Here is an 898,011-nt window from a genome sequence, read left to right as displayed (position 1 = left end):
GACAGGAGGTCACATTTACAGAGAAAAATGTCCACGTTTTGAGTAGTAATGAAGAAGGATAAACATCTAGAAAAAGGTCTATCAGCCAAATTCTACAGGGTTATAATATTCACTGATTGGCAAAGTCTAAAAGAGCCTTGGTTACCACCACTACCCCCTTCATAAAGGTAGGTGGGTTGGGTCATTGGTATGCACCCAAATTCCAATGACTATAGGAAATGAGCTGGCGAAAGATAAGTGTTATGTGTAGTGATGAGCGAGTACCGTAATATTCGTAATCGCTATCCTCGTAACGAGTACTTTGTAATAATCCCGTATTCGTTCCGAATAGCGAGTACAATGTAAGTCAATGGGAAATGCGAGTAATTTTCTGCTGGACCCTACAAAGGTGTCTGGGGGCCTGAGGAAAAGGCTGAAATGGATGGGAAAGTGATGAAAGAGAATAGGAAGAGCCTGGAGAATGTGCCTGCATGCATTTCTGACTCATATAAGGTTTCTGGGAATAAGTTTGTCGCAGTATTACGCCACTTTCACAGACACACAAGAAAAACTACCAAACCTTACCTAAATTGCATTTAACAGGTCAAAAGAGGTTAAGAAACAGTTTTTCCTGCATAATCACTTGTATATAAGGCTAAATAAACCAGAGAAACCAGAAAAATATCCCTTTTAGCCTTTGTTCACATATACTGTTGTGGCTTTTTTTCTCCTTTTACAATTGGGAGGGCCCTGACTTATATATTTTGTAGGTCCCTCTGTCATACATCACTTTTAATTCGCTATTCCCCAGCACTTTACAAGCACAGCTAGAACCTACTAGTAGGTATGTTGATCTTTGACCTGAGAGACCTCAGGTGGCTCTGTAACATGCGTTTTGGAGGGACAGCTGTTACTTATGACTCGCCCCCAGGGCAATGGGGTACTTTGCATCCGGGCCTATGGATGCCGGTGGGGGATATCACGGTGGCTGGCCCGGTCCGTGGCCCAGGGCGGTCACCAAAAAGGGGAATTATTTATAGGGGATTTGTAAAGTGTTCGTGACGCCACCTGTGGAATGCGGCTAATGGGAGCAGCCGCTGCGGAGCAGTCCTCTGAGGCAGATGTTAGGGCAGCTTATGATGGAAGGTCTCCCCACAGGTGGAGCGGGCCTCAGGGCAGTGTGAATGGGGTGGGTTGCGCTGGGCGTTGTAGTGCCGGGAGGCAAGAGGGCGCAGATGAAGGAATGGATGGAGGCAGTACGGTGCAGTCATCCGAGTCTTTACTCGCAATTCTTATGACAGTTCCACTGGTGCACTGTACGGGTGCCAGCCTCCCACGTCGCTCTGCGATCACCAGGCAGGGGTTCAGCTCTTCCTCAGGCAGATCAGGAGCACCTGACGGAACCCCGCTTTCTTGTGTTTCTAGCTAGACCGTCTTCACTCTGGGTCTTTCTCCCTCCTGCCCTGCGCTTCCCCACTCTCAATCCCGCTCGGGTGCTCTGAGGTCCCCCCCTGTCTTACCGGAGTTCCCAGACCTGCTTGACCCTCACGGACATTAGGATAGGGCTTCAGCAACAGGACTCTGAAAGCCAGAAAGCCTCCGGTTTTTCCAGCCGAGACTTGAAGCTACACGACTGATCCAGGGGCCGGTCCCCTTCTTGCGGCCTACGATCCCTCTGTTTTATGACAGATTCGTGGCGTACGGGTGCTGTCCCGAACTCGCCGTACCCCATGGGATCCCTTCTTTAGATCGGAGCCTACTCCTCTGCTCCCCTCCTGGGCCTCTAGGACTGGGCCCTACTTGTGGAGCAGAGCTCCTGATGAGACTCTGCTCCCTGACTGACTTCCTGAACTGTTCTTCTGAACTGACCCTTCTGTTCTGCCACCCTAACATGGCTTCCCTTTTTATACCTACTGTCAAAGTGCTCCCCTAAACTACTTCCTCCACCCACACCCACTACTGGTTCCCCCTACCTTTGGGTTCCCCCCACTCCAGCCAGGGTCATGGCTCAGCTCAGTGTAGTGTTGGATGCAGGTGTTGGGGTTCCGGGCAGCACTCCCTCCTTACCTGAGAGAAGGAGACACCACACCTCTGGGTGAGGTGCAGTGGCAACTGAACCCTCAGGGGCGCCACACTTAGACATTTGGGCGGTCCCTCCTTCATTGACACTCAGATAGTGGAATACATGCTTCATAGCAGTTTACAATGTGCCCATTGTAGCATTGGGCTTGACCCTCCTCCTCCTCCTCCACTACCATGTGATATTGTGGCCCTAAATTCAAATGTTCAGAGGGTCTGCAGTAGGCAGGAAAGCTGAGTTTTGTGAGAGCCCTCGTGTGGCCCTGTAACATACATTTTGAAGTGCCCTCCTCCAGAAATTTTGGAGGTGCCTCTTGTGTACATTTGAGAGTGCCCTCACTTATACATATTGTAGGGTCCTCATTATTATTGAACTCATTTAAGAGCAGAGACTACAGAGAAAATGGCCAAGAGACATGGGGTACTAGAAGGTAGCAGTGAGTGCGGCCTACGATCCTCATGTATGGCTGAACTCTGTGAACCAGAAAAATAAAGCTGCACTAGTCAATTGGATGACGAGCTCAAATATATCACTTGTGCAAGTCAATGGACAAAGGATATATGGAGGATGGGTTGAAGAAGCTTCTCCAAATGGCTTAGAGATTTTGATAGTCAATATTCCCCAGATTATATAGCAAGAGAAGACTTCTTGATACTGTAGTACTTGGTCCAGTTCAGAATGTGCATCGTTTTTCCAAAAATTACTCCTGGGGCTGGGGGCTGTGTCATAGGTGCAGGAAGATTCCATGGCAAGGGCCTCCCTTGACAAACATTATCTACGATGGAGTACTGTAGTAGTTGTGGCCCTCAATTAAAGTTTTCAGAGGGCCATCAGTCGGTCATCAACAGTCAGTGTAAATTTCTATTGAATATGTATCCCCTATCTCAATCACAATGTGGCACAACCTGTGACAAGGGCCTCCAAAGACAAATATAAGTTTGGTAGGACTACTGTACATTCCAGATTTGTCCACTGCACAATGTGCATAGGGTTTGTGAAAATTAGCCCTATGGGCTGAGTCATGGTTGACGCAGGAAGTCACCATCCCAAGGGCCTCCAATCACAAATAGTAGTTAGGCTGGAGTAGGAATACTGTCCTGGTTTGTCCACTGTACAATGTGCATAGGATCTGTAAAAATTAGCCCTATGGGCTGTGTCATGGTTGACTCACTATTTTGGCTGTGCCTGTGACAGCTAGCTTGGCTTGTGCCATCAACATCTGAAAATCTGTCAACAAAACCCAAAATGCCAAAAAAGCCTGGTTAAGGGACGTTGTCAGTGGTGCGAGAAGGCAGCTGCTGTGTGGAATTTTTTTTTCTGAAAGTCCTTCAGAGAAAAGCATTGTTGTCTGTAGCATCTGCCATACCAAGTTGAGCAGAGGCCAGGCCAAAGGCAACCTGAGCACCACCAGTATGAGAAACCACAGAGCAGCCAAGCACCCCAGTAGGTGGGCGGAACACCAGGGTACCAAATCTGCGTCTGCGGGTCAAACCAATAATAATAATAATAATAATACTCTTTATTTATATAGCGCCAACCTATTCCGCAGTGCTTTACAATTCAGAGGTTCATATTCAACAGTCATAAGTAACATAGCTAAAGATAATACAATAATTAAAGCAAAAATAATGACAACCCTGCTCGTAAGAGCTTACGATCTACAATGAGGTGGGGGTGACACAAAGGGCAGGGGCTTATTTACAATGATGGTCCAGCCATCTTGAGGGGATGAGGGATAGATAAAGGCTGCATGAGTTCATCACCAGCCAGTATCTGGAGTGCTTTTGGGTTCGGTGGAGACTTATGCCATGTCGCCAGGGCTATGTCCTTCAGAATCTGCTGTTCAAGAAGCAGGCGCTCATCCTCCTGCCCACAAGCTGCGGTTGCTCACACCCAACAAACATCAACCACATCCACTTCCTTGTGCTAGCAAAGCTTCCAACTGTCTGTGCCTGAGAGCTTGGAAAGAAAGTGTAAATGCCCAGCTATGGACCCACAGGCACAAATACTAAACTCGCACATTGCCAAATTGCTAGCTGTGGAGATGTTGCTGTTTAGGCTTGTGGGAGCACAGTCTTCCGTGATCTCTTGGCTGTGGCTGCCCCACGATACAGTGTTCCCAGCTGCCACTATTTTGCCCGGTGTGCCGTCCCTGCGTTACATAAGCATGTGTTAAACAATCTGAACCGTGCTCTCACCAACGCCGTAACCTGGAAGGTGCACCTAACAACAGACACCTGGACAAACTGTTATTTACAGGGACGATACATTTCTGTCATGGCACACTGGGGGAACCTGGGGTAGGGTGGGACATAGGCGCAAACTGGAACATAACACATCCTACCCATGCTAGGAATAGCAGGCCCAACTTCTGTCAGGGTTTCCACCTCTTCATTTTCCACTTCCTCTCTCCCCTTCTCCTGCTCCTCATCCTCTGCTGAATTACCCTCCCCATCACTGCCAAGCTGGGATCTGTGCAGCAGCGCATCGGCAAAGTGGCAAGACGCTCTGCTGTAGCTGATCTGTTTAGGTCAGAAAGCACACACTGCAACAGAGCTGTGGCAAGCTTTAAAACAGACCAATCAGTGTCTCTCCCCGCTGCACCTCCAACCCGGTCTGGTGGTCTGCGATAATGGGCGTAACCTGGTGGTGGCTTTAAAGATTGGCAAGCTGGTACACGTGCCATTCATGGCTCACGTGCTGAACCTAGTTGTTTAGAAATTCCTGAAAACTTTTCGTGACTTGATGCACCTACTTGAGAAGGTGCACCGTATTAGCGGCCATTTCCACCATTCCTCTACTACTTTTGCTGCTTTTACTGCGCTGCAAAAGCGCTTGAATTTGCCAAGTCACCGACTCATTTGCGACCTGCCCACGCGGTGGAACTCCACCTATCATACGTTGGAGAGGATTAGTGAACAGCAGAGGGCAGTAGCTGAATACCAGCTTCAGCATGCCGGTCAGACAGAGAGTCAGCCACCACACATAACAAATGTCGAGTGGGTGTGGATCTGTTGGAACCCTCCTGTTAGTTTTTTTCTATTTTGTGGTCACGTGACCTGCTGCCTATTTATTCCAGCTCCGCCCTCCTGGCTTTGCTGGACTTCAGTGTTTCTTTGACCCCTAAATCTAGCCAGGTGCTTTGTACCTATCTCTTTAGTTTGCTTGGTCCTTGGACCTCTAGTACTTTTTGTCTGTTTGTCTTTTTGCTCCGCTACAACTTCTGCTAGGAGGTGTCCAATTTTGTCCCAGTCTTTAGTACTTTTAGGGACCCCTCCCTTACATCTATAGGTCTGCGTTCAGACTAGCTGAGGACGAAGGCGGGTCTGTTCACAAGGAACAGGTTGCCCGCTGCATCGTAGGGAATCAGCTTAGTCCTATTGTAGGGACAGTTTTCCTTTCTTTCCTTAGTTCTTGTAGCAGATCATAACACTATCGCTGACATTTGTGAGGTTCTTGAGTACTGCACCAACCTTGTGAGCAGTGATCAGGCTATTATCAGCTTAACCATCTGCTGTATGTCTTGAAACAATCACTGCATAATCTCAAAGAGGAAGCTTTGAGTGCCCAGCATGTTGGTATGGAGCCAGATTTCCCAATGGGTGATACTACCCAGCCCAGCCAATATTAGGAGGCAACATTGGGTGATGAGGAGGAAGATGAGGAGGGAGAGGACTTGTTTTTCTGTGCTACCAAGGGGACTCGTAATGCTACAGAGGGGACACCCAACCCAAGCTTCATGTCTGTCCAGCCTGGATGGGCTGGAGAGGAGGAGGTGGAGGAGGAGGAGGAAGCGAGTCAGCGTGAGGAGAGGATGGGTACTGTTTCTACTGTTGGGGACGCAGAAAATTTGCCTTTTTGCAGCTTGGCCCACATGGCACCGTTCATGTGTAAGTGTCTGTGGCAAGACCCTCGCGTGATACACATTTTATCCAGCAGTAATAATAATAATAATTTTTATTTATATAGTGCCAACATATTCCACAGCACTTTACAATTAAGCGGAGACATGCTCGTACATACAATAAATTCAGTTTAAACAGTTACATTAGGGGTGAGGTCCCTGCTCGCATGCTTACATTCAACAAGGCAATGGGGTGGACACAATAGGTGAAAAGTGCTTGTTATTTCAGGTCAGGCAATTATAATAAGTAAGGATTTTCATATAAGACTGCATGAAACACTGCATGATCTGGTCATCAGCCAGTATGTTTAAGTGCAATAATCAAGTATCGAGTGTACTTATTGTGTGCATGGGGGGTGTGGAGACAGATGATAAGTAGGGTGCAGATTCAGAATAATATTTAGAAAGAGGCAACAGGGGAAAGTTAGTTTACTGAGTAGTTGAGGTGGTAGGTGTGGCGCCCCTGTGGGTCCAGTTGCTACAGAGGTACAGCATCTCAGCCAGAGGTGTGGTACCCCACTCTCAGGTAAGGAGGGAGCACTACCCGGGACCCACACACCCACATCCAACACTATAACACTTCATAAGGGAAGGGCGAGATTACTCTTGAGGGAGAGCACAGTCCCTGGTCCCTGTCTGGAGGGTGCAACTAAGTAGAGGATGTGAGTGGAGAAAGTAATTTATGGGAGCACTAAAAGAACAGTATAAAAAGGAAGATAGAAACATCTAGAAGGAGTTGGGTTCTGAGGAGTGAGTTCAGTGAGTGAAGACCGTGGGTAGTACGGTCCTGACGGCGAAGGGGCCCAGTAAAAAGGGGCCCAACAAGTGGATAATGAGGAGAGAAGATTGGAGCTGTGAGGAGGGCTCCAGAGAGAGAGAAGAGATCCCAGGGGCACAGCGAGTGCGGGATGCCACCCGTGCGCCCAAATTCATGCTGACGTGGAGGGATCAGGCCCCAGTAGGGGACAGGCCCCAGCCTAGTGGAGTATTTTAAGGCTCAGCTAGCAAACCGGAGGTTGCAGTATTTCATGTGCCGTAACCACAGTCCACACACAATCGCCGAAAAGGTGGCCATATAGGACCAAGGGGACAGACCGGACGTCACCCGACAAGGCCCGCGGCAACTGGCTTGGGACACTGTGTGTGAGGCACAAGGCAGGAGGGCGAGAGCCAGCGCAGAGAGACGACTGGGAAAGATACACAAAAAGGGGTTCCGTTCAAGTGCTTCCAAGATATCTGACAGTTAGCTGGATCACTTCCCAGGAGGACACAGGATTATGTGGGTGGTTATAACCTGGCCATTGTAACTTGGAGCAGCTTAACAACTGTAAGTAAAGCCTGAAGACTGCACCCCACTGTGTCCTTGACTAATTACTGCGTCACCTGCCCTGCACTACACTGTCCCTGCCGACAACATCTACGTCTTCAAATCACCATATACTGCCCTGGAGCTTAGCTCTGCCCGTGGAGAACTGAACCAACTCTGCTGCGTCACCATCAGCACCAGTGGATCTGCACCGCAGCGGCGGCTCCATATAGCCGCATACCACGAGTGGCGTCACGAACATTTTCCCCAAAAACTTTATTCCCCTTTTCTTTAATTATTTGACCGCCTGGTGTCACGGACCGGGTAACTGCCACCGTGACAATCGCCAAAAAGGACCGGCCCGGCTACCGAGTACCCCACGGCCCCAGGGGGCTCGTCATAGGCTTGTTTAAAGAGATGGGTTTTTAAAGCGCGCTTGAAGACGTAGTGGCTAGGCATCAGTCGGATTGTCTGGGGTAGAGCATTCCAGAGAACTGATGCAGCACGAGAGAAGTCTTGGAGACGGAGGTGCAAGGTTTGGATTATGGGGGATGTTAGTCTTAAGTCATTTGTAGAATGGATGGCACGTGTAGGGCGATAGACAAAGATGAGAGAGGAGATATAAGGCGGTGCAGAACTGTGGAGAGCTTTGTGGGTGAGAGTGATGAGTTTATATAGGACCCTGTAGCAAATGGGCAACCAGTGTAATGACTGGCACAAGATGGAGGCATCGGTGAAGCAGCTGAACAGAAATACAACCCTAGCTGCCGCATTCAGGACGGATTGAAGCGAAGAAAGTTTGGTAAGAGGGTGACCGATCAGAATAGAGTTGCAGTAGTCCAGACGAGAGTGAATAAGACCGACAGTAAGAGTTTTAGCAGTTTCAAAGGTGAGAAAAGGTCGGATTCTAGAGATGTTTTTAAGGTGCAGGTGACTAGAGCGACCTATACTGGTTGGCCACCTTTCTCAATCCACGGTACAAGGAGAAATTTCCTTCTCTCCTTTTGGAGTCAACAAAGAGTTTTACAATTGAATTGCTCAAGAGGGCCATTGTAGATCAGTTGCTGAAAACATCTCCCTCAGACAATGCTGGTGGCAGAGGTACCGACTCTTTTCAACACCAAGGGATAATGGGGAGAGACAAGAACACCAGCTCCAACAGAGGTGGGGGGAAAATGTGCACAAATTGTGCAATTTTCAATAGACCAGCACAATGGTAAAGGCTATCTGTGCCTGTAACAATGCCAAGGAGGAATAAGTTTCAAAACATGGTCAAGGGGTACTTAAGTGACCATACGTAGGTCCTTTCTGATGCTTCAGTTCCCTTTATTTATTGGGTGTCTAAGTTGAACACTTGGCCCGACCTCTCCTTATATGCCTTGGAGGTGCTAGCCAGCCCGGCTGCTAGTGTGGTGTCTGATCGTGTTTTCAGTTCCGCTGGGGCAATCATCACTGATAGGCGCACACGCCTCTCCACGGAAAATGCAGACAGACTTACTCTGATTAAATTCAACAAGGACTGGATATCTCCACAGTTTGTAATCCCTCCAAATGAGAGCAAGCCAACCTAAATTCACCAAAAATGCAGATTCATGCTACTGCTGTTAACGTCACCCCCTTCCCATAAGAACCCGTTTCCTTCCTGCGTCAACCATGACGCAGCCCATAGGGCTAATTTTTACAAACCCTATGCAGATTGTGCAGTGGATAAACCAGGACAGTATTCCTACTCCAGCCTAACTACTATTTGTGATTGGAGGCCCTTGGGATGGTGGCTTCCTGCGTCAGCCATGACTCAACCCATAGGGCTAATTTTTACAAACCCTACGCAAATTGTGCAGTGGACAAACCAGGACAGTATTCCTACTCCAGCCTAACTACTATTTGCTATTGGTGGCCCTTGGGATGGTGGCTTCCAAGATAGTGGTTAAAATGGCCTGATGCTTGTTTGTAGCAGACAGTAGGAAATGTTTGGACTACTGCTTTGTGCAGGGCAATCAAAGATTTTTTACGTACACTAATATGGACAGAAGGCAGGCTCTGACCCCTAAAACAGCAGGGAAAATAGACCAGTGCTAAAAAAAAAAAGGCAGCACAAAATGTTAATTTTGTGTGTGCAGGAAAAATATTGCTTTGCCTCTGACAAGAGATGTTTTAAGATGGACACTGGAAGAATACTTTATCCTCTCCCTAGCTAATACACAAGCTCTCCTCTGTACTCTGACTTTGTTGTGAGTCTTCAGCTCTGAAAAAAGCTAGTTTATGGTGGTATTATGGAGCCAGTGAGCGGCTGCTTTAAACACAGAACTAGTACACACTGTAGGTAGCCCTTACAAGGGCTTTTGTTTGATCAAGAGGCCTAAACACTCTCCCTAGCAGCTCAGCGATCTCTCCCTATGCTTATAGAACACAGGCTCCAGACGCAATGTCAGGGCTTAAATAGACCCTATGACGTTGGGAGGCCAGCCAATCACAGTAATGCCACAATCAAGATGTCTGCGGCATTACTGTGATTGGTTAAGAAGCTCAGCATGTTTAGTGGCTACAAAGGAGGCGCCAAAACTGCAGGGTGGGGCATCCGAATATAGCGAGGAGAGTACACAAATTCTCACAGAATAACAATTAACCCGAATACCGTACTATCCGTGCGAATAGCAAATAGTAACAAATACACTCGCTCATCACTTGTTATGTGCAATCACAGAAAGACCCAGCAAGACTGGCACCAAACCAGCACAGACGCAGCCACAGATGCACTTGGTGAAAGCTGCTGTGCCACAGATCCCAGAGGGGTGCATGGATGGACTTCTCCACAAGAGACCCTCATAGCATTCACACACCTCCACCCTACCTTCTCAGACCACAAGAGGGAGCCCGGATAGGGACGTATATATACGGAGGGTGGAGTTAGGCAGGCAGTCTGTTGAGAGGAGTTCCTGCAGAAGCTAGACTGCAGAGGAGCTCAGTCAGTTCAGTCCAGACTCAGTAGGCTCAGAATAGGGAGCCGAGGGCGTGCCGACGCCAAAAGAGCGGCAAAGCGCAGCGTGCTAGCTGCAGTGTGAAGCCTAGTGAGGGTCCCGAGTGTGGCCGAAGGCAAGTAGAAAGAGAGTAACATAGGGGGGCAGAGGAGCTTTACCCGCTCACCCCAAGAACATATACCGGACACCGGGTCCGCGTCTGCAGGGATTCCTTTCACCCAGCAGAAACAACCAGAACCCCTGGTGAACTATATGTCCCAGGTTCACCAAAAGCTGATTACGTACCAGGGCCAGGAGTCACGGAGGCCCCAGAGACCAGGGAGTGTGATCTCCAACAGAAGGCCCTACCACCAGGTCAGCAGGTGCAAGACAGAGACCAAGTTAGGCCTAGCTTCAGGCAGGTCAGAAACTTACCAAGGAAAGGCAAGGAACAGGAGGCCCTATACCTGCTCACTGGGGAGAGTCCTGATATGCACCCTTCACCCTGAAGTACCCTGGATCGTGCCTGAAACACCACCAGTAAAGGTACTGAAGTGAACGACTGTGTGCTTGCCTATTCTTCCTCTGACCCGGCTGGGTCCCCTCTGTCCTGCACCCCTACACTTACGCCGCCCTGAGACCCCGCTCCACCTGTGGGGAGCTGTACCAACTAACTGCCTGAACACCGGCCTCAGAGGACTGTCGCAGCGCTGGTGACCCTCACCAGACACCACAGGTGGCATCACGAACATTCCCCTATCCCATATAACTTCCCCCTTCTTTTAAGAGTGACCCCAGGGTACGGGCCCGGGAGCCGACCACCGCGACATCCCCAAAACCAGGCAACAAGGCCTGGGCGCCGAGTCGTCCCCATCCCCTGGGCGTGTCACTGCCCCAGATAGGCGAGTCTTAAAGGGCCGGGATACTCCTCACCCTGCTCCCAGTAGAACAGAGGGAGACTTTAGCAGAGCCCTAACTAGGCCTGCTGTCGCCGAGCAGCTGGCATCTGGTGACGCGGGCGGAGCTTAGTCGAGAACAGATAGATGCCTCTGCGAGAAACCCTCGGAGTGTAGCACGAAGAGAAAAGGAAACAAACCCTATGATCAACTCTGAAAGAGAGTAACCAATTTTGCAAGCACCACTCACCACCACAACACACAGGAACTTCAATAAAGAGCAAAGACCTGAGCTGTGAACAGGGTTAAATATGCCTGATCCTGAAGGAAATGATCAGGTGTTGAATACCTCCCAATCACCCCCAGGCAACCACTCACTGCTAACTGGCACAGCAGAATGGACACAATCCCACCACTGCCTAGAGACAGCAGTGTCCTGCATTGCCTGGCAAATGGGGAACATAGCGTCCCATGTTCCCCGGGCATTGAAATCCATTGGAGATACAGCGTCCGGCATCTCCACACATTCTATTACTCCAGAATGCAGCTCTCCATAAGATTGGGACGGTTTCTCTGTGCGCATGGTAGCTCTGCCTCCAGGGTGAACAGACCCCTTCCTGGTAACTGGCTTACAGTGTACCCTCTTGGGGCCAGCAGGACAATGGCAGTGCTTGAGACCGGAGAAGCGAAGCACCCTACCCGATCCATTTCTAGGTCATACCACAGAACCACGATTCCTAACAATAAGTCAATGTATAGTCAGAGATTAGTGCTGAAGGTCAGGTTGGTGGCAATGCTATAAAGCAGGCAAGAGTTGCAGCCAAGAATATGGATCAGAAACATTAGCCAAAGTATCTCTATTAAGGAGAAGCACCACAATCAGAAAATGAGCAGTTCTAAGAGCTTATTTAGACATTCATGTAAATTTCTGACCGCAATGCACAGACTGGCCGTGTCTCTTCTGACCTGGGCACTACAGCCTCGAAAAATATGAAAAGCTGTCATTCTCCAGTCGGGAGACCCATGGCCTGTCCATGCAATGCGATTTGAGATTGTAACTATTTGCACAGACATCTGAATGAGCTCAAGAGCAAGGAATTAGGAATAACAATCAAGTGCAAGAGACAGATCAGGGAAAGATAAAGGGACCGATTTATTAAGACTGGCATTGTCCACTCCAGTCTTAATAAAGGGCTCACTGAAGTAAGATGTGTAACATCCCTGGCGGCGTGCTGGCATGGCTTACACCTCCCACCATGCAAGACCGCCATCTTACCTATCAGTCCAGGCTGCACACTTTGCTCCAGTACCTGCTGTGTGCATGTCTCTTGTCTGATTGCTTAGGGCAGCGGCGCGGTTACTACCTGATTCTTATAGTTACTGTGTGCGCACTCCTAATGCCTCCCCAGCCTATTGCTGTGAGTCACTGGATACTTAAACCCCCTCCACCCAGTAGGAGGTGCCTGAGCAACACTTTCTTTCAGTGTGTTCTGTGCAACTGAGTTGCCAGGTCCTGTCCTGTTTCTAGTCTGTTCCGCCACCCTGGGGGCTGTATACCCAGGCCCGTTATCTGTATCTGTGACTTCTAGTCTGTTTCCGCCACCCTGGGGGCTGAGTTCCCAGGCTCGTTCCTGTATCTTGTTCCGGGTTCAGTTCCTGTCTGAACTGTGTCCTAGCCCGTTACCTGTTTGTCTCTATGTCCGTACCTGCCCTTTTCCTGCAGTTGCAACAAAAAATTGCGAAGGCATATTGCTCAGAAACACACAATCGGTGCTACTGACTGTGTGCAGCTATAAGCACAAAACTCCAAAGACATGTATAACACCAAAAAAAAAAAAAGAGAGTTTTTCAAATAGGGTAAAAAAATATGTAATAAACTTTATTAACAATTAATTTAAGCAAGACAATACAGTCATATGAAAAAGTTTGGGCACCCCTATTAATCTTAAGCTTAATGTTTCATAAAAATTGGTGTTTTTGCAACAGCTATTTCAGTTTGATATATGTAATAACTGTTGGACACAGTAATGTTTCTGCCTTGAAATTAGGTTTATTGTGCTAACAGAAAATGTGCAATCTGCATTCAAACGAAATTTGACAGGTGCATAAGTATGGGCACCTCACCAGAAAAGTGACATTAATATTTAGTAGATCCTCCTTTTGCAAAAATAACAGCCTCTAGTCGCTTCCTGTAGCTTTTAATGAGTTTCTGGATCCTGGATGACGGTATTTTTGACCATTCCTCTTTACAAAACAATTCCAGTTCAGTTAAGTTTGATGGTCGCCGAGCATGGACAGCCCTCTTCAAATGATCCCACAGATGTTCAATGATATTCAGGTCTGGGGACTGGGATGGCCATTCCAGAACATTGTAATTGTTCCTCTGCATGAATGCCTGAGTAGATTTGGAGCAGTGTTTTGGATCATTGTCTTGCTGAAAGATCCATCCCATGCGTAACTTCAACTTTATCACTGATTCTTGAACATTGTTGTCAAGAATCTGCTGATACTGAGTGGAATCCATGCGTCCCTCAACTTTAACAAGATTCCCGGTGCCGGCATTGGCCACACAGCCCCAAAGCATGATGGAACCTCCACCAAATTTTACTGTGGGTAGCAAGTGTTTTTCTTGGAATGCTGTGTTTTTTTGCCACCATGCATAACGCCTTTTTGTGTGACCAAACAACTCAATCTTGGTTTCATCAGTCCACACGACCTTCTTCCAAAAATAAATTGGCTTCTCCAAATGTGCTTTTGCATACCTCAGCCGACTCGGTTTGTGGCGTGCTTGCAGAAACGGCTTCTTTCGCATCACTCTCCCATACAGCTTCTCCTTGTGCAAAGTGCGTTGTATAGTTGACCGATGCACAGTGACACCATCTGCAGTAAGTTGATGCTGCAGCTCTCTGGAGGTGGTCTGAGGATTGTCCTTGACTGATCTCACCATTCTTCTTCTCTGCCTTTCTGATGTTTTTCTTGGCCTGCCACTTCTGGCCTTAACAAGAACTGTCCCGGTGTTCTTCCATATCCTTACTATGTTCCTCACAGTGGAAACTGACAGGTTAAATCTCTGAGACAGCTTTATGTATCCTTCCCCTGAACAACTATGTTGAATAATCTTTGTTTTCAGATCATTTTACAGTTGTTTTGAGGAGCCCCTGATGCCACTCTTCAGAGGAGATTCAAACAGGAGAACAACTTGCAAGTGGCCACTTTAAGTAGCTTTTCTCATGATTGCATACACCTGGCTATGAAGTTCAAATCTCAATGAGGTTACAAAACCAAAAAAAGTGCTTTAGTAAGTCAGTAAAAAGTAGGTAGGAGTATTTAAAACAAGAAAATGATAAGGGTGCCCATACTTATGCACCTGTCAAATTTTGTTTGAATGCAGATTGCACATTTTCTGTTAGTACAATAAACCTCATTTCAAGGCAGAAACATTACTGTGTCCAACAGTTATTACATATATCAAACTGAAATAGCTGTTGCAAAAACACCAATTTTTATAAAACATTAAGCTTAAGATTAATAGGGGTGCCCAAACTTTTTCATATGACTGTACATATAAAAAGAGACGTGGACCGGACGGTTAGGAAAACAGCAGCAGGGCACTGGCCAGACCAGGGAGAGCTTCAGAGATCACATAATAATATAAGTACTGACAAGAAGCAGCAGGCACAAATAACATAAGCGATTCAAACATTTAGCATGGCACCTTAATGAATATATAATGTCATAAATACGTATTGGCCATGGTAAATTGTAATGCAGTCACTTGTAGCTAAGATTGATGTCAGCAATGATAACAGCAGCATGAAATCAATGAAAATAACAAAGTTACCCTGGGTAGCAACAGTGCCTGGAAAATAGAGTATAAACCGCTTCCCAATGCGCATTTCGCGTGTAGTATGGACGGCTTTATCAAGGGAAGTGTCCTGCAGTGTCTGAACCTGCACCTAACTCCAACTCGTTGTCTCTGTACTTCTGTTTGTGAGTTTAGTGTCCTCTCACTACTTCATTGTAAGTACCTTGTGTGTATCTGGTTTTGCTTGTCCCATTACCCTGCCTTCTTATCTACCTCCTGTGTTCTAACTATCTTCCTGTATTTTCCAGTCTGTTCCATGTGAACAGAGCCCTGTCCTGTCTGCCTGCATCTTCTGCTCCACTCTGCTCTGCTTGTCCACCGCACCTGCGGTTTTGCTCTGCTCTGCTTGTCCACCGCACCTGTGGTTTCACTCTGCTCTGCTTGTCCACTGCACCTGCGGTTTCGCTCTGCTCTGCTTGTCCACCGCACCTGCAGTTTTGCTCTGCTCTGCTTGTCCACCGCACCTGCGGTTTTGCTCTGCTCTGCTTGTCCACAGCACCTGCGGTTTCGCTCTGCTCTGCTTGTCCACCGCACCTGCGGTTTCGCTCTGCTCTGCTTGTCCACCGCACCTGCGGTTTCGCTCTGCTCTGCTTCTCCACCGCAACTGCGGTTTCGCTCTGCTCTGCTTGTCCACTGCACCTGCGGTTTCGCTTTGCTCTGCTTGTCCACCGCACTTGCAGTTTCACTTTGCTCTGCTCTGCTTGTCCACCACACCTGCAGTTTTGCTCTGCTCTGCTCCGCTTGTCCTCCGCGCCTGCGGTTCTGCTCTGCTAGTCCACCGCACCCGCGGCTCTGTTCCTATATCCCAGTCTGTACTGGTTCCTATCCAGCCTGCATTCCTACCTGCCAGTATCTGCCAGTCTGCATACCAGCCATGCCTGCCAGTACCCGCCTGTCTGCATACCAGCCGTGCCTGCCAGTACCCGCCTGTCTGCATGCCAGCCATGTCTGCCAGTACCCACCTGTCTGCATACCAGCTGTGCCTGCCCGTTCCTGCATTCCCCGGTGTGGGTCAACAGCTGTGACCGGGGTCTGACCTGGAGTAGCACCTGGTCCCTCTGCTCGGTTCCTCTCTGGTTCACGGAGTCGACTGAGCCGCCGTGCGACCTTGGTCAGACCGAGTTGATATTTAGTCACGCCCCTCCAGGCACTCCTCGGTTCATGGTCCAGTGGGATCACTAACCATGCTCACGCCAGTCAGTCCGGGCGTGTGCGTAACAAGATGCACTGAATTCTTGACAGGAGTAGCATTTCTGGAGTAAGAAGCTCCATCACTTTTGCGGAATTTTACAGGCAAAGCTGCTTCAAACCGAAAAGTCTCAACATTTTTTCATAGTTACACCTTGCACAACAGTTTTGTGCGCCTCATTGTTCTTATTGAACAGCCATTGAGCTCGTGACTTGACTTTGCGTTGTTGGTCTGATTCCACTGTGCCATCGCAAGATTCTGAGCACAGTGTGGATTCAGAGAGAAGAGGTGGTGTTTGAAGGGACCGGGGCGATGCTGATCGCAATCTGGATTCGCCCATCAGACTTGATCACGCAATTTACATACAAAACGGGACATGTATAAAACACAGTTTTGGAGGTATGATAACAGAAAGACTTTTGTAAATTGAGATAACTGTATCTTTATAGAGCACAGCAAAAAAAACTAACTTTGGAAGGTCTAACCTCTATTACGGGAACAGGAATCTGTCACTGACAATGATGTGGAAACATCGCTTTGTCAACAGAATTGAACACAAAATATTTCTTTGTTTACTTATGTCCAAATCGTCCTCTCTTGCCGCCCACCGCAAACCTTGAAGAGGTCAACAAATATTTGAAATGTCCACTATCGGAATTTTCCCATAATTCTGGGCAGGACAGTGGATTTCTTTAACCCTTGTATAACTTTAGTGAAGCTGATCTGTAATACTGACCCTGACCTTGACCCATTAATAGCTATGACGTTGTTTACTGGAAGAAAGGAGCCATGTTTATATGACCCTGTGCAACTTAATTTTTAAGCTCAGTAAGACATGTAAGTAAGTATACAGTACACGGGATACAAACTGTGTGCATAGTAATATTTATAACCAATTAACACAATGAAAGTTAATCTTTATAAATCAGCCATAGTACTTTATATCACACCATATACACATAGGAAGGATTGAGCAATCTAATTAACCCTTTAGTGTCCAGGCCAAATTTTTGAAACCAGTGTCGCTTCATGTGATAATAACTCTGAAACGCTTCTTCGTATCTCAGAGTTTCTGAGATTGTTTTTCGTGGCAAATTGTTCTTTATGTTAGTGGTAAATTTAGGTCAATATGTTCTGCGTTTATTTGTAAAAATATTGGAAATTTGGGAAAAAAAATTAAAAAATTCTCAATTTTCAAACTTTCAATCTTTATATGCTTAAACCAGTTAGTTATTCTGTACAAAATAATTAATAAATAACATTTCCGATATGTCTACTTTATATCTGCATCATTTTTCAAATGCCATTTTATTTTGTTAGGATGTTAGAAGGGTTAAAAGTTTAGTAGCAATTTGTAATTTTTTCAATGGACCTTGCGGGACCTACCATATTTTTCGGACTATAAGACGCACCGGACCATAAGACGCACCTAGGTTTTAGAGGAGGAAAGGAGGAAAATAGAAAAAGGAAAAAATGTGGTCATCATGCACTGTTAAGGGGGAGGGGGTCTGCTGCTGACACTGTTATAGGATTAATGTCCTCCAATTCTGTTAATATCCCCCATCCTGGTATATATCCCCCCCCTTCCTATTAAATGTGGTCCCTATCCCCATGGCACCCCTGATCTGCATCCTGGTATGCATAGCACTTCTCATCCTGGTATGCATGGCGCCCTTCATCCTGGTATGCATGGCACCCCTCCATCCTTGTATGCATGTCACCCGTCCATACTGGTATGCATGGCACCCCTCATCTCCATCCTGGTATACAAGGCACCTCTCATCCTGGTATGAATGGCACCTCTCCATCCTGGTATGCATGGCACCCCTCATTCTTATCCTGGCATGCATGGACCCCCCTCATCCTTATCCTGGTATGCATGGCACCCCTCATCCCTATTCTGGTATGCAAGATCCCCCTCATCCTCATCCTGGTATGCATGGCACCTCTCATCCCTATTCTGGTATGCATGGCACCCCTCATCCCTCTTCCTGGTATGCATGGCCCCCCTCATCCCTCTTCCTGGTATGCATGGCCCCCTCATCCCTCTTCCTGGTATGCATGGCCCTCCTCATCCTGGTATGCATGGCACCCCATCACCATCAGGCTGCACACAAAAAAAATAAACACTTGTACTCACCTTTCTTCCCTCGTCTCCAGAGCTGTGTCCTGCTCTTCTGCCAGAACTGATCTCACCGTGTGATCCACGCATGAAGTCACTGCCATGCGCCCTCACAAGATGAGATCAGCTGCAGGAATAGTCACTGCTTCCCACGCCGGGACTGTGTGCCTGGGGAGCGGTGACTTCATTCTCCTTAATAGCTGACACATAGTGGAGCCTCAGCTGCCAGGCGATCACGTGTGCGCACTATTAAGGAACATGAATATTCACCCCTTTTCACTCCCATAGGCATGTAGAGGGGTGAATATTCATGCTTTTTAATAGCGGCACACACGATCGCCCGGCAGCAGCAGGAGCCGCGCTGCGGCTACACTGTGTGCCGGAAATTAAGGAGAGTGAATATTCAGTGCTCCACATGCCCATGGGCGTGGGGAGCAGTGAATATCAATTTTATTTAGCAGCGGGCACCATGTAGGCTGCAGCAGGCGGCTGCTACCTCCTGCACCCCTTTCCTCTGCAGCTACCACTCCCCCCACTCACTCCACAGTATATTATTATTATTATTATATCGCCATTTATTCCATAGCTCTTTACATGTGAATATATATACAGTATATATACACACATACTCCACATTTGGACTATTAGATGTACCCCCCACTTTCCTCCAAAATTTTAGAGGAAAAAAAGTGCATGTTATTGTCCGAAAAATATGGTATATATTTGAAACTCCACAAAAATTGTACCCCCCCAAACACTTCAAATTTGTCTAGAATAAATTGTGAATGCCAAGTCACGTTTTCAGATCCCCTGAGGGGCCAAAACAGCAGAAACCCCCCACAAGTGAAACCATTTTAGAAACTAGACCCCTCAAGGAATTCATCTAGTAGTGTACTGAGCATTTTTAACCTACCGGTGATTCACAAAACTTTATAACATTTAGAATTCACTGGAATTTACAGTGTATTTGAGGGGGTGGGAGCCATGTCAAATAAATGGCTCTCATTCCGACAGAACCACCCACCATAATGAGGCATATGGAGACACTTTGGACTTTGTTTGCCATCTGCTTCCAGTGGTGTCCATCTTTTTACGCGCACACAGATCTGTGGTTGCCCACACTTATGCTCTAAAAAGCGACCTAAAATGATGGGACACCGGAACAGAGACCAGATGGAGTCCAAAGTGACTCCATCTCCCTCTTAAGTGAGTGTTTCGTTGGGGGTTTTGTCTGAATCGTAGTTTTGGAGATTTGAACAGAAGCCCTGAACTAAGCGCTCAGCGTAGAGTGCAGGATAAAAGTGAGCCAAGCATTGTTCTGATTTTTGAGTGGCAGAATAAACAAATAGACCTCAGTATAAGAATAGTTCTTATTTTTATTTTTGCACGGTTCACCGTGCGGAATAAGTGATAAGGCGGATTTATTCTTCGGGTCTGTGCAATTACACCAGATACCAGATTTATATCGTTTTTTTATGTTTTGCAGCTATCACACAGTAAATAACCAAAAAAGGGGAAGCAATAGAAGCCCTAGTGATACAAGTATAACAATCTTTATTTAGAAAACATAATAAAAAGAGTTGAAAACTTAGTAAAAAGGGAGAAAAAAACAGAAAGAGATATCCCCTACATACAGGACCTATCTATGAAATATTAAGTATATCATTTCTTCTCCTGAGCCACAAAATACACGAAACTTAAAGCAACGGTGACTCCTAGTGGTCAAATGAATAGTTGCGATTTGTACTTTTAGAATTAAGTAAGGGTAGAGTGTAGCAATTTAAATAAAACTACAAGGCAATATATAAAGTCTGTGAATCAGGTGATTACCTCAAGCAATAAACTATAGAATACATGAGGTAATGGTAATACTAAACAGCCCAAAAAATAATAATAATAATTACTACTGCATTTTTAAGGATAGAATAAAGGTTAAATAGAATAAAGGTTAAATACATAGAAATAAAATTGAATAAAGGTCAAATGCATGAGTATACAGTATGTAAGGTATGGGGCTGTCATCAAGGACACCAGTGACTCATATAACCAATATTATCGCGTGGTAAGAGAGCATAAGTATATGCAAGAGAAAATACCTGTGTGAGGTCTGTGGATGCAGGGGAGTGAAAACCCCAACGCACGTTTCACGTGAGCTTCTTCCTGGGGGTATGGCACACAGTAAAAATGTTTGTTTTCTTTTGAATAGTTATTTAGTCACCACATTCTGATACTTGTAACTTTTTTATTGTTTGGCAAATAGAGCTGTTTTAGGGCTTATGTTTTAAGTGAAGAGTTGAAGATTTTTTTTGGTACCATTTTGGAGCACATATCACTTTTTGATTGCTTTTTATTCGGATTTTTCAGATACATAATAAACAAAAACTAGCAATTCAGTAATTGTTTTAATCTTTTTTTTTTATTGCATCGTTTACTATGAGCTAAACATGATAAGTGCGATTTGTTCTTCGGGTAAGTACGGTTACAGCGATACCAGATTTATATAGTTTTTTTATGCTTTGCTGCTTTTACAGACTAAAAACAATATTTCACAAAAATTAATTTGTTTTTGCATCATTATACTCTGACAGCTGTAATTTTTTTGTTTTTTATCCGAATGAGCTATATTAGAACTTGTTATTTGCGGAACGATTTTGCGTTTTTATTAATACTATTTTTTTTACATATGACTTTTAAATTGCTTTTTGTTATGGCAGCAGGATGAAAAAGCGGAATTTTTGATGTGTGTTTAAATTATATTTTTTACAGTATTCCCAGTAAGGATTAAATAACGTGCCAGTTTTATAGATCAGGTCATTCCGAATGCAGCAATGCCAATTATGTGTACTTTTTTATTTTGTTTTATCACAAACGCTGCGTTTTTAGTGGCAAAATGATTTGTGATTTGTGTGCGCCATTTTATTTAACTTTTTTACACATCTAATTTTACTTTTGTTTTCACTTTTTACGTCCCACTATATATATACAGATAGATAGATAGATATAGTTGAAACCAGAAGTTTACATACACTATATAAAAAGACACATATGCATGTTTTTCTCAATATCTGATATGAAATCAGAATAAATCTTTGCCGTTTTAGGTCAATTAGGATTACCATAATTTTGAATATTTGCCAAATGCCAGAATAGTGAGAGAGAGATAATGTTTTAAGGCATTTTTATTACTTACTTCAAAGTCAAAGGTTTACATACGCTAAGATTGCTGTACCTTTAAACAATTCTGGACTGCCCATATGATGATGTCATGTATTTGGAAGCTTCTGATAGGTTCTCTGGCAACATCTGAGTTAATTAGAGACACACCTGTGGATGTATTTTAGTGCACATCTGAAACACACTGCTTCTTTGTGTAGCATAATGGGAAAGTCTAAAGAAATCAGCCAAGATATCAGGAAGAGAATGTGGACTGGCACAAGTTTGGCTCATCCTTGGGTACAATTTCAAGATACCTGAAGGTGCCTCATTCAACTGTACAAACAATTATACGCAAGTACAAACAAGATGGGAATGTCCAGCCATCATACCACTAAGGAAGGAGAAGGGTTCTGTGTACCAGAGATGAACGTGCTTTGGTCTGACATGTGCATATCAACCCAAGGACAAAAGCAAAAGACCTAGTGAAGATGATGGCTGAAGCAGGTAAAGTGTTGGCAACCTTGAAATTGTCCTAGAAAATTAAGTTTTTCTCCCAGAAAATTATTTCAATTACACTTGTTTTGTTATGCACATTTATTTCCTTTGTGTGTATTAGAACAACACAAAAAAGCAGAGAAAAAATGGCAAATTTTGGGGTTTCACACAAAACCCCAAAATTGGCAGGACAAAATTGTTGGCACCTTCCACTTAATATTTGTTGCATGCCCTTTGGGATAAATAACTACATTCAATCACTTCCCATCATAAGTTTCTTAAACCTTTCATCTGGAATTTTTGACCACACTTCTTTTGCAAACTGCTCCAGGTCTCTCATATTTGAAGACGCCTTCTCCCAACAGCAATTTTAAGATCTCTCCGCTGGTGTTCAATGGGAATTAGATCCAGACTCATTGCTGCCACTTCAGAACTCTCCAGTGCTTTGTTTCCATTAATTTCTGAGTGGTTCTTGAAGTATGTTTGGGGTCATTGTCCTGCTGGAAGACCAATGACTTAGGTGCAAACCCAACTTTCTGACACTGGACACTACATTGTGACCTAAAATCCTTTGGTAACCTTCAGATTTCATTATGCTTTGCATACAGTCAAGGCACCCAATGCCAGAGGAAGCAAAACAACCCCAAAACATCTTAGAACCTCCACTATATTTGACTGTAAGTACTGTGCTCTTTTCTTTGTAGATCTCATTCCGTTTTCAGTAAACAGTAGAATGGTGTAGTTTACCAAAATGCACTATATTGGTCTCATCTGTCCACAAGAAGATTTTCCAGAAGGATTTTGGCTTACTCACGTACATTTTGGCAAACTTCAGTCTAGCTTTTTTATGTCTCTGTGTTAGCAGTGGGGTCCTTCTGGGTCTCCTGCCATAGCGTTTCATTAAATGTCTATGAATAGCTTGCGCTGACACTAAAGCACCCTGAGCTGCAGGACAGATTGAATTTCTTTGGAACTTGATTGGGACGGTTTATCCACTATCTGGACTATCCTGTATTGCAACCTTTCTTTATTTTTTCTCTCCCTTCCACATCCAAACAGATTAGCTACAGTGCCATGGGTTGTAAACTTCTTGATTATGAAGTGCACCGTAGAAAAAGAACATCAAGATCTCTGGAGATGGACTTTTAACCTTGAGATTGTTCATATTTGTCAACAATTTTGGTTCTCAAGTCCTCAGACAGTTCTCTTCTCCTCTTTCTGTTCTCCATGCTTAGTGTGACACACACAGACACACAATGCAAAGAATGAGTCAACATCTCCCCTTTTTATCTGGTCTCAGGTGTGATTTTCATATTGCTCACACCTGATACTTGCCACAGGTGAGTTTGAACAAGCATTAAATGCTTGAAACAAAGTTGTTTACCCACAATTTTGGAAAGGTGGCAACAATTTTGTCCAATCAATTTTGGGGGCATTGTGTGAAATTATGCCCAATTTGTCTTTTTTTCTGCTTTTTTGTGTTGTTCCAATACGCAAAGAAAATAAACACGTGTATAACAAAATGTGTTATTTCAATAATTTTTTGGGATAAATGCTTCATTTTCTGGAACAATTTCAAGGGTGCCTAGCATCCTTTTCACCTAGGCTGAGATCACCTACCGGCGTTCTTCCGGAGTCCGATACGGCTTCAGATTCACTCTTACATGTGGTTTTGTTAGCACGTCATGCTCTACCACCTGAGTATGCCCCGGCAGCTCTAAGAACAGCTCCCAATTCCACTGTAGTAGTTCTCAACACTGTTGCTTCTGGGCTGAGGATAGAGTCTCTGCTATAGTGACCTCTTCCACCTTGCCTTCGGGAGCGGCCCCCAGGCAAGGAGTTTCCACAGGATCCCGGTTCTGCCACGGCTTGAGCAAGTTCACATGGTATACTTGGTGCGGCTTTCTTCGGCCAGGCTGGTGGACTCGGTAGTTCACTTCACTGAGTTTCTCCACCACCTCATACGGGCCTTGCCACTTGGCCAGGAACTTACTTTTGACAGTGGGAATGAGAATCAGAGCGCAATCCCCAGGCTAGAACTGTCTTCTCCTTGCCGACCGGTTATACACCCTTGCCTGGGCTTCTTGCGCCAGGAGGAGATGTTCCTTCATGATGGACATCACTTTCGCCATTCTCTCCTGTAACTGGGCAACATGTTCGATGATGCTCCGGTGCGGCGTGACCTCGGCCTCCCTGGTTTCCATGGTGATGTCTAGGAGACCCCTTGGATGCCGGGCATATAGAAGCTTGAACAGAGAGAAGCCAGTGGAGGCTTGGGGAACTTCTCTGACGGAGATAAGTAGAAACGGAAGCAGGTAGTCCCAGTCTCGACCATCCTTCTCGACGACCTTTTTGAGCATCTCTTTCAAGGTCTTAATAAAGCGCTCCACCAGGCCATCGGTTTGAGGATGGTAAACTGAGGTTCGCAGCTGGGTAATATGAAGCACTTTACACAGATCCTTCATCACCTTGCTCATGAATGGGGTTCCTTGGTCCATAAGGATTTTCTTCAGCAGGCTGGTCCTGGCAAAGATGTGGACAAGTTCCTGGGCTATGCTCCCACTGGACGAGTTCCTTAAAGGTACCGCTTTGGGATACCGGGTCGAATAGTCCATGACGACCAAGATGTATTGATGGCCCCGGGTCTATTTAACTAAGGGACCGATGAGGTCCATGGCAATCCTCTCAAAGGGAACTTCTATCACAGGTAGAGGAACTAAGGGACTATGGAAGTGGGAGGTGGGCGCGGTTATCTGTCAGGGGGGCAGAACCTACAATAGTTTAAGATCTCCTGGTAACATCCTGGCCAATAAAACCTCCTCACTATTCTCTCCTGAGTTTTTCAACCCCTAGGTTTCCTCCCAGAATATGTGAGTGGGCCATGTCTAATACCCTCCGACGGTATGGCCCTGGAACTAACAGCTGTTCCACTACCTCTTCACCTTTCAGTTTGGTTACCATGTATAAAAGCTCCCCCTCAACTGCAAAGTGTGGGTACCTGGTGTCCACCTCCGCTCTTGGGCTACACCATTACAAACCGTAACATTGCCCCATGCCCCTTTCAAGGTCAAGTCCCGAACTTGAGCTGCCCCAAAGTTCTCTCCGGGCACCTCTAATTCAGGGAGGTCAGCCTTTTCAGTCACAGTCTCGTCCTCCTCACCGACAAGGACACACAGTGGAAACTCATCCACTTCCGATGTCGACCGGGGTATTTCTCTAGGGTCCTGGCTTTTGTCCCCGTGACTGAGTCTGGATACCTTCCCCCACAAATCCCAGAACAAGGGAAAATTGGGCCCCAATATGACGGAATGTACCAGGTCCTTGACCACCCCGACCTCATGGGATTGGGCGCCACAGTCTGTTCCGACTGTCACTCTGTCCACTGGGTAGTTCTTGGCATCCCCATGTATGCAGCAGACACCCACAGATCTAGCAGGGTTCAGCTGGTGGGGAAGGGTGGCACTGATCAAGGTCACCAGACTCCCGGAGTCCAACAGCCCCAGGACCATCACTCCATTAACAGGCATGGAACACGCCTGCGGGCTCTCGCCGGGTTGACAGTCCACACTGCAGACTGGGTAACCATAGTATGTGTTATGCACACGCCCGGGCTGAGCGGCGTGTGCGTGTGATTGTAGTAATTCCACTGGACCGTGCCAGAGAGTGAATGCCTGGAGGGGCTTAACTAGGTATTCACCCGATCCGACCAGGGTCGCACGACAGCATACGACGCCAGTGCACTAAGGAGGAACCGAGCAGAGGGACCAGGTGCTACTCCAGGACAGACCCCGGACACGGCTGTTGACCCATACAGGGGAATACAGGAACAGACTGGTAGGCTGGCACACAGACTGGTGGGTATAGGCAGGCACGACTGGTATGCAGGCAGGCGGGTATGCAGGCAGGGGGGTACAGGCAAGCACAGCTAGAGTGCAGACAGGAAGGCACTAGCAGGTAGGAACACAGGCGGGATAGGACCCAGTACACACTGGGACTCAGGAACAATACAGGCAGAGGGGTACAGGCAAGCACAGCTAGAGTGCAGACAGGGAGGCACTAGCAGGTAGGGACACTGGCGGGATAGGACCCAGTACACACTGGGACTCAGGAACAGAACCACAGATGTGGCGGACAAACACAGCAGAGTGAGGCCGCCCAGAGAGGTGAGCGAGAACAGGGCAGGACAAGGCCACCTGTAGCGGTGAGCAAGAGTAGAGCAGGACAAGGCCGCCAGGAGCAGTGAACAAAGGATCAGAGCTGAGCGAGACTGCTGGAGCAGTGAGCATGAGTAAAGCAGGACGAGGCCACCTGGAGCGGTGAGCAAGAGTGGAGCGAGACTGCCGGAGCAGCGAGCAAAAGGGTCAGAGCGGAGCAAGGCTGCCGGAGCAGCGAGCAAAGGAGTCAGAGCAGGCTAGAACCGCCAGAGCGGTAAGCAAAGGAGTCAGAGCAGACTAGAATCGCCGGAGCGGTGAGCAAAGGAGTCAGAGCAGACTAGAACCGCCGGAGCGGTGAGCAAAGGAGTCAGAGCAGGCTAGAACCGCCGGAGCAGTGAGCAAAGGAGTCAGAGCAGGCAAGGCTGAGTAGGGGGGACAGGGCTCTGTTCACACGGAACAGACAGGAAGGGAAAGGCAGAGCCAGACACCCACAGGGTACTTGCAGTGAAGTAGCGAGTGGACCACAAACTCACAAATGGGAGTACAGAGACAACAGGCAGGAGTTAGGTACGAGTTCAGACTCTGCAGAAAAAGGAAAGGAACGGACATAGAGAAAAGACAGATGAAAGATAGGAGAGAGTACAGACTGGAACTGAGTGTACGGAGGAGACCGACACAGGAGCGGGACACAGGAGCGGGTCTGGGGATACGGCCCCCAGAGAGGCGGGACGAACAGGCAAGGAGCGTGTTCAGACAGGACAGACAAGATACAGGAGCAGGTCTGGGTAATCGGCCCCCAGAGAGGCAGGACGAACAGGCAAGGAGCGTGTTCAGACAGGACAGACAAGATACAGGAACGGATCTAGGTAATCGGCCCCTAGAAGGCGGGAGGAACAGGCTAGGAGCGTGTTCAGACAGGCCTGGAAATACAGCCTCCAGGAAAGGCAGCAGGCAAGAGTACACAGACAGGACTCAGTTCAGACACGGGAACTAATACCACAAGGCAGGAGACAAAGACAGGACTCAGCTCAGACACGGGAACTGATACCGCAAGGCAGGAGACATAGACAGGACTCAGTTCAGACACGGGAACTGATACCGCAAGACAGGAGACAAAGAATGGGACCTGGCACCTTCAGAGTGAAAGCACACACTGAATGAAACACTATGCTCAGGCAGGGATAGATGGGAGCAGCTGAGCTATATACCAGGTGACAGACAGCAATAGGCTGAGGACGCACAAGGGGTGTGACCCACAGCAGGTACAAAAAGCAGGAAGTGATCGGGCGCCGCCCTTAAGCAGCAGAAACAGACACAAACAGACAGCATGGAGGGAAGCCAGAGAGACATTCTGGACTGGAGATCAAGTGCGCGCTCTTGCACAGTGGGAGATGGACCACCATGCAAGGACGCCGCCAGGTATGTTACAGTACCCCCCCCTTACGCCCCCTCTTCTTCAGGCCTGCCAGAATCTTCCGCAGGGAATTCGAGGACCAGTCGTTCACTTCAAGGAGATCACTTCCACTGTCCACAGGAAAAACTGATCTCATCTGGTTAGCTAGGATGCTACCTCCTATCCAGCCATCCTCAGCAACAGACGAAACGGGTGGAGTACCAGGAACAGCACACAAGGAAGTCTCTCTCCACATATTTTCAGGTGGCACCCCAGAGGGTACAGGAGACAACTGGAAGTCCTTCACCGGGTTGGAGGGGGACAGAGACTTGGGGGTAATCTCTGCTTCGAGGTACATCTTGTCAAGCTCACAGGAAGAAATAGACGGGTTATCAGGTACATAATGAGGAAAAGTCACTGTCTCTTTGTTATCTGGTGGTACCCCGGAGGATTCAGGAAACAACTGGAGGTCCTCCGCCGGGTCAGAAGAGTGCAGAGGCTCAGAGAAAACATCTGCTTCAGAGTACACTAGGTCGGACTCACTGGACGAAGCAGGCGAGGTATCGGGTACCGAGTATAGGAAAGTCTCTGTCCATTCACCACCAGGTGGCACCCCGAAGGGTTCTGGAGACAACTGGCGGTCCTCCGCCTGGTCAGAAGGGTGTAGAGACTCACGGGTAACCCCTGTTTCAGAGTACACTAGGTCGGACTCACTGGACGAAGCAAGCGAGGTATCAGATCTAGGATATAGGAAAGTCTCTGTCCATTCACCACCAGGTGGCACCCAGAAGGGTTCTGGAGACAACTGGAGGTCCTCCGCCTGGTCGGAGGGGTGTAGAGACTCGGGAGTAACCACTGCTTCGGAGTACACTAGGTTGGACTCAGTGGACGAAGCGAGCGAGGTATCAGGTACAGAGTATAGGAGAGTCTCTGTCCTTTCGCTACCAGGTAGCACCCCGAAGGGTTCTGGAGACAACTGGAGGTCCTCCGCCTGGTCGGAGGGGTGTAGAGACTCGGGAGTAACCTCTGCTTCGGAGTACACTAGGTTGGACTCACTGGACGAAGCGAGCGAGGTATCAGGTACAGAGTATAGGAGAGTCTCTGTCCTTTCGCTACCAGGTAGCACCCCGAAGGGTTCAGGAGACAACTGGAGGTCCTCCGCCTGGTCGGAGGGGTGTAGAGACTCGGGGGTAACTACCACTTTGGGGTACCCATTGTCAGGCTCACAGGACGAAGCGGACAAAGTATTGAGTACCGGGTGTAGAGAAGTCTCTCTCCATTTGTCATCGAGTGGTATCCCGGAGGATTCAGGAGGCAACAGGGGGTCCTCCACCAGGTAGTAGAGGTGCACAGACTCTGAGGTAACCACAGCTTTGGAGCATCCTTGGACATGCACACCGGTTAAAGTGGGTGAAGCATCTGATGCCGGGTGCAGGAAGTTCTCCTGTGTGGAGTCTGGATGGGCAGAAGTCTCTTCGGGCAGGAGAACTGGTGCACTACCCACGCACATTACCCATTGGGGCTTCTCCGGGATACAGGGAGATGAAGCTTCAGTAGGGACTTCAAGGTTGGGGTCAGGAGGTCTCAGGGAGGACAGACCCTGGCGTGACGGCTTGCCTCTACGTCTAGCACGTCTGGACTGCCTCTTGAGGTTGGGAGAAGTATTCCGGAAAGCGTAGTCACCCTGTGAGCATTCTGGGTGGGCAGTAGTCTCATTGGGCTGGAGGACTATTGCGCTACCCACACACATTACCCATCGGGGCTGCTCCGGGATATTGGGAAGTGAAGCTTCAGCAGGGGCTTCAGGGTTAGGGTCCTCGAAGACCATACGAAAGGCCACCAGGAAGGCCTGCAGGTCAAGGACGACAGGATCCCATGCTTCCCATAGGGGGGTGACCCATTTCAAGGCATCACCCGCTAGGTAGTCAATCATAAAGGCCACTTTAGCCCAATCGGAAGGAAAATAGAGAGGGTAGGCCTTAAAGTGTAGCATGCATTGCTCCACAAATGCACGACACTGTCTTGGATCCCCATAGTAACGTGGCGGATCCGCAGGAACGAGAGCTGATAGATCCATCTGGACGGTGCGTAATTCGCCTGGAACTCAGCTAAGGAAAAAAAATTTTATTTATTTATTTTAATGCATGTATTCGCTGGAAAACTTCTCAGAGAGCGAAGGCCGTGGGGCTCAACGGGAACCATGGCCTGAGCATGCTGTTATGCACACGCCCGGGCTGAGCGGCGTGTGCGTGTGATTGTAGTGATTCCACTGGACCGTGCCGGAGAGTGAATGCCTGGAGGGGCGTAACTAGGTATTCACCCGATACGACCAGGGTCGCACGACGGCATACGACGCCAGTGCACCAAGGAGGAACCGAGCAGAGGGACCAGGTGCTACTCCAGGACAGACCCCAGACACGGCTGTTGACCCACACAGGGGAATACAGGAACAGACTGGTAGGCTGGCACACAGACTGGTGGGTATAGGCAGGCACGACTGGTATGCAGGCAGGCGGGTATGCAGGCAGGGGGGTACAGGCAAGCACAGCTAGAGTGCAGACAGGGAGGCACTAGCAGGTAGGAACACAGGCGGGATAGGACCCAGTACACACTGGGACTCAGGAACAATACAGGCAGAGGGGTACAGGCAAGCACAGCTAGAGTGCAGACAGGGAGGCACTAGCAGGTAGGGACACTGGCGGGATAGGACCCAGTACACACTGGGACTCAGGAACAGAACCACAGATGTGGCGGACAAACACAGCAGAGTGAGGCCGCCCAGAGAGGTGAGCGAGAACAGGGCAGGACAAGGCCACCTGTAGCGGTGAGCAAGAGTAGAGCAGGACAAGGCCGCCAGGAGCAGTGAACAAAGGATCAGAGCTGAGCGAGACTGCTGGAGCAGTGAGCAAGAGTAAAGCAGGACGAGGCCGCCTGGAGCGGTGAGCAAGAGTGGAGCGAGACTGCCGGAGCAGCGAGCAAAAGGGTCAGAGCGGAGCAAGGCTGCCGGAGCAGCGAGCAAAGGAGTCAGAGCAGGCTAGAACCGCCAGAGCGGTAAGCAAAGGAGTCAGAGCAGACTAGAACCGCCGGAGCGGTGAGCAAAGGAGTCAGAGCAGACTAGAACCGCCGGAGCGGTGAGCAAAGGAGTCAGAGCAGACTAGAACCGCCGGAGCGGTGAGCAAAGGAGTCAGAGCAGGCTAGAACCGCCGGAGCAGTGAGCAAAGGAGTCAGAGCAGGCAAGGCTGAGTAGGGGGGACAGGGCTCTGTTCACACGGAACAGACAGGAAGGGAAAGGCAGAGCCAGACACCCACAGGGTACTTGCAGTGAAGTAGCGAGTGGACCACAAACTCACAAACGGGAGTACAGAGACAACAGGCAGGAGTTAGGTACGAGTTCAGACTCTGCAGAAAAAGGAAAGGAACGGACATAGAGAAAAGACAGATGAAAGATAGGAGAGAGTACAGACTGGAACTGAGTATACGGAGGAGACCGACACAGGAGCGGGACACAGGAGCGGGTCTGGGAATACGGCCCCCAGAGAGGCGGGACGAACAGGCAAGGAGCGTGTTCAGACAGGACAGACAAGATACAGGAGCAGGTCTGGGTAATCGGCCCCCAGAGAGGCAGGACGAACAGGCAAGGAGCGTGTTCAGACAGGACAGACAAGATACAGGAATGGATCTAGGTAATCGGCCCCTAGAAGGCGGGAGGAACAGGCTAGGAGCGTGTTCAGACAGGCCTGGAAATACAGCCTCCAGGAAAGGCAGCAGGCAAGAGTACACAGACAGGACTCAGTTCAGACACGGGAACTGATACCACAAGGCAGGAGACAAAGACAGGACTCAGCTCAGACACGGGAACTGATACCGCAAGGCAGGAGACATAGACAGGACTCAGTTCAGACACGGGAACTGATACCGCAAGGCAGGAGACAAAGAACGGGACCTGGCACCTTCAGAGTGAAAGCACACACTGAATGAAACACTATGCTCAGGCAGGGATAGATGGGAGCAGCTGAGCTATATACCAGGTGACAGACAGCAATAGGCTGAGGACGCACAAGGGGTGTGACCCACAGCAGGTACAAAAAGCAGGAAGTGATCGGGCGCCGCCCTTAAGCAGCAGAAACAGACACAAACAGACAGCATGGAGGGAAGCCAGAGAGACATTCTGGACTGGAGATCAAGTGCGCGCTCTTGCACAGTGGGAGATGGACCACCATGCAAGGACGCCGCCAGGTATGTTACAGTATGAACATCATCTGCCTAGGCAGCAGTCCATTGGCTCAGCAGACGTATGACACCAGATTGCGACATCACCAACAGATCACATCCTTCACAACAGTCCTTGCAGCCCCTTCAGTAGAAGTGGAACGCCCACTAGTTGTGTCTCTAAACCCCTTCTGTGGTGAACCCACCCTCTTTTGGGCACTCCAGTAAGGGGAGGTGGCTATGTCGGGTTTACCCAGGGATTTTCTGACCACTTGGTATCTCTCTACCAAACCTACGAGGTCGTCTGCATTCCGAGGGTCGCCCTGGGCAACCCAGGTCTGCAAAAGCCTGGGTAGGGAATGGATGAACCTGTCCATCATCACCACACTCTCAACCATCTGGGCAGGAGAGGAAGACTCTGGCTGCAGCCATATCTGTACAAGATGTAACAAGTCAAACATCTGTGAGCGTGGAGGCTTGTCACCAGCATACTCCCAGTGGTGAACCCTTTGTGCTCTGACAGACATACAGTGGGTACGGAAAGTATTCAGATTCCTTAAAATTTTTCACTCTTTGTTTCATTGCAGCCATTTGGTAAATTCTAAAAAGTTCATTTTTTTATCATTAAAGTACACTCTGCACCCTATCTTGACTGAAAAAAAACAGAAATGTAGAAAGTTTTGCAAATTTATTTAAAAAGAAAAACAGAAATATCAGATGGTCATAGGTATTCAGACCCTTTTCTCAGACACTCATATTTAAGTCACATGCTGTCTATTTCCTTCTGATCCTCCTTGAGATGGTTCTACCCCTTCATTGGAGTCCAGCTGTGTTTAATTAAACTGATAGGACTTGATTTGGAAAGGCACACACCTGTCTATATAAGGCCTCAAAGTTCACAGTGCATGTCAGACCAAATGAGAATCATGAGCTCAAAGGAACTGCCCAAGGAGCTCAGAGACAGAATTGTGGCAAGGCACAGATCTGGTCAAGGTTACAAAAGAATTTCTGCATTACTCAAGGCTCCTAAGTAGTGTTGAGCCACCCCCGTAGTGTTCGGGTTCGGTTCGGTTCGTCGAACACCGGGATGTTCGAGGAACTGTTCGTCGAACTGTTCGTCGAACACCTTAGAACACCGTCGAACACCGTTAAAACCAATGGCAGGCAAACAAAAACACATAGGAACACATAGAAAACACCTTCAAAGGTGTTCAAAAGCTGACAAACTGCTCAGAAGACGCTTTCTTTAAAAAAGCCGGCCGGCAATTCAGCAGCGGCATACACCGGTACCCGACAATTTAGACATGAAGGAATAGAGCATCACACATAGATTAGATAGATAGAAACATGTCAGTCACATATATATGAAGTACAGTGACAGTGTTGCTTACTGTACTTGTCATTTAGTGTGAAGGATTTATTAAAAAATATAATAGTGTTTTCGTGCACCGTCTCTTTAAAAAAGCCTGCCGGCAATTCAGCAGCGGTACCCGACAATTTATAACAGACAGAATAGAGCTTCACACATAGATTAGATAGATAGAAACATGTCAGTCACATATATATGAAGTACTGAGACAGTGTTGCTTACTGTACTTGTCATTTAGTGTAAAGGATTTATCAAAAAAAATAATAGTGTTTTCATGCACCGTCTCTTTAAAAAAGCCGGCTGGCAATTCAGCATCTGTACCCGACAATTTAGAATAGAAGGAATAGAGAATCACACATAGATTAGATAGATAGAAACATGTCAGTCACATATATATGAAGTACAGTGACAGTGTTGCTTACTGTACTTGTCATTTAGTGTAAAGGATTTATTAAAAAAAATAATAGTGTTTTCATGCACCGTCTCTTTAAAAAAGCCGGCCGGCAATTCAGCATCTGTACCCGACAATTTAGAATAGAAGGAATAGAGAATCACACATAGATTAGATAGAAACATGTCAGCCACATATATACGAAGCACAGTGACAGTGTTGCTTACTGTAATTGTCATTTAGTGTAAAGGATTTATCAAAAAAAATAATAGTGTTTTCATGCACTGTCTCTTTAAAAAAGCCGGCCGGCAATTCAGCATCTGTACCCGACAATTTATAACAGACAGAATAGAGCTTCACACATAGATTAGATAGATAGAAACATGTCAGTCACATATATAAGAAGTACAGTGATAGTGTTGGTTACTGTACTTGTCATTTAGTATTAAAATAAAGGATTTATTATTAAAAAAAATTGGCGTGGGGTTCCCCGTAATTTTAGTCTCTAGCGGAGGTTAAGCAGACGGCTGGGGCAGATGTTTGAAGCCTGGGAAGAGGGTAATACCCACGGAGCTTCCCAGGCTACTAATATCAGCCCCCAGCTGAATACCTAGCCTTTACTAGCTATTAAAATGGAGGACCCCCCCCAAAAAAATGACGTGGGGTGCCCCCTAATTTAATAGCTAGCAAAGGCTAGGCAGACAGCTGGGGGCTGATATTAATAGCCCAGGAAGGGAGCCATGAATATTGGCCCCCTCCCAGGCTAGAAACACCAGCCGTCAGCCGCCCCAGAAATGGCGCATCCATAAGATGCGCCAATTCTGGCACTTAGCCTCGCTCTTCCACGCTGCCCTGGTGCGGTGGCAGGGGGTAATAGGGTTGGGGTTGATGTCAGCTTATAATGCCAGCTGACATCAAGCCCAGGTTAGTAATGGAGAGGCGTCTATAAGACACCCCCATTACTAACCCCATAGTCAAAGTTTAAAAAAAACACAAACACCCAGAATAAAGTCCTTTAATTGAAATAAAGACACAATTCTTTATTGTTCTAAATTAAACCATACTTACCACCACGCCCATTCCAGCTGAAGCCAACGATCTCCTGCAATAAAAGAAAAATAATAAAGCAACCTCATCCTTACCTTTCCATGGTTCCCAGGACAGCTTCAGCTCTGCTACATCGAGATGACAGGCTGGACCGCAGCAGAACGCTGCCATCCAGCCTGTCATCCCGCAGACACTGAGAAGCGCAGGCATGCTTGCGCTCCTCAGTGTCTGACTGTGACGGCATCCAGATGAGCCGACAATGAACTCGGCTCACCTCATGTACGTCACTGACAGCGTGGGAAAATTCTCCTGCACTCAGCGCTTCAGCGTGAGAATTTTCCCACGCTGTCAATGACGTGCATGAGGTGAGCCAAGTTCATTGGACATGACCTCGGCTCATCTGAATGCCGTCACAGCCAGACACTGAGTAGCGCAAGCAAGCCTGTGCTTCTCAGTGTCTGCGGGATGACAGGCTGGATGGAGCGTTCTGCTGCGGTCCAGCCTGTCATCTCGATGTAGCAGAGCTGAAGCTGTCGTGGGAGCCATGGAAAGGTAAGGATGATGTTGCTTTATTATTTTACTTTTATTGCAGGAGATCATTGGCTTCACCTGGAATGGGCGTGACGGTAAGTATGGTTTAATTTAGAACAATAAAGAATTGTGTGTTTATTTCAATTAAAGGACTTTTTTCTGGGTGTTTGTGTTTTTTTTAAATACTTTACTAGAAATTCATGGTGGTCATGTCTAATATTGGCGTGACCCCATGAATTTCGGGCTTAGGGCCAGCTGATAATGCCAAGCTGGCCTTAACCCCTTTATTACCCAGTGAGCCACCGCACCAGGGCCCTGGATGAGTTGGGTACAGCGCCAGAAGATGGCGCTTCTATGAACGCGCCATTTTCCGGGGCGGCTACGGACTGCAATTTGCACCGGGGGGGGGCAGAAAGCTTGGGCCTCCCTGCGCTGCAGATTCCAGCCCCCAGCTGCCTAGTTGTACCTGGCTGGACACAAAAATAGGGCGAAGCTCCACGTATTTTTTTTTTAAATTCATGAAATTCATGGAATAATTAAGAAAAAAAGAGCTTCCCTATATTGTTGTGTCCGGCTAGGTACAAATAGGCAGCTGGTGGTTGGGAGCAGCCCGTTCCTGCCTGCTGTACCTGACTGGACACAAATATAGGGCGAAGCCCCACATCAATTTTTTTTTCATTATTTCATGAATTTCCTGAAATAATTTAAAAAAAATTGACGTGGGGCTTCGCCCTATATTTGTGTCCAGTCAGGGACAGCAGGCAGGAACGGGCTGCCCCCAACCACCAGCTGCCTATTTGTACCTGGCCAGACACAACAATATAGGGAAGCCCTTTTTTAAAAAAATTATTTCATGAAATAATTAAAAAAAAATTGACGTGGGGCTTCGCCCTATATTTGTGTCCAGCTAGGTACAGCAGGCAGGGACGGGCTGCCCCCAACCACCAGCTGCCTATTTGTACCTGGTTGGACACAACAATATAGGGAAGCCCTTTTTTTCTTAATTATTCCATGAATTTCATGAAATAATTAAAAAAAAAAATGCGTGGGGCTTCGCCCTGTTTTTGTGTCCAGCCAGGTACAACTAGGCAGCTGGGAGCTGGAATCTGCAGCGCAGGGAGGCCCAAGCTTTCTGGGCCCCACCCGCTGCAAATTGCAGTCCGCAGCCGCCCCAGAAAATGGCGCGTTCATAGAAGCGCCATCTTCTGGCGCTGTACCCAACTCATCCAGGGCCCTGGTGCGGTGGCTCACTGGGTAATAAAGGGGTTAAGGCCAGCTTGGCATTATCAGCTGGCCCTAAGCCCGAAATTCATGGGGTCACGCCAATATTAGACATGACCACCATGAATTTCTAGTAAAGTATTTAAAAAAACACAACACCCAGAATAAAGTCCTTTAATTGAAATAAAGACACAATTCTTTATTGTTCTAAATTAAACCATACTTACCGTCACGCCCATTCCAGCTGAAGCCAACGATCTCCTGCAATAAAAGAAAAATAATAAAGCAACCTCATCCTTACCTTTCCATGGTTCCCACGACAGCTTCAGCTCTGCTACATCGAGATGACAGGCTGGACCGCAGCAGAACGCTGCCATCCAGCCTGTCATCCCGCGGACACTCAGAAGCGCAGGCATGCTTGCGCTCCTCAGTGTCTGGCTGTGACGGCATAAAGATGAGACAAGCTCATGTCCAATGAACTCGGCGCACCTCATGCACGTCACTGACAGCGTGGGAGAATTCTCCTGCACTCAGCACTTCAGCGTGAAAATTCTCCTACGCTGTCAGTGACGTGCATGAGGTGAGCCGAGTTCATTGGACATGACCTCGGCTCATCTTTATGCCGTCACAGCCAGACACTGCAGAGCGCAAGCATGCCTGCGCTTCTCAGTGTCTGCGGGATGACAGGCTGGATGGCAGCGTTCTGCTGCGGTCCAGCCTGTCATCTCGATGTAGCAGAGCTGAAGCTGTCGTGGGAACCATGGAAAGGTAAGGATGAGGTTGCTTTATTATTTTTCTTTTATTGCAGGAGATCATTGGCTTCAGCTGGAATGGGCGTGATGGTAAGTATGGTTTAATTTAGAACAATAAAGGAATGTGTCTTTATTTCAATTAAAGGACTTTATTCTGGGTGTTTGTGTTTTTTTTAACTTTGACTATGGGGTTAGTAATGGGGGTGTCTTATAGACGCCTCTCCATTACTAACCTGGGCTTGATGTCAGCTGGCATTATAAGCTGACATCAACCCCAACCCTATTACCCCACTGCCACCGCTACAGGGCAGTGGGAAGAGCGAGGCTAAGTGCCAGAATTGGCGCATCCTATGAATGCGCCATTTCTGGGGCGGCTGACGGCTGGTGTTTCTAGCCTGGGAGGGGGCCAATATTCATGGCTCCCTTCCTGGGCTATTAATATCAGCCCCCAGCTGTCTGCCTAGCCTTTGCTAGCTATTAAATTAGGGGGGACCCCACGTCATTTTTTGGGGGGGTCCCCCATTTTAATAGCTAGTAAAGGCTATGTATTCAGCTGGGGGCTCATATTAGTAGCCTGGGAAGCTCCGTGGGTATTACCCCCTTCCCAGGCTTCAAACATCTGCCCCAGCTGTCTGCTTAACCTCCGCTAGAGCCTAAAATTAAGGGGAACCCCACGCCAATTTTTTTAATAATAAATCCTTTATTTTAATACTAAATGACAAGTACAGTAACCAACACTATCACTGTACTTCATATATATGTGACTGACATGTTTCTATCTATCTAATCTATGTGTGAAGCTCTATTCTGTCTGTTATAAATTGTCGGGTACAGATGCTGAATTGCCGGCCGGCTTTTTTAAAGAGACGGTGCATGAAAACACTATTATTTTTTTTAATAAATCCTTTACACTAAATGACAAGTACAGTAAGCAACACTGTCACTGTACTTCTTATATATGTGACTGACATGTTTCTATCTATCTAATCTATGTGTGATTCTCTATTCCTTCTAATCTAAATTGTCGGGTACAGATGCTGAAATGCCGGCCGGCTTTTTTAAAGAGACGGTGCATGAAAACACTATTATTTTTTTTGATAAATCCTTTACACTAAATGACAAGTACAGTAAGCAGCACTTTCACTGTACTTCGTATATATGTGACTGACCTGTTTCTATCTATCTAATCTATGTGTGAAGCTCTATTCTTTCGGTTCTAAATTGTCGGGTACCGGTGTATGCCGCTGCTGAATTGCTGCTTTTCATGTTTCACTGTGAGCACTGTTCCCATCGATTTGGGCAATCACTGTAATGCCACAACCACCATGGCTGTGGCATTACAGTGAGTGGCAGACAATCCCTGCATGATTGGTGCTCTAAATAGCGCCAGACATGCAGGACACGCTTTTGGTGCACGAACAGTTATCGAACATAACCTCGAACAGCCGAATTTTTTGCAAATCGTTCGGGTTCGTCGAACAACTCGAACACCGCCCAAAACAGCTCGAATTTGAGATTGGCGAACAGTTCTAGTCGAACAACGCTCATCTCTACTCCTAAGAGCACAGTAGCCTCCATAATCCTTAAATGGAAGACGTTTGGGGCCACCAGAAGTCTTCCTAGACCTGGCTGTCCAGCCAAACTGAGCAATCGTGGGAGAAGAGCCTTGGTGAGAGAGGTAAAGAAGAACCCCAAGATCAATGTGGCTGAGCTCCAGAGATGCAGTAGGGAGATGGGAGAAAGTTCCACAGAGTCAACTATCACTGCAGCCCTCCACCTGTCGGGCCTTTATGGCAGAGTGGCCCGATGGAAGCCTTTCCTCAGTGCAAGACATATGAAAGCCCGCATAGAGTTTGCTCAAAAACACATGAAGGACTTCCAGACTATGAGAAATAACATTCTCTGGTTTGATGAGACGAAGATAGAACTTTTTGGTCATAACTCCAAGCGATATGTGTGGAGAAAACCAGGCACTGCTCATCACCTGCCTAATACAATCCCAACAGTGAAACATAGTGGTGGCAGGATCATGCTATGGGGGTGTTTTTCAGCTGCAGGGACAGGACGACTGGTTGCAATTGAAGGAAATATGAATGCTGCCAAGTACAGAGATATCCTGGATGAAAATCTCTTCCAAAGTGCTCTGGACCTCAGACATGGCTGAAGGTTCACCTTCCAACAAGACAATGACCCTAAGCACACAGCTAAAATGACAAAGGAGTGGCTTCAGAACAACTCTGTGACCATTCTTGACAGGCCCAGCCAGAGCCCTGGCCTACACCCAATTGAGCATCTCTGGAGAGACCTGAAAATGGCTGTCCACCAACGTTCACCATCCAACCTGATGGAACTGGAGAGGATCTGCAAGGAAGAATGGCAGAGGATCCCCAAATCCAGGTGTGAAAAACTTGTTGCATCATTCCCAAGAAGACTCATGGCTGTACTAGTGTAATAGTGGGGAAGGGCGTAGCCTTCCCTTCCTACTGAGATAGTTAAAGGAAGTGTCCCTGAGGTCAGACCTCCCTCTCTGCCGTAGACCAAGCTAAGGGGGTTAGCTTTAGTGGTCCAGTTAGTAGAGTAGAGGGGGGAACTTAGTGCCTTATCAAGCCTAGAGAGATATAAAGCTTGTTCCTGGTAAAATTCCTTCTGGGCTGTAGTACCTGAAAACAGCCACAAGATGCCACTGTTCTGGGTGCAGATGTCAGGTTGAGTCTGCCAGCAAAGTTATAGACAGTGATGGGTTAAAGTTCTGTGATGACAGCTCACTGAGGGTGGGCATATTAGGAAAGTCTCTGTTTTGTTTCCAGAATCAGGAAGTGATTCTTCAGTACGAGTTGAGGCCTCAAGTTGATCAGACAGCCTGACTATAGTGGCTGCTAGGGTAGACGGGAGCTCCGAACCCTCAGACAGTGAGATCCCAGTGCGCAATTCTCCCCACACAAGAGCACGAGTCCTGTTCGCTCGCCGGAGAAACTCATCAAAGCGTAGTGAGGACACGGGGCACTTCTAGTCTGCAGGAAGCAGAGGAAGCTAAATAGGACTCCAAGCTAAGACGTGGGGGAGAGATATCGGATCTGGTCACTGTCAATACAGAGGAGTCTCTTGGGCCAGGAATTATAGCCACAGAGATGCTCCGCTTAAAGAGGGAACCAGGGCTGAAGCAGTTAACAGCGCCTGTGAGAGAGATGATTGCCTGTCGGGCCTTATCCATTATATCTGACTGTAAATATTGTATATATTCCTCTTCCCCAAGTAAAGTCCAAGTTCTGGTTAAGAACCTCGTGTCCTCTGAAATTATTGCTGCCCTGGTCCCAGAATAATATTGCCTGTAGACAGCCGCGATCGGATGGCTTGAAGTAAGTGAAGAGCACTACATACACAGCCACACTTCAGAGGGAGGACACGTATTGTCTGTAGGGTGCCATAGCGAGAGGGGGCTACAGCTCGCCCACGACTACCTCGCTGGGGCACCTTACACTAGCTCAAAAGGGTGCTTCTACTCAATACTGAGCAACAGGTCTGAATACTTATGATCATGTGATATTTCTGTTTTTCTTTTTTAATAAATTTGCAAAAATTTCTACATTTCTGTTTTTTTTCAGTCAAGATGGGGTGCAGAGAGTCCTTTAATGAGAAAAAAAAAGAACTTTTTAGAATTTACCAAATGGCTGCAATGAAACAAAGAGTGAAAAATTTAAAGGGGTCTGAATACTTTCCATACCCACTGTAGTGACTCGTGAGCCTGCCAATATTTCGGTTTTTAATTTGGCGTATTCCTTTGCTTCCTGTAAAGTCAGAAAGTAATAAGCCTTCTGCGGCTCCCCAGTCAAATATAGCTCCAGAACTTCCGCCCACTGCTCCAGTGGCAATTTCTCCCGTTTCACCACCCTCTCAAAAACAGTAAGGAACACCTCAACATCATCCCCTGGGGTCATCTTCTGTAACGCTCTCCTTACTGTCTTCCTGACGTATGCGTCATCACCTGGACTTGTCGGAGCCGTCGCCTTGCCACGCATCAACTCTGCAAGTAACTCGATCTGCTGTTGCTGTTGGCGATGCTGATCCTGTTGCTGGTGTTTCTGGAGCTGAACCTCTTGTATCAGCAGCTTAGTGGTTTCTAGTTGCTGCTGTAGCTGCTCACGGTGCTGCTGCAGCATGCTCTGATGGCTCTGCAAGTGCTCTGCTGGCTCAGCAAGTGCTGCTGCTGCATGCACTGCTGACTCTGCACCAGGTGCTTAATTAACTCTTCCATGCTGCTGGACATCTCCTGATGGCTGGCAGGCTTCACCCAAGACATCCACTGGTCTCTGTAGCAGGTACACGTGTTCCTGGAATCTAGCCCGCATTCTCCACCAACTGTGGTAAGACGACTCACTCGGCCGCTTCCAGAAGTAGACTCAGGAACCCAGGTTTTCTCTGCGTGCTTTATTAAATGGCATAAAGCACTGCCACCCAGCAAAATAAACACAGTCTTACCGGAAAAACGACAAAACAAAAGATTAAATGATAGCAGAGTCCATATGTGAATAGGATTCGCCCACACAGGTTGTAGTCCAAGCCTTCAGCTCTGTCCTGAGCTGAAGCTCTCCCAGTCTGGAGACCTTGCCTCTCCAAACTACAACGGAGAAAAAAAAACAGGACTGAACATTTAAACGTTGCTCAGCCACACCCTGGTGTGGAGGTATGGGGAATGACTTCCCTCCCATCTTTATGTCATTCCCATAAAGCCACACCCTTTAAAAGAGTTAACCCCCAGCAAATAACATAGAATCATAGAATCATAGAATGGTAGAGTTGGAAGGGACCTCCTGGGTCATCTGGTCCAACCCCCTGCTCAAAGCAGGATTCACTAGATCATCTCAGACAGATGTCTGTCCAGCCTCTGTTTGAAGACGTCCATTGAAGGGGAACTCACCACCTCTCGTGGCAGCCTGTTCCACTCATTAATCACCCTAACTGTCAAAAAGTTTTTTCTAATATCTAATCTGTGTCTCCTCCCATTTAGTTTCATCCCATTGCTTCTAGTCTTTCCTTGTGCAAATGAGAATAAAGATGATCCTTCTACAATGTGACAGCCCTTGACATATTTGTAGACAGCTATTAAGTCTCCTCTCAGTCTTCTTTTTTGCAAGCTAAACATTCCCAAATCCTGCAACCGTTCCTCATAGGACATGGTTTGCAGACCAGTCACCATTCTGGTCGCTCTTCTCTGAACTTGCTCCAGTTTGTCTATGTCTTTTTTAAAATGTGGTGCCCAAAACTGTACACAGTATTCCAGATGAGGTCTGACCAAAGAGGAGTAAAGACCGATAATGACTTCACGTGATCTAGACTGTATGCTTCTGTTAATACATCCCAGAATTGTATTTGCCTTTTTTGCTGCTGCATCACACTGTTGACTCATGTTCAGTCTATGATCTATTAGTATACCTAAGTCTTTTTCACATGTACTGTTGCTTAGCTCTATTCCTCCCATTCTGTATATGCTTTTTTCATTTTTATTGCCCAGATGTAGTACTTTGCATTTTTCCCTGTTAAAAACCATTCTGTTGGTTGCTGCCCACTGCTCCAGTTTATTTAGGTCTTTTTGAATCCTCTCTCTCTCTTCTCTAGTATTAGCTATCCCTCCTAGCTTTGTGTCATCAGCAAATTTAATCAGTTTACCCTCAATTCCTTCATCTAAATCATTGATAAAGATGTTGAACAATACAGGTCCCAGGACGGAGCCCTGTGGTACCCCACTTGAGACATTCATCCAGCTGGATGTGAAGCCATTTACAACCACCCTTTGAGTCCGATCACTAAGCCAGTTATGAATCCACCTAACAGTTGCCTGGTCCATTGCATACTTGGTCATTTTTTCAATAAGGATGGTGTGAGATACTTTGTCAAATGCTTTGCTGAAGTCAAGATATACTATATCTACAGCATTTCCCTGATCCACCCAGTCAGTGATTCTGTCATAGAAGGAAATTAAGTTAGTCTGACATGACTTGTTAGTTACAAACCCATGCTGACTCTGGTTAATCACTTCATTCTTATCCATGTACTTACATACATGTTGTTTAATAATTTGTTCAAATATCTTTCCTGGTATAGAAGTCAGACTCACCGGCCTATAGTTCCCTGGGTCCACCTTCTTCCCCTTTTTGAAGATAGGAACAACATTTGCTCTTCTCCAGTCTTCTGGGACTTCTCCTGTTCTCCAAGAATTTTCAAAGATTATGGAGAGTGGTTCTAAAATTTCTTCTACGATCTCCTTCAGTACTCTGGGGTGTAATTCATCTGGACCTGGAGACTTGAACTCATTTATGTTAGCTAAATATTCCCTCACAATCTTTCTGTTTACAGATAACTTGGATTCCTCTATTCCTTTAAAAGGACAGTGAAGATCAGTTGATGTTACATTTTCTTTCTGAGAGAAAACAGATGCAAAATAGGAATTAAAAAGTTCGGCCTTCTCAACATCCTCTCTTACCATTTCTCCATTTTCATCCTGTAAAAATCCTATAGCATCTTTGACTTTTCTTTTACTTTTGACATACCCCCAAAATCCTTTTTTATTGCTTTTGACATCTCTTGCAAGCCTTAATTCATTGTCAGCTTTAGCTAACCTGATACGTGCCCTGCAGGATCTGCAGACTGCATTATAATCTTCTTTAGATATGTCTCCCTCTTTCCATTTAATAAACATTTCTTTCTTTCTTTTTAGCATGTGTTTAAGTTCTGTGTTCATCCATCCTGGTTTCCTTAAATGCTTCCCATTCTTCCTACTTTTCGGGATTGTTAACGATTGTGCTTTGAGAATCTCATTTTTAAAAATTTCCCATCCTTCCTGGACATTTTTGTCCTTAAGGACATCCAGCCATTGGATCCCTCCTATTCTCTTTCTGAGTCTCTTAAAATCTGCCTTTCTAAAATCTAACCTTGCTGGCAGAATCTAACCATGCTGGCAGAAAGTTTATTGGTTTCAGTTTACACAGGCTAGCAACCTGCGTGACACATACCTCCCCTCATATATCATACCAGTGACTCTGTCACAATACATATGAGTATATTTGTAAAATGTATAGCACAAAGTAAGCTAGCTAATAATTAACCCCTTACTTACCGGGGACGTATTAGTACGCATATTTGCGTACTGCCCGTTCAGTGAGGGCTGCTGCGCTGAGCCCTCACTGAACGGAGCACATGTCAGCTGATTCTTACAGCTGACATGTGCCCGCAACAGACACGAGTGGAATCGCGATCCACCCGCGGCTGTTAACATGTTAAATGCCGCTGTCAATCTCCGACAGCAGCATTTAACGCGCGCTTCCGGGTAGCGCGTCATAAGCCCCGCCCACCGGCGACCCCGTCACGTGATCGCGGGTCACCATGGGTGGGCATGACAACCCAGGGTCTGCCACAGACGCCTGTGGTTGTCATGATCTTGTTGTTATGAGCGCCACCTAGTGGTCGGCGCTCATAGCACAGGACCATTTCTGCTGCATGCAGGGGACCTGCTCGTCCCCTGTATGTAGCAGAGGCAATCGGATAGTTGCTGCTTCTAGTCTCCTATGGAGACTATAGAAGCATGCAAAAAGTTAAAAAAAAAGTTTTTAAAAATATAAAAAAAAATAAAAAAATATAAAAGTTTAAATCACCCCCCTTTCGCCCCATTCAAAATAAAATATAAAAAGAAAAACCCCACATACACATATTTGGTATCGCCGCGTTCAGAATCGCCCGATCTATCAATATAAAAAAAGAATTAATCCGATCGGTAAACGGCGTAACGACAAAAAAATTCTAAACACCAGAATTACGTTTTTTGGTCGCCGCAAAATTGCAATAAAATGCAATAACGGGCGATCAAAACATCGGATCTACCCCAAATGTTATCAATAAAAACGTCAGCCTGGTGCGCAAAAAATAAGCCATCAACCAGCCCCAGATCACGAAAAATGGAGACGCTACGGGTCTTAGAAAATGGCGCTATTTTTTTATTTTTTTTTTTACCAAATTTTGGAATTTTTTTTCACCACTTAAATATAAAAGAACCTATACATGTTTGGTTGGTGTCTATGAACTCGTAATGACCTGTAGAATGAGAAGGGCAGGTCAGTTTTAGCATTCAGTGAACGTGGTAAAAAAAATAAATAAAAAACAACTGTGGTATTGCACTTTTTTTGCAATTTTACCGCACTTGGAATTTTTTTCCCGTTTTCCCGTACAGGATATGGTAAAACTAGTAATGGCGTTGAAAAGTACAACTCATCCCGCAAAAAATAAGCCCTCACATGGCCATATTGACCAAAAAATAAAAACGCTATGGCTCTGGGAACAAGGGGAGCAAAAACAAAAATGCAAAAACGAAAAATGCTCCGGGGCTTAAGGGGTTAAGTGACGTAAACTAGGACTAGGCAGTCAAAAAATCCACTTGATTGATTCACAGCATGAACCACTATGATAAATCTGGCAAAAGACTGTCTAGTAAGGTTTGCACGGTCTTATAATCTGAGCGCATTGATAAATCTGTGTCATAATCTTTAACCATAATGTGAATTCATATCCAATGCTTTTTTTCTTCACAGTTGGAAAAGAAGAAATCCTAAAAGAGAAGTGACATCCAGGACGATATGGTGACACTGCATCTGGACGAGGTTAGATCACGCACAAGACATTTACTAATTATAGAAAAAGAAAAAAGAGAGCTCATCATCCAACTTGGATGCAATAACTGGATTGAGGATAAGTGATGAATGACTGTGGGTGCTTGGAATTCTGCTGGTGCAGCTTAGCAATTTCAGAAAAAAAGTAGTAGGAATTCAGCACATCCAAACTCGAATAATGTAAAAGAATCAGTCTTTATTTTAAATCCATTAAAACATGAACCACTTCTGGTGAGACCTTAAAATCTGAGGCGTTTCTGGCAACCGCCCTTCATCATAAGTTGACAGCTTCTTCATTCTTCTTCGTAGTTGGGATGAGATTCTGTCAAACTTTCATTTTTTATAGAACAAGATAGCGAAGTCAAGGATCTGAAATCAGCCATCGTGAAAATCTACTATTACTATGAGACTGGTAAGATACTACTGTGTTTATGTCACTGTGAAAACTTTTACACATTAGCGATGAAGTCCATTAAAAAAAAAAATTGACATGCTTGTGATTTTTTTTTTAAGCTGTAGAAACTTGCATATATTTTTTTGACTGCATTTATCACCCCTTTTACAGTTCACCATGAAAGCAGATAATGGTCTGTAGACCTGTATCACTTATAATCTAATGATTTATTATGGTCATTTAATGTTTCCGTAAAAAATGTTATCTGTCCGTGATTTTTTGAAAAGCTGTTTAGAAAAGATAAAAAATAAAGTTGTCAACCCTGGAGGACAGTAGATGGCGGCATTCAGGTAATTACTATTTCTGAAAGTTATGGAGTTTCATGTTACTAACCATGCAATTGTCTCTTCAGAGAGGAAGAGGACTAGAACTCTAGCGCCAACTATTGGAAGCAGCGATCCTAAAAGTCAATATCGATCCTTTAATGAGCTTTGCAATATGACTTAGGATAAAAGCCAAACTAGAATCTGAATTTGCAGACACAGTGTTTTGGGGTGTTGTCCCCTCATCAGAGTAAAGTATGAGATCTGATTTGGCTAGGTGAGAGGCTCTGGACTGGGGTCTAAGGGGTAATGTTTCTCATATTTAATTTCCCAGGCTTATAAGTCTCCTCACTCTGACATGCCAAACCTGGCTTGTCTCTCTCCACAAGGAGAAACGTTACCCCTTAGACACCATGTTACTGACCAAAATTCAAATCTGTATCCTTTGCGTAAAGTTTTGCATTAAAGGGAATCGATCACAAGTTTTTTGCTATGTAATCTAAGAGCAGCATGATGTAGGGACAGAGACCCTGATTCCAGTGATGTATCACTTACTGGACTGCTTCCTGCAGTTTTGATAAAACACTGTTTAGCTGCTGCAGTTCTACCAGTTCTCTGAATGATGAGCTCTGTACAAGCCCTTCCATACTATTAAACCGAGCAAGGGTCAACCAAGTGGTGCAAATGCCAATCCTACACACAGTGTCAAACATTGGGTCCACCAGAGGATTTGATTCTGAGGGCCCATCCCTCACTCAAGAGCCTCGTAGGAGCTGCAAGATTTGCACTATGAACTCTCCTGATGGAGAAGCCAGGGCCCACCGGAGGATTCTACAGTTGTCTGGTGGGCCAGTCCAACCCTGCTACACAGGTCTCATAGGTAGGGAGACCTGACCATAGGGGGTATATGAAGGTTATTCTAAAGACCATGGCATGTAGAATTAAACTCTGTGTTTATAGAGGTAAAGAAATCTTGTCTCTTTACTACGGAGCTTTACAGGCTCTGTGCATAAGACTTTGCTGTGTGAATTGGAAATCCAAAGTGTTTTTAGTTTTTATTTTTATATCAGTAATGCTTTACGATTGTCTCCTCTTGGTCTCTAAGCCCAAGGAAGACATTTCTCATGATTTTGTGATGCTAAGTTTAATTGTTTTTTTTCTTTTTAACAAATTGTCATGACGCGCCCCCTGGGCCATGGGGCACTCGGCAGCCGGGCCTCTGGTTGCTGGGGGATATCACGGGGGCTGACCCAGTCCGTGACCCAGGGCGTTCAGTAAAAATGGGGAGATATAGGGGATTTAGAAAGTTCGTGACGCCACCTGTGGAATGCGGCTAAGGGGTGCCGCCGCTGCGGAGCAGTCCTCTGGAGCTGGTGTTACGGCAGCAGGGATGGTGTGGCTCTCCACAGGTAGAGCTAGCTCCAGGGCAGCGTGGGGTATAATGGATGGTGGTGCAGGGGGGAGACGGCAGGATGGTCCCGGAGGAAAGACGGACACTCACACGGGGGTAAGCTTCAGTACCTTTACTGGTGATGTTGCAGGCACGGTCCAGGGTACTCCAGGCGAAGGGCACACTTTTGGACTCTCTCCCCAGTGAGCGGGTATAGGGCCTCCTGATCAGTTGCCTTACTCTCTAAGCTTCTGACCTGCCTGGAGCTAGGCCTAGCTTGGTTACTGTCTCTCTTAGCACCTGCTGACCTGATGGTAGGGCCTTCTATTTGGAGATCACTCTCCCTGGACGCTGGGACCTCCGTGACTCCTAGCCCTGGTACTGTAATCAGCGTTTGGTGGACCTGGGACCTGTAGTCCTCCAGGGGTTCCGGTGGTTCCTACTGGGTATAAAGGGTCCCTGTAGGCGCGGATCCGGTGTCCAGTATATATATCGGGGTGAGCCTGGTATGCTCCTCTGCCCCCTCACTACTTCTTCCTTCTCCTCTCGCCTTCGGCCCACTCAAGGCCCTCACTAGGCCTTCACACGTGCTGTAGGCCTTGGCTCGCCTAAGCACAGCAGCCAACATGCTACTCTCTTCGCTGCTCTCTGCTCGACTCTGAGCTGTGTTCCTCTCTGTCTCTGAACACTGACTGAGTTGCCTGGCTCCACCCTCCCTATATATATCCCTAACGGGCTCCCTCTGCTGGTCTATGGTGGTAGGGTGGAGGTGTGTGAATGTGTGAGGGCCTCTTGTGGAGAAGTCCATCCATGCACCCTTCTGGGTTCTGTGGCACCAATGCGCAGCAGGGCACCACAGTCATGTTCTGAAAATACATTTTGAGATGTGAGACAAGACACAACTATCTTTATTTTTTTGGTGCTGTGCGCTATTCCACCTCATAAGTATGAGAAACAGAAATGATTTCCTCTCTTTCAGTCAGCCAACATACTGGTTTATCCAACAACATTTTATCTTTCAGACGAGCATGCCGTTACAGAATACAAATCCTCTTGCAGAAAACAATAGATCAAAAGTCACAAATTCCAGCAACAAAAAAAGAATATCTTTTGGGAATTTTACCTTTTTTGTTGCACATTAAAAATATAATTTTTTTTTACTGCTGCATAAAAATGTAAAAATGTAAGTAAATTCACAAAACAAACTCCTGCCGTATGTATATACAGCTCCTATGCAGACATATACAGTTAGGTCCATATATATTTCGACAGAGACAACATTTTTCTAATTTTGGTTCTAGACATTACCACAATGAATTTTAAACAAAACAATTCAGATGCAGTTGAAGTTCAGACTTTCAGCTTTCATTTGAGGGAATCCACATTAAAATTGGATGAAGGGTTTAGGAGTTTCAGCTCCATAACATGTGCCACCCTGTTTTTAAAGGGACCAAAAGTAATTGGACCGATTAAATAATTGTAAATAAAATGTTCATTTCTAGTATTTGGTTGAAAACCCTTTGTTGGCAATGACTGCCTGAAGTCTTGAACTCATGGACATCTCCAGACGCTGTGTTTCCTCCTTTTTGATGCTCTGCCAGGACTTCACTGTGGTGGTTCTAGTTGCTGTTTGTTTGTGGGCCTTTCTGTCTGAAGTTTAGTAATTAACAAGTGAAATGCATGCTCAATTGAGTTGAGATCAGGTGACTGACTTGGCCATTCAAGAATATTCCACTTCTTTGCTTTAATAAACTCCTGGGTTGCTTTGGCTTTATGTTTTGGGTCATTGTCCATCTGTAGTATGAAACGACGACCAATCAGTTTGGCTGCATTTGGCTCGATCTGAGCACACAGTATGGCTCTGAATACATCAGAATTCATTCGGCTGCTTCTGTCCTGTGTCACATCATCAATAAACACTAGTGTCCCAGTGCCACTGGCAGCCATGCATGCCCAAGCCATCACACTGCCTCCGCCGTGTTGTACAGATGATGTGGTATGCTTTGAATCATGAGCTGTACCACGCCTTCGCCATACTTTTCTCTTTCCATTATTCTGGTAGAGGTTGATCTTGGTTTCATCTGTCCAAAGAATGTTCTTCCAGAACTGTGCTGGCTTTTTTAGATGCTTTTTAGCAAAGTCCAGTCTAGCCTTTTTATTCTTGATGCTTATGAGTAGAGATGAGCGGTGTTCGACTAGAACTGTTCGCCAATCTCAAATTCGAGCTGTTTTGGGCGGTGTTCGAGTCGTTCGACGAACGCGAACGATTTGCATAAAATTCGGCTGTTCGAGGTTATGTTCGATAACTGTTCGTGCACCAAAAGCGTGTCCTGCATGTCTGGCGCTATTTAGAGCACCAATCATGCATGGATTGTCTGCCACTTACTGTAATGCCACAGCCATGGTGGTTGTGGCATTACAGTGGTTGCCCAAATCGATGGGAACAGTGCTCACAGTGAAACATGAAAAGCCGGCAATTCAGCAGCGGCATACACCGGTACCCGACAATTTAGAACCGAAAGAATAGAGTATCACACATAGATTAGATACATAGAAACATGTCAGTCACATATATAAGAAGTGCAGTGACAGTGTTTGTTACTGTACTTGTCATTTAGTGTTAAAGGATTTATTTAAAAAAATATTAGTGTTTTCATGCACCGTTCCTTTAAAAAAGCCGGCCGGCCATTCAGCATCGGTATCCGACAAAAAGAAGAGAGCATCACACATAGATTAGATAGATAGAAACATGTCAGTCACATATATAAGAAGTACAGTGATAGTGTTGATTACTGTACTTGTCATTTAGTGTTAAAATAAAGGATTTATTAAAAAAAAAATTGGCATGGGGTTCCCCGTAATTTTAGTCTCTAGCGGAGGTTAAGCAGACGGCTGGGGCAGATGTTTGAAGCCTGGGAAAGGGGTAATACCCACGGAGCTTCCCAGGCTACTAATATCAGCCCCCAGCTGAATACCTAGCCTTTACTAGCTATTAAAATGGGGGACCCCCCAAAAAATGACGTGGGGTCCCCCTATTTTAATAGCTAGCAAAGGCTAGGCAGACAGCTGGGGGCTGATATTAATAGCCCAGGAAGGGTGCCATGAATATTGGCCCACTCCCAGGCTAGAAACACCAGCCGTCAGCCGCCCCAGAAATGGCGCATCCATAGGATGCGCCAATTCAGGCACTTAGCCTCGCTCTTCCCACTGCGCTGTAGCGGTGGCAGTGGGGTAATAGGGTTGAGATTGATGTCAGCTTATAATGCCAGCTGACATCAAGCCCAGGTTAGTAATGGAATGGCATCTATAAGACACCCCCATTACTAACCCCATAGTCAAAGTTACAAAAAAACACAGACACCCAGAATAAAGTCCTTTAATTGAAATAAACACGATCAGCGCTAGAGCAGGAGAATTCTCCCATGCTGGGATGGCATTGAGGTGACAGGCTGGATCGCAGCTGAGCGCTGCGATCCAGCTTGTCATCCTTCAGAGACACTGCAGAGCGAAAGCATGCCTGCGCTCTGCAGTGTCTATGAAGGATGGCATGCTGGATGGTAGCGCTCAGCTGCGATCCAGCCTGTCATCTCAATGGCATCCCAGCGTGGGAGAATTCTCCTGCTCAAGCGCTGAGCGCTGAGAATTTTCCCATGCTGTCAGTGACGTGCATGAGGTGAGCTGAGTTCATTGGACATGAGCTCACCTCATGCACGTCACTGACAGCGTGGGAAAATTCTCCTGCACTCACTGCATGCGCAGGAGAATTTTCCCACGCTGTCAGTGACGTGCATGAGGTGAGCTGAGTTCATTGGACATGAACTCGGCTCATCTTTATGCCGTCACAGCGAGACACTCAGGAGCGCAAGCATGCCTGCGCTTCTCAGTGTCTGCCGCATGGCAAGCTGGATGGCAGCGATCTGCTGCGGTCCAGCCTGTCATGTGAATGTAGCAGAGCTGAAGCTGTCGTGGGAACCATGGAAAGGTAAGGATGATGTTGCTTTATTATTTTACTTTTATTGCAGGAGATCGTTGGCTTCAGCTGGAATGGGTGTGATGGTAAGTATGGTTTAATTTAGAACAATAAAGAATTGTGTGTTTATTTCAATTAAAGGACTTCATTCTGGGTGTTTGTGTTTTTTTGTAACTTTGACTATGGGGTTAGTAATGGGGGTGTCTTATAGATGCCTCTCCATTATTAACCTGGGCTTGATGTCAGCTGGCATTATAAGCTGACATCAACCCCAACCCTATTACCCCACTGCCACCGCTACAGGGCAGTGGGAAGAGCGAGGCTAAGTGCCAGAATTGGCGCATCCTATGGATGCGCCATTTCTGTGGCGGCTGACGGCTGGTGTTTCTAGCCTGGGAGGCACCCTTCCTGGGCTATTAATATCAGCCCCCAGCTGTCTGCCTAAAATTATGGGGAACCCCACGCCAATTTTTTTTTTAGTAAATCCTTTATTTTAACACTAAATGACAAGTACAGTAATCAACACTATCACTGTACTTCTTATATATGTGACTGACATGTTTCTATCTATCTAATCTATGTGTGATGCTCTATTCTTTCTGTTATAAATTGTCGGGTACCGATGCTGAATGGCCGGCCGGCTTTTTTAAAGAGACGGTGCATGAAAACAGTAATATTTTTTTTAATAAATCCTTTAACACTAAATGACAAGTACAGTAACCAACACTGTCACTGTGTAATGCACACGCCCGGGCTGAGTGGCGTGTGCGTGTTTAGTGGTTCCACTGTGCCATGAACCGGAGAGTGTCTGGAGGGGCGTAACTAAGTATCTGCCCGATCCGACCAAGGTCGCACGACGGCATACGACGCCAGTGCACCAGGGAGGAACCGAGCAGAGGGACCAGGGTCTACTCCAGGTCAGACTCCGGACACGGCTGTTGACCCACACCGGGGAATACAGGAACAGGCAGACTAGAGCGCAGGCTGGGTAGGGTCCAGTACAGACTGGGAGACAAATTCGGAGCCGCAGATGCGGTAAACAAACAGAGTAAAGCGAAACCGCAGGTGCGGTAGTCAAGGCCGAGCAGAACCACAGACGCGGTAGACAAGGCAGAGCAGAGCAGAACCGCAGACGCGGTAGACAATGCAGAGTAGAGCAGAACCGCAGACGCGGTAGACAAGGCAGAGCAGAGCAAAACCACATACGCGGTAGACAAAGCTGAGCAAAGCGAAACCGCAGACGCGGTGGACAGGACTGAGCAAAGCGAAGCCGCAGACGCATTGGACAGGGCTGAGCAAAGCGAAACCGCAGACGCGGTGGACAGAGTTGAGCAAAGCGAAACCGCAGACGCGGTGGACAGGGCTGAACAAAGTGAAACCGCAGACGCGGTGGACAGGGCTGAGCAAAGCGAAACCGCAGACGTGGTGGACAGGGCTGAGCAAAGCGAAACTGCAGACGCGGTGGACAGGGCTGAGCAAAGTGAAACCGCAGACGCGGTGGACAGGGCTGAGCAAAGCAAATCCGCAGACGCGGTGGACAGGGCTGAGCAAAGCGAATCCGCAGACGCGGTGGACAGGGCTGAGCGAAGCGAAACCGCAGACGCGGTGGACAGGGCTGAGCGAAGCGAAACCGCAGACGCGGTGGACAGGGCTGAGCAAAGCGAAACCGCAGACGCGGTGGACAGGGCTGAGCAAAGCGAAACCACAGACGCGGTGGACAGGGCTGAGCAAAGCAAAACCGCAGACGCGGTGGACAGGGCTGAGCAAAGCGAAACCGCAGACGCGGTGGACAGGGCTGAGCAAAGCGAAACCGCAGACGCGGTGGACAGGGCTGAGCAAAGCGAAACCGCAGACGCGGTGGACAGGGCTGAGCAAAGCGAAACCGCAGACGCGGTGGACAGGGCTGAGCAAAGCGAAACCGCAGATGCGGTGGACAGGGCTGAGCAAGCAAGAACCGCCGAAGCGGCAAGCAAGGCAGAGTGGAGGGGACAGGGCTCAGTTCACACGGAACAGACAGGAAGGGAAAGGCAGAGCCAGATACCCACAGGGTACTTGCAGAGAAGTAGCGAGTGGACCATAAACTCACAAACGGAAGTACAGTGACAACGAGCAGGAGTTAGGTACGAGTTCAGACTCTGCAGAAAAAGGGAAGGCACAGACATAGAGAAAAACAAAACAGGCTAGGAGAGTATTCAGACAAGAACAGACACAACAGCAAGATACAGGAGAGGGTCTAGGTATGCGGCCCCTAGAAGGCGGAACGAACAGGCAGGAGCGTGTTCACACATGCCTGGAAATACAGCCTCCAGGATAGGCAGAAGACAACAGGCTAGAAGATAATACAGACAGGATACAGTTCAGACACAGGAACTGATACCGAAGGCAGGAAACATAAACGGGACCTGGCATATCAGTGACCAGAAGCCAACTGACAGAACACAACGCTCAGGCATGGGTTAATTGGAGCAGCTGGTTTAAATACCAGGTGACAGACAGCAATAGGCTGAGGACGCACAAGGGGTGTGCCTGCAGCAGGTACAAAAAACAGGAAGTGATCGGGCGCCGCCCTTAAGCAGCAGAAGCAGAGGTAAACAGACAGCATGGAGGGAAGCCAGGCTAGCAGACTGGACTGGAGATCAAGTGCGCGCTCTTGCACAGTGGGAGATGGACCACTATGCAAGGATGCCGCCAGGTATGTTACACACTGTACTTCTTATATATGTGACTGACATGTTTCTATCTATCTAATCTATGTGTGATGCTCTATTCCTTCTTGTCTAAATTAGCGGGTACCGGTATATGCCGCTGCTGAATTGCCGGCCGGCTTTTTTAAAGAGAGTGTCTTCTGAGCAGTTTGTCAGCTTTTGGACACCTTTGAAGGTGTTTTCTATGTGTTTCTATGTGTTTTTGTTTGTCTGCCATTGGTTTTAACGGTGTTCGACGGTGTTCGACGTTGTTCTAAGGTGTTTGACGAACAGTTCCACGAACATCCCAGTGTTCGATGAACCGAACCGAACCCGAACACTACGGGGGTGGCTCAACACTACTTATGAGTGGCTTGCACCGTACAGTGAACCCTCTGTAATTACTTTCCTGCAGTCTTCTCTTTATGGTAGATTTGGATATTGATACGCCTACCTGCTGGAGAGTGTTGTTCACTTGGTTGGCTGTTGTGAAGGGGTTTCTCTTCACCGTGAAGATTATTCTGCGATCATCCACCACTGTTGTCTTCTGTGGGCGCCCAGGTCTTTTTGCATTGATGAGTTCACCAGTGCTTTCTCTCTTTCTCAGGATGTACCAAACTGTAGATTTTGCCACTCCTAATATTGTAGCAATTTCTGGGATGAGGTTTTTTCTGTTTTTGCAGCTTAAGGGTGGCTTGTTTCACCTGCATGGAGAGCTCCTTTGACTGCATGTTTACTTCACAGCAAAATCTTCCAAATGCAAGCACCACACCTCAAATCAACTCCAGGCCTTTTATCTGCTTAATTGAGAATGGCATAACGAAGGGATTGCCCACACCTGTCCATGAAATAGCCTTGGAGTCAATTGTCCAATTACTTTTGGTCCCTTTAAAAACAGGGTGGCACATGTTAAGGAGCTGAAACTCCTAAACCCTTCATCCAATTTTAATGTGGATACCCTCAAATGAAAGCTGAAAGTCTGAACTTCAACTGCATCTGAATTGTTTTGTTTAAAATTCATTGTGGTAATGTCTAGAACCAAAATTAGAAAAATGTTGTCTCTGTCCAAATATATATGGACCTAACTGTAGGTTTTCATGTGACTACCAAAAACACTGTATAGTCTGTTTCTGCAGTTCTGTGTTATTCCACTAGATTCATCCTATCTGATTTCCAACACTACGGGTATGTGCACACGGTCAGGAAACGCTGTGGATTGGACACGCTGGGTGCAAACCGCATTAAAAGAAAAGTGGATGGGATTTCAAGATATCCCATGCCCACTTTGCATCCCCATGCACCTGAGGATCATCCGCGGACACGGACATGCGGCGCGTCTTTCCAGACCGCAGCATGTCAATTTCTCTTGCAGAGTCGCTAGTCTCTGTAACTGTTTGATTATATACAGTATACACTTATTTATACAATTATTTGACACTTAGTGATGCTCTACCCAAACTGTTACACTGTATTAGTATGTGGTTATCTTTTGTCAAGGGTGTTGATTTCTGATATGGATCCATTATACAAATACAATATAAATGTATCCAGTGGTGTAACTCGGGTCCGATTGGCCCTGGTGCAAAATTTGGACCTGGGCCCACACCTGCATGTTGGTCAGATGTATAGGCCTTTGTAGCATTCTAGATTCTATAAAGACATATGTGTTCTCCCTCCATTTAATAATGTCCCCTTCCTGTAATAATGTCCCCCGGCCTGGCCCCTTCTTGTAATAATTTCCCTATTCTTGGCCACTTTCTGTAATAATGTCACCTCTCTTGGCTCCTTCCTATAATAATGTCCCCCGTCTTTTCTCCTCACTATAACAATGTCCCCCATCCTGACCCCTTTCTGTAATAACGTCCCCCATCCTGGCCCCTTTCTGTAATTATTTTCTCCTGTACTGGTCCCTTTCTGTAATAATTTCCCTCGTACTAGTCCCTTTCTGTAATAATGTTCCCCGTCCGGGCCCCTTTCTGTAATTATGTCTCCCGTCCTGACCACCATCCTGTAATAATGTCCTTCATCCTGGTTCCCTTGTGTCCTGGCCCCATCCTGTAATAATGTTCCTCTTCCTAGGCCCCTTCCTGTTAATGTCCCCCACCTTGGGACCCTTCTTGGTATAATGCCCCCCATCTTGGACTTCCTCGGACACACATTCAGCTGAAATAGGCGCTGGTGTTGGCTGGTCCCCCTCCTACACAGGCCCTTTCACGGTCACTCCCTCTGCGATCACGATCATTACGCCCCATCATTCTCTAATATCACAGTTATTTGGCCATTATAAATAGTTATTTTCTTTCTTCTATTGATTGTAACTTAATAAAAGGTTTTTTTTTTATTTCAGTCTGCAAAAATTCAGGACGGTGAATCCTTATGAAGTGACTATTTGCATGTGAAATGACGACACCCCTACAGACCTGTCAATACAAGAAACATTGTACAAAATAAATAAAATCTCGATTGATATATTCAACAGACCCAATGTTAATGTCTTTAGTTATTTTTTTATAACTTGTTCTTTAATTTTTTTCTCATTTAAATATGGTCACACATGAATGAAAATGAGATGAAAAGGATAATGAAGATTATTTGGAAACTGTCAAATCGTTTCAGCCCCCTTAACTGCCAGTTAATGCCCCCTGATGGTGAGGCAGAGTGGCTGGGGAATGTCAATCAGGCCTGAAGGGTTGGGATTGCCTGAGTCTGTGGAAATGGCAATATGACTCTTCACTTGTAATTACCATACAGCGGGCAATCTATTAACAGTTGATTTTATAGATTTTGATGCATCTGAAAAAAAAATAAAGAGGTGTCTCAGGAAACATTTGTGCAGATTTCCTGATTCTGTCTAGTATTTAAACAGTGCAAAAATAGGGCCCCGATTCCTAATTTGCAATTGCAATTCTTCAAAATGATTTATGAATATTGTGAGAAATAAAAAATGCTCTTACTTTTTGTCTTGAATTGGTTTTACAACTTTTTAGTTGCATGTTTGACAAAATGTCACAAAATTTGTACAAAAATTTCAGAATTACATAAAATTACTCCAAAACGGGACTGGTACATTTGCACAGACATTTTGTGACTTTTTAAAAAGTCACAATTGATGAATCGGCCTCAAACGTCTGGAGAACAAAAATCGAGGACCAAGATGGCTAACATAAAATAAAAACACTGGTGAACACAAATAAAAAAATAAGGCGTAAATAAAAAAAAGAAAAAGGCTCAAATGAAAAACAGTCAAAAAACACCACAAAATAGCCCAAAAAAGGTGCAAATGCAACTATGTAATACTAATGCTAAATGTTAAACTAAGTTTAGATAATTGTATGTTTTTGGAGGTGCGGTCCATTCTCTTTTTTTCAGCGTATTAAATGCAATTATGTATTTGGGCCCTTAGTTTAAATATGTTCAAAATAAATCAAAGTGAATTAGGGCTTGTACAGACGACCGTTTTTCTGGTCCAGCAAAACATCAGATCGCACTTGGACCAACGTTATTCTTTGGGGCCGTGCACTTGTCCAATTTTTTCCATGGACAGAGTCTGTCCGAGGAAAAAAAAATCGCTGCATGTTCGATTTGCATCCGATATTCGGATCACACTTGGTCGTGCAAGTCAATGAGTGTGTGGAAAACATCGAACTGCACTCGGGTGACATCTGAGTGCATTACGATTATCATGGACTGACAGAATGGAGTAGATGGAGATGTTTGTTTTTCCATCTTCTCCACATCCAAGAGAATCGGATCAGACTATGCTCCCACTCTGATCAGATCTCTTGGATGAGAGAAAATACTGCCATGTGACCTTAGCCTTTTGGCTAACTTTACACCACCTATTAGTTGACCTACTGTGCACCATTTTTTTAGCCAAAATGTTGTCGCTGTTTGGAGCACGTTATTACATTTTAAGCTACAACTCTTTTCTAAAAGACACAATGCCTTGATGAACAATGAGGCTCAGGATCTAAGACACAAATAATAAAAAGACATAAAACGCGTATCATATAGAGTGATGTGTTGGAGGTTTAGCGAGTTACAATGACCTGAAAGGTTCTCTTTAAGGCAAGCATTTCCATTTCTAGTTTATGTCAAAGGGAGTTCATAGAATCATAGAAGGTTAGAGCTGGAAGGGACCTCTGGGGTCATCGTGTCCAACCCCCTGCTCAATGCAGGAGTCACTAAACCATCTCAGACAGATGTCTGTCCAGCCTCTGTTTGAAGACTTCCATTGAAGGAGAACTCACCACCTCTCGTGGCCACCTTTTCCAGTTTCCCACCTTAGAAATTTATGGCAATATCACAGTATATGTGTAATACTCCAGAGATGTATTACTAAGAAAACTATGCGTAATAGATAAGATGTAAGGAGTTATATGTATATAATTGTCTGCTACATTGTTTGTAAAGGAAATGGTTACGTCTCCTCACCAAGGCAGGTTGGTAGGAGTATAGTTTGGTGGGTGGAGTTTAGTATATAAAAAGTTATAGCAAAAATAGTTCTAGTCAGAGTTTAGAATCTACAGAGAAGCACCACAGCACCCAGACAGCTCAAGAAAAAGTGTGAGGGAATGTATTCCCTTGTTCCACAAGGCCGTTGTGGAGCAGCTAGTCGGAAGAAAGTGTGAGGAAAAGCACGCAATGTCTACTGTTGGGGTGAGTGATGCCCCTATTCTACTGTGCACATAGGTCTACCACCATTACAAGCGTGCCCAGAATGTAGGAAGAACATTCGACCAGGAGTAGTTACTCATAGCAACTATGGGGAAAATGTCCGCTAACGCGACCCATTAATGAAGGCTAGTAGGCTGGGACATGGAGGCCGTTCAGGGATTGCAATTCTGAGAGGGTTGCTGGTACTTTCCATAGTGTTCAGTACTGGACACCAGACATAGGCCACTGGAGGGACTGGCTGTCATGCGATCCTCTGTCTCTGCTACCATATGCGGTCTGTGATTTGGGACTGTTTTGTCATTGGCACGTGTTTCCATTGTACCATCTATGGTTGTTACCGTCCATGGCTGTGCTGAAGTAAAAGTTAACCTGTTCCACCATTAACCTGACTCCTGAATACTCTCGGACTGTCCTGTTTCCCTCTGCACCTACATCATGGTGAACACATCACCATCACCACACCGAGAAGGAACGGTAAAAAGCAGCGTTTAACCGCCGCACTGCCTCCATGTTGTCCCCAAAGTGCCAGGCACCTGGCACGGCCACCACCGACTGTGTAACAGGGAACAGAGGATCCAACCCATGCCCGGTGTACAGGAGGGTTCCACCTTGCACTCCGGTACATTAAATATATAAACAAATGTTTTGATATATGGGACATCCACCTATGAGATAAGTATGCCAAAAGTGGATAAACTTGGAAAATCTTTTCATTTACAAGATAATGCATTTTCTCTAGATAAATAACATTAGAAGTGCTAGGGTCGGGTGAATTTGCAATCAAGCCCTGAGGCTCAGAGTCGTCTGTGTTGTAATGGCACGTGGCATGTGAGGTGGTGTACATTGCAATTACTTTAAGACAGAAGGCTGGAATAAGCTATACATTTATTTTTATCTATATCCATGTTTACAACTCATTCTATAGAAGAGGTAAATTTATATGATACTTTTTATTTCCAAAAATGTCATACCATTACGGTTGCCGACTTTCTAATTGGTGTCAATTATTCTATTGGTCCATTTACTAACATAGGAACAAAAAAAAATTACAGCTCTAGACGTTCACATTTGTAACGGTAATGTAGCAGTATTTTCAGTATTTATACATCTCTTGCCAAAAATTCAGAGACCCAGCACTTCAGGATTGCATACCAAAGTGAAGTCCTCAGGGGAAACTAACCTGTGGAAGCAGAATATAAAACCCATGTTATAGCACAGAATTATAAATGGCATTTGTCATCATCAGATATCACAATGTAAACTGCATTCATTATTAAATACATCTTTTTGACTTGGTGAGCCTGGTATATTTACGTTGAAAATCCTTGCAAGACCGGCTGTATAATCCTAATATTAAAATGCACAGTACAGCAGAGGAGTACAGCTCTAAATGATATTTATTTTAGTATCAGGTGTGAAAACTTTCAACTAGGATTATATAGCCATGCTGATATAGATTTATAAAGTGAGCAGACCAGTCTCATCAGGTCTAAGACATATATTTAAAGGAGTTGTCCAGTACTCGAATAACCCCCTATGAATCTCTGTTTCCCCCCAATAAAATAATAACATTTATACTCACCTCCGGTGCTGTTGTTGGCACTGACTCTCCCGGGGCTTGCATGACATTGTTATGTTACGTAATCCCTGCTGCCAATCAGCGCTGGGTTCACTCTCCTTTGGACAAATCAAGGCATCTGGAGGAAGTGAGAGCTGCTACTGCTGCCCTCTTATTTCCTCCAGATATCAATTACGTCCGTAGGAGAGGAGAGTGACGCCAGTGCTGATTGGCCACAGTGATCATGTAACGTAACAATGTCACACAATCTTCGGGAGAGCCAGTGCCAACACCGCTGGAAGGGCGCTGGCACCAGAGGTGAGTATAGGTGTTATTAATTTACTGGGGGGGAAGTATAGGAATTCAGAAGGGGTTGTCCTTGCAGTAGACAACCCCTTTAATAATACATGCTGCTTGTATTGTGATGTTTGATGATGGATCCACGTAAACTTAGCATAAAAATATATTTTGCCAGCTCTAAGTCATGCAGGTTACACTTTATATTACACATGCTCTAGTGGGCAAATCAGTTGTTGGTGTAATGTTAAGGAAGTTCCTTTGGAGCCCTCTGTAAACTTCATCATTTCCATTGCTTTGTGCATAGATTAAGTTCCCAAACTTTCCTACAATGCAACAACTTACCTTGGGCATGTTGCCATAACTCTAAGGCAACTCCCTCTTCAACAGAATCAGATGTCAACTCTAGGGGAAGCCCAAGATCAAAAATCTCTACCTTAGGGCTCATACAGACATCCAGTTTTCATATACAGTATGTGTTTCATTTGCTGTTTTCACAGATAGAACATGTTCCAGTTATAATCTACGCAGCTGTTCACAGGTTCGTGTTTTTCTGTGGACTATGGGCCCAATGCATCAAAGCTTTCACATGAGATTTCTGGCATAAAAGTTTTAAAAAGTCGCAAAATTTAGGCCAAAATTGTGTGAATTTTGGCGTGCCCACATCAGTTTTTCCCAGCTCGGACAAAATGGCCAAAGCTAGGGCGGGACAGGGGCATGCATTCGCTATGCCACAAATCTTACTCCAGAAAGCACTGGAGTAGGATTTGTAGCAAGGTGTACACAGATGTGTATGCCACTTGTCTGACGCTCCTAATACATGAATCAGGAGTGTTTGACTCCAGCATGGTCCCACATCAAAATTGGTGTGGACAATGTCGGTCATGATAAATAGGGCCCTATGTGTCCACAAAAAAACCACATAGGGATGTCTGTTTTCAGTCCATGTCATGGATCAAAATTACTGGGTGATGTCCATGATTAACATTGTAATGTACAGGAGAAGCTTTACAATTTATTTATTTTTTCATCAGTGAATATCACTGATAAAACCCTGATGGTAAAAAATAACACACCGACGAAACACTGATACTAGGATGAAAAACACTGCTGATGCTTGGACCCTTTCGCATATGTGTAAATCAGACGTCTGAATGAGGCTTTCCTGTATGTGTAGCTAGTACATTACATTGATCTCAATAGGCTACCAAAAGATGGAACCAAAGGAAGGATCTTCATACCTAATGCACACATTACACCTGCATCCTCACTGTGGTCACAGTTGTGCACTTTCCATGGCCGGTGAGGACATGTCCACAGGAAAGACTCTGTGCCGACACAGTTCACATCATCCAGCAAAATGCTTCCGCCTCCACGACCAAAGCGTGCCAATGGTGGAGCCAGCAAGGCGCGTCCACAACCCAGCTGCCTGCAAACCACCACAGCTGAGGACAGACCCCACAGGTCATCACACACGGTTCCCCACACACCCTGGTACAATACTTCAAGGCGACCCTCGCACTGGTGACTTCCATTTACAAGACGCAGGTTTAGAGGAATCTCTGAAGACAAAGGAAGAAGAAAAGCTGAAAAGATGAACACAACAACTATACACATTATTTTTTAGATCTATAAGACTGTCATATTTTCATATTTTTCTCACATTTCATCCTTTTTCATTACCATTTTCTGTCTACCAAATGCAAACAATATCATCCACATTTATTTTCAGGAAATAAGAGAACCCTCCAAAAGGTTTAGTTCTTGGATTTGTAGTAATTATCCCCTGATGTTACTGTATGTCACAGTGCGTGTATATAGAGCGGGCTTAGAAGCTGCCGGTATCTGCCTGTAATAATTGTAAGGGAAACTATAAAATAACTAGTCAATGCTCCAGCCACATACTTTCTTTACACACACAGAAGATAACATCTGCCTGCTCTTATTGCAGGAACTGAGAGCCAGAAGGGGTCTCCTGGGAAATTACTAGAGGTGTCAAACATGGCAGCTCTGTTCCTGGAGCCTTATCTTTAAAGAGCTAGCAGATGGGTTTTAACTAAGAAAGAATATTTCCTATTGTCTGTATAAGGGAAGTGGGGGGGACACAGGTATTTGAAATGCCACAACTTAGCCAATCATCCATTCACAAGCAGCAACTTTTAAAATGAGCCATTCCGGGTCATCCTGGATATATGAGCCTATGGTCAGGACTGTAAAAAGCTGGGTGGCACAAAGAGAAGGGGTTCACATGTGAGGGCTGCGTATGCTGATGTGCTCCATAATTGTATACTTCTCCTTCCCTCAAGGAAACAGGAAAAAATGCATACGGAAACGTTTAGGTATTTCTGTCATTTCTCCTTTTTTATTTTATAACTGTTTTGCATATTTGTGTGTCATTTTGTTTTTATCTTTTTATATATTTTATTGTAAGCACTGTATATTTTTATATTAAAGCTTAAAATCTTTAATAAGCTGGTTCTTGTATGCTCTAAAGAACCTATAGCCTTTAAGAGAGCGTGTGACCTTTTGATTGTCAGACAGTGACATATTTTGGGGACTCATCACCACGTGTGTTTGATGAGTTGTGACAGTGTGAGCTTAAGTAACTTGGGTGTACGGACTGTGTTGGGGTGTTATTTATGCTCATTTTATAGCCTAGAATACAGGTTGAGTGCTGGATTGAGTGAGAAGAGATAAATTAACCCTTGCATTCACACTGCACGTCACGTAGTGAGAAATGTGTATGTGACACTAACAAAATTTGAATTCACCAAATTGCGTGCATTTCCTGGTAAACTTGATTTACATTGAAGTCATTCTCCACAAATCTCTCCAGACCTCAGAGCCTAATAAACGTAAGATCCACCTTTATGCTGATGACATACAGATCTACCTCTCTGGATCCAATATCTCCCAGAATCCCACAATGTCTGTCCACTATCTCATCTTTCTTCTCTGCTAGATTTCTAAAACTTAACATGGATAAAACAGAATTCTTCATCTTTCCACCATCTCATTCATCCCCCCATCTGACCTATCTATCAATCTCAATGGCTGTTCACTCTCCCCAGTCTCGCAAGCTCGCTGCCTTGGGGTAACCCTGGACTCTGATCTCTCCTTCAAACCATATATCCAAACCCTTTCCACTTCCTGCCGACTCCAACTCAAAAATATCTCCCGGATCCCCACATTCCTCAACCACACTACACCACTGCAAAAACACCACTGCACGCACTCATTATCTCCCACCTCGACTACTGCAACCTCCTGCTCTGTGGCCTCCCCTCTAACAATCTCGCACCCCTCCAATCTATCCTAAACTCTGTTGCCCGACTAATCCACCTGTCCGCACGCTATTCCCTGGCCTCTCCCCTCTGTCAGTCCCTTCACTGGCTCACCATTGCCCAGAGACTCCAGTTCAAAACCCTAACCATGGCATACAAAGCCATCCACAACCTGTCTCCTCCTTATATCTGTGACTTAGTCTCCCGTTACATACCTGCATGCAACCTCCGATCCTCACAAGATCTCCTGCTCTACTCCCCTCTTATCTCCTCTGATCACAATCGCATACAAGATTTCTCCCGTGCGTCTCCCCTACTCTGAAACTCTCTACCCCAACATATCAGACACTCTCCTACCGTGGAAACCTTCAAAAGGAACCTGAAGACTCACCTCTTCCGACAAGCCTACAACCAGCAGTAACCATTGCTCCACCATACCGAGGCATGTCCAGCTCTACCCTCACCTACTGTATCCTCACCCATCCCTTGTAGACTGTGAGCCCTCGCGGGCAGGGTTCTCTCTCCTCCTGTACCAGTCGCCGTCAGATTATTGTAATTGTTTTTGTATGTATACGCTTTTTATCACATGTAAAGTGTGGCGCCCCTGCAGGTTCAGTCGCCACAGAGGTACTGCATCTCACCCAGAGGTGTGGTATCCCACTCTCAGGTAAGGATAGAGTGCTACCCGGGACCCTAACACCTGCATCCAACACATCCACGTCAGTAGGGCAGGGCGAGATTGCTCCTAAAGGAGAGCACAGTCCCTGGTCCCTGGCTGGAGTGGAGGGGAACCAAGTGAGGGGGAACCATGTAGTGGGTGTGGGTGGAGGACGTAGTTCAGGGGAGCACTTAAAAGAAGCTGTATAAAAAGGGGAGCCATCTTAGAGAGTGTAGTCAGTCAGAGAAGGAGAAGTGAAAGGAGCAGGGGCTCTGCATGAGCTCTGCTCGGGAGGTGGGCCTAGCCCGAGACTCCCAGGACTGAGAGAGGAGAGGGAGCAGGAGAAAGGCTCCAGGAACAGAAGGGATCCCAGGGGTACGGGAAGTGCTGGAGGCCACCCATACGCCCGAATCTGCCAGGCGGTGGAGGGATCGAGCTGCAGAGGGGACCAGCCCCTAAACTAGTGGAGAACTACAAGGCTCAGCTAGGAACCGGAGGCTGCTGTGCTTGTAAGGTGCAGTGGCCACATCCGCAATTATATCGCTGAAAAGGTGGCCACAGAGGGTCCAGGGGACTGCAGGTCGCCCGACAAGACCAGAGGCTACCGGATTGGGACACTGATTGCGAGGTGCAGGGCAGGAGGGCGAGAGCCAGCGCAGAAAGACGACTGAGGAGGGCATATAGAAAGGGGTCCTGTCAGGCACTCTTGAACTACCTGAGGGATTGCTGAACCCCTGCCTGGTGAACGCAGTGAGACGTGGGAGGTTGTAGTCTGGAACCTGTAACCTGAGGAACTTAATAACTGTGAGTAAACTTGGAAGACTGCACCCCACTGTCTCTGTGATTATTATCTGCACCATCTCCCCTGCACTACAACGCCCAGCACAACCTATAACATCTACACTGCCCTGGAGTTAAGCTCTACCTGTGGAGAGCCACACCAGCTTTGCTGCACTTACATCAGCTCCAGAGGACCTGCTCCGCAGCGGTGGCTCCCTTTAGCCGCATACCACAGGTGGCGTCACGAACTTTGTATATAAACTATAATCCCCTGTAAATAATCCCCTTTTGATTGACCGCTCTGGGTCACGGACCGGGTCACCGCCACTGTGACTTCTCCCCTAGCAACGACCGGCCCGGCACCGAGTACCCCACGGCCCAGGGGGCGCGTCATCTTTTGCGTCACGAACAGGATATGAACCCACCCGTTATCACCGGGTATTGTGCGCCTAGAGACTGTGTTCTATACTGAATGTGGCGCCCGCCCCAGAAGAACGGGCGCCATTATGTGCGTGATCAAGGACAACAAAGAACCTCGCATCGTGGGCCGGGTTCCAGAATGGCGCCAAAAGCGAGGCCCGCCCCAAGCAGCGGTGGCCATGTATATAGATGTGTCCATCAAAGTGGGGGGACCGCCCCTAGAAGTGACCGACAGCAGCCTGCCATGGAACCACCCCCGAAAGGGGAGAGGAGGAGGAGAGAAACAGTGGAGACAGGGTGTGGTCTCCAGCAGACCAGCCAGACCGCACCCGGAAGCCGACATGGATGGAGGTCAGGACCGAGCGCCCGCCAATGTCCTGCAGCAGCCAGAGACATCCCTCACCCTGGAGGGGGTGATCTCTAAACTGTCCCCGGAGGATACTGAGTTCCTCCAAGCTGAGGTGCACGAGCTGAGCAGCAAAGTGGAGGAGGCCCAGCAGGCAGCGGTCACGAGATGGAAGAAGGAGCAGCTAGAGAAGATTGCTCGGCAGCAGAGAACGTTGTGTGCCACCAGCAGCGTTCCAGCCCCGGCGGAGTCTGATGAGCGCCAGGAGGCAGCGTGCAGCACAGGAGTGGCCGCGGGAGCAGATAAGAGGAGTCTCCCTGTCCCGGGCGCTGAAAACGCTGACCTGCTCCTGGGCTTCCAGCAGGATTCTCCATTCCTGGGCGCGTCCGCCCTAGAGCAGCTCCTGGGCCCAGAACCTGTAACTCCGGGCGCCCATGCCGCGGACCTGCTGCTCGGCCCCCTTCCAGAGCCGCCTGACTCTGCACCCGAGTGGGTGTATGGACGTACCACCTACGACTGGTCCGACAAAGTCGAGGACTAGCAGGCACCTCCTCTAATACCTGCACCAGTGCCCCAGGTTGCCTGCCAAAAAGGAGAAGAATTTCGGTGGGACGACCTGGAGGGGAATCTTATGGGGTTCCAGTGGGAGACCCAGGCCCAAGCCCTCAGTAGGGAGAAATACTGCTGGCAAGAACTCCTGCAGCTAGAGAGCAAGCTGCACACCCGGCGGGTACGCTGGGAGCAAATGGAGGCCCGGAATATGGCAGCCAAAGCTCCAGCCCGCAAGGCAGAATCAGTCACGCTCAGTCCCCGTGTGGAGGGACTTATAGTCAAGTTTGACCTGGAGGCCGGAAGGGGCTTCATAAGAGATCCACGGATAGCCCGGGATATATTTGTGAATCGGCGGGATGTCGAGTCCCATTTTGAGCAAGGACATCCCGACAGGAACCTCTACCCCGGTGATCGTGTCACTTACACCCAACACAAGGGGGAGCGCGGGTGGTACACCCTCCAGATGTACAGAGTGGTCGAGGAGGAGGAGGACCTGCCCCTGCAGTCTAGGGCTAATGACCCAGCTGGGTCAGCCTGCAAAAATGAGGTGTTTCCCCGGGGGGGACACCACTACTAAAGCATAGTAGAGGAACTGAATTGTAAATAGTTACCTGGAAAGGTACAGAAAGTTTTGTTTATCCAGTTACCCAGTAAGGGTATAAAGACATTGAGGTAGAGGACGATGATCTCCCTATAAACTTTTACTTGTATATAATTGCACTTCTTAAAGTGCCCCTTATTGGTTTTATGCAACGACTGACCTCAGAACAAAAACCCGTTTGGCGAGGCCGAAGACGTGGTCCAACACTTGGATCACCTGTGCCCTGCAGCCACGCCCAGGGCCTACGTTGAGGGTTTTCGGACGGGTCCCTCATGCTCATGTTTGCTAGCTCGCACCTTGATAAAGAAAATGGACACCTGGTTGCAGATCGTGCTGTAACCTGTTGAAAAATGTTTTATGTGGAAAATGTTTTATATGAGAAGAAAAATGTTATTTAAAAAATTCTTATAATGTTGTGATAAAAACGTAACCAGTAACGTTCAAGAAAAAGTGCCTCCCATAAAGGGAAGAAATTTTATGTTTATGATCTTATATGTGATGCATCTAAAATTTGCATGTCTTTAAAATACCCTGTTTTTACTCTGTTCCAGCCCGCGGACGTGCTGTGTTTTACCAAGGGGGTATGTGGCACCCCTGCAGGTTCAGTCGCCACAGAGGTACTGCATCTCATCCAGAGGTGTGGTATCCCACTCTCAGGTAAGGATAGAGTGCTACCCGGGACCCTAACACCTGCATCCAACACATCCACTTCAGTAGGGCAGGGCGAGATTGCTCCTAAGGGAGAGCACAGTCCCTGGTCCCTGGCTGGAGTGGAGGGGAACCAAGTGAGGGGGAACCATGTAGTGGGTGTGGGTGGAGGACGTAGTTCAGGGGAGCACTTGAAAGAAGCTGTATAAAAAGGGGAGCCATCTTAGAGAGTGTAGTCAGTCAGAGAAGGAGAAGTGAAATGAGCAGGGGCTCTGCATAAGCTCTGCTCGGGAGGTGGGCCTAGCCCGAGAGGCCAAGGACTGAGAGAGGAGAGGGAGTAGGAGAAAGGCTCCAGGAACAGAAGGGATCCCAGGGGTACGGGAAGTGCTGGAGGCCACCCGTACGCCCGAATCTGCCAGGCGGTGGAGGGATCGAGCTGCAGAGGGGACCAGCCCCTAAACTAGTGGAGAACTACAAGGCTCAGCTAGGAACCGGAGGCTGCTGTGCTTGTAAGGTGCAGTGGCCACATCCGCAATTATATCACTGAAAAGGTGGCCACAGAGGGTCCAGGGGACTGCAGGTCGTCCGACAAGACCCGAGGCTACCGGATTGGGATACTGATTGCGAGGCGCAGGGCAGGAGGGCGAGAGCCAGCGCAGGAAGACGACTGAGGAGGGCATATAGAAAGCGGTCCTGTCAGGCACTCTTGAACTACCTGAGGGATTGCTGAACCCCTGCCTGGTGAACGCAGTGAGACGTGGGAGGTTGTAGTCCGGAACCTGTAACCTGGGGAACTTAATAACTGTGAGTAAACTCGGAAGACTGCACCCACTGTCTCTGTGATTATTATCTGCGCCATCACCCCTGTACTACAACGCCCAGCACAACCTATAACATCTACACTGCCCTGGAGCTAAGCTCTACCTGTGGAGAGCTAAACCAACTCTGCTACATTAACAATAGCTCCAGAGGATCTGCACCGCAGCGGCGGCTCCACATAGTCGCATACCACAGGTGGCGTCACAAACTTTGTATATAAACTATAATCCCCTGTAAATAATCCCCCTTTTGATTGACCGCCCTGGGTCACGGATCGGGTCACCGCCACTGTGACATCTCCCCTAGCAACGACCGGCCCGGCACCGAGCACCCCACGGCCCAGGGGGCGGGTCAAAAGTGCCATGGAATAAATAGTGCTATGATAATAAATAATAATAATAATATAAAAAGAAACCTCATACTCGCTCACCACTCACATCTTTGCCTGCCTCACTACTCCCTGCCCGATGTCCGATCCTCCGCACCTCCATTGCACTTCATCTCTGGCCCTGTATTCACTCTAGGCTGGGGCTTCTGTCTGCAAGCCTACAGTTCAGCAAGATTTTGCTGACTTGAAGCTGAGCGAACTCCAAAAAATAAGTTATCTCCAAAATGCCAATTTTTGTAATATTCAGTTACACTCAAATAAATTCACCCATCTCTAGTAGCGACCATAAATGGCTCTTATCACTGCTGTTTGACCAATTAAATGCCAGTATCAATCATTATCACTGACTCCCATAGCCATGCACGGGCTCCCATCGTGGTATGCCTGTGGGTTACCTGCAGCTTGCTGGACTCACCCACTGCTGTAATGTTGGTCCTCCTATGAAGCCCAGCAAACAGTGACCAGTGGAGGATCAATGGATCATTGGTACAACTGTGACAGTAATTAACAATTTACATGTATAATGAGAACAACTCACCTGTCACATTTTGTTTTGCTGTGGTGGAAGGCAGCTCTAAAACATGACAAAATATATTAAATGATATGTAAAAAATGGTGACAATGTGAAGAAAAAAAGTTTTCTGGCATAATATTACTGTGAGAGTTACCTGGGGCTTTTTTTGATTGAAAACCAGCGGCTGTGTGGAAAAAAGAATGAAAAAAAGAAACATATAAAAAAGTATAAAAGTAAAGGAGTTACCCAGCTTCAAAAACACAATAAACAAAATAGGAAACTCTTTATTTATAATCAATGTGATTGCTGCAGCCAATCATTAGCCACAGTGGTCACAAGCCGTACTACTAGTATTATAGGTCTGCACTAACTGGTAATGAGGATGATCTCTGCAGTCACTAATACCTATGACTGTCAGAGCCTGTACTGTACTGACTGGAGAATGAAATTGTGAGCAGGTTTTTGTTTTTGGGGGGGAATGGAAAACTTATTTAAGGAGGCACTGTCACTGACTCAAAAAAATCGAGTTAAATACCTGCTGCAAAGAAAAAAAACCTCTAAGATCCCCTGATTTTCTACTCTTTTCCACTTTGTACTGCGTCGCTCCATTGCAGAGATATTCACATTTGTTGCATTTGGAGCGCAGTATGTGGAATCTCTTCTTTTAGACCATCTAAGTGTTTTTTCAAAGTGTTCATTGGGGGGGTGTGCTTTTACCACTCCCTGATGCTGCCAATCACAGCTCAGCAGCAGCTGATACTGTTAATTCAGCTGCTAAGCTGTGACTGGCAACATATGATAGGCAGGAATAAAAACTCTGAAGAAACGCCCAGTTGAACCAGAAGGAGAGATTTCATATGCTGCGCTCCAAAAGCAAGAAACGTGAATATCTCTGCAATGGAGTGACGCAGCGAAAAATGGTAAAGAGCAGCGGAATCAGGTAAGCTCAGGGATTTTTATAAGATATTTAACTTGAATTTTTGAGCAAGTAGCAGGTCCATTTTCTGCATGTGCCATTTAAAATTCAGAACTACAGGGAAGTACATTATGTACTTAGCTGTGTATATTCCGCCAGTATATATTTAACTGGATAGATTTGTCAGCAGCAATCTATTCTTCTAGTATCCAATATAGCACAAAAACATTGCACTGATTGGCTGCGTGCAAACTAAATTGAACACTACTTTCATGGTTTCTTGCAACACTGCGGACTTATAATAACCATGAAAGTAGTGCTCAATTTAGATTGCACCCCTGTCATGGTGCCTAATTATAGCCAAAAGTCCCCTTTGCCGAACAAGAATATAAAAGTATCATAAATAGCACATGGTAGGTGAAGTTTCAAAGTGTTATGCTCAACATTGATTTTTCAGAGTACACTACTTCCCTGCCTCCCGGCTCCCAGGACTGTGAGTTCCTAAAGATTGACTCTTTGGCGGCATGGCCGCTGGTCTGAACTGCCTGCTCTCCAATGCTGTTGGCAGAGGCAGCTTTGCCTCTGCAGTATCGGAGGAGCACAGCGGCACTGAGGCTGTTCTGATCTATGGATCCAACTAGCTTCAAAGAAGCGCTTACAAGCTCTTTAGAAAAGAACTTGTAAGCACTGCATTCCTTACTTAGGAGCGCTAGTACTAATTACTTTCCGCAATGGTGGCCATTAACACAGGTGACAAGCTGTAAACTTACATAATTAAAAATCCATCTGTTCTTGAGAATGGAGAGGATTTGTAATAAGAAATAAATTGCAAAGCTGTGTGTTTTCACAAACACTTTGCAATGCTAACCCTTTATCATGATAAGAATGACTCAAGTATAAATCTACAGCTACTTATGGAGTAATTGTGATTTCTGTTCTGTAAGAATAGTAACCGCTGTGATTGGAAATGATTTGCCATAATCTGCTTTTTACAAAAGTAGATATAACTAAGAAATAGCCAGACAGAATTTTTGAGGACTGTGAAGAAGACAGCGATGGGAAGACAACCAATATAAAATAACAAACCTACCCATCCCCAAGTCTTTTACCTGTGCAGATAACGCCACTGTCCTCACTGTGCACACAGTTATGAGTCCCCCATGGCCGATGAGGACATTGGCTAAGTGTAGTCTCAGTTCCAAGACAACTGACATCGTCCAAAACAATATCTCCGATTCCTTCACCAAAATGAGCTAATCCAGGTGCAGAAACAGCCGTGCCACAATCCAACTGTCTACACACAACCATGGCATTATCAATGTCCCATAGGTCATCACACACAGTGCCCCATGAGTTATTGTAATTTAGCTCCACGCGGCCGGCACACCGATGCCACCCGTTGGTTAAGCGCAGCTCGACGGGAAGAACTAGAGAGATGTAAATGCAAAAAAATTCAATTTTAATAATATCATTGTTTTTACTGATAAATAAGGAAAAAAAACAACTGCTACCATTATACTTCATGCTGGAGTCGTCTACTCATTACCATCAGAAAGGGTGATGCCATAGGGGGTGCAGAAGCAGCAATTGCACCTCCTGTTAGCTGAGATAGCCCAAGCGCCTCTCTACCACATACTGTAAAAAGACAAGTATTACAAATGGCACATAGTAGGTGATGGGGAACTCTATCACCGGTTTTGAATCCCACTAAGAAGCCTCTCATACAGTCAAATCATATTTCATATTTTGCACTGATGAGGGGCAACACCCTGAAACACGTGTCTGCAAATTGAGATTCTGGTTTGGCTTTTATCCTAACTCATGTGGCAAAGCTCGTTAAAGGGTCGATGTTGACTTTTAGGATTGCTACCTCCAATAGGAGGCACTAGAGTTCACATCCCCTGCCTCTCTGTAGAGGCATTTTTTTATGGTCTCAAAAAGTACATATTACTGTATGTAAAAAATAAATAAATAAATAAATAAAATACAGATGAATTAAAAAAAAAACACACACAGTTGCTCCCTGCATCAACCTAAACTGTCATCATATCAGTCCTGAATACTCCTGGAACTAAAAATTACATTTCCATACAACCGAACGAAAATAGGGGACCCACTGTAATGATTTACTTTAGTGAATTAAAAAAAAACTTTGTATACATTGTACTCTTCACAGAGATGAGCAAATTTCCCAGCCGAATTCAAGCTAATTTGACAAATTTGAATTTGGGCACATTTGCTAAAATTCAGCTGAAAAATTCTAAATTTTATTCCCATTGAACTTATTTGATGCAAATATGTGTTATTATAGAGTGAAAGCTCTCTAGACCCCAAAGTATAATAAATATATGGGTTAAAATAAATAGATAAATAAATTACAGTCACCCTGCCCCAGCCCTCACCTGTCCATCCGCACGGCTCACTAACCAGTCCTCCGCATAGTTCTCTTAGGTCTAGTCTTCCATCGTCACTATGCTCTTTGGAGCCTCTGGCACTCACCAGGTCTCAAGCGATGTCATGATGCTGCAGAGCGATGTATGTCATGAGGTCGCATGAGGCCAAGTCACTAAGTCACCATTGTTCCTTGACTAGTGATGCGCGAATGTGCTTGGATGAGGTGTTATCTGAGCATGTTTGGGTGCTAACAGAGTATCTTCAGCATGGTGAAGATGGAAGGCACCTTGTTATATTTAAAGGAGTAGTCTACCTTTATGGGCAATTTATTGTTTTGCTTTTACTTAAATGCATGTTTTTGAAGCTAAAAATCATTTTTTGCAATTGAGTTTTATGAAAAATGTTGCATTGTTTGACTTTTAGAGATTCTTTATTTCCCAGCAAATTCAACTTTTATGTGGTCTGTGGTCATGAATCTGGGGCTTAGAAAAAGACAGATTAAAAATTACAAACTCTCCAGTTAGATTGTCAGAACAAAATCAGTGATGAATTCTCAGTTAAAGGGAATGTCCACTACTAGGACAACCCCTTCTTGATCTAAATGCTTGGCCCCGATAAAATTAAAAAAGCTTTTACTCACCTCCCGTGCTGGCGCCGTTCCAGCAGTGTTGGCACTCAGTCTCCCGGGGCTCCCATGCTGTTGTTGTGACACGAGGCGCCGGCGCCAAATAGACGCTGGCATCACTCTCCCCATCTTCGAACGAATTAAATATGAAGAGGAAGTCAGAGAGGAGTCGCAGCCCTGACTTCCTCTTCATGTTCGATTCCTACACAGGCAGAGACAGTGTCGCCAGCGCTGATTTGGCACCAGACTCACGTGTCACAACAACAGCACGGGAGCCCCGGGAGAGCGAGTGCCAACATTGCTGGAGCAGCGCCGGCACGGGAGGTGAGTAAAAGCTTTTTTATTTTATTGGGGCCAAACGTGGGGTATGAGAAAGGGTTGTCCTAGTAGTGGACAACTTCTTCAACTCATTCTACAACAAGCAATAACAGTGCAAACAGTACAAATAGAAGGCAAACAGAGCAAAAATGTTAATGAAATCCAATGGCAAAAATTATTTTTAGTCCAAAATGCATCTATTTGGGTAAAAAGAAATTTCCCCAAAGATGGACAACCCCTTTAAATTTCCCTGAATTGCTTTAGCTGTTTGTTTTTTTTTAGTTCTGGTAAAGATTTACCAACATTATAACATAGCAGGGGTGAATGCAGATACATTAATATCATGTGTACAAATCAGTGCCACTTACACCTAAATTCTCATATAACACCTATAAAACATAGCCCCAGCAAATGGTCGCTTAGAATTACATTATATCACTAATCAACAAGGACAATCATTGAGTACTCACTTTGAGGTTGAGGTGCGGGAAAATTCGAATTTGCTTAAAATAAAATAGAAAAAGATACAACACATATTTAGTACAAAACCAGAAAACATAACACAAACTAAAGGACTTACTTCTTTTTCAGACTTTGGCATTACAAGTCTAGTTCAATCATTGTAGTGAGTGGGATTAGACTGTAATACCAAACACAACCAGTGGACAAGAGTGGTGCTGTTTCTGGGGGGGAAAAAAGGTAGACCTCTTTCTATAATCCCCAATAACCACTTTACTTTTTAAAATTAGGATTTCTTCCATAAATTATTACACTAAGATTTTAGGCTTTTATCTCGCTATTTTAAGGAACATATACTGAACACCATTACAGCACTCTGACATTATATTTATGCACTGTTATTTGCAGGAGAGAACACAGACAGAAGAGGCCCCTGTGCAAGAACAATATATGGGTCTTTTGCAGTCCAATATCTCATCATAATGCACAATTCCTCCTGCTTTGGAGGTGGTAGTGGTCCCCTTACCTCTTGGGCCCCTATGCAGCTGCACAGGTTGGTTATTTTATAATGGTTATTTTATCATTTTTGGTGGCATTATAGTATTGTATGGTGGTATTATTAGGGCATTGTACGGTACAATTAGGATGCTGTAACTGTTTTATTGTTGGGCATACGTTTTCCAATATTGTAGCTCAAGGCATTTCTTTGCTCTGTAGAATATCATATGAAACCATCAAGAGATTACTGAATTTGACAAGCAAGTCTCTTTTTTATGTGACATCACAGATTTATTTCTTGGTTGGATTTAAAATCTTTAGAAAACTTTATTAAATAGAATCCGCCATTTCCATAAATCTATAAAAATAAATCACATGCCATAAATGCCGCCGTCCTGCCGAATCTGGTGCAGTTTTTCTTTTGTTCTTGCTCCTCTCCATTCCTGAGATATCACCTCTCTTTTCCTTGTAAGTAAATAGAGCCCTTTTAGTCAAGTAGGTGTGGTTCTTAATTCTTCTCTGTGGGTGTTTTCTTAGGGACCACGCCGTGTTGGATAAAAGGTACAGAGAAGTGGGTCCATATCTCAGAAATGGAGAGGAGAAGGAACAAAAAATAAGACCAGATTCAGAACAATGGTGCAATTTAAACCAAGTTGAACAAAAATTCTATCCTTATGCAAGTGATAGTTTCTCTTTAATAATATAAAACATTTAAGAACATTTCATACACAAAAAGAAAGTTAAAGAAGTACCTGAGCATATGACTCCTACATTTTCCAGAGGGCCACAGTCATGGACGTACCACCCACGATGTAAGCACTGCCACAGCATCTGTTCAGTTCCAACGCAGCTTACATCATCCAGGATGATATTCCCCCTGCCTCGTCCATATCTAGCGAGGGGCAGGATGGGGCTCCCACAACCAGCCTGTCGGCACACCACCTCTGCATTGATTCTATTCCAGCCATCATCACATACCGGGGACCATGATTCTCTGTAGTATAGCTCCACAAGACCTGCGCAGGCATGCTCACCCTGTGTCAAGCGCAGCGCCACTGGGGCTGTACGTCAGAAGAAAAAAAAATCACATAAACGAAAGGATCAATCAAAAATTCTGAGCATTCTCGTTTCCTATTTGTAGCCTAGTTAATTATAGTTGACCTAGATAATGATAAATTATTATTAGCTCCTTGCATTTCCCTACTTGAAAGCTCACATTCACTGCTGAATGCTGCGGCACGTGCAATGAAGGATTATGTCTTGACGCTGGCGAGTGCCAGCATCAGGATGTACTGTACTTTGTGCGCAGAGTCATCATGCTCTACGCTTCAGGCTCATAGATGACAACACCAGCGGCAGCCCCAGTATCTCATGTGATGTACAGTATACGTGGCGCCCTGCTGCGCATTAGTGCCACAGATCCCGGAGGGGTGCATGGACGGATTCCTCCACAAGAGGCCCTCATAGCATTCACACACCTCCACCTTCCACCTCAGACCACCAGAGGGAGCCCGTTAGGGATATAAATAGGGAAGGTGGAGCTAGGCAGTCTAGTCAGTCTGGAGTCCACAGAGAGTGAGGTCTGTGAGAAAGTCAGTCCAGCCCAGACTCAGGGAGCTCAGGTTAGTGAGCCCAAGGCGTGCCGACGCCGTAAGAGCGGTGAAGAGTAGCGAGGCCTACTGGCAGTGTGAAGCCTAGTGAGGGCCCCGAGTGCGGCCGAAGGCAAGTGGAGTAAGCGAGCTACATAGGGGGCAGAGGAGCTTAACCAGCTCACTCCACAACCATTTACCGGACACCGGGTTCACGTCTGCAGGAATCCTAAGGACCAGCAGAAACAACCGGAACCCCTGGCGAACTATATGTCCCAGAAACACCAAAAGCTGACTGTCATACCAGGGTCAGGAGTCACTGAGGCCCAAGAGACCGGGGAGTGTGTTCTCCAACAGAAGGCCCTACCACCAGACAGAGACAGAGACCAAGTTAGGCTTAGCTCCAGGCAGGTCAAAAACTTATCAGGAAAAGGCAAGAAACAGGAGGCCCCACACCCGCTCACTGGGGAGAGTACTGAAATGCACCCTTCACCCTACAGTGCCCTGGATCATGCCTGAAACACCACCAGTAAAGGTACTGAAGTGAACTGTTGTGAGTGTGCCTATTTTTCTTCTGACCCGGCTGGGTCCCCTCTGTCCTGCATCCCTTCTCCTACGCTGCCCTGAGGCCCCGCTCCACCTGTGGGGAGCCGCACCAACTAAGCAAACCCTGAACACCGGCCTCAGAGGACTGTCGCAGCGCTGGTGATCCTCACCAGACACCACAGGTGGCGTCACGAACTTTCCCTATCCCATATAACTTTCCCCCCTTCTATTAAGAGTGATCCCAGGGTACGGACCCGGGAGCCGACCACCGCGACATCCCCCCAAAACTAACAACAAGGCCCGGGCGCCGAGTCGTCCCCATCCCCTGGGCGCGTCATCTCTTCCTGGTGTCACAAACAGGATTCCGTGCCCGCTGCAACGACAGAGTGTTGTGCCCGTTGCCACCGTGTACTGTGCGCCTTTAATCAAAAACTGTGTATTTAACTGTGGCGAAGATCGCCGCCATTGTTGTGCCGCCGAGCGGGAAGAAGGGCGTAACCGAGGAAAACTGAGAGGCGTACCTGCTGAAGCGCGCGAAGCCCCGGACACGCCCCACGCATCGATGTCAAACGAGGAAGCGCCAGGTCCTGAAAGGAGCCCAGGTGAGCGCTCTGATGTAGGACGCAAGCGACACAAGGTCCTGAAGAAGACCGTCACCTGTGTAGCTGCGGCCTACCGGAAGAAAAGAGAAGAAGGTAGGCCACGGTTCACTAGGGGGGCGCCAGAATGTCCGAAGAACAGCACAACGCCGGAGTACCGGTTAACTGCTCTGATGTTCAACCCGCGCTCGGCGCCGAGCAGGCCGGAGCAGCCGCTCCACCAGCAGGGCTTGTAACCCCTGTCATACCCATGGCCCTACCGTACATCCCTGGAGCGAAGTGGCTCCCACAGTACAGCGGCAAACCAGATACCCTGTTTGGATTCAAAAGGAAAATATGCGGTATACTGGACATGTACTCTATGACAGGCAAGCAAAGAGCCGCTGTTGTATTAGGACAATTTACTGGTGCTGCGGAGTGAGAAGTAGAAACCTGGTCGGCCGCAGACCAGGAGTCAGTGTCCGCAATCTTTAAAAAGTTACAGACTGTCTTTGAGAATCGTACTGAGACAGACCTCCGGATGAGGTTCTACAACTGCTCTCAGCAACCGGAGGACAGTGTTCGGGACAATGCCTGGCATTTACAAGGGGCCCTGCGAGCTCTGAAACAGGTTAGTCTAACCAGCATCGATAATGAAAATAAAATGCTGAAGGAACAGTTTATCCGGGGACTGAGGTCTCAAGAGGAGAGCAGGACTGTGCGTTGGTGGTCCCTGGATCATCCAGATGCCACCTTTGACACCCTTAAGGACATGGCTATAAAAGGACTGCAGCCCCTGGAAACAACTGCTATCCAATGTTACCAGGGTGGGGCCACCCCAGTGCCTGCAGCGTCCAACTTTTCCCCGGTGGCTGCTGAAGCCAAGGTTCCAGCAACGTCCCCTAGTGAGCTGGACAGCCTGCGCTCTGAAGTGCGTCAGTTGAGCAAAACCCTGACCACTGTACTGAGTGCCCTGCAACTGCGGACGGTGCCCGAGGCAGAAGGAAGGATCCAGCTAGCTGACAGCCCTGAGGATGTCCCCTGGATAAGAAGGAGGAGGAGGACAACGCCACCACCTGGGAGAACCAGCGACCAACACCGCCCGCCGAGGGACCCTGTCTGCCACCGCTGCCACAAGACAGGTCACGCCGTCCAGAGCTGTTCTTTAAACGAGAAAACACTGGGGCCGAGGGCCGACACCCAGGAGTAGACCCCCCAGGCCCATCAAACTGGTACTGCAGGTTCATGGGAGGAAGACATTTCCTGTCCATTGTACTGGACGGCATCGCAACACCTGCTCTGCTGGACACAGGATCTCAGGTAACCATCATGCCTGATGTCCTCTACCAAAGGTCCTGGTCCATAGACGAACTTCACCCGCCAGATCCCAATCTTTCCGTGTAGGCCTCAAACAGCCTCCCCCTTAACCTAGTCGAGGTTAAGGATGTGGCAGTAAAGGTGGGAAGAGTGGAACTGAAGGACCAGGGACTAATTGTAGTAGAGACTAATCCTGATGATACAGACTTGTATATGGTACTTGGCACAAATGTTGTTAGTAACTGTTTGGGAGAAGTGTTGTTCTTGCTCCAACAGATAGCTGACACTGCCAGACCAGGGCAGAGAAGGGCGCTGCAGAAAGAGATCTGAGCCCTTATGTACCAGCAACAGGTAAAGCTAACAGGCGGTGAAATTGGTAATGTACGGGTGACAGACCCGGTACCCATTGTGTTTCCCCCGATGAGTGAAATGCTGATTTGGTGTACAGCAGCAATAGGTCTCAAAGGACGGAGCTACCAGGCGGTAGTAGAGTCCATTAGCTCGGAAAAATAGACCTACACTCTTAACTGCCAGAGGGGTAGTGGATGTACGCAATGGGAGGGTGCCCGTCTGTCTCCTAAACTATGGGGAGGACGAGGTTAGATTACCACGCTACGCCACTGTTGCCAAACTGTACACAGTAAATAACAACTCCATACACTTGGTGGAGTCCTTAACCTCACCAGACGAAGTGGAGGATAATGACCCGGCAACAGAGGTGGAGGATTGGTGTCAACAGCTCCATGTTGGGACAGACACCACTCCTGCCCATCAGAAGCAGGGTGTACACTGGGTGGTTCAGGAATAAGCGCAGGTATTCAGTAAACACCCACTTGACTTTGGGAGGATTAAGGGGGTTCAACACCATATCCCCACAGGTGACCATCCACACATCAAAGAACGTTACAGGCCTTTACCACCAGCACACTACCAGAAGGCGAAGGAGATGTTGCACGACATGAAGAAGGCAGGGGTAGTAAGGGATAGTTGTAGTCCCTGGGCAGCTCCCCTAGTTCTAGTCAGGAAAAAGGATGGAAGCATGAGAATGTGTGAAGATTACAGAGTAAAGTAAATCACATTACACATAAAGATGCATACCCTTTACCACGTATAGAGGAATTCCTGGATGCCTTGAAGTCTGCAAATTACTTCTCCACCCTTGACCTCACTAGTGGGTACTGGCAAGTAGCTGTTGCTGAAGAGGATCGGGAGAAGACGGCCTTCACCACCCCGATGGGACTCTGCGAGTTAAATAGTATGCTGTTTGGACTCTGCAATGCCCCCGGAACGTTCCAGAGATTGATGGAGTGCTGCCTGGGACACCGCAACTTCGAGACTGTACTACTATACCTGGATGACATGATAGTGTACTCCAAAACGTATGACTACCACTTGAAGCACCTGGCGGAGGTATTTGAGTCACTGTCCCGGTATGGGATGAAGCTGAAGCCCACAAAGTGCCACCTGCTCAAGCGAAAGGTACAGTACCTGGGACACATTGTCAGTCCAGAGGGAGTAGCACCAGACCCAGAGAAGGTCACTGCCATCCAGAAATGGCCAGAGCCGAAGAAGCTCAAGGAGGTACGTCAGTTCCTGGGACTAGTTGGGTATTACCGGAGGTTTGTGAAGGACTATACCAAGAAAGTGGCGCCTTTGCAAGATCTCCTGGTAGGACAGTCTGGGAGAGGCAGAAACCCCCCGTTCCAGTGAGGTAAGGAGCAAGCTGAATCCTTCGAGGTGATGAAGGGGATCCTGACCGGCGAAGAGATCCTAGCCTACCCTGACTACTGCCAACCGTTCCTGCTGTACACTGATGCCAGCAACGAGGGATTAGGAGCTGTGTTAAGTCAGAAGCAGAATGGCCGAGAGAAGGTGATCGCCTATGCAAGGAGGAAGCTCCGCCCGACCGAGAGGAACCCAGAGAACTATAGCAGCTTCAAGTTGGAGTTCCTGGCCCTGGTCTGGGCCATCACCGAGCGATTCAAGCACTATCTAGCCTCCAGTAAATTCACTGCCTTCACTGATAACAACCCCTTGACTCATCTAGAAACAGCCAAGTTAGGAGCCATGGAGCAACGATGGATGGCTCGGCTGTTAAACTACCAATTCACTATTAAGTACCGGGCAGGCCCCAAGAACGCCAACGCCGATGCCCTGTCCAGGATGCCTCACCAGTCGGACACTGAAGAAGAAGTGGATGACCTGGAGGAGATTGAGCTACCTGCCTTCCACCGTAATGGAGTGGTCTACGAGCAACGAGCCTCCAGGAGGCATCGCAGTAAGACGTTGTAGCATCGGCGTCTCTGCCTCCTGCTAGGCAGAGACGCCGTCCCTCTCACCTTCCTGTTCAGCGCACGGCGTCCTCCAGCGCTCCTTCCCTCGCTGCTGCCGGCACGCGCTCCTTCCCGGGCACTGTGCTTAGGGCGTGCGCACGAGCGCTCCCCCTCTCTTAAAGGGACCGCGCGCGCCGTCCTAAGGAGTCCCCGGCCAATAGCCGGAGGACTTCCCATATATAAGGCACCTCCTCCAAAATGGAGGTGCCCGAGAAAAGTTGTTGCAAAGCATACTCACCTCTGCTTCAGCCCTCAGGTCCCGTTGCCAGCCTGACTACCAGTCCTGTCTGCCTGCTTGTCTTCTCTTCTGCCCGGCAGTCTGTCTCCTGCATCCGCCAGTCTGTCTATGGGCAAGTCCACCTGCGGACCAGGAAGCTCCTGCCAGTTACCTGCCTGCTACCTGCCGTACCTGCTAGCCCGCTCATCTGGGAGCGCTCACCTGCTACCCGCCTGCTAGCCTACCTGGAGGCTCCGCCGTCACTTGCCGTAACCACCTGCCTGCCAGCCAAGAGATTCTTAACCGCTCAGCCGTCACTTGCTGTGACCACCTGCCTGCCAGCGAAGATACTCTTACCCACTCAGCCATCACTTGCCGTGACCGCCTGCCTGCCAGCCAAGAGACTCTTACCCGCTCAACCGTCACTTGCCGTGACCGCCTGCCTGCCAGCCAAGAGACTCTTACCCGCTCAGCCGTCACTTGCCGTGACCGCCTGCCTGCCAGCCAAGAGACTCTTACCTGCTCTTCCGTCACTTCCCGTGACCACCCGCCTACTCAACCAGAGACTGCTACCTACCTGTTGTGTCCACCCGCTACTCCGGTCAGTCCCAGCTACCTGACCCGTGGGAGCCACCTGCTCTATTACAAGGTCGTCCCCAGTATAACACCTGCCCCTCGGGGTCCCTCCTTGTTCCAAGGCACAGAGGTTCCACCAGCCGGCCCCGTTACAGACGTTAAACCCCCTGCCTCACCACAGCTGGAAGGAGACCCAGGACAGCGACCCGGTTGTCAGCCGTATCAAAGAGCTGATAACCCAGGAAGGTTCCTCCCTGGAGAAGGAAGCGTCTCTACAAGCCAAGCAGCTGTGGAATGAGAAGAGCCGGTTGTTCATCTATAGAGAGAAACTGTGCGGGAGGTACGTCAACCCTAAAACCCATGAGATGGTATGGCAGATAGTGGTGCCCAAGACTGACATCCAGATGGTGTTGGAGGCCTACCACGATCAGGCGGAGCACTTTGGCTGGAAGAAGCTGGAGACCCTGCTGAAGTGTCGGTTTTATTGGGTAGGAATGCGCAGTTCCATTGAGAGGTGGTGCCGGAATTGTGGACCCTGTAGCCTCAGAAGAAAAGACTACAGCAGCCAAAAGGCACCCCTGCAACCCATCAAGACAACTCGACCTTTGGAGATCGTAGCCCTGGATCATGTCAAGCAGTCACCCAGCAGGTCAGGATATTCCTATGAGCTGACCATGGTGGATCACTACTCCCGGTTCCTGGTGGTCGCCCCGTCAAGGATCTGATGGCAGAAACTGCGGCGAAGACGTTTCAGGCATACTTCTGCAGACCCCATGGATACCCGGAGCAGGTGCTGACGGATGAAGGCCCAGCCTTTGAAACCGAATTGTTCAAGGAGTTCTGCCATCTGTACGGGTGGAAAAAGATCCGGACTACACCATACCACTCCCAAACCAACGGTCTCTGTGAAAAGATGAATAACATTGTCATCGACCTGCTGAAGACCTTACCACTAGAGGAGAGAAATCAGTGGCCAGACCTACTACCTGACCTGGTAGATCTGTACAACCACATACCTGTGAGTTCCACCAATTGTACTCCAGCATATCTCATGCGAGCAAGACCAGGGAAGTTGCCCATGGACCAGAAGCTTGGTGTAGTAGAACCAGAAGCAGATATGTCCACTGAGGACTGGGACACGACCTGACAGGAGCAGTACAGAAGAGTACAGGCCTGTGTCGAAGACAGTCACACTCGGGTGAGGGACAAGCAGGAAGCCCACTACAATAAAAGTGCGCCCGCAGAACCCTTCACACCAGGAGAAGTGGTGTTAAAGAAGAAAAGGAGAAACCACAAACTTGATGACCAGTGGGAGAGAGAACCCTACACTGTGTTAAATTCAAGATTTGATAACAAAAAGACCTGTTTGATTAGCAAAGACGAAGGAATTGTTGGCATATGCAACAGATCAGGCCTTTTTATAAGTGACAGGAGGACTTTATACTAACCAGACAGCAGATGGCGATAGTGTGTAAAGTTATATGCTTGCTGTATTGTGTGGGAGGAAAGCTCTCAATTGTTGGTTGTTCTTACTTCCAGTGTTTTTTTTTCATTTTCCTGAATGTGTTATGTAAGCAGCACACGGACTGTGTGACACTGAATTGTATCTCATGTTTAACCAGTATGAAGTAAATACTGTTTACTCAAGATATCTTGCTGATTGAAGCTCTCGTAAGTACAGTGGTGACTATAAGAAGATGCACTCTGTGACAGGAATAACGACTGCAACGGTATCTAGAGACCATCTGAAGTTGTGCCCAGACCTGCTAAAGCCCCAAGAAGAAGTCCCTCTCACCATACCGGAGGAGCCTAAAGAAGCAGTACTCCATACTGACTTAGGAGATTTCCCGGCAGATTGGCCTCAACTAGGAGGAGCAGTAATATTACCTGTGATCCACTTCTTTCAACAGCCAGAAGACCCTCCACAGCAAGTAGAACCTGTAAGTGCTTCAGAAGAGCCTGCTCAAGAAGAATCCCTGGAAGAAGGATCCCCGGTTGGAGCAGAGCAAGAAGGCCCAGCCAATGGTATACTTGCCAGTCCTGTAGAGAGGTTAAGGCAACCCTGCAGTTCCCCAACACTTAGAACTGACAGAATGGGAGGTAGTGCAAAAACTAGTGCCTCACGCATCCCAGTACCACGTAGGTCGACACGTATCACACGAGGTCAGACCCTTGTCAGATACAGAGAATAAAGAAGGGAACTCTGACAGTGTAAATAGCTGCCCCTGGGGTATTATATTGTGCATTTTTATGTATTTATTACTTTGTGTTATGCTTGCAATGGACAATTTAAGTGAAATGGACACTTTACCTTGTTGCCTCTAGTTACCCGTAAGGGTACCTAAAGAACTTTGTGGCTGAGGACTGTGTGCAGCCCAAAATCTATTTGCTGTAAATAATTGCACTCCCTGGAGTGCCCCTTTAGGTGACCTCAGAACAAAAACCTGTCTGGGTGGCACAAGTGGAGGTCCATCTCAGGATCGCCATGCCCTGCAGCCACCCCAGGGCCTACGTGGAGGGTTTGCTTTGGACAGGTCCCTCAAGCTACCAAGTACTCTAATCAGTGAGATGGACATCCTGTCGGGGAACCTCACCGGAAGAGAACTGAATTCTGGGGTTGCTTATTGAATTGTACATATCTATTTATTATTTATAATGTTTTATATGTAACGTTTAAGCAAAGTGCCTCCCATAAAAGGAAGAGTTATTGTCATTGTTGTTATAAAAAGTACTTCAGCCCGGGGAGTACTGAGCTTTGCTAGGGGGGAATGTGGCGCACTGCTGCGCATTAGTGCCACATATCCCGGAGGGGTGCATGGACGGATTCCTCCACAAGAGGCCCTCATAGCATTCACACACCTCCACCTTCCACCTCAGACCACCAGAGGGAGCCCATTAGGGATATAAATAGGGAAGGTGGAGCTAGGCAGTCTAGTCAGTCTGGAGTCCACAGAGAGTAAGGTCTGTGAGAAAGTCAGTCCAGCCCAGACTCAGGGAGCTCAGGTTAGTCAGCCCAAGGCGTGCTGACGCCGTAAGAGCGGTGAAGAGTAGCAAGGCCTACTGCCAGTGTAAAGCCTAGTGAGGGCCCCGAGCGCGGCCGAAGGCAAGTGGAGTAAGCGAGCTGCATAGGGGGCAGAGGAGCTTAACCAGCTCACCCCATAACCATTTACCGGACACCGGGTCCGCGTCTGCAGGGATCCCTAAGGCCCAGCAGAAACAACCGGAACCCCTGGCGAACTATATGTCCCAGGAAAACCAAAAGCTGACTGTCATACCAGGGTCAGGAGTCACTGAGGCCCAAGAGACCGGGGAGTGTGATCTCCAACAGAAGGCCCTACCACCAGGTCAGCCGGTGCAAGACAGAGACCAAGTTAGGCCTAGCTCCAGGCAGGTCATAAACTTATCAGGAAAAGGTAAGAAACAGGATGGCCCACACCCGCTCACTGGGGAGAGTCCTGAAATGTACCCTTCACCCTACAGTGCCCTGGATCGTGCCTGAAACACCACCAGTAAAGGTACTGAAGTGAACTGTTGTGAGTGTGCCTATTCTTCTTCCGACCCGGCTGGGTTCCCTCTGTCCTGCATCCCTTCTCCTACGCTGCCCTGAGGCCCCGCTCCACCTGTGGGGAGCCGCACCAACTAAGCAAACCCTGAACACCGGCCTCAGAGGACTGTCGCAGAGCTGGTGATCCTCACCAGACACCACAGGTGGCGTCACGAACTTTCCCTATCCCATTTAACTTTCCCCCCTTCTTTTAAGAGTGATCCCAGGGTACGGGCCCGGGAGCCGACCACCGCGACATCCCCCCAAAACAAACAACAAGGCCCAGGCGCCGAGTTGTCCCCATCCCCTGGGTGCGTCATATATGCCCCAGCCCCTCCTGTGATGCATATGCCTCAGCCCTTCCTGTGATGCACAGTATATGCTCCAGTGTCTCCTGTGATGTATATGCCCCAGTGTCTCCTGTGATATATATGCCCCCAACTCCTCATGTGATGTACAGTATATAACAGATCCTGTGATTTATATATATTCTTCAATGTCTCCTGTGATGTATATGCCCCAGTCCCATCATCTCCTGTGATGTATATGCCCCAGCCTCATCGTCCCCCGTGATGTATATGCACCAGCTTCTCCTGTGATGTATATGCCCCAGCTTCTACTGTGATGTCTATGTCCCAGTGCATCCTTGAACATCTGTGGGATCATTTGAAGAGGGCTGTCCATGCTCGGCGACCATCAAACTTAACTGAACTGGAATTGTTTTGTAAAGAGGAATGGTCAAAAATACCTTCATCCAGGATCCAGGAACTCATTAAAAGCCACAGGAAGCGACTAGAGGCTGTTATTTTTGCAACATGAGGATCTACTAAATATTAATGTCACTTTTCTGGTGATACTTATGCACCTGTCAAATTTTGTTTGAATGCAGATTGCACATTTTCTGTTAGTACAATAAACCTCATTTCAAGACAGAAACATTACTGTGTCCAACAGTTATTACATATATCAAACTGAAATAGCTGTTGCAAAAACACCAATTTTAAGAAAACATTAAGCTTAAGATTAATAGGGGTGCCCAAACTTTTTCATATAACTGTATATATATATATATATATATATATATATATATATATATATATACAGTAGAGACCAAAAGTTTGGACACACCTTCTCATTTAAAGATTTTTCTGTATTTTCATGACTATGAAAATTGTACATTCACACTGAAGGCATTAAAACTATGAATTAACACATGTGGAATTATATACTTAACAAAAAAGTGTGAAACAACTGAAAATATGTCTTATATTGTAGGTTCTTCAAAGTAGCCACCTTTTGCTTTGATGACTGCTTTGCACACTCTTGGCATTCTCTTGATGAACTTCAAGAGGTAGTCACTGGAAATGGTCTTCCAACAATCTTGAAGGAGTTCCCAGAGATGCTTAGCACTTGTTGGTCCTTTTGCCTTCACTCTGCGGTCCAGCTCACCCCAAACCATCTCGATTGGGTTCAGGTCTGGTGACTGTGGAGGCCAGGTCATCTGGCGTAGCACCCCATCACTCTCCTTCTTGGTCAAATAGCCCTTACACAGCCTGGAGGTGTGTTTGGGGTCATTGTCCTGTTGAAAAATAAATGATGGTCCAACTAAAAGCAAACCGGAAGGAATAGCATGCCGCTGCAAGATGCTGTGGTATCCATGCTGGTTCAGTATGCCTTCAATTTTGAATAAATCCCCAACAGTGTCACCAGCAAAGCACCCCCACACCATCACACCTCGTCCTCCATGCTTCACGGTGGGAACCAGGCATGTAGTGTCCATCCGTTCACCTTTTCTGCGTCGCACAAAGACACGGTGGTTGGAACTAAAGATCTCAAATTTGGACTCATCAGACCAAAGCACAGATTTCCACTGGTCTAATGTCCATTCCTTGTGTTCTTTAGCCCAAACAAGTCTCTTCTGCTTGTTGCCTTTCCTTAGCAGTGGTTTCCTTGTAGCTATTTTACCATGAAGGCCTGCTGCACAAAGTCTCCTCTTAACAGTTGTTGAAGAGATGTGTCTGCTGCTAGAATTCTGTGTGGCATTGATCTGGTCTCTAATCTAAGCTGTTGTTAACCTGCGATTTCTGAGGCTGGTGACTCGGATAAACTTATCCTCAGAAGCAGAGGTGACTCTTGGTCTTCCTTTCCTGGGGCGGTCCTCATGTGAGCCAGTTTCTTTGTAGCGCTTGATGGTTTTTGCAACTGCACTTAGGGACACTTTCAAAGTTTTCCCAATTTTTCGGACTGACTGACCTTCATTTCTTAAAGTAATGATGGCCACTCATTTTTCTTTACTTAGCTGCTTTTTTCTTGCCATAATACAAATTCTAACAGTCTATTCAGTATTTCTATCAGCTGTGTATCCACCAGACTTCTGCACAACACAACTGATGGTCCCAACCCCATTTATAAGGCAAGAAATCCCACTTATTAAACCTGACAGGGCACACCTGTGAATTGAAAACCATTTCCGGTGACTACCACTTGAAGCTCATCAAGAGAATGCCAAGAGTGTGCAAAACAGTCATCAAAGCAAAAGGTGGCTACTTTGAAGAACCAAGAATATAAGACATATTTTCTGTTGTTTCACACTTTTTTGTTAAGTATATAATTCCACATGTGTTAATTCATAGTTTTGATGCCTTAAGTGTGAATGTACAATTTTCATAGTCATGAAAATACAGAACAATCTTTAAATGAGAAGGTGTGTCCAAACTTTTGGTCTCTACTGTATCTCTCTGATTTAAGGGCATGAAAATTCAAAGTTTGAAAATTGTGAAATTTTCAAAATTTTCGCCAAATTTCCGTTTTTTTAACAAATAAACACAAGTGATATCGAATTTTTTTTTACCATTATCATGAAGTACAATATGTCCTGAAAAAACCCTTCTAACCTTACACCCATCCGCCCAGCCCCCGCTTCCCCAGTTCCACTAATAGGAGCTCTATGGAACGCTCGCTCCGTCTGCAATAAACTTTCCTACATTCACGATCTCTTCATCACTAACAAGCTTTCCTTCCTCGGCATCACTGAAACCTGGCTCACCCCCTCCGACACAGCCTCTCCTGCTGCACTTTCGTATTGCGGATACCACCTCTCCCATACCCCCCGCCCCACCGGCAAGCACGGTGGAGGAATAGGTTTCCTCCTCTCAGAAAACTGCTCCGTCACCCATATCCCACTGCCGCCCTCAATTACTCTCCCCTCTTTTAAAGTGCACTGCGTGCGCATCTACTCCCCATCCAACCTCCAACTGGCTGTCATCTACCGCCCCCCAGGATCAACCACCACTTTCTTTGACCATTTCACCACTTGGCTACTTCATTTCCTCTCCGTTGACATCCCCACTATCCTCATGGGTGACTTTAACATCCCCATTGACACTTCCCTCTCAGCTGCCTCTAAGCTTCTATCCCTCACTTCAACCTTTACTCAGTGGTCTTCCACACCCACCCACAAAGACGGCCACACGCTGGACCTCATCTTCACCCGCCTCTGTTCCCTATCTAACCTCTCTAACTCACCTCTCCCTCTTTCTGACCACAACCTACTCACATTCTCTTCTCTCTCCTCCCCGGGCCAACAATCCCCACTGCACAAACTTGCATACCCTCGCAGAAATCTCAAACACCTTGACCTACACTCACTCTCTGAATCCCTCCTCCCTCTTACTGACATTAGTTCCTTACATGATGCAGATGTTGCTGCCACTTTATACAACACCACAACCGCTGCAGCTCTCGATTTGGTCGCCCCCCTCACACATACCAAGGCTTGCACAATCAACAGACAACCCTGGCATACCAGCCTAACTAAAGAACTGCGACGGGCCTCCAGGGTTGCTGAGCGCAGATGGAAAAGGTCCCACTCCCATGAGCACTTCATCGCATTCAAACAGTCCCTCACTACCTTCAAGTCCACACTCAATGCAGCAAAACAAACATACTTCACATCTCTCATATCCTCCCTGTCTCACAACCCCAAACAACTATTCAACACCTTCAATTCTCTCCTCCGTCCCCCAGTGCCTCCTCCCTCTCCTCTTATTTCAGCCGAAGACTTTGCCTCATTCTTCAAGCAGAAGATTGACACCATCAGACAAAGCTTTTGCCTAAAGCCCCCACAGCCACTCCTCACACCTACTCAACCCTCTTCCTCCAAAACCACATTCTCCACCATTTCTGAAGATCAACTTTCCTCCTTACTCTCCAAATCACACCTCACCACCTGTAAACTTGACCCAATCCCGTCCCACCTCATCCCAAACCTTACCACTATCTTCATCCCAGCCCTAACCCACCTCTTCAATCTGTCACTAACAACTGGTGTCTTCCCCTCATGCTTCAAACATGCCTCAATCACACCCATCCTCAAAAAACCCTCCCTTGACCCATCCTCTGTGTCTAGCTATCGCCCCATATCACTTCTCCCCTATGCCTCAAAACTACTGGAACAACATGTCCATTCTGAACTGTCCTCCCACCTCTCCTCCTGCTCCCTCTTTGACCATCTACAATCTGGTTTCCGACTGCACCATTCTACTGAAACTGCACTGACTAAAGTCACCAACGACCTACTAACTGCCAAATCTAAGCGACACTACTCTGTCCTCCTCCTCCTAGACCTGTCATCTGCCTTTGACACAGTGGACCATTCCCTCTTACTACAGACTCTCTCATCTATCGGCATCACAGACTTGGCATTATCCTGGATCTCCTCATACCTAACAGACCGGACATTCATTGTCTCCCACTCACACACCACCTCCTCATCTCGCCCCCTATCTGTCGGTGTCCCCCAAGGTTCAGTTCTAGGACCGCTGCTCTTCTCCATCTACACCTTCGGCCTGGGACAGCTCATAGAGTCCCACGGCTTTCATTATCACCTCTATGCTGATGACACACAGATCTACCTCTCTGGACCTGATATCACCTCCTTACTAACCAAAATCCCACAATGTCTGTCTCCTATTTCATCCTTCTTCTCTGCCAGATTTCTTAAACTTAACATGGACAAAACAGAATTCATCATCTTTCCGCCATCTCATTCAACCCCCCCAACTTACCTATCTATCAACGTCAATGGCTGCCCACTCTCCCCAGTCCCTCAAGCTCACTGCCTTGGGGTAACCCTGGACTCTGAACTCTCCTTCAAACCACATATCCAAGCCCTTTCCACTTCCTGCCGACTCCAACTCAAAAATTTCTCCCGGATCCGCACATTCCTCAACCATGAATCTGCAAAAACACTAGTGCACGCCCTCATCATCTCCCGCCTTGACTACTGCAACCTCCTGCTCTGTGGCCTCCTCTCTAATACTCTCACACGCCTCCAATCTATCCTAAACTCTGCTGCTTGAGAAATCAACCTGTCCCCCCGCTATTCCCCGGCCTCTCCTCTCTGTCAATCTCTTCACTGGCTCCACATTGCTCAGAGACTCCAGTTCAAAACCCTAACCATGACATACAAAGCCATTCACAACCTGTCTCCTCCATATATCTCTGACCTAGTCTCTCGTTACATACCCGCACGCAACCTCCGATCCTCACAAGATCTCCTTCTCTACTCCCCTCTTATCTCCTCCTCCCACAATCGCATACAAGATTTCTCCCGTGCTTCCCCCCTACTCTGGAACTCTCTACCTCAACGTATCAGACTCTCGCCTACCGTGGAAACCTTCAAAAGGAACCTGAAGACCCACCTCTTCCACCAAGCCTACAACCTGCAGTAACCACCGCTCCACCATACCGTTGCACGACCAGCTCTACCCTCACCTACTGTATCCTCACCCATCCCTTGAAGATTGTGAGCCCTCGCGGGCAGGGTCCTCTCTCCTCCTGTACCAGTCGCTGTCACATTGTGTTCAAGATTATTGTAATTGTTCTTGTATTAAACCCCTTTTTCACATGTAAAGCACCATGGAATAAATGGCGCTATAATAATAAATAAGAGTAATAATAATAATAATCTCAAATTTGGACTCATCAGACCAAAGCACAGATTTCCACTGGTCTAATGTCCATTCCTTGTGTTCTTTAGCCCAAACAAGTCTCTTCTGCTTGTTGCCTGTCCTTAGCAGTGGTTTCCTAGCAGCTATTTTACCATGAAGGCCTGCTGCACAAAGTCTCCTCTTAACAGTTGTTGTAGAGATGTGTCTGCTGCTAGAATTCTGTGTGGCATTGACCTGGTCTCTAATCTGAGCTGCTGTTAACCTGCGATTTCTGAGACTGGTGACTCGGATAAACTTATCCTCAGAAGCAGAGGCGACTCTTGGTCTTCCTTTCCTGGGGTGGTCCTCATGTGAGCCAGTTTCTTTGTAGTGCTTGATGGTTTTTGCAACTGCACTTGGGGACACTTTCAAAGTTTGCCAAATTTTTCGGACTGACTGACCTTCATTTCTTAAAGTAATGATGGCCACTCGTTTTTCTTTACTTAGCTGCTTTTTTCTTGCCGTAATACAAATTCTAAAGGTCTATTCAGTAGGACTATCAGCTGTGTATCCACCTGACTTCTGCACAACACAACTGATGGTCCCAGCCCCATTTATAAGGCAAGAAATCCCACTTATTAAACCTGACAGGGCACACCTGTGAAGTGAAAACCATTTCCGGTGACTACCTCTTGAAGCTCATCAAGAGAATGCCAAGAGTGTGCAAAGCAGTCATCAAAGCAAAAGATGGCTACTTTGAAGAACCAAGAATATAAGACATATTTTCAGTTGTTTCACACTTTTTTGTTAAGTATATAATTCCACATGTGTTAATTCATAGTTTTGATGCCTTCAGTGTGAATGTACAATTTTCAAAGTCATGAAAATACAGAAAAATCTTTAAATGAGACGGTGTGTCCAAACTTTTGGTTTGTACTGTATGTCACACAAAATAGTTAATAAATAACATTTCCCACATGTCTACTTTACATCAGCACAATTTTGGAAGCAAATTTTTTTTTGTTAGGGAGCTATAAGGGTTAAAAGTTGACCAGCGATTTCTCATTTTTACAACAAAATTTACAAAACCATTTTTTTAGGGTCCACATCACATTTTCAGTCACTTTGAGGGGTCTTTATGATGGAAAATACCCAAAAGTGACACCATTCTAAAAACTGCACCCCCCAAGGTGCTCAAAACCACATTCAACAACTTTATTAACCCTTCACGTGCTTCACAGCAATTAATTGAACGTGAAAGGAAAAAATGAACATTTAACTTTTTTTCACTAAAATTTTACTTTAGACCCTAATTTTTTTATTTTCACGAGGGTACCAGGAGAAATTGGAAAACAAAAGTTATTGTGCAATTTCTTCTGAGTACGCTGATACCCCATATATGGGGGAAAGCCACTGTTTGGGCGCATGGCAGGGCTCAGAAGGGAAGCAGCGCCATTTGACGTTTTCAATGCAAAACTCGCTGGAGTTGACAGCGGACGCCATGTTGCGTTTGGAGAGCGCCTGATGTGCCTAAAAAGTGGAAACCCTCCACAAGTGACCCCATTTTGAAAACTAGACCCCTTAAGGAACTTATTTAGATGTGTGGTGAGCACTTTGAACCCCCAAGTGTTTCGTAAAAGTTTATGACATAGAGCGGTGAAAAAAAGATCATTTTTTTTCCACAAAAACGATTTTTAGCCACACTTTTTTAAGTTCACGAGGGTACCAGGAGAAATTGGACCCCAAAAGTTGTTGTGCAATTACTTTTGAGCACGCTGATACCCAATATGTGGGGGAAAGCCATTGTTTGGGCTCACGGCAGGACTCGGAAGGGAAGGAGTGCCATTTGACGTTTTCAATGCAAAACTCATTGGAGTTGACAGTGGACCCCATGTCGCATTTGGAGAGCCCCTGATGTGCCTAAACAGTGGAAACCCCCCACAAATGACCACATTTTGGAAACTAGACTCCTTAAGGAACTTATTTAGATGTGTGGCGAGCACTTTGAACCCCCAAGTGTTTCGTAAAAGTTTATAATTTAGAGCTGTGAAAATAACAAATCATTTTTTTCCCACAAAAACGATCTTTTAGCCACAATTTTTTTAATTTAACGAGGGTACTCGGAGAAATTGGACCCCAAAAGTTGTTGTGCAATTACTTCTGAGTACGCTGATACCCCATATGTGGGGGAAAGCCATTGTTTGGGCTCACGGCAGGACTCGGAAGGGAAGGAGCACCATTTGAAATTTTCAATCCAAAACTCACTGGAGTTGACAACGGACTCCATGTCACGTTTGGAGAGCCCCTGATGTGCCTAAACAGTGGTAACCCTCAACAAGTGGCCCAATTTTGGAAACTAGACCACTTAAGGAACTTATTTAGATGTGTGGTGAGCACTTTGAACCCCCAAGTGTTTCGCATAAGTTTATGACATAGAGCCTTGAAAAAAATAATAATTTTTTTTCCACAAAAATGATCTTTTAGCCACAATTTTTTTAAGTTCACAAGGGTACCAGGAGAAATTGGACCCAAAAGTTGTTGTGCAATTACTTCTGAGTACGCTGATACCCCATATTTGGGGGAAAGCCATTGTTTGGGCGCACGGTAGGACTCGGAAGGTATGGAGTGCCATTTGACATTTTCAATGCAAAACTCGCTGGAGTTGACAACGGACCCCATGTCGCGTTTGGAGAGCCCCTGATGTGCCTAAACAGTGGAAACCCTCCACAAGTTACCCCATTTTGGAAACTAGACCACTTAAGGAACTTATTTAGATGTGTGGTGAGCACTTTGAACCCCCAAATGTTTCACAAAAGTTTGTGACAGAGCGTGAAAAAAAAAATCATTTTCTTTTCCACAAAAACGATCTTTAGCCACAATTTTTTTAAGTTCACGAGGGTACCAGGTGAAATTGGACCCCAAAAGTTGTTGTGCAATTACTTCTGAGTACGCTGATACCCCATATGTGGGGGATAGCCATTGTTTGGGCGCACAGCGGGATTCGGAAGGGATGGAGCGCCATTTGAGATTTTCAATGCAAAACTCGCTGGAGTTGACAGCGGACCCCATGTCACATTTGGAGAGCCCCTGATGTGCCTAAACAGTGGAAACCCTCCACAATTGAACCAATTTTGGAAAGTAGACCTCTTAAGGAACTTATTTAGATGTGTGGCGAGCAGTTTGAACCCTCTAATGTTTCGCAAAAGTTTATGACATAGAGCTGTGAAAAAAAAAACATTTTTTTTCCACAAAAACGATCTTTTAGGCACAATTTTTTTAAGTTCACGAGGGTACCAGGACAAGTTGGACCACAAAAGTTGTTGTGCAATTTCTTCTGAGTACGCTGATACCCCATACGTGGGGGAAAGCCAATGTTTTGGCGCACGGCCGGGCTCGGAAGGGAAGGAGTGACGCTTTGGATTGCAGACTTTGATGGAATGGTCTGCCGGCTTAATATCACGTTCTCAGAGCCCCTGATGTGTCTAAACAGTAGAAACCCCGCACAAGTGACTCCATTTTGGAAACTAGACCCCTGATGTGTCTAAACAGTGGAAACCCCACACAAGTGACCTCATTTTGGAAACTAGACCCCTCATTGAATTTATCTAGATGTGTAGTGTAAAAAAAAATATTTTCACAAGGGTAACAGGAGAAAGTGGACCTCAAAATCTGTTGTCCAATTCCTCCTGAGTACTATGATACCCCATGTGTTTGAGAAAACTACTGTTTGCGTGCACGTCAGTGCTCGGAAGGGAAGGAGTGACGCTTTGGAATGCAGACTTTGATGGAATGGTCGGCGGGCGTCATGTCACGTTCTCAGAGCTTCTGATGTGCCTAAACAGTGGAAATACCCAATAAGTGCCCCCTTTTTGGAACTGAAACTCAATTTGTGAGTTTTATAATGTAGTGTTATACGTCAGGTGTGTAGGACAACCTGACGAACATTACACAACTGACTTATGACAACCTGACGAACACTATGTCAGTTGTGTAGTGTTCGTCAGGTTGTCATACGTCAGAAATTAATTTAGTAGTGCATAGAAGTATGGTACCTTTTGAAGCATTCTTTCATGCACAGGCCAGGTTTGTCGGGGCAGGTGTCGCATTGGTAAATAGTGTCCTTGCGTATTCCCCTTTTGGAACACACTTGGCACCTCTTTTGTGACTTACCTTTTTTTGCTGTTTGAGGGACCTCTCCCGGGAAATGCCGGTCTGGTGCAATTCGAGGTCCTTCAGTTCCGGAAGTACTGGGGCCCGCTCCGTCACCGCTGCCAAATATGAGGGCATTGATAACTGTCTCCTGGAAGAAGGTACGATGTAGAAGTCTGGCCAAAACATTGTGACAGAAGGAAAGCGGTGTGCATTGCCATCTGAACGATGTGCACGGCCAGCTTCTTATACCATACCTTGGCCTTTCTCAAAGCACTGTACGGCTGGAGGACTTGATCAGAGAGATCAACTCCCCGCATGTACTTGTTGTACCCCACTACACAGTCTGGTTTGGCGACCTGTGGAGTGGAACCTCGTACAGTGCAGAGGGTGCTGTCATCACTATGTATGGTGGTCAAGAGAAGGACATCCCTCTTGTCCTTGTACTTGACCACCAGCAGGTGGTCGCTACATTGGGCTCTGCTCTCACCCTTTCTGAGCAGCTGCCCAATTAGCGTCTTTGGGTGGCCTCTCTGATTTTTCTGGACAGTACCGCAGGCTGCGGTACGTTTCACGGAGAGGGACTTGAAGAGCGGGATACTTGTATAAAAGTTATCCACGTACAGGTGATAACCTTTATCCAGCAGTGGGTGCACCAAATCCCACACAATTTTCCCACTCACTCACAGGACAGGGGGGCATTCAGGGGGTTCAATCCGGGAGTCCTTCCCTTTGTAAACTCTAAACTTGTGAGTGTACCCTGAGGTACTCTCACAAAGTTTATACAGCTTGATTCCATACCTGGACCTTTTACTGGGCAGGTAGCCACCCCTTAAAATGGATTAAGGACTCATCCACGCAGATGTCCCTTTGAGGCACATACACTTCAGCAAACTTATTGTTGAAGTGCTCAATGACCGGCCGAACTTTGAAAAGACGATCAAAGTTCGGGACATCACGTGCAGAACACCTTGCATTATCGTTGTAATGCAAGAACTTGCGGATGGCATCAAAACGTTTCCGGATCATGACCATTCGGAACACTGAAGTGTTATACAAAACGTCAACACTCCAGTATTGCCGAAGTTCTGGCTTCTTCAGCATCCTCATATGAAGGACCAAGCCCCAAAACTTCATCATTTCTTCTGCGTCTACAGGAGACCAGTTAGAAAATGATGAAGAGCGGTTTTGTTCCAAAAATTGATGAGTGTACAAATTAGTTTGGTCCACCATGAGGTTTATGAAATCCTCAGAGAAAAAGACTTTGAAAAAGTCTATTTCTGCGAGGCTGGTGGTGTCAAACTTGATTCCTGATTTTGCCACGAAATCAGGAATCAGTGGCTCATAATTTTCGGGGGGCAATGTCCATACGGGGTCAGTAATGGGGGGTGCTGGTTCATCTTCTATCCTGGGGCGTCTTTGTGGTGGTCCAGCAGAACCTGAGGAGGAAGAGGAGGAGGAGGAAGAAGGGGAGGAAGATGAGGAATCGGAAAAGTAAAGAAATGTGGGATCCTCTCCCTCGCTGTCAGTGTCGGAGGCAAGGAATAGCGTGTTTGGGATGAGCGGGACATTTTTTTGTTGTGTATGTGTCAGTGTGCTTGGTGTGAACTTTTTTTTTTCCTGGAAAAAAAAGGAACAAGTGTAGGTGGTGAAAACAGCGAGCACGAGTGCAGATCGGTGAACTATGTCACCAATAAACTCTCGGTAGCTGCTGGGTGTGCGCGGATGTCGTGCAAATGAGGGGGAGTGTAAAACTGTGAGCACAAGTGAGGATCAGGGATCTGTGGTCACTAATCAGCGCTCAGCCGCTGCAGAAAGCACGAAAAAAAAAAAAAAAAAGTCGAGTGATCAAGTACTGATCAAGTAATGATCAGCACTTTGTGGCAGAAAGGCGGATGGGAAGGGGGGGGGGAGAGGGAAGAGAGGGGGATTGGCGTGGATGAGGACGGATCAAAAAAGCCTCCTTACAGTTGTCGTCTTTCAGATGTCTTCTTTCAGATATCTTCTGTCAGATGTCTTCTGTAGCAGGATTGGCTTCTGTGGCACAGCAAGGCCCAGCACGGCGCACAGCACGGCAGACAGCGCCACAGCCCTCTACAAAAAAAAAGGTTAGTGGAAAAAAAAGTGTAAAGTAGCAAGCGCGAGTGCTGATCGGTGATTTGTGTCACCGATCAACGTTCAGCGGCTGCTGGATGCACGCACGGAGGTGGTGCAAAGTGGGAGGGGGAGAGAAAAATGGACAGTGACAAAAAAAGTCCTGGAAAACAGAGAGCACGGACGTTGATCAGTGACGTAGTCACTGGTCAGTGCTCTGCTGCTGCAGGACGCACGAAAAAACGCGCTCGGTGGCAGAAAAAAAGGATGGCGAGGGTGGTAAAAAGAGAGGGGTGAGGGGGAGGTAAAATGAGGGGGGGTGGAGGTTGGGGTGGATAAGGGGAGAACAGAGATGAACTTACCAAAAAGTCTTCTCTGTTCTTTTTTCAGCAGGATCAGGAGCAGGAGCAGGGTCAGTAGCAGGATCAGCAGCAGGAGCCCGGCAGGAGCAGGAGACCGAAGACCCGAGCAGACCGGAGCAGGACATCGGAGCAGTAGCAGGACAATGGAGGAGTAGATCCAGAAGACCAAACACCGGAGCAGGTAGGAGAAAGGTCTTGTAGTGTCACAGAAAATTCTGTGGCACTACAAAGCCCAGCACAGCGCAGATCAGATGTGACCGCTCTGTAGAAATCCTCACTAGTGTTGAGCCACCCCCGTAGTGTTCGAATTCGGTTCGGTTCGTCGAACACCCGTGTGTTCGCCGAACTGTTCGTTGAACTGTTCGACGAACACCTTCGAACACCGTTAAAACCAATGGCAGGCAAACAAAAACACATAGAAACACATAGAAAACACCTTCAAAGGTGTCCAAAAGCTGACAAACTGCTCAGAAGACACAACTAACACATGGAAAAGTGACAAGTACATATAGTCATGCGAAAATAAAAGAGGTGGAGGAGTAAAAGGAGGGGGAGACACAGATATAGGCATGTCATGCCCTTCTACAATCCAAAAAGTGAGAAGCCGACACGGCCAGTCCGCTCCTGCCCGTGCCACCTCCGTGTCGCCGGGTTTGTGCCAGAGCCGCGGTGAACCCTGATGGCCAGCCCCCCTCTCTCAATACTGGTGCCTGTCCGCTGGTGGGTCGAGCGAGCCCCCCTGTGGTGGAGGCAGCTCTAAGCTTTTTAATTTAAATTGTCTCTCTAATTTGAATGAATACACTTTAAATCCATTTACAAGGATCTATTGGAGGGCAAGTCTCATGCCAGCAGCCGCGTAATTCCAGCTCCAGTAGCGTCCACTAAAGCTGCTGCAGTTAAAAAGCTTTTATAAGGATCGAGCTCGGCTGTCCACCGCAAGGCATCCTACTGCCAGTCCCAGCCCCTATGCCTTGGTGTGCCTCCTGATGCTCTTCACTGAGTATCCCGTGGTCCCGAAGCATTTCCTTTGAAAAAATTAAGTGTCCAAACTACAGGTGGTGTAGCTTGCTTAACAGCCGGGATAATCCGCTGACTAGCAGACCCTGCTACTAGGCACAAAGTATTTCCTGGGCTAGATGCAGTTAAAAATTTGTAATTAGATACTCTCGTTGGATGCTGAGAAAGCATTCCATAGAGTCTCCTGGCACGCCATATATGATTCTCTTAAAAAGCTTGGGGTAGGGGTCTAGGGGACCCTTTTATAGCCAAAATCACGGCCCTGTATCGCAATACGTCACCTAGGCTGAAGATAAATGGAACTGTAGCACCCTGAGGGCTCGGTTGCTACAGAGGTATTGCACCTCACCCAGAGGTGTGATATCTCACTCTCAGGTAAGGATGTAGTGTGGATCAGGACCCGACACCTGCATGCATTACACCACATTGCCGTGGGGCAGGGCGACCAATATGCCCCTGAGATGGGCACGACAGTCCCTGTCCCTGGCTGAAGTGGGGGGAGGGAACACTGAGGAAGGGGAACCCTGTAGTGCAGGAGCAGGGAGGAAGCAGTTCCTGGGTGCATTGAGAAGGGAGTATAAAAGGTGGGCACCATCTTAGTTCAGTGCAGAGAAGTCTGAGCAGAAGTGGCAGGGAGCAGGGGCTCTGCATGAGCTCTGCTCCGGAGGCGGGCCTAGTAACAGAGGCCCAGGCCTGGAAGAGGGAGAAGGAAGGAAGAGGAGCGGAGAAGGCTCCAGGAACGAGGAACGAAGGGATCTCAGGGGTGCGGACGGGCGAGTCGCCACCGCACGCCAGAATCCACCTGCGTGGAGGGGTCAGGCCAAAGGGGGAGACCGGTCCCCGAAACTAGTGGAGGCAGGAAACGACCCTCAGCTAGAAACAGGAGGCTGTGACATTTTATGTGGCGCAGCCCCTCGCTACACCCGCTAGGAAGGCACCACATAGGGTCAGGGAAACTGGCGCCAAGTTTACCAAGAGGAGGCCCGAGGCAGCCGGACAGAAGGGTTGGTAAGAAAGGCCAGACAAAGGACACACAAAGGGGGTCCTGTGAAGCGCTCCAAAGTTATCTGGGAGTTGTCTGAGCCCCTCACCTGGTGAGCACAGTACGACGTGGGCAGCCGTTACCTGCAGACGTGGTCTGGATAATAAGAACTGTGAGTAAAGGCCCTGGACTGCATCACTGACTCCGTGTCATTACTGCTGCTGCTCTGCACCATCACCCCCATCCTCCGCATACACTGCCCTGAGGCTATACTCCTCCCGTGGGGAGTTATGCTACGCTCTGCTGCACCCACAACACCAGCCTCAGCGGTCTGCCCTGGAGCGGCGGTTCACTCTAACCGCAATCCACGGGTGGCGTAGTCGGACATTTAAACATCAAAACCACATAAATAGTTCCGCCACTGGTTTGACCGCCCTGAGCCACGGAACCGGGTTGCCGCCACGGAGACTACAACCACCAGCATCCACCAAAAAGGGTCCGGCTCCGGGTGTCCCAAGGCCCAGGGGGCGCGTCAGAACATTTTCATCACCTTTCACAATCACCAATGGGACAAGGCAGGGATGTTCTCTGTCCCCTCTCTTATACATCCTAGTGACGGAGCACCTGCTCTCATCAATTCGCCATAACCCCAATATTAGGTGGATTGAGGTGGGAGGCACCGAGTACAAGTGCTCTCTATTTGCTGATGATGTCCTAGTATATATCACTCAATCACATATATCCATCCATGCTGTTATGGCTGAAATAGATCACTTTGTTACATGGTCAAATTTTAAAATCAATGCAGCGAAGTCTGAGGCCCTCGATGTCTCCCTCCCCAAATCCATATAGGATTCCATCCAGTCCAACTTTCCCTTTGCCTGGCCCTCACAGGGTATCAAATACTTAGGAATTCCTATTCATAGAGACCTCTCCCATCTATGTTATCTTAATTTTGGGCCCTTTATTGAACAACTCCATACAGACCACGGTTGGCAAGTTAGAACTGTAAGATTCACTACGTGAACCACTGGTGTTTTGTGGAAAAGCACATGTACACTGTGTTCCAAATTATTATGCAAAAAGTGTTTAGGAGTGATAAGGGAAGAATTTGTTTGTTTGTCAGTTAAACTCATTGATGGTGATGTGTGTCAGGGCTCTTTATATCACTGTAAGCAATTGCAGACACCAGTGCTAATTAGTTTGTCAGGTGTGTCCAATGAAAGGCAAGACTACTTAAGAAGGCTCTCTCACATTATTCAGCAGCCTACATTTTCTGCCAAAATGGGAAAGAAAAAGGATGTGTCGGCTGCTGAGAAGCAACAAATTGTGGAGTGTTTAGGTCAAGGCATGACTACAATCAACATTGTGCGATGATCAGGATGAAGTGTCTTGGCAATAAAGAAGTATGTAGCTGATTCACAGTACACACGTGTGCGTGCTGATAAGGGCAAATTGAGGACTCTTTCCTACAGGCTATTACGTCAGGTTGAAAGAGCAGCGGCAAAAAAGCCTTGTCATAGCAGCAGACAAGTTTTTGAAGCTGCTTGTGCCTCCAACGTCCCCCGAACAACAAGATGCAGGGTCCTTCAGAGGTTTGCAGCTGTGCATACGCCATCCTGTCGACCTCCTCTATCCACTTCACACAAGCAGAAACGGCTCCAGTGGGCCAAACATTACATGAAGACTGATTTCAAAACTGTTTTGTTCACGGATGAGTGCCGTGCAGCACTCGATGGTCCAGATGGATGGAGTGGAGGATGGCTGGTTGATGGACACCCCACGCAAACACGGCTACAGCGCCAACAAGGAGGAGGTGGAGTAATGTTTTGGGCTGGAATCATGGGGAGAGAGATTGTCGGCCCCTTTAGGATCCCTGAAGGCGCTAAAGATGAACTCCATAATGTATGTGGATTTTCTCAAACAGCACTTCCTGCTATGGTTCAAGAAGAAGAACCGTGTATTTCACAGCAAGATCATTTTTCTGCATGATAATGCACCATCTCATGCTGCACATAAAACATCTGCATCTCTGGCTGATATGGGCATAAAAGGGGACAAACTTATGGTGTGACCCCCATGCTCCCCTGACCTCTACCCCATTCAGAACCTTTGGAGCATCATTAAAAGGAGTGTCTATGATGGCGGGAGGCAGTTCACATCTAAGCAACAGCTCTGGGAGGGTATTCTGTCCTCATGCAAAACAATTGAAGCAGAAACCATCCAAAACCTGACAAATTCAATGGACGAGAGAGTTCAGAAGCTCCTTTCGAACAAGGGGTCCTATGTGAAAATGTAACATCACCTAGAATAAAGTTTTGAGTTGAAAACTGTTTGATTTCAGTTTCTAACAACCTGCTAATGCTTATAATTTCAAAAATGACCATTTTTTTGGTCTTTATTAAAATGAAAAGGTTGATCGAAAAGTTTGGGGGATCTAAGAGTGTGGCAACCCAGTAGTCATGATTACTTCGAATTCTGACAATATGAGGGTCATGCTGCAGGTAGTGCAGCAAGAAGGCACTTATGTGTCTTGCGCATCTCGGAGCCCCAAAATTATTTTCCGGGCTAGATGCAGCTAAAAATTATTTTAATTTTTAAATCTGGTGGAGCTTATTATAGATGGCCTAATAGGATCAGTGCTGCACACTGCTACAAAGCCCAAATTATTTTCCAGTCAAGATACAGATAAACATGATTAGTAATTTGAAAGCTTAAAACAGTTGGTAGGGTGATTTTAAACAATCATCAAGCTTTTACTCTCCCCAGGATGACACAGGGGTAGAAAAGTCGTTTCGGATCCATGATTTGTTCATCTTTATGAACGTGAGTCTGTCTACATTATCAGTGGAGAGCCGCGTGCGCTTATCTGTCAGCACACCACCAGCAGCGCTGAACACACGTTCAGACAGAACGCTGGCTGCGGGGCATGACAAGATCTCCAAGGCGTAAGTGGCTAGCTCCGGCCATTTATCCAGATTGGAAGCCCAAAAAGAGCAAGGGTCCAGTGACACAGTCGTGGCTTCAATGTTTACTTGGAGATACTCCTGTACCATCGTCTCTAGGCGTTGACTATGTGTCAGACTTCTTGTCTCCTGTGGCCTTGCAAAGGATGGGCTAAAAAAGTGGTGAAATGATTCCGCAAAATTGATGTTACCACCAGATACTGTGGTTCTGTTACGGTTTGAGTGCTGAACACTTGACGGTCCCACGGTTGGCAAGTTGGAACTGTGAGATTCACTACGTGCACCACTGGTATTTTGTGGAAAAGCACATGTAAGATTCTGCAACAGTCTCTGCTGATACTCCTGCATGCGTGCATCCCTTTCTATGGCAGGAATAATTTCTGCAAATTTACTTTTGTACCGGGGATCTAACAGTGTGGCAACCCAGTAGTCAGGATTATTTCTAATTCTCACAATTCGAGGGTCATGTTGCAGGTAGTGCAGCAAGAAGGCACTCATGTGTGTTGCGCATCCAGGAGCACCAAGTCCCTGTTGTGTTGGTGGCGAGGTAACAATCATGCTTCCTTCCTCTGTCCTCTCCCCCCAACCTCGCACAACAGAAATGTGATCAAGGTCTCCCTCATCTGATGAGTCTTCCATCAGTTCGTCCTCCACTTCTTCCTGGGCTCCTGCACCTTCCTCACTAGTTTGGCTGCTACCATGCGCCCTGGTAAAACCATCTCCCCCACCCTCACATGCCTGCCGCCTTGGTGCTGCCGACCGTCTGGACCTTGCAGATGTTAGCCCTTCCGCATACAACTCCTCCTCCTCTACTTCCTCCACCTCCTCTTGTGCCACCACCTGACTCCGAATTCTGTTTAACATGTGCTCCAGCATGTAAATCACCGGAATAGTCATGCTGATAATGGCATCGTCAGCACTAAACATCTTCGTCGCCATTTCAAAACTGTGCAGAAGGGTGCATAGGTCCCTGATCTGAGACCACTCCTCCAGCGTGATTTGCCCCACCTCTGAATCTCGTTGGCCCAGGCTATACGTCAGAACGTATTGCACCAGGGCTTGTCGGTGCTGCCACAGTCGCTGCAACATGTGCAGAGTTGAATTCCACCGGGTAGGCACATCGCATTTTAGCCGGTGAAGTGGCAGGCCCAACGACTTCTGTAGAGATGTAAGTCGCTGAGCTGCGGGATGCGAACGGCGGAAGTGAGCACACAGCGACCGTGCCCTCTGCAGAAGGCCATCTAGTCTGGGATAGTGGGCTAAAAATTGCTGGACAACCAGGTTCAACACGTGAGCCATACAAGGCACGTGTGTGACATTGCCCCGGCGAAGGGCCGCACCCAGGTTTGCAGCATTGTCGCACACGGCCTTCCCTGGTTTCAGGTCCAGTGGAGACAACCATTCATGAAATTGGTTCTCCAGAGCTGACCACAACTCCTCAGCTGTGTGACTCACATTTCCCAGACATTTCAATGTAAAAACCGCCTGATGACGTTGAGCCCTACTGCCAGCATAGTAAGGAGGTGTGCAGGATCCCTTCTGCGCAGTTAGAAAGCTTGTGGCATGACCAGACAGGCTTTGGGTGCAGGTGGAAGACCGAGAGGAGGTTGAGGAGGCAGAAGCAGTGGAGGAACTTTGACATAAAGAGGATTGACGCACAACTCGTGGGGACGGCAAGACTTGGACAGCAGCCCCTTGTCCTGCTGTCACCATAGTTACCCAGTGCCCAGTCAGCGACATGTAATGCCCCTGTCCATGCCTACTCGTCCAAGTGTCTGTGGTGAAATGCACCCTGTCACACACAGAGTTTCTCAAAGAAGCGGTGATGTTGTGTGCGACATGCTGGTGGAGCGCAGGCACACCTTTCTTTGAGAAGTAGTGCCGACTGGGCATCTGGTACTGGGGCACTGCGACGGACATAAGGTCTCGAAAATCCTCTGTGTCCACCAGGCGGAAAGGCAGCATTTCTGTAGCCAAGAGCTTGCAGATGGTGAAATTCAACCTCTTAGCTTTCTCATGGCTAGGAGGAAATGGTCTTTTACTTGTCCACATCTGAGGGACCGAGGGCTGGCTATTGTGCTTAGACGGGGTTGATAAGGGTGTCCCCGGCAAACTGCCGGTCTGTGAGGAAGATGCAGGCGGACATGTTAGGTTGCCTTGATCCAAAGGTGGTGCTATCGATGTCGGACAGCGCTCAACACCAGCTGCTGTTACCACCTCCAAAGAAAATGATGACCTGCCAATCACGCTGGCTGTTGCGGGTAAAGAGGTGGCAGGTCTGCGCCCCAAAACAGGTGTGACTGCTGTCCCCCCAGTCACAGAGGATGAAGAGGCCGTGGATGCACAAGATATGGCAGACGGTGGTTGGCCCGGCCGGCTAGGCCGCATTGTAGCACACTGAGCTTCCCACTGCAACTTATGCTTCATGTCCATGTGCCGGTTCATGCATGAAGTACTCAAACTATGTATTTTTTGGCCTCTACTTAGCTTTTGCTGACAAATGTTACAGATAACACGAGTTGGGTCATCTTTATCGATCTGAAAAAATGCCCAGGCTATGCAAGGCTTAGCACCCATGCGACCTGAAGAGCCACCACGACTTGTGGTGAGAGGCAGAGTTGTGTTTGAGGATGCAGTTGTTGACGTGCTTCCAGTACTACGTCTCTGTCCAGGAAGGCGCAACCTGACCTCGTCGTCACTAGCATCTTCCTCCACCTCCTCTGCTGACCTCATCTCTTAGCTGACTGTGGGTTGACAGTAAGTGGGATCTCCAACCTCATCATCATCACCCTGTGTGTTATCACACCCGTCGTCCTCAGAGCCAACCTGTTCCTGCCCTAACAAAAAACTAAAGTTGTCGCTCCAATCAGGTATTTGAGTCTTATCATCGTCTTCCTCATTGTCTCCACCAACAGGAGTTACAGTTTGGGAATGAGGGTCTACATTATGGTCAGAACCTTCTGCGTCTGGTCCTGGATCTGACTCATAAAGATTCTGGGCATCAGTGCAGATCATTTCCTCGTCTGGATTCACAGAAGCGCTGGAGTCGACCTCTGATTCCCAGGCTATAGTATGAGTAAACAGCTCTGCAGACTCAACCATCTGTTCTACCTCATACTCAGACGGGCAGCTGGAGATTTGGGAGCTGTGAGGAAGCAAGTGCGATTTGGGTGACACCTTTGAGGACTGGAGTATTTGTGATGTTGAAGTTGATGTGGAGGAGAGCCCACTTAAAGGAGCACTTGATATCCGTTGAAGCACCTGCTGTTTTTGTGCCTCATCTGGAATTTGTAGCGATTGGCGTGGCCGTAAGAAAGGGATCTTATCACATTGTCCGCTAAAAGAAGTAGACATTTTAGTTTGGCTGGAAGATGGTCTTTCTTCTGCAGATGTTACTGTTGCTTTAACACCTACCCCACGGACACAACCTTTTTTCCCCTTCCCAACACGCCTATTCCCCTTTCCACCAGCAGCAGGCCTTTTTCCACTCATTTTGGTGGTTAACTAATTCACAACTCTGGAGTTGTTTGCACAAAAAAACAATGGATGGTAACCGAGCAGAGCTGAGTGGCCAAACTGTGGTATTAGGCCAAAACTATTGGCTGGGTTAGATGCAGAAAAAAATATATTCAGTTTGCAACCTGATGGAGGTCAGTATAGATGGACTAATACAACAAGTCCCACACACAGCTAGAAGCCCAAATATTTTTTCAGAGGTACTGTAGATGCAGATAAAAATTATTTTTAATTTGCAACCTGATGGAGGTCAGTATAGATGGACTAATACAACAAGTCCCACACACAGCTAGAAGCCCAAATATTTTTTCAGAGGTACTGTAGATGCAGATACAAATTATTTTTAATTTGCAACCTGATGGAGGTCAGTATAGATGGACTAATACAACAAGTCCCACACACAGCTAGAAGCCCAAATATTTTTTCAGAGGTAGATGCAGAAAAAAATATATTCAGTTTGCAACCTGATGGAGGTCAGTATAGATGGACTAATACAACAAGTCCCACACACAGCTAGAAGCCCAAATATTTTTTCAGAGGTACTGTAGATGCAGATACAAATTATTTTTAATTTGCAACCTGATGGAGGTCAGTATAGATGGACTAATACAACAAGTCCCACACACAGCTAGAAGCCCAAATATTTTTTCAGAGGTACTGTAGATGCAGATAAAAATTATTTTTAATTTGCAACCTGATGGAGGTCAGTATAGATCGACTAATAGAGAAAGTCCGACACACTGCTAGAAGGCCAAATATTTTTTCAGAGCTAGATGCAGAAAAAAATTATATTCAGTTTGCAACCTGATGGAGGTCAGTATAGATGGATTAATAGAACAAGACCCACACACAGCTAGAAGCCCAATATTTTTTCAGAGGTAGATGCAGAAAAAAATATATTCAGTTTGCAACCTGATGGAGGTCAGTATAGATGGACTAATACAACAAGTCCCACACACAGCTAGAAGCCCAAATATTTTTTCAGAGGTACTGTAGATGCAGATAAAAATTATTTTTAATTTGCAACCTGATGGAGGTCAGTATAGATGGACTAATACAACAAGTCCCACACACAGCTAGAAGCCCAAATATTTTTTCAGAGGTACTGTAGATGCAGATACAAATTATTTTTAATTTGCAACCTGATGGAGGTCAGTATAGATGGACTAATACAACAAGTCCCACACACAGCTAGAAGCCCAAATATTTTTTCAGAGGTAGATGCAGAAAAAAATATATTCAGTTTGCAACCTGATGGAGGTCAGTATAGATGGACTAATACAACAAGTCCCACACACAGCTAGAAGCCCAAATATTTTTTCAGAGGTACTGTAGATGCAGATACAAATTATTTTTAATTTGCAACCTGATGGAGGTCAGTATAGATGGACTAATACAACAAGTCCCACACACAGCTAGAAGCCCAAATATTTTTTCAGAGGTACTGTAGATGCAGATACAAATTATTTTTAATTTGCAACCTGATGGAGGTCAGTATAGATGGACTAATACAACAAGTCCCACACACAGCTAGAAGCCCAAATATTTTTTCAGAGGTAGATGCAGAAAAAAATATATTCAGTTTGCAACCTGATGGAGGTCAGTATAGATGGACTAATACAACAAGTCCCACACACAGGTAGAAGCCCAAATATTTTTTCAGAGGTACTGTAGATGCAGATAAAAATTATTTTTAATTTGCAACCTGATGGAGGTCAGTAAACAAGTCCCACACACAGCTAGAAGCCCAAATATTTTTTCAGAGGTACTGTAGATGCAGATATAAATTATTTTTAATTTGCAACCTGATGGAGGTCAGTATAGATGGACTAATAGAGAAAGTCCGACACACTGCTAGAAGGCCAAATATTTTTTCAGAGCTAGATGCAGAAAAAAATATATTCAGTTTGCAACCTGATGGAGGTCAGTATAGATGGACTAATACAACAAGTCCCACACACAGCTAGAAGCCCAAATATTTTTTCAGAGGTACTGTAGATGCAGATAAAAATTAGTTTTAATTTGCAACCTGATGGAGGTCAGTATAGATGGACTAATAGAATGATGCTATGCCCAAAAGATTTTACTTCACTAGGTGCAGTAAAAAAATTGGTATTCTATACACAGGTGGTATATCTTGCAGCACAGATAGGCTACTCCACTGACTAACACACTCTGCAATAGGCCAAAAAGGATTAGCTTTGCTAGATTCAGCCAAATGCTGTGAAAAAAACTTGCACAGCACTGGCACAGACCTGCCTGGCAAAAACTGATAGGAACTGATGTAACCTAGTCCTGAAAAGGACTCCAATTACAATTAGTCTTTACTCCCACAACCTATCTATTTAAGAGCACAGACCTCCCTGATAAAAGTCGTAGGAAATGCTGTAACCTAGTCCTTAAAAGGACTGCAATCACAACTATTCCCTACTCCCAAGCTATCTGTATATTTGTGCGAAAATTGGCTTGAAATTAACAAGGTATAGCGCACACAGCAACAGCGGTGCCATCTAACACGCAGCTGCAGCAGTGAGAAAATGGTGGCGACGGGGAAAATGGCTTGGTCTTATAGGGCAAGGACATGTGACATACACTGCCAATGACACATGCCCTTGCTTGTGTGAAAAAAAGCACTTCGCTCCGTGTGTGCGCTGCTGATAGGCTGACAGATTGCACCTCCCCACTGCAAATGCGGGAAAGAGAAAAAAAAATGGAGATCTTCATTGTTCCTGCAGAGATCCATCCCCTGCCCCTCCCCCCGCCCCGCTGTACACTCAAACTGCGTATTAACATTAATTTTCATCATTACTGAGAAAAAATCCAGTTATGATTTTGGTGCACGAACAGTTATCGAACATAACCTCGAACAGCCGAATTTTTATCAAATTGTTCGTGTTCGCCGAACGGCTCGAACACCGCCCAAAACAGCTCGAATTTGAGATTGGCGAACAGTTCGAGTAGAACAACGCTCATCTCTAATCCTCACCAAGTGTGAGGATCTGCAGGGCGGTCACAGAGGGGTGATAGGGTGGTGACAGGTAGGTCACAGGCCGGTCACCACCCGGTCACCTCCCGGTCAGGTACTCTGATTTGTGCGATCGATGATGACGTTGATCACACCAATCAGAGATGGCTGGGGCTTGGCCTCGCACCACAGGGGGTCACAGGGAGGTGACAGGCAGATCACAAGCCGGTCACCGCCCTGTGACCGCCCTGTCACCTGTGTTCAGGTACTCATCGATGTCATCATCGATCGCTCCAATTAAAGGTGGCTGGGGCTGGACTTACACTGCTGGGGGTCATGGGGCGGTGACAGGCAGGTCACAATCCGGTCACCGTCCCGTGACCGCCCTGTTATAGTAGGGTCGAGCTATGAGCGGTGTGATCCATGTGATCGGCGATCGCACCGATCATAGCGAGTTGGGGCCAGGGCTGGGGTCTCCTAGCAACAGCCTAAGATCGGTGCTCTTAGGAGCACTAGGCTGCACATCACTGCTTCCGGCAATCTGATTGCATTCCAAATTCAGCCATTTATGGCCTCCATTTCCATCTTGTTGCAGTGTGTCAGCGAAGCTATTCACACGAGGTCGCTGTGAAGAATAGTATTAGTAAACTACAGGCCCGCTTTTTAAAACCGTGGTTCTCCGTCAGACATATCACATGTAACTGCATTCCAAAATCAGCCATTTCTGGCTTACATTTACATTTTGTTGCATTGTGTCGGGCAAGCCATTCACACAAGGTCGCTGTGAAGAATAGTATTAGTAAACGACAGGCCCGCTTTTTAAAACCGTTGCTCTCTGTCAGATGTATCTCACATAACTGCATTCCAAATTCAGCCATTTCTGGCCTGCATTTACATTTTGTTGCAGTGTGTCAGCGAAGGTATTCACACGAGGTTGCTGTGAGGAATAGTATTAGTAAACTACAGGCCTGCTTTTTAAAACCGAGGTTCTCCGTCAGACGTATCACATATAATTGCGTTCCAAATTCAACCATTTGTAGTGAACGTGGAAAATATTGGCCTCCATTTCCATTTCGTTGCAGTGTGTCAGCGAAGCTATTCACATGAGGTTGCTGTGAAGAATAGTATTAGTAAACTACAGACACGATTTTTAAAACCGTGGTTCTCCATCAGAAGTATCACATATAACCGCGTTCCAAAATTAGCCATTTCAGGCTTCCATTTACGTTTTGTTTCAGTGTGTCGGTCAAGCCATTCACACAAGGTCGCTGTGAAGAATAGTATTAGTAAACTACAGGCCCGCTTTTTAAAACCGTTGTTCTCTGTCAGATGTATCACAAATAACATGCGTTCCAAATTCAGCCATTTCTGGCCTGCATTTACATTTTGTTGCAGTGTGTCAGCGAAGCTATTCACACGAGGTCGCTGTGAAGAATAGTATTAGTAAATAACAAGCCCGCTATTTAAAACTGTGGTTCTCCGTCAGACGTATCAAATATAACTGCGTTCCAAAATCAGCCATTTCTGGCTTCCATTTACATTTTTTTGCAGTGTGTCGGTCAAGCTATTCACACGAGGTCGCTGTGAAGAATAGTGTTAGTAAATAGTATTAGTAAACTACAGGCCCGCTTTTTAAAACCGTGGTTCTCCGTCAGACGTATCACATATAACTGCGTTCCAAAATCAGCCATTTATGGCTTCCATTTACATTTTGTTGCAGTGTGTTGGGCAAGCCATTCACACAAGGTCACTGTGAAGAATAGTATTAGTAAACGACAGGCCCACTTTTTAAAACCGTTGTTCTCTGTCTGATGTATCACATATAACTGCGTTCCAAATTCAGCCATTTCTGGCCTGCATTTACATTTTGTTGCAGTGTGTCAGCGAAGCTATTCACACGAGGTTGCTGTGAAGAATAGTATTAGTAAACAACAGGCCGGCTATTTAAAACCGTGGTTCTCCGTCAGACGAATTACATATAATTGCGTTCCAAATTCAACCATTTGTAGTGAACGTGGAAAATATTGTCCTCCATTTACAGTTTGTAGCAGTGTGTCAGTGTACACCATTTTACAGCTCCATTTGCTTCTTGGCAGAATACAGCCAGATTTTTTAGTTTTATTCAAATTACTGTATTGTGGAAGCAGAAGAACTTTTTTCAATGATCAGACACACATGATCCATATAACTGCCATAGTAATACGGAAATTTTGTGGAGAGTGACAAATATTCCACTCCATTTAAAGTTAGCCAGCTATGTTTTGTTGAACCAGTTGACACGTGGTTGCTGACAAATACCATGCGAGTGCCTGAAACCGTGGCCATCAGACGTTATCCCATATGACTGCCCTAATAATCCAGAAATTTTTGTGAGCGTGTCAAATATTACACTCCATTTAAAGTATTGCAGTTGTGGGTTCAAACCTATTCACAGTTGGCCGCTGACAAATAGCATATCTGTGAACAATGTTGTCAGAGCATTACGCCACTTTTACGGACTGACAAAAAAAAAAAACACAAAAAACAAGCTAAAATGGAAAAAAAAGTTAAGAAACATTATTTCCAGGGTGACTTGTAAATAAGGCCAAAGAAATAAACAAAAATAAAGTTATGGACTGTGGAAGACATTTATGTGACCAGAATGAACACTCATCTGTAGCTGGTGATGATACCATCTAGCAGCACCTTCCCTATTGTAAATGCTTCAAACAGTGTTATCGATAGGGAATAGAATAGATTTTAAAAAAATTTGGGCAGCACCAGCAGCACGCAGTATAAGGCAATAATACTTGGCTGGATCGGTGTAATACGCTATCCATACTGAGATACCTCACCCGTAAAAGAATTTCCGATAAGACAGTTAATATTCTAGAATATAGAATCTATTTGAATTACCTTCCCATTATTAAGGAGTGTGTCTCCTATACTGTTGTTGCAAATGCAGCAATTTCAAGGGCTGCCAAAATTAAGAAGAACTCCAATACACATTTGAAGAGACGTAAAAAAATAAATAAAAACACAGTAGGATCTTTCTTTACTATAAAACCAGACTCGCCAATGTAACCTCAATGTAATCACATTGTTCAGCTCCTCCACCTACTCCTCTGTTTCGGCCTCCATCGCCAAAATGACCACATCAGTCACAAGCTGGAGGCACTGCAGCACTGCCTTGGCCAAGCGGCAACAGGTTGTGCTGAAGATAATATGCTTAATGCTTAGGTGACAAACCACCCACCGCTGCAGAGTTGCTGAAAGCTGTAACACAGCAGCCTGATCTGTGTCTCTCACCACTGAACATACAGCCAGGCATGGTCGTGTGAGACAATGGCCGGAACCTGGTGGCGGAGAAATGACGGCCGGAGTAGATACGGTTTCCTTCTATGCCTGTCCTTTCACCAAGCTAAAGAATATGGCTGTGGTGAAATGCAACTCTCACCAAGAAGCAGTGTCAGACTGAAGAACATTGGGCCCACCAGAGAATTTGATTTTGAGGGCCCACCTTTCTCCCCTGCTCAAGAGCCCCATAGCAGCTGCAAAGGATTCTCTGGTGGGCGCGCAAAAAACCCTGCCGAGAAGCAGCCCTGGATAAGAAAAGTGTGTGGGAAGGTTCCCGGACACGCTATGGCTGCTTTTTTTTACTGTGGACTGGCTCCATCAATCTATAAGATTGCAATCTGTAAGATCCCTTCACTGGCTCCCCATTGGCCAGAGACTTCAGTTCAAAACAGTAACCATGGCATGCAAAGCCATCCACAACCTGTCTCCTCCATATATCTGTGACTTAGTCTCCCGGTACTTACCTGAACGCAACCTCTGATCCTCACAAGATCTCCTTCTCTACTCCCGTCTTATCTCCCTTTCCCACTATCGCATACAATATTTTTCCTGTGCATCCCTTCTACTCTTGAACTCTATACTCCAACATATCAGACTCTTGCCTACTGTGAAACCTTTAAAAGGAAGCTGAAGACCCACCTCTTCCGACAAGCCCACAACCTGCAGTAACCCTTGCTCTACCATACCGCTGCACGATGAGCTGTACCCTCACCTACGGTATCCTCACACATCCCTTCTAGACTGTTTGTCACAGGCAGGGTCCTCTCTGCTTTTGTACCAGTCAGTGACCTCTTTTCACATGTAAAGCGCAATGGAATAAATGGAGCTATAATAATAAATAATAATAATTATACTACTTGTACACTGGGTCAATTGATGGCACTTTCCTGGTGACTGCCCCTAAACTGATGTGTTTTGGCAGCTTTTGGTCCCGTTTGAAGGTGTTGTGTATGCATTTGGTTAGGCACCTATTGAATCCAATTGCGTACAGCAATGTTCAGCGAATATTCAACTATCACATTGCAAAAACGGCAATTGTAATCTGAAACGAATATTGAAATATTTGCTCATCTCTAATCAGAAACACCCTTAAAAAAATTATGTGGGTGTTGCAACATGGTCACCCTGGTGATATGATGGTGGAGGATGAGGAGAAGGAGGAGGGCGACATAAAATAGAACAATTCCTGAAGGGTATACCCATGTCTGGGTGTGAAGGGGTGCATGGGAATAGACCCCCCAAAAAATAACCACTGGATTTGAGTTTATGCTAGATGCTATGGTGTTGAGACATCTGGCCCAATCCATCCCTTGTTCATTCTTATAAGAGTCAGCCTGTCAGCATTTTCAGTTGACAGGTGGATGCGCCTATCAGTTTTATCAGTTATAATGCCCCCGACGGCACTAACAACCATCTCTGACAAAACGCTAGGGGACAGGACCTCCAAGGTGTAGAAAGACAGTTCATGCCAGCTCAGTCCAGCTGGGATACCCAACAGTTGTAAGGCACAGAGACAGAGAGGAATCATGGAGGACGCTGGTATGGTCACCAAGGTAGTCCTTCAGCATCTTCCAAAACTTTTCACTCCTTGTCAAAGTACACCATGTATCAGGGCCTGGGCGCTGGGAGGGTCCCAGAAAACTGTCTCAGACCTTTGACAGCGTTCTCCTGCCTCTGCCGCATCTGGTTTGTGTCTCCTTCGCTTTTACTCCTTGGTTGTCCAATGAACTGTCTGACTGTAACCTCCGCCACCAGCGTTGTCAGATGGGAATTTTTTTTTTGTTATAATTCTTCAACAGGAGCCTGAACGTAATATCTCCAAAAATGAACGCCTTCGGTTTCCTCCCTCTACTAATCTACCTATACACGACTTTGCAGTTTCCTTTAGGTTGTGCCACTATAACTCCCACTCGGCACACCTGCTGTCTTGGAGTCATATTTGACACACAACTTTCCTTTATTCAAGGTGGAAAATCACTCACTCGCTCATGTCACCTGCACCTTAAAAACATCTTCACAATTCGACCTCTTCTCTCCTTTGATACTGCTAAAACTCTTACTGTCGCTCTTATTCACTACTGCAACTCTCTTCTAATCGGCCTCCCTCTAAACAAACTGTCTCCTCTCCAATCCCTTCTGAATGCAGCAGCCAGGGTCATATTTCTATCAAACTGCTTCACCGACACCTTTACCCTGTGCCAGTCATTGCACTGCTTAGGTTAAACAATCACTACAGAATGCAATACAAACTCATATCTCTCACCCACCAATCTGTCCACAGCTCTGCACCACATCCCTCATTTCTGTGTATCACCCCTCATGTAACTGATCTAAGACTGACATCCTCCTTAATCAGAACCTCACACCTCCGTCTCCAAGAATTCTCTCGTGCCGTGCCAGTTTTCTGTAATGCCCAAAATGCGTACAATGCGATGGTCACGGTAAAGGCAGGGGAACATAAAGTTGGCCTTGTGTGCCAGAATGCCAACAGTCAAGACTTCCCTGTTCTCACCAAGAGTACGACTGTCTATGTTTTCTTCCTCCTCCGCCTCCTCATCATCACCCAATCAGCATTGAGATGAGATGAGGCTGGGCTGAGTAGCATCACCCTGCATAGTTCCTTGCTCCGCCTTCAATGCCTCCTCTTTAATTGTGAGCAGCGAGCGTTTCAGTAGACAGAGAAGCGAGATGGTGACGTTAATTATGGCGTCATCGCCACTCACCATCTTGGTGGAGTCCTCAAAGTTTTGGAGGACAGCACAGATGTCAGAGATCCATGCCCACTCATCAGCTCTTATGTGCGGAGGCTGACCTGAATGCCGATGGATGTGTTGAAGCTGGTACTCAACAACTGCTCTCTGCTGCTCAAAATCATTCCAAACATCTGCAACGTTGATTTCCAACGTGTAGTCACATCGCACACAAGTCGGTGAGCTGGAAGCTGCAAACACTGCTGAAACCCTGCCAGAGTGGCGGAAGCTGTAGCTGGCTTTCGGAAATGGGCACACATGCGGCGTACTTTCACAAGTCGCTCTGGCAGATCCGGGTAGATTTTGAGAAACCGCAGAACCACTAAGTTGAGCACATGGGCCAGGCAAGGTACATGTGCGAGCTTGCCTAGCTTCAGAGTCACCACCAGGTTCTCTGATACAGCTTTCAACAACTCCGCAACGGTGTGCGGTTTGTCGCCTAAGCTTACAGTCCTGCTTATTGTTATTGGCACAGACGAAGTTTAAGTAAATAATCTGGAATATGTTCTGAAAAAAATGAATCAAGTCATTGAGATGGAGGCTAAAGAGGAGGAGGAGGTGGTGCAGGAGCTGTATAATGTAGGGGCAACGCTGATTAACCCAGGGCCCGCAATCCTCAGCGTCGGGAGGACGTGTTCCGTCCCAGGGTCCCGGGTTCCACAATATTAACCCAGTGAAATTCGTCAGTGAGATGAACCATCCCTGGCCACAAACATTTGTCCACGTGTTTGTGGTTAGGCGGTCTTTCTCACTTAAGTGCACTGGGGAGGGCACGGGTAATGTTCTGGGACCCGCGCTTATGGAAGGCGGAGACGATACTGGAAGAAATAGTGGAGGCTGGGGACCGAGTATGGACACCCGGCCGCCGCTGCCATGAGGTTATGGAAAGCTTCCGCCTCGACGAGCCTAGAAGGGAACATTTCAAGTGCAAGCAAGCAGTCCAGAAATGTGTCAGTTTAGTATTGCGGCCTGTGGGTGGGTGATTGGCTGTATACTTGCTCTTGCATTCCAAGTAAAGCAAAGCTAAGGAGATGGATGATCCGACCATCAGGAATAATTTGGTCGCTGTCTAGGAGACCGAGCACAATATTAACCCAGAGATGCGTCAGATGTACCATCCCTGGCCACATTCACTTGTCCACGTGTTTGTGGTTATGCCGTCCTTCCCATTTAAGTGCACTGGGGAGGGCATGGGTAATGTTCTGGGACCCCGCTTGTGGAAGGCGGAGACGATACGGGGAGAAATAGTGGCAGCTGGTGGCCGAGTATGGACACCCGGCCGCCGCCGCCATGAGGTTATGGAAAGCTTCCGCCTCCACGAGCCTAAAAGGCTTCATTTCAATTGCAAGCAAGCAGTCCAGAACTGTGGCAGTTTAGTATTGCGGCCTGTGGGTGGGTGGTTGACTGTAAACTTGCGCTTGCTTTCCAAGGACTGCGGTAGGGACAACTGAATGCTGCAAAGGGACAAGGACGTGGACACGGTGATGGTTGCAAGTCTGCAACGAAAGGTGCAGCACGGGAGGCATCTTCGTATACGCCATCGACAGGGGATTGGCATGCACAACAGCGGAAGATGCAGTGGTGTCACCTGCAGACACTGTTTCTGGACCTTGGTGTTCGGCCCAGCTAATCGGGTGCTTTGCTGTCTTGTGCCTGAGCATGCTGGTGGTGGTCAGGCTGTTAGCTTAGGTGCTTTTGCTGATGCTAGCCTGGCAGTTATTGGAAATGGCCTTTTTGGGGTTATCTGAACAGTCTTTAAAAAAGAACCAGACTCGGGAAAACCTAACAGTTGTACTGGCAACTTCCGTCTTGTTGGTGTTCCAGGGAGCAGTTGCCCGCCTTGTGTTTGTGGCCACCACACTGCTTGTTCCTGCTGCCTGTTGTGGTGCTAAGCCTCCTTCCCCCTGTGTGCTGCTGTCCTTGCTCTGCGTGTCTACTTGCCAGGTTGGGTCAGTGACTTCATCATCCACCGCTTCGTCTTCCACTTCCACACCCTGGTCCTCCTCCTGACTTTCTGTCCATTGTGTCTCATCATTATCCACCTCTTGCGACAGTAATTGCACTTTCCCACCGTCACCTTCGTGTGACCATGGCTGCTCAAATCGTTACATGCGATCTTCTGTTGCCGTGCTCGAAGCTGGCCGGTCAAGAGGCCCGAATTTATCAATGGAAAAGTGAACAGCTCTTGGGGTAACCCAGGACTGTAATATCTCTTTCAAACCACATATCCAAGCTATTTCCACTTCTGAGCGGACCGAGCATGAGGCCAGAATCTATAAATGGAAAGATGAACAAAACAACTCTTGGGAGTGTCCAAGTGTGTGATCAGTTGTCTCAGGGCAATCGGAATGGTGGGAAGAGGGAGGAACAGGGTGAGGAAGATGCCGACTCCAAGTAAAAAAAATCTCACGTATCCGCATATTCCAAAACTACGAATCTACAAAAACACTAGTGCACGCCCTCATCATCTTCCGCCTCGACGACTGCAACCTCCTGCTCTTTGGCCTCCCTGCTAACACTCTCGCATTCCTCCAATTTATCCTGAACTCTGTTGCCTTTCCTCTCTGTCAATCCCTGCACTGGTTCCCCATTGCCCAGAGACTCCAGTTCAAAACCCTAACCTTGGCATGCAAAGCCATCCACAACCTGTCTCTTCTATACATCTGTGACCTAGTCTCCCGGTACTTACCTGCACGCAACCTCCGATCCTCACAAGATCTCCTTCTCTACCCCCCTCTTATCTCCTCTTCCCTCAATCGCATACAAGCTTTCATCCGTGCATCCCCCTTCTCTGGAACTCTCTACCCCACCATTTCTGACCCCCACCTACTGTTGAAACCTTCAAAAAGCACCTGAAGACCCACCTCCCTTTGACATGCGTACAACCTGCAGTAACCCTCGCTCCACCATACCGCTGCATGACCAGCTCTATCCTCACCTACTGTATCCTCAGCCATCCCTTTTAGACTGTGAGCCCTCGCGGGCAGGGATCTCTCCTCTCCTGTACCAGTCACTGTCACATTTTTGTTCAAGATTATTGTAATTGTTTTTGCGATGTATACCCCTTTTTCACATGTAAAACGCCATTGAATAAATGGCGATAAAGTAATAATAATAATGTGGTCCAGACTCACATCTACTGAGACTGGACCATGTGGAACACAGGGTGGTGGTGGTGGCAAACTGACTGGAAGCTTTATCTGCTATCTAACCAACAACTATTTAGTAGCATCGGAGTCTCTGCCCCCTGCCAGGCAGAGACGCCGACCCTCTCACCTCCCGTCCTCCTGCGCTCCTCTTCCTGCTGCTGCCGGCAAGCGCAGCTTCCCGGTCATTGTGCTTAGGGCGCGCGTGCGCGCGCACCCTCTCTCTTAAAGGGGCCGGACGCGCCGTCCTAAGGAGTCCCCGGCCAATAGCCGGAGGACCTCCCATATATAAGGCACCTCCTCCAAAATGGAGGTGCCGAGCAAAAGTTGTTGCACAGTATATTACCTCTGCTTCAGCCCTCAGGTCCCGTTGCCAGCCTGACTACTGTTCCAGTCCGCCAGCCTGACTACTCTCCAGCCCGACAGTCTGCCTTCCGCTCTACCCACCAGTCTGCCTATGGGCAAGCCCGCCTGCTTACCAGGAAGCACATGCCAGTTACCTGCATGTTATCTGCTAGCCTACCTGGAGGCTCCTGCCGTCACTTGCCGTGACCACCTGATAGCCTACCTAGAGGCTCTGCCGTCACTTGCCGTGACCACCTGCCTGCTAACCAAGAGACTTTAGCCTGCTTGGCCGTCACTTGCCGTGACCACCTGTTAGCCTATCTGGAGGCTCCTGCCGTCACTTGCCGTGACCACCTGATAGCCTACCTGGAGGCTCCTGCCGTCACTTGCCGTGACCACCTGTCTGCTAACCTAGAGTCTTCAGCCCGCTCTGCCGTCACGTGCCGTGACCACCCGTCAACTAACCCAGAGACTTCTGCCTGCTTGCTGTGCCCATCCGCTATACCGGTCAGTCCCAGTCTTCTGACCCGTGGGAGCCACCTGCTCTTTTACAAGGTCATCCCCAGAGTAGCACCTGGTCCCTTTGCTCGGTCCCTCCCTGGTCACGGAGTCGTTAGCCGCCTTACGACCAGGGTCGGTCTGAGTTGATACCTAGTTACGCCCCTCTGGGTCCCTCCTTGCACCGCGGCACAGAGGTTCCACCACCCTGACCCGTAACACATTTCACACTGCTCTGGCTTCAATAGTGGTGTTCCGCGGCCCCCTAGAAATTGGGACAGGAAGGTAGTTCGACATGATGTGGGTGTTTGTTGTGCTCCCTCAGCAGGCACAGTTTCATCTTGCCCACGGCCTCTGCATGCACCATGACCATAACATCCACTTCCCCGTCCCTTGACACACATCTTGCCCATTTTAAATGGAGTTTAATATTTGTCACATTGCCTAAAATATCTGAATTATTACCGCAGTAATATAGGATCACGTCTGATGAGATGACCACAGTTTTAGGCAGTGACATGGAAGTCAGAGATGCTTCCAGGGGTCTTCCCCATGCTGTTCCCGTGTCTTCTCAGCACTGTATGAATGTGTCTGATCATGTCTCACACACCACATGGCCAGATAAGGTAGTAAAATGTTAAAATTACATTTCCCGGTGAATGTATTTTTCACCATTGAAAGCAATGCAAAAGTGAAAAAAAATGCATCAAAAACACTACGTGTGAACATAGCCCAAGGTGTGGAGACGCATTTTTGTTTTTTTAGATTTATTTTGCCTTATATACAACACATTACCCTGGAAAGGATGTTCCTTAACATTTTTCCCAGGAAAATCCATTTTGGTTTCGTTTTTGTATGTTTTATTGTGAGTCCGTAAAAGTGGTATAATACTCTGACAACATTGTTGACAGCTGTGACCTGGGAGTCAGAGATGCTTCCAGGGGTCTTCCCCATGCTGTTCCCTTGTCATTTGAGCACTGTTCCCATTGATTTGGCAATTTTTAGGCCCTCTGCAGAACGCCGGGGGTGGGAGGCGCTGGAAAAATGCCCGAGTTTCCCATAGACTTACATTGGGCTCGTTGCTCGGACTGAGCACTTGAGCATTCCAATTTACTCGACCCGAGCATTTTAGTGCTCGCTCATCACTATTAATTAAATTACCTAATATAGCAGGATAAATTTCAAGTTGATAATTTTGTACGACCCCCGAATTATGTTACAAATATCCAAATGGCCCCTGGCAGGAAAAATATTCCCCACCCCTGCTGCAAACGCAGTGGGCCGCCAATGAAACTGGAAGATACAACATGATTCATTTTGAAAAATAGAAGATGTCCAGAAATTCCATCAGCTCAGAACCGGCAGCAATCGGTGGGACCCAGCTACACAGGACCCAGCCAGGACATCGAGCCCAAATGTACAGTCAATGTCATTAAAAACTTTCTTCAGTGCAAAGAAGAACATGGTGTCCAGAAAGTGATGATACGGCCTCCACAGAGCCCCGATCTCAACATAATCCAGTCTTTGTAGAATTATATGAAGATACAGAAGGATTTAAGCAAGTGACATCCACAGAAGATCTGTGGCTAGTTCTTAAAGATGTTTGGAACAACCTCCCTGCTGAGTCCCTTCAAAAACTCTGTGTAAGTACCTAGAAGAATTGATGCTATTTTGAAGGCAGAGTGTGGTCACACCAAATATTGATGGGATTTAGATTTCTCTTTTGTTTATTCACATAGCATTTTGTTAATCTCGAAAACATTCTTATTTTGCAGCATTTTTCCCCGCTTGTCTAAAACTTTTATTCGATACTGTATATAAAACAGCAAACTATAAATAAGCAGTTAAAACATGTAAATAAATTAAACAAGTTAGATTGGCCCAGTGACTACCACACCACACCTTCCATCAACACAGGACTAGGACAGTAAAATGAATTTTGGAGAAGGGTGAAGGAAAAGGCAATGACACCTGGTAATCAAATGGATGCGGCATAATTGGTTAAAATCGAAAAAAAAAACTTTAATCCATAAAATATAAATGACTCACCATCCTGGACGGCAGGGCTGCTGGACGCTGTTAAGCAGGAAGAAGTTGAAATAAGGAATATGTACAATTATGAATGCTGATAATAAGACTCATCTATAGCGTGTAACAGTAATCAGTAACAGAATAATGGACATAGAAAGTGAAGCCTAACAGTGGTCATGGGCAACATTTAAAACCATTATTGAGGTTCTTTACTCTATGCAGCTGTAGGGGGGTTGAAGAAGAGGAAGAAGACGCTGAGAAAACAAGAGGGTTGTTAAGTGTTTTATATTTGTTATATGTTTATGTGGCGCCCCTGAGGGTTCAGTCGCCACAGAGGTACTGCACCTCACCCAGAGGTGTGGTGTCTCCTTCTCTCAGGTAAGGAAGGAGTGCTGCCCGGAACCCCAACACCTGCATCCAACACTACACTGCTCCAGGCCAGCTGGAAGGGCAAGATGCATGTGCGCAGCTGCTGAGCCCTGACCCTGGCTGGAGTGGGGGGAACTCAAAGGTAGGGGGAATCAGTAGTGGGTGTGGGTGGAGGAAGCAGTTCAGGGGAGTACTATGGTAGGAGGTATTTAAAGGGAAGCCATCTTAGGGTGGCAGTTCAGTAGGTCAGACAGTGAGAGAAGTCAGTCTGGGAGCAGAGTCTCTTTAGGAGCTCTGCTCCACAAGTTGGGGCCTAGTGCTGGAGGCCCAGGAGGGAGCAGAGGAGTAGGCTCTGTTCTAGTAAAGGGATCCCAGGGGGTATGGTGAGTGCGGGACGGCACCCGTACGCCCCGAATCTGTCAGAAGACAGAGGGATCGCAGGCCACAAGAAGGGGACCAGCCCCTGGACCAGTCGTGTAACTCCAAGTCTCGGCTGGAAAAAACGGAGGCTTCTGGCTTATATAGTCAGTTGCCAAAAGCCTCATTCTAATCTCCGCGAGGGTCAAGCAGGTCTGGGAACTCCAGTAAGACAGGAGGGACTTCAGAGCACCCGAGCGGGATTGAGAGTGGGAAAGCGCAGGGCAGGAGGGAAAAGACCCAGCGTGAAGTGGGTCAAGAGAGGAAGACAAGAAAGCGGGGTTCCGTCAGGTGCTCCTAACTTGCCTGAGGAAAAGCTGAACCCCTGCCTGGTGAACGCAGCGTGACGTGGGGAGGCTGGCACCCGTACAGTGCACCAGTGGAACTGTCATAAGAACTGTGAGTAAAGACTCGGATGACTGCACCGTACTGCCTCCGTCCATTCTTTCATCTGCGCCATCTTTCCCCCTGCACTACAACGCCTAGCGCAACCAACAACCCCTACACTGCCCTGGAGCTAGCTCTTCCTATGGAGAGCCATACCATCCCTGCTGCAGTAACATCAGCTTCAGAGGACTGCTCCGCAGTGGCGGCCCCTTTAGCCGCATTCCACAGGTGGCGTCACGAACACTTCCTAAACCCCATACAAATAACAATCCCCTTTTTGTTGACCACCCTGGGCCACGGACCAGGCCAGCCACCGTGATATCCCCCACCAGCATCCATAGGGCCGGCTGCCGAGTACCCCCAAGGCTCTGGGGGCGCGTCATTTATGTGGTTATGATAAAGTGTTTGCTGTGAAATCCCTATGGCCGATTATTGTATGCCGGTTCTCCTATAGGCTTTGCCTAAGGCCGTCCCTGAGATGCGGGAGATCTGCCCTGGGGGGAACTATACAATAGATAGGGATTCAGCTGCACTACACTCTCTCTGTATATGGAAACAGAACCTACCCCGGTTCTGTGCACTCGCGTCTTGAATCCAGGAATGAGGTGGTCTGACACAGGCCTCCCGTAACGGCAGGCGTACTCTGACTAATGCTCCTCACTATTCTCTCTCCCCTGCTAGACTGTCTGTAACCCGGAAATGATTTTCTATAAAACTGCTCTAATGCTGTAACTCCTCCCAGCTAATGATGTAACCCCTGTCTTAACTCTCTAGTGTCTAAGCAGTGTAGTGCAGCTGAATCCCTATCTATTGAATAGTTCCCCCTCTTGGCAGACCTCCCGCATCCCAAGGATGGCCTTAGGTAAAGTCTATAGGAGAACTGGCATACAATAATGGCCATAGGGATTTCACAGCAGACACTTTATCATAACCACATAAACATATACTGTAACAAATATAAAACACTTAACAACCCTCTTGTTGCCTCGGCGTCTTCTTCCTCTTCTTCAACCCCCGTACACAGCTCTGGCAGTCCAGCCCGTTCATGTGTTGCATGGTTTACCGCTCATTTGAATGGTAGATGGATATACTATGTACAGGGTTAGACAGGTCCATGATATAAATGTCTCATCCTCGGGGGTAAACCATTGCAAAAAAAAAACTGCAGCACTTCAATAACCATCCAAAAATAGTAACTCGTTTCCCATATATTTTTTTTTATGGTATAAAAGAAGTCACTTTTGTTTTTGGATAATTATTGGAGTGTTGTGGGGTTTTTCTTATCAGTGGAACCAGTGGCGTAACTTGAAGCTCATGGGCCCCAATACAAAAACTGAAACAAGGCCCCCAATTATTGCAAGTCTTTAATAGTATTGGGCTTTTCATATAAGCCAAAGAGATATTATGGGCCCTTTAGGCACCAGTGCCCAGATGTGATTGCAACCCCAGCACCTATTGTAGTTAGGTCCCTGAGTTGAGCTGCTGGGCTGGAGCTGGACACTGGGTGCACAGCTGCGCAACTAAATACTCAACTGAAACAAGATACGGTGCTGCCATTAACCCTTCACTTCTATGGATTTGACTTCTGGGAGTTGTGTCCATAAATAAAATGAGGGCCCTGATACCCTCTTCCTCCTCTCTGGGGTCAGGATTGAATGGAACTGTTGGATCATACATGCTCGATGCCACTCTATTCATTGTCTATGGGACTGATGGAGACAGATGATCGCTGTTCTCACTGATCTCCATCATTTGGATTGTTCAACCATAGCGATTACTAATACAGGTCCAAAAAGCTGGGCAAATTGCAAACTCAACTCTGCTGCACTGGTACATACACAATTATTATAATATCATCTAAAAAAAAATCTGAAAATTAAATATACCATTGAGTCTTCTTGTTGTACTGGTAGCAGCTGTGGAACAAGAGAAAATACAAACTGGTGAGTAATAAGAAAAGGTCATAGAAAAGATATGGGGGAAATAGTGATGTTGCACAGTGCGAACAATTTATCTTTCAATTCATAGGATAGACAAGAGTTTGGAAATGTTTCCACATGCAAAAACTATGCCCCATATCTGCTTCCATATATTTTGCAGGTATCTGTATCAAAATACGCAATAGCAATCCACTCAGGTTTTAGCGTTTTTGCAGCATTTATTTTCTGTGCTTTCCGTTTTGTTTTTTATTCATTTTTTGTGCAGTTTTTATAGTTTGTTTTTTTTATCATTGAAACTGTAAGATTTTTCATGTAAAAATGCAATTGCTATTTTTTTACATACATTTTGTCAAGCTCCCCATAGAAATCTATATTGAAAGACATACCAAAACAATGCACAGTGTGCATGAGTCTTCATTAAATCACATCCACTTTGTTTGATTCTGTAAATGCAGCAAAAAGGCAGCTGAAAAATGCACAGTTTACGCTACTTGGGAACGTGACCTTATAATCATTTTTATGGATAACAGTTACAGTTTAGTCATTTTCAGTTACTTTATAGATATACATAGACCTCTGCATTATTTCTATATTGGCATAATATTCTTCAATATTCTTCAAGACAATCCTAGCCACAAAACGTGGGTCTTTGAAAAAAAATAATGAACTGATATCTTTACAAAAATAGAAGTTTTAATAAGCTACCAAAGAAATTGTACCACAATGTATTACTAGTCATAGGTCCATTTTCCTGCCACTATTGCTAATTAGATCCCATGTTTGAGGGCACAAGTTCTTGCTTTTGGGAGAGAAGAATAAACGGCTGATACATTTTGCAATGCTGATCTCCTGATTGAGGAACGGTTAGGTATTTAATTACCAACACTGGAGGAAAGTAAAACTGTTCTCATATACATTACATTTTCCACAGAACATACACTTGTTGTGTTTTCCCTCTCTATCAAAATACTGTGTACTGTGACATTACTGTGTTTATTATCCCTGTAATGTGACATAACCCTTTATTATCTCTGTATTGTGACATCTGTGTGTGCACTATCCGTGTATTTGGCCAAATCAGATCCCTTGCACTGGTGAGGGGCAAAGACCCCAAAACACGTGTCTGCAAATAAAATGTCTGGTTCTGTTTTTTTATCCTAAGTCATGTGACAAGGCTCATTAGAGAGTCGATATTGACTTTTAGGGTTGCTACCTCCAGTAGGTTGCACTAAAGTTCTAGTCCTTTTCCTCTATGAAGAGAAAATTTACATATTATCTCTGTACTGTGACATAATTGACATTTTTTCACTATGCTGCAACATCACCGTGGTCATTATCCTTATACTGTGACATCACTGTGTTATCCCTGTACTGTGACATCACTGTGTTATCCCTGTACTGTGACATCACTGTGTATATTATCCCAGTACTGTTACATCACTGTGTTTATTATCCCTATACTGTGACATCACTGTGTTTATTATCCCTGAACTGTGACATCACTGTGTTATCCCTGTACTGTGACATCACTGTGCATATTATCCCTGTACTGTGACATCACTGTGTTTATTACCCCTGTACTGTGACATCACTGTGTTTATCCCTGTACTGTGACATCACTGTGTGTATTATCCCTGTACTGTGACATCACTGTGTTTATTATCCCAGTACTGTGACATCACTGTGTTTATTAACTCTGTACTGTGACATCACTGTGTTTATTACCCCCTTACTGTGACATCACTGTGTTTGTCCCTGTACTGTGACATCACTGTGTTTATTATCTCTGTACTGTGACATCACTGTGTTTATTACCCCTGTGCTGTGACATCACTGTGTTTATTACCCCTGTAGTGTGACATCACTGTGCTTATTATCCCTGTACTGTGACATCACTGTGTTTATTATCCTTGTACTGTGACATCACTGTGTTATCCCTTTTCTGTGACATCACTGTGTGTATTATCCTCGTACTGTGACATCACTGTGTTTATTATCCCTGTACTGTGACATCACTGTGTTTATTATCCCTGTACTGTGACATCACTGTGTGTATTATCCCTGTACTGTGACATCACTGTGTTTATTACCCCTGTACTGTGATATCATTGTGTTTATTATCCCTGTACTGTGACATCATTGTGTTTATTATCCCTGTACTGTGACATCACTGTGTATATTAACCCTGTACTGTGACATCATTGCGTGTATTATCTATGTACTGTGACATCACTGTGTTATTCCTGTTTTGTGATATCGCTGTGTTTATTATCTCTGTACTGTGATATCACTGTATTTATTATCCCTGTACTGTGACATCACTGTGTTTATTATCCCTGTACTGTAACATTACTGTGTGCATTATCCCTGTACTGTGACATCACTGTGTTTATTATCCCTGTACTGTGACATCACTGTGTTTATAATCTCTGTACTGTGACATCACTGTGTTTATTATCCCTGTACTGCGACATCACTGTATTATCTCTGTTCTGTGACATCACTGTGTTTATTATCCCTGTACTATGACATCACTGTGTTTATTATCCCTGTACTGTGACATCAATGTGTTTATTATCCCTGTACTGTAACATCACTGTGTTTATTATCTCTGTACTGTTACATCACTGTGTTTATTATCTCTGTACTGTGACATCACTGTGTGTATTATCCCAGTACTGTGCCATCACTGTGTATATTATTCATGTAATATGACCGCACTGTGTTTATTTTCCTTGTACTTTGACATTGATATGTGCATTATCTCTGTACTGTGACATCACTGTGTGTATTATTACTGTACTGTAACATCACCATGTTTATAATTTCTGCACTGTGACATCACTGTGATTATTAACTCTACATTGTGACATCACTGTGTTTATTAAAACTGAGGAAATGCAATAAAAAAACAATTTGCACACCCAGCAATTAGCAAGCTATAACAAGCTGTAGTTGATACTATACATGAATTACAAAAAAAAACAAATAGATAAAAACATTTACAACCAAAACCAATCCACTAACTATCACATGTAGATAATGTGAACTAACACCATGGTCTCAAAATCCTGCATAAAACAGGATAACTCACTATGAGATATTCAAGATGTCATAAGACGGAAAATAAAAGGATAATAATCAATCATTTAAAATTACACCCAGTATGTTAATTCATTAAGAGATATAAACTGTAAGGAGACCAAACAATTATAAAATTATACTGAATATTAAAATAAATCTTATAAAATACATATCAACTGAAGCCAACATAAAAGACTTGGTTGGTGGGGAAAAAAATAAGGAAATACCCTGAAGTGAAAACCACGCGTTCATCAGGGAAAAAAATGCATTACAAACAGATATCGGTGTTTTCTTCAAAACACACCAGACACTTAGTATGTTATGAGGAACAATCAGAGAAAAGGTATAATAGAAACAAGTCACCAATTCTGCATTTATCACCCACTCCTGGTTTTGGCTTCCACTCCTGAGAAAAAATACTGACCGAATACTGACCAAATAATGATAGTGGGGCAATGGCCATATACATGTTTATCTCTATTTTATATCTTTTAATATCTTGCCTGCTCAGCTATGGATAATATCTTTTGATATCTTCAATGTGTTTTAGATTTTCTTGTATGTAGTTTTCATCATCATTTCAGTAATTTAGATTTTTTTCATTCAGCCATTGTGCGGGAATCCATTTAGTCTTTGCATTTTTAAATCCCTTTTAAAACGGCAACATAAATATTTATGTCCCATATATAAAAATGAACACACAGAATATACTAGACCAATATTCCATCCTGTAGAATTAGAACCTTTGACAACTTTTGAAACAATTCCAATGGTCTGCACCCTGTGGCTCTCTATCTCCTACTATGCCGTCACAGCTGCGGAGTAGTTTCATCCTACAGAGATTTGGCAATAGGAGGACAAGATATCCTGACAATCCATATCACATGCATCTTACCTGTGCTGTTCAGGATCCATAGCCCACACAGTAATACCAGTGACCTCCCCATCCTGTACTGTGCTGATTCTAGATAGCGTGCACTGAGCCTGATATACAGGGATGGAGACAGGATACAGTGACTGGAGGAGAGATTAGGTGTCTGTGCGACTCCCAGGAGAAAGATCCCTTTAACGAAAAGGTAAAAATGCATACAAAAGCTACACAATTGAGTTTTCTTTGATGCTGGTAATATTTCACACGATTGTCAAAGCATCAGCATGTAAAGCGCCACTTAACCACTTCATGGCATGAGGTTTTATTGGAAAATTTGGGATCGTACGGCCATGTTCACAAATTGTGGAATAGCATTGAATAGGGTGAAATCCGCCGAAGAATGAGCATGCTGCATATTTCAAATCCGCAGCATATTTTCACTTTCGTAAGGATTTTTTTCAGCAAAGTGTGAATTGCATTTAAAGAAAACTATTTACTTGTATCTGCACCAAAAATTTGCGAAAAATCCGAAACGTGTGAACATGGCTTAACCAGCCAATCTGTGGTTGCTGAGGAAGATAAGTAGTCTAAGGCCACATTCACACATTCAGTATTTGGTCAGTATTTTACATCAGTATTTGTAAGCCAAAATCAGAAGTGGAACAATCAGAGGAAAAGTATGATAGAAACACGTCACCACTTCTGCATTTATCACCCACTCCTGGTTTTCACTTAAAAATACTGAGGTAGAATACTGACCAAATTCTGACCGTGTGAACGTGGCCTTAGAGATGTCTGTAGATTATCTATGTACCCATTCATACTGCATATCTCAAATCTATGACCAGCTTTTGGATCCAAACCATTATCCCCTATAATAAGCCAACGGGAAAAATAATAAATAGTAATAAATCTATAAAATATTTTAACTGTGTATCTGGAAATAGACATGATCTGGATTTTTTGCTCAATTTCCCCAGTGTTCTGGGCAGTGATCAGAATTTTCAGCTGGAACCATAATTATTAACTGGAAGGGAAAGTTGTTGCTCCAATTTCCCCACTAAGGCCACGGCCCCACTATCAGTATTCGGTCAGTATTTTTTCTATTCCTAAGAAAAAATACTGACCAAGTACTGATAGTGGGGCCGTGGCCTAACCCTTATCCCTCCTCCGAGTTGACAATCTCAATGAAAATGTTCGCCGAATGATCCCCTGACATTTTCCATCAGAGAAAAAAATAAGGCTCTGTTCCCATGATTAGCTTTTGGTCCATTTTTCACGCTGCATCAAAAACGCAGTGTTTTACAGTTCCAGCAAAGTGGATGGGATTTATAGAAATCTCATGCCCACTGTGTGTTTTTTTCTTTCTTACTCGTCGTAAACTGACCTGAGGTGCGTGTTTTACACCTGTAACATGACAATTTCTCTTGCAGGTATGTAGCGGTGTCCAAAGAACACCGCAAGGCAGGTCTCAAATACGGTACAGTAGGCGAGGAGACAAACAAAACACCGACTTTTTTGAGAGACAGAGGATTATATGCCGGAAAATATGACTAACAGTTATTGCAATGATAATAGCAATAATACATACAAGAAGAGATAGCTGGAGCATGTCACACAAGCCGTGCTCCAGCTATGGCAATGCAAATTACAATACAAACAGTAAAAACAATTTCTGTCAACTACTCTCTGCTAATTTCCTACCTGGCTTCCGATAATCAGGCCGCGCTGCTACAGCGCCCTAAGTAGAGGAACCTGCTCTGAACCCTAAAACAGTTTGACACCGTTGTCACTCACAGCTTTGTAGTCTTAGAAGAAGGTCTTATAACTGCTACTTGGTCCTGATGCGATGAAGCAGAGTTTGTTGTGTTGAGCTCTTGCTTCAGGTTAATAGATCCGTCCTCTTACAGATCCAGGCAAGTTTCATTCCCACTTTCAATGTTGAAGGATTACTGGTACCACAGAGTAGTTTTCCTCCATTAGATCACAGGTGACGCGCCCCCTGGACCATGGGATACGCGAAAGCCAGGCCTGTCGATGCTGGGGGATGTCACGGTGGATGGACGTGACCCGGTCCGTGACCCAGGGCGGTCAATTAAAGGGGAAATGAAGTGAAAGGGAATAAAGTTTTTATAGATAATGTTCGTATCGCCTCCTGTGGTATGCGGCTATATGGAGCCGCCGTTGCGGTGCAGATCCTCTGGAGCTGATGGTGACGCAGTTGGTTCAGCTCTCCACAGGCAGAGCTTAGCTCCAGGGCAGGATGTAGTGATACTGTGGCGCCCCTGAGGGTTCAGTCGTCACAGAGGTACTGCACCTCACCCAGAGGTATGGTGTCTCCTTCTCTCAGGTAAGGAGGGAGTGCTGCCCGGAACCCCAATACCCGCATTCAACACTACACTACTCCAGGCCGGCTGGAAGGGCAAGATGCCCTGTGTTTCTGCTGAGCCCTGTCCCTGGCTGGAGTGGGGGGAACCAAAGAGAGGGGGAACCAGTAGTGGGTGTGGGTGGAGGATGTAGAGTAGGGGAGCACCATTGTAGGAGGTATATAAAGGGAAGCCATCTTAGGGTGGCAGAACAGTCAGTGAGGACAGTCAGTCAGTGAAAGGAGAAGAGGGGAGCAGAGTCTCTTCAGGAGCTCTGCTCTATGTGTGGGGCCTAGTGATAGAGGCCCAGGAGGGGAGCAGAGGAGAAAGGCGCCGTTTTACAGAAGGGGATCCCAGGGGGTATGGTGAGTGCAGGACGGCACCCGTACGCCCCGAATCTGCCAGGTGTCAGAGGGATCAGGCCGCAAGAAGGGAACCGGTCCCTGGCCCAGCCGTGTTACTCCAGGTCTCGGCTGGAAAAACCGGAGGCTTCTCCACTTCCATGGTGCAGTCGCCACAGTCTCACCCTAGTCACCGTGAAGGGCATCAAGCAGGTACGGGAACTCCAGGTTGCCCAGAGGGACTTCAGAGCACCCGATCGGGACTGTGTGTGGGAAGCGCAGGGCAGGAGGGAGAAGACCCGGCGTGAGAAGTCGGTCTAGTAAGGAACATAAAGAAAGCGGGGTTCCGTGAAGCACTCCTGATCTATTTGAGAAAGTGCTGAACCCCTTGGCCGGTAGACGCAGTGCGACACGGGAGGCTGACATCCGTACGGTGTACCTGAGAAACTTAATCAAGAACTGTGAGTAAAACTAAAACTCGGATGACTGCACTGCACTGCCTCCGTCATTTATTTCCGCTGCGCCATCTCTCCTGTACCACAAGCCCCAGCATCACCACCATTTGCACCTACACTGCCCCGGGGGCCTGCTCCACCTGTGGGGAGCAGAAACATCCCAGCTGCCATCCCATCACCCCCCGGAGGTCTGCAGCAGCGCCGGTAACCATTACCGGAAACCACAGGTGGCGTCACGAGACAAACTGTATACTAAAATCCCTTTATAAAGAGAAACCCAGAGTACAGGCCTGGGAGCCGACTGCCGTGACCTCCTAAACAAGGTAAAAGGCCCGGGTACCGAGTCCCCTATATTCCCCCTGGGTGACACAATACTATAGGGTAGATGTTGTTGGTGCAGTGTAATGCAGGTGATGGCGCAGATAATAACTCTAGGACATAGTGGGGCTGCAGTCTTCAGATTTACTCACAGTTGTCAGACTCCAGGTTACCAGCGCTAGGGTAACCTCCCACGCCGTCCTGTGTTCAACAAGGGAGGGGTTCAGCAGCTCTCAAGTATCTCAGGAATACTTAACGGGACCCCATTCTGTGTGCCTTCCTCGGTCGTCTTCCTTCGCTGGCTCTCACCCTCCTGCCCTGCGCCTCGCAACCAATGTCCCACGCCGGTAGTCTCGGATTTTGACGGGCAACATGCAGTCCCCTGAATCCTATGCGGCCACCTTTTTGGCGATATAGTTGCAGTAGTGAGCAGCTGCACCCTGAATGTACAGTAGCCTCCGGTTCCTAGCTGAGCCTGGTTGTTCTCCACTAGTTAGGGGCCGGTCCCCTTTGCGGCCTGATCCCCCCACGTCCTTGTAGATTCGGGCACACGGGTGGCTCCTGCACTCGCCGTGCCCCTGGGATCCCATCTGTTCCTGGAGCCTTCCCTCTGCTCCCGTCCTCTTCCAGCTTGTCTTCCTGGGCCTCTCAGTCTAGGCCTGCTCCTCTCTCTCTCCTCCTGAGCAGAGCTCCTGCTCCCACTCTTTCTCCTCTCAGACTGAACTGACTCTTCCAAGATGGTTCCCTTTTTGTACTCCTACTCAAAGTGCTCCCCTGGTCTGCTTCCTCCACCCACACCCAGTACATGGTTCCCCCTCTCTCGGTTCCCCCCACTTCCAACCAGGGACAGGGCTCAGCATAAGTGCATCTTGCCCCGCCTGCTGGTCTGGAATGGTGTAGTGTTGGATGCAGGTGGGTAGGTCCCGGGCAGTACTCCCTCCTTACCCCTGGGCCGTGGGGTACTCGGTAGCCGGGCCAGTCGGTGCTGGGGGATGTCACTTTGGCAGTGACCCGGTCCGTGACCAAGGGCGGTCAATTAAAGGGTAAGTAAAAGTGAATAAAGTTTGTTGGGAATAATGTTGGTGACACCACCCGTGGTATGCGGCTATATGGGGCCGCCGCTGCGGTGCAGATCCTCTGGAGCTGATGGTGACGCAGCAGAGTTGGTTCAGCTCTCCACAGGTAGAGCTAAGCTCCAGGGCAGTATAGATGAATAAAGAGGTAGATGTTGTCAGTGCAGTGTAGTCTAGGGCTGGTGATGACGCAGCAATTATTCAAGGACACAGTGGGGTGCAGTCTTCAGGTTTTACTCACGGTTGTTCAAGACTCCAGGTTACAGTTACCGGTGTGTAACCACCCACGTCGTTCTGTGTCCTCTGGGGTAGGGGTCCAGCAAACCCTCAGGTATCTCAGGAGCACTTACACGGGACCCTATTCTATGTACCTTTCCCGGTCATCACACTGCACTGGCTCGCACCCTCCTGCCCTGCGCCTCACAATCAGTATCCCAAGCCAGTGGCCTCGGGCCTTGTCAGGCGACATGCTCTCAATCTCCTGGACCCTATGCGGCCACCTTTTCGCCAATGTAATTGTGGATTTTGGCTGCAACACCTTAAAAATGCTGCAGCCTCCGGTTGGCTAGCTGAGCCTGGTTGTTCTCCACTAGTTTGGGGCCGGTCCCCTTCTGCGGCCTGATCCCTCCACGTCAGCGTGAATTCTGGCGCACGGTGGGCCTCTGCACTCGCCGTGCCCCTGGGATCCCCTCTGACTTCCTGGAGCCCTCCTCACTGCTCCTCTCTCCTCTCCTCCTGGGCCTCTCTCACTAGGCCCGACTCCCTTCACTCTACTGAACTCCTGCTCCAAGCACTGGAACAGGAGACTGGCCCCTTCTAGAACTTTCTTCCCTCCTTATATACTCCTTCCCTCTGTGCTCCATTGAACTTCTTCCTCCACCCACCTCCTCTACCTAGTTCCACCCTCCAGCTAGGGACCAGGGACTGTGCTCTCCATTAGGAGCAATCTCGCCCTTCCCTACTGAAGTGGAGTGCATTGGATGTGGGTGTGTGTGTCCCGGGTAGTACTTCCTCCTTACCTGAGAGTGGGGTACCACACCTCTACGTGAGATGCAGTACCTCTGTGGCAACTGGACCCACTGGGGTGCCACATTTGTATGGATAACAAACCTTGTCAGTGGGCTACTACACAATGCCCCTCCACACAGTATGATGCTCAGAAAAGCCCCTGCACTAAGAGGATAATGCCGCACACAGTGCCCCACACACATATTATGATGTTCCCATAGTGCCCTTTCACATGGTATGATGATCTATAATGCCCCAATAAACAATATAATGCCCCTACAGTGTTACCCACTGAGTAGAATTCCCCTACAGTGCCCCATACACAGTATACTGCCCCCACAGTTATCCACACACACTATGACACACCCATATTGCCCTTTACGAAGTAAGATACCTCCACAATGCCATCCCATCAAGAATGGGCTAAAAAAAATCCTCCCCTATCCCCATTTCCACAATGAGAGGAGCAGACCTGCTTTATGCTGAGTGGTGTCTCTGTGCCCCTGAACACAGACACAGTTGAAACCATTATAAGCTGCCAAATTCCCTGTACAGTGGAACCTCTGTATCGGGGCTTTTAGGTAGGCTATTTAACAGGTTCAGTACTATTTAGGGGGATAGCTATAGGTTGTGCAGATGAAGCAGTCACATTTGGGCCCTGGAGCTTGTACTCCTATGACAATTAAGAAGACACCAATATTATACTGTATATGACACATGGCAGGTAGGAGCCCTGTTACAAATTTTGTATTTGGACTAAGGAGCTTTAAAGGGTACCTGTTATGTCAAAAACCACTATTAACCTTCAGATACAGGGTTAATCTGCAGGTTAATAGCATTCTAAAGCCGTGCGGCTGCCACACTGAGAGCCTGGCTAACTGGAGGAAATTAACTTTATTCTTCCCGGCAGCCTCCAGCTTTCAGTCACAGAGGCGCGGCCGACACGGCTTCAGTCACCACTCAGTATACAGTGAGCAGCAGCTGCAACCTCGCCCCGGCACTGACTGTCAGCCGGCTCTGCAGAGCATCAATACAGAGCCAGCTGTCAGTCAGTGCTGTGGTGTGGTTACAGCCGCTGCTCACTATGTACTGAGTGGTGACTGAAGCCGTGTTGGTTGCGCCTCTATGACTGAAAGCAGGAGTCTGCTGGGAGGAATAAAGTTAATTTCTTCCCGTTAGCCAAGCTTTCAGTGCAGTGGCCACACTACTTTAGAATGCTATTAACCTGCAGATTAACCCTATATCTGCAAGCTAATAGTTCTGGGACATGACACATTCCCATGAAATTACTCCTCATGTTATTTTTATGCCCTTTACATTAAAAATTTAAAGTGGTCCCCTAGTATTAAAATTCACATAATATATTAAATTATCTAGACATGCCACCTTATAATGTCATGTGCATAGTTCCCATAATAAGCAGTGATATTACCACAATATAAAATAGTGCAGTCCAATAGCTACCGTCTGTCGCGTCTTCTACTCTTCTCTCCCGGTGGAGCCTAATAAAAGGGACAACTAAATGGTAATTTAACCCAAGAAGATTTCTGAATAGTTTCTGGCTTCCTGGAGGTTCCTTGATCCTCTTTTTGTAGGACGTCAGTTGACAAATGTGTCATCATCTGATCCTTTAGATACAACAATAGGAAGGAAAGAGGAGACAATAAAGCACAGAGCACATGGGATATAATGATCTAAGTAGATATGAAAGTGTAGGAATATGATAGTATCCACATCTAGGTATAATATACTGTACAGCTACATATAAAGAACCTTCTTCTGTGCACAGTTCACATTTAGTATTAAAAGGGTTGTCCAGCCTTAGGCTACAAGTCTGTGACTGCAGATTTGTGAACCTCACATTGCCCGCACAGTGCATGCTGTCAGGATTCTCCGGTGCCCGGAGGGGGCGGTCATGTGACTGCAAGTATGTGATTTTGATATTTCCGGCCACATTCCGACTAGATGTGCCTGGCCTCGCTCAATACACTTGCATATATGAAAATCATATACTTGTGGGCATGTGCATTAATTTACTAAGATGATGACTTTTGTGTTTTCATTGGCTGTAAGCCATAATCCTCAACATTAACAGAAATAAACACTTGAAATAGATGAATCTGTGTGTAATGACTCTATATAATGCAGGGGCGGACACAGACTGTAGTGGGCCCCTGTGCAAGAAATTTTTGGGGGCCCCCCCCCGCGCTTCATAAGGCAACAAAGTTATGTAAACATAACCCCCCCATGTGCAGCTCTCATCCCCCCCATGTGCAGCTCACCCCCCCGATGCATCTCTCATCCCCCCCCGTGCATCTCTCATCCCCCCCGTGCATCTCTCACCCCCCCATGTACATCTCTCACCCCCCCATGTGCATCTCTCACCCCCCCATGTGCATCTCTCACCCCCCCATGTGCATCTCTCACCCCCCCATGTGCAGCTCTCATCCCCCCCATGTGCAGCTCACCCCCCCGATGCATCTCTCATCCCCCCCCGTGCATCTCTCATCCCCCCGTGCATCTCTCACCCCCCCATGTACATCTCTCACCCCCCCATGTGCATCTCTCACCCCCCCATGTGCATCTCTCACCCCCCCATGTGCATCTCTCACCCCCCCATGTGCATCTCTCATCCCCCCATGTGCATCTCTCATCCCCCCCATGTGCATCTCTCATCCCCCCATGTGCATCTCTCATCCCCCCATGTGCATCTCTCATCCCCCCCATGTGCATCTCTCATCCCCCCATGTGCATCTCTCACCCCCCCATGTGCATCTCTCACCCCCCCATGTGCATCTCTCACCTCCCCATGTGCATCTCTCATCCCCCCCATGTGCATCTCTCATCCCCCCCATGTGCATCTCTCATCCCCCATGTGCATCTCTCATCCCCCCCATGTGCATCTCTCATCCCCCCCATGTGCATCTCTCATCCCCCCATGTGCATCTCTCATCCCCCCCCATGTGCATCTCTCATCCCCCCCATGTGCATCTCTCATCCCCCCCATGTGCATCTCTCATCCCCCCCACTCCTAGTTAATTAATTGTATTTAAGAAAAATAAAACTTGTTATACTTACCCCCATGCGATCCCTGCAGAATCCTGGCGCTCGTCCACGTCGCTGCCACCAGGCTCTCCTGACGTTCGGCCATGTGACGGTGCCACATACATAGCCAACAGCTTTTGTTTTGGCCAAAAGATTTTTAAAGCCGCCACCACGATAAGGTAGACTCTTCTGGCCGGGCCCTACTCTAACCTATTAAAATTTTCTTAAAATATCCCATACTCTTTTTAGATATATTTTTATTTAGTTTTCTTTAAGGGAATGTGTCATATACATTTTTTTTTTAAATGACCAATAATACCACATACAGGGAATACCGCCACACCATCACCAGACCACATATTACCACAACATAGTGACCGAATAATACCACACAGAAGGGAGAAAAACTGCCACACCATGACCAGACCACATATTACCACCACATTACTAATATTACCACCACATTACTAATATTACCATAAGTGTCATTATACACGGGAGCTCTATACATGGTATGTATAATGTAAGTGTCCAGGTAATCTAGTGATCACCAGTGACATTATACACAGGAGCTCTGTATATAGTGTCAGTGTACAGGTAATACAGTGATCACCAGTGACATTATACACAGGAGCTCTGTATATAGTGTACAGGTAATACAGGGATCACCAGTGACATTATACACAGGAGCTCTGTATATAGTGTACAGGTAATACAGGGATCACCAGTGACATTATACACAGGAGCTCTGTATATATTGTCAGTGTACAGGTAATACAGTGATCACCAGTGACATTATACACAGGAGCTCTGTATATAGTGTACAGGTAATACAGGGATCACCAGTGACATTATACACAGGAGCTCTGTATATAGTGTACAGGTAATACAGGGATCACCAGTGACATTATACACAGGAGCTCTGTATATATTGTCAGTGTACAGGTAATACAGTGATCACCAGTGACATTATACACAGGATTTCTGTATATAGTGTCAGTGTACAGGTAATACAGTGATCACCAGTGACATTATACACAGGAGCTCTGTATATAGTGTACAGGTAATACAGTGATCACCAGTGACATTATACACAGGAGCCCGGTACATAGTATATAGTGTAAGTGTACATGTAATGCACTGACTCACTGGTGACGTCTCTAGGTGAAGTCCTTCAGCTACGCTTTTCTCCTTCATCCAGCACAGACCGCCATCACGTCTTCCAGCCAGAACTCGTCTCTGCATAAAATAACACAGTTATCTAGAGCACATTCCCCAACTTCTACATTACGCAGCTGAATACAGACGTGCATCCACCATCAATATATGGTTAGTTATTATGCAACCTACCATTCCAAATATTAATTGTAATCCACCACGGTGCCCCCATTAACTGTAAATAGGCACTTAATATATAATTTAATTAGAACCTCTACTCTATACTTCCTGCTTCCCGCATTCATTATTTACATGCACCCCCTGCCCCAATTCATTATATCATGTCCGTGCTCTCCCCACCCCATCGTCATTTATCATTTACTCTCCCCCACCCCACATTCATTATGTGCAGCTCATTATCCCCCTACTCCCAATTCCCCCATGTGCAGCTCATTTTCTCCCAATTCCCCCATGTGCAGCTCTCAACCCCCCATGAGCAGCTCTCACCACCCCCCCATGTGCACATCTCTCATCCCCCTCCCCCACATGTGCCCCTCTCTCATCCCCCTCCCCCACATGTGCCCCTCTCTCATCCCCCTCCCCCACATGTGCCCATCTCTCATCCCCCTCCCCCACATGTGCCCCTCTCTCATACCCCCCATGTGCAGCTCTCACCACCCCCCCATGTGCACATCTCTCATCCCCCTCCCCCACATGTGCCCCTCTCTCATCCCCCTCCCCCACATGTGCCCCTCTCTCATCCCCCTCCCCCACATGTGCCCCTCTCTCATCCCCCCCATGTGCATCTCTCATCCCCCCCATGTGCACATCTCTCATCCCCCTCCCCCACATGTGCACCTCTCTCACCCCCCCATGTGCATCTCTTATCCCCCTCCCCCATGTGCATCTCTTATCTCCCCCCCATGTGCATCTCTTATCTCCCCCCCATGTGCATCTCTTATCTCCCCCCCCATGTGGATCTCTTATCCCCCCCCCCACATGTGCACCTCTCTCATCCCCCCCACCCCATGTGCATCTTTTATCATCCCCCCCACGTGCACCTCTCTCATCCCCCTCCCCCCCACGTGCACCTCTCTCATCCCCCTCCCCCCACATGTGCACCTCTCTCATCCCCCCCACCCCATGTGCATCTTTTATCATCTCCCCCCCCCCATGCATCTCTTATCACACAGACACACACACCTCCCATTCCCCCCACTCCTAGTAAATTGTATTTTGAAAAAAACAAAACTTGTTATACTTACCCCCATGCGATCCCTGCAGAATCCTGGCGCTCGTCCAAATCGCTGACACCAGGTTCTCCTGACTTCCGGCCATGTGACGGCGCCGTCACATGACCAGAAATCAGGGGAATCATGAAGGCGCTGCCGCAGTAGCGCAGCGCAGCGCTGAGATGTCCCGGACCCGGCGCTTAGCATGAGGCCGGGGGCCCCATGAGGAGAGAGACTCACAAGAGGGGGCCCCCAACGGGGCTCCAAGGGGGCCCCTACCGGCTGGGCCCCACACTGGAGTCAGGGCAGACATGCCCTGATGGCGGCCCTGCTGGAGACTGGAGGGGCCCCCTCTCCCTCGGGGCCCCCGTTCAATGAACCGGCTGCACAGGCGGTAGTTCCGCCCCTGATATAATATATGAGTTTCACTTTTTGTATTGAAGAACTGAAATAAATTAACTTTTTGATGATATTCTAATTTAGTGAGATGCACCTGTATATTACATGACATTACTTATCATCTACTAAGTCTGAGCTAGGTTCAACAGAATAGGGGTCCCAAACCCAAAGGAGTTTAAATGAAGCGGTGGTCTCTCATGCGAGACTCTCATGCGAGACTCATGCGAGACTGATGGAGCTGAGTGCTGTACTAGTCGCTGAGCTTCCACTTGACAGTCAAAATTCTGATGTTCTTCCAAAAGACATTGTGTGCACAAAGTGGAGATGAGGGGTGCTCATTTGAGGGTGGATTCCACTTTGATTAACCAGAAGGGTCCAAGTTGCCACTAGATAAAACATTTTTTTCAATGCTTTATTTTGGAGGTCAAATACACAGTTTGTGGAGTGACAAATAATTTTTACAAACACTCCCCCTCTCACAAACCATGCCCCCTTGTTAGGCTGTGCTTCATTCCTGCTTCCTGGATGTTTCTGGCTCAGCAGCACAGAAAAGAAAAGATTGGAAAAGCGCTGCCTTGCGGAAGGTTTGAGCAGCACCCAGAGATTTGCCAACTTTTTCAGGAGAGTTCCTTTTTTTAGGAGTCTCCAAGATCTTCCACAAAAGTTAGCAATCATATATACACTGCTCAAAAAAATAAAGGGAACACTTAAACAACAGAATATAACTCCAAGTAAATCAAACTTCTGTGAAATCAAACTGTCCACTTAGGAAGCAACACTGATGGACAATCAATTTCACATGCTGTTGTGCAAATGGAATAGACAATAGATGGAAATTATTGGCAATTATCAAGACACCCTCAATAAAGGAGTGGTCCTACAGGTGGGGACCACAGACCACATCTCAGTACCGATGCTTTCTGGCTGATGTTTTGGTCACTTTTGAATGTTGGTTGTGCTTTCACACTCGTGGTAGCATGAGATGAATTCTACAACCCACAGAAGTTGCTCAGGTAGTGCTGCTCGTCCAGGATAGCACATCAATGCGAGCTGTGGCAAGAAGGTTTGCTGTGTCAGTCAGCGTAGTGTCCAGAGGCTGAAAGCACTACCAGGAGAAAGGCCTGTACACAATGAGACGTGGAGGGGGCCGTAGGAGGGCAACAACCCAGCAGTAGGACCGCTACCTCCGCCTTTGTGCAAGGAGGAAGAGGAGGAGCACTGCCAGAGCCCTGCAAAATGACCTCCAGCAGGCCACAAATGTGCATGTGTCTGCACAAACGGTTAGAAACCGACTACATGAGGATGGTATGAGGGCCCAATGTCCACAGATGGGGGTTGTGCTCACAGGCCAACACCGTGCAGGACGCTTGGCATTTGCCACAGAACATCAAGATTGGCAAAGTCGCCACTGGCGCCCTATGCTCTTCACAGATGAAAGCAGGTTCACACTGAGCACATGTGACAGACGTGGCAGAGTCTGGAGACGCCATGGAGAGCGATCTGCTGCCTGAAACATCCTTCAACATGACCGGTTTGGCAGTGGGTCAGTAATGGTGTTGGGTGGCATTTCTTTGGAGGGCCGCACAGCCCTCCATGTGCTCGCCAGAGGTAGCCTGACTGCCATTAGGTAACGTGATGAGATCATCAGACCCCTTGTGAGACCATATGCTGATTCGGTTGGCCCTGGGTTCCTCCTAATGCAGGACAATGCCAGACCTCATGTGGCTGGAGTGTGTCAGCAGTTCCTGCAAGATGAAGGCATTGAAGCTATGGACTGGCCCGCCCGTTCCCCAGACCTGAATCCCATTGAGCACATCTGGGACATCATGTCTCAATCCATCCACTATCGTCACGTTGCACCACAGACTGTCCAGGAGTTGGCGGATGCTTTAGTCCAGGTCTGGGAGGAGATCCCACAGGAGACCATCTGCAACCTCATCAGGAGCATGCCCAGGCATTGTAGGGAGGTCATACAGGAACATGGAGGCCACACACAATACTGAGCCTCATTTTGACTTGTTTTAAGGACATTACATCATAGTTGGATCAGCCTGTAGTGTGTTTTTCCACTTTAATTTTGGGGGTGACTCCAAATCCAGGCCTCCATTGGTTATTAAATTTGATTTCCATTGATAATAATAATAATAATTTTTTATTTTTATAGCGCCAACATATTCCGCAGCACTTTACAATTTTAGGGGGGACTTATACAGACAATACAGAAAAAGATGATTTTTGTGTGATTTTTTTTGTCAGCACATTCAACTTTGTACAGAACAAAGTATTCAATGAGAATATTTCATTCATTCAGATCTAGGATGTGTTATTTGAGTGTTCCCTTTATTATTTTGAGCAGTGTATAAACTTGTAATATTCACTTTAGGGATTCAATATTCTGAATCCCATACCATTCAGTTTAGTAAAATTGATCAAGGGGTACAAAGACCACAGTATAACTCGTATATGTTTTGGTTTATTGCTTGGGTCCCAGGTCAATAACAATATTGTGCTGCTATAAATCCTGGGTGTACTTTCTACAACCCCTGGCAAAAATTATGGAATCACCGGGCTCAGAGGATGTTCATTCAGTTGTTTAATGTTGTTGAAAAAAAGCAGATCACAGATATGGCACAAAACTAAAGTCATTTCAAATGGCAACTTTAGGGCTTTAAGAAACACTAAAAGAAAGCAAGATAAAAAATGTGGTACTTAGTAAGGATAATTTTTTTCAGACCATGCAGAGGGAAAAAATTATGGAATCACTCAATTCTGAGGAAAACATTATGTAATCATGAAAAACAAACACATAAAAGAACACTCCAATACATCACTAATATTTTGTTGCACCACCTCTGGCTTTAATAACAGCTTGCAGTCTCTGAGGCATGGACTTAATGAGTGACAAACAGTACTCTTCATCAATCTGGCTCCAACTTTCTCTGATTGCTGTTGCCAGATCAGCTTCGCAGGTTGGAGCCTTGTCATGGACCATTTTCTTCAACTTCCACCAAAGATTTTCAATTGGATTGAGATCCGGACTATTCGCAGGCCATGACATTGACCTTATGTGTCTTCTTTCAAGGAATGTTTTCACAGTTTTTGCTCTATGGCAGGATGCATTATCATCTTGAAAAATTATGTCATCATCCCCAAACATCCTTTCAATTGCTGAGATAAGAAAACTGTCCAAAATATCAATGTAAACTTGGGCATTTATTGAAGATGTAATGACAGCCATCTCCCCAGTGCCTTTACCTGACATGCAGCCCCATATCATCAATGACTGTGGAAATTTGCATGTTCTCTTCATGCAGTCCTCTTTATAAATCTCATTGGAACGGCACCAAAGAAAAGTTCCAGCATCATCACCTTGCCCAATGCAGATTCACGATTCATCACTGAATATGACTTTCATTCAGTCATCCACAGTCCACGATTGCTTTTCCTTATCCCATTGTAACCTTGTTTTTTTCTGTTTAGGTGTTAATGATTGCTTATGTTTAGCTTTTCTGTATGTAAATCCCATTTCCTTTAGGCGGTTTCTTACAGCTCGGTCACAGACATTGACTCCAGTTTCCTCACATTCGTTCCTCATTTGTTTTGTTGTGTATTTCCTGTTTTGGAGACATATTGCTTTCAGTTTCCGGTCTTGACGCTTTGATGTCTTCCTTGGTCTACCAGTATGTTTGCCTTTAACAACATTCCCATGTTGTTTGCATTTGGTCCAGATTTTAGACACAGCTGACTGTGAACAACCAACATCTTTTGCAACATTGCGTGATGATTTACCTTCTTTTAAGAGTTTGATAATCCTCTCCTTTGTTTCAATTGACATCTCTCGTGTTGGAGTCATGATTCATGTCAGTCCACTTGGTGCAACAGCTCTCCAAGGTGTGATCACTCCTTTTTAGATGCAGACTAACGAGCAGATCTAATTTGATGCAGGTGTTAGTTTTGGAAATGAAAATTTACAGGGTGATTCCATAATTTTTTCCTCAGAACTGAGTGATTCATAATTTTTTCCCTCTGCATGGTCTGAAAAAAATTACCCTTACTGAGTACCACATTTTTAATCTTGATTTCTTTTATTGTTTCTTAAAGCCCTAAAGTTGCCACTTGAAATGATTTTAGTTTTGTGCCTTGTCTGTGATCTGCTTTTTTTCAACAACATTAAACAACTGAATGAACATCCTCTGAGCCCGATGATTCCATCATTTTTGCCAGGGGTTGTATGTGTACGATAATATGATGGATCTTGCTGTACTAAATGTTTGTTTCTTAAGTACAAACTAACAGAACAATATACTAAAACATTTACAAAATGTTCTACCAGGGCAAGGCTGACCTTAAGTCAATGTTTGCTAAGAAGGACAGATGAAAGGCATAATGCAGATCACATGTAAAGAATGGAAAATACATATTAGTTCTTTGTACACAGGAGAAATTTGCAAGTTTCCTAATCTCTACTACTCTTGTGAAGTTTGTACAGCCGCACTAAAAAATAAATTCTCATTCTACCGTACGAGTTTTCTTTTTTTTTGTCATTTATTGTATGTTGACATGGAATATTGTAATAGATTAGTGTATGTGAAAAACAAATGTCACTGTCGTCCACACTATGTGCTTTTATCAATTACCTGCTTTAAAGGGGTTGTCTTATTTTATGAAATGGGTAACATTGCAAAGTGCTTGTAAAAACAAGCAACTTATTAAAAATCCTCTTTCTTCTAAAAAATGGAAGGATTTTTAATTCTATAGTTTATTGCTCCTAGCCTAGGTTACCAGCCACTTCTGCAATTTGTCAGGTGTGGCCGGTTTCCTAGGCAAGGAGCGCAGTTTCACTCCTAACAATGCTGCGGAGGCAAAGCTGCTTCTGTTGGCAGCATGGGAGATCGCACAGTTGAAGCCAGCGACTTGTCATGTCGGTGGCACCAACTGTCAATCAACAGGAGCGCACTGCCTCTGGCAAACAGGAGGCCAAGAGGCAGGGGAGGGGCAGGATGCAATCTTAAACATAAGATCTTTAGACAACCCCTTTAAAGGGATTGTCCGCTATTTTTAGCCTCTTGGCTTCTTGTTTCATCAGGTGACCACTGCAGCCAATCATGGATGCTTTAGTCAAACAATTATGATCTCTTAGTTCCATCTGAGCCAGAAGAAAGCTAAGCCACTGCAGCTAATCAAAGTTCAGTGATTGTCTGAAGTGGTCACCTGATACTCCCTGTTGGCATAGGAAGCCAATAACACTCTCAGCATTACTCTAGTAGGTCCAGGGCCAGTTTTAGACAAAGTGGGGCCCTGGGCAAAAGTTTAAATTGGGGCCCCAAATGCTCACATATTACACCGCCACACAGAAACATTTCAGTTGCATTTATATGCGCTGAGTTCAGGCCATTAAACCAGCATGATCTACAATATTGAAGTCGTTCGACGCTTGTTTCCCGGCCTTTTTGCACCGGCTGAGGATGAATGATGGGCACAAAACGATCACTAGTAGATCAATCTGTCCACATACCATATCATGTTATCAGCAGCATATCTGCAGTTTTTACCAGGTGATGTGCTGTTGAGAAAAATTATTTTTGTTTCGGCATAAACAATCCAATCACTCGATGAATTGGCAGCATTTTGCTCGTTTAGTATACTGTCCTGCCCATAGGCCTCCATACAGTATAATGCACCCCATAGTCTTCCACATAGTATAATGAACATCATAGTCCTCCATATAGTATAATGCACCCCATAGTCCTCCATATTGTGTAATGCACCCCCATAGTCCTCCATATTGTATAATGCACCACCATAGTCCTCAATATAGTATAATGCACTCACCATAGTCCCCCATATAGTAAAATACATTCCCCATAGTCTTCTTTATAGTATAATGCACTTCCCATAGTATATTGCATCCCATAGTCCTTCATATAGTATAATGCATCACCATAATCCTCTATATAGTATAATACACTCACCATAGTCCTCCATATAGTATAATACATTCCCCATAGTCTTCTTTATAGTATAATGCACTTCCCATAGTATATTGCATCCCATAGTCCTTCATATAGTATAATGCATTCCCCATAGTCCTCCAAACACTATAATGCACCCCCCATAGTCCTTAATATAGTATAATGCATTCCTCATAGTCCTCCATACAGCATAATGCACTACCCGTAACCTCCATACAGTATAATGCAGCCCCCATATAGTACATACAGTATAATACACAGCCTATAGTCCTTAATAGAGTATAATGCTGCCCCCACAGAGTATAATGGCGCCTCCATACAGTATAATGTAGCCCCCATACAGTATAATGTAGCCCCATAGTGTATAATGCAGCCTCCATATAATATAATGTAGCCCCCACAGAGTTTAATGCAACCCCATATAATATAGTATGATGTAGCCCCCACAGAGTATAATGCAGCCCCCATAGAGTATAATGTAGCCCCCATATAATATAATTCAGCCCCATATAGTATAATGTATCCCCCATATAGTATAATCAAGCCCCCATATAGTGCAATGTAGCCCCCATAGAATATAATTTAGCCCCCATACAGTATAATGTAGCCCCATATGGTATAATGCATCCCCCATATAGTATAATGCAGCCCCCACAGGGTATAATGCAGCCCCCATAGGGTATAATGCAGCCCCCATATAATATAATGTAGCACTCCATATAGTATAATGCAGCCCCCTCAGAGTATATTGCAGCCCCCATAGCGTATAATGCAGCCCCCCATAGAGTATAATGTAGCCCCATATAATATAATGCAGCCCACATATAGTATAATGTAGCCTCCCCCTGCATATCATGTTATCAGCAGCAGATCTGCAGTTTACACCAGGCAGTTTACACCATCTGTAGTTTACACCAGCCAGAAAGAGTATAATGCAGTCCCCATACAATATAATACAGGGGTCTCAAACTTGGCTGGGTATATGGGCCACACATGGAAAAAAATTTTAATTTGGCGGGCCGCATTCTTTGCAGGACAAAGTGACATTTTTAGTGATACCATTTTTTTTCTATACACCTTTTGAACATTTTTGCTGTTTTATTTTTTATAGTTTGGGTCGTTACGGATGTGGCGATAATAAAACATGCACTTTTTTGTTTACTTTAGTTTAGATATAAAACAACATTTTTAGTGGCAAAATATTTTTTCATGCTTTATTTTGGAGTTTTTCTGCCAAAATCTTGTAGTACTGTGCCCCACCCTGGTCTGCATCTTGTAGTGTCCCCCATCTTTGTCCCCATCTTGTCGTAATATTCCATAACTGGGCCCCATATTGTAGATATGTCCTCATCTTGTAGTAATGCCCCATCCTGGTCCCCATCTTGTTGTAATGTCCCCAGTTGGTCCCCATATTTTAGGACTGTCCCCAGCCTGGTCCCCATCTTTTAGGACTGTCCCCAGCCTGGTCCCCATCTTTTAGGACTGTCCCCAGCCTGGTCCCCATCTTTTAGGACTGTCCCCAGCCTGGTCCCCATCTTTTAGGACTGTCCCCAGCCTGGTCCCCATCTTGGAGGACTGTCCCCAGCCTGGTCCCCATCTTGGAGGACTGTCCCTTGTGCTGTTCTACACATACAAGAGAAAAAAAGATTCTTCTCACCTGTCCTCTGTTCCCTCAGTGTCCTTTCTGCACCTGTGGCCGCAGACTCCATAGACCCCGATAGCGGCCCGTTCCAGGAGCTGCCGGCAGCTGCTCTTCAGTTCAGTGTATTGCCGCGCAGAGACTGGCTCTCTGCACAGCAATACCAGTGCCAGCCGCCAGCCTATCAGAGGCCAGCAGCTGACCTCTGCGCATGTCAGTGATGTCATACGCCGCTGCGCTGGGACGCAGATGTCAGCTGCTGGCCTCTGATAGGCCGGCGGCTGCCACTGGTATTGCTGTGCAGAGAGCCGGTCTCTGCGCCGCAATACACTGAACTGAAGCGCAGCTGGCAGCAGCTCCTGGACCGGGCCGCGATCGGGGTCTATGCTGCCAGCGGGCCGCATGAAGCAGCCTGAAGGGCCGCATGCGGCCCACGGGCCTCGTGTTTGAGACCCCTGATATAATATAATGCAGCCTCCATATAGTATACACTGTGTTCCAAATTATTATGCAAAAAGTGTTTAGGAGTGATAAGGTAAGAGTTTTTTTGTTTGTCAGTTAAACTCATTGATGGTGATGTGTGTCAGGGCTCTTTATATCACTGTAAGCAATTGCAGACACCTGTGCTAATTAGTTTGGCAGGTGTGTCCAATGAAAGGCAAGACTACTTAAGAAGGCTGTCCCACATTATAACCCTCCGTCAGGGGCAATATGTTTCATAAAGAGTTTAGGGGCATTGCGCCTGTCATGCACAGGCTAGAAAATTGGCTATATTTTCCTTTTTTTAAATTTCAATGCTCTAAAAGTGATCAGTTACCTTAATAGGAATGTAATAAATGAGAATACACATAATCAGGTGGAAAAAAAAATGTTTACTAACCAGAAAAGTAATATGTTTCAAAGTGCACACATTTTGCTACTTGCAAAAAAAACCCGACAGTTTTCTTCAAAAACTATTAGTAAACCTAAAATTTATAAATTATAAGGTTGCTGAAATAGTACTGTACTCAAAATCAGTCACTATCAGATGTTAGCGGTTCACCTGTAAAAGTACACTTGCAGAGCAATGAGCATGATTTGCAGATCATTTCTGCATGAGACAGGCAAATAGCATTTTTGCAATTTTTACATGCATAATTTGAGAGTCTCCTGAGTCCTGTTTCTACAGTGCAGGTGTTGCATCTGTCTTTTGGGTGGTGGGGGAGCTGGTGATTCTTCGCGTTCATGTTCTGTGCGAAATTTTCTCAGCCGCATTTGCATGCTAGAGGGTATTCCAATTGTTTTCACACTTCTTCTGCGAAGCTCTGCAATGACCAGTTCATGAGCCAATGTTTTTAGATAGAGTCTTCTACGCTGTGATCCCAGCTGGTTTCCTCTGTAAATAACTTGAGAATTTATTCCTGCCACATTTAGCATAGTGAAAAAAATTACCATTGGCCAGCGCCTGACATTTCTGCACACGCTGAAAGTAGCACACATCTGATCTGCAATGTCTACACCACCCTTGGTTTCGTTGTAAAACGTTATCATTTCCGGCTTATTTTGTGCTTCAGACCGAGGATCGATCGCATCATCATCATGAAGCGAGGATACAAGAATAACATTTTTGTTCTTGCGCGGGACATAGGACACTAAAACTTTGCCTTCACTAAATCCAAACATACTGTGGTATTGTTCTCTCCCTTTCACATTGATAAACTGTGGCGGCAATTGTGTTTTATTTTTTCGCACAGTACCCACATATGATATTTTTTGGGATTTCAAAAAATCAATCAAACCCACATCAGTAAACCAGTTATCTGCAGTTATATTTCTCCCCGAACCATACAAAGGCTCAGCCATTCGCTTTACCACCTCACTCGGTGTGTTGCTTACACAATATGGACCTGCTGGCTGTTTCCCCGCATAAACTTCCATATTGTAGGTATAAGTAATCCTGGAGTCAGCAAGGGAAAAAAATTTTAGCCCATATTTGTTTGGTTTAGATGGGATATATTGCCGAAAGCCACATCTACCACGAAATCCCGGGAGCATTTCATCAATAGTGACATTTTGACCTAGACAATAGCTTTTTTGACAGGTTTGCACAAATTTTTCAAATATCTCACGCATCGCAGCAAGTCGGTCATATTTTTTTCGCTCAGTTCTGGTACTTCTGTGGTCAAAACGAAGACACTGCATTATAATTTTGAATCTCTTTATATTCGTTACCAAGGAAAATTTCTCAATGCCATCCCCATCTCTACCCCAGAGCTCCTCCAAACTCTGTCGGTTTGCCCTATAGGCGCCTGCAAGATATAGCAAACCAATAAACGCCCTCAGTTCAATTACATCAATAGGGTTGACATCTCGCTTTCTAATGAAACTGTCCCTTATGGTGTCCATGTACTGATTTGTATATGTCACAGTGAATAAACAGTTCCAGCATTCCATTTCATTTTTAGCATTCCTTGCAGTTCCTATGACACCAGGAAGGTGGCTCAAAATGTTATGCGAGCGTGTGCGAGAACGTTTAGGGGCTGGCTTTTTTATCCATTTTGTTGTTTTATCTTTGCCCAAATAATATGTTTCTATGTCTTGAGTAGAGATGAGCGTTGTTCTACTCGAACTGTTCGCCAATCTCAAATTCGAGCTGTTTTGGGCGGTGTTCGAGCCGGTCGGCGAACACGAACAATTTGAGAAAAATTCGGCTGTTCGAGGTTATGTTCGATAACTGTTCGTGCACCAAAATCATAACTGGATTTTTTCTCAGTAATGATGAAAATTAATGTTAATACGCAGTTTGAGTGTACAGCGGGGCGGGGGGAGGGGCAGGGGATGGATCTCTGCAGGAACAATGAAGATCTCCATTTTTTTTTCTCTTTCCCGCATTTGCAGTGGGGAGGTGCAATCTGTCAGCCTATCAGCAGCGCACACACGGAGCGAAGCGCTTTTTTTCACACAAGCAAGGGCATGTGTGATTGGCAGTGTATGTCACATGTCCTTGCCCTATAAGACCAAGCCATTTTCCCCGTCGCCACCATTTTCTCACTGCTGCAGCTGCGTGTTAGACGGCACCACTGTTGCTGTGTGCGCTATATCTTGTTAATTTCAAGCCAATTTTCGCACAAATATACAGATAGCTTGGGAGTAGGGAATAGTTGTGATTGCAGTCCTTTTAAGGACTAGGTTACAGCATTTCCTACGACTTTTATCAAGCAGGTCTGTGCTCTTAAATAGATAGATTGTGGGAGTAAAGACTAATTGTAATTGGAGTCCTTTTCAGGACTAGGTTACATCAGTTCCTATCAGTTTTTGCCAGGCAGGTCTGTGCCAGTGCTGTGCAAGTTTTTTTCACAGCATTTGGCTGAATCTAGCAAAGCTAATCCTTTTTGGCCTATTGCAGAGTGTGTTAGTCAGTGGAGTAGCCTATCTGTGTTGCAAGATATACCACCTGTGTATAGAATACCAATTTTTTTACTGCACCTAGTGAAGTAAAATCTTTTGGGCATAGCATCATTCTATTAGTCCATCTATACTGACCTCCATCAGGTTGCAAACTGAATATAATTTTTTTCTGCATCTAGCTCTGAAAAAATATTTGGGCTTCTAGCAGTGTGTGGGACTTGGTCTATTAGTCCATCTATACTGACCTCCATCAGGTTGCAAATTAAAAATAATTTTTTTCTTCATTTAGCTCTGAAAAAATATTTGGGCTTCTAGCAGTGTGTGGGACTTGTTCTATTAGTCCTTCTATACTGACCTCCAGCAGGTTGCAAATTGAATATAATTTTTTTCTGCATCTAGCTCTGAAAAAATATTTGGGCTTCTAGCGGTGTGTGGGACTTGGTCTATTAGTCCATCTATACTGACCTCCATCAGGTTGCAAATTAAAAATAATTTTTTTCTGCATCTAGCTCTGAAAAAATATTTGGGCTTCTAGCAGCGTGTGGGACTTGTTCTATTAGTCCATCTATACTGACCTCCATCAGGTTGCAAATTAAAAATAATTTTTTTCTGCATCTAGCTCTGAAAAAATATTTGGGCTTCTAGCAGTGTGTGGGACTTGGTCTATTAGTCCATCTATACTGACCTCCATCAGGTTGCAAATTAAAAATAATTTTTTTCTGCATCTAGCTCTGAAAAAATATTTGGGCTTCTAGCAGTGTGTGGGACTTGGTCTATTAGTCCATCTATACTGACCTCCATCAGGTTGCAAATTAAAAATATTTTTTTTCTGCATCTAACCCAGCCAATAGTTTTGGCCTAATACCACAGTTTGGCCACTCAGCTCTGCTCGGTTACCATCCATTGTTTTTTTGTGCAAACAACTCCAGAGTTGTGAATTAGTTAACCACCAAAATGAGTGGAAAAAGGCCTGCTGCTGGTGGAAAGGGGAATAGGCGTGTTGGGAAGGGGAAAAAAGGTTGTGTCCGTGGGGTAGGTGCAGAAGAAAGACCATCTTCCAGCCAAACTAAAATGTCTACTTCTTTTAGCGGACAATGTGATAAGATCCCTTTCTTACGGCCACGCCAATCGCTACAAATTCCAGATGAGGCACAAAAACAGCAGGTGCTTCAACGGATATCAAGTGCTCCTTTAAGTGGGCTCTCCTCCACATCAACTTCAACATCACAAATACTCCAGTCCTCAAAGGTGTCACCCAAATCGCACTTGCTTCCTCACAGCTCCCAAATCTCCAGCTGCCCGTCTGAGTATGAGGTAGAACAGATGGTTGAGTCTGCAGAGCTGTTTACTCATACTATAGCCTGGGAATCAGAGGTCGACTCCAGCGCTTCTGTGAATCCAGACGAGGAAATGATCTGCACTGATGCCCAGAATCTTTATGAGTCGGATCCAGGACCAGACGCGGAAGGTTCTGACCATAATGTAGACCCTCATTCCCAAACTGTAACTCCTGTTAGTGGAGACAATGAGGAAGACGATGATAAGACTCAAATACCTGATTGGAGCGACAACTTTAGTTTTTTGTCAGGGCAGGAACAGGTTGGCTCTGAGGATGACGGGTGTGATAACGCACAGGGTGATGATGATGAGGTCGGAGATCCCACTTACTGTCAACCCACAGTCAGCCAAGAGATGAGGTCAGCAGAGGAGGTGGAGGAAGATGCTAGTGACGACGAGGTCAGGTTGCGCCTTCCTGGACAGAGACGTAGTACTGGAAGCACGTCAACAACTGCATCCTCAAACACAACTCTGCCTCTCACCACAAGTCGTGGTGGCTCTTCAGGTCGCATGGGTGCTAAGCCTTGCATAGCCTGGGCATTTTTTCAGATCGATAAAGATGACCCAACTCGTGTTATCTGTAACATTTGTCAGCAAAAGCTAAGTAGAGGCCAAAAAATACATAGTTTGAGTACTTCATGCATGAACCGGCACATGGACATGAAGCATAAGTTGCAGTGGGAAGCTCAGTGTGCTACAATGCGGTCTAGCCGGCCGGGCCAACCACCGTCTGCCATATCTTGTGCATCCGCGGCCTCTTCATCCTCTGTGACTGGGGGGACAGCAGTCACACCTGTTTTGGGGCGCAGACCTGCCACCTCTTTACCCGCAACAGCCAGCGTGATTGGCAGGTCATCATTTTCTTTGGAGGTGGTAACACCAGCTGGTCTTGAGCGCTGTCCGACATCGATAGCACCACCTTTGGATCAAGGCAACCTAACATGTCCGCCTGCATCTTCCTCACAGACCGGCAGTTTGCCGGGGACACCCTTATCAACCCCGTCTAAGCACAATAGCCAGCCCTCGGTCCCTCAGATGTGGACAAGTAAAAGACCATTTCCTCCTAGCCATGAGAAAGCTAAGAGGTTGAATTTCACCATCTGCAAGCTCTTGGCTACAGAAATGCTGCCTTTCCGCCTGGTGGACACAGAGGATTTTCGAGACCTTATGTCCGTCGCAGTGCCCCAGTACCAGATGCCCAGTCGGCACTACTTCTCAAAGAAAGGTGTGCCTGCGCTCCACCAGCATGTCGCACACAACATCACCGCTTCTTTGAGAAACTCTGTGTGTGACAGGGTGCATTTCACCACAGACACTTGGACGAGTAGGCATGGACAGGGGCGTTACATGTCGCTGACTGGGCACTGGGTAACTATGGTGACAGCAGGACAAGGGGCTGCTGTCCAAGTCTTGCCGTCCCCACGAGTTGTGCGTCAATCCTCTTTATGTCATTTTTCCTCCACTGCTTCTGCCTCCTCAACCTCCTCTCGGTCTTCCACCTGCACCCAAAGCCTGTCTGGTCATGCCACAAGCTTTCTAACTGCGCAGAAGGGATCCTGCACACCTCCTTACTATGCTGGCAGTAGGGCTCAACGTCATCAGGCGGTTTTTACATTGAAATGTCTGGGAAATGTGAGTCACACAGCTGAGGAGTTGTGGTCAGCTCTGGAGAACCAATTTCATGAATGGTTGTCTCCACTGGACCTGAAACCAGGGAAGGCCGTGTGCGACAATGCTGCAAACCTGGGTGCGGCCCTTCGCCGGGGCAATGTCACACACGTGCCTTGTATGGCTCACGTGTTGAACCTGGTTGTCCAGCAATTTTTAGCCCACTATCCCAGACTAGATGGCCTTCTGCAGAGGGCACGGTCGCTGTGTGCTCACTTCCGCCGTTCGCATCCCGCAGCTCAGCGACTTACATCTCTACAGAAGTCGTTGGGCCTGCCACTTCACCGGCTAAAATGCGATGTGCCTACCCGGTGGAATTCAACTCTGCACATGTTGCAGCGACTGTGGCAGCACCGACAAGCCCTGGTGCAATACGTTCTGACGTATAGCCTGGGCCAACGAGATTCAGAGGTGGGGCAAATCACGCTGGAGGAGTGGTCTCAGATCAGGGACCTATGCACCCTTCTGCACAGTTTTGAAATGGCGACGAAGATGTTTAGTGCTGACGATGCCATTATCAGCATGACTATTCCGGTGATTTACATGCTGGAGCACATGTTAAACAGAATTCGGAGTCAGGTGGTGGCACAAGAGGAGGTGGAGGAAGTAGAGGAGGAGGAGTTGTATGCGGAAGGGCTAACATCTGCAAGGTCCAGACGGTCGGCAGCACCAGGGCGGCAGGCATGTGAGGGTGGGGGAGATGATTTTACCAGGGCGCATGGTATCAGCCAAACTAGTGAGGAAGGTGCAGGAGCCCAGGAAGAAGTGGAGGACGAACTGATGGAAGACTCATCAGATGAGGGAGACCTTGATCACATTTTTGTTGTGCGAGGTTGGGGGGAGAGGACAGAGGAAGGAAGCATGATTGTTACCTCGCCACCAACACAACAGGGACTTGGTGCTCCTGGATGCGCAACACACATGAGTGCCTTCTTGCTGCACTACCTGCAACATGACCCTCGAATTGTGAGAATTAGAAATAATCCTGACTACTGGGTTGCCACACTGTTAGATCCCTGGTACAAAAGTAAATTTGCAGAAATTATTCCTGCCATAGAAAGGGATGCACGCATGCAGGAGTATCAGCAGAGACTGTTGCAGAATCTTACATGTGCTTTTCCACAAAATACCAGTGGTGCACGTAGTGAATCTCACAGTTCCAACTTGCCAACCGTGGTCTGTATGGAATTGTTCAATAAAGGGCCCAAAATTAAGATAACATAGATGGGAGAGGTCTCTATGAATAGGAATTCCTAAGTATTTGATACCCTGTGAGGGCCAGGCAAAGGGAAAGTTGGACTGGATGGAATCCTATATGGATTTAGGGAGGGAGACATCGAGGGCCTCAGACTTCGCTGCATTGATTTTAAAATTTTACCATGTAACAAAGTGATCTATTTCAGCCATAACAGCAGGGATGGATATATGTGATTGAGTGATATATACTAGGACATCATCAGCAAATAGAGAGCACTTGTACTCGGTGCCTCCCACCTCAATCCACCTAATATTGGGGTTATGGCGAATTGATGAGAGCAGGTGCTCCGTCACTAGGATGTATAAGAGAGGGGACAGAGGACATCCCTGCCTTGTCCCATTGGTGATTGTGAAAGGTGATGAAAATGTTCTGACGCACCCCCTGGGCCTTGGGACACCCGGAGCCGGACCCTTTTTGGTGGATGCTGGTGGTTGTAGTCTTCGTGGCGGCGATCCGGTTCCGTGGCTCAGGGCGGTCAAACCCGTGGCGGAACTATTTATGTGGTTTTGATGTTTAAATGTCCGACTACGCCACCCGTGGATTGCGGTCAGAGTGAACCGCCGCTACAGGGCAGACCGCTAAGGCTGGTGTTGTGGGTGCAGCAGAGCGTAGCATAACTCCCCACGGGAGGAGTATAGCCTCAGGGCAGTGTATGCGGAGGATGGGGGTGATGGTGCAGGGCAGCAGCAGTAACGACACGGAGTCAGTGATGCAGTTCAGGGCCTTTACTCACAGTTCTTATTATCCAGACCACGTCTGCAGGTAACGGCTGCCCACGTCGTACTGTGCTCACCAGGTGAGGGGCTCAGACAACTCCCAGATAACTTTGGAGCGCTTCACAGGACCCCCTTTGTGTGTCCTTTGTCTGGCCTTTCTTACCAACACTTCTGTCCGGCTGCCTCGGGCCTCCTCTTGGTAAACTTGGCGCCAGTTTCCCTGACCCTATGTGGTGCCTTCCTAGCGGGTGGAGCAAGGGGCTGCGCCACATAAAATGTCAGAGCCTCCGGTTTCTAGCTGAGGGTCGTTTCCTGCCTCCACTAGTTCGGGGACCGGTCTCCCCCTTTGGCCTGACCCCTCCACGCAGGTGGATTCGGGCGTGCGGTGGCGACTCGCCCGTCCGCACCCCTGGGATCCCTTCATTCCTCGTTCCTGGAGCCTTCTCCGCTCCTCTTCCTTCCTTCTCCCTCTTGCAGGCCTGGGCCTCTGTTACTAGGCCCGCCTCCGGAGCAGAGCTCATGCAGAGCCCCTGCTCCCTGCCACTTCTGCTCAGACTTCTCTGCACTGAACTAAGATGGTGCCCACCTTTTATACTCCCTTCTCAATGCACCCAGGAACTGCTTCCTCCCTGCTCCTGCACTGCAGGGTTCCCCTTCCTCAGTGTTCCCTCCCCCCACTCCAGCCAGGGACAGGGACTGTCGTGCCCATCTCAGGGGCATATTGGTCGCCCTGCCCCACGGCAATGTGGTGTAATGCATGCAGGTGTCGGGTCCTGATCCACACTCCATCCTTATCTGAGAGTGAGATATCACACCTCTGGGTGAGGTGCAATACGTCTGTAGCAACCGAGCCCTCGGTGCTACAGTTCCATTTATCTTCAGCCTAGGTGACGTATTGTGATACAGGGCCGTGATTTTGGCTATAAAAGGGTCCCCTAGACCCCTACCCCAAGCTTTTTAAGAGAATCATATATGGCGTGCCAGGAGACTCTATGGAATGCTTTCTCAGCATCCAACGAGAGTATCTACTTACAAATTTTTAACTGCATCTAGCCCAGGAAATACTTTGTGCCTAGTAGCAGTGTCTGCTAGTCAGCGGATTATCCCGGCTGTTAAGCAAGCTACACCACCTGTAGTTTGGACACTTAATTTTTTCAAAGGAAATGCTTCGGGACCACGGGATACTTAGTGAAGAGCATCAGGAGGCACCCCAAGGCATAGGGGCTGGGACTGGCACTAGGATGCCTTGCGGTGGACAGCCGAGCTCGATCCTTATAAAAGCTTTTTAACTGCAGCAGCTTTAGTGGACGCTACTGGAGCTGGAATTACGCGGCTGCTGGCATGAGACTTGCCCTCCAATAGATCCTTGTAAATGGATTTAAAGTGTATTCATTCAAATTAGAGGGACAATTTAAATTAAAAAGCTTAGAGCTGCCTCCACCACAGGGGGGCTCTCTCGACCCACCAGCGGACAGGCACCAGTATTGGGAGAGGGGGGCTGGCCATCAGGGTTCACCGCGGCTCTGGCACAAACCCGGCGACACGGAGGTGGCATGGGCAGGAGCGGACTGGCCGTCTCGGCTTCTCACTTTTTGGATTTTAGAAGGGCATGACATGCCTATATCTGTGTCTCCCCCTCCTTTTACTCCTCCACCTCTTTTCTTTTCGCATGACTATATGTACTTGTCACTTTTCCATGTGTTAGTTGTGTCTTCTGAGCAGTTTGTCAGCTTTTGGACACCTTTGAAGGTGTTTTCTATGTGTTTCTATGTGTTTTTGTTTGCCTGCCATTGGTTTTAACGGTGTTCGAAGGTGTTCGACGAACAGTTCGACGAACAGTTCGGCGAACACACGGGTGTTCAACGAACCGAACCGAACTCGAACACTACGGGGGTGGCTCAACACTAGTCTTGAGCATCCTCCTCACTCTCTCCATCTTGATCTGTATCAGACACATCTGGACATTCTTCCACATCATCTTCTGAATCAATATCACTTTCTTCCCCTAAATCTTCTAGCTGTAAGGGGTCTGTCTCATCATCATCAAGCAGTATATTTTGCACTTGCTCAACATGAAGGGCATTTGACAAGTCAAATATTCTCTTCGCCATTTCAGAAGAAAAGCTGAAGCAAGAGAGAGAATATGTGTTAGGGCGCAATGTGCCTGAGAAGCACACTCTTATTTCTAACAAAACCTTCTATGACAAATCCACAAATTTAGCACTAGCTATTCATAAAACAAGATAAAAAAACAATTGGGATGAATAAAAACAGCAAATACTAACCGTCAAAGGTGTGACGCATTCAGGGGCAATGAGCCTGAGAAGCCAAAACACTGATATCTGATCTGAAGCTCTGCAGCACAAGATGCTTCTCAGGTTTCACACAGCCTTTAAAGTTAGGAAGGTACTGGGAGGAGGGTGTTTCCCAGACAAACCACTGAAAATAGAGAAATGAAACTAAGCGAGCTGCGCCTGTCAGATCAGTTGCCCCTGACGGAGGGTTAAGCAGCCTACATTATCTGCCAAAATGGGAAAGAAAAAGGATGTGTCGGCTGCTGAGAAGCAACAAATTGTGGAGTGTTTAGGTCAAGGCATGACTACAATCAACATTGCCAAGACACTTCATCGTGATCATCTCACAATCAAGAAGTATGTATCTGATTCACAGTACACACGTGTGTGTGCTGATAAGGTAAAATTGAGGACTCTTTCCTACAGGCAATTACGTCAGGTTAAAAGAGCAGCAGCAAAAAAGCCTTGTCATAGCAGCAGACAAGTTTTTGAAGCTGCTGGTGCCTCCAACGTCCCCAGAACAACAAGATGCAGGGTCCTTTAGAGGTTTGCAGCTGTGTGTAAGCCATCCTGTCGACCTCCTCTATCCACTGCACACAAGCAGAAACGGCTCCAGTGGGCCAAACAATACATGAAGACTGACTTCAAAACTGTTTTGTTCACCGATGAGTGCCGTGCAACGCTCGATGGTCCAGATGGATGGAGTGGAGGATGGCTGGTTGATGGACACCCCATGCAAACACGGCTACGGCGCCAACAAGGAGGAGGTGGAGTAATGTTTTGGGCTGAAATCATGGGGAGAGAGATTGTCGGCCCCTTTAGGATCCCTGAAGGAGTAAAGATGAACTCCATAATGTATGTTGAGTTTCTCAAACAGCACTTCCTGCCATGGTTCAAGAAGAAGAACCGTGCATTCCGCAGCAAGATCATTTTCATGCATGATAATGCACCGTCTCATGCTGCACATAACACATCTGCATCTCTGGCTGATATGGGCATAAAAGGGGACAAACTTATGGTGTGGCCCCCATGCTCCCCTGACCTCAACCCCATTGAGAACCTCTGGAGCATCATCAAAAGGAGTGTCTATGATGGTGGGAGGCAGTTCACATCTAAGCAACAGCTCTGGGAGGGTATTCTGTCCTCATGCAAAACAATTGAAGCAGAAACCATCCAAAACCTGACAAATTCAATGGACGAAAGAGTTCAGAAGCTCCTTTTGAACAAGGGGTCCTATGTGCAAATGTAACATCACCTAGAATAAAGTTTTGAGTTGAAAACTGTTTGATTTCAGTTTGTAATAACCTGCTAATGCTTATAATTTCAAAAATGACCATTTTTTTGTTCTTTATTAAAATGAAAAGGTTGAAAACTCTGCTGTGCATAATAATTTGGAACATGCATTTTGAGTGCAGTTTGAGTGTTTTATTTTTTAAAAAATATACTGTTATCATAGGCAGTTTGTACAAAAACCTTTCAATTGTACTCTAATAGTTATTTGACTGGCAAATTACAATGACTGCAATTCATATAGGTAATTTGGGAAAATCTGAGAAAATATTATTTGCATAATAATTTGGAACACAGTGTAATGTAGCCTCCATATAGTATAATGCAGCCCCATATAGTATAATGCAGACCCCATATAGTATGATGTAGCCCCCATATAATATAATGTAGCCCCCATATAGTGTAATTAGTGTAATACAGCCCCCTCTCAGAGTATAATGCAGCCCCATAGTCCTCCAGTGTTATGGCCACCATGTACTCACTGAGTTAGAAAATAAATAAATACAATACTTAACTCTCCTCGTTCCCCCGCTGCTCCAGTCTCTTCAGTGCGTCTCAGCAGCTCCACTGCCCTGCACAGCATGGAGTGCGATGAAGTGATGTCATCACACCCGCTACATCAGAGGCAGAGGGAAAATGATGGGAGAGGGAATGTCACATGACGCTCTCTCTTGCATAATTTCTTTTGACTCTATCGGCATCTATGATGCGCGATGAGGGGGAGAGGGGGGTCGGTACTGGCACCGGGCCTCCCTGACTCAAGGGCCAAAGTGGCTGTGTAGTGCGCCACTGGCTGGGGGCCCCTGGGAGCATGGGGGCCCTAGGCAAATGCCTAGTCTGCCTGCCCCTAACACCGTCCCTGAGTAGCTCAGTATGTTTTTTTTAAGAAAGAACTACCATGATTCAATTTTTAAGTTAAAGTTGAAGCAGTGGACAGCCCATTTAAAGGGATTGCGCAGGATTAGTGCTGTCACTTCCAAAGCATTCAGCAACTGTGACAAATAACACAAGGACAGGAGACAGGAAGTGTTGTGCTTCAGAAGCATCCAGCAACTAGAGGGGTTAACACAGTCACAGGAGACAGGGAGTGTTTTAGCAGAGCCCCAATGGGATTGTGGGGAACTTGTTATTGTAGTCTAGCTGGAGCCGAAGAGAAAGGTGGTGTGTGATCTGTATCTTACAGAAGGTAGGGGAACAGAATTCAGGTCAGGATGGAAGCTAAACACAGGTCAGATAGACTCCCTGAGCTAACAGTGTGGAGTATTATCAGGCAGAAAGATAAGGACTGAAATGAATTGTGTCATAGGGATCTTCTTCCTCATCAAACCCTCCCCCCTCCATATCCATGCAGGATAAAGAATGCTGTGTACTATTGAGTCCTTGTGAAGAAAAAGCCTGTGGTTGTGTATGCATAGAAGTGTGCTGCTAAGAGATCTAATCTGTGCTGAATTATGCTACTGAAGAGACTGACGTCACTGTGCCTGCTTTATTAGACTGTACTGTAATGAAAAGTTGCTGCTGTAATATCCATGAATTGCACTGGCCGTGCTTCAGATTAAATTCCACTGTTAAACTGTTGAAAAAGACTCTTGTCAGATGTGTCTGGTCAGGAACTGAATCTATCGTGTGCCTGAGAGAAGCTGCAGCCTATGGTCTCCCTGAGTAACAGTTCCCCCGGGATTCCAAAGAATTCATGAAACCCGTCCCACCCTATCTGAACTTAGCAGCGTGCGTGTAACATTAGTATTTTTCCCAGAAAAGCACCACTCCTGTCTATGTGTTTTGTCTGGTAGTAAAGCTCCAACCCAATAATGTACCAATAATGTAAGTAGTACAGAACTGAAATACCAGATGTAGCATGTAGACAAGAGTAGCTCTATTTTTAGGGAAAAATGATATACTTTTGTATAGGATTTTGCATAGGATTTTTTTATTTTATTCTTATTTTTACACCAGGACACAGTGAGAGCAGAATACTACTCTCAACATTGTCCCTTCCTCGCGCTGATCGCAGTACAAGCAGTGGACAATGGTTGTGGGCAGCATTCAGCACCCGGCGCCTGGGAACAGCTCTAACTATACCGCTGATTCCCAGGCGCCGGTAACTGTCACACGCATGACATGCACGTGTGCGGGACGTTTTGCCGCCCGTGCTGTGAAAAAAACCAGACATGTTAGCATGTTTTGCTCACAAACACACGTTCCGTGGTAAAACAGTGACATGTGCGCAGACCCATAGATTTACGTGTGTCAGTGTTTCCAGTACGTGTGAAAATGGACACTAAACGTGCTCAAAACACTGACGTGTGAAAGAGGCCTTACTGTAGGTGGTAGGACTCTGCCAGCCCTGCTGCAATATGGTATCTACATTACCACTGTGTGTTTGCTGTTCTTATCTTCATCAGACCCTGCTCACACTATGAAATTCACCAGCAGTATATCATCATTCCCTGTCGGTTGGCAGGTGCACACCTTCAGTTTTTAGCCTGATGTCTGTGTTCTCTTGGTATACAAATGAGAAATCTATATTTTAATTCTTTACCTTTTGCCAGATAATGTTTTCATTTACTGACAGCTAACAGATCTTGAATGGTGAAGAATTGAAAAACAAAGGGTCCAATTCATTATTTTCATTACACTTTTTTTGGGCTAGTTTTGGGCATTTTTCGCCTTTTTTTTCTATTTGTGCCTTATTCTTGTTTCAATTTTATATGTCTTCACTTGTATTTTTTAATGTTAGCCATTATGAACGGGTTTTGGGGATTGCAGATGATTACAGGCAATTCATCAATTGTAGTGATGAGCAAGCACTAAAAATCTTGGGTGCTCGTTGTTCGAGTCAAGCAAATTGGAATGCTCGCGTGCTCGGACCGAGTAATGAGCCCAATGTAAATCTATGGGAAACTCGAGCATTTTTCCAGACGCTCCCCCCGGTTGTCCGCAGAGGGCCTAAAAATTGCCCAAATCGACGGGAACAGTGCTCAAATGACATGGGAACAGCATGGGGAAGACCCCTGGAAGCATTTCTGACTCCCATGTCAATGCTGTCAACAACGTTGTCAGAGGAATTACGCCACTTTTAGGGACTCACAATACAACATACAAAAACAAAAACAAAATGGATTTTCCTGGGAAATATGTTAAGGAACATCCTTTCCAGGGTAATAACTTGTATATAAGGCAAAATAAATAATCAAAAACAAAAATCCTCCTCCACACCTTGGGCTATGTTCACACATTTTTGATGCACTTTTACACTTTTGCATTGCTTTCAACCAAGACAAATGCATTCAATGTCATTTTAACATTTTACTACCTTATCTGGCCATGTGGTGTGTGAGATATCTGATCAGACACATCTTAATTCATTTATGACGGAGGGATTCTGAAAGTTACAAAGACTATTTTTATAGGGCCATCAGGTCGGAGGACCTCCTGAAAACAATGCTCCCATTATTAGGAAGTGGCAAGAAAAGTAGAGGTCAGAGAGCCTCCTGCAAAAACTGTTCCCTTTATTAGGAAGTGTGTCTCCCATACTGTTTGCCTATGCAGTGAAGCAACGGCTACCAAAAAATTTGGAGGAACTCCAATGCCCCTTGCAAGAGACGTAGAGGTCGGAAGGCCTCCTGCAAAAAATACTCCCATTATTAGGAAGTGTGTCTCCCATACAATTTGCCTATGCAGTGAAGCAAGGGCTGCCAAAAAATTGGAGGAACTCCAATGCCCCTTGCAAGAGACGTAGATATGTTGATATGGTACATATAGTGGTGATATGGTGGTGGGGGATGAGGATGCAGAGAAAGAGAAGGACAAGAGCAAATAGACAAAATCAGGAAGCGTATACCCATGTCTGGGTGTGAAGACAGAGGTGCATGGAAATAGAGTTATAGTGATAACCTCAGCACACCAATTGATATAAAAGGTACTTTTATTAGCAGTCCACAGTAAAGACGTTTCGGTCAACACGACCTTCATCAGTGTACTGCATATAAACAGAAATATACAGAAATAGAGACATTATAGTGATTGTAAAATTACAATATATATTATGAGACATATATAAAGACAAGAGGTCTATGTGTCTATGTAACCTTTATCCAGCAAATAAAATAAGAAGAACGGAGCAACCTACCAAATTACTGGGATGGGAGCAGGAAAGAGGAAGGAGATGGGACCCAATACTGGGGATCCTATGGAGAGAGTGCATACCATGAAGATATGTGGAACTGGAATAGGGTGAGGGCTATAAGAGAGGAAAACATACCGTGTAGGTGAAGAGCCTGAAGTAAAGTGCTGCCTGGATCGCGGTATCCACCGCTGGATATTAGCAGGGTGTGTGTATAGAGGGACTGGCTATAAGTATGGGTGTAGGAGAGGAGGATTTGGCAGTCAGCCAATGAGAGCAGTGAAAGTGCCGGTGAATAGCGCTAGATGCGGTGACGTCACAGGAAGTGACGCGAGGCGGGGAGGTGCCGGCTTCTGATTGGTCCGGTGCCGCGCATGCGCACATGCGTGCGTGTCAGCCGGCGTGCAGGTGCGTTCCAGGGACCAGGAAGTGGTTTCTGTATTTGGAGTATGTGATATACTGCCGGAAAAAAGAAGCAGGAAGCGTTTCACCATCGGGAGGGAGGGTTGGAGAGGTATGGAAGGACGAGGGTGGGTATGGATCCATAATCTGTAACATGAAATAAATTGTCAGTTGAAGTTACATGGCACAACACAGTCAAAAGCACATCACAATATTGTTATGATATCCTGTAATAGGTAGGTATGCATCAATCATGGATCTCATGATAAACAACAAATAAGGATTAAATGTTAATCCATTAAAGAGTGAGAGGGATATCCATACATAAACTAAGGTCCCTGCTTGAGCAATATGTGACCAGGTGAATTTAAATAAAATAAGTGAAGATCATAATCGTAGTGTGGTCAAGATACCATATAATAGGTGAATGTACGTCAATCATGATCCTACTGATAAAAAAGTAAAATAAAGATTAGATATTGACCCATTGTGGAGTAGGAGGGATATACTCATATAGGCTGGGGTCCCTACTGGAGTAATACCGGATCAGGTGAATTTAAATAAATGAGTGAAGATCATAATCCTTATTGAGCCCTTTGGGATAAAGGGACTGCAGTTGATGAATCCAAAATGCCTCTCTCTGTTTGAGGGTTTGGATTCGATTGCCCCCACGGCGGAGTGGTCTGATTTGTTCTATGACTTGGAATCGCAATTGGGACACATTGTGTCCTGCTGCTATGAAGTGTTGGGGAATAGGTAAAAGTAAATTTTTGCATCTGATGGTGGATTTGTGTTTGGAGATTCTGTCTTTGATAGGTTGAGTTGTTTCCCCTACATAGACCAGGCCACAGGGGCATTTCACTAGGTATACAACAAAATTCGTGTCGCAGGTATAGTAACCCTTAATGTTGTATTTCTTGCCTGTTTGTGGGTGATGGATAGTATCCCCTCTAAGGATATTGTGACACTGATGACAATGTAGACATGGAAAGGTTCCTTTCTTAGGGGTTTGTAGAAATCTTTGCTGGGGACCAAGGGACGATGTCCCTATGTCAGCTCGGACTAATGAATCTCTGATGTTAGGTGCTCTTTTAAAGCAAGGTAGAAAAGGTTGATGAAAAGATTTGATGGTAGGGTAGCCTGTTTGAAGAATATTCCAATGTTTCCGTATCGTGCGGTGTATGGTGTAAGCTAGAGGATGATATGTATGTACAAATGGAATACGATCGGATGTCTCTCGTCGTGGTTGTGTATGGTGGTCCTGTGATTCATGAAGGAGGTCCTGAGGATATCCTCTTTCTACGAATTTCTGTGTCATTTCTTTTACTCTGACTTCTCGTAATGTCATATCTGTCACAATACGTTCAACCCTCCGGAATTGTGATTTGGGAATGGCATGTTTCATGGGGGTTGGGTGGTTGCTTGCAAAATGTAGAAGTGTATTGCGATCTGTGGATTTCCTATAGATGTCAGTGGTCAATAGTCCTGAGGCATCTTTGATAACTAGAGTATCTAGAAAGTTGATCTGATGCGGGTGGTGGTTGAGAGTAAAATGTAAACCTGGACAGGAGGTATTAAGAGCCATAAAGAATTCATCTAAAGTGTCCTGGGAACCTGTCCAGATACAAAAGACGTCGTCTATGTATCGTTTCCATAGAATGGAATGTTCTTGAAACAATGGATTGCTGTATACATACTGTGTCTCAAAAGTGGACATGTAGGAGTTTGCGTAAGGGGGGGCTACATTAGAGCCCATTGCGGTCCCCTTGGTCTGTATGTAAAATGTATCCTGAAAGAGGAAGTAGTTATGTGTAAGGACTATTGTTAGGAGTTCTACGGTTAAGTCAATTATAGATGGGTTGGTATCTGAGTCCCTCAACATTTGTGTGACAGCTTGGATACCCCGATCATGGGGAATTGAGGTATAGAGGCTGGTGACGTCTAAGGACACTAAGATGGCTTCTGGAGGAACTTGTTTGAGTGTTTTGATGATCTCAAGAAAGGCACCTGTATCTAATAGATAAGATGGACTTTTTTGGGTGAGTGGTGTGAGGATCTTCTCTAAAAAGATTGCCAGAGGTGATAAAACGGAATCTGTAGAGGCCACAATAGGACGCCCGGGGGGTTGGGTAAGACTTTTGTGGATTTTGGGTAAGACATAAAATACCGGTATAATTGGATGTGGATTTATTAAGTATTCATACGTTTTTAAGTCAATGACATTGGCTGTTAAAAAACGTTGTAGTGTCGAGGTGATGAGTGTTTGTATTTTTGTGGTCGGGTCCGTAGATAGTTTACGGTATGTGGACTCATCATTAAGTTGTCTTAGAATTTCCGTAATGTAATCACATTTGTTCATGACCACTACCGCTCCACCTTTATCAGCTGGCTTTATTATCAAATCTTTGTCCTCTTGCAGGCTTCGTAGGGCCTGTCGGTCAAGAGGAGAGAGATTCGTCTGATAATGTGTTCTGCCCTTGTCAATATTGGAGCGCAATTTTTGAAACGCCCCATCCACGAACCCTATGAAGGTTTCAAGTGGATGTGTGCCTCGAGGAGGCCTATATTTGCTCTTAGACCGGAGACCTAAGTCTTGGGCTGTGATATCGGTCGTAATGACCGGAGGAGTGGCGTTAGAAGGATTATGTGCAAAGTGAGTTTTCAGACGTAAGGTACGGTAAAAGCGTTGTAGCTCCATGTCTAATTTAAAGGTATTGTATTTGTATGTGGGGCAGAAGGAAAGTCCCTTTTGGAGAACAGATGTTTGTGCAACGTTGAGAGTTTTGGAAGAGATATTTACCACCAGTTGTGGGTCTGTGATCGGGTAATTCGTGTGAAGTCCAGATTTCCCCTTGTTCCTATTGCCTCGCCTCGTCTTCTTCTGTTGGGACGTCTTCGTGTTTGACCTAAAAAAGGAACAGACTGAATAGTGGACTGTCTTTGGTCCATGTCGGATCCGGAGGAAGTGTAGTCGGTTGAAGACTTGGCTGTGCGGTGGGTATATTTGTTTGTAGAGGGATTGTCTCGCCATCTGTATACTCGGTTCTGTTCGTAGTCCTGGAGATCTCTAGCGAACTTGTTCCTTTTTCTAGTTTCGGTATCACGTTTGTGCAGATCAATGTTGGTCTGGATTTTGCTTTGAAGCGTCTGGAGATCCTCAGGGCTGATCGAAGTCGTCAATTGGGATTCGATGTTTTTGATCTGTTCCTTCGTTGTAGTGATTGCCTTATGTAAAAAGTCCACTGTTAGTAGCATCAAATCAAAAGAACATTTATTAAGGATGAGTTCAAATTTGCTACAATAATCAGGAATGTCAGAGAAAAGAGTAGGACGGATTGGTACCCTTAGTCCCCTAGGAATCCTCTGAACTCTTAAATACTCTGTGAGTGTTGCGCAGTGTAACTCAATATTGGTGAGATGTCTGCGTTCTTTTTCCAGGTCCCGCCCACGTGTTTCGCTGGGTGGTACCCTAAGGAATTCGCTGGAAAGGTTGGTTTGGGAAATGATGTTAGATGCTTCATCTGCGTTATATGAAAAGGTTACTGATGACATGACACAACAGTGTGCTTGCGGACAGGAGTAAGTAATGATAAGAAAAAACGCAGCACTACTGGACCTGGGTGCTTGAGTAGGGTCCAAAGCCTTGAGATATAGTGATAACCTCAGCACACCAATTGATATAAAAGGTACTTTTATTAGCAGTCCACAGTAAAGACGTTTCGGTCAACACGACCTTCATCAGTGTACTGCATATAAACAGAAATATACAGAAATAGAGACATTATAGTGATTGTAAAATTACAATATATATTATGAGACATATATAAAGACAAGAGGTCTATGTGTCTATGTAACCTTTATCCAGCAAATAAAATAAGAAGAACGGAGCAACCTACCAAATTACTGGGATGGGAGCAGGAAAGAGGAAGGAGATGGGACCCAATACTGGGGATCCTATGGAGAGAGTGCATACCATGAAGATATGTGGAACTGGAATAGGGTGAGGGCTATAAGAGAGGAAAACATACCGTGTAGGTGAAGAGCCTGAAGTAAAGTGCTGCCTGGATCGCGGTATCCACCGCTGGATATTAGCAGGGTGTGTGTATAGAGGGACTGGCTATAAGTATGGGTGTAGGAGAGGAGGATTTGGCAGTCAGCCAATGAGAGCAGTGAAAGTGCCGGTGAATAGCGCTAGATGCGGTGACGTCACAGGAAGTGACGCGAGGCGGGGAGGTGCCGGCTTCTGATTGGTCCGGTGCCGCGCATGCGCACATGCGTGCGTGTCAGCCGGCGTGCAGGTGCGTTCCAGGGACCAGGAAGTGGTTTCTGTATTTGGAGTATGTGATATACTGCCGGAAAAAAGAAGCAGGAAGCGTTTCACCATCGGGAGGGAGGGTTGGAGAGGTATGGAAGGACGAGGGTGGGTATGGATCCATAATCTGTAACATGAAATAAATTGTCAGTTGAAGTTACATGGCACAACACAGTCAAAAGCACATCACAATATTGTTATGATATCCTGTAATAGGTAGGTATGCATCAATCATGGATCTCATGATAAACAACAAATAAGGATTAAATGTTAATCCATTAAAGAGTGAGAGGGATATCCATACATAAACTAAGGTCCCTGCTTGAGCAATATGTGACCAGGTGAATTTAAATAAAATAAGTGAAGATCATAATCGTAGTGTGGTCAAGATACCATATAATAGGTGAATGTACGTCAATCATGATCCTACTGATAAAAAAGTAAAATAAAGATTAGATATTGACCCATTGTGGAGTAGGAGGGATATACTCATATAGGCTGGGGTCCCTACTGGAGTAATACCGGATCAGGTGAATTTAAATAAATGAGTGAAGATCATAATCCTTATTGAGCCCTTTGGGATAAAGGGACTGCAGTTGATGAATCCAAAATGCCTCTCTCTGTTTGAGGGTTTGGATTCGATTGCCCCCACGGCGGAGTGGTCTGATTTGTTCTATGACTTGGAATCGCAATTGGGACACATTGTGTCCTGCTGCTATGAAGTGTTGGGGAATAGGTAAAAGTAAATTTTTGCATCTGATGGTGGATTTGTGTTTGGAGATTCTGTCTTTGATAGGTTGAGTTGTTTCCCCTACATAGACCAGGCCACAGGGGCATTTCACTAGGTATACAACAAAATTCGTGTCGCAGGTATAGTAACCCTTAATGTTGTATTTCTTGCCTGTTTGTGGGTGATGGATAGTATCCCCTCTAAGGATATTGTGACACTGATGACAATGTAGACATGGAAAGGTTCCTTTCTTAGGGGTTTGTAGAAATCTTTGCTGGGGACCAAGGGACGATGTCCCTATGTCAGCTCGGACTAATGAATCTCTGATGTTAGGTGCTCTTTTAAAGCAAGGTAGAAAAGGTTGATGAAAAGATTTGATGGTAGGGTAGCCTGTTTGAAGAATATTCCAATGTTTCCGTATCGTGCGGTGTATGGTGTAAGCTAGAGGATGATATGTATGTACAAATGGAATACGATCGGATGTCTCTCGTCGTGGTTGTGTATGGTGGTCCTGTGATTCATGAAGGAGGTCCTGAGGATATCCTCTTTCTACGAATTTCTGTGTCATTTCTTTTACTCTGACTTCTCGTAATGTCATATCTGTCACAATACGTTCAACCCTCCGGAATTGTGATTTGGGAATGGCATGTTTCATGGGGGTTGGGTGGTTGCTTGCAAAATGTAGAAGTGTATTGCGATCTGTGGATTTCCTATAGATGTCAGTGGTCAATAGTCCTGAGGCATCTTTGATAACTAGAGTATCTAGAAAGTTGATCTGATGCGGGTGGTGGTTGAGAGTAAAATGTAAACCTGGACAGGAGGTATTAAGAGCCATAAAGAATTCATCTAAAGTGTCCTGGGAACCTGTCCAGATACAAAAGACGTCGTCTATGTATCGTTTCCATAGAATGGAATGTTCTTGAAACAATGGATTGCTGTATACATACTGTGTCTCAAAAGTGGACATGTAGGAGTTTGCGTAAGGGGGGGCTACATTAGAGCCCATTGCGGTCCCCTTGGTCTGTATGTAAAATGTATCCTGAAAGAGGAAGTAGTTATGTGTAAGGACTATTGTTAGGAGTTCTACGGTTAAGTCAATTATAGATGGGTTGGTATCTGAGTCCCTCAACATTTGTGTGACAGCTTGGATACCCCGATCATGGGGAATTGAGGTATAGAGGCTGGTGACGTCTAAGGACACTAAGATGGCTTCTGGAGGAACTTGTTTGAGTGTTTTGATGATCTCAAGAAAGGCACCTGTATCTAATAGATAAGATGGACTTTTTTGGGTGAGTGGTGTGAGGATCTTCTCTAAAAAGATTGCCAGAGGTGATAAAACGGAATCTGTAGAGGCCACAATAGGACGCCCGGGGGGTTGGGTAAGACTTTTGTGGATTTTGGGTAAGACATAAAATACCGGTATAATTGGATGTGGATTTATTAAGTATTCATACGTTTTTAAGTCAATGACATTGGCTGTTAAAAAACGTTGTAGTGTCGAGGTGATGAGTGTTTGTATTTTTGTGGTCGGGTCCGTAGATAGTTTACGGTATGTGGACTCATCATTAAGTTGTCTTAGAATTTCCGTAATGTAATCACATTTGTTCATGACCACTACCGCTCCACCTTTATCAGCTGGCTTTATTATCAAATCTTTGTCCTCTTGCAGGCTTCGTAGGGCCTGTCGGTCAAGAGGAGAGAGATTCGTCTGATAATGTGTTCTGCCCTTGTCAATATTGGAGCGCAATAAGGATTATGATCTTCACTCATTTATTTAAATTCACCTGATCCGGTATTACTCCAGTAGGGACCCCAGCCTATATGAGTATATCCCTCCTACTCCACAATGGGTCAATATCTAATCTTTATTTTACTTTTTTATCAGTAGGATCATGATTGACGTACATTCACCTATTATATGGTATCTTGACCACACTACGATTATGATCTTCACTTATTTTATTTAAATTCACCTGGTCACATATTGCTCAAGCAGGGACCTTAGTTTATGTATGGATATCCCTCTCACTCTTTAATGGATTAACATTTAATCCTTATTTGTTGTTTATCATGAGATCCATGATTGATGCATACCTACCTATTACAGGATATCATAACAATATTGTGATGTGCTTTTGACTGTGTTGTGCCATGTAACTTCAACTGACAATTTATTTCATGTTACAGATTATGGATCCATACCCACCCTCGTCCTTCCATACCTCTCCAACCCTCCCTCCCGATGGTGAAACGCTTCCTGCTTCTTTTTTCCGGCAGTATATCACATACTCCAAATACAGAAACCACTTCCTGGTCCCTGGAACGCACCTGCACGCCGGCTGACACGCACGCATGTGCGCATGCGCGGCACCGGACCAATCAGAAGCCGGCACCTCCCCGCCTCGCGTCACTTCCTGTGACGTCACCGCATCTAGCGCTATTCACCGGCACTTTCACTGCTCTCATTGGCTGACTGCCAAATCCTCCTCTCCTACACCCATACTTATAGCCAGTCCCTCTATACACACACCCTGCTAATATCCAGCGGTGGATACCGCGATCCAGGCAGCACTTTACTTCAGGCTCTTCACCTACACGGTATGTTTTCCTCTCTTATAGCCCTCACCCTATTCCAGTTCCACATATCTTCATGGTATGCACTCTCTCCATAGGATCCCCAGTATTGGGTCCCATCTCCTTCCTCTTTCCTGCTCCCATCCCAGTAATTTGGTAGGTTGCTCCGTTCTTCTTATTTTATTTGCTGGATAAAGGTTACATAGACACATAGACCTCTTGTCTTTATATATGTCTCATAATATATATTGTAATTTTACAATCACTATAATGTCTCTATTTCTGTATATTTCTGTTTATATGCAGTACACTGATGAAGGTCGTGTTGACCGAAACGTCTTTACTGTGGACTGCTAATAAAAGTACCTTTTATATCAATTGGTGTGCTGAGGTTATCACTATATCTCAAGGCTTTGGACCCTACTCAAGCACCCAGGTCCAGTAGTGCTGCGTTTTTTCTTATCATTACTTACTCCTGTCCGCAAGCACACTGTTGTGTCATGTCATCAGTAACCTTTTCATATAACGCAGATGAAGCATCTAACATCATTTCCCAAACCAACCTTTCCAGCGAATTCCTTAGGGTACCACCCAGCGAAACACGTGGGCGGGACCTGGAAAAAGAACGCAGACATCTCACCAATATTGAGTTACACTGCGCAACACTCACAGAGTATTTAAGAGTTCAGAGGATTCCTAGGGGACTAAGGGTACCAATCCGTCCTACTCTTTTCTCTGACATTCCTGATTATTGTAGCAAATTTGAACTCATCCTTAATAAATGTTCTTTTGATTTGATGCTACTAACAGTGGACTTTTTACATAAGGCAATCACTACAACGAAGGAACAGATCAAAAACATCGAATCCCAATTGACGACTTCGATCAGCCCTGAGGATCTCCAGACGCTTCAAAGCAAAATCCAGACCAACATTGATCTGCACAAACGTGATACCGAAACTAGAAAAAGGAACAAGTTCGCTAGAGATCTCCAGGACTACGAACAGAACCGAGTATACAGATGGCGAGACAATCCCTCTACAAACAAATATACCCACCGCACAGCCAAGTCTTCAACCGACTACACTTCCTCCGGATCCGACATGGACCAAAGACAGTCCACTATTCAGTCTGTTCCTTTTTTAGGTCAAACACGAAGACGTCCCAACAGAAGAAGACGAGGCGAGGCAATAGGAACAAGGGGAAATCTGGACTTCACACGAATTACCCGATCACAGACCCACAACTGGTGGTAAATATCTCTTCCAAAACTCTCAACGTTGCACAAACATCTGTTCTCCAAAAGGGACTTTCCTTCTGCCCCACATACAAATACAATACCTTTAAATTAGACATGGAGCTACAACGCTTTTACCGTACCTTACGTCTGAAAACTCACTTTGCACATAATCCTTCTAACGCCACTCCTCCGGTCATTACGACCGATATCACAGCCCAAGACTTAGGTCTCCGGTCTAAGAGCAAATATAGGCCTCCTCGAGGCACACATCCACTTGAAACCTTCATAGGGTTCGTGGATGGGGCGTTTCAAAAATTGCGCTCCAATATTGACAAGGGCAGAACACATTATCAGACGAATCTCTCTCCTCTTGACCGACAGGCCCTACGAAGCCTGCAAGAGGACAAAGATTTGATAATAAAGCCAGCTGATAAAGGTGGAGCGGTAGTGGTCATGAACAAATGTGATTACATTACGGAAATTCTAAGACAACTTAATGATGAGTCCACATACCGTAAACTATCTACGGACCCGACCACAAAAATACAAACACTCATCACCTCGACACTACAACGTTTTTTAACAGCCAATGTCATTGACTTAAAAACGTATGAATACTTAATAAATCCACATCCAATTATACCGGTATTTTATGTCTTACCCAAAATCCACAAAAGTCTTACCCAACCCCCCGGGCGTCCTATTGTGGCCTCTACAGATTCCGTTTTATCACCTCTGGCAATCTTTTTAGAGAAGATCCTCACACCACTCACCCAAAAAAGTCCATCTTATCTATTAGATACAGGTGCCTTTCTTGAGATCATCAAAACACTCAAACAAGTTCCTCCAGAAGCCATCTTAGTGTCCTTAGACGTCACCAGCCTCTATACCTCAATTCCCCATGATCGGGGTATCCAAGCTGTCACACAAATGTTGAGGGACTCAGATACCAACCCATCTATAATTGACTTAACCGTAGAACTCCTAACAATAGTCCTTACACATAACTACTTCCTCTTTCAGGATACATTTTACATACAGACCAAGGGGACCGCAATGGGCTCTAATGTAGCCCCCCCTTACGCAAACTCCTACATGTCCACTTTTGAGACACAGTATGTATACAGCAATCCATTGTTTCAAGAACATTCCATTCTATGGAAACGATACATAGACGACGTCTTTTGTATCTGGACAGGTTCCCAGGACACTTTAGATGAATTCTTTATGGCTCTTAATACCTCCTGTCCAGGTTTACATTTTACTCTCAACCACCACCCGCATCAGATCAACTTTCTAGATACTCTAGTTATCAAAGATGCCTCAGGACTATTGACCACTGACATCTATAGGAAATCCACAGATCGCAATACACTTCTACATTTTGCAAGCAACCACCCAACCCCCATGAAACATGCCATTCCCAAATCACAATTCCGGAGGGTTGAACGTATTGTGACAGATATGACATTACGAGAAGTCAGAGTAAAAGAAATGACACAGAAATTCGTAGAAAGAGGATATCCTCAGGACCTCCTTCATGAATCACAGGACCACCATACACAACCACGACGAGAGACATCCGATCGTATTCCATTTGTACATACATATCATCCTCTAGCTTACACCATACACCGCACGATACGGAAACATTGGAATATTCTTCAAACAGGCTACCCTACCATCAAATCTTTTCATCAACCTTTTCTACCTTGCTTTAAAAGAGCACCTAACATCAGAGATTCATTAGTCCGAGCTGACATAGGGACATCGTCCCTTGGTCCCCAGCAAAGATTTCTACAAACCCCTAAGAAAGGAACCTTTCCATGTCTACATTGTCATCAGTGTCACAATATCCTTAGAGGGGATACTATCCATCACCCACAAACAGGCAAGAAATACAACATTAAGGGTTACTATACCTGCGACACGAATTTTGCTGTATACCTAGTGAAATGCCCCTGTGGCCTGGTCTATGTAGGGGAAACAACTCAACCTATCAAAGACAGAATCTCCAAACACAAATCCACCATCAGATGCAAAAATTTACTTTTACCTATTCCCCAACACTTCATAGCAGCAGGACACAATGTGTCCCAATTGCGATTCCAAGTCATAGAACAAATCAGACCACTCCGCCGTGGGGGCAATCGAATCCAAACCCTCAAACAGAGAGAGGCATTTTGGATTCATCAACTGCAGTCCCTTTATCCCAAAGGGCTCAATAAGGATTATGATCTTCACTCATTTATTTAAATTCACCTGATCCGGTATTACTCCAGTAGGGACCCCAGCCTATATGAGTATATCCCTCCTACTCCACAATGGGTCAATATCTAATCTTTATTTTACTTTTTTATCAGTAGGATCATGATTGACGTACATTCACCTATTATATGGTATCTTGACCACACTACGATTATGATCTTCACTTATTTTATTTAAATTCACCTGGTCACATATTGCTCAAGCAGGGACCTTAGTTTATGTATGGATATCCCTCTCACTCTTTAATGGATTAACATTTAATCCTTATTTGTTGTTTATCATGAGATCCATGATTGATGCATACCTACCTATTACAGGATATCATAACAATATTGTGATGTGCTTTTGACTGTGTTGTGCCATGTAACTTCAACTGACAATTTATTTCATGTTACAGATTATGGATCCATACCCACCCTCGTCCTTCCATACCTCTCCAACCCTCCCTCCCGATGGTGAAACGCTTCCTGCTTCTTTTTTCCGGCAGTATATCACATACTCCAAATACAGAAACCACTTCCTGGTCCCTGGAACGCACCTGCACGCCGGCTGACACGCACGCATGTGCGCATGCGCGGCACCGGACCAATCAGAAGCCGGCACCTCCCCGCCTCGCGTCACTTCCTGTGACGTCACCGCATCTAGCGCTATTCACCGGCACTTTCACTGCTCTCATTGGCTGACTGCCAAATCCTCCTCTCCTACACCCATACTTATAGCCAGTCCCTCTATACACACACCCTGCTAATATCCAGCGGTGGATACCGCGATCCAGGCAGCACTTTACTTCAGGCTCTTCACCTACACGGTATGTTTTCCTCTCTTATAGCCCTCACCCTATTCCAGTTCCACATATCTTCATGGTATGCACTCTCTCCATAGGATCCCCAGTATTGGGTCCCATCTCCTTCCTCTTTCCTGCTCCCATCCCAGTAATTTGGTAGGTTGCTCCGTTCTTCTTATTTTATTTGCTGGATAAAGGTTACATAGACACATAGACCTCTTGTCTTTATATATGTCTCATAATATATATTGTAATTTTACAATCACTATAATGTCTCTATTTCTGTATATTTCTGTTTATATGCAGTACACTGATGAAGGTCGTGTTGACCGAAACGTCTTTACTGTGGACTGCTAATAAAAGTACCTTTTATATCAATTGGTGTGCTGAGGTTATCACTATATCTCAAGGCTTTGGACCCTACTCAAGCACCCAGGTCCAGTAGTGCTGCGTTTTTTCTTATCATTACTTACTCCTGTCCGCAAGCACACTGTTGTGTCATGTCATCAGTAACCTTTTCATATAACGCAGATGAAGCATCTAACATCATTTCCCAAACCAACCTTTCCAGCGAATTCCTTAGGGTACCACCCAGCGAAACACGTGGGCGGGACCTGGAAAAAGAACGCAGACATCTCACCAATATTGAGTTACACTGCGCAACACTCACAGAGTATTTAAGAGTTCAGAGGATTCCTAGGGGACTAAGGGTACCAATCCGTCCTACTCTTTTCTCTGACATTCCTGATTATTGTAGCAAATTTGAACTCATCCTTAATAAATGTTCTTTTGATTTGATGCTACTAACAGTGGACTTTTTACATAAGGCAATCACTACAACGAAGGAACAGATCAAAAACATCGAATCCCAATTGACGACTTCGATCAGCCCTGAGGATCTCCAGACGCTTCAAAGCAAAATCCAGACCAACATTGATCTGCACAAACGTGATACCGAAACTAGAAAAAGGAACAAGTTCGCTAGAGATCTCCAGGACTACGAACAGAACCGAGTATACAGATGGCGAGACAATCCCTCTACAAACAAATATACCCACCGCACAGCCAAGTCTTCAACCGACTACACTTCCTCCGGATCCGACATGGACCAAAGACAGTCCACTATTCAGTCTGTTCCTTTTTTAGGTCAAACACGAAGACGTCCCAACAGAAGAAGACGAGGCGAGGCAATAGGAACAAGGGGAAATCTGGACTTCACACGAATTACCCGATCACAGACCCACAACTGGTGGTAAATATCTCTTCCAAAACTCTCAACGTTGCACAAACATCTGTTCTCCAAAAGGGACTTTCCTTCTGCCCCACATACAAATACAATACCTTTAAATTAGACATGGAGCTACAACGCTTTTACCGTACCTTACGTCTGAAAACTCACTTTGCACATAATCCTTCTAACGCCACTCCTCCGGTCATTACGACCGATATCACAGCCCAAGACTTAGGTCTCCGGTCTAAGAGCAAATATAGGCCTCCTCGAGGCACACATCCACTTGAAACCTTCATAGGGTTCGTGGATGGGGCGTTTCAAAAATTGCGCTCCAATATTGACAAGGGCAGAACACATTATCAGACGAATCTCTCTCCTCTTGACCGACAGGCCCTACGAAGCCTGCAAGAGGACAAAGATTTGATAATAAAGCCAGCTGATAAAGGTGGAGCGGTAGTGGTCATGAACAAATGTGATTACATTACGGAAATTCTAAGACAACTTAATGATGAGTCCACATACCGTAAACTATCTACGGACCCGACCACAAAAATACAAACACTCATCACCTCGACACTACAACGTTTTTTAACAGCCAATGTCATTGACTTAAAAACGTATGAATACTTAATAAATCCACATCCAATTATACCGGTATTTTATGTCTTACCCAAAATCCACAAAAGTCTTACCCAACCCCCCGGGCGTCCTATTGTGGCCTCTACAGATTCCGTTTTATCACCTCTGGCAATCTTTTTAGAGAAGATCCTCACACCACTCACCCAAAAAAGTCCATCTTATCTATTAGATACAGGTGCCTTTCTTGAGATCATCAAAACACTCAAACAAGTTCCTCCAGAAGCCATCTTAGTGTCCTTAGACGTCACCAGCCTCTATACCTCAATTCCCCATGATCGGGGTATCCAAGCTGTCACACAAATGTTGAGGGACTCAGATACCAACCCATCTATAATTGACTTAACCGTAGAACTCCTAACAATAGTCCTTACACATAACTACTTCCTCTTTCAGGATACATTTTACATACAGACCAAGGGGACCGCAATGGGCTCTAATGTAGCCCCCCCTTACGCAAACTCCTACATGTCCACTTTTGAGACACAGTATGTATACAGCAATCCATTGTTTCAAGAACATTCCATTCTATGGAAACGATACATAGACGACGTCTTTTGTATCTGGACAGGTTCCCAGGACACTTTAGATGAATTCTTTATGGCTCTTAATACCTCCTGTCCAGGTTTACATTTTACTCTCAACCACCACCCGCATCAGATCAACTTTCTAGATACTCTAGTTATCAAAGATGCCTCAGGACTATTGACCACTGACATCTATAGGAAATCCACAGATCGCAATACACTTCTACATTTTGCAAGCAACCACCCAACCCCCATGAAACATGCCATTCCCAAATCACAATTCCGGAGGGTTGAACGTATTGTGACAGATATGACATTACGAGAAGTCAGAGTAAAAGAAATGACACAGAAATTCGTAGAAAGAGGATATCCTCAGGACCTCCTTCATGAATCACAGGACCACCATACACAACCACGACGAGAGACATCCGATCGTATTCCATTTGTACATACATATCATCCTCTAGCTTACACCATACACCGCACGATACGGAAACATTGGAATATTCTTCAAACAGGCTACCCTACCATCAAATCTTTTCATCAACCTTTTCTACCTTGCTTTAAAAGAGCACCTAACATCAGAGATTCATTAGTCCGAGCTGACATAGGGACATCGTCCCTTGGTCCCCAGCAAAGATTTCTACAAACCCCTAAGAAAGGAACCTTTCCATGTCTACATTGTCATCAGTGTCACAATATCCTTAGAGGGGATACTATCCATCACCCACAAACAGGCAAGAAATACAACATTAAGGGTTACTATACCTGCGACACGAATTTTGTTGTATACCTAGTGAAATGCCCCTGTGGCCTGGTCTATGTAGGGGAAACAACTCAACCTATCAAAGACAGAATCTCCAAACACAAATCCACCATCAGATGCAAAAATTTACTTTTACCTATTCCCCAACACTTCATAGCAGCAGGACACAATGTGTCCCAATTGCGATTCCAAGTCATAGAACAAATCAGACCACTCCGCCGTGGGGGCAATCGAATCCAAACCCTCAAACAGAGAGAGGCATTTTGGATTCATCAACTGCAGTCCCTTTATCCCAAAGGGCTCAATAAGGATTATGATCTTCACTCATTTATTTAAATTCACCTGATCCGGTATTACTCCAGTAGGGACCCCAGCCTATATGAGTATATCCCTCCTACTCCACAATGGGTCAATATCTAATCTTTATTTTACTTTTTTATCAGTAGGATCATGATTGACGTACATTCACCTATTATATGGTATCTTGACCACACTACGATTATGATCTTCACTTATTTTATTTAAATTCACCTGGTCACATATTGCTCAAGCAGGGACCTTAGTTTATGTATGGATATCCCTCTCACTCTTTAATGGATTAACATTTAATCCTTATTTGTTGTTTATCATGAGATCCATGATTGATGCATACCTACCTATTACAGGATATCATAACAATATTGTGATGTGCTTTTGACTGTGTTGTGCCATGTAACTTCAACTGACAATTTATTTCATGTTACAGATTATGGATCCATACCCACCCTCGTCCTTCCATACCTCTCCAACCCTCCCTCCCGATGGTGAAACGCTTCCTGCTTCTTTTTTCCGGCAGTATATCACATACTCCAAATACAGAAACCACTTCCTGGTCCCTGGAACGCACCTGCACGCCGGCTGACACGCACGCATGTGCGCATGCGCGGCACCGGACCAATCAGAAGCCGGCACCTCCCCGCCTCGCGTCACTTCCTGTGACGTCACCGCATCTAGCGCTATTCACCGGCACTTTCACTGCTCTCATTGGCTGACTGCCAAATCCTCCTCTCCTACACCCATACTTATAGCCAGTCCCTCTATACACACACCCTGCTAATATCCAGCGGTGGATACCGCGATCCAGGCAGCACTTTACTTCAGGCTCTTCACCTACACGGTATGTTTTCCTCTCTTATAGCCCTCACCCTATTCCAGTTCCACATATCTTCATGGTATGCACTCTCTCCATAGGATCCCCAGTATTGGGTCCCATCTCCTTCCTCTTTCCTGCTCCCATCCCAGTAATTTGGTAGGTTGCTCCGTTCTTCTTATTTTATTTGCTGGATAAAGGTTACATAGACACATAGACCTCTTGTCTTTATATATGTCTCATAATATATATTGTAATTTTACAATCACTATAATGTCTCTATTTCTGTATATTTCTGTTTATATGCAGTACACTGATGAAGGTCGTGTTGACCGAAACGTCTTTACTGTGGACTGCTAATAAAAGTACCTTTTATATCAATTGGTGTGCTAAGGTTATCACTATATCTCAAGGCTTTGGACCCTACTCAAGCACCCAGGTCCAGTAGTGCTGCGTTTTTTCTTATCATTACTGGAAATAGAGTTAGACCTCCCAAAAAAGACACTATATTTGAGTTTATGTTACGCTGCTATCATTCGGTGGTGTTGAGAAGTCTGGCCCAATCCAGCCCTTGTTCATTTTTATAAGAGTCAGACTGTCAGCATTTTCAGTTGACAGGCGGATGTGACTATCGGTTATAATTCCACTGGCGGCACTAAAAACTTGCTCTGACAAAACTCTAGCGGTAGGGCCGGCCAGGACCTCCAAGGCGTAGAGAGCCAGTTCATGCCACATGTCCAGCTTGGATACCCAATAATTATAAGACACAGAGGAATCACGGAGGACGTCGGTACGGTCAGCAAGGTACTCCCTCATCATCTTCCGCAACTTTTCCCTCCTTGAGAGAGTACCCAGTGCATCAGCGCTTGTGCGATGGAAGCTGCAAACGCTGCTGAAGCTCGGCAAGGGCGGCGGAAGCTATAGCTGACTTTATAAAATAGGCACACAGGCAGCGTACTTTAACAAGCAGATCTGACAGATCCAGGTAGGTTTTGAGAAACTGCTGAACCACAAGGTTAAGCACATGGGCCAAGCATGGTATGTGTGTGAGCTTGCCTCGACTCAGAGCCACCACCAGGTTCCAGCCATTGTCACACACGACCATGCCTGGCTGTAGGTTCAGTGGTGTCAGCCACAGATCTGCCTGCTGTTTCAGGGCTGTTCACAACTCTTCAGCATTGTGCGGTTTGTCACCTAAGCATATTAGCTTCAGCACAGCCTGTTGCCGCTTGGTCGAGGCAGTGCTGCAGTGCTTCCAGCTTATGACTGATGTGGTCATTTCGGAGATGGAGGCTGAAGAGGATGAGGAGGAGGAGGAGGTGCAGGAGCTGTAGAATGTGGGGACAACCCTGATTGACCAATGGCCCGCAATCCTCGGCGTTGGGAGGACATTTCCATCCCAAAGTCCGGCTGGGTCCCGGCTTTCACTATATTAACCCAGTGTGTCGTCAGTGAGATATACCGTCCCTGCCCACAAGCACTTGTCCATGTGTTCGTGGTTAGGTGGACTTTCCCAGCAACTGTTTTGTTGAGGGCACGTCTAATGTTGTGGGACACGTGCTCGTGTAATGCGGGGACGGCACACCGGGAGAAATAGTGGTGGCTGGGGACCGAGTACCGAGCGACAGCCGCCGCCATCAGGTTGCGGAAAGCTTCCACCTCCACGAGCCTAAAAGGTAACATTTCGAGCGCAAGCATTCATGAAATGTGTGAATTTAGTAGTGTTGCCTGTGGGGCGTTGGCTTGGGACAAGGACGTGGATGTGCTTGCTAATGGAGCTAGTTGAGAGTGTGCAAGGACAGGTGCAGGGTGGGAGGCATCTTGGCATGCGCCATGGACAGGGGATTGGCGTGCACGCACACCAGCGGAACAAGCAGTGGTGTCACCCTCAGACACTGTTGCTGGACCCTGGGGTTCGGCCCACTTAGTCGGGTGCTTTGCTGCCATGTACCTGATCATGCTGGTGGTGGTCAGGCTGCTAGTTTTGCTACCCTAGCTGATGCTGGCCGGGCAGGTGGTGCAAATGGCCTTTTTGAGGTTATCTTCAGAGTCTTTAAAAAATAACCAGACTCGGGAAGACCTAACAATTGTACTGGCAACTTCCGTCATGTTGGCATTACGAGGAACGCTTTCCCGCTTTGTGTCTTCGGCCACCACGCTGCTTCTTCCTGCCTGTTGTGGTGCTATGCCTCCCTCCCCCTGTGTGCTGCTCTCCTTTCTCTGTATGTCCCCCTGCCAGGTTGGGTCAGTTGCTATATCATCTACCACCTCGTCTTCCACTTCCGCACCCTTGTCCTCCTCCTGACTTTCTGGAAATTGTGTGTCATCATCATCATTTACCTCTTTCGACAGTAATTGCACTTTCCCACTGTTGCCTTCGTGTGACTGTAGCTGCTACAATATTTGGCCATCGCTACACGCGTTCTCCTCTTAACTCGCTTTAAGCTGGCCGGGTGAAAGGTCCGAATCTACAAATGGAAAAGTGAACAGCTCTTCTGAGTGTCCAAGTGTGGAATCAGTTGTCTCCGGGTACTCAGCATGGTGGGAGGAAGGAGGATCAGGGTGAGAAATATGCGGTCCAGACTCACGGCTACTGAGACTTGACTGTGTGGAAGACAGGGTGATGGTGGTGGTGGCTAAGTGACTGGAAGCATTATCTGCTATCCAACCAATAACCTTTTGACACTGCTCTGTGTTCAATAGTGATGTTCTGTGGTCCCCTATTAATTGGAATAGGAAGGTCAGGCGAGAAGATGTGGGTGTTTGTTGTGGCACAATTTTAGCTTGCTCACGGCCACGTCCTCAGCCTCTGCATGCACCATGACTATCACATCCACTTTCCCATCCCTTAACCACGCACCTTGCCCATTTTTTTAATGGAGGACAATATTTTCCAAGTTCACGAGAAATGGCTGAATTTGGAACGCAGTTATATTTGATATGTCTGACAGAGAACCACAATTTTAAATAGCAGGCCTGTAGTGATGAGCGAGCATGCTCGGCACTGCTTGGTACTCACCCGAGCATCTCAATACTTGAGATGCTCGGAGCTCGCCTAGTACTTGCGCGATGCTCGGACGGGAGCTCGGGTCCCCGTCCTTCATGTCTGGCGCTATTTAGAGCGCCAGTCGACATGCAGGGATTGCCTGCCACTCACTGTAATGCCGCAGCCATGTTGGTTTGTGGTATTACAGCGATTGCCCAAATCAATGAGAACAGTGCTCAGTGAAACATGAAAAGCCGGCAATTCATCAGCGGCATACATCGGTACCCGACAATTTAGAACAGAAAGAATAGAGCATCACACATAGATTAGATAGATAGAAACATGTCAGTCACATATATAAGAAGTACAGTGACAGTGGTGGTTACTGTACTTGTCATTTAGTGTTAAAATAAAGGATTTATTAAAAAAAAAAATTGGCGTGGGGTTCCCCGTAATTCTAGTCTCTAGCGGAGGTTAAGTAGACTGCAGATGTTTGAAGCCTGGGAAGGGGGTAATACCCACGGAGCTTCCCAGGCTACTAATATCAGCCTCCAGCTGAATACCTAGCAAATGGGGGACCCAAAAAAAATGACGTGGGGTCCCCCTATTTTAATAGCTAGCAAAGGCTAGGCAGACAGCTAAGGGCTGATATTAATAGCCCAGGAAGGGTGCCATGAATATTGGCCCCCTCCCAGGCTAGAAACACCAGCCGTCAGCCGCCCCAGGAATGGCGCATCCATAGGATGTGCCAATTCTGGCACTTAGCATCGCTCTTCCCACTGCCCTGTAGCGGTGGCAGTGGAGTAATAGGGCTGGGGTTGATGTCAGCTTATAATGCCAGCTGACATCAAGCCCAGGTTAGTAATGGGGAGGCGTCTATAAGACGCCCCATTACTAACCCGGTAGTGAAAGTGAAAAAAAAATACCAACACTCAGAATAAAATCTTTTAATTGAAATAAACACACAATACTTTAACCCCTTAATGACCTTGGGATTTTCCGTTTTTGCATTTTTGTTTTTTGCTCCCCTTGTTCTCAGAGCTATAGCGATTTTATTTTTTGGTTAATATGGCCATGTGAGGGCTTACCTTTTGCGGGACGAGTTGTACTTTTAAACGCCATTACTAGTTTTACCATATCGTGTACTGGAAAATGGGAAAAAAATTCCAAGTGTGGTAAAATTGCAAAAAAAAATGCAATTCCACAGTTGTTTTTTTTTTTCTTTACACGTTCACTGGATGCTAAAACTGACCTGCCATTATTATTCTCCAGGTCATTATGAGTTCGTAGACACCAAATATGTATAGGTTCTTTCTTAATTAAGTGGTGAAAAAAAAATCCAAAGTTTGCTAAAAAAATGGCGCCATTTTCCGAGACCCATAGCGTCTCCATTTTTCGGTATCTGGGGCCGGCTGAGGGCTTATTTTTTGCATTCTGTGCTGACATTTTTATTGATACCATTTTGAGGTAGATTCAATGTTTTGATCACCCGCTATTACATTTTATTGCAATGTTGCGGCGACCAAAAAAACGTAATTCCGGAGTTTGGATTCTTTTTCTCATTACGCTGTTTATCGATCGGTTAATTCTTTTTTTATATTGATAGATCAAATGATTCTGTACGCGGTGATACCAAATATGTGTATGTGGGGTTTATTTTTTATTATTTTATTTTGAATGGGGCAAAAGGGGGGTGATTTAAACTTTTATATTTTTTTTATATTTTTAAAAACATTTTTTTTTTATACTTTTTGCTTGCTTCTATAGTCTCCATAGGAGACTAGAAGCAGTAACTGTCTGATCGCCTCTGCTAAATAGTGGCGATGAGCAGATCACTTCTATGTAGCAGAAATGCTCATGTGCTATGAGCGCCGACCACTAGGTGGCGCTCATAGCAACCTTTACATGACAAACACTGGGGTCAGCTGCAGACCCCGGGTTGCCATGCCCACCCATCAGTGACCCGCGATCACGTGACGGGGTCACCGATGGGCGGGGTAAATTACACGCTTCCAGCACGGTGCTGTTAAGTGCTGCTGTCAGAGATTGACAGTGGCATTTAACTGGTTAACAGCTGCGGGTGCATCGCGATTCCACCCGCGGCTGTTGCGGGCACATGTCAGCTGTAAGAATCAGCTGACATGTGCCCGGTTCAGTGCGGGCTCAGCGCCGAAGCCTGTGCTGAACCGGGGGTGATGGCCTGGGGCGTACTAATACGTCCCAGGCCAGTAAGGGGCACCGCATGCGCAGGAGAATTCTCTCACGCTGTCAGTGACGTGCATGAGGTGAGCCGCGTTAATTTGACATGAACTCGGCTCATCTGGATGCCGTCACAGCGAGACGCAGTGTCTCTGAAGGATGACAAGCTGGATGGCAGCGTTCTGCTATGATCCAGCCTGTCATGTGAATGTAGCAGAGCTGGAGCCGTCGTGGGAACCATGGAAAGGTAAGGATGAGGTTGGTTAATTATTTTACTTTTATTGCAGGAGACATGGGATTCAGCTGGATTGGGCGATATGGTAAGTGGAATTTAATTTAGAATATTAAAGTATTGTGTGTTTATTTCAATTAAAAGATTTTATTCTGGGTGTTGATGTTTTTTTCACTTTGACTATGGGGTTAGTAATGGGGGTGTCTTATAGACGCCTCTCCATTACTAACCTGGGTTTGATGTCAGCTGGCATTATAAGCCGACATCAACCCCAACCCTATTACCCCACTGCCACTGCTACAGGGCAGTGGGAAGAGCGAGGATAAGAGCCAGAATTGGCACATCCTAGGGTTGTGCAATTTCTGGGGTGGATGACGGCTGGTGTTTCTAGCCTGGCAGGGGGCCATTATTCATGGCACCCTTCCTGGGCTATTAATATCAGCCCCCAGCTGTCTGCCTAGCCTTTGCTAGCTATTAAAATAGGGGGACCGCACGTCATTTTTTTGGGGTCCCCCATTTTAATAGCCAGTAAAGGCTAGGCAGACAGCTGGGGACTGATATTAGTAGCTCCGTGGGTATTACCCCCTTCCCAGGCTTCAAACATCAGCCACAGCCGTCTACTTAACCTCCGCTAGAGACTAGAATTACGGGGGACCCCATACCAATTTTTTTTTAATAAATCCTTTATTTTAAAACTAAATGACAAGTACAGTAACCAACACTGTCACTGTGCTTATTATATATGTGACTGACATGTTTCTATCTATCTAATCTATGTGTGATGATCTATTCTTTCTGTTCTAAATTGTCGGGTACTGATGCTGAATGCGGCTGCTGAATGCGACTGCTGAATTGCCAGCTTTTTTAAAGAGACGGGTGCGTGAAAATCAGAGGGCACTAGTGTGTTCCGAGTGCCCTGCTATGTTTTTCATGCACCCTCCTATATACCCTGCCTGCCTGTCTGCCTATGTATTCTGCCTGCCTGACATGTTTCATTGAGCACTGTTCCCATTGATTTGGGCAATTTTTGACCTTCTGCAGACTGCCGGGGGAGACAGCCAGAAAAATGCTCGAGTTTCCCATAGACTTACATAGGGCTCGTTGCTCGGGTCGAGCACCCGAGTATTATGATGTGCTCGGCCCGAGCTTCGAGCACCCGAGCATTTTAGTGCTCGCTGAACACTACAGGCCTATAATTTGCTAATAATATCCTTCACAGACACCTAGCGTGAATAGCTTGACCGACACACTGGAATGGAATGAAACTGGAAGAAATGTCTGATTTTGGAATAGTCTTATAGGTGATAAGTCTGACAGAGAACCACGGTTTTAAATAGCAGGCCTGTAATTTGCTAATACTGTCCTTCACAGACACCTAGTGTGAATAGCTTGACCGACACACTGCAACAGAATAGAAAAGGAGGCCAATATTTTCCACGTTCAATTTAAATTTCTGGATTTTTATCGCTGAAATATGGAACAGATCTGGCTTTATTTTGCAGGGAGAACAAGCAAATGGAGCAGAAAAATTGTGTACTCTGGATTGCTTTTTAAGCAAATAACCAGGATCAAAAAAAAAATTTCCCTGGCCCCTGATATCTGGGGCTATGTCTACAAATATCTGTACGAACAGCAGTAGCAGGATCGTTCAATGGACCCTCTTGCACTATATGCAATGGAGTCTGCCACATACGCTGCCTGCCGGCCTAATTCCTGCTATCACCACTGAATATATGCAGCTGGATTAGTCCTCAGAAGGACTGTTAGTTCAGATGGATATATACAGTGGTGGCCAAAAGTATTGGCACCCCTGCAATTCTGTCAGATAATACTCTGTTTCTTCCTGAAAATGATTGCACTCAAATTATTTGGTATTATTATCTTCATTTAATTTGTCTTCAATGAAAAAACACAAAAAGAATTGTCCTAAAGCCAAATTGGATATAATTCCACACCAAACCTAAAAAAGTGGGTGGACAAAAGTATTGGCACTGTTTGAAAAATCATGTGATGCTTCTCTAATTCGTGTAATTAACAGCACCTGTAACTTACCTGTGGCACCTAACAGGTGTTGGCAATAACCAAATCACACTTGCAGCCAGTTAACATGGATTCAATTGACTCAACCTCTGTCCTGTGTCCTTGTGTGTACCACATTGAGCATGGAGAAAAGAAAGAAGACCAAAGAACTGTCTGAGGACTTGAGAAACCAAATTGTGAGGAAGCATGAGCAATCTCAAGGCTACAAGTCCATCTCCAAATACCTGAATGTTCCTGTGTCTTCCGTGCGCAGTGTCATCAAGAAGTTTAAAGCCCATGGCACTGTGGCTAACCTCCCTAGATGTGGACGGAAAAGAAAAATTGACGAGAGATTTCAACGCAAGATTGTCGATTAAGAGCCTCATCTAACATCCAAACAAGTTCAAGCTGCCCTGCAGTCCGAGGGTACAACAGTGTCAACCCGTACAATCCGTCGGCGTCTGAATGAAAAGGGACCCAGGAAGACCCCACTTCTTACCCCGAGACATAAAAAAGCCAGGCTGGAGTTTGCCAAAACTTACCTGAGAAAGCCTAAAACGTTTTGGAAGAATGTTCTCTGGTCAGATGAGACAAAAGTAGAGCTTTTTGGGAAAAAGCATCAACATAGTGTGTACAGGAAAAAAAAAGAGGCATTCAAAGAAAAGAACACGGTCCCTACAGTCAAACATGGCGGAGGTTCCCTGATGTTTGGGGGTTGCTTTGCTGCCTCTGGCACTGGACTGCTTGACCGTGTGCATGGCATTATGAAGTCTGAATGTGTCACCCCAGGCCTGGATGCCACAAACAATAATCTGTGTCTGAGAGCAGGAGGGAGGTTCCCTGGTTAGGGACTATTAGCATGCAGCACCTCCTGTCCCAGGCCAGTAGGGGGAGCTGGCTGCCCTATAAAAGCTGGAACTGGGGCAGGGTTAGAGAGACCAGAACCCACTTCTGAAGTGACCAGAAGGGTTCTCAGAGAAGAGGGACAGGTCAGCAGCAGCTGAGGAGTCCGTGAGGCAGAGGAGAAACTGCAAGCCAGGGACAGAGGCGACGAGAGCCGGTCCTGGCTGAGAGAATCACACAACCGGACATTGGGGTCCGAGGCTGTCAGGGTTATAAGCCCAGCAGCAGAGAACCAACCCGCGAGGGATTTCAGGTCCCTTGGCCTAAGAAGCCTGGAAGCTCCGCCACACAGAGGGACCAGTACAGTGAGGAGAAAGCAAAAGGTGCCCAAGGCCCAAGTCGCAAGCCATACAGGTGAGAAGTACACCACGAAGAGGGGGATAGTCAGAAAGAGCATAGAGAGAATGGTAGGCCTACACACTCACCCTGACCAGTGGGGTTCCCCGAATGCTCTCAGACACCCAGGCCCATTCCTAACCGGTACTACTGTTGGGTCATTAATAATATCTACAATAAAGACCCTGAACTGTTTGAAGCGGACTCTGAACTCTTACTATTGCGGCCTGCACTATCACCCCCAACATCCACCTACACTACCCTGGGGCTACACTCCTCCCGTGGGGAGTTATCCTACCTTTGTGCTGCACACCAACACCAGCCCCAGTGGCCTGCCCTGCCGCGGCGGTTATCCCTGACCGCAATCCACGGGTGGCGTAGTCAGACATTTAAAGCACTGATTGATAGACTGCCACAATTTGGTCTGACCACCCTGAGCCTTGGGATCGGGTTGCCACTACTACCCCCAGCATCGTACAGAAGCCCGGTTCCGGGTACCCCACGGCCCAGGGGGCGAGTCAGCTTTGGCGTAGTCGGCAGGATTGTGACCAACCCGCCACAAACGGGTATTGCGTGCTTGAAAAAGACTTTATACATACATGAGTGAAGTTTCCCGCCATTCGGGGCCATTTCCCGCCATCCGGAGCCATTTCCCGCCATCGGGCGCCATCTTCGGGACGCTGCGCGGGAAGAAGAGGGGCGTGGACGTCAAAAACGCGCGAGACCTGAAGCTCCGCCCTACGCTGAGACGCTGCGCAAGGTCCTGGAAGGAGATCCAGCAGACGCCGACGTCATCACCGAGCGACGCAAGGTCCTCGCCCAGAGCATCGCGAGCGGAGCCGCGGCCTACAGAAGAGGATCGCCGGAAGGTAGGCCACGGTTAACTAGGGGGGAGGAAGATGTCGGACGCGGAAGGACCCTCTACCACCAGCGTAGCTGCTGCAGCTGTGATGCCGTTTTCCATGCCCTATATCCCCGGAGCGGCCTGGCTGGCACAGTATGCCGGCGAGTCGCATACCTTGGGCGACTTTAAAGAAAGGCTGTATAGCTTGTTCAAAGTTTATCCCCTGACAGAAGAACAGAAAGTAAGCATACTGATAGGGCAATTAACTGGTGCGGCCCAGCGGGAGGTAAAGTCTTGGACAGCTGAGGAGAAAAGGACTGTAAGGGGGGTTCTGACCCGTCTACGGGACACCTTTGATACCCGAACCTCAACAGAAATCAAAATGCGGTTCTATGGATGTAAGCAGCGAGCCCAAGATAGTATCAGAGACTATGCCTTAAACTTGCAAGAAGCCCTGAGAGCAATCAAACAAGCTGACCCTGGCAGCGTGCAGGATACGGATAAACTATTGACTGACCAGTTCATAGAAGGTCTGCTGTCCAGCGCCCACAGAACCCAGCTGTGCCTCATGGCCCTACAGAACCCCGATTTGACTTTTGCACAGTTCAAAGATAGGGCCATCCGGGTGCTCCGAGAACCCGCACCAGGTGGCGCTGTAGCTTCCCGGCGCCCTGCCATCACTTACCACCAGGGGGCGGCGCCCTACCCTGCGGACCTTGTGGGGGCTGATGCACAGGCCTTAAACCCATCCCCGCCTGCAAACCTGCACCATCAGGTCCAAGAACTAACCGAGAGTGTTGCTGCATTGACCAGGACCGTACAGTCGTTACAGATGGACCCGTCAGGACCAATCAAGCTGGCTTCCAGTCCGGAGGATTTCCCGTGGCGTCGACGGAGGAGGAGGATCCCGTCGTTCAGAGGGAGGCCCGCCGACCGTTACACTGAGGATGGACAGCCGATTTGCCGCTGTTGCAGCCAGCCGGGACACGTAGCCAGGTACTGTACTTTAAACTGGTCCGACCTGGAGCAGGGGGCCAACCCCCAGGCATAAGGTCACCAGGCCCGTCTAATTGGCGCGATAAGTACGTGGGGGGGTGCCCAGTTTTACCCGGTATCCCCATGAGTGCACTTCTGGACACCGGGTCCCAAGTGACTACCATCCCCTATGTACTTTTCAAGCAGTACTGGAGTGACACTGATATAACCCGTTATCCAGACGATGACTTGAGTATCATCGCCAGCAATGGTCAACCCGTGCCGCAGGTGGGGTTCAGAGAGATGACCATCAAGATTGGTAAGGTTGAACTGCCGGCACAGGGAGTGATTATTGTGGACATTGACCATCGAGAAAGTCACCCTAAAATAACCTTGGGTACTAACGTGAATGAAAATTGTCTTTCAGAAGTAATTGTAATTTTGCAGCAGGTGGCGATGAATGCTAGCTCCAGCCAACAGAGGGTCCTCCAGAAAGAGATAAGAGCCCTGATGAGACGGCAACAGGTAGAACTGTCTGGTGGTGAGATCGGTAGCGTGAGGATGAGCGACCCGTTCCCCATTGCCATGCCTCCCAAAAGTGAAATGATGATCTGGTGTCGGACTGCAATCGGGTTAAGAGGGAGAGACTACCAAGCCATGGTAGAACCCGTGTACTCAGACAGTAGGCTCACCATTTTGACAGCCCGGGGGGTGGTTGATGTCCGCCATGGAAGGGTGCCCGTCCGGATCTTAAACATTGGGGAAAGGGAAGTACATTTGCCCCGGTACGCTACATTAGCCAAATTGTTTGCTGTCGAACACAATGCTCTCAGGGTCGTGGAGCCCTTGCCTCCATCTCTCCCGGTGGAGGATAATGGCTCCCAGAAACACAAGGAGGACTGGTGCCAGAAACTCCATGTGGGTGCTGACTCCACTCCCTTGCACCAAAAGCAAGGAGTCTACCGGGTGGTTCAGGAGTACGAGAGAATCTTTAGTAAGCACCCGCTAGACTTCGGCCGAGTAAAGGGAGTGGAACACCACATCCCCACGGGGAGCCACCCACCAATAAAAGAGAGACACAGACCTGTACCCCCTGCACATTATCAGAACGCAAAGGGCATGCTGAGAGAAATGAAAGAATCTGGGGTCATTAGAGATAGCTGTAGCCCCTGGTCAGCTCCCTTAGTTTTGGTAAAAAAGAAAGACGGTACCATGAGAATGTGAGTGGACTATAGAAAGGTCAATCGTATCACCCATAAAGACGCGTACCCGTTACCTAGGATAGAGGAGTCTTTAGCCGCACTAAAATCAGCTAACTTCTTCTCTACTTTTTATCTTACTAGCGGGTACTGGCAGGTTCCTGTGGCAGAGGCTGACAAGGAGAAGACCGCCTTCACCACCCCGATGGGATTCAGTGAATTCAACTGTATGCCATTCGGGCTCTGCAACACACCCGGGACCTTCCAGAGGCTGATGGAATGCTGTCTAGGGCACCAAAACTTTGAGACGGTCCTACTTTACCTGGACGACGTGATTGTCTATTCGAAGACTTACGAGGACCATCTAAAGCACCTGGCCGAGGTGTTCGAGGCCCTGGCAGGCTTTGGCATGAAAGTGAAACCCTCCAAGTGCCATCTGTTAAAGCCGAAGGTACAGTACCTGGGACAAGTGGTGAGGGCAGAAGGAGTAGCCCCCGACCCTGACAAAATCACGGCAATAAAGAACTGGCCAAGCCCCTCTAACATGAAAGAAGTAAGGCAGTTCCTCGGGTTGGTAGGCTACTACCGAAGGTTCATCCCCGGGTTCACCAAGATGGCAGCCCCTATGCAGGACCTCCTTATAGGACAATCTAAGACTAGAAGCCAAAAGCCACCCTTCAAGTGGGACAAGCCGGAAGAGGAGTACTTCCGCCGGCTGAAGATGACCCTCACGGGGGATGAGATCCTGGCCTACCCCGATTATGGCCAGCCTTTTATCCTCCACACGGACGCCAGTAATGTGGGGCTGGGAGCCGTACTGTCACAGAAACAACAGGGCAGGGAAAGGGTGATCGCGTACGCCAGCCGGAAGCTGAGGCCCACCGAGAGAAACCCGGAGAATTACAGCTCCTTTAAGCTGGAGTTCTTGGCAGTGGTGTGGGCCGTAACGGAACATTTCAAGCATTACCTGGCTTCTGCAAAGTTCACTGTGTACACGGACAACAATCCGTTGACGCACCTGGACACTGCGAGACTTGGTGCCCTAGAGCAGCGGTGGATGGCCCGGCTAGCAAACTATGACTTCACCATCAAGTACCGGGCAGGCCGAGCCAATGCCAATGCAGATGCCCTATCGAGAATGCCCCACTTGCCCGATGAGGGAGAAGATCCAGACGAGCTGGAGGAAATAGAGCTCCCCGCATTCCACCGGTATGGGGCCACCCAGTACTCCCACCGTGTAAGAGACAAAGACTCGACCACCGTCATGTTCAATCTCTTACCTCACCACGGCTGGGCTGAAACGCAGGATAGTGACCCTGCAGTTCGCCTGGTGAAGGAAATGCTGACTCAGGCAGATGCCTATCCCGATCCGGATGCCCCTGAGGAAGCTAAGCAGCAGTGGAAGGAGAAGAGCAGACTATTTCTCTACGAAGGTAAACTGTGCAGAAGGCTTGTCAATCACCGGACACACGAGTTAACCTGGCAAGTAGTAGTTACCAGGCTATTGTCCTGGAGGCCTACCATGACGGAGCAGGACACTTTGGGTGGAAGAAACTGGAGTTCCTGTTACAGGAGCGGTTCTTCTGGATAGGAATGAGAGGGACCATAGAAAGATGGTGCAGAGATTGCGGCCCATGTAACCTCAGAAGGAAGGACCGTGCCAGCCAGAAGACTCCATTGAGGCCCATCATTACCAGGCAGCCGCTGGAGCTGGTAGCGCTAGACCATGTGAAGTTGGCTCTAAGCCAGTCCGGCTACATCTATGCCCTCACGATTGTGGACCATTACTCCCGGTTCCTGGTGGTGGTTCCTGTTAAAGACTTGACAGCCCAAACAGCGGCCAGAGCCTTCCAACAAAACTTCTGCCGTCCACACGGGTATCCGGAACAGGTCTTGACAGATCAAGGTCCAGCGTTTGAGGCTGAAGTCTTCCAGGAGTTCTGCAACCTCTACGGCTGTAAGAAGATTCGGACAACGCCTTACCACCCGCAAACCAACGGGCTGTGTGAGAAAATGAATAATATCGTCATTGATCTCCTCAAGACGTTGCCCCTGGAAGAACGCAGCCTGTGGCCGGAGAAGCTGCCTGACCTGATAGACTTATACAACCATATCCCGGTGAATGCTACAAATTGCACCCCGGCTTACCTGATGCGAGCAAGACCAGGTAAGCTGCCGGTAGACCTGGAGATGGGAGTCCTGACACCCGAGGACACCTCCCCAGACGCGGACTGGGATACAGAACGGCGGCTACAGTACAAGAAGGTACAGGAGAGTGTGGAGAGGAGTCTGGCTCAAGTCAGAGAAAAGCAAAAAAGCAAGAGAGGCTCTTCAACCAACACGCCCCTGCTGGTCCTCTGGAACCTGGTGAGCAGGTCCTGAAGCAGAAGAGAAGGCTTCACAAGCTAGATGACCAGTGGGAGAGCGACCCGTACACAGTACTGCAGTCCATCCACAACAACCTGAAGGTATGTGTAATTACCAAGGATGGAGGAGAAACCACTAGCACCGTCTCCAGAGACCACCTAAAACGGTGCCCCGAGCAACTGCAGAGTCCAAGTGAAGATCAAGATGACCTTGAGCCCGCAGTGGACAAGGAAGAAATGGTCAGCACCGTTCTCGGAGAGTTCCCCCGGTCCTGGACTCGGATCAACGACGCAATAGTGGTACCCGTCCTACAGTTCCTTCAACCAACCCAGCAGGAGCCTACAGGAAAGCAGGAAGAACAAGAGGAACAAGCAGCCCCAGAGGCAGAAGAACCCATGCCAGCAGCCCAGGAGAGTCAACCCTCTGCTGACAGTGAGCCTGCCATGCCTGCGGTAAGCCAAAGGACCCGCAGACAGCTGCCTGCACTACCTGTAAACCCAGCTAGTAGCTGTACCCTAAATGCTAGTGGGGAAAGCCAGGTTAGACCACTACCAGACAGTGGGTTACGCAGGTCAACCCAGAGCACTAGGGGTCAAATACCAGCTCGCTGGAGGATCTGAATGCAAAGTATATATTTATCTGTATATTGCAAATGTTTTATGTTTGTTACCTGGTTATTAATAATGTTTTTTCCAGTTTTTCCTAGTACAATGGACTGACAAGTCATGGACACTGAATGGCCGGAACTGTTTTGTAGATAGTTGCACTTGGTGCCCTCTTGCGAAGATGTCCACAGAAGAAAAACCTGTCCGGCGTGGCCCTCTTGTGGTCCAAAGTAGGTAGCTCAGCCTTGTCGCCACACCCAAGGCCAGGAACTGGGGGTTTATGGAGACAGGTCCCCACACCGTTCAAAACTTCACCTTATTGGGTGACATGGACACCCGGTCGCGGAAGCGCCGTGACCTTAAGGACAAAATGTACTTGTATATATGTTATGTTATCATTTATACCCTGTATTTGTGTTTCCTGTTTAGTCCGGAGTACTAAATTTTACTGGGGGGAATGTGTCACCCCAGGCCTGGATGCCACAAACAATAATCTGTGTCTGAGAGCAGGAGGGAGGTTCCCTGGTTAGGGACCATTAGCATGCAGCACCTCCTGTCCCAGGCCAGTAGGGGGAGCTGGCTGCCCTATAAAAGCTGGAACTGGGGCAGGGTTAGAGAGACCAGAACCTACTTCTGAAGTGACCAGAAGGGTTCCTTAGAGGAAGGGACAGGTCAGCAGCAGCTGAGGAGTCCGTGAGGCAGAGGAGAAACTGCAAGCCAGGGACAGAGGCGACGAGAGCCGGTCCTGGCTGAGAGAATCACACAACTGGACATTGGGGTCCGAGGCTGTCAGAGTTATAAGCCCAGCAGCAGAGAACCAACCCACGAGGGATTTCAGGTCCCTTGGCCTAAGAAGCCTGGAGGCTCCGCCACACAGAGGGACCAGGACCAGTACAGCGAGGAGAAAGCAAAAGGTACCCAAGGCCCGAGTCGCAAGCCATACAGGCGAGAAGTACACGGCCAGCTCAGGAACGTGGGCTATTACACCATGAAGAGGGGGATAGTCAGAAAGAGCATAGAGAGAACGGTAGGCCTACACACTCACCCTGACCAGTGGGGTTCCCCGAATGCTCTTAGACACCCAGGCCCATTCCTAACCGGTACTACTGTTGGGTCATTAATAATATCTACAATAAAGACCCTGAACTGTTTGAAGCGGACTCTGAACTCTTACTATTGCGGCCTGCACTATCACCCCCAACATCCACCTACACTGCCCTGGGGCTACACTCCTCCCGTGGGGAGTTATCCTACCTCTGTGCTGCACAGCAACACCAGCCCCAGTGACCTGCCCTGCAGCGGCGGTTATCCCTTACCGCAATCCACGGGTGGCGTAGCCAGACATTTAAAGCACTGATTGATAGACTGCCACAATTTGGTCTGACCACCCTGAGCCACGGGATCGGGTTGCCACTACTACCCCCAGCATCGTACAGAAGCCCGGTTCCGGGTACCCCACGGCCCAGGGGGCGAGTCATGAAGACTACCAACAAATTTTGCAGCATAATGTAGGGCCCAGTGTGAGAAAGCTGGGTCTCCCTCAAAGGTCATGGGTCTTCCAGCAGGACAATGACCCAAAACATACTTCCAAAAGCACTATAAAATGGTTTGAGAGAAAGCACTGGAGACTTCTAAGGTGGCCAGCAATGAGTCCAGACCTGAATCCCATAGAACACCTGTGGAGAGATCTCAAAATGGCAGTTTGGAGAAGGCACCCTTCAAATATCAGGGACCTGGAGCAGTTTACCAAAGAAGAATGGTCTACAATTCCAGCAGAGCATTGTAAGAAACGTATTGATGGTTACCAGAAGCGGTTGTTCGCATTTATTTTGGCTAAAGGTTGTGCAACCAAGTATTAGGCTGAGGGTGCCAATACTTTTGTCTGGCCCATTTTTGGAGTTTTGTGTGAAATGATCAATGATTTGATTTTTGCTTCATTCTCTTTTGTGTTTTTTCCTTGCAAGCAAATTAAATGAAGATAATAAGACCAAAGAATTTGTGATTGCAATCATTTTCAGGAAGAAACTGAGTATTATCTGACAGAATTGCAGAGGTGCCAATACTTTTGGCCACCACTGTATATATATATGTTGTGGAATACCTATACTAACAGGACGTTCAATGGACCCTCTTGTGCTGTATCATGCACTGCAGTCTGCCACATATACTGCTTGCCTGCCTAACTCCTATCTCCACTGAATATATGCAGCAGGATTAGTCCTTAGAAGGACTGTTAGTTCAGTTGGATATAAATATAAATATATATATATATATATATTTTGTAGGGATTTGTACTCACTGAGCCACGATGGAGGTAGGCACGGGTTCACACAGTGATGCAGTCCACGAGTTCAAACAAACTGGTGGTTTATTTAGTGTCCATACACCAGTAAAGAAAAAAAATTAACAGTCTTTTCCTGGCACAAAAAAGGAATTACAGAACAATGTCAAAATAACAAGTCCATGCAGCACGGCCTCAGCCGTTTAAACAAAGTGCTTTTTCTCTGCCACCAGCAGACTCTGAGAAACACATGCAAGGTCTGCTCACCTTGCCCAACAAACACAGACAGCCGGAGACAGGCGCAGCGGTCTTAAATCAGCCTTCCAAGATCTGGACTGGAGGTAAGTGAGCAGCTGTTCCCCCCCAGGCTTTTTCAGCTGCTCGTAAAACCCGGCCCTGTAATCCGGGCCCATTAAATTCCTCTCAGCACTATGTGTGCTGGAGCCTGCTTCTCCGGGGTCCTACATCACCGAAGCTTGGCACTTCGGGGACACATACCTCCCATCCACGACTTGTCTGGCAGCCACCTTACAATATATATATATATATATATATACAGTACAGACCAAAAGTTTGGACACACCTTCTCATTTAAAGATTTTTCTGTATTTTCATGACTTTGAAAATTGTACACTCACACTGAAGGCATCAAAACTATGAATTAACACATGTGGAATTATATACTTAACAAAAAAGTGTGAAACAACTGAAAATATGCTTATACTCTAGGTTCTTCAAAGTAGCCACCTTTTGCTTTGATGACTGCTTTGCACACTCTTGGCATTCTCTTGATGAGCTTCAAGAGGTGTGCCCTGTCAGGTTTAATAAGTGGTATTTTTTGCCTTATAAATGAGGTTGGGACCATCAGCTGTGTTGTGCAGAAGTCAGGTGGATACACAGCTGATAGTTCTACTGAATAGACTGTTAGAATTTGTATTATGGCAAGAAAAATGCAGCTAAGTAAAGAAAAACGAGTGGCCATCATTACTTTAAGAAATGAAGGTCAGTCAGTCTGAAAAATTGGGAAAACTTTGAAAGTGTCCCCAAGTGCAGTTGCAAAACCATCAAGTGCTACAAAGAAACTGACTCATATGAGGACCGCCCCAGGAAAGGAAGACCAAGAGTCACCTCTGCTTCTGAGGATAAGTTTATCCCAGTCACCAGCCTCAGAAATCGCAGGTTAACAGCAGCTCAGATTAGAGACCAGGTCAATGCCACACAGAGTTCAGGCAGCAGACACATCTCTACAACAACTGTTAAGAGGAGACTTTGTGCAGCAGGCCTTCATGGTAAAATAGCTGCTAGGAAACCACGGCTAAGGACAGGCAATAAGCAGAAGAGACTTGTTTGGGCTAAAGAACACAAGGAATGGACATTAGACAAGTGGAAATCTGTGCTTTGGTCTGATGAGTCCAAATTTGAGATCTTTGGTTCCAACCACCGTGTCTTTGTGTGACGCAGAAACGGTGAATGGATGGACTCTACATGCCTGGTTCCCTACCGTGAAGCATGGAAGAGGAGGTGTGATGGTGTGGGGCTGCATTTCTGGTGACACTGTTGGGGATTTATTCAAAAGTGAAGGCATACTGAACCAGCATGGCTACCACAGCATCTTGCAGCGGCATGCTATTTCATCCTGTTTGCATTTAGTTGGACCATCATTTATTTTTCAACAGGACAATGACCCCAAACACACCTCCAGGCTGTGTAAGGGCTATTTGACCAAGAAGGAGAGTGATGGGGTGCTACGCCAGATGACCTGGCCTCCACAGTCACCAGACCTGAGCCCAATCGAGATGGTTTGGGGTGAGCTGGACCGCAGAGTGAAGGCAAAAGGGCCAACAAGTACTAAGTGTCTCTGGGAACTCCTTCAAGATTGTTGGAAGACCATTTCCGGTGACTACCTCTTGAAGCTCATCAAGAGAATGCCAAGAGTGCAATGCAGTCATCAAAGCGAAAGGTGGCTACTTTGAAGAACCTAGAATATAAGACATATTTTCAGTTGTTTCACACTTTTTTGTTAAGTATATAATTCCACATGTGTTAATTCATAGTTTTGATGCCTTCAGTGTGAATGTACAATTTTCAAAGTCATGAAAATACAGAAAAATCTTTAAATGAGAAGGTGTGTCCAAACTTTTGGTCTGTACTGTATATGTTGTGGAATACCTATACTAACTATGAAGAAGCAAATCTCTCCCTAGCTCAGCAGCAGCTCTCCCTACTCTACCTGATTCCGGGGTAGACTGTGACGAGCATGGTGGCGCCAGGTCTTATATACACCTGATGATGCTGTGCGGCCAGCCAATCACTGAAATGGCCACAACCAACATGGCTACGGCATTACAGTGCATGGCAGGCAATCCCTGCATGTTCCTTGGCTCTCTAAAGAGCGCCAAACATGCAGGGAGGGGACATGAGTTCCCGCCTGAGCAACCTGGAAATACTCGCTGAGCGCCGAGTTCGTCGAGTACCGTGATGCTCGGGCGAGTACTGAGCAGTGGCAAGCACATTCGCTCATCACTATTCAATTGCGATTTTTTTTTTTTTTAAAGTTGCATATTTTTTGCCCAAATGTGTTTCAGTCCCCACCTGGAGTAATTTTATGTGTGCCAAAAAACTTTTGCCCAAATGACTTTTTGTTCTAAAAAATTGGAAAAGGTTGAAGACACAACACAAATGTTTTTATTTTTGCGCAAAATTTTTGAACCGCTTGTACAATTTTGAAGAATTTGGTGCAAAAATACATCAATAAATATGACAAGACAATAAAACAAATAGTGACTTAAAGAAATACAAATTATGAATTGGACTTAAAGCATATTGTAAAGTTGTAGAAAATATCATTATACAATTATTACATTTTATTAATTTAGAGATGGAAACCATCTTATCCCCTAATTGACATCTGCCATTTATGTATGGCAGATGCAAACACGAAAATTATGGCCTGGGCTCCAGAGCTGAGCCTGCTCCATAGGCCATGGCCCCACTATCAGTATTTGGTCAGTATTCGGTCAGTATTTTTTCTAAGGAGTGGGAGCCAAAACCAGGAGAGGAACAATCAGAGAAAAAGTATAATAGAAACAAGTCACCAATTCTACATTTATCACCCACTCCTGGTTTTGGCCCCCACTACTGAGAAAAAATACTGACCAAATACTGACCAAATACTGATAGTGGGGCTGTGGCCATATACTGAGGGTGCCGGGCGTGACCTAGTAGACCTAAAAATGACAGAATGTTGATTGGTGGATATTAAGTTTTAGGGCGCAGACAGATGGCTGTATTTCTCATGTGAGGATCGCATTGCAATCCTCGGACTGACCGCTGGCTCTCCTGACCTGTGCGTAACAGCTGTATAGAAATGCATCACTCTGTCACACTCAGGTCAGAAGAGGTGCTGGGCCAGTCTATGCACTGCAGTGCGATCCTCAGCCGTCAGTCTGCGCCCTGAGACTGGTGCTTCATCACAACTTTGGTCAACACACAGGTCGCGGGGACAAAAATTATGCAATGTAATGCAGGTGAATGTGGTCGCAAAGTAACTCCTAGGGACATCAACAAGCAAATCCCCAAAAATCTGACTTGGTTTGACTTTTTAGCACTTGTTTGTTGCATTCGCTTTACATTAGAGGTTGCAATGCGACCCCATTCACCTGCATTATCTGTGATGTAGCACGTAGTGATCTCTGGTGCATAAACTGTGTCATGGCCACCTAATAAGTGCTCTCAGTAATTTTCATAACTTAAGTAGAGATTAATTGACAGAGCTGTGAATGCGTGGCCACCTATCCTCTGACAGCATTGAGCGAGGGGATATCATTCTCAGAGGTGGGACTCGCATCTATCATACTGTACATTTATGGCATATCCTGCACATATGCTGCAAATGTGAAAAATAACTAGAGATGAGCAAATCTTTGGAAATTTGAATTCACCAGACTCGCTGCCAATTGAAAGTAGTCCAAAGCCATGAACTGCCCCGAAAACCTATATGACACTATTGTCTTTCTTTCAAACTAATCTTCACAGCTGTACTGTCACACATTCTCTGTACAGTTCACTCAGTGTTTTATGGTTTCTCTCCCTATCTCTATGGTTAAGCTGTGAGCTATCACGTCTTCTCCTTATCCTGTTGTACTGTAGAAGAGTGCAATAAAGGAGGATTCTTGCAGGATTTGCCAGAGATGAGGAAAGGTTGCCATCTGCTGGCCAGATGAAATAAGGCGGAACCAAGTTATGCCGGAAGAGTTGGAGGGGGAAGAGATTCAGATGCTGCAACTGATCAGGTGACCTCCAGGAAGAATATAAAAGCCCAAGACACAGAGAGATTTGGGCCAGGCTGCAGAGTGGAGCAGACATGTTCCAGAGGGACTGCAGATCCCAGCGCAGCAGGCCTCAGCCAGGGGCCTGCACTGCATCAGAGTCAGACACCGCTTGAGAAGTTCTGGACTCCTCACAGAAGCACCCTGAGCCCTGTATGTGTGGCCCAGAGTCAGGACCTGCGCCCCACACAGAGTAAGTTCCTGGGACTCGACGCCGTCTGTCAAGAGCCGAGGTCTGGATCCCCTTACCCCAAGTGTGAGAGACTGTCAACGGTCAAGCCGAGAAGAGCTGAAAGAGGACTGTGACAGGAAAGACGCGCTAGCAGCAGCGGAGGAATCGCGCAAGTGAACAGGGCCGTCACGTCCAATTCTCACTCACTGTATCGGGACAGTTGGGAATAGGATTTCAGGTTGGGAGGGGGCTGTTTGGTGCATGGGAGGCTAAAAGGGAGCTGATAGACTTTATTCAGAAGAGACTTGCGGCCTAGCGGGAATAACCGGTGACCCCCGCTAGGGCCATACAAAGAGAATTCACGTGGTGACTCCCACGACTGCGTGCATCACATTTATGCAGAGAACTTTACCCTTATTCACTGAAACTGTTTCTCATTGTTATTCCAAGTTGTTGTATATTATCCCAGCTACTAACCCCCGTGCATAATACTTGTTATACATATTGTTATTATTTATTTATATAGCGCCATTGATTCCATGGTGCTGTACATAAGGAGGGGTTACACACCAAATACAGATATCACTTACTGTAAACAAGCTAACAATGATAGACTGGTACAGAGGGAAGAGGACCCTTGCGGGCTTATATTCTACAGGACATATACATATAAAGTGGTTTTAGCAATCCCTGACTGTTTCCGCCTTGTGTCTCTGTGCGTTGCATCCCGGCACCTGCATTACATTTGACGTAGTCGGCAGGATGCAACATTCAGATACAGAGATGGTGACCAAGTCCAGTAGGGGACATATACCCTTGGGGGCGATGCTCAGCCACCTGCCTAAGTTTACAGGAAGCAGCGTGTCGCTGTGGGACTGGGTGGAAAGATTGAGAAGTATGATATGCATGTATCCCCTGACCCCTCTTGCACAGGCTGAGCTGGCCCTCCAAACCCTTGATGGAGAGGCCCGGCAGACTGTGATGTACTGGCCACCTGGGGACCGCGATACCATGTAAAAAGTGATAAAAATATTAGAGGACATGCACGGTGACACCACAGACCTGGGGCACTTATGTCTGTGGCTGTTTCAGCGGGTGCAAGGGGAAAATTAGACCATAAATCAATATGTTAATGCATTGCAAGAAGTGACGGCCCATATCGTCAAGAAGGCTCGAGATGAGAACCGAGGACTAGGACCTTTAGACGAAGTGTTAAGGGACCAACTGATTGCTGGCCAGAAGGACCCCTCCCTGAGATTAATTCTAATGGAGCGACTGCGTCTGAGTCCTGATCTGGGCTTCCTGGAGGTCGGGGCTGAAGCCAGGGTCCTGGAGAAAGAGGTTCCTGTTCTCGAGGCCGCAGTCCGGAGCTCTGAAGTGATTACTCCTGAATTAACCACAAAGAGCCCGACTGGGTATGGGAGATACGTCAAGGGATCCAGGATATCCAAGGTGAGCTGCACGATATTAAGGGGACCGCCACTGCCCTCTCCTTGACAGACCGCACAGTCCCACGTGGACAGAGGTCAGAGCGAGAGAAGAATTCCTACCGTACTCCACCATGTCATGTACCCAGCCAGTCAGAGGAGCGAGGGGCAGAGTGTTGGACCTGCGGAGGTAAAGGACATATCTCCAAAGACTGCCCAAATCGAGAAAGGAGAAGACGGGAGTAGCCGTTAAACTACGGCACCCCACGGTCATGGAGCATACCATGAGGTTCAGATCCTCAGAGAGTGGAAGGGGGAGTTTTGAGGACATTGTCTCTGAAAGGCCCATTATCTGGGCTGAATTTAATGGGCGACGGATTAGTTGTTTAATGGACACAGGGTCTCAGGTAACCACTATGCCTGAGGTATATTTCCAAAATCATTTGCCTGAAGTTGCTCACTTCTGGAAAGAACCACTGTCCGGCTGGTGGCGGCTAATCAATTACCTATTCCAGTAGCGTGAGTAGTATGGATGACTGTCCAGGCATGTGGAAAGGATCTCGGTCGAAAAGGGATAGTGTTGACCATGGGGTCTGGAGGCAGAGGGCAGTTCTTAGCCGAGTGCCCCGACAAAAACAATTGGACCCACGCCACTCGTAATCCAGCCAGCAAGAAAGTATTCCAACATCTCGTGCGAGTCAACCAAATTCAGAAGCTGCCCGCTGCCTCCCAGTATCTAGGTAAAGTATCGATACCGCCCGAAGCCACGTTGACATTGCCAGTTGGACAGACTGTACTCACTATACCAGTACTGGCATATGTATCCCTAGAGGGGGTGGATGTTCAGGTTGAGCCAATATAGGGAGAGGAGGCACCCTCCGGACTCTTGATTGCTCGCACCCTAGCTACCGTGCGGCAGGGGCGGGTGCCGGTACGTTGCCTCAACCTAAACGGATCAAGTTTACAGTTATTGGCCTGACAAGAGGTGGTTTGAGTTTGTATAATGCCGGAGGACCTCACCAGAGATGACACTATAGGACTGACACCTGTGAAAGGAGAACCGTGGACTCTAGAGGTGTCATTTAACAGCCAAGATAATGGAAGAGAACCACTGGCTGGACGCCACCTCTTGGAGCAAATGGAGACTAATCTCACTGAGTTCTCAGCAAGTAAAAGTCAGGCAGGGTAAGCAGTTACTACAGCGGTATCAGGGAGTGTTTGCACAGCACCCAGGTACACTCATGACATTCAGCACGAAATACCTACAGGGAGTGCTGCTCCCATTCGAGGGAGCTATCGACAGATCCCACCTCAGATGTATCAGGAGGTGAAAGAACTGCTGGCTCACATGTTGCAAAATGACGTGATACGCGAGAGTCAGAGCCCCTGGGCAGCCCCTATCATGTTGGTCTGGAAGAAGGACGGTACTTTGAGATTTTGTGTAGACTACAGGAAACTTAATACATGCACTATGCAGGACTCTTATCCCTTACTCAGGATCGAAGAATCTCTATCAGCCCTGGGAAGCGCCAAATTCTTCTCTCGACCTGGCTAGTGGCTATTGGCAAGTCCCGGTAGCTGAGAAGGACCGCTCGAAGACAGCTTTAATTCTCCCTATGGGCTTGCTTGAGTTTAATCGGGTGCCATTCCGGTTGACAAATGCGCCAGGGACCTTCCAAAGACTGATGGAAAGATGCCTGGGGGATCTTAACTTTGAAGCAAATTTGATATACTTAGATGATATAATTATCTATTCTGCAACATTTGAAGATCATCTCCGCTGACTGGAACAAGTATTAGAGCGACTTCAGAGACATGGATTGAAGATCAAGCCTCGCAAGTGTCATTTATTCAAGCGGGAGATAGTGTGTCCCAGATATTCAATGTCCAGTGCAGGAGTGGACCCCACCGCAAAGAAAGCAGCTGCAGTACAGAGGTGGCCCACACCCACCAACCTGAGGGAACTGAAGGCAATTCTGGGGCTCGCCGGATATTACCGCCGAATCGTGAAAGACTTCGCTAAGATTGCGGTACCGCTCAATGAGCTGCTCAAAGAGGAATGGAGGGGGAGCCAAGCGACAACCTATTCAGTGGGGCCAACGACAAGAGAAAGCCTTCCGAGCATTAAAGATGGCACTAACGGATGCTCCAATTCTGGCCTATGCCGACTTTTCACAGCCCTTTGTGTTGTACACTGACGGAAGTTTGCACGGTCTGGGAGCAGTGTTGGCACAAGTACAGGAAGGAAGAGAGCGGGTGCTAGTCGGTCACTGCGGGATACAGAGAAGAACCCAGACAACTACAGTTCGTTCAAACTGGAGTTACTGGCATTGGTGTGAGCCATGACCGAGAAATTTACGGAGTACTTGTCGGGATCAGAAGTACAAGTGCGGACAGACAACAACCCATTGATCCACCTGGAGAATGCAAAGCTGGGTATGTTGGAACAGCGGTGGGTTGCGAGGATGTCTAAGTACCAGTACAAGATCACCTATTGGTCTAAGGCCCTGAACAGGCATGCAGACACCTTGTCCCGAGTCACCCAAGCGGGGCCAAAGAGGGATATAGACGAAAATCTTGAAGGCGATGAGATCCCGGATTTCAGTCGATTTGCCGCTGCTGTAGTAGACGCTCAGAAGTCGAGAGAAGAGCCTAGACACACTCAAATTCTAGGACGATCAAGAGACGAGTGGATACATCTACAGCTGTCTGACCCAGAACTGGCGAAACTGAAAGAGTGGGTCGCCCTTGGGGAAAAGCCCAATCAGGAGGCCAAGGTTGCTTCGCTCCCAACTATCCTGCAAATCTTGGGCCAGTGGGAAAGGCTCTTTCTGAGGCATGGCTTGTTATGCCGAAGGATCCAAGTACCTCGAGAGTTCAACGTTACCTGGCACGTACTGGTTCCAGAGGCACTAGTGTTACAGCTGGCCAAGGAAGCTCATGAGAGGGACGCTCACTTTGGTGTGGAGAAGACCACTGAGATCAACTGTGGCAAGAAGTTGAGGGAGTTTGCCGAAAATGTCGCTAGTTTGAGCTAAGTAAGCCCCCGGAGCAGAGGGCTCCTATTCAGACGATCCGAACTTCTGCGCCATTGGAGGTCCTGATGATTGACTACCTGATGATCGGAACTTCATACAATGGCTACGGGTACTGCTTGGTGATGACTGACCACTTCACCAAGTTTGCAATGGTGACTCCTACTCGAAACCAGACAGCAGAAGCTGTGGCTAAGGCCATTTGCCAATATTTCATTCGAATATACGGGTGCTCGAAGCGAATACATTCCGACCAGGAGGCCTGCTTCCAGGGGCGATTGATGGATGAGCTGTATCGTATCTATGGAATCGATAAATCCTGAACAACGCCATATCACCCCCTGGGGAATGGGGCCTGCGAACGCTTCAACCGAACCCTGTTGCTGATGTTGCGAACTCTGGAAGAAGACAAGAAGATGAAGTGGCCCGAATTTGTGTCTGAGCTGGTGTGGGTGTATAATAATAGAGTCCATGCGATTACTAGCTACACTCCTTACATGTTTCTGTTTGGGAGGAATGGACGAGAAATCACCGAACTGGAGCTAGAATCAGAAGACCCCTGCCCAGACAGCAGCCCGAGTACCTGGATTCGGGAGCGCCGACGCCGACTTCACACTGTGAGGAGGTGGGTTGAACAGAAGTTCCGAGAAGTGGAACATTCAAGTTGGCCCCCGACCTCGGGTGGACCACTACACTAAGCTATGTGACATGATAGCTGCAAAGCATTATGGGACAGCCTACCCAATGACAGGTGATCCTTCTCTGGCTGATGCAAAGTGAATTGCAAATTGTTCGAATTCACCAGGCCCAGCGAATTCCTTAAAATTTGACAGAAATTAAATTCATATATAATTGGCATTTCTTACTTTGAGCGCCAGACAAAACATTTTTATCTTTTACTTTACATTCTATGTATGTGACAAGCTGTAAGTAAATACTACACCAAGAGTGAGTAGATCACAGGTGTAAAAAAAATCCAAATAACCATGTATAGACTCTGTCGAAAGTCGCAGTATAATATAGCATAAGCATATATATTAGCTGTTTTTCTGCCCTGTCTATATCCAACTGTTCCTTAAAGGAGTATTCTGAGATTAGAAAAAAAAAAGCGTTTGTTTTTTAAAGATGAAACCGCTCCATTGCATTCTGTGAACTTTATTTATAAAGGTATGTGCACATATTAAAGCACCACTCCAGTGCTTTTTTTATTGCACTGCTGGAGTGGTGCTTTAAATGTGATTCCTCTGCCCCCTGTCTCATACTCATCTGCTGCCTTCATCCTTTTCCAGCGTTGTTCCCGTCCGTCTCCGATGAAAAGTGACCTGCTGGCAACTCCAGTGTTTCATGGAGCGCGCCGAGATCATTTTACAATAAGTCTGTATGAGATCTTCGTTCTGGCCTCATTCTGGCTCTCACAGACTTACATTGAGCTCTTGTGATGTAACTTCTGACTTCTGGCCTGACAGAAGTTACGGGCACAAGATGACGTAGTGGTACCGGAGCAGTGTTGGTAAAAAAAATGAAGCCACCGAAAGATGAGTATAGGAACGGGGGCAGGGGGCTTACATTTAAAACGCCACTCCAGCACTGAAAAAAAAAACGCTGGAGTGGTACTTTAAGTATTTGCTGTAGATATTTCTGCATTAAAAACATGTATTTTGGCACGAAAAATGCTGCATAAAAAATGAAATAAAGAAATGAAAAAAATGCAGATTTTTGTGTGCATTTTTGGTGCATTTTGTTTATGCATTTTTTCCCACTCATTAGATTGATTAGCTGAAAAACGACAAAATAATTAACATGGATAAAAGAAGGCTGGGGAGACAATGACTTATCTGGTATATAGGAGAGAAAATAAAGCACGGTTTATGCTCACCTCGTGGGGCTGTGACAGTCACAACTCCTTTTGTTAGATTGTGAAGGTAGAAGGCTGCTGCAGATCCATCGAAGCAGATAGAATGTAGACAAGTGGAAAAATGGATCTGATGTCGCGCTGCCAATGAAGTATATTTAAAGCGGTTTTATTTGTCAACGAGTTTCGAAGTATTCAACACTTCTTCATCAGGACAAACCATTATATTCTGATGTGTCGTATACTTTGAAAAGCGTTAACAAATAAAACAGCTTTTAAATATACTTCATTGTCCTTTCATCGTCTGATGGGAGATTGGCAGTGCGACGTCAGATCCATTTTTCCACTTGTCTATGACGCGCCCCCTGGGCCGTGTGTGGGGGAATACGCGGAGCCGGGTCTCTGTGTAATGTCAGGGGTTGTAGTCTCCGTGGCGGCGACCCGGTCCCATGGCTCAGGGTGGTCAAACCAGTGGCGGATCTGTTTAATGTTGAAATGTCCGACTACGCCACCCGTGGATTGCGGTCACTGAGAACCGCCGCTACGGGGCAGACCGCTGAGGCTGATGTTGTGTGCGCAGCAGAGGGTAGTATAACTCCCCACGGGAGGAGTATAACTTCAGGGCAGTGAGTGCAGATGGTGGGGGTGATGGTGCGCGGGAGCAAGAGTAATGAATCAGAGTCCAGTGATGCAGTCCAGGGTCTTTACTCACAGTTTTACACTCCAAGCCACTTCTGCAGGTAATGGCTGCCCACGTCGTGCTATGCTCACCAGGTGAGGGGCTCGGCCAACTCCCAGGTTCCTTTGGAATGCTTTTCAGGATCCCCTTCGTGTGTCCTTTCTCTGGCCTGTCGTACCCCACAATTGACCACGTTTCTGTCCAGCTGCCTCGGGCCTTGGCGGGCAAACGTGTGTTCCGTTTCCCTGGGTCCTATATGGTGCCTTCCTAACGGGTGTAGTGAGGGGCCGTGCACGTACAATGCCACGGCCTCTGGTTACTAGCTGAGGGTAGTTTCTCTCCTCCACTAGATGAGGGATCCGGTTCCCTTTCTTGGCCTGACCCCCCTGCTCAGGTAGCGGCAGGCGTGCGGTGGCGGCTGGCCGGTCCGCATTCCTGGGGTCCCTTCACTCCACTCCTGGAGCCTCCTCCGTTCCTCTCCTTTCCTTTCTTCTCCTCCAGACCCAGGCCTTTAAGACTTGGCCTGCCTACGGAGCAGAGCCCATGCAGAGCCTCTGCTCCCAGCCTCCTTCTCTCTCTGCTCTCTCCCACTTTCTACTCCCCTGACTCTAAGATGATGCCCACCATATATACTCCCCTATACAGTGCACCCGGGATCTACTCTCCCCACCCACACACTACCGGGTTCCCCCTTCCAAGGTGTTCCCTCCCCCCCACTCCAGCCAGGGACAGGGGCAGTTGTGCTCACACCCGGGAGCATTGTCGCCCTGTCCCCCGGAAATGTGATGTAGTGCATGTGGGTGTTAGGGTCCTGAGCCACACTCCATCCTTACCTGGAAGTGAGAGATCACACCTCTGGGTGAGATGCAATACCTCTGTAGCGACCGAACCCTCGGGGCGCTACATCTACATTCTAGAAAGAATTAACATGGTACAGATTTGAAACTGCTTCAAATCTACAACGAAAAACTAAGTGACAAATGCATCAGATTTAAGAAATCTCATTCACTTTGCTAAAATAGTAAAATGGTTCATTTTTTTTTAAGCAAAAAGGTGCGAAAAAAACAAGTGAGAAATGCAGCAAAAATGAAGTGTGAATATACCATTAGGGCCTCAGTGGACATTGACTCAGCACTGTTGCCTTGCAGCGCTGGGGTCCTGGGTTCAGATCCCACCAAGGACAACATCTGCAAGGAGTTTGTATGTTCTCCCCGTGTTTGTGTGGGTTTCCTCCAGGTTCTCCGGTTTCCTCCCACACTCCAAAGACATACTGATAGGGAATTTAGATTGTGAGTCTTAATGGGGACAGTCAGTAGCGTAGCTACCGGGGGAAGGGGCAGAGGGTGTGATCGCCCCATGCTCAGAGGGGCCCCATCCTTAACTACTCTCATACAATTAAGCTCTGCAGTAGAGCAGGGAGACACGATCTCTACCACACTACCACTCTCAGCCATGACAGGATGATGCAATGGCCGAGGCGCCTGTGCATGCACAGGAAGGTCAGGGTCCCGGCACGGTGATGTCATCGCGCCACAACTCTGATGTGCAGTGCATACGCAGGTGTCTCAGCTGTTGCATAATCCTGCCGTGGCTGAGAGCGGTAGTGCAGAGAAATCAATGCGTTGGTCTGCCCGGTGGACTCATCGGGATCCTAGGATTAGGTGAGTATATGATGTTTTTTATTTTACTTAAAACTTTTGGTGGGACTGTGGGGGCATCATGCAGTGTGAGGTATCCTCATACAGTGGGGAGTGGAGCTCTCATACATTTTAGGGGCTACTATGGGGATATTATACAATTTGGGAGCTAATATGGGGCCATCATACAGTATGAGCGCTAATGTGGGGATCAATATACAGTTTGGGAACTATTGTGGGGGCCCCATACAGTATGGGAGCTAATGTAGGAGCCCTTAAAGTGGGGACGACGGTGAGGGCCAATATACAGTGTGAGGGCCATTATACAGTTTCGGTGCCTTTATACAGTGTGAGGACTACTGTGAGGGGCATTATACTCTGTGTTGGGGGAGCAGTGTGAACATCACACTATGTGTAGGGAAGCTATGGCGCATCATTCTGTTTATAGGGGAGCCTTGGGCCCATCATACTGTGTATAGGGGAGCTATGTGCTCATTATATTGCGTATTGCATATTGGGGAGCTGTGGGGGCATTATACTGCATATGGGGAACTGTGCGCCCAGTATACTCTGTATAGGGAGCTGTGGGACATTATACTGGACATAGAGGTGCTGTGTGGGTATTATACAGTATATAGGGTAGCAGTGGGGGCATTATACTGTGTATAGTGAAGCTGTGGGCCCATCATACTGTGTATGGGGGAGCTGTACATGGGGGGACTCAGGGGATATTGTCAAGTGTAGATTTAAGCATTATTATTATAGGGGCACTCAGAATATTCTGACCGTCAAAGGTGCACATGGGGCATTTTTACATTATAGGGACAAAATGTGGACACTGTTTTCTAGGACACATGCACAGGGCATTATAATTTTCTAGGGGGCAATTTTACCATCTAGAGGGCATTTTACTATGTAAGGGGGACAGTGGTGGGCACTATTAGATGGGGCAGTAAGAGGAGCCTGGATTTTGTACCACACAGTAGGTGCAGTTATAGGAACACATATCGCAGCAGTGGTTCAGCAATGGGGTATCAGCAGGATGAGGAATTTGTGCTGGTTGGGAATAGATGGTGATGGTGCTGAAAATGTGGGAAGTCAAATGTGTCTGTCATACGTCTGTCATGAGCCTGTGCTTTGTGGTTGGCTCCTCTTTCCCCAAGCCACAGCATATACACCTTTTCTCCTGGTGTTTAGTTTCAGTTATCCTTGTTTCAGTCTTTTTAGGGTGAAAGGTGCTTTCATTTACTCATTTCTCTGCCCTATCACCTTTTGGGTGCGGCTTTATATACACTGCTCAAAAAAATAAAGGGAACACTTAAACAACAGAATATAACTCCAAGTAAATCAAACTTCTGTGAAATCAAACTGTCCACTTAGGAAGCAACACTGATTGACAATCAATTTCACATGCTGTTGTGCAAATGGAATAGACAATAGATGGAAATTATTGGCAACCACAGACCACATCTCAGTACCAATGCTTTCTGGCTGATGTTTAGATCAATTTTGAATGTTGGTTGTGCTTTCACACTCGTGGTAGCATGAGACGGACTCTACAACCCACAGAAGTTGCTCAGGTAGTGCAGCTCATCCAGGATGGCACATCAATGTGAGCTGTGGCAAGAAGGTTTGCTGTGTCTGTCAGCGTAGTGTCCAGGGGCTGGAGGCGCTACCAGGAGACAGGCCAGTACACCAGGAGATGTGAAGGGGGCTGTAGGAGGGCAACAACCCAGCAGCAGGACCGCTACCTCCGCCTTTGTTCAAGGAGGAACAGGAGGAGCACTGCCAGAGCCCTGCAAAATGACCTCCAGCAGGCCACAAATGTGCATGTGTCTGCACAAATGGTTAGAAACCGACTCCATGAGAGTGGTATGAGGGCCCGACGTCCACAGATGGGGGTTGTGCTCACAGCCCAACACCGTGCAGGACGCTTTGCATTTGTCACAGAACACCAGGATTGGCAAAGTTGCAACTGGCGCCCTTTGCTCTTCACAGATGAAAGCAGGTTCACACTGAGCACATGTGACAGACGTGACAGAGTCTGGAGAGCAGTGGAGAGCGATCTGCTGCCTGCAACATCCCTCAGCATGACCAGTTTGGCAGTGGGTCAGTAATGGTGTGGGGTGGCATTTCTTTGGAGGGCCGCACAGCCCTCCATGTGCTCGCCAGGGGTAGCCTGATTGCCATTAGGTACTGAGATGAGATCCTCAGACCCCTTGTGAGACCATATGCTGATGCGGTTGGCCTTGGGTTCCTCCTAATGCAGGACAATGCCAGACCTCATGTGGCTGGAGTGTGTCAGCTGTTCCTGCAAGATGAAGGCATTGAAGCTATGGACTGGCCCGCCCGTTCCCCAGACCTGAATCCGATTGAGCACATCTGGGACATCATGTCTCGCTCCATCCACCAACGTCACGTTGCACCATAGACTGTCCAGGAGTTGGTGGATGCTTTAGTCCAGGTCTGGGAGGAGATCCCACAGGAGACCATCCGCAACCTCATCAGGAGCATGCCCAGGCATTGTAGGGAGGTCATACAGGCACGTGGAGGCCACACACAATACTGAGCCTCATTTTTACTTGTTTTAAGGACATTACATCAAAGTTGGATCTGCCTGTAGAGTGTTTTTCCACTTTAATTTTGGCGGTGACTCCAAATCCAGGTCTCCATTGGTTAATGGAATTTGATTTCCATTGATGATTTTTGTGTGATTTTGTTGTCAGCACATTCAACTTTGTACAGAACAAAGTACTCAATGAGAATATTTCATTCATTCAGATCTAGGATGTGTTATTTGAGTGTTCCCTTTATTTTTTTTGAGCAGTGTATATTCCCCTGCTGGTATTTCCTGCTGCTGATAGCCTCTTTTGGATGTCCAGCCATACTGCTTTAGTTTAAGCTAGACAGTGAAAATGACAGTAGGTAACCCCTTCCAACTTAAGGTCCAAGAAGGAAATGCACTTGGGATGAAAGTAATGTGTGAAAGAGAGTTATACGCATTTTCATTCATTAAATACAAACATTTTCATTCATGTATTGGACAAAGGCAGGTATGACAAACTGTTTATAGGTAAATTGGAAACATTTTAGGAAACTGTTCTTAGTTTATCTGTGGGGTTTTTTATCATGCAATTAGTTTTAATTGATATTTCCAGTATTATGTAAGGACGTGACGGATGTTTGTACCAAACCAGCCATGAGAAACAAGCAGCTGGTGACTTCTTACACATGTCGATTTTACCGTGATATACACTGAGAATTGCCAGCTGTCCCTATCAGAAGGTTCCCCCAATGAAGGACTTCACAGGTTTGCAAGCTGATATATATATGTCATTATTTACTTTATTTTATACACAATATTCTCATCAGCTCTTTTAAGAGCAACTTCTTCTAGAATGTCTTCTGTGGGGCATCTAATAACCCTGTTGCTTTTTGTCACTACTTCATTAGCTCAAGAAAAAGGTGTGGTACCTGAGGGTAAGTAAAGTCCATAACAACTATAGACACCATTCATCATATACTGTTATACCCACTGAAAACCAGTAATTCCCAGTGGGGTTCAGTGGAAACCTGGTGATCAGTTGGTCCAGTGGAAACCTGGTATCACTTGTGATCCTGGTGATCTGGGGATCTGCATTAGGTTTTGTTTGAGGACTTTACAGATTTGGGCTGACCAATAACTCATTTTAAAAGTATCTTCTAATCTCCAACATCTTGGAATATCTGAAGAATTTGGAGAATAGAGTTTCTCTAAACTCTATTTCGCTAAGCCTACTCCTTCCACTCAAGTCCAAGGGAGTTAGGGCTCCTATTCTTCAGATAGTTGGGGACGATGAAACTCATTCCTACTAAGTGTTTGTGAAATTCAGTAATGAGCAAATGTTTTAGGTAGGTGTGGACAAAAATGCTACAACATAAGAATGCTTTCAAAAATAGAAATATTAATAGTTTAATTTTATTAATTAACAAAGTGCAACGTGAATGAACAAAAAAATAAATCTAAATTGGATCAATATTTGGTGTGATCACTAATTCCCTTCAAAACAGCATCAATTCTTCTGTGTACACCTGCACAGTTTTTTAAGGAAACTGGCAGGGAGGTTGTTCTAAACATCTTGGAGAACTAACCACAGATCTTCTGTGGATGTCGCTTGTGCAAATCCTTTTGTCTCTTCATGTAAACCCAAACAGACTGGATGATGTTGAGGTCAAGGTTCTGTGGAGTCATATCATCACTTCTAGGACTCCTTGTTCTTTTTTAATCAGAAAATCATTTTTAATGACATTTTAATAACAAATTTGATGATATCCTGTTGCAGAACAAATTTGGAGGGTATCAGATGCCTCTCTGTTGTTATTGCATGATGAATAAGTATCTTGGCTTAGCTGAGTTCTGAGTTGATGGCATTGCTAGACAGCTTCCAAATTCAAATGGAAGTAAGCAAGATGTCTTTCATCTGTTGCACTAAGTTTCCTTGTCTGACCACTTTATTTACAGTCTTCACCATTGGCATTTACTTATTGCTTCTTCAGAAGAGCTTGAACAACATCTTGAAACCTCAATCTGCTTTGAAATCTGTTCCTGGGAGAGACCTTGTTGATGCAGTATAACTACCTTGTATCTTGTTGCGGTGCTTAGCCTTACCAGGATGTATGACCTGCGGCATAAAACTATATTCTACAAAGTCACCTTTGAAGCAGAGTTTGGCTGCTCCTCATCCAGTTTTGAGTCTCCTACACAGTTGTTTCTGATAATGACTGTGTTTCAACCTACATATGAAAATGATGATCATTTTCACCTGTTTGGTAATTGGTTACTCATACAACTGAATATAATCCTACAAAATTCCTGACTTTGTGCAAGTGTACCTAGAACAATTGATGCTGTTTAAAAGGTAAAAGTTGGTCACTCCAAATATTGATGTGAGTTAGATTTCTCTTATGTTCATTCAATTTGCATTTGGTTAATGGATAAAAATAAACTATTAACACTTCTATTTTTGAAAGCCTTCTTATTTTTTAGCATTTTTTCCACACTTGCCTAAAATTTTTGCACAGTATCGTTTAGTCAGACTCTCCACCCACCATAAATGTGCTTGTTAGAGTTGGCAAACGGGCATGTTGTTTCTGTTTTGCTGTTAGTTACCCTTGACAAAGTCTGTCTTGGGGTCTCATCAAAGGGGTTGAAATCCCAACTATCCAAGTTCTGTTTTGCCCAAGGTACCATGACCATGGATTAACATTAGGCAAAAATCTAATGACATTGGTCAACTTTATAAAAATCAATAATGTGAGACGTTTCTATGATTGTATAGAAATGTTTTATCTTGGCAACTTAATCATGCCAGATTATTAGGGGATTCCAAATATAAATTAGATAAGGAGTATCCTAGACTGGTTTTATCTCTCTCAAGGAAGATTGTCTGTGGCTCTTAATCTGGACAACTATTGTATTGTTTTTATTATTATTATTATTATTATTATTATTATTTCTATTGCTTTATGTAGCTGTAAAAGCACTGATATATGTGCCACTCAAGTTATTGAATGTGTCAAGAGTTCCAGTATGGAATCATCCATGGTGTTTTATAAGCCCTGGATGATGGATGACCACTGCTCTTAGGGTGTGGGTGTCCACATTGAGGATGAATGGCTGAAGCACTTAGGAAGTCCCCTCATGGGTACTAAACCCAGGAGGATACCAACTAATCCCATGGTTGAGGTTATACGATTTACAAAATGTATATAGAAGGGTTAAAATTATTCTCAGTTATATATTTTGTTTAATATGAGCTAGACTCATGTTATAAGATTTTATGTTTGGTCTAATATTTTCTTATGTCATGCGGTTTTCTGAGAAGTTGTGTGTTATGGGTAGTACACTAGAAAAGGCAGGATAGCTAAAAGTCATCATGACATACTTCTGAGCAGGGGGCGGCTGACAAAACTTCCATTGTAACGTCTGCCTGAGACCACAAGCTCAAAAGACCGCCTTGGGAAGACTTGGCACAAGCCACTCCATCTGGCAGACTACAGAGAAATCCCAATTCTCTTTAACGCCTGTACAGGGATCTGGTTTTATAATAGGACCCAATGGAATGCAAATGGTGGCCCCATAGTAAATTAATGGAGCAGAAGTGCGCATAATCGACCAGCTTTCCATTCACATGGGGGTTCTTCAAATCCTCGGTTCTTAGGGTCGGTCGAGTTCCCAGCACTTGGACCCCCAGCTACTGGGAAGTTATCCTATTAATATGGGATAACTTCTAAACTTTGTACACACCCTTCAACATCCTAACATAGCACCCCATATAATACTCTGTTCATATCTGCACTGTGACTTCCATCTAGAAAGCTAGACCTTGATGAATCAGTCATACAATGGATACTAATGATGCCTGATGGATAGAGGCAGACATACCATTGGAGTGACCTGTACAGCCCCACAGGGGACCAAGAGATGAGGGGCCACTACCACCTCCAAACCAGGTGAAGTTGTGCATTATGATGAGCTATTGGACTGTAAAGGGCCCATATATTGTTCTTGCACAGGGTTCCTCATCTGTCTATGTCCTTTCCTGCTAGTGGAATCCATTGACTCAAAATGTGGCCATTTGGGTTGGTAATGTAGACTAAAAATGTATTCATTCACTTGAATCTGGCTTCCTTCGCAACTGTGAACAAAGTCTAACTCAGTTAATTGACACACAAAGACCCAATATTTATATTGGCCATTTATATGTTAAAGGAATACGATACTTTCAAGTAACTTTTCAGGATAAGCTGTAGTGTGTGTACATGAGGAATACCACTTTTCCTGGCTATTATCTGACTTGTTTTCTGCATTTTCAACAGTTTTTTCCTCTTCATGGTCTATCTCATAATTTGCATTTCATTTGACTCAGAGCTGCTGGGAGAAGACATGATTTCTCCCATATAAATCGCATCAGGACATATGTGATTCCTGCTCTGCATTCCTCCACTATACAAGAGTACTGAGCAGGGTAAATGTGAATCCAGCTGAGGGGTGAGGTAAAAAAAAACTTGTTCGAAAGTTCAGCAAAACCTTCTCTCTCTGCCTGTTTTTTGACTCTGCTCATCACTTCCCCTTCTCTCTTCCCCTCTCCATTGGGTATAATGAGAGGTGATAAATGTGATCCCAAACAATATTTAAAATGTTCCTAAAAAAAGCTTTATCTCAATCCACAAAAAAAGCCCCCACTCAGGTCCGTCATCTGTCAATGGAAATATAGGGGACTTCCACGTTACTGATAGTACAAATGCTCTGGAAAAGCGAAACAGCTTCTCGCCCCCCGAAAGAAATCCAGCGAATTCTGCACTCCCAAATCCAAAAGCCTCCCCTCCTTCTGAGCCCCAGTGTGCCTAAACCGCAGTTAACGTCCACATGTTTGGCATTTCTGTAGCGATGAGAGCCCGCCTAATTTACGGGTGCATGTCTCCAGAAGCACGAGCTGGGCATAACATACTGGTCACTACAATGTACTGGTCACTACAACGGCAGTTTGCAATTTTCACTCAGCCACATCCGCTGCTGCTTGTTTCTGGAAATCATCAATGGAGTAAAAATCGTCACTACACCTTTACATAAGTTCCCAAAGGGGTATAATTTCCAAAATGGGGTTACTTGAGGGGGGATTCTGCTCTTCTAGCACTTATGGGCTCTGTACATGGAGTCTGCAAACTATTCTAGAAAAATCTGTGCTCCAGGAGGAAAATAGTGCTCTGTCCCTTCTGAGGCACACCGTAAGGCTAATCAGTACCAAACAGACACATATGGGGTATTTCTACATTCATCAGAAATTGTGGGACAAATTTTGATGCCATTTTGACCCATTTCAAAGTGTAAAAATGTGAAATCCGGGGCTAAAACAAAATTTTGGTGGTAAAAATGTAATTTTTTTCTTCTCTGCCCAATGGTATAAAATTCTGTGACCCAACTGTGATGTCAATATGATCACTGCACCCCTAGATGAATTAATTGAAAGGTGTATTTTGTAAAATGGGGTCTCGTATGGGGGGGTTCTCCTGTTCTGGCACCTCAGGGGCCCTGACAATGTGATATGGCACCCTCAAACCAGTCCAGCAAATTCTGACCTCAAATAGGGCACTCCTTCTCTTCTGAACTTTGCACAGTGCCCCAAAAGTAGTTTTTGACCACATATGGTGTATCCACAACAAATTTTGGAGTTCATTTTCTGCTGCTATCCTCATAAAAATGAAAAAAATTGAGGCTAAAACAACATTTTTGTGGGAAAAATATTTTTTTTCATTTTCACAACTTTGTAATATTCTGTGAAGCACCTGTGAGTTCAAGGTGCTCACCACACATTTAGATAAATTCCTTGAGGGGTCTATTTTCCAGAATAGTGTCACTTGTGGGGGGTTTCCACTGTTTAGGCACATCAGGGGCTCTTCAAGTGTGACATGGCCTCCGCCAAATATTCCAGCAAATTTTACATTCAAAAAGTCAAATGGTGCTCCTTCACTTCCTAACCCTGTTGTGTGCCAAAACAGTGGTTTTCCCCCAGAAATGGGATATCTGCGTGCTCAGGAGAAATTGCACAACACATTTTGGGGTCCATTTTCTCCTGTTACCCTTGTGAAAATAAAAAAAATTGAGTCTAAAGGAACATTTTTTGAAAAAAAAATCAAATCTTCATTTTTCCCTTTCACATTCCATTAATTCCTGTGAAGCATCTGAAGGGTTAATAAACTTCTTGAATGTGGTTTTGAGCACCTTGAGGGGTGCAGTTTTTAGAATGGTGTCACTTTTGGATATTTTCTGTCATATAGATCCCTCAAAGTCACGTCAAATGTGATGTGGTTCCTAAAAAAAATGGTTTTGTAAATTTTGTTGGAAAAAATGAGAAATCGCTGGTCAACTTTTAACCCTTATAGCTCCCTAACAAAATAAAAAATTGCTTCAAAAATTATGCTGATGTAAAGTAGACATGTGGGAAATGTTATTTATGAACTATTTTGTGTGACATAACTCTCTGATTTAAGGGCATAGAAATTAAAAATGTGAAAATTGCTAATTTTTTTAATTTTTTGCTAAATTTCCGTTTTTTTTACAAATAAACGCAAGTCATATCAAAGAAATTTTACCACTATCATGAAGTACAATATGTCAGGAAAAAAAAATCTCAGAATCAGTGGGATCTGTTGAAGCGTTCCAGAGGTATTACTTCATAAAGTGACTGTGGTCAGAATTGTAAACTATGGCCTGGTCATGAAGGTAAAAACAGGCTTGGGGGTGAAGCGGTTAATAATGAGCCAGGTGAAATAAAAATAACATTTAATACTGTAGTAGCAATATAATACTAATAATACTCTACACAGTAGATTAAGGTTGGAATCAAAACTTGTAGTGGTGACCTGAAAGTGTGGAGAATAATTTATGCTATAGATCGTGAAGATCAGAAAGTCTTCACATGTTTCTAGAAGTTTCATATTCCAGTTTTATTGTATTTCATTAGTAATATCCAGTATTTTAACCAGGAATCTTACTGCACTTTTTTTTCTTCCCTTTGTTTTAGCACGATGTGGAGCCAGCTTTACAGAATCCCATAAACCAGTACAAATCCAAGTTAATGAAAATAATGAGTGCACCTGGAACATAGACAGACCAAACACTGAGACTACGAGAGTCATCTTCTCCATCCTTGAGTAAGATAATAGACTTCTTGCACTTTTTTTATAGTCTTTGGTTTGTAGACTACTAGGATGGCTTTGCAGCCAGTTAGTGGAGAGAACTTTGAGTGATAGACTTGGGAGTCAGCTACATCCAGAAGGTCTGGGAACTAATGGTCATATACTGTAGGTTCAACCAGTGATGGTTAGTAGTGAAGAAACAACAGTTGTGGTAGATCGGCTCACTCGACAGCACACAGAGGGAGATACGGGAACCCTGTCTCTTTAAATTCTTCCCAGGTTTATTATACAGGCAGCATAAACCGTGGTGAAGTAAAAATAAACACGGCCCTTTGGGCAAAAAAGGGAAAGCAAAACAAAGTGGTAGCACAAAACACAGTTCTTGTGGTAGCGGGGATCCACCTGCTCAGAGTTTAGCAAACAAATGGTTCAGCTTTTCCTTGTCAGGACACAAAGCACTAGAGATCCTCCCTCCACACTGAATGATTCAAAAGGCTGGCCATTTATAGCCCAGGCCACACCCTGGGGTGGAGATATGGTGAACAACCTCCCACCCGCTCTACAGCTGTTCACATAAAATGCTAGCCAATTAAAAATGGCCGATTAACAACTCAGCACATAACATGCTGGAGAAAACTTCAAGGTTTCACATCACTGAAGCTAATAACCTCACTGAAACATATCTTCCCTCCAGTACTTTGCCAATGACTTTGTCATACAGTATACAACTACAATACTAGTCTACAGAAGGAGATCTACCTGCTCTTACTCTCTGTCAGCCAATACATGGGCACAAGACTCTGAATAAATTAGAATAAATTGGCCATTGTCCAACATGATCTAACACATTTATGTGAATAGGGCTAAACTGCATTACCAGATAAAGCTGTGGTCGAAGGTGGAGATGTCTTGTAAAAACAAGTGGACTCTTTTATTTAAGGGCTCATTCAGACGTCCGATTTTTCTCGAGTACGAGAAGATCGGACTGATTATTCTTATCAGAGTTTGATCAGAGTGTGGTGCAAGTATCATACATGGCGAAATTAAAAAAAATTCTCACCACCTGCTCTGTTCTGTTGGTCTGTGAAAATCGGACTGCGCTTGGATGTCATCTGGGTGCGGTCCGATTTTTTTCATGGACCCATTGACTTGCATTGCTGACTTTGATCCGACACTTGAACGTAAAAATCTGACATCTGAGTGAGCTCCAACCCTGGAAAATCCATAAAAGTTCTGTAGTATTTGGTTGTGATAATTTACTTATTTTCTTATGTTTTTCTAGATTAAATCCAGGAGCAGATTGTTCCCAAGAAAACATTACTGTCTTTAATGAGAACTTTGATGTTTTGGGAGTCTTGTGCCCAAACTCTCCCAGAATTAATGTATACGAATCTCCAGGCAGTGTGTATATCAGAGTATCCACTGACTCCGCGGCACTTGTGAGGACTGTATATTTCTTGTACTATTCTGTTACTCCAGAAAATGGTAAGAGTCCGATGTTACATGGTAAAAAAAAATATCCCAAAAGACCTGAGAAAAAAAGCTATCATTTCTGTAATCATGTACAGACCATAGATGTAACCATAATATAGCGAGCTCCAGAGAAGTGGTAAGAGAGAGCGCGGTATACACGGAACGAGCAGTTGCTTCTAGACAAAGGATGTCATGATATTGTACTCTCCAACTCTCCAGTTATGTCCGCGAGGCTCCCAATCAAAGGGACCTCTCATATTGTACTCATGGAGTAAGCAGCTCACCAAAAAGGACATAGCATTCAAATTTGTAAAATGTGGAGGTTACTCCAACAGAAAAACTCAGAGGTACTTTAAAGTGGTTGTCCACTACTAGATGATACCCTTCTCAAAGGCTAAAGTTTCCAAGATAAAATAAAAAAAAAATATATGCTTACCTCCCATTCCAGCGATGTCGGTACGAGTGTGTTCTGGCAGTCACGTTACATAATTGTCACATGACCACTGCAGCCCATCAGCGGCTGCTGCAAAGCTCATGTGAGACACAGTGCCATAATCGGTGGAATGGTGCCCGTTCGGGAGATCTTCTTTGTAACACTTATGACGGAGTTGTCCTGTAGTGGACAGTCCTCTGCAAATTTCCCACTGCCCCGTCCCCAATTACAGGATTAAAAATACTTAATGAGTTATTTCAGTATATAAATGATAACTTATCCTCTTGGCTACCTTCATATATTCAGTGCCACAAACTTAGGCCTCATTCACACGTACGAGAAAAACAGACCGATTATTTTGATCAGCGTTGTCCAAATGTCATCAGTTTTTCTTGTATGCGGAGACACTTGGATGTCATCCGAGTGCGGTCTGTTTTTTCCACGAACCCATAGATTTTTTTTTTTTGTATTTGCCTCTTCACATTTTAGCATTCATTGACATAACTGTAGTAGGACTTATATACTACTGGAGAAGCTGGGTTTTTCAAGCTGTATAAGGCTATGTTCACACATCATGTTTTTTTCAGCGTCATTTTTCTGCAGCAAAACCTGATTTCTTGCCAGGAGGTTGTTTAGGATTTTTGTTGCTGTTTTCTTGCTTATTTTCTTTTTTTTTTGGTGCGTTTTCTGGTTTAGGCACAAAAAACGCTGAAAACTTGACACTTGAGTTTTTGGTGCTTTTTTTCAGCGTTTTTTTCACCACCTATTACTTCCAATGGGTGAAAAAACGCTGCTCTATTTTGCAAAAAAACATGCAAAGCACAAAATCCTGAACAAAAAACACAAAACACGATGTGTGCATGAGATTTCTGGAATCTCATAGACTTTACTGGTACTGCAAAACGATGCTGAAAATTTGCATAAAAAAAAAATAATGAAAAAACCATGATGTGTAAACATAGCCTAAGTGTATGTGCACACAACGTCTTTTCCGGGCAGGAGAGTTTGCTGAGTTTTTCCAAGATCGAAGCGCTGGCATTTTTCTCCAGAAGGTTGTTTTTCAGTTTTTGTTTTTTTTTCTTTATTGTTTCCTAAGTGCTTCTTTGACTTTTTGGCCGTTGTCTGGGTTTGTTTTTTGGGGTTTTTTTTAGAATTTTTCTAGTGTTTTCTGGAGTTTTTTTTTTTAACTCCATTCAACAATAAAGAAACTGCTAGCAATTTTTCAGGCAAAAACGCCTACAAAGTGCACAAAAAATAATTCCGGGCGTCTTTTCAGCCCTCGCACTGACTTCTATATTAAAGTATAGAGCAGCAGCAGAGCAGAAGCCGCCTGAAGAATGGTCTCTGCCCAATTCTTTTAACTGCTTGGCAGATATGCTACATGGATCTTTTTTATAGGAAGCAGGGATTTAGAAAACTACTTTTGTCACATTAAATTAATTCTTCTGGTTGTTACAGTGGTGTGGATAATTAATACTTCCGGCTGTACTTTAATGTAGTTGTTTTTTTGTTTCTAATTATAGGGGTTATGCGGGACTTTGATTATTGTTTTCATATGGGGCTAAGAACTTACCAACAGGTACTTGTGAACTACCTGCTCGTTCTGCCCTGTGACGATCTCTTTTGGCTCAGAGCAGTCACGCACTGCTCCTTCGGCGATTCTCTGGCTTCCGGTGACGTTATGTCAGCAGAGCAGCTTCTACTCTTCCACTCTGCTCTGTCGATGGGCTGTTGCTGCAGGTGTAATACTTATTGACAGCCAGCTCCCCTCTGCCCTAGTGCGGAGAGCCAACTGTCAATCAGCATGGCGTTGAAAGTGACTCCCTGTTGAATGAGCAGCCCGAAAGAGAAATATCTGCTCTGTTGAGATGACGTCAAAGGAAGCAGAAAATTCGACAGAGATCATCTCCAGGCAAAACAGGCAGATAGTTGGCAATTACCTGTCGATAAGTCCTTTGTACCATAAGAAAAAAAAAAAAAAGTCCTGAATGACCCCTTCAAGGAGATGCACAGGTTTATTCTCAATCCAGACTTGCCGACTATCGATTATTTGTTTCCTTACTTATTCTGTATTTTCCTTTTCCTTTTCTCTGCTTCTCCTCAGCTATTGACTGTGGAGGAAACCTCAGAGGTTATTCAGGAACCATCTCCAGCCCCAATTATCCGAATCGCCATCCTGACTTTGCATTCTGTTTGTGGCACCTTGAAGTTCCAAAGAATACAAAAGTGAAGCTGTCCTTCAGTGAAATCTTGTAAGTTTCTTTGACAAGCCGTTGCTACGTAATTATGAAAGTAACTTTACTGATGTTTCCGACTCATTTAGGAATCGAATGTTTCTTACTTGCTCAGTCAATAAAAAATATAGAAGAAAGTAATTGATACTCAGTCTCACTGATCTCTTGCCGCTCTCTTTCCGATACTCACGTACTCCCTTCTCGGCATGCCAAAAATGGCCAGAAATACCTGCTCCGAAAACCACCGGCTGAATCGGGCCACTGTTGCAACAAGTGATTAGCTGTGTGGGTGCTTCTGGCCATTTCTGGGGTGATGAGATGGGACCGTTGGGGACTGAAGAAGAGTCAGAACAGAAGCTCCAGTGAATATGTGTAGGGGAGTAGCGACTCTTGATATTTTATGGATCTTAGGACCATTTAAAAAAAAAAATATTGCATATCATCCATTGTGATTAGTGGATTTTTTTTATTGCAATTTTTTGTTTTCTTCTGTTCTTCCAATATAGTATAGAAGTTGATCCCCTCTGTCGTTTTGACTTCATTGCTCTCTATGACGGTCCGGACACTAATTCACCAGTCCTGGATATACTCTGCGGTCGCGCAGTGGCCGAGTTGGAGACGACTTCCAATACTTTGACCTTGTTGTTTAGCGCAGATTATGCAAACTCCTATTTTGGTTTCTCTGTTGATTATTCAGCAATACCTCAATCTAATAACAGTAAGTACAGAGACACTTGTAAATCTATAAATCATGGTGACCTATACGTAGTGCCGATGCTAACATGTAGACTATTACTGGGACAAATGGACCATCTTCATACATGTGAGGTGATACCCCTAGGTATAGGCTCAGATAACAGCGTATGATATATTTCATTTCCCAACTTTACATCTGTAGTAGATGTAAAAAAAAAATTGGGTCACAAAATTCTTGGCTGAAAGTAGTGTCAAAGATATCTCGGTCACAAATTAAAAATAAAAAAACATTTAATAAACTAGATATTTTAGTCCAGATGAAACTGGTGAACTTACTTTGAAAATCCAAATCAGAATAGCTGTATTACAATAACTATTATTATTAATTATTATTATTATTATTGCTAGACAAGAAAGCTTTGAAAAAGAATTATATAGCCATTCTGACACTGATTTTCAAAGTTAGTACACCCGCATCATCAGCTTGTATTGTAAAAATTGGTGGCCAATCAGCTTTAGTTCCTGGGCAAGTCGCTTAATTTACAGGAGGCACAAAGTATATGGAGAACGTTATTACATATGAAGGAAGTTGGATACTAACCAACCCACTCCCCCCACCTCCCAAAGAATGGGGGATACATGTGATTATATATATATATATAAATATATATATATATATATATATATATATCTACTATATAATTGTCTTATCCTGTCTGTCTGTCTGTCCTGGAAATCCCGCGTCGCTCATTGGTCCGGCAGCGGCCAATCAGCGCCGCGGGATTTCTGAAAAAAGATGGCGGCCGTTAGCGGCTCATCTGCCGGACGGAGGTCAGCGGCGATGCAGCGGGGAGATGAGCGGCGCTAGCAGCACAACTAACTCGACCGGCGCCGCTGACTTCCATGCGGCTAACGTCGGAAGATCAGCGGCTTGGCCCGCTGATCTCCCGACAGCAAGTGTGAACGGAAGACCGGGGAGAGGCGCCGCTCCCCGGTCCTCGCTAATACGGAGCCGCACAAGCAGCGCCGCTCCCGGGCCCACACTAATACGACGCTGATTGGTCGCGGTGGCCGGCCACGACCAATCAGCGAGATGGGCGGCAAATTTAAACGCCGCTCTGCTGATTAATCGCGGCCGGCCACCGCGACCAATGAACGAGATGGGCGGCAAATTTAAACGCCGCTCTGCTGATTGGTCACGGTGGCCGGCCGCGACCAATCAGCGAGATGGGCGGCACATTTAAACGCCGCTCTGCTGATTGGTCGCGGTGGCCGGCCGCGACCAATCAGCGATATAGGCTGCAAATTTAAACCCCGCTCTGCTGATTGATCGCGGTGGCCGACCGCGACCAATCAGCGAAATTGGCATCAAATGTAAACACCGCTGTGCTAATTGGTCGCGGCTGCCAGCTGCAACAAATCAGCGATTTTGGCGCCAAATTTAAACACCGCTCTGCTCATTGGTCCCGGCCGCCTTCCGGCCGAGACAAATCAGCGAGATTGCCGGCAAATTTAAACAACGCTCTGCTGATTGGTAGATTTTATCGCCAAATTTAAACAAGCTCTCCGGTCCGCACTAACACAGTTCGCTGATTGGTCGCGGCCGCCACCCGTGACCAATCACCGATATTGCCGCCAAATTTAAACACCGTTTTGCTGATTAGTCGCGGTTGCCGGCTGCGACCAATCAGCAATTTTGGCGCCAAATTTAAACAACGTTCTGCTGATTGCGCCCGGTCGGCCGCATACCTATTCTAGAATACCCGATGCGTTAGAATCGGGCCACCATCTAGTATATATATATATATATATATATATATATATATAATATATATAATTATCTTATCCCGTCTGTCTGTCTGTCCAGGAAATCCCACGTCGCTGATTGGTCCGGCCGCGGCCAATCAGCGACGCGGGATTTCAGAACAAGATGGCGGCCGTTAGCGGCTCACCCTCACACGCTCACCCTCACACGCACACTCACACCCTCACCCTCACCCGCTCACCCTCACCCGCTCACCCTCACACGCTCATCCTCATACGCACACCCTCACACCCTCACGCCCACACCCTCATACGCTCACCCTCAGATGCTCACCCTCACATGCTCCCACCCTCACACGCTCAACCTCACACGCTCACACCCTCACCCTCACACGTTCACCCTCACATGCTCATCCTCACACGCTCACCCTCACAAGCTCACACCCTCACGCTCCCACCCTCACACGCTCATCCTCACACGCTCACCCTCACACGCTCACACCCTCACCCTCACACGTTCACCCTCACACGCTCAACCTCACACGCTCACCCTGAGAGGCTCACCCTCAGACGCTCACCCTCAGACGCTCACCCTCACACGCTCCTACGCTCACCCTCAGACGCTCAACCTCAGACGCTCACCCTCAGACGCTCACCCTCAGAAGCTCACCCTAAGACGCTCACACGCTCACCCTCAGACACTCACCTTCAGACGCTCACCCTCAAACGCTCACCCTCAGACGCTCACTCTCAGATGCTCACCCTCACCCGCTCACCCGCACACGTTCACCCTTAAATGCTCATCCTCACACGCACACCCTCACACGCTCACCCTCACACGCTCACACGCTCACCCTCACACACACCCTCAACCGCACATCCTCGACCGCACACCCTCAACCGCACACCCTCAATCGCACACCCTCACCCTCAGACGCTCACCCTCAGATGCTCACCCTCAGGCGCTCACCCTCAGAAACTCACCCTCAGATGCTCACCCTCAGATGCTCACACGCTCACCCTCAGACGCTCACCCTCACACGCTCATCCTCACATGCTCATACGCTCACCCTCACACGCTCATCCTCACACGCTCCCACCCTCACATGCTCATACGCTCACCCTCACACGCTCATCCTCACACGCTCACCCTCACACGCTCACCCTCACCCGCTCACCCTCACCCGCTCACCCTCACACGCTCACCCTCACACGTTCACCCTCACACGTTCACCCTCACATGCTCACACCCTCACCCGCTCACACCCTCACACGCTCACCCTCACACGTTCACCCTCACATGCTCATCCTCACATGCTCACACTCTCACACCCTCACACGCTCACCCTCACACGCTCACCCTCACACGCTCACCCTCACCCTCAACCGCACACCCTCACCCTCAGAAGCTCATCCTCAGACGCTCACCGTCAGACGCTCACCCTCAGATGCTCACACACTCACCCTCAGACGCTCACCCTCAGACGCTCACCCTCAAACGCTCACCCTCAGACGCTCACCCTCTCACCCTCACACGCTCACCCTCATACGCTCACCCTCACACGCTCCCACTCTCACACGCTCATATGTTCACCGTCACACGCTCACCCTCACATGCTCACCCTCACGGTCAGACGCTCGTCCTCAGACGCTCAACCTCAGACGCTCACACGCTCACCCTCAGACGCTCACCCTCAGATGCTCATCCTCAGACGCTCACCCTCAAACGCTCACACGCTCACCCTCAGATGCTCACCCTCTCACGCTCACCCTCTCACCCTCACACGCTCACCCTGTCACCCTTACACGCTCACCCTCAGACGCTCCCACCCTCACACGCTCATAAGCTCACCCTCACACGCTCATAAGCTCACCCTCACACGCTCACCCTCACACGCTCACCCTCACACGCTCACCCTCACCCTCAGATGCTCACACGCTCACCCTCACACGCTCACCCTCTCACCCTCACACGCTCACCCTCAGACGCTCCCACCCTCACACGCTCATACGCTCACCTTCACATGCTCACCCTCACACGCTCACCCTCAGATGCTCACACGCTCACCCTCAGACGCTCACCCTTACACCCTCACACGCACACCCTCAACCGCACACCCTCAACCACACACCCTCAACCTCACACCCTCAGACGCTCACACGCTCACCCTCAGACGCTCACCCTTTCACGCTCACCCTCTCACGCTCACCCTCACACGCTCACCCTCACATACTCCCACCCTCACACGCTCATACGCTCACCCTCACACACTCATCCTCACACGCTCACCCTCACCCTCACATGCTCATCCTCACACGCTCACCCTCACATGCTCACAACCTCACACGCTCACACCCTCACACACTCACCCTCACACGTTCACCCTCACACGTTCACCCTCACAGGTTCACCCTCACACGCTCACACTCTCAGACGCTCACACGCTCACCCTCTCACCCTCACCCTAAGACGCTCCCGCCCTCACACGCTCATACGCTCACCCTCACACGCTCACCCTCACCCTCAGACGCTCACCCTCAGACGCTCACCCTCAGATGCTCACCCTCAGACACTCACACGCTCACCCTCAGACGCTCACCCTCAGACGCTCACCCTCAGACGCTCACCCTCACACGCTCCCACTCTCACACGCTCATACGCTCACCCTCACACGCTCACCCTCACCCTCAGACGCTCACACGCTCACCCTCAGACGCTCACCCTCAGATGCTCATCCTCAGACGCTCACCCTCAGATGCTCACAAGCTCACCCTCAGATGCTCACCCTCTCACGCTCACCCTCAGACGCTCACCCTCTCACCCTTACACGCTCACCCTCAGACGCTCCCACCCTCACACGCTCATAAGCTCACCCTCACACGCTCATAAGCTCACCCTCACACGCTCACCCTCACACGCTCACCCTCACCCTCAGACGCTTACCCTCAGATGCTCACACGCTCACCCTCACACGCTCACCCTCTCACCCTCACACGCTCACCCTCAGACGCTCCCACCCTCACACGCTCATACGCTCAGCCTCACACGCTCACCCTCACCCTCAGATGCTCACACGCTCACCCTCAGACGCTCACCCTTACACGCACACCCTCAACCGCACACCCTCAACCACACACCCTCAACCTCACACCCTCCGACGCTCACCCTCAGACGCTCACACGCTCACCCTCAGACGCTCACCCTTTCATGCTCACCCTCTCACGCTCACCCTCACACGCTCACCCTCACATACTCCCACCCTCACACGCTCACCCTCACACGCTCATCCTCACACGCTCACTCTCACCCTTACACTCTCATCCTCACACGCTCACCCTCACCCTCACATGCTCATCCTCACACGCTCACTCTCACATGCTCACACCCTCACACTCTCACACCCTCACACGCTCACACTCACAAGTTCACACTCACACGTTCACCCTCACATGCTCATCCTCACAGGCTCACACTCTCACACGCTCACACCCTCAGACGCTCACCCTCAGACGCTCACCCTCAGACGCTCACACGCTCACCCTCACCCTCAGACACTCAGACGCTCACCCTCAGACGCTCAGATGCTCACCATCAGACGCTCACCCTCGGATGCTCACCCTCAGACGCTCACCCTCACACGCTCACCCTCACACGCTCACCCTCACCCCCTCATCCTCACACGCTCACCCTCAGACGCTCACCCTCAGACGCTCATCCTCACACGCTCACACTCTCACACGCTCACACTCTCAGACGCTCACCCTCAGACGCTCACCATCAGACACTCACACGCTCACCCTCTCACCCTCACCCTCAGACGCTCCCGCCCTCACACGCTCATACGCTCACCCTCACACGCTCACACGCTCACCCTCACGCGCTCACCCTCAGATGCTCACCCTCAGACGCTCATCCTCAGACGCTCACACCCTCACACGCTCACACCATCACACGTTCACCCTCTCACGCTCATCCTCACATGCTCACACCCTCACACGCTCACACCCTCACACGCTCACCCTCACACGCTCACCCTCACACGCTCACCCTCACCCTCAACCGCACACCCTCACCCTCAGACGCTCACCCTCAGACGCTCACCCTCAGACGCTCACCCTCAGAAGCTCACACGCTCACCCTGAGAGGCTCACCCTCAGACGCTCACCCTCAGACGCTCACACTCAGACGTTCACCCTCAGACGCTCACACGCTCACCCTCACCCTCAGACGCTCACCCTCAGACGCTCAGACGCTCACCCTCAGACGCTCACCCTCAGATGCTCACCCTCAGACGCTCACCCTCAGACGCTCACCCTCACACGCTCACCCTCACACGCTCACCCTTACACGCTCACCCTCACCCCCTCATCCCCACACGCTCACCCTCAGACGCTCACCCTCAGACGCTCGTCCTCACACGCTCACACTCTCACACGCTCACACTCTCAGACGCTCACCCTCAGACGCTCACCCTCAGACACTCACACGCTCACCCTCTCACCCTCACCCTCGGACGCTCCCGCCCTCACACGCTCATACGCTCACCCTCACACGCTCACCCTCAGACGCTCACCCTCAGACGCTCACCCTCAGACGCTCACACCCTCACACGCTCACACCCTCAAACGTTCACCCTCTCACGCTCATCCTCACACGCTCACCCTCACATGCTCACACCCTCACACGCTCACACCCTCACACGCTCACCCTAACCCTCAACCGCACACCCTCACCCTCAGACGCTCACCCTCAGACGCTCACCCTCAGACGCTCACACGCTCACCCTGAGAGGCTCACCCTGAGAGGCTCACCCTCAGAAGCTCACCCTCAGACGCTCACCCTCAGATGCTCACCCTCACACGCTCACCCTCAGATGCTCACCCTCAGACGCTCACCCTCAGACCCTCAGACGCTCACCCTCAGACCCTCAGATGCTCACCCTCAGACGCTCACCCTCAGACACTCACACGCTCACCCTCTCACCCTCACCCTCAGACGCTCCCGCCCTCACACGCTCATACGCTCACCCTCACACGCTCACCCTCAGACGCTCACCCTCAGACGCTCACACCCTCACACGCTCACACCCTCAAACGTTCACCCTCTCACGCTCATCCTCACACGCTCACCCTCACATGCTCACACCCTCACACGCTCACACCCTCACACGCTCACCCTCACCCTCAACCGCACACCCTCACCCTCAGACGCTCACCCTCAGACGCTCACCCTCAGAAGCTCACACGCTCACCCTGAGAGGCTCACCCTGAGAGGCTCACCCTCAGACGCTCACCCTCAGATGCTCACCCTCAGATGCTCACCCTCACACGCTCACCCTCAGATGCTCACCCTCAGATGCTCACCCTCAGACCCTCAGACGCTCACCCTCAGACCCTCAGATGCTCACCCTCAGACGCTCACCCTCAGACCCTCAGACACTCACCCTCACCCTCACACGCTCACCCTCACACGCTCACCCTCACCCCCTCATCCTCACACGATCACCCACACACGCTCACCCACACATGCTCACACTCACACGTTCACCCTCACACCCTCACACGTTCACCCTCACACGCTCATCCTCACACGCTCACCCTCACATGCTCACACCCTCTCACGCTCACACCCTCACACCCTCACACGTTCACCCTCACACGCTCATCCTCACACGCTCACCCTCACATGCTCACACCCTCACATGCTCACACCCTCACATGCTCACCCTCACACGCTCACCCTCACCCTCAACCGCACACCCTCACCCTCAGACTCTCACCCTCAGACGCTCACCCTCAGACGCTCACCCTTGAAGCTCACACGCTCACCCTGAGAGGCTCACCCTTAGAGGCTCACCCTCAGACGCTCACCCTCAGACGCTCATCCTCAGATGCTCACCCTCACCCTCACACGCTCACCCTCAGACGCTCACCCTCAGACGCTCACCCTCAGACCCTCAGACGCTCACCCTCAGACCCTCAGATGCTCACCCTCAGACCCTCGGACGCTCACCCTCAGACGCTCACCCTCAGACCCTCAGACGCTCACCCTCAGACCCTCAGACGCTCACGCTCAGACGCTCACCCTCAGGCGCTCACCCTCAGATGCTCACCCTCACATACTCCCACCCTCACACGCTCATACGCTCACCCTCACACGCTCATCCTCACACGCTCACCCTCACCCTCACATGCTCATCCTCACACGCTCACCCTCACATGCTCACACCCTCACACGCTCACACCCTCACACGCTCACCCTCACACGCTCACCCTCACTCGCTCACCCTCACACGCTCACCCTCACCCCCTCATCCCCACACGCTCACCCTCAGACGCTCACCCTCAGACGCTCGTCCTCACACGCTCACACTCTCACACGCTCACACTCTCAGACGCTCACCCTCAGACGCTCACCCTCAGACACTCACACGCTCACCCTCTCACCCTCACCCTCAGACGCTCCCGACCTCACACGCTCATACGCTCACCCTCACACGCTCACCCTCACGCGCTCACCCTCAGACGCTCACCCTCAGACGCTCACACCCTCACACCCTCAAACGTTCACCCTCTCACGCTCATCCTCACACGCTCACCCTCACATGCTCACACCCTCACACGCTCACACCCTCACACGCTCACCCTCACCCTCAACCGCACACCCTCACCCTCAGACGCTCACCCTCAGACGCTCACCCTCAGACGCTCACCCTCAGAAGCTCACACGCTCACCCTGAGAGGCTCACCCTGAGAGGCTCACCCTCAGACGCTCACCCTCAGACGCTCACCCTCAGACGCTCACCCTCACACGCTCACCCTCAGACGCTCACCCTCAGACCCTCAGACGCTCACCCTCAGACCCTCAGATGCTCACCCTCAGACGCTCACCCTCAGACTCTCAGACGCTCACCCTCAGACGCTCACCCTCACCCTCACACGCTCACCCTCACACGCTCATCCTCACACGCTCACCCTCACCCCCTCATCCTCACACGATCACCCACACACGCTCACCCACACATGCTCACACTCACACGTTCACCCTCACACCCTCACACGTTCACCCTCACACGCTCATCCTCACACGCTCACCCTCACATGCTCACACCCTCTCACGCTCACACCCTCACACGCTCACACCCTCACACGTTCACCCTCACACGCTCATCCTCACACGCTCACCCTCACATGCTCACACCCTCACATGCTCACACCCTCACACGCTCACCCTCACACGCTCACCCTCACCCTCAACCGCACACCCTCAGACGCTCACCCTCGAAGCTCACACGCTCACCCTGAGAGGCTCACCCTTAGAGGCTCACCCTCAGACGCTCACCCTCAGACGCTCATCCTCAGACGCTCACCCTCACCCTCACACGCTCACCCTCAGACGCTCTCCCTCAGACACTCACCCTCAGACCCTCAGACGCTCACCCTCAGACCCTCAGACGCTCACCCTCAGACCCTCGGACGCTCACCCTCAGACGCTCACCCTCAGACCCTCAGACGCTCACCCTCAGACGCTCACGCTCAGACGCTCACCCTCAGGCGCTCACCCTCAGATGCTCACCCTCACATACTCCCACCCTCACACGCTCATACGCTCACCCTCACACGCTCATCCTCACACGCTCACCCTCACCCTCACATGCTCACCCTCACCCTCACAAACTCACACCCTCAAACGCTCACACGCTCATCCTCACACGCTCACCCTCACATGCTCACACCCTCACACGCTCACACCCTCACACGCTCACCCTCACACGTTCACCCCCACACGTTCACCCTCACACGTTCACCCTCACATGCTCATCCTCACACGCTCACACTCTCACACGCTCACACCCTCAGACGCTCACACGCTCACCCTCTCACCCTCACCCTCAGACGCCCCCGCCCTCACACGCTCACCCTCACATGCTCACCCTCACACGCTCACCCTCAGACGCTCACCCTCAGACGCTCACCCTCACCCTCAGAGGCTCACCCTCAGACGCTCACCCTCAGACACTCACACGCTCACCCTCAGATGCTCACCCTCAGACGCTCACCCTCAGACGCTCACCCTCAGACCCTCAGACGCTCACCCTCAGACCCTCAGACGCTCACCCTCAGACCCTCAGACGATCACCCTCAGACGCTCACCCTCAGACCCTCAGACGCTCACCCTCAGACCCTAAGACGCTCACCCTCAGACGCTCAGACGCTCACGCTCAGACGCTCACGCTAAGAAGCTCACCCTCACACGCTCACGCTCAGACGCTCACCCTCACACGCTCACCCTCACACGCTCACCCTCACACGCTCACCGTCACACGCTCATCCTCACATGCTCACCCTCACACGCTCATCCTCACATGCTCACCCACACCATCACATGCTCATCCTCACACGCTCACCCTCACATGCTCACACCCTCACACGCTCACACCCTCACATGCTCACCCTCACACGTTCACCCTCACACGCTCACCCTCACACCTTCACCCTCACACGTTCACCCTCACATGCTCATCCTCACACGCTCACACTCTCAGACGCTCACCCTCAGACGCTCACCCTCAGAAACTCACACGCTCACCCTCTCACCCTCACCCTCAGACGCCCCCGTCCTCACACGCCCATACGCTCACCCTCACACGCTCACCCTCACACGCTCACCCTCAGATGCTCACCCTCAGACGCTCACCCTCAGACCCTCAGACGCTCACCCTCAGACCCTCAGATGCTCACGCTCAGACGCTCACCCTCAGGCGCTCACGCTCAGACGCTCACCCTCACATACTCCCACCCTCACACGCTCATACGCTCACCCTCACACGCTTATCCACACACACTCACCCTCACATGCTCATCCTCACACGCTCACCCTCACATGCTCACACCCTCACACACTCACACCCTCACCCTCACACGTTCACCCCCACACGTTCACCCTCACACGTTCACCCTCACACGCTCACACTCTCACACGCTCACACCCTCAGACGCTCACCCTCAGACGCTCACACGCTCACCCTCTCACCCTCACCCTCAGATGCTCCCGCCCTCACACGCTCATACACTCACCCTCACACGCTCACCCTCAGACGCTCACCCTCAGACGCTCACCCTCACCCTCAGAAGCTCACCCTCAGAAGCTCACCCTCAGACGCTCACCCTCAGACACTCACACTCTCACCCTCAGATGCTCACCCTCAGACGCTCACCCTCAGATGCTCACCCTCAGACCCTCAGACGCTCACCCTCAGACGATCACCCTCAGACGCTCACCCTCAGACCCTCAGACGCTCACCCTCAGACCCTAAGACGCTCACCCTCAGACGCTCACCCTCAGACGCTCACGCTCAGAAGCTCACCCTCACACGCTCACGCTCAGACGCTCACCCTCACACAAAGTAATTTCTTCCTATCAAACATTGATGGAACGCCATTATCAAGATACGAGTTCCAAGCTATATTTAATAAATGCATAACATCGGCAGGGAACCACCCCAAAGATTACGGGACACACTCATTCCGCATAGGCGCGGCCACGGAAGCAGCAAGAGCAGGACTGTCAGAAACGGAAGTTCAGAGGATAGGGAGATGGCGATCCACATAGTACATAGTACATAGTACATAGTTTATAAGGCCGAAAAAAGACAAGCGTCCATCCAGTTCAGCCTATTTCTTGTGCACTGCAGCTATTCCGCTATTCCTATACCATGCGGTATAGGCCACTTTACATCATTGAGGAAAAATTCACTTCCCGACACCAATCTGGCAGTCAGATTAAATCCCTGGATTAATTAACTAAGCATAAGATGTAATTTTATTGTTCTCAAGAAAGGCGTCCAGGCCTCTCTTGAACTCATTAAGTGAGTTGGACATCACCACTTCCTCTCCCAGAGAGTTCCAGAGTCTCACGGCTCTGACCGTAAAGAATCCCCTTCTATGCTGGTGCAGGAACCTCCTTTCCTCCAGACGCATAGTGTGCCCCCTCGTCTTTGTCACCATCCTTGGTATAAACAGGTCATGGGAGAGATCTCTGTACTGCCCCCTGATGTATTTGACTCGCCCCCTTGGCCGTGGGGCACTCGGATCCGGGCAATTAGGGAAACGGTGGGAGTAGTAGTGGCAACCCGGTTCCGTGGCTCAGGGTGGTCAGGCCAGTGGAAGTCCGTTATGTGCTATTGATAATGTCCGACTACGCCACCCGTGGATTTGCGGTCATTAGGTACCGCCGCTGCAAGGCAGACCACTGGGGCTGATGAGGTGTGCAGCTGGGATGGTGTGACTCCCCACGGGAAGAGTGCGGCCCCAGGGCAGTGTAGTGGATGGTGGGAGCGATGGTGGTGAGAGTCCCAGTACCGGTAGTGCTGGAGGCGCGAAGGAGCACACAGACAATAGGTTGCAGTCCAGGGTCTTTACTGAAACAGGTAAACTGACCCATAAACAGTCCCAGCTAGGAGGGGACCTGGATGTCTGAGAGCAACGGGGAAATTGGCCCTGGTCAGGGTGAGGGTGTAGGCCTACCGTGCTTTCTGCGCTCCTTCTGGCTATCTCCTCGTTATAGGGTAACAGCCCACGTTTCCAAGGTTTCCGTGTATTCTCGACTGTATGGCCTGCGACGTGGGTTCCTTTCTGCTCCCAGCCTTGTACGGCTTTACTGGTCCCTTCGGTTGTGGCAGGGCCTCCAGGCTTCTTAGGCCAAGGAATATACAGTCCCTTGCGGACTGGTTCTCTGCTGGAGGATGTAGAATCCTCCCAGCCTCAGACACCAAAGTCTGGTAAAGTCAGTCTCTTATCTGCCAAGACAGGCTTGCTTCGCCTCTTGTCTCTGGCTTGTGGCTCTCCTCCTGCCACACTTCCTCTTAGGTGCAATACAAAACTGTCTGTCCCTGCTCTGCTCTGGGACAAGTCTCAGTGCTGAGACAGGCCATCCAGTCCTCTCTAACCCTGCCCCCAGTACCAGCTTTTATAGGGGCAGCCAGCTCCCCCTACTGGCCTGAGACAGGAGGCATTGCATGCTAATGTTCCCCTGACTAGAGAACCTCCCCCTTGCTCTCAGACACAGCTTTAATTACACTTGTGGCATCCAGGCCAGGGTGACACATCCCCCCCTAGTAAAATTTAGTACTCTGGGACTAAACAATAAACAAGGATTATATGCATGACCATAAAACATTAACAAACAGACGACGCACAGATTGAGTTCTTAAGGTCACAGTGTGGTCTGTGACCGGGTGTCCATATCACCAATACAACGGGGAGCCTTAACCAGGTGGGGGTCTGTCCTACCCCAAGTCCTTCACAGTCTTAGTTCATTCCTTGGTTAGGCTCCGAACGCAGCCCATACAAGGTCCCGGTTACAAAAAGTCCATAACCTTTGAGTCCTTACAGTAGCTGCAAGAAACTGAAACACAGAATTACCAAACAAGCATGTAACTTGGCAAACAATTCAACATTTAGCAACAGGGTTATTTACAATCTTAGTACACTCTATATTTTCCAGCGAGCGGGTATCTGTCCCTTTGTGCTCCTGGTTGACCTACGTAGCCCACTGTCTGGTGGTGGACTGACCTGGCTTTCCCCACTAGCGTTAGGGGTACAGCTACCAGCTGGGTGTACAGATAGGGCAGGCAGCTGTCTGCGGGTTCTTTGGCTTACCGCAGGCATGGCAGGCTCACTGTCAGCAGAGGGTTGACTCTCCTGGGCTGCTGGTACAGGCTCTTCTGCCTCTGGAACCGCTTGCTCCTCTTCACCTTCCGGCTCTGGTGTTGGTTGTTGCTGTGCCGGTTGCAGGAAATGCAGGACGGGTACCACTATGGCATCATTTATGCGAGTCCAGGACTGAGGGAACTCTCCGAGAACGGTGCTGATCATTTCTTCCTTGTCCTCTGCGGGTTCAAGGTCACTCTGATCCTCTTCTGCACTACGGAGTTGCTCGGGGCACCTTTTGAGGTGGTCTCTGGAGACGACACTAGTGGTTTCTCCTCCGTCCTTGGTGATTACGCACACCTTTGGGTTGTCGTGGTCAGACTGCAGTACGGTGTAGGGTTCCCTTTCCCACTGGTCGTCCAACTTATGTAGCCTTCTTTTTCGCTTTAGGACTTGCTCACCAGGTTCTAGGGGACCAGCAGGGGCGTGTTGATTGAAGAGTTTTTCTTGCCTCTCTCTCACCTGGGCCAGGCTCTTCTCCACACTCTCCTGTACCTTCTTGTACTGCAGTTGCCTTTCCGTATCCCAGTCTGCATCCGGGGAGGTGTCCTCAGGTATTAGGACTCCCATCTCCAGGTCTACGGGCAGCTTACCTGGTCTGGCTCGCATCAGGTAAGCCGGGGTGCAGTTTGTAGCATTCACCGGGATATTGTTGTATAGGTCTATCAGGTCTGGCAGTTTTTCTGGCCACAGGCTGCATTCCTCCAGGGGCAACGTCTTCAGGAGATCAATAACTATATTGTTCATCTTCTCACACATCCCGTTGGTTTGGGGGTGGTAAGGCATTGTACGAATCTTCTTACAGCCATAGAGGTTGCAGAACTCCTGGAAGATTTCAGCCTCGAACGCTGGACCCTGGTCTGTCAGGACCTGTTCCGGATACCCGTGTGGACGGCAGAAGTATTGCTGGAAGACTCTGGCCACTGTTTGGGCTGTCAAGTCCTTTACCGGGACCACCACTAGAAAACGGGAATAGTGGTCCACGATTGTCAGGGCATAGATGTATCCTGACCGGCTGGGAGCCAATTTGACATGGTCCAGAGCTACCAGCTCAAGAGGCTGCGTGGTGACGATGGGCCTCAAGGGTGTCTTCTGGCTGGTGCGGTCCTTCCTCCTTAGCTGACAAGGGCCACAGTCTCTGCACCATTTTTCTACGGCTCCTCTCATGCCGACCCAAAAGAACCTTCCTCTTAGCAGGAACTCCAGTTTCTTCCAACCGAAGTGTCCCGCTCTGTCATGGTAAGCCCCCAGGACCATAGCTGCATCCCGCCTTGGGACCACGACTTGCCAGGTCAGCTCGTGCGTCCGGTGGTTGACAATCCTTCTGCACAACTTGCCTTCGTAGAGGAACAGCTTGCTCTTCTCCTTCCATAGCTGCTTGGCTTCCTCTGGGGCATCTGGATCTAAGCGGGCGTCTTCCCGGGTCAGCAGATCTTTCACCAGGCGGACTGCAGGGTCACTATCTTGGGTCTCGGCCCAGCTGTGGTGAGGTAGGGGATTGATCATCACAGTTGTTAGATCCTCCTCCTTCACGCGGTGGGAGTATTGAGCGGCTCCATACCGGTGAAACGCGGGGAGTTCTACCTCCTCCAGCTCTTCTGGGTGTTCGTCACCTTCAGGTAAGTGAGGCATCCTCGATAGGGCGTCAGCGTTGGCATTGGTTTTGCCGGCCCGGTACTTGATCACGAAGTCATAGTTGGAGAGACGGGCCATCCACCGCTGTTCTAGGGCACCCAGTCTTGCATTGTTCAGGTGTGTCAACGGGTTGTTGTCCATGTACAAAATGAACTTTGTGGAGGCCAGGTAATGCTTGAAGCGTTCCGTCACGGCCCACACCACCGCCAAGAATTCTAGCTTGAAGGAGCTGTAATTCTCCGGGTTCCTCTCAGTGGGTCTCAGCTTCCGGCTGGCGTACGCGATCACCCTTTCTCTGCCCTGTTGATTTTGGGACAGTACGGCTCCCAGTCCCACATTACTGGCGTCTGTGTGAAGGATAAAAGGCTGGCCATAATCAGGGTAGGCCAGGATCTCATCCCCCGTGAGGGCCATCTTCAACTGGCGGAAGGACTCCTCTTCCGGTTTATCCCACTTGAAGGGTGGCTTTTGACTCCTGGACTTAGACTGTCCGATCAGGAGGTCCTGCATTGGAGCTGCCATCTTGGTAAACCCGGGGATGAATCTTCGGTAGTAGCCTACCAACCCGAGAAACTGTCTCACCTCTTTGATGTTCGAGGGGCTTGGCCAGCTCTTGATTGCCGTGACCTTGTCAGGGTCGGGGGCCACTCCTTCCGCGCTTACCACGTGCCCTAGGTACTGGACCTTTGGTTTCAACAGGTGACACTTCGATGGTTTCACCTTCAGGCCGTAGCCTGCCAGGGCTTCGAACACCTCGGCCAGGTGCTTTAGATGGTCCTCGTAGGTTTTCGAATAGACGATCACGTCGTCCAGGTAAAGGAGGACCGTCTCGAAGTTTCGGTGCCCTAGACAGCATTCCATCAGCCGCTGGAAGGTCCCTGGTGCGTTGCAGAGCCCGAAAGGCATACAGTTGAACTCACTCAGTCCCATCGGGGTGGTGAAGGCAGTCTTCTCCTTGTCAGCCTCTGCCACAGGAACCTGCCAGTACCCGCTAGTAAGGTCCAAAGTAGAAAAGAAGTTAGCAGATTTTAGTGCGGCTAAAGACTCCTCTATTCTAGGCAGCGGATATGCGTCTTTGTGGGTGATACGGTTGATTTGTCTATAGTCCACGCACATTCTCATGGTGCCGTCCTTCTTTTTCATCAGAACCAAGGGGGCTGCCCAGGGGCTACAGCTGTCTCTAATGACCCCAGCTTCTTTCATCTCTCTTAGCATGCCCTTTGCGTTCTGATAATGTGCAGGGAGTACAGGCCTGTGTCTCTCTTTTATTGGTGGGTGGCTCCCTGTGGGGATATGGTGTTCTATCCCTTTAACTCTGCCGAAGTCTAGCGGGTGCTTACTAAAAATTCTCTCGTACTCCAGGACCACCCGGTAGACTCCTTGTTTTTGGTGCAGGGGAGTGGAGTCAGCACCCACATGGAGTCTCTGGCACCAGTCCTCCTTTTGTTTCTGGGAGCCATTACCCTCCACGGCCCTGATAGCTTTGTGTTCGACAACAAACAGTTTGGCGAGTGTAGCGCACCTGGGTAAGTGTACTTCCCTCTCCCCAATGTTGAGGATGCGGATGGGCACCCTCCCATGACGGACATCAACCACCCCCCGGGCTGTCAAAATGGTGGGCCTGCTGTCTGAGTACACGGGTTCTACCATGGCTTGGTAGTCTCTACCTCTCAACCCGATTGCAGTCTGACACCAGATCATCATTTCACTTTTGGGAGGCATGGAAATGGGGAATGGGTCACTCAGTCTTACACTACCAATCTCACCACCAGACAGTTCTACCTGCTGCCGTCTCATCAGGGCTTTTATCTCCTTGTTGAGGACTCTCTGTTGGCTGGAACTAGCATTCACTGCCACCTGTTGTAGAATTACAATTACCTCTGAAAGACAATTTTCAATTACGTTAGTACTCACAGTTATTTTAGGGTGACTTTCACGACGGTCAATGTCCACAATAATCACTCCCTGTGCCGGTAGTTCAACTTTACCAATATTAATGGTCATCTCCTTGAACCCCATCTGCGGCACGGGTAAGCCATTACTGGCGATGATGCTCAAGTTACTGTCTGGATACCGTGTGATATCAGCATCAGTCCAATACTGCTTAAAAAGTACATAAGGGATAGTGGTTACTTGTGACCCAGTATCCAGCAAGGCGCTCATGGGGATACCGTCCAGCACCACGGGTAAAACCGGGCGCCCCCCAACGTACTTATTACGCCAATTGTAAGGGCCTGGTGCTCTTATGCCTGGGGGTTGGTCCTCTGCCCCAGGTTGGACCCGTTTAAATTACAGTACCTGGAAATGTGTCCGGGCTGGTTGCATCGACGGCAAATGGGCTGTCCATCCTCTGCGTAGCGGTCTGTGGGCCTCCCTCGGAACGACGGGATCATCCTCTGTCGACGCCACGGGACATCCTTCGGACTTGAAGCCAGCTCGATGGGTCTTGACGGGTCCACTTGCAACGCCTGGACGGTCCTGGTCAACGCCGCGACGCTCCTGGTCAGCTCTTGGACTTGGTGGTGCAGATCTTTCAACGGGGCTTGGTTCAGGGCCTGTCCATCAGCCCCCACGGAGTCCATAGAGGAGGGCGCCGCCTCCTGGTGGTAGGTGAGAGCAGGGCACCGGGGGTTTATAGCGCCACTGGTTGCAGATTCACGGAGCACCCTTATGGCCCTGTCCTTAAATTGGGCAAAGGTCAGATCAGGGTTCTGAAAGAACATGAGGCGCAGTTGGGCCCTGTGGGCGCTGGACAGCAGACCTTCTATGAATTCTTCGGTTAGTAATTTATCCATTTCCTGCACACTGCCAGGGTCAGTTTGTTGGATAGCCCTCAAGGCTTCCTGCAAATTTAGGGCATAGTCTCTGATGCTGTCCTGTGCCCGCTGCTTACATCCATAGAACCTCATTTTAATCTCAGCAGAGGTACGTGTGTCAAAGGTACCCCGCAGCCGGGCCAGAATACCCTTCACAGTCCTTTTCTCCTCAGTGGGCCATGATTTTACCTCCCTTTGGGCTGCGCCAGTTAACTGCCCTGTTAGTATGCTGACCTTCTGTTCCTCTGTCAGGGGGTAGACTTTGAACAAACTGTACAGCCTTTCCTTAAAGTCAGTTAGGGCATGGGGCTCCCCTGAGTACTTGGGCAGCCAGGCCGCTCCAGGGATGTAGGGCAGGGAAAAGGGCATCACCGCTGCTGCAGCCGCGTTGGTGGTAGTGGGCGCCTCTGTGTCCGACATCTTCCTCCCCCCTAGATAAGCGTGGCCTACCTTCCGACGATCCTCTTCTGTAGGCCGCGGCTCCGCTGCTGCTGCTATGGACGAGGACCTGGCGTCGCGTCCTGATGACGTCAGCGTCGCTCTCTCTCCCTTCCAGGACCTTGCGCAGCGTCGGTGCGTGGGGCGGAGCTTCGGATCTCGCGCGGTTTTGACGTCCACGCCCCTCTTTTTCCCGCGCGGCGTCCTGAAGATGGCGTCCGATGGCGGGAAACAGCTGTGGATGGCGGGAAGACGGCAGAAGACGGCGGGAAACGGTCCAAGATGGCGTCTGATGGCGGGAATCGGCTCCGGATGGCGGGAAACGACTCCGGACGGCGGGAAACTTCGCCACAGGTAAGTTACAAAAGTCTTTTTCAGGCACGCAGTACCCGGTGGTTGCGGGCACGAAATCCTGCCGACTACGCCAAAGCTGACACGCCCCCTGGGCCGTGGGGCACTCGGATCCGGGCAATTAGGGAAACGGTGGGAGTAGTAGTGGCAACCCGGTTCCGTGGCTCAGGGTGGTCAGGCCAGTGGTAGTCCGTTATGTGCTATTGATAATGTCCGACTACGCCACCCGTGGATTTGCGGTCATTAGGTACCGCCGCTGCAAGGCAGACCGCTGGGGCTGATGAGGTGTGCAGCTGGGATGGTGTGACTCCCCACGGGAAGAGTGCGGCCCCAGGGCAGTGTAGTGGATGGTGGGAGCGATGGTGGTGAGAGTCCCAGTACCGGTAGTGCTGGAGGCGCGAAGGAGCACACAGACAATAGGTTGCAGTCCAGGGTCTTTACTGAAACAGGTAAACTGACCCATAAACAGTCCGAGCTAGGAGGGGACCTGGATGTCTGAGAGCAATGGGGAAATTGGCCCTGGTCAGGGTGAGGGTGTAGGCCTACCGTGCTTTCTGCGCTCCTTCTGGCTATCTCCTCATTATAGGGTAACAGCCCACGTTTCCAAGCTTTCCGTGTATTCTCGCCTGTATGGCCTGCGACGTGGGTTCCTTTATGCTCCCAGCCTTGTACGGCTTTACTGGTCCCTTCGGTTGTGGCAGGGCCACCAGGCTTCTTAGGCCAAGGAATATACAGTCCCTTGCGGACTGGTTCTCTGCTGGAGGATGTAGAATCCTCCCAGCCTCAGACACCAAAGTCTGGTAAAGTCAGTCTCTTATCTGCCAAGACAGGCTTGCTTCGCCTCTTGCCTCTGGCTTGTGGCTCTCCTCCTGCCACACTTCCTCTTAGGTGCAATACAAAACTGTCTGTCCCTGCTCTGCTCTGGGACAAGTCTCAGTGCTGAGACAGGCCATCCAGTCCTCTCTAACCCTGCCCCCAGTACCAGCTTTTATAGGGGCAGCCAGCTCCCCCTACTGGCCTGAGACAGGAGGCATAGCATGCTAATGTCCCCGAGACTAGAGAACCTCCCCCTTGCTCTCAGACACAGCTTTAATTACACTTGTGGCATCCAGGCCAGGGTGACACATATTTATACATGTTTATGAGGTCTCCCCTAAGCCTTCTCTTTTCCAATGTAAATAGGCCTAATTTTGACAACCTCTCTGGGTATTCTAGTCCCTCCATTCCCTTTATTACCTTAGTCGCCCTCCTTTGTACCGTCTCTAGCTCCAATATGTCTTTCCTGAGCACCGGAGCCCAGAACTGTGCACAATATTCTAAGTGCGGCCTTACCAGCGCTTTATACAGAGGAAGAACAATGTTCTCATCATATGCCCCTATTCCTCTTCTGATGCATGCCATGACTCTATTTGCCTTCGCAGCTGCTACCTGACACTGGGCACTCCAATTTAATTTGCTATTAACCAAGACGCCCAGGTCCTTCTCCATGTCAGATTTCCCCAACGGATTCCCATTTAATATGTATGGGTGACTGCTGTTTTTCTTTCCCATGTGCATGACCTTACATTTATCGGCATTGAACCCCATTTGCCATTTTTTGGCCCAACTCCCCAATTTATCTAAATCCTCCTGTAGCTGTGCCCTATCCTCATCTGTATTAACTACTTTACAAAGTTTAGTATCATCTGCAAATATTGCTATTTTACTATGCAACCCTTCCACTAGATCATTAATAAATATATTAAATAATATAGGGCCCAAGACAGACCCTTGAGGCACCCCGCTAGTAACCCTGACACACCCTGAGCTTACTCCATTGATAACCACCCTCTGCTTTCTATCACTCAGCCAGCTATTTACCCACTTGCACCCATTATCCCCCAGACCAAGCATTCTCATTTTATATACCAACCTTTTGTGTAGCACGGTATCAAACGCTTTGGAGAAGTCAAGGTATACAACATCCACTGACTCTCCCCGGTCCAGCTGTGAGCTCACCTCCTCGTAGAAGGCCATCAGGTTTGTTTGGCAGGAGCGATCCCTCATGAATCCATGTTGATATTGAGTTAGACAGTTATTATCATTAAGATATTCTACAATAGCATCTCTAAGAAATCCTTCAAACAATTTACCCACAACAGATGTTAAGCTGACTGGTCTATAGTTCCCAGGGTCACTTTTAGACCCCTTTTTGAATATTGGTACCACATTTGCTTGGCGCCAGTCTAGTGGGACAGTCCCTGTCCATAAAGAGTGCTTGAATATAAGATACAGCGGTCTGTCTATCACATTACTTAATTCTTTTAGTACCCAGGGGTGTATGTCATCTAGGCCTGGTGACTTGTCTATTTTGATATTATTTAGGCGTTTCTGAACTTCCTCCTGGGTTAGGTGGGTGATATTTAGCGGAGGGTTTACTTTATCACTCTGCATTTCCTCCGATAAATTGTTTTCTTTTGTGAAAACAGTGGAGAAGAAGCTATTGAGTAGGTTTGCTTTACCCTCATCGCCCTCTATGATTTTACCCAGGTTATTTTTCAATGGGCCAACTCCATCAGTTTTAATCCTTTTACTGTTTATATAGTTAAAGAACAGTTTGGGATTCGTTTTACTTTGCTTGGCAATTAGTCTCTCTGTCTCCTCTTTTGCTATTCTTATTTGTTTCTTACAGATTTTGTTTTTTTCCCTATAAGATATTAGCGCTTCCTCGCTGCCTTCTTGTTTAAGTTTACCGAAAGCCCTTTTTTTGTTTTTCATTGCCCTCTTGACTTCCTTATTTAGCCACATTGGCTTCCTCCTATTCCTAGCCCTTTTATTCCCGTAAGGTATGTACCTTCTACAGTGACTATGTACGACTGTTTTGAAAATTTCCCATTTTCTATCCGTGCTCCTATTACTGAAGATACTATCCCAGTCTATAAGGTGAAGGGCATCTCTTAGCTGATCAAACTTTGCCCTCCTGAAGTTCAGTGTTTTTGTGACCCCCTTGCTGGGCACCCTACTGAAGCACATGTGGAATTGTATCATGTTGTGGTCACTATTTCCCAGGTGCCCCCCGACCTGCACCCCAGTTATTCTGTCTGGCCTGTTAGTTAATAAAGTCTAAAAGGGCCGTCCCTCTAGTTGGTTCCTGCACAAGTTGTGACAAATAATTGTCTTTGATAATTGACAGAAACCTGTTTCCTTTCTGAGATCTACAGCTTTCGGTTTCCCAGTCTATATCGGGGTAGTTGAAGTCCCCCATAATAATCACCTCGTTATTTTTTGCTACTTCGTCTATTTGTCTCATTAATAGACTTTCCGTGGCTTCTGCTATATTTGGTGGTTTATAACAGACTCCTATGATAATTTTATTATTGTTTTTTGCCCCATGTATCTCCACCCATAAGGACTCGACCTCCTCATTTCCCTCCCATACATCCTCCCGTATTGTAGGCTTTAGACACGTCTGTACATATAGACAGACTCCACCCCCTTTCCGATTTCTTCGATCCCTTCTAAACAGACTGTAACCCTGTAAGTTAACTGCCCAGTCATAGCTTTCATCTAACCATGTCTCGGTTATTCCCACTATGTCATAGTTACCTGTAGATATTTCTGCTTCCAGTTCATCCATCTTGTTTGTCAGGCTCCTGGCATTTGCTAGCACGCAGTTTACACGATTTTGTTTTGTTCCAATCTTCTCCCTGTGGATTGTATTAGAAATTTTCTTACCTCCCTTCCAAGTATCTTGTCTTGGACCTTCTTTGTCGCACTTCATATCTTTCATTAGTATGTTCTCTGGTTGCATGTTCGTGTCCGGTGTTTTTCTTCCCATCCCCTCTTCTTCTAGTTTAACGCCCTCCTGATGAGTGTTGCGAGTCTCCTGGCGAATGTGTGTTTCCCGGGTTTGTTGAGGTGTAGTCCGTCTCTGGCAAGGAGTCCATCATAGAGGTAATTCACACCGTGGTCCAGGAATCCAAATCCTTGTTGTCTGCACCATCGTCTCAGCCAGTTGTTCACATCAAGGATCCTGTTCCATCTCCTGACGCCATGCCCTCACACGCTCACCGTCACACGCTCATCCTCACATGCTCACCCTCAGACGCTCACCCTCAGACCCTCAGACGCTCACCCTCAGACGCTCACCCTCAGACACTCACCCTCACATGCTCACACCCTCACACGCTCACATGCTCACCCTCACAAGTTCACCCTCACACGTTCACCCTCACACGTTCACCCTCACACGCTCACCCTCACACGTTCACCCTCACACGTTCACCCTCACATGCTCATCTTCACACGCTCACACTCTCACACGCTCACACTCTCAGACGCTCACCCTCAGACGCTCACCCTCAGAAACTCACACGCTCACCCTCTCACCCTCACCCTCAGACGCTCCCGCCCTCACACGCTCATACGCTCACCCTCACACGCTCACCCTCACACGCTCACCCTCAGACGCTCACCCTCAGACGCTCACCCTCAGATGCTCACCCTCAGACGCTCACCCTCACTCGCTCACCCTCAGACGCTCAGCCTCAGACCCTCAGATGCTCACCCTCAGACGCTCACCCTCACACGATCACCCTCACACGCTCACCCTCCCGCCCTCACACGCTCATACGCTCACCCTCACACGCTCACCCTCACACGCTCACCCTCACATGCTCACCCTCACAAGCTCACCCTCAGACGCGCACCCTCACACGCTCACCCTCACACGCTCACACTCTCACACGCTCACACCCCAGACGCTCACCCTCAGACACTCACCCTCACCCTCAACCGCACACCCACACCCTCAGACGCTCACCCTCAGACGCTCACCCTCAGACACTCACCCTCAGACGCTCACCCTCACACGCTCACACCCTCACACATTCACCCTCACACGCTCATCTTCACACGCTCACCCTCACACGCTCACACGTTCACCCTCACACGCTCATCCTCCCACGCTCACCCTCCCACGCTCACACCCTCACACGCTCACACCTTCACACGCTCACCCTCACACGCTCACCCTCACATACTCCCACCCTCACACGTTCACACGCTCATCCTCACACGCTCACCCTCACATGCTCACACCCTCACACGCTCACACCCTCACACGCTCACACCCTAACACGCTCACCCTCACACGTTCACCCTCACACGTTCACCCTCACATGCTCATCTTCACACGCTCACCCTCACCCTCAACCGCACACCCTCACCCTCAGACGCTCACCCTCAGACGCTCACCCTCAGACGCTCACCCTCACACGCTCACACCCTCACACATTCACCCTCACACGCTCATCCTCACCCTCACACGCTCACACCCTCACACCCTCATACGTTCACCCTCACACGCTCATCCTCACACGCTCACCCTCACACGCTCACACCCTCACCCTCACACGCTCACCCTCACCCTCACAAACTCACACCCTCACACGCTCACACGCTCATCCTCACACGCTCACCCTCACATGCTCACACCCTCACACGCTCACCCTCACACGTTCACCCTCACACGTTCACCCTCACACGCTCACCCTCACATGCTCATCCTCACACGTTCACCCTCAGACACTCACCCTCACCCTCAACCGCACACCCTCACCCTCAGACGCTCACCCTCAGATGCTCACCCTCTGACGCTCACACGCTCACCCTGAGAGGCTCACCCTCAGACGCTCACCCTCAGACGCTCACCCTCACACGCTCACCCTCACACGCTCACCCTCACATACTCCCACCCTCACACGCTCATACGCTCACCCTCACACGCTCATCATCACACGCTCACCCTCACACGCTCACCCTCACACGCTCACCCTCACCCCCTCACCCTCACACGCTCACCCTCACACGCTCACCCTCAGACGCTCACCCTCAGATGCTCACCCTCAGACGCTCACCCTCACTCGCTCACCCTCAGACGCTCAGCCTTAGACCCTCAGACGCTCACCCTCAGACGCTCACCCTCACACGATCACCCTCACACGCTCACCCTCCCGCCCTCACACGCTCATACGCTCACCCTCACACGCTCACCCTCACACGCTCACCCTCACATGCTCACCCTCACAAGCTCACCCTCAGACGCTCACCCACAGACGCGCACCCTCACACGCTCACCCTCACACGCTCACACTCTCACACGCTCACACCCCAGACGCTCACCCTCAGACACTCACCCTCACCCTCAACCGCACACCCACACCCTCAGACGCTCACCCTCAGACGCTCACCCTCAGACACTCACCCTCAGACGCTCACCCTCACACGCTCACACCCTCACACATTCACCCTCACACGCTCATCTTCACACGCTCACCCTCACACGCTCACACCCTCACACGTTCACCCTCACACGCTCATCCTCACACGCTCACCCTCCCACGCTCACACCCTCACACGCTCACACCTTCACACGCTCACCCTCACACGCTCACCCTCACATACTCCCACCCTCACACGTTCACACGCTCATCCTCACACGCTCACCCTCACATGCTCACACCCTCACACGCTCACACGCTCACACCCTCACACGCTCACCCTCACACGTTCACCCTCACACGTTCACCCTCACATGCTCATCTTCACACGCTCACCCTCAGACACTCACCCTCACCCTCAACCGCACACCCTCACCCTCAGACGCTCACCCTCAGACGCTCACCCTCAGATGCTCACCCTCACACGCTCACACCCTCACACATTCACCCTCACACGCTCATCCTCACACGCTCACCCTCACACGCTCACACCCTCACACGCTCACACCCTCATACGTTCACCCTCACACGCTCATCCTCACACGCTCACCCTCACACGCTCACACCCTCACACGCTCACATCCTCACACACTCACCCTCACACGCTCACCCTCACCCTCACAAACTCACACCCTCAAACGCTCACACGCTCATCCTCACACGCTCACCCTCACATGCTCACACCCTCACACGCTCACACCCTCACACGCTCACCCTCACACGTTCACCCTCACACGTTCACCCTCACACGCTCACCCTCACATGCTCATCCTCACACGTTCACCCTCAGACACTCACCCTCACCCTCAACCGCACACCCTCACCCTCAGACGCTCACCCTCAGACGCTCACCCTCTGACGCTCACACGCTCACCCTGAGAGGCTCATCCTCAGATGCTCACCCTCAGACGCTCACCCTCACACGCTCACCCTCACATACTCCCACCCTCACACGCTCATACGCTCACCCTCACATGCTCATCCTCACACGCTCACCCTCACACGCTCACCCTCACACGCTCACCCTCACCCCCTCACCCTCACACGCTCTCGCTCACCCTCAGACGCTCACCCTCAGATGCTCACCCTCAGACGCTCACACGCTCACCCTGAGAGGCTCACCCTCAGACGCTCACCCTCAGACGCTCACCCTCAGACGCTCACCCTCACCCTCAGACGCTCACCCTCAGACGCTCACCCTCAAACGCTTACCCTCCGACGCTCACCCTCAGACGCTCACCCTCAGACGCTCACCCTCAGATGCTCACCCTTAGACCCTCAGACGCTCACCCTCAGACCCTCAGACGCTCACCCTCAGACGCTCACCCTCAGACACTCACCCTCACATGCTCACACCCTCACACGCTCACACCCTCACCCTCACACGTTCACCCTCACACGTTCACCCTCACATGCTCATCCTCACACGCTCATACTCTCACACGCTCACACTCTCAGACGCTCACCCTCAGACGCTCACCCTCAGAAACTCACACGCTCACCCTCTCACCCTCACCCTCAGACGCTCCCGCCCTCACACGCTCATACGCTCACCCTCACACGCTCACCCTCACACGCTCACCCTCAGACGCTCACCCTCAGACGCTCACCCTCAGACGCTCACCCTCAGATGCTCACCCTCAGACGCTCACCCTCACTCGCTCACCCTCAGACGCTCAGCCTCAGATCCTCAGACGCTCACCCTCAGACGCTCACCCTCACACGATCACCCTCACACGCTCACCCTCCCGCCCTCACACGCTCATACGCTCACCCTCACACGCTCACCCTCAGACGCTCACCCTCAGACGCTCACCCTCAGACGCTCACCCTCACACGCTCACCCTCACACGCTCACACTCTCACACGCTCACACCCCAGACGCTCACCCTCAGACACTCACCCTCACCCTCAACCGCACACCCACACCCTCAGACGCTCACCCTCAGACGCTCACCCTCAGACACTCACCCTCAGACGCTCACCCTCACAAGCTCACACCCTCACACATTCACCCTCACACGCTCATCCTCACACGCTCACCCTCACACGCTCACACCCTCACACGCTCACACCCTCACACCCTCACACGTTCACCCTCACACGCTCATCCTCACACGCTCACCCTCCCACGCTCACACCCTCACACGCTCACACCTTCACACGCTCACCCTCACACGCTCACCCTCACATACTCCCACCCTCACACGCTCACACGCTCATCCTCACACGCTCACCCTCACATGCTCACACCCTCACACGCTCACACCCTCACACGCTCACCCTCACACGTTCACCCTCACACGTTCACCCTCACATGCTCATCTTCACACGCTCACCCTCAGACACTCACCCTCACCCTCAACCGCACACCCTCACCCTCAGACGCTCACCCTCAGACGCTCACCCTCACACGCTCACACCCTCACACATTCACCCTCACACGCTCATCCTCACACGCTCACCCTCACACGCTCACACCCTCACACGCTCACACCCTCATACGTTCACCCTCACACGCTCATCCTCACACGCTCACCCTCACACGCTCACACCCTCACACGCTCACCCTCACCCTCACAAACTCACACCCTCACACGCTCATCCTCACACGCTCACCCTCACACGCTCACACCCTCACACGCTCACCCTCGCACGTTCACCCTCACACGCTCACCCTCACATGCTCATCCTCACACGTTCACCCTCAGACACTCACCCTCACCCTCAACCGCACACCCTCACCCTCAGACGCTCACCCTCAGACGCTCACCCTCTGACGCTCACACGCTCACCCTGAGAGGCTCACCCTCAGATGCTCACCCTCAGATGCTCACCCTCACACGCTCACCCTCACACGCTCACCCTCACATACTCCCACCCTCACACGCTCATACGCTCACCCTCACACGCTCATCCTCACACGCTCACCCTCACACGCTCACCCTCACACGCTCACCCTCACCCCCTCACCCTCACACGCTCACCCTCACACGCTCACCCTCACACGCTCACCCTCACACGCTCACCCTCAGACTCTCACACGCTCACCCTGAGAGGCTCACCCTCAGACGCTCACCCTCAGACGCTCACCCTCAGACGCTCACCCTCACCCTCAGACGCTCACCCTCAGACGCTCACCCTCAAACGCTTACCCTCCGACGCTCACCCTCAGACGCTCACCCTCAGACGCTCACCCTCAGATGTTCACCCTTAGACCCTCAGACGCTCACCCTCAGACCCTCAGACGCTCACCCTCAGACGCTCACCCTCAGACACTCACCCTCACACGCTCACCCTCACACGCTCACCCTCACCCCCTCACCCTCACCCCCTCATCCTCACACGCTCACCCACACACGCTCACACTCACACGTTCACCCTCACACGCTCACACGTTCACCCTCACACGCTCACCCTCACACTCACCCTCACATGCTCACCTTCACACGCTCACCCTCACCCTCAACCGCACACCCTCACCCTCAGACGCTCACCCTCAGACGCTCACCCGCTCACCCTCAGACGCTCACCCTCACACGCTCAACCTCACCCTCACACTCTCAACCTCACCCTCACACGCTCACCCTCACACGCTCACCCTCACACGCACACCCTCACACGCACACCCCCTCACGCTCACCCTGAGAAGCTCACCCTCAGACGCTCATCCTCACATGCTCCCACCCTTACACGCTCCTACGCTCACCCTCAGACACTCACCCTCAGACGTTCAACCTCAGACGCTCACCCTCAGACGCTCACCCTCAGACGCTCACCCTCAGACTCTCACCCTCACCCTCAGACGCTCACCCTCAGACGCTCACCCGCACAAGTTCACCCTCACACGCTCACCCTCACACGCTCACCCTCACACGCTCATCCTCATCCTCACATGCTAACACCCTCATCCTCACACGCTCACACCCTCACCCGCACACCGTCACCCTTAGATGCTCACCCTCACACGCTCACCCTCACATGCTCATCCTCATCCTCACACGCTCACACCCTCATCCTCACACGCTCACACCCTCACCCGCACACCGTCACCCTCAGATGCTCACCCTCACACGCTCACCCTCACACGCTCACCCTGAGAAGCTCACCCTCAGACGCTCACCCTCAGACGCTCACCCTCACATGCTCCCACCCTCACACGCTCCTATGCTCACCCTCAGACGCTCACCCTCAGACGCTCACCCTCAAACGCTCACCCGCACACGCTCACCCTCACACGCTCACCCTCACACGCTCACCCTCACACTAGTATTGAGCGGACATGCTCGACACTGCTCGGTACTCGCCCGAGCATCACGCTACTCGGGATGTTCGGCGAGCACTGAGCATTTCCGGGTTACTCGGGCGGGAGCTCGGGTCTCCGCCCTGCATGTTTGGCGCTCTTTACAGAGCCAATGAACATGCAGGGATTGCCAGCCAGTCACTGTAATGCCGCAGCCATGTTGTTTGTGGGCATTACAGTGATTGGCTGGCCGCACAGCGTCACCTCGAGTATTTAAAACCGGGTGCCGCCATCTTGGACACAGTCGCTCCGGATCAGACAGTGTAGGGACAGCGCTGCTGATTTAGGGAGAGATATATCCTGCAAAATAGTTAGTGTAGGGTCTGTAAAGGCTCAAACAAACAGTCCTTCTCAGGACTAATATCCATCCCAGGTATATCAGGCAGACAGGCAGGCAGGCTGTATAGGAGACGCAGTGGTTATACCAGCAAACGCTGCATTACAGTCCTGTGTGCTGCTCCTGTTGCTGAAATTGCTGGACTTAGCTCCAGGTCCCGGGGGCCAGGAAAAATCCTTTTTTTTAATCTAAATCCTCATTTTTTTTTCCTCCTTCACAATGTACAAATACCCATCTTATTAACCTTTTGGTCCCCCCCCCCCAAAAAAAAAAAAAAAAAAGTGTGCCTCTGATTTTTCAGACACAAATATATCTGTTGAAAATAGTCTGGTGTAGGCCCGAGAAATACAAGTGTGGTTTTGCAGTTCTATGGGCCATTTGTATCTAAAAAAAACAGTTTGAGTGTGTCGCTCACTGTTCAGCCGCAAATATATATAGATTTTAAAAAGCCTGGTATACACCAGTAAATTATTACTGTGGTTTTGATGTTCCACGGTAAAACATCTCTATTATCCTGTTTTTGGCATTTTTTGCTGTATAAAAATAATAATAGTGTCTCCCTGATTTTTCAGACACAAATATATCTGTTGAAAATAGTCTGGTGTAGGCCAGAGAGACAGAAGTGTGCTTTTGCTGTTCCACGGTAAAAAATCTCTATTATCCTGCTTTTTGTATTTTTTGCTGAAAAAAAAAAAAAATAGTGTCTCCCTGATTTTTCAGACACAAATATATCTGTTGAAAATAGTCTGGTGTAGGCCCGAGAAATACAAGTGTGGTTTTGCAGTTCCACGGTACAAACCTCTGTATTATCCACTTTTGGGCCATTTATATCTAAAAATAACAGTTTGAGTGTGTCGCTCACTGTTCAGCCGAAAATATATATATATTTTAAAAAGCATGGTATACACCAGTAAATTATTACTGTGGTTTTGATGTTCCACGGTAAAACATCTCTATTATCCTGTTTTTGGCATTTTTTGCTGTATAAAAATAATAATAGTGTCTCCCTGATTTTTCAGAAACAAATATATCTGTTGAAAATAGTCTGGTGTAGGCCAGAGAGACAGAAGTGTGCTTTTGCTGTTCCACGGTAAAAAATCTCTATTATCCTGCTTTTTGCATTTTTTGCTGTAAAAAAAAAAAAAATAGTGTCTCCCTGATTTTTCAGACACAAATATATCTGTTGAAAATAGTCTGGTGTAGGCCCGAGAAATACAAGTGTGGTTTTGCAGTTCCACGGTACAAACCTCTGTATTATCCACTTTTGGGCCATTTGTATCTAAAAAAAACAGTTTGAGTGTGTCGCTCATTGTTCAGCCGCAAATATATATATATTTTAAAAAGCCTGGTATACACCAGTAAATTATTACTGTGGTTAGATGTTTCACGGTAAAACATCTCTATTATCCTGTTTTTGGCATTTTTTGCTGTATAAAAATAATAATAGTGTCTCCCTGATTTTTCAGACACAAATATATCTGTTGAAAATAGTCTGGTGTAGGCCAGAGAGACAGAAGTGTGCTTTTGCTGTTCCACGGTAAAAAATCTCTATTATCCTGCTTTTTGTATTTTTTGCTGTAAAAAAAATAAATAAATAGTGTCTCCCTGATTTTTCAGACACAAATATATCTGTTGAAAATAGTCTGGTGTAGGCCCGAGAAATACAAGTGTGGTTTTGCAGTTCCACGGTACAAACCTCTGTATTATCCACTTTTGGGCCATTTGTATCTAAAAAAAAAAAGTTTGAGTGTGTCGCTCACTGTTCAGCCGCAAATATATATATATTTTAAAAAGCCTGGTATACACCAGTAAATTATAACTGTGGTTTTGCTGTTCCACGGTAAAAAAATCTCTATTATTCAGGTTTTGGTAGTTTTTTCCGTAAAGAAAAACAGTAGTGTCTCCTGACTGTTGTGACACAAAAATATATCTGTTGAAAATAGTCTTGTGTAGGCCCGACATCCCAGTGTGGTTTCGCAGTTCCACGGGTCAAATCGCTGTACTATCCAGTTTTGGGCCTTTGGTATCTAAAAAAAAAGCAGATTGAGTGTGGTTAGTAACCCTAACCCCACTGTTCAGCCACAAATATCTCTATTTAAAAAAGCGTGGTATACCCCAGTAAACAATAACTGTGGTTTTCCTCTTCCACGGTTCTAATCTACTCTTTATTACCCTTTTTCCATTGATAGTGCAAGTGTAAGCTATTTTACTTCATTTACAATGGGCAAGGCGCGTGGCAAGGGACGTGGAAGTGGACGTTCTGGTGATGGTTCGTGCAGAGGACGGGGCCGTGGCCAAGGTGAAAATGTGCCACAACCAACAGCCACATCTTCTCGCTCCCACTTCTTGACCGAATTACTAGGGAAGCACAGAACAACTCCAGTATTGAGAACTGATCAGTGTGAACAGGTTATTAATTGGATAGCAGACAATACTTCCAGTTACATGGGCACCACCACCTCCGGTCTGTCTTCCACACGGTCAACTCTTAGTAGCCGTGAGTCTCGACCGCATACTCCTCCTCACCCTGATGCTCCTTCCTCCCACCATGCCGAGTGTCGTCAGACAGCAAGTGATCCCACACTTGGACACTCTGAAGAGCTGTTCACTGGTCCATTTCCATATTTGGGCCCCTCACCTGATACGCTTGAAGTGGTGGAAGAGGAGATCCCATGTTGCGATGCCCAAATATTTGAACAGCCACGGCCACAGGAAGTCGACGTTGGCAATCTGTCACAAGAGGTGGACGATGACGAGACACAATTGCCAGGAAGTGAGGAGGAGGATCGTGGTGAGCAAGTGGAAGAGGAGGAGGTGGTGGATGATCTAGTAACTGACCCAACGTGGAAGGAGGACATGCAGAGTGAGGCCAGCAGCACACAGGGGGAGGGAGGCAGAGTACCCCAACAGGCAGGAAGAAGCAGTGTGGTGGCCGCAGACAGAAGGCAGGCAACCGTTCCCCGTAACACCAACACGAGGGACGTTGCCAGTACAAGCGGTAGGTCTTCCAGAGTCTGGAATTTTTTTAAAGACTCTGCTGATAACCCCAAAAAGGCCATATGTTCCACCTGCCATGCCAGCATCAGCAGGGGAGACAAAACTACCAGCCTGACCACCACCAGCATGATCAGGCACATGGCAGCAAAGCACCCGACTTTGTGGGGCGAAACCCAGGGTCCACGACCAGTGTCAGCGGGCGTCACCACTGCTTCTTCCACTGTTGTGCGTGCAATAGAACCCCCTGTTGTGTGTGCAAGGCAATCCCCTGTCCATACTGCATGTAAAGATGCCCCCTCCTCTCAGTCTTCACTTGTTATGGCAGTTTCTCAAGAAACAGCATCAACGTCCAGGTCCACGTCCCACCGCAGCGTTCAATTGTCCATATCCCAGACCTATGAACGAAAGCGGAAATTCGCAGCTAACGCCCCACAGGCCACAGTCCTAAATTCGCACATTTCACGACTGCTTGCATTGGAAATGCTGCCTTTTAGGCTGGTGGAGACGGAATCCTTCCGCAATCTTATGGCGGTGGCCGTCCCTCGGTACTCGGTCCCCAGCCGACACTATTTTGCCCGGTGTGCCATCCCCGCACTACACAAGCACGTGTCCCAAAGCATCTGCCATGCCCTCAACAACGCAGTTACTGGGAGAGTCCACCTGACAACGGACACGTGGACAAGTGCTTGTGGCCAGGGACGGTACATCTCTCTGACGGCACACTGGGTAAACATAGTGGAAGCCGGGACCCAGTCGGACCTTGGGACGGAACACATCCTCCCCACACCGAGGATTGCGGGCCCTATGTCAGTCAGAGTTGCCCCCACAGTGTACAGCTCCTGCGCATCCTCCTCCTCCTCCTCCTCCTCCTCATGTTCAGCCTCCATCTCAGATATCACCACATCAGTTACAAGCTGGAAGCATTGCAGTACTGCCTCCGCCAAGCGGCAACAGGCTGTGCTGAAACTCATAAGCTTAGGTGATAAACCTCACACTGCTTGTGAGTTGTGGACAGCTGTGAAAGAGCAGGCAGATCTGTGGCTGAGACCGCTGAACCTACATCCCGGCATGGTCGTGTGTGACAATGGCCGTAACCTGGTGGCGGCTCTGAGGCGAGGTGAGATCACACACGTACCATGCCTGGCTCATGTGCTTAACCTCGTGGTTCAGCGGTTTCTTAAATCGTACCCCGAGTTGCCAGATCTGCTCGTGAAAGTACGCCGCCTGTCAGCTCATTTTCGCAAGTCGGCTACAGCTTCCGCCGCCCTTGCTGTGTTGCAGCAGCGTTTGCAGCTTCCGGCACACCGACTGGTGTGTGATGTCCCCACACGTTGGAACTCTACCCTCCACATGTTGCAAAGGATTTGTGAGCAGAAGAGAGCAGTTGTGGAGTACCATCTGCAACAAGGCCGTCGATATTCAGGTCAGACTCTACACATAAGACCTCAGGAGTGGACCTGGATGTCTGACATATGTACCATCCTGACAAACTTTGAGGAGGCCACCAAGATGGTGAGTGGCGATGACGCCATCATTAGTGTCAGCATCCCACTTGTCTGTCTTATGCAACGCTCTCTGCAGAGAATTAAAGAGGAGGCATTGCAGCCAGAGTATGATGAGATGGATCAAGAAGCCGTAGCGGGCGATTACACACAGCCCAGCCTCATCTCATCCCAACGTGCATTGGGGGACAATGAGGGAGAGGAGGAGGAGGAGGAGGAGAAGGAAGAACAGGAGCTGCTATCATGCGTTGTAGACGGTAGTACCTGTACAAGTGTCATACCGTCGGTTCAGCTTGGGTGGCCTGAGGACAGGGGGGAGGAGGAAGAGGAGGAGGAGGAGGAGAGCATGGTCAGTCGTCATCTTGGTGAGGACACGGAAATCTTGCCTGTTACCAGTCTGGCACGCATGGCTGACTTTATGTTACGCTGCCTTAACCGTGACCCTCGCGTTGTCAAAATGTTGGGTGACAGTCATTACTGGTTGGTGACACTTGTAGACCCCCGCTACAAGGAGAACTTTCACTCTCTTATTCCTGAGGTGGAGAGGTCTACAAAAATGGGGTAATACCAGAAGGCCCTTGCTGCAGAACTCTTAAAAAAATTCCCATCTGAACACGCTAGCGGCAGAGGTCACAGTTCGTTGCCCAACCAAGGCGTACAGGCGAGAGAGATACAACTCCAATCCAGCAGAGGCAGGGGAACACTGTCAACGTTCTGGGACAGTTTTCTGACACCCGCCCAGCTTACAGGCCCTGAGGCGTGGGGTACTCTCACAAGGAGTGGAAAGTTTCAAAAGATGGTGAGGGAGTACCTTGCCGATCGTACCAGCGTCCTCCGTGATTCCTCTGTGCCTTTTAATTATTGGGTATCCAAGCTGGACACTTGGAATGAACTCGCTCTGTACGCCTTGGACGTCCTGGCCTGCCCTGCCGCTAGCGTGTTATCGGAGCGTGTTTTTAGTGCCGCTGGGGGAATTATAACTGATAAGCGCACTCGCCTGTCAACTGACAATGCTGACAAGCTGACCCTTATCAAAATTAACAAGGGCTGGATTGGGCCAGACTTCTCATCACCACCAAATGACAGCAGAGTAACATAAAGTCAAATCCACTGTGTTATTTCGGGAGGTGTATTCACATGCACCGCTTCACACCCACACATGGGTATACGCTTCCTCGTTTCGGCTGTTTAATCTTCTTCTCCTTATCCTCAGCCTCCACCACCACTATACCACCAGGGTGCCAGCATTGCAAGTTCCTCCGTCCTAATTTTTGGCAACTTTTGCTGGGAAAGCAAAAGCAAATACTATGGGACACCCACTCCCCAATAATGGGACTTATGTTTGTAATATGCTGTACTGCATGGCTCTTGTAAGGGGCATTGCAAGTTGCTCCGTCCTAATTTTTGGCAGCTTTTGCTGGGAAAGCATAAGCAAATACTATGGGAGACCCACTCCCCAATAATGGGACTTATGTTTGTAATATGCTGTACTGCATGGCTTTTGTAAGGGGCATTGCAAGTTGCTCCGTCCTAATTTTTGGCAGCTTTTGCTGGGAAAGCATAAGCAAATACTATGGGACACCCACTCCCCAATAATGGGACTTATGTTTGTAATATGCTGTACTGCATGGCTCTTGTAAGGGGCATTGCAAGTTGCTCGGTCCTAATTTTTGGCAGCTTTTGCTGGGAAAGCATTAGCAAATACTATGGGAGACCCACTCCCCAATAATGGGACTTATGTTTGTAATTTGCTGTACTGCATGGCTCTTGTAAGGGGCATTGCAAGTTGCTCTGTCCTAATTTTTGGAAGCTTTTGCTTGCAAGGCATAAGCAAATACTATGGGACACCCACTCCCCAATAATGGGACTTATGTTTGTAATATGCTGTACTGCATGTGACGCGCCCCCTGGGCCGTGTGTACACGTGTGTGGGATACCCGGTGCCGGGTCTCTGGGGTCTGTAGTCTCCGTGGCGGTGACTCGGTCCCGTGGCTCAGGCTGGTCAAACCAGTGGCAATCTTTCTTAGGTTTTGAGGTTAATTGTCCGACTGCGCCACCCGTGGATTGCGGTCAGGGAGTACCACCGCTGCGAGGCAGACCGCTGAGGCTGGTGTTGTGTGCGCAGCATAAAATGGGATAACTCCCCTTGGGAGGAGTATAGCCTCAGGGCAGTGAGTGTGGATGATGGGGGCGATGGTGCACGAGCACAGCAGGAACGACTCAGAGTCTTTGCAGTGCAGTTCAGGGTCTTTACTGATGATTATAAGGTAGACCCTCCCGGGAGTACTGGCTGGCATAAGAGGCCTGGTCAGTCTGTGAGCAAGCAGGAGTTCCCCTGGCCAGGTGGAGTTGTAGGCCTCCCCGTCTGTCTGCACTCTTCCTGGCTACCTTGCTGTAAGCGGGTAGAAGTAGCCCACGTCGCTGAATGTACCGTGTAGTGCTCACCCGTATGGCTGGTGACTTGGGGCCTTCTGTTAGCCTCCACTCCACGACGGCGGTGCTGGTCCCTTGCTTGTGACTGAGCCTCCGGGCTTCTATGGCCAGAGGACCTGAAATCCCCTGCCGGCTGGTTTCTGCTGCTGGATATATAAGTCCTCACAGCTTCGGACTCCTGTGTCCGGTTCCTATTGTCTTCTGCCAGGGCGAGCTCTGCTCAGCTTCCAGCCCCTTGTCTTTAGCTCCTAGCTCCTACAGAGCTCCTTGCTGTTACTTTCCCTTGCTCTCACTCTGACTCTGACTGTTCTCTGTTCTCTGACTCACTCAACCCCACCCCAGATCCAGTTTATAAGGGCAGAATTCTCCCCTCCCAGGACTGGGGCAGGAGGATGTTGCATGTTTAAGGGATCCTGACCAGGAAACCTCCCACTTGCTCTCCGACGTAATCTCTATTACTGTGGTGACCAGACCCCTGGGGTGCCACACATGGCTCTTGTAAGGGGCATTTCAGTACCTCATAATTTTTGGAAAGCATTCCATTCACTGCTTAGGCCAACAGTGCACAGGAGACCCAGTTGCTATAAATGGAAAAAAAGGTTTAGTTAACGCCCTCTGACCTCCATGTCATTTCCAAGGGGCATTGGAGTGCCTCGAAATTTTTGGTAGGCATTGCACTCACTGTATGCCCTATAACTGTGTAGCCGAACCGCTCCTTTTGTTACAGAAACATATCCTACAAGACATATCTGGTTGACTGGCCTGATATTGATGTGAATGGTCCCTGTTCCTCCTGCTCTTTCTCCTTTGCCACTACCTCATCCATCATTTATCACCTGAAGCTTTGTTTTAACGGGAGTCATAGAACTTGGATAGTAGCAGGAAAACATCCAGCAATCCTCGGAGGAGGTAGGATATGCGCCAAAACGCTGACCACCTCAGGCCTAGCCACTACTACATACATGAGCTTGCATTACAACAAAACAAAGCAGATGCTAACTTCTATCATCCTCATCATGCTCCTCACCTTGGCACTCTCAACTCCCCTGATGGAGAAGCCAGGGCCCACCGGAGGAGTCTGATAGTCCGGTGGGCTCGGCCAATGCTGCCCTAAAGCAGGCCAGGCTAAGAAAAGTGTGGGAAAGGTTACCGGTACAAATAGGGGTGGCTGGGGACCGAGTATGGACACCCGGCCACCCCCTGGAGGCTGGGGAGCAAGCGGGGACACCCGGCCACCAGGCGGCTGGGGACTGAGTATGGATACCAGGCCGCCGACACAGCCATGGCGTGGTGGCCAGATTCCGCCTCCACATGCCTAAAAGGCCCAATTTAACGTGCAAGCAAGCAAGCAGTATGGTATTGCAGCCTGGGGGTGGGTGGGTGGCAGGCTGCATACTTGCGCTTGCATTGCAAGGAATGGGAGAGGTACAATTGAACACTGCCCTGGGACAAGGACTTGAATGGGGATAGTTGCAAGTCTGCAACGACAGATGCAAGGTGGGAGGCATCTTCGCATGTACCATGAACAGGGGTTTGGCATGCACACACTACAGCGGAATAGGCTCTCCTTCCCACTAAATGCACTGGGGAGGGCACAGGTAATGTTTTGGTATACACGCTTAATCTTATGTATAAGGCACACCAGGACAAATAGGGGCGGCTGGGGACTGAGTATGGATACCTCGCTGCCGAAGCAGCCATGAGGTAGTGGCCAGCTTTGGCCTCCTCTAAACTAAAAGGCCCCATTTCAAGTGCAAGCTAGCAGTATGAATTGCAGTCTGGGGGTGGGTGGGTGGCAGGCTGCACACTTACACTTGCATTAAAAGAAAACATAGCAGATGCTAACTTCTGTCATCATCATCATGCTCCTCACCTTGGCACTCTCAACTCCACCGATGGAAAAGTCAGGGCCCACCGGAGGAGTCTGGTTCTCTGGTGGGCTCGTCCAATGCTGCCTAAAGCAGGCCGGGCTAAGAAAAGTGTGTGGGGGGATGTTCCAAGGAGAAATGGGGGCGGCTGGGGACCGTTTATGGACACCCGACTTCCCCCAGGCGGCTGGGGACCGTGTGGACACTCGGCCGCGGGGCGGCTGGGGACTGAGTATGGACACCTGGCCGCCGGGCGGCTGGGGACTGAGTATGGATTCCAGGCCGCCAACATAGCCATGACGTGGTGGCCAGATTCCGCCTCCACATGCCTAAAAGGCCCAATTTCAAGTTCAAGCAAGCAAGCAGTATGGTATTGCAGCCTGGGGGTGGGTGGGTGGCAGGCTGCATACTTGCGCTTGTATTGCAAGGAATGGGGGAGGTACAATTGAACACTGCCCTGGGACTAGAACTTGCATGGGGATAGTTGCAAGTCTGCATCTTCTGATGCGGCAAGGATCACTTATGATGGGCACACTTTTAGACAGTGACCTGGGAGTCAGAGATGCTTCCAGGGGTCTTCCCCATGCTGTTCCCATGTCTTTTCAGCACTTTATGCATGTGTCACACAGCACATGGCCAGATAAGGTTGTAAAATGTTAAAATGACATTTCCCGGTGAATGCATTTGTAATAGTTGAAAGCAATACAAAAGTGCAAAAACGCATAAAAAATGCTACTTGTGAACATAGCCGAAGGTGTGGAGGAGTATTTTTGTTTTTGGTCATTTATTTTAACTTATACACAAGTCTTTTCCCTGGAAAGGATGTTCCTTAACATATTTCACAGGAAAAAAGTTTCACTTTTGTTTTATTGTGAGCCTGTAAAAGTGGCTTAATACCTCTGACCACGTTGTTGACAGCAGTGATCTGGGGGTCAGAAATGCTTCCTGGGGCGATCCTCATGCTGTCCCCATGTCATTTGAGCACTGTCACTATCGTTTTGGGCACCCTCACACCTTCACACGCTCACCCTCACACCTTCACCCTCACAAGCTGACCCTCACACGCTCACACCATCACACGCTCACCCTCACACACTCACCCTCACAAGCTGACCCTCACATGCTTACACCCTCACACGCTCACCCTCAGACCCTCACCCTCAGACCCTCACGCTCAGACCCTCACACGCTCACCCTCAGACGCTCACCCTCACATGCTCACCCTCACAAGCTGACCCTCACACGCTTACACCCTCACAAGCTCACCCTCACACGCTCACCCTCAGACGCTCACCCTCAGACGCTCACCCTCACACGCTCACCCTCAGATGCTCACCCTCACACGCTCACCCTCACATGCTCCCACCCTCACACGCTCACCCTCACACGCACACCCTCACATGCTCCCACCCTCACACGCTCCTATGCTCACCCTCACACGCTCACCCTCACATGCTCACCCTCACACGTTCTCCCTCACAAGCTGACCCTCACACACTCACACCCTCACACGCTCACCCTCACACGCTCACCCTCACCCGCGCACCCTCACCCTCAGACCCTCACCCTCACACGCTCCCACCCTCACACGCTCCTATGCTCACCCTCACACGCTCATCCTCACACGCTCACCCTCACACGCACACCCTCACCTGCTCACCCTCACACGCACACCCTCACCCTCTCACCTTCAGACGCTCACCCTCAGACGCTCACCCTCACACGCTCACCCTCAGATGCTCCTCCTCACACACTCACCCTCACATGCTCCCACCCTCACAAGCTCCTATGCTCACCCTTACACGCTCATCCTCACATACTCACCCTCACATGCTCCCACCCTCACACGCTCCTATGCTCACCCTCACACATTCTCCCTCACAAGCTGACCCTCACACGCTCACCCTCACCCTCAGACCCTCACCCTCAGACCCTCACCCTCAGACACTCACCCTCACATGCTCACCCTCACTGTATATATATATGTTTTTTCTAGCGATCCAATATACCGTTCAAGAGATATCTAATATAGAAGCCATATGCAAATCATGCTGGAAGTGCACTGGGGGTGTGTCAGAGCCTTTGGACCGCTTCTTCTAAGTGCATTGACACGCTCCCAGTGCACTTCCAGGTTGATTTGCATATGGCTTTTATGACAGATTTCCCATGATCGGCACATTGAATCTTTATTATAAAAAAAATTCATTTTTATAGAGAGACAAGTGCATACAGAGCCATAATTCTACATCCATATGTAAAAACATGGTGACAGGTTCATTTTATGTTTAAGTATTTTTGGATAAAAAACATTCATGCGGTAGGATTCATTAAATATTTTGGATTGCTTAGCTTCTATGGCTTCTATGCAGTAAACTGCATAGCAAGCACAATGGAGCTCATTCAGCATTCAGATGCCAGTGTCTGTAACTCTTATCTCTCTTCTCCTGAACTCTTCTGAGCGGATTATGACCACATCAAAGTTCAGTTTTGACCGATAATAGCCATGAAAATACGGAAAAATCTTTAAATGAGAAGGTGTGTCCAAACTTGTGATCTGTACTGTATATATATATATATATATATATATATATATATATATATATATATATATTTGCCCACTGACAAAGACATGAACAGTCTATAATTTTAAGGGTAGGTTAATTTTAACATTGAGAGATAGAATATCCAAAAAAAATCAAGAAAATCACATTGTATAAATTAGATAAATTTATTTGCATTTTGCAGTGAGAAATAAGTATTTGATCCCTCTGGCAAACAACACTTAATACTTGGTGGCAAAACATTTGTTAGCAAGCACAGCAGTCAGACGGTTTTTGCACTAATCTGTCTTTTGTAATGTCTCTGTATCCATCATTTATGGCATTTGTGTTGTGTCACAGGCTCCTTGTCTTGTTCCGGCGATTCCATGACGGTTATTCTTAATCCAGATTATATTAATGGACTGGGATTTAATGGAGCGGAGCTGACACTGAGCGATCCTTCCTGTGTCGCTCAATCATCCAAGCCTATAGTGTTCGAGGTGCCATTCTCTGGATGCGGCACAGTTAGAAAGGTAAGAAGACGAGGTGTACACAGTTATAAAGCCACACCAGCAAGTTTATAATTTCACATGCACTAATTAATAATCATTATTTATATGTTGCTTTTTTTCATTTTCAAAAATAGGGGTTGGTTTAGGTTAAAAAACAGTTTTCCCTTTTTTTTTAAAGAACCAGCGCCTCTCTTATCTATAGGTTGCAGGCGCTTCCCCCCACTGCTCTACACAATAAGAAACATACATTATTGGACTGTCTCACTAGATACATTTATCATCTGTTCACAGGATCTCCAAGATCTCCGGGTTTTTTTGAAACAGGGGTTCAAAGACCCTCGTGTAAATAAGAGTGGTAGTGCGCATGCATAATTGCCACTCTTCAAATGAATGAGACTGATGTGCATGCGCACTACTATTAACAAAGGGGCTTTGTGACTGTTGTTCTCAGGGATTGCTTGAAATCTCAGTAATCATACATTTACTCAGTCTGCTCTTTGGCTAGAATCTGATGATCTCAACACAGTACTTCTAGAGTGCACAGCACCCCTGCCTCCCAGCTTCCTTCTTGGTACGAGTGCACCATCCCCAAATTGTGCATTCTCTAATGCTGTAAGCAGAGGCAGCAGTTCCTTGCCTAGGAAACAGGCCACCTCTGATAGACTGCAGAGGTGGCTGGTAACCTAGGTAAAGAGAAGTAAACTAAAAAAAAAATAAAAAGAAATGAGAGATTATAATAACAAGGAAATTGCAAAGATGCTTATGCAGTCGCGTAACTATAGTCTGATGGTGCAAAATTTGGACTGAGGCCCCCCCGCCACCCTCTCCCCATCCTGAATAAATTTTATTATACTCACCAGGGGTGTACCTAGAAGAAGTATAAACACACTCCCCATAGTCCTCCATATAATATACTGCACGCCTCAGTCATCCATAAAGTATAATGCACCCCATAGTCAACAATAGTAGTATAATGCACCCCATAGACATCTATAGTAGTATAATGCATTATGCACCACATAGATATGCATAGTAGTAAAACGCACCCCCATAGACATCCATAGTAATATAAAGCACCCCATAGACATCCATAGTAATATAACGCACCCCATAGACATCCATAGTAATATAATGCACCCCCTAGACATCCATAGTAGTATGATGCACCCCCGTAGACATCCATAGTAGTATAATGCACCCCATAGACTTCCATAGTAAGAAATATCTGACAGATTTAGGCAGTAACAATACGAGTATTAATATAAGCCATCACTAACATCTGCCCACCTAGGACAAAGGGTATAAGTGAACCATCATGTAACAATAAGATAAAGCGGAAAGAGCCAGAGGGCTCAAAATGATGATTCAAAAAATAATTTTATTCGAATATATAAACTTTATTATCCAAATTAAAACAGGTAAGTTGGTGAACAGACATACACAAAAACTACAAAGTGTACTAAATTGACGCGCCTGGTGGAAACAATCTTCCTATGGTCCTATGAAAAGTCATTAGGACTCCTATGGGTAACCAGATATATAATAGTGGAATGTAACATAACACACTAGCTATTAAAATATCATAGAAATAGTATATATATAGTTCTAGTGTACACCGTGCACTATGTACACATGTTGAAAATAGTATACCTGTAATTAGGAGGGTCACCCTGCAGTCATCACCACCCACGCGCCAACCCCGACGTGCTTTCCGGCAACGAGCCTTTGCCATCCATAGTAGTATAATGCATACCCATAGACATCTATAGTAGTATAATGCACCACATAGACATCCATAGTAGTATAATGCACCCCATAGACATCCATAGTAGCATAATGCACCCCATAGACACCCATAGTAGTATAATGCACCCCATAGACATGCACAGTAGTACAATGTACCCCATAGACATCCATAGTAATATAACACACCCCATAGACATCCATAGCAATAAAATGCACCCCATAGACATCCATAATAGTATAATGCACCCCCATAGACATCTGTAGCACCCCGAGGGCTCGGCTGCTACAGGGGTATTGCACCTCGAACCAGAGGTGTGGTATTCCACTCCCGGGTAAGGATGGAGTGTGGGACTGAGCTCAGATAGCTGCATGCACTACACTCATCCCATTTCCGGGGGACAGAACTACGGTACTCCCACCAGTTAGATGTGCAGGTACGACAGCGTCTGTCCCTGGCTGGAGTGGGAGGGGGGGAGGAACATCCCAGTAGTGTAGGGGCAGATAGGGGAGGGACTCTGGGCATAGAGGTAGGAGCCCATTGGGTGCTAGTCACCTGGGCTCACACATAGAGGGAGTATATATGGTGGGCACCATCTTGAGTCAGAGAGAGTCTGTTCAGAGGGAGAGTTCAGCCAAGAGGGCTGACAGGGAGCTGTGGCTCCGGCTGGGCCCAGCCCCAGGGCCAGGCCTGTAGAGGAGAGAAGGAGGAAGAAAGGCCCAGAGACACAGGACAAGAGGGAACCCTGAGATCCCAGAAATAAACCAGAAGGGTGAAGGGTTGGCAGAAAAGGGTACCGGAGCCCAAACTGGCAGAGGCAAAATATCCTTAGCCAGGAACCGGAGGTCGTGGTCAAGCTTTGGCACGACCCTCACCACATCCACCAGGAAGGCATACCACGAATAGGGTCAGGAAAGCCAGGAAAGGTTTTGCCACCAAGAGGCCCGAGGGAGCCGGACAAAGGTGGGTCCCTGGTGGGGACAGCCAGTAGGAAGAAAGAGAGAGGGGAGCTCAGGACCACGCTCTGGAACTGCCCGGGAGTTGACCGAGTCCCGCACCTGGTGGACGCAGCACGGCCCGGGTGGTCACCCTTGGCCGAAGTGACCGGAGCAACACCTGTGAGTAAAAACCCTGAAACTGCATCACACGTCTCTGAGCCTCCTTGCCGCACCATCACTACCACCATCATTCACGTCTGCTGCCCTGAGGCCATACCCCTCCCGTTGGGGGTTATACCATCTACGCTGCATAACCATATCACCGGCCTCAGCGGACTGTCCTGCAGCGGCAGCTCCATAGCTGCATTCAACGGGTGGCGTAGTCGTCCAACATCTACTGCTAATACTCAGCCACACAGTTTGACTCCCTGGGCACGGACCGGGTCACCGCCACGAGACTACTACCCCCAACAGGCCCGGCTCCGGGTAGTCCCCGCGTGCACAACGCTACACCAAGTAGGCCCAGGGGCGCGTCACATCCATAGTAATATAATGTGCCCCCATAGACATCCATAGTAGCATAATGCACCCCATAGACATTTATAGTAGTATAATGCACTCGCATAGATATCCATAGTAGTATAATGCACCCCCATAGACATCCATAGTAGTATAATGCACCCCCATAGACATCCATAGTAATATAACGCACCCCATAGACATCCATAGTAATATAATACACTCCATAGACATCCATAGTAATATAACGCACCCCATAGACATACATAGCAATATAATGCACCCCATAGACATGCATAATAGTATAATGCACACCATACACATCCATAGTAGTATAATGCACCACATAGACACCCATAGTAGTATAATGCACCCACATAGACATCCATAATAGTATAATGCACATCATAGACATCCATAATAGTATAATGCACATCATAGACATGCACAGTAGTACAATGTACCCCATAGACATCCATAGTAATATAACGCACCCCATAGACATCCATAGTAATATAATGCACCCCATAGACATCCATAATAGTATAATGCACCCCCATAGACATCCATAGTAATATAACGCACCCCATAGACATCCATAGTACTATAACGCACCCCACAGAAATCCATAGTAATATAATGCACCCCATAGACATCCATAGTAATATAATGTGCCCCCATAGATATCCATAGTAGTATAATGCACCCCCATAGACATTCATAGTAGTATAATGTACCCCTATAGACATTTATAGTAGTATAATGTACCCCCATAAATATCCATAGTAATATAATGCACCCCCAAAGACCCCTATAGTAGTATAATGCACTCCCATAGACATTTGTAGTAGTATAATGCACCCCCATAGACATTTATAGTAGTATAATGCACTCGCATAGATATCCATAGTAGTATAATGCACCCCCATAGACATCCAAAGTAGTATAATGCACCCCCATAGACATGCATAGTAGTATAATGTGTAACCGGGTCTGGGAGGTGGAACCTCTGAGCAACTATACAAAGGGGGCAGTCCTTGTAAGGAAGCGGGTGGCTCCCAGGGAAGGCGGGCAGGTAGTCACGGCAAGTGACGGGGACAGTCTCTGGGTAGAAGGACAGGAGGTCACGGCAAGTGATGGGGACAGTCTCTGGACAGGCGGATGGTCACGGCAAGTGACAGCAGGATAAGAGTCTCCTGATAGGCTAGCAGGCAGGTAGCAGGTGAGCGCTCCCAGGTGAGCGGGCAAGAGTCTCTGGACAGGCAGATGGTCACGGCAAGTGACGGCAGAGCCTCCAGGTAGGCTAGCAGGCAGGTAGCAGGTGAGCGCTCCCAGGTGAGTGGGCAAGAGTCTCTGGACAGGCAGGTGGTCACGGCAAGTGACGGCGGAGCCTCCAGGTAGGCTAGCAGGCAGGAAGCAGGTGAGCGCTCCCAGGTGAGCGTGCAGGAGTCTCTGGACAGGCAGGTGGTCATGGCAAGTGACGGCGGAGCCTCCAGGTAGGCTAGCAGGCAGGTTACAGGTGAGCGCTCCCAGGTGAGCGGGCAGGAGTCTCTGGACAGGCAGGTGGTCACGGCAAGTGACGGCGGAGCCTCCAGGTAGGCTAGCAGGCAGGTAGCAGGTGAGCACTCCCAGGTGAGTGGGCAGGAGTCTCTGGACAGGCAGGTGATCACGGCAAGTGACGGCGGAGCCTCCAGGTAGGCTAGCAGGCAGGTAGCAGGTGAGCGCTCCCAGGTGAGCGGGCGGGCAGATCCATAGACAGACTGACAGGTGTTGGAAGGCAGACTGTCGGACCGCAGGAATGCAAGCAGATAGACAGGAATCAGGTAGGTATCAAGCAGAGATCTGGCAGGTAACTGGCAGGTGTCTGGTAACAGGATCTGAGGGCTGAAGCAGAGCTGAAAGGCTTTGCAACAACATTGCTCGGGCACCTCCATTTTGGAGGAGGTGCCTTATATATGGTGAGGTCCTCCGGCCATTGGCCGGGGACTCCTTAGGACGGCGCAGCAGAGCGGGAGGAAGCCACCGGGCACGGAGCGGAGAGGTGAGGGGAACGGCGTCCCTGTCTGGCAGGAGGCAGGGACGGCGACGCTACATAATGTACCCCTATAGACATTTATAGTAGTATAATGTACCCCCATAAATATCCATAGTAGTATAATGCACCCCCATAGACATCCATAGTAGTATAATGCACCCCCATAGACATCAATAGTAGTATAATGCACCCCCATAGACATCCATAGTAGTATAATGCACCCCATAGACATCCATAGTAATATAATGCACCCCAAAGACATCCATAGTAATATAATGCACCCCATAGACATCCATAGTAATATAATGCACCCCCATAGACATGCATAGTAGTATAATGCACCCCATAGACATCCATAGTAATATAGTGTACCCCCATAAATATCCATAGTAATATAATGCACCCCATAGACATCCATAGTAGTATAATGCACCCCATAGACATCCATAGTAGTATAATTCACCCCCATAGACATCCATAGTAGTATCATGCACCCCCATAGACATCCAAAGTAGTATAATGCACCCCATAAACATCTATAGTAGTATAACGTACCCCACAGACATCCATAGTAGTATAATGCACCCCATAGACATCCATAGTAGTATAATGCAACCCCATAGACATCCATAGTAATATAACACGCCCCATAGACATACATAGTAGTATAATACCCCTATAGACATCCACAGTAGTATAATGCACCCCATAGACATCCATAGTAGTATAATTCACCCTATAGACATCCACAGTAGTATATTGCACCCCATAGACATCCATAGTAGTATAATGCACCCCATAGACATCTATAGTAGTATAATGCACCCCCGTAGACATCCATAGTAGTATAATGCACCCCACAGACATCCATAGTAGTACAATGTACCCCATAGACATCCATAGTAATATAACGCACCCCATAGACATCCATAGTAATATAACGCACCCCATAGACATCCATAGTAATATAATTCACCCCATAGACATCCATAGTAATATAATGCACCCCACAGACATCCATAGTAATATAATGTGCCCCTATAGACATCCATAGTAGTATAATACACCCCATAGACATTTATAGTAGTATAATGCACTCCCATAGACATTTGTAGTAGTATAATGCACCCCCATAGACATTTATAGTAGTATAATGTACCCAATAGACATCCACAGTAGTATAATACACCCCCAAAGACATCTATAGTAGTATAATGCACCCCATAGACATCCATAGTAATATAATGCACCCCCATAGACATGCATAGTAGTATAATGTACCCAATAGACATCCACAGTAGTATAATACACCCCCAAAGACATCTATAGTAGTATAATGCACCCCATAGACATCCATAGTAGTATAATGCACCCCCATAGACATCCATAGTAGTATAATGCACCCCCATAGACATCCATAGTAATATAACGCACCCCATAGACATCCATAGTAGTATAATGCACCCCCATAGACATCCATAGTAGTATAATGCACACCATAGACATCCATAGTAATATAATGCACCGCATGGACATCCATAGTAATATAACGCACCCCATAGACATCCATGGTAATACAATGCACCCCATAGACACCCATAGTAGTATAATGCACCCACATAGACATCCGTAATAGTATAATGCAAATCATAGACATCCATAGTAGTATAATGCACCACATAGACATGCACAGTAGTACAATGTACCCCACAGACATCCATAGTAATATAAGGCACCCCGTAGACATCCATAGAAATATAATGCACCCCATAGACATCCATAGTAATATAATGTGCCCCTATAGACATCCATAGTAGTATAATGCACCCCATAGACATTTAGAGTAGTATAATGCACCCCCATAGATATCCATAGTAGTATAATGCACCCCCATAGACATCCATAGTAGTATAATGCACCCCCATAGATATGCATAGTAGTATAATGTACCCCTATAGACATTTATAGCAGTATAATGTACCCCCATAAATATCCATAGTAATATAATGCACCCCATAGACATCCATAGTAGTATAATGCACCTCCATAGACATCAATAGTAGTATAATGCACCCCATAGACATCCATAGTAATATAATGCACCCCATAGACATCCATAGTAATATAATGCACCCCATAGACATCCATATTAATATTATGCACCCGATAGACATCCATAGTAATATAATGCACCCCCATAGACATGCATAGTAGTATAATGCACCCCTTAGACATCCATAGTAATATAATGTACCCCCATAAATATCCATAGTAATATAATGCACCCTATAGACATCCATAGTAATATAATGTGCCCCTATAGACATCCATAGTAGTATAATGCACCCCATAGACATTTATAGTAGTATAATGCACCCCCATAGATATCCATAGTAGTATAATGCACCCCCATAGACATCCATAGTAGTATAATGCACCCCCATAGACATGCATAGTAGTATAATGTACCCTATAGACATTTATAGTAGTATAATGTACCCCCATAAATATCCATAGTAATATAATGCACCCCATAGACATCTATAGTAGTATAATGCACCCCCATAGACATCCATAGTAGTATAATGTACCCCATAGACATCCATAGTAATATAATGCACCCCCATAGACATGCATAGTAGTAAAATGCACCCCATAGACATCCATAGTAATATAAAGTACCCCCATAAATATTCATAGTAATATAATGTACACCATAGACATCCATAGTAGTATAATGCACCCCCATAGACATCCATAGTAGTATAATGCACACCATAGACATCCATAGTAATATAATGCACCCCCATAGACATGCATAGTAGTATAATGCACCCCATAGACATCCATAGTAATATAAAGTACCCCCATAAATATCCCTAGTAATATAATGCACCCCATAGACATCCATAGTAGTATAATGCACCCCCATAGACATCCATAGTAGTATAATGCACACCATAGACATCCATAGTAATATAATGCACCCCATAGACATCTATAGTGATATAATGCACCCCGTAGACATCCATATTAATATACTGCACCCCATGGACATCCATGGTAATATAATGCACCCCCATAGACATGCATAGTAGTATAATGTACCCCTATAGACATTTATAGTAGTATAATGTACCCCCATAAATATCCATAGTATAATGCACACCCATAGACATCCATAGTAATATAAATGCACCCCCATAGACATACATAGTAGCATAATGCACCCCATAGACATCCATAGTAATATAATGCACCCCATTAACATCCATAGTAGTATAATGCACCCTATTGACATCCATAGTAGTATAATGCACCCCCATAGACATCCATAGTAGTATAATGCACCCCATCCATGCTAGTATGGCCAATGATTTTTAAAAAATAAATAACTACTCACCGCTCATTCATTCCCATGCTGGGTGTGTCCTCTTGTGAAGCCAGTAGGACTCGGCATGTGACGGAAGTGTGTGACGTCACCGTCATGCGCCCTATCACATGCTCGTCGACATCAGCTGCTGACCTCAGATTGGCCAACAGCATGTATTATGGAGCGCGGACGTCCTCGGACACACATTCAGCTGAAGGTTTTACTGGCGTTGGCGGGCCCCGGCCCTCACTCGCCGGGCCACTGACCTGCCGGGCCCAGGGGAAGCGGCGAGCGCGGTCGTTACGCCCCTGTGCTTGTGTTAGTGTTGAGAATAACCCTTTAAAGCATATATCCACTAAAAATGGAAGCAATTCAATCGTTGAATTTTGTGCACAATTTCTACCAGACTGTTCACGCTAGGATCTTGCAGAAAATCCTGCAGACTGCCCAACAGAGCCGTCTTTGCTTTTCATTTATTCAGTGTTTTCAGTGTTTCTTTTTCCCCACTTCAGTTTTTGAAAAAATTCCTGGTGGGAAAAAAAGAAAGCACTTGTTTTTTTTGTTGTTTTCTTGTTTTTTAAAAGGAGTTCTTGATGGAATCCGCTTCAAACAGAGCACTGTCCAATCAAAAGGCTGCAAAAAAAATGCTTCTAGATAAAAAAAAAAAGTGTTCCAAAATGTTTTCAAAAACTTTTCGAATCTGCTTCTGGAAATGAAAAAATACTCCAAAAACTCTCCAAAACAAGGAGCATTTACTGAAGCAGTTTATTGAAGTGACAAACAGAATTTTGATAAAGAAATAAAGATTGCATCCTATTGAGAAATACTCCATTTCCCCCACATTTTTCGTTTTCCTTTCTCCAGGTAGAGGACCACCTCATTTATTACACAAATACTATCCATGGTCGTCCTGGTGGTGAAGTGATCACAAGGCGCAAAGAGCTGCAGTTCATTGTGACCTGTGAGCTGGACAGCGGCTCTACAGCGGAGATCATGTACATGACCACGGATGACGTCATCCACGACCAACAGGAGAGCGGGAAATATGACGTCAGCCTGGCTTTCTACCACACCCAGGACTTCAACTCTCCAGTACTGGACTCTCCTTACCTCATTGATCTCAACGACACTGTGTATCTCCAAGCTTCAGTAGCAACCCAGGATCCAGACCTGACTGTATTTGTAGATACCTGCTATACATCCCCCGAGGCAAATTTCCAAGCACCCAATTATGATCTTGTAAGAAACGGGTAAGAAGGGGAGACACCAAACCCCTACAACTTTTATGGCTCATACATATAATAAAGAAAAAAAACAATTTGGCTATCTTTGCTTGGTTGAGTCTGCTATTGCAGTCCATGCCTAGTTACTTGAATGTGATAATGATGCTATACCAGACAGAACCTGTAGACAGAGGTGACGCTGTTTCTAGGAGAAATTTGTTTTTTTTTTATTAATCTGGACGGTCCCTTTTTTGTTTGCATATGAAAACCTACTCCACTTAATTTTTTATTTTTACAGATGTACAAAAGACGACACTTACCACGACTTCCCCTCTGGCAGTGGATTTGCCCGGTTCAGTTTCAGCGCCTTTAGGTTCCTGAATGCACACACCTCTGTGTATCTCCAGTGCCGGGTTGTAATATGTGATATTAAAGATCCCGGCTCCCGCTGCAATAAGGGATGTATCACTCGTCAGCGCAGAGATCTGGACTCCAAGGTTTGGAAAACCCACGCCGTGCTCGGACCGATCCGTCTGAAGCGTCATAGTGAATCCGAAGCGTCAGGTGAGATACCCAACAGCAGGGGTGGGCAGACATTTCTAGTGTGTGGGATACTTTTTTTTACAAACTCAAGTCAAGTAAACTATCAGCAACCGATGATCTGGAGCAGACTCAACCTGGCTGCTAACCTCGCGTGATGTGGTGACAACATTTGTACATGTTATTATTGACCACAGTTTGGTTCTCATACCAATGAGGTTCTCGGTTTGTCAACCTCAGATCCCCACATTGCTGACTGTGCCACATTACAACTGGCGTCAACCAACAGTAGCAGATGCCCTACCACAGCGATAGCCAAACATGCCCCACTTCCCTTGGTAGTCCGCTGGTCTCCGATGCCTCTACTGTCCTCCTACTCACATCAAGGTTATGGCAGGGCATCTGTGACCATCGGCTGGTTGATACACTGTGGAGTCTTATGTAATATTGTTCATGTAACAACTACGATTATCTTCTAATATTTTTGGCTGTTTCGACAGGTTCTATCAATGAAAAGAAAGATGAACTTATCAAGACCGATCAAGGCAGCCTGTATGTTATTGGAATCTCTGTTCTGGTGGTCAACGCTGTCATCTTAGCCCTGGTGCTATTGAAATATTACAGAAAGGAGCCAACCGGATACAGATACCTCCCAGTGGCCACACAGTAACATATTACTCCATATACAGTGGGTACGGAAAGTATTCACACCCTTTTAAATTTTTCACTCTTTGTTTCATAGCAGCCATTTGCTAAATTCTAAGTTCATTTTTTTCATTAAAGTACACTCTGCACCCCATCTTGACTGAAAAAAAACAGAAATGTAGACATTTTTGCAAATTTATTAAAAAAGAAAGACTGAAATATCACATGGTCATAAGTATTCAGACCCTTTGCTCAGACACTCATATTTAAGAAACATGCTGTCCATTTCCTTGTGATCCTCCTTGAAAATGGTTCTACTCCTTCATTGGAGTCCAGCTGTGTTTAATTAAACTGATAGAACTTGATTTGGAAAGGCACACACCTGTCTATATAAGACTTCATGAGCTCAAAGGAACTGCCCAAGGAGCTCAGAGACAGAATTGTGGCAAGGCACAGATCTGGCCAAGGTTACAAAAGAATTTCTGCATTACTCAAGGTTCCTAAGACCATAGTGGCCTCCATAATCCTTAAATGAAAGATTGGGACCACCAGAAGCCAAAATTTAAAGGGGTCTGAATACTTTCTGTACCCACTGTAGTGCTGCACTTGGGGAGAACACCTTCCAAAAATAAAAGCACAAAACTATGAATTTCTCTCTAATAATTTCTGGGTGGCTGAGATACTGGGTCACACAGCAGTCATTAGTATTATTGTGTGTAATGCGGCATTAGACCTGGCATCCAAAAGCATTTAAAGGAAACATCTGAGTAAGGCTGGTTACATATGTCCGAGTTTGTGTACATGTACAGTCCTGGATTTTCAGACTGGTCGCGGGTAACTGAACAGGCTCCTAGGCATATAGACTGTTGTTCAGGTCAGGAGACCCATAGCCAGTCCAGAAATTGTGGTCCATACATGGACTGTAAAACTCAGACATGTGGAACCAGCAGCGTAAGGGTTCATTCCCATCAGCGTTAATAAAAACAGTCCAATGTTGTTCCTGAAAAGTCTGACGAGTGTCATGCGAGTACAATGCGATTTTCCTTACCTGGGCACAAATAAAGAAATTGGGGGTGGGGTTAGAACAGTCAATATAGTAAGAAGGAATAGAGGTACAGAGAGATACATAAAATGCATGTACACTAATGCCAGAAGCCTCACCAACAAAATGGAGGAATTAGAATTAATTTTGTTGGAAAATAATTATGACATGGTAGGGATATCTGAGACGTGGCTGGACGAGAGCCATGACTGGGCAGTTAATATACAGGGCTATAGTCTGTTCATAAATGACCGTACAAACAAGCGAGGGGGGGGTGTTTATATGTAAAATCATCCTTAAAACCCATCTTGAGTGAGAATATATGTGAATCTAATGAAAATGTAGAGTCCCTGTGGGTGGAGATAAGGGGAGGGGGAAAAAATAATAAATTACTGATAGGGGTTTGTTATACGTCTCCAAAAATAATGGAAGCAGCAGAGAATATCCTCGTAAAGCAAATAGATGAAGCAGCGACTCAAGGAGAAGTCATTATTATGGGGGACTTCAACTACCCTGAAATACATTGGGAGACAGAAACCTGTAGTTCAAGCAAAGGTAATAGGTTTTTGACAACTATGAGAGACAATTACCTTTCACAACTGGTTCATGACCCAACAAGAGGGGGGCACTGCTAGACCTAATATTAACCAATAGGCCAGGCCGCATATCAAATATACGAGTTGGGGGTCACTTGGGTAATAGTGATCACAAAATAATACGTTTTCATGTAACCTTTAATAAGATGTGTAGTAGAGGGGTTACAAGGACACTAAACTTCAGGAAGGCAAATTTCCAACGGTTTGGAGATGATCTTAGTGCAATAAACTGGGACGATATCCTGAGACATAAAACTACACAAAGCAAATGGGAGACATTTATTAGCATCCTGAATAGGACCCATGCACAATATATACCCTATGGGAATAAACATGCTAGAAATAGGAGGAAACCACTATGGCTAAATAGAGCTGTAAGGGGCGCAATAAGTGACAAAAAGAAAGCATTTAGAGAACTAAAGCAAGTAGGTAGTGATGAGGCGTTAAATAAATATAGAAAATGAAATAAATTCTGTAAAAACCAAATCAAGGCAGCAATGATTGAGACAGAGAGACTCATTGCCAGAGAAAGTAAAAATAATCCCAAAATATTCTTTAACTACATAAATAGTAAAAAACTAAAAAATTATAGTGTTGGCCCCCTTAAAAATAGTCTGGGTGAAATGGTGGATGAGGATGAGGAAAAAGCCAATATGCTAAATGATTTTTTTTCAACCGTATTTACACAAGAAAATCGCATGACAGAAAACATGATCAGTGATGACAAAAATTCTCCATTAAATGTCACTTGCTTAACCCAGCAGGAAGTACGGCGGCGTCTCAAAATCACTAAAGTTGACAAATCCCCGGGCCCGGATGAGATACACCTGTCAGTACTGCAAGAATTAAGTAACGTCATAGATAGACCATTATTTTTAATCTTTAAAGATTCCATAATAACAGGGTCTGTACCGCAGGACTGGCGTATAGCAAATGTGGTGCCAATATTCAAAAAGGGGACAAAAACTGAACTTGGAAATTATAGGCCAGTAAGTTTAACCTCTACTGTGGGTAAAATCGTGGAGGGTTTCCTAAGAGATGCTATTCTAGAGTATCTGAAGAAGAATAACCTCATGACCCAATATCAACATGGGTTTACGAGGGACCGTTCCTGTCAAACTAATCTGATCAGTTTTTATGAGGAGGCAAGTTCCGGACTGGACCAAGGAAATGCAGTGGATGTTGTGTATATGGACTTTTCAAAAGCTTTTGATACGGTTCCACACAAAAGGTTGATACATAAAATGAGAACAATGGGGATAGGGGAAAATATATGTATTGTGGGTTAAGAATTGGCTCAGTGATAGGAAACAAAGGGTGGTTATTAATGGAAAACACTCAGACTGGGTCTCAGTTAACAGTGGGGTACCACAGGGGTCAGTATTGGGCCCCCTTCTTTTTAACATATTTATTAATGACCTTGTAGGGGGCATGCAGAGTAATATTTCAATATTTGCAGATGACACTAAACTCTGCAGGGTAATCAATACAGAGGAGTACAATTTTATATTACAGGAGGATCTATGTAAACTAGAAGCTTGGGCTGATAAATGGCAAATGAGCTTTAATAGGGATAAATGTAAGGTAATGCACTTGGGCAGAGGAAATAAAATGTATAATTATATGCTTAATTGTAAAACACTGGGCAAAACTGTAACTGAAAAAGACCTGGGTGTATTGGTGGACGACAAGCTCACGTTTAGTGGCCAGTGTTAGGCAGCTGCTGCAAAGGCAAATAAAATAATGGGATGCATTAAAAGAGGCATAGATGCTCATGAGGAGAACATAATTTTACCTCTATACAAGTCACTAGTGCGACCACAATTAGAATACTGTGTACAGTTCTGGTCTCCGGTGTATAAGAAAGACATAGCTGAACTAGAGCGGGTGCAGAGAAGAGCGACCAAGGTTATTAGAGGACTGGGGGGACTGCAATACCAAGACAGGTTATTACACTAGGGGGTAATTTACTGTGGAAAAACGAAGGCTTAGCAGTGATCTTATTACTATGTACAAGTATATGAGGGGACAGTACAAAGACCTGTCTACTGATCTTTTTACTCTGAGGCCTGAGACGGGGACAAGGGGGCATCTTCTACGTCTGGAGGAAAGGTTTAATCATAATCACAGACGCGGATTCTTTACTGTAAGAGCAGTGAGACTATGGAACTCTCTGCCGCATGATGTTGTAATGAGTGATTCGCTACTAAAATTTAAGAAGGGCCTGGATGCCTTTCTGAAAAGTATAATATTACAGGTTATATATACTAGATTCCTTGATAGGGCGTTGATCCAGGGAACTAGTCTGATTGTCGTATGGAGTCGGGAAGGAATTTTTTTCCCCAATGTGGAGCTTACTGTTTGCCACATGTTTTTTTTTTGCCTTCCTCTGGATCAACATTTTAGGCTGTGGGTTGAACTAGATGGACTTAGTCTTCCTTCAACCTTAAAAACTATGTTACTATGATATCCGAATGACATGTGCGTATGCAATGCGATTTTAGCATTAGCATTTACATAGAGTAATTCTCTGTCATTTAAAGATAGTTTTCAAAGTAAATACTCTTCAATACATAGAAATATGTGAGTGAGATATATAATCAGTGCTTTGCGTGTGTAGCTTACTGTACATGTTTTTAACTAATAAATTAATGAAAAAAATGGCATGGGGTCCCCCATAATTTTTATTAACCAGCTGAGGGAAAACCGGCAATGTTTATTGCCTGAGAAGGGGATAATAAACATGGAGTTTCCCAGGCTATTTATATCAGCTCACAGCTGTATACGTAGCCTTTACTGGTTATTTAAATGCCCCCTAACCCTCACCTCAAAAAAAAGACATGGGGTCCCCCCTATAATAACCAGCAAAGGCTAGGCAGACAGCTGCAGACTGATATTAATAGGCTAGGAAGGGGTGATGGATATTGTCCCCCTCCCAGACTAAAAACATCAGCTCTCAGCAGCCTCAGAAATGGCACATCCATAAGATGCGCCAATACAGACACTTAGCCTCCACTCTTCTCACTTGCCCTGGTGTGTCAGCAAGCGGGATAAAAGTATTGGGATTGATGTCAGCTTTGTATTGAAAGCTGACATCAAAATCAGGGGTTAGTAATGGAGAGGTGTCTATAAGACACCCCAATTACTAACCCCATAGTCAAATTGTAACTAATACATAGTCTGAATTAAGCCCTTTAATAGAAAAAAAGACACTGACACCTTTATTTGAAATAAACACCCCCTTCCTATTTTACCCATTTATTATGGAAAAAGAAAAAATAATAAACCACCATATTCTTCCCCTGTCTGACAACTATCTTATCCATTTGTCCAGCCTCGTGTCTAGCTCTGCTACATCTAGATGTCTTGCTGAATGGTTGCATGATGCAACCATTCAGCCTGGCATTTGGAAGAGACATTGAGCTGCGTGTGATAGCACCCCAAAGAGCCTACAACCACTTACAGGTGAAGTGAATACCATCTCATGACAACGGCACTCAGCAGTGGGAAATATTAATGAATAAAACTCCAGATCTGGCAAATTATATATGATAGGGAAACCGAGAGGCAAAGTTACCCCTAGCGAACCCATAGTCAAACTCCATATGCAATCATAGTAACTCAAGAGAAAACAAGAAGTAGAATTAAAAGTTATGTTGTACAAAAAAACACACAAAATACAAAAAGAACTTACAAGTTCCAGGTCCTGGGCTCTGGTATGACTCACAATTGGGCGCACGTGCGCCGGTCTGCTCAGTACTATTGGCCAGTATTCACCATGCGACATATTGTCACGGAGATTTAAGGGTCCTGCCAGCTATGTTACACATATCCCCCATGATGAAGCGGTGAACACAACACAGCGAAACGCGCGTAGGGGTCCTTGAGGGGGATTCTTCAGTTGCTGCTGGCCACCTTTTCTTTTTTGAGGTCTGTTTATTTTCTTTTCGATATGGCTATTTGCCTAATATCTGAGGGAGCATGGTGCCTGCCGTGTACTAGTTAGGACATCTGGGTACCTATGTGATATACAATTTTGAGGGGATCTGTATACATTGTAATTTTTTCCCAGGCGTTCATTTGGATTTGATGGTATCCATGTTTCTCCCCTTTTTTCTGTAACCTACATTCAACTTACATGTCTGACAGCCTCATATTATACTAAAAATATGGATATTTTGTGGCCATGCACTATGTCACGTTATATGTCTCTTGTCTTTTTGCATTTTGTACAACATAACTTTTAATTCTACTTCAATAAAATTTAGCTTTTATTTTTTGAGTCTGTAATACTCCTTGTTTTCTCTTGAGTCACTATGAGTGGGAAATATTAGTCTGGAATTGAAGAGTCAGTCCTCAATGTTGATGTGTTGGAAGCAAAAAAAAATCCAAAAAAGAATGGACAAGTGTAAGATTCTGAGCGACATAGCCAAATTGTGATGGCTGCCTGACCAGGTCCAAACTACACATCTTGTCTTATGTTCTAGCTGTGCAGAAGCCCAACCTGTAAACTTAGTACAGGATCATGGGCTCCTAAGGCTCACTGATTCCATGGGGAGCGAGGCTAGTCTGTCTGGTCCAATACCACAGAACTGCTACTGTGGACAAATTACTGAAAAAGGTAATGCTATGGTAGAAAGAGATCAGAACACCCAGAGCAGCAGTTTGTGGCTGTGTAACCAGTAATCATTTACGGTGAATGAGGGCATTTCCATCTTGTATTGGTTCCACCAATGGGACTTGCATCTATCTTGAGAGTGTAGCCCATTGCAAGCAGTTTCCAGGTCGAGGTGGTTGGAAAGCCCATGCAAAATAATTCAGCCCACCCCTCCACCGATAGTGGTGGGCATCAAGACCCCATTTTTGAGGTCAATGCAAGTCACATTGATGGGATGCAAACATGTTGTACAATTTATGGTATGTCCTGTGATATATGCTGCAACTGTGCAAGATGGAAATACTCTTTAAAAAATAAAATTGGACTATGGAGCAATGGAAGAAGGTGGTCTGGTATGAAAAATCACGTTTTCCGTGGAAAGACGGATGAGTGTGCATTGTGTCTATGGAAGAGATGGTACCAGGATGTACTATGAGAGCTACTGGCGAAGGCTGGCATTGTTCTGTTGGGAAGTCTTGGGTCCTGGACTTCAGGTGAATTTTATTTTGATCACTACCATCATTCTAAACATTGTACAGATCAAGTACATCACTTCGCGGCACTGATATTCCTGAATGGCAGTGGCCTCTGTCACACTGCAAAAGTTGTTCAGGAATGCTGTGAGGAACATGATAAAAATATCAAGGTGATAACTTGTATCCAAATTCTCCAGGTCTCACTCTGATCAATCAAAAAAAAAAATTATCTGTTGGATGTAATGAAAAAATAAGTCTGATCCATGGAGGCCGCATCACACACCTTGCAAGACTTAAGACGATCTACTGCTAACATCCACAGTGCCTTGAAAATGTATTTATACCCTGTGAACTTTTCCATACTTTTTCACGTTACACCAACAAAGTTAAATGTATTTTATTGGGATTTTATGTCATATACCAATACAAAGTAGCAATTATTTGTGAAGTGTAAAGGAAATGATACACGGTTTTCTAATAATTTTAAAAATATAAATCTGAAAATTGGGACGTGAAATTGCATTTAGCGACCTGTAGTCTGATACCTCTAAATAAAATCTTGAGTGACCATTTGCCTCCAGAAGTCACATAATTAGTAAACTGAGTCCACCTGTGTGTAATTTATTGTCAGTATAACCACAGCTGTTCTTTGAAGGACTCAGAGGTTTGTATGAGAACATCAGGGATCAAACAACATCATGAAAACCAAGGAACACATCAGACAGGTCAGGGATAAAGTTATACAGAAGAGTAAAGCAGGGTTAGGTTATAAAAAAATAGCCCGAGCTCTGACCATCTCATGGAGCACTGTTCAATCCATCATCCAAAAATGTAAAGAGTATGGGACAACTGCAAACCTACCAAGACATGACTGTCCACCTAAACTGACATCCCAGCCAAGGAGAGCACTAATTAGAGAAGCAGCCAAGAGGATCCACAGCTCAGGTGGGAGAATCTGTCCATTGGAACACTAACAGGCCACGTTCACTTGGTCAGTATTTTACATCAGTATTTGTAAGCTAAAATCAGGAGTGGAACAATCAGAAGAAAAATATAATAGAAACACATGCATAATTTCTGCATTTTTCACCCACTCCTGGTTTGGGCTTACAAATACTGACCAAATATTGACTGTGTGAACATGGCCTTGGTCATATACTTAAAAAATCTGGCCTTTATGAAAGAGTGGCAAAAAGAAAGCCATTTTTGAAAGCAAGCTGTAAGAAGTCCCTTTTGCAGTTTGCAAAAAGTCATGTAGAGGACACATCTATCATGTGGAAGATGGTACTTTGGTCAGATGAGACCAAAGTAGAACTTTTTGGGCTAAATGCAAAACACTGTGTGTGGGGGAAGCTAACATTGCACATCACCCTGAAAACACCATCCCCACCGTCACACATGGTGGGAGCATCATGCTGTGGAGAGGCTTTTCTACAGCAGAGCCAGGGAAGCTGAGTTGCTGGGAAGATGTATGGAGCTAAATACAGGGCAATCCTGGAGGAAAACCTGATAGAGGCTGCAAAAGACTTGAGACTGGGGTGTAGGTTCACATTCCAGCAGGACAACGACCCTAAACATACTGCCAGAGCTACATTGGATGGTTTAGATCAAAGAATATTCATGCGTGTGAATGACCCAGTCACAGTCCAGACCTAAATCCCACTGAAAATCTGTGGCAAGACTTTAAAATTGCTATCCATAGACGCCTCCATCCAATCTCACTACAGCAAATGTGCCCCAAAAATTCACAGCCGTAACTACAGCGAAAGGTGGTCCTACAAAGTATTGACTCAGGGGGGCAGAATACAAATGTACATCACAATTTTCAGATTTGTACTGTAAAAATATTTAGAAAACCATGTATCATTTCCTTTACACTTCACAAATACTTGCCACTTTGTGTTGGTATATCACAGAAAATTCCAATATAATAATAACAATATTTAAGTTTGTGGGTGTAACATGGAAAAGTTGTAGGGGTACAAATACTTTTTCAAGGCACTGTATGTGTCAGATATCACTGGAGACCTTCTCAGGTCATGTGGATTCCAGGCATCAATGAGTTAGAGATGTTTTGTCTGCCCGAGAGACCTACACAACACCTGAGAAGACATTTTCATATTATGACTGACCAATGTAGCTTTTATTAGATATTTATAACAGAATTTTGTGGTTGTGGAGGGAACATCAGGGCTGGGTTTGGATGAGGCAACACGTTACCTTGGAATAGTTTTCCCACATTTGTACTACTTACTCTACTTATCTCCTGTGATAAACCACAGATGTGATCATTCCCATCTAAATATGAGAAAAAAGTACAGACATTTTAACTCTTCACCTCCTACCTAACCGATACCAACATGTACTTAATAATAATAATTATAACGGCATTCAGCTCCATTTCGCACCATAGCGACTTGATGCATGAACGTCATTCTGTAGTAAGATCGATCTTATGCAAGCCTAGATCGGTCCACCAGGGTCTCTCCACCGTGATCTTGATTGTATCATGTACAGAGCAAAAAAAAATGGATGCCTATGCTAACTGTGACAATGACTGAAGTGACTGGTGTGAAGTGTAGATATTAAGAGTCACTCAGATCATCCCCAGGAGTCAATGTGGCATAATCATCAGAGAAAGAGAGGGCTGGGCACTAGTGATGAGCGAGCATGCTCGTTGCTCAAGATTTACGAGTATGCTCGGGTGAGCACCTATTATCTTCAGCGTGCTCGGGCTTTAAGTTTTCCTCGCTTCGTGAACATGATTTGCGACAGTTTGACAGCTTTAATACATGTGAGGAATGCTGGAAAAACAGGCATTCCTCACACGTTTTAACGCTGTCAAACAGTTTCAAATCATGTTCACAGAGCGACAAAAACTTAACCCCAGAGAAGGTGAAGATAATAGGTGCTCGCCCGAGCATGCTCGTAAATCTCGAGCAACGAGCATGCTCGCTCATCACTATTGGGCACTAACATGACAGTTTCAGACATGCCGGCTTCTGGAAATAGAAGCATCACAAATATGTTTATAAATGGCGCAGTTCTCAAACTGTACAGATGGCATTATAGGTTAATCGCCATATGGTAGAATATTGCTTAGAAAACTCTGAAAGTGGAGCAAAAATTACGAGTACTACTGCAGTGGTAGCAATGTACCCAAATAGTAGAGATGGTAAATCGGCCAGGTCACTTCTCTGTAGCCACTGTATGTAAGCCCAGTGAATCGCCTCCTACCTGACAGTCTCCGCAGCTCTTCTTTTGATAAGCCAACATGATGTGACGGCGTGTGTGCATCATACTGCACCATGCAGGTTAATCAGAAGAGGAGCCATGGATGCCGCAAGTCAGGAGAGATTTGCAGGTCTCCAGTCCAGCAGTTACGAATCACGGTCCCCCAAAAATCGATTCACTCATCACCAGTTATTAGGAGTGCTTCTGAGTTCAGCAATTTTTCCACTTTGTGCACCCTAGCCAAGTAGGTTCTGCAGGTCATTACATGCTGAATGCAGACACCACCTACATGGACATAAAAAAACATCGGTCAATGCAAATATTACACATGACATTAAATACTGATGTAATAAAAGGAATATTGAGGGGGTACATTTCGGAGGACAGGCGTCAATAATATCAGTTTTGATAGAACGTTGGATTCTTTCCTCTGGTTCACGGAATGAATTTGGACAATTAAAATCACAATAGGGATTGTAACAAACGAACTGAAGACTAGTGATAAGCGAGCACTAAAATGCTCGGGTACTCGTTGCTCTGGTTGAGGAAATTGGAATGCTTGAGTGCTCGGTACAAGTAATGAGCCCAATGTAAGGGCAATGTTATCTATGGGAAACTCGAGCATTTTTCTGGCGGCCTCCCCCCCGGCGTTCTGCAGAGGGCCTAAAAATTGCCCACATCGATTGGAACAGTGATCAAATGACATGGGATCAGCATGGGGAAGATCCCTGAAAGCATCTCTGACTCCCAGGTCACTGATGTCAACAATGTTGTCAGAGGTATTACGCCACTTTTACGGACTCACAAGAAAACATACAGAAACGAAACCAAAATGGATTTTCCTGGGAAATATGTTAAGGAACATCCTTTCCAGGGTAATGACTTGTATATAAGGCAAAATAAATAACCAAAAACAAAGATGCTCCTCCACACCTTGGGCTATGTTCACACGTAGCGTTTATGATGCGATTTTGCACTTTTGCATTGCTTTCAAAAGGTGAAAAATGCATTCCCCAGGAAATGTTATTTTAACATTCGGTGGTGTTGAGAAGTCCGGCCCAATCCAGACCTTGTTCATTTTTATAAAAGTCAGCCTGTCAGCATTTTCAGTGGACAGGCGGATGCGCTTATCCGTTATAATTCCACCAGCGGCACTAAAAACCCCCTCTGACAAAAACGCTAGTGGCAGGGCAGCCCAGGAACTCCAAGGCGTAGAGAGCCAGTTCATGCCAAGTGTCCAGCTTGGATACCCAATAATTATAAGGAACAGAGAAATCACGGAGGACATTGGTACGGTCGGCAAGGTACTCCCTCACCATCTTCCGAAACTTTTCCCTCCTTGTGAGAGCACCCCGCGCCTCAGGGCCTGTGCGATGGAAGGGTCTGAGAAAACTGTCTCAAAACTTTGCATTTGTGTCTCTCTCGCCTGTACTCCTTGGTTGTCCAACGAACTGTGACCTCTGCCGCCAGCGTTTTCAGATGGGAATTTTTTTAATAATTCGGCAACAAGGGCCTTCTCGTACTGCCCCATTTTATTAGGCCTGTCCTGCATGGGAATAAGAGACAGAAAATTCTCCTTGTAGCGTGGGTCTAGAAGTGTCAGTAATCACTGTCACCCAAAATTTGGACAACGCGAGTGTCACGGGAAAGGTTGCGCAACATAAACTCAGCCATGTGTGCCAGACTGCAAAGAGGCAAGACTTCCGTGTCCTCACCAAGAGGACGACTGACCATGCTCTCCTCCTCCTCCCTGTCCTCAGGCCATCCACGCTGAAGAGACGGCATGACAGTTGTGCAGGTAGTACCGTCTATAGCGCAGGAAACTAGCTCCTGTTCTTCCTCTTCCTCATGGTCACCCAATCCACGTTAGGATGAGATGAGGCTGGGCTGTGTGTAATCACCCTGTATGGTTCCTTGCTCCATCTCATCCTTCTCCACCTGCAATGCATCCTCTTTAATTGTGAGCAGAGAGCGTTTCAGAAGACAGAGAAGCAGGATGGTGAAGCTAATTATGGCGTCATCACCGTTCACCATCTTGGTGGACTCCTCAAAGTTTTGGAGTATGGTACAGATGTCTGACATCCATGTCCACATTTGAGATCTTATGTGTGGAGTCTGACTTGAATACCGACGGCCTTGTTGATGCTGGTAGTCAACAACTGCCCTCTTCTGCTCACAAATCCTTCCCAACATATGCAATGTAGAGTTCCAATGTGTGGGGACATCGCATACGAGTCGGTGAGGTGGAAGCTGCAAACGCTGCTGAAGCACGGCAAGGGCGGCGGAAGCTGTAACTGACTTTCTAAAATGGGCACAGAGGCAGTGTACTTTGACAAGCAGATGCGACAGATCTGGGTAAGTTTTGATAAACCGCTGAACCACGAGGTTAAGCACATGCGCCAAGCATGGTATGTGTGTGAGCTCACCTCGCTTCAGAGCCGCCACCAGGTTCCGGCCATTGTCACACGCGACCATGCCTGGCTGTAGGTTCAGCGGTGTCAGCCACCCATCTACCTGCTCTTTCAGAGCTGTCCACAACTCTTCAGCTGTGTGCGGTTTGTCACCTAAGCATATTAGCTTCAGCACAGCCTGTTGCTGCTAAGCAGAGGCAGTGCTGCAGTGCTTCCAGCTTCTGACTGATGTGGTCATTTCGGAGATGGAGGGTGAAGAGGAGGAGGTGGTGCAGGAGTTGCAGAATGTGGGGAACCCTGATCGACTCAGGGCCCGCAATCCATGGTGTCGGGAGGAAATGTTCCATCCCAAGGTCCGACTGGATCCCGGCTTCCACTATATTAACCCAGTGTGCCGTCAGCAAGATGTACCGTCCCTGCCCACAAGCACTTGTCCACATGTCTGTGGTTAGGTGGACTTTCCAAGTAACTGCGTTGTTGAGGGCACAGCTAATGTTGTGGGACACGTGCTCGTATAATGCAGGGACGGCACACGGGGAGAAATAGTGGCGGCTGGGGACCGAGTACCGAGGGACGGCTGCCATCAGGTTGCGGAAAGCTTCCGTCTCCATGAGCCTAAAAGGCAACATTTCAAGCACAAGCATTCGCGAAATGTTTGAATTTAGTAGTGTGGCCTGTGGGGCGTTGGCTGCGTATTTGCGCTTGCGTTCCAAGAACTGGGGTATGGACAACTGAACGCTGTGCTGGGACAAAGACGTGGATGTCTTGCTGATGGTGCTAGTTGAGTGTGTTCAACGACATGTGCAGGGCGGGAGGCATCATGGCAAGTGCCATGGACAGGGGATTGACGTGCACGCACAACAGCGGAAGAAGCAGTGGTGTCACCCACAGACACTGTTGCTGGACCCTGGAGTTCCGCCCACTTAGTAGGGTGCTTTGCTGCCATTTGCCTGATCATGCTGGTGGTGGCCAGGCTGCTAGTTTTGCTACCCCTGCTGATGCTGGCCTGGCAGGTGGTGCTAATGGCCTTTTTGGGGTTATTGGCAGAGTCATTAAAAAATAACCAGACTCAGAAAGTTGTACTGGTAACTTCCGTTGTGTTGGTGTTACGGGGAACGCTTTCCCGCCTTGTATCTGCGGCCACCACATTGCTTTTTCCTGCCTGTTGTGGTGCTATGCCTCCCTCCCCCTGTGTGCTGCTGTCCTCGCTCTGCATGTCCTCCTGCCAGGTTCGGTCAGTTACTATATCATCCACCACCTAGTCTTCCACTTCCGCTCCCTGATCCTCCTCCTCCTCCTGACTTTGACCATTGTATCTCATCATCATCATTATCATCCACCTCTTGCAACAGTAATTGAACTTTACCACTGTTGCCTTCGTGTGACCGTGGCTGCTCAAATATTTAGGCATCGCTACACACGTTCTCCTCTTGACTCGTTTGAAGCTTGCCGGGCGAGAGGCCCAAATCTACAAATGGAAAAGTGAACAGCTCTTCTGAGTGTCCAAGTTTCGGTATCAGTTGTCTCTGGGCACTCAGCCTGGTGGGAGGAAGGAGGACCAGGGAGAGGAATATGCAGTCCAGACTCACGGCTACTGAGACTTAACCGTGTGGAAGACAGGGTGGTAGTGGTGGTAGTAAAGTGACTGGAAGCATTATCCGCTATCCAACCAACAACCTTTTGACATTGCTCTGTGTTCAATAATGGTGTGCTGTGGTTCCCTATCAATTGGGACAGGAAGGTCGGGCGACAAGATGTGGGTGTTTGTTGTGGCACAATTTCAGCTTGCCCATGGCCTCGGCCTCTGCATGCACCATCACCATCACTTCCCCCGTCCCTTGCCATGGACCTTGCCCATTTTAAATGAAGGACAATATTTTCCACATTCACTAGAAATGGCTGATTTTGGAGCACAGTTATATGTGAGATACGTCTGACCGAGAACCACGGTTTTAAATAGAAGGCCTGTAATTTACTAATACTATTCTTCACAGAGACCTAGTGTGAATAGCTTGACCGACACACTGCAACAAAATGATAATGTAAGCCAATATTTTCCACATTCAGTTCAAATTTCTGGATTTTTATCACTGATATATGGAAAAGATCTGGCTGTATTCTGCAGTGCTAACAAGCAAATATAGCAGAAAAAATGTGTACTCTGGATTGCTTTTTAAGCAAATAATCAGGATTAAGATAAAAAAAAAATTGTCACTGGCCCCTGCTATCTGGGGCTAGGTCTACAAATATCTGTAAGAACAGAAGCAGCAGGAACGTGCTATGGACCCTCTTGCACTATATGCACTGTAGTCTGCCACATACCCTGCTAACTCCTGCTATCACCGCTGAATATATGCAGCTGGATTAGTCCTCAGAAGGACTGTTAGTTCAGATGGATATATATGTTGTGGAATACCTATACTAAACTATAAAGAAGCAAATCTCTCCCTAGCTCAGCAGCACCTCTCCCTACTCTGCCTGATTCCGAGGTAGACTGTGACGAGCATAGCAGCGCCAGGTCTTAAATAGACCTGATGACGCTGTGCGGCCAGCCAATCACTGTAATGCCCACAACCAACATAGCTACGGCATTGCAGTGCGTGGCAAGCAATCCCAGCATGTTCATTGGAAATGTTAAAGTAAAGGGATTTTCCCATTAGTCAGGGTATCTCATAACTTGCGGCAGGGCTGTGGAGTCGGGAGTCGTGGAGTTGGTGTCGATTTTGGTGGAGTCGGTATAAAATGGACCGACTGCGACTCCTAAAATATATAATATATTGGGTTCAGTAGTTCAGCGCAAAATGTGCTGTAAATGTTTTCATAAGAATTTGGGAAAGTTGTGACCTATAAATGTCTGTTCTGTCCCTGATCTAAGGTTCTCGGCTTTTAGTTGAGATGAATCTGAGCTGCACTTTATGTCCATGCTCAGTAGCGAGGCAGTGCTGTGGAGTCGGAGTTGGAGTCAGAAGTCAGGGAAATTGAGGAGTCGGAGGTTTGGCTTATCGACTCCACAGCCCTGACTTGCAAACAGATAGGGGGTCCTATGCTTTACTAATGCTGTACCCACTTTGTTAGGGGGACTCACTCAGATTAGCAAATTATGAGCTATGACAAAAATTAATAATAACCTTAATAATAATCTTTATTTTTATATAGCGCTAACATATTCTGCAGCGCTTTACATACATTATCGTCGCAGTCCCCATCGGGGCTCACAATCTAGATTCCCTATCATACTGATAGGGTCTTTGGAGTGTGGGAGGAAACTGGAGAGCCCGGAGGAAACCCACGCAAACACGGGGAGAACATACAAACTCCTTGCAGATGTTGTCCTTGGTGGCATTTGAACCCAGGACCCCAGTGCTGCAAGGCAGCAGTGCTAACCACTGCGCCACCGTGGCGCCCCTGCGCCACCTGTAAATTACAATATACTTTAATTCTGATTCAGTACAGAATATATTACCGTCCATATAAGCAGCACCTAAACAAATACCGCACAGTCCACAACCAAAAGACTTGCAAATCAGCAAGGGAGACTCCACAGCTAAAGCGCTGGTAGTGTGTAATGTAATGCTATACAGAACGTAAGGGTATGAGCACCTCCGTAACCATTTTTTGTGCTGTCCCAATACATCTAACATTAAAAAGAAAATAACTGTACAATAGTTCTCAAAGGGTTATTCCCCATTTGTGCAAGATACCACCATGATAATTGCTATGAATTTGACTGCTAAGAAGTCTACGGATCCAGAGAACTGTCCTCTTAGGACGGCTGAAGATAGGAGAATAAAGCACTTGGCTTTTTTTCCAGCAGTCTCATAGAAAATGAATGGTGCAGTGGCAAGTTCGTGGGAATACTGGATAAAGGGTAATTCCCAACTGACCAAGTTAATTAAACATTTCCTATCGTTTGGCTTCTACAGCTCTTATGCAGACTGAAGTGCGTCTATGGTCCAAAGACATACCGATAGGGAATGTAGATTGTGAGCCCCAATGGGGACAGTGCCCATAATGTCTGTAAATTGTCTGAATTGTAAAGAGTTGCGGAATATGTTGGCGCTATATAAATAAAAAGATTATTATTATTATTATTATTAATATGGTAGCAGACAACAAGTTCTGTCTAGGGTAATACTGCAGTCTCATACTTCAGAATAACAGACAAATGCCAGAAAAGAATATGATTTCAGGCTCAGACTACACAGAGTTTGTTTGTTGTCTGTTACCATAGAGACGCATAGCTCCGCATAGTAGCTGCAGAAACAAATCGATAAAGAAAATTTTCAAAACCTACTGCAAAGTTTCTCTATTCGTTTTATAGAACGTTTGGGATGATGTATGTTGGCTTTAGCATCACGTTTGGATCTGTAGGTTATATTTCTTCTGCATTCATCCAAACGAGGAGAACCGTTTATTTCGGGAACCAAACGTTAAGTTAACTGATGTAGAAACCCTAGAGACCACTAAAGTGTTCATGCAAGGACTCGGAGAGAAGGGTGGACATGTCACTAGCTAATCCATGGACAAGTCATCGTATTCATAGTCTGGCTGGTGACAGTGTTCACTTTGGCCATTGACTAGTTTTTCAGTTGAGTTTCTGGATAATGAATTACTCTGCATCAGATTTATTATTCGGTCCAGTCTGGTGTCTAGATGCTCCTGTATACTTCTCATCCTCTGATCAATATGTGCCATCAGTGTCCTCTCCATGCGCTCCATGTGTACGGATAGAAGCTTCTCCAACGCCGGATCCGTCTTTTCTTCTCTGCAATAAAACACATGGACTTTAGTTAGATGCAAATGTCCTTCCTTTCTTTATTATAGATTTTTTTCCTTTTTGTCTTATTACATTTTGTATACTTTCATTCTGATCATATATCTGCCAGCTTTGCACGCGATTCTTTTATAAAATTCTCAGTGCGCTAAACACATTAGAGGTCAAAATCCACCAAATCTAGACAGACATCGTGTCAGGGAACAGCACCCACTTTTGGGTCAGACCTTGCAACTCTCTGGCGCCCCCTTATCCTGCTAATCACACACGGTATTGACCGAGGATAAGCACGGGTGCAGCTGCTCTATTTTCTGTCGACTATTGTGGCACGTGATGTGACAGGACGTATATATACCACCAGTTCCTTCCAGGAACGTATATATACCTCCGATCAGCCACCCTTAAACCACAATATCACATAAATACTGGTATACTGCCACCACCGATCTCTTAACAGGTGGATCGGGTACCCGTTAGGTAACGTGAATTAGCGGGTGATGAACGTGTTTGCTCGACATAGGACAAGAAGAACGAAACTGGTAAATAATAATGATTTACTCCCGAAAGTGGGCAGTGTTTACAAACGATATACAAGATATTATAAAAGAGACAATTTACATATATGCATAAACAGTTATTACAATAAAAGGGATAAGTGATAGCAAAACCTGCGCCACGTGGTGATGGTCTCAGATTCTGTGGGGGGGGGGGCGGCTCCCCGGAAAGTAGATGTGATTCCTTCACGCAGCGGGTAGGGCATGCGTCTGACGTCCCTGGTTGGAATGACTTGGAAAATGGCCGTTCTCGTTTTTACTAAAGGGGTCAAACGATTAGGAGACACCCATATTGTTTACCTCACACGGGGGCTCGGTTTTGTGAAACCACCCAGCTGCATAGAACATAAAAACCTTCAGATTTCATATCTTGGTGAGGGGGGGGTCCCACATCCAAGATGGAGACATCATGTTGGCCGTCACCATTATTCATGAAGATTGATATCAAATATGAAATCGCTATGACGCTCAGAAGCTCAGAATCCATTATCCCAGTTCCCGGTCGTTTCTCAGTTATGCAAGATATACTATTATAATGGAAAAAAGGTGAGCATTCCAAAAATGTGGTCCCTGTGTTTGTGACCGTCATGTGCGTTTTTAAATTCTACATTAACTGTACAAACTTTTAAACAATGGGAATTTTGGAGGGAATAACTATTTTGAACTAGAAGCTGCTCTGCGCTGAGGGTTTACGACGGTAATAAAAAATTCTTAGGGTTGGGGTAAGCACTGCAGTTCTATGTCTTATAAATGGACAGGGGGGTGGAAATTTGAGACAGCTCTCATTTTTTTAAAGCTAGGACCAAAAATACATTTTGCCTGACACATCGCTTATTAAAAATGTAATTGACTCTATGCGACAAGGTTGGGACAGCTTTCTTAGGCTGAAGAATTGAGGCTTGGGGCTCTATGTGACTGCACTCTTGTGAATTCCCACATTGCACACAGTGCGCGCTGTCAGGATTCTCCGATGCCAGGTGCAGGCGGACGCGTGACCACAAGTATGAGATTTGCATACACATTCCGACTAGACCTGTCCGGCCTTGCTCAACTCACTTGTATTAAGTGTAGCTGTGCACGTCTAGTCGGCATGTGGCCACAAGTATGCAAATCACATACTTGCGGTCACACACCCACCCGCTCCCAGCACTGGAGATTCCTAACAGTGCGCTGTGAGGATTCACAAGTCTGCAGACTTGAGCTCAAAGCCTGGACAACCCCTTTAAATCCTTTAAATGCTTCTATTCACTGACAGTAAGCAAAAAAAAAAAAAAAAAGGAAGACATGCTTGTAGAGTTGAGCAAAAAAAGTTTGCAAGACCCGAGTCTGGCATTCATATGGGTACTCCGTGGCAGCCGGACCAGAGCCCTGCAAACTTCCTTGGCCGGCTCCTCGTGAGTCATATAGGGTAATCTAAGGTACATGGCAGAAGCAGAGAATCCTTACTTTTGTGTTGAGGAGGGTTCTTGTCGGTTTTGTCCACACAAATTACGCAGCATAGGCACCAAAGCATCAGGACCATGAGGACTGGCAGCCGAGCCCACAGTCGTTTGCAGTAGTGAAGACATAACGGACTTTATGTGATTTTCAGGACTTGTTTGTTGATCGGAGGAGTGAACCGCAGACTCCTGACCTTGCTTTTCCACTTTGGTTTCAGGAATCGTGTCGACGATAGGCTTATGTTGTCTGGCCTCCTCCCTGATCTGATCTCTGCCGTGCTGAAAGCTGCCAAAGAGCTGCATTAAGTGAGCGCCAAAAGGTGCCTGATGCTGCAAGAAAGCGATGAAAGAGGATTAGTGATCATAACTGCAGAGCGGTCTGAAAATCCATAGGAAACAGAAGATTCTGCTATTAATGCAAACATAGCAGAAGTGTATCCTCATGGCTCTGCCCATGTATAAAGAGTACAGGTCTTCCCGGCTTCACCACTGCTTGTAAGAATTCAGACCTCCAGACTAAGCTGCAAGGAAAAGTTATTTACTTTTAACTAAAAAGACTCTGCCTTTAAGTGAGTGAATATTGAGTTAAAGGGGTATTCCCATCTCCAAGATCCTATCCCATTATGTAGTAAGTGCAATATTAATATTAGCAAATACCTCCAATAAGATATATAGTATAATTCTTCTGATTTGCGATGTCACTTACCACATGTGTAGGGCATTGCAGTAGCTTAGGTATCCATGGTTACGACCACTAAGAGCTGTCTAAATAACTGTCACTATATGAGTGGTCGTAACCATGGAAACCTAAGCTTACCCTGCACATGGGGTAAGAGACATAGCGAATCTGAAGAACTTTACTACATTTCTAATTGTAGGTATTTACTAATATTATTATTACACCTACTACATATTGGGATAGGATCTTGGAGAGGAGAATACCCCTTTAAAGGGGTTGCTTAAATTAAATTAAAGTGTCTCTAAAAAGGTAAACAAGGTACAGTATATGAAATAAAAAAAATAAAATAATATTCACCTGTCCAATCACAGGGCAGTCCGGAAGTCTCGGCTTAGATCGGAAGCAGTGACGTACCACAGTTACCAGACTACTGAGCCATGTGACTGGCTGCAGCGGTCAGGTGAGAGTACATCATTCTATACACGTCCAGTGAAGTCCCATTCCAGTCACCTAACCGATGCAGCCGATTACAAACCACAGAGATCCGGTGACTGAATGAAGGGAAATTGATACCCTAGAGTGGCCTGCACTGGAGCAATGGGGAGAACTGAGTATTTGTTATTGAATACCAATATATAGCTTTACAGAAACTTTTATTTAAAGGGGTATTCCCATCTCCAAGATCTTATCCCAATATGTAGTAGGTGTAATAATAATAATATTAGCAAATACCTCCAATTACAGATGTAGTATAGCAGTTCTGATTTGCTATGTCTCTTACCTCATGTGCAGGCATTGTAGGACCATAGGTATCCATGATTACGACCACTACCAACTAGCTAACAAACTGTCACTATATCAGTGACCGTAACCATGGATACCTAAGGTCCTGCAATGACTGCACATGAGGAAAGAGACATAGCGAATCAGAAAAACTATACATTTCTAATAGTATTATTATTACACCTACTACATATTGGGATGGGATCTTGGAGATGGGAATACCCCTTTAAGTTTCATTACTTTTGGATACTATTACACTTGGGGAGCCCATTTGGATGAACATTAAAGTGGTGTCCACTACTGTCATGCAGATAATCTATCTTGAGGTTAGGACACATGGCTCCCCCCATCAATCAGCTCCCACAGCAGCCACCATACAGTATATGGAGCTGTGGTGAGTCCGGCTGGTCACCGCTGAAGCTTGTAGCAGCTGATCGGTGGGAGTGCCGGGTGTTGAACCACCACGATCTGATATCAAAGTTGAACTGTAGAAAACCCCTTTAACGAGAGTATCCCTCTTGGCTGCTTAGATAAAAAGGATCAAACAACCTGTTCTATGGCACATGTACAAGAAAAGGTGATAAAATACGAGGCGTGCTCAAGCTCTGGGATATACGGGTAGTCGAGAGTGTATAGTCCAAAACAAGTGCAACTGTGTCCCCCCCGACTTCGCTTCATTAGAACAATGCAATGTATTTAATACAACATACTATAGGACTGTTGCGATCTCAGCTAGCAAAAAAAAAAGTTTATTGTATAAGGAAAAGTTCTTCAACTTTACAATAAACTTTTTTTTTTTTTTTTTTTTTAAATCAACTCAATATCGGGATTTCTGCTTTATCTTGTTAAATAGAAGTCGCCTTGTTTTACTTCCAGTGGCTAAATACCCGTCCTATGTGTCAATCGGGCAGATTTTTAGATACAGAGAGAAAATACAGAAGGTTTCTATTGCATGAAAACAAGCAAAGATCTTGAAAACCATGAAGAATGAATGCAGACAGAATACTGGACAATTGTATAAGGCTTAATAAATAAAACTAATTATATTTATGTGCTAAAACTATGAATCTCATTAGGTTTATACACATACAACCAGACATATCAATATGCTGCATTATGTGCTCTCACCTTCTGCTGTGCCCGCACCATATTCATAAGTTGCTCTGCCCCGGGTGACATTTTCCCGCCCATGCTGTCCATAATGCTCTGCACTCGATCCAGATTAATGGACGACCCCGGCACATATGACGCTTGAGGACATCTATCGGGGACGGAGGTTATTTGTACTGAAATCTCGCTCACCAAGACGCTGCGCCGGCCGCCGAGTGACAGCAGCTGAAGACGGAAAAGTCAATGAGTCCAACAGCTAAATATTAGACAGAATGTAAACCATATAACCTACCAAAAAGACATTTGGTTTTACCTAGAACATTTATCAGAATGGATTCTCCATAAGCACAGTATCTTCATGTCAATATTGATTTTTATGATTTTTTTTTTAAATTAATATATAGGCTAAAATCTATGTGTGTCCCACATCCTCCTTACCATGATTGCAATTAGCTGGTTAATACAAAAAAAAAATCACTAGGTCCAACCTTAAAACTTCATACTTTTAAGCCTATGGACAATTCTCAATTCGTGAAATCCTCCTCTCAACAGCCCCACCAATCAGTTGAAAAGACGGCCACCTTCTGGAAAATGTCATGATGTAAAATGAGACCAATATGTCAAAGCTTTTTCAAATACTGGATATATTATTAAAAAAGCTAGAAATAAAAAAAAAAAATCATGTTAAATTTAATTATAAAAGCTCTGGCCTCTCGGTTGTTGGATTAACCCTTTACAAGCAGCTATGTCCTCTAATTGGTTAACTCTTTACAAACAGCATGTCCCCTTCTAGTGGATTAACCCTTTACAAGCAGAAATATCCACCTCTATTAGCTGGGCTGCATATTAGACAGAGACAACCTATTACATGGCTAAAAAAGAATATTCTGCTTGTAGAAAAGTTCAGGCTCCTGACTGAAGATGAGGAAAAGTTTTGCATGATATGCGTTTTGTCAACTGGATGCATAAGTGAATTCATTGACTAAGTTTGCGATTCGCTTTTAGTAAATTTACGAGAAAAAAAAAAGAAAATGGTTGGATCAATTCTGCAACTGCAACTCTGTAGAGGAGCGGCAAAACAGGCCAAATCCTGCCAGATCTGAGCAAAGCTCCTCTTTACCATTAAGATACTGTATAGTCAGCTCCTGCCTCTCAAAGTTGGCACTGCCACAGCTGTGTGATGGCTGTCACTAGTACTGCAAGCTCTCTCCCATTCGCCTACAAAGCTGATTGGTGGGTGTTATGAATATTAAAGTGTATGACCACTATTGGACCACCCCTGCTTAATCACTTCAGGGGCCCATAGAAAATTAAAAAATGTATACTGATCTCCCGCAGTGAAGCTGTTTCTTCAATGCTGACGTTGTTATTTCCGCTGTGTCATGAGGCATTGTTGTGTCAAGTGACTGCTGCAGTCAATCAGAGGCCGCCGATCAGCTACTGATCATCAATATTGCGACAGAGCAGAAGTCTGCTGCAGGATGTAGGTATACATTGTTTTTTATTTCTTTGTGTACATCTTCTTACGTGCAGCTTTTAAGTGTACTTTAGAAATATACCAGAAATGACCAGAAGGTAAAAGCAGCAACTGTTTATTAATTGTGCTTTTATCTACCTCTTTATCTTCCCATACTCATCCTTTCACTATGCTTCCATATGCCCTTACCTTTGGGTATCCCCAAACAAATAATTATCTCACCCCTCCTTCTTACCTCCTCACCTAACCTCATCTGCTGACCTGCTCCTCAACCTCACATCGCTCCTACTAAAATGCAAAACAAGCCAGAGCCACTCTCCTTCTCCCACCTCCTCTCCCTCTCTCTGCTTCTCCTCACTACTGAAGATATATATTTCCCAATCCTGAACCTCCACAGCTGGTACCCCTCATTAATTCTCCCTCCTATCAGTCCCCACCTACTAGAAACTACCGCAATCTCTGCAACATAAAACTTATTCCTTTGACACCCACTCTGGTGCACTCTGGAAAGCCCGTTCTGTCTGCAATAAGCTCCTCATCATTCACGACTTCTTTACCACTCATAACCTATCCTTCCTGGTCCCTGAAAAATATCTGACTCCCTCCGACACAGCCTCACCCACTATGCTGTGTTGGTGGACTTCACTTCACCAACACTCCTCGCCCTGGCAATAGACATAGTGGAGGAGTGGGCCTTCTCCTAACAACTGCACCTTCATCCCAATCCCACCTCTACCCTCCCTTCTTTTGAAGTGCATTCTGTCCATATCTACTCTCACTCCAACCTCCAAGTGGCCATCATACACCGACCCAAGGGCCCGGCCACTGCCTTTATTAACCAATTTTCCACCTGGCTTCTACACTTCCTCTCTGCTGACATTCCCACCATCATCATGGGTGACTTCAATATCTCCACTGATACCCACCAGCCTGCAGCTTCCAACCTCCTGTCGCTTGATTCATCATTTGGGCTTACTCAGTGGTCCTCTGCAGCCACCCAGACAGATGGACATACATTAGACCTTATCTACACTTGCCTCTAATCCCTATCTAACCTCTCCCCCTAACTGACCACCATCCAATCACTTTCTCATCCCTGTTCTCCTTACCTGACCCCCCATGTCCAGAAACTAGTGCACCGATGCAGAAACCTCACACACCTAGACATTTACACACTCTCCGACTCTATTCTACCGCTGTCCTCCAAAGCTTTACTCCACAACACAGACAGTGCCACAGTTTTCTACAACTTCACAATGGCATCAGCTATTGACTCGGTCGCCCCTCTCATGCATGGCAGAGTGTAAGAAATCAATACACAACCCTGACACAACAACCCCACTAAAAATATTTGGCAAGTGTCCAGGGTTGTGGAGCGGTGTTGGAAGAAAATGCACTCACACGAAGACTTCACTGCATTTAAAAAAGCAACTCTCACATTAAAATCGGCCCTCTCCTCTGCTAAACAGGCCTACTTCACAACCCTCGTATCCTCTTATCCAACAACCCCAAACAGTTATTCAACACTTAACTCCCTCCTCCAACCTCCTCATCTCTGCAGAAGACTTTGCCACACATTTAAAAAATAAGGCTAATCAAACAAGGCAAGTCTTTACAGCTCATCCACCACAACCCCTATGTATAAACGATCACTGCTCCTCCACATGACCACCCTCACTGAAGGAGAGCTTACTCATGTCCTCTACAAATCGCATCTCATCACTTGTGCTCTTGACCCCATCCCATCTGACCTCCTCCCCAACCTCACCACCATGATTATATTGGCCCTTACCCATCTCTTAACCTTCTGATAACTTCTGGTACTTTCCCTTCTGCTTTCAAGCATGCCACAATCACACCTATCCTGAAGAAGCCAATCCCTCAACCCGACCTCCACATCCAGCTATTGCCCCATATTGCTGCTCCTGTTTGCCTCCAAGCTTCTCAAACAATATGTCTATGCTGAACTTTCCTCCCATCTCTCATCTAATTCACTTTTTGACAACCTACAATCCGGCTGGGTTTCATCCCCACCACTCCACCAAAATTGCCCTGACCAAAGATAACAGACAATTCTCTATATTCCTTCTTCTAGACCTTAGACACAGTCAACACCTCCCTCCTACTACAAATCCTCTCTTCCATTGGCGTCAAAGACTTCGCCCTCTCCTTGATCTCCTCATACCTTTCCAACCGCACATTTAGCATCTCCCACTCCCACACTACCTCCTTATCCCGCCCTCTCGCTTTTGGAGTGTCTCAAGGCTCTGTCCTGGGATCCCTACTCTTCTCAATCTATACCTTTGGCCTGGGGAAACTCAAAGTCCATCTATACGCTGATGACACTCAGATCTACTTCTCCAGCCCTGATGTCACCTCTCTGCAGTCCAGAATCCCGGAGTGTCTATCAGCCATATCCTCTTCATCCTCATCTCGCTTCCTAAAGCTCAATGTGGACAACAATGAACTCATCATCTTTCCTCCATCTCACCCAACCCCCTCTACCCGATCTATCACAATAAAGTATATTACACTTTCCCCTGTACCGCAAGTCCGCTGCCTCGGAGTAACCTCCAACTCAAAAATATTTCCAGAATCCATCAATTCCTCAACCCTGAATCTACTAAAATGCTTGTGCATGCCCTCATCTCCCACCTCGACTACTGCAATATCTTCCTATGTGGTCTCCCTGCTAACACTCTCACACCTCTCCAGAACATCCTAAACTCTTCTGCCCGATTAATCCATCTCTCGCCTCGCTACTCCTCTGCTTCTCCCCTCTGCAAATCCCTTTATTGGCTCCCAGTTCTCCAATGTATCCAGTTCAAACTACTAACACTGAGCAACAAGGCCGTCCATAACCTGCCTCCTCCAAACATCTTCCCTCAAGTAATCTCCGGTCCTCCCAACGCTTCCTTCTCTCCTCAAAAATGGTACCAATAAAAACAAATCCTCATAGAGGCCCCATGGTATGTTCAGAATTGTACTGATTTGGGGAATCATGCAGACAAGTTTTTTTTACTGGACAATGCACGCCGGAAAAAAAAAACATTTTTTCCTCCATTTACCTTTTTTTTTTCCATTTTTCAATGCATACTATAGTAAAATGTCTGTGTCATTTAAAACTACTAATCATCCCAAAGAAAACAAGCCATCAAAAGGTTGTGTAAAATCACCCGTTCAGGAAGAGGTTAATTTAGTAATTGCAGATCCCTAGCAATCATATTATGTTCGGAAATTAATTAGAATACCTTGTGCACAGGATGTTATCCTTTTTGACACTACAGGGTGGCTGAGGGAAATGCCACCACCATGTTTGCTCAATAGCATCTGTGAAGAACTCTCTCATCTCCTGCCTTGTTGATCCAGAAAATGGCGAAGCAGAGCCGCGTACCTTAACAATACAAGACGGCACCGGGAACTCGAACTTCAGATGAGCTTTGTACAAAGCTGCAGGACTTTCTTCTACACTTCTCTCCAAAGTGCAAAATCTCTCCCCTCGACTGGTACCCAAGTACTCCTCTTCTTGTCCATCCTGCGATGCGCTGTAGATCTCAATAGTCCGGGCTTCACTGCGGATAGTAATCCCCAGGATTCGATCCTTCCCTTGTGCTGCACACAGTAAAGACAAGGTGCAGGGGCTGTCTCCTTTAGAAGGTGTTGGTAGCTCCAGAAGTACACAATGCTCCCTGAGAAAGAAACACATGTTGGGTTCAAGTGCATGTAGTGGGCTCAGGTGTTGAGCCTGTAGCATACACAGCACAGGTATAGGCCAGCATTGCCTCTACCAGCAGCAACCAGAGCCAGCTTTTATTGCTGCAGTTTAACCATTTAAATGCAGCTGTCAATACTTCAACACTGATAAGCTCCCCCTGCAATGAGACTGTGGAAAAGCAATGAATTGTCATGGTATCTTTCCATGCCATCTTGGTGCTCCTATGAAGCCCAAGTAACTCCCCTCCCCGTAAAATGCAATAAAAAGATATCAAAACATGGTATGTCCCCTCAAAATGTTATTGAAAAGAGCTACACATCGGTGTGCAAAAAAACAAACCCTCATACAGCTACACAAGCCAAACATTTTTTTTTATTACAAATTCCTACTTTTTTTTTTTTTTTTTAGACACTAAAATATAATAATGTGTGTATTATAATTATTATATTTTTATTATCGGAGTAACCTAACTGATGTGGAAAATCATGCCATCAGATTATTTTTACCGCACACTGAATGCAGTAAATGCGATTTTTGTTGCCATATCACATTATTTAGAATTGATTTTTCTGTTTTTTTTTACTGCATCATATGATGTCGCCAAAAACTACAACAACCTATCCCAGCAAAAAAACAAGCCATCATGTGACTACATGTACAGAAAAACTAAAAAGTTATGGATCTTAGAAAAAGGGGAGTGAAAACAAAAAAGCGCAAACCAGCCCCAAAAAGAAGAGGTCTGCCAGAAGTCCCCTTAAAGGGAACCTGCGCTGCTTTCCCCAAATTCTTATGCAACGCCCTGACTCCCCCTGTACAGCCCCCGAAAAACCTTATTAAAAAACTGATATGTGACAAATATGGCGACAGGTTCCCTTTAAGCTGTCAGTTTTATCCTTTGCAATTAAATAACTACTCGGCTTTGACTCAGTAGATCAGGTTTCGGCACAGGTGTCACTCACCCCCGTGCTTTGCAAAGGGTAATATTTGCACATGTGATTGTACCCCGGGGCGTACTCCACAGTCACATACTACCTCGGGGGTCTGCAACCTGAGGGACTCCCAGCAGTCCGGGATTGACGCCGGTTGCCGTCCCCTGCTCCTGGAAAAACACGTGATTTCTGGGGGGAAAAAAACTATAAACTGGTTCTGCTAATAAACCCTTGAGAAATATCCCAATAATTGCAGGGGGTGGAAGCCCCCTTAAATTAAGTTCTCACCTAGAGGGCGACTCCTCTTCATTTTGGGCAGGACAGTCAGCAGCAGACAACTTCAGCACAGATGCCAGCTCAGCCTGGCACTGCCAGGAGCTAGAACACAGCATGGGAGGCTGAGGGCGCCCGGCCAGCAGTGCAGAGAGAGGTCCGGACATCACCGAGCAGGTGCTGGGTGTAGACACTGGCCTATCAGCGCGGCATAACACAGCAGGCAGCCATGACAGCAACTACAGGGGGAAAACGAGAACTAGTAATGAAAATCAATGACAGCAGCCAAACCGGAAGTACATGGATGGGAGGACACATTTTTCTGATGCACTACTTCCGGTCACAGCGGTAAGCGCCGCCTCCAGTCCATTAAGAGACATTCCGGCGGCCATTTTGTCGTAGTCCAAATTGTGCGCTGTGAATGGGCGGCCTGTGTGAATATTGTATACGTCACATATGATCAGGTTTACATGACTATGGCTCAGTAGATCCTGATATATGTGCTTGTGTGCAATGGAGGCTGCAGGATGTTATGTCACAGCATTAAAGCAAAAAGTTGCAGTCAATTCCATTAAGCCGTTAAAAACCGGACCTGAGTGATTACTAGATAGTCTGAATTATTGGACTCTTCATGAGGGAAAGAAAGAAATGCACTAATACCATGGGGCAGATTTATCAAAACCGTCTAAAAGAAGAAAAAAAACTACGTTGCCCATAGCAACCAATCACAGAGCAGCTTTTATCTTCAAAGAGCAGCTTAAAAGATTAAAGCTGAGCCCTGATTGGCTGTCAGGGGCAACAGTGATGGTAGATGAGGCGCATTGGTCAGCGTGCAAAAAACTGACCAAAAATGCGTTTGTCTGAACTGGACCTTACTGCACTATTGGATGGCAGAGTAAACGAGGGTTGGTACTAATGTAGCGCCTGGTCTATCTGCCCAACGCACAACCGTATTTTCTGTCCCATTGACAGGATAAAACCGACAGCCCTCGGAGCAATGTTATTCAGTGGGGCGGTGCGGGTGAGCTTTTTTTTTTTTCACAGACCGAATCTGTGTGTGAAAAAAATCTCAGCCTGCTCCAGTATCTGCTGTATGTCAGATGAGACTCACTCGTTCAAGTCTATGGGTGCGCAGAAAAAAATCAGATCCTGTACGGAGACCCAGTATAACGTCCGTACAGCATCCGATTGTTACTGATACATTGCAATTCTGTAACCTAAGAAACTGTAAATCGTCTTGTAAATTTTTAATAACTGATGCTGTATAAAAACAGATTGCACACGGATGTTTCATGCGAGTTTTCTGGATAAAACACTGATGATTTTATTTATACGCTGGTGTGAACTTATCCAAATGGGTTGTCTGGGACGCCTATGACCTATCGATAGGCGTCCCCACCGATTAGCTGTTATTTGTTCCAGTGGCCGCCGGATGCAAACACTTTGATGGGAGCTGAACAGCGCATCTTTATTCAATGTTTAGCGGCCGCTCCCGAGTGCAGCAGATCAGCTCTTATTATCTTCTCTCTATAACTGAATAGTTTGCTATTCTGCAGAAAAAGGCAGTGGCCACTACACAATGAATGGAGATGCGCCTTACCTCTCGGTTTAAAGTGTTTGCATCCAGAGACCGCCAAATCAATCAACAGCTGATTGCCTGGGGTGCCGGACCCCCACGATCTGTTATTGATCATCAATATGTATGAAAGGATAACTCCTTTACACTTGTTATAGCAGAAGATGGAGTCCCTCAAGTTTAAAGGCCCCATCTATGCTATATAAGTCTGACAGTTATTTTAGGTCAAAACAACAGCAAGCTGAAATGTTCCTTTTTGTATCAATAACGTGTCCTTGCTAAGAAGATAACATGTACTCCCTGGCCAGATGTTTCTTCTTGTAGCAATAATGTGTTCTTGCAAGAAGATAAAATGGCCTTGCTAACCAGATACGTCTAATTAAATATTTTAAAGCATACAGAAACTAGCTTTTTTCGCTTGTTCAGCTAAACTGTATAATCGAACCATATATGGCAAATCCGTTTCCTGCCTTCAGGGTGTATATTAGCCCTGTGTTTTGTAATAAAGTTTAGAGTATGTTTAGACACAAACATCCTGTCCTGTGTCTTCATTCTCTCCGATATCGTAATCCAAAGGATAGAAGACCAAGAATGCAGTGACGACAGCTGGCGCCTCGAACAGGGACCTTGAGTTAATCTACCCAGGGGTGCTCGACCGGTCCGAGACGTGGGACGAGTGAAGCTCTCTGTTGGTGATATATACAGCGCTGAGGTAAGAATAACAGTTATATTCTACCTAATTATATCACTGTATAGAAGAGACTCCCTCACCCCCGAGCGGTTGGCTCCCCAGGTAATTCAACAGATTGTTGTCTGGCTCAGGTTCCTTTGAACCAGTAGAATCCCCTCAGATCAGTCCTGCCTTCTATCCTTTGGAGAATTTAAGAATGAAAGTATGGATCCGATGATTGTGGTGTGGATGTGTCCCGGGATTGATGTTTTTGGTCTGTTTTTCTGTTTGGCGTATAAGTCCTAGAGAGGCTAGTAGTGGAATGGTTCAGAAACCTTTGTGGCCCATTGTCTAAGTGACCATTGTCTAAGTGACTGAGGAGTCTCTTCTAGGTGAGGAGAACCAAAAAAAAATGGGGAACCAAAATGCCAAGGAAGGCATTATAGCCAAAGACTTAGTAGTACGCAGAGAAGGGAAACAGGCACTGATTGGAATTGACAAAATATTGTGTAAAGCGGGAATGAATGAGAATGGAGAGATGAATGGAGAGAAATGGAAATCCTTCTTTAACTCCTATCATGGATGGCTGAAAGATAAGGGTCTGTTAGGGACAGTGGATGTATGGATGAATGCATGCGCTTATTTTGAAGGAAAGATTGAAAAATTAGGAGACGGACGTTACAGACTGACAAAAACCGGAATGACAGATTTTCCTCCCTGTCCGCCCCCGACGTCACCCCCACCCCAGTATCAGAATTCCCAGGAACCCAAATGTTGGGTTTGCCCCAGATGTGGACAGCAGAACCCCTTGACAGTAGACATCTGTGTGGCATGTGGAGGACCGAGACCCCACCCAGCTAGACTATTCCCAATGAGGACGGTAGTTGTGCCAGGAGCACCGGGAGCAGCAGCAGCAGCAGGGGGGGATGCAGTGGTTCCAGGTCAGGAAGCTCGTACAATGTTAATGTATAGACCATGGAGTCCTTCAGAGCAGTTGTGTCACACTGTCACAGAATACTGGAGGTAGGGGGCCTAAGCTGACCCTAAGCTGGGGCCCTGACTAATCCCTCATCCTGGAGGTACTGTTAAAGGTACAGAGGTCCAGGCCGCCAGCGTAACCCCTACCTCCTGAGGATCCCTGCACCACAGTAATCTAGTCCTGAGAAGGACCCCGATCACAACAATTGGGAACCAGCGATAATATGCCCACACACAGTATTTAGACGAACGAGACAGTACAAGGGAAAAACCAAAACCACCTTGCATACAACTTCAACAAAACTACAACAGAGGGAACACCAACGGGAAAGGAGATAAATGATAAAGCGAGGAAAGGGAAATAACACTTTCAAATACACTTATCTCAGCAACTCCAAACACCACAATCCGCTCTGTAAGTCTGAATGAAAAGCTTTCACCGACACCTCACAAACAGACCTGCAGGAATATAAAGGAGTCTCACTAACGAAGCATTGATTGCAGCTGGGCGAGGCTGGACCTCAGCTAGCCCAGAGAGAGAGAGAATTAACTCCTTCACTGCCGAGAAAACACAAAGCACCAACAAGTCAGCTGCGAGAAGTCAGGCTGTGTACTCGTGACGATCTTCGTGGCAACACACCCGTGACAGTACCCCCCCCTTCTACGAGGGGCCTCCGGACCCTCAGGGCCAGGTTTATCCGGGTGAGTCGTGTGGAAGGCCCGAACTAATCGGTCTGCGTTAATATCCGACGCAGGAACCCACATCCTCTCCTCAGGACCATACCCCTTCCAATGAACCAAGTACTGAAGGGACCGGCGATTAAAGCGTAAATCAATGACCCTCGATACCTGGAACTCCAAGTTACCATTGACAACCACAGGAGGGGGAGGTAAAGGTGACGGTACCACCGGCGCCACATACCTCTTAAGCAATGATCTGTGAAACACGTTGTGAATTTTAAACGTAGGGGGGAGGTCAAGACGGAATGCCACCGGATTAATAACAGAACTGATTCTGTACGGCCCGATGAACCTGGGACCCAGTTTCCAGGAGGGAACCTTAAGTTTAATATTCCTGGTAGACAACCATACCTGATCGTTCACACTTAGGTCCGGACCAGACACTCTCCTCCTATCAGCCATACGTTTGTATCGGTTCCCCATAGTATTCAGATTCTTCAGCACCCCTCTCCATACTGAAGCGAGAGATGAGGAAAATCGTTCCTCCTCCGGAACCCCCGAAGAGCCCCCCCTACTGAAAGTACAAAACTGGGGGTGAAAACCATATGCCCCAAAAAACGGGGACTTACCAGTGGACTCGCTTCGCCTATTATTGAGAGCAAACTCTGCCAGAGGTAGGAAAGAAGCCCAGTCCTCCTGGTTCTCTGACACAAAACACCGAAGATATGTCTCCAAGCTCTGGTTCATACGTTCCGTCTGACCATTGGTCTGAGGATGAAAAGCCGACGAGAATGACAAATGCATCCCCCGCCGTGCACAAAACGCCTTCCAGAACTTGGACACAAACTGAGACCCCCGATCAGACACCACCTCGGAGGGTACCCCGTGAAGCCTCACAATCTCCCCAATGAACACCTGCGCAAGAGTTTTAGCATTAGGGAGAGCCGGAAGAGCGATAAAATGTGCCATCTTGCTGAACCTGTCCACTACAACGAGTATGACCGTTTTACCCGAAGACGGAGGGAGGTCCGTAATAAAGTCCATAGACAGATGAGTCCAAGGACGCTCCGGGATCTTCAAAGGTAAGAGGGCCCCAGACGGACGGGTATGTGAGGTCTTAGAGCGCGCACAAACCCCACAGGACGCGACAAAAGTTACCACCTCTTTATGTAAGTTAGGCCACCAAAACCGACGCGAGAGGAGATCCACAGTTGCTTTACTCCCCGGGTGTCCTGCAAAAACTGAGTTATGGTGTGCCTCGATCACCTTTTGTCGCAACTGATCTGGAACGAACAGTCTCCCCGGAGGTCCAACAGGGGCGTCCCCCTGAGCCTCCAATATCTCCTCCTCCAGCTCAGAGCATACTGCCGAAACCACCACCCCCTCCTGAAGAACAGGAATCGGGTCGTCCGTATTCCCGGCCCCAGGGAAACTACGAGATAAGGCATCCGCCTTTACATTTTTAGACCCAGGACGATATGTAACGACGAAATTAAACCTGGTAAAAAACAATGACCACCTAGCTTGTCTGGGATTCAGACGTTTAGCGGACTCCAGATATAGCAGGTTCTTGTGATCGGTGATGACGGTGACCGGATGAACTGCCCCCTCCAAAAAATGGCGCCACTCCTCAAAAGCTAACTTAATGGCCAGGAGTTCCCTATTGCCGACATCGTAATTCCTCTCAGCGGACGACAATTTTTTAGAGAAAAAGGCGCACGGATGCCACTTACCAGGGGACGAACCCTGTGACAATACTGCTCCCACCCCTACCTCGGAAGCGTCTACCTCTACAAAGAATGGCTGAGACGCATCAGGTTGAATGAGTATGGGTGCCGAGGCAAAACATTTTTTCAAGGAGGAGAATGCTTGACAAGCCTTGTCAGACCACCTAGAAAAATCCGTCCCCTTTTTAGTCATGTCTGTGAGAGGCTTAACCACGGACGAGAAATTACGAATGAACTTCCGGTAATAGTTAGCAAACCCCAGGAAACGTTGTAGTGCCTTAAGATTCTCCGGCCGATCCCACTCAAGAACTGCCCGCACTTTCCCAGGGTCCATACGAAAACCGGACGCAGAAACCAGGAAGCCTAAAAACTGGAGTTCCTGTACGGCGAACACACACTTTTCCCACTTGGCATACAGTTTATTATCCCGCAAGATCTGTAACACCTGTCTAACATGCTCCTGATGAGACACCAGATCCGGCGAGTAAATTAAGATATCATCCAGATATATGACAACAAACTGTCCCACCAGGTGGCGAAAAATATCATTAACAAAGTGTTGAAACACCGCCGGGGCATTAGTCAGACCGAATGGCATGACAAGGTTCTCATAATGCCCCTCCGGAGTGTTAAAAGCCGTCTTCCACTCATCCCCCTCCTTCATCCTAATCAAATTGTACGCCCCCCTGAGATCCAACTTAGAGAACCATTTGGCGCCCACGATCTGATTAAAGAGATCGGGAATAAGTGGGAGCGGATACGGATCTCGGACCGTAATCCGATTAAGTTCACGGAAATCCAGGCAAGGGCGTAGGCCTCCATCTTTCTTCTTAACAAAGAAGAACCCCGCGGCCACCGGTGAAGATGAAGGTCTAATATGCCCCTTAGCCAGACTTTCAGAAATATAATCCTTCATGGCCTGCCTCTCAGGACCAGAAAGGTTATACAACCTAGCTTTAGGTAACTTGGCCTCAGGGAGCAGTTTTACAGAACAGTCATACTCGCGATGAGGAGGTAGTTCCTGACACCCATTCTCCGAGAATACATCCTCAAAGTCTGCCAGAAATGGAGGTAAGACCCAAGGAGTAACCGCACCGATGACCGTGTTCATGCAGTTTTTATTACAGAATTTACTCCATTGGCTTATCTCTCTGGTTTGCCAATTAATAACAGGGTTATGCTTAGCTAACCAAGGAAGGCCCAACACTATAGGAGTGGGAAGACCCTCCAACACGTAGCAAGACAACAGTTCTTTATGTATTGCCCCCACTTGAAGTTTTACGCCATGCACAGCTTGCAAAAAACTTCCCTGACCGAGAGGCCTGGCATCGATCGAGAATATGGGGATGGGTTTAGCCAACTCACTCAATCGCATACCTTGAACCCGGGCAAACCGAGCATCAACCAGATTAGCCCCGGCCCCACTATCCAGAAGAACAGATATCCTCTCAGTTCTCGTACCCACCACCACCTCCGCCGGTACGAGAAACTGAGACGAACCTAGGGACGAAATACCTACTCCCAGATTGCCGTCCACCACACAACCTGGGATCAACAGTTTTTTCGACGACTCTTTACTCAGCAAGGGGCGGGATGGACACCCCCCAATAAAATGTCCCTTTTTCCCGCAGAGGAAACACCTTCCTGTCTTATGGCGCACCACCGGTCCCCTTCCCCGAAATGATGTCCCTCCTAATTGCATAGGCTCCTCCGGACTGACCAGGGGAACCACCATATGAGGGGACCTTGTAAGAGGTGGAGACATTACAGGGGGTAGAGTTATCCCGCACCTCTCCCGAAGCCGTCTGTCAACGCGAATAGCAAGGGCCATAGCGGCTTCCAGTGACGCGGGAGAGTCATACTGTGCCAACACATCCTGTAATTTGTCGGATAAACCATGACAAAACTGGCTCCTAAGAGCCGGGTCATTCCACTGGGTGTCCGTGGCCCACCTACGGAACTCCGAACAGAATTCCTCCGCCGGACGATCTCCCTGCTGAATCCTACGTAACTTAGACTCAGCAAGGGAGATCCGATCTGGGTCATCATATACGAGTCCCAAAGCAGCGAAAAACCTATCCACTGACTGGAGAACTGGGGAGCTAGGGGGAAGAGAGAACGCCCAAGATTGTGGGTCCCCTTGTAGGAGCGAGATGACAATTCCCACCCTTTGTTCTTCACTGCCCGATGACCGAGGCCGCAGCCGAAAGTACAATTTGCATGCCTCCCGGAAAACAAAAAACTTGTCCCGCCCCCCAGTGAACCTGTCAGGGAGAGCTACTTTAGGTTCTGGTCCGGCTTGCTCCAGAGGATGCAAAACCTTGGACCTAACGTCCGCCAGCCCCATGGACAAACTCTGCAACTGCTGAGCTAGACCGGCTACTGGATCCATGGTAGCTGGAGAAAAACTAAGTTGGTCGGTGAAAATGTCACACTGTCACAGAATACTGGAGGTAGGGGGCCTAAGCTGACCCTAAGCTGGGGCCCTGACTAATCCCTCATCCTGGAGGTACTGTTAAAGGTACAGAGGTCCAGGCCGCCAGCGTAACCCCTACCTCCTGAGGATCCCTGCACCACAGTAATCTAGTCCTGAGAAGGACCCCGATCACAACAATTGGGAACCAGCGATAATATGCCCACACACAGTATTTAGACGAACGAGACAGTACAAGGGAAAAACCAAAACCACCTTGCATACAACTTCAACAAAACTACAACAGAGGGAACACCAACGGGAAAGGAGATAAATGATAAAGCGAGGAAAGGGAAATAACACTTTCAAATACACTTATCTCAGCAACTCCAAACACCACAATCCGCTCTGTAAGTCTGAATGAAAAGCTTTCACCGACACCTCACAAACAGACCTGCAGGAATATAAAGGAGTCTCACTAACGAAGCATTGATTGCAGCTGGGCGAGGCTGGACCTCAGCTAGCCCAGAGAGAGAGAGAATTAACTCCTTCACTGCCGAGAAAACACAAAGCACCAACAAGTCAGCTGCGAGAAGTCAGGCTGTGTACTCGTGACGATCTTCGTGGCAACACACCCGTGACAAGTTGGCACTGATCTCCCAGCTGCCAGACCCATCCCAGTCCCCTATGGTTTCGCTAGAATGATCACCACCATACAGGATACGTACCATGCCACTAGAATAGATCTGCTAGGGGTAATTAAGGGAAAATTGGCAGATGAAGATGAAGCCCGCTATGATAGGTTGATAGATGAGACAAAAAAACAGTATGCCAATAGGACCGGACCCGTAGATGCAGAATCTAATGATGCAGCAGCTGGAGTCCTATTCGCAGCAGCGTTGGTAAAAGCATGTCAAGACAGGCAAGCAGAAAAGCAAGTTACACTAGAAGATAGAGTGCAAGGGAAGGAGGAAGATCCTAAGCATTATTTCTATGCACTAAAGAAAACCTGGTCAGAAATGGGGTTCAACCCCGGGAATAAGACTAGTGAGAGGGTATTAGCAAGTGCTTTCATGAATGGACTAAAGAAAGAGATTGCAGAGAAGGTAAAAGCAAGTAGACCGGACTGGAGATCAGTGAAGGCAGAAGATTTAGCTAGAATAGCTCAGGGGGCACAGCATGACATAGCGCAGGCAAAAAGAGTTGCCAGAATAAATATAGTAGAGACGACCCCCAGAAACAACAGAGGCAGAGGACGGACTGAAGGAGGAGGACAGAAACTGTGTTATGGATGTAAAAAGCCAGGACATTTTAGAAAGAACTGTAGGACCAACCCGTATCCAAATGCTCAGAGTACGGGTCCTTCAGCCAACCAAACAACGCCCCCATAGGATGAGGGTAGCTTGCACATAAACCCCCTCATCTCCTTACCCCCAACTCCCAGTTGTATAGTGCAGGTGAACCTACCAGGGGGACATGAAATCGATTTCCAAGTAGATACGGGGGCAGACAATTCAGTAATTACGCAAGGTGATTGGCCATATACTGACACTGATTTTTCACATCATGTCATTGCCACCCCCTTCAATTCCCCGTCTGTCCTGCTCCCTGTCACTAAGAGAATTCCCCTGCAAATTCAAGGAGCTACTGTACATAGCCAGCTCATAGTATCGCCCCGAGGCCAATGTAATCTATTGGGAAATGATGTGTTGTCCAAATTACAAGCACATATTGAGTATCATCCCGATGGCACTGTCACCATGACCCCAGGTTTAAAACCAAGTACCCTTTGCAAAATTATGTCACTAGATATTGCCAGCATAGAAGAGACAAATGAGTTTCCCCCGATATTGGAGCATCCTGTACCACATGATTTTTGGGCCTCAGACAAAACAGATGTTGGTAGGTTAAGAGTTCAACCTGTAATGGTAAAATTAAAACCAGGAGCAATCTTACCTCAACAGAGGCAGTATCCCCTTAGCTCGGCTCAGGAGAATGCCATAGCCCAGCAAGTCCAAAAATTACTACACAGAGGAGTCCTAGTCAAAACCCAGTCCCCTTGCAACACTCCCCTGTTCCCAGTAAACCTCCGGTTGGTTAACAAAGCCACAGAACTTCTAACACCAGTTGTGCCCAACCCGCGTACTCTCCTGTCACAGATACCTTCTAACTCTCTTTGCTTTTCAGTAGTCGATTTGGCAAATGCATTTTTCAGTGTACCATTACATCCTGACTGCCAGTACCTGTTTGCTTTCACATTCCAGGGTAGTCAATATCCATGGACAGTGTTGCCACAGGGTGCCCAGAATTCACCCACAATGTACACTGCAAGTCTGCAGGAAATACTGGAGGGATGGTCTGAACCACATATCGTTGTTTTGCAATATGTCGATGACCTGCTCATTTGTGCCCCCTCCAGGAAACAATGTCATAGTGCAACTATATCGCTTATGTTCTTTCTCTATCGCGCTGGCTGCAAGGCATCGAAAGATAAGCTTCAGTTTTGTAAATCTTCAGTCACCTTTTTGGGACATTGCATTAACCAGGAGCTCGTCATTTGACAAATGCACGTAAACAAGCAGTACAGGCATTCACCGTCCCCATTAATGTTGCAGCCCTCAGAACTTTTCTTGGACTTGTTTCCTATTGCAGACATTATATTTATTAATGATCTAGTGGAAGGGTTGCATAGTAAAATAGCAATATTTGCAGATGATACTAAACTTTGTAAAGTAGTTAATACAGATGAGGATAGGGCACAGCTACAGGAGGATTTAGATAAATTGGGGAGTTGGGCCAAAAAATGGCAAATGGGGTTCAATGCCGATAAATGTAAGGTCATGCACATGGGAAAGAAAAACAGCAGTCACCCATACATATTAAATGGGAAACCGTTGGGGAAATCTGACATGGAGAAGGACCTGGGCGTCTTGGTTAATAGCAAATTAAATTGGAGTGCCCAGTGTCAGGCAGCAGCTGCGAAGGCAAATAGAGTCATGGCATGCATCAGAAGAGGAATAGGGGCATATGATGAGAACATTGTTCTTCCTCTGTATAAAGCGCTGGTAAGGCCGCACTTAGAATATTGTGCACAGTTCTGGGCTCCGGTGCTCAGGAAAGACATATTGGAGCTAGAGAGGGTACAAAGGAGGGCGACTAAGGTAATAAAGGGAATAAAGGGACTAGAATACCCAGAGAGGTTGTCAAAATTAGGCCTATTTACGTTGGAAAAGAGAAGGCTTAGGGGAGACCTCATAAACATGTATAAATACATCAGGGGGCAGTACAGAGATCTCTCCCATGACCTGTTTATACCAAGGATGGTGACAAAGACGAGGGGGCACACTATGCGTCTGGAGGAAAGGAGGTTCCTGCACCAGCATAGAAGGGGATTCTTTACGGTCAGAGCCGTGAGACTCTGGAACTCTCTGAGAGAGGAAGTTGTGATGTCCAACTCAATTAATGAGTTCAAGAGAGGCCTGGATGCCTTTCTTGAGAACAATAAAATTACATCTTATGCTTAGTTAATTAATCCAGGGATTTAATCTGACTGCCAGATTGGTGTCGGGAAGTGAATTTTTCCTCAATGATGTAAATTGGCCTATACCGTATGTTGTTTTTTTTTTGCCTTCCCCTGGATCAACACTGCGGAATAGCTGCAGTGCACAAAAAATAGGCTGAACTGGATGGACGCTTGTCTTTTTTCGGCCTTATAAACTATGTAACTATGTAACTATGATTCATGCCGTCTCTGTTTTAATGCAGCCCCTCTATGACTGTCTTACTCCAACACCTTTTGTACTAACATCAGAGGCAATAGACTGTTTTTATTCTCTCAAGAACCGTATTTTGGCCGCTCCAGCTTTGGGTACCCCTAATTATGAGCTCCCATTTACTCTGTACCTTCATGAACAAGCTGGACATGCAGCAGGAGTTTTAACTCAATCACATGGTGACAATCAGAGACCTGTTGCCTATTTTAGTGGCAGATTAGACGCGGTAGCCAGAGGTGCACCATCCTGCGTACGTGCTCTGCATGCTTTTGGACTATTACTCCATAAATCCGCAGACATTGTTCTTGACCACCCGCTCACCGCGCTAACACCTCATGATGTCTACACTATATTGAACCAAGTGCAATCCGCTCACCTCTCAGCAGCACGTCATCTTAGGTTACAATGTGCACTGTTAATGCCTCCCAATGTTTCTTTACAGAGGTGTACTACTTTGAATCCAGCAACTTTGTTACCTCTCTCGGATCTAAAGGAGGGGTCAGGTACTGTGCTTTTTAAGGAAGATCCAAGAGAGGGAGTTCCTCACGACTGTGTACAAATGATGGCACAAGAAACGGCAGGTTTACCTACTGTATTTGAACATGAATTACAAAATGCAGATTTTGAATTTTTTGTAGATGGATCCCGTCATCAGGACGATTCAGGTACTTTCCATACTGGATATGCAGTTGTCTCCCTCAATGCAGTAATCAAGGCAGAACCAATGCTCCCACACCAGTCGGCTCAAGAAGCCGAACTTAGGGCCCTAACCGAGGCCTGTAAACTAGCGGAAGGTAGTATTGTTAACATTTACACAGATTCTAGGTACGCATTCGGTATATCGCATGATTTTGGTCCAATATGGAAGTCAAGAGGTTTCCTGACGGCAGCAGGACACCCCATTAAGAATGCTGATGCGGTCCAGCAGTTAATTGATGCACTGCAACTACCCAAACAAGTAGCTGTCATAAAGGTAAGAGCACATACCAGACGCACCGACCAGGTGAGTAGAGGTAATGCGATGGCAGATGCAGCGGCAAAAACAGCAGCCTGTAAGCCGCAACAAGGGTCAACAGTACGTCAGCTAAGTGCCCCTAAAAACCCCTTTGTGTCGGAGGACATCTTATCCCAAATGCAGGCTCAGGCTCAAATGGAGGAGGTTGATAAGTGGTTAAAGGAAGGTGCATGCCTGAATGAAGCAAATGGGGTATGGGGGAAAGGGACACGGCGATGCCTTCCAAGGGCACTGTACCCAGCAGCTGCCCAGATACTACATGGGCCGACACACCAATCTAAAACGGGTGTGATGAGTGTGATGCAGAAACATTGGGTGGCACCAGGATTCTCCACCTGTATTGAAAACCTGGTACAAGGGTGCATGATATGTGCAACACATAATCAGGGTAGAGTAGTTAAAACACCACCCAAACACACCCCCCGGCCCCTCTATCCATTCCAGAGACTGCAAATTGATTATATTCAGCTGCCAAAGTCAGGATCATGGGAATATGTGTTGGTCTGTATTGATTTGTTCTCAGGATGGCCAGAGGCTTTCCCGATTGCCAAAGCCACGGCTGCGGCAACCGCAAAGAAACTGCTTGCGGAGGTGGTCTGCAGGTATGGGGTACCAGAGGTAATTGAGAGTGCCAGAGGTACACACTTCACAGGTGAAATAATGAATGAAGTCATGTCAGCTCTAGGAATTCAACAAGCATTCCACACACCATATCACCCACAAAGTAGTTGAAAAGTGGAAAGACTGAATGGGACATTGAAATTAAAAATTCAGAAAGCCATGGCTGAGACAGGAAAACCATGGCCGGACTGTTTAGCGCTTGCTCTGTTTTCAGTAAGATACACGCCCAATAGAAAGACTGGACTCTCTCCATATGAGATATTGTTTGGCAACGTACCCAGCCTAGGGTGTTTCTATCAGCAAGCATTAGAAATGAACAACCATGTGCTAAGTTCCTACGTAAGGGCTTTACACAAAAAGATTAAGCAAGTACATGATAATGTCTTCAGTTCTCTTCCAGATCCAGATCAAGACTGTAGCAGCCATACGCTGCAACCTGGAGACTGGGTGGTTATAAAAAGACACGTGAGGAAAAGTCTAGATCCACGGTTTGACGGACCCTTTCAAGTTCTGTTGACCACAAATACAGCCGTTAAGCTAGAGGGAAAAGAGGCCTGGATCCACGCGTCCCATTGCAAAAAGATACTAGGAGAACCAGCGGACAAAGAATGATGACATTGTTTATACTTACCTGCATACTTGCGACCACAGGTGCATGGACTAGGTTAGGCACCATGGATGGAGACGACAATAGATTCATTAAACACCATCTTGCTCTAATCGATGGACTAAAGAAGCAAAAGCAGACCATTGCTAATTGTTGGATATGTACACATGCCCCTGTGACGTCCACTAGCATACCCTTTCTCGCTGTTCCAGTCTCATGGGAAGAGATAAACTTTTGGGTGAACTGTTCAGATACTTTGGCCAATAATTCCACACAGAGATTTTCCTTTCTAAATCCCGCAAATTGGTTTAAAGGTATCGGTGGGTGGTTGGCTGGTATAGTACAAGCTATTTTACAGGTTTTGCTAATGTGTCTTGCGGTTTATTTGGTTTTTAAGCTTTTTCTAATGTGTATTCAGCGTTGTACTAAAAGAAAACATAGAGATTCGTATTGATAAATGAAGGAACAAAGGATGGAATGTTATAGCAGAAGATGGAGTCCCTCAAGTTTAAAGGCCCCATCTATGCTATATAAGTCTGACAGTTATTTTAGGTCAAAACAACAGCAAGCTGAAATGTTCCTTCTTGTATCAATAGCGTGTCCTTGCTAAGAAGATAACATGTACTCCCTGGCCAGATGTGTCTTCTTGTAGCAATAATGTGTTCTTGCAAGAAGATAAAATGGCCTTGCTAACCAGATACGTCTAATTAAATATTTTAAAGCATACAGAAACTAGCTTTTTTCGCTTGTTCAGCTAAACTGTATAATCGAACCATATATGGCAAATCCGTTTCCTGCCTTCAGGGTGTATATTAGCCCTGTGTTTTGTAATAAAGTTTAGAGTATGTTTAGACACAAACATCCTGTCCTGTGTCTTCATTCTCTCCGATATCGTAATCCAAAGGATAGAAGACCAAGAATGCAATGACGACACACTCAAACCAGTCTAGATGATATTGGGATTTTACTGTGCACCAGGGGTGGGCAATTAATTTTCCAGAGAGACCGTAACTGTTGTGGAGGCCGAACCATTAGGTTAAAATGAATTCTGCTCAATATTAATATTAACTAATTAAAAACAATTATTATTTTATAGTCATATCACTTAATATTGAGCAGAATTAAGTATGCTAACATCCCTCTATATATCGTATGAGCCCACACATAGCCCCCTATATAAAGTATGAGCCCCCACACAGCTCGCTACATACAGTATGAGCCCCCACATAGCCCCGCTACATACAACATGAGCCCCCACATAGCCCATCTATATATAGTATGAGCCCCCACATATCCCCCTATATACAGTATGAGTCTCCACATAGCCCACATATATACAGTATAAGGCCGCACATAGCCCCTTATATACAGTATGAGCCCACACATAGCCCATATATATACAGTATGAGCCCACACACAGCCCCCCTACAGTATATACAGTATGAGTCCCCACACAGCCTGCTACATACAGTATGAGCCCCCACATAGCCCCTCTATATACAGTATGAGATCCATACAACCCCCTGTGAAGACACGGGGTCTTCCGTGGGCGTAACACTACTCAAACAACAGGGTGCAGGTAAAACAGCGTGGCAATACTTTATTGAACCACAAAGCGGACAATAAACACATAGAACAGTCCCAGCAAGTACCCAAGATGGTGTAACATTACACAGTCCTTAACCTTCCGCTGGCCCGCCAAGAATAGAGTAGCTGCGATTTTGGGGTTTCCAGGGCTGACTACCCCCACCAGTGGCACCCCGCTTTTGGCGGGCCCCCAAAGAGAGAAGGTAACGACAAGCTTATGAAACTAGCCGGAAGCAGTGAAGTCTGGGTCCAGGTGACCTGATTGTCCCAACCTGGATTCTTCAAGGGTTCAGCAATGGAGCCGATCTGTATTCCTCCAGCTGGGGCCGAAGTCTCCTAAACTGACATGCTGTAGAATGACACAGAATAGAGGCAGAGACCCCTTTTTTTATAGATCACAGTTGTCCTTGCAGCCATTATTCACAGGTCAAGAGTCAGGAATCAAGGTGGAAGGGGGTTCATAACTCATTGTTTGAGCATTTAATCAACTTGCATGGTTTGGTATAATACGTAATCAGCATATTATCACAGTATCGCTCCATGTCTCTATCTTGCAAGATTTGCAGACAATATGTTACAGTACATCTCAACTCAGGTGTCAACATTCAGGATTATTCAAACAATAGTATGTGTTAATCAGTCAGAGTAGAACACCAATGCAAAAGTCAATATGAAGATAAAAACATATAGCTCCTGGCTTACTGAATTTGTCTGGCATAATTAAGAAGAAAAGCTATGTCGTCACACCCCAAATATACAGTATGAGACCCCACATAGCCCATCTATATATACAGTATAAGGCCGCACACAGCCCCCTATATACAGTATGAGCCAACACATAGCCCATATATATACAGTATTAGTTCCCTATATACAGTACATAGCCTTTCTATATACAGTGTGAGCCTCCACATAGCCTCTCTATATACAATATGAGCCCCCACATAGCCCAATCTCCGGTGCACTGACTTTCCGCACAGCAGACACGATGTAGTGACGTCATCGCGTCTGCTGTCTCACATACTGGTTGGGATGAAGAAGGAGCTTATGGCCCCCTCACTAATTGCATTCACCGCTGTCTGCATCCTGGGGCGGCGGGTGAGGGCATGCTGCAGCCCCTGGGCCACTGTTCTCAGCTCTTCTGCTGTCTCTGTCCACGGGCCGGACTGGACCAGCCAGAGGGACGGATGTGGCCCATAGGCCGCACTTTGCCCAGCTCTGCTGTAGACTATGGTGATCTGTAACAGTTCTGTATAGGATCGTGAGCTGGTTTTATAGCTTCTCTGGGGCTCTATTAAAAATAACTGGTCACTTCTGTGACGAGCGGGTTCTGATTTCTGTTGCAGATTTACCAACTGATCTGAGCAGGGACATTGACATTTATGGCACTATTTTATGACATTTCAATGTGGAATAATAGAAATGCTGCGAATGTTAAAATAAATAATGCTTCCTTTATTTCACACGGATCTTTGTTCTGATGCAATATAATGGAGTATATATTATCCCATTCACTCACATTGGCTTGAAGACGTTAGCAAATTGTCAGGTGTTATGTGAAGAATACATGGTTAAATTCAGGCAGAATACGAAAGGTGTGAACATGGCCTTAGTGACAACTGTTTTTAAGTCGGGGCCGCTATAGGGGAAATCCAGTATTAAGCTGGGGCTACAAGGCGACATTTGTTGCACGACAGCAATTCTTGACAAAGTTACGTAACAAAAACATTTCTGCGACTTGAAGCACGCCACAATTTTTAGAGCTCTGGATTGCTATAAATTAAACAGCCAAGTCTCGTCGCATGCGACTTGCATTGAAGTCTATTGCAAAATAACGTCTGACTGCTGTGCTTGCCAACCAGGGTTTTGCCACCAAGTATTAAGTGTTGTTTGCCAGAGGGATCAAATACTTATTTCTCACTGCAAAATTCAAATAAATTTATCTAATTTATACAATGTGATTTTCTTGATTTTTTTTGGATATTCTATCTCTCAATGTTAAAATTAACCTACCCTTAAAATTATAGACTGTTCATGTCTTTGTCAGTGGGCAAACTTACAAAAACAGCAAGGGATCAAATAATTATTTCCTTCACTGTATGGGATCAGTGGAGTCGCTGTGTCGAGGCTCGTAACTCTGTACCCCAGAAGCTCAATGACCTGAGGGCCGCCCTTCAAGGAGAGTGGGATGCCATGCCTCCACAGACAATAACTCCACTTGTAAACAGTATGAGACGTCGTTGTCGAGCTGTAATTGATGCTCAAGGCCACATGACAAGTTATTGAGACATTGACAGTTTTTGGGGGGTGTACCCACCACTGTTGTTGGCTTTTGTTTCAATAAATTGTTTGAGATGAGGAAATCACCATTGCTGCTTCTACTTAAATGCCTTACTGTCATGATAAAATATCACTGGAGCGGAAACTGTTTACGTTTTCTCCCGAAATCCAAATATCCCTAACCTTTTTGTGAGTAGTGTATAAATATGTGTTAATGATGCAGCTACCTCCTATTCTCTGTAGACACACTAAGGAGTAAGGAAGAGGTACCGCCTTTTATTTCAGTAGGCTTCGTGTTCCTGGAGGCGGATACTCTCTCTCTCGGGATGGTGCTGTCATGGTTCGGGAAAATCCAATTACCTGTAAGCAATTATCTTTTTCAAGCTCATGATATAAACTAGTAATTAAAGGTTCATTTACAGAAAGCGACCAGCGGCACAAAATGACCTCCAATCAGCAAACAAATTACTGATCGGCAGTCAGTTAGTGCTGCCAGTCAGTTTTTGTAAATGAAGCTGAAAGCGAACCTGGCTGCTACCCCATACCCAACAGTATGTTTATTCTTATGTTAATACCCTGCCTAACACTGCCTTTGTACAATGTTTCCGAAATGCTAATTAGTGTCAGACTAGTAGAGGAGGCGTTGATTTCTCCAGACTAGTCCTCCTAAGAATCAGTACTCTCCTTCCAGCTATTGGTCTTCGGCTCCTCTATGGATGGCAGGTTACTTCATCATGATGTACGTGTGCAGGACGCCTATGAAGCCGGGGGACGTATACCTAGCTTCAGTGTGCACTGACATGAAATGACGAAAGTCACACGCATGAGTGAAACCTGCAGAGTGCCAGCGGGAATCACGGCTCCTGCAAAGCATGGGATCACGCACACAGAGATGTGATAACATGGTGAGTGGAACGACTAGTCTGGGGAAACCAATGCCCCCTCAACTAGTCTAAAACTAATTAGCGTATTGGAAATAAAAAAAATCTATTATTTTTTGCCATTTACTACAATCACTTATACTGTACAAAGGCCTCATTAGGCAGGATATTAATGTAAGAATAAACACATACTGGCGGTTTGGGGGAGCTGTCACATTTTAAAAGGAACCCGACAGCTGATGCATGCTGCTCGATCAACTGGCGGCATGTATCAAGACACCGGCTGCGCACCTGTAGCTATGTATGTTCAGAGGAAAAAAAAATACATCTCAAAGGCCACATTCACACGTTCAATATTTTACATCACTATAAGTCAAAACCAGGAGTGGGTGATAAATACAAAAGTGGTGACGTGTTTCTGACGCGCCCCCTTGGCCGTGGAGTACTCGGTAGCCGGGCCGGTTGATGCTGGGGGATGTCACAGTGGCAGTGACCCGATCCGTGACCCAGGGCGGTCAATAAAAGGGTGATTATTGAAAGGGGATCATAGTTTTTATATAAATGTTCGTGACGCCACCTGTGGTATGCGGCTATATGGAGCCGCCGCTGCGGAGCAGGTCCTCTGGAGCTGTTGGTAATGCAGCAGAGTTGGTTCAGCTCTCCACAGGTAAAGCTAAGCTCCAGGGCATTGCTGTGATGGTTAATGATGAGGTAGCTGTTGTTGTGCAGTGTAGTGCACGGCTGGTGATGGCCAAGCAATAATTCACAGAGACAGTGGGGTGCAGTCTTCAAGGTTTACGCAGGATTATCACGTTGCTCCTGGTTACAACGGCCAAATTATCACCACCCGCGTCGTTTTGCGTTCACCGAGGCAGGGGTTCAGCAATCCCTCAGATATTTCAGGAGTACTTAACGGGACCCCTTTCTGTGTGCCTTCTCAGTCGTCTTCCTGCACTGGCTCTCACCCTCCTGCCATGCGCCTCACAATCAGTGTACCAAGCTGGTAACCTCAGACCTTGGCGGGCAACCTGGAGTTCCCTGGATCCTGTGCGGCTACCTTTTTGGCGATTAATTGTGGCTGTGGCAACTACACCCTGAAAGTGCAGAAGCCTCAAGCTTCTAGCTGAATGTTGTAATTCCTAATAGTTAGGGGCTAGTCCCCTTTGCGGCTTGATCCCTCCACATCCTGGTAGATTCGGGTGTACGGGTGGCCTCCAGCACTTCCAGTACCGCTAGGATCCCCTCTTTCTTTCTGGAGCCTTCCTCCCTGCTCCTCTCTTCAGTCAGTCTCACCTCCTGGGCCTCTCTCACTCAGGCCCGCTCCTCCTGAGCAGAGCTCCTGCTCCTTACACTCTCTCCTCAGACTGTCTGACCACCCCCAAAATGGTTTCCCTGCTTTCTTATACTCCGACTGAAGGTGCTCCCCTGAACTACTTTCTCCACCCACACCCACTACATGGTTCCCCCTCTCTAGATTCCCCCCACTTCCAACCAGGGACAGGGCTCAGCATAAGCCAGTGCATCTTGCCCTGCCTGATGGTCTGGAGTAGTGTAGTGTTGGATGCAGGTGGGTGGGTCCCGGGCAGTATTCCCTCCTTACCTGAGAGTGGGGCAATACACCTCTGGGTGAGATGCAGTACCTCTGTGGCGACTGAACCCGCAGGGGCGCCACATTTCTATAATACTTTTCCTCTGATTGTTCCACTCTTGATTTTGGCTTACAAATACTAAACGTGTGAACGTGGCCCGATAGCCGCCGTCGACCGAGCCAAGCTGGAGATTAGTCGGAGGACAGGCAGGTCCCCAGCGGCTTCTTTCCACCCTCTGCCCTGGAGTGACAGGTCTCTCCCTATACATGCATGCAGGGAGAGACCCATCCCTTCAGGGCAGCGGGTGGGAAGAAGCCGCCAGGGACCCATGTGTCCTACTAGTCTGCAGCATGGCTCAGTCCAGGGCAGCTATTAAACTACATTTTTCTCAGCAGCGTTTCAGAAATAAACATACATTGCTGGAATTGTGCAGCCGTCGTCTGATACACGCTGCCCATGGATTGGGAGCATGCATTTGCTACCTATTTCCCTCGAACAGCCTTTTTACACTGCCAGAAAGCTGTTACCAATGCAGACTATAAGATCTGTAATAGATCAGTGCACACAAACCGCCATTGTTATCAGCAGCTCAAGTCTTGTTAACACAGGACAATGCGCTATCGAAAACTAGGGGCTTTTGAGCAGCACCAGACGAAGAAGCATTTTGCTCATTCATGGGATGATAATCGTGCTGTGTGAACAGGCCGCCTATCGAGAAACTAGTACTTCTAGGAACAGCCGATCACGATAATCCTGCAGTGTACATGGACCCGTAGTCACGATAGTAATCAGATTATACACCGGTATCCAGGATGTTACAGTGTCACAGTGACCTGTCGATTAAACATTAAACCATCGTGAAACGTCATTCACACTTTATCCACATGAACATATAAACGGCTGGTTAATTATTTAATTAACACAGATTACGTTTTATTATAGGAGGAAAATTAACGTGGGAATGAAAAGTCAGGAGGCAGAGGTATAAAATGTGTCTGATCTGGGAAGTATATCCTGCACCAGATATTAGTCCACACTTTCTGCTATTTTTGATACTTTCTGGTATTTGGATTTGATAAAACAATGATTCAGTCATGTGCGGATTACATGCACGAAAAGTAGATGTGCCTTTATTTGCGTATTTTCCTCATCTCATTCAAGTCTATGGGGAGGGCGCGGATGCAAAAATAAAACACATTTACCACGAGAGAAATTAACATGTTGCAGATTTCAAACTCGCACCGCAGGTCAATTTCCACAGCATAAAAAAAATAATAAAATAAAACACAGTGGGTATGAGATTTCTATAAATCCCATTCACTTTGCTGGAACTGTAAGACGCTGAATTTTTTGAGCAGTGAAAATACACCGCTCACCAAAAACTTATTGTTGGAACTTAATTGAAAACCACCTCTTTGAAAACACCTCCACTAATCTGGCTGCATACCCTGTATCCCTAGACACCTCCCCTGATCTGGCGGCATACCTTGTATCTCTAGACACCTCCCCTGATCTGACGGCATACCCTGTATCCCTAGACACCTCCCCTGATCTGGCGGCATACCCTGTATCTCTAGACACCTCCCCTGATCTGACGGCATACCCTGTATCTCTAGACACCTCCCCTGATCTGACAGCATACCTTGTATCTCTAGAGTATATCGCATTTCCATTGTGTGATCAACTCTAATGCAGTTTGAGATCAGTTTCTCACCGACAAATCCCGCATCACGGTTTCCATTTATAACACAGGCTTATCTTGGCTTTATGACAAAAATGCAATGAGGACGAAAATATTCTAAATGTGAATTATTATTATTTACAAATGTCACATTTTTGTAAAGAAAAAACTCCACAAGGCCGATATGTTATCCTCTTTAAGACAAAGCGTTCTGATAAACTTATGGAACCTAAAAACAAGTGATCAAATCTGCTTCAGCGTCATCACATTGGTGTTAAAGCGCGCCTTTCAGCAGGATTGTGTGCAGTAAACCACATACACTGCCAGGTGGGCGACATTACACTGAGTAAAATGATACCTTTGTTGATGAAATCCGTCCAGTGGTTCTTTTATAATCTTTATTTTCATCCCTGAGATAATGAGATGCTTGTGCTTCGGGGCGGCCTGTGGGGAAGAGGCTTTATCTTGTGGTCTGCCTTCTGACAGGTCACTGTGCCTTCAGTGAGCCGGTTTCTATTTTAAATACTGCCTGTGTAATTTGTGTGCCAAACCTGATATTTACATGCAGCAAAATGGCCCCCGCCATATTGCTGCAGGCAAATTTCTTTTTCCTCCGGCAAAATGGTGCTGCTAGCACAGAAGCATCTGTCGGCAACCAAGAAATGCTACTGCGCATGCGCGGGGGCCATTTTGGTGCATGTAAATATCAGTTTTGGGACACAAATTACACAGGCAGTATTTAAAATAGTAACTAGGTCACTGAAGGTACAGTGACCTGTCAGAAGGCAGACATAGGAATACATAAGCAGAGCATCAGATAGAGCGCTTCCCACAGGCCGCCCCGAAGCACAAGCATCTTATTATCTCAGGAATGAAAATGAAGATTATAAAAGAACCACGGGATGGATTTCATCAACAAAAGTATTATTTTACTCAGTGTAATGTCACCCACCTGGCAGTGTATGTGCTTTACTAAGCACAATCCTGATGACAGGTGCGCTTTAAATTAAAAGGGTTTCCCAGAGAATAAAGATTATTGTTTGAAGGCCTCAGAGAAAAAAACAAAAACACTGACTTGCACCATTCCCTCACAGTTCTCGTTCCTACACTTGCCCCGTCCTCATTGGTCTGTGCTTCCTAATCCCTTTTGACACATCCGAAATGCCAGGGAAAGGCAGAGGTGACCCATCAGGAAAGGTAGCAGTGACCCGGAGCCCATGGCTGGCTGAGCCGCTTTTCCCTTGTGTTGAGAAGGGGATCAGGGTGCACAGACCATAAGCAACAAGGTGGGCATCTGAACACTTACCGCGGGTATCAGTGTGAATATTATTTCATTGCTCTGAGGTTTTTTAACAATAATTTACATTCCATAGAAAAAAAATGAAAGGGTTATTGCTAGTGTTTGATCAGGAAATAATGTCACGATCACTAGGTGGTCCAAATAAGGAGACCCCCTCCGATCCTAAAAACGGTGCTCTAGAAAACCCCAACTGAATGGAGCAGAGGTCTAGCATGTGCCCCTCCACTTCATTCATTCTCTATGGGACAGCTGGGAAAAGCAGCGTGCCAGCTCCGACCGTCACACGAAGAATGACTGGAACAGAGGTGCGCATGCTCGACCTCCGCTCCATTTAGACGAGGCTAGTTAGAGGCCACTTACTAAGATCAATAGAGGTCCAATGGACCCCATCAATCAGGACGTTATCCTCCAACCCATGGATAAAGGATAATTTAAGTTGACAAAAAACATTTTTTTTGCAATTTTCATTTAAATCTGTCTTTCTAAAATGACACGCTGGATTCATTAGGCAGTCGCTCCCTGCTCTAATCAGTAGGATGGCTCATTGTTACGTATTAGACCATTTTCATAGGAGCGTAATACAGGTACATTTTTAGGCCGTATTATGGTAACAGTTGCAACATTATACACTGTGTTCCAAATTATGCAAATAATATTTTCTCAGATTTTCCCAAATTACCTATATGAATTGCAGTCATTGTAATTTTCCAGTCAAATAAACTATTAGAGTACAATTGAAAGGTTTTTGTACAAACTGCCTATGATAACAGTATATTTTTAAAAAAAATAAAAAACTCAAACTGCACTCAAAATGCATGTTCCAAATTATTATGCACAGCAGAGTTTTCAACCTTTTCATTTTAATAAAGAACAAAAAAATGGTCATTTTTGAAATTATAAGCATTAGCAGGTTATTACAAACTGAAATCAAACAGTTTTCAACTCAAAACTTTATTCTAGGTGATGTTACATTTGCACATAGGACCCCTTGTTCGAAAGGAGCTTCTGAACTCTCTCGTCCATTGAATTTGTCAGGTTTTGGATGGTTTCTGCTTTAATTGTTTTGCATGAGGACAGAATACCCTCCCAGAGCTGTTGCTTAGATGTGAACTGCCTCCCGCCATCATAGACACTCCTTTTGATGATGCTCCAGAGGTTCTCAATGGGGTTGAGGTCAGGGGAGCATGGGTGCCACACCATAAGTTTGTCCCCTTTTATGCCCATAGCAGCCAGAGATGCAGATGTGTTATGTGCAGCATGAGACGGGGCATTATCATGCAGAAAAATGATCTTGCTGCGGAATACACGGTTCTTCTTCTTGAACCATGGAAGGAAGTGCTGTTTGAGAAACTCAACATACATTATGGAGTTCATCTTTACCCCTTCAGGGATCCTAAAAGGGCCGACAATCTCTCTCCCCATGATTCCAGCCCAAAACATTACTCCACCTCCTCCTTGTTAGCGCCGTAGCCGTGTTTGCATGGGGTGTCCATCAACCAGCCATCCTCCACTCCATCCATCTGGACCATCGAGATCATTTCATGCATGATAATGCCCCGTCTCATGCTGCACATAACACATCTGCATCTCTGGCTGATATGGGCATAAAAGGGGGCAAACTTATGGTGTGGCCCCCATGCTCCCCTGACCTCAACCCCATTGAGAACCTCTGCAGCATCATCAAAAGGAGTGTCTATGATGGCGGGAGGCAGTTCACATCTAAGCAACAGCTCTGGGAGGGTATTCTGTCCTCATGCAAAACAATTAAAGCAGAAACCATCCAAAACCTGACAAATTCAATGAATGAGAGAGTTCAGAAGCTCATTTCGAACAAGGGGTCCTATGTGCAAATGTAACATCACCTAGAATAAAGTTTTAAGTTGAAAACTGTTTGATTTCAGTGTGTAATAACCTGCTAATGCTTATAATTTAAAAAATGACCATTTTTTTGTTCTTTATAAAAAATGAAAAGGTTGAAAACTCTGCTGTGCATAATAATTTGGAACATGCATTTTGAGTGCAGTTTGAGTTTTTTATTTTTTTTAAAATATACTGTTATCATAGGCAGTTTGTACAAAAACCTTTCAATTGTACTCTAATAGTTATTTGACTGGAAAATTACAATGACTGCAATTCATATAGGTAATTTGGGAAAATCTGAGAAAATATTATTTGCATAATAATTTGGAACACAGTGTAGTATTCTGTGATGCTCTAAGGCTGGATCTGATAACCAGTAAGGTCTGGGTGTTGTGCCTGTAATATGGGCAAAAAAATCCCCTGCATTACACTAGCCTGAATGTGCCCATAGAGTAAGGCTTCATTCACACATCCGTGTCTGTATGCTGTCCTATTTTCTCAGCACACTGAAGCATAGAATTGAACAAAACTATTCACACATCCGTGAAATTTACAGATCAAAGTGTGAAATCCACAAGACTCATAGCAGATCTTATTCTGATCCGTGGCTACAGATGAGAATAGAACATGCTTTTATTCCCACAAACCAAAGACACGAATCCATCATTAAAACCGATGAGTGTATGGACCACTGAAATTCTATGGGTCCGAGAAAATATGTCACTGCAGCCTAAGTTTGCAAAAACTGCATATAATAACATTTTCCATTGATGAGACTAGTGACCACAGCAGTACACAGAGCTAATTGTGTAAGTTAAAATGATTTTCAGCATTTACTGATCCGTAGCAGCAATACCCATACATAGCAATAGTCCAAACTATACCCGGCACTCACATCTTAAAAGAATTTCTTTATTGATCTAGTAGTATAAAAAGGCACAAAAAATGGTTGAACACAACAGCACAAAAATTAAAAAGGCAGAAAAGAAATATTCGCTGCGCTCCCAGGCAACATGTTTCACACCTACACGGTTCTTTGTCAAGCCTGAAACAGGTGTGAAACATGTTGCCCGGGAGCACAGCGGATATTTCTTTCTGCATTTTTAAATTTTGTATTTTTGTGTTGAACCATTTTTGTGCCTTTTATACTACTGGATCAATTAAGCAATTATTTTAAGATGTGAGTGCCGGGTATCGTTTGGACTGGTGCTATATTACTGGAGCACTTTGCCGTGCACTCGGACAGGTGAGCAGATTGTTCCTTTTTTACATTTTCTATTACCTAGTGATATCCATATATTTGCTTCTATAATGTCATATCACACTGCTTTGCAGTTTTTAATAAATTTATATCATTTTTAAAATTTACAATAATGATACTGACAAAAACACTTCATTAGATATCTCACATTTATCCACTCTGGTGTACAATGTCCACACAATTTCAATGATGATAATGGTGATGCATCTGAGTTTCAAACTTCTAACATTATGAGAGTACTGTGCTGTAATCACCAATGCTAATACATTCCTCTAAAAAAAAAAAAAAAAATCATCAGCCGGAGTTCCTGGAGGTATACCATAAGGCTGGAATCACACATGCAGTTTTTGGTGCAGTTTTTTAGATGAAATCTGAATAGACTTCAGAAGTCCACGCAAATCGGTCCGAGCACGGACTGGCCGCGGGTCTTCCGACCAAAGCGTCACAGCCTCAGATATATATGAAGCTGTCACACTGGGGTCGGGGGACCTGCAGCCTGTCCATGCACTGCAGTCCATGCTCGGACCAATTTGCATGGCCGTCTGCAGCAACCCTAAGGCCGATTTCTCACATCACTGAATGAGGGTCCGAGTACAGACTGGCTGCTTGTCTCCTGACATGAACTCAACAGCATTATACATGATGTCTATGAAACTGCCGAGTTCAGGTCAGCAGATATGTGGTCACTCCGTGCTCAGACCATTACTAATAATTATGTGAAACCAGCCTAAGGGTAGGTGCACACAGTCTTTTTGCAGAGCTTTTGAGTAGGATTTGAGGAGTCTCCGCTCAGTTTCTACTCCAAAACCTTCTAAAATAACCTCTGTGAGCACACATACCCTAAGGGTGGATTTACACATGGCAGACATTTTGCAGGAATTTCTGCACTTATTCCACTCATCTAAATAGAACTTGCAGAAATCCGTGCACTTGCCACCAAAACAATCCCATTCAAATGATGGGAAATAATTCTCTGCTGCAGAAATTACTCCAACGTGTGGATCCACCCTTTGGGTATGTGCACATTGGACTAATCTCCTGCAAATTTTGACTTAGAAATGCTGCATATTTCATCCTTTGCATTGCAAAGAGTGAAGTTCGCAGATAGGGCCGGATTCACACATGGTTCGAGTACAGAGCGGCTGCAGGTCCCCTGACCCCAACTCAGCAGTCTCATATATCCCTTTGATGATGCTGAGTTCAGGTCAGGAGACTGGTAGCTGGTCTGTTCACAGACCGTGAATATCGGATGTATGAAGTCGGCCTAAAAGCTGCAAAATTCAAAACGCACAGTGTCTGTCGACTTACACTGCAGATTTTCTCTGCAGAATGAACAAAATTTTGTAAAATTTCAACCTCAATACTGCCACAGTAATACACAGCAGATTTTCCAGCCAAAACATCCGCTGCGTATAAGACCCATGTGCACATATCCGTGTACTTATCCTTTCTGCTTCGACTTCAGAAAAAAAAAAAACCTGCATCAAAAACTGCATGTGATTCCAGCATTAAAAAGTCTTTTTTTCTGTCCCCTTCACTCCCGAGCCAAATGAGAAGGAAACGTTAAAGGCGAAGTTTTAGATTTTCCAGATTTGCGTTCATAATTCACAAGGCGTTGACCAACAAGGTACTTGTCGTTCTTAATGTGTTCATAAAGCCGCTTGAACTGTCGGATTTGGAAAGACAGCACCCCCATTAATATCACCACCATCAGCAAGAAGGGATAGATGCGTCGCTGAACTAGATTCTGCATTTCGTAGGTGACACCGACCAACAGTACAATGGCGGCAGAAACAATGTAGGGTATACACAGCGAGAGCAGAAGCACAGCGATGACCGGAGCGGCCAGTTTACCAAGTATGAAGTGGAGATCGATGTTGCGTATTCCGTTGGCGTAGACCTGTTCTATTACAGTTTTCAACCACCATTGAGGACCCATTAGTGTTATGGCCGCAATTATCTTTGCATGCAAAACACCGAGGGCCCAATCCTGCCATGGATAAAAAAGTGGCGTCTGATCCAGAGGAACGCGGAGAGGTGCAACAATGATCAGTTCAAATAAAAGACCAAGGAGGAGAGGGACAACTCCGGCCAGAAGGAGGGCGACGATTAGGGTCTTGATAATTGTCAGTGACCATTCTTTAACTTTTAGGAGGATCACGTGACGTCCTTGTGGCATCCAGGCGAACAGTACAGTTAGAGCTCTAATAGACAGCCAGCATACATAGAGACCACAGGCGGCCGTGTATAACTCATGGATTTTTGCAGTCCCAGTCCAAAATGACATCAACCAGCGCCCTACAAAAACTGGGAGCGTCAGGCAAACTAAACTAGCGATCAGTAACGTGATGCACATGAAAATTATTAATAAAAATATCCGGAGAGGAAATCTGACTGGTTTATGGTATGGCTGAAATCCTACAGGGCCTCCTTGCTGTAAAATGGCTTGATGAGCCGCATGCAGACCCTCGCCAACCACGGGGATGGCATTATTTCGGATAAGAGGATTATTGGCAGCCTGTTGATTTGCTTGGTTCTCAGTCTCCTCTTGGTCTCCAAGAAGATAAGAATGCAAGTCTAGTAGAAAGCCAACTGTTACAGTCCAAGCCCTGACCAGTCCTTTCAGCCATTGTCGAGTATGTCCTTGCTCTAATAATGCCGGGAGAACAACCTGGAGAAGCAGCAGCTCCAGCGACAACTCGCTCACGGGGGCGTCACTGTATAACATCACGTTGTACGGTAAGAAGGTCGGCAGTACGTGCTTCATAATACGAATGGGAAGCCAAAGCATCAGTATCACGATAGATCCAAAGACAATCACCGATAGCAGAAACCTCCGGACGTGTCTATAGATCGGCAGGTGGATCATTTCCTGGACTGGGTTAAAATCCGGATCGTTCAAATTTCGTAGAAACCACAGGACCCCTGGTCTTAGCACCTCTCGTAGAAGCAGGATGAAAGATGCAAAGTAAAAAACGTAAACCATCCCGACCAGCCAGTGAAGAAACATGGTCGTTCCCGGGGCGGACTGAAAGCTTAGTTCTCGATCTTTCAGAGAGGCATCGAACATTTCCAACGAGCAAATGTCCAACCACCAGCCACAAATAAGAGGGAAAACGCCGATCTCCACCACGACCAGTAGGGAAACCTTCACTACGATGTAGCAGATGCCCAATATTCGTCTGGACCGCTGAAACTTGACAACCGCGGCTAAGCTGTGGCAGAGGATGAGTGTGACGGCCAGCAAGACGTAGCCGACTATGGTGGTAAGAAGACCTTCAAAGTGGGAGGCCTTCACATAGCCGTCAAATCCCAGCCCGACTACAGAAAAGTGTCCGATGTGGTAAGGACAGAAGGCGAACACCAGGATGAAGAGGGTATTCAGTGACACGACCCAGAAGACGTGCTCCAGGAACACCAGCGACCCGTCCAGGCCCAGCATCCGCTCCCAAGTCAGCTCCTCCGCGGCGCGGTCCCACTCCAGAGCGTTCCAGTTCATGTCGTCCTGCGCGCCGTTGTTGACGTCGGCGGCATCTTCGAGAACGGCGTCGTCTTCGTTGTCTTCCTCCTCGTCTTCCGCCTGATCTGGATTTTCGCCCACCACCACGTTCTCCACCGGAGGGATGGCGGGATGGTCCGCAGCCACATTTTCCACCACGACGTTGCCAGCGCCTTGTGCTTCGTTTTGCTGGCCGGCGCCGTTCTGGGGCTGAGGGAAGTTTTGCTCCAGCCACAGGGGCGCACCGCCGTGGACGATCTGTTCTCTCAGCCAGACCAGGCTTATGAACGCGCAGAGCGTGCAGGTGACCACGAAGACACCCTGCAGACAGTCCGCCAGCAGGTTCTCCGTGGAGAGCATGTCCAGGGGGAGGGTGAGGAGGGAGCTGACCGAGCCGGTGAACAAGCACTTGTAGATGCGGCACGCCGTCAGCGGCACCACGCCCAGCCATGCAAACGCCACCAGCGTGTAGTGGAACCAGTAGCGGATGGCGGTGCCAATGCTGGTGACCAGTCCGGTGCAGATGTCCTGGATGGGCAGCCGGGAGGGCATGTCCGGGGAGTAGATGGGGGTGAAGGCAAATCTGTGCTTACACAGCTCGCAGTACTCCTTCCTGCTGTGCTTCAGCCATTGCAGCAGGCACTCCTGATGGATGAACTTAATACTGCCGGTGCACACACACGGGTGGTACAGGGGCTTCTCCGCGGTGCCCTCCGAGCGGCACACCCTGCAGATGTCTTCCTCTTCTGCCGCCTCCATTCTGGGGGACGAAGCCACTTGCGACGTCTAACAGCGCGGCCCCTGCAGGCTTCCGTACCGCCGACAAGCAGCCACAGCGACCGACAGGTCCTCGGCCTGCGACCAAAACAACGTTCTTCTTCACAGATTGTCTCGCGATGGTTTAGAAGGCGGAAGTGACGTAGGAGGAGAAGGCGGTGGAGAACTTCCTGGTGCCGTCACGTGATCAGAGCCGCGCACGCGCAGTCTGAGTGTGATTGCCTGGCCCGGTGGTAACGTCTGTTGCGGGGCGGGCGGCCATAATGTCAGTCAGCGCGCAAGGAAAGGAGTGTAGACTAAGGCTGATTATAGTATTGGCGTCTTCACTTATTCACAGGGGCACGTAGTTGCCTGCACAGAGTATCACGGGTATCCGTTTTGACACATTTGTGCATATTTCCGTTTGCATCCGTGTTCTTAAAGGGGTTGTCCACTACCAGACCACCCCAACCCCTTAGGAAATAGCAGCTTACACTCGCCTTCCGCAACCGCTCTGTCCCAGCGATGTCAGCGCTGCTGTTCTGTGCGGGTGACAAGATGTTGTGTTGTGTGACCGCTGCAGCCAATCAGCCAGTGGATGTATCAGTCACATGACCTTTCCCACTAGGAATAGCAGCACTGACAGCCTGACTGGGCTCCGCTGCAGGAGGCTGCTGTACACTGATTGTATTTTCTATGGGCCTGGAGTGATGGAGCAGAGGGGGCTGGAAGTCTGTTCAGCTGGTTTACCCTTTAAGGGAAGCTACATGAATCCATTTTTTAAAGGGGTTGTCCAAGATTTGTGTTAGCCATCACTTGAGTCCCTTTCTTCGTGTATAGAAACAAGACAACAAACACCAGCGCAGAACCGCAGCATTTCACAGTAAAACTGCTCTGGCAAAAAAAATAAATTGTGTTATTGACATTCCGTGAATTTTAGCCCAATTTCTGCCGAGGATTTTCCTCCTCAGCGTGTGAAGGAGACTTTATGAAATGTTGGTTTTGTAATATGGAGCAGAATTCCTATCCATAACCATCTATGTACCTGCAACAAAAGCCTTCTGGTGTGTTGTGTTTTGTTTGCTTTTTAGAAGAATTTAGACGCACTCGGCAGCCCCATGGAAAAGCACTTGGTTACAGTCAAGAATCAGCACTGACTCTCCATTCTAATGGGGATAAAGCTGCCCTATTCTGCCGATCGGTGCAGATATCAGCTGTCAGACACCCACCAATCTATAACTTATCAACTATTCTGTCTGGAGGTGATAACTTATCTTCACTGGGCAATCCCTTTACATTATAGGTTTTAATGATAGATGTCTTTTATTTTTTGGTGACTATACAAATAAAAAAATCTGGAAATATTGCAGTTGTCCCCCTAATCACAGGGTGCGGACAATATACTGACATTCCTGGTCACCGCAGCTCTCATGAGATGAAAGCTCCTGCACTGAAACAGGTCTAGATAAGGCTGGACAGCAGAAATACCCACACATAAGGCTCCGTTTGCAGCTCTCCTACCACTCCTTGTCCTCTGGGGAGAGGCTGTCTGTACTCCGTCAGCTCCTGAAGTCTGTAATACTCTGTTGACTTTTCTATTATTAACTTTCATACATTATAGCTGCCATAAAGCGCACGCACCTTGCCTGACTGACTGCATAGGCAGAACAGAAGTGTATCTAAGGCTAGGTTCACACCTACATCGAAGTTTCCATCAGGAGGCGCCGTCAAAGATTCTGCTCAACATGCCGCGCTATTTTTTCCCATTAAAATGAGCAGAAACCAAATGAACACCTTTATTAGTTACTGTAATTGTGTCCTTCTGGTGATGTTTGCGTCCTTCATAGTATGGACCCACTTTTTCTGCAGGAGTTTAGTTTTTATGTTGCTAGAATACAGGGCTGCACAACCTGTGTCCCGAGGGCCACAGGAGACCCCCAATGCCATTTCTTGTGTAACCAAACAGACCTACTTGTCTTTATATGGCTGGAATATACATGTATCGCAGTGTCGCACTAATATTGCTTGCATCCATCTCAAGAGGCTGACCTGCCATACTAGAGGTAGTCCTTATTCCCATACATGTGTCCTCTGATAATAGTACGCAATGGGGCTCCGGTCTTCAGAGAGATTTGGGTTGCATGTGGTCCCATTACAAATTCCCTTTATGGGTGAATAATGGGAAAGTTTCCATAACTTTGCACCAGTTATAACCAGCACCAAACCAATTTTGGCTTAGAGGATCCCCATCTGTGATAAGATATTACAGTATCAGCAGGTTGTGGATCCTATGAGTGTGGCACAGTCTACTCCCATGTCTGATGACACAAACTTCCTAAACATGTGAGACAACAGGGCCTTTACCAACAAAAAATTTGGAGATGCTTTTTAGGAAATATCCGGTCATCCATACACCATGCAACCCCCGATTCTTACTCTAACCACTTTCAATGGTCCTGCCGACCTCCATTGTGACTCCTCAACATGAGCCTTCCACATTGGTCCCACATTGTCATCATCCAGCATTTCCATAGCCTGGCAAAGATCCTAAGGCCTATTGAGCATTCATCAGCCTCTTTATTTATTTGACTCAGTTATATAGCATCATTAATTCCACAGCCCTTTATAGACATTATCGGCACTGTCCCCATTGGGGCTCACAATCTAGATTCCCTATCAGTATGTTTTTGGAGTGTGGGAGGAAACCGGAGAACCCGGAGGAAACCCACGCAATCACGGGGAGAACATACAAACTCCTTGCAGATGTTGTCCTTAGTGGGATTTGAACCCAGGACCTCTTTGAGCTTTATCGTTTTGTTCCTACCTAGTCAAGATGGCCTACATGATTTTCTTGCTCACTGGAGCAGCTCCTACTTGTGACATCATATTCTTGAAGGCTTAGTGATTCAATTGTTTTCCACGACCTCCTTCCTAGCATGATGTTGGGGGGTAATAGGCATTGTAATCAGTGGCGTAACATGAAGCTCGTGGGCCCCATGGCGGCCAACGATGACAGTCCTCTAATAGAATTGGTCTTCTCATATGGGTCAAATGGACCTTTTGGGCCCAACCCCTGCATTCTCTATAAATATGCCCCTGCTTGCAAATTCCTTACGGCATGACACTCCTCTGGGCTGTCTAACGCAAATAATTACTGTACGTCTCACATATGTGAAGTCATGCTCTTGTGTTAGGCCCTGTATTGTGTGTAGGTATTGCGTAGTCTGTCCTCACTTCTCAGTGACCATGTTAAGCTGCTGTATACACAGCGACATTATCTTGTATGTAAATAAACCTTTTCTGTCTTACATGTCCTGCACAAAGTCTGAGTCATCGTTAACTAATTCTTCTCCATTCGAGTGTTGTCTACAAGGGTCGAATAACTTGTGAGACTGGTTCCTACACATACCTGAGAGCTGGGGAGCACTCCAGTGCAAGCTATCAGCAAACTCTCATTCTCCAGCCTACCAGGAAAGGGTTGAGACCTGGCTCTTCCAGTTTTGTGAAATGATTGTGTCACAGGACCGGGGACTGTCTTAACAATGAGGAACCCAAAAACGCTCAAACCGCCATATTCAGATATGGGGGAGAAGTTGCTGCTGCTGGGTTTCCTTTATCTTCTGCTGAACGGTGAGTAATTTGGGTTTCAAATCTGTTTCCTATTGACAGAACAGTGCACATGTGGGGAGAAGGGACCTAGGAATACACTCAGGGCAGGGTGTAACATAAGCATGTCACAGAATGGGGATCTGATCCGTCAGGACTGAAAGTTCACGATTACCCTTTCCTTTCTGTCTTTTGCTCCTTTTCTTGCTTTCTTAGTGACCAGCGATAATTTCCCCATTATCGTGTCTTATCATCGACATTTATACAGGATTGGAGATGGGCAACCTTCATCGCTTCTTTCTCCCCATAGCTGCCATGCCTTCTACTCCAGCATTGTTATGTGAAAGGTGACTGTTACATACAGGGCAATCCTTATTATAATGTTTATTGGTATTAGCAGTAATAATATTATTATTACACTATAATTATAGCCTGAGCTCGGTGAATTTGTCTCATCTAGTCCATAACTATACACACTGAGGTGGCTACTACATTATGGGTTTGGCTATTATCCATGTGGTATAGATAGATAGTGTAATAACGACTCCACTACCTGCTCTAGGTTCCTACTATTGTGTACCTCCGATTTTATAGCTGTGGCATGCCCCTTTAATTACTATATTATACAGGTGTTCTCCACTAGAAATATCTACTGAAGGGTAGGTGAACACAATCGGTTTCTCTCCATCCAAGAAAAATGGTCCAATTATTCTGATCAGACTCGGATCAGAGTTTGATCAAAGTGGCATCCATTTTTCTCAAAGGTGGAAAGAAAAAACAAAGTTTCTCCACCTTCTCCATTCTGTCAGTCGGCTGTCATCCTTGTGCGGTCCGATGTTTTTCACAGACCCATAGACTTGCATTGCCAGTTTTGATCCAACACTTGGATCAAAATCGAACATGTCTCCATTTTCGGACATGTTCACAGCCCCATATCATAGGTACAGGGCTATCCGTGAGAACCACGGAGAGCACTCGTCCAATATAATCGGTCATGTGCACAGGCCCTCAGAATTAGAAGCTGTGCGTATTTACAGGTGACAGGGTGTGGGACACACAACTTCACGAATACACCGCTCAGTGTGTCTTTGACGCAGTGACTGACAGCTCAGTCATCCAATCTAGTGCAGGGGCGTGCTGAGGTGCCGGTATTTTGAGTGACAGCTCAGCCATCCAATCTGGGATTAGGAGGTGCTGAGCTTCCTTGAGGTGTTCCCTGTTCCAAGTGATTACCCAGCTACTTAACTAACCTGTCTGTCCCAGATCTCTGGAAGACATAGCATCTTCTCAGTGGTTTGTCCTCTGTACTTTGTGCTCTGAATTCAGACATTCTGATCTTCTGTTGCTGGACCCTAGGTTTGCCTATTGGCTACCCCTTTTGCCTTGATGCACTCTGACCTTGGAATTCTGACCTCGGACTGTGACCTGACCGCCTTTTTGCCTTACCCCTTTGTATATGAAGAGTTCTCTTGGTATCTGACCCTGGCCCTCTTGACTACCTAATCTTCACGGGTTGTCTGTGATTAGTGACTAGCGTCACATAGCATAGTAATTGTTAGAACCCTCCTGTTTGTTTTTTCCATCTTGTGTTTTGCGGTCACGTGACCACCTGCCTTTATATTCCAGCTCCGCCCTTCTGGCTGTGCTGGACTTCAGTGTTGTTGACTGTTTTTCTAGCCAGTTGCTTCGGTGCCTATGTCTGTCAGTTCGCTTGGTCCTTCTGGGACCTCTAGTACCTTTTTGTCTGTTTGTCTTTTTGTATTCTGCAACATCTTCTCTGTTTAGGAGGTGTCCCATTTTTGTTCCATTCCTTAGTTCTTTTAGGGACCCCTCCCCTTATGCTATAGGTCTTCGTTCAGACTAGCCGAGGACTAAGGCTGGTCTGTTCGCTAGAAACAGGCAGCCCGCTACATCGTAGTGATTCAGCTTAGTCTTACTGTAGGGACAGCTTTCCCCTATCTCTCCTTAGTACATGTTGCAGATCATAACAGTAATAGTTCTGGACCATCATTAGCGGTTTTCAAAGTTCACCATGTGCGACCAAGAAGGACATTGGAGGCTGCATTTTTAGGCCAAAAGCAAAACAAAAAAAGAAGGCACACCCAAAAAAAATCTGAAATATTTATTATGTATTTAAACTTCCAACTTAAAGACAAAAATGTTTAAAAAGCAAAACTTTGAAAGGTACCAGCCTAATAAAATAAACCCCTATCCCCCACATGGTGAGAAATAATACCACCACCAATATACATACCGTATTAGGGTGGTACCCTTCAAAATATTTTTTTTTTTCAAATGTTTTTGTTGGAATTTTTCGATACACAATAAATACAGTACAGACCAAAAGTTTGGACACACCTCATTTAAAGATTTTTCTGTATTTTCATGACTATGAAAATTGTACATTCACACTGAAGGCATCAAAACTATGAATTAACAGATGTGGAATTATATACTTAACAAAAAAGTGTGAAACAACTGAAGATATGTCTTATATTCTAGGTTCTTCAAAGTAGCCACCTTTCGCTTTGATGACTGCATTGCACTCTTGGCATTCTCTTGATGAGCTTCAAGAGGTAGTCACCGGAAATGGTCTTCCAACAATCTTGAAGGAGTTCCCAGAGATGCTTAGTACTTGTTGGCCCTTTTGCCTTCACTCTGCGGTCCAGCTCACCCCAAACCATCTCGATTGGGTTCAGGTCTGGTGACTGTGGAGGCCAGGTCATCTGGCGTAGCACCCCATCACTCTCCTTCTTGGTCAAATAGCCCTTACACAGCCTGGAGGTGTGTTTGGGAGTCATTGTCCTGTTGAAAAATAAATGATGGTCCAACTAAACGCAAACCGGATGGAATAGCAGGCCGCTGCAAGATGCTGTGGTAGCCATGCTAGTTCAGTATGCCTTCAATTTTGAATAAATCCCCAACAGTGTCACCAGCAAAGCACCCCCACACCATCACACCTCCTCCTCCATGCTTCACGGTGGGAACCAGGCATGTAGAGTCCATCCGTTTACCTTTTCTGCGTCGCACAAAGACACCGTGGTTGGAACCAAAGATCTCAAATTTGGACTCATCAGACCAAAGTACAGATTTCCACTGGTCTAATGTCCATTCCTTGTGTTCTTTAGCCCAAACAAGTCTCTTCTGCTTGTTGCCTGTCCTTAGCAGTGGTTTCCTAGCAGCTATTTTACCATGAAGGCCTGCTGCACAAAGTCTCCTCTTAACAGTTGTTGTAGAGATGTGTCTGCTGCTAGAACTCTGTGTGGCATTGGCCTGGTCTCTAATCTGAGCTGCTGTTAACCTGCGATTTCTGAGGCTGGTGACTCGGATAAACTTATCCTCAGAAGCAGAGGTGACTCTTGGTCTTCCTTTCCTGGGGTGGTCCTCATGTGAGCCAGTTTCTTTGTAGCGCTTGATGGTTTTTGCAACTGCACTTGGGGACACTTTCAAAGTTTTCCCAATTTTTCAGACTGACTGACCTTCATTTCTTAAAGTAATGATGGCCACTCGTTTTTCTTTACTTAGCTGCTTTTTTCTTGGCATAATACAAATTCTAACAGGCTATTCCGTAGGACTATCAGCTGTGTATCCACCAGACTTCTGCACAACACAACTGATGGTCCCAACCCCATTTCTAAGGCAATTAATCCCACTTACTAAACCTGACAGGGCACACCTGTGAAGTGAAAACCATTTCCGGTGACTACCTCTTGAAGCTCATCAAGAGAATGCCAAGAGTGTGCAAAGCAGTAATCAAAGCAAAAGGTGACTACTTTGAAGAACCTAGAATATAAGACTTATTTTCAGTTGTTTCACACTTTTTTGATAAGTATATAATTCCACATGTGTTAATTCATAGTTTTGATGCCTTCAGTGTGAATGTACAATTTTCATAGTCAAGAAAATACAGAAAAATCTTTAAATGAGATGGTGTGTCCAAACTTTTGGTCTGTACTATATTTCAGAATTTACTTTGCAGAATTTTTTCCACACCTTCCTAGAACTTTGCACAGTATTATACACACAGTAAGAAAGCTTTTAAAGGGTGGTTACACTAAATTTGGATTCAGCTTTCCCTTTATTCATTCATTTTCCATTCATATAATCAAATTAATAGCAGCCATGGTGAGATGTGGGGGAGGAAAAACATTTTGGAGCTAGTTTAAAAAGAATAATATGTGTTGCACTCTGGGTTTTACCATGGCTAGCAGCATTCCTTCAAATTAAGGCATTTAATGGGCTCATACATTGTGGTCATTATTAAGAAAAATGTAGTCTGGGCAAAGATTCAGTTTGGAGTCATAGCCCTGTATCTAATTGCCCTGGCTAAGACTTCGTGGCTTTTGACATTCACTCCCACTTTCCCCCACACATCCAGCGAGACATATGCAGAACCCTCGCAAACAGGTGCTCCATTTGTTCCCTATGGATGTATCGGGGTAATGCGAAGACAAGTCAGAAACATTCTTAACCAGTCTTACATCTTTTACATCTACGTTTTTGTGGGTTTCCCTGGTACTCTGATTTCAATGTACACTCCAAAAAACATTGATTGGATTTCTATACATGCTGGTGAGTGAATATGAGGGCGGAAAATAGAACCACCACCCACTGAAAATTCAAGGACTATTGCCAAAAGAACCTCAATGTTATGTCCCTCTTGGGGTGGAGATACCAGCAGATTGCCTAAGCTCTTGTGGCAAAAAGAACAAAAGAACCTTATTCCCCTTGAGCAGATGTCAGATGGACAGCCTGAGTAGTAGGAGGAAAGCTGTGGTGTCCAGCAGAAGTGTTTGCATCATAGCTAGCTTGTAGTGGGGGTGAGGAGCACTTGTCTAAAATGGTATAGAGAGAAGCAATGAAGGAAGCTCCGTCTTTTACATTTTTTGTATAGTTTGCCCCAGGTGAAGGAAACAAGTCAACTTGCATGAGAGTACCAGCATTACAGAGAGAGGGCAAAGATTGCTACCACACAGGGGGCAGAGAGGCTTATTCCTGAAAATCCTTTTGAGGTTTTAGTGGCTTTTTTCCCTCTTCTAGGTATGAAGAAAGGGGGGAGCTCCTAAAACATAGCAAATTATGTGGATAGTTGTTATGTTTGTATATCACTAGCCATTTTTTATATAAAGAACTGCCATTGAGAAAAATGATTGAGGGCGCAAGATTAACACAGGATATTGCTGTCTGGAGAGGTGAATGACAAAGAGGAGGGGAACTGCAAATTGTTGCAAGTACCAGCCCAATATAACAAAGCTAAGCCTTTGCCCCTTGTGAGTTTGTGTGTAACCTCCAAGCACATTTCCTCTAGAGAGACTCTATACCCATTAAGCTGGTTGCCTCTTCATGAGTAATGCTGTTGTTTGAACGATCTCCTGTGCAAACCGGCAATCTTTACCACATGCCTAAATGGGGAACCACTGAATGACTGGGGGGGCCACTGTATCCCCTATTTATACAAAGGGACAAACTTCCACCCAACAGCATGGAGGCTGTAATAGGGAAATTAGACTGTATGCCGCAGTTATGTCAGTGACTGGTAAGTGCATTGTCTGCACAGGGCAGTGTTACAGACTAGAGGAAATGTCATAAACCGTAAATACCAAGTCATATAAATAATTAGTACATCCCTATTCATTACATGGAAATGGCCCTCCGCAGAACACAATGGGGGATTATTCACAGAATAACACAGAACTTCATAAGGTTTTACATGCTGTACTTGTCTGGATAATCTCTAAATCCCATAAATAGGAAGCAATTGAAAAGAGGGCTGACGTGCACCAGTGCCGGGTCACAATGTGGTGATAATCGAAATTTACACACCTGTAACCTTTTAACTGTGTACTAAATAGAGAGCTGAGGATAGGCAGTATGTATTAAAGGAGCATTCAGGTTCTGTTCACACATTTTCCAACAAAAAATACATAACAAATGTAGAAAACAATGCATCTGAATGCAACAAATGCAGCAAACAATGCTTGTGAATGCAATAAATGCAGCAAACAATGCATGTGAATGTAACAAATGCAGCAAAGCATGCATGTGAATGAGGTTTTAGATTTTAGTTGTTTTCGTTTAAATGAGATTTTGTTTAACCCTATTCATTCCAATGCAAAAATTACTCACTGCTGCAAAAGGCTGAAAAATTATCCATTACGTGCTGTAAAATCAGTACCCTGTTCATTAGTATGGATACAGACTATGGACCTATAGGCACTTCATGTGCCACCTTATGTAGCTTCCCTGAAGGGTACAGTATGTCCACAAAGAGACGTATCAGCGTAATTTCCCCATATCTGCTGAAATTTCTGCACTAAATTGTGCAGATTTTGTTTTTAGTTTGTTTATTCCATTGGGAGAAGTAAGCAGGAAATATCCCCAGCATAAATTGAAAGGCTGATTAAAGGGGTTGTCCGCTACTGAACAACCCCTTCTCAAAAGTGGTCATAATAACTTAAAAAAAAAAAAAATCACCTCCAATGTTGGCGCTGTCTCTGCTGGCAGTCACATGACATTATGTCATGTGATCACCGTAGCTGATTGGCTGCAGCCTTCACCATTCCAGAGGTGGGCTCTGATGGAATACTGAAAGGCTATTGCTGATCAGGGACCACTGATTGGCTGCAGCGGTCACATGACAACAATTTCAACAATTTCAGGTGCCAAAGCGGCAACATCAGAGAAGTGCCAGTCTAGGAGATAAGTATATATATATATACTAGATGGTTGCCCGATTCTAACGCATTGGGTATTCTAGAATATGTATGCGGCCGACCGGGCGCGACTAATCAGCGAAGCAGTGTTTAAATGGGTTGTGCACTACTTTAAATTAACCCCCCAATGTATCCCCCCGGGCCCCCTAATGAATTTTGTAATTACGTCATGTTGTCAATACTGCTTGTGACAACATCGCTGACCACGCACAGCCAGTACGTAATTCCCCCGGCCGCAGCCGGCTCTTGCTTCCGCTTACATCACAACTATTTGCGGCTGCAGCCAGGGGTCTCCTGTTCCGCGTACCACGGTGAATGACGGGCTGTGGGCGGGGTTATCCCCCATCGGGAGCGGCGCTGCCTGTGCGGGTACTTCCCCTGCGATCAGCCGGGAGATGACCGGCTAGCGCCGGTCATCTCCCGGCTATATCGCCGCTGACCTCCATGCGGCTACCGTCGGGAGATCAGCAGCTAGGGCCGCTGATCTCCCGACAGCAAGTGTGAAGGAAGGACCGGGGAGCGGCGCCGCCTAGGCCGCCGGTCAAGGTACTTCTGCTGCGAACAGCCGGGAGATGACCGGCTAGCGCCGGTCATCTCCTGGCTGCATCGCCGCTGACCTCCGTGCGGCAGATGAGCTGCTAACGGCCGCCATCTTTTTCTGAAATCCCGCGTCGCTGATTGGTCGTGACCGGACCAATCAGCGACGCGGGATTTCCTGGACAGACAGACAGACGGGATAAGCCGATTATATAGTAGATGTAGATATATATATATATTTTTGTTTGTTTGTTTTTGTTAAGTAGTGGACAAACCATTTAATGTGTGCTGCATATTTTCTTTTGGATTTACGGAAAAGATTTCCTAAAAGTTCCAGTACTAAAACACGCCTGGAATGTGTTTATGACCTATGTGCACACTGAGGGTCCGTGCACATGATGTCTTTAATCCAACACAAAGCCACCACAGTTTTTTTTCACAAAGTCACTTCTGTAAACAGCCAGCTGCTTTTTTTCATGAAGCAGCTCCACCAGTTGATTTGTGGTCATTTTCACGGCACCGGCATTATTTTCCTCTATCTTCCATAATAGAGAGTTGGGCTTTTTGGGAGAATTACTATGTTACTTCTTTTAAATGCTCCAGAGTTTCCAAACCCTGAACCGGTTACAAGAAGTGACATAGGTGACAGCACTTTTAATATTGCTGTGCATTCTGTTCATTTTTTGGGGGTGGTTTTGCATCGCTTTTTCAGGTGGAATCCTCCTGAAAAAGACAGTGTGTATACATACCCTGCGTTTTTGAAGAGGTTTTTGGAGTGAACCCTCTCCAAAATACTCCTCAAAAACTCTTCCAATTAATTTATTTGTTATTCATTTGAGGAGGGGTGCTTTTTTTAGCTTCTTTCTTTTTCCTGAAATGATTTTGAAAAAGCCCAGTGGAAAAAAAAAGTGCATGTTACTTCTTTGAAGAGGATCCAGATGGAAACCTCTCCAATCTAGGCACTGTCCAATCAGAAGTTTGTAAAGAACGATTCAGGAAAAAACTCAAAAACTCTTCAAAACCTCTTTACGGCTATATGCACACAGCATCATTTAGACTCCAGCGTAGCTGTTGAGTTTCCCCAGATGAAACCACTTTAGGAAAACGCCATTGGAAAACACCGCCAGCGTCTTTTTTCACTGATTTACATTATAGCTAGCAAGCAAAGAATGACCTTGTTGTTTCTTTTAAACACATCAGGGTATCTGAACCCTGAAGCAGATGACATAAGACGGAATATCTGCACAGCAAGGTCGTTTTTAAATTTCTGTGCACCATGTTCATATTTTGCGGTGCTCTTTATGGGAGACTGAAGGCGGAATCTGCCTGAAAAAGATATAGTGCACGACATATAGTGTCGTTGGTTCTGATGATGTAGTTGCGTACTGTCAGTGGTTCTGGTGATGTAGCCATAAACTGTCGGTAGTAATGGGGATGTAGTCTTGTACTGTCAGTGGTTCTGGTGATTTAGTCATATACTGACTGTGGTTTTGGGGATGTAGCTGTGTAATGATGCTGCTTCTGTAGTCGTGTACTGATAGTGGTACTAGTGATTCTTAATGTAGATGTGGCAATTTTTTATTTATTAGACTTGATAGTAGATCATTATAGGGTCAGTGTGCTGGACTAAAAATACAGCCATCTGAATGAGGCGATATATGTCAGCCAAACAAGTATTTGACTATAGCCCCCGTACACTATAAACACCTGTTCAATCACGCTGCTGAGTGCTCCTGTATTCTCTATGAGAGTTGTTGCTTAATATCTCTGGCGATGGCTTATCAATTAAGGAAGGATCTACAGTCTGAAATCCGGCATGACAGATCCTTATCTCCTCCGACATCATTAGGCACGGGCACCCATACTTATTAGACTGTTGGCCAAACCTGTCAATATTTCCGGGTTCAACCAACTTTAGTCTAATATGTATGAGTGCCTTAATTGCTATCTATAGGATATGGGCACTTTTAGACTATGTACATATGATGTCTTTTAAACATCCGCGAACCCTTTGAATTTTTCAGGTGGCAGATGTTCCAGGACACGTCGGCGTCTTTTTCTGTCCTGAAGCTTTTGTTCTTGCTTCTATTCATTCATCTTTTCTGACATCTTTTGGATGTTTTTTTTATTTAAATTGTATGAAAGAGTGGCTTCAAGAGAAAGCTGCCTGAAAAATGGTCAGGTCACTTATTTTAACCGCTTATTGTCTTTGAAAACCTGAAGTGGTGTCACGCTGTCTCTGTATACTGGAGGTAGGGAGCCTAAGCTGACCCTAAGCTGGGGCCCTGACTAATCCCTCAACCTGGAGGTACTGTTAAAGGTACAGAGGTCCAGGCCGCCAGCGTAACCCCTACCTCCTGAGGATCCCTGCACCTAAGTAATCTAGTCCTGAGAAGGACCCCGATCACAACAAAAGGGGACAAGTAATAATATGCCCACACACAGTACTTAGACGAACGAGACAGTACAAGGGAAAAACCAAAACCACCTTGCATACAAAAACTACACAACTACAACACAGGGAACACCAATGGGAAAGGAGATAAATGATAAAGCGAGGAAGGGAAAAAACTCTCCGAATACACTTATCTCTGAAACTCCAAATACCACGATCCACTCTGTTAGTCTGCATGAAATGCTTTCACCGACACTTCCCTAACAGACCAGCAGGCATTTGAAGGAGTCTCACTACAGCAGCATTGATTGCAGCTGGGCGAGGCTGGACCTCGTCTAGCACAGAGAGAGAGAGAATTAACTCCCTCACTGCCGAAAAACACAAAGCACCAAAAAGTCAGCTGCGAGAAGTCAGGCTGTGTAATCGTGACGATCTTCGTGGCGACACACCCGTGACAGTACCCCCCCTTCTACGAGGGGCCTCCGGACCCTCAGGGCCAGGTTTATCCGGGTGAGTCGTGTGGAAGGCCCGAACTAATCGGTCTGCGTTAATATCCGACGCAGGAACCCACATCCTCTCCTCAGGACCATACCCTTTCCAATGAACCAGGTACTGAAGGGACCGGCGATTAAAGCGTGAATCGATGACCCTCGATACCTGGAACTCCAAGTTACCCTTGACCACCACTGGAGGGGGAGGTAAAGGTGACGGTACCACCGGCGCCACATACCTCTTAAGCAACGATCTGTGGAACACGTTGTGAATTTTAAACGTAGGGGGGAGGTCAAGACAGAATGCCACCGGATTAATAATAGAACTGATTCTGTACGGCCCGATGAACCTGGGACCCAGTTTCCAGGAGGGAACCTTAAGTTTTATATTCCTGGTAGACAACCATACCCGATCGTTCACACTTAGGTCCGGACCAGACACTCTCCTCCTATCAGCCATACGTTTGTATCGGTTCCCCATAGTATTCAGATTCTTCAGCACCCCTCTCCATACTGAAGCGAGTGATGAGGAAAATCGTTCCTCCTCAGGAACCCCCGAAGAGCCCCCCCTACTGAAAGTACAAAACTGGGGGTGAAAACCATATGCCCCAAAAAACGGGGACTTACCAGTGGACTCGCTCCGCCTATTATTAAGAGCAAACTCTGCCAGAGGTAAGAAAGAAGCCCAGTCCTCCTGGTTCTCTGACACAAAACACCGGAGATATGTCTCCAAGCTCTGGTTCATACGTTCCGTCTGACCATTGGTCTGAGGATGAAAAGCCGATGAGAACGACAAATGCATCCCCCGCCGTGCACAAAACGCCTTCCAGAACTTGGACACAAACTGAGACCCCCGATCAGACACCACCTCGGAGGGTACCCCGTGAAGCCTCACAATCTCCCCAATGAACACCTGCGCAAGAGTTTTAGCATTAGGGAGAGCCGGAAGAGCGATAAAATGTGCCATCTTGCTGAACCTGTACACTACAACGAGTATGACCGTTTTACCCGAAGACGGAGGGAGGTCCGTAATAAAGTCCATAGACAGATGAGTCCAAGGACGCTCCGGGATCTTCAAAGGTAAGAGGGCCCCAGACGGACGGGTATGTGAGGTCTTAGAGCGCGCACAAACCCCACAGGACGCGACAAAAGTTACCACCTCCTTATGTAAGTTAGGCCACCAAAACCAACGCGAGAGGAGATCCACAGTTGCTCTACTCCCCGGGAGTCCTGCAAAAACTGAGTTATGGTGTGCCTCGATCACCTTTTGTCGCAACTGATCTGGAACAAACAGTCTCCCCAGAGGTCCAACAGGGGCGTCCCCCTGAGCCTCCAATACCTCCTCCTCCAGCTCAGAGCATACTGCCGAAACCACCACCCCCTCCTGAAGGATAGGAATCGGGTCGTCCGTATTCCCGGCCCCAGGGAAACTACGAGATAAGGCATCCGCCTTTACATTTTTTGACCCAGGACGATATGTAACGACAAAATTAAACCTGGTAAAAAACAATGACCACCTAGCTTGTCTGGGATTCAGACGTTTCGCGGACTCCAGATATAGCAGGTTCTTGTGATCGGTGATGACGGTGACCAGATGGACTGCCCCCTCCAAAAAATGGCGCCACTCCTCAAAAGCTAACTTAATGGCCAAGAGTTCCCTATTGCCGACATCGTAATTCCTCTCAGCGGACGACAATTTTTTAGAGAAAAAGGCGCACGGATGCCACTTACCAGGGGACGAACCTTGTGACAATACTGCTCCCACCCCTACCTCGGAAGCGTCTACCTCTACAATGAATGGCTGTGACGCATCAGGTTGAATGAGTATGGGTGCCGAGGCAAAACATTTTTTCAAGGAGGAGAATGCTTGACAAGCCTTGTCAGACCACCTAGAAAAATCCGTCCCCTTTTTAGTCATGTCTGTGAGAGGCTTAACCATGGACGAGAAATTACGAATGAACTTCCTGTAATAATTAGCAAACCCCAGGAAACGTTGTAGTGCCTTAAGATTCTCTGGCCGATCCCACTCAAGAACTGCCCGCACTTTCCCAGGGTCCATACGAAAACCGGACGCTGAAACCAGGAAGCCTAAAAACTGGAGTTCCTGTACGGCGAACACACACTTTTCCCATTTGGCATACAGTTTATTATCCCGCAAGATCTGTAACACCTGCCTAACGTGCTCCTGATGAGACACCAGATCCGGCGAGTAAATTAAGATATCATCCAGATATATGACAACAAACTGTCCCACCAGGCGGCGAAAAATGTCATTAACAAAGTGTTGGAACACCGCCGGGGCATTAGTCAGACCGAATGGCATGACAAGGTTCTCATAATGCCCCTCCGGAGTGTTAAACGCCGTCTTCCACTCATCTCCCTCCTTCATCCTAATCAGATTGTACGCCCCCCTGAGATCCAACTTAGAGAACCATTTGGCGCCCACGATCTGATTAAAGAGATCGGGAATAAGTGGGAGCGGATACGGATCTCGGACCGTAATCCGATTAAGTTCACGGAAATCCAGGCAAGGGCGTAGGCCTCCATCTTTCTTCTTAACAAAGAAGAACCCCGCAGCCACCGGTGAAGATGAAGGTCTAATATGCCCCTTAGCCAGACTTTCTGAAATATAATCCTTCATGGCCTGCCTCTCAGGACCAGAAAGGTTATACAACCTAGCTTTAGGTAACTTGGCCTCAGGGAGCAGTTTTACAGAACAGTCATACTCGCGATGAGGAGGTAGTTCCTGACACCCTTTCTCCGAGAATACATCCTCAAAGTCCGCCAGAAATGGAGGTAAGACCCAAGGAGTAACCGCACCGATGACCGTGTTCATGCAGTTTTTATTACAGAATTTACTCCATTGGCTTATCTCTCTGGTTTGCCAATTAATAACCGGGTTATGCTTAGTTTACCAAGGAAGGCCCAACACTATAGGAGTGGGAAGACCCTCCAACACGTAGCAAGACAACAGTTCTTTATGTATCGCCCCCACTTGAAGTTTTACGTCATGCACAGCTTGCAAAAAACTTCCCTGACCGAGAGGCCTGGCATCAATCGAGAATATGGGGATGGGTTTAGCCAACTCACTCAATCGCATACCTTGAACCCGGGCAAACCGAGCATCAACCAGATTAGCCCCGGCCCCACTATCCAGAAGAACAGATATCCTCTCAGTTCTCGTACCCACCACCACCTCCGCCGGTACGAGAAACTGAGACGAACCTAGGGACGAAATACCTACTCCCAGATTGCCGTCCACCACACAACCTGGGATCAACAGTTTTCCGACGACTCTTCACTCTGCAAGGGACGGGATGGACACCCCCCAATAAAATGTCCCTTTCTCCCGCAGAAGAAACACCTTCCTGTCTTATGGCGCACCACCGGTCCCCTCCCCCGAAATGATGTCCCTCCTAATTGCATAGGCTCCTCTGGACTGACCAGGGGAACCACCATATGAGGGGACCTTGTAGGAGGTGGAGTCATCACAGGGGGTAGAGTTATCCCGCACCTCTCCCGAAGCCGTCTGTCAACGCGAATAGCAAGGGCCATAGCGGCTTCCAGTGACGCGGGAGAGTCATACTGTGCCAACACATCCTGTAATTTGTCGGATAAACCTTGACAAAACTGGCTCCTAAGAGCCGGGTCATTCCACTGGGTGTCCGTGGCCCACCTACGGAACTCCGAACAGAATTCCTCCACCGGACGATCTCCCTGCTGAATCCTACGTAACTTAGACTCAGCAAGGGAGATCCGATCTGGGTCATCATATACGAGTCCCAGAGCAGCGAAAAACGTATCCACTGACTGGAGAGCCGGGGAGCCCGGGGGAAGAGAGAACGGCCAAGATTGTGGGTCCCCTTGTAGGAGCGAGATGACAATTCCCACCCTTTGTTCTTCACTCCCCGATGACCGAGGCCGCAGCCGAAAGTACAACTTGCATGCCTCCCGGAAAACAAAAAACTTGTCCCGCCCCCCAGTGAACCTGTCAGGGAGAGCTACTTTAGGTTCTGGTCCGGCTTGCTCCTGAGGATACAAAACCTTGGACCTAACGTCCGCCAGCTCCATGGACAAACTCTGCAACTGCCGAGCTAAACCGGCTACTGGATCCATGGTAGCTGGAGAAAAACTAAGTGGTCGGTGAAAATGTCACGCTGTCTCTGTATACTGGAGGTAGGGGGCCTAAGCTGACCCTAAGCTGGGGCCCTGACTAATCCCTCAACCTGGAGGTACTGTTAAAGGTACAGAGGTCCAGGCCGCCAGCGTAACCCCTACCTCCTGAGGATCCCTGCACCTAAGTAATCTAGTCCTGAGAAGGACCCCGATCACAACAAAAGGGGACAAGTAATAATATGCCCACACACAGTACTTAGACGAACGAGACAGTACAAGGGAAAAACCAAAACCACCTTGCATACAAAAACTACACAACTACAACAGAGGGAACACCAACGGGAAAGGAGATAAATGATAAAGCGAGGAAGGGAAAAAACTCTCCGAATACACTTATCTCTGAAACTCCAAATACCACGATCCACTCTGTTAGTCTGCATGAAATGCTTTCACCGACACTTCCCTAACAGACCAGCAGGCATTTGAAGGAGTCTAACTACAGCAGCATTGATTGCAGCTGGGCGAGGCTGGACCTCGTCTAGCACAGAGAGAGAGAGAATTAACTCCCTCACTGCCAAAAAACACAAAGCACCAAAAAGTCAGCTGCGAGAAGTCAGGCTGTGTAATCGTGACGATCTTCGTGGCGACACACCCGTGACAAGTGGTTAAAAGAAGCTCAAAAGACTGAACTTATGCACAGCAAATTGTTTTTATACTCCAGTGCGTATTCACATTCTTTTTAGCAATCATATAACACTTTTTCGAATGGGTCACAGAGCAGACCCATATGAAATAGATATTGTGTGCATATACCTTTAGTCTACTTCTCAGTAGGAGACGTGACCACTAGTGTTGAGCGAGCACTAAAATGCTCGGGTGCTCGAAGCTCGGGCCGAGCTCACCGTGATACTCGGGTGCTCAACCCGAGCAACGAGCCCAATGTTAGTCTATGGGAGACCCGAGCATTTTTGCGGCGGCACCCCCGGCAGTCTGTAGAAAGCCTAAAAAGTGCCCAAAACGATAGTGACAGTGCTCAAAAGACATGGGGACAGCATGGGCATCGCCCCAGGAAGCATTTCTGCCCCCCAGGTCACTGCTGTCAACAACGTGGTCAGAGGTATTAAGCCACTTTTACGGGCTCACAATAAAACGTTCAAAAACGAAACTGGAACGGTTTTCCTGTGAAATATGTTAAGGAACTTCTTTTCAAGGGTAAAGACTTGTGTATAAGGTAAAATAAATAACCAAAACCAAAAATACTCCTCCACACCTTGGGCTATGTTCACAAGTAGCATTTTTTATGCGTTTTTGCACTTTTGTATTGCTTTCAATCGTGACAAATGCATTCACCGGGAAATGTCATTTTAACATTTTACAACCTTATCTGGCCATGTGCTGTGTGACACATGCATACAATGCTGAAAAGACATGGCAACAGCATGTTGAAGACCCCTGGAAGCATCTCTTACACCCAGGTGACTGCCTAAAAGTGTGCCCATCAGAAGTGATCCATGCCGCATCAGAAGATGCAGACTTGCAACTATCCCCGTGCAAGTCCTTGTCCCAGGGCAGTGTTCAATTGTACCTCCCCCATTCCTTGCATTGCAAGCGTAAGTGTGCAACCTGCCACCCATCCACCCCCAGGCTGCAATACCATACTGCTAGCTTGCTTGCACTTGAAATTGGGCCTTTTAGGCATGTGGAGGCAGACACCGGCCACCATGTCATGGCTGCGTCGGCGGCCTGGTATCCACACTCAGTCCCCAGCCGCCCGGCGGCCGGGTGTCCACGCTCGGTCCCCAGCCGCCAGGGGGCAGCCGGGTGTCCATACTCGGTCCCCTGCTGCCCCGCGGCCGGGTGTCCACACACGGTCCCCAGCCGCCTGGGGGCGGCCGGGTGTCCATAAACGGTCCCCAGCCGCCCCTATTTCTCCTTGGAACTTCCCCCACACTTTTCTTAGCCTGGCCTGCTTTAGGGCAGCATTGGACGAGCCCACCAGAGAAACAGACTCCTCCGGTGGGCCCTGGCTTCTCCATCAGGGGAGTTGAGAGTGCCAAGGTGAGGAGCATGATGATGATGATAGAAGTTAGCGTCTGCTTTGTTTTCTTGGAATGCAAGCGCATGTATGTAGGAGCGGCTAGGCCTGAGGTGGTCAGCGTTTTGGCGCATATCCTACCTCCTCCGAGGATTGCTGGATGTCTTCCTGCTACTATCCCAGTTTTATGACTCCTGTTAAAACAAAGCTTCAGGTGATGAATGATGGCTGAGGTGGTGGCAAAGGAGAAAGAGCAGGAGGAACAGGGACCATTCACATCAATATCAGGCCAGTCAACCACACATGTCTTGTAGGATATGTTTCTGTACCAAAAGGAGCGGTTCGGCTACACAGTTATAGGGCATGCAGTGAGTGCAATGCCTACCAAAAATTTAGAGGCACTCCAATGCTCCTTGGAAGTGACATGGAGGTCAGAGGGCCTTAACTAAAACTTTTTTTCCATTTATAGCAACTGGGTCTCCTGTGCACTGTTGGCTTAAGCAGTGAATGGAAGGCTTTAGAAAAAATTATGAGGAACTGCAATGCCCTTTGAAACAGACGTGGATTACAGCATACTAAAAACCTTCTACCCATTATTGGGGAGTGGGTCTCCCTTAGTGTTCGCCTATGCATTGAAAAGCAAAAGCTGACTAAAATTAGGAGGAAATGAAATGCCCGTTGGAAGAATGGTGAACGTCGCAGTGGAATGAAAAGACAATATCCATGCCCCTTGGAAAAGTGGTGGAGTTCGCAGTAGCTTAACAAGAAGGTTTTAATGCCCCTTGGAAGAGACGTGGAGGTCGCAGTAGCTTAACAAGACGGTTTTAATGCCCCTTGGAAAAGTGGTGGAGGTAGCAGTAGCTTAACAAGACGGTTTTAATGCCCCTTGGAAGAGATGTGGAGGTCGCAGTAGCTTAACAAGATTCTTTTAATGCCCCTTGGAAAAGTGGTGGAGGTCGCAGTAGCTTAACAAGACGGTTTTAATGCCCCTTAGAAAAGACGTGGAGGTCGCAGTAGCTTAACAAGACGGTTTTAATGCCCCTTGGAAAAGTGGTGGAGGTAGCAGTAGCTTAACAAGGCGGTTTTAATGCCCCTTGGAAGAACGGTGGAGGTCGCAGTTTTATAAAAAGACAAAATCAATGCCCCTTGGAAAAGTGGTGGAGGTCGCAGTAGCTTAACGAGACAGTTTTAATGTCCCTTGGAAGAGAAGGGGAGGTCGCAGGAGCTTAACAAAACGGTTTTAATGCCCCTTGGAAAAGTGGTGGAGGTCGCAGTAGCTTAACAAGACGATTTTAATGCCCCTTGGAAGAGACGTGGAGGTCGCAGTAGCTTAAAAAGACGGTTTTAATGCCACTTTGAAAAGTGATGGAGGTCGCAGTAGCTTAGCAAGACGGTTTTAATGCCCCTTGGAAGAATGGTGGAGGTCGCAGTGGAATAAAAAGACAATATCAATGCCCCTTGGAAAAGTGGTGGAGGTCGCAGTAGCTTAACAAGACGGTTTAATGCCCCTTGGAAGAGACGTGGAGGTCGCAGTAGCTTAACAAGGCGGTTTTAATGCCCCTTGGAGCAATGGTGGAGGTCGCAGTGGAATAAAAAGACAATATCAATGCCCCTTGGAAAAGTGGTGGAGGTCGCAGTAGCTTAACAAGACGGTTTTAATGCCCCTTGGAAGAATGGTGGAGGTTTCAGTGGAATAAAAAGACAATATCAATGCCCCTTGGAAAAGTGGTGGAGGTCGCAGTAGCTTAACAAGATGGTTTTAATGCCCTTTGGAAGAGACGTGGAGGTCGCAGTAGCTTAACAAGATGGTTTTAATGCCCCTTGGAAGAATGGTGGAGGTCGCAGTGGAATAAAAAGACAATATCAATGCCCCTTGGAAAAGTGGTGGAGGTCGCAGTAGCATAACAAGACGGTTTTAATGCCCCTTGGAAGAGACGTGGCGGTCGCAGTAGCTTAACAAGATGGTTTTAATGCCCCTTGGAAGAATGGTGGAGGTCGCAGTGGAATAAAAAGACAATATCAATGCCCCTTGGAAAAGTGGTGGAGGTCGCAGTAGCTTAGCAAGACGGTTTTAATGCCCCTTGGAAGAATATTGGAGGTAACAGTGGAATAAAAAGACAATATCAATGCCTCTTGGAAAAGTGGTGGAGGTCGCAGTAGCTTAACAAGACGGTTTTAATGCCCCTTGGAAGAATGGTGGAGGTCGCAGTGGAATAAAAAGACAATATCAATGCCCCTTGGAAAAGTGGTGGAGGTCGCAGTAGCTTATCAAGACGGTTTTAATGCCCCTTGGAAGAGACGTGGAGGTCGCAGTAACTTAACAAGACGGTTTTAATGCCCCTTGGAAGAATGGTGGAGGTCGCAGTGGAATAAAAAGACAATATCAATGTCCCTTGGAAAAGTGGTGGAGGTCGCAGTAGCATAACAAGACGGTTTTAATGCCCCTTGGAAGAATGGTGGAGGTCACAGTGGAATTAAAAGACAATATCAATGCCGCTTGAAAAAGTGGTGGAGGTCACAGTAGCTTAATAAGACGGTTTTAATGCACCTTGGAAGAGACGTGGAGGTCACAGTAGCTAAACAAGACGGTTTTAATGTCCCTTGGAAGAATGGTGGAGGTCGCAGGGGAATAAAAAGACAATATCAATGCCCCTTGGAAAAGTGGTGGAGGTCGCAGTAGCTTAACAAGACGGTTTTAATGCCCCTTGGAAGAGACGTGGAGGTCGCAGTAGCTTAACAAGACGTTTTTAATGCCCCTTGGAAGAGACGTGGAGTTCAGAGTAGCTTAACAAGACTGTTTTCATGCCCCTTATATGCAGTACAGCATATTAAAAACATTATTCCCATTATTGGGGAGTGGGTCTCCCATAGTCTTTGCCTATGCCTTCCAATCAAAAGCTGCCAAAAATTAGGACGGAGGAACTTGCAATGCTGGCAAACAAGAGCCATGCAGTACAGCATATTAAAAACATTATTCCCATTATTGGGGAGTGGGTCTCCCATAGTCTTTGCCTATGCCTTCCAAGCAAAAGCTGCCAAAAATTAGGACGGAGGAACTTGCAATGCTGGCAACACGGACCACGGTCACCCTGGTGGTATAGTGGTGGTGGAGGCTGAGGATAAGGAGAAGAGCAAAATACAGCCGAAATGAGGAAGCGTATACCCATGTGTGGGTGTGAAGCGGTGCATGGGAATACACCTCCCGAAATAACACAGTGGATTTGACTTTATGTTACTCTGCTGTCATTTGGTGGTGATGAGAAGTCTGGCCCAATCCAGCCCTTGTTCATTTTGATAAGGGTCAGCTTGTCAGCATTGTCAGTTGACAGGCGAGTGCGCTTATAAGTATTGATAATTTTACTGGCGCCATAAGAGTAAGGATTAGTTAGGGGAAACTCCTATAGATAATATACCTTACAAACAAAGAGACATTGTCAAAATTGTTCAATGAAAAAATATATATTTTTATTGATACATAAGCATTAAAAATCTTCATCAAAGTTCAGAAAAATAGTACATACCATAAATTGTACGATAATGACACAAGAAAAAGTGTATGACAATTACAGACGAAGCATATATATTTCCAAATGGAAAAAATTGGGTAGCGTTTGAATGGATATGGTGATCACTATTATAAGTATCTCTCCCCAAATAGACTATATAGGACTGTGTCCTGTAGCCACCATAATCCCAGTTTCATGGTATAGAATATGAACTGGAGTGGGAATGTTATTGCCTCCTATATTAACAATGGCAAATGTGTCACGCTGTCTCTGTATACTGGAGGTAGGGGGCCTAAGCTGACCCTAAGCTGGGGCCCTGACTAATCCCTCAACCTGGAGGTACTGTTAAAGGTACAGAGGTCCAGGCCGCCAGCGTAACCCCTACCTCCTGAGGATCCCTGCACCTAAGTAATCTAGTCCTGAGAAGGACCCCGATCACAACAAAAGAGGACAAGTAATAATATGCCCACACACAGTACTTAGACGAACGAGACAGTACAAGGGAAAAACCAAAACCACCTTGCATACAAAAACTACACAACTACAACAGAGGGAACACCAACGGGAAAGGAGATAAATGATAAAGCGAGGAAGGGAAAAAACACTCCAAATACACTTATCTCAGAAACTCCAAATACCACGATCCGCTCTGTAAGTCTGTATGAAATGCTTTCACCGACACTTCCCAAACAGACCAGCAGGTATTTGAAGGAGACTCACTACAGCAGCATTGATTGCAGCTGGGCGAGGCTGGACCTCGTCTAGCACAGAGAGAGAGAGAATTAACTCCCTCACTGCCGAAAACACAAAGCACCAAAAAGTCAGCTGTGAGAAGTCAGGCTGTGTAATCGTGACGATCTTCGTGGCGACACACCCGTGACAGTACCCCCCCTTCTATGAGGGGCCTCCGGACCCTCAGGGCCAGGTTTATCCGGGTGAGTCATGTGGAAGGCCCGAACTAATCGGTCTGCGTTAATATCCGACGCAGGAACCCACATCCTCTCCTCAGGACCATACCCTTTCCAATGAACCAGGTACTGAAGGGACCGGCGATTAAAACGTGAATCGATGACCCTTGATACCTGGAACTCCAAGTTACCATTGACCACCACTGGAGGGGGAGGTAAAGGTGACGGTACCACCGGCGCCACATACCTCTTAAGCAACGATCTGTGGAACACGTTGTGAATTTTAAACGTAGGGGGGAGGTCAAGACGGAATGCCACCGGATTAATAATAGAACTGATTCTGTACGGCCCGATGAACCTGGGACCCAGTTTCCAGGAGGGAACCTTAAGTTTAATATTCCTGGTAGACAACCATACCCGATCGTTCACACTTAGGTCCGGACCAGACACTCTCCTCCTATCAGCCATACGTTTGTATCGGTTCCCCATAGTATTCAGATTCTTCAGCACCCCTCTCCATACTGAAGCGAGTGATGAGGAAAATCGTTCCTCCTCAGGAACCCCCGAAGAGCCCCCCCTACTGAAAGTACAAAACTGGGGGTGAAAACCATATGCCCCAAAAAACGGGGACTTACCAGTGGACTCGCTCCGCCTATTATTAAGAGCAAACTCTGCCAGAGGTAAGAAAGAAGCCCAGTCCTCCTGGTTCTCTGACACAAAACACCGGAGATATGTCTCCAAGCTCTGGTTCATACGTTCCGTCTGACCATTGGACTGAGGGTGAAAAGCCGATGAGAATGACAAATGCATCCCCCGCCGTGCACAAAACGCCTTCCAGAACTTGGACACAAACTGAGACCCCCGATCAGACACCACATCGGAGGGTACCCCGTGAAGCCTCACAATCTCCCCAATGAACACCTGCACAAGAGTTTTAGCATTAGGGAGAGCCGGAAGAGCGATAAAATGTGCCATCTTGCTGAACCTGTCCACTACAACGAGTATGACCGTTTTACCCGAAGACGGAGGGAGGTCCGTAATAAAGTCCATAGACAGATGAGTCCAAGGACGCTCCGGGATCTTCAAAGGTAAGAGGGCCCCAGACGGACGGGTATGTGAAGTCTTAGAGCGCGCACAAACCCCACAGGACGCGACAAAAGTTACCACCTCCTTATGTAAGTTAGGCCACCAAAACCGACGCGAGAGGAGATCCACAGTTGCTTTACTCCCCGGGTGTCCTGCCAAAACTGAGTTATGGTGTGCCTCGATCACCTTTTGTCGCAACTGATCTGGAACAAACAGTCTCCCCGGAGGTCCAACAGGGGCGTCCCCCTGAGCCTCCAATACCTCCTCCTCCAGCTCAGAGCATACTGCCAAAACCACCACCCCCTCCTGAAGGATAGGAATCGGGTCGTCCGTATTCCCGGCCCCAGGGAAACTGCGAGATAAGGCATCCGCCTTTACATTTTTTGACCCAGGACGATATGTAACGACAAAATTAAACCTGGTAAAAAACAATGACCACCTAGCTTGTCTGGGATTCAGACGTTTCGCGGACTCCAGATATAGCAGGTTCTTGTGATCGGTGATGACGGTGACCGGATGGACTGCCCCCTCCAAAAAATGGCGCCACTCCTCAAAAGCTAACTTAATGGCCAAGAGTTCCCTATTGCCGACATCGTAATTCCTCTCAGCGGACGACAATTTTTTAGAGAAAAAGGCGCACGGATGCCACTTACCAGGGGACGAACCTTGTGACAATACTGCTCCCACCCCTACCTCGGAAGCGTCTACCTCTACAATGAATGGCTGTGACGCATCAGGTTGAATGAGTATGGGTGCCGAGGCAAAACATTTTTTCAAGCAGGAGAATGCTTGACAAGCTTTGTCAGACCACCTAGAAAAATCCGTCCCCTTTTTAGTCATGTCTGTGAGAGGCTTAACCATGGACGAGAAATTACGAATGAACTTCCGGTAATAATTAGCAAACCCCAGGAAACGTTGTAGTGCCTTAAGATTCTCTGGCCGATCCCACTCAAGAACTGCCCGCACTTTCCCAGGGTCCATACGAAAACCGGACGCTGAAACCAGGAAGCCTAAAAACTGGAGTTCCTGTACGGCGAACACACACTTTTCCCATTTGGCATACAGTTTATTATCCCGCAAGATCTGTAACACCTGCCTAACGTGCTGCTGATGAGACACCAGATCCGGCGAGTAAATTAAGATATCATCCAGATATATGACAACAAACTGTCCCACCAGGCGGCGAAAAATGTCATTAACAAAGTGTTGGAACACCGCCGGGGCATTAGTCAGACCGAATGGCATGACAAGGTTCTCATAATGCCCCTCCGGAGTGTTAAACGCCGTCTTCCACTCATCCCCCTCCTTCATCCTAACCAGATTGTACGCCCCCCTGAGATCCAACTTAGAGAACCATTTGGCGCCCACGATCTGATTAAAGAGATCGGGAATAAGTGGGAGTGGATACGGATCTCGGACCGTAATCCGATTAAGTTCACGGAAATCCAGGCAAGGGCGTAGGCCTCCATCTTTCTTCTTAACAAAGAAGAACCCCGCAGCCACCAGTGAAGATGAAGGTCTAATATGCCCCTTAGCCAGACTTTCTGAAATATAATCCTTCATGGCCTGCCTCTCAGGACCAGAAAGGTTATACAACCTAGCTTTAGGTAACTTGGCCTCAGGGAGCAGTTTTACAGAACAGTCATACTCGCGATGAGGAGGTAGTTCCTGACACCCTTTCTCCGAGAATACATCCTCAAAGTCCGCCAGAAATGGAGGTAAGACCCAAGGAGTAACCGCACCGATGACCGTGTTCATGCAGTTTTTATTACAGAATTTACTCCATTGGCTTATCTCTCTGGTTTGCCAATTAATAACCGGGTTATGCTTAGTTAACCAAGGAAGGCCCAACACTATAGGAGTGGGAAGACCCTCCAACACGTAGCAAGACAACAGTTCTTTATGTATCGCCCCCACTTGAAGTTTTACGTCATGCACAGCTTGCAAAAAACTTCCCTGACCGAGAGGCCTGGCATCGATCGAGAATATGGGGATGGGTTTAGCCAACTCACTCAATCGCATACCTTGAACCCGGGCAAACCGAGCATCAACCAGATTAGCCCCGTCCCCACTATCCAGAAGAACAGATATCCTCTCAGTTCTCGTACCCACCACCACCTCCGCCGGTACGAGAAACTGAGACGAACCTAGGGACGAAATACCTACTCCCAGATTGCCGTCCACCACACAACCTGCGATCAACAGTTTTCCGACGACTCTTCACTCTGCAAGGGACGGGATGGACACCCCCCAATAAAATGTCCCTTTCTCCCGCAGAAGAAACACCTTCCTGTCTTATGGCGCACCACCGGTCCCCTCCCCCGAAATGATGTCCCTCCTAATTGCATAGGCTCCTCTGGACTGACCAGGGGAACCACCATATGAGGGGACCTTGTAGGAGGTGGAGTCATCACAGGGGGTCGAGTTATCCCGCACCTCTCCCGAAGCCGTCTGTCAACGCGAATAGCCAGGGCCATAGCGGCTTCCAGTGACGCGGGAGAGTCATACTGTGCCAACACATCCTGTAATTTGTCGGATAAACCTTGACAAAACTGGCTCCTAAGAGCCGGGTCATTCCACTGGGTGTCCGTGGCCCACCTACGGAACTCCGAACAGAATTCCTCCGCCGGACGATCTCCCTGCTGGATCCTACGTAACTTAGACTCAGCAAGGGAGATCCGATCTGGGTCATCATATACGAGTCCCAGAGCAGCGAAAAACCTATCCACTGACTGGAGAGCCGGGGAGCCCGGGGGAAGAGAGAACGCCCAAGATTGTGGGTCCCCTTGTAGGAGCGAGATGACAATTCCCACCCTTTGTTCTTCACTCCCCGATGACCGAGGCCGCAGCCGAAAGTACAATTTGCATGCCTCCCGGAAAACAAAAAACTTGTCCCGCCCCCCAGTGAACCTGTCAGGGAGAGCTACTTTAGGTTCTGGTCCGGCTTGCTCCAGAGGATGCAAAACCTTGGACCTAACGTCCGCCAGCTCCATGGACAAACTCTGCAACTGCCGAGCTAGACCGGCTACTGGATCCATGGTAGCTGGAGAAAAACTAAGTGGGTCGGTGAAAATGTCACGCTGTCTCTGTATACTGGAGGTAGGGGGCCTAAGCTGACCCTAAGCTGGGGCCCTGACTAATCCCTCAACCTGGAGGTACTGTTAAAGGTACAGAGGTCCAGGCCGCCAGCGTAACCCCTACCTCCTGAGGATCCCTGTACCTAAGTAATCTAGTCCTGAGAAGGACCCCGATCACAACAAAAGAGGACAAGTAATAATATGCCCACACACAGTACTTAGACGAACGAGACAGTACAAGGGAAAAACCAAAACCACCTTGCATACAAAAACTACACAACTACAACAGAGGGAACACCAACGGGAAAGGAGATAAATGATAAAGCGAGGAAGGGAAAAAACACTCCAAATACACTTATCTCAGAAACTCCAAATACCACGATCCGCTCTGTAAGTCTGTATGAAATGCTTTCACCGACACTTCCCAAACAGACCAGCAGGTATTTGAAGGAGACTCACTACAGCAGCATTGATTGCAGCTGGGCGAGGCTGGACCTCGTCTAGCACAGAGAGAGAGAGAATTAACTCCCTCACTGCCGAAAACACAAAGCACCAAAAAGTCAGCTGTGAGAAGTCAGGCTGTGTAATCGTGACGATCTTCGTGGCGACACACCCGTGACAAAATGCTTGTGTATGTATACATAGATCAACTAATGAGAATGGCCTGTGGCCTCCCTTCTACCACTCTTGCACCCCTCCAATCTATCCTAAACTCTGCTGCCCGACTAATCCACCTGTCCCCCCGCTATTCCCCGGCCTCTCCTCTCTGTCAATCTCTTCACTGGCTCCCCATTGCTCAGAGACTCCAGTTCAAAACCCTAACCATGGCATACAAAGCCATTCACAACCTGTCTCCTCCATATATCTCTGACCTAGTCTCCCGTTACATACCCGCACGCAACCTCCGATCCTCACAAGATCTCCTTCTCTGCTCCCTTCTTATCTCCTCCTCCCACAATCGCATACAAGGCTTCTCCCGTGCTTCCCCCCTACTCTGGAACTCTCTACCCCAACACATCAGACTCTCGTCGACCGTGGAAACCTTCAAAAGGAGCCTGAAGACCTACCTCTTCTGACAAGCCTACAACCTGCAGTAACCACCCCTGCATGACCAGCTCTACCCTCACCTAATGTATCCTCACCCATCCCTAAGAGATTGTGAGCCCTCGTGGGCAGGGTCCTCGCTCCTTCTGTACCAGTCGCTGTCACATTGGGCCTGTAAGCTGGGCGGGTCTCAGAAAACTGTCCCAGAATGTTGACAGTGTTCCTCTGCCTCGTCTGGATTGGAGTTGCGTCTCTCTCACCTGTACGCCTTGGTTGGGCAACGAACTGTGACCTCTGCCACTAGCGTGTTCAGATGGGAATTTTATCAGTTCTGCAGCAACGGCCTTCTGATACTGCCCCATTTTTGTAGACCTCTCCACCTCAGGAATAAGAGAGTGAAAGTTCTCCTTTTAGCTGGGGTCTAAAAGTGTCACCAACCAGTAAAGACTGTCACCCAACATTTTGACAACGCGAGCGTCACGGTTAAGGCAGCGTAACATAAAGTCAGCCATGCGTGCCAGACTGGTAACGGGCAAGACATCCGTGTCCTCACCAAGATGACGACTGACCATGCTCTCCTCCTCCTTCTCCTCCCCCCTATCCACAGGCCACCCACGCTGAACCGACTGTATGACAGTTGTACAGGTACTACCGTCTACAGCGCATGATACCAGCTCCTGTTCTTCCTCCTCCTCCTCTCCCTCATTGTCCCACAATGCACGTTGGGATGAGATGAGGCTGGGCTGTGTGTAATCGCCCATTACGGCTTCTTGATCCATCTCATCATACTCTGGCTGCAATGCCTCCTCTTTAATTCTCTGCAGAGAGCGTTGCAAAAGACAGACAAGTGGGATGCTGACGCTAATGATGGCATCATCGCCACTCACCATCTTGGTGGAATCCTCAAAGTTTGTCAGGATGGTACATATGTCAGACATCCAGGTCCACTCCTGAGGTCTTATGTGTAGAGTCTGACCTGAATATCGACGGCCTTGTTGCAGCTGGTACTCCACAACTGCTCTCTTCTGCTCACAAATCCTTTGCAACATGTGGAGGGTAGAGTTCCAACGTGTGGGGACATCACACACCAGTCGGTGTGCCGGAAGCTGCAAACGCTGCTGCAACACAGCAAGGGCGGCGGAAGCTGTAGCTGACTTCCGAAAATGAGCTGACAGGCGGCGTACTTTGACGAGCAGATCTTGCAACTCGGGGTGCGATTTAAGAAACCGCTGACCCACGAGGTTAAGCACATGAGCCAGGCATGGTACGTGTGTGATCTTGCCTCACCTCAGAGCCGCCACCAGGTTACGGCCATTGTCACACATGACCATGCCTGGATGTAGGTTCAGCGGTCTCAGCCACAGATCTGCCTGCTCTTTCACAGCTGTCCACAACTCACAAGCAGTATGAGGTTTATCACCTAAGCTTATGAGTTTCAGCACAGCTTGTTGTCGCTTGGCTGAGGGAGTACTGCAGTGCTTCCAGCTTGTAACTGATGTGGTGATATCTGAGATGGAGGCTGAACATGAGGAGGAGGAGGAGGATGATGCGCAGGAGCTGTACACTGTGGGGGGCAACTCTGACTGACATAGGGCCCGCAATCCTCGGTGTGGGGAGGATGTGTTCCGTCCCAAGGTCCGATTGGGTCCCGGCTTCCACTATGTTTACCCAGTGTGCCGTCAGGGAGATGTACCGTCCCTGGCCACAAGCACTTGTCCACGTGTCCGTTGTCAGGTGGACTCTCCCAGTAACTGCGTTGTTGAGGGGAAGGCAGATGTTTTGGGACACGTGCTTGTGTAGTGCGGGGATGGCACACCTGGCAAAATAGTGTCGGCTGGGGACTGAGTATCAAAGGATGGCCACTGCCATAAGGTTGCGGAAGGATTCCGTCTCCACCAGCCTAAAAGGCAGCATTTCCAACGCAAGCAGTCGTGAAATATGCAAATTTAGGACTGTGGCCTATGGGGCGTTGGCTGCGAATTTGCGCTTTCGTTCAAAGCTCTGGGATATGGACAATTGGGACGTGGACGTTGATGCTGTTTCTTGAGAAACTGCCATAACAAGTGAAGACTGAGAGGAGGGGGCATCTTTGCATGCAGTATGGACAGGGGATTGCCTTGCACGCACAACAGGGGGTTCTATTACACGCACAACAGCGGAAAAAGCTGTGGTGACACCCGCTGACACTGGTCGTGGACCCTGGGGTTCGCCCCACAAAGTCAGGTGCTTTGCTGCCATGTGCCTGATCATGCTGGTGGTGGTCAGGCTGGTAGTTTTGTCACCCCTGCTGATGCTGGCATGGCAGGTGGTACAAATGGCCTTTTTGAGGTTATCAGCAGAGTCTTTAAAAAAATTCCAGACTCTAGAAGACCTACCGGTTGTACTGGCAATGTCCCTCATGTTGGTGTTACGGGGAACTGTTGCCCGCCTTCTGTGTGCGGCCACCACACTGCTTTTTCCTGCCTGTCGGGGTACTCTGCTTCCCTCCCCCTGTGTGCTGCTGGCCTCGCTCTGCGTGTCCTCCTGCCACGTTGAGTCAGTTACTAGATCATCCACCACCTCCTCCTCTTCCACTTGCACACCACGATCCTCCTCCTTATTTCCTGGCAATTGTGTCTCGTCATCGTCCACCTCTTGTGACAAATTGCCAGCGTCGACTTCCTGTGGCCCTGGCTGTTCAAATATTTGGGCATCGCTACATGGGATCTCCTCTTCCACCACTTCAAGCGGAGCAGGTGAGGGGCACAAATCTGGAAATGGACCAGTGAACAGCTCTTCAGAGTGTCCAAGTGTGGGATCAGTTGCTGTCTGACGACACTCGGCATGGTGGAAGGAAGGAGCATCAGGGTGAGGAGGAGTATGCGGTCGAGACTCACGGCTACTAAAACTTGACCGTGTGGAAGACAGACAGAAGGTGGTGGTGCCCAGGTAACTGGAAGTATTATCTGCTATCCAATTAATAACCTGTTCACACTGATCAGTTCGAAATACTGGTGTTGTAGTGTGCTTCCCTAGTAATTCGGTCAAGAAGTGGGAGCGAGAAGATGTGGCTGTTGGTTGTGGCACATTTTCACCTTGGCCACGGCCCCGTCCTCTGCACGCACCATCACCAGAACGTCCAGTTCCATGTCCCTTGCCACGCGCCTTGCCCATTGTAAATGAAGTAAAATAGCTTACACTTGCACTATCAATGGAAAAAGGGTAATAAAAAGGAGATTAGAACCGTGGAAGAGGAAAATCACAGTTCTGTTTCTCTGGCCTACACCAGACTCTTTTAAACAGATATATTGGTGTCTGACCAGTCAGGGAGACACTATTACAGTTTTTTTTTACGGCAAAAAATGCCAAAAGCAGGATAATACAGAGATTTGACCCGTGGAACTGCAAAAACACAGTTCTATTTCTCTGGCCTACACCGGACTCATTTAAACAGATATATTGGTGTCTGAACAGTCACAGACACACTCAATTTTTTTTTTGGGGGGGGGGAATACCAAAAGGTTAATAAGACGCGTATTTGTACAGTCTGATGAGGGAAAAAAAAAATACAGGATTTAGATGAAAAAAAAAGATTTTTTCCTGGCCCGAGACCGGGGATAAGTATAGCAATTTGACCAACAGGAGCACACAGGACTGTAATGCAGCGTTTGCTGGTATAACCACTGCGCCTCCTATACAGCCTGCCTGCCTGATATCTGGGATGGATATTAGTCCTGAGAAGGACTGTTTGTTTGATTTGGCAAGCTTTAGAGACCCTACACTACCTATTTCGCATTATATATCTCTCCCTAACTCAGCAGCGCTGTCCCTACACTGTCTAATCCGGAGCGACTGTGTCCAAGATGGCGGCGCCCGGTTTTAAATACTCGAGTTGACTCTGTGCGGCCAGCCAATCACTGTAATGCCCACAAACAATATGGCTGCGGCATTACAGTGACTGGCTGGCAATCCCTGCATGTTCATTGGCTCTGTAAAGAGCGCCAAACATGCAGGGCGGAGACCCGAGCTCCTGCCCGAGTAACCCAGAAATGCTCGGTGCTCGGTGCTCGCCGAACATCCCGAGTAGTGAGATGCTCGGGCGAGTACCGAGCAGTGTCAAGCATACTCGCTCAACACTAGTGACCACTTATTGTGCCTAGGGCAGCATGAACGCCAAATACAGCCCTGCTCAGGTTTTTTCTTTTATTCTTGAGTTTTAGTTAACATTTCGTTAATGTTTTTTGTTCTTTTTGAAGGCTTCTTGTCATCCATTAAGCCATGAAATGCTAGTTTTTTTGTTCACAGCTTCTTCCTAGCACAATGAATAATGTATGTTACTTTTTAAAAATGTTTGATGTCTTTAAAAGAGCCATCAAAAACCTGAACATAATAGTGATTTTTTTTTCATAAAAATAAATAAGAATATTCTTTTGACCACTTTTTCCGGCGTTTTTAGGAGCAGACCCGCTCCAAACATGCCATACAAATTCCAAAAAAAACCAGGAGCGTTTCCTAAAGTTGTTCGGCTTGAAACGCTCATGGTTTTTGACTGCATCAAAAAACTGTGTGCACATTAATGAAAAGTATACGTAAGACCTTCATAAGAGGCCATTTAATTGAGCCCTGAATCAGCTGGGCATGAACACCTATGAACTTTCAGCTGTTGGATGCAAACAGTTATACCCCTTATTCACTGACAGCAAGCAAGAATTTAAAAATATCTAAAGTGTATTAAAAAGTTGGCAACTTCTTATTATGCAATAAAAGTCGAAAAACTTGTCAATATACAACGTAATTATGTACTCTGCCAAGATCCGCAAACAATGAGCATACGTCACTCATCAGTTCTGTCAGGCTCTGGCTGACAGTGGTATCTCCATGCACAAGTGATAATTTTGCCAGAGGATAAAATTCATACAATTCTGGTATTTCGAGTCCTGCTGTCACTGTATGTTCTGTGTTTAAGGACACACCAGGAACTTTGCTTTAATTATTTTGAAGGCATTGTTAAGTATAAGAAAAGCTCCATTGGTTTGTCATTGACCTTTACTAAAAATGATGGCTGCTTATTCTCCTGTCACGGTTAGTACATGGCTCTCACCCTCTCTCCTTCTACACTGCACAGAGCAGAGCACCATGCAGCAGCTATGTCCTTGGCACTGTTAGATGAAGCTGACAAGTTCATATAGTCATGGCCAAAAGTGTTGGCACCCTTGAAATTGTTCCAGAAAATTAAATATTTTTCCTTGCCACAGTGTTTCATGTCGACAGATAGTTCACTCTGACACTGATGCACCATGAGCCTGCAGGACAGCTTGAATTTCTTTGGATCTTGATTGGGGCTGCTTATCCACCATCTGGACTATGCTGCGTTGCAACCTTTCATTAATTGTTCTCTGCCATCCACGTCCAGGGAGATTAGCTACAGTGCCATGGATTATAAACTCTTGATTATGTTGGGCAAAAGACATCAAGATCTCTGGAGATGGATTTGTAACCTTGAGATTGTTGATATTTTTCAACAATTTTGCTTCTCAAGTCCTCAGACAGTTCTCTTCTCCTCTTTCTGTTCTCCATGCTTAGTGTGGCACACACAAACACACAATGCAAAGATTGAAGCAACTGCTCTCCTTTTTATCTGCCTCAGGTGAGTTTGAACGAGCATCACATGCTTGAAACAAAGTTGTTTACTCACAATTTTTTAAAGGTGGCAACAATTTTGTCCAGGCCAGTTGGGAGTTTTGTGTGAATTATGTCCAAATTGCTTTTTTTTTTCTCTGTTTCTTTTGTATTGTTCCAATACACACAAAGAAAATAAATGTGTATAACAAAACATGTGTAATTGCAATAATTTTCTGGGAGAAATACTTCATTTTCTGGAACAATTTTGTAGCATCGGCGTCTCTGCCTCCTGCCCGGCAGAGACGCCATCCCCCTTACCGCCGCGGTCCTGCTCCGGCGTCCTCTGGCCTCCCTGCAGCTGCTGCTGGTGCACGCAGATTCCCTGGCTCTGTGCTTAGGGCGCGAGCGCGCTTCCTCCCTCTAAAAGGGGCCACGCGCGCCGTCCTAAAAAGGCACCTCCTCCTATATGGTGCTGCCCGTGCAAGGTTGTTGCTCTGTATGCTAAACTCTGCTTCAGCCCACAGGTCTTGCAGCCTGTCTGACTACCAGTCTAGTCCATCAGACTATCAGTCCAGTCTGCCAACCTGATTACCAGTCCAGCCCGACAGTCTGCTTACAGCCCAGTCCGCTAGTCTGTCTATGGGCTGGCCAGTCCACTTATCCGGAGCCTTCACCTGCTACCTGTCTCCGCCTGCCAAGGACACTCTCCAGCCCGACGGTCTGCCTACGGTCAAACCCACCAGTCTGTCTATGGGCTAGGCTAGCCTGCCTACTTGGAGAACTTGCCTGTTACCTGGAGGCTCCTGCCTGCACCTGCCGTGTATACCTGACAGCCTACCTAGAGGCTCCTGCCCGTCACTTGCCGTGACCACCTGACAGCCTACCTAGAGGCTCCTGCCCGTCACTTGCCATGAGCACCTGACAGCCTACCTAGAGGCTCCTGCCCGTCTCTTGCCGTGACCACCTGACAGCCTACCTAGAGGCTCCTGCCTGTCACTTGCCGTGACCACCAGACAGCCTACCTAGAGGCTCCTGCTAGTTACCTACCGTGCCTGCCAGCCTGTCTGCCCGGATCTCCCTTCAGCCTGCCTGCCGTGCTCATCTGCTGTACCGGTCAGTCTCTGCCTTCTGACCCGTGGGAGTCACCTGCTCTCATACAAGGTCGTCCCCAGAGTAGCACCTGGTCCCTCTGCTCGGTCCTTCCCTGGTCACTGAGTCGATTGAGCCGCCGTACGGTCGGTCCGAGTTGATACCTAGTTACGCCCCTCTGGTCCCTCCTTGCACCGCAGCACAGAGGTTCCACCACCCGGATCCGTAGCAAATTTCAAGGGTGCCAACACTGTATGTCCTCTGTATGAAGCTCAACATAGCCATATGAGGGCTTGCTTTGTGCAGGACATGTTCTAAGTGTGAATGACATCATTCATTTATGTACAGTAAAATGAAGGGAAAAAAAAAACACAATTCCGCCATTGGTATTTGGGTGTTGTTTCTACGATGTTTATTGTACTGTAAATTGACCTGGTGACAAGAGTAGAATAACGTCAGTAGAATAACGCATATACGAAGCTTGTATAGGGTTTTTTTTTTTTTTTTAAGTGGTTACAAAAATTCAATACTTTGAAAAATAATTTTGGTTGGTGTCGCTATTTTCCAAGACCTGTGATTCTTTTATTTTTCCATTTATGGACCTGTATGAATGCTTGATTTTATTATTAACACAAATATTTATTTATTAACCACTTACCAACCTAAGACGTACTGGAACGTCTTAGGCTGGCTCCCTGACTTTGATGCAGGCTCACACACGGAGCCCGTATCTTTTAATCAGCCATCAAGTGCTTCTAACAGCTGTTAAACTGTTAAATCCCGCTGTCAATCTCTGACAGCGGTATTTAACACGCACTAGCAAGGGGTGCGTCATACCATGCTCTCATCGGTGTGCCGTTGATGTGATCGCGGGGCGCCAATGTGTTTTCATGACACTGCTGAAGACCTCTGTGCCTGTCAATATGATCCTCCTGTGAACGTTGGCCTGGGGCCGGCGTTCATAGGAGATTGTGATTTCTGTTTCTCTTTTAGCACTGCTATGTACAGCACAGGCGATCAGAGAATCGCAGCTTCAAGTCCCCTAAGGAAAAAATAAAATAAACACAAAAGTTAACCCCCCCCCTTTACCCCATAACAAATAAAACTATTTAAAAAATATACACATATTTGGTATCGCTGCATTCGTAAAAGTCTGATCTATCATAAATAAATCAATCCGATGGGTAAACAATGTAACGGAAAGAAATAAGAACGCCAGAATTATGTTTTTTTTGTCTCCGCAACATTGAAATAAAATGCAATAAGAGACGATCAAAAAATCGTATCTACCACCAAAAAACGTCAGTTTGGGGCACAAAAAAATAAGTCCTCACACAGCCCCAGATCTGCAAAACAGGGATTGTATCAAAACTACAAAAGCAGCCCAGTGACACATCGCTAGAATCAGGCTCTCTGTCTCTATACCATGCTGCTTTCAGATTACATAGTAAACAGCTAGAGACAGATTCTCTTTAAAATAGTTACTTTATCCAAAATATTTAACAACTGAAGTTATTAGACTTTCATCCTACATCTCTATAGAGTTTCCCCAGTTGGAATTCCCCATAAAGAATCTAGAATATATTTAATTGTAAGGCAAATTATTAATAGCTGTTAACTGGTTAAACCGAGTCCTTGGAGATCCCCCACCTAAGCGTAAAGTATTAATTTCACTTCCCCAGCTGTATATCTGTGCTAGAAGCCAAATGATAAAATACAGATGTAGCAAGAGTGACCTTGACTCCGTTAGCACGGCATAGGGATATCACGGCACAAAAAACGATAATTCGACAGCTAACTTGACATTGGTCAGTGGCTTGTTCAATGTTAAGTTATCTTCATCCTGAGATAACCTTCTGTGACAAGTTATCAAGATGGTGAGTTGTGAGTCATGATAATCATTGCTACATCTCTATGAGATGCAGAAAACAATGGACATGCATTGTTCTGGCTGCTATAGGATTCCAAGTTTGAGTAGTAGGACTGTGTAAGCAACCAAGGTCACTGGACGACCCTGGGACACAAGTTTGTTCCCTACTAGGCTCACCAGGAACTTTATTATTCTCATTACATACACAGGGCTTATTATCAAAGAGATCTAATAGATTGTGAATCACCCCATGAGAAATAGACTCTAGTGGCAGCAAATAGCTCCAAAGTCTCCTCCAAATGTGGTGACCACTGCTGGACCACTGGGATGTATGTATTCGGTCAAGGTCTGGGCCTAGTCGAGAATCAATTGATATTCTGGTGAGCCAATCTGATCCTACAAGCTAAGACTGCAGGAGCGGAGTCTGCAAAAAACTCATACTGCGCTCATAATTATACAATAGCCACAAAGGGTGCTCCACCCTACTCAGAATTGGTAGATCTGAACAACAGATATAGTACACGGATCAAATCAATTGTTACAGTTCAGTATCTGTTTTTTGCAAAAAGGTAATAAAATAGAGTAATTAATTAACCATGTTACAATATTTTTTTGCAAATTACATATCCAGCATTAAAATGAAAAAAAAAAATTTATTACAATAGAAGACAGCCCAAATACAAAGACAGAGACCACTCTGACATCATGAATGTAGAACACAGCCTAAAAATAAAGAAACAGATCACTGTGACATCAAGAAAATAGAACATTGACTAGATATAAAGACAGACCATTCTGACATAATGAAAATAAAACACAGTAACACGGCCTAGAAATAAGGAAACATACCATTCTGACATCCTAAAAATAGAACACAGCCTAAAAATAAAGAAACAGACCATTCTGACATCATGAAAATAGAACACAGCCTAAAATTAAAGAAACAGGCCATTCTGACATCACGAAAATAGAAACACTGCTTAGATACAGTTGAAACCAGAAGTTTATATACACTATATAAAAAGACACACATGCATGTTTTTCTCAATATCTGACATGAAATCAGAATAAAGCTTTCCCGTTTTTGGTGATTTAGGATTACCATCATTTTTAATATTTATCAAATGCCAGAATAATGAGAGAGAGAGAATGTTTTAAGACATTTTTATTACTTACTGCAAAGTCAAAAGTTTACATACACTAAGATTACTATGTCTTTAAACAATTCTGGACTACCCATATGATGATGGCATGTGTTTGGAAGCTTCTGATAGGTTTTTTGGCAATATCTGAGTTAATTAGAGACACAACTGTGGATGTATTTTAATGCACGCCTGAACCAAACTGCTTCTCTGTGTAGCATCATGGGAAAGTCTAAAGAAATCAGCCAAGATATCAGGAAGAGAATTTTGGACTTGCATAAGTCTGACTCATCCTTGGGTACAATTTCAAGATACCTGAAGGTGACTCGTTCATCTGTACAAACAATTATACACAAGTACAAACAAAATGGGAATCTCCAGCCATCATACCACTCAGGAAGGATATGGGTTCTGTGTCCCAGAGATGAACGTGCTTTGGTCCGACATATGTGCATATCAACCCAAAGACAAAAGCAAAAGACTTTGAGAAGATGATGGCGGAAGCTGGTAAGATTGTGTCAGTATCCACAGTGAAACGAGTACTGTGTCAACATGGGCTGAAAGGCCACTCTGCCAGGAAGAAGCCATTAATCCATAAAAAAAGCCAGATTAATGTTTGCAAATGCACACAGGAACAAAGACCTTAATTTTTGAAGACTTGTCCTGTGGTCTAAAGAAACTAAAATTGAACTTTTTGGGCATAATGACCATCATTACTTTTGGAGGAAAAAGGGAGACGCTTGGAAGCCTAAGAACACCATCCCAACTGTGAAACACGGGGGTGGTAGCATCATGTTGTGGGGTTGTTTTGCTGCAGGAGGGACTGGTACACTTCACAAAATAGATGGCATCATGAGAAAAGAAGATTATGTGGCAATACTGCAGCAACATCTCAAGACATCAGCCAGGAAGTTAAAGCTTGGGCGGAAATGGGTCTTCCAAATGGACAATGACCCAAAGCATATTGCCAAAATGGTAACAAAGTGGCTTAAGGATAACAAAGTCAATTTTTTGTTTGGCCATCACAAAGCCCTGATCTTAGTCCTATTGAAAATTTATGGGCAAAGCTGAAAAGGCAGGTGCGAGCAAGGTGACCTACAAACCTGGATCAGTTACACCAGTTTTGTCGGGGGGAATGGGCCCAAATTCCAACCAATTATTGTGAGAAGCTTGTGGAAGGATATCCCAAACGTTTGACCCAAGTCATTCAGTTTAAGGGCAATGGTACCAAATACTAATGAAATATATGTAAACTTTTGACTTTGCAGTAAGTAATAAAAATGCCTTAAACCATTCTCTCTCTCTCATTATTCTGGCATTTGGCAAATATTAAAAATTATGTTAATACTAATTGACCTAAAACAGGAAAGGTTTATTCTGATTTCATGTCAGATATTGAGAAAAACATGCATATGTGTCTTTTTATATAGTGTATGTAAACTTCTGGTTTCAACTGTATATATACAGACCATTCAAACATCATGAAAATAGAACACAGCCTAGAAATGAAGACACAGAACATTCTGACATCCTTATTAGTGTTGAGCCACCCCCGTTGTGTTCGAGTTCGGTTCGGTTCGTCGAACACCCGTGTGTTCGCCGAACTGTTCGTCGAACTGTTCGTCGAACACCTTCGAACACCGTTAAAACCAATGGCAGGCAAACAAAAACACATAGAAAACACCTTCAAAGGTGTCCAAAAGCTGACAAACTGCTCAGAAGACACAACTAACACATGGAAAAGTGACAAGTACATATAGTCATGCGAAAAGAAAAGAGGTGGAGGAGTAAAAGGAGGGGGAGACACAGATATAGGCATGTCATGCCCTTCTAAAATCCAAAAAGTGAGAAGCCGAAACGGCCAGTCCGCTCCTGCCCGTGTCACCTCCGTGTCGCCGGGTTTGTGCCAGAGCCGCGGTGAACCCTGACGGCCAGCCCCCCTCTCCCAATACTGGTGCCTGTCCGCTGGTGGGTCGAGCGAGCCCCCCTGTGGTGGAGGCAGCTCTAAGCTTTTTAATTTAAATTGTCTCTCTAATTTGAATGAATACACTTTAAATCCATTTACAAGGATCTATTGGAGGGCAAGTCTCATGCCAGCAGCCGTGGTAATTCCAGCTCCAGTAGCGTCCACTAAAGCTGCTGCAGTTAAAAAGCTTTTATAAGGATCGAGCTCGGCTGTCCACCGCAAGGCATCCTACTGCCAGTCCCAGCCCCTATGCCTTGGGGTGCCTCCTGATGCTCTTCACTGAGTATCCCGTGGTCCCGAAGCATTTCCTTTGAAAAAATTAAGTGTCCAAACTACAGGTGGTGTAGCTTGCTTAACAGCCGGGATAATCCGCTGACTAGCAGACACTGCTACTAGGCACAAAGTATTTCCTGGGCTAGATGCAGTTAAAAATTTGTAATTAGATACTCTCGTTGGATGCTGAGAAAGCATTCCATAGAGTCTCCTGGCACGCCATATATGATTCTCTTAAAAAGCTTGGGGTAGGGGTCTAGGGGACCCTTTTATAGCCAAAATCACGGCCCTGTATCGCAATACGTCACCTAGGCTGAAGATAAATGGAACTGTAGCACCCTGAGGGCTCGGTTGCTACAGACGTATTGCACCTCACCCAGAGGTGTGATATCTCACTCTCAGGTAAGGATGGAGTGTGGATCAGGACCCGAAACCTGCATGCATTACACCACATTGCCGTGGGGCAGGGCGACCAATATGCCCCTGAGATGGGCACGACAGTCCCTGTCCCTGGCTGGAGTGGGGGGAGGGAACACTGAGGAAGGGGAACCCTGTAGTGCAGGAGCAGGGAGGAAGCAGTTCCTGGGTGCATTGAGAAGGGAGTATAAAAGGTGGGCACCATCTTAGTTCAGTGCAGAGAAGTCTGAGCAGAAGTGACAGGGAGCAGGGGCTCTGCATGAGCTCTGCTCCGGAGGCGGGCCTAGTAAAAGAGGCCCAGGCCTGGAAGAGGGAGAAGGAAGGAAGAGGAGCGGAGAAGGCTCCAGGAACGAGGAACGAAGGGATCCCAGGGGTGCGGACGGGCGACTCGCCACCGCACGCCCGAATCCACCTGTGTGGAGGGGTCAGGCCAAAGGGGGAGACCGGTCCCCGAAACTAGTGGAGGCAGGAAACGACCCTCAGCTAGAAACCGGAGGCTGTGACATTTTATGTGGCGCAGCCCCTCGCTACACCCGCTAGGAAGGCACCACATAGGGTCAGGGAAACTGGCGCCAAGTTTACCAAGAGGAGGCCCGAGGCAGCCGGACAGAAGGGTTGGTAAGAAAGGCCAGACAAAGGACACACAAAGGGGGTCCTGTGAAGCGCTCCAAAGTTATCTGGGAGTCGTCTGAGCCCCTCACCTGGTGAGCACAGTACGACGTGGGCAGCCGTTACCTGCAGACGTGGTCTGGATAATAAGAACTGTGAGTAAAGGCCCTGGACTGCATCACTGACTCCGTGTCGTTACTGCTGCTGCCCTGCCCCATCACCCCCATCCTCCGCATACACTGCCCTGGGGCTATACTCCTCCCGTGGGGAGTTATGCTACGCTCTGCTGCACCCACAACACCAGCCTCAGCGGTCTGCCCTGCAGCGGCGGTTCACTCTGACCGCAATCCACGGGTGGCGTAGTCGGACATTTAAACATCAAAACCACATAAATAGTTCCGCCACTGGTTTGACCGCCATGAGCCACGGAACCTGGTCGCCGCCACGGAGACTACAACCACCAGCATCCACCAAAAAGGGTCCGGCTCCGGGTGTCCCAAGGCCCAGGGGGTGCATCAGAACATTTTCATCACCTTTCACAATCACCAATGGGACAAGGCAGGGATGTCCTCTGTCCCCTCTCTTATACATCCTAGTGACGGAGCACCTGCTCTCATCAATTCGCCATAACCCCAATATTAGGTGGATTGAGGTGAGAGGCACCGAGTACAAGTGCTCTCTATTTGCTGATGATGTCCTAGTATATATCACTCAATCACATATATCCATCCATGCTGTTATGGCTGAAATAGATCACTTTGTTACATGGTCAAATTTTAAAATCAATGCAGCGAAGTCTGAGGCCCTCGATGTCTCCCTCCCCAAATCCATACAGGATTCCATCCAGTCCAACTTTCCCTTTGCCTGGCCCTCACAGGGTATCAAATACTTAGGAATTCCTATTCATAGAGACCTCTCCCATCTATGTTATCTTAATTTTGGGCCCTTTATTGAACAACTCCATACAGACCACGGTTGGCAAGTTAGAACTGTAAGATTCACTACGTGAACCACTGGTGTTTTGTGGAAAAGCACATGTACACTGTGTTCCAAATTATTATGCAAAAAGTGTTTAGGAGTGATAAGGGAAGAATTTGTTTGTTTGTCAGTTAAACTCATTGATGGTGATGTGTGTCAGGGCTCTTTATATCACTGTAAGCAATTGCAGACACCTGTGCTAATTAGTTTGGCAGGTGTGTCCAATGAAAGGCAAGACTACTTAAGAAGGCTGTCCCACATTATTAAGCAGCCTACATTTTCTGCCAAAATGGGAAAGAAAAAGGATGTGTTGGCTGCTGAGAAGCAACAAATTGTGGAGTGTTTAGGTCAAGGCATGACTACAATCAACATTGTGCGATGATCAGGATGAAGTGTCTTGGCAATCAAGAAGTATGTAGCTGATTCACAGTACACATGTGTGCGTTCTGATAAGGGCAAATTGAGGACTCTTTCCTACAGGCAATTACGTCAGGTTAAAAGAGCAGCGGCAAAAAAGCCTTGTCATAGCAGCAGACAAGTTTTTGAAGCTGCTGGTGCCTCCAACGTCCCCCAAACAACAAGATGCAGGGTCCTTCAGAGGTTTGCAGCTGTGCATACCCCATCCTGTCGACCTCCTCTATCCACTTCACACAAGCAGAAACGGCTCCAGTGGGCCAAACATTACATGAAGACTGATTTCAAAACTGTTTTGTTCACGGATGAGTGCCGTGCAACGCTCGATGGTCCAGATGGATGGAGTGGAGGATGGCTGGTTGATGGACACCCCACGCAAACACAGCTACAGCGCCAACAAGGAGGAGGTGGAGTAATGTTTTGGGCTGGAATCATGAGGAGAGAGATTGTCGGCCCCTTTAGGATCCCTGAAGGGGTAAAGATGAACTCCATAATGTATGTGGAGTTTCTCAAACAGCACTTCCTGCCATGGTTCAAGAAGAAGAACCGTGTATTCCACAGCAAGATCATTTTTATGCATGATAATGCACCATCTCATGCTGCACATAAAACATCTGCATCTCTGGCTGATATGGGCATAAAAGGGGACAAACTTATGGTGTGACCCCCATGCTCCCCTGACCTCTACCCCATTCAGAACCTCTGGAGCATCAACAACAGGAGTGTCTATGATGGCGGGAGGCAGTTCACATCTAAGCAACAGCTCTGGGAGGGTATTCTGTCCTCATGCAAAACAATTGAAGCAGAAACCATCCAAAACCTGACAAATTCAATGGACGAGAGAGTTCAGAAGCTCCTTTCGAACAAGGGGTCCTATGTGCAAATGTAACATCACCTAGAATAAAGTTTTGAGTTGAAAACTGTTTGATTTCAGTTTCTAATAACCTGCTAATGCTTATAATTTCAAAAATGACCATTTTTTTGGTCTTTATTAAAATGAAAAGGTTGATCGAAAAGTTTGGGGGATCTAAGAGTGTGGCAACCCAGTAGTCAGGATTACTTCGAATTCTAACAATATGAGGGTCATGTTGCAGTTAGTGCAGCAAGAAGGCACTTATGTGTCTTGCGCATCTCGGAGCCCCAAAATTATTTTCCGGGCTAGATGCAGCTAAAAATTATTATTAATTTTAAATCTGGTGGAGCTTATTATAGATGGCCTAATAGAATCAGTGCTGCACACTGCTACAAAGCCCAAATTATTTTCCAGCCAAGGTACAGATAAACATGATTAGTAATTTTAAATCTGGTGGAGCTTAGTATAGATGGCCTAATAAAATCAGTACTGCACACTGCTACAAAGCCCAAATTATTTTCCAGCCAAGATACAGATAAACATGATTAGTAATTTTAAATCTGGTGGAGCTTATTATAGATGGCCTAATAGAATCAGTGCTGCACACTGCTACAAAGCCCAAATTATTTTCCAGCCAAGATACAGATAAACATGATTAGTAATTTGAAAGCTTAAAACGGTTGGTGAGGTGATTTTAACCAATCATCAAGCTTTTACTCTCCCCAGGATGACACAGGGGTAGAAAAGTCGTTTCGGATCCATGATTTGTTCATCTTTATGAACGTGAGTCTGTCTACATTATCAGTGGAGAGCCGCGTGCGCTTATCTGTCAGCACACCACCAGCAGCGCTGAACACACGTTCAGACAGAACGCTGGCTGCGGGGCATGACAAGATCTCCAAGGCGTAAGTGGCTAGCTCCGGCCATTTATCCAGATTGGAAGCCCCAAAAGAGCAAGGGTCCAGTGACACAGTCATGGCTTCAATGTTTACTTGGAGATACTCCTGTACCATCATCTCTAGGCTTTGACTATGTGTCAGACTTCTTGTCTCCTGTGGCCTTGCAAAGGATGGGCTAAAAAAGTGGTGAAATGATTCCGCAAAATTGATGTTACCAGCAGATACTGTGGTTCTGTTACGGTTTGAGTGCTGAACACTCGACGGTCCCACGGTTGGCAAGTTGTAACTGTGAGATTCACTACGTGCACCAGTGGTGTTTTGTGGAAAAGCACATGTAAGATTCTGCAACAGTCTCTGCTGATAGTCCTGCATGCGTGCATCCCTTTCTATGGCAGGAATAATTTCTGCAAATTTACTTTTGTACCGGGGATCTAACAGTGTGGCAACCCAGTAGTCAGGATTATTTCTAATTCTCACAATTCGAGGGTCATGTTGCAGGTAGTGCAGCAAGAAGGCACTCATGTGTGTTGCGCATCCAGGAGCACCAAGTCCCTGTTGTGTTGGTGGCGAGGTAACAATCATGCTTCCTTCCTCTGTCCTCTCCCCCCAACCTCGCACAACAGAAATGTGATCAAGGTCTCCCTCATCTGATGAGTTTTCCATCAGTTCGTCCTCCACTTCTTCCTGGGCTCCTGCACCTTCCTCACTAGTTTGGCTGCTACCATGCGCCCTGGTAAAACCATCTCCCCCACCCTCACATGCCTGCCGCCTTGGTGCTGCCGACCGTCTGGACCTTGCAGATGTTAGCCCTTCCGCATACAACTCCTCCTCCTCTACTTCCTCCACCTCCTCTTGTGCTACCACCTGACTCCGAATTCTGTTTAACATGTGCTCCAGCATGTAAATCACCGGAATAGTCATGCTGATAATGGCATCGTCAGCACTAAACATCTTCGTCGCCATTTCAAAACTGTGCAGAAGGGTGCATAGGTCCCTGATCTGAGACCACTCCTCCAGCGTGATTTGCCCCACCTCTGGATCTCGTTGGCCCAGGCTATACGTCAGAACGTATTGCACCAGGGCTTGTCGGTGCTGCCACAGTCGCTGCAACATGTGCAGAGTTGAATTCCACCGGGTAGGCACATCGCATTTTAGCCGGTGAAGTGGCAGGCCCAACGACTTCTGTAGAGATGTAAGTCGCTGAGCTGCGGGATGCGAACGGCGGAAGTGAGCACACAGCGACTGTGCCCTCTGCAGAAGGCCATCTAGTCTGAGATAGTGGGCTAAAAATTGCTGGACAACCAGGTTCAACACGTGAGCCATACAAGGCACGTGTGTGACATTGCCCCGGCGAAGGGCCGCACCCAGGTTTGCAGCATTGTCGCACACGGCCTTCCCTGATTTCAGGTCCAGTGGAGACAACCATTCATGAAATTGGTTCTCCAGAGCTGACCACAACTTCTCAGCTGTGTGACTCACATTTCCCAGACATTTCAAAGTAAAAACCGCCTGATGACGTTGAGCCCTACTGCCAGCATAGTAAGGAGGTGTGCAGGATCCCTTCTGCGCAGTTAGAAAGCTTGTGGCATGACCAGACAGGCTTTGGGTGCAGGTGGAGGACCGAGAGGAGGTTGAGGAGGCAGAAGCAGTGGAGGAACTTTGAGATAAAGAGATTTGACGCACAACTCGTGGGGACGTCAAGACTTGGACAGCAGCCCCTTGTCCTGCTGTCACCATAGTTACCCAGTGCCCAGTCAGCGACATGTAACGCCCCTGTCCATGCCTACTCGTCCAAGTGTCTGTGGTGAAATGCACCCTGTCACACACAGAGTTTCTCAAAGAAGCGGTGATGTTGTGTGCGACATGCTGGTGGAGCGCAGGCACACCTTTCTTTGAGAAGTAGTGCCGACTGGGCATCTGGTACTGGGGCACTGCGACGGACATAAGGTCTCGAAAATCCTCTGTGTCCACCAGGCGGAAAGGCAGCATTTCTGTAGCCAAGAGCTTGCAGATGGTGAAATTCAACCTCTTAGCTTTCTCATGGCTAGGAGGAAATGGTCTTTTACTTGTCCACATCTGAGGGACCGAGGGCTGGCTATTGTGCTTAGACGGGGTTGTTAAGGGTGTCCCCGGCAAACTGCCGGTCTGTGAGGAAGATGCAGGCGGACATGTTAGGTTGCCTTGATCCAAAGGTGGTGCTATCGATGTCGGACAGCGCTCAACACCAGCTGGTGTTACCACCTCCAAAGAAAATGATGACCTGCCAATCACGCTGGCTGTTGCGGATAAAGAGGTGGCAGGTCTGCGCCCCAAAACAGGTGTGACTGCTGTCCCCCCAGTCACAGAGGATGAAGAGGCCGCGGATGCACAAGATATGGCAGACGGTGGTTGGCCCGGCCGGCTAGGCCGCATTGTAGCACAGTGAGCTTCCCACTGCAACTTATGCTTCATGTCCATGTGCCGGTTCATGCATGAAGTACTCAAACTATGTATTTTTTGGCCTCTACTTAGCTTTTGCTGACAAATGTTACAGATAACACGAGTTGGGTCATCTTTATCGATCTGAAAAAATGCCCAGGCTATGCAAGGCTTAGCACCCATGAGACCTGAAGAGCCACCACGACTTGTGGTGAGAGGCTGAGTTGTGTTTGAGGATGCAGTTGTTGACTTGCTTCCAGTACTACGTCTCTGTCCAGGAAGGCGCAACCTGACCTCGTCGTCACTAGCATCCTCCTCCACCTCCTCTGCTGACCTCATCTCTTGGCTGACTGTGGGTTGACAGTAAGTGGGATCTCCAACCTCATCATCATCACCCTGTGCGTTATCACACCCGTTGTCCTCAGAGCAAACCTGTTCCTGCCCTGACAAAAAACTAAAGTTGTCGCTCCAATCAGGTATTTGAGTCTCATCATCGTCTTCCTCATTGTCTCCACCAACAGGAGTTATAGTTTGGGAATGAGCGTCTACATTATGGTCAGAACCTTCTGCGTCTGGTCCTGGATCCGACTCATAAAGATTCTGGGCATCAGTGCAGATCATTTCCTCGTCTGGATTCACAGAAGCGCTGGAGTCGACTTCTGATTCCCAGGTTATAGTATGAGTAAACAGCTCTGCAGACTCAACCATCTGTTCTACCTCATACTCAGACAGGCAGCTGGAGATTTGGGAGCTGTGAGGAAGCAAGTGCGATTGGGGTGACACCTTTGAGGACTGGAGTATTTGTGATGTTGAAGTTGATGTGGAGGAGAGCCCACTTAAAGGAACACTTGATATCCGTTGAAGCACCTGCTGTTTTTGTGCCTCATCTGGAATTTGTAGCGATTGGCGTGGTCGTAAGAAAGGGATCTTATCACATTGTCCGCTAAAAGAAGTAGATATTTTAGTTTGGCTGGAAGATGGTCTTTCTTCTGCAGATGTTACTGTTGCTTTAACACCTACCCCACGGACACAACCTTTTTTCCCCTTCCCAACACGCCTATTCCCCTTTCCACCAGCAGCAGGCCTTTTTCCACTCATTTTGGTGGTTAACTAATTCACAACTCTGGAGTTGTTTGCACAAAAAAACAATGGATGGGAACCGAGCAGAGCTGAGTGGCCAAACTGTAGTATTAGGCCAAAACTATTGAATGGGATAGATGCAGAAAAAATTTTTATTCAGAAAAAAAATATATTCAGTTTGCAACCTGATGGAGGTCAGTATAGATGGACTAATAGAGAAAGTCCCACACACTGCTAGAAGGCCAAATATTTTTTCAGAGCTAGATGCTGACAAAAAATTATTTTTAATTTGCAACCTGATGGAGGTCAGTATAGATGGACTAATATAGAAAGTCCCACACACTGCTAGAAGGCCAAATATTTTTTCAGAGCTAGATGCAGACCAAAAATTATTTTGAATTTGCAACATGATGGAGGTCAGTATAGATGGACTAATAGAACAAGTCCCACACACTGCTAGAAGGCCAAATATTTTTTCAGAGCTAAATGCAGAAAAAAATTATATTCAATTTGCAACCTGATGGAGGTCAGTATAGATGGACTAATAGAACAAGTCCCACACACTGCTAGAAGGCCAAATATTTTTTCAGAGCTAGATGCTGACAAAAAATTATTTTTAATTTGCAACCTGATGGAGGTCAGTATAGATGGACTAATAGAGAAAGTCCCACACACTGCTAGAAGGCCAAATATTTTTTCAGAGCTAGATGCAGACAAAAAATTATTTTGAATTTGCAACCTGATGGAGGTCAGTATAGATGGACTTATAGAGAAAGTCCCACACACTGCTAGAAGGCCAAATATTTTTTCAGAGCTAGATGCAGATAAAAATTATTTTGAATTTGCAACCTGATGGAGGTCAGTATAGATGGACTAATAGAGAAAGTCCCACTCACTGCTAGAAGGCCAAATATTTTTTCAGAGCTAGATGCAGAAAAAAATTATATTCAGTTTGCAACCTGATGGAGGTCAGTATAGATGGACTAATAGAACAAGTCCCACACACTGCTAGAAGCCAAATATTTTTTCAGAGGTATATGCAGATAAAAATTATTTTTAATTTGCAACCTGATGGAGGTCAGTATAGATGGACTAATAGAGAAAGTCCCACACACTGCTAGAAGGCCAAATATTTTTTCAGAGCTAGATGCAGACAAAAAATTATTTTGAATTTGCAACGTGATGGAGGTCAGTATAGATGGACTAATAGAACAAGTCCCACACACTGCTAGAAGGCCAAATATTTTTTCAGAGCTAGATGCAGAAAAAAATTATATTCAGTTTGCAACCTGATGGAGGTCAGTATAGATGGACTAATAGAATGATGCTATGCCCAAAAGATTTTACTTCACTAGGTGCAGTAAAAAAATTGGTATTCTATACACAGGTGGTATATCTTGCAACACAGATAGGCTACTCCACTGACTAACACACTCTGCAATAGGCCAAAAAGGATTAGCTTTGCTAGATTCAGCCAAATGCTGTGAAAAAAACTTGCACAGCACTGGCACAGACCTGCCTGGCAAAAACTGATAGGAACTCATGTAACCTAGTCCTGAAAAGGACTGCAATTACAATTAGTCTTTACTCCCACAATCTATCTATTTAAGAGCACAGACCTGCCTGATAAAAGTCGTAGGAAATGCTGTAACCTAGTCCTTAAAAGGACTGCAATCACAGCTATTCCCTACTCCCAAGCTATCTGTAGATTTGTGCGAAAATTGGCTTGAAATTAACAAGGTATAGCGCACACAGCAACAGCGGTGCCGTCTAACACGCAGCTGCAGCAGTGAGAAAATGGTGGCGACGGGGAAAATGGCTTGGTCTTATAGGGCAAGGACATGTGACATACACTGCCAATGACACATGCCCTTGCTTGTGTGAAAAAAAGCACTTCGCTCCGTGTGTGCGCTGCTGATAGGCTGACAGACTGCACCTCCCCACTGTAAATGCGGGAAAGAGAAAAAAAAATGGAGATCTTCATTATTCCTGGAGAGATCCGTCCCCTGCCCCTCCCCCCGCCCCGCTGTACACTCAAACTGCGTATTAACATTAATTTTCAGCATTACTGAGAAAAAATCCAGTTATGATTTTGGTGCACGAACAGTTATCGAACATAACCTCGAACAGCCGAATTTTTCTCAAATCGTTCGTGTTCGCCGAACGGCTCGAACACCGCCCAAAACAGCTCGAATTTGAGATTGGCGAACAGTTCAAGTCGAGCAACGCTCATCTCTAATCCTTATCAGCTTTTAAATATACACAGTACACTGTGGCATAATCAGAACAGAGCACAGCTTATACATAGCGACAGGGGGTACTGTGATGTCATCACAATAGAACAAAGCCTATAAATGAAGTTTTAAGCCATTGTGACTTTGCCTGTAGAGTATAATAACCACAAGAGAAGGAAACCTCGGAAGAACACTAATATGCAGTATGTGTTAAAACATGACCAGACCCTGACATCTAATTATTTTTTAACTCTCAATTCATGGTTAAATTGTATGATATGATTATATGCCCTGGAGAGGTAGACGAGCGGTGAGCTCAGCTCTTCTGTGATGCTCTGAGTCGATGTGTACTGATTACAAACACTAATCTGTTTTGTGAGCGATTTATGACCTCACCCAGCGCGTTGCATGCTGACGGAGCCGTTCTGCTAATAAACGCTTATTGGTACTATAAACATGGACTTGTCCCCCGATCAATTATATTATATCATGTGGTGACAATATGGAAGCTGATTAGTGCTCTCAAAATAATTAGAAAAAATATATAAACTGTCATTTGTCATTATTGCCCAGAGCAATCAATCAGAGTTGAGCTTTAATTTTTCAATGGCAGTTTAAGAAATAAAAGCTGAGCTCTGATTGGCTGCTCTGGATTGGATGAGCAGCATGCGTGAGTTGTCTGTTGGTGGCTCATCTTCCTTCAACATGTCTGATCCTCCTGATTGTTTGGTTTCTTCTTGAGGGAACTGGAAGAACCTTTAGTAATTGGCCTGTAAGCAAGAGATGATCAAGTTATATATTATTTAGTAATTGACCTCCTCCTCCTTAACCCTTGATGGGGGTGCACATTGTGCTTATTTTTTAAAAATAGGTCGAAAAAAAAGTGATCTCTCAACAATCCCTCACCATTCCTGTTTAGATGTTTCTCAGGTCCCCTGCTGATCTCTAGTCCTGGTTCCTCACAGGATACAGAAAATGACCATTCAGCCAATCACTGGCTGCAGCGTTGACCAGCCTCAGCCAGTGATTGGCTGCAGCTTGTTTACATGTCCATGTGTCAGATGTTATCAATGCAGCACAAAGCAGAGAACAGAGAGGACTGGGCAGCATGGGGACAGAACTGTCGCAATGGAGGATTGGCAGATACAGTGGACACCTCATTTAAAGGTTTCAGATTATTTTATTGGTCATAAAATGGGATAAACAAAGTAGTACACAGGAGAAATGGATCAGAGTGACCAGGTCTACCTGAACTAAATAACTGGCAGCCAGAGACTGTCTGCTGGGGCGTATAATAAAGTGAGCCCCGCTCATAGCTTCCAGCAATGAGCTAATTACATTACCAGCTCACTGCAGCAAAACATAGGTGGACAGGAAATGGACAACTAATCTCAACAATCAGTATTAGGCTATGTTCACACATCATGGGGTTTTTGGCATTAATTTTCTGCAGCAAAACCTGATCTTCAAGGGCATTTTGTTCAGGATTTTTGTTGCAGTTTTGGTGCTTTTTTGATGCATTTTTGGTGCATTTTTCTGCGTTTTTTTCACTGCCCTTCTGTCTTTTTTATGCATGTAAATAAAGTTCTGTGAAAAAAGAACCCCATTCTATTTTGGCATCAAAAATGCTGAAAAAATGCTGATACAAATTTTGATGCGTTTTTGATGCGTTTTTTTTTCACCACCCATTACTTCTTTTGGGTGAAAAAACACTGAAAGAAGTGACATGCTCTGTTTTCCAAAAAAAACATGCAAGGCACAAAATCCTGAACAAAAACAAAACTGCGAATTCTGGTTTCTCATAGACTTTTCGGGTACTGCAAAAGGCAGCTGAAAATTTGCATAAAAAAACTGCTTCAAAAAGTGCTGTAAAAACCATGATGTGTGAACATAGCCTTAGTGCAGCGCCGTCTAGTGACCAGGGCAGAGGAGGCAGCAGTATGCTCAGACACGGATGTGACAAGAAGACTGTAAACCTTGAAATTCTAGCAGGGTGAAACAATGGAGCGGTAATCACACCTGGTGACGGAGTCCAATGACTGTTATGCCACAATCAATGAGATCAGATTTTGGATCAGGGCCGGGAGCTTCCTATTTCATCTGAGGTACGGTGCACATACTTATCTAATTAGAAAGCGATAAGACATAGATATTGCATTGATGATTACAAAAACCAGAATGACGGATGTCTCCATGATTGTTGCATCTCCTGTAATCTGTAAATGAAACATCTGCAGCAATTTTTTGCATGACGATAATGATTCTCTATCACATCTTTAGGATATTTCGTGTCTGGACTGGAGGACCAAGAAATAGTTTTTCCGGAGCGAATGGTGAACAGAGTGAGGAGGAATGTGGATCAAAGCACAGTAAGCCTTTATATTCATATCCTTAATATTCTGCTCTAAGAAAGCCATTTATCCTGTGTTTAATGAAAGAAATGGATAGTTCTACCGACAGTTATTCCTCCAGAACTCCGATACACCCAGTGTCAGACTCGGGTGCCAAGGGCCCACCAGTAACCAACTCCAGGGCCCCACTTTTCAGCTACATGTAAAGGTGACATTATCCTCAGTCACAAATTTATATAACAGTGAACTGGGTAGATTGTTACTTGAAAAAGATGCCGCCTTTGTCTGTACATAGTGATTCAAGTATATTGTGCCAAGTACTGCTCATATAAGAGGGTGGTGGGGCCCACCAGAGGATTCTCATGCTCTCCTGTGGGCCAGTCCAAGCCTGGATACACTTGCACAATGTTTTCAATTGAGAGAGGGGAATAAGCTGCAACCAGACACCTCTGACCATGGCTTATCTCCTCTGAGAACAAAAGGGCTGGACAAGACTCAGGAGGCTCCTACACACATTAGATAGTCAGCCGACCCGGAAGAAATTATAACGTTCAGCCAACTTTTCTATAATGTATACAGGCACTTTGTATGACACTTGTACAACACATTTTGTACGACAAAATTTGAACTTTGTACGACACTTTGTGTTGTACATCTTGTACTAATCTTAATTTTATGAATGATTTTTTTTAACATTCATTATTTAAAACTAAGCTAAAGAGTAGATAAACTTTTTAAGTAATAATTGATCAGCCTTTGCAAAGATATGAATCTTTGTGAAATATTTCATAACCTTATATTGCTTCCTTCTTTCGCAAACACAATGCTGAAAGTGCGGTTTTAACTGCCTCATTCATGTTCTTTTAGAAGCTGCTTTGAACTGCTGCTCTAGCAAGAATCCATATTCACACACTATTGACAAACACTCTCACTGTTTGAAGATGTGAAAAGGAGAGCTGAGAGTTTCACATGGAGAGAGTGTTGATAAATAGTGTTCTTGCTAGAGCAGCAACTCAAAGCAGTTTATAAAAGAGCATGAATTAGGCAATTAAAACACCACTTTCAACATGATCTTTGAGAGAGAGAGAAGCAAAATAAGATAGTGGAGTGTGTAACAAAGATGCATAACTTTGCAAAATTAAAAACAAAACAAAAACAAATTAGAATGGTGCTGGTATCCAGGCATGGATAGCACTTATTATTTATCCCAGTGACAGTAAAAATTCTCACTTGGTTGATCCAAGTAGCATGTCAGGGAAGGCAATCAGGGAAGATTTCTCATGATAGAAGCGAGGTATATAGCTAACTTTAGTCTTCTTTCAAACTCTTTTTTTCAATGATTTTTTTACCGTTTCAATGTGTTTCATAGTGTGTTTTTTGTGGCACTTTTTATTTTAAAACATTTTGTACATAAACTTTTTTCTCAAGTTTTCAAGACTATATTAAAAACACCAGACATGCCATACACCAAGCCTGCTGTATATGGAAAAAAACATGCCAATGACACTGAAAATGGCACAAATACATCACACATCAAAACGCTTCGTATGCAGTGTGTTTCATATCGCGCTATAGACTTCAAAGTTTCATCTGGGAGCAGCATTTTTGGCACAAAAGATGGATGTAAACATAATAAACACTTAGAATGACAGCACGATGGCTCAGTGGTTAGCACTGCAGCCTTGCAGTGCAGGGGTCCTGGTTTCAAATCCCACCAAGGACAACATCTGCAAGGAGTTTATATGTTCTCCCCTTGTTTTCGTGGGTTTCCTCCAAGTTCTCCAGTTTCCTCCCACACTCCAATGACCATACTGATAGGGAATGTAGACTGTGAGCCCCAATGGGGACAGAGATGTGTGTAAAGCGCTGCAAATTATGATAGCGGACACATACAGAACAAGCCACTGTGCAAGAACAATATATGGGCCCTCTGCAGCCCAAGAGCTCAATATAATGCACAATTCCACCTGCTTTGGTGATAGAAATGGGCCCCATCACCTCTTGGGCCCCTGTGCAGCCTCACAGGTTGTACCAAAGATATGTTGCACCAATTATATTTGACTCAGATCTTTCCTTCACTCCCCACATCTGATCACTTGCTCGCGCATGTTCCCTACACCTCAAAAACATCTCCAGAATTTGACCTTTTTATACCTTTGACTCTGCAAAAACTCTTACTGTAGCTGTTATTTATTCTCATCTGGACTATTGCAACTCTCCACTAATAGGTCTCCCTCTTACCAAACTCTCTCCTCTCCAATCCGCCCTGAATGGAGCAGCCAGAATCATATTCCTCTCCATCCGCTACACTGATGCCAGCCATTGCACTGGTTACCCATCCACTACAGAGTTCAATATAAACTTATCACTCTGGCCCACAAAGCTCTCCATGGTTCTACACCACCCTACATTTCCTCCCTCGTCACAGTCTACCACCCTACGCGTGCCCTCCGTTCTGCTAATAACCTAAGACTAACATCCTCAATAATCCGAATCTCCCACTCCTGTCTCCAAGATTTCTCGTGAGCTGCGCTAATTCTCTGGAATGCACTACCCAGGACAATGTGATTCATTCTCAATACCCATAGTTTTAAGCGTGGCCTAAAAACGCATTTCTTTACTCTTGCATATCGACTCATCTCACTTATGTACCTATTCACTTTTTGCCCTTTACAAAATTTTCTTCCAAATCTGGTCCCTCGTAGCCTCTGTTCACACACCCTCCATGCACTTTATGGCTCTCAGTGTCTGTACTGTACGCATGCTGGCTGGTGACCGGTTCATGCAGCATTGTGTGCACACCCTATTTATTATATTATGGCTAAACCGTACAATATAAGCACTTTTTACCATCTACCTTTCGTTTCTCCCCCATTTCCTCATAGATTATAAGTTTGCGAGCAGCAGAGCCCTCACTCCTCTTGGTATCTCTTGAATTGTGTTATTCTGTAATGTCTTTATTGTCTGTACAGGTCTCCTCTGTAATGTAAAGCACTGCGGAATATGTTGGCGCTATAGAAATAGAAATTATTATTATTATTATGTCCGCCCTTGGAGAGCGCTATATAAGCAATGCATTATAAATAATAATCTTAAACTTAAAACCTGGAGTCTAGGCAAATTCCTATTAGTTAGCTTTGATTTTAACCTCTTCTTTCTGGCCTTGGTTTTCAGGGTGTAATGCTCAGACCTCAAAGAAAAGGATTTCAACCTAGTAGCAGAAGACATAGGTTTGGGAGCTCTTAGGCCACGTTCACACAGTCAGTATTTGATCATTTTTTTACACCAGTATTTGTAACTCAAAACCAGGAGTTGGTAATAAATCCAGAAGTGGTGACGTGTTTCTATTATACTTTTCCTCTGATTGTTCCACTCCTGGTTTTGGCTTACAAATACTGATGTAAAATACTGACCAAATACCGAAAGTGTGAACGTGGCCTTATGCTATGTTTTATTTAAGGATAGGGCCGAGTAACAGCTGTCAAAAGCAGTCTGGAAGTTGTAGGCAGGACCACCCCAAAAAAATGGCAGAAAACTCAGTAACAGTAGCTTCATTGCCAACGAGGCTGTAGGTTGGCCAAGTCCAAAAAATATTATTTAATGGTGCTCAACAAGCTCTAAAGCCTTTCCAGGCTGCTTCTCTTTGGTTTTAAGATGCCTCCGCAGCTTTAAACATATAGTAATTCTGGTTCCCAAAGGCCTCGATTGCACAGAGAAGTCGCAGGACGGTCTGTAAAATATATTTCCTTATTGCCAGTAAGAGCTGCGATCACATGAATACACATAGGCACACTCAGAGAAAGAACCTAGGTGCGGGATATCAGCATAGAGTAGAGAGGGAAGGGATCTTCCAGTATATATCATTGAAGACCTAAGGGCTCGTTCAGACGTCGGTTTTGTTGAAAACTGACCGAGTTTTATCAGTGATTTTTGAGTCAGAGTTTCATCCATGTTTGGTCCAAGTGTCATCAGTTTTTCTTGTACATGAAAAAAAAGAATTCTCTATTCTTTTCCTGTATAACAGTCTGTGAAAATCGGACCCATAGACTTGCATGGCCAATCAAAATCGGATGCGTCTCCATTATTTTCCGCGGACATGTGAATAGAGTATCATAGGTACGACGGACGTGTTCATGGTGTTTCTCCTAAAATGACCTAAACTGCTTGAAGGGTTTCTTGTATTAAGGTCTTATAGGCGTTGAGCAATTTTATTTTTAACTTAAATGCAAATATTTATCGCTAAAAATAATTTTTGCAATTGGATTTCATTAAATATTTTGCATCGTTTGCTTTCTATAGCCCCTGGGTTTTATTTTGTATTGCTGGCTGCAGAAAGAGTTTACTGAGAATCTCTCAGTGAACTGTTCTGACAGTCTTAAGGGAAGGGTTGTAACTCTTTTATCTGTCTTTTCCTTGGTGCCTCTTAGTTGATTGATAACCACAGACCGCATCAAAGTTGAATGTGGCAGGGAAACAAAGAGCCTGTAAAGGTAAAACGGTGCAAAATTTTTAATGAAACCCAATTGCAAAAATCTTTTTTTTAGCCCCAAATACATGCGTCTAAAAAAAAAAAAGTGGACTGATGCACGGAGAAGAATTTGCACATATATTGTTCCATCGATAATGCAAAATAACATGAAACTGAGCAATATGACTTTTTATCTCCAGGATGAGAATGTATCCTATACCATCGAGACTTCTAATGGTACTCTCATCCTCAATCTGCAGAGAAACAGGTAGTGTATGAAGAACACCTACAATATCGGGAAATTATAAGTGATGTTTGAAAGTTTGAGGAATGTAAGATGGAACGACGGAGAGAATTTCAGAAAAGAGGGGAAGCATGAGAGAAGTCTTTTATGTAAAAGTCTAGGAGGCAATTAATTGGTGGCCAGAAGATTGTCATTGGGAGGACATAGGGTGTATGTGGGGTGGTAGCTTTGGATAAGAGAAGAAATATGGTATAGAGAAAAATTTATATTTTACATTTGATGGTTATGGTGAGGATTTTGACAGTGTGAATGTTGGCTTAATAAAATATGCTGATCATTGTGCTTGGTGCACCCTTGGTGTGGCCAAGAGGCTCATTGCACTGGTTTTGCATGTCCCGCGTCTCACACTGGTGATGACAGCACTTGTTTGCCTGAGCTTTCTCTGCAGACATTGATTTCTCCCGGGAGGCCAGTGCTGTCAATCACCAGTGAGGGAGGTGGAGGCATGTAAAACCATCAGGTGCACTGAGCCTCTTGGCCACACCCAGGGTGCACCGAACACAATAATTAGCATGTTTTTTTTATTAAACTTCAGTTTCTGGATAACGGAGGCTGTTGGTGGAATTGTTGGAGGGGTAAAGGAGAGAGAATGACAGAGACAGGTGGGATGGGTGCAGGATGAAGGAAAAGGAATTTGTAGAATTGGTGTGGATTTTTGTGCACAATTTATACTGTAGACCAATTTTGTGTCCTGTATATTTTTCATCATTCACAGAGATTTTGTAAGCAAAGACTTTGAGCACTTTATCTACAACAAAGATGATGGACTAAAAGCCCTGAAGCACACCGTACCGGTAAGTGTCATTGCAATCAAGGCCTTATGCGGGGATTCGTCAAGGTGGAGGGGCGGTGTAGGTAAAAAAAAATGGTGACTGCAAATTGGATCTCAAGACCTCATTCTCCCATTAGGTCGCAAGGGTGGAACCAACACTATTCAGGCATTTATTGCATATACTATGAATATTCTTCAAATGGTATAAATGTAGAATGTCAGAAGGGTCATCAATTCAGAATTGATTACATAGTGGGACCCCCAGAGATCAACTGACATCCCCACAGGATCCAGACACTTATGGGGGTTCCTGCACAGTGAGAGATTCTATTTGTAGCTGTTCCCCTAAATAGACTCCGTCAATTTTCTAATGAACTAATAAGTAATTTTTATAAAACAAGACAACTGCTTTTCCAATATATTTAATTTTTTGAGAGATATTTCACATGACCAATACATTTTTTTTTTTTTGCAGGATTACTCCTGTTATTATCATGGACAGGTGGAAGGAATGGAGAACTCTGTTATCGCTCTCAGCGACTGCCATGGCCTCAGGTTAGATTACACATATTTACATACAGGAAAAAAATGAGGTTACAACTTGGTGCAGCTGGATGTAAACTACAGCAAGTACTGGTGGAGAGAGGGTCGGGGTTCGTTCACACTTGCGTACAAATCAGTGGAGTGCAATCCGATGAAAAATCGGATAGCACTCGGACCAGTGTTATTCAATGGCACAGTGCTGATCTGCTATTTTTTTCCCACCTGCATTCGGCGTGAGGAAAAAATCGCAGCAATCTGTGTATGGCCGTGTATATTGGACGAGACTCACCAATTCAAGTCTATGGGTGCGAGAATAAAAACGGATGGCACACGAACCATGTGTATGGCGTCCAATTTTTACTCACACATCTCAAAGGAAACCTAACATATCATCAGCCAAGTACAGTAAATTCAAAGCCAAAACCCTCCTGCAACGATAGATAGATAGATAGATAGATAGATAGATATCCTGTAGATATATAATTTCACAAGCCCGCTATATACAGTATAATAAACTTGCACCCTTTAGCGCCTTTCATGTGAGGTTTATTGTTGATCTTTTTCGGCTTATTTAACCTATTAAATAACCTAAAAACTTAACCTAATAAATAAATAATTTAATTAAAACAATGACATGGGTTCCCACTAGTGATCAGCGCGCATGCTCGCTACTGCGCGGCGCTCGCCGAGTATTTCCGAGTTGCTCGGGCAGAAACTCTGGTCCACTCCCTGCATGTTTGGTGCTCTTTAGAGAGCCAATGAACATGCAGGGATTGCCTGCCACTCACTGTAATGCTGTAGCCATGTTGGTTGTGGGCATTACAGTGATTGGCTGGCCGCACAGCGTCATTAGGTCTATATCAGACCTGGCGCCGCCATGCTCGTCACAGTCACTCCAGATCAGACAATGTAGGGAGAGGTGCTGCGTCAGGGACAGATTTGCTTGTGTATTAGGTAGTGTAGGGAGAAAAACCGTACATTACACATATCCATCTCAACAAACAGTCCTTCTGAGGACTAATCCATCTGCAGAGATATCAGGCAGGCAGTGTATATAGGCAGGCAGGCAGGGTATATAGGCAGGCAGTGTATATAGCAGACTGCAGTGCATATAACACAAGAGGCTCCATTCCAATTCTGCCTTCTGCTGCTGTTAGATATTTCTATACAAAGGCCCAGGTCTCAGGGGCCAGGAATACTTTTCTTTGGATCTTAATCCTCATTATTTGCTTAAAAAGCAATCCAGAGAACACAGTTTTTTCTGTGCCATTTGCTTGTTGGCACTGCAGAATACAGCCAGGTCCTTTCCATATTACAGCGCTAGAAATCCAGCTATTTAAAACTCTGTTTTCTCCGTCACACGGATCACATATATGTTGTCAGAAAATACTGCCATTTCTGGCATCCATTAAAAATTTCCTTTATTGTATCATTGAAGCAATTCACCGCAGTTTGCTGTTCAAACTACTTACCTACAGGCCAGGTATTTAAAACTCTGTTTTCTCCGTCACACAAATCACATATAAGTTCGCTCCAAACTCAGTCATTTGTAGTGAGCGTGGAAGATACTGTCCTCCATTTAAAATGGGAAAGGCACGTGGCAAGGAACGGGGAACTGGACGCGATGGTAATGCTGCATGCAGAGGCCGAGGACAAGGCTGTGGGCAAGCCGAAACACCCACATCTTCTCGCCTGACCTTCCTGTCCCAATTTCTAGGGGACCGCAGCACACCACTATTGAACCCAGAGTAGTGTCAAAAGGTTGTTGGTTGGATAGCGGATAATGCTTCCAGTCACTTTGCCACCACCACCACCCTGTCTTCCACACGGTCAAGTCTCAGTAGCCGTGAGTCTGGACCGCATATTCCTCACCCTGATCCTCCTTCCTCCCACCATGCCGACTACCCAGAGACAACTGATCCCACACTTGGACACTCTGAAGAGCTGTTCACTTTTCCATTTATAGATTCGGGCCTCTCGCCCGGTCCAATTGAAGCGGGGCAAGAGGAGATCGCGTGTAGCGATGGCCAAATATTTGAGCAGCCACGGTCACACGAAGGCGACAGTGGGAAAGTGTCACAAGAGGTGGACGATGATGAGAAACAATTGCCAGAAAGTCAGGAGGAGGACCAGGGTGCGGAAGTGGAAGACGAGGTGTTGGATATAGTAACTGACCCAACCTGGCAGGAGGACATGTAGAGCGAGGTCAGCAGCACACAGGGGGAGGGAGGCAGAGCACCCCAATAGGCAGGAAGAAGCAGTGTGGTGGCCGCATACAGAAGGCAGGTAATCGTTCCCCGTAACACGAACACGAAGGAAGTTGCCAGTACAACTGTTTGGTCTTCCTGAGTCTGGTTGTTTTTTAAAGACTCTGCCGATAACCCCAAAAAGGCCATTTGCACCACCTGCCAGGCCAGCATCAGCAGGGGTGGCAAAACGACCATCCTGACCACCACCAGCATGATCAGGCACATGGCAGCAAAGCACCCGACTTTGTGGGCCGAACCCTAGGGTCCAGGAACAGTGTCTGCGGGTGGCAACATTGCTTCTTCCGCTGTTGTGCATGCAAGCCAATCCCCTGTCCAAGGTGCATGCGAAGATGCCTCCTGCCCTACACCTGTTGTTGCACACTCTCAAGTAGCAGCATCAGGAAGCACATCCATGTCCTTGTCCCAGCGCAGCGTTCAGTTGTCCATACCCCAGTCCTTGGAACGCAAGCGTAAATATGCAGCCGACGCCCCACAGGCCACACTACTAAATTCTCACATTTCACGACTGCTTGCGCTCGAAATGTTGCCTTTTAGACTCATGGAGACGGAAGCATTCCGCAACCTGATGGCGGCAGCCGTCCCTCGGTACTCGGTCCTCAGCCGCCACTATTTCTCCCGGTGTGCTGTCCCCGCATTACACAAGCACGTGTCCCAAAACATTAGCTCTCAACAACGCAGTTACCTGTAAAGTCCACCTAACCACGGACACGTGGACAAGTGCTTGTGGGCAGGGATGGTACATCTCGCTGACTGCACACTGGGTTAACATAGTGGAAGTCGGGACCCAGTCGGACCTTGGGACGGAACACGTCCTCCCAACGCCAAGGATTGCGGGCCCTTGGTCAATCAGGGTTGCCCCCACGGTCTACAGCTCCTGCACCTCATCCTCCTCAGACTCCTCCTCCTCTTCAGCCTCCATCTCCGAATGACCACATCAGTCACAAGCTGGAAGCACTGCAGCACTGCCTCGGCCAAACGGCAAGAGGCTGTGCTGAAGCTAATATGCTTAGGTGAAAAACCACACAATGCTGAAGAGTTGTGGACAGCTCTGAAAGAGCAGGCAGATCTGTGGCTCACACCGCTGAACCTACAGCCAGGCATGGTTGTGTGTGACAATGGCCGGAACCTGGTGGCGACCCTGAGGCGAGGCGAGCTCACACATGTACCATGCCTGGCCCATGTGCTTAACCTCGTGGTTCAGCGGCTTCTCAAATCCTACCCGGAGCTGCCGGATCTGCTTGTTAAAGTACACCGCCTGTGTGCCCATTTTAGAAAGTCACCTACAGCTTCCGCCGCCCTTGCCGTGTTTCAGCAGCGTTTGCAGCTTCCGGCTCATAGACTGGTGTGTGATGTCCCCACACGTTGGAACGCTACACTGCAGATGTTGGGAAGGATTTGTGAGCAGAAAAGGGCAGTTGTTGAGTACCAGCATCAACAAGGCCGTCGGTGTTCAGTTCAGACTCCACACATAAGACCTCAGGAGTGGACATGGATGTCAGACATATGTACCATCCTCCAAAACATTGAGTACTTTATCAAGATGATGAGCGGCGATGACGCCATAATTAGCGTCACCATTCCGCTTCTGTGTCTTCTGAAACGCTCGCTGCTCACAATTAAAGAGGAGGCATTGCAGGCAGAGCACGATGAGATGGAGCAAGTAACCATACAGGGTGATTACACACAGCCAAGCCTCATCTCATCCCAACGTGGATTGGGTGACAATGAGGAAGAGGAGGAAGGACAGGAGCTAGTTTCATGCACTATAGACGGTACTACCTGCACAGCTGTCATACCGTCTGTTCAGCGTGGATGGCCAGAGGACAGAGAGGAGGAGGAGAGCATGGTCAGTCATCCTCTTGGTGAGGTCACGGAAGTCTTGCCTGTTAATAGTCTGGCACGCATGGCTGAGTTTATGTTACGGTGCCTTTGCCATGACCCTCACGTTCTCAAAATTTTGGGTGACAGTCATTACTGGTTGGTGACACTTCTAGACCCACGCTACAAGGAAAACTTTCTATCTGTTATTCCTGAGGCGGCCAGGTCTACAAAAATGGGGCTGTACCAGAAGGCCCTTGTTGTGGAACTGTTAAAGAAATTCCCATCTGAAAACGCTGGCGGCAGAGGGCACACTTCGTTGGACAACAAGGAGTTCAGGCGAGAGAGACACAACTTCAATCCAGCAGAGGCAGGGAAACACTGTCAAAGTTCTGGGAGAGTTTTCTCAGACCCTCCCATCGCACAGGCCCTGAGGCGCGGGGTACTCTCACAAGGAGTGCAAAGTTTGGGAAGATGCTGAGGGAGTACCTTGCCGACCGTACCAATGTCCTCCGTGATTCCACTTTGCATTATAATTATTGGGTATCCAAGCTGGATACATGGAATGAACTGGCTCTCTATGCCTTGGAGGTCCTGGCCTGCGCTGCCACCAGCGTTTTATCTGAGCGGATTTTTAGTGCCGCTGGTGGAATTATAACAGATAAGCTCATCCGCCTGTCAACTGAAAATGCTGACAGGCTGACTCTTATAAAAATGAACAAGGGCTGGATTGGGCCAGACTTCTCAACACCACCGAATGATAGCAGCGTAACCTAAACTCAAATCCAGTGTCTTTTCTTGGGAGGTGTATTCTCATACACCTCTTCACGCATGGGAAGGTATACGCTTCCTGATTTTGGCCATTTGCTCTTCTCCTCCTCCTTCTCCTCATCCTCCACCACCATATCACCATGGTGATGATGCAACACTCACATCATTTTTTTAAATGGTGTTTATGATGCCCGTAAAAAAATTTTTTTATACAGTATGTTCATGTATACCCCTATATAGTGCATGGGCAATACAAGTATAGGAGGCCCGCTCCTTTGAAATGGGAACATTTTTTTATGAGGCCCTCCTCCAAGTCTCTTCCAAGGGTCATTGAGTGCCTCCAAATTTTTGGCAGCCCTTGCATTCACTGCTTAGGCTAACACTATGGGAGACTCTCCTTTCTAATGGGAATTTGTCGTTACTGTGGCCCTGCTCTATGTGTCTTTAAATTCTTAGTGAGGTTTTTCCTAAAATTGGTCAGCCGTTGGACTCACTGCATACCCTATAACTGTATAGCAGACCCTCTCCTTTCTAATGGGAACATGTCGTACCTTGTTACTGTGGCCCTGCTCTGTGTGTCTTTAAATTCTTAGTGGGGTTTTTCCTAAAATTGGTCAGCCGTTGGACTCACTGCATACCCTATAACAGTATAGAAGACTCTCTCCTTTCTAATGGGAACATGTCGTACCTTGTTACTGTGGCCCTGCTCTGTGTGTCTTTAAATTCTTAGTGGGGTTTTTCCTAAAATTGGTCAGCCCTTAGACTCACTGCATACCCTATAACTGTATAGCAGACTCTCTCCTTTCAAATGGGAATTTGTCGTTACTGTGGCCCTGCTCTATGTGTCTTTAATTTCTTAGTGGGGTTTTTCCTAAATTTGGTCAGCCGTTGGACTCACTGCATACCCTTTAACTGTATAGCAGACCCTCTCCTTTCTAATGGGAACATGTCGTACCTTGTTACTGTGGCCCTTCTCTATGTATTTAAATTCTTAGTGGAGTTTTTCCTAAAATTGGTCAGCCGTTGGACTCACTGCACACCCTTTAACTGTATAGCAGACCCTCTCCTTTCTAATGGGAACATGTCGTACATGTTATTGTCTCGCTGCTCTGTGTGTCTTTAAATTCTTAGTGGGTTTTTCCCAAATTTTGGCAGCCCTTGCAGTCACAGCATGGGCATTACCACTATAGGAGACCCGCTCCTTTATAATGGGAACATATTTTTTACTGAGACCTTCCTCTATTTCTCTTCAAAGGGGTATTGGGTTGCGTCCAAATTTTTGGCAGCCCTTGCAGTCACTGGATACGCAATAACAGTATAGGAGACCCACTTGTTAATAATGGGAACAACAAAGCATAGCCGGCTGATGGCTCTCTAACAATAGCTAGGTCCGACTGCTGGCCTTTTAAGAATAGTAAGGGCCGTCTGATGGCCCTATAAAAATAGGCTTTATGACTTTCAGAGTCCCTCCATCATAAATAAAACAGGATGTGTCTGATGATGTGTCACACACCACATTGCCAGATAAGGTTGTAAAATGTTAAAATGACATTTCCCGGTGAATGCATTTGTCTTAAAAAATAAATTAAACAAAAAAAAAACAATAGGATCTTTCTTTAGTATAAAAAACAGCGTCACCAATTTAACCTCAATGTAATCACATTGTTCAGCTCATGCACCTCCTCCTCCATCTCCGAAATGACTACATCAGTCACAAGCTGACAGCACTGCAGCACTGCCTTGGCCAAGCGGCAACAGGCTGTGCTGAAGATAACATTCTTAATGTTTAATTGACAAACCGCCCAGCGCTGCAGAGTTGTTGAAAGCTGTAACACAGCAGCCTGATCTGTGGCTCTCACCGCTGAACATACAGCCAGGCATGGTCGTGTGTGACAATGGGCGGTACCTGGTGACGGAGTAATGACAGCCAGGGTAGATACGGTTTCCCTCTATGCCAGTCCTTTCACTGAGCTAAAGAATATGGCTGTGGTGAAATACAACTCCCACTGAGAAGCTGTTTCAGATTGAAAAACATTGTGCCCACCAGATGATTTGATTCTGAGGGCTAACCTTTCTCACCCGCTCAAGAGCCCCATAGCCGCTGCAAAGATAGCGCTATCATGAACTCTCCTGACGTAGAAGCCAAGGCACACCAGAGGATTCTCTGGTGGGACCGTCCAACCCTGCCGAGAAGCAGTCCTGGCTAAGAAAAGTGTGTGGGAAGGTTCCCGGACACTCTATTTTTACTGAGGAGGAAACACACGCAAACACAGGGAGAACATACAAAGTCCTTGCAGATGTTGTCCTTGCTGGGATTTGAACCCAGGATCCCAGCGCTGCAAGTCTTCAGTGCTAACCACTGATCCAATGTGCTGCCGTTCACCCTCTAATATCTAACAGGCTGGAGAAACTTGCACCTACTGCACTCTGTCTTCAGCTCCTTTGTGAGAAAATGTATTTGGGCAGCCACTCAGTCTACCAAATAAAATTCCTGAGAAGGAAATTGGGGATGGCTTCGCTACTGGTACTTGGGGCAGTGCTAATACCATGGCGTCGTACCATAGTTTGCTGGAAATATTCGAGGCTGGTAGGAGGCAAGCAAATTCCCACAGAAAAGTACCAGCAGTAATGTTCAGGCCACATTTCAAGTGCAAGCAGCTTTAGAGGACTTCCTAGGAGAAATGACACGCAGGATAGATACGATTTCCCTCTATGCCAGTCCTTTCACCGAGCTAAATACAACTGTTAGCAAAAAAAGTTGTGGACTGGCTCCGTACCGTCCCTGGCCACTTTCACCTGTCCACGTGTTTGTGGCTAGGCGGTCCTCCCCAGTAAGTGCACTGGGGAGGGCACGGGTAATGTTGTGGGACCCGTGCTTGTGGAAGGCTGAGGCGATACCGGGAAATATAGTGGCGGCTGGGGACCGAGTATGGACACCCAGCCGCCGCCGGCATGAGGTTGTGAAAAGCTTCCGCCTCCACGAGCTTAAAAGGCCAAAGAGCTGCCCAGAAATCTGGCAGTTTAGTCTTGCAGCCTGTGGGTGGGTGGGTGGCTGGCTGCATACTTGCACTTGCATTCCAAGTAACAGAAAACTAAGCAGATGGTGGCCTCTATCATCATCATGGCCTCACCTCGGCACTATGAACTCTCCTGAAGGAGAAGCCAGAGCCCGCCAGAGGAGTCTCCGGTTCTCTGATGGGCCCGTCCAACCCTGCCGAAAAGCAGCCCTGGCTAAGAAAACTGTGGGGGAAGGTTCCCGGACACTCTATAGCTGCTTTTTTAATGTGGATCGGCCATGCTTATGCATGTTATTTCTCAAAACGCATTACAGATCAGGCCATTGTCCAACTCTGTATTCAAGAAATTAAATGCGCAAAGAAAGATGTGTGTGTGTGTGAAAGCACCACCGACAAGTGCGAGTTGATGTTGGACGGTGTTATGTTCTGCTACCAGAGCTAAGGAAAGAGAGGAGATCTGTCCCTACGATAGAACTCAGCTTGATCCCTACGATGTAACAGGGAACCTGATCCTGCGATCAGACCTGCTAAAGTCCTCAGCTAGTCTGTACGGAGACCTATAGATGTGGGGAAGGAATCCCTACAAGTACTAGGGACTGGGAGCAAAATGGACACCTCCTAACAGAAATAGTAGCAGACAGACGAACAAACAAAATATAAAGAACACAGAGGTCCGAAGACCAAGCAAACTAACAGAGTTAGATACTGAGCACAGGCTAGCTAAAGAGTAGTAATACAATGAAGTCCAGCAAAGCCAGAAGGGCGGAGCAGGACTAAATAGGCCAACAAGGTCATGTGACCAGCAATAGAAAAAACCTAAGAGCAAGGTTCTAACAGTACCCCCCCTTCTAAGAGGATCCTCCGGATCCCCTAGGACCAGGCTTATCAGGAAATCTCCTGTGAAATGCTCTGATAAGTCTGGACGCGGAAACATCATCCGACCTCACCCATGAGTTATCCTCGGGTCCGAAACCTTTCCAGGCCACGAGATACTGCAAACTACCTCTATACCATCTAGAATTAAGGATGCGAGAAATTTCATATTCCCCGTCCTCCACCACCGGAGGAACAGAGGCAGAGGCGTCACAATCCGACATAACAGCTTTTTTCAACAGAGAGACATGAAACACCGGATTAATTCTCCAGGAGGTAGGAACCTCCAACCTAACAGCAGATTGGTTGACAACCTGAAGCACCTTAAAGGGCCCTACAAACTTGGGACCCAATTTCTTAGAAGGAACCCTCAACCGCAGATTCCTAGAGGACAACCAAACCATGTCACCAACAGCGAACAAAACCTCCTGTCGTTTCCTATCAAAGTAGTCTTTAGATTTTCTGTTAGCCTCCTGAAGATTACCACGCACATCCGTCCAAACTCTCTCCAAATCGCCGGAAAAATTCTCCTCCTCAGGCACGGCAGATACCAACTTGGAGAACTACCCAAACGACGGATGTCTCCCAGAACAACAAAAAAAAGGCGAACAACCAGCAGAAGAAGCTGTATGATTGTTCAGAGCAAATTCAGCAAGTGGCAGAAACTCAGACCACCCCTCTTGATTGTCTGCCACAAAACAACGCAAGAACTGCTCAACATCCTGGTTTTTCCTTTCTGTCTGGCCATTAGATTCAGGATGATATCCGGATGAGAACGACAAATGAACTCCCAACCTGTCACAAAAGGCGCGCCAAAAACGAGCCACGAACTGAGGTCCCCTATCAGAAACAATGTCAGTAGGAACGCCATGAAGTCTGACAATTTCCTTGACAAAGGCCTTAGCGAGAGTCTTAGCGCAGGGCAGTTTGACGAAGGGAACCAAGTGACACATCTTGCTAAAACGGTCCACGACCACCCAGATGACAGTAAAACCCTCAGAGGGGGGAAGGTCAGTTATAAAGTCCATAGCCAAATGTGTCCAAGGAGCACTGGGAACCTCCAGAGGGCAAAGTAACCCCGCAGCAGGAGTATGTGAGGACTTAGATCTAGCACATATAGTACATTGACGCACCCACTTAATGACTTCCTTCTGCCATCCAGGCCATCAAAAACTGCGACCCACCAGTCTCTTGGTCTCAGAGATTCCGGGATGACCTGCCAACCGAGATTCGTGACACTCAACAAACAAATCTCTCCTAAAGGTCCCAGGCACAAACAACCTCCCATGGGGAGTGTTAGATGGGGCATTCTCCTGTGCTTTAAGAATCTCATCTTCCAAAATGGAGTCCAAAGCAGCTATCACAACACCTTCTTGTAAAATTTTCTCCTCTTTCTCAGCACCGACTATGGGAGAAAAACTGCGAGACAAGGCATCCGCCTTAACATTCTTAGTACCTGGGATGTAAGTAACGGAAAAATTAAACCGCGAGAAAAACAGTGCCCACCTAGCCTGACGGGCATTCAGGCGCTTGGCAGCATCAAGATTTATCAGATTTTTATGATCCGTAAAAACCTGAACGGGAAATTCAGCACCTTCCAAGAGGTGGCGCCAGTGTTCAAATGCGAGTTTAATAGCCAATAATTCCCGATTACCAATATCGTAATTCAGTTCAGTCTCCGAAAATTTTTTTGAAAAAAAGGCACAGGGATGTACTCCATCCCCGTTATCCTGAGACAATACTGCGCCAACCCCCACAGAGGAAGCATCAACCTCAACCAAAAACGGCTTAGTCACATCAGGCTGCATAAGGATGGGAGCAGAGGTGAACCTCTCCTTGAGATACACAAAAGCTTCAATGGCCTCAGCAGTCCACTGAACCGCATCAGCACCTTTCCTGGTGAGATCGGTCAGAGGTTTGACAATAATAGAAAAAATTTTAATGAATTTTCTATAATAATTGGCGAAACCCAAAAACCTCTGTATCGATTTCAAACCAATAGGCCTAGGCCATTCCTGCACAGCTTGAACTTTCACCGGGTCCATCTCAAAGCCCTCGCTGGAGATAATGTAGCCCAAAAAACTAATTCTCTGTACAGCGAACTCACATTTCTCCAGCTTAGCAAAAAGCGAATTGTCAATTAATAACTGTAATACTTCACGTACGCTCCGCCAATGAGATTCCAGATCCGGCGAATAAATCAAAATGTCATCCAAATACACAACCACATTTTTGCCGATCAAAGGTCTAAGGATGTCATTAATAAGATTCTGAAAAAATGCAGGAGCATTAGTAAGACCAAAAGGCATAACCAAATTCTCAAAATGACCCACAGGAGTGTTAAAAGCAGTCTTCCATTCGTCACCCTCCTTCATGCGCAACAGATTTTATGCCCCCCGAAGGTCAATTTTAGAGAACCACTTGGCCCCCACTAACTGGTTAAACAGATCAGGAATCAATGGCAGTGGGTAAGGATTGCGTACAGTAATTTTGTTAATCTCACGAAAATCCAGACAAGGACGTAAACCGCCGTCCTTTTTTTTTACAAAAAAAAATCCAACCGCCACAGGAGACTTAGAGGGCCTAATGTGACTGGCGGCCAAACTTGTCTGTATGTATTCCTCCAAAGCCTTTCTCTCAGGAATAGTAAGGTTAAATAAACGACTTTTAGGAAGAGTCGCTCCAGGGACAAATTCAATAGTACAATCATAGTCTCTATGGGGAGGCAAAACCTGCGATTCCTTCTCAGAAAAAACTCTCCAAAAATCCTGAATAGGAACAGGCAATTCCCCCCTATCCACAGCTGCAATACGCCCGTAACAACACTTGTCATAACATTTATGGCTCCAGGATTTAATTTCATTGGTAGACCAATCCAGTACAGGATTGTGCAATTTTAACCAGGGCAATCCCAACACCATCGGAGAAGGCAAGTTATTCAAAACTACCAAATCCAATTTCTCATGGTGAACACCATTAATAGTGAGAGGAAATTCACAGACCTTGAGAGTAACATTCTTCAAAGGGGAGCCATCCACAGAAACCACAGCAATGGGGGATGACAAAGGTTCGGGTTTTAAATTGAGTTTTTCCAAGAATCCCCCATCAATTACATTCAGAGTAGACCCACAATCGACAAACACCCGAAATTCCATTAATTTATCCTGAGCAATAGTGGAAGCAGCTAAAAATACACCCTTGGAATTTAAACAGGCAATACGGGCATGACTGACCATTTTTTTTTCTTTCTTCATACGAAGCACACAGCTTTTAATGAAATGACCAGAATTTCCGCAATAGAAACACAAACCTTCAGAAAATCTGCGGTCTTTTTCTTGAGAGCGAGGTGCCATCGCTCCAATCTCCATCGGCTCTCCACTGTCAGTACACACATTCTCATGACCAGAAACTGACCTAGCAGAGGATTTGCTCTCATTAACCCTTGCACGCAGTCTCCTATCCACCCGTATAGCTAATTGCATAGCCTGTTGCAAATCTTCAGGTGTGGGATAATCAATTAGCAGGTCTTTAACCCTTTCACTAAGCCCAGCAAGAAACAGACTCTTCAGAGCAGAATCGTTCCACCCTATTTGAGTAGACCACCGACGGAAATGAGTACAATATTTTTCCACATTACCTGATCCCTGTCTCAAACGTCTCAACTCAGTCTCAGCAGATGAGACACGGTCAGGATCATCATATAATAGCCCCAAAGCAGAAAAAAAACTATCCACTGATCTAAAGCATGTATCACTAGGTTGCAAAGAAAAGGCCCACTCCTGAGGCTCTTTGCACAAAAGTGACATTATGAACCCTATGCGCTGGGATTCATCCCCAGAGGACCTGGGTCTCAAACGAAAATACAATAAGCAAGCATTTTTAAATGAAAAAAATTCTTGGTGTTCACCAAAAAATAAATCAGGCAAACGTACCTTAGGCTCCAAGAAATGTGCTCCAGGACAGTTACTCACGTGCTGATGGAGCTCGGCCACCTCCAGAGAGAGTTCCTGCAGGCGTTTAGCCAAATCCAGAACCGACACCATGATGGAACAGAAAAATCTTTCCTTAGAGAATTTGCAGGCTGGACTTACTGTTATGTTCTGCTACCAGAGCTAAGGAAAGAGAGGAGATCTGTCCCTACGATAGAACTCAGCTTGATCCCTACGATGTAACAGGGAACCTGATCCTGCGATCAGACCTGCTAAAGTCCTCAGCTAGTCTGTACGGAGACCTATAGATGTGGGAAAGGAATCCCTACAAGTACTAGGGACTGGGAGCAAAATGGACACCTCCTAACAGAAATAGTAGCAGACAGACGAACAAACAAAACATAAAGAACACAGAGGTCCGAAGACCAAGCAAACTAACAGAGTTAGATACTGAGCACAGGCTAGCTAAAGAGTAGTAATACAATGAAGTCCAGCAAAGCCAGAAGGGCGGAGCAGGACTAAATAGGCCAACAAGGTCATGTGACCAGCAATAGAAAAAACCTAAGAGCAAGGTTCTAACAGACGGGCTGCCACTGCTTCTGCAACAAGCTCAATGACAGGACTTCATGGGAGAAATGACACGCTGGGTAGATAGGTTTTCCCTCTATGCCAGTCCTTTCACCGAGCAAAATGCAACTCTTAGCAAAAAAAGTTGTGGACTGACTCCGTACCGTCCCTGGCCACATTCACCTGTCCACGTGTTTGTGGTTAGGCGGTCCTTCCCAATAAGTGCACTGGGGAGGGCACGGGTAATGCTGTGGGACCCATGCTTGTGGAAGGCGGAGGCGATACCAGGAAATATAGTGGCGGCTGGGGACCGAGTATGGACACCCGGCCGCCGCCGGCATGAGGTTGTGAAAAGCTTACGCCTCCACGAGCCTAAATGGCCACATTTCAAGTGCAAGCAGCTGTCAAAAATCTGGCAGTTTAGTGTTGCAGCCTGTGGGTGGGAGGGTGGCTGCCTGCATACTTGCGCTTGCATTCCAAGGAATGGGGTAGGGACAACTGAACGCTGCAGTGGGACAAGGACGTGGACGGTGATTGTTGCAAGTCTGCAACGACAGGTGCATGGCGGGAGTCATCTTCGCATGCGCCAAGGATCACTTATGATGGGCACACTTTTAGGCAGTGACCTGGGAGTCAGAGATGCTTCCAGAGGTCTTCCCCATGCTGTTCCCATGACTTTTCAGCACTGTATGCATGTGTCTGATGATGTGTCACACACCACATGGCCAGATAAGGTTGTAAAATGTTAAAATGACATTTCCTGGTGAATGCATTTGTCTTGGTTGAAAGCAATGCAAAAGTGCAAAAACGCATCAAAAACGCTACGTGTGAACATAGCCCAAGGTGTGGAGGAGTATTTTTGTTTTTGGTTATTTATTTTGCCTTATATACAAGTCATTACCCTGGAAATGATGTTCCTTAACATATTTCCCAGGAAAATCCATTTTGGTTTCGTTTTTGTATGTTTTATTGTGAGTCCGTAAAAGTGGCGTAATACTCTGACCACGTTGTTGACAGCAGTGATCTGGGAGTCAGAGATGCTTCCAGGGGTCTTCCACATGCTGTTCCCATGTCATTTGAGCACTGTTCCCATCGATTTGGGCAATTTTTAGGCCCTCTGCAGACCACCGGAGGGAGCCGCCTGAAAAATGCTTGAGTTTCCCATAGACTTACACCCGAGTATTCCAATTTGCTCGACCCGAGCAACGAGTACCCAAGCATTTTAGTGCTTGCTCATCACTAGTTCCCACTATTTTATGAAACCAGCAAAGGTAAAGCAGACAGCTGCGGGTTGATATTATCAGGCTGGGAAGGTCCATGGTCATTGGGCCCTTCCCAACTTAAAAATACCAGCCCGCAGCCGCCACAGAATTGGAGCATGACATGAGATGCTACAATTCTAGAGCTTCACCTTCACTCTTCCCGATTGCCCTGGTGTGTTGGCCATTGATTTAATGGGGCTTGGGGTTGATGTCAGCTGTGAATTCTCCAAAAACACAGCTGACAACAAAAGCTGGTGTTAGTAATGGAGAGGTGTCTATCAGACATCTCCATTAGTGATGATCGAGTATGCCTCATTACCCCTTTCGGCGAGCACGCTCGGGTGCTCACCAAGTATTTTGGCGTGGTCGGCGTTTCATTCATTGTCACCGCGCCTGCAAGTGTCGAGGCTGTTAGACAGCTGTGACACATGCAGAGATTGCCTGGTGAACAGACTATCTCTGCATGTGTCACAACTGTCTAACAGCCATGATATCTGCCGGCTCGGCGACAATGAATGAAACACCGAGCACGCCAAAATACTCGCTCGGGTGCTCGGCGAAAGGGTTAATGAGGCATACTCGATCATCACTAATCCCCATTACTAACCCGGTAAAAAGAAAGTAAAAAACACACACACAAAAATATTTTATTTTAAAAAACACTCCCCAACTTTTTCCCTGGTTCACTAATTTATTTTAAAACAAGCAAAAAAAAAAAAAAAACTCATGCAGGTCTGACGTAGTCCGGGAAATCTGACGTAGTCCAGGGAATCCGACGTAGTCCAGGGAATCCGACATAGTCCACAAATGGAAACCTGAAAAACAGGTTCTGAGGCTCCATAGGCTATTAGCAGCAGCCACTCCCGTCTCCCGCTGTGCTCCGTGAGACTCGGCGACTGTGAAGAGCAGTACTGTTACTGATGTCACCGCTAATCAGAGTCGCTGGGTCACGCTGTGCTCCACGAGACCTGACGGGTGTGAAGAGCGGTGACGTCAGTATTGCATGTCATACGGATCGCATATGGATACGAGCAAAGAAAATAATCGCACATTCGCACGACAAAAGGTAAATCATACGGATTCCACTTGTCTCACTTTTCTGGATGAGAATGAGACCGATTTTTTTATACGCTAGCATGAGCGATCCCTTAGGGTACGTGCACACAACGTCTGGAATCTGCCTGAAGAAGCACCACTATCCTGCTGCAAAAAGTGAACATAATGCACAGCAAAGTAAAAATGACATCCCTGTGCATACTGTACTGTATGTTCATTTTTTACACTTGTTTTATCCACTTCAGAGTTTGGAAAATGTGAATTGGTTGAAAGAAGTAGTATCCTCATTTTTATGGTAGAGCTGCTTCATGAATAAGACTTAGGCTATGTTCACACCTTTCACTTTTGTAGCATTTTTTTCCTGCAGGCAAAAGCTGCTCTCTTTGCAGTAAAGATGCTACCAACAAAACACAGGTTTTACTGGGGAGTTTTTTGGTGCATTTTTTCTACACTATATATTTAATAAAGCTAGTTTTCTTCTCCAAAAACAGAGCAAAAATGAATGGTTGCTTGCATTTTTCAGCGTTTTTGCACTCTCATTGCTTTCCATGGGTGAAAACACGCTGCACAAAGGCTAAAAGAATTGACTTGTTGCAGATGTATAAAATGCTGCAGTTTTCCAATTTAGTCAGGGAAACAAAAATGCCAGGGCAATGGGATTATCCTGCACTTGCCGGAAATATAACAATCCGCGATCGGATATGTGAAGCGATGATTTATTGTCAACGCGTTTCAGAGTCACACTGACTCCTTCTTCAGGACAGCCATGCATATGTGCACAGGCTCTTAAAAGGTATTCTAAATTTATTTTAGGAACTTTACTGTGGTTTATGTCATTTTAAATAAACCACCAAGAAATTTAAAGAGACAGTGTTCCATGTCTACATCTGAGTGCAGCAGAGCGAGCCACTCTACCACAATGTACAACCCAAAAGCGGATTTGCTTCAAATTCAACATAAAAAAATCTCAGTGTGAGCATTCCCTCAGGTGTTGTCACACCGAGTTTTTTGATAAGGATTTTCAACTAGAAGTTTTTTTGGGCGCATTTTTTTTGTTATGCTTCTTTTTTCACACGTTTTTTGGATATGGATTTTTCAACCAGAAAGGAAGGTTTTTGGAGCGTTTTGGTTTAGTTTTTTTTTTTTGGACACAGATTTTGGGCATGACCAGAAAAATCCATGCCCAAAGAATCTGTGTGAGGTCTCTTCATTTTTTGGATCAGAGTGGGCCCCAGAGATTGGACTTAGAGATGAGCGTTGTTCTACTCGAACTGTTCGCCAATCTCAAATTCGAGCTGTTTTGGGCGGTGTTCGAGCCGGTCGGCGAACACGAACAATTTGAGAAAAATTCGGCTGTTCGAGGTTATGTTCGATAACTGTTCGTGCACCAAAATCATAACTGGATTTTTTCTCAGTAATGATGAAAATTAATGTTAATACGCAGTTTGAGTGTACAGTGGGGCGGGGGGAGGGGCAGGGGATGGATCTCTGCAGGAACAATGAAGATCTCCATTTTTTTTTCTCTTTCCCGCATTTGCAGTGGGGAGGTGCAATCTGTCAGCCTATCAGCAGCGCACACACGGAGCGAAGTGCTTTTTTTCACACAAGCAAGGGCATGTGTGATTGGCAGTGTATGTCACATGTCCTTGCCCTATAAGACCAAGCCATTTTCCCCGTCGCCACCATTTTCTCACTGCTGCAGCTGCGTGTTAGACGGCACCGCTGTTGCTGTGTGCGCTATACCTTGTTAATTTCAAGCCAATTTTCGCACAAATATACAGATAGCTTGGGAGTAGGGAATAGCTGTGATTGCAGTCCTTTTAAGGACTAGGTTACAGCATTTCCTACGACTTTTATCAGGCAGGTCTGTGCTCTTAAATAGATAGATTGTGGGAGTAAAGACTAATTGTAATTGGAGTCCTTTTCAGGACTAGGTTACATCAGTTCCTATCAGTTTTTGCCAGGCAGGTCTGTGCCAGTGCTGTGCAAGTTTTTTTCACAGCATTTGGCTGAATCTAGCAAAGCTAATCCTTTTTGGCCTATTGCAGAGTGTGTTAGTCAGTGGAGTAGCCTATCTGTGTTGCAAGATATACCACCTGTGTATAGAATACCAATTTTTTTACTGCACCTAGTGAAGTAAAATCTTTTGGGCATAGCATCATTCTATTAGTCCATCTATACTGACCTCCATCAGGTTGCAAACTGAATATAATTTTTTTCTGCATCTAGCTCTGAAAAAATATTTGGGCTTCTAGCAGTGTGTGGGACTTGGTCTATTAGTCCATCTATACTGACCTCCATCAGGTTGCAAATTAAAAATAATTTTTTTCTTCATTTAGCTCTGAAAAAATATTTGGGCTTCTAGCAGTGTGTGGGACTTGTTCTATTAGTCCTTCTATACTGACGTCCAGCAGGTTGCAAATTGAATATAATTTTTTTCTGCATCTAGCTCTGAAAAAATATTTGGGCTTCTAGCGGTGTGTGGGACTTGGTCTATTAGTCCATCTATACTGACCTCCATCAGGTTGCAAATTAAAAATAATTTTTTTCTGCATCTAGCTCTGAAAAAATATTTGGGCTTCTAGCAGTGTGTGGGACTTGGTCTATTAGTCCATCTATACTGACCTCCATCAGGTTGCAAATTAAAAATAATTTTTTTCTGCATCTAGCTCTGAAAAAATATTTGGGCTTCTAGCAGTGTGTGGTACTTGGTCTATTAGTCCATCTATACTGACCTCCATCAGGTTGCAAATTAAAAATAATTTTTTTCTTCATTTAGCTCTGAAAAAATATTTGGGCTTCTAGCAGTGTGTGGGACTTGTTCTATTAGTCCTTCTATACTGACCTCCAGCAGGTTGCAAATTGAATATAATTTTTTTCTGCATCTAGCTCTGAAAAAATATTTGGGCTTCTAGCGGTGTGTGGGACTTGGTCTATTAGTCCATCTATACTGAACTCCATCAGGTTGCAAATTAAAAATAATTTTTTTCTGCATCTAGCTCTGAAAAAATATTTGGGCTTCTAGCGGTGTGTGGGACTTGGTCTATTAGTCCATCTATACTGACCTCCATCAGGTTGCAAATTAAAAATAATTTTTTTCTGCATCTAGCTCTGAAAAAATATTTGGGCTTCTAGCAGTGTGTGGGACTTGGTCTATTAGTCCATCTATACTGACCTCCATCAGGTTGCAAATTGAATAAAAAAATTTTCTGCATCTAGCTCTGAAAAAATATTTGGGCTTCTAGCGGTGTGTGGGACTTGGTCTATTAGTCCATCTATACTGACCTCCATCAGGTTGCAAATTAAAAATAATTTTTTTCTGCATCTAACCCAGCCAATAGTTTTGGCCTAATACCACAGTTTGGCCACTCAGCTCTGCTCGGTTACCATCCATTGTTTTTTTGTGCAAACAACTCCAGAGTTGTGAATTAGTTAACCACCAAAATGAGTGGAAAAAGGCCTGCTGCTGGTGGAAAGGGGAATAGGCGTGTTGGGAAGGGGAAAAAAGGTTGTGTCCGTGGGGTAGGTGCAGAAGAAAGACCATCTTCCAGCCAAACTAAAATGTCTACTTCTTTTAGCGGACAATGTGATAAGATCCCTTTCTTACGGCCACGCCAATCGCTACAAATTCCAGATGAGGCACAAAAACAGCAGGTGCTTCAACGGATATCAAGTGCTCCTTTAAGTGGGCTCTCCTCCACATCAACTTCAACATCACAAATACTCCAGTCCTCAAAGGTGTCACCCAAATCGCACTTGCTTCCTCACAGCTCCCAAATCTCCAGCTGCCCGTCTGAGTATGAGGTAGAACAGATGGTTGAGTCTGCAGAGCTGTTTACTCATACTATAGCCTGGGAATCAGAGGTCGACTCCAGCGCTTCTGTGAATCCAGACGAGGAAATGATCTGCACTGATGCCCAGAATCTTTATGAGTCGGATCCAGGACCAGACGCAGAAGGTTCTGACCATAATGTAGACCCTCATTCCCAAACTGTAACTCCTGTTGGTGGAGACAATGAGGAAGACGATGATAAGACTCAAATACCTGATTGGAGCGACAACTTTAGTTTTTTGTCATGGCAGGAACAGGTTGGCTCTGAGGACGACGGGTGTGATAACGCACAGGGTGATCATGATGAGGTCGGAGATCCCACTTACTGTCAACCCACAGTCAGCCAAGAGATGAGGTCAGCAGAGGAGGTGGAGGAGGATGCTAGTGACGACGAGGTCAGGTTGCGCCTTCCTGGACAGAGACGTAGTACTGGAAGCACGTCAACAACTGCATCCTCAAACACAACTCTGCCTCTCACCACAAGTCGTGGTGGCTCTTCAGGTCGCATGGGTGCTAAGCCTTGCATAGCCTGGGCATTTTTTCAGATCGATAAAGATGACCCAACTCGTGTTATCTGTAACATTTGTCAGCAAAAGCTAAGTAGAGGCCAAAAAATACATAGTTTGAGTACTTCATGCATGAACCGGCACATGGACATGAAGCATAAGTTGCAGTGGGAAGCTCAGTGTGCTACAATGCGGTCTAGCCGGCCGGGCCAACCACCGTCTGCCATATCTTGTGCATCCGCGGCCTCTTCATCCTCTGTGACTGGGGGGACAGCAGTCACACCTGTTTTGGGGCGCAGACCTGCCACCTCTTTACCCGCAACAGCCAGCGTGATTGGCAGGTCATCATTTTCTTTGGAGGTGGTAACACCAGCTGGTCTTGAGCGCTGTCCGACATCGATAGCACCACCTTTGGATCAAGGCAACCTAACATGTCCGCCTGCATCTTCCTCACAGACCGGCAGTTTGCCGGGGACACCCTTATCAACCCCGTCTAAGCACAATAGCCAGCCCTCGGTCCCTCAGATGTGGACAAGTAAAAGACCATTTCCTCCTAGCCATGAGAAAGCTAAGAGGTTGAATTTCACCATCTGCAAGCTCTTGGCTACAGAAATGCTGCCTTTCCGCCTGGTGGACACAGAGGATTTTCGAGACCTTATGTCCGTCGCAGTGCCCCAGTACCAGATGCCCAGTCGGCACTACTTCTCAAAGAAAGGTGTGCCTGCGCTCCACCAGCATGTCGCACACAACATCACCGCTTCTTTGAGAAACTCTGTGTGTGACAGGGTGCATTTCACCACAGACACTTGGACGAGTAGGCATGGACAGGGGCGTTACATGTCGCTGACTGGGCACTGGGTAACTATGGTGACAGCAGGACAAGGGGCTGCTGTCCAAGTCTTGCCGTCCCCACGAGTTGTGCGTCAATCCTCTTTATGTCATTTTTCCTCCACTGCTTCTGCCTCCTCAACCTCCTCTCGGTCTTCCACCTGCACCCAAAGCCTGTCTGGTCATGCCACAAGCTTTCTAACTGCGCAGAAGGGATCCTGCACACCTCCTTACTATGCTGGCAGTAGGGCTCAACGTCATCAGGCGGTTTTTACATTGAAATGTCTGGGAAATGTGAGTCACACAGCTGAGGAGTTGTGGTCAGCTCTGGAGAACCAATTTCATGAATGGTTGTCTCCACTGGACCTGAAACCAGGGAAGGCCGTGTGCGACAATGCTGCAAACCTGGGTGCGGCCCTTCGCCGGGGAAATGTCACACACGTGCCTTGTATGGCTCACGTGTTGAACCTGGTTGTCCAGCAATTTTTAGCCCACTATCCCAGACTAGATGGCCTTCTGCAGAGGGCACGGTCGCTGTGTGCTCACTTCCGCCGTTCGCATCCCGCAGCTCAGCGACTTACATCTCTACAGAAGTCGTTGGGCCTGCCACTTCACCGGCTAAAATGCGATGTGCCTACCCGGTGGAATTCAACTCTGCACATGTTGCAGCGACTGTGGCAGCACCGACAAGCCCTGGTGCAATACGTTCTGACGTATAGCCTGGGCCAACGAGATTCAGAGGTGGGGCAAATCACGCTGGAGGAGTGGTCTCAGATCAGGGACCTATGCACCCTTCTGCACAGTTTTGAAATGGCGACGAAGATGTTTAGTGCTGACGATGCCATTATCAGCATGACTATTCCGGTGATTTACATGCTGGAGCACATGTTAAACAGAATTCGGAGTCAGGTGGTGGCACAAGAGGAGGTGGAGGAAGTAGAGGAGGAGGAGTTGTATGCGGAAGGGCTAACATCTGCAAGGTCCAGACGGTCGGCAGCACCAGGGCGGCAGGCATGTGAGGGTGGGGGAGATGATTTTACCAGGGCGCATGGTAGCAGCCAAACTAGTGAGGAAGGTGCAGGAGCCCAGGAAGAAGTGGAGGACGAACTGATGGAAGACTCATCAGATGAGGGAGACCTTGATCACATTTCTGTTGTGCGAGGTTGGGGGGAGAGGACAGAGGAAGGAAGCATGATTGTTACCTCGCCACCAACACAACAGGGACTTGGTGCTCCTGGATGCGCAACACACATGAGTGCCTTCTTGCTGCACTACCTGCAACATGACCCTCGAATTGTGAGAATTAGAAATAATCCTGACTACTGGGTTGCCACACTGTTAGATCCCCGGTACAAAAGTAAATTTGCAGAAATTATTCCTGCCATAGAAAGGGATGCACGCATGCAGGAGTATCAGCAGAGACTGTTGCAGAATCTTACATGTGCTTTTCCACAAAATACCAGTGGTGCACGTAGTGAATCTCACAGTTCCAACTTGCCAACCGTGGGACCGTCAAGTGTTCAGCACTCAAACCGTAACAGAACCACAGTATCTGCTGGTAACATCAATTTTGCGGAATCATTTCACCACTTTTTTAGCCCATCCTTTGCAAGGCCACAGGAGACAAGAAGTCTGACACATAGTCAACGCCTAGAGACGATGGTACAGGAGTATCTCCAAGTAAACATTGAAGCCACGACTGTGTCACTGGACCCTTGCTCTTTTTGGGCTTCCAATCTGGATAAATGGCCGGAGCTAGCCACTTACGCCTTGGAGATCTTGTCATGCCCCGCAGCCAGCGTTCTGTCTGAACGTGTGTTCAGCGCTGCTGGTGGTGTGCTGACAGATAAGCGCACGCGGCTCTCCACTGATAATGTAGACAGACTCACGTTCATAAAGATGAACAAATCATGGATCCGAAACGACTTTTCTACCCCTGTGTCATCCTGGGGAGAGTAAAAGCTTGATGATTGGTTAAAATCACCCTACCAACCGTTTTAAGCTTTCAAATTACTAATCATGTTTATCTGTATCTTGACTGGAAAATAATTTGGGCTTTGTAGCAGTGTGCAGCACTGATCCTATTAGGCCATCTATAATAAGCTTCACCAGATTTAAAATTAAAAATAATTTTTAGCTGCATCTAGCCCGGAAAATAATTTTGGGGCTCCGAGATGCGCAAGACACATAAGTGCCTTCTTGCTGCACTACCTGCAGCATGACCCTCATATTGTCAGAATTCGAAGTAATCATGACTACTGGGTTGCCACACTCTTAGATCCCCCAAACTTTTCGATCAACCTTTTCATTTTAATAAAGACCAAAAAAATGGTCATTTTTGAAATTATAAGCATTAGCAGGTTGTTAGAAACTGAAATCAAACAGTTTTCAACTCAAAACTTTATTCTAGGTGATGTTACATTTTCACATAGGACCCCTTGTTCGAAAGGAGCTTCTGAACTCTCTCGTCCATTGAATTTGTCAGGTTTTGGATGGTTTCTGCTTCAATTGTTTTGCATGAGGACAGAATACCCTCCCAGAGCTGTTGCTTAGATGTGAACTGCCTCCCGCCATCATAGACACTCCTTTTAATGATGCTCCAAAGGTTCTGAATGGGGTAGAGGTCAGGGGAGCATGGGGGTCACACCATAAGTTTGTCCCCTTTTATGCCCATATCAGCCAGAGATGCAGATGTTTTATGTGCAGCATGAGATGGTGCATTATCATGCAGAAAAATGATCTTGCTGTGAAATACACGGTTCTTCTTCTTGAACCATGGCAGGAAGTGCTGTTTGAGAAAATCCACATACATTATGGAGTTCATCTTTAGCGCCTTCAGGGATCCTAAAGGGGCCGACAATCTCTCTCCCCATGATTCCAGCCCAAAACATTACTCCACCTCCTCCTTGTTGGCGCTGTAGCCGTGTTTGCGTGGGGTGTCCATCAACCAGCCATCCTCCACTCCATCCATCTGGACCATCGAGCGCTGCACGGCACTCATCCGTGAACAAAACAGTTTTGAAATCAGTCTTCATGTAATGTTTGGCCCACTGGAGCCGTTTCTGCTTGTGTGAAGTGGATAGAGGAGGTCGACAGGATGGCGTATGCACAGCTGCAAACCTCTGAAGGACCCTGCATCTTGTTGTTCGGGGGACGTTGGAGACACCAGCAGCTTCAAAAACTTGTCTGCTGCTATGACAAGGCTTTTTTGCCGCTGCTCTTTCAACCTGACGTAATTGCCTGTAGGAAAGAGTCCTCAATTTGCCCTTATCAGCACGCACACGTGTGTACTGTGAATCAGCTACATACTTCTTGATTGCCAAGACACTTCATCCTGATCATCGCACAATGTTGATTGTAGTCATGCCTTGACCTAAACACTCCACAATTTGTTGCTTCTCAGCAGCCGACACATCCTTTTTCTTTCCCATTTTGGCAGAAAATGTAGGCTGCTTAATAATGTGAGAGAGCCTTCTTAAGTAGTCTTGCCTTTCATTGGACACACCTGCCAAACTAATTAGCACAGGTGTCTGCAATTGCTTACAGTGATATAAAGAGCCCTGACACACATCACCATCAATGAGTTTAACTGACAAACAAACAAATTCTTCCCTTATCACTCCTAAACACTTTTTGCATAATAATTTGGAACGCGGTGTACATGTGCTTTTCCACAAAACACCAGTGGTTCACGTAGTGAATCTTACAGTTCTAACTTGCCAACCGTGGTCTGTATGGAATTGTTCAATAAAGGGCCCAAAATTAAGATAACATAGATGGGAGAGGTCTCTATGAATAGGAATTCCTAAGTATTTGATACCCTGTGAGGGCCAGGCAAAGGGAAAGTTGGACTGGATGGAATCCTATATGGATTTAGGGAGGGAGACATCGAGGGCCTCAGACTTCGCTGCATTGATTTTAAAATTTTACCATGTAACAAAGTGATCTATTTCAGCCATAACAGCAGGGATGGATATATGTGATTGAGTGATATATACTAGGACATCATCAGCAAATAGAGAGCACTTGTACTCGGTGCCTCCCACCTCAATCCACCTAATATTGGGGTTATGGCGAATTGATGAGAGCAGGTGCTCCGTCACTAGGATGTATAAGAGAGGGGACAGAGGACATCCCTGCCTTGTCCCATTGGTGATTGTGAAAGGTGATGAAAATGTTCTGACGCACCCCCTGGGCCTTGGGACACCCGGAGCCGGACCCTTTTTGGTGGATGCTGGTGGTTGTAGTCTTCGTGGCGGCGATCCAGTTCCGTGGCTCAGGGCGGTCAAACCAGTGGCGGAACTATTTATGTGGTTTTGATGTTTAAATGTCCCACTACGCCACCCGTGGATTGCGGTCAGAGTGAACCGCCGCTACAGGGCAGACCGCTAAGGCTGGTGTTGTGGGTGCAGCAGAGCGTAGCATAACTCCCCACGGGAGGAGTATAGCCTCAGGGCAGTGTATGCGGAGGATGGGGGTGATGGTGCAGGGCAGCAGCAGTAACGACACGGAGTCAGTGATGCAGTTCAGGGCCTTTACTCACAGTTCTTATTATCCAGACCACGTCTGCAGGTAACGGCTGCCCACGTCGTACTGTGCTCACCAGGTGAGGGGCTCAGACAACTCCCAGATAACTTTGGAGCGCTTCACAGGACCCCCTTTGTGTGTCCTTTGTCTGGCCTTTCTTACCAACACTTCTGTCCGGCTGCCTCGGGCCTCCTCTTGGTAAACTTGGCGCCAGTTTCCCTGACCCTATGTGGTGCCTTCCTAGCGGGTGGAGCAAGGGGCTGCGCCACATAAAATGTCAGAGCCTCCGGTTTCTAGCTGAGGGTCGTTTCCTGCCTCCACTAGTTCGGGGACCGGTCTCCCCCTTTGGCCTGACCCCTCCACGCAGGTGGATTCGGGCGTGCGGTGGCGACTCGCCCGTCCGCACCCCTGGGATCCCTTCATTCCTCGTTCCTGGAGCCTTCTCCGCTCCTCTTCCTTCCTTCTCCCTCTTGCAGGCCTGGGCCTCTGTTACTAGGCCCGCCTCCGGAGCAGAGCTCATGCAGAGCCCCTGCTCCCTGCCACTTCTGCTCAGACTTCTCTGCACTGAACTAAGATGGTGCCCACCTTTTATACTCCCTTCTCAATGCACCCAGGAACTGCTTCCTCCCTGCTCCTGCACTGCAGGGTTCCCCTTCCTCAGTGTTCCCTCCCCCCACTCCAGCCAGGGACAGGGACTGTCGTGCCCATCTCAGGGGCATATTGGTCGCCCTGCCCCACGGCAATGTGGTGTAATGCATGCAGGTGTCGGGTCCTGATCCACACTCCATCCTTATCTGAGAGTGAGATATCACACCTCTGGGTGAGGTGCAATACGTCTGTAGCAACCGAGCCCTCGGTGCTACAGTTCCATTTATCTTCAGCCTAGGTGACGTATTGTGATACAGGGCCGTGATTTTGGCTATAAAAGGGTCCCCTAGACCCCTACCCCAAGCTTTTTAAGAGAATCATATATGGCGTGCCAGGAGACTCTATGGAATGCTTTCTCAGCATCCAACGAGAGTATCTACTTACAAATTTTTAACTGCATCTAGCCCAGGAAATACTTTGTGCCTAGTAGCAGTGTCTGCTAGTCAGCGGATTATCCCGGCTGTTAAGCAAGCTACACCACCTGTAGTTTGGACACTTAATTTTTTCAAAGGAAATGCTTCGGGACCACGGGATACTTAGTGAAGAGCATCAGGAGGCACCCCAAGGCATAGGGGCTGGGACTGGCACTAGGATGCCTTGCGGTGGACAGCCGAGCTCGATCCTTATAAAAGCTTTTTAACTGCAGCAGCTTTAGTGGACGCTACTGGAGCTGGAATTACGCGGCTGCTGGCATGAGACTTGCCCTCCAATAGATCCTTGTAAATGGATTTAAAGTGTATTCATTCAAATTAGAGGGACAATTTAAATTAAAAAGCTTAGAGCTGCCTCCACCACAGGGGGGCTCTCTCGACCCACCAGCGGACAGGCACCAGTATTGGGAGAGGGGGGCTGGCCGTCAGGGTTCACCGCGGCTCTGGCACAAACCCGGCGACACGGAGGTGGCACGGGCAGGAGCGGACTGGCCGTCTCGGCTTCTCACTTTTTGGATTTTAGAAGGGCATGACATGCCTATATCTGTGTCTCCCCCTCCTTTTACTCCTCCACCTCTTTTCTTTTCGCATGACTATATGTACTTGTCACTTTTCCATGTGTTAGTTGTGTCTTCTGAGCAGTTTGTCAGCTTTTGGACACCTTTGAAGGTGTTTTCTATGTGTTTCTATGTGTTTTTGTTTGCCTGCCATTGGTTTTAACGGTGTTCGAAGGTGTTCGACGAACAGTTCGACGAACAGTTCGGCGAACACACGGGTGTTCGACGAACCGAACCGAACTCGAACACTACGGGGGTTGCTCAACACTAATGGACTCCCACTGATCAGAATGTATAATGATGATCAGCCATATGATGGGAACACTACTGTAATTTCCACATGCAAACAATAACTGTCAGTGGAGGAGGCGTCAGTTTAGCACCTATTCTCATAGCAATATGTCAGAATATATATATATATTATTTGCAAATTTATCGGGTGGATATGGACAGTAGAGGACTAGCATCATGGTCCAAAGATAGTGACAGCCATTCACACCCACTCCTTCCAGCGCTGGGATTATAGACTATTTAGTATACTCCTATCCATACTTATATCAGCTGGGCAATGAGTAACAAGCATGCCTCATCTTATGTAACAAACATACTGTATGTAGGGTCTCCTCTACATTTGCAGTATTTTATAAAAAAAAAACACTTTTGGGCTGATTCATCAAAGTAATTTCTCAAAAATTCTGGCATAAATTTCTTCGAAAAGTCACTCATTTTTTGCGGGACTCAAAAATTGGTCAACTTTTGGAATTTTTCCCCCAGTTTCCCCCATCTCCTTCAAAATGGATGGAACTGGGCGCGATAGAGGTGTGACGGGTGCATCTAATTCATGACTAGCTGTGGGGCTCCTTATGCCAGAAATCTTACTACAGTCCAACACTGGAGTAAGATTTTGTAAAGAGGCGCACGATTAACGGATCAGGAGTATTTAACTCCTACACGCCCCGTCATCAAGGCCAGCAAGAAACTCATCGATCTTGATGAATCGGTGCCTATGTTTTGTATATTTGCCTAAAGTTTTAGTGCCATTGTAATAACTACTTATCTCTATTTTACAGAGGAGTTATGTACTTGAGTGACGTACATTATGGGATTGAGCCCATAGAGCATCCCTTTGATGGAGCCCACCGGCTGTATCGGCTAGACGAGCCTGAAGGACCATTTATGTGCGGCGTGGAGGAAACCATGGACACCTCACATACTCTACTACCCTCATATTTTCATCTCCGGAGGGTAAGTGTTGATAGGACTATAATATAAAAGCAGTTATGAGATGTCTACACCATGATGACCTCTTTGGCATCTTCTGACATATTGGTATATATTTTTTTGTATGTTTTTCTGCCTGTTATCCATTACATATCATATACATGTCCGGCCATGTGTTTTTCTTATCTGGACAGGAGAAGCGGGATGTTCTTGCTGTAACAAGTTATGTGGAGCTTGCAGTAGTGGTGGATAATCTTAGGGTAAGAAATCAATCTCTATGTATGGAATCTCATGTCTACAATGGGTTTGGCAAAGTGCCCAGCCTTAGGCTACAAGTCTACAGTCATTCTATATTGTTTGCATCTATTCGGTCACGTGCCGACTAAACTTGCTCAGCCTCACTCAATGCAAGTCTAGTTGGAATGTGCACAGAAGTATGCAGATCACATACTTGTGGTCAAATGACCTCAAGTAGGATTCACAAGGATATACAAGTCTGCTGTGACGTTTTTACTGATACCATTTTGGGGAAGATACGATGTTTTGATCGCCTCTTATTGCATTTTATTGCAATGTTGTGGCGGCCAAAAGAACATAATTCTGGGGTTTCAAGTTCTTTCTCACTACATTGTTTACCGATCGGATTAATTTATTTAATATTTTGATCATTTGGACATTTCTGAACGCAGCAATATCAAATATGTGTATGTCTTATTTATTTTTTATTCTTTTATTTTCAATGGTACAAAAAGGGGTGATTTGAATTTTTGTGGGGGTTTGTTCATATTTTTAAAAACTTTTTTTAAACTTTTTACTTTATTTAATAGTCCCCTTAAGAGGCTTGAAGCTGCGATCATCCGATCATATGTGCTATGTGTAGCTAAAATCATGATCTCCTATGAAAGCCGGCCACAAGCATTCATCAGCAGACCCCAAGCTGTCATGACATAACGATTGACGTTATGAATGACGCGCTTCCAGCCGGCATCTGTTAAATCCCTCTGTCAGTGATTGACAGAGGACGCGGGTGGAGGCAATATAATCAGCCGTCATGTGTCGGGAAAGATGCGGGCTCAGTGTGTGAGCCTGCATCAAAGTCAGGGACACGGCATATGACATCAATATACATCTTATGTCTTGAAGGGGTTAAGATACAGTACATTGCACAAAATATATTACGTGGAGAGAAAAGTCAGAAAAATACACTACTACTCTTTTCCAGTCAATATCCTCCGAATATAGAACAAAAATCTGATTGGTGAAAGGACTGATTACCGGGACCACCAAAGATTGGCAGAATAGGGGTCATATGTCCTCACTTACTTTTCTGGGCCAAAATGTATATGGGAGATATAAAGGGTTCACTTAGCTGTTTCCATTGCGCTCCACATACTGCTGACAATATAGTTCAGGGATTCCCCATGTTCCCTGTTCTCCCAATCACTGTGGGTCTGACTTCTGGATATGCCCAAAATGTCTTTTTCTGGAAAATTAGTTTTAAAGGGAGTCTGTCATCCCAAACTGACTGTATAAACTAAGCACATCACCTTATAGGAGATATATCCCCTGGTCTAATCGCTGCCTCCATTCTGCATAAACTGAAATCTATTCAAATATGCTAATTAGGCTGCCCAGTGCACCCTAGGTGTGGCCAAGAGGCTCAGTACACTGTTCTGCCACTGGTTTTGCATGTCTCCACCTCTCACACTGGTGATTGACAGCCTAAGCTTGCTCTGCAGACAGTGCTCACTTTGGGCAAGTGTCGTTTCCATAAGTTGGAAACTTTTCGTATTTCTTCATAAAACTTTCTGTCTTCGTACAGTACCAAGCTGATAAGTCTAACAGCACGGCGGTGGAGGTGGAGACCATACAATTGGTGAATATTGTGGATGGGGTAAGTCCTTCTCACATCATCCTTATATAGTAGCTAGAATGTATGCCAAAGAGTACTTGTTATATATCAATATTAGAGTGAGGCGGGTAGTGCCTTTATGTGTATACCTTATATCCATATTAACTTTAAAGAGTAACCACCATTTACATTTTTTTTTCATTAATATAAGACACCTTATAATATATCTTGTCATAAAAATCTGCTTCTTTCTCCTCCTGGATTGATCATTTAATTCTTAAAAGTCCCAATTCATGGGTAAAATGTGTCTTTAGTGAATACAGATTTTCCCATTATTGAGATAGGAGATGACAGTTGGTTCCCATAAAGTTCTATGAAGAACTGTAACTGTGGTTTCAGGAGAACTTGTAGCAGAATGTCTGTGTTCCTCTAGCTCCTCCCCTCCATAGAATGTCGGTATGTTCCTCTAGCTCCTCCCCTCTCCATAGAATTTTAAATGCACTAATTGCCATCTCCTATCTCTGAAATGGGAAGATCAGTCTTCACTGAATACAGATTTTATCCAAGAATTGAGACAGAGAGAGATCAGCCCAGGAGGAGAAGGAAGTAGATTTCCCTGATAAGATCTATAACAAAGTTTATTATATTCATGTGTACTATTCATTTATGAAATAAAAATTAAAATGACGGTTACTCTTTTTAAGGTGATGGCCATCTACCAGATGGTTCTGCTGACAGTTTTCAACCTGCACCACACATAAATTTTAAAGGGTTTATCCAAGATTTTTTTTTACTATGGGCCTAAAAACTAACAGGCAGTTAAATACTTACTACCTGCCTGTTGTGCCCGGTGTCGATCTCTGCCGGCGCAGAATGGTCACAGACTGCCTCAGCTGGCGATTCAGTGGTTTCTGCTGATGTCATGTCGACAGAGCAGCAGCTTCACTTCTGTTCTGTTCTGTTGATGGGGCGTGACTGTCGACATCATGCTGATTGACAGCCGGCTCCCTGCTTTTTACTATAGGCTTTAAGCCTATAGTAAAAAAAAAAGTCCTAGATAAACCCTTTATTTCCTTATTATAGTCAGGGAAACTGTTTACTTATATACCATCGGTGAAAACTAAGACCCAAGAGGTAAGGAGGCCCACTTCCAACTCCAAAGCAAGCAAACAAGGGGGGTGCATTATGATGAGCTATCGGGTCCATATACTGTTCTGGCCCAGGATCCCTCTTCGGTCTGTGTCTGCCCCGAGTCAAGGTAAAGGTATGACCATATTTTAGCCAAAAGAACCCTCTTGTGGCATATGTTAGGCCAATGATAGCCAATGGGGATGAATTTCCCACTGTATACACCAAACCATGATCTCTAATATTAGGTGAAGCCTAATGTTATCTAATTATCTCATTGTGTTCTCTGTGTTCTCAGATGTTTAGTCCCCTAAACATTCGAATAGTCCTGACTAATTTGATTACATGGACGTCCAGCAACCCCATTGATGTAAATACAGGGAGTGCCGGGGATGTACTGGGAAGATTTTCACAGTGGAAGAGTGACACTAAAAATCTTAAGAGATGCGACATCTATCATCTCCTCATGTGAGTCACGTGTGACATAAAGCCGTTATCTGCTCAGGACGCCAGTAACTTTGCTTATAAGCCAATATTTCGAACATTTAGGGCTATTCTTCCCTTTGCACAGAAGAACTGTTTTTTTTATTTTTCATCTGCTTCCTAAAAGCAAAGCTAAGCATTGTTCTATATAGCCTTCATATATTGTTTTCTACCATTATCTGCTGCAGACTGTCTAAAAGTCCTTTATCTAGCTGAGCGTTCAGCAAAAGTGTTACAAATCCATCAGAGCTCCTGATCCTGGTTCTGACGGCTCTATCTGCTCTTACTTTCTCTTCTGTTAGTGTTAAAGATAGAAAGAAGGAAGGGGAGAGGCTTGTACATAGATCTCTATAGTGGTTCGAGAAGATGAAAGCAGCTATAGTCTCTGGGAGAGCGGAGAAAACTTGTGGCAGATTACTACACATTAAGAGAAAATTGGTGCAGGATAGAAGCTTATGCTGATATATGAGCTAATAAAGATAGCAGCACCCTAGATACAGATAGACCTCACATCCAGCCTGTATTACTGGGAGAAACACTCCCATGAGAGAAAAATCTGAAACTTGTATCAACCTACAAACTGAATTTCAGGGGGTCTGAAAAATGAAAGGAGGGATGTAGATTGCAGATTGAATTGGTGGAATTTTATAAACTAAAAGTAACCACTAACATAGTTAAAATCATTTGTTCCATATCAAATGTGTCCATAGCCTTTAGAGAGTGAATAGAAACACTATAAACCTCTCTTGAGAAATGATGCCATCCAATGTGCATTAGCCTTAGTTCACACATTATGGCTGCGGTGCCTTTTTTTTTTTCTCCAACCAAAAATATGTTTGAAAATCGTGGCAAAAAAAGTTGTGATTTTACCACTATTAGCAGCAAAAAAAAGCCAAACCACACTATGGCTGCAACATGTGAATGCAGCCTTGCACTAGCTGACAGTATAGGCGGTAAGGTGTCATGTCTCAGCCAATATGGATGTACCGGTGAGGCAATCTGTGCAGAAGGTGATGCTAAAAAGCAATTCTCAACAATTGGCAATTGTGATTCAGAATCTGCCACTCATTATATGATTTTTTTCCAATGAATAATTGCATGACATTTATTTTTTTGTACTTTCAGAGGGCGCGGTGTATACGGTAGTGTGATTGGTATGGCATTTGTTGGCACAGTGTGTTCACCAAGCATCGCCACCTCTATTAGTGCGGTAAGTAGAGTTTTTTTGTCTAGTTTTGTGGCTTTTTTTTTTTTGAGACGCTCATCATGGACTTGTCTGTGCAGTTCAGTCCCGGAGCCACCCCACAGTCTCATGCCACAGTGGTCGCTCATGAGCTTGGACACGTCCTTGGGATGAGCCACGATAATGATCGATGTTCGAACAACTATATAATGTTTGGTTCAGACAAGTAAGTATTCCTGGTGGAAGACATGAATCTATGTAATGTATTGTGGACACTGATTATCACTCTATCCTATTCTATTTCCTTTTTTTTTTTCATTTTTTTGCTCTTTACTTCGGATCTGTCCCACACCTGACGTGTCTGTTTTAATAAATCTTTGCATTCCTCATAAAATTATTCATTTTTTTAAACTTTGTTTTCTGCTATCCCTGTATTATTCCCCCTTCAAATATTATTTTGTAGTAATTGACAACAGGGTGTTAACATTTCCTTTGTCAATGAGTCATATCCATACACTAGTTGGCAAATCCCTCACTGATTGGACAGTGTCATAATGTGCTGGGATACTCCCCATTGACAAGTGGAATGGTGATACCCAAATGCCATATTTTTCATGCATTTCCAAGAGGAATAACAGAGACCGACAAAATGCAAGCAAAGTTCTAAGCTAAGATTGTTCTTTAATAGAAGTATGTACATGTCAAGGGAGCGACCAAGACTTCTGCAAATCCTTGATGGCGCAGACCATTTTAATTTTTGTGCTTCCCTTCTTTCTACTTTTTCTTTCAAGGGCCAAAACTTTTTATTTTTTCATCGACGTAGCTTTATTTTTGCCTGAGGAGTTATAGTTTTGATTGACACCCCTCACTTTATCATGAAATATTCAGAAAAAAAAATCCAAGTGAGATGAAATGGTGAAAAAAAATGGATGAAAAATCCACTGTGTATATCCAACATTGGGAACAAGATTTCACAAAATCTCATTAACATGCCTCAGAGAAAATCCACAGCATAAGTTGACCGGCTCTGCAGATTTGAAATCCGCTGCCTGACAATTATGGGTGGGATTTTTATTGCCAATTTCACCATTTGTAGTGCAGAGAGAAAACTGCAGTAAATCCCCAGCATTTCCAAAGCCAAATCTGCAGAAGATAATTCCCATGTGAACTACATTCACATATCCAAAACCAAAAAAATGATCCGGAGCATAAGTTGGTATACGTGCAATGTGCAGGAGCATGTTCACACTGTGGCTATTTAATAGACAAGAAAAAAATAAAATGAGCATATACCCTGTAGTAAGTGAATAGTAATAGTGCATGTAAATAACATAGGGTTCTTAGTTAACACTATTTTGATCAAAAAAAGCGTAAAAGCCATTCTACCACGACAAGGTGACCCTCTTCGGGATGGTCCTATCTCTAGTATTAAAACCTCACCTTGTGTCAGCTGACCTCAATATAGATGGGGGCAGAGAAATTTTTTTCTTGGGTTTTGCCTGTTAAATGAGTTACATGGCCGAGTGCCATCTGAATATCGGATGCAAATCATGCATGCAGGAAAAATCGGTCATGTGCTTGGCCCAATAAAATAGATCCGAGTGCGATCCAATGTTTTGTCGGATTGCACTCGGATTAAAAATGCAGTCATGTGCACGAGCCCTAAAAGCGAGTTGTTTTTCTCCCATGTATCATCCATATTGCCTCCATTTACATTCTTTTATTTTAGCATCTATTTAAAAAAACGGAGAGACAGAAAACTATCTGAACTTTTTTTTCCATTGACACTTAGCAATAGATGAGTTAAAAACAGATGGAAAACTAATTTAATATGGATTTCTCCTATATTTTTTTTTATCCTTTTGTGATGTATAGATGTGAATGGTCGAGTCTGATTTGCAAAAACTGATTGGAATAGGGTATGCAGTCGGACGGAACAAACAGACATCTCCGTTATAAAAATGGAAGTATGAATGGCTCCAATAAACTCTGTCAGTCAGGGTATGTTCACACTAACATATGTTCGGTTCAAGTGATGTCTGTGTGAAAAACTGACCTCATACAGACAGCACTCAGACCAATGTTATTCAATGGGGCAGTTCAGATGACCATTTTTTTTGCACAGACTGAATGTCCGCAGCATGCACTTAGTGTCGTCTGTATTTTGGATGAGATTTACCTTTTTAAATTTATGGATGCACAAAAAAGTATCAGATCCCATACAGATCAACCATATTGCATCCGATTTTTAAAGAAACATTGCAACTCTTAACATAGGAAAAACGATTTGGTCTTTTAAATTTTATTAACTGCTAATAAATGTGGATGCTGCTTTGGTCGCATCCTTATAAAAACTTTTCAGAAATAAAACATGCAAATTGCCTTGGATATATATTTTAATCCAGCTTCATTTTTCTCCTGACATTGAATCGTTCTCAGTAATGCACAGACATTTAGTACCTGCAGTGCCAATGACTTTGAAGCACTAATCTTAAGAGGTCAAGGGACGTGTCTGAAAAACCCACCAGATCCAAACCAGGTCCTCAGTATACCGGTGTGTGGTAACAATGTGGTCGATCGCGGGGAAGAGTGTGACTGCGGATCCCCAGTGGTAATATATATTTATATATATATTTTACATTAATTTATTATTTTTACATATCAAAGGGTGGCTGTAGATTAAAAATGTACAGTCACATTTATATATTGGCGGTGGAGGGTCACATTTATCTGCTTCATTTTTTATAACATCATTGCCTGTTCATCTCATTGCATTTTATCTATTTAAATTCAGAATCACTAAGATATATCATCACTTTTTGATTGGCAGTTGTCAGAACTCTGGAACCACTACCACTGATTCTGACAATGAAGGAGCTGCAGCTCCCATCTGTGCTGCAGCACCTTTAATGTCTTTCCTTGCACAGCTCTATTCAAGCAAATGGGGCTAGTTACTGTTCCTGGAAGAGCCAACTTGCTGGGGGTGCTGCTACTATGCAAGGGGTAGTCAGTGCTACAGCCCCTTTACTCTAAGAGACAGTGGAGGTCCCAGAGAATATATTCTGATATGAGTTCTACACTGTGTTTTATATGGTGCCAGTTTCAAAGGTAACAGGAATACATGTAATTACTAATGTTGAGCCACCCCCGTAGTGTTCGAGTTCGGTTCGGTTCGTCGAACACCCTTGTGTTCGCCGAACTGTTCGTCGAACACCTTCGAACACCGTTAAAACCAATGGCAGGCAAACAAAAACACATAGAAACACATAGAAAACACCTTCAAAGGTTTCCAAAAGCTGACAAACTGCTCAGAAGACATAACTAACACATGGAAAAGTGACAAGTACATATAGTCATGCGAAAAGAAAAGAGGTGGAGGAGTAAAAGGAGGGGGAGACACAGATATAGGCATGTCATGCCCTTCTAAAATCCAAAAAGTGAGAAGCCGACACGGCCAGTCTGTTCCTGCCCGTGCCACCTCCGTGTCGCCGGGTTTGTGCCAGAGCCGCGGTGGACCCTGACGGCCAGCACCCCTCTCCCAATACTGGTGCCTGTCCGCTGGTGGGTCGAGCGAGCCCCCCTGTGGTGGAGGCAGGTCTAAGCTTTTTAATTTAAATTGTCTCTCTAATTTGAATGAATACACTTTAAATCCTTTTACAAGGATCTATTGGAGGGCAAGTCTCATGCCAGCAGACGCGTAATTCCAGCTCCAGTAGCGTCCACTAAAGCTGCTGCAGTTAAAAAGCTTTTATAAGGATCGAGCTCGGCGGTCCACCGCAAGGCGTCCTACCGCAAGTCCCAGCCCCTATGACTTGCGGTGCCTCCTGATGCTCTTCACTGAGTATCCCGGGGTCCCGAAGCATTTCCTTTGAAAAAATTAAGTGTCCAAACTACAGGTGGTGTAGCTTCCTTAACAGCTGGGATAATCTGCTGACTAGCAGACACTGCTACTAGGCACAAAGTATTTCCTGGGCTAGATGCAGTTAAAAATTTGTAATTAGATACTCTCGTTGGATGCTGAGAAAGCATTCCATAGAGTCTCCTGGCACGCCATATATTATTCTCTTAAAAAGCTTGGGGTAGGGGTCTAGGGGACCCTTTTATAGCCAAAATCACGGCCCTGTATCGCAATGCGTCACCTAGGCTGAAGATAAATGGAACTGTATCACCCCGAGGGCTCGGTTGCTGCAGAGGTATTGCACCTCACCCAGAGGTGTGATATCTCACTCTCAGATAAGGATGGAGTGTGGATCAGGACCCCGACACCTGCATGCATTACACCACATTGCCGTGGGGCAGGGCGACAAATATGCCCCTGAGATGGGAACGACAGTCCCTGTCCCTGGCTGGAGTGGGGGGAGGGAACACTGAGGAAGGGGAACCCTGTAGTGCAGGAGCAGGGAGGAAGCAGTTCCTGGGTGCATTGAGAAGGGAGTATAAAAGGTGGGCACCATCTTAGTTCAGTGCAGAGAAGTCTGAGCAGAAGTGACAGGGAGCTGGGGCTCTGCATGAGCTCTGCTCCGGAGGCGGGCCTAGTAACAGAGGCCCAGGCCTGGAAGAGGGAGAAGGAAGGAAGAGAAGCGGAGAAGGCTCCAGGAACGAGGAACGAAGGGATCCCAGGGGTGTGGACGGGCGAGTCGCCACCGCACGCCCGAATCCACCTGTGTGGAGGGGTCAGGCCAAAGGGGGAGACCGGTCCCCGAAACTAGTGGAGGCGGGAAACGCCCTCAGCTAGAAACCGGAGGCTGTGACATTTTATGTGGCGCAGCCCCTCGCTACACCCGCTAGGAGGGCTGCACATAGGGTCAGGGAAACTGGCGCCAAGTTTACCAAGAGGAGGCCCGAGGCAGCCGGACAGAAGGGTTGGTAAGAAAGGCCAGACAAAGGACACACAAAGGGGGTCCTGTGAAGCGCTCCAAAGTTATCTGGGAGTTGTCTGAGCCCCTCATCTGGTGAGCACAGTACGACGTGGGCAGCCGTTACCTGCAGAAGTGGTCTGGATAATAAGAACTGTGAGTAAAGGCCCTGCACCATCACCCCCATCCTCTGCATACACTGCCCTGAGGCTATACTCCTCCCGTGGGGAGTTATGCTATGCTCTGCTGCACCCACAATACCAGCCTCAGCGGTCTGCCCTGCAGCGGCGGTTCACTCTGACCGCAATCCACGGGTGGCGTAGTCGGACATTTAAACATCAAAACCACATAAATAGCTCCTCCACTGGTTTGACTGCCCGGAGCCACGGAACCGGGTCGCCTCCACGGAGACTACAACCACCAGCATCCACCAAAAAGGGTCCGGCTCCGGATGTCCCAAGGCCCAGGGGGCGCGTCAGAACATTTTCATCACCTTTCATAATCACCAATGGGACAAGGCAGGGATGTCCTCTGTCCCCTCTCTTATACATCCTAGTGATGGAGCACCTGCTCTCATCAATTCGCCATAACCCCAATATTAGGTGGATTGAGGTGGGAGGCACCGAGTACAAGTGCTCTCTATTTGCTGATGAGGTCCTAGTATATATCACTCAATCACATATATCCATCCCTGCTGTTATGGCTGAAATAGATCACTTTGTTACATGGTCAAATTTTAAAATCAATACAGCGAAGTCTGAGGCCCTCGATGTCTCCCTCCCCAAATCCATACAGGATTCCATCCAGTCCAACTTTCCCTTTGCCTGGCCCTCACAGGGTATCAAATTCTTAGGAATTCATATTCATAGAGACCTCTCCCGTCTATGTTATCTTAATTTTGGGCCCTTTATTGAACAACTCCATACAGACCACGGTTGGCAAGTTAGAACTGTAAGATTCACTACGTGAACCACTGGTGTTTTGTGGAAAAGCACATGTACACTGTGTTCCAAATTATTATGCAAAAAGTGTTTAGGAGTGATAAGGGAAGAATTTGTTTGTTTGTCAGTTAAACTCATTGATGGTGATGTGTGTCAGGGCTCTTTATATCACTGTAAGCAATTGCAGACACCTGTGCTAATTAGTTTGGCAGGTGTGTCCAATGAACGGCAAGACTACTTAAGATGGCTGTCCCACATTATTAAGCAGCCTACATTTTCTGCCAAAATGGGAAAGAAAAAGGATGTGTCAGCTGCTGAGAAGCAACAAATTGTGGAGTGTTTAGGTCAAGGCATGAATACAATCAACATTGTGCGATGATCAGGATGAAGTGTCTTGGCAATCAAGAAGTATGTAGCTGATTCACAGTACACACGTGTGCATGCTGATAAGGGCAAATTGAGGACTCTTTCCTACAGGCAATTACGTCAGGTTAAAAGAGCCTTGTCATAGCAGCAAACAAGTTTTTGAAGCTGCTGGTGCCTCCAACGTCCCCCGAACAACAAGATGCAGGGTCCTTCAGAGGTTTGCAGCTGTGCGTACGCCATCCTGTCGACCTCCTCTATCCACTGGACACAAGCAGAAACGGCTCCAGTGGGCCAAACAATACATGAAGACTGACTTCAAAACTGTTTTGTTCATGGATGAGTGCCGTGCAACGCTCGATGGCCCAGATGGATGGAGTGGAGGATGGCTGGTTGATGGACACCCCACGCAAACACGGCTACAGCGCCAACAAGGAGGAGGTGGAGTAATGTTTTGGGTTGGAATCATGGGGAGAGAGATTGTCGGCCCCTTCAGGATCCCTGAAGGGGTAAAGATGAACTCCATAATGTATGTGGAGTTTCTCAAACAGCACTTCCTGCCATGGTTCAAGAAGAAGAACCGTGTATTCCACAGCAACATCATTTTCATGCATGATAATGCACCGTCTCATGCTGCACATAACACATCTGCATCTCTGGCTGATATGGGCATAAAAGGGGACAAACTTATGGTGTGACCCCCATGCTCCCCTGACCTCTACCCCATTCAGAACCTCTGGAGCATTATCAAAAGGAGTGTCTATGATGGCGGGAGGCAGTTCACATCTAAGCAACAGCTCTGGCAGGGTATTCTGTCCTCATGCAAAACAATTGAAGCAGAAACCATCCAAAACCTGACAAATTCAATGGATGAGAGAGTTCAGAAGCTCCTTTCGAACAAGGGGTCCTATGTGCAAATGTAACATAACCTAGAATAAAGTTTTGAGTTGAAAACTGTTTGATTTCAGTTTGTAATAACCTGCTAATGCTTATAATTTCAAAAATGACCATTTTTTTGGTCTTTATTAAAATGAAAAGGTTGATCGAAGAGTGTGGGGGATCTAAGAGTGTGGCAACCCAGTAGTCAGGATTACTTCGAATTCTGACAATCTGAGGGTCATGTTGCAGGTAGTGCAGCAAGAAGGCACGTATGTGTCTTGCGCATCTCGGAGCCCCAAAATTATTTTCCAGGCTAGATGCAGCTAAAAATTATTATTAATTTTAAATCTGGTGGAGCTTAGTATAGATGGCCTAATAGAATCAGTACTGCACACTGCTACAAAGCCCAAATAATTTTCCAGCCAAGATACAGATAAACATGATTAGTAATTTGAAAGCTTAAAACGGTTGGTGAGGTGATTTTAACCAATCATCAAGCTTTTACTCTCCCCAGGATGACACAGGGGTAGAAAAGTCGTTTCGGATCCATGATTTGTTCATCTTTATGAACGTGAGTCTGTCTACATTATCAGTGGAGAGCCACGTGCTCTTATCTGTCAGCACACCACCAGCAGCGCTGAACACACGTTCAGACAGAACGCTGGCTGCGGGGCATGACAAGATCTCCAAGGCATAAGTGGCGAGCTCCGGCCATTTATCCAGATTGGAAGCCCAAAAAGAGCAAGGGTCCAGTGACACAGTCATGGCTTCAATGTTTACTTGGAGATACTCCTGTACCATCGTCTCTAGGCGTTGACTATGTGTCAGACTTCTTGTCTCCTGTGGCCTTGCAAAGGATGGGCTAAAAAAGTGGTGAAATGATTCCGCAAAATTGATGTTACCAGCAGATACTGTGTTCCTGTTACGATTTGAGTGCTGAACACTCGACGGTCCCATGGTTGGCAAGTTGGAAATGTGAGATTCACTACGTGCACCACTGGTGTTTTGTGGAAAAGCACATGTAAGATTCTGCAACAGTCTCTGCTGATACTCCTGCATGCGTGCATCTCTTTCTATGGCAGGAATAATTTCTGCAAATTTACTTTTGTACCGGGGCTCTAACAGTGTGGCAACCCAGTAGTCAGGATTATTTCTAATTCTCACAATTCGAGGGTCATATTGCAGGTAGTGCAGCAAGAAGGCACTCATGTGTCTTGCGCATCCAGGAGCACCAAGTCCCTGTTGTGTTGGTGGCGAGGTAACAATCATGCTTCCTTCCTCTGTCCTCTCCCCCCAACCTCGCACAACAGAAATGTGATCAAGGTCTCCCTCATCTGATGAGTCTTCCATCAGTTCGTCCTCCACTTCTTCCTGGGCTCCTGCACCTTCCTCAATAGTTTGGCTGCTACCATGCGCCCTGGTAAAACCATCTCCCCCACCCTCACATGCCTGCCGCCTTGGTGCTGCCGACCGTCTGGACCTTGCAGATGTTAGCCCTTCCGCATACAACTCCTCCTCCTCTCCTTCCTCCACCTCCTCTTGTGCCACCCCCTGACTCCGAATTCTGTTTAACATGTGCTCCAACATGTAAATCACCGGAATAGTTATGCTGATAATGGCATCGTCAGCACTAAACATCTTTGTCGCCATTTCAAAACTGTGCAGAAGGGTGCATAGGTCCCTGATCTGAGACCACTCCTCCAGCGTGATTTGCCCCACCTCTGGATCTCGTTGGCCCAGGCTATACGTCAGAACGTATTGCACCAGGGCTTGTCGGTGCTGCCACAGTCGCTGCAACATGTGCAGAGTTGAATTCCACCGGGTAGGCACATCGCATTTTAGCCGGTGAAGTGGCAGGCCCAACGACTTCTGTAGAGATGTAAGTCGCTGAGCTGCGGGATGCGAACGGCGGAAGTGAGCACACAGCAACCGTGCCCTCTGCAGAAGGCCATCTAGTCCGGGATAGTGGGCTAAAAATTGCTGGACAACCAGGTTCAACACGTGAGCCATACAAGGCACCTGTGTGACATTGCCCTGGCGAAGGGCCGCACCCAGGTTTGCAGCATTGTCGCACACGACCTTCCCTGTTTTCAGGTCCAGTGGAGACAACCATTCATGAAATTGGTTCTCCAGAGCTGACCACAACTCCTCAGCTGTGTGACTCACATTTCCCAGACATTTCAAAGTAAAAACCACCTGATGACGTTGAGCCCTACTGCCAGCATAGTAAGGAGGTGTGCAGGATCCCTTCTGCGCAGTTAGAAAGCTTGTGGCATGACCAGACAGACTTTGGGTGCAGGTGGAGGACCGAGAGGAGGTTGAGGAGGCAGAAGCAGTGGAGGAACTTTGAGATAAAGAGGATTGACGCACAACTCGTGGGGACGGCAAGACTTGGACAGCAGCCCCTTGTCCTCCTGTCACCATAGTTACCCAGTGCCCAGTCAGCGACATGTAACGCCCCTGTCCATGCCTACTCGTCCAAGTGTCTGTTGTGAAATGCACCCTGTCACACACAGAGTTTCTCAAAGAAGCGGTGATGTTGTGTGCGACATGCTGGTGGAGCGCAGGCACACCTTTCTTTGAGAAGTAGTGCCGACTGGGCATCTGATACTGGGCACTGCGACGGACATAAGGTCTCGGAAATCCTCTGTGTCCACCAGGCGAAAAGGCAGTATTTCTGTAGCCAAGAGCTTGCAGATGGTGAAATTCAACCTCTTAGCTTTCTCATGGCTAGGAGGAAATGGTCTTTTACTTGTCCACATCTGAGGGACCGAGGGCTGGCTGTTGTGCTTAGACGGGGTTGATAAGGGTGTCCCCGGCAAACTGCCGGTCTGTGAGGAAGATGCAGGCGGACATGTTAGGCTGCCTTGATCCAAAGGTGGTGCTATCGATGTCGGACAGCGCTCAACACCAGCTGGTGTTACCTCCTCCAAAGAAAATGATGACCTGCCAATCACGCTGGCTGTTGCGGGTAAAGAGGTGGCAGGTCTGCATCCCAAAACAGGTGTGACTGCTGTCCCCCTAGTCACAGAGGATGAAGAGGTCGCAGATGCACAAGATGGGGCAGATGGTGGTTGGCCCGGCCGGCTAGGCCGCACTGTAGCACATTGAGCTTCCCACTGCAACTTATGCTTCATGTCCATGTGCCGGTTCATGCATGAAGTACTCAAACTATGTATTTTTTGGCCTCTACTTAGATTTTGTTGACAAATGTTACAGATAACACGAGTTGGGTCATCTTTATCGATCTGAAAAAATGCCCAGGCTATGCAAGGCTTAGCACCCATGCGACCTGAAGAGCCACCACGACTTGTGGTGAGAGGCAGAGTTGTGTTTGAGGATGCAGTTGTTGACGTGCTTCCAGTACTACGTCTCTGTCCAGGAAGGCGCAACCTGACCTCGTCGTCACTAGCATCCTCCTCCACCTCCTCTGGTGACCTCATCTCTTGGCTGACTGTGGGTTGACAGTAAGTGGGATCTCCAACCTCATCATCATCACCCTGTGTGTTATCACACCCGTCGTCCTCAGAGCCAACCTGTTCCTGCCCTGACAAAAAACTAAAGTTGTCGCTCCAATCACATATTTGAGTCTCATCATCGTCTTCCTCATTGTCTCCACCAACAGGAGTTACAGTTTGGGAATGAGGGTCTACATTATGTTCAGAACCTTCTGCGTCTGGTCCTGGATCCGACTCATAAAGATTCTGGGCATCAGTGCAGATCATTTCCTCGTCTGGATTCACAGAAGCGCTGGAGCTGACCTCTGATTCCCAGGCTATAGTATGAGTAAACAGCTCTGCAGACTCAACCATCTGTTCTACCTCATACTCAGACGGGCAGCTGGAGATTTGGGAGCTGTGAGGAAGCAAGTGCGATTGGGGTGACACCTCTGAGGACTGCAGTATTTGTGATGTTGAAGTTGATGTGGAGGAAAGCCCACTTAAAGGAGCACTTGATATCCGTTGAAGCACCTGCTGTTTTTGTGCCTCATCTGGAATTTGTAGCGATTGGTGTGGCCGTAAGAAAGGGATCTTATCACATTGTCCGCTAAAAGAAGTAGACATTTTAGTTTGGCTGGAAGATGGTCTTTCTTCTGCAGATGTTACTGTTGCTTTAACACCTACCCCACGGACACAACCTTTTTTCCCCTTCCCAACACGCCTATTCCCCTTTCCACCAGCAGCAGGCCTTTTTCCACTCATTTTGGTGGTTAACTAATTCACAACTCTGGAGTTGTTTGCACAAAAAAACAATGGATGGGAACCGAGCAGAGTTGAGTGGCCAAACTGTGGTATTAGGCCAAAACTATCGTCTGGGTTAGATGCAGAAAAAAATTATATTCAATTTGCAACCTGATGGAGGTCAGTATAGATGGACTAATAGAACAAGTCCCACACACTGCTAGAAGCCCAAATATTTTTTCAAAACTAGATGCAGATAAAAATTATTTTGAATTTGCAACCTGATGGAGGTCAGTATAGATGGACTAATAGAACAAGTCCCACACACTGCTAGAAGGCCAAATATTTTTTCAGAGCTAGATGCAGAAAAAAAATATATTCAATTTGCAACCTGATGGAGGTCAGTATAGATGGACTAATAGACCAAGTCCCACACACTGCTAGAAGCCCAAATATTTTTTCAGAGCTAGATGCAGAAAAAAATTATGTTCAATTTGCAACCTGATGGAGGTCAGTATAGATGGACTAATAGACCAAGTCTCACACACTGCTAGAAGCCCAAATATTTTTTCAGAGCTAGATGCAGAAAAAAATTATATTCAATTTGCAACCTGATGGAGGTCAGTATAGATGGACTAATAGAACAAGTCCCACACACTGCTAGAAGCCCAAATATTTTTTCAGAGCTAGATGCAGATAAAAATTATTTTTAATTTGCAACCTGATGGAGGTCAGTATAGATGGACTAATAGAACAAGTCCCACACACTGCTAGAAGGCCAAATATTTTTTCAGAGCTAGATGCAGACAAAAAATTATTTTGAATTTGCAACCTGATGGAGGTCAGTATAGATGGACTAACAGACCAAGTCCCACACACTGCTAGAAGCCCAAATATTTTTTCAGAGCTAGATGCAAAAAAAAATTATATTCAATTTGCAACCTGATGGAGGCCAGTATAGATGGACTAATAGACCAAGTCCCACACACTGCTAGAAGCCCAAATATTTTTTCAGAGCTAGATGCAGAAAAAAATTATATTCAATTTGAAACCTGATAGAGGTCAGTATAGATGGACTAATAGACCAAGTCCCACACACTGCTAGAAGCCCAAATATTTTTTCAGAGCTAGATGCAGGTAAAAATTATTTTTAATTTGCAACCTGATGGAGGTCAGTATAGATGGACTAATAGACCAAGTCCCATACACTGCTAGAAGCCCAAATTTTTTTTCAGAGCTAGATGCAGATAAAAATTATTTTTAATTTGCAACCTGATGGAGGTCAGTATAGATGGACTAATAGAACAAGTCCCACACACTGCTAGAAGGCCAAATATTTTTTCAGAGCTAGATGCAGACAAAAAAATATTTTGAATTTGCAACCTGATGGAGGTCAGTATAGATGGACTAATAGACCAAGTCCCACACACTGCTAGAAGCCCAAATATTTTTTCAGAGCTAGATGCAGAAAAAAATTATGTTCAATTTGCAACCTGATGGAGGTCAGTATAGATGGACTAATAGAACAAGTCCCACACACTGCTAGAAGCCCAAATATTTTTTCAGAGCTAGATGCAGATAAAAATTATTTTTAATTTGCAACCTGATGGAGGTCAGTATAGATGGACTAATAGAATAAGTCCCACACCCTGCTAGAAGCCCAAATATTTTTTTCAGAGCTAGATGCAGATAAAAATTATTTTTAATTTGCAACCTGATGGAGGTCAGTATAGATGGACTAATAGAACAAGTCCCACACACTGCTAGAAGCACAAATATTTTTTCAGAGCTAGATGCAGACAAAAAAATATTTTGAATTTGCAACCTGATCGAGGTCAGTATAGATGGACTAATAGACCAAGTCCCACACACTGCTAGAAGCCCAAGTATTTTTTCAGAGCTAGATGCAGAAAAAAATTATATTCAATTTGCAACCTGATGGAGGTCAGTATAGATGGACTAATAGACCAAGTCCCACACACTGCTAGAAGCCCAAATATTTTTTCAGAGCTAGATGCAGAAAAAAATTATATTCAATTTGCAACCTGATGGAGGTCAGTATAGATGGACTAATAGACCAAGTCCCACACACTGCTAGAAGCCCAAATATTTTTTCAGAGCTAGATGCAGAAAAAAATTATATTTAATTTGCAACCTGATGGAGGTCAGTATAGATTGACTAATAGAACAAGACCCACACACTGCTAGAAGGCCAAATATTTTTTCAGAGCTAGATGCAGAAAAAAATTATATTCAATTTGCAACCTGATGGAGGTCAGTATAGATGGACTAATAGACCAAGTCCCACACACTGCTAGAAGCCCAAATATTTTTTCAGAGCTAGATGCAGAAAAAAATTATATTCAATTTGCAACCTGATGGAGGTCAGTATAGATGGACTAATAAAACAAGTCCCACACACTGCTAGAAGCCCAAATATTTTTTCAGAGCTAGATGCAGATAAAAATTATTTTTAATTTGCAACCTGATGGAGGTCAATATAGATGGACTAATAGAACAAGTCCCACACACTGCTAGAAGGCCAAATATTTTTTCAGAGCTAGATGCAGATAAAAATTATATTCAATTTGCAACCTGATGGAGGTCAGTGTAGATGGACTAATAGACCAAGTCCCACACACTGCTAGAAGCCCAAATATTTTTTCAGAGCTAGATGCAGAAAAAAATTATATTCAATTTGCAACCTGATGGAGGTCAGTATAGATGGACTAATAGACCAAGTCCCACACACTGCTAGAAGCCCAAATATGTTTTCAGAGCTAGATGCAGATAAAAATGATTTTAAATTTGCAACCTGATGGAGGTCAGTATAGATCAGGGGTCTCAAACACGCGGCCCGCGGGCCGCATGCGGCCCCTGAGGCTGCTTTATGCGGCCCGCAGGCACAGACCCCTTGACGATCCCGACCTGGTCCATGAGGAGCCGCCGACAGCAGCGCTGAATTGCCGCACAGAGACTGTTTCCCAGCACTGCATTTCCAATGCCAGCCGCCGGCCAATCAGAGGCCAGCAGCTGATATCTGCGTGTCGGCGCAGCGAGTATGACGTCATTGCCATATGCAGATGTCAGCTGCTGGCCTCTGATTGGCCGGCGGCTGACATTGAAAATGCTGTGCTGGGAGACAGTCTCTGTGCGGCAATGCAGCGCTGCTGTCGGCGGCTCCTCCTGGACCAGGTCGGGATCGTCAAGGAGTCGGACTCTGTGGTGCCTGCGGGCCACATCTGCAGGAAGGCCGCCGAGGGAACGGAGGACAGGTGAGAATCATCTTTTTTTTTTTTTTATGTGTGTGAAGAACAGCACAGGGGGCACATAGCCACAAGAGGGGACCTGGATGGGGCACATAGCCACAAGAGGGGACCTGGATGGGGCACATAGCCACAAGAGGGGACCTGGATGGGGCACATAGCCACAAGATGGGGACCTGGATGGGGCACATAGCCACAAGATGGGGACCTGGATGGGGCACATAGCCACAAGATGGGGACCTGGATGAGGCACATAGCCACAGGATGGGGACCTGGATGGGGCACATTAGTACAAGATGGGGACTTGGATGGGGAACATTACTACAAGATGTTTGCCATTATTACTATATGATGCTAATTGTAAGACAATATTACTGTATGTGGCCAATTGGGGGAAACAAAATTGTAAAAATCAAAAAAATAAAAATAAAGCCTGAAAAAATATTGGGCACTAAAAATGCTGTTTTATATGTAAACTAAAGTAAACACAAAAAAGTGCACGTTTATTATCGCCACATCCATAACGACCCAAGCCATAAAAAAATAAACACGGAAAAAATGTTCAAAAGGTGTATACAAAAAAAAATGGTATCACTAAAAATGTCACATTGAACAAAGAATGCGGCCCCCCAAATTCAAATTTTTTCCATGTGCGGCCCATATACCCAGCCGAGTTTGAGACCCCTGGTATAGATGGACTAATAGAACAAGTACCACACACTGCTAGAAGGCCAAATATTTTTTCAGAGCTAGATGCAGAAAAAAATTATATTCAATTTGCAACCTGATGGAGGTCAGTATAGATGGACTAATAGAACAAGTCCCACACACTGCTAGAAGCCCAAATATTTTTTCAGAGCTAGATGCAGACAAAAAATTATTTTGAATTTGCAACCTGATGGAGGTCAGTATAGATGGACTAATAGACCAAGTCCCACACACTGCTAGAAGCCCAAATATTTTTTCAGAGCTAGATGCAGAAAAAAATTATATTCAATTTGCAACCTGATGGAAGTCAGCATAGATGGACTAATAGACCAAGTCCCACACACTGCTAGAAGCCCAAATATTTTTTCAGAGCTAGATGCAGAAAAAAATTATATTCAATTTGCAACCTGATGGAGGTCAGTATAGATGGACTAATAGAACAAGTCCCACACACTGCTAGAAGCCCAAATTTTTTTTCAGAGCTAGATGCAGAAAAAAATTATATTCAATTTGAAACCTGATGGAGGTCAGTATAGATGGACTAATAGACCAAGTCCCACACACTGCTAGAAGCCCAAATATTTTTTCAGAGCTAGATGCAGAAAAAAATTATATTCAATTTGCAATCTGATGGAGGTCAGTATAGATGGACTAATAGACCAAGTCCCACACACTGCTAGAAGGCCAAATATTTTTTCGGAGCTAGATGCAGAAAAAATTTATATTCAATTTGCAACCTGATGAAGGTCAGCATAGATGGACTAATAGACCAAGTTCCACACACTGCTAGAAGCCCAAATATTTTTTCAGAGCTAGATGCAGAAAAAAATTATATTCAATTTGCAACCTGATGGAGGTCAGTATAGATGGACTAATAGAACAAGTCCCACACACTGCTAGAAGCCCAAATATTTTTTCAGAGCTAGATGCAGACAAAAAATTATTTTGAATTTGCAACCTGATGGAGGTCAGTATAGATGGACTAATAGACCAAGTCCCACACACTGCTAGAAGGCCAAATATGTTTTCAGAGCTAGATGCAGATAAAAAATTATTTTGAATTTGCAACCTGATGGAGGTCAGTATAGATGGACTAATAGAACAAGTCCCACATACTGCTAGAAGCCCAAATATTTTTTCAGAGCTAGATGCAGAAAAAAATTATATTCAATTTGCAACCTGATGGAGGTCAGTATAGATGGACTAATAGAATGATGCTATGCCCAAAAGGTTTTACTTCACTAGGTGCAGTAAAAAAATTGGTATTCTATACACAGGTGGTATATCTTGCAACACAGATAGGCTACTCCACTGACTAACACACTCTGCAATAGGCCAAAAAGGATTAGCTTTGCTAGATTCAGCCAAACGCTGTGAAAAAATCTTGCACAGCACTGGCACAGACCTGCCTGGCAAAAACTGATAGGAACTGATGTAACCTAGTCCAGAAAAGGACTCCAATTACAATTAGTCTTTACTCCCACAACCTATCTATTTAAGAGCACAGACCTGCATGATAAAAGTCGTAGGAAATGCTGTAACCTAGTCCTTAAAAGGACTGCAATCACAACTATTCCCTACTCCCAAGCTATCTGTAGATTTGTGCGAAAATTGTCTTGAAATTAACAAGGTATAGCGCACACAGCAACAGCGGTGCCGTCTAACACGCAGCTGCAGCAGTGAGAAAATGGTGGCGACGGGGAAAATGGCTTGGTCTTATAGGGCAAGGACATGTGATATACACAGCCCATGACACATGCCCTTGCTTGTGTGAAAAAAAGCACTTCGCTCCGTGTGTGCGCTGCTGATAGGCTGACAGACTGCACCTCCCCACTGTAAATGCGGGAAAGAGAAAAAAAAATGGAGATCTTCATTATTTCTGCAGAGATCCATCCCCTGCCCCTCCCCCCGCCCCGCTGTACACTCAAACTGCGTATTAACATTAATTTTCTTCATTACTGAGAAAAAATCCAGTTATGATTTTGGTGCACGAACAGTTATCGAACATAACCTCGAACAGCCGAATTTTTTCAAATCGTTCGTGTTCGCCGAACAGCTCTAACACCGCCCAAAACAGCTCGAATTTGAGATTGGCGAACAGTTCAAGTCGAACAACGCTCATCTCTAGTAATTACCAACAGGAGACCCTTCTGAAAAACAAACAAACACTAATTCCCTAGCATCAGGACCAGTGATTTCTGTAGCGGATGTGTGCAATTTCTACAAAAAGTGCAACTTTTCAACTTTTATCTGCTTTATTGTAGGAATGCAAAAACCCATGTTGCAATGCTGCAACCTGCATGCTAACCAGTGGATCACAGTGTGCACAGGGATTATGTTGTGAGAATTGCAAGGTAAGAATATCCTTAATTCAACTTTTCCCATTTTAAATGAATAAAATTGCAAAGTTCTTGTAAAAACACGTAACGTTGCAATTTACTTGTTATTAAAAAAACTTTTCAAGAAAGGAGGGATTTTTAATACTGATTATGAATTGTTGCCATGTTACCGGCCACCGTTGCAGTCTAGCAGCAGTGGCCAAACATGCTTAGTGGTTACGACCCCTTTTCATTCTGAAGCTGGCCGGCTCGCTGGAGAGGCAAAGTTACTTCATGTACAAGCTTCGGAGAGCGCACTATTAGTGCCATTGGTGCAATGATAGCTGATGATTATTACCTGATTTTTATTTGATTATATCTTTGCATATATTGTGGTTATATTAAATTAAATAAGGGTGTCAAAATCTGCAATAAAGCCAAATTGTGCAGATTTTACTGCGGTTTACCCCCAGGTCCACAGCAGAATTTGCAAGTCCTGAATAAAAGACATATGAAATTAATAATTAATAATATAAAAACATACCACAAACCATTTCTGCCACTCCTGGGACTGTTCCCATGCAGGTAGAGATGATCAAAAAGATTCGCCTGACCACGGTACAGCGGTCACGTTGGTAGTCTGTGGCTGCCGGACCAAAGCCCTATGAGCCTCCTACTACCTGCTGGAATCCCTGGCGCCTCTACTGATTAGTAGGACTGATGCAACGTCATGCAGCAATTATGCCGCAACAATGATGTTACACCAGGCCTACTAATCACAAAAGATGTCGGGGAGGAAGTTCTTAAACAGGTACTACCAAAGTGGCCGCTGGACCAGGATCTTGCAAATCTTGTTGACCATTTCTGCATGCCGGTCTTGATACAACCCGCTTTCCTGTAAAGACATGCCGGTCTTGATACAGCCCACTTTTCTGTAGAGACATGCCGCTCTTGATACAACCCGCTTTCTTGTAAAGACATGCCGATCTTGGTAAAACCTGCTTTCCTGTAATGAAGGGCCAGTCTTGATTTAACCCACTCTCCTGTAGAGACATGCTGCTCTTGATACAACCCACTCTCCTGTAGAGACATCCTGCTTTCCTGTAGAGACAAACCCACTTTCCGTGTAGAGTCATGCCGGTATTGATACAGCCCGCTATCCTATAGAGACATGCTGGTCTTCATACAACCCATTTTCCTGTAGAGACATGCTGGTCTTCATACAACCCGCTATTCTGTAGAGACGTGCTGATCTTCATACAACCCGCTATCCTGTAAAGACATGCTGGTCTTCATACAACCCGCTTTCCTGTAGAGACATGCCGGTCTTAATACAACCCAATTAACTGTAGAGATATGCTGGTCTTGATACAACCCACATTACTGTAGAGACATGCCGGTCTTGATACAACCCGCATTACTGTAGAGACTTGCCGGTCTTGATACAACCCGCATTACTGTAGAGACATGCCGATCTTGATACAACCCGCATTACTGTAGAGACATGCTGGTCTTGATACAACCCGCATTACTGTAGAGACATGCCGGTCTTGATACAACCCGCATTACTGTAGAGACATGCCGGTTTTGATACAATCCGCTTTCCTGTAGAGACATGCAGATCTTGATACAATCCGCTTTCCTGTAGAGACACGCCGGTCTTGATACAATCTGCTTTCCTGTAGAGACATGCCAGTCTTGATACAATCCGCTTTCCTGTAGAGACACGCCGGTCTTGATACAATCCGCTTTCCTGTAGAGACATGCCGGTCTTGATACAACCAGCTCTCCTGTAGAGACATGCCGGTCTTGATACAATCTTCTTTCCTGTAGAGACATGCCGGTCTTGATACAACCAGCTCTCCTGTAGAGACATGCCGGTCTTGATACAATCTTCTTTCCTGTAGAGACATGCCGGTCTTGATACAACCCGCTCTCCTGTAGTGTATTGTCCCTTTAAGAAATAACTAATGATTTTTCTTTATTCTTCAGTTTAGGGTTGGGGGAATACTTTGCCGAGCTCGGTCTAACATATGTGACCTTCCCGAGTACTGCAATGGATCCTATGCCCTGTGTCCTGTTGACGTGTATGTAATGGATGGTTACCCCTGCAACAACTCTTACTGCTATAGCGGGGTGTGTCAGAGCTATGACGATCAGTGCCGGGCACTGATGGGTGCAGGTAATCAATGATTTCTCATTAGTGCTTATGTTAATTGGGTTTATCCCCCCAGTAGAGGAGCAATTATTGGGACCCCCAAATGTTTAGCATGTTCAATCACTTTTCCAAGTAGAGATGTTTCCACCTTTGAGAGGCCTGTCCGAAAGAAATTTGTCAGGCAGCCCTAGTCTGATGGGAAAGGAGCAGGGTACCCCTATTGTTCAAGCCGGAACATATTACACTCAGCCAAGTTTCTTGATTTCACTGGTATTGTCCAATCATCGAATGTGTATAGGGGCCAACCCAAATCTTCCTGCAACACCAGCAGCCGGAGCTTGCTCTAATCACTGCTGTTTACCATATAAATGCTGCTGTCAGTCACCGAGAGCAGCATTTAAATGACACATCGCCCTCCGCGATGCCGGCATGGGGTGATGATGGGTTGTCATAGCCAAAAATTTGTGGCTTTTGGAAGAAAGGGAGGAAAAAACAGAAGTTCAAAAGTGAAAAATCACCATGTAATGAAGGGAATAAACACACCTGATACTTTCATTCTTAGGGGAAATAATCAACCTCAAGAAGTGTTTGGCCATGTCTTACTCTCCTCGTCTCATACAGAGCACATGAATGCTCAACCGATCTGAGAGTGCATGTGTATGGAGACGTCAGGAAAGATTACAATTGGCCGACAAAGATCTAATGTGTACGATTAGCCTAAAGCCCCACAAACACCTTAGAAAGATGACCATTCAGCTATCTCCCCCGACTGTCACATGCACAGGACTGCTCGTTCTACCGAGCTTCTGTGTTCCCTGTGAGAGAGCCGCTGCCCGACTCTTTGGGGGGCGGCTTATCTCTAGAGATCAAAAGGATCAGAAGTCTGAAATCGAACATGCCGGATCTTCATTTCCTCAACATCATCTATCAGGGGACAGTTGGGAGGCCCCCATAGACTTTATACTGATGTCAGTGGATTCGAACAACATCATTAGTTTTTTATGGAAAAGCCTTTTAGATAGAGCAGCAGCTTCATGGCGATTACTGTGTTTTTCTTGTTATTTTCTCACAAAGGTGTAACACAAGCTGCCAATATCTGCTATGAAACGAAAAATATTGCTGGCGATCAATATGGGAACTGTGGGGTCGTATCAGGAAAACCCCAAAAATGTTCAACAGCGTAAGTAACTCGTACTGATCGTTACTGAAAAATCACAATCCCGTCAGTGATAGATGGAGGGGGTGGGTTATTAAAAATAAACCCCTTTGTAAGTAAAAGGATAGTATATAGATGTCATCCATGCGCTGTCCATATTTTATTGTTTAATTGGTAAGTGACAATGGATCAGCAACCTGAAAAACAGACCAAAAAAAAAAGGATCCAGCACACCGAAAAAAACACGAACCATTTTCCAAATATGAGGGGGAAAAAAACTGACGCATGAAACCAGCTTTAGAGTATGTGCACACTATGTCTTTTTTCAGTTGGGTCCGCTCCGTAACCTGCTTGAAAAAGAGATCAATAAGGGTAAAAAAGAAACAACGTATGCACTGCAGTGTAAAATCGACTTTCTGTACATATAGTATGTCCCATCTTTTTTAGCTTCTTTTAACGGCTTCAGACTTTGAAAGCCGCGAAGAAGTGACCTGACCGTCCTGGTGGCTTCCATTTGTAAGCTGCTCACTACTTTATGTATACAGTTTTCCTCAATCGTCTTCCCAAAGCAAAACTTGGCGTCTATGTAATCTTTTCATATTTATGTAATGTACGATATATCACAATATGATTTTTTTTTAGGATCTTTTTTAATACAAGATTTATGCTTTATTTGTCCTTTTTCTTTTCATGCAGTAACAGTCTGTGCGGTAAATTACAGTGCTCAGGGACGCCTCAGAAAATACTGAACAGTAGTATAATTATTACCAACCTCAATGGGCAGGATTGTATCAGTGTAGACTATAACCTGGGCCCCGATGTGCCAGACCCTGGACTTGTTCACCAGGGATCACCATGTGCAGAAGGAAAGGTCAGTCCTAATGTGACATCATTATTGCATGATGCAAGGGGGTCCACCAGAAAGACATAGGATTGGTGAAAAATGTCTGATATTGGAGTCCTAAGCCACATTCGTCCTCACTGTGCTCAGAGATTGAATAGAGCAATGGCCGCACATCAGTTCAGGGGCAAAGGGGCTGGGGCTGTTTTTGCCTGTCTTCCTCTGTCCCATTGACATTGACGCTCCATTCTAATGAAGATAAGTGTCCCATTATGGTGACGGGGCTGATCCCAGACCACCGATCTAGAATTGATCACATATGCTGTGGATAGCTGATAACTTCTACTTACTGAAATACGTTTGTAAACTATCATGTACATAAGTGAAAAATTTCATATGTGATAAAACCTCTTGAATTTTTAATATACAGTTCTTAAAGAGAATCTGTCAGTAAGATCAGCCAGCCCAAACCACATATGTGGGCAAGCAGATCTTTGAAAGATGAAGCCATCAACACCTTTATATCTTCCAGCTGTTGCTGCATTCCTGAGAAATCAGCATTTTCCTTGCCTGGCACTTGACATCAAACAGACAGCGAGCTATCAATCAAGCTAAAGAGGCAGGGGCTGGGCAGGGAAACAACTTCAGGAGGCAGAGGGTTGGGAGGTGCTCTGTCACACACAGAGCACTTAACAGCTCATTTCCATATTAATTAAAACACAAATTTCTCTCGAATGCAGCAACAGTTTGAATATATAAAAGGTGTCAATGGTTTAGGAGGGGTTACTGACAGGTTCTTTGTAAAGGAACACTCCAAGTAAAAACTGATACACTATGTTATCCCTAATGTAGGGCCTAAGGGGCCAGTACTTGACAAAAGAATTCTCTTTTTGATGTTCTTTAAAAGGGGTTGTCCATTGATAACAGTTAACACCTATCATAAGATACTTGTTTGATAGTTGGGGGGTCCAACTTCTGGGACTCGCATCAATCAGCAGAATGTGGAATTTTTATCCTCATTATAAAATGCAGCAGCAGTTCAGACACCGAATGGTGTCCATCCATTCTCTATATGCAGCCCCATAGAGAATGGGTGGTCTAACATGGACACTGCTGCTCCATTCTAACGGGGTTAAGTTTTCTGTTTTGCCTATTGGTGCCGGTCATAGCGATCAGACCTCCACCGCTCAGCAAGTTATCAAATGTGCTGTGGATAGCTGATAACTTGTTTTCACAGGACAACTCTTTTAATTCTTTTAGTACCTAACTATCAGGCCCTATAATTAGAATAACACCCTGTATATGTTACGATTTGTTAAAGATTCATTTTTCCGTTCCCAGGATGATAAATATATGATGGCTGGGGATTTTTACCATCCTGAGAATGGCCCTCACCTCGTCGCTTGTGTGAATGAAGAGGTGGTGCTCGAACACCGCTCCATAGAGGAGCACATCAGGAACTTAGGACTATGTTTGGGGTCCCAACATAATTAAAATACACATTAGAGACAGCAAAAAATCACATCTTGTACATTTAAGGCTGATATAACTTGTACAACAGTATTAATTCTACAGTGACTCCTTGTGATTCTTCCCAGGCCTGTGTAAACTATGCGTGTCAGAACGCCTCTGCTCTAGGATTCACCTGCGATATCACAGGAAAATGTCACGACAATGGGGTGAGTGATTTGTTTCATTTGGAAATTCGATTTGCAAATTGATTCGTCCCCAATCGATAGTACCCCAAGACCACCAATTGCCATGAAAAGCTGTGTATGACATCTTGAGGTTGCCTAGAACTCTATCCATCCCCTTTTAAGCTCTTTAATTCCAGTTTCAGACATCCGTGATTTGCTGTCCAAGAACGAACCAAGATGCACAGATCAGCCATAGGTCTCATAACTTGAGCTTGACAGCCTCATAGGCAAATACAATCCTGTTGAGTTTGGGTAAGGGGTCCGGCGGCCAGTCCTCACATCACGATCCATACTTAGATTGGAAAACACTGATGTGTGTAACTCCAGTATAATTTCACACCGCAGACTAGACCAGAAGATGACTACAGACCTTAGACTAGACCCCATTGTGTTTACAGACTTCAGAACAGTAGCAATACGTGCCCCGCTCATATATACAGGTCATGCCCCAAACCTAATGCCTTAGAGTAAGTTCACCGTGCATGTGGCCCTTTTATCACACCCCAAAATTAATTCAAATTTTAGATTCAGACCATAATTAATTTAGAACCACAGACTAAACCACACAAAAAATCCAAAAAATAGGCCAGACCGCTTCAAAACTTTCAGACAACTGACCAAGACCACAAAATAATTTCATACCCCAGACCAAACTTCCAGAATTCAAAACCCAGAGCTAACCACAAAATAAATTCAGAGCCCAAACTAGACCTTGGCAGCATTATGTCTGTAAGGCTGCAAAGCACACTTGCCAACTTCCAAGCAAACCCTTCCGAGAGGACGCAGCATGGAACCCTCTTCCCATATCCATCCCCTTTTTCAGCTTCAGCCTCTTTCATGCCCCTTTCACAGAAGCAACTTTCTAAGAGCTCTGCTTTCCAGATTATTCCAGTGGTACCTAAAAGATTTGCTAAAGCTTCCAGGATTTCAGAGCTCTCTCTTTTTTCCAGGTGTCTCACAGACATTTTGGGGCAGTTGGCATGCATGATATAAGACTATGTAGCCATGTGTAGTCCTGGCCGGTTTCAGACATTTAGACTAGTATTGACTTGAGCGAATGTGCTCACCACTACTCTGTACTCGCCCGAGCATCATGGTGCTTGACAAGCTCGACACTCGGCGAGTATTTCCGGGGTTGCTTTGCGGGAGCTCGGGTCTCCTCTCTGCATGTTTGGTGCTCTTTAGAGAGCCAGTGAACATGCAGGGATTGCTTGCCACGCACTGTAATGCAGAAGTCATGTTGGTTGTGGCATTACAGTGATTGGCTGGCCGCATAGCATCATCGGGTCTATTTAAGACCTGGTGACTCTAGGCTCATCACCGTCTACCCCGGAAACAGGCAGAGTAGGGAGAGCTGCTGAGTGAGGGAGAGAATTGGTGCTTGTTGTATTTATTTTTGCACATTGCATCTTATTAAATACTGAATTTATGTAATATCACCATTAGCTAGTTTTTGCATGTTGGCCTATGTTCTTGATATCATGGATACACCCAGATCTCCTCTTTTTATATTTCGTGTTTTTATCATGTTGTGCTTTTATTTTTGCTGTGTAGTTCTATACTAATAAATTGATTTCTTATCTATAATTGTTTGGTCTCAGAATACATTTTTTTGTTTCTCAGAGTAGGGAGAGGTGCTGCTGAGTAGAGATGAGCGTTGTTCGACTAGAACTGTTCGCCAATCTCAAATTCGAGCTGTTTTGGGCGGTGTTCGAGTTGTTCGACGAACCCGAACGATTTGCAAAAAATTCGGCTGTTCGAGGTTATGTTCGATAACTGTTCGTGCACCAAAAGCGTGTCCTGCATGTCTGGCGCTATTTAGAGCACCAATCATGCAGGGATTGTCTGCCACTCACTGTAATGCCACAGCCATGGTGGTTGTGGCATTACAGTGATTGCCCAAATCGATGGGAACAGTGCCAACAGTGAAACATGAAAAGCCGGCAATTCAGCAGTGGCATACACCTGTACCCGACAATTTAGAACCGAAAGAATAGAGCTTCACACATAGATTAGATAGATATAAACATGTCAGCCACATATATACGAAGTACAGTGAAAGTGCTGCTTACTGTACTTGTCATTTAGCGTAAAGGATTTATCAAAAAAAATAATAGTGTTTTCATGCACCGTCTCTTTAAAAAAGCCGGCCGGCAATTCAGCAGCGGTACCCGACAATTTATAACAGACAGAATAGAGCTTCACACATAGATTAGATAGATAGAAACATGTCAGTCACATATATATGAAGTACAGTGATAGTGTTGGTTACTGTACTTGTCATTTAGTATTAAAATAAAGGATTTATTATTAAAAAAATTGGCGTGGGGTTCCCCTTAATTTTAGGCTCTAGCGGAGGTTAAGCAGACGGCTGGGGCAGATGTTTGAGACCTGGGAAGGGGGTAATACCCACGGAGCTTCCCAGGCTACTAATATCAGCCCCCAGCTGAATACATAGCCTTTACTAGCTATTAAAATGGGGGACCCCCCCAAAAAATGACGTGGGGTCCCCCCTAATTTAATAGCTAGCAAAGGCTAGGCAGACAGCTGGGGGCTGATATTAATAGCCCAGGAAGGGAGCCATGAATATTGGCCCCCTCCCAGGCTAGAAACACCAGCCGTCAGCCGCCCCAGAAATGGCGCATTCATAGGATGCGCCAATTCTGGCACTTAGCCTCGCTCTTCCACGCTGCCCTGGTGCGGTGGCAGGGGGTAATAGGGTTGGGGTTGATGTCAGCTTATAATGCCAGCTGACATCAAGCCCAGGTTAGTAATGGAGAGGCGTCTATAAGACACCCCCATTACTAACCCCATAGTCAAAGTTAAAAAAAACACAAACACCCAGAATAAAGTCCTTTAATTGAAATAAAGACACAATCCTTTATTGTTCTAAATTAAACCATACTTACCGTCACGCCCATTCCAGCTGAAGCCAACGATCTCCTGCAATAAAAGAAAAATAATAAAGCAACCTCATCCTTACCTTTCCATGGCTCCCACGACAGCTTCAGCTCTGCTACATCGAGATGACAGGCTGGACCGCAGCAGAACGCTGCCATCCAGCCTCTCATCCCGCAGACACTGAGAAGCGCAGGCTTGCTTGCGCTGCTCAGCGTCTCTCTGTGACGACATCCAGATGAGCCGAGTTCATGTCCAATGAACTCGGCTCACCTCATGCACGTCACTGACAGCGTGGGAAAATTCTCACGCTGAAGCGGTGAGTGCAGGAGAATTCTCCCACGCTGTCAGTGACGTGCATAAGGTGAGCTCATGTCCAATGAACTCAGCTCACCTCCTGCACGTCACTGACAGCGTGGGAGAATTCTCCTGCACTCAGCGCTTCAGCGTGAGAATTCTCCCACGCTGAAGCGGTGAGTGCAGGAGAATTTTCCCACGCTGTCAGTGACGTGCATAAGGTGAGCTCATGTCCAATGAACTCAGCTCACCTCCTGCACGTCACTGACAGCGTGGGAGAATTCTCCTGCACTCAGCGCTTCAGTGTGAGAATTCTCCCACGCTGAAGCGCTGAGTGCAGGAGAATTTTCCCACGCTGTCAGTGACGTGCATGAGGTGAGCCGAGTTCATTAGACATTAACTCGGCTCATCTGGATGCCCTCACAGAGAGACACTGTGGAGCGCAAGCAAGCCTGCGCTTCTCAGTGTCTGCGGGATGACAGGCTGGATGGCAGCGTTCTGCTGCGGTCCAGCCTGTCATCTCGATGTAGCAGAGCTGAAGCTGTCGTGGGAGCCATGGAAAGGTAAGGATGATGTTGCTTTATTATTTTTCTTTTATTTCAGGAGATCGTTGGCTTCAGCTGGAATGGGCGTGATGGTAAGTATGGTTTAATTTAGAACAATAAAGAATTGTGTGTTTATTTCAATTAAAGGACTTTTTTCTGGGTGTTGTGTTTTTTTTAAATACTTTACTAGAAATTCATGGTGGTCATGTCTAATATTGGCGTGACCCCATGAATTTCGGGCTTAGGGTCAGCTGATAATGCCAAGCTGGCCCTAACCCCTTTATTACCCAGTGAGCCACCGCATCAGGGCCCTGGATGAGTTGGGTACAGCGCCAGAAGATGGCGCTTCTATGAACGCGCCATTTTCCGGGGTGGCTGCGGACTGCAATTTGCAGCGGGGGTGGCCCAGAAAGCTTGGGCCTCCCTGCGCTGTGGATTCCAGCCCCCAGCTGCCTAGTTGTACCTGGCTGGACACAAAAACAGGGCGAAGCCCCACGTCAATTTTCTTTAAATTATTTCATGAAATAATTAAGAAAAAAAGGGCTTCCCTATATTGTTGTGTCCGGCCAGGTACAAATAGGCAGCTGGTGGATGGGGGCAGCCCGTTCCTGCCTGCTGCACCTGACTGGACACAAATATAGTGCGAAGCCCCACGTCAATTTTTTTTAAATTATTTCATGAATTTCCTGAAATAATTTAAAAAAATTGAAGTGGGGCTTCGCACTATATTTGTGTCCAGCCAGGTACAGCAGGCAGGAACGGGCTGCCCCCAACCACCAGCTGCCTATTTGTACCTGGCCGGACACAACAATATAGGGAAGGCCTTTTTTTCTTAATTATTTCATGAATTTCATGAAATAATTTAAAAAAAAGTACGTGGGGCTTCGCCCTATTTTTGTGTCCAGACAGGTACAACTAGGCAGCTGGGGGCTGGAATCTGCAGCGCAGGGAGGCCCAAGCTTTCTGGGCCCCCCCCGCTACAAATTGCAGTCCGCAGCCACCCCGGAAAATGGCGCGTTCATAGAACCGCCATCTTCTGGCGCTGTACCCAACTCATCCAGGGCCCTGGTGCGGTGGCTCACTGGGTAATAAAGGGGTTAGGGCCAGCTTGGTATTATCAGCTGGCCCCAAGCCCAAAATTCATGGGGTCACGCCAGTATTAGACATGACCGCCATGAATTTCTAGTAAAGTATTTAAAAAAAACACAACACCCAGAATAAAGTCCTTTAATTGAAATAAAGACACAATTCTTTATTGTTCTAAATTAAACCATACTTACCATCACACCCATTCCAGCTGAAGCCAACGATCTCCTGCAATAAAAGAAAAATAATAAACCAACCTCATCCTTACCTTTCCATGGTTCCCACGACAGCTTCAGCTCTGCTACATCGAGATGACTGGCTGGACCGCAGCAGAACGCTGCCATCCAGTCTGTCATCCCGCAGACACTGAGAAGCGCAGGCATGCTTGCGCTCCTCACTGTCTCGCTGTGACGGCATCCAGATGAGCCGAGGTCATGTCCAATCAACTCGGCTCACCTCATGCACGTCACTGACAGCGTGGGAAAATTCTCACGCTGAAGTGCTGAGTGCAGGAGAATTCTCCCACGCTGTCAGTGATGTGCATGAGGTGAGCTCATGTCCAATGAACTCAGCTCACCTCCTGCACGTCACTGACAGCGTGGGAGAATTCTCCTGCAATCAGCGCTTCAGCGTGAGAATTTTCCCACGCTGTCAGTGACGTGCATGAGGTGAGCCGAGTTCATTGGACATGAACTCGGCTCATCTGGATGTCGTCACAGAGAGACGCTGAGCAGCGCAAGCAAGCCTGTGCTTCTCAGTGTCTGCGGGATGACAGGCTGGATGGCAGCGTTCTGCTGCGGTCCAGCCTGTCATCTCGATGTAGCAGAGCTGAAGCTGTCGTGGGAACCATGGAAAGGTAAGGATGAGGTTGCTTTATTATTTTTCTTTTATTGCAGGAGATCGTTGGCTTCAGCTGGAATGGGCGTGATGGTAAGTATGGTTTAATTTAGAACAATAAAGGATTGTGTCTTTATTTCAATTAAAGGACTTTATTCTGGGTGTTTGTGTTTTTTTTAACTTTGACTATGGGGTTAGTAATGGGGGTGTCTTATAGACGCCTCTCCATTACTAACCTGGGCTTGATGTCAGCTGGCATTATAAGCTGACATCAACCCCAACCCTATTACCCCCTGCCACCGCACCAGGGCAGCGTGGAAGAGCGAGGCTAAGTGCCAGAATTGGCGCATCCTATGAATGCGCCATTTCTGGGGCGGCTGACGGCTGGTGTTTCTAACCTGGGAGGGGGCCAATATTCATGGCTCCCTTCCTGGGCTATTAATATCAGCCCCCAGCTGTCTGCCTAGCCTTTGCTAGCTATTAAATTAGGGGGGACCCCACGTCATTTTTTTTGGGGGGTCCCCCATTTTAATAGCTAGTAAAGGCTATGTATTCAGCTGGGGGCTGATATTAGTAGCCTGGGAAGCTCCGTGGGTATTACCCCCATCCCAGGCTTCAAACATCTGCCCCAGCCGTCTGCTTAACCTCCGCTAGAGCCTAAAATTAAGGGGAACCCCACGCCAATTTTTTTAATAATAAATCCTTTATTTTAATACTAAATGACAAGTACAGTAACCAACACTATCACTGTACTTCATATATATGTGACTGACATGTTTCTATCTATCTAATCTATGTGTGATGCTCTATCTTTCTGTTCTAAATTGTCGGGTACCGCTGCTGAATTGCCGGCCGGCTTTTTTAAAGAGACAGTGCATGAAAACACTATTATTTTTTTAAATAAATCCTTTACACTAAATGACAAGTATAGTAAGCAACACTATCACTGTACTTATTATATATGTGACTGACATGTTTCTATCTATCTAATCTATGTGTGAAGCTCTATCTTTCTGTTCTAAATTGTCGGGTACAGATGCTGAATTGCCGGCCGGCTTTTTTAAAGAGACGGTGCATGAAAACACTAATATTTTTTTTAATAAATCCTTTACACTAAATGACAAGTGCAGTAACCAACACTGTCACTGTGCTTCTTATATGTGTGACTGACATGTTTCTATCTATCTAATCTATGTGTGATGCTCTATTCCTTCTTGTCTAAATTGTCGGGTACCGGTGTATGCCGCTGCTGAATTTGCCGGCCGGCTTTTTTAAAGAGAGTGTCTTCTGAGCAGTTTGTCAGCTTTTGGACACCTTTGCAGGTGTTTTCTATGTGTTTCTATGTGTTTTTGTTTGCCTGCCATTGGTTTTAACGGTGTTCGACGGTGTTCTAAGGTGTTCGACGAACAGTTCGACGAACAGTTCCTCGAACATCCCGGTGTTCGACGAACCGAACCGAACCCGAACACTACGGGGGTGGCTCAACACTACTGCTGAGTGAGGGATAGAATTGTTGCTTGTTTTAGTGAGGTATTCCACAGCTATATATCCATCTAAACTAACAGTCCTTCTGAGGACTAATCCAGCTGCATATATTCAGTGGTGATAGCAGGACTTAGGCAGGCAGGGTATGTGGCAGTGTATGCAGCACAAGAGGGTCTATTGCACATTCTGTCTGTTCCTGCTATTACAGATATTTGTAGACATAGCCCCAGATATCAGGGGCCAGGGCTATTTTTTTTTGGATCTTAATCCTGATTATTTGCTTAAAAAGCAATCCAGAGTACACCATTTTTCCTCTTCATTTGCTTGTTAGCACTTCAGAATACAGCCAGATTTTTTCCATATTACAGCAATAAAAATCCAGAAATTTGTAGTGAACGTGGAAAATATTGGCCTCCATTTAGTTTGTTGCAGTGTCAGTGAAGCTGTTCTCACTTGGTCGCTGTGAAGAATAGTAAACTACAAGCCCGCTATTTAACACCGTGGTTGTCCGTCAGACGTATCACATATAACTGCGGTCCAAATTCAGCCATTTCTGTACTCCGTTTACAGTTTGTTGCAGTGTGTCAGTGAAGCTATTCATGCGAGGTCACTGTGCTAATAGTAAACTAAGGGGCCGCTATTTAAAACCGTGGTTGTCCATCATACGTATCACATATAACTGCGGTCCAAATTCAGCCATTTCTAATGAACGTGGAAAATATTGTCCTCCGTTTAAAATGGGCAAGGCGCGTGGCAAGGGACGGGGAAGTGGACGTGATGGTGATGTTGCATGCAGGCAGAGGCCGTGTTCAAGCTGAAATTGTGCCATAACAAACACCCACATCTTTTCGCCCTACCTTCCTGTCCCAATTACTAGGAGACCGCAGAACACCACTATTGAACACAGAGCAGTGTGAAAAGGTTGTTGGTTGGATAGCAGATAATGCTTCCAGTCACTTGGTCACCACCACCACCACCCTGTCTTCCACACGGTCAAGTCTCAGTAGCCGTGAGTCTGGACCGCATATTCCTCACCCTGATCCTCCTTCCTCCCCCCATGCCGAGTGCCCAGAGACAACTGATCCCACACTTGGACACTCCGAAGAGCTGTTCACTTTTCCGTTTATAGATTCGGGCCGGGCTTCAAGTGGGGCAAGAAGAGAATGCGTGTAGCAATGCCCAAATATTTGAGCAGCCACGGTCACATGAAGGCAACTGTGGGAAAGTGCAATTACTGTCGCAAGAGGTGGATGATGATGATGAGACACAATTGCCAGAAAGTCAGGAGGAGGACCAAGGAGCAGAAGTGGAAGACAAGGTGGTGGATGATATAGTAATTGACCCAACCTGGCAGGGGGACATGCAGAGCAAGGACAGCAGCACACAGGGGGAGGGAGGCTAAGCACCACAATAGGTAGGAACAAGCAGTGTGATGGCCGCAGATACAAGGCGGGCAACCGCTCCCCAGAACACCAACATGACGGAAGTTGCCAGTACAACTGTTAGGTCTTCCCGAGTCTGGTTGTTTTTTAAAGACTCTACAGATAACCCCAAAAAGGCCATTTGCACCATCTGCCAGGCCAGCATCAGCATGGGTAGCAAAACTAGCAGCCTGACCACCACCAGCATCATCAGGCACATGACAGCAGTGCACCCGACTAGGCGGGCCGAACATCAGGGTCCAGAAACAGTGTCTGCAGGTGACACCACTGCTTCTTCCGCTTTTGTGCATGCGCGTCAATCCCCTTGGCGCATGCCAAGATGCCTCCCGCCCTGCTCTTGTCATTGCACACTCTCAACTAGCACCATCAGCAACCATGTCCACGTCCTTTTCGCAGCACAGCGTTAAGTTGTCCTTGGAACGCAAGCACAAATACGCAGCCAACGCCCCACAGGCCACACTACTAAATTCACGCATTTCGCGAATGCTTGTGCTCGAAATGTTGCCTTTTAGGCTTGTGGAGACGGAAGCTTTCCGCAACCTGATGGCGGTGGCCGTCTCTCAGTACTCGGTCCCCAGCCACCACTATTTCTCCCGGTGTGCCATCCCTGCATTACACAAGCACGTGTTCCACAACATTAGCCGTGCCCTCAACAACATAGTTACTGGGAAAGTCCACCTAACCACGGACACGTGGACAAGTTCTTGTGGACAAGGACGGTACGTCTCGCTGACGGCACACTGGGTTAATACAGTGGAAGCTGGGACCCAGTCGAACATTGGGACGGAACACGTCCTCCCAATGCCGAGGATTGTGGACCCTGGGTCAATCAGGGTTCCCCCCACATTCTACAGCTCCTTCACCTCCTCCTCCTCTTCAGCCTCCATCTCAGAAATGACCACATCAGTCACAAGCTGGAAGCACTGCAGCACTGCCTCGACCAAGCGGCAACAGGTTGTGTTGAAGCTAATATGCTTCGGTGACAAACCTCACACCACTGAAGAGTTGTGGACAGCTCTGAAGAGCAGGCAGATGTGTGGCTGACACCACTGAACCTACAGCCAGGCATGGTCATGTGTGACAATGGCTGGAACCTGGTGGCGGCTCTGAGACGAGGCGAGCTCACACACGTATCATGCCTGGCCCATGTGCTTAACCTCATGGTTCAGCGGTTTCTCAAAACCTACCCGGATCTGCTTGTCAAAGTATGCCGCATGTGTGCCCATTTTAGAAAATCAGCTACAGCTTCCGCCGCCCTTGCCGTAATTCAGCAGTGTTTGCAGTTTCCAGCTCACCGACTGGTGTGCGATGTCCCCACACATTGGAACTCAACGTTGCAGATGTTGGAAAGGATTTGTGAGCAGCAGTGGGCAGTTGCTGACTACCAGCATCAACACTGCCGTCGGTATTCAGGTCAACCTCCACACATAAGACCTCAGGCGTGGCATGGATGTCAGACATCTGTGCCATCCTCCAAAACATTGAGGACTCTACCAAGATGGTGAGCGGCGATGATGCCATAATTAGCGTCACCATCCCGCTTCTCTGTCTTCTGAAACGCTCGCTGCTCACAATTAAAGAGGAGGCATTGCAGGCGGAGCACGATGAGATGGAGCAAGTAACCATACAGGGTGATTCCTTACCGCCCAGCCTCATCTCATCCCAACATGGTTTGGGTGACAATGAGGAAGAGGAGGAAGAACAGGAGCTAGTTTCCTGCGCTATAGATGTTACTTACCCGCACAACTGTCATACCGTGTGTTCAGCGTGGATGGCCTGAGGAGAGGGAGGAGGAGGAGAAGGATGAGGAGGAGAGCATGGTCAGTCGTCCTCTTGGTGAGGACATTGAAATTTTGCCTGTTAGCAGTCTGGCACGCATGGCTGAGCTTATGTTACGCTGCCTTTCCCGTGACCCTCGCATTCTCCAAATTTTGGGTGACAGTCATTACTGGTTGGTGACACTTTTAGACCCATGCTACAAGGAGAACTTTCTATCTCTTATTCCCACAGCGGACAGGTCTGCTAAAATGGGGCAGTACCAGAAGGCCCTTGTTGCGGAATTATTAAAAAAATTCCCATCTGAAAAAACTGGCAGCAGAGGTCACAGTTCGTCGAACAACCAAAAAGTACAGGCGAGAGAGACACAAATCTGATCCAGCAGAGACAGGGGAACACTGTCAAAGTTCTTGGACAGTTTTCTCAGACCCTACCATTGCACAAGCCCTGATGCGCGGAGTAGTCTGGCAAGGAGGGAAAAGTTTGGGAAGATGGTGATAGAGTACCTTTCCGACCGTATCAACGTCCTCCGTGATTCCTCTGTGCCTTATAATTATTGGGTATCCAAGCTGGACACGTGGCATGAATCGGCTCTCTACGCCTTGCTCTGCCGCTAGCTGTTTTTCAGAGCTGGTTTTTAGTGCCACCAGGGGAATTATAACTGATAGGCGCATCTGCCTGTCAACTGAAAATGCTCACAGGCTGACTCTTATAAAAATGAATAAGGGCTGGATTGGGCCAGACTTCTCAACACCACCGAATGATAGCAGCGTAACATAAATTCAAATACAGTGTCTTTTTTTTGTGAGGTCTAGTCCCATGCACCTCTGTCTTCACACCCAGACATGGGTATACGCTTCCTGATTTTGTCTATTTGCTCTTGTCCTTTTGCTTCTTCTCATCCTCATCCTCCATCACTATATCACCACCATATCTACCATATCACCATATCTATATCTCTTCCAGGGGGCATTAGAGTGCCTCCAAATTTTTGTCATACGTTGCATTCACTGCATAGGCAAACAGTATGGGAGACTACTAATAATAGGAACATTTTTTTCATGAGGCCCTCCTCTACGTCTCTTCCAAGGGGCATTGGAGTGTGTCTAAATTTTTGGCAGCCATTGCACTCACTACATACCCTATAACTGGATAGCAGAACCGCTCTATTCTATTGGGAACATGTTGAAACTGAGGCCCACCTCTATGTGTCTTTAAATTTGTATTGGGGTTTTTCCAAATTTTGGCAGCCCTTGCAATCACTGCATGGGCATTACCACTATAGGAGACCCGCTCCTTTATAATGGGAACATTTTTTTTACTGAGGCCCTCCTCTATGTCTCTTCAAAGGGGTATTGGGGTGCATCCAAATTTTTGGCAGCTCTTGCAGTCACTGCATACGCAATAACAGTATAGGAGGCTCACTCATTAATAATATGAACAACAAAGCATAGCCGGCTGATGGCTAACTAACAATAGTGAGGGCCGACTGCTGGTCCTTTAAGAATAGTAAGGGCCGCCTGATGGCCCTATAAAAATAGGCTTTGTGACTTTCAGAGTCCCTCCTTCATAAATGAAACAGGATGTGTCTGATGATGTCTCACACACCACATTGCCAGATAAGGTAGCAAAATGTTAAAATGACATTTACCGGTGAATGTATTTTTTCTACCGTGGAAAGCAATGCAAAAGTGCATCAAAAACGCTACGTGTGAACATAGCCCAAAGTGTGGAGTAGCATTTATATTCTTGGTTATTTATTTTGCCTTATATACAAGTCATTACCCTGGAAAGGATGTTCCTTAACATTTTTCCCAGGAAAATCCATTTTGGTTTTGTTTTGGTATGTTTTATTGTGAGTCCGTAAAAGTGGCGTAATACCTCTGACAACATTGTTGACAGCATTGACCTGGGAGTCAGAAATGCTTCCAGGGGTCTTCCCCATGCTGTTCCCATGTCATTTGAGCACTGTTCCCATTGATTTGGGCAATTTTTAGACCCTCTGCAGACCCTCTGCAGACCTCTGGGGGGTGGGGGGCGCCGGATAAATGCTTGAGTTTCCCATAGACTTACATTGGGCTCGTTACTCGGACCAAGCACTCGAGCATTCCAATTTGCTTGACTCAAACAACAGGTACCCGAGCATTTTAGTGCTCGTCCATCACTAGTCCAGACCAGTCTTTCAGTGGGTCGTGTTTTCTGAATATCCTGGCTGGTTTGATCACATCGCCTTCTTCTTTAACTTCAGGTTTGTAACAACAATGGAAACTGTCACTGCAACGATGGCTGGGCCCCTCCGAACTGTGACAGAGCAGGTTATGGCGGTAGCATCGACAGTGGTCCCACACACATTGGTAAGTAAGGAAGTGTCTTATAAACCTGCTAATTCACACGTAGTGGATTCATTGGGGGCAGATTTATCAACATTGTCTAATTTGTACAATCTTAGACTGGACAATCTTAGAATGTGCTAAATTTATCATAGTGGTTCAGGCTGTTTGATAAATCTGGCACATTTTAAACTACTAGCCTAGGTTTGCAACAACCATTAGTTGGCTATCTTTGTACCAGAAATGTATGCCCAAATTTACAGCGAGGCCATTCCTCCTAGTTATACAAGGCGTGTCCAAAGCACATAATAAATGTGGTGCAAGTCTTAAAATATTTTTTTTGCCTATTTGGCTTGATAAATATTCCCTGTTGTGTTTTTTCTTTTTTGGAAATAGCTGTAAAGTCAAAAATAAGTGTGAACTTTTGGCCAATTTAGACAAATGTAATTCTGGTCCATGTGCACTACGTGCACTCAATAGACCACACACAAGTAGCACAGCACTGACTGAAGCTTGAGAAACCTCCATCAGATTTTTTTGCACACAAGAAAAGCTGCTGAAACACTGATGGTAAAAACTGACACACTGACCAAACACTGATGAAAATCTGGGCAAAATGCTGATGAAACTCATTCAGTTTTTTGCTTACAAGAAAAATCACTGACATCTGAATGAAGCCTAAATAACAGTCACCCTGTGACTAATGATTCTGCATACCAGGTGCAGGCAACCTGTGGACCTCTCGCTGATCTGCAAAGACAAGTGAGAGGTCAACAAGACAAGGAGCACTGTGCCTACTGATAGGATAGTAAAGTAGGAAGATAGGAGGAATTATAGGATATCTGCGCAACAGAAGACACATGATTAAAACTGCCTTTTGTGTTCTCCACTTAGGCAGCATTCTCATCTGTATAGTAGGCTGTGTTCACATCTGTGGTGAAGGATATGTTCACTTCTGTGGTGTAAAATAGAGAAACTACCGCACTCCTGGAGTAGTGAGGTGCTCAGGTAGGGTTGCAAGCCCGACGTAATATTAAATCAAAAACCTGGCACTCAAATAGACTTGAAGATTTTTTAAGAAATAATTGTTTAATGATAATGTAGTACAGTAAGCAGACGTTTCGGTCCCATGGACCTTCATCGGTGTACAGAAGAAGTAGATCTAATGAATATGGCAGAAGCCTAGAAGGGATGAACTGTGGGGTATAGTGACCAAAAGTGGCTGTGATGGAGGGAGAACGCGTTGTCCACCGCTTGTTCAAGGCTGTGGTGTAGGCTGTGTTCACTTCTGTGGTGTAGGCTGTGTTCACATCTATGGTGTAGGCTGTGTTCACACATGTGTTGTAGGCTGTGTTCAGATCTGTGGTGTTGGCTTGTTCACATATGTAGTGTTGGCTGTGTTCACATCTGTGGTTTTGGCTTGTTCACATCTATGGTGTGAGCTGTGTTCACATTTGTTGTGTAGGCTGTGTTCACATCTGTGGTGTAGGCTGTGTTCACATCTGTTGTGTAGGCTGTGTTGACATCGTTGTGAAGGCTGTGTTCACCTCTGTTGTGTAGGCTGTGTTCACCTCTGTTGTGTAGGCTGTGTTCATATCTGTTGTGTAGGCTGTGTTCACATCTATAGTGTAGGCTGTGTTCACATCTGTGGTTTTGGCTTGTTCACATCTATGGTGTGAGCTGTGTTCATCTTTGTTGTGTAGACTGTGTTCACATATGTGGTGTAGGCTGTGTTCATATCTGTTGTGTAAGCTGTGTTTACATTTGTTGTGTAGGTTGTGTTCACCTCTGTTGTGTAGGCTGTGTTCACCTCTGTTGTGTAGGCTGTGTTCACCTCTGTTGTGTAGGCTGTATTCATATCTGTTGTGTAGGCTGTGTTCACATCTATAGTGTAGGCTGTGTTCACATCTATAGTGTAGGCTGTGTTCACATCTATAGTGTAGGCTGTGTTCACTTCTGTGGTTTTGGCTTGTTCTCATCTCTGGTGTAAGCTGTGTTCACATTTGTTTTTTAGGTTACGTTTACATCTGTATTGTAGGCTGTGTTCTCATCTATGGTGTAGGCTGTGTTCACCTCTGTGTTGTAGGCTGCATTCGCATCTGTGGTGTAGGCTGTGTTCATCTCTGTGTTGAAAGCTGTGTTCACCTCTGTGTTGTAGGCTGTATTCACCTCTGTGTTGTAGGCTGTGTACATATCTGTGTTGTAGAACAGATTCCATCATATTTACCAAAAGAAATAGCTCAATGTGCTGCACTTTTTTCTCTTAATATGAATGACACCGATGGAGTCTATCAGGCACTGTTGATGACCGGTACCTGTTGGTGTCCGGTGTGATAAATCCGGTACTATAATTTTCATTTTTCTGCTCCTATGACACAACAGAACATGGGAAATGATAAAACCAAATATGAACAGAACCTTACTCCTAGTCATCTGATTATTTAATTTCTTATGTGTTCCCAGACACCTCCTTACGTGATGGACTGCTTATCTTCTTCTTGCTGGTTGTGCCAATCCTCATTCTCTTAATTGTGATGTTTATAAAGAGAGATGCAATTAGAAGGAGGTTTTGCCGAAAGAGAAGAAACAGGTACTTGTAGTAACCTGACATCACTATATCTAGGAGTGAGCATGAACTGGTGGACCTATCTAGCCTTACACAAGATCGATCTTCCTACACAATGTTCATCCATCAAGTTGCCATGACTCAAGAATGAGCCGAATGTCGTTTAAAAAATATTTGGGACCACAGCCCCAGTTATTTCCTAACTGGTCGAGGTGTCAAGTGTTAGACCCTACTGATCTGATATTGGGACAGTTCAATACCTTACTGGCTGATAAATCCTTTTCCCCGTACTTTGTATGGGATGCACCCCTTTACCTACTCCACACCCCTTTTATGAGCATGTATCAGTGTTGCATTAATTCAACCTTTTTTTTATTGAAACCTTCTTTTCTACACAGAGGTGGAAATACACAGACAAGACAAGCACAAAACACATATGCCAATCGCAACCAGAACGCCTACAACAATCGTAACGCTGCCAGCAACATGCCGAGGAACCAGGTAACTATGCCCCACTGGTACTTATACTTATATACGTGTTACACGTGAGATTCAGGCATACTATAGAAAGGATGGCATGTTTCAGGAAAAGTATGAAATAATGAAAGATATGATCTAGGATTACAAATTCTTCTCACTAAATTAGAATATCACCAAAAAGTTAATTTATTTCAGTTCTTCAATACAAAAAGTGAAACTCATATATTATATAAAGTCATTACAAACAGAGTGATCTATTTCAAGTGTTTATTTCTGTTAATGTTGATGATTATGGCTTACAGCCTGTTAGAACCCTCCTGTTAGTCTTTTTTCTATTTTGTTGGTCACATGACTTTCTGCCTTTATAATCCAGCTCCGCCCTTCTGGCTTTGCTGGACTTCAGTGTTACATTTACTCTTAAGCTAGCCAGGTGCATTGTACCTAACTCTGTAGTTTGCTTGGTCCTTGGACCACTAGTACTTTTTGTTTGTTTGTCTTTTCTCTTCTACATTTTCTGCTAGGAGGTGTCCAACTATATCCCAGTCCTTAGTTCTTGTAGGGACCCCTCCCTTATATCTATAGGTCTGCGTTCAGACTAGCCGAGGACTTAGGCGGGTCTGTTCACAAGGAACAGGTTCCCTGCTGCATCGTAGGGAATCAGCTTAGTCCTATTGTAGGGACAGTCTTCATATCTTTCCTTAGTGCTTGTAGCATTTCATAACACAGCCAATGAAAACACAAATGTCATTATCTCAGTAAATTATAATAATTAACAAAAGACACCTGCAAAGACTTCCAATGTGTTTAGAAAAGTCCCTTAGTCTGTTTCAGTAGGCTCCACAATCATGGGGAAGACTGCTGACTTGACAGATGTCAAGAAGGCAGTCATTGACACACTCCGCAAGGAGGGTAAGCCACAAAAGGTCATTGCTAAAGAAGCTGGCTGTTCACAGAGTGCTGTATCCAAGCATATTAATGGAAAGTTGAGTGGAAGAAAAAAGTGTGGTAGAAAAAGGTGCACAAGCAACCGGGATAACCGCAGCCTTGAAAGGATGGTTAAGAAAAGGCCATTCAAAAATTTGGGGGAGATTCACAAGGAGTGGACTGCTGCAGGAGTCATTGCTTCCACCACACACAGACGTATCCAGGACATGGGCTACAAGTGTTGCATTCCTTGTGTCAAGCCACTCATGACCAATAGACAACGCCAGAAGCGTCTTACCTGGGCCAAGGAGAAAAAGACCTGGACTGTTGCTCAATGGTTCAAGGGGTTGTTTTCAGATGAAAGTAAATTTTGCATTTCATTTGGAAATCAAAGTCCCAGAGTCTGGAGGAAGAGTGGAGAGGCCACAATCCAAGCTGCTTGAGGTCTAATGTGAAGTTTCCACAATCAGTGATGGTTTGGGGAGCCATGTCATCTGCTGGTGTAGGTTCACTGTGTTTTAACAAGACCAAAGTCAGCTCATCCATCTACCAGGAAATTTTAGAGCACTTCATGCTTCCCTCTGCCGACAAGCTTTTTGGAGATGGAAATGTCATTCTCCAGCAGGACTTGGCCCCTGTCCACACTGCCAAAAGTACCAATACCTGTTTACAAACAACAGTATCACTGTGCTTGATTGGCCAGCAAACTCGCCTGACCTTAACCCCATAGAGAATCTATGGGGTATTGTCAAGAGGAAGATGAGAGACACCAGACCCAACAATGCAGACGAGCTGAAGGCTGTTATCAAAGCAACCTGGGCTTCCATAACACCTCAGCAGTGCCACAGGCTGATCGCCTCCATGCCACATTGCCGCATTGATGCAGTAATTGATGCAAAAGGAGCCCGACCAAGTATTGAGTGCATTTACTGAACATACATTTCGGATTTTAAAAACATTTTTCAAGCTGTTGTTATAAAGTATTTTAATTTACTGAGATAATGACTTTTGTGTTCTCATTGGCTATAAGCCATAATCATCAACATTAACAGAAATAAACACTTGAAATAGATCACTCCATTTGTAATGACTCGATATAATATATGAGTTTCACTTTTTGTATTGAAGAACTTTTTGATGATATTCTAATTTTGTGAGAAGCACTTGTATATGATAGTCAATGGCGCAAATATTTATTAACAAATTGAAACTTGTGAAACCAAAACTAATAGTAGAACAAAAACCGAAGACGAGATTTTTTTTTTCAACATATTGTTTGAACTGTTATAGGAAACCTTGCATTGCATCATCTCAGTCTTTTCTTAGGGTTAGTAAATTTGTATTAGAGTCAGTCAACATTGTGTAAAGTCAGAACAATGGGTAGGCGAGTATTTTGGTGGCAACCGTTCTACAGAGGGATGGTGCAGTGACACTAGCCATAAATTTGTAGAAGGAGAGTCTAAGTAAACGAGAAGCGTAAGGAGATGGATACAGTCCACATGAGATGGGGCATAAAAAGTTAATGCTTATTATTCAGTATGAGGCACATAGCCATATTGGTTCTGATGGAGAGGGACAAAATTTGAATAGTCTCTGGTTACAAAGATACTGGGCAGGTAAGCACCCTTAAACAACCTTGTGGTTTGCATGTGGTTCATGTCCAGTTCTCCAGGATAAATTCTCAGATTCCTCTCTCAATTTCCCCACTATTACTACCACATGGAAACAGTCATTTCTCCCATCCACCAGATCTCCCAATTAGCATGAAGAGAGACTTTACTCTCCACCTGCTGAGGACTCCTCTTTATCTACCTCATCAGAAACCTTTTACAACACCTGCATTGTTGTAAAAGGTTTCCGAAGGTCGACCTTTACCCACCATGGACTCCTATTCTGGGGAGGACTCATCATGCACCCGCCTTGATCCAGGTCTCTCACAATAATGCCGATAGACTCCGCTTTTCACTTGCTACTGAGTCCTATGTTGGAGAGGACTCCTCACTCCACCTGCGTCAACCTAGCTAACACTTCTTTCATTCCATCTCTGTAGCCACTCACCATGTCACACTGGGGGTGCTAGTGACGCGCTCCCTGGGGCCGTGGGGTACTTGGTAGCCGGGCCGGTCCTGTATTGAGGTAGTCACGGTGGCAGTGACCCCGTCCATGGCCCAGGGCGGTCAAATAAAGAACAGTCAATTGGGGAAATAAAGATTTGGGGATAATGTTCGTGACGTCACCCGTGGTATGTGGCTATAGAGGCCGCCTCTGCGGTGCAGATCCACTGGAGCTGATGGTGACGCAGCAGAGATAGTGCAGCTCTCCACGGGCAGGGCTAAGCTCCAGGGCAGTATATGGGACTTGATGAGGTAGATGTTGTCGGTGCAGTGTAGTCCAGGGCAGGTGACGCAGCAATAAATCAAGGACACAGTGGGGTGAAGTCTTCAGGCTTTACTCACAGTTCTTAGGCAGTTCCAGTTTACCGCTGCAGCTGGTTATAACGGCCCACGTCGTCCTGTGTTCTCCAAGGAAGGGATCCAGCCAACTCCCAGGAAGTTCAGGTATACTTAGTCGGGATCCCCTTCTTATGTGCCTCTTTGGCCGTCTCCCTGCGCTGGCTCTCGCCCTCCTGCCCTGCTCCTCACAATCAGTGTCCCAAGCCAGTGGCCTCTGGCCTTGTTGGGCAGCTTACTCTCAGTCCCCTGGACCCTATGTGGCCACATTTTCGGCGATGTAATTGTGGATTTCGGCTGCAACACCTTGAAAATGCTGCAGCCTCCGGTTGGCTAGCTGAGCCTGGTTGTTCTCCACTAGTCTTGGGCCGGTCCTCTTCTGCGGCCTGGTCCCTCCACTCGACGGCGGTCAGGTGGATGCGGGTCCCACGGAGAGCGTCTGCACTCCTGTGCCCCTGAGACCCCCTCTGTCTCTTCTTCCTTCTTCTGGGCCCCTTACTCTTGGCCCCCTCCTGTCTGGACCTGTCACAAGAAGGACCTCCCTCCTGGGCTTACTGTTATGAACTGCTACAAGCACTAAGGAAAGATAGGAAGACTGTCCCTACAATAGGACTAAGCTGATTCCCTACGATGTAGCGGGGGACCTGTTCCTTGTGAACAGACCCGCCTCAGTCCTCGGCTAGTCTGAACGCAGACCTATAGATATAAGGGAGGGGTCCCTACAAGAACTAAGGACTGGGAAAAAGTTGGACACCTCCTAGCAGAAATTGTAGCAGGAAAAGACAAACAAACAAAAAGTACAAAGTGGTCCAAGGACCAAACAAACTACTGAGTAAGGTACAAGGCACCTGGCTAGCTCAAGAGTAAAAGTAACACTGGAGTCCAGCAAAGCCAGAAGGGCGGAGCTGGATTATAAAGGCAGAAAGTCATGTGACCAACAAGACAGAAAAAAAACTAACAGGAGGGTTCTAACAGTACCCCCTCTTCTATGAGGATCCTCCGGATCCTCCAGGCCCAGGTCTATCAGGAAACCTCCTGTGAAACGCTCTGACAAGTATAGGAGCAGAGACATCATCCGCCCTTACCCAGGAGTTATCCTCGGGACCGAAACCTTTCCAAGCAACGAGATACTGCAATCTCCCTCTATGCCATCTAGAATTAAGAATGCGAGAAATTTCATATTCCCCGTCTTCCACCACCGGAGGAACAGAGACAGTGGCTTCCCTATCAGAAACATCAGCTTTTTTCAATAAGGAAACATGAAACACCGGATTAATCTTCCAGGAGGTTGGAACCTCCAACCTAACAGCAGATTGGTTAACTACCTGAAGGACCTTAAACGGCCCTACAAACTTCGGGCCCAATTTCTTAGAAGGAATCCTCAACCGCAAATTCTTAGAGGACAACCAAACCATGTCACCAACCATAAACAAAACCTCTTGACGTTTCCTGTCAAAGTACCTCTTGGATTTTTTGTTAGCTTCTTGAAGGTTACCACGTACATCAGTCCAAACTCTCTCCAAATTCCCTTAGTGAATACCATTAATGGTGAGGGGAAATTCAAAAACCTTGTGAGTAATATATTTCAAAGGAGAGCCATGAACAGCAACCACAGAAATAGGAGATGACAAAAGTTTGGATTCTAATTTAAGTTTTTCCAAAAATCCCTTATCAATCACATTGAGTGTAGAACCACAATCCACAAATACCCGAAATTCAATCAATTCCTCCTGGACTGAGGTGCTTCCAGAAAGAAATACCCCCTTTGAATTTAAACAGGCAATACGGGCGTAACTGACCTTTTTTTTTTTCTTTGTTCAAACGAAGCTCACAGTTCTTAATAAAGTGGTCAGATTTACCACAATAAAAACACAATCCCTTAGCAAATCTGCGGTCTTTTTCCTGAGAGCGGGGTGACATCGCCCCAATCTCCATCAGTTCTCCGCCGTCCGAGCAGACCCTCTGAAGACTGGAAGCAGCAATAGCAATAGATTTCTCTTCATTAACCCTAGCACGCAGTCTCCTGTCCACAGGTATAGCTAATTGCATTGCCTCCTGCAAGGTTCCAGGTGTTGGAAAGGCAATCAGCAGATCCTTAACCCTTTCACCTAGCCCAGCAAGAAATAGACATTTCAATGCAGAATCGTTCCATTCCACCTCAGCAGACCATCTATGGAAGTATGTACAATAATTTTCCACATCACCTGATCCCTGCTTCAAACGTCTCAATTCAGTTTCAGCTGATGAGACTCGATCAGGATCGTCATACAACAACCCCATAGCAGAAAAAAAAAATCTTCCACTGATCTAAAACACGGATGATTAGGTTGGAGAGAAAAGGCCCATCCCTGTGGTTCCTTGCGCAAAAGTGACATTATAAACCCAATGCGCTGTGATTCATTCCCAGAGGATCTGGGTCTTAAACGAAAATATAATAAACAAGCGTTTTTAAAAGAAAAAAAATCTTGCTGTTTACAATAAAAAAAATCTGGCAGTCCTACCTTCGGCTCCACAAAATGTGCTCCAGGACAGCTACTCACGTGTTGTTGGAGCTCGGCCACCTCCAAAGACAGTCCCTGCAGGCGTTGGGCCAACTCCTGAACCGACACCATGCTGAAATCTAGATTTCTTTCCTTAGAGAAGATTTTAATAGTTTTTTATGGCTGGACTTACTGTTATGAACTGCTACAAGCACTAAGGAAAGATAGGAAGACTGTCCCTACGATAGGAGGACTAAGCTGATTCCCTATGATGCAGCGGGGGACCTGTTCCTTGTGAACAGACCCGCCTCAGTCCTCGGCTAGTCTGAACGCAGACCTATAGATATAAGGGAGGGGTCCCTACAAGAACTAAGGACTGGGGAAAAGTTGGACACCTCCTAGCAGAAACTGTAGCAGGAAAAGACAAACAAACAAAAAGTACAAAGTGGTCCAAGGACCAAACAAACTGCTGAGTAAGGTACAAGGCACCTGGCTAGCTCAAGAGTAAAAGTAACACTGGAGTCCAGCAAAGCCAGAAGGGCGGAGCTGGATTATAAAGGTAGAAAGTCATGTGACCAACAAGACAGAAAAAAAACTAACAGGAGGGTTCTAACACTTACAGCCCTGACTGAACTGAACTCCTTCTAGAAGGCTCCCCTTCTTCTTATACCCTCTGCTAGGGTACTCCTCTTTGCTGCTTCTTCCACCCACACCCACTACATGGTTCCCCCTCTTTTGGTCCCCCTCCAGCCAGGGACAGGGCTCAGCCGTGACCAAGTGCATCTTGCCCCGTCTGCTGGTCTGGAGTGGTGTAGTGCTAAATGCAGGTGTGTGGGTCCCGAGTAGTGTTCCTTCCTTACCTAGGAGTGGGATACCACACCTCTGGGTGAGGTGCAGTACCTCTGTGGCAACTGGACCCGCAGGGGCGCCACACTAGCTAGGCCTCCGAATTTACCTCAGCACCCCTTCTTACCTTAGCACTGTTATGCACACGCCTGGACTGACTGGCGTGTGCGTGATTAGTGATTCCACTGTGCCATGAACCGGAGAGTGCCTGGAGGGGCGTAACTAAGTCGCATGACGGCATACGACGCCAGTGCACCAGGGAGGAACCGAGCAGAGGGACCAGGTGCCACTCCAGGTCAGACCCCGGACATGGCTGTTGACCCACACCGGGGAATACAGGAACAGGCAGGCTAGAGCGCAGGCTGGGTAGGGTCCAGTACAGACTGGGAGACGGGTTCAGAGCCGCAGATGCGGTAATCAAGCAGAGCAAAGCGAAACCGCAGACGCGGTAGACAAGGCCGAGCAGAGCAAAACCGCAGACGTGGTAGACAAGGTTGAGCAGAGCGAAACCGCAGACGCGGTAGACAAGGCTGAGCAGAGCGAAACCGCAGACGCGGTAGACAAGGCTGAGCAGAGCGAAACCGCAGACGCGGTAGACAAGGCTGAGCAGAGCGAAACCGCAGACGCGGTAGACAAGGCTGAGCAGAGCAAAACCGCAGACGTGGTAGACAAGGCTGAGCAGAGCGAAACCGCAGACGCGGTAGACAAGGCTGAGCAGAGCGAAACCGTAGACGCGGTAGACAAGGCTGAGCAGAGCGAAACCGCAAGTGCGGTGGACAAGGTTGAGCGGGCAGGAACTGCCGGAGCAGTAAGTAAAACAGGACAGAGATAAATCGCCGAAGCGGTAAACAAAGACAAAGCAAAGGAGACAGGGCTCTGTTCTCATGGAACAGACTGGAAAAGAAAGGCAGAACCAGATACACACAAGGTACTTGCAAAGAAGTAGCGAAAGGACTCCAACTCACAAACGGAAATACAATGACAACGAGTAGAAGTTAGGTGCAGGTTCAGACTCTACAGAAAAAGGGAGCAAACGGACATAAAGACAAAACAGGTAAGAAGCTAGGAGACAGTTCAGACAAGAACAGTTACTGCAACAAAATGCAGGAACGAGCCTAGGTAAAGCCAAGTGCTGGTTCAGACACTGCAGAAAAAGGGAGCAAACGGACATAAAGACAAAACAGGTAAGAAGCTAGGAGACCGTTCAGACAGGAGCTGTACTGAAGCAAAATACAGGAACAAGCCTGGGAATGCGGCCCCCAGAGGCAGAAACGAACAGGCTAAGAGCGAGTTCAGACAGGCCTGGAAATACAGCCTCCAGGAAGGCAAACAGACAACAGGCTAGGAGATAGTTCAGACAGGACCTGGCACTACAGAGGCAAGAAGCCCTCTGAAGGAACAAGATGCTCAGGCACTAGCTTCCAGGTGAAGCTGGTTTAAATACCCAGTGACAGACAGCAATAGGCTGAGGACGCATTAGGGGTGTGCCCATAGCAGCTATAAGAAGCAGGAAGTGATCGGGCGCCGCCCTTAAGCAGCCAGAACAGAGGCAAGCAGACAGCATGGAGGGAAGCCAGGCTAGCAGACTGGACTGGTGATCAAGTTTGCGATCTTGCATAGTGGGGGATGGAGCACTATGCAAGAACGCCACCAGGTATGTTACAAGCCCCCCTGGTATCTGTTGTATTAGATCAGATAGACAGGGTGAACAGCAGTGTGAGTAGCCTCTTCTTACCTCAGCACCCATGGTATCTCCTGTATTAGATCAGATAGACAGGGTGGACAGCAGTGTGAGTAGCCTCTTCTTACCTCAGCACCCCTGGTATCTCCAGTATTAGATCAGATAGACAGGGAGGACAGCAGTGTGAGCAGCCTCTTCTTACCTCAGCTCTCCCGGTATCTCCAGTATTAGATCAGATAGACAGCGAGGACAGCAGTATGAGCAGCCTCTTCTTACCTCAGCACCCCTGGTATCTCCAGTATTAGATCAAATAGACAGGGTGGACAGCAGTGTGAGCAGCCTCTTCTTACTCATCCCCCCCTGGTATCTTTTGTAGTATCGTGATTACCTCACTAGACTAAGTGAGTGTGATTTACTAATTAAAGGTATTTAATAATTAATTCTGTTTTAATCATTATAAACTATAAAGTGTTTTGGTTTATTTTTACAGGACAAGCCTTTTGCTGACGTCTTTACTATATCACATAACTTTCCTCAAAGGTTTGTCACATTTAAGTTTATTACTTTTTTTTACTATTTTTGCTTGACGTCTAAACTTAAAAATAGTAAAAGTGAAATATACAGTAGAAAATATTTAGTAAAATCAAAATACTTTTGGAGATTTGACGGCGGTCTCTGCATGCATAGAAATGAATATGGCCGCAGTCACATGATAACTAACCCGGCTGTTCTCCCCGCCTATGTCAACTTTTCTGCCTGTATCTGCACATGCACTTAAGCATTCAGTGATACCTAAAAACGTGGGCGGTGGACACCCATTATGTCCACGTGTCATGTATTGGCAACTGTGGACCTTAAAATGATGAGCTGAAGTGAGCAGTGAAGGGGTTTAGAGTCTCCTATCACAATACACAGTGTAAATAAGGAGGGAACGAAGGAGTCAGGTTAAATCCCCATTGCAGAGTTGAGCTAAGTGGTTCCCAAGACCTTGTTCCAGAGGCCACGTTGGTAGTCCTTGGCTGCCGGACCAGAACCTTGTAAATCTTCTGCTACCTGCCAGCATCACTGGCTTCTCTTCTGATTAGTAGATTCTGCACGACGTCATTGTTGCGGCATGACGCATTCATGAGTCTACTAATCAAGAGGCGCCATGGATGCTGACATGTAGGAGGAGATTCATAGGGCTCTGGTCTGACAGCCACAAACTACCAACATGACCATTGGATCAGGGTCCTGTGTGTCAATTAGTTCAACTTTACCCCATGGTCTTTTTTCAGCTTTACTATATGTCTGCCCTGAGGTCTAAGGCCGGCCATATATTTTAGATGGCTGTTGGCCAAAAGATCTTTCGGCCTACTGCCATCACTGCCGACTCTCCCATAAACAGTAGCACTAGTTCTGCTGAGCGCTCCTGTGTTCTCTATGAGAAAACTTCTGACAGACACTTCGGCTGGTGGCTTATCTCTGGGAGAACAATGCCATCGGCAGTCCGATATCGGACATGGCCAACCAACATCTCCCCCGACCATCAGTCGGCCGGCATCCCTATAGACATTAGACAGTCGGCTGAACCTGTTGATAGTGGCATATATACAGGTAAGCCGTTTGTGTCTGGAGATACATTGAATAGGGTTGAATGTGTTTTCTAAAAGTATACATTGAAGACCCTCAACGATCATAAATATGAAAATATGAGATACCCAATTTAATGGCCAATTCTGCCAAACAGGTCAAGAATTAAGCAGGCTTGGGTGAAGTACAAAAGGCTTGAAATTTATCTACTGATGATATCCTAAATCCTATTATAAGTGATCTATCATGTGATTTCACAACAAAAACTGCATACATTATTAGACCAGGTGAGGGTAAAAACATCTATTACAGAATAGTTGTATAATGCTATCTGAAAGTTTTCCTTTAATATCAGACAGAAATACTTTCAACATGGATTATATACTGTAGCTGATCTGACTTGTATTCTCAAAGTAAACACACCAGTCTTATCAGGTCTAATAGATTTATTTAATAATGTATGCCTTTTTTTTATGACATCTAGTGATAGATCTGCTTGAAAGGAAAAATAAAATTAGGCTACGTTCCCACTATGAGTTTTTGGTGTGTTTTTTATGCTGCGTATTTTTGATGCAAGTAACCTATTTTACTTAATGGGAGCAGAAATGGTAGAGAAAATCTGCAATATGAAAAACTCACCAAAAGCGCATTGTAGGATCGTAGCCTAGATGTTACTGTTCAGGTTAATTTTGATACTTTTTTTTGTCTCGATTACAGACAACCAGTGGCGCCCAGTAGACCTCCTCCACCTTCCCGTCCTCCTCAACCTCCGCTGTCCACAGCCCCACAGTATAACTGGCCACATAACTACTGACAACAGTTCACACTTAAGAACTTCAGCGTCATCACTGAGAAGTCTCAGGACAGAACCTAATTTTCAGATTTTTGCCAAAGATCCCGCTGAAGACAATAATTCACAAATTGCAGCTCTAGAATCCCTGGGCCTTGGGCGTAGCACTGATGTATGTTCACACTTAGCGGTTCTGCCACAAGTGCTGACTTGTCTTGCATTGCCTCAATTTTACGGCAAGCAATGGTGAACTCAATAAAACAGTGACACTGCTGCAACATGGGTATTTTTTGCCACACGATGAAAACCTTGGCATGACCCCAACGAATGTTCATACCCATATAGTGTCACAAAGTAATCGTTAAGAACTGATAACCACATTATGAAGACATAACCGGGATGAAGGAATCACGATGAAAGCTGCTAAATAAGAATATCTTAAAATGCACTTTTATAAAATCTGTTTAAAGAACCTGTGTATATAGACTTTCTATGATATATAATGTGAAATCTTCATTATTTCTGTGCCATAAGACTTTTATTGTATTACATTTCTGAAACACAAGCCTTTGCGATATCTCTTGTTTCTGATTAACTCAAGAATCTGTGATTAGATGTGAGCGAAATGAATTGCAGGATCCTGGTCTAGTGGCCATGTTAGTAGTCCAAGGCCACCGGACCAGAGCCCCGTGAACCTCCTCCTACTTGCTGGCATTTCTTCTGACTAGTAGGCCTGTAGCAATGTCATCGTTGCGGTATGACACACGCATGACATGGTACCGGGTCTACTAGTCAGAAGAGGGTGGCAGGAAGGAGGAGGTTTGCAGAGCTCACGGACTACCAACGTGGCCACTGGACCGGGTTCCTTCAAATCATTTTGCTCAACTTTATCCGTGATGTGACTGCTTCTTTAAAAATATAGTGGTTTTGTGATGTCACTGGTTGCTTGCACACGATAGGCTTGTGTCTCTGTGATGTCACTAGTTTCTGATAAACCTATGGGGTGTTGCCTTCTGTGTTTGGTTTCCTGTAAATTAGCAGTACTGTATCTGCCTCTGTTATGATGTCACAGGCTTGTACTCATATATACAGGCTTTCTAATATTGACCCTAATGTCACTCATTCATGGATGTCACATGCCACATTTACTACCCGCTGAGACCGGCACGTTTTATAGGAGCTAATGTTTAGTTGTCACAATTGCATAGGCAATGGCATTGCTATTATGTGGCTGGCAATCTCATAACAACTGTATGGCCACCAACTATTGTCAGGGCTGGCACTGCGATAAGAGAGTTTCATAGTGCCTGGCATATTAGTATGGTACTTGTATGGATTTTTTGTTGTAGGTTTTTTTTAGGATTAATACTTTTGTATCAGTAAGTTGTAATATATTGTTGGCACTGCTGTATTGGCACTATATGGGCAATTGTTTGTGTTGGACTCTATTGGAACCTCAGCACCTCAGCACCACAAAAGAAAATGAGACTCCGGCAAGGAGTCAAAAACAGATATGGTCCAACGTTTTGACCGGTAGCAGTCTTTCTCAAGGACTTACACCCTGCTTGCCGCATTTCCTGATTCCCGGCTCTTGCTCCACACAGGTCCTCCTTGACATGAAAGAGATCTTACGATTTACATTATTGCTCTACTAGATTTCTACCTACCTGCACCTGCAACAGATGTCCTTGACTTCCGGTCAAAACGTTGGACCATATCTGTTTTTAACTCCTTGCCGGATCAAAATGAATGTCCTTGACAAAGACCGCTCCTGGTCGAAACGTTGGACCATATCTGTTTTTGACTCCTTGCCGGATCAAAATGAATGTCCTTGACAAAGACCGCTCCTGGTCGAAACATTGGACCATATCTGTTTTTGACTCCTTGCCGGTTCAAAATGAATGTCCTTGACAAAGACCGCTCCAGGTCGAAACGTTGGACCATATCTGTTTTTGACTCCTTGCCAGATCAAAATAAATTTACACTGTAGCGAGACCTACAGTTTCATTTTCTTTTGTGGTGCTGAGGTTCCTACCTCAATAAATCTGGACCACTAGTCCCTTCCTTAAGCACACACATTTTTTTTTTAAAGGACAGTGTACAGGTCTTTCTCCTTTTTCTCCTTCCTATTAGGACCCTATTTTTTGGACATATCCACTACTCAGATGCTGGCCATCAATGTAAAATATCCGTCAGTCAGATACTTACACAGCCGATGTACTTTTGAGCTCCTCAAGGCAATGAGAAGAACTTTGTAAAGTTATGTAAAGGCCTTTCAGAGTATATGGGCCTAAACCCTCCAGGATGTGTCTAGTCGATGACTTGTCTAGGACCTTAATAAATATTAAAGAGACATCTAAAAGGATGCTCCAAAAGCTGACATCCAAAGCTACTGAAACCAAAACTCCTTTTTTTTTTCAGAATTTTCATTGCTATACACATCATCAATGAACACAACCTGTGATATCCTGCATAGTTAAAGAGGTTCTTCTACAAATAACATGCATCACCCATTCACAAGATAGATGATAAATGTATTATTGCTAGAGGGTCTGGAAGCTCAGAGCCCCCACTGGTCCAAAGAACTAGGAGCCTAAAGTCCCCTGTGTGAATGAAGTGTTAGTGAGCATGTGCGACCACTGCTCTGTTGTAGTAATAGACAAATGGAGCAGGGGTCGCACATGCTCAGTAACTCTTCATGAATCCAGGCAACTTTGGCCACTTGTTCTTAGGATCAGTGAGGTTCTCAACTGCCGGACACCCAGAAATCATACATTGGTCATCTATGCTGTGAATCAGTGATCCATGGGTTTTATGGGACACGGAAAGTAGTCAAGTGACTGTTTACAAGCTGTGTATAGAGGTGAAGAAGATGATGGTACTATATATAAGCAATGTGAAAAATAAATATAATTATAATCCTGTACAAAGCTGTGTGTGACTGTAATAAAGTAAAACAATATTTCAGACTCCACATGTTAATTCAACTTTTTACTTTATTTTAGGCGCTCTTTAGGCAAATCACATAAATGTGTACATTTATTCCAGACCATAAACCTTCAGCAGACCATCTGATGGCACAGCGTCACAGCTGCTGAAAAAGCTAGATAATAGCACAGACAAAAAATGTAAGAGATGATTGGAGACCTAGGCCTTTACAGAGAAGACCACACGCATTCCTATAGGGCTCCAGATCCTGTGCGAATTCATGATAGAAATAGAATTGAGCCATGAAACAAAGCGTGGCATATCTGGACACAGAAAGCACAACTGTGCATGTGATAATAATTTTATTTATATAGCACCTACAGTAAAGAAGCACTCCTTCTAACAAAGTTTTTATCCTTTTAATATATTTCAGTCATCATATTATTCATCACTGTGTACTTACAATTGCTAATTTTTCCTTTCTACCCAGTTAATTCTTCTGTTTTCCATTATGTCTATGACATCACTTGATTAAAAACTGAATAGATGTAGAAACAGGAAGTCTATTTTCCCTGCATGAGTCATCATTAGAACTACAATTCTACATCAAGGCAAAGTCCCTGGTAGTAAGAGGAGCAGAGCAGCTGGGTCAGGAGGTGAAAAGAAGGTGGAGCTGGTCTTCCAGGAACTTTTCAGTAATTTAGAATTGTAATTCTAATGATGACTCATACAGGGAAAAGTGACTTCCTGTTTCTACATAGAGCTTAGAAGGATTCAGCTAGTCAGTTTTTAATCAGGTGATGTCATAGACCTAATGGAAAAGAGAAGAATTAACTGGGTAGAATGGAAAAATTAGCAATTGTAAGTACAGTCCTATATAATATGATGACTGCAATATGTGAAGAGGATAAAACTTTGACGGGAGGAGGAGGGCTTCTTTAATCAGATAGCCCGACATTTCCATGCTGACAATTATACTTTAACATATTATCTGTGTATAATGGCCTTTGTCCGGCTACACAAGTTCTAAAACAGATAAGAGGTGTTGACCTGTGCTGACCGTGCGCAGCCTACATACAGTCACACAAGGTCAATGACCTCAAACATTTCTACTCGGGTTAATGGATATAGGACTTTTCGGTTCTGCCTTCCACATTCATAGTTATAAGAGAGAACCTTTAATGCGCTGAGTACAGCTGTTGTGCTATACAACATGTGGCTGCTCCTAGGACTCACCTGCCTGGCAATTTTCTGCTCAACCAGAGCATCAGCATCACAACCGTAAGATTTTTTTTCCAATAGTTTATTATTTGTAGATAAGTTACTACCTGGAAAAATATTTTAAAGAATATGAACAGCCTTCCCCCACTGTATACATATATATATGTATACAGTGGGGGAAATAAGTATTTGATCCCTTGCTGTTTTTGTAAGTTTGCCCACTGACAAAGACATGAACAGTCTATAATTTTAAGGGTAGGTTAATTTTAACATTAAGAGATAGAATATCCAAAAAAACATCAAGAAAATAACACATTGTATGAATTAGATAATTTTTTTTTTGCATTTTGCAGTGAGAAATAAGTATTTGATCCCCTACAAACCATTATGAGTTCTGGCTCCTACAGACTAGTCAGGCGCTCCTCATTACCTGCACTAAAGACAACTGTCTTACAAAGTCACCTGTATAAAAGACTCCTGTCCACAGACTTAATTAATCTGTCAGATTCTAACCTCTACAACATGGGCAAGACCAAAGAGCTTTTTATGGATGTCAGGGACAAGATCATAGACCTGCACAAAGCTGAAGTGGGCTACAAAACCATAAGTAAGACGCTGGGTGAGAAGCAGACAGCTGTTGGTGCAATGGTAAGAAAATTTAAGAAATACAAATTGACTGTCAATCGACCTCGATCTGGGGCACTGTGGCACCCCAGGGGTCTGGTTTCCACAGTAATAGCCATATTACGTCTGTGAGCAGGTGGGAGGTCTCCTGGTCAGGAATCCTAAGCATACCACACCTCCTGCCCAGTCCTGGGAGGGGAAGAACTTCCCCTATATAAAGCTGGGGCTGAGTGTAGCGCTGGCGTCCCTGCCCTCTGCTAGGCAGGGACGCTGCTCCCCTCACCGCTCTGCTCCGTGCCCGGCGTCCTCTCCCCGCTCTGCTGTCAGCGCGCGCTCCTTCCCGGCGTCCTCCTCCCGCTCTGCTCTCAGCGCGCGCTCCTTCCCGGCCCCTGTGCTTAGGGCGCGCGCGCGCGCGCTCCCCTCCTCTTAAAGGGGCCGCGCGCGCCGTCCTAAGGAGTCCCCGGCCAATGGCCGGAGGACTTCATCATATATAAGGCACCTCCTCCAAAATGGAGGTGCCCGAGCAATGTTGTTTGCACCTGTGTCTCACCTGTGCTTTAGCCCTCAGGTCCCGTTGCCAGTTACCTGCCAGTTACCTGCCAGTTTCCTGCCAGTTTCCTGCTAGTTACCTGCCTGATTCCTGCCTGAATACTTGTTACCTGTCTGCCAGTCTGAGGTCCGACGGTCTGCCTTACTACTCCTGTCAGTCTGTCTAAAGGACCAGCCTGCCCGCTCACCTGGGAGCGCATATCAGCTACCTGCCTGCTTGCCTGAGGTCCGACGGTCTGCCTTACTACTCCGGTCAGTCTGTCTATGGACCAGCTTGCCCGCTCACCTGGGAGCGCTTCTCCGTTATCTGCCTGCTTGCCAGCCCGGAGGCTCCGTTGTCACGTGCTGTGACCACCAGCTATCTCAGAGACTCTTGCCCGCTCACCTGGGAGCGCTTCTCCGTTACCTACCTGCCTGCCAGCCCGGAGGTTCCGCCGTCACGTGCCGTGACCACCTGCTATTCCAGAGACTCTCGCTTGCTCACCTGGGAGCACACATCTACCATCTGCCTGCTAGCCTACCCGGAGGCTCTGCCATCACAGGTCGTACCTACCCCTTACCTAGAGACTGCCACCCGCTCCCTTACAAGGGCCGCCCCCTTGTATAGTAGCTCAGAGGTTCCGCCTCCCGGACCCGTTACAGTTTGCTCGGGCCATGGAACCCGGTGGCACCCAAGCTCCCTCGCTCTCGGACCTCTGTCTTGAACTGTCCCGTCAGAGGTCCCAACAGGAGGCCATCCTGGGTCACCTGCGGAATGTTAATACTCGCCTGAACACTCTGTCTGATCCACCAACAACCTCCGCCAGTGCCATATCTTGCAATCCGGCAGCTCCGCTGCCCACTAATACTATGGTATCCTACCCCGGACCCCGGCTTTCTGCACCTCCTCGCTTCGGAGGCGACCCCGTCCAGGCTCGGGGCTTCATAAATCAGTGCACCCTGCACTTTGAACTTTTGTCCCATCAGTTTAATTCCGACCGGGCCAAAATTGCCTTTATCATGTCCCATCTCACCGGGGAGGCCCTGGCCTGGCTAAATCCTCTATGGGAGAGAGGAGACCCCCTGGTGTCCAACTTGCCTGCTTTTCTCTCGGCTTTCCGGAAAGTCTTCGACGAACCCGGACGGAAGACCTCATCCGCATCCTCTCTGCTACGCCTCCGTCAGGAGGGTCTCACCGTGGGCCAATATGCCATACGGTTCCGCACCCTTGCCTCGGAGCTGGCCTGGGATAACGACGCTCTGGTATCCGTCTTCTGGGAGGGTCTGTCCGGTCGTATTAAAGATGAACTTGCTGGTCGGGACATTCCTACCTCTCTCGATGATCTAATAACCCTTGCCACCCGGATTGACCTACGGTTCCAGGAGCGTGCCAAAGAGGTCACCCGTGAGAGAAGGATTCCACGTTTAGCTCCTACTTTCCAGAGACCCGTCATTCCCTCCATCTCTCCCCAGGTACACTCTTCTGAGCCTATGCAGGTCGACCAGACCAAGATGGTCAAAACCCGTCAGGACTCACGCCGTGCCGAGGGGAGCTGCTTCTACTGTGGCAGTAAGGAGCACCGGATCCGTGCCTGCCCGGAGAGGTCGGGAAACGCCTGTGTCTAGGTTCGCTCAGAGAGGTCCACCTAGACAAGAATAAATCCTCTCCATCCCTGCTGTTGTCAGTTTCGATCATCTACGGGGAGAACCGTTATTTCGAACTAGCCCAACTTGACTCTGGAGCAGCCGGGAACCTTATTTCACAGTCCCTGGTTGAGAAATACCGCATCCCCACCAAACCTCTGGCTGTACCCTTGTCTGTCGCTGCCGTGGATGGGGGCCTCTTACCTCGCCCCATTCAACTCATCACCGAATCCATTACCCTGCAGGTGGGAATGCTGCATTCTGAAAGTATCTCCTTTCATGTTCTGCCTGGACTCTCTCACGCCCTCTTGCTAGGTCTGCCCTGGCTCCAGAGACATGCACCCGTGCTAGACTGGCAAACCGGAGAGGTCCTTCGCTGGGGACAAGACTGTCATAAAACCTGCCTGGTTCCCGTCCATCCCGTCCGTCCCTCTCCTACCCCAGCTAATCTACCTGGACTTCCGATTCCTTATTGGTCTTATGCAGATGTCTTTAATAAAAAGGAGGCAGAGACATTACCACCACATAGACCATACGACTGTCCCATCGATCTGCTACCCGGTACTACTCCTCCCCGTGGACGTATCTATCCTTTATCCGCTGCTGAGACCCGGTCAATGTCCGAATATATTGAGGAGAATCTGGCCAGAGGATTCATCCGGAAATCTACCTCCCCGGCTGGAGCAGGCTTCTTTTTCGTCAAAAAGAAGGACGGCTCTCTCCGTCCCTGTATAGACTATAGAGGCCTAAACCTGATCACGGTGAAGAATAAGTACCCCCTTCCGCTCATTCCAGAATTATTTGATCGCCTGAGGGGGGCTAGGATCTTCACCAAACTGGACCTTCGTGGGGCGTACAACCTGGTTCGTATTCGTCAGGGGGATGAATGGAAGACGGCATTCAACACCCGGGACGGCCACTATGAATACCTGGTAATGCCCTTTGGTCTCTGTAACGCTCCTGCCGTCTTTCAAGAGTTGGTCAATGACATTTTCCGGGACCTTCTCTACTCCTGCGTAGTGGTGTACCTGGACGACATCTTGGTCTTCTCTCCGGATCTCCAGACTCACCGGAGGGACGTTCGTCAGGTCCTGCTCAGGCTAAGGCAGAACCATCTCTACGCTAAATTTGAGAAGTGCCTCTTTGAGCAGACCTCGCTTCCGTTTCTGGGCTACATTATCTCTCAGACCGGCCTACAAATGGATCCTGAGAGACTGTCTGCCATCGAGAAATGGCCCCGACCGGAGGGGTTGAAGGCCATTCAGCGATTCCTGGGCTTCGCCAACTACTACCGCCTCTTCATACCACACTTCTCTTCCCGGACGGCCCCAATTTCTGCGCTCACCCGTAAAGGTACTAATCCCAAAGAGTGGCCACCCGAAGCAGAGGAGGCCTTTCTTTCCCTTAAACAGGCCTTCTCTTCCGCCCCGGTGCTGCATCGCCCAGATGGCAACAAACAGTTCTTCCTGGAAGTTGACGCCTCCTCCTCTGGAGCCGGAGCGGTACTTACTCAAAAATCATCTTCCGGGAGGATGGTAACTTGTGGCTTCTTCTCTAAACTCTTCTCCTCCTCTGAGCGCAACTATTCCATAGGAGACCGAGAGTTATTGGCCATCAAACTGGCATTGGAGGAGTGGCGTTACCTGCTCGAGGGGGCTCTTCACCCGGTAATAATTTACACTGACCACAAGAACTTGGCTTACCTCCAGCATGCCCAGAGACTTAACCCGCGCCAAGCCCGGTGGTCCTTGTTTTTTGCTCGTTTTGATTTTGTCCTTCATTTTCGCCCGGCTGACAAAAACGTCAAGGCGGACGCCTTGTCTCGGTCCTTTCTGGTGTCTGATCTCGAGGAGGATCCGAAACATATCATCGATCCCGCCAGAGTAATGCAGGTGGCTCCCGTGAGTCTAAATCGTCTTCCTCCTGGTAAGACGTTCGTACCAGTACCTGATCGGGAGAAGATCCTACACTGGGGTCATTCGTCTAAACTAGCTGGCCACGCCGGTCAGAAAAAGACCCTCCAGCTTATTACCCGGCACTACTGGTGGCCTAACCTGCACAAGGATGTAATAGACTTTGTTTCTGCCTGTGTGTCCTGCGCCCGCAACAAAGTTCCGAGACACCTGCCGGCCGGCCGCCTCCTACCTCTGCCAGTACCTGCTGCCCCCTGGCAGCATATAGCGATGGACTTCATTACTGATCTACCCGTCTCTGCCGGTTGTACGGTCATTTGGGTGGTCGCTGACCGCTTCTCCAAGATGGCTCACTTCATTCCACTGCCAGGTCTTCCGTCTGCACCCGAGCTGGCTAAAGACTTTATCCGCCACATCTTCCGTCTTCATGGCCTGCCCCGTCACATCGTGTCGGATCGTGGGGTACAGTTCACTTCCCGTTTCTGGAGAGCCACTTGTAAATTGCTGGACGTCACCCTGGACTTCTCCTCCGCTTACCACCCACAGTCTAATGGTCAAGTGGAGCGGATCAATCAGAACCTGACCAGTTACCTTCGGCACTTCGTTAATGCCCACCATTCTGACTGGGTGGATCTCCTGCCATGGGCCGAATTCTCGTACAACAATCACGAGAGCGAGTCTTCCTCCAAATCCCCGTTTTTTGTAGTCTACGGTCAGCATCCTCGGATCCCGTTTCCCGTCTCCACCTCGGCGGACAATCCGGCTGCGGAATCTCTTGTTAACAAATTTTCCTCCATATGGGAGAGTACCCGGTCCGCACTCCTTCTGTCATCCGAGCGTATGAAAAGACACGCTGACAAAAAACGTCTGGACCCTCCTCAATTCCGCCCTGGGGATAAAGTCTGGCTCTCGTCCAAATATGTCCGGCTCAAGATCCCTTCCTATAAGTTAGGGCCTCTTTTCATCGGCCCACTGGAGGTCATCAGTCAGATCAACCCGGTGGCCTATAAATTGAAACTCCCGGCCAACTTACGGATCCCTAACTCCTTCCATGTGTCTCTCCTCAAACCTGTGGTGCTTAACTCTTTTTCCAAGTCTACAGGTACGCCTCCTGCTCCGGTTTCTGCTGAGGACGAGTTTGAGGTAGAGAACATTCTTGCCACCAAAAGGGTAAGAGGAAAGACCTTTTTTCTGGTAGATTGGAAGGGGTTTGGTCCTGAGGAGAGAACGTGGGAGCCCCGGGAGAACATCCATGCCCCTCTCATCCTAGCTAAATTTCTGTCTGGCCTAAAAAAGGGGGGGCCTAAAGGGGGGGTACTGTAGCGCTGGCGTCCCTGCCCTCTGCTAGGCAGGGACGCTGCTCCCCTCACCGCTCTGCTCCGTGCCCGGCGTCCTCTCCCCGCTCTGCTGTCAGCGCGCGCTCCTTCCCGGCGTCCTCCTCCCGCTCTGCTCTCAGCGCGCGCTCCTTCCCGGCCCCTGTGCTTAGGGCGCGCGCGCGCGCGCTCCCCTCCTCTTAAAGGGGCCGCGCGCGCCGTCCTAAGGAGTCCCCGGCCAATGGCCGGAGGACTTCATCATATATAAGGCACCTCCTCCAAAATGGAGGTGCCCGAGCAATGTTGTTTGCACCTGTGTCTCACCTGTGCTTCAGCCCTCAGGTCCCGTTGCCAGTTACCTGCCAGTTACCTGCCAGTTTCCTGCCAGTTTCCTGCTAGTTACCTGCCTGATTCCTGCCTGAATACTTGTTACCTGTCTGCCAGTCTGAGGTCCGATGGTCTGCCTTACTACTCCTGTCAGTCTGTCTAAAGGACCAGCCTGCCCGCTCACCTGGGAGCGCATATCAGCTACCTGCCTGCTTGCCTGAGGTCCGACGGTCTGCCTTACTACTCCGGTCAGTCTGTCTATGGACCAGCTTGCCCGCTCACCTGGGAGCGCTTCTCCGTTATCTGCCTGCTTGCCAGCCCGGAGGCTCCGTTGTCACGTGCTGTGACCACCAGCTATCTCAGAGACTCTTGCCCGCTCACCTGGGAGCGCTTCTCCGTTACCTACCTGCCTGCCAGCCCGGAGGTTCCGCCGTCACGTGCCGTGACCACCTGCTATTCCAGAGACTCTCGCTTGCTCACCTGGGAGCACACATCTACCATCTGCCTGCTAGCCTACCCGGAGGCTCTGCCATCACAGGTCGTACCTACCCCTTACCTAGAGACTGCCACCCGCTCCCTTACAAGGGCCGCCCCCTTGTATAGTAGCTCAGAGGTTCCGCCTCCCGGACCCGTTACACTGAGGCAGGGTGAGTGAGTAGAGTAGAGTGAGAGAACACAAACAGAGACATAGTCTGGTCTGTAGTGGAGCAGCTTTAGGGAAAGAAAGATCAGGAGCTCTGTGGGAGCTGTGCTAAAAGAGATCAGGGGCTGGAAGCTGTAGAGCTCGCCCTGATTGAAGAGTTCTGACCGGACCCTTAGTCCGAGGCTGTGGGGACGAATCCTTACCCAGCAGCAGAAACCGACCGGCAGGGGATTTCAGGTCCTCTGGCCAAGAAACCCGAAGGCACGGTCACACGCAAGGGACCAGCACCGCCGTCGTGGAGCGGAAGCTACCAGAAGGCCCTGAGTCACCGGCCATACGGGTGAGCACCACACGGTACACTCAGGGACGTGGGCTACTTTTACCCGCCTCTAGCAAGGTAGCCAGAAGAGTACGATTAGTTGGGGAGGCCTACAACTCCGCCTGGCCAGGGGAGATTCCATCTGCTCACGGACTGACCAGGCCCCGGTCGCTAGCCAGTACTCCGGGAGGGTCTACCTTTGCCACCAGTAAAGACCCTGAACGACACCGCACCGTCTCTGAGTGATTCATCATCCACGTCCGCTGCCCTGAGGCCATACCCCTCCCGTTGGGGGTTATACCATCCACGCTGCACAACCGTACCACCGGCCTCGGCGGTCTCATAACCGCATTCAACGGGTGGCGTAGTCGAGCAATATAACATCTTCTGACAAGCACTGCCACTTAGTTTGACTCCCTGGGCACGGACCGGGTCACCGCCACGAAACTACTACCCCTATCAGATCCGGCTCCGGGTAGGCCCCCGCGTGCGCAACGCTACTCGGCACAGGTCCAGGGGCGCGTCAGCCCCATGCAGAATCTCACCTTGTGGGGTATCCTTGATCATGAGGAGGGTGAGAGATCAGCTTGAAACTACATGGGGGGAACTTGTTAATGATCTCAAGGCAGCTGGGACCACAGTCACCAAGAAAACCATTGGTAACACATTACCCCTTAAAGGTTTAAAATCCTGCAGTGCCCGCAAGGTCCCCCTGCTCAAGAAGGCACATGTGCAGGCCCATCTGAAGTTTGCCAATGAACACCTGGATGATTCTGTGAGTTATTGGGAGAAGGTGCTGTGGTCAGATGAGACAAAAATTGAGCTCTTTGGCATTAACTCAACTCGCCGTTTTAGAAGAAGGATGCGTACAACCCAAAGAACATCGTCCCAACCGTGAAGCATGGTGGGGGAAACATTATACTTTGGGGGTGCTTTTCTGCAAAGGGGACATGACGACTGCACCATACTGAAGGGAAGATGGGGTCTTGTATCTCGAGAATTAGGCCAACAACCTCCTTCCCTCAGTAAGAGCATTGAAGATGGGTCGTGGCTGGGTCTTCCAGCAAGACAATGACCCAAAACATACAGCCAAGGCAACAAAAGAGTGGCTCAAAAAGAAGCACAGTAAGGTCATGGAGTGGCCTAGTCAGTCTCCAGACCTTAATCCCATAGAAAACTTATGGAGGGAGTTGAAGCTCTGAGTTGCCAAACGACAGCCTCAAAATCTTAATGATTTAGAGATGATCTGCAAAGAGTAGAGGAGCAAAATTCCTCCTGACATGTGCGCAAACCTCATCATCAACTACAAAAACCGTCTGACTGCTGTGCTTGCCAACAAGGGTTTTGCCACCAAGTATTAAGTGTTGTTTGCCAGAGGAATCAAATACTTATTTCTCACTGCAAAATGCAAAAAAAATGTATCTAATTCATACAATGTGATTTTCTTGATTTTTTTGGGGGATATTCTATCTCTCAATGTTAAAATTAACCTATCCTTAAAATTATAGACTGTTCATGTCTTTGTCAGTGGGAAAACTTACAAAAACAGCAAGGGAACAAATACTTATTTCCCACACTGTATATATATATATATTGTGGTAGGTCGACTCGCTCAGCTGCTTATGGAAGTAGGCTTTATTATATGGCATAAATCCCTGCAACTCCAGCAACAATAAACATGGCCTTACTGGCAAAACAACAAAACAAAAGATAAACGTTCGCACTGTCCATATGTGTGTGTGCGGTTCGCTCATACAGATTATGTCCAGCCTTCAGCTCCCTCCTGAGCTATGGCTGTCCAGTCTGGAGACCTTGCCTCTCCAAACACAACACAGAGAAAAAAAAAACAGGGCTGAACATTTAAAGCTTGCTCAGCCACATCCTGAGGTGGAGGTATAGGGAATGACTTCCCTCCCATCTATAGACCATTCCCATAAAACCACACCCTTTAAAAGAGGTAACCCCCTGCATATAACATGCTGTCAGAAATTCAGTAGGTCTCAGTTCACACAGGAAAGCATCCTGAGTGACCCATACCTCCCCTTGCCTATAACACCAGTGACTTTGTCACATATTCCCCCCCTCTGCCCAAAGTCGGGGGTTTGGGCACGTTCAGATACCAAGCAGGGAATTCTAGACAGGGAATCAGCATTAGCGTGTAACTTCCGAGGTCTATGCTCCACATTAAAATTAAAGTCTTGGAGACCTAAGAACCCCCTAGTTACTCGGGCATTCTTACCCTTCTTTTCCCTCAACCATCTCAAAGGGGCATGGTCTGACACCAATTTAAACTTTCGTCCAAGTAGGTAACATCTTAGCGTGTCTATGGCCCATTTTATGGCTAAGCATTCTTTCTCCACAATGGTATAATTTTTTTCACAGGATGAGTGTAACGGGTCTGGGAGGCGGAACCTCTGAGCAACTATACAAGGGGGCAGTCCTTGTAAGGAAGCGGGTGGCTCCCGGGGAAGACGGGCAGATAGTCACGGCAAGTGACAGGGACAGTCTCTGGGTAGAAGGGCAGGTAGTCACGGCAAGTGACAGGGACAGTCTCTGGGTAGAAGGGCAGGTAGTCACGGCAAGTGACAGGGACAGTCTCTGAGTAGAAGGACGGGTACTCACAGCAAGTGACAGGGACAGTCTCTGGGTAGAAGGACAGCAGGCAGGTGGCTGGTGAGCGCTCCCAGGAGAGCGGGCGAGAGTCTTTGGACAGGCAGGTGGTCACGGCAAGTGACGGCAGAGCCTCCAGGTAGGCTAGCAGGCAGGTAGCAGGTGAGCGCTCCCAGGTGAGCAGGCAAGAGTCTCTGGACAGGCAGGTGGTCACGGCAAGTGACAGCAGAGCCTCCAGGTAGGCTAGCAGACAGGTAGCAGGTGAGCGCTCCCAGGTGAGCAGGCAAGAGTCTCTGGACAGGCAGGTGGTCACGGCAAGTGACGGCAGAGCCTCCAGGTAGGCTAGCAGGCAGGTAGCAGATGAGCGCTCCCAGGTGAGCGGGCAGGCTGGTCCATAGACAGACTGACAGGTGTCGGAAGGCAGACCGTCGGACCGCAGGCTTGCAAGCAGGTAAACGGATATCAGGCAGGTATCAAGCAGGAATCTGGCAGGTGACTGGCAGGTAACTGGTAACGGGACCTGAGGGCTGAAGCAGAGTGAAGGCTTTGCAACAACATTGCTCGGGCACCTCCATTTTGGAGGAGGTGCCTTATATATGGTGAGGTTCTCCGGCCATTGGCCGGGGACTCCTTAGGACGGCGCGCGCGGCCCCTTTAAGAGAGGGGGAGCGCGCACGAGCGCGCCCTAAGCACAGTGGCTGGGAAGCAGCACGCGCTGCCAGCAGAGCGGGAGGAGGACGCCGGGCACGGAGTGGAGAGGTGAGGGGAACAGCGTCCCTGCCTAGCACGAGGCAGGGACGCCGACGCTACAGTACCCCCCCCCTTTAGGCCCCCCCTTTTTTAGGCCAGACAGAAATTTATCAAGGATGAGAGGGGCATGGATGTTCTCCCGGGGATCCCACGTTCTCTCCTCAGGACCAAACCCCTTCCAATCTACCAGAAAAAAGGTTTTTCCTCTTACCCTTTTGGTGGCCAGAATGTTCTCTACCTCAAACTCGTTTTCAGCGGAAACCGGAGCAGGAGGCTTACCTGTAGACTTGGAAAAAGAGTTAAGTACCACGGGTTTGAGGAGAGATACATGGAAGGAGTTAGGGATCCGCAAGTTGGCCGGGAGTTTCAATTTATAGGCCACTGGGTTGATTTGTTTGATAACTTCTAGTGGGCCGATGAACCGAGGCCCTAACTTGTAGGAAGGAATCTTGAGCCGGACATACTTGGACGAGAGCCAGACTTTATCTCCAGGACGGAATTGTGGAGGATCCAGGCGTTTTTTGTCAGCGTGTTTTTTCATCCGCTCGGACGACTGAAGGAGTGCGGATCGGGTACTCTCCCAAATGGAGGAAAATTTGCTAACGAAAGATTCCGCAGCCGGATTGTCCACCGAGGTGGAGACGGGAAATGGGATCCGAGGATGCTGACCGAAGACTACAAAAAACGGGGATCTGGAGGAAGATTTGCTCTCGTGATTATTGTAAGAGAATTCGGCCCATGGCAGGAGATCCACCCAGTCTGAATGGTGGGCATTAACGAAGTGCCGGAGGTAACTGGTCAAGATCTGATTGATCCGCTCCACTTGACCATTGGGACAGTGGGTGGTATGCGGAGGAGAAGTCCAGGGTGACGTCTAGCAGCTTACATGTGGCTCTCCAGAAGCGTGAGGTGAACTGAACCCCACGATCCGACACGATGTGGAGGGGCAGGCCATGGAGACGGAAGATGTGGCGGATAAAGTCTTTAGCCAGCTCGGGTGCAGATGGGAGGCCTGGCTGGGGAATGAAATGAGCCATTTTGGAAAAGCGGTCAGCGACCACCCAGATGACCGTACAACCGGCAGAGACAGGGAGATCTGTTATGAAGTCCATAGCTATATGCTGCCAGGGGGCAGCAGGTACTGGTAGAGGAAGGAGGCGACCGGCTGGCAGGTGTCTCGGAACCTTGTTGCGGGCGCAGGACACACAGGCAGAAACAAAGTCTATTACGTCCTTGTGCAGGGTAGGCCACCAGTAGTGCCGAGTGATAAGCTGGAGGGTCTTTTTCTGACCGGCATGGCCAGCAAGCTTAGACGAGTGACCCCAGTGTAGGATCTTCTTCCGATCAGGTACCGTTACGAACGTCTTACCGGGAGGGAGACGATTTAGACTCACGGGGGCCACCTGCATTACTCTGGCGGGATCGATGATGTGTTTAGGTTCCTCCTCAAGATCAGACACCAGGAAGGATCGGGACAAGGCGTCAGCTTTGATGTTTTTGTCAGCCGGGCGAAAATGAAGAACAAAATCAAAGCAAGCAAAAAGCAAGGACCACCGGGCTTGGCGCGGGTTAAGTGACGCACCCCCTGTGCCATGTTCAGGGGATACCTGGAGCCGGATCTGGGTAGGGGTAGTAGTCCTTGTGGCGGTGACCCGGTCCGTGCCCAGGGTGTCAAACTAAGTGGCAGTCTATGGCAGTAGATGTTAACTTGATCGACTACGCCACCCGTTGAGTGCGGCTTTGAAGCCGCCGCTGCAGAACAGTCCACTGAGGCCAGGTGTATAAGGATGTGCAGCGTGGTGGTATAACCCCCAACGGGAGGGGTATGGCCTCAGGGCAGCAGGTGAAGATGAGGGGGGTTGTGACGGTGCAGTAAGAAGAGTCAGAGTCAGGAGATGCAGTTTCAGGGGTTTTACTCACAAGTGTTCTCTCAGTCACTCTGGCCTTGAGTGACCACCCGAGCCGTGCTGCGTCCACCAGGTCCTGGACTCGGCTAACCCCCAGGCAGTTCTGGAGCATGGTCCTGAGCTCCCTTCTCCCTCTCTGTCTCTGGCCATTCCCACCAGGGATCCACCTTTGGCCGGCTCCCTCGGGTCTCTTAGTGGTCAAACCTCCTCTGGGTTCCCTGACCCTATGCTTGGTGTGCCTTTCTGGTGGATTTGGTGAGGGTCGTGGCAAATCTTGACCACGACCTCCGGTTCCTGGCTGAGGATAAGTGGCCTCCACCAGTTCGGGTTCCGGTACCCGTGTCCGCCATCCCTTCACCCTTTTTGGTCTGATTCTGGGTTCTTAGGGTTCCTTCTGACTCTGCTTCTCTGGGCCTTTCTTCCTCCTCTCTCTCTTCAATGCAGGCTTGGCCCTGGAGCTGGGCCCAGCCAGAGCCACAGCTCCCTGTCAGCCCTCCTGGCTGAACTCTTCTCCTCTTCTCCTCCTGCCTGAACTGAACCCTGATCTAAGATGGTGCCCACCTTATATACTCCCTCTATGTGTGAGCCCAGGTGACTAGCACCCAATGAGCTCCTAGCTTTACCCAGAGTACTCCCCCTATCTGCCCCTACACTACTGGGATGTTCCACCCCCCTCCCACTCCAGCCAGGGACAGACGCTGTCGTACCTGCACATATACTTGGTGGGAGTACCGTAGTTCTGTCCCCCGGAAATGGGATGTATGTAGTGCATGCAGCCTACTGAGCTCAGTCCCACACTCCATCCTCACCCGGGAGTGGAATACCACACCTCTGGCTTGAGGTGTAATACCCCTGTAGCAGCCGAATCCTCAGGGTGCTACATAAGTCTCTGGGCACTCTGGAGGTAAGCCAAGTTCTTGTGGTCCGTGTAAATTATTACCGGGTGAAGAGCCCCCTCGAGCAGGTAACGCCACTCCTCCAATGCCAGCTTAATGGCCAATAATTCTCGGTCTCCTATAGAATAGTTGCGCTCGGAAGAGGAGAAGAGTTTGGAGAAGAAGCCGCAAGTTACCATTCTCCCGGAAGACGATTTTTGGGTAAGTACCGCTCCGGCTCCAGAGGAGGAGGCGTCAACTTCCAGGAAGAATTGCTTGTTGCCGTCAGGGCGATGCAGCACCGGGGCGGAAGAGAAAGCCTGTTTTAAGGAAAGAAAGGCTTCCTCAGCTTCGGGCGGCCATTCTCTGGGATTAGTGCCCTTACGGGTGAGCGCCGAGATTGGGGCAGTCCGGGAAGAGAAGTGCGGTATGAAGAGGCGGTAGTAGTTGGCGAAGCCCAGGAACTGCTGAATAGCCTTCAACCCCTCTGGTCGAGGCCACTTCTCGATGGCAGACAGTTTCTCAGGATCCATTCGTAGGCCGGTCTGAGAAATTATGTAGCCCAAAAACGGAAGCGAGGTCTGCTCAAAGAGGCACTTCTCATATTTAGCGTAGAGGTGGTTCTGCCTGAGCCTGAGCAGAACCTGACGAACATCCCTCCGGTGTGTGGGGAGATCCGGAGAGAAGACCAAGATGTCGTCCAGGTACACCACTACGCAGGAGTAGAGAAGGTCCCGGAAGATGTCATTGACCAACTCTTGAAAGACGGCGGGAGCGTTACTGAGACCAAAGGGCATTACCAGGTATTCATAGTGGCCGTCCCGGGTATTGAATGCCGTCTTCCATTCATCCCCCTGACGGATACGGACCAGGTTATACGCCCCACGGAGGTCCAGCTTGGTGAAGATTCTAGCCCCCCTCAGACGGTCAAATAATTCCGGAATGAGCGGAAGGGGGTATTTATTCTTCACCGTGATCTGGTTAAGGCCTCTATAGTCTATACAGGGACGGAGTGAGCCATCCTTCTTTTTGACGAAGAAGAAGCCTGCTCCCGCCGGGGAAGTACATTTCCGGATGAATCCACGGGCCAGATTCCCCTCAATATATTCTGACATGGATCGGGTCTCAGCAGCGGACAAAGGGTAAATGCGCCCACGGGGAGGAGTAGCGCCGGGCATCAGGTCGATTGGGCAGTCGTATGGTCTATGAGGGGGTAATGTCTTTGCCTCCTTTTTATTAAAGACGTCCGCATACGACCAATAAGGAGCCGGAAGACCAGGTAGATTGGCTGGAGTAGGAGAAGGACGGACAGGATGGACGGGAACTAAACAAGTCTTATGGCAGTCCTGTCCCCAGCGAAGGACTTCTCCGGTCTGCCAATCAAGCACGGGTGCATGTTTCTGAAGCCAAGGTAGGCCTAGCAATAGGGCGTGAGAGAGTCCAGGCAGAACATGAAAGAAGATGCTCTCAGAGTGCAGCATTCCCACCTGCAGGGTTATGGATTCGGTGATGAGTTGGATGGGATGTGGTAAGAGGCCCCCATCCACGGCAGCGACAGATAAGGGTACAGCTAGAGGTTTGGTGGGAATGCGGTATTTCTCTACCAGAGACTGTGAAATGAGATTTCCGGCAGCTCCAGAGTCAAGTTGGGCTAGTTCAAAATAACGGTTCTCCCCGCAGATGATAGAGACCGACAGCAACAGAGATGGAGAGGGTTTACTCTTGTCTAGGACGACCTCTCTGAGCGATCCTAGACACAGGCGTTTCCCGACATCTCCGGGCAGGAACGGATCCGGTGCTCCTTACTGCCACAGTAGAAGCAGCTCCCATCGGCACGGCGTAACTCTTGACGGGTTTTGACCATCTTGGTCTGGTCGACCTGCATAGGCTCGGGTGAGTGCGCCTGGGGAGTAGCAGGAGAAGGGACAGGTTTCTGAAAGATAGGGGCTAGACGTGGAAACCTCCTCTCACGGGTGACCTCTTTGGCACGTTCCTGGAACCGGATGTCAATCCGGGTGGCAAGAGTTATTAAGTCGTCGAGAGTGGTAGGTATGTCCCGACCGGCGAGTTCATCTTTAATACGGTCGGACAGACCCTCCCAAAAGACAGACACCAGGGCGTCGTTATCCCAGGCCAGCTCCGAAGCAAGGGTACGGAACTGTATGGCATATTGCCCACGGTGAGATTTCCTCGATGGAGACGTAGCAGAGATGACGCGGGTGAGGTCTTCCGTCCGGGTTCGTCGAAGACTTTCCAGAAAGTCGTGAGAAAGGCTGGCAGGTTGGACACCAGGGGGTCTCCTCTCTCCCATAGAGGATTTAGCCAAGCCAGTGCCTCCCCCGTGAGATGGGACATGATGAAGGCTACTTTGGCCCGGTCAGAGATAAACTGGTGGGACAGGAGTTCAAAGTGCAGGGTGCACTGGTTTATGAAGCCCCGAGCTTGAGCGGGGTCGCCTCCGAAGCGAGGAGGTGCAGAAAGCCGGGGTCCGGGGCAGGATGCCATGGTATTGGTGGGCAGCGGCGCTGCCGGGCTGCGAGTCATGACACTAGCGGTGGTTGCTGGTGGAGCAGTCAGAGTGTCCAAGCGAGAGTTGACATTCCGCAGATGACTCAGGATGGACTCCTGTTGGGACCTCTGACGGGACAGTTCATGACATAGGTCCGAGAGTGAGGGAGCTTGGGTGCCACCGGGTTCCATGGCCCGAGCAAACTGTAACGGGTCTGGGAGACGGAACCTCTGAGCAACTATACAAGGGGGCAGTCCTTGTAAGGAAGCGGGTGGCTCCCGGGGAAGATGGGCAGATAGTCACGGCAAGTGACAGGGACAGTCTCTGGGTAGAAGGGCAGGTAGTCATGGCAAGTGACAGGGACAGTCTCTGGGTAGAAGGGCAGGTAGTCACGGAAAGTGACAGGGACAGTCTCTGAGTAGAAGGACGGGTACTCACGGCAAGTGACAGGGACAGTCTCTGGGTAGAAGGACAGCAGGCAGGTGGCTGGTGAGCGCTCCCAGGTGAGCGGGCGAGAGTCTTTGGACAGGCAGGTGGTCACGGCAAGTGACAGCAGAGCCTCCAGGTAGGCTAGCAGACAGGTAGCAGGTGAGCGCTCCCAGGTGAGCAGGCAAGAGTCTCTGGACAGGCAGGTGGTCACGGCAAGTGACGGCAGAGCCTCCAGGTAGGCTAGCAGGTAGGTAGCAGATGAGCGCTCCCAGGTGAGCGGGCAGGCTGGTCCATAGACAGACTGACAGGTGTCGGAAGGCAGACCGTCGGACCGCAGGCTTGCAAGCAGGTAAACGGATATCAGGCAGGTATCAAGCAGGAATCTGGCAGGTGACTGGCAGGTAACTGGTAACGGGACCTGAGGGCTGAAGCAGAGTGAAGGCTTTGCAACAACATTGCTCGGGCACCTCCATTTTGGAGGAGGTGCCTTATGTATGGTGAAGTCCTCCAGCCATTGGCCGGGGACTCCTTAGGACGGCGCGCGCGGCCCCTTTAAGAGAGGGGGAGTGCGCGCGCGCCCTAAGCACTGTGGCTGGGATGCAGCGCGCGCTGCCAGCAGAGCGGGAGGAGGACGCCGGGCACGGAGTGGAGAGGTGAGGGGAACAGCGTCCCTGCCTAGCAGGAGGCAGGGACGCCGACGCTACAACGAGAACTTTCGGCTCATATACAGGACGGGATGCTCTTCCCCATTTATCTCCTGTGACAGCACGGCTCCTAGGCCAACTTCTGAGGCATCTTTAGTAAAGTCTAGTGCGACCAGGACCGGCTGCTTACTGAGTGCCAGCTTCAGCTGTTGGAACGCTATCTCGATTTCAACCGTCCATTTCGCCATCGTTGATTTTGGGCCTTTCAGAAGGTCCGTCAGTGGTGCGGAAATCATAGCAAAATTTGAGATAAACCGCCAGTAATATCCCACGATTCCAAGAAACGCTCTCACCTGCTTCTTGGAGAGCAGTTGCGGCCAGTTTTGAATCGCCTCGATCTTATTGACCTGTGGCTTAATTTCGCCTCTCCCGACGACGTAGCCTAAGTACTTGGCCTCCTCCTTCCCAATGGCACATTTTCTTGGATTTATCATAAATCCTTCCTTCCTTAGAGCATCCAGAATCGCCTGTACCTTTGGCAGATGACTAGCCCAGTCTGGGCTAAAGACGACAATGTCATCAAGGTAGGCTGCGGCATACTTCTTATATGGGCCGAGGATCCGATCCATGGCCCCCTGGAAGGTGGCTGGTGCTCCCTGCAGTTCGAAAGGCATGCGGGTGTACTGGAAGCACCCATCAGATGTTAAGAAAACTGTTTGCTCCTTGGCCCTCTGGGACTTGGGGATCTGCCAGTAGCCCTTCGTCAAGTAGAGGGTAGTAATATATCTCGCAGGTCCAAGCCTCTCGATGAGTTCGTTGACGCAGGGCATCGGGTATGTGTCACACTTGGAAACCTCATTCAGCCTGCGGTAGTCGTTACAAAATCTCCACTCCCCGTCGGGCTTTGGCACAAGAACGATGGGACTCGACCATCTACTCTTCGATTCCTCTATCACGCCGAGGTCCAGCATTCTCTTCACCTCAGCTGAAATTACCTCCCAACGGGCTTCAGGAATCCTATAGGGTTTGAGGTCTACCCTAACATGCGCTTGCGCCAGCACGTCATGCTCAACCACCTCCGTATGCCCTGGCAACACCGAGAACAGGTCACGGTTCCGTTACAGCAGCTCGCTACATTGTTGTTTCTATGCCAGTGATAGAGTCTCTGCTATCGTGACGTCCTCAACTTTGACTTTCGAACTGGCTCCCAAACAAGAAGCCCCCAGCGTTTCCCGATCTCGCCACGGCTTGAGCAAGTTCACATGGTACAAGTGGTGCGACTTTCTTCGGCCAGGCTGGTGAACTTTGTAGTTCACTTCGCTGAGTTTCTCCACCACCTCATACGGGCCTTTCCACTTGGCCAGGAACTCTCGACGGTGGGAATAAGCACCAGTATGCGTTCCCCAGGCTGGAACTGTCTCAGCCTCGCTGACCAGTTATAGACCCTTGCGTGGGCCTCTTGTGCTTGGTGAAGATAAGCCTTCACGATAGGCATCACTTTCGTCATCCTCTCCTGCATCTGTGCGACATGTTCTATGTTTCTCTGGTGGGGCATAACCTCGGCTTCCCAGGTTTCCTTGGCAATATCCAGGAGCCCTCGCGGATGTCGTCCTTATGGGGAGAAACATGTAGAGGCTTGTGGGACCTCTCTTACCAAGAAGAGCAGAAATGGTAGCAGGTAGTCCCAGTCACAACCGTCCTTCTCTACAACGTTTTTGAGCATTGCTTTTAAGGTTTTACTAAAGCGCTCAACCAGGCCGTCTGTCTGCGGATGGTAAACAGAGGTTTGCAGCTGTGTAATCTGAAGGACTTTACACAGCTCCTTCATTACCTTGATCATGAACGGGGTTCCTTGGTCTGTTAGGATCTCCATCGGCAGTCCGGTCCTGGAAAATATATGGACAAGTTCCCGGGTGATGCTCCTACTCGACGAGTTCCTCAGTGGTACCGCTTCCGGCGTACCGAGTCGCATAGTCCATGAGAACCAGGATGTATTGGTGGCCCCGAGCCAATTTGACTAAGGGCCCCACTAGGTCCATGTAAATCCTCTCAAAGGGGATTTCTATCACAGATAAGGGGATTAAAGGACTACGGAAGTGGGAGGAGGGTGCGGTTATCTTGCAGGTGGGGCAGGATCTACAATAGTTCAGGATCTCCCGGTAACACCCTGGCCAGTAAAACTTCCTCAATATCCTCTCCTGAGTTTTCTTGACCCCCAGGTGTCCCCACAGAACATGTGAATGGGCCATATCTAATACCCTCTGTCGGTATGGCCCTGGAACTAATAGCTGCTCACTCCTTGGTTTGGTGACCCAATACAATAACTCCCCCTGAACTGCGAAGTGTGGGTACCTGGTGTCTGGCCCCGGTGGCTCTTGAGCAACCCCATTACAGACAGTAACATTGTCCCATGCCCCCTTCAAGGTCTAGTCCCGAACTTGAGCAGACCCAAAGTTCTCTCCTGTCACCTCTATCTCAGGGAGGTCGGCCTCCTCGGTCACAGTCTCGTCCTCGTCGCCGGCAAGGACACACAATGGGAACTCTTCCCCTTCAAATGTCAACGGTGGTATTTCCTTAGGGACCTGGAGTTTGTCCATGCGACTCAGTCCGGTTCCTTTCCCCCACAAGTCCCATAACAACGGGAAATCGCGCCCCAATATAACGGGATGTATCAGGTCCTTAACCACCCCGACCTCGTGGGCACCACAGTCTGTTCCCACTGTCGCAGTGGCCACAGGGTAGTCCTTAGCATCCTCATGTATGCAGCGAACGCCCACAGTCTTGGCAGAGATCAGCTGGTGGGGAAGGTTGGCACTGATTAGGGTCACTAGACTCCCTGTATCCAACAGTCCAAGCACCATCACCCCATTAACAGATAAGGCACATGCCTGCGGCTCCTCGCCGGTTCGACAGTCCACACTGTAGGCGGGATAAGCATAATAGGAGACCCGTCTGCCTAGGCTGCAGACCATGGGCTCGGGGGACATATGACACCTGGTGGCTACGTATCCAGGGTTTTGACACCGCCAACAGACTAGATCTTTAGCAACAGTCCTTATAACACCTTCAGTGGGAGTGGGACACCCCCCAGTGGTGGCTCTAGACCCCGTCCGTGGTGAACCCACCCTCTTTTGGGTATCCCAGTACGGAGTAGTGACTATTTCTGGTTTCCCAAGGGATTTCTCAACCACCTGGTACCTCTCTAATTTATACAATGTGATTTTCTTGATATTTTTGGGGATATTCTATCTCTCAATGTTAAAATTAACCTACCATTAAAATTATAGACTGTTCATGTCTTTGTCAGTGGGCAAACTTGCAAAAACAGCAAGGGATCAAATAATTATTTCTTTCATTGTATATATATATATTTATTTATTTATATATATTTTTCTACTTAATGGAGTTTTCCTGTTCTGGAAAACCCTAGTTCGCTAGCTGTAGTTCGTTTTAAGGCCATGTTCACAACTTCAGTATTTTGTCAGTATTTGACAACAATATTTGTAAGGCAAAACCAGGAGTGGGTGAGAAATGCAAAAGTGGTGAGGTGTTTCTAATATACTTTCCTCTGACTGTTTCACTCCTGATTTTGGCTTACAAATACTGTGTGTGCTGACGCTCCGCACAGCAGGTGCGATGTAGAGACATCACCGCATCTGCTGTCTCAGATGCACAGGCTGAATGGTGGAAGAAGGAGACTGCGGACCCCCTCCTCCGCCATTGTACTGACCGCTATCAGCATCCTAAATTCAGCTTCTTGGTTATGCTTTACGGTCATAAATCAGCTGAGAGGAGCTAAGAAAAAGACTAAGTTCAGATAGAGAAGCTTTACAGTCTGCATACGGACTGCAATGCCAGACTGACAGTGCATGAATGGATGTACAATGAATGGAGCTGTGATGCACATGTTTGACCACCACTCCATTCAGATTGGATTCTGTAGCCCCCACTCCTTGAGAACAGTGGGGGTCCCAGCAATTGGACCCCCAGCGATCTGCAAATTCTGCAGCCAAATATTAGCTGTAAATCATTAGGAAAATATTACATACAATGCAGACAGTGCTTTTTTGTGCTGTTGTTTCAAACTTCTGATGCATTTTTTTAGGTAAGTGCTTGTTTTATTCCAAATACACTATGTTCTAAGTATATTGTTTCTTCATACATTTTCTCATAGGCTTCTGAGAATGCTAGATAAAAAAAATATACAGGTGGATCTCACTAAATTAGAATATAATCAAAAAGTTAATTAATTTCAGTTCTTCAATATAAAAAGTGAAACTCATATATTATATAGAGTCATTACAAACAGAGTGATCTATTTCAAGTGTTTATTTCTGTTAATGTTGATGGTTATGGCTTACAGCCAGTGAAAACACTAAAGTCATTATCTCAGTAAATTAGAATAATTACCAAAAAACACCTCCAAAGGCTTCCTAAGCATTTAAAAAGGTTCCAGAGTCTGGAGGAAGAGTGGAGAGGCCACAATCCAAGCTGCTTGAGGCCTAGTGTGAAGTTTCCACAATCAGTGATGGTTTGGGGAGCCATGTCATCTGCTGGTGTAGGTCCACTGTGTTTTATCAACACAAAGTCAGCGCAGCCGTCTACCAGGATATTTTAGAGCACTTCATGCTTCCCTCTGCCGACAAGCTTTTTGGAGATGGAAATGTCATTCTCCAGCAGGACTTGGCACATGTCCACACTGCCAAAAGTACCAATACCTGGTTTACACACAACAGTATCACTGTGCTTGATTGGCCAGCAAACTCGCCTGACCTTAACCCCATAGAGAATCTATGGGGTATTGTCAAGAGGACGATGAGAGACACCAGACCCAACAATGCAGACGAGCTGAAGGCTGCTATCAAAGCAACCTGGGCTTCCATAACACCTCAGCAGTGCCACAGGCTGATCGCCTCCATGCCACATTGCCGCATTGATGCAGTAATTGATGCAAAAGGAGCCCCGACCAAGTATTGAGGGCATTTACTGAACATTAGTGTTGAGCGAGCATGCTCAACACTGCTCGGTACTCGCCCGAGCATCTCACTACTCAGGATGTTCGGTGAGCACCGAGCATTTCCGGGTTACTCGGGCGGGAGCTCGGGTCCCCTCCCTGCATGTTTGGCGCTCTTTACAGAGCCAATGAACATGCAGGGATTGCCAGCCAGTCACTGGAATGCCGCAGCCATGTTGTTTGTGGGCACTGCAGTGATTGGCTGGCCGCACAGCGTCACCTCGAGTATTTAATACCGGGCGCCGCCATCTTGGACACAGTCACTCCGGATCAGACAGTGTAGGGAGAGTGCTGCTGAGTTAGGGAGAGATACAGTTAGGTCCATATATATTTGGACAGAGACAACATTTTTCTAATTTTGGTTCTAGACATTACCACAATGAATTTTAAACAAAACAATTCAGATGCAGTTGAAGTTCAGACTTTCAGCTTTCATTCGAGGGTATCCACATTAAAATTGGATGAAGGGTTTAGGAGTTTCAGCTCCTTAACATGTGCCACCCTGTTTTTAAAGGGACCAAAAGTAATTGGAAAATTGACTCCAAGGCTATTTCATGTTCAGTTGTGGGCAATCCCTTCATTATGTCATTCTCAATTAAGCAGATAAAAGGCCTGGAGTTGATTTGAGGTGTGGTGCTTGCATTTGGAAGGATTTGCTGTGAAGTAAACATGCGGTCAAAGGAGCTCTCCATGCAGGTGAAACAAGCCATCCTTAAGCTGGAAAAACAGAAAAAACCCATCCGAGAAACTGCTACAATATTAGGAGTGGCAAAACCTACAGTTTGGTACATCCTGAGAAAGAAAGAAAGCACTTGTGAACTCATCAATGCAAAAAGACCAGGGCGCCCACGGAAGACAACAGTGGTGGATGATCGCAGAATAATCTCCATGGTGAAGAGAAACCCCTTCACAACAGCCAACCAAGTGAACAACACTCTCCAGGAGGTAGGCGTATCAATATCCAAATCTACCATAAAAAGAAGACTGCATGAAAGTGAATACAGAGGGTTCACTGCACGGTGCAAGCCACTCATAAACATCAAGAATAAAAAGGCTAGACTGGACTTTGCTAAAATGCATCTAAAAAAGCCAGCACAGTTCTGGAAGAACATTCTTTGGACAGATGAAACCAAGATCAACCTCTACCAGAATGATGGAAAGAGAAAAGTATGGCGAAGGCGTGGTACAGCTCATGATCCAAAGCATACCACATCATCTGTAAAACATGGCGGAGGTAGTGTGATGGCTTGGGCATGCATGGCTGCCAGTGGCACTGGGTCACTAGTGTTTATTGATGATGTGACACAGGACAGAAGCAGCCGAATGAATTCTGATGTATTCAGAGCCATACTGTGTGCTCAGATCCAGCCAAATGCAGCCAAACTGATTGGTCGTCGTTTCATACTAAAGATGGACAATGATCCAAAACATAAAGCCAAAGCAACCCAGGAGTTTATTAAAGAAAGAAGTGGAATATTCTTGAATGGCCAAGTCAGTCACCTGATCTCAACCCAATTGAGCATGCATTTCACTTGTTAAAGACTAAACTTCACACAGAAAGGCCCACAAACAAACAGCAACTGAAAACCACCGCAGTGAAGGCCTGGCAGAGCATCAAAAAGGAGGAAACACAGCGTCTAGTGATGTCCATGAGTTCAAGACTTCAGGCAGTCATTGCCAACAAAGGGTTTTCAACCAAGTACTAGAAATGAACATTTTATTTACAATTATTTAATCTGTCCAATTACTTTTGGTCCCTTTAAAAACAGGGTGGCACATGTTAAGGAGCTGAAACTCCTAAACCCTTCCTCCAATTTTAATGTGGATACCCTCAAATGAAAGCTGAAAGTCTGAACTTCAACTGCATCTGAATTGTTTTGTTTAAAATTCATTGTGGTAATGTCTAGAACCAAAATGAGAAAAATGTTGTCTCTGTCCAAATATATATGGACCTAACTGTATATAGTGCGAAATAGGTAGTGTAGGGTCTCTAAAGCCTGCCAAATCAAACAAACAGTCCTTCTCAGGACTAATATCCATCCCAGATATCAGACAGGCAGGCAGGCTGTATAGGAGACGCAGTGGTTATACCAGCAAACGCTGCATTACAGTCCTGTGTGCTCCTGTTGGTCAAATTGCTAGACTTAGCCCCTGGTCTCTGGGGCCAGAAAAAATCCTTTTTTTTTTTTATCTAAATCCTGTATTTTTTTTTCCCTCAGTCAGACTGTACAAATACGTGTCTTATTAACCTTTTGGTATTTCCCTCCCCAAAAAAAAATTGAGTGTGTCTGTGACTGTTCAGACACCAATATATCTGTTTAAAAGAGTCTGGTGTAGGCCAGAGAAATAGAACTGTGGTTTTGCAGTTCCACGGGTCAAATCTCTGTATTATCCTGCTTTTGGCAATTTTTGCCGTTAAAAAAAAAACTGTAATAGTGTCTCCCTGACTGGTCAGATACCAATATATCTGTTTAAAAGAGTCTGGTGTAGGCCAGAGAAATAGAACTGTGGTTTTGCAGTTCCATGGGTCAAATCTCTGTATTATCCTGCTTTTGGCATTTTTTGCCGTAAAAAAAACTGTAATAGTGTCTCCCTGACTGGTCAGATACCAATATATCTGTTTAAAAGAGTCTGGTGTAGGCCAGAGAAATAAAACTGTGGTTTTCCTCTTCCACGGTTCTAATCTCTTTTTTATTACCCTTTTTCCATTGATAGTGCGAGTGTAAGCTATTTTACTTCATTTACAATGGGCAAGGCGCGTGGCAAGGGACGTGGAACTGGACGTTCTGGTGATGGTGCGTGTAGAGGACGGGGCCGTGGCCAAGATGAAAATGTGCCACAACCAACAGCCACATTTTCTCGCTCCCACTTCTTGACCGAATTACTAGGGAAGCACACTACAACACCAGTATTGCGAACTGATCAGTGTGAACAGGTTATTAATTGGATAGCAGATAATACTTCCAGTTACCTGGGCACAACCACCTCCGGTCTGTCTTCCACACGGTCAAGTTTTAGTAGCCGTGAGTCTCGACCGCATACTCCTCCTCACCCTGATGCTCCTTCCTCCCACCATGCCGAGTGTCGTCAGACAGCAACTGATCCCACACTTGGACACTCTGAAGAGCTGTTCACTGGTCCATTTCCATATTTGTGCCCCTCGCCTGCTCCGCTTGAAGTGGTGGAAGAGGAGATCCCATGTAGCGATGCCCAAATATTTGAACTGCCACGGCCGACAGGAAGTCTACGCTGGCAATTTTTCACAAGAGGTGGACGATGACGAGACACAATTGCCACGAAGTGAGGAGGAGGATCGTGATGCGCAAGTGGAAGAGGAGGAGGTGGTGCATGATCTAGTAATTGACCCAACGTGGCAGGAGGACTTGCAGAGTGAGGCCAGCAGCACACAGGGGGAGGGAGGCAGAGTACCCCAACAGGCAGGAAGAAGCAGTGTGGTGGCCGCACACAGAAGGCGGGCAACAGTTCCCCGTAATACCAACACGAGGGACGTTGCCAGTACAACCGGTAGGTCTTCCAGAGTCTGGAATTTTTTTAAAGACTCTGCTGATAACCCCAAAAAGGCCATTTGTACCACCTGCCATGCCAGCATCAGCAGGGGTGACAAAACTACCACCCTGACCACCACCAGCATGATCAGGCGCGTGGCAGCAAAGCATCCAACTTTGTGGGGTGAACCCCAGGGTCCACGACCAGTGTCAGCGGGTGTCACCACTGCTTCTTCCGCTGTTGTGCGTGTAATAGAACCCCCTGTTGTGCGTGCAAGGCAATCCCCTGTCCATACTGCATGCAAAGATGCCCCCTCCTCTCAGTCTTCACTTGTTATGGCAGTTTCTCAAGAAACAGCATCAACGTCCTCGTCCCACCGCAGCGTTCAATTGTCCATATCCCAGATCTTTGAACGAAAGCGCAAATTCGCAGCCAACGCCCCACAGGCCACAGTCCTAAATTTGCACATTTCACGACTGCTTGCGTTGGAAATGCTGCCTTTTAGGCTGGTGGAGACGGAATCCTCCCGCAACCTTATGGCGGTGGCCGTTCCTCGGTACTCGGTCCCCAGCCGACACTATTTTGCTCGGTGTGCCATCCTCGCACTACACAAGCACGTGTCCCAAAACATCTGCCTTACCCTCAACAACGCAGTTACTGGGAGAGTCCACCTGACAACGGACACGTGGACAAGTGCTTGTGGCCAGGGACGGTACATCTCCCTGACGGCACACTGGGTAAACATAGTGGAAGCCGGGACCCAGTCGGACCTTGGGACGGAACACATCCTCCCCACACCGAGGATTGCGGGCCCTATGTCAGTCAGAGTTGCCCCCACAGTGTACAGCTCCTGCGCATCATCCTCCTCCTCCTCCTCATGTTCAGCCTCCATCTCAGATATCACCACATCAGTTACAAGCTGGAAGCACTGCAGTACTGCGTCAGCCAAGCGGCAACAGGCTGTGCTGAAACTCATAAGCTTAGGTGATAAACCTCACACTGCTTGTGAGTTGTGGACAGCTGTGAAAGAGCAGGCAGATCTGTGGCTGAGACCGCTGAACCTACATCCAGGCATGGTCGTGTGTGACAATGGCCGTAACCTGGTGGCGGCTCTGAGGCGAGGCGACACCACACACGTACCATGCCTGGCTCATGTGCTTAACCTCGTGGTTCAGCGGTTTCTTAAATTGTACACCAAGTTGCCAGATCTGCTCGTCAAAGTACGCCGCCTGTCAGCTCATTTTCGGAAGTCGGCTACAGCTTCCGCCGCCCTTGCTGTGTTGCAGTAGCGTTTGCAGCTTCCGGCACACCGACGGATGTGTGATGTCCCCACACGTTGGAACTCTACCCTCCACATGTTGCAAAGGATTTGTGAGCAGAAGAGAGCAGTTGTGGAGTACCAGCTGCAACAAGGCCATTGATTTTCAGTTCAGACTCCACACATAAGACCTCAGGAGTGGACCTGGATGTCTGACATATGTACCATCCTGATAAACTTTGAGGATTCCACCAAGATGGTGAGTGGTGATAACGCCATCATTAGTGTCAGCATACCACTTGTCTGTCTTTTGCAACGCTCTCTGCAGAGAATTAAAGAGGAGGCATTGCAGCCAGAGTATGATGAGATGGATCAATAAGCCGTAATGGGCGATTACACACAGCCCAGCCTCATCTCATCCCAACGTGCATTGGGGGACAATGAGGGAGAGGAGGAGGAGGAGGAAGAACAGGAGCTGGTATCATGCGCTGTAGACGGTAGTACCTGTACAACTGTCATACAGTCGGTTCAGCATGGGTGGCCTGAGGACAGGGGGGAGGAGGAGGAGAGCGTGGTCAGTCGTCATCTTGGTGAGGACACGGAAGTCTTGCCCGTTACCAGTCTGGCACACATGGCTGACTTTATGTTACGCTGCCTTAACCGTGTCCCTCGCGTTGTCAAAATGTTGGGTGACAGTCATTACTGGTTGGTGACACTTTTAGACCCCCGCTACAAGGAGAACTTTCACTCTCTTATTCCTGAGGTGGAGAGGTCTACAAAAATGTGGCAGTACCAGAAGGCCTTTGCTGCAGAACTGATAAAAATATTCCCATTTGAACACGCTAGCGGCAGAGGTCACAGTTCGTTGACCAACCAAGGCGTACAGGCGAGAGAGACGCAACTCCAATCCAGAAGAGGCAGGGGAACACTGTCAACATTCTGGGACAGTTTTCTGAGACCAGCTCACAGGCCCTGAGGCGCGGGGTACTCTCACAAGGAGTGGAAAGTTTCAAAAGATGGTGAGGGAGTACCTTGCCGACCGTACCAGCATCCTCTGTGATTCCTCTGTGCCTTTTAATTATTGGGTATCCAAGCTGGACACTTGGAATAAACTCGCTCTGTACACATTGGAGGTCCTGGCCTACCCTGCCGCTAGTGTGTTATCGGAGCGTGTTTTTAGTGCTACTGGGGGAATTATAACTGATAAGTGCACTCGCCTGTCAACTAACAATGCTGACAAGCTGACCCTTATCAAAATGAACAAGGGCTGAATTGGGCCAGACTTCTCATCATCACCAAATGACAGCAGAGTAACATAAAGTCAAATCCACTGTGTTATTTCAGGAGGTGTATTCCCATACACCGCTTCACACCCACACATGGGTATACGCTTCCTCATTTTGGCTGTATTTTGCTCTTCTCCTTATCCTCAGCCTCCACCACCTCTATACCACCAGGGTGACCGTGGTCTGTGTTCCCAGCATTGCAAGTTCCTCCATCCTAATTTTTGGCAGCTTTTGCTTGGAAGGCATAGGCAAAGAATTTGGGAGATCCACTTCCCAATAATGGGAATAATGTTTTTAATATGATGTACTGCATGGCTCTTGTAAGGGGCATTGCAAGTCCTTCCGTCCTAATTTTTCATAACTTTTGCTTGGAAGGCATAGGCAAAGACTATGGGAGACCCAATCCCCACTAATGGGAATAATGTTTTTAATATGCTGTACTGCATGGCTCTTGTAAGGGGCATGAAAACCGTCTTGTTAAGCTACTCTGAACTCCACGTCTCTTCCAAGCGGCTTCCAAGGGGCTTCCGTCTTGTTAAGCTACTGCGACCTCCACCACTTTTCCAAGGGGAATTAAAACTATCTTCTTAAGCTACTGTGACTTCCACATCTCTTCCAAGGGGCATTAGAATCATCTTGTTAAGCTACTGCGACCTCCACCACTTTTCCAAGGGGCATTAAAACCGTCTTGTTAAGCTACTGCGACATCCACGTCTTTACCAAGGGGCATTAAAACCGTCTTGTTAAGCTACCACGACCTCCACCACTTTTCCAAGGGGCATTAAAACCATCTTGTTAAGCTACTGCGACCTCCACGTCTCTTCCAAAGGGCATTAAAATTGCCTTGTTAAGCTACTGCGACCTCCACCACTTTTCCAAGGGGCATTAAAACCGTCTTGTTAAGCTACTGCGATCTCCATGTCTCTTCCAAGGGGCATTAAAACCGTCTTGTTAAGCTACTGCGACCTCCACCACTTTTCCAAGGGGCATTGATATTGTCTTTTTATTGCACTGCGACCTCCACCATTCTTCCAAGGGGCATTAGCATTAAAACCGTCTTGTTAAGCTACTGCGACCTCCACGTCTCTTCCAAGGGGCATTAAAACCGTCTTTTTAAGCTACTGCGACCTCCACTACTTTTCCAAGGGGCATTAAAACTGTCTTGTTAAGCTACTGCGATCTCCATGTCTCTTCCAAGGGGCATTAAAACCGTTTTGTTAAGCTACTGCGACCTCCACCACTTTTCCAAGGGGCATTGATATTGTCTTTTTATTGCACTGCGACCTCCACCATTCTTCCAAGGGGCATTAGCATTAAAACCGTCTTGTTAAGCTACTGCGACCTCCACGTCTCTTCCAAGGGGCATTAAAACCGTCTTTTTAAGCTACTGCGACCTCCACTACTTTTCCAAGGGGCATTAAAACTATCTTGTTAAGCTACTACGACCTCCACGTCTCTTCCAAGGGGCATTAAAACCGTCTTGTTAAGCTACTGCGACCTCCACATCTCTTCCAAGGGGCATTAAAACCGTCTTGTTAAGCTACTGCGACCTCCTCCACTATTCCAATGGGCATTAAAACTGTCTTGTAAAGCTACTGCGACCTCCACCACATTTCCAAGGGGCATTGATATTGTCTTTTTATTCCACTGCGACCTCAACCATGCTTCCAAGGGGCATTAAAACCTTCTTGTTAAGTTACTGTGACCTCCACATCTCTTCCAAGGGGCATTAAAACCATCTTGTTAGGCTACTGCGTCCTCCACCACTTTTCCATGGCGAATTAAAGCCGTCTTGTTAAGCTACTGCGACCTCCACGTCTCTTCCAAGGGGCATTAAAACCATCTTGTTAAGCTACTGTGACCTCCATGTCTCTTCCAAGGGGCATTAAAACCATCTTGTTAAGCTACTGCGAACTCTACCACTTTTCAAAGGGGCATTGATATTGTCTTTTTATTCCACTGCGACCTCCACCATTCTTCCAAGGGGCATTAAAACCGTCTTGTTAAGCTACTGCGACCTCCACGTCTCTTCCAAGGGGCATTAAAACCGTCTTGTTAAGCTACTGCGACCTCCACATCTCTTCCAAGGGGCATTAAAACCATCTTTTTAAGCTACTGCGACCTCCACGTCTCTTCCAAGGGGCATTAAAACCGTCTTGTTAAGCTACTGCGACATCCACCACTTTTCCAAGGGGCATTGATATTGTCTTTTTATTCCACTGCGACCTCCACCATTCTTCCAAGGGGCATTAAAACCGTCTTATTAAGCTACTGCTACCTCCACCACTTTTCCAAGGGGCATTGATATTGTCATTTTATTCCACTGCGACCTCAACCATGCTTCCAAGGGGCATTAAAACCGTCTTGTTAAGCTACTGCGACCTCCACATCTCTTCCAAGGGGCATTAAAACCATCTTGTTAAGCTACTGCGTCCTCCACCACTTTTCCATGGCGAATTAAATCCATCTTGTTAAGCTACTGCGACCTCCACGTCTCTTCCAAGGAGCATTAAAACCATCTTGTTAAGCTACTGTGACCTCCACGTCTCTTCCAAGGGGCACTAAAACCAACTTGTTAAGCTACTGCGAACTCCACCACTTTTCCAAGGGGCATTGATATTGTCTTTTTATTCCACTGCGACCTCCACGTCTCTTCCAAGGGGCATTAAAACCGTCTTATTAAGCTACTGCGACCTCCAGACCTCCACGTCTCTTCCAAGGGGCATTAAAACCATCTTGTTAAGCTACTGCGACCTCCACATCTCTTCGAAGGGGCATTTAAACCGTCTTTTTAAGCTACTGCGACCTCCACCACTATTCCAAGGGGCATTACAACCATCTTGTTAAGCTACTGCGACCTCCACGTCTCCTCCAAGGGGCATTAAAGCCATCTTGTTAAGCTACTGTGACCTCCACGTCTCTTCCAAGGGGCATTAAAACCATCTTGTTAAGCTACTGCGACCTCCACCACTTTTCCAAGGGGCATTGATATTGTCTTTTTATTCCACTGCGACCTCCACCATTCTTCCAAGGGGCATTAAAACCGTCTTGTTAAGCTACTGCGACCTCCACGTCTCTTCCAAGTGGCAATAAAACCGTCTTGTTAAGCTACTGCGACCTCCACCACTTTTCCAAGGGGCATTGATATTGTCTTTTTATTCCACTGCGACCTCCACCATGCTTCCAAGGGGCATTAAAACCGTCTTGTTAAGTTACTGCGACCTCCACATCTCCTCCAAGGAGCATTAAAACCGTCTTATTAAGCTACTGCGACCTCCATCACTTTTCCATGGGGAATTAAAACCGTCTTGTTAAGCTTCTGCGACCTCCACTTCTCTTCCAAGGGGCATTAAAACCATCTTGTAAAGCTACTGTGACCTCCATGTCTCTTCCAAGGGGCACTAAAACCATCTTGTTAAGCTACTGCGACCTCCACCACTTTTCCAAGGGGCATTGATATTGTCTTTTTATTCCACTGTGACCTCCACCATTCTTCCAAGGGGCATTATAACCGTCTTGTTAAGCTACTGCAACCTCCACGTCTCTTCCAAGGGGCATTAAAACCGTCTTGTTAAGCTACTGCGACCTCCACGTCTCTTCCAAAGGGCATTAAAATCGTCTTATTAAGCTACTGCGACCTCCACCACTTTTCCAAGGGGCATTAAAACCGTCTTGTTAAGCTAATGCTACCTCCACATCTCCAAGGGGCATTAAAACCGTCTTATTAAGCTACTGCGACCTCCACCACTTTTCCATGGGGAATTAAAACCATCTTGTTAAGCTACTGCAACCTCCACGTCTCTTCCAAGGGGCATTAAAACCGTCTTGTTAAGCTACTGCTACCTCCACGTCTCTTCCAAGGGGCATTGAAATCGTCTTATTAAGCTACTGCGACCTCCACCACTTTTCCAAGGGGCATTAAAACCGTCTTGTTAAGTTACTGCGACCTCCACATCTCCTCCAAGGGGCATTAAAACCATCTTGTTAAGATACTGCGTCCTCCACCACTTTTCCATGGCGAATTAAAACCGTCTTGTTAAGCTACTGCGACCTCCATGTCTCTTCCAAGGGGCATTAAAACCATCTTGTTAAGCTACTGTGACCTCCACGTCTCTTCCAAGGGGCATTAAAACCATCTTGTTAAGCTACCGCAAACTCCACCACTTTTCCAAGGGGCATTGATATTGTCTTTTTATTCCACTGCGACCTCCACCATTCTTCCAAGGGGCATTAAAACCGTCTTGTTAAGCTACTGCGACCACCACATCTCTTCCAAGGGGCATTAAAAGCGTCTTTTTAAGCTACTGCGACCTCCACCACTATTCCAAGGGGCATTAAAACCGTCTTGTTAAGCTACTGCGACCTCCACGTCTCTTCCAAGGGGCATTAAAATCGTCTTGTTAAGCTACTGCGACCTCCACCACTTTTCCAAGGGGCATTAAAACCGTCTTGTTAAGCTACTGCGACCTCCACGTCTCTTCCAAGGGGCATTGAAACCATCATGTTAATCTACTGTGACCACCACATCTCTTCCAAGGGGCATTAAAACCGTGTTTTTAAGCTACTGCGACCTCCACCACTATTCCAAGGGGCATTAAAACCGTCTTGTTAAGCTACTGCGACCTCCACGTCTCTTCCAAGGGGCATTAAAACCGTCTTGTTAAGCTACTGCGACTTCCACCACTTTTCCAAGGGGCATTAAAACCGTCTTGTTAAGCTACTGCGACCTCCACGTCTCTTCCAAGGGGCATTAAAACCATCTTGTTAAGCTACTGCGACCTCCACGTCTCTTCCAAGGGACATTAAATCCGTATTGTTAAGCTACTGCGACCTCCACCACTTTTCCAAGGGGCATTAATACCGTCTTGTTAAGCTACTGCGACCTCCACGTCTCTTCCAAGGGGCATTAAAACCGTCTTGTTAAGATACTGCCACCTCCACCACTTTTCCAAGGGGCATTGATATTGTCTTTTTATTTCACTGCGACCTCCACCATTCTTCCAAGGGGCACTAAAACCATCTTGGTAAGCTACTGCGAACTCCACCTCTTTTCAATGGCGAATTAAAACCGTCTTGTTAAGTTACTGCTACCTCCACATCTCCTCCAAGGGGCATTAAACCATCTTGTTAAGCTACTGCGTCCTCCACCACTTTTCCATGGCGAATTAAAACCGTCTTGTTAAGCTACTGCGACCTCCATGTCTCTTCCAAGGGGCATTAAAACCATCTTGTTAAGCTACTGTGACCTCCACGTCTCTTCCAAGGGGCATTAAAACCATCTTGTTAAGCTACTGCGAACTCCACCACTTTTCCAAGGGGCATTGATATTGTCTTTTTATTCCACTGCGACCTCCACCATTCTTCCAAGGGGCATTAAAACCGTCTTTTTAAGCTACTGCGACCACCACATCTCTTCCAAGGGGCATTTAAACCGTCTTTTTAAGCTAGTGCGACCTCCACCACTATTCCAAGGGGCATTAAAACCGTCTTGTTAAGCTACTGCGACCTCCACGTCTCTTTCAAGGGGCATTAAAATCGTCTTGTTAAGCTACTGCGACCTCCACCACTTTTCCAAGGGGCATTAAAACCGTCTTGTTAAGCTACTGCGACCTCCACGTCTCTTCCAAGGGGCATTAAAACCATCATGTTAAGCTACTGCGATCACCACATCTCTTCCAAGGGGCATTAAAACCGTCTTTTTAAGCTACTGTGACCTCCACCACTATTACAAGTGGCATTAAAACCGTCTTGTTAAGCTACTGCGACCTCCACGTGTCTTCCAAGGGGCATTAAAACCGTCTTGTTAAGCTACTGCGACTTCCACCACTTTTCCAAGGGGCATTAAAACCGTCTTGTTAAGCTACTGCGAACTCCACGTCTCTTCCAAGGGGCATTAAAATCATCTTGTTAAGCTACTGCGACCTCCACGTCTCTTCCAAGGGGCATTAAATCCATATTGTTAAGCTACTGCGACCTCCACCACTTTTCCAAGGGGCATTAATAACGTCTTGTTAAGCTACTGCGACCTCCACGTCTCTTCCAAGGGGCTTTAAAACCGTCTTGTTAAGCTACTGCAACCTCCACCACTTTTCCAAGGGGCATTGATATTGTCTTTTTATACCACTGCGACCTCCACCATTCCTCCAAGGGGCATTAAAACCGTCTTGTTAAGCTACTGCGACCTCCACATCTCTTCCAAGGGGCATTAAAACCGTCTTTTTAAGCTACTGCGACCTCCACCACTTTTCCAAGGGGCATTAAACCGTCTTGTTAAGATACTGCCACCTCCACCACTTTTCCAAGGGGCATTGATATTGTCTTTTTATTCCACTGCGACCTCCACCATTCTTCCAAGGGGCCATAAAACCATCTTGTTAAGCTACTGCGACCTCCTCCACTATTCTAAGGGGCATTAAAACCGTCTTGTTAAGCTACTGCGACCTCCATCACTTTTCCAAGGGGCATTGATATTGTCTTTTTATTCCACTGCGACCTCAACCATGCTTCCAAGCGGCATTAAAACCGTCTTGTTAAGTTACTGCGACCTCCACATCTCTACCAAGGGGCATTAAAACCATCATGTAAGCCACTGCGTCCTCCACCACTTTTCCATGGCGAATTAAAACCATCTTGTTAAGCTACTGCGACCTCCACGTTTCTTCCAAGGGGCATTAAAACCATCTTGTTAAGCTACTGCGAACTCCACCACTTTTCCAAGGGGCATTGATATTGTCTTTTTATTGCACTGCGACCTCCACCATTCCTCCAAGGGGCATTAAAACCGTCTTGTTAAGCTACTGCGACCTCCACATCTCTTCCATGGGGCATTAAAACCGTCTTTTTAAGCTACTGCGACCTCCACCACTTTTCCAAGGGGCATTAAAACCGTCTTCTTAAGCTACTGCGACATCCACGTCTATTCCAAGGGGCATTAAAACCATCTTGTTAAGCTACTGCGACCTCCACGTCTCTTCCAAGGGGCATTAAAACCGTCTTGTTAAGCTACTGCGACCTCCACCACTTTTCCAAGGGGAATTGATATTGTCTTTTTATTCCACTGCGACCTCCACCATTCTTCCAAGGGGCATTAAAACCGTCTTGTTAAGCTACTGCGACCTCCTCCACTATTCCAAGGGGCATTAAAACGGTCTTGTTAAGCTACTGCGACCTCCACCACTTTTCCAAGGGGAATTAAAACCGTCTTGTTAAGCTACTGTGACCTCCACATCTCTTCCAAGGGGCATTAAAATCATCTTGTTAAGCTACTGCGACCTCCACCACTTTTCCAAGGGGCATTAAAACCGTCTTGTTAAGCTACTGCGACCTCCACATCTCTTCCAAGGGGCATTAAAACCGTCTTGTTAACTACTGCGACCTCCTCCACTATTCCAATGGGCATTAAAACCGTCTTGTTAAGCTACTGCGACCTCCACCACTTTTCCAAGGGGCATTGATATTGTCTTTTTATTCCACTGCGACCTCAACCTTGCTTCCAAGGGGCATTAAAACCTTCTTGTTAAGTTACTGCGACCTCCACATCTCTTCCAAGGGGCATTAAAACCATCTTGTTAGGCTACTGCGTCCTCCACCACTTTTCCATGGCGAATTAAAACCGTCTTGTTAAGCTACTGCGACCTCCACGTCTCTTCCAAGGGGCATTAAAACCATCTTGTTAAGCTACTGTGACCTCCATGTCTCTTCCAAGGGGCATAAAAACCATCTTGTTAAGCTACTGCGAACTCCACCACTTTTCCAAGGGGCATTGATATTGTCTTTTTATTCCACTGCGACCTCCACCATTCTTCCAAGGGGCATCAAAACCGTCTTGTTAAGCTACTGCGACCTCCACGTCTCTTCCAAGGGGCATTAAAACCGTCTTGTTAAGCTACTGCGACCTCCACATCTCTTCCAAGGGGCATTAAAACCATCTTTTTAAGCTACTGCGACCTCCACGTCTCTTCCAAGGGGCATTAAAACCGTCTTGTTAAGCTGCTGCGACATCCACCACTTTTCCAAGGGGCATTGATATTGTCTATTTATTCCACTGCGACCTCCACCATTCTTCCAAGGGTCATTAAAACCGTCTTGTTAAGCTACTGCGTCCTCCTCGTCTCTTCCAAGGGGCATTGAAACCGTCTTGTTAAGCTACTGCGACCTCCACATCTCTTCCAAGGGGCATTAAAACCGTCTTTTTAAGCTACTGCGACCTCCACGTCTCTTCCAAGGGGCATTAAAGTCGTCTTGTTAAGCTACTGATACATCCACCACTTTTCCAAGGGGCATTGATATTGTCTTTTTATTCCACTGCGACCTCCACCATTCTTCCAAGGGGCATTAAAACCGTCTTGTAAAGCTACTGCTACCTCCACCACTTTTCCAAGGGGCATTGATATTGTCATTTTATTCCACTGCGACCTCAACCATGCTTCCAAGGGGCATTAAAACCGTCTTGTTAAGCTACTGCGACCTCCACATCTCTTCCAAGGGGCATTAAAACCATCTTGTTAAGCTACTGCGTCCTCCACCACTTTTCCATGGCGAATTAAAATCATCTTGTTAAGCTACTGCGACCTCCACGTCTCTTCCCAGGAGCATTAAAACCATCTTGTTAAGCTACTGTGACCTCCACGTCTCTTCCAAGGGGCACTAAAACCAACTTGTTAAGCTACTGCGAACTCCACCACTTTTCCAAGGGGCATTGATATTGTCTTTTTATTCCACTGCGACCTCCACCATTGTTCCAAGGGGCCTTAAAACCGTCTTGTTAAGCTACTGCGACCTCCACGTCTCTTCCAAGGGGCATTAAAACTGTCTTGTTAAGCTACTGCGACCTCCATGTCTCTTCCAAGGGGCATTAAAACCATCTTGTTAAGCTACTGCGAACTCCACCTCTTTTCCATGGCGAATTAAAACCGTCTTGTTAAGTTACTGCTACCTCCACATCTCCTCCAAGGGGCATTAAAACCATCTTGTTAAGCTACTGCGTCCTCCACCACTTTTCCATGGCGAATTAAAACCGTCTTGTTAAGCTACTGCGACCTCCATGTCTCTTCCAAGGGGCATTAAAACCATCTTGTTAAGCTACTGTGACCTCCACGTCTCTTCCAAGGGGCATTAAAACCATCTTGTTAAGCTACTGCGAACTCCACCACTTTTCCAAGGGGCATTGATATTGTCTTTTTATTCCACTGCGACCTCCACCATTCTTCCAAGGGGCATTAAAACCGTCTTGTTAAGCTACTGCGACCACCACATCTCTTCCAAGGGGCATTAAAACCGTCTTTTTAAGCTAGTGCGACCTCCACCACTATTCCAAGGGGCATTAAACCGTCTTGTTAAGCTACTGCGACCTCCACGTCTCTTTCAAGGGGCATTAAAATCGTCTTGTTAAGCTACTGCGACCTCCACCACTTTTCCAAGGGGCATTAAAACCGTCTTGTTAAGCTACTGCGACCTCCACGTCTCTTCCAAGGGGCATTAAAACCATCATGTTAAGCTACTGCGATCACCACATCTCTTCCAAGGGGCATTAAAACCGTCTTTTTAAGCTGCTGTGACCTCCACCACTATTCCAAGTGGCATTAAAACCGTCTTGTTAAGCTACTGCGACCTCCACGTGTCTTCCAAGGGGCATTAAAACCGTCTTGTTAAGCTACTGCGACTTCCACCACTTTTCCAAGGGGCATTAAAACCGTCTTGTTAAGCTACTGCGAACTCCACGTCTCTTCCAAGGGGCATTAAAATCATCTTGTTAAGCTACTGCGACCTCCACGTCTCTTCCAAGGGGCATTAAATCCATATTGTTAAGCTACTGCGACCTCCACCACTTTTCCAAGGGGCATTAATAACGTCTTGTTAAGCTACTGCGACCTCCACGTCTCTTCCAAGGGGCTTTAAAACCGTCTTGTTAAGCTACTGCAACCTCCACCACTTTTCCAAGGGGCATTGATATTGTCTATTTATACCACTGCGACCTCCACCATTCCTCCAAGGGGCATTAAAACCGTCTTGTTAAGCTACTGCGACCTCCACATCTCTTCCAAGGGGCATTAAAACCGTCTTTTTAAGCTACTGCGACCTCCACCACTTTTCCAAGGGGCATTAAACCGTCTTGTTAAGATACTGCCACCTCCACCACTTTTCCAAGGGGCATTGATATTGTCTTTTTATTCCACTGCGACCTCCACCATTCTTCCAAGGGGCACTAAAACCATCTTGTTAAGCTACTGCGACCTCCTCCACTAATCTAAGGGGCATTAAAACCGTCTTGTTAAGCTACTGCGACCTCCATAACTTTTCCAAGGGGCATTGATATTGTCTTTTTATTCCACTGCGACCTCAACCATGCTTCCAAGCGGCATTAAAACCGTCTTGTTAAGTTACTGCGACCTCCACATCTCTACCAAGGGGCATTAAAACCATCATGTAAGCCACTGCGTCCTCCACCACTTTTCCATGGCGAATTAAAACCATCTTGTTAAGCTACTGCGACCTCCACGTTTCTTCCAAGGGGCATTAAAACCATCTTGTTAAGCTACTGCGAACTCCACCACTTTTCCAAGGGGCATTGATATTGTCTTTTTATTCCACTGCGACCTCCACCATTCCTCCAAGGGGCATTAAAACCGTCTTGTTAAGCTACTGCGACCTCCACATCTCTTCCATGGGGCATTAAAACCGTCTTTTTAAGCTACTGCGACCTCCACCACTTTTCCAAGGGGCATTAAAACCGTCTTCTTAAGCTACTGCGACATCCACGTCTATTCCAAGGGGCATTAAAACCATCTTGTTAAGCTACTGCGACCTCCACGTCTCTTCCAAGGGGCATTAAAATCGTCTTGTTAAGCTACTGCGACCTCCACCACTTTTCCAAGGGGAATTGATATTGTCTTTTTATTCCACTGCGACCTCCACCATTCTTCCAAGGGGCATTAAAACCGTCTTGTTAAGCTACTGCGACCTCCTCCACTATTCCAAGGGGCATTAAAACGGTCTTGTTAAGCTACTGCGACCTCCACCACTTTTCCAAGGGGAATTAAAACCGTCTTGTTAAGCTACTGTGACCTCCACATCTCTTCCAAGGGGCATTAAAATCATCTTGTTAAGCTACTGCGACCTCCACCACTTTTCCAAGGGGCATTAAAACCGTCTTGTTAAGCTACTGCGACCTCCACATCTCTTCCAAGGGGCATTAAAACCGTCTTGTTAACTACTGCGACCTCCTCCACTATTCCAATGGGCATTAAAACCGTCTTGTTAAGCTACTGCGACCTCCACCACTTTTCCAAGGGGCATTGATATTGTCTTTTTATTCCACTGCGACCTCAACCTTGCTTCCAAGGGGCATTAAAACCTTCTTGTTAAGTTACTGCGACCTCCACATCTCTTCCAAGGGGCATTAAAACCATCTTGTTAGGCTACTGCGTCCTCCACCACTTTTCCATGGCGAATTAAAACCGTCTTGTTAAGCTACTGCGACCTCCACGTCTCTTCCAAGGGGCATTAAAACCATCTTGTTAAGCTACTGTGACCTCCATGTCTCTTCCAAGGGGCATAAAAACCATCTTGTTAAGCTACTGCGAACTCCACCACTTTTCCAAGGGGCATTGATATTGTCTTTTTATTCCACTGCGACCTCCACCATTCTTCCAAGGGGCATCAAAACCGTCTTGTTAAGCTACTGCGACCTCCACGTCTCTTCCAAGGGGCATTAAAACCGTCTTGTTAAGCTACTGCGACCTCCACATCTCTTCCAAGGGGCATTAAAACCATCTTTTTAAGCTACTGCGACCTCCACGTCTCTTCCAAGGGGCATTAAAACCGTCTTGTTAAGCTGCTGCGACATCCACCACTTTTCCAAGGGGCATTGATATTGTCTATTTATTCCACTGCGACCTCCACCATTCTTCCAAGGGTCATTAAAACCGTCTTGTTAAGCTACTGCGACCTCCACGTCTCTTCCAAGGGGCATTGAAACCGTCTTGTTAAGCTACTGCGACCTCCACATCTCTTCCAAGGGGCATTAAAACCGTCTTTTTAAGCTACTGCGACCTCCACGTCTCTTCCAAGGGGCATTAAAGCCGTCTTGTTAAGCTACTGATACATCCACCACTTTTCCAAGGGGCATTGATATTGTCTTTTTATTCCACTGCGACCTCCACCATTCTTCCAAGGGGCATTAAAACCGTCTTGTAAAGCTACTGCTACCTCCACCACTTTTCCAAGGGGCATTGATATTGTCATTTTATTCCACTGCGACCTCAACCATGCTTCCAAGGGGCATTAAAACCGTCTTGTTAAGCTACTGCGACCTCCACATCTCTTCCAAGGGGCATTAAAACCATCTTGTTAAGCTACTGCGTCCTCCACCACTTTTCCATGGCGAATTAAAATCATCTTGTTAAGCTACTGCGACCTCCACGTCTCTTCCCAGGAGCATTAAAACCATCTTGTTAAGCTACTGTGACCTCCACGTCTCTTCCAAGGGGCACTAAAACCAACTTGTTAAGCTACTGCGAACTCCACCACTTTTCCAAGGGGCATTGATATTGTCTTTTTATTCCACTGCGACCTCCACCATTGTTCCAAGGGGCCTTAAAACCGTCTTGTTAAGCTACTGCGACCTCCACGTCTCTTCCAAGGGGCATTAAAACCGTCTTGTTAAGCTACTGCGACCTCCATGTCTCTTCCAAGGGGCATTAAAACCATCTTGTTAAGCTACTGCGAACTCCACCTCTTTTCCATGGCGAATTAAAACCGTCTTGTTAAGTTACTGCTACCTCCACATCTCCTCCAAGGGGCATTAAAACCATCTTGTTAAGCTACTGCGTCCTCCACCACTTTTCCATGGCGAATTAAAACCGTCTTGTTAAGCTACTGCGACCTCCATGTCTCTTCCAAGGGGCATTAAAACCATCTTGTTAAGCTACTGTGACCTCCACGTCTCTTCCAAGGGGCATTAAAACCATCTTGTTAAGCTACTGCGAACTCCACCACTTTTCCAAGGGGCATTGATATTGTCTTTTTATTCCACTGCGACCTCCACCATTCTTCCAAGGGGCATTAAAACCGTCTTGTTAAGCTACTGCGACCACCACATCTCTTCCAAGGGGCATTAAAACCGTCTTTTTAAGCTAGTGCGACCTCCACCACTATTCCAAGGGGCATTAAACCGTCTTGTTAAGCTACTGCGACCTCCACGTCTCTTTCAAGGGGCATTAAAATCGTCTTGTTAAGCTACTGCGACCTCCACCACTTTTCCAAGGGGCATTAAAACCGTCTTGTTAAGCTACTGCGACCTCCACGTCTCTTCCAAGGGGCATTAAAACCATCATGTTAAGCTACTGCGATCACCACATCTCTTCCAAGGGGCATTAAAACCGTCTTTTTAAGCTGCTGTGACCTCCACCACTATTCCAAGTGGCATTAAAACCGTCTTGTTAAGCTACTGCGACCTCCACGTGTCTTCCAAGGGGCATTAAAACCGTCTTGTTAAGCTACTGCGACTTCCACCACTTTTCCAAGGGGCATTAAAACCGTCTTGTTAAGCTACTGCGAACTCCACGTCTCTTCCAAGGGGCATTAAAATCATCTTGTTAAGCTACTGCGACCTCCACGTCTCTTCCAAGGGGCATTAAATCCATATTGTTAAGCTACTGCGACCTCCACCACTTTTCCAAGGGGCATTAATAACGTCTTGTTAAGCTACTGCGACCTCCACGTCTCTTCCAAGGGGCTTTAAAACCGTCTTGTTAAGCTACTGCAACCTCCACCACTTTTCCAAGGGGCATTGATATTGTCTATTTATACCACTGCGACCTCCACCATTCCTCCAAGGGGCATTAAAACCGTCTTGTTAAGCTACTGCGACCTCCACATCTCTTCCAAGGGGCATTAAAACCGTCTTTTTAAGCTACTGCGACCTCCACCACTTTTCCAAGGGGCATTAAACCGTCTTGTTAAGATACTGCCACCTCCACCACTTTTCCAAGGGGCATTGATATTGTCTTTTTATTCCACTGCGACCTCCACCATTCTTCCAAGGGGCACTAAAACCATCTTGTTAAGCTACTGCGACCTCCTCCACTAATCTAAGGGGCATTAAAACCGTCTTGTTAAGCTACTGCGACCTCCATCACTTTTCCAAGGGGCATTGATATTGTCTTTTTATTCCACTGCGACCTCAACCATGCTTCCAAGCGGCATTAAAACCGTCTTGTTAAGTTACTGCGACCTCCACATCTCTACCAAGGGGCATTAAAACCATCATGTAAGCCACTGCGTCCTCCACCACTTTTCCATGGCGAATTAAAACCATCTTGTTAAGCTACTGCGACCTCCACGTTTCTTCCAAGGGGCATTAAAACCATCTTGTTAAGCTACTGCGAACTCCACCACTTTTCCAAGGGGCATTGATATTGTCTTTTTATTCCACTGCGACCTCCACCATTCCTCCAAGGGGCATTAAAACCGTCTTGTTAAGCTACTGTGACCTCCACATCTCTTCCATGGGGCATTAAAACCGTCTTTTTAAGCTACTGCGACCTCCACCACTTTTCCAAGGGGCATTAAAACCGTCTTCTTAAGCTACTGCGACCTCCACGTCTATTCCAAGGGGCATTAAAACCATCTTGTTAAGCTACTGCGGCCTCCACGTCTCTTCCAAGGGGCATTAAAACCGTCTTGTTAAGCTACTGCGACCTCCACCACTTTTCCAAGGGGAATTGATATTGTCTTTTTATTCCACTGCGACCTCCACCATTCTTCCAAGGGGCATTAAAACCGTCTTGTTAAGCTACTGCGACCTCCTCCACTATTCCAAGGGGCATTAAAACGGTCTTGTTAAGCTACTGCGACCTCCACCACTTTTCCAAGGGGAATTAAAACCGTCTTGTTAAGCTACTGTGACCTCCACATCTCTTCCAAGGGGCATTAAAATCATCTTGTTAAGCTACTGCGACCTCCACCACTTTTCCAAGGGGCATTAAAACCGTCTTGTTAAGCTACTGCGACCTCCACATCTCTTCCAAGGGGCATTAAAACCGTCTTGTTAACTACTGCGACCTCCTCCACTATTCCAATGGGCATTAAAACCGTCTTGTTAAGCTACTGCGACCTCCACCACTTTTCCAAGGGGCATTGATATTGTCTTTTTATTCCACTGCGACCTCAACCATGCTTCCAAGGGGCATTAAAACCTTCTTGTTAAGTTACTGCGACCTCCACATCTCTTCCAAGGGGCATTAAAACCATCTTGTTAGGCTACTGCGTCCTCCACCACTTTTCCATGGCGAATTAAAACCGTCTTGTTAAGCTACTGCTACCTCCACGTCTCTTCCAAGGGGCATTAAAATCATCTTGTTAAGCTACTGTGACCTCCACGTCTCTTCCAAGGGGCATTAAAACCATCTTGTTAAGCTACTGCGAACTCCACCACTTTTCCAAGGGGCATTGATATTGTCTTTTTATTCCACTGCGACCTCCACCATTCTTCCAAGGGGTATTAAAACCGTCTTGTTAAGCTACTGCGACCTCCACGTCTCTTCCAAGGGGCATTAAAACCATCATGTTAAGCTACTGCGACCACCACATCTCTTCCAAGGGACATTAAAACCGTCTTTTTAAGCTACTGCGACCTCCACCACTATTCCAAGGGGCATTAAAACCGTCTTGTTAAGCTACTGCGACCTCCACCACTTTTCCAAGGGGCATTGATATTGTCTTTTTATTCCACTGCGACCTCAACCATGCTTCCAAGGGGCATTAAAACCGTCTTGTTAAGTTACTGTGAACTCCACATCTCTTCCAAGGGGCATTAAAACCATCTTGTTATGCTACTGCGTCCTCCACCAATTTTCATGGCGAATTAAAACCGTCTTGTTAAGCTACTGCTACCTCCACGTCTCTTCCAAGGGGCATTAAAATCATCTTGTTAAGCTACTGTGACCTCCACGTCTCTTCCAAGGGGCATTAAAACCATCTTGTTAAGCTACTGCGAACTCCACCACTTTTCCAAGGGGCATTGATATTGTCTTTGTATTCCACTGTGAACTCCACCATTCTTCCAAGGGGTATTAAAACCGTCTTGTTAAGCTACTGCGACCTCCACGTCTCTTCCAAGGGGCATTAAAACCATCATGTTAAGCTACTGCGACCACCACATCTCTTCCAAGGGACATTAAAACCGTCTTTTTAAGCTACTGCGACCTCCACCACTATTCCAAGGGGCATTAAATCCGTCTTGTTAAGCTACTGCGACCTCCACGTCTCTTCCAAGGGGCATTAAAACTGCCTTGTTAAGCTACTGCGACCTCCACCACTTTTCCAAGGGGCATTAAAACCATCTTGTTAAGCTACTGCGACCTCCATCACTTTTCCAAGGGGCATTGATATTGTCTTTTTATTCCACTGCGACCTCAACCATGCTTCCAAGCGGCATTAAAACCGTCTTGTTAAGTTACTGCGACCTCCACATCTCTACCAAGGGGCATTAAAACCATCTTGTAAGCTACTGCGTCCTCCACCACTTTTCCATGGCGAATTAAAACCATCTTGTTAAGCTACTGCGACCTCCACGTTTCTTCGAAGGGGCATTAAAACCATCTTGTTAAGCTACTGCGAACTCCACCACTTTTCCAAGGGGCATTGATATTGTCTTTTTATACCACTGCGACCTCCACCATTCCTCCAAGGGGCATTAAAACCGTCTTGTTAAGCTACTGCGACCTCCACATCTCTTCCAAGGGGCATTAAAACCGTCTTTTTAAGCTACTGCGACCTCCACCACTTTTCCAAGGGGCATTAAACCGTCTTGTCAAGCTATTGCGACCTCCACGTCTATTCCAAGGGGCATTAAAACCATCTTGTTAAGCTACTGCGACCTCCACGTCTCTTCCAAGGGGCATTAAAACCGTCTTGTTAAGCTACTGCGACCTCCACCACTTTTCCAAGGGGCATTGATATTGTCTTCTTATTCCACTGCGACCTCCACCATTCTTCCAAGGGGCATTAAAACCGTCTTGTTAAGCTATTGCGACCTCCTCCACTATTCCAAGGGGCATTAAAACGGTCTTGTTAAGCTACTGCGACCTCCACCACTTTTCCAAGGGGAATTAAAACCGTCTTGTTAAGCTACTGTGACCTCCACATCTCTTCCAAGGGGCATTAAAATCATCTTGTTAAGCTACTGCGACCTCCACCACTTTTCCAAGGGGCATTAAAACCGTCGTGTTAAGCTACTGCGACCTCCACGTCTATACCAAGGGGTATTAAAACCGTCTTGTTAAGCTACTGCGACCTCCACCACTTTTCCAAGGGGCATTGATATTGTCTTTTTATTCCACTGAGACCTCCACCATTCTTCCAAGGGGCACCAAAACTATCTTGTTAAGCTACTGCGACCTCCTCCACTTTTCCAAGGGGCATTAAAACCGTCTTTTTAAGCTACTGCGACCTCCACCTCTTTTCCAAGGGGCATTGATATTGTCTTTTTACTCCACTGCGACCTCAACCATGCTTCCAAGCGGCATAAAAACCTTCTTGTTAAGTTACTGCGACCTCCACATCTCTTCCAAGGGGCATTAAAACCATCTTGTTAAGCTACTGCGTCCTCCACCACTTTTCCATGGCGAATTAAAACCGTCTTGTTAAGCTACTGCGACCTCCACGTCTCTTCCAAGGGGCATTAAAACCATCTTGTTAAGCTACTGCGACCTCCACGTCTCTTCCAAGGGGCATTAAAACCGTCTTGTTAAGCTACTGCGACCTCCACGTCTCTTCCAAGGGGCATTAAACCGGTCTTCTTAAGCTACTGCGACCTCCACCACTTTTCCAAGGGGCATTAAAACCGTCTTGTTAAGCTACTGCGACCTCCACGTCTCTTCCAAGGGGCATTAAAACCGTCTTGTTAAGCTACTGCGACCTCCACCACTTTTCCAAGGGGCATTAAAACCGTCTTGTTAAGCTACTGCAACCTCCACGTCTCTTCCAATGGGCATTAAAACCGTCTTGTTAAGCTACTGCGATCTCCACGTCTCTTCCAAGGGGCATTAAACCGGTCTTGTTAAGCTACTGCGACCTCCACCACTTTTCCAAGGGGCATTAAAACCGTCTTGTTAAGCTACTGCGACCTCCACGTCTCTTCCAAGGGGCATTAAAACCGTCTTGTTAAGATACTGCCACCTCCACCACTTTTCCAAGGGGCATTGATATTGTCTTTTTATTCCACTGCGACCTCCACCATTCTTCCAAGGGGCACTAAAACCATCTTGTTAAGCTACTGCGACCTCCTCCACTATTCTAAGGGGCATTAAAACCGTCTTGTTAAGCTACTGCGACCTCCATCACTTTTCCAAGGGGCATTGATATTGTCTTTTTATTCCACTGCGACCTCAACCATGCTTCCAAGCGGCATTAAAACCGTCTTGTTAAGTTACTGCGACCTCCACATCTCTACCAAGGGGCATTAAAACCATCATGTAAGCCACTGCGTCCTCCACCACTTTTCCATGGCGAATTAAAACCATCTTGTTAAGCTACTGCGACCTCCACGTTTCTTCCAAGGGGCATTAAAACCATCTTGTTAAGCTACTGCGAACTCCACCACTTTTCCAAGGGGCATTGATATTGTCTTTTTATTCCACTGCGACCTCCACCATTCCTCCAAGGGGCATTAAAACCGTCTTGTTAAGCTACTGCGACCTCCACATCTCTTCCATGGGGCATTAAAACCGTCTTTTTAAGCTACTGCGACCTCCACCACTTTTCCAAGGGGCATTAAAACCGTCTTCTTAAGCTACTGCGACCTCCACGTCTATTCCAAGGGGCATTAAAACCATCTTGTTAAGCTACTGCGACCTCCACGTCTATACCAAGGGGTATTAAAACCGTCTTGTTAAGCTACTGCGACCTCCACCACTTTTCCAAGGGGCATTGATATTGTCTTTTTATTCCACTGAGACCTCCACCATTCTTCCAAGGGGCACCAAAACTATCTTGTTAAGCTACTGCGACCTCCTCCACTTTTCCAAGGGGCATTAAAACCGTCTTTTTAAGCTACTGCGACCTCCACCTCTTTTCCAAGGGGCATTGATATTGTCTTTTTACTCCACTGCGACCTCAACCATGCTTCCAAGCGGCATAAAAACCTTCTTGTTAAGTTACTGCGACCTCCACATCTCTTCCAAGGGGCATTAAAACCATCTTGTTAAGCTACTGCGTCCTCCACCACTTTTCCATGGCGAATTAAAACCGTCTTGTTAAGCTACTGCGACCTCCACGTCTCTTCCAAGGGGCATTAAAACCATCTTGTTAAGCTACTGCGACCTCCACGTCTCTTCCAAGGGGCATTAAAACCGTCTTGTTAAGCTACTGCGACCTCCACGTCTCTTCCAAGGGGCATTAAACCGGTCTTGTTAAGCTACTGCGACCTCCACCACTTTTCCAAGGGGCATTAAAACCGTCTTGTTAAGCTACTGCGACCTCCACGTCTCTTCCAAGGGGCATTAAAACCGTCTTGTTAAGCTACTGCGACCTCCACCACTTTTCCAAGGGGCATTAAAACCGTCTTGTTAAGCTACTGCAACCTCCACGTCTCTTCCAATGGGCATTAAAACCGTCTTGTTAAGCTACTGCGATCTCCACGTCTCTTCCAAGGGGCATTAAACCGGTCTTGTTAAGCTACTGCGACCTCCACCACTTTTCCAAGGGGCATTAAAACCGTCTTGTTAAGCTACTGCGACCTCCACGTCTCTTCCAAGGGGCATTAAAACCGTCTTGTTAAGATACTGCCACCTCCACCACTTTTCCAAGGGGCATTGATATTGTCTTTTTATTCCACTGCGACCTCCACCATTCTTCCAAGGGGCACTAAAACCATCTTGTTAAGCTACTGCGACCTCCTCCACTATTCTAAGGGGCATTAAAACCGTCTTGTTAAGCTACTGCGACCTCCATCACTTTTCCAAGGGGCATTGATATTGTCTTTTTATTCCACTGCGACCTCAACCATGCTTCCAAGCGGCATTAAAACCGTCTTGTTAAGTTACTGCGACCTCCACATCTCTACCAAGGGGCATTAAAACCATCATGTAAGCCACTGCGTCCTCCACCACTTTTCCATGGCGAATTAAAACCATCTTGTTAAGCTACTGCGACCTCCACGTTTCTTCCAAGGGGCATTAAAACCATCTTGTTAAGCTACTGCGAACTCCACCACTTTTCCAAGGGGCATTGATATTGTCTTTTTATTCCACTGCGACCTCCACCATTCCTCCAAGGGGCATTAAAACCGTCTTGTTAAGCTACTGCGACCTCCACATCTCTTCCATGGGGCATTAAAACCGTCTTTTTAAGCTACTGCGACCTCCACCACTTTTCCAAGGGGCATTAAAACCGTCTTCTTAAGCTACTGCGACCTCCACGTCTATTCCAAGGGGCATTAAAACCATCTTGTTAAGCTACTGCGACCTCCACGTCTCTTCCAAGGGGCATTAAAACCGTCTTGTTAAGCTACTGCGACCTCCACCACTTTTCCAAGGGGAATTGATATTGTCTTTTTATTCCACTGCAACCTCCACCATTCTTCCAAGGGGCATTAAAACCGTCTTGTTAAGCTACTGCGACCTCCTCCACTATTCCAAGGGGCATTAAAACGGTCTATTTAAGCTACTGCGACCTCCACCACTTTTCCAAGGGGAATTAAAACCGTCTTGTTAAGCTACTGTGACCTCCACATCTCTTCCAAGGGGCATTAAAATCATCTTGTTAAGCTACTGCAACCTCCACCACTTTTCCAAGGGGCATTAAAACCGTCTTGTTAAGCTACTGCGACCTCCACCACTTTTCCAAGGGGCATTGATATTGTCTTTTTATTCCACTGCGACCTCAACCATGCTTCCAAGGGGCATTAAAACCTTCTTGTTAAGCTACTGCGACCTCCACATCTCTTCCAAGGGGCATTAAAACCATCTTGTTAGGCTACTGCGTCCTCCACCACTTTTCCATGGCGAATTAAAACCGTCTTGTTAAGCTACTGCGACCTCCACGTCTCTTCCAAGGGGCATTAAAACCATCTTGTTAAGCTACTGTGACCTCCATGTCTCTTCAAAGGGGCATAAAAACCATCTTGTTAAGCTACTGCGAACTCCACCACTTTTCCAAGGGGCATTGATATTGTCTTTTTATTCCACTGCGACCTCCACCATTCTTCCAAGGGGCATCAAAACCGTCTTGTTAAGCTACTGCGACCTCCACGTCTCTTCCAAGGGGCATTAAAACCGTCTTGTTAAGCTACTGCGACCTCCACATCTCTTCCAAGGGGCATTAAAACCATCTTTTTAAGCTACTGCGACCTCCACGTCTCTTCCAAGGGGCATTAAAACCGTCTTGTTAAGCTGCTGCGACATCCACCACTTTTCCAAGGGGCATTGATATTGTCTATTTATTCCACTGCGACCTCCACCATTCTTCCAAGGGTCATTAAAACCGTCTTGTTAAGCTACTGCGACCTCCACGTCTCTTCCAAGGGGCATTGAAACCGTCTTGTTAAGCTACTGCGACCTCCACATCTCTTCCAAGGGGCATTAAAACCGTCTTTTTAAGCTACTGCGACCTCCACGTCTCTTCCAAGGGGCATTAAAGCCGTCTTGTTAAGCTACTGCTACATCCACCACTTTTCCAAGGGGCATTGATATTGTCTTTTTATTCCACTGCGACCTCCACCATTCTTCCAAGGGGCATTAAAACCGTCTTGTAAAGCTACTGCTACCTCCACCACTTTTTCAAGGGGCATTGATATTGTCATTTCATTCCACTGCGACCTCAACCATGCTTCCAAGGGGCATTAAAACCGTCTTGTTAAGCTACTGCGACCTCCACATCTCTTCCAAGGGGCATTAAAACCATCTTGTTAAGCTACTGCGTCCTCCACCACTTTTCCATGGCGAATTAAAATCATCTTGTTAAGCTACTGCGACCTCCACGTCTCTTCCCAGGAGCATTAAAACCATCTTGTTAAGCTACTGTGACCTCCACGTCTCTTCCAAGGGGCATTAAAACCATCTTGTTAAGCTACTGCGAACTCCACCTCTTTTCCATGGCGAATTAAAACCGTCTTGTTAAGTTACTGCTACCTCCACATCTCTTCCAAGGGGCATTAAAACCATCTTGTTAAGCTACTGCGTCCTCCACCACTTTTCCATGGCGAATTAAAACCGTCTTGTTAAGCTACTGCGACCTCCATGTCTCTTCCAAGGGGCATTAAAACCATCTTGTTAAACTACTGCGACCTCCACGTCTCTTCCAAGGGGCATTAAAACCGTCTTGTTAAGCTACTGCGACCTCCACGTCTCTTCCAAGGGGCATTAAACCGGTCTTGTTAAGCTACTGCGACCTCCACCACTTTTCCAAGGGGCATTAAAACAGTCTTGTTAAGCTACTGCGACCTCCACGTCTCTTCCAAGGGGCATTAAAACCGTCTTGTTAAGCTACTGCGACCTCCACCACTTTTCCAAGGGGCATTAAAACCGTCTTGTTAAGCTACTGCAACCTCCACCTCTCTTCCAATGGGCATTAAAACCGTCTTGTTAAGCTACTGCGACCTCCACGTCTCTTCCAAGGGGCATTAAACCGGTCTTGTTAAGCTACTGCGACCTCCCCCACTTTTCCAAGGGGCATTAAAACCGTCTTGTTAAGCTACTGCGACCTCCACGTCTCTTCCAAGGGGCATTAAAACCGTCTTGTTAAGATACTGCCACCTCCACCACTTTTCCAAGGGGCATTGATATTGTCTTTTTATTCCACTGCGACCTCCACCATTCTTCCAAGGGGCACTAAAACCATCTTGTTAAGCTACTGCGACCTCCTCCACTATTCTAAGGGGCATTAAAACCGTCTTGTTAAGCTACTGCGACCTCCATCACTTTTCCAAGGGGCATTGATATTGTCTTTTTATTCCACTGCTACCTCAACCATGCTTCCAAGCGGCATTAAAACCGTCTTGTTAAGTTACTGCGACCTCCACATCTCTACCAAGGGGCATTAAAACCATCATGTAAGCCACTGCGTCCTCCACCACTTTTCCATGGCGAATTAAAACCATCTTGTTAAGCTACTGCGACCTCCACGTTTCTTCCAAGGGGCATTAAAACCATCTTGTTAAGCTACTGCGAACTCCACCACTTTTCCAAGGGGCATTGATATTGTCTTTTTATTCCACTGCGACCTCCACCATTCCTCCAAGGGGCATTAAAACCGTCTTGTTAAGCTACTGCGACCTCCACATCTCTTCCATGGGGCATTAAAACCGTCTTTTTAAGCTACTGCGACCTCCACCACTTTTCCAAGGGGCATTAAAACCGTCTTCTTAAGCTACTGCGACCTCCACGTCTATTCCAAGGGGCATTAAAACCATCTTGTTAAGCTACTGCGACCTCCACGTCTCTTCCAAGGGGCATTAAAACCGTCTTGTTAAGCTACTGCGACCTCCACCACTTTTCCAAGGGGAATTGATATTGTCTTTTTATTCCACTGCGACCTCCACCATTCTTCCAAGGGGCATTAAAACCGTCTTGTTAAGCTACTGCGACCTCCTCCACTATTCCAAGGGGCATTAAAACGGTCTTGTTAAGCTACTGCGACCTCCACCACTTTTCCAAGGGGAATTAAAACCGTCTTGTTAAGCTACTGTGACCTCCACATCTCTTCCAAGGGGCATTAAAATCATCTTGTTAAGCTACTGCGACCTCCACCACTTTTCCAAGGGGCATTAAAACCGTCTTGTTAAGCTACTGCGACCTCCACCACTTTTCCAAGGGGCATTGATATTGTCTTTTTATTCCACTGCGACCTCAACCATGCTTCCAAGGGGCATTAAAACCTTCTTGTTAAGCTACTGCGTCCTCCACATCTCTTCCAAGGGGCATTAAAACCATCTTGTTAGGCTACTGCGTCCTCCACCACTTTTCCATGGCGAATTAAAACTGTCTTGTTAAGCTACTGCGACCTCCACGTCTCTTCCAAGGGGCATTAAAACCATCTTGTTAAGCTACTGTGACCTCCATGTCTCTTCAAAGGGGCATAAAAACCATCTTGTTAAGCTACTGCGAACTCCACCACTTTTCCAAGGGACATTGATATTGTCTTTTTATTCCACTGCGACCTCCACCATTCTTCCAAGGGGCATCAAAACCGTCTTGTTAAGCTACTGCGACCTCCACGTCTCTTCCAAGGGGCATTAAAACCGTCTTGTTAAGCTACTGCGACCTCCACATCTCTTCCAAGGGGCATTAAAACCATCTTTTTAAGCTACTGCGACCTCCACGTCTCTTCCAAGGGGCATTAAAACCGTCTTGTTAAGCTGCTGCGACATCCACCACTTTTCCAAGGGGCATTGATATTGTCTATTTATTCCACTGCGACCTCCACCATTCTTCCAAGGGTCATTAAAACCGTATTGTTAAGCTACTGCGACCTCCACGTCTCTTCCAAGGGGCATTGAAACCGTCTTGTTAAGCTACTGCGACCTCCACATCTCTTCCAAGGGGCATTAAAACCGTCTTTTTAAGCTACTGCGACCTCCACGTCTCTTCCAAGGGGCATTAAAGCCGTCTTGTTAAGCTACTGCTACATCCACCACTTTTCCAAGGGGCATTGATATTGTCTTTTTATTCCACTGCGACCTCCACCATTCTTCCAAGGGGCATTAAAACCGTCTTGTAAAGCTACTGCTACCTCCACCACTTTTTCAAGGGGCATTGATATTGTCATTTCATTCCACTGCGACCTCAACCATGCTTCCAAGGGGCATTAAAACCGTCTTGTTAAGCTACTGCGACCTCCACATCTCTTCCAAGGGGCATTAAAACCATCTTGTTAAGCTACTGCGTCCTCCACCACTTTTCCATGGCAAATTAAAATCATCTTGTTAAGCTACTGCGACCTCCACGTCTCTTCCCAGGAGCATTAAAACCATCTTGTTAAGCTACTGTGACCTCCACGTCTCTTCCAAGGGGCATTAAAACCATCTTGTTAAGCTACTGCGAACTCCACCTCTTTTCCATGGCGAATTAAAACCGTCTTGTTAAGTTACTGCTACCTCCACATCTCCTCCAAGGGGCATTAAAACCATCTTGTTAAGCTACTGCGTCCTCCACCACTTTTCCATGGCGAATTAAAACCGTCTTGTTAAGCTACTGCGACCTCCATGTCTCTTCCAAGGGGCATTAAAACCATCTTGTTAAGCTACTGTGACCTCCACGTCTCTTCCAAGGGGCATTAAAACCATCTTGTTAAGCTACTGCGAACTCCACCACTTTTCCAAGGGGCATTGATATTGTCTTTTTATTCCACTGCGACCTCCACCATTCTTCCAAGGGGCATTAAAACCGTCTTGTTAAGCTACTGCGACCACCACATCTCTTCCAAGGGGCATTAAAACCGTCTTTTTAAGCTAGTGCGACCTCCACCACTATTCCAAGGGGCATTAAAACCGTCTTGTTAAGCTACTGCGACCTCCACGTCTCTTTCAAGGGGCATTAAAATCGTCTTGTTAAGCTACTGCGACCTCCACCACTTTTCCAAGGGGCATTAAAACCGTCTTGTTAAGCTACTGCGACCTCCACGTCTCTTCCAAGGGGCATTAAAACCATCATGTTAAGCTACTGCGATCACCACATCTCTTCCAAGGGGCATTAAAACCGTCTTTTTAAGCTACTGTGACCTCCACCACTATTCCAAGTGGCATTAAAACCGTCTTGTTAAGCTACTGCGACCTCCACGTCTCTTCCAAGGGGCATTAAAACCGTCTTGTTAAGCTACTGCGACTTCCACCACTTTTCCAAGGGGCATTAAAACCGTGTTGTTAAGCTACTGCGAACTCCACGTCTCTTCCAAGGGGCATAAAAATCATCTTGTTAAGCTACTGCGACCTCCACGTCTCTTCCAAGGGGCATTAAATCCATATTGTTAAGCTACTGCGACCTCCACCACTTTTCCAAGGGGCATTAATAACGTCTTGTTAAGCTACTGCGACCTCCACGTCTCTTCCAAGGGGCTTTAAAACCGTCTTGTTAAGCTACTGCAACCTCCACCACTTTTCCAAGTGGCATTGATATTGTCTTTTTATACCACTGCGACCTCCACCATTCCTCCAAGGGGCATTAAAACAGTCTTGTTAAGCTACTGCGACCTCCACATCTCTTCCAAGGGGCATTAAAACCGTCTTTTTAAGCTACTGCGACCTCCACCACTTTTCCAAGGGGCATTAAACCGTCTTGTTAAGCTATTGCGACCTCCACGTCTATTCCAAGGGGCATTAAAACCATCTTGTTAAGCTACTGCGACCTCCACGTCTCTTCCAAGGGGCATTAAAACCGTCTTGTTAAGCTACTGCGACCTCCACCACTTTTCCAAGGGGCATTGATATTGTCTTTTTATTCCACTGCGACCTCCACCATTCTTCCAAGGGGCATTAAAACCGTCTTGTTAAGCTATTGCGACCTCCTCCACTATTCCAAGGGGCATTAAAACGGTCTTGTTAAGCTACTGCGACCTCCACCACTTTTCCAAGGGGAATTAAAACCGTCTTGTTAAGCTACTGTGACCTCCACATCTCTTCCAAGGGGCATTAAAATCATCTTGTTAAGCTACTGCGACCTCCACCAGTTTTCCAAGGGGCATTAAAACCGTCGTGTTAAGCTACTGCGACCTCCACGTCTATACCAAGGGGTATTAAAACCGTCTTGTTAAGCTACTGCGACCTCCACCACTTTTCCAAGGGGCATTAAAACCGTCTTGTTAAGCTACTGCGACCTCCTCGTCTCTTCCAAAGGGCATTAAAACCGTCTTGTTAAGCTACTGCGACCTCCACCACTTTTCCAAGGGGCATTGATATTGTCTTTTTATTCCACTGAGACCTCCACCATTCTTCCAAGGGGCACCAAAACTATCTTGTTAAGCTACTGCGACCTCCTCCACTTTTCCAAGGGGCATTAAAACCGTCTTTTTAAGCTACTGCGACCTCCACCTCTTTTCCAAGGGGCATTGATATTGTCTTTTTACTCCACTGCGACCTCAACCATGCTTCCAAGCGGCATAAAAACCTTCTTGTTAAGTTACTGCGACCTCCACATCTCTTCCAAGGGGCATTAAAACCTTCCTGTTAAGCTACTGCGTCCTTCACCACTTTTTCATGGCGAATTAAAACCGACTTATTAAGCTACTGCGACCTCCACGTCTCTTCCAAGGAGCATTAAAACCATCTTGTTAAGCTACTGCGAACTCCACCTCTTTTCCAAGGGGCATTGATATTGTCTTTTTATTCCACTGCGACCTCCACCATTCTTCCAAGGGGCATTAAAACCGTCTTGTTAAGCTACTGCGACCTCCACATCTCTTCCAAGGGGCATTAAAACCGTCTTTTTAAGCTACTGCGACCTCCACCACTTTTCCAAGGGGCATTAAAACCGTCTTGTTAAGCTACTGCGACCTCCATGTCTCTTCCAAGGGGCATTAAAACCATCTTGTTAAGCTACTGCGACCTCCACGTCTCTTCCAAGGGGCATTAAAACCGTCTTGTTAAGCTACTGCGACCTCCACGTCTCTTCCAAGGGGCATTAAACCGGTCTTGTTAAGCTACTGCGACCTCCACCACTTTTCCAAGGGGCATTAAAACCGTCTTGTTAAGCTACTGCGACCTCCACGTCTCTTCCAAGGGGCATTAAAACCGTATTGTTAAGCTACTGCGACCTCCACCACTTTTACACGGGGCATTAAAACCGTCTTGTTAAGCTACTGCAACCTCCACGTCTCTTCCAATGGGCATTAAAACCGTCTTATTAAGCTATTACGACCTCCACCACTTTTCCAAGGGGCATTGATATTGTCTTTTTATTCCACTGCGACCTCCACCATTCTTCCAATGGGCATTAAAACCGTCTTGTTAAGCTGCTGCGACCTCCTCCACTATTCCAAGGGGCATTAAAACCGTCTTGTTAAGCTACTGCGACCTCCACCACTTTTCCAAGGGGCATTGATATTGTCTTTTTATTCCACTGCGACCTCAACCATGCTTCCAAGGGGCATTAAAACCGTCTTGTTAAGTTACTGTGACCTCCACATCTCTTCCAAGGGGCATTAAAACCATCTTGTTATGCTACTGCGTCCTTCACCACTTTTCATGGCGAATTAAAACCATCTTGTTAAGCTACTGCTACCTCCACGTCTCTTCCAAGGGGCATTAAAATCATCTTGTTAAGCTACTGTGACCTCCACGTCTCTTCCAAGGGGCATTAAAACCATCTTGTTAAGCTACTGCGAACTCCACCACTTTTCCAAGGGGCATTGATATTGTCTTTTTATTCCACTGCGACCTCCACCATTCTTCCAAGGGGCATCAAAACCGTCTTGTTAAGCTACTGCGACCTCCACGTCTCTTCCAAGGGGCATTAAAACTGTCTTGTAAAGCTACTGCGACCTCCACATCTCTTCCAAGGGGCATTAAAACCATCTTTTTAAGTTACTGCGACCTCCACGTCTCTTCCAAGGGGCATTAAAACCGTCTTGTTAAGCTGCTGCGACATCCACCACTTTTCCAAGGGGCATTGATATTGTCTATTTATTCCACTGTGACCTCCACCATTCTTCCAAGGGGCATTAAAACCGTCTTGTTAAGCTACTGCGACCTCCACGTCTCTTCCAAGGGGCATTGAAACCGTCTTGTTAAGCTACTGCGACCTCCACAACTCTTCCAAGGGGCATTAAAACCGTCTTTTTAAGCTACTGCGACCTCCACGTCTCTTCCAAGGGGCATTAAAGCCGTCTTGTTAAGCTACTGCTACATCCACCACTTTTCCAAGGGGCATTGATATTGTCTTTTTATTCCACTGCGACCTCCTCCATTCTTCCAAGGGGCATTAAAACCGTCTTGTTAAGCTACTGCTACCTCCACCACTTTTCCAAGGGGCATTGATATTGTCATTTTATTCCACTGCGACCTCAACCATGCTTCCAAGGGGCATTAAAACCATCTTGTTAAGCTACTGCGACCTCCACATCTCTTCCAAGGGGCATTAAAACCATCTTGTTAAGCTACTGCGTCCTCCACCACTTTTCCATGGCGAATTAAAATCATCTTGTTAAGCTACTGCGACCTCCACGTCTCTTCCCAGGAGCATTAAAACCATCTTGTTAAGCTACTGTGACCTCCACGTCTCTTCCAAGGGGCACTAAAACCAACTTGTTAAGCTACTGCGAACTCCACCACTTTTCCAAGGGGCATTGATATTGTCTTTTTATTCCACTGCGACCTCCACCATTGTTCCAAGGGGCCTTAAAACCGTCTTGTTAAGCTACTGCGACCTCCACGTCTCTTCCAAGGGGCATTAAAACCGTCTTGTTAAGCTACTGCGACCTCCATGTCTCTTCCAAGGGGCATTAAAACCATCTTGTTAAGCTACTGCGAACTCCACCTCTTTTCCATGGCGAATTAAAACCGTCTTGTTAAGTTACTGCTACCTCCACATCTCCTCCAAGGGGCATTAAAACCATCTTGTTAAGCTACTGCGTCCTCCACCACTTTTCCTTGGCGAATTAAAACCATCTTGTTAAGCTACTGCGACCTCCATGTCTCTTCCAAGGGGCATTAAAACCATCTTGTTAAGCTACTGTGACCTCCACGTCTCTTCCAAGGGGCATTAAAACCATCTTGTTAAGCTACTGCGAACTCCACCACTTTTCCAAGGGGCATTGATATTGTCTTTTTATTCCACTGCGACCTCCACCATTCTTCCAAGGGGCATTAAAACCGTCTTGTTAAGCTACTGCGACCACCACATCTCTTCCAAGGGGCATTAAAACCGTCTTTTTAAGCTACTGCGACCACCACCACTATTCCAAGGGGCATTAAAACTGTCTTGTTAAGCTACTGCGACCTCCACGTCTCTTTCAAGGGGCATTAAAATCGTCTTGTTAAGCTACTGCGACCTCCACCACTTTTCCAAGGGGCATTAAAACCGTCTTGTTAAGCTACTGCGATCTCCACGTCTCTTCCAAGGGGCATTAAAACCATCATGTTAAGCTACTGCGATCACCACATCTCTTCCAAGGGGCATTAAAACCGTCTTTTTAAGCTACTGTGACCTCCACCACTATTCCAAGGGGCATTAAAACCGTCTTGTTAAGCTACTGCGACCTCCACGTCTCTTCCAAGGGGCATTAAACCGTCTTGTTAAGCTACTGCGACTTCCACCACTTTTCCAAGGGGCATTAAAACCGTCTTGTTAAGCTACTGCGACCTCCACGTCTCTTCCAAGGGGCATTAAAACCATCTTGTTAAGCTACTGCGACCTCCACGTCTCTTCCAAGGGGCATTAAATCCATATTGTTAAGCTACTGCGACCTCCACCACTTTTCCAAGGGGCATTAATAACGTCTTGTTAAGCTACTGCGACCTCCACGTCTCTTCCAAGGGGCATTTAAACCGTCTTGTTAAGCTACTGCAACCTCCACCACTTTTCCAAGGGGCATTGATATTGTCTTTTTATTCCACTGCGACCTCCACCATTCTTCCAAGGGGCACTAAAACCATCTTGTTAAGCTACTGCGACCTCCTCCACTATTCCAAGGGGCATTAAAACCGTCTTGTTAAGCTACTGCGACCTCCATCACTTTTCCAAGGGGCATTGATATTGTCTTTTTACTCCACTGCGACCTCAACCATGCTTCCAAGCGGCATTAAAACCGTCTTGTTAAGTTACTGCGACCTCCACATCTCTACCAAGGGGCATTAAAACCATCTTGTAAGCTAATGCGTCCTCCACCACTTTTCCATGGTGAATTGAAACCGTCTTGTTAAGCTACTGCGACCTCCACGTTTCTTCCAAGGGGCATTAAAACCATCTTGTTAAGCTACTGCGAACTCCACCACTTTTCCAAGGGGCATTGATATTGTCTTTTTATTCCACTGCGACCTCCACCATTCCTCCAAGGGACATTAAAACCGTCTTGTTAAGCTACTGCGACCTCCACATCTCTTCCAAGGGGCATTAAAACCGTCTTTTTAAGCTACTGCGACCTCCACCACTTTTCCAAGGGGCATTAAACCGTCTTGTTAAGCTACTGCGACCTCCACCACTTTTCCAAGGGGCATTAAAACCGTCTTGTTAAGCTACTGCAAAGTCCACGTCTCTTGAAAGGGGCATTAAAACCATCATGTTAAGCTACTGCGACCACCACATCTCTTCCAAGGGGCATTAAAACCGTCTTTTTAAGCTACTGCGACCTCCACCACTTTTCCAAGGGGCATTAAACCATCTTGTTAAGCTACTGCGACCTCCACGTCTATTCCAAGGGGCATTAAAACCATCTTGTTAAGCTACTGCGACCTCCACGTCTCTTCCAAGGGGCATTAAAACCGTCTTGTTAAGCTACTGCGACCTCCACCACTTTTCCTAGGGGCATTAAAACCGTCTTGTTAAGCTACTGCGACCTCCACATCTCTTCCAAGGGGCATTAAAACCGTCTTTTTAAGCTACTGCGACCTCCACCACTTTTCCAAGGGGCATTAAACCGTCTTGTTAAGCTACTGCGACCTCCACGTCTATTCCAAGGGGCATTAAAACCATCTTGTTAAGCTACTGCGACCTCCACGTCTCTTCCAAGGGGCATTAAAATCGTCTTGTTAAGCTACTGCGACCTCCACCACTTTTCCAAGGGGCATTAAAACCGTCTTGTTAAGCTACTGCAACCTCCACGTCTCTTCCAAGGGGCATTAAAACCGTCTTATTAAGCTATTACGACCTCCACCACTTTTCCAAGGGGCATTGATATTGTCTTTTTATTCCACTGCGACCTCCACCATTCTTCCAATGGGCATTAAAACCGTCTTGTTAAGCTGCTGCGACCTCCTCCACTATTCCAAGGGGCATTAAAACCGTCTTGTTAAGCTACTGCGACCTCCACATCTCTTCCAAGGGGCATTAAAACAATCTTTTTAAGCTAATGCGACCTCCACCACTTTTCCAAGGGGCATGAAACCGTCTTTTTAAGCTACTGCGACCTCCACGTCTATTCCAAGGGGCATTAAACCCGTCTTGTTAAGCTACTGCGACCTCCACGTCTCTTCCAAGTGGCATTAAAACCGTCTTGTTAAGCTACTGCGACCTCCACCACTTTTCCAAGGGGCATTGATATTGTCTTTTTATTCCACTGCGACCTCCACCATGCTTCCAAGGGGCATTAAAACCGTCTTGTTAAGTTACTGCGACCTCCACATCTCCTCCAAGGAGCATTAAAACCGTCTTATTAAGCTACTGCGACCTCCATCACTTTTCCATGGGGAATTAAAACCGTCTTGTTAAGCTTCTGCGACCTCCACTTCTCTTCCAAGGTGCATTAAAACCATCTTGTAAAGCTACTGTGACCTCCATGTCTCTTCCAAGGGGCATTAAAACCATCTTGTTAAGCTACTGCGACCTCCACCACTTTTCCAAGGGGCATTGATATTGTCTTTTTATTCCACTGCGACCTCCACCATTCTTCCAAGGGGCATTATAACCGTCTTGTTAAGCTACTGCAACCTCCACGTCTCTTCCAAGGGGCATTAAAACCGTCTTGTTAAGCTACTGCGACCTCCACGTCTCTTCCAAAGGGCATTAAAATCGTCTTATTAAGCTACTGCGACCTCCACCACTTTTCCAAGGGGCATTAAAACCTTCTTGTTAAGCTACTGCGACCTCCACATCTCCAAGGGGCATTAAAACCGTCTTATTAAGCTACTGCGACCTCCACCACTTTTCCATGGGGAATTAAAACCATCTTGTTAAGCTACTGCAACCTCCACGTCTCTTCCAAGGGGCATTAAAACCGTCTTGTTAAGCTACTGCTACCTCCACGTCTCTTCCAAGGGGCATTGAAATCGTCTTTTTAAGCTACTGCGACCTCCACCACTTTTCCAAGGGGCATTAAAACCGTCTTGTTAAGCTACTGCGACCTCCACGTCTCTTCCAAGGGGCATTAAACCCGTCTTGTTAAGCTACTGCGAGCACCACCACCTTTCCAAGGGGCATTAAAACCGTCTTGTTAAGCTACTGTGACCTCCACGTCTCTTCCAAGGGGCATTAAAACCTTCTTGTTAACCTACTACCACCTCCACCACTTTTCCAAGGGGCATTGATATTGTCTTTTTATTCCACTGCGACCTCCACCATTCTTCCAAGGGGCATTAAAACCGTCTTGTTAAGCTGCTGCGACGTCCTCCACTATTCCAAGGGGCATTAAAACCGTCTTGTTAAGCTACTGCGACCTCCACCACTTTTCCAAGGGGCATTGATATTGTCTTTTTATTCCACTGCGACCTCAACCATGCTTCCAAGGGGCATTAAAACCGTCTTGTTAAGTTACTGTGACCTCCACATCTCTTCCAAGGGGCATTAAAACCATCTTGTTATGCTACTGCGTCCTCCACCACTTTTCATGGCGAATTAAAACCGTCTTGTTAAGCTACTGCTACCTCCACGTCTCTTCCAAGGGGCATTAAAATCATCTTGTTAAGCTACTGTGACCTCCACGTCTCTTCCAAGGGGCATTAAAACCATCTTGTTAAGCTACTGCGAACTCCACCACTTTTCCAAGGGGCATTGATATTGTCTTTTTATTCCACTGCGACCTCCACCATTCTTCCAAGGGGTATTAAAACCGTCTTGATAAGCTACTGCGACCTCCACGTCTCTTCCAAGGGGAATTAAAACCATCATGTTAAGCTACTGCGACCACCACATCTCTTCCAAGGGACATTAAAACCGTCTTTTTAAGCTACTGCGACCTCCACCACTATTCCAAGGGGCATTAAAACCGTCTTGTTAAGCTACTGCGACCTCCACCACTTTTCCAAGGGGCATTGATATTGTCTTTTTATTCCACTGCGACCTCAACCATGCTTCCAAGGGGCATTAAAACCGTCTTGTTAAGTTACTGTGAACTCCACATCTCTTCCAAGGGACATTAAAACCATCTTGTTATGCTACTGCGTCCTCCACCACTTTTCATGGCGAATTAAAACCGTCTTGTTAAGCTACTGCTACCTCCACGTCTCTTCCAAGGGGCATTAAAATCATCTTGTTAAGCTACTGTGACCTCCACGTCTCTTCCAAGGGGCATTAAAACCATCTTGTTAAGCTACTGCGAACTCCACCACTTTTCCAAGGGGCATTGATATTGTCTTTGTATTCCACTGTGACCTCCACCATTCTTCCAAGGGGTATTAAAACCGTCTTGTTAAGCTACTGCGACCTCCATGTCTCTTCCAAGGGGCATTAAAACCATCATGTTAAGCTACTGCGACCACCACATCTCTTCGAAGGGACATTAAAACCGTCTTTTTAAGCTACTGCGACCTCCACCACTATTCCAAGGGGCATTAAATCCGTCTTGTTAAGCTACTGCGACCTCCACGTCTCTTCCAAGGGGCATTAAAACTGCCTTGTTAAGCTACTGCGACCTCCACCACTTTTCCAAGGGGCATTAAAACCATCTTGTTAAGCTACTGCGACCTCCATAACTTTTCCAAGGGGCATTGATATTGTCTTTTTATTCCACTGCGACCTCAACCATGCTTCCAAGTGGCATTAAAACCGTCTTGTTAAGTTACTGCGACCTCCACATCTCTACCAAGGGGCATTAAAACCATCTTGTAAGCTACTGCGTCCTCCACCACTTTTCCATGGCGAATTAAAACCGTCTTGTTAAGCTACTGCGACCTCCACGTTTCTTCCAAGGGGCATTAAAACCATCTTGTTAAGCTACTGCGAACTCCACCACTTTTCCAAGGGGCATTGATATTGTCTTTTTATACCACTGCGACCTCCACCATTCCTCCAAGGGGCATTAAAACCGTCTTGTTAAGCTACTGCGACCTCCACATCTCTTCCAAGGGGCATTAAAACCGTCTTTTTAAGCTACTGCGACCTCCACCACTTTTCCAAGGGGCATTAAACCGTCTTGTTAAGCTATTGCGACCTCCACGTCTATTCCAAGGGGCATTAAAACCATCTTGTTAAGCTACTGCGACCTCCACGTCTCTTCCAAGGGGCATTAAAACCGTCTTGTTAAGCTACTGCGACCTCCACCACTTTTCCAAGGGGCATTGATATTGTCTTCTTATTCCACTGCGACCTCCACCATTCTTCCAAGGGGCATTAAAACCGTCTTGTTAAGCTATTGCGACCTCCTCCACTATTCCAAGGGGCATTAAAACGGTCATGTTAAGCTACTGCGACCTCCACCACTTTTCCAAGGGGAATTAAAACCGTCTTGTTAAGCTACTGTGACCTCCACATCTCTTCCAAGGGGCATTAAAATCATCTTGTTAAGCTACTGCGACCTCCACCACTTTTCCAAGGGGCATTAAAACCGTCGTGTTAAGCTACTGCGACCTCCACGTCTATACCAAGGGGTATTAAAACCGTCTTGTTAAGCTACTGCGACCTCCACCACTTTTCCAAGGGGCATTAAAACCGTCTTGTTAAGCTACTGCGACCTCCTCGTCTCTTCCAAAGGGCATTAAAACCGTCTTGTTAAGCTACTGCGACCTCCACCACTTTTCCAAGGGGCATTGATATTGTCTTTTTATTCCACTGAGACCTCCACCATTCTTCCAAGGGGCACCAAAACTATCTTGTTAAGCTACTGCGACCTCCTCCACTTTTCCAAGGGGCATTAAAACCGTCTTTTTAAGCTACTGCGACCTCCACCTCTTTTCCAAGGGGCATTGATATTATCTTTTTACTCCACTGCGACCTCAACCATGCTTCCAAGCGGCATAAAAACCTTCTTGTTAAGTTACTGCGACCTCCACAGCTCTTCCAAGGGGCATTAAAACCTTCTTGTTAAGCTACTGCGTCCTTCACCACTTTTCCATGGCGATTTAAAACCGACTTATTAAGCTACTGCGACCTCCACGTCTCTTCGAAGGAGCATTAAAACAATCTTGTTAAGCTACTGCGAACTCCACCTCTTTTCCAAGGGGCATTGATATTGTCTTTTTATTCCACTGCGACCTCCACCATTCTTCCAAGGGGCATTAAAACCGTCTTGTTAAGCTACTGCGACCTCCACATCTCTTCCAAGGGGCATTAAAACCGTCTTTTTAAGCTACTGCGACCTCCACCACTTTTCCAAGGGGCATTAAAACCGTCTTGTTAAGCTACTGCGACCTCCACGTCTCTTCCAAGGGGCATTAAAACCATCTTGTTAAGCTACTGCGACCTCCACGTCTCTTCCAAGGGGCATTAAAACCGTCTTGTTAAGCTACTGCGACCTCCACGTCTCTTCCAAGGGGCATTAAACCGGTCTTGTTAAGCTACTGCGACCTCCACCACTTTTCCAAGGGGCATTAAAACCGTCTTGCTAAGCTACTGCGACCTCCACGTCTCTTCCAAGGGGCATTAAAACCGTCTTGTTAAGCTACTGCGACCTCCACCACTTTTCCAAGGGGCATTAAAACCGTCTTGTTAAGCTACTGCAACCTCCACGTCTCTTCCAATGGGCATTAAAACCGTCTTATTAAGCTATTACGACCTCCACCACTTTTCCAAGGGGCATTGATATTGTCTTTTTATTCCACTGCGACCTCCACCATTCTTCCAATGGGCATTAAAACCGTCTTGTTAAGCTGCTGCGACCTCCTCCACTATTCCAAGGGGCATTAAAACCGTCTTGTTAAGCTACTGCGACCTCCACCACTTTTCCAAGGGGCATTGATATTGTCTTTTTATTCCACTGCGACCTCAACCATGCTTCCAAGGGGCATTAAAACCGTCTTGTTAAGTTACTGTGACCTCCACATCTCTTCCAAGGGGCATTAAAACCTTCTTGTTATGCTACTGCGTCCTCCACCACTTTTCATGGCGAATTAAAACCGTCTTGTTAAGCTACTGCTACCTCCACGTCTCTTCCAAGGGGCATTAAAATCATCTTGTTAAGCTACTGTGACCTCCACGTCTCTTCCAAGGGGCATTAAAACCATCTTGTTAAGCTACTGCGAACTCCACCACTTTTCCAAGGGGCATTGATATTGTCTTTTTATTCCACTGCGACCTCCACCATTCTTCCAAGGGGCATCAAAACCGTCTTGTTAAGCTACTGCGACCTCCACGTCTCTTCCAAGGGGCATTAAAACCGTCTTTTTAAGCTACTGCGACCTCCACATCTCTTCCAAGGGGCATTAAAACCATCTTTTTAAGCTACTGCGACCTCCACGTCTCTTCGAAGGGGCATTAAAACCGTCTTGTTAAGCTGCTGCGACATCCACCACTTTTCCAAGAGGCATTGATATTGTCTATTTATTCCACTGCGACCTCCACCATTCTTCCAAGGGGCATTAAAACCGTCTTGTTAAGCTACTGCGACCTCCACGTCTCTTCCAAGGGGCATTGAAACCATCTTGTTAAGCTACTGCGACCTCCACATCTCTTCCAAGGGGCATTAAAACCGTCTTTTTAAGCTACTGCGACCTCCACGTCTCTTCCAAGGGGCATTAAAGCCGTCTTGTTAAGCTACTGCTACATCCACCACTTTTCCAAGGGGCATTGATATTGTCTTTTTATTCCACTGCGACCTCCACCATTCTTCCAAGGGGCATTAAAACCGTCTTGTTAAGCTACTGCTACCTCCACCACTTTTCCAAGGGGCATTGATATTGTCATTTTATTCCACTGCGACCTCAACCATGCTTCCAAGGGGCACTAAAACAGTCTTGTTAAGCTACTGCGACCTCCACATCTCTTCCAAGGGGCATTAAAACCATCTTGTTAAGCTACTGCGTCCTCCACCACTTTTCCATGGCGAATTAAAATCATCTTGTTAAGCTACTGCGACCTCCACGTCTCTTCCCAGGAGCATTAAAACCATCTTGTTAAGCTACTGTGACCTCCACGTCTCTTCCAAGGGGCACTAAAACCAACTTGCTAAGCTACTGCGAACTCCACCACTTTTCCAAGGGGCATTGATATTGTCTTTTTATTCCACTGCGACCTCCACCATTGTTCCAAGGGGCCTTAAAACCGTCTTGTTAAGCTACTGCGACCTCCACGTCTCTTCCAAGGGGCATTAAAACCGTCTTGTTAAGCTACTGCGACCTCCATGTCTCTTCCAAGGGGCATTAAAACCATCTTGTTAAGCTACTGCGAACTCCACCTCTTTTCCATGGCGAATTAAAACCGTCTTGTTAAGTTACTGCTACCTCCACATCTCCTCCAAGGGGCATTAAAACCATCTTGTTAAGCTACTGCGTCCTCCACCACTTTTCCATGGCGAATTAAAACCGTCTTGTTAAGCTACTGCGACCTCCATGTCTCTTCCAAGGGGCATTAAAACCATCTTGTTAAGCTACTGTGACCTCCACGTCTCTTCCAAGGGGCATTAAAACCATCTTGTTAAGCTACTGCGAACTCCACCACTTTTCCAAGGGGCATTGATATTGTCTTTTTATTCCACTGCGACCTCCACCATTCTTCCAAGGGGCATTAAAACCGTCTTGTTAAGCTACTGCGACCACCACATCTCTTCCAAGGGGCATTAAAACCGTCTTTTTAAGCTACTGCGACCTCCACCACTATTCCAAGGGGCATTAAAACCGTCTTGTTAAGCTACTGCGACCTCCACGTCTCTTTCAAGGGGCATTAAAATCGTCTTGTTAAGCTACTGCGACCTCCACCACTTTTCCAAGGGGCATTAAAACCGTCTTGTTAAGCTACTGCGACCTCCACGTCTCTTCCAAGGGGCATTAAAACCATCATGTTAAGCTACTGCGATCACCACATCTCTTCCAAGGGGCATTAAAACCGTCTTTTTAAGCTACTGTGACCTCCACCACTATTCCAAGGGGCATTAAAACCGTCTTGTTAAGCTACTGCGACCTCCACGTCTCTTCCAAGGGGCATTAAACCGTCTTGTTAAGCTACTGCGACTTCCACCACTTTTCCAAGGGGCATTAAAACCGTCTTGTTAAGCTACTGCGACCTCCACGTCTCTTCCAAGGGGCATTAAAACCATCTTGTTAAGCTACTGCGACCTCCACGTCTCTTCCAAGGGGCATTAATTCCATATTGTTAAGCTACTGCGACCTCCACCACTTTTCCAAGGGGCATTAATAACGTCTTGTTAAGCTACTGCGACCTCCACGTCTCTTCCAAGGGGCATTTAAACCGTCTTGTTAAGCTACTGCAACCTCCACCACTTTTCCAAGGGGCATTGATATTGTCTTTTTATTCCACTGCGACCTCCACCATTCTTCCAAGGGGCACTAAAACCATCTTGTTAAGCTACTGCGACCTCCTCCACTATTCCAAGGGGCATTAAAACCGTCTTGTTAAGCTACTGTGACCTCCATCACTTTTCCAAGGGGCATTGATATTGTCTTTTTACTCCACTGCGACCTCAACCATGCTTCCAAGCGGCATTAAAACCGTCTTGTTAAGTTACTGCGACCTCCACATCTCTACCAAGGGGCATTAAAACCATCTTGTAAGCTAATGCGTCCTCCACCACTTTTCCATGGTGAATTGAAACCGTCTTGTTAAGCTACTGCGACCTCCACGTTTCTTCCAAGGGGCATTAAAACCATCTTGTTAAGCTACTGCGAACTCCACCACTTTTCCAAGGGGCATTGATATTGTCTTTTTATTCCACTGCGACCTCCACCATTCCTCCAAGGGACATTAAAACCGTCTTGTTAAGCTACTGCGACCTCCACATCTCTTCCAAGGGGCATTAAAACCGTCTTTTTAAGCTACTGCGACCTCCACCACTTTTCCAAGGGGCATTAAACCGTCTTGTTAAGCTACTGCGACCTCCACCACTTTTCCAAGGGGCATTAAAACCGTCTTGTTAAGCTACTGCGAAGTCCACGTCTCTTGAAAGGGGCATTAAAACCATCATGTTAAGCTACTGCGACCACCACATCTCTTCCAAGGGGCATTAAAACCGTCTTTTTAAGCTACTGCGACCTCCACCACTTTTCCAAGGGGCATTAAACCGTCTTGTTAAGCTACTGCGACCTCCACGTCTATTCCAAGGGGCATTAAAACCATCTTGTTAAGCTACTGCGACCTCCACGTCTCTTCCAAGGGGCATTAAAACCGTCTTGTTAAGCTACTGCGACCTCCACCACTTTTCCTAGGGGCATTAAAACCGTCTTGTTAAGCTACTGCGACCTCCACATCTCTTCCAAGGGGCATTAAAACCGTCTTTTTAAGCTACTGCGACCTCCACCACTTTTCCAAGGGGCATTAAACCGTCTTGTTAAGCTACTGCGACCTCCACGTCTATTCCAAGGGGCATTAAAACCATCTTGTTAAGCTACTGCGACCTCCACGTCTCTTCCAAGGGGCATTAAAATCTTCTTGTTAAGCTACTGCGACCTCCACCACTTTTCCAAGGGGCATTAAAACCGTCTTGTTAAGCTACTGCAACCTCCACGTCTCTTCCAAGGGGCATTAAAACCGTCTTATTAAGCTATTACGACCTCCACCACTTTTCCAAGGGGCATTGATATTGTCTTTTTATTCCACTGCGACCTCCACCATTCTTCCAATGGGCATTAAAACCGTCTTGTTAAGCTGCTGCGACCTCCTCCACTATTCCAAGGGGCATTAAAACCGTCTTGTTAAGCTACTGCGACCTCCACATCTCTTCCAAGGGGCATTAAAACAATCTTTTTAAGCTAATGCGACCTCCACCACTTTTCCAAGGGGCATGAAACCGTCTTTTTAAGCTACTGCGACCTCCACGTCTATTCCAAGGGGCATTAAAACCGTCTTGTTAAGCTACTGCGACCTCCACGTCTCTTCCAAGTGGCATTAAAACCGTCTTGTTAAGCTACTGCGACCTCCACCACTTTTCCAAGGGGCATTGATATTGTCTTTTTATTCCACTGCGACCTCCACCATGCTTCCAAAGGGCATTAAAACCGTCTTGTTAAGTTACTGCGACCTCCACATCTCCTCCAAGGAGCATTAAAACCGTCTTATTAAGCTACTGCGACCTCCATCACTTTTCCATGGGGAATTAAAACCGTCTTGTTAAGCTTCTGCGACCTCCACTTCTCTTCCAAGGTGCATTAAAACCATCTTGTAAAGCTACTGTGACCTCCATGTCTCTTCCAAGGGGCATTAAAACCATCTTGTTAAGCTACTGCGACCTCCACCACTTTTCCAAGGGGCATTGATATTGTCTTTTTATTCCACTGCGACCTCCACCATTCTTCCAAGGGGCATTATAACCGTCTTGTTAAGCTACTGCAACCTCCACGTCTCTTCCAAGGGGCATTAAAACCGTCTTGTTAAGCTACTGCGACCTCCACGTCTCTTCCAAAGGGCATTAAAATCGTCTTATTAAGCTACTGCGACCTCCACCACTTTTCCAAGGGGCATTAAAACCGTCTTGTTAAGCTACTGCGACCTCCACATCTCCAAGGGGCATTAAAACCGTCTTATTAAGCTACTGCGACCTCCACCACTTTTCCATGGGGAATTAAAACCATCTTGTTAAGCTACTGCAACCTCCACGTCTCTTCCAAGGGGCATTAAAACCGTCTTGTTAAGCTACTGCTACCTCCACGTCTCTTCCAAGGGGCATTGAAATCGTCTTTTTAAGCTACTGCGACCTCCACCACTTTTCCAAGGGGCATTAAAACCGTCTTGTTAAGCTACTGCGACCTCCACGTCTCTTCCAAGGGGCATTAAACCCGTCTTGTTAAGCTACTGCGAGCACCACCACCTTTCCAAGGGGCATTAAAACCGTCTTGTTAAGCTACTGTGACCTCCACGTCTCTTCCAAGGGGCATTAAAACCTTCTTGTTAACCTACTACCACCTCCACCACTTTTCCAAGGGGCATTGATATTGTCTTTTTATTCCACTGCGACCTCCACCATTCTTCCAAGGGGCATTAAAACCGTCTTGTTAAGCTGCTGCGACGTCCTCCACTATTCCAAGGGGCATTAAAACCGTCTTGTTAAGCTACTGCGACCTCCACCACTTTTCCAAGGGGCATTGATATTGTCTTTTTATTCCACTGCGACCTCAACCATGCTTCCAAGGGGCATTAAAACCGTCTTGTTAAGTTACTGTGACCTCCACATCTCTTCCAAGGGGCATTAAAACCATCTTGTTATGCTACTGCGTCCTCCACCACTTTTCATGGCGAATTAAAACCGTCTTGTTAAGCTACTGCTACCTCCACGTCTCTTCCAAGGGGCATTAAAATCATCTTGTTAAGCTACTGTGACCTCCACGTCTCTTCCAAGGGGCATTAAAACCATCTTGTTAAGCTACTGCGAACTCCACCACTTTTCCAAGGGGCATTGATATTGTCTTTTTATTCCACTGCGACCTCCACCATTCTTCCAAGGGGTATTAAAACCGTCTTGATAAGCTACTGCGACCTCCACGTCTCTTCCAAGGGGCATTAAAACCATCATGTTAAGCTACTGCGACCACCACATCTCTTCCAAGGGACATTAAAACCGTCTTTTTAAGCTACTGCGACCTCCACCACTATTCCAAGGGGCATTAAAACCGTCTTGTTAAGCTACTGCGACCTCCACCACTTTTCCAAGGGGCATTGATATTGTCTTTTTATTCCACTGCGACCTCAACCATGCTTCCAAGGGGCATTAAAACCGTCTTGTTAAGTTACTGTGAACTCCACATCTCTTCCAAGGGGCATTAAAACCATCTTGTTATGCTACTGCGTCCTCCACCACTTTTCATGGCGAATTAAAACCGTCTTGTTAAGCTACTGCTACCTCCACGTCTCTTCCAAGGGGCATTAAAATCATCTTGTTAAGCTACTGTGACCTCCACGTCTCTTCCAAGGGGCATTAAAACCATCTTGTTAAGCTACTGCGAACTCCACCACTTTTCCAAGGGGCATTGATATTGTCTTTGTATTCCACTGTGACCTCCACCATTCTTCCAAGGGGTATTAAAACCGTCTTGTTAAGCTACTGCGACCTCCATGTCTCTTCCAAGGGGCATTAAAACCATCATGTTAAGCTACTGCGACCACCACATCTCTTCGAAGGGACATTAAAACCGTCTTTTTAAGCTACTGCGACCTCCACCACTATTCCAAGGGGCATTAAATCCGTCTTGTTAAGCTACTGCGACCTCCACGTCTCTTCCAAGGGGCATTAAAACTGCCTTGTTAAGCTACTGCGACCTCCACCACTTTTCCAAGGGGCATTAAAACCATCTTTTTAAGCTACTGCGACCTCCATAACTTTTCCAAGGGGCATTGATATTGTCTTTTTATTCCACTGCGACCTCAACCATGCTTCCAAGTGGCATTAAAACCGTCTTGTTAAGTTACTGCGACCTCCACATCTCTACCAAGGGGCATTAAAACCATCTTGTAAGCTACTGCGTCCTCCACCACTTTTCCATGGCGAATTAAAACCGTCTTGTTAAGCTACTGCGACCTCCACGTTTCTTCCAAGGGGCATTAAAACCATCTTGTTAAGCTACTGCGAACTCCACCACTTTTCCAAGGGGCATTGATATTGTCTTTTTATACCACTGCGACCTCCACCATTCCTCCAAGGGGCATTAAAACCGTCTTGTTAAGCTACTGCGACCTCCACATCTCTTCCAAGGGGCATTAAAACCGTCTTTTTAAGCTACTGCGACCTCCACCACTTTTCCAAGGGGCATTAAACCGTCTTGTTAAGCTACTGCGACCACCACATCTCTTCCAAGGGGCATTAAAACCGTCTTTTTAAGCTACTGCGACCTCCACCACTATTCCAAGGGGCATTAAAACCATCTTGTTAAGCTACTGCGACCTCCACGTCTCTTCCAAGGGGCATTAAAACCGTCTTGTTAAGCTACTGCGACTTCCACCACTTTTCCAAGGGGCATTAAAACCGTCTTGTTAAGCTAATGCGACCTCCACGTCTCTTCCAAGGGGCATTAAAACCATCTTGTTAAGCTACTGCGACCTCCACGTCTCTTCCAAGGGGCATTAAATCCATATTGTTAAGCTACTGCGACCTCCACCACTTTTCCAAGGGGCATTAATACCGTCTTGTTAAGCTACTGCGACCTCCACGTCTCTTCCAAGGGGCATTAAAACCGTCTTGTTAAGCTACTGCGACCTCCACCACTTTTCCAAGGGGCATTGATATTGACTTTTTATTCCACTGCGACCTCCACCATTCTTCCAAGGGGCACTAAAACCATCTTGTTAAGCTACTGCGACCTCCTCCACTATTCCAAGGGGCATTAAAACCGTCTTGTTAAGCTACTGCGACCTCCATCACTTTTCCAAGGGGCATTGATATTGTCTTTTTATTCCACTGCGACCTCAACCATGCTTCCAAGCGGCATTAAAACCGTCTTGTTAAGTTACTGCGACCTCCACATCTCTACCAACGGGCATTAAAACCATCTTGTAAGCTACTGCGTCCTCCACCACTTTTCCATGGCGAATTAAAACCATCTTGTTAAGCTACTGCGACCTCCACTTTTCTTCCAAGGGGCATTAAAACCATCTTGTTAAGCTACTGCGAACTCCACCACTTTTCCAAGGGGCATTGATATTGTCTTTTTATTCCACTGCGACCTCCACCATTCCTCCAAGGGGCATTAAAACCGTCTTGTTAAGCTACTGCGACCTCCACATCTCTTCCAAGGGGCATTAAAACCGTCTTTTTAAGCTACTGCGACCTCCACCACTTTTCCAAGGGGCATTAAACCGTCTTGTTAAGCTACTGCGACCTCCACGTCTATTCCAAGGGGCATTAAAACCATCTTGTTAAGCTACTGCGACCTCCACGTCTCTTCCAAGGGGCATTAAAACCGTCTTGTTAAGCTACTGCGACCTCCACCACTTTTCCTAGGGGCATTAAAACCGTCTTGTTAAGCTACTGCGACCTCCACATCTCTTCCAAGGAGCATTAAAACCGTCTTTTTAAGCTACTGCGACCTCCACCACTTTTCCAAGGGGCATTAAACCGTCTTGTTAAGCTACTGCGACCTCCACGTCTCTTCCAAGGGGCATTAAAACCATCTTGTTAAGCTACTGCGACCTCCACGTCTCTTCCAAGGGGCATTAAAATCGTCTTGTTAAGCTACTGCGACCTCCACCACTTTTCCAAGGGGCATTAAAACCGTCTTGTTAAGCTACTGCAACCTCCACGTCTCTTCCAAGGGGCATTAAAACCGTCTTATTAAGCTATTACGACCTCCACCACTTTTCCAAGGGGCATTGATATTGTCTTTTTATTCCACTGCGACCTCCACCATTCTTCAAATGGGCATTAAAACCGTCTTGTTAAGCTGCTGCGACCTCCTCCACTATTCCAAGGGGCATTAAAACCGTCTTGTTAAGCTACTGCGACCTCCACCACTTTTCCAAGGGGCATTGATATTGTCTTTTTATTCCACTGCGACCTCAACCATGCTTCCAAGGGGCATTAAAACCGTCTTGTTAAGTTACTGTGACCTCCACATCTCTTCCAAGGGGCATTAAAACCATCTTGTTATGCTACTGCGTCCTCCACCACTTTTCATGGCGAATTTAAACCGTCTTGTTAAGCTACTGCTACCTCCACGTCTCTTCCAAGGGGCATTAAAATCATCTTGTTAAGCTACTGTGACCTCCACGTCTCTTCCAATGGGCATTAAAACCATCTTGTTAAGCTACTGCGAACTCCACCACTTTTCCAAGGGGCATTGATATTGTCTTTTTAATCCACTGGGACCTCCACCATTCTTCCAAGGGGTATTAAAACCGTCTTGTTAAGCTACTGCGACCTCCACGTCTCTTCCAAGGGGCATTAAAACCATCATGTTAAGCTACTGCGACCACCACATCTCTTCCAAGGGACATTAAAACCGTCTTTTTAATCTACTGCGACCTCCACCACTATTCCAAGGGGCATTAAATCCGTCTTGTTAAGCTACTGCGACCTCCACGTCTCTTCCAAGGGGCATTAAAACTGCCTTGTTAAGCTACTGCGACCTCCACCACTTTTCCAAGGGGCATTAAAACCATCTTGTTAAGATACTGCGACCTCCATCACTTTTCCAAGGGGCATTGATATTGTCTTTTTATTCCACTGCGACCTCAACCATGCTTCCAAGCGGCATTAAAACCGTCTTGTTAAGTTACTGCGACCTCCACATCTCTACCAAGGGGCATTAAAACCATCTTGTAAGCTACTGCGTCCTCCACCACTTTTCCATGGCGAATTAAAACCGTCTTGTTAAGCTACTGCGATCTCCACGTTTCTTCCAAGGGGCATTAAAACCATCTTGTTAAGCTACTGCGAACTCCACCACTTTTCCAAGGGGCATTGATATTGTCTTTTTATACCACTGCGACCTCCACCATTCCTCCAAGGGGCATTAAAACCGTCTTGTTAAGCTACTGCGACCTCCACATCTCTTCCAAGGGGCATTAAAACCGTCTTTTTAAGCTACTGCGACCTCCACCACTTTTCCAAGGGGCATTAAACCGTCTTGTTAAGCTATTGCGACCTCCACGTCTATTCCAAGGGGCATTAAAACCATCTTGTTAAGCTACTGCGACCTCCACGTCTCTTCCAAGGGGCATTAAATCCGTCTTGTTAAGCTACTGCGACCTCCACCACTTTTCCAAGGGGCATTGATATTGTCTTTTTATTCCACTGCGACCTCCACCATTCTTCCAAGGGGCATTAAAACCGTCTTGTTAAGCTATTGCGACCTCCTCCACTATTCCAAGGGGCATTAAAAGGGTCTTGTTAAGCTACTGCGACCTCCACCACTTTTCCAAGGGGAATTAAAACCGTCTTGTTAAGCTACTGTGACCTCCACATCTCTTCCAAGGGGCATTAAAATCATCTTGTTTAGCTACTGCGACCTCCACCACTTTTCCAAGGGGCATTAAAACCGTCGTTTTAAGCTACTGCGACCTCCACGTCTATACCAAGGGGTATTAAAACCGTCCTGTTAAGCTACTGCGACCTCCACCACTTTTCCAAGGGGAATTAAAACCGTCTTGTTAAGCTACTGCGACCTCCTCGTCTCTTCCAAAGGGCATTAAAACCGTCTTGTTAAGCTACTGCGACCTCCACCACTTTTCCAAGGGGCATTGATATTGTCTTTTTATTCCACTGAGACCTCCACCATTCTTCCAAGGGGCACCAAAACTATCTTGTTAAGCTACTGCGACCTCCTCCACTTTTCCAAGGGGCATTAAAACCGTCTTTTTAAGCTACTGCGACCTCCACCTCTTTTCCAAGGGGCATTGATATTGTCTTTTTACTCCACTGCGACCTCAACCATGCTTCCAAGCGGCATAAAAACCTTCTTGTTAAGTTACTGCGACCTCCACATCTCTTCCAAGGGGCATTAAAACCATCTTGTTAAGCTACTGCGTCCTTCACCTCTTTTCCATGGCGAATTAAAACCGACTTATTAAGCTACTGCGACCTCCACGTCTCTTCCAAGGAGCATTAGAACCATCTTGTTAATCTACTGCGAACGCCACCTCTTTTCCAAGGGGCATTGATATTGTCTTTTTATTCCACTGCGACCTCCACCATTCTTCCAAGGGGCATTAAAACCGTCTTGTTAAGCTACTGCGACCTCAACATCTCTTCCAAGGGGCATTAAAACCGTCTTTTTAAGCTACTGCGACCTCCACCACTTTTCCAAGGGGCATTAAAACCGTCTTGTTAAGCTACTGCGACCTCCACGTCTCTTCCAAGGGGCATTAAAACCATCTTGTTAAGCTACTGCGACCTCCACGTCTCTTCCAAGGGGCATTAAATCCATATTGTTAAGCTACTGCGACCTCCACCACTTTTCCAAGGGGCATTAATACCGTCTTGTTAAGCTACTGCGACCTCCACGTCTCTTCCAAGGGGCATTAAAACCGTCTTGTTAAGCTACTGTGACCTCCACCACTTTTCCAAGGGGCATTGATATTGACTTTTTATTCCACTGCGACCTCCACCATTCTTCCAAGGGGCACTAAAACCATCTTGTTAAGCTACTGCGACCTCCTCCACTATTCCAAGGGGCATTAAAACCGTCTTGTTAAGCTACTGCGACCTCCATCACTTTTCCAAGGGGCATTGATATTGTCTTTTTATTCCACTGCGACCTCAACCATGCTTCCAAGCGGCATTAAAACCGTCTTGTTAAGTTACTGCGACCTCCACATCTCTACCAACGGGCATTAAAACCATCTTGTAAGCTACTGCGTCCTCCACCACTTTTCCATGGCGAATTAAAACCATCTTGTTAAGCTACTGCGACCTCCACTTTTCTTCCAAGGGGCATTAAAACCATCTTGTTAAGCTACTGCGAACTCCACCACTTTTCCAAGGGGCATTGATATTGTCTTTTTATTCCACTGCGACCTCCACCATTCCTCCAAGGGGCATTAAAACCGTCTTGTTAAGCTACTGCGACCTCCACATCTCTTCCAAGGGGCATTAAAACCGTCTTTTTAAGCTACTGCGACCTCCACCACTTTTCCAAGGGGCATTAAACCGTCTTGTTAAGCTACTGCGACCTCCACGTCTATTCCAAGGGGCATTAAAACCATCTTGTTAAGCTACTGCGACCTCCACGTCTCTTCCAAGGGGCATTAAAACCGTCTTGTTAAGCTACTGCGACCTCCACCACTTTTCCTAGGGGCATTAAAACCGTCTTGTTAAGCTACTGCGACCTCCACATCTCTTCCAACCAGCATTAAAACCGTCTTTTTAAGCTACTGCGACCTCCACCACTTTTCCAAGGGGCATTAAACCGTCTTGTTAAGCTACTGCGACCTCCACGTCTCTTCCAAGGGGCATTAAAACCATCTTGTTAAGCTACTGCGACCTCCACGTCTCTTCCAAGGGGCATTAAAACCGTCTTGTTAAGCTACTGCGACCTCCACGTCTCTTCCAAGGGGCATTAAACCGGTCTTGTTAAGCTACTGCGACCTCCACCACTTTTCCAAGGGGCATTAAAACCGTCTTGCTAAGCTACTGCGACCTCCACGTCTCTTCCAAGGGGCATTAAAACCGTCTTGTTAAGCTACTGCGACCTCCACCACTTTTCCAAGGGGCATTAAAACCGTCTTGTTAAGCTACTGCAACCTCCACGTCTCTTCCAATGGGCATTAAAACCGTCTTATTAAGCTATTACGACCTCCACCACTTTTCCAAGGGGCATTGATATTGTCTTTTTATTCCACTGCGACCTCCACCATTCTTCCAATGGGCATTAAAACCGTCTTGTTAAGCTGCTGCGACCTCCTCCACTATTCCAAGGGGCATTAAAACCGTCTTGTTAAGCTACTGCGACCTCCACCACTTTTCCAAGGGGCATTGATATTGTCTTTTTATTCCACTGCGACCTCAACCATGCTTCCAAGGGGCATTAAAACCGTCTTGTTAAGTTACTGTGACCTCCACATCTCTTCCAAGGGGCATTAAAACCTTCTTGTTATGCTACTGCGTCCTCCACCACTTTTCATGGCGAATTAAAACCGTCTTGTTAAGCTACTGCTACCTCCACGTCTCTTCCAAGGGGCATTAAAATCATCTTGTTAAGCTACTGTGACCTCCACGTCTCTTCCAAGGGGCATTAAAACCATCTTGTTAAGCTACTGCGAACTCCACCACTTTTCCAAGGGGCATTGATATTGTCTTTTTATTCCACTGCGACCTCCACCATTCTTCCAAGGGGCATCAAAACCGTCTTGTTAAGCTACTGCGACCTCCACGTCTCTTCCAAGGGGCATTAAAACCGTCTTTTTAAGCTACTGCGACCTCCACATCTCTTCCAAGGGGCATTAAAACCATCTTTTTAAGCTACTGCGACCTCCACGTCTCTTCGAAGGGGCATTAAAACCGTCTTGTTAAGCTGCTGCGATATCCACCACTTTTCCAAGAGGCATTGATATTGTCTATTTATTCCACTGCGACCTCCACCATTCTTCCAAGGGGCATTAAAACCGTCTTGTTAAGCTACTGCGACCTCCACGTCTCTTCCAAGGGGCATTGAAACCATCTTGTTAAGCTACTGCGACCTCCACATCTCTTCCAAGGGGCATTAAAACCGTCTTTTTAAGCTACTGCGACCTCCACGTCTCTTCCAAGGGGCATTAAAGCCGTCTTGTTAAGCTACTGCTACATCCACCACTTTTCCAAGGGGCATTGATATTGTCTTTTTATTCCACTGCGACCTCCACCATTCTTCCAAGGGGCATTAAAACCGTCTTGTTAAGCTACTGCTACCTCCACCACTTTTCCAAGGGGCATTGATATTGTCATTTTATTCCACTGCGACCTCAACCATGCTTCCAAGGGGCACTAAAACAGTCTTGTTAAGCTACTGCGACCTCCACATCTCTTCCAAGGGGCATTAAAACCATCTTGTTAAGCTACTGCGTCCTCCACCACTTTTCCATGGCGAATTAAAATCATCTTGTTAAGCTACTGCGACCTCCACGTCTCTTCCCAGGAGCATTAAAACCATCTTGTTAAGCTACTGTGACCTCCACGTCTCTTCCAAGGGGCACTAAAACCAACTTGCTAAGCTACTGCGAACTCCACCACTTTTCCAAGGGGCATTGATATTGTCTTTTTATTCCACTGCGACCTCCACCATTGTTCCAAGGGGCCTTAAAACCGTCTTGTTAAGCTACTGCGACCTCCACGTCTCTTCCAAGGGGCATTAAAACCGTCTTGTTAAGCTACTGCGACCTCCATGTCTCTTCCAAGGGGCATTAAAACCATCTTGTTAAGCTACTGCGAACTCCACCTCTTTTCCATGGCGAATTAAAACCGTCTTGTTAAGTTACTGCTACCTCCACATCTCCTCCAAGGGGCATTAAAACCATCTTGTTAAGCTACTGCGTCCTCCACCACTTTTCCATGGCGAATTAAAACCGTCTTGTTAAGCTACTGCGACCTCCATGTCTCTTCCAAGGGGCATTAAAACCATCTTGTTAAGCTACTGTGACCTCCACGTCTCTTCCAAGGGGCATTAAAACCATCTTGTTAAGCTACTGCGAACTCCACCACTTTTCCAAGGGGCATTGATATTGTCTTTTTATTCCACTGCGACCTCCACCATTCTTCCAAGGGGCATTAAAACCGTCTTGTTAAGCTACTGCGACCACCACATCTCTTCCAAGGGGCATTAAAACCGTCTTTTTAAGCTACTGCGACCTCCACCACTATTCCAAGGGGCATTAAAACCGTCTTGTTAAGCTACTGCGACCTCCACGTCTCTTTCAAGGGGCATTAAAATCGTCTTGTTAAGCTACTGCGACCTCCACCACTTTTCCAAGGGGCATTAAAACCGTCTTGTTAAGCTACTGCGACCTCCACGTCTCTTCCAAGGGGCATTAAAACCATCATGTTAAGCTACTGCGATCACCACATCTCTTCCAAGGGGCATTAAAACCGTCTTTTTAAGCTACTGTGACCTCCACCACTATTCCAAGGGGCATTAAAACCGTCTTGTTAAGCTACTGCGACCTCCACGTCTCTTCCAAGGGGCATTAAAACCGTCTTGTTAAGCTACTGCGACTTCCATCACTTTTCCAAGGGGCATTAAAACCGTCTTGTTAAGCTACTGCGACCTCCACGTCTCTTCCAAGGGGCATTAAAACCATCTTGTTAAGCTACTGCGACCTCCATGTCTCTTCCAAGGGGCATTAAATCCATATTGTTAAGCTACTGCGACCTCCACCACTTTTCCAAGGGGCATTAATAACGTCTTGTTAAGCTACTGCGACCTCCACGTCTCTTCCAAGGGGCATTAAAACCGTCTAGTTAAGCTACTGCAACCTCCACCACTTTTCCAAGGGGCATTGATATTGTCTTTTTATTCCACTGCGACCTCCACCATTCTTCCAAGGGGCACTAAAACCATCTTGTTAAGCTACTGCGACCTCCTCCACTATTCCAAGGGGCATTAAAACCGTCTTGTTAAGCTACTGCGACCTCCATCACTTTTCCAAAGGGCATTGATATTGTCTTTTTACTCCACTGCGACCTCAACCATGCTTCCAAGCGGCATTAAAACCGTCTTGTTAAGTTACTGCGACCTCCACATCTCTACCAAGGGGCATTAAAACCATCTTGTAAGCTAATGCGTCCTCCACCACTTTTCCATGGTGAATTGAAACCGTCTTGTTAAGCTACTGCGACCTCCACGTTTCTTCCAAGGGGCATTAAAACCATCTTGTTAAGCTACTGCGAACTCCACCACTTTTCCAAGGGGCATTGATATTGTCTTTTTATTCCACTGCGACCTCCACCATTCCTCCAAGGGACATTAAAACCGTCTTGTTAAGCTACTGCGACCTCCACATCTCTTCCAAGGGGCATTAAAACCGTCTTTTTAAGCTACTGCGACCTCCACCACTTTTCCAAGGGGCATTAAACCGTCTTGTTAAGCTACTGCGACCTCCACCACTTTTCCAAGGGGCATTAAAACCGTCTTGTTAAGCTACTGCGAAGTCCACGTCTCTTCCAAGGGGCATTAAAACCATCATGTTAAGCTACTGCGACCACCACATCTCTTCCAAGGGGCATTAAAACCGTCTTTTTAAGCTACTGCGACCTCCACCACTATTCCAAGGGGCATTAAAACCATCTTGTTAAGCTACTGCGACCTCCACGTCTCTTCCAAGGGGCATTAAAACCGTCTTGTTAAGCTACCGCGACTTCCACCACTTTTCCAAGGGGCATTAAAACCGTCTTGTTAAGCTAATGCGACCTCCACGTCTCTTCCAAGGGGCATTAAAACCATCTTGTTAAGCTACTGCGACCTCCACGTCTCTTCCAAGGGGCATTAAATCCATATTGTTAAGCTACTGCGACCTCCACCACTTTTCCAAGGGGCATTAATACCGTCTTGTTAAGCTACTGCGACCTCCACGTCTCTTCCAAGGGGCATTAAAACCGTCTTGTTAAGCTACTGCGACCTCCACCACTTTTCCAAGGGGCATTGATATTGACTTTTTATTCCACTGCGACCTCCACCATTCTTCCAAGGGGCACTAAAACCATCTTGTTAAGCTACTGCGACCTCCTCCACTATTCCAAGGGGCATTAAAACCGTCTTGTTAAGCTACTGCGACCTCCATCACTTTTCCAAGGGGCATTGATATTGTCTTTTTATTCCACTGCGACCTCAACCATGCTTCCAAGCGGCATTAAAACCGTCTTGTTAAGTTACTGCGACCTCCACATCTCTACCAACGGGCATTAAAACCATCTTGTAAGCTACTGCGTCCTCCACCACTTTTCCATGGCGAATTAAAACCATCTTGTTAAGCTACTGCGACCTCCACTTTTCTTCCAAGGGGCATTAAAATCATCTTGTTAAGCTACTGCGAACTCCACCACTTTTCCAAGGGGCATTGATATTGTCTTTTTATTCCACTGCGACCTCCACCATTCCTCCAAGGGGCATTAAAACCGTCTTGTTAAGCTACTGCGACCTCCACATCTCTTCCAAGGGGCATTAAAACCGTCTTTTTAAGCTACTGCGACCTCCACCACTTTTCCAAGGGGCATTAAACCGTCTTGTTAAGCTACTGCGACCTCCACGTCTATTCCAAGGGGCATTAAAACCATCTTGTTAAGCTACTGCGACCTCCACGTCTCTTCCAAGGGGCATTAAAACCGTCTTGTTAAGCTACTGCGACCTCCACCACTTTTCCTAGGGGCATTAAAACCGTCTTGTTAAGCTACTGCGACCTCCACATCTCTTCCAAGGAGCATTAAAACCGTCTTTTTAAGCTACTGCGACCTCCACCACTTTTCCAAGGGGCATTAAACCGTCTTGTTAAGCTACTGCGACCTCCACGTCTCTTCCAAGGGGCATTAAAACCATCTTGTTAAGCTACTGCGACCTCCACGTCTCTTCCAAGGGGCATTAAAATCGTCTTGTTAAGCTACTGCGACCTCCACCACTTTTCCAAGGGGCATTAAAACCGTCTTGTTAAGCTACTGCAACCTCCACGTCTCTTCCAAGGGGCATTAAAACCGTCTTATTAAGCTATTACGACCTCCACCACTTTTCCAAGGGGCATTGATATTGTCTTTTTATTCCACTGCGACCTCCACCATTCTTCCAATGGGCATTAAAACCGTCTTGTTAAGCTGCTGCGACCTCCTCCACTATTCCAAGGGGCATTAAAACCGTCTTGTTAAGCTACTGCGACCTCCACCACTTTTCCAAGGGGCATTGATATTGTCTTTTTATTCCACTGCGACCTCAACCATGCTTCCAAGGGGCATTAAAACCGTCTTGTTGAGTTACTGTGACCTCCACATCTCTTCCAAGGGGCATTAAAACCATCTTGTTATGCTACTGCGTCCTCCACCACTTTTCATGGCGAATTTAAACCGTCTTGTTAAGCTACTGCTACCTCCACGTCTCTTCCAAGGGGCATTAAAATCATCTTGTTAAGCTACTGTGACCTCCACGTCTCTTCCAATGGGCATTAAAACCATCTTGTTAAGCTACTGCGAACTCCACCACTTTTCCAAGGGGCATTGATATTGTCTTTTTAATCCACTGGGACCTCCACCATTCTTCCAAGGGGTATTAAAACCGTCTTGTTAAGCTACTGCGACCTCCACGTCTCTTCCAAGGGGCATTAAAACCATCATGTTAAGCTACTGCGACCACCACATCTCTTCCAAGGGACATTAAAACCGTCTTTTTAAGCTACTGCGACCTCCACCACTTTTCCAAGGGGCATTAAAACCGTCTTGTTAAGCTACTGCGACCTCCACGTCTCTTCCAAGGGGCATTAAAACCGTCTTGTTAAGCTACTGCGCCCTCCACGTCTCTTCCAAGGGGCATTAAAACCGTCTTGTTAAGCTACTGCGACCTCCACCACTTTTCCAAGGGGCATTAAAACCATCTTGTTAAGCTACTGCGACCTCCACGTCTCTTCCAAGGGGCATTAAAACCGTCTTGTTAAGCTACTGCGACCTCCACCACTTTTCCAAGAGGCATTAAAACCGTCTTGTTAAGCTACTGCAACCTCCACGTCTCTTCCAATGGGCATTAAAACCCTCTTATTAAGCTATTACGACCTCCACCACTTTTCCAAGGGGCATTGATATTGTCTTTTTATTCCACTGCGACCTCCACCATTCTTCCAATGGGCATTAAAACCGTCTTGTTAAGCTGCTGCGACCTCCTCCACTATTCCAATGGGCATTAAAACCGTCTTGTTAAGCTTCTGCGACCTCCACCACTTTTCCAAGGGGCATTGATATTGTCTTTTTATTCCACTGCGACCTCAACCATGCTTCCAAGGGGCATTAAAACCGTCTTGTTAATTAACTGTGACCTCCACATCTCTTCCAAGGGGCATTAAAACCATCTTGTTATGCTACTGCGTCCTCCACCACTTTTCATGGCGAATTAAAACCGTCTTGTTAAGCTACTGCTACCTCCACGTCTCTTCCAAGGGGCATTAAAATCATCTTGTTAAGCTACTGTGACCTCCACGTCTCTTCCAAGGGGCATTAAAACCATCTTGTTAAGCTACTGCGAGCTCCACCACTTTTCCAAGGGGCATTGATATTGTCTTTTTATTCCACTGCGACCTCCACCATTCTTCCAAGGGGTATTAAAATCGTCTTGTTAAGCTACTGTGACCTCCACGTCTCTTCCAAGGGGCATTAAAACCATCATGTTAAGCTACTGCGACCACCACGTCTCTTCCAAGGGACATTAAAACCGTCTTTTTAAGCTACTGCGACCTCCACCACTTTTCCAAGGGGCATTAAAACCGTCTTGTTAAGCTACTGCGACCTCCACATCTCTTCCAAGGGGGATTAAAACCATCTTGTTAAGCTACTACGACCTCCACGTCTCTTCCAAGGGGCATTAAACCCGTATTGTTAAGCTACTGCGACCTCCACCACTTTTCCAAGGGGCATTAAAACCGTCTTGTTAAGCTACTGCGACCTCCACGTCTCTTCCAAGGGGCATTAAAACCGTCTTGTTAAGCTACTGTGACCTCCACCACTTTTCCAAGGAGCATTGATGTTGTCTTTTTATTCCACTGCGACTTCCACCATTCTTCCAAGGGGCACTAAAACGATCTTGTTAAGCTACTGCAACCTCCTCCACTATTCCAAGGGGCATTAAAACCGTCTTGTTAAGCTACTGCGACCTCCACCACTTTTCCAAGGGGCATTGATATTGTCTTTTTATTCCACTGCGACCTCAACCATGCTTCCAAGCGGCATTAAAACCATCTTGTTAAGTTACTGCGACCTCCACATCTCTTCCAAGGGGCATTAAAACCATCTTGTTAAGCTACTGCGTCCTCCACCACTTTTCCATGGCGAATTAAAACCGTCGTGTTAAGCTACTGCGACCTCCACGTCTCTTCCAAGGTGCATTAAAACCATCTTGTTAAGCTACTGCGAACTCCACCACTTTTCCAAGGGACATTGATATAGTCTTTTTATTCCACTGCGACCTCCACCATTCTTCCAAGGGGCATTAAAACCGTCTTTGTTAAGGTACTGCGACCTCCACATCTCTTCCAAGGGGCATTAAAACCGTCTTTTTAAGCTACTGCGACCTCCACCACTTTTCCAAGGGGCATTAAAATCGTCTTATTAAGCTACTGCGACCTCCACCACTTTTCCAAGGTGCATTAAAACCGTCTTGTTAAGCTACTGCGACCTCCACGTCTCTTCCAAGGGGCATTAAACCCGTCTTGTTAAGCTACAGCGACCTCCACCACTTTTCCAAGGGGCATTAAAACCGTCTTGTTAAGCTACTGCGACCTCCACGTCTCTTCCAAGGGGCATTAAAACCTTCTTGTTAAGCTACTACGAACTCCACCACTTTTCCAAGGGGCATTGATATTGTCTTTTTATTCCACTGCGACCTCCACCATTCTTCCAAGGGGCATTAAAACCGTCTTGTTAAGCTGCTGCGACCTCCTCCACTATTCCAAGGGGCATTAAAACCGTCTTTTTAAGCTACTGCGACCTCCACCACTTTTCCAAGGGGCATTGATATTGTCTTTTTATTCCACTGCGACCTCAACCATGCTTCCAAGGGGCATTAAAACCGTCTTGTTAAGTTACTGCGACCTCCACATCTCCTCCAAGGGGCATTAAAACGATCTTGTTAAACAACTGCGTCCTCCACCACTTTTTCATAGCGAATTAAAACCGTCTTGCTAAGCTGCTGCGACCTCCATGTCTCTTCCAAGGGGCATTAAAACCATCTTGTTAAGCTACTGTGACCTCCACGTCTCTTCCAAGGGGCATTAAAACCATCTTGTTAAGCTACTGCGACCTCCTCCACTTTTCCAAGGGGCATTAAAACCGTCTTTTTAAGCTACTGCGACCTCCACCTCTTTTCCAAGGGGCATTGATATTGTCTTTTTACTCCACTGCGACCTCAACCATGCTTCCCAGCGGCATAAAAACCTTCTTGTTAAGTTACTGCGACCTCCACATCTCTTCCAAGGGGCATTAAAACCATCTTGTTAAGCTACTGCGTCCTTCACCACTTTTCCATGGCGAATTAAAACCGACTTATTAAGCTACTGCGACCTCCACGTCTCTTCCAAGGAGCATTAAAACCATCTTGTTAAGCTACTGCGAACTCCACCTCTTTTCCAAGGGGCATTGATATTGTCTTTTTATTCCACTGCGACCTCCACCATTCTTCCAAGGGGCATTAAAACCGTCTTGTTAAGCTACTGCGACCTCCTCATCTCTTCCAAGGGGCATTAAAACCGTCTTTTTAAGCTACTGCGACCTCCACCACTTTTCCAAGGGGCATTAAAACCGTCTTGTTAAGCTACTGCGACCTCCACGTCTCTTCCAAGGGGCATTAAAACCATCTTGTTAAGCTACTGCGACCTCCACATCTCTTCCAAGGGGCATTAAAACCGTCTTGTTAAGCTACTGCGACCTCCACGTCTCTTCCAAGGGGCATTAAACCGGTCTTGTTAAGCTACTGCAGCCTCCACCACTTTTCCAAGGGGCATTAAAACCGTCTTGTTAAGCTACTGCGACCTCCACGTCTCTTCCAAGGGGCATTAAAACCGTCTTGTTAAGCTACTGCGACCTCCACCACTTTTCCAAGGGGCATTAAAACCGTCTTGTTCATCTGTTACGACCTCCACCACTTTTCCAAGGGGCATTGATATTGTCTTTTTATTCCACTGCGACCTCCACCATTCTTCCAGTGGGCATTAAAACCGTCTTGTTAAGCTGCTGCGACCTCCTCCACTATTCCAAGGGGCATTAAAACCGTCTTGTTAAGCTACTGCGACCTCCACCACTTTTCCAAGGGGCATTGATATTGTCTTTTTATTCCACTGCGACCTCAACCATGCTTCCAATGGGCATTAAAACCGTCTTGTTAAGTTACTGTGAACTCCACATCTCTTCCAAGGGGCATTAAAACCATATTGTTATGCTACTGCGTCCTCCACCACTTTTCATGGCGAATTAAAACCGTCTTGTTAAGCTACTGCTACCTCCACGTCTCTTCCAAGGGGCATTAAAATCATCTTGTTAAGCTACTGTGACCTCCATGTCTCTTCCAAGGGGCATTAAAACCATCTTGTTAAGCTACTGCGAACTCCACCACTTTTCCAAGGGGCATTGATATTGTCTTTGTATTCCACTGCGACCTCCACCATTCTTCCAAGGGGTATTAGAACCGTCTTGTTAAGCTACTGCGACCTCCACGTCTCTTCCAAGGGGCATTAAAACCATCATGTTAAGCTACTGCGACCACCACATCTCTTCCAAGGGACATTAAAACCGTCTTTTTAAGCTACTGCGACCTCCACCACTATTCCAAGGGGCATTAAATCCGTCTTGTTAAGCTACTGCGACCTCCACGTCTCTTCCAACGGGCATTAAAACTGCCTTGTTAAGCTATTGCGACCTCCACCACTTTTCCAAGGGGCATTAAAACCATCTTGTTAAGCTACTTCGACCTCCATCACTTTTCCAAGGGGCATTGATATTGTCTTTTTATTCCACTGCGACCTCAACCATGCTTCCAAGCGGCATTAAAACCGTCTTGTTAAGTTACTGCGACCTCCACATCTCTACCAAGGGGCATTAAAACCAACTTGTAAGCTACTGCGTCCTCCACCACTTTTCCATGGCGAATTAAAACCGTCTTGTTAAGCTACTGCGACCTCCACGTTTCTTCCAAGGGGCATTAAAACCATCTTGTTAAGCTACTGCGAACTCCACCACTTTTCCAAGGGGCATTGATATTGTCTTTTTATACCACTGCGACCTCCACCATTCCTCCAAGGGGCATTAAAACCGTCTTGTTAAGCTACTGCGACCTCCACATCTCTTCCAAGGGGCATTAAAACCGTCTTTTTAAGCTACTGCGACCTCCACCACTTTTCCAAGGGGCATTAAACCGTCTTGTTAAGCTATTGCGACCTCCACGTCTATTCCAAGGGGCATTAAAACCATCTTGTTAAGCTACTGCGACCTCCACGTCTCTTCCAAGGGGCATTAAAACCGTCTTGTTAAGCTACTGCGACCTCCACCACTTTTCCAAGGGGCATTGATATTGTCTTTTTATTCCACTGCGACCTCCACCATTCTTCCAAGGGGCATTAAAACCGTCTTGTTAAGCTATTGCGACCTCCTCCACTATTCCAAGGGGCATTAAAACGGTCTTGTTAAGCTACTGCGACTTCCACCACTTTTCCAAGGGGAATTAAAACCGTCTTGTTAAGCTACTGTGACCTCCACATCTCTTCCAAGGGGCATTAAAATCATCTTGTTAAGCTACTGCGACCTCCACCACTTTTCCAAGGGGCATTAAAACCGTCGTGTTAAGCTACTGCGACCTCCACGTCTATACCAAGGGGTATTAAAACCGTCTTGTTAAGCTACTGCGACCTCCACCACTTTTCCAAGGGGCATTAAAACCGTCTTGTTAAGCTACTGCGACCTCCTCGTCTCTTCCAAAGGGCATTAAAACCGTCTTGTTAAGCTACTGCAACCTCCACCACTTTTCCAAGGGGCATTGATATTGTCTTTTTATTCCACTGAGACCTCCACCATTCTTCCAAGGGGCACCAAAACTATCTTGTTAAGCTACTGCGACCTCCTCCACTTTTCCAAGGGGCATTAAAACCGTCTTTTTAAGCTACTGCGACCTCCACCTCTTTTCCAAGGGGCATTGATATTGTCTTTTTACTCCACTGCGAACTCAACCATGCTTCCAAGCGGCATAAAAACCTTCTTGTTAAGTTACTGCGACCTCCACATCTCTTCCAAGGGGCATTAAAACCTTCTTGTTAAGCTACTGCGTCCTTCACCACTTTTCCATGGCGAATTAAAACCGACTTATTAAGCTACTGCGACCTCCACGTCTCTTCCAAGGAGCATTAAAACCATCTTGTTAAGCTACTGCGAACTCCACCTCTTTTCCAAGGGTCATTGATATTGTCTTTTTATTCCACTGCGACCTCCACCATTCTTCCAAGGGGCATTAAAACCGTCTTGTTAAGCTACTGCGACCTCCACATCTCTTCCTAGGGGCATTAAAACCGTCTTTTTAAGCTACTGCGACCTCCACCACTTTTCCAGGGGGCATTAAAACTGTCTTGTTAAGCTACTGCGACCTCCACGTCTCTTCCAAGGGGCATTAAAACCATCTTGTTAAGCTACTGCGACCTCCACGTCTCTTCCAAGGGGCATTAAAACCGTCTTGTTAAGCTACTGCGACCTCCACGTCTCTTCCAAGGGGCATTAAACCGGTCTTGTTAAGCTACTGCGACCTCCACCACTTTTCCAACGGGCATTAAAACCGTCTTGTTAAGCTACTGCGACCTCCACGTCTCTTCCAAGGGGCATTAAAACCATCTTGTTAAGCTACTGCGACCTCCACCACTTTTCCAAGGGGCATTAAAACCGTCTTGTTAAGCTACAGCAACCTCCACGTCTCTTCCAATGGGCATTAAAACCGTCTTATTAAGCTATTACGACCTCCACCACTTTTCCAAGGGGCATTGATATTGTCTTTTTATTCCACTGCGACCTCCACCATTCTTCCAATGGGCATTAAAACCGTCTTGTTAAGCTGCTGCGACCTCCTCCACTATTCCAAGGGGCATTAAAACCGTCTTGTTAAGCTACTGCGACCTCCACCACTTTTCCAAGGGGCATTGATATTGTCTTTTTATTCCACTGCGACCTCAACCATGCTTCCAAGGGGCATTAAAACCGTCTTGTTAAGTTACTGTGACCTCCACATCTCTTCCAAGGGGCATTAAAACCATCTTGTTATGCTGCTGCGTCCTCCACCACTTTTCATGGCGAATTAAAACCGTCTTGTTAAGCTACTGCTACCTCCACGTCTCTTCCAAGGGGCATTAAAATCATCTTGTTAAGCTACTGTGACCTCCACGTCTCTTCCAAGTGGCATTAAAACCATCTTGTTAAGCTACTGCGAACTCCACCACTTTTCCAAGGGGCATTGATATTGTCTTTTTATTCCACTGCAACCTCCACCATTCTTCCAAGGGGTATTAAAATTGTCTTGTTAAGCTACTGCGACCTCCACGTCTCTTCCAAGGGGCATTAAAACCATCATGTTAAGCTACTGCGACCACCACATCTCTTCCAAGGGACATTAAAACTATCTTTTTAAGCTACTGCGACCTCCACCACTATTCCAAGGGGCATTAAAACCGTCTTGTTAAGCTACTGCGACCTCCACGTCTCTTCCAAGGGGCATTAAAACTGCCTTGTTAAGCTACTGCGACCTCCACCACTTTTCCAAGGGGCATTAAAACCGTCTTGTTAAGCTACTGTGACCTCCACGTCTCTTCCAAGGGGGATTAAAACCTTCTTGTTAAGCTACTGCGACCTTCACGTCTCTTCCAAGGGGCATTAAACCCGTATTGTTAAGCTACTGCGACCTCCACCACTTTTCCAAGGGGCATTAAAACCGTCTTGTTAAGCTACTGCGACCTCCACGTCTCTTCCAAGGGGCATTAAAACCGTCTTGTTAAGCTACTGTGACCTCCACCACTTTTCCAAGGGGCATTGATGTTGTCTTTTTATTCCACTGCGACCTCCACCAGTCTTCCAAGGGGCACTAAAACCATCTTGTTAAGCTACTGCAACCTCCTCCACTATTCCAAGGGGCATTAAAACCGTCTTGTTAAGCTACTGCGACCTCCACCACTTTTCCAAGGGGCATTGATATTGTCTTTTTATTCCACTGCGGCCTCAACCATGCTTCCAAGCGGCATTAAAACCATCTTGTTAAGTTACTGCGACCTCCACATCTCTTCCAAGGGGCATTAAAACCATGTTGTTAAGCTACTGCGTCCTCCACCACTTTTCCATAGTGAATTAAAACCGTCTTGTTAAGCTACTGCGACCTCCACGTCTCTTCCATGGTGCATTAAAACCATCTTGTTAAGCTACTGTGAACTCCACCACTTTTCCAAGGGGCATTGATATTGTCTTTTTATTCCACTGCGACCTCCACCATTCTTCCAAGGGGCATTAAAACCGTCTTGTTAAGCTACTGCGACCTCCACCACTTTTCCAAGGGGCATTAAAATCGTCTTATTAAGCTACTGCGACCTCCACCACTTTTCCAAGGTGCATTAAAACCGTCTTGTTAAGCTACTGCGACCTCCACGTCTCTTCCAAGGGGCATTAAACCCGTCTTGTTAAGCTACTGCGACCTCCACCACTTTTCCAAGGGGCATTAAAACCGTCTTGTTAAGCTACTGCGACCTCCACGTCTCTTCCAAGGGGCATTAAAATCTTCTTGTTAAGCTACTACGACCTCCACCACTTTTCCAAGGGGCATTGATATTGTCTTTTTATTCCACTGCGACCTCCACCATTCTTCCAAGGGGCATTAAAACCGTCTTGTTAAGCTGCTGCGACCTCCTCCACTATTCCAAGGGGCATTAAAACCGTCTTGTTAAGCTACTGCGACCTCCACCACTTTTCCAAGGGGCATTGATATTGTCTTTTTATTCCACTGCGACCTCAACCATGCTTCCAAAGGGCATTAATACCGTCTTGTTAAGTTACTACGACCTCCACATCTCCTCCAAGGGGCATTAAAACCATCTTGTTAAGCTACTGCGTCCTCCACCACTTTTCCATGGCGAATTAAAACCGTCTTGCTAAGCTACTGCGACCTCCATGTCTCTTCCAAGGGGCATTAAAACCATCTTGTTAAGCTACTGTGACCTCCACGTCTCTTCCAAGGGGCATTAAAACCATCTTGTTAAGCTACTGCGACCTCCTCCACTTTTCCAAGGGGCATTAAAACCGTCTTTTTAAGCTACTGCGACCTCCACCTCTTTTCCAAGGGGCATTGATATTGTCTTTTTACTCCACTGCGACCACAACCATGCTTCCAAGCGGCATAAAAACCTTCTTGTTAAGTTACTGCGACCTCCACATCTCTTCCAAGGGGCATTAAAACCATCTTGTTAAGCTACTGCGTCCTTCACCACTTTTCCATGGCGAATTAAAACCGACTTATTAAGCTACTGCGACCTCCACGTCTCTTCCAAGGAGCATTAAAACCATCTTGTTAAGCTACTGCGAACTCCACCTCTTTTCCAAGGGGCATTGATATTGTCTTTTTATTCCACTGCGACCTCCACCATTCTTCCAAGGGGCATTAAAACCGTCTTGTTAATCTACTGCGACCTCCACATCTCTTCCAAGGGGCATTAAAACCGTCTTTTTAAGCTACTGCGACCTCCACCACTTTTCCAAGGGGCATTAAAACCGTCTTGTTAAGCTACTGCGACCTCCACGTCTCTTCCAAGGGGCATTAAAACCATCTTGTTAAGCTACTGCGACCTCCACATCTCTTCCAAGGGGCATTAAAACCGTCTTGTTAAGCTACTGCGACCTCCACGTCTCTTCCAAGAGGCATTAAACCGGTCTTGTTAAGCTACTGCGACCTCCACGTCTCTTCCAAGGGGCATTAAAACCATCTTGTTAAGCTACTGTGACCTCCACGTCTCTTCCAAGGGGCATTAAAACCATCTTGTTAAGCTACTGCGAACTCCACCACTTTTCCAAGGGGCATTGATATTTTCTTTTTATTCCACTGCGACCTCCACCATTCTTCCAAGGGGCATTAAAACCGTCTTGTTAAGCTACTGCGACCACCACATCTCTTCCAAGGGGCATTAAAACCGTCTTTTTAAGCTACTGCGACCTCCACCACTATTCCAAGGGGTATTAAAACCGTCTTGTTAAGCTACTGCGACCTCCACGTCTCTTCCAACGGGCATTAAAATCGTCTTGTTAAGCTACTGCGACCTCCACTACTTTTCCAAGGGGCATTAAAACCGTCTTGTTAAGCTGCTGCGACCTCCACGTCTCTTCCAAGGGGCATTAAAACCATCATGTTAAGCTACTGCGACCACCACATCTCTTCCAAGGGGCATTAAAACCATCTTTTTAAGCTACTGCGACCTCCACCACTATTCCAAGGGGCATTAAAACCGTCTTGTTAAGCTACTGCGACCTCCACGTCTCTTCCAAGGGGCATTAAAACCGTCTTGTTAAGCTACTGCGACCTCCACCACTTTTCCAAGGGGCATTGATATTGTCTTTTTATTGCACTGCGACCTCCACCATTCCTCCAAGGGGCATTAGCATTAAAACCGTCTTGTTAAGCTACTGCGACCTCCACGTCTCTTCCAAGGGGCATTAAAACCGTCTTTTTAAGCTACTGCGACCTCCACTACTTTTCCAAGGAGCATTAAAACTGTCTTGTTAAGCTACTACGACCTCCACGTCTCTTCCAAGGTGCATTAAAACTGTCTTGTTAAGCTACTGCGACCTCCACATCTCTTCCAAGGGGCATTAAAACCATCTTGTTAAGCTACTGCGACCCCCTCCACTATTCCAATGGGCATTAAAACCGTCTTGTTAAGCTACTGCGACCTCCACCACTTTTCCAAGGGGCATTGATATTGTCTTTTTATTCCACTGCGACCTCAACCATGCTTTCAAGGGGCATTAAAACCTTCTTGTTAAGTTACTGCGACCTCCACATCTCTTCCAAGGGGCATTAAAACCATCTTGTTAGGCTACTGCGTCCTCCACCACTTTTCCATGGCGAATTAAAACCGTCTTGTTAAGCTACTGCGACCTCCACGTCTCTTCCAAGGGGCATTAAAACCATCTTGTTAAGCTACAGTCATGGCCAGAAGTTTTGAGAATCACACCAAAATTATATTTTCACATGATCTGTTGGCCTCTGGTTTTTACTAGTGTTTGTCTGATGTTTATATCACACACAGAAATATAATTGCAATCATATTATGAGTACCAATAGGTTATATTGACAGTTAGAATGAGTTAATGCAGCAAGTCAATATTTGCAGTGTTGCCCCTTCTTCTTCAAGACCTCTGTAATTCTCCCTGGCATGCTCTCAATCAACTTTTGAACCAAATCCTGACTGATAGCAGTCCATTCTTGCATAATCAATGCTTGCATTTTGCCAGAATTTGTTGGTTTTTGTTTGTCCACCCGTCTCTTGACGATTGACCACAAGTTCTCAATGGGATTAAGATCTGGGGAGTTTCCAGGCCATGGACCCAAAATCTCTATGTTTTGTTCCATGAGCCATTTAGTTATCACCTTTGCTTTATGGCAAGGTGCTCCATCATGCTGGAAATGGCATTGTTGGGCGCCAAACTGCTCTTGGACGGTTGGGAGAAGTTGGTCTTGGAGGACATTCTGGTACCATTCTTTATTCATGGCTGTGTTTTTAGGCAAGACTGTGAGTGAGCCGATTCCCTTGGCTGAGAAGCAACCCCACACATGAATGGTTTCAGGATGCTTTCCAGTTGGCATGAGACAAGACTGGTGGTAGCGCTCACCTCTTCTTCTCCGAATAAGCTGTTTTCCAGATGTCCCAAACAATCGAAAAGGGGATTCATCAGAGAAAATGACTTTGCCCCAGTCCTCAGCAGTCCACTCCCTGTACCTTTTGCAGAATATCAGTTGGTCCCTGATGTTTTTTCTGGAGAGAAGTGGCTTCTTTGCTGCCCTCCTTGAAACCAGCCCTTGCTCAAAGAGTCTCCACCTCACAGTGCGTGCAGAAGCACTCACACCAGCCTGCTGCCATTCCTGAGCAAGCTCGGCACTGCTGGTAGTCCGATTCCGCAGCTGAAACAGTTTTAAGATACGGTCCTGGCGCTTGCTGGTCTTTCTTGGGCGCCCTGGAGCCTTTTTGACAACAATGGAAGCTCTCTCCTTGAAGTTCTTGATGATGCGATAGATTGTTGACTGAGGTGCAATCTTTGTAGCTGCGATACTCTTCCCTGTTAGGCCATTTTTGTGCAGTGCAATGATGGCTGCACGTGTTTCTTTAGAGATAACCATGGTTAACTGAAGAGAAACAATGATACCAAGAACCAGCCTCCTTTTAAAGTGTTCAGTGATGTCATTCTTACTTAATCATGACTGATTGATCTCCAGCCCTGTCCTCATCAACACCCACACCTGTGTTAATGGATAAATCACTAAAACGATGCTAGCTGCTCCTTTTAAGGCAGGACTGCAATGATGTTGAAATGTGTTTTGGGGGTTAAAGTTCTTTTTCTGGGCAAATATTGACTTTGCAAGTACAGTAATTGCTGTTAAGCTGATCACTCTTTGACATTCAGGAGTATATGCAAATTGCCATTACAAAAAATGAAGCAGTAAACTTTGGAAAAATTACTATTTGTCTCATTCTCAATAATTTTGGCCATGACTGTACTGTGACCTCCATGTCTCTTCCAAGGGGCATTAAAACCGTCTTGTTAAGCTACTGCGACCTCCACTTCTCTTCCAAGGGGCATTAAAACGATCTTGTAAAGCTACTGTGACCTCCATGTCTCTTCAATGGGGCATTAAAACCATCTTGTTAAGCTACTGCGAACTCCACCACTTTTCCAAGGGGCATTGATATTGTCTTTTTATTCCACTGCGACCTCCACCATTCTTCCAAGGGGCATTAAAACCGTCTTGTTAAGCTACTGCGACCTCCACGTCTCTTCCAAGGGGCATTAAAACCGTCTTGTTAAGCTACTGCGACCTCCACATCTCTTCCAAGGGGCATTAAAACCGTCTTTTTAAGCTACTGCGACCTCCACGTCTCTTCCAAGGGGCATTAAAACCGTCTTGTTAAGCTACTGCGACATCCACCACTTTTCCAAGGGGCATTGATATTGTCTTTTTATTCCACTGCGACCTCCACCATTCTTCCAAGGGGCATTAAAACCGTCTTGTTAAGCTACTGCTACCTCCACCACTTTTCCAAGGGGCATTGATATTGTCATTTTATTCCACTGCGACCTCAACCATGCTTCCAAGGGGCATTAAAACCGTCTTGTTAAGCTACTGCGACCTCCACATCTCTTCCAAGGGGCATTAAAACCACCTTGTTAAGCTACTGCGTCCTCCACCACTTTTCCATGGCGAATTAAAACCGTCTTGTTAAGCTACTGCGACCTCCACGTCTCTTCCAAGGGGCATTAAAACCATCTTGTTAAGCTACTGTGACCTCCACGTCTCTTCCAAGGGGCACTAAAACCAACTTGTTAAGCTACTGCGAACTCCACCACTTTTCCAAGGGGCATTGATATTGTCTTTTTATTCCACTGCGACCTCCACCATTGTTCCAAGGGGCCTTAAAACCGTCTTGTTAAGCTACTGCGACCTCCACGTCTCTTCCAAGGGGCATTAAAACCGTCTTGTTAAGCTACTGCGACCTCCACGTCTCTTCCAAGGGGCATTAAAACCGTCTTGTTAAGCTACTGCGACCTCCACATCTCTTCGAAGGGGCATTAAAACCGTCTTTTTAAGCTACTGCGACCTCCACCACTATTCCAATGGGCATTAAAACCATCTTGTTAAGCTACTGCGACCTCCACGTCTCCTCCAAGGGGCATTAAAGCCATCTTGTTAAGCTACTGTGACCTCCACGTCTCTTCCAAGGGGCATTAAAACCATCTTGTTAAGCTACTGCGACCTCCACCACTTTTCCAAGGGGTATTGATATTGTCTTTTTATTCCACTGCGACCTCCACCATTCTTCCAAGGGGCATTAAAACCGTCTTGTTAAGCTACTGCGACCTCCACGTCTCTTCCAAGTGGCATTAAAACCATCTTGTTAAGCTACTGCGACCTCCACCACTTTTCCAAGGGGCATTGATATTGTCTTTTTATTCCACTGCGACCTCCACCATGATTCCAAGGGGCATTAAAACCGTCTTGTTAAGTTACTGCGACCTCCACATCTCCTCCAAGGGGTATTAAAACCGTCTTATTAAGCTACTGCGACCTCCACCACTTTTCCATGGGGAATTAAAACCGTCTTGTTAAGCTACTGCGACCTCCACTTCTCTTCCAAGGGGCATTAAAACCATCTTGTAAAGCTACTGTGACCTCCATGTCTCTTCAATGGGGCATTAAAACCATCTTGTTAAGCTACTGCGAACTCCACCACTTTTCCAAGGGGCATTGATATTGTCTTTTTATTCCACTGCGACCTCCACCATTCTTCCAAGGGGCATTAAAACCGTCTTGTTAAGCTACTGCGACCTCCACGTCTCTTCCAAGGGGCATTAAAACCGTCTTGTTAAGCTACTGCGACCTCCACATCTCTTCCAAGGGGCATTAAAACCGTCTTTTTAAGCTACTGCGACCTCCACGTCTCTTCCAAGGGGCATTAAAACCGTCTTGTTAAGCTACTGCGACATCCACCACTTTTCCAAGAGGCATTGATATTGTCTTTTTATTCCACTGCGACCTCCACCATTCTTCCAAGGGGCATTAAAACCGTCTTGTTAAGCTACTGCTACCTCCACCACTTTTCCAAGGGGCATTGATATTGTCATTTTATTCCACTGCGACCTCAACCATGCTTCCAAGGGGCATTAAAACCGTCTTGTTAAGCTACTGCGACCTCCACATCTCTTCCAAAGGGCATTAAAACCACCTTGTTAAGCTACTGCGTCCTCCACCACTTTTCCATGGCGAATTAAAACCGTCTTGTTAAGCTACTGCGACCTCCACGTCTCTTCCAAGGGGCATTAAAACCATCTTGTTAAGCTACTGTGACCTCCACGTCTCTTCCAAGGGGCACTAAAACCAACTTGTTAAGCTACTGCGAACTCCACCACTTTTCCAAAGGGCATTGATATTGTCTTTTTATTCCACTGCGACCTCCACCATTGTTCCAAGGGGCCTTAAAACCGTCTTGTTAAGCTACTGCGACCTCCACGTCTCTTCCAAGGGGCATTAAAACCGTCTTGTTAAGCTACTGCGACCTCCTCGTCTCTTCCAAGGGGCATTAAAGCCGTCTTGTTAAGCTACTGCGAACTCCACCACTTTTCCAAAGGGCATTGATATTGTCTTTTTATTCCACTGCGACCTCCACCATTGTTCCAAGGGGCCTTAAAACCGTCTTGTTAAGCTACTGCGACCTCCACGTCTCTTCCAAGGGGCATTAAAACCGTCTTGTTAAGCTACTGCGACCTCCTCGTCTCTTCCAAGGGGCATTAAAACCGTCTTGTTAAGCTACTGCGACCTCCACATCTCTTCGAAGGGGCATTAAAACCGTCTTTTTAAGCTACTGCGACCTCCACCACTATTCCAATGGGCATTAAAACCATCTTGTTAAGCTACTGCGACCTCCACCACTTTTCCAAGGGGCATTAAAACCATCTTGTTAAGCTACTGCAACCTCCACCACTTTTCCAAGGGGCATTGATATTGTCTTTTTATTCCAGTGCGACCTCAACCATGCTTCCAAGGGGCATTAAAACCGTCTTGTTAAGTTACTGCGACCTCCACATCTCCTCCAAGGGGCATTAAAACCATCTTGTTAAGCTACTGCGTCCTCCACCACTTTTCCATGGCAAATTAAAACCGCCTTGTTAAGCTACTGCGACCTCCATGTCTCTTCCAAGGGGCATTAAAACCATCTTGTTAAGCTACTGCAAACTCCACCACTTTTCCAAGGGGCATTGATATTGTCTTTTTTTTCCACTGCGACCTCCACCATTCTTCCAAGGGGCATTAAAACCGTCTTGTTAAGCTACTGCGACCACCACATCTCTTCCAAGGGGCATTAAAACCGTCTTATTAAGCTACTGCGACCTCCACCACTTTTCCATGGGGAATTAAAACCGTCTTGTTGAGCTACTGCGACCTCCACTTCTCTTCCAAGGGGCATTAAAACCATCTTGTAAAGCTACTGTGACCTCCATGTCTCTTCCAAGGGGCATTAAAACCATCTTGTTAAGTTACTGCGACCTCCACCACTTTTCCAAGGGGCATTGATATTGTCTTTTTATTCCACTGCGACCTCCACCATTCTTCCAAGGTGCATTATAACCGTCTTGTTAAGCTACTGCAACCTCCACGTCTCTTCCAAGGGGCATTAAAATCGTCTTATTAAGCTACTGCGACCTCCACCACTTTTCCAAGGGGCATTAAAACCGTCTTGTTAAGCTACTGCGACCTCCACGCCTCTTCCAAGGGGCATTAAACCCGTCTTGTTAAGCTACTGCAACCTCCACCACTTTTCCAAGGGGCATTAAAACCGTCTTGTTAAGCTACTGCGACCTCCACGTCTCTTCCAAGGGGCATTAAAACCTTGTGGTTAAGCTACTACGACCTCCACCACTTTTCCAAGGGGCATTGATATTGTCTTTTAATTCCACTGCGACCTCCACCATTCTTCCAAGGGGCATTAAAACCGTCTTGTTAAGCTGCTGCGACCTCCTCCACTATTCCAAGGGGCATTAAAACCATCTTGTTAAGCTACTGCAACCTCCACCACTTTTCCAAGGGGCATTGATATTGTCTTTTTATTCCAGTGCGACCTCAACCATGCTTCCAAGGGGCATTAAAACCGTCTTGTTAAGTTACTGCGACCTCCACATCTCCTCCAAGGGGCATTAAAACCATCTTGTTAAGCTACTGCGTCCTCCACCACTTTTCCATGGCAAATTAAAACCGCCTTGTTAATCTACTGCGACCTCCATGTCTCTTCCAAGGGGCATTAAAACCATCTTGTTAAGCTACTGCAAACTCCACCACTTTTCCAAGGGGCATTGATATTGTCTTTTTTTTCCACTGCGACCTCCACCATTCTTCCAAGGGGCATTAAAACCGTCTTGTTAAGCTACTGCGACCACCACATCTCTTCCAAGGGGCATTAAAACCTTCTTTTTAAGCTACTGTCACCTCCACCACTATTCCAAGGGGCATTAAAACCATCTTGTTAAGCTACTGCGACCGCCACGTCTCTTCCAAGGGGCATTAAAATCGTCTTGTTAAGCTACTGCGACCTCCACCACTTTTCCAAGGGGCATTAAAACCGTCTTGTTAAGCTATTGCGACCTCCACGTCTCTTCCAAGGGGCATTAAAACCAGCATGTTAAGCTACTGCGACCACCACATCTCTTCCAAGGGGCATTAAAACCGTCTTGTTAAGCTACTGCGACCTCCACGTCTCTTCCAAGGGGCATTAAAACCGTCTTGTTAAGCTACTACGACTTCCACCACTTCTCCAAGGGGCATTAAAACCGTCTTGTTAAGCTACTGCGACCTCCACGTCTCTTCCAAGGGGCATTAAAACCATCTTGTTAAGCTACTGCGACCTCCACATCTCTTCCAAGGGGCATTAAATCCTTATTGTTAAGCTACTGCGACCTCCACCACTTTTCCAAGGGGCATTAATACCGTCTTGTTAAGCTACTGCGACCTCCACGTCTCTTCCAAGGGGCATTAAAACCGACTTGTTAAGCTACTGTGACCTCCACCACTTTTCCAAGGGGCATTGATATTGTCTTTTTATTCCACTGCGACCTCCACCATTCTTCCAAGGGGCACTAAAACCATCTTTTTAAGCTACTGCGACCTCCTCCACTATTCCAAGGGGCATTAAAACCGTTTTGTTAAGCTACTGCGACCTCCATCACTTTTCCAAGGGGCATTGATATTGTCTTTTCATTCCACTGCGACCTCAACCATGCTTCCAAGCGGCATTAAAACCGTCTTGTTAAGTTACTGCGACCTCCACATCTCTACCAAGGTGCATTAAAACCATCTTGTAAGCTACTGCGTCCTCCACCACTTTTCCATGGCGAATTAAAACGTCTTGTTAAGCTACTGCGACCTCCACGTTTCTTCCAATGGGCATTAAAACCATCTTGTTAAGCTACTGCGAACTCCGCCACTTTTCCAAAGGGCATTGATATTGTCTATTTATTCCACTGCGATCTCCACAATTCCTCCAAGGGGCATTAAAACCGTCTTGTTAAGCTACTGCGACCTCCACATCTCTTCCAAGGGGCATTAAAACCGTCTTGTTAAGCTACTGCGACCTCCACGTCTATTCCAAGGGGCATTAAAACCATCTTGTTAAGCTACTGCGACCTCCACGTCTCTTCCAAGGGGCATTAAAACCGTCTTGTTAAGCTACTACGACCTCCACCACTTTTCCAAGGGGCATTGATATTGTCTTTTTATTCCACTGCGACCTCCACCATTCTTCCAAGGGGCATTAAAACCGTCTTGTTAAGCTACTGCGACCTCCTCCACTATTCCAAGGGGCATTAAAACTGTCTTGTTAAGCTACTGCGACCTCCACCACTTTTCCAAGGTGAATTAAAACCGTCTTGTTAAGCTACTGTGACCTCCACATCTCTTCCAAGGGGCATTAAAATCATCTTGTTAAGCTACTGCGACCTCCACCACTTTTCCAAGGGGCATTAAAACTGTCATGTTAAGCTACTGTGACCTCCACCACTTTTCCAAGGGACATTAAAACCGTCTTGTTAAGCTACTGCGACCTCCTCGTCTCTTCCAAAGGGCATTAAAACCGTCTTGTTAAGCTACTGCGACCTCCACCACTTTTCCAAGGGGCATTGATATTGCCTTTTTATTCCACTGAGACCTCCACAATTCTTCCAAGGGGCACCAAAACTATCTTGTTAAGCTACTGCGACCTCCTCCACTTTTCCAAGGGGCATTAAAACCGTCTTTTTAAGCTACTGCGATCTCCACCTCTTTTCCAAGGGGCATTGATATTGTCTTTTTACACCACTGCGACCTCAACCATGTTTCCAAGCGGCATAAAAACCTTCTTGTTAAGTTACTGCGACCTCCACATCTCTTCCAAGGGGCATTAAAACCATCTTGTTAAGCTACTGCGTCCTTCACCACTTTTCCATGGCGAATTAAAACCGTCTTGTTAAGCTACTGCGACCTCCACGTCTCTTCCAAGGAGCCTTAAAATCATCTTTTTAAGCTACTGCGAACTCCACCTCTTTTCCAAGGGGCATTGATATTGTCTTTTTATTCCACTGCGACCTCCACCATTCTTCCAAGGGGCATTAAAACCGTCTTGTTAAGCTACTGCGACCTCCACATCTCTTCCAAGGGGCATTAAAACCGTCTTTTTAAGCTACTGCGACCTCCACCACTTTTCCAAGGGGCATTAAAACCGTTTTGTTAAGCTACTGCGACCTCCACGTCTCTTCCAAGGGGCATTAAAACCATCTTGTTAAGCTACTGCGACCTCCACGTCTCTTCCAAGGGGCATTAAAACCGTCTTGTTAAGCTACTGCGACCTCCACGTCTCTTCCAAGGGGCATTAAACCGGTCTTGTTAAGCTACTGCGACCTCCACCACTTTTCCAACGGGCATTAAAACCGTCTTGTTAAGCTACTGCGACCTCCACGTCTCTTCCAAGGGGCATTAAAACCAGCATGTTAAGCTACTGCGACCACCACATCTCTTCCAAGGGGCATTAAAACCGTCTTTTTAAGCTACTGCGACCTCCACCACTATTCCAAGGGGCATTAAAACCGTCTTGTTAAGCTACTGCGACCTCCACGTCTCTTCCAAGGGGCATTAAAACCGTCTTGTTAAGCTACTACGACTTCCACCACTTCTCCAAGGGGCATTAAAACCGTCTTGTTAAGCTACTGCGACCTCCACGTCTCTTCCAAGGGGCATTAAAACCATCTTGTTAAGCTACTGCGACCTCCACGTCTCTTCCAAGGGGCATTAAATCCTTATTGTTAAGCTACTGCGACCTCCACCACTTTTCCAAGGGGCATTAATACCGTCTTGTTAAGCTACTGCGACCTCCACGTCTCTTCCAAGGGGCATTAAAACCATCTTGTTAAGCTACTGTGACCTCCACGTCTCTTCCAAGGGGCACTAAAACCAACTTGTTAAGCTACTGCGAACTCCACCACTTTTCCAAAGGGCATTGATATTGTCTTTTTATTCCACTGCGACCTCCACCATTGTTCCAAGGGGCCTTAAAACCGTCTTGTTAAGCTACTGCGACCTCCACGTCTCTTCCAAGGGGCATTAAAACCGTCTTGTTAAGCTACTGCGACCTCCTCGTCTCTTCCAAGGGGCATTAAAGCCGTCTTGTTAAGCTACTGCGAACTCCACCACTTTTCCAAAGGGCATTGATATTGTCTTTTTATTCCACTGCGACCTCCACCATTGTTCCAAGGGGCCTTAAAACCGTCTTGTTAAGCTACTGCGACCTCCACGTCTCTTCCAAGGGGCATTAAAACCGTCTTGTTAAGCTACTGCGACCTCCTCGTCTCTTCCAAGGGGCATTAAAACCGTCTTGTTAAGCTACTGCGACCTCCACATCTCTTCGAAGGGGCATTAAAACCGTCTTTTTAAGCTACTGCGACCTCCACCACTATTCCAATGGGCATTAAAACCATCTTGTTAAGCTACTGCGACCTCCATGTCTCCTCCAAGGGGCATTAAAGCCATCTTGTTAAGCTACTGTGACCTCCACGTCTCTTCCAAGGGGCATTATAACCATCTTGTTAAGCTACTGCGACCTCCACCACTTTTCCAAGGGGCATTGATATTGTCTTTTTATTCCACTGCGACCTCCACCATTCTTCCAAGGGGCATTAAAACCGTCTTGTTAAGCTACTGCGACCTCCACATCTCTTCCAAGTGGCATTAAAACCATCTTGTTAAGCTACTGCGACCTCCACCACTTTTCCAAGGGGCATTGATATTGTCTTTTTATTCCACTGCGACCTCCACCATTCTTCCAAGGGGCATTAAAACCGTCTTGTTAAGCTACTGCGACCTCCACGTCTCTTCCAAGTGGCATTAAAACCATCTTGTTAAGCTACTGCGACCTCCACCACTTTTCCAAGGGGCATTGATATTGTCTTTTTTTTCCACTGCGACCTCCACCATGCTTCCAAGGGGCATTAAAACCGTCTTGTTAAGTTACTGCGACCTTCACATCTCCTCCAAGGGGCATTAAAACCGTCTTATTAAGCTACTGCGACCTCCACCACTTTTCCATGGGGAATTAAAACCGTCTTGTTGAGCTACTGCGACCTCCACTTCTCTTCCAAGGGGCATTAAAACCATCTTGTAAAGCTACTGTGACCTCCATGTCTCTTCCAAGGGGCTTTAAAACCATCTTGTTAAGTTACTGCGACCTCCACCACTTTTCCAAGGGGCATTGATATTGTCTTTTTATTCCACTGCGACCTCCACCATTCTTCCAAGGTGCATTATAACCGTCTTGTTAAGCTACTGCAACCTCCACGTCTCTTCCAAGGGGCATTAAAATCATCTTATTAAGCTACTGCGACCTCCACCACTTTTCCAAGGGGCATTAAAACCGTCTTGTTAAGCTACTGCGACCTCCACGCCTCTTCCAAGGGGCATTAAACCCGTCTTGTTAAGCTACTGCAACCTCCACCACTTTTCCAAGGGGCATTAAAACCGTCTTGTTAAGCTACTGCGACCTCCACGTCTCTTCCAAGGGGCATTAAAACCTTCTTGTTAAGCTACTACGACCTCCACCACTTTTCCAAGGGGCATTGATATTGTCTTTTAATTCCACTGCGACCTCCACCATTCTTCCAAGGGGCATTAAAACCGTCTTGTTAAGCTGCTGCGACCTCCTCCACTATTCCAAGGGGCATTAAAACCATCTTGTTAAGCTACTGCAACCTCCACCACTTTTCCAAGGGGCATTGATATTGTCTTTTTATTCCAGTGCGACCTCAACCATGCTTCCAAGGGGCATTAAAACCGTCTTGTTAAGTTACTGCGACCTCCACATCTCCTCCAAGGGGCATTAAAACCATCTTGTTAAGCTACTGCGTCCTCCACCACTTTTCCATGGCAAATTAAAACCGCCTTGTTAAGCTACTGCGACCTCCATGTCTCTTCCAAGGGGCATTAAAACCATCTTGTTAAGCTACTGCAAACTCCACCACTTTTCCAAGGGGCATTGATATTGTCTTTTTTTTCCACTGCGACCTCCACCATTCTTCCAAGGGGCATTAAAACCGTCTTGTTAAGCTACTGCGACCACCACATCTCTTCCAAGGGGCATTAAAACCGTCTTATTAAGCTACTGCGACCTCCACCACTTTTCCATGGGGAATTAAAACCGTCTTGTTGAGCTACTGCGACCTCCACTTCTCTTCCAAGGGGCATTAAAACCATCTTGTAAAGCTACTGTGACCTCCATGTCTCTTCCAAGGGGCATTAAAACCATCTTGTTAAGTTACTGCGACCTCCACCACTTTTCCAAGGGGCATTGATATTGTCTTTTTATTCCACTGCGACCTCCACCATTCTTCCAAGGTGCATTATAACCGTCTTGTTAAGCTACTGCAACCTCCACGTCTCTTCCAAGGGGCATTAAAATCGTCTTATTAAGCTACTGCGACCTCCACCACTTTTCCAAGGGGCATTAAAACCGTCTTGTTAAGCTACTGCGACCTCCACGCCTCTTCCAAGGGGCATTAAACCCGTCTTGTTAAGCTACTGCAACCTCCACCACTTTTCCAAGGGGCATTAAAACCGTCTTGTTAAGCTACTGCGACCTCCACGTCTCTTCCAAGGGGCATTAAAACCTTGTGGTTAAGCTACTACGACCTCCACCACTTTTCCAAGGGGCATTGATATTGTCTTTTAATTCCACTGCGACCTCCACCATTCTTCCAAGGGGCATTAAAACCGTCTTGTTAAGCTGCTGCGACCTCCTCCACTATTCCAAGGGGCATTAAAACCATCTTGTTAAGCTACTGCAACCTCCACCACTTTTCCAAGGGGCATTGATATTGTCTTTTTATTCCAGTGCGACCTCAACCATGCTTCCAAGGGGCATTAAAACCGTCTTGTTAAGTTACTGCGACCTCCACATCTCCTCCAAGGGGCATTAAAACCATCTTGTTAAGCTACTGCGTCCTCCACCACTTTTCCATGGCAAATTAAAACCGCCTTGTTAATCTACTGCGACCTCCATGTCTCTTCCAAGGGGCATTAAAACCATCTTGTTAAGCTACTGCAAACTCCACCACTTTTCCAAGGGGCATTGATATTGTCTTTTTTTTCCACTGCGACCTCCACCATTCTTCCAAGGGGCATTAAAACCGTCTTGTTAAGCTACTGCGACCACCACATCTCTTCCAAGGGGCATTAAAACCTTCTTTTTAAGCTACTGTCACCTCCACCACTATTCCAAGGGGCATTAAAACCATCTTGTTAAGCTACTGCGACCGCCACGTCTCTTCCAAGGGGCATTAAAATCGTCTTGTTAAGCTACTGCGACCTCCACCACTTTTCCAAGGGGCATTAAAACCGTCTTGTTAAGCTATTGCGACCTCCACGTCTCTTCCAAGGGGCATTAAAACCAGCATGTTAAGCTACTGCGACCACCACATCTCTTCCAAGGGGCATTAAAACCGTCTTGTTAAGCTACTGCGACCTCCACGTCTCTTCCAAGGGGCATTAAAACCGTCTTGTTAAGCTACTACGACTTCCACCACTTCTCCAAGGGGCATTAAAACCGTCTTGTTAAGCTACTGCGACCTCCACGTCTCTTCCAAGGGGCATTAAAACCATCTTGTTAAGCTACTGCGACCTCCACATCTCTTCCAAGGGGCATTAAATCCTTATTGTTAAGCTACTGCGACCTCCACCACTTTTCCAAGGGGCATTAATACCGTCTTGTTAAGCTACTGCGACCTCCACGTCTCTTCCAAGGGGCATTAAAACCGACTTGTTAAGCTACTGTGACCTCCACCACTTTTCCAAGGGGCATTGATATTGTCTTTTTATTCCACTGCGACCTCCACCATTCTTCCAAGGGGCACTAAAACCATCTTTTTAAGCTACTGCGACCTCCTCCACTATTCCAAGGGGCATTAAAACCGTTTTGTTAAGCTACTGCGACCTCCATCACTTTTCCAAGGGGCATTGATATTGTCTTTTCATTCCACTGCGACCTCAACCATGCTTCCAAGCGGCATTAAAACCGTCTTGTTAAGTTACTGCGACCTCCACATCTCTACCAAGGTGCATTAAAACCATCTTGTAAGCTACTGCGTCCTCCACCACTTTTCCATGGCGAATTAAAACGTCTTGTTAAGCTACTGCGACCTCCACGTTTCTTCCAATGGGCATTAAAACCATCTTGTTAAGCTACTGCGAACTCCGCCACTTTTCCAAAGGGCATTGATATTGTCTATTTATTCCACTGCGATCTCCACAATTCCTCCAAGGGGCATTAAAACCGTCTTGTTAAGCTACTGCGACCTCCACATCTCTTCCAAGGGGCATTAAAACCGTCTTGTTAAGCTACTGCGACCTCCACGTCTATTCCAAGGGGCATTAAAACCATCTTGTTAAGCTACTGCGACCTCCACGTCTCTTCCAAGGGGCATTAAAACCGTCTTGTTAAGCTACTGCGACCTCCACCACTTTTCCAAGGGGCATTGATATTGTCTTTTTATTCCACTGCGACCTCCACCATTCTTCCAAGGGGCATTAAAACCGTCTTGTTAAGCTACTGCGACCTCCTCCACTATTCCAAGGGGCATTAAAACTGTCTTGTTAAGCTACTGCGACCTCCACCACTTTTCCAAGGTGAATTAAAACCGTCTTGTTAAGCTACTGTGACCTCCACATCTCTTCCAAGGGGCATTAAAATCATCTTGTTAAGCTACTGCGACCTCCACCACTTTTCCAAGGGGCATTAAAACTGTCATGTTAAGCTACTGTGACCTCCACCACTTTTCCAAGGGACATTAAAACCGTCTTGTTAAGCTACTGCGACCTCCTCGTCTCTTCCAAAGGGCATTAAAACCGTCTTGTTAAGCTACTGCGACCTCCACCACTTTTCCAAGGGGCATTGATATTGCCTTTTTATTCCACTGAGACCTCCACAATTCTTCCAAGGGGCACCAAAACTATCTTGTTAAGCTACTGCGACCTCCTCCACTTTTCCAAGGGGCATTAAAACCGTCTTTTTAAGCTACTGCGATCTCCACCTCTTTTCCAAGGGGCATTGATATTGTCTTTTTACACCACTGCGACCTCAACCATGTTTCCAAGCGGCATAAAAACCTTCTTGTTAAGTTACTGCGACCTCCACATCTCTTCCAAGGGGCATTAAAACCATCTTGTTAAGCTACTGCGTCCTTCACCACTTTTCCATGGCGAATTAAAACCGTCTTGTTAAGCTACTGCGACCTCCACGTCTCTTCCAAGGAGCCTTAAAATCATCTTTTTAAGCTACTGCGAACTCCACCTCTTTTCCAAGGGGCATTGATATTGTCTTTTTATTCCACTGCGACCTCCACCATTCTTCCAAGGGGCATTAAAACCGTCTTGTTAAGCTACTGCGACCTCCACATCTCTTCCAAGGGGCATTAAAACCGTCTTTTTAAGCTACTGCGACCTCCACCACTTTTCCAAGGGGCATTAAAACCGTTTTGTTAAGCTACTGCGACCTCCACGTCTCTTCCAAGGGGCATTAAAACCATCTTGTTAAGCTACTGCGACCTCCACGTCTCTTCCAAGGGGCATTAAAACCGTCTTGTTAAGCTACTGCGACCTCCACGTCTCTTCCAAGGGGCATTAAACCGGTCTTGTTAAGCTACTGCGACCTCCACCACTTTTCCAACGGGCATTAAAACCGTCTTGTTAAGCTACTGCGACCTCCACGTCTCTTCCAAGGGGCATTAAAACCAGCATGTTAAGCTACTGCGACCACCACATCTCTTCCAAGGGGCATTAAAACCGTCTTTTTAAGCTACTGCGACCTCCACCACTATTCCAAGGGGCATTAAAACCGTCTTGTTAAGCTACTGCGACCTCCACGTCTCTTCCAAGGGGCATTAAAACCGTCTTGTTAAGCTACTACGACTTCCACCACTTCTCCAAGGGGCATTAAAACCGTCTTGTTAAGCTACTGCGACCTCCACGTCTCTTCCAAGGGGCATTAAAACCATCTTGTTAAGCTACTGCGACCTCCACGTCTCTTCCAAGGGGCATTAAATCCTTATTGTTAAGCTACTGCGACCTCCACCACTTTTCCAAGGGGCATTAATACCGTCTTGTTAAGCTACTGCGACCTCCACGTCTCTTCCAAGGGGCATTAAAACCGTCTTGTTAAGCTACTGTGACCTCCACCACTTTTCCAAGGGGCATTGATATTGTCTTTTTATTCCACTGCGACCTCCACCATTCTTCCAAGGGGCACTAAAACCATCTTTTTAAGCTACTGCGACCTCCTCCACTATTCCAAGGGGCATTAAAACCGTTTTGTTAAGCTACTGCGAACTCCATCACTTTTCCAAGGGGCATTGATATTGTCTTTTCATTCCACTGCGACCTCAACCATGCTTCCAAGCGGCATTAAAACCGTCTTGTTAAGTTACTGCGACCTCCACATCTCTACCAAGGTGCATTAAAACCATCTTGTAAGCTACTGCGTCCTCCACCACTTTTCCATGGCGAATTAAAACGTCTTGTTAAGCTACTGCGACCTCCACGTTTCTTCCAAGGGTCATTAAAACCATCTTGTTAAGCTACTGCGAACTCCACCACTTTTCCAAAGGGCATTGATATTGTCTATTTATTCCACTGCGATCTCCACAATTCCTCCAAGGGGCATTAAAACCGTCTTGTTAAGCTACTGCGACCTCCACATCTCTTCCAAGGGGCATTAAAACCGTCTTGTTAAGCTACTGCGACCTCCACGTCTATTCCAAGGGGCATTAAAACCATCTTGTTAAGCTACTGCGACCTCCACGTCTCTTCCAAGGAGCATTAAAACCGTCTTGTTAAGCTACTGCGACCTCCACCACTTTTCCAAGGGGCATTGATATTGTCTTTTTATTCCACTGCGACCTCCACCATTCTTCCAAGGGGCATTAAAACCGTCTTGTTAAGCTACTGCGACCTCCTCCACTATTCCAAGGGGCATTAAAACTGTCTTGTTAAGCTACTGCGACCTCCACCACTTTTCCAAGGTGAATTAAAACCGTCTTGTTAAGCTACTGTGACCTCCACATCTCTTCCAAGGGGCATTAAAATCATATTGTTAAGCTACTGCGACCTCCACCACTTTTCCAAGGGGCATTAAAACCGTCATGTTAAGCTACTGTGACCTCCACCACTTTTCCAAGGGACATTAAAACCGTCTTGTTAAGCTACTGCGACCTCCTCGTCTCTTCCAAAGGGCATTAAAACCGTCTTGTTAAGCTACTGCGACCTCCACCACTTTTCCAAGGGGCATTGATATTGTCTTTTTATTCCACTGAGACCTCCACAATTCTTCCAAGGGGCACCAAAACTATCTTGTTAAGCTACTGCGACCTCCTCCACTTTTCCAAGGGGCATTAAAACCGTCTTTATAAGCTACTGCGATCTCCACCACTTTTCCAAGGGGCATTGATATTGTCTTTTTACTCCACTGCGACCTCAACCATGTTTCCAAGCGGCATAAAAACCTTCTTGTTAAGTTACTGCGACCTCCACATCTCTTCCAAGGGGCATTAAAATCGTCTTGTTAAGCTACTGCGTCCTTCACCACTTTTCCATGGCGAATTAAAACCGTCTTGTTAAGCTACTGCGACCTCCACGTCTCTTCCAAGGAGCATTAAAATCATCTTGTTAAGCTACTGCGAACTCCACCTCTTTTCCAAGGGGCATTGATATTGTCTTTTTATTCCACTGCGACCTCCACCATTCTTCCAAGGGGCATTAAAACCGTCTTGTTAAGCTACTGCGACCTCCACATCTCTTCCAAGGGGCATTAAAACCGTCTTTTTAAGCTACTGCGACCTCCACCACTTTTCCAAGGGGCATTAAAACCGTTTTGTTAAGCTACTGCGACCTCCACGTCTCTTCCAAGGGGCATTAAAATCATCTTGTTAAGCTACTGCGACCTCCACGTCTCTTCCAAGGGGCATTAAAACCGTCTTGTTAAGCTACTGCGACCTCCACGTCTCTTCCAAGGGGCATTAAACCGGTCTTGTTAAGCTACTGCGACCTCCACCACTTTTCCATGGCGAATTAAAACCGTCTTGTTAAGCTACTGCTACCTCCACGTCTCTTCCAAGGGGCATTAAAATCATCTTGTTAAGCTACTTTGACCTCCACGTCTCTTCCAAGGGGCATTAAAGCCATTGTGTTAAGCTACTGCGAACTCCACCACTTTTCCAAGGGGCATTGATATTGTCTTTTTATTGCACTGCGACCTCCACCATTCTTCCAAGGGGCATTAAAACCGTCTTGTTAAGCTACTGCGACCTCCACGTCTCTTCCAAGGGGCATTAAAACCATCATGTTAAGCTACTGCGACCACCACATCTCTTCCAAGGGACATTAAAACCGTCTTTTTAAGCTACTGCGAGCTCCACCACTATTCCAAGGGGCATTAAAACCGTCTTGTTAAGCTGCTGCGACCTCCACGTCTCTTCCAAGGGGCATTAAAACTGCCTTGTTAAGCTACTGCGACCTCCACCACTTTTCCAAGGGGCATTAAAACCGTCTTGTTAAGCTACTGCGACCTCCACGTCTCTTCCAAGGGGGATTAAAACCATCTTGTTAAGCTACTGCGACCTCCACGTCTCTTCCAAGGGGCATTAAACCCGTATTGTTAAGCTACTGCGACCTCCAACACTTTTCCAAGGGGCATTAAAACCGTCTTGTTAAGCTACTGCGACCTCCACGTCTCTTCCAAGGGGCATTAAAATCATCTTGTTAAGCTACTTTGACCTCCACGTCTCTTCCAAGGGGCATTAAAGCCATCGTGTTAAGCTACTGCGAACTCCACCTCTTTTCCAAGGGGCATTGATATTGTCTTTTTATTTTACTGCGACCTCCACCATTCTTCCAAGGGGCATTAAAACCGTCTTGTTAAGCTACTGCGACCTCCACATCTCTTCCAAGGGGCATTAAAACCGTCTTTTTAAGCTACTGCGACCTCCACCACTTTTCCAAGGGGCATTAAAACCGTCTTGTTAAGCTACTGCAACCTCCATGTCTCTTCCAAGGGGCATTAAACCCATATTGTTAAGCTACTGCGACCTCCATGTCTCTTCCAAGGGGCATTAAAATCATCTTGTTAAGCTACTTTGACCTCCACGTCTCTTCCAAGGGGCATTAAAGCCATCGTGTTAAGCTACTGCGAACTCCACCTCTTTTCCAAGAGGCATTGATATTGTCTTTTTATTTTACTGCGACCTCCACCATTCTTCCAAGGGGCATTAAAACCGTCTTGTTAAGCTACTGCGACCTCCACATCTCTTCCAAGGGGCATTAAAACCGTCTTTTTAAGCTACTGCGACCTCCACCACTTTTCCAAGGGGCATTAAAACCGTCTTGTTAAGCTACTGCGACCTCCACGTCTCTTCCAAGAGGCATTAAAACCATCTTGTTAAGCTACTGTGACCTCCACGTCTCTTCCAAGGTGCATTAAAACCGTCTTGTTAAGCTACTGCGACCTCCACGTCTCTTCCAAGGGGCATTAAACCGGTCTTGTTAAGCTACTGCGACCTCCACCACTTTTCCTAGGGGCATTAAAACCGTCTTGTTAAGCTACTGCGACCTCCACGTCTCTTCCAAGGGGCATTAAAACCGTCTTGTTAAGCTACTGCGACCTCCACCACTTTTCCAAGGGGCATTAAAACCGTCTTGTTAAGCTACTGCAACCTCCACGTCTCTTCCAAGGGGCATTAAAACCGTCTTGTTCATCTGTTACGACCTCCACCACTTTTCCAAGGGGCATTGATATTGTCTTTTTATTCCACTGCGACCTCCACCATTCTTCCAAGGGGCATTAAAACCATCTTGTTAAGCTACTGTGACCTCCACCACTTTTCCAAGGGGCATTGATATTGTCTTTTTATTGCACTGCGACCTCCACCATTCTTCCAAGGGGCATTAAAACCGTCTTGTTAAGCTACTGCGACCTCCACGTCTCTTCCAAGGGGCATTAAAACCATCATGTTAAGCTACTGCGACCACCACATCTCTTCCAAGGGACATTAAAACCGTCTTTAGGAGCTACTGCGAGCTCCACCACTATTCCAATTGGCATTAAAACCGTCTTGTTAAGCTGCTGCGACCTCCACGTCTCTTCCAAGGGGCATTAAAACTGCCTTGTTAAGCTACTGCGACCTCCACCACTTTTCCAAGGGGCATTAAAACCGTCTTGTTAAGCTACTGCGACCTCCACGTCTCTTCCAAGGGGGATTAAAACCATCTTGTTAAGCTACTGCGACCTCCACGTCTCTTCCAAGGGGCATTAAACCCGTATTGTTAAGCTACTGCGACCTCCACCACTTTTCCAAGGGGCATTAAAACCGTCTTGTTAAGCTACTGCGACCTCCACGTCTCTTCCAAGGGGCATTAAAATCATCTTGTTAAGCTACTTTGACCTCCACGTCTCTTCCAAGGGGCATTAAAGCCATCGTGTTAAGCTACTGCAAACTCCACCACTTTTCCAAGGGGCATTAATATTGTCTTTTTATTGCACTGCGACCTCCACCATTCTTCCAAGGGGCATTAAAACCGTCTTGTTAAGCTGCTGCGACCTCCACGTCTCTTCCAAGCGGTCGTTAAAACTGCCTTTTTAAGCTACTGCGACCTCCACCACTTTTCCAAGGGGCATTAAAACCGTCTTGTTAAGCTACTGCGACCTCCACGTCTCTTCCAAGGGGCATTAAAACCGTCTTGTTAAGCTACTGTGACCTCCACCACTTTTCCAAGGGGCATTGATATTGTCTTTTTATTCCACTGTGACCTCCACCATTCTTCCAAGGGGCACTAAAACCATCTTGTTAAGCTACTGCAACCTCCTCCACTTTTCCAAGGGGAATTAAAACCATCATGTTAAGCTACTGCGACCACCACATCTCTTCCAAGGGACATTAAAACCGTCTTTTTAAGCTACTGCGAGCTCCACCACTATTTCAAGGGGCATTAAAACCGTCTTGTTAAGCTGCTGCGACCTCCACGTCTCTTCCAAGGGGCATTAAAACCATCTTGTTAAGCTACTGCGACCTCCACCACTTTTCCATGGGGCATTGATATTGTCTTTTTATTCCACTGCGACCTCCACCATTCTTCCAAGGGGCACTAAAACCATCTTGTTAAGCTACTGCGACCTCCTCCAAAATTCCAAGCGGCATTAAAACCGTCTTGTTAAGCTACTGCGACCTCCACCACTTTTCCAAGGGGCATTGATATTGTCTTTTTATTCCACTGCGACCTCAACCATGCTTCCAAGGGGCATTAAAACCGTCTTGTTAAGTTACTGCGACCTCCACATCTCTTCCAAGGGGCATTAAAACCATCTTGTTAAGCTACTGCGTCCTCCACCACTTTTCCATTGCAAATTAAAACCGTCTTGTTAAGCTACTGCGACCTCCACGTCTCTTCCAAGGGGCATTAAAACCATCTTGTTAAGCTACTGCGAACTCCACCACTTTTCCAAGGGGTATTGATATTGTCTTTTTATTCCACTTCGACCTCCACCATTCTTCCAAGGGGCATTTAAACAGTCTTGTTAAGCTACTGCGACCTCCATATCTCTTCCAAGGGGCATTAAAACCCTCTTTTTAAGCTACTCCGACCTCCACCACTTTTCCAAGGGGCATTAAAACCGTCTTGTTAAGCTACTGCGACCTCGACGTCTCTTCCAAGGGGCATTAAAACCATCTTGTTGAGCTACTGCGACCTCCACGTCTCTTCCAAGGGGCATTAAAATCGTCTTGTTAAGCTACTGCGACCTCCACCACTTTTCCAAGGGCCATTGATATTGTCTTTTTATTCCACTGCGACCTCCACCATTCTTGCAAGGGGCATTAAAACCGTCTTGTTAAGCTACTGCGACCTCCACCACTTTTCCAAGGGGAATTAAAACTGTCTTGTTAAGCTACTGTGACCTCCACATCTCTTCCAAGGGGCATTAAAATCATCTTGTTAAGCTACTACGACCTCCACCACTTTTCCAAGGGGCATTAAAACTGTCGTGTTAAGCTACTGCGACCTCCACGTCTTTATCAAGGGTCATTAAAACCATCTTGTTAAGCTACTGCGACCTCCACCACTTTTCCAAGGGGCATTAAAACCGTCTTGTTAAGCTACAGCGACCTCCACGTCTCTTCCAAGGGGCATTAAAACCGTCTTTTTAAGCTACTGCGACCTCCACCACTTTTCCAAGGGGCATTAAAACCGTCTTGTTAAGCTACTGCGACCTCCACGTCTCTTCCAAGGGGCATTAAAACCATCTTGTTAAGCTACTGCAACCTCCACGTCTCTTCCAAGGGGCATTAAAACCGTCTTGTTAAGCTACTGCGACCTTCACGTCTCTTCCAAGGGGCATTAAACCCGTCTTGTTAAGCTTCTGCGACCTCCACCACTTTTCCAAGGGGCATTAAAACCGTCTTGTTAAGCTACTGCGACCTCCACGTCTCTTCCAAGGGGCATTAAAACCGTCTTGTTAAGCTACTGTGACCTCCACCACTTTTCCAAGGGGCATTGATATTGTCTTTTTATTCCACTGCGACCTCCACCATTCTTCCAAGGGGCACTAAAACCATCTTGTTAAGCTACTGCGACCTCCTCCACTATTCCAAGGGGCATTAAAACCATCTTGTTAAGCTACTGCGACCTCCACCACATTTCCAAGGGGCATTGATATTGTCTTTTTATTCCACTGCGACCTCAACCATGCTTCCAAGCGACATTAAAGCCGTCTTGTTAAGTTACTGCGACGTCCACATCTCTTCCAAGGGGCATTAAAACCATCTTGTTAAGCTACTGCGTCCTCCACCACTTTTCCATGGCGAATTAAAACCGTCTTGTTAAGCTACTGCTACCTCCATGTCTCTTCCAAGGGGCATTAAAACCATCTTGTTAAGCTACTGTGACCTCCACGTCTCTTCCAAGGGGCATTAAAACCATCTTGTTAAGCTACTGCGAACTCCACCTCTTTTCCAAGGGGCATTGATATTGTCTTTTTATACCACTGCGACCTCCACCATTCTTCCAAGGGGCATTAAAACCGTCTTGTTAAGCTACTGCGACCTCCACGTCTCTTCCAAGGGGCATTAAAACCATCATGTTAAGCTACTGCGACCACCACATCTCTTCCAAGGGGCATTAAAACCGTCTTTTTAAGCTACTGCGACCTCCACCACTGTTCCAAGGGGCATTAAAACCGTCTTGTTAAGCTACTGCGACCTCCACGTCTCTTCCAAGGGGCATTAAAACCGTCTTGTTAAGCTACTGCGACCTCCACCACTTTTCCAAGGGGTATTAAAACCATCTTGTTAAGCTACTGCGACCTCCACGTCTCTTCCAAGGGGCATTAAAACCATCTTGTTAAGCTACTGCGACCTCCACGTCTCTTCCAAGGGGCATTAAACCTGTATTGTTAAGCTACTGTGACCTCCACCACTTTTCCAAGGGGCATTAAAACCATCTTGTTAAGCTACTGCGACCTCCACGTCTCTTCCAAGGGGTCATTAAAACCGTCTTGTTAAGCTACTGCGACCTCCACCACTTTTCCATGGGGCATTGATATTGTCTTTTTATTCCACTGCGACCTCCACCATTCTTCCAAGGGGCACTAAAACCATCTTGTTAAGCTACTGCGACCTCCTCCACTATTCCAAGGGGCATTAAAACCGTCTTGTTAAGCTACTGCGACCTCCACCACTTTTCCAAGGGGTATTGATATTGTCTTCTTATTCCACTGCGACCTCCACCATTCTTCCAAGGGGCATTTAAACTGTCTTATTAAGCTACTGCAACCTCCACATCTCTTCCAAGGGGCATTAAAACCGTCTTTTTAAGCTACTCCGACCTCCACCACTTTTCCAAGGGGCATTAAAACCGTCTTGTTAAGCTACTGCGACCTCGACGTCTCTTCCAAGGGGCATTAAAACCGTCTTGTTAAGCTAATGCGACCTCCACCACTTTTCCAAGGGGCATTGATATTGTCTTTTTATTCCACTGCGACCTCCACCATTCTTCCAAGGGGCATTAAAACCGGCTTGTTAAGCTACTGCGACCTCCACCACTTTTCCAAGGGGAATTAAAACTGTCTTGTTAAGCTACTGTGACCTCCACATCTCTTCCAAGGGGCATTAAAATCATCTTGTTAAGCTACTGCGACCTCCACCACTTTTCCAAGGTGCATTAAAACCGTCGTGTTAAGCTACTGCGACCTCCACGTCTTTATCAAGGGGCATTAAAACCATCTTGTTAAGCTACTGCGACCTCCACCACTTTTCCAAGGGGCATTGATATTGTCTTTTTATTCCACTGCGACCTCCACCATTCTTCCAAGGGTCATTAAAACCATCTTGTTAAGCTACTCGACCTCCTCCACTATTCTAAGAGGCATTAAAACCGTCTTGTTAAGCTACTGCGACCTCCACCACTTTTCAAAGGGGCATTGATATTGTCTTTTTATTCCACTGCGACCTCAACCATGCTTCCAAGCGGCATTAAAACCGTCTTGTTAAGGTACTGCGACCTCCACATCTCTTCCAAGGGGCATTAAAACCGTCTTTTTAAGCTACTGCGAACTCCACCACTTTTCCAAGGGGCATTAAAACCGTCTTGTTAAGCTACTGCGACCTCCACGTCTCTTCCAAGGGACATTAAAACCATTTTGTTAAGCTACTGCGACCTCCACGTCTCTTCCAAGGGGCATTAAAACCGTCTTGTTAAGCTACTGCGACCTCCACGTCTCTTCCAAGGGGCATTAAACCCGTCTTGTTAAGCTTCTGCGACCTCCACCACTTTTCCAAGGGGCATTAAAACCGTCTTGTTAAGCTACTGCGACCTCTACGTCTCTTCCAAGGGGCATTAAAACCGTCTTGTTAAGCTACTGCGACCTCCACCACTTTTCCAAGGGGCATTGATATTGTCTTTTTATTCCACTGCGACCTCCACGATTCTTCCAAGGGGCACTAAAACCATCTTGTTAAGCTACTGCGACCTCCTCCACTATTCCAAGGGGCATTAAAACCATCTTGTTAAGCTACTGCGACCTCCACCACATTTCAAAGGGTCATTGATATTGTCTTTTTATTCCATGCGACCTCAACCATGCTTCCAAGCGGCATTAAAACCGTCTTGTTAAGTTACTGCGACCTCTACATCTCTTCCAAGGGGCATTAAAACCATCTTGTTAAGCTACTGCGTCCTCCACCTCTTTTCCATGGCGAATTAAAACCGTCTTGTTAAGTTATTGCGACCTCCGCGTCTCTTCCGAGGGGCATTAAAACCATCTTGTTAAGCTACTGCGAACTCCACCACTTTTCCAAGGGGCATTGATATTGTCTTTTTATTCCACTGCGACCTCCACCATTCTTCCAAGGGGCATTAAAACCGTCTTGTTAAGCTACTGCGACCTCCACATCTATTCTAAGGGGCATTAAAACCATCTTTTTAAGCTACTGCGACCTCCACCACTATTCCAAGTGGCATTAAAACCGTCTTGTTAAGCTACTGTGACCTCCACGTCTCTTCCAAGGAGCATTAAAACCGTCTTGTTAAGCTACTGCGACCTCCACCACTTTTCCAAGGGGCATTAAAACCATCTTGTTAAGCTACTGCGACCTCCACGTCTCTTCCAAGGGGCATTAAAACCGTCTTGTTATGCTACTGCCACCTCCACGTCTCTTCCTAGGGGCATTAAAACCGTCTTTTTAAGCTACTGTGACCTCCACCAATTTTCCAAGGGGCATTAAAACCATCTTGTTAAGCTACTGCGACCTCCACGTCTCTTCCAAGGGGCATTAAAACCGTCTTGTTAAGCTACTGCGACCTCCACCACTTTTCCAAGGGGCATTAAAACCGTCTTGTTAAGCTACTGCGACCTCCACCACTTTTCCAAGGGGCATTAAAACCGTCTTGTTAAGCTACTTCGACCTCCACCACTTTTCCAAGAGGCATTAAAACCGTCTTGTTTTGCTACTGTGACCCCCACGTCTCTTCCAAGGGGCATTGAAAACGTCTTTTTAAGCTACTGCAACCTCCACCACTTTTCCAAGGGGCATTGATATTGTCTTTTTATTCCACTGCGACCTCCACCGTTCTTCCAAGGGGCATTAACACCATCTTGTTAAGCTACTGCGACCTCCACGTCTCTTCCAAGGGGCATTAAAACCATCTTGTTAAGCTACTGCGACCTCCACCACTTTTCCAAGGGGCATTGATATTGTCTTTTTATTCCACTGCTACCTCCACCATTCTTCCAAGGGGCATTAAAACCGTCTTGCTAAGCTACTGCGACCTCCTCCACTATTCCAAGGGCATTAAAACCGTCTTGTTAAGCTACTGCGACCTCCACCACTTTTCCAAGGGGAATTAAAACTGTCTTGTTAAGCTACTGTGACCTCTACATCTCTTCCAAGGGGTCATTAAAATCATCTTGTTAAGCTACTGCAACCTCCACCACTTTTCCAAGGGTCATTAAAACCGTCGTGTTAAGCTACTGCGACCTCCACGTCTTTACCAAGGGGCATTAAAACCGTCTTGTTAAGCTACTGCGACCTCCACCACTTTTCCAAGGGGCATTAAAACCGTCTTGTTAAACTACTGCGACCTCCACGTCTCTTGCAAAGGGCATTAAAACCGTCTTGTTAAGCTACTGCGACCTCCACCACTTTTCCAAGGGGCATTGATATTGTCTTTTTATTCCACTGCGACCTCCACTATTCTTACAAGGGGCACTAAAACCATCTTGTTAAGCTACTGCGACCTCCTCCACTATTCTAAGGGGCATTAAAACCGTCTTGTTAAGCTACTGCGACCTCCACCACTTTTCCAAGGGGCATTGATATTGTCTTTTTATTCCACTGCGACCTCAACCATGCTTCCAAGCGGCATTAAAACCGTCTTGTTAAGTTACTGCGACCTCCACATCTCTTCCAAGGGGCATTAAAACCATCTTGTTATGCTACTGCGTCCTCCACCACTTTTCCATGGCGAATTAAAACCGTCTTGTTAAGCTACTGCGACCTCCACTTCTCTTCCAAGGGGGCATTAAAACCATTTTGTTAAGCTACTGCGAACTCCACCACTTTTCCAAGGGGCATTGATATTGTCTTTTTATTCCACTGCGACCTCCTCCATTCTTCCAAGGGGCATTAAAACCGTCTTGTTAAGCTACTGCGACCTCCACATCTCTTCCAAGGGGCATTAAAACCGTCTTTTTAAGCTACTGCGACCTCCACCACTATTCCAAGGGGCATTAAAACCGTCTTGTTAAGCTACTGCGACCTCCACGTCTCTTCCAAGGGGCATTAAAACCATCTTGTTAAGCTACTGCGACCTCCACATCTCTTCCAAGGGGCATTAGAACCGTCTTGTTAAGCTACTGCGACCTCCACCACTTTTCCAAGGGGCATTGATATTGTCTTTTTATTCCACTGCGACCTCCACGTCTCTTACTAGGGGCATTAAAACCGTATTTTTAAGCTACTGTGACCTCCACCACTTTTCAAAGGGGCATTAAAACCATCTTGTTAAGCTACTGCGACCTCCACGTCTCTTCCAAGGGGCATTAAAACCGTCTTGTTAAGCTACTGCGACCTCCACCACTTTTCCAAGGGGCATTGATATTGTCTTTTTATTCCACTGCGACCTCCACGTCTCTTACTAGGGGCATTAAAACCGTATTTTTAAGCTACTGTGACCTCCACCACTTTTCCAAGGGGCATTAAAACCGTATTGTTAAGCTACTGCGACCTCTACCACTTTTCCAAGAGGCATTAAAACCGTCTTGTTTTGCTACTGTGACTCCCACGTCTCTTCCAAGGGGCATTGAAACCGTCTTTTTAAGCTACTGCAACCTCCACCACTTTTCCAAGGGGCATTGATATTGTCTTTTTATTCCACTGCGACCTCCACCATTCTTCCAAGGGGCATTAACACCATCTTGTTAAGCTACTGCGACCTCCACGTCTCTTCTAAGCGGCATTAAAACCGTCTTGTTAAGCTACAGCGACCTCCACCACATTTCCAAGGGGTATTAAAACCTTCTTGTTAAGCTACTGCGACCTCCACCCTTTTCCAAGGGGCATTGATATTGTCTTTTTTTTCCACTGCGACCTCCACCACTTATCCAAGGGGCATTAAACCGTCTTGTTAAGCTACTGGGACCTCCACCACTTTTCCAAGGGGCATTGATATTGTCTTTTTATTCCATTTCGACCTCCACCATTCTTCCAAGGGGCATTAAAACTGTCTTGTTAATCTACTGCGACCTCCACCTCTCTTCCAAGGGGCATTAAAATCAACTTGTTATGCTACTGCAACCTCCACCACTTTTCCAACGGGCATTAAAACCGTCTTGTTAAGCTACTGCGACCTCCACCACTTTTCCAAGGGGCATTAAAACCGTCTTGTTAAGCTACTGCGACCTCCACCACTTTTCCAAGAGGCATTAAAACCGTCTTGTTAAGCTACTGTGACCTCCACGTCTCTTCCAAGGGGCATTAAAACCGTCTTGTTAAGCTACTGCGACCTCTACGTCTCTTCCAAGGGGCATTAAAACCGTCTTGTTAAGCTACTGCGACCTCCACCACTTTTCCAAGGGGCATTGATATTGTCTTTTTATTCCACTGCGACCTCCACCATTCTTCCAAGGGGCACTAAAACCATCTTGTTAAGTTACTGCGACTTCCACATCTCTTCTAAGGGGCATTAAAACCATCTTGTTAAGCTACTGCGTCCTCCACCTCTTTTCCATGGCGAATTAAAACCGTCTTGTTAAGTTACTGCGACCTCCACCTCTCTTCCGAGGGGCATTAAAACCATCTTGTTAAGCTACTGCGAACTCCACCACTTTTCCAAGGGGCATTGATATTGTCTTTTTATTCTACTGCGACCTCCACCATTCTTCCAAGGGGCATTAAAACCGTCTTGTTAAGCTACTGCGACCTCCACATCTATTCTAAAGGGCATTAAAACTGTCTTTTTAAGCTACTGCGACCTCCACCACTATTCCAAGTGGCATTAAAACCGTCTTGTTAAGCTACTGCGACCTCCACGTCTCTTCCAAGGAGCATTAAAACTGTCTTGTTAAGCTACTGCGACCTCCACCACTTTTCCAAGGGGCATTAAAACCGTCTTGTTAAGCTACTGCGACCTCCATGTCTCTTCCAAGGGGCATTAAAACCGTCTTATTAAGCTACTGCGACCTCCACGTCTCTTCCTAGGGGCATTAAAACCGTCTTTTTAAGCTACTGTGACCTCCACCACTTTTCCAAGGGGCATTAAAACCATCTTGTTAAACTACTGCGACCTCCACGTCTCTTCCAAGGGGCATTAAAACCATCTTGTTAAGCTACTGCGACCTCAACCACTTTTCCAAGGGGCATTAAAACCGTCTTGTTAAGCTACTGCGACCTCCACCACTTTTCCAAGGGGCATTAAAACCGTCTTGTTAAGTTACTTCGACCTCCACCACTTTTCCAAGAGGCATTAAAACCGTTTTGTTTTGCTACTGTGACCCTCACGTCTCTTCCAAGGGGCATTGAAACCGTCTTTTTAAGCTACTGCAACCTCCACCACTTTTCCAAGGGGCATTGATATTGTCTTTTTATTCCACTGCGACCTCCACCACATTTCCAAGGGGTATTAAAACCTTCTTGTTAAGCTACTGCGACCTCCACCACTTTTCCAAGGGGCATTGATATTGTCTCATTATTCCACTGCGACCTCCACCATTCTTCCAAGGGGCATTAAAACTGTCTTGTTAAGCTACTGCGACCTCCACGTCTCTTCCAAGGGGCATTAAAACCAACTTGTTATGCTACTGCGACCTCCACCACTTTTCCAACGGGGCATTAAAACCGTCTTGTTAAGCTACTGCGACCTCCACCATTTTTCCAAGAGGCATTAAAACTGTCTTATTAAGCTACTGTGACACCAACGTCTCTTCCAAGGGGCATTGAAACCGTCTTTTTAAGCTACTGCAAACTCCACCATTTTTCCAAGGGGCATTGATATTGTCTTTTTATTCCACTGCGACCTCCACCATTCTTCCAAGGGGCATTAAAACCATCTTGTTAAGCTACTGCGAACTCCACCACTTTTCCAAGGGGTATTGATATTGTCTTTTTATTCCACTGCGACCTCCACCATTCTTCCAAGTGGCATTTAAACAGTCTTGTTAAGCTACTGCGACCTCCACATCTCTTCCAAGGGGCATTAAAACCGTCTTTTTAAGCTACTGCGACCTCCACCACTTTTCCAAGGGGCATTAAAACCGTCTTGTTAAGCTACTGCGACCTCGACGTCTCTTCCAAGGGGCATTAAAACCATCTTGTTGAGCTACTGCGACCTCCACGTCTCTTCCAAGGGGCATTAAAACCGTCTTGTTAAGCTACTGCGACCTCCACGTCTCTCCAAGGGGCATTAAAACCATCATGTTAAGCTACTGCGACCACCACATCTCTTCCAAGGGGCATTAAAACCGTCTTTTTAAGCTACTGCGACCTCCACCACTATTCCAAGGGGCATTAAAACCGTCTTGTTAAGCTACTGCGACCTCCACGTCTCTTCCAAGGGGCATTAAAACCGTCTTGTTAAGCTACTGCGACCTCCACCACTTTTCCAAGGGGCATTAAAACCGTCTTGTTAAGCTATTGCGACCTCCACGTCTCTTCCAAAGGGCATTAAAACCATCTTGTTAAGCTACTGCGACCTCCACGTCTCTTCTAAGGGGAATTAAAACCGTCTTGTTAAGCTACAGCGACCTCCACCACATTTCCAAGGGGTATTAAAACCTTCTTGTTAAGCTACTGCGACCTCCACCCTTTTCCAAGGGGCATTGATATTGTCTTTTTTTTCCACTGCGACCTCCACCACTTATCCAAGGGGCATTAAACCGTCTTGTTAAGCTACTGGGACCTCCACCACTTTTCCAAGGGGCATTGATATTGTCTTTTTATTCCAATTCGACCTCCACCATTCTTCCAAGGGGCATTAAAACTGTCTTGTTAATCTACTGCGACCTCCACCTCTCTTCCAAGGGGCATTAAAATCAACTTGTTATGCTACTGCGACCTTCACCACTTTTCCAACGGGCATTAAAACCGTCTTGTTAAGCTACTGCGACCTCCACCACTTTTCCAAGGGGCATTAAAACCGTCTTGTTAAGCTACTGCGACCTCCACCACTTTTCCAAGAGGCATTAAAACAGTCTTGTTAAGCTACTGTGACCCCCACGTCTCTTCCAAGGGGCATTAAACCCGTCTTGTTAAGCTTCTGCGACCTCCACCACTTTTCCAAGGGGCATTAAAACCGTCTTGTTAAGCTACTGCGACCTCTACGTCTCTTCCAAGGGGCATTAAAACCGTCTTGTTAAGCTACTGCGACCTCCACCACTTTTCCAAGGGGCATTGATATTGTCTTTTTATTCCACTGCGACCTCCACCATTCTTCCAAGGGGCACTAAAACCATCTTGTTAAGTTACTGCGACTTCCACATCTCTTCTAAGGGGCATTAAAACCATCTTGTTAAGCTACTGCGTCCTCCACCTCTTTTCCATGGCGAATTAAAACCGTCTTGTTAAGTTACTGCGACCTCCACCTCTCTTCCGAGGGGCATTAAAACCATCTTGTTAAGCTACTGCGAACTCCACCACTTTTCCAAGGGGCATTGATATTGTCTTTTTATTCTACTGCGACCTCCACCATTCTTCCAAGGGGCATTAAAACCGTCTTGTTAAGCTACTGCGACCTCCACATCTATTCTAAGGGGCATTAAAACTGTCTTTTTAAGCTACTGCGACCTCCACCACTATTCCAAGTGGCATTAAAACCGTCTTGTTAAGCTACTGCGACCTCCACGTCTCTTCCAAGGAGCATTAAAACTGTCTTGTTAAGCTACTGCGACCTCCACCACTTTTCTAAGGGGCATTAAAACCGTCTTGTTAAGCTACTGCGACCTCCATGTCTCTTCCAAGGGGCATTAAAACCGTCTTATTAAGCTACTGCGACCTCCACGTCTCTTCCTAGGGGCATTAAAACCGTCTTTTTAAGCTACTGTGACCTCCACCACTTTTCCAAGGGGCATTAAAACCATCTTGTTAAACTACTGCGACCTCCACGTCTCTTCCAAGGGGCATTAAAACCATCTTGTTAAGCTACTGCGACCTCAACCACTTTTCCAAGGGGCATTAAAACCGTCTTGTTAAGCTACTGCGACCTCCACCACTTTTCCAAGGGGCATTAAAACCGTCTTGTTAAGTTACTTCGACCTCCACCACTTTTCCAAGAGGCATTAAAACTGTTTTGTTTTGCTACTGTGACCCTCACGTCTCTTCCAAGGGGCATTGAAACCGTCTTTTTAAGCTACTGCAACCTCCACCACTTTTCCAAGGGGCATTGATATTGTCTTTTTATTCCACTGCGACCTCCACCACATTTCCAAGGGGTATTAAAACCTTCTTGTTAAGCTACTGCGACCTCCACCACTTTTCCAAGGGGCATTGATATTGTCTTATTATTCCACTGCGACCTCCACCATTCTTCCAAGGGGCATTAAAACTGTCTTGTTAAGCTACTGCGACCTCCACGTCTCTTCCAAGGGGCATTAAAACCAACTTGTTATGCTACTGCGACCTCCACCACTTTTCCAACGGGCATTAAAACCGTCTTGTTAAGCTACTGCGACCTCCACCACTTTTCCAAGGGGCATTAAAACCGTCTTGTTAAGCTACTGCGACCTCCACCATTTTTCCAAGAGGCATTAAAACTGTCTTATTAAGCTACTGTGACACCAACGTCTCTTCCAAGGGGCATTGAAACCGTCTTTTTAAGCTACTGCAAACTCCACCATTTTTCCAAGGGGCATTGATATTGTCTTTTTATTCCACTGCGACCTCCACCATTCTTCCAAGGGGCATTAAAACCATCTTGTTAAGATACTGCGAACACCACCACTTTTCCAAGGGGTATTGATATTGTCTTTTTATTCCACTGCGACCTCCACCATTCTTCCAAGTGGCATTTAAACAGTCTTGTTAAGCTACTGCGACCTCCACATCTCTTCCAAGGGGCATTAAAACCGTCTTTTTAACCTACTGCGACCTCCACCACTTTTCCAAGGGGCATTAAAACCATCTTGTTAAGCTACTGCGACCTCGACGTCTCTTCCAAGGCGCATTAAAACCATCTTGTTGAGCTACTGCGACCTCCACGTCTCTTCCAAGGGGCATTAAAACCGTCTTGTTAAGCTACTGCGACCTCCACGTCTCTTCCAAGGGGCATTAAAACCATCATGTTAAGCTACTGCGACCACCACATCTCTTCCAAGGGGCATTAAAACCGTCTTTTTAAGCTACTGCGACCTCCACCACTATTCCAAGGGGCATTAAAACCGTCTTGTTAAGCTACTGCGACCTCCACGTCTCTTCCAAGGGGCATTAAAACCGTCTTGTTAAGCTACTGCGACCTCCACCACTTTTCCAAGGGGCATTAAAACCGTCTTGTTAAGCTATTGCGACCTCCACGTCTCTTCCAAAGGGCATTAAAACCATCTTGTTAAGCTACTGCGACCTCCACGTCTCTTCCAAGGGGCATTAAACCCGTATTGTTAAGCTACTGCGACCTCCACCACTATTCCAAGGGGCATTAAAACCGTCTTGTTAAGCTACTGCGACCTCCACGTCTCTTCCAAGGGGCATTAAAACCGTCTTGTTAAGCTACTGCGACCTCCACCACTTTTCCAAGGGGCATTGATATTGTCTTTTTATTCCACTGCGACCTCAACCGTGCTTCCAAGCGGCATTAAAAGCGTCTTGTTAAGTTACTGCGACCTCCACCACTTTTCCAAGGGGCATTAAAACCGTCTTGTTAAGCTACTGCGACCTCCACCACTTTTCCAAGGGGCATTAAAACCGTCTTGTTAAGCTACTGCGACCTCCACCACTTTTCCAAGAGGCATTAAAACCGTCTTGTTAAGCTACTGTGACCTCCACGTCTCTTCCAAGGGGCATTAAAACCGTCTTGTTAAGCTACTGCGACCTCTACGTCTCTTCCAAGGGGCATTAAAACCGTCTTGTTAAGCTACTGCGACCTCCACCACTTTTCCAAGGGGCATTGATATTGTCTTTTTATTCCACTGCGACCTCCACCATTCTTCCAAGGGGCACTAAAACCATCTTGTTAAGTTACTGCGACTTCCACATCTCTTCTAAGGGGCATTAAAACCATCTTGTTAAGCTACTGCGTCCTCCACCTCTTTTCCATGGCGAATTAAAACCGTCTTGTTAAGTTACTGCGACCTCCACCTCTCTTCCGAGGGGCATTAAAACCATCTTGTTAAGCTACTGCGAACTCCACCACTTTTCCAAGGGGCATTGATATTGTCTTTTTATTCTACTGCGACCTCCACCATTCTTCCAAGGGGCATTAAAACCGTCTTGTTAAGCTACTGCGACCTCCACATCTATTCTAAAGGGCATTAAAACTGTCTTTTTAAGCTACTGCGACCTCCACCACTATTCCAAGTGGCATTAAAACCGTCTTGTTAAGCTACTGCGACCTCCACGTCTCTTCCAAGGAGCATTAAAACTGTCTTGTTAAGCTACTGCGACCTCCACCACTTTTCCAAGGGGCATTAAAACCGTCTTGTTAAGCTACTGCAACCTCCATGTCTCTTCCAAGGGGCATTAAAACCGTCTTATTAAGCTACTGCGACCTCCACGTCTCTTCCTAGGGGCATTAAAACCGTCTTTTTAAGCTACTGTGACCTCCACCACTTTTCCAAGGGGCATTAAAACCATCTTGTTAAACTACTGCGACCTCCACGTCTCTTCCAAGGGGCATTAAAACCATCTTGTTAAGCTACTGCGACCTCAACCACTTTTCCAAGGGGCATTAAAACCGTCTTGTTAAGCTACTGCGACCTCCACCACTTTTCCAAGGGGCATTAAAACCGTCTTGTTAAGTTACTTCGACCTCCACCACTTTTCCAAGAGGCATTAAAACCGTTTTGTTTTGCTACTGTGACCCTCACGTCTCTTCCAAGGGGCATTGAAACCGTCTTTTTAAGCTACTGCAACCTCCACCACTTTTCCAAGGGGCATTGATATTGTCTTTTTATTCCACTGCGACCTCCACCACATTTCCAAGGGGTATTAAAACCTTCTTGTTAAGCTACTGCGACCTCCACCACTTTTCCAAGGGGCATTGATATTGTCTCATTATTCCACTGCGACCTCCACCATTCTTCCAAGGGGCATTAAAACTGTCTTGTTAAGCTACTGCGACCTCCACGTCTCTTCCAAGGGGCATTAAAACCAACTTGTTATGCTACTGCGACCTCCACCACTTTTCCAACGGGCATTAAAACCGTCTTGTTAAGCTACTGCGACCTCCACCACTTTTCCAAGGGGCATTAAAACCGTCTTGTTAAGCTACTGCGACCTCCACCATTTTTCCAAGAGGCATTAAAACTGTCTTATTAAGCTACTGTGACACCAACTTCTCTTCCAAGGGGCATTGAAACCGTCTTTTTAAGCTACTGCAAACTCCACCATTTTTCCAAGGGGCATTGATATTGTCTTTTTATTCCACTGCGACCTCCACCATTCTTCCAAGGGGCATTAAAACCATCTTGTTAAGCTACTGCGAACTCCACCACTTTTCCAAGGGGTATTGATATTGTCTTTTTATTCCACTGCGACCTCCACCATTCTTCCAAGTGGCATTTAAACAGTCTTGTTAAGCTACTGCGACCTCCACATCTCTTCCAAGGGGCATTAAAACCGTCTTTTTAAGCTACTGCGACCTCCACCACTTTTCCAAGGGGCATTAAAACCGTCTTGTTAAGCTACTGCGACCTCGACGTCTCTTCCAAGGGGCATTAAAACCATCTTGTTGAGCTACTGCGACCTCCACGTCTCTTCCAAGGGGCATTAAAACCGTCTTGTTAAGCTACTGCGACCTCCACGTCTCTTCCAAGGGGCATTAAAACCATCATGTTAAGCTACTGCGACCACCACATCTCTTCCAAGGGGCATTAAAACCGTCTTTTTAAGCTACTGCGACCTCCACCACTATTCCAAGGGGCATTAAAACCGTCTTGTTAAGCTACTGCGACCTCCACGTCTCTTCCAAGGGGCATTAAAACCGTCTTGTTAAGCTACTGCGACCTCCACCACTTTTCCAAGGGGCATTAAAACCGTCTTGTTAAGCTATTGCGACCTCCACGTCTCTTCCAAAGGGCATTAAAACCATCTTGTTAAGCTACTGCGACCTCCACGTCTCTTCTAAGGGGAATTAAAACCGTCTTGTTAAGCTACAGCGACCTCCACCACATTTCCAAGGGGTATTAAAACCTTCTTGTTAAGCTACTGCGACCTCCACCCTTTTCCAAGGGGCATTGATATTGTCTTTTTTTTCCACTGCGACCTCCACCACTTATCCAAGGGGCATTAAACCATCTTGTTAAGCTACTGGGACCTCCACCACTTTTCCAAGGGGCATTGATATTGTCTTTTTATTCCAATTCGACCTCCACCATTCTTCCAAGGGGCATTAAAACTGTCTTGTTAATCTACTGCGACCTCCACCTCTCTTCCAAGGGGCATTAAAATCAACTTGTTATGCTACTGCGACCTCCACCACTTTTCCAACGGGCATTAAAACCGTCTTGTTAAGCTACTGCGACCTCCACCACTTTTCCAAGGGGCATTAAAACCGTCTTGTTAAGCTACTGCGACCTCCACCACTTTTCCAAGAGGCATTAAAACAGTCTTGTTAAGCTACTGTGACCCCCACGTCTCTTCCAAGGGGCATTAAACCCGTCTTGTTAAGCTTCTGCGACCTCCACCACTTTTCCAAGGGGCATTAAAACCGTCTTGTTAAGCTACTGCGACCTCTACGTCTCTTCCAAGGGGCATTAAAACCGTCTTGTTAAGCTACTGCGACCTCCACCACTTTTCCAAGGGGCATTGATATTGTCTTTTTATTCCACTGCGACCTCCACCATTCTTCCAAGGGGCACTAAAACCATCTTGTTAAGTTACTGCGACTTCCACATCTCTTCTAAGGGGCATTAAAACCATCTTGTTAAGCTACTGCGTCCTCCACCTCTTTTCCATGGCGAATTAAAACCGTCTTGTTAAGTTACTGCGACCTCCACCTCTCTTCCGAGGGGCATTAAAACCATCTTGTTAAGCTACTGCGAACTCCACCACTTTTCCAAGGGGCATTGATATTGTCTTTTTATTCTACTGCGACCTCCACCATTCTTCCAAGGGGCATTAAAACCGTCTTGTTAAGCTACTGCGACCTCCACATCTATTCTAAGGGGCATTAAAACTGTCTTTTTAAGCTACTGCGACCTCCACCACTATTCCAAGTGGCATTAAAACCGTCTTGTTAAGCTACTGCGACCTCCACGTCTCTTCCAAGGAGCATTAAAACTGTCTTGTTAAGCTACTGCGACCTCCACCACTTTTCTAAGGGGCATTAAAACCGTCTTGTTAAGCTACTGCGACCTCCATGTCTCTTCCAAGGGGCATTAAAACCGTCTTATTAAGCTACTGCGACCTCCACGTCTCTTCCTAGGGGCATTAAAACCGTCTTTTTAAGCTACTGTGACCTCCACCACTTTTCCAAGGGGCATTAAAACCATCTTGTTAAACTACTGCGACCTCCACGTCTCTTCCAAGGGGCATTAAAACCATCTTGTTAAGCTACTGCGACCTCAACCACTTTTCCAAGGGGCATTAAAACCGTCTTGTTAAGCTACTGCGACCTCCACCACTTTTCCAAGGGGCATTAAAACCGTCTTGTTAAGTTACTTCGACCTCCACCACTTTTCCAAGAGGCATTAAAACCGTTTTGTTTTGCTACTGTGACCCTCACGTCTCTTCCAAGGGGCATTGAAACCGTCTTTTTAAGCTACTGCAACCTCCACCACTTTTCCAAGGGGCATTGATATTGTCTTTTTATTCCACTGCGACCTCCACCACATTTCCAAGGGGTATTAAAACCTTCTTGTTAAGCTACTGCGACCTCCACCACTTTTCCAAGGGGCATTGATATTGTCTTATTATTCCACTGCGACCTCCACCATTCTTCCAAGGGGCATTAAAACTGTCTTGTTAAGCTACTGCGACCTCCACGTCTCTTCCAAGGGGCATTAAAACCAACTTGTTATGCTACTGCGACCTCCACCACTTTTCCAACGGGCATTAAAACCGTCTTGTTAAGCTACTGCGACCTCCACCACTTTTCCAAGGGGCATTAAAACCGTCTTGTTAAGCTACTGCGACCTCCACCATTTTTCCAAGAGGCATTAAAACTGTCTTATTAAGCTACTGTGACACCAACGTCTCTTCCAAGGGGCATTGAAACCGTCTTTTTAAGCTACTGCAAACTCCACCATTTTTCCAAGGGGCATTGATATTGTCTTTTTATTCCACTGCGACCTCCACCATTCTTCCAAGGGGCATTAAAACCATCTTGTTAAGATACTGCGAACACCACCACTTTTCCAAGGGGTATTGATATTGTCTTTTTATTCCACTGCGACCTCCACCATTCTTCCAAGTGGCATTTAAACAGTCTTGTTAAGCTACTGCGACCTCCACATCTCTTCCAAGGGGCATTAAAACCGTCTTTTTAACCTACTGCGACCTCCACCACTTTTCCAAGGGGCATTAAAACCATCTTGTTAAGCTACTGCGACCTCGACGTCTCTTCCAAGGCGCATTAAAACCATCTTGTTGAGCTACTGCGACCTCCACGTCTCTTCCAAGGGGCACTAAAACCGTCTTGTTAAGCTACTGCGACCTCCACGTCTCTTCCAAGGGGCATTAAAACCATCATGTTAAGCTACTGCGACCACCACATCTCTTCCAAGGGGCATTAAAACCGTCTTTTTAAGCTACTGCGACCTCGACCACTATTCCAAGGGGCATTAAAACCGTCTTGTTAAGCTACTGCGACCTCCACGTCTCTTCCAAGGGGCATTAAAACCGTCTTGTTAAGCTACTGCGACCTCCACCACTTTTCCAAGGGGCATTAAAACCGTCTTGTTAAGCTATTGCGACCTCCACGTCTCTTCCAAAGGGCATTAAAACCATCTTGTTAAGCTACTGCGACCTCCACGTCTCTTCCAAGGGGCATTAAACCCGTATTGTTAAGCTACTGCGACCTCCACCACTATTCCAAGGGGCATTAAAACCGTCTTGTTAAGCTACTGCGACCTCCACGTCTCTTCCAAGGGGCATTAAAACCGTCTTGTTAAGCTACTGCGACCTCCACCACTTTTCCAAGGGGCATTGATATTGTCTTTTTATTCCACTGCGACCTCAACCGTGCTTCCAAGCGGCATTAAAAGCGTCTTGTTAAGTTACTGCGACCTCCACCACTTTTCCAAGGGGCATTAAAACCGTCTTGTTAAGCTACTGTGACCTCCACATCTCTTCCAAGGGGCATTAAAATCATCTTGTTAAGCTACTGCGACCTCCACCACTTTTCCAAGGGGCATTAAAACCGTCGTGATAAGCTACTGCGACCTTCACGTCTTTACCAAGGGGCATTAAAACCGTCTTGTTAAGCTACTGCGACCTCCACCACTTTTCCAAGGGGCATTAAAACCGTCTTGTTAAGCTATTGCGACCTCCACGTCTTTACCAAGGGGCATTAAAACCGTCTTGTTAAGCTACTGCGACCTCCACCACTTTTCCAAGGGGCATTGATATTGTCTTTTTTTTCCACTGCGACCTCCACCATTCTTCCAAGGGGCACTAAAACCATCTCGTTAAGCTACTGCGACCTCCTCCACTATTCTAAGGGGCAATAAAACCGTCTTGTTAAGCTACTGCGACCTCCACCACTTTTCCAAGGGGCATTGATATTGTCTTTTTGTTCCACTGCGACCTCAACCATGCTTCCAAGCGGCATTAAAACCGTCTTGTTAAGTGACTGCGACCTCCACATCTCTTCCAAGGGTCATTAAAACCATCTTGTTATGCTACTGCGTCCTCCACCACTTTTCCATGGCGAATTAAAACCGTCTTGTTATGCTACTGCGACCTCCACGTCTCTTCCAAGGGGCATTAAAACCATCTTGTTAAGCTACTGCGAACTCCACCACTTTTCCAATGGGCATTGATATTGTCTTTTTATTCCATTGCGACCTCCGCCATTCTTCCAAGGGGCATTAAAACCGTCTTGTTAAGCTACTGCAACCTCCACATCTCTTCCAAGGGGCATTAAAACCGTCTTTTTAAGATACTGCGACCTCCACCACTTTTCCAAGGGGCATTAAAACCGTCTTGTTAAGCTACTGCGACCTCCACGTCTCTTCCAAGGGGCATTAAAACCATCTTGTTAAGCTACTGCGACCTCCACGTCTCTTCCAAGGGGCATTAAAACCGTCTTGTTAAGCTACTGCGACCTCCACGTCTCTTCCAAGGGGCATTAAACCCGTCTTGTTAAGCTTCTGCGACCTCCACCACTTTTCCAAGAGGCATTAAAACCGTCTTGTTAAGCTACTGCGACCTCCACGTCTCTTCCAAGGGGCATTAAAACCATCTTGTTAAGCTACTGCGACCTCCACCACTTTTCCAAGGGGCATTGATATTGTCTTTTTATTCCACTGCGACCTCCACCATTCTTCCAAGGGGCATTAAAACCGTCTTGTTAAGCTACTGCGACCTCCTCCACTATTCCAAGGGGCATTAAAACCATCTTGTTAAGCTACTGCGACCTCCACAACTTTTCCAAGTGGAATTAAAACTGTCTTGTTAAGCTACTGTGACCTCCACATCTCTTCCAAGGGGCATTAAAATCATCTTGTTAAGCTACTGCGACCTCCACGTCTTTACCAAGGGGCATTAAAACCGTCTTGTTAAGCTACTGCGACCTCCACCACTTTTCCAAGGGCCATTGATATTGTCTTTTTATTCTACTGCGACCTCCACCATTCTTCCAAGGGGCATTAAAACCGTCTTGTTAAGCTACTGCGACCTCCACATCTCTTCCAAGGGGCAATAAAACCGTCTTTTTAAGCTACTGCGACCTCCACCACTTTTCCAAGGGGCATTAAAACCGTCTTGTTAAGCTACTGCGACCTCCACGTCTCTTCCAAGGGGCATTAAAACCATCTTGTTAAGCTACTGCGACCTCGACGTCTCTTCCAAGGGGCATTAAAACCGTCTTGTTAAGCTACTGCGACCTCCACGTCTCTTCTAAGGGGCATTAAACCCGACTTGTTAAGCTTCTGCGACCTCCACCACTTTTCCAAGGGGCATTAAAACCGTCTTGTTAAGCTACTGCGACCTCCACCACTTTTCCAATGGGCATTGATATTGTCTTTTTATTCCACTGCGACCTCCACCATTCTTCCAAGGGGCACTAAAACCATTTTGTTAAGCTACTGCGACCTCCTCCACTATTCCAAGGGGCATTAAAACCATCTTGTTAAGCTACTGCGACCTCCACCACATTTCCAAGGGGCATTGATATTGTCTTTTTATTCCACTGCGACCTCCACCATGCTTCCAAGCGGCATTAAAACCGTCTTGTTAAGTTACTGCGACCTCCACATCTCTTCCAAGGGGCAGTAAAACCATCTTGTTAAGCTACTGCGTCCTCCACCACTTTTCCATGGCGAATTAAAACCGTCTTGTTAAGCTACTGCTACCTCCATGTCTCTTCCAAGGGGCATTAAAACCATCTTGTTAAGCTACTGTGACCTCCACTTCTCTTCCAAGGGGCATTAAAACCATCTTGTTAAGCTACTGCGAACTCCACCTCTTTTCCAAGGGGCATTGATATTGTCTTTTTATTCCACTGCGACCTCCACCATTCTTCCAAGGGGCATTAAAACCGTCTTGTTAAGCTACTGCGACCTCCACGTCTCTTCCAAGGAGCATTAAAACCATCATGTTAAGCTACTGCGACCAACACATCTCTTCCAAGGGGCATTAAAACCATCTTTTTAAGCTACTGCGACCTCCACCACTATTCTAAGGGGCATTAAAACCATCTTGTTAAGCTACTGCGACCTCCACGTCTCTTCCAAGGGGCATTAAAACCGTCTTGTTAAGCTACTGCGACATCCATCACTTTTCCAAGGGGCATTAAAACCGTCTTGTTAAGCTACTGCGACCTCCACGTCTCTTCCAAGGGGCATTAAAACCATCTTGTTAAGCTACTGCGACCTCCACGTCTCTTCCAAGGGGCATTAAACCCATATTGTTAAGCTACTGCGACCTCCACCACTTTTCCAAGGGGCATTAAAACCGTCTTGTTAAGCTACTGCGACCTCCACCACTTTTCCAAGGGGCATTGATATTGTCTTTTATTACACTGTGACCTCCAGCATTCTTCCAAGGGGCATTAAAACCGTCTTGTTAAGCTACTGTCACCTCCTCCACTATTCCAAGGGGCATTAAAACCGTCTTGTTAAGCTACTGCGACCTCCACCACTTTTCCAAGGGGAATTAAAACTGTCTTGTTAAGCTACTGTGAACTCTACATCTCTTCCAAGGGGCATTAAAATCATCTTGTTAAGCTACTGCGACCTCCACCACTTTTCCAAGGGGCATTGAAACCATCGTGTTAAGCTACTGCGACCTCCACGTCTTTACCAAGGGGCATTAAAACCGTCTTGTTAAGCTACTGCGACCTCCACCACTTTTCCAAGGGGCATTAAAACCGTCTTGTTAAGCTACTGCGACCTCCACGTCTCTTCCAAAGGGCATTAAAACCGTCTTGTTAAGCTACTGCGACCTCCACCACTTTTCCAAGGGGCATTGATATTGTCTTTTTATTCCACTGCGACCTCCACTATTCTTCCAAGGGGCACTAAAACCATCTTGTTAACCTACTGCGACCTCCTCCACTATTCTAAGGGACATTAAATCTGTCTTGTTAAGCTACTGCGACCTCCACCACTTTTCCAAGGGTCATTGATATTGTCTTTTTATTCCACTGCGACCTCAACCATGCTTCCAATTGGCATTAAAACCATCTTGTTAAGTTACTGCGACCTCCACATCTCTTCCAAGGGGCATTAAAACCATCTTGTTATGCTACTGCGTCCTCCACCACTTTTCCATGGCGAATTAAAACCGTCTTGTTAAGCTACTGCGACCTCCACCACTTTTCCAAGGGGCATTGATATTGTCTTTTTATTCCACTGCGACCTCCACCATTCTTCCAAGGGGCATTAAAACCGTCTTGTTAAGCTACTGCAACCTCCACATCTCTTCCAAGGGGCATTAAAACCGTCTTTTTAAGCTACTGCGACCTCCACCACTTTTCCAAGGGGCATTAAAACCATCTTGTTAAGCTACTGCGACCTCCACGTCTCTTCCAAGGGGCATTAAAACCATCTTGTTAAGCTACTGCGACCTCCACGTCTCTTCCAAGGGGCATTAAAACCGTCTTGTTAAGCTACTGCGACCTCCACGTCTCTTCCATGGGGCATTAAACCCGTCTTGTTAAGCTTCTGCGACCTCCACCACTTTTCCAAGGTTCATTAAAACCGTCTTGTTAAGCTACTGCGACCTCTTCCACTTTTCCAAGTGGCATTGATATTGTCTTTTTATTCCACTGCGACCTCAACCATGCTTCCAAGCGGCATTAAAACCGTCTTGTTAAGTTACTGCGAACTCCACATCTCTTCCAAGGGGCATTAAACCCATCGTGTTAAGCTACTGCATCCTCCACCACTTTTCCATGGCGAATTAAAAACGTCTTGTTAAGCTATTGCGACCTCCACGTCTCTTCCAAGGGGCATTAAAACCATCTTGTTAAGCTACTGCGAACTCCACCACTTTTCGAAGGGGTATTGATATTGTCTTTTTATTCCACTGCGACCTCCACCATTTTTCCAAGGGGCATTTAAACAGTCTTGTTAAGCTACTGCGACCTCCACATCTCTTCCAAGGGGCATTAAAACCGTCTTTTTAAGCTACTGCAACCTCCACCACTTTTCCAAGGGGCATTAAAAACGTCTTGTTAAGCTACTGCGACCTCGACGTCTCTTCCAAGGGGCATTAAATCCATCTTGTTGAGCTACTGCGACCTCCACGTCTCTTCCAAGGGGCATTAAAACCGTCTTGTTAAGCTACTGCGACCTCCACCACTTTTCCAAGGGGCATTGATATTGTCTTTTTATTCCACTGCTACCTCCACCATTCTTGCAAGGGGCACTAAAACCATCTTGTTAAGCTACTGCGACCTCCTCCACTATTCTAAGGGGCATTAAAACCGTCTTGTTAAGCTACTGCGACCTCCACCACTTTTCCAAGGGGCATTGATATTGTCTTTTTATTCCACTGCGACCTCAACCATGCTTCCAAGCGGCATTAAAACCGTCTTGTTAAGTTACTGCGACCTCCACATCTCTTCCAAGGGGCATTAAAACCATCTTGTTATGCTACTGTGTCCTCCACCACTTTTCCATGGCGAATTAAAACCGTCTTGTTAAGCTACTGCGACCTCCGCTTCTCTTCCAAGGGGCATTAAAACCATTTTGTTAAGCTACTGCGAACTCCACCACTTTTCCAAGGGGCATTGATATTGTCTTTTTATTCCACTGCGACCTCCACCATTCTTCCAAGGGGCATTAAAACCATCTTGTTAAGCTACTGCGACCTCCACATCTCTTGCAAGGGGCATTAAAACCGTCTTTTTAAGCTACTGCGACCTCCACCACTTTTCCAAGGGGCATTAAAACCGTCTTGTTAAGCTACTGCGACCTCCACGTCTCTTCCAAGGGGCATTAAAACCATCTTGTTAAGCTACTGCGACCTCCACGTCTCTTCCAAGGGGCATTAAACCCGTCTTGTTAAGCTTCTGCGACCTCCACCACTTTTCAAAGGGGCATTAAAACCGTCTTGTTAAGCTAATGCGACCTCCACGTCTCTTCCAAGGCGCATTAAAACCGTCTTTTTAAGCTACTGCGACCTCCACCACTTTTCCAAGGGGCATTGATATTGACTTTTTATTCCACTGCGACCTCCAACATTCTTCCAAGGGGCACTAAAACCATCTTGTTAAGCTACTGCGACCTCCTCCACTATTCCAAGGGGCATTAAAACCATCTTGTTAATCTACTGCGATCTCCACCACATTTCCAAGGGGCATTGATATTGTCTTTTTATTCCACTGCGACCTCAACCATGCTTCCAAGCGGCATTAAAACCGTCTTGTTAAGTTTCTGTGACCTCCACATCTCTTCCAAGGGGCATTAAAACCATCTTGTTAAGCTACTGCGTCCTCCACCACTTTTCCATGGCGAATTTTAACCGTCTTGTTAAGCTACTGCTACCTCCATGTCTCTTCCAAGGGGCATTAAAACCATCTTGTTAAGCTACTGTGACCTCCACGTCTCTTCCAAGGGGCATTAAAACCATCTTGTTAAGCTACTGCGAACTCCACCTCTTTTCCAAGGGGCATTGATATTGTCTTTTTATTCCACTGCGACCTCCACCATTCTTCCAAGGGGCATTAAAACCATCTTGTTAAGCTACTGCGACCTCCACGTCTCTTCCAAGGGGCATTAAAACCATCATGTTAAGCTACTGCGACCAACACATCTCTTCCAAGGGGCATTAAAACCATCTTTTTAAGCTACTGCGACCTCCACCACTATTCCAAGGGGCATTAAAACCGTCTTGTTAAGCTACTGCGACCTCCACGTCTCTTCCAAGGGGCATTAAAACCGTCTTGTTATGCTACTGCGACCTCCACCACTTTTCCACGGGGCATTAAAACCGTCTTGTTAAGCTACTGCGACCTCCACGTCTCTTCCAAAGGGCATTAAAACCATCTTGTTAAGCTACTGCGACCTCCACGTCTCTTCCAAGGGGCATTAAACCCGTATTGTTAAGCTACTGCGACCTCCACCACTTTTCCAAGGGGCATTAGAACCGTCTTGTTAAGCTACTGCGACCTCCACGTCTCTTCCAAGGGGCATTAAAACCGTCTTGTTAAGCTACTGCGACCTCCACCCCTTTTCCATGGGCCATTGATATTGTCTTTTTATTCCACTGCGACCTCCACCATTCTTCCAAGGTGCACTAAAACCATCTTGTTAAGCTACTGCGACCTCCTCCACTCTTCCAAGGGGCATTTAAACCGTCTTGTTAAGCTACTGCGACCTCCACCACTTTTCCAAGGGGCATTGATATTGTCTTTTTATTCCACTGCGTCCTCAACCATGCTTCCAAGCGGCATTAAAACCGTCTTGTTAAGTTACTGCGACCTCCACATCTCTTCCAAGGGGCATTAAAACCATCTCGTTAAGCTGCTGCATCCTCCACCACTTTTCCATGGCGAATTAAAAACGTCTTGTTAAGCTACTGCGACCTCCACGTCTCTTCCAAGGGGCATTAAAACCATCTTGTTAAGCTACTGCGAACTCCACCACTTTTCCAAGGGGTATTGATATTGTCTTTTTATTCCACTGCGACCTCCACAATTCTTCCAAGGGGCATTTAAACAGTCTTCTTAAGCTACTGCGACCTCCACATCTCTTCCAAGGTGCATTAAAACCGTCTTTTTAAGCTACTGCGACCTCCATCACTTTTCCAAGGGGCATTAAAACCGTCTTGTTAAGCTACTGCGACCTCGACGTCTTTTCCAAGGGGCATTAAAACCATCTTGTTGAGCTACTGCGACCTCCACGTCTCTTCCAAGGGGCATTAAAACCGTCTTGTTAAGCTACTGCGACCTCCACCACTTTTCCAAGGGGCATTGATATTGTCTTTTTATTCCACTGCTACCTCCACCATTCTTCCAAGGGGCATTAAAACCGTCTTGTTAAGCTACTGCGACCTCCTCCACTATTCCAAGGGGCATTAAAACCGTCTTGTTAAGCTACTGCGACCTCCACCACTTTTCCAAGGGGAATTAAAACTGTCTTGTTAAGCTACTGTGACCTCTACATCTCTTCCAAGGGGCATTAAAATCATCTTGTTAAGCTACTGCAACCTCCACCACTTTTCCAAGGGGCATTAAAACCGTCGTGTTAAGCTACTGCGACCTCCACGTCTTTACCAAGGGGCATTAAAACCGTCTTGTTAAGCTACTGCGACCTCCACCACTTTTCCAAGGGGCATTAAAACCATCTTGTTAAGCTACTGCGACCTCCACGTCTCTTCCAAAGGGCATTAAAACCGACTTGTTAAGCTACTGCGACATCCACCACTTTTCCAAGGGGCATTGATATTGTCTTTTTATTCCACTGCGACCTCCACTATTCTTCCAAGGGGCACTAAAACCATCTTGTTAAGCTACTGCGACCTCCTCCACTATTCAAAGGGGCATTAAAACCGTCTTGTTAAGCTACTGCGACCTCCACCACTTTTCCAAGGGGCATTGATATTGTCTTTTTATTCCACTGCGACCTCAACCATGCTTCCAAGCGGCATTAAAACCGTCTTGTTAAGTTACTGCGACCACCACATCTCTTCCAAGGGGCATTAAAACCATCTTGTTATGCTACTGCGTCCTCCACGACTTTTCCATGGCGAATTAAAACCGTCTTGTTAAGCTACTGCGACCTCCACTTCTCTTCCAAGGGGCATTAAAACTATTTTGTTAAGCTACTGCGAACTCCACCACTTTTCCAAGGGGCATTGATATTTTCTTTTTATTCCACTGCGACCTCCACCATTCTTCCAAGGGGCATTAAAACCGTCTTGTTAAGCTACTGTGACCTCCACATCTCTTCCAAAGGGCATTAAAACCGTCTTTTTAAGCTACTGCGACCTCCACCACTATTCCAAGGGGCATTAAAACAGTCTTGTTAAGCTACTGCGACCTCCACGTCTCTTCCAAGGGGCATTAAAACCATCTTGTTAAGCTACTGCGACCTCCACGTCTCTTCCAAGGGGCATTAAAACCGTCTTGTTAAGCTACTGCGACCTCCACGTCTCTTCCAAGGGGCATTAAACCCGTCTTGTTAAGCTTCTGCGACCTCCACCACTTTTCCAAGGGGCATTAAAACCGTCTTGTTAAGCTACTGCGACCTCTACGTCTCTTCCAAGGGGCATTAAAACCGTCTTGTTAAGCTACTGCGACCTCCACCACTTTTCCAAGGTGCATTGATATTGTCTTTTTATTCCACTGCGACCTCCACGTCTCTTCCTAGGGGCATTAAAACCGTATTTTTAAGCTACTGTGACCTCCACCACTTTTCCAAGGGGCATTAAAACCATCTTGTTAAGCTACTGCGACCTCCACGTCTCTTCCAAGGGGCATTAAAACAGTCTTGTTAAGCTACTGCGACCTCCACCACTTTTCCAAGGGGCATTAAAACCGTATTGTTAAGCTACTGCGACCTCTACCACTTTTCCAAGGGGCATTAAAACCGTCTTGTTAAGCTACTTCGACCTCCACCACTTTTCCAAGAGGCATTAAAACCGTCTTGTTTTGCTACTGTGACTCACACGTCTCTTCCAAGGGGCATTGAAACCGTCTTTTTAAGCTACTGCAACCTCCACCACTTTTCCAAGGGGCATTGATATTGTCTTTTTATTCCACTGCGACCTCCACCATTCTTCCAAGGGGCATTAACACCATCTTGATAAGCTACTGCGACCTCCACATCTCTTCCAAGGGGCATTAAAACCATCTTGTTAAGCTACAGCGACCTCCACCACATTTCCAAGGGGTATTAAAACCTTCTTGTTAAGCTACTGCGACCTCCACCACTTTTCCAAGGGGCATTGATATTGTCTTTTTTTCCACTGCGACCTCCACCACTTATCCAAGGGGCATTAAACCGTCTTGTTAAGCTACTGGGACCTCCCCCACTTTTCCAAGGGGCATTGATATTGTCTTTTTATTCCACTGCGACCTCCACCATTCTTCCAAGGGGCATTAAAACTGTCTTGTTAATCTACTGCGACCTCCACCTCTCTTCCAAGGGGCATTAAAATCAACTTGTTATGCTACTGCGACCTCCACCACTTTTCCAACGGGCATTAAAACCGTCTTGTTAAGCTACTGCGACCTCCACCACTTTTCCAAGGGGCATTAAAACCGTCTTGTTAAGCTACTGCGACCTCCACCACTTTTCCAAGAGGCATTAAAACCGTCTTGTTAAGCTACTGTGACCCCCACGTCTCTTCCAAGGGGCATTAAACCTGTCTTGTTAAGCTTCTGCGACCTCCACCACTTTTCCAAGGGGCATTAAAACCGTCTTGTTAAGCTACTGCGACCTCTACGTCTCTTCCAAGGGGCATTAAAACCGTGTTGTTAAGCTACTGCGACCTCCACCACTTTTCCAAGGGGCATTGATATTGTCTTTTTATTCCACTGCGACCTCCACCATTCTTCCAAGGGGCACTAAAACCATCTTGTTAAGTTACTGCGAACTCCACATCTCTTCTAAGGGGCATTAAAACCATCTAGTTAAGCTACTGCGTCCTCCACCTCTTTTCCATGGTGAATAAAAACCGTCTTGTTAAGTTACTGCGACCTCCACGTCTCTTCCGAGGGGCATTAAAACCATCTTGTTAAGCTACTGCGAACTCCACCACTTTTCCAAGGGGCATTGATATTGTCTTTTTATTCCACTGCGACCTCCACCATTCTTCCAAGGGGCATTAAAACCGTCTTGTTAAGCTACTGCGACCTCCACATCTATTCTAAGGGGCATTAAAACCGTCTTTTTAAGCTACTGCGACCTCCACCACTATTCCAAGAGGCATTAAAACCGTCTTGTTAAGCTACTGCGACCTCCACGTCTCTTCCAAGGAGCATTAAAACCGTCTTGTTAAGCTACTGCGACCTCCACCACTTTTCCAAGGGGCATTAAAACCGTCTTGTTTAGCTACTGCGACCTCCACGTCTCTTCCAAGGGGCATTAAAACCGTCTTGTTAAGCTACTGCGACCTCCACGTCTCTTCCAAGGGGCATTAAAACCGTCTTGTTAAGCTACAGCGACCTCCACCACATTTCCAAGGGGTATTAAAACCTTCTTGTTAAGCTACTGCGACCTCCACCACGTTTCCAAGGGGCATTGATATTGTCTTTTTTTTCCACTGCGACGTCCACCACTTATCCAAGGGGCATTAAACCGTCTTGTTAAGCTACTGGGACCTCCACCACTTTTCCAAGGGGCATTGATATTGTCTTATTATTCCACTGCGACCTCCACCATTCTTCCAAGGGGCATTAAAACTGTCTTGTTAAGCTACTGCGACCTCCACGTCTCTTCCAAGGGGCATTAAAACCAACTTGTTATGCTACTGTGACCTCCACCACTTTTCCAACGGGCATTAAAACCGTCTTGTTAAGCTACTGCGACCTCCACCACTTTTCCAAGGGGCATTAAAACCGTCTTGTTAAGCTACTGCGACCTCCACCATTTTTCCAAGAGGCATTAAAACTGTCTTGTTAAGCTACTGTGACCCCAACGTCTCTTCCAAGGGGCATTGAAACCGTCTTTTTAAGCTACTTCAAACTCCACCATTTTTCCAAGGGGCATTGACATTGTCTTTTTATTCCACTGCGACCTCCACCATTCTTCCAAGGGGCATTAAAACCATCTTGTTAAGCTACTGCGAACTCCACCACTTTTCCAAGGGGTATTGATATTGTCTTTTTATTCCACTGCAACCTCCACCATTCTTCCAAAGGGCATTTAAACAGTCTTGTTAAGCTACTGCGACCTCCACGTCTCTTCCAAGGGCCATTAAAACCATCATGTTAAGCTACTGCGAACACCACATCTCTTCCAAGGGGCATTAAAACCGTCTTTTTAAGCTACTGCGACCTCCACCACTATTCCAAGGGGCATTAAAACCGTCTTGTTAAGCTACTGCGACCTCCACGTCTCTTCCAAGGGGCGTTAAAACCGTCTTGTTAAGCTACTGCGACCTCCACCACTTTTCCAAGGGGCATTAAAACCGTCTTGTTAAGCTACTGCGACCTCCACGTCTCTTCCAATGGGCATTAAAACCATCTTGTTAAGCTACTGCGACCTCCACGTCTCTTCCAAGGGGCGTTAAACCCGTATTGTTAAGCTTCTGCGACCTCCACCACTATTCCAAGGCTCATTAAAACCGTCTTGTTAAGCTACTGCGACCTCCACGTCTCTTCCAAGGGGCATTAAAACCATCTTGTTAAGCTACTGCGACCTCCACGTCTCTTCCAAGGGGCATTAAAACCATCTTGTTAAGCTACTGCGACCTCCACGTCTCTTCCAAGGGGCATTAAAACCGTCTTTTTAAGCTACAGCGACCTCCACCACATTTCCAAGGGGTATTAAAACCTTCTTGTTAAGCTACTGCGACCTCCACCACTTTTTCAAGGGGCATTGATATTGTCTTTTTTTTCCACTGCGACCTCCACCACTTATCCAAGGGGCATTAAACCGTCTTGTTAAGCTACTGGGACCTCCACCACTTTTCCAAGGGGCATTGATATTGTCTTTTTATTCCACTGCGACCTCCACCATTCTTCCAAGGGTCATTAAAACTGTCTTGTTAATCTACTGCGACCTCCACCTCTCTTCCAAGGGGCATTAAAATCAACTTGTTATGCTACTGCGACCTCCACCACTTTTCCAACGGGCATTAAAACCGTCTTGTTAAGCTACTGCGACCTCCACCACTTTTCCAAGGGGCATTAAAACCGTCTTGTTAAGCTACTGCGACCTCCACCACTTTTCCAAGAGGCATTAAAACCGTCTTGTTAAGCTACTGTGACCCCCACGTCTCTTCCAAGGGGCATTAAACCTGTCTTGTTAAGCTTCTGCGACCTCCACCACTTTTCCAAGGGGCATTAAAACCGTCTTGTTAAGCTACTGCGACCTCTACGTCTCTTCCAAGGGGCATGAAGACCGTCTTGTTAAGCTACTGCGACCACCACCACTTTTCCAAGGGGCATTGATATTGTCTTTTTATTCCACTGCGACCTCCACCATTCTTCCAAGGGGCACTAAAACCATCTTGTTAAGTTACTGCGAACTCCACATCTCTTCTAAGGGGCATTAAAACCATCTAGTTAAGCTACTGCGTCCTCCACCTCTTTTCCATGGTGAATAAAAACCGTCTTGTTAAGTTACTGCGACTTCCACGTCTCTTCCGAGGGGCATTAAAACCATCTTGTTAAGCTACTGCGAACTCCACCACTTTTCCAAGGGGCATTGATATTGTCTTTTTATTCCACTGCGACCTCCACCATTCTTCCAAGGGGCATTAAAACCGTCTTGTTAAGCTACTGCGACCTCCACATCTATTCTAAGGGGCATTAAAACCGTCTTTTTAAGCTACTGCGACCTCCACCACTATTCCAAGTGGCATTAAAACCGTCTTGTTAAGCTACTGCGACCTCCACGTCTCTTCCAAGGAGCATTAAAACCGTCTTGTTAAGCTACTGCGACCTCCACCACTTTTCCAAGGGGCATTAAAACCGTCTTGTTAAGCTACTGCGACCTCCACGTCTCTTCCAAGGGGCATTAAAACCGTCTTGTTAAGCTACTGCGACCTCCACGTCTCTTCCAAGGGGCTTTAAAACCGTCTTGTTAAGCTACAGCGACCTCCACCACATTTCCAAGGGGTATTAAAACCTTCTTGTTAAGCTACTGCGACCTCCACCACGTTTCCAAGGGGCATTGATATTGTCTTTTTTTTCCACTGCGACGTCCACCACTTATCCAAGGGGCATTAAACCGTCTTGTTAAGCTACTGGGACCTCCACCACTTTTCTAAGGGGCATTGATATTGTCTTATTATTCCACTGCGACCTCCACCATTCTTCCAAGGTGCATTAAAACTGTCTTGTTAAGCTACTGCGACCTCCACGTCTCTTCCAAGGGGCATTAAAACCAACTTGTTATGCTACTGCGACCTCCACCACTTTTCCAACGGGCATTAAAACCGTCTTGTTAAGCTACTGCGACCACCACCACTTTTCCAAGGGGCATTAAAACCGTCTTGTTAAGCTACTGCGACCTCCACCATTTTTCCAAGAGGCATTAAAACTGTCTTGTTAAGCTACTGTGACCCCAACGTCTCTTCCAAGGGGCATTGAAACCGTCTTTTTAAGCTACTTCAAACTCCACCATTTTTCCAAGGGGCATTGACATTGTCTTTTTATTCCACTGCGACCTCCACCATTCTTCCAAGGGGCATTAAAACCATCTTGTTAAGCTACTGCGAACTCCACCACTTTTCCAAGGGGTATTGATATTGTCTTTTTATTCCACTGCAACCTCCACCATTCTTCCAAAGGGCATTTAAACAGTCTTGTTAAGCTACTGCGACCTCCACGTCTCTTCCAAGGGGCATTAAAACCATCATGTTAAGCTACTGCGACCACCACATCTCTTCCAAGGGGCATTAAAACCGTCTTTTTAAGCTACTGCGACCTCCACCACTATTCCAAGGGGCATTAAAACCGTCTTGTTAAGCTACTGCGACCTCCACGTCTCTTCCAAGGGGCATTAAAACCATATTGTTAAGCTACTGCGACCTCCACGTCTCTTCCAAGGGGCATTAAACCCGTATTGTTAAGCTTCTGCGACCTCCACCACTATTCCAAGGGTCATTAAAACCGTCTTGTTAAGCTACTGCGACCTCCACGTCTCTTCCAAGGGGCATTAAAACCGACGTGTTAAGCTACTGCGACCTCCACCACTTTTCCAGGGGGCATTGATACTGTCTTTTTATTCCACTGCGACCTCCACCATTCTTCCAAGGGGCACTAAAACCATCTTGTTAAGCTACTGCGACCTCCTCCACTATTCCAAGGGGCATTAAAACCGTCTTGTTAAGCTACTGCGAACTCCACCACTTTTCCAAGGGGCATTGATATTGTCTTTTTATTCCACTGCGACCTCAACCGTGCTTCCAAGTGGCATTAAAAGCGTCTTGTTAAGTTACTGCGACATCCACATCTCTTCCAAGGGGTATTAAAACTATCTTGTTAAGCTACTGCATCCTCCACCACTTTTCCATGGCGAATTAAAACTGTCTTGTTAAGCTACTGCGACCTCCACCACTTTTCCAAGGGGAATTAAAACTGTCTTGTTAAGCTACTGTGACCTCCACATCTCTTCCAAGGGGCATTAAAATCATCTTGTTAAGCTACTGCGACCTCCACCACTTTTCCAAGGGGCATTAAAACCATCGTGTTAAGCTACTGCGACCTCCACGTCTTTACCAAGGGGCATTAAAACCGTCTTGTTAACCTACTGCGACCTCCACCGCTTTTCCAAGGGGCATTAAAACCGTCTTGTTAAGCTACTGCGACCTCCACGTCTTTACCAAGGGGCATTAAAACCGTCTTGTTAAGCTACTGCGACCTCCACCACTTTTCCAAGGGGCATTGATATTGTCTTTTTTTTCCACTGCGACCTCCACCATTCTTCCAAGGGGCACTAAAACCATCTCGTTAAGCTACTGCGACCTCCTCCACTATTCTAAGGGGCATTAAAACCGTCTTGTTAAGCTACTGCGACCTCCACCACTTTTCCAAGGGGCATTGATATTGTCTTTTTGTTCCACTGCGACCTCAACCATGCTTCCAAGCGGTATTAAAACTGTCTTTTTAAGTTACTGCGACCTCCCCATCTCTTCGAAGGGGCATTAAAACCATCTTGTTATGCTACTGCGTCCTCCACCACTTTTCCAAGGCGAATTAAAACCGTCTTGTTAAGCTACTGCGACCTCCACGTCTCTTCCAAGGGGCATTAAAACCATCTTGTTAAGCTACTGCGAACTCCACCACTTTTCCAAGGGGCATTGATATTGTCTTTTTATTCCATTGCGACCTCCACCATTCTTCCAAGGGGCATTAAAACCGTCTTGTTAAGCAACTGCGACCTCCACATCTCTTCCAAGGGGCATTAAAACCGTCTTTTTATGCTACTGTGACCTCCACATCTCTTCCAAGGGGCATTAAAATCATCTTGTTAAGCTACTGCGACCTCCACGTCTTTACCAAGGGGCATTAAAACCGTCTTGTTAAGCTACTGCGACCTCCACCACTTTTCCAAGGGCCATTGATATTGTCTTTTTATTCCACTGCGACCTCCGCCATTCTTCCAAGGGGCACTAAAACCATCTTGTTAAGCTACTGCGACCTCCTCCACTATTCTAAGGGGCATTAAAACCGTCTTGTTAAGCTACTGCGACCTCCACCACTTTTCCAAGGGGCATTGATATTGTCTTTTTATTCCACTGCGACCTCAGCCATGCTTCCAAGCGGCATTAAAACCGTCTTGTTAAGTTACTGCGACCTCCACATCTCTTCCAAGGGGCATTAAAACCATCTTGTTATGCTACTGCGTCCTCCACCACTTTTCCATGGCGAATTAAAACCGTCTTCTTAAGCTACTGCGACCTCCACGTCTCTTCCAAGGGGCATTAAAACCATGTTGTTAAGCTACTGCGAACTCCACCACTTTTCCAAGGGGCATTGATATTGTCTGTTTATTCCACTGCGACCTCCACCATTCTTCCAAGGGGCATTAAAACCATCTTGTTAAGCTACTGCGACCTCCACATCTCTTCCAAGGGGCAATAAACCCGTCTTTTTAAGCTACTGCGACCTCCACCACTTTTCCAAGGGGCATTAAAAGCGTCTTGTTAAGCTACTGCGACCTCCACGTCTCTTTCAAGGGGCATTAAAACCATCTTGTTAAGCTACTGCGACTTCAACGTCTCTTCCAAGGGGCATTAAAACCGTCTTGTTAAGCTACTGCGACCTCCACGTCTCTTCCAAGGGGCATTAAAACCATCTTGTTAAGCTACTGCGTCCTCCACCACTTTTCCATGGCGAAATAAAACCGTCTTGTTAAACTATTGCTACCTCCATGTCTCGTCCAAGGGGCATTAAAACCATCTTGTTAAGCTACTGTGACCTCCACTTCTCTTCCAAGGGGCATTAAAACCATCTTGTTAAGCTACTGCGAACTCCACCTCTTTTCCAAGGGGCATTGATATTGTCTTTTTATTCCACTGCGACCTCCACCATTCTTCCAAGGGGCATTAAAACCGTCTTGTTAAGCTACTGCGACCTCCACGTCTCTTCCAAGGGGCATTAAAACCATCATGTTAAGCTACTGCGACCAACACATCTCTTCCAAGGGGCATTAAAACCATCTTTTTAAGCTACTGCGACCTCCACCACTATTCTAAGGGGCATTAAAACCATCTTGTTAAGCTACTGCGACCTCCACGTCTCTTCCAAGGGGCATTAAAACCGTCTTGTTAAGCTACTGCGACCTCCACCACTTTTCCAAGGGGCATTAAAACCGTCTTGTTAAGCTACTGCGACCTCCACATCTCTTCCAAGGGGCATTAAAACCATCTTGTTAAGCTACTGCGACCTCCACGTCTCTTCCAAGGGGCATTAAACCCATATTGTTAAGCTACTGCGACCTCCACCACTTTTCCAAGGGGCATTAAAACCGTCTTGTTAAGCAACTGCGACCTCCACCACTTTTCCAAGGGGCATTGATATTGTCTTTTTATTGCACTGCTACCTCCACCATTCTTCCAAGGGGTATTAAAACCGTCTTGTTAAGCTACTGTGACCTCCTCCACTATTCCAAGGGGCATTAAAACCGTCTTGTTAAGCTACTGCGACCTCCACCACTTTTCCAAGGGGAATTAAAACTGTCTTGTTAAGCTACTGTGAACTCTACATCTCTTCCAAGGGGCATTAAAATCATCTTGTTAAGCTACTGCGACCTCCACCACTTTTCCATGGGGCATTAAAACCGTCTTGTTAAGCTACTGCGACCTCCACGTCTCTTCCAAAGGGCATTAAAACCGTCTTGTTAAGCTACTGCGACCTCCACCACTTTTCCAAGGGGCATTGATATTGTCTTTTTATTCCACTGCGACCTCCACCATTCTTCCAAGGGGCACTAAAGCCATCTTATTAAGCTACTGCGACCTCCTCCACTATTCTAAGGGGCATTAAAACCGTCTTGTTAAGCTACTGCGACCTCCACCACTTTTCCAAGGGGCATTGATATTGTCTTTTTTTTCCACTGCGACCTCAACCATGCTTCCAAGTGGCATTAAAACCGTCTTGTTAAGTTACTGCGACCTCCACATCTCTTCCAAGGGGCATTAAAACCATCTTGTTATGCTACTGCGTCCTCCACCACTTTTCCATGGCGAATTAAAACCGTCTTGTTAAGCTACTGCGACCTCCACTTCTCTTCCAAGGGGCATTAAAACCATTTTGTTAAGCTACTGCGAACTCCACCACTTTTCCAAGGGCCATTGATATTGTCTTTTTATTCAACTGCGACCTCCACCATTCTTCCAAGGGGCATTAAAACCATCTTGTTAAGCTACTGCGACCTCCACATCTCTTCCAAGGGGCATTAAAACTGTCTTTTTAAGCTACTGCGACCTCCACCACTTTTCCAGTGGGCATTAAAACCGTCTTGTTAAGCTACTGCGACCTCCACGTCTATTCCAAGGGGCATTAAAACCATCTTGTTAAGCTACTGCGACCTCCACATCTCTTCCAAGGGGCATTAAAACCGTATTGTTAAGCTACTGCGACCTCCACGTCTCTTCCAAGGGGCATTAAACCTGTCTTGTTAAGCTTCTGCGACCTACACCACTTTTCCAAGGTTCATTAAAACCGTCTTTTAAGCTACTGTGACCTCTACCACTTTTCCAAGGGGCATTGATATTGTCTTTTTATTCGACTGCGACCTCAACCATGCTTCCAAGCGGCATTAAAACCGTCTTGTTAAGTTACTGCGAACTCCACATCTCTTCCAAGGGGCATTAAAACCATCTTGTTAAGCTACTGCATCCTCCACGACTTTTCCATGGCGAATTAAAAACGTCTTGTTAAGCTATTGCGACCTCCACGTCTCTTCCAAGGGGCATTAAAACCATCTTGTTAAGCTACTGCGAACTTCACCACTTTTCCAAGGGGTATTGATATTGTCTTTTTATTCCATTGCGACCTCCACCATTCTTCCAAGGGGCATTAAAACTGTCTTGTTAATCTACTGCGACCTCCACCTCTCTTCCAAGGGGCATTAAAATCAACTTGTTATGCTACTGCGACCTCCACCACTTTTCCAACGGGCATTAAAACCGTCTTGTTAAGCTACTGCGACCTCCACATCTCTTCCAAGGGGCATTAAACCTGTCTTGTTAAGCTTCTGCGACCTCCACCACTTTTCCAAGGTTCATTAAAACCGTCTTTTAAGCTACTGTGACCTCTACCACTTTTCCAAGGGGCATTGATATTGTCTTTTTATTCGACTGCGACCTCAACCATGCTTCCAAGCGGCATTAAAACCGTCTTGTTAAGTTACTGCGAACTCCACATCTCTTCCAAGGGGCATTAAAACCATCTTGTTAAGCTACTGCATCCTCCACGACTTTTCCATGGCGAATTAAAAACGTCTTGTTAAGCTATTGCGACCTCCACGTCTCTTCCAAGGGGCATTAAAACCATCTTGTTAAGCTACTGCGAACTTCACCACTTTTCCAAGGGGTATTGATATTGTCTTTTTATTCCATTGCGACCTCCACCATTCTTCCAAGGGGCATTAAAACCGTCTTGTTAAGCTACTGCGACCTCCACATCTCTTCCAAGGGGCATTAAAACCGTCTTTTTAAGCTACTGCGACCTCCACCAGTTTTCCAAGGGGCATTAAAACCATCTTGTTAAGCTACTGCGACCTCCACGTCTCTTCCAAGGGGCATTAAAACCGTCTTGTTAAGCTACTGCGACCTCCACGTCTCTTCCAAGGGGCATTAAACCCGTCTTGTTAAGCTTCTGCGACCTCCACCACTTTTCCAAGAGGCATTAAAACCGTCTTGTTAAGCTACTGCGACCTCCACGTCTCTTCCAAGGGGCATTAAAACCGTCTTGTTAAGCTACTGCGACCTCCACCACTTTTCAAAGGGGCATTGATATTGTCTTTTTATTCCACTGCGACCTCCACCATTCTTCCAAGGGGCATTAAAACCGTCTTGTTAAGCTACTGCGACCTCCTCCACTATTCCAAGGGGCATTAAAACCATCTTGTTAAACTACTGCGACCTCCACAACTTTTCCAAGTGGAATTAAAACTGTCTTGTTAAGCTACTGTGACCTCCACATCTCTTCCAAGGGGCATTAATATCATCTTGTTAAGCTACTGCGACCTCCACGTCTTTACCAAGGGGCATTAAAACCATCTTGTTAAGCTACTGCGACCTCCACCACTTTTCCAAGGGCCATTGATATTGTCTTTTTATTCCACTGCGACCTCCACCATTCCTCCAAGGGGCACTAAAACCATCTTGTTAAGCTACTGCGACCTCCTCCACTATTCTAAGGGGCTTTAAAACCGTCTTGTTAAGCTACTGCGACCTCCACCACTTTTCCAAGGGGCATTGATATTGTCTTTTTATTCCACTGCGACCTCAACCATGCTTCCAAGCGGCATTAAAACCGTCTTGTTAAGTTACTGCGACCTCCACATCTCTTCCAAGGGGCATTAAAACCATCTTGTTATGCTAATGCGTCCTCCACCACTTTTCCATGGCGAATTAAAACCGTCTTCTTAAGCTACTGCGACCTCCACGTCTCTTCCAAGGGGCATTAAAACCATGTTGTTAAGCTACTGCGAACTCCACCACTTTTCCAAGGGGCATTGATATTGTCTTTTTATTCCACTGTGACCTCCACCATTCTTCCAAGGGGCATTAAAACCGTCTTGTTAAGCTACTGCGACCTCCACATCTTTTCCAAGGGGCAATAAACCCGTCTTTTTAAGCTACTGCGACCTCCACCACTTTTCCAAGGGGCATTAAAACCGTCTTGTTAAGCTACTGCGACCTCCACGTCTCTTTCAAGGGGCATTAAAACCATTTTGTTAAGCTACTGCGACCTCGACGTCTCTTCCAAGGGGCATTAAAACCGTCTTGTTAAGCTACTGCGACCTCCACGTCTCTTCCAAGGGGCATTAAAACCATCTTGTTAAGCTACTGCGTCCTCCACCACTTTTCCATGGCGAAATAAAACCGTCTTGTTAAGCTACTGCTACCTCCATGTCTCTTCCAAGGGGCATTAAAACCATCTTGTTAAGCTACTGTGACCTCCACTTCTCTTGCAAGGGGCATTAAAACCATCTTGTTAAGCTACTTCGAACACCACATCTTTTCCAAGGGGCATTGATATTGTCTTTTTATTCCACTGCGACCTCCACCATTCTTCCAAGGGGCATTAAAACCGTCTTGTTAAGCTACTGCGACCTCCACGTCTCTTCCAAGGGGCATTAAAACCATCATGTTAAGCTACTGCGACCAACACATCTCTTCCAAGGGGCATTAAAACCATCTTTTTAAGCTACTGCGACCTCCACCACTATTCTAAGGGGCATTAAAACCATCTTGTTAAGCTACTGCGACCTCCACGTCTCTTCCAAGGGGCATTAAAACCGTCTTGTTAAGCTACTGCGACCTCCACCACTTTTCCAAAGGGCATTAAAACCGTCTTGTTAAGCTAATGCGACCTCCACCACTTTTCCAAGGGGCATTGATATTGTCTTTTTATTCCACTGCTACCTCCACCATTTTTCCAAGGGGCATTTAAACAGTCTTGTTAAGCTACTGTGACCCCCACGTCTCTTCCAAGGGGCATTGAAACCGTCTTTTTAAGCTACTGCAACCTCCACCATTTTTCCAAGGGGCATTGATATTGTCTTTTTATTCCACTGCGACCTCCACCATTCTTCCAAGGGGCATTAAAACCATCTTGTTAAGCTACTGCGAACTCCACCACTTTTCCAAGGGGTATTGATATTGTCTTTTTATTCCACTGCGACCTCCACCATTCTTCCAAGGGGCATTTAAACAGTCTTATTAAGCTACTGCGACCTCCACATCTCTTCCAAGGGGCATTAAAACCGTCTTTTTAAGCTACTGTGACCTCCACCATTCTTCCAAGGGGCATTAAAACCATCTTGTTGAGCTACTGCGACCTCCACGTCTCTTCCAAGTGGCATTAAAACCGTCTTGTTAAGCTACTGCGACCTCCACCACTTTTCCAAGGCGCATTGATATTGTCTTTTTATTCCAGTGCGACCTCCACCATTCTTCCAAGGGGCATTAAAACCGTGTTGTTAAGCTACTGTGACCTCCTCCACTATTCCAAGGGGCATTAAAAACGTCTTGTTAAGCTACTGCGACCTCCACCACTTTTCTAAGGGGAATTAAATCTGTCTTGTTAAGCTACTGTGACCTCCACATCTCTTCCAAGGGGCATTAAAATCATCTTGTTAAGCTACTGCAACCTCCACCACTTTTCCAAGGGGCATTAAAACGGTCGTGTTAAGCTACTGCGACCTCCACGTCTTTACCAAGGGGCATTAAAACCGTCTTGTTAAGCTACTGCGACCTCCACCACTTTTCCAAGGGGCATTAAAACCGTCTTGTTAAGCTACTGCGACCTCCACATCTCTTCCATAGAGCATTAAAACCGTCTTGTTAAGCTACTGCGACCTCCACCACTTTTCCAAGGGGCATTGATATTGTCTTTTTATTCCACTGCGACCTCCACCATTCTCCCAAAGGGCATTAAAACCGTCTTGTTAAACTGCTGCGACCTCCTCCACTATTCCAAGGGGCATTAAAACCGTCTTGTTAAGCTACTGCGACCTCCACCACTTTTCCAAGGGGCATTGATATTGTCTTTTTTTTCCACTGCGACCTCAACCATGCTTCCAAGTGGCAATAAAACCGTCTTGTTAAGTTACTGCGACCTCCACATCTCTTCCAAGGGGCATTAAAACCATCTTGTTATGCTACTGCGTCCTCCACCACTTTTCCATGGCGAATTAAAACCGTCTTGTTAAGCTACTGCGACCTCCACTTCTCTTCCAAGGGGCATTAAAACCGTCTTGTTAAGCTACTGCGACCTCCACCACTTTTCCAAGGGCCATTGATATTGTCTTTTTATTCCACTGCGACCTCCACCATTCCTCCAAGGGGCACTAAAACCATCTTGTTAAGCTACTGCGACCTCCTCCACTATTCTAAGGGGCTTTAAAACCGTCTTGTTAAGCTACTGCGACCTCCACCACTTTTCCAAGGGGCATTGATATTGTCTTTTTATTCCACTGCGACCTCAACCATGCTTCCAAGCGGCATTAAAACCGTCTTGTTAAGTTACTGCGACCTCCACATCTCTTCCAAGGGGCATTAAAACCATCTTGTTATGCTAATGCGTCCTCCACCACTTTTCCATGGCGAATTAAAACCGTCTTCTTAAGCTACTGCGACCTCCACGTCTCTTCCAAGGGGCATTAAAACCATGTTGTTAAGCTACTGCGAACTCCACCACTTTTCCAAGGGGCATTGATATTGTCTTTTTATTCCACTGTGACCTCCACCATTCTTCCAAGGGGCATTAAAACCGTCTTGTTAAGCTACTGCGACCTCCACATCTTTTCCAAGGGGCAATAAACCCGTCTTTTTAAGCTACTGCGACCTCCACCACTTTTCCAAGGGGCATTAAAACCGTCTTGTTAAGCTACTGCGACCTCCACGTCTCTTTCAAGGGGCATTAAAACCATTTTGTTAAGCTACTGCGACCTCGACGTCTCTTCCAAGGGGCATTAAAACCGTCTTGTTAAGCTACTTCGACCTCCACGTCTCTTCCAAGGGGCATTAAAACCATCTTGTTAAGCTACTGCGTCCTCCACCACTTTTCCATGGCGAAATAAAACCGTCTTGTTAAGCTACTGCTACCTCCATGTCTCTTCCAAGGGGCATTAAAACCATCTTGTTAAGCTACTGTGACCTCCACTTCTCTTGCAAGGGGCATTAAAACCATCTTGTTAAGCTACTTCGAACACCACATCTTTTCCAAGGGGCATTGATATTGTCTTTTTATTCCACTGCGACCTCCACCATTCTTCCAAGGGGCATTAAAACCGTCTTGTTAAGCTACTGCGACCTCCACGTCTCTTCCAAGGGGCATTAAAACCATCATGTTAAGCTACTGCGACCAACACATCTCTTCCAAGGGGCATTAAAACCATCTTTTTAAGCTACTGCGACCTCCACCACTATTCTAAGGGGCATTAAAACCATCTTGTTAAGCTACTGCGACCTCCACGTCTCTTCCAAGGGGCATTAAAACCGTCTTGTTAAGCTACTGCGACCTCCACCACTTTTCCAAAGGGCATTAAAACCGTCTTGTTAAGCTACTGCGACCTCCACCACTTTTCCAAGGGGCATTGATATTGTCTTTTTATTCCACTGCTACCTCCACCATTTTTCCAAGGGGCATTTAAACAGTCTTGTTAAGCTACTGTGACCCCCACGTCTCTTCCAAGGGGCATTGAAACCGTCTTTTTAAGCTACTGCAACCTCCACCATTTTTCCAAGGGGCATTGATATTGTCTTTTTATTCCACTGCGACCTCCACCATTCTTCCAAGGGGCATTAAAACCATCTTGTTAAGCTACTGCGAACTCCACCACTTTTCCAAGGGGTATTGATATTGTCTTTTTATTCCACTGCGACCTCCACCATTCTTCCAAGGGGCATTTAAACAGTCTTATTAAGCTACTGCGACCTCCACATCTCTTCCAAGGGGCATTAAAACCGTCTTTTTAAGCTACTGTGACCTCCACCATTCTTCCAAGGGGCATTAAAACCATCTTGTTGAGCTACTGCGACCTCCACGTCTCTTCCAAGTGGCATTAAAACCGTCTTGTTAAGCTACTGCGACCTCCACCACTTTTCCAAGGCGCATTGATATTGTCTTTTTATTCCAATGCGACCTCCACCATTCTTCCAAGGGGCATTAAAACCGTGTTGTTAAGCTACTGTGACCTCCTCCACTATTCCAAGGGGCATTAAAAACGTCTTGTTAAGCTACTGCGACCTCCACCACTTTTCTAAGGGGAATTAAATCTGTCTTGTTAAGCTACTGTGACCTCCACATCTCTTCCAAGGGGCATTAAAATCATCTTGTTAAGCTACTGCAACCTCCACCACTTTTCCAAGGGGCATTAAAACGGTCGTGTTAAGCTACTGCGACCTCCACGTCTTTACCAAGGGGCATTAAAACCGTCTTGTTAAGCTACTGCGACCTCCACCACTTTTCCAAGGGGCATTAAAACCGTCTTGTTAAGCTACTGCGACCTCCACATCTCTTCCATAGAGCATTAAAACCGTCTTGTTAAGCTACTGCGACCTCCACCACTTTTCCAAGGGGCATTGATATTGTCTTTTTATTCCACTGCGACCTCTACCATTCTCCCAAAGGGCATTAAAACCGTCTTGTTAAACTGCTGCGACCTCCTCCACTATTCCAAGGGGCATTAAAACCGTCTTGTTAAGCTACTGCGACCTCCACCACTTTTCCAAGGGGCATTGATATTGTCTTTTTATTCCACTGTGACCTCAACCATGCTTCCAAGGGGCATTAAAACCGTCTTGTGAAGTTACTGTGACCTCCACATCTCTTCCAAGGGGCATTAAAACCATCTTGTTATGCTACTGCGTCCTCCACCACTTTTCCGTGGCTAATTAAAACCATCTTGTTAAGCTACTGCTACCTCCACGTCTCTTCCAAGGGGCATTAAAACCATCTTCTTAAGCTACTGCTACCTCCACGTCTCTTCCAAGGGGCATTAAAACCATCATGCTAAGCTACTGCGAACTCCACCACTTTTCCAAGGGGCATTGATATTGTCTTTTTATTCCACTGCGACCTCCACCATTCTTCCAAGGGGCATTAAAACCATCTTGTTAAGATACTGCGACCTCCATGTCTCTTCCAAGGGGCATTAAAACCATCATGCTAAGCTACTGCGACCACCACATCTCTTCCAAGGGACATTAAAACCGTCTTTTTAAGCTACTGCGACCTCCACGTCGCTTCCAAGGGGCATTAAAACTGCCTTGTTAAGCTACTGCGACCGCCACCACTTTTCTAAGGGGCATTAAAACCGTCTTTTTAAGCTACTGCAACCTCCACCACTTTTCCAAGGGGCATTAAAACCGTCTTGTTAAGCTACTGCGACCTCCACGTCTCTTCCAAGGGGCATTAAACCCGTCTTGTTAAGCTTCTGCGACCTCCACCACTTTTCCAAGGGGCATTAAAACCGTCTTGTTAAGCTACTGCGACCTCTACGTCTCTTCCAAGGGGCATTAAAACCGTCTTGTTAAGCTACTGCGACCTCCACCACTTTTCCAAGTTGCATTGATATTGTCTTTTTATTCCACTGCGACCTCCACTATTCTTCCAAGGGGCACTAAAACCATCTTGTTAAGCTACTGCGACCTCCTCCACTATTCTAAGGGGCATTAAAACCGTCTTGTTAAGCTACTGCGACCTCCACCACTTTTCCAAGGGGCATTGATATTGTCTTTTTATTCCACTGCGACCTCAACCGTGCTTCCAAGCGGCATTAAAACCGTCTTGTTAAGTTACTGCGATCTCCACATCTCTTCCAAGGGGCATTAAAACCATCTTGTTAAGCTACTGCGTCCTCCACCACTTTTCCATGGCGAATTAAAACCGTCTTGTTAAGCTACTGCGACCTCCACGTCTCTTCCAAGGGGCATTAAAACCATCTTGTTAAGCTACTGCGAACTCCACCACTTTTCCAAGGGGCATTGATATTGTCTTTTTATTCCACTGCGACCTCCACCATTCTTCCAAGGGGCATTAAAACCGTCTTGTTAAGCTACTGCGACCTCCACATCTCTTCCAAGGGGCATTAAAACCGTCTTTTTAAGCTACTGCGACCTCCACCACTTTTCCAAGGGGCATTAAAACCGTCTTGTTAAGCTACTGCGACCTCCACGTCTCTTCCAAGGGGCATTAAAACCATCTTGTTAAGCTACTGCGACCTCCACGTCTCTTCCAAGGGGCATTAAAACTGTCTTGTTAAGCTACTGCGACCTCCACGTCTCTTCCAAGGGGCATTAAACCCGTCTTGTTAAGCTTCTGCGACCTCCACCACTTTTCCAAGGGGAATTAAAACTGTCTTGTTAAGCTACTGCGACCTCTACGTCTCTTCCAAGGGGTATTAAAACCGTCTTGTTAAGCTACTGCGACCTCCACCACTTTTCCAAGGGGCATTGATATTGTCTTTTTATTCCACTGCGACCTCCACCATTCTTCCAAGGGGCACTAAAACCATCTTGTTAAGCTACTGCGACCTCCACCACTATTCCAAGGGGCATTAAAACCATCTTGTTAAGCTACTGCGACCTCCACCACATTTCCAAGGGGCATTGATATTGTCTTTTTATTCCATGCGACCTCAACCATGCTTCCAAGCGGCATTAAAACCGTCTTGTTAAGTTACTGCGACCTCCACATCTCTTCCAAGGGGCATTAAAACCATCTTGTTAAGCTACTGCGTCCTCCACCACTTTTCCATGGCGAATTTAAACCGTCTTGTTAAGCTACTGTGACCTCCACGTCTCTTCCAAGAGGCATTAAAACCATCTTGTTAAGCTACTGCGAACTCCACCAATTTTCCAAGGGGCATTGATATTGTCTTTTTATTCCACTGCGACCTCCACCATTCTTCCAAGGGGCATTAAAACCGTCTTGTTAAGCTACTGCGACCTCCACATCTCTTCCAAGGGGCATTAAAACCGTCTTTTTTAGCTACTGCGACCTCCACCACTATTCCAAGTGGCATTAAAACCGTCTTGTTAAGTAACTGCGACCTCCACGTCTCTTCCAAGGAGCATTAAAACCGTCTTGTTAAGCTACTGCGACCTCCACCACTTTTCCAAGGGGCATTAAAACCGTCTTGTTAAGCTACTGCGACCTCCACGTCTCTTCCAAGGGGCATTAAAACCGTCTTGTTAAGCTAACTGCGACCTCCACGTCTCTTCCAAGGGGCATTAAAACCGTCTTTTTAAGCTACTGTGACCTCCACCACTTTTCCAAGGGGCATTAAAACCATCTTGTTAAGCTACTGCGACCTACATGTCTCTTCCAAGGGGCATTAAAACCATCTTGTTAATCTACTGCGACCACCACCACTTTTCCAAGGGGCATTAAAACCGTCTTGTTAAGCTACTGCGACCTCCACCACTTTTCCAAGGGGCATTAAAACCGTCTTGTTAAGCTACTTCGACTTCCACCACTTTTCCAAGAGGCATTAAAACCGTCTTGTTTTGCTACTGTGACCCCCAAGTCTCTTCCAAGGGACATTGAAACCGTCTTTTTAAGCTACTGCAACCTCCACCACTTTTCCAAGGGGCATTGATATTGTCTTTTTATTCCACTGCGACCTCCACCAATCTTCCAAGGGGCATTAACACCATCTTGTTAAGCTACTGCGACTTCCACGTCTCTTCCAAGGGGCATTAAAACCGTCTTGTTAAGCTACAGCGACCTCCACCACATTTCCAAGGCGTATTAAAACCTTCTTGTTAAGCTACTGCGACCTCCACCACTTTTCCAAGGGGCATTGATATTGTCTTTTTTTTCCACTGCGACCTCCACCACTTATCCAAGGGTCATTAAACCGTCTTGTTAAGCTACTGGGACCTCCACCACTTTTCCAAGGGGCATTGATATTGTCTTTTTATTCCACTGCGACCTCCACCATTCTTCCAAGGGGCATTAAAAATGTCTTGTTAAGCTACTGCGACCTCCACGTCTCTTCCAAGGGGCATTAAAACCAACTTGTTATGCAAATGCGACCTCCACCACTTTTCCAACGGGCATTAAAACCGTCTTGTTAAGCTACTGCGACCTCCACCACTTTTCCAAGGGGCATTAAAACCGTCTTGTTAAGCTACTGCGACCTCCGCCACTTTTCCAAGAGGCATTGAAACCGTCTTGTTAAGCTACTGTGACCCCCACGTCTCTTCCAAGGGGCATTGAAACCGTCTTTTTAAGCTACTGCAACCTCCACCATTTTTCCAAGGGGCATTGATATTGTCTTTTTATTCCACTGCGACCTCCACCATTCTTCCAAGGGGCATTAAAACCGGCTTGTCAAGCTACTGCGACCTCCACGTCTCTTCCAAGGGGCATTAAAACCATCTTGTTAAGCTACTGTGAGCTCCACCACATTTCCAAGGGGTATTAAAACCATCTTGTTAAGCTACTGCGACCTCCACCACTTTTCCAAGGGGCATTGATATTGTCTATTTTTTACACTGCGACCTCCACCACTTATCCAAGGGGCATTAAAACCGTCTTGTTAAACTACTGGGACCTCCACCACTTTTCCAAGGGGCATTGATATTGTCTTTTTATTCCACTGCGACCTCCACCATTCTTCCAAGGGGCATTAAAACCATCTTGTTAAGCTACTGCGACCTCCACGTCTCTTCCAAGGGGCATTAAAACCATCTTGTTGAGCTACTGCGACCTCCACCACTTTTCCAAGGGGCATTAAAACCGTCTTGTTAATCTACTGAGACCTCCACATCTCTTCCAAGGGGCATTAAAACCGTCTTGTTAAGCTACTGCGACCTCCACCATTCTTCCAAGGGGCATTAAAACCATCTTGTTAAGCTACTGCGACCTCCACGTCTCTTCCAAGGGGCATTAAAACCGTCTTGTTAAGCTACTGTGACTTCCACCACTTTTCCAAGGGGCATTGATATTGTATTTTTTTTCCACTGCGACCGACCTCCACCATTCTTCCAAGGGGCATTAAAACCGTCTTGTTAAGCTACTGCGACTTCCACGTCTCTTCCAACGGGAATTAAAACCGTCTTGTTAAGCTACTGCGACCTCCATCACTTTTCCAAGGGGCATTAAAATCGACTTTTAAGCTACTGCGACCTCCACGTCTCTTCCAAGGGGCATTAAAACCGTCTTGTTAATCTACTGCGACCTCCACATCTCTTCCAAGGGGCATTAAAACCGTCTTGTTAAGCTACTGCGACCTCCACCATTCTTCCAAGGGGCATTAAAACCATCTTGTTAAGCTACTGCGACCTCCACGTCTCTTCCAAGGGGCATTAAAACCGTCTTGTTAAGCTACTGTGACTTCCACCACTTTTCCAAGGGGCATTGATATTGTATTTTTTTTCCACTGCGACCGACCTCCACCATTCTTCCAAGGGGCATTAAAACCGTCTTGTTAAGCTACTGCGACTTCTACGTCTCTTCCAACGGGAATTAAAACCGTCTTGTTAAGCTACTGCGACCTCCATCACTTTTCCAAGGGGCATTAAAATCGACTTTTAAGCTACTGCGACCTCCACCACTTTTCCAAGTGGCATTAAAACCGTCTTGTTAAGCTACTGCGACCTCCACCACTTTTCCAAGAGGCATTAAAACCATCTTGTTAAGCTACTGCGACCCCCACGTCTCTTCCAAGGGGCATTGAAACCGTCTTTTTAAGCTACTACAACCTCCACCACTTTTCCAAGGGGCATTGATATTGTCTTTTTATTCCACTGCGACCTCCACCATTCTTCCAAGGGTCATTAAAACCGTCTTGTTAAGCTACTGCGACCTCCACGTCTCTTCCAAGGGGCATTAAAAACATCTTGTTAAGCTACTGCGTCCTCCACCACATTTCCAAGGGGTATTAAAACCGTCTTGTTAAGCTACTGGGACCTCCACCATTCTCCAAGGGGTATTAAAACCATCTTGTTAAGCTACTGTGACCTCCACCACTCTTCCAAGGGGCATTGATATTGTCTTTTTTTTCCACTGCGAGCTCCACCACTTATCCAAGGAGCATTAAACCGTCTTGTTAAGCTACTGGGACCTCCACCACTATTCCAAGTGGCATTAAAACCGTCTTGTTAAGCTACTGCGACCTCCACGTCTCTTCCAAGGAGCATTAAAACCGTCTTGTTAAGCTACTGCGACCTCCACCACTTTTCCAAGGGGTATTAAAACCGTCTTGTTAAGCTACTGCAACCTCCACGTCTCTTCCAAGGGGCATTAAAACCGTCTTGTTAAGCTACTGCGACCTCCACGTCTCTTCCAAGGGGCATTAGAACCGTCTTTTTAAGCTACTGTGACCTCCACCACTTTTCCAAGGGGCATTAAAACCATCTTGTTAAGCTACTGCGACCTCCACGTCTCTTCCAAGGGGCATTAAAACCGTCTTGTTAAGCTACTGCAACCTCCACCACTTTTCCAAGGGGTCATTAAAACCGACTTGTTAAGCTACTGCGACCTCCACCACTTTTCCAAGGGGCATTAAAACCGTCTTGTTAAGCTACTTCGACCTCCACCACTTTTCCAAGAGGCATTAAAACCATCTTGTTTTGCTAATGTGACCCCCACGTCTCTTCCAAGGGGCATTGAAACCGTCTTTTTAAGCTACTGCAACCTCCACCACATTTCCAAGGGGCATTGATATTGTCTTTTTATTCCACTGAGACCTCCACCATTCTTCCAAGGGGCATTAACACCATCTTGTTAAGCTACTGCGACTTCCACGTATCTTCCAAGGGGCATTAAAACCGTCTTGTTAAGCTACAGCGACCTCCACCACATTTCCAAGGGGTATTAAAACCTTCTTGTTAAGCTACTGCGACCTCCACCACTTTTCCAAGGGGCATTGATATTGTCTTTTTTTTCCACTGCGACCTCCACCACTTATCCAAGGGGCATTAAACCGTCTTGTTAAGCTACTGGGACCTCCACCACTTTTCCAAGGGGCATTGATATTGTCTTTTTATTCCACTGCGACCTCCACCATTCTTCCAAGGGGCATTAAAACTGTCTTGTTAAGCTACTGCGACCTCCACGTCTCTTCCAAGGGGCATTAAAACCAACTTGTTAAGCTACTGCGAGCTCCACCACTTTTCCAAGAGGCATTAAAACCGTCTTGTTAAGCTACTGTGACCCCCACGTCTCTTCCAAGGGGCATTGAAACCGTCTTTTTAAGCTACTGCAACCTCCACCATTTTTCCAAGGGGCATTGATATTGTCTTTTTATTCCACTGCGACCTCCACCATTCTTCCAAGGGGCATTAAAACCATCTAGTTAAGCTACTGCGACCTCCACGTCTCTTCCAAGGGGCATTAAAACCATCTTGTTAAGCTACTGCGAGCTCCACCACATTTCCAAGGGGTATTAAAACCGTCCTGTTAAGCTACTGCGACCTCCACCACTTTTCCAAGCTGCATTGATATTGTCTATTTTTTCCACTGCGACCTCCACCACTTATCCAAGGGGCATTAAAACCGTCTTGTTAAACTACTGGGACCTCCACCTCTTTTCCAAGGGGCATTGATATTGTCTTTTTATTCCAATGCGACCTCCACCATTCTTCCATGGGGCATTAAAACCATCTTGTTAAGCTACTGCGACCTCCACGTCTCTTCCAAGGGGCATTAAAACCATCTTGTTGAGCTACTGCGACCTCCATTACTTTTCCAAGGGGCATTAAAACCGTCTTGTTAATCTACTGCGACCTCCACATCTCTTCCAAGGGGCATTAAAACCGTCTTGTTAAGCTACTGCGACCTCCACCATTCTTCCAAGGGGCATTAAAACCGTCTTGTTAAGCTACTGCGACCTCCACGTCTCTTCCAAGGGGCATTAAACCCGTCTTGTTAAGCTACTGTGACCTCCACCACTTTTGCAAGGGGCATTGATATTGTATTTTTTTTCCACTGCGACCTCCACCATTCTTCCAAGGGGCATTAAAACCGTCTTGTTAAGCTACTGCGACTTCCACGTCTCTTCCAAGGGGCATTAAAACCGTCTTGTTAAGCTACTGCAACCTCCATCACTTTTCCAAGGGGCATTAAAACCGTCTTGTTAAGCTACTGTGACCTCCACGTCTCCTCCAAGGGGCATTAAAACCAACTTGTTAAGCTACTGCGTCCTCCACCACATTTCCAAGGGGTATTAAAACCATCTTGTTAAGCTACTGGGACCTCCACCATTCTCCAAGGGGTATTAAAACCATCTTGTTAAGCTACTGTGACCTCCACCACTCTTCCAAGGGGCATTGATATTGTCTTCTTTTTCCACCGCGACCTCAACCACTTATCCAAGGGGCATTAAACCGTCTTGTTAAGCTACTGGGACCTCCACCACTACTCCAAGTGGCATTAAAACCGTCTTGTTAAGCTACTGCGACCTCCACGTCTCTTCAAAGGAGGATTAAAACCGTCTGGTTAAGCTACTGCGACCTCCACCACTTTTCCAAGGGGCATTAAAACCGTCTTGTTAAGCTACTGCGACCTCCACGTCTCTTCCAAGGGGCATTAAAACCGTCTTGTTAAGCTACTGCGACCTCCACGTCTCTTCCAAGGGGCATTAAAACCGTATTTTTAAGCTACTGTGACCTCCACCACTTTTCCAAGGGGCATTAAAACCATCTTGTTAAGCTACTGCGACCTCCACATCTCTTCCAAGGGGCATTAAAACCATCTTGTTAAGCTACTGCGACCTCCACCACTTTTCCAAGGGGCATTAAAACCGTCTTGTTAAGCTACTGCGACCACCACTTTTCCAAGGGGCATTAAAACCGTCTTGTTAAGCTACTGTGACCCCCACGTCTCTTCCAAGGGGCATTGAAACCATCTTTTTAAGCTACTGCAACCTCCACCATTTTTCCAAGGTGCATTGATATTGTCTTTTTATTCCACTGCGACCTCCACCATTCTTCCAAGGGGCATTAAAACCGGCTTGTTAAGCTACTGCGACCTCCACGTCTCTTCCAAGGGGCATTAAAACCATCTTGTTAAGCTACTGCGAGCTCCACCACATTTCCAAGGGGTATTAAAACCGTCTTGTTAAGCTACTGCGACCTCCACCACTTTTCCAAGGGGCATTGATATTGTCTATTTTTTCCACTGCGACCTCCACCACTTATCCAAGGGGCACTAAAACCGTCTTGTTAAACTACTGGGACCTCCACAACTTTTCCAAGGGGCATTGATATTGTCTTTTTATTCCACTGCGACCTCCACCATTCTTCCAAGGGGCATTAAAACCATCTTGTTAAGCTACTGCGACCTCCATGTCTCTTCCAAGGGGCATTAAAACCATCTTGTTGAGCTACTGCGAACTCCACCACTTTTCCAAGGGGCATTAAAACCGTCTTGTTAATCTACTGCGACCTCCACATCTCTTCCATGGGGCATTAAAACCGTCTTGTTAAGCTACTGCGACCTCCACCATTCTTCCAAGGGGCATTAAAACCGTCTTGTTAAGCTACTGCGACCTCCACGTCTCTTCCAAGGGGCATTAAAACCATCTTGTTAAGCTACTGTGACCTCCACCACTTTTCCAAGGGGCATTGATATTGTATTTTTTTTCCACTGCGACCTCCAACATTCTTCCAAGGGGCATTAAAACCGTCTTGTTAAGCTACTGCGACCTCCATCACTTTTCCAAGGGGCATTAAAATCGACTTTTAAGCTACTGCGACCTCCACGTCTCTTCCAAGGGGCATTAAAACCGTCTTGTTAAGCTACTGTGACCTCCACGTCTCCTCCAAGGGTCATTAAAACCAAATTGTTAAGCTACTGCGACCTCCAGCACTTTTCCAAGAGGCATTAAAACCGTCTTGTTAATCTACTACGACCCCCACGTCTCTTCCAAGGGGCATTGAAACCGTCTTTTTAAGCTACTACAACCTCCACCACTTTTCCAAGGGGCATTGATATTGTCTTTTTATTCCACTGCGACCTCCACCATTCTTCCAAGGGTCATTAAAACCGTCTTGTTAAGCTACTGCGACCTCCACGTCTCTTCCAAGGGGCATTAAAACCATCTTGTTAAGCTACTGCGTCCTCCACCACATTTCCAAGGGGTATTAAAACCGTCTTGTTAAGCTACTGGGACCTCCACCATTCTCCAAGGGGTATTAAAACCATCTTGTTAAGCTACTGTGACCTCCACGTCTCTTCCAAGCGGCATTAAAACCGTCTTTTTAAGCTACTGTGACCTCCACCACTTTTCCAAGGGGCATTAAAACCATCTTGTTAAGCTACTGCGACCTCCACGTCTCTTCCAAGGGGCATTAAAACCGTCTTGTTAAGCTACTGTGACCTCCACGTCTCCTCCAAGGGTCATTAAAATCAAATTGTTAAGCTACTGCGACCTCCAGCACTTTTCCAAGAGGCATTAAAACCGTCTTGTTAATCTACTACGACCCCCACGTCTCTTCCAAGGGGCATTGAAACCGTCTTTTTAAGCTACTACAACCTCCACCACTTTTCCAAGGGGCATTGATATTGTCTTTTTATTCCACTGCGACCTCCACCATTCTTCCAAGGGTCATTAAAACCGTCTTGTTAAGCTACTGCAACCTCCACGTCTCTTCCAAGGGGCATTAAAACCATCTTGTTAAGCTACTGCGTCCTCCACCACATTTCCAAGGGGTATTAAAACCGTCTTGTTAAGCTACTGGGACCTCCACCATTCTCCAAGGGGTATTAAAACCATCTTGTTAAGCTACTGTGACCTCCACCACTCTTCCAAGGGGCATTGATATTGTCTTTTTTTTCCACTGCGACCTCCACCACTTATAAAAAGGGGCATTAAACCGTCTTGTTAAGCTACTGGGACCTCCACCACTATTCCAAGTGGCATTAAAACCGTCTTGTTAAGCTACTGCGACCTCCACGTCTCTTCCAAGGAGCATTAAAACCGTCTTGTTAAGCTACTGCGACCTCCACCACTTTTCCAAGGGGCATTAAAACCGTCTTGTTAAGCTACTGCAACCTCCACGTCTCTTCCAAGGGGCATTAAAACCGTCTTGTTAAGCTACTGCGACCTCCACGTCTCTTCCAAGCGGCATTAAAACCGTCTTTTTAAGCTACTGTGACCTCCACCACTTTTCCAAGGGGCATTAAAACCATCTTGTTAAGCTACTGCGACCTCCACGTCTCTTCCAAGGGGCATTAAAACCGTCTTGTTAAGCTACTGCGACCTCCACCACTTTTCCAAGGGGCATTAAAACCGTCTTGTTAAGCTACTTCGACCTCCACCACTTTTCCAAGAGGCATTAAAACAGTCTTATTTTGCTACTGTGACCCCCACGTCTCTTCCAAGGGGCATTGAAACCGTCTTTTTAAGCTACTGCAACCTCCATCACTTTTCCAAGGGGCATTGATATTGTCTTTTCATTCCACTGCGACCTCCACCATTCTTCCAAGGGGCATTAACACCATCTTGTTAAGCTACTGCGACTTCCACGTCTCTTCCAAGGGGCATTAAAACCGTCTTGTTAAGCTACAGCGACCTCCACCACATTTCCAAGGGGTATTAAAACCTTCTTGTTAAGCTACTGCGTCCTCCACCACTTTTCCAAGTGGCATTGATATTGTCTTTTTTTTCCACTGCGACCTCCACCACTTATCCAAGGGTCATTAAACCGTCTTGTTAAGCTACTGGGACCTCCACCACTTTTCCAAGGGGCATTGATATTGTCTTTTTATTCCACTGCGACCTCCACCATTCTTCCAAGGGGCATTAAAAATGTCTTGTTAAGCTACTGCGACCTCCACGTCTCTTCCAAGGGGCATTAAAACCAACTTGTTATGCAAATGCGACCTCCACCACTTTTCCAACGGGCATTAAAACCGTCTTGTTAAGCTACTGCGACCTCCACCACTTTTCCAAGGGGCATTAAAACCGTCTTGTTAAGCTACTGCGACCTCCGCCACTTTTCCAAGAGGCATTGAAACCGTCTTGTTAAGCTACTGTGACCCCCACGTCTCTTCCAAGGGGCATTGAAACCGTCTTTTTAAGCTACTGCAACCTCCACCATTTTTCCAAGGGGCATTGATATTGTCTTTTTATTCCACTGCGACCTCCACCATTCTTCCAAGGGGCATTAAAACCGGCTTGTCAAGCTACTGCGACCTCCACGTCTCTTCCAAGGGGCATTAAAACCATCTTGTTAAGCTACTGCGAGCTCCACCACATTTCCAAGGGGTATTAAAACCATCTTGTTAAGCTACTGCGACCTCCACCACTTTTCCAAGGGGCATTGATATTGTCTATTTTTTACACTGCGACCTCCACCACTTATCCAAGGGGCATTAAAACCGTCTTGTTAAACTACTGGGACCTCCACCACTTTTCCAAGGGGCATTGATATTGTCTTTTTATTCCACTGCGACCTCCACCATTCTTCCAAGGGGCATTAAAACCATCTTGTTAAGCTACTGCGACCTCCACGTCTCTTCCAAGGGGCATTAAAACCATCTTGTTGAGCTATTGCGACCTCCACCACTTTTCCAAGGGGCATTAAAACCGTCTTGTTAATCTACTGCGACCTCCACATCTCTTCCAAGGGGCATTAAAACCGTCTTGTTAAGCTACTGCGACCTCCACCATTCTTCCAAGGGGCATTAAAACCGTCTTGTTAAGCTACTGCGACCTCCACGTCTCTTCCAAGGGGCATTAAAACCGTCTTGTTAAGCTACTGTGACTTCCACCACTTTTCCAAGGGGCATTGATATTGTATTTTTTTTCCACTGCGACCGACCTCCACCATTCTTCCAAGGGGCATTAAAACCGTCTTGTTAAGCTACTGCGACTTCCACGTCTCTTCCAACGGGAATTAAAACCGTCTTGTTAAGCTACTGCGACCTCCATCACTTTTCCAAGGGGCATTAAAATCGACTTTTAAGCTACTGCGACCTCCACGTCTCTTCCAAGGGGCATTAAAACCATCTTGTTAAGCTACTGTGACCTCCACGTCTCCTCCAAGGGGCATTAAAACCAACTTGTTAAGCTACTGCGACCTCCACCACTTTTCCAAGTGGCATTAAAACCGTCTTGTTAAGCTACTGCGACCTCCACCACTTTTCCAAGAGGCATTAAAACCTTCTTGTTAAGCTACTGCGACCCCCACGTCTCTTCCAAGGGGCATTGAAACCGTCTTTTTAAGCTACTACAACCTCCACCACTTTTCCAAGGGGCATTGATATTGTCTTTTTATTCCACTGCGACCTCCACCATTCTTCCAAGGGTCATTAAAACCGTCTTGTTAAGCTACTGCGACCTCCACGTCTCTTCCAAGGGGCATTAAAAACATCTTGTTAAGCTACTGCGTCCTCCACCACATTTCCAAGGGGTATTAAAACCGTCTTGTTAAGCTACTGGGACCTCCACCATTCTCCAAGGGGTATTAAAACCATCTTGTTAAGCTACTGTGACCTCCACCACTCTTCCAAGGGGCATTGATATTGTCTTTTTTTTCCACTGCGAGCTCCACCACTTATCCAAGGGGCATTAAACCGTCTTGTTAAGCTACTGGGACCTCCACCACTATTCCAAGTGGCATTAAAACCGTCTTGTTAAGCTACTGCGACCTCCACGTCTCTTCAAAGGAGCATTAAAACCGTCTTGTTAAGCTACTGCGACCTCCACCACTTTTCCAAGGGGTATTAAAACCGTCTTGTTAAGCTACTGCAACCTCCACGTCTCTTCCAAGGGGCATTAAACCCGTCTTGTTAAGCTACTGCGACCTCCACGTCTCTTCCAAGGGGCATTAGAACCGTCTTTTTAAGCTACTGTGACCTCCACCACTTTTCCAAGGGGCATTAAAACCATCTTGTTAAGCTACTGCGACCTCCACGTCTCTTCCAAGGGGCATTAAAACCGTTTTGTTAAGCTACTGCAACCTCCACCACTTTTCCAAGGGGTCATTAAAACCGACTTGTTAAGCTACTGCGACCTCCACCACTTTTCCAAGGGGCATTAAAACCGTCTTGTTAAGCTACTTCGACCTCCACCACTTTTCCAAGAGGCATTAAAACCATCTTGTTTTGCTAATGTGACCCCCACGTCTCTTCCAAGGGGCATTGAAACCGTCTTTTTAAGCTACTGCAACCTCCACCACATTTCCAAGGGGCATTGATATTGTCTTTTTATTCCACTGAGACCTCCACCATTCTTCCAAGGGGCATTAACACCATCTTGTTAACCTACTGCGACTTCCACGTATCTTCCAAGGGGCATTAAAACCGTCTTGTTAAGCTACAGCGACCTCCACCACATTTCCAAGGGGTATTAAAACCTTCTTGTTAAGCTACTGCGACCTCCACCACTTTTCCAAGGGGCATTGATATTGTCTTTTTTTTCCACTGCGACCTCCACCACTTATCCAAGGGGCATTAAACCGTCTTGTTAAGCTACTGGGACCTCCACCACTTTTCCAAGGGGCATTGATATTGTCTTTTTATTCCACTGCGACCTCCACCATTCTTCCAAGGGGCATTAAAACTGTCTTGTTAAGCTACTGCGACCTCCACGTCTCTTCCAAGGGGCATTAAAACCAACTTGTTAAGCTACTGCGAGCTCCACCACTTTTCCAAGAGGCATTAAAACCGTCTTGTTAAGCTACTGTGACCCCCACGTCTCTTCCAAGGGGCATTGAAACCGTCTTTTTAAGCTACTGCAACCTCCACCATTTTTCCAAGGGGCATTGATATTGTCTTTTTATTCCACTGCGACCTCCACCATTCTTCCAAGGGGCATTAAAACCATCTAGTTAAGCTACTGCGACCTCCACGTCTCTTCCAAGGGGCATTAAAACCATCTTGTTAAGCTACTGCGAGCTCCACCACATTTCCAAGGGGTATTAAAACCGTCCTGTTAAGCTACTGCGACCTCCACCACTTTTCCAAGCTGCATTGATATTGTCTATTTTTTCCACTGCGACCTCCACCACTTATCCAAGGGGCATTAAAACCGTCTTGTTAAACTACTGGGACCTCCACCTCTTTTCCAAGGGGCATTGATATTGTCTTTTTATTCCAATGCGACCTCCACCATTCTTCCATGGGGCATTAAAACCATCTTGTTAAGCTACTGCGACCTCCACGTCTCTTCCAAGGGGCATTAAAACCATCTTGTTGAGCTACTGCGACCTCCACCACTTTTCCAAGGGGCATTAAAACCGTCTTGTTAATCTACTGCGACCTCCACATCTCTTCCAAGGGGCATTAAAACCGTCTTGTTAAGCTACTGCGACCTCCACCATTCTTCCAAGGGGCATTAAAACCGTCTTGTTAAGCTACTGCGACCTCCACGTCTCTTCCAAGGGGCATTAAACCCGTCTTGTTAAGCTACTGTGACCTCCACCACTTTTCCAAGGGGCATTGATATTGTATTTTTTTTCCACTGCGACCTCCACCATTCTTCCAAGGGGCATTAAAACCGTCTTGTTAAGCTACTGCGACTTCCACGTCTCTTCCAAGGGGCATTAAAACCGTCTTGTTAAGCTACTGCGACCTCCATCACTTTTCCAAGGGGCATTAAAACCGTCTTGTTAAGCTACTGTGACCTCCACGTCTCCTCCAAGGGGCATTAAAACCAACTTGTTAAGCTACTGCGTCCTCCACCACATTTCCAAGGGGTATTAAAACCATCTTGTTAAGCTACTGGGACCTCCACCATTCTCCAAGGGGTATTAAAACCATCTTGTTAAGCTACTGTGACCTCCACCACTCTTCCAAGGGGCATTGATATTGTCTTCTTTTTCCACCGCGACCTCAACCACTTATCCAAGGGGCATTAAACCGTCTTGTTAAGCTACTGGGACCTCCACCACTACTCCAAGTGGCATTAAAACCGTCTTGTTAAGCTACTGCGACCTCCACGTCTCTTCAAAGGAGGATTAAAACCGTCTGGTTAAGCTACTGCGACCTCCACCACTTTTCCAAGGGGCATTAAAACCGTCTTGTTAAGCTACTGCGACCTCCACGTCTCTTCCAAGGGGCATTAAAACCGTCTTGTTAAGCTACTGCGACCTCCACGTCTCTTCCAAGGGGCATTAAAACCGTATTTTTAAGCTACTGTGACCTCCACCACTTTTCCAAGGGGCATTAAAACCATCTTGTTAAGCTACTGCGACCTCCACATCTCTTCCAAGGGGCATTAAAACCATCTTGTTAAGCTACTGCGACCTCCACCACTTTTCCAAGGGGCATTAAAACCGTCTTGTTAAGCTACTGCGACCTCCACCACTTTTCCAAGGGGCATTAAAACCGTCTTGTTAAGCTACTGTGACCCCCACGTCTCTTCCAAGGGGCATTGAAACCATCTTTTTAAGCTACTGCAACCTCCACCATTTTTCCAAGGTGCATTGATATTGTCTTTTTATTCCACTGCGACCTCCACCATTCTTCCAAGGGGCATTAAAACCGGCTTGTTAAGCTACTGCGACCTCCACGTCTCTTCCAAGGGGCATTAAAACCATCTTGTTAAGCTACTGCGAGCTCCACCACATTTCCAAGGGGTATTAAAACCGTCTTGTTAAGCTACTGCGACCTCCACCACTTTTCCAAGGGGCATTGATATTGTCTATTTTTTCCACTGCGACCTCCACCACTTATCCAAGGGGCACTAAAACCGTCTTGTTAAACTACTGGGACCTCCACAACTTTTCCAAGGGGCATTGATATTGTCTTTTTATTCCACTGCGACCTCCACCATTCTTCCAAGGGGCATTAAAACCATCTTGTTAAGCTACTGCGACCTCCATGTCTCTTCCAAGGGGCATTAAAACCATCTTGTTGAGCTACTGCGAACTCCACCACTTTTCCAAGGGGCATTAAAACCGTCTTGTTAATCTACTGCGACCTCCACATCTCTTCCATGGGGCATTAAAACCGTCTTGTTAAGCTACTGCGACCTCCACCATTCTTCCAAGGGGCATTAAAACCGTCTTGTTAAGCTACTGCGACCTCCACGTCTCTTCCAAGGGGCATTAAAACCATCTTGTTAAGCTACTGTGACCTCCACCACTTTTCCAAGGGGCATTGATATTGTATTTTTTTTCCACTGCGACCTCCAACATTCTTCCAAGGGGCATTAAAACCGTCTTGTTAAGCTACTGCGACCTCCATCACTTTTCCAAGGGGCATTAAAATCGACTTTTAAGCTACTGCGACCTCCACGTCTCTTCCAAGGGGCATTAAAACCGTCTTGTTAAGCTACTGTGACCTCCACGTCTCCTCCAAGGGTCATTAAAACCAAATTGTTAAGCTACTGCGACCTCCAGCACTTTTCCAAGAGGCATTAAAACCGTCTTGTTAATCTACTACGACCCCCACGTCTCTTCCAAGGGGCATTGAAACCGTCTTTTTAAGCTACTACAACCTCCACCACTTTTCCAAGGGGCATTGATATTGTCTTTTTATTCCACTGCGACCTCCACCATTCTTCCAAGGGTCATTAAAACCGTCTTGTTAAGCTACTGCGACCTCCACGTCTCTTCCAAGGGGCATTAAAACCATCTTGTTAAGCTACTGCGTCCTCCACCACATTTCCAAGGGGTATTAAAACCGTCTTGTTAAGCTACTGGGACCTCCACCATTCTCCAAGGGGTATTAAAACCATCTTGTTAAGCTACTGTGACCTCCACGTCTCTTCCAAGCGGCATTAAAACCGTCTTTTTAAGCTACTGTGACCTCCACCACTTTTCCAAGGGGCATTAAAACCATCTTGTTAAGCTACTGCGACCTCCACGTCTCTTCCAAGGGGCATTAAAACCGTCTTGTTAAGCTACTGTGACCTCCACGTCTCCTCCAAGGGTCATTAAAATCAAATTGTTAAGCTACTGCGACCTCCAGCACTTTTCCAAGAGGCATTAAAACCGTCTTGTTAATCTACTACGACCCCCACGTCTCTTCCAAGGGGCATTGAAACCGTCTTTTTAAGCTACTACAACCTCCACCACTTTTCCAAAGGGCATTGATATTGTCTTTTTATTCCACTGCGACCTCCACCATTCTTCCAAGGGTCATTAAAACCGTCTTGTTAAGCTACTGCAACCTCCACGTCTCTTCCAAGGGGCATTAAAACCATCTTGTTAAGCTACTGCGTCCTCCACCACATTTCCAAGGGGTATTAAAACCGTCTTGTTAAGCTACTGGGACCTCCACCATTCTCCAAGGGGTATTAAAACCATCTTGTTAAGCTACTGTGACCTCCACCACTCTTCCAAGGGGCATTGATATTGTCTTTTTTTTCCACTGCGACCTCCACCACTTATAAAAAGGGGCATTAAACCGTCTTGTTAAGCTACTGGGACCTCCACCACTATTCCAAGTGGCATTAAAACCGTCTTGTTAAGCTACTGCGACCTCCACGTCTCTTCCAAGGAGCATTAAAACCGTCTTGTTAAGCTACTGCGACCTCCACCACTTTTCCAAGGGGCATTAAAACCGTCTTGTTAAGCTACTGCAACCTCCACGTCTCTTCCAAGGGGCATTAAAACCGTCTTGTTAAGCTACTGCGACCTCCACGTCTCTTCCAAGCGGCATTAAAACCGTCTTTTTAAGCTACTGTGACCTCCACCACTTTTCCAAGGGGCATTAAAACCATCTTGTTAAGCTACTGCGACCTCCACGTCTCTTCCAAGGGGCATTAAAACCGTCTTGTTAAGCTACTGCGACCTCCACCACTTTTCCAAGGGGCATTAAAACCGTCTTGTTAAGCTACTTCGACCTCCACCACTTTTCCAAGAGGCATTAAAACAGTCTTATTTTGCTACTGTGACCCCCACGTCTCTTCCAAGGGGCATTGAAACCGTCTTTTTAAGCTACTGCAACCTCCATCACTTTTCCAAGGGGCATTGATATTGTCTTTTCATTCCACTGCGACCTCCACCATTCTTCCAAGGGGCATTAACACCATCTTGTTAAGCTACTGCGACTTCCACGTCTCTTCCAAGGGGCATTAAAACCGTCTTGTTAAGCTACAGCGACCTCCACCACATTTCCAAGGGGTATTAAAACCTTCTTGTTAAGCTACTGCGTCCTCCACCACTTTTCCAAGTGGCATTGATATTGTCTTTTTTTTCCACTGCGACCTCCACCACTTATCCAAGGGTCATTAAACCGTCTTGTTAAGCTACTGGGACCTCCACCACTTTTCCAAGGGGCATTGATATTGTCTTTTTATTCCACTGCGACCTCCACCATTCTTCCAAGGGGCATTAAAAATGTCTTGTTAAGCTACTGCGACCTCCACGTCTCTTCCAAGGGGCATTAAAACCAACTTGTTATGCAAATGCGACCTCCACCACTTTTCCAACGGGCATTAAAACCGTCTTGTTAAGCTACTGCGACCTCCACCACTTTTCCAAGGGGCATTAAAACCGTCTTGTTAAGCTACTGCGACCTCCGCCACTTTTCCAAGAGGCATTGAAACCGTCTTGTTAAGCTACTGTGACCCCCACGTCTCTTCCAAGGGGCATTGAAACCGTCTTTTTAAGCTACTGCAACCTCCACCATTTTTCCAAGGGGCATTGATATTGTCTTTTTATTCCACTGCGACCTCCACCATTCTTCCAAGGGGCATTAAAACCGGCTTGTCAAGCTACTGCGACCTCCACGTCTCTTCCAAGGGGCATTAAAACCATCTTGTTAAGCTACTGCGAGCTCCACCACATTTCCAAGGGGTATTAAAACCATCTTGTTAAGCTACTGCGACCTCCACCACTTTTCCAAGGGGCATTGATATTGTCTATTTTTTACACTGCGACCTCCACCACTTATCCAAGGGGCATTAAAACCGTCTTGTTAAACTACTGGGACCTCCACCACTTTTCCAAGGGGCATTGATATTGTCTTTTTATTCCACTGCGACCTCCACCATTCTTCCAAGGGGCATTAAAACCATCTTGTTAAGCTACTGCGACCTCCACGTCTCTTCCAAGGGGCATTAAAACCATCTTGTTGAGCTATTGCGACCTCCACCACTTTTCCAAGGGGCATTAAAACCGTCTTGTTAATCTACTGCGACCTCCACATCTCTTCCAAGGGGCATTAAAACCGTCTTGTTAAGCTACTGCGACCTCCACCATTCTTCCAAGGGGCATTAAAACCGTCTTGTTAAGCTACTGCGACCTCCACGTCTCTTCCAAGGGGCATTAAAACCGTCTTGTTAAGCTACTGTGACTTCCACCACTTTTCCAAGGGGCATTGATATTGTATTTTTTTTCCACTGCGACCGACCTCCACCATTCTTCCAAGGGGCATTAAAACCGTCTTGTTAAGCTACTGCGACTTCCACGTCTCTTCCAACGGGAATTAAAACCGTCTTGTTAAGCTACTGCGACCTCCATCACTTTTCCAAGGGGCATTAAAATCGACTTTTAAGCTACTGCGACCTCCACGTCTCTTCCAAGGGGCATTAAAACCATCTTGTTAAGCTACTGTGACCTCCACGTCTCCTCCAAGGGGCATTAAAACCAACTTGTTAAGCTACTGCGACCTCCACCACTTTTCCAAGTGGCATTAAAACCGTCTTGTTAAGCTACTGCGACCTCCACCACTTTTCCAAGAGGCATTAAAACCATCTTGTTAAGCTACTGCGACCCCCACGTCTCTTCCAAGGGGCATTGAAACCGTCTTTTTAAGCTACTACAACCTCCACCACTTTTCCAAGGGGCATTGATATTGTCTTTTTATTCCACTGCGACCTCCACCATTCTTCCAAGGGTCATTAAAACCGTCTTGTTAAGCTACTGCGACCTCCACGTCTCTTCCAAGGGGCATTAAAAACATCTTGTTAAGCTACTGCGTCCTCCACCACATTTCCAAGGGGTATTAAAACCGTCTTGTTAAGCTACTGGGACCTCCACCATTCTCCAAGGGGTATTAAAACCATCTTGTTAAGCTACTGTGACCTCCACCACTCTTCCAAGGGGCATTGATATTGTCTTTTTTTTCCACTGCGAGCTCCACCACTTATCCAAGGGGCATTAAACCGTCTTGTTAAGCTACTGGGACCTCCACCACTATTCCAAGTGGCATTAAAACCGTCTTGTTAAGCTACTGCGACCTCCACGTCTCTTCCAAGGAGCATTAAAACCGTCTTGTTAAGCTACTGCGACCTCCACCACTTTTCCAAGGGGTATTAAAACCGTCTTGTTAAGCTACTGCAACCTCCACGTCTCTTCCAAGGGGCATTAAACCCGTCTTGTTAAGCTACTGCGACCTCCACGTCTCTTCCAAGGGGCATTAGAACCGTCTTTTTAAGCTACTGTGACCTCCACCACTTTTCCAAGGGGCATTAAAACCATCTTGTTAAGCTACTGCGACCTCCACGTCTCTTCCAAGGGGCATTAAAACCGTTTTGTTAAGCTACTGCAACCTCCACCACTTTTCCAAGGGGTCATTAAAACCGACTTGTTAAGCTACTGCGACCTCCACCACTTTTCCAAGGGGCATTAAAACCGTCTTGTTAAGCTACTTCGACCTCCACCACTTTTCCAAGAGGCATTAAAACCATCTTGTTTTGCTAATGTGACCCCCACGTCTCTTCCAAGGGGCATTGAAACCGTCTTTTTAAGCTACTGCAACCTCCACCACATTTCCAAGGGGCATTGATATTGTCTTTTTATTCCACTGAGACCTCCACCATTCTTCCAAGGGGCATTAACACCATCTTGTTAAGCTACTGCGACTTCCACGTATCTTCCAAGGGGCATTAAAACCGTCTTGTTAAGCTACAGCGACCTCCACCACATTTCCAAGGGGTATTAAAACCTTCTTGTTAAGCTACTGCGACCTCCACCACTTTTCCAAGGGGCATTGATATTGTCTTTTTTTTCCACTGCGACCTCCACCACTTATCCAAGGGGCATTAAACCGTCTTGTTAAGCTACTGGGACCTCCACCACTTTTCCAAGGGGCATTGATATTGTCTTTTTATTCCACTGCGACCTCCACCATTCTTCCAAGGGGCATTAAAACTGTCTTGTTAAGCTACTGCGACCTCCACGTCTCTTCCAAGGGGCATTAAAACCAACTTGTTAAGCTACTGCGAGCTCCACCACTTTTCCAAGAGGCATTAAAACCGTCTTGTTAAGCTACTGTGACCCCCACGTCTCTTCCAAGGGGCATTGAAACCGTCTTTTTAAGCTACTGCAACCTCCACCATTTTTCCAAGGGGCATTGATATTGTCTTTTTATTCCACTGCGACCTCCACCATTCTTCCAAGGGGCATTAAAACCATCTAGTTAAGCTACTGCGACCTCCACGTCTCTTCCAAGGGGCATTAAAACCATCTTGTTAAGCTACTGCGAGCTCCACCACATTTCCAAGGGGTATTAAAACCGTCCTGTTAAGCTACTGCGACCTCCACCACTTTTCCAAGCTCCATTGATATTGTCTATTTTTTCCACTGCGACCTCCACCACTTATCCAAGGGGCATTAAAACCGTCTTGTTAAACTACTGGGACCTCCACCTCTTTTCCAAGGGGCATTGATATTGTCTTTTTATTCCAATGCGACCTCCACCATTCTTCCATGGGGCATTAAAACCATCTTGTTAAGCTACTGCGACCTCCACGTCTCTTCCAAGGGGCATTAAAACCATCTTGTTGAGCTACTGCGACCTCCACCACTTTTCCAAGGGGCATTAAAACCGTCTTGTTAATCTACTGCGACCTCCACATCTCTTCCAAGGGGCATTAAAACCGTCTTGTTAAGCTACTGCGACCTCCACCATTCTTCCAAGGGGCATTAAAACCGTCTTGTTAAGCTACTGCGACCTCCACGTCTCTTCCAAGGGGCATTAAACCCGTCTTGTTAAGCTACTGTGACCTCCACCACTTTTCCAAGGGGCATTGATATTGTATTTTTTTTCCACTGCGACCTCCACCATTCTTCCAAGGGGCATTAAAACCGTCTTGTTAAGCTACTGCGACTTCCACGTCTCTTCCAAGGGGCATTAAAACCGTCTTGTTAAGCTACTGCGACCTCCATCACTTTTCCAAGGGGCATTAAAACCGTCTTGTTAAGCTACTGTGACCTCCACGTCTCCTCCAAGGGGCATTAAAACCAACTTGTTAAGCTACTGCGTCCTCCACCACATTTCCAAGGGGTATTAAAACCATCTTGTTAAGCTACTGGGACCTCCACCATTCTCCAAGGGGTATTAAAACCATCTTGTTAAGCTACTGTGACCTCCACCACTCTTCCAAGGGGCATTGATATTGTCTTCTTTTTCCACCGCGACCTCAACCACTTATCCAAGGGGCATTAAACCGTCTTGTTAAGCTACTGGGACCTCCACCACTACTCCAAGTGGCATTAAAACCGTCTTGTTAAGCTACTGCGACCTCCACGTCTCTTCAAAGGAGGATTAAAACCGTCTGGTTAAGCTACTGCGACCTCCACCACTTTTCCAAGGGGCATTAAAACCGTCTTGTTAAGCTACTGCGACCTCCACGTCTCTTCCAAGGGGCATTAAAACCGTCTTGTTAAGCTACTGCGACCTCCACGTCTCTTCCAAGGGGCATTAAAACCGTATTTTTAAGCTACTGTGACCTCCACCACTTTTCCAAGGGGCATTAAAACCATCTTGTGAAGCTACTGCGACCTCCACATCTCTTCCAAGGGGCATTAAAACCATCTTGTTAAGCTACTGCGACCTCCACCACTTTTCCAAGGGGCATTAAAACCGTCTTGTTAAGCTACTGCGACCTCCACCACTTTTCCAAGGGGCATTAAAACCGTCTTGTTAAGCTACTGTGACCCCCACGTCTCTTCCAAGGGGCATTGAAACCATCTTTTTAAGCTACTGCAACCTCCACCATTTTTCCAAGGTGCATTGATATTGTCTTTTTATTCCACTGCGACCTCCACCATTCTTCCAAGGGGCATTAAAACCGGCTTGTTAAGCTACTGCGACCTCCACGTCTCTTCCAAGGGGCATTAAAACCATCTTGTTAAGCTACTGCGAGCTCCACCACATTTCCAAGGGGTATTAAAACCGTCTTGTTAAGCTACTGCGACCTCCACCACTTTTCCAAGGGGCATTGATATTGTCTATTTTTTCCACTGCGACCTCCACCACTTATCCAAGGGGCACTAAAACCGTCTTGTTAAACTACTGGGACCTCCACAACTTTTCCAAGGGGCATTGATATTGTCTTTTTATTCCACTGCGACCTCCACCATTCTTCCAAGGGGCATTAAAACCATCTTGTTAAGCTACTGCGACCTCCATGTCTCTTCCAAGGGGCATTAAAACCATCTTGTTGAGCTACTGCGAACTCCACCACTTTTCCAAGGGGCATTAAAACCGTCTTGTTAATCTACTGCGACCTCCACATCTCTTCCATGGGGCATTAAAACCGTCTTGTTAAGCTACTGCGACCTCCACCATTCTTCCAAGGGGCATTAAAACCGTCTTGTTAAGCTACTGCGACCTCCACGTCTCTTCCAAGGGGCATTAAAACCATCTTGTTAAGCTACTGTGACCTCCACCACTTTTCCAAGGGGCATTGATATTGTATTTTTTTTCCACTGCGACCTCCAACATTCTTCCAAGGGGCATTAAAACCGTCTTGTTAAGCTACTGCGACTTCCACGTCTCTTCCAAGGATCATTAAAACCGTCTTGTTAAGCTACTGCGACCTCCATCACTTTTCCAAGGGGCATTAAAATTGACTTTTAAGCTACTGCGACCTCCACGTCTCTTCCAAGGGGCATTAAAACCGTCTTGTTAAGCTACTGTGACCTCCACGTCTCCTCCAAGGGTCATTAAAACCAAATTGTTAAGCTACTGCGACCTCCAGCACTTTTCCAAGAGGCATTAAAACCGTCTTGTTAATCTACTACGACCCCCACGTCTCTTCCAAGGGGCATTGAAACCGTCTTTTTAAGCTACTACAACCTCCACCACTTTTCCAAGGGGCATTGATATTGTCTTTTTATTCCACTGCGACCTCCACCATTCTTCCAAGGGTCATTAAAACCGTCTTGTTAAGCTACTGCGACCTCCACGTCTCTTCCAAGGGGCATTAAAACCATCTTGTTAAGCTACTGCGTCCTCCACCACATTTCCAAGGGGTATTAAAACCGTCTTGTTAAGCTACTGGGACCTCCACCATTCTCCAAGGGGTATTAAAACCATCTTGTTAAGCTACTGTGACCTCCACGTCTCTTCCAAGCGGCATTAAAACCGTCTTTTTAAGCTACTGTGACCTCCACCACTTTTCCAAGGGGCATTAAAACCATCTTGTTAAGCTACTGCGACCTCCACGTCTCTTCCAAGGGGCATTAAAACCGTCTTGTTAAGCTACTGTGACCTCCACGTCTCCTCCAAGGGTCATTAAAATCAAATTGTTAAGCTACTGCGACCTCCAGCACTTTTCCAAGAGGCATTAAAACCGTCTTGTTAATCTACTACGACCCCCACGTCTCTTCCAAGGGGCATTGAAACCGTCTTTTTAAGCTACTACAACCTCCACCACTTTTCCAAGGGGCATTGATATTGTCTTTTTATTCCACTGCGACCTCCACTATTCTTCCAAGGGTCATTAAAACCGTCTTGTTAAGCTACTGCGACCTCCACGTCTCTTCCAAGGGGCATTAAAACCATCTTGTTAAGCTACTGCGTCCTCCACCACATTTCCAAGGGGTATTAAAACCGTCTTGTTAAGCTACTGGGACCTCCACCATTCTCCAAGGGGTATTAAAACCATCTTGTTAAGCTACTGTGACCTCCACCACTCTTCCAAGGGGCATTGATATTGTCTTTTTTTTCCACTGCGACCTCCACCACTTATCCAAGGGGCATTAAACCGTCTTGTTAAGCTACTGGGACCTCCACCACTATTCCAAGTGGCATTAAAACCGTCTTGTTAAGCTACTGCGACCTCCACGTCTCTTCCAAGGAGCATTAAAACCGTCTTGTTAAGCTACTGCGACCTCCACCACTTTTCCAAGGGGCATTAAAACCGTCTTGTTAAGCTACTGCAACCTCCACGTCTCTTCCAAGGGGCATTAAAACCGTCTTGTTAAGCTACTGCGACCTCCACGTCTCTTCCAAGCGGCATTAAAACCGTCTTTTTAAGCTACTGTGACCTCCACCACTTTTCCAAGGGGCATTAAAACCATCTTGTTAAGCTACTGCGACCTCCACGTCTCTTCCAAGGGGCATTAAAACCGTCTTGTTAAGCTACTGCGACCTCCACCACTTTTCCAAGGGGCATTAAAACCGTCTTGTTAAGCTACTTCGACCTCCACCACTTTTCCAAGAGGCATTAAAACAGTCTTATTTTGCTACTGTCACCCCCACGTCTCTTCCAAGGGGCATTGAAACCGTCTTTTTAAGCTACTGCAACCTCCATCACTTTTCCAAGGGGCATTGATATTGTCTTTTCATTCCACTGCGACCTCCACCATTCTTCCAAGGGGCATTAACACCATCTTGTTAAGCTACTGCGACTTCCACGTCTCTTCCAAGGGGCATTAAAACCGTCTTGTTAAGCTACAGCGACCTCCACCACATTTCCAAGGGGTATTAAAACCTTCTTGTTAAGCTACTGCGTCCTCCACCACTTTTCCAAGTGGCATTGATATTGTCTTTTTTTTCCACTGCGACCTCCACCACTTATCCAAGGGGCATTAAACCGTCTTGTTAAGCTACTGGGACCTCCACCACTTTTCCAAGGGGCATTGATATTGTCTTTTTATTCCACTGCGATCTCCACCATTCTTCCAAGGGGCATTAAAACTGTCTTGTTAAGCTACTGCGACCTCCACGTCTCTTCCAAGGGGCATTAAAACCAACTTGTTATGCTAATGCGACCTCCACCACTTTTCCAACGGGCATTAAAACCGTCTTGTTAAGCTACTGCGACCTCCACCACTTTTCCAAGGGGCATAAAAACCGTCTTGTTAAGCTACTGCGACCTCCACCACTTTTCCAAGAGGCATTAGCACCGTCTTGTTAAGATACTGTGACCCCCACGTCTCTTCCAAGGGGCATTGAAACCGTCTTTTTAAGCTACTGCAACCTCCACCATTTTTCCAAGGGGCATTGATATTGTCTTTTTATTCCACTGCGACCTCCACCATTCTTCCAAGGGGCATTAAAACCGTCTTGTTAAGTTACTGCGACCTCCACGTCTCTTCCAAGGGGCATTAAAACCATCTTGTTAAGCTACTGCGAGCTCCACCACATTTTCAAGGGGTATTAAAACCGTCGTGTTAAGCTACTGCGACCTCCACCACTTTTCCAAGGGGCATTGATATGGTCTATTTTTTCCACTGCTACCTCCACCACTTATCCAAGGGGCATTGATATTGTCTTTTTATTCCACTGCGACCTCCACCATTCTTCCAAGGGGCATTAAAACCATCTTGTTAAGCTACTGCGACCTCCACGTCTCTTCCAAGGGGCATTAAAACCATCTTGTTGAGCTACTGCGACCTCCACGTCTCTTCCAAGGGGCATTAAAACCGTCTTGTTAAGCTACTGTGACCTCCACGTCTCCTCCAAGGGGCATTAAAACCAACTTGTTAAGCTACTGCGACCTCCACCACTTTTCCAAGAGGCATTAAAACCGTCTTGTTAAGCTACTGGGACCCCCACGTCTCTTCCAAGGGGCATTGAAACCGTCTTTTTAAGCTACTACAACCTCCACCACTTTTCCAAGGGGCATTGATATTGTCTTTTTATTCCACTGCGACCTCCACCATTCTTCCAAGGGGCATTAAAACCATCTTGTTGAGCTACTGCGACCACCACCACTTTTCCAATGGGCATTAAAACTGTCTTGTTAAGGTGCTGCGACCTCCACATCTCTTCCAAGGGGCATTAAAACTGTCTTGTTAAGCTACTGCGACCTCCACCATTCTTCAAGGGGCATTAAAACCTTCTTGTTAAGCTACTGCGACCTCCACTTCTCTTCCAAGGGGCATTAAAACCGTCTTGTTAAGCTACTGTGACCTCCACCACTTTTCCAAGGGGCATTGATATTGTCTTTTTATACCACTGCGACCTCCACCATTCTTCCAAGGGGCATTAAAACCGTCTTGTTAAGCTACTGTGACCTCCACCACTTTTCCAAGGGGCATTGATTTTGTCTTTTTATTCCACTGCGACCTCCACCATTCTTCCAAGGGGCATTAAAACCGTCTTGTTAAGCTACTGCGACCTCCACGTCTCTTCCAAGGGGCATTAAAACTGTCTTGTTAAGCTACTGCGACCTCCATCACTTTTCCAAGGGGCATTAAAATCGACTTTTAAGCTACTGCGACCTCCACGTCTCTTCCAAGGGGCATTAAAACCGTCTTGTTAAGCTACTGTGACCTCCACGTCTCTTCCAAGGGGCATTAAAACCGTCTTTTTATTCAACTGCGACCTCCACCATTCTTCCAAGGGGCATTAAAACCGTCTTGTTAAGCTACTGTGACATCCACGTCTCATCCAAGGGGCATTAAAACCATCTTGTTAAGCTACTGCGACCTCCACCACTTTTCCAAGTGGCATTGATATTGTCTTTTTATTCCACTGCGACCTCCACCATTCTTCCAAGGGGCATTAAAACCATCTTGTTAAGCTACTGCGACCTCCACGTCTCTTCCAAGGGGCATTAAAACCATCTTGTTGAGCTACTGCGACGTCCGCCACTTTTCCAAGGGGCATTAAAACCGTCTTGTTAATCTACTGCGACCTCCACATCTCTTTCAAGGGGCATTAAAACCGTCTTGTTAAGCTACTGCGACCTCCACCATTCTTCCAAGGGGCATTAAAACCGTCTTGTTAAGCTACTGCGACCTCCACGTCTCTTCCAAGGGGCATTAAAACCGTCTTGTTAAGCTACTGTGACCTCCACCACTTTTCCAAGGTGCATTGATATTGTATTTTTTTTCCACTGCGACCTCCACCATTCTTCCAAGGGGCATTAAAACCGTCTTGTTAAGCTACTGCGACTTCCACGTCTCTTCCAAGGGGCATTAAAACCGTCTTGTTAAGCTACTGCGACCTCCATCACTTTTCCAAGGGGCATTAAAATCGACTTTTAAGCTACTGCGACCTCCACGTCTCTTCCAAGGGGCATTAAAACCGTCTTGTTAAGCTACTGTGACCTCCACGTCTCCTCCAGGGGCATTAAAACCAACTTGTTAAGCTACTGCGACCTCCACCACTTTTCCAAGTGGCATTAAAACAGTCTTGTTAAGCTACTGCGACCTCCACCACTTTTCCAAGAGGCATTAAAACCGTCTTGTTAAGCTACTGCGACCTCCACGTCTCTTCCAAGGGGCATTAAAACCATCTTGTTATGCTACTGCGTCCTCCACCACATTTCCAAGGGGTATTAAAACCGTCTTGTTAAGCTACTGGGACCTCCATCATTCTCCAAGGGGTATTAAAACCATCTTGTTAAGCTACTGTGACCTCCACCACTCTTCCAAGGGGCATTGATATTGTCTTCTTTTTCCACTGCGACCTCCACCACTTATCCAAGGGGCATTAAATCGTCTTGTTAAGCTACTGGGACCTCCACCACTACTCCAAGTGGCATTAAAACCGTCATGTTAAGCTACTGCGACCTCCATGTCTCTTCCAAGGAGCATTAAAACCGTCTTGTTAAGCTACTGTGACCTCCACCACTTTTCCAAGGGGCATTAAAAGCATCTTGTTAAGCTACTGCGACCTCCACGTTTCTTCCAAGGGGCATTAAAACCGTCTTGTCAAGCTACTGCGACCTCCACCACTTTTCCAAGGGGCATTAAAACCGTCTTGTTAAGCTACTGCGACCTCCACCACTTTTCCAAGGGGCATTAAAACAGTCTTGTTAAGCTACTTCGACCTCCACCACTTTTCCAAGAGGCATTAAAACCGTCTTATTTTGCTACTGTGACCCCCACGTCTCTTCCAAGGGGCATTGAAACCGTCTTTTTAAGCTACTGCAACCTCCACCACTTTTCCAAGGGGCATTGATATTGTCTTTTTATTCCACTGCGACGTCCACCATTCTTCCAAGGGGCATTAACACCATCTTGTTAAGCTACTGCGACTTCCACGTCTCTTGCAAGGGGCATTAAAACCGTCTTGTTAAGCTACAGCGACCTCCACCACATTTCCAAGGGGCATTGATATTGTCTTTTTTTTCCACTGCGACATCCACCACTTATCCAAGGGGCATTAAACCGTCTTGTTAAGCTACTGGGACCTCCAACACTTTTCCAAGGGGCATTGATATTGTCTTTTTATTCCACTGCGACCTCCACCATTCTACCAAGGGGCATTAAAACTGTCTTGTTAAGCTACTGCGACCTCCACGTCTCTTCGAAGGGGCATTAAAACCAACTTGTTATGCTAATGCGACCTCTACCACTTTTCCAACGGGCATTATAACCGTCTTGTTAAGCTACTGCAACCTCCACCACTTTTCCAAGGGGCATTAAAACCGTCTTGTTAAGCTACTGCGACCTCCACCACTTTTCCAAGAGGCATTAAAACCGTCTTGTTAAGCTACTGTGACCCCCACGTCTCTTCCAAGGGGCATTGAAACCGTCTTTTTAAGCTACTGCAACCTCCACCATTTTTCCAAGGGGCATTGATATTGTCTTTTTATTCCACTGCGACCTCCACGTCTCTTCCAAGGGGCATTAAAACCATCTTGTTAAGCTACTGCGAGCTCCACCACATTTCCAAGGGGTATTAAAACCGTCTTGTTAAGCTACTGTGACCTCCACCACTTTTCCAAGGGGCATTGATATTGTCTATTTTTTCCACTGCGACCTCCACTACTTATCCAAGGGGCATTAAAACCGTCTTGTTAAACTACTGGGACCTCCACCACTTTTCCAAGGGGCATTGATATTGTCTTTTTATTCCACTGCGACCTCCACCATTCTTCCAAGGGGCATTAAAACCATCTTGTTAAGCTACTGCGACCTCCACGTCTCTTCCAAGGGGCATTAAAACCATCTTGTTGAGCTACTGCGACCTCCACCACTTTTCCAAGGGGCATTAAAACCGTCTTGTTAAGCTACTTCGACCTCCACCATTCTTCCAAGGGGCATTAAAACCGTCTTGTTAAGCTACTGCGACCTCCACGTCTCTTCCAAGGGGCATTAAAACCATCTTATTAAGCTACTGTGACCTCCACCACTTTTCCAAGGTGCATTGATATTGTATTTTTTTTCCACTGCGACCTCCACCATTCTTCCAAGGGGCATTAAAACCGTCTTGTTAAGCTACTGCGACCTCCACATCTCTTCCAAGGGGCATTAAAACCGTCTTGTTAAGCTACTGCGACCTCCACCACTTTTCCAAGGGGCATTAGAACCGTCTCGTTAAGCTACTGCGACCTCCACCACTTTTCCAAGAGGCATTAAAACCGTCTTGTTAAGCTACTGTCACCCCCACGTCTCTTCCAAGGGGCATTTAAACCATCTTTTTAAGCTACTGCAACCTCCACCATTCTTCCAAGGGGCATTAAAACCGTCTTGTTAAGCTACTGCGACCTCCACGTCTCTTCCAAGGGGCATTAAAACCATCTTGTTAAGCTACTGCGAGCTCCACCACATTTCCAAGGGGTATTAAAACCGTCTTGTTAAGCTACTGCGACCTCCACCACTTTTCCAAGGGGCATTGATATTGTCTATTTTTTCCACTGCGACCTCCACCACTTATCCAAGGGGCATTAAAACCATCTTGTTAAGCTACTGCGACCTCCACGTCTCTTCCAAGGGGCATTAAAACCATCTTGTTGAGCTACTGCGACCTCCACCACTTTTCCAAGGGGCATTAAAACCGTCTTGTTAATCTACTGCGACCTCCACATCTCTTCCAAGGGGCATTAAAACCGTCTTGTTAAGCTACTGCGACCTCCACCATTCTTCCAAGGGGCATTAAAACCGTCTTGTTAAGCTACTGCGACCTCCACGTCTCTTCCAAGGGGCATTAAAACCGTCTTGTTAAGCTCCTGTGACCTCCACCACTTTTCCAAGGTGCATTGATATTGTATTTTTTTCCTCTGCGACCTCCACCATTCTTCCAAGGGGCATTAAATCCGTCTTGTTAAGCTACTGCGACTTCCACGTCTCTTCCAAGGGGCATTAAAACCATCTTGTTAAGCTACTGAGACCTCCATCACTTTTCCAAGGGGCATTAAAATCGACTTTTAAGCTACTGCGACCTCCACGTCTCTTCCAAGGGGCATTAAAACCGTCTTGTTAAGCTACTGTGACCTCCACGTCTCCTCCAAGGGGCATTAAAACCAACTTGTTAAGCTACTGCGACCTCCACCACTTTTCCAAGAGGCATTAAAACCGTCTTGTTAAGCTACTGGGACCCCCACGTCTCTTCCAAGGGGCATTGAAACCGTCTTTTTAAGCTACTACAACCTCCATCACTTTTCTAAGGGGCATTGATATTGTCTTTTTATTCCACTGCGACCTCCACCATTCTTCCAAGGGGCATTAAAACCATCTTGTTGAGCTACTGCGACCACCACCACTTTTCCAAGGGGCATTAAAACTGTCTTGTTAAGGTACTGCGACCTCCACATCTCTTCCAAGGGGCATTAAAACTGTCTTGTTAAGCTACTGCGACCTCCACCATTCTTCAAGGGGCATTAAAACCTTCTTGTTAAGCTACTGCGACCTCCACTTCTCTTCCAAGGGGCATTAAAACCGTCTTGTTAAGCTACTGTGACCTCCACCACTTTTCCAAGGGGCATTGATATTGTCTTTTTATACCACTGCGACCTCCACCATTCTTCCAAGGGGCATTAAAACCGTCTTGTTAAGCTACTGTGACCTCCACCACTTTTCCAAGGGGCATTGATTTTGTCTTTTTATTCCACTGCGACCTCCACCATTCTTCCAAGGGGCATTAAAACCGTCTTGTTAAGCTACTGCGACCTCCACGTCTCTTCCAAGGGGCATTAAAACTGTCTTGTTAAGCTACTGCGACCTCCATCACTTTTCCAAGGGGCATTAAAATCGACTTTTAAGCTACTGCGACCTCCACGTCTCTTCCAAGGGGCATTAAAACCGTCTTGTTAAGCTACTGTGACCTCCACGTCTCTTCCAAGGGGCATTAAAACCGTCTTTTTATTCCACTGCGACCTCCACCATTCTTCCAAGGGGCATTAAAACCGTCTTGTTAAGCTACTGTGACATCCACGTCTCATCCAAGGGGCATTAAAACCATCTTGTTAAGCTACTGCGACCTCCACCACTTTTCCAAGTGGCATTGATATTGTCTTTTTATTCCACTGCGACCTCCACCATTCTTCCAAGGGGCATTAAAACCATCTTGTTAAGCTACTGCGACCTCCACGTCTCTTCCAAGGGGCATTAAAACCATCTTGTTGAGCTACTGCGACCTCCGCCACTTTTCCAAGGGGCATTAAAACCGTCTTGTTAATCTACTGCGACCTCCACATCTCTTTCAAGGGGCATTAAAACCGTCTTGTTAAGCTACTGCGACCTCCACCATTCTTCCAAGGGGCATTAAAACCGTCTTGTTAAGCTACTGCGACCTCCACGTCTCTTCCAAGGGGCATTAAAACCGTCTTGTTAAGCTACTGTGACCTCCACCACTTTTCCAAGGTGCATTGATATTGTATTTTTTTTCCACTGCGACCTCCACCATTCTTCCAAGGGGCATTAAAACCGTCTTGTTAAGCTACTGCGACTTCCACGTCTCTTCCAAGGGGCATTAAAACCGTCTTGTTAAGCTACTGAGACCTCCATCGCTTTTCCAAGGGGCATTAAAATCGACTTTTAAGCTACTGCGAGCTCCACGTCTCTTCCAAGGGGCATTAAAACCGTCTTGTTAAGCTACTGTGACCTCCACGTCTCCTCCAAGAGGCATTAAAACCAACTTGTTAAGCTACTGCGACCTCCACCACTTTTCCAAGTGGCATTAAAACCGTTTTGTTAAGCTACTGCGACCTCCACCACTTTTCCAAGAGGCATTAAAACCGTCTTGTTAAGCTACTGCGACCCCCACGTCTCTTCCAAGGGACATTGAAATCGTCTTTTTAAGCTACTACAACCTCCACCACTTTTCCAAGGGGCATTGATATTGTCTTTTTATTCCACTGCGACCTCCACCATTCTTCCAAGGGACATTAAAACCATCTTGTTAAGCTGCTGCAACCTCCACGTCTTTTCCAAGGGGCATTAAAACTGTCTTGTTAAACCACTCTGAACTCCACAACTCTTCCAAGGGGCATTGAAATGTTGTTTTTATTAACTCTAACCTCCACGACTCTTCCAACGGGCATTGAATTTCCTCCTAATTTTAGTCAGCTTTTGTTTTTCAATGCATAGGTGAACACTAAGGAGATCTAATCCCCAATAATGGGTAGAAGGTTTTTAGTATGCTTTAATCCACATCTGTTTCAAGGGGCATTGCAGTTCCTCATAATTTTTGGATAGCCTTCCATTCACTGCTTAGGCCAACAGTGCACAGGAGACCCAGTTGCTATAAATGGAATAAACGGTTTAGTTAAGGCCCTCTGACCTCCATGTCCCTTCCAAAGGCCATTGGAGTGCCTCAAAATTTTTGGTAGGCATTGCACTCACTGTATGCCCTCTAACTGTGTAGCCGAACCGCTCCTTTTGGTACAGAAACATATCCTACAAGACATGTGTGGTTGACTGGCCTGATATTGATGTGAATGGTCCCTGTTCCTCCTGCTCTTTCTCCTTTGCCACCACCTCACCCATCATTCATCACCTGAAGCTTTGTTTTAATGGGAGTCATAGAACAGGGATAGTAGCAGGAAAACATCCAGCAATCCTCGGAGGAGGTAGGATATGCGCCAAAACGCTGACCACCTCAGGCCTAGCCGCTACTACATACATGTGCTTGCATTCCAAAAAATCAAAGCAGATGCTAACTTCTACATCATCATCATGCTCCTCACCTTGGCACTCCGGAGGAGTCTGGTTCTCTGGTGGGCTTGTCCAATGCTGCCCTAAAGCAAGCCAGGCTAAGAAAAGTGTGGGGAAAGTTGACAGGAGAAATAGGGGTGGCTGGGGACCGTTTATGGACACCTGGCCGCCCCCAGGCGGCTGGGGACCGTGTGTGAACACCCGGCCGAGGGGCGGCTAGGGACCGAGTATGGACACCTGGCCGCCAGGCGGCTGGGGACTGAGCATGGATACCTCGCTGCCGAAGCAGCCATGAGGTAGTGGCCAGCTTCGGCCTCCTCCAAACTAAAAGGCCCCATTTCAAGTGCAAGCTAACAGTATGGTATTGCAGCCTGGGGGTGGGTGGGTGGCAGGCTGCATACTTGCGCTTGCATTGCAAGGAATGGGGGAGGTACAATTAAACACTGCCCTGGGACAAGGACTTGCACGGGGATAGTTGCAAGTCTGCATCTTCTGATGCGGCAAGGATCACTTCTGATGGGCACACTTTTAGGCAGTGACCTGGGTGTCAGAGATGCTTCCAGGGGTCTTCCCCATGCTGTTCCCATGTCTTTTCAGCACTGTATGCATGTGTCATACAGCACATGGCCAGATAAGATTGTAAAATGTTAAAATGACATTTCCCGGTGAATGCATTTGTCATAGTTGAAAGCAATACAAAAGTGCAAAAACGCATAAAAAATGCTACTTGTGAACATAGCCCAAGGTGTGGAGGAGTATGTTTGTTTTTGGTTATTTATTTTACCTTATACACACTTTATAAGTCTTTACACTGGAAAGGAAATTCCTTAACATATTTCACAGGAAAGCAGTTTCAGTTTCGTTTTTGAACGTTTTATTGTGAGCCTGTAAAAGTGGCTTAATACCTCTGACCACGTTGTTGACAGCAGTGACCTGGGGGTCAGAAATGCTTCCAGGGGCGATCCCCATGCTGTCCCCATGTCATTTGAGCACTGTCACTATCGTTTTGGGCACTTTTTAGGCTTTCTACAGACTGCCGGGGGAGCCGCCGCAAAAATGTTCGGGTCTCCCATAGACTAACATTGGTCTCGTTGCTCGGGTCGAGCACCCGAGTATCACGGCGAGCTCAGCCCGAGCTTCGAGCACCCGAGCATTTTAGTGCTCGCTCAACACTACTGAACATACATTTCAGTATGCCAATATTTCGGATTTTAAAAACATTTTTCAAGCTGTTGTTATACAGTATTCTAATTTACTGAGATAATGACTTTTGTGTTTTCATTGGTTGTAAGCCATAATCATCAACATTAACAGAAATACACACCTGAAATAGATCACTCTGTTTGTAATGACTCTATATAATATATGAGTTTCACTTTTTGTGTTGAAGAACTGAAATAAATGAACTTTTTGATGATATTTTAATTTAGTGAGATGCACCTGTACATGTATAAAAATAAAGTTACTAAAAAGTACTTTTAAAAATACATGGAACACAATAAATGCTGGAAAATAAGCAGATGTATAGAAGCCATATTCTGTAGGTCAGCGTTCTCCAACCTGGAGCTGTATGGAGTCAATGGGAAAAACTTTTTTCCAGCAGACCCTACCAGGAGGTCAAGAGGGGGCTGAAAATTGCTGAAATGGGTGCAAACACCGCTGAAATGGAATGGGAACAGCATGGGGAAAACGCCTGCAAGCATCGCTGACACCCAGGTTGCTGCTAGGAACAATATTGTCAGAGTATTACGCCACTTTTATGGACTGACAGTAAAACAAACAAAACCGAAGATAAAATAGAATTTACAGGAAAAAATGTTAGTTTTTGTTAATGTATAATGACTTGTATATTAGGCAAAATAAAAAAAGAGAAGCAAAAGAAATCTCTCACCCTTTTTCCCTATTGTTTTTAGCAATAAATAAATAATTTAAAAAAAACGACGTGGGGTCCCCACTATTTTTAATAACTAGCAAAGGCAAAACAGATAGCTGCAGGCTGATATTATCAGGCTGGTAAGGTGTATTGGTATTGGCCTCTTCCCAGCCTAAAAAAAACAGCCCACATCTGCCCCAGAACTAGCACATCACATTAGATGCGCCAATCGTGGCACCCTGACTCAGCTGTTTCCGATTGCCCAGGTGCGGTGGCAATCAGGGTAATGGCATTTGGGATTGATGACAGCTGTGATTTGTCAACGGGCCCATTCAAATCAATGAGTCCGTGTAAACACGTACCGCAGACGGATGCCATCCGTGTGACACGTACCGGCGTTTGGGAATCAGCAGTACAGTTAGCGCTGTTCCCAAGCGCTGGGTGCTGAACGCTGCCTTCATCATGGTTCCCTGCCGGCGCTGCCATCAGCACCAGCAAAGGATAATGATGAGAGTAGTAGTCCACTCCCCGTGTCTCCACCTGTAAAAATAAGCATAAAATAAAAATATCCATATACTCCCCAGTCCCAAGTGTCCCCCGCAGTAATCCATGCGACCGCTCACGCCGAGGAGCGGGGGAGAATGACTCCTTCAGCGAGCGGACCCCGGACCTCCAATGCGCTCAGTGAGTGACAGGACACCGCTCACTGAGTGCAGCTCCAGGGCCCGCTCACTGGAGCGAGTCATTGTCCCCGGCTCTTCGGCGTGAATGGTCTCATGGATTACAGCGGGGGACACTTAGGACAGGTGAGTATATGTATTTTTAATTTTATTCTTATTTTTACAGGTGGAGACACCAGGAGCAGACACTACTACTCTCATCATTATCCCTTGCTGGTGCTGATCGCAGCACCAGCAGAAGTCTATGATGAGGGTAGCGTTCAGCGCTAACTGTACCGCTGATTCCCAAATGCCAGTACGTGTGCTCCTGATGTGGCACACGGGCAGCACACGACTGTCACACAGGTGCACACAGACATATGGACACAGATACCGTTACTGTTTTTTCCGGTACCGGAAATGTCAGGATGTGTGAAAGAGGCCTTAAGGAGACTTTAAGGTTATTAGAGTTCCCAGCTGTTGGGACACCTGGAGGCTGTGAACTCTGGTAACCTTAGTTCACAGCCTCCAGGTGTCCCAGCAACTGGGAATTCCAGTAACTTTAAAGTCTACCGACTGTGTGCGCAAGTTGCGTTTTTACCACTATTTTTACAGCAATGAATGCTGTTTAAAGCTAGTTGAAAAAAAAAGGAAAAGGCTTACTTAAAGAGAGGATAGCTAGATAGATAGCACTCCAGAAAATGGTGAAAGAGCAGGACTTTATTAGCCCATCTGGTGTCGCTTGAGGCTCAGACTTGAGAAAGGCTGTTCATAGCCGAAACATTACCACGCAAGATGGGCTAATAAAGTCCGGCTTTTTTCACCATTTTTTAGAGTGCTGCCTGCTTTTCTTCTGAATATATGTGTGACAACAGGATAGTTAGCTGGGAGGCCTTGCACCCATAGTTCAAAGTCTTTTGGTGCTGTTCCAGATCTTCTTTTTGATTAGATAGATAGATAGATAGATAGATAGATAGATAGATAGATAGATAGATAGATAGATAGATAGATAAAGAAATAGCCAGCAGATATCCGGCAGCTTTCTAGGAATAAATCAATTTAAAAAAATGATGTGGGGTCCCGCCTATTTTAATAACCAGCTAAGGCAAAGTAGTTAGCTGCGGCCTGATATTACCAGGCTGGGAAAGTCCATGGTTATTGGCCCCTTCCCATCCTAAAAATACCAGCCCACAGCCGCCCCAGAACTGGCACATCACATTAGATGCGCCAATTCTGGCACCCTGTCTCAGCTCTTCCCAATTGCCCTGGTGTGGGGCAATCAGGATAATGGGATTAGAGGTTGATGTCAGCATCTGGCGCTAACACTAAGCCTTGGGGTTAGTAATGAAGAGGTGTCAGCCAGACACCCCCATTACTAACCCTGGAAGAAAAAAATCAATAAACACACACACAGAAAAGTCCTTTATTTTAACAAAAAAAAAAAACAGATACCCTCTTTCACTAACTTATTTTGCCAAAAAAATCCCACGCCGGTCTGTCGTAGTCCAATGGATATGCCGTAATCCACATCAATGTCCCACGACGAGCCTATCCAAAATTCCAGCCTATGGAGGAATAGGCTGGAATTTTGTCACGCCAGCATACACTGCCAGATCTCACAACGCTCCACGATAGCCGGCAGTGTCTGTGATCAGCGGTGACGTCAGTAAGGTTACTTTTTCTTGTCTTATATGTTTTTTAATTGTACTTTTTAACTAAGTGGTGCTGTATGTCTTTTCTATAATAAAATTTCTACAATGTTTTCAATACACTGCCTCTATATTTGATTATTTACTATGCTTGGTGCCTGCTCTACCCTTTGCTTTTTCTCTGTCAGTAAGGTTACTGCCGGTCACAGATGCTGTTTCCTACGCTGTCACACAGCATCTGTGATTGGCGGTAACCTTCCTGACGTCACCGCTCGTCACTGGCAGCGGCTGCTACAGCATATCAAGCTTCATTCTGTGGCTGAGACTTCATATGCTGCAGACAATGGAGTGGTGGATCCTGGTGACATGGACTATGTCTGACCTTTACTGCCTAATAAATTGGTAAATGAGACGAATTGTCGGGGAATGTTTTTTTGTTTTTTTTTTAAATAAAGGACTTTTGTGTGGGTTTATTTGTTTTTAAATAACTTATCTGCCAGTTAATCAGATGTAAATGCTTAATGAATATTCACTCAGTGCTGACAAATGGGCGGGTGAAGCAGTGAATATTCCTTTTATCCTCTGACTTCAGAGGTCAGTGGGCTAAGCATTGGGTCCCTTGGTCTTAGATAGACCCAATGACGCGATGCGACCAGCCAATCACAGTAATGCCAGTAGCCAACATGGCTATTGTGTTACTGTGTATGGCAGGCAATCCCTGCATGTTGATTGGCTGTCTAACAGCCGTGAAACATGCGGGATAGCAACTCGAGCATTGCGCTCGAGCACCCCCGATACTCACCCCGGATACTCGGCACGCTCACACATCACTATTCGTAACTAATTACATAATGCATGTATCGAATTGCACAGTATCAATTTCAGATGTATTCCTATTTCCTTGTTATTTTCTAATAGTCATTGATGGTTTTCTTGTTTTATAGCCATTATGTGATTACCGTTGCTGCATATCTAGAACCAGGGGCAGAGGAGAAAGTCTGCGTGACCTGGGTTGATCTGAAGGGGCCAGTTGATTTAAAGTTGGAGTTGAAGAAAGATGACCAAGTCCACATTATAGGCGAAAACAAAATAGACACCCAAGACCATTCCGAGTGTTATTCATTCAAGGTTAGTATCCATCTATGGTAACCTGGGCAAACTGCAATGCGGGGTCACATCTGGCCCTTTGGATGTTCCTATCTCATTTGTGAATGTAGCGCCCCGAGGGTTCGGTTGCTACAGGGGTATTGCACCTCGGCCAAAGGTGTGATATTCCACTCCCAGGTAAGGATGGAGTGTGGACCAGGGCTCAGTTAGCTGCATACACCACACACACCCCATTTCCGGGGGACAGCTCGACGGTGCTCCCATTGATATATATGCAGGCACAACTGACTATGTCCCTGGCTGGAGTGGGGAGGGGGGAGAAAAACCCAGTGGTGTAGGAGCAGAAAGGGGACGGTTTCTGGAGCATAGGAAGGAGCTCATTGGTTGCAGGTCACCTGAGCTCAGACACAGAGAAGCAGATAAAAGGTGGGGGCCATCTTAGGAGGGGGTTCAGTACAGTGGAGAGCTGACAGGGAGCAGAGGCTCTGTAGGAGCTCTGCTCAGAAAGCAGGCCTAGAGAAGAGGCCAGGGCCAGACTGGAGGAGAGGAGAAGGAACAGGAAAGAAGGAGAAGAGACAGAGAAGCAGAAGGGCTCAGAAACAAGAAGGCAGAAGGGACCCCAAGAGCCCATGAGATATCGGGTGAAGGGTGAGGCAGAATAAGGGTACTGGATCCCAAGTTGGTGGAGGTAAATTATTACTCAGCCAAAGACCGGAGGTCGTGATCATCTATTGGTGCGACCCCCCGCCAAACCTACTAGGAAGGCACCATATAGGATAGCGGGAAATGGGGCCCACGTTTGCCCGCATAGATCCGCGGCAGCTGGACAGAAGTTTGGTCACTGGTGGGGCATGAGCCAGAGAAAGGACAGAAGGGAGACCTGTGCCATACTCCTGAATTGCCTGAGGGTTGACCAAGCCCCTCACCTGGTGGACGCAGCACGGCTTGGGCAGTCATTACCGGCGGAAGTGACTTGGATATCAACTGTGAGTAAAAGACCTTGGAATGCAACACGTTGTCTCTGTGTTTCTTACCGCGCCAGCACTAACGGTACTGGGACGCCCTCCACCACAACCCCCACCATCTACGCTCACTGCCCTGGGGCTGCACTCCCGTGGGGAGTTATACTATTCTCTGCTGCACCCACAACACCAGCCTCGGCGGTCTGCCTTGCAGCGGCGGTTCATCCTGACCGCAATCCACGGGTAGCATAGTCGGACATTCATAACTCTACAAATAGACTGCCACAGCATTTGGTCTGACCACCCTGAGTCACGGGATCGGGTTGCCACTACTACCCCCAGCATCGCATAAGAGCCCGGTTCCGGGTACCACACAGCCCAGGGGGCGAGTCAGCTTTTGGCGTAGTGGGCAGGATTGTGACCAACCCGCCACAAACGGGTATTGCGTGCCTGAAAAGACTGTAAAGAAACCTTAAAAAGAGACTTCCCGCCATCCGGAGCCTTTTCCCCCCATCTTCAGCCGTTTTCCCGCCATCGGACGCCATCTTCGGGATGCTGCGCAGGAATAAGAGGGGCGTGGACGTCAAAAACGCGCGGAGTCCGAAGCCCCGCCTCACGCGCTGACCCCGCACAAGGTACTGGAAGGTGCCCAGCGAGCGCTGACGTCAGCAGCGCGAGACGCCAGGTCCTCAACGCAGACCATCGTCAGAGGAGCCGCGGCCTACAGAAGAGGATCGCCGGAAGGTAGGCCACGGTTAACCAGGGGGGAGGAAGACATCAGGAATGGAGGGCAAGATGGCGGACCGGCAGCAGACTAAGCTGCCCAGCATCGGCGATGCCCCAGCCGTCGCGGGTCCCGACCAGCGCCAGGAGAAGATGCGTAATGCAGGAGCGGTCGCGGGAGCAGGTAAGAGGAGTCTCCCTGTCCCGGACGCTGCCAGCGTCAGCCTGCTCCCGGGCCCCCTGGTGGAGCCGCCGATCCCGGGCATCATCAACAGCGGCCCTCTCCAGGCCCGGTCGCAAGGCCTGATCTCCCCAGGCGCCTCCCAACCGCGTGCGCCCCCGTTCCCGAAGCCACCACCCCTTGGGACTGACCTGTACAGCCAGCTCGCCGAACCCGGTTATCCAGAGGACCCGGACGGGTCTGAAGAATATGGCGAGGAGGAAGAAGGTGCGCAGGGAGGACACCGCTACTAAGAAATGGCAGCGTACCAATGTACATAGTTGCCCGTCAGGGTGAAGGAACTGTTGCAGAGAGTTACCCGGTATCGGGTCAGTTAGAACCGGCTGAGGACTGAGAGCAGCCATCCCCTTCCCTACTTGGCCGAGGACTGAGAGCGGCCGTCCCTGTAAATAGTTGCGCTTCCTAAAGCACCCCCTATTGGTTTTATAAAAGAACTACAACGTTTATCTTAGCTAGACTTTTGCACCTTTAAGAAGAGTGAACACCTGGTCGCAAGTTGCACCGCGGCCAGTGCACAAGAAAATGTTTTACATGAAAATGTTTTATATGACAAAAGAGTTCCAGTAGTATTAACAATGTCTTATAAAGAAAAGTGTTTCCCATAAAGGGAATTGAATAGTGTCGGTCGTTTTCTAAATGTAAAAAGTTATTGAAAAAGTATTGCATGTTCTTGAATTGTCTTTTGCTTTGTTCCAGCCAGAGGACGTGCTGTGGTTTACCAGGGGGGAATGTAGTGCCCCGAGGGTTCGGTTGCTACAGGGGTATTGCACCTCGGCCAGAGGTGTGATATTCCACTCCCAGGTAAGGATGGAGTGTGGACCAGGGCTCAGTTAGCTGCATACACCACACACACCCCATTTCCGGGGGACAGCCCGACGGTGCTCCCATTGATATATATGCAGGCACAACTGACTATGTCCCTGGCTGGAGTGGGGAGAGGGGAGGAAAACCGAGTGGTGTAGGAGCAGAAAGGGGACGGTTTCTGGAGCATAGGAAGGAGCTCATTGGTTGCAGGTCACCTGAGCTCAGACACAGAGAAGCAGATAAAATGTGGGGGCCATCTTAGGAGGGGGTTCAGTACAGTGGAGAGCTGACAGGGAGCAGAGGCTCTGTAGGAGCTCTGCTCAGAAAGCAGGCCTAGAGAAGAGGCCAGGGCCAGACTGGAGGAGAGGAGAAGGAACAGGAAAGAAGGAGAAGAGACAGAGAAGCAGAAGGGCTCAGAAACAAGAAGGCAGAAGGGACCCCAAGAGCCCATGAGATATCGGGTGAAGGGTCAGGCAGAATAAGGGTACCAGATCCCAAGTTGGTGGAGGTAAATTATCACTCAGCCAAAGACCGGAGGTCGTGATCATCTATTGGTGCGACCCCCCCGCCAAACCTACTAGGAAGGCACCATATAGGATAGCGGGAAACGGGGCCCACGTTTGCCCGAATAGATCCGCGGCAGCTGGACAGAAGTTTGGTCATTGGTGGGGCATGAGCCAGAGAAAGGACAGAAGGGAGTCCTGTGCCATACTCGTGAATTGCCTGAGGGTTGACCGAGCCCCTCACCTGGTGGACGCAGCACGGCTTGGGCAGTCATTACCGGCGGAAGTGACTTGGATATCAACTGTGAGTAAAAGACCCTGGACTGCAACACGTCTCTGTGTTTCTTACCGCGCCAGCACTAACGGTACTGGGACGCCCTCCACCACAACCCCCACCATCTACGCTCACTGCCCTGGGGCTGCACTCCTCCCGTGGGGAGTTATACTATTCTCTGCTGCACCCACAACACCAGCCTCGGCGGTCTGCCTTGCAGCGGCGGTTCATCCTGACCGCAATCCACGGGTGGCGTAGTCGGACATTCATAACTCTACAAATAGACTGCCACAGCATTTGGTCTGACTACCGTGAGCCACGGGATCGGGTTGCCACTACTACCCCCAGCATCGCATAAGAGCCCGGTTCCGGGTACCCCACGGCCCAGGGGGCGAGTCATGAACAGAACAGTCAAAGGGCTGGAAACATTGGCGCATCACCGGTGAATTGGGGGAGTTCGATGCCTAATGGCACCACAATCTCCCCTACCCAACATGTCGATTTTAACAATGGTGGAAAAGGGTGTCATCAGCTCTCTGTTTTACCATCCAGCCTGTGCATCTGAGACTCAGCTCAGCAGGCGTGATGGCATCACTAGATTGTGCCTGCTGCATGCAGCCTCATTTCATGCACAGACCTGAGAAGCGTATCCGGGAAATTGGACTAGGTGAGTAGTTTTTTGTCTTTTCATTGTCAGCCAGTACTTGTAGGGCAAAAACTGAAGGACCATCATATTGTGTGGGGGGACTGCACTGTGAGGGATCATACTGTTAGAGTGTATGTGTCTATATCATACTATTTGGAGTGCTGTGGGGCCATCATTTTGTGTGTGAGAGGGCTGGGAGGACACCATACTGTGTGGGGTACTGTGTGGGCCATCATAGTGTGTGAGGGGACAGTACTGTGGGGAATCATACTGTTTGGGGAGCGGTAGGTGCCATCATATCATTTGGGGAAAGGGCTGTGATGAATCATACTGTTTGGGGGGCTATGTGGTCATCATAATGTGTGGGGGACTGTACTGTAGAGATCATAGTGTTTGGGGGACATCATACTGTATGTGAAGGACTGTGGGGATCATCATACTGAGTCAGGGGCTGTGGTGGACATCATACTGTGTGGAGAGCTGTTGGGGCATCAAGCTTTGTGTGGGGACTATGAAGGCTATAACATTGTTTGAGAGGCTTTGGGAGCATTATAATGTGTGTGTGGGATGGCTGTGGGGGCATCATACTGTGTGTGTGGGTTTTCGGGACATCATACTGTGTGGATGAACTGTGTTGGCATCACACTGTGTGGGGCAGCTATAGATCAAGGTACAAAGGCTGATAACAGGAGTATATGATTTATAAACTTTAGAAAAAGCAGTAGATTATATGGTTTTAATTCACTGCTACTGGTAAGAATACAGGTTACAATAAGCCCTAATGTAACTTGTATTAGCAGAGAGTTAACTTACTTAATTCTGCCCAATATTCAGTGATAAAATTAACATTAATATATAATAATCAAAAATAATAATAATGATTATTATAATATCTTCATCATAATATTAGTATTGAGCAGAATTAATTTCATCCTATTAGTGCGGGACCCCACAACAGTCACAGTCTCTGATGCAGCCCCTTGAGAAAATTAATCCCCCTCCCCGATCTCTAGGGTAAGGTACATGACTTACCTTATAATATGATAGGAAATGGTGTTTATTTAAAAAAAAAATTAATCTTCGGGGTTAACTACTGGACTCCATTTATTTTAGTAAAACCATGTAGAGTATTAAATATAGGAGTCGGAACCATTTATGGTATTTAACCCCTTCCCACAGCAGTCAATTTTTTTGGGGTGATTTCCTTTTTCGCTCCTCTTCCTCCAATAGTCATTACTTTTTCCTTCACCATAGCCACATTAGGACTTGATTTTTGCAGATTTTGTTGTAGTTTTGAATGACACAATTCAATGTGTTGGAAAATTGGAAAAAATAATTAAAATGTAGTGAAATGGTGAAAAAAACAACACAATTCTACCATTATTTTAGGAGGTTTATTTTTACAGTGTTCACTGTGCAGATAAAATTTCCTGACCAAAGTTTAATAATATTTTTTGGGGGGGTAAAAAAATCAGAAATGTCTAAAAAAATTATTAAATAAATTGTTTTGTGTCACCATTTGTCAGAAACTTGTAACTTTTTTATTTTTTCATCTATGAACCTATGTTGTTTTTTTTGCATGGCAACTAGGGATAAGTGAACCCGAACTTAAAAGCTTGGGGTCTGTACCGGATACTTAATGTCCAGGGCTAAACTCCGAACGTGGACTTCTCCCAGAAGTCCGTTTTAATGTTTGGAGTTCTGGGGGAAGTCCGGGATGAGAGAAGAAGAGGGAGTTTTTCCAGCTCCAAAGTTTGGGTCTCCATTATTTTCAATGGGGTTCAGGTTCTGGTTCAAGCTCAGGTACAGTTCTGGTACCCGAACTGAACTTATGACTGAAGTTCGGGTCGGGTACCAGAACCCAAACTTCCATGGGTCCGTTCATCCCTAGTGGCAACCTGTAATTTTTATTGGTGCCATTGTTGGGTACATGCAAAGTTTTGCATTTTATTGTAATTTTTGAGGGAAATGCATTAAACGAAAAACAATAATTCTGGTTTGTATATTTTCTTTACAACATTTACCATGCAGGTTAATTTTAGATTTTAATCAATTGTACTTCTCCGGATATGGCGATGCCAAATATATTCATTTATTTTATTTTTGATATTTTTAAATGAGGAAAAGGGGAGGAAATCAATATTTTATTTTTCTCACTTTAATTGCTTAGTCCTGAACCTGCTGCTGATAACTGCTGTCGAGCCCACTGGAAGTACACAGAGCCAGAGGAGAGCACCACAGCGCCATACACTCTGTAGTGGCTGTTCTTTGGTACTGCAGCTCAGCTTCCATTGACTTCAATATAATTTGAAATTCCCCCTTCGGAGGAATTAACCCTTGTAACTTGTTAAGTCATTAAAAATGCACATGGTTGTACTGTATTGTCTCAAAATAATCAATTTTCTCTAATAGGCCCATGAAACAATGACACAAGAATTGATTTTCCATTTCCCCTCAGGTTCCTATAATAAAAGAACCTGCTTCAACCTGGTTACTCCACGTGATGGCACAAGGAAAGGACGTCAATGTGGATGAGAGTAAGAACGTTACCCTCGTACAGCTGCACAAGTGCATTATCCAAACCGATAAAATAACCTACAAACCAGGGGAAACAGGTAATATCCTACATACATCACTATTTGTTTTTGGAAAAGATTTTGTCTTTTTTTTTTTCATCCTAAAAAGATTTTGAAAACTGCCAGGTGGAAAAAAAAAAGGAAACCTCTCCAAACAATATCAAGTCCAAAGGCTAAAAACCAAAATACTATGGGGAAAAAAAATCTTTCATTACTCTTCAAAAACTTTTCAAAACTTTTCTAAACCTCTTCAGGAAAAGAAAAACTCCCCAAAAAAGTAACATTTCCATTTGAAAAACTGATCATTTTTGAATGCCTCAATAAACTCAGTATGAACCGAACCCAACCAAAAGTATAACCTACAGAAGCTTGAAAGCAGAAAAAGAAGTTTATACCTTTAGGTCATGTGTACACTAAAGTTTTTCAAGCAGAAACTACTATGTCCACATGGCTTTTTTTGAGGTTTAGGAAAAGAAACTGTGTGGAAACTAAGCAAAAACTGCCTATGTGCATATGGAGACTTTTTGCTGAGTTTTTTTTAGAAGACACTTAGCAGAACCTCCAAGTTTTTGAGGAGATTTGCATTTAGGCCACATTCACACATTCAGTATTTGGTCAGTATTTTACATCAGTATTTGTAAGCCAAAACCAGGAGTGGGTGATAAATACAGAAGTGGTGACGTGTTTCTATTATACTTTTCCTCTAACTGTTCCACTCCTGGTTTTGGCTTACAAATACTGATGTAAAATACTGACCAAATACTGACCGTGTGAATGTGGCCTTATGATCAGGATTTGAAAAGTTTCATCTCCAAAAGCACATCAAAAACTCTGTGAGAACAAAATCATTCTCCTCAAAAATGCAAAACTTCTCAAAAACTTGGAGTTTTTGCTCAGTTTCTTCTCCAAGAGATCAGCAAAAAAGACTCAGTGTGCCTTTGGGCCAGATTAATCATTGCATTTTCTCATATTTTTTTTGCATCTTATTTTCTTTTCCTTTTTTTGCATGAATTACTCTCAGTGACTTTTTGATTTGCGACAAATTCATCAATAGATTTGCACCATTTTAAAGCTGTCTTTTGTCGTTTAGTTCATTTTCTGATTTTTACGTCAATGTGGCTTTTCTGGATATTTTCGGCTGATTTGATATAGCGATGCTTATGTAAAAATAAATGAAAAAGTTATGGCTGTTAAAACTATGTATGTAGAAAGGGCTATAAAAAATATTTGTTGGCTATCTGGCGGGCAGCACGGTGGCTCAGTGGGTAGTACTGTTAATTTGCAGCGCTGGGATCCTGGGTTGTAATCCCACCAATCTATCAACATGTGAGTGTTATATGTGTGTGTGTATTTAATCTGAGAGACAGAAAAATATAAAGTTTAATTACTGATCTTTCTCTTTCTTTCCCATTGTAGTGAAGTTTCGTCTCTTGTCTATTGACAACCATTTTCATGCTACAGATAAAACAGTAGGTGTTTTATTCATTACCATGTGAGGCTTCACAGAAAAATGTGAACATATCTGTCTAGAGACTATATCATTTCGATTATTCTTGTTGCTGGGCATAACTTCAAGAGTAAGAGATAGGGGGCTACTGATATCGTACAGGATTAGAAAAACATGGATGCTTTTTTTCCTAGAAACAGCGCCACACCTGGGCTGTACCTGGTATTGCAAATCAGATCTTTAAAGGGGTCAAACGGTAGGATTCTGAATTTTTGTCACGGGTGTGTCAGAAGTGACAGACAGTCGCAATGCAGTTGGTTGCAGGAGATCTCTAAGTTTGGCATTACAGACATTTTCTTAGAGGCTCTCTCTAGGACCCAGCGGCTACCTCCCTCTGGCTAATTAACTCCCTGGTCTGGGTGTATAAATACCTGCTGTGTACAGAGGGAGGTGTCGGCGATATTCATAATTCCTTGTGAGACTTCAGCAAGAGCAGTACTTCCGCCTCTCTGGAGCTTGAGGCCGAATTCGCATTTGTATGTAGTCGTCTTAAAGCTAAGCGATTTCCCCTGTTTGTCCTTCTTTTTTGTCTTTAGAGTTCAGTGGAGATCGACTAGTACTCATCTCCTCCCTTCCCTAGCCTGAGTCTAGCGCCAGGGAAAGTCAGGGCGAGGCACGCGTGCAGTGATTTGTTAAGAGCCAATATAGGGACGGTAGTTAAGACAGGATGACACTAGACAAGACTAGGAGGTCTCCACTCCCCCCCTTTCCCTAGTGTCTGGGCTCCCTTTCCCTCTGTATTGCACTGTCTTTCCCACACCCTGCGTGACAATTTTATTGTGTAATGTGTCATCAGCTTATCTGGTTGTGATCTACGGTATTGTTCATCCTGAGCTTACAGGTTGAGTTCTCATTTCTGGACAGACAGTGTGAGAGGTGGGAAAGTCTAGCAGAGCTGAAAGTGTTATGGGAGGAGGAGAGCTGATAGAAGGGTTTGCCATGGACACAGCTACCCATCGACTTTATCTGAAAGGTGTGAGTCATCTGTGCTCTATACTCAGCACTGTCTAATCATGCAGGAGGTTAGACCAGGAGATCAGCTCTTTATCCTTACATCTCACACACTGAGAAACCTAAGCTATGGTGGGGTGTGTTCTCTCTCTAAGATGTTGCTGAGTGCCTATGATTGGTCAGCATCATGCAGGGAGAAGAACACACCCCCAGTGAAAACTATCTGATAACACCCACTTGGACTTAAAAAAGTTAACTTATTATGTGCCAATACTTTGATTGCTAATATTTCTGCAACGGAAAGGTGAAATAAAAAAAACAAATGAACATGTTTTATTCCGCACTGCACCCACTATTATGTTGTACGTACAGTTCAAGATGTGCAGTACACAACCGTGGCCACTTTTGTTTTGATGGTGTAAGGTGCCCCAGCGAGGTAGTCGTGGGCGAGCTGTAGCCCCCTCTCGCTCTGGCACCCTACAGACAATACGTGTCCTCCCTCTGATGTGTGGCTGTGTATGTGGGGCTTTCCACTTACTTCAAACCATCCGATCGCGGCTGTCTCCAGGCATTTCTCTTCTGGGACCAGGGCAGCAATAAATTCAGAGGACACGAGGTTCTTAACCATAACTTGAACTTTACTTGGGGAAGAGGAATATGTACAATATTTACAGGCAGATATAATGGATAAGGCCCGACAGGTTATCATCTCTCTCACAGGCGCTGGTAACTCCTTCAGCCCTGGTTCCCTATTTAAGTGAAGCATCTCTGTGACTCTAATCTTCTGGCCCAAGAGACTCTTCTGAAATACCAACAGTGATCAGGATCCGATATCTCTCCCCCACGTCTTAGCCTGGGGTCCTATTTATCTTCCTCTGTTTCCTGCAGACTAGAAGTGCCCCGGGTCCTCACTACCTTTGATGAGTTTCTCCGGCCGGCTAACAGGACTCTTGCTCTTGCGTAGGGAGACTTTCACACTGGTGATGATCCCACTGTCTGAGGGTATGGAGCTCTCGTCTACCCTAGCAGCCAATATATATTCAGGCTGCCTGTATGGTTCTCTGTCCTATCTCTTAATGAAGAATCACTTCCTGATTCTGGAAACTAAACAGAGATTTTCCTAATGTGCCCACCCTCAGTGAGCTGTCATCACACAGCATTAACTCATCACTGTCTGTAACACTGCTAGCAGACTCAACCTGACATCTGCACCCAGGACAGTGGCTTCTTGTGGCTGTTTTCAGGTACTGCAGCCCACAAGAAATTATGCCAGAAACAAGCTCTATGTCACTCAAGGCTTGATCAGGGCACTAAGTTCCCCCTCTACTCTACTGACTGGACCACTAAAGCTAACCCCTTAGCTTGGTCTACCAACAGTTCAGAGAGGTCTGACTTCAGGAACGCTTCCTTTAACTATCTCAGTGCCAAGGGAAGGCTACACCCTTCCCCACTATTACATTCCCCGACACTTTAATGTTGGTCGTCCCCAACCACACTAAACAATCAACACAGATCAGCAGCTATGACATTATATCACATTACTAGATTTACTAAAACATTTTAGTATACGACTGGTCCTGAAAAACGTGTTCTTGAATGGGAGACCGGCCCTTCTCGGTTAAGGGCCCCGGAACAGCAGCTCAGGACAGTCCATTATCAACTTTTCAAAACTTTCTCAGGAGTACCGGTCCTTCTTGGTAAGGACCCTGGAAACACAGTGTCCATGTCCATATTTTTAAGACAGGCCAACACCTCAATAGCCCCCAATCTCCTTCAAGGGCTGCATTCTGAGGCACACAGTCACAGGTAACACCCTGTGAGTCTCTTTCTTCTTGGCCCTAGCGGGGGTCACCGGTTCTTCCCGCTAGGCCGCAAGTCTCTTAGATTTGGAGGATATCCATCCTCAAGGTGTGCCTCAGCATTTTAAATTCCAGCAGAAAAAGGCACAACAAGCGTAATAAAAGAAAAATAAAAAGTAAAAACAAAAAGAGCAGCTCTCCTGGGCACACAACTTTGGTGCTGCTTAAGGCCTTCCTGGCCTGGGAGGTAGGGGAACAGTCTGTATGGTTCTCTGTCCTATCTCTTAATGAAGAATCACTTCCTGATTCTGGAAACTAAACAGAGATTTTCCTAATGTGCCCACCCTCAGTGAGCTGTCATCACACAGCATTAACTCATCACTGTCTGTAACACTGCTAGCAGACTCAACCTGACATCTGCACCCAGGACAGTGGCATCTTGTGGCTGTTTTCAGGTACTGCAGCCCACAAGGAATTATGCCAGGAACAAGCTCTATGTCACTCAAGGTTTGATCAGGGCACTAAGTTCCCCCTCTACTCTACTGACTGGACCACTAAAGCTAACCCCTTAGCTTGGTCTACCAACAGTTCAGAGAGGTCTGACTTCAGGAACGCTTCCTTTAACTATCTCAGTGCCAAGGGAAGGCTTCGCCCTTCCCCACTATTACAATGGAGCTGCTATTTTCATCTGAGAACTTCTGGCCACCATCAGCAACAGCTAATTGGCCGGAGTGCTAGGTGTTGCACCCCCACTGATCAGATATTGATATCTTAAGGGTAGGCCTCCTGTAAATGCATGCATTAAGGTATTTTTGCAACCGGGTTTCATTAAGACTTAACATTTTTGAAAATTGCCTTCTGTGTGGCACTATATCTGGCTGCTGAAAGATTTAACTGAGAATCCATCAAGTGAGCTACTTCTAATAGGAGACTTTTAACCTCCTAAGTTAAAAAAAAAAACAAACAAACAACAAGTTAACAAGATTCAATATTGCAATGCTATTATTACCATAATAAATAGAGGAATCAGGGACTGCTGAGTTCAATGTGTTAATGAGTCTCTACTTTTTTTCTTTTCAGTTTCCTTTGGTTGAAATAACAGTAAGTGCAACATAATCACATTATAACTCTATTTCCTATCAGCAACTTGTGCAAATTAGAGAACAAAGATAATTTATTTGTATTGGATGTACAGTAAGTTCTTAGCTTGTGGATTATGTACTCCAAGGGGTTGAGGAGTATATGTTAGGACCCTTAGGGTTAGGTCCTCACACGGTGCTCTTCTGGTGCTTATTTTAGTCAGCATAGTGTAATATTATTGGGGTGAATTTGATATAATTTGATCATTTATTTTATTTTCTACAGGACCCAGATAAGCACCGTATCACACAATGGCTGGATGTATCTACTAATTATGGATTTTTGGACTTTAGCTTCCATTTGGCCAAAGAGTTATCTCTCGGAGAATATGAAATTAACTCACCTTCTTCCTGCAACAAAAAATTCAAAGTTAAGGAAAATGGTAAATTGTGAAGAAGAATAATCGAAATAAGATATTAGGTTTTTATGCTATGTATTCCACATTTAAAGGATTATTTCCCCATTAGCAAGTTGTCACCTATCTCCAAGAAATTTTTCCTAGAAACTTTATGAATGTCTAAGGGTAAATTTACAAATAGTTTTTGGAATGCATGTTGAGGCAGAAATCCAAATCCACGAGTATTCAAAGAGTATTTGAAGCTATTTTTTATGTGGATTTTGAAGCAAATCCACTTCAAAATCCAAGTTAAAAACTCTGAGTGAACATATCTTAGAAGGAGTACTCGACAGAACCGTGGGCACAAGGCTTTGTGGAGACTTTCAGAAACTTCTCATGAACGTTTTTATAAACAGACCGGACACCTTGTAAAAAAATCACAGCCTGCACTACTTAGATCCATATTAGGCACCAGATTCACCCATTATAAGTCGAGAGGTGGGCAAAAAAATGTGTAAAATATGGCTTACCATCCATATCGCATCTATTTTTTTACAGATACATTGCAATGGTTAACATAGGAAATTGTAATTGGACTTTTAGTATATTTTAAATTGTTGATGTATAAAATGGATATCATATGGGAGTAAAGAAAGGACACAGGGATGACGTACTGGGGGCATATGGATGACACTATGGATGAAAAATCCTCCATTCTTTTCAGATTATTTTGCATGCACTCACCTGAGTGCACCTACTGTATGTAACTATGTAACCTTGTCTTACGCTCATAAAGCTGAGCCCTAATGATCTACAAGGTGGGATCACCAAAAATGTAATGGACTACACTTCTAGAACCCAGACCCCAATTGATCCCCTACTGCTGCCAAATACAAGTCACGCAAATACATGGTCTACTCCATTAATGCCAGTGGATATGATGAATAGAGATGAGCGGTGTTCAACTCGAACTGTTCGCCAATCTCAAATTCAAGCTGTTTTGGGCGGTGTTCGAGTCGTTCGACGAACTCGAACGATTTGCAAAAAATTCGGCTGTTCGAGGTTATGTTCGATAACTGTTCTTGCACCAAAAGCGTAACTGAATTTTTTCACAGTAATACTTTTGAGTTGCTCGGGCGGGAGCTCGGGTCCCCGTCCTGCATGTCTGGCGCTATTTAGAGCACCAATCATGCAGGGATTGTCTGCGACTCACTGTTATGCCGCAGCCATGGTGGTTGTGGCATTACAGTGGTTGCCCAAATCGATGGGAACAGTGCTCACAGTGAAACATGAAAAGCCGGCAATTCAGCAGCGGCATGCACCGGTACCCGACAATTTAGAACAGAAAGAATAGAGCATCACACATAGATTAGATAGATAGAAACATGTCAGTCACATATATAATAAGTACAGTGATAGTGTTGATTACTGTACTTGTCATTTAGCGTTAAAATAAAGGATTTATTTTTAAAAAAATTGGCGTGGGGTTCCCCGTAATTTTAGTCTCTAGCGGAGGTTAAGTAGACGGCTGGGGCAGATGTTTGAAGCCTGGGAAGGGGGTAATACCCACGGAGCTTCCCAGGCTACTAATATCAGCCCCCAGCTGAATACCTAGCCTTTACTATCTATTAAAATGGGGGACCCCCCACAATAAATGATGTGGGGTCCCCCCTATTTTAATAGCTAGCAAAGGCTAGGTAGACAGCTTGGTGCTGATATTAATAGCCCAGGAAGGGTGCCATGAATATTGGCCCCCTCCCAGGCTAGAAGTACCAGCCGTCAGATGCCCCAGAAATGGCGCATCCATAGGATGCGCCAATTCTGGCACTTAGCCTTGCTCTTCCCACTGCCCTGTAGCGGTGGCAGTGGGGTAATAGGGTTGGGATTGATGTCAGCTTATAATGCCAGCTGACATCAAGCCCAGGTTAGTAATGGAGAGGCGTCTATAAGACACCCCCAATACTAACCCCATAGTGAAAGTTAAAAAAAAAACACCAACACCCAGAATAAAGTCCTTTAATTGAAATAAAGACACATTCCTTTATTGTTCTAAATTAAACCCTACTTACCGTATCGCCCATTCCAGCTGAAGCCAACGATCTCCTGCAATAAAAATAAAATAGTAAACCAACCTCATCCTTACCTTTCCATGGTTCCCAGGACAGCTTCAGCTCTGCTACATTGACATGACAGGCTGGATCGTAGCAGAACGCTGCCATCCAGCTTGCCATGCCGCAGACACTGAGAAGCTCCTCAGTGAAGCTCCTCAATGTCTCGCTGTGACGGCATCCAGATGAGCCGAGTTCATGTCCAATGAACTCAGCTCACCTCATGCACGTCACTGACAGCGTGGGAGAATTCTCCTGCGCTCAGCGCTTCAGCAGGAGAATTCTCCCACGCTGGGATGGCATTGAGATGACAGGTTGGATCGCAGCTGAGCGCTGCCATCCAGCATGCCATCCTTCATAGACACTGCAGAGCGCAGGCATGCTTGCGCTCTGCATTGTCTCTGAAGGATGACAAGCTGGATGGCGGCGCTCTGCTGCGATCCAGCCTGTCATCAGAATGCCATCCCAGCGTGGGAGAATTCTCCTGCTCAAGCGGTGATGTCATTTGCCGGCACCGCATGCGCAGGAGAATTCTCCCATGCTGTCAGTGACGTGCATGAGGTGAGCTGAGTTCATTGGACATGAACTCGGCTCATCTGGATGCCGTCACAGCGAGACACAGAGGAGCTTCACTGAGGAGCTTCTCAGTGTCTGCGGCATTGCAAGCTGGATGGCAGCGTTCTGCTATGATCCAGCCTGTCATGTCAATGTAGCAGAGCTGAAGCTGTCCTGGGAACCATGGAAAGGTAAGGTTGGTGGATTATTTTTTTTACTTTTATGGCAGAAGACATTGGCTTCAGCTGGAATGGGCGATACGGTAAGTAGGGTTTAATTTAGAACATTAAAGGAATGTATCTTTATTTCAATTAAAGGACTTTATTCTGGATGCTTGTGTTTTTAACTTTGACAATGGGGTTAGTAATGGGGGTGTCTTAGGCTATGTGCCCACGATGCAGAAATGAAGCAGAAAATTTCTGCAGCATTTCTGCATCTCCCTGGCAGAAAAAAAGCATGCAGATTGTGCATGCGTTTTTCCTGCAGAATACATGCAGATCCACATGCGGATTCACATGCGTTTCCGCATGCAGATTGACAAGGCGATAGCATCACTTGGAAAGTGCTTGACAACTAGGTCACACTATATAAATCCATGCAAACGGCATGGATTTATACAGTGTGAACCGTAAAAATTAAAACAAATAAAGCTATACTCACCCCCGAGGCCCCGGTGTGTGCAGCAGCGCTCGTTCCTGTCTGGTTCCCCGGCTGCCGGCATATCGCGAGACAGAGCGGTGAAGGGCCTGCGGTCACATGACTGTGACGTCACCGCAGGTCCTCAAGTGATGCCGGCATTCAGAGAAAAGCCTTCGGAAAGGTGAGTATAAACTTTATTTGTTATTTTATTCTTTTTTTACAAGTACAATGGTACCCAGGTCTGGATGAGAGTCTCCTCTCCTCCAGAACTGGGTACCATCCGCACATAGAGACGCATAGAAGCCGCTTGTACAAATGTACAGTAGCGGTTTCTATGCGTTTCAATGCAAGTCAATGGCGGGAGTTCCGCTGCGCTTCCGCAAAATTAAATGACATGCTGCGGATTTTTGTACGCAGCATAAACGCTGCGGAAAAATCTGCAGCATGTGCATAGAACATGCGGAATCCCCTTGGGGACCATGGGGTGCGGATTACCTAGTGTTTCACAAGCGTTTCCGCTGCGGAAATTTCGCAGCATAAACGCTTGAAAAACGTTACGTGGGCACCCAGCCTAATAGGCGCCTCTCCATTACTAACCTGGGCTTGATCTCAGCTGGCATTATAAGCTGACATCAACCCCAACCCTATTACCCCACTGCCACCGCTACAGGGCAGTGGGAAGAGCAAGGCTAAGTGCCAGAATTGGCGCATCCTATGGATGCGCCATTTCTGGGGCATCTGACGGCTGGTGCTTCTAGCCTGGGAGGGGGCCAATATTCATGGCACCCTTCCTGAGCTATTAATATCAGCCCACAGCTGTCTGCCTAGCCTTTGCTAGCTATTAAAATAGGGGGGACCCCATGTCATTTTTTTGGGGGGTCTCCCATTTTAATAGCTAGTATAGGCTAGGTATTCAGCTGGGGACTGATATTAGTAGCCTGGGAAGCTTCGTGGGTATTACCCCCTTCCCAGGCTTCAAACATCTGCCCCAGCCGTCTGCTTAACCTCCGCTAGAGACTAAAATTACAAGGAACCCCACGCCAATTTTTTTTTTAATAAATCCTTTATTTTAACACTAAATGACAAGTACAGTAATCAACACTATCACTGTACTTATTATATATGTGACTGACATGTTTCTATCTATCTAATCTATGTGTGATGCTCTATTCTTTCTGTTCTAAATTGTCGGGCACCGGTGTATGCCGCTGCTGAATTGCCGGCTTTTCATGTTTCACTGTGAGCACTGTTCACATCGATTTGGGCAACCACTGTAATGCCACAACCACCATGGCTGTGGCATTACAGAGAGTGGCAGACAATCCCTGCCATTGGTTTTAATGGTGTTCGACGGTGTTCGACGAACCGTTCGACGAATATGCCGGTGCTCGGCGAACCGAACCGAACCCGAACACTATGGGGGTTGCTCAACACTAATGATGAAGACGGTAACTCCCTTAGACTTCAAAAATTGGCGGGAGTTTGATTCAAACTATGTTTGGATCATCAAAAATGTAATGGACTACATTCCACTTCTAGAACCCAGACCCCAACTGACCCCCTACTACAGCCAAATCCAAGGCACACAGATACATGGTCTACTCTAGTGGGTATGATGAAGACGGTAACTGCTTTAGTCTTCACAAAAGAGGACCACCTCCATGCATGGCCACCTCTCGATCCCCTTCTGGGCTAGATGGCATCCCTGACCAGCAAACAGTGATAGAGTAGGGTGGAGATCCTCTAGATCCACAAGATAGTAGACGACCCAGAGCAATTCCCCAGTTTGCCTTCCCTTTGATCCATGCCTGGTTGTGCCCACAAGAAGAAGCAATCCTCATGTGGTAACTCTCATCATTTCTATTCTATTCAGTGCCAAAGAGGTTTGAAGTAAAACTCAACGCCCCATCGACATTTACCCAGGCGGACACATCAATTAACCTGGAAATTTGTGGCAGGTAAGAGTTAAAAAAGTATTACTACATGATTCTTCACACTCTTACCCAATAATAGGTCCCTAAAGTGGCCACTGCATGGCACTAAGTCATAGAAAGTGGATGCAGAGAACCTGTCATCAGGTCAAAAAGTGGCCGGTCTTTGCATCTGCTTGTAACAGCAGTGAGCAAGACACTGGGTGAGAAGGGGACAACTGTTGGTGGAATAGTAAGAAAAAGGAAGAAATACAAATTGACTATCAATCTCACCTCGTGGGGTATCCTTAATCATGAGGAAGGTGAGAGATCAGCCTAAAACTACATGGGGGGAACTTGTTAATGATCTCAAGGCAGCTGGGACCACAGTCACCAAGAAAACTATTGGTAACATATTACGCCTTAAAGGTTTAAAATCCTGCAGTGCCCGCAAGGTCCCCCTGCTCAAGAAGGCACATGTGCAGGCCCGTCTGAAGTTTGCCAATGAACACCTGGATGATTCTGTGAGTTATTGGGAGACGGTGTTTTGGTCAGATGAGACAAAAATTGAGCTCTTTGGCATTAACTCAACTCGCCGTGTTTGGAGGAAGAAGGATGAGTATAACCCAAAGAACATCATCCCAATCGTGAAGCATGGTGGGGGAAACATTATACTTTGTGGGTGCTTTTCTGCAAAGGGGACATGACGACTGCACTGTACTGAAGGAAGATGGATGTGGTCATGTATCATGAGATTTTGGCCAACAACCTCCTTGCCTCAGTAATAGCATTGAAGATCTTCCAGCAAGACAATGACCCAAAACATACAGCCAAGGCAACAAAGGAGTGCCTCAAAAAGAAGCACAGTAAGGTCATGGAGTGGCCTAGCCAGTCTCCAGACCTTAATCCCATAGAAAACTTATGAAGGGAGTTGAAGCTCCGAGTTGCCAAGCGACAGCCTCAAAATCTGAATGATTTAGAGATGATCTGCAAAGAGGAGTGGACCAAAATTCCTCCTGACATGTGCGCAACCCTCATCATCAACGACAAAAACCGTCTGACTGCTGTGCTTGCCAACAAGGGTTTTGCCACCAAGTGTTGTTTGCCAGAGGAATCAAATACTTATTTCTCACTGCAAAATGCAAATAAATGTATCTAATTTATACAATGTGATTTTCTTGATTTTTTTGGGATATTCTATTTCTCAATGTTAAAATTAACCTACCCTTAAAATTATAGACTGTTCATGTCTTTGTCAGTGGGCAAACTTACAAAAACAGTAAGGGATCAAATACTTATTTCCCCCACTGTATGATTAACGTAAAAAAAAAGAATAAAAATAAAGAATCAAAACGTAAGAACAAGTTTTTATCTTTGTTGCACTCCCCACAATAAATGCAATAAAAAGCAATCAATATATCTTATGCACGTCAAAATGAAAATGGTGTTAATAAAATAATTAAGCTCAGCCGACAAAAAAGCAAGTTCTCCATAGACGTAAAAATATAAAAGTTACAGGTCTCAGAAAATGATGACGCAAAACTATTTTTTTTTACAAAGTACTAAATTCTTTTAGACCACAAAAATAGAAACAAAAAATAACCTTCTTAGTTTGGTTTTGCTCTACTGGCGTGAAGAATCATCCTGCCAGATCATATATACTGCATAATGAATAACATAACACGAAACTCAAAGAATCATGGCGGAATTGTGTCACCATTTCACTGCACTTAGAATTTTTTTTCCTGTTATTTTTGATACATTTTATAGTAAAATGAAAGATGTAAATCAAAACTACAACTCGTCCTGTAAAAATCAAGCCATCATATGTATATGTTGTTGGACAAAAAGTTATTGCGATTGGAAAAAAGGAGTAAAAAATGAAAGCGCAAAAAACTGAGAATTTATGTTCATATTTTTCTTCAACCTTTCTCTGTAAGCATTTTTTGGTGTTTTTTGGCATGTGTTTTGTACAATTTTCAGACGTATTTTGATATTCCCTATGCAATGAATAAAATGCTAGCATTTTTTAGGTAAAAGTGCTTATAAACTACTCAAAAAAACATCCCGGTGCCTTGTCAGAGTTTTTTTTTTAACCTTTTCAATAGCTGCTATTGTAAAGTATGGAGCTGACCCTGCTCCCCTTCGTTCACAATGACCCTTGCACAAGCTCACTAGACGCTTCAGGATAAAAATTAGGATCAGGGTCTGTTTTTTGCTGTCAACGTACATGTGTTATTTCCTGACGCTAAATAAGCCCCAGTGGCCAATGTGAAAATTGCAAGATTTACTTATTTTATGTTTTAATACAGATTGTGGATTGTTAAAAAAAAATTCTAAAAATGTTATAATGGTATCTTGCCTTAAAGTTAATAGAAGACCCCTGCATTCAATACTGCTGAAAGACAATTGTAGCTACAGTGCGTTCCTCTCTCCATGGTGGACCAGTTACGCTTCTATATTGAAAAGATAGCGCGCATTGATACCAATACATATCATGTAATGCTTTATTTTTCTTGTGGGAGCGCTGCAGGATAATTAGGCATCATTTGCTAGTTACAGCTGATTGCCAGTGGTCGCAGCATTGGGGCTTCTTACGACCACCTTTTCTGGGGGGGTTTCCATCTAGTACAAAGAAATTTTCCAAAGTGGACAACCTCTTTAAAAGTCATTTTAGGGCAAACCATTGACTGGTTTCATCTGTTTCTTGCTGTAATATATTACAACAATGTAGCATACTACCCAGGTTAGGACAGGAACAGACTGGATGGTGACATAAGTCTTATCCATATTTTCCAGATACACTTATGGAAAGCCCGTACAGGGATCAGTTGACCTTTCTATCTGTGCTAAATATTGGTACTCTGCAGACCCCAACAGCGAAGAATACGAAGGAAACGACTGTATAAAGATAAAGAACCTGAAGGTACATAGACAATTACTAAAGAAACCTCTATGTTTGTATTTGTCTTTTTTTTAAATTACATTTTGCATTTTTGCAATAGGTACATGTTAAAGAGATTTTCCCATCTTCTAAAATTAGTAAAATTTGTAAAGTGCTTGGGAAAACAAACAAGTTTGCAACTTACCTCTTATTAAAAGTCCTCTCCGTTTCCAAGAATGGAGGGATTTTAACTTTATAGTTTAATATTCAATTGCAGTGTAAGTAATTAGGAAGAACTGAATGAATCCCATCCTTGGGTGAAAATGTTCTTTAGTAGAGATGAGCGAACCCGAACTTTTAAGTTCGGGGTTCGTACCGGACAGTTAGTGTAATTTTGTACTTCTTCCGGAAGTCCGTTGCCATATTCGGAAGACCGGGAGGAGAGAGAGAGAATTTTCCAGCTCAAAAGTTTGGATCCTCATTGTTTTCAATGGGGTTAAAGTTCGGGTACCGCTCTGGTACCCGAATCAAACTTTGGAATAAAGTTCGGATCAGGTACCAGAACCCAAACTTTCATGGGTCTGCTCCTCCCTACTCTTTAGTCATCATGTAATTTATTGTATCTTTGAAACTTTTTTTTTTTGCAGACTGACAGCAATGGATGCGTCTTGAAAGATATTAACCTTGGAGTTTTCACTTTCTCAAAATCAATTTTTAACTGGGTTTTAGATATTAAATCATCACTAAGAGAAGATGAGACAGGTAAGAATTTCCGATGGAAGTAGATCCATATCTTTCCTCCACCTTTTCTATTGGGCTAGGGTTAATCTTTTGTTTTGCGACTGTTGCATGACCTTGGAGTGGGGCAATAGATGTGCCACAGAGACTTCCATATTGACGAGCAGAAGTGCACTATACATACCACCAAATGCTCCTACTAAAGGGAGAAGGTTCGCAGTTAAATTTGCATAAAACTTAAAGGGATTGTACCTAGTTTGGAAGTTACCCCTATCACTGGGGGCCCAACCGCTGGGAACCTCATTGATCCTGAGAGTCAGGGAGCTGAAGAGCTCCATGTAAGTGAAGTAATGGTCAATTATGCACACTTCCACTTCATTCATTCTCTATGAGATAGCTGAGTGCAGCATTCGGATGGTTTTCGGCACTCCCATTAAGAGTAGAACAAAGGTGCGCCTGATCGACCACTACTACATTCAAAATGAGCTCTCCAGAGCCTTGGCTCTTGGGATTGGTGCAGATTCCCATGGACTGATCCCCAGTGATTGGGAAGTCATCACCTATCTGATGGATAAGGGATAGCCTCCAAACTTGATATAACCCCTTAAATTTACACTGAAAGATTATCATGAACGAGCGGTACTAGGGACTCTCGTTTCATGATAATTTTGCAATCTAGGATGCCGATCCCTTGACTGACCAGCAATAAGAAGATTATCGTTCTCGACAGCGTGAGTGCTGTCTACACAATGCAGTTCTATGTGTACTAAAAGATGTATTATAGATTGTTCATTACCCATCTGTATCCTGGTCAGCCTCTATAAACAGGCTACTAAACATCCACCAATCAGCAAAAAAGCAGCTGATTGACAGTCATGTAGTGCCTCAGTTTGGCCGGTGTAAATGGATCCTTAGTTGTAAAGTGCAACATACCCAAATTGGATTGTAGCTCTCTCTTTATTTATGAAATGCAGGTCACAATCCAGTTTGAGATTCTTGGAAGAGTCTATTCTTTCTTTCAGGTCATATAGAAAAGGCATCAGCTGGCGCCTACCTCGACAAGGAAAAACATATTCAATTTAGTGGAATGGTACAGCTCTATCGTAATGGATTTCCATATTACTGCAAGGTAAGGAGAACTGTAGGAAGTAGCATTAGTTCTGGTTGTTTCTGGAGACCTAGGTCGAGTTGTCTACTTGTTGTAAAAGGTAGGCGTTTAGGATGGATACTGGCAGAAGACATGAGAAATGATAATAGTGACATGAGAAGTTGTGATTAGAGATGTGAAAAAGATAAGATCGATGATGGAGACAGATTGCATGTAGTGAAACTATTTATTATTATTATTTATTATTATAGCACCATTCATTCCATGTCCCTTTACATGTGAAAAGGGGTATACATAATAAAAAAAAGTATAATTAACTTAGACAATAGAAGTCACTGACTGGTACAGTAGGAGAGAGGATCCTTCCCATGAGGGCTCACAATCTACAAGGGATGGGTGAGAATGCAGTAGGTGAGGGTAGTGGTGGTCGTGCAGCTGTGGTTTCTGTAGGTTGTAGGCTTGTCGGAAGAGGTAGGTCTTCAAGTTCCTTTTGAAGGTTTCCACGGTAGGCAAAAGTCTGATATGTTGGGGCAGAGAGTTCCAGAGTAGGGGAGATGCAGGGGAGAAATCTTGTATGCGATTGTGGGAAGAGGAGATAGGAGGAGAGTAGAGGAGATCTTGTGAGGACGGGACGTTGTGTGCAGGTAAGTACCAGGAGACTAGGTCACAGATGTATGGAGGAGACAGTTTGTGAATGGCTTTGTATGCCATGGTTAGGGTTTTGAACTGGAGTCTCTGGGTAATGGGGAGCCAGTGAAGGGATTGACAGAGGTGAGAGGCTGGGGAATAGTGGTGTCTTCAGCAAGTAAGGTGGCTCACCCATGTGCAATGTATACTCCAATGTCGCGTTAAAGCCCCGACGCGCGTTTCGCCCCCGAGGAAGCAGCACGCGAAACGCGCATCGGGGCTTCAACGCGACATTGGAGTATACATTGCACATGGGTGAGCCACCTTACTTGCTGAAGACACCACTATGATTGTCTCACACATTTATGAGAATGGCTGGAACAGTTACTGAATCTGTATACCTTTAGATTCCATGCCATCTCTTGGGCTTTTCTGATCATATATACTGCCATTAGGGCCGACTATTTATGTATGTTCCCTTTATGTGGCTGGTTACATTTATATCAGAGTGCAACCCCTATTTCAATGCTATCAGATGATCTCATGTGCACTCCTATACAGAATTGTCGCATTGTATTTGTGTTTTCCATCCCTGGTGACCTACTAATTTGTTAAGAGTATACTGTTTTTAATATTTATACTGAATAAAATTTGTCTTTTTAATACTATTTAATATTGTTCTATATTTTTCTTTTTGGGGGTCATACTCCATATATTTCTATAGGCTATGCATCCCAGTAGGAGTACCCTGTGTATATAATATGGTATCCTTCCATATAGTTCGGTTCAATTGCAATCAGGTGAGGGGCTCGGTCAACCCCCAGGCAATTCAGGAGTATGGCACAGGACCCCCCTTCTGTCCTTTCTCTGGCCTCTCGTGCCCCACCAGTGACCAAACTTCTGTCCAGCTACCGCGAACCGTGTCGGGTAAGCGTTGGCCTCCGCTTCCCGCTATCCTATATGGTGCCTTCCTAGCAGGTTTGGCGGGGGGTCGCACCAATAGATGATCACGACCTCCGGTTCTTGGCTGAGGGATGATTTACCTCCACCAACTTGGGAATCCGGTACCCTTCCACAGCCTGACCCTTCACCCGATATAACGCGGGTTTGGAACGGTTGCTGTCCGTTCTGCTCTTATTGTCCCTTCTGCCTTCTTGTTTCTGGAGCCCTTCCACTCCTCTGTCTCTTCTCCTTCCTTCCTTCTCCTTCTTTTCTTCTCCTCTCTGGCCCCGGCCTTCTCTCTAGGCCTGCCTCGTGGAGCTGAGCTCAGGCTGAGCCTCAGCTCCCTGTCAGCTCTCTCTGACTGAACTCCTTCTCTGAACTACTCTCCGACTTAAGATGGCTCCCACCTTTTATCTGCTTCTGTGTGTCTGAGCTCAGGTGACCTGCACCCAATGAGCTCCTTACTATGCTCCAGAAACCGTCCCCTCTGCTCCTACATCACTGGGTTCTCTCCCCCCTCCCCACTCCAGCCAGGGACATGGTCAGTTGTGCCTGCATAAAATGGGAGCACCATCGAGCTGTCCCCCGGAAATGGGGTGCGTGTGTGTATGCAGCTAACTGAGCCCTGGTCCACACTCCATCCTTACCTGGGAGTGGAATATCACACCTCTGGTTGAGGTGCAATACCCCTGTAGCAACCGAACCCTCGGGGCGCTACATTCCCCCCTGGTAAACCACAGCACGTCCTTGGGCTGGAAAAGAGTAAAAACATTTGATTTACAAGACATGCAGAATTAGGCTGTGTGCCCATGTAGCGTTTTACAAGCGTTTTTGATGCGGAATTTCCGCAGCGGAAACGCTTGTAAAACGCTTGGTAACCCGCACCCCATGATCCCCAATGGGTTTCCGCAACTTCTATGCACATGCTGCGGATTTTTCCGCAGCGTTTATGCCGCGTTCAAAAATCCGCAGCATGTCATTTAATTTTGCGTTTCCGCAAGCAGAATTGCCTTTGTCCAATGCATAAAAAACGCAAGGCAATTCCGCATGTGGAAAACGCGTGATAAACGCGCGAAAAAAGCGCGATAAACGCGTGCGGAATTCCGCATGCGTTTTTCCGGGAGAGGACTTGCATTTATGCAGCAGAAATTTTCTGCTTCATAAATGCAACGTGGGCACATAGCCTTAAAGGGTTTTTTTTGTTTGTTTTTTTTTTTGTTTTTTTTAACGTTAGAAAACGGCCGACATTATTCAATTCCCTTTATGGGAAACACTTTCATCATGCAAAACATTTTCAATATCATGTAACTCTCCTAGCAGCATATATAACAATTCTATATATAAAACTTTTTCAGGTAAAACATTTTTTTTAAGTAAATTCTCTTCTTCACATTTTTCAATAAAGTGCAAACTTGGCAAACTTTTAACAGGAGGGACCCGTTCGTAAACCCTCAACGTAGGCCCTGGGGTGGCTGCAGGGCATAGCTGATCCAGCTGCTGGACCTCATCTTCAGCCACCTCTAACGGGTTTTTGTTCTGAGGTCAGTTGTTGTAATTTCCTATAAAACCAGTAGGGGGCACTTTAAGAAGTGCAAATATATACAAAGTTGACCGCTCCCAGTCCTCGGCCAGATAGTTCACTAAGTTGGCTGCTCCCAGTCCTCAGCCGGTTTTAACTGACCCGATGCCGGGTAACTCTTAGTAACAGTCTCTTTTACCCTGGCGGGTAACTATTTACATTTGTACGCTGCTGCTCCTTAATAGCGGTGTCCTCCTTGCGCACCTTCTTCCTCCTCATACTCTTCAGACCCGTCCGGGTCATATGGGTAGCAGGGTTCAGGGTAGTGTTGCTCCTCTTCCTCCCTCTGGATGTTAAGGGCGTGCCACCCTTTTAGGCCTCGATGTCGGGTGTATATTACCCGATCTCCCGGGAACAACTCCCGCTTCGGGTGACCCGCTGGCAGGTGACCCTCCACATCCCTCCTGTCGACATGGAGGTCTGTGGCTGTGGCAGAGTCCCTGATAAACCCCCACCCTTTCTCCTGGTGGAACTTCACCACGGTCCCAGCTGTTTTAAGACCGCGTGCTGCATGGGGGCTTCAACGAGTCCGCGTCTTCTCCTCCGCGCTCCGGGCCTGCAGCTGCTCCCTCTTCCTGCGCCATGCCCGCTCCTCTCTCGCAAGTTGCTCACAAATCTCCCGCCTGCGGACTGCGGCCGTCCGCGTCTCCTGTGCAAACCCCATCACATCCTCCCCGGTTTGGTCCCATCCCACCTGGACCTCTTCCTCCGGGAGCTGAGAAGAGCGGAGCAAGCGGGGCCTCGACCTCTGCTGGCAGGTTTTTCCGCTGACTGGGGTGAACCCATCCCTCGGGTACAGGGACCGGCTCTCCATCGGGTCCGGCGAGCTGGCTGTACAGGTCAGTCCCAAGGGGTGGTGGCTTCAGGACCGGTGGCGCACGCGGCTGGGGGGCGCCTGGGAAGGCCAGGCCTTGCGACTGGGCCTGGAGCGGGCCGCTTCCCACCGCACCCGGGGTCATGGGGCACGACGTGGGGCGTGGTTCAGCGGTGGTGTTCGCAGCTTTGGGCCTCCGTACCAGCGGCGGGAGCGTGGAAGCTGCAGCGGCTCCCGGGACTTCTGGCTCCGCGGCGGGATCCAGGGGTAAGCCTTCGGCGTCAGGACCCGGGGCAGGGGTGTCTTCCTTACCTGCCTCTGCGGCAGCGCTGTTCTCGGCCTCCGTTCTCCTCTCTCTATCCTCGGGGGCAGGTGCACTGCCGGGTGCTGGCAGCGTCTCTTGCTGCTGGGTTGCGACCCACCGGGCCATCTCCTCCCTCCATCCGGCGATGACTTCCCTCTGCGCCTGGACCATCCTCCGATCCAGCTCCTCCAGCGCTGTCCGCAGGATTTCTGTGTCTTCTGCGGGGAGCTGAGCCATCAGCTCCGTGAGGCTGTACGGGGTCGCCTCGGCCTGCAGCAGGCCACTTGCCAGGGAGCTGGAGTTGGTGCTCCTCTCCATCTCCAGGTGTGATCTGGCGAGACTCATCCAAACCACACCCTGCCCCTCGGTTTTCTTCTCTTCCCCCCCTGTTGGGGGTGGTCCCGGGGCAACCTGCTGACAATCACTCTCAGGGGAAGCCCCCCCACGTTGATGGACATCTCTACAGCCTCACTCATGGCTGTTGGGGGTGGGCTCCTTCTTTGGCGCCATTCTGGGACCTGGCCCACGATGTGAGGTGGCTTCCTGTTATCTTTTGGCGCGCACATTATGGCATCCGTTCTGCCGGGGCGGGCGCCATTTTCAATACAGTAAAACAGTCTCTTTCCAGGCACGCAATACCCGTTTGTGGCGGGTTGGTCACAATCCTGCTGACTACGCCAAAGCTGACTCGCCCCCTGGGCCATGGGACACCCGGAACCGGGCCTTCTGGTGTACAGTGCTGATGGGGGTAGTAGTGGCAACCCGGTCCCGTGGCTCAGGGTGGTCAGACCAAATGGCGGCAGTCTATTTATCAGTGTTTTGAATGTCTGACTATGCCACCCGTGGATTGCGGTCAGGGATAACCGATGCTGCGAGGCAGACCGCTGAGGCTGGTGTTGGTGTGCAGCACAGGGGTAGGATAACTCCCCACGGGAAGAGTGTAGCCTCAGGGCAGTGTATAGGGAGGATGGGAGTGATGGTGCTGGCGCAGCAGAAATCACCCAGAGTCCAGTGATGCAGTCCAGGGTTTTTACTCACAGTTGTTATCCAAGTCACTTCTGTCAGCAATGACTGCACAAGCCGTGCTGCGTCCACCAGGTGAGGGGCTCGGTCAACCCCCAGGCAATTCAGGAGTATGGCACAGGACCCCCTTCTGTCCTTTCTCTGGCCTCTCGTGCCCCACCAGTGACCAAACTTCTGTCCAGCTACCGCGGACCGTGTCGGGTAAGCATTGGCCTCCGCTTCCCGCTATCCTATATGGTGCCTTTCTAGCAGGTTTGGCGGGGGGTCGCACCAATAGATGATCACGACCTCCGGTTCTCGGCTGAGGGATGATTTACCTCCACCAACTTGGGAATCCGGTACCCTTCCACAGCCTGACCCTTCACCTGATATAACGCGGGTTTGCAACGGTTGCTGTCCGTTCTGCTCTCTTAGGGTCCCTTCTGCCTTCTTGTTTCTGGAGCCCTTCCACTCCTCTGTCTCTTCTCCTTCCTTCCTTCTCCTTCTTCTCTTCTCCTCTCTGGCCCCAGTCTTCTCTCTAGGCCTGCCTCGTGGAGCTGAGCTCAGGCTGAGCCTCGGCTCCCTGTCAGCTCTCTCTGACTGAACTCCTTCTCTGAACTACTCTCCGACTTAAGATGGCTCCCACCTTTTATCTGCTTCTGTGTGTCTGAGCTCAGGTGACCTGCACCCAATGAGCTCCTTACTATGCTCCAGAAACCGTCCCCTCTGCTCCTACATCACTGGGTTCTCTCCCCCCTCCCCACTCCAGCCAGGGACATGGTCAGTTGTGCCTGCATAAAATGGGAGCACCGTCGAGCTGTCCCCCGGAAATGGGGTGAGTGTGTGTATGCAGCTAACTGAGCCCTGGTCCACACTCCATCCTTACCTGGGAGTGGAATATCACACCTCTGGTTGAGGTGCAAAACCCCTGTAGCAACCGAACCCTCGGGGCGCTACACCGGGAGAACAGAGAAAGGAGAATGTAAGTAGGTTGTGGTCAGTGGGAGAGGTGAGTTAGAGAGGTTAGATAGGGAACAGAGGCGGGTGAAGTTGAGGTCCAGTGTGTGGCCATCTTTGTGAGTGGCTGCGGAAGACCATTGAGCGAGGCCGAAGGAGGAAGTGAGAGATAGAAGCTTAGAGACAGCTGAGAGGGAAGTGTCAGTGCCAATGGGGATGTTGAAGTTGCCCAAGATGATAGTAGGGATGTCAGCAGAAAGAAATGAAGCAGCCAGGTGGTTAAATGGTCAAAGAAGGTGGTGGCTGGCCCTGGGAGGTGGTAAATGACAGTCAGTGCACCTCAAAAGAAGGGAGGGTAACGGAGGGCGGCAGTGCAATTGGGGTGAAGGAGCAGTTATCTGAAAGGAGAAAACCAACTCCTCTATCATGCTTGCCGCTTGGGCGGGGGGTGTGAGAAACAGGAAATCCATTGTACGAAAGTGCAGCTGGAGGGGCTGTGTCAGAGGAGGTGAGCCAGGTTTTGGTGATGCCGAGGAAGGAAAGTTTGTTAGTAATGAAATGATCATGAATGTAAGAAAGTTTGTTACAGACAGAGTGAGCGTTCCATAGAGCTCCTGTTAATGGGACTGGGGAAGCGGGGGCTGGGTGGTGGATGGGTATCAGGTTAGAGAGGTTGTGTAAAGTTGTGTTCGATCGTGGGTGAGAAGTCGAAGTGACTGTGGAGATGTGGTGATGAGGACCAGGATTTGGGGAGATATCGCCGACAGTGAGGAGGAGCAGAGAAAGTGTTAGTAGGTGGGAGTAGGAGAGGGCATGAGGTGACTGTCTGTGTTTGGAGACAGAGGATTGTATGTTGAGAAACAGTTCTGAGGAGGAGGTGAGATGGATAGGGAGGGTTGAGGGAGAGATAACCAGTTCCTTACCAGATGTAGTGATTAGGGGTGTTTGTAAAAAGTAATGGATTAAGGGGGTGAGAGTGAAAACAAATAGAAACATTGTTTACAGTGGGGTGTTTCTAAAAAGTAAAGGATTAAGGGGGTGAGAGTGAAAACAAATAGAAACATTGTTTACAGTGACTTTGTATCCAGTTATCTTCAGTTCCCTTCTGGTTCAATTCTGGTGTAATTCATATTTGTACACTTAAGCGATGATACATTTAAGGCGATGGATGCAGACTAAAGTCTATGCAGACTCCTTACTCACAATATATATGCAACAAAATGCATTAAGATTTGAAGCAGAAGGGAGTGGTCTGTGCTCATCTTGATCAGATGATGAAGGCTGAGCCAGATGCAGGATATCGAAGGGCCAAGTAAACAAGGTCATAAAGAAGAGTGGGGGTAGAGTAGTTGTTAGTTGAAAAACATACCATGTAGGGAGAAATCAGGATAGTGGGAAAGTTGGGTCACATACCATGTGTATGTAGGAGCAGAGGTAGGCAGAAATCAGGATGGGAAAGTTGGGTCACATATCTGTAGGAAGAATAGATAAATAGACCTGCTGAGTACGATGGTGGCAGATAACAAGGTACAGTCTGTATACATCATTAAAATCTGGAATAATTCATATATGTACACTTAAGCGATGATACACTTAAGGCAATGGACGCAGACTAAAGTCTATTCAGACTCCTTACAATATATATGCTACAAAATGCGGAGACACATGGAGGGTCTTCTCAAACTTTGGCATTTCCTACATTTTAGCCGTGTGCATAAGGCCTCACAATCAGAAAAATCTAGGATTTTGGAAAAGTCCTAGCAAGTTTATATATAAAAAGTAACTACTGAATGGTTCTGATTATCTCATCACTTTCCACATCTTCAGGTGAAAATAAGTGATGAGCAAAAACTGCCCATACCTAATAAAGTTGTATATCTATATGAAGAAGATGAAGATGAAGAGATTTCTAGAAAGCCATATAAAGCTCTGACAGATGAGAATGGAATTGCTAATTTTATGCTCAACACCTCGATGTGGAACTCATTAGTGAAATTGAAGGTAAGGTAGATAATTCAGGGAATGTGTACAACGTTCAAACTTGTATTTAAAAGCTATAGACATCATGGAAAAAATATTTCAGATTTAGTGGTCACCTAATTGTAATAGGTTTCAGTCTCTAATCATCACTCCTTTATTCATTTTGAGACCTCTTAAAATGCAGTTTGCAGCCTGATCCAGGCTTCAGATTTTTTTTCTTGTGGGAGTGTCTCTCCCAGTAATTCAGGCTAGATGTGAGATCTGTGTGTATCCAGGGTGCTGCTGTCTTAATTAGCTCATGTATCAGCACAGCTTCTATCCTGCACTTATTTTCAATAGCTCATGTATCAGCACAGCTTCTATCCTGCACTTACTTTCATTAGCTCATGTATTAGCACAGCTTCTATCCTGCACTTATTTTCAATAGCTATGTACCAGCACATCTTCTAGCGTCTCTCCTGTGTTTATTTTCTCTATATGTGCCTTTCTCCATATCTGTAACCTTTTTTCACTGCCCTCTATGAGACTGCAGACACTTTTTCTTCTCTATACACTGCATAGATCTGTATATAACCACCTCCTCATCATTGATGCTATATCTGACAAGGAAGGGAGAGAACAGATTCATAAGATTTGGTAGCAGGAGCGCTGGCTGATTAGTATCTTTTTTTAAATAGCTAGATAAAGGACCTACAGATGCTCTGCAGCAGCACGGTGGTAGAAAATTGATAATAAAGACTGTTTTAAAAAGTTGCTTTTAAGAAGCAAATGGGCAAAAAAAATATTTGCAAATGTGTACATAGCCTTTAAATTCATGTTTTATTATTTTTGGGTGATCCGCTATGGCAAATTTTGCTACGTGAAAAGGCTACAATAAACCTTGCACAGTTTAGTACAGGAAATACAGTGACATGTAAAAGTTTGGGCACCCCTGGTCCCTGGTCAAAATTATTGTTATTGTGAACAGTTAAGCAAGTTGAAGATGAAATGATCTCTAAAAGGCCTAAAGTGAAAGATGACACATTTCCTCTATATTTTAGGCAAAAAATAAATATATTTTCCTCTTTTATAGTCTAAAAATTCTAAAAAGGAAATTGGGCCAATGCAAAAGTTTTGGCACCCTGCATGGTTAGTACCTAGTAACACCCCCTTTTGCAAGTATTATAGCTTGTAAATGCTTTTTGTAGCCAGACAAGAGTCTTTCAATTCTTGTTTGAAGGATTTTCATCCATTCTTCCTTGGGAAATTCTTCCAGTTCTGTGAGATTCCTGGGTCGTCTTGCATGCACTGCTATTTTCAGGTCTAGCCACAGATTTTCAATGATGTTCAGTTCATGGGGACTGTGAGGGCCATTGCAAAACCTTTAGCTTGCGCCTTTTGAGGTTGTCTATTCTAGATTTTGACATGTATTTAGGATCATTATCCATTTGTAGAAGCCATGTGTAGCGCCGGCGTCCCTGCCCTCTGCTAGGCAGGGACGCTGTTCCCCTCACCTCCCTGCTCCGTGCCCGGCGTCCTCCTCCCGCTCTGCTGGCAGCGCGCGCTCCTTCCCGGCCACTGTGCTTAGGGCGCGCGCGCGCTCTCCCTTCCTCTTAAAGGGGCCGCGCGCGCCGTCCTAAGGAGTCCCCGGCCAATGGCCGGAGGACTTCACCATATATAAGGCACCTCCTCCAAAATGGAGGTGCCCGAGCAATGTTGTTGCACTGTTCTACTCTGCTTCAGCCCTCAGGTCCCGTTGCCAGTTACCTGCCAGTTACCTTCCTGATTCCTGCCAGAGTCCTGCCAGTTTGCTGTCTGTTTCCTGCCTGTTATTCCTGCTACCTGCTTACTAGCCTGAGGTCCGACGGTCTGCCTTACAACTCCTGTCAGTCTGTCTAAGGACCAGCTTGCCGGCTCACCTGGGAGCGCACATCAGCTACCTGCCTGCTTGCTAGCCTGAGGTCTGACGGTCTGCCTTTCTACTCCTGTCAGTCTGTCTATGGACCAGCTTGCCCGCTCACCTGGGAGCGCTCCTCCGCTACCTGCCTGCTTGCCTGCCCGGAGGCTCCGCCGTCACGTGCTGTGACCACCAGCTATTCCAGAGACTCTTGCCCGCTCACCTGGGAGCGCTTCTCCGCTACCTGCCTGCTTGCCTGCCCGGAGGCTCCGCCGTCACGTGCTGCGACCACCAGCTATTCCAGAGACTCTTGCCGCTCACCTGGGAGCGCTTCTCCGCTACCTGCCTGCTTGCCTGCCTGGAGGCTTCGCCGTCACGTGCTGTGACCACCTGCTATTCCAGAGACTCTCGCTTGCTCACCTGGGAGCACACATCCTCCATCTGCCTTGCTAGCCTACCTGGAGGTTCAGCCATCACAGGTCGTACCTACCCTTTACCTAGAGACTGCCCCGGTCACTTGCCGTGACCTCCAGCCCGTTCACCCAGAGACTGCCCCGGTCACTTGCCGTGACCTCCAGCCCGTTCATCCAGAGACTGTCCCGGTCACTTGCCGTGACCTCCTGCCAGTACACCCAGAGACTGTCCCGGTCACTTGCCGTGACCTCCTGCCCGTACACCCAGAGACTGTCCCGGTCACCTGCTGTGACTGCCTGCCTGGTCGCCACCCGCTCCCTTACAAGGACCGCCCCCTTGTATAGTAGCTCAGAGGTTCCGCCTCCCAGACCCGTTACAGTTTGCTCGGGCCATGGAACCCGGTGGCACCCAAGCTCCCTCGCTCTCGGACCTCTGTCATGAACTGTCCCGTCAGAGGTCCCAACAGGAGTCCATCCTGGGTCACCTGCGGAATGTCAATTCTCGCCTGGATACTCTGACTGCTCCACCAGCAACCACCGCCAGTGCCATGACTCGCAACCCGGCAGCTCCGCTGCCCACCAATACCATGGTATCCTACCCCGGACCCCGGCTTTCTGCACCTCCTCGCTTCGGAGGCGACTCCGCCCAGGCTCGGGGCTTCATAAATCAGTGCACCCTGCACTTTGAACTATTGTCCCACCAGTTTAACTCCGACCGGGCCAAAATTGCCTTCATCATGTCCCATCTCACCGGGGAGGCCCTGGCCTGGCTAAATCCTCTATGGGAGAGAGGAGACCACCTGGTGTCCGACTTGCCTGCCTTCCTCACGGCTTTCCGGAAAGTCTTCGACGAACCCGGACGGAAGACCTCATCCGCATCATCTCTGCTACGCCTCCGTCAGGGAAGTCTCACCGTGGGCCAATATGCCATACGGTTCCGTACCCTTGCCTCGGAGCTGGCCTGGGATAACGACGCTCTGGTATCCGTCTTCTGGGAGGGTCTGTCCGGCCGTATTAAAGATGAACTTGCCGGTCGGGACATTCCTACCACTCTCGATGACCTAATAACTCTTGCCACCCGGATTGACCTACGGTTCCAGGAGCGTGCCAAAGAGGTCACCCGTGAGAGGAGGTTTCCACGTCTAGCTCCTACCTTTCAGAAACCCGTCACTCCCTCCGTCTCTTCCCAGGTACACTCTCCTGAGTCTATGCAGGTCGACCAGACCAAGATGGTCAAAACCCGTCAGGACTTACGCCGTGCCGAGGGGAGCTGCTTCTACTGTGGCAGTAAGGAGCACCGGATCCGTGCCTGCCCAGAGGGGTCGGGAAACGCCTGTGTCTAGGTTCGCTCAGATAGGTCGACCTAGACAAGAATAAATCCTCTCCATCTCTGCTGCTGTCAGTTTCAATCGTCTGCGGGGAGAACCGTTATTTCGAACTAGCCCAACTGGACTCTGGAGCAGCCGGGAATCTTATTTCACAGTCCCTGGTAGAGAAATACCACATCCCCACCAAACCTCTGGCTGTACCCTTGTCTGTTGCTGCCGTGGATGGGGGCCTCTTACCACGCCCCATCCAACTCATCACCGAATCCATTACTCTACAGGTGGGAATGCTGCATTCTGAGAGTATCTCCTTTCATGTTCTGCCTGGACTCTCTCACGCCCTCTTGCTAGGTCTACCTGGCTCCAGAGACATGCACCCGTGCTTGACTGGCAGACCGGAGAAGTCCTTCGCTGGGGACAGGACTGCCATAAGACCTGTCTGGTTCCCGTCCATCCCGTCCGTCCTTCTCCTACCCCAGCTAATCTACCTGGACTTCCGATTCCTTATTGGTCTTATGCTGATGTCTTTAATAAAAAGGAAGCAGAGACACTACCCCCTCAAAGACCATACGACTGCCCTATCGACCTGTTACCCGGTACTACTCCTCCCCGTGGGCGTATTTATCCATTATCCGCTGCTGAGACCCGGTCGATGTCCGAATATATTGAGGAGAATCTGGCCAGGGGATTCATCCGGAAATCTACCTCCCCGGCGGAAGCAGGCTTCTTCTTCGTAAAAAAGAAGGACGGCTCTCTCCGTCCCTGTATAGACTATAGAGGCCTTAACCAAATCACGGTGAAGAATAAGTACCCCCTTCCGCTCATTCCGGAGTTATTTGATCGTCTGAGAGGGGCTAGAATCTTCACCAAACTGGACCTCCGTGGGGCGTACAACCTGGTTCGTATCCGTCAGGGGGATGAATGGAAGACGGCATTCAACACCCGGGATGGCCACTATGAATATCTGGTAATGCCCTTTGGTCTCTGTAACGCTCCTGCCGTCTTTCAAGAGTTGGTCAATGACATCTTCCGGGACCTTCTCTACTCCTGCGTAGTGGTGTACCTGGACGACATCTTGGTCTTCTCTCCGGATCTCCAGACTCACCGGAGGGACGTTCGTCAGGTCCTGCTCAGGCTCAGGCAGAATCACCTCTTCGCTAAATACGAGAAGTGCCTCTTTGAGCAGACCTCGCTTCCGTTTTTGGGCTACATTATTTCTCAGACCGGCCTACGAATGGATCCAGAGAAACTGTCTGCCATCGAGAAATGGCCTCGACCGGAGGGGTTGAAGGCCATTCAGCGGTTCCTGGGCTTCGCCAACTACTACCGCCTCTTCATACCACACTTCTCTTCCCGGACTGCCCCAATTTCCGCGCTCACCCGTAAGGGTACTAATCCCAAAGAGTGGCCGCCCGAAGCATAGGAGGCCTTTCTTTCCTTAAAACAGGCCTTCTCTTCCACCCCGGTGCTGCATCGCCCGGACGGCAACAAGCAGTTCTTCCTGGAAGTTGACGCCTCCTCCTCTGGAGCCGGAGCGGTACTTACTCAAAAATCATCTTCCGGGAGGATGGTAACTTGCGGCTTCTTCTCTAAACTCTTCTCCTCCTCAGAGCGCAATTATTCCATAGGAGACCGAGAGTTATTGGCCATCAAACTGGCATTGGAGGAGTGGCGTTACCTGCTCGAGGGGGCTCTTCACCCGGTAATAATTTACACTGACCACAAGAACTTGGCTTATCTCCAGCATGCCCAGAGACTTAACCCGCGCCAAGCCCGGTGGTCCTTGTTTTTTGCTCGCTTTGATTTTGTTCTTCATTTTCGCCCGGCTGACAAAAACGTCAAGGCGGACGCCTTGTCTCGATCCTTTCTGGTGTCTGATCTCGAGGAAGATCCGAAACACATCATCAATCCCGCCAGAGTAATGCAGGTGGCTCCCGTGAGTCTAAATCGTCTCCCTCCCGGAAAGACGTTCGTATCAGTACCTGATCGGGAGAAGATCCTTCACTGGGGTCACTCGTCTAAACTGGCTGGCCATGCCGGTCAGAAAAAGACCCTCCAGCTTATTACCCGGCACTACTGGTGGCCTACCCTGCACAAGGACGTAATAGACTTTGTTTCTGCCTGTGTGTCCTGCGCCCGCAACAAGGTTCCGAGACATCTGCCAGCCGGTCGCCTCCTTCCGCTCCCAGTACCTGCTGCCCCCTGGCAGCATATAGCAATGGACTTTATAACAGACCTCCCAGTCTCTGCCGGTTGTACGGTCATTTGGGTGGTCGCTGACCGCTTCTCCAAGATGGCTCATTTCGTTCCCCTGCCAGGCCTCCCGTCTGCACCCGAGCTAGCTAAAGACTTTATTCGTCACATCTTCCGTCTTCATGGCCTGCCCCTCCACATCGTGTCGGATCGTGGGGTACAGTTCACCTCACGCTTCTGGAGAGCCACTTGTAAACTGCTAGACGTCACCCTGGACTTCTCTTCCGCTACCCACCCACAGTCCAATGGTCAAGTGGAGCGGATCAATCAGAACCTGACCAGTTACCTCCGGCACTTCGTTAATGCCCATCATTCAGACTGGGTGGATCTCCTACCATGGGCCGAGTTCTCTTATAACAATCACGAGAGCGAATCCTCCTCCAAATCCCCGTTTTTTGTAGTCTTCGGTCAGCAACCTCGGATTCCTTTTCCTGTCTCCACCTCTGTGGACAACCCGGCTGCGGAATCTCTCGTTGGCAAATTTTCCTCCATTTGGGAGAGTACCCGATCCGCACTCCTTCAGTCGTCCGAACGGATGAAAAGACATGCCGACAAAAAACGCCTGGATCCTCCACAATTTCGTCCCGGAGATAAAGTCTGGCTCTCATCTAAATATGTCCGACTCAAGATACCTTCTTACAAGTTAGGGCCTCGGTTCATCGGCCCCCTGGAGGTCATCAGTCAGATCAACCCGGTGGCCTATAAATTGAAACTCCCGGCCAACTTACGGATCCCTAACTCCTTCCATGTATCTCTCCTCAAACCTGTGGTACTTAACTCTTTTTCCAAGTCTACAGGTACGCCTCCTGCTCCGGTTTCTGCTGAGGACGAGTTTGAGGTAGAGAACATTCTTGCCACCAAAAGGGTAAGAGGAAAGACCTTTTTTCTAGTAGATTGGAAGGGGTTTGGTCCTGAGGAGAGAACGTGGGAGCCCCGGGAGAACATCCATGCCCCTCTTATCCTTGCTAAATTTCTGTCTGGCCTAAAAAAGGGGGGGCCTAAAGGGGGGGGTACTGTAGCGCCGGCGTCCCTGCCCTCTGCTAGGCAGGGACGCTGTTCCCCTCACCTCCCTGCTCCGTGCCCGGCGTCCTCCTCCCGCTCTGCTGGCAGCGCGCGCTCCTTCCCGGCCACTGTGCTTAGGGCGCGCGCTCTCCCTTCCTCTTAAAGGGGCCGCGCGCGCCGTCCTAAGGAGTCCCCGGCCAATGGCCGGAGGACTTCACCATATATAAGGCACCTCCTCCAAAATGGAGGTGCCCGAGCAATGTTGTTGCACTGTTCTACTCTGCTTCAGCCCTCAGGTCCCGTTGCCAGTTACCTGCCTGATTCCTGCCAGAGTCCTGCCAGTTTGCTGTCTGTTTCCTGCCTGTTATTCCTGCTACCTGCTTGCTAGCCTGAGGTCCGACGGTCTGCCTTACAACTCCTGTCAGTCTGTCTAAGGACCAGCTTGCCCGCTCACCTGGGAGCGCACATCAGCTACCTGCCTGCTTGCTAGCCTGAGGTCCGACGGTCTGCCTTTCTACTCCTGTCAGTCTGTCTATGGACCAGCTTGCCCGCTCACCTGGGAGCGCTCCTCCGCTACCTGCCTGCTTGCCTGCCCGGAGGCTCCGCCGTCACGTGCTGTGACCACCAGCTATTCCAGAGACTCTTGCCCGCTCACCTGGGAGCGCTTCTCCGCTACCTGCCTGCTTGCCTGCCCGGAGGCTCCGCCGTCACGTGCTGTGACCACCAGCTATGCCAGAGACTCTTGCCCGCTCACCTGGGAGCGCTTCTCCGCTACCTGCCTGCTTGCCTGCCTGGAGGCTTCGCCGTCACGTGCTGTGACCACCTGCTATTCCAGAGACTCTCGCTTGCTCACCTGGGAGCACACATCCTCCATCTGCCTTGCTAGCCTACCTGGAGGTTCAGCCACCACAGGTCGTACCTACCCTTTACCTAGAGACTGCCCCGGTCACTTGCCGTGACCTCCAGCCCGTTCACCCAGAGACTGCCCCGGTCACTTGCCGTGACCTCCAGCCCGTTCATCCAGAGACTGTCCCGGTCACTTGCCGTGACCTCCTGCCAGTACACCCAGAGACTGTCCCGGTCACTTGCCGTGACCTCCTGCCCGTACACCCAGAGACTGTCCCGGTCACCTGCTGTGACTGCCTGCCTGGTCGCCACCCGCTCCCTTACAAGGACCGCCCCCTTGTATAGTAGCTCAGAGGTTCCGCCTCCCAGACCCGTTACACCATGCACTTTTCAACTTCAGCTTTTTTACAGATGGTGTTATGTTTGCATCAAGAATTTGTTGAAATTTCATTGAATCAATTCTTCCCTCTAAACCTGAAATGTTCCCCATGCTATTGGCTGCAACACAACCCCAAAGCATGATTGATCCACCCCTATGCTTAATGGTTGGTGAGATGTTCTTTTCCTGTAATTCTGTGCCCTTTTTTCTCATTGTGGCCAAAGAGTTCTATTTTAACCTCATCGGTCCTGTTGTTTCCAAAATGCACCGGGGTTGTTTAGATGTTCTTTTGCATATTTCTGACGCTGAATTTTTTGGTGAGGGCGCAGGAGACGTTTTCTTTTGAAGACTCTTGCAAGAAGGCCTTATTTGTGCAGGTGTCTCTGAAGAGTAGAACAATGTACCATAACTCCAGAGTCGGCTAAATCTTTCTGAAGGTCTTTTGCTGTCAAGCGGGGGTTCTGATTTGCCTCTCTAGCAATCCTACAAGCTGCGTTCACTGAAATTTTGCTTGGTCTTCAAAATCTTTTCTTGACCTCCACTCTTCCTGTTAACTGAGCACACAAATCTCCAAGGGTGCCCAAACTTTTGCAATGACCCATTTTCCTTTTTGTAATTTTTCAAATGAAAAAAGACAATATCGTATATACAGGGTGGTCCAAAAGTAGGTGGACAGAAAGTGTAATAAGGTTATGAAGGGGGAGATTTATCAAACAAAATCCAGTAATTTTAGATAACATTATGTGGAGTGATGAAGCTTCTTTCAAATTATCCGGCCATATTAACAGACATAATTGTATTTACTGGTATAATAAGTGCTATGCACACGCCCGGACTGACTGGCATGAGCATGATTAGTGATCCCACTGGACCATGAATCGGAAGTATCAACTCGGTCCGACCAAGGTCACAAGGCGGCTCAGTCGACTCCGTGAACCAGGGAGGAACCGAGCAGAGGGACCAGGTGCTACTCCAGGTCAGACCCCGGTTACAGCTGTTGACCCACAGCAGGAACAGGCAGGTTAGGCTGGCATACAGACAGGTGGATACTGGCAGGCACGGCTGGTATGCAGACAGGTGGGTATTGGCAGGTAGGAACGCAGGCAGGATAGGGACCAGTACAGACTGGGATACAGGAACAGAGCCGCAGGTGCCATAGACAAGCAGATCAGAGCAAAACCCGCAGGTGCGGTAGACAAGCAGAGCAGAGCAAAACCCGCAGGTGCGGTAGACAAGCAGAGAAGAGCAAAACCCGCAGGTGCGGTAGACAAGCAGAGAAGAGCAAAACCCGCAGGTGCGGTAGACAAGCAGAGCAGAGCAAAACCCGCAGGTGCGGTAGACAAGCAGAGCAGAGCAAAACCCGCAGATGTGGTAGACAAGCAGAGCAGAGCAAAACCTGCAGGTGCGGTAGACAAGCAGAGCAGGGCAAAACCCGCAGGTGCGGTAGACAAGCAAAGCAGAGCAAAACCCGCAGGTGCGGTAGACAAGCAGAGCAGAGCAAAACCCGCAGGTGTGGTAGACAAGCAGAGCAGAGCAAAACCCGCAGGTGCGGTAGACAAGCAGAGTAGAGCAAAACCCGCTGGTGCGGTAGACAAACAGAGCAGAGCAAAATCCGCAGGTGCGGCTATCAAGCAGAGCAGAGCAAAATCCGCAGGTGCGGTAGACAAGCAGAGCAGAGCAAAACCCGCAGGTGCGGTAGACAAGCAGAGCAAAACCCGCAGGTGCGGTAGACAAGCAGAGCAGAGCAAAACCCGCAGGTGCGGTAGACAAGCAAAGCAGAGCAAAACTCGCAGGTGCGGTAAACAAGCAGAGCAGGTACTTACAATTGACTCGCCCCCTGGGCTGTGGGGCACTCGGATCCGGGCAATAGGGAAACGGTGGGAGTAGTAGTGGCAACCCGGTTCCGTGGCTCAGGGTGGTCAGGCCAGTGGTAGTCCGTTATGTGCTGATGATTATGTCCGACTACGCCACCCGTGGATTTGCGGTCATTAGGAACCGCCGCTGCAAGGCAGACCGCTGGGGCTGATGATGTATGCAGCTGGGATGGTGTGACTCCCCACGGGAAGAGTGCGGCCCCAGGGCAGTATAATGGATGGTGGGAGTGATGGTGGTGAGAGTCCCAGTGTCGTTAGTGCTGGAGGAGCAAGGAGCACACAGACAACAGGTTGCAGTCCAGGGTCTTTACTAGAACAGGTAAACTGACCCGCAAACAGTCCCGGCTAGGAGGGGACCTGGATGTCTGAGAGCAATAGGGAAATTGGCCCTGGTCAGGGTGAGGGTGTAGGCCTACCGTGCTTTCTGCGCTCCTTCTGGTTATCTCCTCCTTATAGGGTAACCCCCCACGTTTCCGAGCACTCCGTGTATTCTCGCCTGTATGGCCTGCGACGTGGGTTCCTTTCTGCTCCTAGCCTGGTACGGCTTTGCTGGTCCCTTCTGTTGTGGCAGAGCCTCCAGGCTTCTTAGGCCAAGGAACATACAGTCCCCTGCGGACTGGTTATCTGCTGTAGGATGTGGAATCCTCCCAGCCTCAGACACCAAAGTCTGGTAAATTAAGTCCTTTATCTGCCAAGACGGGCTCACTTCGCCTCTTGTCTCTGGCTTGTGGCTCTCCTCCTGCCACACTTCCTCTTAGGTGCAATACAACTTTCTGTCCCTGCTCTGCTCTGGGACAAGTCTCAGTCCTGAGACAGGTCGTACAGTTCTCCCTAACCCTGCCCCCAGTTCCAGCTTTTATAGGGGCAGCCTGCTCCCCCTACTGGCCTGAGACAGGAGGTATTGCATGCTAATGTTCCCCTGACTAGAGAACCTCCCCCTTGCTCTCAGACACAGCTTTATTACACTTGTGGCATCCAGGCCAGGGTGACACACAATGAAGTAGCGAGTGGACACTAAACTCACAAACAGAAGTACAAAGACAACGAGTTGGAGTTAGGTGCCCGTTCAGACACTGCAGGATAAGGGAAAACACGGACATAGAGACAAACAAGTAACGGGCTAGGACAATGTTCAGACAGGAACAGAACCAGGAACAAGATACAGGAACGAGCCTGGGAACTCAGCCCCCAGGGTGGCGGAACAGACTAGAAGTCACAGATACAGGTAACAGGCCTGGGTATACAGCCCCCAGGGTGGCGGAAACAAACAAGATACAGGACAGGACATGGCAACTCAGTTGCACAGAACACACTGAATGAAAGTGTTGTCCAGGCACCTCCTACTGGGTGGAGGGGGTTTAAGTATCCAGTGACTCACAGCAATAGGCTGGGGACGCATTAGGACTGTGCACACAGTAACTATAAGAAACAGGCAGTAACCACGCCGCCGCCCTAAGCAATCAGACAAGAGACATGCACACAGCAGGTACTGGAGCAAAGTGTGCAGCCTGGACAGATAGGTAAGATAGCGGACTTGCATGGTGGGAGGTGGTAAGCCATGCCAGCACGCCGCCAGGGATGTTACAATAAGAACATGTTTTTAACATTAGAGCAACAACTAAATGAGCCTGATGTCAATGTTTGGGGTGGTATTTCAAGTTTTGGTGTTTTAGGACCAATATTTTTTGATGGAACAGTCACAGGAGATAAGTATCTCGAAATTCTAATGAATCAAGTTGTTCCCCAGTTACAGCAACAGCCTAATTCAAATGACCTTTATTTCCAACAAGATGGGGCCCCTCCACATTATTCATGAGTAGTCCGCGAGTATCTTGATGAAACATTTCCTAATAAATGGATTGGCCGAAGAGGCTCACTTGATTGGCCGGCACGTTCACCAGACTTGACCCCAATGGATTTTTTCTTTTGGGGAGTACTCAAGGACAAAGTTTATAGTCGAAAACAAAAAAGTGTCAGTAATTTGAAAAATGACATAAGAGATGCATTTCAAGAAATTAATACCCAAAGCGTAAGAGGCAGACTTCAAAGCTGTGCAAATTGTAATGGAAAACAGTTTGAGCACCTGCGTTGATAAAATTTAAGGGCTTTTGTATTATTGTTCAGAATAAAATGTAATTGTCAATGTTATGCTTGTGTTAGTAAATATAATTTTATATATAAATAAAAATAAATGTTATTATTTTCTGTCCACCTACTTTAGGACCACCCTGTGTATATTTGGCCTAAAATACGAAGGAAATGTGTAATCTTTAACTTTAGACCTTTTAGAGATCATTTCATCTTCAACTTGCTTAACTGTTCACAATAACAGTAATTTTGACCAGGGGTGCCCAAACTTTTACATACCATTGTACATGTTTATTTTCACCTGTGTACAAACTCACATTGCCTCACTAGCTAGAGATTGAATCTTCTCGTTTTGGAGTAAATTTCTCTCTTTTCACAATACTTTTATTGTAGTAGATTGTTTCCTCTTTCTTACCTTGGAGAACATTTAGATATAGTTGTATCACGTTTTTCTCCATTGTGGTTGTTTTGGTTCTTCTATGAGAAAACTGTAAGGCATAGATCTATATACCATAACCTAGGGTGGGAGTGTGGGGGTTCGGCTCTTTGTAGTCACTTCTTTTTATACTGCTTTTCTCAGGCCTCTGAAAAAAATGTTGATGATGACAACAAGTATTCAGGAACGAGGGTCTACATTGCACCCTTTTATTCTCCAAGGAAAAATCTACTTGCGTTAGAAAGACAATCATTTGAAACAGAATGTGACACCAATGAGACGGTGACTGTGCGCTATGACATTGAAAGGAAGAGTCTTGGTCCTGATACTGATTATCTCTACTTCTCATACTTGGTAAGTGGTGGTTTTTTGGGGTTTTCTTGATGTTTTCTTGATTTCTTGTTTTTGGTTTGTCATGATGTAAAGACAGGAGATGTGATAAAAAAAAAGATGTTATCACAGGCTTAGTGGAGATTTACCATAAGTCGAACACCTAGTCCGCTCACTGGCCGCCAAACCTATCTGGACGCCTCCAGTTTTGGCCAAAAAAAAGATGCTGATGGCCAACATCAATGACAATAAATGGCTACACTCTCCTCCCTCCCGGAGCATAGGCAAGAAATGCTGCCCAGGAACCAGTGAACAACATACATATACTGGATGGTTGTGTTGTATCTATAAATTTTCCCATATTACTGTTAGCAACAGCCGCCTCTGACTTTAAAGCACATCTGTCACCAGATTTCAGAATACAAACTGCATTCATTATTAATTAGATCCCTTAGACTTGATGAAGCTGTCATAATTACTTTGAAAATTCAAAAGTTGAACTCAATCTCCACCCACCTACCCTGATTAACAACTTCTCAGTGTCCCTCCTCCCTGCTGAAATCTCACACTGCTTGGTGTAAGCTGCAGCCGTCAGACAGTCTGTGTGGGCAGAGACTGAATACACGTGTACTCATGAACTCTCTTAATGTTTAACTTTTACAGCCATTCTGACATGGATGTTAATAGTAAATATACTAGTCCCATCAGGTCTAAGAGATCAATTTTACAATGCATGTTATTTTCATTGTGAAGTCTGGTGTCATATCCGCTTTAATAGCAGTTCTGCAAAACTGATGGGATTTGACCAAATCTCAGAACTAAATGCACATGTGAATGAGCTCTAGTGGGTTTACGTATGTGTGGGTGGTGTACGTGTGTCATGTATGGAGGATATTGGGGTGTTGATGCATTATAGTAATTCAGTAGACTATGTAGGTATTTAGTGTGCGTACTATTTTGGAATACTAATTGAGCTTTGAGTATTAATTAGTTGGTTAGAATTGCCACATTGTAGTATGACATTTTGCTCAGAATTGAAATAATTTCTGCCGCTTGAGGTATTCGTTGAAATTTTCTTAATCTATTTAGAAATATTGAGTATTTTCAGGAAAATGTTTTCCTTTTTATTGCAGTATTTTTTTTTATTAAAATTGTAATTCTTTCCTGGATGTTTTAGTGAAGGCGCGCTCCGCTGTGGCTCGCTCTGCGGTAATGAACCCGTTATATATTTCAATTCCTCCCCTGCTGGTATTATTGATCACTGTATAACAGTAATTATTTTGTTCAGCACTACAGTATATAGCATTATTGTTTTGATTAGACCATAATGAAACAGGGCAGAGTCCAGTATAAGTACTCATTCAGACGTCCAATTTTCTCACGTACTAGAATAAAGGACCGATTATTTGGATCAGAGTTTGGTCCGAGTATCATCAGTTTTTTTCACACGTGGAGAATAAAAAAAGAAAGTTTCTCCACCTTCTCCTTTCCGACAGTCCATGAAAAAAATCGGACTGCACTCGGATGTTGTTCTGGCGCGCTCCAATTTTTTCATGGACCCATAGACTTGCATTGCCAACCCTCGGATCAAAATCAAACATGTCGCTGCGATTTTCCACTGACCTCTAATTTCGCAAAAAATCATGGAGATGTGAATAGCCCCTTAGACTATCACAGGTATGAAGGCTATCCATGAAAATCACGGATAGCACTCGTACACGGAAATCAGATGTCTGAATGAGGCCTTAGGCGTCTATGGAAGAGAGACGTCAAAAATTGTCAAAAGAGGCATATTTGATTGAACGGTGCACAAGCAGATACATGTCATAGACTTGCGATGATTCTGCATGTTTTATTAATCTTATTCAACTCCTTTAATGATGTATTACAAAGACCCCAGACAATGCATAGACGATGTAAATACAAGAGGGAATTTGTGCGTTCAAAATCACTTCCTTTATGATAATTTTTTTAACTTTTTTTTTTAAACTTTTCTTACAAACTTGCCTTTGACTGTGTTTATCTAGAAGGAAAGTGAACCGGGGTTTATGCATAAATATTACACTCTTGTAAGTCCAGTATTTCCCATTCACAAGTATATAAGCTGCTCATCTTCTTGATTTTTCCAGCTCCAGTCTAAAGATGGAATCCTATTGTACAAGGGATATAAAGTAGACATTAATGACCAATCAAATAATTCAAGTAAGTTAAAGCTTACATCTAAATGTATAGAAGAAAGCAAATATAAATACAATTAAAAAAATATTTCCCCCTGTTTCCAGACCTATGTAAAACAGCGGTTAAAGCAGCCATAACATGTGAATGTGAACGCACTCTTAGGATAGTACCACGTAAGACTGATAAGATGCCGATTATTCGCAGTGGAAAATCTGCAGCAAATTGTGCTATTTTTGTTGCATATTTTATTATAGAAATGCAGCAGTTTTGCTGCAGATTTCACTATTTGTATCACAAAGGGTAACATCTTTAAAGGGAATGTGTCATGTCTTCAAATGCTATTGACCTACTGATATGGGGTTAGTCTGCAGGATAAGGGTATGTGCACACGATGCAGAAATGAAGCAGAAAATTTCTGCATCATTTCTGCATCTCCCTGGCAGAAAAAACGCATGCAGATTGTGCATGCGTTTTTCCTGCAGAATACATGCGGATCCACATGCAGATTCACATGCGTTTCCGCATGCAGATTGACAAGCGCTTTCCAGGCGATGTTAGCATCACCTTGAAAGTGCTTGATAACTAGGTCACACTATATAAATCCATGCAAACAGCATGGATTTATACAGTGTGAACCGAGAGAGTGTATATACTTACCTCCGATGGCCCGCGCTGTCCTGCTCAATCTGTTCTCCCGGCTGCCGGCAACTTTGAATTGAAAGACCTGCCGACGTCAGCGTCACGTGACCCGTCACATGACTCTGACGTCACCGCAGGTCCTACAACTCACTGCAAAGTGCCGGGAACCAAGCGGGAGCGCTGTGCGGGCCGACAGAAGGTAAGAATACATTATTTTTTATTTTATTCTTCTTTTTACAGCTTTTTTAATGGTACCTGGGTGTGGATGAGACTCTCCTCTCCTCCACACCCGGGTACCATCCGCACATTAGAACGCACCAATTACGCAAGTACAGATGCTGTCTTGCGGAATTGGCGCGTTCTAATGCAAGTCAATGGCGGCGAAATCGCCGCGTTTCCGCAAAATTAATTGACATGCTGCGGATTTTTGACCGCAGCGTTAACGCTGCGGAAAAATCCGCATCATGGGCACAGCACATGCGGATTTCCATTGGGGAACATTGCCCTTCTACCATGCGTTTTTCATGCGTTTCCGCGGCGTTTACGCAACTGCAAAAACGCCGCGGAAACGCATGAAATACGCATCGTGTGAACACAGCCTAATAGTTTTGAATCTGTGCGACCACCGCTGCCGATTCGGAACCAAGCTATTTTCTCCCGTTTCTGATCAGGCGCATTTTTTAGTTTTTTTCGTACATGAGCTTTTAACGGCTCTAAAAAAGGTTTCGTTTCAACACCATGGATGGCAAGAAAAGCAAACAAATAATTTTTGGAACAAATCAAACCAGACATGTCACTGGAAGCAAAGATCACCAAGCTATGACTTGCCTACTTTGGACACATCATACGAGGAAAGCAATCACTGGAGAAGGACATCATGGTCGGAAGAATAGAAGGAACAAGAGCGAAGAGGAAGATCAGCAACCTGAAGACTTGATACTATCAAGATAACGGCGGAGAAGACCTTGGTGGACCTATATAGGCTGCACAAGATCGATCTTCCTACAGAGCTTTCATCCATCAAGTCGTCATGGCCGAATTCTGTAAAAAAATGAAAAGTTTTTGTTATGATGTTAAAACAATTTTTGCCTCTTTTTCGCTTTACATTGGGCTTAATTTTTATTTTATTCTTTTTTTAGTTGATATCAAGGGAAAATGTAAAATAGAAAGTCGGCTCACCACCTTGCTAGCTGCACAATCGCCTGCAAGCTGCTTACTCTGCTTTGATGTTTTTGTACATCTGTGTATAGTGTGAACCACCTGGATGTTTTTAGTCTATGGGCAATCCATAAGTAGTTCATAATATCTGCACATTCGTCCAAACTCAGCCTGTATGTGACCGCAGCAGTCCTGGGCTGTTGCGGTTTTTAGTGTATAAACGCAGCCTAAGAGTACGTTCACTTCAACATATTTTCAGTCCACGTGCTGTCCGTGGAAAAAAGCTGATTACACTCAGACTAATGTTATTCAATTGGGGTTTTCAGAGGACAGTTTTGTTCACTAGGACCAAATGTGGATGAATTGGCAAGGTGGAGGTGCGCTGCCCAGTAATTATAAAGTGCAGATCACAAACCAATTTTCGGTATCACCCGACGAAGGCTCCTCCTGTCTGGAGCCGAAAACCGGTTTGTGATCTGTTAATCTGTGGTCTTCAATAAAGATAATATTTTTCGTTAAATATTGCACTTTAAATTTTACTGGGCAGTGCACCGCAACCTGGACGATTCGTCTATCAATTGATTTCCAAACCATCGGATCTGACACCATATTTTCTTCTTTCTTCCAGCTATACAGGGTGCGTTCCCTATAAATTTTCATGTTGATGCAAGCATGTTTCCTCGGTTCATGGTGCTTGTTTTCTCCGTTCTGCCAAATGGAGAAACAATTGCAGATTTACTAAAATACGAGGCTCCGTTATGTGTAAACAAAGAGGTACGGAAAAGATCAAGGGGGATTTCTAAATTAAAGAGAATAAAATAATCTCTATAAATCTGGATTGTCGAAAAATGTAATAACAAATGGCAGATAATCTGTAATTGCCCAAGGATTTAAATCAGGTTAATATCCTTCCTTGGAGTACACAGACATGCGATCGCAATGATCCATAGTAAAAAGTGAAATTCAACACTTCTAGAATAAAATGTATCTATCTATTCCAAAATATTCATTGAAAAAGTCACCATCGCATCATCCAATTAAGGAGTAGACCAAATGCTTATGTCTTTCACGTCATAATAATTGTTTATCATAGTGATCCCCTAAATAATCTCCTTTATGGTGTAAATCCTTCCAAAAATTCAATACTGCCACTTCAGATATCTACATTAAAATTAAAACCCCTTCATGATTGGCAATTTTTGTTTTTTGCACATTAATTTTTAAATCCCCTTCTTCCAAGATTCATAACTTTTTATTTTTATTTTCCTTTCAAAATAGCCACGTGAGGGCTGGTTTTTCAGTATGATAAGTTGTGGCTTGAGTGACGCTTTAAAAATGTGTTGAAAAACGGGAAAAAATTCCAAATAAATGGATTGAAATGGTGAAAAAAAAACTAGTGTAAATATACTGTAAAAATGCCTTGAAAACATAATTCTTCAGGTCAGTACGATTACTGTGATGCCAAATTTGTGAAGTTTTCTTTATTTGAATGTTGTAAAAAAAAAAGAGGGATTTTTGGTACTCACCGTAAAATCTCTTTCTTGGAGCCTTCATTGGGGGACACAGGACCATGGGTGTATGCTGTTGTCGCTAGGAGGTTGACACTAGGCAAAAAAAAAAGAAAAAGCTCCTCCTCCGCAGTATACAACCGCCTACAGGCACCAAGCTCACCAGTTAGTGGCTAAAGCAGTAGGAGGAGCATAAAACAATTAACTATGCAATGCCCAACGGGGCACAACCGTGAAAACTAAGTTAGATGCCCAACAGGGCCAACTGTACCTATGCCCAAAATCAGGGAGGGTGCTGTGTCCCCCAATGAAGGCTCCAAGAAAGAGATTTTACGGTGAGTACCAAAAATTCCTCTTTCTTTATCGCTTCATTGGGGGACACAGGACCATGGGACGTCCAAAAGCAGTCCCTAGGGTGGGAGAACAAAAGATAGCCACAGACTAGGTCTGACCGCGAGCAACCGCTTACTGCAGAACCTTCCGTCCAAGACTGGAATCAGCCAAGGAATAAGTGTGGGCCTTGTAAAACCTTGAAAAGGTGTGGAGTGAAGACCATGTTGCGGCCTTACAGATCTGAGAAGCTGAAGCCTGATGGCGAACAACCCAAGAGGCCCCCACCGCCCGGGTGGAGTGAGCCCTTACCCCCGGAGGGGGAGATTTGTCCGAGATGCGATATGCCTCCAAAATGGTCGAACGTATCTAACGGGCGATGGTTGACTTGGAAGCAGGAAGACCCTTGCGATGCCCCTCCGGGATGACAAATAGGGCGTCCGAACGCCGAAGGGAAGCCGTTCTAGAAAGGTACACACGTAAAGCTCTGACCAGATCCAGTTTATGCAGGGATTTCTCCCGTGGGTGCACTGGGGCCGGGCAGAAGGAAGGCAAAACAATGTCCTCATTGATGTGGAAAGAGGAGACTACTTTTGGCAAAAAAGAAGGCACTGGCATGAACACTACCTTGTCTTGATGGAAGACCAGAAAGGGCGACCGACAAGAGAGGGCTGCGAGCTCTGCAACCCTCCTAATAGAGGTAACATCCACCAGAAAAGCCACCTTCCAGGAGAGAAGAGAGGCTGAGATGTCCTGAATGGGTTCAAACGGGGGCTGTTGAAGGACGCTCAGGACCATATTAAGGTCCCATGGATCAACCGGGGGCGATAAGGCGGCGCCAGGTGAGCCACCCCTTGTAGAAACGTCTTAACCTGAGGACAGAAAGCCAAGTTATGTTGGAATAGAATGGACAAGGCCGAAACTTGGCCTTTGAGAGTGTTTAGAGAGAGTCCCGCTTCCAGGCCAGACTGAAGAAAGAACAAAATGACCGGTAGTGAAAAGGACATGGGAACTAGCTGATCCTTCTCGCAGTGATGAAAAAAGGCTCTCCAGGTTCTGTGGTATATGCGCGAGGTTGCGGTTTCCTGGCACTAATTAGGGTCTGGATGACGTAGTCCGCAAAACCCGCCTTCTTCAACACTGCGGCCTCAACGGCCATGCCATTAAATTCAGAGAACGAGAACACTGATGAAGAATAGGCCCCTGAGAGAGGAGGTCTGGACGGTCCGGTAATCTCCAGGGCGAGTCGACGAGCAGGTTTACTAGATCTGCGTACCAGACGCGTCTGGGCCAGTCCGGGGCTACTAGAATTACCGGTACTCCTTCTGTCTTTATCTTTTTGACGACCCGAGGGATCAATGGTAGAGGGGGAAAAAGATAGGGCAGCTGGAACTGAGACCATGAAATGACTAGCGCGTCTTGAGCGATCACAAGGGGATCATGGGACCGGGCTACAAAGGATGGAACCTTGTGGTTTAACCGAGATGCCATGAGGTCGACGTCCGGTGTGCCCCATCGTAAGCAAATCTGATGGAACACCTCGGGATGGAGAGACCATTCTCCTGGGGCAAGGCCCTACCGACTGAGGAAGTTGGCCGCCCAATTGTCGACCCCCGGAATGTGGACTGCTGAGATTTCCGGAACTGTGTTCTCGGCCCAAACTAGCACTCTTGCCACCTCTTTCAAGACGGACTTGCTGCGGGTTCCTCCCTGACGGTTTATGTACGCCACAGCCATGGCGTTGTCCGATTGTACGCGGACTGGGAACCCTGCAAGAATATCCTGCCAGTGACGCAACGCCAGGTAGATCGCCCTTCTCTCCAATATATTGATCGGTAGGGAGACTTCATGGGGACCCCAACGGCCCTGCACCGTGTGGTGGAGGAAGACAGCCCCCCAACCGATGAGGCAGGCATCGGTCATGACCACCTGCCAGCGAAGCAGTAGGAATGACCTCCCGGGTCTGAAGGAAGAATGGCGAGTCCACCATATTAATGACCTTCTCACATGAAGAGATAACCTGATGCTTCGATCTAGAGATGACGGGTTCTTGTCCCATGCCGACAGAAGGGGCCAGTTGAAGAGGCCGGGTATGGAACTGGGCAAACGGCACTGCTTCCATAGCTGCCACCATTTTTCCCAAGACACTCATGCACAGGCGAAGACGGCGTGGACTTGGGTCGGAGAGAAGGTGAATCCCCCGACGGAGAGAGTTTATCTTTTCCCTCTGGAGAAGGACCCGGGCATGGGTCGTGTCGAACTGCATGCCTAGAAAGGTTAAGCGTTGAGATGGGACCAGGGAGGATTTGTCTGTGTTGATCAGCCAGCCTAACCGAGAGAGCGTGTTCAGGGTGATCTGGAGACTGTGGAGACAGTCCCTGAACGTGGGACCCTTGATCAATAGGTCGTCGAGGTAGGGGATAATTACAATCCCACTGGCTCGTAGAATGGCCATGACCGTCGCCATTACCTTTGTGAAAACCCTTGGGGCGGAGGCAAGCCCGAAGGGGAGAGAAGTGAACTGGTAATGTGCGTTCTGGAAGGCAAATCGAAGGAACTTCTGATGTGGTGCGCAGATTGGGATATGAAGATACGCATCCTGAATGTCCACTGAACATAGATATTCCCCGGCCTCCATCGAGGCGATTACCGACCTGAGGGACTCCATTCTGAAGTGCCGTACACGTACCTGTCGGTTTAGTTGTTTGAGGTCTAGGATCGGACGTAGTGAGCAGTCCTTTTTTGGAACGACGAAAAGATTGGAGTAAAAAACGGAAAACCTTTCCTGAAGGGGGACTGGAACTATGACTCCTGAGCTCAGAAGGGAGGCAGTGGCCTGAAGGAAACCGGGAAGCAGAGATGGATGCGGGGGGCGGGACCTGAGAAATTGTGTTCCTGGTATGGCGTTGAACTCGATCTTGTAGCCGGAGGTCACAATCTCCTTGACCCAGGCATCCTCTATTGCCAAGACCCAAGGGTCTCGGAACAGAAGTAGACGGCCGCCCACCCTGGGAGAAATCCCAGGTGGGAGTGACCCGTTATGCTGAGGAAAATCTGTTGGATCGTGATCGGGATCCAGAGGGCTTGGAAGAGCGACCCTTTGCACTACAGTTGGGAGTGGGCCTAAAGGTAGGTTTACGTCTCTCTTGCTGTGCTGGGGTACGGTCCTGTTGAGAGGAGGGTCCCGGTTGAGCGAACCGACGAAAGGACCGGAACTGAAGGGAACGTTTCCTAGGAAAATGGCGATTAGGTCTCGGCTGGGGAAGGGAAGTGCTCTTGCCCCCAGTGGCATCAGAGATGATCTGGTCTAACCCAGATCGTCTGGGGAAGCCCCCGTGAGGATGCCCTGCCTAAGCTGTTTGGCCCATGCGGAGACTGCTTTTGATACCCAAGTTGAGGCGAAGGAAGGACACAGGGAGGTGCCAGCAGCCTCGAAGGCTGACTTAGCCAAGGCCTCAACCTGTCTATCCATAGTGTCCTTGAGGGAGGAACTGTCTGGAAGAGACAGTACCGTCTTAGCTGAGAGACGAGAGACAGGAGGATCCACAGAAGGGGACTCAGTCCATCTGCTGACGAGGTCGTGGTTAAAGGGGTATAGCATGTCTAACTGTTTCTTTCCAGTGAAGCGCTTCTCTGGATGCTCCCACTGTTTCTGAAAGACACCATCAAATTCTGAATGGTTAGAAAAGGTGCGTGCCGGGCGCTTGATTCTCTTGAAGGAAACGGAGAAGTCCTGACAAGGGCTCTCGTCCTCTTTAACATGCAGAGTCTGATTGACGACCAATATAAGGCTGTCAACCATCTCCTGGATTCTAGAATATTGGTCCATGTCGGATCCCGGAGCGACCTCTGGGGAAGAGGTGTGAGATGCAGGGAGCAATTTGGAGTCTGGAGAGCTGGAAGATGAACTTGTGTGAGTCCATTTCTGAGAACGTGCCATCGGTCTGCCCTTAGGAGGAGGGGGCAGGGGTGCCTGTGAATCGTCTGTGGGAACGTTCGGAGCACTGGTGGCTGTGGATAGCAAGGGCAAGCGTTCTAGGACCTGCACCAGAGATTGAGATACCTTGGTGAGATCAGAGACAGACTGGGACATAGCAACAGCCCACTCCGGAGGGCGGCAGGGGGATCTTGGGGTGCCAGCATAGTGGGAGGCTTGCAGGTCGAGCAGAAAGCCGTTGTCAGACCCGCGGGCCAATTAGTACTGCAAAGAGCACAGGCGTAGTATGTGACTGTGTGAGCGGGACGGACAGAAAGCTCCCTGGGTTTGGGCATATGTGCCTAACCAGGAATACTGCAGAGGAGGGAGCCTGTGGACAGGAAAGGGACAATCCCCCTGTAGGTGCCAGAGCAGGGCCTACCAGGTCTGGAATGTCCACGGTCCCGTATCCCCCGTCGGAAACTCCGGAGCTGCGGAGACAGGAGCAGGGCTGCGGTGATGAGGCAGTCAGATAGAGTGATGCTGCCGGAGACAGAACAGAGAGCCGCATAGAGGGGCGGGGCAGGAACAGAGCGTGCTGCCCTGAGTGACCTAGGGGAGCCGAGGCTCTGATAGGCAGAAGGAATGGGGGCGGGTTTAAGAACCCAGCCGCTGATAGGTCCCCGGGAGAACTGTGGGCGTGGTGGAAGCGTCACATTGCTCCTCGGTCCTGATTGGCCGATTGCTGGAGGGAGCGTATACCCGCCGGTAAGAGGAACGCCCCACCTGAGACGCCTCCCGACGGAGAAAGCGCAGGCTGATATGCCGCGCAAAAAGTAAAAAGAAGGGGGGGTTGTGGGGGACCCCATGCTGAGGGGGACGCCATGCTGTGTCATGAAGATGCGAGGAGAGGGTGCGTGGCCAGGGAAGCGCTGCTGAAAGTGAGCGTCGGTGGAGATGTGATGCCCCCATTAATAATCCACGGGATTTACAGGACCCGCTGGCAGGAAACTCTGTGCCATATCCAGTGTTCTGAGGGACCTGGGGGGCTGAGGTTGTAAGGCAGCAGGAGTGGGAGGGATTACCTTTGTTAGAGGTCCCGATGCCTCTTCTTCCTCTCCCCTTCTGAGGATGGTCACAGGAGGTCCTCCGTGGATAGGGGGGATCCTGGCTCTTCCTCCTTCCTGCACTGACCGGTACTGGACAGTGCAGGAGATGGTGTCGACCCCAGAATCTGGGGGAAGGTCACCGCAGTGACCACCGTCTCCCTCCCAGGCCGCTCCAAGGAGGGGGCTGGGGTGGGGAATAGGCAAGGACTAGCCACCGAGAATCACCCTGAGACACCTGGAGGTGACAGGGGATAGGTCCTGCCCAGCAGGTCCAAGAGTGGGCGACGTGGGAAATGCCACACTGCTCTCGGTCGCTTGAGAATGGGAATAACAGGGGACGCAGTGTTCCCTGTTAACCCTGAAGAGCTGTATCTGAAAAATAAAGAACAAAGATTAATAAAACACAACAGGGTTGGATCAGTTAGGATCCTGGTCTACCTCCTACAGATGACGCGCCCAGGGAATGGGGATGACTCGGCGCCCGGGCCTTGTTGCCTGGTCTTGGGGATGTCGCGGTAGTCGGCTCCCGGGCCTGTACCCTGGGCCTCTCTTTAAAAGGGTGGATAATTATGTGAAAGTTCGTGACGCCACCTGTGGTGTCTGGTGAGGTTCACCAGCGCTGCGGCAGCCCACTGAGGCCGGTGTTAAGGCAGCTTGGGAGGTATAGCTCCCCACAGGTGGGGCTAGGCCTCAGGGCAGCGTGGATGTAGGGATGCAGGACAGAGGGGACCCAGCCGGGTCTGAAGAAGGAGAGGCAAACACGCAGTTCACTTCAGTACTTTTTACTGATGGAAATCCAGGCACATTCCGGAGCACTGTAGGGTGAAGGGTGCATATCAGGATCCTCCCCAGTGAGCGGGTATAGGGTCTCCTGTTTCTTGCCTTTGTGTGGTAAGTTTCTGACCTGCCTATAGCTAGGCCTAACTTTGTCTCTGTCCTGCACCGGCTGACTTTGTGGAAGGGCCTTCTCTTGGAGTACACGCTCCCAGCTTACGGGGCCTCCGTGACTCCTGGCTCTGGTACGTATCAGCTCTTGGGTGATCCTGGGACCTGAAGTCTTCCAGGGGTCTCCGGTTGTCTCTACAGGGGAGTATACGGCCCTGTAGACGCGGACCCGGTGTCCAGTATATGTTTTCTGGGGTGAGCTTGTACAGCTCCTCTGCCCCCAATGCTACTCACTCCTCTAGCCTTCGGCCTCACTCGAGGCCCTCACTAGGCTATACTCACTAGCGGCAGCTTGCTGCGCTTCAACGCTCTTATGGCGTCGGCACGCCTTGGGCTCTAACTGAGCTCCCTGAGTCTAGCTTGCAGGAGCCTCGTGCTCCACTGCTGAACTATTAGCTGTGTTCTCTGGACTAGACTGAACTGCCTAGCTCCACCTTCCCTTTTTATATCCCTAACGGGCTCCCTCTAGTGGTCTGAGGTGGAAGGTGGAGGTGTGTGTATGCTATGAGGGCCTCTTGTGGAGGAATCCGTCCATGCACCCTTCTAGGATCTGTGGCACTAATGCACAGCAGGGGCGCCACACAGACACTAAGCTTAAACTGGTGAGCTTGGTGCCTGTAGGCGGGTGTATACTGCGGAGGAGGAGCTATTTCTTTTTTTTTTTTGCCTAGTGTCAACCTCCTAGCGACAACAGCATACACCCATGGTCCTGTGTCCCCCAATGAAGCGATAAAGAAAATCTTTTTAATAAATAAATTAGGTTAGATTGGCCGGTTTCATTTTTCAACAAATGAAGCTGTTTGATGGGTTGTTTTTTGGGTGACAAGCTGACATTTTTCTTTTTGTTATTTTGAGGTACATGTGATCACTTTTTTTGCATTTTTTTGTGGAATTGCAGAAATTTAAGAAAACGCAATTCTGGTCTTTCATTTTCTTTTTCTCCTTACAGCTTTTTCTTTATGGGTTAATTTATTTAATTCTTTGATCAAACTTTTTTGGATACGGCAACAATGAATGATTCTTTTTTTTTACTTTTAAAGGGGCAAACTTTTTTCAACTTTATTCAGTCCACCCCTGGAGACTTGAACCTGCGATTGTTCAAGCACTACTCCTATGTACTGTAATACCTCAGTATTATAGCACGTAGCTAAAATCACAATCGCTTATGAATCCCAGTCTGTACTGACGTGGCAACAATAGAAGCCTTAAGGGGGCCCCCAGCTGCCATGACAACCCAATCGCTGGGACTGTGTGGCATTACAGGAGTATTCCCATCTGCAAGACCCCAATATGTAGTGGTAGGTGTAATAATAATAATAATATTAGAAAATCCTTCCAATTAGAAATGTAGTATAGTTCTTCTGATAAGCTATGTCGCTTTCCCCATGTGCAGAAAGGAAGATTGGCATGCACACAGTCGAGATTTCGAGGTGCTGGGGGACTGGGGTGTAGAACCCCTGGTACATGTAGAAAGTAATTCACTGCACAATATTTTTCCAAAGATGCAAGGAACTTATTCCACGTGTAAATATATAGCAGATGTGTGCAAAGACATGTGGGGTGCAGGGAGATATGCGACATAGATATAACGTTTCAACCCCTCCTGGGTCTTTGTCACAACGTCGCTGTGTGCAGAAGAGGCGCTCCTGAGCCTAAGTCTGGTGTATCTGGCCAGGTTTACTGGATGGTGGTGTACAGTGAAGTCCTCTTCTCCGTATCTACCTCCTGTTCTTCATGTCCTCACGCTTCATCTCTTTCTTGCACTCAAAAAGGTCCTCATATCCAGCATTCTCTGGTAAAGTCCCTCGTCTATTTAAAGGAATTATCCAGGACTATTTCATATTTTTACTGTGGACCCAAGAACTAACAGGCAGGTAGTTGCTAACTACTGTACCTGCGTGTACTGCCCAGAGCCGATCTCTGCCAGCACAGAGCGGTCACAGACCACTCCTGTAGGTGATTCTGTGTCTTCCACTGAAGTAACATCCATAGAGCAGTGGCTTCTCAATGATGACTTCGCTTTGACTTCATGATGATTGACAGCCGGCTCCTCGCTGCCTAGCTCTCAATCAGCATGACGTCGACAGTCATGCCCCATCAACAGGGCAGCCCGTAAGAGCTGCTCTGTTAACATAAAGCAGCAGAATCGCCGTTGGCAGCAGTAGGTGACTGCTCTGTGTCGACGGCAGATAGAAAAGGCAGGTAGTTAGCAATCCCTGCATGTTAGTTTTTAGGCCCATAGTAAAAAAATGACCCCAGAATAAGCCCTTTAATGCTGCGAAGCATCATTCCTATCCTCTGCTGCGGAGCATCATTCCTATCCTCTGCTGCGGAGCATCATTCCTATCCTCTGCTGCGGAGCATCATTCCTATCCTCTGCTGCGAAGCATCATTCCTATCCTCTGCTGCGGAGCATCATTCCTATCCTCTGCTGCGGAGCATCATTCCTATCCTCTGCTGCGGAGCATCATTCCTATCCTCTGCTGCGGAGTATGTTTCTGCAGCGGCCCTGAGGGCCTAGGTTACTCGGTAGCCGGGCCGGCAGTCTTCCAGTGAGGTCACGGTGGCAGTGGCCCAGCTCCGTGGCCCTGGCCGAGCAGATGAAGGGAGTATTTACAGGGGATTCATAGTCTTTATGTGACGCTACCTGTGGTGCCTGGTTAGGGATGACCAGCGCTGCTGTGTGGGCCCTGGGAGACAGATGGTATAGCAGCTGGGATGAAACACTTCCCACGGGTGAAGCGGGCCCCCAGGGACTGAGAAAGCTAATATGAAGGATGGCGGCAGGGGAAACAGGGTGCAGAGAGCAGGGTGGCAGCAGTGATGATAGTTGCAGTGGTAGCACAGCTGCGGGGAGGTGCAGAAGAAGAAGACAGACACGAGGTATGCAGTCCGGTTACCTTTACTGCAGAGAAAGCTGTGGAGTCCGGGGCACTGGTCACTAGGTCCAGGAGGGTCCGGTCAGCCTGGAAGCAGTCGGAGTCCGCCCCGTCAGGTGGGTTTGGAGGCCTGCCTGCTGCAATTCTCCGTTGCGGGCCCCGCTGCCTGTGAGCTACTCTGTGGTCCCTCTTCTTCACTTCTGCTTTAAGCTCCATACTAGCAGGCGGTGCGAACCTATAATGGGTACTGCCGTCTTGGGTGCAGCTCTAGGCTCTGGTTACGCCGCTGTGCTGCTGGGCTTCTGCTTGTGGCCAGAAAACTTGCAGTCTCCTGTCCCCCAGATTCGGTTGCTGGGACGTGCAATCCCTGTACAACCCAGGACTCTGGCATCCTCTGCTCCGCTGCCTGGGGTGAGCTCTTCACGTGCTCTGCTCCCCAGAACTTTCTCCTTCTCTCTCTCTCCTGCTTTCTCCCCCTCTCCCTTCCCTCTCACACTGTCTGACTAACTCCTCCCCCCAGCCGGAAAAGGCAGCTCCCCAAAAAAAGGGTGTAGGGCTACCCCTTCAGGTCAGGGATCAGAACCTGTGTGTGCATGTGGGGTTTACCTGACGTGGGGAGCTCCTCCTGCTTCCATGTGTAATATCACCTCCGGTGAAGGAGGCAGCACTACTGCAGCAACCGGCCCATGGGGCGCCACATTTCCTACCCTCTGCTGTGGAGCATCATTCCTATCCTCTGCTGCGGAGCATCATTCCTATCCTCTGCTGTGGAGCATCATTCCTATCCTCTGCTGCGGAGCATCATTCCTATCCTCTGCAGCTTCATCTTCATCTATTGACCTCAGCAGGTATAGGGTTAAATTGCCAGAATTGGTATCCAGCATCATGCAGCCAGGAATGGAGAGATGAATGCACAGGCATGACCCTCTATATTCATCTGTATAGATGTTCCAAGATTTATCAAGCAAGCGTTGTCTGAAGTCCCATATAAATCAATGTAAAGAGACCCGCATGCATGGCCAAGTAGAAATGGAAACAAGCATCCCGCTTGGGACAAAAATTAAAAAAAGGAAAATGATGTAAAAAACATTAAAAACACCATTTGTGACCATAGCTATGATTAAGAGCGTGGAAATGCTTGAAATGCGTGGGCCTAGTGTTATGTGTATTACTATGTTTTTAGAGCATATCTATCAATGGTGTTTTTAATGTTTTTATGCAATTTTCGATTTTTGACGGTAACTGGAAGCTTGTCTCCAATTATAATAAAGAAACAACAGCTATGCTGAATCCGGCCAGTGGACCGCATTTGCTTTGATAAAGTCCATCTGTTATTTTTATAACAAAGATAGTACTAAAGATTACACAATTACTGCCATCAAAATACCCAAAAAATTACATCTTTGAACATAGCCTAATTGAAAAGGTCTCATCATATACAGGTACAACTTAAGTTCTCTGAAGAACAGGTCCATCCTGGGGCAACCGTAAGTTTGGAAGTCTCAGCAAATGCCGGATCCCTGTGCTCTGTGCGCTCTGTGGGTAAGGGATATTTACTTCGAAATCCTCAGGACACCTCACTGCTATCATATTATGTAAGTCTTACTTCAGTTCTGTAGAACATTCACGTGAACTTACCTGTAGTTGAAGTAGAGCAGAAGGTGTCAGTGATTTTTTCATGTTCTCTATTTTTTATGATCAGGTCACTTCTTTTAACTACTTTGCGTCTTTGGAAACCTGAAGTTTGTTAGAGAAGCTCAAAAGACTGAACATATGGACAGCAAGTCGTTTTTACATTGCTGTTCAGTCTTTTTAGAATTCATTTAGAACTTTTTCAGGCAGGTTATGAAGCATAACCCCTTAAAAAAGACATTGTGCGCACATACTCTTAGAGCTACAGCGGGAGAAACAAGTCATCATTCTTGCGTGGAGCACCTGGATGTGGCCGGTTTATGGTGAAATTATGTTCTTTCCACTTCCAGATTATGGCCCCTACAGTGCTCAATGGTACCTTCAGTAGTTTAAAAATTCTTCTGTAACCAATGCCATCAGCATGTTTTGCAACAATAAGGTTGTGAAGGTCTTGAGACAGCTCACTGGTTTTAACCATCATGAGATGTTTCTTGTGTGGCACCTTGGTAATGAGACACCTTTTTATAGGCCATCAGTTGAACCAGCTGATATTATTTTTCAACAAGCAGCTGGATTGCTTTCTAATTCACTCATTAAGCCACTAACTTACTCCAAAAGTGTACACCAACCCCCTGATTTCTGGTGACTGGGCACATTGGATATCAGGTCATTTTACTCCAGTGAGTAAATTCATTAAAATTGACATGAGCTATGTCAGTCTTAATGAATCGCCCCCTCAGTGTGGCAGAGATCCTGCAGAAAACACAGAGATTATCGTGCTGCTGATCAGTTCCATCTCTGGCTGTGAAAAACTAGTCAAGCTACTTAGCCAGGTGGGTGGGGCTTAGCAATCATTTGTCCTACTGCAGACAGAGCAGAGGGGGGAGGTTTCTGCTGCCGTTGTCTTTCAGGAACATACAAGACAGTGATGAGGGGGAAGACATGCGCTCCTGAGACAGAGACATTTTCTTTATATATTTCTCAGTTTTAATTGATTGATTTCTGTGTTTTAGTCTTCATTTTAAAGGAACTCATCATGTTGAAAATGTTATCTGATCTGCAAGGCAGGATGTTATGGAGCAGGAGGAGCTGATCAGACTGATAGACAATTTTGTGGGAAAAGTTTCAGCAAAACTTCCATTTTATTAATTGAAATCCCTGCTGTTTGTATGCACAGGAGTTCAGTAGGCGGTCTTAGTCTTTGGTTGATAGGTTTCCCTGTATGACTGTGCATGCAGAAATAGCTGTCAATCACTAGTAGAACTTATATGTACAGTGGGTACGGAAAGTATTCAGATCCCTTTAAATATTTCACTCTTTGTTTCATTGCAGCCATTTGGTAAATTCTAAAAAGTTCATTTTTTTCTCATTAAAGTACACTCTGCACCCCATCTTCACTGAAAAAAAAACAGAAATGTAGAAATTTTTGCAAATTTATAAAAACAAGAAAAACTGAAATATCACATGGTCATAAGTATTCAGACCCTTTGCTCAGACACTCATATTTAAGTCACATGCTGTCCGTTTCCTTGCAATCCTCCTTGAGATGGTTTTACTCTTTCATTGGCATCCAGCTGTGTTTAATTAAACTGATAGGACTTGATTTGGAAAGGCACACACCTGTCTATATAAGACCTCACAGCTCACAGTGCATGTCAGGCCAAATGAGAATCATGAGTTCAAAGGAACTGCCCAAGGAGCTCAGAGACAGAATTGTGGCAAGGCACAGATCTGGCCAAGGTTATAAAAGAATTTCTGCATTACTCAAGGTTCCTAAGAGCACAGTGGCCTCCATAATCCTTAAATGGAAGAAGTTTGATACCACCAGAAGTCTTCCTAGAACTGGCGTCCAGCCAAACTGAGCAATTGTGGGAGAAGAGCCTTGGTGAGAGAGGTAAAGAACCCCAAGATCACTGTGGCTGAGCTTGTCACGCTGTCTCTGTATACTGGAGGTAGGGGGCCTAAGCTGACCCTAAGCTGGGGCCCTGACTAATCCCTCAACCTGGAGGTACTGTTAAAGGTACAGAGGTCCAAGCCGCCAGCGTAACCCCTACCTCCTGAGGATCCCTGCACCTAAGTAATCTAGTCCTGAGAAGGACCCCGATCACAACAAAAGGGGACAAGTAATAATATGCCCACACACAGTACTTAGACGAACGAGACAGTACAAGGGAAAAACCAAAACCACCTTGCATACAAAAACTACACAACTACAACAGAGGGAACACCAACGGGAAAGGAGATAAATGATAAAGCGAGGAAGGGAAAAAACTCTCCGAATACACTTATCTCTGAAACTCCAAATACCACGATACGCTCTGTTAGTCTGCATGAAATGCTTTCACCGACACTTCCCTAACAGACCAGCAGGCATTTGAAGGAGTCTCACTACAGCAGCATTGATTGCAGCTGGGCGAGGCTGGACCTCGTCTAGCACAGAGAGAGAGAGAATTAACTCCCTCACTGCCGAAAAACACAAAGCACCAAAAAGTCAGCTGCGAGAAGTCAGGCTGTGTAATCGTGACGATCTTCGTGGCGACACACCCGTGACAGTACCCCCCCTTCTACGAGGGGCCTCCGGACCCTCAGGGCCAGGTTTATCCGGGTGAGTCGTGTGGAAGGCCCGAACTAATCGGTCTGCGTTAATATCCGACGCAGGAACCCACATCCTCTCCTCAGGACCATACCCTTTCCAATGAACCAGGTACTGAAGGGACCGGCGATTAAAGCGTGAATCGATGACCCTCGATACCTGGAACTCCAAGTTACCCTTGACCACCACTGGAGGGGGAGGTAAAGGTGACGGTACCACCGGCGCCACATACCTCTTAAGCAACGATCTGTGGAACACGTTGTGAATTTTAAACGTAGGGGGGAGGTCAAGACGGAATGCCACCGGATTAATAATAGAACTGATTCTGTACGGCCCGATGAACCTGGGACCCAGTTTCCAGGAGGGAACCTTAAGTTTTATATTCCTGGTAGACAACCATACCCGATCGTTCACACTTAGGTCCGGACCAGACACTCTCCTCCTATCAGCCATACGTTTGTATCGGTTCCCCATAGTATTCAGATTCTTCAGCACCCCTCTCCATACTGAAGCGAGTGATGAGGAAAATCGTTCCTCCTCAGGAACCCCCGAAGAGCCCCCCCTACTGAAAGTACAAAACTGGGGGTGAAAACCATATGCCCCAAAAAACGGGGACTTACAAGTGGACTCGCTCCGCCTATTATTAGGAGCAAACTCTGCCAGAGGTAAGAAAGAAGCCCAGTCCTCCTGGTTCTCTGACACAAAACACCGGAGATATGTCTCCAAGCTCTGGTTCATACGTTCCGTCTGACCATTGGTCTGAGGATGAAAAGCCGATGAGAACGACAAATGCATACTCCGCCGTGCACAAAACGCCTTCCAGAACTTGGACACAAACTGAGACCCCCGATCAGACACCACCTCGGAGGGTACCCCGTGAAGCCTCACAATCTCCCCAATGAACACCTGCGCAAGAGTTTTAGCATTAGGGAGAGCCGGAAGAGCGATAAAATGTGCCATCTTGCTGAACCTGTCCACTACAACGAGTATGACCGTTTTACCCGAAGACGGAGGGAGGTCCGTAATAAAGTCCATAAACAGATGAGTCCAAGGACGCTCCGGGATCTTCAAAGGTAAGAGGGCCCCAGACGGACGGGTATGTGAGGTCTTAGAGCGCGCACAAACCCCACAGGACGCGACAAAAGTTACCACCTCCTTATGTAAATTAGGCCACCAAAACCGACGCGAGAGGAGATCCACAGTTGCTCTACTCCCCGGGTGTCCTGCAAAAACTGAGTTATGGTGTGCCTCGATCACCTTTTGTCGCAACTGATCTGGAACAAACAGTCTCCCCGGAGGTCCAACAGGGGCGTCCCCCTGAGCCTCCAATACCTCCTCCTCCAGCTCAGAGCATACTGCCGAAACCACCACCCCCTCCTGAAGGATAGGAATCGGGTCGTCCGTATTCCCGGCCCCAGGGAAACTACGAGATAAGGCATCCGCCTTTACATTTTTTGACCCAGGACGATATGTAACGACAAAATTAAACCTGGTAAAAAACAATGACCACCTAGCTTGTCTGGGATTCAGACGTTTCGCGGACTCCAGATATAGCAGGTTCTTGTGATCGGTGATGACGGTGACCGGATGGACTGCCCCCTTCAAAAAATGGCGCCACTCCTCAAAAGCTAACTTAATGGCCAAGAGTTCCCTATTGCCGACATCGTAATTCCTCTCAGCGGACGACAATTTTTTAGAGAAAAAGGCGCACGGATGCCACTTACCAGGGGACGAACCTTGTGACAATACTGCTCCCACCCCTACCTCGGAAGCGTCTACCTCTACAATGAATGGCTGTGACGCATCCGGTTGAATGAGTATGGGTGCCGAGGCAAAACATTTTTTCAAGGAGGAGAATGCTTGACAAGCCTTGTCAGACCACCTAGAAAAATCCGTCCCCTTTTTAGTCATGTCTGTGAGAGGCTTAACCATGGACGAGAAATTACGAATGAACTTCCGGTAATAATTAGCAAACCCCAGGAAACGTTGTAGTGCCTTAAGATTCTCTGGCCGATCCCACTCAAGAACTGCCCGCACTTTCCCAGGGTCCATACGAAAACCGGACGCTGAAACCAGGAAGCCTAAAAACTGGAGTTCCTGTATGGAGAACACACACTTTTCCCATTTGGCATACAGTTTATTATCCCACAAGATCTGTAACACCTGCCTAACGTGCTCCTGATGAGACCCCAGATCCGGCGAGTAAATTAAGATATCATCCAGATATATGACAACAAACTGTCCCACCAGGCGGCGAAAAATGTCATTAACAAAGTGTTGGAACACCGCCGGGGCATTAGTCAGACCGAATGGCATGACAAGGTTCTCATAATGCCCCTCCGGAGTGTTAAACGCCGTCTTCCACTCATCCCCCTCCTTCATCCTAATCAGATTGTACGCCCCCCTGAGATCCAACTTAGAGAACCATTTGGCGCCCACGATCTGATTAAAGAGATCGGGAATAAGTGGGAGCGGATACGGATCTCGGACCGTAATCCGATTAAGTTCACGGAAATCCAGGCAAGGGCGTAGGCCTCCATCTTTCTTCTTAACAAAGAAGAACCCTGCAGCCACCGGTGAAGATGAAGGTCTAATATGCCCCTTAGCCAGACTTTCTGAAATATAATCCTTCATGGCCTGCCTCTCAGGACCAGAAAGGTTATACAACCTAGCTTTAGGTAACTTGGCCTCAGGGAGCAGTTTTACAGAACAGTCATACTCGCGATGAGGAGGTAGTTCCTGACACCCTTTCTCCGAGAATACATCCTCAAAGTCCGCCAGAAATGGAGGTAAGACCCAAGGAGTAACCTCACCGATGACCGTGTTCATGCAGTTTTTATTACAGAATTTACTCCATTGGCTTATCTCTCTGGTTTGCCAATTAATAACCGGGTTATGCTTAGTTAACCAAGGAAGGCCCAACACTATAGGAGTGGGAAGACCCTCCAACACGTAGCAAGACAACAGTTCTTTATGTATCGCCCCCACTTGAAGTTTTACGTCATGCACAGCTTGCAAAAAACTTCCCTGACCGAGAGGCCTGGCATCGATCGAGAATATGGGGATGGGTTTAGCCAACTCACTCAATCGCATACCTTGAACCCGGGCAAACCGAGCATCAACCAGATTAGCCCCGGCCCCACTATCCAGAAGAACAGATATCCTCTCAGTTCTCGTACCCACCACCACCTCCGCCGGTACGAGAAACTGAGACGAACCTAGGGACGAAATACCTACTCCCAGATTGCCGTCCACCACACAACCTGGGATCAACAGTTTTCCGACGACTCTTCACTCTGCAAGGGATGGGATGGACACCCCCCAATAAAATGTCCCTTTCTCCCGCAGAAGAAACACCTTCCTGTCTTATGGTGCACCACCGGTCCCCTCCCCCGAAATGATGTCCCTCCTAATTGCATAGGCTCCTCTGGACTGACCAGGGGAACCACCATATGAGGGGACCTTGTAGGAGGTGGAGTCATCACAGGGGGTAGAGTTATCCCGCACCTCTCCCGAAGCCATCTGTCAACGCGAATAGCAAGGGCCATAGCGGCTTCCAGTGACGCGGGAGAGTCATACTGTGCCAACACATCCTGTAATTTGTCGGATAAACCTTGACAAAACTGGCTCCTAAGAGCCGGGTCATTCCACTGGGTGTCCGTGGCCCACCTACGGAACTCCGAACAGAATTCCTCCGCCGGACGATCTCCCTGCTGGATCCTACGTAACTTAGACTCAGCAAGGGAGATCCGATCTGGGTCTTCATATACGAGTCCCAGAGCAGCGAAAAACCTATCCACTGACTGGAGAGCCGGGGAGCCCGGGGGAAGAGAGAACGCCCAAGATTGTGGGTCCCCTTGTAGGAGCGAGATGACAATTCCCACCCTTTGTTCTTCACTCCCCGATGACCGAGGCCGCAGCAGAAAGTACAACTTGCATGCCTCCCGGAAAACAAAAAACTTGTCCCGCCCCCCAGTGAACCTGTCAGGGAGAGCTACTTTAGGTTCTGGTCCGGCTTGCTCCTGAGGATACAAAACCTTGGACCTAACGTCCGCCAGCTCCATGAACAAACTCTGCAACTGCCGAGCTAGACCGGCTACTGGATCCATGGTAGCTGGAGAAAAACTAAGTGGTCGGTGAAAATGTCACGCTGTCTCTGTATACTGGAGGTAGGGGGCCTAAGCTGACCCTAAGCTGGGGCCCTGACTAATCCCTCAACCTGGACGTACTGTTAAAGGTACAGAGGTCCAGGTCGCCAGCGTAACCCCTACCTCCTGAGGATCCCTGCACCTAAGTAATCTAGTCCTGAGAAGGACCCCGATCACAACAAAAGGGGACAAGTAATAATATGCCCACACACAGTACTTAGACGAACGAGACAGTACAAGGGAAAAACCAAAACCACCTTGCATACAAAAACTACACAACTACAACAGAGGGAACACCAACGGGAAAGGAGATAAATGATAAAGCGAGGAAGGGAAAAGACTCTCCGAATACACTTATCTCTGAAACTCCAAATACCACGATACGCTCTGTTAGTCTGCATGAAATGCTTTCACCGACACTTCCCTAACAGACCAGCAGGCATTTGAAGGAGTCTCACTACAGCAGCATTGATTGCAGCTGGGCGAGGCTGGACCTCGTCTAGCACAGAGAGAGAGAGAATTAACTCCCTCACTGCCGAAAAACACAAAGCACCAAAAAGTCAGCTGCGAGAAGTCAGGCTGTGTAATCGTGACGATCTTCGTGGCGACACACCCGTGACAGAGCTCCAGAGATGCAGTAGGGAAATGGGAGAAAGTTCCACAAAGTCAACTATCACTGCAGCCCTCCACCAGTTGGGCCTTTATGGCAGAGTGGCCAGAAGGAAGCCTCTCCTCAGTGCAAGACATATGAAAGCCCGCATAGAGTTTGCTCAAAAACACATGAAGGACTCCCAGACTATGAGAAATAAGATTCTCTGGTCTGATGAGACAAAGATAGAACTGTTTGCTGATAATTCTAAGTGGTATGTGTGGAGAAAACCAGGCACTGCTCATCAACGGCCCAATACAATCCCAACAGTGAAACATGGTGGTGGCAGCATCATGCTATGGGGGTGTTTTTCATCTGCATGGACAGGACGACTGGTTGCAATTGAAGGAAACATGAATGCGGCCAAGTACAGAGATAACCTGGTTTGGATGAAAACCTCTTCCAGAGTGCTCTGGACCTCAGACTTGGCCTAAGGTTCACCTTCCAACAAGACAATGACCCTAAGCACACAGCTAAAATAACAAAGGAGTGGCATCAGAACAACTCTGTGATCATTCTGGACTGGCCCAGCCAGAGCCCTGACCTAAACCCAATTGAGCATTTCTGGAGAGACCTGAAAATGGCTGTCCACCAACGTTCACCATCCAACCTGACGGAACTGGAGAGGATCTGCAAGGAAGAATGGCAGAAGATCCCCAAATCCAGGTGTGAAAAACTTGTTGCATCATTCCCAAGAAGACTCATGCCTGTACTAGCTAAAAAGGGGGCTTCTACTCAATACTGAGCAAAGCGTCTGAATACTTATGACCATGTGATATTTCTACATTTCTGTTTTTTTTCAGTCAAGATGGAGTGCAGAGTGTACATTAATGAGAAAAAAAATGAACTTTTTAGAATTTACCAAATGGCTGCAATAAAACAAAGAGTGAAAAATTTAAAGGGGTCTGAATACTTTCAGTACCCACTGTATACAAACACCTTGGATTTTACTGAATAAAATGGAGGTTTTGCTGAAACTTTTCCATTAAACCGATACTATTCTGCTCAGCTCCTCCTTTTCTTTACCATGCTGTCCACAGAACAAACTGTGCATATACAATGTGACATGTTCCCTTTTATCCTAAGTCATATTGCAAGGCTTGTTAAAGGGTCAATACTGACTTTTAGGATTGCTACTTCCAATAGGTGGCACTAGAGTTCTAGTCCTCTTCCTCTCTGAAGAGACAATTTGCATATTTAATTTCCCAGAGGAGCATTGCAAGGCTTAAAAGTCTCCTCACATTGGCATGCCAGGCTTGGCATGTCACTCTCCACAAGGAAAAACGTTATCCCTTAGAACTCAGTCCAGAGCCTTTCACCACCCAGCTACAGTAAATCAGATCTCATACTTTGCACTGATGAAGGGCAGCACCCAGAAACACTGTGTCTGCAAATTGAGATTCTGGTTTGGCTTTTATTCTAAGTTATTTGGCAAGGCTCGTTAAAGGGTCAATATTGACTATTAGGATCGCTACTTCCAACAAGTGACACTACAGTTCACGCCCTCTTCCTCTCTGAAGAGACAATTTACATATGTAAGTTCCCTTTAAACACGTATCTCTTATACTTGATTGAAAATCCAGCTCTGGTGTCAGCAATATATGTTCTGTATATGTAACACTAGGGGCACGTGCCGACAAATGTATTGTTATTCTATGGGGCCATGCACATGTCCGATTTTCTTTCCTCAGACAGAGTCTGTCCAAGTAAAAAGTCAAAGTGTGCCCAATTTGCATCTGATATTCGGATCTCACTCGGCCATGCAAGTCAATGAGTCTATGAATAACATCGGATTGCACTTGGATGACATCTGAGTGCAGTCCGATTTCAGAATGGAGGATGTAGAAAAAATTTTTTCCATCTTCTCTTCATTGGAGAAAATCGGATCACACTCTGATCGAAGTCTGATCACAGTGAGAATACCATAATCGGCCCGATTCTCTCGGATGATAGATCTACGCTTGTGTGACCCTGTCCTTATAATGAGGAAATTTTCAAGAAGTGTGAAATTACAATAAGACACAAACCAATTTCCCCTGTACTTATAGAGAGAAGAATTATATAACTTTGTGGTCTATTCTGGGCTTTCATACATGAACCAAGAAACAGAGCTTGAAAGACAAGAATGCACAGAGGATGACACCGCTGAGACTGATCCTTTAGCCGTTGATGTAGCCTCAGTTTTTAGGGTAAGGTAAAATATATCTAAAGGATAAAGAGATTTTTATGCATTTGTATATCCAGCATTATGTAGCTAATTTAGTGTGTATCAGCTGTTCCCATTTATTTGGTGCAGGTGTCATCTCTCTTCTCAAAACATTTTCTATGCCATTTTATTTTCATCACTAACATGGACCATCAGGGACAGAAAACCAATATAAAAATCTAAAAAAAGTAGTAGTTCAGCTCACCTGCTTAGCGCACGGTCAAAAAAAGCTCAAAGTAGAAAGTCCAGGAAGAGACCAGAATTCGCTTCATCCATAAAAAAGGCTTCTATTCCAATAAAGTAAAATCGGGAACAATTCACACAGCAGTATTCCATGAGTCATAGAAGGAAACCATAAAAAGATAAGGCAACGCGTTTCTGAATCTGTGGTCCTTAATCACCACTAAGGTCAAAAACGCGTTGCCTTATCTTTTTATGGTTTCCTTCTATGACTCATGGAGTACTGCTGTGTGACTTGTTCCGAATTTTAACTTTATTGGAATAAAATCCTTTTTTAATGGAAGAAGCAAACCTCTAAAACACTCTAGATCTCCAGGATCAATTACTTTTCAGGTCTACCAAGGGTTGCGAAGGATTGTCCACCACTAAAATACCCTACATTAATATTTCTTTTATCCAGTCTACCATTGATGTGTTCAATATTCCTTTACTAACTTATATGTGATAGAAATAAGTTAAAGAGGTTGTCCACTACTTTTACATTGATGACCTATCCTATGGACACTTAGCACCCCCGCCGATCAGCTGTTATCGGTGTCGGTGGCCGCCGGACAGAAGTGCTCACTTGCCAATCTGCTCCGTCTTCTGATGGCCACGGAAGGGTACTACATATCTGCCTCCTATTCAAATCAATAAGGGGCGGTTGTGCAGTACCCTGCATTGGCCACTATCAGTAGACGGCCAGCTCCGCAAGGGAGTACTTCCTGCCGGTGACCGCCGCCAACACCAATAACAGTTGATCAGTGGGGGTGCCAAGTGTCGGAGTCCGACTATCAGACATTGATGACCTATCCCAATGTAAAAGTAGTGGACAACCTCTTTACTTAAGTTAAAGGATTTTGCCTCCGTGTTGCACTCATTTCTTTTTCTCATGTCTTTTTAAAACCTGAAGCCGGCGGACTGTCTGACCTTTTATTTATTCATTGACTCTTAACAATGGATCAGTAAAAAAGAGATGAGACACTGTGGGACTGTATTATTTGGGTAGCATGTTGCAGTATTTAGCCATTGCTCCATCTGAGTCTCATAGAAATGTATTGAAAAAGTGACTTCTGGTCCATATAGAAGACGGTGTGATCCGACTAGTCATATTGCATTGCTGGTCACGTGGTGCAAAATAGGACCTGGATGTCGCTGATAAGGGGAAGTTATGGGGATTGGTATATTAGCCCCTCCGCGGTATACAGAACATTCACTAAAATGTGACTATAATGTGCACTTTTCAATGGGAGTGCAGTATCGTATGCCGTCCTTTAACCTGATATATATCTTTTTTTTTTTTGCTTTTTATAGCAAAACTACTTAAAAGTTTTCACCAACACTCAGATGAAGAAACCAGTGAAGTGCGTGACCTCTGTGCCTGGTGCCCGTAGTAGGAAAAAGCGTGATAATAAAGGTAATCTCACGACTAGTCCGCGCACTACATTATGTTATCGTGCACATTTAGGCATACACTGTCAGTCCACTAGAGGGAGCTTATGCTCTTACTGCATGCTCGTTTGTTAACCCTTTGTAGACATGGCCATTTTTCTTTTTTCGCTTTCGTTTTTTCCTTGTCCCCTTCCAAAACTCATAATATTCAACGCTGTTTATTTGAGCATCGCTTTTATAACATCTACTTTGTGGTTAAAATGACTTAGTAACTCGGCTGTACAGGTCAGGACGGTGATAACCAGACCGATTTTTCTGTAGTTTTTATTGGCATTATTTTGAGGTCCACGTGACTTTTCTCTTTTTATTCTATTTTTTGGGGGGAGGTGAAGTGACTAAAAATAAGCAATTATGCCAAAGACATTTTTTTATTTTTTTTTACGTCCTGCATTCATTGTATGGCACAAATATTTTTATATGTTATTCTTTCCAACAAATACGTACATGGTGATGCCAAATGTATTAATTTTTTTAATTTTTTTTACATTTCACTGTTTATGCTTTGAGAAAAGAGGAAGATTTAAGTTGCGTACCCACTATGAGTTTTTGGTGAGTTTTTTACACTGCAAAATTTCTGCACCTTCTGCACCTATTATTAGGTTACTTGCATTTTTCATTGCATTTTTGTTTGCAGTTTTTTAACATGTGTTTTTGACGCTGCGTTTTTGTCTCTTTTTTTTTGTGTGTCATGTTATAAATAAAGCTAACTTGCTTTTGACACTTCCGGTTGTTTGGCTTTGACAAAACTTTATTGATATATTTAGGTGAGGATTACGTGTATCTTTTGTGCGTTTCCACCAAGTAAACGCAATAAAACCACATGTGCATTTTTTTACCTGCGGATCTAATTCAAGTCTACAGAAAACTCTGAGTACCCACAAGCGAAATTGGCATGCTGCGGATTTGAAACACGCACCGTAGGTCAGTTTACAGAGGGCATAAGATCTCTATAAATCTCATTCACTTTGCTGGAACTGTAAAACTCTGCGTTTTTGATGCAGCAAAAACGAGCAGCATCAAAAAAACGCACCACAAGCTCATCGTGGGAACATAGCCTTAAAGTTTTATTTATAGTTTCCCCCAGTAAAATAATAACACCTATACTCACCTCCGGTGCCGGCGATGTTCCAGCGGTGTTGGCACCGGCTCTCCCGGGATCTTGTGACATTGTTATGTCACGCAATCCCTGTGGCCAATCAGCGCTCTCTCCACTTACCTCGTCTACTAATGTAATTGACATCCGAAGCAAGTGAGTGCTACAGCAGCTCTCACTCATCCTCTGGATGACTTAAATTGTCTGAAGAGGGGAGAGTGAAGCTAACACTGATTGGCCACAGGGATTGTGTGACATAACAATGTTATGCAATCCCTGAGTCAATGCTGACACAGCTGGAACGGCACCGGTACCAAAGAGGAGTAGAAGTGTTATCATCCGTTAAATCGCCATCAGACATTAGATCGTTAAATAGCCATCAGTTTTACTTTTGTTTGAAACAGATCCTGTAAGCAAAAAACTGATCCTTTTCAAATGAAAGAAAAACGGATGACTAATTAACGAATCTTTTTTCTATAGACTTCAGTGTTAAAAAAAAAAACAGATCCAGCTGAAATCAGTTTTTTTAGCAGGACAAAAAAGTTGTGTCTGCACAACTTTTTTGTTAATGGATTGCTGCTGAATCAATTTTAACTGATGATTACTGGACATGTGAACGTAACCTTACAGTGAAGAGACCAATTCAAGTTTTTTTTTTTTTTTTTAGCCAAACACAGGATTAGATATAACAGTTTTTATACTTTATTTTCCAAGTGGATCCAATTCTGTCTATGGTTCCAAAACTACATATAAAACTTGCAGAAGTGTTCTTCAAAACATTTTCCATTTTCCATTTTTACAGCAGTGTTCTTGTTTGAGTTAATCAGGAACCATTTTGTATTAATTTGTGCTTAGTTATATTTTGAGGAAAACAAACTCTCCAACTATCCAGCATTTGCAAAAATTACATACATAGTTACATAGTTACATAGTTTATAAGGCCGAAAAAAGAGAAGCGTCCATCCAGTTCAGCCTATTTCTTGTGCACTGCAGCTATTCCGCTGCATTGATCCAGGGGAAGGCAAAAAAAAACCATGCGGTATAGGCCAATTTACATCATTGAGGAAAAATTGTTCCAAATTGTTTTACTACAGTCCCAGCAATAATTGAACTATACCATGGTGAAATCTGCTGGGGATTTTATTAACCCTATTTAAAATTGGGCAATTCCCAAAAGGGTCAGAGGCATTCCTGGGCTGGACTGAGGGAGAGACTTAAGTGTCCTTTTCCCCACAATACTAAGGATGGTAATTAAGGAAAAATTAAACCTGTCTACTAAGGAATATTTATGGAATATATGCCTATATATTTGTCTTAAAATTTGTGCATTATCAAGAAACACAAAAACTATAAAATGGTTGAATATTTTCCATAAAGCATTGCATTTTTGCATACACATTGAGTTTCTTTCTGTACATTGTTATTCCACACTATTTTTCGGTATTATTCTACTCTTGGTTAGGGACAATATTTCATTTGTAAGTTACAATTGTAGACACATTGTAAATAATATGATAATGTGAAGTATGATTTGTGTTTTTTTTGTCTCATGCTGCATTCTCTTGGTAAAGATAAATTAGAACAAGAGCATTTCACACGAAGACACTTTCCAGACACCTGGTTATTTGATCTAGTTCCTGTTGGGTAAGTGATTGATAATAATAATCCTTCTTTCTCTATTATTGGAGGGCCTGTAGACATGACTGGCTCCGTGTGCAGCTCCGACGGACGGATGCAGGAGCTGCCTGCATTAACATGCACTGTAATCTGGCTCGTAAATCAGAATAGACTAATTTATAGAAATCCTGAAATCCCTGTGGAGAATACTATAGCCTATGTTCATTAGCATATAAGCTAATATTGGGTGTCTATGCGGACCTTTCTCCATGCGGACATCACGAGGATCAAAAATACATTAGTCTAAAAGAACCTGAAATACTTATTCAGACTTCTATCTTTGACGATCATGTTTTAGCAGCGTCTTTCACGGCTAGAACACTGATCTAATATAGTCCAAGTGGCAAGTGTCTGGAAAAAAAAAGTGCGTCTTTGATCCTTCTCACTGATCAAACTCCCCCATTCAAGTCTAAACTCGGACAGCACTTTGTTGGAATTCTAGTTTCATCCAAGTGTTGTCCATTATTCATTTATTGTTTATTGGAGAAGCTAGGAAACCTTCATCAATTATGGTCAAAATTGCTTCTGGATAGTTGGGAGAAGTTGCTCTTGGAGGATGTTAGATACCATTATTTATTCATGGCAGTGTTCTTAGACAAAATTGTGAGTAAGCCCACTCTCCTGGATGAAAAGTCCCCCACACATGAATGGTCTTAGGATGCGTACCTATCAGCATGACATAGGGCTCACATCTTCTTCTCAAATCATTCTTCCAGATGTCCAACACAATCTGAAGAGGACTTCATGAAATATAATACCTTTACTCCAGTCCTCAGCAGTCCAATACCTAAACTTCCAACTGAATATCAGTCTGTCCTCAATATTTTTCTTGGAGTACAGTGGCTTCTTTGCTGCCCTTCTTGATACCAGGCCAGCCTCCAAAAAACCCTTCACCTCACTGTCCATGCAGATGCACTGACATTTGCCTGCTGCCATTCCAGAGCAAGCTCTGCACTAGTGTTGAAGCAGTCTCGTAAATAGATCTTCTTTAGGAGAAGGTCCTGTCTCTTGCTGGATTTGAAGGAGTGCCCAGAAGTCTTTTTCATAGCATTTGAACCTCTCTTTTTAAATTTCTTGATCCAATAGATGGTTGCTTTAGGTAATGATACAAGTAGCATTGTCCTTGCCTGTAAAGCCCTTAATGCAAAGCAATGAGGTAACCATGGCTAACAGAAAAACACACTGTTTTTAAGCACCAGCCCCCTTTTAAAGCAACCAGTCTGCTCTTATAATTCAATCAGTATGACCAAGTAATAGCAGATACAGTGGGTACGGAAAGTATTCAGACCCCTTTAAATTTTTCACTCTTTGTTTCATTGCAGCCATTTGGTAAATTCTAAAAAGTTCATTTTTTTCTCATTAAAGTACACTCTGCACCCCATCTTGACTGAAAAAAAAACAGAAATGTAGAAATTTTTTCAAATTTATTAAAAAATAAAAACTGAAATATCACATGGTCATAAGTATTCAGACCCTTTGTTCAGTATTGAGTAGAAGCACCCTTTTGAGCTAGTACAGCCATGAGTCTTCTTGGGAATGATGCAACAAGTTTTACACACCTGGATTTGGGGATCCTCGGCCATTCTTCCTTGCAGATCCTCTCCAGTTCCGTCAGGTTGGATGGTGAACGTTGGTGGACAGCCATTCTCAGATCTCTCCAGAGATGCTCAATTGGGTTTAGGTCAGGGGTCTGGCTGGGCCAGTCAAGAATGGTCACAGAGTTGTTCTGAAGCCACTCCTTTGTTATCTTAGCTGTGTGCTTAGGATCACAGTTTACTAATTCTCCTACCCATGAATACGGGAATACTCTGGACCTGTTTTTTTCCAGTCTCTGCTTGCTGGATGACTTTACCAACTCCCCTCTCCTGCTCTCGGACCACAACCTTCTTTCCTTCTCTGTTAAGAATTGTCTCCTCACCAGGGACACCCCCACTTACCACACTTATAGGAATACACGTACCATTAATACCCAGCAGCTTATGGACAATCTCCACACATCTTTAGCCCCCATCTCCTCCTTCTCCTGTCCAGACTTAGCATTGCCACACTACAATAATACACTGAAGAGTGCCCTAGATGAAGCAGCTCCTTCTACTCGCAGAAAGATCCGACACAGACAACGGCAGCCCTGGAACACGATGCAAACACGTTTTCTTCAACGTTGCTCAAGGTGTGCTGAGCGTCAGTGGAGAAAATCTCTTTTAGCAGAGGACTTCATCCACTATAAATTCATGCTCAAAACCTATAACTCTGCCCTTCATCTGGCCAAACAATCATACTTCACCAACCTCATCACTTCAATGTCCAACAATCCAAAACGACTTTTCGAAACCTTAAACTCCCTCCTGAAACCTAAAGCACAGGCCCCCACCACCAACCTCAGCGGGGAGGATCTGGCCACTTATTTTTTTGAAAAAATCAACCACATCCATCAGGACATCTCAGCCCAATCTCCTCAGTGCCTGGATCCTCTTCCCTCCGCACTTCAAGCTCACTGGCCATCTTTGAGCCTGTCACAGAAGAAGAAGTTACCCAGCTCCTCGCTTCTTCTCGGCCTACAACCTGCAACAGTGACTCCATTCCTTCACATCTCCTGCAGTCCCTCTCACCGGTGGTCACCACTCACCTGACTAAAATATTTAACCTCTCTCTTTCTTCAGGTATCTTTCCCTCCTCATTTAAACATGGCATCATAACCCCTTTACTTAAAAAGCCATCCCTGGACCAGAACTGCACTGCTAACTACAGACCTGTCTCTAATCTTCCTTTCATCTCTAAACTCCTGGAACGCTTGGTCCACTCCCGTCTAATCCGCTATCTCTCAGATAACTCTCTCCTCGACCCTCTACAATCTGGTTTCCGCTCCTTACACTCCACGGAAACTGCCCTCACTAAAGTCTCTAATGATCTACTAACAGCCAAATCCAAAGGTCACTGCTCCCTGCTGATTCTCCTGGATCTCCCGCATTTGACACTGTGGATCACCAGCTCCTCCTCACTATGCTCCGCTCTATAGGCCTCAAGGAAACCGTTCTCTCCTGGTTCTCCTCCTACCTCTCTGACCGCTCCTTCACGGTATCTTTTGCCAGCTCCTCTTCCCCTCCTCATCCCCTTACTATCGGGGTTCCACAGGGCTCAGTCCTAGGCCCCCTCCTCTTCTCTCTATACACTGCCCCTATTGGACAATCAGCAGATTTGGGTTCCGGTATCATCTCTGCTGACGACACCCAATTATACACTTCTTCCCCTGACATCACCCCTACCCTAATACAAAATACCAAGGATTGTTTGTCTGCTGTGTCTAGCATCATGTCCTCCCTCTATCTTAAACTGAATCTCTCCAAAACTGAACTTCTTGTGTTTCCCCCCTCTACTAACCTAACTCTACCTAACACCGAAATTACCTTGGAGGGGTCAACCATAACTCCCAAGCAGCACGCCCGCTGCCTTGGGGTCATATTCGACACTAACCTTTCCTTTACACCCTATATCCGATCACTCACTCGCTCTTGTCACCTGCATCTTAAAAACATCTCCAGAATCCGATCTTTTCTCACTTTGGAAACTGCTAAAACTCTTACTGTCGCTCTTATTCACTCTCGTCTGGACTACTGCAACTCTCTTCTGATCGGTCTCCCTCTTACCAAAATTTCCCCTCTCCAATCTGTCCTGAATGCGGCAGCCAGGGTCGTATTTCTGTCCAGCCGCTTCACCGATGCCTCCACCTTGTGCCAGTCATTACACTGGTTACCCATTCGCTACAGGGTCCAATATAAACTCATTGCTCTCACCCACAAAGCTCTCCACAGTTCTGCACCACCTTATATCTCCTCTCTCATCTCAGTCTATCGTCCTACACGTGCCCTCCGTTCCACAAATGACCTAAGACTAACATCCCCCATAATCCGAACCTTGCACCTCCGTCTCCAAGACTTCTCTCGTGCTGCGCCAGTTCTCTGGAATGCTCTACCCCAGACGATCCGATTGATGCCTAGCCCCGATGTCTTCAAGCGCGCTTTAAAAACTCATCTCTTTAAACAAGCCTACCATCTCAAATACCCAGTAAACTAACTTTCCCCTGTTCCCTCCTAAATACTATTCAAAATCTGTCCCCTACTGTTCATCTGTTTCTACACCCTCCATGCACACGATAACTGCACTCGGTAATTGAGTATTGCACTTGAACATACAGGCTGATGACCGGATCATACAGCTTTATATGATAATCCCGACTTATTATAATTGCCTGACCTGAAATAACAAGCACTTTCCACCTATTGTGTCCCCCCATTTCCTTGTAGAATGTAAGCTTGCGAGCAGGGACCTCACTCCTGATGTAACTGTTAAACTGTCTCACCTTGTATTGAATTTATTGTTTGTACATGTCCCCGCTTAATTGTAAAGTGCTGCGGAATATATTGGCGCTATATAAATAAAAATTATTATTATTACTATTATCATTGTCTTGTTGGAAGGTGAACCTTCGGCCAAGTCTGAGGTCCAGAGTACTTTGGAAGAGGTTTTCATCCACGATATCTTTGTACTTGGCCATATTCATGTTTCCATCAATTGCAACCAGTCATCCTGTCCCTGCAGCTGAAAAACACCCCCATAGCATGATGATGCCACCACCATGTTTCACTGTTGGGATTGTATTGGGCAGGTGATGAGCAGTGCCTGGTTTTCTCCACACATACCACTTAGAATTATCAGCAAAAAGTTCTATCTTCGTCTCATCAGACCAGAGAATCTTATTTCTCATAGTCTGGGAGTCCTTCATGTATTTTTGAGCAAACTCTATGCAGGCTTTCATATGTCTTGCACTGAGGAGAGGCTTCCGTCAGGCCACTCTGCCATAAAGGCCCGATTGGTGAAGAGCTGCAGTGATAGTTGACTTTGTGGAACTTTCTCCCATCTCCCTACTGAATCTCTGGAGCTCAGCCACAGTGATCTTGGGGTTCTTCTTTACCTCTCTCACCAAGGCTCTTCTCCCACAATTGCTCAGTTTAGTTCTAGGAAGACTTCTGGAGGTCCCAAATTTCTTCCATTTAAGGATTATGGAGGCCACTGTGCTCTTAGGAACCTTGAGTAATGCAAAAATTCTTTTATGACCTTGGCCAGATCTGTGCCTTGCCACAATTCTGTCTCTGAGCTCCTTGGGCAGTTCCTTTGAGCTCATGATTCTCATTTGGTCTGACATGCACTGTGTGCTGTGAGGTCTTATATAGACAGGTGTGTGCCTTTCCAAATCAAGTCCTATCAGTTTAATTAAACACAGCTGGACTCCAATGAAAGAGTAGAACCATCTCAAGGAGGATCACAAGGAAATGGACAGCATGTGACTTAAATATGAGTGTCTGAGCAAAGGGTCTGAATACTCATGACCATGTGATATTTCAGTTTTTCTTTTTTTATAAATTTGCAAAAATGTCTACATTTCTGTTTTTTTCAGTCAAGATGGGGTGCAGAGTGTACTTTAATGAGAAAAAAAATGAACTTTTTAGAATTTACCAAATGGCTGCAATGAAACAAAGAGTGAAAAATTTAAAGGGGTCTGAATACTTTCCGTACCCACTGTACCTTGTTCTTGTTAACATTTCCTCCTGAGCTAACGAAAAGTTCACTGAAATCATATAAGCAGGTTATTTTGTCTACGCGATGAAATTTGGGGGAAATATGGATTTTGTGATTAGGTTAATTTTCATGGCAACGATTAAGTTCACAATTTTTTCCAATTGATCTGATCACTTTTCATATCAATTTAGAGTTAATACAAATTGGCACTATAAAAACTAAAGTAGCACAGTTTGTGTAAACCACAATTTACATATTAAGTTTCCCAGAGGAGCATTGCACGGCGAATTAGGCTCCTTACCTTGACCTGCCAGAGCTGGTATGTCACTCTCCTCAAGGAGAAACGTTACCCCTTAGACCTCAGTCCAGAGCCTCTCACCTATCCAAATCAGTTCTCATATTTTGCACTGACGAGAGGCAACAGCCCGAAACACCGTGTCTGCAAATTGAGATTCTGATTTGGCTTTTATCCTAAGTCATATTGCACGACTTGTTAAAGGGTTGATTGTGACTTGTAGGATTTCTGCTTCCAATAGGTGGCGCTATAGAGTACAAGTCCTCTTTTTCTCTGAAGAGGCAATTTGTATATTCAATTTCGCAGAGGAGCATTGCACGGCGATTAGGCCTCCTTACCTTGATGTGCCAGAGCTGGTATGTCACTCTCCACAAGGAGAAACACTACCCCTTAGACCTTTGTGTAAACCAAAATTTGTGTCAGTCTCAAAACTTTTGGCTATGACTGTACATATACCATGCTTGCCAACTTTTGGCCTCTCTGGGAGAATCCAAATTCCTTTAAAAGCACAATTGGGCATCTGGGCTCTATCTAATAATGGAGTGTCTAAGCATAACCAAAGAAAACCTTGAAACTTTTGAAAACGCATACATTTGCAATCAAAATTATTCAACTCCCATTGCAAATTAGGTTTAGTAGCAAAATGTACAAACTTTTTTATATTTGAGGTAAATTGGTGAACAAAAAACAGTTGAAATGTGTCATTACAACCGATATAACTAGTGATTTCTCCTAATTCAACACAAAATGCCACTTTTACTGACTTCTGCTATCTCCGAATTTTTCATCCCCTTCTTGACAAGCGTCATTAGTAGAGATGAGCGTTGTTCTACTCGAACTGTTCGCCAATCTCAAATTCGAGCTGTTTTGGGCGGTGTTCGAGCCGTTCGGCGAACACGAACAATTTGAGAAAAATTCGGCTGTTCGAGGTTATGTTCGATAACTGTTCGTGCACCAAAATCATAACTGGATTTTTTCTCAGTAATGATGAAAATTAATGTTAATACGCAGTTTGAGTGTACAGCGGGGCGGGGGGAGGGGCAGGGGATGGATCTCTGCAGGAAAAATGAAGATCGCCATTTTTTTTTCTCTTTCCCGCATTTGCAGTGGGGAGGTGCAATCTGTCAGCCTATCAGCAGCGCACACACGGAGCGAAGTGCTTTTTTTCACACAAGCAAGGGCATGTGTCATTGGCAGTGTATGTCACATGTCCTTGCCCTATAAGACCAAGCCATTTTCCCCGTCGCCACCATTTTCTCACTGCTGCAGCTGCGTGTTAGACGGCACCGCTGTTGCTGTGTGCGCTATACCTTGTTAATTTCAAGCCAATTTTCGCACAAATCTACAGATAGCTTGGGAGTAGGGAATAGTTGTGATTGCAGTCCTTTTAAGGACTAGGTTACAGCATTTCCTACGACTTTTATCAGGCAGGTCTGTGCTCTTAAATAGATAGATTGTGGGAGTAAAGACTAATTGTAATTGGAGTCCTTTTCAGGACTAGGTTACATCAGTTCCTATCAGTTTTTGCCAGGCAGGTCTGTGCCAGTGCTGTGCAAGTTTTTTTCACAGCATTTGGCTGAATCTAGCAAAGCTAATCCTTTTTGGCCTATTGCAGAGTGTGTTAGTCAGTGGAGTAGCCTATCTGTGTTGCAAGATATACCACCTGTGTATACAATACCAATTTTTTTACTGCACCTAGTGAAGTAAAATCTTTTGGGCATAGCATCATTCTATTAGTCCATCTATACTGACCTCCATCAGGTTGCAAATTGAATATAATTTTTTTCTGCATCTAGCTCTGAAAAAATATTGGGCTTCTAGCTGTGTGTGGGACTTGTTGTACTAGTCCATCTATACTGACCTCCATCAGGTTGCAAACTGCATATATTTTTTTCTTCATCTACCTCTGAAAAAATATTGGGCTTCTAGCTGTGTGTGGGACTTGTTCTATTAATCCATCTATACAGACCTCCATCAGGTTGCAAACTGAATATATTTTTTCCTGCATCTACCTCTGAAAAAATATTTGGCCTTCTAGCTGTGTGTGGGACTTGTTCTATTAGTCCATCTATACTGACCTCCATAAGGTTGCAAACTGAATATAATTTTTTTCTGCATCTACCTCTGAAAAAATATTTGGCCTTCTAGCTGTGTGTGGGACTTGTTCTATTAGTCCATCTATACTGACCTCCATAAGGTTGCAAACTGAATATAATTTTTTTCTGCATCTACCTCTGAAAAAATATTTGGCCTTCTAGCTGTGTGTGGGACTTGTTCTATTAATCCATCTATACTGACCTCCATAAGGTTGCAAACTGAATATAATTTTTTTCTGCATCTACCTCTGAAAAAATATTTGGCCTTCTAGCTGTGTGTGGGACTTGTTCTATTAGTCCATCTATACTGACCTCCATAAGGTTGCAAACTGAATATAATTTTTTTCTGCATCTACCTCTGAAAAAATATTTGGCCTTCTAGCTGTGTGTGGGACTTGTTCTATTAGTCCATCTATACTGACCTCCATCAGGTTGCAAATTGAATATAATTTTTTTCTGCATCTAGCTCTGAAAAAATATTGGGTTTCTAGCTGTGTGTGGGACTTGTTGTACTAGTCCATCTATACTGACCTCCATCAGGTTGCAAACTGCATATATTTTTTTCTTCATCTACCTCTGAAAAAATATTGGGCTTCTAGCTGTGTGTGGGACTTGTTCTATTAGTCCATCTATACTGACCTCCATAAGGTTGCAAACTGAATATAATTTTTTTCTGCATCTACCTCTGAAAAAATATTTGGCCTTCTAGCTGTGTGTGGGACTTGTTCTATTAGTCCATCTATACTGACCTCCATAAGGTTGCAAACTGAATATAATTTTTTTCTGCATCTACCTCTGAAAAAATATTTGGCCTTCTAGCTGTGTGTGGGACTTGTTCTATTAGTCCATCTATACTGACCTCCATAAGGTTGCAAACTGAATATAATTTTTTTCTGCATCTACCTCTGAAAAAATATTTGGCCTTCTAGCTGTGTGTGGGACTTGTTTTATTAGTCCATCTATACTGACCTCCATAAGGTTGCAAACTGAATATAATTTTTTTCTGCATCTACCTCTGAAAAAATATTTGGCCTTCTAGCTGTGTGTGGGACTTGTTCTATTAGTCCATCTATACTGACCTCCATAAGGTTGCAAACTGAATATAATTTTTTTCTGCATCTACCTCTGAAAAAATATTTGGCCTTCTAGCTGTGTGTGGGACTTGTTCTATTAGTCCATCTATACTGACCTCCATAAGGTTGCAAACTGAATATAATTTTTTCTGCATCTACCTCTGAAAAAATATTGGGCTTCTAGCTGTGTGTGGGACTTGTTCTATTAATCCATCTATACAGACCTCCATCAGGTTGCAAACTGAATATATTTTTTTCTGCGTCTACCTCTGAAAAAATATTGGGCTTCTAGCTGTGTGTGGGACTTGTTGTATTAGTCCATCTATACTGACCTCCATCAGGTTGCAAATTGAATATAATTTTTTTCTGCATCTAACCCAGCCAATAGTTTTGGCCTAATACCACAGTTTGGCCACTCAGCTCTGCTCGGTTCCCATCCATTGTTTTTTTGTGCAAACAACTCCAGAGTTGTGAATTAGTTAACCACCAAAATGAGTGGAAAAAGGCCTGCTGCTGGTGGAAAGGGGAATAGGCGTGTTGGGAAGGGGAAAAAAGGTTGTGTCCGTGGGGTAGGTGTTAAAGCAACAGTAACATCTGCAGAAGAAAGACCATCTTCCAGCCAAACTAAAATGTCTACTTCTTTTAGCGGACAATGTGATAAGATCCCTTTCTTACGGCCACGCCAATCGCTACAAATTCCAGATGAGGCACAAAAACAGCAGGTGCTTCAACGGATATCAAGTGCTCCTTTAAGTGGGCTCTCCTCCACATCAACTTCAACATCACAAATACTCCAGTCCTCAAAGGTGTCACCCCAATCGCACTTGCTTCCTCACAGCTCCCAAATCTCCAGCTGCCCGTCTGAGTATGAGGTAGAACAGATGGTTGAGTCTGCAGAGCTGTTTACTCATACTATAGCCTGGGAATCAGAGGTCGACTCCAGCGCTTCTGTGAATCCAGACGAGGAAATGATCTGCAATAATGCCCAGAATCTTTATGAGTCGGATCCAGGACCAGACGCAGAAGGTTCTGACCATAATGTAGACCCTCATTCCCAAACTGTAACTTCTGTTGGTGGAGACAATGAGGAAGACGATGATAAGACTCAAATACCTGATTGGAGCGACAACTTTAGTTTTTTGTCAGGGCAGGAACAGGTTGGCTCTGAGGACGACGGGTGTGATAACGCACAGGGTGATGATGATGAGGTTGGAGATCCCACTTACTGTCAACCCACAGTCAGCCAAGAGATGAGGTCAGCAGAGGAGGTGGAGGAAGATGCTAGTGACGACGAGGTCAGGTTGCGCCTTCCTGGACAGAGACGTAGTACTGGAAGCACGTCAACAACTGCATCCTCAAACACAACTCTGCCTCTCACCACAAGTCGTGGTGGCTCTTCAGGTCGCATGGGTGCTAAGCCTTGCATAGCCTGGGCATTTTTTCAGATCGATAAAGATGACCCAACTCGTGTTATCTGTAACATTTGTCAGCAAAAGCTAAGTAGAGGCCAAAAAATACATAGTTTGAGTACTTCATGCATGAACCGGCACATGGACATGAAGCATAAGTTGCAGTGGGAAGCTCAGTGTGCTACAATGCGGCCTAGCCGGCCGGGCCAACCACCGTCTGCCATATCTTGTGCATCCGCGGCCTCTTCATCCTCTGTGACTGGGGGGACAGCAGTCACACCTGTTTTGGGGCGCAGACCTGCCACCTCTTTACCCGCAACAGCCAGCGTGATTGGCAGGTCATCATTTTCTTTGGAGGTGGTAACACCAGCTGGTGTTGAGCGCTGTCCGACATCGATAGCACCACCTTTGGATCAAGGCAACCTAACATGTCCGCCTGCATCTTCCTCACAGACCGGCAGTTTGCCGGGGACACCCTTATCAACCCCGTCTAAGCACAATAGCCAGCCCTCGGTCCCTCAGATGTGGACAAGTAAAAGACCATTTCCTCCTAGCCATGAGAAAGCTAAGAGGTTGAATTTCACCATCTGCAAGCTCTTGGCTACAGAAATGCTGCCTTTCCGCCTGGTGGACACAGAGGATTTTCGAGACCTTATGTCCATCGCAGTGCCCCAGTACCAGATGCCCAGTCGGCACTACTTCTCAAAGAAAGGTGTGCCTGCGCTCCACCAGCATGTCGCACACAACATCACCGCTTCTTTGAGAAACTCTGTGTGTGACAGGGTGCATTTCACCACAGACACTTGGACGAGTAGGCATGGACAGGGGCGTTACATGTCGCTGACTGGGCACTGGGTAACTATGGTGACAGCAGGACAAGGGGCTGCTGTCCATGTCTTGCCGTCCCCACGAGTTGTGCGTCAATCCTCTTTATGTCAAAGTTCCTCCACTGCTTCTGCCTCCTCAACCTCCTCTCGGTCTTCCACCTGCACCCAAAGCCTGTCTGGTCATGCCACAAGCTTTCTAACTGCGCAGAAGGGATCCTGCACACCTCCTTACTATGCTGGCAGTAGATATCATATTATTTGGTCTACAATCTGATAAATATAGTCAGAAACCAAAATAGATTCAGCAAATATACAATCTTTATTAGTAAAATACATACACATAATTAAGAAAAAGATAAAAAGTACCTCCAAACTGTGAGGGATCATTGACCTCGTATATGTGCCTAATTGGAAATATACATGGTGTACATATACTATTATATATCAATGAAAGTGCTATAGTGCAAACTGTGAGTAACTACTACCCTAACAGTGCAAAATGCCAAATATGATATAAAGAATAAATAGACATACCACAGAGCAGTTATATTGTAGGCACCAGACAGCAACGGTCTCCCTCTATCCCCTACGCACGTTTCATCATAATGACTTCCTCTCGGTCTTCCACCTGCACCCAAAGCCTGTCTGGTCATGCCACAAGCTTTCTAACTGCGCAGAAGGGATCCTGCACACCTCCTTACTATGCTGGCAGTAGGGCTCAACGTCATCAGGCGGTTTTTACATTGAAATGTCTGGGAAATGTGAGTCACACAGCTGAGGAGTTGTGGTCAGCTCTGGAGAACCAATTTCATGAATGGTTGTCTCCACTGGACCTGAAACCAGGGAAGGCCGTGTGTGACAATGCTGCAAACCTGGGTGCGGCCCTTCGCCGGGGCAATGTCACACACGTGCCTTGTATGGCTCACGTGTTGAACCTGGTTGTCCAGCAATTTTTAGCCCACTATCCCAGACTAGATGGCCTTCTGCAGAGGGCACGGTCGCTGTGTGCTCACTTCTGCCGTTCGCATGCCGCAGCTCAGCGACTTACATCTCTACAGAAGTCGTTGGGCCTGCCACTTCACCGGCTAAAATGCGATGTGCCTACCCGGTGGAATTCAACTCTGCACATGTTGCAGCGACTGTGGCAGCACCGACAAGCCCTGGTGCAATACGTTCTGACGTATAGCCTGGGCCAACGAGATTCAGAGGTGGGGCAAATCATGCTGGAGGAGTGGTCTCAGATCAGGGACCTATGCACCCTTCTGCACAGTTTTGAAATGGCGACGAAGATGTTTAGTGCTGACGATGCCATTATCAGCATGACTATTCCGGTGATTTACATGCTGGAGCACATGTTAAACAGAATTCGGAGTCAGGTGGTGGCACAAGAGGAGGTGGAGGAAGTAGAGGAGGAGGAGTTGTATGCGGAAGGGCTAACATCTGCAAGGTCCAGACGGTCGGCAGCACCAAGGCGGCAGGCATGTGAGGGTGGGGGAGATGGTTTTACCAGGGCGCATGGTAGCAGCCAAACTAGTGAGGAAGGTGCAGGAGCCCAGGAAGAAGTGGAGGACGAACTGATGGAAGACTCATCAGATGAGGGAGACCTTGATCACATTTCTGTTGTGCGAGGTTGGGGGGAGAGGACAGAGGAAGGAAGCATGATTGTTACCTCGCCACCAACACAACAGGGACTTGGTGCTCCTGGATGCGCAACACACATGAGTGCCTTCTTGCTGCACTACCTGCAACATGACCCTCGAATTGTGAGAATTAGAAATAATCCTGACTACTGGGTTGCCACACTGTTAGATCCCCGGTACAAAAGTAAATTTGCAGAAATTATTCCTGCCATAGAAAGGGATGCACGCATGCAGGAGTATCAGCAGAGACTGTTGCAGAATCTTACATGTGCTTTTCCACAAAATACCAGTGGTGCACGTAGTGAATCTCACAGTTCCAACTTGCCAACCGTGGGACCGTCAAGTGTTCAGCACTCAAACCGTAACAGAACCACAGTATCTGCTGGTAACATCAATTTTGCGGAATCATTTCACCACTTTTTTAGCCCATCCTTTGCAAGGCCACAGGAGACAAGAAGTCTGACACATAGTCAACGCCTAGAGACGATGGTACAGGAGTATCTCCAAGTAAACATTGAAGCCACGACTGTGTCACTGGACCCTTGCTCTTTTTGGGCTTCCAATCTGGATAAATGGCCGGAGCTAGCCACTTACGCCTTGGAGATCTTGTCATGCCCCGCAGCCAGCGTTCTGTCTGAACGTGTGTTCAGCGCTGCTGGTGGTGTGCTGACAGATAAGCGCACGCGGCTCTCCACTGATAATGTAGACAGACTCACGTTCATAAAGATGAACAAATCATGCATCCGAAACGACTTTTCTACCCCTGTGTCATCCTGGGGAGAGTAAAAGCTTGATGATTGGTTAAAATCACCCTACCAACCGTTTTAAGCTTTCAAATTACTAATCATGTTTATCTGTATCTTGGCTGGAAAATAATTTGGGCTTTGTAGCAGTGTGTAGCACTGATTCTATTAGGCCATCTATAATAAGCTCCACCAGATTTAAAATTACTAATCATGTTTATCTGTATCTTGACTGGAAAATAATTTGGGCTTTGTAGCATTGTGCAGCACTGATCCTATTAGGCCATCTATACTAAAGCTTCACCAGATTTAAAATTAATAATAATTTTTAGCTGCATCTAGCCCGGAAAATAATTTTGGGGCTCCGAGATGCGCAAGACACATAAGTGCCTTCTTGCTGCACTACCTGCAGCATGACCCTCATATTGTCAGAATTCGAAGTAATCATGACTACTGGGTTGCCACACTCTTAGATCCCCCAAACTTTTCGATCAACCTTTTCATTTTAATAAAGACCAAAAAAATGGTCATTTTTGAAATTATAAGCATTAGCAGGTTGTTAGAAACTGAAATCAAACAGTTTTCAACTCAAAACTTTATTCTAGGTGATGTTACATTTTCACATAGGACCCCTTGTTCGAAAGGAGCTTCTGAACTCTCTCGTCCATTGAATTTGTCAGGTTTTGGATGGTTTCTGCTTCAATTGTTTTGCATGAGGACAGAATACCCTCCCAGAGCTGTTGCTTAGATGTGAACTGCCTCCCGCCATCATAGACACTCCTTTTAATGATGCTCCAAAGGTTCTGAATGGGGTAGAGGTCAGGGGAGCATGGGGGTCACACCATAAGTTTGTCCCCTTTTATGCCCATATCAGCCAGAGATGCAGATGTTTTATGTGCAGCATGAGATGGTGCATTATCATGCAGAAAAATGATCTTGCTGTGAAATACACGGTTCTTCTTCTTGAACCATGGCAGGAAGTGCTGTTTGAGAAAATCCACATACATTATGGAGTTCATCTTTAGCGCCTTCAGGGATCCTAAAGGGGCCGACAATCTCTCTCCCCATGATTCCAGCCCAAAACATTACTCCACCTCCTCCTTGTTGGCGCTGTAGCCGTGTTTGCGTGGGGTGTCCATCAACCAGCCATCCTCCACTCCATCCATCTGGACCATCGAGCGCTGCACGGCACTCATCCGTGAACAAAACAGTTTTGAAATCAGTCTTCATGTAATGTTTGGCCCACTGGAGCCGTTTCTGCTTGTGTGAAGTGGATAGAGGATGTCGACAGGATGGCGTATGCACAGCTGCAAACCTCTGAAGGACCCTGCATCTTGTTGTTCGGGGGACGTTGGAGGCACAAGCAGCTTCAAAAACTTGTCTGCTGCTATGACAAGGCTTTTTTGCCGCTGCTCTTTCAACCTGACGTAATTGCCTGTAGGAAAGAGTCCTCAATTTGCCCTTATCAGCACGCACACGTGTGTACTGTGAATCAGCTACATACGTCTTGATTGCCAAGACACTTCATCCTGATCATCGCACAATGTTGATTGTAGTCATGCCTTGACCTAAACACTCCACAATTTGTTGCTTCTCAGCAGCCGACACATCCTTTTTCTTTCCCATTTTGGCAGAAAATGTAGGCTGCTTAATAATGTGAGAGAGCCTTCTTAAGTAGTCTTGCCTTTCATTGGACACACCTGCCAAACTAATTAGCACAGGTGTCTGCAATTGCTTACAGTGATATAAAGAGCCCTGACACACATCACCATCAATGAGTTTAACTGACAAACAAACAAATTCTTCCCTTATCACTCCTAAACACTTTTTGCATAATAATTTGGAACGCAGTGTACATGTGCTTTTCCACAAAACACCAGTGGTTCACGTAGTGAATCTTACAGTTCTAACTTGCCAACCGTGGTCTGTATGGAGTTGTTCAATAAAGGGCCCAAAATTAAGATAACATAGATGGGAGAGGTCTCTATGAATAGGAATTCCTAAGTATTTGATACCCTGTGAGGGCCAGGCAAAGGGAAAGTTGGACTGCATGGAATCCTATATGGATTTGGGGAGGGAGACATCGAGGGCCTCAGACTTCGCTGCATTGATTTTAAAATTTGACCATGTAACAAAGTGATCTATTTCAGCCATAGCAGCATGGATGGATATATGTGATTGAGTGATATATACTAGGACATCATCAGCAAATAGAGAGCACTTGTACTCGGTGCCTCCCACCTCAATCCACCTAATATTGGGGTTATGGCGAATTGATGAGAGCAGGTGCTCCATCACTAGGATGTATAAGAGAGGGGACAGAGGACATCCCTGCCTTGTCCCATTGGTGATTGTGAAAGGTGATGAAAATGTTCTGACGCACCCCCTGGGCCTTGGGACACCCGGAGCCGGACCCTTTTTGGTGGATGCTGGTGGTTGTAGTCTTCGTGGCGGCGACCCGGTTCCGTGGCTCAGGGTGGTCAAACCAGTGGCGGAACTATTTATGTGGTTTTGATGTTTAAATGTCCGACTACGCCACCCGTGGATTGCGGTCAGAGTGAACCGCCGCTACAGGGCAGACCGCTGAGGCTGGTGTTGTGGGTGCAGCAGAGCGTAGCATAACTCCCCACGGGAGGAGTATAGCCTCAGGGCAGTGTATGCGGAGGATGGGGGTGATGGTGCAGGGCAGCAGCAGTAACGACACGGAGTCAGTGATGCAGTTCAGGGCCTTTACTCACAGTTCTTATTATCCAGACCACGTCTGCAGGTAACGGCTGCCCACGTCGTACTGTGCTCACCAGGTGAGGGGCTCAGACAACTCCCAGATAACTTTGGAGCGCTTCACAGGACCCCCTTTGTGTGTCCTTTGTCTGGCCTTTCTTACCAACACTTCTGTCCGGCTGCCTCGGGCCTCCTCTTGGTAAACTTGGCGCCAGTTTCCCTGACCCTATGTGGTGCCTTCCTAGCGGGTGTAGCGAGGGGCTGCGCCACATAAAATGTCAGAGCCTCCGGTTTCTAGCTGAGGGTCGTTTCCTGCCTCCACTAGTTCGGGGACCGGTCTCCCCCTTTGGCCTGACCCCTCCACGCAGGTGGATTCGGGCGTGCGGTGGCGACTCGCCCGTCCGCACCCCTGGGATCCCTTCATTCCTCGTTCCTGGAGCCTTCTCCGCTCCTCTTCCTTCCTTCTCCCTCTTGCAGGCCTGGGCCTCTGTTACTAGGCCCGCCTCCGGAGCAGAGCTCATGCAGAGCCCCTGCTCCCTGCCACTTCTGCTCAGACTTCTCTGCACTGAACTAAGATGGTGCCCACCTTTTATACTCCCTTCTCAATGCACCCAGGAACTGCTTCCTCCCTGCTCCTGCACTACAGGGTTCCCCTTCCTCAGTGTTCCCTCCCCCCACTCCAGCCAGGGACAGGGACTGTCGTGCCCATCTCAGGGGCATATTGGTCGCCCTGCCCCACGGCAATGTGGTGTAATGCATGCAGGTGTCGGGTCCTGATCCACACTCCATCCTTACCTGAGAGTGAGATATCACACCTCTGGGTGAGGTGCAATACGTCTGTAGCAACCGAGCCCTCAGGGTGCTACAGTTCCATTTATCTTCAGCCTAGGTGACGTATTGTGATACAGGGCCGTGATTTTGGCTATAAAAGGGTCCCCTAGACCCCTACCCCAAGCTTTTTAAGAGAATCATATATGGCGTGCCAGGAGACTCTATGGAATGCTTTCTCAGCATCCAACGAGAGTATCTACTTACAAATTTTTAACTGCATCTAGCCCAGGAAATACTTTGTGCCTAGTAGCAGTGTCTGCTAGTCAGCGGATTATCCCGGCTGTTAAGCAAGCTACACCACCTGTAGTTTGGACACTTAATTTTTTCAAAGGAAATGCTTCGGGACCACGGGATACTCAGTGAAGAGCATCAGGAGGCACCCCAAGGCATAGGGGCTGGGACTGGCAGTAGGATGCCTTGCGGTGGACAGCCGAGCTCGATCCTTATAAAAGCTTTTTAACTGCAGCAGCTTTAGTGGACGCTACTGGAGCTGGAATTACGCGGCTGCTGGCATGAGACTTGCCCTCCAATAGATCCTTGTAAATGGATTTAAAGTGTATTCATTCAAATTAGAGAGACAATTTAAGTTAAAAAACTTAGAGCTGCCTCCACCACAGGGGGGCTCGCTCGACCCACCAGCGGACAGGCACCAGTATTGGGAGAGGGGGGCTGGCCGTCAGGGTTCATCGCGGCTCTGGCACAAACCCGGCGACACGGAGGTGGCACGGGCAGGAGCGGACTGAACGTGTCGGCTTCTCACTTTTTGGATTTTAGAAGGGCATGACATGCCTATATCTGTGTCTCCCCCTCCTTTTACTCCTCCACCTCTTTTCTTTTCTCATGACTATATGTACTTGTCACTTTTCCATGTGTTAGTTGTGTCTTCTGAGCAGTTTGTCAGCTTTTGGACACCTTTGAAGGTGTTTTCTATGTGTTTCTATGTGTTTTTGTTTGCCTGCCATTGGTTTTAACGGTGTTCGAAGGTGTTCGACGAACAGTTCGACGAACAGTTCGGCGAACACACGGGTGTTCAACGAACCGAACCGAACTCGAACACTACGGGGGTGGCTCAACACTAGTCATTAGTACTTAGCAGAGCCCCTTTGGCTGTTATGACCTGCTGCATATGTGATGCATAGCCGGACACCAGCTCCTGGCAACGTTCCCGAGGAATCTTAGTCCATTCCTTATGAGCAGTGGCCTCCATGTCACTAATACACTTGTCTTGCCAAGAGAGTGGTCCAAAAAGTTAAGAAAATAGATCATTGCCTTGTACAAATAAGGAAAAGGATAAAAAAGGTTGCAAAAGATATGCTCTTAGATATACAGCTGGAGGTAGAGTTTGCATGTTCAAAGTTATAGAAACACTGGCTACACTACCTGGATGTGGCAGAGTGGAAGCTATCATTGACTGCCACCAGATTCCCGAGGAGGCAGGTGATAAAAACCCTCAAGTGACTGCAAAAGACCTGCAGCTAGATTTGATGGCAGCAGGCACTGATGTTTCAGTCTATACCATAAGGGTGCTTTCACACTGGCTTCTGGCACCCGTTCGTTGGTCCATCGGAGCTTACGTCCAAATCTCCCGCAAAATGGGATTCGTGCGTGTGTGCCGACAGGGCCATGGACTTTAATGGTGTCGGCAGAGCGAACTTGTGCTTCATTTTCAGGCGTGTACTCCTACTGGAGATCAACACCCAGACATAGTCTGCTACATCTGAGGGTGCTTTTACATTGCGCTTTTCTCTACATTCATGGGTCCCGTCAGAGTTTACATCGGGATCCCCCTGCAAAACAGGATTTGGCGTACATGCCGACGGGACCATAGATTAATAGACTATAATGGTGGAGGCAGGGCTAATGTGCTCCCTGACGTGACTCATGTTCAGGCGTATACGCCTACTGGAGGCGGACATTCAGACGTAGTCTATATGCCTATAGTAGGCATATATGCCCGAAAATTATGCACGTCAGAGCACACATTCACTCTGCCAGCACCGTTACAGTCTATTGCCCCTTCAGCGCATACCTCCGAATTCTGGTTTGCAGGGGGTGAGGTTGTTTGGATGTAAGCCTCGACAGGACCAATGAACGGGTGCCATAACCCAGTGTGAAAGCACCCTAAAATGAAAGCTGACGGTCTTCTTGCCCAAACTCCAAGACATAAACCTTTACTGACTGAAGCACCTTTGCTTCCTCTGGCACTAGGAGCCTGACGTATGGAGGGCAAGATGGATTCAATTAGATACCAGGAAATCCTAGGGAAAACAACATGCCTTCTGTGAGGAAGCTGAAATTTGGGCATCATTGGACCTTCCTCAAAGTCCATCATACCTCAAAGTCAACTAAAGTTTGGATTCAGAATTCGTGAGAATTTCTGAAAAATTTTGGAGTGACCATCAGAGTCACCTGACTTGAACCCCATAGAACACTATTTATGGGATTTGAAGAAGGTGATTAGAGCATGCAAGTTCAGGTATATAATTGAGCTGGAGGTCATTGGCCAAGAGGAATGGACTAAGATTTCTTAGTAATGCTGCCAGAAGCTGGTGTCCGGCAGTTCATTATATTTGAAGCAAATTGCAACAGCAAAAGGGACTTTACTAAATACTAAATAGCATAATTGTAGAAAAAAATACATGGACCACACATCCAAATACTATGCACTGATCTATTGTGACTAAGCAAAATATAGGAAAAACATATCTGTACCGTGGTAGTCAGAAGATAGATATGTGGCTCTTCAGATTTTGTGTTATACTATGCCTGATGAAGAGACCCGAGTAGTCTAGATTGCAGCTATTTGTTACCATCTTTTCAGTTAGCCATTACTTAGGTATCAACCACTGAGGACTCACAAATTGTAATATTTTTCTAAGCAAAATATGAGGTTTTTAGTTAACATTTTAATCAGAATGTATAAGCCCACCTCCACGACATGGCAAACCTCTCATATTTGTCTTAAAGCTCGGATGGACATGTTGTGCTGAATCGGACAACTCCACACAGTATCACCAGATGGGTAACCGATGCCTTCTGCTTGGGCAAGAATGGTTTTGCAAGTGTTGAGGGGGTTGAACTCACCACATTCCAGCCATACTTCATTGACCTGATTGTCCCCTCCTCTGTGGTACAAGGAGAGAGATTTACAATACAAGCCTTGGTCTTCAGCTTTGAGAAGAAATGCATTCTGGTAAGAAATATTTTTAAAGAGTTACCTAAATCATAAATCAATAGTACGCATGGAAATATTAAACTTTGTAATATATCTTATCAGATAAATTTGATTCTTTCTGGACTGATCTTTCATTCTCAAAATTCTCAATTCATGGGTAAAATCTTTCTTCAGTGAAAACAGATTTTCCTATAACTGAGATAGGAGATGACAGTTGGTGCTCATACAGTTCTATGGAGAACTGCAATTAACAATTCAGGAGAACTTTATGAGCACCAAGTGTCATTTCCTATCTCAGATATGGGAAAACCTGCGTTCACTGAATACAGATTTTAACCATGAATTGACAGTGACTGATCAGTGCAGGAGGAGAAAGATTCAGATTATAAACTTGATTATTTTCATGTGTACTGTTCATTTATGAAGTAAAAATTAAAATGATGGTTACTCTTTAAAGGCATTCATTTGTTTTTTTTCTGCTTTTCCATATTTTTTCCATATTATTTCCATATTTTTTTTTATTGTCGCTTTCTAAAATCCATAATTTTTTAATGGGGCTTATGGCCAGATACTGTTGGCAGAGCTGGGAGACATTATTAGACCCTCTCCTGCAATGATGGAATAGTCACCCGTCAGTGCCCCATGGTTGTCAAAGAGTGCGGTAAACTACTAGGATTGGAGGTAACTCAGAGGCGGGCAGCTGAGGGTCTACTACTGTGCTCCACCCATGAGTAGAGAGGGCAACACCCACAAGGAACTATAACCTGCTCAGAACACATATATACAGCATAAAAGGGTTTATGCCACTCTAACTGGCCATATATCTCCCCTATTTTTCTAAAAAGCTGAAAGTGGGTCCAGTTCCTCTTACCAGTGACATCTGCTGCTATTACTGGGGAGGCCGCATCTTGCTATTGATCTTCCCTGCAGCTACCTCTGCAAGATTAAAAAAAAAATACATTTCAGCCATTCATATAAATCTAGTGCACAAATATGGCTCTCCATTCTGACTCAGAGTTTCTCCTGAGCAGGGACTCCCTTCTGACATCCATATGCCATCATGCCATTGTTATGTATCTTTAAAATATATTTAGTATCCAAATTTTGGTAAAAATAATGATTTAATTTATAGTGAGGTTTTTTTTTTAATTTTTGGAGCTTTGCACTCTTGTAATTTCAACCTTTTTCTACTATAGCTTCAATCAATCTAGCAGAAGTTCTTCACTCATATAATTTGTATTGTCACTCATTATCACAGATTGTCGTGTCATTGTTTGCTCCGGAAGATCTTAGAATGGTGAAGATCAAGGAGCAGACGAGATGTGTCTGTGAAGAGAAGTCACACAGCTTCACCTGGGATGTTACAGCCATAAAACCAACAAGTACTGTATACATTTACTCTAACGAATAGCTCAAATTGAAGAAATCCTTTTTTTTTTTAGATCTTTTGCTTTATTATCGACTCAAATTGAAGTTTTTGATGCATCTTTTGGAATAGACCTACAAAAAGAACATAGATGAAAGAAGGCTTCTACAACCCCCGGCAGAAATTATGCCATTTAATTTAATGGCAAATGTTTCTTTGGCTGAAGTAAAGAAAAATCACCTAAACTACCAGTCCATTCAAAAAGGCTAATATGCATTAAGTATCAAAAACACCAATGAAAGAAACAATGCAAGCCCTTTAAAATCATATTCAGATCTTTATTAATATATACAAACAAGACAATCTAAAAAACATATAAAGGAATGAGACACCACAGGTAATGACAAAACGGGAGACATCAGCAGAAAAAGGTTAAGCCATAGTAGTTACCTAGCTGAATAATATATAAGGGGAGGGAATATATTCAAATATGGGTAACCATGACAAAATCTTAGTATAATATATTCTAAAATAGTATAAGGAGTAAGATAATCAATAATATTATGCCTAAGTAGGCCTCCTACGTAACATGCCAATCGCTATTAAGATCAAGTCAGTGTACCAAGGTGATAGCAGAGTCCCACCTCACCCGACGCGCGTTTTGCAAGGAATGCTTTGTCCAGGGGTCAAGAAAATAATTGTGGAATTGAAACATGATTGAGTTAGGGGTTGCAGCTGATGGAGTCTGATGGCTATGCTCTGCAGAGGAAGACGCAAATGAAATGTGAAAAACTCAGAATTCATCAACCTCACACACAGAGAAGTGCTTGATGGTTCCAAAATCCTGGCACAAATCATTGTGGTTATACACTTTAAGTACTAATTTTGATGGTTCCTAGCGGGAAAGGCACACAGGGCATGTTTCCAGGGCCAGAAATAGACAGTAGAGGATCTCTGTACAAGAACAGTATTTGGGCCCTTTGCAGTCCAATAGCTCATAATGCACCCCTCTATGTGTCTGTGACAGAAACGGTTTGCAGCTTTGTGGGTGAAAATGGCCTGCCTTACCTTTTGGGCCTCTGTGAGGCTGCTCAGGTTGCACCATTGGTTTGTGTGCCACTACATATTTCTCCACTCCTTCCATTCCTATTGCATTGATGAGTGGGCAGTACACCTTTCAGCATTCAGGTCCACAGTTCCTAGTGCATTTGGTACTCTCATGATCTGGCAATTTCCGCCCTGTCCTGCAACTTACACTCAACTATACACAACAGCTTGTGCCGCGCTCAGCTCAATTCCACAGTTTCCTCCAAGTTTTGCTTTACCACCAGTCTGGCTGAGTCCTTCTCTCAGGATCTTCAGTCTCCATAAACCCTTTATCCTTAGTCTGAAGAGCACTGTTGTGCTGCCTACAGAATGCACATACTCAAGGACTCAGATTCCCTTCTTGTTAAAGGGGTTGTCCACTACTAGGACAACCCCTTCTGAGTCCCTATGTTTCCTCCCTAGTCAAATAATAACACTTATACTCACCTCCGCTGCTGGCGCTGTTCCAGCTATGCTGGCGCTGTTCCAGCAGTGTTGGCGCTGTTCCAGCAGTGTTGGCGCTGGTTCTCCTACGATGCTGCAGAGGTGAACCTGCCTCTGCTTGCTGCACGGGAGAGTGCACAGTTAAGACCACCGATGCGACCATGACACTGGTCTGAACTGTTAATCTTCAGGAATGCATTGCTCCCAGCATCTCTCTCACGCCCTTCGGATTAAACTGAAACCTGGAAGAAGTGAGAGCTGCTGCTGCACTTTGACTTCCAGTCGCTGATTGACTCCAGGAGTCACATGACATAAGAACGTCAATCAAGCCCCGGAGGAACTGGTGCCATCATCACTGGAATGGCGCCAGCACCCAGCTGTCTTTATTTTATATGGGGGAATATAGAATTGAGAAAGGGTTGTCTGAGTAGTGGATAACTCCTTTAAGCTAATAAGTTCTTAGAGATTTACCGTATTTTTCGGACTATAAGATGCACCGGACCATAAAACGCACCTAGGTTTTAGAGGAGGAAAATAAAAAAATAAAAATTTAAGCAAAAAATGTGGTCATGATGCACTTTTAAGGGGGAGGGGGTCTTCTGCTGACACTGGTATAGGGGTAATGTCCCCCAATTCTGACAATATCCCCCATCCTGGTATATATGCCCCCCCTTCCTTTTATACGTGGTCCCCATCCCCATCCTGGTATGCCTGGCATCCCTCCATCCTGGTATGCATGGCACCCCTTATACCTATCCTGATATGCATGGCACCCCTCATCCTTGTCCTTGTATGCATGGTACCTCTCATCCCTATCCTGGTATGCATGGCACCCCTAATCCCTATCCTGGTATGCATGGCACTCATCATCCCTGTCCTGGTATGCATGGCACCCCTCATCCCTGTCCTGGTATGCATGGCACCCCTCATCCCTGTCCTGGTATGCATGGCACCCCTCATCCCTGTCCTGGTATGCATGGCACCCCTAATCCCTATCCTGGCATGCATGGCACCCATCATCCCTATCCTGGCATGCATGGCACCCCTCATCCCTGTCCTGTTATGCATGGTACCCCTCATCCCTGTCCTGGTATGCATTGCACCCCTAATCCCTATCCTGGTATGCATGGCACCCCTAATCCCTATCCTGGTATGCTTGGCACTTCTAATCTCTGTCCTGGTATGCATGGCACCCCTAATCCCTGTCCAAGTATGCATGGTCCCCCTAATCCCCATCATGCTGCACATTAAAAAAAAATAAACACTCCTACTCACCTCTCTTCTCTCCTCCAGCGCTGCGTCCTGTCTGCCTGCACTGATCTCTCCATGTGAGCCGCGCATGAAGTCACTGCCATGCGTGGCTCACAAGGAGAGATTAGCTGCCGGAAGTCACTGCTCCCCACGCCGGGTCTTTGTGCGCGGGGAGCAGTGCCTTCACTCTGCTTCATAGCCGGCACACAGCGGAGTCGCGCTGCGGCTGCTGCCGGCTATCTCCTGTGCCCGCTCATTAAAGGGCATGAATATTCACCCCTCCCCACGCCCATGGACGTGGAGAGAGGTTGAATATTCATGCCCTTTAACAGCGGGCACAGGAGATAGCCGGCAGCAGCAGCAGCCGCAGCGTGGCTACACTGTGTACCGCTATTAAGGAGCAGTGAATATTCATTTTCTTTAGCAGCAGGGTCAGTGTAGGCTGCAGCTGGCGGCTGCTGCCTCCTGTGCCCTGCTCCTCCACCGATACTGCTCCCCCTACACCACACAAAAATATACACCCCCCCCCCAACATTCGGACTATAAGACGCACCCCCCATTATCCTCCAAAATTTTGGAGGAAAAAAGTGCGTCTTATAGTCCGAAAAATACGGTAGTTATTTATTTATTTATTTCTAGATAGTTTTTTTTACAATATATATTTAGATTTGTTTTTTGATCTAATATATATAACATCTAATGTATATTTACATATTCTCGTGTTCAGAGACCCTACAGATACATGTGGACAGTGGTTCTCTAGAGCTCGATGGAGAATGTACTGAAGATCCTGTATTAATAAAAAATGATCAAAGAAAAGATTCTGTTGAGAAAACCATTGTGGTCAAGGTGAGACATCCATTTTAAGATGGTAGTGACGCCCCGATAAACATGGGGGAAATTTTTATTAATGATGGTACAGTCATTTCAGTCCTCATAAAACAACACAAGTTTTTTGCTCAATTAACCCCTTCACTTCCTCTGACGTAAGCGTACGTCAAAAGTAGTGCCCCTGCCTTTGATGTGGGCTCGTATGATCTCTTAAGGGGACTATTAAATTCAGTAAAAAGTAAATAAAAATAAAAAAGTTTTTAAATATATGAAAAAAATACAAAAGTCGCAAAAGTTCAAATCGCTTATCTTTTGTCCCATTAAATCTACAACAATAAAAACATATAAGATACACATATTTGGTATCGCTGTGTTCAGAAAAGTCCAATCTATGAAAATATCAAAAATTCAGTAAATGGTGTAATGAAAACAAAAAAATAAACTCCAGAATTACATATTTTTTGGCCGCCGCAATATTGCAATAAAATGCCAAACGGACGTATCTACGCCAAAATTATATCACTAAAAAGTCAGCTCAGGGCACACCAAATAAGCCCACACCCAGACCCATATCCTGAACAATGAAAACTTTTACGGGTATCGGAAAATGGCCCCAAAAACAAAAAATTTTTTTAACAAATTTCCGAATTCTTTTTCCCCACCTAAATAAAAAAAAAACAACTATACATGTTTGGAATGTACATACTCGTACTGACCTGGAGAATCATATTGCCAGGTCTGTTTTGCCATACATTGATCATAGTAAATAAAATACCCAAAAAACAATTGTGGAATTGTACTTTTTTTTTTTGCAATTTCAATGTACTTGAATTTTTTTTTCCCCTTTTCCAGTACGCTGTATGGTAAAATGAAGGGTGTCATTCAAAAGTACAATTTGTCCCACAAAAAAACAAGCCCTCATACAACTATATGGCCGGAAAAATAAAATAAAAAAAGTTATGACTCTTTAAAGAAGAAAAGATAAAAAAAAAAAAAAAAACGAAAACGGAAAAAATAGAAAATCGCCAGGTAGTGAAGGGATTAATCACAATTAAGCCAACTAATTTATGCTAATTAAAGTAATTAATGTAAGAAAATAATAAAGTGTTTCTAAGTCTTTACAGAACGGACTTCTTACAATATATAGTATTCATTTTGAGCAGCAGTTGTATCAAGGCTCTCATTCACTCAGGGTGAAGATTCGATTTTCTGCCAAGCCCTGCATATAAGTACCAAGACAAGGCCAAGACTGACCCTCTGGTGTTTCGTAGCCTTAGCATTTGTCCTTCCAGTGCCTCCGCACAGTTATGCCCATGCCAAGTCTTATCTCAGACCCTGCAGTAATGCATTATTGTTTTTCTCATCAGCCAAAGGGGTATGAAGAAGAAAAGACACAAACTTTCCTTATACACCCAGAAGGTAACAAAAATACATTTATTAATTATTATTATTATTTACTATTTATTATTTCTTATTCATTTGCTTTGCCAAAGCTTGGCTCAGTGTGTTTTCCTCTATCCTACAACTTTCTTAGAGAATCTTTCAGTAGGATCAGCCCCTCATAAGTAGTCTATAGGAAACTGAATAAAATGATACCTTGATACCTGCGATCTGCTGTCTTACTCAAGAAAAATCCATGTTTTTCTTATATGAAATTGAGCTGTTAAGATCTATGGGCGGGACACAGATCTCCTGGAGTGTGAGACATGTTGATCAGGAGAGCAGACTGTCAGTCATTACATGCCTCACACTGGTAACCCCTCCTTTTATTGTAGATAAGCTCTGGAGGCAGATTCTCAGGGAGATCTATGTCCAACCCATACATCTTAACAGCTTATTTACATATTAAGATAAAAGTGGATTTCTATGAATAAAACATTGTATCAAAGATATCAAGGTATCATTTTACGAAACTTTCTATGACCTGCATGCCCATAATAGACGGTTTAGGTAAGTTGATCCTACTGACAGATTCCCTTTAACACAATTATTTCTATTTTTTTGCGCAGCTACATCCTTACCTTTCCTAGGTTCACTGCCTTTCCTGAAGTTTAAGAGTTTATCCAAAGGATACAAAATATTTTTCAAACGACTCACACTGGTTTAAGAAAAAAAATAACAGAAGTGATACTCATCCTCAATGTTCCCCGTTGCTTCCTTTTGTGAGGGGTGCAGGGTGGTAGTAGTGGCGAGGGATTGCTGTGTATTCTTACCATGAATACTCATAAATAACAGATAATATCCAGTTGGCCTAGGGGCCTGTGTGTAGGGTAAAACACTCTTAGTTTTCTGCGAAGTCTCCATCATCTTCTGGAGTCCAGAGGATGAAGGCAGACAATCACTTTCACACTCTGTTCTTTTCTTTATAAAAAATAGCTTTACTTAGCTCCTTCTGTTCAGTTTTGGTCACAGATACAGTCTTTTTAAGCATCACTGTTAGAGTTTCAGTCCTCTCTTCTGTCCCTTCTTGTTCTATCCTCTCATCCATCCTCAGAGTTAGTACTCCGGGTACCGCAGCTTCTGAGAACATGGCCCTACTGTCCACAGGTATGTCCCCGTCTGTTCTCCCCAAATTGGGAGTAGCGAAGGCTGGCTCCATCAGTCCTTCTGCAGGCCGTAGGCCTCAGACATTTCAGGAAGTCCCCTTAGAATTGTCTGTTTTCTCATTCCCCATGCTGCCTAACTCTTTCTCCTTCCTCCTTCTGTATCTCTGCTGACCTTCAGCCCCCAGGGCCCTGAATTCTTCCTCAGTCTTCCTCAAACGTCCCTCCAGCACAGACTTAAATATTACCAACAACTACAGCTCTGACTGACGCTGACTAAAAAAACCCGTTGCCCTTCACTGGCCCAAAAAACTCCTCCCTTAATTTTCAAATGGACCAATCACCAACCGTCTCCGCTGGTTGCTGGGCAAACTTCTCCCTTCCCCACTTAATTGCAGTCATTACCCTCTAACCACGTGCACTGAACTCCTTATGTCCAAAACTATGCCCTAAATCCCATCCGCCACTAGGCCCACCACTTATTTCAATTCTATCAATTACTAACTAAACACTAAGCAATATCCTACGCTTTCCCTACATGTTATATATTAATAGCGTTATACATTACATTAGGGCCTATGAAACCATGCAAATTCATATATTAATATTATATTATATTATTGTCACAAAATATAGGAAACCCATACACTTGGTAAAAAAAACTGTTTTAAAATAAAGGAGAGGCGTATGACAGCCCCTGTCATATCCTTAGACTTTCCTATGTGTAACCGGTTCCCCGCTGGTCTCCACCTTGTTCTATCTTTAAACACAGAAAACGTTAGGAAATGCTCACTCAGCCAATCACTGTCCGCATCAGTGACCTGTGTCAGCCTGTGATTGGCTGAATGGCCATTTCTTTTGTGTCGAGATTGGATCAGCGGAAACCTGGCAATCATCAGAACAGGAGCTGGAGGGGATTGGAGAGTATCTCTTCTTTTAATTTTGAAGTTGGTCTAAGAAACAGAGAAATAAGACATGACTGACACTTGTCCTTCTTTCTTTTTTTCTTTATTCTATGTGTTTGGTGCTTTTTGTGCTTCTGCTCACCAGTACTAATTGAGGCTCTTAGCAGAATCAGTCTCCTTCTCCCTCTGGCAGCTGACAATATTGTCCCCTTTTATTTTCCCTATAAGTAATGTGAGATCCATAGTAATAAGGATGTATAATGTATTCAATTCAGACTTTGCGCTCCTTTAGAAATCAATGAAACTATAATAATATTTAACAATAAATACTTAATTGGAAACATGCAGGGTTCACACAAGCTGTCAGGTTGAGGATCCTTACAACCCTAACAAAATGTAGAAGAATAAATATTTTTAGCCCTATTACCATGTATTGTAGAGACTTTGCTCCTTTCCTAACACAAAAAGGAGAAGGCTATTCCTATTGGATGTTCTGTAGTTAACAGAGGATCACCATGCAGAGATCCAGCTGTGGGGAGAGTGACTGAGCATGTGCGTCCACCCGCACTCAGCTCAGTAGGTGGTTGTGTACATTACTTTGAACACCAGGTGGTGCCATATTGTACAAGTAAAAGCTAAATACAGTGGGCACGGAAAGTATTCAGACCCCTTTAAATGTTTCACTCTTTGTTTCATTGCAGCCATTTGGTAAATTCTAAAAAATATTTTTTTTTCTCATTAAAGTTCACTCTGCACCCCATTTTGACTGAAAAAAAAAACAGAAATGTAGAAATTTTTGCAAATTTATTAAAAAAGAAAAACTGAAATATCACATGGTCATAAGTAGTGATGAGCGAGCACTAAAATGCTCCGGTGCTCATTGCTCGGGTCGAGCACATTGGAATACTCCGGTGCTCGAACCCGAGCAACGAGCCCACGTCTATGGGAAACTCGATCATTTCTCAGTCGGCTCCCCCCGGCGGTCTGCAGAGGGCCTAAAAATTGCCCAAATCGATGGGAACAGTGCTGGAATGACATGGGAACAGCATAGGGAAGACCCCTGGAAGCATTTCTGACTCCCAGGTCACTGCTGTCAACAACGTTGTCAGAGGAATTACGCCACTATTACAGACTCACAATAAAACATACAAAAACGAAACCAAAATGGAATTTCCTGGGAAATATGTCGAGGAACATCCTTTCCAGGGTAATAACTTGTACATCAAGCAAAATAAATAACCAAAAACAAAAATACTCCTCCACACCTTTGGCTATGTTCACACTTAGCGTTTTTGATGCGTTTTTGCACTTTTGCATTGCTTTCAACCAAGACAAATGCATTCACCGGGAAATGTCATTTTAACATTTTACAACCTCATCAGGTCATGTGGTGTGTGAGATATCTTCAGACACATCCTGTTTCATTTATAAAGGAGGGACTCTGAAAGTCACAAAGCCTATTTTTATAGGGCCATCAGGTGGCCTTTACTATTCTTAAAGGGCCAGCAGTCGGCCCTCACTATTCTTAGAGAGCCATCAGCCGGCTATGTTTTATTGATAGAAAAAAGAGAGGGGTCGCTCACTGGTCTATTCGGGTGCTCTGAAGAAAAAAGTAATCTCAATTGCAAAAAGAACTTCGGCACTCCATACATGAATATATAAGAAATATTGTATATAGACTAATGTCACTTTGAAAAATGAAGGTTTTTTGCGCATAATTTGGCCAATTTATGTGTGCCCATCAACCATGACAAGGTCTCCTTCGTATGATGGGAAACTACTCTACGCTACCACTGGATATGCCACTCTTGGGCTGTAAGCCTGTATGAACAATATGTCTCTGCTTAGGCTTTTAACCAACAATGTATGGGCTGGTAGAGCTAGTTAAAACCACCTGTGACTGAATGGGAGGGACACATGGTCAGAAAAAAGGCTGTCAAACTTCTAATAGTGTGAACACGTACCTGCTGCAATGTTCCAGGAGCGGGATCCCAAAATTGGCCAAATTATGAGCAAAAAACCTTCATTTTTCAAAGTGACATTAGTCTATATACAATATTTCTTATATATTCATGTATGGAGTGCCGAAGTTCTTTTTGCAATTGAGATTACTTTTTTCTTCAGAGCACCCGAATAGACCAGTGAGCAACCCCTCTCTTTTTTCTATTAATCTTTTTTGGGATCCTGCTCCTGGAAGGAGGCCTCCTGAAAACAATGCTCCCATTATTAGGAAGTAGATCTCCCATTGTGTTTGCCTATGCAGTGAATGCTAGGGTTGCCAAAAATTTGGAGGCACTCCAATTCAACTTGGAAGAGATGTGGAGGTCAGAGGGCCTCTTGAAAACAATGTTCCCATTATTAGGAAGTGGGTCTCCCATAGTTTGGCCTATGCAGTGAATGAAAGGGCTGCCAAAAATTGGGAAGCACTCCAATGCCCCTTGGAAGAGACGTGGAGGAGGGTCTCATAAAAAATGTTCCCATTAGAAAGGAGCAGGTCTCCTATACTTGTAATGACGCATGCACAAAGTGTATGGGCTGACAAACATTTACTCCTGGGGGGTATACATGAACATACTGTATAAAAAAATGTTTTACAGGCATCATAAACACCCTTTAAAAAAATGATGTGGGTGTTGCATCACGGACCACTGTCACCCTGGTGATATGGTGGTGGAGGATGAGGATGAGGAAAAGGAGGAGGACAAGAGCAAATAGCCAAAATCAGGAAGCATATACCCATGTGTGGGTGTGAAGAGATGCATGGGAATACACCTCCCAAAAAATACACTGGATTTCAGTTTATGTTACGCTGCTATCATTCGGTGGTGTTGAGAAGTCTGGCCCAATCCAGCCCTTGTTCATTTTTATAAGAGTCAGCCTGTCAGCATTTTCAGTTGTCAGGCGAGTGCGCTTATGAGTTATAATTCCACCAGCGGCACTAAAAACCCGGTCTGATAAAACGCTAGCAGCAGGGCAGGCCAGGACCTCCTAGGCGTAGAGAGCCAGTTAATTCCACGTATCCAGCTTGGATACCCAATAATTATAAGGCACAGAGGAATCACGGAGGACATTGGTACGGTCGGCAAGGTACTCCCTCAGCATCTTCCCAAACTTTTCATTCCTTGTGAGAGTACCCCGCACCTTGGGGCCTGTGCAATGAGAGGGGCTGAGAAAATTCTCCCAGAACTTTGACAGTGTTCCACTGCCTCAGCTGGATTGAAGTTGTGTCTCTCTCATCTGCAGTGTAGAGTTCCAACGCGTGAGGACATCACACACCAGTCTGTGAGCAGGAAGCTGCAAACGCTGCTGAAGCACGGCAGAGGCGGCGGAAGCTGTTGCTGACTATCTAAAATGGGCACACAGGCAGTGTACTTTAACAATCAGATCCAGCAGCTCCGGGTAGGATTTGAGAAACAGCTGAACCACGAAGTTAAGCATATGGGCCAGGCATGGTACGTGTGTTAGCTCGCCTCGCCCCAGAGCCGCCACCAGGTTCCCGCCATTGTCACACACTACCTTGCCTGGCTGTAGGTTCAGCGGTGTGAGCCAAAGATCTGCCTGCTCTTTCAGAGCTGTCCAAAACGCTTCAGCATTGTGCGGTTTGTCACCTAAGCATATTAGCTTCAGCACAGCCTGTTGCCGCTTGGCCGAGGCAGTGCTGCAGTGCTTCCAGCTTGTGATTGATGTGGTCATTTCGGAGATGGAGGCTGAAGAGGAGGAGGAGGCTGAGGAGGATGAGGTGCAGGAGCTGTAGACTGTGGGGGCAACCCTGATTGACCTAGGGCCCGCAATCCTTGGCATCGGGAGGACGTGTTCCGTCCCAAGGTCCGACTGGGTCCCGGCTTCCACTATGTTAACCCAGTGTGCCATCAGCGAGATGTACCGTCCCTGCCCACAAGCACTTGTCCACTTGTCTGTGGTTAGGTGGACTTTCCAGGTAACTGCGTTGTTGAGGGCACGGCTAATGTTTTGGGCCACGTGCTTGTGTAATGCGGGGACGGCACACTAGGAGAAATAGTGGCGGCTGGGGACAGAGTACCGTGGGATGGCCGCCGCCATCAGGTTGCGGAATACTTCCATCTCCACGAGCCTAAAAGGCAACATTTCAAGCACAAGCAGTCGTGAAATGTGGGAATTTAGTACTGTGGCCTGTGGGGCGTTGGCTGCGTATTTGTGCTTGCGTTCCAAGGAATGCGGTATGGACAACTGAACGCTGCGCTGGGAAAAGGACGTGGACGTGCTTCCTGATACTGCTACTTGAGAGTGTGCAACGACAGGTGCAGTGCAGGAGGCATCCTCGCATGCACCATGGACAGGGGATTACCTTGCATGCACAACAGCGGAAGAAGCAGTGGTGCCACCCGCAGACACTGTTCCTGGACCTTGGGGTTCGGCCCACAAAGTCGGGTGCTTTGCTGCCATGTGCCTGATCATGCTTGTGGTGGTCAGGCTGCTAGTTTTGCCACCCCTGCTGATGCTGTCCTGCCAGGTGGTGCAAATGGCCTTTTTGGAGTTATCGGCAGAGTCTTTAAAAAACAACCAGACTTGGGAAGACCTAGCAGTTGTACTGGCAACTTCCTTCGTGTTGGTGTTACGGGGAACGGTTGCCTGCATTCTGTCTGCGGCCACCACACTGCTTCATCCTGCCTGTTGGGGTGTTCTGCCTCCCTCCCCCTGTGTGCTGCTGTCCTCGCTCTGCATGTCCTCCTGCCAGGTTGGGTCAGTTACTATATCATCCACCACCTCGTCTTCCACTTCCACACCCTAGTCCTCCTCCTGACTTTCTGGCAATTGTGTCTCATCATCGTCCACCTCTTCTGACACCTTCCCACTGTCGCCTTCGTGTGACCGTGGCTGCTCAAATATTTGGGCATCGCTACATGCGATCTCCTCTTGTCCTGCTTCAAGTGGACCGGGCAAGAGGCCTGAATCTATAAATGGAAAAGTGAACAGCTTTTTGGAGCGTCCAAGTGTGGGATCAGTGGTCTCCGGGCACTCGGCATGGAGGATCAGGGTGAGGAATATGCAGTCCAGACTTACGGCTATTGAGACTTGATCGTGTGGAAGGCAGGGTGGTGGTTGTGGTAGTGGCAAAGTGACTGGAAGCATTATTCGCTATCCAACCAACAATCTTTTGACACTGCTCTGGGTTCAATAGTGGTGTGCTGCGGTCCCCTAGGAATTAGGACAGGAAGGTCAGGTGAGAAGATGTGGGTGTTTGTTGTGGCACAATTTCAGCTTGCCTACGGCCTCGGCCTCTGCATGCACTATCACGTCCAGTTCCCCATCCCTTGCCACGTGCCTTGCCCATTTTAAATGGAGGACAATATCTTCCACACTCACTACAAAAGGCTGAATTTGATGCAAAAGTTATATGTAATCTGTGTGACGGAGAAACCACAGTTTTAAATACCTGGCCTGTAGGTAACTATTTTGAACAGCAAACTGGTGTTAATTGCTTCACTGACACACTGAAACAAATTTTTAATGGAGGTCAGAAATGGCAGTATTTTCTGAAAACACATATGTGATCCGTGTGACGGAGAAAACACAGTTTTAAATAGATGGATTTTTAGCGCTGCAATATGGAAAGGACCTGACTGTATTCTGCAGTGCCAACAAGCAAATGACGCAGAAAAACGGTGTTCTCTGGCTTGCTTTTTAAGCAAATAATGAGGATTAAGAGCCAAAAAAAATTATTCCTGGCCCCTGAGACCTGGGCCTATTTTGAGAAATATCTAACAGCAGCAACAGACAAAACTGGAATGGAGCCTCTTGTGCTATATGCACTGCAGTATGCTATATACCCTGCCTGCCTATATACACTGCCTGCCTGATATCTCTGCAGATGGATTAGTCCTCAGAAGGACTGTTGTTTTATATGTGTCTCTAATATAGTTTGGTACACCTACACTAACTAGAAACCATTCTCTCCCTAACTCAGCAGCAGCTCTCCCTACACTGTCTGATTCCGGAGGGACTGTGACGCCAGGTCTGATATAGACCGGATGACGCTTTAATTCCAGCCAATCACTGTAATGCCACAACCAACATGGCTACGGCATTACAGTGAGTGGCAGGCAATCCCTGCATGTTCATTGGCTCTGTAAAGAGCGCCAAACATGCAGGGAGGAGACCCGAGCTACCGCCGAGCAACCCTGGAAATAGTCGGCGAGCGTCAAGCATCTCGAGCAGTGAGATGCTCGGGTGAGTACCTAGCAGTGTATTCAGACCCTTTGCTCAGACACTCATATTTAAGTCACATGCTGTCCATTTCCTTGTGATCCTCCTTGAGATGGTTCTACTCCTTCATTGGAGTCCAGCTGTGTTTAATTAAACTGATAGAACTTGATTTGGAAAGGCACACACCTGTCTATATAAGACCTCACAGCTCACAGTGCATGTCAGACCAAATGAGAATCATGAGCTCAAAAGGAACTGCCCAAGGAGCTCAGAGACATAATTGTGGTTTTAGTGTCTGTTTTTTATCAGTCATGATGGGGTGCAGCGTGACCTTTAATAAGAAATAAAATGAACTTTTTAGAATTTACCAAATGGCTGCAATGAAACAAAGAGTGAAAAATGTAAAGGGGTCTGAATATTTTCCGTGCCCACTGTAATTCTTTTAACAGAATGTAAATGAGAAAATAGATTTATTAATTGTACAATGAATATGGTATTTCATGGTGGAACAACCCCTTTAAATTTCTATCTCACCTTGCGACACGACCATAGCTCATGGTGTGGAGTAGTGGTCTCCTACCCATGGCTGTGTAGTCACTACACTAAAACTTAATTATCTAGACTTTCAAGGCTATGTGCACACTGAGTTTTTCGATCATCCTCCAAACCTCAAAGTGGCTCTGGGCACAATGAGTTTTTTGAGGAGTTCTTGGAGTAGAAACTAAGCGGAAACTGAACGGAAGCTCTCCAAATTTTCCTTGAAAATCTCAAAACTCCTCAGAAACTTGGAGTTTCAGCTTCAGAAACTCAGACTCCGTATGCACAGAAAAAATACTCTGTGTACGTAGTCCATCAGATGTGGACTCCCTGGTACCGAAGGCGCTGTGCTTTACACTGCAGTGGGGGAGCTGCAGACCCTTCATTCAGCCGATTAGTGTGGGTTCCAGTACTGGGTCCCTCGGTGATTATACAGGAAAAGTTATTTAAAAGATTGTCCAAGGCTGAGATATTGACTAGCCATTCTTAAGACCATCACCGGTCAGCTAATACCTGGTGCTGCGTCCCTTGAAGTAAGCGGCTTATGGAGCCGGAACACGTCAGCAGCATACACTGACTAGTGGCTATTACCTGGTACTGCAACTCAGCTCCCATTGAGATGAAAGGAGGCTGAGCTGCTGTACTCTCACGTCGTGTGTCGGACCCTCACCGATCTGATATTCTGTGGACAGGTCATAAATATTTCTTTCCAAGAAAATCTCTTTTATCTGTTTCAAATTTTTTCAACTATGTATTCTTTTTCCTGAGAGAGAGAGAGAGAGAGATCCTTTCCAGCACCAAAGTTCGGGTCAATATTGATTTTTATTGGATTTGGGTTCAGGTTCAAGTTCAGGTACAGTTCTGGTTGAACCTGACGAACCTGAACATCGTTCATCCCTACTTCTGTCCAGTGGCCATAGAGCACTCACCAGGATCTGCAGATCAATGCACACAAACTTTTGGGGTAATACATAGAGTTAATGATGTATATGTATAGTATATGATATGACACCATTTTTTATGTATTACTATACACAATTTTACAAGCTGTTAACTTATTTCTTTCCCAGAAAATAAAAAGGAAATTCCTATTACCTTGAATCTCCCAGAGAGACTGGTCCCAGGCTCTGACCGTGCGCACGTCATCATTATGGGTGAGTGATCGTCAGCAGTAAAAATCTCACCTGGGAAATCTTATTATTGGGAAATATTACACTACTGTATATACTAAGGTCAAGTATTGACATCATGTCTTCTAGGTGATCTCATGGCCAATGGTGTATTTAATATGGGCAATATGGTGCATTTGCCTGAAGGATGTGCAGAACAGAACGTAGCGAAGATTTCTCGATATGTTTCCACATTGGAATATCTCGAGACCGTACAAGAACTGACGCCTGAAATAAAAGCCCAAGCCATAGAAGCAATGGTTGATGGTACTTGACTATTAGAATCTAATTAGCTTTTTATTATTATTATTAACCCCTTCCCACCTCCAACCTTTTTTTCTTTTTTAATTTTTCCTGTTGATGTAGCTTGTTTTTTGGCAGTTGTAGCTGTGAGTGACACTGTTGTATTTTACTGACTAATATACTAAAAAAGAACCATAAAAGCAAGTATTTGTGGGGTGGAATGGAGAAAAAAACATATTTTCACCTTTGCTTATTGAGTTTTATTTTTACGCAGCTCATTCTGCAGTAAAGAGGTTGTCCACTGCTTTATCATTGATGACCTTTCCTTAGGATAGGTCATCAATGTCTGAGCAGTTGGGGTCCGACACCTGGCACCCCCGCAGATTAACTGCTCTCGGTGTCAGCGGCGCCGGCAGAAAATGCTCATTGGCGGAGCAGCTCCAACTTCCGATAGTGGCCACTGCAGGGTACTGCACATCCGCCTGTTGATTTGAATAGGAGGCAGATGTGCAGTACCCTGCCGCGGCCACTGTCAAAAGGCTGCCAGCTCCGCAAGTGAGCATTTATGGCCGGCGCCGCTGACACCGATAACAGCTGATCAGCAATGGTGTCGGGTGTCTGACCCCGACCGATCAGACATTGATGACCTATCCTAAGTATAGATCATCAATGCTAAAGTAGTGGACAACCTCTTTAATTTTACTTTGCGGATCAGTACAATTATGGCAAAATCAAATTTAGATTTTTTTCATGTTTTCATAAAAAAAATTTGAAAAAAAATAAAACTTTGGCTTGTGTCGCCATATTTTGACTTTAATAGCATAGGATTGAGCTGAGTGATATCTTGATTTTTTGCACATCCGACTTTAGTTCTTGTTTGTACTATATTTGGGGACATACAACTATTTGATCAGTTTTTATTCCATTTTTTTGGGGGGGGGGAAAGGTAACTAAAAAAGGCATTTTTCATGGCGTTCACTGTTTAGACTTTTATGGACGTTATGATACCAAATATGTTTTTCTTTATGTTTTGTTTGTTTGTTTTTTACAGAATGAAAAAAGGGGTGATTACTTTTTTTTTCAACTATTGGTTACATTTTTGTCCACCTAGGAGACTTATATATTTCTGATCTGCTGATCTTCTGCACATTATTCTGCAATATTTATTTAAAAATATTATATGTATTGAACTTTTATGATCTCCTATGAAGTTAGGGCTATGACAACCCACTGGTACCCTGGAATCACCAAGGTCCGCAGCCTCCATTTAAAATCCGTGCACATGTTCTAGTTTAACTGCCCAGAACTTGCACAAGTGTAGAGGGAGCTGGCGTATGTGCCATGGGTGTCACTCCATCTGCCGATGAACCATGGCACTCTGTTGGGCAGAAAATAATACACTAATCGGGGGAAGGCATAACTTCACCATTAGCAAGATGCCTATCTTGGCGCATATTTGTTAAAAGTATAACTAAAACAGTCAACCCCTTTAAAGGGAGCAGCATAAATGTGTTTATTCAGTAAGCCCCTGTGACTATATATTGTAATATTTCCATAGGCCACCATTCACTAAGCTTTGGCCAAAAATGTTTTCTATTGGCCTCCATTTGGCAATTGTGTATTTGCTTAAAAAGGAATCTGTCACCAGGTTATAGCTACCTGATCTGGCAGCAGCATAATGTAGAGACAGAGACCCTGATTCCAACAATGTGTCACTTACTAGGCTGCTTGCTGTAGTTTTGATAAAATCACTCTTTTGCCAGCAGGAGATTATCACTAGAGGACTACTTGATCTGCTATCATGTAGCCCACCACTGATCGGCAGCTTTCTGCCTATGCACAGTGCACACAGAAACCTGCCAATCAGTGGTATGGGCGCGGTTATACAGAGCTCAGCATTCAGAGAACTGCTAGATCTGCAGCAGATAAAATTGACTTTTGCAAAATGACAGAAGACTGCACTTTCCTATACAAAAGGCCCCTGTAAAGATATATATATATCATGATGTATACGTTTTTTTTACAATCCAGTCTGTGGCCACTGTCGGGTACATATCTACTGAGTGCAGCGGGTACCTACACATACTCACAATATTTTAGTAGATATAATATTGATTTATTCTGCATTAATGACTAATAAAATGCCAATTGTCTTCAGCTTACCAGCAACAGCTGACATACAGAACAGTGTACGGCTTCTATGGCAGTTTTCCAGGTTCTCCACCAAATTTATGGTATGTGTAAAAATATATTAGGCACTTTGTTTCCAATAAGAGTATAGAGCAGTGAGTACTCCCCTCCCCTTCCAGGTACTCCCCTCTACTCCCAGGTACTCGCCTCCCCTCCCAGGTACTCCCCTCTACTCCAAGGTACTCCCCTCCCCTCCCAGGTACTCCCCTCCAAGATACAATTCATTTTCTTGAATTCTGTTAGGTAAGAATAGGCTTTAACTGGAAATAAAATGACGCAGAGAAGATTGAAAGGTAAGAAACCACATAGGGTGAAATTCATAAAAAGTGTCTGGATGAATGTCTCCAACAGTATTTAAAGGGTTTCCTTGTGTCATATTCTATAACAGTGGTCTGTATCTTTGGCCTCTCCAGTCTTCCTTGACGCTATGACGCTATGGCGGATTACTTTAGACATGAGCAGAAAAAAAAGCTAAAGAGCCAAAGCGCTTAACTAGCCACTATGCTCCTTTATGTCAAAGAGGATTTTTACCCCTTTACAGTCTTTAAAGGGGTATCCCGGTACTGCTCTCTTCCGCATCAGCGCTAAGCGGTGCCGATGATGTTACGACCCTACTAGTGTTGAGCGAGTATGAATCATTAACCCTTTCGGCGAGCACGCTCGGGTGCTCGCCAAGTATTTTGGCATGCTCGGCATTTCTTTTACTGTTGCAGCAGCTGCAAGTGTCACGGCTCTTAGACAGCTGTGACACATGCAGGGATTGCCTGGCTAATACTGAGACTTTCTAAAATCAGCTTCCAGTAGGTGCCCCAACTTGCCTGCTATGAGGATAGTCTGCCGCCACTGTTCCTTGCTTGCTAAAAATGTGTCTGCTTCTTCACACACACCTGATGATGAACAGAACTGATTAAGGGTGTCCTTTCTTCTCTCTAGCTCAACCAAGATTAACTATAAAACTCAGAACTAACCACAAGTGCCCATTTACTCCTCCCCAACTATGGGCCGGCCCTACAGTTAACCCCGTTACCCCTAACAGGCAACTGCAGCCTACTTAGGATAAAACACACAAAAATATGCAGGTCACATTAGATATAATGACAGGGCTCTTCAGAGGGGGTGTTAGCCATCTTCTTCACCTTTACACAATCAGTGAGACCCGCACAGATCAGCAGAATGGGGAATTTTTATTCCTGTAAGAATAGAGCGGCAGGTCAGATGCCTGACCGCCGCTCCTTCCATTTCCTATGGGGCTGCCAGAAAAAGCCAAGTGCATCACTCAGCTGTACCACAGGGAATGAAAAAAGAGCAGGTCGCACGTGTGCACTGATGCTCCTCTGTTCTTCAGGAATAAAAGTTTCCCATTCTGCTGATCAATACGTTTTCATCAATCCTGCGAATAGGTGATAATTTCTTATAATCGGGCAATGCCTTTAAGTCCCAATCCCGCAGGAACTGCTCTTCCTGGTAAGTCCTTAGTCCAGTTGGACAGTCCACTTTTGAACACCGTTTACATAAATCCCTTTCCACCCAGAAATCATTGAAAAATCAGATGACAACTATACACACAACATACAGTACAGACCAAACGTTTGGACACACCTTCTCATTTAAAGATTTTTCTGCATTTTCATGACTATGAAAATTGTACATTCACACTGAAGGCATCAAAACTATGAATTAACACATGTGGAATTATATACTTAACAAAAAAGTGTGAAACAACTGAAAATATGTCTTATATTCTAGGTTCTTCAAAGTAGTCACCTTTTGCTTTGATGACTGCTTTGCACACTCTTGGCATTCTCTTGATGAGCTTCAAGAGGTAGTCACCGGAAATGGTTTTCACTTCACAGGTGTGCCCTGTCGGGTTTAATAAGTGGGATTTCTTGCCTTATAAATAGGGTTGGGACCATCAGTTGTGTTGTGTAGAAGTCTGGTGGAAACACAGCTGATAGTCCTACTGAATAGACTGTTAGCTGCTTTTTTCTTGCCATAATACAAATTCTAAGTAAAGAAAAACGAGTGGCCATCATTACTTTAAGAAATGAAGGTCAGCCAGTGTGAAAAATTGGGAAAACTTTGAAAGTGTCCCCAAGTGAAGTTGCAAAAACCATCAAGCGCTACAAAGAAACTGGCTCACATGAGGACCGCCCCAGGAAAGGAAGACCAAGAGTCACCTCTGCTTCTGAGGCTAAGTTTATCCGAGTCACCAGCCTCAGAAATCGCAGGTTAACAGCAGCTCAGATTAGAGACCAGGTCAATGCCACACAGAGTTCTAGCAGCAGACACATCTCTTCAACAACTGTTAAGAGGAGACTTTGTGCAACAGGCCTTCATGGTAAAATAGCTGCTAGGAAACCACTGCTAAGGACAGGCAACAAGCAGAAGAGACTTGTTTGGGCTAAAGAACACAAGGAATGGACATTAGACCAGTGGAAATCTGCTTTGGTCTGATGAGTCCAAATTTGAGATCTTTGGTTCCAACCACAGTGTCTTTAGGCGACGCAGAAAAGGTGAACGGATGGACTCTACATGCCTGGTTCCCACCGTGAAGCATGGAAGAGGAAGTGTGATGGTGTGGGGGTGCTTTACTGGTGACACTGTTGGGGATTTATTCAAAATTGAAGGCATACTGAACCAGCATGGCTACCACAGCATCTTGCAGCGGCATGCTATTCCTTCCGGTTTGCGTTTAGTTGGACCATCATTTATTTTTCAACAGGACAATGACCCCAAACACACCTCCAGGCTGTGTAAGGGCTATTTGACCAAGAAGGAGAGTGATGGGGCGCTACGCCAGATGACCTGGCCTACACAGTCACCAGACCTGAACCCAATCGAGATGGTTTGGGGTGAGCTGGACCGCAGAGTGAAGGCAAAAGGGCCAACAAGTGCTAAGCATCTCTGGGAACTCCTTCAAGATTGTTGGAAAACCATTCCCGGTGACTACCTCTTGAAGCTCATCAAGAGAATGCCAAGAGTGTGCAAAGCAGTCATCAAAGCAAAAGGTGGCTACTTTGAAGAACCTAGAATATAAGACATATTTTCAGTTGTTTCACACTTTTTTGTTAACTATATAATTCCACATGTGTTAATTCATAGTTTTGATGCCTTCAGTGTGAATGCACAATTTTCATAGTCATGAAAATACAGAAAAATCTTTAAATGAGGTGTGTCCAAACTTTTGGTCTGTACTGTATATTCTTTGCTATTGTTAAGTTATTAGTCACGTGTACAGTATTCCATTGAATAGGAAATGTGACTTATCAGTTCTTTCATTTTGTAGGATTACGGCATTAGTGGCCAAGGCTTTTATCAGTGCTAAGGACTGGATGTACATCAATGAGTACCACATTCGGGAGGCTGTGACTTGGATTCAGAGCGCACAGTTACCTGATGGCTGCTTCAGTCATGAGGGCTATCACTTTAACTATGAAATGAAGGTGACATTTTTTTTGGCTTTCAGTGAACCCATGTATCCAACCAAACTATAAAAGGCGTCCTATGATTTTGGAATGTTGGGCATCCATATAGTTTAGCTCATATATTATACAGGTACCAGCTTCGCCATACTATACTACACTTACTACACTACAATTGCTCCTATCTTTATTAGTTACAGTTTACACAAGCCTTACTTGTGGTGATAACCTAAATGCCAGGCTAGCCGCACATATGCTTAGAGTGTTTGAAACTCTCCTACAGATGAAAAAAAGAGTTCCCTATAACACGTGCCAAGGGCCCATTCTTTTGGAAGATATAGGTCACAACAGTGGAACTCACATCTTTATATCTTGTGAGTGTGCCATAAAAGTAAAAGATATAAATACTTTTTTTTAATGAGACAAGGCCTTACAGGTAAGGGCATCATATATTCTAGGGGGGCAGGGGGGGAGTAAAACTAGGAGAGTCACTTATATAGAAGAATCTGGGTGTACTTGTAGATCACACACTAAATAATAGCATTCAATGTCAGTCAGCAGCTCCTAAGGGCAGCAGGATATTGTTGTGTAATCTAATCAGGTACATGCAGTTCAGTTCTGGGCACCAGATCATAGAAAGGATGCTCTGGAGCTAAAAATGGTCCGAATAAGAGACACAAAACTAATAAGGAGCTTGGAGGATTTTAGTTATGAGGAAAAATTTTAAAAATTCCACTTATTTAGTCTTGAGAAGATTAATTTGTACAAGTACATAAATAGCATATGCAAAAAGTTTGGTCAAACACTATTTCATGTAAAAAAAAACCCTCAAAAGACAAACTTCTCTCCCTCCATGTGGAGATAGAAAGGTTCACTCTCTAGAGGAGGCAAGTCTTCTATTACCATGAGAATCTGTGGAATATTCTAGCTCAAGAGCTGATCATAGCAGGAACCATCGATGGCTTCAAAAAGGTTTAGATGCTATTTTTTTAGAAGAAAATAACATACATTTTTATATAAATGTGAAAAATTATTTTCATAATGTTTAGGCCAGTGGGTCGACAACTGGAATCAAAGAAGGAAAAGTAGACTGTATCATTCATTGTGATTGTGCATGTGCCACTTCACTTTGTCCTTTTATATCCCTCAGTTGAATTTGTTGGACATTTGTCTTTTTTTTCAATCATATTAACTATGAAACTATTTAATTCTTTCTTTCCAAATCTTATGGAAAAAGTTACGTTATGTAAGATAGCCCAAACTTGTTTTCTCATTTTAGGCAGACAATAACGTTGCTCGTACTGCATACATCCTAATCTCCCTCCTGGAACATCCGGGGACGTACACGGTAAGTTGTTATATACTTGAAGAAACAAGTTTGTTGTTGTAAAATGTTATGTGATGCAATGTGAACTGTGATGTATTGTGTGACTTGTGATGTATGTTAAATTTATTAGCAATACTGATAGTGTGTGTAGTTGGACCATAGGGACAGTTAGAGTTAATGGTTGGGACTAGCCCAGAGTTGGAGTAGCTGAGTTGCAGAGAAAGTAACAATTTCCTGTCAGTGCCTGGAGTGCATAGCAAGCGGACCTAAAGGTCCAAGGTGAGCAGTGCCGCATTTTGGGGTGTCCCTAAGTGAGAGGAGACTGAATTATAGGGATAGCGAGATCTGGAGCAGAAGTGACTAAGAGAAAGAGTGATCTACGGGATACGGGTCTTGGAAGAGGATGCCTAGCAGAAAAGCACAGACTTTATAGCTCGCAAGGTAATGGGTGTAATGCACACGCCCGGACTGGCTGGCGTGTGCGTGTTTATGTAGTGATTCCACTGTGCAATGAACCGGAGAGTGCCTGGAGGGGCGTAACTAAGTATCTGCCCGATCCGACCAAGGTCACATGACGGCATACGACGCCAGTGCACCAGGGAGGAACCGAGCAGAGGAACCAGGGTCTACTCCAGGTCAGACTCCGGATACGGCTGTTGACCCACACCGGGGAATACAGGAACAGGCAGACTAGAGCGCAGGCTGGGTAGGGTCCAGTACAGACTGGGAGACTAATTCGAAACCGCAGACGCGGTGGACAGGGCAGAGCAAAGCGAAAACCGCAGACGCGGTGGACAGAGCTGAGCAAAGCGAAAACCGCAGACGCGGTGGACAGAGCTGAGCAAAGCGAAAACCGCAGATGCGGTGGACAGAGCTGAGCAAAGTGAAAACCGCAGACGCGGTGGACAGAGCTGAGCAAAGCGAAAACCGCAGACGCGGTGGACAGAGCTGAGCAAAGCGAAAACAGCAGACGCGGTGGACAGAGCTGAGCAAAGCGAAAACCGCAGACGCGGTGGACAGAGCTGAGCAAAGCGAAAACCGCAGACGCGGTGGACAGAGCTGAGCAAAGTGAAAACCGCAGACGCGGTGGACAGAGCTGAGCAAAGCGAAAACCGCAGACGCGGTGGACAGAGCTGAGCAAAGCAAAAACAGCAGACGCGGTGGACAGAGCTGAGCAAAGCGAAAACCGCAGACGCGGTGGGGACAGGGCTGAGCAAAGCGAAACCGCAGACGCGGTGGGGACAGGGCTCTGTACACACGGAACAGACTAGAAGGGAAAGGCAGAGCCAGATACCCACAGGGTACTTGCAGAGAAGTAGCGAGTGGACCACAAACTCACAAACGGAAGTACAGTGACAACGAGCAGGAGTTAGGTACGAGTTCAGACTCTGCAGAAAAAGGGAAAGTACGGACATAGAGAAAAACAAAACAGGCTAGTAGAGTATTCAGACAAGAACAGACACAGCAGCAAGATACAGGAGCGGGTTCACACAGGCCTGGAAATACAGCCTCCAGGATAGGCAGAAGACAACAGGCTAGAAGATAATACAGACAGGACACAGTTCAGACACGGGAACTGATACCGAAGGCAGGAAACATAAACGGGACCTGGCATATCAGTGACCAAAGGCCAACTGACAGAACACAATGCTCAGGCAGGGATTCATTGGAGCAGCTGGGTTAAATACCAGATGGCAGACAGCAATAGGCTGAGGACGCACAAGGGGTGTGTCTGCAGCAGGTACAAAAAGCAGGAAGTGATCGGGCGCCGCCCTTAAGCAGCAGACACAGAGGCAAACAGACAGCATGGAGGGAAGCCAGGCTAGCAAACTGGACTGGAGATCAAGTGCGCGCTCTTGCACAGTGGGAGACGGACCACTATGCAAGGACGCCGCCAGGTATGTTACAATGGGTCTGGACAGGACAGACTACAGGAGATGAATAGATTGTCCAGACCGGAAGTTCCAGAGTGTCAGAGAGCTTGAAGCTAAGTTCGGCCATACTGGGTGCTCTAAGGGGAAAGAAGAGGCAGTAAAGGACTCGTTAAGCAGGACTGTAAAGTTAAAGCTGGGTTGTGGTGAAGTAGTGAGAAACAGAGGACCAGTAGAAAGAGGAAAAATGGAAAAGTGAAGATAGATGACAAAAGAGCATAGAAGGAAGGAAATTGTGTGGGAAATGCTTTGAGTTGTAAAGGAAACGTCCATAAGTCCAATTTCCCGTTCAGTAAAAAGTTTATTTTTGGATGATGGTCTCTCTCATTGAACTGTGAAACATCTGTCATATTGCATGCTAGGGAGCAAGAGACGAGCTCATGGATTCTGCCCCCCGCCATGTTACACATATGTCATGTTCATATTACAGAATATTACAATTAGGGAAAGATGTTTATAGATATTTAATCTAAAACATAAAATTAAATTACAGCGCATTATATGATTTAAACAATTTTACTAATAGATTGAGAAACAAGTGTAAAACATAAAGCTTCTTAGCACCAATGTAAAATTCATAACAGGGCCTCTACCTGCCTTGTGCCATATGGTGCAGCACATGTCAGTGACTTGTCTCCCTTGTTGTCTTTAGTTGTTAGTGGAGACTGACTAGTGCTCATCTCCCCCTTCCCTAGCCAGGGCCTAGCTCTAGGGAGATAAAGGGTTCTAGGTTCCTGTGCAACGATTGGTGGGAAACCAATATAGGGACGATAGGGGAGACAGGGTGATATCAGATCAGCCTCGGAGGTCTCTACTCCCCCTTTCCCTAGTGTCTGGGCTCCCTTCCCCTCATCCCTTCGTGTTGTACTTGTCTTTCCCACACCTTGCGTGACACCACTGCTCCATTCATTATCTATAGGGACTGCCAGAAAAAGTTGAGGACAGTCCTATGGGAAATTAATGGAGCGGCGGTCGAACATGTGCACTGCTGCTCCATTCTGACAAGGATAAAAGTTTTCCAATCTGCCGATCGGTACAGGTCTTAACTATCGGACACACAACAATTAATATGATATCGTCTACCCATTGGATAGGTGATAACTTGTTTTCACTGAAAGTTATCAAATTTGGGTCAGGAGGGCAGCAGCCAGTCTATGCATTGCAATACGTACTGAAACCACAAAACACGGATATGTGAAAACGTTCTAAGTGAAAGAAAAATAATAGCAATGCAGTCCCTTAAAAAAGTGTGTCACTAGTGGAAGCCTTCTGTAAAGGTTGTGTAAAGACATGAGGTCAGTGGGTGCTCTCGTCCGCTGGCCCAGCCGCCTTTAGAAAGACAACGTGGACCAGGGCTCATCCCCAACTGAACGCCCGGACTCCTCAACCATGGGCGGAACACTACTCAGACAACACAGGGTGAGGAAATCCCAATATTAAGGCTTTATTGGATCCTCAACAACTAATAGCATATAACACATAACCAGCACAGCACAAATTGTAACAGGCAACAGAGTCTCACCCTTCCGCTGGCTCACCAGGGTTTTAGATTCTTCGTATCTCAGATCTTCCAGGACTATGTACTCTAAACCAGTGGTCCCCTTCTTTTGGCAGGCACCCTCCCAGAAAGAAATAATGCCGGAGTTTGGAACTGAGACAGCACGGCAAAGTCTGTAACCAGGTGACTGAAATGTCCCAACCTGGGTTGCGTCCTAGGCGGTCGTTGTTCTCCCATTCGGATCCGAAGATCCTAAATTAGCTGCCTGTCTTCAAGCTAGTGCACCTGCAGTCGGGATCGACATCCCTCGGCTGAGGGCAGTAGACAAAAATCTCCCGGTCAACTGAACAGTCCTCCTGATATACCCTCAGCCCTCATTGCAGGATACCGGAGACTTCACGATTGGTGGAATAAGACTGTCTTTTCATTGGCTGGATCTCAAGTCCCATATAACCATTTTTGATTGTATTGCAGTCCAGGCAAGGGAGAGCCACATACTGATTGATATAGTCCTACAATGGAATGCTAGTAGGAGACATTCAGTTTGCAAGTTATGACATTAGAACAATGGTGGCTGAGGAAATTTACGTAGAGTCAATAATCCACATGGTAATACAATGGCATTCTAACAGGATTAAATTCCTCTGACTTTACAGAAGAGCGATAATTGCATTACCTAGGTTAACATCACCAACATCAACAAGACTCTAGAAACAATGGGTATACAAAATAGTGTCCAGCTACAGTAGATTGTAAGAACTTAACCCATGAGTGGCATATTACGAGTTCGCCACAAAATACCAAATTGTCCGGATAAATAAGAAATCATCCTATGTTGTATATAAAAGGGGTCCGTTTCGTCACAGGCTGTTTAATCCACAATCATTTATTGGTTCGCTTATATCGTATCGATCTTATATCATGAGAATATGTTGGCTTGTTTATGTCGTGTGTAGGGAAATATTGTGGAAAATGCCCTGAGATGTCTCAGGAAATCCATGGACAGATTTACATCGGTGTACACCATGGCTCTTCTGGCGTATGCCTTCACCTTATCAGGAGACAGCGAGCTGAGACATCAGACACTGAGGAAACTGGACCAGATCGCCGTAAAGAAAGGTAAAGCAGCTACTGGACAAATCACTTTTCATGAGGTCACTGCAATGAACTATGAAAAAAGTAAGAAAATAATATAGAAAGGGTTTTCCAGGATGCAAGGGTGGGTTTAGGATTTCCAATCCATGGCCGTTAAACAACCACCATTAACACGATTGTTCTGTGCCCATAGAATACCATTGTTCTTGGTTGCTCATGACGATGTGCTGACAAAAACAATGTTTTTTTCTTAAGGATTTTGTTTGTTTTTTGAGTGATCGGCAGCAAATTTAGATTAGCTTCTTATCGGGATGCAAACATTTCTAGGAACGCTTGTTTCCGATAATCTGCTATTGTAAATGCACCTTAACAAATATATACATGGAATAGAGCATCAGTGTATGACTACAGATCAGCAGGACGATGCTTCAGTCTTCTCTTCACTGCTGTTTTGGCCACAGAGATGCCCATATGAGAAGTACTGCAGCCCCGTTCATTTAAAGAAGCACTCCTCCTCCTCCTCCTCCCATCAAAGTTTTCACCCTCTTAATATACTGCAGTCATCATATTATATAGCACTGTGTACTTACTATTGCTCATTTTGCCTTTCTACCCAGATAATTCTTCTCTTTTCACTCCTCTATGTAGAAACAGGAAGTCTATTGTCCCTAAATCATTCCTCTCTTCAACTCCTGACTCAGCTGCTCCCTCCACCACCCTGCCAGGGACTTTTGCAGTGACTTATGACTTATGTCAAGTGGGCATAGGGCCGGTTGCTGAGTTCTCTTTGCTCCGCGACCCCTCTTCTAAACAGGAGTCTGACTTGTTTGTGATGTGCTGTTGGGGATCTTTCTTTACTCAATATAATAGGGCTTGTTTTTTACTGCCCTTATGATAAAACTTCTCCAAAACATAACTTCAAAAAGATCTCCTCTGATCTAGGCTGGATTTCCTCCAACAGATTTATTTTTCATAATATTCTATGTATATTGCTGCTCTTCTTTTAAATGACCACTTCTCTAAAACACCATCTAAATAATGTATATACAGCTCTGGTAAAAATTAAGAGAACACTGCACAGTTTTCTAAAAATCCCCATCTCTACATGTCGGACAGCCATTCCAACCAAAGTCCACCTCATTCTACTTAATGTGCTTCTGATTAGGTGATCACCTCAACCAAATCTTATGTAACGAGTGTAAGGCGGCGGTGTTCACACAGTGCAGTATCTGAGACCGTGACCCAAGCAAGTCCAACATAAGCAGCTTTTATTCAGCAACTCATGGGTAAAACATAAAGTCCTCTGGTTTGCAGTCGGGTTAACATAAGTCCATAAACAACGGTTGCCGGGGACAACGGCCGCGCCGGGCCGCTCAGAGCCTGACGGGTGCAGAGCCTTCCCAGGCATGGGGTCAGCTGCACACAGGTCCACAGAGCTTTTCTGCTATGCTCCTAGCAGGTCCCAACACTGAACAACCCTAATCCTTAGTGCAGGGGTTTTAAAGGACCTGTGGCAAGAGCCACTGGAAAACCCGGGTTGGAGGGAGGAGGCCGTCCCACTGCCTTCCTGTAGCCTCCTCCAAGAAATGAAGGCCCAGCCGGGTTTTACTTAATCTGCCTTAGCCAGATAGCCTGACCAGGTCAGTGCTCACCTTCATTCCTGCATTGCAGACGCAGCTGTGTCTGTGACTGAAATGAACTCCAACGGGTTTAATAGGTCTCTGTACACATTCTGGGGGATATATAACGTCCCTCGTATACGATCCCCGTCACTGCCTCCCACGAGGGAAAGTATAAAAAACACTGCTGTGGTCTTCACAATCCTTTTGCAATAGGACAAGCTGGATGGCAAAATAAGTGCTAGGAATAGCCCAAAAGTAATTTGAATGAAAAAATAACTTTTAACCATGCCAAAGGAGTTGAAAAGAAAAGTCTTGAGGAAAATGGTAATTAGTCTTACCGGTAATTGTATTTCCAGGAGTTCATCCTGACAGCACCATGGAGGACGTCCTTCTTATCCTTACAGGGTCAGGAAACACAGAGGTTAAAAGCCCTCCCATTCCTCCACCTCTCAGTGTTATTTCTAAGTACCACACCAGGATGGTTGCAACAAACAAAAAAATGTTTTATTACAATTCTATATAACAATGTTACTTCACACTGTACATAACATGAAAAGGGAGGGAACTAACCGTGCTGTCAGGATGGACTCCTGGAAATACAATTACCGGTAAGACTAAGTACCTTTTTCCAGGACGTCCCCCTGACAGCACCATGGAGAATACCAAAGTATTGATTTTAGGGTGTGACCACAGCATGGAGAACTTTCCTACCAAACGCCATTCTCTGACTGGCTTCAACGTCTAGCTTGTAATGTCTGGAAAATGTACTTAGGTTAGACCAAGTTGCGGCCGTACAAATCTGCTCCACCGAGGCCCCCCCTCTCTCTGCCCAAGAAGTGGCCATTGATCGATTCGAATAAGCCCTCAATTCGACAGGAGGAGACTTTCCTTCTGCCACATAGGCTAGATCTATAGTAGACTTAATCCACCTGGCAATTGTCTTTTTTTTACGCTTTTTTACCTCTATTTCTACCCCCAAATTGGACAAACAAGTAGTGATCTTTTCTCCAACCTTGGGTGGCCTCTAAATAAGTGATGACTGCTTGTCTAACAGAAGACTTCCTTTTGATTTTTAGGATTTTGGCAGAAGGACGGAAGTACCACTTCCTGATTTATATTATGGGTAGAAGCAACCTTGGGTAAAAAGGATGGATCGAATCTAAGAACAATTTTATCTATTATGAATCTGTAAGTACAGGTCCTTTGTGGATAAGGCCTGTATCTCCCCCACCCTTATAGCAGTTGTAATTGCTACCAGGAAAGCTGTCTTAAAGGTGAGTCTGCCTATAGACAAGTCCTTGGACGGCTCGTATGGATGTTTACAAAAAGCATTAAGTACAAGATTGAGGTCCCAGGAAGCAACAGATCTCTTAAGCCAAGGTCTCAATCTCTGAACCGCCTTGGAAAACCTAGCTATCCAAGGTTTCACTGCCAATTACGTATCAAAGAATACGCTCAGGGCAGAGACCTGGACTCTTAGAGTACTTGGTTTTAAACCCCTGTTAAATCCGGCCTGCAAAAAATCCAAAATCTTAGGGATATTTGGGTTAGAAACATCAATAGCTGAATCCCCACATTGTGAGCAGAATTTTTTCCAAATTTTACTATATATGGCCGAGGTGACCGGTTTTCGACTGGCCTGTAGGGTTGTTATCACCTGATCAGAAAGACCCCTGGACTTCAAGATCTGCCTTTCAGCATCCATGCCGTTGTTAGAACCTTGCTCTTAGGTTTTTTCCTTTGCTGGTCACATGACCTTGTTGGCCTATTTAATCCTGCTCCGCCCTTCTGGCTTTGCTGGACTTCATTCTATAACTACTTTCTAGCTAGCCTGTGCTCTGTATCTAACTCTGTTAGTTTGCTTGGTCTACGGACCTCTATGTTCTATATATTTTGTTTGTTCGTCTGTCTGCTACTATTTCTGTTAGGAGGTGTCCAATTTTCCTCCCAGTCCTTAGTACTTGTAGGGATTCCTTCCCCACATCTATAGGTCTCCGTACAGACTAGCTTAGGACTTTAGCAGGTCTGATCGCAGGATCAGGTTCCCTGTTACATCGTAGGGATTCAGCTGAGTTCTATCGTAGGGACAGATCTCCTCTCTTTCCTTAGCTCTGGTAGCAGAACATAACAGTAAGTCCAGCCTGCAAATTCTCTAAGGAAAGATTTTTCTGTTCCATCATGGTGTCGGTTCAGGATTTGGCTCATCGCCTGCAGGGACTCTCTCTGGAGGTGGCCGAGCTCCGTCAGCACGTGAGTAACTGTCCTGGAGCACATTTCTTGGAGCCTAAGGTATGTTTGCCGGATTTATTTTTTGGTGAACACCGAGAATTTTTTTCATTTAAAAATGCTTGCTTATTGTATTTTCGTTTGAGACCCAAGTCCTCTGGGGATGAATCCCAGCGCATAGGGTTCATAATGTCACTTTTGCGCAAAGAGCCTCAGGAGTGGGCCTTTTCTTTGCAACCTAGTGATACATGCTTCAGATCAGTGGATAGTTTTTTTTCTGCTTTGGGACTATTATATGATGATCCTGACCGTGTCGCATCAGCTGAGACTGAGTTGAGACGTTTGAAACAGGGATCAGGTAATGTGGAAAAATATTGTACTCATTTCCGTCGTTGGTCTACTCAAACAGGGTGGAACGATTCTGCTCTGAAAAGTCTATTTCTTGCTGGGCTCAATGAAAGGGTTAAAGACCTGCTAATTGCTTATCCTACACCTGAAGATTTGCAACAGGCTATGCAATTAGCTATACGGGTGGATAGGAGACTGCGTGCAAGGGTTAATGAGAGCAAATCCTCTGCTATGTCAGTTTCTGGTTATGAGAATGTGTGTACTAACAGTGGTGAACCGATGGAGATTGGATCGGTGGCACCTCGCTCTCAAGAAAAAGACCGTAGATTTTTTGAAGGCTTGTGTTTCTATTGCGGAAAATCTGGTCATTTGATTAAAGGCTGTGAGCTTCGTATGAAGAAAGAAAAAAAAATGGTCAGTCATGCCCGTATTGCCTGTTTAAATTCCAAGGGTGTATTTTTAGCTGCTTCCACGATTGCTCAGGAAAAATTAATGGAATTTCGGGTGTTTGTTGATTGCGGGTCTACTCTGAATGTAATTGATGGGGGATTCTTGGAAAGACTCAATTTAAAACCCGAACCTTTATCATCCCCCATTGCTGTGGTTTCTGTGGATGGTTCCCCTTTGAAGAATATTACTCTCAAGGTCTGTGAATTTCCTCTCACTATTAATGGTGTTCACCATGAGAAATTGGATTTGGTAGTTTTGAATAACTTGCCTTCTCCAGTAATATTGGGATTGCCCTGGTTAAAATTTCACAATCCTGTACTGGATTGGTCTACCAGTGAAATTAAATCCTGGAGCCATAAATGTTATGACAAGTGTTGTAACGGGCGTATTGCAGCTTTGGATAGGGGAGAATTGCCTGTTCCTATTCAGGATTTTTGGAGAGTTTTTTCTGAGAAGGAATCGCAGGTTTTGCCTCCCCATAGAGACTATGATTGTTCTATTGAATTTGTCCCTGGAGCGACTCTTCCTAAAAGTCGTTTATTTAACCTTACTATTCCTGAGAGGAAGGCTTTGGAGGAATACATACAGACAAGTTTGGCCGCCGGTCACATTAGGCCTTCTAAGTCTCCTGTGGCGGTTGGATTTTTTTTTGTAAAAAAAAAGGACGGCGGTTTACATCCTTGTCTGGATTTTCGTGAGATTAACAAAATTACTGTACGCAATCCTTACCCACTGCCATTGATTCCTGATCTGTTTAACCAGTTAATGGGGGCCAAGTGGTTCTCTAAAATTGACCTTAAGGGGGCATACAATCTGTTGCGCATGAAGGAGGGTGACGAATGGAAGACTGCTTTTAACACTCCTGTGGGTCATTTTGAGAATCTGGTTATGCCTTTTGGTCTTACTAATGCTCCTGCATTTTTTCAGAATCTTATTAATGACATCCTTAGATCTTTGATCGGCAAAAATGTGGTTGTGTATTTGGATGACATTTTGATTTATTCGCTGGATCTGGAGTCTCATTGGCGGAGCGTACGTGAGGTATTACAGTTATTAATGGACAATTCGCTTTTTGCTAAGCTGGAGAAATGTGAGTTCGCTGTACAGAGAATTCGTTTTTTGGGTTACATTATCTCCAGCGATGGTTTTGAGATGGACCCGGTGAAAGTTCAAGCTGTACAGGAATGGCCTAGGCCTATTGGTTTGAAATCGATACAGAGGTTTTTAGGTTTCGCCAATTATTACAGAAAATTCATAAAAATATTTTCTAGTATTGTCAAACCTCTGACCGATCTCACCAGGAATGGTGCTGATGCGGTTCAGTGGTCTTCTGAGGCCATTGAAGCTTTTGTGTATCTCAAGGAGAGGTTCACCTCTGCTCCCATCCTTATGCAGCCTGATGTGACTAAGCCGTTTTTGGTTGAGGTTGATGCTTCCTCTGTGGGGGTTGGCGCAGTATTGTCTCAGGATAACGGGGATGGATTACATCCCTGTGCCTTTTTTTCAAAAAAATTTTCGGAGACTGAACTGAATTACGATATTGGTAATCGGGAATTGCTGGCTATTAAACTCGCATTTGAACACTGGCGCCACTTCTTGGAAGGTGCGGAATTTCCCGTTCAGGTTCTTACGGATCATAAAAATCTGATATATCTTGATGCTGCCAAGCGCCTGAATGCCCGTCAGGCTAGGTGGGCACTGTTTTTCTCGCGGTTTAATTTCTCCGTTACTTACATCCCTGGTACTAAGAATGTTAAGGCGGATGCCTTGTCTCGCAGTTTTTCTCCCATAGTCGGTGCTGAGAAAGAGGAGAACATTTTACAAGAAGGTGTTGTGATAGCTGCTTTGGACTCCGTTTTGGAAGATGAGATTCTTAAAGCACAGGAGAATGCCCCATCTAACACTCCTCATGGGAGGTTGTTTGTGCCTGGGACCTTTAGGAGAGATTTGTTTGTTGAGTGTCACGAGTCTCGGTTGGCAGGTCATCCCGGAATCTCTGAGACCAAGAGACTGGTGGGTCGCAGTTTTTGGTGGCCTGGATGGCAGAAGGAGGTCATTAAGTGGGTGCGTCAATGTACTATATGTGCTAGATCTAAGTCCTCACATACTCCTGCTGCGGGGTTGCTTTGTCCTTTGGAGGTTCCCAGTGCTCCTTGGACACATTTGGCTATGGACTTTATAACTGACCTTCCCCCCTCTGAGGGTTTTACTGTTATCTGGGTGGTTGTGGACCGTTTTAGCAAGATGTGTCACTTGGTTCCCTTCGTCAAACTGCCCTGCGCTAAAACTCTCGCTAAGGCCTTTGTCAAGGAAATTGTCAGACTTCATGGCGTTCCTACTGACATTGTTTCTGATAGGGGTCCTCAGTTCGTGGCTCGTTTTTGGCGTGCCTTTTGTGACAGGTTGGGAGTTCATTTGTCGTTCTCGTCCGGATATCATCCTGAATCTAATGGCCAGACAGAAAGGAAAAACCAGGATGTTGAGCAGTTCTTGCGTTGTTTTGTGGCAGACAATCAAGAGGGGTGGTCTGAGTTTCTGCCACTTGCTGAATTTGCTCTGAACAATCATACATCTTCTTCTGCTGGTTGTTCGCCTTTTTTTTGTTGTTCTGGGAGACATCCGTCGTTTGGGTCGTTCTCCAAGTTGGGATCTGCCGTGCCTGAGGAGGAGAATTTTTCCGGTGATTTGGAGAGAGTTTGGACGGATGTGCGTGGTAATCTTCAGGAGGCCAACAGAAAATCTAAAGACTACTTTGATAGGAAACGACAGGAGGTTTTGTTCGCTGTTGGTGACATGGTTTGGTTGTCCTCTAGGAATCTGCGGTTGAGGATTCCTTCTAAGAAATTGGGTCCCAAGTTTGTAGGGCCCTTTAAGGTGCTTCAGGTTGTCAACCAATCTGCTGTTAGGTTGGAGGTTCCTACCTCCTGGAGAATTAATACGGTATTTCATGTCTCTCTGTTAAAAAAAGCTGTTGTGTCGGATGGTGACGCCTCTGCCTCTGTTCCTCCGGTGGTGGAGGACGGGGAATATGAAATTTCTCGCATCCTTAACTCTAGACGGTATAGAGGTAGTTTGCAGTATCTTGTGGCCTGGAAAGGTTTCGGACCCGAGGATAACTCTTGGGTGAGGTCAGATGATGTTTCCGCGTCCAGACTTATCAGAGCGTTTCACAGGAGATTTCCTGATAAGCCTGGTCCTAGGGGATCTGGAGGATCCTTTTAGAAGGGGGGGTACTGTTAGAACCTTGCTCTTAGGTTTTTTCCTTTGCTGGTCACATGACCTTGTTGGCCTATTTAATCCTGCTCCGCCCTTCTGGCTTTGCTGGACTTCATTGTATAACTACTTTCTAGCTAGCCTGTGCTCTGTATCTAACTCTGTTAGTTTGCTTGGTCTACGGACCTCTATGTTCTATATATTTTATTTGTTCGTCTGTCTGCTACTATTTCTGTTAGGAGGTGTCCCATTTTCCTCCCAGTCCTTAGTACTTGTAGGGATTCCTTCCCCACATCTATAGGTCTCCGTACAGACTAGCTTAGGACTTTAGCAGGTCTGATCGCAGGATCAGGTTCCCTGTTACATCGTAGGGATTCAGCTGAGTTCTATCGTAGGGACAGATCTCCTCTCTTTCCTTAGCTCTGGTAGCAGAACATAACAGCCGTAAGATGCAATCTGTCTACTTCCTGGTAGAACAGAGGACCCTGATGGAGAAGGTCCTTCCTCAAGGGAAGCTGGACAGGGTCTTCTAGTGCCATCTTGGCCAATAGAGGAAACCAGCTCCTCTTCAGCCAAAAGGGCACTACCAGTATTATCCTTGCCTGGTCTTCCTGCACTTTCCTTAGTACCCTCGGTATCAGAGCTAACGGAGGGAATGCATACAACAGGCCCCTGTTCCATTGCTGGGATAGGGCATCTATTCCTTCCGGATTGTCTAGCAGATTTAGGGAATAGAATCTCCTGACCTTGGTATTTTCTCTGCTTGCAAAGAGGTCTATTTCTGGAGAACCCCAACGATGAGTAAGGTCGAGGAAGACCTGCATATTCAGTTCCCACTCTGTGGGACATATCCTTTGTCTGCTCAGGAAGTCTGCTATCTTATTCTGAGCCCCTGCTAAGTGTACAGCTGTTATAGATAGGGCTATTCTTTCTATCCAAAGAAACATCTTTGTAGAAAGGCTCTTCAGTAAGGGGAGTCTTGGGCTACCCTGATGCTGCAGAAAAGCCACCACTGTTGTGTTGTCTTCCCAGAAATAATGGTCTGTTCTGGCGGAGAACTTCCCACACGGCTCGTAATTCCCGATAATTTGAGGACCTTGCACGAATTTCTGGGGACCAGGTTCCCTGAAAGAGCTTCCCTTCTATGTGGGCGCCCCACCCTGACTGACTGGCGTCGGTGATAATTACTATGGCTGGAGAGGGGATCCAAGCTACTCCCACCTGGAGGTTTTTTGGAAGCGTCCACCACACTAGGGACCTTCTTACCACTCTGGAAAGGGGCATTACTTTGTCCAAGGATATCTGACGCCTGTCCCAAGCCGACAGAATGGTTCTTTGTAGATGTCGAGCATGAAACTGGCTCCATCTGACACATGGAATGCAGGCTGTCATCAGTCCCAGGATCCTCATTGCACTTCTGATGGAGCAATGATTCCTTGGAAACTGAATAATCTCTCTTCTCAGTGACCTCTGCTTTTCTACAGGTAGAAATGAGGTTCTTAGGAAAGAATCCAGAGTAACTCCCAGGAAGTTTTTTCTTTCCCCGGGAACTAGGTCTGATTTGTCCCAATTTATCAGCCAACCCAACTCCTGGAGGGTGGAAATGGTTATCCTAACATGGTCTAGAAGCTCCTGACGAAACCCCCCCACCAAAAGGAAATCGTCGAGGTAAAGGACTATGATGATTCCCAAATGTCTTAAATGGGCTACTACTTCTGTTATCAGCTTTGTAAACACCCGAGGGGCTGAGGCCAGACCAAAGGGGAGACATCTGAATTGAAAATGGTGGATTTGATTTCCCACTTTTATAGCAAATCTCAAACATTTTTGATCGATGGGATGGATGGGGACATGGCAGTACGCTTTCTGGAGGTCTAAGGTACACATCACGGCCCCTCTGTCTATCAGGGGAATGGTAGACCGAACTGATTCCATCTTGAATCGTTTGTATCTCACCCAGTGGTTTAACGGTTTTAGGTTTATTATTATACGCGTCTCGCCTGAGGGTTTCTTGATGGAAAAGAGTCTTGAGTAGTGTCCCTGGGGCCTCTCTACCCGGGGAACTGGACTTATGGCCCCTATTTTTAAGAGTTTCTGTACTTCTAACCACATGGGTGAAGTACTGGACACTGGCTGAGGATTGGTGAGAATAAACCTCTCTGGGGGTAACTGGGTAAATTCGATTTTGTATCCTGAGGATTCGGTCTTTAGAATCCGAGGATTCTGTGATATTTTTTGCCAGCCTCTGAGGAACGACATCAGACGACCCCCAACGCGTATGGCGTCACTACTTCCTCGAGCCGGATGCTGAACTAAAGGGGAGCCTTCTGCCCCTGTTCCCCTTGGGGTAACTCCATCTACCGGACTTTCCTTTACCCTTATAATCTGGCTTATGCGAGGGGCGGGCTCTCTGAAAGGGCTGGTACCTATGAGGCTCATCCTCGGGAAACCCTTTGTTTTTATCAGACGCTTTTTCTAAGATGTCGTCTAATACTGGCCCAAATACCCTATCTCCTGAAAAAGGAATGGAGCATAATTTATTCTTTGGCTGGTTATCCCCAGACCAGGTTTTCAACCAGATAACCCGTCTGGTTGCATTAGGTAAGGCGCTGTTTCTGGCTGCAAATCTAACGGACTATGCCGAAGCGTCGGCCATGATACCTGTAGTCATCTTAAGGAGGGGAAGGGATCTGAGAATAGCTTCTCTAGGAGCTTTTGATGTTAACTGCTCCTCCAGATCTTCTACCCACAAACACATTGATCTGGCTACAGAGGTGGCAGCAATATTAGTTTTTATGATAGCCGCCGACGTCTCCCAGGCTCTTTTCAGAAGGCCATCCGCCTTTCTGTCCATGGGATCCTTCAGGCTGGACGAATCCTCAAAGGGGATTGAAGTTTTCTTGACCACCTTTGCAATAGGAACGTCAATCCTGGGAATCTCTTCCCAGGGCTTAATGTCCTCTGGCTCAAAGGGAAGGCGTAATCTAAAGTCTCGTGGAATTACAAGTCTTTTCTCTACGTCTTCCCATTCTTCCAAGATCATGGAACGGATGCGTTGGTGGGCTAGCGGAGCATTTATCCGAAGATAGGGGAACAGCACTGTGGAAATTAGGAGGCGACCTTTTGACTATTACTGGTGGGTTACCCTCTTCCCCCCCAGATAGTCCTAGCCCCACTCACATGTACAACTGGTGGTTCAGCTGGGGTCTCTGCCTTTCCTAAATCCTCCATTATGCAGTCTCCAGCACAGCAGGGAAGCCAGACACAGGCAAGCGCTTTTATACTTACCTGTCTGAAGTCTTCCTTGCCTTTTGAGTTCCATCCCGGAACGCACGCCGACTGCCGCTTTCAAATTTCGCGCTCTGCCTTGCGCACACTCCCGTGACATCACCGGAAGTGCGCGCACACGTGGCCGGAACCAGGTGTGGAGGCAGGTGCCGGAACCGAGAGCCCTCGCCGGAGGGAAGCGGCTCCTGGGTCAGCAGCAGCGCTGCACTGACCAGGCTGAGGAACCCCCGTTCAGGGGCTGCCAGCCGTGGGCTTCTTCCCAGGAGGAAGGGGAAGATCTGGGCCGCCCGATCTCCTGAGCCCGCATGCAGGTACGCTCTTCTGCACACCACACCTCTCTGTCCTCACAGGGACAAGAAAAACACTGAGGGGTGGAGGGAGGGGTTGGGCTTTTAACCTCTGTGTTTCCTGTCCCTGTAAGGATAAGAAGGACGTCCTCCATGGTGCTGTCAGGGGGACGTCCTGGAAAAGAAGGGCTCAATTCTGGCTTTACTAGCAGAGGGATACAGTGAGCGTCATGTTGCCTCCATCCTTAAAATTTCGAAGACTGCAGTCCATTACAACAAGGTCAAGCAGCAGACATTGGGGACAACAAAGCTACAGACCGGCAGAGGGCAAAAGCGACTCTCCACTGACCGGGATGACCGTCATCTTATTTGAATGTCACTCAGAAGCCGCAGGATGAAATCAAGTGACCTGCAAAAGGAATGGCAAATGGCAGCTGGGGTGAAGTGCACGGCAAGAACAGTTCATAACAGGCTCCTAGAGGCAGGCCTCAAGTCATGTAAATGTGGCACCCCTGAGGGTTCAGTCGCCACAGAGGTACTGCACCTCACCTGAGGTGTGGTGTCTCCCTTCTCTCAGGTAAGGAGGGAGAGCTGCACGGAACCTCAAACACCTGCATCCAACACCACACTGCTCCAGGCCGGCTGGAAGAGCAACATGCAGAGCGCAGCTGCTGAGCCCTGACACTGGCTGGAGTAGGGGGGAACCCAAAGTTAGGGGGAACCAATAGTGGGTGTGGGTGGAGAAAGCACTGATACAGTAGATATAAAAAAGAAAGACATCTTAGTTCAGATGAGCCTAGTCGAGTAAGGAGTGGAGTTTTAGTGAGGGCTGTTCAGAGGAACAGTCCGGGAGCAGAGGCTCAGCAGGAGCTCGCTCCACAAGTTAGGGCCCAGGATAGAGGCCCCGGAGGGGATCAGGGAGTAGGCTCTGTTCTAAGGAAAGGATCCCAGGGGGTACGGCGCGTGCAGGACGGCACCCGTACGCACCGCTCCTGCCAGGTGTCAGGAGGGATCGGTTGCTTCACTCTAATCCCCAGGGTGTCAGCTTGGTCCCGGATCCGACGTACAGGAAGGACTTCAGCATACCCGAGAGGGATTGAGAGTGGGCAGCGTAGGGCAGCGGTGAGAAGGACCAAATGTGAAGACGGTCAAAGTAGGAACACGTGAAAGTGGGGTTCCACCAGGCATTCCTAAGCTGCTTGAGGAAGGACTGAACCCCTGCCCGGTGAACGCAGCGCGACGAGGGAGGCCTTCACCTGTAAAGTGCACTTGTGAATTGCCTAAAAACTGTAAGTAAAACCTTGGACGACTGCATCGAACAGCCTCTGTCTGTTTCTTCACCGGCGCCATTATTCCTCACCGCACCACAACGCTCAGCGCAGCCTTCCATCTATCTACACTGCCCTGAGGCCCACTCCACCTGTGGGGAGCCATTCCATCACAAGCTGCCATACCATCCGCCTCAGAGGACTGTTGCAGCGCTGGTGATCCTCACCAGACACCACAGGTGGCGTTATGAACTCTCTGAACTTTTACCAATAATTGATACCCCTTTGTGCACTGACCGCCCTGGGCCAGCCACCGTGATAACCCCAGTGATTAGCCACCGGCCCCTGGGGGCGAGTCATCCAACTGGTGTCACGAACAGGATGCGTGACCAGCCTGCCATCTGCGGGTAAAGTATGCCTAAAGAAGTGTTTTCTGCTCTGAATGTGGTGCCTGCCCCAGAAGAACGGGCGCCATTATGGGCGTGTTAAAGGACAACAAAATGGAGCCTCCCATCGTGGGCCGGGTCCCAGAATGGCGCCAAAAACAGGCCCTGCCCCTTGCAACAGTGACTGTCCGCGTAGATGTGTCCGTCAAAGCGGGGGGGCCGTCACAGGGAGTGACCGACAGCAGATCGCCATGGGGCCGCCCCCAAAAGAGGAAAGGAGGCGGAGAAAAAGAATGGAGACAGGGGGTGGTCTCCACCTGTCTGGTCAGACCGCACCCGGCAGCCGAGATGGAAGCACGCGAGAGCCCAGCCTCCGCCTCAGGCCTGCCACTGAAACAGGAGACCCCCCTCACCCAGGAGGGAGAGAAGAAGAAGCTGTCCCCGGAGGACGTGGAGTTCCTCGAGGGTGAGGTTCTCGAGCTGGGCCAGCAGGTCGAACGGGCCCAGCAGGCAGCGATCGCCAAATGGAAAGGCGAGCTGCTGAATATGCTAAAAGCACGGCGGAAGGCAGCACCGGAAGTCGGCAGTGGCGTTCCAGCCCCGGCGGAGAACCAGGAGGCCGCGAAGAACCCAGGAGCAGGTAGGAGAGAATCCCCAGTCCCGGGCGCTGCCAGCGCCGTCCTGCTCCTGGGCCTCCTTCCCCCACACTCGCCATATGCCGCCGTGCCCTGGTGGGAACAGATGTGCAGCCCAGAACCTTCACCCTCGGGCGTGGAACAAAAGGGCCACCCACCTGGAGCCGTCCCGAAACTGCCGCCCCCAGGCGCTGCACCGGAAGGTCAGATGCTTAGCGCCCGTCCGGAACCTTTAAACCCGGGCGCTGAAGCTGCGGGGCTGTTACTGGGAGCCCTCCCGCCACCTCCATTTGAGTGGGTCTACAGCGCGCCGGTTTTCGACTGGTCCGCCCACTTTGAGGACCAGCAGCGATGACCGCTTCTCCCAATGCCAGCAGATCTGATGGGGCTCTCTTACGAAACAGAGTCCGCCGCCCTGCAGAGGAAGGAGTTCTGCAGGCGGGAGCTCCGACAACTGGAGAGGGAGCGCCACACGCGGGAGGTGCGCAGTGAGCGCCTGGAGGCCCGAGACAAGGCCGCCAAGGCGCAAGCCCATCAGGCGGAGTGTTATGCTCACGCCAGGACTGACTGGCGTGAGCGTGATTGGACTGACTGGCGTGAGCGTGATTAGTGATCCCACTGTACCATGAACCGAGGAGTGCCTGGAGGGGCGTAACTAAGTATCAACCCGATCCGACCAAGGTCGCACGGCGGCTCAGTCGACTCAGTGAACCAAGGAAGAACTGAGCAGAGGGACCAGGTGCTACTCCAGGTCAGACCCCGGTCACAGCTGTTGACCCACACCGGGGAATGCAGGAACAGGCAGGTTAGACTGGCATACAGACAGGTGGGTATTGGCAAGGATGGCTGGTATACAGACAGGTGGGTACTGGTAAGCACGGCTGGTATGCAGACAGGTGGGTACAGGCAAGCATGGCTGGTATGCAGACAGGTGGGTACTGACAAGCACGGCTGGTATGCAGACAGGTGGGTACTGGCAAGCACGGCTGGAGTGCAGACAGGGAGATACTGGCAAGCACGGCTGGAGTGCAAACAGGTAGGTACTAGCAGGTTGGAGCGCAGGCTGGATAGGGTCCAGTACAGACTGGGAGACAGAAACAGAGCCGCAGATGCGGTAGACAAGCAGAGTAAAGCGAAACCGCTGGAGCGGAGGACAAGGCAGAGCAGAGCGAAACCGCCGGAGCGGTGGACAAGGCAGAGCAGAGCGAAACTGCAGGTGTGGTGGACAAGGCAGAGCAGAGAGGAACCGCCGGAGCGGAGGGCTAGGCAAAGCAGAGAGGAACCGCCGGAGCGGTGGGCAAGGCCGAGCAGAGCGAAACCGCGGGAGCGGTGAGCAAGCAGAGCAGACCAGGGCTGACGGTGCAGGCAGAGAGGACAGGGCTCTGTTCACATGGAACAGATAGGAATATACAGGAAGATGGCTAGAACACAGGAGGTAGATAGGGAGGAAGGGAAAATGGACAAGCAGAACCAGATACACACAAGGCACTTACAATGAAGTAGCGAGTGGACACAAAACTCACAAACAGAAGTACAGAGACAACGAGTTGGAGTTACATGCAGGTTCAGACACTGCAGGAAAAGGAAGGGTACGGACATAGAGACAAACAGGTAACAGGCTAGGAGACAGTTTAGACAGGAACTGATACTGCAACGAGATACAGGAACGAGCCTGGGTATACAGCCCCCAGGATGGCGGAAATGGACTAGAAGTCACAGATAAAAGGCCTGGGTATACAGCCCCCAGGGTGGCGGAAACAGACTAGAAGTCAGAGATAACAGGCCTGGGTATGCAGCCCCCAGGGTGGCAGAAACAGACAAGATACAGGACAAGACCTGGCAACTCAGAGGCAAAGAGCACACTGATAGTTAGTGTTGCTCAGGCACCTTCTTCTGGGTGGAGGGGGTTTAAATATCCAGTGACTCACAGCAATAGGCTGGAGACGCATTAGGGGTGAGCCCACAGCAGCTATAAGAATCAGGAAGTAACCAGGCGGCCGCCCTAAGCAGTCAGACAAGAGACATGCACACAGCATGAACTGGAGCAAGGTTCGCAGGCTGGACTGATGGGTAAGATTGCAGTCTTGCATGGTGGGAGGTGGTGCACTATGCAAGCACGCCGCCAGGGATGTTACAGTACCCCCCCCCTTTACGCCCCCTCTTCTTCAGGCCTGCAAGGGTCTTCTGCAGAGAATTTGGAGGCCAATCCTTCTCTTCAAGAGGATTACCTCTTCTGTCCACTAGAGGAAACGAAACTGGTCTCATCATCTTGGTGACTAGGATGCTTCCTCCTATCAAGCCATCCTCAGCAACAGATGAAGTGGGTGAAGTACCAGGAACAGCACACAGGAAAGTCTCTCTCCATTTGTTATCAGGTAGCACCCTGGTGGATTCAGGAGACAACTGAAGGTCATCCGCCTGGTTGGAGGTGTGCAGAGACTTGGGGGTAACCACCGCCTTGACGTACACTTTGCCAAGCTTACTGAATGAAGTGGGCGGCGTACCAGGTACTGGGTGTAGGAAAGTCTCTCTCCGTTTATTATCAGGTAGCACCCCGGAGGATTCAGGAGACAACTGGAGGTCCTCCGCCTGGTTGGAAGGGTGCAGAGACTCGGGGGAAACCACCGTCTTGACATACACTTTGCCAAGCTTACTGGATGAAGTGGGCGGCGTACCAGGTACTGGGTGTAGGAATGTCTCTCTCCGTTTATCAGGTAGCACCCCGGGGAATTCAGGAGACAACTGGAGGTCCTCCGCCTGGTTGGAGGGGTGCAGAGACTGGGGGGTAATCACTGCTTCGAAGTACACTTTGCCAAGCTTACTGGATGAAGTGGGCGAAGTACCAGGTACAGGGTGTAGGAAGGGTGCAGAGACTCGGGGGAAACCACCGTTTTGACATACACTTTGCCAAGCTTACTGGATGAAGTGGGCGGTGTACCAGGTACCGGGTGTAGGAAAAGTCTCTCTCCATTTGTTATCAGGTAGCACCCCAGAGGATTCAGGAGACAACTGGAGGTCCTCCACCTGGTTGGAGGGGTGCAGAGACTCGGGGGTAAACACCGCCTTGATGGACGCAAGACCAGATTTATTAGAGATGGAGGGTCCTTGCTTTGAGACCATCTTTAATCTGGTTTCAGAGATGACATGTCTGTGAGGCGGGACGGTACCTGAAGCCAGATCATTGGTACAATCGTCGAGACTGTGTGGGAACATCGCCTCCGCTTCTCTTGCTTCGGAGACTTCAGCGCACAGCAAGTCAGCGACTAGCAGATCTGGTGAAGAAGAAGAAACTGCTGACTGTCCTGAAGATATGGGGACTGGACACGCCTTGTACCTTAGCAGTCCCCCAGGATACACCATGCAGGATCTCCAGACCTGAGCGGGCACTAGATCTCTCGGCTCTGGACGATCTGTAGGTAAGCCAGTCAGCACCTGGAATGTGAACTTCTTCATGTGTAATGCTCCAATCTGGAGCTTAATTTGTACAGACATATTGTGACTGTTTCTGAGTAGGGCTCGTCCTTCCACTGACAATGCCCAAACCGGCTTCTGGAGTTTTCGGACGGGAATCAAACACTGACTCTTCAAGGCTTTAAGCCCGAAACTTCTGGTTAATCCGAGGCCTTCACTTGCCACGGAGACAGTCATGGTCATCTGTGGAGAGGAAACACTAACACCAAGGGCAGCCTCTCCTACAGGCCTAACGTCTTGGGATTCTCCAACCTTCGCTGGACAAAGACTGTCAGGGGGTCCCAAACAACCGCAGCGGGACCGCAATCCGATTTTGTGACTGAGTTCCGGCCTCTGCTTTGCCTGACGAACATGGTCAACCTTCATGGATTCAGTGCTGATAGCTGCCTCTACAGGCTGGGGAACAGGAGGTCTTTGGGAGGACAGAACCGGGCGTGATGGTTTACCTCTACGCCTTGCACGTCTGGACTGCCTCTTGAGGTTGGGAAGAGAAGTATTCTGTGGAGCATAGTCATCCTGTGTGGATTCTGGGTGGGCAGCAGTCTCTTCGGGCTGGAGAACTGGTAGGCTACCTACACAGATTACCCATCGGGGCTGCTCCGGGATATTAGGAAGGGAAGCTTTAGCAGAGGCTTCAGGATTAGGGTCATCAAAGACCATTAGAAAGGCCACGAGGAAGGCCTGCAGGTCAAAAACGATAGGATCCCATGCTTCCCATAGGGGGGTGATCCATTTCAAGGCATCACCCGCTAGGTAGGACATCATAAATGCCACTTTAACCCGATCGGTAGGAAAATAATGAGCATAGAAATTGAAATGCAGCATGCATTGCTCCACAAACGCACGGCTTCGTTTTGGATCCCCATAGTACCGTGGCGGATCCGCAGGAACGAGTGCTGATAGCTCCATTTGGGCTGGTGCGTAAATCGCCGGGACCTCGGCTTGCAAAAAAATTTTTTCTTGGTGCACGTATTCGCCAGACAAGGATTCAAATGTCTCTGAGAGCGAAAGGCCGTGGGGCTCAACGGGAACCATGGCCTGAGCAAACTGTTACGCTCACGCCCGGACTGACTAGCGTGAGCGTGATTAGTGATCCCACTGTACCATGAACCGAGGAGTGCCTGGAGGGGCGTAACTAAGTATCAACCCGATCCGCACGGCGGCTCAGTCAACTCCGTGAACCAAGGAGGAACCGAACAGAGTGACCAGGTGCTACTCCAGGTCAGACCCCGGTCACAGCTGTTGACCCACACCGGGGAATGCAGGAACAGGCAGGTTAGACTAGCATACAAACAGGTGGGTATTGGCAGGCACGGCTGGTATGCAGACAGGTGGGTACTGGTAAGCACGGCTGGTATGCAGACAGGTGGGTACTGGCAAGCATGACTGGTATGCAGACAGGTGGGTACTGACAAGCACGGCTGGTATGCAGACTGGTGGGTACTGGCAAGCACGGCTGGAGTGCAGACAGGGAGATACTGGCAAGCACGGCTGGAGTGCAGACAGGTAGGTAATAGCAGGTTGGAGCGCAGGCTGGATAGGGTCCAGTACAGACTGGCAGACAGGAACAGAGCCGCAGATGCGGTAGACAAGCAGAGTAAAGGGAAACCGCCGGAGCGGTGGACAAGGCAGAGCAGAGCGAAACCGCAGGTGCGGTGGACAAGGCAGAGCAGAGAGGAACCGCCGGAGCGCTGGGCAAGGCAGAGCAGAGAGAAACCGCTGGCGCGGTGAGCAGGCAGAGCAGAACAAAACCGCAGGTGCGGTGGACAAGGCAGAGCAGAGCGAAACCGCCGGAGCGGTGGACAAGGCAGAGCAGATCGAAACCGCAGGTGCGGTGGACAAGGCAGAGCAGAAAGGAACCGCTGGAGCGGTGGGCTAGGCAGAGCAGAGTGGAACCTCCGGAGCGGTGGGCAAGGCCGAGCAGAGCGAAACTGCCGGAGCGGTGAGAAAGCAGAACAGGGCTGACGGTGCAGGCAGAGAGGACAGGGCTCTGTTCACATGGAACAGATAAGAAAATACAGGAAGATGGCTAGAACACAGGAGGTAGATAGGGAGGAAGGGAAAAGGGACAAGCAGAACCAGATACACACAAGGTACTTACAATGAAGCTGCGAGTGGACACAAAACTCACAAACAGAAGTACAGTTGGAGTTACGTGCAGGTTCAGACACTGCAGGAAAAGGGAGGGTACGGACATAGAGACAAACAGGTAACAGGCTAGGAGACAGTTCAGACAGGAACTGATACTGCAATGAGATACAGGAACGAGCCTGGCTATACAGCCCCCAGGGTGGCGGAAATGGACTAGAAGTCACAGATAAAAGGCCTGGGTATACAGCCCCCAGGGTGGCGGAAACAGACTAGAAGTCAGAGATAACAGGCCTGGGTATGCAGCCCCCAGGGTGGCAGAAACAGACAAGATACAGGACAAGACCTGGCAACTCAGAGGCAAGGAGCACACTGATAGTTAGTGTTGCTCAGGCACCTCCTTCTGGGTGGAGGGAGTTTAAATATCCAGTGACTCACAGCAATAGGCTGGAGACGCATTAGGGGTGCGCCCACAGCAGCTATAAGAATCAGGAAGTAACCGGGCGGCCGCCCTAAGCAGTCAGACAAGAGACATGCACACAGCATGAACTGGAGCAAGGTTTGCAGGCTGGACTGATGGGTAAGATTGCAGCCTTGCATGGTGGGAGGTGGTGCACTATGCAAGCACGCCGCCAGGGATGCTACACGGATACAGCCCACCCCAGTCCCCGTGAGGAAGGCCTCATCGTAAAATGAAATTTAAAGGCTGGGTGGGGCTTCATCCACTGTCCAGAATTCCACAGGGACATTTTTGTCAACCGGCGGGATGTGGAGCCCGAGTTGGAAAAAGGCCATCCTGACCGGAACCTGTATCCGAGAGATAGAGTCACATTCACCCGGCACCATGGTGAACGTGGCTGGTATGCCCTGCAGGTATACCATGTCAGCAAGGACACTTCCCTGCAGGAAGTCCCTCGTGACCCGGCCGGGTCAGGGAAAGATGAGGAGTACCCCAGGCGGGGATCCCATTATTAATAGTCTCTGGACTAAATGTGTATAATCACCCGTCAGGGTGCTGTGTTACAGTTTGTGTTTGTTCTATAGTGTGATGCTTTTCCCATTACCCATCAGGGTATACAGGCTGAGGACTGTGAGCAGCCGGACATTGACATTGTATATAGTTTAGCACTCCTTAAAGTGCACCCTCTTGGTTTTATACTTGAAACATAGTACCTCAGAACAAAAACCCTTTTGGCGTGGCGGAAGACGAGGTCCAGTATCTGGATCATCCATGCCCTGCAGCCACGCCCAGGGCCTACGTTGAGCGTTTGCAGACGGGTCCCTCATGCTGCTACTGTTGCACCCTGGTGCAGGAACTCTATTGAAAGTTGATTTATCTGAAAATGCTCTTAAAATATTTTTGTAACGTAACCAATAACGTTTAAAGAAAGTGTGCCTCCCATAAAGGGAAGAAATGTTATGTGTTTATGATCTTATATGCGGATGCATCTTTAAAAATTTTTGCATGTCATTTTATTCTTTGTTTTGCTTTGTTCCAGCCCGCGGACATGCTGTGTTTTACAGGGGGGGGAATGTGGCGCCCCTGAAGGTTCAGTCGCCACAGAGGTACTGCACCTCACCTGAGGTGTGGTGTCTCCCTTCTCTCAGGTAAGGAGGGAGAGCTGCACGGAACCCCAAACAACTGCATCCAACACCACACTACTCCAGGCCGGCTGGAAAAGCAACATGCAGAGCGCAGCTACTGAGCCCTGACACTGGCTGGAGTAGGGGGGAACCCAAAGTTAGAGGGAACCAATAGTGGGTGTGGGTGGAGAAAGCACTGATACAGTAGATATAAAAGGAAGACATCTTAGTTCAGATGAGCCTAGTCGAGTAAGGAGTGGAGTTTTAGTGAGGGCTGTTCAGAGGAACAGTCCGAGAGCAGAGGCTCAGCAGGGGCTCTGCTCCATAAGTTAGGGCCCAGGATAGAGGCCCCGGAGGGGAGCAGAGAGTAGGCTCTGTTCTAAGGAAAGGATCCCAGGGGGTACGCCCCGCACCTGCCAGGTGTCAGGAGAGATCGGCTGCTTCATTCTAATCCCCAGGGGGTCAGCTTGGTCCCGGATCCGACGTACAGGAAGGACTTTAGCATACCCGAGAGGGATTGAGAGTGGGCAGTGTAGGGCAGCGGTGAGAAGGACCAAGTGTGAAGACGGTCAAAGTAGGAACACGTGAAAGTGGGGTTCCGCCAGGCATTCCTAACCTGCTTGAGAAAGGACTGAACCCCTGCCCGGTGAACGCAGCGCGACGAGGGAGGCCTTCACCTGTAAAGTGCACTTGTGAATTGCCTAAGAACTGTAAGTAAAACCTTGGATGACTGCATCGAACAGCCTCTGTCTGTATCTTCACCGGCGCCATTATTCCTCACCGCACCACAACGCCCAGCGCAGCCTTCCATCTATCTACACTGCCCTGAGGCCCGCTCCACCTGTGGGGAGCCATTCCATCACAAGCTGCCATACCATCCGCCTCAGAGGACTGTTGCAGCGCTGGTGATCCTCACCAGACACCACGGGTGGCGTCTCGAACTCTCTGAACTTTTACCAATAATTGATACCCCTTTGTGCACTGACCGCCCTGGGCCAGCCACCGTGATAACCCCAGTGATTAGCCACCGGCCCCTGGGGGCGAGTCATAAAGCTAGAAAATAGCCTTTCATCAATGAGAAGCAAAGGAGAGCCAGGCTAAAGTTTGCCAAAGACCATAAGGATTGGAGTAAGGTAATCTTCTCTGATGAGTCTAATTTTCAGCTTTGCCCAACACCTGGTCGTCTAATGGTTAGACGGAGACCTGGAGAGGCATACAAGCCACAGTGTCTTGCACCCACTGTGAAATTTGGTGGAGGATCGGTGATGATCTGGGGATGCTTCATCAAGGCTGAAATTGGGCAGGTTAATCTTTGCGAAGGACGTATGAATCAAGCCGCATACAAGGTTATCCTTGAAAAACACTTGCTTCCTTCTGCTCAGGCAATGTTCCCCAACTCTGAGGACTGTTTTTTCCAGCAGGACAATGCCCCATGCCACACAGCTAGGTCAATCACTGTGTGGATGAAGGAGCACCACATCAAGACCCTGTCATGGCCAGCCCAATCTCCAGACCAGAACCCCATTGAAAACCACTGGAATGTAATCAAGAGGAAGATGGATAGTCACAAGCCATCAAACAAAGAAGAACTGCTTAAATTTTTGTGCCAGGTGTGGCATAAGGTCACCCAAAAGCAATGTGAAAGACTGGTGGAAAGCAGCCAAGACGCATGAACGCTGGGATTAAAAATCATGGTTATTCCACCAAATATTGATTTCTGAACTCTTCCTGAGTTAAAACATGAGTATTGTTGTTTCTAAATGAATAAGAACTTGTTTTATTGGCATTATTTGAGGTCTGAAAGCACTGGTTCTCTGTTTCTTTTTTATTATTTTGACGATTTCTCATTTGCTGCAAATAAATACAACATTTTTAGCTTTGAATTTCGGAGACATGTTGTCAGTAGTTTATAGAATAAAACAACAATGTACATTTTACTCAAAAATATACCTATAAAGAGAAAAATCAGAGAAAATAAAAATTTTGCAGTGGTCTCTTAATTTTTGTCAGAGCTGTATATTGTAGATAAAGTAGATAGATGCCCACGATCACTGGGCTGAAGCCCTGCTATGTAAATCACAGGCGATCAGACAATCGCAGCTTCAAGTCTCTTCAAGGGAACTATTAAATACAGTAAGAAGTGAAAAAAAAGTTTTTAAAATATAAAAAAAATAAAAGAAACACAAAAGTCCAAATCACCCCCCTTTTGTCCATTGAAAATAAAACAACAAAAAAATACACATATTTGGTATCGCTGCTTTCAGAAATGTTCGATCAAACTATAAAGTAAATTAATCTAATTGGTAAACGGCATAACGAAAAAAAAAATCAAAAACACCAGAATTACGTTTATTTGGTCGCTGCAACATTGCAATAAAATGCGATAAAAGATCGTATCTACCCCAAAATGTTATCACTAAAAATGTCAACTCAGGGTGCAAAAAAGTAAGCCCTCACCCAGCCCCAGGTCCCAAAAAATGAACTCACTACAGGTCTTGGAAAATGGTGACAAGCGCAAAAACTTTTTTTCATACAAATTTCAGAATTTTTTTTTCACCACATAAATAAAAAATAAAGTATACATGTTTGGCATCTGCGTACTCGTATTGACCTGGAGAATCATATTGCCAAGTCAGTTTTACCATTTAATGAACATGGTAAATAAAAAAAACAAAAAGCAATTGTGGAATTGCACTTTTTTGCAATTTCACTGCACATGGAATTTTGTTCTTGTTTTCCAGTAAGCTATACGGTAAAATCAATGGTGTAATTCAAAAGTACAACTCGTCTCGCAAAAAAAAAGCCCTCATACGGCTATATAGACGGAAATATAAAAAAGTTATGGTTCATGAAAGAAGGGGAGAGAAAAAAACAAAATGGAAAATGGCCATGGCCTGAAGGGGTTAAGAAGGGGTTAAGAATTTATTGTTAATTGTTATTTTCTTAACAGGAGGAACAAAGCACTGGGAAACAAAAGCCTATAGAGTTAGCGACCTGGAGATATCATCCTACGTCCTTCTAGCTTTGCTTTCCGACAACTCAACCATCAAACACCAGGAAGAATGTGCAGATATCAGCCGGTGGATAGTGACCCATCAGAATCCAGACGGAGGCTTCAGTAGTTCTCAGGTTGCGTAAAATTCCTAAATAAGCTCAAAACCATCCAGAATAAGGGCCGTTCCACATATTTGTAATACACGTATATTTTCAGATTCCATATTATGGCCGCAACTCCCGGAGGTCCCACACTTCTACTGAACTGTACTGAGAGCACAACTGGATTTTTAATTACAAGATCCAGTAGAAAGGAGGGATAGCCTTACAGACAAAACCCTGCACCAAAAATTGTGCCATCATTTTGCCTAAAATTTTTGGCATGATTGAAGCCAACCAAAAAACGACCGAACATTTTAAGACTGTCTAGTCTACGTTTGCAGATTAAATTGTGTCTGCGTTGCTTCTTTAACCCATGTAACTGTATCCTCATCTGTTCTGTAGGACACAACAGTGGCTCTTCAAGCTCTGGCTAAGTACGCCAAACTCATCAATAACAAAAAGGGCGATTCAACTGTGATAATTCGTTCCAAGTCCGGATTCGAGAAGATCGTCCATGTCAACAAAAGCAACAGTCTCCTTGTACAAATGGTTGACCTTCCTGAAATCACTGGAGATTATACTGTCAGCGCTACAGGCGATGGCTTCGTCTATGTACAGGTATGAACAGCATCCTTGTTCGTAATTCAGAAAATCAACCTTTCAAGATGTTCTAAAATATCCATCTGTATACCATGTAGTATATCATTATTCACAGTTTCACCATCTAATAATAATGAAGATTAAAACTAAGAATATAACATTCAGGTAAAACAATATATGTACTCTACTGGAAAAAGTTGTATACTTGTATACTGTATAGTATTCTACTATGCAACTAAAGATGCTATACTTACATTATTAAAGCCAGCAACAATGTGCATTACACATAAAGTCCACACTCAGTGCCCAGTAGGCAATAAGATATATTCATTCCTGGCAAAACAACCAAAATAAAATAGAAAAAATAGAGAATTCATACAGTGATGGCAAGTATGTGTCTCCACTATCCAAATATCCTTATAATGGTTTTGTGGTGTTTTGCTCGAACATACAGTGAACTTTCTATTAATGTTTGTATCAGATATGTAATGTCAAATAGCAGATGTTGACTCACTTTTCTTAAGAATAAAAGTTATATACTGTAGTAAGGTGGAACTTTGAAAATATGAAATCAACTCACATGAACAGGCATTACTCAGCAGTGTGAGTGGCCTCTTCTTACCTCAGCACTCCTGGTACCTCAATTATTAGATCAGATAGACAGGATGGACAGCAGTGTGAACAGCCTCTTCTTACCTCAGCACCCCTGGTATCTCCAGTATCAGATCAGATGGACAGTGAGGGCAGCAGTGTGAACAGCCTCTTCTTACCTCAGTGCTTCTGGTAGGTACAGTAATAGATCAGATAGACAGGGCGGACAGTAGTGTGAGCAGCCTCTTCTTACCTCACCACCTCTGGTTACTTCAGTATTAGATCAGATAGACAGGGTGGACAGCAGTGTGAGCAGCCTCTTCTTTCCTTGGCACTCCCAGTATCTCCAATATTAGATCACATAGAATGGGTGCACAGCAGTGTGAGCAGCCTCTTCTTATCTCATCACCCTGGTATTTCCAGTATTAGGTCAGATAGACAAAGTGGACAGCACTAAATGAGTGCAATTTGCTAATTTAAAAGTATTTCTTTCTTTCTCACGTAAAACCTCTTTAACACATCTGTCTTGATAATAGCTCGCATTGACTTATAACGTCCAATTAGGTTTCCTATTCACTGGATACAACATAGCATTATTATTCTGTCCATTAAATCACAACAATAGAAGACAGGAAAGAACTAACAGAAATTTCCTAAATTCTGTAACATATCTGTGAACAATAAAACTGACACTGCAGAAATATGTAAGAAGGTGTCTCAGGTCTATGATTAGAGTACAAATGAAAGAGTTAAATTCACCATGTATTACCCAATAAGGTCCGTCACTTTTCTCTATTTTTAATATGAGCCTTCTGTTTGCAGTCACACCTACATTACAACAGTGTCCCTGACAGCTCTGAAAGAGGCTACTTTTCCCTTTCTATAAGCACCGAGCCATCTGCCTGCAATTACAATTCACGCAAGAGGTTTAATCTCCACTTGAACGTCAGGTAAGTTCGTTTTTTTGGAGGAATTAGCGGCATATTACCCTGCACAAACTGCAAAAATTTCTCCTTTCTACACATTTGTTGGAAATGTTAAACTGTTTGTCCAGGACTCGATATTGACGAACAACCCTTAGGATAAGAGATGAGCTGCAGTACCCAGGAATGGCCACTAAACCATATACAGAGCTCTGCTCTTCTGCCATGTTCACTGTTTATAAGCTCATCATTGGGGTGCCGGGTGTTGGACCCCCACCAATTTTGATGACCTATCTTAATGGACTACCTTTAATAAGATAATTGTCACGCAAAGTGAGGGAAATTCTAAGTGCACAATAACGGGAAGAGTGGGAGGAAGCCCAAACACTAGGGAAAGGGGGAGTGGAGACCCCTAGGCAGATCTGACAACACCCTGACTCCCCTAACGTCCCTAAATAGGTTCAGCACCTATTGCCGAGCAAGAACCTAATCCCTGACTGCACCTAGTGATAAGCCCTAGATAGGAAGGGGACAGGGTGAGCACTAGTCAACCCCCACTGCAACTAAAGACAAACAGGTAAACAGACAAGGGAAACACTTAGCTTGAGAAGACACCAGAGAGATCACACCAACTATCCTCCAAGAGAGCTCCTAGAACACACTAGCCGACTACTAGTACTTCAGAGGAAAATAGAGCTATCACTGGCGACTCTCTGGAGAGACTGAAGATATTTAAACATCCAGCAAGGGTGTGTCAATTAGCAACAGAAGGTGGAGGCAACTGCTAGGTCCTAGAGGGAGAAGGATATCACTACACTACTGAGGAGATAAGATCAAGAAGGTGCCTGCAGAGCCAAGCGCAATGACCTTCTACAGCTGGATCCAGGACAGCTGTCTGTCACACCTGACACACCCATGACAATAATACAATTACCTGTTTTTATATGTGGTGGTCGTGTCTCATGGTTCAGTCATTTTGGATGGCGATGGAAGATATTTTTTAGAAAATGTATAACAGTATTTCTAGGAGTGTACCTATTACACTTTACTTTAACCTCCTACCTAATGAGATGCTAAGGGAATGCTGTTATCTCCCTCCCGTAAGTCCACCATCTCCTCTTCCATCACCCAGTGGATAGCTAAGATTGCCTATCTTGCATATTTGCCAACTCCTAGGGATGCCCTTCTGGGAGGATACATCTTCTCCTTTCAACAGTGCATTTTTCGTGCCCCCGGAATGTGCATATTAGCACCAACGCTCTTGGTTCCACACAAAAGAAAAAAATTTCCAGTAGGTCTTTGGAGTCATTGGCAGCATCCGAGAAATTTGCTAACTCTTCTAGAATTTGGAAGGTCTACCCTTTTTTATTTGTTGGAGCCTCCTGAACTTTCCAGGATAGTTAGAAGCTATGTTATATGGCCAGACAGATTCTTAGCTGGGTACAAGACAAGCATTTTTTACCCCCAGGAAGTAATCAATAAGGCTAAGTGCCCACGATGCAGAAATGCTGCGGAGCGTTTCTGCATCTCCCTGGCAGAAAAAACACATGCGGATTTTACATGCGTTTTCCTGCCAGGTAGAAGCGTTTATGAAACGTTTTAAACATGTGATTTCGCATGCGGGTTAACAAGCGCTTTCCAAGCGATTTTAGCATCACTTGGAAAGTGCTTGACAACTTGGTCACACTATATAAATCCATGCAACCGGCATGGATTTATGTTGAGTGACCAAGTTACGATGCTGCAAATACAGCATCAATAGTAAAAAAAAAGAATAAAAATGTTGAAAAATAAAAAAAACATTATACTCACCTTCCGATGGCCCCCGGTCTCCTTCTCCGGTGCGTCCGGTGTCTTCGGCTGCTTGCGGTGGTGTAAAAGGACCTTCTATGATGTCATTAAGTCATGTGACGCTGACGTCGGTGGTTGCGTGTCCTGTCACATGACTAAATGACGTCATGGAAGGTCCTTTTACACCACCGCGAGCAGCCGAAGAGCCAGCAGCCCCGCCAAAAGCAGACAGGGGGCCATCAGAAGGTAAGTATTTGGGTTTTTTTCATTTAATTTTTTTTTAACTACAGGTACTTTGGTACCCTGGTCTAGAGGAGAGTCTCCTCTTCTCCAGACGCGGGTAGCATCTGCGCATTGAATCGCATAACATCTGCATGCATACTTGTATGCATGCGGATGTTATGCGGTTCAATGCAAGTCAATGGCGGCGATTTCGCAGCGATTCTGCAAAATTAATGGTAGTGCTGCGGATTTTTCCACAATGATAATCCGCAGCGGAAATTTCCGCAGCATGTGCACAGCACATGTGGATTATCATTGGGAAACATGGCAGACAACTTAACATGCGTTTTTAATGCGTTTTCGCGGCGCAAATGAAGCCGCGGAAACGCATTAAATCCGCATCGCGGGAACACAGCCTAAAGGTTGATGGCAAGCAAGAAGAATTGATACATAAGCTACTGCAATGCCCTGTACATGGGGTAAGTGACACAGAACTCTACTACATTTCTAATTCTAGGTATTTGCTAATATTATTATTATTACACCTACTATATATTGAGATAGGATCTTGGAGATGGGAATACCCCTTTAAATACCTTTACACATTTTTAGAAATCATATGTTTCTAAAAAAAAAAATGGAAAAAGTGCAGTTTTCTTCAATTTCCTGCGTAAAAAATAGTTAAATATGATTACTTTTGCATGCTTCTACTTTTTGTTAGTCGGCTATAACCCATGTGATTTACGTATCATAGCTTCTCCCCATTCCCCAGCTGTAAGCAGTCAAGGTTGTGTCAGCAGTAATTAATAGAAAATAATTACAATATATTCCCAAGATCAGCACACCCTCATCAATCCACTGCTGCCCTTAGATTGGAGATCCGACAGAATTACCTTTACCAATACTTGTGGTGCATTCACATTCAATTCTGCTGACTAAATACAGTATACTTCATACGTTCATCATCATTGTTCATCATTAATATTCATTATTTATAGATATTCTGGAAAGCGACAAAAGACCAACATGGTGGTGATCCTAATTGAACCTGTATCAGGATTTATTCCTGATAAAAACATTCTTAAAAAGGTGAGGAACATCTTCAATACTAAAAGTGAAAATCCTATATTATATAGAGTCATTACACACAGAGTGATCTGTTTCTGGTGTTTATTTCTGTTAATGTTGATGATTATGGCTTACAGACAATGAAAACACAAAAGTCATTATCTCAGTAAATTAGAATACTTTATAACAACAGCTTGAAAAATGTTTTTAAAATCCAAAATGTTGTCCTACTGAAATGTCTGTTCAGTAAATGCTCTCAATACTTGGTCGAGGCTCCTTTTGCATCAATTACTGCATCAATGCGGCAATGTGGCATGGAGGCGATCAGCCTGTGGCACTGCTGAGGTGTTATGGAGGCCCAGGTTGCTTTGATAGCAGCCTTCAGCTCATCTGCATCGTTGGGTCTGGTGTCTCTCATCTTCCTCTTGACAATACCCCCTAGATTCTCTATAATAGATTCTGTATGGGGTTAAGGTCAGGCGAGTTTGCTGGCCAATCAAGCACAGTGATACTGTTGTATATAAACCAGGTATTGGTACTTTTGGCAGTGTGGACAGGTGCCAAGTCCTGCTGGAGAATGACATTTCCATCTTCAAAATGCTTGTCGGCAGAGGGAAGCATTAAGTGCTGTAAAATTTCCTGGTAGACGGCTGCGCTGACTTTGGTCTTGATAAAACACAATGGACCTACACCAGCAGATGACATGGCTCCCCAAACCATCACTGATTGTGGAGACTTCACACTAGACCTCAAGCAGCTTGGATTGTGACCTCTCCACTCTTCCTCCAGACTCTGGGACCTTGATTTCCACATGAAATGAAAGTAAATCTTGCATCTGAAAACAACATCTTGGACCACTGGGCAACAGTTCAGGTCTTTTTCTCCTTGGCCCAGGTAAGATTCTTCTGGTGACAGTGACATGCAGAAGTAGTTCTGTTGCTTCAAAAGCATCTATAAGAGATAACACAGTCACAAGAGACATGAAGTGTTGTGCTTCAGAAGCATCCAGCAACTAGAGGGGTTAACACAGTCACAGGAGACAGGGAGTGTTTACCAGAGCCCCAGGGGGATTGTGGGGAACTTGTTTATTAGTCTGGCTGGAGCCTAAGAGAAAGGTGGTGTGTTATCTGTATCTCACAAAAAGGCAAAGTGAACAGAATTCAGGTCAGGAGGGAAGCTAAACACGGGTCAGATAGACTCCCTGAACTAACAGTGCAGAGTATTATCGGTCAGAAAATTAAGGACTGGAAGGAACCGTGTCACAGGGATCATCTCCCTCATCAAACCCTCCCCCCTCCATCTCCATGCAGGATAAAGAATGCTGTGTACTATTGAGCCCTTGTGAAGGAAAAACCTGTGTTTGTGTATGCATAGAAGTGTGCTGCTAAGAGATCTCATCTGTGCTGAATTATGCTACTGAAGAGACTGACATTATTGTGCCTGCTTTAATAGACTGTACTGTGGTGAAACCTGTTGCTTCAAAGAGTTAAATGGTACTGGCCGTACTTGATTAAACTCCACTGTTCAACTGTTTATGGAGACTCTTATCAGGTGTGTCTAGTCAGCAATTGAATCTATCGTGTGCCTGAGAGAAGCTGCAGCACATGGTCTATGGTCGCCCTGGGTAACGGTTCCCGCAGGATTCCAACGAATTCATGAAACCCATCTCGCCCCATCTGAACCTAGCGGCGTGCGTGTAACATGATGTCTATTGGTCATGAGTGGCTTGACACAAGGAATGCGACACTTGTAGCCCATGTCCTGGATACGTCTGTGTGTTGTGGCTTTTGAAGCAATGACTCCAGCAGCGTCCACTCCTTGTGAATCTCCCCCAAATTTTTGAATGGCCTTTTCTTAACAATCCTTTCAAGGCTGCGATAATCCCGGTTGCTTGTGTATCTTTTTGTACCACACTTTTTCCTTCCACTCAACTTTCCATTAATATGCTTGGATAAAGCACTCTGTGAACAGCCAGCTTCTTTAGCAATGACCTTTTGTGGCTTACCCTCCTTGTGGAGTGTGTCAATGACTGCCTTCTGGACATCTGTCAAGTCAACAGTCTTCCCCATGATTGTGGAGCCTACTGAAACAGACTAAGAGATCGTTTTAAACGCTTAGGAAGCCCTTGCCGGTGTTTTTTGTTAATTATTCTAATTTACTGAGATAATGACTTGTGTGTTTTCATTGGCTGTAAGCCATAATCATAAACCATTTACTTCTTAGCAGTATCCATGGAAATCGATTTTAAATTGTATTTTTTTATTTTTTATTATTTTTCAAGAACTCATTTTATATTATAAATTCTTTTTTTTTTTTATAGCTAAAGCAACATCCAGAAGTGAAAAGAATAGAAGACTCAGTTAAGAAGGTTTCCATTTATCTGGACGAGGTGGGCGATAAATAGTTTATATTTAAAAGATAATTCAGAAAATTAAAATAAAATAATAATAATAAAAAAAAAAAAAAACACTAATCTGATGCGCTGGCATGTACGGCCCACGACTGCTGAGGCCGGGATTTCTATGCAGCAGTCATGTGGATGTACAGAACGTCACCACTACAGGAGAGCATCATTTGCAGCAGGAGCCGTCCTGATCCCAACCCGAATGCATCAAAAAGGGATAATTAACCCTATTACAAAATGTTTCCAAATTACGTTTCCAGGTTTTTTTTGTGTTTATTTAAAAAAAATGATAAAATACATTTTAAAAAAAACATACAAATATATTTAGAACTTCAATCTGTAACTGTGCAGCTCTATGATGGGGCAGAGTGATTCAGGAGCGCTCTACCTGATCATTAAAAAGGGGATCGCTCATGAAGTTTGCACAGTAGCTTCACTGAGGAACACAGCAGTGGGGGATCTAAATAAAACACCTACATTTGGTAAGAAACCTGATTTTCAGACTTTCTTCTGAAGCTGATTACATCTTGTCCTGCAGCTCACTGATAAAGGGGAAAGCTTCGTCATTGCTCTGGAACAAGAAACGAAGGTAGAGAATCTGCAGCCCGCCTTTGTATCCGTCTATGATTATTATATTCCAGGTACGTAGAATGTAGAACAGGATATAGGAATTCTGTTCCTGAGAAATTCTTTGTATAAGTCTCGGTATTTTACATGAATTTGCATGGACATTCATTGTATTTTACTTGCACATTAGTCTCTTGGTAAATACATTATGTGCCACATTCCACCGATTTAATACATTATTTGATCAGTATAGAGGAAATCCACACAAATACAAGGAGGACAGACAATAAAGAATCATAAAGAATCATTGCTTTAAAGGATAGGGGCACTGTTAAGGGATTTTTTTACATAAATGCACAGATTTTGGCTAAAATAATTCTTCAATTGGGTTTCATTAAAAAATATATATATATTTTATAGCCTCTGTTTTGCAAAGTCTATTGCTGGTTTCAGAATGAGTTAACTAAGAATCCATCAGTGAGCTCATTCTGATGGGAAACCGATTCATAATCTTTGAACCCGATTCATAATATGCGGGTTTCTGAAGTCACTTTTCTTTTTCCTTTGACATTTATTGGGATAAGATTTTTTAAACTGCCACACGTGGTTCATGAAGTTTGCACAAGCTTAAAAAGGCTCTTTATTTTGACTTTTAACCTGTTTTGTGACTTTTCTTTGAGCAAAAATCTACATGTTGTCCTAAAAGGTCTCAAAACTTGCATCAAAATATCTGGCGTGCGTAAAATCACTCCAGGGAGAAACCGGAGTATATTTGTGATTAAAATCTTGGAACATTAAAAAAAAATACAGAAAGCATAAAATAGGCGCAAGTGAAAAACACCAAAAAGTAGACAAAGTAAATGGTGCAAATGCAATAATGAAAAGGGCCCAATATCTATTATATTCTCACCTCCTGTCATTGATTTGTGACCATAAAGTTGAGAGGAACTTTCATGCCGTCATAAATCAGCAGAGAGGAGCTCAGTGGAAAGAAGATAAGTGTGATAAACTCTCCCATCAGAGCGCGCTCACTGACAGATTCTCAGTTAACTTATTCTGCAGCCAGCAATACACATCGCAGCCAAGAGGTTGTAGAAGGGAAATGGTCCAAAATTTTAATGAAGCCCAATTACAAAATTGATTTATATCCAAAAATAAATAATGTTCACCATTAAACCACTCAGACTTATAGAACTACAGCAACACAATGTAACACAATTAATACTGTAATATAATCTGTGACCCTCATATTCCTGCTACATATGTGATTTTACTATTACAGATGAGCACATTGTGGTTGAGTACAGCGCCCCCTGCAGTACAGGTAAGGCTGAGAGAAGGAAGCAAAATAAAGTCATAAATTTTACAAAACGTCATAATTATCCTTGAGGCATGGAAAAGTTAAGAAAAAAAAAGTTTAGTTACTCTCCAAATTTTTCCACTAATTTGATAGGGTTTTACAAACTTCATTCACATGAATAGATTATCCACCTTCACTTTTCCACCACAAACACGGGGAGAACATACAAACTCTTTGCAGATGTTGTCCTTGGTGGGATTTGAACCCAGGCACCCAGTGCTGCAAAGCAACAGTGCTAACCACTGAGCCACCATAAAGTGCTAACCACTGAGCCACCATTGCACTATTATTATTACGTCTCCTTTTTAAATCTTTACACTTGGTGAGTTGACATCTCTAGGACTAGGAAGTGCCGTGGCTTTTTTGCATTTTCTAGCTGTGGTATAAATGTTTATCAAATCAGTTGTAAAAGGTGATTAAAGATGAAGACACAATGATTCTACTTCTCACAGGGTAATGATGTAACGCTACCAATCAGGGAGCAGTGGCTACACAATCCACCAGCGGACTGGAATAATCCAGGACAACTGTACAAAGTCATCCACATTATTCACTGTCTTCTGTAATGAAACACTCAATAAAAAGTTTTCATGGTGTGAAGTTTGGGTCACTGAATTTATTACCGGGGTTCTGCACTACAATAAAACATGCACTTATGATGTTGGGTGGTGTTATAAATAATAAAAGTATACTCACCTCCCGATCCGGCGCTGCTTATCCTCAGTGGTTACTGTGTCTTCCTGGTATAAACGATATTATGTGACGGCAGCAGCAGATCATCGGTACATCTAGAAAATGACACGTTTTTGCAGGCTTTAATTTCACTTATACATTCACATGAATGTATAGAAAATTCATCTAGAAAAGTGGGACGATTTTTTTTCTCACTTGTCATTCGTCTCCAATCCGTTTTTTTTACAGCAGCTATTAATCATTCACAGTTTCCTATCTTACAGAATTGCAATGTATGCTGTATTTTGGCTCCGTATGGCATCCAATTTTTTTCATGCACCCATAGACTTGAATGGATAAAACTAGTGCAGGCTGCAATTTTTTTTTTTTCCCATGCAGATTCGGTCCGTGAAAAATCGCTTATCTGCACTGCCCAAATGAATAACATTGATCAGAGTGCTGAGCAGTGCTACTCCAAGGGTTACCTTATCTCAAACATATCTTCCCCTTAATTGAATCCCTCCCTGGAAAAAAACATTTAATTCGTAACTTTCCTTCCTTCCCTACCAAGTCATATTGTTCCCAACTTATTCTTCACCACTTTTTAAAGATCTAGACTGCTCACAAAATAATATCTTGATGCGTTTTTTCCCCTCAGTTTTGCTCCAACCCTCCTCTTCTAGCTCTTATATTTCATTCATTTCACATTTATATGTAGAAAAACCTTTTAACTCGTAGGATCTTTTCCTCCTTTTTCATCTTTTTGTGTTGGTTTTTTTATTCTTCACCACTTTTTAAAAATCTAGACTGCTCACAAAACGATATCTTGGTACATTTTTTCCCCTCACTTTTGCTCCAACCCTCCACTTCTAGCTTTTATATCTCGCTCATTTCACATTGATATTTAGAAAAGCCTTTTAATTTGTAAGACCTTTTCCTCCTTTTTCACCTTTGTGCTGTTTTTTTTATTCTTCACCACTTTTCAAAAAATTAGAACACTCACAACACCCCATGTCAGCTCAATATTCCCTATTTTCTCTAATCGCAGCTCTCTCCCACCTCACTCCAAACCTTTATATCTCTTATATTCTATATGACACTTTTAGGAAAAAACTTTCATTAGTTAATTTTCTCTTTGTTATATTGAAATCTTATATTGGTTACTTATTCTGCATGGCATTTTAGACAACTACAGAGCTCACAAAATTACACTTAAGCCCATTTTTTCACTTTCATCTTTCTACAGTCTATTCACTTTTCTCACACCTTTCTCTTTAACACTATTGGGCATTGTCCCATACCCCCTTGCAGGGTCTATTCTCATGTCCCTTCTATCCACTTATTTCACCTAAATGTGCTTGTGTGAATCTCTACATATTCATACAATGTTTCCCATTGCTGGTCTTCCTGCTCGCATTCAGCAGAACTTTCACCCCTCCTATCTTCTTATCCACTTATCCAATTCCTGTTTTCACTACATACTTTTTCCTTTTTCTCTCCCTAACCTTTTTTCACCTAGTATAATGCCCCTTTCACATTGCGCTCTTACCCACGTTGAGTGGTCCCGTCGGGGCTTGCGACCTAACCCCCCCTCTCCCAAAACGGGGTCATTGACTATAATGGTGCCGATAGGCAACATGTGCTCTGTCGTGCATAATTTTTGGGCATGTACACCTAATAGACACAGTCTATTATATGTGAGTGTCCATCTCCAGTAGGCATCAATGTCCGAAAGTGATGCACGACAGAGCTCACGTTGACTATTGGCACCATTCTCAATGCATACACCCACATCCCGTTTTGTGAGGGGGGGGGTTCAGTCGTAAGCCACAATGGGACCAACGAACATGGGCAAAAACACGATGTGAAAGCACCTTAACCCTACTTCCCTAGAAATTCCCCCAAATTATACAACACACTCTGTGGCTCCACCTGTCTGTGCCGCTATTTTTCTCCCTTTCTCTTGTTTTGCTTCTTCGATTGCAGTTTTCTTCTTTTATTCAACCTTTCATACTTTTTTTTTGGTCTTCTTTCCTTCACCATTCCCCAATCCAGAACACGCTCCTTTTCATAAATATCTCCATCTCTAGCTTCTATCTCTATCACTGTCCCATTCCATGTGACACTTGGCACCCATTCCAGGCTACCTCTATGTGCCGCTATGTTTTAGCTCTCATTTGTTTTTTCACTTGAAAAAGATGCTGGTACAGCGTCAAAGCGCATAGTGCAATAAAAGAACCCTTCTCTACAATTTTTGCACCAAAGGACTTGATTCCAGCCTTGCAGCCATCTTTTAAAGTGTTTTTTCCCTTACCGATGAAGGGCTTACCTGGCTCGGTCTCTATCTTCTTGGGAATAACATATACAGATTTCACCTGTCGTCCGCTCTATATAGAGTATATTCTCCCCAGTGGGGCTCAATGTTCCAGATACCTGGCAAATCTTCACTATGATCAGTGGAGAATCGCCCCGTCTCTCCTGTACAGCGTCTGCTTCATCCACATCACTATAGGGCAGCCCCCATTCTTGGCATTTCCTCTTCATAAAGGGGTCTGCAAAGAATTCAGGCTACACTTATAAATAAAGGAACCTGCTCTCTTCTAATCTCATATAAAAGTTATTTTATTTTTGTATATTTAAGGTCTATAATATATTCTGTTTTGTACCTTGATGTAAAAACAAAAACAAACAAATGTATCAAATAATATTTACAAATATAAATGCTATCTAAATAGACTTTGTCTTTTGCTCACAGATCTTAGTGCACAGTAGATAAAATATACAGACGAGTATGATTAAATTATATAGATTTCCTTTAAAAATATACATATACATGACGGAATAACTAATGGAGGAAGAGCAGGAGAATCCTGAGCGTATGATTGTTGTATATTGAGTATATTTAGGGGGAAAAGAACAACTTGTAACATTATCAGATGCAAGTAATGCCGGTGACCGGATGCAGAGAGGTTTCTTGGGTGATGCATTATGTAGTGTCCTAGTCAGGGCAGGTTCACACCAGAGTATACAGAATCATCCAGAAACCCAGACATTTTTTTTTCTCCCTTGTCTTCCGTGTGCAATCCGTCTTTACAGCAGTAACTATTAATCATATACATTTTCCGATGTTACAGAACTGCAATGTTTCCATAAAAATCGGATGCTGTACTGCGGCTCCATTTTTTTTTTTTTTTTGCAGATCCATAGACTTAAATGGGTGATTTTCATCCGAAATATGGAAGAAGCTCATGCATGCTGAATTTTTATTACGTGCAGATTGGGTCAGTAAAAAAAAAAGAAAAGAAGGCTCATCTGCATTGCACCATTGGATAGCATTGGTCCGAGTGCTGTCCGTCATCAGCACACGATGTATACGCTTGTCCACCCGAGCACTTACGGAATAATGGGACCTGGCAGCAGAACTGACGGCTCATTGGGAAGCGCGGCCCCAGGGACGATTTTCAGCACATCACTTTAGTCCATAAATCATAGATGGGAGGACATTGCCTCCATGTGTATATCCAAAACCAAACAGTACAGAGTGTGGAGCAGTGCAGGATCCCTGTACCACCTGCTCAAAATCTTGTGCTTTACTGGATATGCAGAATTTGTTTTATTCATTTATTTATTTTTTTCATAAATCAATAATACACATGAAGATAAGAAACTTTTTAACATATCTTATCAGAGAAATCTGCTTCTTTCTCCTCCTGGACTGATCATTTATTTTTTTTAAATTCTCAATTTTGGGTTAAAATGTGTCTTCAGTGTATACAGACTTTCACATTACTGAGATAGGAGATGACAGTTGGTGCTCATAAAGTTCTATGGAGAACTTGCAGCAGAATGTGTCTATGCTTCTCGCTCCATAATAATAATAATAATAATAATCATTTAAATAGCGCCATATTCAGCAGGAGTTTACAATTAATTACCTCCATAGAATCTTATAAGCACCAACTGTCTCCTATCTCAGTAATGGGAAGATCTGTAGTCACTGAATACAGATTTTACCTGTGAACTGAGAATGAAAGATCAGTCCAGGAGGAGAAAAAAGCAGAATCCTCTAATAAGATATATTACAGAGTTTCTTATTTATTAAAAAGGGACAGTTCAGTTCATGTTCCCAGTAAGAGACTGGGCATAAAGTAGTGAGTGACTAATGGGAGAAGTGAGGCCCTCATTGCTTTTCCCACTTTTATTAATGTTTGTTGTGAGTCACATGGGGAGATCTGATAGTAAAGGTCCTTATAACTAATAATACAACTGCGCAGACTCAGAATAATGCCCAGTGATGACTATAGGAAATAGACCAGATTTGCACCTAAAAACTACAACTCCCACAATCCTTCAGTACTGAAAGAACTATTATCCCGCGGCCTCCAATTTTTAATTGGAGCACAGAACTGTCAATCATTCACAGGGCGCATGCGCACACCATGAGCGACACTATGGACGAACCAGCCAAAAACTCCCACATCGGACTGTGTCTCCTGTGCGGTCTTCCCGGTGCGGGAAAATCCACCTTAGCTCGACAGCTGAAAAACGGACACAGCCTGTTCCCAGTCGTTGTAATATCCTATGATGACGTTATGGCAGACGTCTCCTTTAAAGACGATGCAGTGCACGAGTATCGCAACGATTTGTGCCAGTCCGAGACTGAGGGCGGAAGTGACGTAAGTTGAATTAGCCAATTAGATGCAGTCTTAGATAAAACTCTGGCCAATCAGATCCTGTGATACACGGTGGTCCTTTTTTCCCTTACAGTCCTTGGCCGCCATCTTTGTTATGGTATAAAGCCGGCAGTATCGATTGTGAAGTCGGTGGTGGTGATAGGACAGCAGCGGTTCTTCTATATGGCTGTGTTTAACCCTTTCATGTTACATTTTTTTTTGTTTTTAGGCTTTTTTGGCCACAGTGCAATTACAGCGACGCAAAACTTTTTCTTTAATGCTTCAACGGTTAAAAAAAGTTCAAAACTTTGTAAAAAGAAAAAAAATGTCACCGTAAGTTTTTTTTTACTTCTCCATCGATGGAGCTGTAGTTTTTAGATGATCCAGACTTTTAGATTTTTTTTTCTTTAACATTTAAAAAAAAATCTTTTCATTTTTTCACTTTCTTCCCATCTTCAAGATCCTATCCCAATATGTAGTAGGTATAATAATAATTAATATTAGCAAATACCTCCAATTAGAAATGTAGTATAGTTCTTCTGATTAGCAATGTCGCTTACCCCATGTGCAGGACATTGCAGTAGCTTAGATATCCATTGTTACGACCACTAGCACCTTAAGGCCCCGTCATACTTAGCGACGCTACAGCGATCCCAACAACGATACGACCTGTCAGGGATCGTTGCTGCGTCGCTATGTGGTCGCTGGTGAGCTGTCAAACCGGCAGATCTTCCCAACAATGCAGCGACCCGTAACGATCTGTATAACGATGCACGCCTATGTGTTTCTGTGTCTGAGTCGTTAACAAGGTCGTTGGTAAGCTGTCAAACACAGCGATGCATGCTACACAGCGGGGCCTCAACGATCAAAGGAATGTCCAGACCATTCGACACGACCAGCGATCTCACAGCAGGGGCCTGGTCGCTGCAAAGTGTCACACATAGCGAGATCGCTACTGAGGTCGCTGTTGCGTCACAAAACTTGTGACTCAGCAGCGATCTCGCTTAGTGTGACGGGGGCTTAACTGTCACTATGAGTGGTTGTAACCATTGATACCTAAGCTACTGCAATGCCCTGCACATGGGGTAAGTGACATTGCTAATCAGAAGAACTATACTACATTTCTAATTGGAGGTATTTGCTAATATTATTATTACTAGATGGTTGCCCGATTCTAACGCATTGGGTATTCTAGAATATGCCCCATGTAGGAAAGATGTGACTCCCCCCCCCATATAATGCGCCATGCAGGATGTCACATCCCCCGTCCGTTATAATGCCCCATGCAGGATGTCACATCCCCCCCATAGTGCCCCATAGAGGATGTCACATCCCCCTTCCCTTATAATGGCCCCTCCACAATGTCACACTTCCCCACCCCACCATTTAATGCCCTATGGCCCCATACAATAAAAAAAAAATAAATCCAATACTCACCTCACTTGTCAGCTGCTCCTCTGGACTCCAGCGTAGCCCGCATGTTCCCGCTGTGCGCTGTGACCGGTCAGGAGAGAGCGTGGTGTAAAGACGTCACCGCGCCCACGTCACACAGCAGCAGCGGAAGACACAGGAGCTGCTGCGCAGGCACGGGGAGGGGTAAGTATGACTCCGGGTGCCGGGGTCCTGAGCGAGGGGAGAGGAGGAGAGGAGAGGGGTAAGTATGGCGCCGGGTGCCGGGGTCCTGAGCGAGCGGGGGGAGGGACAGGAAGAGAGGGGAGGGGCGTCACTTTTACCTTCCGGAGATAAGTGGCCGTAGCCGCTGATCTCCCGACAGTAGCCGCATGGGGGTCAGCGGCGCCTCCGGTTGGGGGACGTATGCTGCGAGCAGCCGGCTTCATCTCCTGGCTGCATCGCCGCTCACCTCCGTGCGGCAGATCAGCCGCTAACGGCCACCATCTTTTTGTGAAATGCCGCGTCGCTGATTGGCCGCGGCCGGACCAATCAGCGACGCGGGATTTCCTGGACAGACAGACGGGATAAGACAATTATATAGATAGATTACACCTACTACACATTTGGGATGGGATCTTGGAGATGGATATATCCCTTTTAAAGTGAAAAATGACAAGATTTTTTTAAAAAAAATATTAAAGAAAAAAAAAAATCTAAAAGTCTGAATCGTCCCCTCCCCTTTTATACCGAATTGAAAAATAAATAGATTGAAGTAATTATAAAGAGAAAAAAATATATATCAAAATATGACAAAAAGGAAAACGTGACATAGCTAATCAGAAGAACGATACTATATTTCAAATTGATATTCACTAATATTATTATTATTATTACACAAACTATATATTGGGAGAGGATCTTGGAGATGGGAATACCCCTTTAGTTTTTAGTTGTGTCCTGAGATCTTTTGATTGCTGGTTCCATATACTGTAATGGGGCTGTACCGCGGGTATAGTGCACATCACCGGCCGGAGTCAGGGTGCAATGTGGGATTTTACCATGACTAACCTGATTGTTGGTCTGCAGACCCCTGCGTTATCGGACCACCCCTAACGTTCACGTCTTTCCCCTCCTCAGACGTCCCCCTGGAAGCGTCACCGTCAGCGCCTCCTGCATTGTCTGGAGCGTTTTATTATATCTCTGCTCAATCATTCCCCTTTAAACCCCCCAAGTGGGACGACGGAAGGAACCTGGAAGCGCTTTGTCCGATGCCTGGAAAGTCAAGGCCTGATCTCCGCTGGAGAAGACTCCGAACGTCTCTGTTTGTCGCTGACTGTGAAGTCCGGTCCCGTCTGTATCATCCTGGATGATAATTTCTACTATCAGAGCATGCGCCATGCAGTGTTCCAGCTGGCCCGGACCTGTGAGTGCCTCTGGTGCTGATAATATCCTATTGCACTTTGCATTTTTTGCATATATTGCAGTAATTGGATTGCTATAGGGGTTGTCTCCTCATCAAATTGCCCAAATGTTGGTAATAACAAGCAAATTTGCAATTTATCTTTCTTTGATAAATCTATTCCGTTCTCAAGAACGGAGGGATTCTGAATTCTATGGTTTACTGCTCATTGCCTAGGTTACTGGCCACCTCTTGCAGCCTGTCAGAGGTGGCCAGATTCCTAGGCAAGCGCTGCTCTAATTTGGCTTCAGTTTCCCTGCGCTTCACCTCTGATGCAGCAGAGGCAGACATACAGTACAGACCAAAAGTTTGGACACACCTTCTCATTTAAAGATTTTTCTGTATTTTCATGACTATGAAAATTGTACATTCACACTGAAGGCATCAAAACTATGAATTAACACATGTGGAATTATATACTTAACAAAAAAGTGTGAAACAACTGAAAATATGTCTTATATTCTAGGTTCTTCAAAGTAGCCACCTTTTGCTTTGATGACTGCTTTGCACACTCTTGGCATTCTCTTGATGAGCTTCAAGAGGTAGTCACCGGAAATGGTCTTCCAGCAATCTTGAAGGAGTTCCCAGAGATGTTTAGCACTTGTTGGCCTTTTGCCTTCACTCTGTGGTCCAGCTCACACCAAACCATCTCGATTGGTTCAGGTCTGGTGACTGTGGAGGCCAGGTCATCTGGCGTAGCCCCCCATCACTCTTCTTCTTGGTCAAATAGCCCTTACACAGCCTGGAGGTGTGTTTGGGGTCATTGTCCTGTTGAAAAATAAATGATGGTCCAACTAAACGCGAACCGGATGGAATAGCATGCCGCTGCAAGATGCTGTGGTAGCCATGCTGGTTCAGTATGCCTTCAATTTTGAATAAATCCCCAACAGTGTCACCAGCAAAGCACCCGCACACCATCACACCTCCTCCTCCATGCTTCACGGTGGGAACCAGGCATGTAGAGTCCATCCGTTCACCTTTTATGCGTCGCTCAAAGACACGGTGGTTGGAACCAAAGATCTCAAATTTGGACTCATCAGACCAAAGCACAGATTTCCACTGGTCTAATGTCCATTCCTTGTGTTCTTTAGCCCAAACAAGTCTCTTCTGCTTGTTGCCTGTCCTTAGCAGTGGTTTCCTAGCAGCTATTTTGCCATGAAGGCCTGCTGCACAAAGTCTCCTCTTAACAGTTGTTGTAGAGATGTGTCTGCTGCTAGAACTCTGTGTGGCATTGACCTGGTCTCTAATCTGAGCAGCTGTTAACCTGCGATTTCTGAGGCTGGTGACTCAGATAAACTTATCCTCAGAAGCAGAGGTGACTCTTGGTCTTCCTTTCCTGGGGCGGTCCTCATGTGAGCCAGTTTCTTTGTATCGCTTGATGGTTTTTGCAACTGCACTTGGGGACACTTTCAAAGTTTTCCCAATTTTTTGGACGGATTGACCTTCATTTCTTAAAGTAATGATGGCCACTCGTTTTTCTTTACTTAGCTGCTTTTTTCTTGCCATAATACAAATTCTAAGTCTATTCAGTAGGACTATCAGCTGTGTATCCACCAGACTTCTGCACAACACAACTGATGGTCCCAACCCCATTTATAAGGCAAGAAATCCCACTTATTAAACCTGACAGGGCACACCTGTGAAGTGAAAACCATTTCCGGTGACTACCTCTTGAAGCTCATCAAGAGAATGCCAAGAGTGTGCAAAGCAGTCATCAAAGCAAAAGGTGGCTACTTTGAAGAACCTAGAATATAAGACATATTTTCAGTTGTTTCATACTTTTTTGTTAACTATATAATTCCACATGTGTTAATTCATAGTTTTGATGCCTTCAGTGTGAATGTACAATTTTCATAGTCATGAAAATACAGAAAAATCTTTAAATGAGAAGGTGTTTCCAAACTTTTGGTCTGTACTGTACCTGTGCTAACGCAGGAGAGTGCTGAATTCAGGCGAGCGGCACAAGCATGGTCGGACTGTGAATCATCAGGAGAAGGAGCGCACTGGCAAGGAGGCTGAGGAGCGGTGCGCTCTAGCTGATCAATCATGAGCGCAGCCCTTCAAATATACCATCATATGCAGAACAGAATAACTAGATGACCTTTATAAGTCATTGACAGGTGATTGATAAGTAATACAGGCCCAATGCTTGTAAGGGTGGGTGCATGTTGGGAGTATTCCTCTGATGGAAGCCTCCAACACAAGCCACTATGTAGCCATAAAACGGCACAGTGACGACAAGTGTAACGCGCAGATTTTATACTGCATGGTATACATTGTTTTGCGTTGGCCCTTTGTATAGTAAAACCCCTTCTGCCGCACTCTCCGAAACAGTAGGAGCCTAGTAGGATACACTTCTTGCCTCCATTAGGTGTATGGGAGCCGCGGGCTATGTGCGGCGTATGTTCTTCTCTTTCCCCTGGTGAAGATTTTTTTAAGTGAAACTTGAGATTTGTATGTCCTAATAGGTAGCAGTTTACCTCCTGTGCAGGCGGACATTTTATTAGACAAGCAGACATGTAATATATACTCGGTCAGATGCAAACAACCCAAATTGGATAGAGGCGATACACATACCGGACATGTGCACGGAGGCGAAACGCGTATCAGACACAGGCATGGAGGCAAAACGCGTATCAGACAGAGGCATGGAGGCAAAACGCGTATCGGACACAGGCATGGAGGCAAAACGCGTATCAGACACAGGCATGGAGGCAAAACGCGTATCAGACACAGGCATGGAGGCAAAACGCGTATGGACACATGCATGGAGGCGAAACAGGTATCAGACACATGCATGGAGGCGAAACGTGTATCGGACACATGCATGGAGGCGAAACGCGTATCGGACACATGCATGGAGGCGCAAAGCGTATCTGAGACAGGCATGGAGGCGCAAAGCGTATCTGACACAGGCATGTAGGCGAAAAGCGTATCTGACTCAGGTATGGAGGCGAAACGCGTATCGGACACAGGCTTGGAGGCAAAATATGTATCGGACACATGCGTGGAGGCGAAACGCGTATTGGACACATGCATGGAGGCGAAACGCGTATCGGACACATGCATGGAGGCGAAAAGCGTATCGGACACAGGCATGGAGGCGAAACGCGTATAGGACTCGTGCATGAAGGCGAAACACGTATCGGACACATGCATGTAAGCGCACATATCCCCATAAGAAATGTATGGCCGAGCGAACCTTCCCCTGGTAATAACAGCTAACGACCAGGGAAGGGGACGTCTTCTTCATATACAACATGTATGAATTGATCATCATTTTCCTTTTCAGACTCTCTAGGATTCTGCCAGATCTTTTTGCATTGTCCCGTTGACTGCTGCTTACTGCGGAACAACGGGAGGACGGATCGGGTCGCGGACAGGACAATAATCCTGATGGACTCCAGAATAGAGAAGCCAAATCCTGAGAAAAACACATGGGAAAAAAGAAGCTTATTCCTGGACAGCTCCAATGGCATCGACATGGACGAGTAAGAAATGGACGACGTGTAGTGTAGAACACGCCGGGTTTTGTCCTCCGCCCTGTATTATCTGTTCTAGGGGAAATATAGTATTACATGGTGGTCAATCATATAACCGAAGGATGGTCATAAAGACCGCCCCGGGGTCATTGCAATCAGTGCTGCAGAGCGGACACAGCCTAGGATTGTAGGGCCGGGTATTCCGTCCTCCATACATTTATTCCAGACTTCGGCCAAGTACCCTGATAAGAGATATGGGATAGTCATCAATGTCTTCTACAACTTTGCTTTTATTACACTTTTTATGACAGATTCAGTGTAAGCATCACCAATTTAATGACCCAAGCCCTGGAGAATCCTGTTCTGCCGATCGAGGATGAGAGCGCGGAGAAGGTAGGAGGCAATGAACCGTACAGAGGTATATAGTGTCCAGGGTCTGAGACCAGCGTCTTGTATGGAGGATGGACCTGGGCTTTAAAGGGGGTTTCTAAATCCATGTTTATTTCTTGCGATGATGTAAAAAGAAAAAGTAATAACAGACCTTATTGATCAATTACCTCTCCCATGCTGATGATTCCCTAGTCCTCTGCTGGTCTCTGTTCCTTTTGTCCTCACCATGTCATGTCAAAGCAATGTGTGACCGCTGCAGCTAATCACTGGCCACAATTGTGACCTCCATGAATCACTGCATGTAAACACCCATGGCGTGAGACGAGGGGAGCGTCTGCACAGGAGCGGCCGGGGATTGGTATGGCATTACCAATACATGAACATGTTTCTCCGATTTTGCAATCAAGAGGAGTCTCAGCATCCAGACCCCAGCAGTTAAAAACTTCTGGAATGGCAAAAGTTTCATCAAAGTTGAGGGTCCTGGGATGACCTGGAGCCTTCACCGAGGGAGAGATGTCATCAAGGGTCCGTAGACCACCCCCTTTTAAATGAAGTAGTCCTCTTGTAAAGTAATAAAAAGGATGCTTCCCTTAGATCAGGGATGTCAAATTAAAATACACAGAGTGCTAAAATGAAAAACATGGACAAAGTCGCTGGCCAACCATTATACAGAATAATGGGTCCCACATAGTCCTCCATACAGTATAATGGGCCCCACATAGTCCTCCATACAGAATAATGGTCCCACATAGTCCTCCATACAGAATAATGGTCCCCGCATAGTCCTCCATACAGAATAATGGTCCCCGCATAGTCCTCCATACAGAATAATGGCCCCGCAAAGTCCTCCATACAGAATAATGGGCCCCGCATAGTCCTCCATACAGAATAATGGGCCCCGCATAGTCCTCCATACAGAATAATGGGCCCCACATAGTCCTCCATACAGTATAATGGGCCCCACATAGTCCTCCATACAGTATAATGGCCCCACATAGTCCTCCATACAGAATAATGGGCCCCACATAGTCCTCCATACAGAATAATGGGCCCCACATAGTCCTCCATACAGAATAATGGGCCCCACATAGTCCTCCATACAGAATAATGGGCCCCACATAGTCCTCCATACAGAATAATGGGCCCCACATAGTCCTCCATACAGAATAATGGGCCCCACATAGTCCTCCATACAGAATAATGGGCCCCACATAGTCCTCCATACAGAATAATGGGCCCCACATAGTCCTCCATACAGAATAATGGGCCCCACATAGTCCTCCATTCAGTATAATGGGCCCCACATAGTCCTCCGTACAGAATAATGGCCCCCACATAGTCCTCCGTACACAATATAATGGCCCCACATAGTCCTCCATACAGTATAATGGGGACTACTTCATTTAAAAAGGGATAGTCCAGATAGTGGACAATCCCTTTAAAGCAAACTGTGTTTCTCCACTCAGCTGAAAATATACTTCAGAGGTATATATTGAGGTGGATATCTACTACTGAACAGCTCTTATTAGTTGCCCCAGAGTGCTGCAGAAATAAAAAAAAAATGTATGCTTGCCTCTCGGACCGGCACCGGTCCCCCACTGTCTCCTGACATAAATAATGTCACACAACTACTGTAGCCACGTACAAGTAATATGGCGCTTTTCTACACAGAGAATCACCACAAAACCCCTATAGAGTGCAGCATATACAGCGGGTCCTTGCAGTGCACAGATGCTTAGGCACCCATCCAAATTGTGGCCACGGTCAGTCATACACCTCCTGAGGGTATACGCCCGGCACCTGCCACAAACGCAGTGTGAACTCTACTTAAACTGGAAATTTGTAGTAGGAGATATAAGATTGCGTTTTCACTTCACGAGCCGCACAGATCTATCTTCCCCATCTTGACAATTGTTCCTTATTTCCCTTCACATCTGTTCACAGGATAGGGATCGTGATATTTGTGCAGCCAACGTCATCCATCGAGAAGATCAAAACCTTCGGCGGCTCATCTCGGAGACCATGCGGACAGTGAAGGGTGAGTGACGTAACGATTTCTTATATGGACGCAATATAAGACGTGATTTGCGCGGATGATCAGCAACTTTGGACGACAGCGTCTTGACTTTTTTTTTTTGCAAAAGACCCGTTACCGTATTTTCTCTTATTAAATGAAGATAGGTTGGGGTAGAACCAGGGATGTGTGCAGCCCCCATTACCTCCCCTGGGGGCCCATGACTGCACCCTCAAACCTAAGGAGCAATGGTGCTTACAGATCTTTCTGAGGAGCGCTGCTCGTGTTTCCTGTACCGAAACGCTGGAGAAGAAAACTACATTTTCGCGCCCTCTGGTGGATTTCTTTACTTTTCCCATGTCACATATACTGCTCTGGGGTGTCTACATACTACTCTGCAGGGACATTTTTAGAAAAAGCACATGTCTTCTATACATGTCCCCCTCGATCTCTGCAGAAAATACAAGTATAGCAGTGGCATAAAAATTAGGGCACAAGTATCACAAAAAGAGGCAAAAAATTATTTGAATAATCAAACTACAAAAATCTCTTAAAACCACATAAGCTAAAAATGCAAAAAACAACTGCCTGGTCATAAATGAATTAAAGGGGTTTTAGAGGTTTAGGGTTGGTTACGGCAGCCATAAATAGCCAAATGTGGAGAGGAACTTACATGCTCTATGGTAATTTTGTTTTTATAGAAAAAGCCATGATATAAGGGATAAGGCCGGAGTATCACACCCATGGTTCACAGTCTTGAGTAGGAATGATGGGAGTCGGCAGGTTGATACAGTCATGGCCGAAATTGTTGGCACCCTTGAAATTATTCCAGAAAATGAAGTTTTTTTCTCCCAGAAAATGATTGCAATTACACATGTTTTATTATACACATGTTTATTTCCTTTGTATGTATTATAACAACAGAAAAAAAAACAGAAAAAAGGCAAATCGGATATAATTTCACACACAAGCCCAAAAATGAGCCGGACATAATTGTTGGCACCTTCTCAAAACTGTGGGTAAACAACTTTGTTTCCAGCATGTGATGCTCGTTCAAACTCACCTGTGGCAAGTAACAGGTGTGGGCAATATGAAAATCACACCTGAAACCAGATAAAAAGGGGAGAAGTTGACTCAATGTTTATATTGTGTGTCTGTGACTGCCACACTAAGCATGAAGAACAGGAAGAGGAGAAGAGAACTGTCTGAGGACTTAAGAACCAAAATTGTTAACAATACCAACATTTTCAGCCATGACTGTATATTCCTATGAGGCTGTCGAGCTTGGGTCAGGAGACCCATGGCCGGTCCATGCATTACTCTATGAAACAAGTGTGTGAGTCCAAACATCCTAAAAGTTAGATAATGAGCATAAGACACTTTAAGTACCCCTGGGTCTGTGTTTATCACTTTTATGGACTTGTATAGTTCTAATGTCATGTGTTTTATATACCTCATATGTAATATCAGCAGATTACAGTTTTTGCCCTTTTTGCCTCTTTTAGGATTGGTCTCAGCAAAGGATATAAAACAGATTGCACAAGAACTGCAGCAGGCGAAGTGTAAAGCCCTGGATCGGCTAAGGCAAAGTATATGGGGACAGACTGTTCTTACTCCCAGCACAGAGAGTATCTCCGGTGTACAATCCTCCTTTAGAGAAGAAGTAGACTGTATTTTGCAGAGATACTCACGCAGGGTTCAGGAGGGTTGTCCTATAGCTCCGTCTGATAATTCATAGCTATGTACTATCATTATATAGGCTGGTTCCTATACTTCATATACCTACAGTTTTCTCATGTTCTGCAGGAATGGAGAGGCTAAAATGGAAAGATTTCATCTTTATAACATAATGATTATTTTTAAGTACTATGATTTCTGCACTAGAATATGTCACATCAGCTGCTGGTGGTTGGAGAGGGCTCCGATCGCTGCTGGTGGTTGGAGAGGGCTCCGATCGCTTCTGATGGTTGGAGAGGGCTCTGATCGCTGTTGCCGGTGGTTGGAAAGTGCTCTGATCGCTGCTGCCGGTGGTTGGAAAGTGCTCTGATCGCTGCTGCCGGTGGTTAGAGAAGGCTCTGATCGCTGCTGCCGGTAGTTAGAGAGGGCTCTGATCGCTGCTGCCGGTGGTTAGAGAGGGCTCTGATCGCTGCTGCCGGTGGTTAGAGAGGGCTCTGATCGCTGCTGCCGGTGGTTAGAGAGGGCTCTGATCGCTGCTGCTGGTTGTTGGAGAGGGCTCTGATCGCTGCTGCTGGTTGTTGGAGAGGGCTCTGATCGCTGCTGCCGGTGGTTGGAGAGGGCTCTGATCGCTGCTGCCGGTGGTTAGAGAGGGCTCTGATCGCTGCTGCCGGTGGTTAGAGAGGGCTCTGATCGCTGCTGCCGGTGGTTAGAGAGGGCTCTGATCGCTGCTGCCGGTGGTTAGAGAGGGCTCTGATCGCTGCTGCTGGTTGTTGGAGAGGGCTCTGATCGCTGCTGCCGGTGGTTGGAGAGGGCTCTGATCGCTGCTGCCGGTGGTTAGAGAGGGCTCTGATCGCTGCTGCCGGTGGTTAGAGAGGGCTCTGATCGCTGCTGCCGGTGGTTAGAGAGGGCTCTGATCGCTGCTGCCGGTGGTTAGAGAGGGCTCTGATCGCTGCTGCCGGTGGTTAGAGAGGGCTCTGATCGCTGCTGCTGGTTGTTGGAGAGGGCTCTGATCGCTGCTGCTGGTTGTTGGAGAGGGCTCTGATCGCTGCTGCTGGTTGTTGGAGAGGGCTCTGATCGCTGCTGCTGGTTGTTGGAGAGGGCTCTGATCGCTGCTGCTGGTTGTTGGAGAGGGCTCTGATCGCTGCTGCTGGTTGTTGGAGAGGGCTCTGATCGCTGCTGCTGGTTGTTGGAGAGGGCTCTGATCGCTGCTGCTGGTTGTTGGAGAGGGCTCTGATCGCTGCTGCTGGTTGTTGGAGAGGGCTCTGATCGCTGCCGTTTCACCACTTGCAATCCCTGACAGTAGCATATAAAGGAGTTTTCATCCCCGAGGACTTGCTCAGCATGCCCTGTGGCTTGCCGAATACTAGTGCACCCATTTAAGATTTGGCTCCGCATGCCGGTTTTCAGTGATTGTCATATACATTGAGAAAAGTGTCTCTAGTTGGCGAGTGACCACAACTATGCAAATCACATACGCTCCGTCACGTGACGACCGCTAGAATATGCAAGCGGAGCTGAATCCCAACTGTGTGTATTACACATGCTAAGATTCAGCAAGCTGCACGACTTGCTAAAAAAAAGTTTTTTTCCCTTTTTAAGTGGTTCGTCACCCCCCCCCCCCCCAATCCCACCCAACAAAATCTGAGGCTGAGCTTCAAAAGAGAACATTTATTTCACTATATACAGTTTGGTTCTAGAATACTGCAGAGCCATCAAATGGTTGAAGATTCAAAGCTTTTAATGAGCTGAAATAAATATGAAAAAAAAAATCTTAAAGTTTAAAGCATTTTTTATTTCCAAATACACTACAAGCATATTTATACGGTAAGTGCATTAAAATACTTTCTCCAGTCCGCTGCTCTTCGGCATTGCTGGCTCACACTGGGACTACTGTGTAGGGCTGTGGCTGCTTTTCCAATATGTCAGACTCAGACCAAGTGTCTGTAGACTTACATTGAAAAAGCAACTTCTAGCCCACACCTAAACCTCTGTGTGATTTGGGTAGTCTGCTTTGAGGTCATATGATCCAGAGAAGGATCGGAGCGGCGCTGGAAACCGGAGAAGGTAGCAATCAGTATTTTAAGCAGAATCTTTAAGGTATATTTTCTCTGAAATGTTCTTGCAGCCAGTCTCCGATTCATGCTGTCCTTGGTTTGGTCCTCTTCACGTCCATATGACCAAGTCGGTAGGTACTTAGGCGATCACCGCCTAGTTTCAGCTGATTCAGATAGCTGACACCCGGCACTCAGTGCCAGGAGCGGTGCTGCACCGCTCCCGGCACTTTAACCCCCTAAATACTGTGATCTAAATCGATTGCAGCATTTACAGAGCAGGCAGAGGGAGGAAGCCCCCTCTGCCCTTGGATGGGCGTCATCGCGAGGGTCCGATCGTTGCTATGGTGACCCGATGTCTTTATGACGACATCCAGGTCATCAGAGCTATCAAACTTTGTCTGTCAGTGCAGCGCTGACAGTTTGTATAGCGTAGGAATGCTCCTGCATCCCTATACTATACAAGCGATCAGCCTGCAAAAAGTGAAAGTCCCATAGTGGGACAAAGTGTAAAAGTGAAAAAAAAATAGTAAAAATATATTAAAAAATATATATATATATATATATAAAAAAATATATATAAAAATATATTGTACTTATAAATATATCTTTTTATGAAAAAAATATATATATAAATCAAAAAAGTACACATTTGGTATTGCTGCGTCCGGAAAGACCCGACCTATAAAACTGCCTCACTAGTTAACCCCTTTAGTGAACACCTTAAAAAAAAAAAAAAAAAAAAAAACAAGGCAAAAAACAATGCTTTATCATCATGCCCCTGAACAAAAAGTAGAATAAAATGCGATCAAAAAGTCGAATGTAAATAAAAATGGTACCGCTGAAAACGCCACCTTGTCCCGCAAAAAAACAAACTGCCATACAGCTACAGCTCCATCAGCCGAAAAATAAAAAAGTTATGGCTCTCAGAATAAAGCGATGCAAAAATAAGTATTTTTTCTATAAAATAGTTTTTATTGTGTAAAAGCGCCAAAACATAAAAAAAAATAATGTATAAATGTAGTATGTCTGTAATCGTACTGACCCGAAAAATAACGCTCCCTCATCAATTTTACCACATGCGGAACAACATAAACAAAAAAAAAAAAACAATTCCTGAATGGTTGGGTTTTTGTTCATTCTGCCTCCCAAAAATCTGAATAGAAAGCGCTCAAAAAATGTCATGTGCCCGAAAATGGTACCAATAAAAACGTCAACTCGTCCCGCAAAAAACAAGCCGTCACATGACTGTCGGACGAAATATGGAAAAATTATAACTCAAAATATGGCAATGCAAAAATAAAGGGTCTTTCAGTGTGTGACAGCTGGCAAACATAAAAACCCGATATAACTCTGGTATCGCTGTAATCGCACCAACCCGAAAAATTAAAGTCGTCTAATCATTTATACCGCACGAGGAAAGGCTTAAAAAATAAAACCAATTCTTCACCTGCTATTGATTTGTTCATTCTGCCTCCCAAAGATTGCAAGTCATATCGAACAAATTTTACCACAATCATGAAGTACAATATGTCACGAAAAAACAGTCTCAGAATCAGTGCGACACGTTGAAGCTTTCGAGAGTTAGTTATTACCTCATAATGTACAGATGATAAAGGTGCAATTAATAACTATAATTATTCCCTACATATTTTAAATTACTTTGTACTTCTTTTCTCTGTTTGAGCAAATGTTCATGTGCATTATGATTTTAGATGTGTTTCCAAGATTTCCTCCCCCTTTTTTTTTTTTCCTCTCTTTCTCTCTTTTTTTTCCTTTTTTGGCGCCAAGGGGTGCTTTGGCAGTTTTTTTCTTCACTCCATGTGCTAGCATGTGTGTATATATACCTTCCATGTTGTAACAAGTAGCAGCTCTGTACCTGAAGAAGTGGACGGGACGTCCATGAAACGTAATCTTTTATAGCTTTTACAGTCTCCAATAAATGCTGGGAATATTATCCATCTCTGGCCTATACACTGCTCAAAAAAATAAAGGGAACACTGAAATAACACATCCTAGATCTGAATGAATGAAATATTATCATTGAATACTTTGTTCTGTACAAAGTTGAATTTGCTGACAACAAAATCACACAAAAATCATCAATGGAAATCAAATTTATTAACCAATGGAGGCCTGGATTTGGAGTCACCCCCAAAATTAAAGTGGAAAAACACACTACAGGCTGATCCAACTTTGATGTAATGTCCTTAAAACAAGTCAAAATGAGGCTCAGTATTGTGTGTGGCCTCCACGTGCCTGTATGACCTCCCTCCAACGCCTGGGCATGCTCCTGATGAGGTTGCGGATGGTCTCCTGTGGGATCTCCTCCCAGACCTGGACTAAATCATCCGCCAACTCCTGGACAAGTCTGTGGTGCAACGTGACGTTGGTGGATGGAGCGAGACATGATGTCCCAGATGTGCTCAATCGGATTCAGGTCTGGGGAACGGGCAGGCCAGTCCATAGCTTCAATGCCTTCATCTTGCAGGAACTGCTGACACACTCCAGCCACATGAGGTCTGGCATTGTCCTGCATTAGGAGGAACCCAGGGCCAACCCCCCCAGCATATGGTCTCACAAGGGGTCTGAGGATCTCATCTCGGTACCTAATGGCAGTCAGGCTACCTCTGGCGAGCACATGGAGGGCTGTGCGGCCCTCCAAAGAAATGCCACCCCACACCATTACTGACCCACTGCCAAACCGGTCATGCTGAAGGATGTTGCAGGCAGCAGATCGCTCTCCACAGCGTCTCCAGACTCTGTCACGTCTGTCACATGTGCTCAGTGTGAACCTTTCATCTGTGAAGAGCACAGGGCGCCAGTGGCGACTTTGCCAATCCTGGTGTTCTGTGGCAAATGCCAAGCGTCCTGCATGGTGTTGGGCTGTGAGCACAACCCCCATCTGTGGACGTCGGGCCCTCATACCACCTTCACGGAGTCTGTTTCTAACCGTTTGTGCAGACACATGCACATTTGTGGAGGTCATTTTGCAGGGCCCTGGCAGTGCTCCTCCTGTTCCTCCTTGCACAAAGGCGGAGGTAGCGGTCCTGCTGCTGGGTTGTTGCCCTCCTACGGCCCCCTCCACGTCTCTTGGTGTACTGGCCTGTCTCCTGGTAGCGCTTCCAGCCTCTGGACACTACGCTGACAGACACAGCAAACCTTCTTGCCACAGCTCGCATTGATGTGCCATCCTGGATGAGCTGCACTACCTGAGCAACTTCTGTGGGTTGTAGAGTCTGTCTCATGCTACGAGTGTGAAAGCACAACGAACATTCAAAAGTGACCCAAACATCAGCCAGAAAGCATTGGTACTGAGATGTGGTCTGTGGTGTCCACCTGCAGAACCACGCCTTTATTGAGGGTGTCTTGATAATTGCCAATAATTTCCATCTATTGTCTATTCCATTTGCACAACAGCATGTGAAATTGATTGTCAATCAGTGTTGCTTCCTAAGTGGACAGTTTGATTTCACAGAAGTTTGATTTACTTGGAGTTATATTCTGTTGTTTAAGTGTTCCCTTCATTTTTTTAAGCAGTGTATATATTTTTTAATGGAGGAGTGCGGTTACTAATGGCACCTTTATCATCTGTATACTAAACTACTCAAAGATCCCAAGGGACCTGTGCCTGCTGCAGCACCTCTGCATACACTTTCTCATGAGTTGTGCATTTCACAACCCACAAAGGTGAGCAATTTCCCTTTTATCTTTACTGTTGTCTGTTGGATAACAATGCTATTTGCGCTCCTTTTTCTACTTACCTCATAATGTGACAGGGGTCAGAATTGTAAAATTTGGCCTGGTCATGAAGGTGAAAACAGGCTTGGGGGTTGAAGTGGTTGTCCTGGCTGTGGGCTCAAGCCTGCAGTCACTTTGTGACTGCAGATTTGTGAATCCTCACATCATGTGCAGTACGCGGTGTCAGGATTCTCCAGTGGCTGGAGCAGGCAGTCATGTTACCGCAAGTATGCGATCTGCATACTTCTGGCCACATTCCGACTAGACTTGTCACTTGTATTGAGTGAGGTTGCGGACTTCTAGTCGGCAGGAAACTGCATGTATGGAAATCGCATACTTGTGCTCACGCCTCTGGAACCGGAGAATCCTGACAGCATGCACTGTGCCCGCTATGAAGATTCACAAGTCCGCAGTCACATTAAAGTGACTGCAGACTTAAACCCCAAGCCTGGACAACTCCTTAAAGTGACAGCAGGAGTAAGGAATAATTGAATTTTCTTATGTGACACAACATAGAATTTTGTGGCGCATAAGGAAATTTTACCATAAAGTTTTTTTTAATGCTTTATTTTTCCCTAACCTGCCAGGATCCTTACCATTTCCCGAACCGCCAGAGATGACAAAATTGTAGGTAACAGTCAGAGGACCCGAGAGAAGTGGGCAGACATCACACATTTATTACACAGCGTGGTTTACAAAGAAGTTTGACTCTTTGGAGCAACACTAAACGCACCGTGAATAGATCTGTACAAACATATTTAACAGCCAGTGAGGATAAATTAATTAATTTATAAAAGAAAAATATTTTAAATTTTTCCAATTGGAAACCATCATAATTAAAATTAAAAAGCCTTCATTCCAGCCCTTCACACGCAGGGCAAGAGGCCTCTAGTAAAATAAAATGTCGTATCTTGACAGTGGACAATAAAAGTACAGACAAAGTTTACGACATTCATGGAGATCCCGACAATCGGTCTCTTTACCTTCCGTAAGTACGATAATTGTGAGGTTCCCACAACGCAGACAAGCCCCCCCCCCCAACCAAATCCTCGGGGGCAACAAGACAACTGGGAAGACAACTAAACATTAGGTGCCTCGTCCAGTTCATAAATACTCATTTCTACAGGCCATTGGGCACGTCGTGGCCGTCTTATCCGTCAGACCATAGGACCCAATGAGAGACACAGATATATATACACGTACATCCTAGACATAATCCTCAATGACAGGCACTGGATAGACGGACTGTCTCCCGAGGAGCAGAGTGAGATAAAAAGAAAAAAGGCTACTAGAAGTCAGTGTTGGCTATGTTGACCTCGAGCAAAGTGGCAAGCGAAGTCATACTTGTTTTTGCATTTGCAACCACAGATGTTGCATTGGAAAGGGTTTTCGAATCCATGACATCCCATGTGGATGGTATAGAGTATGTTATCTGCAAAGTACATGTCACAGTGCTGGCAGTGGTGCAGAAGTTGGGGGTCCTGCACTGGCAGGGCGGGGGCTGGTGTACTAGGTTGGCTGTTGCTAATGCTGGGGGTGCTGGTTCGGCCGCTCCGCTCGCTGCTGGGGCCGGCCATAGGGCTACAGTTTCTGTGATGGTGTCCTGGACGGACCTCGGGGCTGGCTGGGGATGAGCTCTGGGGAACACTGGTGGAGACAGCCGGGGCACAGGCCGGTGCTGGAGGCTGCTGGATCATGAATGGTTTCTCATCAGGACAAGGCCCTGTGTCTGGGGACGCAGGATTTTGGGTATCTGGAGGAAGGCTGGAAAGCTGCCCGGCCAAAGTGGATAGCTGGTTTAAGGGGTTGTCAACCATGAGTTCCTGCGGATCCCTAGACATTCCTCCAGAGCCATGTGTGGCCTTGGCTAGGTTCTCGTAGGCCTCACTCTGGATGTTGGGGATTTCATGGGAGAAGTCAGTCAGGTAGTCCGCCTTGTGCACCACCATGGACGGCGGGCTGAGGTTAATAAGCGTTCGCCGGCTGTAGCCCAAGCTGCTGACTTTTTTCTGAAGAACGCCCCACATTTTCTTGTTGCCGAGCGTAGGACGTGTTCCCTTTATCGGCAACATCTTGTGCTTGCGGCGCCGATGGTGGGAAAGGTTACTGCGGTCACTGCAACGAAAGGAACACAGCTCACACTTGTACGGCTTCTCCCCTGTGTGAGAGCGCATGTGAGCCTCCAGGTGGCGCTCGTAGGCTGACGCAAAGGGACACAGGTGACAGCGGTGCGGCTTCTCACCTGTGCAGGAAAAAGCAGAGTATTACACAATTGTATTTTTTTTCTGAAGAATAAATGTATGCATATATATCTATCTATCTATAGAGGTTAGGTCTATGGGGAAAGCCCGCATGCGGACCCGCAAGAGAGATTTACATACTGTAGTCTGGAAAGACGCTCCGCATGTCAGTTTCCGCAGGTGTACAGGGATGCATAGTCAACGGGATTTCTAGAAATCTCATCCACTATGCTGTAACATCTGCCCGCTGCGGGTTTAACGCTGCCGGCTCCGGATCGTGTGCACATACCCTTATAAGACATTCCTCCAAAAACTGCACAAAGAAGGAGCTTTTCCTGAAGCAACGTACCCTAGAAAATGTGTTGGTTTTGAGCACATCAGAAAAACTCTGTGTGCACATACCCTTACTCCAAAAATGGTGAAAAAGGAGCGACAAATCGGGGCTTTGTAGTTTTGGAGGAGTATTAGCCAAGAAACAGGATGTCGTTTGCAATAACCCAATTTATTACGAAATGGGCTGAAACATTTAATGTAGCCCATGAGTATAAAATTCTCATTATATACAGTACAGACCAAAAGTTTGGACACACCTTCTCATTTAAAGATTTTTCTGTATTTTCATGACTATGAAAATTGTACATTCACACTGAAGGCATCAAAACTATGAATTAACACAAGTATATAATTCCACATGACAAAAAAGCTTGAAACAACTGAAAATATGTCTTATATTCTAGGTTCTTCAAAGTAGCCACCTTTTGCTTTGATGACTGCTTTGCACACTCTTGGCATTCTCTTGATGAGCTTCAAGAGGTAGTCACCGGAAATGGTTTTCACTTCACAGGTGTGCCCTGTCAGGTTTAATAAGTGGGATTTCTTGCCTTATAAATGGGGTTGGGACCATCAGTTGTGTTGTGCAGAAGTCAGGTGGATACACAGCTGATAGTCCTACTGTTAGAATTTGTATTATGGCAAGAAAAAAGCAGCTAAGTAAAGAAAAATGAGTGGCCATCATTACTTTAAGAAATTAAGGTCAGTCAGTCCGAAAAAATTGGGCAAACTTTGAATGTGTCCCCAAGTGCAGTTGCAAAAACCATCAAGCGCTACAAAGAAACTGGCTCACATGAGGACCGCCCCAGGAAAGGAAGACCAAGAGTCACCTCTGCTTCTGAGGATAAGTTTATCCAAGTCACCAGTCTCAGAAATCGCAGGTTAACAGCAGCTCAGATTAGAGAACAGGTCAATGCCACACAGAGTTCTAGCAGCAGACACATCTCTTCAACAACTGTTAAGAGGAGATTTTGTGCAGCAGGCCTTCATGGTAAAATAGCTGCTAGGAAACCACTGCTAAGGACAGACAACAAGCAGAAGAGACTTGTTTGGGCTAAAGAACCCAAGGAATGGACATTAGACCAGTGGAAATCTGTGCTTTGGTCTGAGGAGTCCAAATTTGAGATCTTTGGTTCCAACTACCATGTCTTTGTGCGACGCAGAAAAGGTGAACGGATGGACTCTACATGCCTGGTTCCCACCGTGAAGCATGGAGGAGGAGGTGTGATGGAGTGGGGGTGCTTTGCTGGTGACACTGTTGGGGATTTATTCAAAATTGAAGGTATACTGAACCAGTATGGCTACCACAGCATCTTGCAGCAGCATGCTATTCTGTCCGGTTTGCGTTTAGTTGGACCATCATTTATTTTTCAACAGGACATTGACCCCAAACACACCTCCAGGCTGTGTAAGGGCTATTTGACCAAGAAGGAGAGTGAGGGGGTGCTACGCCAGATGACCTGGCCTCCACAGTCACCAGACCTGAACCCAATCGAGATGGTTTGGGGTGAGCTGGACCACAGAGTGAAGGCAAAAGGGCCAACAAGTGCTAAGCATCTCTGGGAACTCCTTCAAGATTGTTGGAAGACCATTTCCGGTGACTACCTCTCGAAGCTCATCAAGAGAATGCCAAGAGTGTGCAAAGCAGTCATCAAAGCAAAAGGTGGCTACTTTGAAGAACCTAGAATATAAGACATATTTTCAGTTGTTTCACACTTTTTTGTTAAGTATATAATTCCACATGTGTTAATTCATAGTTTTGATGCCTTCAGTGTGAATGTACAATTTTCATAGTCATGAAAATAAAGAAAAATCTTTAAATGAGAAGGTGTGTCCAAACTTTTGGTCTGTACTGTATATAAACGTATAACAAAACATGTATAATTGCAATAATTTTCAGGGAGAAATACTTCATTTTCTGGAACAATTTCAAGGGTACCAACACTTTCAGCCATGACTTTATATGACTGATTTTAACATCATATATGATTTATATATTGAAGAGTTTTTTTTTTATTTTTTTTACAACTCTTGTAAGAAATGAACAGTGTAATTTGCTTGCTATGGGCACCATATTCAGCAGGTGCATTACACATATAGACACAGCCGTGTGCCACACCTCGTCATATGTTGCCCATAGACTTCCACGTTGGAGTTGTATTTGTGGTTCAACAGGAATAAAATTTGAATAAAACTTCAGCAGCTTTGTTTTAGCCAGTCCACCTTTGTGGACTGGCTAATGACCCGGTTACACATAAATGGGCACCGGTCCGCGCCCCTCACTTACAGAGAGGGTCCTACCTGTGTGTATGCGGATGTGCTCTATGAGACGAGCGGTGCCCTTGCTGGCGTAGTTGCAGTATCGGCACTTTAGTTTCCCATCATATGTCCGCTCAAAGCCATCCACCAGCATCCCCGCGCTGTCGTCCAGAGACACCTCCACAGACGGGTGGTCCAGCCCGTTCTGATCGCTGTCTGTCCCAGCTGCCGGTAGAGCAAGGCACGGAGAGTTAGCGGTGAACACATCGTGGTTTTGTGGCCCTGATTCATAGAAAGTGAGTCAATGAATAGCACCACTCCGCCATCGGTCATGGGGAATGGGTCAGCACACAGATACAGGATACACGGCGATACATGATACCGGAGGAGCGATGTTATATATATATATATATATATATATATATATATATATATATATAATATATATATATATATTACACACACACGCACATCATATATGGACCAGCGTCAGAATAACTTGGACCATGGCCATTCCTACTGTATAGAGTGTATTATTGTAAAGGGGTCCCCACCGGTCCTTCCGTAACGACATCACATCTATCATTCACATGACGTGCCATACATGCTAGTGTGACCTCTGAGACCAGCGACTGGCTGCAGCGGTCATGTGAGTGATGGATTTGATTTCATTGCTGTGGGACACCAGAAGTTTGGGAGATTCATTAGGTGAGTTCTTAGTATTATAAAAACTTATTTGCTTTTAACCAATTTATTATTTTTTTTTTTTTTTTGGTGGGAGGGAGGAATCCTGGACTGTGACTTTAATGTCTGTTCAATGAAAAACTCTTTGGATGTCTAAAAAACAACCTATCCACAGAATAAATGTCCGGTGGGTCTCACGGACCACAAGTACAAGAACATTTGTAGTACCAAAGTCTGTTGTATGAATGAGGCGTTACATGAGCACTTGTGACCGCTGCTACGTTATCTGGTGGTCGCACATGCTCATTAGCTCCTCATTCACCCCATTCTTGTAATTGATGGCAGCTCCGGCGATAATAGATTTGTCTTTGTGGATACTAGTGATGTAAGTAGCTTAAGTGACAACCTCTTTAATTATCTAACATTAAATTTTAATTCAACATCTCTGCTTACCTTCCCTGAATGAACACAATCCCTTAAACTGACAGTTTTCTATCTCTCGTCTACACCATTCCTCATCTGTCAGCATAACAGGGGTCGTCGTCTAGGATATTTTTTCTTTTCATGACCTCCGCTATCCTCACCTTTCCCAGCTTCAGCAATGCCGCTCTGCCTCTGCTTTGTTTCCCAGCTGCAGCGGTGACATCACGACTTTCAGCACAGCTGACCGCTGCAGGCAATCACTGGGCTCAGCAGCTTATGCTGTCTACATCGGCAAAGCCACTGAGCCCAGTGATTGGCTGCAGCAGTCATGTCACCGCTGCAGCTTGTCAGCAGAGACTGGGGAAGAGGCAGAGAGGCAAGTATTGCACAGCTTGTTACTTTTACAGCTGAAACTCTGTGAAAAGAAAAAAATATCCTAGACAACCGCTTTAAAGGGAATCTGTCACTAGGTTCTTGCTGGCCAACGTGCGGCGCAAGTCGCTAAATGACCGCTGACAGGTATAATTCTTCCCTAAAATGCTGGAGTGTTTCCCATAGCGAGAGACATGTCAATCAACCAAAGTGGTGCAGAAGAAGCCGGCCTGGAATGGCGCCGAACTAGTCTCATCTCAGGCCGCATCTTTAAAGTATAGATTTTTTTTCTGAAACCCAGGAGCTCTTCAGAGAAAAGTAAACCTGGCTGCCCTTAGTCAGAATGAATCAGATGACAGGTTCCCTTTAAAAGATTGCTTCTTAATCTTAGCAAAATGAAGTAAGAGCAGAGACCCTGATTCCAGTGATGTGCCACATGCCACTTACTTTATTCGGTGCAACAGTTATAATAGAATCACAGTTTTCTCTGCTGCAGTGCTCAGAATGCTGAACTTATAACCCCGCCCACACCTCTGATTGGCAGCTTCCTGTGTGCACTGTCAACAAGCTGCCAATCAGTGGTGGGGGCGGGTTTACAGAGATTAGCTGGACTGGCCTGCATGTGAGATTTAGTTTGGCAGTGATAATCTCCTGCTGATAAAACACTGATAATATTGAAAGTACAACACGTAGCCTAATAAGTGACCCATCGCTGGAATCAGGGTCTCTGTCCCAACATTATGCTGCTCTCAGATTAAATAGCAAAACCCTGCTGACAGCTTCCCATTAATATATCAGTAGTATAAATGTCTCTATCCCATTTCTGCACCCCCATGGTGATGTCTTTCTTTGACCAGGAGTAAGGATGGCAGGTTACTCACCTCCTTGTAACGTGTCTGCCTCCTTATCTCCACTCACAGAGCCAGAGATCATATTGACGTGGTGCGTTTGCTGGGTGAGATACTCCTGGAAATCTTTGACAAAGTCCAGCGCCTCCGGTTTTTTCTCACCCATTATCAGTTTCGGTGTGTGCCAGCGGCGGTGGCCTCCTGCCTGCAAGGAAAGAAAATATAATCACTGAGCAGAAGCAGCCATGATGGTGTCCGAACCACCAGTGCTTACAAGAAAGTGGCTGGTGGTGCAAACATCAATTCAGCGCCACTCCTGACCCAATCATACTGGCTGGGTACGAGGCCAGAACACCTCCCTTCTCGGTGCATGCAAAAGATGGCACCTGATGTGGCCTGTAACGGCGAAACGCGCCTGTAAGATATCAAGGGGGAGAGCGGCCCCAACCTCAGGTTTCTTTTTGTGCTCAATTTGATAAATCTGCCCCCAGTGTGCCCCAACTGTGAGATAACATACAACGGGGTGCGTCACTGACCCCATTTTTCTATTGTGTGTTCTGCCACAAGGACGACAAGTTTGAACAAAACTTGGACCAAGGAGTCAAGAATGAAACGCAGTTTTGTTTTTAATTAGAAATCTCTTCAATCTGCGTATATGATAATCTAATAAGTAGCAAAGATGGCGGAACAAAAAATTGCAATGGGGTCTTATCCGAGGATTAAAGGTAATAGGGTGAAGGAGGCGCTCGCCTGGTTCGGGTGTGTAATGCACAATTGACGGGATTCAGAGTTGTCAGCTGCTGCAGCCTCAGGGGTTAGAAAACCAATAAAGTGACTAAAAGGGATAAGTGGATCCTCTGTGCTGGATCACAATCCAAAAGGAGGATTCCAGGAGACAGGATTGGTTTATTATCAACGCGTTTCAAAGTCCTCTGACTTCTTCATCAGGAATAGGGAGTTTGACGTTTTTTCCTGATGGAAGAAGTCGGAAGACTTTGAAACACGTTGATAATAAACCAATCCTGTCTCCTGGAATCCTCCTTTTGGATTGTGATCCAGCACAGAGATCCACTTATTCCTTATGGATAATCCAATAAAGAAAACTAAATGGACTGGTGAGCTCTGCTGGGCCGGAGTCTAATTTATACAGAGCCAGAGCTGTGGAGTCGGTAAGCCAATCCTCCAACTCCGACTCCACAATTTCCATGGCTCATGTATAAGGGATAAAATTAAGGTAGCGCAGATTCATCTCAGCTAAAAGTCTAGACCCTTAGATCAGGAATAGGACAGACATTTATAGGACATTTCATAACTTTCCCAAATTCTTATGAAAAAATATTCCCCACAAACATCATATATGGACCAGCGTCAGAATAACTTGGACCATGGCCATTCCTACTGTATAGAGTGTATTATTGTAAAGGGGTCCCCACCGGTACTTCCGTAACGACCTCACATCTATCATTCACATGACGTGCCATACATGCTAGTGTGACCTCTGAGACCAGCGACTGGCTGCAGTGGTCATGTGAGTGATGGATTTGATTTCATTGCTGTGGGACACCAGAAGTTTGGGAGATTCATTAGGTGAGTTCTTAGTATTATAAAAACTTATTTGCTTTTAACCAATTTATTATTTTTTTTTTTTTTTTTGGTGGGAGGGAGGAATCCTGGACTGTGACTTTAATGTCTGTTCAATGAAAAACTCTTTGGATGTCTAAAAAACAACCTATCCACAGAATAAATGTCCGGTGGGTCTCACGGACCACAAGTACAAGAACATTTGTAGTACCAAAGTCTGTTGTATGAATGAGGCGTTACATGAGCACTTGTGACCGCTGCTACGTTATCTGGTGGTCGCACATGCTCATTAGCTCCTCATTCACCCCATTCTTGTAATTGATGGCAGCTCCGGCGATAATAGATTTGTCTTTGTGGATACTAGTGATGTAAGTAGCTTAAGTGACAACCTCTTTAATTATCTAACATTAAATTTTAATTCAACATCTCTGCTTACCTTCCCTGAAAGTATATAATTCCACATGTGTTAATTCATAGTTTTGATGCCTTCAGTGTGAATGTACAATTTTCATAGTCATGAAAATACAGAAAAATCTTTAAATGAGAAGGTGTGTGCAAACTTTTGGTCTGTACTGTATATAATGAGAATTTTATACTCATGGGCTACATTAAATGTTTCAGCCCATTTCGGAATAAATTGGGTTATTGCAAACGACATCCTGTTTCTTGGCTAATACTCCTCCAAAACTACAAAGGCCCGATTTGTTGCTCCTTTTTCACCATTTTTGGAGTAAGGGTATGTGCACACAGAGTTTTTCTGATGTGGTCAAAACCAACACATTTTCTAGGGTACATTGGTTCAGGAAAAGCTCCTTCTTTGTGCAGGTTTTGGAGGAATGTCTTACAGTTAGGTCCATATATATTTGGACAGAGACAACATTTTTCTAATTTTGGTTCTAGACATTACCACAATGAATTTTAAACAAAGCAATTCAGATGCAGTTGAAGTTCAGACTTTCAGCTTTCATTTGAGGGTATCCACATTAAAATTGGATGAAGGGTTTAGGAGTTTCAGCTCCTTAACATGTGCCACCCTGTTTTTAAAGGGACCAAAAGTAATTGGACAATTGACTCCAAGGCTATTTCATGGACAGGTGTGGGCAATCCCTTCGTTATGTCATTCTCAATTAAGCAGATTAAAGGCCTGGAGTTGATTTGAGATGTGGTGCTTGCATTTGGAAGGTTTAGATGTGAAGTAAACATGCAGTCAAAGGAGCTCTCCATGCAGGTGAAACAAGCCATCCTTAAGCTGCAAAAACAGAAAAAAACCATCCGAGAAATTGCTACAATATTAGGAGTGGCAAAATCTACAGTTTGGTATATCCTGAGAAAGAAAGAAAGCACTGGTGAACTCATCAATGCAAAAAGACCTGGGCACCCACGGAAGACAACAGTGGTGGATGCTCGCAGAATAATCTCCATGGTGAAGAGAAACCCCTTCACAACAGTCAACCAAGTGAACAACACTCTCCAGGAGGTAGGCGTATCAATATCCAAATCTACCATAAAGAGAAGACTGCATGAAAGTAAATACAGAGGGTTCACTGCACGGTGCAAGCCACTCATAAGCATCAAGAATAAAAAGGCTAGACTGGACTTTGCTAAAAAAAAATCTAAAAAAGCCAGCACAGTTCTGGAAGAACATTCTTTGGACAGATGAAACCAAGATCAACCTCTACCAGAATGATGGAAAGAGAAAAGTATGGCGAAGGCGTGGTACAGCTCATGATCCAAAGCATACCACATCATCTGTGATGGCTTGGGCATGCATGGCTGCCAGTGGCACTGGGTCACTAGTGTTTATTGATGATGTGACACAGGACAGAAGCAGCCGAATGAATTCTGATGTATTCAGAGCCATACTGTGTGCTCAGATCCAGCCAAATGCAGCCAAACTGATTGGTCGTCGTTTCATACTACAGATGGACAATGACCTAAAACATAAAGCCAAAGCAACCCAGGAGTTTATTAAAGCAAAGAAGTGGAATATTCTTGAATGGCCAAGTCAGTCACCTGATCTCAACCCAATTGAGCATGCATTTCACTTGTTAAAGACTAAACTTCAGACAGAAAGGCCCACAAACAAACAGCAACTGAAAACCACCACAGTGAAGGCCTGGCAGAGCATCAGAAAGGAGGAAACACAGCGTCTAGTGATGTCAATGAGTTCAAGACTTCAGGCAGTCATTGCCAACAAAGGGTTTTCAACCAAGTACTAGAAATGAACATTTTATTTACAATTATTTAATCTGTCCAATTACTTTTGGTCCCTTTAAAAACAGGGTGGCACATGTTAAGGAGCTGAAACTCCTAAACCCTTCATCCAATTTTAATGTGGATACCCTCAAATGAAAGCTGAAAGTCTGAACTTCAACTGCATCTGAATTGTTTTGTTTAAAATTCATTGTGGTAATGTCTAGAACCAAAATTAGAAAAATGTTGTCTCTGTCCAAATATATATGGACCTAACTGTATAAGGGTATGTGCACACGATCCGGAGCCACTGCATGTTATGCAGCGTTAAACCCGCAGCGGGCAGATGTTACAGCATACTGGATGGGCTCTCTAGAAATCCCCTGTCCACTATAGGTCTCTGTACACCTGCGGAAACTGGCATGCGGAACCTCTATGAGGAAAGTCTGCATGTGAAAATAAATTTAAAAAAATAAATAAAAAATCGCACGGCTCATTTGCATAATGAGGGCGGAAGCCGCAAGTCTATCCCACAGGCGGCTCCTGGCCGTGGGCACATACCCTAATGTTCTGAAGAGACTTTCACCCCTTCCCCCAAGTGTCTTTCTGAAGCCTTCACATTGGATAGTGTCTAGTTTGGAGCGTTTTCCATCAGGAGCCACTTCAAAGAAGTGACATGGACTCTTAATTTTTATTTTTTGCCCCCACCAAAATCTAAAGCGAAAAAAAAGTGCTCAAAACACTGAATTTATGAAGAACAGAGCTTTTACAAAGAAATGTAAATCTTTTAAGCCTTGTTTGAGCGACTTTTCAGGCACTTTTTTTTTTACGTTATTGGACCTACTGCAAAAAAAAAACAAAAAACAACCTCCTAAGTGCACATACCCTTAGGCTACGTTCCTACGATGAGCTTTTGATGCTGCAGTTTTTATCACGTTTTTGTCGTATCATGTTTTCACTAAAGCTGCTTTATTTTATCCTTCCTGGTAGTTGTCTGACAAAACTTCATCTGCAGATTACATGCGTTTTTAGTGCGTTTCTGCGGCATTTTTATCTTTGCAGGCGATTCTTTATGGCTTTTGTGCCATTTTTCCCTACTTTTTTTTCCATCCTTGTTACTTTTTTGGGTTTGCTCCACTGTGTGTTTTTGGCTAAATATTATCTAAGACTTTTCAAAATGTCACAAAACTTTTATTCTAGTGCCCTAGTCAGGTCCAAAATGTATTAAAAAATACATTTTATCGCAAATGCATGAATCATTGTATGAAACATTGATGAATTTAGCGACAGATTAGACAAAAATGCAAATGATAAATAGGGGACTGAGTATTTGTACGAGGCTGACAAATCTGTAATGTGGAGGCCACAAGTGGGGTCATAACTGGGCTACATGTGACCGGAATCATCACACATCCTACACAACATCACGCTGAGCACCATGATGAAAGTCGCGGCGTCGGCCGTACAAGCTGCACAGGCAGAACTGGGGAAGAGAAGATTTACTCTCTGGGACGGGACGGACACAGCTCCTTTATGCTGCCTCACATAAGCCCTACAGTGTGCCTGCTGTACCACCCACGGGCACGGACACAGGGTGCAGTGTGCTCAGCGGGCTCCTATCCTAATGCTACAGCACAGATCTGTGCGGCCACTACAGAAAGCAGCCAGACATCATCATGAAGTGGAGCCTGATCCTAAACATAGGAGGTCTACAGGCTGATCTGTAATAACCCTGAGCATCGCCTCCTATACTACGGCCCCCCTATGCCCAGCGCTCATTATATGGAGACGGCGCTGCCAACATGGCATCACTCTGGTCTTCTACCAACTTCATCTCTTGGCTTTTGCCTGATAGACACAAAACCGGATCAAGGATCTGTGATCTGGTGCCAGTGGGGGTACGAGCCTGTACCTGCCTCCGATAATGAAGTGCTATTTTGTGTATGATGAGTTACTACTAACTCACTGGGCCAGTGATGACTTATACATGGGGGCCCCGGCGGACAGAAAACAACTAGAACATGGGGTCTCCTCATTTCCATGTCTGACTGGAGCGGTGGTCGAGCATGTGGGTCTACGTGACTGCCAGGATAGCTGAGCTCCGACAGCTCCATACAGGCGGCACCAAGAAGAAGTGCGGGTGATTGACATCTGATCATAAGAGAATCAATGGTGATGTCATCACATGTACACTAAATATCACACGTGTGCAGATTATACAGTGATATCACATCTAAACAATAGCATAGTGATGTCATCACACCTGTACTGAATATACAGTGATGTCATCACACGTGTACACAGATTGTATAGCGATGTCAACACTTGTGCACAATATTATACAGTGATGTCATCACGCTTGTATACAATATTATACAGTGATGTCATATATTTATAGAATGTGATATAGTGTAATGTAGTAACCACACACACACATTATATATATATATATATATATATATATATATATATATATACACACACACAGATAGTACTGTAATTACACAGAGCAGACAGAACACTACATTATTGTTGTGGACTGTCTGCTCTGACGTCACGCAGCCCAGCCCCGCCCCCTGCAGGTAGCACACACCCTCTTACCGTTACCTCCTTACAACCGGGCACCGCATTCCGCCTCCAGTCTAAACTCGGCTGCCGGTGCGGACCACTGCCCCTTCCCACAGATCAATTCTGCTGTCCGGGCCCAGGCAGGACAATGTACGCAAGCGCACACCGGAGGCCACCTCCATGGTCACGTGTGCTGTCGTCCTGACGTGAATTTGCCGCGTTGCATGCCGGTAGTTGTAGTTCCGTTTCATCTCTTTAGCATTTAGTTTCGCATAATCAACAACAAATCCGGATATAACGATCTCAGAAACCGCCGGAGACGTCGTTCAAGGTTATTTTTTTTTTCGTTTATTTAAAATAAAACTTCGGGGAGAGTTTCTAATTCCGAAGGAGGCTTGGAACGCAAAATACGGCATTATTTCCGGGATGACCGCTCGCGAGACCTGGTGTCCCGCTGGTTTAGCTCTCGCGAGGTTAGGGCTGTGTTTTTGAAGGGTGCAAATGGCTGGAGTTCAGTGTCGTAGCGCCCAGGTGAGAAGGACAAGGAGTGAGCGCTGTCACTGGTGGCTGGATTCTCCATCTATATGAGAACACATCATGAGGGTGGACATTCGCTACACTGGAGGGGGGAAAGGTTTGTCAAAATTTGGTGCACACATTTCTGCAGTTGCCATAGCAACCTATCAGATTACTGAACTCTGGTTGCTATGGGTGACTTCTCAGATTTTTTTTCTCTTTGCACCAGTTTTGGTAAATTTCAAGCCGCAACTTTTTTTTTTTTTACGTCTGGGTTTTGCTTTGGAAATATTCCAAATCAAATCTGCAGGGAAGTTCGCATGAGAAATATTTTATCCTTGGGTTTACAGGCAACAAATCTGCGCTAAAATCCGCCACAAATCTGCACGCAACAAAAGCTAAAATGTTGTCTCTTATTTTGATGGAGACTTGTGGGCGGATTCATGAAGATCTGCAGCAGATAATATGCGCATGTGTCTGTACACCCGACTGTGGCAGTGTTTGTCGTCCCGAGACTGGTGAAGTCTGGAGGGCAGGAGATTGAGATAGCAGAGGGAGGAAGGGATGCTGAGCATACTGTTACATCCACTGCAGCTCTGGTGCATGTGATCGAAGTCGCAAATGTGGACAAATTCTAAGGATGAGCAGATAGCCATGATGCTTGCCATTCTTTATTCTATCGCAATAAAAAAAACATGTGGACAAGGATCTGATCCTGGTGATGTGCATAGGAGGTGGATGTGCAATACCCGGCCGTCGCCACCATATAGTCGACGCAACTGAGCTGTGCGGCTCCGCAACTGAGCTGTGCGGCTTCGCAACTGAGCTGATCTAGCTGACACAGGGAATAGTTGATCGGCAGGGATGCCAGGTGTTGCACGCCTATCGTTCGGACATTGATGGCCTATTCTAAGGATAGGCCATCAATGTTAAAGTCGTGGACAACCTCTTTAAGCATGATTGCAACATGGCATTTGGAGGAGATTGCCGACCTCAGCACCCAGCGAACACAAGCAAGTGCCTATGGTCACCGCACCTGTGGGAGATCAACCATACACGTGCTGCATGCAGCTGTGCACTCAGAATGTATGGGGTAGGCTCTAAAACGAAAACAGATTTAGGGCTCTTTCACACGTCCGTGTTTCGAGTACATGTGGTTTCCGTTTCCACACGCACCGGAGACACTGACACACATGGACTCATTCAAATGAATGGGTCTGTGCACATGTCAGTGTGTTTCCACGAACCGTGTGTCTGTGGGCAAAACACGCTGACATGTCCTTTTTTTACCCGCAGCACGGGCCATAAAACGTCCCTCACACGTGCACACGGATGACATCCGTGTGACATGTACCGGCGCCTGAGAATCAGCTGTACAGTTCGCTCTGTTCCCAAGCGCTGGGTACTGCAGGCATCTCTCCTCATTGTCCCCTGCTTGCGCTGTGATCAGCATGAGCAGGGGACAACTTTGAGAGTAGTATTTTGCTACCGCTGTGTCCAAAACCTGTAAAAATAAGAATAAAATAAAACAAATCCTTATACTCACTGTGATGATACAGCCTATAATCTTAATTAGCCAGCCAATTAGATTTGTTAATGCAAGACAAATACACTATTGTGTTTAAATTGACTTGTATATGTTTGTGTATTTCTAAAGGACAGACCAGTATTTGTATAACCCTGATTGCTGTCTCCTCTTGGTTCAGTGAACAATGTTGTTTGTTACTATGCTAATTACATATTATACTAGGTCAGCTGAATGTTTATTTACAATAGCCCCTGTGATACCAACTATGTAAATAGATTAGCTCAAACAATGATAGCTGACCCCTGTGAGCAATGCCCTACCTAAACCCTTACCTGTGAATGTGTACTTGCACAGACAACTGTAACTATTGTTAAGGGACATGTGCTTCTGTAGCAGTCAGACTTGAAGCAGAATCAAGGAGCATCAGAAAGACTTTACAAGGAGAACAAGAGACATCCTTCAGGACAGTAGATGGATTGCATGGCAGATCCATCCAAAGAGACACAGATTTGGATTCTACATGATTCTAGCCTAGTGTATCGGCCCTGACTGGAAAGATACGGATCTGCTCCACTGACCAACAGAGAGATCATGGATACTTTTGGGGTGACCAGGTTGGGATTATGAAGTCATCTGGCCCCATGCATATGTTGTTTTGAGGTTGCCAGGAGGGACCCACCAGTCGCCTGGAACCCATGGAGACATTTGGAGAAGGCAGATTGGGAACCACCGGTCATGTGGCCCCATGGAAACTCTCGGAGAGGCCAGGGTGGGACCCTCGGGTCTCCTGGTCTTGTAACTCGATGGACTGCTAGCTTCCTAAGCTTTCTGCTATCTCCTCTCTGTGGGGGCCCGCTAAAAGTGGGGGGCAACTGGTTGGGGTGGTCGGTCCTGGAAGTCTCCGAAGTCGCAGCTGTTCTATCCAGGCGGGCGGAAAAGGAGGGGTGAGACTGTGTAATGTTGTACCATCTTGGGTATTTGCTGGGACTGTTCTATGTGTTTATTATCCGCTTTGTGGTTCAATAAAGTGTTGCCACGCTGTGTTACCCGCATCCTGTGTTGTGTGAGTGGCGTTACACCCACAAAAGACCCCGGGTCTTCAAATTCACCTGTCCTAAGTCCCCCGCTGTAATCCATCTGACCGCTCACGCAGAGGAGCCGGGGAGAATGACTCACTGTAGCGAGCGGGCCCCTGACCAGCACTGAGCTCACTGAGTGATGGACGCCTCTCGGTTGCCACACATAACATACATACGGACACATGGATATCTCTGGTACTGTTTTTTCCAGTACCGGAAATATCTGGACGTGTGAAAGAGCCCATATACAGAATGTGCCATATGCCAGAATATCCAGAGTCTGGCTGCTGCTATGGGAGAGTCTGACTTGCGACAGGTTATCCTCTTTGGCCATGGCCCCACTATCAGTATTTGGTCAGTATTCGGTCAGTATTTTTTCTCAGGAGTGGGTGATAAATGCAGAATTGGTGACTTGTTTCTATTATACCTTTTCTCTGTTCCTCACCTGGTTTTGGCTATCAGAGAAAAGGTATAATAGAAACAAGTCACCAATTCTGTATTTATCACCCACTCCTGGTTTTGGCTCCCACTACTGAGAAAAAATACTGACCAAATACTGATGGTGGGGCCGTGGCCTCAGATGCATTTAAAAGGCTGGAATTGGGGGAAAAATGCCTTCCAACACCCATTCTGAAACATGATTGCTGGCTGCCAGTGACGTTATGACAATGACATTTTTACCACCGTGGACTTCTGTCAATAGCTAGGTATTATAAAAGATGGATAAACCAAAATAAATGTTAAAAAAAATTCTATGTTTCTAAAAAGATTAATAAAAGTTAATCACTCCTCCTATAGTGTTGAGCGAACGTGCTTGGATAAGGCGTTATCCGAGCACGTTCGAGTCTTAACCGAGTATCTTCTGCGTCTCGTCAAATATGTTTGTATCGCCGCGGCTGTTAGACAGCCTCAAAACATGCAGAGATTGCCTAACAAGCAAGGAATCCCTCTGTATGTGTTGCGGCTGTCTAAAAGGATTGAGACATGCAGCAGTGGCAACGCGAACATGTTTTACAAGAACTCCAAAGACACTCTGTTAGCAACACTACACATCTATTCTCAGAATGCAAATAAAATGGTTTGGTATTACCGCCTGTATAACTGTTCATCTGGTAAGAAGTCCTGAATAAACACATATACGAAATATGTATATTAAACACTTTTAACTGAGCGCTGAAATACATAAAGAATATATTTTTTGTTTTGGTAATTTCTCTAAAAAATAAATAAATAAAAAAAAATGAAAGTTCGGTGTGCCCCAAAATGGCATTGATAAAAACTGCAGTTCACACTGCAAAAAAAAAAAAAGAACAAGTCCTGATAGAATTCTATCAGCTAAAAAAGAAAAAAAAGTTATAGCTCTTGGAGGGGGAGGAGGAAAATTGGAAAGTGAAGAGGAACATCAAGGGCGCATATAACTTTGAAGTTGGCTCTGTGTTGGGCCTTCAAGCACGTTTTGCGAATATTTTAATGCTGCATTTTATATAATCTGTGTGGAAAGGAAATCACTGCAAACGGTGTCTACAACTCAATAACAGAAGGGGGTCCGGGAAGACCCTAGAACTGTACCCGTTCTGTTTTCAGGTGGTTTTGACACTTTGTACTGATGTTTTTGTTCTTGTTTTAGTTATTGGGCAGAGGATTGCGTTCCTGTCTGGTTACATCCAAGAAACTCCATTGTCGCTTAAAGTCTTCTAAAGCCGATGTTTTGGCTGCAGAACCCAAGGAAGGAGCCATGTTTGCTCCACTGGAGACGTTCACAGAAGAGGAGGGCATGCTGCGAGACATGGGTAAATTTGGGAAAAACACTCCTCTCCCTTTGCCCCTTTATCATCACAGAGCTGCAAGATTCAAAAAATGGAACATATGAATATAGGCCATGTTCACATGCAGCGTTTTTACTGCAGCCAAAACCTGCTCTCTTGACAGTAAAAATAGCAGCATTCAAAACGCCATTTTTCGTGCTGTTTTTAGAGTGCGGATTACACGTGTGCTTTGTCTACAGTACACCTTTAATAAAGTTAGTATTATTCACCAGAAAATGTTGAATGGTTTGCTGTGTTTTTTGCAGTGTTTTTTCACTTTCTCACTGCTTTCTGTGGGTGAAAAAAAGCGCTGCAAAAACACTGAAAGAATTGACTCACTGCAGATATCAAAATCGCAGCAATTCTCAAATTTAATCGGAAAAAAAACAAGCATGTGCATGAGATTTCTGAAATTTCAGGTTTTGCTGGCGCTGTATAAAGCCGCTTTTAATTTCCATTAAAAAAATGGAGAAGAAAAACTGCTGCGTGTGAACGTAGCCTTATAGTGCATCAGGTGCACCTTTCACCAGCTTTCTTATTGCTGTCGTACCTGCTGGTGATACTCCAGTGTCTCTTCTAAGCTTTTTTTTATTTCTACTCAGTACGAAAATTTGCCCAGGACCGGATCGGACCACTTGTAAAAGCCATGGACGCTGAATCAAAAATGGACAATTCAGTCATTCAAGGAATGTTTGAGCTCGGGGTTGGTATTTTAACTGTTAGCTAAAAGTTTACCCCCTACATCCATAGCCAAGAGGAAGTGTGTTTAGGCAAGTTGTAAGTATAGCCGACACTAGACACCTCCACGGGCGACACATTGGTTGTTCATCGAAATTCAACTTACCTGATGGGGGGTGAATCAGTCTCCTGCATTTTAAGTAAAGGGACCTTTCCTCTGTCCCTCATATTTGTCAGACGGTCACTTTCGCTGTCCAGCTCTCACCTCTATAATAAACTATGTTTTGTGATTTGCTTTGTGTTAACCTTTAACCTCTCCCCTCTTTTTCAGCTGATGGGTATAGAGGTGGATCCCAAGTATGGTGGTACAGGAGCATCTTTTTTCTCCTCGATTCTTGTGATTGAAGAGTTAGCCAAGGTGGACCCATCCGTGTCCGTGCTCTGTGACATCCAGAATACCCTCATCACCTCCTTGCTCCAGGGATTAGGTACAGAAGAACAGAAAGAGACGTACCTGCCCAGGCTGTGCAAAGACACGGTGAGGAATGGAGGTCCAATAATACCTATAAGGACTTTATAAGTATAGGCTTCCTAAACAGATACGTCCGTTCACAATGGCAGTGCCAATGAACTACAAATCCCCTATTCCTAAAATACACATGCTAATATATAACTGCATTTAAAATGATGTCCACCTTTGCTACCATTCTTTTTATTTCACCATTAAAAAATAGAAATAGTTGTTTAATTTATGTCTTTCCATGGTTTTATACTAGAAGTAAGTCAGATCCGGCAGTCATCCTACACGTATGCCACCCTATAACCTACAGACAGTAGGAGAAGGAGCAGATCAAAGGGGATAACTTATGACTGAAGGATCAGACTACACAGGTTGTTTTTTTTGCGGTCTGTAACCATGGAGACACATACCATTATATAGGAGCTGTAGACTATTTTTATTTTGTATGTACTGATGTCGTTCATAGTCTATAAGAGGTTATGTCCATCTTATAAAGTAATGACATAACACATGGATATGACATGACTTTATGATTTGTAGGGGGAAGACCTCTTGTACTCGCACTCATCTAGACAATGAAGGGGATGCAGTGCTGGTCCCATGCTGAGCCAACTTCTATGTTGAGACCATATAGTGGGGTTCTCCTGCGGCCGGCCCTATTCACTTGAATGTGGCTGTGAAGGGATGCAGCACTAAACCGGCACTGTGACACCCTTCATTCTCAGTATTAGTCTCGGACCCCCACCAGTCATAAATCGACAGCATATTGGATGGGCAGCTGAGCTGCAATACCGGGCACCATGTGAATGCAGCACAAATACCTTTTACCCCATGACGGTGACGTTAATGTTTGATCCTTCCATTCAGGTGGGAAGCTTCTGTCTGTCGGAGGCCGGGGCTGGCAGCGACGCTTTCTCCCTGAAAACCACAGCTCAGAAGCACAAGGATTATTACGTGATCAACGGCTCCAAGATGTGGATCAGTAACTCTGAACAAGCGGGGGTCTTCCTTGTGATGGCAAACGCAGATGTGTCCGCTGTAGGTTCTGCTCCTCTGTGCTGAGACATCTTCATTTCTGTTGGTTTGTTTCTGTTTATCAGCATCAAGATTCTACTTTTATGACAGTTTGCCTTTAACTACTTGTCATTAGCGGTCTTTAACCCCCTTCACGACCTATGATGTACATTTATGTCATCAACCCTGTCCCTGCCTTTGATGCGGGCTCACACGCTGAGCCTGCATTTGATGGCTGATGTAATCAGCCATCAGATGCCTTTAACAGCCGTGGATGAATCCAAAATACACCCGCAGCTGTTAACCAGTTAAAAACTGCTGTCAATCACTGACCTCAGTACTTAACATGTGCAGACCGGAAGCGCGTCATTGATCCTGCCTATCAGTGCGCCCGTCACGTGATCGCAGGGCGCAGATGAGTTGTCATGACAGTCAGGGGTCTGCTGAAGACCCCCGTGAGTCATCACGATCCTCCTGTGAACGCCAGCCTATGGCCAATGTTCATAGGAGATCGTGATTTCTTCTATACATAGCACTGCTATGTATAGCAGAAGCGATCGAATGATCGCAGCTTGAAGTCTCCTAAGGGGACTATTAAATACAGTAAAAAGTGAACAAAAAAAGTTTTAAAAAATATTAAAAAAATAAAACACAAAATCACCCCCCTTTTGCCCCATTAAGAATAAAACAAAAAAATAAATAAATACAAAATACACATTTGGCATCGCTGCATTCAGATATGTCTGATCTGTCAAAATATAAAATAAATTAATCTGATCTGTAAACGGCGTAAAGAGAAAAAAAAAATCAAAACCCCAGAATTATGTTTGTTTTGGTCGCTGCAGAATTGCAGTAAAATGCAAGAAGCGGTGAACAAAACATTGTATCTACCCCAAAATGGTATCAATAAAAACGTCAGCTCAAGATGCAAAAAATAATCCCGATCCCGACTCCCAATCCCGAAAAATGAGAACTTTACGAGTCTCGGAAAATGGTGACAAAAGCAAAAAAAAAATTGGACAAATTTCAGAATTTTTTTTTTTTTTTTACCACTTAAATTGAAAAATAAACTATACACTTTTGGTATCTGTTTACTCTTACTGACCTGGGGAAACATATTGTCAGGTCAATTTTACTATATATTGAACATGGTAAATAAAATAAAAATAAAAAACATTGTGGAATTACAATTTTTTTGCAATTTCACCAGACTTGGAATTTTTTTCCACTTTTCCAGTACACTATGCAGCAGAATGAATGGTGTCATTCAAAAGTACAACTCATTCCCCAAAAAACAAGCCCTCCTACGGCTATGTGAACGTAAAAATGAAAAGTTTATGGCTTTTGGAAGAAGGGGAGGAAAAAACGGAAAATCGCCCAGGAGTTTTCCCGAGAATGAAAGTTATCCGCTGTTGGATGTAGGATAGTGAATAACTTATCATTCACTATGGGATTGCTGCAATCTGTAGTGCGGGGCTTGGTACAGGTCGAGCTTGTGTAATTCTGCTCCATTCATTGTCTAAGGGACTGCTGGAGATAGTGGAGCCCGGTACCGAGCCGCCTCCAGCAGGGCCATAGACAGTGAGTTCCTGTCCAGTGACTTCTGCTTGTAAATAGGTGTACTGGACTTCTGTCAGTATATTCATATGGTGTTGTCTCATTGTGACAACGTTTCTAAGGTTGAACTTGCGATCAGGTGATTGTTGCAGATCCTTCATAAACATTGCCAATCTACTTTTATAACTACAACTGTCGTTTAAATAAATGGTTGTCTGTAATACATGTAAAGACCAGGCCCGCAGCTCTCTGATCCGGAGTCTAAAGGAACACCCTAATGATTTACACCCTATATCACACCATCATCCCCAAATTTGACATATGGATATGAGATGTCACAATGAGAGGACACTTCCTGCTCGCATTTTATTGAAAAGTCTCTGATATCTTTGTACAAAAAAAAATTGTTAGAGACCATCCAATGGTGGTGCAATCAGTAAAGGGGTTTTCCACTTCAATTATACTGAAGATATATGATCAATATTAGTGTTGAGCCACCCCCGTAGTGTTCGGGTTCGGTTCGGTTCGTCGAACACCGGGATGTTCGAGGAACTGTTCGTCGAACACCTTAGAACACCGTCGAACACCGTTAAAACCAATGGCAGGCAAACAAAAACACATAGGAACACATAGAAAACACCTTCAAAGGTGTCCAAAAGCTGACAAACTGCTCAGAAGACGCTTTCTTTAAAAAAGCCGGCCGGCAATTCAGCAGCGGCATACACCGGTACCCGACAATTTAGACATGAAGGAATAGAGCATCACACATAGATTAGATAGATAGAAACATGTCAGTCACATATATATGAAGTACAGTGACAGTGTTGCTTACTGTAATTGTCATTTACTGCAAAGGATTTATTAAAAAAAATAATAGTGTTTTCATGCACCGTCTCTTTAAGAAAGCCGGCCGGCAATTCAGCATCTGTACCCGACAATTTATAACAGACAGAATAGAGCTTCACACATAGATTAGATAGATAGAAACATGTCAGTCACATATATAATAAGTACAGTAATAGTGTTGGTTACTGTACTTGTCATTTAGTATTAAAATAAAGGATTTATTATTAAAAAAAATTGGCGTGGGATTCCCCGTAATTTTAGTCTCTAGCGGAGGTTAAGCAGACGGCTGGGGCAGATGTTTGAAGCCTGGGAAGGGGGTAATACCCACGGAGCTTCCCAGGCTACTAATATCAGCCCCCAGCTGAATACCTAGCCTTTACTAGCTATTAAAATGGAGGACCCCCCAAAAAAATGACGTGGGGTCCCCCCTAATTTAATAGCTAGCAAAGGCTAGGCAGACAGCTGGGGGCTGATATTAATAGCCCAGGAAGGGAGCCATGAATATTGGCCCCCTCCCAGGCTAGAAACACCAGCCGTCAGCCGCCCCAGAAATGGCGCATCCATAGGATGCGCCAATTCTGGCACTTAGCCTCGCTCTTCCACGCTGCCCTGGTGCGGTGGCAGGGGGTAATAGGGTTGGGGTTGATGTCAGCTTATAATGCCAGCTGACATCAAGCCCAGGTTAGTAATGGTGAGGCGTCTATAAGACACCCCCATTACTAACCCCATAGTCAAAGTTAAAAAAAAAAAACACAAACACCCAGAATAAAGTCCTTTAATTGAAATAAAGACACAATTCTTTATTGTTCTAAATTAAACCATACTTACCATCACGCCCATTCCAGCTGAAGCCAACGATCTCCTGCAATAAAAGAAAAATAATAAAGCAACATCATCCTTACCTTTCCATGGCTCCCAGGACAGCTCCAGCTCTGCTACATCGAGATGACAGGCTGGACCGCAGCAGAACGCTGCCATCCAGCCTGTCATCCCGCGGACACTGAGAAGCGCAGGCATGCTTGCGCTCCTCAGTGTCTGACTGTGACGGCATCCAGATGAGCCGACAATGAACTCGGCTCACCTCATGTACGTCACTGACAGCGTGGGAAAATTCTCCTGCACTCAGCGCTTCAGCGTGAGAATTTTCCCACGCTGTCAGTGACGTGCATGAGGTGCGCCGAGTTCATTGGACATGACTTCGGCTCATCTGGATGCCGTCACAGCCAGACACTGAGTAGCGCAAGCAAGCCTGCGCTTCTCAGTGTCTGCGGGATGACAGGCTGGATGGCAGCGTTCTGCTGCGGTCCAGCCTGTTATCTCGATGTAGCAGAGCTGAAGCTGTCGTGGGAACCATGGAAAGGTAAGGATGAGGTTGCTTTATTATTTTTCTTTTATTGCAGGAGATCGTTGGCTTCAGCTGGAATGGGCGTGATGGTAAGTATGGTTTAATTTAGAACAATAAAGAATTGTGTGTTTATTTCAATTAAAGGACTTTTTTCTGGGTGTTGTGTTTTTTTTAAATACTTTACTAGAAATTCATGGTGGTCATGTCTAATATTGGCGTGACCCCATGAATTTCGGGCTTAGGGCCAGCTGATAATGCCAAGCTGGCCTTAACCCCTTTATTACCCAGTGAGCCACCGCACCAGGGCCCTGGATGAGTTGGGTACAGCGCCAGAAGATGGCGCTTCTATGAACGCGCCATTTTCCGGGGCGGCTGCGGACTGCAATTTGCAGCGGGTGGGGCCCAGAAAGCTTGGGCCTCCCTGCGCTGCAGATTCCAGCCCCCAGCTGCCTAGTTGTACCTGGCTGGACACAAAAATAGGGCGTAGCTCCACGCATTTTTTTTTTAGATTCATGAAATTCATGGAATAATTTAAAAAAAATTGACGTGGGGCTTCGCACTATATTTGTGTCCAGCCAGGTACAGCAGGCAGGAACGGGCTGCCCCCAACCACCAGCTGCCTATTTGTACCTGGTTGGACACAACAATATAGGGAAGCCCTTTTTTTCTTAATTATTCCATGAATTTCATGAAATAATTTTAAAAAAAAATGCGTGGGGCTTCGCCCTATTTTTGTGCCCAGCCAGGTACAACTAGGCAGCTGGGAGCTGGAATCCGCAGCGCAGGAAGGCCCAAGCTTTCTGGGCCCCACCCGCTGCAAATTGCAGTCCGCAGCCGCCCCAGAAAATGGCGCGTTCATAGAAGCGCCATCTTCTGGCGCTGTACCCAACTCATCCAGGGCCCTGGTGCGGTGGCTCACTGGGTAATAAAGGGGTTAAGGCCAGCTTGGCATTATCAGCTGGCCCTAAGCCCGAAATTGATGGGGTCACGCCAATATTAGACATGACCACCATGAATTTCTAGTAAAGTATTTAAAAAAAACACAACACCCAGAATAAAGTCCTTTAATTGAAATAAACACACAATTCTTTATTGTTCTAAATTAAACCATACTTACCATCACGCCCATTCCAGCTGAAGCCAATGTCTTCTGCAATAAAAGTAAAATAATAAACCAACATCATCCTTACCTTTCCATGGTTCCCACGACAGCTTCAGCTCTGCTACATCGAGATGACAGGCTGGACCGCAGCAGAAAGCTGCCATCCAGCCTGTCATCCCGCGGACACTGAGAAGCGCAGGCTTTCTTGCGCTCTGCAGTGTCTGGCTGTGACGGCATAAAGATGAGACAAGTTCATGTCCAATGAACTCGGCTCACCTCATGCACGTCACTGACAGCGTGGGAGAATTCTCCTGCACTCAGCACTTCAGCGTGAGAATTCTCCCACGCTGTCAGTGACGTACATGAGGTCAGCTGAGTTCATTGGACATGAATGAGCTCACCTCATGCACGTCACTGACAGCGTGGGAAAATTCTCACGCTGAAGCGCTGAGTGCAGGAGAATTTTCCCACGCTGTCAGTGACGTGCATGAGGTGAGCTCATTCATGTCCAATGATCTCAGCTGACCTCATGTACGTCACTGACAGCGTGGGAGAATTCTCACGCTGAAGTGCTGAGTGCAGGAGAATTCTCCCACGCTGTCAGTGACGTGCATGAGGTGCGCCGAGTTCATTGGACATGACCTCGGCTCATCTGGATGCCGTCACAGCCAGACACTGCAGAGCGCAAGAATGCCTGCGCTTCTCAGTGTCTGCGGGATGACAGGCTGGATGGCGGCGTTCTGCTGCGGTCCAGCCTGTTTTCTCGATGTAGCAGAGCTGAAGCTGTCGTGGGAACCATGGAAAGGTAAGGATGATGTTGCTTTATTATTTTTCTTTTATTGCAGGAGATCGTTGGCTTCAGCTGGAATGGGCGTGACGGTAAGTATGGTTTAATTTAGAACAATAAAGGAATGTGTCTTTATTTCAATTAAAGGACTTTATTCTGGGTGTTTGTGTTTTCTTTTAACTTTGACTATGGGGTTAGTAATGGGGGTGTCTTATAGACGCCTCTCCATTACTAACCTGGGCTTGATGTCAGCTGGCATTATAAGCTGACATCAACCCCAACCCTATTACCCCACTGCCACCGCTACAGGGCAGTGGGAAGAGCGAGGCTAAGTGCCAGAATTGGCGCATTCTAAGGATGCGCCATTTCTGGGGCGGCTGACGGCTGGTGTTTCTAGCCTGGGAGGGGGCCAATATTCATGGCACCCTTCCTGGGCTATTAATATCAGCCCCCAGCTGTCTGCCTAGCCTTTGCTAGCTATTAAAATAGGGGGGACCCCACGTCATTTTTTTGGGGGGTCCCCCATTTTAATAGCTAGTAAAGGCTAGGTATTCCGCTGGGGGCTGATATTAGTAGCCTGGGAAGCTCCGTGGGTATTACCCCCTTCCCAGGCTTCAAACATCTGCCCCAGCAGTCTGCTTAACCTCCGCTAGAGACTAAAATTAAGGGGAACCCCACGCCAATTTTTTTTTAAATAAATCCTTTATTTTAACACTAAATGACAAGTACAGTAAGCAACACTGTCACTGTACTTATTATAAATGTGACTGACATGTTTCTATCTATCTAATCTATGTGTGATTCTCTATTCCTTCTATTCTAAATTGTCGGGTACAGATGCTGAATTGCCGGCCGGCTTTTTTAAAGAGACGGTGCATGAAAACACTATTATTTTTTTTTAATAAATCCTTTACACTAAATGACAAGTACAGTAAGCAACACTGTCACTGTACTTCATATATATGTGACTGACATGTTTCTATCTACCTAATCTATGTGTGATTCTCTGTTTCTTCTATTCTAAATTGTTGGGTACAGATGCTGAATTGCCGGCCGGCTTTTTTAAAGAGACGGTGCATGAAAACACTATTATTTTTTTTAATAAATCCTTTACACTAAATGACAAGTACAGTAATCAACACTGTCACTGTACTTCATATATATGTGACTGACATGTTTCTATCTATCTAATCTATGTGTGAAGCTCTATTCTGTCTGTTATAAATTGTCGGGTACCGCTGCTGAATTGCCGGCCGGCTTTTTTAAAGAGACGGTGCATGAAAACACTATTATTTTTTTTTGATAAAGCCTTTACACTAAATGACAAGTACAGTAAGCAACACTGTCACTGTACTTCATATATATGTGACTGACATGTTTCTATCTATCTAATCTATGTGTGAAGCTCTATTCTTTCTGTTCTAAATTGTCGGGTACCGGTGTATGCCGCTGATGAATTGCCGGCTTTTCATGTTTCACTGTGAGCACTGTTCCCATCGATTTGGGCAATCACTGTAATGCCACAACCACCATGGCTGTGGCATTACAGTGAGTGGCAGACAATCCCTGCATGATTGGTGCTCTAAATAGCGCCAGACATGCAGGACACGCTTTTGGTGCACGAACAGTTATCGAACATAACCTCGAACAGCCGAATTTTTTGCAAATCGTTCGGGTTCGTCGAACAACTCGAACACCGCCCAAAACAGCTCGAATTTGAGATTGGCGAACAGTTCTAGTCGAACACCGCTCATCTCTAATCAATATCAGATCGGTGGGGGTCCGGCACCTGGCATCCTTGTAATCAGCTGTTTGCAGCTTTCGGGGGTAAACGGTGTAAGGAGTGGAAGAGCGCAGCCGTCTCACTGTCCATGTCCGCTCCCGGGTCCTGCAGATCAGCTGCTAATCAAATGAATAGTTGAACCGCCACAGATCTGACAGTGATGACCTATCCCTAAGAGATCATTCTAGTGGAAAGCCCCCTTAATAATCATCTTTACGTCCATGATTGAAACGTTCATTGGGTAAAACAGTCGGATTCTTTCCTCCATCATTGGGCCAGTTGGAGGAGGTGAAGGGTAACCGCGCAGTCAGGACACCTTACAGCCATACATATGGATACCGCTCTGGATTGATGACTTTCCGTTTTTTTATATATATGTCAGGGATACCGAGGAATCACCTGCTTCATTGTTCCAAAGGAAACGGAAGGATTCCATGTCGGAAAAAAGGAAGATAAACTAGGACTCAGAGCGTCCTCAACATGTGTGCTGACTTTCGACAATGTTAAGGTATGAGTGTGCAAAGGAGAAATGCTTTGTGATTAAAATATTAAGATGGACATTTTATTATACTTACACCACCAATCCCATCTGTCTAGTTCAGGGGACAGCAACCTGTAGTAATACTGCTCTTGTGGAACTACAGCTCCCAGCCAGACATGCTGGTAGTTGTAGTTTCTCAACAGTTAGAATGGCGCAGGTCGCTGGTTTTATTGGGTTTTTTTTTTTCACCTTCATAGTGACAAAACATATCATGACCATGATGGCCAAGCTCTGTGTTCGTAGTGATTTTTCTTGGCCGCTGCAGTCTAGCGATGTGTTGTCACAATGAACGTTACATGATCAGACGACCTTGCAGTTTGCAAAGTATAAAAATCCCTATTAATTCAGAGTTTAGTGGAAGGAGATAACCAGAGAAACACTGGCGATTTAAAGCGTGGATGAACTTGTTTGATTTCCCTGATTTCTAGTCCATCTCCTTTTTTTTTTAATTTTTGTTTTCAGGTCCCAGAAAGCAACGTGCTCGGCAAACTAGGACATGGCTACAAATACGCCATAGGAATGCTGAACGAAGGCCGGATTGGAATTGCAGCCCAGGTGATGGCGGCTGGAATACGTCCACTTCTCTTAGCTGCTAAAATGACTTCTATCTGTGGAGTCAGTCGTTGCAGATTTGGTGTGAATTTTGCAAATAAAAACTGCACCAAACAAACACTGAAAACAAAGAAATCCGTTCATTAAGGCCTTTTCCGGCCTGATGATGAACGGTAACTTTTTTTTCTTTCAGTTTTGCCTCTCCATCTCTCAGCCATAACTTTTTTTTTTTTTACCTACATGGTTGCATGAGGCTTTGTGCATTTTTTTAGCACTGTTTTGATAAAAACCCAAGACTTAGAGCCATAAATTTATGGCACTTGATCTTTATCAAATTAATCTGTGTTTTCATCACTTCAAAATGCAGCAGGAATGTAATGTGTGAAATTTGCCGATAAATCTCCATGTTAGTGTATGCAGACTTTGCTGGAATTTTCGGTCAATGCACCATATGCCATATGATATTGATGCCCTATGCTTAGAATAGGTCATCAATATCATAACGGTGGGGGTCCGATACCCTACACCCCCACCAATTAACTGTTGTTACCTCCTGGGTGGCCATACGTCATGAATATCTTATGTCCGAACAACCCCTTTAAGGAGGGGGCCAGACACAGCTTTCCCTTCCTGCAATAAAATATATATTTTTGTTGTTTCAAAATTATATTATTTGTAACAATATCTCATTGATTTTTAGATGGTGGGCCTGGCACAGGGCTGCTTTGATAACACAATCCCATACACCAAACAAAGGATCCAATTTGGAAAGAGAATATTCGACTTTCAGGTTTGTGCCCGTCTTTATTACTTTACGTTCTATATGTTACCATTAGTTTTTAATATACAAGCCATTAATATGTCCTGCCTCTGCATCTTGCATCAATACAATGGAGATTTTTTGGATTGACTATCAGGTCTGTAAAACAGCAGAAATGCTCCGACCTGACATCTGAGTTTAATAATTAGAAGATTAAAGGGGCTGTCCAGTTCTATGACATTGGCCATCTATTATTAAAGCCTGACACCCACACTGATCAGCTGTTTGCAGGTGCTGCGTGTTCACACGTGTAGGGGGTCTGCACTTTTCGGTATAGTGATCTTTCTCAGCTCCGGCAGCTCGGTGGTATTCACTTCAGCAGGAGCTGCTCTGCAGAATCAGAAGATTGTCACTATACAGCGTGCAGAGCCGCGCCGTCCCTGCTCTGCACACGGCTGTGGGATCTGCTAACAACGAGTGTCAGACCCAACCAATCTGGTATCGATGACTCATTCTAATAAGTGATCAGTACTATAGTCATGTACGACCCTTTCACTTGTTCAGACCGTTGTGGCTTTTATTTCCTAGGTTTTGTTTTTTTGTTTTTTTTTTATGAAGCCAATTTTATTGTACAAAAGCTGTAACTGCCATCAGTCGTTGTACAATTCACAATCTTTACTCCTTTCCAGCCGGTATGTATACCACAGCGCCAATTTTTTCCCAGCAGTTACATACACCATAGGACTATTTCAAGGGGATGTCTTGGCATTTAGTTACAACATTGCACAGAGTTGGTACCTTCTGAAATCAGAAATGTCCTTTATTGGTTCAGCTTTCCCCACTGTAGTGCTGCACCTATACAGCAAGATATCCAGGCATAAGGGAACATCGCACCGAGTAATGACCAAACTGACCTTTAAGCCTCATTCACACATAAAGGTTTTTTTCTGGTGTGTGGACCAATTTTTGTCAGTGTGCTGGCCCTTATTTTCTTCAGAGATTGGTCAAAGTGACTATTTATTTATCTAGAGTACTTTATATTTTACCATCAGTGATTTTCTCGAATATCAAAACCACTTTTGACCATAAGGGTCCCTCCCGTGCATGGAAGCCCCCCAGACAGGACGACGGCAAACAGATAATCCAGCATCCAAGGAGCGCTTCATTCAGACCTTAATAAAATCCACATTGAGCCTGTGCGTAGAGTCTTGCCGTTTCGGATGCTGGATTATCTGCTTTTCAGTAACGGACGTACGGTCTGCAAGTGAAGCACGGACACGTGTGTAGCCCCCATAGACTACAATGGGTACACGTTGTTGGTGAAAAACCGACGTCTGAATGAGTCCTTAAAGGTTTGTTGGGAGGAATCTGACGTAAAAATAGGGGTATGCGCAAACCTCATATAGATGATTGGATATAAACCTATACCCCTGCCATGTACTATTACGACATCTCCACTTTCTTCTGCTCCATACAGGGTATGCAGCACCAGATCTCACACGTGGCCACCCAGCTGGAAGCCGCCCGACTACTCACTTATAACGCAGCCAGACTAAAGGAGTCTGGAAGACCTTTCAAGAAGGAGGCATGCATGGCAAAATACTTTGCATCGGAGGTAATCACAATCTTCTGATTTATTGTTCCGTTTCCAAATACTTTCCCTTTTCCTTCCGACTTTCTGTCGGACTTTGGACCTAGTGCAGAACAGATTAGGAATTCTTCCTAGTAAATTGTTTTACTACTTTTCTATATGGAGAAATATTTCTAGTTTATGGGAATTCTGGAAACATCAGAGCAAATTACCCCACTACACTGCTATATGATTAGAGATAAAGGGGTCGTAGCTTGAACCTTGGGGTCATGCACCATCTCCTCAGGCCCTGCAGGAGGCGCTACATAGGGGGCATCAGCCTTGCCTAGATTATTCCTTTTATAATATCAATATCGTCTTTAAATGAATCCTATTTTATCACCAACAGGTGGCGCTACAGGAATGGAAGTCAGATATTACTCTGCTTGCTAACATTGGGGGCTACGTTTTCCCACCCAAAATAATTAGCTGGAAAAATGGATATAAGAAATAGTTATAAAAATTGTAAAAAAAAAAATCTGAATAGGTCGTTTGACTAATTTACATATTAACATCCACATGGCCTGATTAATCATTGCCATAGGCCTCATGCATATGACTGGATTATGGATCTGCTTGGAAGATGCCATACTAGGGCACTCAGAGGTGTATGGGACTATTACTGGACCTTTATGTCCCATAAGATGCCACATTACGGATGTATTCTCCTCTAGTATTGTGACTAGGAGGATAGCCTGTACATGGCACCTGATGTAGCATTGTAAAGTGCCCGGGACAGCTTGTGTCCCAATATGGCCTCCAGGCCACTTTCATTAGGCCTAATGCCTCCCATAGGTCTTCATGGGACCCCAGGCCATTCACAGCATTATACACTGTGTGCAGAATTATTAGGCAAATGAGTATTTTGATCACATGATACTTTTTATACATGTTGTCCTACTCCAAGCTGCATAGGCTTTAGAGCCAACTACCAATTAAGTAAATCTGGTGATGTGCATCTCTGTAATGAGGAGGGGTGTTGACTAATGACATCAACACCCTATATAAGGTGTGCTTAATTATTAGGCAACTTCCGTTCCTTTGGCAAAATGGGTCAGAAGAGAGATTTGACGGGCTCTGAAAAGTCCAAAATTGTGAGATGTCTTGCCGAGGGATGCGGCAGTCTTGAAATTTCCAAACTTTTGAAGCGTGATCACCGAACAATCAAGCGTTTCATGTCAAATAGCCAACAGGGTCGCAAGAAGCGTGTTGGCCAAAAAAGGCGCAAAATAACTGCCCATGAATTGAGAAAAATCAAGCGTGAAGCTGCCAAGATGCCATTCGCCACCAGTTTTGCCATATTTCAGAGCTGCAACGTTACTGGAGTATCAAAAAGCACAAGGTGTGCGATACTCAGGGACATGGCCAAAGTAAGGAAGGCTGAAAAACGACCACCTTTGAATAAGAAACATAAGATAAAACGTCAAGAATGGGCCAAGAAATATCTTAAGACTGATTTTTCAAAGGTTTTATGGACTGATGAAATGAGAGTGACTCTTGATGGGCCAGATGGATGGGCCAGAGGCTGGATCAGTAAAGGGCAGAGAGCGCCACTCTGACTCAGACGCCAGCAAGGTGGAGGTGGGGTACTGGTATGGGCTGGTATCATCAAAGATGAACTTGTGGGACCTTTTCGGGTTGAGGATGGAGTGAAGCTCAACTCCCAGACCTACTGCCAGTTTCTGGAAGACAACTTCTTCAAGCAGTGGTACAGGAAGAAGTCGGTATCGTTAAAAAAAAAAAAAACATGATTTTCATGCAGGACAATGCTCCATCACATGCATCCAACTACTCTACAGCGTGGCTGGCCAGTAAAGGTCTAAAAGAAGAAAAAATAATGACATGGCCCCCTTGTTCACCTGATCTGAACCCCATAGAGAACCTGTGGTCCATCATAAAATGTGAGATCTACAGGGAGGGAAAACAGTACACCTCTCGGAACAGTGTCTGGGAGGCTGTGGTGGCTGCTGCACGCAATGTTGATCGAAAACAGATCATGCAACTGACAGAATCTATGGATGGAAGGCTGTTGAGTGTCATCATAAAGAAAGGTGGCTATATTCATCACTAATTTTTTGGGGGTTTTTGTTTTTGCATGTCAGAAATGTTTATTTCTAAATTTTATGCACGGATATTGGTTTACCTGGTGAAAATAAACAAGTGAGATGGGATTATATTTGGTTTTTATTAAGTTGCCTAATAATTCTGCACAGTAATAGTTACCTGCACAAACAGATATCCTCCTAAGATAGCCAAATCTAAAAAAAACCCACTCCAACTTCCAAAAATATAAAGCTTGGATATTTGAGTCTTTTGGGTTGATTGAGAACATAGTTGTTGATCAATAATAAAAATAATCCTCTAAAATACAACTTGCCTAATAATTCTGCACACAGTGTACAGTCATTCACTAAACATAGCAGTAGGATCGTTATAATCAGAGAGTCTGTTTGCTGACAGTTCCCATGTACCTTACTATAAAGCCATAGACTGTCACTTTAAATCTTTTATTTTATGCTATCTATAACTTTTTATGTTTTTGTCTACACAAGCAACTTATAAATCAGAAAAATAATTCTCCATGCTTTTTTTTGTCTCTTAAGTTGGCTGGACTGACAACCAGTAAATGTTTGGAGTGGATGGGAGGTGTCGGATTTACCAAGGATTATCCTATTGAAAAATATTACAGGGATGCAAAGATAGGTAAGACGACTCACAATATGTACGTGCAGTGAGATGTATTTGGAGTAGCAGTATGTGTGTCCCCCTTTTCTTCCCCAGTCTTCACAAAACCTTTAACCCCCTTCACGAAATTTGATGTTAATTTACGTCATGGCGATCATGCGGGAACAAGAGCTGTACACACACATTTGCCACCGGGAGCTCAATGCAAGTTATAGCTGAGCACCGGCTGTCATGGCCAGGAGTGGTGCCCTCACCGCCTCGGGCCAGTTAACCTCCCTAAATGCTGCGATCGCTTCCTCTCCCTTCAGATCAGCGCCGCCGCGACGTCATCGACCGATCATTGCTATGGCAACCCAACGTTGTCATGATGACCTCGAGGTTAGCCAGCTATGGCAAGCCTGTTAGACCATGCTCAGAGCATGGTCTAAGAGGCTTCTGTCACTGCAGCATTGACCAGTGTAATGCATTGCAATGCTGGTGTAAAAGTAAGAAAATTAAAAAAAATTTAACATTTATCTTTAAAAAGTCTTAAAAGAAATAAACAAAAAAAAGAAAAATATTAAACCAATAAATAGGTATATTTATGTAAAAAAAACGAACTAAAAAAACAATACACATTTGGCATAGCCGCGTCCGGAACAACCCAACCTATAAAACTGTCACACTATTTAACTCCTTCAGTGAACAAAAAAAACTTTTTTCATCATGTTGCCAAAAACAAGTGGAGCGCGATCAAAAAGTCAACTGTACATAAAAGTAGTATAGCTTAAAACGTCATCTTGTCCCACAAAAAAACAAGCCGCCATCTGCGGAAAAATAAATTACAGCTCTCAGAATAAAGCAATGCAAAAATAATTATTTTTTCTATAAAACAGTTTTTATTGTGTAAAAGCAACAAAACATAAAAAAAAAAATGTAATTGTACTGACTCCAAGAATAAAGCTGCCTTATCAATTTTACCACAAGTGGAACGGCATAAAATATTTAAAAAAAAAAAACAGTTCCTGAATTGCTGTTTTTTGTTCATTCTGCTTCCCAAAAATTGGAATAGAAAGCGATCAAAAAATGTCACTTGCCCAAAAATGGTACCAATAAAAAACATCAACTCGTCCCGCAAAACAACAAGCCATTATATGACTCTTGGCTGAAATATGGAAAAATTATAGCTCTCAAAATATGGCGATGCAAAAACTAGTTTTTACAATAAAAAGCGTGTCTTTGTGTGTGACCGCTGCCAAACATAAAAACCCGGTATAAATCTGGTATCTCAGTGTGATTACAGACACGAAGAATAAAGTCGCCTAATCACTTATACCGCACGAGGAACGGCGTAAAAAATAACTAAAACCAATTCTTCACCTACTGTTGATTTGTTCATTCTGCCTCCCAAATATCGCAGTAAGGCTCGGCTCATATTTATTCTGCGCTGAGCCCTTGCATCGGGGTTTCCGTGTACATCTCTGAAATACATGATTCAGACGGAACCCCCGGCGGAAGATTCCCTGTAATGAGGCACCGTGGACGCCGCCTGGCCTGTGATCCGCCGTGACCGTCTTTTTAGGCGTGCAAAAAAGTGCCGTCAGCCACAGTTTTGTGCACTTCTGAAAAGAAGGACAACGTTGAACAGAGGCCAGACGGAGTGCAGAGTAACTGCTGCCTCATTATGGTGAATGGATCCCTCGAGGGTTTCATCTGAATCAAGTCATTCAGAGATTTAGATGGAAACCCCGATATTAGTGCTCAGTGTAGAGCACAGGATAAATGTGATCCGTTGAAGCGCTCCAGAGTTATTACCACATCAAGTGACACTGGTCAGAATTGTAAAATTTGGACTGGGTATGAAAGTGAAAACAGGCTCTGGGATGAAGGGGTTAAAGAGTATCTATCCCAAGTCTTTATAATTAATGAAAGAGTGAGTAGTCCCAGACTGGTGATTTTTTTTTTTTGTGTTCTTCTCCAATATGTGCAGTACACTCCCTCGTGCCCTCTTAAAGATAGAACTTCTGGGTTGTGGGATCACAGCACACACAGCAGGATCTGACAACCATCCACAACCCCTCTCGCAGTGGAAGCTCGAGATCTCGCTGATTATCGCAGGACCTCTCTCTTTGCTGTAACCGAGCGCTGCCATATCTTTCACTAAGCAGTGACCGAACGGTAAAATCATTGGAGCGGTTTGTGTTCGGTCGCCACTTAGTGAACGATGCGGCAGCACTGGTTGAGTACAACGAGCGAGAGCTTGCGCTTTGATTGCGAGAGGGGCTGTAATCCCACAACCTGGAAGTTCAGCGCCAATTGTTCTCAAAAGTTCGGGTCGCCTTACGGCGTGTTCTGCGCACTTAGGACAATAAGTTATATTCACAAAAATTCCCAGTCTGGAGCTGCCCACTCTTTCATTAAATAAAAATGGCAAACTGGTGATGGATATTCTTTAAAAGTAGCAAGAGTTTCTCCTTATCACTTACAATTGTATATGTTATTTTTTCTGTTTTTTTGTACCTTTTAGGCCCTGTTATTGTCACATTAGGTCTTTCCACCAGGCAGATATGTTGACTGTATTACCCGACTTCTCAGCATGAAAAATAGATCCAGCACTGGAATTGCTGATGAAAAATGTCTTCTTTCTTAGTAAATTTCCTTATACACAGGCAGCCTAAAAACACACTTTTTTAATTGATGCTTGATGTATGGAGAATACGCTCTAATCAATGCATTTCAGATTCATCCGAAACGTGTTGATTAGAACAGATTGACTTCCAAATGCGTTGACTAGAACGTGTTCTCCATTCACTATACATCCATAATGTGCGTTTTTATGGTGGCTGTTTTTGTGATATGGTATAGGCATACTGTGTGTATGTGATCCATAGATTTCTATGGTAAAAAGCGTATACTGCGTGGTATATATTTTAGTGCTGAAATTGCCTGCATAGAAAAGCTTAGTTGTCTGTACTTATCTATACGGAAAAAAAAAAGTTAAAGCAATGTATTCCAGGTACACTTTTTTTTGGCCTCCACCTGATGAACGTAACCGTTTGGACGTGTTTTGCATGCACACAGAGTGTTTGCTCCTAACAGGATGTGAACAGAGGCTAACCCTTTATTGCATACCTTGTACGAGGAAGCCTTTTGTATATCTCTTTCTTAGCTGTAATATTAGTTAATGGTGCTCTGTGTTATCCAGGTACGATATACGAGGGAACCTCCAACATTCAACTCAGCACAATTGCCAAGTTCATCGATCAGGAGTACTGAAGAGCAGCGACCCAGCATCACGTCTGTCCTCATCACCTAAGAGGAGATACCGGGTTCTCAACCATGAATTTCCACAACTGTATCAATGCAGAATCATCGTCAACCAACACCCCTGATCACTGCCGCTACCTCATCGATTCATTTATTCTTCTCTGAGTTATTGGTAGATAGATAATCCAGTTACTGGTGGGCATCTCACGCAAAGATATCTGCATTTACTCCATGTAAAGATTTGGGTCAAGTTGGAGGATTTTTTTTTTTTCAAATGCAGAATATGACCTGCCGTCCTCCTTCCTGATTTATTATTTTTCCTTGTCAAAAAGCCTATGGCACAAAGTAACTTTTGAAACTGTTATTTTAAGGTTTGGACATTTAAAAATATAAAAGTCCCATTTGGCGCACATGAACATCCTAGGAAGGGCGGTCCTCCGTATGAGCCGCCAGAGCAGAGAGCCGATCTCTTTGGTCACAAGGGACAGCTTCCATTTACAAAACGATTGTCTTCTTGTATAAGGACGCTAAATAAAAAAGAAAGAAATTGTTTGTTTGTCATTGTGCATAGATTCTGTCAAGTTTGTTTTAAATCTACAGATCAAACCTAAAGTTATGTTTTTCTGGTTCCCTTCCATTTTCTGGGGACCAAATGTGGCAGTGTGGTTTTGATCGCCCGATCTGCGCTGAGGGGTGGAGCAATATAAGCCACGTCTCCTGAATGAACAGCAGGAGCTAAGCTAGAGGTTACTAGTGTTTATTTATTGTACTATCCCTTTAAACCGGATCAAATGACTGTTTAGTGGTGGCTATAAAGTCTGTATCTGTAAATAAATTATTGTGGTGAATCTTACAAATGTGACAAGATTGCTGTTGGATTCTTTCCAAAAATCTGAGAAGTTGGGGTTATCACTAAAAGCTCTTGAGATGAGTCTTGGTGAGAACACGGCAGCACTTGTTACAACTGGTAGCGCTTTCTTGTAATATTTTATTTTTTTGTCTTTTTGTTCCGTATAGAAAAGTTCAAATAAATAGTTCTGCTTAGATTTGGAAAGCCCTTTCACAAACAGGGGAACCCGCACATTGTCCTGTTACATTCACTGGGCTGAAGAAGACGGGAATGCAGCCAGTTGCCCAAGGGATGTGACTTGGTATATAACCATCTACTTACAGAAGGATAAGCAATCCATATTATATTATGGTGGTCGGACTGTCAGCACCCTGGTTATAGAGCTCCAAAGCCATTTCACACAGCTGATCGCAGGGCTGTGGAGTCGGTATAAAATGGACCAACTCCAACTCCTAAAATATATAATAAATTGGGTACAGTAGTTCACTGCAGTTTGTGGGGAATATTTTTTTCATAAGAATTTGGGAAAGTTATGAAATGTCCTATAAATGTCTGTCCTATTCCTGATCTAAGGGTCTAGACTTTTAGCTGAGATGAATCTGTGCTACAGTAAATGTATCCCTTAAACATGAGCCATGTATGAGAGAGTCTCGGAGTTGGAGTCTGTGTCATGGAAACTGAGGAGTTGGCGTTGGAGTCGGAGGTTTGGCTTACCGACTCCACAGCCCTGGCTGATCGAAGGGGGTATCTGTAGTCGTACTTTCACCAATATACAGTGGCATGTAAAAGTTTGGGCACCCCTGGTCAAAATCACTGTTATTGTGAAGTTAAGCAAGTTGAAGATGAAATGATCTCTAAAAGGCATATTGTTAAAGATGACATATTTCAGTTGTATTTTAGGCAAATAAATATATAGTCATTGTAATTTTTTAAAATGGAAAAAAAAAAAAAGGGAAATGGGCCTATGCAAAGGTTTGGGCACCCTTGGAGATTTGTGTGCTTTGATAATTTTGACCAAGGTTTCAGACCTTAATTAGACCTTAACAAGGGTTATGGCTTGTTCACTACCATCGTTAGGAAATGCCAGGTGATGAAAATTTCCCAGCTTTGTTAAAACCGAGCCTCCTCTAACTTTATGCCAAAAAAACAGCAGCCATGGTTCTTCTAAGCAGCTGCCTAGCACTCTGAAAATGAAAATGGTGGAGGCCCATAATACAGGAGAAGGCTATAAGAAGATAGCAAAGTGTTTTCAAGTTGCTCTTTCCTCAGTTTGAAATGTAATTAAGAAATGTCAGTTAACAGGAACAGTGAAGGTCAAGATAAGGTCCGAAAGACCAAGCAAAACTTCAGTGAGAGCTGTTCGTACGATTGCTAGAGAGGCAAATCAGAACCCCAGCTTGACCTCAAAAGACCTACAGAAAGATTTAGCAGACTCTAGCTTTGTGGTTCATTGTTCTACTGTTCAGAGACACCTGCACAAATATGACCTTCATGGAAGAGTCATCAGAAGAAAACCTCTCCTGCAGCCTCACCATAAAATTCAGATCAAAGAGCCTCGGCACTCAATCGTCCTTTTGCAAGAGAAAATTTATTGACTTTGTGAAATAAATCTGTACACAGAAATAACACCAAAACGTTTCGGTCTTAGCGACCTTCTTCAGTTGACTGTAGAAAATAGGACAATGTCATAGACAATTAGATACAGAACGATACAAATATCATTTCTAGATGACATAGTGAAAAAACAGCATATCATAAGTAGTGAAACAGAAATCCTTCCCATTATATTATACAAGTGTGCACAGTAATGCATAAGCGAAATATATATCTTATAGATACACAGTATACTTTTCCATAATATGTAGGGAAATCACAAAGGAGGGGGGGGGGGAAGAAGAAGGACAGGGAGAAGGGGACAAAGGGATGGAGCACATAGGTATGGGGGGAAGGGGAAGAAAAATTAGAACACAAGATAGCTGGCAGAAGTGGGCACATACCGGGTAATTCTGTGAGAGATGTGAGCAATAAGTGGGTCCCAATAGGGCTGCCTAAAGGTGAGAAGGTGAAAGAAATCAGAGGCAAGGACCTCACAGAGTGCGCCAGAAAGGCGTGCTGTGCCAAAGGTTACCTGCTGAGAAGCGCGTGGGGGCATGGACATCACAACGCGGTCTCCACCGCTAGTTGGAGTAACCATAAGTGCAGAGAGGGAGGTTAATAAAGGGTCTAAAATGCAAAAGACGCGCGAATCCGAAACGCCGGACCGCGCATACCGGAAGTGCCATACGACGCAACCGGAAATGACGTTAGCGGGTCACCGTCTGCGTTCCACAGAGGGAGAGCGCAAACCGGAAGTTCCTGTTTGAAGCGAACAGGAAGTGACGAAAGCCGGTGCGTTCCATGAAGGGATCACTTGCGTTCCAGGACGGTGTACATAGCCATATACCTCTCGTTGTTTCCCTCCCCTGGCTATGTACACCGTCCTGGAACGCAAGTGATCCCTTCATGGAACGCATCGGCTTTCGTCACTTCCTGTTCGCTTCAAACCGGAACTTCCGGTTTGCGCTCTCCCTCTGTGGAACGCAGACGGTGACCCGCTAACGTCATTTCCGGTTGCGTCGTATGGCACTTCCGGTATGCGCGGTCCGGCGTTTCGGATTCGCGCGTCTTTTGCATTTTAGACCCTTTATTAACCTCCCTCTCTGCACTTATGGTTACTCCAACTAGCGGTGGAGACCGCGTTGTGATGTCCATGCCCCCACGCGCTTCTCAGCAGGTAACCTTTGGCACAGCACGCCTTTCTGGCGCACTCTGTGAGGTCCTTGCCTCTGATTTCTTTCACCTTCTCACCTTTAGGCAGCCCTATTGGGACCCACTTATTGCTCACATCTCTCGCAGAATTACCCGGTATGTGCC

General features: G+C 46.2%; 9 protein-coding genes and 2 long non-coding RNA genes across 13 annotated transcripts; 7 read left to right on the top strand and 4 right to left on the bottom strand.

Moving 5' to 3' along the window:
* Positions 1-20,352: 20,352 nt before the first annotated feature.
* Positions 20,353-46,076, top strand: LOC141271240 (uncharacterized). The gene is made up of 3 exons (XR_012321870.1): positions 20,353-20,464; positions 45,593-45,661; positions 46,017-46,076. It is a non-coding gene; the product is annotated as an uncharacterized lncRNA (long non-coding RNA).
* A 14,000-nt stretch (positions 46,077-60,076) lies between these two features.
* On the bottom strand, positions 60,077-129,187 carry LOC141271239 (scavenger receptor cysteine-rich domain-containing protein DMBT1). The gene is made up of 10 exons (XM_073681357.1): positions 129,063-129,187; positions 125,030-125,059; positions 121,989-122,015; positions 75,936-76,244; positions 74,697-74,729; positions 71,999-72,316; positions 70,128-70,157; positions 69,998-70,033; positions 62,205-62,525; positions 60,077-60,288 (listed from the first exon to the last, which is right to left on the bottom strand). Exons 1-10 carry the CDS (start codon positions 129,112-129,114, stop codon positions 60,284-60,286), a joined length of 1,161 nt encoding a protein of 386 aa, XP_073537458.1. The 5' UTR covers positions 129,115-129,187; the 3' UTR covers positions 60,077-60,283.
* A 42,828-nt stretch (positions 129,188-172,015) lies between these two features.
* LOC141273391 (uncharacterized) lies at positions 172,016-172,517 on the top strand. The gene is made up of 2 exons (XR_012322093.1): positions 172,016-172,163; positions 172,238-172,517. It is a non-coding gene; the product is annotated as an uncharacterized lncRNA (long non-coding RNA).
* A 25,345-nt stretch (positions 172,518-197,862) lies between these two features.
* Positions 197,863-283,707, top strand: CUZD1 (CUB and zona pellucida like domains 1). 2 transcript variants are annotated; one of them, XM_073685153.1, is made up of 9 exons: positions 197,863-198,007; positions 220,360-220,489; positions 221,757-221,959; positions 224,485-224,632; positions 225,121-225,332; positions 266,627-266,799; positions 276,252-276,637; positions 276,909-277,174; positions 277,651-283,707. In XM_073685153.1, exons 1-9 carry the CDS (start codon positions 197,917-197,919, stop codon positions 277,818-277,820), a joined length of 1,779 nt encoding a protein of 592 aa, XP_073541254.1. In that variant the 5' UTR covers positions 197,863-197,916; the 3' UTR covers positions 277,821-283,707. The 2 variants fall into 2 exon arrangements, with proteins under 2 accessions (XP_073541254.1, XP_073541255.1); XM_073685154.1 differs by lacking the exon at positions 197,863-198,007 and adding an exon at positions 214,129-214,276.
* A 9,621-nt stretch (positions 283,708-293,328) lies between these two features.
* On the bottom strand, positions 293,329-340,169 carry CUNH10orf88 (chromosome unknown C10orf88 homolog). The gene is made up of 6 exons (XM_073685151.1): positions 340,109-340,169; positions 305,960-306,183; positions 304,422-304,716; positions 299,569-299,775; positions 296,986-297,308; positions 293,329-294,976 (listed from the first exon to the last, which is right to left on the bottom strand). Exons 2-6 carry the CDS (start codon positions 306,109-306,111, stop codon positions 294,724-294,726), a joined length of 1,230 nt encoding a protein of 409 aa, XP_073541252.1. The 5' UTR covers positions 306,112-306,183; positions 340,109-340,169; the 3' UTR covers positions 293,329-294,723.
* MARCHF6 (membrane associated ring-CH-type finger 6) lies at positions 333,372-337,075 on the bottom strand. Its single transcript, XM_073685149.1, has one exon. It carries the CDS (start codon positions 336,700-336,702, stop codon positions 333,979-333,981), a length of 2,724 nt encoding a protein of 907 aa, XP_073541250.1. The 5' UTR covers positions 336,703-337,075; the 3' UTR covers positions 333,372-333,978.
* On the top strand, positions 340,052-482,044 carry LOC141273389 (disintegrin and metalloproteinase domain-containing protein 9-like). The gene is made up of 22 exons (XM_073685150.1): positions 340,052-340,329; positions 390,337-390,425; positions 395,076-395,143; positions 395,895-395,973; positions 396,427-396,506; positions 424,457-424,631; positions 424,802-424,867; positions 426,430-426,501; positions 427,886-428,055; positions 429,196-429,280; positions 429,355-429,479; positions 431,693-431,864; positions 446,712-446,801; positions 448,758-448,947; positions 449,998-450,103; positions 450,776-450,950; positions 452,519-452,599; positions 465,232-465,337; positions 467,777-467,903; positions 468,278-468,380; positions 477,231-477,280; positions 479,030-482,044. The coding sequence occupies exons 1-22, from the start codon at positions 340,242-340,244 to the stop codon at positions 479,124-479,126; spliced, it is 2,394 nt and encodes a 797-aa protein (XP_073541251.1). The 5' UTR covers positions 340,052-340,241; the 3' UTR covers positions 479,127-482,044.
* Positions 482,045-483,131: 1,087 nt separating this feature from the next.
* LOC141273387 (alpha-1-macroglobulin-like) lies at positions 483,132-835,825 on the top strand. The gene is made up of 36 exons (XM_073685148.1): positions 483,132-483,311; positions 679,407-679,590; positions 686,181-686,337; positions 687,715-687,767; positions 691,636-691,656; positions 691,921-692,077; positions 697,208-697,292; positions 700,044-700,170; positions 700,776-700,890; positions 701,889-701,995; positions 710,027-710,200; positions 722,816-723,025; positions 725,131-725,203; positions 727,605-727,750; positions 739,106-739,258; positions 748,734-748,874; positions 750,425-750,527; positions 753,227-753,299; positions 773,509-773,734; positions 774,975-775,098; positions 778,591-778,712; positions 780,062-780,113; positions 789,933-790,016; positions 790,122-790,298; positions 792,433-792,508; positions 795,751-795,907; positions 797,166-797,234; positions 801,599-801,761; positions 825,554-825,732; positions 826,102-826,317; positions 827,713-827,840; positions 830,825-830,915; positions 833,215-833,283; positions 833,837-833,939; positions 835,148-835,189; positions 835,678-835,825. Exons 1-36 carry the CDS (start codon positions 483,244-483,246, stop codon positions 835,680-835,682), a joined length of 4,230 nt encoding a protein of 1,409 aa, XP_073541249.1. The 5' UTR covers positions 483,132-483,243; the 3' UTR covers positions 835,683-835,825.
* Positions 835,826-840,313: 4,488 nt separating this feature from the next.
* Positions 840,314-852,702, top strand: PSTK (phosphoseryl-tRNA kinase). The gene is made up of 6 exons (XM_073681356.1): positions 840,314-840,573; positions 843,100-843,385; positions 846,714-846,912; positions 847,215-847,296; positions 849,238-849,331; positions 850,813-852,702. The coding sequence occupies exons 1-6, from the start codon at positions 840,337-840,339 to the stop codon at positions 851,043-851,045; spliced, it is 1,131 nt and encodes a 376-aa protein (XP_073537457.1). The 5' UTR covers positions 840,314-840,336; the 3' UTR covers positions 851,046-852,702.
* Positions 852,703-857,430: 4,728 nt separating this feature from the next.
* Positions 857,431-870,487, bottom strand: IKZF5 (IKAROS family zinc finger 5). Of its 2 annotated transcripts, none has more exons than XM_073685145.1 (4): positions 870,308-870,487; positions 863,966-864,137; positions 861,648-861,830; positions 857,431-859,018 (listed from the first exon to the last, which is right to left on the bottom strand). In XM_073685145.1, exons 2-4 carry the CDS (start codon positions 864,096-864,098, stop codon positions 858,072-858,074), a joined length of 1,263 nt encoding a protein of 420 aa, XP_073541246.1. In that variant the 5' UTR covers positions 864,099-864,137; positions 870,308-870,487; the 3' UTR covers positions 857,431-858,071. The 2 variants fall into 2 exon arrangements, with proteins under 2 accessions (XP_073541246.1, XP_073541247.1); XM_073685146.1 differs by having other exon boundaries at positions 870,314-870,487.
* A 179-nt stretch (positions 870,488-870,666) lies between these two features.
* Positions 870,667-895,113, top strand: ACADSB (acyl-CoA dehydrogenase short/branched chain). The gene is made up of 11 exons (XM_073685144.1): positions 870,667-870,805; positions 875,025-875,187; positions 875,805-875,905; positions 876,212-876,418; positions 877,268-877,438; positions 885,217-885,342; positions 885,838-885,930; positions 886,628-886,717; positions 888,165-888,302; positions 890,921-891,020; positions 894,187-895,113. The coding sequence occupies exons 1-11, from the start codon at positions 870,776-870,778 to the stop codon at positions 894,255-894,257; spliced, it is 1,290 nt and encodes a 429-aa protein (XP_073541245.1). The 5' UTR covers positions 870,667-870,775; the 3' UTR covers positions 894,258-895,113.
* Positions 895,114-898,011: the final 2,898 nt, after the last annotated feature.

Source organism: Phyllobates terribilis, unplaced genomic scaffold (genome assembly GCF_046119375.1).
Source record: "Phyllobates terribilis strain yellow unplaced genomic scaffold, ASM4611937v1 Scaffold_5__5_contigs__length_657084704, whole genome shotgun sequence".
In the NCBI taxonomy this organism is placed as follows: domain Eukaryota; kingdom Metazoa; phylum Chordata; class Amphibia; order Anura; family Dendrobatidae; genus Phyllobates; species Phyllobates terribilis.
This window is presented reverse-complemented; position numbering and strand designations above follow the sequence as displayed.

Excerpts from the sequence above, each read along its gene's own strand:
- LOC141271239 (XM_073681357.1), bottom strand. The coding sequence starts at position 129,114 with ATGGGGAGGTCACTGGTATTACTGTGTGGGCTATGGATCCTGAACAGC. Across the intron at positions 125,060-129,062 it reads ATGGATCCTGAACAGCACAG|CTGCTACCAGTACAACAAGA; the intron begins GTAAGATGCATG and ends CTTGTTCCACAG. Across the intron at positions 70,158-71,998 it reads CAGTGGCGTTATCTGCACAG|CCGCTGGTTTTCAATCAAAA; the intron begins GTAAAAGACTTG and ends TTTTCCACACAG.
- CUZD1 (XM_073685153.1), top strand. The coding sequence starts at position 197,917 with ATGCAAGGTCTGCTCACCTTGCCCAACAAACACAGACAGCCGGAGACA. Across the intron at positions 198,008-220,359 it reads TTCCAAGATCTGGACTGGAG|CACGATGTGGAGCCAGCTTT; the intron begins GTAAGTGAGCAG and ends CCTTTGTTTTAG. Across the intron at positions 224,633-225,120 it reads CTGTCCTTCAGTGAAATCTT|TATAGAAGTTGATCCCCTCT; the intron begins GTAAGTTTCTTT and ends CTTCCAATATAG.
- CUNH10orf88 (XM_073685151.1), bottom strand. The coding sequence starts at position 306,111 with ATGTCCGGACCTCTCTCTGCACTGCTGGCCGGGCGCCCTCAGCCTCCC. Across the intron at positions 304,717-305,959 it reads GAAGAGGAGTCGCCCTCTAG|GGAGCATTGTGTACTTCTGG; the intron begins GTGAGAACTTAA and ends TTTCTTTCTCAG. Across the intron at positions 299,776-304,421 it reads TGCCGTCTTGTATTGTTAAG|CTGCTGTCACTCGGCGGCCG; the intron begins GTACGCGGCTCT and ends TTCCGTCTTCAG.
- MARCHF6 (XM_073685149.1), bottom strand. The coding sequence starts at position 336,702 with ATGGAGGCGGCAGAAGAGGAAGACATCTGCAGGGTGTGCCGCTCGGAG.
- LOC141273389 (XM_073685150.1), top strand. The coding sequence starts at position 340,242 with ATGAGGAACCCAAAAACGCTCAAACCGCCATATTCAGATATGGGGGAG. Across the intron at positions 390,426-395,075 it reads GGAATGTGGATCAAAGCACA|GATGAGAATGTATCCTATAC; the intron begins GTAAGCCTTTAT and ends TTTTATCTCCAG. Across the intron at positions 450,951-452,518 it reads CACCATGTGCAGAAGGAAAG|GCCTGTGTAAACTATGCGTG; the intron begins GTCAGTCCTAAT and ends GATTCTTCCCAG.
- LOC141273387 (XM_073685148.1), top strand. The coding sequence starts at position 483,244 with ATGTGGCTGCTCCTAGGACTCACCTGCCTGGCAATTTTCTGCTCAACC. Across the intron at positions 701,996-710,026 it reads GATTTCCATATTACTGCAAG|GTGAAAATAAGTGATGAGCA; the intron begins GTAAGGAGAACT and ends CCACATCTTCAG. Across the intron at positions 795,908-797,165 it reads ACTTTAACTATGAAATGAAG|GCAGACAATAACGTTGCTCG; the intron begins GTGACATTTTTT and ends TTCTCATTTTAG.
- PSTK (XM_073681356.1), top strand. The coding sequence starts at position 840,337 with ATGAGCGACACTATGGACGAACCAGCCAAAAACTCCCACATCGGACTG. Across the intron at positions 840,574-843,099 it reads AGACTGAGGGCGGAAGTGAC|ACGTCCCCCTGGAAGCGTCA; the intron begins GTAAGTTGAATT and ends TCCCCTCCTCAG. Across the intron at positions 843,386-846,713 it reads GTTCCAGCTGGCCCGGACCT|ACTCTCTAGGATTCTGCCAG; the intron begins GTGAGTGCCTCT and ends TTTCCTTTTCAG.
- IKZF5 (XM_073685145.1), bottom strand. The coding sequence starts at position 864,098 with ATGGGTGAGAAAAAACCGGAGGCGCTGGACTTTGTCAAAGATTTCCAG. Across the intron at positions 861,831-863,965 it reads GGCAGACACGTTACAAGGAG|CTGGGACAGACAGCGATCAG; the intron begins GTGAGTAACCTG and ends CTCTACCGGCAG. Across the intron at positions 859,019-861,647 it reads GCACATCCGCATACACACAG|GTGAGAAGCCGCACCGCTGT; the intron begins GTAGGACCCTCT and ends TTTCCTGCACAG.
- ACADSB (XM_073685144.1), top strand. The coding sequence starts at position 870,776 with ATGGCTGGAGTTCAGTGTCGTAGCGCCCAG. Across the intron at positions 870,806-875,024 it reads TTCAGTGTCGTAGCGCCCAG|TTATTGGGCAGAGGATTGCG; the intron begins GTGAGAAGGACA and ends TTCTTGTTTTAG. Across the intron at positions 886,718-888,164 it reads AGAGAATATTCGACTTTCAG|GGTATGCAGCACCAGATCTC; the intron begins GTTTGTGCCCGT and ends TGCTCCATACAG.